Below are 1,153,433 nucleotides of genomic sequence, written 5' to 3'. Positions count from 1 at the left end.
TAGGAAAAGAATGGGAGGAATCAGTGCTGGGGAAGCAACGCGGGGCATGCGCCATGGTCAGCTGGCCTTAAGCCACGCGTGTCCCTGGGTGCTTTGCTGTGCTTTTGAGCATGTCCCCACAAAGCTGTGAAAAACATGATCAGAGTCAGCTTTCCCGGAAGCCTTGTAGAGAGTGTGCCGGGTGGCGGCCCCAACGCACTCCCATTCCACACGTCCTCTCGGGAGGGAGCAGTTACGTCCCCAAGGCTTGCACGTCACTGGTGTTGCCTGGAGAAGGGGCCGTGGCTCTACGGCACTCACTCTGCATTGCAGTATCTAGTAGAGCCCCTAACGAGGATGGAAAGTGTTAGCGTTTGCTGCACCAACGGATTAATTAGTTACTCCACAACCAATCTGTCAATGACCAGCCAGTCCATCGAGCATTGCATGAATTCACCTGAATGTTTGGTGGAAGAGAAAATGCTAAAGGGCTTTAGCACCCAATAGAGCACAATGTGCCAAAACCAGCATCCATGCTACCAAAAACTGCTTCGATGAAATGCCCAATGTCTGCAACCTGGCCAGCCCCAGCCCCTCAAGCATCCCGGCAGACTCCAGGCTCAGCACGGCTGACAGTAGATGCTTCCAGGGCTGTGGAGAGGGAGGAAAAAGAAGAGCACCACTTATAAGGAGTTGCTGACCGGAGTGATCTTACCAGCTCTAATAGATGTCTCACAGATAACATGGTTTATGTCACACCAGGTACCACCTTCAGAACTTTTCTAGAAACCCAAGGCAGCTGCAGCCGTGGCCACATCCTCAGGCACCTGGCCTCATGCGCTCAGGCTGAGTGAGGCTAAGAGGCAGAGCCGAGGTGGAGACTGCAGGGACTCCCAGCCCTCGTCTGGCCTCATCGTCTGCTGCTGCAGCTCCTCAGAGCCTGTGCTGACCCCTGCCCTTGGAGTGAGTGGTCGGATCACTCAGCCTCATGGCCTCAGCTTAGTCTGACCACAGCCTGCAACCTGCAAGGCCGCCTTTTTCTGCTAACATGAATGCAGCACTTTGATCTGCTAGGAAGTCTGGGATGCCACGGGAGGACGCCCCAAAGCAGGACCTGCAGTCAGCCGGTACAGCTGCCTCTGGGGCACAGATGGCGCCCCCTCCCCACGTGCCCTGCCCACCCGCAAGGATCCACAGCTGTTCACCTGGAAGCAGCTCTGGACACCCAAGTTGCCATCACTCTTTCCGAGGATGAAACACTCCCAGCCAGACATTCATTTTACCCCGAGACGTGTCCAAGGTTTCATACAGACCCTGCCAAACGTACATTAGGTGTCCTGGAACTCACAGAAAAGAGCTCGAGCTCTGCCTGCTCTAGTTCGGCAGAATAATAAAGTGAAGAGGGTTTCCTTGCTGGGGCACAAGTTGGAGGTGGGGGAAATAATTTTATGCCAGAAACAAAGAAGTGCAAGTTCCTCAGCTCATCCGAAGTTGAGCAAACTGAGTTCCTGTTTCTTTGTTGGTTTTGGAGAGAATGTATTGTTGGACCTCAGTGAAGTTCATGTTTATTTTGATCCACCCAGAATGAAAACGCTTTGCCACTCAGCATGAAGCCGTTTGGAGCCTGGTGAGTGTTCCCCACTGGCTGCCCCCGCCTCCCGTGCCTCACCGTGTGCACTTAGCAGTCCTCGTCGTGTGCATTGAGCACCTCACTGTGTGTACTGAGCACCTCACCGTGTGTACTGAGCGCCTCGCCGTGTGTACTGAGCGCCTCGCCGTGTGTACTGAGCGCCTCGCCGTGTGTACTGAGCACCTTGCCATGTGTACTGAGCGTCTCACCATGTGTACTGAGCACCTCACCGTGTGTGCTGAGCAGTCCTCACCATATGCCCTGAGCAGTCCTTGCCGTGTGCCCTGAGCACCTCGCTGTGTGTACTGAGCAGTCCTCGCCGTGTGTACTGAGCGCCTCGCCGTGTGTACTGAGCACCTTGCCGTGTGTACTGAGCGTCTCGCCATGTGTACTGAGCGTCTCACCGTGTGTACTGAGCACCTCACCGTGTGTACTGAGCGTCTCACCGTGTGTACTGAGCACCTCACCGTGTGCGCTGAGCAGTCCTCACCATGTGCATTGAGCGCCTCGCCATGTGTACTGAGCGCCTCGCCGTGTGTACTGAGCATCTCACCGTGTGTACTGAGCATCTCACCGTGTGTACTGAGCACCTCACCGTGTGTACTGAGCGTCTCACCGTGTGTACTGAGCACCTCACCGTGTGTACTGAGCGTCTCACCGTGTGTACTGAGCACCTCACCGTGTGAACTGAGCACCTCACCGTGTGAACTGAGCACCTCACCGTGTGTACTGAGCACCTCACCGTGTGAACTGAGCGTCTCACCGTGTGAACTGAGCGTCTCACCGTGTGAACTGAGCGTCTCACCGTGTGTACTGAGCACCTCGCCGTGTGTACTGAGCGTCTCGCCGTGTGTACTGAGCGTCTCGCCGTGTGTACTGAGCACCTCGCCGTGTGTACTGAGCACCTCGCCGTGTGAACTGAGCGTCTCACCGTGTGTACTGAGCGCCTCGCCGTGTGTACTGAGCGCCTCGCCGTGTGTACTGAGCGCCTCGCCGTGTGTACTGAGCGCCTCGCCGTGTGTACTGAGCGTCTCACCGTGTGTACTGAGCGCCTCGCCGTGTGTACTGAGCGTCTCACCGTGTGTACTGAGCACCTCGCCGTGTGTACTGAGCACCTCGCCGTGTGTACTGAGCATCTCACCGTGTGTACTGAGCACCTCACCATGTGCACTGAGCAGTCCTTGCCATGTGCATTGAGCGCCTCGCCGTGTGTACTGAGCGTCTCGCCGTGTGTACTGAGCGTCTCACCGTGTGAACTGAGCGTCTCACCATGTGTACTGAGCACCTCACCGTGTGTACTGAGCGTCTCACCGTGTGTACTGAGCGCCTCGCCGTGTGTACTGAGCGTCTCACCGTGTGTACTGAGCACCTCACCGTGTGTACTGAGCGTCTCACCGTGTGTACTGAGCGCCTCGCCCTGTGTACTGAGTGCCTCGCCGTGTGTACTGAGTGCCTCGCCGTGTGTACTGAGCGGCCTCGCCGTGTGTACTGAGCGTCTCACCGTGTGTACTGAGCGCCTCGCCGTGTGTACTGAGCGCCTCACCGTGTGTACTGAGCACCTCGCCGTGTGTACTGAGCACCTCGCCGTGTGTACTGAGCATCTCACCGTGTGTACTGAGCACCTCACCATGTGCACTGAGCAGTCCTTGCCATGTGCATTGAGCGCCTCGCCGTGTGTACTGAGCGTCTCGCCGTGTGTACTGAGCATCTCACCGTGTGAACTGAGCGTCTCACCATGTGTACTGAGCACCTCACCGTGTGTACTGAGCGTCTCACCGTGTGTACTGAGCGCCTCGCCGTGTGTACTGAGTGTCTCACCGTGTGTACTGAGCACCTCACCATGTGCACTGAGCAGTCCTTGCCATGTGCATTGAGCGCCTCGCCGTGTGTACTGAGCGTCTCACCGTGTGAACTGAGCGTCTCACCATGTGTACTGAGCACTTCACCGTGTGTACTGAGCGCCTCACCGTGTGTACTGAGCGCCTCGCCATGTGTACTGAGCGTCTCACCGTGTGTACTGAGTGTCTCACCGTGTGTACTGAGCACCTCACCATGTGCACTGAGCAGTCCTTGCCATGTGCATTGAGCGCCTCGCCGTGTGTACTGAGCATCTCACCGTGTGTACTGAGCACCTCGCCGTGTGTACTGAGCGCCTCGCCGTGTGTACTGAGCGTCTCACCGTGTGTACTGAGCACCTCGCCGTGTGTACTGAGCGTCTCACCGTGTGTACTGAGCACCTCGCCGTGTGTACTGAGCGTCTCACCGTGTGTACTGAGCACCTCGCCGTGTGTACTGAGCGTCTCACCGTGTGTACTGAGCGTCTCACCGTGTGTACTGAGCACCTCGCCGTGTGTACTGAGCACCTCACCGTGTGTACTGAGCGTCTCACCGTGTGTACTGAGCACCTCGCCGTGTGTACTGAGCACCTCGCCGTGTGTACTGAGCGTCTCACCGTGTGAACTGAGCGTCTCACCGTGTGTACTGAGCGCCTCGCCGTGTGTACTGAGCGCCTCGCCATGTGCCCTGAGCAGTCCTCACCGTGTGCACTGAGCACGTCGCCGTATGCACTGAGCAGTCCTCATCCACGGGGCTGATGGCCCTGGAACCCTGGTTTGCATCTGGTCCATGGGGAAAGGGGATGCAGGACACTCTCATCACAGGCACCCCAGGGACAGCAGTCATGCGGCCTCAGGGCTGGGCTGGAAGGAGCGATGGACAGGCTGTTGCCAGGCAACCACTGGGGCAGCAGTGGCCCTGCGGGAGCTCTCCAGAGTCAACCCCAGTCCTCCTCATCAGACCGCAGGCTTGGCTCTGTCAGCCTCCTGCTCCCCACTCCTGGCATCAGCCACATCAGTCCCAATCGAGAGAAAAGGATGCCACATGCCACATGCCAGCAGCTCTCCCTGAGAGAAGACTTGATGCCAAGAGTGGAGCTGTGCGGAGTGCAAAGTTCCATGCAAACACCACCTTTTAAAATTTTGACTGAGAATTCCCACTTTACAGAGCAGTAAGTTCAGTCCTAGAAAGTTCCAACAGTAACAAAACGTCTACAGACAGCTCGAGGCAGTTCTCAGTGCATCCACTCATCAGCCCTGTTTAAGTTCCACCATGAAACCTGCAAGTCGGCACCATTATTATCACTAATTTGCAGATGAGGAAGCGGAAACACAGAGAGGTTATGTAACTTGTCCAAGGTCACACAGTAAGTGACAGGTGCAGACAAGGCTGGTGGCAGTGTCTGAGCCCTTCCCCATTGCCTCTCACTAGTAGCTAACCCGGATGCTGCACCTCCATGTGTCAGAAACGAGTCCATGTGCTTTATAATATATATTAACTCATAACAGCAACCCCGGGAGACAGGGGCCAGTTGGCCAGGATAGGACAAAAGGAGCACAGGCATCAGAGGGCATCTGGTCAAGGTGACCGGTAAGTTTCTGTCTATGCAGACACTGGGAACAATGCAAATGCACATGAGCTGGTGAATGGGAAAACGTCGTCGTGTGTCCGTGCAGTGGAACACGCTCAACAGTAAAAGGAACATACTTCCGATACACGCAACACAACAGATGGCTGCTCAGTGAGGTCAGACACACGCACGCACACTGGGCTCCCACCCACGTGACCTTCTGGAAAAGCCAGCCCGCAGGGAGGGAATGGAGATCAGCAGTGCCAGGGGCTGGTGTGGAGTGGGGGCTGACAGGGAGGGGCTCAGGCCAGACTTTGGTCAACGGAAAGACTCTACATTGTGATCGTGGTAGTGGCTGCACAACTGTGTGTGTTGATGAGAACACAGCTGTCTACTTTAAAGGTGAACTTTACTCTGTAAATCATACCTCAATAAACCTGAGGTCAAAAAGAGCCCATTTGGCCCTAAGACACTGTTGGTCTACAGAAGGTTGAGGTCCCAGGCCCAGGACCCGGCGTCACCAAGAGCAGCCGGGGAAGGGCTCTGTGAGCCAGCCCAGAACCTTACCCCAGGCTCTGGTTTGAGCATTCTCAGCCGCTCCATGGGTCTCCCAAAGCCTTTGCATTTGTTCATCAGTTATCTGTTAACATGCTTTATAGACTCCTGGTCAGCAAAACTGCAAACGGTAAGACCTTTTCCCACTTCAAACTCAAACGCTGCAGTGGGTCAGAGCACGCGTATGGGTCAATAACAGACACACATGGACATCAGCTGGCCTTTCTGGAGAGGACAGAGATTGATGGATGTGCAGACTTCCCACAGGATCCTCATTCACATTCTCATCGCCTCCTCCGTATGGATTAGCGGGGGTTCGGTGGCATGAGAAAATGGTAGGAGAAATGTATCCCCATTAGGGACCTGCTCCTGTTTAAGGAGGCAAAGTCTGTCTGTTTCAGTTGTTCTCTGCTGAATTCAGAATTAACTCAATCTTCCAACCGCGTGTCTCCACAGCATTAGCCATTTACACTCTGCTTCCCGCCCAGTTTCAAGGCAGAACCTGCATTCCAGAGAACTCCTGGCGATGAAATATTGTAATTCTTGTGCTCTCAGAAAGGCAAATGCAACTCCTCCCCCAAATACAAGTTTCTGTTCATTTTTCCACATCAGACATTGGAAAAGACAGACAGACACAAGGAAACGACCACACGCATCTAGTTAGAGGGCACAGCTAACAAAGAGAGGCTGGAATTGCTGACAGACGCCCTCGTCTCAGCCCCAGGCTGCAGCGGGTGCCCTGCCAGCCTGTGGCTCAGGCATCCCCGAGTCCCATTGCTGCTACTTTCACCGTGACAGCAGGGCTGCTCGGGAGCACCGATTTTACAGCAGGTGCTTTCCTTATATTACGTCATTTCATCCCGAAAGCAATCCTTTAAGATAGATCATACCCTCCTCATTTTTACACAGAGGGAAACTGAATTTGGAGGAGATTATAAAACTTAATTCTAAATGATGCATTCATAAACGACATAGACAGAATGTAACTTAACTAAATAACAGCATTTATCCTGCACTGCAGGGCACCCCATGGTTAATGCTTCACATGTGTTATAATATTCAACCTTCACAACCACCCAACAAGCTATGGTATGTGGCAGAGGTGGCTGCCTGTTCACCAAAGCCGTGGGCTCATCCTTCCAGGCAGCAGAGCTGGTCCTAATGTTGCTGCCCATCAGGAACGGCATCTCCCACCCACTTTGTTCCCGGAATGGCTGCAGGCCTAAGTTTTGCCAGTGGAAAATTAGAAGTGATGTGTGTAAATTCAAGGCGGGGGCTTTAAGAAGCAGGCAGGGCTTCTCCACACTGTCTCTCTTGAGGCCTCCAGGCCCCTGGGTGCGGCAGAGCCACTGGACGGAAGCCTCTGTCCTCAGGTCCCCGTGTGAGAGAAGACCATTCACCAACCAGGGACACTTGTGTGGACTCCTGGGGAGCAAAACACGGGTTTATGAAATTCAAGGGCTTTTGTAGCAGCTAATTTTGCATAACAAATCTAACATTATTGTTTCCATTTCACACACAACAAAACTGAAGTTCAAAGACGTGAGTTCCACAGGAGTAAAGGGCACCCCAAGTCATTCAGAGGTCTGCCCTTCTTCCAAGCCCACTCTCTCTCTGCCCTGCGACCTGCTTGGTGAAGGGCAAGGTCTCCAATGTGTTCCCCCATTCTAGAACCCTAAAGTAAGGGAGGAACCCCCCATTCAGACGGAATTGTGCTTCCATTATACCCAGTGACTGGCGGGACCCATGGATTGAATAAAATGACCACCGATGATGGGATCAATGGCACTGCATGAATGTCCCCACATGGCAGGAACGGACTCTCCCCAGCCCTGCAGCCACAAAAATGAGCTGAGGCAAGAAGAACACCAGTGCAACCTGGGCTTCCCTGAAGTTCCCCAAATCTAAAATCAGTCGGGTAGCTGGAACCCGACTCACTCTTGGAAGACTCCTTTTATCATCCAAAACAGTATTCATATATTTCTATCTGACCACAGAATTTTGTACTCAGAAAGTCAGTCAAACCAACATAATCTGACTATTATCAGCATGTCCTGTTTACAAGAGCTCAGACGAGGAGGCCGCAAGCCACAGGCAGCAGTGCTGGGGTCATTGTGAAACCAGAGTCTAGAATTGCACCTGGCATGTCACGGGCTTTCAGTATTTGTTACAGGAGTTGTTGTTTGTAACTGAGGAGCTACATGGTGCTGCCAATGATTTTATCACTAAATAAGAGCATTAAAAAAGTGTATCCACCATCATAATCGTTTCATGAAAAAGCACGTTATACTGAAAAAAAACTAGGAAGGTATAATCTGTAAATATCCCTGAGATGCCTGCCTTTGCTTTTCTGAGAAACACATACGTTGGCCATGCCTTCTACTGCATACTGAAGAGCCATCGACGGTGGCCCTGCCGTGCCGCTAGTGTCTGCAACACTCTATGGTGATGGGAAGAGTCTGTCGGACATCAGTTTGGGTCCTGGTTTTGCCTGTCCTTAGCCAGTGACACCTTGGAGCTCCAGTTCCTTCGTTTGCAAAATGGGATCCTCAGAGACACCCACCTGGCCCCTTTCACCGTGGGTTGTGGTTGGCACTGTCGGGGCACGATGCAGGGGAACTTGCTGTGGCCCTGGTGTTAGGTCTCAAGAGAAATCCTAGGGGCCAGGAGGTTCTCTCAGCTCCTGACAGTAGGGCAGTGGGAGGCAGAGGAGACCTGCTTCGCATGGAGAACTTGTTTTCCCGCTTATGCCTCGTCCCCTCCCCTTCCCCAGGCAGCAGCCAGCGCGTTCCTGATACGGCAGACAACACCGTGTGCAATACATCGTCTCCTCGTCTGGACACGCGACAGCGCTGCCCCCAGCCTCCCTCACAGTGAGCCTGGCCATGTGACACTCTCCCCAGCGCACCTCACACGGAAGCAATGCGCCACTTCTAGTCCGAGGCACAGAGAGTGCCCCCGGACCCACCTCTCTTCTCTGGCTGCAGTTATTCTGAGGCCTCTGATTCCGGCCTCAGGCAGTCTGGATTCCTGCACTGGCTGGTAGGAGGCCCATCCAGAGGGCCTCTTATCAGACTGTGACATGTGAGCAAAAAAGAGACTGTTTTACTAAGCCACGGAGACAGTACCAATGACTCTGAATAAGACGCCTAATAAAACAAAAGTCAAATCAAGTCATCCCCCGTCCATCTCCCTGGGGTAAAAGCCAAAGTCCTTAAAATACCCGAGAGCCCTGCATGACCCAGCCTCCCAACACTTTCTGCCTTCACCTGTCACTGCTGGCTCTCACCTCCCTGTGGCAGCACTGCTTCCCCACACGCACCAGCATGTTCTGCCTCAGGACCTTTGCACCTGCTGCACATCCTGCCCTCAGTGATGAGCCCAGCTAACTCACCCACCTTTGTAAGGTCTTCATTCAAATGTTAGCTTCCAGTAAAGCCACTGTTGGCCATACTCCTTATCCCCTTTCCTTGTTTAAAATGTCCCTTAATACTTTTCACCATCTAATATATAGTTTACTTATAGATTTTTATCTTATGTCTTCCTCTAATAAAATGTCTCCATGAGGGCAAGTAAGTGGGAGTGAGTGTGTGAGTGTGTGTGTGTGTGTGTGTTGTTCACTCCTATATTCTTAGTGCCTAGAACAGTCTCTGGGGCATAAAAGAGGTTCAATCATCATCTGTTGAATAAATAACCTAGGATACATGAACAAATGTTACAGAGGAGATGGAAAATACAAAGGAAAACAGGAAACTGTTACAAAAGAGGCCGTGCTTGAGCTGACCCTGTGACCCGGTGAAGGCCCAGCAGAGCACGTGGCATTCTGGGTGCAGAAGAGGCACCAGGTGGTGACACTCCAGGGGACAGGATGTGAGGCTGACATGAGGTTTCCACCAAAGCCAATGAGGAATCGTGACAGTGGCTGCGATCAAGACACAACTCAAGCAACATCGGTCAGCGCTAGGCACGCTCCAGGGTCCCCACGTTCTGTCAGCTCCCCATAAGGATTATCTTACCCCACAAGACAGGGGTACGAGGACTGAGAAGCCGCCTCCCAGAGGCATAACTGGGAGAGGGTTTCACAGCCGGTGGAGGGCAGGCTGGACTCCGAGAGCTGCTCCAGCTCTGGGCCTGGGGCCTGGGGATTGCTAAGCCACGCAGTCTGAGGCCTGAGGCCTTCCAGGATGTCTGAACGGTGGGGCTCAGGAGTTCCACCCGCCTCACGTGCTCTGGAATCTCCAGGCAAAGCATCGATGAGGTTGTCAGCGATCAGAGGGGAAAACCCACATCCACAGTCATCGTCCTGTGGGGTCGTGTTCGGGCCCTTAATTGTGTGATTTTCGAGTCTTGTCTGGGTTAAATTGCTTCCATATTCTTGTTCCCCTGTTACGATGCCACGCCACATTTCAGGATGCCAGCGTCAAATCTGCAGTATTTACCTTGCCACAAGGACTAGAGTGGGTTTTCTTTTTCCTTTGTTTTGTTTTCTTTCTTTCTTTCTTTTTCAACTGACTTTGCAGACTTTTGAACGCAGGGAAGAGAAAGCAAGAATAAGGAGAGGGGTAACCACTGCTTTGAGTACCTGCTGTGATTTTCACACGGAGCCAACTTCATATTGGAACGTCTGTCTCCGCAGACCCTGCCAGCTGGAAGGGAGCTGCAAAATGCATGATGATATTCCCTGGTTAAGCCCAAACCTTCCCAACCATGGGGCATCTGGGCCCTAAAGTCTCCCTCCAGGGCCTGGGGCTCCTGAGCATCTCAGATACGTGGGACCCGCTGTGCCTGGCGCTGCCCACAGCAAGGTTCTCACTGAGAGCTGCGTCCACGTGTGCAGGAGTGATGTGTGCTGCAACAGCTTCAGAAATGCCTGTGCCAGGCCACAGTCCCACAGTGGGTGCAAGGCCCAGTGAGGTCTAGGTCCAGGGTCTCTCCACTCCTGTCAGATTTCTTCCACCAGCCCTCACCATGTCATCTGCAGGACTTAAACCCAAATGTCACCAGCTCCCCAGAAACAGAGCCACCTTTCACCAACTGTTGTTGGTGAATGACCGCAGAACCATATTTCTGAGAAATGTTGATGGAGGAGAAGTGGAAACTAGCTTCGTGTGTCTGGGAAGCTGCTGCTAAAAGCAGCTCAGATCCCTGAACCTGCGGAGATCACCTGGGCAGCGAGCCCCCGAGCACCTCCGCCCACAGCCAGAGCCAGAGCCAGCCCTAGTCAGTGTCTGCCCAGCTCAGGGTGAGGCCCAGGGAGGAAGGCCTGGCCACAGTGTCACCTGCAGCCTGGCCCTGGCATCTCCCCGTGCCAGGCAATCCCTGCCCTCCCACTGTACCCTAAGCATGAGCTCACTGGCCCCTGAACCTGGGGGTCCCTCTCTCACTATGTCCCCATGCCCTGGCCCCAGTGTGAATGGGCCACACTTCACCCCTTTGAAAGCTTCCAGAAAATCACTGAGCCACAGGCCGCCTGGGTGCAGGCAGCTCCGCCATCCCTCAGTGCTGCCGCACAGCCTCCACAGCCTAAGGATCTCAGCTCTCGCAGGGCCCCAGGCAGTTCTGCATGCCCCCAGCAGCCCTGCCACCTTGGCCACATAGGCCAGGCACCTAGGCACTGAGCCAGGAGCACGCAGAGTCACCTGGGTTGATAACACTGCCCAGGGACACTTTCCCAAGGCAGGTCAGGGAGGCCCTGCTGGGCTTGCTGCACACGGCTTGCGGGTGTCTCCAGCTCGGCCTCAGGGTGGCCCAGGTCACCTCCCTGGACCCAGGGTCTGGCAGGCTTGAGCCCCTTGGCTGCCACTGCCCACGCACAGCAGGCAGCTGCCAGGCTGCTCACTGGGCACCCCCACTGAGTCAGCCTGGTGTGCTCGCAGCTATTTTGTAAAACGTAAACCTTCCTGTTACCACCATCACCCTACTGTGCAGTAGGAGCCCAGCATTTACAGGAGATTTCTGTGTCTTAACGTGGAATAAGGCTGCTAGGTGAAGAAGGGATGGGGAGCTCCTGGCAGAGGCAGGAAGGAGTGAAGCACCAGGCCTAACCCGTAGGAGAAATGTGGGGGTTCTGGAAGACCCTGTGAGTAATCGACAATTACTCCTGGTCTAGGTAGACAACAGGCACATTCTGGAGATGTAAACTTGGTCACAGAGCAGCCAAAGGTGCAGGTGTGGCCTGGGCAGGAGAGCAGCACCTGCACCTAGCGAGGGCCCCGCTACCAAGGACACCTGGGTGCACACCCCAACCACCAAGAATCCAGTGGGGTGGCAAGGGCTGGTGGGCATGACCCACAAAGCGGCTGGGCCCTGGATACAGGCTGGGTGTCCCCACGCTGTCTGTGCCCCTTGCTGTGCTGAGGTGAGCCAGTGAAGGGCTTGAGGCAGCCCGGGCCTTTGCTCTTGCGTGTGTTTCCTCGGCTGCTGACAGGGCTGCTATAAAAGTCTAAGGATCCTTCGAAACCTCATACCCCAGGGTATCCTGCCTTTTTCTCTGGGAGGCAGGAGGGAGACAAAAGGTTCCTCATGCCTGGAAGGGGGGCTGGACAGTAGAGGTGGGGGAAGGGGAGAAGCCCTTTTCCCTCCCAACTTGAGTCCTGAAAAAATATATTGGCTTGAGATCTTCGCAACATGGTGTTTAAAGACCCTAAAAATTCCAATAAAATGTAGCTTTCCCTAGAGAGGGAGCCTGCCAGAGGCCGCTGGCCTCACCTTTGTCGAAAGCCAGACAGGAACAGTGTGACCCCTCCATGGGCTGACCTGCCCGGACAGCCCCATCATGGGTCTGAGCCGAAGCCCTAGTGTCCTTGCCTGGCCCTTCTCCCAGCCGCTCTCCCTGAACAGGAATTAAAGTCGTCCCTTGACTGGCTATGGAATTGGCTTCTTTCTGTGATTTTTTTCCTTTTTCTACCAAAAGGAGTTCAAAAGTTGAGAGCTGATTTGTATTCCAAGCACCAGGCGAATTGCTGCAAGCCCAGCTCACTGGGGGACGGCGATGGGAGCATCAGCTGTGCCCTCCAGCCCCGAGTGACAGCCTGTGCCTCCGGCCTCAGCTGTGCCCTCCAGCCCTCAATGAGAGCCTGCTCCCCTGGCCGGAAGAGCTTCCTGGGTGTTGCTGCTGCTCTCCCCTCCCCCAACTCCACCCCACTTCTGTAATAACCATGTCCCTGCTGTGTGCACCTCCTCTTTGTGATAATAACGGCCAATCCGCATGCAGTGATGGAATTCAGGGGGGATCTCCAAGGAATTCCATTCTGAGGCCGTTCCAGAGAGCAGCAGGCACATCATTTGCATGCATTTGTATAAGTTATGCATCGGTATACACTTCTCTTTAACATTGCAACCTAATGAAATCACTCAGACGGGCACATTAAAAACACGATTTACGCTGGGAAGTCTGACCCTTCTCCTGTTAAATCATTTGAATGATCATTTGAATATATTTGCACAAGTGGCACATTAAAGGGCTCTCACCCATGTTTTCAGAATTAATGAAACAATCCAGCTGCCTTCAAGGAGAGGGTGGAGGGACGTATCTACGGTTTGCCTGGAACCGTCCAAGGCACAAGCGCCTGCTCCAGCCACAAGACAGCCCAACAAGGACACCCAGTCACCATGCCAGGGTGTCCTCAGGCATCAGAAAATCAGCCCACAAATTCTCAAACACAAAGTCATTCCACTAGCCCTCAGTTTAGAAAAACAGAATTGTCCCTTTGTGGAGAAATGAAGGTGTCAGGAAAAGTTAAAGCAAGCAGAACAAGAGGGCGCCAGCTCCTCAGCTGTGGGGAGTCCGGGATAAAAGAGTAGCATGGGAGCCACGCTCACACGGCTGGGCGCGCCCGCCCGACAGGGGCTCCCACTCAGCGCTGACAGCAAGGCTGCGGGAACCCCTCTCCCCGCAAGGGTTAACGTGCACTCTGCGAGATTGGCAGGGATGCTGGAGCTCATTATGCAGCAAAGACTTGAAAGCCAGCTCAGAGAAGCCCTCCCTGGAATGATTTAGGTGCAGCTGCACCAGCCTGGAGGCGGGTGGCTTCTCAAGGTCAGGCGGCTCTGGCTCGGTCCGGCTCCCACGGAGCAGACAGCATTTGAAATGTGCTGTGAGGGGCGGTGAGGCAGCGATGAGGTCTTGGCAGGAGGGCCCAGGCCAAAGGGTCCTAAAACACACCTTCCCACTTAACATTTTACAAAGTGCATCTTTCACATGCAACGTTTTCCCATCTGCTCTTGATGAAAACCTTTAATTAATAGATAAAGAAACTCTTCCAAGACGTGTGTGGCTTGCTCCAGGTTGCTCAGCTGTCACAGGGCAGCACAGAAGTTGACTTTCTCCCTCCCACCCGAAATCCCAGAGCCCCGGATGTTAGTCATGCAGGATTTTTCTCAACCACTTCCTCGGACTTGCAACAGGGGTGCCCTGTTTGCTTGGCCCACCTTGCTCAGCTCCTTGCAGGAGGAAGCACATGAGCCAGCAAGTGTGGGATCTGGTTGGCTGCTTTGGGCGCTGGCGGGATCATGCTCCAGGCAGGCTCCCCAGTGGCACCCAGATGGGGGTGCCTGTGACCCCTGAAGCCCCAGAGGATGTGTCACAATGCTCTTAGCTCAGCTGTCTGACAGTGATGTGCTACCAGCTCAACAGGCCCCTTGCCTGGTCATGTGGGTCAGCTGCCCTCTGCCAGGGAGGGCAAAAGTCCAGCGTTCCAGCCTTTTTTGGGTACCCGCACTCGGTAGGCTCCAAGCTCTTCTCACATCCAAGAAGAATGAGGTCACGCCGACACTTGAAGGATGGTGAAGGCGGAGAGTTTTATTAAGCAATGGAAATGGCTCTCACCAGAGAGGGAAGCTGGAGAGGGGATGAGACGCTCTTCCCTGAAGGCTAGTCATCTCTGGCTGGCTCTTCTCTGAAGTGAAGCCATCTCCCTTCCAAAGTCCAGCCATCCCTCTGAAGTCAAGTTGCCTCTCTCCAGTCAAGCCACTTCTCTCACCTCTACCGACTGAGTCTGGGGTCTTTACAGGCACAGGATGAGGGGGTGGGGTGGGCCATAGGCAGTTTTGGAAAAGGCAATATTCAATTGGTAAAAAGACATTTTTCAGAAAGAACCAATCAGGAGACAGCAGGTGAATGGGGATAGAAGTTCTTACTTTGGGCAGCGGGTTTCTGACTTTTTGGCTTGAAGGTGGGGTTTTGCCAGGGACCCATTCCTGTCTTCCTGGAATTTCTCTGCCTCTTGCCTCTCTCATTAGGACCCCATCCCCTGCCCCAGCGTGCACTCCAGGCAGCTTTTTGGCTAGAAGCTCATCGTCTCCATAGTGGGAGTTGCGTGGTGTGGACTCAGCACCCAGTGAGGATAATTCCCTCCTGGTGAGCATGACTGAGAATTGGCCCCAAAGAGTGTCACCTCCTCAGAACACCTGGCCTCTCGGACCCCAGTCCTCCACCTCCACCTCCATGTGGAACCAGCTCTAATCCCAGGGCACAGCAGGCATCTCCACCTGCCAAGCTCAAAGAGGCTCCAGGGACCCCCCACCCCAGAATGGATATAAAAGGACAGCAAGCCAACAACCTGTGTCTGCCCAGAGTTAGAATGAATCTCACAGGCTTCTGACTTCCCCAGCCTGGGGCCTGGATGGACCAATCTCAGACCAGTCTCCTGTTCCTTTCTAGAACCGTCAGTCTCCCCAGGTCTTTGCGGATATGCCAACTTCTCTGGAAGGAGCAGTCTCACTGTCTCATCCCAGCATCTGCCCAGCTCCCGCCCAGCTCAGCAAAGGTTTATGGATTCCTGTGGCATGCAAGGCACCATCAGACCCTGGTGCCACGATGAACTAGGTGATGATGGTGCAGGCTGTAGGTGTGCAGCCTTTCTGGGATCAGCTGGAATTCGTCCTCACTAGGCTTTCTGCCCTGATGGGCAGATATTTTTCAGCAACTGCAGCCACGAGTATTTCCTTTGGCAAAAAATCTTCTCACTGCTGCTCTGTCACCCAGGCAAGGCTGGTTTCAAAGAAGAACATGAAAATTTTTCCTTTCATTCTCAGCTCACCTGTCAATGAACATTTCATGTCACCTTTTCGAACACAAAGTGACAACATGGTTCGGTTTAAAATCATTTATTCTCTTTTTCAAACAAAAGATCTGAGTGTGGGGGAGATGAGGTCAGAGGCTGCCGGGAGTGTCTTGTCCCTCGGTCTACACAGAGTCACTGTCCCAGAGACGCACACTTCCTGCCTGTGCTCTCTCGTCCTCCGCAGGAGTCAGGTGATGCTGTGGGGAGTCCCCTGCAGCGGGATGTGCAGCTTTGCAAATCTGCAGGGCTCTTTGATTCCTGCCCCCATCCCAACCAAGAACACAAGCCTCTCGAAAGCGAACCCATAGTTCCTTGTGCAATTAAGTGCTTGTATTTACCATGTGGGAATGCAACCATCCAGCCAATCTTAGCTGCTCCACGGTCGTGACTGGAGTATAGAATCAAAGCACTTTTTGCAAGAGTGGCAAATACCAGGGCATTGTATAGAGAAGTAGCACTGGTTGCAAATAAAATGATAATAACCAATTTTTACTATTGGGATGGAAGTTTATTTCCTCCATATAAACTGAGTTGCAATTCCACTTGAGTGAATTCTTTTGATGAGGTCTTTACCAAACATGGGCTGTTTACCACTTCCTTCTCTGCAGGTGCCATTCAGAGGTGAGAAAAAATCACCATCTGACGTGGGGGAAAGAGCACGGGGTCAGATGAGCTGGCCCAGCCCAGGCTGAATGCTGGGACAATCTCTCCATGTGACCACATGACCTTCCTACTTGCTGGGCCTCATCCCTGGGCAGAGCCCTGTGTCCAAGGTGCCCAGGCTCACAGGGACCTACCCTCAGCCTCCCCCTGCTTCCCAGGGCAGCTCCCCCTGCTAACTCTGGTGCTGTGCAATTTCCATGCAGGATTTCATTTGAAAGGACTGATTTTAAATTATTTCAGAAGAACCTCTCACTACATAAGGTTCTTCTCAGCTCTGACAAGATAGGATATATTCACACCACCTTTTTTTCAGGTAGAGCACCATTAAATTCTCACCCCTACCATTCAGTATTTGGTTACAAGCAAGGAACTCCCAATGATGAAAGGGATTTAAACAAAAGACAGCTCTCTCCTTTCCCTCAACCCCCATGTTTAATCATTGAATATGCAAAGGCTGGCTGCAGAATGTCTCTTGCAGACAGCCCCAAACGCTTCATTCCAGCCACCTCTGCACCATCTAGACTTCCTTCCCACTTAAGTTACCCACACCATCCTCTTTATTTTCCCGCCCCTTCCATCTGTGCCCTTGCTGCCCTGCCCTCTTGCTTCTGGGCCAGTCTTTATGACCCCAACAAGGCCATTTTCCTAAAAAGCAGGCAAATCACACTATTGCACTGCTCCGCCACCAGATGCCTCCCACCCCACCCTCTGCCTGAAAAGCACAGTTAGGGCACCTTTGCCTGGCATCCAAGGTCTCCTCAAACTGTCTTTGCAGCCTCACTGCCACTGAAGTTCTGTGCTTCTGTTTGCCAACTCACTGTCTCTTCCTATGCTGGCACAGCTTTGCCCACACCCTTCTCTCCATAGGAAATGCCTTTCAAAATCCTATTGTAACCCACCCAAAGCCCACGTTAACATCCTACCCAGCATAGAGATGAGTGACCTCTGCTTCTGTGTTCCCTCCCACGACTTGAACTTCTCTTGATCACTCAGGTTTTTGTTTTGTTTCTTTCTGCTTTCTTTACAGTGTAATCTAACATCTGGTTTCATGGAAAAATGATGAATTTGGGAACCCATCGACCCTGAATTCAAATCCAGTACCTCTTGCATGTAGCACAGTGGGCTTGTCAGCCACAGGGAAGCAGGCGCCATGACTCTCTCATCACAGATCCATACCCAGCATTCAGCTGTGCTTCTCACTGTTCCAAGTGATTTACAGGAATTATTTTATCCCATGCACACAGCAACCATCACAGAGCTATGCGACCAGTGCAAAGATGACATGCAAATTCAGGAAGCTTTCCGTATTTTTTTTTTCTTTCGAGACCGAGTTTCGCTCTATCGCCTAGGCTGGAGTGCAGTGGAGTGATCTCGGCTCACTGCAAGCTCCGCCTTCTGGGTTCATGCCATTCTCCTGCCTCGGCCTCCCGAGTAGTGGGACTACAGGTGCCCACTGCCACGTCCGGCTGATTTTTTTGTATTTTTTGGTAAAGACAGGGTATCACCATGTTAGCCAGGATGGTCTTGATCTCCTGACCTCGTGATCTGCTCACCTCGGCCTCCCAAAGTCCATATTTTTAAAATAGAAATGTCCAAACACCTTGTTTTGTTTTACTTTATTTTTATGTATTTTCAGTTCATCACCTGTGTCTACTTTTAAGTCATTTCCCCACTCCAGAGAGCCACTTCCTGTGAGTGGCATCTGTCTTTAAATACGCTTGTATGCATGAGGAATGTACAGAATGGTTTGCCTCCTTTTTTTTTTTTTTTTTTTTTGAGATGGAGTTTCACTCTTGTTGCCCAGGCTAGAGTATAATGGCATGATCTCGGCTCACTGCAACCTCCACCTCCTGGGTTCCAGCGATTCTTCTGCCTCAGCCTCCCGAGTAGCTGGGATTACAGGCACCCACCACCACGCCCGGCTAATTTTGTGTTTTTAGTAGAGATAGGGTTTCTCCATGTTAGTCAGGCTGGTCTCGAACTCCCAACCTCAGGGGATCCGCCCACCTCAGCCTCCCAAAGTGCTGGGATTACAGGACTGAGCCACTGCCCCCAGCCTACTTACATTTTTAAATGACTAAGAGTGTTGGGCTAGGCCCTCACTGGCTTCTCATCAGTGCCTGTGTTTCTACCACAGGATAGGGGCTGGTCTCGTTTGCTGATGATGCCTTGCCCCACAGTGAGCCTCCGCCTGGTTCAGACACCATTCTTCTCAGCCACACCTCTTGGGCCTGTGTCTCTGAGCTACACAAACTCTGCCCAACGCAGTGTTGAACATTATCTTCTACGTCACTGCATCTTTGTATTAATCCACGTCCTAGGGTACGTCAGTCAGTAATTTTCACTAGGTACGACCAGACTGCTGTCAAAGCAGAGGCCCCAGTTTATTCCTATCCCACCGCTGTGCGTTTGATTTCTGTTTCCACCCATCCTTACCCAACACTTGGATTTATTAGGCTTTTTGAACCTAGAGAATCCCAGGGGTATGAAATGAAAGAATAATGTAGTTAATTTGGCATTTCTCTGATTACACATGCATTGAGTATCTCTTCATATTATTTTAAGCACCCAGACTCGTCCTTTTCTGAACTGCCTGTTCATTTTATTTACACATTTTTGGGTTTCTTCTTTTTTTTTTTTTCATTCTTAAGTTGAAGATATATTATCTTGTATATTCTGCATAACAATCTCTTGTCAGTTTCAGGTCTTCTCTTAGGCAATCATTCATCTCTTCACTGCACGGTATCCTCTGCTGAACAGAAAAACAACATCTTGAGTCATCAAATCTATTTCTTTCCCCTATGAGTTGTACTTCTGAGGTACTGCTTAAGAACTCCTTCCTCACCCCCAAATTATGAAGACATCCTCCATTCTCTTCAATTATCTTTACAGCTTTGTCTTTCACAGTGAGATCTTCATGCCTTCCAGAGGTTGCCCTTGCTTGGTGCGAGGCAGCGATACAACCATACTTTCTCCATAGACTGAGCGTGTTACCTCAATGCTGGTTACAAACCCATTCATCTCTCCTCACCAATGTGCGGTGCCCCCCACTATCATGTACTGGACTCCCAAAGATATAAACCTGTCCTTGAAATCTGTTATCTATTTCTTCTGTCTACAGGTCAGTTCTTTGACCAGACACACAATCTTTCTTAATGTCCCTTTCTAGCCCGTCTTAATATCTGACAGACTAATTCCTACCCTTTTCTCATTTTCAAAATTGTCTCCTCTTATTCCGGACACTTGTCATTTCATAAATTTAGAAATTCTTGTTGTTGTTTTGATACAAGGTCTTACTCTGACACTCAGGCTGGAGCACAGTGGCATGATCTCAGCTCACTATAGCCTCAAACTCCTGGGCTCAAGTGATCCTCCCACCTCAGCTTCCTGGGTAGCTGGGACTACAGGAGAGAGTCACCACACCTGGCTAATTTACTGTACTTTTTGTAGAGAAGAGGTTTTGCCGTGTTGCCCAGGCTGGTCTGGAACTTCTGAGTTCATGCAATCTGCCTGCCTTGGCCTCCTATGGTGATTACAGTCGTGAGCCACCACACCCAGTCAATGGTTTGATTTTCACCAGTGGTGAAATTGCTGGATAATATGGTAGTTTTATTTCTAATTGAGGAAACTTACTGTTTTTCATAATGACTGTTCTAATTACATTCTCATCAACAGTATACAAAAGTTATTTTCTGCACATCCTCACCAGCACTTGCTGTTGTTTGTCTTTTTTAGTAGCCAGTCTAACAGGTGTGAGGCGATATTTCATTGTGGTTATAATTTCACTATATACCATGTATGTTCAAAGGAGATAAAATCAGTATATCAAGGATGTATCTACACTTTCATGTTTCTTGTAGCATTATTTACAGTAAAAGCAAAGTATGGAAACAATCTAAATGTCCATCAACTAATACATGGATAAAGAAAATGTGGCATATATATAAATATATATGTGATATAAATAAATACTATATTATGTGATATACATAAATACTATATATATATATATATATAATGGGATTTTTTTTAAAGTTCTGTCATTCGTGACAAATGAATGAATCTCGGAAACATTATACTAAGTGAAATAAGCTAGGCACAGACAGACAAATACCGCATAATTTCACTTGTGTGTGGAAGCTAAGAAAGTCAACCTCATAGAGAGTAGAATGTTGGTTACTAGGGGCTGGGGGATTGTGTAGGAGTTGGTGAGATGTTGGTCCAAGGATACAAAATTTCAATTAGATAGGAAGAGTAAGTTCAAGAGATCTTTGTACAACATGGTGACTATAGTTAGTAAGAAGGCATTGTACTTTGAAAATTGCTAAGAGAGTAGATTTTAAATGTTCTCATCACAAAAACAGATAATTATGTGAGGGAATGCATATGTTAATTAGCTCAATTGAGCCATTCTACAATTCTTTTTAAAAAGTAGTAGTTTCATTTTAAAAATAATTGCACTTGAATTTTTATTAGAAGGGCATTACATTGGTAGATTTATTGAGGGGAAATAAATGTCTTCACAATGCCAAGTTGCCTAATCCATGAATTTGGTATGTATCTAAGCTTTTTAAACATATAATTTCATATCATTTAATAGATTTTTTAAAGCATTTTAATAAAACTCTTACATATTTAATGTTAAGCTAATTGTTTTATCATTTGTAGCTATTGTTGTAGTAAACAATGAGAAAATTGCAATGATTACATTCTACCATTTAATAACTACACAGCATGTCAGGCATGGTGGCTCACATCTGTAACCACAGCATATATTTTTGGCCAAGGCAGGTGAACCACTTGAAGCCAGGAGTTCCAGACCAGCCTGGCCAACATAGTAAAACTCCATCTTTACTAAAACTACAAAACTTAGCTGGCTGCACTGGTATGTGCCTGTAATCCCAGCTACTTGAGCGGCTGAGACATGAGAATCACTTGAACCTGCAGAGGCTGCAGTGAGTCAAGACTGTGCCACTGCACTCCAGCCTGGGCAACAAAGCAAGACTCTGTCTCCAAATAACAACAACAACAATAATAATAATAATAACTATACAGTAGACAGTATCACATTACAGTTAAGAACCCAGAGCTTATACTTGGACTATCTGAGCTACCCTACCTATAGTTGTGTCTCCTTGGGAAAGCTATTTCTGTTTCTGAGCTTCAGTTTCCCACTGTGTAAACTGGGAACACTAGTAAAATCTCGCATCACTTGACAGTAAGACTGCATCCTGAGAAATGCATCATTAGGTGCTTTTGTTGCTGTACAAACATCACAGAGTGCACTTCACAAACGTACAGGTTGTAGTCTACCTCACATCCAGGCCATGTGGTCTAGTCTGTGGCTCTCAGGATGCAAACCTGTACAACATGTTGCTTTACTGAATATTATTGGCAACTGTAGCACAACGGTAAGAATTTGTGTATTTAACATACCTAAGCATAGAAAAATGTACCGTACACATACAATATTTTAATCTTACGGAACAAACATTGTATGTGCAGTCCATCATGGACTGAAATGTCATTATGTGGCACTTGATGGTAGAATACGTCCCACAGGGCTAATTCGATGATTAAAGAAAATTGTACATATCAAGTATTTAATAGTGCCCGGCGTATGATCAGTTATCAGCAAGTGTCAACTTTGCTCTCATTAGATATGGGTCCACAGAGAAATTATTCAATCACTTTGGACTTCAAGGTTTTTCATTAAAAAAATTGAATACCCTTTGCTTGTTTACTTCAAGGCATTTTTGCGATGATGGAATGAGAGAATGGGGAAATTACTTTGTAATCTGTAACATGCTCCAAGCATCTAAGGCACTATTATGATAACCATCGATACCCCTACTTCCCATTTTTCTTTTTCTCCATGACCGTTTTCTTCATTATGCTTTTGTGTACACTTGTCCATTAACTCAGTAAATAATAATTCAAAGAAAACATAGCAAAGGGCCTACCACGTGCCCTACACTATGTTAAGTGGTTCTGAATTCATAAATATCCTTTGTATCTGTCTTAACATCCTGCAAGAAGTATTACAGGGAATATTTCAACAGAATCTTGGATCATCAGCGGACCAAGGCCCACTCGACTTGATTCTCTGAACAGAGTCACTAAGAAAATGAATCACCCAGGAAAATAGATTTTCTTCTGAACAAGAAAGAATACTTTGAAGAATTATGACACTGCGGCTAAAAGTTCCCAGGACTGATTTTACACGCCTACTGGAGATTAGACATGTTGAGAAAAAAACATGATTCAAAGGAAGAAAAAGGGATATTAAGGAAGAGACACCAAGGGGGAGAAACATCCTTCGCGTATTCCTTCCTGAGGGCCGCCGTAACACAGGTCCACAAACTAGATGGTTTCAAATGACAGCAATTCACTGCCTCGCGGGCCTGGAGGCTGTGAGTCTGAGATCAAGGCATCCGCAGTGCTGGCTCCTTCTGAGGGCTGTGCAGGACAAACTGCTTCACGGTGACCTTCTGGCTTTGGGAGAGACCATAATTCTCCCTGTTCCTTAGCGTGTGGCTGAATCGCTCGTCTCTGCCTCCATCTTCCCGTGGTGTTCTCACTTGTATCTTGACCTCATCCTTCTCTGTGCATCTCTATCCAAATTTTCCCTTTGTATGAGGACACCAGTTACTTGGATTAGGGACTCACCCTACTCCAGTGTGACCGCGACAGAATTCCTTATATCTTCAAGAACCCTGTTCTCAAATAAGCTCATATTTTGAGTTACCAGGGGTTAGAACTTCAACATAACTTTTTGGGGGACACGACTCATCCCACAGCACTCAGGAAGCACTATCCATGAATATTGTCTTGAAGTACTTCCATTGGTACAAATTGTCGTAAATCCATTCAGGTTGTTTCTTAAAGGACACTCTTTCTGGGGCTAGTTCTCAGGTTCCCAGCTATTCTTTGGATATCTAAAACAGGCAACTTTTGTGTAAACATGAAGTTACGTTAAAACGTTATTAACAGAAAACTACATAAAATCCCTTCTCGCTACCTAACGCTTGTTTTTCTCCAGCCATTGTGTGAGATGCTTTGCATGTATTATTTTATTTTCATCCTCATGATCATCCTGCGATGTGGCTGCTGACATCTGTCTGTTATTGGCAGAACCTGAGGCCGAGGTAGGCTGGTAACTTGCTGAAAGTGACAAGGCTCATGAAGTCGAGGAACTACATTTCAGACACAGGTCTGCCTGCCGCTGTGGGCTGCATCCTTCCCACCTGGCTGCATCAGAATATGGACACCAAGGCTCCTGCACCCCTACTGTCTCCGCCCCCCGCCAGGCCCTTTGCTTCAAGGCTGCCCCTCCCAGGGCCTTAAAGCCCCTCACCTGTGTCTGGACCCAGGGAGTAGACAGGAGTCCTCACACCTGCCTTAGTCAAACCACAATACTAGCCACAAAACTGCCTTCTTGCCACAAGTCATTATGACCTTTTTGGATCTTGTTGCAGTGAAGTAAACCTAACCTAATTTGCAATTGTCATCATTTTTTTTTTCTACATCAGAAATCCTCTTCTGCCCCCGCTAGGCCCTTAGAGAGCTTTTCTGCCACTATTTCTCCCAACCACGGCCTCTCAGCATCCCAAGCCTGCATCAGAGAGGCGTTGGAATTTGAAAGCAGCACGTGAGTGAGCACAGGAAATACGAGACAACTGTCATCAGCTCTGCCCCTAAAGACCAATTAACTTCGAGATGGAGGGAATATATTTTAGGACTGCACAGGGGCCAGGTGACACTGAGGCCTGTCAATTTCCTTCTCCCTTTACACAAAAACTCAAAGTATTGGGTGAGTTTATGAATGGCATTTAGAGGTGATACATAGCTTGAATCACAGCAGGCAGAGAATATCTACTGATTTTACTTTCTGTTTTTGTTTAAAAAGTTGACAGAGACTCTAACCCTACTCGATGCAGCTCAACCCCAGCGTCTAGAAAGGCACCCTCTTTTGTGCTACTCTCCTGATGAGCACAGGGGTGTAACAGGTCTTTATGAAAAGGGGCATGTAAGAGAAGTGAAAAAAAAAAACATTTTGAAAGGTGCTTTTAGAAATACTTATGCTAATTTTATAGGTTATTTAGGACAGTAATTACAGAAATAATTTTTACAAATTAAAATTCAAATAAAGTAAAAGTTACATAAAGTACATTCTCAGCATAGCAAAATGAGTGAGTCCAAAGCCTGTGGGCGGTGTAATGTGTCTCCTGTAATTGTGGGACAGGTTTTGATTTATGCAGTTAAAATGTGATCATCGTGCCAAAGAGGGAAACTGGTAATTGCATTTTTTAGTCTTTGGAATCAAGTGTGCAAGGTGTAAAAGTGCCTTTCTTTCATTGCATTTCAATGACCTACTCTATTACTGACAACAGGCACCTCAACCATGGCTTTTTTCTTTTTTCCACGGCACAGATCTGAGAGAAAGGTGAAGGTTTGCACGGCAAAGGTGCTTTACCAAATGGTCCCCACGGGAAAGGAGAAAGCCAAGTGTTTCCATTTTTAGGTTTCATTACAAAGAATACTGGAGAGAGGGGATTAAAAACACAGCAACTCCCTGAGTATATTATCAAATCTTTATACAGTGATTTACAGTGCACAGAACTGATTAGGCATCCCGCGTTTCATTCCGTCCTCACAACCACCTTGAGAACAGGACGACGGTGAAGTCAGGATTCAAACCGGAGTCTTCCAGTGTTTCCTTCCTCTGCAATTTAGTGCCCGATGTCTTCTTAATTTTACCACCTGTCAGCGCCCATCTCAGAGATGCTTTGTCTTCACTCACAGCAAACTCATTCTTTTAAAAAGCAAAACAGAATGCAATCCAAATGACAGAATTCCATTTTAAAAATTGAATATATATTGCCTGTGCTGCCAAATACTCAACCTTTTCTGCTTTCCCCCTGAAGCCATGATGTATGCACTGTGCAGAGAAGCGAGGGACTGGAGCTCAGAAAGGAGGCGCTTTGGACAAAACCCCAGAAAACGTGGCTCAGAGCAGGCAGGAGCCCCCGTGGAGCTGCCAGGACCCTGCGGAGCCGGCCGCTGGAACAGTTCTCCCTCTGACGCCGATTGCCATCAGGGTTGGTGGATAATGCTGATCAGAAAGAATGTTCTCCGATCTGATCATAATGGATGCAGTGTGCTGTGTCAAATCACGTCCTGTTTCCTGATTGCGGATAAGAAGAATGTGACTCAATCAGAGCATTTGAGCAGCTCAGAGCTGAGCAGCCTAAGCAGGCGCAGCACCCCTGGCCCGTGGCCTCCTGCACAGTCCGGCAGAAACGCCACTGCCAGTCCAGGGCCAGTCCTGGCTCTCACCCACAGCAGAAACAGCTGCAGACGGGTCTAGGAAGAAATTAACAACAACTCCATGGCAAACACCCAGCCTGTCAGAGAAAGCTCATCAAATCACCGGTTTCTAAAGACACTGGACTAGACCCTTCCTGTATGGAGACTAGTTATGTCGACCTGTAGTTTCTAACAAGGCACCCTCTTCTTGAGCCCCTGCTCACCTAACACATCCCGTCCACCTTTTCACCGCTGCTCACAAACATTCGTCCTCTATCCATCCTCATTTACTTAAAATCACGTGTTAGCCAGCTTCTTACACACACTCAATGTCTCCCCACTTCCCACATACATAGAATGAGACTCGGAGAGGAGAGGTGAATGAGAAGTTGCACAGCTCAGAACCTCAGACCAGCCCAGAAACCCACCTGCAATCCATATGCCAGCCTCTCACAGCCCAGCCCCACTGCTGGGGTCACAGAGTGGCTTCAAGATGACGTGAACACTGGGAGCAGGTCCCTCGCCCTAAAAGCCCTTTCCTGAGAAACTTGAGTGCCCTCCGTGTTTTGTAAAGTATTCGCCAAGCCCCCATATGTTCTGGGCATCGTGACAAGTGCTGTAGATAACAGCAGATTTTTTAAAGGAGGAACAAAATCTCTGCCTTTATACAACTTACATGCGAGAGAACAGAAAGAAGCATAAAAAATAAACAAATAGCTAAGGTGTATGAGGCAGAAGAGAAGTGGCGTGAATGAACTGGGGAGTGTGAAGAGAGAGACGGGTGTGAAGGACCCCCAGACAGGCCAGGCAGGTGAGCAGGGACCTGTGGAGACACCTGGAGAGGACCTGGGCAGGAGAGAAGAACCCGGAGAGGGTTCCGCAGGAGGGCAGGTGCAGCCAGCAAGGGAGCTCAGGGGCAGGGGTATCCCAGGGCCGGACCACGGGCACTGGAGACCCCGGTCACTGGAGACCACGAGGGGACCTCGGGCAGAGGGAGGGGCAGCCCTGGCTACCCTACAGTAGGACCCGTCTGGTGTTGGGTGGGGAAAAGGCGTGGAGTCTGCAAGGGCTGCAGAAGGAATTTTGGGAGGCTCTGGCTGTGGTCCAGGTGAGAGGTGGCAGTGGCTGCACAGGGTGGTAGAAGCCATCCAAATGTGAGTACATCTGGAGGTAGGTGCTGTAGGACGTCTGGGTCTGGACGTGGGGTGTGAGGAGGTAAGTCAAGAAGGGCTCTAGGATTACTGACCCAAGCAACAGCAGAGAGGATGGGGCTGCCATTGATGAGAACAGGAAAGGCCACGGAGTGCCCCTTACTCTACAGGCCCCACACAGCCTTCATCTCCCCCGCAGCGAGTCCATGCGTGGTTATAGCGCTTCTACCAAACGAAGTCAGTCTGCCAATTCAATGTACAAAACAGTGACACCCTTTGAAAAGTCTTCATTGCTGGTCCATTACAAACACAGAAAAGTGCCTTTTGGCTGAAAAATAACCCACAGTTATTTAACATTCATGTGGTGAATTTTTCAAGTGGAATTCACCATGCAATATGAAAACAAAATTTGCATATTGTGTTAGTCTGTTATTCTGTTGCTATAAAGAAATTCCTGGCCAGGAGCGGTGGCTCAAGCCTGTAATCCTAGCACTTTGGGAGGCCGAGACGGGCAGATCACAAGGTCAAGAGATCGAGACCATCCTGGCTAACGTGGTGAAACCCCGTCTCTACTAAAAAAAAAAAAAAAAATGCAAAAATCTAGCTGGGCGAGGTGGCGGGCACCTGTAGTCCCAGCTACTGGGGAGACTGAGGCAGGAGAATGGCGTAAACCCAGGAGGCGGAGCTTGCAGTAAGCTGAGATCTGGCCACTGTGCTCCAACCTGGGCTACAGAGCAAGACTCCGTCTCAAAAAAAAAAGAAATGACTAGGGTTGGGCAATTTATAAGAAAAAGTTTAATTGGCTCATAATTCTACAAGCTGTACAGGAAATATGGTGCCAGCATTTACTCCTGGTGAGGCCTCAGACAACTTCCAATCATGGTAGAAGACAAAGGCGGACCGGGTGTGTCACCTGGCAAGAGTGGGAGCAAGAGAGAAGAGGGAGCTGCCTGACACTTTTAAACAACCAGATCTCTTGTAAACTAACTGAACGAGAACTCACTCATCACCAAGGAGATGGCACTAAACCATTCACGAGAAATCCGCTTCCATGAGCCAACTGCCTCCCACCAGGCCCCACTTTCAACCCTGGAGGTCACATTTCAACATGAGATTCAGAGGGGACAAACATCCAAACCCTACCACATATGGGGGGAAAAAAAAGTTTGTCAATCATACAATCTCTTCCCAATATAATTAAGAAATAAAAATTACCAATTTCTAGTAATTGTCATAAATTTTACTTCTAATACGTATAAACATGATAAGGGTTAAAGGCCAGCAGCCAAGATAGAGATGAAATTTCCACAAAAGCAAAATGTAGAGTCCTTCGGTAGCCATGGGAGGGCAATTCAGAGCTAGCCCTCATCTTGAACAACCATGCACCACTCCCCGCTGCACTACGGATCCCTGGCCCTGCCTCCATCAGTTCTGCTCTTCTCACCTGGACCGCTGCAATATTCTAAAGGGCAATCCGCCCAGGTTTGCTCTCTTTCCCACTTTAATCAATACCATACAATCCCGCCAAATGTGACTTTCCAAAATGCAAATGCGGTCATGCCTCTTCCCGACTCATTAGCACTCCAGTCAGTTTTCACTGCTAGCAAAATAAAGTCCAAACCCCTTAGGTGGAATGTGAGTCCCTTGCTGTCTGGCTTCTGCTTTTCTTTTGCTTCCCTTGACCTCATTTCCTCTTGCAAACTCTACAGCACGGCTTCAACAAACTGTATGACGCTTCCCAAATGCAACTGATCAGCTCATTCGTGCCTGCGTGCCCTTCAACATAATTCAGCTGCGTTTGGCATTTGCTTCCCCTGTTCTTGGTTGAGCCCTTCCTCCTCCCGTGAAGCCTTTTAGGACTTAGTCCCCGCGGAGTTAGGTGCTCCCTCACCAGCACTGTGGTGGCACTTTGCAGGCCTCGGTCACCATGCACGGTCATTATCTGTGTCTTTGTCTGACTCAGCTTGGAAGCGCCACTCCTTCCAGGCTCCAGGCGAACAGACGTGACTGCCATTCAAGTAACATTTGCTTAAAGATACATGGATGAAATGAAGTCGAACCCTGGGACACCCATTCAGTGAAACGTCCATGTTTCCTGAGCCCTAAGCTAGGACACTTATTCTGAAATTTGACAGTAAGACAATAGGTTGACATAAAAACTATACTTGAAACAACTAAGAAACATGGGTGATGGGGTTGCTTCAGCACAGCCTTTACCTCTTAGCGCCTTCAACATAATTCAGCTACACCTGGGGAGGTGGGTTTGTCAATGAAGGAGTCTGCATTATTACCATTGATTAAATTAACATATATCTTTTGGTTATACATGCAGGTTTCAGGAGAAAAATATCTACAGACACCTGAACCTCTTTTCCAAAATGCAAAAGTGCTTATAGTTGTAATGATTTTAAACATTTCAAAGAATAATTTATTAACTCGTTAACTCGGTCACATATTCATTCTGGCCTTCAAGCTAAGCTTACCTGTCAAGCTAAGCTTCACGGACACAAGAAAAATGAGAGCTGCCCCCATGCCAGTTACGCCTGGCATGTTAAGTGCCAGCACAGGAGACAGGTCACATCCACACCATTGGTGGGCCGGGACCCTTACCTTGCCACATGTCCCTACAAGAACATGCTCTTACTGTGGATAAGATCCTGTCTAATCAACTGGGCTACTTTTAATCAAATGAAGTTTCAGCACACTTTAAACACAGCTTAACTAAAATTCAAGTATCTGTTTGCAAAATTACAACGAACTTTGTTCAGCTTTTATCATGTGTTTAGTACTTATCATCTCAGTCCATTCCTGCCAGTATAACAAAATATCTAAGACTGGGTAACTTACGAAGAACAGAAATGTATTTCTCACAGTTCTGCAGGCTGGAAGTCCAAGATGAACCGGTAGGTTCTGTGTCCAGTGAGGGCCGAGTCTCTGCCTCCAAGACCACACCTTGTTGCTGCACACTCCAGAGGGCAGGAACACGGTGTCCTCACATGACAGGAGGGACAGAAGGGCAAAAAGAAGCCAGGCCAAGGTGGGCAGATCACCTGAGGTCGGGAGTTCAAGACCAGCCTGACCAACGTGGAGAAACTCTGTCTCTACTAAAAATACAAAATTAGCTGGGCATCGTAGCGCATGCCTGTAATCCCAGCTACTTGGAAGGCTGAGGCAGGAGAGTTGCTTGAACCTGGGAGGTGGAGGTTGCGGTGAGCCGAGATCATGCCATTGTGCTCCAGCCTGGGTAAGAAGAGCACGAAACTCTGTCTCAAAAAAAAAAAAGAAGCCAAACTGGTTTTCTCCAGCCCTTTCATAAGAACACTGATCCCCTCCAAAAGGCCACGCCTTTTTTTTTTTTCATTTTCTTTTTTTTGAGTTGGAGTCTCACTCTGTCGCCAGGCTGGAGTGCAGTGGCATGATCTCAGCTCACTGCAACCCCTGCCTTCCAGTTTCAAGTGATTCTCCTGCCTCAGCCTCCAAAGTAGCTGGGATTACAGGCATGTGGCACCACACTTGACTAATTTTGTGTTTTTAGTAGAGACAGGGTTTCATCACGTTGGCCAGGCTAGTCTGGAACTCCTGACCTCGTGATCCGCCCACCTCAGCCTCCGAAAGTGCTGGGATCACAGGCGTGAGCCACTGCGCCCGGCCAGCCACATCTCTTACTACTGCTGCATCAGGGATTAAGTTTCACAAAGAATTTTAGAGGAGACTAGAGCACTGAAACCATAGCAGCCCACATTTTACACACTGTCATATTTAATCCTATGTTCCTGCAGTGCAAAGGCTACAAATTGTTTATATTTTACCTTCTTTTATTTTTATTCACCATGATTTTCTTTGCTTCTTTCTTCTCCTTAGCAGGAATTTTTTTAGTTATACTACAAATATAACTAGTATCATATCAGAATCGCATGTAAGCTTATCTTTCTTACCCCATTTGCTTTAAACAACTCTCACTACATGTTGTACACACACACATACTCTTTTTGGCTGAACCATTTGAAAAGGAGTTTTATGTATCATGACTCTTACTCCTAAATTCTTCAGCATGTATCTACTCAGAACAAGGACATGCTCCTATATAACCAAATGCCCTTATTATACTCAGCAAACATAACATTGACATGGAGACATTATTTAATATTCAGTCCATGTCCCAATTTTCCAATGGCCCCTGTACTGCATTTATTATCATACCTCTTTAGCCTCCTTTAATCTAAGATAATTTCACTAGCTTTCTTTGCCTTCCTTTATTCTAACACTTTGGAAGCCTGGGCCAGTTGTTTTGCAGGATCCCTCACTGTTTCTGGCTTTGATTGCTTTCTCACAATTCAATTCAGGCTAACTATTGTTGGCAAGAACACTATACAAGCAATAGCATGTCTTTTTCCACACATCCCCTTTAGGAAGTACAGAGAAGACTGTCCCATTACTGGCGGTGCAAGTTTTATCACTTAGTTAAGGCGATAACCACCAGATATCTCTACGTTAAAGGTATTATTTTCTCCTTGTAAATAATAAGTGACCTGAGGGGAATACACTAAGATCACATCAATATCCTGTTGCCCAACCGCCTTTCACCCAGGGATGATTCTGATCTGAACAAATTGATATATTGTTCATTGCAAAACTAATGAGTATAGGTAACTAAAATACCTTAGGCAACGAGAATAGTAGTCGTATATAGTGTTTCCGTGCTGGTTCCCATCTGTTGAGAGCCCACCCCGTGCCACTGTAGGTTGGGTGGCATATATGTGTTATCTCGGAATCTTGCACAACCCCTTGACTTATGCACTCTTATGAGCCCCACATTACAGCTGCAGAGGCTGAAGCTAAATGAATCTATATGGCTTGCTCTAGGCCACTGCTTAGTCCCTCTGTGTTGCTATGAAGGAATACCTGAGCCTGGGTAATTTATAAAGAAAGGAGTGAATCTGCAGGCTGTACAAGAAGCCTGACGCTGGCATCTGCTCGGCTTCCAGTGAGGGCTTTCGTGCTGTGTGAAAACACGGTGGAGAAGGTCAAACAGGCAGTGGGAAGGTGCCAAGAAGGACTAAATCTGAGGGGTGTCTGGGGTTTATCACAACCCACTCTCGGGAACGAATCCATTCCCCCAAGAACCAATCCAGTCTTGAGAAAGAAGAACTCACTCTCTGCTGATAGAACAACGGCATGAAGCTCTTCACGAGGGATCCGCCCCCATGACCCAAACACCTCCCACCAGGGCCATCTCCCAACACTGACACGCTGGGGTCCCAGTTCAGCATGAGATCTGGCGGGGACAAGCACATCTTATCCAAACCATGGCAGTCACTTAGCTAATGCCACGGTTAAACCTGTACTTGAGTTCAGCTCCAGCGGCTCCACGTGGATGTTATTTACAAATCATTCAATTTCTCTGAGTTTCCGGGTTCCAGGTCCAGCTCCATAATGGGACTGAGTGTTCTCCATGGCTCTGCCATTCTGACTAAAATGACGCTCTCGCATAGACCTGGAGGGGAGGGACAGAAAGAATGATGGCCTGAGACTTCAACAGGAAAAATCCCTCCAGTATCTCTCAGGGCTACGCAGAGCTGCGGACAAGGTCCAGAACGTGCTCCAGACTGACATAGTACAGCAGATCAATTAACAGAGCAGGCGGAGCTGTGAAAAGATTCCAGGGAAAACAATTAAAGAATGAAAGCATCACGTGGAAGTCACTCTCCCTGCTGTCACCACCTCTGCTCTGCGTCCACATCCCCCTCAGAGGCTATTCATCCCTGAAGATAAATAAAAGCAAAATAACAGAAACTCTAAGCATTTCCAGGCCTTTTATATGGCTCTGAAACATTCATATAGGGAGCCACGTAATCGCCACTGAAATCCACCCCAGCTTCCCTTCTTGGAAAAGCAGACTTCCCTCTCTAGGATATGGAACAAGGCGGAAAGATACTAGACAAGGCAGAGAAACTAAAAACAAACAGACAAACAAAACAAGCAGAGGGCTCTGAACACAGCCTGTCCCTGCAGTGAATGGGCCTGCTGCATGGACCTGGGGGACAACACTTCAAAGTCTCCAATCTGTGGTCTCAGTAAACTCGAAAAACGTGGCACCCACAGACCTTGGAACCATGATCCGGAATCAAGACAGAATGCATAAAACATATAAAACAATAGTCTCTAATTAAAAACTGCAGAAAGGGGAAGACTGAAATCTTCAGAAAACAATCAATGAATTAGAACAAAGAAGAAAAAAAACTAAGATCTGAAGTATGAGGTGAAATCCAACAGAAAGCAAATCTCAGAGTTTCAATTTAGGAATTCCAGAAGTAAACGGAACATACAAAATTCAAAGGCTTGGCCAGGCATGGTAGCTCATGCCTGTAATCCCAGCATTTTGGGGGGTTGAAGTGGTCAGATCACTCAAGGCCAGGAGTTCAAGACCAGACTAACCAACATAGTGAAACCCTGCTGCCACAAAAAATACAAAACTTAGCTGGGTGTGATGGTGTACACCCGTAGTCCCAGCTACTTGGGAGGCTGTAGCATGAGAATCACTTGAACCTGGGAGGCAGAGGCTGCAGTGAGCCAAGATTGTACCACTGTACTCCAGCCTGGGCAACACAATGAAACTCTGACTCAAAAAAAAAAAAAAAAAAAAAAAAAAAAAAATCAAAGGTTAAACGTCCTGGAACTAAAGAGAAATCCAAAGTTTAAGATCAAGAAAAGTAGTTAAATTTTATGAAAAACTATTACAAATTATATATATGATATATACACACAAATATATTTTTAAAAATTATACCACCATTACCAAGAAAATAACATACTACCTACAAATGAAAAAGAAAAAAAACAGATTGGTATTAAAGACAGTGTAGTACTTGAAAAAAATTTTTAACTTTCAAAGAATGTTACCTAAAAGGGTTATAGTCAAACTCAAGGCTGACAAAAAGACCCTACTAAAAAAGAAAAAAAAATTGAAGGAGTTGGATACCTTTCTTGAAAAAATATTTGCGAACAATCAACACAGAATAGAATTTAACACTGCAAGAATGGGATGAAGAAGATATAAAATAAATGAGAGTAAACAATAAAACAAATCACAAAAATTTGGCCTAATTTTTAAAGGCTAATAAAACTAATACAATCATCAATAATATAGTGATCAATAACAATATTAATGCTCAGCATGTGAAATAATTGCATTTCTGACTGAGCATTTACTAGAAAGAAAAGTGTGGTAAATGTCTCATTTTACTTGAGGAATGGGCAGAAAAACAGTCTTAATGTAGATGCACACTTAGAAAATGAAAGATAATCTCTCTAAAATAATAAATAGAATAAAGTTTATTATAATATGATAGAAGGTACAATTCACAAGGAAGATGTGTGTTATCATATAAGTTACAGTGTCTACCTCAATGCCACAAAACTGAAAAGAACTTTTGGATAAGCAAAAAGAAAAAAAAGAAAATTATCAAAAAAAAAAAAAAAAGAGAGAGAAATCTAAATAACTCTTAAGTTAAAGAAATAAGGCAAATCATGAAGCCCCAAAGAGCCAGTCATTTAAGATGGCTCCTGAGTGGCTCACTGGGCCTAAACTCAAAGGATAGTCCAGGGCCATCCGCTACAAGGTCACACAGGAGGTCACACAGGTCCTCTGCGCACCTGCCTCTACTTAGGAGGTTCCATACCTGTCTCTTCCTGTTCAGGAGGCCTGAACCAGCCAGTGTACTGTGACTTTGTTGACCAATCAGAACTCAGCAAGTTTGCACCCCTCATTTGCATAAGGAGGTGGGAACCGGGGCAGAAACTTTCTGTATAAAAGACAAACCCTTCTTGTTCTCTGTGACACATCTGTGTTTTGTGCCAAAGGCTGTGTCTCCCCAGTTTGCAAACTGTTAACTGGAATAAAGCCTCTTTCGATTTTCCCAAAATCTTTTTCAGTGGCTTTATTGGCAAAACTACCACGACACACTACTTGAAATTAACAATGAGGAAACTACACATAGAATTTATGGAATGCAACAAAATCTGTAGTCATAAGAAATGTATAGCATCAAATACTTATTATTCAAAATTTAAAATGCAATTCAAAACAATAATAATGTAATATTTTCATCCTAACATGAGCCAAAATTATTTTGATAATAATTAAGTTGGGACGAGTGTAAGAAAAACAGTATATCAGACTAGTGGAAACAGCTACCACAAAACCTGTTAAAGATGAGCTGTTCTGAAAGCTGAATTTCTCCATGAGCCTATAGGTGTGTATGGCAGAAGGAAATTTCTTCCAATAAGTTTCCAATGTTTGCTTAAATACTCTTTTTGGCATACAACTCTTAGATTAAGTGAAAGAAAAATCTTAATGATGAACTATTAAGATTAGAACCAACAAGTTCCCAATTACTTTTCAGAAGACAGTAAAAAACCTGTTGAGTAAGGCCTTCCAAAAGAGAAATATGTCAATAAGTACCCAAAGTCTTTAAGTTGTAAGTTTCTTTTTGAACCAGCAATTCCACATTTAAGAATTTACCCTAAAAACTTATCATGAAAGTATAAAAAGATTTATCTCCAACTTTTTTTTAATCACAACATTGTTTACAGTAGACAAATATTAGAAATAGACTAAATAAAAGCCGTAGGAGGATAGGTATTGAAAAACACAAAAGTAAAATCCCAAGGGCCCCAACTCACTGAACAGATCCCTTCTTTTCCAAGAGGACTCCAGAGTAACCTTGGAAATTGAGTTTCTGGCCACGAGGGGATGGAAGGTCAGGCAGGCATGGTTCTACTCCCTCACTTGCTAATCATGATTAGGCTTACTCCCTAAGGATAAACAGAAACCAGCCCTTTCACAAGAATCCACCACTGACATCAACCAACAATCAGATGCTGCCTCTTGGTTTTGCAATTTCAGTATAACAATTGAGCAGCTTTCCTTCCTGATAAGAGACCACTGGTCAGGGGGCCAAGGAGTGGTTCTGGCCAGCCTAGAAGGATGCAGAGTAAGGGTCTTCATGTCCTCTGCTGCACCTTTTGAAAGCAGAAAACTCCACCCTCGAATCATGCTAACAGCACCATTTTTTTAAAATATAGACCCTCTGAGGAGGCATGAAGCTCAATTTCTCATGCCTGCATTTTTCATTTCATAAATATTCATGACTCCTCCTATAGCTTATTGAATATTTATATTCAGCAACCCCACTCAGCAAAAATTCCTCTTCCTTTTGCCCTTGCCTCCTAGTGTCTGTTTCCAGCTTCTGACTGGAGGCTACACTTCCCAGCCAGTCAGAATGGCTGGTCTGCAGGCTGCAGCCCTTTAGGAGAAATGAAGCTCTCCTTTCCAAATTTGTGAACCTCGTTGTTCTTCAGAGACAAGGTAATCTGGTACCTCAATGTGAAGGTACACTATTTCATCACAGAAAAAAATACAGTAGAAAAATAGAGACTAGTCTTTATGTTGAATGTATAAAACTGTTTATATGTAGACAAGTAAGAAAGGCAGGTTACAAACAGTAGGTATGGGATGAACCACTTCAGTCATAAACAAACAAATGCATACAAACAAATATGCCCATAGAATAATCACCAGGAATTTATTCCTCAAACACCTATCTCTATAGACAGAGTGTTTTAGTTTTATTGTGGGGTTCCTTGTTTTGTCTCATTTTCTACAGTGCATATTAGTAATTTGCAATCCTACTGATAAATATTATTAAATGCAAATAGAACAACCCAGGCGAATTTAATAACTAGTAACGAATCGAGTCAAGATTTGTTGTTCATTCTTTTCTGCCTCACTTTACATGAGCCCCTTAGGAAATGCCAGTGAGAGAAAACACAAGAGGCGTAGAATGCGCATGGTGAAATGGCTCCTATTGTGAATAAGTGAATCTCAGAGAAGGCAAGTGACTTGACTAGGCTCACTCACAGTGTTAGAACAGAACTCAGGCAGAGTCTCCACTTCCTGATTTAACTCAATACTTGGAGAAGGCCCTCCCACAGAGGACAGGTGTTTTCTTCTTCGTAATTACAAAGTAGGAGAGAAGAACTTGGAAACACTAGTCTTACCAAACTGATAACCTTTCTGATATCACTGATGGTCCACTCGCCCATCAGGGATACATAAAATAATGGGAGGACTGTTCTTCAATTATCCTTAACATTGACATGAATTCTAAACACAGAGATACAGTAGAACCTCAAGGCAACATCTTTTGTTGTTTCTGATAAGCACGAATGCTTTGAGTGTTGCCAAAATGTGGAGCCGCAGCTCACAGAGGAGGAGGCTGCCAAAGCAATGGGTTCAGTTTTGCTTTGCAGTCTGACTTGGTTGAGGAGGGGCAATTTACCCTCCAGGATGAGGTGCAGTGTTTAAAATACTTGTCACATGAAGACAGCGTCTCAGACCTCCCAGAAGCCGCGATGCACTCCCAGCTACAGCAGGACTGCCTTTGCTGCTTCCTGCACATTTTCCATTTGCTGGGTTTTGAAAGTCATTATGAAAAGAGAAGCCTTGAAAGAGAAAAAGAAAGCAAATTTCATGGTACAGTCTTTGTGGGCAGCTCTCAGCAGGATGCATCTCCATGGTGACCAAGGTCTGCTCCTGGACATGGAAGAGGCAGTCACCACCCTCTAGGTTGGAGGAGACACAAGTTGCCAAATATTAACGGGAAGGACAAAGACTTTACAAAACTTTTTGTGGGTGTTCTCATTCACTCTAATGTCTCAGCCAGGGCCTGCTCACGCCTCACAGAAAAGAATGTGACTTAACCCAGACATACCAGTTCTTCAGGTAACACATCACAAGCCATCCTCAGGTGGCCAGCGAGATTCTCAGATCAAGACCATGGAAGTATCTCACCAAGAGCTGTCAGTGGTGGGGAGATCAAAGGCCTCCATTCATTCAATATTTATTCAGCAAATATACAGAATCAAGAATCAAGCTGAGAGCTGAGTTCAGTAAGCCAGGGAGTCATCCAAACAGGTCGCCAAAATCAAAGGGGAAGTGAGAAGCAGGTATCAGAACTCAGCGCTAACTGCCAAGGGAGGGAAGGAGGACCTGGGAGGTTCTGCTGCCCAGGCTGGAATCCCAGGCTCTCCCCGCCGCTGTGGTGCAAGCCTGGAAGTGATGAGAGGAAGACTGGACCAGAGGTACCTCCTGATGGGGCACTCCTCCCCAAGTGCTCTTTCAAGAGTAAGGTGGACAGAACTGCAGCCCTAGCCTAGGAGAAGCAGTGCCAAGGGTGATTTCGGGGGAATCAAAGCCTCACTCCCACTCCAGAAAAGACACAGACCCACCCAGAAAACATCTAAATGCATGTCTGCACAGAGAGTATGCACAGAGGAGGCAGAGAAGCACGAGAGGAGAAGACACGATGGCCTTCACCCAAGGAGCACAGCGGAAGGTACTTCTGGTCTGCTGGAAGTCATCCACACCAGCTGGATGCAACTGTCCTTTCTTTTTCTTCAAGCTTCTAAATATTGCCTGGTCTTGCACTGACCCCTCTCTGTGTGAGAGCTCTTAGCTTCAGCTCTATTAATGGCCTCCCTGGTTCACAGGAATTCCTTCCTGGTTTCCCGTCTCCCTCTCACCTTCTCCTCCCACCTGTCCTTTTATGCCGTATGCTTCGTTTATTCCAACTTATCAGTTCTGTAAAAACACTTCAGCTTTGAATACGCTGCTCGCTTTGCCTTAAATACAAGCCCTAATTGTCCTCCCTACTGCACCTCGAGGTGCACATGAGCCATCCCCTGCTCTCTGCTCCGTGCCCAGTCTGATTAGCTGCCTCTTCCTGACATGGAGTGGAACCCCGCACAGGCCTTGTCCAGCAGGCACCACTTCCCTCTGCGTATATGTCTGTCTTCCCCGCTGGCTGGGACTGCTTTGAGGACAGTGACTGTGCTGTTTCTCTCTGTCTTCTCAAGGCTTGTGTGGCACAGGCCTGGCATGCAGTGCCAACTCACCATCTGTGGTCTCCATCCCATTGCAGCCATCATGGAGCTATATCCCAAGCTAATCACTGTGGGCCTGGCTTCTGTTGTCCCCTGCCCAGGGGCATCTCATGCACACAGTCAGACTCTCTGAGGAAGGCCTTGTGCCCTTGGCATTCCCCTGTGCAGTCAGCATGCTGCAGACACTCCATGAGCAAGACCCGTTTCATTTCGGGGCAGGCCACAGTTGTCCCTTGCCAGCTGACTGCTGAGTGATTTAACCGTAAGATAAGTGCCTGTACCTTGTAGGTGCTCAAAGATTGTGTGTTGTATGAACAACGGAGTGTGTATGTGCGCTCTCAGACTCTCCCAACTAGCGGTCAGAATGAACCTTGCTTCAGGTTCTGCCCGGCTGCTGCTGGCTCTGTGCTGTGTGACCAAGTCCAATAACACGAGACAAACCACTTCACATTTCTGTGCCTCCATTTTCTAACATTGGGGTCACAATCTATCCACATTTGTGGGGGTTTTGTTTGAATTTCAGTGTAAGACCACATATATGAAAGTCATTTTAAGCTCTAGAGCACACCATTCGATCATTCAACAAATGCTTAGCAGGTGCCTACCACATGCCAGGCGCTGTTCTAGGAACTGAAAATCGAATTGTTTTTTAAAATCCCTGAAAACATGCCTTTTCTCTAAGCTTTTACATAACACAGATTCCCTGCTTAATGCCCCAGCTACTTTTTGGTAAACACATAAGATGCATTTATTAAACATTTGCTGGGATATGAACTTGCGCTTGCAACAAATTCCTTTACAGTGAATACATCTTTTCAACAAAAGCTTTTTTTCCTTATCTAAGGTCGCAAAGAAATCACTTACTTTACTCCCTCGCCCCATATACATGAGTACCTGCTATTTGTCAAGTGCTGTGCTAGCCCTGGAGGTAAAATGAAAAGCCAGATATATTCCCTGCTTTCAAAGATTACACACTCTATCCAGGGAGATGGACAAATAAGCAGAAAATAGTCCTAGAATATAACAACTCTAAAACATCTCAATAAGTCCTGGGATCAGGGAGGTCTTCCAAGTGGAGGTGGCCCTTGAGGTATCTCTTAGAGGATGAATTTGAGTTTTCTCAGCATTGAGGGAGAGGTGGCTGGTCCGGAGAGCGCAGCATAGGCAAGGCCCATGGAACAAAGGATGGCTGGTCCATGTGGCTAAGAGGCTGCATGGGTCTTGGGAGAGAGACCAGGGAAGAAGCAAGCCGAGGCTTATGCAGCACCAGACGGCTCACACTCGATCCCAGGGCAGCAACAAGCTACTGAAGGATCCCAGCAGAAAAGGGCCCACATCCCATTCAGAGACCAAAAACGAATCTCTGCCAGCGTGACAGAGGATGCTCTTATGGGTAGGAGTGAAGAGGTCTGTCCAGGGGCAAAAGATCAGAAATGAAATCATTTGGCAAGACTCACAAGCTTTTAGACTGACAAACTGAGAGCTAACCTCAGCTATTCACATTTATGTACCCCTGTCTTCAAAAGAAACGCCTGTTCCACTTCCCCTCACCATCTTAAAAAACCCAACCATTTCAACTCTAGATACCCCAAATTGTCCTTGGGCCAGAATAAATGCACATAGAGAGAGTCTGGGACCTCCAGAGTAGGCATGAGGGGGTGCAGAGTCCAGGTCTGACTTTGCTTCCGTTTATTGGCGTTTTTGCCACGATGCGGCTGGAGCTCTGTGGGGCCGCAGTTCTCTCTATTGGAGCTCCACTCCCCGGTGCGGTCCTCACGCAACCACGTGCCATTTGTTGTCAGAATAATTAACCAGAATGGAAAAGCAAGTTCATTAAGCTTTGACAAGAAGGTACCAATCCGAGCACCCAGACCTCATCAGCTTGCATGAAGAGCGTGGCAGAGCGCAGGGAGCTGGCTGCTTCTGCCTGCAGACGGGAAGGCATGCAGCCATCCCATGGGAAATCAGCCATGGTTCTCAAGCTCTGTCCCCAGTGGAACACGTGTGCTCTGAGCTTAGAATGGACTAATGCAGAGTGGAAAGGGCAGCAGGTCCCTAGTCAGAAAGACCCAGGGCAGCAGGTCCATAGTCAGAAAGACCCACGGGTCCAGCCTTGGTACCACTTCTTTCTTTAGGACCAGTGATTTAACTTTGCTGAGCCTTGGATTCCTCATATAGAAAGTAAGGATAAAATTACTTCTCAGGACTATAAAAAGGATTCATTGTAAAAGAAGTGAAATACCAGCCAGGCGCGGTGGCTCACGCCTGTAACCCCAGCACTTTGGGAGGCTGAGGTGGGCGGATCACCTGAGGTCAGGAGTTTGAGACCAGCCTGGCCAACAACCCCATCTCTAGTAAAAATACAAAATTATCCGGGTGTGGTGGTGGGCGCCTGTAATCCCAGCTACTCGATAGGCTGAGGCAGGAGAATGGTTTGAACTCAAGAGGTGGAGGTTGTAGTGAGCCAAGATTGCACCATTGTACTCCAGCCTGGGCAACAAGAGTGAAACTCTGTCTCAAAAAAAAAAAAAAAAAAAAAAGCCTAGCACGGTTCCTGGAAGGTAGCAGATGATTAATAAAGTGGACTTAATATAATCTTACTTCTGAATTGAGGCCTCATCTTAAATCTTATAATGTTGCCTTTTATCTAGTTGATACTACATCATATAATAATGGAACGTGCTTAATTTTTGTTTTCTATCCTGTGAATTGTCTTAAATTTTAGAGCCCTCTACGTTTCCATGCTAAAAGGTGGTAGAAGGCAGTATCTGATTGAGCGCAGAATTATGAATCGTATCATTTTAGATCTGCTGCATCACCACTGCGTAGTGAAACACAAGCAGACCACCCCGATTTCAGGCACCCCCCTTCCCAGGCAAGTGCAAAGCCTCATTCTGAGTGAGAAAAGCACAAAACAAGATGCAGGATGACACAACTGAACTAACTCTCTGCAACAGGTTTGTTCCAGGAAAACTGGATGAGATGTATTTAGTGTGACTCCGAATTCTCTTCTGAGTATTACATCAACTGCTGCTGGGACACCCCCATTCTTGCTCCTCCTGACAGTATACCTCTGTCCCCTTTGGCCAGAATATGTGCCCATTCCCCACACCCACTTGTCCCCATCTGACCTGTCCCTGAGACTCAGCCCACAGCCTCCCACCGCTACACCTTCCTCTATCCCCTCATCCCAGCCCACAGCCACCCACCCCTACACCTTCCTCCATCCCCTCTTCCCAGCCCACAGCCACCCACCCCTACACCTTCCTCCATCCCCTCTTCCCAGCCCACAGCCTCCCACCCCTACACCTTCCTCCATCCCCTCTTCCCAGCCCACAGCCTCCCACCCCTACACCTTCCTCCATCCCCTCTTCCCAGCCCACAGCCTCCCACCCCTACACCTTCCTCCATCCCCTCTTCCCAGCCCACAGCCGCCCACCCCTACACCTTCCTCCATCCCCTCTTCCCAGCCCACAGCCGCCCACCCCTACACCTTCCTCCATCCCATCTTCCCAGCCCACAGCCGCCCACCCCTACACCTTCCTCCATCCCCTCTTCCCAGCCCACAGCCGCCCACCCCTACACCTTCCTCCATCCCCTCTTCCCAGCCCACAGCCGCCCACCCCTACACCTTCCTCCATCCCCTCTTCCCAGCCCACAGCCTCCCACCCCTACACCTTCCTCCATCCCCTCTTCCCAGCCCACAGCCGCCCACCCCTACACCTTCCTCCATCCCCTCTTCCCAGCCCACAGCCTCCCACCCCTACACCTTCCTCCATCCCCTCTTCCCAGCCCACAGCCGCCCACCCCTACACCTTCCTCCATCCCCTTTTCCCAGCCCACAGCCGCCCACCGCGACACCTTCCTTCATCCCCTCTTCCAGCCACCACTGCCCTAGCTGGAAGTGATTTTCCCCATGAGTGAGTTCCTAAAGTGCCTATTGTGTGAGTTTTACTTGAGTATGTAGGTTTGTTCAATGCAGAGTCACTTGTCGCACAATAATTTTTAATTACTGGTTTCCATAAAGAAATTACGTAGTTAAAAACCAAAACGCACACTCATGTGAAATGCAGACCAACTATGTAGGCCAATGCCCTGGGAACTCTCCGCATAGAACTAAGAAAACACAGCCTGCCGGAGGCTATCAAAGCAGCCAGCCTATTGCCCCTCTGAACGACCCCACCCACCCACCCACCAGCTTCTGGGGGCATCAAACCACAAAATCACAGGCAGAACTACTTGGAGACCACCCTGCTATTTATCAAATCTGACCTGAATCTCAGGCCTTTTTGCTGAGCCCTCAATGCATTTGTAGAGCCTTTCAGAGATGCACCTGCCAGGCCCCGTTAGCCAGTCTTGGTGATTATTCCTGATACAGCACAGAAGCCAGCTTTGAGGTTGGAGCAAACATTGAGGTACACACCTGAGATGCCCTGAGCAAGCTGGGAGGGACCCCATGTCTCATGTGCTCCTGCCACACTCATACTACAGATCAGGAAATACGGCCAGAGAAGCAAAACCCCTTCCCCAAAGCCAAATTTATATCCAACTGACTTTCATCACAGGAGGGCTCCGCAGAGCGGGAAGAATCCCACCATCACCCATGACCCGCTGTGGCCTCTAGAAAGCTACTCCACCTCCCTAGGGGTCCACTCCAAGGTCAGTGAAGCAAGGTGGCTAACCTGCTCCTCGGTGGTTGTAGGAGCTGGGAGTGTATCCTAGGCCCCAGTGTGAGAACTGCAGAGCTCCTTCTCCTGTGAAACCAGGCCTCCCTGTGCTCACACACGCCAGGCTGTCAGGACCAGCCTGTTTGTGCCCCTGGCTCCCTCCACCCAGCATTCTGCCTTCCTCATATGGAGGTTGGTTTGGGTTAGTGGCGGGGGCGCTCTTGGAGAGAACAGGTTTCAACATCTGTTTCAAATCACCCTGGTTAACCACTGCTATGAAGGAGGCGTGGAGAATTCCAGACCCCCAACCTTAAGGGCTATCTACAAAACACCTGCAGTGTGGCAGAAGCTAGGAGCTGACTTCCAGGCGGCCGTCACTGGCCCGTGTTCCTCAAGGTTCCACCCATTGCCTTAGTCTTCCTGCAACCCATTCTTCCCATCTGTGTCCAGGGCATCTTTTTCTTTTCTCTTTCATTTCTTCCCAAAACTTGAGTCAAGCCCACTATAACCAAGGCTTAATTTAAGCTTGGTTCCTGCATAATTCACTCCACAGATTTGAGGGTGGGTACAGACTGAGAATTTAAAGAGAAGTAGGCAGGGCACCGTGGCTTATGCCCTGTAATCCCAGCACTTTGGGAGAGCAAGATGAGTGCAACACCTGAGGTCAGGAGTTCGAGACTAGCCTGGGCAACATAGTAAAACCCCATCTCTGCTAAAAATACAAAAATTAGCCAGGCATGGTGGTGAGTGGCTGTAGTCCCAGCTGCTCGAGAGGCTGAGACAGGAGAATTGCTTGAATCCGGGAGGCAGAGGTTGCAGTGAGCCAAGATCGTGCCATTGCACTCCAGCCTGGGCGACAGAGCGAGACTCCATCTCAAACAGTAATAATAATAATAAAAGTGAAGTAAACACTTGTGAGGCTAAGGGATCATCTGTGTCCTTCTTTTCATCTAAGTCACCCCCACCCGGCATCGCTGAGGTTGCGGCGAGCGAAATGAACACATGCATGTGCCGGAAACTTCCAAAGGACCACTCTTTTGCGCACACAAACCCATTGCAAAGATTGTTTGCCACACGCCCAAAAAGGGTCAAAGTTCTGCAAACAGAAACTCCGTCCTCCTCTCCCAGGAGCTGTGCAGGGCGAGTGCTCTTTGGCTGTGACTCTAGTTACAGCCCCTCGGATACAGCGGAGAATGACAGGTGTGGCGGCCCCTGGGTAGCAGAACATCATAAGGAAACCACAGCCTGTGGCATCCTCCTGCACTTCATGAAAGGGTTCACGGGGCTCCAGGTGGAGCTCCTTCCAAAGCCCAGTGCAGGCAATCACAGCAGGGTGGGGATAGAGTAGGCATTGGCAGAAACAGAGTCTACTGTAGCTGACCGCAGACACGAAGTGTGACTCGCACCCCTCTGTCTGTCTGTTTCTACACAATTCAACACACTTTCCTTGAACACTTCTGTTTGGGAGAAGCACAGTGCTCCAAAGACTTCAAGACAGGGGCAGGAGGAGGGGAAGGTGGGATAGTGAGGAGGTTCCCCCTCTTGAGACACTCAGGCCCTAGGAAGGAGGTGCCTCTGTGGGGCTGGCCATGGTGTGGGGTGTGCAGAGTGCAGAGGAGGGTTCAACAGCCCCTTATGGAGGACAGCTCCTGGGACGTGGTCTTGAAGGACGAGCCGATTTTGAAGCCATCATTTGGGGCAGAGTTCTGAGGGTGCTGGAGGAAGTGAGGCCACACTGAGCCAAGGCTGAGGAGACACAGACAAGGTGTACACGAAGTCCATCTGCGTATGGTCAGAGGGAGCAGAGAGCATGGCGCCTCCGAGAGAGGAATGAGGCCAGTCCGGTGGGGGCAGCACCACCACCGTCCGCTGAAAGTTTGGGCAGGAGTGACCCACGACTGAGCCTGTGTTAAGATTCATCCCCACAGTGCAATCTGGATGGCTTGGAGGAGGCTGCCATCAGGACTCTTACAGGATCTACAGGGTGACACGCTGAGTCTCAGAACCAGGACGGCAGCCTTGGGGTGGACAGAGGATCCGTGCAGACATGTCGTGGGGAGATTGGCAGCCAACATGCTGGTCTCACCTCTGCGTTACATTTGGCCAGAGCCTCGACTCTGGGGGAGGCAGAAAAACAATCACAGAGCACCACACTTCACACAAGGATTCTAGGGCAGCACAGACCAGGGCAAGAAGCCACGCGATCCCTGTGCAGGAATCAGAATATCATGAAAAATACCTGTCGCTGAGGTTTCGTCACCGCCTCCTGAGGGACTACATGGAAGAAAAAGAACTCACTATGCATAAAAGACACCACCATCTTGTATAAGTTTAAAAGGGTGCAAAAGCTGAAAATTCATGGCCCTGAATCTTCATATCTACGAAGGTTTCAAGTTGACATGAGAAAGCGCTTTGAGTTTAAAAATGCTGTCTCAGCCGTTTTTTTGCCCTCAGCACCTAGTCCGTGCCTGCAACCATCTAAGTGCTGAATAAATGGTCATGAGCAGATGGAAACGTTGCAGGTTCTAATCAGACGGTGCTAACAGCTGCCATTCATTGACACTTTCCTATGTGCAGCCCTGCGTCTTAGTCCGCTTGGTATTGCTCTAACAGAACGCCTGAGACTGGGTAATTTATAAAGAAAAGAAGTTTATTTGGCTCACAGTTTTGGAGGCCAGGAAGTCCAAGAAGTACCTGCTTAGCTCTGGTTCCATGTTACAGTAGAGGAAGGGGGAAAAGATGTGTGCAAAGAGGAACCAACCAGGACAGCCAGTCTTGCTTTATAACTAACTACCTGATCTCATGGGAACTAATCCCCTCCCGCAGGAGCTAACGCAGACTTGGGAGAAAGATGCATCCATCTTAACCATCTAGTCACCTCCTGAAGGCATCAGCTCCCAACGCCACCCCATTTCGGACCAAGCCTCAACACACAGTTTGGTAGGGACAAATCATATCCAAACCATAGCAGCTTGTCAGTCATTCATAATCTAACAGGATAAATATTCCAGTTTTACAGATGAGAAAAACAAGTCTCCAAGCATTAAATAAGTCACGTAAGATTGCACACCTATAAAGCGACTGAGCTGAGACTCTCACCACCTCGTCTGCGTGAAGTCAAAGTCCAGGATCGCTTTGCTAAGCCATGCTGCCTCCAGCATTTGATTCAAGATGCGGACCTGCAATGGCAGTGCCGATGATGTAATTAGTATAAACCTCAGACAACAGCCAAATGCATTAAGGCCTCTGTACTTATCATTATCAAGAGCAAATTATCTGTTTCTTTGAAGCAGAATGGTAGGCCTTCGTCCAAACCACCCATGCTCGTGTAGCAGGGCTGTGTCTAAAAATCCTTACCCTGAATATCCTTTGAGGAACCGCGCTCAGTTCAGTACCAAAACAAAGATCTCAGTACCCCTGTCTGTACCAAGTAGCACTTTTAAATAAAACACCAAGTAATCCCAGAACTTTGGGAGACTGAGGCGGGCAGATCCCGAGGTCAAGAGATTGAGAGCATCCTGGCCAACATGGTGAAACACCATCTCTATAAAAATACAAAAATTAGCTGCATGTGGTGGCAAGTGCCTGTAATCCCAGCTACTCAGGAGGCGGAGGCAGGAGAATCACTTGAGCCTGGGAGGCGGAGGTTGCAGTGAGCCGAGATCACGCCACTGCACTCCAGCCTGGGTGATAGAGCGAGACTCTGCCTAAAACAAAACAAAACAAAACAAAAAACAAAACACCACCAAGGAAAAGCCTGGTGTTTCCAGGGCCTGTCTCCAACCAAACATCCTCAGTAAATCTTCAAACTGCCCTTTTAGGAGTGATCCTGAAAAATTAAACCGTGGCATTTGCAGTTAAAGCACAAATCCCCAGATGTCCCTAGCCTCGTGCTCAGCTTGAAGGTCATGAAACTCAAGGGATTCCCGAGGCAGAGAGTTCAAAAGCTGCCCTTCCTGGGGATGGCCTGGAGGCTTTTTGGCCCCTCAGCTGCAGCCGCTCCTGTATGGAGCCACTGGCCTCCCCGGGAGGAAGGTGCACATTCCTCGCCCGCTGGTGCCAGGAGCCCTCAGTGTTCAATGAAGAAAACTGCGTAGAGCAAATTCATCCTCACCCTTCACCTGGGGAGACGCAGTGCGGGGCAAGAGCGCCGGATGTATTGACTCACCCTTCACCTGGGGAGACGCGGTGCGAGGCAAGAGCGTCGGATGTATTGACTGTCTAGGAAGAGGTTTAATTCACATCTGTTCTCGCGATCGGCTTGTGTAAACGGGTCACACCATGACCAGCAGACACGTCTCAGAGGAGCACGTCTGATATGAGGCGGGCAGCGTGGGAGTGGAAAATTACTTTTCTTCAGGTCAAAAATTCCACTTCTTCACAGAGGTCTCGATTTTTGTAGGTTCCTCTGGACAGTTCAAACATCAACTCTTCTGCTCTTTACTTTCAAACTGGCCCCAGGGATGAGTTTTCTGGGTCCACGAGGCAGGCTGTTCTGCATTCAGGGTCAGGCCTCGTCTTGCCGGCATCATAGGGCATGCGCTGTTCTGCTGCACTTAAAAAAAAATCAATGTTGTAAATATGATTAAAATGATGCAAATATGATTAAAATGATGCAAATATGATAAAAATGCATTTCACTAGGGAGGTGGGGGTTGCAGTGAACCAAGATTGCACCACTGCGCTCCAGCCTGGGTGACAGAGCAAGACTGTCTTGGAAAAAAAAAAAGTCACCATCCCATTATTGGGTGACTCTAGAATGGGAAAACTTCTAAAAATACATTGCATTTCTGTTATTACGGACCAGAACATGGCACTGTGCTGTGGTTAGATAACGTCCGATGCGAGGTGCCCCACATGGAGGTCTGCACAGTGCTTGTCCCCCAGGCGGTGGCCACAGCCCTCCATGCTGTTGGAGTTCATGTCCATGCTCCTCTCACCAGTAAGGACCACTCCCTGATGCCGCCCTAGTGTCTAGAAGCCTCACGTTGTACAGCGCGGGAAGAAAGCTCCGTGGCTGCTGTCATTCCTGCCTCCATCGTGCAGACAGGGAGCCAAGGTGCAGCCAGTTGTGCGGCTCCCCTAAATCCTACATCTAGAGCCCTGGCAGGTGGAGTCTGCACTCGCAGCAGGACTGCCGGCCACATGGCTCAGGCCTCAGCCCCATGACGTCCTCCTGTTTTTTTGTATTTGCCTGCACCTCTACACGTCTGCCGTCACCCAACAAGTATCTTTCTCTAGTGTTGACCGAGACTGAAGAAACATTTGCAAATAAGCAAATTCTGAAATACAATATCCTAACTAACATTTTTACCTGTCATTATACTTCACATATCCACAAAAAGATTCAGGCTTAGTAATTTTATTATAGCCAAATTTAAGTTGATAGTCTTAAGAAACATAAAATTATATTTTAATTATGTATTTATAAAATCAGGTGATTTTTCTTTGCTATTGTCCTCAGCAAATTAAAGTACACACATCCTTTGTAATACACTGGAATGCCATGTGTTCTACTCTTTTGTACTAGAAAGTAGTTAAGATGATGGAAATTATAAATGAGGCATAGGACTTAAAAATACATGGTTAAATTTATAAAGAGAGTGATAAACAGAAAGCCAATGCGTATGTTTGATCATTGAATTTTTCCCTCAATTAGGATATCGACATAGAGCTTGGTCATTGGCCATGATGACATAGCCGAGAAGAAACAACCACCTGCCCGCCATGCTATAAAGCCGACGTTCTGAGTGCTGTGGGGACCCGGCGGGAGGAGGACTGCCCTGGCCCGGGAAAAGGGAGGCAGGAGCTGGCAGCGGTCAGGGAGGGGTTGTGGAGATTGGTACCTGGGCCAGCCAGGCAATAAAAGTGCAGGTGGGGTACAGGGGGCCATCTGAAAAAGCAGCCCTGCACAGGCACGGACACAGGTGTGGGCACTGGTGAACCCCACAGCTCATCAGGAGCCTGCAATGAGGCTGAGCACTGCACCGGGGTAAGGACAAGAAGCCAAGGGGAAATCGAGGCCTGGAGGCATGGGAGTGGGAGCACAGTCGCTAAGAGGTGGGTTTTGAAGAGTAATTGGAGAATTTTCAAGGCAAAATAAAAGGCAGGCATCAGGAGTAAATAAAATGTCAAGCACTGATTCCAGCTGCATGAGAGGCACAGTATCATGAAAGAGAAGCATGGCAGACAAAATGATGGGAAGGATTTCTGGGCTCATTGCAGGGCCTAGGAGCAGTTTCTAGCTTCTGAATTCACTCCTGATGCAACACCACAAAACTCCCACATGCAATTGTTGATGGTGGGCAAGATTCCCACCAACTAGGAGATAAACATACATTACCCTCTAGGTTAATTTTCATCCTCTCAACTTTCACGCTATTAATTCATTGAGGAAATGTTTATTCTATCCTCTGCACTTTCTTTGCAATGCACGCCAGTCACCAGTGCACATCTCAAACAAGAGCTTCCTAGCATCCCTGGTGCTCTAGTGGTTAGGATGTGACACTGAGCTTTCTCAAGGAGGCTGAGGCTGCTACAGTTCCCTGCATGGGGGCAGCTTCTTGTCCTCATTGTTTTACGCTCAGGTCCAGTCTGCAGTTGACCGACCAGTCTTCTTTCCATCTCATGAAGACAGATGGCACTCCATTCACTGCCAGTTAACTGACATGGGCAGGCTACATATTCGTCCACAGTTTCACTGCCTTCAAGAGCCAGCTTCAACACCCCCTCATCTATTTTTTTTTTTTTTTTTTTTTTTTTTGGTGCTCTTTCCCAAGCGCCCTACCCTGAACTGATTACTTCCTTCCTTCATTCAATAAATGCTTCCTATTTCCCACTTCCCCAAATGTCTGGAACTCGGAGTAGCTGCTGGAAGTCAGAATTTAAATACTGACATAGTTTCTGTCTCTCAGAGTACAGAAGATAGGGCAGGATACAAGCAAATGAGCTATTAAACAAAGTGTAATGAGAGAGGAGCCATGTCATCAGACCTGAGCCATTAATCTGGTATTAAATCATGTGTTGAGCAGCATCCCTACTTATGTTAGCTGTAGATACGTCTTATTGTATCTCCCCTATGAAATTTTAGCTTCTTGAGGACAGGGAATGTGCCTTAAACCGTATATTGTTGTTTTCTAGGACCCAGCTCAGTGCTATACACACAAAGTGTGCTCAATAAGTGTTTTTAAATACATTTTTATTGCATAGATTTAAGGTATACACGATTCGATATACACACATTTAGTAAACTGATTACTACAGTCAAACAAATTTATGTATCCATCACCTTCCATAGTTACTTTCTGTGCATGTGTCTGGTGAGAGCACCTAAAATCTACTTTCTCAGCAAGTTTTTAGTGTACTATTCAATCTTATTGGCCATACTTCTCATGCAGCGCAACGAGTCTCTAGACTTACTTATGCTGCATAACTGTAAATTCACACCTTTCACCTGCTCTCCCCACTTCCACCCCTCCCTGCTCCTGGCAACCACGATTCTGCCCTCTGCTTCTATGCATTCCACTTATATTTTTTCAGTTTGGCATACAAGTGAGATCATGCAGTATTAGCCTTTCTGTGTCAGGCTTATTTTACTTAGCATAGTGTCTTCCAGTTTCATCCATGTTGTAGCAAATGGCAGAAATACCACAATTGCTGTAATCATTCATTCTTTGATGGACATTTGGTAGTCTTCATATAGTGGCTATTGCAAATAATGATTAAATGAACATGAGAGTGCAAATGATTAAATGAACAGGAGAGTACTATTGCAAATAATGATTAAATGAACACGAGGTGCTTAATGCATTTCCTTTAGTTATACACCCAGCAGACAGATGGCTGGATCACATAGTAATTCTATTTTTAATTTTTTAAAGAACTTCCATACTAGTTCCCATAAGAGCTCTACCAATTTACATTCCCAGCAACAGTGCACAAGTGTTCCCTTTTCTCTGCATCCTCATCCACACTGTTATCTTTGGACTTACAGATATGAAGTGACATGTCATTATGATTTTGATTTGCACTTCCCTGGTCATTAGTGATGTTAAACACATTTTCATATACCTATTGGCCATTTATTTATATATCTTCTTTGGAAAAATGTATATTCAGGTCCCTTTCTCATTTATTAAAGTTGGGTTATGTTTGTTTGTTTGTTTCTATATTGAGTTATGTGCATTTCTTGTGATTTCAAGTTATACTGCAAAGCTACAGTGATCAAAACTGTATGGTACTGGCATTAAAAATAGACACACAGACCAATGGAATAGAACAGAGATCCCAGATATACACCCAAAAAAATATGGTCAACCAACTTTAAGCAAGACCACCAAAAATACAGAATGGAGAAAGTCTCTTCAGTAAATTATGTTAGGAAAACTAAATATCCACATGTAAAAGAATAAAACTGGATTATTATCCTATACTATACAGAATTAACTCAAAATGGATTAAAGTCCTGAATTTAAGAACTGAACCCATAAAATTCCTAAAAGAAAACATAGGGTGGAAGTCCTTGATATAAATTTTTTGGATATTACACCAAAAGCTCAGGCAACCAAGGCAAAAATAAACAAATGAGACAACGTCTGATTAAAAGGCTTCTACATAGCAAAAGAAACAACCAGCATAATGAAAAGGTAGCCTGTGGACTGAGAGAAAATATTTGCAAATCATATATCTGATGAGGTGTTAATAACAACAAGTGTCTACAGATTTTACTTGATGACTTGCCAAGGCAACTAGACAAGGGAATTTGAGACTCAGAATAAAGGTGAGGAAGATATTAAATGATAGAGAAGCATTAATGAGAGAAGCATCTGTATTTATTGCTCACCTGGCATGCATCGGCCCTGAATAATGACACAGAAGACACAGACACCAGACTCAAGAGGTCTACTTTTCAATAGACCCTGTTCTGTTGGAAGAATGCATGCAAGGTCATGGAGCAAGGATGGATGCTGGCCCAGCCAGAGTGGACCAGTGAGGAGTGAGTTGTCATTGTCCCCTGGGGTAACACCTGGAAAACAGATCTTCCCACGGCTCCCAGGGATTGAGCCTTCTTTAGCACATTTTTTCAAATATCCAAAACTTCAGGTGCCCTGTCTTCTTTGTCCCAGAAACAAGTGAAGTCAAGGTCATTTTTATTTCAATGACTTGTTTTTTTGCTTATCCAATGGAGAAGTTGATGGGAGAAAACAAAAATAAACACAGAGACATTATTCATTTATTTTTGTAAATAAGAACTCTAGTTCACCCACATTCCTGTGTTCAACAGAGTGTAAATGTTTATGTCATGTTCTGACCTGGGTCTCAAAGTTGGCCTTCCTGAGGACTTGTGATCACCCTTACCTAAGCCTCACCTTGGGCTTTGTCTCAAGTCTACATTCGGGAAGTTCCAGCTTCAAAGCCTTTTTCTTTTCTCTTTTCTTTTTCTTTCCTTTTAAAAATTTATTTATTTATTTATTTATTTGAGACAGGGTCTCACTCTGTTGTCCAGGCTAGAGTACAGTGGTGTGAGCACAGCTCACTGCAGCCTCAACCTTCCAGGGCTCAACTGATCCTCCCACCTCAGCCTCCTGAGTAGCTGGAACTACAGGTGAACTCCACCACGCCCAGCTAATTTTTGTATTTTTTGTGAAGATGGGGTCTTGCCATGATTGTCCAGGCTGGTCTTTAACCCCTGTGCTCAGGCCATCATTCTGCCTCAGGCTCCCAAAGTGCTGGGATTATAGGTGTGAGCCACCATGCCCAGTTTCAAAGCCCTTTCTACTGAGTTGATCTTGTGTTCTTGCCCCAGGTCTGGTCCACAGTGTTAAGTGATTTTTTTTTTCTTTTCATCTAATGTTATATGCTCTCATCCTTCACCTGAAAGCTATAATGTCACATACACCAGTCCAGGGAACACCCAGAGCATCCCTGTGTGAGACACCCCCAACACGTGGCTGATCCAGTAAACTAGGTGTTTGGTTGTGATCAGAGTGTATATAGGTAACCAGGTGTGCAGGGCAGGCACACATAATTTTTCATGCATTTTTTACCTTTGGAATATGCTTCCTGACATTTACAGACATAGTCATAGATTTCTTCACCTTAGCGACCCTACCTGATTTATAAATAAAAGGCAATGCTTTATCCTGTTTCATAAAGAGAAGGCATACTTTACAATATTTTATTACTAGCTATACTATTAAGATTAAGATAAATCTATCAAGATGACACTGTTAAGCAATTGTTAGGTAGAATTGTTCCTTGATATTCTGAGACCTAGGTTTTATGTCTGTACAACTGAGTATTTATTTTACTCTGTGTTACAGGAATAAGGATAATATTTTGAAAGACGTCATCTCTTACTGGTCAGTATCAGAAACGACCACCACTGCACACAAACTCACCTTTCTTCTAACAGTAAGCCCAAGAGTGGGAGTTCAGAGGCCTGAGTTACAGAACTTTGGACAATTCATGTCCTCTGTCAGGACCCCAGTTTTCTCACTGATAAATGAAGGTGAGCAGGTGGATGCTGTCTGCCATTCAGTCTGGCTTTGTTTGGAAATGATGTCCACGGCCTCTAGGGCTGCGCCTTCTTGTGATGCTAGGATGGCGCCATGCTCGATGAAGGTGAGTAGGTGCCAATGAAGACCCCTAGAGAAAAGCCAAGGAAAGAAGCTCCCTGCTTTACTACCCACAGCACATGCAGTTATAAAGAAGCATATGTAAAAGGCACCGTGAAGGAGGGCTGGGATTTCAGAGCTCAGATAGTCAGGAGGGGACTGAGAACAACGTGAGCAAAGCCACTGATGTGAAAGGACTGAATTCCAGTGGGAAAGCATGGGTGGGTTCAGTGGGTAGGGCCACGTGTTTTCACTGAGCTCTTACTCTGTGTCAAGTCAGAAGCCACGAGCCAGCAATATCCAAATGAAAGAGACGTCATCATAAGGATTTTAAGGAGAGCTGATAATGCAACATACCAAGGAAGACAATGCATGAACAAACAAAAATTGTTCTCTGTCTATAATGCAGAGGACATGTTAATCATGACATAGCTTCAACATGCTCCCCTTCTCTTTCGATAAACATCAACTTGCTACCAGACGCAGGATAGGTGTTAGGGATACTAAGATGAGTCAATGTGGGGAGTTGTGGGAGATGCAGCCTCAGGTTTCCATGGGGCCCCACTTGGGAGGGTCTGTAATGCCCAAGGAGGAAGATTCTGCTTAACTCGAAGGGCAATATGGAGCCATTGAAGATCTCTGAGCAAAAAGATCACATAAGCAGAGGTATTAAGGCAATTAATCTGACAGCTGTGCCAGTAGATGGGCAGTGGGGCAGAGACAATGGCAATAAATTCAGAGAAGAAATTCAGTGGAGAAGATGAGAGGAAGGTGGATTGGGTGCTGGTGTGGTCAAATTTGTCACCCTGAACCATCCCACCGTGAGAGACTCAGGCAGGCTGCTGGGCCGGCTGAGGCCCCTCCATGTGCCCCTGGGCGGGGGCCGTGGGTGCAGGTGCAGGCCTCACAGATGCATCATCACGTGGAAGAGGTTTCAGAGGAGCCCTGAAACCCCGACATCCATCCCTGCATCCCCCAACATACTGTCTTTTGACTGTGCTGGATTTTGCATTTCATTACTTTTTTCTTAAAGTACAATAAATCTTGTTTCCAAGTACTCCAGAAATACCATAAATGCATGTAAGCCGGCCACCATAATCCAAGGGGAAAGGAGACCAAGCTGAGAGAAATGATGCTATCATTCTTCCTGCTGCCATCCCGCCGTTTCCAGGCTGGATCCCTGAGCATCTATTTTTGAAAAACCTCAGTCCCTGAATTAAACGCCCCCGGAGTGGCCTGGACACCCCCGGCCCGGCAGGCAGGCAGCACATGGCCGAGAGCAGCATCTGCCGGCCCTGCACCCACCCAGTAAGAGCGGGGCTTGGCGGCGGCAGGATCTGGAAGACGGAGGGAGCACTGTAGGACTAAACCCCGGAGCCTGTTAGGGTCTCTCATAATGGCTTCCATCTCCATTAAGGAAAAAAGAGCCATCCATTTTAGAGGGAAAAAAAATCTAAAAACCTCTCTTTCCCCCCCTTTAAATTCACTGCACTTTTTTCTTTTGTAAATAGCAAGCTTAATCAATTATCTTTCTTTTATCTACAAGTAGAGTGTTCCTTTTTCAGGGCAAAATGTCACGTTTTTAGAGGTGTGCTTTTAAGTTGTTAGCTAGATAGATATCTTTCCTACAGTCCTCCAGTGGTAAATTTGACGCTAAAAACTCACATGCAAAATCCACCCGACTTGTAAGGTAAGACGGGGCTTGCCAATGGGTGATTGAATATGGGCTGGTGCAGCCAACCTGCTCTCAACGGGAGCCAGGGGCAGCCACCCCCTGCACGTTCATCTGGTACTAGGGCTGCATCATGAGGCAAAAATCATTTTTTAATAGAACCCAGAAAGCAATCCAGAATCAGTAAATAAAGCAATAAAATGAGGAAGCTGGCTGGCGCTTTGGTGAGGATTCTTGCTGCAAGTGTCCTTCGCCGGCATTTTAGAGATGGAATTCAGTATGCTGGTCAGGTCTAAGCCAGCCCATTCCACAACATGACGGAGAAGCACCCTATTTCCTTGACTCTCAGATGCCATAAATTATAAGATGCGCCATCTATTTATTAACAGCTTTTCAGAAAAAAAAAAAGACTATGTTAAAAGCACCCATCAATTACAAGCTGCATTCAGCTTTCAGAAACACTCACAGGTGAAAAATATGCATCTTAGAATCAAGAAATATGGTATTTTAATACAAGGGTCATCATCAATTAATCATTTTAAAGGACTTAAGCAAAATGAGCTCACTGTAATGGAGGTGATCATGAACAAACAATGACAGGGTCATATTGGAAAAGGAAAGCATTAATATGTGTCAGGTGAGCCAAGGAGAAAAGGGATTCCAGAGAAGGAAGCTGCAATTATGTTTAACTCTGTTTCTTAAAAATATTAAGAATGTTCTCTAGCTTATAATATACTATTACCAACCATGATTGTAACACAAGAAAGCACATATTGGTATTCAACAAATAAAAATAAACAAAATCTGTCTTATTTGCTCATTTATTTCTAATGTCTGACTCCTATGAGGTGATGCAAGGTGATCAATGAGTATTTGTTGAAGGAAGATGTCATCAAGCAAATGACAAAATCAAGCACGGAAGCAACCGCCAAGTCTGGAGATTTTACATCCTGCGTATTTTAGGGTTCACACCTTCCCACCCCAAGCTGGAGCCTCAGCCTCCCCTCATGGATGCTGTTGCACCAGCCACACCACCTCACCCCACAGTGCACCCAGCAGCGTCTCTCAAGTCCCCGCGACGCATTGCTCATGGTTCCTCTGAAACATATATCTGAATGGCAGAGGCCAGGTGTTCGTCATTGTGCCATTTTTGAAACGTCTATACGTTCCCATTAAAACAGAGCAACTTGCATAGCAAAACTAGGAACCCTCAGACGGCGGCATCTTCAACAAAAGTAGTAACAAGGTACCCCCACAGACCCTAACACGACGTCCAAGCATGGTGAGCCATAGGCCGCCCCCCCCCCGCCCCGGTGTTGGGAACTGGTGGCCAGGAAAGCAGAGGCCACACAGGGACTCACGAAGGACAGCAGCCCACACTGGCCCAGGTGGCGTGCCAGGCATGTGAGGGCGTCCGGGGGTGACGGGTGCCTGGTCTCCTCAGCTCCAATGACGACCGAGCACCACCAAGAGAGCTGGGAGCTGAGTCTCCTACCGGACGGGGAGACCCTGGGACAGAGAAGGAAGGTCCAGATCAAACCGGAGTAGAATTGAAGCAGATGTTTGCACCTCTTTGGTACCTGATCCAAACAAACCAACTGTGATACAGGTAAGTTTGCAACTGGAGCTAGATATCTGATAATGATGAGAAATTATTGTTATTCACGTCAGGTGTGACCATGGTGGTGCGGTTTTGTTTTTCTTTTTTACGCCAGTATCCTTACCTGCTCGGGTGTTGTTCTAAAACGGGCAGGGATGGGTTTGCTGCAGAATGACCTGTGGGGAGGGAGGTAGGAAGGGGCTAAACATAGTGGGGTCAGCCGTGTGTTAGTGATTGTTGAAGCCGGCTGTGGGAGCTTGGGGGTTCAATTTACCATTCTTTTGTATGTGTTTGAAATTTTCTAAACAAAAGGTTAAAAAAACCTCACAGCTTTGGCCATGTCATTTATCTACTAAAACACTTTACGAACCCCCGAAACCCTACAACTTTTTTATACACTGTACAAAGCCAATCCCTGTCCCCAGCCCCACAGGCCACAGGCCACTTCCAGCCTCGTGCTGAGCCTCCAGAGCCACACACAGTGCAGCATTTGACGCCGCGCCTTGGCCCACCCTGTTCCCGCCGCCTGGAACACCCTCCCAGCGTGAGCCCTTCCTCCAAAGCCCAGCTGAAGCCTCCTCTCTGCCAAGCCCCTCGCTGGCCCTCTCCGTGCCCCATGGGATGCAGGGCACAGCATTCTACATGAGTCTCCCACCGTGCTGGGCAAGGCAAGGACACAGACCTTCTCCTGCTCATTTTCAGGTCCTCTGCACTTAGCAGCGTTCTCAGCAAATAGCAGCTGCTCACCTACCGTTGGCTGGACTGAAATGAGTTTTTGTTGAAGAATTTTAATCAGCATGTCTACCCATTCTACTCTTTAAAATTTCACAACTTGGAGAGGATGTAAGTTGGTAAAAATGAAGGTGAGGCCAGGCGCAGTGGCTCACGCCTGTAATCCCAGCACTTTGGGAGGCCGAGGTGGGTGGATCATGAGGTCAGGAGATTGAGACCATCCTGGTCAACACAGGGAAACCCCGTTTCTACTAAAAATATGAAAAATTAGCTGAGCGTGGTGGCGGGCGCCTGTAGTCCCAGCTACTCTGGAGGCTGAGGCAGGAGAATGGCATGAACCCAGGAGGCAGAGCTTGCAGTGAGCCGAGATCACGCCACTGCACTCCAGCCTGGGAAACAGAGCAAGACTCCGTCTCAAAAAAAAAAAAAAGAAAAGAAAGATGAAACTGCACCATGCATCAAAAGCCTTAAATATGTTTACCCCTTTTGATCCAGCCATTCCACTTTAATAATAAAATAATAAAAACTTATTAAAGGAAATCATTTAAAACCTACCAGAAGGGCTCATATAGAAAAATGTTAATGACAAAAGCATTCTACACTTCAATCTATAAAAATCATTCATATAAGAGAATATTAGGTAGCCATTAATAACCATGTCTTAATAGAATAGTTAGTGACATGGGAGAATACTTAACATTTATTATAAGATTTATTGGAAAGCAATACATTAGATTATGAGTCAACATATCCAATACCAAGTCCAACTGAATCATTAAAAAAATTCATCTCACACATGTAATCCCAGCACTTTGGGAGGCCGAGCCAGATGGATCACAAGGTCAGAAGTTTGAGACCAGCCTGACCAATATTGTGACACCCTGTCTCTACTAAAAATACAAAAATTAGCCAGGCATAGTGGTGGGTGCCTGTAGTCCCAACTGCTCGGGAGACTAAGACAGGAGAATCGCTTGAACCCGGGAGGCGGAAGTTGCAGTGAGCCAAGACTGCACCACTGTACTTCAGCCTAGGCAACAAAGCAAGACTCTGACTCAAAAAAAAAAAAAAATCACCTAGAAAAATACTTGAAGAAAATATACCTAAATATCTAGAGTTTTATGCTGGGGTTGCAGAACCAGAGAGGTTTTTCTTTAAAGTTAATAAAATGTATTTATTTAGAGCAGTTTTTGGTTAACAGAAGAATGGAGCTGAAAGTACTGATAGTTTCCTTACACACTCTCTCCCCACACCACCGCCCCCATATTGTTGGCATCTACCATTAGTGCGGTAAGTTCCTTACCACTGATGAGCCGGTATTGATACACGATACTAACCACAGCCAGAGCTTGCATCAGGGCTCACTCCTTGTTGTGTGCAGTCTATGGATTTTGACAAATACACAATGTCATGTATCCACCACTACAGAATCATACAGAATAGTTCTGCTGCCCTAAGAATCACCTTCCACACGCCACCCCTACACACTGAACCCCTGAGCTTTCCACCATCTCCACAGTCGTGCCTTTTCCGGAATGCTGTACCATTGCAATCCTACAGCATCTAGCCCTTTCACACTGGCTGTCTTTACTTAGCGATGCTGTCAGACACCCCTCCCTGTCTTTTCATGGCTGCTGGCTCCCTTCTTTTCATCGCTCAATCATATTACATTGTATTGAGGGGCTACAGTTTGTTTATCAATTCACCTATCAAAGGACTTGTCTTCTCTCAATTTTTGCTTTTAATTTTTGGTAAGTATAGGTAAAGCTGCTCTGAACGCCTGTGTACAGGATTTTCCGAGGCTGTAAGTTTTCAAAGCATTTGGTAAATAGCAACCATCTAGTAAGAGAATGTTTGGTTTGGTAAGAAACTGCCAAGCTGTCTTCCAAAGTGGCTGCACCATTTTCCACTCCCACCAGCAAAGAAGGAGAGTCACCGCTGCTCCATACCCTTGTCAGCACTTGGTATTGTCAGCGTTTTGGATTTTAGCCATTCTAATAGGTGTATAATGGTGTCATATTGTTTTAAAATTTACAATTCCCTAATGGCATATGATGTTCAGTGTCTTTCATATGCATATCTGCCATCTATAAATCTTTGATCAGATGCGTATTCAGATTTTTTGCCAAATTTTTAATTATGTTGTTCTCTTATGAGGGTTTTTTTTTTGTATATTTTGAATACAAGTCCAAAAAGACATTAGAAATATGTCTTTTACAAATATTGTCTCCTAGTCTGTGGTTTGTCTTTTCATTCTCCTAACACTGTCTTTCATGGAGCAGAAGTTTTAATTTTAACGAAGTCTAACCTTTTTCTTTAATGGATGATGGTTTAGGTGTTACATCTAAAACTCATCATCAAACCTAATTTTACCTAGATTTTCTTCTATTTTATTTTCTAGAAATTATTTTAGTTTTGTAATTTACCTGTAGGCCTGTGATCCCTCATGACTTAATTGTTTTGAGGGCTCCAAGGTCTCTGTCTAGATTCATGTATTTGTTTTTGTTTGTTTCTTTGCATGCAAATGTCCCTTTTTTCCAGCACCATTTGTTGATAAAACTATAATTTCACCACTGAATTGCCTTTGCTGCTTTGTTGACTCTGTATGTGTGCAGGCCTATTTCTGGGCTGTCTGTTCTGTTCTATCGATGTATTTGTCCATTCGTTTGCAACACTACATGCTCTGAATTGCTTAGCTTAATAGTAAGTCTTAAAGTCAGGTAGTGTCAGTCTTCCACCTTTATTCTTCTTTAATATTGTATTGGCTATTCTGGATCTTTTGCCTTTCCATACAGATTTTAAAACCAGGACACGTTTTTAAAATCTGTATGGAAGGTTTTTACGGTGTCTTATCCCTATAATTCCCAGCACTTTGGGCAGCCAAAGCAGGGGGATTGCTTGAGGCCAGGAGTTCCAGACTAGCCTGGGCAGCATAGCAAGATCCTATCTCTACAAAAAATAATAATAATTATCTGGGTATGGTTGCATGTGCCTGTAGTCCTACCTACTGGAGAGGCTGAGGCAGGGGGATTGCTTGGACCCAGGAGTTCAAGGTTACAATGAGCTACAATCGTGCCACTGCACTCCAGCCTGGGCAACAGAGCAAGACCCTATCTCTAAATAAATAAATAAAATTTAAAACCAATTTGTTGATTGCAATAAAGTGATTGGGATTGCATTGAATCTATGGACCATGCTGGGGAAAACTGACATTTTAACATTTAGTCGTTTTGTACATTAACATCAATTTTATTTATTTAGCTCTTCTTTGATCTCTTTCATCAGAGAAGTTGTAGTTGATTTTGTCGGTTGGTTTTTATAGACGTTCTTTTGTTCTTTGAGGTTGAGGAAGTTTCCTTCTTTTACAGACTGAATTATGTCGTCTCTTTAGATTCATATGTTGAAGTCCTAACATCCAGTATTTTAGAATGTGACCATATTTGGTAATAGGCTCTTTTAAAAGGTAATTAAGTTAAAGTGAGGTCATTACGGTGGGCCCTAATCCAATATAAGGAGAGTAAATTTGGACACAGACATGTACAGAGGGAAGCCTGTGTGAAGACATAGGAAGAAGACGGCCCAGTCATCTGCCATCAAGCCAGGGAGCAAGGCCTCAGAAAAATAAAATCAGCCCTATCATCTCAGACTTCTGAACTTCAGAATTGTAAGAAAATTAATTTCTGTGGTTCAAGCTATCCAGTCTGTGGTACTGTTAGAGCAGCCCTAGAAAATGAGTGCATCCTCTATCCCTAGTTTGGTCAAATGATGTTTTTACGTCTGTTGATATGATCATACAATTTTTCCTCTTTAGCCTGTTGATGTGATGTATTACATTCATTAATTTTTTAATGTTAAATCAGCCTTGCATACCTGAAACAAATCCCACTTGGTCATGATATATAATTTTTTTTTACATTGTTAGACTAAATATGCTAGTATTTTGTTGGGGATTTTTTGCATCTATGTTCATGAGAGATACGAGTTGGTTTTCTTTTCTTGTAATGACTGTGTCTGGTTTAGATACTAGAGTAATGTTTGACTCATATAATGGGTTATGAAATGCTCTCTGCTTCAATATTGTAGAGAATAGGTATTTCTTCCTCAAATATTTGGTAGAACTCACAAGTGAACCCATCTGGGCCTAGTGCTTTCTGTTTTGAAAGGTTATTAATTATTGATTCAATTTATTTAGTAGATGTAGGCCTATTCAGATTGCCTGTTTCTTTTGGTGTACGTTTGGCAGATTGTGCCATTTAAGTAGTTGATCCATTTCACCTAGGTTATCCAATTTGTGGCATACAGTTGCTTGTAATAGTCCTCTGTTACCCTTATAATGTCCATGGGATCAACAGTGATGGCTTTGCCTTCATTTCTGGTATTAGCAGTTTGTATCCTCTCTCTCTCTCTGCAAGTTAGCCTGACTATAGCTTCACCAATTGTTTTAGCTTTTCAAAGAACTAGCTTTTGGTTTTGTTGATTTTTGTCTATTATTCTCCTGTTTTCAGTTTCTTTTATAGGAAGGTCTTATTTTATGTCATTGGTTAGTTCTCAGAAACTGCAGCTCTCAGCAAAGTCATGTACTGGACTGATACCATTTCATTCAACATCATTTTGTTACAAAGTTTGATGAGAAAAAAAAAATGTTTTCATCATATGTTGTTTCACTTGAAGTCGCAATGGTATTAGCGAGGACTTAAGTATTTCTGCTCTGATTTTTATTATGCCTGTTTCGTCTGCTTACTTTAAATTTAGTTTGCTTTTTTTCTAATTTCATAAGGTGAAAGCTTAGATTATTGAGTTTAGATCTTTATTTTTTAATATGTACGTTCAATGGTATAAATTTTCCTCTACACACTGTTTTCACTGCATTCCACTTATTTTGATAAATTGTATTCTCATTTTCATCTAGTTCAAAATATTTTTAAATTTCTTTTGTGACTTCTTCTTTGCCTCATATGCTATTTAGAAGCGCATTTTTAAATTTCCAAATATTTGGGGATGTTCTAGCTATCTACCTGTTATTGATTTTGTTTTGTTTAGTTCCACTGTAGTCTGAAAGCATACTTCATATAATTTCTATTTTTTTTTTTAATTTGTGAAGATATGTCTTATGGCCCAGAATGTGGTCTATCTTGGTGAACCTTCCATGAGAACCTGAAAAGAACTTGTACTCTGCTGTTGTTGGATGAAATATTCTATAAATACCAATTTTATTCTATCAATATCAATTGATGGAGCTGTTTCAGTTCAACTATCTCCTTTCTGATTTTCTGCCTCCTGGATCTGTCCATTTCTAATAGAAGGGTGTTGAAGTCTCCAACTATGATAATGGATTTACTTATTTCTCCTTGCAGTTCTATAAGTTTTTCCCTCATGTATTTTGATGCTCTGTCTTTAGGGGCATATATATTAAAGATTGTTATGTCTTCTTGGAGAATTGCCTCTTTATCATTATACAATGCCTCTCTTCAACTCTGATAGTGTTCCTTGCTCTGTGGTCTACTTTGGTTGGAATTAAAGTAGTTACTCCAGCTTTCTTTTGATTAGTGTTGGCATGATATATCTTTCTCCATGTCCTTACTTTTAATCTATCTGTGTTTTTTATATTTAAAGTAAGTTTCCTGTATTGAATGTATAGTTCAGTCAGTATCTGCTTTTAATTGGTATAAACTATTCACATTTAAGGTGGTTATTGATAAAGTTGGATTAGTATCTACTATATTTGAAACAGTTTGCTATTTGTTATACTGTTCTTTGTTTTTTCATCTTCTCTGTTTTTAGTATGTTTTCACTTTTCTATTAATTACACTTCTTTCTAAATTTTTTTCAGCGATTGCCCTAAAGTTTACAGTGCACATTTACAACTAATATAACCCCGCTTTCAAATAACTCTACTGATGAGTAGTGTAGGTGTCTTACAACAGAGCACTCCTGATTCTTCCCTTCTTCATTTATTATTTCAGTGATACTCAATTCACTGTCTATAAGTTATAATCAATATATTATTGATATTATTATTTTGACAAAAGTGTTATCAGTTAAATCAATTAAGATTTTTTTTAATTATTTATTTTTACCTGCATGTATTCCCTGTTTAAGACTCCTCCTTTCTTATTATATCTGAGTTTCTGGCCTATATCATTTTCCTCCTCCCTAAAGAACTTCTTTTAACATTTCTTACAAAGTAGGTCAACTGGAGACAAATTCCCTCAATTTCTGTTTGTCTGAGAAGCTATTTCTACTTCACTTTTGAAGGATAATTTCACTGCACACAGAAATGAGGTTGGTATGTTTTTCTTTCAGCTCTTTAAATATGTTACCCACACTCTTCTTGCTTGCATTTAGAAACTATGTTTCTAAAGAGAAGTCTGATATAGTGTTTACCCTGGCTTCTCTGTAGGCTTCCTCGATTGTGGTTTGATGTCTACCATTAATTTTGGAAAATTCTTAGCCAATATTACTTCAAATATTTCTCCTGTTTCTCTTTATCACCTGCTGATATCCCCAGTTTACACATGTCACACTGATATGGTTTGGCTGTGTCCCCACTCAAATCTCATCTTGAATTGTAGTTCCCATAATCTCCACATGTCATGGGAGAAACCCAGTGGGAAGTAGTAGAATCATGGGGGCAGTTACCCCCATGCTGCTGTTCTCATGATAGCAATTGAGTTCTCATGAGATCTGATGGTTTTATAAGGGGCTTTCCCCCAATTCACTCTGCACTTCTCCCTGCTGCCACCATATGAAGAAGGACATGTTTGCTTCTCCTTCCACCACGATTGTAAGTTTTCTGAGGCCTCCCCAGCCATGAGGAACTGTGAGTCAATTAAACTTGGTTTCCTTTATAAATTGCCCAGTCCCGGGTATACCCTTATAGCAGCATGAGAATGGACTAAACCACACACCTTTTGTAATTGTCCCATAACTATTTGATATTTTTTTCTGTTTTTTTTTTTTTTTCATGTTTTCTTTCTTTTTGCTTTTCATTTTAGGAAGGTTCTAGTGACATATCTTCAAGGTCACTGATTCTTTCCTCAACTGGGTCTAGTCCATGATGAGCCCATAAAGACATTCTTCATTTCTGTTACAGAGTATTTGATTTCTAGTAATCCCTTTTGGTTCTTTCTTAGAGCTTCCATCTCTGCTTACATTACCCAACCGTTCTTGCATGCTGTCTACTTTATCCATTAGAGTCATTCAAATATTTATTTTAGATGTTTTAAATTCCAAGTCTGATAATTCCCAAATCTCTGCCATATCTGAGTCTGGTTCTGGTGGTTGATTTTTCTCTTGAAACTGTGATTTTTGCCTTTTAGCATGCCTTGTATTTTTTTTCTTAGAAGTGGACATCATACATCAGGTAAATAAACCTGACATAAATTGTATCTTACCTTCAGTGTGAAGTTTTATGTTTATTTGTCAAGGAGTTGGGCTGTGTTGATTCTAATACAGCTGCGGTTTCAGAGGCTAAATTTTTCTCTAATGTCCTTGTTTTTGCCTTTGCTGTTGTCTGTAGGTTTCCCTAGAGTCTCCTTCTTAGATAAGATCTGAGGCAACAGTTCTTTTCAATGTAATCTCCTGTTATTATACAGAAGCCTTGTTGATATCATCATAAGGTCTCAGGAGAAGCTTTCTGTGACCCTAAGATGAGGTCTCAGTCTTTTAGTGAGTCCATGACCTTCACAAGTGCTTCTTAGCCTTTTTTTTTTTTCTTTTTTCACCCCTGTGTCAGAAAGGCTCTTGCCAGAGTGGGCTAGAGTTTTCAATGGGCTCAGATGGTTCTTTGAGTTCTGAAAGCAACCTTCTAATCATTAAAATGCTTTCTTACACCGTTAAACACAATCCCTCAAATAATTCTTCTCTCCTTCCATCCTCCCTCACACCCACAACTGCAGAAGGTGCCACAGGCGTTAAAGTCTAAGTGTGCCCCATCAGGCAAGTTCTGACACTGCACTAAGTGACAAATCTCCTTGGGTCTTCCCATCTTCCTGAGGGAGGTCATGGGTTTCTGATGTGAGCCAGGGCAGCTGGTCCAACACAAATGCCAGACTGTCAGCAAACTGAAGTTTACTGAGCACCTTCCCTCTCGCCATGAGGTTGTTGTTTTTCTCAGTATAGGGGATGTAGATTTGCTTCAATGCTCCCAACCTGAACTCAGCGTAGAGCCACGAAGCGCAGGCCCAGGAGGGAACACACTTTCCCTTTCCTTTACACTGTCAGCTTGCCTACCATTTAGCTGTGTGCAGACCGATTCCCGTGGTCTTTCATTCCTATATTTCTGTGAACCAGCCTGGTATTCAGAGGTTCAGACAAGTTACCTACTAAGTGGCTACTAAATTATCATGTCGTGATAACATCAGACACACTGTATTCTTTACAAAGCAGATGCTTGTGTGTTATCTCATGTGGTCACTTTTACTTCTGACAAGACCCACTGCAGTATCAGAGCCATGAACACCGTACATTTTACGTATTCCTAAGACACCAGGGCCGGGGGGTGAAGAGCTTGCCAAAGGTTACTAGTCCATGACAAACGGCCTGGGCTGCCTGGCACTTGAATCCAGACCTCTGCTGCACACACACAGTGAGAAACTGCACACAAGGCTTCTTCCAAAGAAACTTCTCACTGAAAACACCAGGTGAGCCTCCGATGAACACTTTTTGGAATTCAGTGGATAATCAAGGCAGTCTGTTTCTCTCACTGGGATACGTGTTGAGGTCAGGAAGATAGAGACGCCATTTAGTGTTAATGAATATCAAGATGGCACTGTACAACTCACCACCAACCATTTCTACTTTAAACATGGGAAAAACGTCCTGGCAAAGCACCATCAGTCCTACTGGCAGACAAGGTAGTTTATTCCTCGATATAGCAACATTACTCTTTTGTTATGAACATTGTTATTTTTATTATGGGAAATGGGTCAGCTATCAAAAGCCACTTGTCCATTTCTCATTTATTCAGACTGTTTCCCCAGGGTCCGGACCAGCCAGGGCTGACTCATCATCCAGCACAGGAAGTCCAGGGCTTAGGACCATAGTACTTATTAACTCAGAAGACTAAAAAAGATTATTAGGTTGAAGAAAGTATTTTAATGTATCATAGGAATGTTTCTCTTTATGCCAATGAAGTCATAAATACAATTTTGACTATTTTTATTTTTATTGAAAGTCATACTGCATCCAGCGTCTCCCTGCTCTCTGGTGCTTTCCTAGGATAACCAGGGGGCTCCCCAAATGAAGCATTTCTGTTTGCCCAGCAGTGACAGGAGTGGCACGCCCCTCCTCACCCCAGAGCTTAGGAGGCCCAGTTTTCCTGGTCAGTGGCGCTCCTGCCCACGGCATCGCTGTGGGAACAGTAACCAGCAGCATTTCACTGTGTGTCTCACCAACCACCCAGGAGGGCCTGTTCTGTACCTGCCACTCAGCACAGGTGGGGGGGTTAGAGGTGGGAGGGGAGAAGGAATGAGAAGGAGGGGCGTGCGTGGCTGTTTGGGCAGGAAAATCCTGCTACAGGGGGACAATGACTTCCAACTTCCTATGCAGCTGTCTACAGAGACCTTTGAAGTCAGAACCGAGAGTGTCCATGGCGCAGCCTCACAAAAATTATGCAGCAGGCGAAGGCCGGAACTCGAGTTTCACCTTCACTGCTATCATTCCGGGGCACAAAACTCAGGCAATTACACATGTGATCATCCGAAGGAAAGAGTGACAGAGTGTGGTCAGGGAACAGAAGCACCAATTCTTCAAGCCCCTGAAGTTCGACTCTGGCTGCCTGGAGAGAAGCCTCATTTTCCTGACTCGATTTCCCGCCTGCACATGGGGGTGGAAATTCCCGCCCGTGGAGCAGCTTCACACAGCAAGGCCCAAGTCCCAACGCTACGAATCGCACCATGTTTATCCAGAAATCCCCCACATTTTCCACAACACCCAGAAAACTGGTGGAACGAAGCAACATGCCAAAGGCAGGACAGTGGTTAGCGCCGTAGATAATGCTAGGGAGGAAATACGCAACTGCACACAAGGGCTTTATTTTTTATCTTGGCAAAGCCACAGACGATTCTTATGAATCAGGCAATCCTGTGAGGGCTCCGTTTGCTAGAGACGGATCCACCCCAGCATCACCCCCACTGGCAGAAACCAACCCAGCTGGTGTCCACAGGCCTCGAGGGGATGTCTCTTCTGAGACCCCCACCATTCACCAAGCTCCCAAGCCACCCTCCCAAACCCATTATGGACGGTTCTGTGCAAACCCCCGTCAGAGGCAGCCCTCATCAAAGTACTAAAGGCGAGGTGGAACCACAGCTTCACCCGGAGCTTCACACGTCCACATATGCCAGGAGCGTGTGTGTGTGTGTGTGCGCGTGTGTACGTGTGTGTGCACACGTGTGTATGTGTGCATGTACATATGTGTGTGTGCCTGTGTGTATTCAACTAATTTCCACAACAACAGCAAGAGGTCAGTGTTGTGGCTGTGCCAGACCACACGTGCACCATCGTACCATGGACAGCGTCCTGATGGGCCCTGAGCCCAGACCCCTGCCCCTGACCCCCGCCCCTTGCCTCACAGTGTGGCCACCATGTCTCTCACCAGCAAATTCGAGGGCTGGCTCAACTACTGAGGCCTCTTCCTCCATAAAAGGATTAAAACTATATTTTATTATTTCATTGTTCTTAATATATATTATTAAATATATTTCTATTATAGGTTTTAATATGTTCTTGAACCTAAAACTTTAGTTTTGAACTTTTGCCCTGGAAATAAGTATGTTAAAGAAAGCAAATCATCAATTTAAAAAATAAAGAAAAGAAAAACAACCTTATGTAACAGAGCCTGAAACTAAACCACCATCCAGATTAGAGAAAACAAAACTTCCGGAAATGCTGCTGCCCAGGCCCTTGCGTAAATCCGGCCCAGCCAGCACCCCCGAGGCCTGAGCCGCGAGCACCTACCTACTGGGGCCACCAACCCCGCCAAGCTGCTGGTGTCTGCCTTCTCTGCAGCCTGTCTGCACTGCGATGGCCTCTCACCCAGACGCTGAGCCCGTCTGCACTGCGATGGCCTCTCACCCAGACGCTGAGCCCGTCTGCACTGCGATGGCCTCTCACCCAGACGCTGAGCCCGTCTGCACTGCGATGGCCTCTCACCCAGACGCTGAGCCCTTCTGCACTGCGATGGCCTCTCACCCAGACGCTGAGCTGCTCCCCTCAGGGACAGGGGCATCTCGCTTCACGCCTGTCTGACCAAGTTCCACGGGGTCATGATTGATGAAGCCTGGGGTGAGTCCGCCCACCATCGGCAACGCTGGCCTGAAGTGGGCTGTGCAGGCCTCTGTCCTGAAACCCACCCTCCCTGGCTGGGGCACCAGTGTCTGTCACACACGCCTCAAATTCAGCCACCCATTTTTCTCTCTTCGAGGCTAATGAGCTAAACAGGCCTGGGGCACTGTTTTGTACCATTGATCACGTCGTGAACCACAAGTTCCTGGGCTGGCACAGGCTTCTGCAGCCTCCCGCGCGGCATTCGGCAGACACCAACGAGTGAATTTCTAATCAGACCCTCTGCTTGCCAAGGGTTTCGCTCACAACATTCGCACCTTCCCACTTGCTCCTCGCTGAGACCCCACGGGGAAAGCCAGCGATCTCCACTCCCGGCCTCCTCCTTTCGGCCTGGATTCTGCCTTTGAAATATTTCCAGCAGTCAAACATCCACTTTGATGACTGGCTCCCTGGACGACCAGTTTCTAGAAACTTGAGGCCACCCCTCCCACAACACCCAAAAAGGCACAGTCCCACTTAGCTTTCTGACCTCTCTCCGTTTAGAAGCTGCTTTGTCTTGTCCCCTGGTCTCCATCAGACCCTTCCTCACCCCCTTTCTATCCTTCCTCTTTCTCCCCTCTTGTGACTGTCTTGAGACCCCATAAGCCCCTGCCATTCTCCCCACATCTGTCTGGGAATGGATGGAGAGCCAAGGACCCGCCATCTGCATGAGAGAAACTCCTGGGCCACCGGACCTGATGGAATCATCCATCGCTGGGGCTGGCCTGCTCCTGCTCGGGCCTCTCAGTGGCACTCTGAGGGGAGGGAGGCGGGACGTCGGGCAGCCTGGTCTGGCTCTCCTCCTGTGCAGTGCCAGGCAATTGCTGCCCAAGTTCAGCCATGTGGGTATAATGGCAGTGCCCTTCTCTAAGCTTCATTCCTGAAGTCATGGGGAGATTTGGAGACCCCGCACTGCAGAATGACTCTTCATTCTCATGACACACACGTGAAATTACCTCCGTTTTGCCTGCAGCTCCCTGCACATAGTAGGTGCCCAGCACGCAGCTGCAGAATGAGGGGTGCACCATCCTTTGGGCTTCTCTAAGCCGTCCCACTGTGCGCGCGCAAACACAACACAATGCTCATCATTTATCACCAGTTTTGAAAAGGACCTCGTGACCCCAGCACCGAAGCCACCTGACTCATAGTTCTGCTTTGAAATGTCCTTTCCAAGTACTTTCTGAAGTACGTCCATTCTTCAGAAGCCTTGAGACTATTTAATACTACAGTGACCCTTAAATAATGCAAGACACAGGGCACTGACCCCTGTAGAGTGGAAAGAAAATCCATGTATAACTTTTGACTTCCCCAAAACTTAACTCATAGCCTACTGTTCACCAGAAGCCTTGCAGATAACAGAAACAGTCAATTAACATATATTTTGCATGCTATACAAATTATATACTATGTATTATAGACTGTATTCTTACAATAAAGCTAAAAACAAGAAAATATTTTTAAGAAAATCATAAGAAAGAGAAAATGCATTTACTATTCATTAAGTGGAAGTGAATCATCATAAAGGTTTTCATCCCCATTGAGTAGGCTGAGGAGGAGGCAGAGGAGGGGTTGGTCTTGCTGTCTCTGGGGTAGCAGAAGCGGAAAAAAAATCCACGTACAAATGGAACTGCCCAGTTCCAATCTGTGTTGTCTAAGGGTCAACTGGACTTCTAGCATTTAACTCACACCCATTCACTGATAGGTTCCCTGCCCTGTTAAACTGAGAACTGTGAAATGCTGGAGCCAAAGGTAACTGAAAAATTCTTACCCAAGCAGGTCGGTTTAGGAGTAAGAAAACCGAGGCCCTGAGACATGAGGTGGCCTCAAGGGTGCCCCGAAGAGGCAGTGGAGGCCTGGCCCCGTTCAAGGCCATCCAAGTCTCTGCACACAGGGCTCTGCAGAAGGCGTGGCCAACACGGCCTGCTGATCCAGGGGACACCACTGCCAAGGTTAGGCCGCCTGTCGCCAACAGTGACGAAGATGTGCACCTCACAGTTGTCTCCCACACACCTGGCTTAGGTGGTCATTCAGAAAAGTTCACTCAACAAATTACATCTCCTCTTCCTCATGACCGTGTCATGCTTAAAGACCATGACGGTCAAAAATAAAACCGTTTCCTGGCCCCCTCCCATCCCACCTCACTCTGCCTAAACATCTGCACCGGTTTAGCTGCTCCCAAGCTCCGGGCAAGGGACAGGCAGGGCTTCTGGGAGGTCTGAGCTAGCGTGAGGAGGCGAAGGCTCTGCTCCTCCCTGACAGGCACCATCCGCAGCACTGGTCCTCTGGCCGCACAAGAGGCTTTCTGAGCTGCTCCTGCCACCACTCGACTTGCTCCCAGAGGAGTAGAATCAAATGTGCATCTCGCGAAGGAGAGAGAGGAGTAAGTTCCTGGACAGGGAGCTGGTTCTCAAGTCACAGCAGATGTAAACCCCTATTCACACCAGGGCAAGGCACTAATGTCGCCGAACTCCCACCTGGGGACTGGGAAAGGGAAAACGCTTCTTTCACACTAACCTGGCCCAGGCCCCAGGGTTCCGGGCTGTGATGGGGCCACGCAGACAGGCACTGGCCTTTCCCTCCTGGGCACTTCTGGACATGCCCTGAGGAAACGAATGTGCACGGGGATCACTGTAGGACTTAGACTTGGGCCGGTCAGTTAGGCAGGGCTGGCTTCCCGAGACCCCAGGCTTCAAAGCCTCGAACCTGCTCCTGTGCTGAGCTGGTTCCCCACAAGGGTCCTGCCTCTCACGTTCCCTTCCTCCCTTGTCCCCGAAATTGTAAGGTGATGATGGGTTCAAGGGTTGCACATTCAAGGAGCTGACGGGTTCAGGGAGTGCACGCTCAAGGCAATGACGGGTTCAGGGAGTGCACGCTCAAGGTGATGATGGGTTCGGGGGTGCACGCTTATGGTGATGACGGGTTCAGGGGGTGCCCACGCAAGGCGACGGGTTCAGGGGGTGCACACTCAAGGCGATGACGGGTTCAGGGGGTGCACACTCATCACTCCTCCTGGAGATGGACAGTGTTTCCCCACAGCCTGTGCAGTCACGGGCTTTGGGATTTACACACCAGAAGGAATGATCTCTGAGGCATCAGGACTGGGCCAAGGTCTCATGGAAGTACCAGCACCTTGGAAACATTTTTATGAAAAAAAAACCAAAACGAAAAGCTATGGCCAGGAGAGTGTAGCAAGAACAGGCATCTGAATACCTGGACCCAACACAGCCACGCAGGACGATGGCACCCAGCCTGGCCCTCTCAGAGTCTGTTCCCCTCTCAGGGTCCAGAACAGGCGCCACCACCCAGAGCCACCTCCCTTTTTTTGAAACAGAATCTCATTCTGTCACCCAGGCTGGAGTGCAGTAACGTGACCTCGGCTCACTGCAACCTCCACCTCCTGGTTCAAGTGATTCTTGTGCCTCAGCCTCCTGAGTAGCTGGGACTACAGGCGTGCACCACCACACCCAGCTAATTTTTTGTATTTTTAGTAGAGACAGTTTCACCATGTTGGCAGGGCTGGTCTTGAACTCCTGACCTCAAGTGATCCACCCACCTCAGCCTCCCAAAGTGCTGGGATTACAGGTGTGAGCCACCGTGCCCAGCTCCTTTTGTGTCTGATGCCCATGACTGAATTCATTTCTCTTTCTCGTGCATGTTCACGCCACAAACCGTCTTGTCCCCAGTGAGTTACCTCCTGGGATGCATCCTCACTCACTTTCCCATCTCCATGAGACCCTGTCAGTCCGATGGTCGCTAGTCCCTCCCCACCTCCCAGGACCACCTTCCTTGCTATATTCTAAATGTCCAGACTCCATCTGATGTGGGTGAGAATTTAGCATCTGCCCTCTGCCCCAGGCCCCTCTCAGTAACCATGGACTTCTTGAAGGCATCTCAGCTCCACATCTCACCTTTGCAGAAGGCCCCGCCTCCCCCACCCACCTCCTGGGGTCTCCTCTGATTCGTCCACATGCAAATCACAGCCCCTCACTTGGCCCTCTCAGCATCCGGGATGGCTGGTGCTGTGGGAAGAGCTGGGGATTCGACCGCTGCCTGCTGCAAGCAAGCCCAGGCGCCAGCAACGGGAAACCTGATGGCTCGCAGCCTAAACGAGGAAGGAGTGACTTTCCCCCTCAGACAAGAAGTCCAAGGAAGGCCCTTCAGGCCTGGAGGACTGCCAGGGCACCCTGATAGATCAGACGGCCCTCCCCTCTTGGCTGCTCCAGGGCAGGCTCCGCAGTGTGGTCCCCAAGGGCCACGGCTCCTACAGGCGTCAGGCTAGAGACCAGGCTGACGGCACCAACGCACTCTGCTTTCCAGGCTTTGCATTTTTATTCAGGAAAAATTGTCTCCTTGGTCACAGGGATTTTCTCCCTTCATCTTATTGTGCAGAATTGGCCTCCAGGGCCAAGGCCACTTGAAAAGAGCAACAAGGCGTTCAGACCTTTGCAGTGGAGAAAGGAGGATAAGCAGCTTTTGGGGCAGGCAGTCCATGCTGCTGGCCATAGGCCTGCCCCGTCCCCTGTGTCCCACCCCTGGGAGCTATGGGGGCTGCCTAGCTCCTTCTGCAGGAAACTCCATTACTCTCACCTCTTCCCTTCCCTCACCAGCTTCCTAGATCCGGGAAACTCAAATATAGACTCTTTACTACACTCTTTTCTTCTAGACCATGCCTTTCTCCAAGCGAAACACCACAATCACGTCTTCCAGGTCTCTTCTTCCACACACCCACGTTTAGACACAGGCTTCTCCCGCTCCAGGTTCTACAGGCAGGAAGCTGCCATCTGCAGACTCCTCTCCTGCCCCGATTCCTAGGAGGACACACCCCCTGCCCCCAAGACAGAGGCAGCCATATGGTGTTAGAGCGGTGGCAGCATTGTTTTTTGTCACTGTCTTAAATCCACATTTTCTTGAGATCCCAAAAAAGGAAACTGAGGCACAAAGAAGTTAATGGCGTGTGTGTGTCATATGGATAGGCTGATGGAGGAATTCCAGGGCTGTCAGAGGTAGGTGTCCCGGTCCCATGCTTCCTCACGGCTCTGAGACAGCTCAGCGTTCAGCTCCACACCTTCTCCCACTCAGTCCTGGAGCCAGCAGACCGGCTCCTGGAACCATTTCCTTTCATCTCTCCTCACACACCCATACTTGGGGCTCTTCCTCCTCCTTCCTGGGGTGCGTATTTTTTAAATAGTCTCTAAATGCTGATAATATTCTCTTCCCTCCTATTCCCCACAAAGAAAAAGAAAAACAAAACAAAACACACACAGCACCTCCTTGAGCACCCCTACTCCTAAGCTCTGAATGTTTCGCTGCCTTTCAGTTGAGTGTTGGATTCTCTCAGCTGTTTCTCTCCAACTTGGCTGAGAACCCATCACAAATGGCAACTTGCTTTTGACTTTGGAAGTCAGACGCCTCCTCCGCAGGGCTGGCTGCATGGGGACAACCTCCGCAGGCCCCACCACCTGCTCAGAAGGCCAACAGTTCTGCTGTCATATCGTGAATGTTTATTGACGTTGTCTCTGCACTTGTGTTCCAAGAGAGAAATCAACAAGACAATGGAGGCTCAGCCACCCGAGGTCCCACCACACGCCTCCCTGGGGTGAGGTCTGGACCACCAGCTCCGAAGCCCCAGCCATCCTTGCCTGGCTGCCCTGCCCCTGCTCTCCCACCTGCTGTCAGCCAAGCCTCGGGGAACCTCTGCCTGGGGGCCTCAGCACGGAGGGCCCACATCCCAGCGTGGGTGGGTGGCATTGGGCAGGGTGGTGCCTGCTGTCACTCCTGACCATGTCCTGAGTCTGTTTCCCAAAGAAGGTGTAAAGATCCCATGGCCACCTGTCTGCTCTGGTTGGGGCTGTGGGCTGTGGAGGGGAAATATTTGGCTCAAATTCCCCTGAACCTGTCCCCTGCCAGGACACAGGGGTCGAGAGGTCCCCAGAGCCTGTCCTCTGCCAGGACATAGAGGTCGAGAAGGCCTCGGATACTCGTCAGGGTTCACAAGGATGCCGGTGCCTGGGCAGCGCTCCTCACTGGCTCTGTGCCTGGGAGACCCTCCCTCCTTCAACCTCCCTGGCTCACTGCGGATTGGTCTCTCCATGGCACCCACCAGAGACAAGCCATGAAATACGAATCGTGTCACTATATGATTCTTTGTGCAAGTTAAATCCTCATATTTACATTTAAAACTAACATTGCACAGTATGAAGATGAAAGGTAAAATTTATGCTGATTATCCAAATTTTTATTTTTTTATTTAGAACTGCAGTAATTATCAAATAAAAGCAACCTGCCTTGTGAAGAGCAAGACCGTGGAACAAAGGAAAAAGCTTGTTTCATCACCATCAAAGGTACTTTACTCTCACTTTTTGAACAAGGGGCCCCACAATTTCACTGTGCACGGGGCCCCGCAAACGCAGAGCCGGCCCTGCTCCTAAGTGCACTAAGAGGGTTACCAAATGAACCATTAAAGTTAAGTCTCCCTCACGCTCAACAACTGGTAACTGCCCCCCGCCACTGCCAAATACAAGGTTTTCTCCCGGCTGACACACGCTAGCAGGAGGCTCCCGTCCCTGAACTCCAGACTCTGTACTTTGCACCTGCCTGGTCCCGAGGCCCCAAAGCCGTCAGGTCAGGGAACATCGGCTCAGAGCAAGCTCAGCCTCGTCATGGCAGCAGCGGCTCACGCTTGGATGGGCTATGCCCGGCCTGATTAGATTGGCCCAAATGCTTTAAACATCAAACGAGGTGACCCCTGACATGAGACAGGTTGATTTATTATCCTGCCGGCGCCGCTGACAGCCCACACTGGGAGCCTAGCACTGTCTGGTCATTTCTCAAGCTCTTTGCACACCAGCGGCCCCACATCCTCTAGCAGGTTAGCACAGGCAGCCCCGCTGGAATGCTAAGGGGCTCCTACCCAGGTTTGTTTGTTTTTCAAAGAAACTCAAATGAAGAGGCCAATCACGGGCAACCAGGAAAGTCTGCTGTGTGTGCCTGGAGATACGTACGGGCCACACTAGGAAAAGCAGGCAAACCTCAGCTAGAACCTGACTGCTGGCAGGAGGCTGCGGGTCACAGGGTGAACGAAGCCGAACGGTGCTCCTGTCCAAGGTCGCCCTGCTTTCCCAACCGCCTGCCTGGCCACCTCCCTCTCACGTATTTCACAATGAGAATTTATTTATTTCAGTATTACTAATCCAGAAGTTATGTTAACGCAGAGTGGAGAACAAGCTCATCTGTAACCTTCATGAAGAAATCAGTTGCACAGACAGCAGAGGCGGTAAGACACCTGTTTACGGCCAAGGGTGGGAACTGCCCATGGTACCTGAGGGCCCTGTACTTGCGGGCCAGCCAGCGGTGCGCCCATTACCTCAGCTTCTCCACTTCTCAAACCAGGCACCAAGGATTTCTCTTCGTTAACTGTCCAACAAAGCCCATTCCAAGTTTCCTCCCATACCCAGATGTCGGCGAAGCCCCACTTCATTAACTCAGGCTAGAGCTCACCAACGGCTACAGCGTTAAGCCCTTGAGACGTCAGCTCTCTGCTGTGCACATGGAAGTACTCTCCCTTAGGAAAGTCCTTTCCTCTTGAGCCTCAATGTACCCAACTTTTAAGTGGGGGGTCATAAAATTCATTGCTCCTGGTTCACAGGCCATTGGGAGGATTCACAAAATGATGGGTGTGCAACAGCTTGGCAAGATGCCAAGCCCCAGGGGACTGCACTTGGTGATGGGGAGGAGAAATGCCCCCTCCTCCCTACCACGGAGCCACCACCTAAGTCTTCCCAGCTCTGGCTGCCTTTTTCCTCTGACCATTTGCCATCACTTGTTGTGGGTGCAGATAAGCTCCCCGTCTCTGGAAGACAGTCTAAAATCCTGAGCGGCATGGCACAAACATAGATGCAGAAACAAAGCAAGGTTCTGCCCAGCACTCACCAGGAGCCCAGGGCTGAGGCTTTGGCTAATCGGTCTCTTCATAACTTTTTTCTCTTCGTAAATATGGAGGAACTGTGAGCCTGCACCCAGTACTGGGGCTGAAAGGGAGAAGCACATAAAAGGGCTTTGCTCTGGGCATGAAAGTCTAATGCTTACACTCCTAGGAAGTTGGTAGGAAAGTAGGAACAAGGCCATCCTGCAGAGTTTAATTAAACTTTCAAGTCTATTTAGGTATTCTAAATAGGCACAACTTTTCCTAGATTTGGGAAAAGAGTAATACACAAAGAAAGAGGAATAGTATTCCAGAAAGACATTCATAAAGTCCCTTTAAAACGGAAATGAAATACTCTGGAACCAGACACTCAGCTTCCAGGAGGCAGCCAAACATATTTCTCCATATGAGAGACTGGAAGGACCTCCTCTTGGGACTCTGAGTCACCAAAGAGGAAAGAACCAAGAATCTGACGTCAGAGGCTCTGCAGGGAAGCCCACGGTTGACCACCTCTGCTCAAGCTTTCAGAACTGCCAAACTGATTGCTGGCCTATCACTCTTAATCATGAGCTGATGGTCAAGAAATTCTAGACATCAGAGAAGTGCTCCTAACAAGGAAGCCAGTGACCAGAACAATCAAACAGGAGCAAAAGCAACTTGCAGGAAGCAGAGACTGTAGTGGAAAAAAGAAACTTAAGAAGGAGACATTATCATTAATAGTCACCTATGAGAGAAGATACTGCACCCATATTGCAAGAACAGGATGCTCAGAAAGAAAGTACTGAGAGAACTAAAAGAGCTACTAGTAATTTAAAATATAAAGGCAGGCTGGATGCGGTGGTTGATGCCTGTAATCCCAGCACTTTGGGACGTCAAGGAGGGCAGATCACCAGAGGTCAGGAGTTTGAGATTAGCCAGGCCAACATGGCGAAACCTCATCTCTACTAAAAATACAAAAATTAGCCAGGCATGGTGGCACATGCCTCTAATCCCAGCTACTTGGGAGGCTGAGAGAGGAGAATTGCTTGAATCCAGGAGGCGAAAGTTGCAGTGAGCCGAGATTGCACCACTGCACTCCAGCCTGAGCAACAGAGCAAGACTCCTTCTCAAAAAAAAAAAAAAAAATGCAGATTCTGGCTTCCACTTAAAATGTAGAAAGCTAGATAGCATCATGCCCACCTTTACCACAATACAAATATATATATATATATATATAATCCATAGAACAATATCTTTACTTGAATCCAACAGAGAGCTGAAGTCAGAGTGAAACCAGCGAACCCAGATCCTAAGGAAACAGCCATAGAGGAGTGAGGGAACTCAAACACTTGCTTTTGGCGGGCAGCATAGAAGCTGGTAAGAAGAATTCAGCTGAAAGTCTGAACAAGTTACTAAAGAACAAATGTGAGCTAGTGCAAGAGTATGGAACCATGGAAGTCAAGAAAAGAAAAAAGGAATTCACACAAATTCATAGGTTTTTTTTTTTCAGGCTTACCAAGTAACAGAAGAGGAGGAATGGCAGCCATTGTGGCAAAGGGAGGAAGTGCCCATGGAAAAAAAGACCTAAAGCTTTCCACTCCAGAACGCAAGAGAAGACCCACTGCACCTGAAAGAGGAACAGAAAATACCTTAGGCCCAGAGTGTGACACCTGTACTGCTGGGGAAAGGTAGAATCAGGTTGAAGATCCCAGCCCTGAGATGCAGGGACATGGGGCCTACCAGAGACTGAAGCTAACCCAGCATGGGAAGGAATGCCGTCACCCTCACCCCAGCACCAGGCTGGAGACACCCAGTAACAAGGAAATGCAGTTGACTGCTGGGGAAGAATGAGGACAAAGGAGTGCCTTTCTGAGGTGCAGATGCAAAGGGAAGATCTAAAGCTGAAGGTGGCACAGTCATTGACAAAAGTCTCCCAGTAAATTCACCCTAAACAAACGGGACCCCTAGAAGCCTGAGACAGCCTGGGGGTGACACTACCAACAACAAAATCCAGAGCAAGAGCCACTACTAACTCGATTAACTCAACAACCCACACGACAGGCATCGGAAAGGAAATTGTATGTTCATTTTCAGGTATAAATTCTATTTCCTCAGACTCTACTGTTCTGTGAAAAATGTTCAAAAACTGTGAGCTATGCAAAGAAGCAAGGCAAACATACATAGGCAATCAAGAGACAAAGTATACAACAGAACCAGATACAAATATGACCCTGGTGTTGAAACTATCATATGGAAATTTCAAATAACTATGAAAAATGTGTTAAAAGTGCTAATGTAAAAAGTGGGCAATATGCAAAAAGAAATGGGGAAATTCAGTAGAGAGATGAAAACTCTAAGATAGAATCAGGCCAGGTGTGGTGGCCCACGCCTGTAATCTCAACACTTTGGGAGGCCAAGTTGGGCTGATTGCTTGAGCCCAGGAGTCCGGGACCAGCCTGGCAATAGAGTGAGAACCCATTTCTACAAAAAATACAAAAATTAGTCCGGCATGGGGTTACACACCTCTAAGTCCAGCTACTTGGGAGACTGAAGTGGGAGGATCATTTGAGCCTTGGGAAGTCAAGGCTGTAGTGAGCTGTGATGGTGCCACTGCACTGCAGCCTGGGCAACAGAGTGAGATCTTGTCTCAAAAAAAATGTAAAAATGTAAGAGTCAACTATAAATGCTAGAAATAGTGGAAGGGAGGCTGCAATAAGCAGGAACAGAAATATTCTCTATCTCTGATGGGCTCATCAGTAGTCTTGAGGCATCTGAGTAAAGAACTAGTGACTTGAATGTCAATAGCAATCAGCCAGACTGAAAGACAAAGATAAAACAGTGACAAAACAGGAAACAGCATGCAAGAGTTGTGGGGCAATAGAAAATGATCTAGTATAGATATAATTGGAATCCCAGATGGAAAAAGGGGGGGCAGTGTGGAAAAAAAAAATTTCAATAAGTAATGGCCAAGGTTTTCCCCAAATTAGTGAAACATACCAAAAATACACAACTATTGAGCTCAAAGAAATCCCAGTGGGATAAATATCAACAAAACAAATAGACAAAAAAAAGCATACATATATTCAAACTGCTGAAAGCTAAAGGTAAAGAAAGCTTTTGAAGGAAGCCAGAGAAAAAAGACACATAGCATACAAAAACAAACAAACAAACAAAAAATTACAATAGACTTCTGTTCAAAAACTATGCAAAGCAAAAGACAATAGATTACAATCGTTAAAGTACTAAGAGCACAAAGAAAAAACTGTCAACCTGGAATTCTATACCATGTAAAAACATCTATCAAAAGGATAGAAAAATAAAGGACTTTTTTTGAGACAAAAACTGAGAGAATTAATTGCCACAAGATTTTATCTGTAAGAAATATTAAAGGGAGTTCTTCAAGCAAACTTAATCTGAAAATGGCAAACTTAGATCTGCAGACAACTGAAAATGGCATAAGTGAACGTAAATTTAAAAAGGATTTTCTCATTTTAATTGCTCTAAAGGATAACTGACTGTCCAAAGCAAACCTAGTATCCATGCATTGTCAGTTTATAACATATGTAAAAATAAAATATAAGTCAATAGCATAAAAGACAGGAAGAAGAAATCAGGAGTATATTGTAAGATCTTACACTACAAGTAGAGTGGCATTATATAATTGGATGGTAGACTATGATTAATTAAAAGTACAGAGATAGATAGATGATAGATAGATGATAGATAGATAGATAGATAGATAGATAGATAGATAGATAGATAGACAGACTCTAAAGAAAACACTAAAATAAAAATTTTAAAGAGGCATGAAGAATAAACCAGTAAGAGAATTCCACTTTAGCCAAGGTGGGCAAATAGGAACTGGATTTACCCTCCTGCCTAAAATAACCAATGAATGCACAAAATATATAAAGGGACAGTTTACAAAACACTGGACATCAGATGAGTACCACGTTTCACAGAGACTGTTGGCTGTCTAACAATTACCCATGCGCCTTTCCTAATGTAAAGTTGCTATTGAAAAACAGCAGCCCATCCAGCGACCATATTTTCAAGCCCCCTTGTCTTCAAGGGGAGCCACGTGTCAAAGTTCCGGCCAAGAATGGTGGGAGAGAATGACGCACTCCACCTCTAGGACTCATTGGGAATTCACACCCACAGAGCCCTCCGCACTTTCGCCACCCTTTGCAGTTACACGAAGTTGCCTGGGGTGACCATGGGAGCCATGTGGTGATGCTGACAGAGCTTCTGTGGATGTGCACCAGAAGGATGGTGCAGAGCAGAGCCCTTTCCCTTCACCGTCTCCCACACCACAGACCCAGCACTCAAGGCACTGCAAAGTGGATGGAAGCTTAGTCTCCACAGCAGCCCATGGCCCAGCATCCCAGAGTCTTACTGAAGGAGAAGCCAGCAAGTGCATGGGAAACCACCCAGCCCCAGGGTCTTAAGGCACACGGGGCAAGGCTGCCACCCACAAAGGGTCAGTATTGGGCTTTGTTCTCAGGGACTGGGGTTGATGCAAAGGAAACCTGAAGTCAGTTATGACACCATGTCCAGGGAAGAGGAAGGAGCCTAGGGAGCATGTGCCTGGGAAGGACTGGAAAGGAAAGTGGGACAATCAAGAGTCCCTGGCTCAGATGCAGCAAAGGCTAAGGTCAGATGAGAAAAGGGGAAGCAGAAGGTAGCATTTACCGCCTGAACAGGTTTGGGACATTCAGACTGCTGGTCATTGCAGGTTAGCAGCATGGTTCCTAGAGGGGTCAGTCCTGCAAAGACCAGGTCAGGATTCACAGAAAATTATGGCCCATGGATGAATACAGGACACCTGTTTGCAAATTGCTTATCTTTGTGACACAGAATGAAAACCAAACAGACGGCTGCTGCTGATGATGATAATGAAGAAGAATAATATGTGATTGGTAGACAGATGATAGATAGATAGTTGATAGATAATTGATAGATGATAGATGATGAATGGATGGTGATAGATGATCAATAATAAATGATAGGTAACTGGTAGATGATTAATTGGTTGATTGATGATTGATAGATTATAAATAGGTAGATGGTTGATAGTTCATTGATAGATGATTGACAGATAGTGGATAATAGATGATTGATAGATAATTGATTGGTAGATAATTGATGAATAATAGATGACTGATAGATATAGACAGATACATAGAGATAGATAGATAGATAGATAGATAGATAGATAGATAGTTACAAGGAGGAATCAGTGTGGAATACAGGATTGAAAAGATGAACTTTGGATTAAAGGTAGTCAGGTACAAGTCCTAGTGCCTTCCCTGCCTCTAGCTGTGTGGTTTTACACAAGTCATTTCCCGTCTTAGAGACTGTTGTTAGGCTAGGTCTGTATTTTCCCAAACCATTTTTAGGCAACTGGGATGAGAGACATGCAGTGTGTGAGAGTCCCAGACCCTTACCCAATTTCAACCAGAATAGTCTAGAGTTTCAGCCCTTTTATTAAGTTTCATGTACGATAATATTTTAAGGACTGGTTCCACTGCTAAAACAATTATTAAAAATACAGACCAGATCATCTCAAGGCCCTTACAAGGCTAAGAGTTTAAGGAATAGCTCCTTGGCCAGCTCCAGGTACCCCACGCCTGAAACCCACCTAAGACAGAGACCCCAGGGCTGGGGGCTTCCCTACCTTCTGCCCAGAGCTGCCACAGTCTTGTTCTTGTCACTGCTGCTTCCTGAGTTGGCTGCGTCAGGTAACCTGGCGCCTGACATGTGGTGGTCGCCCAATAGATGTGGGATGAAGAATGGCAACAACAACAAAAAAATCCATCAGTAGTGATTATTGATTCAACAAACAGTTCCTGCAAACCTATTTTATGTACCCAGCAGCCTGGTAGGTGCTAGAGTTGATGAGAAGACAATTCTTGCCCCAGATGGAGTCCAGCAAAATGAGTGCTTACAATATGGTGGGAGGAATTCAAGGTAAAAACAAGATGCTGCAGAAGCCAACAGGACCAACCCCCAACCCTGCAGGCTGGGTGAGGGGAGCAGGGAGTATCTGGAGAAGCGGGGCCTTTCTTCTTGAGGAGGGTACCCCGGGGAGTGTGGGGGAGCCCTAGGCAGTGGAGACAGAGGGCTGCACCAAGGAAGCCAGGTGTGAGGCCTTGGGGAACGGAGAGCACAGGACTCTGAAAACCCATAAATCACACCACGTGTTTGGGGCACAGTGTGGCTCCCAGAGAGGAGAGGGAAGCTGGCGAGGTGGGCACAGCCCAGAGCACTGGAGATTAGGCCAAGAATGAGATTTGCTCTGCAGGGTTGGAACCCCGGGAAGGCTGCATGACGGCAGCACAGTAAAGTAGGTCTCTGCTAAAGTGAACCCTATCTCCACAGGACATCTGGACCTGAAAGGTTGGGTGAGAGGCTGGGCACTCCTCAACAGGGACGGCAACAGCCCGGACTAAGAAAATGGGTGGATTCAAGAGTATTAGGACAAATGATTCATTAATGCATCATTTATTTCGAAATAAAAAAATCTTCTGATTGTAACACCAACCTGTGTGTTTGAGAAAATCTCTATCACCAACTATTCTCTTTGTAAGCCTAAATTTATATCTCTTTAAACTAAATCAGGAGAAGAAGCCTTTATTTATCACCCCAGTGGGGAATAAAAGCAGGTCCCACTTGCCCTCTTTTTTTGCTGCTTCTTCTCTTTCTTTTAGGCAGAAGAACTATCCTCACTAAGTGGACTGGGCAGCTGAGGCCCCTGTGTGGCGCATGAATAATCCATGGGAAATGGAAGATGTGGTGCCGGCCGCTGTGGATACTTCAGCGAGGTGTTCGAATTGTACTCTGCAGTCTGCAATGAGTACTGTGTAATTGGCCAGAAACAACCTAATCTCAAAGAAAAACAAGAAACAAGGAATGATTGGGGCTTCACACTGTTCAAAGACCAGCACTCCTCTCAGCCCCACATTAAAGCTGGGTGAGGCTGAAGACTGAGAAACACGGAAGGAGCACACTTCAATCCCACAAAAGGCAAAACCCCAGTAGGATGCGCGCAGGCTCCAAAGCTAGGAGACCTGGGTGAAAATCCCAGCTCCACGGCTTCCTCAACACCTTCCTCTGTAAGGTGGATGCAACGCCCAACTCCTGGTGTGGTTTGAAAAAAATTAATTCAATGAGATAATAAATCTAAAGTTTCTGCTAGATACAGAAGCTTAACAGATGGAACTGTGATTGCCTGTCCTCTGCACAGAATGGGGCTATTTTTCTCTGTGTTCTGAAGTATTTGAGATGCACGCTATGCGTGTTCTCTGAAACCATCTCCCTGTCTAGAGGAAAGAGTGGCATGAAAGCCAGACGTAAACCATTTCCACCCTCTATTTAACTGACAAAGGCAGTTTTCCATTATGAAGCAAAGCATGAACATAATCCTGTAAAATTGGATCCCTGGACCTTGTAAACTCACTTTCAATTGATACACCAGGCATGGAATCTCAGCTCAGCCATGAGGTTCACCGTGCACCATGAAGGCCATCGTCTGACTGTCCCTTCTGCCTGACACAGAATGCCAGTGATATTAACAGTTCTGGCAACAAACACCTTAAAAACACACACACAAAAATAAAGAAAGTGTCTATCCCATCCACCTTTCTAAGCCATGGCAAAGAGAACCGGGCTCCTCACAGACACCCAGTGTGATGACTTTTCAGTGTATTTGTGTTCCAAGCCACTGCTGGTTGATTTTCCCCTAGAACCATGCACACCTTGAAGATCTCAAAGGTAAAAAAACACAACTTAGTTGTGATTCTTGGAGCTCTTTACCTCCAAAGACAGCGTGACTACTGTGTCATCAGGGTCCAGGTGCACTTTGGATGCTTTTACCAGTGCAGTTCAGTTCAGCAAACACTTACTGAGCACCTGCTCTGGTCATGTGCCAGGTACCACCTTCAGTCTAGGGCACTGGGAGATGTAAGGCAGTATTCTAACCTGCATCACATTCCTACCAAGTATGCATTATTTTCTTGGCACACTGAAGAGGAAATGGAAGCCCTGAATGGTTAAGAAAGCTGCCAAAGCCAATAAGGCAGCCGTACTTGAATCTGAGTCAGCCTGACTCCCACATTAGCAGTTTCCCACACGGCTGCCCCACTCTTCCAGCAGGAGAGACGAGGTTCACTGATCTCTGTGCTCATCGCCAAAGACGCCTGATCACCCCTGTACGTAGGAAGCCCTGTCAGCATCCAGAGGGGCCCAATAAAGATCTGGATCCCTGAGGGAATAGAGGACAGGAATCAGTGCCCAGCCTTGTGCAGGTAGACAGCAGGTGCCTACTGTGGTCTCAACCATCTCATAGCTACAGGGACTTTGCACCCATAGCTGCAGGTATAAATGACAGCACCTCTCTCCATAAATTCCTTGCTGATTAAAACAGAAATGTGACCTCGGGGCGATCCTCCTCTCACTCAGGTTCTCTGATTCTGTTACTGTTGACACAGAGAGAAAGGAGATTAATGACCATGCTGGAGGAAGGGACACGGCAGAGAGCAACGGGACCCTTCCCGCATCCTCCTGGGACACAGTGGCGATGGTGAAGACTGGTCCTCCAGGTGGGTCCACTCTGGCCTTCCGCGTTATCCTGGGGTCCGTGTGCACGGAGGACACTCAGGCCTGGTGCACAGAATGGAAGCTCCATGGTAGAAGAGAGCGCCATCTTCAGCACTCACTGCCAGGAGTCGCCCACCCCAGAAAACCGTCCTTGTCCACTGCTTCATTTTGCTTGGAGTCTCTCTGCCAGTTTGAAATCCATATGGATGTGCTCACATCAATCTGAAGTAATTTTTTCAAGTAAAATGTCACGAGGCTTTGTCACGTGCTTTTGTGGAGTCTAAATACAACTCCTTCTGAACGCTCTCCAGCCACGCATTCTGCGGGCTCCTAGGAAATAAAGGGGTGAGGGAGGAATTTGCGGGGGGGCAGCTTTCTCCAGTTTGACATTTGTCCAAAGCCACCCACCCACTGGTTATTCGGTGAATCCCAAACACAGTGGGCTTCCCCACCACGTCTCTGACCCCGTAAGACAAAGGCGGGAGGCGGGCGGTGAGCTGACGGGTCACACTCTGCCCTCCTGTAACAGCCAGGACCACAGCCCCTTATAATAATTTTTAAAAATTTAAAAACCATATTCCTGTTCAAGAACAACAGTCATCACTCAACTTGAGGAAAATCTGAAGATTTGGAGATTTTACAGTTTGCTGTCTGGACTCACCCAGGACTGTTCACCCTAGTGTTAGCCATCTTGACTGTGATGCCTCCTCACGCTTCCTATCAGCCTGTTTCTCTCCCAGCTCCGGTCCCCGCTACACTGGTCCCCCACCCTCCTCTGATTCCACAGACATCTGAGCTGAATGATTCTCCCTGGCGTGCTCTGGAATGTAACATCCTATTTCCTTTGTCTCTCCACATAGATGTCTGGTGTGGCCCAGCCCCAGAACCTCTGCACGCGTGTGCACTTCATAATCATCCCATCACAAGGGGGCCTCCGAAGGCCTGGCCTGGGTGCCCCTGAAATCTCACCCTATGCTGGTCCTGTAATTGCATCATTTCAGGGTCTCCACAGACAGGTGATCCTTCTGCCACCACTTCTGCTCTGCTAGAAATTGCCACCTTCTCCTCCTTTGCTTCCAGGGCCATGTTGACCCTCTTGGCTGGCGGGCATAATGAATGCTGCCTGGATCACTCAGAGAATAGGCTGCTGGACTCATTAGAATTGTGATGGAGTAGCTTCCCACAGCATAAATTCCCACTATCCATCCCTTTCTAGCCCAACCCTTCCCCCAACACACACACACACACACACACACACACACACACACACACACACACATACACATCACAAACTGAAAAAGAAGTTACTGAAGCCAGATACATGTAAGAAGGAAGTAATAGAGTGGTGTCAATATATAACAAGCCCCTGAATATGAAAAGGCAATGCTTAAAGGGAGAGAGAGAGACATACTTTACTATGGACCAGGCAGTTGACAGGGATTCCGTGCTAATTGTCACATCAACCTTCACTTCACAAATGGAAAAACTGAAACTAAAGTGTGAATGATTTGTTCAATACAGAATGTGTTGGGTAAACTAATAGTCTAAGCCCTTTCCATGTGACTTCCACAACCCACGTGTGTGTGTGTGGGTTTTTTTTGTTTTTTTTTTTTTCTTTTTTTTTTTGAGACGGAGTCTCACTCTGTTGCCCAGGCTGGAGTGCAGTGGCCAGATCTCAGCTCACTGCAAGCTCCGCCTCCCGGGTTCAGGCCATTCTCCTGCCTCAGCCTCCCAAGTAACTGGGACTACAGGCGCCCACCACCTCGCCCAGCTTGTTTTTTGTATTTTTTAGTAGAGACGGGGTTTCACCGGGTTAGCCAGGGTGGTCTCGATCTCCTGACCTCGTGATCTGCCTGTCTCGGCCTCCCAAAGTGCTGGGATTACAGGCTTGAGCCACTGTGCCCGGCCCCATGTCTCGTGTGTTTTTACTGCAGTTCCTTTATGAAATTCTCCTTGCTAAAGTAGGGCTTGGCCCCAAGGCATGAGTGACAGAACTGAGAGGTATCACTGAGAACTTTCCCAAAGGTATATCTGTGCCTCAAAGTTCTATACAATGCAGGCAGGTTACACACGGTATTGATTACCTGAGGTCGGGTGATATTCGTTGTGTCCCAGCTTCTGAACTGAAGCTCCCCTTTCTTCATCGTTTTTAATGATGGTGGTTTTCATCTGCTTCTTTAGTTATTTCAAAGTATCTGTATTTTCTATCTATTTAGAGGCCTGTTGAACCATGAACATGTTTTGGCCATGAATCATGAACACGCTTCAGGTTAATGATGAGCACTTTTCCTTCATTATGTTTCTCATTTGTTAATTCTCAAGCAGTACTTAAGGAGTATTATGTGTTGCTTCTTTGAGAAATGAAAATTCACTTAGAGTATGCCTACTACACTGTTTTGACTGCTACTAGCTGAGATCTGGTGTGGCAGCTGATATTAGAAGAACCCTCCTATGGAGAACAACATTAAAAACTGAACGATTTTAGAGCATTGGAAGATCGGAAATCAATGAAGGTACTAGAAAAGTCAAGACTCCAGAGGGGAAGGAAAATGAGTTGATTTGTACTTTTCTGTACAGATTTTTCCTCCATAGTCGTTTCCCAATTTTCTCTTTGAGGCATGAAGTCTAAAGAGATAACTATGGCCTAGATTTAACAGAACCTTCACTGAGTTGGGAAGATAAAACTGAAGTTCAGTACCATCAAACAGCCAGCTCTGAAAGAATAAAGACCCCAGAAATAAGGGAAACACAGGAAAGCAAATCAAATGTCTGCATGCAATTTCCTCCTGAAGCACTGGACCAGCTTTTAAATGGAGCATGCATGGAGCAATCAGCCAAGACACAAAACAGAAAGGGCCTGCTAAGATGCTCAAATGCTATGTAGATGTTTCAAAATTTCATGGAGCTGAAGAGACAAAAATTAGAGAGTACCTCCCACTCAGGTGGTGGCAGAATCTCATGGATGCTTTGAGCTTTTGATTGAGACACAAAAATCTATGATTTTGGAACAAAATACATGAAATGTAAAATGCATTAGGTACTCTGTAAATGTCTAACATGCAGGTTCTTGGAAACCAAGAAAGGTAAAAGAGAAAAAATCAGAGTGGAAGTAATATTTGAAGACATGCTGGCTAGACATTTTCCAAAAAAAATGAGACATGATCCACAAATTTTAAAAGGTATATTACCTCTCTGCAAGAATTAAAAGCTGCAAACAAAATTTTGAAAACGCAAGTTCTGGCTTTCTATTGCCACCAATTTAAAGCATAAAACCTCATACATGTATCATCTCACAGCTCTGCAGAACTGAAAGCCAGGCAGGGCTCAGTTGAGTCCTTTGCTCGATTTTCACAAGATTGCAATCCAGGTGTCTCCCAGGGCTGTGGTTCTCATCTGTAGCATGGGCACCTCTTTTCAGTTCTTTCAGAATTGCAGACAGGATTGAATCCCATATGGTTTTGTGACTGAGGTCCCTTTTTTTTTTCTAGTGACTGTTGGAAGACCACTCTAAGTTGCTACAGGCCACTTGAACCTCTAAGTAGCTCACAGCATGGCTTCTGGGAAACCCCCAAAGACCCAGACGACATCTTTAAAAGACCCAAGTGGGATAATCTAATCCTTGATTAACTCAATGCCGACTAATCTGGGGCCCCAATTACATCTGCAGAATCCGTTTATACACAACATAGCATGATCTCAGGAGTGCTGTCATATCCTATACGTAGGTCCCACCCACACAGAAGAAGAGATGATTACAAAGGGGTGAGGGTCATTGGGGATTATTTTAAAATTCCACCTGCAAAACATCAATTCACATTATAGTAAAACTGCTGAGAAACAAGGAAAAAGAAAAAAATTATTAAAACTAGTTAAAACAAAAGAGAAACATTTCCTTCAAAAGAGCAACAATGAGACTGACAACTACATTTGCAGCTTAAAGAGAAGCCAGGAGACAATTAAATGGTAGTTTTAAATGTTGAAAGAAAATATTTCCAAATTAGAATTCAAGACATAGCAAAAATAGCTCTTAAACATTAAAGTGAAATGAATATGTTTTTAGACAGAAAGAACTGAGAATTCATCATGAGTAGAACAATACCAAAGATATATATAAAGAAACAAAAAGTAGTTTTTCAACAGAAAGTGAAATGAATTCATAAAGAAGCTCTGAAAGGCAAGAAGAAATGAAAATCATCAGAAAGGGTAAATATGTGGTTAACTCTACTTGATTACACAGTATCATTATGATTTTACAATCTTATGAGATTTAAGATTGAAATATAACAACAATTACATAAAATATAACAATATATGATTGAAATATAACAACAATTACACAAAAAAACAGGAGTCCAAGTGTCACAATGTTTTTGAATTACCCAGGGAATAACAGAAGAAACATTTTTAACTGGCACTCAGATAAATCAAGGATGCATGTTACAATCTTACAATCTCTACTGGAACCACTAAAAGAACAATAAAAGCATGTATAACTAATTAGGTGCAGAGGTTAACTGTAAAACTAAAAATAGTTACAACTGATCAAAACAAAACTAGAAAGGAGAAAAACAGAACAAAGAACACACAGTACAAGTGGGAAGAACTGGTAAAATACTAGATTTAAATACCAAACTATAAGGGATGTCATTACATGAAAATGCAAATAATACGAATAAAAGACAAAAGTTTTGTAATCTGTATTTTAAAATTAAAATATATGTTGCTTACATTAAATATATTTAAACATAAGAATACAGAAAATTTGAAATAAATAATCAAAAATTATATACCTTGAAAACACCAACCAAAAAACATCTAGTATAACTCAACTTAGGTAAAGCGAACTTTAAAGCAATAAGTATTTTAGAGATAAAATAAAAAGGGAAATTTTGAAATATAAAAGGAAAACTTAACAGAAAGTTTAAATCCTAAATTTTTATGCACCCAATAACACAATTTCAAAACACATAAAGCAAAAACTAAAAATTGACTTAAAAAATAGAGAAATTCACAATCATAAAAAGATTGTAAAACAATTCTCCCAGTAAAAATTAAACAAATTACAAATGTGTGAAAAACACAGTTATCAAAATAGACTCAACTTTTCAAATTCACATAGAATATTTACAAAAATTGTTTATATTATAGACCAAAAATCAACTCTAAACACATTTTAAATGATTTAATGTGTTCTATAACCACAGTGAGATCAAGCAAGAAATCAATAATGATAACTAGAAAATAACTAGAAAATTTCCAAATTTTTAGAAATTAAGCAATACAATACTAAGTAAATCATGAGAAGAGAAGAAATTACAAAGACATTGAGAACATACACTAACTGGATGGCAAGGAAAATACAATGTTTCAGAACTTGATGTATAGCTGACACAGTGCTTAGAGGAAAATTTATAAACGCATACATTACAATCCAAGTAATACTGAAAATCAATTAACTAGAAAGCCATTGTAAGAAGCTATCTTTAAAAAACTGCATATTATACCCAAAAAAGTAGAAAAAAATAAAATAATAAAAATAAAGATAGAAAGCATAATGAATAGAATAGAAAAAGAGCCCAAAGTTAATTTTTAAAGGCAAATAAAATTAATAATTCCCTAGCAAGACCGATAGTGAAAAAAGAGCAGATATACAGTATCAACATGAGAAATAAAAAATTATATATCACATAGATGTAAATCTTCATGCCCTTCAATTAGGCAACAGTTTCTTAAATATAACATTAAAAGCAAATAGAACAAGAGAAAAAAATTGATACATTGTATGTCACCAAAATGTAAAATTTTGTGTGTCACAGGACACTGTTGAGAAAGTAGAAAGGTAACCCACAGACTGTGAGAACATATTTGCATATTTGAAAGTCATAAATCTGACAATTGTCTAGTGTTAAGATAAAGGATTCATGTAAACCCACAAAATAAAGACAAACAACCCAAATGAAAAATAGGCAAAGGATTTGAATAGGCATTTCTCTAAAGAGGATATGCAAATGTCCAATAAGCACATGAAAAGATACTCAATATCCTTGGTCAACAGGAAAATATAAATTGAAACCACAATGACATACCACATCATGCTCATTCGGATGGCTATAATAAAAAAAATAACCACTGTTGAAGAGAATGTGTAGATTCAATGTATGAAGTCTTTGGAGAGCTCATACTTTGCTAGTAGGAGTGTGCAGTGGTGTAGCTACTGTGAAAGACAGTTTTACAGTCCTTGAAAAGTTAAACATAGAGTTAGCATATGACTCAGTAATTGCATTTCAGGTTACACACTCAAGAATAATGAAAACATATATTCATACAAAAACTTGTACACCAATATTTATAGCAGCATAGCACAACAGCCAAAAAATGAAAGCAACCTGTATTAATCTGTTCTCACACTGCTATAAAGAATTACCTGAGACTGGTAGTTCTTAATGAAGAAAAGAGGTTTAATTGACTCACAGTTCTGCAGGTGTAACAGGAAGCATGATTGGGAGGCCTCAGGAAACTTACAATCATGTCAGAAGGAGAAGGGGAAGCAAGCACCTTCTTCTAATGGCGGCAAGAAAGAGAGAGTGAGGGGGAAGCGCCACATACTATTAAACCATCAGATCTTTGAGAACTCACTCACTATCATGAGAATAGCATGGAGAATTCCACCTTCACAATCCAGTCACCTCCTACCAGGTCCTTCCTTCAACATTGGGAATTACAATTCAACATGAGATTTGGGTGGGGACACAGAGCCAAACTATACCACAACTCACATGTCCACCCATTTGTGAATGGATAAACAAAAATTGTGGTGGATACACACAATGGAATAATATTCAGCCATAAAAAAATGAAATACTGATATAAGCTACAATAGGGATGAACATTGAAAACATTATGCAAAGTGAAAGAAGTCAGACACAAAAGACCACAAACTGTAGGATTCCATTAATATAAAACGTCCAGAAGAGGCAAATTGTTACAAACAAAAAGGAGATCAATGATTGCCAAGGACTCAGGGAGGAGGGAAAGAGGAATGATTGCTTAATGCATACAGGTGAGGAAAATGTTCTGGAATTAGATAGGAATGATGGTTGTGCAACATTGCAAATACACTTAAAAATGAATTTTATACTTTAAAGTGGTTAATGGTTAAAATTGTGAATTTTATCTTATGTAAACATTATCTAAAATAATTAGACCAACTTAAATAGAAATACCTGTTAAGTTTATGAATTAAAGACTTCATGTTGTAAATGTATTACTCCCCCCCAAATCAATATATAGATTCAATGCAATCTTGATCAGAATTCCAACACAGTGATATGTGTGTGTGTTTGTATGTGCAAATTAACAAATTTATTCTTTGTAGAAGTGCAAATGTCAAAGAACAGCAAAGACAAAGTTGGAGACTTTACAATTCCTGATTTCAAGTCTATTACAGAGATACAATAATTAATCTAATGTAGTACTAGTGCAAGGATACACAAATTGACCAAAGGAACAAAATATGAATCTGTAAACAGATTCACACATATGTACTCACTTGATTTACCACAAAAGTGACACCATGGTATAAAGGAAAAATAATAATTTTCTTAAATTATGATCAATCTATTATATATCCACATAGGAAAACAACGAATCTTGAGCCCTATCTAATACCATGTGGAAATTGTCATTTCCATAATGATTGTGGACCTAAATGTGAAAAGTAAAACAATACAGCATCTAGAATATAGAATACCTTCTTATCTTTCATGCAGAAAGGACATTAAACTTAAGCCAGAGTATTGATTAATTATACCTCATGAAAATTAACAAGTCTGTCAATCCTAGGACAATGTTAGGAAGCAAGCTGTAGTGAGAAAGATCTTCATAGTACAAATATCATGAAAAGGACCTGCATTTATAATACACAAAGAACTCATACAAATTAATACAAAAGGACAGAAAGTTCAATAAATCATGAGCAAAAGTCCTGAATACGCTCTTCACAAAACGTTCAATAAGATATGGAAAATTGCCCAGTATTATTAGCTATCATAGATATGCAAATTTGAATTACAATTCTATACAATTACACATCTAATACAATGGCTAAAGTGAAAATGAGAGACAAAGTCAAGTATTGGTAAGAATGTGTAGTAACTAACACTTTCATACACTGCTGGTGGAAAAGTAAATTGGTGCATCCACTTTGGAAAACTCTTTGGAAAACATTTTGGAAAACTGAAAGGCTATGCACACATACTCAACAAGCATGTCAGTTCCTCTCCTGGATATATATCTAACAAACATGTACATCAGTGCATTAAAAGATATGGACCAGATTTTCACAGAAGCCTAATTTTTAACATCCAAACAACGAGAAAAAAGTTCATCAAATGTAGAATAGACAAATAAATTGCTGTGGTTTGAAATAATAATCCTTCATAGCAATAACAAGAGTGAGCACCTGCTATACATGATAATGCCAAAGAATCTCACAGACGCAATCTTGAGTGAAAGAAGGCAGATGTACAAGAACACATCCTACATAAACTCACTCATACAATTTAAAAACAGACAAACTAATCTACAGGGATGGAAATGAGGATCATGAGCACCGTTAGTGGTCCGGGGTAGTGACTAGCAGAAGTGTGAGGAGGGCTTTTGGGTGCTGGTAATGTCTTACATCCCAATCTTGGCTCTGGCATATGGGTATGGTCACTTGCACTTCGCTGAATGTATATTTTATTTTTAAAACTTCACCATGTAAATATTTTGGAGGAAGAAAACTTAACTTTCACTGGGGAAAAAAATAAATGCCTCTTTCAAAAATACTCCCTGTCTTCATCCATTCAGGCTACAAAACAAACTCCCATAGACTGGGTGGCTTATAAACCACAGAAATAGATTCCTCACAGTTCTGGAGGTTGGAAGTCCAAGTTCCAGGCACAATAAAATTTAGTATTTCTGAGGGCCACTTATTGGTATATATTAGGTTAGTGCAAAAGTAATTGTGAAAACCACAATTACTTTTGCACCAACCTAATAAATGGCATGTTCTCACTGTGTTGTCAAATGGTCAAAGAGGCAAGGCAGCAACCCAGTTCCCTTTCACATCTTGAGGTCTCGTCCCTCATGACCTCATCACCTTCCAAAGTCCCCACCTCCTAATGCCATTACCTTGGGGGTTAAGATTCCAGTGTAGGAATTTGGAGGAACACAAACATTCAGACCACAGCATTTCCCTTCCAACTGGCGGACAAAACGTGACCATTGCAATGTAGGTAATTGCTGAGGCTGAGTTTGGCATATGGGCTATTTATTGATTATTAATTGTTTAATATTTAATCCCTCTACTTTTGTGCACATTTAACTTTATTCATAATAAAAGTTTAAGTTATATCAATTATTTGGAAAGTAACATTTAAAACTCCCTCCCTAATAATTAAAATTTTAAAGTCCAAAGTAATTTGGATCTGCAGACCCCAACCTGTAATATCTTCATTTGAAAGCTCAGAGAAGAAAATACATGTGAAAAACCTGCCAACGCCAAATCCACTTACGAACCATCTGATCTCCCCAAGTCCAGAGCTAGCAAGTCTGGAGCGGTATTTCCGGAAACATATGGCCCTGCTCCCCAACCGAGCATCTCACAGCAGTCCCACTGATTGCTGAGTGTGGATGGCTAGACGCATAATGGCAAAGAGATTCAGAAATAGCGTGACACGGTCCCGAGAAAGCACCACAAATCATTTGCACAGTGGGGCAGAGATTCCCAGGCTCCGAGGCCTGATTTCCAGTGTCTTCCGAGGGCTGTGAATAGAGGCTGGCCTCGGATGGAATCTGCTGAGGGCTTTGTGCAATGTTATTTATGCCCTCGTGAATTTCAGATGCCTTGACAGGGAAGGAAAGGGCAGAAAAGTGTGTTCGTTCATCAACGTCAGGTGGAGGCCATTACTGTTTTATTCAGTGGAGAGGAAAATCATCCAAAACCCGGAATTCCAAAAATGTACAAATGTAACTAGAACACAGCGATGATTAGCCAGCTCTCTAACATCTGTGTGCTGGCAGCTTTCCCGCGGGCGGCAGGGGGAGAATCAGTGCTTCTGTGGGACAAAGGAATGAGGAAGTGGTGAGAAGGCCTCGCAGCCCCTCGCAGGGCACCTCTCTTTCGTCACTGTGGTCCTCACGAAAGAAGATGAGTTTCCCATGTGTGAAAGTGTGGCCAAAAATCACTCTTGCAGGATGAGTGGCTGGTTTTGTGTGTCTTGTGTGAATTGGAGCGTTGCGACTCCGTCACTGATTGTGACTCCGTGGGATCGTGGGGGCCAGCGATTTGGTTGAAGCTGTCCTCTGGTTGCTTCCAGCTGTCAGAGAGGGTTACCCTGGATCGATGTTGTCCCTCCTGTAATTACTGGGTACATCACATTCCTGCCAGTGCCACTTCAGAGCCTTCTAAGCAAGGGTCTCATTTTCAAATAATTCACTTCCCTGTTTCACTCAATACTTTTTCTTTCTTTCATAATCCCAGACCAGAAAAGATTCAGATGCAATAAAATAAAGCCAAGCCCATGACCTCCTCTTGCCATTTGATATAAAGTTGGACCCAAATGCCCGAAGCTTAAATGTGATCCGTTATGAATGTTTGTCAAAAATACACACCTGCCCTTTTTTGGGGAGAACTTGTTGGTTTTGTAGACTGCACCTCTAACTTAGATAATGCTATGGGCACCAGACTTCATTAACAAATTTTCCAGCTGATTGTTTAAAGTGATAAACTTTCGCCAAGCCCTATTGTGTGGCAATGAAGAGACCTGATCAAGCCCATGCTCTGGTGATCCTGGGAGCTCAAAGTCGAGTGGGAGGAACAGGCCTTTAAATAGCGCGGTTCAGTGTGGTAAGCTGTTGCAAGGAGCAGCGAGAAAAGACCATGTGTGGAATGCTGTTTCCAACTTCCTTGCAAATTAGCACAGCGTTTTACCAAGTACCACCGGGAGAGCTGTCGTCAAGGACAACTTATCACTTTGTTTTGACCAGGGAAAATTGCTGGTAAGGCATGAAATGTGATCCCACTCCTGCCCCATGGCAGCCTTAATCTTTAGGGTTTTGCATGCTGCCCCCAAAATAAGTAACATTCGGACTCTCTATGTGATTTCAAGTATTTCTGACTGCTTAGCACTAAGTACCAAACAGAAAAGAGTGAACCTGAAGCACCTCAGTTACGATCTTGATGGAGCAGCAGAGACGACTCCCACTGCACCACTGCACTACACACACTGCTCCCTGCTTTCAGATCTGTAACCCAAGTCCATTCCCATTAAGACCACTGGGGAGTCAAGGACAAGTTCACACCAAGGAGTAGAGGTTTTAAAATTAAAATATAATTGTAGGCCAGGAGTGGTGGTTCATGCCTGTAATCTCAGCACTTTGGGAGGCCAAGGTGGGCAGATCACTTGAGGTCAGGAGTTCAAGACCAGTCTGGCCAACACAATGAAACCCCATCTCTACTAAAAATACAAAAATTAGCCAGGCATGATGGCACACACCTGTAATCCCAGCTACTCGGGAGGCTGAGGCACGAGAATTGCTTGAAGCCAGGAAGTGGAGGTTGCAGTGAGCCGAGATCACGCTATTACACTCCAGGCTAGGTGACAAGAGCGAGACTCCATCTCAACAACAACAACAAAAAATGTATATATATATTTATAAAAACTTATCAGCTTACATTGGCAAAAACTTGACAATACTCACGGACTTGCATAGGGGGTCCGAGTGGAGTAGAAAAGCACACACTTCCATGTCAGACTGGATTTATTGTTCTGGGTACAAAAAGCAGACTCTTGATTCAGTGAACTGTCCCAAGGAGCAGGGTGATTTTAATAATTTCATCAGCGGTTGATTGAAACATGAACTTAATTATGGTCCTTACTTTTTTTGAGTTGAAGTCCCAGGAATGTCTTGGAGTAAGTAGAATACATAGAATAAGGAACCCAAAGACTTTGAAGGCTACAGATTCATCCCAAATGACTGGGTCACTGTCTTATAGTCATTCCCTTTCTCATTTTATTTTGTATAAGATGCACTGGTTTTGGTTAACTTTACAATTTTGTCCTAAATTGAAGATATTATGAGGGGATTAAATCTTAACCAGAAAAATAGACATCCCTAGATCATGCACTTAGAGCTGATGCGGTAACCGATGACGCCTGGGGTGTCAGTGGTTCCATGAAAGATGGTTAAAACACATTAGGCAAGAGGAAGAAGAGCTTCTGCACATCTAAAAAGGTTGACTTTGATGGGTATGGGGTGTTCTTCTTTTGTTTTTTGCTGTTCAACACCCAATCCTCTCTCTCTTTGGGTAATAGTCCCACATATAATATACTAATGCCTAACTGACATATATATTAGTTATATAATTGTATAAAATATAAACAATTATAGAATTGTATAATAATTATATAAAATAGGATTAGGCATTAATATGCATATCTATGCTCCCTACATCTAAAACTGATGAGAAGATCCACTTTTCCTGACCCTGGCAGCCAGGCTTCAAGCTGACTGAGGCTCCTGAATTGGATACCTCTTCCTGATACTTTGAACCTGAAAAGAAGGCATATTTGGGATTTGTTTAGGGTAGGTGTTAGCATCCCCATTGGACTGGTCCAGCCATGAAGCCTCTGGCCCTTCTTGAGGTCCGTTGTTTCCACAAGTTTCCTGTTAGTTTTGTGGGTCGTTTGTATCATTCTAATAACTTCCTCTTTGTTTAAGTTATACAGAATTGTTTTTTATTTCCTACAATCAGGAAACTTTGTCTCTGCTGTAAGAACTCAGAGACAACAACAAATAAATGGAAAAACATTCCATGCCCATGCCAATATCATAAAAATGGCCACACTGCCCAGAACAATTTACAGATTCAATGCTATTTTTATCAAACTACCAACGTCATTCTTCACAGAATTAGAAAAAACTATTCTACAATTCACGTGGAAGCAAAGCAGAGCTCAAATAGCCAAAGCAATCCTAAATAAAAAGAACAAAGCTGGAGGCATTACACTTACCCAATTTCAAACTATATCATAAAGTCACACTAACTGAAACAGCTTGGTACTGGTACAAAACCAGACACACAGACCAACGGAAAAGAATAGAAAACTCAGAAATAAAGCCAACAAAAACAAACAATGGGGAAAGGACTCCCTATTCATTAAATGGTGCTGGGATAGCTGGCTAGTCATATGCAGAAGATTGAAGCTGGACCCCTACCCTTCATCACATAGAAAAAGTAACTCAAAATAGATTAAAGATATAAATGTAAACCTGAAACAATAAAAATCCTGGAAGGCAATCTAAGAAATACTCTTCTTGACATTGGTCTTGCCAAATAATTTTTGGCTAAGTCCCGAAAAGCAACTACAACAAAAACAAAAAGACAAGAGGGACTTAATTAAAGAATATCTGCACGGCAAAAGAAACTATCAACAGAGCAGACAGACAACCTACAGAATAGGAGAAGATATTCACAAATTATGCATCCAACAAAGGCCTAATATCCAGAATCTACAGGGAACTTAAGTCAACAACCCAAAAACAAATAACCTCATTAAAACATGGGCAAAGGACACGAACAGACACTTTGCAAAAGAAGATATACAAGCAGTCAACAAACATATGAAGAAATGTTCAACATAACTATCAGAGAACTCCAAATCAATCAAAACCACAATGAGATATCATCTCACACCAATCTAAATGGCTGTTACTAAAAAGTCAAAAACCAATAGATGCTGGTAGGCCTCCAGGGAAAAGGGAATGCTCACACACTCTTGGTGGGAATGTAAATGAGCCTAGCCACTGTGGAAAGCGGTTTGGGGATTCCTCAAAGAACTGAAAACAGAGCTACCATTTGGCCCAGCAATCCTATTACTGGGTATATACCCGAAAGAAAATAAATTATTCTGCCAAAAAGACACATGAACTCATACATTCATCGCTGCACTATTCACAACTGCAAAGACATGGAATCGTCTCAGGTGCCCATCAATGGCAGACTTGATAAAGAAAATCGCCATGGAATAATATGTAGCCATAAAAAGGAACGAAATTGTGTTCTTTGTGGGAACATGGATGGAGCTGGAGGTCATAATCCTAAGCAAATTAACACAGGAACAGAAAATCAAATGCTGCACGTTCTCACATGGGAGCTAAGCATTGAGCACACAAGGACATAAACAAGAGAACAATAGATACTGGGGACAACCAGGGTGGGGGGTGAAAAACTTCCTATCAGCTACAATGCTCGCTACCAGGGTGATGGGATCCATATTCCACACCTCAACATCACACAATATTTTCATGTAACAAATATGCACATGCACCCCTGTATCTAAAATAAAAGTTGAAAAAAGAAGAAAAAAAAAGAAATTTTGTCTAACAGACTTTGGAAGAAACTTCAGAGGAATCAAGCTCTCTTACTTACTTGCTGTGTGTCCTTTGACAATTCACTTAGCCTCTCTGGGTCCCAGGTTCCCTGACTTTAGTAGAAGAAGCAGAATTGATCTCTCTAGTTCTCTAACATCTCTAAAATTATGTGAGCCTAGATTCTAAGGTGACAGAGCATATAATAAAAGTTTCACTTATATAAAGAAAAGAAAATGCAGAACAATGATTTTTTATGGAGAATCATCTGCGCAGTCTTCACCCCTTCTGACATCAGGAGAAACTTTTCTACATGCCTGGATTCTATGAGACTCACCAGAAGTCACAAGATGCTCTTGTTGACTGAAAAGTGCATGCAGGGGTCATCACTGCCCCTGTGAAGGGTGAGTATGTGTTGACGTTACAGATGTGGAGTTGTTCTTAAAAATACAGTAATCAAAACAGTAATATTCCCTTACGTTTCGACAGTGCTTTCAGTTTCCAAAACCATTTCACATCCATTATATCATTTGATTCTCACAACAACCCGGTGAGTCATTATCCCCATTTCACAGCTGAGAAACCAAGACTCCAAAAGGTTAATTCACTTGTCCAGGGTCACCTAACTAGTAATTGGCAGACCCTCAACCAGGACCTAAATCTTCTGCTTCTAACTGTAGTGGTCTTTCTGCCCTTTGTAGATAGAATGCCTGCAGATCTATTCTCTTTCCTTTCTCATCACTGCAGAGTAGGTGTTGCATTCCTTCATAATTTGCTGTTTGTGACATTCTCATGATACCGACTATCATGATTTGTATTGTTTTCCTTTCCAAATATAGCCCAGCCCCTTTCCAACAATGCTTTGCATAATCTACCTGGATTACACAAGGAACTAAAACCAATATTTCCTTTCTGATTTAATATAATCTATTTTATCCATTTTTAAAAAGAGATTATTTTGTAGAAATGGCATGTAAATCCACAAAATAAACAAAGTCACTTTCCTCTGGACTCTAGACAAATAACCTGAAAATAATCCTGACAAGATTGTGTTTGCAGAGCCAAAAAGTTCTGAGAAAAATAAATAAATAACTCGCAGTCTCTATTGCAGTTCACCTTCTTCTCCTCCTGTTCATGGATGTGAATTTATGACTTTCTTCCCAGGTCAAAGTTAAAAGAATTCATCAGTAGAACCTATAATTAATATGAGTGGTTAATTCTAAGGCTTTCACTGCACAATCTCAGTGACATTTTGCAGCACTGAGGGTGGCCATTAGGAGAAAATGTGCTCACCAATGAGTGCATACTGAAATTAGCAATAAAACATTTGTCTCTCCATTTCACATACAATTTGGCCTGAGAAGAATAAGACAAACAGACCCTCAGTGGCAGAGCAGTCCCTGAAAATTCCTCTGCAACATAAGAGTATCCAGGCTTTGAGGAATATACATGTTTCGCCTCTCTTTTGAAAAACTCAATACGTTAATTATCCCCAAATAGAGAAATTAAGAGACATTAAGGATGCATGGCTCATATGACAATGAATTTCATTATACAAATATTCCAAACAGCACATTACTAATTTCCAAATTTCAAAAAGAAAAAAGGACACTCTGATTTTTATATATATGAATGTAGATTTTGTACAAAAAAGCATACACCTAGATTTTTATGAGGCCATGCATGTGATGAAAACATAGATTATGCTATGAATATATATTCCTTTACTTTTTAAATTAATTATGCATACAGACAACATTTTTACATTTCAAGGGTTGAGTTATATAACCATACAAAAGACCCCGTGCTTTTTTTAAAGTTTCTAAATAAGAAATTAAAAATATTTTCTGATCTCCCCCTCAATGCCATCAAAGTGTTGAGCCAATGATTGACTCGATGTTCAAATGTAGATAATATTTTTATGTATATAAAGTAAATTTAGAAAAATAGTTACTTCATTCATTTATTCATGTATCCATCCTACATTGTGAAGCCCCATTAAATGCCTATGTCAGTTGCTAAGTTTACAAGTTTGTCTGGAGAAGAATTCTGTGATTGGATGTCTACAAAGTTTTGCTCAAATGCTTATGTGAGAAAGATCACTTTGGCCACAGGCTGATGGGTGGCCTGGGAAGTGGGGAGACTGGAAACAGGTGCTGGTGGGAAGGCAGTATCTAGAACCCTCAAAAAATATATAATTCAGTCTTTAATTCAAGTAACGTTGTCGAGTTTAAAGAGAAATGAATGGACTCAGGAGATATCAGGGCTCTGGAATGAATGAGGCCTATGATTGAATTTTGGAAGTAAAGGAGAAAAAGATCCCAGATGAAAGATGACTTTGGAGTTCAGGATGGCCCAGACAGTCACATGGATGGTGGTGTCATTCTTTAGGAGGGAAACGTAGAAAGACAAGTGGGTTTGAGTGAGTTCAATTCAGGACACACTGAGTTTCAGAAGCCTGGAAACAGGATGGGACATTAAATATTCTCAGTCTAATACAATAAGTAGCTCAGTAGTCCAAGACCATCATCAGCAACCCAGTGAGCCCCTGTCCCACCCCCAGCATCTGTAAAACTACTTAGGCAGGTACAGTGGCACATGCCTATAGCCCCAGCTACTAAGAAGGCTGAGGTGGGAGGATCCCTTGAGCCCAGGAGTTTGAGGCTGCAGTGAGCTATGATTGTGTCACTGCACTCCAGCCTGGGCAAAAGAGCAACACCTTATTTTTCTAAAAAGGTAACAAGTATAGACGAAGATGTGGAGAAAAGAGAACCTTGTACTTTGTTGATGAAAATATAAATAAGTACAGACATCATGAAAAACAGTTGGGAACGTCCCTCAAAAAATTAAAAATAGGCTGGGCACGGTGGCTCATGCCTGTAATCCCTGCACTTTGAGAGGCCAAGGCAGGTGGATCACTTGAGGTCAGGAATTTGAGACCAACTTGGCCAACATGATGAGATCCTGTCTCTACTAAAAACACAAAAATTAGCTGAGCATGGTGGTACGTGCCTATAATCCCAGCTACTTTGGAGGCTGAGGCAGGAAAATCACTTGAACAAGGGAGGCAGAGGTTGCAGTGAACCGAGATCACACCACTGCACTCTAGCCTGGGCAACAGAGTGAGAGCAACAGAGTGAGACTCTGTATCAACAACAACAACAAAAATAAATAAAAATAAAGCTACCATATGACTTGGCAATCTCACTACTTGTTTTATATCCAAAGGAATTGAAATCAGTACATCAAAGGGATACCTGCACTTTCTCATGTTCCCTACAGCATTATCCACAATATCCAAGATATGGAATCAACCCAGGTGTCCACCAACGAATAAGTGAATAAAGAAAATGTGATATAGATGTACAATGTAATACTCTTCCATCTTTAAAAAAAAAAAAAGAAAAGAAAAGAAGAAGAAAATCCTGACATTTGTGACAACATGGGTAAATTTGGAGGACGTTACTGTAAGTTTAATACGCCAGGCACAGAAAGACAAAGACTTCACGCTTTCACTTACATCTGGAATCTAAGAAAGCTTCACTCTTGAAAGCAGAGAGCAGATGGTTACCACAGGATGGGGTAGCGGGGAAGCAGGAAGATATGGAAGTGGGATGATATGGGTCAAAACAATGTTTTAGTTAGACAGGAGGAATAAGTTTTAGTGATCTATTGCACAGCATGGTGACTACAGTTAAAAATAATGTACTGTAAATTTCAAAATTGCTAACAGATTAGATTTTAAATGTTCTCACCACCAAAAAAAAATTGATAAGTAAGGTGAGAATAAGTTAGTTAGCTTGATTTAATTATTCCACAATTTATACATATATCAAGTAATCACATTTTGCCCCATAAATATATACAATTATTTGTCAATTAAAAAAATCAGAAGACTCTTGCATCTCACTATCAACTCCTTCAAGTATAAAATAACCCAAATAGTACAACACATGGGGAAATTGGAAAGATGACAGAAGAAGAAAACGCCTGCCCAGCCGCAGAGGAATCTGAAGTTCTTTTCTTTTTTGTTTTGTTTTGTTTTTATTTTATTGTGGTAAGAACACTTAACATGAGGTTTTCCCTCTTAAGTTTTTGGGTACAATACATTAATTTTGTTTTGGGATTTTTTAAAATGTATTGTTTTTATTTCCACAGGTTTTTGGAGAACAGGTGGTGTTTGGTTACATGAATAAGTTCTTTAGTGGTGATTTGTGAGACTTTGGTGCACCCATCACCCAAGCAGTGTGCACTGTACCCAATTGTGCAGTCTTTTATCCCTCAACCTGCTCCCACCCTTTCCTCCAAGTCCCCAAAGTCCGTTGTGTCATTCTTATGCCTTTGCATCCTCATAGCTTAGCTCTCATACTTATGAGTGAGAATACATGATGTTTGGTTTTCTATTCCTGAGTTACTTCACTTAGAATAATGGTCTCCAGTTCCATCCAGGTTGCTGCAAATGCCACTATTTCATTCTTTTTTTGGCTGAATAGTATTCAATGGTGTGTGTGTGTGTGTGTGTGTGTGTGTGTGTGTGTGTGTGTGTGTAACATTTTCTTATCTACTCATTGATTGATGGGTATTTGGGCTAGTTCCATATTTTTGCAATTGTGAATTGTGCTGCTCTAAACATGTGTGTGGAATTATCTTTTTCATATAATGACTTGTTTTCCCCTGGGTAGGTACCCAGTAGTGGGACTGCTGGATCAAATGGTAGTTCTGCTTTTAGTTCTGTAAGGAATCTCCACACTGCTTTCCATAGTAGTTGTAGTAGTTTACATTCCCACCAGCAGTGTAGAAGTGTTCCCTGTTCACCATATCCCAGCCAACATTTATTATTTTTTAGTTTTTTTTATTATGACCATTCTTGCAGGAGTAAGGTGGTATTGCATTGTGGTTTTGATTGATAGACCATTAGTGAGATTATGAAGTTTCTTTCTAAGCAGTACTAGAGGACTGTGACCACGCTGAACTCTTGCCTGCACCTCTTCACTCTGCTCTTCATGTGGAACTAAGGCCCCTATTCACAAATGCTCCTCAGATTCAGAGAGGCTGGGCAGAGGGGATGGGTTCTGAAATAAGACAAATCTGGTATCAATGAAAATATGTACCACTTTCTAGCTCTGTGATTTGGGGAATTATTTCATCTCTGTGAAACTCAGATTGCTTGTCTATAAGACAGATATAGTATCAGTAACATGATGGCCTGTTATTAAGATTAAATATAAAAATGAATAAAAAATACCTCAAAACATGCAGTATTAGTTAACTATTGCCAAAAGAACATTGCCTAACAAGCCATCCCAAAACACAGTGCCTCAAAACAATAACCGTCATTACTGTTCCTCAGTCTGTGGGTCCGTGGAGTGGTTCTGCGGGTCCTAGCCAGGGTCCCTCCCACATTTGGGGTTAGATGGTGTTGACTGGCCAAGGATGGCCTGGGCTCTGCTCCACGTGGTCTCTCTTCCTCCATTATGCCGGCCTGGACTTCTTCTTCTGGTCAAGGCAGAGGCATGAAGGGCTTCCTGAGACCAAACCCCAGAATGTGAATACTGTCACTTTCATCATTGCTATTGACTGAAGCAAGCCTTAAGTCCAGCCCAGAATTCCAGGGGTGGAGAAATAGGTTCCATCTTTTGATAGAAAAAGATGCGAATAACATTACCAAAAGCATGTGCACAGGCTGGAGTGGAGAATTGAGACCATCAGAGAAACCAGTGCAGCACACGTGCCAGGCTCATGGGCATGTGCACGGCTCTGCAGAGCTTCATCCCTCCCCTTGTCACCTCAGGCTGTTAACAGCCAATTACAAAAAACAAACCAATCCATGCATTCCTTTTCCCCACATGTCTTCTGACATAAGCAGCTTCACCAAAGTTACAGCGAGGGAAATGGCATTGAGAGGTGAAGATATAGACAAAAAATGTCTCCTGGAGACAGCAGAACCGCAAGTCCTTCACATTAAAACTGCAGATAAAGATCACAGACTACTTCATTTTTGGAGATTATTATTTTTCCAGCTATGTTCTATAATTCGCTAAATTGCTATTCCTTTTTCAAATGAATCCTTCTCAGTTATTACCTCTTTGTCTAGAGAAAACTTTATTTAGAAGCCCCCAGAATTAGGTCAACTATCTTATCCCAGCAAACACAATGGAGACTTTAGAAACATCACAGAAAAGAAAGAAGTTCGAAGCCGCCTTTCCAGCTAGGAATAAGAAGCTGGGAAGAAGCCTTCAAGGCACTACTCTGGACAGAGCAACAAGACGAGAAGCTGACTGGTTGGGGCTTTTGCTTTTCTAAGAGGAAGAAGCATCTGCTTGAAGACCCCTTGGTCCCTTGGCCCTGCCCTCCAATTTCTTCCTGGAACACAGACAAGATGGCTGAGGTTGCAGCAGCCACGTTGAGACCATGAGGTGACAAGCACGGGGATAAAGAACCATCAAGATGGGAAACCCAAGATCCAGGAAGGCATTGCACAGCAGCTGCACTGCCCCGTATTATTCACCTTTGACCTGCTGCTCCATGAGAAAAACCACCTCACTTCATTACACCACTGTCACTGGCTGTCACTCACAGCCGGGCCCTTCCCTAACCAGTAAGATAACAGCTATACTTCTAGGTTGTTATGAAATTTAGAAATAATATGCTTAAATCTTATGTCCTTAAAAACTATATTAGCCTAAATTAGGTATTTTTTAAAAAATTAACAAGTAAAATTTCATTCGTGACCTTTGATGATTTCCAGCAAAAAATAAGTTTCATTGCTAGTCTATTATGGCCAAAGTTAACATTCGTTTACTTCCCTCCAAATAATTTTAGAGCCTCCAACTATTTTTGTGCATGTACTTACTATGGGAAACCTACACTTGAAGAAATGATAAAATAGAATGGAAAAATTAGCAATCTGACTCAATTATCTAAGAAATCATATGGAACTTAGGACAGGATTTCAGGGGAAATAACAAATATATATTATATATATGTATTCATAAATCAAACATAAAATTAAGCTTATTAGTTCATAGGCATATCTTGCCCCTGAAATTTGATCATGAGAAGTAAACTCCTTTCGAATTAAAAGTAAAATACAAAAAATTCAATTGCCCTGAAAATTAAGATGAAATTGCTATCTGCACCATCCTTAAAAAGCTCATACGTTACTATTAATTTGTAATGTTGGTCTTACTATGTCTATTAATGTAATATTTAACAAATGTCGAAATTCTGCAAATGTTAGAAACCTTAACAATGCTTATACGCTGGCATTAGAAATACAAAAGTAGAGGGGAAGAGAGGGAATTTGGCAGTAAGAACATTAATCCTCTCATCTTTCATAGAAGCTGAAGACATCTAAAATTAAAACGTGGGATTAGAAATATAATAATTCCAATCTCATTGAACGTTTCATAGTTTCTGTAGCTTTAGAATACTATTTTAGGATATTGGGGATACTAAGCAAGGTTTGTGGATATCATTTCTGTTCTCTTCTAGGTTGCTTGATTGTTTTTCTAATATGTATGCTTTTTTGTTTGTTTGTTTACCTTTAAACTCTGCTGGACTTAATGCATGTATTATTTATATAAAAACAGTAAAGTATTAAAATTTTTAAATAGAAATGTAACTTCTATGTTAGTCTGGGTTCTCCAGAAAACCCAACCAATAGAAGATAAATATACATATACATATATATACACATATACACACACACTAACAAGCATATGTGTATGCATGTCCGTGTGTGTGTGCGTGAAGATGGGGGAAGCAAGATGTACTATGAGGAATTTATATGTGATTATGGAAGCCAAGAAGACCAAGATCTGCAGTCAGCCGGCTAGAGACCAGGAGAGCCAATGGTGTAAGTTCCAGTTCAATCTGGGTCCTAAGACAGGAGACAACCAGTATTCTGGCCTGAAGATGGTTAGGCAGAGAGAGGGAGTTCTTTCTTCCTTAGCCTTTTGTTCTGTTCAGGCCTTCAGTGGATTGGATGAAGCCCACTCACGAGGGAGGCAGCCCACTGACCCAAATGCTGACCTCATGTAGAAAAACCCAGGATAAGGTTTAACCAACTGTCTGGGCACCCTGCAGCCCAGTAACACTGACACATAAATTTAATCTTCACAACTTCAAAAACAGCACAACTCTCACCTATGTGTTCCAGCAGATTAGAAAAGAGGGTGCTTTGAGGCTGCCCCTCACCTGGGAACCCCAGTTCTGACCTTGGAGGAGCCACAGGAGGAGGATCCCAGTTCTTCGGGAAATGTGGAGCGTTTTACTGACTTTCCGAACTGCAACGTGGGCTCAGTGATTTGCTTGTCTGTGTCCCCTTTCTTTGGTTAATTGGAACTCTGCTTTCTAAGGACCAGGAATATAAGCATCCTTATCTTTAACAGGGTTTGGGAGCTGAAGGAGGGGCCAGTTTCCGCATTATGACTGGATTGTCTGAGTATACTGCTTGACTCCTCTATCTCAGCCTAGCCAATCAGTTCCACCAAAAGCAGCAGTTGGGCAGAGCTGAGGGAGAAAAAAAAGAATAGTCTAATCCAGACTGATAATCTCCCATCAGTTCAATCGTGATAACGTCTTCACTGGTTCTCCTTCCTCCAATTTCCCCTGGCTCTACAACAGGGATGAAGTTGCCTGCCTGAAACATAGATCGCTTCATGAACTTCTCTACCAAAATCCTGCCTGAAACATAGATCGGTTCATGAACTTCTCTACCAAAATCCTGCAATAATTTCCTACTACCACCATCGGAAACCAAAGCGGCAAAGGCACGTGCGCCCAGCCCTGTGCAATCTGGTCATTCTATCTCTGCAGCCACCGTCACCCCCACCCCCAACACTGAATCCTTTCTCAACTCCCACCTTTGAGGACACTGGCCACACGGCTATGGTCCAAACTCACCACAAAGGTTCTTCACGGCCAAGCCTGTGTTCGGCCTGGAAGCCCCTTGCCCCAGTTCTTCCCTTATTGAAATTATTCTCAGGCATCAGAGACCAACTCAATGGTCCCTCCTCTTGGAATCTCCCGGTTTTCCCAACAGGGTGAACACTCCTTCCCCTCCACTGGCCCACGTCTCACCTAGCTCTCCACTAGTGCCAGTGCCCATACACCTTGGGTTTCCTTACCCGTGCCTTTCCATGCCTCCTTAGGTCAAAGGCAGTGTGTTGTTTTCCTTTGTAGCTCCCGACATTACCACAGTTCCTGGCACAGAGTAGATAATCAAAGAATTTTGATCTGCTAAATTTGATTTTCAAAAAAATGACTTTCTATTTGGTCTATGAGCATCTATACAAATGACCTAAAAATCTAACTTGTATCCCATTCCTGTCATTTTAGTCACACAAATTTACTCATGGTACTTACGAGTTTGTTTTAAGATGAATATAAATAAGGGCCTTCCTGTCAATATACTTCATAAATATGAGGGAAAAAAAATCTATTAGATTTAACATAATGACCTTCAAAGCTCCCAAACTCCCCTTAATAAAGCAATAGCTACACAAGCAAAGGGTAATGTACATTTCTTTTTTATTCTAACAAAAGTAATAAATTCCTCAATTTGGGAGTGTGGGGAAGGTTGGATGAGGCAATCAGGCGTCTCCCTTCACACATTACCTCCCAGCTATGGATACAGAATGGAGCTCTGCTCTGCAGACGGCCCCGTGACGCCTGTTCCTCACTCTCTCTCCACTTCAGTGTGCTGAGAGGGAGCAGAGCTCTAATTGCAGCCGTATCAATCAAAGGGATTTCAGATTGCAGCACAACCTTCTCTAGCTGGAGTTAATTAGAACGCTGACATTTCCCAGACTGTCAGCTACATGAATGCTTAGGAAGATGTGCATATACATCCAGTGGGTAAATACAGGCTGTCAGAAACTCCTCCACAAAACACACCCCAGCCCCTTCTGGTTCTGTCACCCTATACTACGAATAAGCGACTCACAACCTCCAGACATGCAAACCCAGGGACCTGGGATGTCCTGTGAGTTGCCCAGAAATCCATTTGAAATATAGTCAAATGGTAGACTCACCTACAAATTATTGAGCCATGCTTTACCAACCATATTCTTTGCAATCCAGTGAAAATGTGGGCTAATTTTCATTAATGTGTATGCTTTAAACACAATAACCATAATATGATCATTACCAGATAACTAAATTAATATTCATTCCTGTTTCTTAAAATCCCATCACTGAGAAATAGTGAAATGGCTGACATCCCCTGTTAGCTGCAGCATGAAAAGAGGAAAGAACTCATCTCGAGGTGCACAAACGCAGACAGAGTTTAAATATCACAGCTAATCTTACCAGATTAGAACTGAGGACCAGACTCCAGACTTCCAAATTTTCAACCTCTCACTTGAGGAAAACATTTGAGAGGAAAATTTTCATAACAAATGAGAATCAAGTCATGAAACAATGAAATGTCTTATACTATAGAAGAAAGAAATGAAAGCCTGTTTAAGTTTGTATTAAAGGGCACCAATTACCAGACGTGTTTCGGTAGAAATAAGAACTCTCCCTTTAAGTTCAAAAGAGACCATAAGAACACATGAACGACCACCACCAAAACAATGGGCTGCTGTCATAGTGGATGGTCCTGTGCACCACAGCATGATCCAGGCACTGGCCGTGCACCACTGGGCCCTGCGTAGCGGACTGGGCAGAGTCGCAGGGCCCCTCCTCAAGACTGACGGGCTCCACTGGAGGACAAGAAAAGTGGTACAGCCTGTGGGGAAGTGTGAGGAAGGTGGTGACGGGAAGGCCAAAAGAAGCGCAGGTCTGAAGATGGGTAGGATTTACTCAAGATGGGGAAGGGGGTAGGAAAAGAAGATGGGGAAAGGGAGAATCTTAAGCAAACAAAAGTGCACACGGGAAAGAATCTGGGCACAGGAGGTGAACCACCATTAACGGAAATGTAGATTGGTGCAACCATTGTGGAAAACAGTACGGAAGTTACTAAAGAAATGTAAAATATAACTACCATATGACCCAGGAATCCCTCTTCTGGGTATACACTCAAAGGAGATGAAACCACCACCTTGTAAAGGTATCTGCACACACATGTTCACTGCAGCATTATTCACAATAGCCTAGATGCGGAAACAATCTAAGTATTCATCAATGGAAGAATGGATAAAGAAGTTGTGGTGTATAGTGTAAAGACACAGATAGACTGAAAGTAAAGGGGTGGTAAAATATATTTCTTGCAAACAGAAATTGAAAGCAAACAATAGTAGCTCTACTTATATAATATAGAACAGACTTTAAATGAAAAACAGTAAAAAAAAAAAAAAGGAAGGAAAAGGTAATTATATTATGATAAAGGAATCAATTCAGCAAGAGGATATAACAATCCTAAATATATATGCATCCAATATTAGAGTACACAAATTCACAAAACTAATATTACTAGACCTAAAGAAAGAGATGGACCAGAGATAGACCAGAATACAATAATAGCAGGGGACTTCAATACCCCACTGACAGCACTAGAAAGATCATCGAGAGAGAAAATTGACAAAGAAACTTCCATGGGACTTGAATTGGACTTTAGACAGACATTTACAGAACATTCTACCAAACAACTATAGAATACACATTCTTTTCAACAGTACATGAAACAATCTCCACCACAGGCCTCAAAACAAATCTTGACAATTTTTTAAATATCAAAATCATATCAAGCACCTTCTCAGACCACAGTGGAAGAAAGCTGGAAATCAATACCAAGAGAAACTTTGGAAACTATATAAACACATGGAGATTAATAGGCATCCTCCTGAATGATCACAGGGTCAATGAAGAAATTTGGATGGAAATTAAAAATTGCTGGAAACCAATGAAAATAAAAATACAACACATCAAACTTGTGGGATACAGCAAAAGAAGTGTTAAGAGGGAAGTTTATGGCATTAAAAGCCTGCATGAAAAAAAGTAGAAAAACCACAAATTAACAACCTAATGTTGCACTTCAAGGAACCAAAGAAACAAGAACAAACCAAGCCCAAAGTTAGCAGAAGAAAAGAAATAACAAAAATCAGAGTAAAACTAAGTGGGAAAGAGACAGAAAAAACAATGGAAAGAATCCACAAGATGAAAAGTTGGTTATTTGAAGACACTCACTTCTTTGAAGAGATAAACAAAATTGATAAAACACTAGCTAGACTGACCAATAAAAAAAGAGAGAAGATGCAAATAAACACAATCATAAGTGAAAATGAAGACATTACAATTGATACTACAGAAATATAAAAGATATCAGAGAATATTATATGCAACTATACACTCACAAACTAGAAAATGTAAAGGAAATTTATAAACTCCTGGAAACACACAACCTCCTGAGATTGAACCAGGAAGAAATAGAACTCTTAAATAGATCAATAATGAGTAGTGAGATTTAATTAGTAACAAAAATATCTCCCAAGGGGAAAAAAAAACCCCAGTATCAGATAGATTCATAGTCAAATGCTACCAAACATACAAAGAAGAACCAACACCAGTACTCCTGAAATTACTCCATAAAATCAAGAAGGAGGGAATTCTTCCTAACTCATTCTACAAAGCCAGTACCACCCTGATATGGAAACAAGACAAGGACACAACAAATAAAGAAAACTACAGACCAATATCTCTAATGAGCATAGATGCAAAACTTCTCAACAAAACACTAGTGAATCAAATCCAACAGCACATCAGAAAGATAATGCACTATGATTAGGTAGGACTTACCCCAGGGATCCAAGGATGTTTCAACATACACAAATCAGTCAATGTGATACATCACATAAATAGAATTAAGGACAAAAACCATATGATCATCTTAATAGATGCAGAAAAAGCACTTTATAAAATTTAACATGGCTTCATGATTAAAATCCTCAACAAACCAGGTATTGAAGGAACATAACTCAACAAAATAAAGGCCATATACAACAAACCCACAACCAACATCATACGTAATAGGTGAAAGTTAAAAGTATTTCCCCTAAGAAATGGACAAGACAAGGATGCTCACTTTCACCACTCTCATTCAACATAGTACTGAAAGTCCTTCCTAGAGCAATCAAGCAAGATAAAGAAAAAAAAAGGCATTCAAATTGGAAAGGAGGAAATCATATTATCCCTGTTTGCTAACAATATGATATCTAGAAAACCTTAAAGACTCCACCAAGAAACTCTTAGATTTCATAAGTGAATTCAGTAAAGTTTCAGGATACAAAATTAACATACGGAAAGCAGAAGCATTTTATACACCAATAATGATGTAGCCAAGAACCAAATCAAGAAGGCAATCTCATTTACAATGGCTACAAAAATAAAATAAAATGCCTGGAACATATTTAACCAGGGAGATGAAAGATCTCTATAAGGAGAACTACAAAATCATAGATGACACACACACAAAATGGTAAAACTTCCCATGCTCATGGATTGGAAGAATCAATACTGTTAAAATGACTGTACTGCCCAAAACAATTTACAAATTCAATGCACTCCCTATCAAATTACCAGTATCATTTTTCACAGAATTAGAAAAAGACAATCCTAAAATTCATATGGAATCAAAATAAAGAGTGCACATAACCAAAGTAATCCTAAGTCGAAAAACAAAACTGAAAGCATCACATTATCTGACTTCAGATCACATTATTAGGGTGGTGCAAAAGTAGCTGCAGTTTTTGCCATTACTTTCAAGGCTATAGTAACCAAAATACAAGGCTACAGTAACCAAAACAGCATGGTACTGGTATAAAAATAGACACATAGATCAATGGAACACAACAGAGAATCCAGAAATAAAGCCACATACCTACAACCAACTCTGACAAAGTCGCAAAAATACACCCTGAGGAAATGACACTCTATTCAATAAATGGCACAGAGAAAATTGGATAGCCATATGCAGAAGAATGAAACCGGACCCATGCCTCTCATTATATACAAAAGTTAACTCAAGATGGATTAAAAACATAAATGTAAGGCCCAAAACTATTTAAAAAAATACTAGAAGAAACCTTAGGAAAATCTCTTTTGCACATTGGTCTAGCCAAAGAATTTATGACCAAGCCCTCAATAGCAAATGCAACAAAAACGAAGATAAACAAATGGGGCTTAATTAAACTAAAAAGCTCCTGCACAGCAAAAGAAACAATCAACAGAGTAAACAGACAACCTACAGAACGGGAAAAAATATTTGCAAACTATGCATCTGGCAGAGGGCTAGTATCCAAAATCTACAAGAAACTCAAACAACTTAGCAAGATAAAATCAACCCCATTATAAGTGGGCAAAGGACATGAACAGCCATTTTTCAAAAAGAAAACATACAAGTGGCTAAGAAACATAAAAATTACTCAACATCACTAATCATGAGAAAAAAATCAAATTAAAATCACAATAAAATACCATCTTACACTAGTCAGAATCACTATTATTTAGAAAGTCTAAAAATAACAGATGTGAGTGAGGATGCAGAGCAAAGTGAATGCTTATACACTGTTGGTGGGAATGTAAATTGGTAGAAACCTTATGGAAAACAATATGAAGACTTTTCAAATAACTAAAAATAGAACTACCATTTGATCCAGCAATCCCACTACTGAATATATACCCAAAAGGAAAGAAATCATATTATATCAAAAAGATACCTACATTCAAATGTTTATGGCAGCACTATTCACAATAGCAAATATGTGTAATCAACTTGGGTCCATCATCAAGGATTGGATAAGAAAAAAATATATATATATATATTTATTTTTATATATATTTTTATATATATTTACTATATATATATTTCACAGAATTAGAAAAGATAATCCTAAAAGTCATATGGAATCAAAATAAACAGTGTACATAACCAAAGTAATCCTAAGCCAAAAAACAAAATGGTATGTGTGTGTGTGTGTATATATATATATATATATATATATATATATATATATATTTCACAGTATACACTATGAAATACTACTCAGTCATAAAAAAACAGAATGAAATCATGTTATTTACAGTAACACGGATGGAACTGGAGGCCAATATTACTTTTAATGGCAAAAACCACAATTACTTTTGTACCAACCTAGTATTAATAGCTCAGAAACAGAAAGATAAATTCTGCTTGCTCTCATTTATAAGCAGGGTACACATGGACATATAGAGTGAAATAACAGACACTGCGTGCCACAAAAGATGGAAGGGCGAGAGGGTGCAAGGGTTGAAAAATTACCTATTGGGTGCAATGTTCACTACTTGGGTGATGGGTTCGCTAAAAGCTCAGACTTCACCATGACACAGTATATGCATTAAGAAATCTATACTTGTACCCCTCACTATATAAAAATTGTAAAAAGGATATAATTTCTATAAACATTTTAAATGTACTTATATAATATAAAACCACACACCTACAACCATCTGATCTTTGACAAAGCTGACAGTAACAAAGCAATGGGGAAAGAACTTCCTATAAAATAAATGGTGCTGGGATAACTGGCCGGCCATATGCAGAAGATTGAAACTAGACCCCTTCCTTTCACCATATACAAAAATCAACTCAGGATGGATTAAAGATTTAAATGTAAACCTAAAACTATATAGCCCTAAAAGAAAACCTAGTAAATACCATTCTGGACATAGGCCTTGGCAAAGATTTTCATGACAAAGTCTCCAAAAGCAAACACAACAATACCACAAATAGACAAGTGGAACTTCATTAAAGTCAAGAGCTTCTGCATAACAAAATAAACAATACAGTAAACAGACAACCTACAGAATGGGAGAAAATATTTCCAACTATGCATTCAACTAAGGTGTAATATCCAGAATCTATAAGGAACTCAAACAAATCAAGTACAAACAACCCCATTAAAAACGGGCAAAGGACACAAACAGACACTTCTCAAAAAAAAGACATACACATGGCCAGCAAGCATATGAAAAAATGCTCAGCATCAGTAATCATTAGAGAAATGCAAATCAAAACGGCAATGAGATACCATCTCACATTAGTCAGAATGGCTATTATTTAAGAGTCAAAAAATAACAGATATTGACGAGGTTGCAGAGAAAAGGGCACACTTACACACTGCTGATTGGAATGTAAATTAGTGCAGCAACTATGGGAAACAGTTTGGAGATCTTTCGAAAACTGAAAACAAAGCTACCATTTGATTCAGCAATCCCTCTACTGGATATATAACCATAGGAATATAAATCACTCTACCATAAAGACACACACATGCTTCGGCTGGGCATGGTGGCCCATGCCTGTAATGCCAGCATTTTAGGAGGCTGAGGCAGGTGAATCATTTGAGTGAAGGAGTTCGAGACCAGCCCAGGCAACACGGTGAAACCCTGTCTGTACTAAAAAATACAAGAATTCGCCAGGCCTGGCGGCACATGCTATAGTCCCAGCTACTTGGGTGGCTGAGGTGGGAGGATTGCTTGAGCCCAGGAGGCAGAGGTTGCAGTAAGCTAAGATCATGCCACTGCATTCCAGCCTAGGTGACAGAGCAAGACCCTGTCTCAAAAAAATCAAATCGAAACCACAATGAAACACACTTTACACTTGCTAAAATAGCTATGACAAAAAAAGATAGGCAATAACAACTGTTAGCAAGGATGTGGAGAAGGTGGAGCCCTCAGGCAGTGCTGGTGATAACATAAAATTATGCAGCCATTTTGAAACAGTTTGGCTTTTCCTCAAAATGTTAAAGTTACCAGATGAGTTAATAATTCTACTCCTAGGTGTACACCCAAGAAAAATACAAACATGTATCCACACAAAAGCTAGTAAGAGACTGTTCGCCCCAGTGTGTGGTGTTGCCCTCTATGTGTCCATGTGTTCTCATCATTTAGCTGCCACTTCTACATGAGGACATTATTTGGCTTTCTGTTCCTGCATTAGTTTGCCAAAGTTAATAGTCTCCAGCTCCAAACATGTCCCTGCAAAAAATATGGTCTCATTCTTTTTTATGGCTGCATAGTATTCCATCATGTGTATGTACCACACTTTCTTTATTCAGTCTATCATTGATGGACATTTAAGTTGATTTTATGTATTTGCTATTGTGAATAGTTCTAAAACGAACATAGGCATGCATGTGTCTTTATAACAGAATAATTTATATTCCTTTGGGTACATACCCAGTAATAGGATTGCTCGGTCGAATGGTATTTCTGTCTTTCGTTCTTTGAGGAATTGCCATGTTGTTTTCCACGATGATTGAACTAATTTACACCCCCATCAAAAGTGTATAAGCATTCCTTTTCCTCCACAACCTAGCTAGCATCTGTTATTTTTTGACTTTTTAGTAATAGTCATTCTGACTGATGTGAGATGGTATCTCATTGCGTTTCTGATTGGCATTTCTCTAATAATTAGTGATGTTGAGCTTTTTTTCATATGATTTTTGCCCAATTGTGTGTCTTCTCCTGAGAAGTGTCTGTTCATGTTCTTTGCCCACTTTTTAATGGTGTTGTTTGGTTTTCTTCTTGTAAATTTCTTTAAGTTTCTTATAGATGTTAGATATTAGACCTTTGTCAGAAGCATAGTTTGCAAACATTTTCTCCCATTCTGTAGGTTGTCTGTTTATTCTGTTGATAGTTTCTTTTGCTGTGCAGAAGCTCTTTAGTTTAATTAGATCCCATTTGTCAATTTTTGCTTTTGTTGCAATTGGTTTTGGCATCTTCATCATGAAATCTTTGCCCATACCTATGTCCTGAATGGTATTGCCTATGTTGTCTTCCAGGGTTTTTATAGTTTTGGGTTTTACATTTAAGTCTTTAATCCACCTTGAGAATTTTTGTAGATGGCATAAGGAAGGGGTCCAGTTTCAATTTTCTGCATATGGCTAGCCAGTTATCTCAATAACATTTATTGAATAGAGAGTCCTTTCCTCATTGCTTGTGTTTGTCAGGTTTGTCAAAGATCAGATAGTTGTAGATGTGCGGTCTTATTTCTGGGTTCTCTATTCTGTTCTGTTCATCTATGTGTCAACTTTTGTCCTAGTACCATGCTGTTTTGGCTACTGTAGCCTTGTAGTATAGTTTGAAGTTCGGTAGTGTGATGTCTCTAGCTTTGTCATTTTGCTTAGGATTGCTTTGGTTATTTTGGCTCCTTTTCAGTTCTATATAAATTTTTAAATAGTTTTCTCTAGTTCTGTGAAGAATATCAATGGTAGTTTCATAGAAATAGCACTGAATCTGTGGTTTAACTAACTTTATCTACTCTCCATTTTATTTATTAACTCTCTAATCTTTATTATTGCCTTTCTTTTTGCTCTTAGTTTAGTTTGCTCTTCTATTTTTAGTGTCCTAATTTGAAAATTAGGTTGTTGATATGAGGTCTTTCTCATATCAATAACATAGGTATTTACAGGTATAAATTTTCCTCTAAGCACTGCTTTTGCCACATCCCATAAGTTTTGGTATGTTGTGTTTTTATTTTTGCCTATCTCAAGATATTTTCTAATTTCTCTTTTGATGTATTCCCTGATCCATTGATTATTTACATGTATGTTGTGTAATTTCCACATATCTGTAAATTTTCATAATTTCCATCCATGTTGCCACAAGGGACATAACTTCATTCTTTTTTATGGCTGTGTAGTATTCCGTGGTGTATATGTACCATATATTCTTTATCCCAGTCTGTCACTGATGGGCATTTAGGTTGATTCCATGTTTTTGCTATCGTGAATAGTGCTGCAATGAACACTCATATGCATGTGTCTCTATGAATGAACTCTTTATATTTTGGGGGTATATATCCAGTAATGGGATTGCTGGGTTGAAAGGTATTTCCATTTTTAGGTCTTTGGGGAATCACCACACTGTCTTATACAATGGTTGGACTAATTTTTATTTGGTTATTTTTATTGGAAGCTGAGAATCCAGAAAGTAGGGAAATCCCATGCTGATTTCCCCTTTTTTTCTGTCTTCTAAGATCAAATTTATTTAAGACATTGGATACACCTCCTGCCAGATCCATCTCCATCTTCATTTACTGATTAAATACAAAGGAAGGGAGGGAGAAGAGAATGAAAGTAAAAGAAAAGTGAAGCCAGGGAAGGCAGTAATGGAATGGGAAGGGGGAGGAGGAAACAGCAGAACCAAGCAGAGCAGGATGCACACAGGCATGACTCCACCCCTGAACCCAACCATGGAGCCTGGGAGAGGTCACAGCCCATGCCAGCCCCAGAGCACAGGGGCTCACCTCAGCGTGTGTGGGAAATAGGGGCCCAGTCTCCTACTGAACTTCCATTCCCCTAATCCTGCCTCGCCTCACCTTCCCTATGATGTTAAGAATGTTTTCCTGAAGAGGGGCCAATCATCAAACCAGTGTCCAAAGTGCTGAGTTGAAGTGAAATAGGTTACTCTGCCATGGAACTTCCCAAAGTCTTTTCGTCCTGATTTACAATGAGAATAGCAAAGAGGGAGATGCACATGAAAGTCCTCAATCAACCTGACCATGGAATCCTTGGTCGTGGGACATCTCTTGGTGCACGTGTTCTTTGGAATGTCTTGGACAACACTGGTCCCTGTTCCATCAATTATTTGGCAGCATGCTCCCCTTGTTACATTCGCCATATTATCACAAATTCTAGGATGACTCACTATTACGAATGCAAAGCAACTGAGACCATTCCTCACACAGCTATACCCCTCATGGCACTGGACCTGGCCTCACAGCCCAGGGGCTCAAGAGAGGCTGAGTAACTGAGTACCTGAGGAAATTGCACAGCAGGGCCAGGCTATGCTCTTCTCCCAAAAATGCATTCACTCCTCCCACCTTCAGTGAGGTCACTCTGGTCTTGATGGTGATACATTCCCTGATGGAGAAGTAGCCAACTAAGGCCCCGAGGTTGTAAGAAAATCCTCCTCTGATCACAACCTGGACAATGACGGCACAGTGACACTGGAGGCAGCGTTTAGGCCATCAGGGAAATCTGAACATACATTCATCCCATTTAACCTTCACACGCCTTCCAGCATAGTAAAACACTCCCAAAGTCTGAAACAAAACAGCTGAACAAGAACTCACATCACAGCAACTCAGTAATTTCACTATGTCAAATTTGACCCTCTTTAGAGGAAAATGTAAAACAACCGAGGAAAATGTAAAACAACCTCTTATTAGCCAAATCTGTCACTATTTCCTCAAAGGCAAATTGGTTTAATGTTCATTTGGGTAAGCATCATTCCAATTGCAGGCTTTCTCCCTACTCAGGCACGTCCTAACATGCCCTGTCACTCACCATGCACTCACATTCCTTTGTGACTCCAAAAACACCCAACACACAAAACTTTCTAACAGAGCAAGGAGCCCTTCTTCATCAGCACTCTATACAGAAAATGAGAGCACCATGGTGGACATACTTCTCCTGCTTATCAGCCATTATACCTATCTTCCACCTCTTCATCTTACCAGCAGTTTCATCAGTGATTGCAATTTGATCTACTGTGATTTATTCCTCTGGAATCCAACTTTTAAAATCTAATTGCCGGCCCAGCCTGGCTCACACCTATAATCCTAGCACTTTGGAAGACCAAGGTGGGCAGATCACCTGAGGTCAGGATTTCGAGACCAGCCTCACCAACATGGTGAAACCCCATCTCTACTGAAAATACAAAAATTAGCCAGGCCTGGTGGTGCATGCCTGTAATCCCAGCTACTCAGGAGGCTGAAGCAGGAGAATCGCTTGAACCCAGCGGGGAGGGGGAAGGGGTTGCAGTGAGCCGAGATTGAGCCTCTGCACTCCAGCCTGGGTGACAGAGGAGACTCCATCTCAATAAATAAATAAATAAATAAATAAAATCCAATTGTACACACCAAACTTCCCTAGCTCTTTTCATGTGCTACCTTTAGCAACAACCATGAGAAGAGGTACCTTCTTCACAGCAGCAGAATTAGAATTATAAAGAACCGCTCCAGTTACATGGGCTAAATCCCTCCAGTTCTCACCTCAGATCATACTTCTTTTGGAAGTGAGCTGGTTTCTCCTTGCTTAAATCTGTGGGCCAATGCTAATGCAATTGTATCCGATTAAGGACAGGATTTACTCTTCTAGCAGAGATAAAAGCTTAAGTCTCCAAACCTTATACCTAAAGGTGTTCTGTCCTCAATTTCCCATAAGCTCTATCACTGAAACCCAATCATTCAACAACCTTTCTGCAAAACGAAATCTTTTGGACTTCTGTTAAATTTACTGGGCTGAGAACATAAATTTATATCTTCTCCTTCCTGTGACCTCCCCTCAAAAAAGTTGAAGGAATAAAGGGGCATAAATCCTCAGAGTCAAATGGAAAAGGGGAATCAACAGACAAGCAATTCCAACTGACGCTTGACAGGCAGGTTGCACGAAGAGCAGTTTAGCAGAAGGAAGAAAGCTACAGAAGGAAATGCTGTGGCATCAGCAGGAAGGGACTCGCTCCTCCCTAGACACACTGCGGGAGCCTCACGACCCTAACAGGACATCCACACCAAACAGGGTGGCAATCAGGGGCTCAGTTGGAAGTCTAAGCCCCACCACCTTGTCTTAGGATAGCAATGTGATACTGACCCCTAGCTAGGAGCCTAGGTCCTCATTTTCTGGAGAATTTGAATGCGAGATGCATGGTGCTTCGTGAATGTGGTGGGCAGGGCTGAACACTGTACCATTGACAGTCTGGAGATAGACACCCAGACCTCCCCACATTGGCCCCCAGATTGGTGCTCACACAATTTCCCTCTGGAGAAAGCTAGCAATGATATAGGAGTTAAGAAGAAATCACTTAGGCAGATAGTAAGGGTATAGGAGTCCTTGGTAAGGACTTTCTTTTTTTGCTTTTCTTTAATGAAAAGCAGCCTTAAATAATTGTCTAACAAAGAGCAGCCTGTAAACTCAAGCTGCTGACATAGACAAGCAAACTGGAAGCTTGCACAGGTGAATACCCACAGGAACTAGGGACCAGCCATGTTCAAGATGGCGGCTCTATCTTCCCTTCTCTTTGTCGGCCACATGTACAGTAAAGAGCAGACAAGATGGCGCCAATCAACTGGAAAACCTATTTGCATAATAAGATTAGGGTGGGGAGATCAGCCTTCCCTGTGAGCTATGTAAACATCATACCTCATCGAACCAATTTATGAGCCCTAAGTAAATCAGACACCGCCTTCTGCAGCCTGCCTATAAAATTTTCTGCAGTCCATCAACTCCCCCTTTTTTGGACAGTTCTCTCTTGAAAGAAGACGCTCTCCACTCTCCTTTCTTCTATTAAACTTTCCACTCCTTAACCCACCTACATGTGTCTGTGTCCTGAATTCTTTCTCAGCATGAAACAATGAACCCCAGGGCATATACCCCACACAACGCAGCCCTTTCAATAGGCTCACGAGAAGAACAGTCTCCAACTATTGATATTGAGAAGTCTCCTCATGAAATTGCAAACCCAGAGTGATGCTTTTAATGTGATGCAACCACCTAATGCACACATAGACATCCCAGTAGTTAAGGTAGGTGGGTAGACAGATAGATGATAAACAGATAGGTGAGTTGATGTTGTAGCAGTCAGGGTTCTTCAGAGAAACAGAACCAATAACCAAAAATTATACACAAACACACACACACACATACACACACTATATATATAAAAAACTACATGTATTTTCCTGCAGGTAGATATATAGATGGATATATATGTGTGTGTGTGTATATATGTGTGTGTGTGTGTGTGTGTGTATGATGTGTGATGTGTGTTTGTGTGTGAGAGAGAGAGATTTAGGATATACATATATCCCAAATATTTCTGGGTTGGGTATCCAAATCATTCTGAAATCCAAAAGGCTCCAAAATCCAAAACCTTTTGAGCACTGACATGACACTCAAAGGAAATGCTCACTGGCACATTTTGGATTTCAGATTTTCAGATTTGAGATGTTCAACCAGTAAATATAGGTTAATATTCTAAAATATTTTTTAAAAATCAAAATCCAAAACACCTCAAGTACCAAGCATTTCAGATAAGGGATATTCAATCTGTATTATATAGGTATATATTTATTGTATATACATATATAACTATTAATATATGTTAATGATATAATTATATTATATTGTAATATATAATATGTTATATATTATATTGTAATATATAATATATATTAATATTATTTGACAATATATAATTATATATGTCATATATTATATATAATTATATTATATAATATTAAATATTTTATATGCTATTATATAATATATTATATATTATATGCTATTATATATTATATAATATATATTTATTATAATATTTAATTATATATATTATACATATATATAATGTGGTCATTTAAAAATTGGCTTATGTGATTATGGAGGCTGAGAAGTCCCATGATCTGTCACCTGAATGCTGTCACCAGGAAAGTCAGTGGTGCAGTTTGAAGGCCTGAGAACTGGAGAACGAATGATGTTGATTGCAACCAGGTCTGAAAGACTAAGAAGAAGGAGAACTGAGGACAGGAGCAGATTGATCTTCTAGCTTAGGCAGTCAGGCAGAGAGCCAGGGAATTCTCCCTTTCTCCACTTTTTGTTCTGCTTAGGTTCCCAGTGGATGAGAGGATGTCTGTCCACGTTAAGGAGGGCCATCTGCGTTACTTAGCCTACTAACTCAAATGTGAATCTCTTCTGGAAACACCCTCACGAACACCTCCAGAAATACGTTTAACCAGACATCTGGGCTGGGCATTCCATGGTCCAGTCAAATTGACCCATAAAATTAACCATCACGGATGGATGGATGGATGGATGGATGGATGGATGGATGGATGGATGGATATATAGATGGAGATGACAAATGATGGATAGATAGGCATAGGATTGGCACACCAGAGTTGAAGAAAAGTCGCTGACACAAAAGACAGAAAACTAGAAAGCGTAAGAAAGGAAACACAATGGAGAGAACAGAAGAAAACATCAAAAATATCTTAATTAATGTATTCAGTGTTATGACTACATATTTCATCAATAAAACATCCAGCTCAGAAACACTGGAGAACAGAAAAAAATATCAGCAATTAAAAGCATGATAGCATAAATGTAAAAATTTAATAAATGGTTGGAAAATAAAATTTAAGAAATCTCTCATGAAGATAAAAAGATAAAAATATGGATTTATGTGAGAATGTGTTAGAGACTTAAACAATTAATCCAGAAGGTCTAACATCCTACCTAAGTTTTTCTGGAAAAAGAGATAGAGAAAACAAGTGGAAGTTATTACGGAAAAGGTAATTCAAGAATATTTCCCATCTTTTAAAATAAAAACATAAATTATAAGCTAGAACGGGCAGGCTGGATGCCCAATACAAGGATTGGTAAGAGTCTACAAGGCTGAACATCTTAATAAAATTTCAGAACATTAGAGATAAAGAAAACAAAGTTCAAGATTCCAAAGAATGGGGGAGGTGGAGGCAAACTCAAAGATTACACTTCCTAGGAGCAAATGCTGATTTTAAAAATTCTGGAGGAATTCTCTTCCTAGCCAAGCTCCTAATCAAGTGTGGAAGCTGATTAAAGATATCTTGAGGTGTAGAAGAATGCCAAAGGTTTTCCTCTGAGGCACCCTTTCTTTGGAAGCTGCTGGAGGGTGTGATCCAGCAAAACAAGAAAATAAATCAAGAAAAGCCCCGGGAAACAGATTCAAGGAGGAAGAGCGGAGCAGAGAAGTCCTAGAAAGACAGAGAGTGGCAATGACACCTGGGGGCTTCAGGAAAACAGCTGGCTGGAGAGAGTGGATGCCCTTGGGAGATTATACAACAGCTCATCCGGAAAGAAGTAAGGATATTTGTTTAGGAAATTAAACACAGGGGAGGAAAATGAGCAATTATTAAACCAAGGAAAAACAAAAAGGTAACAGAAAGAATATAATCCTGGTTCACTACTTGGTTCTACCAAGAACAATATTTATACATTCAAATAACGTGGTAAGTGATACGATAAAACATCTGGGAAAAAAAGTAGCAAAAATGACTGCATTAACACAAGATGAAACAAAAGCAGGATGCAATCACAGTGCATGACATGCTTCTACAAAGAACAATATTCATGCAGTTTAATGATATAAGCACTGATTACAGATTTAACTACAACAATGACATAATAATATGGGAAGGAAGGGAGCTGAGAAGGGGTGGAAAATGAGAGCTAAATCCTTACACATACGCAAAAGAGGCCCTTACCTGATGTCTGAAATTGGTGAATTAATTATGGCAACACAGTCACACCATTTAGCCACATCCGAAATCTCCCAGCAAAGTTGGAAATGGTTTTTTCTTGGGAGCCTTACTGGGCAAAAAGCATGGTGGGGCCAATATCATTGAAGTTGTATTTTGTTATTTGATATTAAAGTGTTATTTTATTCTTCAAACTAGGTACACGTATCATTTTTAGTAAACATTAAATGTAAAAAGAGCAAAGTTGCCATGTTTGGGAATGCCTTTCCTAACCAGGCCAGTGATAGGGTTTGGATATGTGCCCCCACCCAAATCTCATCTAGAATTGTAATCCCCGATGTTGGAAGAGGGGTCTGGTGGGAGGTGACTGGGTCATGGGGGCAGATTTCCCCCTTGCTGCTCTCATGATACCGAGTGAGTTCTCACGAGGTCTGGGTGTTTACAAGTGTGAAGCACCTCCCCCTTCACTTCTTCCTCCTCCTCTGGCCAGGTAGGATGTACTTGTTTCCCTTTCACTTTCCACCATGATTGTAAGTTTCCTGAGGCTTCCCCAGCCATACTTTCTGTACAGCATGTGGAACCATGAACCAGTTAAACCTCTTTTCTTTTTATATTACCCAGTTTCAGGTATTTCTTTATAGCAGTGCAAGAACAGACTAATACAGCCAGCCATGCCAGCGCCAGTCAGGCTGAGTGTGTCGCTGCTGTGCAATTGTTTACTCCATTCCGATTTACAAAATACTCTCCTATCTGTTTATGTTATTTAATTTTCACAACAGTCCTGCAAGGTCGGTAGTATTTTCTTATTTACAGATAAGGCAGCAGAGTTCAGAATGCGGGAATGGCACATCCGGGGCTATATCACAGAGCTGAGGTTTTATCTCGAGTCTGCAGCTTTAATCCTGCCTCCCTGGGATTGAAACACTGCAGTTCATTCAGCGGGAGCCACAGTTCTGGAGGGAAAACATTTTGCTATTCCAAGAAACAGGTGCTAAGAAAATTTCCTAATTGTAATTGTCTAGCCCGGTCATATTTCATGTCATTGGACCTTAATCCATCCATTCTCCAGAGCTTGGTTCCCCCATGACGGACCCTCCAGAGCCTCTGTGTGACCCCACGCAAGTCACAGCTGAGGAAAGTCCCGGCTTTCCCACTGCCACCTCTAAGTGAGCTCTCACCATGGTTACCAACCAGTCCTTTCCCTTATTCTCAAGTGAATCTCACTTCCTTTCATAAGATTTGATCCTAGATTCAACTTTCTCGGGTGCCACTTGCCTTTCCAATATTCAGAATTAACGGAGTTAAATATACAACCTGTTCCCCAAACTGCCTCCCATTTTATCCAACATCACGCCATGGGTGGCTCGACTCTGACACTAAGTCACAGTGGATCCTTCCCAGGCTGTGGCTATTTTATGCCCTGAAACTTCTGTCTCAGACTCACAGTGCTCAGAAGGTATTGTTCACAGTTTGGTAAAATAATAATAATAATGATAAAGCAAACAACCTGGAGATGGTGACGAGCAGGGACTTGGAGTCCTTTGTGGGGATGCACAGCCTGATGAAAGCCACAGCAAGCAATTAATGGCAGCCAAGGTCTCTGGAAATTTTTTATAGCTCTAGTACCCTTGAGTGACTGCACTGGAAAACTGGTCATTCTGTGGGGATTAATGAACAATTTTCTGTCAGAGTGCAAGGTGCATTCTTGAAGAAAAGAATGACAAAAAGAATTCAATTCCCAGTGGATTCCATTTCACAATCCATTTCATTCTGCATATTGAGAAGGAAATTTGGGAATACCTTCATCTGCCAAGAAGAACACTCTGTTATTTTCTCCCCAAATAGGAAAAACCAACCAAGGACCCACGGACAGCTGGGTGTCCAGGCTCCGAATGACCAATCACAGCAACCCCAGTGACACAGTGTAAGACATCCCGTGCCGCGCTGCGGGCCACTGGCCTCATTCAGGTTTGTTAGACAAATAAGCACCCGCGATAAGGCAATTAGGCTTCGTTTAAGTCAGTCACAACTGATTAATTCGGATTGTCTCTGAGCAGGTATTCCCTTAAAAAGCATAAAGATTCAGAAAGAAGTGTCAGTTTTGAGAAATCTAATTATGGGCATGAATGGTATGTCACACTAGAAAACCAAAATGAAGTTTTCACGATATAAAATTGTTCACTGCAAAGAAAATCTGTAATCGTATTACAATTAAAATACTATTACCTAAAACAATTAGCTTAAAAGTATCCTCCACTCCTTCCAATGCTCATATATTTCCCAGAGATAAAATATAATACAGTAAAATTAAATATTTTAATTAATATTTTAGTTTAGCATTTTATAATAATATTTTATTAAATAGAAACTTGTTTTGAATCTCAAATGGATGAAATGTAGGCCTCCAGTACACAATGGAAGAAAATTCAAACTTTTTGCTAAGAATTAATTTTCTTCTTGAATGGTAATTTTTTCTTTTATACATACATTTATTCTAAGATACACCTATAAAATAAGAAAAAACAAGTATTAAGGGTGGAATTCAGCTGGGTATGGGGGCTCACGCCTGTAATCCCAGCACTTTGGGAGGCCAAGGCAGGTGGATCACAAGGTCAGGAGATTGAGACCATCCTGGCTAATACGATGAAACCCCGTATCTACTAAAAAAAATACAAAAAAAATTAGCCAGGCATGGTGGTGGGCACCTGTAGTCCCAGCTACTAGGAAGGCTGAGGCAGGAGAATGGCGTGAACCTGGGAGGCGGAGCTTGCAGTGAGCCGAGATCGCACCACTGCACTCCAGCCTGGGTGACAGAGCAAGATTCCGTCTCAAAAAAAAAAAAAAAAGAGTGGAATTCAACCCAAGAAAAATGGACAACATCTATGAATAGACAATTCAGGACAGAGGAAATGCAACTGATAGATATGATCCCATGAAAAGACACCTAACCCCTCGAGAAATCCAAAAAGAAAAGAAGAGGCATGCATATCATCAGATGAACCCATCTCTTTAAAATCTTTACTAATTCCAGGACTGACACGGGTGCAGGCAAACGAACACAACCAGATTTGCTGATCAGAGGACGGACGGCCTTGGAGACTGATCTGGCAACACCCATTCAACTCAACACTGCACACCTGCCCATTCGCCTAGTGACATTTTTTCTTTTTTCTTTTCTTTTCTTTTCTTTTTTTTTTTTAACAGAGTCTCCCTCTTTCATCCAGGCTGGAGTAAAGTGGTGCGATCTCGGCTCACTGCAACCTCTGCTGCCCAGGTTCAAGCGATTCTCCTGCCTCAGCCTCCTGAGTAGCTGGGATTACAGGCGCCCGCCACCACGTCCAGCTAGTGAGATCTTTTCCAAAGCCCCGACATGTGTATGCAGACAGGCATGTACACATCTATGTATAGATATGTGTGGATGTGTGTGTATGCACACTATATATATATAGTGCATATATATATATATATGGAGAGATCAAATGTGAAATTGTTCATGAGAAAAAAATAAAAATAAAAAGCTAAAACAATCTGAATGCTGAATAAATTATATGATATCTATACATATTAAGTTGTATATTTCAGGCTGTAAAAACTCAAACAGCACAAAACAGCTTAAGAACAGAAATGTTTTAAGAGCAACAAAAATCTCCCAGAAGTACGCCAACATCTCTGCCCTCAGACTTCAGTGGTCAGAGGTGACACTGCCAGTTCCTAAACCAGCCACCGTCAGAGAGGGAGTACCTGCATTTAAAAAAAAAAAATCTCTCAAACCATAGTTTGGAGGATCAAGCCGTTATGTTTATGAGCCACAGCTCTGTCTGCACATAACATTGCTATTAGCACAAACATATTGTCATGTCTTTAAATGGGAATTTGATACCACTTTTTGTCAGGAGAGTTTTTTCCTTCAAAGAACACAAGGTTCTTTATGAAAGCCCAACCTGGTTTGGGGACTGACGTCATGAGAGCCATCCCTGGTTTGAAAGAAGAGAGTGACAGCAATGCTAGGGAATGGTGCAACTTTCAGTCAAACTGAATTTTTGTTACTATTGGTGTTCTTGAAACAAACAAACAAAAAATCTCTGTGAAGTAACAAGAATAAATGGTCTAAATCAGAGAAGAATCAAAGACACTGTATATTCACCTACCTGCTGATGTAAACGTGTAAATATCCTCTGGAGTTTGGACTCAACAGAGTCTGCAGTATTAGAACAGCCCCTCTGCTCCAGCCGAGAGCTTTGGGAGATGCAGGAGGAAGAAAAAGCAGGTGGGCAAAAACTCACTTAAAAAAACAAAAGGCTAAGTATATTTGGAGAATAAACTGTCAGAAATTTGTGACCAACGTTTTGCCTGAATATGGTCGCAGGTTTTTTAATTCAGATTTTTCTACATATTAATAATGTAATTAATAACTCGAGTCATCATTTTAGACCAAGAAAACAGTTTTTCCTCCCTCGAAACCTTGTAAGTGAACATGACTTCCCAAAGAACCAAAAGAATGCGGTGAGCGTCCTCCACTCTTCTCCCTGCCGGTAGGTGGCGAGGTTTTCTTAGCTACTGACCACGTTCTGCCCCACCTCCCTGCCCAGACATACTGGGTTCACTCTCAGTTCCTTATGCTTTTGCATCAAATTAAATTAACCGGTTGGATGCTGACAGGCCACAAATCAATAGTAGACGGAAATCCTTAAAAGATTCACGGGCGAGTTCTCTCTCGGGAGGGCAGTCTTGAGGAGGCATGAGCTTGCCTGCCAGGATACGTGGAGATGGGTTTGTTCTGGTTTCTGATTCCCCCCTGCTCACTGCGTGACCTCTTCAGATGTTAGCCATGCTCACTAATTCAGGCTCAAAAGACAATGGAGGGAGGGCACGTGAACAATGTGATTTACCAACAGGGATGATGGAGAAAGGAAGAGACTGTGATCAATGCGAGCTTTACGCTGATCAAATATCCAAACGTGAACACACAAACGAGTGACAATGGATGGGCAAACTCTCTCAGGTCACCTCACAGTTCTCCCTACACCCTCCAAAATTTCACAACAGGGCAGAGGAGCCCAAACATGAATTAAAATGTCCTTGACTCAGACAAGTAAGCAAATAAAAGCCACTGTCCACCATATCCTGCGAAGGTTCATAGGCATTTATTATGTGCCTGTGGGAACAGGTACTATTTAACCAACCACATTACCGAATTCCTGCCTATGGGAGCCACACAAAGTGAGGAATGCCTGTATTCTCTCTTTCTTTCTTGTTTACTTCCATCTAATTTACAGTTCGATCCGGTGTGTGTTCGTGTGTTTCTAATACCACTTAGCCTGCATCTTCTCTTTTTATTTAAATCAACATTTTTATTTTTGGAAAAACTAATTTTTAAGCCATCTCTAGTGATTTGTTATTTTCTATTGTATTCCTCTTGCTTTTATATTTGTTATGTTCTCCTTTGTGCTTTATTTGAAATTATTCAATTGTTTATTTTCTTTAATTGAAGTCTATAATTAATAATTTTTTGAATATTTGTATTTAAAACTAAGAACTTTCCTTTGCTATTTAGATGCGTAGTGCATTTGTTATTGTCCAATACAAAGAACTTCACTTTTTTATTCAACTGCATTTTTAAAAATAAATTATTTTGAATTATTTTCACAATAAAAATTCTATTTATTTATAATAGATATAAATTTAAATTAATATAATATAAACACTAGATATATGTCAATATACATCAATATCTACAATAGATATAAACCATGCTCCACGGAAAAACAATCACTAAATAAAAGCATAACGAAGAATATTTTTAAAAATACTTGAATGTCACGACTCTGAAATGACCATCTTCTATGTTGCTAATTATCCGTCACATACAAGCTTCCCGTGTTCTTATGCACATGCACTCATGTACACGTGTGCACACACAAGTAAATGGAATCATATCATGACCATTATGATTTTTAATAATTATAAGCTTGATTTTCAAATGTGTAATTTGGGGGACAAAATAGTATTTCACCTTTTATCTCTAATTGCATTGTGCCACTGTCAGCAATGATGATCTTTATTATATAAATCTCTTGGATTTATTGAGAATCCCTTTGTGGCCCACTTATGAATAATTTTTTAAATCTTCTATTTATTAATGAATACATGCATTATTTGTTATTTGCACATGTGTGTATACAATCAAGATTGGTTGTATTATTTAAATAATCTACAGCTTTACTTTTTGTCACCCTCATCTATCAGTGAGCCTTAGGAATCACTCCCACTCTGATTACTGATTTTTCAACTTCTACTTGTAATTCTGTTGAGTTATGTCATGTAGTTTGCAAGACTACAAAGTTAGGTGCATACAAGTATGTAATTGCAGTATGCTACTGACAGATTATTGCTTTTATCATCTATTATATGCATGACTTTTCCTAAAAATATATTTTATTCCATAACATAGCTATATTAATTTTGTTTCAGATGATACTTTTCTGTATGCATTTTCCTAAGATTTTATCCGCAACCTTTAAGTGTAACTGTTTTAAGCATGCCTTACAAATTGCATATAGCAGGATTTTTTCAGTATCAAGTCTCTGTCTCTTAAGAAGTGAATTTTATCTGTTTTCAGTTACTGTGATTACTGATAAATTTCTACCACCTTATTCTGTGTTCTCCATGTACTATTTTTAATTTTTATACTGTATTTCTTTTTTCTACCTTCTGTTTGGTAAGTCATCGTCTTTTTAATCCCTATTTTTCCTCCACTTCCCTAAAAGTATTATATTATTTTAGTGATTACTTTTATTTTTTCCAATTTCCATATTTTTTGTATTTGCTAACAAAATATAAAGTTACTCGATTTTCATATACTCTCACCAAACAAAAACTTACAAATCCATAATTTTCCTACAAAATCCCTCTCCCAAATTTCATATTACTATTGTCTAATATGTATTTTCAATCCATCTTGCTTTCAAATTATGAAAAAATACCTATAACATTTTCACAGCAACGTGATTTTACTCATGTCGATCCAATAGGAAGAAGTGGAGGCAACATGAATGTTGTTGGGTTGATGTTACATGAAAGTAAAGGGTTGATACGGGGCAAGCTTGAGGACTGCACCCAAGAGCATGGACTCAAGTTGCCTGAATCTACGCTCAGATTAGCCACAGTTCCAAATGGACTTTTAAAGGCAAAAGGGGAACAGGGAGTGGGCTGATGCAAAGTTATTTGTCAGGAATCTTACTGGCTTACAGGAATGGTACTAAGTAGTGATTGACTACACACTGTTAGTCTACAAGACATGGGTTATAATGTCCAGCACGGCATTATTAGGTTAATTCATAGCACCCTGTAGCAAAAGCAGGCAGCTTTGAGAGACGGGCACACAGCTCAAGGGAAGAAGAAGTGGGGCCTGGTTGCTGCCTCCTTTTAATGTCTCTGTGGGGCTGATAATGAAAAGGACTTGCATTCCTCACATAAAACTTCTTTTCTTTTCTCATTTATTTAATTGCCATTGCTTCTTTCTGCCACTTCTTCCCCTCTAGGTGTGCTTTTCTTCTTACTGGAGTGTATCCTTTAGTTGTTCTTTTTTATTAGCAAGGACATTTAGTGTGTCTGAAAATGCTTTTCATATTGCCCTCACTTTGAATGAAAGTCAGCGTGGTACGGCATTGCAAGCCTGTTCTTAACCCACTGAAGACACTCCATCGTCTTCCACCATCAGCTGTCCTGTGGTTGGTAATGGGAAAGTCACTTTAATTGTTGTTATTCCTTTTCAGGTTATCTGGGATTCCTTCTCTCTGTCTCTCAGCTTTCATGATTCTGTTTGTCCTTGATATTGTTACTGTAGCATTTTTTTTTTTTTTTTTTTTTTAAGATGGAATCTCGCTCTGTAGCCCAGGCTGGAGTGCAGTGGCATGATCTTGGCTCACTGTAAGCTCCACTTCTCGGGTTCACGCCATTCTCCTGCCTCAGCCTCCCAAGTAGCTGGGACTACAGGCACCCACTGCTACGCCCGGTTAATTATTTTGAATTTTAATAGAGATGGGGTTTCACCGTGTTAGCCAGGATGATCTCAATCTCCTGACCTCATGATCTGCCCGCCTTGGCCTCCTAAAGTGCTGGGATTACAGGCATGAGCCACTGTTCCCAGCCTACTGTAGCATTCTTAGGTACATTTGTCTTTATTCATTCTGCTTAGGATTCAAAATTCTTTCTCAGTGTGAGGATTTGCGAAATTTATCCACTGTTACCCCTTTAATTTTTCTGTGGTTCTGCACCAATATTCATATTAGTCCTGGAACAAACTGCCGACTCACCCGCACAGTTGGCTTCCCTCCAAATTAAGGATGTGGTGAAATTCTAGTAACTTATTTAGTCATCTTTCCATGCTTTACTTTGGGGTGGGAGGGGGCAGGCACAGTGGGAGCCATGAAGAGCTGAGCCAGGCTCTGCTCCTTTGCTGAACCTCCCAGCTTCAAATGTATGAGGAATGTATGAATGTCTGGTAGCTGCCCGTGAATGTGTTTGCTGTTTTCTACTTGTATTTCCCATGGTATCGTGACAATCAGTCTAAGATTTAGCTTCTCTTTATCACCTTCAACTTGAATTCTCCTGTGTTACTTTTATAGTTCAAAGAAAAAGTATGTCCTGTCTCCAGCTCCCGCTAAGCTCCTCGGGGGAGAGATGCCATCACCATTATCTGTGAATGTTCCCCTACTGACCCTAGCACAGGACCCTAAGCAGGTTGGAAACTTGGACAATGTGATTACCCAACTGGTGGCATTCCTAGAACTGGACACACCTGGATTCCTACCTGGGTCTGAGATGGCCGAAGGGGAGGACAAAGGTGGGCACCTGGCTCCTGTGCATGTGAACGTGTGGAGTGGAAACCCGCCAAGAAAGAAGAGGACAGGCTCCCTGCACCACTCACTTCAAGGCCGTTCTCTTGAGAACCTGAAATGGCAGGTCAGTTCTGGTCATATGAGTCTCTTCCCCATAGAAGCAAAAAGAGGTCAAAGTGATTTATGTCACTTGATATTTAACTCAACAGTGACTTCTGGCTCCTGTCGTGCTGTGCTGGATCCGGTGAAGTGATTTCAAATGCATCTGTGCAACATAAGGAGAGGCCAGCCAAAGGCGTGACTGTCTTGATCAGAAACAGAATGTGAATCACTTTACATTGGAAAGAGACATGAGCATTCATAGCATGTTTGATTTGCTGTGAAGGCCATGTATAAACACCTACATACACACGTGTGCACATACAAACATACCCCACATTCTCTAGGAAATTTGAGTACAGTCAAGAGTTTCATGGCTCAGAAATTAGCTGGAATAATTTCTTCTGCTAAGTCATATGAATTATATTTCAAGTAGTGTTCCCTGGCTCTCAGCCTTCTCTACATGCCAAGTGCAAAAAGAAAAATTATAATCAATGTTCCTTCAAGTTATTTTCCCAAACTGAAGGGCACTGAGTGATTGGCATTAACATCCCATAAACATAATCCATTATATGACACTACAACTACATTTATCTTTTTATTGGACAGTTTTACCAGGAAATGTACCTTTTCGGAAGTCAGGAGGTCTGAGCTCCTCATCCTATCTCTAGGCTATAGTTCCCTTATCAGAAAATGGGGTCTTTGGGCTGAGAGATTCCTCTGGCTCCCCCGTTGCTATGCTCTGAGAGTCTGCTGATGTGCTCTCATGGACATCAAGAGATCAGTCAGTTTTCATTTCCACTGTACAAGATGTTGAAATGAAAATCCCCTTTTTATGGAAAATGCCATCTCCCTGTTGATGGCGGGTATCTCGTGTTTCTTTAACAGCTCAAAACAACAATAATTGCAACAATAGCAACCTTCCCTTTTGGGCGCTGACAATGCCTCACGCACAGTAAGAGCACGAGTTAAATAAAAATGTATTCTCCACGTAATGGCAGCGTGTTCCTTCTTCCCTTGTTTCAACACTTGTGTTATAATTACAATATTCCCAGCTGTGTTCTCAGTGCCACGGGAAGTACAGGGTGCCCTCACATGTCCCATGTCCTCCCCTTAATTTGGGCATCTAGACAGTGTGGCTTGCCTGGGACAGTCCCAGACTCTACCTGCTGCCCAGGAGTACTTACCAGTAGCAGTCTCGCTCCCTCCCAAAGGGCCTCACTTCGGACAATCACTTAGACTGGCACCTTAACTTGAAGAAACTGGCAATCTAGAACGGGAGCCAACAGACCTATGACAGGGATTCCGATACGAAGCCTAAAGCACCAACTGCCCCAGGAGGATGGAGAGATGGTGCTGGGCATGCAGGGAAGGCAAGATGTTTCCAGCCCAGGATGTAGGAAGGTTTTGTGGCCTGCGGATGGTGGACCCTGAGGATATCCACCTCAGAAAGAAGGCCATTCAGCAGAGGCAGGGATGGAATCAAGTGTGAGTTCCAAGGTCCGGTCAGCTTAAGCTACACAAGGAAACGTGACCTGTAGCTGTAGGGAGGTGTGGACCATTCTCCATGCTGAGTCAGAGACTGGGATGGAAGCTGGGATCCATGAAACTCCTCTTTGCCTCACTCTCCTCTCCTAGCAAGTGGGAGCAATAGCTGTCTCCATGCCTCCGTGGGTCCTTATGAGGAAATGAAGCAAACAACGTGCTTACAGGGGAACCGCAGGCAGCTGTGAGTTTAGAGAGATGTTTCTCGGGCACCTGGGGCCTGGGGGTTGGTAGGCAAGAAGATGAGAAAAGTGGTTCTGCCAACAAAAAAAAGAAAAAAAAAAAGAAGAGAAATGAGCAAAGATCTGCCAAAAACAAAAAAAAAAGAGAGAAATGAGCAAAGAAGCAGGCAGTTCCCTCTACATTTTTAGGTGTCACATAAACTACTCATTTCATCAGTGCTTCCAGAAACCTGGCATGCTGTAGGTACTAAGTAAATGCAAATGTGATTGAATATCACCATCATAATATGCAAATCTAAACAAATAGTGCGGCATGGGATTTCAGAGAGAGAAGAACCTGAGAGTAGAGGAAACCCACGCTCAGGAAGGTTGCCCGAGGCTCTCAACGCTGGAGGGTGTCAGAGGCAGCCACATTCCCTGGGGTCTTCGCCACAGCACACAGGCTTATTTGACTTTCAAGTGCGTAAAGTCATATTATTTCCGGAGCCTTTTTTTTTCTTTTTTAGAGAAAAATAATTCAGTTGCCCTGTATCCCAATCTTCCTAGAGTTCTGACACTTCAATTTTCATAACATTTATCTTAGCCTCGAAGTGTTGTGTAGCATTAAATATGTGTGTGATTACCACGAATTGCAATTAACCTTGTTTTGAAAACTTCCAACCTCCTTTGGGATAATTCAAGGCATGGTAGGGGTTAGGAATCGTTTCTCTAGTCCTCCACTAATTCTCCCAGAAGGTGTGACATGCATGAAAATGCAACTCTAGTCATTTTAGCATCCGGATCTGGGAACACTGCTCTGAGGCATCACATAAAACCCTGCCCAGGGTGTGTGAATGATCCTGTGTGTGCACTCAGAGCTGAAGGAGGCAGGAATGGTGCAGAAGCCCATGTCAGAGCCACAGAACGGGGGTGGGGGGTGGTGAGGGATGCCTGCTCAAGGCAGGGAGACAGAAAGACGGGTGATGAAAGGGATGTGGGATGATTTTAGCCTCGGGCATAAGGCAGAAAGCACCAATTTCTCACCAAGATGGTATCATTTATCCCTGAATTGAAATTTTTCACTAAACATACCAAAAAGGAGAGGCAAGAATTAGTGAATTTTAATAAATAATTATTGAGCACCTTCTTTGTGCCAGACACTATCTTAAGTGCTGGGATGGAGAGAGTTATTGGGGGAAATATAAAGATAAATAAGTCATAATCCGTATCCTACAGGAGCCTCTGCTGCTCGCATGTATAATTCAAGGCAGATGTGCTAAGTCTTAAAAGAGGAGGAAATGTTTATCCCCAACTGAGCTATGTCAGGGAGAACAAGGCATTTCATCTGGATCCTGAAGAAAAGAAGAAGACTCAGCTCATAACCAGGGGAGGAGAGTAGAGACTTTGCAAACACAAAGAGCAGCAGAAGCAGAGGCGAGAAACCAGGCAAGGGAGGGCAGGTTCCCAGGACGATTGGTGACCTGGTTAGCGGAGCAGAAGCTTGTGGGAGGGTGCAGTAAAGAACGAACCCACCACGCAGGGCTCACCTCTGACTCCCCTGCCACAGCCACACTCACACACACTCACAAATGCACTTTCACCCATATGCACAATCGCAATTGCATACTCACACATACACACAAATGAACTCACACACGCTGGCCTATCACACGTGCACACATTCACAAATGCACACTTACACATACACATACTTGCAAATGCACACTCACACATACACACAAATGCACACACACAAACATGAATTCACACATGCTCACCTATCACACATGCAGTTACAAATGCACATACACACGAATACATATTCACCCATACACACACTCACAAATGCACACTCACATGCACTCAAATGAACTCACACACTCATATCACATGTGCATACACTCACAAATGCACACAGTTGCACATGTGCACACATATCCTCTCACATGCACGCGAGAATGCCCACACACTTACACATCTACACACATATGCATATGCATACACACACACATAGATGTGCACACATGCACACATACTTGCACACTCACATACTGATTCTTACACATGCACACACTCCCATACATGCACACACTCCCACTCTCTCACATGCTCACATGCACACACATGCTTACACACACACATGCTTATGCACACACACACACATGCACACACCTACAGTGGGGAGAGCTGCAGCCTCCCAAGGAGTCAGGCTCACCGCCCTCCTTTGTCAGTGCCAGCAAGCTCGTAATACAGGCTGAGGCAGAAAAAAGCAAGATTTCTGTGGGCATAATAAGGAAATGCTGGTTGACAAGAGTTGAAATGAAAATCTTAGGCACCCTGAAGACAGTCTTGGGCAGGAGATTAATCCTCACAGTGCTAGATGTGCCCACTCTGTAGAGACCTAAAGGGAAGCAAACGCAACCAGCATGACAAAGCCCTTCCACACATCTTTTCCACCCCAGTTAGAGGCTCAGAACTCACCGCTCCCTCCTTGGTACTGAGTACCTGCTCACAGCATGCACAGAGACTGTGAGTGACAGGGAACATGAGAAGAAATGATGACACTGAGGCAGGAACACATGACTGAGACAGAGAGCCCTCTGGGGTCCAGGCTGCACGGCTCCCTGCCTCTGAGTGTACCTGGACAGTGTGACCCAACCCCCAGACCCAATTTTCCATATTCTTCCTCCTTTGTTGTGTGACCCTGAATGACTGGGACCTACACTGGAGGACTCTTGTAGATGTTATAGCTACTGATGCTACTCAAAGGCCTAGATGCTTGAGTGGAGGTACATTCACTAAGGAAATTTAGTGTGTGTTTTAAACTCCTACTTGCCCCACCTCCCACACAAAACAGATCCAGGTAGTATAAACACCTTTTTCCACACAGTCAAGAACAGAATACACAAACCATGAAAATACAAATGATTTCAGGCAAGTAGATATTGGAAAAAGAGAAATGTAAGAAAGGAAAACGATAAGCCAATCTCACATGTAAATGCAAAAGGCTAAATAAAATATTGCCAAACTAAATATGAAAATATATTAAAAGATATCAAATAAGGTTTATATCAATAAGGCAGGGATGGTTTACACATTATGAAGATATTATTGTAATTTACCACATTAAGATATTAAAGGAGAAAACACTTATAATCATCTTAACATATGCAGAACAAATTGATAAAATTCAAAACCAATTAGTGATTTTTTAACTTATTCATTGAGAGAGAGAGACAGAGACAGAGAGAGACCTTCCATACTAGGAGAAAGGATAGCAACTAATAAGCCAGAACAAACATATTTAATGTTGAAACTTCAAAGTCAGGAAGAAGCTAGTGCCTGCACATCTTTCTCTTACATAGAATTAGCCTTATATAAAAGGTTCTCGCCATCTCAATAACAAAAGAAAAAGATAACTGAAAAAGAATAAAATTGAATTGTCACATCTTTCTCTTACATAGAATTAGCCTTATATAAAAGGTTCTCGCCATCTCAATAACAAAAGAAAAAGATAACTGAAAAAGAATAAAATTGAATTGTCACATCTTTCTCTTACATAGAATTAGCCTTATATAAAAGGTTCTCGCCATCTCAATAACAAAAGAAAAAGATAACTGAAAAAGAATACAATTGAATTGTCATTATGCATAAACATATGATTATCAAGAGAGAAAATGTCTTAAATTTCCAGTCACCATATTAGAACTAATAGAAAAGTTCAGCAAGGTCACTGGCTGCAAAGTCAATATAGCAAAATCAGTTATACAAGCAAGAAACATAGAAAAGTATAGTTTTTTAAAGACACCATTTAGTTCTCAAAAAAAGTGATTTGGATTTCTAAAAAGGACCCAGAAGGCAGATTGAAGAGAGTCCATTGACTGAATTTGGAGTAATTTAAACATCAAAATAAATAATAAAAGAGTGAATTGTAATTATTTAAATCTATTTTTTTAAAAAAGAATCTATTAATCTATTCTGATACTAAAAATTACCTGAAGAGAAGGTCTTCAGGATAAAGAAATGGTACCTTATTGATGAGAAAAAATAATAATAAAAATAGATATCATCAAGATGGCTGGTTAGAGGCACCCAGCACTTACCTCCTTCACAAAGAAGGACCAAAACAACAAATAGGTAACCACATGTCAAACAGAGGATCTAAAGGAGAACACTGGAATTCATCAAGGGAATGACAAAGACCTTCTAAGGCACAGAAACTCAAGAAGACAGCACAGAGATGGAAGCAACACAGCTGGCTGGGATCTGGGATCAACTCACGGTCAAGCGAAAATCCCTATTGTGGGGAAAGTATAGGGAAGAGGTACAAACAGCTCTCATTTTCATGACAGACACCTGCAATGCTGGCTACAGGAGAGCCCCTCAGCCTTCCCAAAGCCCTGAACCCTGTATAAGAAGGTGTCTGGAGTCCATGCTACTGCATTGCCCCGGAAAGGGAATCCACACTGGGACACACCCCCTTCCCAGGCCCACAGGACCCATACCACTGCAGTAGGGTACCATTGTGAGAGCAGAGGCCAGAGTCCATCTTGCCCTGGGGGTTAATAGCCCCTGCATCTCCACATCCTTGGGGCCCAGCTGACATTCCCTCACCTCCACCCAGAGGGCTACAACATTGCAACACCTGCTGAACTCAGTGATACAACCCGGGTGTTTGGTCTCTGGCACTCAAGTCCACACAGCACCCTACACTGCAGGAAATAAGTGGTCCAGCACATCAGGGAGGCTGCTCCCAGGACAAATATAAAGCCAAATTACAGGCTTCCCAGAGCCTAAGATTCACCTTCCTGGGTCTGCAGCTGCCAATAGAAACCTTGCCTCTCTAGCAGTGAGGTCACCACACAACTGTGCATTCCACCCAGGAATATGAGTACCAGCCTGCTTTGACCCCACTGCTGCCACCACCAGCCTACATGTGCCATTCAGGGACCTAAGGACTGGCCCACCTGATATCCCTGTCCCCAGCAAAAATGCTCCACAGAAAGAAATGCACAAACAAATGCAGCCTAAGGCACTGATGAACTCACAGACACTGCTGATATTAATTAGAGCCGAAGAAATCTTACGGAGATAACACCACTGCATCCACCCAGGACCAAAGCCATAGCACTCTACCCAACCAACAGTATAGACAGATCTACAAGAAAAAGTCTTTCCCTACAAAAGCTACTCCACAAAACTTGATGAGTCAACTGTTAACACTAGACCCATGTAGATGCACTAGATTAATGTAAGAACAAAAGAAACAAAAAAGGAAGGAAACATGACAGCTCCAAGGAACACAATAATTCTCCAGTAACATACCCCAAAGAAAAGAAAATATATGAAATGCCTGAAAAGGAATTCAGAATAATGATCTTAAGGAAACTCAGTGAGATGGAAGAGAACACAGGTAGGCAGTATAAAGAAATCAAGAAAACAATTCATGAAATGAAAAAAACTCAAAAACAAAGAGATATCATAAAAATAATAAAACAGAAATCTTGGAACTGAAGAATTCAATGAAGGAAATTCAAAATACAGTTGAGAGCTCCAATAATAGACTACATCAACAAAAGTAAAAAGTTCTGAACTTGAAGACAGATAGTTTATCTTTTGAATAATCCAGTCAGACAACAAAAAATAATGATGAATTTTTAGAGGATGAAGAAAGCCTACATGATATACATGATATATGAGACACCACAAAGTAAATTTATATTCACATGTGGGAGTTCCAAAATTATAAGAGATTGGAAAAGGCAAAGAATAACTATTTCATGAAATAATAGCTCCCAAGTATTGGGAGAGACAGAGACATCTAAACAAAGGAAACTCAAAGAATCCCAAAAACATTTATCCCCCTGATAAAAGTCCTCTTCAACACCAGCAAGAGAAAAGCTTCCAGACACATATAAGGGAATCCTTATCAAACCAACATTATATATATACACATACATACATATATATATACACACACACACATACATACATATATATATATATACACACACACACACACATATATATATATATATATATATATATATATATATATATTTTTTTTTTTTTTTTTTTAATGGAGCCTCACTCTGTTTCCCAGGCTGGAGTGCAGTGGTGCAACCTGGACTCACTGCAACCTCCACCTCCTGGGTTTAAGTGATTCTTGTGCCTCAGCCTCCCAAGTAGTTGAGATTACAGGCACATGCCACTATGCCTGGCTAATTTTTGTATTTTCGTTTTTTTTTTTTTTTTTTTTTGAGACGGAGTCTCGCTATGTCGCCCAGGCTGGAGTGCAGTGGCTGGATCTCAGCTCACTGCAAGCTCCGCCTCCTGGATTCACGCCATTCTCCTGCCTCAGCCTCCCGAGCAGCTGGGACTACAGGCGCCCACCACCTCGCCCGGCTAGTTTTTTTTTTGTATTTTTTAGTAGAGACGGGGTTTCACCGGGTTAGCCAGGATGGTCTCGATCTCCTGACCTCGTGATCCGCCTGCCTCGGCCTCCCAAAGTGCTGGGATTACAGGCTTGAGCCACCGTGCCCGGCCGTATTTTTTTTTTTTTAAGTAGAGACAGAGTTTCGTCACATTGGCCAGGCTGGCTTCAAACTCCTGACCTCAAGTGATCTGCCTTCCTCAGCCACCCAAAGTGCTGGGATTACAGGCATGAGCCACCACACCTGGTCACATTAGACTTTTTTAGCAGAAATTTTATATGCCAGGAGAAAATGGGATGATATATTCAAAGTGCTGAAAGAAAGCAACTGCTAATCAAGAATACTATGCCAAGCAATTCTAACCTTCAGAAATGAAGGAGAAACAAAGTCTTTTCCAGGCAAGCAAAAACCAAGGAAAGTCATCACCACTAGACCATCCCTGAAAGAAATGTTTAAGAACACCCCACACTTGGAAGCAAAAAGATATAGATCATCATAAAAACACATGAAAGCAAAAAACTCACTGGTAAATCAGACACACAAATGAGAAAGAGAAAGGAATCAAACAATATCACTATAAAAAAAAATCCCATCAAACCAAAAAGATAAAAAATAAGAGAGGAAGAAAGGAGCAAAGGGTATACAAAACACATAGAAAATAATTAGCAAAATGACAGAAGTAAGTCCTCATAACAATAACAGCCCTCAGTGTAAAGAGTTTAAATTTCCCAATTAAAAGACATATACTGGATAAATTGATAAAAACAAGATCCTACTATATATGCTGCCCACAAGAAACTCACATTACCTGTAAAGACACACATTGGCTGAAAGTGAAAAGATAGAAAAAGGTATTCCATGCAAATGGAAACCAAATGTATGCAGTAGCAGCTACACTTATTTCTTACAAAATACACATTAAGTTAAAAAAACATAAAAAGAGACAAAGAAGGTCATTATATAATGGCAAAGGTATGAATTCACTAAGAAAATACAAAATTGTAAATATATATTCACCAGTACTAGAGCACACAGAGATTTAAAACCTATTTTATTAGAGCTAAAAAGAGAGGTAGCCACTAACACAGTAAGAGCTGGGGAATATCAACACCCAATTTCAGCACTGGACAGATGATCCAGGCAGAAAATGAACAAAGACACTTTGCACTTAAACAGTATTGTGGACGTAATAGACCTAGGAGATATTTACAGAATATTTTATCCGACAGCTGCAAAAATACACATTCTTCTCATTGGTCCATGGAAACTTCTTGAGGATAGACCATATGTTAGATCACAAAACAAGTTTCAAAATAATTTGTTAATAAAAATCATATCAATTATCTTGTCAAGCCACAATGGAATAAAACTAGAAATCACTGACAAGAGGAACTTTGGAAACTGTACAATTACATGGAAATTGACATGTATTTGTCAATTGACATGCTCCTGACTAACCAAATGGTCTATGAAGAAACTAAGAAGGAAATCAAAAAAAGTCTTGAAACTAGTGAAAATAAAAATGCAACATATCAAAACCTTTGAGAGACAAACAAAAGCAGTACTAACTGGGAATTTTATAACAATAGCACCTACATCATAAAAGTAGGAATATTTCAAGTAAATAACCTAAAATGCATCTCAAGAAACTAGAAAAGCAAAAACAAACAAAACCCTAAAAGAGTAGAAGGAAAAAAATAATAAAGATCAGAGAAGAACTAAATAAAACAGACATAAAAATACCCACAAAGATTAATGAAACAGAAAAAAGGCTTTTTGAAACTAGACAAATCATTAGCTAGACTAAGAAAAAACAGAGAAAACTCAGATAAATAAAATTATAAACAAAAAAGGAGACATTACAACTAATACCACAGAAATACAAAGGATAATTAAAAATTGTTAAGAAAAACTATACACCAACAAATTGAAAAACCTGGAGGAAATGGATAAATTCCTGAACAGATATAACCTACTGAGACTGAACCAAGAAGAAAGAGAAAATCCAAACAGACCAATAATAGCAGAGATGGAATCAGTAATAAAAAAAACTTTCCCAATAAAGAAAAGCCAAGAAGTAGATGGCTTTACTGTTGAATTTTACCAAACGTATAAAGGAGAATTAACATCAATTCTTCTCAAACTATTCCAAAAAAATTGAAGAGGAGGAAATTTTTTTCTAACTCGTTATATGAAGCCAGCATACCAAAACTAAACAAGAACACAACAAAAAGGAAAACTATATGGCAATATCCCCGATAAACATAGATTCAAAAATCCTCAAAAAAATACTAACAAACCAACTCTAACAGCACACCAAAAACATAATACACCATGACCAAGTGGGATTTATTTCAGTGATGCTAGGATGATTCAACATACACAGATCAATACATGTGATACATCATTCAACAGAATGAAGAACAAAAACCATATGATCATCTCAATAGATTCAGTAAAAGAATTTAATAAAATTCAACATCCCTTCATGATAAAATCTCTCAACAAATTAGGTATAGAAGGAACATACCTCAACACAAAAAAAGCCATATATGACAAACCCACAATTTACATCATACTGAACAGAGAAAAGCTGAAAGTTTTTTCTCTGAGAATTGAAACAAGACAAGGATGCCCACTTTACCACCCTTAGTCAGCATAGTACTGGAAACCCTTGCCAGAGCAATTAGATGAAAGAAAGAAAGAAAATAAGATCATCCAAATTGGAAAAGAGCAAGTTGAATTGTTTGTCTTTGTAGAATACATGATCTTATATGTAGAAAGACCTAATGACCCCACCAAAAAATTCCTAGACCTGAAAAATGAATTCAGTAAAGTTGCAGGGTACAAAATCAACGTACAAAAACAGTAGCATTTGTATAAATCACTAATGAACTATCTGAAAAACAAATAAACATCAATTCAATTTACAATAGTTACAAAATAAAATAAAATACTCAGGAATACATTTAACCAAAGAGGTGAAAGATCTATACTGATGAAAAAAATTAAAGACACACCAAAATTGGAAAGACATCCCCTTCCCATGCATTGAAAGAATTAATACTTGAAAGAATCAAAAGAACTGAAAGAATCAATTAAAATTAGCCTACTACCCAAAACAATCTACATATTCAATACAATTCGTATTAAAATACAAATAACGTTCTTCACAGAAATAGAGAAAACTTTAAAATTTGTATGAAAACACAAAAGATCATACATAGGCAAAGCAATACTGAGAAAAAAGAATTGGAGAAATTATACTCCCTAACTTCAAAATATACTACAGAGCTATACTAATCAAAACAGTATGGTACTGACATAAAACCAGACACATAGATGAATGGAACAGAGTAGAGAATCCAGAAATAAATTTATATATTTACAGCCAACTGATCTGCAACAAACGTGCCAAAAACATAAACTGGGGAAAGAATTTTCTTTTCAATAAATGGTTCTGGGAAAACTGGATAGCCATTTGAAGATGAGGAAAACTAGACCCCATCTCTCACTACATAGAAAAATCAGCTCAGAATGGATTAAAGCTTTAAATGTAAGTTCCAAGCTATTAAATACTAGAAGTAAATGTAGAAGAAATGCTTCAGGACATTGGTCTAGGCAAAGGTTTTATGGGTAAGACTTCAAAAGCACAGGCAACAAAAACCGAAAATATTAGGTTGATGCAAAAGTAATTGCGGTTTTTGCCATTTAAAAGTAAATTGCAAAAGTAAACTAAATGGCAAGAATTGCAATTACTTTCGCATCAACCTAATAGATAAATAGTACTGTGTTAAGATGAAAAGCTTCTGCACAGCAAACAATCAACAGAGTGAAGAGACAACTAACAGAATGGAGGAAAATGTTTGCAAACTATTCATCTGAGAAGGGACTAATTTCCAGAACATGCAAATAACTTAAGCAACTCAACAGCAAAAAAAAAAAAAAAAAAAAATCTAATAATTTGATTTTAAAATGGGCAAAGAATCTGAATAAACATTTCTCAAAAAAAGATATATAAATGGCCAACAACTATATGAAAAAATGTTCAACATCACTAATTATCAGGAAAATGCAAAACACAATCACAATGAGACACCATCTCACTCCACTAAGGCTATTATCAAAAAGAAAAAAAATAACAAATGCTGGTAAGGATGCAGAGAAAAAGGGAACTCTTATACAGTCTTCATAGGAGTGGAAATTAGCACAGACATTATGGAAAACAGTATTTAAAAAAACTAAAAGCAGTACTACCATATGACCCCGTTATCCCACTACTGGCTACTTTTCCAAAGGAAAGGAAATCCACATATCAAAGAGATATCTGCATTCCCATGTTTATTACAGCACTATTCACAATAGCCAAGATGTGGAATCAACTTAAATGTCCATCAACAGATATTAAGGATGAAAACATTGTACATATACACCATGGAATACAAGTCAGCCATAAAAATGAATGAAATCCTATCATTCACAGCCACAAGGATGAGTCTGGAGGATATTTTGTTAAGTAAAATAAGCCAGGCATAGAAAGATAAATACCACATGTTCTCACTTATACGTGTAAGCTAAAAAAAAGTTGCACTCATAGAAGTAAACTATTATAAACTATTATGAAACTACTATGAGAGAGTAGAGCTCTGCTTATTAGAGGCTAGGAAGGATGAAGAGAAGGGAAGATGGGAAAAGGTTGGTTAACCAACACAAAGTTACATCTAGACAGGAGGAATGAGTTATTAGGTTAGTGCAAAAGTAATTGTAGTTTTTACCATTATTAGCACCAACCCAATATAATCTTTTATAGCACTGTAGGATGAGTATAGTTAATAATGATTTATTGCATATTTTCAAAAAGCTAGAAGTGAGAATTTTTCTTTCTTTTTAATTATATTTTAAGTTCTGTGGTACATGTGCAGAATGTGCAGTTTTGTTACATAGGTATACATGTTCCATGGTGGTTTGCTGAACCCATCGCCCCATCACCTACATTAGGTATTTCTCCTAACGTTATCCCTCCCCTAGCCCCCCAGCCCCCAGCAGATGTTCCCCTCCCTATGTCCATGGGTTCTCATTGTTCAACTCTCACTTATGAGTGAGAATATGCAGTGTTTGGTTTTCTGTTCTTGTGGTAGTTTGTTGAGAATGATGGTTTCCAGCTTCATCCATGTCCCTGCAAAGGACATGAACTCATCCTTTTTTATGACTGCACAGTATTCCATGGTGTATATGTGCCACGTTTTCTTTATCCAGTCTATTATTGATGGATATTTGGGTTGGTTCCAAGTCTTTGCTATTGTGAATAGTGCTGCTATAAATATACGTGTGCATGTGTCTTTATAGTAGAATGATTTATAATCCTTTGGGTATATACCCGTAATGGGATTGCTGGGTCAAATGGTATTTCTAGTTCTAGATCCTTGAGGAATCGCCACACTGTCTTCCACAATGGTTGAACTAATTTACACTCCCTAAAAGTGAGAATTTTGAATGTTCCCAATGCAAAGAAATGATAAATGTTTGAGGTAATGTCTGTATGATTACGTTGATTTGATCATGACATATTGTATGCATGCATAAAAACATTACCCTATATTCCATAAATATGTACAATTATTATGTGTTAACTAAAGATAAAACAAAAGAAATGAGGGAAATAAAAAATCACTACTTTGCCTCCAGCATAGCAATAACTCAAAATACATTTAGTGATGAACGCTGAAACCACTGGGGAAAAGAGCATGGAGGAACAGGATATTCACAAAGTCTCAAAGAATTACAACACAAGTTACTTATTAAGCACAAAGGGAGAAAGATACCTTTATAATGGAGAAATTCAGCAAATGCCAACTGAAGGAAGTGACCAAGCTGAACATCCCAGTGATGGGATGAACTAACAGTGTGTCCCTCCTGCTGGGCTGCAGTGGGAAAGGTGAACATTGCCTGTGGAAGTCCCTGCAAAAATGAATCTAATCGTGAGCAAACAATTAGACAAATGCAAATTGAAAAGCATCCTGCAAAACAATCAACCTGGGCCTTAAAAAACATAAACAGCATGGAAACTTTTTTTATATACTTTAAGTTCTAGGGTACATGTGCATTTGTTAAAGTCCCAGGTATAGCTAGAATAGAGAAGACTAAGGTCACATGACAGCCAACACAATGTACAATCCTTGATCAGATCCTAAATCAGAAAAAGAGGATAGAACATAATAAACATTGTTCATAGACAATTGGGAAGCTTCCTGTTAGGAAGAGTCCACCTTGACAGGTGCTTCAGCAGCACTGGATGTGGAGAGCTCCGAGGGGGAGGCACTGCCCCATAAGAGAAGCTGCAGCTTCTACCAACAAAAATGGCCAATCCTCCCCAAGCAGGTGCTGTGATGCAGGCAGCACATTAAAGATTTTCCATGTACCAGAATCCTCACAGCAACCTGTGAGATGCGTTACTATTATCTCTGTCTTAAAAATAAACAAGTGGTGGGCACAGCCATCACCTGACTCACCCACAAGCCAGCCCTTTGAAACCCTGTGCTGTCTGGCCTCACCTGTGAGATGTTCCCAGGAAGCAAGAGCCAAAGAAAGCAGGGAAATGTTCAAAAATCATAAAAATAAGTAGGTCAATATTGGGAACTAGCAACACCTGAAGGCACCAAGGCAGAATTACCTCTACGCAGTCCAGGAGGACTCTACCTATTCCTTCTGATCCCTACCCCACACCCCACAGCCCAACCTAGGGCAGCAGAGGCAGACCTGCAAGAGGGTGTGTAGGTCATATAATGGTCCCGAGATGTCAGGTCCTAATTCCTGGGACTTCAGAATGTGACCTGATATGGAAAAAGGATCTTTGCAGATACGATTGAGTGAAGGATCCTGAGATGGAGAAGTCTCCCTGGGTCATCCAGGCAGGTGGGTTCTAAATGGAATCACAAGTTTAGATATTTGCCTTCATAAACAGGAATTCTAATTATGCAAATGAGACTCTCCTTATGCGTACAAGAGCCTGGAGGAGCTTTCATCATTTAAAACTGACCAAAGAGTTCAAGCAACGGCCCACAGGGTCTTTGAAAGGAAGAAGGCTGGCCAGTGGAGAGGCAGGTCAGGGCAGCCATGCCACAGACTGGGTTACAGGAAGAGCCAGGGGAGGGGCGGTGCTCTCAGAGTGACAGGTAGGGCCACACACAGCTCTAAGGTGGCAGGTGCTTCCAGGAAAGCAGGGAGGAGGATGGAGGGAGGAGGATGGAGACAGAATATGGCTGTAGCTATTTATATAATATGTAAGTATATTCAATAATCTAACATATATTTACTAGGTTTGATTTTTAGATCAACTTTAGGTTTATAGAAAACTTGAGAAGAAAGTTCGGAGTATTCCATACACCCCTTCTCACACACACACACACACACACACAGAGAGAGAGAGAGAGAGAGAGAGAGAGAGAGAGAGAGAGAGAAAGCACACTCAGCCCCCATTAACATCTTCTATTAGTGAGGCACATTTTTTACAGTTAATGATCCAATATTGATATGATTATTAACTGAAGTCTATAGTTTGCTTCAGGGTTCACTCTTTGTGCATAATAGCATGTATCCATCACTATAGCATCTCTGTGGCCATAATTTTTTTTTTTTTTTTGAGATGGACTTTTGCTCATTGCCCAGGCTGGAATGCAATGGCACGATCTTGGCTTATTGAAACCTCTGCCTCCCTGGTTCAAGTGATTATCCTGCCTCAGCCTCCCAAGTAGCTGGGATTACAGGCACATGCCATCACACTCAGCTAATTCTGTATTTTTAGTGGAGGTGGGCTTTCACCATGTTGGTCAGGCTGGTCTTGAACTCCTGACTTCAGGTGATCCACTTGCCTCAGCCTCCCGAGGTGCTGGAATTACAGGTGTGAGCCACCACACCTGACACTATAATCTTTTTATTTGTTTAATTTTTTTAAACTAGAGAGATAAAGAATATATATCAAAATAGTAACACCTGCTTAATCTCAGTGGTGGATACCTAAACATCGATGATTTTTGTACTTCTAAAAAAAATTTCATTTTTAAAAACACACATTGCTTGTGCATGGACGAGTGCCTCAAGGAAGAGCTGCTGAAGCAGCAGCCATATGGAGAAGTGACAAGTCAGGTCCTCGGTCCTCACCTAGAATCAAGTCAGTGTTGACTGGGTCCTTGGCAGCATAGAGTGGCAAATCTGGGGGAAAAAATAAACAGATTTCTGGCCTTGTAACAGGAATGTAAGCATTGGTGCTCAAGACGGTGGAAAACATTGTTACAACCCAGGGGTCACTCCACTGTTGCTAAACAAGTCAGACTCTAGCAAAGTAGAAGTAGTTGAAGTTGTGCCAAGAGTACCAACTACTCCTGGTCCCATCCCAGGCTGCCGTGCGGTGATGAACTGGGGAGGGAAAATGCTGGAATTAATAGACACGATTGTTGAGATCCAAGATGATCGGGGAGGTTGGACCTGGACAGTGTGTCTGCTGATGGCCACTTTCCTCACAGGTCCAAGCACATCTCCTAAGAAGAGAACGACTCTTCATTGAGTGCTGGGTTCTCAAGGTCAAGTACAAAATACATGCCGCGGTTCTTATTCTCAACTTGACTGCATTAAGTCCTGTTTCAAAGCTTTCACTTCCCACCCCAAGCTGACGACCAACTTAGAGTGAACGCTTCCTGGGTCATGCCACAATTCCAAGGCATTGGGGTGGCAGCGGGTCATCGGCATGTGGGCTGCCAGTCCTCCTAGTCCTCTCTAAGCCATTTCCTCCTCAGCCTTGATAACTGCACGTGGCTGTCTCTGCAGTGCCAGGACCGGAGTGAGGACAGGAAGCTGTTGGAAGTGGCCACCTCCCATCTGGATCCATGCCCCAGTGGCCGTCCTCTCTGGAAGCAACGTCCCTCCCTCTCCAGAGGCGTTGCTTTGGAAGCAGACAGAGCATTTCCTCTTTCTCTCTTGGGATACCCAATTCTCATCCATCCTTTTTTCTATTTAATCTCCCAAGCCTGGGTAAATCTTCTCTCCTCGCTGACTGTGCCCCCAAATATTCTATTTCCAAGGATCTTCATCCAACTCTAGATTTAGACAGTGGGAGGGAAGGGCCAGGAGGACTCAGGCCATGTCTGTACACCCCTTCCTGATGCAATGAGCTCAGGGCTAGGCAATGGCTTGAGTGGGAGGACAGGAAAGAAAAGTTTCAGAGAAAGAAAGCACGTGCTAATGCCTCAAAATATCTCTCATGGTGGTTATGTGGCTCCTCCTGAATCCACTTATCTGGATGCCTGGGCACAAGCCTCAATACGTAGGTATAAGAAACCCAGAACCACTTCCTACCCTGTACAAGGAAGCACACAGCAGAGAGATCTGCCCGAGCTGGACTCTACGTGCTGTGGGTGCTGCGCCCTGAGCTGAGGGCAGGACCTCCCCGGGTGCAACTGTACTGACTCAGGCACAGGACCCCAGGTCTGCAACAGTGCTTCCAGGGAGCTCAGGAGAGAAGGACAACCAAACATGGACAGGGACAGAGCCAAGCTGCAAAAGATCAAGGGTGCTCAGGAAAGAAGGACAACCGAAGATGGACACGGGACAGAGCCAAGGTGCAAAAGGTGGAGGAGGCGGCGGCGATGAGAATGGAAAGGAGGTTGCTGGAGTCAGATACTCTTTCAAGAAATACTGAGTTGAAAAGAGTAAGAGGGAAAGAATGTCCCCTTCAAGCCCTGAAGATGGAGACAGGGCCCAGAGAAGTTGGTCGCCACTTCCTGGTTTTGTTGTTGCTGTTGTTGCATTTCCCAGTAAGGAATGCCTGATGAATTTTATGGCCACAGGAGAGGACGGGGGAGGTGAGCAAAGATGCAAAATGCAAAGAGATGATTGATGGAGAAAGGAAGCCATTGCTGGGCAGCGCAGGAGATTATGAATGTGGAGACATTTTGGAAGGGCGATTCTGAGCCTTGTTAAAGTACTGATATGTCCTGTTTCTTCCCACTGAACACCTCAGACCTTCTTTTCTCATTGTTGCCATGGCCCGCCCTCCCCAGCGGCCTCTCCACACCATCCCCTCAACTCCAAGAGCCAGGCTGAACCTCAGGGGTTGGGGTGGACTGGGCAATCTTCCACTGGTGTTGCTGTGCGATGGTCCACGTCTAAATGTTTATTGTTCAGGTTTGTGTAAAATCGCTTTATGTCAGGTGGAGAGAATGGGATCAAGAGCACTTGAGGGAAAGTGTCTTCCTAGGAGATGGGCGCCAAGAACACAGGAAGGGTGCAAAGGAGGGGAGGGGAGGCAACTGCCCCCGAGAGGCCTACGCAGTGTCAGCACCAGGCACCCCGTCCTCCTGCTGGACCAAGGAGCTCAGTCAGGGCTTGAAGATGTTGAGAAGTTTCCGGGAATCACGTGGAAAAGAGGGAAGCTGAAGTCAGGTAGTCAGCAGGGTCAGGCATCAGTGTTATAGCAGAGGCGTCTGCAGACAAACCACGGAACACTTCACCATGTGCAGTCTCAGGGCCAGATCGAGCCCTGCTCCCCTCCCTCTATAGCCATTTCCTGGCCATTGTCAGTGTCACTAAATATTTGCTCAAGGAATGACTGCTTTTACCAGTGTTTTCTCAATCATCTTAAATGCCCTTTTAAATTACAACACATATGTAGACTTAAACATTTATTTTACTTACTTAAGCAATATTTATTTATATCCTTTTCGTGTCCATCTATTTAATACATGAAATTTGGAAAGACGCTTGTATTTAGAACACAATAATTTGTAAGAATGTAATTGTCTATGGGTTCATTATTGTGGTTGAGTATTTTTTCTTTGTTGTAGGCTATGCTCAGAATAATTTCCATGGCTTTATTATAAAAGATTAATTATAATTTCCATGGCTTTATTATAAAAGATATTATACCAGAATAACATAATATATTTGAAAGGAATGTTTCTAAAGCTAAATAAAGCTGTGGAAATTAAAAAGGAAAAATTATGCTTGATTCACAATAAAACCGCAGCCTCTCCCAAGGCAGCAACAGTCTTGCTTCTCCATGAAGCACTGGGTGAGGAGAGCTGCCCAGGAAGGGCTCACATATTACATGGTGGAGTTTGCTTCCCAAGTTATCCCAAATGCCTACATCTAAACAATAAAGGCCTTCCTCCTAGCCCTTGGCTGAGAATTAGGCCCCATGGCAGTTGTTGGAAAGACTAAAATAAAACAAAATTTACATAAACAAACTCAGCTCTCAGCAGCCCCTATGCACAGCTGCTCAGTCTCCACTATGGGCAGTTTGATGAGCTTGGCCTCCAACAACACACAGAAGAGCTGCAAGAAAATCCATATTTGCAAAGCTCAGACACCTGGCACTGAAGGGGAGGAGGGAAATACATTTTTCAAAAAGCCTTTGAATTTCTGGATACAAAATTTTAAATAGAGACAAAATAATCCACTCCAAACCTCACTCTGGTTCAGAATGTAATCTCTTTCTGTGACCATTTTAACAGCATCCTAATTCACACACCTGTTCCCAGGACACGTTTTCCCTCCAAAATTCTCTGCATACTACCACTAGAGTGACACTTCTAACTCAGTAGAGGTCCAAGTTTGAGATGTTGCTGTTATGCTTTACTGTAAGTTTAACTGTGTCCTCTAAAAAGATATGTTATAAGTCCTAACCCCGGTACCTGTAAAGGTGACTGTATTTGGAAATAAAGTCTTTGTAGGTGTAATTAGTTAAGTTAAGATGAGGTCAGATTGGAAAAGAGTGGATGCTTAATCCGATATGACTGATGTCACTATAAGAAGAAGGAAATTTGGATACAGACATACACAGACAGCACCATGTGAATGTGAGGACAGAGAACTGGATCATCCATCTAAAAGCCATGGGATGCTGAAGATTGCCAGGAAACCACCAGAAGCTAAGCAGAGGCCTGGGGCAGATTCTCCTCACAGCTCTCAGAGGGAACCAGCCCTGCCAACATCTTGATTTTGTACTTCCAGCCTCCAGAACCGTGAGACAATAAATGACTGTGGTTTTAAGCCACCCGGATTGTGATCACTTGTTTTAGCAGCTCCAGGAAACTCACACAGCCCTGGATTGATGTGGCCTGAACACCCCCTGGAGTCCTGGAGGAGTGAGCAATCTTTCTTGAAGACTCAGGATTCAGGAAGAACGCGGAAGAGGGAAGAGGAAGCAGCCACCTCTGGGATGCCCCACGTGTGTATGAGAAGCAGAAGCCTCAGCCTCCTTCTGGAAGGACGAGCTGAGTCAGGGTTTGAAGATTTTGGAGGATTTCTAGAAATACAAACTTTCTAGAAATAGAAATAGAAGAGAGTGATTTAGTGTGTGATGGAGGGCACCCCACAAAGATAGGCAGAGGTGTGCGGGTTTGTCCAGGACAAAGCAGCAGTATGGGTAGGGAGGGTTCACCCAGGTGTGCAAAGTGACTTCCATCTGGGCTCAGCAGCCGTGGCAGCCGTAGAAGCACAGCCTGCTCTCCTTGACCCAGGTCCTGATCTCAGCATGAGGAGCTCGACACGTGGCAGTATTTGCAGCAGACGGTGACCAAAAGAAGCAAGATGACCAGGGAGCCCTGGAGAGAAGGAGTCAGATGACAGACGTCACACCTTCCCTAACTGATTATATTGACAGCAATAAAAACAGCTCATATGTATTATATTCTGTGTGTCGGGTACTATTTTTTTTTATTATACTTTAAGTTCTAGGGTACATGTGCACAACGTGCAGGGTTGATTAAAGGCTTAAATGTTAGACCCAAAACCATAAAAACCCTAGAAGAAAACCTAGGCAATACCATTTAGGACATAGGCATGGGCAAGGACTTCATGACTAAAATGCCAAAAGCAATGGCAACAAAAGCAAAATAGACAAATAGGATCTAATTAAACTAAAGAGCTTCTGTACAGCAAAGGAAAGTACCATCAGAGTGAACAGGCAATCTACAGAATAGGAGAAAGTTTTTACAATCTACCCATCTGACAAAGGGCTAATATTCAGAATCTACAAAGAACTTAAACAAATTTACAAGAAAAAATCAAACAACCCCATCAAAAAGCGGGCAAAGGATATGAACAGACACTTTTCAAAAGAAGACATTTATGCAGCCAACAGACACATGAAAAAATGCTCATCGTCACTGGTCTTCAGAGAAATGCAAATCAAAACCACAATGAAATACCATCTCACACCAATTAGAATGGCGATCATTAAAAAGTCAGGAAACAACAGGTGCTGGAGAGGATGTGGAGAAATGGGAACACTTTTACACTGTTAGTGGGAGTGTAAACTAGTTCAACGATTGTGGAAGACAGTGTGGCAGGTACTATTTTAAGTAGTTGATGCATATTAACTCATTTAACTCTCACTATATAGCATTATATTATTCCCACTTTACAGTATAGGAAGTAGGGGTCATGGAGGTTTAAGAATCTACTCAGCGTCCCACTGTGGATAATGGCAGAGCTGAGCTTTGAACCCTGGCAGCCCGCTCCAGAAGAATTCATGCTCTCCTGCAATGCACAGACTCAACACTCTCGCTGAGAGGACTACCTCACCAGGCAGTCCTTACTCACCAGATATATATGGCACATTTCTCCTGGTCCTCACAGAGCTATCAAAGAGAAATCTTATGGTCTCTAGGATGAGTGCAGGCAGAGCAAGACAAATCTTTTTTTTTTTTTTTTTTTTTTTTTTTTTTTTTTCAGAATCTTGCTGTGTCACCCAGGCTGGAGTGCAGTGCTACGATCTCGGCTCACTGCAACCAACCTCCGTCCCCCCGGTTCAAGCAATTTTCCTGCCTCAGCCTCCTGAGTAGCTGGGACTAGAAGTGCACACCACCATACCCGGCTAATTTTTTGTATTTTTAGTAGAAATGGAATTTCACCATGTTGGCCAGGCTGGTATCGAATTACTGACCTCCAGTGATTCATCCACCTCGGCATCCCAAATTGCTGGGATTACAGGCACGAGACACTGCACCCTGGATAGGAAAAATCCTATTTTGTGATTGTAATGCAACTCTAGCTTTGCCCCCAGAGCAGCAGAAATCTTCCAGGAAGTTTCTCTTTTCTAGGAATTTGCAGTTATACCAGATTGATGATGAATGGAAAATGGTGATGTTCAGTTGGGCAGTGCCCTTTGAAATAAACAGAGAAACTAGAAAAGTGAAAGCTACTCAGTTTGGAAGTGACATGCAGCTGAACAAACACTAACTACCAATCCCCCTGGAAAAGAGGTGCTCTTCTAATAAGCATTAACTTAGCTCCTATGTGAAGCTCATTCCACCAGTACTTACTGGGCACCTTCTATATGCTTATCTATGTGCTGGGGATCATAACAGATGAAAATGATAAGCAAGGGACTTCCCTTTATTATACAGCGAAAACAGCAGAGATTTCATAGCCAGACTAACCTGTGTTTGTAGCCTAGCTTTAACCATTTACCTTGAACAAGTTGTTCTACTCCACCAAGCCTCAGTCTCCTCATCTTTAGAATTAATGTGAGAACATCTGGCTCAGAGAAGTGAGATAATTAAATAAGAAAAGTTTCTAAAGAGCCTAATATGGTGGTAGCCAAAAATTATCAACCTAAGTTGATAATTTTTTTTCCAGGAGGATGGAGTAGACATACTTTTTCTAGGAGGATGGAGTAGACATACTTTTCCATATTCTGCCCACTAAGTATAATGAAACTCTGGAAATTATTTATAAAACAAAACAAAACAAAAGGAATGTATTACAAGGTGAAGAGAAGAAGGAAGATCCACTAGGGACCTCAGAACCTGAAGATTGACACAGTGGTTAGTTCCCTGGGTTTTCATTTTGCCTGATAAATCCAGGACTTGGAGCTGAACAAATCTGCAACCTTGGAAACACCAAATGGGCACATATATTTAAATTCCTAATGAAAGCCTGTTCTTTGTAGTCAAAGGACAAGAAAATGGGCAGCCAAGCAAGACATAAAACTCTTGAACAATAACCACTCTATTCCAAACACTGCAGAAAAACTAACGTGTCTCCCCTCTTCTCCACAAGCCAGCAAAGCCCAAGCATGAAGGATGGACTTCCACCCGCACCAGGCTGTTTAATAAGGTGCACCAAGCCCCCAGCGGGGTGGTATCAGAGGAAGTCTAGTGGAGAGTCAGGAAATTCACTAACACCCATAGTAACAAACTTATACTACCACCATGGTGCCAGTGGAGGCCAGGTGGGGAACAATAACCAGGAAGTCCCAGCACTTCCCGACAAGGAGGTATCAGTGAGGGCCTATTGGGAAATCAACCCTCCCACCTCTGCCCAGCAGTACTGGGGAGTTCCCTCACCTTGGTGTCAATGGAAGTCAAGTGGGAAACCTGCACTTATACCCCTACTTGACAGTATGAAGCGACACCCTCTTTCCACACCAAAGAATCTGAAACAAAATATTTAAATAATATTCAGCATTATACTGTAATACTGAGGTTGTTCAGGTTCCAATAAAAATCACTTGTCATGCTAAATACCGTAACATCTCAAACCGAATGAGAAAAGACAATGAACAGACAAAAAACACAATGGCATACATATTGGAATTACCTAGCAAAAATTGTAAGCCCCCATGATAAAAATATATTAATAAGCAATTGCAAAAACACTAGAAACAAATGAAAAAATAGTCTCAACACACGGATAGAACATATAAAGAACTAGATAGAAATTTAAAACCGAAAAGTACAATAACCGAAATTTTAAAAACTCAATGGATGATCTCCAAAGTAGAATAAAGGGGACAATAGAAAGAATTGTTGAACTTAAAAACATAATAATAGAAATTAAACAACTGAACCACAATGAAAAAAATGTAAAACAAACAAACAAACAAAAAAAAAACAGTGCCTCAAAGACCTGTGAGACTATAACTAAAGATCTAGCAATTATGTCATTGGAATCCTAGAGGGAGAAGAAAGAGGCAGAGTTGAAATGGTACTCAAAGAAATAATGAGTGAAACCTCTCATATTTGACAAAAGACATAAACCTACAGATTGAAGAAGATGAGCAAGTCTCAAGCCAGATAAACTCAACCAAATCCATGCCAAGACACATCAGAGGAAAAGTTTTGAAAACTAAACACAAGGAAGATAATTCTTGAAAGCAGTGAGAGATAAATGACACTTATATTGTAAAAACAAGTTGAATGGTAGCAGATTTCTCATGAGAAACCATAGAGGCTGGAAAAAAAGTGGCACATTTTTAAGTGCTGAAAGAAAAGAACTGTCAACCTGGAATCTTATGTACAACAAAAATATCCTTCAGGAATGAAGGAAAATCAAGAGTCTCAAATTAAAAAAAAAAAAAAAAAAGAATTTGTCACCAGCAGAACCACCCTAAAAGAATGGCTAAAGTAATTACATAAACAAAAATAAAATAACAAAAGAAGAAATCTTGAAACATCAAAAGGAAAGGAAGAACAATGGAAAAGTTTAAAATATGAATAAGTATAATACATTTTTCTTCTCTTGAGTTTTATCAAGAGAATTAAAATAAAAATTAGAATATTGCCTGATATGGTTTTAAATTTGTGAAAAGGAAATATTTAAGACAATTATAAACAGGGAAAGTAAAAGATGATACACTTCACTTGAGTGACATTGTTAAAATGTCAACAGTAGTAGCCTGTAATGTAATGCATATATAATGTAATACTTAGAATAATCAGTTTTTAAAAAGCTATGCAAGGAGATACACCCAAAAACATTATAGATTAACTGAAATAGAATTTTTGAAAAAGTTCAAGTAATTAACAATAAGGCATGAAAAAGTAAGCAGACAAAAATAGAGAGGAAAAACAGAAAACAAAAAACAAAATGGAAAACTTAAGGCCTAACATATTAATAACTACCTAAAATGTAAATGGTTAAAACATACCAGTTAAAGGGAAAAGATCGATAGACCATGGGGAGAAAAGGAAACTGATCCAACCTCATACTGTCTACAAGAAGCTAAATTTAAATACAACAATATAGGTTGAAAGTAAAAGAATGAAAAATATATAACACACAAACATTAGTCAAAAGAAAACAGGAGCTTCTGTATTAGTATCAGATAATGTAGACTTCAGTACAAAGAAAATTACCAGAGACAGCAAGGAAGTTTACATAATGATGAAAGAGTCAGTCCACCAAGAAGACACAACAATCCTCAATACATACTCACCAGAAACAGAGCTGCAAAATATGTGAAACTCAGACTGATAGAAATGAAAGAAGAAATAGATAAATCCATAATTATAGTTGCCAACTTTAACACCCCTTTCTCTTAATAACTTATAGAACAACTGACAGGAAAATCAGCAAGGATGTAGAAGAACCCAATAACACAATCAACCAACAGGATAGAATCCACTTCTGTAGAACATGCCACCCAATTACAGCAAAATACACATTTACTTGAAGTGTCCCTGAAATATATACCAAGTTAGACAATACCTTGTGCCATAAAACAAATTTCAACAGATATTTAAAAAATTGACATCGTAGTAGTATCTGTTATCTTACAACAATGGAATGAAATCAATAACGGAAAATATTCAAAACTTGGAAGCTAAACAACACATTGATAAATAATACATGTATTGAAGAGAAAGTATCAGGAAATTTTAAAAATACACTGAGTGAAAATACAATGTACTGAATTTGTGAGACACAGTCAAAACAATGCTGAAAGGGAAATTTATAGTATTAAATGCTTACATTAGAAAATAGAAAGTCTCAAATCTATAATCTAAGCTCTCACTTTAAGAACCTGAAGAGAGGTGGGTGCCAAGATGGCTGAAAGGAACAGCTCCAGTCTGCAGGTCCCAGCGTGAACAATGCAGAAGACCAGTGATTTCTGCATTTCCAACTAAGGTACAGAATTCATTTCACTGGGGCTTGCCAGACAAGTGCAGCCCACGGAGCAGGGCGGGGCATAGTCTCACCGGGAAGCACAAGGGGTCTGGGAATTCCCTTTCCTAGCAAAGCGAAGCTGTCAGGGACAGCACCTGGAAAATCGGGACACTCCCACCCTAATACAGTGCTTTTGCAACGGCCTTAGCAAAAGGCACACCAGGAGATTATATCCTGCACCAGGCTCGGAGGGTCCCACGCCCACGGAGCCTCGCTCACCGCTAGCACAGCAGTCTGAGATGAACTGCAAGGCGGCAGCAAGGCTGGGGGAGGGGCGCCCGCCATTGCTGAGGCTCCAGTCAATAAACAAAGCAGCTGGGAAGCTCCAACTGGGTGGAGCCCACTGCAGCTCAAGGAGGCCTGCCTGCCTCTGTAGACTCCACCTCTAGGGGCAGGGCACAGCTGAACAAAAGGCAGCAGAAACTTCTGTGGACTTAAACGTCCCTGTCTGACAGCTTTGAAGGGAGTAGTGGTTCTCCCAGCATGGAGTTTGAGATCTGAGAACAGATAGACTGCCTCCTCAAGTGGGTCCCTGACCCCCGACTAGCCTAACTGGGAGGCACCTCCCAGTAGGGGAGTGACTGACACCTCAAAAGTCCGGTTGCCCCTCTGAGACACAGCTTCCAGAGGAAGGATTAGGCAGCAATATTTGCTGTTCTGCAGCCTCCGCTGGTGATAGCCAGGCAAACAGGGTCTGGAGTGGACCTCCAGCAAACTCCAACAGACCTGCAGCTGAGGTCCTGACTGTTAGAAGCAAAACTAACAAACAGAAAGGACATCCACACCAAAACCCCATCTGTATGTCACCATCATCAAAGACCAAAGGTAGATAAAACCACAAAGATGGGAAGAAACCAGAGCAGAAAAGCTGAAAATTCTAAAAATCAGAGCACCTCTTCTACTCCAAAGGAACGCAGCTTCTCGCCAGCAACGGAACAAAAGTGGACAGAGAATGACTTTGACGAGTCAAGAGAAGACGGCTTCAGATGACTGGTAATAACAAACTTCTCTGAGCTAAAGGAGGATGTTTGAACCCATCACAAAGAAGCTAAAAACTGTTAAAAAGAATAGATGAATGACTAACTAGAATAAACAGTGTAGAGAAGTCCTTAAATGACCTGATGGAGCTGAAAATCATGGCATGAGAACTATGTGACGCATGCACAAGCTTCAGTGGCTGGTTTAATCAAATGGAAGAAAGGGTATCAGTGATTGAAGATCAAATGAATGAAATGAAGCGAGAAGAGAAGTTTAGAGAAAAAAAAAAGAGTAAAAATAAATGAACAAAGCCTCCAAGAAATATGGGACTATGTGAAAAGACCAAATCTACGTCTGATTGGTGTACCTGAAAGTGACAGGGAGAATGGAACCAAGTTGGAAAATGCTCTGAAGGATATTATCCAGGAGAACTTCCCCAACCTAGCGAGGCACGCCACCATTCAAATTCAGGAAATACAGAGAATGCCACAAAGATACTCCTCGAGAAGAGCAACTCCAAGACACATAATTGTCAGATTCACCAAAGTTGAAATGAAGGAAAAAATGTTAAGGGCAACTGGAGAGAAAGGTCGGGTTACCCACAAAGGCAAGCCCATCAGACTAACAGTGGATCTCTCGGCAGAAACTCTACAAGCCAGAAGAGAGTGGAGGCCAATATTCAACATTCTTAAAGAAAAGAATTTTCAACCTAGAATTTCATATCCAGCCAAACTAAGTCTCATAAGTGAAGGAGAAACAAAATCCTTTACAGACGAGCAAATGCTGAGAGATTTTGTCACCACCAGGCCTGCCCTACAAGAGCTCCTGAAGGAAGTGCTAAACATGGAAAGGAACAACCAGTACCAGCCACTGCAAAAACATGCCAAATTGTAAAGACCATCAATGCTAGGAAGAAACTGCATCAACTAACGAGCAAAATAACCAGCTAACCTCATAATGACAGGATCAGATTCACACATAAGAATATTAACCTTAAATGTAAATGGGCTAAATGCTCCAATTAAAAGACACAGACTGGCAAATTGGATAGAGTCAAGACCCATCAGTGTGCTGTATTCAGGAGACCCATCTCATGTGCAGAGACACACATAGGCTCAAAATAAAGGGATGGAGGAAGATCTAACAAGCAAATGGAAAACAAAAAAAGGCAGGGGTTGCAATTCTAGGCTCTGATAAAACAGACTTTAAACCAACAAAGATCAAAAGAGACAAAGAAGGCCATTACATAATGGTAAAGGGATCAATTCAACAAGAAGAGCTGACTATCCTAAATATATATGTACCCAATACAGGAGCAACCAGATTCATAAAGCAAGTTCTTAGAGACCTACAGACAGACTTAGACTCCCATACAATAATAATGGGAGATTTTAACACCCCATTGTCAACATCAGACAGATCAAAGAGACAGAAAGTTAACAAGGATATCCAGGAATTGAACTCAGCTCTGCACCAAGCAGACCTAATAGACATCTATAGAACTCTCCGCCCCAAATCAACAGAACATACATTCTTCTCAGCACCACATCGTACTTACTCCAAAATTGATGACATAGTTGGAAGTAAAGCACTCCTCAGCAAATGTAAAAGAACAGAAATTATAACAAACTATCTCTCAGACCACAGTGCAATCAAACTAGAACTCAGGATTAAGAAACTCAATCAAAACCGCTCAACTACATGGAAACTGAACAACCTGTTCCTGAATGACTACTGGGTACATAATGAAATGAAGGCAGAAATAAAGATATTCTTTGAAACCAATGAAAACAAAGACACAACATACCAGAATCTCTGGTACACATTGAAAGCAGTGTGTAGAGGGAAATTTATAGCACTAAATGCCCACAAGAGAAAGCAGGAAAGATCTAAAATTGACACCCTAACATCACAATTCAAAGAACTAGAGAAGCAAAAAAAAATCATAATGAGATACCGTCTCACACCAGTTAGAATGGCGATCATTAAAAAGTCAGGGAACAACAGGAGCTGGAGAGAATGTGGAGAAATTGGAACACTTTTACACTGTTGGTGGGACTATAAACTAGTTCAACCATTGTGGAAAACAGTGTAGCAATTCCTCAAGGATCTAGAACTAGAAATACCATTTGACCCAGCAATCCCATTACTGGGCATATACCCAAAGGATTATAAATCATGTTGCTATAAAGATACATGCACACGTATGTTTATTGCAGCACTATTCACAATAGCAAAGACTTGGAATCAACCCAAATGTCTATCAATGATAGACTGGATTAAGAAAATGGGGCACATATACACCATGGAATACTATGTAGCCATAGAAAAGTATGAGTTCATGTCCTTTGCAGGGACATGGATGAAGCTGGAAACCATCATTCTGAGCAAACTATCACAAGGACAGAAAACCAAACACTGCATGTTCCTACTCATAAGTGGGAATTGAACAATGAGAACACATGGACACGGGGTGGGGAACATCACACGCTGGGGCCATCACACACCAGGGCCTTTTGCGGGGTAGGGGAGGAGGGAGGGATAGCATTAGGAGATACACCTAATGTAAATGACAAGTTAATGGGTGCAGCACACCAACATGGCACATGTATACATATGTAACAAACCTGTACATTGTGCACATGTACCCTAGAACTTAAAGTAAAATAAATAAATAAATAAATAAGAACCTGAAGAAGAACAGAAACCCAAAGCAAGCAGGAGAATAATAAACATAAGAGCAAAAACCAATAAAAATTAGAACAGAAAAATAATAGAAAAATCAATGAAACAAAAAGCTGGTTCTTGGAAAAGGTCAATACAATTACCAAACCTCCATCAATCCTAAAAAAGAAAGAGAGAGACAAGACACAAATTACTAATGCCAGCAGTTGAACAGAGGATATCTCTACAGACTGTGCTGACATCAAAAAGATAACAAAGAAATACTATAAGCAACTCTACACACATAAATTAGACAACTTCAATGAAATGAGCTGATTTCTAGAAAAACATGGACTCCGCAACTTGCCTGACATAAAATAGATTATTTGAATACCTCTATAACTATTAAGAATATTGAATTCATATTTAAAAGTTCTGATAAAAAGATATCTCCAAGCCCTAGATGGTTTCATTAGAAAATTCTATCAAATGTTTAAAGAACTAACAGCAATTCTAAACAGTGTCTTTCAAAAGATAGAAGAGAAAGAAATAATTTGCAATGATTTTATGAAGTTAATATTACCCTGATTTTAAAAAAACACACAAAGATTATATTTTTTAAAGTTACAGACCAAGATCCATCATAAATATAGACATTAAAATCTTTAACAAAATATTAGCAAATATAATTTAACACTATACAAAAAGGGTTATACACCATGACCAAGATTTATTTCAGGGAGGTAAGGCTGGTATGATCAATCAAGGCCAGGTGCAGTGGCTCATGCCAATAATACCAGCTCTTTGGTAAGCTAAGGCAGGAGGATTAGTTGAGCACAGGAATTCAAGACAAGTCTGGGCAACAAGGCAAGACCCTGTCTCTAGAAAAGAAAAAAAAAATAGTCAATCAATGTAAATGATCATATTATCACGCTAAAAAGTTAAAATCACACGATTATATCAATCAATGCAGACAAAGCATTTTAAAAAATCACACCCATGTATAATTAAACTCCCAGAAAAGTTAAAATGAAGGGAATTTTGTCAGCTTGATAACAAACACTTACAAAAAGCCCAAGCTAACCTTATACTTACTGGTGAAACACTGTATTATTCATAACATCAGGAACAAGTCAAAGATCTCTGCTCTCACCACTGTTATTCATAGTGTTGGAAAATCTAGCCAATGCAATGAGGCAAAAGAAGGAAGTAAAAAGCACACAAATCAGAAAGCAAGGAATAAAGTGACTCCTATTTGTAAATGGTATAATTTTCCATGCAGATAATCCCAAGGAATCTACAACAAAACCTCCCAGAATTAGTAAGAGTTTATAAATGTCATAGAATACAAGATCAACACTCAATCAATTGCATTTCTGTATGGTAGTGATGAAAATATGAACACTGAAATTTAAAATATAATACTACTTAGAATCACTTTAAAAATGAAATACTTACAAGTAAATCTAATAAAACATGTATAAGACCTGTACGTTGACAACTACAAAATGCTAATGAAAGGAATCAAAGAAGATAAAAATAAATGGGGAGATATACCATGTTCATGGACTGCAATACAGTATAGCAAAGATGTCAATTCTTGCAAAACTGACATACAGGTTTAATGCAACTGCTATCAAAATACCAGCAAGATTTTTTTGTAAATATAGATGAGATTATTCAAAAAATTATACGAAAAGCAAAGGACTTAGAATAAATTTTAAAAAACAGTTTTGAAAAAGACAAGCAAAATGGGAGAAATCACTCTACCCAATGGGAAGGCTTACAATATAACTACAATAATCAAAACAGTGTATCTCTTGGCAAAGAGATAGACATTTAGATTTACAGAACAGAATAGAGATCCCAGAAATAGACCCACACAAATGTGCCTAACTGATTTTTGGCAAGAGGAGAAAGCAATTCAATGGAGGAATGATAGCCTTTTCAATAAAGAGTGTGGGAGCAATTAGACATGCATAGGCAAGAAAATGAACGCTGGTCTAAATCTCACACATCATACAGAAAGTACCTCAAAATGGATCATAGATTTAAATATGAAATGTAAAACTATAAAACCTTTAGAAAAACATAGGAGGAAATCTTCAGGATCGAAGACTAGGCAAAAAGTTTTCAGATGTGACCACCAATAATATGAACCCCAAAAGGAAATACTGATACATTGGACATCATAGAATTAAAAACTTTTGTTCTGTGAAATACTCTGTTAAGAGGATGAAAACACAAGGAACAGATGGGGATAAATTATTTGCAAACCAAATATCTGATAAAGGAGTAGTATCTAGGATATAAAAGAACTCTCAAAATTCAACAGTAAAAGAAACAATTGAATTAGAAAGTGAGCAAAAGACACATTTTACTGAAGTGAATATACAGACAGCACAAATAAGCACATGAAAAAGATATGCAATATCATTATTTATTAGGGAAATGCAAACAAAGAACACAATGAGATCACTACACACCTACCAGAGTGCCTAAACGCAAAACAAAACAACAAATATCGATGACACCAAATGTTGATGAGGATGCAGAAAAAACAGATCACTCATACGTCTCTAATAGGAATATAAAATGATATAGCCTCTCTGAATCTGGAAAGCAGTTTGGTTTCTTTTGAAATTAAGCATGCAACTGCCATATGATGCAGCAATTTCTCTCCAGAGCTTTTATCCTAGAGAAATGGAAACCTATTCTTGTAGGTTGAATTGTGTACCTCAACAAGATACGTGGAAATTCCAACACCCAGTACCTTTGGATATGACCATACTTGGAAGTAAAGTCTGTGATGATGTAGTTAACATAAGGTCATACTGGATTAGGGTGAGCACTAATTCCAGTATGACCAGCGGCCTTATAAAAAGCGAAGAGACACAGGGTCTCACTGGGGAGAAGGCCATGTGGAGATGGAGACAGAGACTGGAGCAATGCAGCTACAAGCCAAGAACATCAGGAACTGCAGGCCACACCAACATCTTGGAGAGAAGCATGGGACAGATTCTGTCTTGGAACTTCCAGAAGAAAGCAACCTTGTGCTTTGGTTTGGCTGCATCCCCATCCAAATTTCACCTTGAATTGTCATTATTACCACATATCAAGGGCAGGGCCAGGTGGAGATAGTTGAACCATGGGGGTGGTTTCCTCCATACTCTCTTCATGGTAGTGAATAAATCTTATGAGATCTGATGGTTTTATAAGTGGGATTTCCCCTGCACAAGCTCTTGCCTGCCGCCACGTAAGACATAACTTTGCTCCTCATTCACCTTCCACTATGATTGTGAGGCCGCCCCAGCCATGTGGAACTACGAGTCCATTAAACCTCTTTCCTTTTAAATTACCCAGTCTAGGGTACGTCTTTCTTAGCAGCATGAGAGTGAACTAATACACCCTGCCAACACTTTAAGACCGCTGGTCTCTAAACTGGGAGAGAATAAATTTCTGTTGTTTTAAGCCACCCAGTTTGTGGTACTTCATTATGGTAGCCCTGGAAAACAATTATGTTCTCATAAAAATCTGTACATGAACACTCATAGAAGCTTTATTCACGAGGGCCCTAAACTGGAAACAACCCAAATGTCTTTCAGTGGGTGAATGGTTAAACAAACTAGTGCATCCATGTCCTGGAATACTACCCAGCAATTTAAAACACACACACTCTATAGACATAGATAACAATCAGAATGAATTATGCTGAGTAGAAAAAGGCAATCCCAAAAGGTTACATACCGTATGACTCTATTTATATGACATTCCTGAAATGACAAATGATAGAAATGAAAAGCAGGTGAGCATTTGGCAGGGATTAAGGAGAAGGTGGGGGGACAGAAGGGAAGTGGAGGCTGCTATAAAAGGACAGTGTTCCAGATCCTTGCTGTAATGAAATGTGCTGTGTCATGACTGCCAGTGTCAACAACCTGGCTGTGAGATTGTACTATGGGATACAATATTTTTTGCAGGATATTATCATGGGGAGGAGCAAGTAAAGTCTACATAGCATCTCTCTATATTATTTCTTACAACTATACGTCAACATACATTTATCTTGAAATAAAAGTTTAGTTAAAAATAAAAATTAAAAACTATGTGTTCTAGTTCAATTTAAGAGTTTTTCAAAATGTTGATTCTCTTGCATCTCCATCACCAAGCAACCTACAGTCTTATGACTACTTGTGTAAACAACTAGCAATCATATAAGATGATCAAAATCATCCCATTGATGTGTCTGTAGCACTTTACCAATATTTCCAGAATTACAACTATGTTTCCACCTGTCTCTAGTGCTGGGGAGCAGGGACACGCTCATGCACACACGCTCACGCACGGACACATCTTTACCGATGCTTGGGTCTCCTGATCACACCACAGTGCTGGAATTCTTAAAAATGAAGTTACATTTAAACTAAGCCCAAAAGATCATAAGTGTGTGGTCATGAGTATGAAGCCGAACCTCAGGGTGAAGGAATGTGGGGCCCACTATTTACTGAGGACCAAGCTGCTCTGTGGATCATATAGGTCATCTCTTTATCCTCAACAAGGTCAGAACCACTGACAATTAAAAGACAAAGAACCTTAACTGTAGGGAAATGATGTAGATCTCAAAGTTCCGTAGCTCCTGGCCCTAGACCTCCTGGGGCGTCCTTTCATTATCTGTGCGTATTGCTGGAAGCAAAGACACTGGGTCTGAAAAGGCACGTTCGGATGGCTGGCCATTCATGCTCTTCTTTTCATTTAGCACATGTCAAATGAGTGCACACCACATGCCGAGCTCTTTTCTGGGTGATGGGATGTAGCAGCAATCTCGATCGGCATCACTCCTGCCCTCCCAAAGCTCACATTCTAGTGCAGAGACTTGCACAATAAATAATAATCCACAAATCGTGCAACTCAGGCGGTGACAACATGCAGACGTAAGGATGACGGATGACTGCTGTGCGGGGCGGGAGAGGGCGCAGAGCAGGCCACCCAGGATACGGATCCAGGAAGGGCCTAATACTGTGACATCTGGAATGATGACAAGGAGACACTCAGGTGATAAACAGGGGCAGAGCGAGGAGGATTCGTAAAGCCCTGGAACGGCAACAAGCCTGGTGTGTTCAAGGAACAGGGATGTCAGGAGTGACCGCCCAGAGAGGAGGGCAGGAGTGAGGCACACGGAGAACAATGCTTTTCCAGTAAAACTACCTCAACCAGAAAATGCATGATACATTTCTAAAATGCAGAGGAGGACTTCACACAGCCCATGTTCCTTGTTACAATTCTCAAGAAAACATTGTCTCTAATTAAATATCAAGAGGAACTGCTACATTAATCTAAAGATGTAAAGGCCATATCACTAACATCATTTATTGATAAAATATGTGTTATGTCATCTCAATATAGCAACCAATACCAAACTACACCAAAGAAAGTAGCGACAGGAGGATTTTTAGCGGACATGGAATAACTCTAGTCGTCCAGTGAATGTCAAGGAAAGATCCACACCACAGCAAGTCAGGCCTTACAGGTGGTGATGAGGATTTTGGATTTTATTCCAAGTGTGAGAGAAGACTATTAAGAAAGTTTTAAGAGGGGCAGTAAAGGGAAGTGATTTACATTTTAAGAAGATAATTCCAGTTCCCACATAGAGAATGGGCTGGAGATAGAAGGTGAAACTCGTTCGATGGGCAGGCCAGGGCTGACAGAGGTGAGGGGCCAGGGCGGCAGCACCCCGAGGAGAGGGCTCAGGTTTGGGAAGTGTTGGAGGTGGAGCACCAGGATTAACTTCACATGGAGATGAAAGAGAGCAGAGACTCAAGGACGGTTCCTGCCTCTGACCTCGCTCCTTGGTGGATAACCATGCCAACAGCCAAGACGTGGAGGGCTGGAGAGGAGCTGTTCAGGCACGAGGTTTTCAGACACTGACCAGACATCAGGCAGAGAGCCGCAAGGTCAGTGCTCCACAGAGGACGCCCTCACCCAGGGGAGAGGTCGGAGGTGGGGACGCACACGCGGGGGTTATCCGCACACATCCACACACAGTCACAGGATCACAGGACACCGTCTAGGAGAAGGTGCCATAGAAAAGAGGGTGAAGGACTGTGTCCCAGACACACCGACATTTAGAGTCTGGACTCAGGCAAAACAGCTCACAGCGGAGAATGGCGAAGGTGGAGGAGCTGGAAGAGTGTGGTGAGACTCACACGGCAAAAGCTGTTGAACAATGTAACCTCATCCCAAGAACTGCAGGATTAGAGTCCCAGAAAGTTCCCATACACACAAAAAAGGTTAGATCGTATTTTCTTCTAATAGAAAAATAGTTAATGCCTCATAAAATGTAGTCACATCAAATAATTATGCTGCCATAAAGAAGGATGTATACTTTTTTTTTTTTTTTTTTTTACTTTAAAGCTCAAATGATGTAGTATAATTTATGGGGCAATTTCTGCGAGAGTATTGCGAACTACCCGAGGAATTCCAAAATATTCATCAAGAGTTTTCTTTGTTTTAAATTGAGGAAGTCCAGCTGTAATTGCCCTTGTAAAACTTCTTGCACAGAATAAGAAGTTAAAAATTGATTAGAGTTTGGTCACAGGGAGATAAAGTAGTTGGCAATCAAAGATACTTTTTAACATGATATTAAATTTTGAACAGTATCAAATAATTTATAAATAAGAAAAGCTGAGAACATACACAAATGAGAAAGAAAAAAGGGACAAAGCAGAAGAAGCACAAGTTTAAAGGTTGAGAAAAAATCAAACTGAAGTTTACACCTATCACTCTTTCAAGTATCATGGAAAGAAGCAAACTGAAGTCCTGAGTGAAATTTCCACACGTCTTCCATTTTCCTCCCGGGGTCCTCATTTACAAGAGGGATGTATATGACTAAAAGATGAACAGAGGACACCTGCTGTCAGGAATGCATTTCAGAAGCATCTCTCAGGCCTCTGGGCCCCGCCTGGCCCAGGCTCCTGTGACGTCTCAGTCCACACTGGCCAGCAGGGACGTGAAACGCAGCGTCCACCCCTGCCCGTGGTGACAAGCACAGGTGCCTCCCACCCAGCCTGCTGACTCAAACCCCGTTCCTGAAGTCATTGAGCTGTGTGAAATCCCACACGCGTGGCGTTCAAAGCCCTCTCAAATCGGGCCCTGAAATCTATAATCAGGCCTTAAAACTGTGTTTTCCCCAACACAAGCCATGTGCTTTGCCACATCACTAACACTATGTGAAAAAGTAACAGAGAGGGCAAGTCCGTTTATTACTACGCCAAAAACAGCCCATGAAGATTTAAGTTCTGCAATGACCATAGGCCCCTAATGAGGAAGCACCAGGGCTGCTTAAGTCCAAGCACTAAGGGAAACCTTCACTGCACTAGAAGCCCCTAGGCAGCCCCTGCCCTGCGCTGTGTGGGGCCGAACCTGGGTCCTCGCCTCGCCTCCCAGCACCTCCGCTCTGCTCCTGTCCTCAGCGTCTCCTCCCAGCCCCTGCCTCTGGCCTCTGTCTTCGACTATCCTTACTGCCTTTGCTGGGGCTACTGCATGTAGCCCTACAATGCCCATGTGGCCAGGCCACCCCTTCTTCCTACGCATGCTGACACAGAGGCCTTCTAAAGATACACCTGACTGCGTCGCTTCCCTACCTAAAGTCTTTCACGGGGCCCCTGTTGCCCAGCGCAGGGGTGCGAGAGCCCTCGCTGTAAGGGCCAGAGAGGAGGTATTTCTGCTTTGCTGCCCTGCAGTCTCCGTCACGGTGACTCAGCTCTCATGGCAGCACGAGAGCAGCACGCAGCAGCCCCGCTGTACTCCCCAAGAACGCTGTGAAAGCTGGCCGGGCTGCGTTGGCCAGTGGGTCACTGTCCCCCAGCCGCTGACCTGGAGGATAAAGCCTCCTCTCTCCATCCCAGGGTGTGAGGTGTTTGGTGCACCATGTTCGAGGTCTCCCAGCAGAACGTGAAAGGCGGTTAGGAGGCCACGCCTGGGGGCAGAGGCCAGAAGTCACCTCTGCACCTTCCTGCTGCCGCTGCGGACCCAGCGCTGCCTACAGACAGGAAGCCTGTCACAAAAGGCCCCAAGTCACATCCCTGATGCCCTTTGCATGTGACATCCCAGCCCCAGTAGCCCTCGCCTCGTCCCCTCCCTCACCAGTTTCATGCCTGCTCCCTGCACCCTGCACTTCTACTCCTGATCTACCCGAAAAGCATCACAGGCCCTGTCAGGCCACACCTGCGCCTCGCATGGGCTTAGCAGAGTTTGCCAAGCAAAGCTGAGTGGCCGCTTAGCTAAGCCTTAAAACCCGTTCTGTCATCTAAGCAGGCTCTCTGGCTCCAGGTGGTTCCAGGCGGTGGGTAAGCCCACATGCCAGTCACATACCCACGGCTGCACCTCCTTCACCACAAAATTGGCACCTAGGTCCGACCCACACCCAACAAGATCACCTTTTGGTTAATCAGGTATTCTGTTACCCTTCAGCTTCGTGAGCTGGCAGAGGCACCGTGAGCATAAGAGGCAATACCGTATCCAGAGGCACTGTGAGCATAAAGAGCGATATCGTGTCCAGAACACGTGAACACTCGAGTGAAAACCTGTCATGGATTTCCCCCTCCCCAAATCTGGAAAGGGTTCTACACACGTAGTGCTGTTGAGATGATGCCCTGTCCTCCTCCTCCAGTGCTCCGTGTGGATCCCTGCGGGGAGCAGGCCAGGCACGCAGCAGTCATGGGTAGATCAGCCCTGGTGAGAAGGACCCCACGGTGTTGGGCCAGGCACAGCCTCAACCCCTGCCATTGTGGTTCCTCTGCCTTGGGACAGCCCACGGGGCAGCCCCAGACAGAGGCCAGCCCATCGCCCTAGTCCTGAAGCCTCTTTAGCGAATGTGCTTTCTGGTGGGTGGTGGGTGTCCCATGAGACTCACAGACCTGCACGCTGTGCAACCCCTGTGGCCTTTCCCAGACCACGTCCATTTCCTGACCTTCCTGCCAGGCTCTGACCAAACAGCTGGGCCGTCTGTCACTGCCCAGGATCCTCCATACCTTTCCCAAAGGCCCCTTCTCGCTTCACACAGCAAAGGCCCAGTGTGCTGCTTCAAGCCCCATCCTTGGGGTGACCGGCTGCAAACAGGGCCTGTTCCTGTCACTGGCTGTGAGGAACCAGGACGGAACCACTATTGTGAGTTGGTAGAGAAGGTGTCGGGCACCAGCCCAGGGGCTGAACCCCCAATCCATCAACTCACTTCTGCTCCATGACCTTGCGCAGGCCCAACCCCAAAGGTACATTATTCACTATGTGGTGAATCGTGGCTGCCCCTAGCCCCTTAGACTTGGTGTGTCTGACAAAATCCAGCTCACAAAGGCAAGAGCCAGCCATGGTCACCCATATTCCACAGGGAGCCCTTGGTATCTGCCAGGGCCCAGGAGCCTGCTAGGAGTGTCTTTTCCATGGCAAATGGTTCTCTGGCACAGAAGGTATAGCTCTGCTTTGAAAACCGGGGGGTCTAGGCCATGACTCCCTCCTGGGCTTGCTAGAGGACCCACTCCAGAGCAAACCTGTCTGCCAGGCTACACCCATCCCCGGTGCCGGCATGAGTGGCAGTGCAGCTCACATAGTGGCCTCGCCCTGCGTCAGAGGCTCCTCAGCCTTCAGCCCTCCACACGGATGAGTCAAATCAGTATTTCCAGGGACAGTTCTGTGTTTCTGAGTGGTTAGAGGTACAAGGTACAATAATTTGTCTTTTACCTTGAAAGGACTGTGCCAGCACGCCCCAGATCCTTGCCTGTGAAACCTCGCTCTGACATGGCGGGAGCCTGAGTCTTTGCAGGGTTGGCCTGGGCTCCTCTGGCATGTGTGGTCTCACCGGGACCCCCAGAACACCTACCTGTTGTTCTCTGGGTCCAGTTAGCCTGGGGTTGTCAACTTAGGGGGACCCAAGAGACATTCAGCAGCAGGTCCAGGCCACCGCACCTTGTTGATGGCTTTATGACAGAGAGCAAGAGTTACACAGCCTGGGGGTAAGACAGTCAGAACCGCTGATGCTCCTGAGGCAAGAGGGCTTCCAGGGAAGTGAGTCAGTGCCCGAGAAAGGCCGAAATCAGAAGTGATGTCAAGAGCCTGTGAGCTGGGCGCGGCGGTATCTTCACGCCACCCCTCCTGGAGAGCTCCACCTTGAAACATGCTGGCTGCCTACTCCCTCTTCCGCATTCCACAGCCCTGTTTCCGTGTGCGTTTCCATGACCTCATCCAGCGTGCTATGGTTTTGTGTTTGCACATCAGTCTTTTCCCCAGGATGGATGTTCCCTGGGGTCAGGATCCATGAATGTGGCCGCTCATCCCACCCCCCTTCAGCAGTGCCTGCACAAATTAAAGATTCAACCAAAGATGGTTGCATTAAATAGAAATGTATAAATTATCAGGACCAATACTCACAAAAGCAGTTGACTAAGGATACTCAGTTATCGAAGGAAGGATATTATGTTTAAATATGATAGAAAATGTTATGAAGCATGAGATGACCAAATCAAGGCTTTTCACTCCGCCTGGTTAACCTTGTGGAGTCTAGTTGGTGCCAGTCACATGCTAGCTGTTAGCAAAACAACAACAAAATACCACCTCCTTTAAACTGACTTGATTCTAGAATGTGTGTGTGTTAATAATATCACCCACTGTTCAACCACTGGGCAGATATTTGTTGAGTCCCTACTGTGCGCCTGGCTTTGTGGTAGGCATAGAGGGTAGAACAAGTAGCAAAACCCAGTCTCTGCCCTCTAGAACTCACGTTCTAGGTGCCAAGCAAGTGAATTAAATAGCAAATTTAAGAAGTGGTCAGTTCTGTAAGTCCTGTGTATTATTGAGGAGGAGGTTTGAGGGTTGGAATTTGCCAGGAGTGTTGCAGACAGGCCCGTGGAGGTGGCGATGGGGTTGTGGTGTGAACCACGACTTGGAAGAGGCTGGGGCATAGCATGGGGTGAGGAGGACGCACTTCCCAAGGTAAAGGCAGGGCCAGGACCAGCCTCAGATGTGAGGGAAGGCCGAGTTCGGGCAACAGCTGGGAGTCTATTGCATTTGGTGGGGTGCCAGTCAGGAGAGGACTCTCTGAGGTGACCAGGGCACAGAGGGCTTAGGATCTCCCAGCCTGTGTGAGAACGTGAGCTTTCACTCCAAGCGTCATTCCAGTGGGCTCCTCTGGCTGCTGAGAGGCACAAGTGCACGTGACCAACAGAGGATGTTGAGCCCATCCAGGTGAGGCCCACAGGGACAGAAATGTTGGCAGTGGCTATATTTGCATTCTAGATATATTTTGAAGTCACAGCCAACAGTCTTTGTGGAAATTATTCTGTCAAAAAATAAAAGTCTGGACTACAAAACTTAAGGATTCTACTCCTAAATCAAACTCTGTCCCCCAAAACCCCCTTAGCAGAAAACAGCTCACAGAGCTGCACAGCTCCCAGGAGACCACGTGGCCTTATGCCCAGTTCACATGAGGCTGTGAAGGACAGTGGGTGAAGAAAGACCTCCTGGGGCAGAGACAGTGGACCAGGGCATCACACCAGGACCAGAGGGGCCTGTATTTCTTCTATAATGTGACACATTGCTTCACCGATGGACACTTCATTTCCTGACCCCCTCATAGCTAGGGTGCTCATGTCAAATTCTAGCCAATGGGCCCTGGGGAAATGTTGGTGCATATTCCAGGCCAGGCCCTTTCAGGGAGAAGGGTGCACCCCTGTTTTCTCTCTCTTTCCCACAGGCTGGGCTTCGGCCTGAAGGTGGGAGCTGGAGTGGCCAGGTGGACCACAGGTGTCAGCCTGTGTCATTTGGAGTCACAGTTGAGAGACCTGGGTCCCAAACGATGCTGGAGTTGCCATGTCAACCCAAACCGCATAGTTAGACTGAAATGTATTCATTTCTATTTTGTTCAGGCACTATTATTTCGGGTCTCTGATACTTAATCCTATTCTAAATAATGCAGGTGGTCAGCAAATGAGGCCAGAAGGAAGGGCTGGACACTGCAGTCACCAGGAACAACTGTCCAGACATTAGGACGGGCAAGGGCAGAGCTGAAGGCAGAGATGAGATGGAGCCTCCAAGGAGCAGCACAGTGCCAGTGTGGATGAGACCGAAGGAGCTGGAGGAGAGAGGGGACACAATGGCAGGACACAGCAGGTCGACGGGGTGAATAAAAGCAGAGGGCTGTGCCCTCCATGAGGCAGGAAGTCACTGGAGCAGTGTGAGCAGGACAATAACACCTCCTATTAGAGTTCTCACAGGACCTATCTGGCTGCTCAGTGGAGAACAGGCTGTTGGGGACATAGATAGAATCAGGATTCAGGTAGGAGGGAGAATAGGAAATTCAGGTAGGAAGGGAGGACCAGGGAGGCCAGGGAGGAGGGAGAACAGGGAGGCCAGGGAGGAGGAACCAGGAAGACTGGGTAGGAGGAACCAGGGAAACCAGGTAAACAAGAGAACCAGAGAGACCAGGTAGGAGCGAGGGCCAGGGAGACCAGGTAGGAGGCGAGGCCGGGTAGGAAGGAAAACAGGGAGTCCAGGTAGGAGGGAGAAGAGGGAGGCCAGGTGGGAGGGAGAAGAGGGAGGCCAGGTGGGAGGGAGAAGAGGGAGGCCAGGTAGGAGATTAAGACAAAATTCCAAATGAGACATGACAGTGGCTCAGAGCGGGGTGGGAACTGTGGAGGTGACAACAAGCTAAATTCTGAACACATTTCAAAGGTAGTTTTCTTGGTCTGTTCAGGCTGCGATCATGAAATGCAATCATACAAATAGGGAAACTGAGGCCCAAAACAGTTGAGTAATTCACTGAAGGCCACATAGTTGTAAGTGGCAGAAACACAATTCAAACCTAGATTCCTGACTCCAAAGTGCGTCCTCCCTCCGTGACCCGGCACTGCTGGAGAATGACAGCCCAGCAGCCCAGAAGAAAGGATGATGCTCAGACGGATTCTGTGGATGGCTCTTGATTAGCTCCGAAGCACAAGGTCATTCAAACACCTTCTCCAACAATTTATTCTTCCCCAAGGACAAACACTACAAAGAGCCAATTCTGAATTGTCAGAATGAGAACGTATTCCTCATGGCAGAGGCCAAAATGCCACAAAATTCTCAGAAAATGAAGCACATTATGAAAATGAATGTGAATCTAAAAAGTCCTGGTAATCCCCTGCGCTCATATCTGAGATTGTGTTGAATGCTTTGACATCTTCCCGCTGGAATTGTGCTGGTGACCACGTGTGCTCTCATCCTTGCAGGAGCAGTGGCGCCAACACGACTCCCCAGCAGCGTCGGGAGCGTCGCCCAGGGAGGTGAAGCATTTCCGAGTCGCCGACAAAGGACCATTTGGTTCTGCAGAGAAGGGGCACGTCTTTATTTGACTAAGAAAGATTTGTGAAAGAGAAAATTATATTTCTTAAGTCATAACAATGTGAGGATGTTTTTAAATCTAAGGATTTAACTTTCTTCTTAGCTTCCCCAGATATTTTCTTTTTTTTTTTCTTTCTTTCTTTTTTTTTTTAATATTTGAGACTACTAAGACACCCAGTGGTCAGAGCCAAGACAGGCCCAGCTGTGAGGTTTGCTCCTAACCAGTGATGCCTGCCTGGAGCATTCTCCAGATAGAGCCCTGCCTGAATCCAGGTCTGAAATGTCCATTGCATCCTCTCTCAACCAGGGTTCCATGAGGACATGAGGCCCTCAGAGGCGATTTGAGTGGCTTTACCTCAGTTCGCCCGAGGGTGGTTGCAGCCAGCACAGTTTGCACCAGAGGGAGGCTCACTGGAGGAACAGGGCAGCCCCAGGCATGACACGTGACGCCTCCTTCTCTCATCCCCCCGGGAAGCACGGTGTGTCTGCAGCATCCGCAACCACAGGAGTAATTGTTCAGGGCTCATCAAAGTTAATCAGTAGGAAAACATAAGAGGCTCTTGCTTTGACTGCTTCAAGATAACAGGCCTGGAAACCCCAGTCAAAGTTCTCCTAGCGTTGGGTTAAAATCAGTCATGACATTTGTGGAGTGAGAAAGACGGTTTTTCTTGGAGATCTTGTTTAAAGGCCTGGATCTTTTGTTATTAATGATTTAGAAGAAAAGATACAACCTCTTCTTTTTTGTTCATCTTTCTTAATGCTGTCAGATCACGAAACAGAACTTACCAACGTGCAGGGAATATTTTGAAGCAGGACTTTATTTTTCACTTAGGATATGGGATCAGATGACCATTCCTTTGGTATTTTCATTCATTGTTTGGAACGTGAGCTGCTGGGGAGCAGCAAGCGCTCGCAGGGGCCATCTCCTGGTTTGTCCCAAGGGGTCTTTGGTTTGGAGTTGGATTTCCATACAACAGCCACTTGTTCACTCACCAGCACATCACCACCCTGGGGTAAATTTCAGCTCCATTTTTCATTTTCTTTATCGGTGACTCAGTATCTCTCGTGTGCCTTCTCCGCAGGAAGTCTGAGGTGCTCCCTTGTAGGGCTTTGAGGTCTCCCTGGGAGAACACAGCCCAGGAGCTCTCAACCCAGGCAGGGATGGGCCCGGTGCCCAGCTGTCCCTGGCCTGGCCGCGGCCTCTGCTGCTCTGCTCTGCTGCGGGGCCTGTTCAGCCTGACCTCATTTGAACTGCCTGGATTTCAGTTTCTTTAACTGAAAAGTCCCTAGCAAGTGGCTGGTCTGGAAGAACTTCCAGAATTCTGAGCAATCTTGCCCTGGAAGTGAGCGTGGCTGCTGTCTGGCCTCCCCACCCTGAGGCGGCTTCCCCAGGGCCTGCCCCTTTCCAGCCGTGCAATTTCCACACCATCATCCATTGATCCTCAGAGAGAAGCAGCCTGCTGAAGCCAAGCCATGGTCCCCTCCTTCAAGGTTTCAGTTTAACCCCTTCATCCCAAGTACAGACAGGCCCCACGGGCCCTTGTGTCCCGAATCCACAGAGCCGGTGCCTGCCACTTTACATGCACACAGCCCTAGGCCAGTCAGACATCCAAAGCAGGTTCATTGGCATAATTTAAAATGCTCTTGTGCCCACAAAGATTTGAGAATAACCAGATGACAGTGGGGCCTCATCTGTGGCTTGGTGCCAGCAATAATAAAGTACACTTCCCTAGTTTTCCATCAAAGTAAAGGAAAATGACTTTGGAGGAGCAACTCACTGATGGTTCTGGAAACTCCCCTTGGGTGCTCCCTGACAATCCTGCTCATGGGAAGTGTGCTGAGGCCAGGCACAGGGCAGGGGCATACAGGGTCCAGGCATGGCAGCCAATGCCAGGCACAGGACAGGAGCGTGCCAAGGCTGAACACAGGACAGGGGTGTGCCAAGGCTGAGCATGGGACAGGGGTGTGCCAAGGCTGAACACGGGACAGGGGCGTGCCAAAGCTGAGTATGGGACAGGGGCACGGCAAGGACAGGCACACAGGTGTTTATCACACACACACAAGTGCCTTTGGGAGAACAAAATGGAAGCATGCCCCTGTAGGCACCGCAGGGGCGCCTCAGCTCATCAACTTAGCAAACAGTCGCTGAGCACCTACGATGCCTTGGGCTGTCTGGCTTCAGAGGATACAGAATGGATAAGACAAAGTCCCTGACCACAAAGGTCTCGTGTCCAGAAATAGACCCAATCCAGGGCAGCCAGGCATGCTGTGGCAGGGTCGGGATAAGGCGTCAGGAGCTCACATGGAAGAGCGAGTAGAAGGAGAGAGGAGGAGAGAGGGGAAGAGAGAGAGACAGGGACAGATAGGGAGGGAGGAAGAGGGACAGAGATGGAGGAAAAGAGAGAGACAGAGATAGAGACAAGGAGGAAGAGAGACATTGATAGAGAGAGAGACAGAGAGACGGAGGGAGGAAGAGAGACGAGAGAGGGACAGAGATGAAGAGACAGAGAGGAGGAAAGACAGGGTTAGAGGAGAGAGAGGGAAACAGAGGGAGTAAGAGAGAGAAGCCGTTCAGCCCGGAAGAAGGTTTAAGGTGGACCTGGAGAATGAGTCTGTGTTTTGAACACAGGGCGAAGGGATGTCTGGGCCCCATTCTTGAGGCCAGATCTTCCTGCACGTAGCCTGCTGAGCACTGATCACAAACGGTGCCCAGACAGAGCATTCCTCTGAAGCCCACAGGCAGAGTCCTGGAAGCTGGGAGGAAAACAGAAAAGGCAGCGAGGGTAGGGAGCCCAGTCTGGGAGCTGGGAGCAAAAAGCAGCGAGAACTGGGCACAGGAATGCCCGGGGGAGGGGCCGCACTGGCCACTTTGGCACCAGAGTCCTCCTCCAGCTCCACAACCAGTGACCCTAAAGGCAGGTCATGTGAGGCAAACATGGTCACAGGGGCCTCTGTTTGGAGGGGGATTTAGGGGCCATTTGTGAACGGGAAGCCTCACCACAGCCATGCCTGCTCCTGTGTCTCAGAGGTCTCAGCCGGTCCCTCATCTGGGAGAAATCTCAAGCTCATGTTGTTGAAATCTTACACAGAGAGTAGAACCATGATCTGTTCAAAGAGCCATACTGAATTTCTCACTGGATAAAAGCCTGAACAGAAGAGCAGAAACTATAAGATGCTTACAAGGAAACACAGGCGTAAACTGTCATGACCTTGCCTCAGGCCATGGTTCCTTAGAGACGCCACCAAAAGCACAAAAGTAACAACAACAACAAAAAAAACCAATGGAGAAATTGGGCCTCGTCAACATTAAAAAATTTTTCTGCTCCAAAGCACACTCTTCAGAGAACGAAAAGACAACCCAAAGAATGGGAGAAAATATCTGAAATCACATGTCTGATAAGGATCTGGTATCCAGACTATATAGAGAACTCTTCAACTCAATAATAAAAAGACCAGTAGCCCCATTAAAAGAAAGGGGTGAAGGATTTGAACAGGCATTACTCCAAGGAGTTCACAAATAGCCACAGGCACAGGGAACATGCTCCACCTCTGGGTGTCTGTGCAGCACTGCTGGGCACGGCGTGTGTCCCGGGACTCGCAGACTGCCAGGGTGCAGGGAGGCAGGCGCTGCCTAGGGCCTGGCCAGAGTGTTTCTCTCCTTCTTCCTCCCTGGGTGGCCATGCACCCTGGCTGGGGTGTGTCAGGGTGGATCTGAGCCAGCTGTGGGGGCAGGTGACTCTGCAGGGGTCCAGGAAGGTTTGTGGGGCTTCCTGCACCTGATCTGTCTCTCATGGGCACGGCACGGCCGCCTTTAGTCCAGGAGGGTTTGTGGGGCTTCCTGCACCTGACGCATCTCTCATGGGCATTGCACAGCCACCTTTAGTCCTGCCTGCTTGTCCACAGTTGGACGATCACTTTCTGTGACCTCTACCCTGGCAGGAAGGGGGAGGAACAGTGAAGGGAAGAATAAACACGCTCCACAATGGGGAAAGTTTACAATCCTTGCTTGCAGTGGTACGCACACTTTTGCTTTCTAAGCACAGTAATCTGCCTGGGCTCCAGGTCCTCACTGGCCAATGACCACCCTGCTGCACCTCCAGGGCCAGCTCTTACCATACACCCTCTTGAGCAACAGAGGAGGTCTGCAGGTCACTGCCTCCTCCAGTGAGACAGCAGGCTCAGCCACGCTGGTTGCTTCTCTTCCTAGAGTCTCACCTCAGAAACTCACTACAAAAATGAGCTTATCTGAAGAGAGCACTGTGTGGGTAGTGGGGGAGGGGGCGTCTGTGTATGCACCCCTGTGAGTGTTCCGTGTGGTATATGTATCTGTATGCATGTGAGTGTGTGTGGTGTGTGTGGCACATGTGTGATATGTGTGTATGAGTGTGTGGTGCAACTCTGGTGTGTGTCTGTACATGTGTGTGCCGTGTGTCTGGTATGTGTGTGATATGGTATGTGGCTTGTGTGCACATAGGTGACATGTATGTGTCCGAGTGCATGTGTGGGGCGTGTGTACATATCTATGATGTGTACTGTGTGGTGTGTACATTTTGGGGTGTGTGTGGTTTGTGTGTGTATATATGTTTGTGTAATGTGGTGGATGATGTGTGCACATGGGTGACATGTATGTGTCAGTGGTGTGTGTGCATGTGTGTGTGTGGTGTGTGCCTGTGCATGTGTGGGGATGTATGTGTGGTGTGTATGTGCATGGTGTGTGTGCATGTGTCAATATGTGGTGTAAATGTGTGTATGTATGTAATGTGTGCATATGTGCGATGTATATGTGTGTGGAGTGTGTGCATATGTGTGAACGTGTGGTGTGTATGCATATGATGTGTGAATGTGGGTGGATATCTGATGTGTATGTGCATGTGTGTGTTGTGCATGTGTGTGTATGTATGTGTGGTGTGTATTGTGTGGTGTGTATGTGTATATTGTGTGTGTACAGATATGTGGTATGTGTGCATCTGTGCATGTATGTATGCATATGGTGTGTGTATACATGGTGTGCATGTGCATGGTGTGTGTGCATGTGTAGATATGTGTTGTGTGTTTGCATGCGTAGTGTGTATGTGTCATGTGTTTTTATGTATGTGTGGTGTGCATGTGTGTGGTGTGTGCATGCATGTGTATATCTGGTGTGTGCATGTGTGTGGTTTTTGTGCATGTGTGAATGTATGTGTGGTGTGTGTGTGTGGTGCATATGTGCATGGTGTGTGCATGTGTGGATATGTGGTGTGTGGGTGTGTGGTGTGTATGCATGTGGTGTAGGTATGTGAGTGGATATGTGATGTGTGTGTGGTATATGTATGTGTGGTGTGTGTAATGTGTATGCCTGTGTAGTGTGTATGTATGTGTGTGGGTATGTTCTGTGTGAACATGTGTGGTGTGTGCATGTGTATATGTATGTGTAGTGTGCATGTGTGTGGTGTGTATGCATGTGGTGTGTATGCATGTATGTGGATATGTGGTGCATGTATGTGTGTATGCATGTATGTGGATATGTGGTGCATGTATGTGTGTGATGCATATGTGTGCTGTGTGTGTAGTTGTGTGTATGTACATGTCATGTGCATGTATGTGGTGTATATGTGCATGGCGTGTGTCTGGATATGTGGTGTGTGTGGCATGTGTGTGGTGTGTGTGGTGTGTGTCCGTGTGTGTATGGGTGTGTGTGGTGTGTGTGCTTATGTGTGGAAATGTATGTGCACATGTCTGGTGTGTATATATGTAGTGTTTGCGCATGTGTGGATATGTGGTGTGCGTGCATGTGTGGGTTTGTGTATGTGTGTGGTGTGTGTGCATGTATGTGTGTGGTATGTACATGTGTATGGTGCATGCATGTAGGTGTGGTGGCGTGTGTGCATGTGTATGTATGTGTATGTGTGGTAGTTGGTGTGTAGTGTGTGTGCATGTGTGTGTGGTGTGTATGTGTGTGCTGTGTGTGTGTGTGAATATGTGGTGTGTACATGTGTATGGTGTATGTAGTTGTGGTTTGCATGTGTGTGGTATGTATGTGTGTTGTGTGTGCATGTGTGGTGTGTATGTGTGTGGATATGTGGTGCGTACGTGTGTGGTGTGGGAATGCAGGTGTGTGCATGTGTGTGGTGTGTATGTGTGGCATATATGTGTGCTGTGTGTGTATGTATGTGTGGTGTGTATGTGTATGGTGTGTATGTGTGTAGTGTGGGTGATGTGTGTGGTGTGTGTGTGGTGTGTATGCGCATAGGGTGTGTGCATGTGTAGACATATGGTGTGTGTGTATGTGTGTGGTGTGTATCTGCGCAGTGCGTGTGCATGTGTGTATGTTGAGTGTGTCTGTGCGTGTGTCTTTTCAAGTCTCTTGCCAGCTGTTCTGATGCAGCATCTGTGGCCATACCTGGGCCTGCACTGCCTGCTGTGAATTGCATCTAGCTGATGATGCTGAGCCTCCCCAGGTGCTGGTTCAAACAGAACCTGATAGGGAGCCTTTGGTCACTGCTGTTTGGTTTTCAAATGGAAGATAGAGACCGAAATTTCATGCAGGCCTTGAGGCAGTCAGTGCGTGGAAACTACTCACAAAAAGGCTCGGAACTTGGAGTTATCTTGGGCCCATATCATTCACTCAGCAGCAGTGACCTTGAATGAGTTGCATTTAAGCTTCTTGGAGGTCTTCTGTTTGTAGAGTGGGGATAATGAGATCTGCACCACTGGGTTACAAGGGTCCCTCAGACAAGAACACATCCAAAGCTTCTGTGTGACAGACAGTAACTGTTTCCAGGAAGTTGTGAAAGGGCAGGTCCTCTGCACCACCCCACATGCCAGCTCAGAAGCCCCAAGGAATCATAATCACGATCAACAGCATCCCAGGCTGCCTGGCACACGTGCCCTTTCCAGTGTGAGGGTCACAGCCTTTTCTGAAAACCAGAAATCTCCAGAAACTAAGGGTTTGCCAAGCAGGATGTGCCAAGCAGGATGACTGGATTATAAACTGGGATGTAACTTCCAAAAGGGCAGGGATTTTTGATGTGTTTTCCACCACTGTGCCCTAGCACTTACTTAGAACACCACCACATAGTAGGTACTCAACAAATAGCACTCATGGTAGGCACTCAACACATAACACCCATAGCAGGTACTCAACGAACAGCACCATATAATTTGCACTCAACAAGAAGAACCACATAGTAACTTAACAAGCAGCATCACATAGAAGGAACTCAAGAAATAGTACTACATAGTGGGTCCTCAATAAATATTGTTGAATAAATAAATGTTAATTAAAAGGAGGAGAGTGCCCCCTAAAGAAAGCAAAACTTTCCGTCTCCTTCAGCCTTGCGGCACTTATTTCTACAGAAATAATTGCAATGCTAACTACAGTCTTTCTTAACAATGCACTAAATTAGGCCCTGATGGACCATGACTGAATTACATGTGATTAGAGTTCTTCCAGGTTCGCACTGACCTCCCGAAAGGATTCAACTGCACTTATTTTTGAAGTATTTTTAATAATTCAGATTTTTAGTAGCAAAATCAGACCAACCAATCCTGTGTGTGTGGTGTGTGTATGTATAGTGTGTGTGGTGTGTGGCTTGTATATGTGGTGTGTGTGGTGTGTGGTATGTGTATAGTGTTTGTGTTGTGTGGTGTGCACACTGTATGTGGGGTATGTATTGTGTGGTGTGTAATGTGTGTGGTGTGTGGTATGTATGTGTGTATATGGTGTATGGTGTGTGTGGTGTGTGGTATGTATGTATGTGTATGGTGTATGGTGTGTGTGGTGTGTGGTATGTATGTGTGTGTATGGTGTATGGTGTGTGTGGTGTGTGGTACGTATGTGTGTGTATGGTGTGTGGTATGTATGTGTGTGTATGGTGTGTGTGGTGTGTGTATTGTATTTGTTTTGCATGGTATGTGTATTGTATGTGTGATGTGTGTATGTAGGTGTGTGGTGTGTGGTGTGGTATGTGGATGTATGTGGTGTGTAGTGTATATGTATGTATGTGTGTGGTGTGTGTATAGTGTTTGCGTTGTGATGTGTGTATTGTGTGATGTGTGTATGTGTGTAGTGTGTGATGTTTGTATGTGTGTGAGGTGTGCTCTGTATATAGTGTGCCGTTGTGTGGCGTATGTATTGTATTTGTAGTATGTATGTGTGTGGTGTGTGATGTGTGTGGTGTGTGGTATGTATGTGCCTGTATGGTGTGTGTATAGTATTTGTTTTGCATGGTATGTACATGGTATGTGCAGTGTGTATGTTGTGTGTGGTGTGTGTATTGCATGTGTGATGCATGTATGTAGATGTGTGGTGTGTGATGTGTATGATGTGTGGTGTGTGGTATGTGGATGTAAGTATTGTGTAGTGTATATTTATGTATGTATGTGTGGTGCATGTTTATGTATGTGGTAGGTGGTGTGTATATAGTGTTTATGTGGTGTGGTATGTGTATTCTATGTGTGGTATGTATATATATGTGTGGTGTGTGTATGTGTGTGCTGTGTATATATGTGTGTAGTGTGTCATTGTGATGGATGGTGTCTATGTTTGTGGTGTGTATATGTGTGTGATATATGTGGTGTGTGATGTGTAAGGTGTATATGTGTGCAGTGTGTGCTGTGTGTACAGTGTGTTGTATGGTGTGTGTACTGTATGTGTGGTGTGTATGTGTGTGATGTATATGTGTGATGTGAGGCATGTGGATATATGTGATGTGTGTTCATGTATGTTTTGTGTGGTGTGTATAGTGTTTGTGTTGTGTGGTGTGTGTATTGTATGTGTGGTGTGCATGTATGTGTGTGGTGTGTGATGTGTATGGTGTGTATGTGTGTGTGCTGTGTGTATAGTGTTTGTGTTATGTGGTGTGTGTACTGTATGTATGGTGTGTATGTATGTGTGTGGTGTATATGTGTGATGTTAGATATGTGATGTGTGGTGTGTGGATATGTGTGATATGGGTTTATATATGTGGTGTGTGGTGTGGGTGTAGTGATTGTGTTGCATGGTGTGTTTACTGTATGTGTGGTGTGTATGTATGCAATGTATGTGTATGCATGTGTATGGTGTGTGATGTGTGGCATGTGGTGTATATGTATGTGTCTGGTGTGTGATGTGTGGTGTGTAATGTGTGTATGTATGTAGTGTGTGGAGTGAGTGTAGTATGTGTATAGTTTGTGTTGTGTGGTATGCATACTGTATGTGATGTGTGTTGTGTGGATATATATGGTGTGTAATGTTTATGTATGTGTGTATGTGTGGTATGTGTTTATGTATGTGGTGTGTGCTGTGTGTATAGTGTTTGCGTTGTGTGGTGTGTGTATTGTATGTGTGGTGTGCATGTATGTGTGTGATGTATGTGTATGTATGTATGTGGTGTGTGATGTGTATAGTGTGTGGTTTGTGTGTAGACAAAGCTCCTGCTTCTCCCAGGCCTACCCAGGAAACCTCTCCTCACCTCTGCAGTGGGGTGACTGCTCTGTGGCCGGTGGTGGGGTGGTCTCTCTGTCAGGCAGGTGTGGTGGCCATTCTGTCCAGGGTGCAGTGGGGTGACCCTTCTGTCTGGGGTATGGTGGGGTGGCCTCTCTTTGGGGGCATGTGAGGTGGTCTCTCATCAAAGCGGATGGGGTGGCATCTCTGTCAAGGAGTGTGGGGTGGCTGCTCTGTCTGGACGGGTGGAGTGGCCTCTCTGTTGAGGCACTTGGGGTGGCCACTCTGCTAAGGCGGCTGGGGTGGCCGTTCTGTCTGGGGTGCAGTGGGGTGGCCTCTCTGTTGGGGGAGGTGGGATGCCCATTCCGTCGAGGCAGGTGGGGTGGGTGGCCTCTCCCTCAGGGTGCCGTGGCGCGGCCACTCTGTTGGGGCTGGGAGAAAGCCAGCCCTCGGGCGAAGTGGCTGTTCTGTCGGGACAGTTGGGGTGGCCTGTCTGTTGGGGCGTGGTAGGATGGCCTCTCGTCGAAGCAGGTGGGATGGCTTCTCTGTTGAGGTGCAGTGCAGTGGCCTCTCTGTCAGTGCACACGGGGTGGCCTCTGTGTCGGGGCACGGTGGGGTGGCTGCTCTGTTGGGGCACCATGGGGTGGCCTTTCTGTCAGTGTGTGGTGAGGTGCCATGGCCCCTCTGTCTGGGGGCTGGTGGGGTAGACGCTCTGTCAGGACATGGTGGGGTGGCACTCTGTTGGGGTGCGGTGGGGTAGCCTCTCTGTTGGGGTGCTGTGCAGCGGCCTCTGTCGGGGTGCAGTGTGGTGGCCGCTCTGTCAGGGTGCGGTGGGGTGGCCACTCTGTCAGGGTGTGGTGGGGTGGCCACTCTGGGGGCTAGCGGGGTGGACACTGTCGGGACGTGGTGGGGTGCCTCTCTGTTGGGGAGTGGTGCAGTGCTGTGGCCACTCTGTTTGAGGGCTGGTGGGGTGGCCGCTCTGTCAGGGTGCGGTGGGGTGGCCACTCTGGGGGCTAGCGGGGTGGACACTGTCGGGACGTGGTGGGGTGGCCACTCTGTTGGGGTGATGTGGGGTGGCCACTCCATTGGGGTGCGGTGGGGTGGCCTATCTCTTGGGGTGCTGTGCAGACACCTCTGTTGGGGCATGGTGGGGTGGCCTCTTTGTCGGGGTGCAGTGGGATAGCCGTTCTGTAGGGGCACAGTGCAGTAGCCGTTCTGTAGGGGCACAGTGCAGTGGCTGCTCTGTCTGGGGGCTGGTGGGGTGGACACTCTGTCCGGGCACGGTGGGATGGCCGCTCTGTTGGGATGCAGTGCGGTGGCCACTATGTCTGGGGGCTAGTGGGGTGGATGCTCTGTCCAGGCGCAGTGAGGTGGCCACTCTGTTGGGGTGCGGTGGGATGGCCTCTCTACTGAGGTGCCATGCGGTGACCTCTCTGTCAGGGCGTGGTGGGGTGGCCCCTCTTTCTGGGGTCTTATGGGGGGCACACTCTGTCGGGGTGCAGTGGGGTGGCCACTGTGTCGGGGGTGCAGTGCAGTGACCACTCTTGGGGCTGGTGGAGTGGCCACTCTGTTGGGGTGCGGTGGAGTGGCCTCTGTTGGGGTGCTATGCGGTGGCCTCTCTATCAGGACAGATGCAGTGGCCTGTCAGGGCACGGTGTGGCGGCCGCTCTGTCGGTGCGCAGTGCGGTGGCCGCTGTGTCTGGGGTCTGGTGTGGTGGCTGCTCTGTCGGGACGCAGTGCGGTGGATGCTCTGTTGGGGTGCAGTGGAGTGGCTGTGTGGAGAGGTGACGCCGATGCCCGGATCTCACAGCAGCACCACGCCCCCCACATTGTGAAGCAGCGCCTGCTCATCGTCACTCTGACTGCCTGTGGCTGCTGCCGCCTGAAGCTGCCCGAGGAGGGTGAGCGGGGCCCACAAACACACTTTCTGCCCCTGCGCGCTCTGGCCGCTTGCCCCTGTGAGGGAGCCAGTGCCGGCCTGGTACACAGCAGGTGCGCAAACCATTTACCCACTTACATCCCCTCCCACCCCATCCCGTGCCCCATGGCGAGCTCAGGGCAGGGGTCTCTCTCCCGCCGAGCCCTGGCTGCAAGCCCATAGCCCCCTGCTTGGAGGAGCGTGGGGTTCATCGCCCCCACCAGGCGCCAGGCAGGGTGCTGGCCACTCATCCTGGGAGCTGATGGCCATCGTCCTAAATGGAGCCACAGGATGACGAGCTGGGTCTGACCCAAAGCAGGCTCCTGGCGTGGCCCTTACTCACCGCAACTGGCCCTGGGACTCGGCCTCGGGATGGCCCCTCAGAGGAGGCCGCCCCAGGCCATCGCGTCCACAGCCAGGCGGCCCTGAGCTTTCCTCCGTACCTGCTGATCCTCCGAATTATCCTCTACGGGCTCTATTTCATTGCATTTTGTACCAAAACCACGTTTTTTAAGAAGGGAAATACGTGAACATCCCCTAAATGATAGATGCAGCGCCATGTGGGAAAGGAAAGCCATCCCTGACGCCGCTCCGGTGCCTCCATGGCTTTGTGAGCCTCACCGGTCCCCGCACTCCCCGTCGCCGTAGCAATGCTTTACGGGGGCTGGCAGACACTGGGATGCATTCCAAAGCAAAGCCATGGGCCTTCTGGGAGATCCCCAAGATCTCCGAGACAGACACTGTCCCTGCGGGATGGCCCAGGGCTCTTATTCAAATCCTGCTCTATCTGCAGACATCGGGAAGCTCAGGAAAGCCTGCCCTGCCCTCAGCAAGTGCACCTGGACATCTCGGAAGCTGACGCTCCCCGCAAATCCACCTTTGGGCCTTGGCTCTAGGGGGTGACCCTTGCACATCAGGGAATCATCAACCTAATTGCCATGTGCTTATTTCACATTGCACACCCGTACCAAAACATCTCATGTACCCCATAAACATATACGCCTACTATGTACACAAAAATAATAATAATAGTAATGACATGCTTCTTTCCTCAATTTTCAAGCAAGCACAATGCTATTCTCTGTGATGGTTAATACTGAGTGTCAGTTTGATTGGATCGAAGGATGACAAGTATTGTTCCTGTGTGTGTCTGTGAGGGTGTGGCCAAAGGAACTAAACATTTGAGTCCATGGACTGGGAGAGGCAGACCCACCTCAATCTGGGTGGACACCATCTAATCTGCTGCCAGCATGGCTAGGATAAAGCATGCAGAAGAATGTGGAAGGACTAGACTGGCCTCATCTTTCTTCCATGCTGGATGCTTCCTGCCCTCGAACATCAGACTCCACATTCTTCACCTCTGGGACTCTTGGACTTACACCAGTGATTTGCCAGGGGGCCTCGGGCCTTCAGGCACATACTGAAGGCTGCACTGTCAGCTTCCCTACTGTTGAGGCTTTGGGATTTGGACTGGCTTCCTTGCTCCTCAGCCTGCAGATGGTCTATTGTGGGACTTCACCTTGTGATCGTGTGAGTCAATTCCCCTAATAAACTCCTCTGAATTTATTCCTCTGTCCTATTAGTTCCGTACCTTTAGAGAACCCTGACTAATACATTCTCTTACAATAACGAAGCAAGCACCTGGGGTCTGGAATCCAACAGTCTCACCAAAGGCACCCAGTGCCCAAGCAAGTCAAGTGAGGCCCTTGTTCCAAAGCTCCTCACCTGTGTACCCTCCCTCCCTTAGGCATGTGTGTCTTCCCAAGTACAAAATTATATCCAATTGTCTCCAAGAGACAGCCAGGGAGAGTTGAACCATACATCGATGATACTAATGCACTGCTTATTTTGTTAGGTACCATGATGCTATGTTTACAAAATTAACTTCTAAAGATAAACTGGAGTATTAGGGGTAAAATGGTATATCTGGGATTGGCTGGAAAATATTCCTACAAAATAAAAAGAAGTGATAGGTAGATAGAATAAGATCCATGAAATATTGAGAATGATTGAAGGTGGGCAATGGATACCTGAGTTTATTATGCTGTTCCTCTTTTTCTGAGTATATTTAAAATTTTAAAACAGAGTTAAAAAGCGGTAGGCCACGCATCTAAGACAATAGAAACTGCCCTCGAGGGCTGTCTCCGATAGTGGTCGACATGCGTCCTGAAACGAACAAAATAAAATTCCACACCCCCAATTTTTTTCTAAGTAAAATATAGTCATTATAGAAAAGGTAGAAAATACAACAAAACAAAACAAAAGTAAAGTAAATTAAGCAACCCCAAATCTTACTGCCACTGGGAAAGTTCTGGTGTCTATCCTTCCAGACTTTTCCCCTGAAAATATGTTCAGAGAAGTTTGTTCTTCTTACAAAAATGGCATCGGGGCCGGGCGCAGTGGCTCACGCCTGTAATCCCAGCACTTTGGGAGGCTGAGGCGGGTGGATCGCCTGAGGTCAGGAGTTCGAGACCAGCCTGGCCAACATAGTGAATCCCCATCTCTACTAAAAATAGAAATAATTAGCTGGGTGTGGTGGTGCTCGCCTGTAATCCCAGGTACTAGGGAGGCTAAGGCAGGAGAATCACTTGAACCCAGGAGGCAGAGGTTGTAGTGAGCCGAAATCGCACCATTGCATTCCAGCCTGGGCAACAAGAACAAAACTCTGTCTCAAAAAAAAAAGGGCATCAGGTACACAAAGTCTTACCTGCTTTTTTCACCTCAAAATACATCTAAACATATTTCTCTATCAGTATCTGTACATCCAAATAAAATCAAATGTTAATTCACTTTTATTTTAAAAAGAAATTTGGATGCAGTTTGCACCTCCTTCGGGCAATGAGAATCTATCTCAAAATATAATGATGAAGAAGGATCGCAGCTTCCGAGCGTGGTTCTTGAGGACAGAGGAAAGCACAGACTGCTGAAGCCAGAGGTCACCTTCAAGGTCACGCGGCCCAGCCCTCACCATATTGTGGAAGACGCTGGGCCCCAGAAGGCAAACGGTGTGCTCAGGGCGCATGGCCGGGCAACAGCAGAGCCAACACCGAAGCTTAGCCTCGGATCTCCGACTCCATGGGCAAGGAGGCTCTTCCTTTCTGAATGAGAAGAATCCTGGTGACGTGTGGCCTCAGTGCTAAGCGACCTTTGGATGCCTTCAGAGGCTCATCTCCTCCACCTTCCAGCAGAGACCCACACCTGGGCCCTGGAGAAAACAGGCCACCTTCACATTCAGGTATTAAGTGGCAGAGAATTGAACTACTTCAATGGGGCTCAATCACAAAACCATATGAATTTAGGTAAAAAAGGATCCAGTACCATATTTTGAGATGAGGAATTTTGAGGCCAGATAGTTCTATAAACTTGCCCAAGTCACAGTTGGCATCAGAACTGAATCTAGGACCCAGGCGTCCTGACGCCAGACTGCCTTCTGTTACCAGGAAACAGAAGACTGACATCTTCCTCTGCCCCTGCCTGCACCAACACTTCCCTCCTCCAGGAAGACCATCAAGAGGTGATCCTCACTGCGTTTCCTCAAAACTCTGACAGAATGCTTTCCAGAAACCTTTTAACACTTTTAGCCATCTGTCAACTTGTCAAAATCCTACTGTAGCCATTAATAACCAATGTCTGTCACAATACACACTATGCTAATACTAGTTGTCTTTCTTTACATAAACACAGGTCTAAGCTATATAATCGATGTTTCAATGCTAAAAGGAATTAGCCAAAAACGTTGCCTAGATGACATTAGAAAACAAAGATTAAAAACTTACGCTCTTTCATCTCAAGGTGTTGAAACAAAAAAGACTCATTTTCCCCAAGCATAACAACTATGACACCATGGTCCATGCTGGAGTGTGAATATTTGTCCCCTCCAAAACTCAAATTGAAATTTGATCCCCAACAAGGGGTGGGGAATTTAAGAGGTGACTGGGTCGTGAGGGCCCTACCCTCTTGAATGGATTCACCACTCATAGGGATAAATGGATTAACGGGTTGTCATGGGAGTAAGACAGTTGGCTTTATAAAAAGAAGAGGGGCCTGGGCACGTGAGCACGTCCAACCTCCCTGCCAGGGACAGCCTGGGCTGCCTCAGGATTCCTCAGAGAGTCCCCACAGCAAGAAGGCTCTCAGTTGGCGTGGCCCCTCAACCTGGGAATTCTCAGCCTCTGTCACCTTAAGAAAGAAATTCATTTTCTTCATAAACTACTCAGTTTCAAGTGGTTTTCTTTAAAGTTTGCTACAAGCAACAGAAGAGGGACTAAGATGGCCCAATCCACGAGACAAGAAGCCCATTTCTTGATAAGCTCTCTCTTGCAAATGGTGCTCAGAGAGCAGCTTTGATGGCCAGGATGTGGTCACTACATCACCCAACTCAGAGTAAAGCAAGAGGGAACTTCAAACGCAGTTCTGCAGAAGCACAACAAATGACAAAGCCAAAAATATTACAAGTTCTCCATTAAGTGGAACCCACAAACTCCGATACAATGGATGGCTCAGAGCCACAGGCAGGGAAAGGATCGAAGGGCAGGCCCTGAGGAGGCCTTGTGGCTGATCAGGACTGATCAGCTCTTCTCCTCACCCTGCCCTTCCTCCGGCACTGGGTTCACATCTCCCAGGACCCTCCCTGCTGTCCCAGCCTTCGCGCCTCTCCCTAGCCTCTCAACTCCCCCAGCAACCAACGGTCGATATTACAAATTCTGGCAAACCATTATTTTCCTGGATTCTATTTTTCACAGTTGTTTTGTTGGCATTATTGGTATTTGCACAACTCCTAATAATAAAACATCTTATGACTCTGATTGGCCATGCCTCTCATACACAGTGCCAGTGACTTAATGAATATCCCTGATTGGTTGATATACATCACTAAACCTTCTGAGGATTCAATACTGTGAAAATCTCCTCCAAATCAACCAGGAAACTGTTCCTTCTGCTTACAAAGTACTTCAATGCCATATGGTACCCAAAACTTGAGTCTCTGGGGCCCACTCCTTGGAATCCTTCTGTCCTTCTAAATTTTTTGTTTTAAAAAGATGATCCCTTTTGGAATAACTAGTGGGGTTGACATTAGTGTTGTCTGCTCAGTATTCTTTCCTCTGGAGAAAGCCCTCTCCTCCAGCCTAGAACAATTCCACACATCTGTGTTGTATGAGTTTGGCCACCCTTGACCCTCACCCCCACTCCCACCACCTCCCACCTAGGCCACATGTTTCCATGGCAAGCATGGGACTCAAAGCAGGCCAATTAGTGAACATCTTTTTAGGAATTTGGGCAGATCTGAAAGTGAAAGGCTGTCTCTTTTCTCTGAGATCTCTCTAGGCACGAGTGACACATGGCAGCCAGTAGCCATCTTACTGCCACTTGGAGAAGCTTGTTCAAGAATAAAGCCAAGCAGAGGTGAGCAGACCCACCAGATGGGAAGGGGGAGAGATTCAAGGAGAGCATTTGGCACCAGCTGTCCCCGGAGCCCATGTCCCCCCTCAGGCTGCCTGGATTTTTCTTAAGCTTAGGTGAAAGGGATCACAAAACTGTCAAAAGAGTTTTGACAAATGCAGGTGCTCAGTGCTTCAAATAAACTGCACACCTGAGATTATCAGAAAGATTCATGTCTTCCAGGATGCAACTCCTGAAAAATTAGCAGCCCATGCCGACAGCGTTCTCTAATAGGCCCCGTATACGGCAAGTATCAACAGAGTGACCATGTTCAGGAAAATAAAATCGTGGGGATAGTCTTAGGTAGGTGTTTGATACTGTGGGAGGATTTCAGAAGAGCTCTATTTTTTTAGTAAAACTTTATTCACATAAAGGTCATTTCGATGAGAATTATTCCGCTGTTTCTTCTCCATTACCCAGTGAAATTGATTCTGTAATTGATAGAGTCTCAGGTGCAATGAATTTACGCCAAGAAAATAGAATGAGCAGAACCAGGGTACAAGTGGGTAACGAAGGCAGACCGGACCACAGGGTCCACAGGGCACAACCTTCCAGCCTGGGAGCAAGTGAGGGTCATGGTTCCACCTACATGTCTGTCCTTGTCCTGACCATGAGACTCCCTTGCAAAGTCAAGACTGCCCTATGATCCGGGCACCGTGTCAATATGGGCACTGCCCCCCGAGCCTGCCATGCAACCTTTCGCAGATGGAACTGAAAAGAAACCTCAAACGACCGCCTGGCAAACTTGCCACACTCAACAGGTCTTGGTTTCTTTGCTATTTTCTTACCAACAAAAATGACCTCGATGAGCTGGGCATGCATTATGAAGCAAACAACTGACAAAGCACGTCACCTGCTTTATATAATTTAGTCCTCATAACACCTGGGAGGAGGAGTCCAGGTGAGGGAAGAATCCAGGCAGGGTGAACATCTGGAGGAGGAGCCCAGTTTGTGGGGGGAGCGAGCAGCATGAACATCTGGGGAGCAGGGTGCAGGTGATGAGCCCTGTCTCCTCTTTCTCTTGGACTGATTGCTCTCTTCTCAGCTCTCACCCCACAAGGAGGAAGAAAAGTAGGAAGGAGGGAGGGAGGAAGAAAGAGAGGTAGGGAGGAAGAACCTAAGTCTGTAATAGTTCCACATGCTAATGGCATTGATATTTATGTAAATAAAAATATATTTCCAATGAAATTAATGATTTTACTAATGCCAGTGTTACTAGTACCAATATCAGTATGCATGGTAAATACTTACATCATCTGATTGTAGAAAGAGAAAAAAACCACCTTCAGAAAATGAATTAGGAAAATTTTCCTTAAGCAATTCCTATTTTCCTATATAGTATTTGGCACCCTGATTTGTCATGCACTTTGGAAACATTATCTATCCAGTATTACTTAGAACATCCACTTGATAAATTACGCCTCGTTAGAAACACCGAGAAAAACTGGAACAGAACAGGCCCAGAACAGGGCCTCTGTGTTCAGGAGCCTCCACACTTAGTTTAAGAATCTGCTGTCGCATTTTGAAATTCTTAATTTTTTTTTTCCAAAAAGTCCTGTATTTCCATTTGCACTGGGCCGACAGATTGGGGTATTTAGGAAATGGAAAGGAACACCTAAAATTTGTATTCATGAAAAAACAGTACACGTGAGCTGAAGGAAACAGGAGTGAGTCTCACTCAGCCTGGCCCCAGGTCCCTCAGCAACGAAGGCAGCAGCAACACCACAGCCTCCAGCCCAGAGCAAGAGCACACACCTTCTCCGGCTCTGCCGGAGCTCGTGGAACCACCTGCTCTTCCCAAGTGGGGAAACTGTCGCTGTGGGAAGGTAACACCAGGAACCCTGCTGCTCATGGGCTCTGATGAGGCGTGTAAATTTGGTTGATGAAAAGAGAACAGATTATTTCCTAATAAACATTATCATCTAGTTAATAAATTTCTTCTGCTCCTGAAATTAGAGGAAGAGAGAGAGAGAAGGGTTAAAAACAATAATAATAAAAGGTGTTTCTTGGGTTGAGAAGAGTAGGCACCACTGATGGAGCTCTGCTCCTCCACAGAAGAGAACCGGAAAGCAGCACGGTCGCTGCTGAGGCCACTTAGCCAGCCAACGGCGGGCGGTGGTGGGGGGGTGGGGGGTCTCCCCACTGGAACCTCAGGAACAGTGACCCCAATCTCTGCTGTTCCTAGGTGGGGCGCTGTGCTCACTCCACAGTGAGCACTCCAGGCACCATCCCAGCCTGGGGGTAGCAGGGATCTGCTGTCCAGGCCTCTGTTCCCACAAGTGAATGCCCAGCTGCCCGAGGCAGAGGAGCAGCAGGATGCCAGCAGCATCAGATGCATGTCAGCAAACACTGGGAAAAATGCAGCGGGGGACAGGGAAGAAGAATGGCAGCAATACAGGTGGTCAGGTGTCTGTGCCGAGAGGACGGGTCACTTGTCCCAGGTGCCACCATGAAACAGAATCAAGGCTGAAAACAGAACCCAGCTCCCCCAGCTCCAAGGGCTGCACAAACACCTGAATCCCAGGGCTCCTTGGCCTTCATTTCTGCACCCTGAGTGGAGGGTTACCGGGCGGCCTCACTCTCGGTGACTGTTCAGCTAGACACAAGCAGCTACCTCGTCTCAAGGAGTTGCTAATTCCAGCTCACATCAGCCCCTGTTCAAGGAATAATGGAGACAGAGCCAGTCCGTGGGCAGCCACTTTACCCCACACACTATCTGTTTGCACAATCTCTGTGCACAGGGCATTTGTGTCCTTCTCTAAAGTTTAACAATTGTCTGGACAGAAAATAAAAGTAGGGCATCAGATTGAAGAGTCAGTGCAATGGGGAGAAAGACAACGACAGCCTTTTCCAGCGTGGGGAGGGCAGCCCAGGGCCCAGGGACAGCTGGACCTCAGGAGGCGGCCAGAGGCTCAGGAGGACCTCATGTGTGCACATCCTCAGTCCCTACCAAAGCCCCGTGCCTGACAGCCCGTCTGTGTCTTGCTCTGTTCCTTTGCTGTAAGGCTTTGATTCCAATTATACAGAGGTTCCTCAACTTAAGATGGGGTTACGTCCCAATAAATCCATTGTAAATCAAACATATCATAAGTAAAAAATGAACTTAATACCCCCACGAATTCATTGTAAGTCAAAAAATCATTAAGTTGAACAATCGTAACTTGGAAATTATCTAGATGCTGCATCAGCTACCAATTGCCGTGATAGTGCTGCATAGTAAGCCACCCCAAACTTAGTGGTTTCAAATAACAACTATTGTGGGGAAAAGAGAACAAGTATACACTGTCAGTGAGAGTGTAAATTAGTTCAGCCTTTGTGGAAGACAGTGTAATGATTCCTCAAAGATCTAAAGACAGAAATGCCATTCAACCCAGCAATCCAATTACTGGGTGTATACGCAAAGGAATATAAATCATTCTGTCATAAAGACACATGCATGCGTATGTTCATCGCAGCACTATTCACAATAGCAGAGACATAGAATCACCCTAGGCGCCCATGAATGGTGGATTAGATAAAGAAAATGTGGTACATATGGCTGGATGCGGTGGCTCACACCTGTAATCCCAGCACTTTGGGAGGCTGAGGCAGGTGGATCATGAGGTCAGGAGATTGAGACCATCCTGGCTAACACAGTGAAATCCTGTCTCTACTAAAAATACAAAAAATTAGCCAGGTGTGGTGGGGGGCACCTGTAGTCGCAGCTACTCGGGGGGGCTGAGGCAGGAGAATAGTGTGAACCCAGAAGGTGGAGCTTGCAGTGAGCTGAGATCCGGCCACTGAGCTCCAGCCTGGGTGACAGAGCGAGACTCCGTCTCAAAAAAAAAAAAAAAAAAAAAAAAGAGAGAGAAAAAGAAAAGAAAAGAAAATGTGGTACATACACATGATGAAATACTATGCAGTCATAAAAAGGGAATAAGATCATGTCCTTTGCAGGGACATGGATGGAACTGGAGCCATTATCCTTAGCAAACTAACTCAGGAACAGAAAACTAAGTGCTACATCTTCTCACTTATAAGTGGGAGCTAAATGATGAGAATACATGGACACATGGTGGGGAACAATACATACTGCGGCCTGTCAGATGGTGGGAGGAAGGAGAGGACTGGGAAAAATAACTAATGGTTACTAGGCTTAGAACCTGGGTGATGAAATGGTCTGTACAACAAACCCCCAGACACAAGTTTACCTGTGGAACAAACCTGCACTTCTATCCCTGAACTTAAAAGTTTTTTAAAAGGCAACAGAAGCAGAAAAAAAAAAAAAAAGAAATCCCAAAGCCATAGAAAAAATAAAAATAAAAATAAACAACAATCATTTGTTCTTGTTCACAGGTCTAGTGCCTGCAGGACAGGTGCACTGCTCTTGGCTGGATTTGCCCATGCACCCGAGATTACCATCCTGGGTCTAGATGGAGGACTCAGCTCTCCTCCCCTTGTCCCTCAATTCCCTCAGCAAGCAGGGGTCCAGAGGAAGAGGCAGAAATCCACAAGCAACTTTTCCATCCTCGGTGGACATCAAGATTATCTCTGTCCCATCAGCAAAGCAAGTCCTGTGGCCACACCCAGTGTCAGAGTAGGACAAAGTTTCCTGAGGGCAGAGTTGCAGGATGGCTTGGGAAATGGGGAGCATCCTTCTGCATCATGGAGTCAGAAGTCATGAAGATGCGTCCTGTGTGCCTTTCCCACTGAGCTGTCAAGTGCTCAGAATTCCAAGGGGGAAAGATCTGAGGGGAACGGACACCTCTGAAGAGGAGGAAGCACAGGGATCACGCAAAGGAGGGAAGTTGCACAGAGAAGACACAACTGTTTCCTCCACGTCTGGGACGTTGTTTCACTAGCTGTAGCAAAGAGGTTATGTACGCCTGACCTGCCTTTTAATGATAAGGTGTTATTATACAAATGAAATGCCAATGTGTTCACAGCTATACCAGTTGATTAGCTTAATTGTTAAGAAAACACACTCTAGGGTCAGAGTGCTAGGTTTAAATTTCAGCTCCACCAGCTGCTGGCTTAGACACTTTGGCCAATTTATTTAAACTTCCCTGTACTTCATATTCCTCATCTGTAAAATGGCAGTAAGACTCTACCTACCTCAAAGGTTATAGCAAAGGTGAAAGATTACATGAAACATGCTTATCACAGCACCTGCCACAGAGTAAGGGGTCAATAAGTGTCAGTATTATTACTAGTCCTGATGAAGAAGATGGTGATGATGCTGATGATGGTGGTGATGATGATGATGATGATGATGATGGTGGTGGTGATGGTGATGAAGACAAGGATTATGATGATGGTGGTGATGGTGACAGCAAAGATAATGGTGGTGGTGATAATGATGATGAAGACAATGATTATGATGATGGTGGTGATGGTGATGGCAAAGATGATGGTGGTGATGGCAAAGATGATGGTGGTGGTGGTGGTGGTGATGGTGATGGTGGTGGTTATGGTGATAATGATGATGAAGACAAGGATTATGACAATGGTGGTGATGGTGATGGCGATGATGATGATGGTGGTGGTGGTGGTGGTGATGGTATTGACGTTATCATGTCATTCTTCCCACCCTAATTTCCTTACCCCTCACTTCTACTTTTGAAAATTGTTTATAGTAACTCCAATTTTTAGAATGTTGCAATGAGTTTTCTAAAAAGAATGTATATGCACACCTTTCTATTCTCAGCAGGAGTGCAACACCACTAATTAATGGGCAAAGCATTCAAAAATACTCATTATTTCATCCAATGAAAAAGATATTAAAAGTTAAAGCATATCATCTCAGCAGAGAGGCTCACCCAGCAATCTCAAATTAAAGAGATGGGGCTTGAAAGATATAAAATGACAGGCTTTCTGATTTTGAACATGGTGAATTATTGTTAGTGATAATCATATATAGATTTGAAGCCTCTAAAATGGAAAATATAAATCGTATTACCATGATCACAAACAACAGGAGAACTTTTATGAGCATTTTACACAGTTGCCTTCCTTTTAATGTAAGATAACAGGCAGGGTTCTCCTATCTCAACTCGGGGCTTGACAAATATGACACACACTTGGAAGAAATTCACATTTCTGACAACTTTCTATTGTTAATGATGTAGTTTCTATGGAATATTTAAAGCCAGTAACTAGTATTTTACTTTGTTACTTCTTTTTATTTATTTTTATTTTTTTAAACGGAGTTTCGCTCTTGTTGCCCAGGCTGGAGTGCAATGACATGATCTTGGCTCACTGCAACCTCCACCTCCCAGGTTCAAGCGATTCTCCTGCCTCAGTCTCCCAAGTAGTTGGGATGCCCGCCACCACACCCGGCTCATTGTTGTATTTTTAGTAAAGATAGGGTTTCATCATATTGGTCAGGATGGTCTCGAACGCCTGACCTCAGGTGATCCACCGGCCTTGGCCTCCCAAAGTGCTGGGATTACAGGTGTGAACCACTGCACCTGGCTTACTTTGTTACTTCTATACAGTAACAAAGTTTATACCAGAAAACTTGTTTCAGAGAAGAAAACTGCATAGTATCATATCTGAATCAGCCAGACCACTCATCGTCTATTAAAACCTGCAATTCTAGCAGTGTTGATCACACTGGGTGCAGAAGCATCTAAATGCTTCATCGTGGGACCTATCCTGGCTCTGAAAAGCAGCAAAATTTGGTATTGGCATCTCCTGAACCCTGAGCATTCATTCAATAAACCTTTCGTGGCTGCGGATTCAGGAATCAGACTTCAGTCTTTCCTGGGTGCGGATTCAGGAGCCAGACTTCAGTCTTTCCTGGGAGGGCCCAGATGAGAAATGCCCAGCTCTGCCTTCAGGAAAGTCCCACTCTAGAGAGGAAAGCAGGCCGCCCAGGCGACAGCAGCACACGGGGGCCACGTGGGTGTGGAACCTTCCGTGGAAGCGTGTGTGCAGGCTCCTGCACCCTGCAAGCAGCACTTTTGAGCCAGGAATCCTGCCTGACTTCATACCCCCTACAGTACCCGGTGCTCCCTCAACACAGAACAGAGTGCGGCTCAAAGACCCGGAGGGAAATGGAAAAATTATCTGGCAAATCTAGTCCCAGAAAAAGAACACTGTTCCCTCACTAACCTCCTAAACCTATCTTCTCAAATCTATCTTCTCAAAGGAGTAAAAATAAGCTTGTCCCAAAAACAAACAGACGAGAACACCACTGCCTAGAACACTGTTAATCGTGCCAGTCAGGATGTCAGCGGAAAATTCATGGCACCTTCCACCGTGCTGGTGAAGGGGCTGCGTCAGAGACACTGTTCACAATGGCGTGGACAAAGTGCAAGGAACAAAGCAGGACCACGAGGCCCCGGGGCCGGCAGCAGCGGTCCAGGCTTACAGGGCAAGGGGAGAGGCCGTGAGCAGGGAGAAGGCCATGGCCCTCCCGCTCTGTGGGGCAGGTTGGCTGCAAGGAGCTGGGACCACACATGCCCACCCCATCTCCTCCTGCTCGGCACCCGGCACCCTCTACGGAGGCCAAGGGGCCAGAATGATGCGATCCATTGGTCAGTCTCCCCGGCACCACATGGAGTGAGGAGCTACACAGCAGACCCCAGGGGGAAAGGGAGAAGGTTCTGCCCATTCATAAATGAGGAATTCTCAAAATTTAGAGTTTCTGCTATGTGCCAAACACTAGGCATGGTGGTGGAAGCATGAAAAGTGACCGGAGACTTTGCAGCCTCGAGGAGTCCACAGCCCGGGCATGAGGATTTGGCTGTGGGTCAGGCGATGCTCAAGTTCTCCCCATCGGCTCCTGGGCTGTCATCGGTAGGAGGGTGCGTGAGAATGCAGCGCAGGTTACTCAAACCAGCGCCATCAATCACGTCTCTCCCTGCGTGAACCAGCCAGGCCTGTGTTCAGCTGCTATTTATCTTCCTCACCTTGAGACGGTGGGGTGTTGCCGGACGTTTTCTGGCTGTGTGGGTGTGTTTCGTGGGGGAAATAACAGTGCATATCAAGAGAGTTGAATGATTTTCTACGAATAATTTACAGGCATCCTCTGATCCGGTAGCTTTATTGACTTGACATTTATTTGCTAAAATATTTAAATGGGCCAAAGAGATGGATGAGTAGCGGGAAGGCATCCTTGGATCTGTGGCTTTGATCTCCTGCGTGCTTTCTTAACACCAGTTGGAGAAAAGATTCTTTCTCTCTCATGGTTTTTTTTTTTTCCAGGAAAGAAAAGAAAGTATTAAAAATGCAGTAAGGAGAGAGAGGAGGGGAGGGGGTGACTGAGGGAACGGCGAGAGCTGGCACTCAGCTCAGAAGGCGGCACAGCCCATTTCCAGGCCCCTGTGGGAGAAGGAGGGCGAACTGGATTCAGGGTTAAATCAATCTCAAGAAGGATGAGAATCAATTGAGAATTGGCTTTCATCTTTTCCCAAAGAACTGCTCCAGAGAGATAATCTTCACTTAAAATGGCCTCAGTGCTCCTGGGCACTCCCCGGCCTGCCTCGCCCGGGCTCCTGTCTACTCTCCGTAGGCAATGGGGCCTGCAATGTGGAATCCCAGAAAAGAGGAGGATAAAGAAATAAAATGTGGCTCATGAAAAAGGAATATACGAGGTCCCACGATGGTGACTCCCGGTAATGCAATATGGGAAAGGAAAGAATAATTGGTTTAGAGAAAGGCACCTTTTTTTCAACCTTTTTTATATTAGCCCACACTCTTATATTAGTTAACTATAAGCACAATTGGATCCCATGACAAACAAGCCATTTGTCACTGTAGGGATAATTTTTCTTGGGGACATGGAAAGCAATTTTAAAAAGTAATAAAGTATTTAAAGGGGAATTGTCAGGTCAGAAATTAGACTTTTTAAAAAAGTCTCTATTTCCTCTCTACCTTAAAGTACTGAGTCCACAAAAACATACCAGTTTGTCTACATTTCTGGTTTAGAAATGTTTCCACTTCTCCTGTTGTGGTCAGGAAACCTCCGCCCTTGAGAAGAGACTAGAAATGGACGCATTGATCAGGCCCTGTCCTGTTTCTGGTTTAGAAATGTTTCCACTTCTCCTGTTGTGGTCAGGAAACCTCTGCCCTTGAGAAGAGACTAGAAATGGACGCATTGACCAGGCCCCGTCCTGTTGACACTGGCCAGACAGCATAAGGGCCACAGACCCGCCTGAGGACAGCAGAGGAAGCCTCCTTCAGGACGGCCACCCGACCGAGGCCGGCGGGACTTCCCAGGCCTTCCCCACCCACAAGTCCAGCATACGTCACAGACGTTCATCAGGACCCTCCATTGTAAACGAAGAAACGCAACTTGAACTGCTGTAAGCAAATGAAGAAGAATTGTATTGGTTCCTATAACCAAACTGCTGAAAAGGTAGAAAGGTTGAACCAAGCTCCACCACTGACAAAGGTCAAGGTCAAGGTCAGGCATGTGACCTTGGGCAAGTTAGCTGAATTTCTCTAGGTCTAGATCCCAAATCTACAAAAACTATGGACAGCCTTGCTGGGAGAGCCAAGTGAAAAACTACAGAGCTGTCATGTAAACCACACAGTGTTTCACAACACAGAACATTAGCTTACATCATTTATGCATGATGGCCAATTACTTTCATAAACATAAATCACTGGCAAGGGGGACAAAATACATCAGATACATTTGTGAGGGCCTACTCAGCGCAGAGAGAACAGACTCAGAGAACAGTGAGGAGGGAACAGACTGAGGAGTCGAGCGGCCCTTGCCCCATACCTGACTAAGGCGTGTTATTGCCACAAACTTGGGCAAGCGTCTTAATCCCTCTGAGCCTCCGTTTCCTTCTCGGTGAAGCAGGAGTAATAAAAGTCTATCCTGTAGGGTCACTGGGAGGGTAAGCTGAGATGGTGTGTAAGGTGGTAGCTGACGTTACTACTGAGAAATATTTTGGGCTCAGTCTTGAATTCAATTATGTGGCTTTGAGTAAATGTCTTCAGTCCTCTGCCTTCCTGCAAAATACTCTGTAGTATCCCACGCGACACTACAGGTGAAATTCCCAATGCACAGCAGGCATTTGACAAGCGAGGTCTCCACCTTCCTCGGGAGAGCCACATTTTCCAGTCTCTCTGTGGTGTGGAGAAATGCCCCGGGTTGCACAGAGAGCAGCTGGGTTTGCCCCGGCTCTGTCTCCACCAGCTGAAAGCACCCCCAGGATGGCGTTTAAGATCCTGAGCCCCAGGCTCGGCATCTCCCACGTGAATGGGGTTAGAGGACGTGCGGAATCTTCTGGTTTGGAAGAGCCTCTGGTTCTGTGCACTCAGGCCGGAGACGGGTAGGAGCAATCACTACTTGTACTTCCATCACCTGCACCCCTTTGAAAGTTGAGATCACAGCTGCCTGTGAAATCCAGAAATGACCTCACTGCAGCACACGCAGGGGAGCATTCTCCCAGCACCACCACAGCGGGAGGCATCCTCATTGTCAGGCCCTCACTGCACCTGAACCTCCGAGAATGGGGAGATTAAAGGCAGATGCAACCAATCATGTAGGCATCGAAGTCAACTTACAGGGAATGTGAGGTGATCTGAGTCCCAGGACAGCCCCTGTGTGCTTCAGAAAGACAGCTGGAGATGGCACTGCAAATCCCAAGCCTCTCTACCAGCCTCTGGCCCTAAGTCCTAGACAGCTCCTCTCACAGCTGACCCATCCATGGGGCCCATTAACAAGGGTTAACATGCACACTGGGGCCTTGGGTCCCCAAAATCGAGGGTCCTGAGAAGGCCACGCAGACCTCAAGGAGTGGGCCAGGTGGGGCCAGAGGCTGGCTCAGCCAGGACACCACCCCTGAGGCTGACAGGCAGCTACTGAGAGCTGAGGAGGGGACAGCGAGAGATTGGGCAGGCACCAAAATCTGAAAAATCGAGCAATACAGACTATCAGCCAACAGACATAGGGCAGTCAAGCAGGGAACGGGCTCTGTTGAGCCTCTGAGAGGGGTGAGACCCTGGACAACACTTGTCACATGCGAGACGTTGGAATCCTGCATCTTCCCCAGGTGTAAGCATCACTGGCCCTCCTTTTTTTTTTTTTTTTTTTTTTTTGAGGCAGGATCTCACTCTGTTGCCCGGGCTGGAGTGCAGTGGTGCCATCTCGGCTCACTGCAACCTCCACCTTCTGGGTTCAAGCAATTCTCCCATCTCAGCCTCCCAAGTAGCTAGGACTACAGGCATGTACCACCATGCCTATATTTTTGTATTTTTTTGGTAGAGACAGGGTTTCACGATGTTGGCCAGGCTGGACTTGAACTCTTGACCTCAAGTGATCTGCCTGCCTCAGCCTCCCAAAGTGCTAGCATTACAGGTGTGAACCACCATGCCTGGCCACTGCTCCCATTTTAAAGACAAGGAGGCTAAGACTCAGTTAGGTGACTTGCCTGTGGTCACAGCCAGTGGGTAAAGTGAGCCAAGGCTTGAACGCATACCAAAGTCTGCCTCCCATTCAAGTTAGTCCCCACTAAACTACTCGCCAATAGGGTTGAGTGCTTGAATTTAACCTACTTCCTGGGATACCACTTTTTAATTAGAGATTCCTAAAATTTTCCAAAGAACTGTAGGCGCCCACAGCAAATTGTAGGCATCTCCCTATAAAAACATCCTGGTGGCCAGGCGCAGTGGCTCAAGCCTGTGATCCCAGCACTTTGGGAGGCTGAGGCAGGCGGATCATGAGGTCAGGAGATCGAGACCAAACTGGCTAACACGGTGAAACCCCGTCTCTACTAAGAACACAATAAATTAGCCGGGCGCGGTGGTGGCGCCTGTAGTCCCAGCTACTCAGGAGGCTGAGGCAGGAGAATGGCGTTAACCTGGGAGGCGGAGCTTGCAGTGAGCAGAGACTGCACCACTGCACTCCAGCCTGGGCAACAGAGTGAGACTCCGTCTCAAAAAAATTTAAAAAAAACCTGATGAGGCACCAGCCCCATCAATCAGGAGCAGAAACTGGGCTTCATAGGTGAGGGGGCTTTTCTGACCACAGGATTCCCCAGATGTCATAAAGCTGAACGGACTCAGCGTGCCAGCGAGATGATGAGTGTGCAGTGTGGACTTCATTCCCACAGTCGCAGGTGGTGGCTTCAGGGAAGACGCTGACCTGCCCTGAGCTCTGTCCCAGCACCGCTCGCCACGCCGGGCATCCCCGGGAGCTGTGCAGTGGTGTAACCCGCCCTGCCCTGAGCTCTGTTCCAGCACCGCTCGCCACGCCGGGCATCCCCGGGAGCTGTGCAGTGGCGTGACCCGACCTGCCCTGAGCTCTGTCCCAGCACCGCTCGCCACGCCGGGCATCCCCGGGAGCTGTGCAGTGGTGTAACCCGCCATGCGGAAAACCAGAGGGAGTTGTTTATCAGGCACGTTATGATGGTAAAGTTTTATTATAAACTCAAGTATCCTGGCCGATGAATACATGTAGTTCCAAATAAATTATTCCCATTTTATGGAATGGGATGGCAAGAGACCGAGAGTTTGGTTCAGTTGCTCAAGATCACAGTGCTGCTTGATGTGAGAACCAGAAATTTCCAAGACTTTGGTCCAGACTGCAAGGTGTTTCCTACTTTGGGCCTGGCCTGGCTCTTAGGCTGAACTCACCAGGCAACTCCTTTCATCCCTCCAGCTAGCCAGCCTGGTCCAGCCATGACCCCTACCACGCCCCAGGCTCCCTGCCCCAGGTGCCCCCGTCGTCTAGAAAGACACACCTCCACTCATCACCCCCTCCCCCAGAATAGATCACCCATCCACGAAGACCCTGACAAATGCCCCTACCTTCACGAAGTGAGGCTGGTGAACTCCTAGTGACCTGTCTCGAGGTGTCTTCACTAGCTTCAAACTCCTGGGTGCTCACACGCATGTCACCTCCTTGGGTGTGAGTCTTTGGGTTCGAGTCCTCTAAAACACCCTGTAGGCTGCATACACCTTGCCCTTGACAGTTGCCCCATAAATACCAAGGAGGTATTGAACAGATCAGAGAAAGCACAAGTATGTGTGCTCAGTTCAGCCGAGAATGCCTGACAACCTATATGCCAACCAGGCTACATAGTACAACAGTGAGATGAGCCTGAAACAGAAAATTAAACAGAAGGCTGATTATTTTATACTAAGAAAATAGTTTTGAAAATACTGTGAGACAATAACGAAGACATGGAATCAACCCAATGCCTGTCAATGGTAGACTGGATAATGAAAACGTGGTACATATGCACCATGGAATACTATGCAGCCATAAAGAGGGACAAGATCGTGTTCTTTGCAGGGACATGGATGGCACTGGAAGCCATTATCCTCAGCAGACTAACACAGGAACAGAAAATCAAACACCGAATATTCTCACTTATAAGTGGGAGCAAGCAGAACAATGAGAACACATGGACACACGGGGGAGAACAACATACACCAGGGCCTGTTGGTAAGGCCTGGGGGGAAGGAGAGCATCAGTGATGAAGAATAGCTAATGGGTGCTGGGCTTAATACCTAGGAGATGGGATGACCTGTGCAGCAAACCACCATGGCACACATTTACCTATGGAACAAACCTGCACATCCTGCACATGCACCCAGAACTTAAAAGTTGAAGAAAGAAAAAATACTGTGAGTATACAATACATATTTTTTTTCTATTGTGCTTATTTCAAGTGTTTTTATCTGTGTGTCTGGAGTCGGGGAGATGTGCACATGCATGAATGCATAACAAAAAGGCTGGAAATGCCAACCCCAAAATCTTCCCAGTGGGGACTGCTAATTGCTAGGCAGTTGAATTATGGTTTATTTCTGTTTTCTTCTGTTTCCTTGCCTATATTTTCTATATATTCTGTAAAGGTGTGTATTACTTTTGCAATTAAATCAATTTTAAAAGAGCTCATTCTACTAAGTTTTTAGCTTTAAGGAAGGTGGAAAGAATGAGGGGAAAGGAACAGTGCAGGACCAAAGCATTTATTTTCTCCAGGCTCTCAAGATTTCTCTGCATTTGGCCAAGCTGAGCTTCAGAATGGCAGGCTGGCTGATCAGAAAATAGCCATTCATTCTCACTCGGAACCCTCCCTATAAACACCATCCAGGGACAACATCACCAGGGAAGCTGCGTCCTCAGACTTTCCGCTGCCTCTCTACGGTGTCCTCACCTCTAGCTGCAAAGGCAAATATGCATGACACAGCCTTGCTGATTTAACCACAGCACCGCCACTGTGGGACTTGAAAGCTTCAGTCAATAAGCCTAATTTTTAATATTTGAAAGTCTGGGATTCATCCTTGAAATGAATAGACATTTTCTTCCCATTTCTTCCAAAAAAACCTCTCTGAGTGCTACCTACACTAAAAAAGAACATAAATAATAAAAGTTGAACATTCCCCTCGTGTAGGGTCATTTGCTGCACTATAACAGAGTGGTTAAAAGCATACGTTTTGGAATCAGGAAGACCTGGGCTCCCCACTGACCAGATATATTGGACTGCAGACAACTGACTGAATCCCTCTACCCTCAGTTTCCACCTCTGTCAAATGACTCAGACCTCATAGGGTTGTTGGATGCAATGAGATAATACAGGAGAGCTCATAGCTCAGTGCCCTTATGAAAAACCATTCAATCCTCACCAACTACACGTCAGCCATGGCTGCCTTACAAAACACCTGGCTTTGTTCTCCCATTGTGTGTGAGACCAATGCTTCCTCGGCTCTGTATTTTGGGAGTGCTTCGAAAGGCAATTCCGAATTGTAAAGGAAACTGCAGAAACACTCCCACAGCCTCAGGTCTCAGGTCCCTCAGTCAAGGAGAGCCTGCCATCGGTGAGAGATTTTCCCCATGGTAAATATTTAAATGAATAACCACTTTCCAGCCACTCTTGGGAAAGAAATAATTTAAGAAAAGTCTTCAAGGAATTTGCTCTAAATGAAAAGGCGCATTTTCCCGGCCACATATCTCTGAGTGTTGACGGCCCCTGATGGGGCCACTAATAAGCAAGTGCAGAGGGTTGGCACCAGGATATGATTCAATTTAGGCCAAACTTACTCCCCGCGCTAAGGGACGCTTCTTTCCCTTCGAGCAATCACTGCCCCGCTGAACAGAGAGAAAACAACCCCATCTTTTCAGTGTCTGTGATGATAGCACATCCATGGTTTAGGATTTCTAGGCTGAATGCTGTGAGAAAGAATTTGCAACTTTTAGGGGCTGTTTTCCATACACAGGTGTAGATTAGAATGAGGATGATAGAATTTCTGCAGATCATGATCACTATTACTGAGAGTCCCAGGAACTGTAGAATAACTGGATTTTTTATGCCCAAGAAGACTCTCGGAGCAGGCTTTCCACTCAGTCGTCAGTGAGCACTCATGAGCACATACCGTGTGCCAGGCAGCGCTGCTGGGGTGATGCTCTTCAGGCTTCCTTGTTTACCCTCCGTCAGCCTCTGAGCCAGCTATTACTGTCTCCATCTCATAGCTGGGGGCACCGAGGCACCGAGGATCAGATGGGGTCGAGATTGTTTGAGTCCCTCAAGGGAGCAGTGCTAGACTTACGGACATCCCTGTTCCCACAAATCTGAATGAATGTGAACTGAAAAATACACGATGAGTAAATAGCACACTTGTCCTCAAGTCGCTAGCAAGGGTTTGAATCCAGGTCTGTACCCGCAAGCTCCAGCCTTCCCACCACAACATGTGCGGCCCCTTCAGCCGTGCAGGGGAGGAGTGGCCAGGGCACTGCTCCCTCTCATTCCTGGCCGGCTTTGCCAAAGTGGACCAGAAGCTCAACAAATTCAGAACTGATGTGGATTGAGCAACAATTGAGACTTTGTAAACACCCATTGTAGACTCAAGAGGACCAGTAACCATGCTTTTTAACTGATAGAAAGGGAGTGAGCACACAGGAGATTAAAATAGGATGGTGCCTCCATGACCACATAGTCCAACCTCCGCCATGCAGGTGAGGACTCTCATCCCCAGGAGGGGTGTGGTTTGCTCTACGCAGGTTGCTCAGCCTTGGCACGTTTGGCTTCTGGGCCAGGTCACTCTTTGTTTTGGGGAGACTTTCCTGTACATTGTGGGAGGCTTAACAGCATCCCTGACCTCTGACCACAGGTGATGGCAAAATCTCCCCCTCCGTTAAGAACCACTGGATTAACATAACACAGCTACTTAAGGATAGAGCTAAGACCAGAAAGCAGCTTCTCCAGTCTGGAATGTTCTTAATCAAAATAGGGTTGGTCCAGAATATATAAAGAACTCCTGCAACTCAACAACAACAATCCATTTTTTTTAATGGGCAAAGGACTTGAACACACATTTCTCCAAAGAAGATATACAAATGTCCATAAGAACATGTAAAGATGCTCAACCTCCCTAATCATCAGGGAAGTGCAAAGCAAAACTACAATGAGATACCACATCATACCCACTAGGATGGCTATTTCCAAAAAAACAATAAAAGGAAAGAAAGAGAGAGGGGAAGGAAGGAAAGAAAAGAAAAAAAAGAAAAGAAAAGAAAGAAAAAAAAGAAAAGAAAAGAAAGAAGGAAAGAGGGAGGGAGAGGGAGAGGGGGAGGGAGGGAGAGGGGGAGGGAGGGAGAGGGAGAAAGAGCGAGAGGGAGAGGGAGAGGAAGGGAAAGGGAGTGAGAGGGAGAGGGAGAGGTATTGAGAGGGAGAGGGAGAGGTATTGAGAGGGAGAAGGAGAGGGAGAGAGAGGGGGGAGGGGGAGGGAGAGGGAGAGTTGCAGGGAATGTGGAGAAATGAGAACCCTCTGCTCTATTGCTGCGAATGAACGTACAATGGTGTAGCTGCCATGAAAACAGTATGGCAGTACCTTAACAAAATAAAAATAGAATTACCATATGATCCAGCAATTGCATTATGAGGTATATGCTCAAAAGAATTGAAAGCAGGGGCTCACAGAGATATTTGTGCACCCATGTTCATAGGAGCATTATTCACAAGTAGCCCAAAGGTGGAAGCAACTCAAATGTCTAATGACAGATGAACAAACAAAATGTGCTATATACATACATTGAAATATTATTCAGCCTTAAAAGAAAAAGAGTAAAATTCTGACACATGCTGCAATATGGATCATCCTTGAGGACATTATGTTAAGTGAAATAATCCAGTCACAAAAAGACAAATGCTATATGATTTCACCTATCTGAGGTCCCTAGAGTAGTCAAATCCATAGACCCAGTGAGTAGAATGGGGGTTGCCAGGAGGCTGGGGGAAGCAGAGGGTGGAGAGTTATAGTTCAATTTTGTTTTGTAAGAGAAAAAGAGTTCTGGAGATGGACAATGATGATGGTTGCATAACAAAGTGAATATTCTTTGCACCACCAAACTCTATGTTTAAAAATGATTACGATGATACGGTTTATGTTGTATCTTACCAAAATTAAAAATAAAATAGAAAGCAGAATGGGAAGTGACATCTCAAGAGTAGAAAGCTGCTTTGCTGCCCTTCCCCGTCCTTGGGTGCCCCACGGGATGGGATCTGAAGCGGCATTCTCCCCACGGAACTTCCCTGTGTCTCCCCCACGCCCATATCCCTCCCTTAAAATTCCTTCACTATTTCCTGTAAAGCTTTGAGCAGAAACACCAGTGATGTGCTTAGGTAACCACGGATCTCCAAAGCTCGGTGCTTAATTTAGGGGCAATTTTGTAAAGTTTGAGTATCAAAGTGCAAGACAAAGCCCTTGGACAAGCAAAATTTAAAACAAAATGCAAGAAAGAGAAAAGAAAACCTCTGCTCAGGAGCCTACGATCTCTGGGTTTTCAAGACAACAGAAAGAAGAGGAAATGGCAGAGGAATCCGTAGGCTATTTTAACATTTTTGTTTAGATCTTTTTGAAAATGTCTCTGCTCGGGTTCGTTTTATTTTGGTCCCAGAACTTCAGCCAATTCCCATGAAATGAACTGAGTTGCTGGTTCTGCAAGTGTGAGGCCTGGCCAGACATGGGCATCACGTGGGGACCCTCAGAAATGCACATTCCCACTTTGGTGGAAGCCTTAAAAAGTCAAACTCGTGGATATAGGGAGTAGAATGATAGTTACCAGAGGCTGGTGACTATGATCAATAATAATGTATTGTGTACTTCAAAATAACTAAGCAAGTAAATGTCAAATGTCTCACCACAAAAAAATGAGCGAGGTGATGATATGTTAGATAGCTTGATTCAATCATTCACATGGTTTACATAGCTCAAAACACCACATTTTACCCCCTAAATATATAAAAAAAAAAAACAGAGCGAGAGAGAGGAATTTAAAAAGAAATGTCAATTCTCAAGCATGATGGTTGACCTATTAAATCAGAATCTTTAGGAGTGGAACCCAGAAATCTCAATTTCAACAAGATTTCCCACAGATTCTGAAGCACCCTAGATTTTGAGAACCACTAAACTGCATCTGCTTCATGAGCTACAAAATCATCTCAGATTCTTCCAACCAAACAGGTCCTTATTTTGCTCTCAGTTGACACAAAGAGCCATAAATGCTTTAAGAAAAAGGGGGAGACCATGAAATGCCTGATAGTTATAATAAATCCCATGATGAATTGTTATTCCAGATATTTGCTGGCGTCCTCTAACTCACAAAGGTGGACTTCCCAAGATTCCTAACACAATCAGGACGTGACACTGGCTGATGGATGAAATACGATGTCCTCTCCTGCTCTCCAGGAAAACTGCATTTACTTATTCCTCCTCTGAATGTTAGAAGAACACAAGGAGTTCAAGTAGCCACAGCCTAAGCCGCTTCACAGGAGCCCAGATTCATTTCACTTCCAAGCTCTCGCTGCTTCCCAGCCGCCACAGGTTGTGCGTGCCTGGAACACGCATCAACAAATAGTAACCACGGCCTCCAGGCAGGAGGGCCTTGAGTCCCGTGGCTCCTGGGCCCACATCATCCCGGTCAGGGTCCATCTATTCCGGGGACCTCTTTGTGGATTCGAAGTCGCCATGGCACTGGGGATAGAAATCCAGACTGAGACCAAAGCACCTATTCCTGGAGTGCTCTGTTCCAGCAATGCTGTCAGGGGAAAGGGCAGCCTTGGTCTTCAGTAAATTAGAGGAATTTCACGTCTCGATTCAACGAATGGGTACTTTCAGCCGCCTTTTCAGAAGCACAATTTCCCCTTCTAATGATGTCTGTGTGTCCACCTGCACCATGCCATGGGCTCAGCAGACACTGACTCCACTCCGGACTCCCAACAGGTCAAAGCCGACGAAAGTAGCCCCCCTCCCCTTGCCTGGTGTTAGTCCAGGAGGGGGCCAGTAGCACGGGAGGTGGTCCAGCACAGCCTGGGGCAGCAGGCTCTCATTGCTGGAGACAGATAAGAGGTGCTGTTGCTTGCTGTGGGCTGTGTCCTGCCACCCTAGGGAGGTCCCACTGAAGACTGTGCCATCCTGCTGGCATCACAGTGGAGACAAAGAAAGAATCAGGGCTCTCTAGGAGCCCAAAGCGCACCCCGCCTCTGGACTTCCCCTTCCACACCTAACACGTGTCTTTAGTGTTGAACAAGCTCAAGCCGGTTTAGCTCCAGCTTCCTGTTACCTGGAGCATGAGGCACCCACCTCCATGTTCTGACCTGGCCTCCTCTTTGGTCTGCTGGGCCCACCTGTCCTCCAAATGATAATGAAGCACTGTTTTTTTCTAGATCTCACAGATTTGATCTTTCGCAGCCATACTTTGGAAAAATCTGCCATTTTTCTATTCCAGCCCGTCCTGGGGTGGGGGTAGAACCCAGGGAATGTGGCTGTGGAATCCGCACCCGGAACCATGACATCATGCTGCCAGAACTAAGAGGCAGTTTGAACCACTGCGGCCACCTCCTCCCTTTCCAAACCCTGATCCACACTGCTTGGGAGGGACCTTCAAAGCATAAGCCCAGCCGCCCCCAGTTCCCCCTTCCTCTGTCACCCGCAGGTGCCTTCTAGTTCCTCTCCTCCCCGGGCTGCTTGCGGCCCCTTGGAGGGTGCAGGCAGCATCTTATTTGTTGCTGTGTCTCCCAGGTTGTGGTTTGGCATCAAGAAGGCATGGAAGAAATATTTATTCAAACCGAATGACTGGATGACAAGGCAGAAAGGGGCTCAGAGACTGCAGCACACAGATGATGAATTACATGCATGAAAAGAGGGAGGCCGCAGAACGCGGTGTGGGCTATGGAGCCGCCTGCCTGGGTCTGGATGCTGCCACTTACCAGCCATGTAACCTTGAGAAAGCCCCAGAACTGTGATTCCGCTTGTTCATCTGCAAAATGGGAGCATCAGAACCCACCTCTCAGAGCTGAGAGGAGAACTAATTAGCTGATCCACAAGAGAACACTTAGAACAACGCCAGGCCCAGAGGACACACTGAGCACATGTGAGCTTCAGGTCAGAGGAAGGCGGGTGGGAGAGGGGCAGAGAGAGAGAGAGAAAGACAGGAAGAAAGAGGGAGAGAGAGGCAGGAAAAGAGGATATGGATTCCTCATGGTTTTTGTTCTTTCTCTAAAGTTATGGCTTTTAAGATATCATTGGTAAACACTTAAATATGTCCTGAAGTCTTTCTCTACTAAGAAATGCTATGACCTCTTGAAACAGAAGGTTTTGAAACACCAAAACACAAAAGTTGATGGAAGGTGTTATTCTTTGACAAAGGTAACCACAGTTCGCGTGTAATACAATTTCAATCCTTCAGGGAAGGGTCCGGGCTGGAGGAACCCGTGGCCTGCCTGCTTTTTCCTTGCTGGCTTAGGCATTGCTCCGTGGGGTGCAAGCTGAAAAGAAGGGTATTGACTGAAGACCTTTTGATGAACTCACAGACATTCTGCAATCCACAGCAAAGCCAGATCGCCGCAGAATCGATCCCCAACCCCGGGAGCCGAAGAGACGCCGGAGGGAGCTTGTTTTATTATGTGTTTTTAATTATTGTTTAACTCAGAGAGGCAACCAGATTACTATAAACATTTTCTCAAAGAAAAGACAAAATCTAATCAACACAAATAACCCGACAATTCTATAGGGAGCAGCCTGGGAAAGGCCCCTCTGCCTGACCGTCGACACCCGCATTAGAGCACTGGGCAGAGGCGGGCGGAACACTTCAGGTTTGGATATTGTCAAGCCGCAGCCATTTACACCACACAGGATTAACTCCTTTCTGGACCACACAGACATCATTGATTTTGCAAAGGCAGAAAAGCAAAACCTCAGCAAAACAAAGAACTCCATCCCTTTAATGTCTTCTCGTTCAACATCATGGATTTTACCCACACCACAAACAGAGGAAAAGGCAATCTTTCATCCAAAGTACCGAGGAATGCCAGCTACTAGGGAGAAGAAACCCTCCTCACGGGACACGCGGTTAGCCTTCCAGAACGCAGTGGCCCGGCGTCAGCAGCTCCTGCTGCACCTGTCAACCGCGACAGTCCCCAGGCAGCAGCGACCCACCGCAGGCAGAGAGAAACGTCAGGGAGCCACCCACACGGCCGTCTGTGCAGACACTCAGAACACAGCCTGGATAGCCTCAGGGGGTGCTCAACACCACCAGCCAGTAAAACAAACCCATACTTCAACTATGTCATCAACCCTTTCGCTTAACAAAATTTCATATAACCCGTCCTGTACAAGACACAGTGCTAGTGTCCTGGGAAAAACAGCTCCCCCACTTCAAAGAGTTTATGGCCACACATTCAAAGCAATAAGGCAAGTATAAATAATACATGTGAGATGTTGAGTAGGACAAGAAATTCAGAAATGCCAAGAAATTTAGAAATTCAAAAGGACACGAGGAGGAGCAGAAAAAACGCTGTGGGATTGGTCTACACTGGAAGGCACATCCCACGGTCCAGCACCCGGATGCGGCGGATCAGGAACACGGTTCTGCCTCCTGTAAAGCACGACATCCCCAAGCTTCAGGTCCTTCACCCACAGGGAGAGAAAAACAAGAGTCTAAACTATACAGAACCCTGAGGCGGAATGCTGCCACATCCATAAAGTGTGTTAGCACATCCCCGGGCACAGCAAATGCGAATAAGTGCCCACTGCTGTCATGTTACTACTGTCCTACCTGCTGAGATCCAGGTATCCTCCTGAAGGAGGTGGTGTTGGATCTAGGCCACGTTGCTGTTGTGTTACTAATGTCCTACCTGGCAATATCCAGATGTCCTCCTGAAGGAGGTGGCATTGGATCTAGGCCACGTTGCTATTTTGTTACTACTGTCCTACCTGGCAATATCCAGATGTCCTCCTGAAGGAGGTGGCATTGGATCTAGGCCACATTGCTGCCATATTACTAATGCCCTACCTGGTGACATCCAGGTGTCCTCCTTGAAGGAGGTGGCGTTGGATCTAGGCCTTGAAGGCCAAGTAGGCTTCATGACATGAGCAGTGGGAAGGGATGCCCAGGACACAGGAGCTTGGAGGTGAGACACATCCCACGTTGAGGGCAGGTGCTCTGTGTTCAAGTAACAGGAGCCGGGTTGCAAAGGTGAGGCGATCCCCATGCAGTTGAAACCAGAGAGTTCCCCTCACAGGATGTGCAACAGGGTCGTCACCTGCTTGGTCACCCCACAGCTCAAACCCTCAGGGGAGCAGGCAGACGGGCAGGTGCTGAGGCTGGGACAAGCGCTTTTGGGCTCTGGCTCCACAGCAGCATCTAGAGGTGGATGTCTGCAACCCCCAAAGCCCAAATGCGTGTGTGTTACCAGACTCTTTTAGATTTGCCATCTGCAGATGGCTTGTGTGTTAATGCGCACAATGGACCCTCTGCCTTATTGCAAGGGCAGGGAGCTAGTATGACAGCATTCTGTATCCCGAGTTCTTGCCCAGTGTACCAGAAGATTCAGATCCCATGTGGGCGTAAAGAGTGAGTGCAAGGTTGTACTGAGTGGAGGAGGTGGCTCTCAGCGAGATGCATGGGGAGCCCGAAGGAGGGGATGGAGGGGCAAGGTGCTCTTCACCTGGAATCGGGCCGTCCATTGCTGGCCTTTTCTCTAGCCACCCCTGGCTGAACTCCCCTCGGCCTCCAGATGGCCCTCCGCTTCTCTCTTTCTCTGCCTCGTTGTTCTGCCGTCACTGGTCTGCCGGTTCTGCTGGTCCTGACGTTCAGCCACTTGCATGTGTGCCCTCGGGTTTATATGGGGACAGGATGGGGGCATAGTGGGCCAAAAGGCAACTTTTTAGTGAAAAACAGAAACGCCTGTCCTCATTTAGGTCCTCAGGTCTTCAGGCTTGAGGGTAGGGCCTTTGCCAGGGAACCTCAGTCTTCTACCCAGCACCTCCCAGTTTCCTGTCCATATCACAGTGAGGGGCCAACGCTTCACACAACCCAAATGAAGAATTGTGTGTCTTCTCCGTTCTGGAGGGCATGGAGGGCACTCAGGGACAGGGCCATCTCCTAAGTGAGCAGACTTCCCCTGTAAGAACTGTGGAGTTGGAGGACCCTGTTAGGACCTGGAGTGGGAGCAGAGAGATGGGGTGGTCTGGGGACACATTCAAGAGCTCACCTGGGGAACCCTAAAGGTGACTCAGGTCAGCCTCTGCCTGCAGGTCTCACAGTGCGGTCAGGAAGGAGCGACCTGAATGAAACCCTGCTGCTGACCACACCAGGCCGTGGGCGCCGGAACCATCCCAGACCAGCGCACGGAACATCGGCACGGTGGGGCTCTGTGCTGCAGCAGAATCAGCCAGAGGGCTCCGAGGCCCACCCCAGCAGAAACGGCCCCACGGCACGCCCCAGAGAGATGACGAGGGGCTTTTTATGATTGTTCTTGTTATTCTTTTCTTCTCTTTTTTTTAACATCAGACAGGTAATGTGATTCGTAACAAGGCTTGAGAGAGGCACATCTCACACACGAGCATGAAAACCCAATCATCACGCTTATGAACCACAAAAGGATCTTAACCTACTTACCTAAGGGAGACCCCCACTCACTACAGATTTGGAGCCAAACTGAACTCAAGTGCCAGAGCCGCTCCTCCCCAGCTGCGAGACTTGGCTCCAGTCGTGTATACCCTGGGTCTCAGATTTGGGGAACAGTGCATCCCCTCTCTCATCTGATAAATGAGGACAGTGAGGCAGAACCTGGACTAGAAACCCGATGTTCTGACCTGGGATCTTCAAGATTAAAATAACTCATCTCCTCTTTCACTCCAGAGAAGGTGCAAACCTAGATACGTGGGCTCAGGTCAGGGCAAAGCTTGTCACCGCCCTTGGACAGAGAGAATGGGGAGGCCACGATGGGTGGAATGGGCGGGGCCCAGTGGAAGCCAGGCAGCTTCCCCGCCTCTGACCCAGTGTTCATAGTTGCCGTTTCTTCCGGAAAAGTGAATTTCAAGAACGAGCAGCACGTTCCTCCTGAACCAGGAAGACACATGCCTGGCAGCATTAAACCACGGTGGGTTTTAGATTTTCCCATCATGGGATCCCCCACTGTCCTGCCCCTTTCCATTACGGAGCATAATCAGGAGGGTCCCCCATTTTAGCGCAGATAATCACAAAGTCACAGATAATTGACAAATCAAGTACTATGCAAATCAAGTGCTAATTCCAAGCAATTAAAAACTGAGTCACAGCTAAACTGCAGTTAATTTGAAAATTTATTTTTTCATATAATGCAAAACACATTGAGCAGAGACAAGACACAACGACCAAAGAAATTATACACGTTACTCTGAACAGGCAGAAAAGTGGGTGTGGCTACACACACCTTTCAATCAATACTTGGCAACCAGGAAATGAAGTTGTTGCATGTCCTGTCTCCTGCCAAATGGTGGAGGGACAGTGGAGGAGAGGCAGGCAATGTGCTCCCATGCCCCTCTGGAGGGCTCTGCAAGACTTAAAGCATCAGGTTAAAGGCAGACAGCACGGTCCCCTGCAGGCAAAAAGGCAACACCAGAATGGAGAAAGGGGCTTTCCCCAAATCCTGGTATCAAGACAATCGGCCAGTCTGCTCTGCCAGGAACTGAGACCCTCGAGGGAAGAAGGAATCCTCCTTCCTGCAGCTTCAATGACCCAGCAACAAAGAACATAAGCCCTATTAGATGTGCTTCTCAGCCTGCCCAGAAAGACAATAGATGGCAGGGACAGCAAGGAAGGAGGCTGACCCGCACACCCTTGCCCAGACAATACCCAGGCGCGCCTCCAGCTGCCAGCACCGGGGTCCGAGTGCTGCCAACGGCCAAAGGAGACAGACGCAGGGACCCCGCGAGCATCCAGGCGGGAGCTCCTTCCTTCTGCCTGGGCTACTTTTCAAACCCCTGTGCTTTTTATGGCTCCTTTTCACTGCGGGTGGAATGAGCCACGGAGGTCAACGCCACACGCGCACACACAAAAGCTTCAGAGCGGACAAAGAGACTTCAATGTCACTCTCTACACAGGAACAGAAAGACACATGGCCCTTCTGTGACAGGCCGCGGGCAACTGGAGCTCAAGATTCAGCGGCAGAGGAGAGGCTATCACTGAAGAATAAATCTGAGGGAGCTGCAGAGTAATCACTTTGGATTAAGGCCACTTTTCCAGGGCCAGGAGGAACAAAGGCTAGTTCCCAAACCCTGTAGAATGAATATCCGTTGTTTTTCACGACGAGAGAGGCCTCTCGGAGGGAGGAAGCAGGCTGTGTGCACGTGGTCACCAGGGAGCAGGGCTGGCTGTCCCCACCATCCCCGTGACCCCCCTGCTGTCTACTCAGGCATGGGCCCCCCAGGTCCCTGCACACAGGCGCCTGCCCTCACTGGCAATGGCAGGCCAGGCTCCCTGAGCGCCTCGCAGCGACGCACTCGCCCAGAGCCATGAGGCAAGAGGAAGAGGAAAACCAGCCAGGAAGTGTCCCCTCCACCTGCTTTTACTGCTCTCTGGGGCGAGCAACCCCCAGCCTGGAGTGTTTTCTTCATGTTTTGTTTTCTGTAAAATCACCATGGACTTATTTTCAAATAAGAGATTGTTTCAGCTCGGGGCACAAGCCGCTGTCTCCAATGGGGACTGAGGGAAGACTCGCCCAGGCAGGACTGAACCCCCTCCTGTATCTGGGAATCCCATGTCTGGAGAGGGAGAGTATGGCCACAGCCTCAGGCCTGCCCACGAATCCCTTGTTACCTGGTCACCATCAGAACAAATCCCCACCTTCTGCGGGCTGTAGTCACACCCCGAAACCTCCTTCATTGGATCCCCCAAATTAGAATAAGCCCCTCCCTCCAAAGTCATTGTAAGGGAGCCCTGAGTTTGATCGTTTGGGGAGAACCAGACCTTTCCGAGGGCAGTGGAAGGGCGCCCAGGGCTCAGTGTTTGCAATTCTTTGCACTGAACACCAAGAAAATAGCGACTTTTCACTTTTCACAGCAGGCAGTTTTGAGATAATAGAAACGTAGTCCTTTCAGGACCAAAACCTTTCTATAGAACCACATTTCTGGAAACGTTTTTGTATTAGATACGTGTTCTCTGCCTTCTTAAACGGAGTGGAAATGCAGCCTCGTCCTCTCCAGCTGTTTCCAGTGATCACTATGAGTGGAGTCTGGCCTGATTCCCTCTCTTTGGGGGCCTGGTTTTTCTCACTTGTGAATGGAGAAAGTGATCCCACCTTTTTTTTTTTTTTTTTTTTTTTTTTTTTTTTTTTTTTTTTTTTTTTTGAGACGGAGTCTCACGCTGTTGCCCAGGCTGGAGTGCAGTGGCGCGATCTCGGCTCACTGCAAGCTCCGCCTCCCGGGTTCCCGCCATTCTCCTGCCTCAGCCTCCTGAGTAGCTGGGACTACAGGCGACCGCCACCGCGCCCGGCTAATTTTTTGTATTTTTAGTAGAGACGGGGTTTCACTGTGGTCTCGATCTCCTGACCTTGTGATCCGCCCGCCTCGGCCTCCCAAAGTGCTGGGATTACAGGCTTGAGCCACCGCGCCCGGCCGTGATCCCACCTTTTACCATCAGAAACTAAACGGCGAGAGGGTGCACGTTAAGTCACCACGTGTGTCTGCCTGTGCTAAACAAACTCCGGGTCCCCATCTCCTCCTCCAGGCCTTTCTGCGCCCTAGACACCACCTCCCACACCTGGGGAGGGAGAAGCTGCAAATAAGGCTGTGGGCTCTTCTCCTCCAGGTTAAATGTTATCAGACTGATGTGGTTTTGGTAGTTCTTCCAAATGGTGCCTCTATGTCGGGGTGTCTGAAATTCCTTCTTCCTTCCATAAACATCCCTGCTTTGGAACCAGTGCGTTCTTTTTGTAGCTTTCTGTATTGCACTTGGACCTCCTACCACGCCAATCCCACTAACAAGGCCTTAGTGTGTGCTCAAGTCTCCTTTACAGGCCGCTAGATGGCCAGAATTCTTTAACCAGAGCCATAACATCAGATGGCTCTCAGCACTCTGGACTGTGAAATTCAAGAGGAACGACTCAATCTATATCTCATTTGGCTTGTAGGTCTCCAAGGACTCACTGGAACTACAATTATACCTGGGAGGCAGGGCACTCGGGGAAGCAAAAAGCGAAGTCTGAATATTTCATCTCACCTCCATCGGATGTCCCTGGACATTTCTGCTTAGTCCGGATTTGGGACAAACGCTCTCCTCGTAGGTATTTATCTCGCTCTCATCCTTTCCATTCATAAAATCTACATATCTAATCAATGACAATTATTCATCAAATACAGTGTGTTCCACAGGGGACCAAGTTTTAACCCTTGGCATAGGGAATTACAGGTGAGATGTAGAAAAAGAAATAGAAATGATGACCCCCCGAGAATAGGGGATGGGGGCTTGAATAAAAGGAGCTATACTTTTTACTCTTCAAATATCAGATTAATTTTTTTAACTTTGAGCATGTTTTACTTTTTATTAAAAATAAATACATTCCTATGCCCCAGAATCCAAACATACATTGTTAGTTGTTGTCCTGTGTAGGTGCTCAGATGTGTTCCCCCAAAATATACACAAAAAAGAAAGATGTGTATTGCAACATTTTTTGAAATAGCAAAAACCGAAACAAGCAAAGTGTTCATGCAAAGAGGACAGGGGAAATAAATCAGGTCCCCAAAGATGATGAAATTCTACTTCACTAGGAGTAAAAAGGGGTGGAGTCAGTGTGGAAGCCAATGACAGTGAAGCTCTGCAGTCATTAGAAGTAGAAGGTGGGGTCAGTGTGGAAACCAGTGATGGTGAAACGCTACAGTCATGAGAAGTAGAAGGTGGGGTCAGTGTGGAAACCAGTGATGGTGAAACGCCACAGTCATTAGAAGTAGAAGGTGGGGTCAGTGTGGAAACCAGTGATGGTGAAACGCCACAGTCATTAGAAGTAGAAGGTGGGGTCAGTGTGGAAACCAGTGATGGTGAAACGCTACAGTCATGAGAAGTAAATGAGGTGGGGTCAGTGTGGAAACCAGTGATGGTGAAACGCTACAGTCATGAGAAGTAGAAGGTGGGGTCAGTGTGGAAACCAGTGATGGTGAAACGCCACAGTCATTAGAAGTAGAAGGTGGGGTCAGTGTGGAAACCAGTGATGGTGAAACACCACAGTCATTAGAAGTAGAAGGTGGGGTCAGTGTGGAAACCAGTGATGGTGAAACGCTACAGTCATGAGAAGTAGAAGGTGGGGTCAGTGTGGAAACCAGTGATGGTGAAACGCTACAGTCATTAGAAGTAAATGAGGTGGGGTCAGTGTGGAAACCAGTGATGGTGAAACGCTACAGTCATGAGAAGTAGAAGGTGGGGTCAGTGTGGAAACCAGTGATGGTGAAACGCTACAGTCATTAGAAGTAAATGAGGTGGGGTCAGTGTGGAAACCAGTGATGGTGAAACGCTACAGTCATTAGAAGTAGAAGGTGGGGTCAGTGTGGAAACCAGTGATGGTGAAACGCTACAGTCATTAGAAGTAAATGAGGTGGGGTCAGTGTGGAAACCAGTGATGGTGAAACGCTACAGTCATTAGAAGTAGAAGGTGGGGTCAGTGTGGAAACCAGTGATGGTGAAACGCTACAGTCATTAGAAATAAATGAGGTGGGGTCAGTGTGGAAACCAGTGATGGTGAAACGCTACAGTCATTAGAAGTAAATGGGCTGGGGGGTCAGTGTGGAAACCAATGTTAGTGAAACACCACAGTCATTAGAAGTAGAAGGTGGGGTCAGTGTGGAAACCAGTGATGGTGAAACGCTACAGTCATTAGAAGTAGAAGGTGGGGTCAGTGTGGAAACCAGTGATGGTGAAACGCTACAGTCATTAGAAGTGAAAGGGGTCGGGAGTCAGTGTAGAAACTGATGATGGTGAAACGCAACAGTCATTAGAAGTGAAAGGGGTGGCAGGTCAGTGTGGAAACTGATGATGGTGAAACACTACAGTCATTAGAAGTAAATGGGCTGGGGGGTCAGTGTGGAAACCAATGTTAGTGAAACACCACAGTCATTAGAAGTAAAAGGGGGGGGTCGGTGTGGAAACTAATGATGGTGAAATGCTACAGTCATTAGAAGTAGATAGGGTGGGGGGTCAGTGTGGAAACCAATGTTAATGAAACACCACAGTCATTAGAAGTAAAAGGGGTGGGGTCAGTGTGGAAACCAATGATGGTGAAACGCTACAGTCATTAGAAGTAAAAGGGGAGGGTCAGTGTGGAAACCAATCATGGTGAAATGCTATGGTCATTAGAAGTAAAAGGAGGGGGTCAGTGTGGAAACTAATGATGGTGAAACACTACAGTCATTAGAAGTAAAAGGGGTGGAGTCAGTGCGGAAACTAATAGTGAAACACTACAGTCATTAGAAGTAAATGAGGTGGGGTCAGTGTGAAAACCGATGATGGTGAAACACTACAGTTATTAGAAGTAAAAGGGCAGGGGTCAGTGTGGAAACTGACGATGGTGAAACACTACAGTCATTAGAAGTAAAAGGGGGGGGGTCAGTGTGGAAACTGATGATGGTGAAACACTAGAGTCATTAGAAGTAAACAGGGTGGGGTCAGTGTGGAAACTGATGATGGTGAAACACTACAGTCATTAGAAGTAAAAGGAGGGGGTCAGTGTGGAAACTAATGATGGTGAAACACTACAGTCATTAGAAGTAAAAGGGGTGGAGTCAGTGTGGAAACTAATGATAGTGAAACACTACAGTCATTAGAAGTAAATGAGGGGTCAGTGTGAAAACCGATGATGGTGAAACACTACAGTTATTAGAAGTAAAAGGGCAGGGGTCAGTGTGGAAACTGACGATGGTGAAACACTACAGTCATTAGAAGTAAATGAGGTGGGGTCAGTGTGGAAACCGATGATGGTGAAACACTACAGTCATTAGAAGTAAAAGGGGGGGGGTCAGTGTGGAAACTGATGATGGTGAAACACTAGAGTCATTAGAAGTAAATGGGGTGGGGTCAGTGTGGAAACCGATGATGGAGAAACGCTACAGTCATTAGGAGTAAAAGGGGCGGGGTCACTGTGGAAAGATTCTCAGGACAATTTACGTAGAAAAAGAGGCAAGAGAGGCACTGAGAGTGCTATAGATTATCTTTTTGGTTTAAATACTTTTTAAAAGTTAAATATTTGGGGAAGAATTGCAGAAACTGCTGACGGTAAGTACCTTTGGCGAGAGAACTTGGGGAAAGGGGGCTTTTACTTTTTATTTTGGGTCACCCCCAATAGTTGAATATTCTACCTTTATATCAATATATTGGGAAGAAAAATGGCACATTATGTGACTCAGATGCAATACCCCCAAAACTTAGCCTGCTCCTTACGGTTCCATCCTGATGAGTTTGGGGGTGGAGAGAGGGAGGACGTGTGACTCTGAGGCCTCACCTTCTCTTCCAGGAGACTAACTTAGTCTCTTTGAGGAAAATTCTGTTTCGTGTTTCTCCCCAGTGTGGCATCTCAGTCTCTGGGGAGCTCCACGGTATTGAGGGTGGAGATGGGTTTGGGCCCATGTGGCCCTCAGGACCCTCTTGGTCTCACCGGGTTGGCAGTTGGTCAGCCCCAGCCTGGAAGAGCATCAGTCAGGCACATGGTGTTGAACCACCATCCAGGCCACTGTCCCCTTTTCTAACCCCAGGCCTTGGCAATTCCCTCGGCCTGCTCAAGTGCCCCCAGTTGGCCTCACTGGGGTGTGTGACACACGTCAGATCGACGCAGGACACCCTCCACTCCTGCCAAATAGCCAGCAACCCTGTGTCTTATGGCATGTCTGGGCACCCCCTCCTCAGGGTAGCTCTCTGCCTCACCACCCCACTGAAGTCAATGCTGGGTTCCTCGCACAGGCCCTGAGTTTATCCTGGTGGATGCTGAAGGAGGCCGACCTCTAACTCTAATATCCTGGGATGCCCAGTGCCTCTCTGGACATTGCACAACCACCTCCTGTGGCTCAGAGGCAGAGGAGCTGCAGAAGCAGCATGGATGCAGAACCACACAGCCTCCACCTCCACCTCTTCTGCTCTCTCGGGTTCCCATGGAAGCTGCTCTATTTCCACTTCTGCCTAAGGGAAGGGCAGTGAGGGGAAATACATGTGGCAGGTTCAGGGAACAACCAGGTGACATATGACTCTGGCCAAAATCTTACCCATGCAAAAGACCCAGACCAGAGAATGCATTTTTTTTTTTTACATACACTCGTGCATGTGTATGTGTGTGTGTGTGTCACATGGAGCTCTGTGTATCCACAACCACAATATAGAACAGTGCCACTGTCACAGGCTCCCTCCTCCCCATACCCCGGTCTCTGGCAAGAACTTACCTGTTTTCCATGTCTATGATTTGTCGTGTCAAGAATGTTATATAAACCAAACCAAAGAGTATGTAAACTTTTGAGGTTCGCTTTTTCCACTCAGCGTAGCTCCTTGAGATCCACCCAACTTGTTGTATGGATCGATAATTCATTCCTTATTGCTGAGTAGTATTCTGTGGTCTGCATGTACCACTTAGTTTAACCATGCATCCCTGAAGGACATTAGGATTTTTCCCAGTCTATTACAAATAAAGCTGCTATGAACATGCATGCACAGATTTCGGCATGAACATAGGTTTTCATCTCTCTGGGATAAATCCTCGTGAATGCCATTGCTATGTCACACAGTAGTTAATTGCATGTTTTGTTTTTTAAGAAACCATCAAACTCTTTTCCAGGGTGGCTGAACCATTTTACATTCTCACCAGCAATGTACGAGTGATCTAGTGTCTCTGCATCCTCACCAGCCCTTGGTACAGTCAGCTTTTTATTTTACACATTCTGATAGGAGTGCAGTGGTGTCTCGTTGTGGTCTAATTTGCATTCCTCTCATGGCTAATATGTTGAACATCTTCTTATGAACTTGTTTGCCATCTGTTTAACCTCTTTAGTGAGGTGTCTGCTCGTGTCTTTTGCTTATTCTGTAATCGGAATGGTTGTTTTTCATGTTGCTTTGTTTTCTACTGATCTTTATATATTTTAGATACATCCTTTCTCAGATATGTGGTTGCAAATATTTCCTTCTAGTCTTTTGCTTGTTTTCTATGCTCTTAACAGAGAAAAGTTTTAAATTTTCATGAAGTCCAACTTATCCTTATTTTGCTTTATGGTTTGTGCTTTTGGTGTCTAAAAAATCTTCACTTAGCCTTAGGTCCTGAAATTTTCTGATTTTGTCTAAAAAAATTATAGTTCTACATTTTACATTTAAGACTTTGATCCATTTTGAGTTAATTTTTGTGTAACATATGAGTCTTTGGTCAGATTCTTTTTTAACATATGTCCAGTTTCTCCAGTACCATTTATGGAAAAGCTTATCTTTCTTGCATCGAAATGCTTTTGCACCTTTGTCAAAAATCATCTCCCACCAAAACTGCAGACTAGGTAAATCTAAGACTCCATCCCCCCAACACAGCAGTGATTGAACTGGCAAAAACAGTCAGAATTGACTTTTTTGTAACTCTGGAATCTAATAAAAAACAACCTGAAGGAACTTCTTTATTAATGAGGCAAGGGGCTCCTGGAGTTCAGTAAGAGAGTCCTGTGATTTTAGTTACCTACTCACTATCCCCTCCCCGGGGCTCAGTGGCAGCTCTGAAGGTGGTGGCCCACATGCCAGGTGCATCTTTCTGGCACCAGATGGTCCAACATGGACTTCTCCCAAGGAATTGTGGTTATATGTCACCTTTCTGGTGGCTCCCTAAAGGATCAACTCAAGGGTTTGCCTCAATTGCCTCAAAGCTTTTCCAGGGCTGAACTGGTTTCCTGGGTGATATTTGTCTAAAGTATTTAAAGGTAAATGTACTAGCCACACCCACACGAGGAAATGGATAGGCGTCCGAGAAAGTAATAGACACACCAAAAAGTAAAATAGAAAAGATGCTAGGAAAAGAAGATACACGATGAAATGGGAACCAAGACAGCCACAGGCACAAAGGTGAACACGTGCTCATAAGAACTTGAGGAGATCCTAAGCTTACACCTCTGCCTGATGCTTAGGCTCTGTGTAAACAGGAGATGAAGGGAAAACAGAGTTGTAAACAGAGTACTCCAACACAGAGCCAACCTGCAAAGACCAGGAGCGGTCTTATGTGTTTGTTTGTTGTTTGTTTGTTTGTTCATTTGTTTGCTTGTTTGTGGCTCCAGGCATTTAAGGGGATCTCTGCCAAATCACTCACAGATCACTAAAAGAGTGGAACAGAGATTTCAGTGGTAAACCACAACAAATAATACAGTCTTTACAAAAAAAAAAACCTTAGAAAAGTCACTAAATCAAACAAATAATCCATAGCAAGCAGCACAACAAACCCTGAGGGGGGAGAAATGTGATTTCTAGAGTTACCACATTATAATGTACAAAATGTCCAGTCCAGTTTTCAACAAAAGTAAAAATGTTTTCCATTCAAAAAAGTAAGAAAGTTGGCCGGGCGCGGTGGCTCAAGCCTATAATCCCAGCACTTTGGGAGGCCGAGACGGGCGGATCACGAGGACAGGAGATGGAGACCATCCTGGCTAACACGGTGAAACCCCGTCTCTACTAAAAAAAAAATACAAAAAACTAGCCGGGTGAGGTGGCGGGCGCCTGTAGTCCCAGCTACTCGGGAGGCTGAGGCAGGAGAATGGCGTGAACCCGGGAGGCGGAGCTTGCAGTGAGCTGAGATCCGGCCACTGCACTCCAGCCTGGGTGACAGAGTGAGACTTCGTCTCAAAAAGAAAAAAAAAAAAAAAAAAAAAGTAAGAAAGTCTATCCTATTCATAAGAAAATAAGAAATTAATTGAAAAATCTCTGCAAAACAGTTGCTAGATAAAAACTGTAAATCAAAGACCATCTCAAATTAGTTGAAAGAGCAAAAGGAAACCATGAACAAAAAATTAAAGAAAACCAGGAAAATTATGTCAAATGAGGAATATCAATATCAATAAAGAATATCAATAAAGAAATTGACAGTGTAAAAAGGAATCTAGTAGAAATTATCAATGTGAAACATATAATAACTGAAACATACATATGAACAGGCAGAAGAAATAATTAGCAAACTTGAAGATAGGTTATTTAATATGATCCAGTCTTTGTAACAGAAAGCAAAAAAAAATGAAGAAAAACAGAGTCCAGGAGACATTTATGACACCAACAAGCATACCAACATATATATAATGGCAATCTCAGGAGAGATACAGAGAAAGGGGAGGAAAGCATTTTTGAATAAATAATGGTCAAAAATCTTCCTAAATTTAATAAAACATGAATCTACATCAACTAAGGTAAAATCAGAAATCTACACTGAGACAAATTATAATCAAACTGTATCAGAAAAAAGACAAAGAATATCTTGAAAGCAGCAAGAAGAAGAAACAATCCATACAAGGGATCTCAATAAAATTAAAAGACAATTTCTCAATGAAAATTATGAAATCTAGAAGGCAGTGGGATGACAGATTTAAAGTGCTTAAGAAAAAAATTGTCAACCAAGAATTCTATATCCAGCAAAACTACTTAAAAATGAAAAAGAAATTAAAACATTTCTAGATAAAGCAAAGCTGAAAGAGTTCATAATTAGTAGACCTGTCATACGGGAAATGCTAAAGAGAGTCTCTACGGCTGAAATAAAAGAACACTAGGTAGTAACTGCAAGCCATACAAGGAAATAAAGAACACTACTAAAGGTAACTGCATAAGTTAATATAAAATATAATATTTTGGGTTAGTAACTCTCTTATTTTCCCTATACATTTCAAAACAAATGAATAAACAAAACAAATTTATGTTAATGGGCACACAAGATAAAATGATGTAATTTGTGACAGTGACAACATAGGGGTGGGGACAGAGCTATAAAAGATCCACCTAGATTGGAAGCTAGATTAGAATTAATTAAAAGTAGATTACTGTAAATTTAATATTTGAATTATAATCCCTAGAAAAGGACATAAAAAGGAAATCAAATGAGTATACTAGAAAAACATCAGTTAAATACCAAAGAAAGCACCAATAGAGGAGGAGCTGAGAAACTGAAAAGACATTAGAGTATAGAAAAATAGCAAAATGGCCATAATCCCTTGTTTATCGATAATTATGTTAATTGAAATGGATTAAGCTCTCTAATTAAAAGGCAGAGATTGGCAGATTACATAAAAATACATGATCCAGGCTGAGTGCGGTGGCTCATGCCTGTAATCCCAGCACTTTGGGAGGCCAAGGTGGGCAGATCGCAGGATCGGAAGATCAAGACCATCCTGGCCAACATGGTGAAACAAAAATTAGGTGGGTGTGGTGGCGCACGCCTGTAGTCCCAGCTACTTGGGAGGCTGAGGCAGGAGCATTGTTTGAACCCAGGAGCTGGAGGTTAAAGTGAGCCAAGATCATGCCACTGTACTCCTGCCTGGGCAACAGAGTGAAACTCCATCTCAAAAAACAAAAAAAAATGACATAATCTGAATGCTTCCTACAAGAGACTGACCCATTTTAGATCCAAAGACCCAAACAGATTGGAAGTAAAAGGATGGAACATGATATTTCATGCAGATATTAATCAAAAGAAAGCTACGGTATCTATAATAGTATCAGACAAAATTAACTTTAAGGATAAATTGTTTCAAGAAGCAAAAAGGACATTAAATATTGATAAACATGTTAATCCATCAAGAAAGAATAATGATTATAAACATATACACACCTAACAATAGAACTCCAAAACAGGAATCAAAATCTGAAAGAATTGAAGTGAGAAAAAGTTCAACAAGAATAGTTTGAGATTTCAATACCTCACTCTCAATAATGGCTGGAACTAAACAGATGATCAGTAAGGAAATTTAGGGATTGATCAACATGATAAAAGAATTAGATCTAACAAATATTTTTAGAACATTTTAGTATGAGCAGAACACATATTCTTCTCTAGTGTGCATGCAACATTCTCCAAGGTAGATCATATGTTAGGCCACAAAATAAACCTCAATAAATTTAAGAAAATTTAAATTATTCAAAGTATCTTCTAAGACTACAATAGAATGAAACAATAACAGTAACAGAAGAAAAACTGGAAAATATATAAAATGTGGAAATCAAACAGCATGCTCTTAAACATCAATAGGTCATGGAAGAAATCACATTGGAAATTAGAAAATACATTGTGATAAAACAAAAACACAGCATACAAGAACTTATGAGATGCCACGAAGGCAGTGCTCAGAGGGAAAGTTTTAGCTATAAATGCTTACATTTGAAAGAAAAAAATGATCTCATATCAATCACCTAACTTTATATCTTAAAGAACAAGAAAATGAAGAGCCAACTAAACAAAAGACTAGCAGAAAGAGAAAAATAATTAGGCTCAGAACAGAGATAAATGAAATAGAGAATGGAAAAACAACAGAAAGAATTCATGAACCCAAGAGTGGATTGTTTGAAAAGGTTAACAAAATTAACAATTCTTTACCTAGAATGACCAACAGAAAAGAAAGAAGACTCAAAACACTAAAATCAGAAATGAAAGTAGTTCCCCCTTACCTTTGGAGGATCCATTCCAAGAACTCCCATGGATGCCTGAAACACATACACTACCAAACTCTATGTATACTGTGTTTTTTTCTTATACATACATATCTGTGATGATGTTTTATTTATAACTCATACCCAGTAAGAGATTAATGACAATAACTAGAGATGAACAGCAATGACTAATAAAAAATAGAACAATTATAACAAAATACTGTAACAAAAGTTATGCAAATGTGTACTCTCTCTCTCTCTCTCTCTCTCTCAAACTATCTTATTATACTGTACCACAGGTAACTAAAATTGCAGAAAGTAAAACCATGGATAAGGGAGGACTACTGTACTACCAACATTACAGAAATAAAAAGCATTCTAAGATAATACTATGAACAATTGTATACCAACAAATTATATAATTTAGACAAAATTGGAAAATTACTAGAAAAATCCAAACTACAAAAACATACTAAAGAAAAAATAGAAAATCTAAACCAATCTAGAAGTAAAGTGATTTAATCAGTATTCAAAAATCTCTACCCTCACTCTGAGCCCCAAGCCCTCCAAAAAACAAAAGTCAGTATTACCCTACTAGCAAAGCCAAAACATGATGAGAAAATAATACTACAGGCCAATATCCCTTATGAATATACAGATGGTCCCCAACTTATAATATTCAATAAATTCCATGAGATATTCAACACTTTACTATACAATAAGCTTTGTGTTCAATGATTTTGCCCAACTGAAGGCTAATATGTTTTGAGAATAGGTATGGCAGGCTAGGCTAAGCTATGATGTTCAATAGGTTAGGTATATTAAATGCATTTTGCAACAATATTTTCATCTTTTAAGGAGTTTATCAGGATGTAAACCCTCATAAGTCAAGGAAAACCAGTAGATACAAAAATACTCAACAAAATACTAACAGCTGAATCCAACAGCATATTAAAAGGAGTATACCCCATAACCAAGTGGGATTTATCCTTTGACTACAAGGGTTGTTCAACATATGAAAAGCAGTCAATTTAATCCACTGGGTTAATAGAACAAAGGAAAAAACATAAGACCATCTCAATTTATACAGAAAAAGAGGCATTTTACAAAATCCAACACTCTTTCATGATAAAAGCACTCAAAAAGTTGAGAATAGAAGTAGACTGCCTCAACATGATAAAAACCACATGTGAAAAATGCACAGACAATCTCATACTGGTGAAAGACTGGAAACTGCCCCCTGGTATCAGGAACAAAACAAGGACGCTCACTTTAGCCACTTCTATTCAACATTTTAGCAGAAGTTCTAGCCGGAGCAATTAGGCAAAAGGAAAATAAAAGGTGTACAAACTGGAGAGGAAGAAGTAAAACTATATTCACAGATAACATAATCATAAATGTAAACAACCTTAAAGATTTTCCATAAAAATATTTTCCACAAACAATTATTAAAGTCAATTTTAAACACAGCAAATTTGCAGGACACAAGATAAATACCAAAATTCAGTTGTATTTCTATACACTAACAGTAAGTGTCCAAAAATGAACTAAAGAAAACAATTCCATTTATAATGGTATAAAAAATAAAATATTTAAGGATAAATTTAACCAAGAAGCTGTAGGGCTTGTACACTGGAAACTATAAAACAATTCTGAAAGAAATTAAAGAAGGCCTAAGTAAGCAGAAAGATAGCTCATATTCATGGACTGCAAGATTCAACGTTGTAAAGACGGCAATACTTCCCAAAGTGATCTGCAGATTCAACACAACCTCTATCAAAATTCCAGTAACCTTTTTTTTAGCAGAAATGGAAAATCTGCCTCTAAAATTGATGTAGAATTGCAAGGGTTCTTGAGTAGCCGTAGCAAACTCAAAAAGAAGTACAAAGTGGGAACATAAACACTCTTTATTTCAATCTTACTACAAAACTATAGGAAACAAAGCAGTTGGTATTCAATAAACACAGGCCTATAGACTAATGGAATGGAATCAAACTAAGAGTACAGAAATAAGTCCATCTATCTATGACCAAATGATTTTTTGACAAGGGTGTCAAGACCACCAATGGGGAAGTATAGTCTCTTCAACAGATAGTGTCAGAACTAGATATCCACATGCAAACAGTGAAGTTGGACTCCTGCCTCACACCATGTATAAAGTAATTAACTCATAATGGAAAATAATAATCCTTGGCAAGGATGTGGATAAATTGAAACCCTTATACATTGATGGTATGGATGTAAATGTTTCAGCCACTGTAGAAGATAATTTGGTGGCTCCTCAAAAAGTTAGACATAGAATGACCATGTGACCAAGCAATTTCATTCTTACATATATTTACAAAAAGAATTTTTAAAGGTATCCAAACAAACACTTGTAAAAGAATTTCATAGCAGCACTATTTATGACAGTCAATGGGTGAAAACAACCCAAATGTCCATCAGTAGATGAATGGATAAACAAATTGTGGGTCTATACATATGACGGAACATTAACCAGCCATAAAAAGGAATGAAGTACTGATACATGCTCCCATGTGGAAGAACCTCATAAACATTGTGCTAAGTGTGAGAAGCCAGACATAAAAGGTCACATTTCGTGTGATTCCACTTAAATGAAATATTTAGAATAGGTAAATTTATAAAGACAGGAAGAAGACTGGTGGCAGCCAGAGGCCGGGGAGACGTGCAGATTTTATTTTGTTACCTAAGTTCCCCACTAAATCAAAGGCCCTGGGTTGGCAGAAATTCTTTTTTTCCTCATAGTCCTGGTGACTAGGGCTGTGCTTGGCAGTAAATAAGTAGCAGTAAATAAGCATTTCCTATGTGAATCACAGAAATGCCTAAATAAATCAACTTAAACAATAAAATTTAATTAATAAGCTTAATAAACCAAAATGATAAGATTTTATCAGTACGTTTGGGAACATAAAATAATTGTTGAGATGCCTAGGTGGGCAGGGATCTGCAGGACTATTTGGTTTTAAGAGGTAAGAGCAATCCTAGAGAGGTGGAACAGAAGGAGAGGGCAGGTAGACCTCAGTCACTGTTAATCAACACACAAACAATGCAATTGCAGGTAGTGATAAGTCCTGGGAATGAAAAAAAAGGGGAATGACCTGGGTTCCAGACGGAGCAGCCAGCACTGAGTCAGTTCAAGCGGCGGAAGAAACAAGCTGAAGGCAGAGAGAAGACCTTTGAGACAGAGGCCACAGCAAGAGAAGGACCCTACGGCACGGACAGGCTGGGTGCCATCCAGGAGCATGAAGAAGCATCCCACAACCAGGACGGACAGACGGAGAGCAGGCAGGTGCCCCGCCGGGGCCAGCAAGCTGGGGCCCAATTTCCAGTCCTATGGGGGAACCAGGCAGCATGGTGACGTGTTCTGAAACAGGACCTGAGAGCTTGCCCTGCTCTGTACACGATAATGTGCCCTGAAACAGGACCCGAAAGGTTGCCCTGCTCTGTAGAGGACACACTGGGAGAGGCAGTGCAAGGGCAGCCGTCACAGACCATCTGGGGACCCAGCTCTGTCCAGATGAGGGACAGTGATGGCTTGAACTAGGGAGCCGGTAGAGGGTCTCGTGCAGAGTGGTGGGATTTGGGGCAACTTTGCAAGGCAGCTCGGACAAAACCTATCGGCAGAGTCCCTGAATCCTCGACTTCTTTCTAGAATTCTCTATTTTCTAGAATGACTGCCTTCCAGGGGAAAATGGACCCAGAGAAGCTTCTGGTCTGGACCTGCTAAGGCTTGCTGCTCCCCCCGCATCATGGGTGGGCGGGCTGTGATGGCAGCTCCAGCCTCAGCAAGCCCCTGGCAACAGGAAACTCCGTTCCAACACCACAAGGCTTACACTGTAGGCCTGCTTCTGCCCTTGGGCCCCCAGACAAGTCTGATCTTGAGGGGATGTGGCTGAGCTTGTCCTGTGGGCTGCTGTCAGTCCTACCCGCCCTGAGTCCTGGGGGCCACACCTCCCCAGCCCTCCAGGCTCTCCCTGCTCACCTGTCTGCCAAGGCCCACACTCAACATGAGTTTTCTCTTCATCTACAGAACCTTCCAGTGACTGATTGGTATGGAAACTTTCTATGGTTTCAGAAAATGATCAGTAGGGCCTGGAATCAATAGCTTTATTCACATTGTGGGATAAAAGGTTAATTTGAACCTTTCCAGGGGTGTTTTTATATTTATAGCCTTTAAAACAAGAATGAGGGCCAGGCACAGTGGCTCACACCTGTGATCCCAGCACTTTGGGAGGCTGAGGAGGGCTGATCGCTTGAGGTCATCAGGAGTTGGAGACCAGCCTAGTCAACGTGGTGAAACCCCGTCTCTACTAAAAATACAAAACTTAGCCTGGCATGGTGGCATGAACCTATAGTCCCAGATACTCAGGAGACTAAGGCAGGAGAATCGCTTGAACCTTGGAGGCAGAGGCTCCAGTGAGCCAAGATTGCACCACTGCACTCCAACCTGGGTGACAGAGCAAAACTCCATCTCAAAAAAAAAAAAAAAAAAAAAAAAAAAAAGAGTTATGGAAGGGAAGATAGAGGCATTGATGACTGCTTGATGCAGAGATGTGGGGGGCGAGGTCATCATTGTGGTGACCACACACAAATTCACATCAGGTGCACTAGGAGTGGGAAGTACCTGTCCCTTGCCAAGTCTGTGTGGGCCGTATGTAGTAATGTAGTGAGGATCTGGTGCCCATGACAACAAAGCATGCCACGATTGATTGGTGATGTCTGCCCTGGGCTGGGGCGGGGCAGTTTGCCTCTCAGGACCGGGATGCTGTTTGGCTTTGAGAGAATCTGCTTCTCTCTTTGCGCGTGATTCTGCCATGGTTTCCTGTACCAGCAGTACACCTGGAAGTACACGACTCACACTCACAGTTTTCCAGGTAAGTCATAGACAATGTACATGTACCTTCAGAATCAAGCAGAAACTTCTAGCAAGGACAGTGTGCTGGAAATCAGGAGTTCTGCGTTTTAGACCAGAATCCTCAACAATTGCACGGTGACATTTTAGACACAATAATTCTTTGTCGTGGGGGTCGTGCTGTGAAACGTCCCTCGGTGCACAGGACCTGTACACTGCACTCCAGCCTGGGTGACAGAGTAAAACTCCATCTCAAAAAAAAAAAAAAAAGTGCACTGAGGGACGTTTCACAGCATCCCTGGCCTCCAGCCATCAGGCACCAGTAGCGTCCCTGAAGCCATGATCATCACAGATGCCTACAGACACCACCAATGTCCCCTATGGGGTAAAATCACCCCCAGTTGAGAACCACTGATGCAAGGAACCATTGCATATATTGGGGTCTTTTTTCCAGTTGGGTCTAGTTATTCTAAGTGGTCTCACATCCCCCTGCTCCCCACTGCACAAGGCTACAGTCCCATCATGCTTTGACAATCATCCCTCTCCCCTCAAGCTGCCAAAGTCTCATCATCTTCATCCCTGAGAGCGACTGAGGGCCACCTGCCTCCAATCACAGGGTCCCACCCCAGGGACCTGTTCCCACACCAGCTCCCGCATGCCCCGGCGCACAGCAACACTGGGGCTTTGTCCTGGCCTTGACCATGTTGCCTGCTTCCTTCTCTCACAGCCGCATGCCCCAAGGCTGCCGTGAAACGAGTCTTTTCCACAGAAACCGCGGTCTAGATGCATGTTCTAGGCCCTGCAAGGAAATGCGGGCAAAGCTACAAGTGTGGGTGCTATTTCCTATTTTGCTTTTGCAAATGCTTTCTAATTAAAGAACTTCATTTCACTCTGAAAAGTCCTCATTCCTTTTTTAAAATGTGTATGCAAAATGCGCAATTTTATAAGCATAATCCTGTTCATTAAGAAAATCTGGCAAAATCTCATTCCTTTTTGAGGACTGTTTTCTTAACCTTCGTGGTTAATAATCATCACTTTTCACCGTAAGTAATTTCATTCCTATGGTAGACTCTATAACAAATGGTGAACTTTCTCAAGAGATAACTTGGGTGGGCAAGCCAGAAGTCCCTAAGAAGGGGGACGTGGCCTTTCCACTTTAGAACGCAGCTTCTCCAGCCCTGTTTTGTGGATTTTCCCCACCCTCCCCCAGGAGACCACAGGGCCCAACCCTCACCTCTGCCCTCTCCCTGGGGGCCAACTTCTCGGATGACCCCCAGCCCCAGTGGAGGGAAGTGCAGACCCAGGCAAGGGTCCCCGCCCTCCCCCAACCCCCAGGGGAGACAGCCCTCCTGACCTGGCTCAATTCCACACACATTCACCAGCCTCCCAGACTGAGGCAGAAGCTGATGTGTAAAGAGAAACACTGAACTGCTCTCAGGGGCTCACAGCCTGGAAGAAATTGTGTGTGTATTTGTTTTAGAGCAACTTCCTCCCTGAGAATTGGCCCTCCTGGGCTTGAAAGGGGAATTGGCTTATTCACCTTTGGCAGGGTCCAGAGAACCTAAGGCAGACAGAGACTGGGCTGAAAGGACCTGGAGAATGAAGAAGCATTTCTGAGATCCCTGGAGGAGCTCTTTGCAGACAGAGGATGGAGAAAGAGACAGTGGGGCCGGCCCCAGCAAATGGTGGGAGGAGAGGTGACCCGGAAGACTCCAACCCAGACATCTACCTTTCCTTTTTAGGTTGCTGTGGGGGGCCATTCATTCACTGGCCAGTTCTCCGCCCAGTGGAGCCTGCTCCCCGCCTGGAGCGCGGGGGAGTGATGGACGCGTGAGTGTCCAGCAGGGGCGGTGCAGAGCAGGGGCAGCGCCTTCAGTACAGGGTAAAAAGCCACTGCCAGCCAGGGGCAACTGGCCTCCAAAACCCCCAAGGACGCGGTGGGGTTACCTTCAGTTAAAAGTGACTACAACTGGGGCTGCTGTGCTGTGAGATCTCAGAAGCCCCAGGCAGCTTTGTCCGGACACAGCTGCAGCGGGTAAGTGTCAGGGGAGGATCTGCGGCACGTTCCAAAGAGGGTGGAGGAGAGAAGGCGGTGGGTCCAGGCTGAAGATGGGCACTCCCTGGAGGTCAGCTCATGAGTGGGACCTATGGATCCTGTGGGGTTCAGAGGAGACTGGAGCTCTCTGTGATTGTGATTGCCTCAGACTATGAGCCATGCGTGGCGTGTTTCTGGAGAGACGGCGCCTGGTTTCCATCAGATTCCCAAAGGACATTACTACAGGTTGAATTATGTCCCCCAAAATGCACACGTTGAAGTCTAACCCCCAGCACATCCGAATGTGACCCTCTTTGGAGACTGAGGCTTTCCAGAGCTAATCAAGCTAAGATGAGGTCATCAGGGTGGGTCCTGATCCAACACGACTGGGGTCCGTGTAGAGGGAGACATTTGGAGACAGACACACATGCAAAGAGAATGTCCTCGTGAAGATGAGGACGGCCACCTGCCCACCAGGAGAGGAGCGGAGGCAGACCCCGCCCTCACAGCTTCCGAGGAGCCAGCGCTGATGCCGTGGGCAATGTCAGGTTCCCTGAAATTCATCGGGTGAAGCCCTCACGCCCAGCCCCTCAGAAAGGGGCTGTATTTGGAGAAGAATCTTTAGAGAAGTAACTAAGATAAATGAGGTCTTCATGGTAGGCCCTGATCCAATAGGACTGGTATCCTTACACAAAGAGGAGATGAGGACACAGACATACAAGCAAAGAGACAGGGGACCAAGGGGTCAGCACAAGCACCAGGGTGCCTGCCCAGACCACTGGAGGGGACATCTGGGCACATGCCCTCACACCCCCTTTGACCCTCCCTAGTCCCCAGGTTGGGGAGAGCAGCGCCAGGAGTAGAGACAGGTGCTCTTCCCACCCCCACTGCCCTGGGGTCCGGAGCGCCCTGGGGTCCTGAGACAGGCAGGCGGGAGGCCGAGCCCCTGGGACCATTCTCCCTGCGTGCTGCTCACAGCTGCCTTTTTCTGGTCCACAGGGAACAAGCTGAAGCCGGAATCAGCCGTGGGTCACTGTGTGGTGCACCACGACAAGCGTGTTCACCTTTCCTCCTCACCAGGGTCCACACAAGGTCCTGCGAGGACCAACGTTGGGGCCTCGGGTCACGGTGCTGGGTGCACAGCGGAAGTCAGGGCTCACCCCTCTTTGTGGGCCTTCTTGCCAGCTGAAGCACTCCCCTGGGTTTGACCCTGATGGGTTAGGCACTTAAACCTGCAGCTGGGGCAGATGAGGTGAGGCCAAGACCAGAACAGCTGCCTCCACCCCGCACAGGCCGCTCCAGACCTGCTGATGACCACAGACCATTGGTTGGCCCTGGGGGCACCGTTCACACTTCTGCCTCCTCCAAGCAGGACCCGAAGACTCTCACCAAGCACACATGAAACGCATCACTGCGGCACAGATGGAAGCAGGGCGACGGGCCACACGAGTCCCCACCCTTCAGGCTCCACTAAACAGCCATGAAGGAATTAGAACGCTGTAAACATACGAGACCAGACAGAATGAGAGAACAGGGTTGTAGGCGGTAGGTGACGCGAGGGGACCGGGGAGGAGCCACTGGGCTCCCCCGAGGGAGGAGAGTCAGACCTGGAGGACACCAGTGCAGAGAAAGGAGCTGGGGTTGGGGAGGGCATGGATGAGGAACAAGATTGGGAATGGGGGATTGGGTAAAAATTCACAGAGAGGGTGGATAACCCAGGCAGCTTCCAAATGCACACAACAGATCATTCTCTACCCCTCCCCAGACCACCCGCACCAAGAGCAGGAAACCAAAGACACTTCCTAGAGAAACTCTAACAACAGGGGCCTGGGCCAGGGGCACCAGGTGAAGGAGAAGGTGGACGACACGGGGTTAAACTCTACACACTGGAAGCCTGTCCCCTCAGCTTGCTTCCCAAATCCATCACCCCCTCCACCCTCTGCCACACTCCTGCTGCTAGGCTGCTAACACCAGGCTTAAAGCCCAAGCAGGAGATCAGAGGGCTTTGCTAGGAATCACTGAACAGCTTCAGAAAAAGGACCTCTAGATACTAAGACTCGCCTGTCACACGACCCCATAACCCGACTCTGAGGTCAACCAGTTGGCAAACTCTGCCATGCACAGGGAGCTTCCAAAAAATGTTTAGTTCCTCGCTATTAAATATGAACAGACAGCCAAGCGTGAAATAGGGACCAAAGGGGAAACAGAATCAGGAGGAAAGAGATGATGAAACAAACAGAGAAAAATTGAAGAAAAATTTATATACAAGAAATGCTCTCAGACTAGGAAACTAGTGAATTTGCTTTTTTTTTTAAAGGAATACAAGAGAATAAGAAAAAGAAAGAGTTCTTTAAAATTAAAATGATGATAGACAAAATTCAAAGGACCAATTGGAAAATAAAATAAAAGAAATCTGCTGAAGATGAATAACAACAGAGAAAATGTTAAAGATTTAGAGGATTGGCACAGGCTGTCCAACATCTAACTAACAGAAACATCAAAAAAGAGGATGGATAGAAGGAGATGATCAAAGAGACAATACAAGAAACTTTTTCTCACTTGCAAAGGCCCACTGAGTACCCGCCAGAGTAAATGAGGGAGGATGCACACCGCCGTGCATAAAATTTTAAACGACCGAAATAAATAAATAAAAGATCTTAAAGACTTCCAGAAAGGAAAAGCAGGTCACATGCGAAGAAAAGAAAGAGAGCAGCATCTGGATGGCAGCAGCACCAGCTTCTCGAACACCATGGAGCCACGCTTCAGCTTTTGATTTCTTCAGCCAGCAAAATGATCCCATTGCGTAGAATAAAGCCATTTCCAGGCGTGCAAGGACTGAACACACACTGTTTTAGAGTGGACTCTAAAAACGGCATAAACAAAAAACAAATGAATGAACAAAAGAGAGAGAGTACAGGACACAGAAAACGCAGGGTCCCACAGCAGGGAGAGGATTCCCAGGACCACGGCGGACTCATTCCCAGGGTGACGGCCACGGAGCGGGCTGAGAGAAAGCAGTCCAGGGTAGACAGAAGGGCAGAAGGCCTGAAGGAGAAGGATCCAACGTGAACAAGCAGCAGAAACTAATAAATCAGTGCTGGGTAGGTAGCGGCAGTGGTCACATCGTTTTTTACAATCTCTTCAAATCTCCAATAAAAACAGTAACTTGATAGCGGAACCAAATCCAAGCAGATAACATCAAAAACCATGCCTGGCGATGAAATGCATTCGTGTCCCAGGGCTAGTGTAACAAATTGTCACAAGCCTGGCAGCTAAAACTATGGATAGTTATCTCTCACTGTCCTGGAGGCCAGAAGTCCAAAACCAAGGTGTTGGCCTGGCTGGTTCTCCCCGGAGGCTCTGAGAAAGACGATCCACACACGCCTCTCCCTTAACTTGGCAACCCTTGACTCTACCTGGCTTGTCCATGTGCCACTCCAGTCTCTGCCTCCATCCCCACGTCTCTGTGCCAAATCCCCCTCTCCCCTCTCTTATAAGGACACCAGTCATTGAATTAGGGCTGCCCTAAATTCAGGTGACCTCAATTTAATTATGTCTGCGAAGACCCTATTCCACTTAAGGTCACATTCCCAGGCTCTGGGAATTAGCATTTTGACGTTCCCCAAATTCCGATCTTTGCGTCCTCGGTTGGGTGGGACCACCTTTGGGTTGGTGGGACCCCGCCAGCTCCCTTGGACTTCGGTTCGTGGTGCCATGGTGGGAAGCTGTAGCTGGGCTGAGAGCCCGGGAGCTATAGGGCGCGCGCCGCCTCCTCTTCCTGGTGCCTTGCCCTACCTGTTGTCCACACCTGAGATCAGTTGTCTCATAAATGTCCAATTTTCTGGTTGTTTAACGTGGGAGGGTGAGTCCAGGACCGAGGACCCTGTCAGAGCTGGAGGCCAAAGCCCGCCCAATATCCCTGCAGGAGCTCCTTTTCACCTTGGCTCAGCCAGAACAGGCTCCTATCGCTGGCCGCCGGGAGCCCCGCCTGAGCCGTGTGATAAATAACGTCCCCTAGAACCTCCCCCGAGGCAGGTTCCAGGGCACCTCCTGTGACCCCTGGGGACTCATGGATCTCACAGAGTGCAATTCAGCCAGGGAAGTTTCAGTACAGAAGGAAAGAGAGAGAGAAAATGTATGTATTAGGTTGGTGCGAAAGTAACTGCAGTTTTTGCCACTGAAAGTAATGGCCTGTCCACCTACAAGGCCAAGTTTAGGGAGAGATTTCAAAGATCCAGAGCAACAGATTCCACCCCATAGAATTCACGGATAGTCACACCCTGGGAGAGCATGGAGCCACTGCAAGGGTCCCGTGTGATTCCAAGAATTCGCTGTAGACTAAATAACGGGCTGTTTCCAGGTGTGCATAGAGGCTGCTGCATTTTATAATACAAAAATCCATTTTAAAACTATAAATAAATGCATGATGGTTTCAGTTTCATTTATGTTTTTATTCTTAATCACCAAATGTTAAAAGGTGGCCAGCAATAAGCGGGCCTTTGGGGTTGGGGTACTGAAAGTTTTTGAGATCACGAAGGATGTTTCACCTTCTGCATCAGGAAGTGCTGACCTGGATGCGCAGGTCGTGAGCAGCTCGGCACCCCCACCCACCCCAAGACGGTTTCCATCCACCTCTAGGGTGCCCTGAGTACCCCCTGCTCACTGAGAAGAACTTGGGGTGCAGGTCATGGGTGGCTCGGCACCCCCCACACCCCGAGATGGTTTCCATCTGCCTTTAGGGTGCCCTGAGCGCCCCATGCTCGCTGAGAAGAACCTGTGGTGCAGGTTTCTGTGCTGTTCATGAAAACAGGAGTCTGTGCCTTTATCAGCAGTGGCACCGAGGGAGGCGGCCGATATCCCCTCATGAAAACTAAAGAACTCATCCAGAACGTCTTGCTGCAGAGAAGCTATCCCACCTCTCCTCAGAGGCACCCACCAGTGATAAGCCCCCTCTGGAAAATCCTGGCTGTGAATTCCACTTGATGTGTCATGCCTGTGTCTAGCGCAGGTGCCATCAAAAAACGTCGGCACATCCAACTCTCAGCAGCTTAAAGCTTACACAATGCAAGAAAAGGAAAAGGAAGACCTTTCCTGTGAACTCGCGTGAGGATTCGCCTACCTGTCATGGCTGTGTTTGACTCCTGCACACCTAGAGAGCTACGCTGGGGCGGGGCTGAGGCGCTGACGGACCCACTTTGCAAAAACCACCCCCACCAAGTGGCTGGATGCTGCAAGGACAGCGGGAAGGAGGGTCTTCTCTCTAGAGACAGGGCACCGGAATCTCAGAGACAGTCTCTTCTCTTATTTACATCTCATTTTAAAAAAGAAAGACGGGGAAGGAAAAGACCAGACCTCGAATAGAGAAGGGAAGGAGCAAAGAGGGAGATCGAGGGGAAAGGCAGAGACAGCAGAGGGGAGGCGAGGCGAGGGGAAGCCTGGGGTGGGTGAATGCTGGACAGGGAGGCCAGGAGGGCAGGAGAGAGCAGCACAGCCTCAGGGAGAGCAGGGCCGCCACCCCTCTCCGCTCCACTTCCACCTGCAAAGAAGCCCCGGGAGGCCCCAGGGCAGCAGCCGCCAGACCCGGGTATGCCAAGCCCTGTCCATCTCACAGGGTCTCGGGAATTCTATGATCGTCCAGACAAGGCCTGTCCCAGCAGAGACCCTGGCCAGACAGAGGAGGGGCCTGGAGGGCAGGAACCCCGAGAGGGCCCCACAGCCCCACTCGCCAGCATCCCACATGCGCCCCTGGAGTCGGCCCTGCAGCGGCCTCGGGGCTCAGCCGTGAAGCAGGGGTCGCTGGATTTCTGCAGTGGAGCTCTCAGGATTCGTTATTTGCACGTTATTTACACATGTTTGTCTTCTTCAGGTGACCTCACAGTGTATGACTTACACCTTTTCCTACTCCTGTAAAAATGGGTTTAAAATAGGTTTACATGTATTATTCAAGATGTATCAACTCCCAGAAAGATCTGGTCTGCTCGGTGGGGAAGGAAAGGCGAGGGCAGCTTCACCAGGCTCCTGGTAAGACCCTCAATCATCTGCTCCCAACTCAGCTGTTCTGTTACACGCATGGGTTCTTCTCCCAGCCGCTAGCGTGGCTCCAACAGGAACGTGGATGCCTGGTGCCGAGGTCTCATTCCTCCCGAGCCCTGCTCAGGGCTGTGGCCACCCGGCTCCACGCTGCTCCTCCGTCCTCTCAGAGACCCTGTCGCAGTCCCACCACCCTCGCCTTCTCCAGGCAGACAACAGCGCAGGACTGTCCACCGCCCAGCAATGGCCTCCCCGGCTTCGATGGCCTCACCTGCCCACGACGGCCTGGCATCCTGACAGGGTCCGGCGCATCACCCTTGCGCCGAGAGGCGCTGCCGGGACACATCCCCTCCGTTTGCCGGATAATTTGGCCCCTCAGGCCTGCACAGCTGCGGAGCCTGTCCCCATCTGCCCAGCCAGGCCCTGCCCATGATCCAGGCTATCTCAAGGCCCTGGACACACTGGTTGTCCCCTCCCATCTCGTGGCATTCCTGGGTCCCAGTGGACAGAAGAGTGCAGCCTTGCTACACAGACGCTTAGAGACATGGTCACCTTGTCGCCCAGGAACCCCCTGGTCCCACACTCTCCATCCCACAGCCAGACGTCATATCAAAGCCTCCAGAGCCTGGGGCCATGCACTGCCCTTTCCCCTCCCTGAACACTCACCCTTACACACGCACGGTCAGACTCACTTTCCTCTCAAGGCAGCCCGAGCCCCCAGGTACTGAGCCCTGCCCTCCCAGGCCAGGCAGCACAGGGCTCCTCCAGGCACTCACCCCCATAGCAAGACCCCAGTGGGCCCCAGGGCTCACCTGCCACATCTCTCATCAGACTGTGACCAGACCCGGCTTCATGGAGCTCTGCCTCCTGTGCCCAAGACCTTCCATGAACCCTGAGTAAATCCAAGAGCTGACGGGAGGGCGCCGTGGACCCCGGGCTCACCGCACAGCACAGGAGCAGTCCTGGCCCCACACTTTCAGAACAGGCGCCCTGCACCAAAACCAGGAGGAGCAACAAGGCCAGAAACGCACACGGTAGGGTCAGGGAGAATCCAAAATACAGGCCGGGCTTTAACATGATGTCCAGCATGAACCATCCAGGCCCGTGTGTTCGGGGGAAGGTGGGAAGAAGAGCCACTAGGAAGGGAGCCAGCAGCACCTGAGTGAGAGAGCAAAAGCTCCTGCAGGTCCCTGCTCAGTTCAGAGGTCTGCCCTCTCCACCTACCTGGGGCCACGGGTTCAAGGTCAGAAAAATCACACCAATGAAGTTCTTCCATTTGGAAGCTTTTTCTGACCAACCTCACCTCACTCTGACCACAGCTTACTCCATATCCAATCAGGTGTATGTGATTGGATGTCATGTTGTGTGCATGTGTGTACATATTCCGTGTGTGCATATGTGTATGAATGTGTGCATGTGTGTATTGTGTGTGCATGTGTGCATGCATGTCACATGTGCATGTGTGTACATATTGTGTGTATGCATGTCATGTGTGCATGTGTACATACTGTGTCTTCGCATTTGTGTGTATGCATGTCATGTGTGCATGTCTGTACATATTGTGTCATGTATGTCATGTGTGCATGTGTGTACATATTGTGTGTGCATTTGTGTATGCATGTCATGTGTGCATGTGTGTACACATTGTGATATTGTGTTTGTGCATGTGTATATGCATGTCATGTGTGCATGCATGTACATATTGTGTGTGCATGTCATGTATTCATGCATGTACATATTGTGTGCATGTGTGTGCATGTCATGTGTACATGTGTACATATTGTGTGCATGTGTGTGTGTGTGCATGTCATGGTGTGCATGTGTGTACATGCTGTGTGCGTTTTTGTGCATGTGTATATGCATGCCATGTGTGCACGTACATAGTGTGTGCATGTCATGTGTTCATGTATGTGCATCGTGTGTGCGTGTCATGTTGTGTACATGTGTGTACATACTGTGTGCATACGTGTGTGTGCATGTCATGGTGTGCATGTGTGTACATATTGTGTGCGTGTGTGTGCAGGTGCATATGTGTCCTTGCATTTGTTTAAGTGTTCTCTTGTTCACTCACTCAACAGTGGACTTTGCGTTGACACTTCTTGGTGCTTAAAGCCACATGGACGGTTTCTTAACAGAAACTCAAAGAATCAGTTGTGAGCCATCCTGGGAGCAGCTCTTCCTAGCTAACCCACATGGTCTCAAATACTAGTTGGTTTTAATCATATATAAATGCAAGCTCCACACAGCTGAGATTCTGACTCACTTGTTTGGACACAAGGCCAAGAAAACTGGAATGTTAACAAGCACTTGCCCCTCGGTGGTCCTGGGCCACCTCAGCAGAAGCTGAGCTCACATGTTCTCAGGGATTCGTTCATGTCACAAGTCCTTTTCCACAACTCTTGCCACAGGGAAAGCCACAACTGGCCCCTGCGTTCAAGCAGCCAGAGCCCAGTGCAGAGTCAGGCAGAAAAGGAACAAGGCCCTGTGATGGAGCAAAACCTGGGAGCAGACGAGACCCTGCCTCAGCTGCCATGACGCAGGGTGATGCTCCAGGTCACCCAGGACAGATGTCTGTGCAAAGACGGCCTCGAAGGTAAGCGAGTCTGGAGGTTGCCAAACAGCCTCCACAGCCCGGTGGGTGGAGTAGAGAGGACACGGCTCAGAGCTTTCAACTGACGGATCAGCCTCCACAGCCCGGCGGGTGGAGTAGAGAGGACATGGCTCAGAGGTTTCAACTGGCTGATCATGGTGACTCACGCCTGTAATCCCAACACTTTGGAAGGCCGAGGCAGGTAGATCACCTGAGGTCAGGAGTTCAAGATCAGCCTGGCCAACGTGGTGAAACCCCATCTCTACTAAAAATACAAAATATTAGCTGGGTGGGGTGGCGGGCACCTGTAATCCCAGCCACTCGGGAGGTTGAGGCAGGAGAATCACTTAAACCTGGGAGGCAGAGGTTGCAGTGAGCCAAGATCGTGCCACTGCACTCCAAACTGGGCAACAGAGTGAGATTCCACCTCAAAAAAAAAAAAAAAACCCAGCTTGAATTCCTTGAACTTCCAAGGTGGTAGGCAGCACCAAGATGCTGAGGCTGAAGACACATGTGCAGTTATTTACAAAGAACATAGACAGGGCATGAGACCAACACACACTCACTCAGCTGCCCTCCTCATGTCGCCATGTATCCTAGGAGCCAGTGGGGACATTCAGTGCATGCCATGTGGCCCACTCATTTTGCAGATAAGGATATGGACTCTCAGTGAGGATTCTAACCTTCAGGGTGCCCAGCCAGTCAGTAGAGAACACAGTTAATAATCCTTGAATCTTTAGGGAATCCACGGGGCTGCTGCTATTCACAGTCTGCTTCCTGCTGTGCAAAGGACAGCCATTTACAGCAGGCAATTCTGCTTGGACTGGAACACCCCTGAAGCCCCCTCCATGGGCACCCTCCTCGCCCTCCTGAGCTCCTGGACTCCCCCCAGCCCCACTCTGCACAGACACCCACCTTGCTCAATCCCATGTAATGTCTTTAGGACTACATTTTGCAGGAAGTGTCCAGGAGAGGGAAAAGATGGCAGGTGTTGACTGGACAACCCCACGTGCAAAATGCTAACGCCAAGGTTTACAACCCTGGAGAATTTTTTTCTGAGGAAATTGACTAGCCCAAGGGAAAAGACCTGCAGATTCTGTCAGTTGGGAATTCCACACCGCAACCATTGGCTCCCCTTCCCGGTATCCTAGAACAAAGCCCACAACCCAGCAAGTACCACCCATGCACACAAAGCTTGTAGTAGGTGCTAACACTCACAAATGTGGGCGAACTTGCCCATTATCACCAGGCACATGGGGGGGAATCTCCAACACAGAGACCAAACCCAGCACATGCAAACAAAACAGCAACTCAGAAAGAAACAACGGGAGCATAAGAACATTTTTAAAAGAAACTATAATTAATTTGTTCAGAAATTAAAGAACAGGACATGGAGCAGTATGCTATGAATAAAAGAACATTCCAAAAAACAAAAAAAAAACCTCGAGAATTCAAAGTAGAATAATAAACTCTAAAAATAAAATAATAAGTTTAGGCTATAAAAGCAGAACAAAACAAAAAGCAAGAAATGAGACTGAAAACATAAAAAAATCAGAGTCTCCATCCAGGAGATTCAACACCCACAAAGCAGAAGCCCCAGGAGGAGAGAAAAGTGAAAACAGAAAGAAGGAAATTACCAAAGAAATGATGGAAGCCACATTCGCCACCGGAAGGATGTTGACTCCAGCCAGACGGACAGCAGCCACCCAGTGCCCATAGAATAAGACGGCCCCTCCAAGCCCATCGTGTGAAGGTTCAGAGCTTCAGCTGGGAAGGGACCAGGACGGGGTGATGGGTGCCTTGGCATGGCTTTGCCTGGTGTGAACCCCCAGCTCCTCCACTCAGCCCGCGGGAAGCTTGACTAGTTACACGTCTGCTCTGTGTCCCAGGTGCATGCGTGCGTTCTTAATCAGAAAAATGGAAATGATAATATTATTACTTTGTAGAGTTACTCTGAACGTTAAATTAATACATTTAAAGACTTAGAGCAGTATCTGACACATAGTATGCATTTAATACATTTTGTATTATTACCATATAAAGCATGCGGAGGAAGACAAAAAGGTTCTGCACAAAAGAACAGATACGATGAATGTCTCAAAAGTGACGTTAGAAATTGGAAGATAAGGAAACAATCTCTCAAAATTCCAGAAGGAAAATGAAGCCCTATCTAGAGCTGTATATCTACAGACTAAGTTTTATTCAAGTTTTAAGCAGCAAAAACTCAAAACCTTTACCTCCCACGCACCCTAACTCACGAAGCCCCCGGAAATGTGGCCACCAGAAGTAGGGACTAAGCAAGAGAACAGTGGTTGTGGGACGCAAGGAAAGGGCAGCAGAGGAAAGAGGCAGGCGGGACCCCCAGTGGGAGGCAAGACCAGCCCAGGACAGCTGCATGGCGACCACAGGAGGAGGGCACAGCCCCTGGGAGACCCTCACTGTGAAGAAAGAGAAGCTGGAGGATCAGCTGCAGTGCTTGTATCACAGGAGACTTTGGGGCATTTACACACAACTAATGAATAAAAAAAAATGAGTGACTCTAGGAAAGGAAAGTACTGTCTGAGAAAGGAAGTGTAAATATGGCACACTACAGGGCTTACCCATGGGAAAAAGTGACTTACAATGCTCACATTGGACCCCAATATCCTGCCGCGCTGTGACTGGGGGCACAGACTCTGAAGCCAGGCTCCCTCCGTCCATGTCCATCTGCCACTCACTAGCCAGGCTTCTGTTACCTTCCCTGTGCCTCAGTTTCTTCCATCTGTAACCCAGGATAATAATGGTACCTTCCTCGTGGGTTTGACCAGAGGATCCATTAATTAATACATGCAGAGCATTTACAACAGGATGATTTAGGACGCTGTGTAAATGTTCACTGCTTCTATTTTTACTTTGATTTTTTAAAAGATAGTAGCTCTCCGAGAGGAACCTCAGGCTAACACAAACAACAGCGAAATCTTAGCTAAGAGTCACGGAAAGATGCAGCAGCTGCTCTCCGACCACAGGGACGGGATGCGGAAAGTGGCACAAAGGCGTGTCTGTCACTGAGGCAGCAAGTAGAGTGTGGGACGGGCACCACCAGGCAGAGTGGGGGAGCTCAGGGGTCGGGAATTCAGGGGCCAGGTCGTTGAGAGGAAGACTCTGGGCCAGCAGGAAGACCACTGTGGGCTGTGCATGCAGAGGAATCATAGAGGCCAGGCTGGACACTGCTGAAGAGGAGGGAAGGGCCCCCAGGCCCCCTAGTTTTCTTCTGCCAGAGAAGCACAGGGTCCTTGACCCCTCTGTGGCCCTGGCAGCTGCAAGTTTTACCCACAGGCTTGAACCCAAGCTGGGCCTATTTGATTCCCAGGCACTGTGAAAGCTGGGTAGGTGGCTGCTGCGAACACTGAGAAAGCAACCATGTTGTGAAACATCTAGGAACTAGCCCCAGCCCTGAACCAGAGTCCTCAGACCCCCTATAAACTCCAGAGTCCGACGCCCTCACAGCAGACGTACCTGGGCAGAGCATCGGGTCTCACTGCGCCTCGTAAGGACGCTGGGACCCTCTGAGCACAAGCTCCAATAAGCCGTGCGGACGTTTCCTGCTGCCGCGTCTGGGGTGACTCCAGCTGTGGGAGAGCCAGCAAAGGAGACTGGGCAGGGCAGGTGTGGTCTGTTCTCATGCCGCTACAAGGATACACCTGAGGCTGGGTAATTTGTAAAGGAAAGAGGTTGAATGGACTCACAGTCCCACATGGCTGGGGAGGCCTCACAATCATGGCAGAAGGCGAAGGAGAAGCAAAGGCACCTCTTACATGGTGGCAGCAAGAGAGTGAGTGCAGGGGAACTGCCCTTTATAAAACCATCAGATCCTGTGAGCCGTCTTCACTATTACAGGAACAGCACGGGAAAGACCCGCCCCCATGACTCAGTTACCTCCCGCCAGGTTCCTCCCACAGCGCATGAGGATTATGGGAGCTACAATTCAAGATGAGATTGAGATGTGGACACAGCCACACCGTATCAGCAGGGAGTGTGGGAGGAGAGAAGTGAAACAGAGCAATGGGAGATGGTGTCGCAGAGCCAAGACGGGAGGACCTGGAAGAAGGGAGGAAAGAATTAGGTGGCCCCTCAGGGAAAAGGAAACAGGGACCCAGGAAAATAAGGGCTGAAGTCCGCCTGCTGTGTCCAGCTTGAAGACCTGGCCGCACGCAGTCTCACTGTGTACATTCCTCCCTCCTGACACCCTCTCCCTGGCACAGCCCACAGGGGACTTCACTACACCAGTTTGCTTCACTGCTTGGCACACAGGAGCCGCTAGGCCTCAGACCTCCCTGTAACTGTGCCCTCTTCCGTCCTGCCTGCAGGACCAGACTTGAGTCCTTCTTTGCGCCTCTGCTGTGTGCATCCAGCGCCACCCACCCAGGAGCACTTGTCACCTCCGATTGCACTGATGGTTCTGGTACCTGCCTCTCTTACCTACCGTCAGCTCCACCAGGACAAGGACCCTCTAACCATGTTAAATAACAAGTCCTAAATCTCTGGAACAGATCTTGGGACATATAAATATCATTGAATGTTTCAATAAGTGTTCAATCAATATTGAATGAGTGAGTGAATGGGTGAGAGTGTGGGTAAGTCAACACTTGTTCAACAGAGAACAACAGTAGCCACCCAGGAGCAGCATTCTAAGGAGCTACTGAATCACAGCCACTTTTATTTATTCACTTAACGCTTGCTAAGGGCAACTATGTGGCAGGCACCAAGAGTACAAATATGAACGAGACACAGCCCCGGGCCCGGGAGACGCTTGCAGAGCAGTGACTTCAGCAGGACCTCACACAGTGGCACTCATTTCTATAACATTTAGACAACCCGTGGTGCACTGGGCAGTCAGGGGTCTCACATCAACTTGGGCAGAATAGCAAGACTAGTGCCACGCGGACTGCAAAAGAGTCCAAGAAGTCACAGGATCCCAGCAACACAGTTTTCCCCAAAAGCAACATCGGTAAGGCCCGGCCACGCCCACACCTCTAGTGCAAATGTGTTTTGCCCTTGCAGGTCCCTGATCCGACACACCACGGGCGGAACCTGCTCTGTGGTGGGGGCGTGAAGGCTCCCAGCTGTGGGAGCCGGCCCTCATCAGCCTTCGTTGATAAGCCCTGAAGAACGTGTTCCTCATTTTTACCTCATTACTGCGCAGTCCTATGACTGCAAAGCTGTTGACATAAACATGAGCTATTTCTCCTTCACTTATAATAACCTCATTCTAGTTTCTTCTTCCTGAAGCAGTTATAGTGTAATGATGTCATGTATTTAAGCCTGATAAACATAATTACTATCAACATTTAATTGATTCTTGATTACAATCAATTATATTTCTGAAACAATCAAGCATCCTACAATTAAAAATAATTGATTCATTAGCACACCCCCCTTACTTGACAATTACACAAATGCATTATTTATGTAATTAGACACATTTACAGTTCATTATTCCACATTTCATGCTATTGTTACAAAGCTACTAAACTCTCCAGCTTACTTCTTAATCTTCCTCAGATAGGACATACTGAGATAGAACACTAAGCTTATTCAAATAGATCTAGTTAAAAATTGGAAGTTACCTAAGGCAGTATAATTAAGTTACAAATCAAAAGCCTGAATTGCATGTCAATTCGAAAACAATAATTAACTAATTTACCTGCCATATATCCAGGGGAAGCTGTGAGGGCCCACGATAGTGTGGATCCGGTTGCACGTTACCAGGTAAGCAGAACCACCACTTCTTCTCTAGGCAAAATCTTCATAGCGTGGAGCTGGATAAAGGATATTAAAGAGACAACATTAGCCGTCATGTGGGGTCGGGTAAAGGCTATTAAAGAGACTACGTGAGCCCTTAGAGGCGACAGGCTCTGATCCAGGCCAGGGTAGAACCTGCGTTTGGGTCCTCTCCACCCCAACCTGCAGGTCCCTCTAACGACTTCCCTCCCCCAAGAGGAAGGTGTCATTCTGATGAGTGAGCGGCCACCAGCCCTGAAGTCCAAGCAAGCTCCCTGTTCCAATCAAAGTCCAGGCAATTCCCTGTTTTCCAAATGCCTGTTTCCCTGTCTCTGCTAATCACCCTTCCCCACCGAGTTCTCCTTTCAAAATAGTAGAATTAGCAGATGGATTTTCCTTGTTTCCTTTCTAAATTTTATGGCATGACAATGAGAATTCACCAAAGTACATAAATCCACACAGGATTTATGTGTGGATTTATAACGCAGCGAGCACAGGAGCCGTAAGCAGACCAGATAGTCAGGTGGTTTTCCAGAAGATGGAACGTGGGCAGGATCACAGCACAGGCAGGCTGCGGCAGGTGAGCACTGGCTGCAAGGACCACAGCTGAGTGGTGAGGGCGGAAGCCCCTCTTCCCGCCAGGGCACAGGGCTCCAGCAGGCAGGTGAGCTGCGGGACCACGAGGCTGAAATCTGGACGGTTAATTGAAGGAACGTCTCTCTCTCTAGTGGTTTTAGGAGTCCCCAAACCACTCCTTCTCACCTGCAGTCACTCACAGCAGCAGGGCCACCTCCAGGATCAAGCCAAAGAGCTACAGAAATAAAACCAAGCACACAGCAAGACAGGAACATCCCACCAGGAAGGTAGCGCCCAGAGAGAGGCAGAAGATCCGAAAAACTTAAAAACAAAATATGATGTTGCTGAAGATTTAATTGATTTTCAAGAAGACAGAGCTCAGGACAAATCCAAAACATAAGAAAAAGATCGATACAATATGAGGAATAATTCAAGACAATGAATCAATCCAGAGTATTTTGCAATAAGAGTTGCATAAAAGAGAAAACGAAGACAAGAGCTCATGAAATATTTTTTAAGTAATAAGATAAAATTTTCAAGAGTTGGGGAAAAAAGCATGAAATATGAGATTGAGAGAGTCTCCAAAGTGCCTGAAAGGATGAAAAGAAGAGCATCTACTCTTAACATGTTCTTGTGGTGAAATTTCAAAATTTCAAGAATTAACACTTTTTTTTTTTTTTTTGAGACTGTGTCTTGCTCTGTTCCCCAGGCTGGAGTGGAGTGGCATGATCTCCGCTCACTGCAACCTCTGCCTCATGGGTTCAAGAAATTGTCCTGCCTCATGGGTTCAAGCAATTTTCCTACCTCAGCCCCCAAAGTAGCTGGGACTGCACCACCATGCCCAGCTAATTTTAATTTTTGTATTTTTAGTAGAGACAAGGTTTCACCATGTTGGCCAGGTTGGTCTTGAACTCCGGGCCTCAAGTGATCCGCCTGCCTCAGCCCCCCAAAATGCTGGGGTTACAGGCGTGAGCCACTGCGCCTGGCCAACACTTCCATGAATAAATGATGACACAACCATAAATGAAATGCTATGTAACTGTAAAATAAATAAAAAAATTAATATACACAGATCTTCAAGGTATATTAAATTTAAGAAGCCATATGCAGCACAGTGGGATGGCGCATCTGTCAAGTAACAATAGGTGAAGATCTGTGTGTGAGCATGTGTGTGGCATGTTTGCCATAGACACGTAAACACACTCTGGAAATATACATTAAAAAATTAATGATCACGATTCCTAGGCATGGGATGAGATGGCACTGAGAAGATGGAGATAAAGACTGAAGGCGACTGCACACTTTTTAGCATATTTTTAGTCTTAATTTTTGAACCATTTGGAAATTATTTTCTATTAAAAATTATGTTTTAAAAAAGTTGCAACAATGAAGGTCCATTTCTCCTCCACATGCAGGTTACCTGGGAGCTCCACTCAGTGTCACTTTCATCCTCACTCTGGGACCCAAGTCACTATCTACAGCATGGGCAGATGAATGCCAGGGCACAAACACAGCATGGTGAAGCTCAGGTTGGCTTTTACAGTGTCCACCCAGAAATGACACCTATTAGTTCTGTTCAAACTTTCTTGACCAATTCACAGGGACAAGACTCACTTTAGGGGCAGGGAGATATAATTTGCTCCCAGAAAGGACACTGGAAATGGATGTGTAGTAATACACCTTACCACAATGAGTTAACTAACCCAAATACCTGCAGACATTATGGCCATATAAGATAAAAAGAAGAAATTAGCACACAGGATTTCTGTAGAAAATACAAGTAATTTTCAGGCAGCATCTGTTTCAAACTCAACAAAACTCAAGAAAATGTGGATGTTATTTCTTTAAGACTTAGTAATAAAATTCTTTTTGGATATGTTTAAAATTCCAAAATAAAAGGTTTACCCAGAAAATTTTTTAATGTGGAAAAATGAAGGAGAAATAAAGATATTCCCAGGTAAAGAAAAATGGAGGTATTTCATTGCTATCCAACATTCCTTACATGAATGAAGTAGAGGAAGTCCTTCAGGTTGATGTAAAAGGACACTAGACAATAAATGAAATCTGCGTGAAGAAATAAAAAACAATAGTAAAGATCACCACTTTGGTAAAAATTTAAAAGAATGAGTATTTTTTCTGTTTGTAACTCTAATCTAGTATAAAGGACTACTGAATAAAGCAATAATTATAAAACCATATTTATGGGCATATATTTATAAGCAAGTAATTTGTATGAAATAATAGCACAATGAAAGGAAGATGGAATAGGGCTATGTAGGAACAAAGGTTTTATTTAGTATTGAAATTAATTGGTATTAATATTAATTAGATAATTATAAGATGTTAATTTTAATTACCATATCAATCAGTAAGATGACAACTTGAAAAAATTTAGTAAAAGAAACAAGGATATTTAAATGGTAACTACAAAATATCTACTTAACACAAAAGAAGGCAATAATGGATGAATAGGTAAACAAAAGAGACATAAGATACAGAAAATAGCAAAGTGGCAGATGTAAATCCTAGCTTATTAATAATTACATTAAATGTAAATGGATTAAACAAATGAATCAAAGGCAAAGATTGACAGAATGAATTAAAAAACATGATCAAACTATATGCTGTCTATAAGAGATACTTTAGATTTAAAGACACAAATAGGTTGAAAGTTAAAAGATAAAAAACATACAGTTGTCCCTTGGTATATGTAGGGAATTGGTTCCAGGACTCCGTATGTGCCGAAATCTGTGCATACGCAAGTCCAGCAGTTGACCTGGCAGAGCCCACTTATTCAAAAAGTCAGCCCTCCATATACATCAGTTTTGCATTCTGTAAATATGGTGTTTTTTTTTTTTTGAGACGGAGTCTTGCTCTGTCACCCAGGCTGGAGTGCAGTGGCAACATCTTGGCTCACTGCAAGCTCTGCCTCCTGGGTTCACGCCATTCTCCTGCCTCAGCCTCCCAAGCAGCTGGGACCACAGGTGTCTGCCACCATGCTTGGCCAATTTTTTGTATTTTTAGCAGAAATGGGGTTTCACTGTGTTAGCCAGGATGGTCTCGATCTCCTGACCTCGTGATCTGAAATATTGTTTTTTTTAATCTGAAATATTGAAAAAGAACAAAGTCTGAGGACTCACTCTTCCCAATTTCAAAACTTAATTCAAAGCTATAGTAATCAATACAGTGAGGTACTGGCATAAGTGTAGACATACAGTTCAATGGAATAGAATTAAGCATCCAGAAATTAATCCTTATACCTATGGTCAGTTGATATTCAACAATGGCACCAAGTCAATCCAATGAGGAAAGAACAGTATTTTCAACCCTGGATATCCACATGTAAAGAATAAATGCAGATCCCTATCTCACACCAGGTATAAAAATTAACTTCACATGAATCATAGATATAAAAGTAAGAGCTAAAACTATAAAATTTATAGTAGAAAACACAGGAGTAAATCTTCATAACCTCGTATTAGGTAATTGTTTCTTAGATATGATACCAAAAGTATAAGTGACAAAAGAAAAAAGATAAACTGAACTTTATTAAAACCTCTTGTTCTTCAAAGATACTATCAAGAAATTGGTGTGGCTCATCCCTTTAATCCCAGTACTTTGGGAGGCCACGGCAGGAGGCCTGTTTGTGGGCAAAGTTTGAGACCATCCTGGGCAACATAGTAAAACCCTGTCTCTCAAGAAAAAAAAAAATTAACCAGGTGTGTTGATGCACACCTGTAGTCCTAGCTACTCAGAAGGTGGAAGCAGGAAGATTGCTTCAGCCTAGGAGTTTGAGACCAGCCTGGGCAATGTAGTGAGAACTTGTCTCTACTAAAAATTAAAAAGAATTAGCCAGATGTGGTGGTCTGTGCCTGTGGTCCTAGCTATTCAGGAGGCTGAGGCAGGAGGATTGCTTGAGCCCAGGAGTTCAAAGTTGCAGTAAACTATAATCACACCGCTTGCACTCCAACCTGGATGACAAAGTGATGCCCTGATGCTAAAAAGCAAAGTTAAAAAGATTTGCAAATTATATATCTAACAAAGATCTAGTATCCAGAATACATAAGAAATTCTTAACTCAACAGTGAAAAGACAACCAAAAAACTGGGCAAAGGAATTTAATGCACATCTGTCCAAAGACGATATACATAGAGCCAATAAGTATATGAAAAAATGATCAATATATTAGTCACCAAGGAACGCAAATCAAAACCACAATAAAACACAACTTCACATCCAAATAAGATGGCTAAAGTAAAAACTACAGACAATAACAAGTGTTGATGCGGATGTGGAGAAATTCAACCCTCATGCATTCCTGGTGGGAATGTAAAATTGTGTATGCATTTTAGAAAACATTTTAGCAGGTTCTCAACATGTTAAACATAGAGTTAACAATAAAATAGCAAAAATCATTTTCCTTTAAGAAAGAAGTAAAGCCTGGCTTCAATTTTTCTTACATAACTTTAAATACTGGAAAATAGTGAAGCAACTACTTCAAAGTTAAAAGAACGTTTGTGACTCCAAAATTCCATACCCAGCTAAGGTTGCAGAACTGATATCCACATCTTTCCTCAGAAATGTGCTCTAGGCCATCAACAAAAAGATTCTTTTTAATCCCTCAAAGATGGAAAAGTCATGGCATAAAAATTTGACAAAGGGAATCAAAATTGTTTACTCAAACAACTCTAAATAATTGTTGTAACTTATATTCATCTGTCACATTTAATACTCAAAAATGAAAGCATTTCATGTACAAGATAGCCCAGTGACAGTGTAAGAGAAAAAAGATACACAGGAGCTAGAAAGAAAAGGAAAAGAAAGTAAGTGTGCCAATCAACTCAATTTATATAAGAAAAATCAATGTTTCATTCTTGATGTTGATATTTAAACAATGTATGTTCTTTTCTTGTCTAAGAAAAAAGAGTCACCATAATTGAATCAATAAGCAATAAACGAAAAGTTGTGTATGAAATTGAAAATATTCTTGAAGAAGTATTTCTCATGAGTTTCCAGCCACAGACATTTTCACAGGCTGGGTTTTCAGACTGTCATGGAACAGATAATTTCCATGCTAGATAAGTGTTTCCAGAGAACACAAAAAGGTGGCATGTTTCCCAATAATTCATTTCCCAAAGCCAGCATGTCCTAGAGACACAAGCAAAGACAGACTAAAAAGGGAACTAGACACAGATGCCTTTTATGAATACAGATGCAAAAACGATATGTGAAATAAAGAGAAAAAGGACTATGCTTATGTCGATAGATACTGAAAAGACATTTACTAAACTTTATAATAAACTAGGAAAGAAAAATACTTATTTAACATGATTAAAAATACCTACTCAAAGTCAATAGCTAATACCTACCTAACAATAAATACCTAACAGTAAATCTGGTAGTATTCTCACTTAAACAATGGAAAAGACAAAGCAGCTTACTGTGGCCAGCATACTCTCAGATCCACAACAAAATAAAAGGAGGGAAAACTATATATATACACATATTATATACTCACACACACACACATTCACATATACTTTTTGAAAAGAAAGGTGAAATTTTGACATTATTCAAATTTGGTATCATTGCCTACCTGAGAAAAAGAAAATAATGTAAAATTATACTAATTTTTTAAAAATTTTAATAATAGGAACATAAAAAGCAGTCATTGTCCTACATATCAGCATTAACAGAGAAACAATGGGAAAATAATTATATTCACAATTTTAAAACTGAGTACCTGGAAATTAACCTTGCAAGAAGTCTGTCAGGCTCAAATAATGAAATCCATAAGCCCAAGAGAGCACCACAGAAAATATTTGAACAAACGGAGAAATATAGTACACTCCATATCTAAAAAGAAATGCTAAGAAGATGTACATTTTTGCCAAACTAATTTATGAACTTGATGCAACTCAAACTTCCAATAGAATTTCGTAAGCGAAATTGGTTATAAATGTTGTCTAGAAGAATGAAAAGCAAAACAAAAACAAAAACAACAAGGCAAGGAAATTTTTAAGAAAATAATAACATGGATGCATATAGGATAGTTCAGGCTGAAATAAAGTGGCAATAAGTAAGTGGGTGAAGTACTAGGGCAAAAATACACACGGTGATCGCTAGTATAGAACACAGACCCAGAAATATGTCCAATATATACAAGCAGTCAGCCTAGACCATCATCCCTGGATACCCACAAGGGATTGGGTTCAGGACTCCCTACAGGCACCACAATCTGAGAATGCTCAAGTCCTGATATAAAATGGTGTTGTATTTGCATAAAGCCGACACACACCCTCTCATATACTTCAAGTCATCTCCAGATTACCTGTAACACCTAAAACAATGCAAATCCCATGTCAACAGTTGTCATTGGAATGCACCGGTTTTATTTGTATTGGTTTTTATTGTTGCGCTGTTATTGTTTTTCCTGAATATTTTCCATCTGTGGTGATTAAATTGCAGAAGTGGAAGCTGCAGATAGGAAGAGCGACCTTAACACTGTTTGGAACTGAAATCTGCGGGAGGCAGAGCAGAGACCCAGAACCCAGGCCTCACAGCCAGGCTGTCCAGAGGGAGCCCCGTTTCCATCATCTAGCAGCTGTGTGACCCTGAGCAAGTTCCTTAACTTCGCTTTGCTTTACATTTCTTTGTCAGTCAAATAAAGAAAATAATATCTCTCTTACGAGGTTGTTGTGAGGATTGTATAAGTTAATAGATGAAAAGCCCTAAAAAGAAGGCCTGCATATATCAAGTTCTATAGAAGAATTTATTAAAGAAAACAAATAAGTTATGTTAGAAAAATTAGTTAATTGGGAGGACAATAAATAGGCTCTATCCGTGCTCACACTACACACCCTGAAGGAATACCAGGTTCAGTTACAAAATAGAATTATTAAACAATAAGTAGAGAGCAGATAAAATACATGATCTTGCGGCAGTGAAGTGTTTTGAATATGACGGGGTGCGGGGAGGTTTAGGGATGGTGAAATACAAAGCTCTGGAAAATCAGGAAAAGCAGCAATTCCTATACTGAGCTGCCCTTGTAAAACAGCCGAGAGCGCTCAGTTCATGTTTGAGCTAAATATCATAGGGTGTAACATCTATACAAATTTAAGGGGAAAATCAACAGGTCTGGGTAAAAATAATTTCTGGAATAAGATAAATTATTCCTGCATTCTCAGTCTTTAGTCTATGAAAATCCTCAGAAAATAAAAACAGGAAAACCAAAATGCCTCCCAAGAACGTCATCCTTTTTTTAAAATTAAAAACATTTTCTAAGGAATCAAGTTTCCTCATTACTGCTATGAAACCCACAAAGAATGTATGTTTTCTCCAAAAAGAGTGTGTGCCTGAACGTAAGATTACCGGGCACGCTGTGATGAGCTGGGAACACCATCTCATCTCTGCACAGAGCCGTCCTTCAAAGACGCAAGAGCTGGGAATATCAGCAAATCAAACTGCACAACATGAAGCGCTGTCTCGATCGCACCATTAGCTTACTGCTATCATTTGTAGGAAATACGAGGCACTAAAATTCTGACACCACATTCCTTGCAGAGACTTGCAACAGGAAGAAGAAATGGCAGGGCATGAACCCAGTCTCTCAAACGAGTCGGCCAAACCTTGACAACTGACCTAATGCCACTGCAGGTCATCCCACAAAAGCCCAACCCGAAGTCAAACGGCTCCCCACGCAATCTGAGACTGCCAGGCAGGCCCCGTTATTCCAGGACCACAGAGGGAGCCCGTGCCCTTGGCGAAGACGCCAGGGTTCCAGAGACGACTGGATAGCAGCAGCTGTCACAAAGCCTGTTCCCAGGCAAAACAGAAACTGGAAAAGTTGGTTTCCGGTGCCTCTGCACACTCCCCACCCCCGCCCTTCAACACCTCCTGCCATCATTCCCCTCCACCCGCTTGCATGCGGCAGCTTTTGCTGTACCTAAAAGGACTTGTTTTGCAAGTGAAGACTTGTCACCAGGAGAAGGATGCTGCCATGATGGGCGCTTTACACACATGTTCTAATCACAGCTATCCTGAAAGACAAACCATGTTCGCATCCTCATTTTACAGAGAAAGGCCCGAAACCTCTATGAGTGAAGAATTTGCCAAACGGGGCCCTGCCTCAGCCCCCTGGGCCCTGCCGTACTCCAGGAAAGATGGGCAGCGCCCTGGGTCCTGGGTAGCCATGGAGGGAGGCCCTGCACCTTCCGAGGCAACCGGTGCCACCCACAGACACAGCGCCTTCTCCTCTGCCCCCACCTGCCCCCTGCTTGGGGCTTTTGGACCCTCTGCCCCCACCCAGTGTGCCTATTGTGTTCTCTCCTCGGGAGGACCCTGTTGTCTGGTAAGATCACAGTGACACCCGGTGTGGAGGCAGCGTGGGTGGCCGGTGACTATCTCCTCATACCCCATGCTCAGCTTCCAGGGAGCCCTTGATGGGTGGGCCCAGCGCTGCTCCCACGGCACCAAGAGAGACAAGGTCTCCACCAACACAGCGTGAGCGGGGAGGGGGCCGTGAGGAAGGACAGTTCTGTGTCCTGGTGTCAGTGAGTGGGTTTTAGAGAAGAATGTCTAGGTCTCGGCCGGGCGCGGTGGCTCACGCCTGTAATCCCAGCACTTTGGGAGGCCGAGGCGGGCGGATCACGAGGTCAGGAAATCGAGACCATCCTGGCGAACACGGTGAAACCCCATCTCTACTAAAAAATACAAAAAACTAGCCGGGCGCGGTGGCGGCGCCTGTAGTCCCAGCTACTCGGGAGGCTGAGGCAGGAGAATGGCGGGAACCCGGGAGGCGGAGCTTGCAGTGAGCTGAGATCCGGCCACTGCACTCCAGCCCGGGCGGCAGAGCGAGACTCCGTCTCAAAAAAAAAAAAAATGAGCCGGGCGCGGTGGCGGCGCCTGTAGTCCCAGCTGCTCGGAGGCTGAGGCAGGAGAATGGCGGGAACCCGGGGGGCGGAGCTTGCAGTGAACCAAGATGGCGCCGCTCACTCCAGCCTGAGCCACAGAGCGAGACTCCGTCTCAACGAAAAAAAAAAAAAAGAATGTCTAGGTCTCCTCCAGCTTCTTCTACCCTCTTATCTATAGATGCAGGCCAAATTGTTTAAATGTCCTGAGCCTTCGTCTGTAAAATAGCGCTATGACCGCCCACACTGCTCCTGCCTCTTCTCAACAGGGGGTTGTACAGATCCGAGAGGGAAGCCGCACACGGGAAGGTTGTTGAGACGGGAGAGGGAGACTGCGCAGGCTACAGGTAGATGCTGCTTCTGAAGCTGCTGGCGGATTGGGACACGCATCACAAGGTGGCGTTTGCTTTTAGAACCCAAATGAGTAAGATCTCTGAGTTATAAGCACCTCTCACCTCAACCGGCAGCAGCAGAAGGGGCTGGGTGGTCATCACGGGGTCTCCCAGGAACACAGAGCCGGCCTGGCCTGGCCCTGTCCACTTACTGCCGGTGAGACCCTGGCCACGTTACTTCATGTCTCGCAAACTCACTTTTCTCACCTGTAAAATGGGTTCCTAGCTGTGCCTCGCCTGCTTGCTGGGTGGTGAGGATCACAGCCTGGATTGGGAGACGGGTGGGGCGCGCACCAACAGGCAGGCAGGAAACGAAAGGCGGCTCCAGCTTGCCCAAGGGCCAGAGAGAATCCATGCTTGGTGTGTGCTGGAGACGGGGCTGAGAGAGACACAATGTTATTTTCCTGGAGGTGGGACTTCTCCTTTGGCTGGAGCACCCCGCTGTGGACAGGAAATCAGTTGTTTGTTGTTAGCCTGGGAGAGGAAGTAAGGACCCACATCTCTGCGCTGCTTGCCCTGGAATGTGACTTACTGGAAACCTGGGTAACTCGTAGATGATACAAACGACTGAAATGAGACCCTGGAAGCTGCTCTGGCCTCAGCCCAGGTGCAGCCCTGAGGCAGCAGCCGGGCAGCCAGACCTGAGAGCTGCTGGGGCTGCAGGAACTCGGCCACATCCAGCCACACAAAACAAAACAAACCAAACATTTCGGGCGATCCTGGGGCAGCATCCTTTCCTCATCCTGCCTGGGCCAGGAGCCTGGGGCTATGAAGTCATAACGACTTATCCAGCGCCTTCTGTCCAGAATCGGGGGCCCCTCCCAAGAGGAAATACAGCATCACAAAAGTCCACACGGAGGCACGCTGGCGGCTGTCGCACTTCGTTGATCCCTGTAACAGATGCTGAAACACCAGCTAGTAAAACGGACACTTTGGGGCTGACATCTGCTGCTGTGCCAGTAATGAGCACTTCCTGTATGCACGCACCTGGCTGCCAGGTGCAGGAAATCCACACAGGCCGCAGAATAATTTGATTCAGACACAGCGCGCACTGTTTCTGAGCTTTCGTGATTTCATCTTCCGGAAGGCGAAAATCATCCCTCTGCAGAATTGGATTTTTATTTGTTGGTGTTCACCTGACAGGAGGCATCTCCCGGGAAGAAGCAGTGCTTGCCTCTGCAGGGCAGGCTTGTTTTGTCTCCAAAATGCCAAACCAGCTGCTTTTTTAATCCCATGGAGGCTGTCCAGACACCAGACATTACTATATCCCTGGAATTATTCCCTGGGCAGCCGCAAATGGAGCCGGGAAGAACCTGCCGTGAGTGGAGCTGCAGTGGAGGGTGGAGGGTGGAGGGTGGAGGGTGGAAGGTGGAGGGTGGAGGGTGGAGGGTAGGAGGGTGGAGGGTGGGAGGGTGGAGCGTGGGAGGGTGGAGGGTGGGAAGGTGGAGGGTGGGAAGGTGGAGGGTGGAGGGTGGGAAGGTAGAGGGTGGGAAGGTGGAGGGTGGAGGGTAGGAGGGTGGAAGGTGGGAAGGTGGAGGGTGGGAGAGTGGAAGGTTGAGGGTGGGAAGGTGGAGGGTGGAGGGTGGGAGGGTGGAAGGTGGAGGGTGGGAAGATGGAGGGTGGAGGGTAGGAGGGCAGAGGGTGAGAAGGTGGAGGGTGGGAAGGTGGAGGCTGGAGGGTGGGAAGGTGGAGGCTGGAGGGTAGAAGATGGAGAGTGGGGGTTGGGTGGCTGGGAGCACTTCATGTGGTGGAGGAGCTCATCACACTTACAGGAAGGGAACGCCTGCAGCCCCAGCTGGCAACGCCATCCAGACTGCGCTCAGCATCCACAGCAGCACACACAGGGCGGCAGGAGTCCTTCCTCAGTGCAGAGAGCACCGGAGCTGCCCCACCCTCTCCTAGCCATCTGCAACTACTGGCCCCCAAGGAGAACAGTAAGAAGAATTCAGAGGAGCTAAAATCACCAAGATTGAGCTAAAGCCCCCGGGACACGCCAGAGGAGCCTCCATTAGCTCTGTCCCAAATCCATCCTAAGGAAACAGATCAGAGGCAAGAGGCAAAGGGCCAAGATGAGGCCCCAACACCTTCTTCTTGAATGTATGGGGGCCAGGAGACAACAGTCACACCCTCACCCCAGCCTGGTCTGCAGGGTCTGTCCCCCCTGCTTGGTTCTTCCCTAAAGCAACTCACAAAGCCGCTGCAGACAGCAGGACTGCAGTTTTTGAGGCAAACGTTGAGACACAGGTTTTGACAATTTAAAAAAGATTTTTCTCATTAGTAAATGTATTTGAGATGTTAGAGGTCTCACAAATCATATTAACTTATATGTGAATTAATATATTTTGTTAAATAACAAATTTATATTTTAATAAACAATAAATAATATGTATGTGTGCACCTGCTCTGTTCCACACACTGGGACTCTGTTCCACACACTGGGGACTAGCTTGATGTATTAGTCCATTTCATGCTGCTGATAAAGACATACCCGCGACTGGGAAGAAAAAGAGGTTTCATTGGACTCACAGTTACACATGGCTGGGGAGGCCTCAGAATCATGGTGGGAAGTGAAAGCACTTCTTACATGGCAGCAGCTAGAGAAAAATGAGGAAGAAGCAAAGGCAGAAACCCGATAAACCCATCAGATTTCGTGAGACTTACACACTATCACGAGAATGGCACAGGAAAGGCCGGCCTCCATGATTCATTTACCTCCCCTGGGTCCCTCCCACAACACGTGGGAATTCTGGGAGATACAATTCAGGTTGAGATTTGAGTGGGGACACAGCGAAACCATATCACACGACCAAGGCAGATGGGACCCTGCTCGAACGTTGATGTTTCAGTGGGGGTGCCAGGAGGGCGCTGGGAGACACACGAGAACGCAAGAGAAGACCACCTTTTCCCTGGTTGAAAAATATATCTATATAACATCAGCTTAGGATCTTAAGTGTGGAGTGCAGCCGGGCTGGAGCTTCTCACCTGGCAAATCTGAAACCAGGGATCCATGAAACAACCCCCAGACACACCCTCCCCACTGCCCTGGCACCCACCATTCTCCTTTATGTTTCTAAGAGTTTATGCCAGGGACCTCACAGGAAGTGGAATTCCACAGTATTTGTGCTTCTCTGATGATGTCCGCAAGGTTTATCCAGGCCACAGCATGTCAGGGGAAACATCACTTTCAGGTCAGAAAATGACAGAAGCTATGAAGATGACAGAATCAGCTGATCTGATTAAGGAGTCATGGGGGCTGGGCACAGCGGCTCACATCTGTAATCCCAGCACTTTGGGAGGTCAAGGCGGGCAGATTGCTTGAGTCCAGGAGTTCATGGCCAGCCTGGGCAATAGGGTGAAACCTCATCTCTACAAGCAATTTAAAAATTCACCGGTTTCAGGCCAGGCGAGGTGGCTCATGTCTGTAATCCCAGCACTCTGGGAGGTCAAGGCAGGTGGATCATGAGGTCAGGAGATCGAGACAATCCTGGCTAATACGGTGAAACCCCATCTCTACTAAAAATACAAAAAATTAGCTGGGTGTGGTGGTGCACGCTTGTAGTCCCAGCTACTCGGGAGGCTGAGGCAGGAGAGTCGCTTGAACCCGGGAGGCGGAGGTTGCAGTGAGAACGATCGCGCCACTATACTCCAACCTGGGCAACAGAAAGAGACTCCATCTAAAAAAAAAAAAAAGCTGGTTTCCAGCTTCATCCATGTCCCTGCACAGGAACAGAAAACCAAACACCTCATGTTCTCACTCATAAGTGGGAGTTGAACAAGAACACATGGACACATGGAGGGGAACATTACACACTGGGGCCTGTCAGGGGGTGGGAGGCAAGGGGAGGGAGAGCATTAGGACAAATACCTAATGCATGTGGGGCTTAAAACCTAGATGACGGGTTGATGGATGCAGCAAACCACTATGGCACATGTATACCTAAGTAACAAACCTGCACATTCTGCACATGTATCCCAGAACTTAAAGTAAAATTTTTTTAAAATAGAAGAATATCTGGACATATTATGACTGAATCCAGTGCCTTTCAGGTTTTATTTTTCAATAAATAATGAGTAACATTTAAAAAAAGAATTAGCTAAGCATGGTAGCATGCACCTGTAGTCCCAGCTTCTTGGGAGGCTGAAGCAGGGGGATCACTTAAGCCCAGAAGGTTTAGGCTGCACTGAGCCGTGATCGTGCCACTGCACCCCAGCCTGGGTGACAGACTGAAATCGTGTCTCACAAAAGAAAAGGAAAAAAAGAGCGATGTGGGCTGCATTCATTTTCTGTGGCTGCCATAACCACATGTTCAGCGGCTGAAACCACACGAGTGTGTGATCCTACCATTCCCAGGGGTCCCCAGTCTGCCGGCTGCCTTCCTTCTAGAGGCCCTGGGCGTGTCTGTTTCCAGCTTGTGTGGGTTGTTGGCAGAATTCAGCTCCTGTGGCTGCAGGACAGAGGTTCCCTTGCTAAGAGCTGCTTCCTGCTCCTGTGAAAACCCCATTCCTCAGAGCTCAGCCCCTTCCTCCACCATCAAAGCCAGCATCGGCCGTCCATGCATCTCACGTGGACCCACGCTGCTTCTTCCTCCCACCTCTCCCTTCCACATCTAAGGACATTTATAATCACGCTGGGCCCCCACAGATAAGCCAGGAAACCTTAAACTTTGTGTCCTCCATTCCCTCTGCAAAGCCCGTTACCACAAAGCATAACATACTCACAGGCACCAGCAATGGGGACATGGACGTCTTCAGGGCTGTGATTCTTTTCCTGAAGGGGCTGCCTCAGATCCAGGACACAGAAGCTCTCCTGCAGATTCTGTGATATTTGAACAGACATGGACGTCAAGACAGAGTTCGCCACATGCAGAACCAGGGAAAGCCATCCCTGCAAAGCTATGGCAAGTGGCACGTCCCCAGGGCAGGGATGAGCTCGGGGATGAAGGGGACAGGGGGACGAGGACCGAGGTGGGCAGGGACCTGGACCGCAGAGAAGGGCCTTGGGTTTACTGTGCAATCAGAAACCATGAAAGGCGTTAAGCACAAATGACATGATCGGATTTATATTTTTAAAAGATCACTCTGTTATTTGACATTTGAAATGATATTTGAGATGTGCTTGGAAAGCACAGGTAGGCTTTAGACAGATGAAGAGGGGAGACATGTGTGTCAGGTACATAGAGCTGGGACACAGCCTGGAGGCAGGAAGCGGACAGAGAGCGGTAGAGCACCAGGCCCCAGGGTGCAAGAGACAGCCCAGCTGGAGGGACCCTGGGGGAGGAGAGCTGGAAGCACCCTGGGAGGTGGTGGCTGGGGAGAGCCTGGGGGTGTGGGCAGAACTGTAGGTGGGGGCCTTCGGTGGGGCACTGCTGCAGGCTGAGGGTCTGCAGGAATGTTTCGGGCAAGGGGTGGGAGCTGGTGTCCATCCCACTGGCTCCTTATGGGGGCAATCAATGGTGTCGAAACTCCCAGCTGACAGCTTCCTTGCCTCATCATTAGACGCCATGAAAGAACCAGTCATAGGAAGGGACAAAGGGACGGACCCTTGGTGAGAGGTCAGCTCCAGCACTGTGGGGCCCAGTCTTACCAGGAGAACGGGCCTGGGGCTCACAGCTCATGCTCTGCACAGCTGTTCTCTGCTTACCCAGACAATTCAGCGGGAACTCGTTAACATGGAATTGGGAGGAAGTAAACAGTGCCCATTCTCTTCCCCAAGTCCTTCCCTTTTTATTTTTCATATCTCCAACACAGAGGACAGTCCACCTCAGAATGTCTGTGGTCCCCTCTGCCCTGAGGGCCGTGGCTGGGGAGGCAGGGGCCCAGTGCTGGAGGACAGGGGCTGGACACACTCCCCAGTGAGGGAGCCCCACGGGGACCAGAGCCCGAAGACCTTCAGCTCTAACCAAGGAGCCCCCGAGATGGGACAGCCCAGGCGTGTGTGAGCCTAACCTGGGGCCAGGTCCTGGGCTTTTGCCTTCGGTGTCAGCAACACAACACGGCACGCACAACTTTCCACCCATCAGCAATCCACTAGTGTGTGTCCCACGCTGGAACTGAGTATGGTGGGACTTGTCAAAAATGTAAAAGGGAAACAAGAGAGAAAACAGCAGAGAGAGATGAAGAACTCAGCCTCTTTAAATACCATCCCCTCTGCGGGCGGTCAGTGCCAAGGTCACAGGGCCCCACAGCTGTGTGGCCACCCTAGGAATGAGTCCAGTGTGCTCAGAGGCACCCGCCAGCCGACTTCCAGTGCCTACCTGATCTGGAGAGAAGAGTAAAATATAAAACCCTCTTATATTTTACTCTTTCCTGTATTCTGCAGAGCTGTTTAAACCTGAAATTAAACGAGCGAGCTGGTATACGGCAGTGTCTTAGGGGGGCTTAGCACCTGCCTGGCACAGGAGCACCCACTGTGTAGTGTTTATCTTTCTTATTAAATCAAAGGAAGAATGGAAAGACCACAGACCCTCTCAGCACACAAAGGGATATTTTCACCCCTGCCTTTCCTTCCAAATATGCAGATGACTACCACAGCCCAGACACAGCACCCTTGGCAGAGGACTCAAGGACTTCACTCTGCCAGCCCTGGGTGGCCCTACCCGGGCCTCCTTTCCAGGAAATTGGGGTTTGCCTGCCCTGCCCAGGCTGTGAAGAGTATGCCCCAGGCAGATCCTGGATTCCACTTCAACCCTGCAAATCCACACCCCACCCTCACACTTCACATGGTCCCCCAGCCCAGAAGGGACTGGAAGAGTGGAAGCACCTGTCCCTGTGCAGGGAGGAAGCAGGGTCAGGGGACCCTCAGGGCCTCGCTGATCATCCCATGAATGGGCACACCTGGTCCTACCATCCCGTCCACCTGAGCGGCACTGCCGTCTGTGTGGAAGGGAAAGTGGCGAGGTAACAATTGAGCAGTCAATCAGTGGCATCCGCTGCCCACGAGGGAGTGAACTTCCCATCACAAAGCGATGGCTCAGACCCGACCTGGCATTGGCTATGGCATGGTAGTGCCACTGCCTCTCACACACCCAACCCTTCGTTATCCGAGGGCACCCATGACACTCAGCAGCCACACTGGTGTCCCCTTGCCCTCAGAGTCCCGCTGTCCTCTGCGGAGTCCCTGAGCTCACAGAGCTGAGCTCAAAGGCGAATCCTGAAATCCGGAGGTGCTGAGCTGTGGCCCGTTTCTATCTTTTCTTTCCACTTCTAAGAAGGAAGCTGTGTCTGGATCCTTCCTGCATTGCTGGTGGGAATGTGAAACTGTGTCACCATGGAAAACAGTGTAGCAGCTCCTCAAAAAACAAACATGAGTGTTGTTCTGATCACCAGTCCCACTTCTGGGAATATATGAAAGAGAACTGAAATCAGGGTCTCAAACAGACATCTGCACTCCACGTTCACAGCAGCATATTAACAACAGCCAAAAGGTGTTAACGGCCCAGTGTCATCAGTGGGTGAACAGATAAGCAACATGCAGCATAGGCACATGGTGGAATATTATTCACCTTCAGAAAGGGAAGGGACATCTGACATGTGCTACACCAGGGATGAAGCTTGAGGACATTATGCTAAGTGAAATAAACCAGAACCAAAAGGACAAATACTGTGTGATTCCACTTACATGCAGTACTCAGATACGCAGATTCATAGAGACAGAAAGTGGAAGGGTGGGTGCCAGGGGTTAGGGGAGGGGGAAGCATGAGGACTTAGTGTTGAGTGGGGACAGAGTTCCAATTTTGCAAGATGAAAAAGCCCTGGAAATGTGTAGTTCTGATGGTTGCACAGTATCATGAACATGCTTAATGCCACTGAACTGTATGCTTAAAAAAGTCAAAATGGAAAATTGTATGTTGTGTATATTATGCCACAATAAAAATATATGCCAGAAAAAGAAAGCCAGGTCTTAAAAGCAGAACTTTGGAGAAATGTGTTTGTGTGGTCTTAACCTCATGCACTTTGAAGGCCTTCTGGACTTGCCATGAAGAGAAGAATGTGGGACCAGAGGTCAGGTTGTTCAGTGACTTTGGACAAGCTTCAGGTTCCTTCTGCACAAAACGGGTGAGAGTCACCACTAGCTTACAGCCTACCGAGTAAAGCACGTGGCATCCCATGTGGATAGTCACTTTTTGAGCAGGAGCTGTAGGTTGTTAGTTGCTATCCAATACCATTAAGTGGCCCAGGTGGGAGGGAAGGTAACAGCCAAGCCGATGGTGCCCAATCTGCGGCCAGCTCCAGTGGCCAGCTGGAGACCCTGCTGGGATGACTCCACTGCCAGCTCCCTTCAAGCTGGCAGCTGCCACAGGGCAGTTGGTGACGAAGGAGCCCGCTGAGGCACAGTGGCAGCTTCCACACTTCACAGCCAGATGGAAAAATACAACTGCAGCAGGGCGTGAAGGGCGCAATGTTCACGGAACTTTAAAAAAGAAAACCTGATCAGGGAGGGCATAGCGATGGCCAAAAAGCACACGAGAAGATGCTCGACATCATCACTGACAGCCAATGAGCACACGAGAAGACACTCAACATCATCACCGAGGCCAAGAAGCACACAAGAAAGTGCTCGACATCATCACTGACAGCCAACAAGCACACAAGAAGGCATTCAATATCATCACCAATGGCCAAAAAGCGCACAAGAAGGTGCTTGACATTGTCACTGATGGCCAACAAGCACACAAGTAGGGGCTCGACATTGTCCCCAATGGCCAACAAGCACATGAGAAGGTGCTTCACATTGTTGCCAATGGCCAACAAGCACACAAGAAGGGGCTCGACATCGTCACCGATGGCCAACAAGCACACAAGAAGATGCTCGACATCATCACCAATGGCCAACAAGCGCACGAGAAGATGCTTGACATCATCACCGATGGCCAACAAACACATGAGAAGACACTCAACATCATCACTGATGGCCAACAAGCACACGAGAAGATGCTTAACACCATCACCAATGGCCAACAATCGCACGAGAAGGGGCTTGACATTGTCACTGATGGCCAACAGGCACAAAAGAAGGGGCTCGACATCGTCGCCAATGGCCAACGCTCGACATAATCACCAATGACCAACAAGCACATGAGAAGGGGCTCGACAATGTCACCAATGGCCAACAAGCACACAAGAAGGGGCTCGACGTCATCACCAATGGCCAACAAGTGCACAAGAAGGGGCTCGACATTGTCACTGACGGCCGACGCTCAACATCATCACCAATGGCCAACAAGCACACGAGAAGGGGCTTGACATCATCACTGACAGCCAACAAGCACACAAGAAGATGCTCAACATCGTCACCAATGGCCAACAAGTGCATGAGAAGATGCTCAACATCATCACCAATGGCCAACAAGCGCACAAGAAGGGGCTCAACATCGTCACTGATGGCCAACAAGCGCACAAGAAGACGCTCAACATCGCTACCGAGGCCAACAAGCACACGAGAAGACGCTTGACATCGTCACCGATGGCGAACAAGCACACGAGAAGGGGCTTGACATTGTCACTGATGACCAACAAGTGCAAGAGAAGACACTCAACATCATCACCAAGAGCCAACAAGCGCACAAGAAGATGCTTGACATCATCACTGATGGCCAACAAGCTCATGAGAAGACACTCGACATCATCACCAATGGCCAACAAGCACACAAGAAGACGCTCGACATCGTCACTGAGGCCAACAAGCACATGAGAAGACGCTCGACATCGTCATCAGTGGCCAACAAGCACACAAGAAGATGCTCAACATCATCACCGAGACCAACAAGCACATGAGAAGACACTCGACATCGTCATCAAGACGCTCCAACAAGTGCACAAGAAGATGCTCGACATCGTCACCAAGACTAACAAGCAAATGAGAAGAAGCTCAACTCATCACTGACAGCCAACAAGCACATGAGAAGACGCTCGACATTATCACTGATGGCCAACAAGCACACGAGAAGGGGCTCGACATCATCAGCAACAGTCGACACTTGACATCATCACTGATGGCTGATAAGCACACGAGAAGGTGCTCAACGTCATCACTGATGGCCAACACGCACACAAGAAGGGGCTCAACATCGTCACCGATGGCCAATGCTCGACACCATCACCAATGGCCTACAAGCACATGAGAAGGGGCTCGACATTGTCACCGATGGCCAACAAGCACACGAGAAGGGGCTTGACATCATCTCCGATGGCCAATAAGCACATGAGAAGGGGCTTGACATCATGTGATGGCCAACAAGCACACAAGAAGACACTCGACATCATCACCGATGGCCAATAAAACACAAGAGGACACTCGACATCGTCACCGATGGCCAACAAGCACACGAGAAGATGCTCGACATCATCACCGATGGCCAACAAGCACATGAGAAGGTGCTTGACATCATCACCGATGGCGAACAAGCTCACAAGAAGGTGCTCGACATCATCACCGATGGCCAACAAGCACATGAGAAGGGGCTCGACATCGTCACCAACGGCCAACAAGCACACGAGAAGACTCTCGACATCATCACCGATGGCCAGCAAGCACACGAGAAGGGGCTCGACATCATCACGGATGGCCAACAAGCACACGAGAAGACTCTCGACATTGTCACCGATGGCCAACAAGCGCACGAGAAGACGCTCGACATCATCACCAAGGCCAACAAGCACACGAGTGTTTGTGGAGTTCAGTAGCATGATCTCGGCTCACCGCAACCTCTACCTCCCAGGTTCAAGCGATTCTCCTGTCTCAGCCTCCTGAGTAGTTGGGATTACAGGCACCTGCCACCATGCCCGGCGATTTTTGTATTTTTAGTAGAGATGGGATTTCATCATGTTTGCCAAGCTGGTCTCGAACTCCTGATCTCAGGGGATCCGCCCGCCTCTGCCTCCCAAAGTGATGGGATTACAGGCATGAGCCACCACGCACAGTCAAGTAAGTTCTTTGGTGGTGATTTGTGAGATTTTGGTGCATCCATCACCGGAGCAGTACACACTGAACCCAGTTTGTAGTCTTTTATCCCTCATCCCTGTCCCACCATCTCCCCTGCAAGTCCCCTAAGTCCATCATATCCTTGTTATGCCTTTGCATACTCATAGCTTAACTCCCACTTATGAGTGAGAACATACAATATTTAGTTTTCCATTCCTGAGTTACTTCACTTAGAATAATAGTCTCCAATCTCATCCAGGTCGCTGCAAATGCCATTAATTCATTCCTTTTTATGGCTGAGTAGTATTCCATCAAATATATATGTGTGTGTGTGTGTGTGTGTGTGTATGTATATATACATACATACAGTTTCTTTATCCATTCATTGATTTATGGGCATTTGGGCTGGTTCTACTATTTTGCAATTGCGAATTGTGCTGCTGTAAACATGTGTGTTCAAGTACCTTTTTCATATAATGACTTCTTTTCCTCTGGGTAGATACCCAGTAGTGGAATTGCTGGATCAAATCGATTTTCACCCTAGAGTTACCAGGTGACTCAGAAGTTCTGCTCCTAGGTATGTGCTCAAGAGAAATGAAAGTGCAGACAGACACTCACACACAAATGTCCATAGCAGCATTATTCACAACAGCCAAAAAGTGAAAACAATCCAATGGCCATCAAATGGTGATGTGGTAAACAGGATGTGGGATATCCATCAAATGGAACATTAATTGACAATAAGAAAGAAGGAAATGTTGGCATCCACTACCACATGGATAAACCTTGAAAACATTGCATTATCTGAAAGAAGCAGGCAAAAAAGAAAACATAGTGGGTCATTTAATTTATATCAAGTGTCAAAAAAAAAAACCACAAATAGCAAGAGACCAAAAGCGGATTAGTAATTACCTAAGAGCTAGGTGCTGTGGTTCACACCTGTAATCCAAGCACTTTGGGGAGGCCAAGGCAGAAGGATCACTTGAGTACAGGAGTTTGAAACCAGCCTGGGCAACCTCACATCTACAAAAAAATACAAAAATTAGCTGGGCGTGGTGGCGTATGCCTGCCTATGGTCCCAGCTACTAGGGGGCTGAGGCAGGAGGATCACCTGAGCCCAGTGAGGTTGAGGCTGCAGTGAACCATGATTAATCCACCACACTCCAGCCTGGGCAACAGAGGGAGACTCTGTCACAAAAATAATAATAATTAGCTAGGACTGGGTGTCAGAATGAGGTGTCATCACAGGGTGACTGCAGGTCCTAAAATTAGAGGGTGGTGATGGTTGTACCCTCTTTAAACAGCCTAAAGTTCATTGAACTGTACACTTAAAACAGGTGCCTTTTATGGCATGTAAATTATATCCCCATAAGGCTGGGTTTGTTGTTGTTGCTGTTGTTGTTGTTGCTGTTGTTGTCTGTTGCCAGGCTGGAGTGCAGTGGCGCAATCTTGGCTCACTGCAACCTCTGACTCCCTGGTTCAAGCAATTCTTCTGCCTCAGCCTCCCAAGTAGGTAGGACTACAGGCATGCACCACCACACCAGGCTTATTTTTTTATTTTTGGTAGAGACAGGGTTTCACCACGTTGGCTGGGATGGTCTCGATCTCCTGACCTCGTGATTCGCCCACCTCGGCCTCCCAAAGTGCTGGGATTACAGGCATGAGCCACTGTGCCCGGCCACAGCTATTTTTTAACAGCAGCAATCTGAATGTAGCAGCCAGTATTGAAGCTGCAAATTGATTGAATTTTGTCCAGATAATGCAATCAGCTTTATTCCTCATCTTTTGTCTTCCTGTCCTCTCCCCATGGCTCCCACCCATTTTGAGATAAATAGATGGAGGATAAAGGTTTAGTTGCTATGCATGCAAATATCCATTAATATTCACTGGGGGCTCTTTCCTTTGCTTTTACCATGAATATTTCTTGTGAACTAAATCAGGATATCCTACCGAACAAACACAAGTCAAGCTACAAGTTATACTTCTTTTTTTTTCTATTTTTGTTTTTTTAAGAAGACTTGAGAAATAAAAATGCATCATTCCCTGAGAACTAGCATTTTAAATATGACACCAAATTATAATTTTAAAATAAAATGTGGGTTCCAGGTACCACCCACCCCCCCCCCGGCCCCTGCAGCTTGATCTCATATTATTCAATTCTCCTTGATGACTAATTAACCCAGAGTGGCTCAGACTGACACACACGTGTGTGACCTTTTGAAAACTCAGTTCTTTCCTAGGAGATGGTGAATGACTTTCATGGGGAACCTGAAATCAATAGAAAGAGTGGGTGTTGTGCAAATACCAAGGGCAGGAGCCACGCCCACAGGATACAGGGAAGAGAGGACCAGCGTGCAGGACAGAGACCTTCATTTGAAGATGAGACCCAAAGTCCAAATCTAATACCCTGAGACTGAGCAGAAACAATCCCCTCTCCATGACACCCCCTATACATGCACACACATACACATTCACACATACACGCTCACAGTCACAGTCACACACATTCACACACATGCACACACTCTCACAGTCACACACACACACATTCACACGCAATCACAGCCACACACACAGCCACACACACATTCACACACCGGCATATTCACACACACATTCACACATGCACTCTCACAGTCACACACATTCACACACATGCACACACTCTCACAGTCACACGCATTCACACACATGCACACACATGCACACATTCACACACAATCACAGTCACACACTGCCACACACATATTCACACACATACATATTCACACACACACATTCATACATGCACTCTCAGTCACACACAACCACACAATTCACACACATGCACACACACTCACAGTCACACACAACTACACACATTCACACACATGCACATTCACACACAGTCACATACAGCCACATACATTCACACACTGACAGTCACACACAGCCACACACATTTACACATTCAGTCATACACAGTCACACACACACATTCACATGCATGCACATTCACACACAGTCACAGACACACATGCACATAGACACAGTCATACACATGCACACACAGCCACATTAACACACGTACATTCACACACATAGTCACACACACATCTACACACATGCACACATTAACACACACATTCACAGAGTCATACACAGTAACACAGCACATTCACACACATGCACATTCACACTCATATATACACGGACACAGTCACATACATATTCATACATGCCCCCTCACAGTCACACATAGTCACACACATGCACACACAGGCACATTCACACACTCTCAGTCACACATTCACACACATGCACGTAGACACAGTCATACCCATGCACACACAGCCACATTAACACACATGTACATTCAGAGGCACACATCTACACACATGCACACATTCACACACACACTCTCAGAGTTACATATGCATGAATTCACTCATGCATGCCACATACCGTGCCACACACGTGCACATTGCACATGCACAAGCATACACATTCACACATATTCACAACACACATGCTCATTCACACACATGAATTCACACATGCACATAATCACATGCACGAATTCGCTCACACATGGCACACACCATGCCACACACATGCACATTCGCACACATGCAAACACACATTGGCACACATTCGCAAATGTACGCCATCAACGGTGAACAGCCGAGAGACACCAGCCTCCTGCACTCCCTCACGTTTCCCCCGGTGTGGCCACGCCTGGAGTTGGTCCACGCATTCACCCTATACGCGTCCAGATCTGGCAGAACTGCAGGATCCCAACTTGTGAGATGGACTCCACAGTTTCCTCGGGCTTCCTGAAGATGCCTGCTTGGCACCACCTCTCCAGTGGGAGCGAAGCAACCTCGTGTCCCCTCAGAGGACAGACAGGCGCTCAGCCCACAGGGGCTGAGGTCATGGACCGCAAACATCCCACAGGGTCAGAAGGAGCCCCACAGGACATGCGAGCCTTGTAGCAGCCTCCGGCTTCTATGAGGAAAATGATCAGGCTTCAATGATCATTTCCTTTCTCTGTTTCTTTTTCGGCTGTCTCACGAAATGCATCTTTTATGAGACAAGAGAAAAAGATAGAGCCAAGTTCACACCATCAGCTGAAATGAGGAAAATGGTGAGAAACTGGTCCCTGCTCACTGAGAAGCCCATGAAAATGTCAAAATTACATACATATGAATTCACTCATACATACCACTTACGGTGCCACACACATGCACATTTGCACATATACAGGCACACACATTCACATCCGATGTGGTATCAGCAGATGTCTTCATTTCCCTCTTCGTCTCTCTTTTATGAACTTCCTTTGACAAGGTCAGGCCATAAAGATTCAGGTGTAGGACTGTCTTTCAGATAGCACGCCCTGCGCAAAAGCAGGCTGATGGATCGGAGGTGTGGTGGGGGGAACAAGAAGACAGTGCGTTTCTCGGAGTGTCTGTTATATACCAGGCATAGTATAAACAACTTTACATGCATCGATTAAATTAATTTCATTTCATCATTATTACCCCCATGTTACAGATGAGGAAATTGAGACTTCACTTTCTGGCTCAAAGAGGCAAAGCTACATTCAAGATCCAACGCAAAGGTCTTCAAGCCTGCGCTCCTGACTGCCACACCCAGGAGACAGCAGTGCCTCATCAAGTGTCCAGGAAGCGCCTGTACTAAGCTCCTTGAGACAGTGTTGAAGGATTTTCTGCCTCAAAACAGAAGTTGGATGAGTTGAATTCCTAGGAAAGTGAGAAAATGAAGGGACCAGTAACAGCACCAAAAACAAACCTGGAGCTCCCTGTCAGGCGATGCCCACAGTGCTTTCAAGATGATAATGAGCTACACTTCACAACGGAAAAAACCTCGTATACAAAGAAACTCTGGGAAATCCTAATCTGGGATTTCTTAACAAATGTAAGTTATGAGTTCAAGAACTGTGAGCTTTTTGTCTAGTTTTACCTTCAAAACTGTACCTCATTGATAATGATTACTCCAAACTCACTCCCCAAGTGATTACTCCGTAATCACTCCTTCTCCGTGAGATTGTGTCCATCGTAAGAACAAAGGAGCCTGAATCCTGCCAGCCTCGCAGTTGTCTTCTCTTCGCCAACCCACAGCTGGCAGTGCCTTGATCAATTTCCAGATTCGCTTTGATGACAGAGCTTTCCAGTCTTCCTCTCAACACAGCTCCTGTTATTCAAATATCTCTGAAGTCCCTTCTCAAAGATCTGCCTCCTGCTGTGAAACCCTCCTCCTTCATGGAGGATCATTTACACAGACAAATTTTCCCTTCCCCAAGCATCACTGTAGTTAGTGAACAACAACAACAAAAAGAAAAATCAAATAAAGAGTGTTTTCTCTTTTTCCATTCACAATGCAAACTTCATGCAAAGAAAACCTCTTTCTCCATAAATGATGGGGGCTACCAGGCACATTTCCCATGGAACAAAGTCTTAGGGACGGGCTTCGAACTTGAGAAGAATTCCTACTCTCACCATCCTGAGAAGGCCCTGAAATACAGACTGCGGGTGACGGAGAGAAGCTGCAGTCTCCAGGCCATGGCTCACGTCCTCCCTCTAGACACTCAGATGCCATTTCCACCCATAGACTGCCACTCCCACAGCCCCTCAGTCAATGCCAATAGACATGGAATCGTTATGACCAATGTCCACTCCCACAGCCCCTCAGTCAATGCTGATAGACATGGAATCTTTATGACCAATGTCAACTCCCACAGCCCCTCAGTCAATGCCGATAGACATGGAATCATTGTGACCAATGTCCACTCCCACAACCCTTCAGTCAACGCTGATAGACACGGAATCATTATCACCAATGTCCACTCCCACAGCCCCTCAGTCAATGCTGATAGACATGGAATCGTCCACACCAGCGTCCACTCCCACAACCCCTCAGTCAATGCCGATAGACATGGAATCCTTATCACCAATGTCCACTCCCACAACCCCTCAGTCAACGCTGATAGACACGGAATCCTTATCACCAATGTCCACTCCCACAACCCTTCAGTCAACGCTGATAGACACGGAATCATTATCACCAATGTCCACTCCCACAGCCCCTCAGTCAATGCTGATAGACATGGAATCTTTATGACCAATGTCCACTCCCACAGACCCTCAGTCAATGCTGATAGACACGGAATCATCCACACCAATGTCCACTCCCACAGCCCCTCAGTCAATGCCGATAGACATGGAATCCTTATCACCAATGTCCACTCCCACAGCCCCTCATTCAAGGCTGATAGACATGGAATCGTCCACACCAGCGTCCACTCCCACGGTGGTCCACTCCCACAGTCCACTCCCACATCGTCCACTCCCACAGTCCACTCCCATAGCGTCCACTCCCACAGTCCACTCCCATAGTGTCCACTCCCATAGCCCCTCAGTCAATGCTGATAGACATGGAATCCTTATCACCAACGTCCACTCCCACAGCCCCTCAGTCAATGCTGATAGACATGGAATCGTCCACACCAATGTTCATCTCCTTTTGAGTTTCCTACGTCGTTTAGTCTTCCAGGCTAGAAACCTCCATCAGAAGCCATATTGCACCCTCCCTTCCCACTCCAAACACCAGATCAGTTCTCAGAGATGCCCTGCTAACCCAGGCCGTCCTGCACCCACCCTGCTGTCTCCGCGTTGCTGAGCTACCTCAGCTGCCCTGGACAGTGGCAGGGCCTCCTCTTTCACTGGGTCCCCACAGTGGCTGTTGAAGTAACGTGTCTGAGAGCAGCCCGATGGTGCCTGCAGCACGTTGCCTAAAGAACTCTGTTATAGTCATGTGTGCACGCTGTCTTCCCCTCTAGACTGCAAGCTCCCTGTGGGCAGGGATACACCTCAGTAATCTCTGCATTCCTAGTTCCTGGTGCATGGCCACAGCCATTGTTGTGGTTTGTGATTGTTGTCGCTGTCATCATTGTCTCTAATTCTTGTAAGACATGGCAAAATCATCATTACCTAAGTAATTTTAAACACCATGACACACTAGGTCTGGTCAACAATAAGTTACAGATTTATTTAAACATCCAAGGACACTGCCTTCCTCTACTACCCCATACTCCTGCGGTTTCTGGGGTTCTCAACTTTGTGTGAACTCCGTAAGAGGCTCCTCCTTCAGAGGGACTCATCCAGAGGATCTTGTTTAGATTAGAAACTCGAAAACCACGACAGCCTCACTCCGAACTGCTCATGCGACAGCCTCTTGAGAAGGTGAAAGTTATAGGTGAAAAAAGAAGCAAAGAAGGTTGCAGGAAGCTGGCACGAAGGCTGCCCCGAATGGGCCTGCGCGCAGAGCTGCCACAGAGGGTGTCTGGGCCTGGAGGTGGCCCCTACTCTCAGGTCTCGGGAGGGAGGGAGAGACATGACTAAGACAGGACTCATTCCTGTCCCTGCTGCAGAAGGAGAGCATGTGGCCTCTGCAGGGAACTTCTGTGCCCAGCCCTGCACAGGGACACTTTCCTGGGCCACGGTCTTGGGGATCCCAGGGGAGTGGTCGGGCCACTCAGCCTCAGGCAAGTTCATTCTTCCTCTCCTGGAGCCACCAAACAAAAGCAGATTTTCAAAGACAAGGAGACATGTGGGTCCCTGAGCAATTCTGTGGCCACCTGGGGATGGTGGCGCTGGCTGAAGAGATGTCCTAAAAACACCCCCCTCCTCCATCCAAACACACCACCAGGCTCTCTGCCTCCGCCAGATGACTCGATGATGGCAGAGCAGAGTCCAGATCCCCCACCGTCCCACGGACAGTGCTGCCTCTCACACGCACACACGCACATGTGTGCACACACCTCACCCTGGGCACACGCCCCAAGGACAGCACTTGCTTGGGAGAAGGGTGGAGGCTGTCGGGGGCAGCCCCACCTCTCCCAGACGCCACGGCCTTGCTGGTTTATGCCTCTGCTTTCTTCTTGGTAAACAAGGACAGCAACAACCACATCTCTACCTGGCAGATGGCCTTGAGAATGGGTCCCAGCCAGCGTCTCCATGGGAGCAGCATCCAACAGCTCAGTGCCCTGAGTAGTGTCTGGGGACCACGGTGAAAGGCCGCTACCAAGGGCGTTGCATGCGGCTCCTCCAGGAAAGACGGGTATCTGAGGCTGTATTGCCAAGGTCGACAAGGAAAAATGCTCAGCTCTGGCTTCCACCAAACTTGCTCCTCACCAGAAGTCGGGCACCAGCCCCAACGGGCCACACAGCTCCATTCACTTGGCTGTCGCTGTAAGAGAGAGCAAAAGAAAAGGCGGCAGGTTGGCCCTTTCGGGGAAGGCAGTGCAGCTCACGTGTACAGCCTTGGCATTTTAATGGTAATTATCTCTGCAGGAGTTTTCCTTTTTTTTCTGTAAGCCGGAGTCTGTCTTCTTCCCCTAATTCACAAGGCCCATCTGTGTGTGGCAGCTTGTGTGCACAAACACACACACACGCACACTACACAAACACATGCACCCACTGGCACACATACACATGTATACACAGACACACGCGTGTGTGCACCCAGCACACACATACACACACATAGGAACACACACACCAGTGCACATGCACACACCAGCTCACAGTGCATGCACACACATGCGTGCAATTTACACACGCACACCAGCAGCACACAGGCACGCACACACTCCAGGGTTCCTGTGGCTGGAGAGAGGCTCACTAAGGGTTTACCCCAGGTCTGCCCTGCTCATGGCCTAGTGCCTGGCCCAGACTCCCTCACAGCCCGACAAAGGAAAATATGGAACAATCATCGCACCACCAACTTGGAGTTGAGGGGCCCAGTGCACCCCCTCTTTCTTGGTGAGACAGAACCACAATAGCCTGCTCCAATCAAACTGATTCACGTGTCGTGACTATAAATCAGCCTCACTGAACACCACACAAAAAACACAGCCCATCTTCTGACATCTAATGAAAACTGGAAGCTGTTCTGAGTTTATAAAAAAATTGGGTCTTCACAGTTTCCCAAACAAAGAATATAGTCTATGGTCGAAGTTTTATGTAAGTCCATGTTTTATGTAAAGTTCCCCGAATAATATCTGCAATCATAAAGAAAGTTCATTGTCGTGAAAAGGTGTGGACTTGAAGCCAGGCAGAGCTGGATTGAAAGCCTAACCTCATCCTTGCTGGCATGTGACCTGGGGTCTTGGGCAAGTCTCACAAAGTCTCTAAGCTTCTGTTTCCTCAACTGGAGAAATGCCAGTAAAATGCCTACTTTGTGGAGTTGCTGAGATAATTAAATAAATTAGGTAACACAGCTTCTGTCACACTGGAGGGCTCAATGTCACCTCCCTCCTGTGGCTTTGCAGAAAAGAATCTCTGAGTGGAGATGACATGGAAAAGTCTTTAAAGGAAAAATAGTCTCTCAGCCTCCCTTCTTTCAGGGGTCCAGTATCCCCATCCATGCCTACCCCAGGGTCCTGAGTCTCCCCCGAGGCCTGACGTCCCACGGAGCCCGTCCACTGCAGTCAAATCCAAAATGGCCAGGCAGGTGACAGATGGCAGACACAGAGTTGAGAGGGCCCCAGAGGGGCACAGTCCAGGAGCCATCACTCAGGGGAAGACTTGCCTTGACTTGTAAAAACATGGAACCAGGACTGAACCCAGTGCCCTGACTTGTGGGAACACGGAATCAGGACTGGACCCAACTCCCTGATTCATAAGAACATGGAGCCAGGCCTGGACGCAGCTCCCTAACTTGTAAGAACATGGAATCAGGACTGGACCCACCACCCTGACCGAAAGGAACATGGGCGGTGATGCTGGAATATCAGTGGGTTTCTTCCACTTTGCTCCCCTCATGCCCTTGAAGACCTGTAATCCAGTACCCAGGAGCTAGTGGACCCCGTTTCCGTGGTTCTCAGCCCACATGGTCTGTGGCTGGAGCCTGTGGTTGGGACCATTTTAAGCATTTGGCCGAGCTCATTTGCTGCTGTTTCTTCTCCTGTCAGAGCCTGGTTTTATGCTTTCCTGTATTAAACAAACAGTTATTTGAAGGCAAACTCTCCTTTCCCTTGATCCTGTAGGAGAACAGCCCTAGGAGGTGCTTTTCTGATTCCTCTGACATTTCTGCCACTCCTCGAGGATCTTTCAACCTGCACTCACCTCTGAGCCCACAACAGGCCAAGCACACACTTAACAGGTTCTGAACTGCTCCACTCAGCCATCCCGTCCCAATCCTTTCTGGCTCCAGCCCTAGCAGTCCTGAAGCTGCCTGCATGTTCTCCACTAGGTCACTTACCAGGCGGTGAACGGTCTCCATTAGGAAGCCCTGCAAAGTCAGAGACTTAATACAACTGGTCTACTGCTCACCACCCTGAGGCCAAGAGCCCGGACAGCACTTACCTTTGTGCCGGTGGCGTGTGCTGTGATGGCCAATGAGGAACTGGAGGGCCTGGGATGGCTTTGTCCTGTCTGGGGGGTCTGGATGGGGCACCGGCTAGAGCCCAGCTGTCCTCCCTCTCTCTATGCTCCCTGGTCCTCCAGAGCCCCCCCTCCAGCAGGGTAGATGGGCATCTTCATACGGCAGCAAAGACCCAGATCAGAGGCTGGCACTGTGCCCTTCACAGCATGTAGTGATCAGAGCAGTCACTGCCAGTCTGGGCTAGAGGAGCGGATGCAGGTGGGAAGGCATCACCGGCCATTGGGACCAGGCCCTCGGGCTGCCACCTGCAGGCAGCCACCACCCGCCTGCCCTTCACACGGAGCTGGGTCTATTCCCCCAGACCCTTCCTTCCTGGTGGCACACGGCCGAAGCTCACCAAGGAAAGACCCCTTTGACACGGGCCCAGCCCTGGGAAGCAGCAGGAGAACAGGCACAGTTGCCAGATACGATCCCAGCTCTGCCACATGCAATTCCATGACCTGGAACGCGTCATTAACCTCACGGAGACTCAGTCTCCTTTGCGGTCAAAGGATTGCAATTGTACACACCTCCCAGGGCTGTTGGGGAAATTAATTGAATCCACTTCTGTAAAATTCTGTACTCAGCAGGCCCTCAACGGCTGGAAGCTACCACTGTCAGCAGAATGACCGCACCACCATCTCATCAAAAGCCACTCAGTACATCCTGATTCTCGCTGGGGAAGACTCCCGCTTTCTCCATTCCCACCGAAGACCTTCCTGAGGGCCAGGCTGTCAGCCCGGCGTCCCCGGCCCCAGCACCAGACCCAGCACAAGGCCCCACCAGCCCCTGCTGAACGGAAGGACGGACGGGCAGTGGCCGTGTGGATGAAGGACGGGTGTTTGCAGGTGGCAAAAAGGGATGCACACATATTTTTTGTTCTCCTTAAATAATCATGACATCCTCATTCTCCATGGAACCACCCTTACCCTCCTCCTCTCTTCCTTTGCGGTCACTGCCGCTGTCCTGTGGGCAGTGCCGCCTCCACAGTAGTCTTTGAGTCAGCACACAGCAGGCCTGGATGTGGCGGTGCCTCAGAGGCCGGAGGACACCACAGAGCCACAGGCGCCCACAGGGCCACCCAGCAGCTCCCCCGGCTGCCCCACCTCGGGCAGGCAACGGAGTCCCCAACCCCTGCAGAGAGACAGCGGTGTCCCTGATCTCACGCGGGCACAGTGGGGAGTAAAGGGCCGTGCATAAGAAGCCCGGGGCTCCGAGCCCGGCACAGGATGCACGTTGCCACGTAGATGGCTGCTCCCTCACTTCTGCCACTGCAGCCTTGGCACACAGGACTTTGGCCATGTGACCACCCAGGCTGCTACTCTCACTTGCCAAACACACCCTGCACTGATCCATCTCAGAGTCATGATGGCTTCCTGGAGGTCCTGCCATGCTGACTTAGCATGCCCCCTGTCCCTCGCTACCCTCATCCTTCCCCACAGTCAGACCCACCCTCAGACACCCCGACTCTAGAAAGCCCACTGTTCCTCGTTCCATCCTCCTGGGACCCCGGTCAGCTCGCTCAAGGCAGGCCTGGAAACAATGCTACCTCACTGTCCGTCTGCAAGGACTCTAGGCAACCTCTGTATTTACTGCCATTGTTTACATCCTGCCTCATTCCAAGAGCAGTGTAGCTGGTAAAGGACACGCACAGCAAGGCCAATGCCACGAAGACAGGTAAGGATGAGCACAGCCACGGAAAGGCCTGAGGCTGTTCAGAATGAGTAGGAACTGTCGCTTACCTTGAGCATCCAGGGCACAGGTGCTGCTGGACCCCCGCAGGGTGCACAGGCACTGAGAAGGGCTCGAAAGGAGAACTGCCTCTGCTCACAGCACAGCTGAGGAGACTGACATAGCCACGTGTGAAGCACTGGGCATCCCGTGTTTCGCATTTCAGGGAAACACCACCCCTGTAGCCGGGGCAGAGACCCCGGGAGCCAGCCCTGGAGGAGGCGTGCGCTCAGGGAGCAGCCGGAGATGGGTGGGGAGGGGCTGGGATGAGGAGGCCGCGTGGCTAGCATGGCAAGCATGGGTGACTTGGCACCAGGCTCACCCACACGTGGAGAATCGGCATGTCCTTTGCCCACCTGGAACCTGTTTGCTGAGTTGATACATAAGATCGACTCTGTAGCAGCACTTGAATTTAAAAAATTAATTGTAAAGGAATGTATACCTTATTGCAAAGACAATGTGACTTTTTATCTACTAGAAATGAGGCACTGAGATTCATATCTTGATGGATTATAAAAGCCCCTCCTGTCCCTGCCCATATTTCCAGTGTTGTCCACCAAGTCTCTCCCACGAGAGGGAAACTTCAGTTCTTTGAGCCAATGTGGACCAGTCACGAAAAAGTGGGGGGACCAAGCATGAAGACCACGCTGTCACCAAGAGGCATTGTCCTGAGCCAGGCGGGGCAGGACCTTCCCCAGCTCCTGTCCCTGCTAGGAAAAGTGCTGCGACTCCACGGAAACCTTCTCCTGGGGTAGGGGCCAGAGGGAGACGCACCCAGTCTGCAATGAGTCAGGCCCCGTTGGGCAAGACCAGTCCCTCAGGATGTCTACCCATAGCCAGCATGTGGTCCTTCCAGAGATGCCTGACCTGGGCACACCTGGGCTTGGGGGAACCCTGACCCCTGACAGCCTGGGAGATGCCCCAGCAGCTGAGATGAGAGTACACAGAGCCTTTTCTGCAACAGAACTTGGGGCTTGAGTGTACTCAAAGCGCTGACTCCTGGACGTTCCTGCCAAGGGGGTCCTGGAGATGGCTCGAGTGGCCAAGAGCTCAGGGCCAGCTGCCCACCCATGGCACAGGCCCCAGAAGGTTGCCTGGGACAGTTTCACATGGACCTGGCCATTGCCATCTTAATGACTGGGCGAGGACTTCAGAGATGCTTTTATTCAAATATTAGGTTGTCCAAGTAAAACAAATCTGCATTTCTTTTCTCTGAGGGATCCAGTGAGGTGGTTTCACTTTGACTTTTGTTAAGCAATCGGTAAACATGAGTTTGGCTGATTTGGCTGACTGGCAGGAAAACGCTGCTCACCACCTCCAACCCTCCCACTCCATCCCAGCAATATGCTACAAAACGCTCAAAAACAGGTCCACTTAAACCTCACAAAATCAGATTAGTGTTGGGGCCTGGAGGGGAGTAGGGACAATGTATGTGAAAGTGAAGAGCCGCAATTGGAAACTCTTCTCAAAGGACTGCAATTTTAGGATTTTCAAGGGCAGACTATGATCCATAAGGACTAATGTGAGAACGTCCTGACTGGGTGCAGTGGCTCATGCTTGTAATCCCAGTGATTTGGGAGGCCGAGGTGGGAAGATGGCTTGAGCCAGGAGTTCAAAACCAGCCTGGGCAACATAGTGAGACTCCATCTCTACAAGAAAAAATTAAATAAAAATTTAAAAAATTAACTGGGTGTGGTGGTGCACACCTGTAGTCCCAGCTACTCGGGAGGCTGGAGGATCACTTGAGTCCAGGAATTTGAGGCTGCAGTGAATGATGACCACACAACTGCACTTTAGCCTGGGTGGCAGAACAAGACCCTTACTCTAAAAATAATTTTTTTTTTTTTTAAAAAGAGCATCGTGGATCATCGTGGTAGATAGGCAATAGGACTAGATTGCAGCTCTGACTCAGATGGACTGAGCAGTGTGTGGAGGCTCGCATCATTAATCTTAGATCCAGAACAAACCAGGAACCCCAAGAGGACCCACAGACCCTCTGAAGGAAGAGACAGCTGCAGGACCTGGGAGACACCCCAAATACTGTGAGTTCCCCAACTGTGGAAGTGGAAAAGGGAGATCCTCCACCCCCGAGCACACACCCCACTGGGGAAACTGAAGGTCTAGTTTTCGAGAGAAGTTTCCAGCCTCACCTGGAGCCGAGTCCATTTAGAGAGCAGAGCAAAATACAGGGGAGAGGAAGCAGCGGGAAAGACCCTGGGAGCTCACTGGGTCCCCAAGCAGCCCATTCCTGCCTGGCAGCACCGGAACCCTTCGGCAGGGTGACCGGAGGTGCAGCCCATTCCTGCCTGGCAGCACCGGAACCCTTCGGCAGGGTGACCGGAGGTGCAGCCCATTCCTGCCTGGCAGCACCGGAACCCTTCGGCAGGGTGACCGGAGGTGCAGCCCATTCCTGCCTGGCAGCACCAGAACCCTTCGGCAGGGTGACCGGAGGTGCAGCCCATTCCGCCTGGCAGCACCAGAACCCTTCGGCAGGGTGACCGGAGGTGCAGGGTGGGGAAATGCAACAGGGAGAAGGAATTCTCCAGCCGAACTTTGTAACAATTTGAACTAGGCGAGAAGCCTCCTGGCCAGAACTCAAGGGAAGGTGAGAATCCGGGTGTGCAGACTCCACAGGCGGGGGAAGAATGACAGCCCTAATTGCTTTTGCAGCTAGCGGGTGGTGGGTGGCCTGGGGCGAGTCCTCAGCCCTGCTCACCCACTGCCTGGAAACAGACTCGGCGCTGTTAGCGGGGCCACAGTGGGAGTGAGACGGGCCCTTCAGATTGCATGAGAGTTGGATGAGGCCTGTAACTGCTGGCTCTCCCCCACTTCCCTGACAACCTCCATGACTCAGCAGAGGCAGCCATAATCCTCCTAGATTTACAGCTCCATTGACCTGGGAACCTCATCCCCATCCCCCACAGCAACCACAGCAAGACCCACCCAAGGAGAGTCTGAGCTCAGACATGCCGACCTGATGGGTCTTCCCTATTCACTCTGGTACCTGAACACAAAGAGCATATACTGTTGGGAGTTCTGGGGCTCCGCCCACCACCGGTTCCTCCCCATACTACCACAGCTGATGCTCTCTAGAAAGCACCACCTCCCGGCAGGAGGTCAACCAGCACAAAAATAGAACATTAAACCACCAAACTGAGAACCTTCACAGAGTTCATTTCACCCCCCTGCCACCTCCACCCGAACAGGTGCTGGTATCCACGGCTGAGAGACCCACAGACGGTTCACATCACAGGACTCTATGCAGACAACCCCCACTGCCAGCTTGAAGCCGGGTAGATGTGCTGGGTGGTTAGACCCAGAAGAGAGTTAATAATCATGGCATCTCGGCTCACAGAAAGCCACATCCATAGAAAAAGGGAGAGATTACTGACTACATCAAAGAAACACCCCGTGGGACAAAAGAATCTGAATAACAGGCTTGAGCCCTAGACCTTTCCTCTGACAGAGACTACCCAAATGAGAAGGAAGCAGAAAACCAGCTCTGGTAATATGACAAAACAAGGCTCTTTAACACCCCCCAAAAAATCACACTAGTTCACTGACAACGGATCCAAACCAAGAAGAAATCCCTGATTTACCTGAAAAAGAATTCAGCCAGGTGTATGGAGACCTACTGTAATAGACGACCATGGCATGGGGGCCGCATATCAATTACTTCATGTTCTCCTGAGTAACCTAATTTCTAGTACGTACTCAGTAAACCTTTAAATATTTTAAATTTTAATGAAAGTAAGAAATGCATATGTTTAACATTTGAAAGAGTGCAGGAGGGTTGATAAGAGAGAGACAGAGAGAGACAGAGGGAGAAATGGAGGAAAGGAAAGAAAATGGGAAATGCTGGGCAGCTCCCAAACAGCCCTCCCCACCTGCAGCCCTGCTGCGTAACCTATGTTTTTTCCTTTTTTTTTTTTAAGACCGCGTCTCGCTTGTCGCCCAGGCTGGAGTGCAGTGGTGCAATCTCGGGTCACTGCAAGCTCCGCCTCCCGGGTTCACACCATTCTCCTGCCTTAGCCTCCCAAGTACCTGGGACTACAGGCGCCGCCACCACGCTCGGCTAATTTTTTGTATTTTTATAGAGACGAGGTTTCACCATGTTAGCCAGGATGGTCTCGATCTCCTGACCTCGTGATCCGCCAGCCTCGGCCTCCCAAAGTGCTGGGATTACAGGCATGAGCCACTGCACCTGGCCATGGGGTAACCGCTTTTAACTGGTTCTGATTCCAGTTCTTCTCTGGTTACTTTCCAGATCTTTCTGGAAGGTTAAACCACCATTTCTTGATCAGCTTATTTTCCTATTACGATCAATAAGAATTTAGCTGTCTTTACTATTGTTACAGCCTCCCAGTAGTTACATCAATATTGACAGATGTACCTTCCATTATCTAACTGCAACAATAAGCAACACACCTGACACTCCCCACTAACTACAGAAGGGACAGAAGGCACTCCCATCCCTGAGACACAGGTGCAGGACTAGGTATTGGCACCTCCAGCCTTCCCCCCTGCCCCGTCCTCCACCAGCTTCCTCTTTCTGCTTTTGACAGGGGCGCCCTGCCTTATTAAGGTTCCTGACACATGCGCTGTATTTTCACTCCTGAGTAAGTCTGTGTGCTTTGTCTATAGAGTCCAAAAAGTTGAAAACCAATTAACCTGAATTATTAATAGTTAGCATAGCTAACTCCTCTGATAGATAAACCTCCAAATATAAAATGGCATAAACACCATCATTTGCTTCTTGCTGATGTACGTGTTCCTGAAGATAAGTGGGTCCATGGAGTGGCACCTCCTCCTGAGCACTCAGGGACCCAGGTGACCCAGGCTCTGACATCTTGAGCGTGGGACTCCGCGGTCATCCTGGGTCATCCAGTTTCAGCCGTGGGAGGGGAAAGTGGCCAAAGGAGCACTACGTGAGTGTTTTTATGGGCCAGGCCCGGGTACACTGGCATCATTTCCACTCACAGGCATCCGACAGCACCTTGTTGCATGGCACACCTAGACGCACGGAAGATGCACCTAGAGCCGCTTTGCAGCCGGCTGGCTGAGCCCCATTCCCAGCTGCATTAGTCGGGTGATTTGCATGGGTCACTGCAGAGCCCAGCACCACCACAGGGTTGCACCCCTCCCTCTACGTCCACTGACTCAAAGCATAAGCCACTCCTAGGAGAATGTTCCTGGTGTCAAACTCAAATCACTTTTCCTTTCTTAGACTGTACCAATTATTCAAAACCACCATTGTTCTTATTGTTCCACACTGGGGCCCTGTCTTTATTACCTGGTTGTTTTCCCCTAGAATTTCTAATCGCCTTTTCCTTGTTGAGAAAGAAGAAATATTAATGCTATTCGCCATTGTCCCAATTACATTTGAGCTTCTTATGCATTTCATGGATTGCTTAGAATCAGTTTTTTTTTTTTTTTTTTTTGTGCAGTTGTCATTTTCATTAAGTTAGATTCACTCTGGCTTCAGTTTGGACCCACTGCTCCATATTTAGGCCACGACATCTCTGCTTCTCTGCTTGCCTTGGCTGGGTTGAGTGGATATTTGTTACTGTTATTATTCTGCTTCTTTCTAACGGCTTTTCTTTTTTTCCTTCAACCTCTGCTTTTATCCTGTCCTTGCATTTCCCACCTGCCCAGTCTCCCCACTGAATCTACTGAGAATCCCCTTCTCCAAGAACACCTGTTCTGAGCCCATCCAATCGTACACTCCTGCATGGAGGGGCCACCCTGGGACCTCTGGTTCCCTCACTGCAGCCTCAGACCCTGGACGGTCATTTCCTCTGTTCCTGTTCAGTGTCCTATTTCAAGTGCTTAAATAACTCATTAAGAAAGGATGCTTGGTTAAAACTGTTCCAATACTGGCTAAACAGAAAGGATCTTGGGGCCCTTAGAAGTCACTGCATGTCTGAAAATCCGACGTATTTGATAGGTATCCAGATGTAGAACTTAGTTGGGAATTTCGTCAGCACTTGAAAAGCATCACCCTGCCGCCTTCCAGAAAACCATCATCACCCTGCCGCCTCCTGGAATGCTACTACGCTTCGTTGATGTTGGAGATCTAATGCCTGTCTGATTTGTATTTCTTTGTAGTTGAATTATTTTTTTCTTTAAGTAATAATTTAGTCTCTCTTTAAACTAGGTGTTCTGAATTTTTACAATAACATGTGAAGATATCTTTTAAAATTCATCTTAGCAGTTCACAGCTTTTTCAATATGAACGTTTGAGTCTCCCTGACAATTTGAGGACCTTTCCTGGTGCTATTTACTCGAAAATTGCCTCTATTCCATTTTCTGTTTCCTTTTCCTAAAACTTCTATTGGCTGAATGTGGTCTATCCTAGAAGAATCCTTCATGCCTCATTACCCCTTCACTTCCTTTGTCTTACTTTTTAGAAAATTTCCCCTTTTCTTTTGATTAAAAAAAAAAAAATCAGAAGTTACCACATTCCAGGTTTCTAAGAGCTTTTATGAGGCACAATTGCTCTTTTCTTAAAGTACATGTTCATGTTTTATGGCTGCATTATATCCTTAAATCTCTCTGAGAATTCTAATTATTGGGAGGATTTTTTTTCTAAATTGCTTCTTCATAGGCTATTTTTATTCTCTTTGATTATTTTGGATTATATTAAATATTTCCAGTCACATTTAAGAAAGAGGCTTACTTGAGTTTTGTAGATTGTCATTGGACAAATTTTGCTTTGGGGGAGTGAGCAGAGACCCCAAAATGTCGTAATTTGAAGATCTTTATTCTAAGTCACCAACACTGCAAAAGCCCTAGATCTACCCTAGATGTACAGTCCTTTCAGAATCTTTGAAGAAGAGTGACTTGGGCCAGTCAGTGGGCAATGGCGCTGTCAGATTGCAGGGTGAACGTGACCAGAGTTGACCATCCCCAGTACGTTCCATTAACGCACAGAATCAAGGCCGCCACCCACGCCAGGAGTAGCTCCCTCCATCCCCACAGCCTTCCCCCAACACATATGCACCCCCATCCACCCTGGATCACAACTCTATATAAGCAAGGAGGCTTCCTCCATCCATCCGTGGACCATCATCAAGAGATTCACTTAAAGTTCCTTCTCTGATGACTCCTCTCCAACCAGTTTTCGCCTGTTCATCATTTCACTGCCATGTGTTAAAGGGACCTGAAGAGGGAGAGGAAATAAACACCATGCTCTGTCAATCATCTTGAATCAGAATCTAGCCAAGTCTGTCAAACAGAGCATTGGTGACAGGCACTTCGGCCTTGGACTGAGGGGCTGTTCAGGAAGAGGTGGGCGAGGTCAGTGCACCCCCAGCGGCTCCTCCGAGGCTACAGTGGCTGTTAGGGCTTTGGGGACTCGAGAGACGTGGAGCTGATGCCAGAGGGGAGGGTCTGGTTAGTGCGGTCCTTTAGTTTAGGGAAAGGAAGGAGCAGAACTGAGCATAGTGCTTTGCTTCTGAACTGTTTTCTCTGCATGACATTAGGTTTTGGTTGTATATTTGTATTTAGAAAATTGCATCACACAGTAATCCCCATCTGTGAAAGTGTCTCAGCTCTCCAGACCCCTTCCCCATCACGATGCTCTGCACCTCCACGTGGGACTCACATGTTGTCTGTCGCCTGTCTGCAGGAGGATCTGTGGTTCGCCCGGTCACAAGTGTGTTGAGATGAATCCAGCCTGGTGCTACCTACAGCTGTGAAGGCCCACGGTCTGACCCTATAACGTGCTGCCTCCCTGAGACGGCTGCACTTCTGCAAACCGCTCTTGCCCTCCTGTCCTAGCCAAGAAACGATGCAGACTTTCGATCATGGGCCTTAGCAGCGAGAAATAGAAAAGTCTTTTGGTTTCTGTCAATTGCAGGGCAAAAAACTTGTGGAACTCTGCTAACAATACACAAAGCATGGTGGAGGCACCTCCAGAAAGCCTCGTTTACTCCTACTCAATAAAGAAAGGGGAGCTAGGCTGGGCGCGGGGGCTCAAGCCTGTAATCCCAGCACTTTGGGAGGCCAAGGCAGGCGGATCATGAGGTCAGGAGATCGAGACCACCCTGGCTAACACGGTGAAACCCCGTCTCTACCAAAAATACAAAAAAATAGCCAGGTGTGGTGGCAGGCACCTGTAGTCCCAGCTACTCGGGAGGCTGAGGCAGGAGAATGGCGTGAACCCAGTAGGTGGAGCTTACAGTGAGCCAAGATTGTGCCACTGCACTCCAGCCTCGGTGACAGAGCAAGACTCTGTCTCAAAAAAAAAAAAAAAAAAAGGGGGGAACTATTGTTAAATGGGGAAAGAAACTGAGGCACAGAGAAATTTCGGTATCGAGAAAGGTGATGTGACTGAGATTTGAATCTGTGTCTTACTCCAAAGTCAGGGCTCTTCCAAGTACATCACAGCTGACTCCAAATACCATGAAGATATCACACTAACAACACATGACACCATGTGAACACCATGCTAACACCATACTAACACCAAACTACACCATGCTAACACCATACTAATACCAAACTACACCACGCTAACACCATGCAAACACCAAACTACACCACGCTAACACCATGCAAACACCAAACTACACCACGCTAACACCATGCAAACACCAAACTACACCACGCTAACACCATGCAAACACCAAACTACACCACGCTAACACCATGCAAACACCAAACTACACCACGCTAACACCATGCAAACACCAAGCTACACCACGCTAACACCATACTAACACCAAACTACACCACGCTAACACCATACTAACACCAAACTACACCACGCTAACACCATACTAACACCAAACTACACCACGCTAACACCATACTAACACCAAACTACACCACGCTAACACCAAACTAACACCAAACTACACCACGCTAACACCAAACTAACACCAAACTACACCACGCTAACACCATGCAAACACCAAACTACACCACGCTAACACCATGCTAACACCAAACTACACCACGCTAACACCATGCTCACACCAAACTACACCACGCTAACACCATGCAAACACCAAACTACACCACGCTAACACCATGCTCACACCAAACTACACCACGCTAACACCATGCTCACACCAAACTACACCACGCTAACACCATGCTCACACCAAACTACACCACGCTAACACCATGCTAACACCAAACTACACCACGCTAACACCATGCTCACACCAAACTACACCACGCTAACACCAAGCTAACACCAAACTACACCACGCTAACACCAAGCTAACACCAAACTACACCACGCTAACACCATGCTAACACCAAACTACACCACGCTAACACCAAGCTAACACCAAACTACACCACGCTAACACCATGCTAACACCAAACTACACCACGCTAACACCATGCAAACACCAAACTACACCACGCTAACACCATGCAAACACCAAACTACACCACGCTAACACCATGCAAACACCAAACTACACCACGCTAACACCATGCAAACACCAAACTACACCATGCTAACACCATGCAAACACCAAACTACACCATGCTAACACCATGCTAACACCAAACTACACCATGCTAACACCATACTAACACCAAACTACACCATGCTAACACCATGCAAACACCATGGAGACACCATGCAGACAGCACACTAAATCACACTACACCATGCTAACATCACACTAACACCATGTTAACACCACACAAACACCATAGAGACACCATGCAGACACCACACTAATACCACGTCACACCATGCTAACACTGTGCAAACACCATGCAGATACCACACTAAATCACACTACACCATGCTAATATCACACTAACACCGTGCTGACACCAAGCTAACGTCACACTAACACCATGCAGACACCACACTAAATCACATTACACCATGCTAACATCACACTAACACCGGGCTGACACCAAGCTAACGTCACACTAACACCATGCTGACACCATGCAGACACCACACTAATACCATGTCACACCATGCTAACACTGTGCAAACACCATGCAGACACCACATTAAATCACACTACACCATGCTAACATCACACTAACACCGTGCTGACACCAAGCTAACGTCACACTAACAGCATGCTGACACCACACTAAATCACACTACACCATGCTAACATCACACTAACACCGTGTTAACACCACACAAACACCATGGAGACACCACGTAGACACCACACTAATACCATGTCACACCATGCTAACACTGTGCAAACACCATGCAGACACCACATTAAATCACACTACACCACGCTAACATCACACTAACACCGTGCTGACACCAAGCTAACGTCACACTAACAGCATGCTGACACCATGCAGACACACTAATACCATGCTACACCATGCTAACATCATGAACACCGCACTACACCATGCTAACTCCATGCTATCACCACGCTATTGCCATGCTAACATCATGGAGACACCATGTGGACACCACACTAGCAGCATGCTAATACCACGCTAACACTATGCCAACACCAGCTAGCACCAGCTGCAGGCACCCAGCCAGGTGCAGAAGTTAGGGAGTCTACTGCAGATGAAAAGTCCCCTGAAAGCCTTTCTGATGTGGATGTGCTGACACTCCGCGCCTATTCTGGTGTGAACGGATCTGAGGTTTATTGATCTAAATCAATGTGGGCTGAAGAACAGCACAGCAACTAGTGTGATCAAACGAGCTTCTCATACATGGCCCAGAAACTCTCTGTCACGGCGTGAGGCAACCAGACGCTCAGTCCTAGAGAGACTCTAAAATGTCTCCCTAGTAACATGAAAATACTTCAGCCAGCTCTTCAGCCAACCGTCAGTATAATTCAACCAACGTAGCCCAGTTACAGATACAAGAACTAGGCACCTCAACATACTTTGAATATTTTTTAAATGTACTCACAGACACAACTTCATCTGTTTCACATTCTAATACAGAAATGCACCAGTGGCACAGAAATGTGCCAGCCACCATTGTCACCTCGCCTGCTCCAGACTCTTCCAGCGCTGTTGGCCTGATTGGATGTCCCCAGCGTGTCCTCTACCTGATAATTGCTTCCTTAGCACTTCTCTGATTTGGCACAGAACTCCCACATTCCACGTCAAAGAGGAGCTGAAGAGTCATTCAACGAACGTTTATGGAGGCCTCACCACGCACCAGCAACCTACATCCATGGGACCATTCTGTGTCCTGACGAGAGGGGAGCCGACCATGAGACAAAATTGCACAGAACCAAATGCATCCAAACACACTACTCAGCAGAACCAGGGAAGTCTGAAAGATCGCTGGTCCGTACCAACGTCAACATCCCAGGTGTGAGATTAGAATGTAGTTTTACAAGATGCTATTGTCGAGGGAAGCTGGGTAGAGAGTGCACAGGCCCTCTCTATATTATTTCTTACAACCACATGTGAATCTACAATTACATCAAAGTAAAAACGTTTAAAAGGGAGGAGAAGGGGACAGATGTCTTTGCCGCGGTAGGACTGGCTGGGCCTGGGGCCGGGAATGAAGAATGAACTCCCCAGGGCACTGGTGGCCAGCCAGGACTGAGAACCATCATCCACAGCACCGACCCCCCGGCCCCCCACAGCCATGTCTGTCTCCTCTTCTCCTCCCATGGTGGGGGCTGAGAGGCCGCTGCTTCCCGGGAATGCCTTGAATAAAGCAAGCATGGTGCCTCTCAGCTGTTTCTAACTAACTCTGGCGAACAACCGCCATCTACACCACCTGGCTTCTTAAAGGAGCTTCCAAACATTTTAACCATCACACAAATCAAAACACAGGCAGAGCAGTCTCCTCCACAGTGACCCTCCTTGCTTAATTAAACCACATCTAACAAGTGATCCGGACAGGTGGTGTTGTGCTGCTTCCCCGAACGTGTGCCACGAAATCCCGTCCACAGAGCGAGCTCGCGCGAAGCAGACTCACTCCTCAGGCTCCTGGGGCTGGATCCTTCAGCTGCCAAGGCACATAGTGCCTACGAGCCATGTCACCCAAGGGAATGGCAACAGTCAGCGGGAAGGCGGCACCCTGAAGGCAGGCACAGGGCACTTTAAATTATCCACAGATTTCAACTGCAAAAGCGATCCTTCTGTCAAAGTTAAGAGATGATTAATAATTTGTATCTGTGTACTCGGCAGAGTGGTGGCCAAAATAATGATAATGATACCTTGGCTTTATAGCCTTTCTTTCCTCCGAAGGGTTTGAAATTGTCCAGATTGCTTCAATTTATCTTCTGACGTTGCTGTGGAAAGCAAAAAGTAACATTGGCGGGTCAGACTAATACACCCCCATTTGACAGGCGGTTTAACCAAAATAGGAGCCGGAAAATGACTCATCAGAAGACTGACATTTCACTCAGCAGTCCAACCAGGGAGAGATTCAAATCGCCCATCGAAGATGGTATTTGTTAGGGTAATCAACTCTAGCTACCATAACAAACATTTCAGCGACTCAACCCAATGAGAACCCACTAGCTGCTCGTGTTACAGTCTGATGTGGGCCAGGCAGCCATCATGGGGCTATCTCCTTCATGCAGTGACTCAGGGGTCCAGGGCTTCTCTGGCCTGTGGGCCTCTAGAGCATCCACTGAGCTCCGTTGGTCGTGTCCCGCAGATGTGCAGACCACAGTAGGAAGGGAGCACAGACCACAGCAGAAAGGTTGCACAGGGTCCTCAGGCAGGGCCTGAAAGGGTTGCAACTCATTGCTATGCTCACTTCTGGCCAGAACTCAATCACATGGCCATGACTGACTGCAAAACAGGCTTGGAAACAACGTGGAATGTGCAAGAATATATACTGGGAGTCTCTGGAACGAGACAGCACATCTACTTTCGTGCCTCCATATTTGGAGTACCAACTCCATCAACCTTCCTCAGGAGGAATGCCAAAGGAGAAGAATACATTTAAAATACATTATGCTGGCTGAGCACGTTGGCTCATGCCTCTAATCCCAGCACTTTGGGCGGCCAAGGATCCCTTAAGCTCAGGAGTTTGAGATCAGCCTAGGAAACATGGTGAAACCCCATCTCAACAACAACAACAACAACAACAAAACACAAAAATCAGCCAGCCATAGTGGCTCACACCTTTAATTTTTGCACATTGAGAGGCTGAGGAGGGAGGATCAATTAAGCCCAGGGGTTCAAGAGCAGCCTGGGCAACATGGCAAAACCTCGTTGCTACCAAAAAATACAAAATGTAGCCTGGTGTAGTGATGTACACCTGTAATCCCAGCTATCTGGAAGCTGAGGTGAGAGGACTGAGCCTGGGAGTTCGAGGCTGCAGTGAGCTGTAATCACTCCACTGCCCTCCAGCCTGAGTGACAGAGAGAGATCCTGTCTCAAAAAGAAAAAAAAAAAACCAATGAAACAAAATAAAAACGTATAAATACAATACCTCACACCGGCTAACACACTACCTCAAAGTAGTGCAAAAAAAGAAACCAATATCCGCTATGTCTAAAGAAAATCTACTTACCATCTCGAGTCACTTGCTCTCTCCCTTCCCTGTCTCTTTCCTAAAAAGGAAAATAAATCTCTCTGGTCCTGGTCAAGATGCAGTAAGTCCACTACAGGCTCTCTCCCACCAACTACAACAAAAAACTCTGACAGCGTACAAAAAGCTAGCACCTGAGGACTCCAAAAAGTGGGCAACAGCAGGCAGATTGGAACAGGAAGTTGGAACTTGACAGGTGACCAGTAGGCATGAAGTTATTGAATTCTTTCTCCTTATCTCTCAGCTTTGTCCTGAAGGCAGCCAGAGCCTCAGCACTTCTCAGCAGTGTGGAAATACCTTCAAGAGAATCCCTTTCTTTTTGACCAGAGGACAGAAAAAGAGGACCAGAGGGAGCTAGCTGGGGCGTCAATGTCCTTTCTCTGTCTCCTCTCCTGGCCCTGCTCCAAGGCCACCCCATCCTGAAACTACGTCAGTGACAGGGGTATTGTCACTAAAACACCAGAAAAACCTCATCCCTCTGGCTGGGGGAACTGAGAAAATGGGCCTCTGTGTTCCAAAAGTATTGGGGGACCCACTAATTTTTTTCTTTTTTCTCTTGCCACTTTGCCCTGACAACCACCCTAGTCAGGCGAAACTGCAATACAGTTTCTCACATGGCTGAGAAACCAGAGCTTTCTAGCCAAGGACTGTGGAAGGTGCCCCCATGATCCTGAGTGTACTGGGGAATTCCCGGGGGCAGACAGTTTGAGAAGTCCCCCTAATACTGTGTGTGAGCCACCATGAACCCTAGGCTTACCTCTAGGCTGTGCATGCACAGAGCACAGAGGCAGGGTGGGTTAGTCAGCTCAGGCGACCATGACAAAATACCATAGACTGAGTGATTTAAACCACAGGAGCTTATTTTTTCACAGTCCTGGAGGCTGGAAGAATGAGATCAAGGTGCCAGAGGGTCTAGTTCTGGGAAGGACCCTCTTTCAGGCTTACAGATGACCACATTCTCAGTGTCCTCAATCAGAGAGAACTCCCTGGTCTTTCTTATAAGGGCACTAATCCCATCATGAAGACCTCGCCCTTGTGACCTCATCTGAACCTGATTACCTCCTTAAATAGCCCCACCTCTCAATACCATCACACTGGGGGCAGGGCTTCAATGTATAAATTTGAAGGACACAATTCAATCATGGCACATAGAACAAAGGCTTTTAAAACTGAACTGATGCTAAAATCGCTTCCCACAGAAGGTGAGAAAGCATTTTCGCCTGAACTTAACATTCTCTAGAAGATTTAAACACAGGTTTCTCAACTTACGCACTATTGACATTTTGGACAAGATAATTCCTTGTTGAAAGAGACTGTCCTGTGCCTTATCAGATGTTTAGCAGCACGTGGTCTCTATCCACTAAAAACCAGTAAGTAGTACCCCACAGTTGGAACAGTCAAAATTGTCTCCAGACATTCCCAAATGTTCTCTGTCAGGCAAAATCATCCCTGGTTGAAAACCATTGATTTAAACAAACTCAGCATCTCACAACATCATAGCCACTATGCCCAAGATATAATCCAAAATTACTCAGCATATTAAGAACTAGGAAAATCTGCCCAATTGTCAAGGTCTGATAACTCAAACACCCAGGACACATGCAACTTGGAGATGGCTCAGGTGTGTGAATTACCAAAGACTTTGTAGCAGCTAGTATAACCATGCTCCATGAGTAAAGGTGAACACTCTTGAAACAAAGAGAAAGACAGGTATTGCAGCAAAGAAATAGAAACCATAGAAGAAAAATGAAAATTTTAGAACTGAAAAAATAAAACAGAAGCAAAAAAAAAAAAAAAAAAAAATCACGAAGAGGCTTCAATTGTAGAATTAAGATAACAGGGTGGGGGGAGCCCAAAAACTTGAAGGTAGAAAGTATAAATTGTCCTATCTGAAGAACAGAGAAGGGGGAAAAAAGTGGCAGGGAGGTGGGGGTAGGGACGGAGAACATAGTCTCATAAACCTCTGGGACAATTTCAGCCTCCCAAAAAGAAAACTCAGAATGTAGAAGGTTTTACTGGCAAATTCTACAAACATTTAAGGGAGGAATAAAACTAGAAAACAGGAGAGGGAAGCCTGTACAACTCACTTGATGAGGCCAGCATTGCTCTGATGTCAAGAGTAGACAAAGATACCACAATAAAAGAAAAGAGACCACTATTCCTCATGAACAAAGACACAAAAATCCTCCACAAAATAATAGCAACTAAAATCCTCAATATTTAAGACAAATAGCAAATCAACACTATGGGACTTCAACTTCATGTAAGGCTGGTTAGCATTTGAAAATCAATCAGCATAATCCACCATGTTACCAGACTAAAGAAGAAAGCCTGATTATATCAATAAACACAGAAATGGCATTCAACAAAATTCAATACTGGTTCATGCTCATATAAATAGGGATAGAAGGGAATTCCTCAACATGATATTGAGCATCTACAAAATACTAAAATTTGCCATCACACTTAGTGGTCAAAGATTGAAAAATTTATCCCCTCTGATCAGGAACAAAACAAGGATGTCATCTCCCACCACTCCTTTTCAACATGATACCAAGGTTCTGGCCACTGCAATACAGCAGCATACAGAAATGAAAGGCATATGGAATAGAAAGGAAGAAAAAAACTGTTTCTGGTTTGCATAAAACATAAATGTCCACCTGAAAAATTCCAAGTATCCCAGGAAAAAAGAAAGCTCCTAAAGTAAATAAATGAGTTTATCACATGTGGTATTAGTGAAAGGACAAATACATAGATCAATGGAACAAAACAGAGAGTCCAATAATCCCACACAAATATATAGTCAATTGATTTTTGACGAAGCTGCAAAGGCAATTCAAGAAATCATCTTTTCAACAAAAGATGCTGGACAATTGAAACGCATATGCAACAAAATGAGCCTCCCTAGAGCCTTCCATAGCTCATAAAATTAAGTCAAATGGATCACAGGTCTAAATGGAAAACGCAAAACTGTAAAGATCTTAAGTGAAAAATAGGAGAAAACTATTTAGACTTTGTGTGAGGCAATTAGGTTTTAGATATGACACCAAAAGCATGCTTGGTTCAAAAAATTAATAAAGTAGACCTCAGCAAAATTCAAAACTTTTGTTAACAACAATTTTAAAACAAACTATAGACTAAAAGCAATTATTTACAAGTTACATATCTGCTGAAGAACTTATATCTAGAATATATGAAGCACTCTCAAACTCGACAGTTAGAAAACATGCAGTTTTTTAATTTCCGTTTTTATTTTAGATTCAGGAGGTGCATGTGCAGGTTTTTCCAACTGAGGCTTGGGCTTCTATTGATCCCATCCCCCAGACAGTAAACACGGTTTCCACTAGGAAGTTGTTCAGCCCTTGGCCCCCTCCCTCCCTCCTTTTAGAGTCCCCAGTATCTACTGTTCCCTCCTTATGCCCACGTGTACCCAAGATTTAGCTCCCACTTGTAAGTAAGAACATGCGGTATCTGGCTTTCCGATTCTGTGTCAATTCGCCGGGATAATGGCCTCCAGCTGCATCCATTGCTCAGAGGCCATAATTTCATTCTTCTTTACGGCTGTGTAGTATTCTGTGGTGATTATGGACCACAGTTTCTTTATCCAATCAACCGTCACCCAGTTTTTTTTAAAGGACAAAAATTTGAATAGATAATTCACCAGAGATGTATGGATAGAAAATACATACATGAAAAGAGACTCAACATGGCGTCATTAGAGAAATGCAAATGAAAACCACAATTAAATGCCTCTACATACCTACCAGCAAGGCAAACATTAAAATGACAGATCATATCACCACTGGCAAGGGTGTGGGCATCTGTAATGCACCTCCCTGTTGGCAGGAATGGAGAATGCCATAACCTCCTCGGGAAACTGGCAGTTTCTTATCAAGTTCAGCAAACACTTACCACATGACTAGGGCTCTCCCGAGCAGGTGAGAGTAAAGCAAACTATGACCACGCACAAATCTGCATGAAATGTTTATAGCAGCCTTATTGATCCTCGTCCTCATCCTCACCCAAATACCCAGGCCCGGAGAACAGGTCACCTGTGGTGCGTCCGTGCAAAGGAGCACTCATCAGCGACAAAGAAGGAACCGCGGACGCCTGCATCAGCGTGGAGGGATCTCAGATGCACCGTGTTTAGTAAAACATGTTTACTTTTCACCCCATTTACATGTTTGATCGTATTTTTACACGTATGGTTCCATTTACATGACCTTCTGGAAAAGGCAAATGGAGAGATGAAGACCAGCTCACAGGCTGTCGGTGGCTAAGGGGGAGGGAGGGGAGACTCAGCCGCATGGAACGGCTCAGGGGAGCCAGCCAGGGTGGATTCTGTGTCTCAATTGCGGTGGTGGCTGCTCCAGCATGCATTTGTCAAAAACTCATGGATTGGATACTAAAAAGAGTGGATGCACATTTTAAAACTCGGTATCTTTGCCTGGGCACAGCGGTTCATGTCTATAACCCAAGCACTTTGGGAGGCAGGCAGATCACTTGAGGCCTAGAGTTCAAAACCTGCCTGGCCAACATGACCAAAACCATCTCTATTAAAAATACAAAAATCAGCCAAACGTGGTGGCACACACTTGTAATCCCAGCTACCAGGCGGCTTGAGGCAGGAGAATTGCTGGAACCTGGGAGGCACAGGTTGTAGTGAGCCAAGATCGAGTCACCGCACTTTAGCCTGAGCAACAGAGCGAGACTCTATCTCAAAACAAACAAAAACCTGGATATCTTAAAAAAATAAATAAATGTGAAGATGTCTGCATGGAGGCAGCAGTAAGGTGGCTAAAAAAGTCTAGGAGTGGAAACCCGTGTGCTCAAGTGGCTGCAGCACAGCTCAGTGTTGGCCCAAAGTTCAAGACGAGGCAAGACAGGGAACAGGGAGGGTCTATGAAGGGATGGAGCAGTCGGAGAAAGGCCCTGAGGCAGAAAGCCCAGGTTATCGGCATGGCCAGAAGGACTGTGAGGAAATGAGTTTGGTGGTTTGGGGAGTGGCCGACTAGATGTGTGGGTGAGCCTGACTCCAGCCTGGAACACGGAGCCGCCGGCGCGGGGCTGAGCCAGGCCGGAACACGGAGCTGCCGGCACGGGGCTGAGCCAGGCTGGAACACGGAGCCGCCGGCGCGGGGTTGCGAGGTGCAGGGTTGCATGTCTTCTTTGACAGGGTCTCTGCACCTGCTCAAATGGACGCATTCTTTCTCCACCCCGACTTGGGTTTGTGGCCAGGGACGGGCTGCAAAGGACCTCCACGGTCTGATTTTTTAAAAGTTTTTGTGGTGGCTGCAACCTAACAACGGAACAACAAGTCTTTAAAATATATTATCCACTGTACGTGTAGCTAACATCACTGGTGTTTTCTATCTGTGCTGTCAAAGATGGAACTGGACCAAGTGCCTGTCCCTGGATCTGATTTCCGTACTCACCCCTTCGGTAATCCCACCACCGTGTTGTGACTTAGCGTGCCAGCCTCAGCCCTCTGTGAAGGATCATTATAAGAACCAGCCATTTAGGCCAGGCGCAGTGGCTCACGCCTGTAATCCCAGCACTTTGGGAGGCCGAAGTGGGTGGATCACCTGAGGTCAGGAGATAGACAACAGCCTGACCAACATGGTGAAACTCCGTCTCTACTAAAAATACAAAATTAGCCAGGCGTGGTGGCGGGCACCTGTAATTCCAGCTACTCAGGAGGCTGAGGCAGGAGGATAGTTTGAACCCTGGAGTCGGAGGTTGCAGGGAGCCAAGATCTCGCCATTGCACTCCAGCCTGGGCAACAAGAGCGAAATTCCATCGAAAAACCCCAACAACAACAACAACAACAACAACAGTCATTTAAACAGCATGTTCATCTCTTTTAGAAAAACCGGGGTTGAATATATGGTCTACTGTGTTGCTCTAAGTCATTACAGAACTTCATTCCAAGAACTGCATTTTAGTTCCAAGAATACGTTCATTTTTGCAAATGAATCTGTTTTGCTTTTGTGTTTTTATGTTTCCCTATGTTTTAATCTAATTAAAGACTAAATTTCTTGTCGGAAAGGTAAAAAGTATGTATCATTATTCCTCTAAACAAGTGAAGTGGGTCCTTATACAAAAAAACACAGACTCACCAGATAAGAGTAAAAGAAGAGAAAGCTTTAATGCACCTCCCAGCCATCCTGGGACCCAGACGGGGTCCCTCGCAGGGACGTGTGCCTTTCCAGGTGGATATGCAGGGCTGAGCTGCAGCAGGTGGGCTCTCAGCCCTCCGCCATGGCGCCTCAGGAGAGGCCTGCCAGTTCTACTAGGGGAATTTAGCCAGGGAAAGGCAACCCTGCCTGAACCAGAGCATCCGCCAGGGCCTCAGAATGCCCCCTGGAGAGCCCCACCAGCCAGTTTTCTGCAGCTAACAGGCTGTGGTCAGGCAGGCAGGGGTCAGCCCAGACAGCACAAGCTGTTTACTGAACCTGCTAAATCAATGGCTAGAGGCCCAGACAGGACCCTGGTGAGCAAATCCAAGCTTCTGTGAAGCCACAAGTTGCATCATCCTGCCTCAGGTTGGATGGGCGTCGACTAATTTATGGAACATTAGAACATTCCAGAGAGCAAGGAGAGCTGTGTTAGAGTCACCCCAGGGGAGGGGAGGGCATGGTGACAGGTGTGAGGGAAAGAGTCTCAGTGCACGGCATCTGCAGACTACGACTTAGCACCAGAAGACACTCGTGCTGGGAACCCTGAGCTCCTCACGCCCATTTGTGGATTCTCTTTTCTGCCCTTATTCCCGACAGCAGCATTGTCTGCTATGACTGATTTATGAGCCACCTCAAATGCCTGTATGTGGGACAGGAATACAAGAAAGAGAAGGGGAAGAGACAAAGAAAAAGAGAAAAGGAGTGACCTTAGCCCTCTCTACAAGCTCAGAATAACTAATGATTTACTTGGAGGAAAGACCAGCAAGACCAGAGAAGCAAGTAAATTAGGTGCAATTGGATGTTGGGGTAACCTAGCGTGCACCTGCCTTCCAGCTTAGAGGACTCGGGAGCTCCTGCAAGCAGGTGAGGTGACCCTCTACAACCCAATCAGCCAAGCCCTTCCCCGGATATCACCGACCCCAAGTGGCTGACTACACTCTTTTCTGTAAGATTTCCATAGATTTGAAGGCAGTGGTGGGAGCGTGGAATATGTAACCCCCTTATTAGAACCTCCAACTCATTTGAGGCTCATCACCTCTGAGTCATCCCACAACAAGGTTTCCAGAGGCTACCTTATGTCATTTTGTAAACAAAACCATGACTGGCCTCTGGGGGTATGAAGAGCCAGACAGAATGGCCTCAGATGAAAAGGGAAAGAGTATGGGCCTCATCAGTGCGTCTTGTGGTTCAGCCCACCTCTACTACTCACAGGTCTCACTTTAGAGAATGTTCATGTTATTTCGTCAAAGGCGAATCTCCTGACTTTATCACCCTTACCCTGTTAAATGACCAAGAACAACGTGAACTCTCAGCACCCTGGGGCACCGTGCTGATGATACGCACGCTGAAATGGAAGTTCAGACATCACGCATTTCAAGGAGAAGTAGACGCCAAGCCCCCTCAGCTAGGGCTGGCGGCAGGAGCGAGGGAGTAAGTGCCTCCACTTAATACAGCCTTGATCCTATGCAGTGCCAATCCCAACGTCCTCCAAGCACAATAGCTTAATTTATTGTTGTTGGCAGCTTAAGTGGACTGCAGCTTAATTTGTGGCACCAGGTCAGCTGAACTTCACTCTGTAATCTCCAGAGTTCCCTCCACATACTTAGGCTCCATTCCTGGGCTTGTTCCAAAGCAGCAAATTAGAATTCTCTTTCTTTTATAACAAGAAAAAATTAGTTTATACACAGAAGGAAAGAGAAATAAATTACAATCCTCTGTCTTCCTTACAGAAAGAGTAAGGGAAATATATTGATTTATATATGAAAATAGCTTCTATTATGGGAGGTATTGGTTTGTGATTGTTATTTTAAAGGGAAGTGTAGTCAGCCCTTTGGGGTCAGTGATGTCTGGGGAAGGGCTTGGCTGATTGGGTTGTAGAGGGTCACCTCGCCTGCCTGCAGGAGCTCCCAAGTCCTCTAGGCTGGAAGGCAGGTGCACGCTAGGTTACCCCAACATCCAACTGACCCCTGCCTGCCTGACCACAGCCTGTTAGCTGCAGAAGACTGGCGGCTGGTGGGGCTCTCCAGGGGGCATCCTGAGGCCCTGGTGGATGCTCTGGTTCAGGCAGGGTTGCCTTTTCCCTGGCTAAATTCCCCTGGTAGAACTGCACCTAATTGACTTGCTTCTCTGGAGTCTTGGCCACCACTCCCAACACCAGGTATCAGGGTTCTGCAGATGGGAGGGGGTGCTAGGATGAAATTCTGACTAGTGAAGATTTAACTCTGTCACATTTTAATGATCACAAGAGTAGCTGAGGCGTGTCTTCTTGGGAGATCAGGTCCAGGGGCCTTTTAGGGTTCTTCCCTGACACCTATTTCTCCTTTTCACAAACCCACCCTTCGGGTCATCTCCCACTCCTTCCCCAGGACGAAAGCTGCCTGTCTCTCCGGTTCTACAGCCAGTCCATCCAGCCTAAACCGCTTTACCTGAAATTATTACAACAGCTTCCAAGCCAGTCTGTCCTTTCCAGGTAAACTCATATTTGTGTGCATGAAGCGCACCGTGTGCATGCAGGTACGCGGGGACCCCTGCCACAGTGCACACACACGGGGACCCCTGCCACAGTGCACACACACGGGGACCCCTGCCCTGCAGTGCACACACACGGGGACCCCTGCCCTGCAGTGCACACACACGGGGACCCCTGCCCTGCAGTGCACACACACGGGGACCCCTGCCCTGCAGTGCACACACACAGGGACCCCTTGCCAGGGTGCACACACACGGGGATCCCCTGCCAGGGTGCACACACACGGGGATCCCCTGCCAGGGTGCACACACACGGGGATCCCCTGCCACGGTGCACACACACGGGGACCCCCTGCCACGGTGGACACACACGGGGACCCCCTGCCACCGTGAATGCACACGGGGACCCCCTGCCACGGTAAACATACACGGGGACCCCCTGCCAGGGTGCACACACCAGGGACCCCTGCCAGGGTGCACACACACGGGGACCCCCTGCCCTGCAGTGCACACACACGGGGACCCCTGCCAGAGTGCACACACACGGGGACCCCTGCCCTGCAGTGCACACACACGGGGACCCCTGCCCTACAGTGCACACACACGGGGACCCCTGCCCTGCAGTGCACACACACGGGGACCCCTGCCCTGCAGTGCACACACACGGGGACCCCCTGCCAGGGTGCACACACACGGGGATCCCCTGCCAGGGTGCACACACACGGGGATCCCCTGCCAGAGTGCACACACACGGGGACCCCCTGCCACGGTGGACACACACGGGGACCCCCTGCCACCGTGAATGCACACGGGGACCCCCTGCCACGGTAAACATACACGGTGACCCCCTGCCAGGGTGCACACATGAGGGACCCCTGCCAGGGTGCACACACATGGGGACCCCCTGCCCTGCAGTGCACACACGGGGACCCTCTGCCAGGGTGAACACACACGGGGACCCCCTGCCACGGTGAACACACACGGGGACCCCCTGCCAGGGTGCACACACCGGGGACCCCTGCCGGGGTGCACACACACGAGGATCCCCTGCCCTGCAGTGCACACACACGGGGACCCCCTGCCACGGTGAACACACACGGGGACCCCCTGCCACAGTGAACACACACAGGGACCCCCTGCCCTGAAGTGCACACACACAGGAACCCCCTGCCACGGAGCACACACACGGGGACCTCTCTCCATCCTTTTTGCCACCTAGCTCCACCGCAGCTTGTCTGCCTGGCGTGGGGGACCATCACTCATCACTGTCTGACTCACATCCCATTCCTGTGTGAGTGTACCGTGGCAGGGGGTCCCCGTGTGTGTGCACCCTGGCACCATTCCTCTGGCTGCATCTCATGAGTCCCCTCGGCTGAACCCCTATTTCTCATCCCAGCACGGGCCTGACTCACCTCAAGCTCCACCTTTCCCAGATCTTCAAAGCCATCATGTGCCTCTTTGCCAAACGTGGTCTTTCTCCCCTTCTAAAACCTGACATTTACCTGTCTGGATTCTACTGAAGATTAAATTGTGTGTTCACCAGAGCGTCCCTCATCTAGGTGTGAGCTCACTAAGACAGGCACGATGCCACATTCTAACCCAGTGCTGGGCACAGGCCAGGCCCCACACGGGGTCCACCCTTGCGGGACGTCTGCACATGTGCGAGCACAGCGTGGTGCCTGGGTGACTTGTCCCTTTGTCCCTGTATTTGGTTTCCTCAGCCAAACAGAAAGCACACAAGCTCCTCCTGCTCTCTCGGGCCCCAACGTGTGTGCCCCACAGAGTGGGCAGCCTACACGCTGGTTTCCTAGCTGGTGTCACCGGTGCTGCTATACCGCAGGCCCTCCATACATGCTTGTTGGTGTGAATGAGTGACTGCACTAACTCATCAACACCTCGACTAGGAAGAAAAAGGCTGAGATGAGAGTGAAGAAGGCTGAGACAGGAAGAGGCTTGGGTCTCACCGGGTGGATGTGAGAGGTATTTCACTAGCACAGCTTGAAGGGAAGGGCAGTGCCATCTGCACATACACACACTGGCCTGAGGCAGTCATTACGTGCACAAGGACGCGCCAGCGTGTGCAGCTACAAAGTGCAAGTCACAGCTCGCCCGCACAGGAGCAACGGAGTCCTAGTCGTTTTCAATCTGGAAATGCATTCTGCTTCTGTGACAGGTGGGGCCATTACACACCCTACTTCATAAGAACCCAATCAGAGTTGTTTTTATGACACACAATATAAAAGGCTCCCGGTGGCTGTTCTGCAAGGGTTACCGGCAGGAAAGACCAGTAGCAAGTTCGGGGTAATTACAGCCCTCATCAGGTGAGCCTGGACATTACCCGGAATCAGTCCTCGCACCTGCAAGGGGCTCTGCGCTTTCTGAAGGGCCTCTGCACCGTGCATTGTAGTCATGGTAATGGAAGTAGGAGTAAGAGTGATAATAACACTATCGTTGTGGTAATAACTGTAAAAGTGGCCGCCATTCCTTGAGGTTCTGCACTGGGCCAAGCACTAGTTCCATAAATTATAGCATTAAGCCTGAGAACATCCTCATTGAAATGAATTAGATGCTATTATCCCCACTTAACAAATGCAGGTACCAAAGCACAAGGAAAGTAAGTCACTGCCACCCTGGCCCCACAATGAGTGGCAGATGTGAAATACAAGCCCAGGCCTGTCTGACTCCAGATTCCAGGTCTTCAGGCCTCACTCAACAAGCAGCACTTGGTTCTCGTGTTGACACTGGTTGGTTCCCACAGCAAACATCATCCTCCCAGTACCCACCAGGAAACACTCAGAGAAGTCACAAAACGCAGAGATGGAGAATTTGACACCCTCCCAATGCTCCTGTCCCCTAATCCAGTCCTTCTCCTTCGTGTGCTCCCCTCTTGCTGTGAGCCCTGAATGGATTCGCCCCAAGAGAGGACCCCACCAAAGGACATGTCTTAAGGATAAGGAGGAATGTCTAAAATAAGGATTTTGCAAAAAGTCAAGTGGATGTTGAAGGGAAGTGAGGGGCATCCTATCTTTAAAGGCTGGTCTGCAGGTGACGTTAGCCACTGGCTGGGGAGACAGCCACAGGGGAATGGCTAGGATGACCTTGACAGGACGGAAGGGGGCTCGGAAGCGCCTGGAGGAGCCCAGCTGTCCAAGCTGCCAGCCAAGCCATCCCAGGAGCCTGCAGATTGCGTCCCTGTGACTTCAGGAGGTGTTATAATTGGCCGGCTCCAACCACAGCGAGCTCACTTGACTGCTTTACGGCCCTTGGAACAGATCGCATCCTGTATGGCAATACATCAGTCTTGAACCACAACATGCCCTTTGTCCTATTGAATTTTTAAGCACTTTAAATCCCTTCCCTTAATAAGACTACCCAAGAAGCCAAAGTTTAAACAAAGGAGTAACTCACCTTAATCTTCCCTCAGTTTAATCACGCGCAACATCTTGCATATTTCAAAAGGAACACACATTAGCAGTTTCCAATCCATGACGGCGTGAAGGTCACACGGGATCTGTTCCCTCAGCAGGAGGAAGAACTCTGCTTGGCTGTTGTGAAGACAAAGTGTTCTATTCGCTACAGATGCCCCAAGAGGGTCTCTGCAGCTCCCCCTTGCGAGGGTCTGGACTGACTGTAGAGGCATGAAGGTCTGGAGACCCTTCGCTCTTCTCAGGCTTGTGCGTGGCACTTAGGGCTCTGATCCTGATTGTGCAGGAGACGGGGGCCACAAGCACCAGCCCTCTGAACCTTCCCGACACTGCCGGGCCATTGCCTCTGCCTCAGGTGGGGCCCAAGACAGCTGGAAAGAGGAGCACAACCCCCGCCCCACGTCCAGCTGCCTCTCAAGGGGGAATTTGGGTCCCTGAGCTCGGATTCTGCACCCGCGATGCGGATGGGCCTTTCCTGACGTCCCACCTCCATTGTTTCACGTGAATGGACTGAGCTGTGGGCCCTTCCGAGCAGGACAGTGTGTTTTACTTGCTTTCTATCCTGAGTACCTCGCAGAGCATCCGAAGCCCAGTACATGTTTGCTGAATGAATGGCCTCAAATACTACTTTACCACGACTCCATCGGACAGATCATACACCACTCTGCTCTAAACACCTGGACAGGTCAAGCTTTAAGAGTAAGTCTAATGGGTGCCATTTTATTGTTTCATAGTCTCCTCTTAACATTTTTAAATTACTTTGCATAAGATACAGACCATTTATGGAATTTGATTTTTTTATTCACTTATTAGTAACATCTAAGTGAAGGCTATGGCCCAGGCCCCATGCTTCATGCAGATAATTCAAAAATAAGCACGAATCGCATTGCCCTCTCACCATTTTTGGTTTCTGACCTCTGAATATCAACCCAGAAATCAGATAGTTGCTTTAAATTAGACATATTAAAAATGAAGTAGAAATCCAAATCCAGAATGAATCCAGGCACAATGACACACACAGTCCTGCAAACATCGTGCTAAACGTCAACACACAAGAGGCAGCCGAGCCCTGCCTTTCAGCCCCGGCCTTCAATCCTGGCTCCGAGCTCATTTGCTCTGCAACCCCAGTACTGCAGGTGCTTCCCGGGGCCTCTGATCTCTGGTGGGATGTGATAGGGCCGAGCACATAGTCATAACCACGATGGCCCACGAGTCCTGGTTACAGAGGGTCATTCCCAGGAGGAATTTTGTGGGGGCAGTGGGCAGCACAGGTGGGCTCCACACAGGGAAGGTGCGCGGGGCGTGCACCAGGAAGTCGGGAATGAACCAGGCCCTGCCGTGTGGCTGCAGACTCCAAGAGCTGTCAGTTCTTGGGCACTCGGGCGCCCCCGCGTCATGTGGCCAGCTTGGGTCTGCAGTGCTGTCCGCACACTGCCCGGCTGTTCATCGCAGCGCACTGATCTGCACGGTCCCTGCTCTGCAGCTGCATGCTGGAGGCAAGTGGGGAAGCAGGGTGCCCCACCCACCGGGGCTCTATCCGCAGGGCAGTCCAGGCTGGTCTGTTCCCTCTGCAGTGTCTGGGCTCCCTCCTGCCCCACATCACCACACTCTCCTCATGGGTGTCTGGAGGGCACCGTGCAGGTCCACAGAGGACGGCTAGATTGCCTGCTGTCACAGGCAGCTGACCAGCACCACAATCACGCCCGGCCAGGAGGTCACTCTGTCACCCTGCCTGGCGAGGCCGAGACAAGCTGCAGAGGCCACAGAACACAGCTTTCCAGGGAGGCTGCAGGGTGCTGCTCAGCGTGATGTCCAGACAGCTGATGGCTGTGGCAGGGCTCCTCCTCATTCCAAGGGCATCTGCCACATGCCTTTGACAAGGACACTGAGGCAGACACTTTCGTGCAATTCACCTGCCTGCCCGGCAGGCTGAGTCCACTTTCTGTCATGCTTAGAAGGGTTCAGAGCAGAACACGGCCCAGGGAAGACCTGAGGTATGACGCTCCAGTGAGCTGGGGAGGCACGAACACACAAGGGCTTCTGGAAATGGAGGGAAGGGACCAGTGCCTGAACATCGGTCATAGGCCAGGCACCTTATGTGCATCTCGCCATAGATCCTGCACCTTCAGGAGGAGGGCATTAATGCCGTTTCTTTACAGATGAGGACACTGCTGCCCAGAAGAAGGGTCATTGCCCCAAGTAGTGAAGTGGCCCAACCATGATTCCAACTCAGGACCGCTGGCTGCGAAACTCACGTGACCCCATTCCGCTAAATGATGCCACAAACAAAGTCAAACAAAATTAAAGCGGGTGCCAGGCACAGTGGCTCATGCCTGTAATCCTAGCACTCTAGGAGGCCGAGGCTGGTGAATCACTTGAGGTCAGGAGTTTGAGACCAGCCATCTCTACTAAAAATACGAAAATTAGCTGGGCGTGGTGGTGCATGCAGGTAATCCCAGCTACTCGCAAGGCTGAGGCATGAGAATCGCTTGAACCTGGGAGGTGGAGGTTGCAGCGAGCCCAGATTGCACCACTGCACTCCAGCTTGGGCGACAGAGGGAGACTCCGTCTCAAAAACAGACAAACAAAAAATGGGGAAGATTAAAGATGCAGAATCACCAAGGACACTCGCGTGAGGTGCTCCCAGGGTGGGGAAGCAGGACACCGGCTGTGTGGAGCATTCCGGAAGTGTCGCTGGCGTCTGGCCTGACTCCAGCTGGAGGGTCAGGCAGCGGCCTGGGGCTCTGTCCGTGAGCTTAGGAGCCCCATGCGACGAGCTCTCCTCTGCACTCGAATTTGTCGAGGGCCACTCCACAGTGGTCTCTGATTAAAAATTAAACAAAATGAACTTCTCCCACGGCCAACTGCACTTTCTCCTGTGTATAAATACATGAGCACAAGCCGCCGGCTGAAGACAAAACAAAGTTGCTTTTGGCCGTGCCCGTGAGCCAGCCTGCCGTGAGGGCTGAGGGATCCCCAGGCCTTGAGAGGGTCCCTCAGGGCAGCGGCGGCAGCGGAATCGCCCTCGATAGCAGTCGCCTGATGACTCTGCAGCTCCGCTGGCTGCTGGAGCCAGTTTCTGTGGCCTGCTCACCAGAACAAAGGAAACCTGTGGATGGGCCCTGGGTCACAGTCACCGTGTGGACAGGACTCTGTGGCCTCCAGTGGCCCTTGGGGTGCAGCTCCTGCCCTGTCCTCACTAACCCTGACTCCCAGCATTCTTCCCAGGGAGCCCACAGACAGAACTGGCTCTGCCCTGGGAAGAGGACGGGGCCTGATGGGCCTGAACACCTGGTCCTGGGGCACAGGAACCGCCCAGACCTGAAAGAGTCTGGCCGTCACAGGTCAGCTTCCCTGCGTTGTACACGAAGGCCCAGAGGGGAGAAGGGACTCGATCCGTGTCTCCTGGCTGGAAAGTGGTGGACAGAGAGCGGGGCAGGAGCATCCGTCTATTGCTGTGTGTAACACACATGGCCCAGGCTGCTCCTGGCCACGGGACTTCTTCCCTCCCCAAGTGCCATTTTCCTGCAGCGCAGATCAGGGCTCGCTGTGCGACGGGTCAGTGGCCGGGTGCACGTGTTCGCGAGGCATTCACGCAATGCCCGAGTGCGTGTCAGAGTCGTCTCTGTGGTGAGAGAAACACCGGGGCCACAGTCCTTGTCCTGAGCTACTTAGAAAACACGTCTTGGATTAACTCCTCAGAATAAAGATTCCCAACTAGTGAAACTGCGCAGAATGCGCTACTAACGCAGACGCTCCTTTCACACCTGCTTTGACCCCCCTCTGGCTCACACTGACTGGCTCGGCCGCAGGCCTTTGCTGGTGGGTTCTGAGGCGAGAGCAGAAGCGGTCTGAGCCCCACGAGCTCACGGTCTAGTGAGAAGGTGAGTTGTGGCCCGAAGCTATGATAAAGGCAGGCACCAGGGTCCGCCACGCGGGACCAGCGGCCCTAAGGATTCTCTGCCCTTTTCGAGCTGGATGTCAGGAGCCATGCCCTGTGACGGAGGCCTCGGGTGCAAGCAAATCCACACCTACGCAAATGCAAATGGCCGTTTCCACCTAAGACACAATGTCAACTTCAGACATGTGTCCAGGACTGAGTCGGCGTCTCTGTGGCTGAGATACCTGAAGAGAGAGAAGCTGGTGGCCGTATTAGTAGGAAATCCTGTGGTTTGTTTGTTGGAGGAGAAGTTGATGCTGACAGATCTTTTCATATTTTCCCGGCCTCTGGTATGTGGCCCGTGAACGGCTTCTCCTGGGGGTGCCCTTGATGGCTTCATCAGTGAGGGCCCTCAGCTCTCCCCTCAACTGCCACACAAGCACAATTTCAACGGCACCAAAATGACAACAGAAAGGCAGTTCCGACATCACCATTTTCCATAGGCTTATTAAGCAGTAAGACACAACAGGGCATGAATTATTATGCAATAACTCATGCCTAGAAGCCATTTCAGACACAAAAGTTGAAGGATTCATCATTATCATATATTCAGTTCTATTTTTCTTTTTCATGCTATAAAAAAAAAATCATGTCTAAATCTCCTAAAACCATCATAGTTACATCAGAAAGTGGATTGGGCTATCAACTCCGACAGTTTAAAATAAACCAGCAGCTGAGCAGGAAAACCTCTTGAATGCTTTCCTCTGGGTTTAGAGTCTGTTACTGGTGATGATGATAAAGACCCTGCTACTTATTCCAAAAAAAAAAAAAGGCAGAAAAAGAAGGTGCCCAGTGGAAAGGCCTGTGGGGCCGGGTGAGTCCCCTCGGGCACGGGCTGCCTAAAGACCCTGCTGGTCTGTGGGTGCCACATCAGGAGGGTGGGAGGGCACACAGCAGTCTGAGGTCTGTCATGTGATGGCGCCGCTGGAGGGCCCCAGCTGTGGGCCCTGAACCATGCGGCTCCAGGGGGTTGGCCAGGCTGGTTCATCAGCAAGTGTGACCACACTCCGACTCTGTGCGGGGCGCTATGCCAGACCCTGAGGACCCAGCAACGGACAGAGGCCCCCAGGCCTCCCTTTGTGGGGCTGACATGCTAGATAAGGAGTGCTGAGGAGAAGCCTGCAGACGTGCATCTCAAAGACCCCCAGGAGGCAGGTGGACCCTACCAGAAGCACCCTCGAGGGCTGCGCCCTGACCAGGCCCGCCGCACACCACAGCCCTCATTCCCCACCCTCTCTTGCTGCCAGGTGGGAGCAGGAGAGGGCAGGGTTTCCCCCAGGAGAGACCTCTGGGAGCAGCTCAGGGTTCTGTGGCCGCCCATTCCTGGGAAGCTAAGGGTGGCCCCGGGGCCACTGGTAGGCCGCCCTGAGAGCCCCCTTTTCCCTCGCCGGGGGCAGAGGCGGCCTCAGAACCAGCAGGGCTGGCTCTTCCTCCACGTGCAGGCCCAGCGCACAGCCTATAAAATCCAGACCACAGTCTTGCTGCTGCAGTCGCACTGCTCAGACACCCGTGCCCTCCCGTGCCCACCCAGCTCCATGGCTGGCTGGTGCCCCCACCCCTCCAGGATTCAGGGGAGCCGTCCTCTCTTCACTGCCCACCCGTGCTGGCGGATGCCTCATGCTGGCTGCATGGTTCTGTCCCGGGCTGGCCTCTGTGAGCTTAGAGGTTATTGGCAATGCATTTCCTCCCTGTCCCAGGCCTAGAGGCAGGGTGCGTGTTTGCTGGAGGGGCTCCCCAGACCTCCCATCTGGCATGGAGGGACTGAGTGGGTGGGTGGGTGCTGTGCCCACAGAGAGAGGGTGAGAGCTGCTCACTGCACACTCCGCCACTGCCCGACGCAGCTGGCTGGGTGGGCAGACGCTGGGCCATGATCTCACGGCCCCTGTCAACAACAGCTGGAGCTGGAACACGCTCCCTGCTGAAGGTGGAACAGGGGCCCTGGCAGCCAGTGGCCACTCCAAGGATGTCTATGCAGTGGAAGAACCAGAACCTGACTCAGGAACGGGAGAGGGAAGAGGTGAACCCGAACCCACAGCGAGCCGCGAGGCCTCAGGAGGGCGCCACCTGCCGAACCTGCGCTTCCTGTATTTGCAGGAATTGTATTTGACGCTGCTGTCAAAAGCAAAACATTCTTAAAAACCCTTTGTAATCTGCAAAGTGTCCATCGTTCAGAAAGACATCGTTATGCTTTCTTCTTAATGAATTTACAGAAATAGGTGAAGACGACCAACTTACACCAAGAGTGAAGCTCTGGGGCTGATGCCTGGTGTCCCGGGGGCCACCTAACTGGGTCCTGGGGCCATGCCTGCTCTGCCCCTTCCTGCTCTCCCTTTCCACCTCCACACTTCTCAGAGCAACCTCCAGAGTCTGACTTACACTGAGGGATTGGGCTCCCGCCCTTCCTGACATAGGGGACACTGAGCTCACTATTCCAGCACCAACATGAGGCACCGACACGGGGACACTCACTATTCCAGCACTGACGCGGGGACGCTCACTATTCCAGCGTTCCCAACATAGAACACTCCCATTCCAGTATTCTCATGTTGGGAACGCTCATCACTACTGCAGCACCGACACAGGGACGCTCACCACTATTCCAGCACTAACATGGCAGCCTGTGTAAACCAGGAAATGGGGCTTCTTCCTCCATCAGACAGCTCAAGGACTGGATTCCAGGACACAGTCAGGGAAGGAGGAGACACAGGGAAAGGCCCCAAGGCTATGACACTGGAGCTGGCTTTCAAGAATCAGCAGAATTTCACCAGGTGGAGGAGGACTTCCAAAGGATTTGCAAAGAAGAGCCAATACAGACAAAGGTGATCTGGCGCTCGTTGGAAAGGGCCGCCCATCTGTTTGATCAGAATGTCAGCTACGACAGAGATGCGGGGATGTCGATGAAAAGGCAGGCTGGGTCAGAGGACCGTGATTGATGATTAGTTGATTGATTGACTTAATAAACCCTCATTAAGTGCTATTACACATAAGGCAGCATTTCAAACCAGAAACTCGCAGGCTGTTCCCTACGTGATTTTTAGTGCCTCTTCAATAAGCCATGCAGAAATCCAATCAGCAAGGCTCAGTAAACACTAATCAATCACAATCCTCATCGTCACTTCCTGAGACCATAAAGCGCACGACGGCGTAACTGCTGGGGCATCTGTGATGGGCTCCGAGTCCCTGCATTGCTCTGGAAGCTTGGCCACTCTACTGGTGCATGGGACATGTTCTTAAGGTTCTGTTAGATTAGAAAAGAGGGTATCAGGAGAAGTCAAAAGGACAAAATCCATCAACAGAGGGGTGCGGTCAGTTACGGAGCCATCTTTCTTGATTCTTAGGAAATAGCCTTCTATGTGCTGCTCTCTATTTGCAAAATCATCACATTGAATTCACTCGCAGCACAGAATACCTTGGGAAGTTCCATTTTAATCCATCTCTATTTAGAGGATCTTGTTTTTAAATGACCCAGCTTATGGCTTTCAATGTCTCAAAGGAATTAAGAACTTTCATTTTCACATATTTCATACAAATATACAAGGCAGAATTTCAGTTATCCTCTCCTCTACCCATCAACTCTTTATCTTGACATAGACTAAGAGCTTTGGGTTATTTACTGAAAGTGAAGACCCAACTCTAGAACTGTTCCAAACTCAGCATCTCCTTATTCAGCATTTAGGGGTAAGACTAGCACAGCCAATGATGCTTACTAGTGTTTTAAGATATGACCCACTGTCCCATCCACTCTTCCATCCACCCATCCAGCCCTTCCAACCACCCACCCACTTACCCCATCCAACCACCTACTCACCTATATACCTATCCATCCACCCACCCATCCACCTACCCACCACCCATCCACCTACTCAGCCACCCCATCATCCATCCACTCATCCAGCCACCCACTCACCTATCCACCCCCATCCAACCACCACCCACCCACCTACCCCCATCCAACCAACCATCCATCTACACACCCATCTACCTACCCACCCACCCCTCACCCTCATCCACTCACCATCCACCCACCTAGGTATCCATGCACCCACCCATGCATCCATCCACCCACTCACCTACCTATCTATCCACCCACCAACCCACTGACCCACTATTCATTCACCCACCCATCCACCATCCACATAACTGTCTATCCACCCATCCACTCACCCATCCACTATTCATCACCTACCCCCACCCACCCACCCGCCATCCACCCACTCATCCACCCATCTACCCACTCATCCACCAATTCATCCACACATCCATTCATCCATCAACCCATCCACCCATCTGTACCCACCCACCCACTATCCACTCACCCACCCATCTGTCCATCCAACCTTCCACCCACCCACCTATCCACCCCAGCCTGACCGTCCCCTGCCTGGCACCTACTTTCTCTAGCCCTGAGGTCCTCAGGGGCCCACAAATCTTTGATCTGGTCTCTGCCTTCTGTCCCCCACCCCTTCCTTCCCTCCTCTGATCCCCTGTCCCCCATTTCTGGTGTCTTCAGTCTCTGCCTCTCTGGCTACAGGAGAAGCCTTTGCAGGGCCTAGCACGGTGTCTCAGGGAGAACAGCAGCAGGCTCGCCCGCCCTGCTGAAGGCCTGCTTCTCCCAACTCCGTCCCCCCAGAACTTTGTCTGGGGTCCTGTTGTTGAACTAAAGCTGGCTCTGCTGGAGTTCCCACTAACAAGGGCTGTCCTAATGTCACTGGTGACACCCCAAAGAGCCCATCCAGTGCTCTCACACCCTGCCCCCAACACCGCAGCTTTTCACATCCTAGAAGAGCAGCCACAGCTCTTCTGAATGAGCCACACAGATAATGGGGCAGCCGCAGCCCACACAGCGAGGCCCTGCAGTCTGCAGCGTGTGCCCTGGGTGTGGGGAGGGGTCTTCCGGCTCCAGCTCCAGGACACCCTGAGGACGCTGCATGATGCTTGCTGTGGGTTGGCAGCGCTTCCCCTACTGCTGTCAGAAGATGATTCTCAATTAACGCCAACCCTCCTATCACCTGGCCAGGCAGAGAGCAGGAATGGAGAGCCACGGCCCAGCCATTTAAGAGCAGTGCTAACTTGCTGGGCCGCACACGCCAGAAGAGGCTCATGAAAAATGTTAAATCCAAAATCGCCCATTGCTCCTAAATTTAGCCCTGCCAGGCCCGTGCCGCAGAGCTGCCTGCGGGGAAAGTGGGTTACTAATGACCCGCTTTGTACAGCTGGACACGTGCCGAGGTAAGTCAGGCCCCGGCCAGGGTACACCACGGGTGACATTCATCTTTTCTGGCACGGACCCTGCCGTCCACAGCCGCAGGCGATGCCGCACAGCACCTGACACTGCAGAGGGGCCGGAAGGATGGGTCGAGGCTGACTTGTTTCCCCATATTCCCGCCCCCCAGGTCCTGCTAAAGAAGGTCCACATGTGCATCACTGGCAACACGGCTTCCGGGTAAAGGAGGGAAGAACCCCATCTACACAGGAGGCTGTCCAGTGCGGTCCCTCCACCACCCCACCCACAGGGAGGCAGGCCTAGCTCTGAAAATGGCATGGGCAACGAGGATGCTTGCAATGAATCCCAAAGCCTCTGCGTGGCTGCATCCGGACTGTTCTAACTGGTCACTGGGCTGCCTCTGGGTAGGAACTGCTCTAACTGGTCACTGGGCTGCCTCTGGATAGGAATTGCTCGAGACAGAGCCTGAGAGACTTGCATGAAGGGGACATGGCCTGCGCCCCGGACTGCGGACGGAGCTGGGCAAGGTGCCACCAGGCTGTTTCAAAATCCTCAGAAGGGGGATGCTTGCTCTGTTTACAAGGGGTCCTTAAGATAAAACCATGTCCTGTGTTTGAAAGTGTGTGCGTTTTACAAATAGAAGTACTGTTGATGACCCCCACTGTGGCCGTGCTGACAATGGCGCTGGTCCCAGATGACCCCCTGACCCCCACCGTGGCCACGCTGACGATGGCGCTGGGCCCAGATGACCCCCTGACCCCCACCGTGGCCGCGCTGACGATGGCGCTGGGCCCAGATGACCCCCTGACCCCCACCGTGGCCACGCTGACGATGGCGCTGGGTGCTGTCCTGGGGACACACTCGCTTTCTCTAACAGAACGTCTCACCCTGTGCATCTAGAGGTGCTCGCCAGATCGCACCCTCACCTTCCTGTTCCAGGATATCCCTTCTCCCCTTTCTGTGCTTCTCCATTGGACTAGTCTATCTGCATTCAGAAATACAGATATTTCTCCTTCTTAAAGAGAGAGATCCTCAGCTGGGCGCGGTGGCTCACGCCTACAATCCCAGCACTTTTGGGAGGCTGAGGCGGGCAGATCACCTGAGGTCAGGAGTTTGAGACCAGCCTGGCCAACAAGGTGAAACCTCATCTCTACTAAAAACACAAAAATAAGCCGGGTGTGATGGTGCATGCTTGTAATCCCAGCTACTCGGGAGGCTGAGGCAGGAGAATGGCTTGAACCTATGAGGCAGAGGTTGCAGTGAGCCAAGATTGTGCCATTGCACTGCAGCCTGGGCAACAGAGCAAGACTCCGTCTCCATAAAAAAAGAAAAAAAAGAAAAAAAAAGAAAAAAGAAATCTCCTTGTGGTCACAGGCCCTGGGGGTTACTCCTCCTGTTCTGTTTCCTTTACACAACCCCTCCTGCTCCCATCTTCCTACCTCTCTCATCCCGTGCTGCTCCTGCCGTCCACGCTGCTCCTGCCGTCCATCAGCTGCCAGGGGCCTCCCCAGGGCCATCCACACCTCCATGCCCGTGTCCGTCTCCAGCTCGTTCTCCCCCACATCTGACACCCCACCTGCAGCATTGAGGGTGCCTCAGTCCTCCAGGAAATCCCCACTTTGCTTGGCTCCTGGATACCCCATGTCCTGTGCCCTCCCACCCCCAGACTCCTCTGAAGGAGGATTCAGGGGAATCTTCACCTTCTCTGAAGATTCCTCGCCCCAGGGCTCACCTAATGCCTTCTCTACGTGACTTTCCTGTGGTCTCCTGGGGGCCCTGCCATCCGCTCACCATTGAAGGACGCTTGTGTCGCTTCCAGCACTTGGTGATTACGCCTGGGTAGAAATACCTGTGTATAGATATTTACACAAACATAAGTTTTATTTTCTGGGGCTGGTGTTGGCAAATAGTCCCCAGGCCACATCCATCCACTGCCTGCCTTTGTAACCTTATGGTGTGTGTCTGGCAGGACAATCACAGAGAGGAAAGGGACAGGGACTGTGGCCCTCAAAGTCTAAAATGTTTACTTTTCAGATCTTTTCTAGAAAAGGATCCAGGGTAAAGATGTGAGTGCTGACTGGTGTGGTGAGCGTGTGTTTAACTTTCTAGAAAAGGATCCAGGGTAAAGACGTAAGTGCTGACTGGTGTGGTGAGCGTGTGTTTAACTTTCTAGAAAAGGATCCAGGGTAAAGACGTGAGTGCTGACTGGTGTGGTGCGCGTGTGTTTAACCCATGAGAAGCCAGCCACCCGGGTGCACAGTAGCCTCACCATTGCACACACACAACGCACACACACCAGCGGCTGTGTGCCAATCAGAGGCAGTAAACCATCCTCCTCTGACTCCAAACTTCAGTCCTCATCTGTTCAGTGGCTTCCATCTCAAACAGGCAGGATCTCCAGTTCCCCTCCCCAGGAGGCTGGGCCTCCTGCCTCATTCCCACGCCAGCCTGCTGCCTCCCTACCTGATCCACTCACCCAGGCACCACCCCACCCCAACCCTGGGCCTTGGCTCACGCATCACCTTCTCAGAGAGCCTGGATCCCACAGCGCTCCCTGGCCCCTCCTCTGCACTTCTCTGTGGCATCTGTCCCCATGTCACCTGATGGCCCACAGGAGCACTCACTCCAGGGGAGCTGAGACTTGCCCTAATCACAGCTGTGGCGGCAGCAACTGCAGGATCTAGAAGTGTGGGTACACAGTAGGCACTCAATTTATGTTTGTTAAACAAACACACACAATTTCTTTCAAGTGACAGCAACTGAAGGGAGGACTGACATTAGATGCCACGCATTCCCCACACATGCAGGTTTTACCTGGAAGCAGAAATGTTGGAGGGTCTGCAACACACCTGTCTCTGCCCATACCCACTCCCCACCGCCCCCACAACCAGTGCGCCCCTCCTGACACCCCCACCAGTGTGCCCCTCCCAACGGAGGCCCCCACCAGCGCGCCCCTCCCCACCGCCCCCCTCACCAGCACACCCATCCCCACTCACCACCCACCTGCGTGCCCCTCCCCACGGCCCCCCCACCTGCGTGCCCCTCCCCACTCCCCACCCACCTGTGTGCCCCTTCCAACAGCCCCACCCAGTTGTGTACCTCTACTGACTCCCCACCAGCAGCGCCCCTCCCCACGGCCCCACCCACCTACACACCCCTCCCTACGGCCCCCATCTGTGGACCCCCCCTCAGCAGTTGTCCTCTCCCCCAGGACCCCACCTTTTCACCCTTCCCCTATGGCCTCCACTTGGCTGTGAACTCCCATCTATGAAAACAAAATCCAGGACGTGGCCCTCTGGGTGCACAGTGTCCTCAGCAGCACAGCACACGTGCCGGCAGGGGGCAGCGTCCTCAGCAGCACAGCACACGTGCCGGCGGGGTCACTGCAGCAGGAACGTGTCCTTATTGCAGGTTGGGCGAGGCTTGTCCTAGAATTGTCAACGCCCGGAGCTGACGGGCCGGGGAGCTCAGCCCATCCTTCCCCATCATTACGGATGAGGTGACTGGGGCAGCAGAGCACAGAAGTGGCCCTGCAGGGACACCTGGCCAGCTGGAGGCTTAAGGGAGTCGGAGCCCAGAGTCCAGGGCCCGGGTGGCTTCTCCAGTGGGAACACCAGATGCACAGAACAGACCCCGCACAGCCAAGGGAACCACGAACCAAGGCGGCGAGGTCAGTGTTTGAGGATTCCTAAGGAGAGGCACTGATGAGTGTAGGGGCCTGTGAGCGTGGGGTCCCCGACAACTGAGACGTGGGAGCCCAACCCCAAGCTCCCCGGTGAGGGAGGACGGCACCTCCAAGGCCACCAGCCAAGGTGGGCAGGACAGAGCACAGGACAGGCTGCAGGGACCAGCAGAGGCCCAGGACGGGCAGAGCCTGTGTCTACAGCAGTGAAAATGCATCACACCAGTTCAGCGCAGGGCGCGAGCCGGGCGCCCACCACTGCCGCAGCCAGCGGGAGTTCCATGGCCCCCAGGAGTTCCATGCTAGGGCGGCGTGGAGAGCACACGTCTGTCCATCTGCATTTTTCCTGGGTCAGGAAAGAGAAAATGGACAAAGACCCAGGAGATGCAGTCACAGGGCAGAGCTCCTGCAAGAATGAGCCGAGCATCTGTGCAGCGTGGATTTATTTTATTTCATTGTTTACTCTGAAGAGAAAGAAGAGTTACTATTGCAGGAACATTTTTTTAAAAAGTGAAACTCCTAACACCCTTAAAACAGAAAATGTTGTTATTCACATAACAATGTGGGGCTCCATCTCTGCCGACAGCGGCTGGGTTCAGGCGTCAGCTGTGCCGTCGACAACAGCTCCATTCACCCCATTCATAAACGCTGCTGCTAGAGGAAGGGGACAGCGGCTCTCCCAGAGAGGGAGCACCTGGAAAATGAGTCACCGCCAAAGAGCTGTGACTGTTTGGGAACCTGCCAAGAGCATAACCACCCAGTGGAACCTGGATAACTCAGGCCCGGGAGTCACAGCAGGATGTGGTACTTCAGGGCCCTGGGCACCCTGTTGATCACGAGCCTCCCGTCATAGCTCAGGGAGGCAAACAGCCACGGGTCGGCCGAGGACCAGTCCACAGCGTAGACGCTGTCCTCGTGCTCCTCGTAGGTGGCGATGACGTTGTCCTGCAGGGGCTCCTTGCTCCTGCAACGCAACAGAGACGGACGTGAGCTCGGCAGCTCCGGTGGGGCGGCCAGGAGAGGCGCAGGGAGGACGCGAGCGCTGCCATCAGGAGACACGAGAGGTCCCGGGGCCTCAGCTTTCTCCGCTGTGGGATGGGAAGAATTAGAGGAGCCCACGCTAAGGACAGTGGGGTGGTCCCTGCAGAAGCCAGAAACCCTCACTGTCGCCGTGAGGAGCAGGCGTTTCTCAAAAGGTTTATGGAAATCGGCGACATTGGCACGTGGTATCTTGGTTGCTTCTGTCCTTGGCCCACGGGTGCCTGGGGTGATATTCTGTCAGAGGTCTTCCAAGGGCTTCCTTTGCTCAGGGGAAAGATTGGGAGAAGCGGTCACCGTGTCTGGATAACACAGGATGTAAAAACCCCTGTCGCTTGAGCAGAAAGGACCCTGGGAAGCAGCTGGTCCAGCTCCTGGCTGTGCAGGACTCAGAGGCTGGGGCCCGAGGGGCCGTGCTAGGATGGGAGTGGGGCTGGACTGAGGATCTCCCCCCATAACACCAAGAGGAAGACGACCCTAGCCCAGTGGGAACAGCAGGGGCGTGACCTGCCTGGCCTCACCCAGGATGTTTTCCCACCTCGCCTCCCTTGACTGAGTTACCCTCACTGGGAGCCCTGGCCAGGGGATCCTCACACAAGAGCCACCACTTCCTCAGCATACGGCGTGCGCGTGGGGAGGGGCCCTGCCTGGCTCACGGTGGCCACTTTCCGGCGGACACAGGCTTCTCTGGCACTTTCCTTCCCATTTCACAAAAAAATTCCCACTTAATTTGTGTACCGCACTCGAACTGCTTTTGCATTTCTTTGTAGGAAAATGCTTCGCCCCCCCAGCGAGACAGACGGACCCTCCAGAGCTCGCACGGTCTCTGGGAAGTTGGCTTCCCACAAAGTGGACCTGCCAGTGGTCAACTGCTGTGGTGTGACAAATGCCAGGTGCAAACCCTCAGGCGGAATAATGGTTTCCTGACTGCAGCAGGACATCAGGACTGAGGGGTGTCCTAAGACGTCTGTGTAGCCCTGATCACCTCCTTCCTGCCTGCCTTGCTCCCATGACACTGCCGCCCGGAGGACAACTCCAGCAGTCTTCCGACCAACGGGCCCACCGGGCTCCTTCCCTAACAGGGACAGACATGGTGAGCAAGTGCAGACTCCCCGGGCCACTGGCAGAGAGGATGGTAAAGGAAGCCAGGCCCAAAGGCACCAGGAGACCACTGGGCACACTCCACCGTGCGTGTGCTTAAATACTATTCTACGGCGGACTGAGTTTCTAAGGATCGAACAGAAAAACAACAGAGTCTGGCTCACGCCTGTAATCCTAGCACTTTGGGAGGTTGAAGTGGGCAGATCGCTTGAGCTCAGGAGTTTGAGACCAGCTTGGGCAACATGGCAAAACTCTGTGTCTATAAAAAATTAGCCAGACATGGTGCCGTGCACCTGCTGTCCCAGCTAATTGGGAGGCTGAGGTAAGAGGATCACCTGAGCCCAGGAGTTCAAGGCTGCAGTGAGCCATGATCGTGCCACTGCACACCAGCTTGGGTGACGGAGTGAGGCCGTAGAGTCAAGAGACAAACAGATGGGCCCATCGCCATCGCCACTGCAGAAAAGAGTCTGAAGACAGAGATCTTCCCACAGAGGAATCTGAGACCAAGTTCAGGTGGGTAGGGCAAGAATTCAGACAAAAAACAGTGCAAAGGATCCTAAAACAGAGTGACAGACCCCACCCTATTTCAGGGCTCTAACTGTCCAACTTCACAGGGTTTTATTCCAGACCTCCTTCCTCTGCAATCTGGGGCATGAATCTCTGCGGTTGCATCTCAGTCGCGCCCAGTCACCCCCCAGGAAGCAGCTGCCACTTGTGAAGGTGAGCCACTGAAGGACACAGGGGCCCTGGCACTGCACCGCTGACCAGATGTGGACATGAAGAGGGTGCCCTTAGCAATCTCCCATCTCACCTAGGATCGGAAATCAAAGTGCACCGGAAAAAGCTTTGGGAAAATCCAGAACAACGAGGGTATGACTAGAAAACACACATCACGGTTCACCACATTTTGTAGAGTATCTAGAAGCGAAGTAGGACCTGCGTTTGAACTGGGAAGGTTGGCCTGGAGTCTCAGCCCTGCGACCAGTCAGTGGAAGGCCCATGAGCTGATGGCCAACAACCTGACCCCAACACGCTCAAATCCACGCCAGTGAAGACGCCGATTGGGATGCGTCTCTTACAGGGAGTGCTGTGAGGATTGGGATATATTCGTTCTCATTATTGTTCATGCTCAAGTTTGAAGACCAGTGACAGTCTTTTAAATCTTACAGATTTAAAATATTATTATTCTTATTGCATTCGATAAGAATACAAACACAAACACAGAGAGATCTATTTTAAAACCGCACCTAACCCCAACCCACCTGCAGTGCCTCCCATCTGGGCTGCTAATGACGGCACCCCTGGAACTGTGGGTCCCCACAGCTGCAGGGGGGAAGGACAGTGTCCCCCAGACGCACACCTGTAAACTTTCTATCTACGCAGCCTGGCTCGGGAGATGGCTGTGGGGAAAGGAGGCTCTGGTACGGTGTGAGCCGCTTTGCAGTGCATGCCCTTACTTCTCCTCGGAACGGTGGTCCTCCTGGTCACTGATGTCATCGTCGTCTACCAAGTGGCCGAAGGGCTCCGACGAGATGGACACCATGTTGGAAAGGATGACTCTGCTGTCACTGCTGCCAGTGAGGACCAGCTGGTCGTGAGAGTGGTTGTAACGGACGTTCCACACCCTGCAGAGGGCAAAGCAGCTACTGAAATGACCCGTCACCGCAGCAACACCAACAACGCGCCACACCGCCCCTGAGGGCCCCACGAGGCTGGGGCTCACGTGAGACACTGCCAGGCAACCGGCCCCAGTCCCAGGGCCTGACAGAAGGCAGTTTTCCGCTGAGGGCGGGTTTGCTGTAGGTCTCTCGAGTCCCAACAGACAGACAGGGAAGACTAAATGTTGGCTGAAAACTGCAGGAGGAGGAGGCTGATCACTCAGTATTTCAGACAAGCTTTCTAAAACTCGAAAATAAAAACAAAAAAAAACTGCCCCAGAAGCAACATGTGGATTAGCGATATCCTATAATATCAAACAAGCCTCACGGCATGTTCCCAGTTGGCAGTGACTGTGGGTCCTGAGACCAGGGCATGGCGGCCTCCTGGGGCACAAGGGTTGTCCTTGGTTTTGGCTACTGGGATCAGCTTTCTTTCTGGCACGGGTCCTAGAGCCTGGGAGCTTCTGCCTCCCAGTCATGCTGAGGCCAAAACAAGCTCCAGGGCCCGGGTGGCAGACAGTGCTGGGCGCTTGACACTAGGAGGTGCACCCAGCATGGCCAGGGGCACAGGGAGGCCCAGCCACTCAGACCACAGGAAATTCCAGCAAGTCACTGAATCTATCAAAACTGTGCACTAGTAATCCAGGCTTTTTACTTTCTGATTGCAAAAACAATATAGCTTCAGATAAGTAATTCAAACAATTCAGAGATGCAAGGAATGCCCCTCTTTGACTGGGGGAGGATTCCTGAGGAGCTTTTGGCTCTTACTCTTTCAGACATTTCCTCTGCATACCTCTGTCACTCACACTTGTGTACACCCCTGCGTGTGCACACACGTTTTATTTGCATAAAAATGGATTCATGCTGTACATGCCACTGTACAACTTGATCTTTTTACTTAGCAAAAAGTACCAGGCACATTTTAAAACATTCAAATAATATGTTAGGGAGAATGAGTGACCTCGGACATCTTCCCAAAGCCACACAGAGACACTCCACATTCTCCTGACAGCTGCCTCATCTCCGCTGCATGGATGTCACCCAATTTACTTAACCAGTCCCCTAGTGATGGACATTTGGGTGGTTTCCAGGTTTCCGGCCTTACAAACAATGCTGTGTGAACACCTGTGCACATTTATTTTTGCATACTTGAACCAGCACTGTTTCAAGAGAAAACAGAATTTAATGTTTTTCTTCTTTTCCTATGTTTATAAATCACAAACATTCAGATTTGGAATTAGTGTTTCTTTAGGAAAAATAAAACTGGGTTGATTGAATGATGCACAGCAGCACAAACGAAGCTGGTTTGTGTCTTTCCCAATGGCAAAGTAATTAGCAAAATCAACTGCATGATCCCCTCTTTCCTGAAGCAGCCAGGAGCGGCCCTACCAGTGGGAGTGCTCCTCCAGGGTCTTCACGGGTTCGGTGACGTTTCGGGTGTCCCAGAACTTCACCTTACAGTCGTCTCCGCAGCTGGCCAAGTAGTACTGCTTGTTGGGATTGAAGTCAAGATCCCGCACCAGCTGTCCGTGGGCATTCTCTATGCAATAGATCTGGCTGAGGGAGAAGGAAGAACAGTATAGAAAAATAGCAAGCGGATTATGCAAAGCCACTGAGTGCTGCAGGCACGACTGGTTTCCCGGGACCCTGTCAAATCCCCCGGCCCAGGGTGCTCTCGTCTCCTCGGCGTTCCTGCCCTGCAGGAGGAGGCTGGCACCAGCGCCTCCATCCCAGCAACCCTGTGCGGCCGCGCCACGCTCAGCTCTCCAGGAGCTTATCTGTGACCCTCCGGGCGAGCCATGGAAGGGATTTTGCTTTGCAGCCGTTAAAAATGTGACTTAGTATCTTGAGAATGAGAGCATGCCAAAGGGGCTGCAGCCGCCACGGGGACGCTGAGGCAGACGTCTGGACAGGATGCCTGATGCATTTCTGGAAGGATGTAGTGAAGAAGGAAAAGAAAAAGACAGGGAATGAAGGTAGAATATAGTGTTGGGAAATTTTATATATATATATACACATATATATGTATGTATACACACACAAAAATATCTATCTATATACAGATCTCTATATATACAGAGAGAGAGAGAGAAAGTGGGGAGCAGTGGGGAAGGCCATGGAAGCAGAAAGGGGCCAGCTATCTATCTATCTATGGATATATACAGAGAGAGAGAAAGAGAAAGGGAGGAGCAGTGGGGAAGGCCATGGAAGCCGGAAGGGCCGTGTCAGCTGGGCTTACCCTTCCACTGTCCACACCAGCTCCAGGTCCAACACTGCTGGTGGCCAGTGCAACCCACTTGCTCCAGGGCAGGAGAAGGGGACTCTTTGAAATGAGTCACACAGCTGTTCACAGCATATGCGTTTTCACACTCACGTGTGCATCTGTGGGCACACCCACATATGTATGTACACACACACACACACATCCACACGAGAGGGCAGACATGCACACCCGCACTCACACACCTCACTTTGCCCTGGATCCTATGGTCCTTGGCTGCTCCTCGCAGGGTCTGAAGTCATAATATCCTGCCTATGGCCTCTGATGTCATGAATCCCAGAGGACAGGTCATCCGGTGAGGCTGGACAGTGGCTTGAAACAAAAGGTTGTAACCGGGAAAGCAAAGAACCCATGGCCTGGAGCTGCCCAGCGGCCCCTGCCTGCACGGCCTCCCCAGCACTGCCGTGGGCGGGACTGAAATCACTCCTGCATTGTTTACCTTCCTCACCCGCAGGCTTCAGTGGGGCTGATGAGCAATGGGGAACTTCTGTGCCTTGTAATTTGCTTCACTTATCTGAAGACCATCATTGTTCTCTGCTCTCCAAGGCAGATGAACTCAATTCCTTTCATCTTTTTTCTCTCACATTAGAACTCCCAGCCCTAAACCACTTTTAAATCTTCTGGTTTTTATATCCTGCACCTTTTCAATATCTTAATATTTCTTCCCTAAAATATGATACCTAAACCTTTAAATCTTTCAAGGGAAACAGGCAAAGGTAGAAAATTAAAAGCTTGGCAGATTCCTAGGGAACTGGATGGACAGTCGCACGGGCACGACATATTAACTAAAGGTTACTGCATGCTCCATTGCCAGTAACTGTCACACAAAAGCATCACACCACCTAAAAAAGCACCAAAGGCATCCTGGCTCCATGCAAACCAAAGCTGTCTGCAAAAGGAGAAATGACAGTCAGTGAGAAGGCGCCAGGACCCTCTGGGCTGCGCTGGCACGTCCTCACCACAGACACAACACGGGCAAAATGAGGCCACTGCCAGATGTCGCCCATCAAAGCCACGGGCATCTTTTTGTTTGCTTATTTGTTTGGTCTGTAACGTCAGTCTTTGAGTTTCTTGTCTTCAGATACTGAAATTCTTCATATCCTTCAAAGAACCATGCAGACGAAGGACATGATGACCACAGGACATGGAGAAATGGATTTCAGCAGGATGTTCATCACGGGCTGAGTCTGTGGTTTCCAGCTTCTGATCAGGAAACCAAACGAGCCCTCTGCACAGACGTGCACAAGGGAGGAAGTGGCGATTGATTCTTCATCAGGCCCTGAGTTTTCAGAGGGGCCTTGGAACTAAATCTAAAGTTGTGCCCCCACCCTGGAATCAACACGAGTTACTGCATGACATCCGTCTTTTCAGCTCAGTGATAAATTATGGTGTGCTGAGGGGATAAACTGTATCTTAAAAAAGCTTGTGTGGGCTTCCGTTGCCACGGCAACAGACGTGCTACCATCACTCCTTTGCCTATCAAAATCACAACTGGAACGGAAAACTCGCTCGTATTTGTTCCATTAGAGCTGCTGGCTGTTGGGTATAATTACTTAAATGACAAACTATGATTGCCCTATATAGGTGTGTCTCCAGAAGGCACAGCTACGGTCAAGGACGACCCCAGGAGAGACTTAACCTGGGGACTGCAGCTGTCAGCCTGCAGCGGCTCATCAGAGAAGGGCACCCTGTGGTCCCCATCTCGCTCAGTGTTACAAAAGCCCCAATTCCTAGTTTTCATCGTCAACTGCTGTTAATGCAGGGATATCAACATGGAACATTCAACAGCCACCGAGGTGCACCGGTTCCACGGCAGTGGATGTGCTCGCTTAATCTGGGGTGAAGAAACAAGATGAAGATTTATGATTTCCTGCAAGAATGAGATGGAGACAAACCAACCATGCGCCCCTAAATACATCTGGCTCACGATCAGCTCCACCGTCATCCCGGTTCTGCTCGCTAAGGGAGGAGAGGAAGCGGGGCCCGTGCGTGGTGGGCTCACTGACCTCATGCTCCGGGTGTCCCAGCCACGGAGGGTGGTGTCGTTCGCTGTGGCCACCTGGGTGCAGTTGTGATGCGGACTCCACCGTCCCGAGGTGAACTTCAGTTGTCCCTTCCCTCCCAGGGAGGCTGAGCTGGCCAGCTGGGAGTGTCATGATGTTTTCCAAAGGAAGAAGAAAAGCAGAAGAATGTGAGGTCTGTTCAGAAAATGCGAGAAGATATCCTATATTCAAGGACATTACGGAAAATAATTACTGAGAATAATTAGGAAGCTCTGTCTTTGTTTCCTTTCCTTAAATGGCAAAAATGAACCTTTCTTGGGAAAATCTATAAAACTGAGCAGAGCAAAAAATAGAAAGCATATTAATAGACCTCTATTAAAGAGCACTTGCTTGCAAGTATGTGATTAGAGATAATCAACTCCAACTTCAAGGAAAACAATATAAAATAACTCAAACATCTGGCTCTCCCCAAAGAAAGAGACAAAACAAGTCAGGTACACCTGACCGGTTCTGGAATAACAAAGGGACAAACACATTTCGGTCCCTCCGATGCTGTCTTCAGTGCACAGCCTCTTCCCTCCCTTCGTCTCGAGGCCCACACGGCCTTCATGTGGCGTTTAATCAGACCGCCCCAAGCCAGTGAGCTGACCACGAAGACCTCAGCAAGGCCTTCTGGGATTGGTGTTAGAGCTAAAACCTGCCTAAAAGAGGGTGGGCCCAGTTATGAGCCTGGGAGAAGATCCCCAGCTCTCTTCTCTGCCTGCCAGGGATTTCATGCACAAAGGCTGCGTGTGTTGGCTGCGTCATTATTTCAATTTGGGGTTTGAATTTTAATGCAAAGGACGAGTGCTAAAGGCAAGAAGGGTCCAGGTCTGCCCTAGGGTCCTCTGTCACACCTGCCCCCAAGTCCTCCCAAGGGACACAGTTCCCACCACTAATTCTGTTAACTTTCAAACCAGCTGTGCTCTTCAGAGCCCTCTGAGAGGAGCCTGCGGCAGGTGGCTGGTGAGGTGGGCCTGGCCGGGCCAAGGGCAGGTCCAAATGGAGCTGCTAGACAGGCTGTGAGAGGCCCAAGGACCGAGCTGGTGCTGGAGTTTATTCACCATCTCACGAGATTTACCAAGGGGCTTTGCTGGGCAGGGGCAGGGTGGGCGCCCAGGCTTGGGGTGAACAAGGCCTGGAGGTCCCTACAGAGTGAGTGCCCGCTGCATAGACAGGAAGGGGCTCTGCCTGGAAACCACCACTCAGAACGGAAAGACAGGCGGTTCCCAGTGAGAAACAGGGCACGTCTAAGCCACGGGCAAAGGGCTTTCCGGAAAGAGCACACCGGCTGCAGATGCTCCTTGTGGCTCCCAGCAAGAGGCCTCCCAACTTCAGAGGTGGCCACTGGGAGGCGTGAGCTCCAAGACCTGGTGTCCCCCCAGTCCTGTGCAAACAGGCTGTGGGAGAGACTGAGAACTCAGAACAGTCCTGGTCAGAAGCCGAGAAGGACCCTCATCAGTAAGAGACGAGACGCTGCGCTCAGTCAGGGAGAGAGGCCACACCTTCATCTCCCACTCCTAAAGCCGGCTCCGATGCTTAGGAAAAGTTTCTGGCAACTGAAAGCCACCATCATTGCAGAGCCTTGTGATGAAAAGAGGTCAAGAGAAGGTGGGGACACAAGAGACCCATTGGGGGGACAGTGTACCCATGACTCCATATCTGGGCAGAAGTGAGGAGGTTGTGTCTGCATCTAGGCAGCCACAGGGGGTGTGTTCACATCTGGGCAGAGGTGACAGGGCTGTGTCTGCATCTGGACAGAGGTGACATGTGTGTCTGCATCTGGGCAGGCATAGGGGGTTGAGTCTGCATCTGAGCAGAGGTGACAGGGGCGTGTCTGCATCTGGACAGGCATGGGGGAAATATGTCGGCATCTGGGCAGGCATGGGGGGTTGTGTCTGCATCTGGGCAGCCATGGGCGGTTGTGTCTGTATCCGGGCAGAGGTGATGGGGGCGTGTCTGCATCTGGGCTTGCATGGCGGGGTGTGTCCACATCTGGGAACAGGCAAGGGGGTTAGGGCTGGGGTGGCACCTGGGGCCTCACTGAGAGCCGGGAGAAGAACAGCCACAGTGATGGTCAGAGGAACTCTCTAGGAATCGCTTGGACAGGGGCACCGGCAGGCCGAGGAGTGGACCTGTCCACTCCCTCCCAGCCCCAAGTGGATGGCTGCCAACAGGCTCCTTCTCTTGTTTATGGAGAGCCTCCTGCGTGCCCCCGGCCCAGCTCCCCTGTGCCCAGGTCCCTGCCCACCCTGGCCCACCACTTTTATCCCCACAACCAAGTCACTTTCAGGAAGTCAAAGGACGTCTCCTTAGGAAAAGCTCAGGGCTTTTGTTTTACAATATCCCTGGTAAACTATCTGCTCTACTGTCGTATGTACCAACGGTGACTTACAGATCCTCTCTCCACAGTAAGCTGAAGGGCTATTTCTGTTCCATGCAGGAAATGTTAATTGCATTCCTGCTGTGTGGGGACACTTGGCAGGCGTGTGTCCCACACAGGGACCAAGCAGGAAGATGCCAGGAGCACACAGAGGAGGCGGCTGGAGCAGCCGCCACGTGTGGGGCCTCGGGAAGCCTGTGCAGAACTGAAAGGTGGACAAGGGGGCAGGGCAGGGAGGGTGGCAGGGGCAGACACCAGAACGCGCAAGCACATGTGATCACAGCGGGGTTAAGCTTGAGTCATGAACACCAGGCCAAGGCGTGCGCGGTGAGAGTCTGGTCGGCTCACCAAGGCAGCCAGCGCAGCGCCAGGCAGAACGGTGGGGACAGGGCTGGAACCAAGCACTGAACTTGGTGAGGACAGCCAGGGTCCAGGCCAGCTGTCAGCAGGACAGAGTGACCGAACCAGAAAGGCTGAGCAGGTCTCGGGTTATGGGCAGGGAGGCGGGCCAGGGCCTGTGCACTCGGCACAGTGACGGCAGCATGTGCAGCAGCTCGGACGCCAGACTCGAACTAGCACCAGCAAAGGGAAACTGAACCTGAGGAGCCCGGGGTGTCTCAGGACCAAGAGGTGGGAACTACGTTGGACTTTGGGGCTGCCGAGCCCCAGGCACGTGCTCCCACCCTGAGCTGGGCCCCTCTCTCCACACCAGCTCCGTTTCTCTCTTTCTCACTCCGGCCTGGCTCCCGTCTGTCCACAGGGCAGGAGGCAAAGGCACCGGGAACACCAGGGCCTGACGTCCCCCTGACCAGGCACCCAAAGATAAGCCAACCCCTAGACGTCACCCCAAATTCCTGGAGAAGGAGGTAGACTGGCACAGCCAGGCCAGGCACTCGCCAGGAACAATCAATCATGGCGGAGGGGGGGATGTTAACAAAAGAGGGGAGTGCTCTGCTCATAAAATCAGAGGCGCCTCCCACCTTTCTATTTCACTCCATCAGATTTTACAGCATCTCTTCCTTCTCATTGCCTTTCCTTTGCTACAAGGGCGCAGCTTTTCCAGCTGGCGCAGGAGGCGGGCTCCCAAGAATGCTCAGCATGGACCCGGGCACAGAGCGGGGGCACAGGCGCCGCAGGGAGGGAGGGCGTGGCTCCCACAGCAAGCTCCAAGGGACCATGTAGTGTGCATGGTGGCACACAGGAGCCAAGGAGAGGGTCCCCCTCGCAAAGCTACCGAGAGAGAAAGAAAACGGAGCTGGAAAATTCACGACCCTAAACGCTAAGCCACAAGAAAACCTTTAGTAAAAGCCAATTTGGGAGTAAGTCAAAATAAATGTTGCCAACAGCAATGATGGAATACAGTTTCCTAAAGAGAAGAATTGGTAGCAATGATTCAAGTGTACACATTATTTCAGAAACACAGGGTGAGCTAATTTTTGGCTTTAACTTTGGCAACTTACAGTTAGTTAGGTTCAGTGTTTTTTATTTATGTTATTTTATTGTTTTATTTTATTTTGAGATGGAGTCTCACCCTGCCGCCAAGGCTGGAGTGCAGTGGAGCGATCTCCTCTCACTGCAAGCTCCGCCACCCAGGTTCACGCCATTCTCCTGCCTCACCCTCCCGAGTAGCTGGGACAGGCACCCGCCACCACGCCCGGCTAATTTTTTGTATTTTTAGTAGAGATGGGGTTTCACCGTGTTAGCCAGGATGGTCTCAATCTCCTGACCTTGTGATCTGCCCGCCTTGGCCTCCCAAAGTGCTGAGATTACAGGCGTGAGCCACTGCACCTGACCTAGGTTCAATGTCTTAACTTCCACATCGACAATATGAATGAAGAAATACTTTTGTAGTATTCCCTTTAGGTAAACAAAAAACAAGTCAAGTGAAATTTTTTACAGGTACTATTTCAGCTTTCTGAAGACCTGCTTATCAGGTTAATGATTATTCACTGATGACAATGAATATAGTAAAAAAGACCAATAAGCAGATATGATGAGAAGGTTGGATATTGTTTCTAACTAATCAATACTGTGGTCCAGCTAACCTTCTACTAACTGTATTGGTTCATTATGAAACTCTTTAGGAAGACAGAATGCAAGGTCACATTGCTAGAAGGTAATGCAAATTAGGCAGAGTGACCTGGACACGTTCTTGATGACTCGTGCGTGGGAAACGCCATAGGGCCATTCCAGAAAGAGAAGGCCCAAAACCTCGAGCCACGCAATGCAAGCTGAGCCCCCAGCACAGCCATTCTGCCATCCCAATGCAAGCTGAGCCCCCAGCACAGCCATTCTGCAATCCCAAGTTCCTGCATTTCATCAGCTTCTAACCCCGTAAGTGCTCCTTGCAGAAGTTCATCAGCAAAATGGAGCACTGCGTGCGTCCAAAACCCACGGGATAAAACACGTCCGAGCCTTCAGCTTATGGACTTGTCTAGATTTTTGAAAGAGTAAGTTAATTAAGCCATCAACCAACCACCAATTAGCCTTGCAAGTGATCAACAAGTATTTATTGAGCAAGCTCCTCGGCCATGCCGAGTGCCATGATGGCAGACGTGGGTTTTGTTCTCACACTCACTGTCTAGCTGCAGAGGTAAAGGTGTGCAACGAAAAGAAATTACTCAACAAATACAACTCGTTATCAGTTATTCAATGTCAGGCCCTGTGCTGAGCTTTTATGTTCATTTCCTAGTGAAATTATCACAAGTCACATGATGTAGATGTGAATATCCCCATTTGACAGATAAGAAAACTGAGGTTTGGAACAATTAAATAATTGTACAATGTTTTAAAAGCTAGCTAACAAGTGACAAAGCCAGGGTAAACGATAATAATGTACATTGAGATGGATTTCAAAGAAAGTAGAACTCATCCAGGTTACAGTAACTAGGGAAAGTTTTCATGAGGCTTAGGAACTGAGATGGGCTTTACCGACTGAACAGAACCTAAATCAGTGAAACACAGGAGTGAGCCATTCCTGGCAAAAACAAAAGCCGCACCAAGCAGAGAGGCAGGTAACGTAAATAAACCTGATTGAAGGGGAACCACGTGCCCGTAGTCAGACACAAAACAGACCTGGCCAGGAGGCCGGAACAGCACAGCACTGAGTCGGGTGGGAGAGCCCACGGTCGGGGCGCCTCCTCCAGCTGGAGGGTAGATAAAAAAAAGCAGAGCTGGCAGAGGTGAAGCTGTGACATGAGGCGGCTGAAAACCAGGGAAGCTGCAGGTAGAAGAGGCCCATGGTCAGCAGCGTGTGGGATGGCCCCGGACTTGGTGGCCTGTGGAGTCCCTGCCCCAGAGCAGGGCTGGCCTCTAACCAGCACAGCAGGGTGGGGTCCCTCGGCGGATTAGATGAGAAGAGATCTGGGCTTCATCTTGCTGGCTGGGATGAGGCAAGCTCCACACTGCGGAGCCACATGGCCAGGAGCTGAGGGCAGTCTCTGGCCAACAGCTAGAGGAATCCAGGCCCTCAGTCCAGCGGCCCAGAAGGAGCCACATTTGACCAGCAGCAAGCCCAGCCCACTGACCCTGAGACCACAGCCTTGTGCGAGGAAGGCTTCCAGCAGAGGACCCAGCTGAGGTGTGCCTGGATTCCAGGTTATCCACACAAAAGCTGAGGTCACACACGTGGGCCGTGCTGAGCATTTCGAGGTCATCTGTTCCAGCAACAGACAACTAACACGAGGCACTGACCAGAGGTGAGGGAGAAACGCCCCCAGAGAAGGGGAGACCCTGCTGGATCTCGGCAGCTCAGAGGCGGGCTCTGGCCCCCGTCACTCCACAGCTGGGAAAACTAGAGCCCAGGGAGAACGGGCGAGCTGCCTGTGACCACAGCCAGCCGCAGGCAGAAACAGGAAATGTCTCCTGACTCCACTCCACTGATCATGCTAATGCCTGTACTCCCAGGCCCTGAAAACTTCACGCTCACAGGTGCAGAGAAGTCTGGAAGGTAAATTTTAATAAAAGCCTGAAAGATATTTCACCATCAATTTCTGACGGTCTACTCAGGGCAGACGGTACAGTGTAAGTTGTAAGGTTAATCAATCACATTTTTTGGTTTCCTGGGGACACGGAGACAGAACTCAGCAAGAACTCCACGGGGCGCGATGCATGCGGTAATCTTTTCCAGCATTAAAGAAGAATATTCAGTGCTTCCCGGTCCAAAAGCAATGATTAAAGGCGCCCACAAAACTTTCAAGGGAGATGTTACTAATGCCGGGACACGAACAAAAGAATACACCTCCTCACGAGCAGAAGGATGTCCCTGGCATCGTCTGTAGCAGTTCACGTGGAGCATATCTAAGAAGAGTCTCAGCACAAGACTTTGAAAGACAAAAAGCTATACTTCCGGCCATCAACAGCCACAGAGCTGACAAGGGTGGCTTGATTTGGAGGACAGGAAAACCACAGAGAACACAGCACTGCGCTCACAGCAGACCCTACTACGTGCCGGCATGCTTACAGCAGACCCTACTATGCGTAGGCTGCACTTACAGCAGACCCTATTACATGCAGGCCATGCTCATAGCAGACCCTACTACGTGTAGAACTGCTCACAGCAGACCCTACTACTTGCAGGCCGCGCTCACAGCAGACCCTAACACCTGCACGCTGACCAACACCAAGGAAACTGGAGGGCCAGCAGAGGCAGGCACGCACCACCCTCTCACCACGGCCAGAGAACAGCAGGGTGAAGAAACAGCAAGGCGTTTCCAGGGCGCAGGACACACGAAGCACCTGGTGCAGGCGTGTCCCAGGTTGTGCACCCTGGGCTGCATGGCAGGCGGGAGGGGCTGGCTCACAAAATGGCCATGCCCACCCCACCCTGAGCCCCTTCCCATCCCATCCTCAGGGACCGACACTGCTCTGAGGCGAGCAGGAGGAAACTGTTCTCACCAATGACTAGTTTAGACATGACTTGCCACTGTGTCTGACAATTGGACAGAGGCACCTCTAAGAAAGGCCTTCCTTACAGAGATGCAGAGAAATCTGCTTTCTCTGCACAGGAATTGTGGGAGTTTGCATGTGATGGCTGGAACTGCTGCAGCTGCCCCGCAGTCACGAAGGCAGAAAGCAGTCCCACGTGGATACGGCAGCGTGGAAAGATGCACAGCAACTGAGGCCTTGATGCTGTGGAGATGCTGAATCTCTTTATTTCCATACTTCTTGTTACAGCAGATAATAAAGATTCCTCATTTGTTTAAGTCATTCCCTGTCTCCTGCAGCCAAATACATCCTAACTGCTGCACCTGTAATGCCCATTTGAGAACGCCAATGACACCTCTGGAAACTTCTCTTCCCTATCTCTGGTTGGGAATTCCAGTCCCAGCTTTGAACGTGAATACCCCGAGCTTGAATCTCAGCTCTGCTTCCCAGTAAGCCACCATCAGCAGATTACTTAGTCTCTTTGGGGCTTGGCTACAGCTCCCATAACTCACGTACAGCATGATACTAAAGAACCCACCCTGCAGGGTTATAAGGATTAAAGGAGATAATACATGTCAAATGTCCAGACAGTGCCTAGCACGTGGCAGGCATCTTAAACATGTTTTTCTTCGTCTTTACTATGACTCAAAAAAACAGCACCTTGGAACATTCCGAAGAGTTCTGAGCGGTCTCTATGCAGGGCGAACACTGACACTGCCTTCTGGAGCACTAGGGTCTGACGGAGGCGATGGAAATGAAATCTGCTGCAGTCCCTGAGGCCCAGCACCACCTTCAGGATGCAGAAGAAAAAGAAAAGGAAGAGGATCTGGGGAGGGCTGGGCTCTCCTGGCAGGACACCCAGGCTCTTGTGGTGGGATACCTGGCTGCCGGGGCTCCTGTTTCCAGATGGCAGGAGCTGGTAGCACCAGGGGCCAGAGAAAGGGTGGAGGTGGGTCCTGCCAGGGTCACACAGCAGGTAGGCCCTTGGCCCTGAGGGATGCTGCACACCCAGCTTGAATGGGACACAGAGCCCCAGCAGGCTGCAGGCTCCCACACACCATCAAGGGCACCATCTCCTGGGGAGACAATGTCTGAGGTGCACAGAGCTGACCCCCATGAGAGTCTGCAATGTGGCCTCCTGGAAGAGTAGCGCCTTCCTGTATTAGAAAATGTACACAGGGCATCAGCTGTCCCCATTAGGTGACAGGACGGGATGTTTTAAACTTATTTTTAGTTTATTTCTAAAAGGATTCTATTTGCAGGACGAATATAACTAAAAGGGTTTTTTCACTCCTCCTTTGCTACACCAAAATCTAAGCTCTGTTTCTGGAGAAAAACTGTGTGTCTTAAACCCCAAAATGCAGATTTGACCTCAGTTTTACACACTCAAAATTGGAAAGGCCATGAGTACAGATCTGAATTTTTTTTTACCAAGATAGACTAAACTATAAAAAATATTTCTGCAACCCCAATTAGACATTAGTGATCTGTTAGAGAGGTGGGTCTAATTAGAGGCAATTCTTGGGAGAGGGAAAAAGATCTTTTCAAAAGAATAATGAGGGCAGAAAACACTGGGAGCGGCGCGTCATGAAAGCACGCCGGATCCCTCGTGTCTGAAATGTCATGATCACTTGCTGACTTTGGGGAAAGTCATTTAATTATGAAGGAGACACAGACTGCTTTCTGCGACCTCAAGTTCTGTCTTGCCTCTGCACGAGGGTCTTCTTGGTGACCCTCCTATTGGGTGACCTTCGCCCATGGCCCAGTGTTGGAGATCATGTATTACAGCTGCTCCGTCCGCATCCATGTACCCACGCACCCATCCACGTGTCCACCCATCCGCCCGTCCATCTACCCGACAGGCACACACTAAGTGCTTGCTGTGAGAAACGCTGTTGTCCTGTAACCTGTAATTCCACTGTTAAATTGACACTTGGTCAGGCCCAGGAACATGTCCCAGGTCACACTGTTAAGGAGTGGCAGGAAGGGGACCTGGTTTTGCAGGCTGCACTGCCGCCCCAGCTACAGGAGGACTTACTGCCTCCAGGCCTCCCTCGCCGCCCCCAGCTTAGGTCGTCCTGGACTCTGTGCACCTTCCACTGACCCGTGCCTGTCCCAGCTATTCCAGCAAAACCTGAAATCTTACATTCAATGCATCATCTAGATACTGCAGGCCCTATAACCACATGGCACATTAGAAAAGGCAGAGGCTCTGTGTTGGCCATCAAAGCTCCAGCAGCATGTCACAGCTCAGGTGGCCCTCGGACATGGCAGGCACTCAGAACAGGGTGCTGATAGAGAGCTTGTGCCAAAGCTCCCCAGGGTGAGCGGCTCCCCTTTCTTAAAGACGCCTGGTTCTAAAAACACACAATTTGTTTTGTATCACCAGAAAGAAGTCTTTGAAGAGCTTGGGAAACAGACGCTCAATTGCTCTCTAGCAACCAGAGCCACCAGCACCCCGCCACTTTTGTGTTTTAATGAATTTTATTCAAGATCTGAGTGGAAGACTAAAAAGAAAATGCTAGTGCGCTCCAAAATTTTAAAATCAAACTATATACGTAGTTTTATGATATTAAAACTATGCAACTTGGTAAATTATACTATGATATCAAAATATGCAACTTAGTAAATCACTGACTACATATTTTCTTAAAGATAATATCCAAATATATATAGATATATAATATATAATGTATATAAAAAACAAATGTCCAAAACATAAATTTCACTGGCCATTGTCTGAAACCCCTGGCTATAAAGGTGACATTTATTTTAATGACAAAGTCTCTGCTCAAAATATTTTGGAATGTCTTTTTATGAGTCTCACAAGGAAATCGGTTTTCATGTGGTTTTAACCCGTTTTCCACTAATCGGCTTTTGCAAAGCTTGCCTACCTATTTTATTTACCAGATTTTGTTCCAATCAACTTTTTCCAAAAATCAAATTCATGCTCATGGGACAAAATGTCACTGATCATTCAAGATACTCAAGTAAGAGCAAGTTATCTGAGAACCTCACAGACCTGAAGGAGGACAGGAGAGGTCTGGGCAGGCAGGCGCCGCTGTGAACACCTCTGTGCCTGGGTGGGACTCACTCCCAGGGCATCAGACGTTACCTGCAGCCCCAAATCTGGCACTCAGACCACGTCACCTTCAGAAACTTCCTCTGCTTCCATTAGCTTTCCTCATCTGTCAGTTGGGAGGGGCCCAACTATATGACGACAAGGTCTGTGTCTCTGTTTAAAAGGACTACTTAAAAATAGTGAGAAATGACCATGTGTTGGGAAAAGTCCTCACTACCCTCTCCAAAGTGAGCTCACTGAGTATCTGTTGAATAAATTTGGCCATGGCATTCTGGTATGCTGGGGGCGTGGCTGACTTCTTGCAGTCATAACTCAACACCAAATCCCCCAGGACACACTCGGCAGGTCCTTCTTCCGTGCGCGAGGCCCGCGGCGGGTCCTTCTTCCATGCGCAAGGCCTGTGGCGCGTTCTTGCATGAGTGAGGCTCGTGGCAGGTGCAGGCGTCTGGGGCCATCCCTGCTCCCCGACTCCCGTGTTCCTCCTCCCCACACGGCCTCCAGCCTGGGAATGACGGCACACACAGGGTCCATGCACGCTCATTTGGAATGTTTAGATTCTTCCCTCTAATTGCACAAGGGAAGAGCTCTCATATTATCAAGGTCTCCAGAAGCAGGAACAACTAGTGGAAGCGGGTGACCGGCACCATCTTTTCCGGGCCGCCTGCTGCCGGGAAGGCCGAGCGTACACCCGCTCCGTGTTTCTCTCACTAAGTACAATGAAAGCCTGGACACTGCACATACAACAGAGGGTGATTTGAAAGTTGGAGAGAGAGGGCAGGCCCACGAGGGGCATGAGGAGACACGCGGTGGGGCTCCCTGGGGTCTCCTTCTGCCTCATTCACTCCAGACCTGGAGCGGAAGAAGTGGGCAGCCAGGAAACACCACCAAGTAAGGCCCCAGAAGAGCCCACTGAAAGCCACGTTTTCAAAAAGGGGCAGCCGAGTAGGACACAAAACCCCTAGACAGTAACCATGTACTCCAGACAAGCAGCCCAGAAAAACCATGTCCGTGCTACCCCCACAACAGGGAAGCCTGGACTCCGTGTCCCCTACATGGCGAGGGTGGTGGAAGGAGGCCCAGACACCTTGTGCCTCTTAACCAAAGTGGACCATGACGTCACTGTCAAATGCACAGCCATCAGCCCCTCAGGAGAAAGCAGGAGACGATCTTCAGCATCCGAGTCATCTCAGCTCTCAGCCCTGGGACAAGGGACAATGCATAAAAGGAAAAACTGACAAACTGAACTTCATCGACATGGAGAACCTTCCGGACAATGGAGCATTACTCAGTGATAAAAAGAAATGTGCTTTCAAGCCATGAAAAGACCTGGAGAAACCTTCACTGCTTATTACTAAGGGACAGAAACGAATCTAAAAATCATCCACACTGTATGGTTCCAACTCTGTGACATCTTGGAAAAGGCAAAACGATGGAGATGGTGAGAACGTCGGGTTTGCAAAGCGCTTGGAGGGAGAGCGTGAGGAAAGAACCATCGTTGGGGCACAGAGGATTTTCGGGGCCGTGAAACAACTGTGTGTGACACCACAGCGGAAGACAGGTGTCAGGACACATTTGTCCAAACCCACAGAACGTCCAGCACCAAGAGGGAGCCCTAATGTCAACGAGGGGCTCTGGGTGACGGTGATGTGCCCATGTGGGTTCATCAGTGATAACAAAGGTCTCACACCAGCGGGGGATATGCTGGGAGTGGGGGAGGCTGTGGGAAATCTCTGTATCATCCACTCAATTTTGCCGTGAACTTAAAACTGTTCCAAAAAAAAAAAAAAAAAAGAGAGAAACTTTTACTCTGAAAAAGACCCTACTAAAAAAAGGAAAAGAAAAGTGACAGAATAGGGAAGAACATTGCCAGCCGCCTCCACCTCTCAGGAGCAGAGACCTAAAACGCGAAGGGAACGTCTTCTCATTCAGGGTGAACGCACCCGTCCCACCCACATCTGTTTGTCCAGAACTCAGTCCACGGCCACACCCGGCTACAGAGAGGCTGGGAGTGAGGCTTGTCCTGGTTTGTATTGCCACAGAGGACAGGAGACAGACGCTAGGACAAGGAGGTGCCCCTGAACACCCCCACGGCAATGACAGCCACATGCAGGGTGAGCATGCTTGATTTCTAGACAAGAAAACAATGTCCGCAGGCGAGTTGAGGAGGTCCCGGTGCTGCTGTCCCATTCTCCGTGTTCAGGTCTTCTCAGGGTTTACCTCCCCCTTCTTTTTTTTTTTTTTTTTGAGACGGAGTCTCGGTGTGTCGCCAGGCTGGAGTGCAGTGGTGTGATCTTGGCTCACTGCAACCTCTGTCTCCCAGGTTCAAGCAATTCTCCCTGTCCCAGGCTCCTGACTAGCTGGGATTGCAGGCACATGTCACGCCTGGCTAATTTATTTTTATTTTTAGTAGAGACGGGGTTTCATGACGTTGGCCGGGCTGGCCTTGAACTCCTGATGTAAGGTGATCCACCCGCCTCAGCCTCCCAAAGTGCTGGGATTGCAGGCGTGAGCCACGGCGCCTGGCCTAGCTCCCACTTCTAAGTGAGAGCGTAGTTTGGGTGAAGGATGGGAGGAGAGAGGACTGTAAACTCCCCATCGGTGCTGTGCTTATTACCTGGGTCATGAAGTCATCTGTACACCACACCCCTGTGACATGCAATTTACCTACGTCACAACCTGCACACGTACCCCTGAACCTAAAACGAAAGTTTAAAAATAAATAAATAAAATTTTAATAAAATATCAGAAATAAAAAGACAATTGAATCCACGTATGGGCACGTTGCTGTGAACAGGAGGGTGGCCGCTGGAACCAGTGGGCAGGTTCTCCACACGAAGTTCTCCACTTGAACAAAACAAGCTTCTTCCTTTCCTCTGCACTGTGTCGCTTCCAGTTTGGAGAACGTGAAAGATGAAAACAGAACAGGCTCTCCAAGCTGCACTGGCAGGGGCCACAGAACCCACCAACCGCCACCAAGTTCTGAGCCCCTCCCCACGAGCCCTGACATTAAACTCGGCTTCTGCCCACTGCTCTCTTGGTCCCCAAAACACAAACACTGTTTGCATTTACAGACACCCTGAGCGTGGCATTGCTGCTGTCGCTAGGAGCACCCCCAGCTTATGTTTGTTTATCTGATCCTCCTGCGGTGCATTTTAAACCTCTGATTAGAAACTTTCCAACAGAAACACTGTGTTCCTGAAGCACACTCCCTTCCTTCGAAGAGGTGCTGTGTGTCACGCCGAGCAGATGGCACTCTCTAGATGGCCACCTTCAAGGAGCTCCTGCTCTCCTGTGTGAACAGAAGGCAGAGGTGGCAGCGAATCCTCAAGCAAGCTTCCTTCTTCTGGCTTACTGTCGGCTCCTTGACAGAAGCTATTTATTTCATGGCGAGTGAAAGCTGGGAGAGGCGAAGATGAATGAGCAAGCACAGACACAGGGCGGCCATCCCTCTGCCCTCAGCGGGGTCTGTGGCCCCCACGGAACCTTCCACTCCAGGCCTCCCCTGAGTTCTGCTAATGATTATAAATGGCAAGGAATCTCCGATTTAATTGCAAAAGGTAATGATGCAGTGAGCATGAGATTAGATTCACCACAGAAGGCAATATCCTCAAACAATAAAAAAACATTGAGAAGCTGGGTGTGAAGATGGCTGAAATCGATCGGAAGGTTTCTGTATTAAATACTGTAGTGGAGGGTCGCAAAGTGATATTGACAGAACTGCTGACAGTGGATAAAAAAGGGGGAGAGAAAACTAAATTGATCTCTGCAGAAAATAAGTTACAGATTAATCACCCTACCATGAAATCCATTTGAGATGACCGAGGCTCTGAAGATGTGTTCACAGTTTGATTACAGAATAGGTCTCCAAAGTTGGGGCAGATGAGAACCTGCCGCATCCTAACGTGTGGGACTTGGGGTTTCCTTTCTTCCTGGCAACCTCCCTGAGACGGCGAGCACAGTAGGTGTGCAGAAGGCTCCAGCCAGCTCTTCCCACACCAGGAGCAGAGCCCTCTCCCCAGGTGTCTACACCAGGAGCGGGACCCTCTGCCCAAGTGTCTACACCAGGAGCAGAGCCCTCTCCCCAAGTGTCTGCACCAGGAGCAAAGCCCTCTCCCCAGGTGTCTACACCAGGAGCTGGGCCCTCTGCCTAAGTGTCTGCACCAGGAGCAGAGCCCTCTCCCCAGGTGTCTACACCAGGAGCTGGGCCCTCTGCACAAGTGTCTTGCCTAAAGCCTACCATGAGCCTGGCGTTTTAATAGGAAAGTATTTTCCTCTTTCTTCCTGGAGGTTTACGGTTAAGTGGGAACGCCCTGCGAAAACACAGAGAGGGAAGGGACAAGGAAGGCATCGCCTTCGACCATGACCAGGACTCTGCCAAATCTCCCGGAAGGTGGAGACTATGAACATATCTCCCCGGCCTGCAGGTGTGGTCCACAGGGGTCAATCTCAGGCATGAGATATGATTCAAGTTTCCTGTTTTATCTTAAAAGTTTGTGTGAAATTTGCATTCTACTCCAAGATATGAAGCTATGCCTTATATTTAAAGTTTCTCATAAAAATAATAAATCTCTTCCTTAAATACCATTGATGCTCCGGGTGAATGCCCAACACTTAATTTCACAGTGAAGGCTGTGAGACTCCCTTTTGTCCATTCAGAGGTTTAAAGCTTTAACAGGACATTTAATATTTTTAAGTCTTACTTCTGTGCCACTTATTAATAATGATGGATCATTATTCATGCCACCTCGTCAGCCTAGAGGGGTGAGGAAAGGACTTATTGATATTCTAAGGCACCATGAGGGAGAAGAGCTAAAAAAACATGTGAGGAACAAATAAATATAAGATGAGGCCATCACTGGAGAAATCTATCCAATGGATGCTTGCGCGATCCCTTTGACTGTGTGTAGGCAACGCGGCCCCCGAGGCATAAATGACATTGTAAGCGCTATCAGTTCAAAGTTCTTCCCTTTTCTCTTTTCTAAAGTGGTTACTTTGACATAAACAAACGCAATGAAATTATGAATGCATGTAAAAACCACATTTTAAAGCAGAAAATTTTAAGAAATCAAATATGAAAAATATATATTAATATTTACTCTGTGAGAGACAAAGTATTCAAACGATGCATATTTAAAAGCAAAACTCAACCCAAAGAAAGTGCTAAACGTTATTTTCATAACTCATGCAAATACATGAAAAGAGCGAGGCACCACTATGAAATTAAAATGTTATAATTGCTCCTACTTAAAGTATGATTTTACCCAAATATACTTTAAGAATCCATTCATCAAAAGGACAGCACGCTTGAAACAGTAGAAAATACTCCTGGGCATCCCACTCCCTCCTTTGCTCAAAGTGCAGCAAAAGGCAGATGTTTTGCAAACAGCTGGGTTCTGTGCGTCATCTCTCACAAGCCCTGAGTGACATCTAAACGGCTTTCACCTGAAAGACCCCATCACTCAGTTCTTTGATTGATGATTCAGTCTGTTCATTAACTAAGGTCAAAATTCTAAACTGTTGTGAATCAAGAATTATATTCTGAATTTAGCCCAAAGGCCCTATTTATTTATTTATTTATTATTTGTTATGATACTTTAAGTTCTAGGGTACCTGTGCACAACGTGCAGGTTTGTTACATACGCATACATGTGCCATGTTGGTGTGCTGCACCCATTAACTCGTCATTTACATTAGGTGTATCTCCTAATGTTATCCCTCCCCGCTCCCACCACCCCAGGCCCTGGTGTGTGGTGTTCCCCACCCTGTGTCAAGTGTTCTCATTGTTCAATTCCCACCTATGAGTGAGAACATGCGGTTTCGTTTAAAAATACAAAAACAAACGCTGTGTTGTTCCTTTTACTCACCACAGCCTGGCTTGAGCTTTCCTGTAAATCCCACAGCAGGATATGGTTATCGGCCAATGAAATGATTTTCTTCCCATCTCCCATTGGCTCCCACACGACACTAAGAGAAAGAGAAGTACCAAATGTTAACATAAACATTTGAGATACCCAGGGTGGTAGCTGAGAGCTGTGATACACATTCTTCGTGACGCAGGAACTCTTTTCCTGGCCTGTAGTCGCTAGAGTATTTATCACATTGTCATCTGGCAATGCTGACAACACTTTTATTGTCTCACTGTGATGGACTGAATTGTGCCCCCCCCCCAGATTCGTGTGTGAAAGTCCCAGCCCCCCACCCGGTGTGACGCTGCAGATGATGATCCTCGATGTACACGGGGGCTATGTCCCCACATCCATCGTAAGTTTAAAACCCCGCTGAAAATGCAGTGAATGTCAGAGCCAGCCTAGCCTACCTTAAACACGCTCACAACACTCACATCAGCCTACAGCTGGGAAAATCATCCAACACAAGACCTCTTTTATAAGAAAGTGCTGAATATCTCATGTAATGGATTGGATAAAATGGTTGTATGGGACTCAAAATGCAATTTCTACAAATGCATAGTGGTTCCATGCCATTGTAAAGTCAAGAAGCCATAAGTCAGGGACTGTCTGTACTTGAAATGGAACCTTTGGGAGGTGATTAGGGTTAGAGGAGGTCATGAGGGTGGGGCCCTCGCAATGGGACTCATGCCCTCATAAGAAGAGACGAAGAGGCCTGGAGGGCAGGCTTCCTCTGTCTCTCTCCATCACGTGAGGACACAGCGAGAAGGCAGCTGTCTGCACATCAGGAAGGGAGCCCTCACCAGGAAATGAATCAGCCAGCACTTTGATCCCAGACTTCCCGCCCCAGGAACACATTTTCATGTTGACGCCACCCAGTATGTGGCACTTTTTATGGCAGCCCAAGCTAAGACACTCACCAACGTGGGCTTCATCAGGAACTAAGGAATAGACGCTGACCAGCAGTGGCCAACGAGACGTGAGGGAGGCCTGTGGGGGCTGGAGGGTGGAGAGTCTTAGGGAGGCAGAGGGGAGAAGGTGATTTGCACAGGATGCCCACATCCTTTGCAGCGATCTCCTTAGGCACGCAAGGATAATGGCAAAATACTGGAGGAGATGGGAGGACAGAGTTTAGAGCAGGGCAGAGGAGCTGCCACCGGCCACACCAGGCTCAAGGTCTGCCCTGCCTTTGACGTGAGGCCATTTCCTAATGTTTGAGCCAGTTGGAGCCACAGTTTCCCATCAACTGCAGCCAAAGCCATCCTAAATGATACAATGTGTATTCAGTTACTCCACAAAGACCAAAATCCTCTCACCTCTGCAATAAAGCCATAAAGACACCAAGAATTTTTCAGTGTGGTCGCAAATATGGATCTCTGTTTTCTCTGGTGAAATTCTTAAACGCTTACTTACAAAGAAGGGAATTTCATTCCATGTGATTCAACTTGGGAGTAATTAAAGACATCAATAAGGTACTACAGTATTTCTTTTTTTTTTTTTTTTTTGAGACGGAGTCTCACTCTGTCGCCCAGGCTGGGGTGCAGTGGCCAGATCTCAGCTCACTGCAAGCTCCGCCTCCCGGGTTTACGCCATTCTCCTGCCTCAGCCTCCCGAGTAGCTGGGACCACAGGCGTCCACCACCTCGCCCGGTTAGTTTTTTGTATTTTTTTAGTAGAGACGGGGTTTCACCATATTAGCCAGGATGGTCTCGATCTCCTGACCTCGTGATCCGCCCGTCTCGGCCTCCCAAAGTGCTAGGATTACAGGCTTGAGCCACCGCGCCCGGCCACACTATTTCTTTTTAAACAGAACACAATACGGATTGATTGAGGACACCCTCAAGCATACCTCCCTTACACCATCATCTCGAGACTGTCCATGGAGCTATTATTACTTGTAATCACATTAACATCATTCAAAACCACAATCTCTTTCTCATTTGTAGCTTAAGGAACACACAGAAAGCTCACAGTACTGTGATCAAAGGCACACCACGCCTACATTAGACCAAGAGTTTATTGTATCTTATCTAATCATAATCATAATAAACACATAATATGTAGTAAACAAGACCAAAACTCTATCGCTAGGATGCTGAAAAACCTGCTCCAAAACCCACTGCTCACATCCAGTTAAGACAATGGCTGATCCTAATGGTGAAGATACTTGTTTGGAGCAAAATGATGACACTTCTCTCCGTAGCCCAGTTACTGCAGGTAAACACAGGTAGAGTTCGAACAGCTTGACAATGAATTCCAAGGAACGAAAGGAATGCAGGGAGAGAAGGATGTCATGGGCAGCCCACAGATCTTGTGCTGGTGGGGTAACGCACTGACCCCGTGCGGAACATTTTCTATATGACGGGCAGTAAATTGAGATGGATTCATAAGCTCCCCAGCAGATCTCACTTAGAACTCACATGGGCTTCCCACCAAAAACAAGCAAGCAAAAGGCTGGAGCAAGGAGTATCCGTGTGGGCTATGCCAGCGCGTGCAGTGACAGTGACTTCTCCCAGTGGGACCAGCAAGGTGCAGTCTACGTCAGCACCAAGACAGTTGGGGTCTTTAGTAGAAGCTCCAGAAAGGCAGATTCCCTTCCCAACTAACTCACACGTCACAGGATGGGAACTAGCCAGTCTGATGTCAAAGACGACCTAATTATGAATCAAAGTTAAGAGCTCATAAGTTATCCACATGTTTCCCATAGACCAATTTTAATAATGCACAAACACCCATCTTGGCTACCTCCTTCGGTGCCATGAATATCTGACTACAGTGTCTCTAAAGAGAGCAAAGGTTTCTGAATCATGCACCCCACATATTAAAACTCTTCTGTGTTCCCCACAGTGACCGGCAACCTTTGGGGCACACAACACTTAATACCTGTCGACAAATTCTAAGTAAGAGTGAAGAATTCCAGGTAAGAGTGAAGATGTCATATTAACAAACGAGACTATTTTAAAATAAATTTAGTTATCACCGTTAGTACATTTGGATTTGGAAAAGAGCCAACAACTCTAGAACGAGGCAATGTTTTAAAGGCCTCTGGACAGCTCTGAAGCTTCGAACACTGTGTTTCAAAGAGCGGCATCCTCAAGTCCTTTCTCAGAAGATGAGGGTGCCCCTTCCAACTGCCCACAGTCCCAACCTGTGCCACCCTCTGGTTTCTGAATCCACAAGAGAACAAAATCGTGGACGAGGAGAGAAACGGGGTGGCTCCAAACAGAAATGTAGGTGATTCAGCAAGCTATAAAAGATGATTAATTCAGAGCAAACCAGACTCGGGGGAAGGAAGCAAAAATACAGGAATTGATAAGACTCCATAACCCAGGGCAGCTGGTTTTGGATGGAATTTGAAACACTAGCGTGTACTCACAAAGCGGTAAGAGCAGCACAGTCTTAGTTTGTGGAAGGAACTGTTCTTAGTCATGGCCAAGCATCACTGGGGTTTACCTGCAGGAAGTTCTAGCTAAAAAGTAGTAAACATCAAAATACGTTTTGAAAAGTTTTCATCTAAATGTTTTAATGTTATTGAGGTTAAACATAGGTGCTTAATAAAACTCAAGAAAAGTAACCTCATACAACTGCAATTTGTCAATTAACAAATACAAAAATTAAAAAGAATAACCCTAAATATTTCAGATAGCTAAGATTTTAATCCAAATTTTTTTAAAAATTGAGTTAAACTCATGTAAAAGCACTGTACAAAGAGGTGTATGTTATATACCACTGGAGATTAGTGGAGAAGCGGAAGCCACCCTCTGTGAAGCAACACGCTCCATAGAGGGAGGCAGACACCAGCATCACGGGTCAAATCTGATGGCAGATATTCAGAAACCACGTGTCACAAAAAGGCTACAATCAGCAAGACCCTGCACGGTACCAGTCTGAGATACCACTTCCGGGCCCCACACGAGAATCTTCAGAGGCCCCACTGGCTAACCCTGATACACCACACAGAGTGCGACTGTCACCTTAGCTGAGAAACCCCCATGGCCACTCCCAGGCAGTAAGGGAGGTTTCCCTCCCCAACCCCTCAAAAGCAATGCTAAATACACGTGAGTCAGGGGCACACCCAACACGGCCCTGGTACACTCTAGAGCATTCACAGTGAGTCAGGTGCACATCCAACATGACCCCGGTACACTCTAGAGCATTCACAGTGAGTCAGGTGCACACCCAACACGACCCCGGTACACTCTAGAGCATTCACAGTGAGTCAGGTGCACATCCAACACGATCCTGGTATACTCTAGAGCATTCACAGTGAGTCAGGTGCATACCCTGAATGGCTCTGGTACACGCTAGACATTCACAGTGAGTCAGGTGCACATCCAACACGATCCTGGTATACTCTAGAGCATTCACAGTGAGTCAGGTGCACACCCAACATGACCCCAGTACACTCTAGAGCATTCACACTGAGTCAGGTGCATACCCTGCATGGCTCTGGTACACTCTAGAGCATTCACAGTGAGTCAGGTGCACACCCAACACGGCCCTGGCACACTCTAGAGCATTCACAGTGAGTAAGGTGCACATCCAACACGACCCCGGTACACTCTAGAGCATTCACAGTGAGTCAGGTGCACACCCAACACGACCCTGGCACACTCTAGAGCATTCACAGTGAGTCAGGTGCACACCCAGCATGGCTCTGGTACACTCTAGAGCATTCACACTGAGTCAGGTGCATACCCTGCATGGCTCTGGTACACTCTAGAGCATTCACAGTGAGTCAGGTGCACATCCAACACGACCCTGGTACACTCTAGAGCATTCACAGTGAGTCAGGTGCACACCCAGCATGGCTCTGGTACACTCTAGAGCATTCACAGTGAGTCAGGTGCACATCCAACACGACCCTGGTACACTCTAGAGCATTCACAGTGAGTCAGGTGCACACCCAACACGACCCTGGCACACTCTAGAGCATTCAGTGAGTAAGGTGCACATCCAACACGACCCCAGTACACTCTAGAGCATTCACACTGAGTCAGGTGCATACCCTGCATGGCTCTGGTACACTCTAGAGCATTCACAGTGAGTCAGGTGCACACCCAACACGGCCCTGGCACACTCTAGAGCATTCAGTGAGTAAGGTGCACACCCAACACGACCCTGGCACACTCTAGAGCATTCACAGTGAGTCAGGTGCATACCCTGCATGGCTCTGGTACACTCTAGAGCGTTCACAGTGAGTCAGGTGCACACCCAACACGACCCTGGTACACTTTAGAGCATTCACAGTGAGTCAGGTGCACACCCAACACGGCCCTGGTACACTCTAGACATTCACAGTGAGTCAGGTGCACACCCAACACGGCCCTGGTACACTCTAGACATTCACAGTGAGTCAGGTGCACACCCAACACGACCCTGGCACACTCTAGAGCATTCACAGTGAGTCAGGTGCATACCCTGCATGGCTCTGGTACACTCTAGAGCGTTCACAGTGAGTCAGGTGCACACCCAACACGACCCTGGTACACTTTAGAGCATTCACAGTGAGTCAGGTGCACACCCAACACGACCCTGGTACACTCTAGAGCACTCACAGTGAGTCAGGTGCATACCCTGCATGGCTCTGGTACACTCTAGAGCGTTCACAGTGAGTCAGGTGCACACCCAACACGACCCTGGTACACTTTAGAGCATTCACAGTGAGTCAGGTGCACACCCAACACGACCCTGGTACACTCTAGAGCACTCACAGTGAGTCAGGTGCACACCCAGCATGGCTCTGGTACACTCTAGACATTCACAGTGAGTCAGGTGCACACCCAACACGACCCTGGAACACTCTAGAGCGTTCAGAGTGAGTCAGGCGCACACCATGCGTGTCTCTGGTACACTCCAGAGCATTCAATGCAGCATTCATAGCATTCACTCGGGCACATGATGGCCCGAGTACATTCTTAGGGCAAGAGTCCCCAACCCTAGGACTATGGACTGGTATCAATCCATGTCCTGTAAGGAAGTGAGCCACACAGCAGGAGGTGAGGAGTGGGCAAGTGACATTACAGCCTGAGCTCTGTCTCCTGTCAAATCAGGAGGCATTAGATTCTCATAGGAGCGGGAATCCTGTTGTGAACTGTGCACACAAGGGATCTAGGCTGTGCACTCCTTATGAGAATCTAATGCCTGATGATTTGAGGTGGAAGTTTCATCCCGAAACCATCCACCCTGTCCATGGAAAAATTGTCTTCCACGAAACTGGTCCCTGGTGCTGAAAATGTGGGGACTACTGCCATAGAGCATTTAAAATGAGTCAGGTGTGCACACACACAATGGCCATAGGACATTCTAGAGCATTTATAGAGTCAGGAACACACGCACACAATGGCTGAGGTACACGCTAGAGTATGCACAGTGAGTGGGGACACACGCACACAATGGCCATGGTACATTTTAGAGCACTGAGAGAGTCAGGTACACGCACACAATGGCTGTAGTACATTCTAGAGCATTTATAGAGTCAGGTACATACAGTCGCAGTGACTGAAGTACACTCTAGAGCATTCACAGTGAGTCAGGTGCACATGTACATGATGGCCATGGTACATTCTAGAGCATTTACAGAGTCAGGTGCACACACGCACCATGACCATGGCACACTCTAGAGCATTAACAGTGAGTTGAAGACACATGCACACAATGGCCATGGTACATTTTAGAGCATTTATTGTCAGGTGCACATGCACACGATGACCGTGGTACACTTTAGAACATTCACAGTGAGTCAAGAACACACGCACACAATGGCCGAGGCACACTCTAGAATATTCAGAGTGAGTCCAGAACACACGCACACAATGGCCGAGGTACACTCTAGAATATTCACAGTGAGTCAAGAACACACGCACACAATGGCTGAGGTACACTCTAGAACATTCACAGTGAGTCAAGAACACACGCACACAATGGCTGAGGTACACTCTAGAACATTCACAGTGAGTGGGGAATACACGCATACAATGGCCGAGGTACACTCTTGAGCATTCACAGTGAGTCAGGTACACAAGCACGCAATGGCCGAGGTACACTCTAGAACATTCACAGTGAGTCAAGAACACATGCACACAATGGCTGAGGTACACTCTAGAACATTCACAGTGCATATGGAACACATGCACATAATGGCCGAGGCACACTCTAGAACATTCACAGTGAGTCAAGAACACAAGCACACAATGGCTGAGGTACACTCTAGAACATTCACCGTGAGTCGGGAACACACGCACACAATGGCTGAGGTACACTCTAGAACATTCACAGTGCATATGGAACACATGCACACAATGGCCAAGGTACACTATAGAACATTCACAGTGAGTCAAGAACACAAGCACACAATGGCTGAGGTACACTCTAGAACATTCACCGTGAGTCAGGGACACACGCACACATTGGCTGAGGTACACTCTAGAGTATTCAGTCAGTTGAGGACATATGCACACAATGGCCATGCTACACTCTAGAGCATTTATAGAGTCAGGTGCACATGCACACGATGGCCACGGACAGCTCTGGGACATTCTGAAGCATCCATTTCGTGTCCTAGGGAGCTGATGGTCATAATCAGTGCTCCTGAAAACTTGTTTCCCAAATCCCCTCGAGATTTTTTTTGTTTGTTTGTTTTGCTTAGCAAGACACATATGCATTTGAATGGATCCCAATTCCAAAGTGGCAGAGATTCAAAGCCAAATCAAACATTTGCCTCTACATGCACATCCAGCAGCACAGCATCCTGCACTTAAGAGGAGCATGTGCTCTAAAAGACGCTCTCCCTGCAGACATATCACCGCAACGCCTTCTTCCCCTGGCTAGAAGAAAATGGTTCACCTTAGTCTAGTTTTGCTCCAGGCGTGGAATAAAAGAAGTGGGGGAGAGGAGGGTATTTCCTGCAGGAAATCATGGTGTGCTACTCCACTCATTTTCTCTGCATGCTACTGATTTTATGTCTGCCTTGGCGTGGGCCAAGGGATATACTTCTCTATGAAAAAGCTCATATTTCTCAGTCATATTATCAGAGGAAACAATAAAATGAGTTTCAAGTGGCTCTATAAGTAACTTTTTAGATCTATGAAGAAAAACTATAACTCAAAAAGAAGCAAAAAAAAGGCTTAAAGAGTACAGGAGGTAATATTGATTTGCTTTATAAAATAACCTGGCTTCAAGTTCTCACAGGTGAAGTTTTCAAGAAACGTGTCTTGGGTTCTGAAGATCACAGAGAACATTGTAAGGTTGTGATGAAGTCTGCAAAGAGCACAGGGAAATGGAGGAAGGTCACATGGCACTTGAGCCTCGGTAGTGACTGAGTCTGTGGGAGGGAGGCCTGGGCATGGAGGGCCCTGAAGAGTGATTGCCAGACAGACTGAAAACCTGTCATCTGGGTAGATGGGTGCACGATGACATCATGGCTTCTCTTTCAGAGAGACCAGATTGAGATATCATCTTGCTAGAAGTCTAGGAAACCAACTACATAAGCAGAAGCTTCGTGGGTTTCTGGAAACACAGCCATGGGTGGTGGCTACATATTTGCAGAGTAGTGGCGGGTGGTTCCCTAACCAATCACAGTTCTGTGTGTCTGTTTCTCGTTAAGAGATAAATGTCAAGGTAAAGAGGGAAAGGGTCAAGAAAGACAATTCAGAAGAATCTGAGCGCAGGAGCCTCAGGCTCCTATAAACTGCAGAAGCCTGAGACTGGTGAGATGGATTCTTCTTCACAGGACCAGGACTGAAGCTGGAAGGGCACATCGCTTACAATAAAATGCGTAGTTCGCAGATGACGACGAAGAGAGATGTGGCCTATTTCCTATCACTTGGCCTGCACATTCTCAGGCCTTGGCGAAACACCACTTCCTCCCACGGAGTTGACGGATCCGCAAAGGTCGCTGGGACTTTCCCTGGTCCTTTCCAGGTGGCAGCCTGCACAGCCCCACACATGCAGAACCTGGGTCACCACCGGCACCCACGTTCCTGGCCAGACTCTCCACTGTAGGAGCAACGAGCTCACGCCTCCCACTCATGGGAACATGCAAACAGCCAGCACAGGCTGTGACGGGCACCTAAGAGGCCCTTAGTAAACTGTGTGCTGATGAAGGAGGAGGGAAGAATTCATCCCACCCCCTCTGAGTATGTGAGGATGTTCTGTGCATTCTTAAATGCATAAAAAATAAACTTAGAAAAAGTCTGTGTATCAAGCACAACTCAGTGAAGACTGGTTCACCTTAGAACCCCATGGAAAGGGTTTGCTACTCAGTATCCAAAGTACCTCATTAAAAAAGAGGTTTTGCTTGTGAATCAATTCGCAAGGGGCTGCTGGGGCCAGGTCAAGGTGCAGCCCTGCAGGTAGCCCCCAGGGTGGACACCTGCCCTCTGTTCTCTCTATGCTCCTCCTCCCAAACCTGCCCGCACCTGTTCCGAGGGCTGGAACGGCATGGCGGCATGCCTGTGGACAAAGCCAGAACCGGTTTGTCCAGTGGACTCCCCAGCTCCAACCACATGTCCCATGTGACCCATAAACTCCCCATGTATCGAGCAGGAAGTGCTCCTCCATGGCACCCGCCTCTTCCATCCACGAGAACCATCCCGGGAACAACCCTCTGGAGTAGTTACACCTCTCTATCATTCTCAAACTCTAAATGCAAAACAAAGTTCACTGAATTGTACTTTTTAATGTCTGTTGTGTTGCCTTTTCTTCAATCTAACCTAAGATCTGGCCATGGGTTTGTTATTTCATCCCAGGTTGTCTGGAGACACCACTTGCCTGATTCCCATCTTAGCAGCTAAATTTGTCTCCCTGTAGTCTCTGCCTGGTCCCACCTCGGCCTGTGTTTGCTGTCTGCCATTATTAAAACAAGAAAACATACAGTGTCTTACTTTAAGGACTCACCAGACAGAGTCTCAAGCTCAAGTGCTACTTCCAGCAGGAAGTCAGCTTCAACCACGCCGTAACGGCAACCGGCACTTACGGAGCTCCCACCGCGCGCCCGGCTTTACCTGGAATACCGTCACATCCGCCTTACTTTACATATTGGGTTGCTCAACCAGAAAGATTCAGAATTGGGTGCTGCACGCCTGTCTGTCCAACCAGCCCTGACTGCCAAACAGGCTTCACCTCAAAGGACCAGAGGTGGCTGGCTGGACGCTCTATCACGAGGCTCCAGGCTCTGCTGCAGGGCCCCATGATCAAGGCACACTGCCTGCCCCATACATGGCCAGGAAAAGGCAGCCCCGTGTGAAAGTTTTCTGCCACCCTGGCAAAGGCTGAGCTGCCCAGGGATAACTGCTCCAACAAGACTCCTCCCCACCACACGCAGTCCTTCGACATCCCGGCACGGACATCTTCCTAATTCAAATGCAAGCTCCCTCGGTAATGGCACTGGACCTACCGAGTCTGAACGTCGGGCTCACCTGAGTCCCTGCTGGCAATGCCACCGGCAATGCCACAACCTGCCGGAACCCCTGCTACATCTGAAGAGAAACTTGCCTACTCCAAGGGCTGCCTAAGGGTTCGTGAGATATCGTGAATCCCAGCACCGGAGCTCCTCCGCTGGGGGCTGCAGCCTGTGACGGACCATGAAGCCACATCAGGGCACGAGGGCCAGCACCAGGCTGGTGTGGAATGGAGTGGAGCACAGTGTGCCACAGGTTTTCAATGTGAGTACTCCCTTGTGAACAGTATATTTCAGTTACGTGCACATATATTTACATGTATGGGGGCAGTCATTATGTAAAACTATCTGTAGGTCCGGTCAAAACACATTTGGAAAATACTGCTTCAGATCATATTGTTGGGGGTTTTTTTCCCCCTAGATTTACTGAAGTGTCCTTGACGAATGGAATTTGTGTGTATTTAGGTAGTACACTGTGGTGTGTGGGCGTCAGGGTATTGCTTTGTCACCCAGGCTGGAGTGCAGTGGTGCAATCACAGCTCACTGCAGCCTTGACCTCCTGGGTCCAACCAGTCCTCCCACCTCAGCCTCTCAAGTAGCTGGGACCACAGGCACATGCCACCATGCTTGGTTAATTTTTAATTTTTTTGTATCTCCCTGCATTGCCTAGGCTAGTCTCGAACTCCCGGGCTCAAGCAATCCTTCTGGCTCAGTCTCCCAAAGTGCTGGAATTACAGAAATCAGCCACCACGCCTGGCCACAATGTGATGTGTTGATAGGCACATACATTGTGAAATGACTGCCACAATTATACTAAGTAACATATCCATCACCTCATATAGTTAACTGCCTTTTTTATCATGCGAACACTTAAGATGCATTCTCTTAGCCAATTTCAAGTACACAATATATTATTATTAACTATAGTTCTCATGCTGTACATGAGGTGTCCAGAATGCATTCATCTTATAAGGTGAATGTTCCCAATCTTTGACCAACACCTCCCAATTTCCAACCTCTCCCACCAGCCTCTGGTAACCACCATTGTACTCTTCCTTTCTAGGAGTTTGACTTCTTCAGATTCCACAGGTAGGTGAGATCGTGCAGTATTTGTCTTTTTCTGTTTCATTTTACTTAGCACAATGTCCTCCAGGTTCATCCATATTGTTTCAAATGGCAGAACTGCCTTCTTTGTAAAGACTGAATAACATTCCACTCTATATGGATCTACCACAATTTCTTTAACCCTTCATCTGTCAAATGGACAATTACTTATTTTCTACATCTTGGCTACTGTGAATAAAGCTGCCATTGACATGGAGGTGCAGGGATCTCTTTGAGCTACTGATTTCATTTCCTTTGGATATGTAGCCAGAAGTAGGACTGCTGGGCTGTAGTTCTATTTTTAATTTTTGAGGAACCTCCAAACTGTTTTCCATTTTGTTCATTCCCACCTTGAATATATAAAACTGTTTCCTTTTCTCCACATTCTCCCGAAGACTTATCTTTCGTCTTTTTCATACTGGTCATCCTAAAAGGTGTGAGGTGATGTCTCATTGTGGTTTTGATTTCCATTTTTCCGATGGTTAGTGACGTTGAGCACCTTTTCATATGCCTATTGGATATCTATATGTCTTCTTTAGAAAAATGTCTATTCAGGTCCTTTGCTCATTTTTAAACTGGGTTATTCTGTTTGCTTGCTGTTGAGTTGTATGAGTTCTTTATGTAGTTTGGATATTAACCCCTTATTGGATGTACGGTTTCTTCCACTCCGTGCACTGCCTTTTCATTTTGCCAATGTTTCTTTTGCTGTGCAGAAACTTTTAAATCTGATGCACTCTCATTTGTTTATTTTTGCTTTTGCTGCCTGTGCTTTTGTGTCTTATCCAAAAGATCATTGCCAAGGCCAATACTGATAAGGTCTGGCTTGGTGTTCTCACCCAAATCTCATGTTAAATTGTAATTTGGTCAGAGGACGGGCGTGGTGGGAGGTGATGGAATCATGGGGACAGGTTTTTCCCATGCTGTTCTCATGACAGTGAATAAGTCTCATGAGATCTGATGGTTTCATAAAGGGCAGTTCCCCTGCACACACTCTCTTGCCTGATGCTGTGTAAGATGTGCCTTTGCTCCTCCTTCACCTTCCACCATGATTGTGAGGCCTCCCCAGCCATGTGGAACTGTAAGTCCATTGAACCCCTTTTTCTTTATAAATTACCCAGTCTCAGCTATGTCTTTATTAGCAACACGAGAACAGACTAATACAGTAAATTGGTATTGCAGAGAGTGGGGCACTGTCGTAAACATACTCGATAATGTGAAAGTGACATTAGAACTAGGTAACAGGCAAAGGTTGGAACAGTTTGGAGGGCTCAGAAGATCGGAAAATGTGGAAAAGTGTGGAACTTCCTAGAGACTTGGAGGGCTCACAAGACAAAAAAGATGTAGCAGTTTGAAACTTCCTACAGACTTGTTGAATGGCTTTGACCAAAATGCTTACAGTGATACGGACAATAAAGTCCAGACTGAGGTGGTCTGAGATGGAGATGAGGAACTTGTTGGGAACTGGAGTAATGGTCACTTGCTATGCTTTAGCAAATAAACTGGTGGCATTTTGCCCCCACCTGAGAGATCTGTGGAACTTTGAACTTCAGAGAGATGATTTAGGGTATGTGGCAGAAGAAATTTCTAAGTGGAAGTGCATTCAAGAGGAAGCAGAGCATAAAAGTTTGGAAAATTTGCAGTCTGACTGTGTGACAGAAAAGAAAAAACATTTTCTGGGGAGAAATTCAAGCCTGCTGCAGAAATTTGTATAAGTAACAAGAAGTCAAACGTTAATCACCAACACAATGGAGAAAATTTCTCTAAGGCATGTCAGAGACCTTCATGGAAGCTGCTCCCATCACAGCCCAGAGGTCTAGGAGAAAAAAATGGTTTCACAGGCCAGGTCTAGGGCCCCCTTGCTCTACGCAGCCTTAGGACATGCTGCCCTGCATCCCAGCTGCTTCTGCTCCAGTTGTGACTAAAAGGGGCCAAGGTATAGCTCAGGCCATTGCTTCAGAGGGTATAAGCCCCAAGCTTTGGTGCTTCCAAATGGTACTGAGCCTGTGGGTGAAAAGAAGTCAAGAATTGAGGTTTGGAAACCTCTGCCTAGATTTCAGAGGATGTATGAAAATGTCTGGATGTCCAGGCAGAAGTTTGCTGCAGGGGCAGAGCCCTTATGAAGAACCTCTGTTAGGGCAGTGCATAAAGGAAGTGTGGGGTCGGAGCCCCCACACACAGTGCCCCACTGGAGGACAGCCTAGTGAAACTGTGAGAAGAGGGTCACCGTCCTCCAGACCCAAGAATAGTAGATCCACCAACAGCTTGTACTGTGTGCCTGGAAAAGCTGCAGACACTCAATGCCAGCCCATGAAAGCAGCCAGAGGGGTGTACCCTGTGAAGCCACAGTGGCAGAGCTGGCCAAGGAATCTGGGAGCCCACCTCTTTCATCAGCATGACCTGGATGTGAGACATGGAGTCAAAGGAGATCATTTTGGAACTTTAAGGTTTAATGACTGCCCTATTGGACTTTCAACTTGCCTGGGGCCTGTAGCCCCTTTGTTTTGGCCAATGTCTCCCATTTGCAATGAGTGTATTTACCCAATGCCTGTACCACCATTATATCTAGGAAGTAACAAAATTTCCTTTGATTTTACAGATGCATAGGCAGAAGGGACTTGCCTTGTCTCAGATAAGACTCTGGACTTGGACTTTTGGGTTAATGCTGGAATAAGACTTTGGAGGACTGTTGGAAGGTCATGACTGTGTTTTGAAATGTGAGGACATGAGATCTGGGATGGGGAAGGGGCAGAATGATATGGTTTGGCTGTATCCCCACCCAAATCTCACCCTGGATTATAATCCCCACAGCTCCCACATGTGAAGGGCTGGACCAGGTGGAGATAATTGAATCATGGGGACAATTTCTCCCATGCTGCTCTTGTGAGAATGAGTGAGTCTCATGAGATCTAATGGTTTTATCAGCATCTCTTATTTCCCCTGCTTGCACTCATTCCGTCCTGCCACTCTGTGAAGAAGGCGCCTGCTTCTTCTTTGTGTTCCACCATGATATTAAGTGTCCTGAGGCCTCCCCAGCAATGTGGAACTGTGAGTTAAACCCTTTTCCTTTGTAAATTACCCAGTCTCAGGTATGTCTTTATTAGCAGCATGAGAATGGACTAATATACCCTGGTCAAATGCTGAATTAATAAAGTCACATTTAGGGGAAAGTACCTGACACAGAAATCCTTTTTGATGAGAATTTCAGCTGGAGGATGAACAGAGCAGTTGTCAAGGAGTAACAAAATCTCACAGTTGTTGTCCAGTACAGCTTCCTAGAAGTGAGTATGAGCTATTGGTATAAAATATTTGTAAAATCAACTAGAAAAGATTTTCCTGGTGATCCATGCATTTTGTTAGAATGATGGAATAGTAAGAAAGTCACTCCTTGAAAACAGTAAGAGCACAAAATTTTGCTATCACAGCCAGGTTTGCACTTCATGTGCCTGCTGCTTTAGCACATCCTAACACAGTTGTTCTCTCCTTTACATCCTTAATTCCTGTAGGGGCTCTATTATCAGCTGAAGTTGGTGTCTTTCCAGGGCAATAACACCAAAACGGTGATGTTTCATCAGCAATACAGACTCGTTCTGGGATGAGATTTTCAACAGTTTTGAGCTTGGCAAGCATGCCAATAAATTTCTTCACTGCTTCGTGATTAGCAGATGTTTTATCACCACACATCTTTTAAAATTTAATGCTGTGTCTTTTCTTACATTTCTGCAACCAGGCTGTTGAATGTTCATAGTTCCCTTCAATTTTCGGTTCATCGTGATAGATCTTTGCTTGTTTCATGAGCAGTATTCCATTAAGTGGCAGGTGCTCACTGCAATGCTGATGAATCCACTCTTTCAATACACAATTAAGATCTTCATTTTTTGCTTTATACAGTGTTTTCCTATTTTTCATTAACGTCTGTTCATTACTTTCAGCACAGAACTTCAACGTTTTTATCCTTCTATTTCTTCAACTCATATATGGTGATCATTCCAACATGGTACTCTTCTGTTTCACACTTACATCACTGTCCAGTTTCTCCGACAGCATGACTTTCTGTGCTATAGATAAATACAAATGCTTCCTTTTTTTCGTATCACTATTACTTACAGGGGTATCTGCTGACCTTTTTGACATTTTCAACACTATCTTTACACCACATAAGAACACAATTCTTCCCCATCCATGAACACCGAACATTTTTCCATTTGTTTGCATCTTCTTCAATTTCTTTTATCAATGGTTTATAGTTCTCAGTGTACAGATGTTTCACTGGCTTGGTAAAAAGTTATTCCTAAAAATTTTATTCTTTTTGATTTGTAAATGGAACTGTTTTCCTGATTTCTTTCTTGGATAGTTCACTGTCAGTATATAGAAATGCAAAGAATAAGCAAAAAACATGGTGAGTAACACACATAGGTCTTGGCCATGTGGAACACTGCGGGGAACCTGCCATTGGCACATCCAGCCTGCACACATGACATTTTCTTACTCTTCGTGGGGGTGTGTGCAGAAAACATACCCTACAGCTGAAGGGGGTGGGAGGATTATTTTCCCATTGGGAATGCTTAATAAACTGTGTGTCATGGGCCTGCATTTTGACTATAACCCACCACATGAGATTAGGTGTAAAATTTTCCATTTGTGGCATCATATTCATGCTCAAAATGTTTCAGATTTTGGAGCATTCAGGATTTCAAATTTTGAGAACACGGATACACAACCTATACCATTTACTGAAGAGACTATCTTTTTCCTATTGTGTATTCTTGGTATCTTTCTCAAAGGTTAGTTGACCATACACATGTAGGTTTATTTCTGAGCTTTCTATTCTGTTCCTTTGGTCTATATCTCAGTTTGTAATGTCATACTATCCTGTTTCTATTACAACAGTCTTATGATAAGAAATTAGGAAATGTAATGTCTTGGGCTTTGTTCTTCTTTCTCAAAGTCGCTTTACTTATTCAAGGTATTTTGGGGTTCCATAAAAATTTCAGGACTTTTTTTCTGTTTCTATGGATAAATGCCATTAGAATTTTGATGGGGATTGCATTGAATCTGTAGATCATTTTGGGTGGTATGGACATTTTAACAATATTAATTCTTCCCATCCATGAACACTGAACATCTTTCCATTGGTTTGCATCTTCTTCAATTTCTTTCATCAATGTTTTATAGTTTTCAGTGTACAGATCTTTCACTGCCTTGGTAAAAGTTACTCCTAAGAAATTTACCTTTTTGATGCTGTTGTAAATGGAACTGTTTTCTTAATTTCTTTCTTGGATATTTCATTGTCAGTATACAGAAATGCAACTGATTCTTGTATGCAGATTTTGTATCCTGCAACTTTACTGAATTTGTTTACTGATTCTAACAATGTGTTAGTGGAGTATTTAGGGTTTTCTATATTAGGATCATGTTGTCTACAACACTTTCTCCTTTCTGATCTGGATGCCTTTTGCCTTTTATTTCTTTTTCTTGCCTAATTCCTCTAGTTAGAACTTCCAGTTATTATGGTAGATAAAAGTGGCAAGAGTGGGCATCCTTGTCTTATTCTTGATATCATAAGAAAAGCTTACAACTTTTCAGATGTTAGTTTTTGGCTAACACACACGCCATATGTCTTTTATTTTGTTGAGGTAAATTACTTCTATATCTAATGTATTTAGAGTTTTTATCATGAAAAGATGTTGAATTTTGTCAAATGCATTTTCTGCCTCTACTGAGATGCTTGTATGGTTTTTGTCCATTTTGTTAATGTGGTGTATCACATTTACTGACTTGGGTATATTGAACCATCCTTGTATCTGAGGGACAAAACTCCCTTAATAATGGTATATAATCCTTTTACTGTGCTGCTGTATTTGGTTTGCTAATATTTTATCGAGGACTTGCACCTACTTTCATCAGATATTCTAGCCTGTAATTTTCTCTTTTAGTAGTGTCTTTGTCAGGCTTTAACATCAGACTAATGCTGGTCTCATAAAACAAGTTTGGAAGTGTTCCCTCTTCTTAATTTTGTTGAAAGAATTTGAAAAGAAATTCTTTTCAACATCTTTTCAAAACAAATTCAAACATTCTTTTCAAAAGAAATTCAAAATTCAACATCTTTTCATGATAAAAACTCTAAATAAATTAGATATAGAAGCAATTTACCTCAACAAAATAAAAAGACATATATGGCATGTGCGTTAGCCAACAACTAACATCTGAAAAGTTGTAAGCTTTTCTTATAATATCAGGAACAAGACAAGGATGCCCACTTTTGCCACTTTTATCTACCATAATAACTGGAAGTTCTAACTAGAGGAATTAGGCAAGAAAAAGAAAGCAAAGGCAAAACGCATCCAGATCAGAAAGGAAAAAGTGTTTGCAGACAACATGATCCTAATATAGAAAACCCTAAATACTCCACTAAACATTAATTCTTCTTAAAATGTTTCACAGAATTCAGCAGTGAAGCCATCAGGTCCTGGGCTTTTCTTTCTTGGGAGATTTTTGATTACTGATTTAATGTCTTTACTCATTATTGATTTATTCAGATTTTCTATTCTTTATTCAGTCTTGGTAGGTTGTATGTTTTCTCTATTTCTTCTAGGTTATCCAATTTGTTTATGCATGATTGTTCACAGTAGTCTCTTATGATCCTTTGTATTTCTGTGGAACCATTTATACTGTCTCTTATTTCTGATACTGTTTGTGTTTTTTCACTTTTCTTAGCCTCACTAAAGGCTTGTCAACTTGTTTATCTTTTCGAAAAGCAGCTCTTAGTTTTGATAGTTCAATTGCTTTTCTCATCTCTATTTCATATATTTCTGCTCTGGGCTTTGTTATTTCCTTCCTTCTGCTAACTTTGGGCTTAGTTTGTTCTTGCCTGTAGTCCCTGACGTATAAAGTTGAGTTGATTATTTGAGATCTTTCTTTTTTTCTTAATATAGGCATTTATTCCTATTAAATTCCCTCTTAGAACTGCTTTTGCTGCATCCCATAGTTCTGGTATATTGTGGCTCCATTTTCATTTGCCTTAAGATATTTTTTGATGTCCTGTTTCAACGTTGGTCTCTTTTTAGTTATTTTAGGCCTTTTGCCTAGAATTTACTTTGAGGTGCATCATCCCCCTTTTGCCTGCTTCACTGAGCACAGGCCAGTTATGACCCATTTCAACACCGTTGGGACAGCATCACACTCACACTCCTCTCGGGGGAGAGAGCCGGTTCCTGCATGTTGAATAGGCCTGAATAGGGTTTGCTTTTATGAACATTCCGTCAGCAGCCCTGTGGATGGCTGTCCACTCCTTCTGCTTGTGTGTGCGTCCCTGTCTGCACTGGCTTCTCTCCTCTCTCAGCCACCGTGAAAAGCACATACACTTAGATCTAACAAGTTTTGTTAACAAAATAATAAACAGCCCTAAGTGGGCATTAAAGGAGTTCTCCTCTGAGTAAAACACAAGAAGCCTCTTGCCTCTGTGAAGTCTCACATTAAGCTGTATTACTTTACACCGTAAACGCAGTCACATATGCCCGTTAAAAAGTTTCAAACTTTAGAAAAGTAGAAGTCTCTCATACTCCCACCCGCAGATGGTAACTATTGTTAATAAGTGATTGATACGCAGCTTTCCAGGTCTTTTCTATGCATACACTGGTGTGTATAATACAATCGTAATTATGACTTACAAAAATGTGATCAGGCTATTAACGTTATTCTGCAACTTGCTTTTTTTTTTTTAAACTTAAAATATATCCTGGGTAACTTTCCATATCAAACAGATATAATTCTTTCCAAAGGCTACACAGAATTCTATCATGTGAATTTCCATAATTTTTTAATCCAATTCCTGTGTATGACACTTCAGTTGTTTCTAATTTTTCACACAATTGATTCATACAATGAAGCAATAAGTACCCTGGAGACAGACTTCTTGGCACACTTTAGGATAAGTGCTTAGAGCTATAATTGCTGGGCCGAAAGACAGACACATTTCCCAAACTGTCTTCCTAGAAGGTACGTTACACTGGATCCCAGCCGTAACTGTGAGAGTGACCGTGCTGATCCCTTTCCCAAGCCGACCTCACAGGGTATGTCTTCGCTTTTAATCTGCGTTTCCTAACAACTAGGAAGTTTGTCCACCCGTCAAATGTGTACCGGCTGCTTCTCACACTTGTGTGACAATTGCTTCTTCATTCATTGCATCTATTTTGGAAGTCAAGCTAAGGAGCCTTCAAAGGAAAGTTTGTTGACTTGTTCTTCATCAAAGTTCCACCTGGGTAAAATGTCCAGTGAGTTGAGGCCTAAGTGGGTGAAGAATTACAGCAATAGAGAAGTCACTAACTTCTCCCTTAGAACTTTAAAAATCTCAAAGATAGACGTCAAAGTTCTCACCACCCTGAGCAGGCGTCAGGCTTTCTCTATAAGGGGTTCAATAACAAGTATTTTCAGTTTTGTGGGTCAGGTCAGGCTTCTGAGCTACTCAGCTCTGTCACTGTAGCCCTAAAGTGGCTACAGGCAACATATAACCAAAGGGTAGCAGCCAGGATCCTACAGAACTTTATTTACACAAGTAGGCGGCAGGCTGGATTAGGCCCAGGGCCACAGAGTGAGGGGGTAGTGTGGATCCATGTTACTGCTAGAATTAAAAATGAAACAAAACAAAAAACTAGCAGGAATGAGGACACATGTGTTTGGCATGTCTTGTATTTTGCTGTTTTGTGCAAACTAAATTGTGGTTTGTGCTGCTCAGTGTCACTGGCTGAAAATATCGAATACGTCGCATGCTTAAATTCTGAAACTGAAAAGCCAACTTTTTGCTTTACACATGTCTGACTGAACCGCTCAGAATTCCTTCTTGTTTCTCTACCTTTTCCACCTTTAACAACAGGCAAGAGTCCCCGAGAGTGGGCAGGAGTGCTCCGTGTCGGCTGGGGACATCCACGTGGGAGGACGTCTCATCGAGGCTCCGGCAGCCAGGGCCCTGTGTCACGATGCTTCACACTGGGGAGGCCCAACACGGTGAACGCACAATAAATAAGACCAGACCCAGGCTGCCTGAGCCCAGGGCCGTGGCGGTCAAGGGAAAGAAGAAAGTCCCATCCCTCACTCATGCTGGGGTCCCCTGCAGCCCGTGTCGCTGCGGCACATGCTGTAAAAGTGTGGGAAGCTGCTGAATTATAAGCGGCAGTATTCACAAAACTGAGCACTGCTCCCTGGACGCCTCTGCAGTCTCTTTCCAAGCCCTGCCCTTGGGCTGGAAGACGCTCCTACTTTGCACAAGAGACCTGCTCTCTCGAGTGTCAAGATCCTGTGCTTTGAAATAAGTGTTCATCTCTGTGGTCACAAGGCCACGGCCTCCAAAAGACACTCCGGAGAGTTCAGCTAGCCAGCTGGTCCCAGGCCTGTGGCTACATCCCTAATCTGTCATCAGTTTTTCCTTGCTGGGATAGGAACTTGACTCCTCAAGAAAATAGCTTTCTCTTTCATAAAAGGTGAGAAAAGAATTTCAGCAAGGTAATTATCCTGCCTTTTCAGTCCGTATGTGTTTTCCACCAGCAAGTTAGAACAGTTTCAGACTAATATGCAAACTTGCACGTCAAAAACCCTGGAAGATGCCGGGCGCAGTGGCTCACGCCTGTAATCCCAGCACTTTGGGAGGCCAAGGCGGGCGGATCACAAGGTCAGGAGATCGAGACCATCCTAGCGAACACGGTGAAACCCCGTCTCTACTAAAAATACAAAAAAAAATTAGCCGGGCGTGGTGGTGGGCGCCTGTAGTCCCAGCTACTCGGGAGGCTGAGGCAGGAGAATGGCGTGAACCCAGAAGGCGTGAACCCGGAGCTTGCAGTGAGCGGAGATCGTGCCACTGCGCTCCAGCCTGGGCAACCTTGCGAGATTCCGTCTCAAAAAAAAAAAAAAAACTCTGGAAAATGCAAATCAAAAAGAAAAAAGAAAATGACTACCTCTGATGGCTGCTTACCTGTTATTCACTCACTACCCTCTTCAAAGATGTATGAGTCAACGGAGCGCTACAAATGACTTAAAAAGGTGATGCCGACGTGGAGCCACAGGAACAGGTCACATCCCCTCAGCTCCTCCCTCTTCTTGGCCTCAACCGGCCTTCGTCTGAAGAGTACGAGCTATGACCATTTGCACAGCAGTGGGTAGCTTCTGTTTCACCAAAGGTTTCCTTTAGAAACACAAACATGCACCACACATGCACGCATGCGCGTGCGCACGCACACACACACACACACACACACACACACACAGCCCCACACCCACTAGCCAAAGCTCTCAGTGACTTCCCAAGGTGACTGGCAAGTGCTCAAGTGGGCCAGGGCCTTCAGGTCCATGCTACGGCACTGCCTAATGTTTTAAAGCACCCGACAAGCGTGGAAACCTTTTGGTGCTCCTGCAATTACAGCTCTTTGAAGAAGTCTCAAAATGAACTTAATTCAACTCTAAGCTTTTGCAAAACTTATTTTAAGATTCCACACATTTATTATAGAATGCAGGATTTTAAAGGCTTATCACATAATACAAAGGAACAAAATTACCAGAAAGTTCATCAAAATCCTTTTCTTTGAGGAATAAATTCCTTGTTATTAATCAGCTTGTTATTAATCAGATTTCCTAGTAGATATTGACCCACATCAGCACTTGGTCCAGAGGTAAAGAAGGCCCCAAATTAGCACCCATCGCCTGACCACTGCATCCTAAGCTCTGCATGGAAGCTGGAGCTTTAAGACGGCCCTCCCTTCCCGTGAGACCCTCGGGTCAGGACTTAAGTGGAAAAAAGTGGGTTTTGCCAAATGAGCACTAATAATTACGGCAAGAGCAACACCGACACCCGGGCACTCCTGCTGACATGCTAAGAGCGTCTCCACATGCATGACGGTGCCGGCACCACACCATCCCCCTGCCACCTAAACACCGACACCCAGGCACTCCTGCTGACATGCTAAGAGCGCCTCCACATGCATGACGGTGCCGGCACCACACCATCCTCCTGCCACCTAAACACCGACACCCGGGCACTCCTGCTGACACACTAAGAGCGTCCTCACATGCATGACGGTGCCGGCACCACACCATCCTCCTGCCACCTAAACACCGACACCCGGGCACTCCTGCTGACACGCTAAGAGCGTCCTCACATGCATGACGGTGCTGGCACCACACCGTCCTCCTGCCACCTAAACACCGACACCCGGGCACTCCTGCTGACACGCTAAGAGCGTCTCCAAATGCATGACGGTGCCGGCACCACACCGTCCTCCTGCCACCTAAACACCGACACCCGGGCACTCCTGCTGACACGCTAAGAGCGTCCTCACATGCATGACGGTGCCGGCACCACACCGTCCTCCTGCCACCTAAACACCGACACCCGGGCACTCCTGCTGACACACTAAGAGCGTCTCCAAATGCATGACGGTGCCGGCACCACACCATCCTCCTGCCACCTAGACATGAACAGTCACAGCCCGCAGCACGGCGCTGAACAACCCTGTGAGGCAGGGAGGCTGTCATGACATTGCCGTATGTGTGTTGTGTGTTAACGTCTACAGAATACTATTATATCCACCAAGAATATGTGGGGAAAAGCATGAACTGGGCAGGAAAACAACGATTAAAGATGGGAAACTGGGCTCAGAGAGGTCTGTTAAGGAACCTGGCCAAAGTGGCACCTCTGGTAAGTCAGGAACAAATCCCAGTCCTCATCCCTGTCCTTCGCGGCCTGGCCCAGGGACATGAGCAGAGGCTGGACTGATGAGAGCCTTGAGAGCTCAGCGCAGGTGATGACCTCACACAGGAGGACACGGGGATCTGTGAGCAATGCCCGAGGACCTGGCTGAGAACCACACCTAAGAAAGGTGACTACAGGGCCAGGGCAGGACACACTCGGGCCAGGGCATAGAAGGGATGCAGTCGTGGGCAAGACCAGGCAGGCCAGGTACCATTTCAGGACAGGATCCCAGAGGACCAGGTTCATTGTAGGTGGCACCTAAGGTGTCTGCTCGGTGCAGGCCCTGGGCTACCTGGATGGCATTCTCCTTCTCACACTGACTGTGAGCCTGGGAGGTGACTCCTACGCTCCTCCTTATTGTACAGATGGGGTAACAAACACAGAAAGTTGGGTGACCAGCCCCAAATTAAAAAGGTATAAATGGCAGAGCTGAGAGTCAACCAAGGGCTCTTGAGGTCTGCACGTGGCCTGAAAGCTCATAACTTTCAGGAAGCTTGTTGGCTTCGATATCACCATTAGGCAAAAGGACTAAGGGAACACTATCTGGTGCCTTCAAAGCCTCTGACTATACTGATTTGTACCATGTTAACACAGGAGAAAAACAAAGACGGGGGGCTGTGATTTCTTACAGTGGCTGCAGCAGCTGCCATAGCTCCTCACAAGGCGCACACGGATGCACCTGGGGAGGGATTCGACTGAGTGATCCCCACACAGGTCCACCTGGGAGACGGGGAGGGCGAGGAGGAACTGTCCAAAAAAACGGCAAATCAATAACCTGAGGAAACAAGATCTGACCTTTCAGGATTAAGGTGTATTTTGAAAACCACACACACACACACACACACACACACACAACATACATATGGCAGTCCTGCCTTATCCAGTTTCGCTTTCCACAGTTTCAGTTACCTGAGGTCAGCCACAGTCTAAAAACAGGTGAATACAACAAGATACTGGGAGACAGGGAGAGAGAGACCACATTCACAGAACCTTTGGTCCAGTCTTTTGTTACAGGTGGTCTATTTTATTAGTCATTACTGCGTTAAGCTCGTACTGCATCTAATGTATAAGTTACACTTTATCATATGTACTGCACACAGGAAAAAGCACTGTACACCTAGGGTTCCCCACTACCAGCCATTTCAGGGGTCTGCTAGGGTCTTGGAACAGGGACGGCCGTATGACTAAGAGCACAGATCACACGGAACACACTGAGAGGAGAGCATGGAACGGCATGGCAATCACATGGAATGTGCTGAGAGGGGAGCGTGGAACGGCATGGCAATCACATGGAATGTGCTGAGAGGAGAGCACGGAACGGCATGGCAATCACATGGAACGTGCTGAGAGGGGAGCGTGGAATGGTGCGGCACATGAGTCTGCAGCAGCCTGGTTGGATTCAGCCCTGGGTGCCTGCATCTCTCTGAGCCTTGGTTTCCACATCCGTCCAGCAGGGAGAACAGCAGTAAACTGACATTACAGGTTTGGGATGGTCAATAGTCAATACTGAGAACAGGCCTGCACACGATTGCTGTTCAATAAGCCTTCACTATTATCAGACACAATTAGATCTGTGCTCTTCAAGCTGGACATGGTGCTGCCCTCCATGGGTATTTGAGAAATCCAAGGGGTGAAGGACATTTTTGGTTTCACAAACCTCCCTAACGTGCAAACAACTTCAATGACAAAGGCTTATCTCACCCAAATACCAACAGCCTCCCTCACAAAAACTGTAAAAGCTTCTTTAAAATTTGGCTGGAACACTGAAATGATCACCTTTGCATGCACCAAAAAGAGTCATGGAGATACATTTTAAGAGAAAAAATCCTCCAAGAGATGTCTAAAACTAAATGTTTCATCTGTTCTGAAAGGCATTGAAACTCAATCATGTGCGGCCATCCTACTTACCCAGCAGCTCAGGACCGGAGTCACCAACACGGCTTTCAGGAGCGCCCGTTTCCCCCTGGTGCTCTTCCACCCACATCGGCCGGCTGGGCCTCACTGGTCTCCCTCCATGGGCTGCTGACACTCCAGAGCTGCGGGAGGTCCTGTGTCCTGCACCAGCAATTCCCGTCCTGGAGCCCTGGGCTCTGGGTCCCTGCCGGGATGCTGCTTGTTCTCTTCTGCTTTTAAGGCTGATGCACAAAGTGGGGGACCTTCCTCACATTCCCTCTCTCTTAGACACCATACGCCATGCACACCCCACACTGCCACTGTGGCCCAGAGTGCAGCCTTCCTCCAGGTTTCCCCACGGTCGGGAGAATTTGAAGACTTTTCTTTTCTACAGAGAAAGCATCCAATGTGGAAAATTAACTCTGAATAACTTCAGGGTATGAATCAAGGGATGCCTTTGAATGTTTGCCATTCATTTCTGAAAGGGTTCATCTCGCAGTCTGAATTATATGAGTGTGAAGAGAAAGGAGCTTGCTTCCCATGCTGCAGGAGGCCATCTGGCCACACCATCCGCATGCCCTGAGATTCCCAGACAAGACGGGCCCTCCAGCTCCTTACATTCACCATGCCACTCACCGTCGGCTACCTAGCCTTGGAAAAGATTGCGTTAAGGAGAAGGGAGCCAGCCAGCCCAGGATGGAGAAACTCCCGGAGGTTTCCTTCCAGGACTGTCTAAGCTTGGCATGAAGTCTCTAGGAGAGCCTCGAAGGGGAGGGTGTGTTGAAGGAAAAAGAAAAGACACAGAAACCCACAGTCAACAGGTGAAGCGCCACGTCCAAGGACAGGACGCAACCTGGCTCTGCTCGGCCGCCAGCACAGCCAACCCCACCCGGCCACTGGGAGAGTCTGAGAGCGGATCGACAGGAAGGAGGAGGCACCGAGGGTCTGGGACCTCTGGGGACAGGCCCCATCGGGCTGTGTCCTCCCTTTCTCAATATTACAGGGGGGTATGGGCCAGTTCACAAATTAAAATATGTAAGAAAAGCAAACAAAACCCCACAGGTACACACAGAAGGGAGAGCAGATAAAAGCTGCCTTCACACAGGAAATACGGCTGGGGAATCTTCAAGTACAGACAACCTGGGCTCACTTTCTTAGAAAAATGACCATCTCTGTGGTTGATGCACAGATGCTTAGACACAGGAAGGAGGCTCACTGTGCCGGCAGTTTTGTCTTCTGATTTGGCCATGAGGTGGGTATCGTGCATCTGCTCTGCATGGGACGTCTGCTCTGCATGGGACATCCTGGGTGCCTGTTTGCTTTCCACACGTGGCCCTGCGCTCAGCACGGCGCAGACCCTCAGGGCATCCCTTCCTGGCTACTCAGTAACCCCACCCTAGACTTCTCTTCTCCTAACTCTTATTTTCTTTCCACCTCCTTTCTTACATATGTGGGTCTTCGGTCCTATAACATGTATTCACATACGAAGCTTCAAACACATAAACAGGTCTCTTTGTTCTTTTCCAGGGTGACATGAAACTAGAACACCGGGCAAAGCCAGCAGACCCTTCCTAAAGCAAAGCCAGCAGATCCCTCCTAAAGCAAAGCCAGCAGACGCTTCGTAAAGAAAGAAAAGCCAGCAGATCCTTCCTAAGGAAAAGCCAGCAGATCCCTCCTAGAGCAAAGCCAGCAGACTCTTCCTCAAGAAAAGCCAGCAGATCCTTCCTCAGGAACAGCCAGCAGGTCCCTCCTAAAGAAAAGCGTTCTGAAGGAGGCTCAGCAGAGCTGAGATGCAGATGCCACGAGGTAATCCAGGGCGGCCCAACTGCCAGGCAGAATGATGGTAGGGAGAGCTCCTCTGTCGTATCTTTCACAATTTATCCATGGGTGATACATCTGGAAATAACTGCTGTTATTTTATACGTAGCAATCCCTATAATCATTACAGTTTGCAGTATACCTTGGAATAACTGGAGTATGCAAAGTGCAATAAAAAGAGAATTTCTATTTTATCATGGACCATCACCATGAAACTAGTGCCATAAACATGAGAAAATAACCTAGAATTTCTGCCGTACTTGCTACTCCAAACTAAGACGTTTATTTCTTTGTTCGTAAAAATCACCCACTTTTCTGCTTTATCACTCTCCCCCACTGAATTGGAGAGGACATAAAACGATATGAGCAAGTCGGGAACGAAGTGGTGTGCACCCGATGTCAGTATGCGGCGTCCCTTCACTGCCACTGAGAGGAAGGTGCTGCAAAGGGGCTGTCTCTGTCAATAAGCCCAGATCAATTGAAACAAGCAAACAACGAGCTGAACTTCTTTGAGGCGTTAACAAGGGTCATCACCGTGGGATATGGTCCTAATTCGGCAGGTTTCATGCTGATCAAACAAAATGTATACTTGTCTTCTTCAAATAAGTGATTCCAAAATGAGTGATTCCCCATTCCGGAGTCTGGCACGTGGGGTGGGGATAACTCAAGGGACACCAAGAAATTCTCAGAACAACCTCAACATAAAACCAACTACATTCGATGGTGTGCAGGTGCCTCCTAGCCCTGCCACCGCGTAGGATGCGGAGGGGAGGTGCCGGGACAAATGGCAACAGGCACAGCTCCTAACAGAACAGAAGCCCCTGACTCCACACCAGGCACCAGGCAGCAGCCACCGACGGCTGGAAGACACCAGGCAGATTTCAGATGGCGTGGAAGCTTGTGCTCAGACGAAGATTCCTAATGCTTTCTAAAACTCAAGTTTATTATTGTACTGAAAAAGGAAAAACTTTAAGAAAGATATGTATCTATCCAATGATGATGATGATGTCATTGCTTACCAGTCAAACTTTGAAAAACCCTTTTTAAAAAGAATGTAACGAATTATTTCCCCAGCTTACAAATCGCTTACAACATACGGATTGGCAATGCGGTTAATTTCTTCCTGTTTGAAAAGCCGCAACAAAGCATGTGACAGCTTTCCACAGGTGTAAGAAGTATTAAAAAGGAAACTCCGAGAATCACACCGTTCAGTCCCCAAGCTCGCTTTGATCAAATCTGCAGATGTACAAGTTCTTTATGTTGGGACCTATGGAATACTTCCAGGAGCAGAATCATGGTTCTGTGCTTCCTGGTAACCTTTTCTGATAGGTAGGCATGGAAGTTTGACACGGGGTGACTCAGTCATTGAAAGTCTGTGTTTATAGCTCCATCAACCAAATAACCCCATTTAAAGTCTGACAGAAAACAAAGGGAAGATTCAGGCTGCGTGTGAGGGGAATGGCTTTTTTCTCCAACTTTTTTTCTTTTTTGTGGAGACTGACAGCAATAATTAACAGCCTAAGTAAATGCTTCATAGAACTTGAGCATGGCTCAACAGAAACAAGCACTCTAACACTAAGAATTCACAACCAAGGCTGGGCACAGTGGCTCACGCCTGTAATTCCAGCACTTTGGGAGGCCAAGGTGGGTGGATCACCTGAGGTCAGGAGTTCGAGACTAGCCCGGCCAACATGGCGAAACCCCGTCTCTACTAAAAATACAAAAATTAGCTGACTGTGGTGGCCCATGCCTGTAATCCCAGCTACGTGGGAGGCTAAGGCAGGAGAATTGCTTGAACCCAAGAGGCGGAGGTTGCAGTGAGCCGAGATCGCGCCACTGCACTCCAGCCTGGGTGACAGGAGTGAGATTCCATCTCAAAAAAAAGAAAGAAAGAAAGAAAGAAATTAAAGTAAAAATCAAAAAATTTTAAAAAGAATTCACAAGCAGAAACAGGACCATTTATCAAGTGTGTAGGCAGAAAAACAATGGCCCTCATCACCTAGCCCTCCACTCCTCAAAACTCTACCCTCTGGTGGAAAATGGGCCACAGCCCGGGCAAGCCTGTCCTTGGAGCAGACATGGGCTGTGACGTACAGGGCATGGCTCTGCTGTGACATCCAGGACATGGCTCCATGCTGGAGGCCTCACGGTCCTGATCCTCTATCCCAGAGAGGGCTGGAGGAGCACAGCCAGGGCTCAGAATGTCCTTTTGACGGACAGAACTCCCACCAGCCCCAAGGCTCACCTGGGTCCTCTCTCGGGTTCACACGGTGTCTCCTCCCTAAGGCTGTGACAACCCAGGCCCACAGGGGCTCCCTCACTGCAGAGCTCCCCCCAGGATGCGGGTGGGACAGCACGGCTGCATCAGCAAAGGGCTTCGAGGGAAACATTAACAAATCGGTCTTCGCCCTGGGTCTTCTCAGCAAGTCCAAACATAGCCTTTGAACCGTAACATATTTCTAGGTAAAACGTGCTGCCTAAAACCGAACAGCAGTTTGGTCTCCTTTTTCTTCTACTTCTTCTCCTTCTCCTTGCCTTGACCCCTGTTTATTAAGCAATAGAAGAAAAGTCAACTCTAGTTAAAATTCCCTACATGCGGGGTTAGTATACCTTCAGGCATAACATTTTAAAATTATTTAAACTTCAAGTTTAAATATCACAAATAGAACTTCAAAAAACGTATTCTGCTGTGTTCTTGTTGGAAGCTGCCCCCTTCAAGAACTCACATGTGTAAATTCTAATCCCCAGGGTGGAAGTATTAGGAGTCAGAGCCTCAGAAGGTCATCAGGTCATGAGGGCAAAGCCTTGGCAAACAAAATCAGTGTCCTTTATCACAGAGGCCTGAGGGAGCTCCTTCTTCCCTTCCACCAAGTGAGGACACAGCAAAAAGGCGCCATCTGTGAACCGCAAAGAGGGGCCTCACCAGACCCCGGCTCAGCCAGCGCCTTGATCTTGGACTTCCCAATCTCCAGAACGCATAAAAATCCATTTCTGCTGTTTGGAAGCTACCCGGTTTGATGGGATTGTGCTAAAGCAGCCCAGATGGACTAAGGCGTCTCCTAAGCCATTCCCCCGGACACACTGACCTGCCTCTCTTTACCTAAAACACCCATTTGCTTCATAAAAGGATCAACAAAAACATACTTTTGAACCACATTATTTAATGGAAATTGAACTAAAATCCTAGGGGAGATAGGAATTTCTCTTGTAATATAAGTAATTATCTATATTTTCTGCACTGTATATTTAGATTTTTGTATTTTGACTCTTCCTAGAATAAGCTGCACCTGCACATTGCATTTTACTAAAGTATTTTCTCATCATCTCCTTTCTAATAATTAACTTCAATAACATTTATATGGGGCAAGGGAGACTCTGATAACCATTCCCTATTTTATTTTATTTATTTTTGAGATGGGGTCTTGCTCTGTCGCCTAGTCTGGAGTGCAGTGGAGTGATCTGGGCTCGCCGCAACCTCCACCTCCCAAGTTCAAGCGATTCTCCTGCCTCAGCCTCCTGAGTAGCTGGGATTACAGGTGCCCACCACTGTGCCCAGCTAACTTTTGTATTTTTAGTAGAGACAAGGTTTCACCATGTTGGCCAGGGTGGTTTCAAACTCCTGACCTCAGGTGATCTGCCTGCCTTGGCCTCCCAAAATGTTGGGATTACTGCGTGAGCCACTGCACCCGGCCGCATTCCCCATTTTAAATGGAGACTTTAAACAAACTTGAAAGAAAATATTTTTCTATTCTCCTACAATATCATAAGTCGTTCTTTTCCTACACAAACTAAGGGATGTTAGGCATCATCCTGAGCTCCTTTGGAAAGCGAACGGACAACTCTGCTCACGAGCCAGTAACCAGGAAAGCATGCCAGCGTGAGGCACTTTACACCTAAGTGCATCCAGGCTGGCTAAAACCAAACAGCACTAATGTAAATCTTTCTCACAAGAATCTGGGCCAGGCTCAGTCGCTCACACCTGTAATCCCAATGTTTGGGAGGCCTAGGTGGGAGGATTGCTTGAGTCAGCAGTTTGAGACTAGCCTGAGCAATGTAGGGAGACCTCATCTCTACATACAATTTAAAAATTAACCAGGCATGGTGGTGCACGCCTGTGGTCCCAGCTTTGTGGGAGGTTGAGGTGAGTGGCTCACATGAGCCTGGAAGGCTGAGGCTGTAGTGAGCCATGATCAGACCACTGCACTCCAGCCTGGGTGACAGAGCGAGACCCTGTCTCAAAAAAATAACCGAATAAACCTTCAGTGGCAATACGGCCATAACCATGGACAATTCCCTACCCTCATTAACAGCAGAATCATATCACAGGGTCTCTGAGACTTTCAAGCACATTTTCTTACTACTTATCCTCAAACACAACATTTACAAAATGTGAAGGATAGCTATCGGTTCACTCCTCTTTGTAACATTTAACCTGAGCCAATTCCCACTGCTCTGTCTTACTAAACTAAAATGAGGAAAAATGAAGAGAGCTGAAGCCAAATCCTGCTTTTTGAACAAAATGCCTCTGGTGCCTGGGGGAGCCACACACACTGCTTTCCTTCCTCCCGCCTCAATACCACCTTCTGTGCCCTTTTCTTTTCTTCTGATAATAATCTTAACACGTACACCCCGCTTTCCCAGGTAATGCTTAACGCTCTCAGCCTGTCTGGCATTTCATTGTGATATTTACCTCCATCTACACTGAGGGGGTTGTCTTCCCCCAGAAACTGGCTCAGGTGGCAGACAGAGATCAGCTGGCCACCATGCAGGTGATGGGCACTTGGGCATGTCAGAGAAACACACAGTGCGTGGAGTGCAGCCTTGCTCAGCTCCAGCCCACAGGACTCCTCCCTGTGGCCTCCTCCCTGCTGGGGTGGTGGCCATATGGGATGGAGAGAGGAAGAGAGGGAGGGAGGGAGGGAGGGAGGGAGAGAGGAAGAGAGGGAGGGAGGGAGGGAGGGAGGGAGAGAGGAAGAGAGGGAGGGAGGGAGGGAGGGAGGGAGAGAGAGAGGGAGGGAGGGAGAGAGGGACGGAGGGAGAGAGGGAGGGAGCTACAGCTGTCATTCACTTCACTCCCATCCCTCAAAAGCTTCTTATTATGGATTCTAGTAACTTCGCCTTTAAAGGAGATTTTCATCATCCAAGAAACAAGGCGATTTCTAGAACGACTCTTGATATACCACTTGGGAAACGGAGCACAACAAGAATACGCTGAGGTTTCCATTATTTTGATGTTGCTTCCACTAGCCGGCAGGGAGCATTAATCTACAGTGAAGGTGTATAACTCTTGAACAGCTGGGGAGACTCTTTATCATCAAAGGGAGATGGAAAACCATAAAATTACCCTGTTGTGGCTAATCAGCCATCGAACCAATGGTGATGATGATGCATTGTGGAGACACCACATCCCAACTTCACAGCAAGCCGACACAAGAGAACCGTACTTGCAGAAGATATAATTACCTCCTTCCTGCTCTTACCTGCAGAGTTCCAGGAAACCTCCCCTTTATCAGAGCTCTGAAAGGCACTGGTATAAACATGAGCTGGGTAGGTGTAAAGCGCCGGGAGGCATTAGAGGATGTGGTGGGTCCACAGTCAATTGCTCATTATTCACTATCAATATGTATGCTCTATATATCGATAAGATGCATTTAGCTATCAGTTTAATCATTGACTCAGGGAGAAACCTAATCCTTTATAGAAGAATAACCATATACAATATTTTTAAAAGGCGTCCTAAAGAAACCTTTCTTACCTACCCTTGGAAAGTAAAAATGTATTATCAATTATAAGGGTGATATTTGTATTCATCTCATTTAGCCTCACTTACTGTAACAAAGTGTAGAATTTTATTAATTCTTCTTATTAATCTATAGCCCATCTTGTCCAGAAAGAACTTAAGGCAGTGACATAGTTGAGATGTTTGTCCCCTCCACATGTCATATTGCAACGTGATCCCTAATGTTGGAGGTGGGGCCTGGTGGGAGGTATTGGGTCATGGGGATGGATCCCTCCTGAATAGCCTAGCAGCATCCCCTTGGTGGTGAGTTCTCACTCAGTTAGTTCATACACGATCTGGATGTTTAAAAGAGTCTGGGGGCTGGGCATGGTGTCTCACACCTGTAATCCTAGAACTTTGGAAGGCCGAGGTGGATGGATCACCTGAGGTCAGGAGTTCAAGACCAGCCTGACCAACATGGTGAAACCTCGTCTCTACCAAAAATACAAAAACTAGCCGGGCGTAGTGGCAGGCACCTGTAATCCCAGCTACTCGGGGGGCTGAGGCAGGAGAATTGCTTCTACTGGGAGGCAGAGGCAGAGGTTGCAGTGAGCCAAGATGGCACCATTGCACTCCAGCCTGGGCAACAAAGGGAGACTGTCTTTAAAAAATTAAAAAATAAATCAAATTAAAAATAAAGAGTCTGGGACTTCCCCATTCTCTCTCGTGCTCCTATTCTCGCCATGTGATGTGTCAGAACCCCTTTACCTTCCACCACGATTGTAAGTTTCCTAAAGAATCACCAGGAGCAGATGCTGCTGCCATGCTTCCTGTACAGCCTGTGGAACTGTGAGCCAAATAAACCTCTTTTTTTATAAATTACCCAGTCTCATGTATTTCTTTATAGCAATACAAAAATGGACTAACACATTAAATAGGTACTGAGGAGGGGAGCATTGCTACGAAGATGCTTGCAAATGTGGAAGCAGCTTTAAGACTGGGTAACGTGCAGAGGTTGAAGGAATTTGGAGGGCTCAGAAAAAGAAAGGAAGATGAGGAAAAGTTTGGAATTTCTTAGAGACTTATTAAGTGATTGTAGCCAACATGCTTACAGAAATATGGACAGGGAAGGCCTGACGGGGCCTCAGACGGAAAGGAGGAAGCTATTTGAAACTGGGGCAAAGGTCATCCTTGCTACGCCTTAGCAAAGAGCTTGGCTGCGTTGTATCCACTCCCTGGGAATCTGTGGAAGTTTGAACTTAAAAGAAATGACCTCGAGTATCTGGCAGAAGACATTTCTCAGGAGCAAAGTGTTCAAGAGCTAGCCTGGCTGTTTCTAACAGCCTACCATCAGATACAGGAGCAGATAAATGACTTAAAGTTGGTATTTATGTTTAGAAGGGAATCAAAGCATAAATGTTTGGAAAAGTCACAACCTGGCCATGTAGCAGAAAAGAAGCAAAGAGCATTTTCAGGGGAAGAATCCAAGAGGGCTGTGGAGCAACCTCTAACAAGAGAGATTTCCATGACTAAAAGGGAACCAAGGGCTAATAGTCAAGACAATGGGAAAAAGGCCTTGAAGTCATCTCAGGCATCTTGGGAGGGGGAAAGCCCTTCCCAACCAAGGTCCAAAGGTCCAGGAGGAAAGAATGGGTTCCCAGGCCAGGCCCAGGGCCCAGGGCCCCGCTTCCTTGTAGAGCCTCGGGACACTGCTCCCTGCATCTAGCTCCAGTCATAGCTCAAAGGAGCCACAGGTACAGCTCTGAAGGGTGCAAGCTATACACCCTGGCAACTTCCACATGGTGCTAAGTCTGTGGGTGCATAGGATGCAGGAGTGAAGGAAGCTTGGCAGCTTCCTCCAGATTTCGTGGGATGCATGGGAAAGCCTGGGTGCCCAGGCAGAAGCCTGCCACAGGGGTGGAGCCACTGCAGAGAGACTGTGCTAGGGTAATGCTTAGGAAAAATGTGAGGTTGATGCCCCCACAGAGTCCCCATTAGGACACTGTCTAGTGGAGCTCTGTCCTCCAGACCCAAGAATGGTAGAGCCAGAGGCAGTTTAAATCCTGAGCCTGGAAAAGTCAAAAAGCACTCAACTCCAACCCATGTGAGCAGCCATGGGGACAGCTGGCCAAGGTTTTGGGAGCCCACTCCTCATACCAGTGTGCTCTGGACGTAGGACGTGGAGTCAGTGTTGGAGCTTTAACATTTAATGCCTTTCTTGCCAGGTTTCAGACTTGCATGGGGTCCGCTGCCCCTTTGTTTTGGCTGATGTCTTCCTTTTGGAATGAAAATGTTTACCTAATGCTTGCACCCCCATTGTATCTTGAAAATAAATAACTTGGTTTTCATTTTACAGCCCATACCTTGAGTCTCAAATGAGACTTTGGATTTTTGAGTTGGGGCTGGAACAAGTTAAGACCTTGGGGGACTATTGGAAAGGGATGATTGAATTGTGCAATGTGAGAAGGACATGAGATCTTTGGGGGCAGAGGCAGAATGATATGGTTTGAATGTTAGTTCCCTCCAAATCTCACGTGGAAATGTGATCCCAATGTTGGAGGCATGGCCTAGCGGGAGGTATTGGATCACCGGGGTGGATTCCTCATGAAAGGCTTAGCACCCGTCCTTTGGAGATGAGTAGGTCTTCTTGCTCAGTTAGTTCCCACAAGATTTGCTTGTTTAAAAGACTCGGGCAACTGCTTCTCTCTCCTAACATGTGATGTCCTGGCTCTCCCTTCACCTTCCATGATGGTTGTAAGTTTCCTAAAGCCTCACCAAGAGCATATGCTGGTACCATGCTTATATAGTCTACAGAACCCTGAGCCAAATAAACCTCTTTTTTTTTTTTAAAATAAATTACCCAGTCTCAGTATTCCTTTATAGCATTGTAAACAGACTAACACTGGCAGCTAACCTAAAATATAACAGTGAGAGATATACTGAAAAATAGTTAAAACATTACACTAGATGGGTGTAATTTGATAAAAGCACCCCCAAGGGAGTGCTCGGTCCAGTTCCACCCAGGCGGCCAGTGGTGTGCGGAACTGACTTCATCCCACCCAGGCGGCCAGCGGTCTGCTGAACTGACTTCATTCACAGAGGGAACTCATCTGAATGATTTCCAAAGTCCTTTTCAGCCAGAAGACTGCGGCCGTGCCCTCTGTAAGTTCCTACTCCTGAGGCCGGCTGCCTTGGCTGGAGTAGCAGGGGCATCAGCCACTGTGAGGCTAAAGGGAGGGTGGGAAGAGGGTCTGTAACTTATTTTGATTCATTAAAAACAAAATTATGTGGCACTGAGCAAGAGTCAATAAATGTAGACTCTACATCTAATAAACAAATAAATAAATGTCCTCTATATCTAATAAATGTAGAACTGGAAAGAATCAGAGGCCCCACAACCACCCCCACTCCACACACAAGGGAACAAGGCCTCAACAGAAATGACTTGCCCAAAGTTAGAACACTACAAATAACTACCTGCAAATCTGAAACGAGAGCCTCCACCCTAGGTCTACTACCTTGAATCCACCATCTCTCCCACAGTCACTGTAGCTGAAGAAGCAGCAAACCAGAGGTAGAGAGGGGAAAGCAGGTTAGAAAAGAAAGGCATTTTGTAATTTTCAAAATGCGTAATTCCCATATACAGCATACTTTATTGATGTTTATCAACCAAAAGGACCAGTTAGAAAAACTGAAACATCCTCAAAACTTACTCTCATGAAGATACATTTACATTCCCAGGAACAGAAACAATTTCTTAATCACACTGTGAAGAACACAAATGGCTCCTTCTGTTCCTTCAGCAGGGAGGTGACCCCAGTGTTTCTGGAGTTCTGGGGCGAGACCTGGCTATGAATCCTGAACACTCCCTCTGAGGAGTGAGTAACACTTTACCTTAACCTCTTGGGGCCACAGGGTAAGGGCAGCCCCCACTTTACAGGATCGCTGTGGGAAATGGATGAGGTAATGCATGCAAAACCCTAGCAAAGGGGCCTGGTTCATAGAACGGTTCGATACGATATGGTTGTTGCAAAGCATTCACTTTCTCACTCAAATCCGCGGAGTGTCTGCCCTGTGCTGTCCTTGGTGCTGAGGACACAGCCTTGGACCTGACAAAGCCAGCAGCTTCTGCAGAGGCTCAGCGTCCACAGAGAAAACCACACGTGAGTGAGAACAGAGACGGGAATACTGAGCAGTGATAACTCCTATGAAGAAAGATAAAATTGGACAAAATGGGCCGGGCACAGTGGCTCACACCTGTAATCCCAGCAGTTTGGGAGGCCGAGGTGGGCAGATCACTTGAGGTCAGGAGTTTGAGACCAGCCTGGCCAATATGCAAAACCCCATCTCTACTAAAAATGCAAAAATTAGCCAGGCGTGGTGGCTGGCACCTGTAATCCCAGCTACTCAGGAGGCCGAGGCAGGAGAATTGCCTGAACCCGGGAGACAGAGGTTGCAGTGAGCTGAAATCACGCCACTGCCCTCCAGCCTGGGTGACAGAGGCAGACTCTGTCACACACACACACACAAAATGGGCAAAATGGCAAGAAATCACGGGGTAGGGGTGGAGCGTGGTGACTTGAGAGGGAGGTAAACAGGCGAGGCTGAGACAGGAGCGTCTAAGTGGTGCTGGGGGCGGGGCAGCTCCTCTTAGCCCAGCTCAGGGCCTCCGTTCCTGCCGGGCAGAGCTGCAGAGCACCAGGGCTGGCGGGGACCTCGGGGAGGCCTTAAAGGAATCCTGACACTGCCTTGTTTTTAGGATCTTCCTTAGCAAATATGGTAAGGGACACAACAAAAATAAAACATTCTAAGAACCCATCCATCTGCATGGACTTCCTCCCCAGTCAGGGCTCTTTTAAAATTTAACCCGAAAGACTGTTTCAGGACAGGATGGGAAGTGGGTATCAGACATGCCTCATTCTGCCTCTCCGGCATCAACATCGACACAGGCTTTAAGTCTGACAGGAAACATTTTACAGCCTGTTCTCTCTGAAGCTGCTACCTGAAGGTTTCCTCTGCAAATAAGAACTTGGGTCTCCACAGTCCTTTATCTTAACCCAGACATTCCTTTCAGTTGATCTCAGGTCTTTAGACAAATTCAACCAATTGTTAACCAGAAAATGTTTACATTTACCTACAGTCTGGAAGCCTCCCGCTTTGAGTTGTCCCCCCTTTCTGGACCAAACCGATGTATTTCTTAAATGTATTTGATTAATGTCTCGTGCCTCCCTAAAATGTAGAAAGCCACACTTCACCCCCACCACCTTGGGCACATGTTCTCAGGACGCCCTGAGGGCTGGGTCACGGGCCACACTCATATTCGGCTCAGAATAAATCTCTTCAAATATTTTACAGAGCTGGACTCTTGGGGGACACCATGTAGAGGCCCTGACACATAAGCATCAGCTGAGCAACGTCATCTCCGCTTCAGGGATGAAGGTTTGAGCTAGAGAGATGAGTGACTTCCTCGTGACCCTACTGCCCCCGAGGAGCAGGTGAGGACGAGAAACCGGGCTCAGTACTTCCCGGCCAGTCTCTGTCTGCTTCCATAGGCTGCCGGGCTCTGGAGCACGTCTGATTAGTGTTCAGGGCGGTACGCCGGGTCACAAGACTCTATAAGTTCCTTCCTTAGCCTTCACTGTTCCCACTAACAGGAGCTAAGGGCAACTGGAGGGGTGCTCTGCTCAGCCTCTGCTTGTTGGAGGGCTGAAAACAGACACAGGAGAGGTGACCGAAATTAGGACATCGGGTTGCTCCAGACAGGCAAAAGCTGAAATGGCCAGGAGGACAGGAGCCCCGAACACCATTCCCTGGGGTGTGGGGCACGCCTCTAGTTTGTAGGGCACACCCATGGCGGCCGTGACAGTGGCTGCAGCGGTAGCAACATGAGTGTGGGGAACCGTGTGGCATTCTCAGGCACTCCCTGCTGGCCAGAAGCTTTGTGCAGTAAACATTTCCTGGAGCTGTTCTTGCTGCCAATTATGTGCCAAAAGGAGGCAAACAAAACTACCACCAAGCACCTGGAGTCTGACCCCAAAGGGTGGCCTTCACCTGTGCTGTATTCACCAGGCCGACGTTCCCCAAAATCAAATTCCCTGTCTAATTGCAACACTTTCACGCCATGGAAGACACTTAAAAGAACACGCCAGATGACACCAAATGCTGGGGAGGATGCAGAAAGGAGGGCCCTCATGCTCTGTCGTGGCTCACACATGCAGCAGCTCCGTACAAAACTAACTGAGCCGAGAGCAATAAAACCTCCTGTTCATGCAAAAACCTGTTCGTTAATAGTTACCACAACTGTAGTCATAATCGCCAAAAACAAGGAAAAACCCAGATGAGCTTCAGTAGGTCAGTGCTTAACAAACCGTGGTGCGTCATGCCGTGGAATGTCCCACAGCAGCAAAGAGGAACCGGCCACTGACCCGCACACGTGGCGGCTGGAACCCAAACTTGAAAATGAAGCAGCAACTCAACCTCCAGGGAATCAAGCTAAGTGAAGAACACCAGTTATCAAAGGTTACACTGTGTGACTCCATTTATAGAACCTTCTCCAAATAACAATACAGAAATAGAGTACAGATTCGGGGTGGCCAGGGGCTAAGGCCTCAGAGGGGGAAGGAAGGTGGCTGTGGCTATAAATATAAGGTAGCACAAAGGACCTAGGGTTGGAGTTGTTCTGTGCCTTGACTCTGGTGGTGGCTACACAAACCCACACACACAGTAAATGGCATAGAAGCCAGTGTTCACACACAAATGCATATAAACAGGTGGAATCTGTGTAAGTGCAGTGGGCTGTATCAATGCCAGTTTCCTGTTTGTGATACTGTACAATAGTTATGCAATGTTACTCTTGGGGAAAACTGGCTGAAGGATACATGGGATCTCTCTGTTATTCCTACAACTCCATGTGAATTTACAACCTCAAAATAAAAAGCTTAAGAAAAAAAAGAATATGCAATAATATATTGGATAACAAAATAGAATTCAAGAAATGCTTTAAACAATAGAGGCAAAATCAGAGTAAATGGCATTCCAAGGTAGATAGTTCAAGATAGTTGAATTTGCCTGTTTAATATCAACAATTTCTTTTGTTTTGTTTTTTGTTTTGTTTTGTTTTGAGACAGAGTCTCACTCTCTCACCCAGGCTGGAGTGCAGTAGCATGATCTCAGCTCACTGCAACCTCCGCCTCCCAGATTCAAGTGATTCTCCTGCCTCAGCCACCCAAGTAGCTGGGACTACAGGCACATGCCACCACATCCGGCTAATTTTTGTATGTTTAGCAGAGATGGGGTTTCGCCATGTTGGCCAGGCTGGTCTTGAACTCCTGACCTGAGGTGATCCACCCACCTCGGCCTCCCAAAGTGCTGGGATTATAGGTGTGAGCCACTGCACCCAGCCTTCAACAACTATGTTCATAAGTGTATGTACATACAATGCAATGTAACATTACAATCTAATAATTGGTTCCCCATGACACACACCCGTGTGGCCTGTCTTTGCATACAGTGTATGTGACAGTGTCTGCACAAGGTGGGAAGTTGAGAAGCAGTCTGACAGCTCCTTGTCCCCAGGGAGGGCCAAGGCCAACGTCCCTTTTCTGAGCTCAGCTGTCTCTGCACATCCCAGCAGGACTGTCATCCTCTACACATGCTAACCTCCCTAACATGACCACTGACCTGCACAGAGTCTCACTCATCTGCTCCCTGGTGCCAGTGTCTCCTGCAATGTGTACACACATTAACACATACACACATGTGCTCACGTGTGCACCACACAGATGTGCACAAATGTCTATTTGCTGGGGATGTGGCCATGATTTGAAATGTGGAACAGTGCAGTGTGGTTTGCCCAGAGATCCTGCATTCGGGCAGGCAGTGACAGCACAGAGGCAATCACTCCTGGGGACTTTGGGACTCTCCATCTGCCTCCCCTTACTGTGCAAGACTGGCTGTGATTTTAATACTCAGAGCATCTCCGCAAGAAGAAATATCCACTGGTAGAAGCACAGCAAGTATACAAATAATTCCACCAGCCGGGCGCAGTGGCTCACACCTGTAATCCCAGGACTTTGGGAGGCGGAGGCGGGCGGATCACAAGGTCAGAAGATCAAGACCATCCTGGCTAACATGGTGAAACCCCGTCTCTACTAAAAATACAAAAAATTATCTGGGCATGGTGGTGGGCGCCTGTAGTCCCAGCTACTTCGGAGGCTGAGGCAGGAGAATGGCGTGAACCCGGGAGGCGGAGCTTGCAGTGAGCCGAGATCACGCCACTGCACTCCAGCCTGGGAGACAGAGCGAGACTCCGTCTCAAAAATAAATAAATAATAATAATAATAATAATTCCACCACAAACTGATACACAGAGAGCATCCGGAGCCACAGACAGCCTGACCTACAGCACTGCTCTCCTCCATACCTGACGGAGGAAACCTGAGCTGGTCCTCGGTCCCCGTTCCAAACACCATCTCATAAGCGCATCCCTCTTCAGTTCCTCTAATAACAATTAATGCCTGCTCCCTCCGGGGCCACAGCGCACAGTCCGTAATGATTTCGGGTGCATCATGGCTGGTCCCACCCACAGTTAGCTGTGTACATGCAGGGTCTCCCCATGGAGATCATGACTCTCGGAGGCCGGGTCCTCTAACTTGTCACCTTGGTGTCCCTGGAGCCTGGCAGGGTTTGTGTAGCAGGTGTTTAATAAGTATTTGTTGTATTAAATTGATTTAATTGGTAGAACTGACTAGACAGAAGTCACTGTACAAACGATGAGTCTCTTGCAGACACACACGCATGTGCACATGTTACTGCATTAAGTGAGACGATCACTATCATTATTGTCAACACTCATAACAACACTATGCCCCCGCAATCTCCTTTAGAAAATGTTGCTTCTTAATTTTTACCAAGGCCTCAGGGCCTTCAGAGAGCAGCTCTGACTGCCGTGGAGAGGTCCCTGGGAACGACCAGTGGGTGGACACAGCCAGGCCTCCAACCTCATGAAGCAGCCACTGGCCAGGGAGCCACGTGAATGACACGCCACATGCCGTACAGGGGCGGGCTCGGGCACGCAGCCCCATATGCACACTGTGCATTCATGCTTTGTCCACAGGAGGAAGGGATTATAGGCTGCAACCTGAAGTGGTAAATAATTTACGTGCGAGTATGATTCGACGCACACTGACCAAGCTGAAAAGCCACACAGCACCCGAGGGCAGTACGGCGCCTGACCCTTTACCCTCTGGCAGGTCCCCGTGGGCAACACTCCTCTGAGATGAAGAGGAGAAAGAGGGGATGCAGGCGCGCTTGCTACATTTCCGTCAATGTGGCTAATCTGGAAAGCATGGGGACTAAAATTAAAAATCAAATGCTAGCAGCTTTTTAAAAGAAAGGAGCGTTTTTGAAGCGTGGATGGTGGCTCCTGCAAAGGAATCTGCACAAGCTCCTGCACCTGGCCAACCTGCAGGCTCATTCTGGGCGCATGAAATATGCAAAGTCCTACCAGGCCATGTTGCTGTGGGCTGTGTTGTCAAGGTGACAGAGCAGCTCCAGGGTCTGCGCCGTGCTGGATGAATCATCGGGGGACTCGTGGCTGCCTGATTCCAATTCCTTCGGCATCCTCCACACGGCTGCACATGTCAGGACTTTGCTGTCTGAAGCTGAGCAACAGAGCATAATGGATAATGTCAACAGAGCACGGTGTGCCCCGCATTCTGCAGACAGCACACCCACATTTACACAAATCCATAAGCAGGGCGCATCTGCTCTTTAAAATATTTATGACTGCAGGCAGCAAAGACAGAGCAGGGAGAAGCACAGCCTGAGTCGGCAGGCAGAACCCGGCACGGTCTGTCATCGGCATCCTGTTCGCTCACTTTCTCTTTGTTTTAAACACCATCATGCTGTTTCAAAAGAAAATTTAATTCCCTCAAAATCGATTTCCTTCCGTTCTTCTTCAATAGTTCTTCAAAAAAGGGAGTGAAATGGGGGACTAAAGATATAATCACCACACATGCAGCTGGTGTCTAAGGTTGGCATTAAATGGGTGTTCTCCCCATAGCTGTATGAGATCACCTTAAATGACTATTAAGCACACTGAGCAATATTCCATTTGGAAATCCTGTCACTCATGTTATTCTGCCTCAGTTTACCTAAAGTGATGAGTGTCTGGGACTGGAAGGTAACGCCATTCAGAGGCATTGCAGGCTGAGGCCTGGAGCCCCGGCACACAACAGGCAGCAGCCCCGTCTCACTGTGTCATCAATACAGCCCCTTCTCCTAGAAATGGGAGTCCCATCCTTACGTGGGCCTGCTGGTGGCTGTTCGGTCTCCCTGAGTCTTGACACTCTTTATTTTTAAGATGCTCCAGGAATCTAGAGTACCTAGAAAAGCTACTTTGTGGATAAAGAGACTCAACTTGCATTAGAAAGACTGGGGTCACTTGTTTTCAGGGAAGGTGCCAGGCTCTAGGTCTCTGACTCTCTAGAAAATTTCTCAATATAAGTTTTTTTAAAAATTAGATTTAACATTGAATTCTTGAAGATAAATCCTTTCCGAATTTGCTTTCCATTTAGTTTTAAATTGAGTATGTGCTAAACACCTCTCCCTTTTAAAGATGGCCTTTAATGAATAGTAGTAAAATAGCAAACAGGATTCAACATTAAATCATCAACTTATATCAAGTGAAGAATATAAAAATATTATATATTGTGTTAGAACAAAAAAACATCCCATGAGTAGTCAAGAAGAAAAACAGTATGGCATTACAAAATAACAATGACCTTATGTTACAATCGAAAATGTATCACTTACTGATAATGATGATGCTCCTGCAATCTGAATATCAACTAATCAACCAAGAAATGCAGCAACGAACTCAATGACAAAATATCTAGCTTTGTGAATATTATTATTACCATTGTTAACCATGATCGAATGATACGAAGTTAAAAGATTAAGATTTCAACCAGGATTTTCTGATTCCAAATTCAGTGCCCATTTTATATACCATGTTGGGTCTAAAAGAACACGCAATTGTGGCTTAAAGAAAAAAAAAATCCTTCATCATATACTCATACAATGTTAACATTTCCAACTTTACAAAAATGGAGTGTACAGACAGTTCCGTCTACATGAGAATTTTATTTATTTATTTATTTATTTATTTATTTATTTATTTTGCTGAAATTTTCAGTTACACGGTCTTCTGTAGAGCTCATGAGATTGGCAATGGCACTCCTGGAAACACGCAAATAACCGAAGAGAAAGTCGGCAATTTAGAGTAGGAAAGAAAAAACGGAATGCCTAACCCACCAGCACACACTAATCCAACGAGGTGGAGATTATCTTAATCTTTCTAAATGGCAGAAAAATACATGTCTAATCTTACAAATGATAGAACTAATAAAAGGAGCACTAAATTGTGGCTGTACTTCAAAATGAATGCAATATATAAGATGACAAAGGGAGGGTATAGTAAAAACAGCTATTCTGTGGAAGAAATTATTAATGGCAGACACTCCCCACCACATCCCCAACAAATTCCTTCTTTGGCAAATTCTTTTCAGGTGTAAACAAAGTGACTTTCCTGTAACTGCCAGCTCGCCAAACTCCATGTTGCCCTCAATAAAGCAAAAGTGGTGCATGTGAAATAAGATTTTCCACTCTCAGGTAAGCTACCTTCCTTCAAAGCCTACACCAGAGATGATATTTAAGTGACTAGTTGGACAGCGAAGTTTCCACATAACCAGTTCGTCTAGCGCTATTCACCTCTCTCCCCAGAGTCCATCAACTTCATAGAGTAGAGAAGGCAATGGAGGAACCTCCCAGAAAATATCGTTAAGAGAATCTACACTCACTTCAACTTCCTACACTCACTTCAACTTTCACTCTGAAACCTTTCATTCTGAAAACTTTCATTCTGAAACCTTTCTAATGTTGTAACAAAGAGGGGTTTTTGTTTCTATTTTCTTTTAAAAACATAAACCCACAAGGATAAGAAGAGCAATGAAGTTTTGGAAGCTGGAAAGAAACAGACCCTTAGAAAGATGGTCACTTGATTTACTAGAAAAATAACACTCAGAGTGGAGAAAGGATGGTCTTTTCCATAAATGATGCTGGATCAATTGTATATCCATATGAAAGAAAATAAACTTGTATCCTACCTCATCACATACTCAAAAACCAATTCCAGATAGACTGATGATAAAGATGTAAAGATAAAATAATACAAATCTTTTCTAGAATACATAGTAGAATATCTTCTCAGCCTTGGAACAAGCAAAGATTTCTTAAATGGCAGGGGAAAAAAAGCTGGATCATACAGAAAAAGACAATAACATAGAATCTATTAAAATTAAGAACTTCTATTCACCAAAAGACCCTATTAATTGGACTTCATCAACATTTATAACTTCTTTAAAATCAAAATTAAAAACTCTGCTGTTAGAAAGACACTATTAAAGAAATGAAGCACTGGCCAGGCGTGGTGGCTCACGCCTGTAATCCCAGCACTTTGGGAGGCCAAGGCAGGCAGATCATGAGGTCAGGAGTTTGAGAGCAGCCTGGCCAACATGGTGAAACCCCATCTCTACTAAAAATACAAAAATTAGCTGGATATGGTAGTGGGCACCTATAATCCCAGCTACTCAGGAGGCTGAGGCAAGAGAATTGCTTGAATCTGGGAGATGGAGGTTGCAGTGAGCTGAGATCGCGCCACTGCACTACAGCCTGGGCAACAGAGCGAGACTCCATCAAAAACAAAAACAAAAACCAAAAAAAAGGAAGGAAGGAAGGGAGGGAGGGAGGGAGGGAGGGAGGGAGGGAGGGAGGGAGACCAGGGGGAGATATTCATAATATATACATCTGACAAAGGGCCTGTATCCAGAATGTATATAAGGAGCTCCTACAGCTTAATAATGAAACAACCCTTAGTTTTTTAAAATGTACCTAACACCAAATCAGACACTTCACAAAAGAAAACATATGAATGTTCAACAAGCACTAGAAAAGATGCTCAACATGATTAATAATTGGAAGAAGGCAAAGTGAAACCAAATGAGATTCACCACACATCTTACTAGAATGGTGAAATTTTCATTTAAAAAAGACCAACAGTAGCAAGTATTGGCAAAGATGTACAGTAACTGGATCTCTCACAGATTGTAAAAAAGAGTGTAAAACAGTACACACATTTTGGAAAACACTTTTGTAGTTGAACATTCACTTACCAGATGACCCAATAATTCCACTCTTAGAAGAAGCTGTCACAAAGCTTGGCTTGTTAATAATAAGCCTTGTGGCCGCTTTCTGACTTGGGCGGTGAAACCCAGCCCCAAGTAATTGTGGTCGGGTGACGGGATGTAACTGCCAGAAGTCAGGGGGTAGCGATTATCATAATGACCATCGAGACCAGAGTGCCGGCCAAGGAAGCTCAACTGGCAGAGGGCTGTGGAGACAGTTAATGGAGATGGTATTCCAAGCGGCGAAACAGACAGGCATGCAAGGAGAGTACTGCCTGCCTGACACATGCACACAGGCATGCAAACATACATAGCACACATACATATTAAAAAGAAAACAAGAATGAATGAGCGGAAGGCTGAGGGAAGTCACCCCACTCACAGTCATGATCCCTTACCCAGCTCCAGATTGGAGCCAGCTTCAGAGCTGGAACTCACTGACTATAAAGATGGTCTGATTCCCCACGAGTTAGGAACCTGCAACCCTAGGGCAGGTGTACACTGCAACAATTACCCCAGTCTGTACCAAAGGGACCCACTGCCATTTCCTGAATGCCATTCCCTGGGCAAAGGGTAATTCCCACACATTTCCAGGTCTGCTGAACACAAAGACACGCACAGAGGCCCAGCAACCCAAAGTGTCCCAGTGTCCTCTGGCCCGAGTGGGGCATGGGGACACCAGATAATAAGTAAAGTCCTAGGCAAAGCCTGGCTTACCGCAGATCCGTTGGGTCTATGGATGCACCCAGTGGGCAATTCCAGGGTCTGTTAAGGTCAAATAGGATTGACATACTGGGCAGTTTATGACAAGTCCATATTGGGTCTGTGGCCCGTGGAGTTAATGGGAAGGTCACATAGAAGCCTCTGAAACTGCGCTCCCCATCCCATCAAAGAGTGGTAGAGATCTGTGCTTACTTTAAGGATCAAGGATATGAAGTAGGTGTGGCTTTGCTGAATTCACCACTGGCTTCTGCAGAAAGCCAATGGGCCCTGGAGAATGACTGTGGATGACTCTCAGCTCAGCAAAGCAGGAGCCTGCTCAGATCCACAGTGCCAGCCATGGAGTCTTGTTTGTTAGAGCAGATTCCCAGGCCCTTAGGCACATGATGTGTGCACACGGACCACCAAATGCATCCTGTCCTATCCCAATGAAGAAAGAAGATGAGAAAACCATCCGCATTCACGAGCAAAGGAAAACAGTATACACTCTTGCCACAGAGCTGTGCTGGTCTCCCATTTTCTACCATAATATAGTTCAAAGAGGTCTGGGCAGCCCAGAGAACATCACACGGACCCACTGCATTCATGACATCACAGTGACGAGGTAGGAGGAGCATGCAGAAGACCTTGGCAAGACGGCAGGAGACACAGGCTATGGTGATTCCAGGACCTGTTACTTCTGCTGAGGACACCAGGACCTACCCTCCAGAGCAAAAGCAGAAATGACGCTGCAATGCCTGGCAGGCCTCTTCATTCTAGAGGTGGCACGTTACACACCTAGGAAGGCTGGGCCAGCCCAGATGCTGGGGTAGCACGTAAAGCTGCCAGCTTAGGCCAAGAGGGCACTGCAGCAAGATCAGGCTGGGGAGAGGCAGCCCCGCCTCTGGGGACGCCTAGTAGACCTGCTGGTGTGGAAGCTGTCGGTGGTAGAAAGCATGTTGTCGGTGGTAGAAAGCATGTTGTCGGTGGTAGAAAGCATGCAGTGTGGACTTTGTGGAGAGCCTGGGTGGAGTCACCATGTGGTCCTGGGGCTCTGGAGCAAGCCATGCCATCTGCAGCACAGAACCACATCTTTGATAAACAGCTGTGACCATGCTTCCAGGTCCTGATAACGGAGCTCCTGACCATGGGGCACCAAGTGCCAGGTGTCACTCATGAGAAGAGCTCAGTCATAGCCACCAGGTCACAGGGTTGGGCAGGGCCAGCAGTGATTTACTACAAAGTAGAGACGGCGCACACAGGACACAGTCAGGCAGGACCAGAGGGCACCAGAAAGCTGTATGGTGGGTGCCCAAACCATACATGACCTCCCCGCCCCAGACCCTCCCTGCACTCATGCCTGTGGCCATGTGGGAGTCCTGTACTTTTAGCTGAAGAAGGAGAAGAGACCTGAGCTGCTTTATAGATCAATGAGTTCAGGAGAGGGCATAAGCCAGACATGGGCAGGCGCTGTCAGATGGCTACACTCAGGAGAGGGCTGGAAGAGCATGGAGGGAAAGGTGATTGTGAAGAAAGGCAGGGCTCCCAGCACTGCTCTGGCCATCCCCACAGCGGGCAAAAAGTGGCCCATGCTCAAGGGCATGACCAACTGCCTGGTGACTGGTTAGAAGCCTGGAAGGAAAAAGACTGAGAACCTGGAGACTCATGGTGTTGCATGCGGCAAGGTGATGCCTAGGGCCCCTTCCATCCTGAGAACGGGAAGGGGTTCACCCGATACTTATTCCAAGTATGACTTTGCCTTTCTTGGCTGCAAAAACAAAGCCAGCAACCTGATGCCCTGACCAGAGACCACCCCGCAATGGCCCCACCACCACAAACGCACATAATCAGAGAAGCCCCAGAACCGCACTATGCAACAAGCAGGAGTGGACCCAGGATCTCCTATCCACATCACACCACACCACCCGGGTGTGCCGGGTTCATGCAGCAAGAGCATGCAGCACAGTGCGGCCAGCACCTCCCCCAGGAAGCAGCATGGCGCGGCCAGCACCTTCCCCAGGAAGCAGCACCGTGCGGCCAGCACCTTCCCCAGGAAGCAGCACAGTGCTGGACCCAGCTCCTCTGTCAGTTTCCTTGCCCCGATAATAGCACACAGAGGCATGGAACCCAGTATTTCCAGATGGCTCTGTGTCCCAACAAATGATGCTGCAGCAACATGAACTTTCTTATTATTTGACAAATTTAAAAATGCATATATTTATAGTATACAACATAATGTTCTGATATGTGTATACATTGTGGAATGGCTAAGTTAAGCCAATTCATATTTGCATACTTATTTTTTGTTGTGAAGACACTTGAAATCTACTCTCTTAACAATTTTCAAGTATATGATACAATGCTAATAACTTCAGTTACCATGATACATTGCTACTAACTGTAGTCACCAAGACATCCAATAGATCTCTAGAACTCATTTCTCCACCTAACTGAAACTTTGTATCCTTTCACCAACATCTCCCTTTTCCTCTGGTCTCACCTTCTACTCTGCTTCTGTGACTTCAGTATTTTTAGATTCTGCATATCAGTGAGATTGCGTGGTGTCTGACTGTGCTGGGCTTATTTCACTGAAGACCTCTAGGTTCATCCATGTTGCTGCAAATGGCAGGATTTCCTTCCTTCTTAGGGCTGAGCAGTGCTCTATTTGTATCATGTTTCTTTATCCGTTCATCCGGCTTATTAGCCTTGATGCATACCCAAGCTGCTTCCATATTGTAATGAATGTCCTAATCATCTTCAGCTTGCCATGCCCCAGAAGAACTGGATAAATAAAGGCTTTCCTGTGTCTGGCAAATAAGGAAGCTCCCAGCACTGCTAGGGAAGTGTCAAAAGCAGCGGCCACAGGAGGCTTCCTTGGGGCAGGACAGATCAAAAAAGGGAATTGCAGTGGGTGGAAGCATCAACGGTGTTAGCCACGTGCAAGGTCATGTGACACACGAAGACAACCTCACCCCGTTCCTTTGCAAAACACTACGGAACCAACGCACTTTTCTTCTTTTTTTTTTTTTTTTTTTTTTGAGATGGAGTCTCACTCTGTCGCCCAGGCTGGAGCGCAGTGCCGCCATCTCGGCTCACTGCAACCTCCGCCTCCTGGGTTCAAGCAACTCTCCTGCCTCAGCCTCCTGAGTAGCTGGGATTACAGGCGCCACCACCACGCCCAGCTTATTTTTGTATTTTTAGTAGAGACGGGGTTTCTCCATGTTGGTCAGGCTGGTCTCGAACTCCTGACCTCGTGATCCACCCACCTCGGCCTCCCAAAGTGCTGGGATTACAGGCTTGAGCCACCGTACCTGGCCTCAATGCATTTTTCTAAAAATTGGTAAATAAAAGGAAAATAAAATTAATGAAATTTCTAGTGTATGAAAAATGTACTTAGATTTTCCAAAAGATTATAAAATTGCCCTTCTAGAATTTAGTCTGAAAATCTGGTGGGTACAAGATGAGTTCAAAATGCCTTAGTAAAGAATGTGAACACCAGAAATCACCCTGAGGAAGATCAGAGAACATTAGAGGTGTGTGCAGACAGCAGGTGTCTCTGGCATTGCCACCCAAAGAAATGAACAGAGCTGCGCACGTTGCTGAATAAGGAGTGTGCTTGGGGTTCAGGAAATACGGTAGGCATTCGTACCTCCAGAAACTCTCCATATCCTCAGAGGCAGATGAAATGGAAGGTAAACAGCACTAAGGAAGAAGCACCCATGGAGACACACTCATCGGCTCTGAAACTCGGAGGATTTCTGTAGCTGTTGGATCCCAAGAGTGTTCAACACACATCCAGCAGCCATCACAGAAACGAAGGAGCTTTTAAGAAGCAAAACCTGATCTTTAGAAGGAAAACGCTGTAACAAGCAGGGAGGCATTTCGTCTTTCATCTGTGTTTTTCACACACTCCTGAACTGGGGTCCTGAAAATGTAACTTCCTGTGCCGAATTAGCATCACAATGACTAGGAGCCAGCAGAGGGCAGGGCTTAAGGCTGCCACATAAAACCAGGCCTATGGCACAAACCACAGCAGCACTGCCCACAGACACCACGTCTGTGCCGACAGAAGTCAGAGAACCACAGGATACCTGGGCTGGAAGGGAACGCCGATATCATGCTGAATGAACACAGCCCCCTCATTTCACAAATGAGGAAACTGAGGCCCAGTGAAGCCACTGATTTTCCAAGTTCAAACGGCTCATTAGCACTGATGTCCAGAATGAATGGAGCCTCCTGACTCCCATAACAGCCCCCTGCTTTGAAAGAGAAAATTCCAAGTTGTGTCTTTAAAGCCAATTTGATGCCACTACCTACTTTTTACATGTTAACACAAAAGCTAAAGACCCTTAAAGAGATAAAGAGATAATCAGGGCAAAATGAAGGGATGGAGGCATATTCGTGACCGCCTGTGCTGCCTGCTGGAAGGGATTACCAGGCAAAAGGCTTACAGGAATTCAAAGGAGATTAGAGCCTTTGTGAGCATGAATAGTAGCTCCAGTCAGGCCGGCTAAAGGGTGAACAATGCCCTGCCTGGGGGACTTAATCTGATCCCCAGCTGGAGGAGGAGGAGGCTTCCAGGCTGCACAAGCAGTACATTAAGATGGGGCTATTTTTAGAGCCTGCAGCCATCTCTGAGTCTGGTAGGAGCTGAGCAGGAGGGATGAGGACAAACGACAGCCTCACTGGGCGCTCACCTGATGCAGGTATGCCTCGGGGTGCACGACAGGATGCCTGAAAATCTGGGCCTAAAAATATCTTCCTCGATGGCCTTTTAAACGCCTTAGGGATGGCACCATGTACAGATTGCAGCTCCTGAGCGTGCAGGGGCAGAGACCGACTGCAGAAGGCGGCAAGGCTGATGAGCAAGATAAGGATGACATCAGGTCTCTTATCCTCCAGGCATTCGTGAGGGGCACCCGCGCCTCTGACAAGCTCTGCTGGCCAGGAGGCAGCAGGAGGTGGTGCCAGCATCACAACAGGCTGCTGCCCCAACAGGAAGAGGGTGTTGAGAAGTGGGGGTGTCAGGGGCTCGCCGGCCGTGAGCTCCAGAGATACAGTGGGCGCAGGCATGAGATGCCAATCAGAGCAGTCTAGACCAGATGGAGCTGCGGCAGAGGCCAAGGGAGAAAAAGACAGGCAGGCTGCTCAGCCCCAACTCCACATGCCAGAAAGGCTCAGGGCAGAGACAGAAAGCTGGCCTGATGACCACAGTGCAGAGGCGCGGCCTCTCTCAGCTCTTCACCTAAGCCAGCTCACAGGCCTATGGCCCCTCGGTTTAGGGGAACCCAGGTCCCCTTGGGGAAGGACCCATGGCTATTTTATAGGAGAGCTGACCATGGGGAGAGGGAACTACCCCAGACCCTGAATCAATGCCAGTCCTGCTGGACCCAACACATCACAGGGTCTACGGCCCCAAGCAGAGACCTGGAGGTTGTGGCCCAAGTCCACCTCAGAGAACCCAGTGGGGTCAGTGTATCCAACCTGCGGTTATTTCTCCAATCCCTGCATGTGCGTTGGAATAGACGGACCTGGCATTGGCAGGACGACCACACAGCACCCACTCCATGGCTACAGAGCCAGTGATGACAGGAAGGACCAGAGGGACGCCCCGGGACATTCCCTCACCCATGAAAATAGTCCACCGAAAGCAGCACTGCAGTGTTGGTGGGATGGAGAGTTAGGACCACCATGGAGGTTGGGAAAGATGCCGGGTGCTGCCGTTGACCACACCCCACCAAACCCAGCTGTTTGGCCTGCGTAGCGGCAGAGGGTTCTCGGAGAATGACAGTGCATGATCGTAAACTTAATCAGGTGGGCAACCCCAACACGGCCATTTCAGATACGCTGCTGTCACAGAGCACGTCTACACAAGAATGCAGGCCCTGGCTTCTGATGCAAAGATTGATCTAGCAATTTGGTCTACACCACCAATGTGAAGGGCCACCGGAAGCCATTCGCTGTCACCTGGCAAGGCCAGCAGTACCTGTTCACGTCCTGCTGCAGACCTACATCAAGACTCAGGCCTGGGGCCAACATGCTGTACCCATCAGGCACATCTGGCCTGCACCCCGTGAGCTAAGAGTGGTTCTGCATTTTTAAAGACATCAAAGGACACAGAGGAGAATATAAGACAGAGACCGAATGGCCTACAAAGCCTAAAATATTTACTCTCTGGCCCTTTAAGGAAGAAATTGGCTGGCTCCATCCACCTGTGCCAGTGACCCACTTGCCGCCTCAGGTGCTGTAGGCGCCCTGCAGACCATGCCTTGTGTAGCACAGACTGTTCGGCTGCTCTCCTTGGAGATGCGCCCTGTTCTCAGCCAAAGGCCCTGGAGGGAGACTGCAGGAGGCAGGGCCTTCCACGCCACAGTCCTGGAGTGGTTGTGAGTGTGTGCAGGGAAGCGTGGCCCCAACACTGGGCCCTTGGTCCTTCTGTGACCCCGTCACCTCAGTCCAGTGATAGCCTTTCCATGAGCCTCTCAATCCAGAGACTGGCCCCCCAAGACTTCCTGCCCACACCAGCTCCGGGAGGCCTGGAGCCCATGCCAGTGTCCTGGTTCCCTCTGAAGGCACCCATGGGGCCTATCTGTACCCTGCCTACAGCCCAGAGGGTTCCCACACCCTCGGCACAGCATGCTGTCAGCTGTGACCACCTACTCCCCACCTGCAATCCAGAGGACAGCCTCCTGCCAATCCAGCGACTGTGGACCAGCTCCAGCCTGGCCAGAGCAGCCACCTCTGCTGCACGGTGGGCTGAGGTTTGCGCCCCGCCAAGATCTTCCTTCCTGAGTTGCTCTTGCTCCGTCCGGGGTGACCTGAGGGAGTTTCTTAATACCTGACGCCTGTGACTCTTCTACCACACTTAGCGCTTCTTTATACTAAACTTCCCTGTTTAACCTGCTGTTTCCACTTCCTGCCCAGACCAATACAGCCTGACCTCATCCACAAAGACCTCAATCACAGGACAGAAAGCACACTGAGGACAGCATGCGCTTGGGGTCTGTTGACCAGGAAGCATCGGGCACCTCAGATGCCTGAACAACACAGGTGCACACAGGTGGGAAGTAAGCCGGCTCCCCTTGGCTTAGGGAGGTCTCAAGGTCTGGTGATGTGGAGCAGATGGGGGCATCTTCACCACCACGAGGCCGACTTTGGTGGGGCTTTTTGAATCTGGGAGGTAACATATGACATAAAGCCTACCTCTGTCATATGGCGGGCTGTGAAGACCTGCATGGCCACTGGCACCCCGTGTCGGGGTGAACAAGCATGCTGTGTGGGGCCTCTGGGGGGCCCGTGGGAGAATCACAGGCCAGCCAGTGAGGCGTGGGAGGCGAGCAGTGTCCCTTCTGCATGTAACTTCTCTCCTGTCCGGACACAGCTCCTGGCTTCCCTACCCACTCCATCATGTGGGCATGCTGTACACTGAGCACTGCACACCACAAAACGCGTGTGGTCTGACATCAAGCCCTAAGCGCAGGCAGAAGCAGCAGTCACACTCAGTCATCACACTCAGTCATCGCACTCAGTCATCACACTCAATCATCACACTCAGTCATCGCAGTCATCACACTCAGTCATCACACTCAGTCATCGCACTCAGTCATCACACTCAATCATCACACTCAATCATCACACTCAATCATCGCACTCAGTCATCACACTCAGTCATCACACTCAGTCATCGCACTCAGTCATCGCACTCAATCATCGCACTCAATCATCACACTCAATCATCGCACTCAATCATCGCACTCAATCATCACACTCAATCATCGCACTCAATCATCGCACTCAATCATCACACTCAATCATCGCACTCAATCATCGCACTCAATCATCACACTCAATCATCACACTCAATCATCGCACTCAATCATCACACTCAATCATCGCACTCAGTCATCGCACTCAGTCATCGCACTCAGTCATCGCATTCAGTCATCGCACTCAATCATCACACTCAGTCATCGCACTCAGTCATCACACTCAATCATCACACTCAATCATCACACTCAGTCATCGCACTCAGTCACTGCGTGGAAATCTCACTTCGTCCAAACAAAATTGTGTTCAAGCAGGTCCTGAGGCACAGGCAGGTGGCATAACTACGGGTAGCAGCTCCCTCTGCCTTGGCGTCGCTGCATTGCCTCTGTTCTCCTGGGAAGCTCCCCAGCACCGCGAATGAAGAGGAGCACCAGCCCTCAGCTCGGGAGCACCGACCCTTGGCTTGCACACAGCGCGGCCTCATGAGCTGCAGCAATGGGAAGTGCTCCCTGAAGAAGTGTCTCTGACGACAACTGGTAAAGAGAAATCATACCAGGAGGCAAAATTCTGAGCAGGACACTTGGCTGTCCACATTGTCCAGATGGGCAGAGATATGAGTCTGTATTGATTTAGAGGCTGTAGCCTCCATTTTGCCCTTATAACAAGGACTTGGAAAGCACAGAGCGGGGACGAAACAAGAGGGGATGTCGGGGCTCAGGCTGAGCAGGGTGCAAGCCCATCTGTGCCCACATGGATGCTCGCCGCAGGGTCTCAGCTCCAAAGAGGCTCTCAGAAGACCTGCTCTGCGGATGCCAATGCTCCTGCAGAGGGCCTGGTGTGTGTCGGCGTGTGCCAGTGTGTGCTCTGCGGGGCACCTCCTCTAAGCTCCAGGTTTATTACCTTTTCCTTTTGCGTCTCCATGCGGGGGTGGCAGCTGCTTCCCATGGTAACTAAGATCTGTGTTTCCTCCCTGGATGAAATCCCCGCTTTCTGGAACACAGGCACACTTATTACAGGTTTGGTTCTAGACCACCACGATAACATTAATATGGCAAAAAGAGAGTCACATGAATTTTTTGGTTTCCCAGTGCATGTAAAAGTTACACTGACACTATAATGCAGTCGAGTAAGTGTCCAAAAACATTATGGTCTAAAAAGCTATTGGGAATACCTTGATTTTAAAATACTTTATTACTAGAGAACACTAACAATCACCTGACCCTTCAGGGAATTGTCATCTTTTTGCTGGTGGAGGGTTTTGCCTCAGTGTTGATGGCAGCTGACTGATCAGGTGGCAGCTACTGAAGGATGGAGTGGCAATGGCAGTTTCTCAGACCAAAATGAAGTTTTCTGCATCTATTGACTCTTCCTTTCATGAAAGATTTCTCCAGCACGTGATGCTATTGGACAGCACTTTATGCACAGTAGAACTTCTTTCAAAATTGGAGTCAGTCCTTTCAAACCCTAACACTGCTTTATCAACCTGGCTTACGTAATATTCTAAATCCTATGTTATCATTTCAACAGTGTTCACGGCGTCTCCACCAGGAGTAGATTCCATCTCAAGAAACCACTTGCTTTGCTCATCCTTGAGAAGCACCTCCTCATTCATTCGAGTTTGACGGTGAGATTGTAGCAATTCAGTCCCAACTTCAGGCTCCACTTCTAATTCTAGTTCTCTTGCTATTTCTACCACAACTGCCGTGACTTTCTCCATGGAAGTCTTGAACCCCTCAAACTCGTCCACAAGAGCCAGAGTCAACTTCCCCCATTAACTTCCTATTGATGTCAGTATTTTGACCACCTCCTGGGAATCACAAATGTTCTTAATGGCATCTAGAATGGTGAATCCTTTCTAGGTTTTCAATTTACTATGCCAAGACCCATCAGAGGAATCACTGGCAGTGGCAACAACAGCCTTAAGACATGTATTTCTTAAATAATAAGACTTGAAAGTTGAAATTATTCCTTGATCCATGGGCTACAAAATGAATCCTGTGCTAGCAGGCATGAAAACAACATTTGGCTCTTGGTACCACCCCTTCAGAGCTCTTGGGTGACGAGGTGCATTGCCAATGGACAGTAATTTCCAAAAGAATCTGTCCCTGAGCAGTAGGTGTCAAGAGGGGGCTGAAAATATTCACTAAACCATGCTATGAACAGATGTGCTGTCATCCAGGCTTTGTTGTTCCATTTATAGAGAATAGGCAGAGTAGATGTAGCATCATTCTTGAGAGGCCTAGGTTTTTTCAGAATGGTAAATGAGCATTGGCTTCAACTTAAAAGTCAACAACTCCATTTAGCCCCTAATGAGAGAGTCAGCCTGTCCATTAAAGCTTTGAAGCCAAGCTTTGACTTCTCTTTTGCTATGAAAGTCCTGGATGGCTTATACTCTTCGAATATAAGGCATTTCACTGACACTGAATATCTGTTGTTTAGTGTTCTGACGTGTTCCCCCTTCATCACTGATCTTAGGCAGATCTTCGGGAGAACTTGCTGCTCCACTTTGCACTCCTATGCTGTGGAGATGCCTTCTTTCCTCCAACCTCAGGAACCAACCTCTGCTAGCTCCCAACTTTTCTTCTGCAGCTTTCTCACTCCTCTTAGCCTTCACGGAATAAAGAGAGTTGGGGTCTTGCTCTGGATTAGGCTTTGGCTTAAAAGAATGTTGTGCATGTTTGGATCGTCTGTCCAGACCACTGAAACTTTCTCCATTATCAGCAGTAAGGCTGTTTGGCTTTCTTATCATTTGTGTGTTCAGTGGAGCAGCACTTTTAATTTCCTTCAAGAACTTTCCCTTTGCATTCACAACTTGGCCAATTGGTGTGCAAGGCCCAGATTTTGGTCTACCTCAGCTTTTGGCTGAGGCTTGGCTTCCTCACTAAGCTTAATCACTTCTAGCTTTTGATTTAAAGTGAGAGATGTTCCTTTCATTGAACACTTAGAGGCCACTATAGGGTTATTAATTGGCCTGACTTCAATATCATCGTTCTCAGGGTATAGAGAGGCCTGAGGAAAAGGAGAGACATGGGAAACTGCCGGTTGATGGAGCACTCAGAACACACACAGATTCACTTCGCCATCTTACATGGGCACGGCTCGTGGAGCCCCCAAACAATTACAATAGGAACATCAAAGACCACTGACCACAGAGCATCACAACAGATACAACAATGATGAAAAAAGGTGAAATATTGTGAGATTACCAAAATGTGCCACAGGGTGGGACGTGCTGTTGAAAGTTGGCACGTGTAATTGAAAAAATGGGGCAATAGACTTGATGGACACAGGGTTGCCACAAACCTTCAGTTTGCAAAAGATACAATGTCTGAGAAGCACAATAAAGCCCAGTGCAATAAGATGAGGTGCGCCTGTATCTAGGGTGGTTTCTTGACCCTGACTGACAAAGTCTCCTAGACTCTACACCACTGGCGACATCATCCACTGACATGAGTAATTCAGAGAACACAGTTTAGACTGTGCTGCTTTTGAGATGTCAGAGCTATCTAGGTGAAAACAGCTACCAGGCAGTGTGATATTGTTATGGGAAGCCCAGGGACGGAAGTAAAGGTTTAGGATTATTTTACCTTACAGTATCTTTGTTCACATTCTCTTTCATGTATCAATAGACTCTAGGACTTTGGATTCTAGCAATACAGCTAATTCTGAAAAAAACAAAAACAAAAAACAAAAAAACCTGGCTCTCTAAAATACTTAGATATATTTTTAAAGGCATAGCTATGCTTTCAGGGAAGTGAAGAATATGACTGAGAGCAAACAGTAAAGCTGTTGTTGAAAACAAAATGATAAACCATGGTTACCCTTCAACCTTGGCCTCTGTTGGGAACCTGAAGGCCACACACGGAACAGGAGAGTAAGCTTTTGGTCCACAAAAGGTAAAGAGGGGATACTAGGACCTCTGCAAAAAGCCAGGCTCCTTAAAACCCACATCCTCATTACAGGAATGAGCTAGAAAACATTATTCTCCAGCTGGCATGCATAGAAAAATGTCAAAAACAAAAAACACTTGTTTATCTCCGCTATGGCTCTTATAAAAAAATAGAGTCTACGCTGAGAACCTGAAAACTGCGTTGATCCTTACAAAAGTCTGAGTTTGAATTTACTGGTGTGGTCCACGAAATCCTAAGCCAAGAATCTAACTTAAAGAAGTCCTAGGTTTTGGGCCACCCTGGACATTTTCTGAAACAAATGAGAATCATCTCTGGAGGAACGCACCCACAGGCCAGCCCCTTGGAGGCCCCACAGACTTAGAGCAGCCTGATAGGAGCCTGTGACCCAGGACAAACCCATGAAGACAGTGGCCTGAATGAGGGCAGGCCCAGAGAACAGAGCAAATTAGCATTCCAATGACTTCAGATACTAGAATCGCAATGTTCAAAGAAATAAAAGCTGGGTTATGAGCAGGCAACAAAAGACTTATCACAATTTACCAAGAATCTTCCTAAAAAAATTAAATAAAGTGTCTAAAAGTAAAAATTATGACTGTTGAAATGAAAGTCTCGGTTGGCAATTTAACAGATTGGAAATAAGTGGTGAGAATTAATCATTTGGAATAAAGATGTGAAGAAAGAACCCAGGACGCAGCAGAGACTGTGGCATGGGAATGTGGGAGAAAGGCTGAGAGGGTTCGCCGTACCCTTAAGTGGGGTGCACACGAAAAACAGAAGACAGCAGGCACGGTATCAATAAACAAATTCTCAGACTCAGGAAGCACAACTATCTCCAAGAACCATAATTAAAAATATATCCACTCCTGGACACACTGTAGCAAAAACGCAGAACACCAAAGACAAACACAGAATGTTACGGGTTTCCAGTGCTTTCAACAGTTGGGCAGCTGACTTCCCAAGGGCAACAAAGGAATCCAGAGACAGCACACAACAACATGCGTCAGGCCAGAGCTGCTCAGTCGGCTACTCAAAAATAAAGGCATGTTAAGGTAAATCAAGCCATGAGATCCTACTTGGGGTGTAAATAAAATAAAATAAAATATTTTTAAAACCATGAGAATTTACCTCCAAAAGCCTCACTAAGGAAACTTCTGAGGACATACTTGGAAAATAAAGCGATCCCAGAAGAAAGGTCTCAAATTCGAAGTTTAAAAATAAAAAAAAAAGTTAAGAGAAATAAGTGGCAAAAATCTAGAAAACATCTAAATATGTGTGACATTAATGATAATACTAATATTTACTTTTGAGGTTAATAAAAATACCCAAAGGTAAAATTAAAATACTGGCCAACAAAATATCTAAGATAGAAGGGGGATTAAAATAGATTTAAAAGGTTTTCATATTGTTGGAATAGAGAAATACTGAATAATTAATTTCAGATTTCTGTTAAATATGAATAACAAGAATAACAACATGGTATGAGTAGAAAAAGAGCATATAACTTCTAAAACAATAGAGGAAGAGAAATGGAGCAAAAACAAGATTTACAATCACTCAAGAGAACAAGAAATGACCAAAACCCCCCAAAACAGCATAAAGTGAGATGAAGGAAAGTAGTACCAAAGAAAAGTATAAAGAAAGATGACAAGAATTATTAGAAGTAGATCAGTATTCACAGTAACTATAATGGACATCGGCTGGAGATTGTTAGACTGAATTTTTTTAAAATCAGCAAACATTGTTTATAAGGCATATCCCTAAAACTTAATGACACAGGAAGGCAAAGAACAGAAAATGTCACATCAAGCAACAAAAGAAACTGATTTAGCCATGTTGATATCTGCCAAAATAGATCTGAGAAAAAGAAGCAAAGGTCACCACTTAATAATACAAAGGTTCAGAAAAACAAAAAAAAAATTCTAAACTTGTATGCCCTAAATAAAATTACACAAAAAACATATAAAGCAAAAATTGACAGAACAAATAAAAATAGAGGAATCCAATATCATAGTGGGAGACTTTAAATCTTTCAATAACTGATAGAACCAGTTAGAAAAAATTTAAAATAGCAAGATTATAAAAGAATCAAACACAACACAATTTTTTTTCTCAAATGAAACATAAAAATTAACCCATACAATAGACCATTGAAAATCTTAATATATTTCAAAGAATTAGTCTTAAACAATCATATTTCTTTTTTAACTGATGTTCCCCTTTTATGGAAAAGAGACTCCACATCAATATCAGAATTTCTAAAAACCACCAAGAGAGAATGAAAGATTAGGAAAAAGTTGCATCTTCACAATAACACACCCTTGTGAGAGGCAGTAAACAATGGCTAAACGTGAAAAGGCAGAATTGAAGATGTGCTGAAAGCCTACAGTGTAAACACTGCTAAGTTAAATGATCTAGCTGCCAAAGACTATACACTCAGGAAGATTATTATAGAGGTCACGGGAGAAAATTGCTACCATGACAGCTAAGTAACTTGCCTCAGGTCCCACAAGTGCTAACGGCAGAGCAAAAATAGAACTCAAGGCTTCGGACTCAAAGTCGATTGTATTTTTCTACTCTATTGCATCCACTGTACTAATGACCTTAAGCAAGTAAGTATTTTAAAAACTTACAAAACAGTAGGGTAGACAACGAAAGGACCGCATTAAAGTGAAGAAACCATTCAATTTCATAGGCATTGCTATGAAACACAGAAAGATTGTCGAGATAAGTGTACTCGATTTTTAGAAATTACCATTTAGGGCGAAAATCAATCTAAAGTGGACTGTTTACTTCTTTGCTGTTGCAAATGCTATATCAAAAACTTTTAAAAATCACTCTTTGATGATTTATTGGTAACATAATTAGCTATTCTGATGCATAAATATTCATCTACAGACAGAGAAGGGATGATGTGGGAGCCTACGTTGAACAAATACTTTTATCCACAGTTCTGAAATTTCCTTTCTTGAAAAATACTGCTTTTATAATGTTTTCTTATACCATGTAAGAGATGGACTACATCCAGTTTAGCTGCAGTCTTTCTGCAAGATTGCTCTTCTAACAGGGTCAGGAGTCCAGTCACCTTGCTCTTTCCTGCTGCACCCAGCACCCTTGGGCCTCCACACAAAGCTATGTGTCTTCCTGCTGGTTTGGGAGCACAGGGGCCCATGTGCCACTTGGTCTCAGGCTGTGGCCGGCTCACTGTCCACTACCTCCATGTCAACTGGTTTTGAAAAAGTGTAAATATGGCTGCTCTTCCGCATCCCTAGAATTATGCTGGGATGCTCTGGAAAGGTTTCCTCTAGATCTGCAGACATAACTGATCAGCGGATGGCGTTTTCAGTGCATGTGCACTGAGTTCACAGTTTTCTCTAAGTTCTGGTTGTTTTAACAAGGAACACAACTCTAAGCATGAGTAATATTAAAAATAATAGCATCCATATGATTAGGTTAAAACGCAAACACCTATGATGATAGATTAATTTACTGAAATGTCTAAATTTACACTTTATATTTTGAGTAATACCTTAAACCACGAGAGGAGTCACCAGGGAGCAAACGTGTTTGTCAGTTACGGGTACTGTGTAATCCAATACTCTAATTAAAAACGTAAAAGAAAGAGAAGGTACCAGGAAAACTAAGTTGAATGTGTTAGGAAGTCTCAGTAAAAACACATTATTAAAAACCCTGCCCATTTAGATGCAGGCAAAACAAAGTGCGACGTTGGGGGAGAAACCACAGAAATCTAGGAGCCTCTCCACTCACACGGCTCCACACGTGTCTTCTGTTCTCCATCCAGTGCATTGAAACTACAGCTGGAAACTGTAGAGGACATTGCTGGGAATAATTTACATAAGAAGGGTGATTTACATGCGGGATACTCAGGTCCGCAGAAATGCCTTGACCCCATATCAAAGATGAACAGCTTCAAAACCTTACCAGGTGATGGGTGGCGAGACCATTCTGCCAACATTTACCTCGCCCTGCCTTTGTGGTCTTCACCTACGTGCTTCACAAATATGAACTCACTTATCCTGGTAACAGCCCAGGCCCCGGGGACTACTCCCCCAGGTGTTCACTGGGTTCCTTTTCTTGTTAATTAAGTGAGAACCACCTGAGTAGGCTGAGTAACGCCCACCTGCTACTCTGAGGAGCCCGGGGCACGAGTGGGGTCCCCGATGGGCGCTGCCTGCAGTCGGCCGCATCTCACCCCGCCCTCCTTTTACTTGCTGCGCAGCCTCGGCTCAGGGCCCTGACTGCTGTGAACGCTGCTGCCCCGTCTGTGCATCTCTCAGGCTGCGGTGGGGACAGAAGGGAGCTACAAGAGAAGGCATGTTTCACGGTGGACTCCAGCCCTTGGGCGGCACTTCCTCGGCCCGTGCCTGTGTTCTCCAGCCATTGATGGAATGAGGCGGCACAAGCCAGTCAGGGCTGCACCAGTGCTCCCATTTCAGGGCCGCAACCCACCCTCTGCTCCTCTCACTAGGGAACTTCCCTCCCTAATCATCCCTGGGAACAGGAGGGTCTGCACCTGTGGTTGAACTTCACCTGGTCCCACCACTGTCCCCAGGCTCCCTCAGTCTGTCTGTGGGGACTCCAGGTACGAGGCACAGGCCCCAGAGGCCCAGGGGAGTCTGAGATGGAAACGAGAGGACGGGGAGATGCAGGTACATGGCAGAGGCCACCTGCATGCCCGCATCCTGCCCCATCGGCTGCTGCCATCCACACCACACACAGGCTGCGGCTGGTGCCGCTGCCCACATGCCCTGCCCTTGGACCATGGGCCCCATGTTGCCTCCTCCAAGCTACCACTTCTCTGCAGAAGCCAGGGGAACCTGCCTTTCACCTGTGGCCTGCCAGCTCTCTGACAGAATGCCCTCCCTCCGTGCAGAGCTGCTCTGCCCGGGGCACCATCTCTCCTTAATCCAAGCCCCGTCCTCCCCAGTCCCTACAGCATCCTGGCAGGAGCAGGTTGGGAAGCAGCCAGGCTCAGCTCAGCCTCATCATTCCTCACGACTTCCGACCCCTGAGGTCGGCCTGGCCTGGCCTGGCCTGCACTACTGGAGGCTCCACTTGTGGCCATTTCTGTAAGGGGAGGGGTCTTCCCCTCCAGCTGAGTCTGCTTCAGGGCCCCAGATCATCAGTGAGGTCGGCCCGCCTCCAAACCCAACTACATACAGGATTCAGGCAGGCCCGGAAGATGAAGCAGACGGAAGGCCATGTCTGCCCAGCACCCCCATAAGCCCCACGACGGCTGCCCCTGTGCAGGGAGGAGTCACGGGGGGCACCGCCCCACCTCCCACCAGCCCATCAGCCTCACCTCCAGCCAACAGAAGCAGTCTGGCAGACAGCAGAAACCTTGGTTGATACGTGAGTTCACCTGTGCTCTGACTACATCAAGTCTTTTTTTTATACCTACGGAAGGAAACAGTGACGTCTGCTCGACATCAAACTGCTTTCCGGACGGTGGCTCGCCACCCGTGTTCTCACTAAAGCAGGAAAGTGTGGATTTGCCAGCATTTGGTAAAGGAAAGGTGGCACGTAGCACCTTAGGAGGCAGTTTTTAAAAATCAGCATTATACACCTGGCAACCGATCATGTCAGAAATTCATTAACACCCCTCACTCCAAAAAATCTTCATCCCTTCATTCTTTGGAAATCTGATGATTTTCTGACTGATGTATTTAGGTTTCCAATATTTTTTCCCAGACTGAAATATCAAAAATGCTCTCTTATAAAAATATTCAATCAATTTATCTGTAAAAACGTATTTGTCAGTAAATACTGGGAAGAGGTGGGAATAGTCTGTCACCTTGAGCCCAGCGAGGGAGCGTGGGATACAGGGATGCAGGGCCAAATGGACATCACACCAGGCAAGGTCGCAGTCCCTGCTTGTGGCCTGCCGGCTGGGATCCTGGGCAAGGTGTTGCTTACAGTCCCTAAGCCTCAGTCTCCCTAACTGCAAAATGTAGACAGATATCAATGCTTCTCTTCTGGGGATTTTTAAAATATTAAATGAGGTGGAAATGAATGCACATATCACAAAGCCCAGGAGATAAGGTAGACACTCAACAGAAGTGAGTTTAAAGAAGGTGTGGAATGGTGAACGCCCAGGCACAAGGGTCGGGACAGCAGCCTGCTCATCTGTGCGACTGCAGGAGGCTGCTTCTGACCCGATGCACAGAGCTGTGAGGGGAACCGGCACCGGGATGCGATGTTATACACAACCTGGGGAGTTTAGCTGCGTTCCGTCACACGCCATACGACTCACTGCAATCAAACACCTCTCACTTATATCCATGTCTCGGGCTAAAAAGAAGGCACAGGACCTCATCCTCTTACTAGTCACCATAGCGCAGCCTGGAGTCTATCAGCTGCAGTTTTGCAAGTAGCTTTTTGTAAGGACAGAGAAAAGAAAAATAAATGTTACTATTTATCTTTCTACTTTTATGTATTTGTATGATTTCTATGGAGCCCATTCTGGTTAACCATTTTCTTGTAATCACCTTAGAAGAGGAAAGGGATGCGTTGCGGTTTATGCCTTTCTGATTCTTTAACTGAGGGAAAAGGGGGATGCAGCAGTAATTCCAAAACATTCTTCCTTCCACACTGACTGCTCTGAGTAGCCCCTTTACACCTGAGTCCGGAGCCTCACAGGTTGCAAAGCACCTTGGTGGTTACCCACAGTTACAGACAAGTCAACAATACCTCAAGGAGGCTCCACGCTCCCTCACAAACACAGAGGAACTCGGACCCGGTCTCCCAATGCCTCGCCCGGCCTAGGAACTCGGACCTGGTCTCCCAACTCCTCGCCCAGCCTCGTTCCCATCCTCCAGGTGCCTCGAGGCGGCATCTCAGGCTTCACACATGAGCCACACCCTGGCATGAAGAACAGGGTGGGCTGCAGGTGAGGGGCCCTGGGCAGACTGGCCCTGCCTCCCTGCTTGTCTCCCCCAACTTGAATCTAACCTGCTCCAGGGGAAGAGGGGCTCTGGCCAACTTGCTCACAACCCTGACCACGCCTGCAGACGGGAAGGGCTCAAGGCTGCGAGCAAATGAGGTTGCCTTATCTAAGTCAGCTGCCAGTATCCGTTCTGATTTTAACATCAGCAGACTGTTTTGTTCAGGGGAAACTCTTTCCTTCACTTCCATGACAGGTCACTGGTATGGCTTCCACGATGTGGCTCCTAGAGGTGGTGGCACCCAGGGGGACATGGCCAGTGCCACACTGAAAGCTGTGCCTTCCAGGGCACTCAAGGAGAGGCAGCTTCTCTCAGACCCAGGACATGAGAAGCTGCCCGCCCAGGTTGGAGGTCTTAGCACGAGGAGCCGGTGCCACCCGCGCCTCCTCCTGTGGTCATTTCCAGGTGCCGCCTGTGCGGCTGCCACTGCTGGACACTCTTCTTCCCCTTGATCTCCCTCCTTCTGGTGTCTCATCCTCTGTCCCGGCCTCCAGCTTGGGGTGCTGTCTCTACGTGGTCCTCCGGGCGAACCCAAGCACCATACCCACCCCCATCCCACATAAAGCCATGTTCCCTGGGCACAGCACCCTGTCCTTGCCTTCATGGCTGGAATGGATGCCACACTCCCTCGTCTTTCTGTACTCAAGGTCTGGCTCCCACTGTTGAGTGAATACAAACATCCGCTCAACAACTTGAAAATCAGGGAAGTCAGATTTCTCTTCTGGGCCCAAAAGTGCCCTCTGGTTGTGGTGGCCGGGACCTGCCCTGCTTCTCGGCGTCCCTCCAGGAAGGCTGGAGATTTGTTTATAGAAATCCAGCGAGAGTGCACGTTTCCCGAGAACGTAGGGCGAGTTAGCGAGCACTTCTCGAAAGACGGAAGTCTTCATTATGAAAGGTAAACAGATCCAGGGATTAGGCGCCTGGGAATACTGACATCTGTTTCATGAAAAGGTAAAGCAAAGCAAAATGATGGAAAAAGGCACAGAGAAGAGAGCGATTGGAGTGGTGAGAGGAAAAAATTGAGGGAAAATCTGGAAATGTAGTCAGCGGCTCCAGAAAGTCACTATTATCACACGACACTCATGAGCAACACCCACGTACACAGGAACACGGGCCTGGAAGGGCTCAGTAGGTCCTAACCAGCTCCCTTCAGACGGTCAAGGCGAAAACAGCATTGACATTAATTACATGACAACGGGGAATGCTGAATATTCTTATTTTTACCCGTCCAACCATCCCAAATTAAAATTTTATGTTGAAACTTGATTCTGAAATACATTATTTGAATTTTCCATATCTTTTCAAATGTAACTGTGTTTATTTCAAATTCCTATAGATAGATCAGAGAGGAAAAACAGAAACAAAAAATAGTTTTTTAAAAAATGAGAGATTAAAACCAAAGTTTCTGCAGGATGGTAGAGACCCTTTTTTTTTTCTTTTTTTTTCTTTTTTTTTTCTCTTTTTTTGAGACGGAGTCTCTCTCTGTTGCCCGGGCTGGAGTGCAGTGGCGCGATCTCGGCTCACTGCAAGCTCCGCCTCCCGGGTTCACGCCATTCTCCTGCCTCAGCCTCCCGAGTAGCTGGGACTACAGGCGCCCGCCACCGCGCCCGGCTAATTTTTTGGTATTTTTTTAGTAGAGACGGGGTTTCACCGTGTTGGCCAGGATGGTCTCGATCTCCTGACCTCGTGACCTGCCTGCCTCGGCCTCCCAAAGTGCTGGGATTACAGGCGTGAGCCACCGTGCCCGGCTGGTAGTGACCCTTTTTAAGCACTGGAGGGGCTCACATGAATGGAACTGAGTGTTAGGTGGAAATACCAAGTTCAAATGCCAGGATGCTTTAAAAGGGACACTGGGTATGTGGAAATGAGAAATTTATATTCAATGCTACAAAAAAGTTCACTGATGAGAGCCAGTTGGTGCAGCCATCACGTGAAGGGGGAATCCCTGCAAAGATCAAATAAATAAGTTTATGAAAATTCTAGGACAAACCAGCCAACAGGAGAGCCAAGTCAGCTCCCCGCTGGGTTCATGTCGGCAGCCATCAGCAGCCCCGGGCCTCCATCTGGTGGGGGCACTGCCCCTCCGTGCAGCTTGCACAGAGGCCTGAAGACGGACAGCTCTGTGGACATGGCTAGCAGCTGCCCTGGACGGAACATGCTTTTACCCTCAGACCAAGTGATGAAATCTCTTTCCAGCCTTCCGTGTGGAGCAAACAAAAAACACAGCCCCACAGGCTTCAGTGAGCCCGGCGCTTCCTTTCCTGCGCTCCCTCTCCACTCCCTCCCACCTGGTGCATACTAAACATACCCAGATTACGGTCTCTGTCTAGTTAGTCTCCCGTTCATTCCCTCGTGTTTAACCTTGAAACCCAACTGCCAACGTGCCGACATCGGTGCCTACAGATGGCCGTACGGGCTGCTGCGCCGGCTCCTGGCAGGGTGTGTGCTTTGATGGGCTCTGGGGGCAGAGCCAGCTGGCGGCGGCGACTCCGTTGCCCAGGGAACAGCCACTGAAGTGTGCGCTCCCGAGTCTGCACCAGGCCGGCGCCTGTCGCCGTGCTGGCCGAACCTCGACGCTGCAGGGGCTGTGCCCGGCGGGTGCCCATTAGTGCTCTCCGTGCTCCAGGAACAAGGAGCAGGTCCAGAGGCCCCGCTCTTCCCACTGACAAATGGGCTTGCCTTGCTGCCTTATTAATGACTATGCCACTCTCACCACCCAAACAAAATGCACAGCGTAGGAGGAAAGAATTAGCTTCGAGGAGGTGCTCTCACTATTTTTAGACAATGCCTGTCAGCCGCAGAGCAGTGGAGTCGCCCTGCATACCTAGGGGTGATCTGTCCTTTTACGGAATGCAAACTCGGCTTTGTTTCACTTATTTATTCCACTTCCAATGCCCCCCAACCCAATTTAGTCTTCCCCATTTTTGCAGTCCTCATTTGGAGAAGAAATGTCCCAGTCCTTGCCACTTTGAGGAATCAGGGGAAGGCCAGATGCCCCACCCCTCAGCTCCCACTGCCATCACAGTGATGAGGCTCTCCTGGGCAGGGGCATCCTAAGAGGGTCCACACAGCAGATGCGCCTCTCAGCACCACCACGCCAGGCTGGCCTCCTTCCCTATACCAGCAGCACAGCGCACTGGTCCGAGCAGCCAAGTGACACTGCGCCAACAAACATGGAGGCACCCAAGGGGCTCTGAACAACCAGGCCCAGCTCCCGCCCCGGCCACCCCTCCTGGCAGGTGGCCAGGCCACTCCTATCTCCTCACTCTGCAACCCATGCGGAGTTGGAAGCTGCTGCCTCAGCATTGCCTGCAATGGCACAAGAGGACTCAGGAGCTCACACCCAGAAGTGACGTGCCACGTTCCAGGCACACTGGCCAAAACTCGCCATGCCTTCCCCCAGCTGCAAAGGACGCCCAGAAGGGCAGGAGGGCCAGACACCAGTGAGCACCACTAATTAAAGAGGGAGAGAAAAGACAAGGGAAACCTGCTGGGCACAGAGGCTCACACCTGTAATCCCAGCACTTTGGGAGGCCAAAGGAAGGAGGATCATTTGAGGTCAGGAGTTCGAGACCAGCCTGGCCAACGTGGTGAAATCCCGTCTCTACTAAAATACAAAAATTAGCCAGGCATGGTGGCGGCTGCCTGTAAATCCCAGCTACTCAGAGGAGACTGAGGCAGGAGAATCACTCAAACTCAGAAGGCAGAGGTTGCAGTGAGCCAAGATTGCGCCATTGCACTCCAGCCTGGGAGACAGAGCAAGACTACATCTCAAAAAAATAAAAAGAAAAAGAAAGAAAAAGGAAAAGGGAAAACCACCTGAGGAAATACAAGGGAGCGCTACAGAGGCCCCAGGTTGTCTCCCCAAGACACAGGCCAGGAAGCAGACAGTGCACAAATGGGAGAGCCCACAGGCACAGAAGGCTGAGCCATGGCTGCACGTAAGCCAGGCAGCATGGAGACAGGGCCGGAGGCCAGGTCCTGAGCTGTGTGCAGACCATGGACAGTGGTGCGGAAAGGGAAACAGAACCAAAATGTACTCAATTTCTATTACGTGCCAGCACTTTGCATTCTTTAGCCAACCTAATCTCACTCCATGAAGCAGCTGTTATTTCCATTCTGTTGATGAGAAACGTCGGGGGCAGAGAGCAGTTCACTTCTCAGGACATAGCAACTCCAATGGAGCCAGGATTCCAACTCAGGTCTGCCCAACTCCCAGTCCATTTCCCCGTGTCATTATCCTGCCTTTCCGCTTGTGGCAGGAAGGAGCGCATAGTTGGGAAAGGGGGGCCGCCAGCAGCAGAGTCAGAGGAAGAGAAGGTGGCTGTGGGAGGAGAGAGTGCAGACGGCCTGGGGTAGGTCCCGGTGAGGTCGCCCTGAGAAGGGAAAGCGGGCGTCAGAACCACATGACCCAGCAATTCTCCCCCAGAAAGAACAGACGCGTAGGTATGGATTTTCAATAGTGTTGTACAAGGGCAAGATATTGAAAGCCAGTGGTCACCAACGGAGAACTGGTTAAATACACAGGGACACGTCAAATCACCACGGAAAATGTCCTCATGAAAGACGGCTTCACGCTCCGTCTCGGGGCAGGCCGGACAGTCCCCCGAGGTCAGCGAACCTGCGGCCCTCACTGCCTCTGTCTCCACACAAACCAGAGACCCCCAGTCCAGGAGGAAGGACCTGGGACAGAGCAGGGGAGAAGCAGGCTCCGAGCACACCCTGGAGCAAACCTCAAAGTCAGGGCTGGGGTCAGAATGGGGGCCAGGAAACAGAGTCAGCGCCCCCACCCCACCCCCACCCCCAGGCCCCGGCTGTGGTGAACAGGAGCAGCAGCACCCACCGCCTGCCCAGCTGCAGCGAGCGAGCGCCGGCCATGGCCCCACGGCCACAGTCCCACGGCCACGGCCCCACGGCCACGGTCCCACGGCCTCTGCTTCTGTTAAGGCTCAGGGTCAATTAAATACCAAGTGTTGGGGACTGAGCACTTCTAGCTTCAAAACAAGAGTTTGCTTGTTTTCTTTTTTGCTTGCTCCGTAAGAATTAAAGTGTTGGAGTCCAAAGAAAGCTCTGCTGACCACGCGGAGGCAAAGCTTCTGACGCTGCACAAGAGTTACTAACACACGGAGCAGAAGCCACCGACTGTCTCCAGGACCCTCGCACGGAGCAGAAGCCACCGACTGTCTCCAGGACCCTCGCACGGAGCAGAAGCCACCGACTGTCTCCGGGACCCTCGCACGGAGCAGAAGTCGCCAACTGTCTCTGGGACCCTCACCTTGGAAGCAGTGCCCTGCCCTGAGGACACGGGGCAGCCGCCTATAGGTGTTCCAGCTGTGGCTCCATCTTCCTAGCCGAGAGCCAACGCTACTTGCAGCAACTGGGAGTGAACAAACCTTCCCAGGACTCCAGCTTTTTCCAGCTAAGCCCCCGGGCACGTGGAGCAGACACAAGCCACAACTGCTACCCCTGCCTGAATCCCCACCCTCAGAACTCACAGGCAGCACAAAAGGTTGTTTTTATGCTAATAAAAACAAATAGGTTGGCCTCATTTACAAACCCAGGGTGACCCAACTGCTGTCACTGTGTCTGCCTGTGCATGATGCATGCACACACCGTTCCTGTGTAAAATGTGCTGCCATGACATGGCCTCCATTCAACTCCAGGTGTCAAGTGCCAGATTCCAGGAAGCCCCAGGAGTGGGCCCAGAAGGAGCAGTGCCGAGGACCCCCAGGGGTGGGGACCATTCTACCAGGCATATCCTGGGGACATGGGAGGACCGAGGGGTGAGGGACACTTGGTGTCCGTGACAGGGAAAGGCTGAGGCATCAGGCTCGGCTGCGTCTACCTTGGTGACTCTGGAAGCGTTTTCAGAAGCACATGTCACATGTCATAGGCGGTGTGCTCCGGGGGAGCAGGGATCTCACAGTCCAGAGCGCCCCACAGAGCACCTGAGACAGCGGCTGGCAGAGCACAGGCACCAATGCCCCAGAGGAACAAGCCAGCCCCTGCATCCCCACGTGCCGAGTCCATCCTCCAGCAGCTCCAAGAGGCGGAGCTATCAATTTCACATATAGACAAGGAAACCAAGGCTCGGAGAGTTGAAGCCACCATCCAAGAACACACCAGAGTGCCGGCTGGCAGAGGGGGCGGTGGGGAGCAGATCATACCTAGACCCAGCTGCAGCACCAGGCTCGTTGACCACACTCTAGAAAAGTTGTTCACCATGCTCAAGAAAGCTCGTTCACCACGCTCCAGAAAGCTCGTTCACCGCGCTCTAGAAAGTTTTTTCACCATGCTCCAGAAAGGTTGTTCACGATGCTCCAGAAAGCTCATTCACTATGCTCTAGAAAGCTCACTCACCATGCTCCAGAAAGCTCATTCACCACGCTCTAGCCCCTACGGACCTGGGCGGTGGAAGGTCCGAGGTCGTGTGCAGAAGTACTGAGTAAGGAGTAGGCTGCTTGCACCAAGGGGTAAGTGCCATGAGAGCTCTTCGTGGCCCCTCACACGGTTCCCTCTCCTCCCTGCAGCCCAAGTCTGCTGTAGGTAAGGTTGTCACGGGGTACGTCCTGACGGAGTGGCGTTGCGGCGGGTGGGAGCAGCGGGTGGGGCAGGGTCACAGTCTCCCGCCGCCACCTGGGACCTCGGCACATGCTTGTCCTGCCACCCTTCAGATGCTGTTCTGGAAGCAGGTGTGCTTTTTCCAACCCCTGCCCCTCTGCTAGCCTGGAGGTCTTCCAAAACGCAGGCCACCCTCGTACCTCAAGACGAGAAAGAAATCCAAACACTGAACCCAAAGCAAGTTTTGGGACTCTAGCAGTTTAGGACATTGTCATTGAAACTATGCAAGTTCTTCAAAAGTGACCACAGGGCAAACAAGGAGGTGACGTGAAATACCACGTTACAGCTGAACATGAGTGTCGTGTGGCTGGGGCTGCTGGGGTGTCCAGAAAGTTCTTTTGCTTCTCTGACTGGTGGCAGAGTGAACGACAGTTATTAATGATGTAGGAACCCAAGCCAGGAAGAAAAGCACCGTCAGGGACAAAACCAGGGAGTCACCGTGGCCCTTACAGGGTAGATGCGGCTGGAATCTGTTGCTAAGCAACAGCCCTCCCCGTTCCTCGGGTGTCCACCTCTGGACTTCGCCAAACGTGAGGATCCCGAGACAAGCCTGACCTTCCACCAAGCCCAGGAAACACTGCTCAGCGGGCCCCGTCAGACGTGGCAGCATCAGATGGCGCACAGCCTGGGACAGAGGACAGACGCGCGCACGCAGCGGCCATGACACAGGGGAATGGGGATGAAACCAGATTCTGGTGCACCAGCCATTCCTGCATGGGAGGGCAGGAGGGCCGGGTGGTGGCCTTGGCAACGAACACAGGTCCCAGCAGCCCTGGCCCCCCAGGCAGCCACAGGCCCCCAGTGGAGCCCCACCCTGCACACAGCCTCCAAGTGCCTGCACGGCTGCATCTCCCGCAATTAAAATGCAGGCTTTCAAATCCATGGCGCACACGCACTGCTCAGCTTTCTGGAGTTTTAATTGCCCATTTGCTTTCTTCCTGGCAACAGAACTGCTCTATTAATATCTCCCCACCGGTTTCAGGGGAGAGGGGAGACAAGGGAGGATTCGTTTCCATATTAATTGGCAAACCTCTTTGCCGCCTGCTTCCTGGACCTCTCAGGGCTCGCTCTTCCTGTCTCTTTCTTCTCAATCATTTCGCTGTCACTCTCTTCTCTCTGGGTGATCCTCTAAATTGTGGTTTTAAAACAAAGAATGCCGAGCTCAGGGTTTTCTTTCTCTCTGTCCAGAGGATGGTGCGTGTGACCCAGGGACCCAGAGTATGTTGTCGGATCTCGAATGCCTCCAAAAATGACAGAAGGAACAGTCTCGTCCTCTGTGGGAGAAGGGCAATGGCAGACCCAAAACCGAACTGAGGGACCCTGGGACCCTGGGAGCCATGCCCTGCTCCCCACTCTACACCAGCCTCCCGAGCTTCCGCTTCTGTGCTGGCTCCCTCAGTCTCCCTCCCGGCTTGTAAACGAGGCATGCCCAGACCCATCCGTGATCCTGTCTCCCTATGTGCACTGAGTCTAAAATCAGCCCCAGGGCTTTGAATCCCATAGAGTGTGCCAACAGCACCCAATTCACATCTCCCACGCTCACCTCCCCGACACAGGCTCCCAGAGGCACCAGCTTCAGCAGACGCATAGACGCATGATATGCAATTAACACTTAGTGTCCAAACCTGAATGCCAGTGGCTCCCCAGTCTCATCCTTCCCGGGGCTTCCCATCTCAACAGGCAGCATCAGCACTACACACTTGCTCAGGACACAAGATACTGGCCCCACCTTGATCCGTGCCTCTCATCATGACCACTGTGTCCTTTGTCATGGCCTCCAGGGTGAGTGCCCCAGTTCCAGCTGCCACGGTCGCTCACAGGACCACACGATGCCCTCTGATGGGTCCTGCCATGGCTCCTGGCTAAGACCCGGCTGGCATCTCCTTCCCAGCCACTTGTTTCTCCTTTATCCCATTGCACAAGTTGCACATTTTCTTTTGTACTTAGCATTGTCTGTCCCCCGTCAAGCCTGCAGGTTACAAGGGCAAGGTGTGTGGCTGGTGGATGCTACAGGCCCAGTGTACAGGGCAGTGCCTGGCACAAGAGAGTGGCTCGTCTCGCTCACCCGGATACAGCCCCCAGGCCTAGAATGCTGCCTGGAGCAGAAGAAGATGCACAATGAAGGGTGGTGGATGCGTAATTACCACATGTTATATGAAGTACACAAAAGATTATGAGACGCATAACACCTTTTAAATGCAAAAGAACACAAAAGGAAGAGTCCTTTTTCAAGATGGTATTTTACCACTAAAATGTGACAGCGGGTTGGACGAAGAAGGATTGGAATTGGGAGAGTCAAAGGTTCCCAGGAACCTAAGCCACAATCAAGAGAAAAATCTCCCTGAAGAAGTGGCGGCAGCAACCAGCTGTAGCTTGTACCTATTTACAGATTTTTCCTTAAAAAACACAGGCTCAGTCTTTGTAACGATCTTGCCACTTGGCCATCCGTAGAATTCATCCGGCCATGAATTTAGGGGACGCCATGGCTCTCCAAGGAGGAGGGTGCTAGGGGCAGGTGGCGGGGATGTGGCAGCGAGGGACCACGTTCTCCTCACTGCACAGGCAGCCGCGCCTGACCACTTCAGTGGGGCTGAGCACACTCGCTGTGACAGGATGGGTCCCACGACATGGACCGTCGGTCATCTGGGCCTTTCGCGAATCAACCAGCACTAACTGCCATCAGATTGCACGTGTCAGCACACACAGACAGTGCTTCTGTCGCAGCCCGAGCAACGCGACAGGAACACAGAAAATCTGCTTTATCTCCTGGTGCTCCAGGCCGGGACTGAGAGAAAGAGGCCAGAGTGGGATGGACTCGTCACATTCCACGGGCCAGCCCTCCGTTTTCTGATGAGGAAGTAAACTGGGTCTAATCTGGCTTCTGCCCAAGTCCCTAAGAGATTCCCCCACCGCTGGCATCGATGAGGACACCCCGAGGAACATACCTCAGATGCGAGGCTGGATGTCAGCCCCACGGCAGCAGCGATGCCCGGGGGTCACGGCAGCAGCGATGCCCGGGGGTCAGGGCAAGAACACCCAGAATGAAGCTACAGATACACCCAGTATCACAACACACACAACTGGAGGTCAAGAATTCAATTCTGTTGTAATTAGGACATACATCAGTGCAGAGTGGGCTATCATCCTATATGAAGAGTACACGGTTCTACCGTGTACCCCAATCCATGTATCAGGCCGCACACACGGTTCTGCCGTGCACCCGAATCCACATAGTGGGCTGCACACACAGTTCTGCTGTGTACCTGAAACCACGTAACGGGCCGCACACACAATTCTGCCGTGCACCCAAATCCACATAGTGGGGTGCACACACAGTTCTGCTGTGTACCCGAAACCACGTAACGGGCCGCACACACAGTTCTGCCGTGCACCCGAATCCACATAGTGGGCTGCACACACAGTTCTGCTGTGTACCCGAAACCACGTAACAGGCCGCACACACAGTTCTGCCATGTACCCGAATCCATGTATCAGGCTGCACACACGGTCCTGCCGTGTACCCGAATCCATGTTTTAGACTATGCTGGGTGCTGAACACTTGGAACTCAAAACTATCTGCTTTCAAAAGGAGTCTAAGAGAGATGGCTAGTTGTTAAATGCATTATGATATAGATCAAAATTGTATCAAAAAAGTCATAATTTATAAGATAGTTTCATATAAATACAAAGCACACCTCTTGAAAAAAGTGGTTTTAAATTCAATCTGCATCCATTTGTCTTGAGTAGGGAACATATTCAAGTCATCTATGGGGTGATGCCCTGAGGAAGTGTGGCTAAGAAACCCACCCAGGCACTTTCCATGCTTTCTTTCATTTAATCTGTATAATGGACGTAGAAGTTATTACCTTTTTATATCATTGTATTGTTACCACTTTCTAAAGAGCAAACCAAAGTTCTCAAATATCAACCTTACTGCCGTTTTCCTGATTTTCTTGGAGACACACAATGCTACATAAAGGTAAGTTGGTCACCTTCGCATGACCACGGCAATGTCACAGCAAGTGGCACAGCTGGATGCTGTCGGCCAAAAGCCTGTCTGTGTCCTGGTCCTGTGGCCATCAGGGGCCCCGCTGGGCCATCCACTCCAGGCACCATGGACACGTGCTCGCCACGGGGCCACATGGCAGCCTATGTCTGCTGACCCTCCTGCCACACACGTTGTGCTCTGTGAGGAAGGTTGAAGAGTTTCCCATTCTTGCTGCATGCTGACATCACTCGGGAATGAACCTGCTAACATCTGGGGCCCTGTTGGGAAATATTCTGGGTCAAGGTGAGGCCTGCAGCACTGGAACTTTCCCTAAGTCCTCAGGTGACTCTGATGCACGGCCAGACTGGGACCCAGTCCATTAAGTGGCTGACCGGTCATTTATGTTAACGGTTTGTCATCTTCAAGGGCCTTTCATAGAATACTCGTCTAATAAAGACCATGAGCCTTACAGGCCCCAGATACTTCCCCATGCTCACCACGCTGTGTGGGGGACAGCCCCCCGTAGCTCACAGACGGCCGGCTCTGTGCACCTCACGACAGGTCCAGATACTTCCCCCATGCTCACCACGCTGTGGGGGGGACAGCCCCCTGTAGCTCACAGACGGCCGGCTCTGTGCACCTCACGAATACCTCTCCTTAATCCCCAGAGTGATCTCCAGATAGGTGCTGCTGTCCCTCTTTCACAAGGAATGAGTCTAAGTCTAAGAGACCTCCCCAAAGCCATACAGCCTCCATGCCAGAGCTGGGACTCAAATCCAGGTATGTCTGACGCTGACGTCTGCACTGCCTGAGGCACACAGCCTCGTGTGATGAACAGGTAACCACCACCAAAAAGCTCTCATCTACATTATGGCAACTTCTGCCAAAATGATGCCAGTAGTATGTGGAAGATTAAAATAATGTCGATTTCTTTATAATGAATTCGACTGTTACTGAAAATAATGAGATATGAGGCAGAGAGCAAAAATGTTTTGCAAAAAAAAAAAAAAAAAACTAAAACTAAATATAAACTTTAGTGGCTAGGTCTAAAAAAAACTGTCCTTTGCAGAAAATGAGAAAGGGAGAGAGAGAATGTTCCTTTTCCACATTAAACGAAATAAGCCCTGCTACCCCGGCCCCACGGAGCCCTTCCGTGCAGACACCGGCCCGGGCCTGAGCTCTTCTGTACCCACGTGGGTCCTCCCAAGTCCTCTGCCAGCCTACAAGTCTTCCTCTGTTTCCTCTCATTCCATCACAGAACAATCTCGACTATCACCCCACAATCGATAGCGTGGTATGGCTTGTGCGGTGACTTGAGCTTAACTCAGCAACATTCTAGCACAGATAAGAGCCTCCCCTTAAGCCAGCCTGCAGCACACTAACCAGGTTCCCAGGACCTGCTAGCAGGCTTGGGAAAGGGCGTCTTCACTGGGTCTGTGGCTCCTCCAGGAGGCTCCTGGGAGGCTTCAGGAGGGGCGTGGCGGAAGACAGAGGGAAATGCTGGTATAGCCTGGAGTCCATGTGTGGGGAGGGCCTGGACCAATCAGATGTGGCCTGCTTTTCCTCTCACGGCAAAGTCACATGCCCCAGGAAGAACCCGCACTGCTCAGGGGGGTCCTGGCACCCAGACAGCCATTCAGGCTGCGAGAACAACACACAGAAGACCTGCTTCAAAGACGGGCCCATCAGCAATGACTGGACCAGTCCCCACGGGCACCTCAACCCCATAAGCTCTGCTCCACTCCTCTCCATCACCCTGGACACACGTGGTGACATCCTCCCGGGTTTGCAGGAAAGGAGCGGTCCCCACAGCTGCTGGATGCAGGTGGCCGCAGCAGCAGGTAAACGCTCTTCATATGCTGCAGGTGAGACCCGCCCCCGGGAAGCAGAGGCTGGATGTTATGATTTTAAGGGAATGATCACGTCATCTTCAACTTGATTACAGACAACTTTGAATTTGTCCGTCACCAAACATGTTAATGTCTAAACACGTCCCTTAACGTTCTGTGAAGCTACAGAAACCACACGCTATTCAAAAAGAAAGATTTTTCTTTCTTAAATTTAATTAAATGGAATAGTGGCTATTTGAACACCACAGACCAAACACTTCAACAAACATCAGCCTTAACAATTCTTTGATGATATCCAAAGTGCAAATACTGTTTTCAATCTTGAACTTTTTAAAAGCAATAAACAAAACATTATATATAACCATTTAACAAATACATTTAAAGTCATAAATGATAATCTTATTGTGCAGAAGTAATACTGTTCATCAGGAGAATCCCACAGGAGGAATAATTATAACCATGTGATGGCTTTCAACCAGCTTAGCTGACTCGTGACCCGGCTTTGACCTGTGCCCTTGAACTGATATTCAAACACACACCCTCCATCCAGCCCATCCTCTCTGCACACACATACCCTCCCATCCAGCCCATGCTCTCTCTACACACACACCCTCCATCCAGCCCATCCTCTCTGCACACACACTCTCCATCCAGCCCATGCTCTCTATACACACACCCTCCATCCAGCCCATGCTCTCTACACACACACCCTCCATCCAGCCCATGCTCTCTCTACACACACACCCTCCCATCCAGCCCATGCTCTCTCTACACACACACCCTCCATCCAGCCCATCCTCTCTACACACACACTCTCCATCCAGCCCATGCTCTCTACACACACACCCTCCACCCAGCCCATGCTCTCTACACACACACTCTCCATCCAGCCCATGCTCTCTACACACACACCCTCCATCCAGCCCATGCTCTCTCCACACACACATTGTTCCCTCTCTGCACACACACTGTCCATCCAGCCTGCCCACTCTGCACCCACACACTGCCCATCCAGCTCTGGGCATCTTTGTCCTCACAGGTGAACCCGGGGCTCTGACCTTTCTTCCACCTCAGCTGTCTAGGACCAAGCCTCTCCGAATCTCTGACTCGTTTCTTTAGGGGTTTCCAATTTGAGGGTTAATCTTGTTCTCCTGCCTCTCCTGGAAGCCATCTACTTCTCCCGGCACCCATCTGGCAGGCAAGTGGTGGCAATTGAAACGCTTCTCTCTGTACCAGAATCACTTCCCTCTGTCCATGAGCTCCTGGGTGGTAGGGATTAGGTGGGGCTTCATTGTGTTTGCGGCTCCAGCATTTGGGACAGTGTGGCACATGCTAGGAGCTCAGCATGTATCTGGTGACCACAAAAGAAAGAGGTGAGTGGGACACTGTGAAAAGAGCATCGATGGAATCTGACTCCTGAACGAAGAGGGTGGGGGCGAGGAAAGGCTGATGCTTCAGTGGGGAATAAAAGAAAGCCAACTGCTGAGTGGCATGAAGTGAGTGTCTCAGCCACACCTGCCTCACCTGCAGCGTGCAGAGGCAGCCGTTCACATCTGACATCGCTGGCGAGGCAAGTAGTAAGCACAGGGCTCAGCAGATGGTGGGCGTTTGCCCTAACAGTCAAATAAGGGCTGGAGATGAGCTGATTTTCAAAGTCCCTTCCACAGCGGAGTTCAACCAGTTTCAGATGAGTTGAGCTACGAGGTTCCACCTCCCAGTTCAGCCTCATGCCCAGGGGAAACAGCCAGGTTCTCCCTTGCATTCTAGTCCGAGGGATGGCAAACTTTTTCTGTAAAGGGCCAGGTCATAAATATTTTTGGTCTTGCAGGCCACACAGCTACTCTGTAGAGCAAAATCAGCCACAGATATTATGGAAATAAGCGAGTGTGTCCGTGTGCCAGTAAAACTTTATTCACAAAACCAGGTAGTGGGCCAGAATTAGCTGTGGCTGTGGTTTCCTGACCCCTCTGCTAGACCATGAAAATCTTTGTCTTTTGTTTTTTTTTGTGTGTTTTTTTTTGGTTTATTTTTTGAGACGGAGTCTTGCTCTGCCACCCAGGCTGGAGTACAGTGGCTCGATCTCGGCTCACTGCAAGCTCCACCTCCTGGGTTCAGTTTTGTCTTGCTTTTTAAGTAGATTTAGGAGAAACCCTTCATTCATTTGCTCATTCACTACATTCAACAAATACTTTTTCAGTGTCTACTATGTGCCAGGCACTTTTGAGCCTGTGGGGCAGAGCAGGGATCATCACCGAAAGATCTGCCATCTCAGACAATTGGGACTCATGGATAATGCTTTACATTTCCTTCTATGTATTGTATTTTCCCTTCATTCCCTTAAGAGATGCTTGTTAGCAGAGAAAAGCTTGAGATTCACACAGCCCGCCCCTTCAACCACTGCAGCCCCGCTCTTACCCGTTTCACATACTGGGGTTTTATTTATATGTCTATTACAGGCTTATATATTGGGGTTCCTTGTCACTTGTGAAAAGGGGTTCTGTAGCTTTAAAACAAGATTTCAAAGCCACTGGTCTAGCCTAGATATTGCCGTTTTATTGATGGCTGGGTTATGTGGGAGAGAATCCAAGTCTTGTTAGTGTCAGATTACATCTATTGCTTCCCCTGGGCCCATCTCATCCGGCGTCGTGCCCTCGAAAGAGATAAAATTAACCAGAAGGGAGTTATGGCCTCCAAAGTCATCCTAATAGTATCTAGGATCTTACTATTTTGATGGTGTTGGTAAACTGGTTCTGTAATAATGATCCTCCCCCTGGCTGAGTGTCCTGCGATCACAACAAGCAAATTCCAATGTCCTCCCCCGACAAGATGTCGTGGGGTTCTTGATCTGCTACACCGAGAGCCCACTCAGGTATTCAGCAACGCTCCACACCAGGACTGACAGCAGCCAAAGAGGGGCTGCGTTCTCTAAGGTGTTCGGGCTCTCCATGACAGGGAAGGAACCCCCAAACACACTCTATCCAACCACCGTCAGAAGACTCGCCCCCCATAAGAAGGCATTCCAGTGTTGGCACAAATGCTTCCTGGGATAAGACACGTACAGCTCTGGGACAGCTGCAGGCATCAAGCCCAGCCTTCCAGGGGACATCGTCTGACCTGGCCAAGATTCATCACAAGTCCTAGCTGTTGCTGAGAATGTCGCTGTGTCTGTCTCCCCACAGGGCTTCCCGCGTGAGCCTCCATGGACTGCCCCCTCGTCCTGCAGTGCTCGGCCCTGGGTCAGCTCACTGTCCTGGTGGCTCTGCTTGAGGCTCTGCTGATGGTGTTCTGAGAGCTGGATGCCACATGAATGTGATCTGACCAGGCATGGTCTTGTTATGAATATCTCCTTCTCTTAGGAAAAGAGAGTGCTTGGATTATATTGTTTTTTTGTTTCAATAGGCAAATCATACTGTTGACTTTGACACTATAGCCTGCTGGAATTTCCATTTATGTGTATGTTTTAAACTTCAGAAAGGAAAATATTCTCTCTCTCTCTCACACACACACACACACACACACACACACACTCTTTGTGTTATGGCCATATGTGTTAGCTGTGTTATGCTCTTCTTAGGTTTTGCCAAATCATGGAAGACAGACATCCTGGGCAGTTTACATGCAATCTTACATGTCTCTAAGGTGTCATTCACCAGGCCGCATTCCCTCTTTTGACAGAGTCTGTAGAAAGCTTGGTTCTCTAGGCATTGAGTGAAAAGGATCTCATTCCCAGTCTCAGCTCTACCACTCACGGTCGAGGGATCCTGGGCCAGTCACTCAAGTGCTCAGAGCCCAGAGTCAGCAAATTTATGATGCAAAAGTCAGACTATTTGGTCTCCAAGGTGCCTCTCGACGGGGACCCTAAGATTCCCCAATGAAGTATGCAGCCTGGCAAAGCGCAAACTCCAGTGCAGACAGCTGTGGCTGGATCACTAAATCAATAGTTTGAACCATATGAAACTGCCATTCTTATAGGTCAAAAAGGGTCAGATTTCAGGAATTTCATATAATTCAACCTTTGAAATCCCAAACACGACTTTTAACCTCTCAGTTTTCATGACTGCAAAATGAACGTCCTGTGTTACGGAAAAGTAGTTTTAAGATGTCAAAAGGCTCCAAAATTCTATTTGGCACATTAAGACGACAGTTTCCCCTGCAGCGCGTGCACTCTCCTTTGTGCCTAGACAGTGATGACATACGAATGGCTCCCGGTCTTTCCAGCACAGGTCTATCTAGTGCCTTCACAGAGGCCCGCCCCCTCTCCTTCTCATCAGTGCCTCGGCCTCAGGATGCAAGCACCTCCTCCTCTGCTCTTCAGTGCTTTCGTCATTGTCCCCTAAAGAGCCTGTACCAGGCTCCCAGCAGTCTCACCTCAATGCCACCTGCATGTCCACGGCCACATCCTTGCCTCACACCCTCTCCAATGTGTCCATTTCTTAAGGCTGTACTTCAGGGTCAAACAGGCTTTCGTGCTAATACCCTATCAAACAGCCTTATTGCCAAAACGATTTCCATGAAAAAGAATCAATCAACCAAAAACGAAAACAAGAAGCTGCACACCATGCATTTCTTTCCAGATGATGCTGGAAAGTCCCAATCATATAAATACCTAATGATCCAAAAGCGTTTGTAAACCCGCTGTCACCCAGGCGTGCTTTCTACAAGAGGGCATGTATGTCATGGGTTCTAATCAGCGAGGGAGCGAGTGAGCCTGGGAACTCCTAACGGCGCCAATTCCGACAGCACAGGCTCCTGTGTGTTCTTCATTACGAGAAATCTTGTTTTTCCGGGCACAGTTGAGTTCTCAAAATAGTCAAAAATCTCAGAGGCCAGCCCGATGAATGAAAAAGGTGATTCATAGGGCTAAATTATCAGGAGCCAAAAAGTATCCCACAAAAACACAGCAGAGAGATTTTCTCAGATGGCACTGAAGCTGACTTTTTTTTTTTTTTTTGAGACGGAGTCTCGCTCTGCCGCCCAAGCTGGGGTGCAGTGGCCGGATCTCAGCTCACTGCAAGCTCCGCCTCCCGGGTTTACGCCATTCTCCTGCCTCAGCCTCCCGAGTAGCTGGGACTACAGGCGCCTGCCACCTCGCCCATCTAAGTTTTTGTATTTTTAGTAGAGACGGGGTTTCACCGTGTTAGCCAGGATGGTCTCAATCTCCTGACCTCGTGATCCGCCCGTCTCGGCCTCCCAAAGTGCTGGGATTACAGGCTTGAGCCACCGCGCCCGGCCCTGAAGCTGACTTTTAGAGCATTTCTTGAAAGAAGAGTTCCAAAAATGTTTTGGGAAATGACAGTTTCTTTGCACAAGCAGAGGTCAGCACTCACAGGCATGCAAGTTCCTCTGTATCTGCACGAGATTCTGCAATGAGCCTCGCTTTTCAGATGCAGCTTCCGGGATGAGTGACTCAGTTCCAAGTGAGATGCAGTAGACGGCAACAGACACACATCTTTTTTCTGACCCCTTCACAACAACAAGCACGGAGGCAGATCCCGGGGACTCCAAGAACTGGCCTTCACTCCATGTGCCTGCCAGGGGACAGCCATCTGAACACTGAGGACTCTCCCAGGCCAGGTCACTAAGTCAGAGAATGCCCTTTCTTCTTCCAAGCAGACCAGGCTCATTATTGAGTAATTAGTTCTTACTCAGGACCCACAATGGAGGCCAAACACACCTGAACTGTGTTAAAAACAAAACCAAACGAGAAAAGTGTTTCTGGTCTTATAATATTTGACAACTCAGACCTCTTACTTTTATTTCAAAGACTGATTAAATACAGTCTCAAGGTGATAAAATAACACAGTACGATAAAAATAAAGTGAAAAGTGGCAAGGGATGGTTAGTCATCTTTGATACCTGCGGATACTCAAACCCACCATTTAAAATGTCTTAGGCATTAGATGCGGCAGGTTTCTATCAGGAACACAAGGGAATAAAAACAAATTCAGAACTCACATCTGGGCTTCTCACTTCTAAAACAAGGGTCAGGAGGCCAGAAGGTGGAGCAGCCCACCAGTTAGGATTTGACAGGACCACCATGAGGTCTCCGAAGGCGGAGAGAGGTGATAAAGCAGAAGCTCACAGGACATTTTTTACAGGGCTCCTGAGGCCATGCCAGCAGTGGCAAAACCTCCAGAGCGGAACTGAATTCAAGATACCTGTGTATAGAATACTCCCTCAGCGACTTGGGGTCTCCAGATCCAGCCATCTGAAAACTTTCTTGCATGCAGCCAAAAGAAAAACCCAATTTCCTAAACTCCATCTGCTTTGAGTGCAATGAGGGTGCCTCTGGCCCAATGTCTAATGAATCACAGGATCAGAGTCTCTCTGCCTGATACTCTGTGGTTCTGGTGAAGCCTGGGCAGCATAGCAAGATCCTGTCTCTATAAAAAATTAAAATATTAACAATTGATTAAAATTTAAATGGAAATAAAATCTGTGTGGTGAGTGGCAAACTGCAGTTTCAAGCAATTAAAAGATGATCCCCCTTCTGAAGTCCAAGTCCTTCACTTTCTCATGCTGCCTCATCCTCCCAGCACCGCAGTCTCCTTTCTTTGCCCCCCAATTCTTTTCCACTGGCTGCTTCTCCTTCTGCTGCTGGGCTTCAGCAAGCTGATCCTGAGTGCAGGTGATGGACGGTGACAGGCTGGATGAGGGACAGCAATGGCAGTGACGTGATGTCACGAAAATGGAGGCTGTGCCCCATTGCGGTGGCCGTGGCCAGGAGTCCGGGCCCAGTGCGGATCCACAGACCTCCCCGCATCCTGGAACCCCCGCCGCCCTGTCGCTGTCACTCCGGGTGAACTGCTTGCTTTGTGTCTGTCTCCCCATCACAGGACAGGCTCCCAAAGGCCAGACCAGCCGTGTCTGCACGGCTGAGCTCGAGGCGCTCTAGCAGGGCGTCTGGCACGCAGGAGAGAGGGATCAATACTGAGAACAGAAGAGAGGAAAAGGGCAGAAGCTCCAGGGCCAAGGTCAGCGGGAGGGAGGGCCTGGGCAGCCACGGCAGGGACGCGAATTCTGACTCCATCTTTTTCATCTGTAAAACTGAAATTGTGACTCAAGAGCTGTGGAGATTAAATAGTAAGACTGCTGAAAGTGACAGCGGCACCGGCTCACAGCTGCACTCAGTCGTGGTGACAGCCAGTGCCCTCGTGCCCACCTATGTAACCATCCCCAGTTTGGGGCCTTACATAGCCCAATGTCACATGTATTTGCTGCACTTATAGTTGCAATTCACAAAAGCTGGCTCTGGCTGATAAGCAGAAAAGGAGATCAACGTGAGGGTCTCAGTGGAAGAAGAGGGGTACCAGGAAGCTCACTCTCACCAGCCACGCCGAGGGCCAGGCTATGTGGAGCGTCTGGGGGCCAAGCCCGGAGCCTCACCAGGCAATGGCCCAGCAGCGGAGTCTCTGTGGCCGCCACTCAGCACAAAGGAAGCCACCCCACAGCTCTGCTGCTGCCTTAGGCTGCTGCGTGCCAGGGACCGGCCGCCACCTGGAAGTCACCGGCACTGCTGCCACCTCAACTGCCTCTCGCAGCAGCAGCGGCAGCCCCCGCTGGCCCCTCACGCTGCCCCCGCTGGCCCCTCACGCTGCCACCTCTGAATCAAAGTCTCACCCACATGCTCGGGCCCCCAGAGCCAGGTCACAGTGAAACTGGAAAATCGATTTCTTATTTTCATGTTGGGAAGTGGGGCTAATAACCTAGGAATTTTCCCGAAGCACAGGAAGACTACTCCAAAGACAAGGGGCAGCCACAAACCCGCCGATGCCGCCACCTGACTTCCGAGCGCTTCCCCGCACGGGAACACAATAGAGGACACGTGGCACGGGCGGCCTCCGGGCCGGGAAGCCGCGCCCTCTGCTGGCGGACGGCGGGATCCGTCGGGTGCGCGGAGGACGGGGACTCACAGCAGGCTGACTTCGGCCAGAACAGACAACAGAGGAGGGTAACCCCGAAGAGCCCATCGCTTTCAAAGGAAGACTGTTAAAAAGCTTATATAATTATATAATTTGAGTTGAATAATGAACAGTCTCATAGAATCCTATGACTCAAAACTCCGATTTACAGTCACCGTTTCATGGTTTGAAATGAAGATTTCCTGTTACAAAATCCCCATTTTGTGATTTGCTGACTCTGATGTAGAAAGACAGACACGGTCACCAAGTCCCCACAGAAAGGATCCATGTGAAGGGCTGGAGACGCCCAGGCACGAGGACAGGCAGCGGTGAAGTCACAGAGATGATCTTCCCAAAACCCCACGGCGCGCCACCAAGGCTGGAGAGGTCCAGGGAACAGCGCACTGTGTGCCGGGAGGTGGTCTGGAGAGATCGGAGTTGAGATGGCCGGGGCTGAGGAACAAAGTGTCCAGGGTTCCCAGCGTTTCTCAGAGTCACCCAGGTAACCTCATCAGAAGACACGGTTCTGCTCCACATCCAGCAACCAAGACTATGTGATCCTGACACCTGCAGCTCCCCCTTCCACTCCCGCTCAGCTCCACCCTCCATCCAGCTCCACCCTCCATCCAGCTCCACCCTGCACTCCCGCCCAGCTCCACCCTGCACTCCCGCCCAGCTCCACCCTCCACTCCCGCTCAGCTCCACCCTCCATCCAGCTCCACCCTCCACTCCCGCTCAGCTCCACCCTCCATCCAGCTCCAGCCTGCACTCCCGCCCAGCTCCACCCTGCACTCCCGCCCAGCTCCACCCTGCACTCCCGCCCAGCTCCAACCTGCACTCCCGCCCAGCTCCACCCTCCACTCCCGCTCAGCTCCACCCTCCATCCAGCTCCACCCTCCACTCCCGCCCAGCTCCACCCTGCACTCCCATCCAGCTCCACCCTGCACTCCCGCCCAGCTCCACCCTGCACTCCCGCCCAGCTCCACCCTGCACTCCCGTCCAGCTCCACCCTGCACTCCCGCCCAGCTCCACCCTCCACTCCCGCCCAGCTCCACCCTCCACTCCCGCCCAGCTCCACCCTGCACTCCCGTCCAGCTCCACCCTGCACTCCCGCCCAGCTCCACCCTCCATCCAGCTCCACCCTCCACTCATGCCCAGCTCCACCCTGCACTCCCGCCCAGCTCCACCCTCCATCCAGCTCCACCCTCCACTCCCGCCCAGCTCCACCCTCCACTCCCGCCCAGCTCCACCCTGCACTCCCGCCCAGCTCCACCCTGCACTCCCGCCCAGCTCCACCCTCCACTCCCGCCCAGCTCCACCCGGCACTCCCGCCCAGCTCCACCCTCCACTCCCGCCCAGCTCCACCCTCCACTCCCGCCCAGCTCCACCCTCCACTCCCGCCCAGCTCCACCCTCCACTCCCGCCCAGCTCCACCCTCCACTCCCGCCCAGCTCCACCCTCCACTCCCGCCCAGCTCCACCCTCCACTCCCATCCAGCTCCACCCTCCACTCCCGTCCAGCTCCACCCTCCATCCAGCTCCACCCGGCACTCCCGCCCAGCTCCACCCTGCACTCCCGCCCAGCTCCACCCGGCACTCCCGCCCAGCTCCACCCGGCACTCCCGCCCAGCTCCACCCGGCACTCCCGCCCAGCTCCACCCGGCACTCCCGCCCAGCTCCACCCTGCACTCCCGCCCAGCTCCACCCTCCACTCCCACCCAGCTCCACCCGGCACTCCCGTCCAGCTCCACCCTCCGTCCAGTTCTACCCTCCGTCCAGCTCCACCCTCCACTCCCGTCCTGTGCCCCCATCGAGTAAGGGACTGGGGCCACCTTCAGAGGCCTGACAACCCTGGGGAGGAGCAGGTGCAGGGGACAGAGAAAGACAGACAAAGGGGGACCTGCCCGCCCTCCAGAAAGGCCCTCATCATTGATGGCACCGCCACAATCTCTCCCACAGCTGGGCTGAAAGCGATCTGACGGTTTCGACTCACCCCCTCTCATTTATGTGTATATCCAGACAGTCTTCTAAATATCTGTCACATCCATTTCTGATCAATTCTCACCTCCTCCCAGGTGGTTCATAGGCTTTGTTCTCCTTTATTTCGTATTTATTCTGTGTTTTCCTACAAGATGACTCCTTCTTACGTATTACCATCATCACACCAATTCTATGATCTGAAAATTTCCAGTCGCTGCCTCGCCCTTTCTGCTGAGTTCCGAGGCAGTCACTTGGGTGTGAGCCCACTACGATGCAAAGCCACACCTTTTACCAACAACACTGTGCCGAACTCACTGACACACAAAAACGGAACTGCGGTGACCTGCACGGGCACCCAGCGCAGACGCACTCAGCTTGCGGGACAGAGGCCCGAAGTCATCGTTTCATCTTGCTGGCGGTGGCCTGGGTCCCACCCCGTCCCTTCCCTTGGCTCCTCTGGACAGCGCTGTATACACCTTTCCCACATTCTGGCTTTCTATGGGTATTTGGTTGAATTTGTTCTCTTCCCCCCCGCCCCGCTTCTGTTTCCCAGGTGAGTGTTTTACGCAGGATTCGTTATCTAAGATTCTTGGCCGGGCGCGGTGGCTCAAGCCTGTAATCCCAGCACTTTGGGAGGCCGAGACGGGCGGATCACGAGGTCAGGAGATCGAGACCATCCTGGCTAACATGGTGAAACCCCGTCTCTACTAAAAAGTGCAAAAAACTAGCCGGGCGAGGTGGCGGGCGCCTGTAGTCCCAGCCACTCGGGAGGCTGAGGCAGGAGAATGGCGTAAACCCGGGAGGAGGAGCTTGCAGTGAGCTGAGATCCGGCCACTGCACCCCAGCCTGGGCGACAGAGCAAGACTCCGTCTTAATAAAAAAAAAAAAAAAAAAAAAAAAAAAAAAGATTCTTTAACTTATTCTCTGGCCACTGTTTTTGGTGTTATATATTCCCTTTTGTCATAGGAAGGTTGGCTTTCTTGATGAAATTACAGTTGGGCCATGAACAACACAACTGAAAAATCCGTGTATAACTTTTGGCTCCCCAAAAACTTAACTACTAATAGCCCACTGTTGACCGGAAGCCTTACTGATAACAGAGTCAATTAACATATTTTGTATGATATATGCATAACAGACTATATTCTTATAATGAAGTAAGCTAGAGAAAAGAAAACATTTTTAGGAAGATCATAAGCAAGAGAAAATATATTGACTGTTCATTAAGTGGAAGAGGGATCACATAAAGGTCTTCATCCCGTTGTCTTCACACTGAGCAGACTGAGGAGGAGGAAGAGGAGGGGTTGGTCTTGCTGCCTCAGAGTTCACAGAGGCGGAAGAAAATCCATGCATAAGTAGACCCCCCCCGCCCCCGTCCAAATCCATGTTGTTCAAAATCAACTGTACTGTTTAGTTATAGAGTCAAAAAAGAGAACTCCTTTTCCTATATTTACTATTTAGGATTTACATAAATATGTGGTTTCAAACTCCAACCTTTTTATTTTTTATTTATTTGTATTTTTTTAGAGGGAGTCTTACTTTATTGCCCAGGCTGGAGTAGAGTGGCACAATCCTGGCTCACTGCAACCTCCACCTCCTGGGTTCAAGTGATTCTCTTGCCTCAGCCTCCCGAGTAGCTGGGATTACAGGTGCCCGCCACCACGCCCAGCTAATTTTTGTATTTTAGTAGAGATAAGGTTTTACCATGTTGGCCAGGCTGCTCTCAAACTCCTGACCTCAAATGATCTGCCTGCCTCAGCCTCCCAAAGTGCTGGGACTACAGCAAGCCACTGTGCCCGGCCTGAATTCCAATATCTGTCAATCCAGACAGCCCCTCCCAGCCCTCACCCAGCAGCTCCTGCCAGTGTCTCCCTGGACCCAGCGGCTCCTGCCCTAATATCTCCAGGCCCCAAGCCAGAGGCAGAGGGCACGGGGGTGGGTGCCTCCCTTCCTCAGTGGCACAGTGTTCATGCAGGAGCCCTACCATGCTGGGGTCCCAGAAAGCAGGCCTCTGGAGACTGTCTCTGCAATAGAACCAGCAGTCCCACTTCTGCAGTAGCAGCACCAAGCAGCCAGGAAACAAGAGCCCCACCCTGCCCACTGCCCGCGAACAGCCTCAGGAGCAGGCCGGGCATGGAAAGACGGCATCCCCACTCTCGCTCATGTGCCAGCTAAAACGCGCCTCTCCTCAAGGGAGAGAGTAGACTGCCCGTTACCAGAGGCTGGGAAAAGAAGCGAGGCAGGGATGAAGAGAAGCTGGTGAATGGTACAAACATAGTTATATGGAAGGAATAAGTTCTAATAGTCGATAGCATAGTAGGATATTCGAGTTAACAAAAATATACTGTGTATTTCAGAATAGTAGAAGAGAAGAATTATAATGTTCGCAACACAAAGGAAAGATACATTAGCCATTTGGTTATCCCAATTATCCTATTTGATCATGACCCGTTGTATGCACGTATCAAAATATCACATGTACCTCCTAAATATGTACACTGTGCTGTATCAGTTTTTAAAAGAGCAGGCCTGGGAATGCTGTCGGCGTCTCCTACATGCAACAGAGCTGCACCAGCCCCAGGAAGAACATTCCAGTGCTGGCCAACGCAATCGGCCGCGTGTGGCCACGGAGGCCTCAGAGAATGAGGCCCACCTGCACAGAATGTGGGCCTCTGACAGCTGCCACTGGAACCACAGCCCACGGAAGGAGGCCAGGACCCAGTCCCCAAACCTAAACAAGGTGACTGCTGGCTGAAATGTGACCCAGGAAATCACAATTTGAATGAGAAAAGATGTCGATGGACAGGATAATCTTAAAGCAGCCACCATACAGATGCTTCCATGAGGGACTCGACTCTTGAAACAAATAAAGGGAAAAACTCAGAAAAGTTCAACGAAGAGATGAAAGATATAAACAAGAACCAAATGGATGCGTTCAATAGCAGCACAATAAATACGACAGACAAAAGAATACATTTGAAGACATAACAATGGGAAATGCCCAATTTGAACACCAGACCAGAGAGAAAATAGATGGAAAAAAAAATGAACAGCCTCAGGAACTCCGGACAGTGGCAGATGGCCTCAGTCTCCAGAGAGGAGAAAGTGAGGTTGAAAAGCATTTGTAGAAATAATGGATGGAGACTCCTCGAATTTGGGGAAGACATCACCTACAGATTCAAGAGCCTGAGAAAATCCCAAGTAGGATAAACCCCAAGAAAGCTATTCCAAGACATGGCAGGATTAGACTTCTGAAAACTAAAGACAAAGAACAAAAATTGAAAGCAGCCTGTGCTCTTCATTCAAACCGGATCACCAAGTTCTCACCTGAAACCAGAGACCAGAACAAAGTAGAACAATATTGTTCAAATATTTCAATTTTTCGGAGAATTGTCAACCTTAAATTTTATATTCAGTGCAAGTATCCATAGGAATGAAAGGGAAACAAAGATATTCTCAAAAGGAGGAAAACTAAGCCACAAGCAGACCTAACCTCAAAGGATGGATAAAGAAAATTTTCCAAACAGAAAGAAATGATAATGAAAAAAGGCTTAGAACTTCTGAAAGAAAAGAACAATGGGGCCAGGTGCGGTGGCTCAAGCCTGTAATCCCAGCACTTTGGGAGGCCGAGACAGGCAGATCACGAGGTCAGGAGATCGAGACCATCCTGGCTAACACGGTGAAACCCCGTCTCTACTAAAAAATACAAAAAACTATCCAGGCGAGGTGGCGGGCGTCTGTAGTCCCAGCTACTCGGGAGGCTGAGGCAGGAGAATGGCGTAAACCCGGGAGGCGGAGTTTGCAGTGAGCTGAGATCCGGCCAGTGCACTCCAGCCTGGGCGACAGAGCGAGACTCCGTCTCAAAAAAAAAAAAAAGAAAAGAAAAGAACAACGGAATGGGCGAAAACCAATAAATACAATAGACACCTTTCTCCTCATGAGCTTCTTAAACCACATTTGATGGTTGGTGAAAAAATTACACCACCACATCTGATGGTCAATGTACAGAGATTAAACACTTCAGACAATTATATTCTTAAAGTGGGAGGGCGGAGATGGCCTCAATGGAAGCAGAGCTGCTCTATTCCTCTCGAGGTAGTAAAATGCCAATAACTGTGGGTTTGGTGAGTAGCATGCGTATATTGTAATATCTAGAGCAAGCACTAAAACACCTACACAGAGTCGTGTATTCAAAGACACTATACCTAAATCAAAATGGAGTATTAAAAATGTTTGCGTAACTCAGGAAGGCGAAAGAGAAACAGAACAACGAGAAACAGAAAACAAGTAACAACATGGCGGAGTTAAGCCCTAAGAGATCAATACTTCAGAGGTCAATAGTCTAAGTATACCAATTGCAAGACAGAGATTGGCAGAGGGAATAAACACACAACCCAGCTCCATACGGCCTATGCAGTCTACAGAAAATCCCACCTCCCAAAACCCAGAGCATCCCAGGAAAGGAAAAAAGGCGCGGGAGGGTGGTGGGAGTAGAGTGCATTAAAATAGCTGGCGCTCGACCAGGACCAGGGTCACTGACTCGAGACCCCAAAACGACAGACGCTTCCCAATGGGAGTGAAGGTTGAAGAGACTGGTCCACACCTCCCTTCTGTTTTAACACCCCCCTTACTACCTGTTGGAAGGAGGTAACCATGTGGGAGAGAGGCAGCAGAGCCGGGAGTTAGGAAAGAGATGGGTGTGGGCAGGATCCTCCCTGCAGGCTCTGGCAGTACCCCTGTGTACGCGCAGGGCAGGGGCGCTCCCTGCGCTGCTCCAAACTGGAATATTCATGTCTCCCCACTGCAGACACCAGAACACAGCCACTACCCCACACAAGTGAGAACAGCCCCTGAGGGTATGTGCCCGCCGCAAGATCACCACACTCTGTTAGAGAAAAAGGAGCTGAAAAGTTGTTTATATATCACGAGTGCACGCTTGGTTCAGCGCCAAGGTCAGAAAACAATGTTTCCACAGTCACCCAAGATTGACTACAGCAAATAGCTATCTGTTCTGTTTTCTCCTCTAGAACCTGAAGACTACAGATGGTTTCCAAACAACAGGAAACAGATACTAACGGTATTATAAAGATCTTCTCTTTCTAATATTTTTCTTAGGGAGAGAAGAAATACCAGTAAGTTCTCAAGTGCTTTTAAAAGTCTTGATCATTTAAAACTAAAAATTTATCTAAACTTTATAGTAAGACGGCTTTATATTTATATTTAACACAAGAATCTTCAGGGTACAGTTATACTTGTGTATGCTATGTCTCAATGGTATACAAATATTTAAAATTATTGTATATGCTAAACTTTGTTACACTGATATTTTATGATTCTTTCCCCCAAATCAATCAATTTTTTTTTCAAATAAACAAATCAGCCCAGTTTTCCATATATTAGGGGAAATAACTGCTGGGTAAAAAATAAATTTTTCTTGAAACTTGATTCCGAAATGTTACGTACAAGACCCTAAGCAAATCAATGTCTCCGAACCTCCTACTTTCTTGTTTACAAAAATGGAGCATATGAAGATGCCCACTCTTAGACGACTACCAGAAATACCACATTGCAACAGCCTGAAGAGTGCTCTGAAAACTGACAGGCACTATGCAAAGATAAGGTTACTATTTACTTAGGCCTAGTATGCGCACAGGTGGAAGGGTCTCTAGCAACACAAGTGCCTCCACCTTCTACGCTTTACTATTTGACAGACCAGAAAAATCCCACAGAATTTTCTTCTCCTTGGTCCTGTTACACACTCTCAAGCTGATCTCCTCCTAGAAATATGTGATTTTCAAAAATACGATAATTAGTAGTTTTGTATCTTTTGAGATTCTGGAAATGATTTCTTTTCACATGAAAACATAAAAGATTTTTAGAAAGTAATGACGCGTGATTTTTATGGGGGTGAGGGGGCTACTACAAGCAAGTCCCGTAAGGTCAAGGACTTTGCTTTTTTCACACTTAGAACATACACAAGGCAGTGCCATATTTTAAATCGGAGAACGTGTGGCATTCTCTTACAACAGTTTCTTTTCCTTCTATTCATTTAGTTCAAAAAGTGTTGAGGCTTAAGACAGGCCAGACATTCTCCCCACTAACTCTTGTCTCACCCACCATCCCTCATTCAGAAACAGGAGGGCATGAGGTGGCGTCTGCAGAGTACAGGGCTAGGGGTCCAGTCACAGGGCACCGGGGGCCTCCAGTCGCAAGGCGTAGGGGGCAGCTCCAGTCCCAGGGTGCAGGGGCTCCACTCGCAGTATGCTGTGGTGGGGGCTCCAGTCGCGGGGCACTGGGGGGCTCCATTTGTGGGGTGCTAGGCGGGGGGCTCCACTCTGGGGCACCAGGGGTGGGAGGGGGGCTCCAGTCGCGGGGCACTGGGGGGCTCCATTTGTGGGGTGCTAGGCGGGGGGCTCCACCCTGGGGTACCAGGGGTGGGAGGGGGCTCCAGTCTTGGGACACTGGGGTCCCTGTGCAGTGTCAGGGTTGTCCGCAGCCTCTGCTGAACCCTGTGGGAACCTGGACCTGGCCTTCTTTGGAGCAGCACACGGAGCCACACGAGGACCTGGCGGTCACTCTCGTGCTGACATACAAATGACACCCTCCACCCTGAAGCTTCCATTGACCCAAGATTGCCCGGCTTGGAGCCGCAAAGCACAGTTATCCCTCTGTCACATGCCTGAAGATGAGTCTCGGGACTCTCCCAAATTTCCTCAAGTTGCCCCCCGGGTCTGTCCATCACTCTGCACATGGAGTGACCTGCAGCCATGTCAGTCCCCATCTGTCTGCTCTGCCGATGGCCACTGAGACCGCATTCCAGGTGTGCTCCAACCTTTCACCCGCCATCCCACTGACCACAGCTTGGTCAATGGAGGCTAAGGCTGCACTACTTTTTAGGCGGCTGTGGCATTGAGTTTTCTGGCAAAGAGAGTCCCTGCAAGGTTCTGTGTGCTTGCTGTGGGGATGAGGCTCACGTCTGAGGTGCGCAGTTCATTTTTCACACTGCCTCCAAAATACACCCTGTCCAATATTCCATCTCCGGGCTCCCAAGGTCCTCCCAAGGCTCCCTCCCACCACTCAGGCCTGCTCATCATTGTCAGCGTGTTTCTGGTCTCTTAAATCTGAAGTTTTATCCCTAGCTTTGCAGGTAAAGCTTTGCAAGCAGAAAGACCCAGGACACCCACCGCCTCTGTGCTCAGGAGATAGAGGCTGGGACAGGGAGGACGACCCAGGACACCCACCGCCTCTGTGCTCAGGAGATAGAGGCTGGGACAGGGAGGAGGACCCAGGACACCCACCGCCTCTGTGCTCAGGAGATAGAGGCTGGGACAGGGAGGAGGACCCAGGACACCCACCGCCTCTGTGCTCAGGAGATAGAGGCTGGGACAGGGAGGAGGAGCTGCGACGCCACTGCCTCTGTGCTCAGGGGATAACAGCAGGGAGGGGGAAGAGCCTCCGCTGGTCCCTTCAACAAGATCTTTGGTGCCCCAGGCTTGAGAAGATTCTTGATGGTTAAGTTGCTTTGTCTGCCTCTGCTGGTCTGTGACATGAGCACGTCACGGCCTGACCACCGCTGTGGGCCTCATTCTGGAATGGATGCTACCTAACGAAGCCTCATATGGAGGTGCACCCACAGATTGAGAAATAAAAACTTAGCACAGGACTTACTTACCCTGGAAACTATTCCTTGTTTACCTGAAATTAGAGTTTAACAGGGTGTCCTGTGTTTTATCGGGCAACCCTACTTCCGATGCACACTTCGCACTTCAGCTTCAACACAAATCTACAAGAAAGGTACAGGACATGTACTACCTATCAGCCCCGAGGAGACCCAGTGACCCAGTGAGGCTGGGTGACCGCCTCCGACTCAGAGTCCACAGTGACAGGGCTGTGATGAGGGCTCCACTTCTTCCCACTGGGGGCCAGACAGCCGCCCACCCCTTTCCCATAAAGTCTCCTGCGAGGTGAAGCGATGCTGAGCGCGTTAAAAGCAGTGAGGAACCAACTGGACATCACCTGATCCCTGAGAGGACATGGATTCTGAGAGGCAGAGACCTGGAGGAAGAAGATCGAAGGATGAGAGAGCAGCACGAAACGCCGCCTGAGAGTTAGAAAAGTGGGTGGGGGATTCAAGGCACACACAGACCTGAGCACCGTGGACAGGCGTGGCAGGAGGCGAGGGTGGAAAGGCGGCTTGGAGCCAGCTCACAATAGGACGCAGAGCCCAGTCCTCCGGGTGAACGGGCACTGAACACTCGCCGGACTCCCACAAGGATTATTCCCATTTATGTGGATATAAACCGGCTTAGAGAAGCCACAAATTGCTGAAGGCCTCAGGGGTAATAAACGTTGGGGCCAGGGTGAAAATCCCCATCTGCCTAAATGTACAGCCATTTACAGCTCTCCTCACTGTCAGGAGCATAGGAAGGAGCCTGGGCTTTATCGCCCTAGCTTCTGAGAAGCACAGTGAGTGTCTGGATCCATGTTTCAGAAAAGTCATTGTAGGAGTCAAACTGTCTTTGTTCCCACGAGAAACTCAAGGCCCAAGCTGGGGCCTGGGCAGCAACGAAGAAAAAAACAGGATTCGGATCAGGGAGGGCGAGGAAGGCAGAGGCAGGAGGGCTCATTATGTGTGTCTGACCCTCACCCCAGGGTCTTCATTAGCAGGGGGTCACAGCAGCAGCTGGGGCTGTCCCCGAGCTGCGGGCCTGGGTCAATGGCCCTGAGCCGCTGGGACCCGGGGAGGGCGGCACTGGCTGACCCAGCCCTCCTCTCACGCTGGCTCCCCAGAGAGCACCGCCCACTGCCCAGGGAGCAGCAACGGGGGATGCAGAGCACATACGCTGGCCGTATGTCATCAGGGCGCCGCGCTGGCAGCTTTTCATGGCTCTAATTTCCCGAGGACTCTGTGCCAGTGTGATCTACAGTCTTCCTGACATTTCACCTTCCTCTGCTGAAAAATTCATCCCAGTTCTAATGCGGGCCACTCGCTCCCAAGCACCGAGGCAGGAGATTGATTCGGGCTGCCGCCAATGCCAGCTGCCACTCAGCCCCTTTTCCTGAGGCCAGGGTTGCTTGAGCTAAGCCCGTCCCCGATTATACAACAGACTTTACAGTCCTAATTTATCAATCTTTGTCACATCATTTTACGTTTATTCTCCATCATGGGTGGACATTTATTATTTTTAAGGCTATCCTCTCTTTCTTGGTCTTCCTGAAATTTTACCCATATGTTGAGGATTTTCGTATTTTCATAGTACTTAGCTTTTATTTCTAAAGACTACTTTGCTGTCCCAAGACCAGAGGGTGACAAGCATTTCTGTGACAGGCAGAAGAGGAGCAGGAGCCGGGCTCGGGGTCCTCAGTGGTCTCGCTGACCGGCCAGCCTGTTCCATCCCTCTCTCCTGTCCCCTCCCAATCCCCCGGGAGCCTTCTGAAGGACCCGCCTGATCCTGGGACTCCTCTGGCTCCGGGCTCCAATGCCCCTCTGACTGCCTGAAGAAAGCTCTCTCCCCCGGCCTCCAGCTAACCTCTCCCCAGGACCCGCCTCAGCCGCACTGGACCAACAAGCCACGCACACCTGCAGATGCTCTCACCTAGGCCTGAGGTGTGCCCCACGGGCTCTGCCTGGTGACCTGCTACTCACTCTCAGGACCAGCAGCAAGCGGGCTGGTCACCCCGAGCCCTCCCTGGCAAGAACCTGCCCTGGCCGTGTCCACACAGCATCTTCTGCTGCTGCTCTCCAGCAAATTGCATCCCCTCGTGCTGCATTTACTCATGTGCCTCCACCGTCACCTGCCACCTGCCCCCAACACCTGTACCCCACCACAGTCATCACCATTGCCATCCATACCACTGTCTTCACCACCTCCATCCACACAACCATCACCACCACTAGCATCCCCCCATGCCCACCACTATCACCACCACCATCCACACCACCATCCTCACCACCACCATCCACACCCCTACCACCATCCTCACCACCACCATCCACACCACCACCATCCTCACCACCACCATCCACACCACCACCATCCACACCACCATCATCACCACCATCCCCATTCACACCCCCACCACCATCCTCACCACCATCACCACCACCATCCACACCACCATCCTCACCACCACCATCCACACCCCTACCACCATCATCACCACCACCATCACCACCACCATCCACACCACCATCCTCACCACCACCATTCACACCCCTACCACCATCATCACCACCACCATCACCACCACCATCCCCATCCACACCCCCAACATCACCACCACCATCTACACCATCACCACCCCCATCCTCACCACCATCCCCATCCACACCCCCTAACATCACCACCACCATCCACACCACACCATCCATGCCCACCACCATCCACACTATCACCACCATCATCCACACCATCACCACCACCCACACCCCCCACCATCCTCACCACCACCACTACCACCCATCTCCACCCCACCATCATTGCCACAAACATCCGCATCCCCCACTGCCACCACCATCACCACTGCCATCTACAACACCATCATCACAACTACCACCCACATCCTCACCACCACCATCCCTATTCCCTACCAGCATCCACACCACCATCATCACCACCACCATTATCTTCATCATCACCATCCCCACTCCCACCCCCTCCACCACACCCAGGACCCCTCTACCCTGGTGCTTTTATCTTGGAGTCTCCAGCACCTGCCCAGAGGAACAATCTCCTCACCATCTGTTTACCACATTTTTGCAAAGCCACTGTGGCACACCAGCTTGGCTAAAGTACTTATTTATTTATGTATTTAATGCCTGAAATAGACCTTGATTAGGTACATTTAAGTCCCATACTTCACACAAACTTCCTATGAGGCAATCCACAGACAGCCATTATACCTGATGTTGCAAATTCATTACTATTTGGACAGAATCCTGCCTCTCTCCCACCACACAGGCCACACTCACACGTTCTATGAGGTCCATTCCTCAGGTTCACTGCTTTTAAACTTCCACCCAGTTTTTCTGTCTTCACGTTGACTTTTCACCAGGAAGCTGTTTAATTACTACTTTTTCCCCCAAAGGGTTGCCATACAGATAACTTCAAGTAACAAACCACAAAGCCGGCTGCAGAACAGGTGCTAGGCAGGCCACCAGGCTCCTCGGCCTCCCAGCCCCCTGACCTGGTCCACACCTTCCCCAGCCACGCCAACCTCCTGCCATAGTCTAGACACAGTCCCAACAGTGAGAGGCTCAAAATGCCTCAGGAAAACAGACCACGTGCTGTCAGGTGCCACCAAGAGTCACACGCACAGAGATAGTGCACGTGTGAGCTGAGGACTCTGTGCCTTGCACATGGGGTGGAGCACGGAGCACATGAGGCACTGACCGAGCTGAGGGCCTACTGTGTGCCTCACACGCGGGGTGGAGCACGGAGCCCCAGGAGCGCACAAGGTGCTGACCGAGCTGAGGGCCTATTGTGTGCCTCACACACGGGGTGAAGCACGGAGCCCCAGGAGCACACAAGGCCCAGAGCGTAGCCTCAGGAGGACCAGCCCTGCCATGCCTGACCCCGAACCTCCAGCCTCCAGACCTGGGAGGAAATTAACTTCCATCGCCTGGGCCACCCAGTTCACAGAGTTCTGCTTCAGTCGCCCAGGACGCCTGAGACATGGGTTCAGCACCTGCCCAACAGGATGCGCAGCACTTCGGACGGGGCATCATCTCAAGGTCACATCTGCTTCCTGCTGGGTCTCAGGCGCACAGCCGTGGCTCCTAATGGCTCCTCTCTGCACCTCCAAGTGGAATTGCTGCCGCATCGAAGCGGCTGTGGGCCAAGGGCAGGGCGCAGACCAGCAGGCCGCAGAAGACAGCACAGCACACCTCTGGGGCTGAGGGAGGAGCTGGCCGCGTGTTCTTTACCGTCTTACTGGAAAAATTAATTCAAACTGGGCTTTGTCTAAGCACCCCCTCGTGGGCTGAAACCTGGAGAAAGGGCCATAAACAAAGTACACTGGCAAACGACAGAGCGGGACGCCGTGCGGAGCCGTCATGGGCTGCTCCAGGGACCAAGTCTTATTTCACATCTTCATTAGCGATCTGGAAGGAGCCGTAAACAGCACATTAATTCCATTTGCAGATGCCACTGAATTTGGAGGTGCCACGGAAAGTCAAGGGGGACGGAGAGATGATACAAACGGGATCTCAAGAGTCAGTAAGGAACGCAAAAAACAACACAGGAGTCGGCCTCGGAGAAAGGAAGATCAAAAAACAGCCCACTATTCCAGGCCATGCCTCGTTTCCATACACAAGTAAATAAAAAATACAGGTGCTAAGCCCCTTGCTATTCAAGTCCTTCATATCCAGAACCAGGACTCTCATTCTGCAATGCTCAGCTGTGTCCTGGCAATCAGAGTTCTCCTCACACGCCATTCCAAACTCCAAAGCCAAAATACATCTGCTGACGTGCCATTCCTTGATCCCCACGCGTGCACCCCAAACTCAGGAGGGGTGCTTGTTTACAGAAACACCTTTGCGCTCGCCTGCGACCTGTCCCCTGAAGAAGACCTGGTGCAACGTGTTTACAAAGACAATCGTGGGACTCTGAGCTAGAGGAAGAATGCCAAAGGATTCTATGATGTCTCCTAAAAAGACAAGAAGGAATTCAGATACTTGGAACTTACCCCAGCAACAAAATAGTTGGGTCCATAAAATCTAATTTTACTTCTAAAGACAGAAAAAAAGTGTTTAAGATCTTTAATCTCATCGGCCTCTAAACTCCAGTGCTTGAGCCTCATTACCAGTGTCATTTAGAGGCGACAGTTACATCTCCATCCTGCGTGACAAAAACCAGCAAGAAGAAAACTTGTTTACATAACAAGGCATATTTACAAATTTGTACCCCAGAAGCAGCATCCTTGAAACCTTGTAGCCGTAGGTCAGGTGCCCTGGAAGTGCGCTGTGCGCTCCTAATTAGCACTGCTGGCCTGGCGGGTCACTGCAACAACTCCCTCGTGGGGAAAGGCCAATGGAACAGAGGATTCAACTTGATAATTCCCAGAAAGCGCTGATCCCCGTGCCTGGCACACGAGCACTCGATGGGAGCTGTCATTGTCATCACCTTCACTGTCGTTATCATTATCCTGTTCCCTCATGTATAAAATAAGGATGATGAAAATGATGGAAGCCGAAAACCGTAAATGACCTGCCCAAGGACCCACCACAAGCAGTGGAGTTGGGGCCTAAACTCCAGTCTTCTGAGGTTTCCTCATCACTCTCCATGCCCAAGTACTGGCTGCAATCCAGGCCATTCTGTCCTTCACACCCGGTGTGCTCTTCCTCCCTCCAGCAAACTACACTGCATCTGTGGCACCACACCTGCCGGCAACACCGCACCTGCGGGCAACACCGCACCGGCGGGTGACACCACACCTGCGGGCAGGACAACACAACACCTGCAGACAACACTGTACCTGCAGGCAACCCCACACCTGCGGGTGACACCACACCTGCGGGCAGAGCAATATCACACCTGTGGGCAACACCACACCTGCGGGCAACCCCACACCTGCGGGTGACACCACACCTGGGGGCAGGACAGCACAACACCTGCAGACAACACCACACCTGCAGGCAACCCCACACCTGCGGGTGACACCGCACCTGCAGACAACACCATACCTGTGGATGACACCACACCTGCGGGCAGGACAACACAACACCTGCAGACAACACCGCACCTGCAGGCAACCCTGTACCTGTGGGCAACACCACACCTGCAGGCAGGACAACACCGCACCTGCAGGCAGGACAACACCGCACCTGCAGACAACACTGTACCTGCGGACACCACCACACCTGGAAACGACACTGCACCTGCGTGCTCCAGGTCCTGCACGCAAAGTCCCGGAGGTAGCCCCCAGCAACTCTGCTTCCTCTTCTTGCACTAAGGTGGGAGGGCACAGCCGCTCTCTTTGCTGGGCTATGTTGCATTTATCACTAACAAATGAGCTATTTATTAGACTAGGCAGCAATGAAACTCACCGTTTACGGCAAATAAGACTTAGCAATCCACACCCTAAAGGAAGTATTTATTATTGAATTGAAATACTAACTTGTTCCCTAAAATCACAACAAACAGAACTCGGGTGAATTGATATTTCATGCCGTTTTCCTGTCTCTCGCCAAAGTGACCCCACTGAACTATTTCCATAGGAATCCCAAAAGAAAAAGGACCAAAAGAAACCCTTTCTGATGTTAATTCAGCAGACACACTCAACTTTGGCTTATGCCTGCAAAGCAAAACCCTCTTCAGCTGACAATTTGGTTAGTGCACAGCTATTCCAGAGAAGATAGGTCAACCAACTCTATTTTTGTTAGTCTTAAAAAAATGAGAGCCCCAAAAACAAGCTTAAAATAAAATGCAAAATGTTTTCATTTCAAAACATATTTTACTTGAGATGGTGTGAAAATTAAAGACGGGCTGGCATTGTCAAGGTGTTTCTATATGACACATCTGAACAGGGCAGGAGGCTCCACCCAAAGCGTGCTGCTGAGGGGAACGACAGCGCGCAGCCTCCCGGCCCGGGGCGGGCTCTCAGGGATGTGCTCCGAATGACAGCTCCCTGGAGATCATGTCTTGATTTCTTCCTCTTTTCAAGGTGCTATTTCTTGGCACCAGCATCATGAGAAAATTTAACTCTCACCTTTCCCAGCTGAGCACCTATACCCTGAAAAAAGGAAAGTAGTCAATCTTTTAACACAGAAAATGGGAAGTAAACTGTAACCGGAGACACACAAGCCGGCACGCATCAGAAGTATCAGCATGTCGTGTGCAGCAGAGCGTCCTCTGCCCCCGCCACCCCGTCTTGAAGCGTGCACTTGACAATGAGGCTGATGGGTTCTAACTTTTCTCCCCCGCCTCTCGCGTACTCAATTCTTTCAGAGGACTCTCGGTCATTTGCTCTCAGAATTCTGGTTTCACAAAGAGGAGCCTAAGAATACTACTTTCTAGGGAAAACCCACTTCTTCTTTCAGCTTATTTTCACCATGCAAAGTAATAATTCAGAAATGCCACTTTCTTCTCATTGGGTGCAGAGATCAAGGGGAAAATGCATCTTTAAACAAGAACAATTGTATTTTGACTTTCTTGTTATATCTGTGGAGGAAGATACAGTTCTTCCCACAAGCAGGCAGCCTCCGGACCTCGAAGCTATAAGAAATCTGAGGAACCCTCTAGTTCAGCACCTTCTTTCTACAGCTTAAGAAGCACGTCCTGGACCAGGCTGGTGCTCAGACATCATTCCCAGTGAACAGAAGGCACAGACGCTGCCTCATCCACGGACTCCTCAGCAGCGGAAATCTCCACAAAGGCCACGCCGCCCACGGCCACACACGAGCTCAAATGATACAGGCTGCTCTTCACAATGAAGGATTCCAAAAGCCAATTCTCGACAGCATCTTATCCGAGGGATCAGTGGTGAATTCCACCCTCACTTCACGGGAAGATGACCTGTGGCATATTCCACTGTCGGATCAGGAGCCAGAGTGGGATTCTGAAATCTGCTCTTCCCGGTGAGCTCAGCAGGGTCCTCCCCCGGCAGGGCCTCCATGGTGCGTTGGCTTTAGGGCTGACGGTCACGGTGCAGATCCTAAAGCAGTGTTGAAACTGCACTAACTGACCAGGGCACACTGGCTGTGTCTCTCTTGTCTGCCCCATTAGACAGTGGGTGCCCGGAGTTTGGGACCGAGTCTTCTCATCTCTCTGTCCTAAGTACTTACTGTTTTGTCTCAATCACAACAGAAGCTCAAAAGTTGTTTCAGAAAGGCAAATAAGCAGGAAACAGAAAAGGGTCTTAGCCATAACCACGGTTAAGTTTCCTTTCTTGTAGATGACAAAATTGGAACCTAGAAAGTTCAAGTGTCAGAGATTACAGTACTGATTTTTGGCAAAATCACGGCAAAACTTAAGCCTCCTAAGTTGCAATCCCGTGGTCTTCTTCATCCAGAACTGACTGTGGACGCCCTAACGCGGTGAACAGCCTTGGGATGATTTCCACTGACAGAGTCCCTCGCACGCGCATCTGCCTTTGGCTGAACAGAGACCACAGGGCACAGTGAAGACAGCACAGCCTGGAGGCGGAGCCCAAAGCCAGAATCCCAAATCCACCCTCGCACTGCCCTTGTGGCCTTGAGAAAGTCACTGACAATGCCCCAGTCCCTTCATCAGCAAAATGGAGAGTCCCCGGGCCAGTGCTCATTAGGGAGCTTGAGGCAGGGCCCCGGCCCCATCAGCACCGTCCCTCCTGCAGCTGCTGAAGCGAGCGGGTGATCTGGCTGGGATGCCTCAGCGTACGTGCAAGGCGGCCCTGTCGCCACTGCCGATATATAAACTAACAGCAACAAACGTTATGAAAATGCAGTAACAGTAAAGTTTTCACAACCTCTGGCTCTTTCTGGAGATTCAGAAATTGGCAGATAAGCTAATCTTCTATTACAGTTCCTCTCTCCGAGTTTTTCTTTAAAAAAAACCTAGTCACTGAAGAGGATAATCTCTCAGAATGATAAAAATTATAAAATTCCATTCCATATTGGCAATGATTCCATATAGGCATGTCAGAAGACCAGAAAGTAAAAGTTTTAGGCTCAAGACGTGGAATCCCTGGTTAGACCAGTGGTCCCCCCAGCCAGGAAACGAGGCTTCTGGCGGGGACACCAAAGGTGACGTGGGTGTGGCATCTGCCTGGAAGGTTTGGGGAACTGTCCCCAGTATCCCTGGCTTCCCACGACAAATCTGACACCATGAGGACATCCCTGCCTTTCATCTGTTCCTACTTTTAGTCTCCTTCATTGATGAGAGTAATGAGTTCCATAAGTTTCCTCCGAGCCCTGCCTGTGACAAGGTCTTCATTCTGCATTTTCTCCTTGTAGCCTCGGGACACGGGTCCATGATGGACGTGGTCCCTCGGCCAACGTTCGCCATGTTGTCAGCCTGCGTGAAACCTGCCACGTGAGCAGCCTTCTCCTGAGGAGGAGTTTTAAAGTCCCTTACAGAGAATTACCGTGTGAGGGAAGGTCTGGGAGCTAAGGTGGCAAGACGTGAAGACACCCAGAGCAGAGTCTGGGTGGGCCCAGGTTTGAATCTGGCCTCCAGGCAACCTCTATGAACCCTGTTTTCTCATCTGAAAAGCTGGGATTTCCAACAGTGTCTGCTGCTTAGTATCACGGGGCTAAATGAACCAACCCGCGTATGGAGGCAGCACAGTGCGTGGCACGGGCAGCACTGGGCCCTGCTGGCAGAGGCGGGGGCGCTCCACTGCTGCTGTGTTGGAGCAGGCAGCAAGGGTGAGGCTGAACGGTCTTGGAAGGTTCAGAGTCAAGGCCCAGACATGCGAGAAAACTGAATTTACAGCGCCAGTGTGAAAACAATGACGGGACAGATCAACAATGTCAGAAATCACATAACAAAAGCATGTCACGCACACGGCCTTCTCTGAATCCCAACAAAGTCTAAAGTAGTCAAGGCAGACGGAATTCCTCCCATCTCATAGATGAGAAAACTGAGGCTCAGAGACAGGAGCACCTCCTCCCCAGGCACTGAACGAGAGACACGTGGCACTGTGAAAGCCAGAGCAGGTCCCCAGCCCCTGGAGCACAGGACCCACCCATGACAGCTCGCTGCCCCAGGGACATGATTAACGGCTGCTGCGGGGACACCCACAGAGCCCACGGTGAGCAGCACACACGGCTACGCTGTTCCCGGCACCCACCGGGCTTTCCCGGCTCCTCCCGGGCAGTGGCCCAGTGCTTAGGCGGCGTCCCTCCACGTGCCCACTGCTGCTCCTCAGGATGCTGCCCTCCAGGCTGGACTCCCCGGCCACGGCCACATACGGGTCCTGCAGCTTTGGGAAGCCGTCTGTCCTGGGGGGATTCTCCCATGGTGCTAACTCAGGCTCAGGGCAGGTGCCTCAGGGCAGCCCCTGGCCACCCACCCGCTCAGGGCAACACCTTCTGAAAGGCGACCCTGCCCAGGGCACCACTTGTCTGTGAAGCATTTCGTGACCACTCCTCGCTCTAATAATCAGTCTCTCAGGACATCCTCAACTCTGGTCAGTGGAATGACACAGTAGGCGGGAGGCCCGCTGGAAGATCCCCGGGGTTCAGCCTCGTGGGCCCCAGTCACACCACGGGGAGTGCAGGCAGCCCGCGTGCTCAGACTTCCGAAGCGGCCACGGCCACACCTCCAGCACCTCAGGGAAAGGGCCCGACCCTTATCAGGCTGGGGTCAGCGGCTCCTTGGTTTTAGGGCCTCAGGCCTCACAGGCGCTGTAACAACTTGAAACGCAGCGCTTCCAGGTTCCCATGATCTGGCAGGACCGCTGTCCTCAGCAAGGCCAAAGAGCAGCCTCTAGGGGGTTAGGGTCAGACTCCTAAGTCCAGACACAACTTCCTGATCAGTTCTCTTTATCTTGTATCATAAGCAGCCCTACCTAGTGACCTGCTAGAGCACTGCCCCCATCTGGTTCCCAGGGAAAGAGAGCTACAACTGAGCCCAGAAAGGAAAGCTGATGAGAAGGCCAACCTCTGGGCTCCCTGCAAGGGCCGGGGGTCAGGACCACCCCAAATATCACCCTGCATCACCGAGCAGCCCCAAGAGGTGTCCCAGAGTGGGGCCCTCCTGTGCAGAGCACGCCTGATTCTCACGGGTCACAGTGGGAGGTGCGTCTCCAGGTAGTAGGAATTCTCCCACTGCGGAGGAGCCAAGGGGAAAAGGAGGTGAAAAGCCAAGGTGAAAAGTCTTCACAGAGAACCAGCATCCTGTCCTCTGTGACCCTTTCGATTTGGCAAAGGAAAGTCAAGGCAGGGAAGTGGTGACAGGAGCTGGGGCGGGCCCCCTCCCACTCGAGGGCCTCCCAGTGAAAGGGGCCTATTTCAGCACAAAACCTTCCCTGTGCCACCCTCCCTACTCTCAACCCCCAAAACAGAGCTTCTGTCCTTGTCTTCAAGGAGCCGCACCAATGGCAGAGGAACGAGAAGGCACATCCTACTGTGACAGCATCCTTTACACAGTGCCAAGGGTTTGCATAGCAAGGTCTGGGGACCTTCTCTGAAGGGGCCCTCCACAAGCCGCATGTTTCATTCGAGAGATCACCGCACAGTTTGCATTCTACTTCCTAACATATCCACCTTCATTTGAGGCTACAAATCACGTTTTCATTACTTAAAATCCAATAGAAGTGACACTACAGAAAGACACACCACCCTTATCCTGTGGCTTCAAGCACCCCGGCACCCTGCCACCCACCCAGGAGGTGTTGTGCCCTGCTTAAGAAGCTCCCATCATGGAAGGGAAGGCTCGGTCAGCGAGCCGTGAGGGCGGATGGGCTCCTGGGCTGGCCCAATGCTCCCAGTGGGCTCTGCTGCCTGTGCCAGGGGCTCCTGCGGTGGCTGCTCCCCAGTGCAGAGGAGGCTATGGCTGCAGCACTGCCCACCTCTCCTGGGGGTAAGGTGCCCTGGAGTGGGCATACGGTGTGCTCCAGATGCTCAGAGCCCACTGCTCAGGACTGTTTGCACACACCCCTGGAGTCCCGTCCTTGCAGGGTACATAGACCCAAGTCTGAGACAAATCTGTTCACAACAGCCTCATGTTTTCTCATTATTTAACAGCAGTGTTAGTTAACTGTGTCCATTTTACAGATGAAAGCTCCAGAGGTTTACTTGACTGGTCCAGGATTAGAAAGCCAGTAAACACCAGAGGGAAAAGCAGAAAGTCTAGGTTTTCCAGCCACCAAACCTGGTGCCCCTCTACTGTCCGGTAGCCCTGTAAGACCGCTGCCCCCGCAGCCTCCACTGCCCTGCTCCCACCATGCCCACCTAAGGAGGTAAAAGAAAGGCTGGGAAAATAACTGGACCACTTGACATTTAGCTTCCCTTTTTAATTTTTCAGTGCCATCTGACAATGGGTCTCACTCATTCACAAACGCCTCCCTGCGGTGTGCTAAGTTTTCACGTCTAGAGTGTGACAGAGGACGCGAGACAGAGAAAGGGTAAGGAACCCATTCCAGGTCACACACACTTCACTTCCAGGACAGTGCAGTCCCTGAGGACGCAGACCCAGATGAATTTAGCTGCTCAGTTGTCATTTTCTTACGTTTCCTCCTACTCATTTATTCAGTACACCTCAGCAGCCTTGTTCCCAAGAAAAATCCACTATATCTTCCTAAATCTCACTGAGATGATAATTTCAACATAGTTCAAATTAGTCGATTCACTCTGTCACTATGTTCTGAATAGCTATGATGTAGCAAAATGGCTGATCACTCAAATGGGGTCATGTTTCAGAGGAAGACGGTGCCAGGATGAGCAGCTGAAGCTGCGCGGCCTCTGCAGGCCAGGGCACTCGGCACAGAGGCAAGCAGCCGCGTCCAGCCCTGCCAGGGGCTTCCAGTCAGCAGGCAAGACAGGAAACAGGGAGACAAGTGTTCTCGCAGAAGCAGCCACACAGGGGCACGGAAACGGGCTGGGACCCCGGGGAGCTAGGGGAGAGCGGGGCTTTTAGGAGGCGGTGGATATGCCATAGTTCTATTATTTTATTTTATTTTACTTTAATTTACTTTACCTACTTTACTTTATTTTGCTTTATTTTATTTTATTTTTATTTTTTGAGACAGAGTCTCATTCTGTCGCCCAGGCTGGAGTGCAGTGGCGCAATCTCAGCTCACTGCAACAGCTGCCTCCTGGGGTCAAGCGATTCTCCTGACTCAGCCTCTCGAATAGCTGGGACTACAGGCACACACCATCACACCCGGCTAATTCTTGTATTTTTAGTAGAGATGGGGTTTCACCATGTTTGCCAGGCTGGTCTCGAGCTCCTGACCTCAAGTGATCCGCCCGCCTCGGCCTCCCAAAGTGTGGGGATAACAGGTGTGAGTCATGCGCTGGCCCTTTTTCATTTTTTAAAAAATTTTATTGTCTATACTTAAGGTCTGCAACATGATGCTGAGATACAGAGAGAAAAGGTCACTATAGTGAAATGAATTAACATATCCATCAGCTCACACAGCTACTCGTTCTCTTTTTCTGTGGCAAGAGCAGCTACAATCCACTCACTTAGCGAAAATCCCAAATATGATACAAGACAATCAACAATAGCCCCGCTGTAAATGAGGTCTCTGGCCTTCTCCATCCTACATACCTGCTACTTTGCATCCTCAGACCTACAATTCCCAGTGCCCCTTCCTTAACCATGTAACCGTGGTTTTATTCTCAATCTCTGTATACTCAACGTGTTTTGCTGTTAAACTCCATGGATGAGCTATCCTGTATTTTTTTTTTTCTTTTTGAGATAGGGTCTAACTCTGTCACCAGGCTGGAGTGCAGTGGCACTATCACGGGTCACTGCAGCCTCAGACTCCTGGACTCAAGTGCTCCTCCTGCCTCAGCCTCCTGAGTAGCTGGACCCACAGGCACATGCCACCACACCCAGTTAATTTTTAAATTTTTCTTGTTTCCTTTTTTTGGGTAGAGACACAGTCTTGTCATGTTGCCCAGACTGGTCTTGAACTCCTGGGCTCAAGCAATCCACCCACCTTGGCCTCCATTTCTAAGGATAAAAAAGAGCTCCCAACGTATAGACAAGAGAGAGAGTGGGGAGTGGGCCAGAGCTACAGAAAGGCACAAATGCAGAGGGACGTCACCTGGGAAGCCGTGGGAAGCTGGTGTGCTGGCACCAGTTCCTGGAACTCAGACCTCCAGGTCCAAACATCTGTGCTCACACCTGTCATAGCAGGACTACCTCGGACGGGAAGCACATGAGTCTGCCTCACACTGAGACATCCCTCTCTAAGGACCATTTCCACCTGGGGTGCCACCCCTACCCCCTGCTCATCACATGGGGTCCACCACATTTAATGTTCTAGGGGGTCAGCCTGGGTTCCCTGGATCAGAGACCACCCACCATGCTCTAATGATCTCGGGGCACCAGCCTGGGCTCCCCTGGATCAGAGACCACCCACCATGCTCTAATGATCTTGGGGTACCAGCAGGATTACCCTGGATCAGAGTCTGATCACACTCTTATGATCTGGGGGCACCAGCCTGGGTTCCCCTGGATCACAGCCCACCCACCACGATCTAACGATCTCAGGTGCCAGCCTGGGATCCCTTGCATCCGAGCCCACCCACCAAGCTCTAGTGATCTTGGGGCACCAGCCTGAGTTCCCTTGGATCAGAGACCACCCACTGTGCTCTAATAATCTCAGGGCACCAGGCTGCACTCCCCTGGATCACAGGCCCACCCACAGCACTCTAATGATCTCGGGGCACCAGCCTGGGTTTCTTTAGATCAGAGTCCAGCCACCACACTCTAAAGATCTCGGGGCACCAGACTGGGTTACCCTCGAACAGAGCCCACCCACAGCACTCTAAAGGTCTCGGGGCACCAGCCTGGGCTCCCCCAGATGAGGGTTCCATGACCATTCTCTAATGAACTTGGAGTACCAGCCTGGGCTCCCCTGGGTCACAGTTCCATGACCACTCTCTAATGATCTCGAGGCACCAGCCTGGGCTCCCCTGGGTCAGAGGTCCTTAGATATTGACAAGGTTCCCCTCGGCGAATTCCTGAAGTTTAGGAGTGAGGAACTAAATTCCATTCTTGTTTTTCTATAGAAACCCACAAAGTGCTCTGGAGTGACCACCACTCAATGCGTACAACCTCAGCTAAATGCAGGAGTTAGTTTCACTCTGCAAATGTGTTTTTCAAACAAGGTGTAAAAGTCTGTGAAAATATTGAGAGAGCAGTAAGAGAAGTGGATGAAAGTTTTAAAAATGCCTTGCACCAGTATAAGCGATCAAGTTAGGACATGGTTACGAAGACACGAAAGGGGAGACAATGGAAGGTCCAGAGCAAAGGGGACACAAAGCCAGACCACTGGTGCCCTCTGCTGATTGTGAGGCCACCACACAGAGTGTCACCAAGGACGGTGTGAGCAGAGGCAGGCACACACTCATGAAACAGTGTGAGAAGAGGCAGACACACCCACCCAGGAGACACAGAGCAGAGGTAGGTATGCACACACTCACAAGACAGTGTGAGGAGAGCCAGGTATGCATTCATGAGATGGTGTGAGCGGAGGCAGGAGCACACACTCATGAGACAGTGTGAGCAGAGGCAGACACGTGTACACTCATGAGATGGTGTGAGCAGAGGCAGGCACACACACATGATACAGCGTGAGCAGAGGCAGGCACATGTACACTCATGAGATGGTGTGAGCAGAGGCAGGGGCCCACACTCATAAGACGGTGTGAGCAGAGGCAGGGACACACATTCATGAGATGGTGTGAGCAGAGGAAGGTGCACGTATACTCATGAGACAGTGTAAGCAGAGGCAGGGGCACACACTCATGAGACGGTGTGAGCAGAGGCAGGGACACATACTCATGAGACAGTGTGAGCAGAGGCAGGTGCACATATACTCATAAGACAGTGTGAGCAGAGGCAGGGGCACACACTCATGACATGGTGTGAACAGAGGCAGGCACATGTACACTCATGAGATGGTGTGAGTAGAGGCAGGGGCACACACTCACGAGACGGTGTGAGCAGAGGCAGGGGCACACACTCATGACATGGTGTGAGCAGAGGCAGGCACATGTACACTCGAGACGGTGTGAGCAGAGGCAGGGGCACACACTCATGAGGTGGTGTGAGCAGAGGAAGGTGCACGTATACTCATAAGACAGTGTGAGCAGAGGCAGGGGCACACACTCATGAGGTGGTGTGAGCAGAGGAAGGTGCACGTATACTCATAAGACAGTGTGAGCAGAGGCAGGGGCACACACTCATGAGACGGTGTGAGCAGAGGCAGGCACATGTACACTCGAGACGGTGTGAGCAGAGACAGGGGCACACACTCATGAGACGGTGTGAGCAGAGGCAGGGACACACACTCATGAGGTGGTGTGAGCAGAGGAAGGTGCACGTATACTCATAAGACAGTGTGAGCAGAGGCAGGGGCACACACTCATGACATGGTGTGAGCAGAGGCAGGCACATGTACACTCATGAGATGGTGTGAGCAGAGGCAGGGGCACACACTCACGAGACGGTGTGAGCAGAGGCAGGGGCACACACTCATGACATGGTGTGAGCAGAGGCAGGCACATGTACACTCATGAGATGGTGTGAGCAGAGGCAGGGGCACACACTCATGAGACGGTGTGAGCAGAGGCAGGCACGTGTACGCTCATGAGACAGTGTGAGCAGAGGCAGGCACATGTACACTCATGAGATGGTGTGAGCAGAGGCAGGGGCACACACTCATGACATGGTGTGAGCAGAGGCAGGCACATGTACACTCATGAGATGGTGTGAGCAGAGGCAGGCACACACACATGATACAGCGTGAGCAGAGGCAGGCACATGTACACTCATGAGATGGTGTGAGCAGAGGCAGGCACACAATCACGAGGCTGTGTGAGCAGAGGCAGGCGTACATGGTGTACCCTAATTCAGAAACATACATTAGAAATTAAAGCAGCAAAGTTGGGTTTTTTTTATGTTTATCTGAAACATATGCTTTTTTCTCAATGAACCTTAAGAAAACCTTGGGTGAAACAAGTTCTAAATTTAGGAAGTGAGATGCGTAGAAAGGTCAAGGCCTGCTGGCAGCACATTCTGAAGTGCACATAAACTGGGGAGGGAGGTGACTGGAAGTACCCGGCAGCTCCGAAGGGAGAAATCCCAAGAGAAATATATCACTCATGTTAATTCCCTGCATGACCAGGCGTCTTTCAGGTGGCAACACCACAGCCTCTCGTGGCTCCAGGTCCGATTGAGACCTGCAGGTTGTGCTGTTATTTGCTGTGTGTGGAGGCCTGCGTGCTCCTCGGAGGCCAGCCTGCCACCTGCCACGTCCCCACCTCCGTGTCCGACCCGCAATCTACTCCCACAGACCAGTCACCGTGGAGATCTCTCCTGTTCCAAGTACGTACAGTCCCGTCGAGACAGCTTCTACCCTGGCCACAGTCACTCCTTTCGCTTTCATAGACATGCATTTTTCTTATAAAATGATCAGAAAGGAGAGTTAAGTTGTTTTTTAAATCTTCATCATCTATGTAGAAAACATTCCATGAGTTTATTGTGCTACAACTCCCCCTTTCACCAACTCCAAGAATGTCTTTTTCACAATCATCACGGGTAATAACTGAAAATAGATCAGCAGCAGGTATAAATCCCTATCAGTAATCGATGGCAATCTGTCACTTGTTCCTTGCATGGATAGAGATTTAAGCTAGGAGATATGGATGTATGGTTTAATCTGAAAATGTTTGACTTTTTAGGATACTTTAACGTCATGCAAATTTTCTATCATTTTCTAAGACAATGTGAAGAGAACATCACTCTTCAAGGAGACTTTGCCTGTGAGCACCAGATCCTCCAGATCCTTCAGCTGTGCACGGGGAACTCAACACTGCCGATCCTGACCGCCCTGCTTACGGACAGTAAGGGCACAGAGAAAGGGTTTCTTGCTTGCATTTAAAAAAATAAGTCACGAGCTCATCCACTTCTGTCTATTTGTGATGTTCATTCTAGCACGTGTGCTTGTGTGCACAAGAGTTCTACCACACTGCAGACTTCCACTGATTAGAAGAGATTCAGTGTGGAGCAATAAAGACAGAACGTAAACACTGTTGCTTCTGACAAATAACCAATAGCAACATCCTAAAGAAGAGTGAGGCCCTCCAAATGAATTGTTTCTAGACACTCTCCCCAGAGGCCCCGTCTCCATGGCTGCTGTCTCCCTTCCTCCCCATAAGACCCATGGAAGGCCAGGTGCAGTGGCTCACACCTGTAATCCCAGTGCTTTGGGAGGCTGAAGCAGGCAGATCACTTGAGCTCAGGAGTTCAAGACCAGCCTGGGCAACACAGTGAGACCTCATCTCTACTACAAATGTTTTTAAAAATCAGCCAGATATGGTAGTGCATACCTGTGGTCCCAGCTATTTCGAGAGGCTGAGGTGGGAGGACTGCTTGAGCCTGGGAGGCAGAGGTTGCAGTGAGCCAAGATTGTGCCACTGCACTCCAGACTGGGTGACAAGAGCCAAGAGCGAGGCTCTATCTCCCAAAAAAAAAAAAAAAAAAAAAGCCTGAAAAAGGATTTCAGGACATCTGTGAAGGAAGACACGGAAAACAACTTTAGAAGAGGGCAACCGTCTGCCAGAAAGAGGAGGGTGCTCCTAACAACTCACGCCAGTTGGCCCTGTGATCTGCCCGCCCTCTCCACCTACGGTTCTACTTCCCACACTGCCTGCCCCTGCCCCACACGGGGTGTGCGCCAAAAGGCGTGTCTCAGAAGCCCTCGGTCTCTTCATTAAAAGATGCCAACCGTTCACCAAAATACCACACACACTAATGGAAACAAAAAGAAGGAAGGGCTACAAAAGAGGAGAAACAAAGAAAACACGTGTGGGGCTCCAAGGACAGCAGACAACAGGAGCTTTTCTATAAGCACAGCCTAATAAACAGCACACCAGGAACAGACACACAGTAAACGCCGCAAGAGGCCTCCCAACAGCCCAGGCAACGGCAGGGGAAAAGCACAATGGGAGAAAACGCTATTGGAAGACAAGGAGGATACAGTGCAACTCTGATCTTTGCAAAGAGATTTGTTATAATGAAGGGATAATTTAAGCAATGTCGTCTAATCTAAGTTTGTGGTGCTTTTGGATTTAATTCATATTTGATTCATTGCAATGTGGAAGCCTAGTGATTTAGAGGCAAGCTAAGTGCAAAAACTACAGAGCACAAGTACGTTTGCAAAACACAGGAAGTCTCTAGAACGTTTTCCCTGCACTGGGTTATGCAGAGCAAGCTTATGTCTGTGACTCCAGGCTTTTCCGGAGGCACCTGAAGCCGGAGGGCCTGGCGGCGTGCCCCATGGGCGCGACCGCTGCTGCAGATGACCCGATTCAGGTGAGACACAGCGCCACGCGTGCTTCGAAGGGCAAAGAGCCAGGTTAAGCACGAGTCAAGTAGCTGTGCTGCTCTTTCCTGATCAGAGCAGGAACTCGCAGCATTTCTCACTGGAAAACAGCCTTCCCTGCAGGATGGAAATCTCAGTTCTGCCTATGGCAAGAATAAAACAGAATTCTTGGAACTTAGACATGAATGTTGTAGAACAATTTTGTCTTTCTTCCTCGAGAGGCTGACAGATTAGGGAAATACTTAACAGAAGATCCATGCTGCCTTCGAAGTCTGGCAGAAAGAGTCAGTCTCTGGAAGCCAGGACTGAAAATCATGAGATCCAGGGTAACTTGAAGGACGCGATCAACTGATGCCTGTGGACGACCAACAAGACCAAGATTGCTCGGCAACTGTGTTAGTTTTCTGTTGCTCCTACAAATTGCCACAAACTTGGCAGTTTAACTCAAAGCCCACTTACAGCTGGGAGCAGCTGAGGGTGGTCCCAGCAGACAGCCAGGAGACAAGCCTGCATCCTACAACCCCAGGAGCCACATGAGGTGAGAGCCCTGACACAGCCTGGCAGGGGCCTGGATGGCAGCCTGGAGACCCGAGGCCAGGGCCCTACGAAGCCACAGCCAGTACATACCGCTGAAGAGGCGTGTGCTGTTGGAAGCCGCTGTGTTTGTGGGAATTCCTCTGCAGTGTATAATGACTATGGAAGCAGGGGCCGTGGTAATAAATGCCTGAAATGCAGGAGGAGCTCTGGTTTCCAGCAGTGGGTAGAGGCTGGGAGGCTTTTGAGGAGCCACAGAAAAAGCAGAGCATGCCTGGAATATCCAGGGGGCAGAAAGGCCATGCCCTGCAGGTCGTGGAGGCAGCTCCTGTTGTGCTGAGGCTGGTCCTGCACTCGGGGGGTTTCCTGGTGGGGGGACAGGGCAAGGGTGGAGAAGAGGGCAAATGCGGGAAGAGCTATACGATGGTGGAGTAACTAAAAGCCCAGCGTCTCCAGCCGGAAAAGGTGCTGAAATGAAAAGCCTAACTGATATGGTTTGGGTCTGTGTCCCCACCCAAATCTCATCGTGAATTGAAATCCCCACGTATCAGGGGAGGAACCTGGTGGGAGACGACCGGATCACGGGGTGGATTTCCCCCTTGCTGTTCTTGTGACAGTAAGTTCTCAGAAGATCTGGTTGCTTGAAGGTGTGTGGCTCTTCCCACTTTGCTCTCTCTCTCCTGCTGCCTTGTGAAGAAGGCCCTGGCTTCCCCGTCACCCCCACGGCAACTGTGCATTTCCTGAGGCCACCCAGCCACGCTTCCTGTTAAGCCTGCAGAACTGTGAGTCCAGTAAACCTCTTCATAAATTACTCAGTCCAAGGTAGTTCTTCATAACAGTGTGAGAATGGACTAATATGCCAACTGTCAGGAGGGTGTGCCCCTAAGAAAAGGCTGAGGATGGGCCACACTGCATGTGGTTAAAGCCTCGGGAAGATCAGGAGGTCAGAGTGCAGGCCTAGGAAGGGTCTCTCAAGAAGCGGAGGAAGCATCTCACAGATCCTCAGGCAGAAGAGAGAGTGAAGGGTGAAGGGTGAAGGGTGAAGGTGAAGGGTCAAGGGTGAAGGGGGCAGTCCCTTGGCCGTCTTAGCAGGAGACCGAGGCAGAGATCGTTTCTAAAAGATCTGCAGTTAGGCTCTTGTCTGAGGAAGTGAAGCCTCAGGAAATCTACTGAAGACCCACAGATTCTTGAGAAACGTGTTTCTGCTGAGACATTGTCAGCTTGGACCAATCGGCACAGACAGCAGACAAAACACAAGGAGGCTCTCGGATCCCCAACGTCCCGCTGGCAGGAGGGAGGCGCACAGCCACACTCAGCCACAAGCCACAGTGCCCTCCAAGTGGAAGGCAGGGCCCTCAGAGAGTGGACACAGGGCGGCTGTGAAGTTAAAGTGGAAGGAGGGCTGGGCACGGTGGCTCACGTCTGTAATCCTAGCATTTTGGGAGGCCGAGGCGGGTGGATCACCTGAGGTCAAAAGTTCGAGACCAGCCTGGACAACATGGTGAAACCCCGTCTCTATTAAAAATATAAAAATTAGCCAGGCATGATGACGTGCACGTGTAATCACAGCTACTCGAGAGGCTGAGGCAGGAGAATTGCTTGAACCCAGGAGGCAGAGGTTGCAGTGAGCCCAGATTGTACCACTGCACTCCAGCCTGGGTGACAGAGCGAGACTCTGTCAAGAAAAGAAAGGAAAAGAAAGGGAAAAGGAGAGGGAAAGGGAAGGGAAACATACACAGAACTCGGTGAAAGCAGAATTTTAGATCAGGACGTCCTGGTGACCAGCCTGACACACAATCCCTACACATCAATATTCTGAAGCCAGGGTGTGAGAGGGAAGATCAGACAGAATGCAATAAAAGTATCTAAACAGTCATTCAGCCTGTGGGACAAATGAAGGCAACATTTTAGAAACTACATATCAAAAACTGGAAAGAATTTGTTCTGGCTTACATGGTAAAGAAAGAGATCCTAGGAGATATTTCTCCATAGAGCCAGAATTCAGAAAGGAGTCATTGACGATGACCAAACAAGAACTGGGGAACAGGGAGCCTCAGTTCAGTGACTCAGGCGTCTGCATTGACACAAACTAAGGTCCCAGAGCCCCAGAGCCCCGAGAGCCTGGAGAGCCCAATAGCAGGCAGGAAGAAGCCTACCAGGCGTATCACCAGTCAACGCGCGTGTGTGCATGGAACTGCCCTTAACAAAGAGGACTGGAAGACGGTCACCAAGACACTATAGGAAAGAGGTGAAGCCCTGCTGCTCCCTGCAACGTAGAGTTTCTGCATCAGGACGCCTGTGTCTGCCTCGCCAGAATCTCCAGCACCGTACTTCCCTGACCAAGGGGTCAACGTTCCTGGAACAGCTGATTCCAGCTTCAATTCTTAGAATCTTAAGATTCTAATAATTTCTGCAAACATCTACTCACAATATCACAGCTTCTCTGTGTATGCAACACCTTCATTAATGGCTAAATCTTTTAAGTCATGTGTCGACCCATTAGCAATACAAAACCAGTCTTAGGAAATACCTCCAGTTACCTCCAGTGACCAGGTACCTTAGAAAAGCCGCACTTACTTCTGTTGTAGCAGGTCGCCAGCACGCCTCTGTCTGCAGGGCTAGCGCTAATGTGCCAGATTTCACCCGCTTGATGGAGGAGGACATTTTTATTTATAATGTTGTTTTCATCGTCAAAATCTATGATGTGGATCTAGAAATACAAGAAAAGAGCACATCAGGATCTCAAACACTTTCCTCAGTACCTTCATCAGACGTCATGATTACAAAGAATAATCACATGCACATTTCATGACAGATACATCTTTAATTGATTGTTATTATGCCAACAGTATGTACTTCTATAATTTCTTACTGGACTCCTCTCCAAAGACAAGTTAGAAATCCCTGTGGAACATTTTTAAGATTGCAAGCTACGTAAGATTGCCCTCTGGTCACATCCAGTCTTAAAGAAAGAAGGCACCAAATGCTGTGTCTTCAAGTGATTCTAAGACTGAGCCACTGTTGGTGTCAAGGCCAGAGCTGCTCAGGGCTGTCCCTATCAGCAAGGTCCTCCCAGCCTGCTGCATGGCTGCTGGGGAGGGCAGGGGCAGCAGGCCACGACTGCCTAATTAGGTCTGGGACTGACCGTGCCTGGCCCACTCTGTCTATAGTGGGCAGAACTCGACTCATATGTCAGACATGATTAAGGTGGGAGAGAGTAAGAAAGGGCTGTATATTCACACACTTTTATTCTCTTTTCAAAAACAAGTCCAACAGCCACTGGTGCCTATTATCTTATGACATTAAATGGTATAACATTTTAGCCACTACATAAGAAAGTTAAATATACTATCGCCATGCTTTCCAGGATAACTTTTAGAGGAATTGAAATGATTTCACATTTAATTTCTTACCAATACCCAAGTCAATGAGAAAACGTAATTCCTCTTTTAAAAGTAAATCTGTACTAAGAAAAATATTCATGGATCTGCACAAAAGATTTATATCCAAGTACGTTTACTATGGCATTGATTATTGTAATAAAAAAATTAGAAGTCACCTAAATGTTTAGTAATAGGAAACTATTCAAATAAATTGCAGTATTTGAGGGTAATATAATATTATGACGCCATTCGGTATACTGCAGACTACTCAGTGGCATGGAACGATGTAATATATATTTTAGAAGATAATATAAAAAAGAAACTGTACGAATGCTACATCCTATTCTAGTTTGTTTGTTTTTAAAAAGTATGCGTGTCCAAACAAAAAACTAGCAGGTGCCTGAATGGTGTCTGCATGGTGGAATTGTAGGTGGTTTTCCCTTACTTCTTTGTGCTTTATTTATACTTTTAACATTTTTGCCTAATGAGGTCTGAGACTGACCGTGCCTGGCCCACTCCGCAATACGTTTGCAATCAAAACAAACATTAAATGCTATTTTTAAACTGTCTCCACAATACCCAGTAGCACCTACACGTCACCCAAGCCTCAGATGGTCCTTTCATTATTTCCAGCTGCTTCTCTCAGGGTCTGATCTGTGTCCCGTCCAAATCTCACATCAAATTGTAATCCCAATGTCGGACGTGGGGCCTGGTGGGAGGTGACTGGATCATGGGGATGGGCCTTCACGAATGGGTTAGCACCATCCCCACTTGGTCCAGTCCTCACGAGAGTGAATTCTCCTGAGACCTGGTCATTTAAAAGTGAGTGGCATGGGCTGGGCGTGGTGGCTCACGCCTGTAATTGTACCACTTTGGGAGGATGAGGCAGGCGGATCACCTGAGGTCAGGAGTTTGAGACCAGCCTGGCCAACATGGTGAAACCCCATTTCTACTAAAGATACAAAAAATTAGCCAGGCGTGGTGGCAGCGCCTGTAGTCCCAGCTACTCGAGAGGCTGAGGCAGGAGAATGGCGGGAACCCGGGGGGCGGAGCTTGCAGTGAGCCCAGATCGCGCCACTCACTCCAGCCTGGGCGACAAAGTGAGACTCCGTCTCAACAACCACCACCACCAAAAAGTGAGTGGCATCTTCCCCTCTTCTTGCTCCTGCTTCTACCATGTGAGGCGGCTGCTCCCTCTTCGCCTTCCGCCATGATTGGAAGTTTCCTGAGGCCTCCCCAGAAGCAGATGCTGCTATGTTTCCTGCACAGCTCCAAAATGTGAGCCAAAAAAACCTCTGTTCTTTATCAATCACCCAGTCTCAGTTATTTCTTCACAGCAGTATAAGGTCACCCCGAGGAGTCATTCTGGACTTGCTCAGAATGGAATTCATACCCGGCCAGTGCCAGAGCCGTGTGAGCTGAGCCAGAATCTCCCAGGAGTAGAGCGGGGCCGCCAGTGCCGGGTGCTGGGGCCAGGGAGCAGACAGACATGGCCGGCTTGCCCGCCGCAGAGCAGGAGCCCGGTGAGCATGTGCGCCCGCCCTTTCCATTCGGGGCCACTGCAGTTCCCACAGCAGGTTCAGAAACATTCCCAGTGAACAGCTTCCAATTACAAATCACACATCTAAGAACCAGGGAAATGAACACAGCACTTGTTTTTATAAGTGAAACTTTACTGTACTCTTTTTCCTTCCCACACCCAAGGAAAGTTTACCTATGAACAGTTTTTTTCCTCTGTGGACCTGTTACACATTTATAATATACTATTAATTATTAAATAATTACTCAGTGATATTGAGAAAAATATTTGGCAGAAATACATATGTCCTATGATGCCACATCTCTACAATTGGGGATAGACCCTACAAACACCAAAGAAAAGGCAAGTGCAAGAATTTTCACAGCAGATATATTTTTGATAGCCAAAGCAGTAAACATCTCAGATGTCCATCAACAACAGAATGGGTAGGCCAGGTGCGGTGGCTCACACCTGCAATCCCAGCACTTTGGGAAGCCAAGGCGGGTAGGTCACCTGAGGTCAGGAGTTTAAGACCAGCCTGGCCGATATGGTGAAACCCCGTCTCTACTAAAAATTTAAAAATTAGCCGGGTGTAGTGGCAGGCGTCTATAATCCCAGCTATTTGGGGGGCTGAGGCAGGAGAATCACCTGAACCCAGGAAGGGGAGGTTGCAGTGAGCTGAGATCACGCCACTGCACTCCAGCCTGGGTGACAGAGTGAGACTCTGTCTCGAAAAAAAAAAAAAAAAAAACCCACAATAGAATGGGTAAATCAGTTGTGGTATATTCACAAATGCAATTCTCAGAGTAATGACAAGTAACAAAAACACACGCACAGACAACGCTGAGTGAGAAAAATCAGACACGAGAAGGAGCACCTTGTGCGATTACCTCAGGCAAATGACAGAGACCATTCACCGCAGGCCTGGAGTTGGCCCAGACTCCAGGAATCTTAGGGGACTGCTGGGGTGCCCTCCATGGCAGTGACACGGGTGCACGTGGGTGTGGGCGCGTGTGCGTGCAGGTGTGCACCTGTGTGTGGGAGCATGGGTACATGGTCTACACGTGTATATGCGTGGGTGTGCATGTGTGGGAGCACAGGTATGTGGCCCACCTCTGTATGTGTGTGTGTGGGTGTGGGGGAGATGCAGGTGTGTGTGGAGGGAGTGTGGGTGTGAGGCAGGTGCAGGGGTGAATGTAAGTGTGTGTGTGAGGGTCTGTGGGTACATGGGTATGGTGGGTGTACACGGGTGTGAATGCACGTGTGTGTGGGTGTGAGGCAGGTGCAGGAGTGTGGGAGGTGTGTGGGAGGGTGTGGGTGCATCATGGGTGTGGGTGTACACGGGTGTGAATGCACGTGTGTGTGGGTGTGAGGCAGGTGCAGGTGTGAATGTAAGTGTGTGTGTGAGGGTCTGTGGGTACATGGGTATGGTGGGTGTACACGGGTGTGAATACACGTGTGTGTGGGTGTGAGGCAGGTGCAGGAGTGTGGGAGGTGTGTGGGAGGGTGTGGGTGCATCATGGGTGTGGGTGTGGAGGGGGGTACGTGGGTGTGGGGAACTGGTGCGTGCATGTGTAAAGACGCCCCCAGTAGCATATTCTGGATGTGTGCACTTGGATGCATGTTAAGTTATAGTTATACCTTACAGGCAGAAATGCATTAGAATAAAAACTAATAACAAATACATGAAGAAAATTCATTCTTTATTATAACCAACAACTTAAAAATTTTTAAATGAGAATTTCATGATACCAAATAATATTTACTATATTAGCCAACTTCTTCTAAGTGATGGCAACCAATACAGGGAATTCTATGATAGTATTGGTCCACGTTATAACTTGTCCAATTCTTTTATAAGGTTCATTATAATATGTAAATAAGAACTACATAAATGTTGAAACTGAAACAATAATTTGATTTTGTGAAATCTGCCCCAAAGAATAAATGAACAAAAAAAGGTGTATTATGAAATGTTATATAGCTTTAAAAGTTATGATTAAGAGCAATTATTAATACCAAAAATGTTACAAGAGTATTAAATTTTAAAAGCAGGCTATAAAATGGCATGTGATTATATAATACCATCACACAGGAACACAGACCACAAGGGGATACAGAAAATTAGAAGTAATTTTTGTGTTGCTAGGGAATTTTTTTCCTCAGCATTTTTCACATTTCCTACTTATCAGGAAATCCATTAGCACTGAAAAAAGGGACGCACTTAAATGTACTACTTTGCAAATCTGCTCCTCTGAAACGCACCAGGGCAGCAGGCACAGCCAGCGGTTTTCTGGGTGTATCTTCAGGACAGTGCGGCGAGGCCCCCACGCTGGCCCCTCGGCCTGGCTGCAAGTCTCAGCAGACCCTCTCTCCTAGTCTCCTGCCTCCCCACAGGCTCTGCCTCTGGCTGGACCCACTTTCTTCCCATAAAGCTGTTTTCCTTCTCACGGAGACACAAGGCACAGCTTTCCAGCGGGACTCCGCTCCTCTAGGTTCACCCCTTCCAGCCAGCAAGCAGCACAGGGCAGAAGGGGGATCCATGCTCCTCCCAAGCCCATGTCTCCTAATCTGGCACACTGCAATAGAAATGGTCTTTAACCTTCATTGCCAAGCCTGATGAGTCTTGAGATTTTCCCACATCCCTTATTTTATGGTTGATTCATAGAGTAGCGCAAAGTACACATCTTCACGCACTGCTTTAACACGGGGCTGTTCAAACAGGATGCCATGAGCAAAAATAACGAAGTAATGGCTGAAATCTATATTGCACCAGGCACTATGCGAAGTATTTTATACACTTTAGTGCTTTAATGCTTAAAACAGCCCTAGAATATATTACTATTAACCACAATGTACAGGTGAAAAGACCGAGGCTTGAAGAGTGGAGGGCCCGGGCTACTCCAGTCAGGCACGGCACAGCCAGGCCTACGGGAGCCCCTGGTCCTGGCACGCGAGCTCTGCAGCCCCACCGCCTGCCCCAGAGATGCGCTCTGCAGGGCAGCAGCAAGCCAGAGTGAGAGGCAGCTCCCAGCTGGAAAGAAGAACCAGTACCTCAACTCTCTGTTCTCAGGGCACCAGCCTGCACCCAGCTCACCTGAAAGCATAAACAACTGTTTTGTTGAATAAACATATGCAGGTACAGGCCGGCTCCGAAAACGAGTAATGTGAGAAAGAAACACTGTAACTAAGGTGAGTGCGAAAGATTACCAGGGCTCAAAAGAAAGAGCCATTAACACCAGCTAGGCAGGTCCGGAAAGACGGTCGCCCTGTCAGCAGTACTTAAATGTTACTTTAAACTTTTCACGCCACATTGGATTTTTTTAATGTGTTAATCGTTTATAATGAAGATCAAACTCATATATTTTGAATCATCATTAAAATTTTTAAAGTTGATTTTACCAGTGCTGGGCTAAGGCCATAGACGACATTGTAAAGATTTAGAATAAAGAGTTATAAAAATTTATTAGAAAGTCAGTAAAGATGAACTTCATCACCTCTCCCTCCTTTTCTGGAAGAATTGGGGCTTGGAGAGAAATGCCACGGTGTGGCCACATGTGGCCCAGGGCCAGGTTGCTGAGTACAGAGCTGAGGCCGCCGCGCTGTCCACTTCATCTGCGCTTCTCAAGTGAAAGTTCAAAAACTCTTGAGAATTGAAAAAAAATGAAAAGAGAAGAAAAGGGTCAGGCACGGTGGCTCACACCTGTGATCTCAGCACTTTGCAGGGTGGAGGTGGGAGGATGGCTTGAGCCCAGGAGGTCAAGACCAGCCTGGGCAACACAGCAAGATCTCATCTCCACAGAAAAAAATAAAAATAAAAACTACCACACATAAATAAGACTGGATATTAAAAAATCAAGAGCCACCCTCCTAGGGAAAGTAAATGATCCAGTGGCTTCCCCAGAGGCAGGAGATGCCCTCGGCCACTGATGGCAAACCTCCCCTGTTCTCACCCTGGACAGCCACTGGACAGACGGCAGGAGACGCCTTCCCTGCCACGTCATCCATTAATAAAACCCACCTGCTCAGAGGCAATTCCCTAAGAGTTATGCAGAATACTGCATACTGCCTGGGACCAGATCTTGGACAGGACAAGCCATGGGCCCGTATCGCTGGTTTTCTTTACTCCTGGTTACAGCAAGTGACCCTGAAAACACAGTTTCTACTGTAGTCGGCTTCACGCTTCGGCTTGGTGCTGACATGAACGTGACCTGCCAGTCAGGAGACCTGGTCTCTCATTTGGATTCTGTCATTCCTGGCTGTGTGACCTTGGGCAAGCCACTAACCCTTTCTGGGCTCTTTGTATATCTGGGCCCTTCTCAGCATTTGTACATTTAGGAAACTACATCTCTAAGATCCCTTTGTTCTAATAGAAACACACACTCTTTTTTTTTTCTTTTTGAGACAGAGTCTCACTCTGCCGCCCAGGCTGGAGTCCAGCGGCGTGATCTCGGCTCACTGCAACCTCTGCTTCCCTGGTTCAAATAATTCTCCTGCCTCAGCCTCCTGAGTAGCTGCAACTACAGGCAGACACCAACCAAGCCCCGCTAATTTTTGTATTTTTGGGAGAGACGGGATTTCAGCATATTGGCCAGGCCAGGCTGGTCTCGAACTTCTGACCTTGTGATCTGCCTGCCTTTGCCTTCCAAAGTGCTGGGATTACAGGTGTGAGCCACCACACTCGGCCAAAATACATATTGGTCCTTTAGCTAAGAACTTAAATGGTAAGTAATACAGTTATTAAGTATGTTACTGATTTTCCAGTGCTTATGAGTCCCACACAATAACCGCCATTTCCCCAAACATAGTAATACTTCTCTCTTGGGCAATTAAAGCATAGGGTATTAACAGCTCTTGCCCATGAAGCCCAAACAGTACACTTGGCAGTGGGGGAGAAAAAAGACTCCACGTTCCAGAAGCTCCCTGTAAGCTCCCTGTGTCCCAGGAGCACGTTGCTCGGAACTGTGCAGAAGGTGACACAGTCTGTGCAGTGGGTGGGCAAGGGCTCCGGCAGAGGCTGGAAACTAACTGAGTCACTGGAATGCCACCAGCTGCCTCTGGTAGCAGAGAACAGGGCTGAAGTACCGGCTCTTCCTTTCAGTGGGGAGCTGCCTTTCACTCTAAAAATCAGAAAGACATGAGTAGAACTCTGTAAAGGAAAAAAAAAAAATTGGGGTATAATCAATATAGTGAAATTATTAGGGCATAATCAATATAGTGAGACGAGGCTGGGTGCAGTGGCTCACACCTGTAATCCCAGCACTTTGGGACTGCTGATCCCCTGAGATGGTGAGGTGGGTGGATCATCTGAGGTCAGGAGTTCAAGACTAGCCTGGCCAACATGATGGAACCCCATCTCTACTAAAAATATAAAAATTAGCCAGGCATGGTGATGTGTGCCTGTGATCCCCACTATTCGGGAGGCTGAGACAGGAGAATCACTTGAACCCGGGAGGCAAAGTTTGCAGTGAGCTGAGGTCATACCACTGCACTCCAGCCTGGGCAATAGAGCAAGACTCTGTCTCAAAAAAAAAAAAAAAAAAAGAAAAGAAAAAAAGAAAAATATGCATATTTATAGAGAGACCAAAATTCTCAGAAAGCAAAGTAGGGTACAATTCACAGAGGAAAAAAGAAAAGCAAGTGCACAGTGGAGGCAGCACCGTGGCACTAACTTCTGTTTCTCTTCACATGGATGCACATGTGGGGGGAACGCAGCCCCAGGGCACCATGCTTATCTTTCCCTCGATCTAGTTTGGTGCACGCAGAAGAGGGAAACAGGGCACCGTGTTCATCTTTGCCTTGATTTGCGCTGGTGCACACACGACTCGTTCCTGGTACAGAAGTCCAGTGAAAACCACCACCACCACCGTGCCACAGAAACGCTTTAAGGAAACCCTAATGAAACAGATGACTGGGGAAACCCTACGATCCACCACCACCACCGTGCCACAGAAATGCTTTAAGGAAACCCTAATGAAACAGATGACTGGGGAAACCCTACGATCCACCACCACCAACGTGCCACAGAAACACTTTAAGGAAACCCTAATGAAACAGATGACTGGGGAAACCCTACGATCCAGAGTCCACAACACTTCTCACAGCATGTTTTGTTCATCCGAAGCAGTGACAGACACCCTGCCCACCCCCACACCTCACAAACCGAGCAGAGGCAAATGCAACACAAGCCCACCCGTGTGGGAGGGGCACCACTTGATGGCTGGCCCAAGGGCGGCAGCAGGGCCCACGGAGATTCTGGCGTTGACTCTTTGTGACTCTGGTGGGACAGACGAAACTGGCTGTGGGTTTTGACCCAATGCTCATTGATTCCCATCCGGGAAACCTGATGGAATTTGCAGCAAAACCCCGGAATTGTCCAGGCATGGGGTTTCTGGATATCGTGACTTCTTCAGACAGAAACAAATCTGATGTTTGTCTGAAAATGTAATAGATGCCCAATAGGACATCACAAGATTTACTTGTGAAAAGTGAGTACATTTGCTACAGTAGAACTAATTATTACAGAAGTTTGTGACTTTCCTTAAAATACACCCATCCAACAACCTGCTTAGCACCAGGCATCAAAAGGACACAGCAGTGAACGGTCCTTGGCCTCACAATATGTGTCAGGGATGGCAAGGTGTCAAGGAATTTGAAGAAAAATAAATACAGAATAGAAGTAACAGGAATCCTATAACATGAAGCCTTATATTAGAGGCATGCACATGCAAAGACAGACAAGAGTAGAGAAAAGGCATCAATTAGTTCCAGCTCAGGAATTGAAAAGGGGGTGGAAAAGGGAAGATTTCACGGAAAAGACGATAGAAGCTGTCTGTAGGAGAGATCAGGACTCAAAAACCTTGGACAAAAATCATAAATTTCTCCTTAAACCCAAAGAACCCGTCCAGCTGAACACGTGCAGGAATGCCACCTGATATAGTTTGGATATTTGTCCCTGCCGAAATCTCATGTTGAACTGTAATCCCCAGTGCTGGAGGCAGGGCCTGGTGGGAGGTGTTCAGATCGTGGGGGTGGCTCCCTCATGGCTGGGTGCTGTTTTGGATAGTGAGTTCTCCTGAGATCTGGCCACTGAAGCGTGGCACTCCCCCTCACTCTTTGCTCCCGCCCTCTCCATGTGATGTGCCTGCTCTCACTTCGCCTTCCGCCATGACTGGAAGCTTCCCCAGGCCGTCCCAGAAGCAGATGCCAGAGCCATGTTTCCTGTACAGCCTGCAGAACCATTAAACCTCTTTTCTTCATGAATTACCCAGTCTCGGGTATTTCTACATAGCAATGCAAGAATGGCCTAATACACCAACAGATCTGAGGGTGTGATATGGTTTGACTATGTCCCCACCCAAATCTCCTCTTGAATTCCCAAGTGTTGTGGGACGAACCTGGTGGGAGATAATCGAATCATGGGGGCAGTTCTTTCCCGTGCTGTTCTCCTAATAGTGAGTAAGTCTCACGAGATCTGATGGTTTTGTAAGGGGGAGTGGCCCTGCACAAGCTCTCTCTTTGCCTGCCGCCATCCAGGTAAGATGTGACTTGCTCCTCCTTGCCTTCCACCGTGATTGTGAGGCCTCCCCAGTCACGTGGAACCATAAGTCCATTAAACCTCTTTTTCTTTCCAGTCTCGGGTATGTCTTTATCAGCAGCATGAAAACAGACTGATACAGGGTCAAACCGATTCTTCAAGAGTGAGGGAAAAGGGGAATATCAGAGAACACTTTATATGTTAGATCTTAAGACTCACTGAACCTGAAAGCTGGAAAGAACCAATTAAAGAATTTCCAAGTATGGCAGACCATCTAGGGATATACCCTAAAAACACAGGACCCCTGAAGATAAAGCTCACACTGAGGACAGTAAGAAACAGAAATGCGAGTCAGGGACGCTTAGTGACAGGCTGGAGCCTCTGGATCAGGCCTCATCAAAAGGAAGCCAGGCTACCCTATGATGCTTCAGTGACCCTGAGCAACCAGGTCGTTTTACCATTAAAGGAAGAGAGAAGGGTGAGAGCGGCAGCAGCAGGGAAGAAATCAAGGCTCAGTTAGTCTAGAGTGGGGCTGGGAATCTGAACGTTGACCAAGCGCCCTGGTGATTCTGAGCACAGGTGAGAACAGGACTTGCAGGCAGCGGGGCTGCAGGCACAAAGCTGTCACAAATCCAAACAGATGCAGAACCATGCAGCTGAGCTGAGAAACTACGAAGTTACCCAGGGGAAGAAACGAGCTGCTCTGTCATTGCCCTTCTGTGACATCAGTCTTTTCACTGACGAGGATCCCAGCCACCGGGTCAATGCTTCCACGTTAGAAGAGGCGAAGCTGGACCTCTTTGTCACCATGGCACTCCCAGAGGTCTCCAGAGGAAGATTAAGACTCATCCCTTATCTACATGAGAAGGCGGGGGTGGGGGGGTACCAATATATGGCGAAAGTCTGTGGGAAATGCAGACGGCAGAAGCACTTAAAGTGCCTCAGGTCGGAAATCGCCTTGTTCCTCATCCCTGCCCATGCTAAGCCATAAGCACACCCCCCAGGAAGAACTCCAGCTCCTCCTCAAAGGAGAACCCCAGAAGGCAAGCAAAGACCCCAGAAATCCTTGTCCCCCCTCCTCAAGCACAGGGAGCTACGACAGAGTCCTGTCCCATAGGAGGAAATGGACGCAAATCAGTTCGTGCCTCAGAGGAAAGTCGGCAACTGTGACAGTCCCCACATTTTCAGAAAGATAGCACAGCTGCATCATGGAGTAATGATGCACGTACCGGGCACTTTCCAGGGAATTAATGACTGCCTGAAAGGAGTGAGGGCCTGAGGCAAGGCCAGGAGCCATTAACCCTTCCCAGTTACCACTCCCCGGGAGAGCTGGAGCTCCAGAGCAAGGGGCGGGGGCTTCCGACTGTGCGGGAGGAGGCCAGATTCTATTGTCACAGAAGGCACATGGGCCCGGCTGCAGCCCACAGCCAGTGGAGCCTTCACAGCCACACACTTTCAAACAATCAGACCTGTGATAACTCACTCACTGTCACGAGAACAGCAAGGGGGGAATCCACACCCATAATCCAATCACCTCCAATCAGGTCCCTCCCTCAAAACTGGGGATTACAATTTAACATGAGATTTAGGTGCAGACAGGGCCAAACTATACCAGATGGTAATACTAACAGTACTGTGAGTATCTGCTTGTCCATTTCGCCATTTCACTAAACACTGAACTCAGAACACAAATATCTGTTCAGTTTTTGTGTACTCAGCACATAAGAAAGAGGAATTAAAGAGTTCTGTCAATCTACGAAGTAAGCATTTGTTGAGTGGATGAATGAACGAACAGCTCAATAATGTCACATGCTTTTACCAGAAACAGAAAGACAAAACCAGCAAGTCAAAAACACAGCTTCGTACCTATCATAGGGATTCACACACAGACAACTGCAGGCAAGTGTGGAAATACATGAGGTGTGTAATAAAACCTACTGTTGACTCAAAAAATAAGATACTGGGAAATTAACTTGAATAATTAGCAGAACTCTTCAAATTAGAAGAAAGGAAACAGAAAAACTGGAAAGCTTCTTTAAAATAATTAACTGGATGTTACTTCGTTCCAAAAAACAAACAAACAAACAAACAAAAAACAAATTAAGGCAGATTAAAACCCTTTCTGTCATTTTGGGCTGACTCTTTTTTTTTTTTTTTTTTTTTATGTTTTTGAGACAGAGTCTCGCTCTGTCACCCAGGCTGGAGTGCAGTGGTGTGATCTCAGCTCACTGCAACCTCCGCCTTCCCAGTTGTCAAGCAATTCTCATGCCTCAGCCTCCCAAGTAGCTGGGATTATATGTGCTTGCCATCACACCGAGCTAATTTTTGTATTTTTAGTAGAGACAGGGATTCACCATGTTGGCCAAGCTGGTCTCAAACTCCTGATCTCAAGTGATCCACCCGTCGTGGCCTCCCAAAGTGGTGGGACTACAGGCATAAGCCACCACACCTGGCCTCTTTTATTTCTCTATTTTGATAACTTTGGTACCAATGATTCTTCATTAATGTCATTACCAAATGGAAATGCCATTACCACATTCTGGCTAAGAGCAGGTGCACAGTAATTGGCTCATAACTATCATGCTTTCCATGGCCCCATTTTGTGTTGAATTCCTGGGTTTCTGCTGGCTTCTGCTTTGTGGAGCTGCATTTGGAAGGCAGAGTGGCGTGCCCCCCATCCCATCTCTGTGCCTCTTTGGCCCATGTGGGTTTTACTCCCCAATTCCCCTGGAGGCGCCATCCCTGAAACCACAGGCCATCTTCATGGTGGGTCCTCCTTCCTTCTCAGGTGGCCATTGGTAACTATTTTTATAAATAAATAATTCCCTTCTTATATTTTTTCCAGTAGAAAAGTAACACACATACATATATACACATTCTGAAAACAAAATATTAGAAAGAAAATAATTTTATATCCTGATTAGATGTTGCCCCTACCTCGCCCCAATCTGAGGTTCTGCTTTTCGAGGTTTCAGTTACCTGTGGTCAAGTGTAGCACAAAAACACTGAATGAAAAATTCCAGAAATAAGCAATTCGTAAATTTAAATCACACACCATCCTGAGTAGTGCAGTGAAGTCTGGAGCCGTCCCACTCCATCCCACCAGAAACATGAACCATCCCTTGATCAGGATATCCATACCCTGAGCTATCCACACTATCTGTTCCTGACACCTTTGATCAGCATATCCATGCTACAGAAGAGACCTGCCCCTGAGCCATCCACACTGTCTGTTCCTGACATCTAACCATCAACACTGTATGGCTTGATGATCCGGATGACCCAAAACAGATGCTCCTGCTTCTGACATATCCTCAGAAGGTCAATAATAGCCTAACGCTACATCACGACGCCTATGTCATTCCCCTCACTTCATCTCATCACATAGGCCTTGTATTATTGCACATCTTCTCGAGAAAAAGGGTGAGTGGCCGGGCGCAGTGGCTCACGCCTGTCATCCCAACAGTTTGGGAGGCTGAGGCCAGCGGATAACCTGATGTCAGGAGTTTGAGACCAGCCTGGCCAACATGGTAAAACCCCGTCTCTACAAAAAAAAAAAATACAAAAATTAGCTGAGTGTGGTGGTGCATGACTGTAATCCCAGCCACTCAGGAGACTGAGGCAAGAGAATCGCTTGAACCTGGGAGGCAGAGGTTGCAGTGAGCTGAGATCATGCCATTGCACTCTAGCCTGGGCAACAGAGTGAAACTCCGTCTCACAAAAAAAAAAAAAAAAAAACTAGAAGAAGGGTGAGTATAGCACAGTACGGGGTTCTGAGACACAGAGACCACATTCATATAACTTTCATAACTAATAATCATTGTTCTTTTTTAATTAGTTATGTTGTTAACCTTTTGTTGTGCCTAATTTATAACTTAAACTTTACCTATATGTAAGTATAGGAAAAAGCATATTATGCTTAGGGTTCAGTACTTGCCAAGGTTTCCGGCATCCACTGGGTGGTCTTGGAACATATACCCTGGGAATAGCATCTGAAGATAACCCGTGGCTCAATTTTTCGTCCTTTTTGGCCTATTTCCTTCTAGTCTTTATTCCAAGAAGAGATTCAATTGTGCACTTTGCTTTTTCACACCGCGGTGATCATACTATAAACACAACGTTAACACCCCACCGAATCACCTAACAATTCTTAAGTTGTCATGTTTCTTAGGAGTCTGTAACTTTTAACGAGTGTAATAAGGGAATACTATTCACTCTGAGTAACCAGATTCAACCTGAGAGAAGTGTATGAATCTGTCATTACAAGTGGCTTCATATCGTTCAACCTAACATTCACGCATTTTGACATTGATTGCTTGTAAGTTTTTATAAGTATCATTATAACTAATATTCTTCATGTATAATGATTTTTTCTAGGTTTGGGATACAGGAATTACAGATTAAGTACATAAACATTTATTTATGAAGCTCTAAGGATGTATCACTGAATTAGTAGCTATAACTATGCTGATTTTAAACCTTTATCGACATACAAGAGTGACAGTTTCACTATATCCTATCCAGGCCTGCATATTCTTCAACAGCTATTTGAATGCCATTTCCCCTGTGTGATCTGGTAAGCTGGACAGAGGCCCTAGACCATGTCTGACATGGCCTCACGCACATTTTCCCGGTGTCAAAGACAACGCACATCTTCGCAATCACCACAGCATCTCATTTTAATCTCCACTTTAGCAATGAGGAAAATGGAGTCCAGAAGGGGAATCCATGTGCTCAAAGTCACATGGTTACTGCCAGGCCATGAACCGAATCTAGATCTCCTGAGTGTCCGCTACAGTGGCCAGACAGCAAAAGGTTCCATCTGTATCCCCGCCTGGATCAAGTGGCAGTGACAGATCAAGTGGCCTGGTGAAGGGGTGGCCTGCCCCTCCACACCTGTGGGTATTTCTCGTCAGGTGGGACGAGAGACTTAGAAAAGAAATAAGACACAGAGACAAAGTATAGAGAAAGAAAAAGTGGGCCCAGGGGACCGGCGCTCAGCATACAGAGGACCCGCGCTGGCACTGGTCTCTGAGTTCCCTCAGTATTTATAGATCATTATCATTACTGTCTTAGAAAAAGGGAAGTGGTAGGTAAATAGGATCATCGTAGGGAGAAGGTCTATGAATAAAGAGCTCTGTGACATGAATAAGTTTAAAGAAAAGCGCTGTGCCTTGATGTGCATATGCAAACATCTCCATAAACCTTTTTAGCGCATAAAGAGCAGCATTGCTAGCATGTCCCACCTTCAGCCCTAAGGCGGTTTTCTCCTTTCTCAGTAAATAGAACATACCATCGGGTTTTACACCAAGATGTTCCATTGCCCAGGGACGGGCAGGAGACAGATGCTTTTCTCTATCTCAACTGCCAAGAGGCCTTCTTTCCTCTTATACTAGTTCTTCTCAGCACAGACCCTTCACGGGTGTCAGGCTGGGGGATGATCAGGTCTTTCCCTTCCCATGAGGCCATATTTCAGACTATCGCATGGGGAGAAACCTTGGACAATACCTAGCTTTCCTAGGCAGAGGTCCCTGCGACCTTCTGCAGTGTACGTGTCCCTGGGTACTTGAGATTAAGAGAATGGTGATGACTTTTAACCAGCAAGCTGCCTTCAGGCACTTGTTTAACAAAGCACATCCTGCACAGCCCAAAATCCGTTAAACCTTGAGTCATCACAGCACGTGTCTCTTGCAAGGACAGGGTTGGGGGTAGGGTCACAGATTAACAGCATCTCAAATACAGAACAAAATGGAGTCTTTTATGTCTACTTCTTTCTACATAGACACAGTAACAGTCTGATCTCTCTTTTCCCCACAGCCTGGATCAAGTGAGGATGAGGTTGTGAACCAGCCCACACTCACCTAGAAAGAGTTCTATGAGCAATTAAAGAAGTAATCCACAGGCCCAAGAAGAAGGGGTAGTGGTGACCACATATCCTTGCTTCTCAATTGCTTATAGAACCAAATCTATATAACCACAAGAGCCAAGCAAGACTACAAAGGTCATGCCAAACAGAGGAAGTTTAAATTACTGAACACAGTCGATGCACAGAGATGGATAATATTCTTTGATTTGAAGATAGACTTAAATCCAGTGAACGTTTTATTTTGTTTATGTGGCATTAATTTCTCAAATGTTGCTGGAAAATCAGAGCAAAATGGTTATGAAACTAAGAATAGGCTTAGTAATTATCATGTATACATTTGTCAAAAATAGTTACCTGATTATCATATTTAAGAGACTGTGTCCCAACCAAAAACCGAATGGCATCTGTTTCTGCAGTTTGAGGTGTTAAAGCACGAGCCTGCAGGACGGAAGAAAAACACATGCACATTTATGAAGTTAGATTTAATAGAGATGAAAAAGGCAGTTGATCTCATCTACTGTTGATAAAGTATAAATTAGTACAGTGTCTGGAAAGCAAGTTAGAAATATGTATTAAAAGCCTTTGACTTTTGCACACTTTCAACACAATTCCACTTCAAATTTGCATATGGAAATAATTGTAAGTGGGTAAAAAATCAAGCAATAAAGATGTAAATTATGTACACATCAATGTTTATTTTTTAGTAAAACTATTATTTCAACAGTAAAAGACTGGTTAAACAAATTATACTTCAACAATACAGCAGAAAATAGCTTCCAGCAATAGCAGAGTAGGGGGTTTAAACCAACTCTTCTGCAGATAACAACTAAGAAAAACTAAAGGAATAACCTGAATCTGTTTCACAGCCTCAGAGAACTACCAAGGCAACGAAGAAATGCCAAGATCCAGGACAGGAGGAAGCCTAGCGGGGAAGCCCAACACCTGGTCACTCTTCACCTCAAGGCATCTGCCAATCTGGAAAGCGTGGCTGATAGGCTGATGCTGATGAGAGCTTTGACAGACTCCTGGAGCTCAGGGCACAAAAACCCAAGCACAGGGTCCACCTGGGAGAAGAGCCTGTAAAGCACTAACCCCACAGGTATACAGCCCAGGAGTAAAGGCAAACTAGAATTAGACCAACCTGCACAGGCTAAAGCTCCAAGTCATCTCAATCCTGATTGGAGCAGGTCAGTGCTCTTAGGCTAGCCAGACTCCTGCCAGAAGTCAATCCTCTGGAGGAAGATAACATCCAAAGTTTCTAAAATCTGACACAGAAAAATGTTCAACATTTAATCAAAAATAGCCAGTCATAAGGCCAAGCATGGTGGCTCACACCTCTTATCTCAGCAGTTTGGGAGACTGAGGCAGTAAGATCACTTGAGGCCAGGAGTTATGGCCAACCAATCTGGGCAATAGAGCAAGACTCCATCTCTGCAAAAAAAAAAAAAAAAATTGTAAAAATTAGCTGGGCGTGGTGTCTCATGCCTGTTGACTTAGCTACTCAAGAGGCTGGGGCAGGAGGATCACTTGAGCCCAGGAGATTGAGGTTACCACAAGCCATGATCACACCACTGCACTCTAGCCTGGGCGACCGAACAAGACCCTGTCTAAATAAAATAAAATAGATAATTAATTAAAATAGCCAGTCATACAATAAGACAAAACCAAAATCAAAAACCAAAAGAAACAACAACCAACAGAAAAAGGGCTACAGAGGATTCAAACAGATTCCCTGGGAAGCAAGCTCTGAAGCTCTAAAGGTATGTAAAGGAGACTTGCTAGAGAGTGCTCCTGGGAACTCTTCCATATTGGGGTGAAGGAGGGAGGGCTGGGCTGAGGGAGAAGATGAAATGCATCACATCTGCAATGGAGGCCTCAGCCAATCCAATGGGGAGCTCTAGAGCTGGACGGCCCTTCAGAGTTAAGGCCAAATGGCCAGGGTTTTATACCACCCAACCCCTACCCCCATGGGTCAGTCACTGGATGCAGGCTGTCCCTGAGGAGGGGTGTGACCTTGGGCAACATGCCTTTGTTCAGCTGAGGGCAATTCCTGGAGCAGGGCCCAGCTGAGAGCTATCAGCCTCCAACAATCTCAGAAGCGGCTGGATTTCCTGAAAGAGAAATGCAGGCTGTATAGAACAGCCTGAGTTGCAATAGCTATGGTTAAGATGTTTAATAATTAGAAGATAAAACTAAGATCTCAGTGATGAACCTGAGGCTTAGAGGAAAAAGTTATACAACTGGTTACTACAGCTGTGACTAGCACTGCAGGCTTATAAATTCAAATCCATCTCTGTTTTAGGACAAGCATTAACTGCACCTGGATCACGTCCGTGGCCAGCATAATAATGGCCCTCCACCCATATCCACATTCTAATCCCCAGAACCTGTGAATGTTAACGTACGCGGTAAAGGGACTCTGCCGATGTGCTTAAATTAAGGACCTTGAGATGAGGAGGCTATCCTGGATTATTTAATCATGTGGGTCACTGAAATCAGAAAACCTTCCCTGGCTGTAGTTCCAGAGAAATGCGACCACAGAAAAGAGAACCAGAGAGGTGGTGAGGCAGGAGAACAGAATCCGGAGGCAGGGAACCTAAGGCCAATTCACGCTGACTTCCTAGAACTAAACTGAAAGGAAAACCCTAATTTTCTACACCCAAGTAACAACAGGACTAGAGGCTACACCCTTTGCAAACCCTCACCTTTTCTGCATGGCAGTAGAGAAGCTGAAAGTACCTCTGATTGGTTGCTTTTTGCAAACCAATCAGACGTTTGGATAAGGCTGTAACTTTGTAACTTCACTGTAGCCTCTGATTGGTTGCTGTGATTGGTTGCTTTCCACAACCAATCACACTGATTGTGGGCCATCACTTTATTTACATGGGGTAAACACCAAGGGGCCAATGGGAAAGCTCCAGCGGGTATTTGGACCTGAGAAGATTCTGTATTCAGGGCCCTTGAGCGGCTGTTCGGCCCAATCCCACCCCATGGAGTGTACTTTCATTTTCAGTAACTCTCTGCTTTTGTTGCTTCATTCTTTCCTCACTTTGTGTGTTTTGTCCAATTCTTTGCTCAAGATGCCAAAAATCTGGACACCTTCCACCAGTAGCAACGGCAGCTGTGAGGAGGACCCGGTGGCTGTTGCTGGATTTGAAGATGAATGAAGGAGTTGTTAAAGCAAACTAAATATGGCCTGAGAAGGACTCCATGCTTCTATATTTGAGTCCTTGTGGATGAACCACAACCTAATTTAATATGTAGACAAGACTGAGAACTTAACTTAGGAGTCTGCACCTGTAACACCTGAGTCTTGGCCAATCCCACAGCCATACTTCAACCACTCATACACTGCTGAGTGTTCAACCTGTGTTCAAATAAGGCAAACTCCAGCCTGTAAACCATCCAGCTGTTTCTGTACCGCACTTCCCATTTCTGTATGTCACTTCCCTTTTTTTGTTTAGAAATTTGTTCTGACCACAAGGCATCCCTGGAGTCTCTCTGAATCAGCTGTGATTCTGGGGGCTGCCCAGTTCACGAATTGATCATTGTTCAATTAAACTCCTTTACATTTAATTCAGCTAAGTTTTTCTTTTAACAGAGTCCATGAGCCAAGGAATGTGGGTGCCCCTGAAAGTTAAAAAAGGTGAAGACACAGATTCTCCCCTAGTGCCTCCAAGAAGTAACAGAGACCTACTTATGTCTTGACTTTAGCCCAGGGAGATTCATTTTGGGTTTGTGACCTACAAAAACTGTAAAATAATCAAATAATGTTATTTTGAGCCACTATGTTTGTGGGACTTTGTCATGGCAGCAACAGGAAACTAACCCTGCACCATACAGTTCACTAAACGCCCCCATTCAGTCACGCCCCCTTCCCATATGGAGCTCCGAACACACCTGACACCCAATTCCCACCTAGTCGGCGTTCACATCCAACTCGTACATGTTCTTTCCGGTGTTTTGATTCATTTCTTTCAAAACCAGGTAAGAGAAACAAGTGAACAGTTGCCCTGACCATTTAGTCTGCCTAGTTTTGACTTGGTTTCCACAGCTAGAGCAAAACAATGACATCTCTTGGGTGTCCATTGCAAAAAAAAAGTTGAGAGAGAACAATTTCATGAACTATTCTTAGAAAACATAACCAATATTATCTATGTTTCCAACCTTCCCAAAATAGCAGCACAAAACTTCGGCAGCTAAAATACATTTTTAAAAAACCAAGAATACGCATGTCTAGAGCAACATGTCCATGATTAGACACCTGGAGAAAATACCTGTGCGGGTCAATTCAGCTCTTCAAGGAGCCTTTAAGAGTCCCACTGTCGGTATCCCTCTACCCTCTGCTGCAACTTCCCTGGACAATTTTTGGAGCCAGTTATAGGCCTTCTGCCAAAAATGTGCATATATGCACAGAAAACTTTGCATATAATTATTAGCAAGTTCACAGAGCCTCTGACTCTGGCTTGGAGAAAGATGACTCTGATGAGGAGGAGTGCAAGCCATTCCTGAAAGACAAAGCCCTGATGGCTCCAAGGCTGAACCCCAAGTCAGGACAGAGAACACTGGGACAGGTCCACCTTCAGACAAGAACACCAAGATTTTCAAATGCAGGACTGTGTTGTCACCCTAGACGTTAAAAAGCCCAAAAGGCCCCAAAAACAGCCCCCAGGAGAGGACCCACCTGAAAGGGAATGACTACTTTCCACAGAAAAGCTTGTCTATGCCTCAAGTCAGTGATGAAGGGTTGCCTAGCAGCAGGTACAGTGGAGGCATTAAAGAGGTACGAGGCGCCACCTCTGCCCTCAGGAAACTTAGACTCTCATTAGGAGAGAGGAGACACAGACTCAAAAAGATTAAAAGACAAGATGATAGACGATTAAGCATCAAAAACTCTGGCACAGACCATAATAACAACATATTAACATTTATCAAAATGAACCCAGGAGCTCCAAGTTACACAGAAGGCAGGATTAAATGCCATCACTTGAAAATAGAAGAAAACCAAAAATAAGCAAATCGTATCAGTGGCTATCATACTGAAAAACGAAGGGCAATTCAGAAAATGCAGAAGCTCCTTGAGTGACAATAATGAACCAGCATTCAATTTACTCCACTGTAAAGCAATTTGCAGAGCTGAGAGCTGCATACCTGGAGAGGAATCATGGTAAGCAGGCAGAAAAACAAGTCTAAATAGATCATCTGTTTCAGACGGAGTGAAGAGGATGTAGTTTTAGAAAAGCATTGCAAATTTGGAACTATCTTATTCAAGCTCATACAAGAAAAGACACTTCTTAAAAAGAAATGGAAACAGAAAATCATTTGTATAGACATATCTAAAATGTATCTTTAAAAATCACAGTGAAATAAAAAGTTTAAGAGCTTTCCAAAAATTATTTAATTTGGGCCATTCTGGTGACAGATCTCTATGTGTATAACTCTACCTCTTCGATTAAAGTAATGATAAAATGACCACTAAGTCTAGTCAGAATGATCGTTTTACAGGTGTTCCAATGACCTTATGATAAAAGATCAAATTTTTATGGTATAATATGTCAAAAAACATTTCCACATATTCTGTCTTGGTTCATCCTCATAATTCAATGAAGTACACAGGAAGACAGGATGAGGATTATTCCCATTTAGTACATAAAGAAACTGAGGACCAGCAAGGTCATGTGATTTTGCCTCTGCCTGGAAGCTACTAAAGGGGAAAAAGAACCCACACTCCCAACGTTCAGCCCGGCTATGACTCTCACGGTAAAGTAGGGTAGATGGCAACACAAATGGCACATTTGGTAGAAGTTGGCATACAGGTCACTTTATAATAGAAATTCCGTGCGTTTTCCCCAGTTCTCATAAAGAAAGGCCAAGGTGAGGCCGGGCGCAGTGGCTCATGCTTGTAATCCCAGCACTTTGGGAGGCCAAGGCGAGCGGATCACCTGAGGTCAGGAGTTCGAGACCAGCCTGGCCAACATGGTGAAACCCGTCCCTACTAAAAATACAAAACTTAGCTGGATGTGGTGGTGGACACCTGTAATCTCAGCTACTCAAGAGGCTAAGGCAGGAGAATCACTTGGACCCGGGAGGCAGAGGTTACAGTGAGCCAAGATCGTGCCATTGCACTCCAGCCTGGGCGACAAGAGTAAGACTCCATCTCAAAAAAAAAAAGAAAAGGAAAAGACAGGCCAAGGTGTTTTTCTCACAAAGCCAAATTTCTAGTCTGTCAACACCCTGTAGGGAACCAAACCAGGCAAAGGAATTGGAAATGCTGAGAGTTCAGGATCATAGCAGGAAAGAATCATCAGGAACCTTATGACTACTTAGAGAAGGTAGAAATATCAGTACCTAGACATATTAACTGAGTGCACACCATTCCCTTGGGAAACTCACAACTGTATTCATTTGCTTACTAGGTTAAGCAAGTAAGTGGTTACCAGAAACAGCTAGCAAACCATGTCCACTAAAGCTTGCTATCAGGATTCTCTCGCTTAGAAGGTTTAAGGACGGCAGGTGGAAAGGGGCCTGTGCTTGAAGCAGGGGAGACACAGGCCAGGGGCAGATGAACCTGCTCTCCTACACTGAGAGTCTCCCTCCAGAAAGGACCACTACAGAGCGCTGCTCACCAAACACCAGGACACCGTCAGGAAGGGGAAAGTGCGGGAAAAGGGGAGGCGGAAGGAAGGAGATGAGAAGGGAGGAGGGAAGAAGAGAAGAAACAAAGGAAAAGAAGGAAAGGGGGCAAAGTCCTAACTGCCCCATTCTGTGTTACCTAAATACCCATTTCTCATCTACACCCAAAAGAAAAAATGCAGTCAAAGAATTAAACCCTCCAGGAAAACTGAGGTGGTGAAGCTCTATTTCTGAGAGCCCAGAAGCCCTAACACACATTCATTCATTCGCTCCTTCACTTACCTGTTGAAGTCCAAGCCTTTCCACATAGCTAAGGTGCTTTCATTCCACCCTCACCGCCTCCATTTTGTATTGCCTGGGGCAGACATTACCAGTAATCTCTTCGCAAGCCCCTGGTGCAAGCCTAGCCCCCTAAGCTGCAATGAAAGAACTCACTCACGGGTCCCCAAGGAAACAGAGCCATCTCTGGCTTCCAGGAAACCCCCCATAACAGCCATTCTGCTCTCCACCTCTCCCTCTTCTCTGGCTTCTTAGTTAATAGCTCACATGTCTCCTTCTCCACGGGGGAAAAAAAATTAATAAACTGTCTTTGACTCAATGTCCCTCCCAAGCTATTCCCCTATCTCCGTCCTTCCACTCACAGCAGATGTAACGATGGGTAAGCAGGCGAGGAGTGCCCTTCCAGCCCTTCCAGTCAGCTGCGCCCAGTTCCTCACCCTGTGCTGACCGTCATGACCCCAACTCAGTCGTCAGTCACCCAACTGTCAGACCCAACAGCCGCCACCAGCGCCAACCCTGCCCAAGCCCTTGGACTCCCTCGCACGGGCGCCTCCACCCTCTGACCCTGCCCAGGCCCTCGGACTCCCTCGCACGGGCGCCTCCACCCTCTGACCCTGCCCAAGCCCTCGGACTCCCTCGCACGGGCGCCTCCACCCTCTGACCCTGCCCAAGCCCTTGGACTCCCTCGCACGGGCGCCTCCACCCTCTGACCCTGCCCAAGCCCTTGGACTCCCTCGCACGGGCGCCTCCACCCTCTGACCCTGCCCAGGCCCTTGGACTCCCTCGCACGGGCGCCTCCACCCTCTGACCCTGCCCAAGCCCTTGGACTCCCTCGCACGGGCGCCTCCACCCTCTGACCCTGCCCAAGCCCTCGGACTCCCTCGCACGGGCGCCTCCACCCTCTGACCCTGCCCAGGCCCTTGGACTCCCTCGCACCGGCACCTCCACACTCTGCACACCCTGCAAGGCCTTCCCAATGGCCTCACGCTCTTCTTTCTCCCTTCACCTACATTTTTGCTTCTGGAGTTCGATTCTGACTTTTCTCATCCACACCTTCGTCTTAGGCATTCTCCCTCTTCTGTAAGTTAGGCCCATGTTTTCCAAATGCGAATCTAGTGCCCAGGCACCTCCTACACTGCCCGAGCCAGACCTGCACTAAGTGCCCCTGGGCACGTCCACTCAACTAAGCTTGGACTTCTACTACCCTTCTGGTCCCTGTCCCTCCCCAGTCCCACCAGCCCCTTTCATCACAAAGGGATGAGCCCCTCCCTCCAGCTTGCCCCATTCATACACACGGGGGTAAGCCCCTCCTCCACAGCTTGCCCTATTCATACACAAGGGTAAGCCCCTCCTCCACAGCTTGCCCTATTCATACACAAGGGGATGAACCCCTCCCTCCAGCCTGACCCATTCATACACACGGGGGTGAGCCCCGCCCCCACAACTTGCCCTATTCATATACAAGGGGATGAGCCCCTCCCTCCAGCCTGCCCCATTCACACACATGGGGCTGAGCCCCTCTCCCACAGCTTGCCCCATTCATACACCGGGAGATGAGTGCCTCCCTCCAGCCTGCCCCATTCACACACACAGGGGTGAGCCCCTCCCTCCCAGCCCCACACCCAATACCTGGGCTCTGGCTCTTCCAGCACTCTCCATCCCTACCCTCCTCTCCCCATTCTGTGCTTAAATTACATTTTAACAACCTCTTAACCAATTTTCCTGACTGAGTCCATGTTCCAGTTTACCCTAAACCTCGCCACAAAAGCTACTTTATCAAGTCAAATCTGGACTTCGGTTTTAAGCAGTGGGCTGAAGACTTCATTTCTTTCCCCTCAGACTCTGGGAAATCACACAAAAGCAGGAAGGAGAAGGCGATCAGGCCATTGCACTCCAGCCTGGGCGACAGAGCAAGATTCTGTCTCAAAAAAAAAAGGAGAAGAAAAAACGGAAATATAAACTCCATCTACAGTGAAACTCAGAAACATCTATAATCCAAAGGCATAGTATCTGAAGACAGACGGCATTGGCTGCTGAGGTCAAGAAGGAGCAGGTGCTGGAGGCGGGCTGGGGGAGCCACAGCCCCGCACACCCGGGCAGCAGTCCCTGGACCACGTGCATGCCCTGGAAACAATGCTGAAATGGGCAATGTCCCCCTGGAGGGGACAACGGCAACAGGTGCCCAGGCTGGGGCCAGGTGCTTCCCACACACCACATGGTAGGAAGGAGAGTAGGGCAAGCAGGGACACCTGGTGTCTTCTCAGGAAGCTGTTTCTGGCTCTTCAAGCTGAGGAGAGACGCGTTGCATCCTGGGCGGCCTGCATCTGCCCTTCTCCTTTGGCTTGGGGTAAATGACAGCTCAAAGAATTTCCTGACAAACACAACGGCATGTTGTCAGCACTCCTGCCAGCCCGCGATGGGGGCCGGGCCCAGCTCCACATATAGATCCTGCTGGACCAGGAAAGATTCACCATGAAAAGACCAGCGATCAAAAGAAATGAGCACAGGCGCCAAGCAAACGCTCGACAAAGGGAGACAGCCAGGCAAGAAAAACAGAAAAAGACATCAAAGGATGGAAAACACAAAGTTTTTGTGTTGACACAGTATTGACACAGGGTAGCTGAAAACTGTAATCAAACGTATCAACAAAACTCGTAAAACTTAATGGAGGAATCATCTTTCTAAAAACAGGGAAGAGAAGAAAAGACAAGCAGCCAGGCATGGTGGCTCATGCCTATAATCCCAATACTTTGGGAGGCCAAGGTGGGCCTCAAGGTGGGCTTGAGCTCAAGAGTTTGGGACCAGCCTGGGCAACATGCTGAAATCCCGTCTCTACATAAAATATAAAAGTCAGCCAAGTCTGGAGGTGTGCACCTGTAGTCCCAGCTACTCAAGAGGCTGAGATGGGAGGCTGGAGCACCAAGGCTGCCATGAGCAGAGACTGCACCCCTGCACTCCAGCCTGCTTGACAGAGTGAGACCACGTCTCAAAAAAATAGATAAGAAAAGAAAAACACACAGAATGGGGTAAAGATTTGCAAATATCCATCTGTCAAGGGATTAATAACCACAACATATAAGAAGCTCAGACGGCCGGGCATGGTTGCTCAAGCCTGTAATCCCAGCACTTTGGGAGGCCGAGACGGGTGGATCACGAGGTCAGGAGATCGAGACCATCCTGGCTAACACAGTGAAACCCCATCTCTACTAAAAAAATACAAAAAAACTAGCCGGGCGAGGTGGTGGGCGCCTGTAGTCCCAGTTACTCAGGAGGCTGAGGCAGGAGAATGGCGTAAACCCGGGAGGCGGAGCTTGCAGTGAGCTGAGATCCAGCCACTGCACTCCAGCCTGGGCAACAGAGCGAGACTCCGTCTCAAAAAAAAAAAAAAAAAAAAAAAAAGAAGAAGAAGCTCAGACAACTCAACAGCAAAAAATAAAATAAAATAAAATAACTCAATTAAAAAATGCGCAAAAGATCTGAACAGATATTTCTCAAAAGAAGATACACAAATGGCCAAGAGGTATATAAAAAAATGCTCAACATCACTAATTGTCAGAGAAATGTAAATGAAAACCACAATGAGCTATCATTTCACACAGTTAGAATAATTTTTATTAAAAAGACAGACAATAGCAGATGCTGGCAAGGATGTAGAGAAAGGGAGCCCTCATATGCTACTGATGGGAATATAAATTAGTACAGTCATTATGGAAAAGAGTATGGCGTTTCCTCAAAAAACTAAAACTAGAGCTACCATATCATCCAGCAATCCCACTACTGGGCAGATAATCAAAGGAAAGAAAATCAGTATGTTGAAGAGATACCTGCACCCTCGGGTACACTGCAGCATCGTTCACAAGAGCCAAGACATGGAATCAATCTAAGTGCCCATCAACAGATGAATAAAGAAAATGCGGTATACGTACACAGTGGAATATTACTCAGTCACAAAAAAGAATAAAATTGCCACGGACAGTGGCTCATGCCTGTAATCCCTGCACTTTGGGAATCCAAGGCAGGAGGATTGCTTGAGCTCAGGAGTTCGAGACCAGCCTGAGCAACATGACGAAATCCCATCTCTACAAAAAATACAAAAAAAAAAATTAACCTGGTGTGATGATGTGCACCTGTAGTCCCAGCTACTCCGGGGCCTGACGTGGGAGGATCAATTGAGCCTGAGAGGCGAGGTGCAGTGAGCTGAGATCACACCGCTGCATTCCAGCCTGGATGACAGAGTGAGACCCTGTCTCACAAAAAAAGAAAGAAAGAAAAAAGAATGAAATCCTGTCATTAGCAGCAACATGGATGGAACTGGAGGTCATTCTGTGAAGTGAACTAAGCCAAGCACAGAAAGACAACACATGTTCTCAGTCATCTGTGGGAGCTAAAAAACAAAGTGGATCTTCTGAAGATGGAGTCGACTGATGGTTACCAGAGACTGAGAAAAGGAGCAGGTGGCTTAGATGAAGAAAAGTTGGTTAACAGGTACAAATATACAGTTGGATAGACGAAATAAGGCATAGTGTTTGGTATATCAGCAGGTTCACCACAGTTTACAATAGTCTATCGTACATTTCAAAATAGCTAAAAGAGAATAGTTTGAATGGTTCTGACACAAAGAAAAAACAAGTATTTAAGGTGATGGATATCTCAGATACACTGATTTGATTTTTACAATCATACGAATGTATTAACTTATCACATATACCCTGAAACTATATACATTTAATATGCATCAATTTAAAAATCATTTTAATTAAAAAAAAGAAGCAGCTGGGTGTGGTGTGCTCAAGACTGTAATTCCACAACTGTAAGAGGTCAAGGTAGAAAGATTGCTTGAGCCCAGGAGTACAAGACCAGCCTGGACAATATGATGAGACCCCCATTTCATTGATTAATTAAGTGATTGACTAGATAGAGTAGATAGATAGAGATAAATAAATAAATAAATAATAAATGAGCTGGGCCTGTAGTCTCAGCTACTTGGGAGGCTGAAGCCAGGGGATGGCTTGGGCCCAAGAGTTCCAGGCTGCCATGAGCCATGATCGCACCACTGCACTACAGCCTGGGCAACAGAGCAAGACCTTGTCTCAAAAAAACTTTTTTTAAAAAGAGGCCTGGCATGGTGGCTCACACTTGTAATTCCAGCACTTTGGGAAGCCAAGGTGGGAGGATCACTTGAGGTCGGGAGTTCAAGACCAGCCTGGCCAACCTTTGCCATGGCCAACATGGCAAAACCCCGTCTCTACGAAAAATACAAAAATTAGCTGGGTATGGTGGCGTGCACCTGTAATCACAACTACTTGGGAGGCTGAGGCAGGAGAATCTCTTGAACCCAGGAGGCGGAGGTTGCAGTGAGCTGAGATTGCACCACTGCACTCCAGCCTAGGTGACAGCAAAACCTTGTTTCAAAAGAAAAAAAAAAGAAAAGCAAAAGAGAAAAATGCAAACAGAGCTCAAAGAAGATATGGCAAGACAACGCAAGACACATAGATGGAAATGAAAACTTCCAGCTCACAGAAATGAAAACTTCCAGCACAAGGAGGAAGCGTGCAGTGGAAAGGACACAAAGACAGACAGCCCCCAAACACAGCAGGCAACAGGGACAGAACTGAGAAAGGTCCCTCCAACGAATTTCAGATCAAAAAAGAAATTTGACCTGAAATTCAAAGTTAAATTCAAAGCTGCAAAACATCCACAAAACAATAAAATCAAGAAGTGAATGCTCGAAAGAAAATCCATGTGCTTAAAATGCTTGTATTAATAAAAAGAATGGAAACAAATAATTTAAGCAACTGCAAATAAAAGACAGAATACCAACAGAGAGGGTAATTAAGATAGCAAAATGCTTAGCAATGGGCTGGGCACAGTGGCTCAAGTCTGTAATCCCAGCACTGTGGGAGGTCGAGGCGGGCGGATCACCTGAGGTCAGGAGTTCAATACCAGCCTGACCAACATGGAGAAACCCCGTCTCTACTAAAAATACAAAAAAATTAGCCAGGCATGGTGGCGCATGCCTGTAATCTCAGCTACTCGGGAGGCTGAGGCAGAAGAATTGCTTGAACCTGGGAGGCGGAGGTTGTGGTGAGCCAAGATTGCGCCATTGCACTCCAGCCTGGGCAACAAAAGCGAAACTCAGTCTCAAAAAAAAAAAAAGAAAGAAAAATGCTGAGCAGGCCGGGCGCGGTGGCTCACGCCTGTAATCCCAGCACTTTGGGAGGCCGAGGCGGGTGGATCACGAGGTCAGGAGATCGAGACCATCCTGGCTAACACGGTGAAACCCCATCTCTACTAAAAATGCAAAAAATTAGCCGGGCGAGGTGGCAGGCGCCTGTAGTCCCAGCTACTCGGGAGGCTGAGGCAGGAGAATGGCGTGAATCCGGGAGGCAGAGCTTGCAGTGAGCTGAGATCCGGCCACTGCACTCCAGCCTGGGCGACAGAGCCAGACTCCTTCTAAAAAAAAAAAAAAAAAAGTATTGAGCAAATGAATGGAAATTGTTTTTAAAATTTTGTATTAAAAATTTCAACTGGCCGGGCACGGTGACTCACGCCTGTAATCCCAGAACTTTGGGAGGCCAAGGCAGACAGATCACGAGGTCAGGAGTTCGAGACCAGCCTGACCAACATGGTGAAACCCCATCTCTACTAAAAATACAAAACTTAGCCGGGTGTGGTGGTGCACGCCGATAATCCCAGCTACTCAGGAGGCTGAGGCAGGAGAATTGCTTGAACCTGGGAGGTGGAGGTTTCAGTGAGCCAAGACTGCACCACTGCGCTCCAGTCTGGGCAACACAGCGAGATTCTGTCCCAAAATATAAGTAAAAATAAAAATAAATAAAAAATTAACAAAAAAAATTCAACTGATGAAATTAAAAAAAAAAAAAATGGGAACAACCTGAAAGACAAATCCTCAATTCTCAGAGACTTCACTCCTCTACAGAAATGCCTCTGCAAGGGTGGCTCTTGGTGCATAAATCCACGAGGGTTGGGATTTTGTCTGTTTCCTCCTATGCTGTGTTCCAGGCACATACAATAGTGCCTTATTGCAGGGAATAAATAAATATTTGTCCACTGAATAAATTATGGATTTTCCAGGAAAATGTAAGTTACCAAAACTCATCAGAAAAGAAAGACAAGAAATCTGAACAACTAGTTACCACAGATTAAAAAGTCAACGTCGTAAGAGCACCATGCCTTAGGAGCAGGCAACACCATCACTACCTTCAGTTATTTCCAACACAGAAACAGAAGGAAAATTCCCAAGTGCTTTTTATGCAGCCAGCATAGCAGTGAAACAAAACTCAACCAAGAAAATACACAGATATTAATGTGAAAATTTTAAGTAAACGACTCGTAAACCGAATCCAGCAGAGGACTATTCCACAATTAAGTGGAATTCTTTCTAAGGATGCAAAGGCTGGGCCAACATTTAAAAAGGTATTAACGTAACTGACCAAAGAGATCAAAAGAGAAAAATCCTAAGACCAAATTATCAGTTCCATAGACATAAAAAAGCATTTGAAAATTTAATCTCTAGGCCGGGTGTGGTGGCTCACACCTGTAATCCCAGCACTTTGGGAGGCCGAGGCAGGTGGATCACAAGCTCAGGAGATCGAGACCATCCTGGCTAACACACTGAAACTCCATCTCTACTAAAAATACAAAAAATTAGCCGGGCATGGTGGCAGGCACCTGTAGTCCCAGCTACTCAGGAGGCTGAGGCAGGAGAATGGCGTGAAGCCGGGAGGTGGAGCTTGCAGTGAACCAAGATCGCGCCACTGCACTCCAGCCTGGGTGATAGAGTGAGACTCCGTCTCAAAAAAAGAAAAAAGAAAAGAAAATTTAACCTCTATCTTCCATTTCAAAACTCTTTCCTCACTTGGCAACAGGCAGACCCTTGAGCGCTGGCCTGGTCCATCTGTCCCTCAGCCTGATGGCACAAAAAGCCAAAAGCCCTTGGTCTCTTTGCCCTGTGACCTGACTGCACTGATCTCAGGACTCCAGGAGAACCTCCCAGAACAGGAAGGAGGCACTCATACCCTGTGTGGCTTACAACATGCCCTGCTTGCTTACTGGTTTTGGTGGTAAACCTAAGGGTAAGCGACTTGAAACAAGCCCAAGTCATCATTGTCACCTACCTTCCCACCCTGGCCATCCTTTCTGGTCTGGCCCAGCTCACTTGGCAGCAGTGGGCTCAAATGGGAATTGACAGACGCAGCCCTCACTCTGCCCACACCTGCAGGCCCTGCTGGCCGCTGGTCCATCTTAGTCACATGCCTGTCCCCAGACCTACACACGGGCAAAGCTACCGCTGCCTAGAGGTTCACTCTTCCCATCACTAGGCATGTTTGCCACATGGAGATTTGACGCACACAACTAAAGAAGGTCTATTAATGTCAAAAGTTCAAAGAAACATGATTGCAGGAGAGAAGTCATACTGTTTGTATACACTTTGAGATAGTCACAAAGAACTACTGTTTTGTTAACTGACAAGTATTTGTTAAACTCATTTTGAGAAAATGGATTTCTACTGACCAGTAAACTAAAAGTGTGCAAAAGCATTTCAAATATAATGATGAAAAAATCCAGAATCATTACCATGAATTTGCTCGGCATTTTACGATCTTAACGACCCTCTATGTTGGTCTTCTTTTATTTGCAGTTGTAGTACTGCCCTTTACCTTTCAAGTCTCATTACCTTCACTCAGTGGTCAATAATCAGATCTCTATCTTTTCATGTAAAGTGTTTTCCATGGGATTTGAATGTCACTGACAAGAAAAAAAAAAAAAAGCTATCGTTTTCAGTTCTTGTTTACTGCAATGATGGTTCTTCAAACTCAAGAAAGTCTTGGTCCATGGTACTATCCAATAAAATCCAAACAGCAAAAGTCAGCTACTTCTTTTAAGATAAAGAAGAAAATCCAATAATATATTTGACTCCCTTAGGAGAATCGATTTCATTCATTTTTCAAATCTCAGAAAATGACATTTCAGTTAACCTCAAAGATACAAAGATGCTGAAGATAAAATCCTCTGGGTTTTTTGAGAGATTTCTTAAGGAGATCAAGAAGTTATATTAAGTAGCACTGGCAGAGTATGCACCTTCAAGCAGTACAAGATTATGGAACCTTCTGTCTACCCATGTGGTCTCTCCCCATGTATCCCTATGTATATCTAGTTAAGGAAAAAGCAGTAGAACTTAGCAGGTAAGGGGCTTTGAGGTCAGTTTGGGTTAAAAGCCTAACTAGGTCAGAATCCAAGGTCTGTCATTCACTAGTTAAGTGGCCTTGGACAGGTAACTATTCTCTCTGAGCCTGTTTATTCATCTGTAAAACAGGAACAATAACACCTACCAATAATGATTGCTGTGAGAATTAGATGAAATATTTGTACAGTGCTGAGCAGAGTGACACAAAGTCCAGAGCTAAATCACTGGTAGTTAAGCCATCAGCCTTGTGAATGTGATACAGCCACTGGTCAAATCCTATAGCCTAGTTTATTACACAGGACACTTAGCTACTGCCCTGTACAAAATTTACTTGTAAGAATTTTGTCTTAGGCAGGGTGCGCTGGCTCATGACTGTAATCCCAGCACTTTGGGAGGCCGAGGCGGGCAGATCACTCGAGCTCAGGAGGTGAAACCAGCCTGGGCAACATGGCAAAACCCCGTTTCTACAAAGAAAAAAAAAGGAATTTTCTCTCATTATAACAATTAGAACAACACTTATTGAACACACTATGTGCCAGGCACTGTTCTAAGTGCTTCACTTAAGTGTATTAACTCATTTAATTTCATAATAGTCAATGGGTGGTGGTGGGGGGTGATGCTTATTTTATTGGCAAAGGAAACTGAGGCCCAAGGTCACATAGTTAATAAGTGCTAGAGTCAAGATTTAAAACTTAGGTGTCTGGCTACCATATATTATTTTAGTAACGCTGCTGCCTCTCTGACTGTAACCTACGTAAAAGCAGACATAGGCTGGGTGCGGTGGCTCATGCCTGTGATCCCAACACTTTGGGAGGCCGAGGTGGGCAGATCACAAGGTCAGGAGTTCAAGACTAGCCAGGCCAAGAGGTGAAACCCCGTTATCTACTAAAAATACAAAAATTAGTTGGGTGTGGTGGTGGATGCCTGTAATCCCAGCTACTCGGGAGGCTGAGACAGGAGAATCGCTTGAACCCGGGAGGTGGAGATTGCAGTGACCCGAGATCACACCACTGCACTCTAGCTTGGGCAACAGAGCAAGACTCCATCTCAAAAAAAAAAAAAAACAGACATCATTTATATCTTTAACACATATTGCTGCACAAAATTATGTATCAAGTATTTCATGTGGCAGTGAACTGTGTTTCTATCTCTTTATCTGTCCTTCAATGCTTTAGGCATAATACATTCTCAAAAGCTACTTGAATAGATGAAAACCAGTACAGGGCTCTAACAGGCCCTATACAATCGTCATCTTCCTCTCCCGCTCATCTCATCCCCTACCTCACTCCCCCTGACGCATTTGCTCTATCCACGTCAGCTCTCTTGCTGTCCTGAACTGCCATGTGCATTGCTTATGCTCTGGGGGCTCATTCAGTTGATAGTCATTTGTTGAACACCTACTATGTGACTTAATTAATAATTATTAATTATTAAGTAATACTTATTATTAAGTAATAGTTAATATTAGTGGTACACTTAATATTAGTGTACCAATGTTAATTTCTAAGCTTTGATAAATGTATCATGGTTATGTAAAGTGGTAACATTAAGGGAAGCTGGGTGGAGGGTAAAGAACTTTCTATGTATCTTTGCAACTCTTCTAAATACTTTAAATTGTTTTAAAATCAAACAATTTTTTTTTTAAACAACATACAGTCCCTACCTTCAGGAACTCAAATTCTAGAGGAAAAGGTAGGCGTGTAAGCAAATAAGTCCACCAAAGTGAGTGAGAACGTCCAGGTCAGAAGTCATGTTCGGGACAGGATGTGAAGGGGAAGGAGGCAGGCCGGCTGTGCCAACCCTGTTATCCAGTACAACCGTTTAACCTCCTGAAGCCTCAGTTTACTCCTCTGCAAAATGGGAACTAGACACGGGTCCTTGCAGGGCTGGTGGGAGCTCTGCAAACCGAAGTCACCATGGGACCGTTCATGCTGTCAGCAGCCAGGCCGAGCAGCACCTGCCGCCCTCCGAGTGACCCACCTGGAACTCCAGCCCGTAGATCACTGGTGCATCGTCCTCCATGCTGCGGGGAAGCGACCAGACCCCGGCCACTCACACGCTAAGGCCCTCGCTACGGCCGGCGCGTCCCCACCTCGCGGGCGTGTTCCCAGCGCCCATTCATTCCCTCCGCGCAGCAAACGACTCCAAACTGGCAGCCTGTCTGGACCAGAACAGCTTCCGTAGTGGCCACTTCCTATTTTTCGGATGTGTCATCAAGCTGTTCCTCACCGGTGACCAATGGCAGCGGCGCTGACTTTTGCGCATGCCCACTTGGGCTCACATCCGGGCTCTCAGCGCGCTGGCTACTGGCGGTGAGAACCCTGCCTGGAGGAAATAAGGTGGTGGGCGGAGCGGACCGTGGAGGCTGGCTCTGGGCGCAGACCGTCGGCAGCAAGCGGCGATTAGCCTTAGCTAGCCATCGCATCTAAGAATCGCTCGCCCCTTAGTTGGGCGCCGCCATGTATTGTCATTTGTACTGTACTTGGCGTTCCTGAGCGCTGGGTCAGCGCTTCACAAGCAGTGCCATAAGGAGCTTCATCCAACCCTATAAATAAGCTGTTAACACTTCCATTTTACAGATGAGACGCTGCAAAGTTGAGTGGTCGCAGCGCATTGGTCCATTGGGTAGCCAGGATGGGCACCTGAGCTGTCTGACTCCCTTAGGTTCGGCCCCAGGTGCCCTAAGTCAGGGCCATGCCAAATGTATTTCTGCAGGTGCCCATCACTGTGTGGCAAAGGAAGTCCTACCAAGGATGGGGTTATCATGAAAGCCGGCACCGCACCACTGGTGGTCCTGGACCAGCATATGCCTCCGAATGGGAGTCGGAAGGGAAGGCCCTGGGGTTCCTAGAGGTCTCCAAAGAATGAAGACTTCTGGTGGAGAGACCGCCCCTCTTACGCATCCCGCCCAAAGTCCCTGCCCTGGCCTTGGGCCAGCAGAAATGGCATTGCAAGGACTCCAAAATACATCATAGCTGAACCACGCCGCTAGCCTGTTTCCACCGGAGCTTCCAGGACCCCGCACCTTTCCTCAATTTCTGTGATTAGCTTTCCCCTCTACCCTTTATTGATCTCCGTGACGGAAATGGTTGGGTCTGGTTTTGCTCAGTTGAGCAAGGCACGTCGTATGGAGTTAAGGCTGGATGAATATCTGTTGAGTGGATGAGATTTTAGAGATTACATTAGAAATCAAGCAGGCCGGGCGCGGTGGCTCACGCTTGTGATCCCAGCACTTTGGGAGGCCGAGGCGGGTGGATCACAAGGTCAGGAGTTCGAGACCTGCCTGGCCAACACAGTGAAACCCCATCTCTACAAAAAATACAAAAATTAGCCGGGCGTGGTGGCGGGCGCCTGTAATCCCAGCCACTCGGGAGGCTGAGGCAGGAGAATCGCTTGAACCCGGGAGGGGGAGGTTGCAGTGAACCGAGATCGCGCCACTGCACTCCAGCCTGGGTGACAGAGCCAGACTCGGTCTAAAAAAAAAAAAAAGGAAAGAAAGAAAAAGTAAGAAAAGTAAGAAAGCAAGTAAGCAATGGCCCAGACGTGAGAATCATCCTTTTCAACCGCTCCGTTTGCCGATATTGCGGAGCTAACAGGGCCTTCATACTTCGGGATTAAATCCACCCACCTATCACTGATATCTTTATCATCAATTTTATTATGCAACTACTGCAGCTGCATGGTAAGAAACTTACAAAATACAGATAAACACAAAGACAAATCCCTAGAAACACTGATTTCTAGGCTATGCTGGCCAATAAAAATAGCCTAAGGGACTCCCTTTCACCCGCCGCATCTGCCACAGGCTTGCCTATTGCCTCTGAGTGACAGAATCAGGCTAGATGGAGTGTTGTCTCCGTTCCCATTTCCAAGTACAGGGTCCGTTTCCCTCAACTACCGGCTCCTGGTTGCCTAGACCCGTTCACATCTTGGGCTCCAGGCCCCGCTCGCAGCAGACGAACCGGAAACGAACCCCATTTCCGGCCTGGGACCATGGCCACGGGTTCCTGCACCAGGCATGCGCGGAAGTAGGCGTGCCGCGGCCCGGCACGCGCAGGCGCACAGAGCTTCCCGGGCTGCTGGTTCCTCTCGGATTCCCGGCTTCTGTCACCTTCTGGGACGCTGGTCACGGCCGCAGGTGACCCCCTTCCCCCAGCCCCAGTGGGCGGGTGGCAGGTGAGGATCAGGGCCTTGGCAGTCAAGAGGGGATGGGACCGTGTAGAGCCTCCTGGGGGAGGGAGCACGCCGGCCTCGGCCTCAGCCCGGGGGACCTTCTCTGGGGCCGATGCTAGAGTGGGCGTGGGGTCCGGGCGCGGGGTCGCCTGCCACCCGAGGGCGTCTGTGCCCCGCGGGCCTTGTGCCAGGCTCCACGCCGCCGCGGCCCTCGCGCTCCACGTCTGCAGAGGGCTGGAAGCGTCTCTGCAGCCCGCGGAGGTTACAGGGAGGGGAAGCTGGTGCGAAGCGGGTGGGAAGCTACCCGCTGGCGCGCGTCCAGGCGACCCCGAGACCCCCAGTCCCCCAGCTCCAGGCTCGGTGCCAGCCTGGCCCCCCAGCAAGCCCCTTAACTTCTCTTAGGCTTAATTCACCCTCCTGCGGAAAGAGGTTACTAATGACCTGCCTGCCAAACACAAAAAAGTGTTTGGATTCAACACTTTTGTTTCATTAACATGTTTTTGCATATACAGAGTCATGCTGTTTATTTTTCTACTCATTCTTTGTGCAAAATTGTATTTGCGAGATCCAAACATAATTTATATGTTAGATATGGAACAGTTCACCACTGATTTTTACTATTTTAATATGTTTTAGTATACCACAGTCTACTTATTTACTTATTACTGTGTCTACAAGCAGTGTTTATTTCCACTGTTTTTTTCTTTTTTTTTGAGATGGAGTCTTGTTCTGTCGCCAGGCTGGAATGCAGTGGCACGATCTCAGCTCACTGCAACCTCTTCTCCTGGGTTCAAGTGATTCTCCTGCCTCAGCCTCCCAAGTAGCTGGGTCTACAGGCGCCCACCACCACGCCTGGCTAATTTTTTGTATTTTAGTAGAGACGGCGTTTCACCATGTTAGTCAGGATGGTCTCGATCTCCTGACCTTGTGATGTGCCTTCCTTGGCCTCCCAAAGTGCTGGGATTACAGGCGTGAGCCACTGTGTCCAGCCTGCTTTTTCTTTTAGGACTTAGAAGAAAGGTATTTTGATTTGTTATTTATGGAAGTCAGCATCATAGCTTACACTGCTCATGTACAGGTATTCCTCCATGGTATGTATCTAGCAATGGAATTGCTAGGTCCTAGGTACTATGACCGCATATTAATTGTCTCAACCAAGACTCCTTTAAGAGTGAAAGGAGACACTTAATGATTTTACTGAGGCCAAGCACAGTGGCTCACGCCTGTAATCTCAGCACTTTGGCAGGCCAAGGCAGGAGGATCACTTGAGCCCAGAAGTTTGAGACCAGCCTGGCCAACATATTGAGCCCCCATCTCTACGAAAAATACAAAACTAGCTGAGTGTGGTGGCGCACACCTGTAGTCCCGGCTACTCCAGAGGCTGAGGCAGGAGGATGGGCTTGAGCCCAGAAGGTCAAGGCTGTAGTAAGCCACCATCGTCCCATTGCACTCCCGCCAGGGTGACAGAGCAAGACTATGTCTCAGAAAATAACAATACTAATAAAATAATAGTAATAACTTAAACCATGGGTGAAAAATTGTTCTGGGAAAAATAAAAATGTATAGTTATTGAAGTGATAAGATATGTGCTTTTTAAACTTTGCTAGATAATACCAAGTGGTTTCTCAACAGGGATGTTCAAAGGTACACCCCTTTCAGCCCTGTTGCTTATTTTCCTTATGGATCATTTAGTATCCTATTATTAATTTGTAGGAATTCTGTATGTATTCTTCATGTTAATCCTTTCTCAGTTACATTTGTTTGTTTCCCTTTTTATAGATTCTTAATGATACATTTGTTTGTTTCACTTTTTTTAGATTTTTCATGATAGAACTTTCCATTTTAATATAGCAAATGTATCCATTTTCCCTTTATGGTTTGTACTTATTTATTAGGCCTAGTTTATTATCTTATATTTTCTTTTGAAAGTTTTGAAGTTTTGCCTTTCACAGTTAATTTTTTTCTCCCCCGAGATGGAGTCTTGCTCTGTCACCCAGGCCGAAGTGTCTTGCCACGATCTCGGCTCACTGCAACCTCTGCCTCCTGGGTTCAAGTGATTCTCCTGCCTCAGCCTCCTGAGTAGCAGAGTAGCTGGGATTACAGGTACCCGTCACCACACTTGGCTAATTTTTGTATTTTTAGTAGAGATGGGGTTTTACCATGTTGGCCAGGCCCGTCTTGAACTCCTGACCTGGTGATCTGCCCGCCTCAGCCTCCGAAAGTGCTGGGATTACAGGCGTGAGCCACCGCACCCGGCCTTCACAGTTAAGTTTTTAATGTCCCTGAGATTGATACTGTGTCTGAGGTGAGGCAAGATTCCAAGTTTGTTTTTTCCCAGATGCATGATTTGTTGACACATCACTTGAGGGAAATCATCTCTTCCCTTAATGTGTGCAACACATTCCCTTGTGATAGTTCAGTCTTGTTTTCTGTTTTGTTTTGTTTTTTGAGATGAAGTTTTGCTGTTGTTGCCCAGGCTGGAGCACAACGGCACGATCTCGACTCGCTGCAATCTCCGCCTCCCGGGTTCAAGCAATTTTCCTGCCTCAGTCTCCCGAGTAGCTGGGATTACAGGCACCCGCCACCACGGCTGGCTAATTTTTGTATATTTAGTAGAGACAGTGTTTTACCATGTTGACCAGGCTGGTCTTGAATTTCTGACCTCAGGTGATCCACCCTCCTCGGCCTCCCAAATTGCTAGGATTACAGGCGTGAACCACCGTGCCCGGCCCAATAGTTCAGTCTTTCTACCATAGATTTTTTATGTATTCTACATAAATAATCATACATGAAGAATGAAGGTTTATATTTTTTTCTTTTCAGTTTTTATTGTAGCTTTTAGTTATTTTTCGTGTCTTAATCCTGCCTGAGGCCTCTAGTATTAGGCAGCATAAAAATGTTGAAGAGGACATCTTTATCTTTTTTCTACTTTTAAAGAGAAAGCTCTAAACGTTTCACCGTTCATTTGAGGTTTCCTTTAGGTTTTTGGTAAGTACCCTTGATTGCGTTAAGGAGGTTGCGTTCTGTTGCTAGTTTGCTGACAGGTTTTATCTTGAGCAGATGCTGAATTTTATTAGATACTTTCTTGTGCATCTATTGAGATAGTCATGTACTTTTTATTATTTAATCTATCAGTGTGTTGAATTGCGTAAAAAGATTTCCTAGCATTAAACCAACAGTACATTTCTGGGATAACCTGAGTTTGGTATGAAGATAAATACATTGCTGATTCAGTTAGCTAATATTTCAAGATTTTTGCATGTGTGTTCATGAGTGAGATGATAGTTTCCCTTTTAGTATGGCCTTGTCATATTTTGGTCTCAAGATTATGTTAGCCTTATAAAGTGAATTGGGTCATGTGTCCTTTTTCTTCTCTGCAAGAATTTTTGTACTATAGGAATTATCTGTACGCAATCTTTGGTAGACTTTACTGGTAAACCATCTGGACCCTATATTTTCTTTGTGAGAAGACTTAACTACTAGTACTTTTTTTATGGTTATAGAACTATCTGGTCATATACACATGGTTATTACTACTGTCTGCTTTACATTTGAACCTTACATTGGAACAAGATTAGAGTACGGAAACCCTTGAAGTGAAGAAGCTATTTTGCTAAAAATTATATGTCCCTTGTAACAAAATCTAATGTATATAATTTATATAGATGTAACTTTATGTCTTCCTATTTATAAAAGCGTCATCTAAATCATGTTTTGTATCATTTTTATTTGAGCATTCCTCTTGATTTTCTAGAGAAGAAACCCTCAGATCCTTACAAGCATTTTCCTGCATCTAGATTTTATTTGTGTGAAAGCAAAAGTGATCATCCCTGCCCTAAATTATTAGGGCTTTTTATTACTTTGGTATTTACTTAAGAATAAAATTTATTTTTTTATTCTCTTCTCAAAAGTGGTCTGCAGGTATTAATGAAAATTTTGGACATTCCTATTTTATCAGTTCTCTTTAATTTACATTTTATAAAGTTTTTAAGCTTTATAATTTAGAAGCATTTTACCTTAATTTTTATTATTTTGGTAATTTTTTCTAGGCGATGTTCTTTGTTATTGTATCTCTGATAAACAGATTTCCCTAAATCTTAGAAGTTTAAAGCAGCTTCATCTTCATAATAGTAAGAATTGTTTCTTAAAAAATGTTTCGGCCGGGCACGGTGGCTCAAGCCTGTAATCCCAGCACTTTGGGAGGCCGAGACGGGCGGATCACGAGGTCAGGAGATCGAGACCATCCTGGCTAACACGGTGAAACCCCGTCTCTACTAAAAAATACAAAAAACTAGCCGGGCGAGGTGGCGGGCGCCTGTAGTCCCAGCTACTCGGGAGGCTGAGACAGGAGAATGGCGTAAACCCGGGAGGCGGAGCTTGCAGTGAGCCGAGATCGCGCCACTGCACTCCAGCCTGGGTGACAGAGCCAGACTCCGTCTCAAAAAAAAAAAAAAAAAAAAATGTTTCTTCACAAAGGCAATACAACTTTTTAAATCTGTGAGATTGAATCAGAATTAGCTTTAGAACCTAGAATCTTGTTAGGGCTGAGGGGAGATGAGAGGGAGGGAAAATCCCTTTCTCTCATCATTAGCTTATATGGAAATAAATTCTTATTTCTAAAATAAAATATGCAGACCACGGTAGTGCCTTCAGGTCCTGCTGGGAGACTCCAGAGGGCACTGCCTCAGGCTGCTTGTTTGCTCCTTGTGCCCAGCCTCTACCCCTGTGCAGGTGGGACCTGAAGGAGCAGCCTTAGCATGCCCAGGGGGCTTCCCCCTTTGGGGTTCTAGGGCAGTTTGTTCTTCGGGCTCGCGGTGAAACATGGCAGGAAACAAAGGTTTTCCTCCTTTTCATTGGATTTTTTTATTCATTTGCACTTAACAATTATTGAATGAATGCATAAGGGAATTAGTAACTGACCAGGCTGAACCGGAAACTTCTTCAAATGTGTAACTTGGATTAACTACTTTAACATAATGCTTTGGGAAGGCCGGCTCTTTGGGAATACTGTGATGGAAGTGCTAACGGTGAGAAAAGGGTAGCCTTATCTAGAGATCAGCTAAGTGTCATTTTTTAAGTAAAAAAGGTACGTGTTGTTTTATTCTGAAAAAAATCCCTTATCTTTTATCATAGTCTCTTAGATTTCCTTAACTTGAATTTGTTCACTATGAGAGTAAAACTACATAAAGTAAAAGTTTTTCAAGGAAAGGAACAAATACTTTTTTACAGTTCGAGCTCTTTGTTTCATTCTGTGGCCTCTACCAGCCAGTGGCCCCTCAACATGCCGGCTTCGGCTGGTCCTGGTTTCCCCACTCACTGGCTATGTGATTTTGGCTAACATAGCCTCCCAAGGCCTCAGTGTCCTCATCTGTGAAACGAAGACAGTGCTAGCAGCTATCTCGGAGTGGTGTTCTGAGAATCACATAGGCATATGTGTATACAGCCAGGGGCATAGTATGTGCCGATAAATGTTAGCTAGTTGTGTTGCCAGCTTCAGCCATCAGTGCTTAGTGAGCGTGCTGTTGTTTTCTTACTGTGTAAGTTTTTCATGTCATTCTCACTGTCTCAGATTTCCAGAGTTAGGCAGATAATATGAGCTGGGGCAGGGGGGCGGACAGCATGGGGAAGAGTGAAGAGACTATTATAAATTGAAGAGTCTTGGGAGAGGTTCATGGAAGAGGAGGGACTTAGCTGAGTCTCAGAATAAAATAGTGTTTATATGGCTGGAACCTCACACCTATTGGAATGGCTACTATGAAATAAAATAAAAACAAAATAACAAGTGTTGGCAAGGATGTGAATTGGAACGCTTGTCCGCTGTTGGTGGGAATGACAAATGGTTCAGCCACTATGAAAAACAGATTTTTGGTGCCTCAAAAAAAATTAAAAATAGAATTACCATATAATCCAGCAGTTATTTCTAGGTATATACCCAAAGTGATTGAAAGCAGGGTCTCAGAGAGATATTTGTACACCCACGTTCATTGCAGGAGTATCCACAATAGCTAAAAGATGGGAGCAACCCACATGTTCATCAACAGATAGCTGGATAAACCAAATGTAGTGTACACATACCCTAGGTATTTTCCATCCATAAAAAGGAAGGAAAACAGACCAAACTGTAGTGTAAATAGCCCTTGAGGACTTCATGCTAAGTGAAATCAGCCAGTGAGAAGACGACGATTATCAGGTGATTCTACTTACTTTATAGTGGGATGGTGGATGTTCTGGGCAGGGGGAGATGGGTATACGGGGGAATGTTTGATGGGGATAGGATATTAGTTTTGCAACATGAAAAGTGTTCTGGAGATTGGTTGCACAGAAATGTAGATGCACTTAACACTGCTGAACTTAAAGTGGTAAATTTTATGTGTATTTTACCATAATCAAAAGCACATGGATAAGAAGCTGGAGAAATGGAAGTCTGAGTCATTTGAGTCTATAAGCAATAGGCATTTTTCGGTTAAGGTAAACGAAGATCACACTGAGGGGCCTTCTTTCTGTCTTTGCTTTCAGGGGCATGGAGGACGCTGGCGGCGGCGAGGAGACCCCGGCCCCGGAGGCCCCGCACCCCCCTCAGCTCGCGCCTCCGGAGGAGCAGGGCTTGCTGTTCCACGAGGAAACCATCGATCTCGGCGGAGATGAGTTTGGATCCGAAGAGAACGAGACCGCGTCGGAAGGCTCGAGTCCTCTCGCGGACAAGCTGAACGAGCACATGATGGAGAGCGTCCTCATCTCCGACTCGCCCAACAACAGCGAGGGCGACGCGGGCGACCTGGGCCGAGCGCGGGAAGAAGCTGAGCCCGGAGGGGAAGGCGACCCCGGCCCGGAGCCCGCGAGCACCCCGAGTCCCACTGGCGAGGTCCACGGCGACTGTGCGCCCGAGGACGCCCCCGAGGACGCGGCCCCCAGGAGCGGAGGGGCCCCGAGGCAGGATGCGGCCCGCGAGGCCCCCGGCAGCGAAGCCGCGCGCCCGGAGCAGGAGCCTCCCGCTGCGGAGCCGGTCCCGGTGTGCACCATCTTCAGCCAGCGCGCGCCCCCGGCCCCCCGGGACGGCTTCGAGCCGCAGATGGTGAAGTCGCCCAGCTTCGGAGGCGCCAGCGAGGCCCCGGCCAGGACGCCGCCCCAGGCGGTGCAGCCCAGCCCCAGCCTCAGCACGTTCTTCGGAGACGCGGCCGCCAGCCACTCCTTGGCCTCGGACTTCTTCGACTCCTTCACGACCTCCGCCTTCGTTTCCGTCAGCAACCCCGGCGCGGGCTCCCCGGCTCCCGCCAGCCCGCCTCCCGTGTCTGTGCCCGGGACCGAGGGGCGCCCCGAACCCGCGGCCATGCGAGGACCCCAGGCCGCTGCGCCCCCGGCGTCGCCAGAGCCCTTCGCGCACATCCAGGCAGTGTTTGCGGGGAGTGACGACCCCTTCGCCACCGCCCTGAGCATGAGCGAGATGGACCGGAGGAACGACGCCTGGCTCCCCGGCGAGGCCACGCGTGGAGTCCTGCGGGCCGTGGCCGCCCAGCAGCGCGGCGCCGTGTTCGTGGACAAGGAGAACCTTACCATGCCGGGCCTCAGGTTCGACAACATCCAGGTGAGCCCGGGTCTCCCGCCTCCGCAGGGCGCGCCTCCCCTCTGCCTCTGAGACACGCGTGGTGCCCCTCAAAGGACGGGGAAAGCCTTGTTTTCAGTAGTTCCTAACATCCGATTGGGAGCGGCTGTGTTCCTCTGAGCCTGGGTAATTAGGCTCTGTTGGTTTCCCCAACAGAATGTATTTGATGGACTGCTACTCAGAGATGCAGAAATAAATACCAGCAAGGCAGACAGTTCGATGGTAGTTCTCTCAGTTAGTTCTCCATGTCCTGTAATCCATCTGACTTTTGAACTCCGGTAAATGATAAATCCATTTCTTTCTTTAAAATAGGGAAAAATACATTCCTGTAACATTTAACGTGCCTGATGTAGAATTTTTATAGGTTGAATAAGAAAAATATGCGTGACCCAAAAAGTAACAAATCACATAAATATGTAAATGTTAAGCTAAATAGTAATATAAAAATATTCGATCTCACTGCTAATGAAAGACAACGCAGGATTTTTTTCGGTGCCGCTTTGCCAGCCGGAGACCTCCGCGGTCGGCGATGCCCCTACCCAGGCCTCTTGGCCCAGGTTCGCCCACTAGGCCTGCCGGGCCGCCCTGGCTTGCGCTTTGGCATATCCCGTGGCCTCGGTGACTGTGCTCTCAGCCCTCAGCAGGTGGGTTGTGCGAGCAACCGAGTGCAGGGGTCCTGGGGCTTCTCCAACCGCCAGCACAGGAGTAGGCTCCACGCGGGGCTTGTAGCTGGACCAGGCATATGACAAGTGACTCCCACAGTGGACTCTCGCCTCCAGGAGAGGGGAACACCGTGGCGCCCAAACAGCGACGCCCGCGACCCCGAAGCCCCAGAAGGGATGTTGGAGCGTGCGCACGGCTCTTTTCGACCCGCGTCGATCCCGTTGAGTGGGGCAGCCCAAGGGAGTGGGGGATGGAGGGTTACAGGGTTACTGCTGTCTTGGTACCTGCATTCCGCGGAGTCCTGAGTTCCTGGCCTGCCTCCAAGAGAACGAGATTACGCTGACAACCAGAGTGTGAGGAGGGCGGACAAGAGATTTATTGAGCACAAAACAGCTCTCAGCCCAGAGGGGAGGCGAGAGTGGTCCCCCACCGGAAGTCAGGTGGTCTCTCTCCTGATGTGGCTGACTCAGGGGCTTTTTTGGGCTCAGAATGGAGGGGTGCATGCTGATTGTGAGCATGCAAAAAAGAAGGCTAAAACGAAGTCACCACTCAAAGGTGGGAACGATAGTGGAAAAAACCAACTGGGGAAGGGTAGATATATGTAAAATAGGTGAAGAGGGGTAATCAGTCAGATAAAAGTGCGTCACATGGGACGAGAGGGTCTCAGTCCCTTTCATGGGTTTATCCGGGACTTGCAGCCAGGCTTTAAACTCTGGGGCTCGACAGTCAGGTTTCACCGGGGACGTCCTGTCTGCCTAGAATTTGTCTGCCTAAGATTTGTCTGCCTCCTGCTGCCATCACACTCAGTCATTTCCATTTCCATCTATCAATCATGATTTACTGTTTGTTGAAGTGTGGGAAAATAGTCTCTCTAAGGCAGCCCAGATGAGACCAAAATCAGTACAAACATATTTAAGTAAATTTTAAAATGCACATCAACATGTGCATTTCCTTTGACCCAGAAATTCCACTCTTAGGAATGTATTGTGAGGAGATAATCATACTTGTATACATATACCAGCTGTTGAGATGTCTATCAGGGTGGTTTATATTTGCGAAGAATCTGAAATAATCTAAAAGCCCATTATTAGGAAACTTGAATACATATGACTCACCTCATCTTTACAATGGAATATTGATGTAAGTTTTTAAAATGAAGAAGGGATGAACAGGCGGAACATAGAGGATTTTAAGGCAATGAAACTATTCTGTGTGATACTTTAATGCTGCGTACGTGTTGTTATTTATTTTACCAAGCCCATGGAATGTACCACACCAAAAGTCTACCCTCATGTAAGCTGTGGACTTCGGGTGACAATGATGTGTCCGTGTCCGTGTAGATTCATCAGTTGCAGTAAGTGGACCACTCTGGCGAGGTGTGTTGCTAATGGGCAAGACTGTGTGTTGGGGGGGACAGGCAGTATATGGAAGATCTCTATACCCTGCTTAATTTTGCAGCAAACCTAAAAGTGCTCTGAATAATAAAATCTTCCTCTGATCATTGGTGAGTAATAATATAAGTTGTAAAATCTATTTTTAAAAAACATATAAAACAGAATACTTAATGAGGTTCATCTCATACTGTTAAATTTGAAAATCAGGACAGACGATAACATGTAGCATGCATAGTATGATAAAATTTTTTATAAATATATGTATACATATGTATCAGATTAAATCATATGCATGTCAGTTTTAGTTTATTGCAACCAAATTGTGGGACAGGGTTAGTAGTTTCCATATGACCCTGTACATGGCGGGGCTCCCCACCTCCCAGCTTACTGGCCTCAGGTCCTGTGCGCGTCTGTTTTCCTGAACTGAAAGAAGGACCTACAGCCCTCTTTAGTGCAGCCACTTACCCACTCCTGAACACAGGCGGGTAAGCCAATAAGCCAGTTGTATGACTGTGACTATTTTTATTGAATTGATAGATGGCTGAGACCTAGGAGTGATGAATTCTCTAGGAAAAGAAAAGTGACATGCTAGAGAAATGAAGCCAATTAATTTTTTCAGATAACTGAAGTGTAAGCCTATAGACATCCATATTTTGGGTATTTTACATGGCAGTCTTTCCAGAATATTCATTGACTAATTTACTAATATTCATTTACTGTATTTATTGTGTGCTTACTCTTGACCAGGCATTGGTCTAGGCATCCTTCTCTACCCTCTTAGGCAGAATATACTGAGCATAATTTAACCTTTGCAGGATCTTTTTAATGAATACCAATTCCGGACTTTGATGTCAGGGGTATTTGGATTGTAGGATTAGATTTATTTGTCGCTGAATCCTTACCTGTTCTCCCACTGCCTGGTCTTGTCTCTGTACCTTGTACCCCCAAGATGGCTTTCGTGTTCTTCTCCATGTTTCTTCCCTTCTCTCTCTTGTTTGTCCTCTCTGCTGTGAAATTCCTTTAACATCTGTGGGTCTGGCCTTTAGCACTGTCTTTCAAACCCTCTGATGCTCGCCGTTTCCTTCTCCCTCTGACTGTAACTCAGAGGAAATCTGAAGGCTGCCACAGGAAAGACTTAACCTATTGCTTCCGAACTGGGTGCTGGAGTCCAAGGGTCTTAGGTACATTTGGAAATGGGCAGAGGTGTTTCACTTTGGTTGACAAAAGGGCTGGGGTGAGCATATGACATTTTGTGAGTAGGGCTAAGAGTACTGAATACCTTGCAGCAAGCTCAAAGCTTTCAAGGAATGGAAAGCACCTGTTCCTTAAAAAAGCTGAAAGGTCTCTGATTCAGTCCAGTTTCTCCTTTTATGATGAGGAAACAGATCCGAATGACTTGTGCGTTCACCAGCAAGCCTGCCATGTCCCAGACATCCTCTCTCCTCGTGACACAAAGGAGGGCGTGGTGCCCATCCGCCAGCCCAGACCAGGACAGATGGCCTAGACAAGGGAAGGCAGACCTGCAAATGGATAATTTCAGTGCACTGTGGCTCAGTAGAGGTCCAGGCAGATTCCCATGGGCGTGTTCACCCTAGGTAATGCAGCCAGTACACTGCAGAGCCAGTGCCAGAACGCAGGTCCTGTTTGCCTTAGTTCTGGCCTCTTTGTCTTATGTTGTAGTTCTCTCTACCATAGAAAATGACTAATTATATTTCTCTCAGAAAGATTTCTGTTTAAATCAAAGAACTAGAAACAGCGCTAATTATCAGGGAAATGCAAATCAAAACCACAATGAGATATCATGGCTATTAACCAAAAACTCTGGAGACAGCAAGAGTTGGTGAGGGTGTGGGGAAAGGGACCCCTGTACACTGTTGGTTGGAATGTGAATTAATACAGCCATTATGGAAAACATTATGGAGGTGCCCTAAAAAGTTAAAAATAGAGCTGCCATATGATCTAACAGTCCCCCATTCTGGGTATGTATCCAAAGGAATTGAAATCAGGATCTCAGAGAGATGCCTGCGCTCTATGTTCACTGCAGAATTCTTCACAGTAGCCCAGATAGGGAATCAACCTAAGCGCCCATCGACAGGTGAGAGGACAGAGAATGTGGTATATAGTGGCTTGCGCCCATAATCCCAACTTCTCAGGAGGCTGAGGCAGGAGGATCACTTGAGCCATAGTGTTCAAAGCTGCAATGAGCTGTGATTGCACCACTGCACTCCAGCGTGGATAACAGAGTAAGACCTGTCTCTTAAAAAATAAAATAAAGAAAATATACACAATGAAATTCTATTTAGTCCTTAAAAAACAAGGGGAAACCTTGCCATTTGTGACTCTATGCATGCACCTGGTGGACATTAGGTTAAGTGAAATAAGCCAGACACAAGATGATGAATACCACATGATCTCATTTACATGTGGAATCTACAAAAGTCGGACTCATAGAAGCTGGGGCCTGGGAGTGTGAGGGGCATGGGGAGATGTTACTCAAAGGGTACAGAGCTTCATTTATGCAAGAGGAAGGAGTGCTGGGGATGGAATGTACATTTAGCATGGTGACTGTAGTTAGTAATACTGCAGTGTTTACTTGAAATTTGATGAGAGCAGATTTCAAGTGTCCGCTCACCACCCTCACACATGTACACACACACAGTAACTATGGGTAGTGACGGTTGTGTTAATTATTTGGATTTGGAATTCAGTACACAACGTCTCCTTATAACAAATGATCATGTTGTATACCTTGAATATATATAATTTGTATTTGTCAACTAAATATTCTAAAATTTAAAAATAAAATGCCTTTTCTATTTACCCACATTAAAAAAAAAAAAGAAGAAGAACTGGAAGTCAAATGGCTTCATTTTAGTGTTCTATAAAGAATGAGTAGCTAAGTCTCCTCCAGGGTCCCAGAAGTTGCCTGATATGTAGACATATCCCTGATCAGTATGTGAACTTAGAAAGAGTCTTGAATTGGAAGAATTGGTTTCAAATTGTTGCTTTGCCAATAACCTGTGTAACGTAAGGGAATTCATTGAACATCTGTGGCTCTATTTTCTTCTCTGTAAAATGAAAGGTTTTGGTAAGTCTGTCAGTCAGGCTGTAGGCTCAGCTGCATTAACAAAGCAAGGCAAAGGTACGGTGGCTGGAATGGGATCCCTGTTTATTTCAGGGTGGTGGAACACTTTGGAGATATGAACTAGCCCTGTGGATTGGCTCCACCTTCCTCAACCAAGTCCAGGAAGCGTTTTCCCATCGCTGTCTTCCAGCTATCGGGAAGAGGGAAAGGCTGGAGAGCTCTGCAGTATTCCTTTTACGATGCGTCATCTGGAAGACAATGTGTCCACTCGCATCCCACTGCCTAGGATTTAGTCACTTGGCCACACCAAGCTGCAAGAAAGGCTGAAAATAGTCTTTAGGTAAGGGGTCATGTTCCCAGGCAAAACCGAAGTTCTGTTACTAGAAGAAGGGGAGGGCCAGGCTCGGTGGCTCACACCTGTAATCCCAGCACTTTGGGAGGCCGAAGCGGGCGGATCACGAGGTCAGGAGATCGAGACCATCCTGGTTAGCATGGTGAAACCCCATCTCTAGTAAAAATACAAAAAATAGCCAAGCGTGGTGGTGCACGTTTGCAGTCCCAGCTACTTGGGAGGCTAAGGCAGGAGAATCACTTGAACCCAGGAAGCAGAGGTGGCAGTGAGCTGAGATCACACCATTGCATTCCAGCCACTCTGACACTTTGTCTAAAGTAAAAAAAAAAAAAGAAGAAGAAGGGGGAGATCAAAGATTGGTGGATGATGGCTGAGAGTCTCCTCCAGTGAGTCCTTCCAGCACCAAAAATCTTGAATCTAGAATCCATAATTACTGCCAGCCTTGAGCCTTTGCTGTTAACTAAATTCCCACTGCTGCATATATAAGAATTATCCAGGTTGTAAGTACGTTCAAAACCCATTTTCTAGTAAATTATGTTATAAATCGTAGGTGACTTTTTAGAATAAAGCACAAAGGGCTCTCTAGGTGGAACTTATTATAGAGAGAGAATGTTGTATATTCTGTCTCTCACACACACACTCACACATACTCTCTCCTGGTGTTAGTAATTTAGCAAATGAGAATGTTGGGAAAGCGTATTTGAGCACAGTCGTTTGTGTGGATATATTTTCGTTTCTCTTGGGTAAAAACTTACTAGCATACTTTCTGGGGTTTATGATAAGTGTGCATTTCGTTCTATAAGAAATAGAACAGTTTCCAAAGTGGGCACACTATTTCACATTTCCATCAGCAGCCCATGAGAGTTCCAATTCTTTTATATCCATGGTATCATCAACTTTTTTCGATTTTTGCATTTCTCTGATGACTGAGGTTAAACAGGCTACTTGATACGTAGGATCTGACCTATTAATCCTTTGATATATAGGCTATTTGTATATCTTTATAAAGTATCTCTTCAGATGTTTTCTCCATCCTTCAGACTGTGGATATTTGTCTTATTGTTACTGTGTTTTAAGAGTTCTGTAAATATCCTAGTTGGAAATGAGCTATCATACACCATAGATGTGTTTCAAATTTTTTTTTTTTAACTATTCTGTGCCTTGTTTTTGCATTTTCTTAGGTATCTTTTGAAGGGCAGAAATTTTAATTTTGGGTGCAGGTGTACTAGCTACAGATTCTTGCAGCTTTTATTGATTTCAAAATTATTACATCTTTTTTTTTTTTTTTTTTCCGAGGCAGAATCTTGCTCTGTCTCCCAGGCTGGAGTACAGTTTTGCAATCACAGCTCACTGTAACCTCCTCCTCCCAGGTTTAAGTGATTCTCATGCCTCAGCCTCCAAAGTAGCTGGGACTACAGGCATGCACCACCACACCCAGCTAATTTTTTTTTTTTTTTTTTTTTTGAGACGTAGTCTCACTCTGTCATTTAGGCTGGAGTGCAGTGACACAATCTTGGCTCACTCCAACCTCCGCCTCCCAGGCTCAAGCAATTCCCCTGCCTCAGCCTCCTGAGTAGCTGGGATTATAGACATGCGCCACCACACCCAGCTAATTTTTGTAATTTTAGTAGACAGGGGTTTCGCCATGTTGGTCAGGCTGGTCTCAAACTCCTGATGTCAAGTGATCCGCTCACCTCAGCTTCCCAAAGTGCTGGAATGACAGGAGTTGAGCCACTGCGCCTGGCCAGTTCTTGTATTTTTAGTAGAGACAGGGCCTCACCATGTTGGCCAGGCTGGTCTTGGAACTCATGGCCTCAAGTGATCTGCCTGCCTTGGCCTCCCAAAGTGCTAGGATTACAGGCATGAGCCACCATGCTCAGCCTCATCTTCATTATTAAAGCTTATTTTCGCTGAATATACAACATGTTTACAGTATGTAGAATTCTAGGTTAGCAGGTTTTTTTTCTTTTTAGAGCTTGTAAGATGCCATCCCACTGTCTTTTGACTTGCATAGTTTCTGATGAGAAGTCTGTAGTGATTCTTATCCTTGCTCTTCTGTGCCTAATTGCATATTTTTCCTCTAGGTGCTTTTACGATTTTATCCCTGGTTTTTCAGCAGTTTGGTTCTGACGTACCTTCACGTGGGATTTATGTTTCTCTTGCTCGGCATTCGTTGACCGTCTTGGATCTGAGAGTTTATCATTTTTGTCAATTTGGGGAAATTTTTGGTCATTATTTCTTCAGGTATTTTTTGTGTTTTTTCTCTTTCCTACTTCTGGAACCTCCCAAGTATACATACTGCTTAATATTGCCACAGAAGTTACTGAGGATCTGTTTTTGTTATTGTTTTTATTTTCCAGTCTTTTTCTCTTTGTGGGTAAGTTTAGAATTTCTATTGCTCTCCTTAAGTTCACTCATCTTTTCTTCTGACTTTTTCGTTTGCAGCTAATCCTATTGACTTTTCCGTGTTTTTTATCTCTGGAATTTTTATGTGGTTCTTCTTTGTATCATTTTTCTTTTCTTATCATTTTCAAGCTTTACTTTAAGCTCTTGAGAACATTTATAAGAGACACCTTAAAGTTCTTTTCTGAGCTGGGTGTGGTGGCGTGTGCCTGTAGTCACAGCCACTCAGGAGGCTGAGGCAGGAGAATCACTGGAGCCCAGAAGTTTGAGGCCAGCCTGGGCAACATAGGCCTCTTTAAAAAAAAAAAAAAGAAAGAAAGAAATAAAAGAAAAAAAAAGTTCTTATTTGAAAGTTCCATTATCTATGTAATATCTGGATCTATTTTTATATACTTTTAGTTATGGGACACATGTTTTACATGTCTAGTAATTTTTTATTAGAAAGTGTGGATTTCAGGTTGTATGTCTGGCTTTTTCATCTTCCTTTGAAAAGACTTGTCCTTTATTCTGACAAGCAAGTAAGTTATTTACAGGTTTAGTTTCAAGTTTGTTTTTAGGCTTTTTAGAATGACTTTAGAGTAGTAGCTTCTACTTTTGGGTGACCTTTCTGAAGTCTATACTGAATGCCCCTTCTGTTCAGTGACAGCACTCCACCGTGGCAGACCCACACTCAGCACCCTTCAGCCCTGTGTGAGCTCTGGGCTTGCCAACTCACAGCGCCCCGTCCATGGCAGACCCACACTCAGCACCCTTCAGCCCTGTGTGAGCTCTGGGCTTGCCAACTCACAGCGCCCCGTCCTTTCCAGTCTTCAGAGCTGCACCATCTGCACATATAGCTGAGTGATCAGCAGTAAACTCAAGGGCTCCCACACAAACCCTTTCTCTGCTTAGCTCCTTCCTTTCTAGGTCTCTGGATATAAGAATTATCCAGTTTGTAAGTAGGTTCCAAAACCATTTTCTAGTATATTATGTTATAAATTGTAGCTGGGTTTTTAGAGTAAACCACAAAGGATTATGTAGGTGGAACTTATATAGAGATAATGTTGTATATTCTTTCTCACACATATACTGTCACACTTTCCCTCCATTGTTGCTAGTAATTTAGCAAAATAAGAATGTTGGGAAAGCATATTTGGGTACAGTCTCAACCTCCTTGACATCCGAAGCCCTGCTTGGGATTCTCCTGCAGTGTGGTCCAAAAAGTGCCATTGGGTTCAAGAGTTCAAGTCATGTTTTCCTTCTCTCGGGTCACAGTCCTTTGCTGTGTGTGAAAACAGTTGTTAGATTTCCTCTGAGCAATATTGCAGTTGTTCACATCAAGACAGTCCAGTCCCAGTTACCCTGAAATGGATAGAAGAAAATTACTGCTGCTTTTTATTCGTTCATCAGTTGGTGGACATTTGGGCTGTTTCTACCTTTTGGCTATTGTCAGTAATGCTACTGTGAACATTCACACACATGTGTTTGTGTCTGTGTGTTCTCAGCTATCTGGGATGTATAGCTTGGGATGGACTTGCTGGTTCTACGGTAACTCTGTTCAACATTCTGAGGCCCCGCCAGACTGTTTCTAGAATGGCTATTCCATGTTGAATCCCCACTGATGATGTGTCGTGTGAGGGTTCCAGTTTCTCCACATCCTTGAGTTTGGGTTTGGATTTTGTTTTAATTGTTGTGGTTTTTGGTTCAGGTGGTCTCATTTTTCCCCGGTGTAAGCAAACACTGGAGCCAGAGGATAGGCCCTCCGAGGATGAACAGGCTCCTTTCTGCACTGGCGATGCGGCGGAAAACTCAGCGAGTTCCGTGCCAGGTGCAGGGCCTGCTGCCTTTCAGCAACACTACCCCATGAGCATTTGTGTCTTTAGGCTTCCCAGGCAGTAAGGCCCGTAAGCTTTCAGGCCGCTGCTCTGGCTTCTGTTTTGTCTCTCACCATGAAAATCGAGAAGAGACAACTGAGACTATTCCCCCATTGCAGGAAAGACAGCCAGGCCCCTAAGCGCCTGTCAGCTGTGAGAACAGCCGCTTGCTCCTCCAGAAATGCACCTGACCAGGAGAATGGGATGGTGAGATCACGATGAGTCCCAGATTGTGATATGTTCGTATATCTCCTTCGTGTTCCCTGGACCTTGCCCTGGATAAAGTAGACCCTCGCTGAACGGTTTGCCATTGGTTCTAGCTGGACTCCATCCAGGTGCAGCAGCACAGCTCTCTAGAAGGCCCTGCGGGAAGCTCCCTCCCCTCCGCAGAGTAACCACTGGAGGAGATGCAGTGCCAGCGTCTCCACCTCCCTGTGCCGTTAGCCACACAGCAAGGGCGAGGTTTGTCTTAAGACGCTTGTCACATCCTTGGCCCTCCGTTGATGGGATATTTGATAGTCATGCATATGCTAATATCTCAGGAACTTGCTGTGGTAACTAAAATATTAACTAACAGAGAATTTTTTTTTTTTTTTTTTTTTTTTTTTTTTTTTTTTTTTTTTTTTTGAGACGGAGTCTCGCTCTGTAGCCCGGGCTGGAGTGCAGTGGCCGGATCTCAGCTCACTGCAAGCTCCGCCTCCCAGGTTTACGCCATTCTCCTGCCTCAGCCTCCCGAGTAGCTGGGACTACAGGCGCCCACCACCTTGCCCGGCTAGTTTTTTGTATTTTTTTTAGTAGAGACGGGGTTTTCACGGTGTTCGCCAGGATGGTCTCGATCTCCTGACCTCGTGATCCGCCCGTCTCGGCCTCCCAAAGTGCTGGGATTACAGGCTTGAGCCACCGCGCCCGGCCCCCAGAGAATTTTAAAGGCGAGATTTTTGCAGCATGGTCTCACTGAGAATGTTGCGGGGATGGAGGAGTTGTCCCTGCCCCTCCATCCCTGGCATTGCGATTTGATTTTGCTCTTCATCCAGCTCGCTGCCCTCTGGCTGAGATGCTCTTTGTCTGAGAAGAGTTGCGTTTTTGCAGAGCTTTCTGGAGCGCTGGGTCTGAACTCTTATTTTGCCCTGTAATTATTGCTGCTAGATCAGTTAGCTGATTTTGTGGATCTGGTATATGAAGTACTTCACCTTACACTCTGAAAGCAGAAATTATACAACGGCTGCCCCTAGGTCTTTGCCTCAATGTGAGAAAACGTGAGGTCGGCCTCGAGCACCAGGTTTAGCACCAGGGAAAAGACAGGTCTATGACGCGGAGCCGCCCGGCCTCTCCTGCCGCAGACTGTTGATCTCTCCCGGGAGAGAGGGAGGCAGCAGAGGGGAGAAGCAATGTCAGCAGCTTTTCTCATTCTCTTGCTCTCATGCTCTAGATATTGTTCTTCTTTTAAGTGTCACCATTTTGAAAGATAGCGAAAGATTGAAATAACCTTGCTTCTTAGGAGAAACAACTTCTATGGTTTTCTTTTCCCCCCGCAAAAAGAGGGTAGGAGAACAATAGGAAGAGATCTGAGCCAGTGGTGAAGTCCAGGCGGGGGGCACGCAGGCGTCTGTGCACCCTCAGTCACTGTGTGCTCCCGGTGGCCTGCCTGCAGCATGAGCATCAGCTTCCCTGCGGCTGGGAGGCAGCTTTGTGCTGGGATGGAGAGGTCTTGGCTTTCTCCACCCCCCATCTTGGGGTTGTCCTAGTTTGAGTCTTTCTTCTGTTCACCCGAGAGACTGCAGGGCCTTTGTGCCGTGTCCCTGTCAGCAGCTGCTGCGGGCCAGATGCCCAGAGCACATGTCAGGGAAGGTCCAGCCAGTTCCCGGCTGCTTGCTGTCTCCGGGCATTTCAGGGACCTCAGAGCCACTGCTTCCTCCTCCCAGGCTGCTCACTGTCTCTGGCATTTCAGGGACCTCAGTGCTGCTGCCCTTTCCCCCTGGACTGCTCTGTCCCCCCGGCTGCCCCTGCCTCAGGTGTTTCAGGGACCTCAGTGCTGCTGCCCCTTCCCAGATGCCTTTCCTCAGTCAGCAGCACCCCCAGAAGGGAGAGAGATGGTCCAGGGCTGTGTCCTGGTCCCCGCTGTGTGTGAGAGGCTTCTCCTGCTGCCCGTGGAGAGCATTGCGTCCTGTGAGCAGCCTTTACTTACCCTGGACTCTCCCTCAGCCTGCGGTGCAGCCACCGAAACAGCACTGAGGCCCGCGGACTGGAACAGTTTTCTCTGCACTGTTGGGATGACTAGTTTGTCCCCATGCAACAGACTTGGTAACTTCACGCCCTTCCCTGGGGCCCCCAAACCGTGCTGACTCCTGAGGCTCATGAAGGCCAGCTCGCCCAGCATCTGGGCTTGACACCAGCTATGAGATCGCTCCCTGCTCAGTGCAGGTCATTGGCACATCTCTTCTGTCCCCAGGCCACACAAAAGCACCGGTTCCCTCCCCTTGCCTTTCTGTGTCTTCCCTTTAAAGTAAGTGGCATGCTTCAGATTCCACTTTCAGTGTTCTTCAGCACCATCGAAAGATCAGTATAATCAGAGGAGTTGGGTCAGGAGGTAGAAACAGTCCCGTGCAGAGGCAACTGGATTCTTCCCTGGCTTGCAGCATGAAGTGAGCCCACCAGCTCCTGGAGCAACGCTTGGCTCAGTGAGGCTATTGAGGACCTGCTGTGAAAGGGGGTCTCAGTTTTCGGGGCCTTGATGGAATTTGGGAAGACTATTCAGGCCTGCCTGCACCAGCGCAAGTCTGGCCACTGTGTGGTGCAGCCCCTGGTCCCCAGCAGTGTCACCTTCGTTCTCCTGGGCCTCCTTAGGCCCCTCACCTGAGGCCCCTCTGCTGGCTTGGCTTTGCCTCTCACTGCAAGCCTGGTGGTAGGTGGCAGGATTTACCATTTCCTCTCTAGAATAAAGAACATGCTTTCCAATCAGTGGTGAATAAAGATATAATTTTAAAAATAAAAAGAATAAGGAGCAATTCTAAAATTATGCATTTTATTAACAATTGTGGTAATTTAGCTTCTGGTTAATTGAAGTTTTACGATACTATAACCGTTACTTTTACCTCCATAAGCCACTGGAGAAAAAAGAAATTTTGTTTAGTTATGGGTTCTGGTTAGCTGAGTTTAACTGACATTTTATTGTCTTGACATATTTTTCTTCTCTTCTTCCCAGGGAGATGCAGTTAAAGACTTGATGCTTCGCTTTCTGGGTGAAAAAGCTGCAGCAAAGAGACAAGTCCTAAATGCCGACTCAGTGGAACAATCTTTTGTTGGATTGAAACAGCTAATCGTAAGTGACAATGTGTTTGATTTCAGTGTTGTGATAAGTCCTGCCTGCCTTCATAATATTTTCTCTAGAAATTAATTATTTTGAATATTATTCATAGCTTTTGCACATAAGTAGAATTTTGTTGGAGTAGATGCCAGTCCTGTGCACCAAAAAGCATCATATTAATACATGGATACTTCTAAGCCTAATTAGTTAAAAAGCCATTATTGGAAATGATCAGATTACTCAAAGCAGCATATACTTTGATCGAGTATGCTTCATCATGTATAATAGAGATAAATGATTTGTGTTCGTTTTTAAAATATATTGCATTTTCTGCATTTTGTATAGAAAATTTATTGAATGGGTGAATTTCTGAACATTTTTAAGTTTTGTCATGAATTCTATAAGGTTTTTAAAATTCGTGGCTGGGCGCAGTGGCTCACGCCTGTAATCCCAGCACTCTGGGAGGCCGAGGCGGGCACATCATGAGGTCAGGAGTTCAAGGCCAGCCTGGCCAACATGGTGAAAGCCCGTCTCTATTAAAAATACAAAAATTAGCTGGGCATGGTGGTGCGTTCCTGTAATCCCAGCTACTCAGGAGGCTGAGGCAGGAGAATTGCTTGAACTGGGACCCGGGAGGCAGAGGTTGCAGTGAGCCAAAATCACGCCACTGCAACTCCAGCTTGGGCTACAGAGCGAGACTCCATCTTAAAAAAATAAAAAATAAATCATTAATACTGGATCACTGATCCATTGCTGTACAGGTTGATTTGATTCCAGTGAATTTATAATCTTAAAGGCAGCTGGAATCGTGTTGGATAGCTTTTCTAGATGAAGGAGAAGATATTGGAAGTTTGTCGTATATGTTTCCCTCAGGAATCCTAAGGCAGCCATCGGGTAAGTACTCTGAAATGAGAGCCCCGGCTCACGCCGAATCTCAGCTCCCCAGTGCCGTCTCCTTAGGGGGCTGTGGAATTGCTCTTCTTGCTCATCCAGACGGTTGCCTAGAGTGAACTTAGCAAAGCCATGCTTCCATGCCTGCATGCAGTCAAATTTTAGGAACTAGAATTTGCTTAAAATAGGTGAAATCTGGTTGGGTGCGGTGGCTCACGCCTGTAATCTCAACACTCTGGGAGGGCGAGGTGGGTGGATTACCTGAGGTCAGGAGTTCAAGACCAGCCTGGCCATGGTGAAACCCCATCTCTACTAAATATACGAAATGCACTGTCTTGAAGGGGTTTGGAGAGTGAGGTCCTTGATTTTGGGAATAAGTCCCACCGGCTGTCTGAAACTCGTGTTCACCGTGACTGTTGAATTTCAGCAGCACATGGTCCGGACTCACTCTTGATTTGGGTGAACAATCTGGAGGACATATATTCACCTGTCATCCTTCAAAAAAGAGAATGGAATTTCCTAATTTACTTATTTTTCTAATAGTTCCCCATCTTGTTTTTCTCAATTGTTACTAATTCTTCTGCACCGAGCTTCAGATTTCACCTTTTTTTTTTGAGACAGTTTTTTGCTCTTGTTACCCAGGCTGGAGTGCAATTGTACAATCTCGGCTCACTGCAACCTCTGCCTCCCAGGTTCAAGCGATTCTCCTGCCTCGGCCTCCCACATAGCAGGGATTACAGGCGTGCACCACCACACCCAGCTAATTTTTTGTATTTTTAGTAGAGATGAGGTTTCACCATGGCCAGGCTGGTCTTGAACTCCTGACCTCAGGCGATCCACCCGCCTTGCCCTCCCAGAGCCCTGGGATTACAGGCGTAAGCCACCGCACGGGACCAGATTTCACCTATTTTAAGCAAATTTTAGTTCCTAAAGACATAATAGTTGAGAAGTTTAGAAATTTCTTGAGGATTAAACTTTATCGCCCATTGAAATGACAGGTGAAGGTTAGCCTATGAACTAAAACAGAAAACTTCAAAACGAAAATGTTTGAGGTTTATTTTGGAGCAGGACGTGGCTCAGTCCCCGCTCAGAAGCGACTGTCTTTTGTGTGAAAACGGTGATATGTAAATCACTTTACTGCACAAAGACTACAGTGAAATTCAGAAGAAAATAATTCCAGTATCCTTTTGTGTTCCATCACCTCTGCCTCTGTATTTGAAAGTGAGGTAGATGGCCGGGCGCAGTGGCTCACGCCTGTAATCCCAGCACTTTGGGAGGCGGAAGCGGGCGGATCACGAGGTCAGGAGATCGAGACCATCCTGGCTAACACGGTGAAACCCCGTCTCTACTAAAAATACAAAAAACTAGCCGGGCGAGGTGGCGGCACCTGTAGTCCCAGCTCCTCGGGAGGCTGAGGCAGGAGAATGGCGGGAACCCGGGAGGCGGAGCTTGCAGTGAGCCGAGATCGCCTCCAGCCTGGGCGGCAGAGCGAGACTCCGTCTCAAAAAAAAAAAAAGAAAGTGAGGTATAGCCTGTCCGCATTCTGCCAGAAATGACTGATGTTCGTGAGGCCGAAATCCTGAGGCAGAACCACAGGAGAGGAGTGATTTCTTGATCTTCAGCAATAGCCTTTAGCAAAGTAACAAAATTTTTTCCTTAATTGACTAGTTCTCTTGAATTCAGACACATCCTTATTATGTGTGGTTTTGTGACTTCTGTGCCACTTGAGAAGCTTTCCTGGGTTCAGTATGGGTTGGGGGCTGCCAGCTACACTGACCAGGCCACCTGGAACCCCTTCGCGTGGGGCCTGACTCCCACTGGTGATCCCCTTCGCGTGGGGCCCGGCTCCCGGCTCTGATCCCCTTCGCGTGGGGCCCGGCTCCCGGCTCTGATCCCCTTCGCGTGGGGCCCGGCTCCCGGCTCTGATCCCCTTCGCGTGGGGCCCGGCTCCCGGCTCTGATCCCCTTCGCGTGGGGCCCGGCTCTGATCCCCTTCGCGTGGGGCCTGACTCCCGGTGGTGATCCCCTTCGCGTGGGGCCCAGCTCCCGGTGGTGACCCCCTTCGCGTGGGGCCCGGCTCCCGGCTCTGATCCCCTTCGCGTGGGGCCCGGCTCCCGGCTCTGATCCCCTTCGCGTGGGGCCCGGCTCCCGGCTCTGATCCCCTTCGCGTGGGGCCTGACTCCCGGTGGTGATCCCCTTCGCGTGGGGCCCAGCTCCCGGTGGTGACCCCCTTCGCGTGGGGCCCGGCTCCCGGCTCTGATCCCCTTCGCGTGGGGCCCGGCTCCCAGCGGTGACCCCCTTCGCGTGGGGCCCGGCTCCCGGTGGTGATCCCCTTCGCGTGGGGCCCGGCTCCCGGTGGTGACCCCCTTCGCGTGGGGCCCGGCTCCCGGCTCTGATCCCCTTCGCGTGGGGCCCGGCTCCCGGCTCTGATCCCCTTCGCGTGGGGCCCCGCTCCCGGCGGAGATGACCCAGATTGCGGTTGTGTGAGGGCCTGTCCGAAGCACAGGCGGGGGCTGCACTCCGCTGTGGTGTCACACAGTGACATCGTGCCCTAGGTTCCTGGATTTTCTAGTCCCTCTCTTTTGATTTTAAACTTCTCTTTGACTTTCTGCTTTCCAGTGTTCTATTGTCAGCAGATCTCTTGCTTCCTAAGAGAGCCTAAAGGAAAAAAAACTAGAGTCCTCCCCATTTTACTCAAGTTAGTTTCTTATATTCTTCTCAGTCTTGATTGTTAACTTCCTTTGATCCCTGATCTTTTCCCCAAATAAAGAAACCTTTTTTGGAGTCTTGCCCAAAAAGCCTGTTTTTGAAAAAGTACCGAACCTTGGCAAAGCAGCCTCAGTTACTTGGATTTTATCCTGACTTCATTATATGCATGAACTGGAGGTGACATGTCATCAGTGTCAATAACAAATGCTGTAACTTGTAGGGGGAGACAGAGCCAACCTACAAAAATGAAAAATCTGTAATAAACACCGTGACAGTCAGGAAGCGTCTGTCTTGTTCACCAGTGCATCTGAGGACCCAGCATGGTCGGGCACCGAATGGCACACAGCGTCTTCTTGAATAAATAAAGGGATGAGGGAATGATAGTAAGAGGACCCCCCGTCGGTAAGCTACTCTTTTAATAAAGAAGTAGCACCAGAATGTTGGGTTTAAAGAAATAGAGAAGGAGCTCATACAAAAGGATAGAGCAGGGGGCCGTTCCAGGGAAGGGGGCGCAAAGAGTGAGGAGGCGAAACCACAAGATGAGTCTGGGAAAGATGGAACGTTTCTTCCTCTGCAATGACAGAAAAGGAAAGGAAGGATTTGATAGGAATGCAAATCGAATCTAACACATTTTCAAACTGTGATTCTGAGAACCCTCGGGTTCCAGGGAGGTGCCTTGGGGTGACTGGGCACGGCCTGCGGAGGTGACTTGCTAGGCCCAGTGTCACGCAGAGCATTTCAGCGGGATCTATTTTATACATAAGTCTCTCTTGAGATGTCTTTTTTTGGGGAGTGGGGGAAAAGGTGGATGAATTTTACTATTTAAAAATTTGAAAAACTTAACATAGTCCAAAATGCTCACTTTGTAGATTAAAACACTAAGATCTGCAAAGGTGTAGAGGTTGGCCCCAAACAAATGTCCTCGCTTCTGTTGCCAGTACCGTCCCTGCTGCCCAGTGTCCCTTACGTGCCAGTACCGTCCCTGCTGCCCGGTGTCCCCTACGTGCCAGTACCGTCCCTGCCGCCCGGTGTCCCCTACGTGCCAGTACCGTCCCTGCCGCCCGGTGTCCCCTACGTGCCAGTACCGTCCCTGCTGCCCGGTGTCCCCTACGTGCCAGTACCGTCCCATCCCTGCTGCCCGGTGTCCCTTACATGCCAGTACCGTCCCTGCCGCCCGGTGTCCCTCACGTGCCAGTACCGTCCCTGCCGCCCGGTGTCCCTCACGTGCCAGTACCATCCCTGCCGCCTGGTGTCCCCTACGTGCCAGTACCGTCCCTGCTGCCCGGTGTCCCCTACGTGCCAGTACCGTCCCTGCTGCCCGGTGTCCCTCACGTGCCAGTACCGTCCCTGCCGCCTGGTGTCCCCTACGTGCCAGTACCGTCCCTGCTGCCCAGTGTCCCCTACGTGCCAGTACCGTCCCATCCCTGCTGCCCGGTGTCCCTTACATGCCAGTACCGTCCCTGCCGCCCGGTGTCCCTCACGTAGTTCGCGCAGCCCAGCGGAAAGAACAGTTGCTGGTGGTGGTTTTGCTCGTTGACTGCTTCCCACCAAATGACTCAGTATTTCTGAACCGTCGGATCTATGCGCTGTGGGAACTGTGCTTTGCAATACAGCTTCTAGGACTGGGTTGTATCCAGGGGTAGGATTTGCCCATGAGAAGACCTTATATCTGATGGGATTGAAACAAACAAGTTCTCAATTGTGTTTCTTCGTGTATTCATTGAGCAAACACTTATTAAGCCTCTTCTCTTTCAAGCAGTAACAAAGTTTGCTAAGTTAGGGCTCTTGCTCCGTGAAGTTCTGCCTTAACCATTTATGGCGTTTACTCAGACTTAGAAGTCCTTCTCTGTTATTATTTTTCATTTACTTGTTGCTGACTTGAAGCTCATACACTATTTTTGAAAGAAGTATATATTCCAGATTCACAAATGTATTGTAACTCTTACAATTCTCCATCGGTGTCTTCAGACACAGACCCAAATTCAGCTGCACTCCTAGCCCACAGCAGTGAAGTTTCCCTTTTCTCTCCCCATCACCTGCATCCACTTCCCGCAGAGAAGCTGCTTGTGCCACATCTTGAATACCAGTTCCCACAGCCCTGCTTCTCTAACTGGTGGGAATCCTGAGAGCTCCAGCATGAATCCCTCAGGCCTCTTTTGCCCCAGAGCAAAGTTCCCAGGGGTTCCCCCACTTGCAGAGACTGAAGGACGCTTCCAGACTCAGAAACCAAACCTTCCCCAGAGACGCTTCACTCTCCTCCTTCCTCTGCACCACGCTCCCCAGGCTGTGGAACTGTCACTCACCTGGTCGCCCAGCATACTCACAGAAGTCTGTACTCGTTAACTTGGAGTAAGTGCAAAAACCCAGGCAGAGACCCTCTCCTAAAATAGCAGCGGGAAATGATCTCAGGTATAGGTGTTTGGTCTCCGAATGCTTCTGGTAGCCTGTGAACCACTGGAAACTGCGCTCCCCAAATTGCCTTTCTTCCCAACATCTTTTACCACATTTACAGAAGCGTGTCCTCAAAAAGGTAAACAAGCATCCCTTGCTTAGGGGGTTAGCAGACTTTTCAGACATCACACTAAGTTTAAATGTGAGTAAACGTCAGTCAAATGCTTCATTGAGTTTCTTTTACCAAAGTGATTCTGTAATTATTTCTATGATTGGAAAGCTTTGGAAAGGAGGGAGATGGAGATACTCTTTTTTAAAGGGGAAAAAACAGCTAATTTCTAAGTATCTGTATCCTCTATAATTTGCTAATGCAGTTATGGATCTCCAGGGTGGCCGTTTCCCTGGCGCATGCTCTGTTCCCGAGGGTGTGGGCGTGGCCCCTCGGTTTGGCCGTGGAGAAGCTGCTGTGATGTGTCCTCTTGAGGCAGGGACTGAACTGGCAGCACGACGGGGCTTTATAATAATGGGTTTAAAAATCACACAAAGCCATGGATGTTCATTGAGATAGATTTTTTCTACAGGCTATTTTTTACCCTCTTTGATTGTTCCTGTTATTAATAAATATATACAGTGGTTTGATGTGTGTCATACATTGGAAATACTTGAGACCATCAGAAATTTTATTAACAGGCCTAACAAGGGAGCTTATGTAAGGTGAAAAATGTATTCATGAAAGGATCTTTACCTTGCCCTGGTATTTTCGTTCTAGTGTGTCCTAAAATAATTCCTGTTGTCTTTAAGGCAGCGAGGAAAGGGTTTCTGAATTATTTTCCTAAGTTATGGCAGAGTTTCCTAAGATTGTAGTTGACAGGGAAATGGATGTCACAGCCTGGGAGGAGGACGTGTTAGTCACTTTAATGGTATCGTGTAATATTCCCTTTGAGTCTTAGATAGAGAAAAGTTATGTACATGCTCTTAGTTACTTGAGTGATTTTTATTAGACTGTTCTTCTCATCATTTGGAAGTTGTGTGATGCCTGTGTTCAGTTTTTCAAATAGACCCTGTATCATACTCCTAGAAAAAAAAGTAAAAGTAATTTTTATCTAAAATCTTTATCTCATATCAAACTAACTTCATTATTAGAATTTTACATGTCATGTACAGTAATTATGAGATTTTCATAAGATTTCTTTCACAAAGTTAAAAGTTTTATGTGGTATACTTTAGATTCTGATTTTTAAAATAATTTATTTGCTGCATATTTCTGGCATCTATCATTGAAAATGGAGGTGGGCCACCAGGAAGGGGAATAAGGTAGAAAATAATAAGATAAAAATAGCATAAAGCATACTAAGAAAATAAGCAATTATAATTTCAAATAGCAGGCAGCATGCAATCATAAGAACTGGCTCTGGCTCTCACAGTAGCCAAAGTCACATTCCACCTTGGAAGGAAGAGTGCACGGCATTAGAGCACGATGCTATCCTGGTTCCTCCTGGCCAGTCGTCCCCTCTCCAGCATTTGTCCATTAACCAAGAGCCCTGGCTCTGCTGGTTCCACATCACCTCTTGGACAAGTCTGAAGATCAGCAGGCTGAGGCTGTGCTCTGCTGAGGCTGTAAAAATAAACCTCCAAACACGTGTGCTTGACATGTGTGGCCAAGGAAATGTCTACTATGCCTCCAGTTGGAGGCTTTTACCAGGAGAAACACTAAAGAAGAGGGAAACCGACAAGCCTGTCACACTGGCAGCACCAAGTGGTAAGGGTAGGCAGGACACATTGCTGATGGGAACGTGAATTGCCTTGCAGAGCAATTTAACAATAGCTAATAAGGCTGGGCGCGGTGGCTCACACCTGTAATCCCAGCATTTTGGGAGGCTGAGGCAGGTGGATCGTTTGAGCCCAGGAGTTCAAGACCAGCCTGGGCAGCATGGCAAAACCCCGCCTCTACTAAAAGTACAAAAATTAGCCAGGTGTGGTAGCACATGCCTGTAGTCTCAGCTACTTGTAGGGCTGAGGCAGGAGGATCCCCTGAGCCTTGGAAGGTCGAGGGTGCCGTAAGCCATGATCGAGCCACTGCACTCCTGCCTGGGTGACAGAGTAAAACCCTGTCTCAAAAAAAAAAATTAAAAAAAAAAAAAGTTGATAAAGTACATGCTTTGTATAACCTTTGACTCAACAATCCCACTTTCAATTATATACTTTAGAAAAACTTGTACATGTGTGTAAAAAGACATTCAAGAATGTTTGCTGCAGTATTACTTGTATTACTTAGCCAAACATTTTATTAATAACCTTAATATTCAATATTCAAAAGAAGAGAATTATGTTCTATGTAATCAATTAAATGCTTTGGAGCAGTTGAAATAAATCATCATGTAGAACTAGAGCCATATTCATCAGTATGGATAAATTTCAGAAGCAATGTTGAGCAACAAAAGTAAATTACAAAAGGCCACCTACTATGTACGAGCTTCTGTTAGTTTTTGAAAACAGGTCAGTAATTCCTTAGCCCCGTCTGCGAAACCCAGAAACCTCTGAAAACCACAAATGATGTTGGGCCACACAACGTGACCTGACCAGACTCAGTCGGTGCCGCCCTAGATCCCGCACGTGCACCTGTTCCCACACCAGACTCACTTGGTGCCACCCTGGATCCTGCACGTGCACTGGTTCCCACACCAGACTCACTCGGTGCCACCCTGGATCCCGCACGTGCACTGGTTCCCATACACGCCACCTTTCCTGCCCTGCGTGGTCCGCTGCAGCACAGAGCTCTGTGCACCGTGGCTCCTGACCCCTGCCCGGCCGGGGGCAGTCTCCTGGCGACTGTGATCCTCTTCCTGAGGCCGCCACAGCTGTCCTGCAGCCCAGTCCCCTCTGGCGCCACACCCTGGGCACATCACTGTCCCTTGCTCACAACTTTGCAAAAAAGTTCCTTCCTAAGACTCTCTTCAGAAACTCGTGACCATGCAGTAGCCATCATGTCCTGCCAGGCCCCCGACAAAGGATATGATAGCAAAGCCTCACCACAGTGAGGAGAGCCAGTTATGGTCTCAGTTGATCTCCTTTGGTGTGAACAAAAATATTCCTGTGCCTAGAAATGTTTTTGAAATGCGAAGTAAACTTGAACTATAGCCAAATATTTTATATTCTCTTATCAGAAAAAATCGCCATTTGGGAAAGTATAAATTATAAATGGTAAATAGCATGTGTTTTCTTCTCTTTTTTTCCTTTAATGTTTTTCTAAATGATTATACAAAGAAAATCATCTGGCTGGGCACAGTGGCTCATGCCTGTAATCCCAACACTTTTGGGAGGCTAAGGCAGGAGAATCAGTTGAGTCTAGGAGTTCAAGATCAGCCTGAGCAACATAGGGAGACCTTAACTACAGATAATTTAAAAATTAGCCTGATGTGGTGGCACGCACCTGTAGTCCCAGCTACTCGGGAAGCTGAGGTGGGAGGATTGCCTGAACCCAGGCGGTTGAGGCTGCAGTGAGCCGTGATCGCACCACTGCGCTCCAGTCTGGGCAACAAAGCAAGACCTTGTCTTTAAAAAAAAAAAAAGGAAGAAATGAAAAAATCATCTTTCTATTTCCTCTACTGATGTGTCTGACTCTCACGCCACATCTAAATTAGAGATGAAGGGGCTCTCTCAGTCACCTCTGTCCTGAATTGCAGTGGAGGCCCTCCCCAGCTGAGGTCTGAGGCTGGGTCTGGGCCTTGCCCCTTTGCTCCCCCTCCGTGTCCCCCAGCAGGTCTGCCAGCACCGAGTCCTCTGCGCCTCCACTTGGAGATGCAGGTGGAAAGGGCTGCCCAGACTCTGTGTGCCGCATACTCTTTCGTGTTATTGTCTCAGGGAATTGGGTTGTTCTGACTCCTAGAAGATTGACTCTCAGGTTGGTGTAAGTTTGTAGATAGGACTACATGTCGTTTATAGACCAATCGATATTAACCAGTAAATTGCTCACTCTAATAGCGCACACTTAATCAATAGTAGCAATTATCCAAGTAAATCTTTCATATTCAGTCATCTGTGGGAAAATTATATTGGGAGAAACTGTAACAAGAGCATAAACATTTCTGCTTTCTATTTTCAGTCAGGAAAGAAGCCACTTTTTAAAAGATTTACATTTCCCCAAGAAATGAATAATTAAGATGGTAGGCGTTTGCTTTATTTTTAATAGTTGTGATCTAGTGTGAGACATAGAAAACAAGTCTTAGAATATGAAATCATGGCAAAAGCTGAAGGCTTTTTATATGATATGTTTTACTATTTTTAATCATTTATGGAGTACTTTATATTTGCAAAGTCCTTGCAAATAATTTTATTAAACATGTAAATGATTGGTGGTGAGTATCTATACATAGTGGGTATAAAATGAGACAGAAGCCCTTACTGTAAAATATTTCTTACTTGTTTAAAACATACATAAGTATCCATAATCAGATTTTCCCGTTTATACGTTTTTGTACCCACACAAATTCTAGTTGCCTCTGAGGTCCATCAAATAGATAACAAATTGAGGGCTGGGCGCGGTAGCTCAAGCCTGTAATCCTAGCACTTCGGGAGGACGAGGCAGGCAGATCACGAGGTCAAGAGATTAAGACCATCCTGGCCAACAAGGTGAAACCCTGTCTCTACTAAAAACACAAAAATTAGCCAGGCGTGGTGGTGCACGCCTGTAGTCCCAGCTACTCGGGAGGCTGAGGCAGGAGAATCGCTTGAACCCAGGAGGCAGAGGTTGCAGTGAGCTGAGATCACACCACTGCACTTCAGCCTGGGCAACAGAGCAAGACTCCGTCTCAGAAACAAATAAAATAAAAAACAAATTGAGTTCACTGGGCGTTGTATGGCATCACAGAATTGAGCATCAGGAGATTCCATATCTACTGTATCAAAATCCTTTTATTTTTCAGAAAAACCCAAAAACCTTGCTTATGCTTTAGCTGCTGTACTTAGTAGTAACTTACACCTTCCATACTTGTTGTGAAAATGCTGTATTATTTTAACAGCATCAATTTGGTTCCTGCATATCAAACACTGTTCTAGGTACAGAGATGGGATAGAGACGATCCTCTCGGAGGGCATCACTGCGTGGACAGAAGTGGACACGCACACGGTTGATTTCTGACAGGCCAGGCCATCAAAGCCCTGTCTGCATGAGTGCTGATCCATCATTGTTTCTTAATTCACAAAACTCTTTTTTTCCTGCCTTCACAAATAGCAAGTTCCTGTATCTGAAAGAGAAAAGAAAAATGGAAAAAAAGATTGCTTATGTAACCACTGTCCTTTTACATTTCAGTGTATGTGTTATACATGTGTGTGTGTATATATATACTATGCATAGTGTACATGTATGAAGATGGATATACATATTTGTGTATATATGCTATGCATGAAATTCCTATGCTTCTATCAGTTTATGTCTTTTAATTATTTATTATATATATATTTAGCATTTCCCCATATTAAAGGGTCTTTAAAAACATTTTAATAGCCACATAATCTGAAGTTATTATAAATAATCTTAGGAGGAACTGTCTTATACAGAATTCTACAGATGTGATTATTTCTTTAGGATAAGTTTTAGAAGGAGAATCCTGAGGTCAGAGTCTGTTCATAAATAATCCCATTGTTGTTCCAGATTGTTTTCTGCAGCACCTGAGTGCACCGGCCGTAGCATCTCCTTGCCTATCCTGCCTTGTATCTGTTTTTAAAAAAAATCTAATTTTTTAGGCTAACAATGACATTTGCTTTTTATTTTTTTTGCTAGTGAAGATCAACTCACTAGTAAATTACAATTTACATTTATTTGATTACTAGCATGGTTAAGCATTGGTCTTGTAGTGCTATGAATTTACTGTCTGTTCCACAATTTTTTGTGCGTGCCAAGTGCCACACTAAAGAAATGCTTTTAGAAATTAAAAAGCAATGCATTAGATGAGGCCACTGCCCCAAGGAGCTAAGGGAGAGATAGGAATTAAGAATAGGAGGGTTTCACCATGAGCAGGAAACGCACCTTTAAAATCAGGTTTCAGGTTGGGCATGGTGGTTCACACCTGTAATCCCAGCACTTTGGGAGGCCGAGGTGGGTGGATTACCTGAGGTCAGGAGTTTAAGACTAGCCTGGCAAACCTGGTGAAACCCCGTCTCTACTAAAAATACAAAAATTAGCTGGGCATGGTGGTGGACACCTGTAATCCCAGCTTCTCAGGAAACTGAGGCGGGAGAATTGCTTGAACCCAGGTGGCGGAGGTTGCAGTGAGCCAAAATCGCGCCATTGCACTCCAGCCTAGGCAACAAGAGCAAAACTCCATCTCGAAAAAAAAAAAGAGAGATCAGGTTTGAGGTTGGTTTCAGGGTACTCATCTTGCAATGAGCAAGTGCAGGTGAGCTCTGACGGGAGCGGGGGCGTCAGAGCAGCCAGCCGCACCTTCGTCTAGAACGGATTCACTGTCATCTCCCACTCCAGGGTGGCCAGCTGAAGATTGGGCCGTCATCTATTCTGAACCATTGATATAATTGTGTTTCCCATGGCCTGTTCTGTTGCTTTAGACCTGGTCAGCACGCTCACAACTTTGATGAAATTAGAATGCCTTTCACACAGAGCTAGGCAAGTAAGTTGATGAGTACAACCTGAAAAGGCCCAACTTAGCTGTGAGCATTGGACACAAATAGGAGTTGTATGACCACAAAAGTAAGGAAAATATACCGCGTACAGAGACCCTGTTCATTTGTTATGCAAAATAAATGGTGGTCTTCACTCCCAAAGACCCTTCCAGAAGAAAACAGTTGAACACTTTTAGTGCAAAAGGACAACTCCGGGTTACTGGTAGAACTTAGCTGTTATTTATAGTTTCTCTTCCTAACTGTTTATAACTTTTGTTCATAAAAACTGGCAGTTTCCTTTGTCTAACCACTGCATACCCTCTTTATCTAGGACTCTCTGGTTTTTCTGTTGCTTTTCATACTGCTGTTATTTGTGACAGGCAAAAAGTCGACTCCTTGGACTCAAGGGAATATGTTCTTGGTTTCTTTCATCCTGGGACAGCCAGTCGTCGTCGTTGCAGAGGATCATCTCATTATCTTCATTACTCAGTCATCCCAGAGACCCTTGATGAAGAGCTTTTAGATAAAATATGAGTAGAGTGTCATTCGGCCAGTTCCATAGCACCAGCAGCTCTTGTTGAATGGTGTTCGGTTAGTGAACAGTTTTCTAGTTTCTGAAAAGGTGACACATGTTCAAATATCAAATTAACAAATAATGTGCACGTGTGTGTGATTGAATTTCATGCAGCCATTATAAATCATGTCCCAAGAAAATATTTGAGAATATAAGAATGTTTGAGTAAAGGATACAAAACAGTGTATATTTTTTGAAAAGAGACGACAAGGATGCATCTGAGAATACTGCATCATTGTCCACAGTTGACTTTCTTGTTTCACTTGATACTTTACGGTTTGTATTATTCCACAGTGTGCACAGGGATGAGGTGGTAGATGGGGGGTGTTAGCTAACTCTGTTTAAGCAGCTAACCTGCCTGGCAGTACTGTGAGTGTTTAAAAGGTGTCAGTTTGCATAATCATCTCACCAGCACCCACCACCTTAGCCTGCTGTTTCTGCTGTGTCCTCTCAATTAGCTTATGGTAGTACCCGTTTGCCCTGGCCAGAATCCAAGACTTTTACCTCCTAAATAATTCATATGAGTGTTTGTCTCCTCCACCCTGCCCCTCTGCTCCTATGCTAGTTCAGGCCTTGTTTCTGTGTGCCTTGTTCACGAAGCCAGCTCAGTATCCTTTTTATCCACATGATACCCCCCAAAGAATTAGAAAACTAGGTACCCTCAGACATTTTTAAGCTATCTAAAATGTTTTATCATAAATTTAAATGGTTTCAAAGGATATAATTAATTTTTAGCACATAGTATGTTGCATATGTGATTTAATTATATTTCCATCAGCACGTAGGACTGCAGATTCAGCTCATTCAGTTTTGGGAAATGTGACCCACTTGGCAGCCAGTACCCATCGTAACCAGTCACTCAAACCAGGCACGTGTGATCTCAAAAGAAATCTCACTTCGTCGTGTGATCCAGATAATCATGGCAGTGGGGTCCTGGCAGCAGTCACTTCACTCTGGATTTAGTCCTTAGAATTCATTCTCTCCCCTCAAAGCCCCCCGGGTTCTTGTCCTCCCCTCCTGCCCGCCACCCTGGGATCTGCCACTCTGGGGTCCAGCCTCTAGCTCCAGCTCCAGCTCAGCCTCACCCCCACCATCCCCCTGACCTCATCCTCCAGCTGTCCCCGCTCTGCAGTGCCTTGAACGTGCTCTGCCATGTGTTGGCCCGTTTCCTCCTGAATCCTCAGGCATCAGTGCCAGCAGTGTCCTCGCAGAGCTGTCAAGTGTGTCCAAGCTGTGCCGCTTGTGCCTCTGCCCTGTGAGGGACACCATCCCCTCGTTCACGTGCATTGCTCTGTTCATCGTGCGAGACTCCCTGCCCTGTGCCACCGGTCTCGGTGTCTCCCACGCTGGAGTGTCCGTATTTCATAAACACACATGTGTGCATGTATGTATTTCATATGGACATCACGTACGCTGGGCCTTCATATCTACAGGTTCTGCATCCACGGATTCCACCACCCGCAGATGGGAAACACGGTGAGGTATGCACAGCAGCCTTTCAGCCGTGGTTGGTTGAATCCACATGTGTGGAACCTGCAGATACGGAGGACCGACTAAGGACTTGAGCAGTCATGGATCTGGTATCCTGGGGCTCCTGGAACCGTTCCCCGGCAGATAGAGGGTCTGCTGCTTGTGTTTACGCATGTGTGTGTATGTACAACCCCCAACTTATGTGGTTTGGCTTAAGATTTTTCAACTTTATGATGGTGCAAAAGCGCTCCCCATTCGGTGGGAACTGTGCTATGAGCACCCACACGCCATTCTGTTTCTCACTCACAGTGAATTCAAGAAACGACATGAAATGTCCAACACTTTATAAAGCAGGCTTTGTGTTGGCTGATTTTCCCAACCGTAGGCTAATGTAAGTGTTGCGAGCATGTTTAAGGTAGGCTGGGCTGTGCTGGAACATTCAGTTAGCTAGGTGGTGCATTCACTCCTTTTCTTTTTTTTTTTTTTTTTTTCCAAGATGGAGTTTGGCTCTGTGGCCCAGGCTGGAGTGCAGTGGTGCGATCTCCACTCACTACAACCTCTCTCCCGGGTTTAAGTGATTCTCCTGCCTCAGCCCGCCAAGTAGCTGGGATTACAGGTGCTCACAGCACACCTGGCTAAGTTTTGTATTTTTGGTGGAGCTGGGGTTTCACCATGTTGGCCAGGCTGCTCTCCAACTCCTGACCTCAGGTGATCCACCCAGCTCGGCCTCTCAGAGTGCTGAGCCACCGTGCCCGGCCTGCATTCACTTATTTACTTTTTACTTATTTTCTTTTCTTTTTCTTTTTTTTTTTTTTTTTTTTTTTTTTTTGAGACGGAGTCTCACTGTCACCCAGGTTGGAGTGCAGTGGTACAATCTCGGCTCACTGCAAACTCCACCTCCTGGGTTCATGCCATTCTCCTGCCTCAGCCTCCCGAGTAGCTGGGACTACAGGTGCCCGCCACTATGCCCGGCTAATTTTTTGTATTTTTAGTAGAGACGGGGTTTCACCGTGTTAGCCAGGATGGTCTTGATCTCCTGACCTTGTGATCCGCCCGCCTCGGCCTCCCAAAGTGCTGGGATTACAGGCGTGAGCCACCACGCCCAGCCCACTTATTTTCAACTCATGGTATTTCTAACTTACGATGGGTATGGACGGAGCATCTGTGTCTGTCTTGATGCACTGTTTGGTAGCCATGTGTTCTGTATGACTGTCTGTCATACCGAGTTCATCTTTGTACTCCTGTTGTCTGATGTAGGACGTACTTCCTCTTAGGTGCTTAGTTGATGCTTCTTAAGTGAGGGAGTGACTGGGTGCTTCTGTTTACAATATGAACAGCAAGCTAAGCCCGCTCCGCCAGCCCAGCCTGCCTTAAGAGCTGTCTTGTAACAGCTTCGCCTCACAGGCATTCACACCGTGAATTCACACTGTGCCTTCCCCAGGTAGGTTTCTTTATTCCTTTACCCGAAACATCAAGGGCATTCTGTGAGCGTTCCTGTGTGTCTGCGGGGGCAGGTCTGTCCTTGGAAGCTAAGAGCAGAAGCACCGCAGGGCCCCCAGCCCTTCACTGTGCCCTCCCCTGGCCCCTTCACTGTGCCCTCCCGGGCAGCCTTCCTCAGCTGCAGGGCAGATGCTCTGTGGTACCTGCTCCCGCTCCTCTCAGGAGGACCTGCCTTTCTCCCTCGCTGGGTCACCTCTCCCCGGCACATGCTTCTCCCAAACCGGTGTCTTCTCTCCTCAGCTGCAACCTGCCATCTGCACGTTTACCAGGCACTTTGCCGTTTCTGTTCCACCATCTTGTCATTTTTTGTATCTTCTGTCATTTTGTAAAACCCAGCTCATCTGCCTGCTGCATCTCCACGTCCGGCCTGCCCTGAGTGGCTAGAGACAGGTTCGCGCCATCCCTTGGATTTCCGCGTTAGTCTGTTATTGGTTAGTTTGTTTCTGGGTCTCTCTCACCCTCTAGGGAGCAGCCACCGCACCGCCTACCCCCGCCTGGACCCCGCTGCTCGCTGCTCTCTTCCTGCCTTGCCGGCTGATGCAGCCTGACCATGTACGGTCTTTAGACTGCCCCAGTCAGTCTGTACCCTGCAGCTAGAGTCATTTTCCAAACATTTTATTTCAAAATGCATTTCTCTGTTTAGAAGCACCCAGTTGCCCCTCTTGCCTGGAACTGAAATCTCACCTTTGTGACCTGATGTTGGAAACTTGCCCTGGCTTCTGGGACCTGACCCTCTTCATCGGCCTTGTGTGCCCCGAGCCTAGCACAGTGCCTGGCCCACAGCAGGCGGTCAGTCAATGGCCACTAAGTGAATGGATGAGGAAATGCAGATTTCGCCAATATTTATTCATTACCTTCTTTGTTCTCCTTTCCACGAAAATTAAAACCTTAAGTTTCTCATTTTTAAAATGATCATTGGCCGGGCGTGATAGCTCACACCTATAATCTTAGCACTTTGGGAGGCTGAGGCAGGCAGATCACCAGAGGTCAGGAGCTCAAGACCAGCCTGGCCAACATGGCGAAACCCCGTCTCTACTAAAAACACAAAAATTAGCCAGGCGTGGTGGCAGGTGCCTGTAGTCCCAGCTACCCGGGAGACAGAGGCAAGAGAATCACTTGAACCCAGGAGGCGGAGGTTGTAGTGAGTCAAGATCATGCCACTGCACTCCAGCCTGGGCGACAGAGACTCTGTCTCAAAAAAAAAAAAACAACTGTCATAGTGGCAGGCACAGTGGCTCGTGTCTGTAATCCCAGCACTCTGGGAGACCAAGGTACGTAGCTCACTTCAGCCCAGAAGTGCAGGACAAGCCTGGGCAACATGGGAAAACCCCGTCTCTACAAAAAATACAAAAATTAGCTGGGTGTGGTGACACAGCCTGTAGTCCCAGCTACTCGGAGGCTGAGGTGGGAGGATCACTTGAGCCCAGGAGGTCAAGCTGTGGTCGCACCTCTGCACTCAAGCCTCGATGACAGAGTGAGGCCCTGTCTCAAAAAAAAAAAGTCATAATAATGCCTACTTTGTAATGTTGTTATGACCAAAAATAATAACAGCGCACGCATTTACAGAGCTAACAGTCCAACAGTCCCGCAGGGAAGATGTACGCGGAGAGGTTATGAAGGTACCGCGCTGCAGAGCCCCAGGGAGAAAAGCTGGCGTTGCCTGCGCCCTCACCAGGCTCCCAGCATGGTTCTGAGTACTTCACCTGTATTAACTGTTAATCCTCACTAGAATCACGAAGAACTATTAATACATCCGTTTTACTTACCAGGTACCAAGGCACAGTTCAGCAGCCTGGCGGGGGTCAGGTAGCTGAGAATGGCTGAGGAGCGGTGACCTGGTAGTCCTCCTCCCAGACCCTTCCCTTCACCCCGCAACTCCAGGGTCAGCAGGGGCGGCCCAGCCAGTCCAGGGGCCTCTCTGTTGCCCAGCTCTTCCCCCAGGCCGTCTTCTGGCTCTTGTGGGGGCCACTTCTCCCGTGGTCACGCTTGGAGCCTTAATGATCACCCACACCCTACACAGCTCCAGCGGCACATCTGCTGTTTCCTGAGTGCCCTCTCCTGCCAGCCAGCTGGTCAGTGTGGCATCCACACCCATGTGTGGTTCTTCTGCCTTCCTGCATGCCATGGCTCACCGATCTGCTCGCTGACTGTGCCTCCGCACCTCGTTACTTCACTTCCTTCTCTACCCAGCGTGGTTTCCATAATCCATATCTCACACATGCCTTTCCCAAATCCCAGAATGCCTGCTCCTTCATTCTTCCACTGCACACATCTCAGATACCTGCGCTCTTGACAGGTTCAGCCTCCAGCTTCCTCTGCATGGACACCCAGCAGCTGAGGCTGCGGGAGCATTTCCCACATTCAAGCATCGGCAGTGACGCTTGGCAGCGTCGAGTGGATCATCAGCACTGCGGGGCCTTCCTGCCAGGTTGCTCTGGTCTCTCCCACTGCCCTTTTAGACTGTCTCTACCTCTCTCAAGCCTCCCACCCCTCCCCTTCCTCCTCACTTTTAAAAATGAGTGACGTTCCCCCAGCTTTGGAGCCAAAACAGAGTTCTGGTAGCACCTCACGTCCCTAGTCCTGGACACACACCTGCTGAGGTCAGCGGGCAGACTGTCACCGCTGACGGCCCTCGGCCCGCATGCCCTGACGCCTGGAACCTTGAGCCATGGGTCATCCTTTCTTCCTAATGTGTAATCAGCTGTTCTCCAGCTACAGCCTCCTCCGCTGTGTTTTCACACACTCAAGCACTTGCTTAAACACAGACACGGAGTGTCTCACCTTCTGCGGCCGCTGTTGGCCTTTCCTCCGCTGGCACCCTGGTCATGCCGACTTCCCTGGAGGTTCCTACAGCTGCCCACCTCTCTGCTTCCCTCTCCTTAGTTTCCACAGATTTGTTTTTTTTTTTTTAAGACAGGGTCTCAGTCTTGTCGCCGGACTGGAGTACAGTGTCATGATTTCAGGTCACTGCAATCTCAGCCTCCTGGGCTCAGATGATCCTTCCACCGCAGCCTCCCAGGTAGCTGGGACTACAGATGCATGCCACCACACGCAGCTCATTTTTGTTTTATAGAGACAGGGTTTCACCATGTTGCCCTTCGTGAGCTCCTAAGCTCAAGCAATCTGCCTGACTCAGCCTGCCAGTGTGCTAGGATTACAGGCGTGAGCCACCACGCCCGGCCTTTCCACAAATCTTATTCTCATCTGATTCCCGTCCAACCAGCTCTCAACAAAGCTGCTAATGGCTTTATCTGGAACCTGCCGGATGTTGAGTTCCTCTGCAGGCTGCCTCCTGGCAACGTCTGCTCGCTGACCCTCTGGACAAATACCTGCTTCTGCCACTCTGCACCATCAATATAAATAATAACTAATTCACGGTAATCAGTCATGAAAGAATGAAATGAAAAACACATGCCAAATGCAGGCCCCTGCTTTGTTATCACGGCATGCTGTACACGTAAAGTTCTCTGTCACGTGACTGCAGGAGCATCTCCATTCCTGTGCCTCGTCCTCGGGTATCAGTCACAAGCCACTTGCAGGCTAACGTCAGCCCACAGGGGTCCTTGAAGTCGACAGAAATGAACTACTGAGCCAGAGGGGCCGAGACCTGGGAGCCGCCAGCGTTTTCTGTAAAAGGCCATGGAGTGAACGTTGTAGACTTCCTGGCCATGCGGTATCTGTCCAGCTACTGAGCTCTGCCGCGCATGCCTGGCTCTTCCGTGGTTGCACAGAACCTTCTCACCGTGCAGGTGCACAGGAGGCGGGCCTCTGGGCTCCTGTGAGCTCCGCCCACCAACTCAGGCAGTAGGGGGTGGGGGGCGTCCACAGGATGTGCACAGATTGCCAGCACCAGGCCCGGCTACTGGAACATCCTCTTCATAGCTTTACTCACGTCTACACAGACGCCTTAAGTTCACCCCATCAGTGCAGGGAGACTGGGGCCTTCAGATGCTGTGGCCTGTGCTCTTGGAAGCCTGCAAAGGCCAGCACACCTGACCCTCCTCTGCCTCCCCTCCTGTGCCACCCGTCCTCACCTGCTTCCCCAGCCTACCCTCATCCTCACCGGCTCGGCCCCTCCTCCACCTCCTGCCTCCGGCCACCTGGTCCTTACTGCATCCCCTCGGGCCCTGCACCCTGCCCTCTGCTCCCTGTGCCCCCCCGTGCCTGCTCTCACCAGGCTTTGCACACATTCTGTCCTCTTCGAGGGTCTCTGCCCCCCTCCTCCTCCCTGATTAACTCCTGCCTGTCCTCACCGTAGGGCATGTCCTGAGGGAAGAGGGCCCCAGCCTCTCTAGCAGGACAGGCCAGAGCCTTAGGCGTAGGGAACCGGGAAGGGAGCAGTTATTAGTTGCCCCTGGATACAGAGTCTGCCTAGATGCATATATAGAACTGGTTCAGACTTGGCACAGTCTCTTTCCCTCTCACTCGTTCACATTTGCAATTCAAAGAGAATATACAGAGCCATTTGTATTATATAAAGTGATTATTGCATTGAATTTAGACTAGAGAAGGCATTTGGAGATCATTTTAGTAAATTATCTTAACCAATCTAAAAATGTTTCTGAACTGTCAACCAGAACACAGAAATCCTGTGTTACTTGCTGTAGTGTGGACAGTTTGGGGGAACGTCCACACTTGCTGTAGTGTGGACAGTTTGGGGGAACGTCGATCAGTGGTTCTCTGACTGGGTCCAGTGGCTGCGCACCAGCTAGTGAAGAAAACCACAGACTCCAACTGCATGATGTATGCTCTGGTCTCCTTCTTTCAAAAAGAAAAAAAAAATGCTGCAAGATATATTTTAAGAAATGTGAGTTCTCCTGCTAATATTTGCAGCTCGCTGGTTGGTGCCATGGAGGCCAGTACTCACCGTCAGGCTGTGGCAGGTACAGTGAAAGGAAAAACTCTGAGAGAACGGTGGAAAGTTCACCAGACAGTAAAACACATGCTAGTTGGAGTGACTGAAAAACAGACCACGGACACCACCAAGTGCCGTGGGATGTGCAACCGCAGGACCCCTCGCTGCTGGGGAAGGCAAGGTGGCGTGGCCACTTAGGAGGACAGCTTGGTGACTCCTGCAACACTAAACGCACTCTTACATACAACCCAGCACTGCGGTTACTGCATTCCGCTCCTGGATGTCTCACCCAGTTGTGCCGAATGCTTATATCCACACAAGAATCTTCCCAAAGATGTTGATGCCAGCTGTATCCATAGTTGCCAAAAACTAGAGGCAACCAAGAGGTCCTTCAATAGGTCAGTGGGTAAACAAACTGGTAATCTGGACAGTAGAATGTTCAGCATTTTTTTTTTTTTTTTTTTTTTGAGACGGAGTCTCGCTCTGTCGCCCAGGCTGGAGTGCAGTGGCGCGATCTCGGCTCACTGCAAGCTCCGCCTCCCGAGTTCACGCCATTCTCCTGCCTCAGCCTCCCGAGTAGCTGGGACTACAGGCGCCCACAACCGCGCCCGGCTAATTTTTTGTATTTTTAGTAGAGACGGGGTTTCACCGTGGTCTCGATCTCCTGACCTTGTGATCCGCCCGCCTCGGCCTCCCAAAGTGCTGGGATTACAGGCGTGAGCCACCGCGCCCGGCCAAATGTTCAGCATTTTTAAAAAACGAACTATCAACCCCTGAGAAGACCTGGAGGAAGCTGAGATGTCTGCAGTGCCAGGTCACACGGCTGCTCACTCATAGAGCCTGGCCTGTCTGAAGCTCCGGGCCCAGCACCAGTTCCTTCCCTCACACACAGAGTTTCACTGGGCACGCACACGCCAGCTCTGGATTGATGTAGAAACAGTTTGGGAATTTTTAACAGCATCGTCCACATTTTTAATGCCTCCCTCCTGCCTGGCACTGTGTTGAGCACTTTCGTATATCTTACTTAATTGTCACATCTGTAAGGTGGGACAGATGACCTCAGCTCTGTAAACTCAGCCATTGCTGAGCCTGCAGTGTGAGTGTGAGGCCACATGTCAGAGCCCCGGAAGACACAAGCCCCGCTCTCCTGCCTGCAACACAGCCCCCACCCCCACTGCAGCTGGAATTAGAGCAGGTCGTTAGCTCCTGCCTGAGGAAGCCCAAATAAAGGACTGCAGAACAACCGTAGTGCAAAGCTGACACTCATTTCCCTCCTAGGCGCTTCGTGAGCAGGCCCTGAGTTCTCTGTGTCCGAGCGTGGAGGGCAGGAGGTGTGGAGAGGGAGCAGTGCGTGTGTGAGCTAGTACACAGAAGACGTGTGTGGCAGGCTCTACCACACATTTTTAAAATATGTAAACTCCTAAACTTCTTGTCAGAGAAGTGCTTGGCATGCACACAAAATCATTTAGCTAATTTTTGAGAAACATATTGTTTAATTGTCTGTCTCCCTTGCTAGATCATCCACTAATGAGTGCTCGTTCACTAACCTCCCCGCCAGCCTTGCAGTCTCTGTCAGGCAGGAAGTACTTAAAGCATGTTTACTGACTGGCTGCAGAAATGAGGACATCTACAGTATTCAAAGATAGTGCCCATTACCTTGAGAAAAGACAGAGTGAGCATCCACTTTTAGCTTCTTAAAAGGTTTAAACATTCCGACCTTTTTTTCCCATTCATTTCTCTAACGGCTGTCCTTTCTGCATTGCACAAGGGCAGAGATAAACACAGAAGTCTGTACGAATCAGCCAGCGTGGCGGTACCAGCCAGCCCTTCCGTGTTGAAGCCGTAACGTTACGCGATGTGAAAGTATGCCGTGCATTGCCACATGGGCCTGGAACATGTTGTGTTCACATAGTTCATTGATTTTTTCATATTGATAAATTAGAATTATGAACATAGAAAGCCACTTATTTTATAGTCACATGCAGAGCTTACAGATACATATGTCCAACACATAGCATAAAATTTCCTTATTGATTTTAAATTGACAAATCTCAAGACAATCCTGCTAAAAAGGACGCCAGTCATATAGATGGAGAGAGATGCGGAGCTTTCCAATAAAAAGCCTCTTCCCGATGCTCTATCAGTTGCTAAATGTTACTGTTTTTATGATTTCATCAGCTCGAACTGTATCTCACGCTTGGCTCTCTTATTGCCTAATTACACGTGCAGCGTTGACAAATGGCATTCCCCTCCGTGCTGCCAGCACACTGACCTTGTCATGATTACTAATGGCTGGCTGGTGCTGCTTCCAGCAAGGTGAGCAGCTGTGGCCAGTGGCTATGCGTTTGGGTCATGGATTCCACCATGCCTTGCATGTGTGTTTGGTCACATGTTCTGCCATGTCTTGCAGAGCTGCAGAAACTGGAGGGCAGCAGTGGACCTGTGCGGACGTCTCCTCACAGCCCACGGCCAGGGCTACGGCAAGAGCGGGCTGCCCACCAGCCACACGACAGATTCACTGCAGGTGAGAACACCTTTCAGGGGCTGTAGTTTAACCTGGCTTATCACAGTTTGGGGACATGGACAGGACCATGGCCTTTCATGCCAGTAACAAAAAGTATATTTTCATATCCTGCTTCTTTATCTCCTAATTATATTGTATATACTGTACTGGGGCACTGGAATTCTCACTTTGGCCCATCAGGACGCCTGTGCGCCCCAGAAGCACACTCACAGGTGCCCACACTTAGTCTCATGGTGGGACCAGCATGGCTTTGGGTCAGCAGGCAGGTTCGCCTCACGACTGGCAGCAGCAGCTGGCCTGTGCGGGGATCTGGGGCATGTCTGAGCCCGGTAGGAAACAGTGACAGGAGCAGTTGGTTCTGTCCCCCCCAAGGACGGAGGGTCCATGTGCCATGGGTTTGCTCCTCCTGGCATATCACTTGCTCTGAAATTAAAAAAAAAAGGAATGCACAAAATAGACTTGTGAACAAAAGGAAACTCATCTGAGAAGAAGGAACAGCTGCAAACGTTGATAAATTCTTACCTTTCCCTGGGGAGTTTTTCAACTGTTCTTCTAGCTTACATGGGAATCCCCCGGGACTAAACAGGTCACCAGATCCTTCAGAACTGTGATGAGCTTTGGAAAGGAGCAGCTCTGGGGAGCCCTGACAGCTTAGCTGTTTCCAACAAGCTCCTTCTCCTTCTTCCTCTTCCCGCAAGAGCCGACAAGAAGAGCCACTTTCCCCCATCACCTGTCCATCCACTGGTTTGCCAAATCCTAGGCTGTTTTTCTATCATTCCTCTCCAACCCATCGCCACCCGCAGTTCAAGCTCTCATTGCAGTGTTGCTTTAGCCTCCTATATGAACTTAGTTCAAGTTTCTTTATTCACATTCATTCCATCAACTACCTCCAAAAAAACTCTTAAAGCACACTTTTGATCATCTCACTTTCCTGCTTGAAAACTGCCCGGCATAGTGGCACATGACTGTAGTCCCAGCTACTGGGGAGACTGAGGCAGGAGGGTCACTTGGGCCCAGGAGTTCTGGGCCGTAGTGCACTTTGCTGATCACGTGTTGGCACTAGCTCAAGACCAATATGGTGACCTCCTGGGAGCCAGGGACCACCAGGCTGCCTAAAGAGGGTCAACCACCCTCCTTTCCAACTAGGTCTGAAACGGAGCTAGTCAAGAGCTGGATAGTTTCCCATTGCCTGCCATGCGAAATTTCATCTTCTCGTGTGTGTGTGTGTGTGTGTAATGAGAACACTGAAAATCTGTCTTAGCAATTTTTAGTATACGTTGTTTGTAACTGTGGTCACCATGTCTACAATAGATCTCTTGAGCTTATTCCTCCTGTCTCACTGAATTTTGTTTCCTTTGACTAACATCTCTCAAACCTCGCTGCCCTGCCCTCCTCCCCACCCCCACCCCCAGCCCCGGCACCTGCCATCTACTCTGCTTCTGTGAGCCCAGTGTTTTCAGATTCCATGTGTAAGTGAGGCCCCGCGCTGTTTGTCTTTCTGTGCTTGGCTTGTTTCATCTAACGTCATGTCCCCCAGGCTCATCCACATCACAAACAATGGGATTTCCCCCCTGAAAGCTGAGTGGTATTCCACTGTGTGTCGTACCACGTTCCTTTATCCATTCATCCCTCAGCGGACACTTGGTGAAATTCATTCTTCTCATCAGTAAAGTCAGATCACATTAGGTTCCCCTTTTAATCCTAAGTCTCTGGCTGTGCAGCTCTGTAATGCAAATCCCCACCATTTTCCTGAAGGTACCCCAGATGCTGCCAGAGCACGCTGTGCTCTCGTACGTCGTGTTTTGTCCACTCTGTGCCTTTGTCCTTACGTTCCCTGAACGAGCAGACCCTTCCTTAGCCTGTGGCCCCTTGAAACTCCGCAGCCCTGAGAGCTGCCCTCAAACACAACCCATCCCCGCGCTTCCGCTCCTTCCTGCTCCCGTTCCCGCCGTCATTCCCCCGCCCTCCACTAGGCGGCGCATTCCTTTGGTGCCTTTCCGTCTTCATGACACCTAGCACAGTGCTTTGCACACACACCTGCTCAGTAAGCAGTGTTTACTTACTGAGTAAACAGTTATGTAAAACCATTCACATTGTTATTAAGCTCAATAGTAATTTTTTTTTAGAGACAGGGTCTCGCTATGTTGTCCAGGCTGTGCTCAAACTGCTGGGCTCAAGTGATCCTCCCACCTCAGCCTCCCGAGTAGCTGGAACTGCAGGCATGAGTGATATCTGAGAATTAAATATTCAGCATGTTTCAAATGTCGGATTTTATTTTTCATGACCTCACCTCGCAGAGTGACCACGTTCTGCTTTTTTAAACACGATTTTGTAAATATGCAAAGATAGGAAGTTAGGTTAGCCCTTATTTTAATATATGAGAAATTAATCTCTTAACCAACTTCATAAGGAATAGCAATTTCTGAACTGGATATATATAGATAACCTATTGTTTCCATTGTATTTTGTTTTTAGCTCTGGTTTGTGAGGCTGGCACTACTAGTGAAGTTGGGCCTTTTCCAGAATGCTGAGATGGAATTTGAACCCTTTGGAAATCTTGATCAGCCAGACCTTTATTACGAGTACTACCCACACGTGTACCCTGGGCGCAGGGGTAAGGCCATGGTATTTAATATTTGTACATTTGTATGTGTTTTGCTCTGGTTTGCTTTGATTTATACATAATTTGGTAGTCTCAGTTTTCCTTATTTATCCAGTCTCGAAAAAAATCAGATAAGTACCTAGCAACAAGCCTTGACTTACAGAATGCTCCCACTCAGATTTACCGAAACATTGACCTGGAGGTGCTCCCTGGTGTGTCTGTCTGTACATTTAGCAGCCGTGTATCTAGCACCTGGTGTGTCAAGGCAGCATGATGTGGTGCAGGGCCCGGGTGGTAGACGTCTGAGCTGTGCTCCACAGGGAAGAACCGTCCCATCTCGGGACCTGATGCACAGAGAAGCAGAGCAGTGAAACCAAACGTGTCCGTGCCATGTGGCACACGCCGCGACATTTTCCATTCGTCTCTATTCTTATTTAATTTATTTTAAAAATCTGGTTGTGACTCACCCTTTGGGTCACAGTCACGACCATGGTTTGGAAAACACTAGGCTATAGCATAGGGTAGTTCTAGGAGAGTGACAGGAAATCAGCAGTTGGGAAGGGAGAAGACGGGTTACGGAGAGCCTTCTACAGCACTGGGAGCCTTGTGCAATGTGTGTCTCTTGGTGAAGAACCTTATAAATATGTTTGAAGCCCCTCATATGTTCTTAAATAGAAAACAGTCCTGGCAGGATGTCTCATGAGGGCGGTGTAAGCACCTGTTGAAAGCCCAGGCCCTGTTGTCAGGCATCCCCAGTTACATCCTGGTTACATCACTGACTCGTGTAGCCTTGGGGGAGTTATCTGACCTCTCTGTGCCCCAGTGTCCTTATCAGTAAAACAGATATGCCAATCCTGCTTGCTTCCTGGATTGTCCTGAAGATTAAATGATGTCAGTGTAAGTTGCTTGGAATAGTGGCTGCTCTCTAGTACCAGCTGTATTTGCCAGTTTTCTTACTGTCTTCTGAATGTATCAGTGACACGGGAGAGTCTCGCACTGCCGCGTTTTGCAGGCTCGATTGTCAGCATTTGTTGGCTGCGGCAGTGGAGCTACGGAGAATGGTCCTAGGTGTCAGGAAATGCAGAGCCTGATCGGAGGTAGAAAATATTTAAAACCAGCAGTACAAGACATGCAAAGGCCTGATTAATAATAAAATAATAATTCCTATAGAAGGCTCAGAAAATTTAAATAAACATTCTATTTAACTTAGTTGATACTAGTAAGTAAATAGATGAACTAAAAAGGCTAGAAGTAAAAACAAATCTTTCATCTTTGTGTGTTGTTTTTTGCTTAAAACTCAGCTCTGTTTCTTTGGAGGGGCGTAGGAACGAATGCAGACGCCGGCTTTCTTTATTCCCCATGCTCTCTCCTTTATCATCTTTACCTTCCTCCAGGTAGGACGGGAGGGAATTGGTCCATATTACTCTGAGTTATCCCAGAATTGATGGAGATTTTTATCATTTTTAGTATAAAATATTTTTTGACCTTTAGTCTCACTGGTATTAAAATTGTTTATTCCTTCTGACTAAGGGAATTTGCCCCTTGTAGAAAAGAAAAAAATGGAAAGGGTAACGTCTAATAACTAAGATAGGGCATAAATCAGAGAGATCATCTTGATGGGGCTGGCTTGATTTCATGGAAGTGAACCAGCCAATCTAGGTAGCCACAGAGTGAGGAAGGACCAGCAACAACACTGTCGCTCTCGGACATAGGACTCCGTGTCATCCAGGGACGTAGATGCCAGTCCTTAATGTGCGACACTTCCTGCCCACCCACTGGCCTGCTAGCCTTCCACGTGACCAGGAGGAACAGACCAAAGCCAGGACCGCTTGATGGTGCGTGTTCAGGAGCTCTGTCTGCCGTGGCGTGGCCAACAGGTGGCGGAAGTGGGGCCAGAGGGGTCTCGGGAACTTGCTGAAGGACCCTCACTGGTGTTGCTGGCCAAGCAGGCCTTCTGTCCCCAGGAGTCTGGCTTTTGCGGCCGTGAGTTGGATAAAGATGTCTTGACTTCTTCCCTGGGGTCTTCTTCCCTGGGGTCTTCTTCCCTGGGGTCTTCTCCCTCGGGGTCTTCTCCCTCGGGGTCTTCTCCCGCACTCCAGCCAGGAAGCTGCCCGGTGGTCGTGAGCACTGTCCTGGAGGAGCAGGGCTTTATCCGTCCCCTCTCCCCAGGAGTAAGTCTCATCTACGTCCCTCTCAAAGTTCCGTCCAGTCTGCTTGTAGGTGGTTCCCTCAACCGCTCATGAGTTTGGAGAGATACAGCCATTGCTGGTCGTTCCAGGGATACTGTTCTGCCTTGTAAATTAACTGGGCTCCCTGATTCTGTCATGTCCCTTTCTCGTCTCCACTTCGTCACCAATTTGAGGGTCATCCTTTCCATGTAAGACCAAATTTCCAGCCCAGAAAGAATGGGGAGGCTGTCACTTGGTAGGTTGTGAAGAAAAGATGGAAAGGTTAAAGGCGTTGTTAATTGGGGAAGTTTGAGGGTGTTTCTATTGAATCAGTTATGCCTGGTAGCTATCATAGTCAAGAAACGGCTGCTTTCCTATTTCTTATAAGAATTCGCTTTGTTTTCCCCCGGCATAAATAAAACCATTCCTTCCCCCTCTGCCTGACTGCAGCCTGAGCATCTCCTCCAACCCCGCCCTTCCCACGTCGTTCATAGTCCCGGGACGGGGCTGGACCCAGGTCTGTGGGACTCTGCCTGGGCTGGGGACTGGGACTGGGACTTGACAGCTGATTTTTTTTTAGGCATTTTGTCTGCTGCTAACAGAAAACTCAGGGCCTTGAGCACACAGGCCTTAATTGAAACCACCAGATACCCTGAAGGGCAGAGCTGCACCAAGTGCTCTGGTTTCTTTTCCTACTGAGGTCCGTGTGAATTATAGATTCAAAATGACTCCTCTTACATCACCTGCTTCTGAATTTATGACAGGTGTTTAAGAATGAGTGTGACTGAGAGGCAGATATTTCCTATGATGACCAAATAAACATCTCCAGCTCGGCTGGGCACAGTGGCTAATGCCTGTAATCCCAGCACTTTGGAAGGCCGTGAGGATCTCAAGATCTCTTGAGGCCAGAAGTTCGAGACCAGCCTGGCCAAAATGGTGAAACCCTGTCTCTACTAAAAATGCAAAAAATTAGCCAGACACGGTGGTGCACACCTGTCATACCAGCTACTCAGGAGGCTGATACACAAGAATCTCTTCAACCCAGGAGGCGGAGGTTGTCGTGAGCCAAGATCGTACCACTGCACTCCAGCCTGAGTGACGGAGTAAGACTCTGTCTCACAAAAAAAAAAAAAAAAAAAAAAGCCCTAGCTCCCACTGGTCTCTAACCTTTACCTCTGGCCGCTCAGGAAGGCCCAGCCTCGCCTTGCGCATCCTATTTACAGCATGCCGAAGGCTCCGTAGCACGGTGTGCCCGTCTCTCAGGAGAGGATGTTGGTGGAAATGACACTGAGTGCCATTGAAGAATATCAAAATCTGTGGATGTAGGTGGAGAACTACCTGTCATCTTTCCTCCTCATTTTGAGGACATTTTTTCCTAAGGATGTTCAGTCAAGCCTAGAAAACATGGCTTTGATTCTTCCTGAAATTAAATTGCACTGGTAAATGGATAAAGAGAAGATAGCAGCTACGCATCATTAAGCAGCTAATTTAAATTATGAAATAGACATAAATCATACATACATTTTAGCAAAAGTGTATTAACATTCATCCTCAATAATATGCTGGATGTTTACTAATTTTTCTTCCCATTTTGTGGTGTAACAAAGCATAAATGTAAGATTTTGATTCATTCACTTCATTTTAGCTTGCAATATATAAGCAAAGCAAGTTGTTAAAATGTGCTTTAAAAGGAGGCTATAATTATAAAAACAACTTTTATGAATGAGCTTTAATATATTTCATGTAAATATTGGGCGTAATTTTTGCCCATTCAGGATATTCATAACAAGACATGTAATGAATCGTGTGTAAAAATCATGAAGGTTTTTTAAAAAAAATTCATCCAAGAAGGGAACAGTATTATGGTTGATGTATTTATGTGTCATATCTCGCAATTTCAGTCAGTTGCTTTCAGCCCCCCCCAAAGCCCAGCCCCATTTCTGACCCTAGTGCTGTCTTTCTCTTGGTTGTCTGGACGCTCCCTCCTGCACACGGGAAGAATCCTCAGGACACAGTCATGGGGCCCACCCAGCCCTGCGTCCCCGGAGCTGAGGTCTGTGCGGTTCTGGGTGGGACCCCCAAAACCACAAGAAGCCCAGATAGCGCTGACTCTGACCTGGGTGTCCTCTCTTTATCTTCCTTTCTTGCTCCTCAATCTCCACCCCCTTTTCCTCTGTTCCTCTTCTACTGCATTCATTGCTTCTTCCCCTCTCAGACCCTACGCCCATCCCTAGAACCCAGGGCCCAGCTTCCTCCATCCCCAGAACCCAGGCCGCAGGCGGTGGAGTGGAAGCTGCTTGCATCAAGCCTTTTGTCGCAGTTCATTTCATGGGTTGTGGGGCAGTCATTGAAAGCTCAGATTTGTGTTCAGAAGCCAACTGGCTGGGGGTTGTGAGCAGATTGTCCACATCTTTTCATTCACTGGAAGTCCTCTGTGTCCCTGCAGGACACACTTAAAGACTGTGTGGCTTTAGTTCCCTGAGACTTCACACATAACTTGGCAACTGAGCTCTTCTGTCTAGAATTGTCATGCGGCTTCAGGAAATTCAGAAGATCGGTGTTGGTCATACTGGTAGAAGATGTCAAAACAAGAAGAATAAAAATAGTGTGCAGAAAACTTGCTCATAGCCACTGTCTTATCGCTGAAAACTGAACTTCACTTGCATAGTAATACCCTGTATCATGCATCTCCAGGGACAGAGAAAAAGATAAATATATCTTAAAGTTGCCTTTCCTATTCGTATTTCTCTGATTTTGAAACAGAAGTTCCCTATCCGTGAATTCTTCAGATGGTTGAGGTAGAGTACTCTTTCATTGCACAGGATGCCACTGTTGTTTCCAGATGGATTTGTGCAAATTCAGATATTTGATTTTTCTGTGTTGCCCACATCTATTTACTGTTTACTTTTACTTTACTTTTTTTTCTGTTCTAATAGCTTTTTAATAAAAGGTATTTACTTTTATTCTAACCCACTACTTCTGTACCTTATGAGAAACTCTGTTTTGGGATCTGGTTGAATCCACTCTTTGCTTAACAAAAATTGGTATTTATAAAATACTCAGACAATTAACAAATATTTTTTCATATTTGCCTTAGACCTTTTTTGTAACAAATGAAATCACCCATTGCTGATACAGCCTGTGAACCTCTTTCCCAGTTCAGTCCCTCCCAGAAGCAGTCACAGTTGTGGTGTGTTGTGTATCCTTCCAGATCATGTTTTTACATATTTGCTTCATACACACACATATACATACACACAGAGAAATACATGTATACAGAGAGAGAGTATTGTCTTATAAGCTTTGTAAATATACTTCATGAGCACATCATTCTTCATTTGCTTTTTTTTTTCCCCACTCGCCATTGTTCATATCCATCTGTATCCGTATCCATAAAGATGAACAATTAGGATCTTTCCAGCTTTTGGCTATGATGAGCAGTGGTGTTATGGACATCTTTGTACATTTCCCTTTGTACATGTTGAGTTCGAGGTGTAAATTTAAAGTGGCATATGTGAAAGTGGCCATGCTAATTTCCACTCCCAGCCACAGCCTGTGTTTCTGTCCCTCCACTCTTGTATAAGTAAAGATTGTCAGACTTTCACCAGTGAGTCTAAAATTCTACCTCCTGTCGCAACTGACGTCTTTCTGATTTCTGCCGAATTATGTGTCCTTTGTCGGAATTTCCTCCTTGGTGACTCACTCTTTCATAATCTTGGCCTGTATTTCTATTGGGTTATCTTTGTTATTAATTGCTTGAGGTTCATTCTATATAGTAGGTATTTAATCCTTCATCTGTTTTGTATTTGGGAAATATTAATATCTTGTCCCATTCTGGGAAATACTATTTGCAACCCTGAAAAAAAAATTCTAATTTAAAAATACAAACATAACCTTTTTTGTTTGCAACATAACCCGTTTTAGGAGTATCTTCTTGATTCCACATACTGTTATATCAGGAATAATGAATGCAAAGAAATCATGCCTTTGTCATTCCCAAGTAGGCTGAGACAAGTAAAGACATTTACCAGACAGCTTTCCAGAACGTTTCCTAAGGGAGCTCTGCACGCTGTTGCTGGGACCGTCCGCTGGGTATAGGAGGAGCTCTGCACACTGTTGCTGGGACCATCCGCTGGGTATGGGAGGAGCTCTGCACACTGTTGCTGGGACAGTCTGCTGGGTGTGGAGGAGCTCTGCACACTGTTGCTGGGACCATCCGCTGGGTATGGGAGGAGCTCTGCACACTGTTGCTGGGACCGTCCGCTGGGTGTGGAGGAGCTCTGCACACTGTTGCTGGGACCATCCGCTGGGTATGGGAGGAGCTCTGCACACTGTTGCTGGGACAGTCTGCTGGGTGTGGAGGAGCTCTGCACACTGTTGGTGGGACCGTCCGCTGGGTATGGGAGGAGCTCTGCACACTGTTGCTGGGACAGTCTGCTGGGTGTGGAGGAGCTCTGCACACTGTTGCTGGGACCGTCCGCTGGGTGTGGAGGAGCTCTGCACACTGTTGCTGGGACCGTCCGCTGGGTGTGGAGGAGCTCTGCACGCTGTTGCTGGGACAGTCTGCTGGGTGTGGAGGAGCTCTGCACGCTGTTGCTGGGACCGTCCGCTGGGTATAGGAGGAGCTCTGCACACTGTTGCTGGGACAGTCTGCTGGGTGTGGAGGAGCTCTGCACGCTGTTGCTGGGACTGTCCGCTGGGTATGGGAGGAGCTCTGCACACTGTTGCTGGGACCGTCCGCTGGGTATGGGAGGAGCTCTGCACACTGTTGCTGGGACAGTCTGCTGGGTGTGGAGGAGCTCTGCACGCTGTTGCTGGGCCCGTCCGCTGGGTGTGGAGGAGCTCTGCACACTGTTGCTGGGACCGTCCGCTGGGTATGGGAGGAGCTCTGCACACTGTTGGTGGGACAGTCTGCTGGGTGTGGAGGAGCTCTGCACACTGTTGCTGGGACCGTCCGCTGGGTGTGGAGGAGCTCTGCACACTGTTGCTGGGACCGTCCGCTGGGTATAGGAGGAGCTCTGCACACTGTTGCTGGGACCATCCGCTGGGTATGGGAGGAGCTCTGCACACTGTTGCTGGGACCGTCCGCTGGGTGTGGAGGAGCTCTGCACACTGTTGCTGGGACAGTCTGCTGGGTGTGGAGGAGCTCTGCACACTGTTGCTGGGACAGTCTGCTGGGTGTGGAGGAGCTCTGCACACTGTTGCTGGGACCGTCCGCTGGGTATGGGAGGAGCTCTGCACACTGTTGCTGGGACCGTCTACTGGGTGTGGAGGAGCTCTGCACGCTGTTGCTGGGCCCGTCCGCTGGGTGTGGAGGAGCTCTGCACACTGTTGCTGGGACCGTCCGCTGGGTATGGGAGGAGCTCTGCACACTGTTGGTGGGACAGTCTGCTGGGTATGGGAGGAGCTCTGCACACTGTTGCTGGGACCGTCCGCTGGGTATGGGAGGAGCTCTGCACGCTGTTGCTGGGACCGTCCGCTGGGTATGGGAGGAGCTCTGCACACTGTTGCTGGGACCGTCCGCTGGGTGTGGAGGAGCTCTGCACACTGTTGCTGGGACCGTCCGCTGGGTATGGGAGGAGCTCTGCACACTGTTGCTGGGACCGTCCGCTGGGTGTGGAGGAGCTCTGCACACTGTTGCTGGGGCCGTCCACTGGGTGTGGAGGAGCTCTGCACGCTGTTGCTGGGCCCGTCCACTGGGTGTGGAGGAGCTCTGCACGCTGTTGCTGGGACCGTCCGCTGGGTGTGGAGGAGCTCTGCACGCTGTTGCTGGGACTGTCCGCTGGGTGTGGAGGAGCTCTGCACGCTGTTGCTGGGACTGTCCACTGGGTGTGGAGGAGCTCTGCACGCTGTTGCTGGGACTGTCCGCTGGGTGTGGAGGAGCTCTGCACGCTGTTGGTGGGACAGTCCGCTGGGTATGGGAGGAGCTCTGCACACTGTTGGTGGGACAGTCTGCTGGGTATGGGAGGAGCTCTGCACACTGTTGCTGGGACCGTCCCCTGGGTGTGGAGGAGCTCTGCACGCTGTTGCTGGGACCGTCCTCTGGGTATGGGAGGAGCTCTGCACACTGTTGCTGGGACCGTCCGCTGGGTATGAGAGGAGCTCTGCACACTGTTGCTGGGACAGTCTGCTGGGTGTGGAGGAGCTCTGCACACTGTTGCTGGGACCGTCCGCTGGGTGTGGAGGAGCTCTGCACGCTGTTGCTGGGACCGTCCGCTGGGTGTGGAGGAGCTCTGCACACTGTTGCTGGGACCGTCCGCTGGGTGTGGAGGAGCTCTGCACGCTGTTGCTGGGACCGTCCGCTGGGTGTGGAGGAGCTCTGCACGCTGTTGCTGGGACCGTCCGCTGGGTGTGGAGGAGCTCTGGGAGATGCAGTATTGGGAAGAGAGTCTACACAGCTGCTGACTTGCCGCTCTTCACGTGGAGCTTCCAAGAGCTCCGATCAGCCCCGCGGAGTCCCTTGTGCACACCTGTCAAAGATGCTCTCTCTCCTGGCATAGCCTTGAGGCCCTAGGCCACCTGCTGCCCTCGCCGTCTTCCATCGAGTGCAGTGGGATGCACTTAACGTGAGTTCTCCGGGATCACCTCCCACAGTCTTTGGCCCTGTAGACAGACATCCTCTGTAATCTCCCCACAGCATGGCCATCTGCTGTCACTGGCACCTCAGCATCTGCAGGGAGCATCTCTGTCCCAGGAAATCTCATCCACCCCAGAGGGTGGTCACCATGGACACCAGCCTTTTCCCAGCACCAAAAGTGTTTTTGTTTGTCTTAAATGTTGTTAACTTCATAATTACTCTTCACGTTAGGGCTTTAAAATACCTTTCCAAAATCCTACAGAGTTTCTCTTTTGAGAGCCATTCTTCATATCCCCATACTAGCCTTCTTTCTTTAATTTTCTTTTAGATTTTTTTTTTTATTTTTTAAATTGTTACACTAGTACAGATTGTTTCTCCCGTCATAGGGTTTGCAGTCATGAAAAGTGTTGGTAGGGATTATATCTCTGAATAATACTTCTAGATCATTCATTGCATTTTATATTGACAGCTTGCATTGGTGTGGTACATTTGTTACGACTGATGAACCGGTATTGGTACAGCATTATTAACAAATGTTCATAGTTTACACTTGGGTTCACTCTTGTGTTGAACATATTCACTATGTTAAAGAAAATTAAATGTCCATTCCTGACAAGGCTAATTTCATCCTCTCTCAGAGAGTTAAATTTTTCCAGACCCCCACCACCATCTTTTTAATCTGTTGTTTGGAATTACGCTTCTCGTTCCAAAGAAACATTCACGATGGCAGTCAGCATGTAAACTTTCCTAGTGCTTTGAATTTTTAAAGTACCACGTTCTGCATTAAATTGCTCACTTCAAGTTTCCATGCAACTAGAGGGAAAATAGGAGCCTAAAACATCTTCCCATTGGAAATAAAGCAACTTGATTGTCTTCACTATGCTGTTTAAGAAGTACGGTGCTGCTTCTAATACTAAATTCAGATCTGTATGTTTAGTCTAAGTTACAAGAGCTGTAATGACTTCACATGAAACTGTACTTCAGAAGTGAATCCTTACGGATTACACTCAAGTCAAATTAAAGTGGATGGGGCAAACACTTCAATTAACCGGAATCGCTCTACTTGCCCCTCAGTCGTCTGCTCCTCTGTGCGCGTAAGAATCTCTCTACTCGTCCCTCAGCTGTCTGCTCCTCTGTGTGCGTAAAGGCACACTGTCACTGTCACTGTCACTGGGCCTTTCGTCCTTTTTCATCCTCCCTTCAAAATCATGAAATTCACATTTTGAGTTCTCAAATTAAATTCTGAAACTTTTTTTATCAACACATAACCATACGTGATATCTCAGAATTAAATATTCAGCATGTTTCAAATGTCAGATTTTATTTTTCATGACAAAATTACCTCACCTTGCAGAGTGACCACGTTCTGCTTGAGTTAGATTTCCAGGTCACAATGCTTTGCATCAGAACTCCCGAGTGTTGATTGTTGGACACGTGATTGCTGCTTTATTTGTTTGGAGAAGGCTCATTAGTTCATCTTACTGCTTTTCACTTTGCTCACTGTTTTTATGAAATCTAACATTCTCAGTCTTTTCTTAGAACAAACCACTAAAAATATGGGAATTTTCAGTTTGGGGCCCCATATCTACCATGAGAACATCCAGATGGAGACCTCTCCTCACCCTGTCTGCACTAGATACAGGCCTTGGCCAGTCACTGGGCTGTAGCTGAAGCCACATGTGGGTTGCACATGGCTGTGGCGGACTCATACAGAGGCAGTGACCCAAGCCTCAGTTTGTCTTCATGCTTCAGGGCTTTGGAGACTTAAGCGAATCATTTATATTTAAGGTATTTTTTTTCTCTTAGGACTTTCTCACTGTTTTTGTGTTTTTAGTGTTTTTTAATTTACAATGCCACATTTAACTCAAAAATGACATGTTGAGAGCTGTAAGTGTGACACCGTGTGCTTGGCTGGGCACAGACACCAAGCAGTATCCCCACCGTTGAGCAGAGGGAAACCAAGCGCATGGCTTGTCCTGCCTGCTGAGGTCAGGATAGGGAAGGACACACGCAGACACGCAGAGACAGAGGGAAATCAATACAAAGCAGTCTTCCCAGCAAAGTATTCGCATAACTTGAAAATGAGACGGAAATGCCAGGGCAAACTTGTAAGTTTGTGCCTTTTTGAAGAAAGGGTAAAGCTGTTAAAATTGGGCAAAGGGTTTGGAAGGCTGCCACAGCCACGTTCTCTGAGGCAGGTGGCACAGGCATCCAGGCATCCTCATGGCACACCTGCTCTGGCCTCACGGCCACCTAGCTGCATCTGGGCCCTCACGCCCTGGTTTGCAGGTGACACAAAAGGCTGCAGAGAGGATGTGATCCACCCAGCACAAACAGCTAGTGAGTGGCAGAAGGTAGCATACCCCACTGAAGGGAAACTGAAATGTCATCTTTTTTCCCTTTCATTTTTCACTGCCCAGCACCAAGGCCCGGGCAATTCCTGGCACATTTCTCTTTTCTATAGTAGCAGTACGGATTTTCAGCACAGCAAGGGACAGTCTGAAATAAATTTTGTAGGAGTATTTTCATTTAATGTTTTCTAAATGATTAATGAGAACACTTCTACAGTATTTATACCAACCTAGATTTTGGCAGGTCACAACTATACATGGGAATCTTCCAGAAAAATAGATCCACTAGGAATTGTTTTTCCTTACAGATTTTGACTAGCTTCTCCTTTTTTTTTTTTTTTTTTTTTTTTTTTTTTCTTTTCCAATGCTCTTTCTCCCTGCAGGAGAAAGATAGGCCTCAGGGCTGGTGTGGAAGCCTTGCATATTTTATCTCACTTGACAACCACCCTCAGCATGGAGGATTTCACTGGGATTCCCAGGGTGGCTCTTCAGAGACAGGGGCTAGGTTTGGTGACTGAGAGAATCAGCTTAAAGGTATTTTTATGTGCATTTACTTAAGACAAAAGTATGAATTACACCAAAGCAGCTTCTGTATGTATCTTGTTGAAGAGGGGAGTGGTTTCCTCGAGCTCGCGGACCCCATAGCTCTCATTGTGTGCACAGGGTGCAGGCCCTCCTGCCCAGCGCCAGGAGCTGCTGAGTAAACGTCAGCTCAGTGAAATTCACACGCCCCACCTGGAGCACACAGGCGGCTTCTCCAGCTGCTTCCGTGTATTGTTTTCATTCTGTGATCCATCTATTTTTTCTAGGAAGGGGTGTTTTTCTTTCTGATTTAATTCCCTACGTTTTTCTCTTTCATATGAAGTTGTAGATATGGTTTTCCTTCGGATTTTTATTCTTTTAAGATTTTTAACCTGTGCGAGACTTTTTCAATGATACAAGTCAATGAGGAGGAAGATCTTCCTCCACATCAGTCTTCACTTTGCTCCAGGTATTGCTAGGAAAGGCACAAACAATGACAGCGTGTTTAAGGAAGAACCTGGCCGGCTTGGATCACCGCTACTGTCATTCTTGGTTTTGCATCTACCTGGGGAGGGCCCAGCTTTTAGGTTCCCACTGAGGGAAGCATGAGAGAGGATTGCTTAGAGGATGCTGCCAGAGCTTCCAGCTGACGGTCTTTGCAGAGCGGCTGCCAAGTGGCCTGGTGGCCGTATGTTGGCAGCTTTGGATGAATTGGGATTAGGGAATGTTTGTTTACTTGATAACCGAGTATCTACAAGGAGAGGTGGCAGCGTGAGGGAATAGTGCCACCATAACGAGGACACAGCCAGCCATCTCTTCCCTGCCACAGAACCCCAGGCAGTCCCCTTCAGGCTGCAGTTTTCCGTCTGGACTGAGGGACTGGCCGGTGGAGCAGGAGGAGCCGATCACCCTCCGTGGGAACGAGGATGCTCAGAAGTTTGAGTTACCGTGGTTTTTATGTTCTTCTTTTTGAGATGGAGTCTAACTCTGTCGCCCAGGCTGGAGCGCAGTGGTGCGATCTCGGCTCGCTGCAACCTCCGCCTCCCAGATTCAAGCAGTCCTCCTGCCTCAGCCTCCAAGTAGCAGGGATCACAGGCATGTGCCACCACGCCTGGCTAATACTGGTATTTTTGGTAGAGACAGGGTTTTCGCCATGTTGGCCAGGCTGGTCTCGAACTTCCAGCCTCAAGTGATCTGCGCGCCTCAGCCTCCCAAAGTGCTGGGATGACAGGCATGGCTCACACCGTGCCCAGCTGAGTTATTAACTGTTACGTGGGGGGCAGGGGAAGGGCTCGTTATCATTTTTTTAAATAACATTAATGTATTTTCTTTTTAAAATGTTAAAATTTAATTCTGAAAGGATTTTGCTACATTAGTGCTAGTTTTAATTGTGATTTTATTCAATATGTCCCCCAGATGTAAGGAAGAAATGGATAAATTTTGTTCACAAAAATATCCTCCCCACCTCCCAAAAGCAGTAGCAATGGGAGCACCTTAGCACGTGGGAGATTTGAAAAGAACCTGGAAGTCAGGTTTGTTGGAGGAGGAGGATCTGACCACAGCTTAACTCCACCTGCTCCAGCAGTGCGGAGTCCACAGGTACAAGCAGGCGTTTGGTCCCCAAGGCCTCACAGAAGTTCAGGCAGAATTTCATCACCTTCTTTTCCCTTAACCCCCATTTAGGCTTTAAACGCCTGTGTGGTTTTTAAAAGGGTGGAGGTAGCAAGGAAACAATATATATCTAATGAGGGACATTTTCCTGTGTGATATGTAATGAATGTGCTATATGTAGTACTGATTACCTGTTATAATTAAGGCAGCGTATACTACTGATTACCTGTTTTAATTTGATCCTAAGGAAGGTCAGTGTGCATTTTGAGACATTAGAAAAATATAATTGATATTACCTGATAACCTTTGAGTTAGCGAATTTTAATTTCACATCAGTGAGGTACTGTTTTAGAGCAGTGCTTCTCCATCTCAGCGTGCGCAGGAGTCACCCAGCCTCTTGTGGTGGGCAGGCCCTGATGCAGCAGGTCTGGGCAGGGCCTGAGATTCTGAAGTTCTGACAAGGACACAGGTGACAAGACTGCAGCTGGTCGGAATGTACCTTTAATCAAGTATTAATATTACTCTTTCAGCTATAGCTGGCCACTATATTTAATAGTATTTCTGACAAAAAAAATACATATTTTAAGTTTCAATTTGAGATCCCAAGAACACAGTCCTTCACCCCAAAGAAATGGATCTGATTTTATCTTTTTTCATGTGGCAGCCCCCATATTTGAACCACGCTCATTAAAAACTCCATTTTCCATCTAATACGTCGGAGAGACCATCTTTATTATATTTTAAATTATATGTGTAGTTAGGTTTATCTTCCCTTTTTGTAATTTACAGAAAAATCGAGTAGAGTTCCATATACCCTCTTTCTTCTGCACAATTTTTAATAACATCTTGCATTTTTACTAGTAAGTAAAAAAATTTTGCATTAGCACAGTACTTTTATTATAATTGATAAACCAATATCGGTACATTGTTATTAAAGTACATAGTTTACCTTAGGGTTCACTCTGTGGGTTGTCCATTCTGTGGGTTTCAACAAATTAATGACATTCCGTGTTCATCGTAGTGTCATGCAGAATAGTTTCACTGCCCTGTGTATTAATCCCCCCACCAGCCCTGGATTAATCCCCCATCACCCCTGGATTAATCCCCCCATCACCCCTGGATTAATCCCCCCATCACCCCTGGATTAATCCCCCATCACCCCTGGATTAACCCCCCATCACCCCTGGATTAATCCCCCAATCCCCCATCACCCCTGGATTAATCCCCCGTCACCCCTGGATCGATCCCCCATCACCCCTGGATTAATCCCCCATCACCCCTGGATTAATCCCCCATCACCCCTGGATTAATCCTCCCAATCCCCCATCACCCCTGGATTAATCCCCCGTCACCCCTGGATTGATCCCCCGTCACCCCTGGATTAATCCCCCCAATCCCCCATCACTCCTGGATTAATCCCCCATCACCCCTGGATCGATCCCCCATCACCCCTGGATTAATCCCCCCAATCCCCCATCACTCCTGGATTAATCCCCCGTCACCCCTGGATTAATCCCCCATCACCCCTGGATTAATCCCCCCAATCCCCCATCGCCCCTGGATTAATCCCCCATCACCCCTGAATTAATACCCCATCGCCCCTGGATTGATCCCCCCCAAATCACCCCTGGATTAACCCCCCACCACCTCTGGGAACTTGGAGTCTTTCCATTGTCTCCATAGTTTCACCTTTTCCAAAGGTCTTATAGTGAGAATCATACGGTGTATGGTCCTCAGGTTGGCTTCGTTCACTTAGGAATGTGCATTTATGGTTCCACTGTCTTTTTCTGGTTGATAGTACATTTATTATCTCTGAATAATATTCCGCTGTGTGTATATACCACAGCTTATTTATCCGTTCCTCTGTTGAAGAATAGAACTTGGTTGCTTCTAGTTTTTGACAATTACGAATAAAGCTGCTATAAACATTCTTTTGCAGGGTTTTGTGTAGACACAAGTTTTCCAATCCTTGGGTAACTCCCTAGGACTGTGATTGCTGGATTTTATGGTAAAAGTATTCTTAGCTTTGTAAATATCTGCCAAGCATCTTCCAAGGCTTTCATACTATTTGGCTTTCCTAAGAGCAATGAATGAGAGTTCCTGTTGATTCACATCCTCAACCAGCCTTTGGTATTGTCATTTTTTGGAGTTTTCACTATTCTGATAGGTGTATAGTGTCATCTCATTGTTTTAATTTGCAGTTCCCTAATGACATATGATGATGAGTATCTTTATATGCTTGTCATTGATAAATCTTTATTGGTGAGGTGTCTGTTCAGATCTGTTGCCCATTTATTAGTTGGGTTATTCGTTTTCTTATTGTCTGTTTTTTGGAGACAGAGTCTCACTCTGTCGCCCAGGCTGGAGTCCAGTTGTGCAGTTATGGCTCACTGCAGCCTCGAGCCCCTGGGCTTAAGCAGTCTTCCCACCTCAACCAACGGAGTAGCTGGGACTGTAGGCACACACCACACCTGGCTAGTTTTTGTGTTTTTTGTAGAAACCAAAAAAAGCAATCAGTTTGCTTCAGCCTCCCCACCTGCTGGGATCACAGGCATCAGCCACCATACCTGGCCTGTTGTTGATTTTTAAGGATTCTTTGTATACGTTGGATACAAGTTCTTTATTAGATAGGTGTTTTACAAATATTTTCTTCCTATCTGTGACTTGTCTCTTCATTACTTTAATACTACGTTTTACAGAGCATATGTTTTTAATTTTAATGAAGTCCAGCTTACTGATTTTTTTCTTTTCATGGATTATGTTTTTGGTGTTGTATCTGAAAGATTATCAACAAACCCAGGTCACCTAGATTTTCATCTGTGTTCTGTTGTAAAAGTTTTATAATTTTTGCACTTTACATGTAGGTCTGTTATTGGAGTTAATTTTTGTGTAAGATGTAAGATCTGTGTCTAGATTCATTTTTTTCATGTGGACGTCCAGTTGTCCCAGCACCATTTTTGGAAAAGCCTGTTCTTTCTCCATTGCATTTCCTTTATTCGTCTGTCACAGATCAAACTGACTATATTTGTGAGGAGCAATTTCTTGTCTTTCTGCTCGGGGCCACTGATCTATTTGTCCGTTCTTTCTCTAGGACCACACAGTCACCCAGTCTTTTTACAGTAGCTTTCGAGTAGCTCTCAAGGTGGGTAGTCTCAGCCCTCCAGATTTGCTCTCTTTAGTGTTGGATATTCTGAGTGTTTTCCTTCTCCATATTAACTTCAGAGTCATTTCGTTGATAACCATGAAATAATTTGCTGGGATTTTGATTGGGGCTGCATCGAATCTGTAGGTCAAGTTGTAAAGAACTGTTGTTTTAGCAGTATTGTCTTCCTGTACATGAATGTGTAATATCTCTTGATTTTTTTCAGCTCTGTGAATTTTTTCATCAGAGTTTTGTAGTTTTCTTCCTACAGCTCTTGTGCTTATTTTGTCCATTTTATACCTAGGGTATTTCACTTATTTATATGGGAAATGATAGTGTGTTTTTAATTTCAAATTCCCATCTTTTATTGGTAGTATCTAGGAAGACAGTTGACTTTTGCATATTGATCTCGTATCCTGTGACCTTTAAACACTTACTAGTTTAGAAGTTTTTTTGTTCTTTGAGATTTTTCTTCATAATTATGTCATTTTAAGCAAATAGTTTTATTTCCTTCTTCCCACTCTGTGTACCTTTGGTTTTCTTTTCTTGTCATTACATTAGCTCGAACTTCCAGTACAATGTTCAGTGGAAGAGATGAGAGGGAACATTGTTGCTTTATTCATGATCTTAGGGGGAAATCACTGAGTTTCTCACTCTTAAGTATGTTGTTAGCTGCAGTTGTTTTATGATGTCCTTTATCAAGTTGAGGAAGTTTCCCTCTATTCCTAGTTTGCTGAGAGTTTTTATCATGAGCCGGTGCTGGATTTTGTTAAATGCTTTTCTACATCTATGGATAAGATTTTTGTTCTTTAGCCTGTTTGATGTAGTAGATTATGTTAACTGATTTTGGAATGTTAGATCACCCTTGCATACCTGGAATAAATTCTGTCTGGTCATGGTTTATAATTCTTTTTATACATTGTTGGATTTGGTTGCTAATTTTTTGTTGACTTCAGTTCTCTTCGATTCAGTTTGCTAATTTTGTTGAAGATTTTTGCATTTATGTTCATGAGACATATTGGTCTATATTCTTTTTTCTTGTAACATCTTTGTCTGGTTTTGGTATTAGGGTAATGCCAGCCTCATATAAGAAGTTAGAAAGTATTCCTCTGCTTCTGTTTTCGGGAAGAGATTGTGGAGAACTGATATCATTTCTTCCATAAATGTTTGGTGGAATTCACAGTGAAACCATCTGGGTCTGGGGCTTGCTTTTTTGGAAAGGTTTTTCTTTTTCTATCTAAGTTACCAAATGTGTGGACATAGAGCTGTTCGTAATATTCCTTTATTATTCTTTTACTGTCCGTAGGATCCACAGTAATAATCCTTCACTTCTAGTACTAGTTGTTTATGTCTTGTCTTTTTTTGACTAGCCTGGGGAGAGGCTTATTGGTCTTGTCAGAGTTTTATTGGTCTTGTCAAAGAATATGTTTTTGGTTTGGTTGATTTTGTCTATTGATTTCCTGTTTTCAGTTTCACTGATTTCTGCTCTAATTTTTATTATTATATTTTTATTATTATTATTTTATTCTCTACTGCTTACTTTAGGCTTATGTTGCTCTTTCTTTCCTTCTAGTTTTCAAAGGTGGAACTGGTTTCAGATCTTTCTTTTCTAGTATATGCATTTAATGCTAAAAAGCTTCCTCTCAGCACTGCTTTTGCTGCATCCCACAAATTTTGATGTTGTATTTTTATTTTCACTTTGTTCAAAATATTTTCACATGTGCTTTTACATCCAGAAGCACCCCCATGTCCATGGGCAGTTGTCAGGGTAAGGGGCAGCTAACTTTCTGCCACTGTCTCAGGTGAAGTGGCAGGAGTCACACAGCCTGTTTTCTCACCATCTACCAAACTGTATTCCAGATCGGAGTATTAACAGCTAGTCTATAAATTGAGATCGGAGTATTAACAGCCAGTCGGTAAATTGAGATCGGAGTATTAACAGCTAGTCTGTAAATTGAGATCAGAGTATTAACAGCTAGTCTGTAAATTGAGATCAGAGTATTAACAGTCTATAAATTGAGATCGGAGTATTAACAGCCAGTCTGTAAATTGAGATCGGAGTATTAACAGCTAGTCTATAAATTGAGATCGGAGTATTAACAGCTAGTCTGTAAATTGAGATCGGAGTATTAACAGTCTATAAATTGAGATCGGAGTATTAACAGCCAGTCTGTAAATTGAGATCGGAGTATTAACAGCTAGTCTATAAATTGAGATCGGAGTATTAACAGCTAGTCTGTAAATTGAGATCGGAGTATTAACAGTCTATAAATTGAGATCGGAGTATTAACAGCCAGTCTGTAAATTGAGATCGGAGTATTAACAGCTAGTCTATAAATTGAGAATGGAGTATTAACAGCCAGTCTGTAAATTGAGATCGGAGTATTAACAGCTAGTCTATAAATTGAGATCGGAGTATTAACAGCCAGTCTGTAAATTGAGAGCGGAGTATTAACAGCTAGTCTATAAATTGAGATGGGAGTATTAACAGCCAGTCTGTAAATTGAGAGCGGAGTATTAACATCTAGTCTATAAATTGAGATGGGAGTATTAACAGCCAATCTGTAAATTGAGAGCAGAGTATTAACATCTAGTCCCAAGTTGGGTTTGAGAACTTCCAGTAGGGGTTTGTTTCTGTGCTTACCTTATAGAGCTTGAAGAGTTCTTGAGATATTCTCTCCCTTGAGTTAAGTGATCAGCCACATAGGAGTGATTCTGGCCCCTTCTCTACTTGAGACAGAAGGATGGAAGTGACACGGCTTACATATAACTTACCATGTTGGGCCGGTTCCACAGTGACGTGACTTACATATGACTTGCATTGCAGGCCAGTCCCCTGCGTCATTATACTGATGGTCTAGAAATGTTTATTTCTGGGAAACCGAAGTGACTCAGGTTGTAACTTAAGCTCAGCCAGACATTCTCTTGAGATACAGAAATTATTTAGTGGCATCAAAAAAGAAAGTTTAAACATTTTAATTTCAATAATTGTTATCTTTCTTTTCTCCAGCTTATCATCACAGTAAAACTATTTTCCATAGTGTTCTTTAATTTTCATTGTCTTCTTTTTGGACCTTTCTTATTAAAGACCATAACCATAAAGCTCATTTCAGTGTGGTTGTGGCCCATTCTCAGTAATGGTTAATGAATAGACCAGATGGATGCACTGAGGCACAGAGATGTTAAGTGGCTTGCAGAAGTCACACGCGTGTTTCCTCACCGTCTTTCAGACTATATTCCAGATCCGAATATTCATCACTTAGGCCTATTTTGAAAAGCACTTTGCTGAATACATGTGATTGCCCTCTGCTGGCATTTCTCTGTTCTTTATCTCATTTATAATCAATGCATGCTATTTGATTTTTTGCTGATTGTTATCTACGTAGTATACATACTACAGATCAAATTCCGAATCCTATTAGAAGAGAACACAATATTAACAATAAGTTTACCTTACCCTGAGAGATGATGCAGCCACATGTGATATGATATAAAGGTGGTTTCTCTTGGGCTTCTTCCTCTTAGCACACTCGTAACCAGGCAGCTCTGGGTGATAGATTTTTCAAGTCCAGCTCCCTTGCCTCCTGTTGAGACAGCTCAGAGGCAGAGCGCAGGCTCCAAGGCCACGTGGAATCCAGTGGGAGGCCCATTCCCAGGGCCCAGGCCTGAGATGCACCTGTGCTCAGTTTCCCCTCCTCCCCACTGGCCAGAACCACTGGCTGGCTTACAGCTTCTCCCTTCAGGGTCTCCTTCTGGGGAACCCAACCTAAGCAACCTTCATTCGAGCTTGCTAAACTAAAGAAATATTAAAGAATATCTGAGCATTCAGGTTTTTCTTTTATTGGAGGAGGGGTTGGTGGTCTCTACTGTTTCATTCATTTTGGGATCGTTTCTAAATGATTGCAGTGTAGCTATGGAAATCGTGGTGTCATCCACCTGTCTCCTCTGATAATTGTCTAGACATACATAGATAGAGCTCCACAGAGAAAACCAGCATGTATTTTATAGCTGACACCGTTAAATACTTCACAAGAAATAAAGGGATCTGTCATCACTTCTGCTGGGACATCTGCGACGCCTTCTTCAAGTGTGCCAAGTATGATTGCGTGCTCAGTTATGGCAAACAAACTCACTCAGCGCTGATTGGATTCCAGGCTCCATGGTCCCCTTCTCGATGCGCATCTTGCACGCGGAGCTTCAGCAGTACCTGGGGAACCCACAGGAGTCGCTGGATAGACTGCACAGGGTGAAGACCGTCTGCAGCAAGGTAGGTGGCGCTGTCATTTTTCCCCGCCACAGGGAGAACACGCCCTCCACGCCCTCCCCACAGGACGTGCCTGGGGTGTTCCCTGCCCATCCTGCCCCGTGCACCATCGCTGCTTCTGCCTTCAGAAGGCTAGGTGACCCAGTTGTGTGGCCTGGTAGTCATGGCTCTTGTGAAATATTTTTTAGGGATGGTCAGAGTTTCTAGCAGAGCTTAAGTCCTGTAATTCGTACTGCCTGGTACTGTGAGAAGCCAAAAGGCAGGGACCTCTTTCTTGCCGAGGCCGCCGGCTCAAACTTCAAGGTCAGTGTGCCAGACCACTCCTGTGTCCCACAGGTGCTCACACGCACCTGCCACGTGCAGACAGAGGTGGTGCCGGAGCAGTACTGAAAGCAATCATGGTTTAAGCTTTCAAATCAAAGTAAGTGGTACTGCATTACGGCAACTGTCACTCATAATCCTGACTGCGAAGGCAGAGTCAGAGTGTTTTTGGACTCATTCTCGGTTGTGAAGTCACAGATAATGTGGGAGCCACCAAAGCGGCACATTATTACACTAACTGAGATTGGGAAGAAGTGTGGGACTCAGAGACTTTGCTGTCTACAGGCTGTTAGAGATTATTCATCTCAGATTAGGAATGATCCTGCCTTTCTACCCACGTCACAGTGGTCCTATGTAGGTTCAATGACATAAGGTATGCGGAAGTACTTTGAAAACGACAACAACAAGCAGTTTTTAGGAGCAGCAGCATAGTATGATTTTTGGAAAAACGAAGATTCTTCTTGTCGAATTCCCGCTTTCACTTCCCAGCTGTTGTGATGGAAGTTTTGTGGAGTTCCAAAACGGTGGTGTCGTCAGTGTTCCTAGCGAGGAAGGAAGGGGCCCTCCTTGTCTGTGGAGAAAATCAGGCATTTCTAGGCACCTCATCGCCCTGGGCTTTGCACCCACTTCCATTTTTTTAATACCATAACTTACAAGATAAAAAGATTGTTTGCTTTTTATACTATATATATAGTATAGAAATTGTTGATGGAGAATCATGTTACCAACTGTTTTACATTTCAACACTTTTCTTGAATCTTAAAACGGGGTTTAATTTTATTTACAGAAATCGGAAGCACATAACTTGAAATTGGGAAATTCTAAATCAGTGACTTTCTAAACTGTACACGAATTTTTCATTATCCTCCATGTCACGTTGTAGGAAATCTTTATAGTATTGAGAGAGAAAATCCTGGGCCATAGGGTGATTGTGGATGGAAAAGCCAAGTTAGTTGAAGTAGTTTTGCAAGTCAGCTTTCCTGGTCCTAAAGTATTTCCTATTTCAGTATTATGCTTCTTAAATGCATACTACAGGCTGGGTGCAGGGGCTCATGCCTGTAATCCCAGCTACTCGGGAGGCTGAGGCATGAGAATCGCTTAAACCCAGGAGGCTGAGGTTGCAGTAAGCCGAGATCAAGCCAGTGCACTCCAATCTGGGCAACAGAGCAAGACTCTGTCTCAAAAAAGGAAAAAAAAAACTGTATACTACAGTGTAGCGATCAGGGGAGCCACTTAGCACTAGCTGTGAAGCAGCAGGGACAGTGGAGCAGAGAGCAGGAAATTCCCACACAGCTGCTCCAGGCACCTGCACCCACTCCACCCGACAGACTCCTTTGTCGCATTCATTATGAGCCAGCCACTGCTCTGAGTTCCAACATTAACTCATTTAATCCTTATCACAACTGTATGAAGGAGATGTTATTATCCCAGTTTACAGATGGGGAGACTGAGGCATGGAGAGGTTAGCCAACTTAGGATCACATTAGTTGAACCCAAGTCGTCTGGCTCTAGAGTCCATGCTCGTCATCACTCGCCTGCCTCCATCACTGTAATGTGTCCCGTTTGAAGGGAGAAGGACCGAGAGTCCTCTCTTCATTCTGCACCAGCATTTCTGCTCCAAGGAAGGACAGTGCTGTCCGGGGTCAACTGACATCTGCTCAGAAGACCCCTGTGCTTCCGCTGACTGATGCCTGAGATGGGCTCGAGCCTGTGTTCTGCTGGCTGGGCCCTCCTGAGACTCTTGCGGGGGCTTCCAGGCAACAGCAGTTGACAGCTACGCATTGAGGGGTTGGGGAGAAACCAGAAGGATCAGTGCAGTCACATCCTAGGAACATTTCTCTCAGGCTGACTGGGCTTGGGGCCACCATCAGTGAGAGAGCCACTCATGCTTCTCGTTCCCTCCGCTAGTCTACCGTTCCACCTGCCTCTCAGCGTGTGAATACATCACCACACTTCAGGCATCTCTCATGTTTACAGATACATATTTTTTCTATGGCATGATCCAAATATAAGCCAGCATTCCTTGTGGTACTTAATTGAGGAAATCGCAATTTGTTCTAATCCTGGAAGAAAAACAAGCAGTTGGATTTATGAAAAGATGTGTGTTGGTCTTCACCTTAAAAGATTTTCATGGTTAATTTCAATATGTAATTACTATGTGTTCCTTTATATGCTGACTTAAAATTTGACACCCTCTTGAGAGAGAGAGCTGCACTGTGGCACAGCTGGTGGATGCCTGGACCACGAGAGAAAGACCCAGGGCGGGACCATGCAGTCAGCCTTGCCTCTCCGCCACCTTTGGCAGGAGAAGAAGCACCGTCGCCAACTTCCTCGGTCACTTCCTTGCACATTAAGGGCTTGTGGGAGCATGTGGGGCCTCTCCACTACCTTCCGCAGGAGAAGCACCGTTGCCAACTTCCTTGCTTACTTCCTTGCACATTAGGGGCTTGTGGCAGCATGTGGGCATTCTTAACCTTTCTGTGACTGGTTCAGTGTTGAACTGAAGCTTGTTCATTTGTTCATGCAGCAAATGTCCATTCAGCACCTACTGAGTGCTGCACGCTGGCAGTTGGGGACTGAACAGAACACAGCCTTGCCCTCAGTGAGTTTACAGTTTGGTAGACGATGCTTGTTTCACCTGTTCCTTTTAGGTTTGCAGCCATCACCAATACATCATGATCATCCAGAATTTAAACAGGGACAGTTTGTGTTCATGCTCGAATTTCTTTACTCAAGAAGTGTGTCTTAGTCCATTTGGCATTGCCATAAAGGAATACCCGAGGGTGAGTCATTTATAAAGAAAAGGTTTATTTTGGCTCACACTTCTGCAGGCCGTACAAGAAGCACAGTGTCAGCATCTCAGCATCTGCTTCTGGTGAGGCCTCAGGAAGCTTTTTTTTTGAAACAGAGTCTGGTTCTGTCACCCAGGCTGGAATGCAGTGACACTATTGGGTCACTGCAACCTCCACCTCCCAGGTTCAAGCAGTTCTCCTGCCTCACCTCCTGAGTAGCTAGGATTACAGGCATCCACCACCACACCTGGCTAATTTTTGTATTTTTAGTAGAGACAGGGCTTAACCACGTTGGCCAGGCTGGCCTCAAACTCCTGACCTCAAATGATCCACCTGCCTCGGCCTCCCAAAGTGCTGGGATTACAGGCATGAGCCACTGCGCCCGGCCAGGAAGCTTTTAATCCTAGTAGAAAGCAAAGGGGAAGCAAGTATGTCACACAGTGAGAACGAGAGTGACAAGTGAAGAGGAGGAGGACGAGTGAGGCACCAGAGTTTTTTTAAACAATCAGATCCCAAGATAACGAATGGAGCCAGAACTCATTCGTTGCCACAGGGAGGGTACCAAGCCACCCATGAGGGTTCCACCCCCAGGAAACAGACACCTCCCACCAGGCCCCATCTCCAACACTGGGGCTCACATTTCATCATGAGAGTTGGAGGGAATGAATGTCCAAACTCTACCATAGTGCAAAAATCTGAAAATACTAAAAGCCAGCCCACCACTGTTCTGCCAGTGTTGATTTGGTGGATTAAAGTGAACAGCTTGGTGTGGCCTTCGATCCTCTCTGCTCTCCACCAGTGAATAAAGAGAGAGGTCAGACCAGAGACTCTCCAGGGTTCTCCAGCATGACTGTTCTGATTTGCCCAGACCTTCGCAACTCCAGGAAATCCTCAGGAAGTCTTAAACTAACGATGTGTCAGCGAGACCGCTCCCTGTGTGGACTGCTCTTTGTGCCTTGTTTAAAGCATTCACCACACCTGCCCCAAACCACACGCGCACACACACAGCTCTGCTTGGGACACGCACTGTGTGTCCCAGCACTGAGGTGCTGTCACGTGTTAACGCTGCACGGATGTGTGCTGAATGCATCATGTTGATTACCTACTAATGCCCACAGCAGCTGCAGGTGACTTTACTATCCTTGGTTCCCAGATGAGGAAGGTGGCCTTAGGGAGGGGAAGTATCCACCAGACAACTGCAGTGAGGCAGCGAGCGAGCCTGGCTGAGCCCCACCGCACAGCTCCAGAAGCCTCGCCCTTGAGCACCAGTCTACGGTTCTCTGGGAATTAGACCATCAGGATTGGGGTTTTTTCCTCCACATACAGACTTTTCTCTGCTGCCTTGTGAAGCAGGGGCTCTAAAGTTTGGTGTTAAGCGTCACTTGAACAGTTCCAGAAATTTTAGCAATCCCGACGGCACTTGCTCCTGCCAAAAACTGTTCTCAGTCGGTTCAGGGAACTGTGAGCTCTTCCAGTGGGTGAGGAGAGTCAAGCAGAGTGAAAAGAAATGAGTCTAGAATGTTAAACATTAGTTCCTTTGGTGCCATTTTCCGTTAGCTCCTCCTCCCGCAGCTTACCCTCCTTGGTCTGCGCCTCTGGCCCTGGGCTTCAGCTCCACCTCAGGCTGCTAAGGGAAGCTGCCCAGTGGGGGAGCCACCGCCGCCATTCTGCATGAGAATTTCCAGTGACCACTCCGGAGCCGGCCATACCCAGGCCGAGCCCTGGAGTCCTGGATGGCCCCTCCTCTCAGGTCTTCTGGGGGCGCTTGAGCAGGCGGAGGCCAGTGCTGGGGCTGCAGTCGGTGGCTGTTGACTGGCCCAGAGCCTTGACGCTGATCTGAGATGCTTAATTCAAGGATGTTCTACAAAACGAGATAGTTGTTTCTAGAAAGAAAGCAGGTATTTGGTTCATATTCCCCAAAGAACTCTGTCCCATTTGTTTTCACTGCTTGCATGGCATCTGTTGTTGATCTTCAAAGTAGTTTTTCCAGGCTGGAGGTCAGGAATGACCGTAGAATCAAATGCTTCAGAAGGGGGTAAACAGTAGCGCAAGAACCAAGCGAGGGTGGCGGAAGGTTTTCATCCCATAGTGATCAAGTCAGCGCAGAGCATTCAGGTTGCTCAGAAAATGAACGTGCTGCCATTTGTACAGATGTGTGCTGAGCCCTGCTGTCTGATAACTGCCACTCCAGCAGAAGTCAAGTCTTCTCAGGTTCAGTTCCCAGCGTGATTTCCCACAGGAAAAGAAGCCGCCCTAGGTGACAGCAGAGTGAGGTGCGGGAGGGCTCGGGAGCAGCCAGAGTGACAGGCAGCGCAGTGTGTGCCCCCAGTCACTCAGACCAGGCCTCATGCAGGTTGAGCTTGACATTCAGCTCTCAGGGGAGAGGCCAGAACAGACCCACCCCAGTCACCTGCGGGCTGCGCTCACGAGAGTCGCGTGGTTTGAGCTGCAGCAGCTGCCGAAGTAGCAAAGGAAGAGGCTGGTCAGGGTGCCGGCTGTCGAGTGTGTGTGGCCTCATGTGGGGAACTGCTCATGACATCACGTTCATTTCAAAGCCAGAACTATAATTACAATGTGACCGTGATGAAATCAGTGATACTTATTGGAGGAAGAATGCCCCAGTGTGTTAGTGGCATAAACGATGTGATGAAAGGCCGTTTAATTCCTCTTTTCTTATCCACGTCTCGCTCAACGCATGTATTCATTTTATCATGTAAGACCTTTTGCTGTTGAAAGAATGAAGACCATGGGGCAGGAGCGAAAATAAAGGAAGCCCAGAGAACAGCCAGTCCGCAAGGGCAGAGGGGTGCCGGGAGCACGCTCTGGGCCGAGGCTCCTGGTAAGGGAGCGAGCGGAGCGGGAAGCTGAACCCCCACGTATTCTCAGGGGGCCGACTTCTCCTGTGTTGAAGATTCACCAAAGACTGATTCGAGTCTGTGTTCAGCATGAGTGTTTCAGATTAGAACAGTGCTGAGAATTTTTATATGGTGCCCAGTTTTAGTAGGACATCACTTAGGATCTTTATAAATGAGTTCAGGGTACTTTGTTTTATCTGTTGTCTTTGAGCCACTGAGTGAATTAGTAAATGTTTGGTGCAAATGTGATTGCATCAGTGAAGAAGAAAATATACCACGATTTAAAATAATTTTCCTATGCTACCGTGGCTTGGAAAAATCAATGCCGCCGTCCTCTGACCGTGCTCCTCCCACGCGCCCTGCAGGCTGTCTCCCTCTTGGTCTCCACTCGAGAGAGCTTCACAGACCATTTGGGAAAGAGCCAAGGAAACACATTTCTACAAGCCATTTGCATAAGTAGACATAATCCATACGGAATGATGTACAGTTCGATTGTAGTTGCATTCGTCACTGACCTGCATCCACCCGCACAGTCTTGAGTTCAGCTCCATCCTTCCCTGCAGTTCCGCAGCCTCCAGATTCTCCAGCTCAGCTTGGCTGAGAGTTCCACGTTCATAGAAGTGCTTCTTTACAAACTCACTCCCAGCTGGAGGAGGCCGAGGATAAGGTACATTTTCGTGCACTCTGGAAAAGAAACGTATTCAACAATGTCGATGTAGCTTTTGCTTCTCTATTGATAGTTGCTAATATGGTAGTGAGAGCTTTGTTTGTAGGAAGAGTTAATATCTTGTCTAAAAGGGGTTTTTGACAGATGGACATCTTCGGTTTTGCTGTCTTATTTGTAAGCAAAGTTAGAAACATAAGCGAGAGCAGGCGTGGCTGGCGTCTAACACTGTCAGGGCCGGCGCTCAGGGTCTGGCCACCCGCACGCCGACAGCGGCCAGTTGCTGCCATCACCGTGCCTGACCAGAGGGCTTGGTTGCCCTGCTTTTCTGCTCCTCCCGCAGAGAACAAATTGATCATGGCTAAATCAGATGAGATGGGAATGATTGGCAGGTGGGGAGAAGAAAGGAAAGGCCGAGTGAGGATGGCCGTCCATCGAGGCCACGTCCCTGCTCTTTTCCATTGAAGCCCATGCTCCTGGAACCCCGTGTGTGCTCAGAATGTGCAAGCAGGAGAAACAGGGAGCAGAGCAGCGCTGGGCATCAGGGCTTTCCAGAGGAATGTCTGACCCAGCTGGCAGTGGAAATTCACACCTTCAGAAACCTCTAGAGTTCATCGTGGCCAGTTCCGGGACATGGACTTAGGAATGCCCAGCCCTGCCACCCAGCCATGGCAATGCGATTCAAAACCAGATGCACCAAATGTGAACTCGAAGGCCATAGCACTTGCCAGTGACCCAGTCCTGAAGCGAGCATGATAGTCCAGAGAAGAGGCCTTTGATGTAAGACGATTCTTAAATTGTGCATTCTTTGCCTTGCTTTTCTTGGCACTATATGTTCTGTCAATCTGTGATCTGAATAGAAAGAAGAAAGTGCATTTTCAAGGTGTGAGGGGCCCAGAGGACACTGTCCCAAAAGCAGTGGTTGTGAGAGTGGCTTTGGAGTCAGGCTGACAGTCTGGAAACTTCCAGGTCCACTCTGAAGTGCCAGCCGCATGACCAGTTGTCCAGCCTGTGTCTGCCTTGGCCTCCTTTGTGCAAGTGAGGAACATGGCTGATCCCCCCGGGGTGGCAAGGGGGCACACGTAAGTGACCCCACATGGTGCCTGGCACATGGTCGGTGTTTCATGATTCTTTGAGAGCTTTGGAGCAGCTCCAAGAAACCTCTTTCACTTTGAAGAGGTCCCCTGGGAAGCTGTGGTGGGACTGGAAGGTCTCAGGACTTCTCAAAGTCTAAGGCTCTCCAGCACAGACCTGCTCCAACCTTTAGTCTCCACTCAAAAGGGTCCACTTAGTAAGTTCTCAGGTCCTTGGCTTAGTGTCAGCTTCCCAGTAGTTCGTACACCAAATGCCTTGGGAATAAAACCAGTTCCCTAAACCTATCCCGTGCTCACCCACGACCCGTGACAGCCGCCAAAGGGACAGGCACAAAGGCTCCTTCCTCAAGGCCCCCTGCAGACAGCACTTCCCACACCGAAGGTGTCCGTGACCCAGCCGGAAAGCCTGCTTCACCACCTCCTGGATAACGGCATAGGATGAGGACACAGATTTGGGTCTCTTTAAATATGAATAGGTTACAGATTGCCTTTTTAAATATTGCTTGAGATCAAGTGGTGGTGGTTATATATGGAGTCAAGCAGCTGGGATATTCATTCGAGGCATATAATTTTCTTCATTCTTGGGACAAAACACAAGCAGGTTTTTAATTTTGAATAATTGGTCTTCCCTCCCATACCGTGGGCAGGTGTTGATGGTTCCCCACCTTGTTAGCCTGAAGCCTGTTCATCCCTGGACCGGCCACGACATGCCCAGAGCAGTATCCCCCATAGAGGGGCTGGCAGCAGCCCCTCCACACTGCACAGAACAGTCCGAGTCTAGAATCGTCTCCAGCCACACAGCTGTTTGATGTGTTATTTTCTCCGAACTCCTCTTCCACGCATTTCCAAGCAGCATCTTCTCATGATTACAGTTGCTTTCAGAGATGAGCTCATGCTAAGATACCCAATGAAGAACCCAGTTCAGAATTTTCCTTTTTTTTTTTTTTTGAGACAGGGGGTCTTGTTCTGTCACCCAGACTGGAGTACAGTGGCACGAACATGGCTCACTGCAGCCTTGACCTCCCTGGTTCAAGCAATTCTTCTGCCTTGCCCTCCTGAGTAGCTGGGACTACAGGCATGCACCACCTTGCCTGGCTAATTTTTAAACTTTTTGTAGAGATAGGGTCTCACTACGTTGCCCAGCCTGGTCTTGAACTCCTGGACTCAAGCAGTTCTCCCACCTCAGCTTCCCAAAGTGCTACGACTGACTATAAGCGTGAGCCACCATGTCCGGCCTAGAATTTTCAAATTAAAGCTAAACCTCCAGCATGTTTCAGTAGAATGGCCTCAATGCGCTATTCCTCAGCTTAGAATTTTCAAATTAAACAAAGCTAAACCTCCAGTGTGTTTCAGTAGAATGGCCTCAATGCACTATTCCCCAGCAAAGCCTTCAGTTAAAGGTACGGGGTAACGTCGACTGACCTGTGTGTTAGCCATCAGTTGCTGCCTAACAGATTATCTGCAACTCTATGGGCTAAAACCACAGGGATGTATGACCTCACTATTTCTGTGGGTCTTGAGTCCAGCACAGCTTCTGGGTCGCACTGGCTCAGGTCTGTCCTGAGGTTGCAGTTAGGATGCTGACCGCGCTGTCTCACCTGAGGGCTCAGCTGGGACTGGAGAACTGGGCTCCTGGAGGCTCCGTCATACACCCGCCAAGTTCTGCTGCTATGGGTGAGAGGCTGGGTTCCTGGCCTCATGGTTCTTTCTGTAGGGCTTCTCATGCATCTCACAGCATAGCCACTGGCTCCCTGCAGAGAGGGAGGGAGGAGGAGGAAGCCACAGTGCCTTGCATGGCCAGGTCTCACAGGTCTCCATGTCCCCTCCACCTGGTTCTGTTTGTTGGACAAGTCACCAAGTCCAGCCCACGCGCGAGGGATGGGAATGACACTGCCTTTTGAGGAGTGCTCAGGAATGCATGGCCGCGTTTAAACTGCCGCCCCGCGGCCAGTCAGCTGGGTCTGTGCCACTTCAGGATGCACAGGCCTCTCCTGGCCCCGCAGGACGGGCTCACCTGCCTCCACCCCAGGCCGTCCTGGTGTTTGTGGCCACCCCAGGCCGTCCTGGTGTTTGTGGACTTCGCTTCACCCTGCCAGCATGCGGCTCGTACTGGGAGGCCCATGGGCTCCGAGAGGACCTCCCTTCAACCTCCAGGCACCTTGAGACTGCCCAGCAGCCAAACCTCGGAGCTGTGGAAGCTCCTGGATGTTCAAAGACCCGCTTAATATTTAATAGTCAGTGCAGCATTAATTTCATTGCTCCCCGATCCCACATATCGAAACCTTTCACAGTTCAGTACAGGGATGGTGGTGAAAGAGAAACCACAGGGAAAATCCAAGGCAGTGGGATTGTTTAATTTCCGGTTGCTTCTCCTTTTATTTGTAATTAATATCCATTCAGCATTTTTAAAGCTTACAAAATGCTTCAAGCACATTCTCATTGGAGTTCTGTGATTTGTAAAACAGGCATGTGAAAAAATTGGAAGCTAAGGAAATAGGAATTCAGAGAAGGTACACTGAAAGTCAGCCTGAACTTGAACCCACGCCTTCTGGCACCGAACGTCCCTGTTCTCGTCACTGCAGCACTTTGCTCTGTGTGTGGAAAGCGTGAAGGGCCCCTGCAAATGGGCATGATGCTGCCTCCTCCACAGGTTTATTTTTGTGAAATCAAACAGAATACTGTTTGTGCTTAAAAACCATCCTGCGCCCCCATCTGTAAACGACATCGTCCCTGGTACTTCCCAACAGGCGCTAAGCACCGCCCACACTGCCGGCGCCTGACCAGACAGCTCCACTGAGCTCCTGACCCAGCTTCAACCCGCCGGGAGCAGCTCCCGGGGAATGTGCAGAAAAGTGCCTCCAACACCCGCCCTTTCTGCCCCTCGGCCCCTGTGGTCACTCTCCCCTCCACAGTCCTGACCCCGCAGTCGGTCACTTACTGCCCTATGCATCTTCCTGAAGCACCTGCACTGTTGCCTCATCTTTGTCCTCTTCCTCCTATGCCCTCGCCTGGGCCCTCAGCGGCTTCCAGCAGGGAGGGTGCGAGTGCAGTGATTCGGCACCTGTGCTTCATGTCATGCCCCCTACTCCTCACAGCCTCTTCCCAAACGAACCGGGTGTGGCGTGCTGGGCCTTTATTCTTCTGGGACACAAACACAGGACTGCTGATTGGTCTCTCACATAGACCCTGGAGTCTGGTCCTTTCGTCTGGGGCAAAAGGAACCAAGGAGGAAATTCCAGCCGCACCACATTTGCAAACGACACACTGTCGGGCTTTTTTTGCAATAACTGCATTTCTTAAATAATTCAGGCTTTGGATTGAGAACGTGTCTGTCACTTTCCTTTATAGAAATAACCTTTTGTAAATCAATGTACTGTTACTTTATAAAGCCAGACAACTGTCTCTAGATAGACAGCAATAAAAGCTACCAACTGTGAACTGCTGTTTCTGTTCCGTTCACTCATGGATGCTCTTCTGCATCACACTGGGACCTATTAATTGACATTAAATGACACACCCTACAAATGAAACAATAGTCACCGAGGGTCAGAGGGTCGTGTCTGATGTGCCTATGCTCATGTCAACAATAGGTGCCTTCTCCAGCTGTCCCTTTCTCGGGCTGAAGCACCTCAGTGACCCAGATCCCTGCAGGCACTTGGCATCGTTGTGTGCGTCCCTCCGCCCCAGCCAGGAGAGTGCTTTTTGCAGAGGGAGGGGTGTAGCCTGCCTGGTGTCTCCGTCTCCTACCCCTGCGCCTTCCCAGCTGGGTGGGTGGGTCTGGAGGGGTGTAGCCTGCCTGGTGTCTCCGTCTCCTACCCCTGCGCCCTCCCAGCTGGGTAGGTGGGTCTGGAGGGGTGTAGCCTGCCTGGTGTCTCCGTCTCCTACCCCTGCGCCTTCCCAGCTGGGTGGGTGGGTCTGGAGGGGTGTAGCCTGCCTGGTGTCTCCGTCTCCTACCCCTGCGCCTTCCCAGCTGGGTAGGTGGGTCTGGAGGGGTGTAGCCTGCCTGGTGTCTCCATCTCCTACCCCTGCGCCTTCCCAGCTGGGTGGGTGGGTCTGGGCTGAAGCAGCTGCTGCAGGTGGAGCGCCCGTCACTCACGGGCTCTGCTTTTGATGCCTCTACTACAATGGAGCTTCTGTTTCTGCCTGCATTTATGCATCACTGGGGTGGGAAACTCTTTTTCCTTCTTTCTAGACCTTTCTCTTCCTGCTGCCCTTCTGAAGGACCTCATTCCCCCTTCTCCCCTCATTAGCCATGACAGTCCACAGGGAGCGTCGGCCCCAGCAGCTTGTGCTGAGACCACCGTGGCCCTGTGGTGCAGGTCTTCTCTCGGGCCTTGCATGCTCACTGCAGAGTTCTGCGGTGTTTCTGCAGTTTTCTTCTCCACTCAGCATGTAGAGAGATCGCCCATGGCATGGAGAGATTGCCCAGGCCCACAGAGACCTCGCCGCGTGGAGGGTTTGCCCAGGCCCGTAAAGCCCCCGCCACGTGGAGAGGTCACCCAGGCCCGTAGAGCCCCCACAGTGTGAGGAGGCACAGAACAAGCACAGGAGTCCACTGACCTGGTGCGTCACACCCCGGGGACCACCAGTGGGCGTGTTCAAGGCTCCACTGACCAGGGCGCTGCCAGGTCTGGCTCAGGCAGTGGCTTTGCCTCTGTGATGGGTGTGCCGCCCCTCTTTCTTCCTGTGCTCCCTCTGTGCTAGCCTGAGGGAAGTCAGTTTCCTTTTTTTAGTAAATTTTAATTTTTGTGGATACATAGTAGGTGTTTATGGGTTATAGGAGATACTTTGATACAGGCAGGCAATGCGTAATAATCACATCAGGTAAATGGAGTATCCATCCCCTCAAGCATTGATCCTTTGTGTTGCAACAAGCCAATTATACTCCCTCAGTTATTTTTTTAATGTACACTATAGTCACCCTTGTACTAGCAAATACTAGGTCTTATTCATTCTAATTTTTTTTTGTACCCGTTACCATCCCCACTCCATCCCCCACTACTCTTCCCAGCCTCTGGTAACCATCCTTCTGCTCTCCATCTCCATGAGTTCAGTTGTTTAATGTTTAGCTCCCACAGATAAGTGAGAACATACAGTGTTTGTCTTTCTGTGCCTGGCGTAGTCACTTACACAGTGACCTCCAGTTCCATCTGTGCTGTTGTAAATGACAGGATCCCATTCTTTTTTATGGCCGAGTCGTACTCCATCGTGTATATGTAGCAAGTCCTTTTTCCCGTTGTCTGCTGATGGGCACTTAGGCTGCTTCCAAGTCTCGGCTGTTGCGAACAGTGCTTCAGCGCACACGGCTGTGCAGAGATCTCTGATAGACGGATTTCCTTTCTTTTCTTTGGGGTGTGTATCTAGGCGTGCATTGCTGGGTTGTATGGTAGCTCTATTTTTTGTTTTTTTGTAGAAACCGCAGACTGTTCTCCGTAGTGGTTGCACTGATTTGCATTCCCACCAACTGTGTACAAGGGGTGAGGGAAGTTAATTTCATGGGAACACCAAGCCTTCCATTTTTGTCAGTTTCTGTTGTTATGATCATTCCTTAGAAGACAGATTCACTGAAGAATGTTGTTTCCCTAGTTTAAACTGGCTAGATTCTTTTCAAGGTTACCATTTTGAACCCCACGTTGTCCTCTGAGTCATCGAGGTAGCCCAAGATAACGGTTAAGAGGAAAAATCCTTTGTGTTGACAGCAAGCTGTTCTCCAGTTTGTGTTAAGTAACGGCCCCTGCGGGTGAGGAGAGGCCGCCTTCGTCCTCAGTGTGTGTAGACCAGGGAGTCGGAGACACGGAAATCCTCACCTCCTGGGGCGGGTCATGTGGGGAGTGTTAAATGGCAAGATGATCTAAATTCTCTACCCAGATCACAGCAGCAACAGCAGCTTTGCTTTCAGAGAAAACAAAACACAAAAGAAGTGCCCAAAAGTTACAAACCAAGCAATAAAAACTGTGGAAAGTGACCTGGTGTTGCACAAAACGTTTTTGGTACATTAAAAAGGCCACTAGCACAGTGCCCTGTGGGAATGAGACTGACATTTTCACAGAAGGTCATCACCACTCTCATGTGACATACTCGATGCTTTTTTTTAAAGACAGGGTCTCACTCTGTCACCCAGGCTGGAGTGCAGTGGTGCAGTCACTGGTCACTGCGGCCTTGAAGCCTTGACCTCCCAGGCTTAAGTGATCCTCCCACCTCAGCCTCCCAGGTAGCTGGAACCACAGGTGCACACCACCATGCCCAGCTAATTTTTTGTATTTTTGTAGAGGTGGGGTTTTGCCATGTTGCCCAAGCTGGTCTCAAGTGATCCGCCTGCCTCGGCCTCCCAAAGTGTTGGGATTACAGGGTTGATGCTTTTCTTAAAAAACATACTTCCTATGTATGATGTCTGCAGATACTTCAAGAACATCATAAACACCACTTTCACCATCAGCGGGGAGCAGAGTCCCTGCCCGTTCATTGTCACCCCACGCCATAGGGACTGGCGATGTTTACAGTGTGTCCCTGTGGGTGAACTGGGTAAGGAAAAGACGGTGCACATACACCATGGAATACTACGCAGTCATAAAAAAAGAACCAAATCATGTCCTTTGTAGCAACGTGGATGCAGCTGGAGGCCATTATCCTAAGTGAATTAACACAGAAACAGAAAACCAAATAGTGAATGTTTTCACTTATAAGTAGAAGCTAAACATTGGATTCACATGGACCTACAGAAGCAAAAAATAGACACCAGGGACTACCAGTCGGGGGAGGGTGGGATGGGAGGAACGGCTGAAAAATGATCTGTTGGGTCCCACGCTGACTACCCGGGTGATGGCTTCAATCATACCCCCAACCTCAGCATCACCCAGTAAGCCCAGGTAACCTGCACACGTACCACCTGAATCTAAAATGAAGTTGCAATTTAAAATAAAATATCAAATGTTTTAATATTTTTTTAAATGTGTGTGAACATCCCTTGACAAATTGTTTTCATCCAGAGAAATTTGCTGTACTGAGAATATATTTTAACAAAGTCTTAGACAAAAATTGGTTCCCATGATTTTGTCCTTCTCATTTGGAATGATTGCAGATCCTGGCCAATTTGGAGCAAGGCTTAGCAGAAGACGGGGCCATGAGCAGCGTGACTCAGGAGGGCAGACAAGGTGGGTCGGCCGGACTTTGCTGACTAGATGCTTCTCGGACGTCATTGAGAGACTGAGTCCAAAGCCTCTCGCTTCCTCATGTCCTTTCCTTTTCGTAGTGAGCACTGCACACATCCCTTCGTGCATTTGCCACTCACCCCTTTCTTGGGGAAGCCAGGCACATCACTGGGTGACGCTGCGGGTGCAGTGTGCAGCCTCAGACCCGAGCCCTGCACACGGGGAGAAGACTCGCCTCCACCACAGAAGCACACGGCCCGGAACCTGGCACGCCGAGTGGTGGTCTGAGTGGGTGTGAGGAAGGAGCCCAGCCCAGCTGAAGGGGCCCAGAGAGGCCTCCGCGTCAGGGACAGAGGCTCGGGAGGGTGCTTCAGAAGGAGCAGGAGTGGAAGATGGGCACTGCCCGGAGCCTGGGGGCAGGCTGAGGGGGCTGGGCAGTTCCCTGAGGCATTGGAAAACCCCTGGGGTACTGGGTGGGTTGACATGAGCCCATCCGCGCAGTGAGGCCGTGACACAGGCCGATCGGCGCAGTGAGACCATGATATGGGCTGATCCGCACAGTGAGGCCGTGCCAGCTGCGTCTCGGGGAGTGCCTTAGCCAGGAGCGAGCTTCCGATCACGGTTGGAAACCCGGCCTGAGTGCTCCCTCCCGGGCAGCCCCGCCGAGCCTCACTCCCTCACTGCTTGTGGCAGCGTCTCCCCACAGGCCTGGTTGCCTGGTCATCTCCTCCTTCCCATAGCTTCTGTCCTACTCGGTGTGCAGCCCAAGTCGGGACCGGGTGGTCTGCGTTTCTGCAGGTGTGCTGGGGTTTCTGGGGAACTGCTGGCTGGTGTGAGCTGAACATGTGTGAGGTGTGTATGTGGTGGGTGTACGTTGAATGTGCATGTTGTGGCATGTGGTGTGGGTGTGGTGTGTGCTTGTGTGTGCACTTGTGCGCTCTCTTTTCAGTAATTTAACTGAAAGCAGAGTAACAAGGTCTGAAGGAGAGATGTCGCCATCTGCTCCTGGATGTCCCATCCAGCATTCTTGGCACCCAGTCATGTTACCCCTTGTTGGGCTCCCGCTTTGGTGGGAATGAGCATGTAGTTATCAGAGAGCAGAAGGCTGTTCCTGGAAATCTAACAAAAGGTTACACCATGAGCATTTCTAAGGAGGGTAGGGGAGGATTTAAAGCAGGAAAAGAAACTGCAAAGATCATCAGAATAAATATGCAATTCATTGAGATAATCCATATTTTACCTCCATTAAGAGAAGATATTCAGAATTTCTTTTCACAAAAGTAATGGTACAAGGGGAATATAAGCAGCTAATGTGGTTTTAATTGCTGAAAGGCAAAGAGAGTTAAGTTTTTAATTCTAGCAATTAAGTTTCTGTGTGTTCTCCTGAAGCACACGGTGAATACACGTCATTTCCAGGTGATTGTTATCTCTCTGTGGACACGTGGTGCCAGCTGCGGGAGGAAGGTCAGCTTCAGCCTCCTAAATCGCAGCCTCAGAGGCAGCCGGGGACACACGGCTCCCTGTGCCCAGCAATGAGGGAGGCTGGGAGCGCTCCCAGGCACTGGTGCTGCCCAGGGTGGCATCTTGGCATTCACAGTTGGGGTGTGGACTTTTCTTAGAGGAAGTGGGCATAGTACAGGCGCAAGGAGCACCAGACAGGGGGTCAGATGGAAATGTCCCTGTCCTCTCTGGACCTCAGCTTGCCTGTCGATAACATACTCATTTCAGATGAGCTCAGTCCTCAACCTGCGCCTTCCCCCTGGCCATCCCAGTAATAAACAGGTGCTATTGGTCAGCCCGCCCTCCCCCAGGGGCCTTTGCAGACCCCAGCAAGTCCACAAAGCCAGTTTGGAAACTTCTAGAAGAGATGGGCCCTGAAGGTTTGAAATCAGTGGAGGGATGGCTGCTAACTAATGAATGTGCAGGGGAGAGCAGGGAGGGACGGGCCAGGCTCAGGGTCGCGGTCAGCCACCGTGAGGCAGTGGGTGCTAGGGAAGGAAGCTGGCTGCAGGGGAGTGCCAAGTCCCCAGCGAAATGTGCCAGCCACTTGAGTTCTGGACCAGGGTGTGGCACTCCTTGGGGGAACTGGCATCTGCACCAGCCCATGGCCGGGAGGCAGGGGAGGCCTTGTGGCTGGGCATGGGTAGGGCCTCCGGGTGGCCTCCCATAGGTCAACTGTGAGAGGCTGGCGGCCACCCTGGCCAGTGGCCCTCCTGGCCTTGTCGAGCTACAGACAATGTCGTCATTTCTGTCAGCTCTGCTCCTTTTCTCAGGGTTCTGGCTGTGGAAACGGGGCTTCCGGTCAGACCGTTTGGCTTCGTGTCTGGGCTGATGCTGAGCAGCCGCCCTCCTGGTTCTCTTGATGCCGAGGGTCTCTTCCCAAAGACCCCTCTGGTCCCAGCGCGAGTGCTGTATTTTCTGCCTCAGTGCAGCCTGCAGCATATTCAGCATTCCATGCCGAAATCCAGTGGTTATTAGCAAGAGAGATCTTTTAAAGTTAAATTAGAATCCACAGGACCCAATAATTGATGGCTAGAAAGAGCCTCAAATGTATTTGTGCACTCACAGGCTGCTCTTACCTTGCAGCCTCTGTCCGGTTGTGGAGGTCACGTCTGGGCCGGGTGATGTACTCCATGGCAAACTGTCTGCTCCTGATGAAGGTACGTGGGTGGCCGAGCAGGGCTGCCATGGGATCTGGAAGAGGGTGTGTCAGTGGGAGCCGTGAGGGAGCCGCTGGTATAATAGATGCTGGCAGGGACGGGCCGGTGTAGCCATGAGAGAAGCCAGCTAAGCACTGGCTTCACAGGGAGCCCAGTGACACATTACGGGGCTATATTTACTTTCATTTCTACTACAAGAAATTTCAACAGAATGTAGAATTTACATGATCAGATTTCATTATTGAAACGTGGGTCTAAATGATTTAATTTAAAGCGTTGTTCATTTTCCCCCGTTTTTCTCTGAATTCCATCCCCAGAAGGTGTCCTTTGTTCTCCCTGTCTGCGTGGAGGGTGTTTTTTTCGCCTCTTGGTTTTGATTTTATGATTGATGCTCGCAACACCTGAAGACAAGCTTCCCCACAAGACCTTCCTAGGACGTCACCCAGAGCTCTCAGCCCCCAGGAAACAGCTTAGAAATCAGGGAGCTGAACTGAGGCTGTCAGTTGTTTTTCCGTGTCTCCTGGCTCTCGCTAGCCTGTGCAACGGTGTTTTTTGGCTCCTCTCTTTGTTTGGAATGCACGCACGCCTGGCTGACCTCCCACACTGGGCGTCGGGGTGCCCTGTGTGGAGCTAGTGGCCCTGCAGCCAGCTGTGCACGCTGAGAGCTGCTGCAGGAATCAGCTAGCAGCAGAAGCCCCGGAGCAGTGCTCACACCACCTCCTGGGCTGTTCTAAGACAGTGATCGTAACTCCTCCCACACCCATGCGGCTTTCATGTGGCCAAGGTCGTTCCTGAGTTTGATTTTCAGCGAGGCAGAGCAGACAGTTTACCAGGTGGAGAACCGTGCTCGCAGGCTCCGTCATGAACCCTGAAGTGGCAGCCCTGCTTTATGCACGGACCCTGCAGCATCCCCAGAGGCGACTGTGGCCGGGGGCACTGCTCCGAGCAGGCTGGGTGTGGGTGTAGATTCACAAACATCAGCAGCTCAGGCACTCCGTCAGGAAGGTGTGCAGCACACACCCCGGCTTTAGTGCCCAGCGCAGGGCCCCTGCCTTTGAGTTTCTGCAGCTGCGTCGGGCTGGACGCACAAGGAGACTCAGGGCATCCTGTTCGTCCTCGGTAGCAAGCACCCGTGACGCAGCCTCGCACTGCTGCAAGCCTCAGCGTCCTCCTTCAAAATAAGGGCGTAGATCTGAGATCTCTGAAATTCCTCCCAGCTCTGACATTCACACAGCTCTCTCCTCTCCTTCAGCACACTGGATAAAGGAAATTACGGTTTTTAAGTTCTGTGGTTTTGCTCAGAGCAGGTTTTTCTTCCGTTGCCACCCCTGAGATATTCCCACTGAGGTCAGGTGCCTGCACGGTCACTTTGTTCTGGTCCTCACCCTCCTCCCACCCGCCCCCCTTCCCTTCTCCAGCCCCCTCTGGCTTCTGCAGCAGGGCTTGCCCACCTCCGAGCGGGGGTGAAAAGTAGGCCCTCCCGCTCCCCTGCCCTGGGCCTCCGTGCTGGAAGGTGGGAGGTGGCCTCTTCACCCAAGGCTGGGCCAGCAACCAGGTGACCCCGAAGCACCCGGCCTGACCCCTCTACCCCTCAAAACAGGCCATTCTCCCAGTGCTGCCTGTGGCTAGCCCTGACACCCCACCTGGCAGTCTGGGCGGTCCACAGTAGGCCTCTACCCGCTGAGAGTACTATCGGCTTCACCTGAAAGTCACCAGCTTGCTGGAACATTCTTATGCAAAGACATGAAGAACCAATTATAAATTCACAGGACTGGTGTTTCACTAATCATGGGGCTAAAACTCCCCAGGGAAGAAAGTTCCCTGTTCCCCTGGCAGGCTTTTATTTGCATTTTAAGACACATTACTAGAAAACGATGGAGTGAGCTTTTCTTTGTTGCCCTGTAGTAGTAACACCACCACTAGGCTCCAAATGGGAGTCTTCCTCCTGTATTGCTGGGACTCAGTACAGAACATATTATTGCATTTCAAAAATACTTTTACAATGGACGTGATTTAATTTGAAAGTTCAGCTTAAGCTTTCATTTTCCTGAGTTAAAAAAAGGAGCAAAAAAATGTTGCAATTAAAGCCAATCCAAGCATATGCACTCTCTTGCCATCTAGTGAGCATACAGGGTATTGCAACAGTGTGTGGTCTTAATAATAAGGGGGTATCCTGTTAATTAAATTATGTGTATGGGCTAACAATGAGTTATTTAATCAGCCATTTAATTATCTTGAATAACATTTTTATTACAGTGAAATAAATATCAATTTAACTTCTTAACAATGAAATGTATTCATATGTTTTAGCCCTGGATAAATCTGCATGATATGCTACAATGCACAGTGGCACGTATTATAAAGCATTGAAAATGTCACTATCTTCACTTTTTAAATACTGCTTCCTCTCCTTAGGCCTCACCGTAGCCTTAGGGCACCTGCACTGGCAGACTATATGGATGCAGGTGCCTGCCACCTTAGGTGGCCTGGGCCCCCCTCCCCCGGTGCCCCTGGGAGTCCACTTCCCTCCTGGTGTCCCCACAGCTCGCCAGTCTGCACATCACCACCCGCCATGGCTCCGCACATGATGGAAAGGAGCAGGCAGCTGCATCAGCTACCTTCCGTCTTGCTGGAATTAGACTGCACAAGTCCTTTCTGGTTGCAGAACAGTTGTAAATCTAGTTTCACAGCCAGTAAACCACGTGTGGCTGCTGAAAAGAAATGGTGAAGATTGAGCTAAAATAGGCTTGTCCCTGGAAGCAAGTCATTCATGTCCTTCACAAAGCCAAATCTACGTGATCTGGAGAGTAGGTTAAGCTCTCTCTAAAGAGCTTCTTTTGGCCATTTTCCCTGATCGGAAAAGCCGGTGGGTGCAGCCCCTGTTGGAAGGCAGGGCTGCTCCCCTAAACTTGTCCGATCAGGACCAGCCCAGGGTGTGCAGGCCCCGCCTCTGCATCAAGGGTGCCGTGTCCATCCCAGCTGCAGCCTCAGCCACCCCGAGTGCCCCCATGCCAGGTCACAAAGCCCTCCTCTGTGCAAGGGAACTCACACATGCTCACACACACGCACACACACGCTCACACACACGCTCTCATGCTCATACACGCACGTTCACACACACACACACACGCTCATGCTCATGCACGTTCTCACACACTCACTCGCACAACTAGACAGCAGAGACAGGCAGCAGGAAGGCGTGGGAAAGGAGACTGAGGCATGTGCTGTCTGGCTCCTCATGGGCGTCAGGCCTTGAATAAAATGAGTTTTAATGAGCTGTACTCGAAGGTACTAGACTGGAGACGGTCTTTTTGTTTTTTTGGGTTTTTTTTTTCCTTCCTACCAAACTGGAATTGTACTTGTCTGTCTTTCTTTGTAACATCCCAATTAGCAAGCTAGTAACTCCAGTCCCAGTTTGGAGGAAATGGAACATGTAGAAGAATAAAGAAATAAAAGTACCTTCTGGGATTTTACGATGAATAAGTAAGAAGGAAAACACCATTGGTGGCCGTCGTTATTGCTGACCGAGTGCTTATAGCTAAGTGCTAGAATGCAGGGGAGTATTTAGTGCAGGGCCTGCTGCACAGAGCTCGCTCAGTAAATGTGGCGATCACTGTCTTACTAGAGAGAGCCCGGGTTTGTTGGGGACTTGAGACAAGCTACCACTGTGTCCCACATGACTCTGGCAAGACCTTCCTGCACTGAGACCGCTTTGCTCACACCTGGAAAGGGTGACTGGGTCCACTCAGCGTCCACCAAGTGCCTGCGATGGGCCGGCATGAGCAGGCAGATGGACAGTGAGACGGTGCTGCCAGGCCTTGTCCTTGAGGAGGGGCTGCGGGCCAGACCACCACAGACAGAGCAGAGTGATGAGGGATCCAGCAAGGCCCTTGGCAGAAAGCAGATGCCCTGAGCATGGCAGCTGGCACAGCGCTCCTAAATGTTCCCCCGTAGCTGTCTCCGAAACGGGAGGGTCTCACGCGTGCCACAGAGACCAGACGACATTCACGCATTCTGCTCTGCAAGGGTGACCCCCATTGCCATTCTCAGCCTCGGCAAAGTTGTTTGTGGGTTTTCTCTACATTTAAAGATTTGACCTTAGTTTCTAGCATAGAAAACGTTTAAGAGACACTTTAAAAATTTGGCTTATGTATTTGGAGGATGGAGATGAGACAGCGTTCGCCTATTCACATAATAACTTTGTCAGGAAAGAGAGTTAGGTGCGGTCCAAGGGAAATATGAATTGCTGTTTAGAAGATGGAAGCAGGAAACAGACCCTCAGGCCCAACTAAACCCCGACAGCCCCCGATGACAGGCAGGACCCCGCCTGCGCGACGCACACAGCTCAGAATCCCAGCCTGACTGCAGTTGGGAGAGCAGCCGCCCCCTCCCAGCCGAGCGCCGCGTGCTGGTTTCCAGCTTCCCCGCGGGCTCGTGTGTCAGCGTGTCCTCTCTCCACACCGCGTCTGTATACGCTTGTGCTCTTCTACACGTGTGAAACCCGCAGTGCTTTTCTCAGCCCTGAGGTACGCTGGGTTTTTCTTCCCGCAGGATTATGTGCTCGCCGTGGAGGCGTACCATGCGGTTATCAAGTATTACCCAGAGCAAGAGCCCCAGCTGCTCAGCGGCATCGGCCGGATTTCCCTGCAGGTACGTGGGCACGCTCAGATGTGAGCCAGAGGCACAGGCAAAGGGCCTTATGATAGGAGTTCTTTGCTTGGATGTGCGACTGTTTGCTTTTAATCATTTTAATATGAGAAAGACTGCAGAAAAGATTCCAATTCCAATGTGTGTGACCATGAAAAGCGGGGGTGCTTTCCAGGGTTCTGGTTGGACTGTGGGAGGCCCAGTTCCAATGTGTGTGACCATGAAAAGCGGGGGTGCTTTCCAGGGTTCTGGCTGGACTGTGGGAGGCCCAGTTCCAATGTGTGTGACCATGAAAAGCGGGGGTGCTTTCCAGGGTTCTGGTTGGACTGTGGGAGGCCCTACTGGCTTTTGTGCCTGTTGCTAAAGGTGAACCCACAGAAAGTGTATCGCAGCCGCACTGAAACAAGTTACTCTAGACACTGTCCTGCCGCAGTTACAAAAGCGCTGACTGAACCGTGAGGAATCTTAGTTCAGCTTAGCCCATAATAGTCACTTGCTGATATTTTGCTGAAGAACCCTTGAATCATGTTTGCTGGACAAAGTCCAGACTGAACGGTGGTCTCAATAATGCACAAAGCTGGGACAGGACCCCCTTTGCTAAGAATGTCCTTGAAGCTGGAATGCATTTTCCTGGGATATTTGGTGACAGGGAGGTCACGGGGAGAGATGAGTGCCGCCCACATCCCTGTCAATCTTTCACCCTTGCAGGCTGAGCACAGGGCAGCTTCCGCCCCGTCCACCCTCAGTCTTCTGAGGTCACGTCCCAAACCTGGGCCAGGGAAAGGAGTCACAAGCAAGGGACCGCTAAGGGGGGAGAAGCAGCACAGACCTTCCACAGGCACCCACTCACCGTGAGCCAGGCCCCGTGCTGAGCGTTTCACCTCACGGTGTGACTAGCTTGTTTTACAGATCAACAAACTGAGGTCTCCTGATGAAGTGAAATCCAGTGACAGGAGGCCACATAGATAACGGGGGAGCTAGAATTTGAACAGGGCCTCTGTGAACGCAGGGCCTGCGCTCTCTCCGCTAACAGCTGGTCCTCTCCTCCCCCACACAGTTGCTCACACATGCACTAACACACGTAGGAACATGTGCGCACACCATCTCCTGCACGCTGCCTGCTTGTGGAAATCCACACGGGACACCAGATAGTGTTGGAGGACAGCCCTGTCCATGGGCCCCTGTGGTGGGGCACAGCAGATGACTGTCACTGAATAATCCAGAGCAGGCACAGATGTGTGGCGCGTGAGCTGCCACCATGGGCATCGGCTCCTGCCTGCGCTGGGATGCTTGCAGCAACCCTCGTCGCCGGTGTGAGAAAGCTCCATGTGGCCGGGATCTCCAGGGTGCTGACGTGTATCATTATCCCCTGGTTATCATAGTAAAATAGTACGCTGGGCCTGCTCAGATTCCTCACTACCCTGCAGACAATCTCGGAAATTTTATTTCAGAGGCGTAGTATGCACAATTTGAGAAGTAGATGCTGAGTTGCTTTTGCATCTGGAAGTGCTTCTCCTTCCAGTGGAAGCCACTGGCTTGACCACAGTGAGGGCTCTGGCAGTGAGACTGGAGTCTCAGGAGGGAGGCTCAGCTTCCACAGCGTGATGTAAGCCCCGTCTGGCGCACGGAATGTGCTAAACGGGCTGTGAGGGAAGCCCTCGGCGTTCGCTGTCCTGAGGACCCAGGGAGGTGACAGCGGCTCTGTGTCTGGGCAGGAGATTTTGCCAAAGGAGAATGGAGAAAACGACGGAAGCACCCGGGCCGACTGGACTCACTGACGCCCCACACAAGCACTGTTCCGTCTGCACCTCTTTCAAATTATTTATCAGACCTCGCTCACGGGTATTTGTGTTGTTGCTGAAGAGCAAAGTCTCTGAATTCTGTTTCTCTAAAGGAAATGGAGATCGCAGTACTTAGCCATTTGGGGTATCTGAAGACATTGTGCCATGGCTGCTACAGAACTTCTCAGACAGCCTCGCGCGACGGACGGCTGCACTGCCATCTGCGCACACAGAAAACCCAGCCCCTGGAAGTTCCTGCTTCGGCAGGTCAGTGTGTGGTCTGAAGATGCTGGATCTCGGAAGGAGAGTGAAGCAGGCAGGTTTTGCCCTAGAAGAACATAGCCATTTGTGGGAGTCAAGGCCCAAGAGCGCCGTTGCGATCAGCAAGAACGACCACATGTCAGCCCAGTGGGTGCCCGAGCACACAGCAGACCCCCACCCATTCTGAAACCCTCCTGGGTGCACCGCCTATATCGCCAGCCGTCTCCTGTGCTGGGGCTTGTGCCTCCTCATCTCCGCTGGGTTCAGCAGAGGGTTGCAGAGGCGGGACCCTGTGTGTACACGTGGTGCTGAGCTGCCAGAGATCTCAGCACGTCCCTCATCCCCCGTCCTGTGTGCAGCTGCCATTAGCCTTCCTGGAGTACACTCCACCCTGCCGTCTCTGCTCAGAGCTCCTGCTGGGGCCCTGTGGCCTGGCCGCTGAGCCCACACTGAAAGTTCCCATTCAGAGCCCTAGCTAATGTTTTCTAGCCCAGTGTTCTTCGCCTCGTGTCCTCAGTCCCACCAGACGGTTGATTTGCTGCTGCCCAGACAGGGCCACCCTTGCTGCTTTTACCTCTCGTGGGCTGTTCCTGCTGCTCGGAACTCCCTTTGCTTTCTGCCTGTGCAAACCCTGTTCGTTCTTCAGAGTTCACTGGAAGGACTTCTCTCAAGTCACCCCAGCTCTCTCAGCAAACTCTCCCTTCCCTCTTTCCCAAGGCATCTACGGGGATAAAAGCACAGGGCTCAGGAGCTGGGGTTTGGAACAAGACAGACCCGACCCCAGCTCGGCGGCTCAGGCTGGCATAGACAGACCCGACCCCGGCTCGGCGGCTCAGGCTGGCGTAGACAGACCCGACCCCGGCTCGGCGGCTCAGGCTGGCGTAGACAGACCCGACCCCGGCTCGGCGGCTCAGGCTGGCGTAGACAGACCCGACCCCGGCTCGGCGGCTCAGGCTGGCGTAGACAGACCCGACCCCGGCTCGGCGGCTCAGGCTGGCGTAGACAGACCCGACCCCGGCTCGGCGGCTCAGGCTGGCGTAGACAGACCCGACCCCGGCTCGGCGGCTCAGGCTGGCGTAGACAGACCCGACCCCGGCTCGGCGGCTCAGGCTGGCGTAGACAGACCCGACCCCGGCTCGGCGGCTCAGGCTGGCGTAGCTCTGACGTGGCTGTGACATGGCTCTGAGCAGGTGGTTTCACCTTCATGGTGTCGGTCCCCCCCCACCCACAACCGCCTGCGGTAAACAGTCGTCGTCGTCGTGTATAGAGGAGGAAGTTCATCCATGTGAAATCCTCTGTGTCCTGCCTGGGACGTGCCAGGAGCACTGTAAGTGTGACTTGCTGTCTTTCGTATGTCTTGAGGATGGGGTGTGTTTGTTCCATTTCCTCTCAGATCCAAGTGTAAGGGCGGCATTCCCAGGTCACAGCAAAAGTGCATGTGCTCAGAATTGCCCTTGGAGACCCCACTCCCACAGCGGGGCATCCACCCTGTAGAGTGACTCCAGGGCACACATGGGCACGAGGCCCTCCAGGGTGGGTAGTAGAAAGGGGCAAAAGCAGTGTCCCCACACACGCATCCGGACACTCAGACCCCACGCGCCAGCCTCAGAGCTCCTGCCGGTGCACCCTACTCACCCCCAACGCTGCGTCTCAGCACAGGATGGAAGATGCCACGTGGGGGCAGATCACGGCGATGTGAGATCAGCAGTGCAGGACAGGATGGGGTTGAACTGGGACTCGAGTCCAGCAGAAACGCCTGAACTTAATGTAGATAGAGTTGACTCCACTCTGTTTTAAGGAGTAAGAACTCGAATTGAGTGACCACGTAAAAGCCAGTGCAGGCTCTGTTCCGAAGGGGCGCGCAAAGCCAGTGGAGGCTCTGTTCCGAAGGGACACGCACTGAGTGAGCACTTTACACTCAAGGGTGTTCAGTCGTGGTTCGATTCTTGGAGGAACAGCCCTCAGAGAATCACTTTCAAGAAAGCATGTGTGTTTTCCAGTTCCCGCAGTGCTGTTCTCCCTGAAGCACCTCATCAGTACCTGTATCTTAGACGGTCTCTAAACTGGCTGTGTGCGAGCCATTCTGAAATGAGTTGGTGCCACTGTACAGAAGCAAAGAAGTATCACATGCACTCTAAGCGCCTGTGTGCTGTGCTGTCAGGATATCAGAGGGGTACATTTCATAAGAAACGCGTATACTAGTAACCGTTCCTCAAGTGATAATACTGAAGGTGCTTAGAAAGTACAGGACGAGGTTTTGGTTGCAGTCCGTGGAATCCACAGTGGCTGGTATAAGCAGAAAGTTTATTCACGGACAGTAGTACAGGGAATCTTCATGAGGGCCCAGAGACAGGCCATTCTAGGGCCACGAAGCCAGGATGCCCTAGCATGTCACAGAGGCCCCTCCAGCAAGAACAGCACTGCCAGCTCTGCCTGGCCTCTCAGAGTCTTGTCCCCACCCTGAAGACCCAGGTCCCCAGGTCCCTCACACGGCCTCCTTCCACTTCCTCAGGCACCGTCATCTTACATGCATGCGTCTCTCTGGGGGCCCAGGCCGCGGGGGCGCCCGTCCTGCAAGAGTAGGAATGCAGGCCTCCTGGGTCCTCCTTGAAAAGACCCCTAACAGGTGGGAAATGGGCAGAATCAGGGAAGGCAGCCAGCAGCAATCATGAGCGTTCCTTGCGAATCATGTTGTAACATCTGAAGTCATATAACAAAGCTAATCACGCGTGGAATAAGACTGATTTCATTTCCCTGAGATGAAAGTTTCTACTCTATATGCTTGGAAATACAAGGGAGGCTCGGTATTTTCTGCAATCTTGAATGCGATCTCCAGACCAAGGAGGATTTGTGTTTCATCAGCACTGGAGGTTGGAGATGAGGTGTGTATCGCGTTGATGCTGGGTCTCGGGGAGAAAGCTAGGAAATGTCCCCAGCAGGTAGGGAAATGCTTGGCAAAGCACGAAGGCGGAGGGACCCACGTAGCTGGACCCATTCTGCTCATGCCCTGGCACTGCTCCGAGAACTGTGGTTTTCCAGATCAGCCCTAGCAAGGAGGGAGCACAGGCAGAGCCGCTCCGTGGGGAAGGCAGATGTCAAGCTCCTAAGAAGGACCTGTTCCACAAGAAGCTGACGTGCCCCTCCCCAGGGACCCGAGCCGAAAGGCCATTCTTCCAGGGCAGCATCCCAGGGCACTGCTTTGTGTGGTTGGCATCCCCGGCAGATGATGGCCTGCTCTGCGTGCTGTCCCCGCTGTTCCTACTGGGCTGTCTGCAGTGTGTCCTGATCACCCTCTCAGCTGGCAGTGCGCACTGCAGTATGAATCTTCCCATGGAAAGCTGACCAATCCTGCCTCCACCGGTGCTGTCGCCAAATCAGTAACGGAGCAACCTCAAACGTTTCTGAACGTTTAGGTCACATCTAATACTTGGCGAAAGAGTGGGCTGAACACCTCCGCCCTCAGCTTTCTGTGTGTGCGTGAGTGTGTATAGCAGAGTCTGAGAAACAGCCACTTTTCTCTCTGTGTGCGTGAGTGTGTATAGCAGAGTCTGAGAAACAGCCACTTTTCTGAGTTTGGGAAAATTTAAACAAGAGCACTAAAAAGCAAACACTAATTGAAAGGGAAGTATTTTCCATTTTCATTCTAAAGAGCGGAAATAGAAAAAAATGATTTTACTAAAACAAAATATGCAGACACCTTTGGGAAAACGTGCTGTAAAGGAAGCATGCTAACTCCAGAGATGACCCAGCCGGACAGAGGTGAAAGGGGTGGACGGACAGCAAGGTTCTAGATGATTCCACACAGTTGGGCTGAGACCACTGACACTGCACCTCCTCTTTGTGTTTAAAATTTTGTGTTGAATGTAGGTGCCTTTAAAATATGCGAGCTAGAAATAGAAAACTCACTCACCACACCAGCAGCTGCCATTTCACACGAGAAGATACACTGGCGAATACAAGGATGGCCCAGATGCCCTCACTTTGTGTTAGGGCTCCAAGGAGCAGACTTTCTATTTTAATATTTCAAAACATATTCTACTTTTGAATAGCAATCCTTGCTCTTTCCAAGAAGTTCAGAGCATAATTCCGGGCACTGAGCAAAGGGTCATCTATTCAGTTTGTGTGCTGTTCACATTACAGCTAGAAACCCTGGCTCCAATGGCAGAATCGTACTTGGGATTTAATGCCTGCATATAGGGGAGGATCCATCTCTCACCTAGGCCTCATCCTGCAGGCGGGACTGTCATAGCCACGTTCCCTGCCAGCTGTTAGCGCACCCTCCAGCCAGGTGACAGCCGTGTTTAAAACTCACATGCCTGCTCTGAGCGTTTCCACCATCCCTTCACCTTCATCACACAGAGCTTCCCGTAGAGCACTGGGACCTCCACACTCTAAGGGGGCTGGGGGTTAGGAGAAGAGAGAGTGGGGCCCGTGGGAATTTCCACTTCTGAAAGAAATCTGTGTTGTAAGCGAGATTGGAGACATTTGTATTCCAGAGGAGTTTCTCACATAATCGAAATTAAGGAAGGGCAGAAGCAATCGATCTTCAAACAGAAGCAGCGTTATACTTCTTAAAATTACTTCACTGCATAGATGCCACCTCCTCAGACTCTCTTGACTTGGGTCTTAGAGGCTCCTCACTGGGACTGGGACTCCGAGGCTCCTCACTGGGACTGGGAAGGGAGCTGTGGTGCGCAGGTGCAAGTCCAGCAGCCGAGCACAGGTGAGGGGCCTGTGCTTGGCATTGGGGCAGCTGAGCGCAGGGTGGTTCTGCAGTGTCTGTGGCCAGTCCCAGGCCTCGGTGTCCTGGACCAAAGGTCAGAGCCCAAAGTGATCAGGCAGGAGAAAGCCTCCGCCGCTGCAGGAGTGGTGGGGAGTCTGGGATAAACCAGCCGCCCCAGGCAGGACGAAGGGGGATGGGATGCAGGACCACCCAATGCTATGGCTGAGAGGACCTCAGCAAGAACCAAGGTCACCTTGTTCCCAGAGGGCAGGGACCCAGGGCAGGGTGGGGAGACGCTGCGGTGGAAGAAGGGAAGGAAGGGTCAGGGAGGCACTGTGAAGCTGGGAAAGACTTGAGCATGTTTTACAGAGGGGCATGACCCCAGGCTCCAGGAGGGATGCGGGCACCTTGACCGTCTCAACCAGGAGGGTAGTTTTACACACACAGCCACGTACCAGAACCCCTCAGGCTGTACAGTCTGAAGACATGCAGGTTCCTGTGCATCAGCCACAGCTCAACAGAGACGTTCAAATAGAGAAAGAAGAGACTCACTTGTGGCTGCCACCCTGAGCCGGGGAGTGTGCTGGCTCCGGTCAGGGAAAGAGTGGGGAGAGCGTCCCCCAGCCCCTGCCACCCTGTCAGGCCTCATCATCCTGATGTGACACCAAAGTGCAAGGAAAATGGAAATGCACGTAAAGGAGGTTTCACCGAAACTAAAAACTGTTGTGCTTTAAAGGACACCATAAAGAAAAAGTAAAAAGACCACCTACAGAATGGGAGAAATTATTTGCAAATCGTGTATCTGACAAGAGACTTACATCCAGAATCTATAAAGAGCTCTGACAGCTGCTAAAGAAAAACACAATGCATGGCAGTAGCATGCAGAAGGCGAAGAGACTGGACTCAACTCCGACTTCACGGAGGACAGGTGGGAATTGACAGCCAGGGACCAGGGTCAGGGTCAGGGTCAGTGGATGGAAAATTACCCAGAGGAAGCATCAAGAAGGGGTTTCTGGCCAAGCAGACTTGATAGGATCGTCGCTGACAGCTGGCCAGAGTAGTAGGATCTCCAGGTGTTAAGGCACCAAGGGCAGGGATTTTTCTTAACTGACTTAGCAGGATTCTTCTCACACTGGATTCTACAAGGACAGAGAAGGAAGCCAAGGTCGAGCTTGTCTAGTAGAGGAGGCTTCTGCGCGGATGCAGCCTAATTTATGCATTGACAGCCTGCCTGGTTCCCAGCAGGCCCTCGGCTTCTGCGGAGAGAGCAGGTGAGGGGGGGTCAGAGGAAAGCAGAGGACCCCTGGGGCCGGCTCTGCTGTGCTCACGACAGCGGGTGGGGAAGAGGAGCTGGTGAAGGAGAACTCAAGAAAAACATGGAAGAGAAGCTAGGGTATTCTGAAATAGATCACATCTTTTATTGGTGTATGTACATTAGCCTGAGGGGATTTGCCCAGTTGGAATGCAACAGTTGTTCTGATAGGCTTTAAAATATAAGAATGTTTTATAACATAAAAATTTAGACTAAACAAGTTTTCTGTGTTGGTTTTGGGTAGGGTTTTTTGGTGGTTTCGTTTGTTTGTTTGTTTTTGAGACAGGGTCTGGCTGTGTCACCCACACTAGAGTGCAGGGGAGCAAATGCAGCTCACTGCAGCCTTGACCTCCTGGGCTCAAGCAATCCTCCCACCTCAGTCTCCCGAGTAGCTGGGACTACAGGAATTACCCGGCTAAGTTGTTTGTAGATATGGGGTCTTGCCATGTTGCCCAGGCTGGTCTCAAACTCCTGGCCTCAAGCAGTCCTCCTGCCTCTGCCTCCCAAATTGCTGGGATTATAGGCATGAGCCACTGGGCCCAGCTGAAATGAGTTTTCTGTATCAATTACAGACCTATGTTTCCGTGACTGAAGTTGATCAGTGGTAAATATGAAAAGAACTGGGGTTTCTGGCTGACTACGGATTTAATGTCATCTAGCAACCTATGCGGCTGTTAACATAGCCGTGCTGTTTTTGGATGGCTTAAAATCATCTGATGCCCACACCACAGAGAAGAGTCGTTCTTGCCTTCCTCTCCACTCAACAGCTCACAGCCACGGACTGCGGGACACTCTGCCTTGAGAAAGCTTTAAAATGGCCATTGCCCGTCTGTAACGGCTTCCGTGCCACCAGGGTGGTGAGGAACCCCAAACCTGCGACAGAGAAGCAGGTGAGAGAGCTGAGAATGGGAGCTCTCTTCACCATCCAGAGGGCTGCCAGGTGGAGAACAGAGTGGTCGAGATGGGATGCACTGGGTTGGGAGACAGTGGCCTCTCCTGCCCTGGCAGAGTCCCAGGGGTCCAGCAGCTCTGCAGGGCACTCCCTCCATGCAGTGGTTCTGGGACCCAGGTTGCCCTCTCCTGTGGCCCCATCATCTGGAACCTGTGCCCTCCAGGTTGCTGCCAGAGGGGAGGGCCCCACCCAAGGCCAGACACAGACCCACGGCACCCCCAGCCCTCAGTGCCTGTGTGAGTCGGGGCTCTCTAGAAGGACAGGACTCATAGGATAGATGAATCTATGAAGGGGAGTTTATTAGGAGAATTGCCTCCCGATCACAAGGTGAGGTCCCACAATAGCTTGTCTGCAAGCTGACGGGCAAGGAAGCCAGCCTGAGTCCAAAAACCTCAAAAGTAGGGAAGCCAACAGTGTAGCCTTCAGTCTGTGGCCAAAGGCCTGAGACCACCTGGCAAATCACTGGTGTAAGTCCAAGAGTCCAAAAGCTGAAGAACTTCAAGTCTGATGTTCGAGAGCAGGAAGCCTCCAGCACAGGAGGAAGATGAGGCTGGAAGACTCGGCGAGTCTGCTCTTTCCGACTTCTGCCTGCTTTATTCTGGCTGTGCTGCGCTGGCAGCTGATTAGATGGTGCCCACCCAAACTGAGGGGGTCTGCCTCTCCCAGTCCACTGACTCAGATGTTCAACTCCTTTGGCAACACCCTCACAGACACACCCAGAACAACACTTTGCATCCTTCAATCCATTCAGGTTGTTGACACTCAGTATTAACCATCAGCGCCCAGCGAGGGGGGAGCCGGACCCAGTGCACGGTTCTAGTTTCTGCCACAGGAACACTAACGATGTGTTGCTCCTAAACTCAGAAGCAATAGGTTGGAGCTCCAGGGGTGGCATTTCCCCGGGTTTTTGCGTTTGTGAGTGATGTTGGTGTCTGGTTTGTGTGTGCACAGGTGACACCTCAAAAGGATATGGCGGCATATAGGTTAGAAGCTGTCTTGCTCCCTCTCTGGAAAACTTTTGAGTAATATGGAATGATCTATTCCTTGAAGGTTTGAGTATTCACCTAAGAATTGCCTTTGCTGAGCACATGAGGTGTGCTGTGTGCTTTTCATAATTTATTATTAGTCTGCCTTAGTGTTGTGTGCCTGAGGATTTTTCTGTGTTTCTGGGAACAGTTTTTAATTTAGAGTTTTCTAGAAAGCCACCTGCTTTGTCCCTGTTTTCTCATGGATTTGCACGGAGTAAAAGACAGTGCTCTTATCACTTCAGTTTCCTTTTTCTGCCTGTAGCTGTTTCTACTTTTACATTTCTGTTTATGCTTTTCTTTTTCTGGATTAGTTTATACACTTACTATTTTTTGTTTTTTGTTTGTGAGACAGGGTCTTGCTCTGTCTGCCAGGCTGGAGTGCAGTGGCACAATTAGGATTCACTGCGGAACTCCTGGGCTCGAGAGATCCACCTGTCTTAGCCTCTCATGTAGTTGGGGACCACAGGTGCCTACGGCCACACCTGGCTCATTTTTTTTTTTTTTTAATAGAGATAAGGTCTCACTTTGTTGCCCAGTCTGGTCTTGAACTCCTGAAATTAAGCGATCCTCCCAGCTTGGCCTCCCAAAGGACTGGGATTACAGGTGTAAGCCATCATGCCCAGCCACGGTATTTTCTTTTTAATAGTGTCCTTTACTGATTTGTTGTCTACATATTCTGGAATGCTTTTAATTGCCTTTTTATGTTTAATTTTTTCAGTTGCTCCTAACTTTTAGAAATCGGTAGAATTTTATATCCTAATAACATGTTAATAATTCTGAAAATGTCAACTTACTTTCTAATCATCAGGAAGATCAGTGGGTAGCAAAGAATTTCCCAAGATTTCTCTGTTCTCTTCCTCTAAGACATTGTTTCAGTAAAGTCCCATGCCAGCCTCAGGAGGCCTTGCGGTGCGGAGGATCAGCACATGGTCTGGGCTTTGGGCAGGCCTGGGTGTTGACCCCACACTGTTCTGTGGTAGCTGTGTGACCTCAGAAAATTGTCTCATCTTTCCAAGCCTTACTTTCTCATCCAGAAGCAAAGCTAGTGACAGCGTCTGCATCACAGGCTGTTGGGAGGTTCAGGCGAGCTGTGTTTGAAACACTTGCTGCAGCTGCCAGCACATGTTAATCTTGGTCAGTCTTTTTTTTTTTTTTTTTTTTTTTTTTTTTTTTTTTTGAGATGGAGTCTCACCCTGTTGCCCAGGCTGGAGTGCAGTGGCCGAATCTCAGCTCACTGCAAGCTCCGCCTCCCGGGTTTACACCATTCTCCTGCCTCAGCCTCCCGAGCAGCTGGGACTACAGGCACCCGCCACCTCGCCCAGCTACTTTTTTGTATTTTTTAGTAGAGACGGGGTTTCACCATGTTAGCCAGGATGGTCTCGATCTCCTGACCTCGTGATCCGCCCGTCTCGGCCTCCCAAAGTGCTGGGATTACAGGCTTGAGCCACCGCGCATCTTCAGATCAGTATCACAGTGGTCCTGTTAAACAGGACGTTAGTTAATGCAGGAGATGCAGGCATTCGAGCTGAGGGCCGTATCATGGAGCCCATGCTGCCTTTCGTTTCTTTTTAGTCAGCAAGTGGGAAGTCCATAGTAGTGGACTTCAAACCCCTTCGGACTGTGCACACGAAGGGCAGTGATGGACAAACGCTGTTCCATGTGTGGTGTGTGTGCACGCCTGTTTTCTTTGTGTTTCATTGTTTTTCTTCCTCCTCGTGTGGTATTTCTTTTGTGGGGTAACAGCAACAGTTGTGAAGGGCCTGAGATGTTATCCTATGTGCAAGCTGTAGAGTTAGCTGCCATTTTCATGGATGCTGGCGAAAAAGTGTAAGATTCTTAGGTTAGAGATGAAGGACATTTATTACACAGCAACAGCAGCACAGCCAGAGTGGCATTCTTTCCGCCAGACACGGGGCCCTGATTCCTCGGGGTCTTCACCCAGGGCCTCGTGATGCCTGCAGTGGGCTGTGTGGCTGCAGAGGAATCCTGAACGTAGAACACCCAAATCCTTGCTCCTGGGAGGTGAGCCTGCCTGCCTGCCCTTCGCCGCAGAGGGACGCGGTTTAGCTTACAAGGCTGTCCTGTAAACAGCGTCCTTGTGTAAATGCTTTGAACAGAGCCTGTCGGTGTCTGTGCTTGGAAGACATGCAGATACATGACAGCCATGGAGAACCACCTCCCCACCAGTCATCTGAGAAGTTAGCAGGCTTGTTTCGTGCTGGACAGATGCTGGCGTGGGAAGTCTGAGAGTTAACTAGGCTGCTCAGCGATGATAGCGCTGGGTCCTCCAGCCCTCCTCACGGAGGTGAGCCGCGCACTTTCAGCTTGTTTCTCCTCGGGACAGGACAGCATTCTGTGAAGCTTCTGCTGCCGCCACGAGCAGAGCTCGCTGTGGCAGAGCCCGACTCCTGCAGGCTGCGCCCCGGACACAAGGCAACTCTGTGTTTTCCTTCGTGAGCATGGCTTGGGCCGTAATAGGACTTTTCTTTAATTTTTATCTATTTCTTATTGTAAGCCTCAGATCATTTATTCCCTTCCTTGTGCCTCTGGAGGTGAAAGAAAACCCGCGTCTGCCTTTCTAAAGCCAGGCTGTGGCCTCAGGAGTCAGGGCTGGGGCTCAGCCTTCCACCCCCGGGCCGCCTCCACCGCCAGGCTGCTGCGTCCGGCTGCGTTTGATTCGGGCAGGCGGCGGGTTTCCTGACGTGTGTGACAAGAGTAGGTTTGAGTTTGGGTTTGGTTTGGCTTGTTTTTTACAGCAGAATTCTATATTATTGGTCAAAATATTACTTTGAAATTTGCAAATGTGCTGGCACCTACCATTTTACTAGCCACAAGTAGCTCATAAATTGGCTTGGGACCTGCTCATATTATACCAGTATTTTAAGTATTTTATGTTTCATCTTACTAGTTATTCATGTTATTTTACGTAATGCTCTGCCAGCATTCCTAAAGGTACAAATTACTAAACTAACTTTTAAATAAGGCATGTACATTAGCAACGCAGTTTCCGACATGTAGAACATTAACATTCCACTGTATCTTAAATGTCTTTTGCCTTTTTATAAAAAAGTGATTACTAAACGTTTACTGAAGTTTTCCTCTGCCTGACATGTAAATGTCTTCATATTGTAACATGATATTAGGGAACTAAATGTACGAGTTTCGACTTAATATTTCTTTTGTCAACTAAACTGACTACATTTTGTCAAAGCAGATTGGAGACATAAAAACAGCTGAAAAGTATTTTCAAGATGTTGAGAAAGTAACACAGAAATTAGATGGACTACAGGGTAAAATCATGGTCTTAATGAACAGGTAAATATTTTATTTATTTTAAATATATAAATAAATTTATATATTTAAATATATATTTTATATATATTTATTAAGTATAAATTAATAATTTATATTAATTTATATTTAATTAAATTATTAAATATATATTTTATATATTATATAATTATATTTTTATATATATTTTAAATATCTATATTTATATGTATAATATATATTTTTAAATATCTATATATTATATATATTTATATATAAATATATTAATAAAATTATTTTTTAATTATTTTATTATTAAGACAAAGCCTCGCTCTGTCGCCCAGGCTGGGGTGCAGTGGCCGGATCTCAGCTCACTGCAAGCTCCGCCTCCTAGATTTACGCCATTCTCCTGCCTCAGCCTCCCGAGCAGCTGGGACTACAGGCGCCGCCACCTCGCCCGGCTAGTTTTTTGTATTTTTTAGTAGAGACTGAGTTTCACCGTGTTAGCCAGGATGGTCTCGATCTCCTGACCTCGTGATCCACCAGTCTTGGCCTCCCAAAGTGCTGGGATTACAGGCTTGAGCCACCGCGCCCGGCCTAGGTAAATATTTTAAAACTAAATATATGTTTTCTCAAAATTCCCAGAGGCGTTTAAGCCCCACTTACTGAGTGGGAAAGCCCCCAGAGAAAGCGCTTCTTTCTGTGCCGCCTCCTGCCCTGTGTCTCTCAGAACTGAGACCCAAGAAGTACACGGGTGATTTCTGGAATTGCAGTGATGTTCTTTTAGTCACAGAAGCTGATTTTTAAGGAGACATTTCCCCCTTGTTCTTCAGAGTAGCGCTTGTATTGCCCCCGTTTTCAGCATATGTGTGCGTAAAGGTCACCGTTGCCGGGATAGCAGCCGTTCTGGATCCTGTGCTCTGGTGTTCTGTGGTAGAACGCACGGCATTGTGCGAGTGCACGTTTGTGAGGAGGAAACGCGCCTCAGAGGAAGCCTGCACCCAGGATCAGAAAGCGTAAATGAAGCAGGTGTCCGTTTTTAGCAGGAAGTCATTTAGGTGAAGTTACTCTATTCTCAACTAATAAAACCCAGAGTGGCTTGGCCGGGCACAGTGGCTCACGCCTGTAATCCCAGCACTTTGGGAGGCCGAGGCGGGTGGATCACTTGAGGTCAGGTATTCGAGACCAGCCTGGCCAACATGGTGAAACCCTCTCTCTACTAAAAATACAAAAAAATTAGCTAGGCGTGGTGGCGGGCGCCTGTAATCCCAGCTACTTGGGAGACTGAGGCAGGAGACTCGCTTGAACCTGGGAAGCGGAGGTTGTAGTGAGCCGAGATCGCGCCACTGCACTCCAGCCTAGGCAACAAGAGCGAAACTCCATCTAAAAAATTTAAAAAGTAAAACTAGAGTGGCTTTAATTTGCGAGCCTGAATGCAAAATGCAGTTCACTGCCTCTGCCTGGAGATCGGGAACCCCAGGCCACGCAGGGTCACACATTGGGTCTGTGTGGTGTCCAGAGCCCCTGTGGGTTTTGCTGGGGGACAGCAGCGCCTGGGCTTTCCCCACTGACTGGCACCGTCGCTTGTGTTCCAGAGCATTCCTTCACCTCGGGCAGAATAACTTTGCAGAAGCCCACAGGTTCTTCACAGATATCTTAAGGATGGATCCAACAAACGCAGTGGTAAGATCCCCAAGCCGCAGGATCCTCCGCCCTCTGCCTTTCACAGACGCTAGAAACATGCACCCACACACATCTCAGCGGGGGCCTGCACTCTCTCTCCAGTCCACTGGCGCCAGGCAGCGGCCGTGGCCCTTGGGGGAAGTGACCCAACAGGGCCATCTAGGCTTTGCCTGGCAGCTCTGCGTCACCCCCTAGACCCCCAACACAGGGCCCAGCACGCAGCCTGGAGCGGGTGGGCGTCTGTCCTGGTTGCATGGGCCGACCCTGTGCGTGTGCTCCTCCCTAGGCCAACAACAACGCTGCCGTGTGTCTGCTCTACCTGGGCAAGCTCAAGGACTCCCTGCGGCAGCTGGAGGCCATGGTCCAGCAGGACCCCAGGCACTACCTGCACGAGAGCGTGCTCTTCAACCTGACCACCATGTACGAGCTGGAGTCCTCGCGGAGCATGCAGAAGAAACAGGCCCTGCTGGAGGCTGTCGCCGGCAAGGAGGGGGACAGCTTTAACACGCAGTGCCTCAAGCTGGCCTAGCTGCCTCCAGCTGGCCTAGCTGCCTCCAGCATACTGTGTCAGAATGACCCGGGTCTTTGAAACTGTGTCCATGAAGCTAATGTATTAATGTGACACGGACTCAATAAAATTGCTGCTTCACTGGTGTCTGGCTGCGTGTCTTCCTGGTTCCAAGCCATGGCCCAGCCCAGGACTGCCACACAGTCCCTGAACGCAAGGGGCAGGCGTGCGGGAGAACACAGCTCGTAGACACAAGAAATCTGGAGTCAGCCTCAGGGCCTTTGTTCTGGAGGCCATCCTGCTTTGCTCATTCATTCTGGACATCCTCAGAGAAAAGCTGGGAGGTATAGAGACCCTCTCGCCATGCACCTGCACGTGCAGGGGGATTTGCAACAGGGAAGACACCCCCACAGATCGCCGCTCATGCTCCTCTCACCCTCCCCACACACCCAGAACTAAGTGCGTTGGTCTTACCCATCCGAGTCTCCTCCGGCCTGATGCCAGCCAGACACCCCCTGCCAGCCTGGTAGTGGAGGAGAGGCCGTCGCCGTTCCTCCCAGAGTTTATACGTCCAGGTGGAGCATGAGCTGAGTGGAACAGGAACCACAACGCATAATCAAGCAAAGGAGGAGCACGTAAAATGCAGGCGGGCAGGGGCTGGGGCAGTTTTGAAGCCAGACACGTGGTTTTCACATGTTCTTACAGGTCTGAAAGGCCTTTTGCCTTCACGTTCACAGTTATTCCTGCTTTTGAAGAACTGAAAGTACCTGAAAGTTTCTTCACATTACGAAAGAACTCTGACAAGGGTTCTCTAAACATCTAGCTTTGTGGATAGTTTTAATTATAATTCATTTTAAAGACTGTGATATAAACATCTATACAAAGCGAAGCCATATTTCTGTTAATTTTTGTAATGGAGTAGAAACATAGAAACACAGCATCTACCAGACAGTCTCAGCCCATTTGCTGATATCTAGGTTAATTTGGCATTAAAAGAAAAAAGAGGTGAGACAGCCAAAAGGACAGCTGGACACCAAGGCGGTTTCAAAATCTCTCTTTTCAACAAGAAAAATGAAACTATTGTTAAGCCCAGAAAGCTGAAGATGTAATTAGAAGCCCTTCACCTTGAGGGTCTTCCTTCAAATCTGACTTCAGGGATGAGATGCAAGGCTCTTCCTCCGCTCAAACCTGGCACCTCACTGCAGGCATCTTGCGGGGTTTGCCCGTGGATTATGGAGCCTGTCCTTTCTAGGCCCGTGGCTCAGAGCTGTCCCCAGCCAGTTGTGCATAAAAGCAGACAACAGTGCCCAGGTTCCAACTAGACATGAGCCCAGCAAATTAGAAACAGAGATCAAGGTTCCCTGGTAAGCCGGTAAGCCTAAAGCCACCCTCCCTCTGAACCGCACTCACAGCCATTGCTGCTGGCATGAGGCCAGGCCCGGTGACAGCATCATTGCCTCAGTTCTTGCCTTTTTTTTTTTTTTTTTTTTTGAGACAGGGTCTTACTCTGTCATCCAGGCTGAAGTGCAGTGGTGCGAACATGGTTCACTGCAGCTTCAACCTCCTGCAATCAAACGATTCCCCCCCCCCGCCCCCAGCCTCCTGAACAGCTAGGACCACAAGTGTGCTCCGCCATGCCCAGATTGTTTTAATTTTATAAAGATGGGGATCTCATTATGTTGCCAGGCCAGTCTCTAACTCCTGGCCTGAAGTGATCCTCCCACCTCGGCCTCCCAAAGTGCTGGGGTTACAGGTGTGAGCCATGGTGTCCTGCTAATTTTTTTTTTCCTACTGCCTATATGATTGCAACATTTTTTGTTTTGTTTTGCTAGAGGAGGACAACGATGCTGTGAGTGTCTATAATGTCTGGGACAATTGTAACTTATCTAGTTTACACTCAGCTTTTCTTTATGTTAAACATAAATTACACATCCCTGAAATCTTTTCTAGAGCCGAGTACAGTGGATGGGTAACCATCAGAAAGCTTATTTTCTAACTGGAAAATGGGAACATCGCTGAGTTGATGATGGGCTCACTACTGTGGAAATGCCCACTCTGGAATGCAGTGGAGAATGAAAAAGTCAGTAACCCTGATGGCCATGGTTACTGAACGGCCAGGGTGTGCCCGGTGGCAAAGGTGAATTTCCTCCCTGAATGATCCATCCAGCTGAATCTTAGAGTCATTCCGTGTTTGCCACGAGGGCAGTGTTAGATCAGTGGTCCTCAAAGTGGGGTCTCCAGAGCAGCAGTGCCAGGGTCTCCTGGGAGCTTGTCAGAAATGCACATCCTTAACCCCACCCTCTGATCACAGAGGAGTCAGAACTGCTGGGGCCTGGGCCGGCCCAACAGTGTCGTCTGCACAGCCCTCCAGGGGCTCCTGGTGCTCATGCAGGTGTGAGAATGCATGTCAGATGCCTGAGGCCACAGACAAAATTCCAATTGCGCAGCAGGCATTGGAGCCCGTGGGCATCGCTGTCCTGCCTTACACTGCCAGCCTCTTCTGCCTCCCCTCGAGGATCGTGCCCCCACCTGTTGTCTCTGCCTGGACCCCTCCTGGCATGCACCTTCCCAGTCCCTATTCAGTGTCACCCCCTGAAGCCTGCCTTCAACCCCAGGAATGCACAGCCCCGTCCATACTCCCCTTACCTCTCGCCCTGGACCCACACAGGCTCCGTGGCACCTGCTCCTGGCACAGCCCCGTAGTTGCAGCGCTTGGGCTGGAGCTGCCGCCATGAGGTCTTCAAACGCCCAGTTCCAGCGTTCTTGGGAAGCTTCCCGTGCCATCCTGTCACACGTTGCACCCAGCACCGAGGGCAAGGCCCAACAGAGCAGAGCTGCAGGGGCTCCGCTGTGTCACAACAGTTCTTGAGACGCCCACCCGTGTGTCCTCCCCAATCCTGCTCCACAGGCGCAGGCCCGGAGGTAGCCCCTGCGTTCCCGTGGCTTCAGACACATACGTGCAGACATGATGCCAAGAACACCGGCTTTGCCACCAAGGACAGAAGACAGTCTGCCCCACCCGGGGTCGTCTGCAGGTCCTGCTCTGACCAGGGTCCAGGCCCTGATTCCGGGGATGCGACAGGACCCAGAATGTCCTGCCTTGTGAGGCATGTGGGACCGGGGAGTCGGGCCCCAGGGCTCCCAGCCCTGGCTGTGGAGAGAGGGTGGCTGTGCTGCTGGTCGGGGGCACTGTGTGGGCAGACAGCGTGCCAGTGGCCACAGGATGTCCTGATAGCAGAGGCACTAAACACTCCAGCAGCACCTCAGCCCCGAGCTCTGGTTCCATCCCTTGTAGGTGGGGAGGCCCAGTAACAGCCAGGCTCCATCAGTTCCGAGGCAGGGACTAGAGATGGATTTAGTTCAACTTAAAAAGAAATACAAGAATGGACCTTTTCTGCCATCCTGAGGGTGCGGACAGGTTGTGTGGGTGCTCCGACGGTGGGATCCAGACCCCCTCATCTCCTGCGTTGGACTTGCCAGCGGGCCTCACCCCCAGCCACATCCTGAGCCTCTTACAGGCAGCCCCGAGGTCCTCTCACCTTTTCTCTCCAGTGCTTGGTGCATTTTCAAACTCAGTAGCTTTCTTTTGAATAAATGAGCAAGAATAAACCCAGTGCTGCTTGCTGAGCTCCTCTCCCCAGGCAGGGAACTAGAGCAAAACCACGCTGGATGGGGTCCCAAACACCCTAAGAAGGCTGAGCGCCTGCCACTCTCCAGCACGTACACCGAGGAGTGGACAGTGGGCCCTTCACGCTCCAGCATGAGCACCTAGGGATGGAGGGAGGACCTGTCACTCTCCAGCACGCACATTGAGTGGAGGGAGAGCCCATCGCTCTCAAGCAGAAGCACCGAGGATTGGAGGGAGGGCCTGTCACTCTCCAGCAGGAGCAAGAGGAGTGGGGGGGGGCGGGGGCGTCACTCTCCAGCACCTGCACCAAGGAATGGAAGCAGGGCCCTTGCCCTCCAGCAGAAGCAACAATGATTGGAGGGAGGGCCTGTCACTCTCCAGCAGGAGCAAGAGGAGTGGGGGGGGTGGCGGCGTCACCCTCCAGCACCTGCACCAAGGAATGGAGGCAGGGCCCTTGCTCTCCAGCAGAAGCAACAATGATTGGAAGGAGGGCCTGTCGCCCTCCAGCACGCGCACCCAGGAGTGGAGGGAGGGCCCCTCGCGCTCCAGCGTGAGCACCCAGACATGGAGGAAGAAGGGTCAGCCATTTGTCAGACTCTGTGTGTGAAAAGCTGTGATTTCATTTCTTATCAGTTATTACTGTCACCGTCACTCAGGATGAAATTGGCTTCACCCGCTTAGGAGCGATGCTGCCTTCTCCCTGTCCTCTTCCTGGACTGTTGAGGAGAACGCCGGACTAATCCGTTCCACACCCTGGCATCCCTTGCATAAATGCTATCTCAGCATGTTCTAGAACAGAGTACTGTTTAACAACGTTCTGGGGGTAACCAAGTTTATAACTTGCAGACTCAATGGCTGTTAAACATGGGGCATGCCAGCCTGAGTTGGAGCCGCCCTCAGAGCCACGCAGAGCCTGTGACACCCAGCCATGACTTCGCCCACCGGGGCAGGTCCCTCTGCTCCTCTAAATCCTTCCAGTTCTTCTTGGACCACTTAAACGCCACCGTCTCCACAAAGTCCTATGGGGTCACCCTCACAGGAAGTGACAAACCGCGTTCTAAACCCCTCTCCCCACCCAGCAAGCCCCCAGCCCCAGAGCTAGGATTTCCTTTCTAGAACACGTGTTCTGTGAAGGGCCAGAGTCAATATCTGAGGCCTCCTGGGCCACATGCTGTCCCTGTTGCACATCCTTTTTGTGTTTGGTTTGATAAACCGCTTAAGCTGGCAGGACAACAGAACCCGCACATTCTCCACGCAGCCCAGCACCCTTGGCCATGCAGGGCTGTGCCTTCTGCCGGCTCTGGAGGCCCCAGGGCTGGCATGGGCCTCCAGTCCTGAGCCCCCCATGTGCATTGCACTCACACAGGGAACGCCCCCGGGATCTGCTGCGAGACCCCCAAGGACCAGCTTCTGCAGTCCCGGAAGGGCTCTCCTGACCCCCAAGTCTGCCATCTTCTGATGGTGTCAGGTGGCCACAGTCACTGGCTGAGCGACCGAGGGTCACTGAGATTACTAGGCGAGCGCTGCACCCAACTGAAATGAACTCACGTGGTCCTCCTAGCAGCAGATGCTCTCGGCCGCGCACCTTACAGGAAAGGAACCATCGCCAAAACAGGCTGAGCAACATCCCGAGGGTCACAGGGACAGTGCAGAGCCAGGACCAGCCCGGCCCACAGCACCCCAGCGTGCACGGCCCGGCACTGTGTGCTCAGCCACGAGGACCAGGAAGAGTCCTGCCCACAGCTCAGTGTCTACACCGCAGTGCCATCCAGGCTGTGGGCCGCTGCAGAGCACGGGGAGCGTGGCAGGTCCTACCTGAGACGTGCGCTGCACAGACTTCATGAAACACTTCTAAAAGAATAAAAGATCTCATTAATCATTTTATAGTGAGTACCTGTTAAAATGATAGTAATTTTGGATACAGTCGATTAAATAAAACATATTATTAAAATTAAGATGACCTTTGAATGTTTTTAATGTGGCTACTAGAAAACTAAGTTATACGTATGTGGCGCCATTTGTGGCTCCCATTCTGTTTCTATTGGAAGGTGCCAAAGAAACCAACACATAAAAGCCCCTGCAGAGGAACTGCTGCTTTGCCAATGGTCACTGGATGGGTTTCTGCCCAGTGGGTTCCTGGTGACCAGGGCTGCTGTCTAAGGGCTGAGGCTGCCACGGGCTAGGCAGATGCCGGCCCTGCAGCCCTCACCCTCCAGAGGGTGTGGGGCATGGGACAGAATGTTCCAGAAGGCATGGGGCATGATGGGACGGGATGTTCCAGAGGGCATAGGGCATGATGGGACGGGATGTTCCGGAGGGCGCAGGGCATGATGGGATGGGATGTTCTGGAGGACGTGGGGCATGATGGGATGGGATGTTTACTCTGCTCCATGGATGGCCTTGCAGTGTTGAGTATAAGTCAGCACTGAAAGCAGTTTTCCCTGGAACATAGAATTCTAGTTGATGTGGATCCGGAACCACAGAGGCTCCCACAACAGCTGTACTGAGGGCTGACTTCCCGAAGACCACAGAGCGTCTCCCCTGCAGGCTGAACCCCACCGACCTACCGAAGACCACAGAGCATCTCCCCTGCAGGCTGAACCCCACCGACTTCCCGAACACCACAGAGCGTCTCCCCTGCAGGCCGAACCCCACCGACCTACCGAAGACCACAGAGCGTCTCTCCCCTGCAGGCCGAACCCCACCGACCTACCGAACACCACAGAGCGTCTCCCCTGCAGGCCGAACCCCACCGACCTACCGAACACCACAGAGCGTCTCCCCTGCAGGCCGAACCCCACAGCTTCCTGTGGCACTTGCATGTGTGTCTTTTTCTTTTTCCCCCAAATAATTTTCGGGTTTTATTCTTTTCCTTTGACATAGAAGAACACAATTACCAAGAAAAGGAAAAGGAAGCGAGGGTGACTGCGCGCCTCCCCCATCCCCACCCCCATTGCCACACGGTGTTTCACTTACGGCTCATTTCAACTCCGGGAGGGTTTACAGGTAAGAATGTGAACATGAGAAAGGTCAGGTAACTTTTCCAAGGACTCACAGTTGAAAGTGGGAGGGAGGGAGGGATTCCATTCCAAATCTAACACTGAGGCTCATGGTGGTGCCACGGATCTGTGTTGCCTTTTCACACACTGCATATTGCTTTGCAGTGGAAAGCTGAATCTGCAGGCAGGGCCGGACCCACCAATGGGCTGCCATGGACGGGCTCTGGGCCACACGCTTACACATACAACATACACATGCACTCACACGTGGAGGACTGCGCTCACCTGCAGCTAGGTCCTTTCCGCCTCGAGGTTCACCTTTATTGGACCTGGAACCTGATTACAGTCTGTTCCCGCGTTACCTCCCCTTGTCCGTGGGAGAAGCGCCATCTCCGGGACCGTGTTAGGCGTTATCCTGCCAGCGCAGCCAGCCAGGCTCTCCAGCCTCACTCCCTCCACCCCAGGGCCCCGAGGCTCTGCCCACCGAGATGATCCCCCACGACCTCCACCCTGGCTGCTTCTGGCCGCCCTGACACCCACTCCTCAAATGCCCACAGTGAGCCTGGGGTCCTGCTGCCTGTGGAGTGGGCCTGGTGCGTGTCTCCCTAGAGCCCCCGGCTGGCTCAGCCTTTGTCTCAGCCTCCACCTGCTGCCCTGTGTCAGGGAACCCTGCCAGCTCCCTGGGTGTGCTGAGCTGGAGAGTCAGCGAACTGTACCCCTGACCCCTCAGCCACAGCTCCAGGAAACTCACCCAACCCAGGGCTGCTGAAATTCGCATCCGATGGGTGGAGTTTATTCTCTACACCCAGGGCCCCTCACGCCTGTCAGGAGGAAGAGCTGCCCTGGCACCATGGGTAGACTGCAGGGAGACCCCAGGATGTGGGGAGACCCAGGATATGGGAACCCCAGGATATGAGAAGGTCCCAGGCTGCAGGGAGACCCCAGGATATGGGGAGACCCCAGACTGTGAGAAGGCCCCAGGCTGCGGGGAGACCCCAGGATGTGGGGAGACCCCGGGCTGTGAGAAGGCCTCAGGCTATGGGAAGATACCAGGCTGTAGGAAGACCCCAGGATATGGGGAGAGACCTGGCTGTGGGGAGACCCTGGGCTATGGGGGGAGGCCAGGCTGTGGGGAAACCCCCAGATGGGGATAGAGGCCAGGCTGCGAATGGGAAACTGTGCCTATTTCCTGAGGCTGCCATCAGACACTCACAGAACTGATTCCCTCCCCGTTTTGGTGGCTGCTGATGGTGGCCACTCCTAGAGAGGCTCCTTCCTCTCCTCTTCCAGCCTCTGGGGGCTCCCGGTGCCCTTGGCTTGTGGCCACATCACTGCGGTCTCTCCTCTGGTCACACAGCCTCCTCTGTGTGCCAAATCTCTGGCGGAGCCACTGAAGATGGTATTTGGGGCCCACGGGAATCCAGAATAATCTTCTCATCTCAAGATCCTTAAGCTAATTACATCTGCAAAAGCCCTTTTTCCACAACAGGTCACGTGAACAGGTCCCAGGGCTTAGGATGGGGACATGATCTTGGGAATGATCGGTGGCCAACCACAAACGCCCACTGAGTAGCTTCCTGGGGCTCCTGTAACAAGGTGTCCAAACAGAGCAGCTTAAAACAGAACTGCATCTTCTCACAGCTCAGGGGCCAGAAGGCTGAGCGAGCTGCGGGTGGGCTGCGTTCTCTGGAGGCTCTGCAGTGGTGTCTGTCCCAGGCCTCTCTCCATGGTGACCATGGCAGTCCTCGGTGCTCCTGGCTTCGGCCGCGAGGCCCCAGTCTGCCTCTGTGTTCGTGTGGCCGCCTCCTGTGTCTCTGTCTTCTATTCCTGCAGAGACACCAGTCTTTGGATCCAGTGCCCACCCTAGTCCAGGATGATCCCATCTCCAACCCCTGTTTAATCACATCTGCAAAGACCATTTCCAAAAAGGTCACATTCCCAGGTTCCGAGCAGACATGAGCTTTTAGTGGACGTTATTCAAGCCCCTCCACCTCACAGACAGGCTCTGGTGGACTCCTCACCTCAACCCTGCTCTGAGGGTACATGACATCCCCCTTTACAGACAAGGAAACTGAGGCACAGCTTGAAGAACCTGCCCACAGCCACACAGCTACTGGAGCAGCAGAACTGGGGTGATTCCATCTGAGCCTTCATCCATGCCGACACCTCCAAGCCCAGGGCATCTACGGAGGGCTCCTCCCTGGTCTGCTCCACACCCCAAGCTCACAGGGACGTCTCTCTGCGGAGGTGGAGCAGGCGATGCCGCCCTGGGGCCTCGGTCCTGGTATCTCTGGGGCCGGCTTCGATGTCATGATGGGTGGCCGCTGGCCCGAAGTCCTGCTCAGCAGCAGCAGCAAGACAGGCCTCTGGAGAGCGTGTGCCTCTGTCTCCGGTCCTGCCAGTGACGTCCTTGTGTCCTTGGGGACCCCCCACACACACATCCTTCTGCAGAGGCAATCAGTAAAGCCGGGGCACCCAGGCAGCTTCAGGAGTGATTAGCAATGGAGCAGGCTGGAAAATACACGGACGCTAGGGCAGATTGTATTGATTTCATTGACTTGCCCTTTGCCAGGCTGTTGTATAACTCAGATGAAATCCTATTTGGATGTTAGAATGGGTGGGTTTTTTTGAACAGTTGGTGCAAAATAAACACAAGCATTTTTAACATGGACAATGAAAGACATTAAACTATAATAAAGGCAGGCAGGCTGAGACATTAAACTATAATAATAAAGGCAGGCAGGCAGGCACGTCCCGGGGAGAGTGGCTTCCGTCGAAAAGCAAGCTCCACCCCAGAACTGTCATGACCAGCGCTGCTCACGCCAGGGACAGACCGTGATGGGAGCACAGCCTCCTGCTCTGCAGCCCCCGCCCAGCCCAACTCCCCCAGCCCCGCTGACCTGGGGGCTGTCTTCAGGCCTGGATGCTTCTAGTGCCCTGCCCCCACCGCATTTAAGAGATCGTGTTGAAAAATAATCACTTCCCAAGGCAGAAAACAGAGAGCAGAACACGAACGATTCAGAAGAGCCGCCTGCTCAGGGGTGCCCCGGATGTTCTCTGCAAACTGGCACGGCCTGACTGCAGGCCTCAGCCCTGTGCCCTGGCCCCACCTGAGCAATTCCTCTGCCCTCTTCAGGGCCCAGACAGGTGGTCACAGCAAGTCTGGCCAGGACTAGGGACAATGAGCCTGCAGTGACATCCTGCCTCAGCCATCCACCCGATGGTCATGACTGTCCTGACCCCTCTCTCTGAGCAGCTGTCCCTGCCCGGAGTCCCCATACCCCTCACCCAGCCGTACCCCTCACCCAGCCGTACCCCTCACCCAGCCGTACCCCTCACCCAGCCGTACCCCTCACCCAGCCGTACCCCTCACCCAGCCGTACCCCTCACCCAGCCGTACCCCTCACCCAGCCGTACCCCTCACCCAGCCGTACCCCTCACCCAGCCGTACCCCTCACCCAGCCGTACCCCTCACCCAGCCGTAAGGGCTGCTGCACCCTCTGCTCTCCTTACCGGACTGTGGCATCCTGAGGAACCGACCAGCCACTATGCATCTCGGCACTCGGGACAAAACCAGCTCTCCCGGGGGGGCTTGTGGGACCGAGTTTCACTGAAGACATGGTGAATAGAAGAACTTCACGCATCAGAGCAGGCAGAGCACTCCAGGAGCCCGTGACCCAACCCACAGGTCATCTCACCAGTACTAGGGACTCACTGTGGCAGTGAGGCGGGTGAGGCCCAGAAGTCCTTCCTGGTCACCTGCGATGGGGTGAAGATACTTGTAAACCCCAGAGAGACAGGCTTATCTAACAGAGTAATAACGCCAGGGCTGGCTTCTTTCCCCTCGGAATGAAGTTCAAGCCTTCTCTGTCCCATAAGTGCACAAATGTCCACCGTGCTAACTTTACAAGCTCCATTTTTACTTTGGGCAAGCAGGATTTGTGGCGTGGGAGAAATGACCTGGACATGAGCCGGCAGCAGCCTGGGCACAAGAAGCCCTTTGGCCGACAGCCATGCCTGCATTGCACGATCCTGTGCCCATCAGAGCCGCTGACCCGGGTCTAGTCCCACAGAACCTCTCCTGGAGCCTTGGGAGCCAGAGTTGGCAGCTGAAGTCACTCCTCTGCAGAGCGGAATGAGAATTAAGGCTTTAAGACGTCAACACTGTGTCTACACGTGTCCCACGGTGAGCAGACGTCCTGCTGGCAGTAGAGACAAAGCCATCTGCAGAAAGCAGCACAGCAGGGACCAAGGGCGGTGGCTGCACCTCAGGAGCCCCCAGGGCAGAAGCCCCCGGGCACAGGCTCCTTCACATTGGGCTTCTGTCACTTGCAACAGAAAGAGCCCCAACTAAGACAACAGAAGAGATCATGTCACAACATTTCGAAGCACAGAGTCGGAATCCTGGGAAGACGGGAACGGCAATCCGGGGCAAAGCTCCAGATGGATGAGGAGCCAGAGCCCTCCCTCAGGGCTCCTCCCAGGGCCTCCCCCCGGGGCTCCCTGCCTCTGCAGGTTGCCTGGGACAAGAGGTCTTCCTTCCTAGTCCCTCTAACCTGCCCACTAACAGAGTGCACCCCATGAGCCTGGTGCCCCGGGCACCATGCAAGAGGGGAGAGCAGGCCAGCAGCCTCTGCCCAGTGGGTCTGCACAGCCTGGGGAGTGGGGACAGAATGCACCCCCCGCTACGATCCCACCTGCCTGCCTCCATCCTTCCCCATCCATTCCAAGGCCAGGCATTGCCTGACTAGGACAGCTCTACTCCTATTTCTCAGACGTCTGTTCCATTAGTTTCTCTTTCTCAAGATGTCTGATCCACCATCAGCACTTTCTTGAGTGGAGGTGAGCACTATGGTTAGGGAGTCACACTTAGACACCAGTTACTACGCTGTGTAACACTGCTCTGAAACTTGTGCCTTACAACAGGAACATACATTCTCACCTGTGGTCTCTGGGTTAGCTGGGCAGTGCTGGGGCTCTCCTGAGGTTGCCCTCAAGGTGACGGCTAGGGCTGCATCATCTGAAGGCTCAACTGGGGCTGGAGGACCTGCTTCCACATACCTTCAGCCAGCAGCATTGCTGGGAGAGGCCTCAGACCTCCCCAGAGAGCTGCGCAAGTGTCCTGCAGATGTGGCAGCCAGCTTCTCCAGAGTGCAGCATCCAAGAGCAAGCAGGAAACCACATGCCAACAGAAGCCACCCACGGCCACCCCAGTCGCTTCCTACTCATTAAAAACAAGTGACCATGAGTGACCATGCTGAAGGGGAGGATAAACTGAGGGAGATCGTCAGAAACTTGTGGATGTATTTTTAAAAACAATACACTTAATTTTTTTTTAAAAATTGTTGTCATTTCACTGGATTTGGGGCACTGGGGAGATTGACCCAAATCTTCTCCGCCATCCAGATTCCTATCATGTGCTGATCTGAACGTTCAGTTTTCAGAAAGGAGAGAGAAACTCTCTTCCAAGTTCTTCAGGAAATTAATCCCAATATTCATCAGATGCTTTTAAGGAACACCAGAAAAAACTCCAGGTCTGCCCTGAGGATAGCTCTGAACCCCTCGTGTGGTTTCACACACACAGAGCTTCCCGCTGCGCTGCTGACAGGTACCACATGGGGAAGAGCTTATTGGGGTCAGCAAAGCTGGGGAAGCAAAGCTAAGCACGGCCCTGAGGCCTCCAGCTGCTCCCGGCACCACGGCTCTCCCCAAGAGGGACTCGGACTCCCAACCCATAACAGAACCCTTTAATGCATCATTTCACAGACTAGCTTTCCTCAGAGCATGTATTGTAGATACCAGCCTGGAGCGTCAGTTGGGAGTCGATCATCCAAAGAGCCTTAGAGGGACAAAAATCCCCACCTGTCACTCAGCTCCAAGAGTCAGAGACCCCCCAGGTTGCAAGGAACAGCAAGGGAGCCCTGCGCCACAGGCCACTCGGCCACCTCCCTTCCATCTCCAGGGGGACTGAAGACCTCAGGATGGTGCGAGCCCCAGGGAAGCCCTGGAGTGCCTTTGTTTCCCCTTTTGGTAACTGAGCCAGCCCCTGCTGTCAGCATTCCTGACGGGTCAGGCCATCCCATGGCCCTCGCTGGTCAGGTGGCCTTGCACACGCACGCTCCCGGGTGGCACCTGGGGCCAGAGATCCCCTGATGAATTTCTTGCTGCGCACAGGCTGCGTCCGGGGACTGTACATGCTCTCCCGCATCACTGCTGGGAGCGCCATGCTGTATCTGCTGTGTGTCTGTGACCCCCATCTGTGACACCCTGGTTCCATACTTTATTTTCAGTCTTGACACACATGTAATAAGAGATGTGTGCAAAGGACTTTCAGGATAAACTGGCTCCGCCGCCCTGTCCGTCCACCAGCACATGGCCCAGTGTCCGGCACACAGGAGGCGAGCATTTCTCAGATATGGGATGCATGGCACATCCCCGCGTCATCTTTATCAGAACATGAGGGAGAAAAGAAACCACCAAAGAGTCTCCTGAAGGTGTTGCTGGAAAGAGTCCCGCTCACTGGCCGTGCACCCGCAGGCCGCTGGCCTCAGCACAGCCACATCCCTAGACTTCTCCCATGCGGATGACAACAGGCGCTCCGTCTGTGGCCCATGAAGTGCTCACAGGCTGCAGGTCTTCCCTTGAGATTCAGAAAGTACCTGCTGCTCAGCCCCTGTACACACCTGTCATGCCTCTTGGGCTCAAGTTATCCTCCCACCTCAGCACCACAGTAGCTGGGACCACAGGTGCCTACCACAACGCTCAGCTGATTTTTGTATTTTTAGTAGAGATGGGGTTTCACCATGTTGGCCAGGCTGGTCTCAAACTCGTGACCTCAAGTGATCCTCCCGCCTCGGCCTCCTGAAGTGCTGGGATTACAGGCGTGAGCCACCGCGCCCGTCCTTTTTGTAATAAACTTTTCACTGCATAAATCATAAAACAATTACAGGTCTCCAGAAACTGCTGCTTGATACACTTTCCAACAGTAAACAGCTTTCGGAAAAATGGCTGTTTTCAGATCACATCTAAATGTCGCATTCTGGGTCTGTGTGACTAGAACCAGATTCCAGTCATCCACCCGCCCACCTGGGGTACCGCACACCAGGCTCTGGGAAGGCGCAAGAAGCCGGCACGCTGGGAAGTTACTCACAGCTCCTGGGGTGGCCCTCCCACCCCACGCCCATCCGGATGAGATGTTTTCGTGAGTTGCGTAACTCACAGCCACCCAGTAACACGATCGACCAACAGAGGCCTCACTCTGGGGAAACTGAGGAGCCCGGCTGAGGCAGGGGAGCCCATCTTAGTTGTCAGAGCTGCATCCTGAGAACGAAACGTCTGAAGCCGCCAACTTCACCACATAACTAGGGAAAACACCTCCATCAATGGACCAGACGATCTCCTCGTGAACACACAGCAAAACGTCCGCAGTGGTTACCTCACACGCCCCTCCTTGGGGGACAGACAGGGAAAGAAAGGTCATGGAGCCTGGCCGGGTGCGGTGGCTCAAGCCTGTAATCCCAGCACTTTGGGAGGCCGAGACAGGTGGATCACGAGGTCAGGAGATCGAGACCATCCTGGCTAACATGGTGAAACCCCGTCTCTACTAAAAAATACAAAAAAAACTAGCCGGGCGAGGTGGCGGCGCCTGTAGTCCCAGCTACTCGGGAGGCTGAGGCAGGAGAATGGCGTGAACCCGGGAGGCGGAGCTTGCAGTGAGCTGAGATCCGGCCACTGCACTCCAGCCCGGGCGACAGAGCGAGACTCTGTCTCAAAAAAAAAAAAAAAAGAAAGAAAGGAAGGTCATGGAGCCCACAGTGGCTCGTTTACATCCCACAGTTCATAACCACCAACCTCTACAGGCTCTCTGGAGAGCTCACAGAAGCACAGGCACACACGCAGGCACACAAGCCCAACCTGTACATGCATGAGGATGTGAGCACAGAAGCGAGACCCCCTCCGCCTTGGATTGGGTTTAATCTGCACATCGGCACATCAGCAGCCGCTCTGTGCAGTCAGGTGCCCACTGCAGCCCGGTTTGCCTTTCTACTGTTCATCTTAATTTAAGGATGTAAAGAATGAAGTCCACTCTCCACAGGATAACTGCTTCTAAGGAAGCTGGAAAGCTGTCTGGCTTATTGACACAAATTTAAGAACGAATATTTCCTCCAAAGTCTTGGGTGAAACACAGCAGCTTGGGCAGTGTGGACATCCGGCGTCCTGAGCTTGTGCTGGGCTGGAAGGAGAGTGGGGGGTGCTGTAAGCCAGGTCGCAGTGGGGTGGGCGGGAGACAGCGGTGGCGTCCACGGTGAGAGACAGCCAGGGGAGGCCCCTAGGAAGAATCTGCCCATCGCAGTGGATGCAAGCCACGATTGGATGTGAGGCTTAATGTGAGCTCTGTGTACAAACAAAGCAACCAGCTCATTCTGTAGGACCAATATTAAACATGCTTATATTTTAAAATACAATTTTGATGCAAGAATTGAATTTAGTAGCTATATTTTTCTAATCAAAAATTAGAATACGTGGTCTACATATACGGCCAGAGGATAGAATGTCAGAAATGGGGACTGCAGGACATAAACCGAGCTACGCAGTCACTGTGAGCCTAGCTCCTCCCTGCCTCCACCTAGTTCCAGTCTGATGAGGAGTCTGTCTTCATCCTGCCCTTCTGTGACAGGTCAGTTTAGGCTTTTTTAGAATGAAGAGTTCAGGGTCATGAGCTGACAGTGGAGGCCTCTTGTTCGTCATTTTTAATCAGCTCACACACAGAGCCCATCACTGGCGCCCTGGCTAATAGTGGAAGCCTCTTCATCGTCATTTTTAATCAGCTCACACACAGAGCCCATCACTGGCGCCCTGGCTAATAGTGGAGGCCTCTTCATCGTCATTTTTAATCAGCTCACACACAGAGCCCATCACTGGCGCCCTGGCTAATAGTGGAGGCCTCTTCATCGTCATTTTTAATCAGCTCACACACAGAGCCCATCACTGGCGCCCTGGCTAATAGTGGAGGCCTCTTCATCGTCATTTTTAATCAGCTCACACACCACACAGCCCATCACTGGCGCCCTGGCTAAGGAGGGGCATCCGCTGACAGCCGCTGCTCAGAGGCCAGCAGAGCCTCTCACCGGGCTCCCCAGTCTTCCTTCTACACTTGAATGGTAAGGATCGCAAATTTAAGGTAAAATCTTAAGCCCCCCAATTAACTGAATGGACCCCGTTGGCCAAGGAGACCCCAGAGAAACCTTAAAAAATGAGTTCCCAGGCACGACGGGATGGGAGGTCAGACACGCTTCACACCCCTCCCTTTGGGGTTTAGCCACCACTGGCCAGCATTCGTGTTAAAAGAGAGACGGCGAGACCACAGAACAGACTGTGGCAATAAGACGCAAATCACACACAGGACCTAAGGCTCAGCCAGGCTAGAGTGAAGTCTCACCCTACACTTAAATAAGACACCGTCCTCGCCACCACGAGGGTTTTCTTCTCCAGCAGCTAAACCAGCGACGGCCTCGAGATGAGCAAGATGGAAACAATTTGTAGTTTGCCCCCCACCCGATGCTGCCTAACTGGCCCCGTTCCACCAGCCGTAACTACAGCTTTGATGGAAAAAGAGACTGATTTCAGTAACTTCCTCTGGACAAGAATAAGCCCATGGATGGGCTCTGGCCAGCTGACAGAGGCTGAGCACTGGGAGCCTTCATGTCCCTGTTTCAACTTCAGAAGCGCAGAGCCTGCCTGCGACGCATTTAGATGTTAAGTCTCCTCTCTAAGGTGAACGTGAGTTGTATGTTACGTGGATGTTTGTTCAATACGCATGCGTCAGGACCACCTTTATGAATATTCACAGCTCCTCCTGTAACCTGTTGAATATGTATGATCCTCCAACCCGTTCAGCATAAAGCTCCTGCCCCATCCCCTTCTCCTACAAGGTGCCTGTCTCTGGTCTCTGCGCGAGACTCTGCCTCCCAGCCTGCGGGATGCCACCTTGCAGACTAACTCTTTACAAGAAATAATGTCTTTAGGCCGGGCATGGTGGCTCATGCCTGAAATCCCAGCACTTTGGGAGGCCAAGGCTGACGGATCACCTGAGGTCAGGAGTCCAAGACCAGCCTGGCAACATGGTGAAACCCCATCTCTACTAAAAATACAAAAAAAATTAGCTGGGCATGGTGGTACGTGCCTATAATCCCAGCTGCTCGGGAGGCTGAGACAGGAGAATCGCTTGAACCCAGGAGGCAGAGGTTGCAGTGAGCCGAGATCACGCCCCTGCACTCCAGCCTGGGTGACAAGAGCAAAACTCCATCTCCAAAAAATAAAGAAAAGAAAAAGAAACTGTCTCGTTTTCTAAATTTATAGATCATGTCATCTTTTAGTTAACAAGATGAAGAAATGGATGGCAAGAAGAGAAATAAAACATCCGAAACAAGAGGATCCTCTTCACTTTTTGGAAGTGGGGACAGAAACCAAATAGGGAAATGAACCACCACAGGAATGACGAGGCCTTTAACAGCTGCTCCAAGCCGGGCAAGTATCCTGGGGCTGGGTCTTCACTGGGATAAGATGTTGAATCGGGAGCAAGACAGAACAAGGCTGGACATTTCCTGGGTGATCCACCTACTCCTTAGAAACAAGGGTGAAGCCCCCCAACCTGGGCGGGCCTCTCATCGGGTTGCCTGCGTTGTCTGCAGTGCAGCATCTACCTTAAGTAGGAGGATAGCAAGGAAAAATCGAAGTGTCTTGAAAATGCCAACACATTAACCAGCTTGAAGCCATACCCAAGTGCAGTAATTCATACTGATTTATTAATATCCCAGTCATAAACCCCATGGCAATACATACATCTGTGCCTGTAAAAAGAGGGCACATTTGAAAAATAACGTATGTCCAGGAATCTCTTACTCAGCAAGCAGGCAGAGCCCGCTCTAAAGTGACGAACTTGGACGCAGTGAAAACCAACAGCTGTCCCGCTTGGGAAACTAACAGTTGGGCTCCTTGGAAAGAACACCTGATTTAGAATCTAATGAATGTGTTTATAAAGGATCTATCTTCTTTTTTTTTTTTTTTTATGAGACAGAGTCTCACTCTGTCTCCCAGGCTGGAGTGCAGTGGCAGGATCTTGGCTCACTGCAACCTCCGCCTTCTGAGTTCAAGCAATTCTCCCGCCTCAGCCTCCCTAGTAGCTGGGATTACAGGCACTCGCCACCATGCCCAGCTAATTTTTGTATGTTTGTAGAGACGGGGTTTCACCACGTTGGCCAGGCTGATCTTGAACTCCTGACCTCAGGTGATCCACCCACCTCGGCCTCCCAAAGTGTTGGGATTACAGGCGTGAGCCACTGTGCCCAGCCGAGGATCTGTCTTCTCTAACATTCGGCTTACAGAGACCTCCACTACTTTCTTCAGGAAGAACAGCCTTTTACCTCCCTAGGTCTTCTCCCCACCTAGAGTGCTGTTTCTTACTACAGTCCATTTCCGTTCGCTTCGTGTTTTTCAACCCTCCAGCTCTCCTCAAACCATTCCAGTGTTTAAGATACTAACAAGCGGCTGCCCTGACCCAGGAGACAGTGTAAGTGTAGGGATCAGGGAACAGAAGCGGGAGCGCAAGACGCCAGACACAAACGTGAACATGCTGCAGGATTCTATATGCATCAAATTCTAGAAAAGCCAAAACCCACCCACACGGGTGGCTTAGGATGGGGTGGGCGGGACTAAGAAGGGGCAGGAGAACCTTTTTTGGGGGATGAAAATGTCCTGTGTTGTTCTGCCTGTGGTCATGTTGCATTTGTAAAAATTTAAAAACACTTAAAATGAGTGCATTTTATTGTATGTAAATTATACCTCAATAAAAACGAAAGACGTGAGCAATATCCTGGGAAAAGAAAATGTGATTTCGCCTTAAGTGCTTTAGCAGAATTCTATTATAATTCTATTATACCCCTCAGCTCTTGTTCTTTTTTTTTTTTTTGAGACAGAGCCTCGCTCTGTCACCCAGGCTGGAGCGCAGCGAGCACGATCACAGCTCGTCGCAGCCTCGACCTCCCAGGCCCTAAGAATCCTCCCACCTTAGCCTCATGAGTAGCTGAGATTACAGGCATGAGCCACTGCACCCAGTAACTTACTCTTGCCTGTAAAAACACACCTCTGAAGTGAAGAAATCCGAGGCGCCACATCAAGGAGGCCAAAGAGGTGAAACTGGAGTCTGCAGGAAGCCAGCGCCGCACGAGGAGTTTCAAACGCTAAGGATCCTGACAGGGAAAAGTTATATGAAGCAAGAAAGGCAATTTAAGGTGATATTTTATCATATGAATGTTTCATTCTTAAAAATGAACAAGCTGTATTTATAATGCCCATTTAGAAATGAATCCATAAAAAAAATCAGTAGTTCAGCACTTATTTTAATTACTGAAATAGAGTCATACTTGACAGAAGCAAGCCCTGGGGTATGTATGTTATCATCACACCACCTGTGGATACTTTAATCCTAAAATTGAGACAGAGTTTACTTAAACATTTAAGGCTTGAGTTTCCTCTGTCCAATGTGGAGGTGATTAAAAAATTAATCCTGACATGAAGATTTTTCATCCAGTTAAAAAAGGAAATACTTTAAAAATGACCTGCCCTTCCAAAACATGAAGTTAACTTGGGGTTTTTCTATGATGTAACAAACTAGGCATAATCCTGTCTCAGAATTGTTGAGCAGAAGATTTATGTACTAATACTCTTGTTAAAATTCAACAGCTTGATTGTGAAAGAATCCAGAGATCTCACACTGAAAAAATACTAACACAGCTCATATATAAATTATTGATATATAAGAATAATTATATAAAGAATCTAAATGAGGCGATTTTAACAAAGTAGGCAAAATATCATACATACCTGAATATAAGGTAACTCCAAGCCATGAGCATAAGATTAAGGCATTCACTTTATTTTGAACAAGGAAGTGGCATAAGCAACTCAGTGTGTGCCCCTTAAGGTGCGAGCTCTTCCCCCATACCACTCCCCACCCCAAGGCATAATTTTGGGAGAAAAAAGCGTCTTCTGTCTGGCGAGCTGTTATCTATGATTGCACCTTCTTACACGGCAGGTACGGTATCACGTCCAGACGAGCATCTATGGAGCTGCATTTCGTGAGATGAAACTTTCATTTAGGTCTGAACTGAATGCATGAACACAAACAGGGCCACGGACCCACTAGTCTTGATTGAGTTACAGAAAATGAAGGTGACTCTTTACACTTCCAAGTTGCTTTCTAGATCCTTTCATTACAAAAGATTCTGGTCAAATAATCTTACAAAGGAGAGATAACCTAGCCTCAAGTCTATCCTCTAAAAGCAAAGAGAAAATGGTGGATTTTCTGCTCAGTCATCATACTGGGGACCTTCACGAGGCACGTGTTAGTTCCCAGGCAGCACTGCTAGGCTGTCTGTGCCAGAAATTTCATGTACTGCCCGCGGGCTTCGAAATGGTCAGCGGGCCGGTTGTACGCTGTCCACACCGGTTCTCCCACAAACAGCCGCATGGCCTTCGCGTAGTTCTGGAAAACAGACAAACATGCCCAGCATCTCATTAAACCAGCCGGCCTTCTACTTACTTTTATTTATTAACATATCAACTTATTAACATTAATTGCTATAAACACTTCCCTTGCTATTTTTATTCTGTGTCTTTAACAATTTAGGCCACATTTTATTCTCGGAAGGAAAGTTTGTATCAGGTGGTGCAGCTGGCACTGCCTGTCCTCACGCACCAGGTAAGAGCATCTGGAGCCGAGGCTCGGTGTTGAACTCCGCACCTCCGCACTCTCTATAGAGACGCACAGTTAGGAAAAGCACCGGCTCCAGCCCCATGTACCCTTCACCTCCTCTCCACCTCGTTTGGCTACAGTTTTCTTAAGAACTAGCATCAGGGCCCACGTGTTGCTGGTGGGCAGGAAAGGACAATTCAGAGACATCTGTCCAAACTAAAAACGCATGTGCCTTTTAATTCAGTTTTCACTTTTAGGAATTTACCCTACAGAAAAACACATAAGTGCAAAATGACAAGCATGTCAGGATATTTATTACAGCACTGTTCACAAGAGCAAAAAATTGGGAACAATGTATGTCCTCATTATTGGGGGTCAAGGACTCGCTGAAATAACTTAATGGTTAAATGCAGTAGAGTATGTCCAGCGCCAGAGTACAGTGCAGCTGTAATCAGGGCTAGAGGCTGGGAGATACTGATATGAAACGTCCCCAGTGAACATCATGTAGAAAAAAGTAAAACGTAGAACCACAGGCAGAGTCTGCTGCCTCCTGTTTGAAAAGGGGGATAGTAAGAATCCTGACCAGGCCGGGCGCAGTGGCTCACGCCTGTAATCCCAGCACTTTGGGAGGCCAAGGCGGGTGGATCACTTGAGGTCAGGAGTTCGAAACCAGCCTGACCAACATGGTGAAACCCCGTCTCTACTAAAAATACAAAAATTAGCTGGGCGTGGTGGTGGGCCCCTGTAATCCCAGCTACTCGGGAGGCTGAGGGGGGAGAATCACTTGAGCTTGGGAGGCAGAGGCTGCAGTGAGCCGAGATCCAGCCACTGCACTCCAGCCTGGGCGACAAAGTGAAACTCTGTCTCAAAGAAAAAAAAAAAAAGAATCCTGACTGACATGCACTTGGATATACATCAAGTCACTCTAAAAATAATTTTTTAAATGGAATACTGGTTACTTTCAGGAGAGAAAGTGGGGGGCTGGGAACGGGTCAGAGGGATACCTTTCATCGGGTCCCCTCTCTTATTTCTAAATTTTAAACCATGTGCATTTACTATTTATTCAAAAATTACACTTAAATCTCAGCGTTAGCCCCAGTCACCTCCAGTGAACCCCAAAACTACCTTATTTACGTTTATTGCCAATCCTGACTGGACTGCGTTACTGTTCAATTCCAAAACTGAAATGTTTTTAAAAGTGACAGTGTGGCAACATGACAACCCTGCAGATGCCTCAGCACCAAGCACGGGCTGGGGCAGGGCCAGGCTCGTGGGTGTGCCCCGGCTGTACCTGCCCCCACCTGGGTATGAAACGCACACCTGTCCACCAGGATCGCAGGCAGGGGCCCCGGAGGCTGCCACAGGACAGCAGTCGCCTCGGACACCGCCTGCGGCTCCACAGAGACTCTCCTTGAAGCACAGGTGGAGGAGTCCCGAGCCCGGAGACCACACTCAGAGTCTGCGGAGGCTGTGCAGTTCAGCGGCAGGGATGCCGCAGTCAGGGCCACCACACAGGCCAGGCTTGGGGACAAAGCACAGCGCTCCCACCTTTTCGTCCACGGTGAAGCGGTGATAGATCCCTGCGGGGAGCGTTATCATGTCTCCCTTCTCCATGAAGATCCGGATCCACTTGTCCTCCTTGTCCCTCACGTCGAAGTACCCGCTGCCGTCCAGGATGTAGCGGATCTCATCGTCCAAGTGCAAATGCTCCTCGTAAAACATCTTAATCTAGTGCAGGACGAACATTCCTGTGAGTCTACCGGAGACCTGTCACGCAAGCTCGCACCTGCCCACTCAGCAGCCTGAGCCTCTGGTGGGTCAGAACTCAGGTGAATGGGATTTCTCTCCATAAAAATGAAAACTACACTTGCTAAGAATTATTTTCCTAACAGTATAAGGGCCAGAGCTAGAATATTTTATGAAACCTGTCAACAAATGGGCAGTAACTGAAAGTGAACAGACCTGCAGCAGAGGTTCTGAACACTTCACACGGGCCAACTCACCCAACACGCACGGCCCCACGAGGCTTCACACGGGCCAACTCACCCAACACGCACGGCCCCACGAGGCTTCACACGGGCCAACTCACCCAACACGCACGGCCCCATGAGGCTTCCCACGGCCAACTCACCCAACACGCATGGCCCCACGAGGTGGCTGCTCTGTCAGCCCCATTTTACAGATGCGGGAATGGTGGCACAGAGAGGCTAAGTCACTGGCCCAACCTCACACAGCGAGACTGCCCCAAAGACACCCTGGCCCCAGGCTCACACCCACCCAGTGTGCTGCACACAGCAGTCATGAAATCACAACACACAGGGTGAGTGAGAAGCCAGTGGACATTGCAGGGAAGCAGGCACAGACTCCACAAGCAACTTCTATTTCTTCACATTTGACTTTTGTGTCTTTTTTTTTTTTTTTCAGATGGAGTCTTGCTCTGTCACCCAGGCTGGAGTGCAGTGGTGCAATCTCAGTTCACTGCAACCTCCGCCTCCTCAGTTCAAGTGATTCTCCTGCCTCCCAAGTAGCTGGGATTACAGGCGCCTGCCACCATGCCCAGCTAATTTTTGTATTTTTAGTAGAGATGGGGTTTCACCATGTTGGCCAGGCTGGTCTCGAACTCCTGACTCATTCACCCACCTCGGCCTCCCACAGTGCTGGGATTCCAGGCAGAAGCCACCACACCTGGTCTGACTTTTGTGTCTTTCTGAAGGTGTTTTCTTCCTAACATTTTATAATAAAAATATTCAAGTATGCAAAAACATGGAGAGTATTTGACTGTAAATATCCATACCACCTTCACCAAGACTGTGCCCTTATAATCTGACTCTGCTTGCATTGTTCATATCTCCACATCTCCCACTCGGGGGGTTTTAAAGCTCCATATATATATGTGTGTGTGTGTGTATGTGTGTGTTGTGTGTTTTAAAGCTTCCATATATATATCACATATAAAATACATACACACACATATACATTTTTTATATATACATACACATAAAAGACAGGGTCTCACTCTGTCACTCAGGCTGGAGTGCAGGGGCACAATCATAACTGACTACAGCCTCAAACTCTGGGGCTCAAGAGATCCTCCTGCCTCAGCCTTCCAGGTAGCCAGGACTACAGGTGTGCACTACCACACCTGGCTAATTAAAAAAAAAAAAATTCTAGAGAGAGGGTCTTACTATGTTGCCCAGGCTAGTCTCAAACTCCCGGCCTCAAGTGATCCTCCTGCCTTGGCCTCCCAAAGCACTGGGATTATAGGCATGAGCCACTGCACCCAGCCAACTTTGTTATGCTTTACAAAATCATAAATAAAATGAAAACAGTATTAGAAGGAAAACCTTAAATTTGAAATCAATCTATTCATAGCCACACAGAAAGAAAAGAGAAACGGAAATAACTTTTTTTTTTTTTGAAATGGAATTTCACTCTTGTTGCCCAAGCTGGAGTGCAATGGCACAATCTTGGCTCACTGCCACCTCTGCCTCCCAGGTTCAAGCAATTCTCTGCCTCAGCCTCCCGAGTAGCTGGGGTCACAGGCATGCGTCACCACACCCGCCTAATTTTATATTCTTAGTAGAGATGGGGTTTCTCCATGTTGGTCAGGCTGGCCTCGAACTCCCAACCTTGGGTGATCTGCCCACCTCAGCCTCCCAAAGTGCTAGGATTACAGGCGTGAGCCACCACACACGGCGACAAACAGAAATAACTCTTGAACATATTATTTTGACTACATCCTCAGGCTAAGACAGAAAAACCGCAACCCAAGCGTAGGTTGCACTCAGTAGGCCTGCTGTTTGTCACGGTCTGGGGGCAGCCATGCTGACGCTGGTGTATGTGTTGTGGGATTGAGAGGATGGGAAAAAGATTGGTATGACTGGGAGCCGGGCTTCTCACAGTGAGAGGAAAGACACAAATACTGATGAGGAAGGCGAAGGAGAGCCCTGTGGATTTCACTGGAATTACAGTTGTCCGTTTGAACTACTTGATACACACACACACGGACACACGCACACTCACACGTGCACTGTCACACATGCACACGCTCACACACTCACATGCTAGTATTCACACACACCTACACACACATACACATGTGTGCATTCACATTCATATGCACATACATGTACACACGTGCATTCACACATCCACACACATGTACACTCACATGTGTGCATTCACACACGCACACACATGTACACACGTGCATTCCACACACGGCTACACACTCGCACACACGTACACTCACATGTGTGCATTCACACACTCACATGCACACACGTATGCACATGCATTCACACATGCACACACATGCACTCTCACGTGTGCATTCACACACATGCACACATGCATGTACATATACACACTTGGGTGCATTCACACACACATATGCACACATACACTCTCACATGCGTGTATTCACACACACACACTCTAATCCCGCCCACTGAAAGCACCTGAGCAGTGACTTTCAGCCAAGTTTCTAAACCCCAGGGCTAGGTGCCAGGAAGAGCAGCTGACCCCGCACAAGGTTGGGAAAAGCAGGAGGTGGGCCTGGACACGCTGTGGGTCCAGAAAGTAATGGGCTGGGGATGCGTCAGGGGACAGACGCCAGCTAACGAGGCTCCTGCTTGCCAAGCCTGAGGTCTGGAACAACGTGAAGATCAAAATAAATTCCAGCAAGAACAGACCCTAGACCAACAAGTGAAACAAGAAGGCCTCGAGCCCCAGTGGATGCCAAGTGAACAGGGAAGAAGGGGACACACTTCCTGACAGTGAAAACCAACCCCCGGGTGAGTGCCATTGCACGGCCATGACACTCACAGCCCACAAAGGCAGGAAGCATCAAGACTTACTAAAAACGTGGCCGGGCGCGGTGGCTCACGCCTGTAATCCCAGCACTTTGGGAGGCTGAGGCGGGCGGATCACAAGGTCAGGAGATCGAGACCACGGTGAAACCCCGTCTCTACTAAAAATACAAAAAATTAGCCGGGCGCGGTGGCGGGCGCCTGTAGTCCCAGCTACTCAGGAGGCTGAGGCAGGAGAATGGCGTAAACCCAGGAGGCGGAGCTTGCAGTGAGCCGAGATCGCGCCACTGCACTCCAGCCTGGGCGACAGAGCGAGACTCCGTCTCAAAAAAAAAACAAAAAAAACAAAAAAACAAACAAACAAAAAAAGACTTACTAAAAACATTGGGTGAAAGTGTGAGGGGAAATGGGATATTCATGGTCTAAAAGTAACTCTCCACACGTATCTTACCAGTTACAGAGGAAAAGAAAAGGAACTTCCCCACGGAGAAACCTGATGGACGCCGGCTTCACCCAGGTCACACTGTCATCAGCAGTGAGGGGCCCTTGGACACGCTTACTCACAACGCCACCGCCCACTGTGTAGGATTCCAGCTACATACAAACACACAACCTGTCTAACACTGAGGAAACCAGTGGCAATCACAAGATCATCAGAAAATAAGGTTATTTTAGAAAAACAAAGGATAAGCCTGCATCAGGAGGAGGGTTTTACACCAGGAGAGAAGTAATTCCAGAGGACAGAGATGGGGAAGCTAATGTAACTTACAACATCAGCAGCAGGCCAGCCTCTGCTATGTGAGATCAAACGTGGCTGAGAAGAGGCCGGCTCATCTAAACCTCCGCGTCAGAGTCACGCCATTTACATCCCCCAGAATCTCGTGAATCGTACAGCATTCAGTGAGCAATAAAGACAATATCTGGACTCCAACCAGCAAGAATCATCTGACATAGAGCAAAGAGACTCGAATCACACGACAGATCTATTTTTGAACAATTTCCACATTCTTAAGCTCTTCTGCTCTTAGTTCTATCTGGTATTGTCGGTTCACCTGCGTATGTTTCTAAGGAGCTTAGAAGTTACCACTCCATCCTACCAAGTGAAAGCAGAACAAACTGAAAAACCAACTCTTTTTAAATCTGTAAGAGAAGTGAAGTCACAGGGCAAACCACCACCCCTCACACTGGAGAGAAGGCAGACAGAAAGATCCACACCTAACCAGGGCAGAAACCCCTACGGGAACCAGGGCTGGGGTCGAGAAACCCAAACTGTACTTGACCAGCTGGGGGCTCCGTGTGGACAAGGCGGAGAGCTAAAAAAACCTCCAGACCCAGCCATCAGGGGCCTCACACTTTTGTAAATTTTACTTGCAAAAGCTCTACCAGGTCCCAACAGTGAGTATCAGAGAAAGTTCCCTGTGCTTCTGGCAGAAGGAGGGAAAGGGGGCCATTCTGAAGTCTATCAGGACACATCTGAAATCTGTTCTTACGAAGGCCTGTAGTCAGGAGAACTCAGCCAGCGAGATCCCAGCCTGCGGGGTTTCATGAGAGCCTGACCCGGGTGAAGGGAAACACAACTCCAGCCCCTCCAGAATTCCATGTTATGGACTGAATACAATTACCCCTCTCCCCGGGGTCCACGGGCTAAAACCTACCCTCTAATGTGGTGCCATTGGCAGGTGGTGTCTCTGGGAGGTAATTAGGATTAGATAAGGTGATGAGGGTAGAGCCTTCATGAATGGGATTAGTGTCCTCATAAAACTCCCAACAGAGCTTGCTTCTTCTACCCACCACGTGAGAACACAGCAAAAACAGTCATCTATAAACCAGGACGCAGCTCTCACAAGACACCAAAGCTGCCGGTGTCCTGACCTCGGGCGTCCCTGCCTGCAGACTGTGAGAAATCAATGTTTGTTTTAAGCCACCCAGTTTCTGGTATCTGGTTACGGAAGTCTGAGCTGACTAAGGCAGGAGCGGAAAGGAAACCCCAAGTCCAGCCGCTATCGGCCATCATGTCCCACTTAAAGGAGGGAGTCTGAGAAACACTGGTGAAGTTCATTGCCCAGAGGCACAGGCTGACTACAAGACTGAGACTGTCCTAACTAACGCAATATGAAGAAATATAAGGCATACTGATTAGAAAGGAAGAAATAAAACTCCCTTTGCTCGCAGATGATATCACTGTCTAGGTGGGAAATCCAAAAGAATCAACAACAAAAAGCTCCTGGAACTAACAAGCAATTATGGCAAATTTACAGGATACAGGGTTAATACACAAAAGTTAATCACTTTCCTATATACCAGAAACACAGCAGGTGATATTTGACATTAAAAACACAAAACCATATACATTTGCACCCCCAAAAAAGAAATGCTTAGGTATGAATCTAACAAAACATGCATAAGATCTACAAGAAAACTACAAAACTGTGATGAAACAAATCAAAAACTAAATAAATGGAGAGATATTCCATGTTCATGAATAGGAAGACTCAGTAGTGCTAAGATGTCCATTTTTCCCAACTTAATCTATAGGTTCAGTACAATCCAATTCAAAGTTCCAGCTAGTTATTTTGCACATATCAGCAAACTGATTGTGAAGTTTATCTGCAGAGGCACAAGACCCAGAATACCCAGCACAATATTGAAGAGGAACACAGTTGAAGAACCGACACTACCTGACTTCAAGACTTACTATCATGCTATAGAAATCAAGACTGTAACACTGGTGAAATAATAGAAAAATAGATCAACTGATCTTTGACAAAGGACCAAAGGAAATACAATGAAAAAAATAATAATCTTTTCAACAAATGGTACTGAAACAATGGTAAATCCACATGCAAAAAAATTACTCTAGACATAGACCTTATACCCTTAACAAAAATTAAGATAATATGATCACGGGCCAGGTGCAGTGGCTCACACCTATAATCCCAGTGCTTTGGGCCACTGAGGAGAGAGGATCGCCTGAGGCCAGGAGTTTGAGACCAGCCTGGGCAACACAGAGAGATCTCATCTTTGCAAATTAAAAAAAGAGAGAGAGAGAGGGGAAAAAAAAGCCAGGCATGGTGGTGCATGCCTGTAGTCCCAGCTACATAGGAAGCTGAGTTGTGAGGGTCACTTGAGCTCAGGAGTTTAAAGCAGCAATGAACAATGATCACTGACTCATTAAAAAAAAGTCTCTTAAAAAAGGTTTTTAATGATTACAGACCTAAACATAAAATGCAAGACTCAGCCGGGCACGGTGGCTCACGCCTGTAATCCCAGCTCTCTGGGAGGCCTAGGTAGGCCAATCACTTGAAGTCAGGAGTTCAAGACCATCCTGACCAACATGGTGAAACCCTGTCTCTACTAAAAATACAAAAATTAGCCGGGCATGGTGGCGCGCACCTGTAGTCCTAGCTACTCAGGAGGCTGAGGCAGGCGAATCGCTTGAACCCGAGAGGCAGAGGCTGCAGTGAGCAGAGATTGCACCACTGCACTCCAGCCTGGGCAACAGAGTGAGACACTGCCTCAAAAATAAATAAAGAAATAAAATACAAGACTATAAAACTTCTAAGACAACTTCTAAGATAGGAGAAAATCTAGACAACCTTAGGTTTGGCAATGACTTTTTAGATATGGCACCAAAGGCACAACCCATAAAAGAAAGAACTGGGCCAGGCGCGGTGGCTCACGCCTGTAATCCCAGCACTTTGGGAGGCCGAGACAGGCAGATCACAAGGTCAGGAGATCAAGACCATCCTGGCTAACACGGTGAAACCTCATCTCTACTAAAATACAAAAAAAATTAGCCAGATGTGGTGATGGGCGCCTGTAGTCCCAGCTACTTGGGAGGCTGAGGCAGGAGAATGGCGTGAACCCAGGAGGTGGAGCTTGCAGTGAGCCAAGATCACCCCACTGCACTCCAGCCTGGGCGACAGAGCGAGACTCTGTCTCAAAAAAAAAAAAAAAAAAAAAGAAAGAACTGATAAGTTGGACTTCATGGAAACTAGATTTTCTGTTCTGCTATCAGGAGAATGAAGACAAGCCACAGACTAGGAGAATTTATTTGCAAAAGACATATCTGGTAAAGGACTGTTATCCAAAATATACAAAGAACTCTTAAAGTTCAACCATAAGAAAACAAACAACCTGATTAAAAAATGGGCCAAAGACCTGAACAGACACCTCACCATAGAAGAGGTACAGATGGCAAATAAGCACATGAAAATATGTTCCATGTCATATGTCATCGGGGAATGCAGATTACAACAAGGAGATACCACTGTACATCCAGAAGCACGGCCAGAATCCAGAACACTGAGCACACCAAAGGCTGGGAGGGTGCGGAGCAGCAGGAATCCTCACTCCCTGCTGATAGGAACAACTGGGACAGTCAACTTGGAAGACGGTTTGGCAATTTCACATAAAACTAAACATACTCTTACCATACTATCTGTGATGGTTAATACTGAATGTCAACTTGATTGCATTAAAGGATGCAAAGTATTGATCCTGGATGTGTCTGTGAGGGTGTTGCCAAAGGAGATGAACATTTGAGTCAGTGGGTTGGGAAAGGCAGACCCACCCTTAATCTGGGTGGGCACCATCTAACCAGCTGCCAACACAGCTAGAACATAAAGCAGGCGGAAAAATGTGAAAAGGCTAGACTGGCCTAGCCTCCCAGCCTACATCTTTCTCCTGTGCTGGATCCTTCCTGCCCTTGAACATCAGACTCCAAGTTCTTCAGTTTGGGGGCTCGGACTGGCTCTCTCTGCTCCTCGGCTTACAGACGGCCTATTGTCGGACCCTGTTATTGTGTGAGTTAATACTTAATAAACTCCCTTTTATATATATATCTCTGTCCTGTTAGTTCTGTCCCTCTAGAGAACCCTGACTAATACACTATCCAGCAATTGTGTTCCTTGATATTTACCAAAAGGAGCTGAAAACTTATGTCCACACAAAAACCTGCAAGAGGATGTTTACAGCAGCTGTATCCATTAATTGCCAAAACTTGGAAGCAGGCAAGATGTCCTTCAGTAGGTAAATGGATAAATAAACTGTGGTACATCCAGACAGTGGAATATTACTCAGCAATAAAAAGAAATGAGCTACCAAGCCACAAAAAGACAAGGGAGAACCTTCGATGCATCTTATTATGTGAAAGGAGCTAGTGTGAAAAGGTTATCAACTGTATGATTCCAACTATGGGATATTCTGGAAAAGGTAAAGCTATGGAGGCAGTGAAAAGATCAGTGGTTCCCTGGGGCTGGGTGGGGAGGAATGGAGAGGTGGACCACAGAGGGTTTTTAGGGCAGAGAAACGACTCTGTATGACTTGAGAATGGTGGACATGTGTCATTATACATTTGTTCAAATCCACAGAATGTACAACAGCAAGAGTGGACCCTAATGTGAACTGTAGACTTTGGGTGGTCCTGATGTGCCAGTGCAGGTTCATCAGTTGAAACAATGTACTGCTCTGGGGAGAGAGGCTGATAAGGGGGAAGACTGTGCAGGTCAGGGGGATGGGTGTGTATGGGAAGTTTCTATATCTGCTTCTCAATTTTGCTGTGAAGTTAACACTGCCCTAAAAAACAAAGTCCAATAAAACTTACTTTTATTTTTATTTTTTTGAGACAGAGTCTCTCTCTGTCACCAGGCTGGAGTGCAGTGGCGCGATCTCGGCTCACTGCAACCTCCACCTCCCGGGTTCAAACAATTCTCCTGCCTCAGCTTCCCAAGTAGCTGGGACTACAGGCCCACACCACCACACCCAGCTAATTTTTGTATTTTTAGTAGAGACAGAGTTTTACCATGTTGGCCAGGATGGTCTCGATCTCTTGACCTCATGATCCACCTGCCTCAGCCTCCCAAAGTGCTGGGATTACAGGCGTGAACCACCGCATCTGGACTTACTATTTATTTATTTTTTATTTTTTTGAAAAAAAAATTTTTTTTTTTTTTGGAGACAAAATCTGGCTCTGTCGCCCAGACTGGAGTGCAGTGGCACGATCTCAGCTCACTACAAGCTCCACCTCCCAGGTTCACGCCATTCTCCTGCCTCAGCCTCCCAAGTAGCTGGGACTACAGGCGCCCGCCACCACGCCCGGCTAATTTTTTTTTTTTATTTTTAGTAGAAATGGGGTTTCACCATGTTCGCCAGGATGATCTCGATCTCCTGACCTTGTGATCCACCCGCCTCGGCCTCCCAAAGTGCTGGGATTACAGGCGTGAGCCACCGCGCCCGGCCGAAAAAATTGTTTTAAACTGAAAGCATTCAGACGCACAGAAGCTGAAGGAATCCTTAACAACAGATGTGCACTACAGGAAATGTTACACGAAGTCCTTCAGGCAGTAAGGAAAGAATGTCAGACAGAAACATGGCCCCCACACCACAGAATAAGGAACACTTGGAATGAGAGCTACACGGGTAATCAGAGAAGATTTTCTTCTTCTTATTCAAATCTCTTTACAAGGTAACTTACTATTTAAACAAAAATAAAAACACTGTACTGTGGGGTTTGTAAAAGTAAACTGGGCCGGGCACAGTGGCTCATGCCTGCAATCCCAGCACTATGGGAGGCTGAGGCACGCAGATCGCTTGAGCTCAGGAGTTCAAGACCAGCCTGGCAACACAGTGAGATTCTGTCTCAAAAAAAAAAAAAAAAGTCAATTGTCTGAAACAATGGCACCAAGATGAGGTGGAGAAACAGAAGCTCAAGCTGTGCCGACACGCAGAGGTGCACTAATACTTGAAGGCTGGCAGGTCGGTCAAGGATGAAACTTCTGGTTTCTGGTTGGACACGTAAAGCACTTGGAAGTCTTACTCCCCTTCTTAGATCCAACACAGAACTGAAGTCCCTGGATAAATTACCACCTTGAATCTGGAGAGAGACGCGGATACACAGAACCACAGCTGAGATCAGTTTCCCAGGAGCCATGAACTGGCAGGAACACTTCCCAGGCAATTTGGAGAAACTGCTGCAGGCTGAGTATGGACTAGCTTGAGAGAGATCTTGGGTGCCTGGTATGACAGGGACACTGCACTTTTATGGGTTTGCACATCCAGAAACCCCCACCTTGTGCTCACAACAAAGATCCGAGAAAAATCCCTTTATGTATCAGGCAATAAAAGGGAAAAAGGAACATTTTTTTAAAAACCCAGAACTCTGTCCATAACAAAAACCAAGGGAAACAACTTTGCCGGCGCCTTCTCTGTCATGGGAGAAGGGCAGCTGGCCAACTCCCCAGCCCTCTCTAGCCCAAAGGAACAAAGAAGAGGCTAAGAAACACTTTGAAGGTCGGCCCCAAAACTCAGGCCCAGTAAAAGACTAAGACCCCTAATCATAAGCCCAAGATTATAGAACACTTCTCCTCCCCAATGCCTCACCCTCACATCAACAGGGCTCCGGAACAATAAGTGAATCAAAGCTGCAAGAAATAAATCTCTTAACAAAGGAGTTTTTAGGAAAGCAAAGACATCCAGGGGAGACAAAACAAAACAAGGAAACCAAAGCCTCTGGCATCTACAGCTACAGCAAACATTCAACACAGCAAAACTTCTACCCAGATAACACAACACCTCACATGAATGGCCTCTTCACCTCAGCTCCTTTTAACAGCTACAGCATATCAGGCTGTCAACAAAAATAACAAGGCATGATATAAGGCGAGAAAAAATGTAGTGTGAAGAGACAAAGCAAGCAGCAGAGAGTGACTGGGACGTGTCACATATTTTGGAATTATCAGATAGAAAATTTTAAAAATTGTGGCTATATAGTAAGGGTGATATGGTGTGGCTGTGTCCCCACCAGAATCTCATCTTGAATTGTAGTTCCCATAATCCCCACGTGTGGTTGGAAGGAACCAGTGGGAGGTAATTGAATCATGGGGGGTGGCTTTCCCCATGCTATTCTCGTGATAGTAAGTTCTCATGAGATCTGATGGTTTTAGAAGGGGCTTCCCCCTTCAGTCAGCTCACCTTCTTCTCCTTCCTGACATCACGTCAAGAAGGATGTGTTTGCTTCCCCTTCTGCCATGATTGTAAGTTTCCTCCCCAGCCCTGCAGAATTGTGAGTCAATTAAACTTCTTTCCTTTATAAATTACCCAGTCTTGGGCAGTTGTTTATAGCAGCATGAGAACGGACTAATACAAAGGGCTCTATGGAAAAAGTAGACAACATGCAAGAACAGATGGGTAATATAAGCAGAGAGAGGGAAGCTCAGAGAGAATCAAAAGAAAATGCTGGAGATCAAAATCACTCTAACACAAACAAAGAATACCTTTGATGGCTTCATTAGTAAATGGACTAAGCTGAAGGAAGAATCAGCAAGCTTGAAGACATGTCCGTTGAAACTTCCCAAACTGAAGTGCAAAGATAAAAAAGAATAGGGAGCAGGGATTGGGAGAGAATAAAGTAGCCCTGAACTGTGGAACAATTATAAAAGTTGTAACATATGTATAAACGGTATAACAGAAGTAGAAGAAAGAGAAAAAAGTGAATATTTGAAATAATGTCCACAAATTTTCCAAAATTAATGACAGACACCACACAGATCCAGAAAACTGAGAGAACACCGAGCAGGATAAATGCGAAAATATCTGTACCTAGGCATATCATATTAAACTTGCAGAAAGCAGAAGACAGAAAACCTTGAAAAAGGCCAAAGGAAAAAATGCACCTAACCTATAGAAGAAAAAAGATAAAGAATTACATCAGACCGTTCCTCAGAAACTATACAAGCAAGCAAGAAAAAAAAAAAACTACCAACCTAGCAATCTGTATCCAGGAGAATTATCCCTTAAAAGTGAAGAAGAAATAAAGACTTTCTCAGACAAACAAAAAAGAAAAGAATTTGTCGCCAGTAGACTGACCTATCTTGCAAATAAATGTTCACAGAAGTTCTTCAAATGAAAAAGAAAATTATGTAAGTCTGAATCTCAGATCTAAATAAAGTGGAAAGAGAGAGTAGAAATAAAAAAACTAAAACACAATCTTTTATTTATTTGTTCTTCATTGATCTAATAGATAACTTTATTCAAAGTAATGTCAGTAATAATGTATTAGGTGATTATGAGATATGGAGAATAAAATAAATAACAGCCATGTTGTAAGAGATGGGAGGGAGGAATTGGGAATACTCAGTTATTGGGTAAATGTATACTATAAACTCTGAGGCAACCACTAAATTTTTTTTTAATGATAAGCTAAGAGGAGAGAAAGCAGAATCATATAAAATGTGCAATTAAAACCAGACAAGGCAGAAAAAGAGGGGAATATTTAAAAACAACAATAGGCCGGGCACAGTGGCTCACGCCTGTAATCCCAGCACTTTGGGAGGCCGAGGCAGGTGGATCACGAGGTCAGGAGATCGAGACCATCCTGGCTAACACAGTGAAACCCCGTCTGTGCTAAAAATACAAACAAATTAGTCGGGCGTGGTGGTGGGTGCCTGTAGTCCCAGATACTCAGGAGGCTGAGGCAGGAGAATGGCATGAACCCAGGAGGCAGAGCTTGCAGTCAGCCAAGATTGCGCCACTGCTCTCCAGCCTGGGCAACAGAGTGAGACTCTATCTCAAAACATAAATAAATAAATAAAAATAAAAATAAAATAATAAAGAACAAGCACGACAAATAGAAAACAGTCCCAAATATGGTAGACATTAATTCAACTGTATTAATAACCAATTTAAACATGAATGATCTAAATATACCATTAACAGAAACTATCAAAATGGATTTTAAAAACTAACTATAATACATGTCATCTACAAGAAGCCCTCTCTAAATATAAAGACACAAATAGGTTAAAAGTAAAGGAATGGAGAAAGATATACCATATTAACACTAATCAAAAGAATGCTTCATGCCGGTAATTCCAGCACTTTGCAGGGCCAAGACTAGAAGATCACTTCAGCCCAGGAGTTCAAAAGCAGCCTGGGCAACACAGGGAGACCCCACCTCTATGAAAAATGAAAATGAATTAGCCAGTTGTGGTGGTGTGCACCTGTAGCCCCAGCTGCTTAGGAGGCTGAGATGGGAGGATCACTTGAGCTTGAGAGGTTGAGGCTGCAGTGAGCCATGATGGCATCACTGCATTTCAGCCTGGGTGACAGAGAAATACTTTGTCAAAAAAGGAAGAAGGGAAGAAGGAAGGGAAAGAGAAGGCAAGAAGGAAAGGAGAGGAAAGGAAAGGGAAAGGAAGGAAAGGAAAGGGAGGGGAGGGGAGGAGAGAGGGAGGGGAAGGGGAGTGGAGGGAAGGAAGGAAGGAAGGAAGGAAGGAAGGAAGGAAGGAAGGAAGGAAGGAAGGAAGGAAGGAAGGAAGGAAGGAGAGGGAGGGAGGGGAAGAAGCTGAGGGAGCTATCTGAATTTTAAAAACAGCAAAATCATCAGAGATAAAGGGGGACATTATGTAATAATAAAAGGGTCAATCTTCCAAGGGAACATAACAATCTTTATCACATATGTATCTAACAGCTGAGCATCAAAATATGTGAGGCTAACACTGACAGAATTGCAAAGAAAGATAGACAAATCCACTATTATAGTTGGAAATTTCAATACTAACAGTAATTGACATCCAACAAGCAGAAAATCAGTAAAGATATAGTTGATCTGAATAATACCATCAATCAACTGTTCTTATTGGCATTCATAGATTACTTCATTCTACAACAATAGAATATCCATTCTTCTCAAGCTCACAAGAAACATTCACCAAGACAGATAACATTCTGGACCATAAAACAAGTCTCAATATATTTACAAGGACTCAAATTATACAAAGTTTATTCTCTGACTACACCGGAAATAAATTAGAAACAAATTAAAAAATCTAGAAAAATTCCCAATTAATTGGAAACTAACAAATATCTAAAAACAAAACAAAACATCCCCACAAGTCAAAGATAAAATTGAAAAGTAAATTAATTAGAATGTATTTAAAATTAAATGAAAATAAAAAATATATCAAAATTATCAAAATTTGTGTGATGCCACTAAAACAGTACTCTGGGGGAAATTTACAACACTAAACCCCCGTACTAAGGAAAGAAAAACAACACTCTGCAAGGCCAACGTGGGAGGATCACTTGAGACCTGGAGTTCAAGACCAACCTGAACAACCTGGTGAGATTCCATCTCTACAAAAACTTTTTTTAAGAAAATTAGCCAGGCCAGGCGTGGTGGCTCATGCCTGTAATCCCAGCACTTTGGGAGGCCAAGACGGGCAGATCACCTGAGGTCGGGAGTTTGAGACCAGCCTGACCAACATGGAGAAACCCCATATCTACTAAAAATACAAAATTAGCTGGATGTGGTGGCGCGTGCCTGTAATCCCAGCTACTCGGGAGGCTGAGGCAGGAGAATCACTTGAACCCAGGAGGCGGAGGTTGCAGAGAGCTGAGATCGCACCATTGCACTCCAGTCTGAGCAACAAGAGCAGAACTCCGTCTCAAAAAAATACATATATATATTAGCCAGGCATGGTGGCACATACCTGTAGTCCTAGCTACTCAGGAGGCTGAAGTGGGAGGACTGCTGGAGCCCAGGCATTCGAGACTGCAGTGAGCTATGATTGCACCACTGCACTTTAACCTGGGTGGCAGAGCAAAATAATAATATTAATAATGTCTGTTTCTAAAATAATAATAAAAATAATGATGAAGAAAGAACTCAAATCAGTGACTTCAGCTTCCACCTAGGGAACTTAGATAAAGGAGCAAATTAAAACATGTAAAAGAAGACAAATTATAAAGGTCAGAGCAGAATCCAATGAAATAAAAAATAAAAAAAGAGAAAAATCAATGAAACCTAAAGTTTTTTGAGAGGATCAATATAATTGATAAGTCTCTATCCAGACTCACGAAAGAGAGAGAAGACACAAATTATCAGTATCAGGAATGAGAGAAGACAGCACTACATACTCTACAGATATTAAAAGGATAATAGAAAATATTCCAAATAATTTTACGGCAATAAATCTGACAACTCAAATGAAATGGACAACTGCTTTGAGAGAAACAAACAAATAATGCTCATTCAAGAAAAAAATGGGTTAACTGAATAGCCCTACTGTCTAGTAAAGAAATTGAACTCACAGTTAAAAACCTTCCCACAAAGAAAACTACAAGCCAGGCCGGGCGCGGTGGCTAACGCCTATAATCCCAGCACTTTGGGAGGCCGAGGCGGGCGGATCACAAGGTCAGGAGATCGAGACCACGGTGAAACCCCATCTCTACTAAAAATACAAAAAATTAGCCGGGCGCGGTTGTGGGCGCCTGTAGTCCCAGCTACTCGGGAGGCTGAGGCAGGAGAATGGCGTGAACCTGGGAGGCGGAGCTTGCAGTGAGCTGAGATCGCGCCACTGCACTCCAGCCTGGGCGACAGAGCGAGACTCCGTCTCAAAAAAAAAAAAAAAAAAAAAAGAAAACTACAAGCCAAGATGGCTTCACTGGTGAATCTCTGAACATAAGGAAAGAATAATACTATCTACAAATACTCTTCCAAAAAATTGAACAGGAGGGACTACTTCCCAGCTCATTTTATGAGATCTGCATGACTCTGATACGAAATTCAAACTAAGACACTGATATAGTTTGGCAATGTGTCTCCACCCAAATCTCATGTTAAATAGTGATCCTCAATGTTGGAGGTGGGACCTGGTGGGAGGTGACTGGACCACGGCGATGGATTTCTCATGAATGGTTTACACCACTCCCTTGGTGCTGGCTTCACCACAGTGAGTGACTTCTTGCAAGATCTGGCTATTTAAAACTGGGTGGCACCTCATTCTCTCTCTTGTTCCCACTCCTGTTATGTGAGATACCTGCTCCCACTTTGCCTTCTGCCATGACTATAAGCTTCCTGAGGCCTCTCTAGAAGTAAAAGGAGTGGGGCATTGCTATAAAGATACCTGAAAATATAGAAGCAGCTTTGGAATTGAGTAACAAGCAGAGATTAGAAGTGTGTAGAAGGTTCAGAAGGAGAGAGAAAAGATGAGGGAAAGTCTGGAACTTTTTGGAGACTGGTTATTTGATTGTGACCAAAATGCTGATAGTCATACACACAATAAAGTCCAGGCCAATGAGGTCTCAGATGGAAATGAGGAACATATCGGGAATTAGAGCAAACATCATACATGTTTGCCTCAGCAAAGAACTTGTCTGCATTCTGTTCATGCCCTAGGGATCTGTGGAAGTTTGAATTTGAGAGTGATGACCTAGGGTATATGGTAGAAGAAATTTTTAAGCACCAAAGTGTTCAAGATGTTTCCTGCCTGCTTCTAACAGCCTGTGCGCAGATGCAAGAGCAAAGGAATGACCTGAAGCTGGAACTTACATTTAAAAGGGAAGCAGAGCATAAAAGTTTGGAAAATTTGCAACTTGGCCACATGGCAAAGAAATAAAAAGTTTTTGAGAGAGGATTTCAAGCAGATTTGTAGAGCAACCACTTCCTTGAGAAATTTACATAACTACAAAGAAGCCAAGGGCTGACAGCCAAGACAATGGGGAAAAAACCTCAAAGGCATTTCAGAGACCTCTTCCTAGAGAAATTTGCATAACTTCAAAGATAGCCAAGGCAATGGGGAAAAAAACCTCAAATGCATTTCAGTGACCTTCAGGCAGCCCCTCCCATCACAGGGCAAGAGGTCTAAAAGGAGAGAATGGTTTCATGGGCCAGGCCCAGAGCCCCTTTGCCCTGCAGAGCCTCAGGACACTGCTCCCTGCATCCCAAGTGCTTGGGTTCTGCTACGGTTCTAGCCTCAGATCAAAAGGGCCCAGGTACAGCTCGGGCCACAGCTCCAGAGGGCACAAGCCATGAGCCTTTGTGGCTTCCATGTGTTACTAAGCCTGTGAGTGCACAGAGTGCAAGGGCTGAGGCTTGGGATTCTCCAACTAGATTTCAGAGAATGTATGGAAAAGCCTGGGTGTCTAGACAGAAGTCTGTTGCAGGGTAGAAGCCCTCATGCAGAACCTCTACTAGGACAGTGCAGAGGGGAAATGTGGGGTTGAAGTCCCCACACAAAGTCCCCACTGGAGTACTGCGTAGGCGCTGTGGGAAGAGAACCACCATCCTGCAGACCCAAGAATGATAGATTCACTGGCAGCTTGCACCCTGCACCTGCAAAAGCTATAGACACTCAAAGCCAGCCCATGACAGCAGCCTCAGAAGCCCCTGCAAAGCCACAGGGGCACAGCTGCCTAAGGCCTTGGGAGCCCACTCCTTGCACCAGTGTGCCCTAGATGTGGGACATGGAGTCAAAGGGTATCATTTTGGAGCTTTAAGATTTAGTGGCTGCCCTGCTGAATTTTGAACTTTCATGGGTCCTGTAGCTCCTTTCTTTTGACCAATTTCACCCTTTTAGAATGAGAATATTTACCTAATGCCTTTACCCCCTTTGTATCTTGGGAGTAACTAACTTGTTTTGATTTTACAGGCTCACAGGTAAAAGGAGATGAGTATCAGATGAGACTTTGGACTTGAACTTGGGACTTTTGAGTTATTGCTAGAACAAGTTAAGACTTTGGGGGACTATTGGGAAGAGATGATTGTATTTTGAAATTCAAGAAGGGCATGAGATTTGGGAGGGGCCAGGGGCAGAATAATACAGTTTAGATTTGTGTCTGTACCCAAATTTCATATTGAAATGTAATCCCCAGTATTGAAAGTGGGACCTGGTGGGAGGTGAGTGGATCATGAGGATGGATTTCTCATGAATGGCTTAGCACTATCTTCTTGGTGCTATCCTTGCTACAGTGAGTAATTTCCTGTGAGATCTGGTCATTTAAAATGGTGTGACACCTTGCACTCTCTTTCATTCCCACTCCTGTTATGTGAGATGCCTGCTCCTACTTTGCCTTCTGCCATGACTGTAAGCTTCCTGAAGCCTCCCCAGAAGCAGATGGCGGTGCCAGGAAACAGATGCTTCCTGTAGAGCCTGCAGAACTGTGGGCCAATTAAACCTCTTTTCTTATAAATTACACAGTTTCAGGTATTTCTTTATAGCAATGCAAGAATGGCCTCATACAGACATTAAAAGAAAAAAGAAAGAAAATATTGCATTAGTAGTGATAGTGCTTATCCTGGAAATCCAGGGCTCCCTTACCTTTTCTTCATAATTTGGTAGTTTATCTTTGCATATGGTTATGATGTCCATCCAGGAGTAGTTCCTCTCTCTTCGGATCTTTTCTAATTCTGGATCATTCTCATATTTGTCAGCATCCAGCTAAAAGAGTTAACCCACCACAAACAAGAGCTCAGATTAACAAGGAGATGTAGAAACATTCCCTTTCTGGATCTCCAATATGATTTTATACTCCAAATTTATCATTTGTTATTTTTTCAACCATCAACTAATTCTCTTCATTTCTTCTACCCATTTAATGGATTTTCCATTCTCCAATACACCAGCTATACATACAATGGATTTCTGTTTGATTTCTGCCTCCCTTCTCTGCAACAGTCCATCCCAGGGAATTCTTTTTCCCATTTTGAGATGATGGTCCCACCAACTCAAGCCTGTCTGACCTATCCACAGGTCCCTCACTGTGCCCTGTTTCTCTGCCACCATCCCACTCATGAGTCTCATTGATCCTCAATGCCATTTCTTTGGTCAGTTTGTTTCCATGAGCCAAAACATTGTATGCTCTCACAGCTTGCAAATAAAACTCAAGTTAATTAGGCTGAGTTAATTAACCTTCTATCATCTGGCTTTTCTACATCTATCTGTTCCTTGTCTCCTACTTTTTAAAGAACTCTACATTCTAAACCAAATAGGATTGACTATCTTAAAAATATTTGATATTTAACATCCCCACAACCTTGCTCATGAGTTTTCTATGCCTAAAATTCCCATTCAACATTTTCATTTATTACAGTTCTATCGCTATTAAGGTTCAATTTTACTGTTCCTTCCTTACGAAGCACTTCCCTGATGAAGCTCCAGACAGAATTAATCTGAACTCTTAAAACTACTGGCAGTGAATTTAGCACACTTTATGTTTTGCAATAAACTGCACATTATATCATCACTACTTAACTGAACAACAAACTCCAGTGTTGCCGCAAGTCAGGGACCCCAAATGGAGGGACCAGCTGGAGCCGTGGCAGAGAAACATAAATTGTGAAGATTTCATGGACATTTATCAATTCTCAAATAATACTTTTATAATTTCTTATGCCTGTCTTTACTTTAACCTCTTAATCTAATTCTGGATCTTCATAAGCTGAGGATGTACGTCACCTCAGGACCACTATGATAATTGTGTTAACTGTACAAATTGATTGTAAAACATGTGTGTTTGAACAATATGAAATCAGTGCATCTTGAAAAAGAACAGAATAACAGCGATTTTTAGGGAACAGGAGAAGACAATCATAAGGTCTGACTGCCTCCCGAGGGGTCGGGCAAAAAGAGCCATATTTTTCTCCTTGCAGAGAGCCTATAAATGGATGTGCAAGTAAGGAAGATATCACTAAACTCTTTTCCTAGCAAGGAATATTAATATTAATACCCTGGGGAAGGAATGCATTCCTTGGGGGAGGTCTATAAATGGCCACTCTGGGAATGTCTATCTTATGCAGTTGAGGTAAGGACTGAGCTATGCCCTGGTCTCCTGCAGTACCCTCAGGCTTACTAGGGTGGGGAAAAACTCTGCCCTGGTAAATCTGTGGTCACACCGGTTCTCTGCTCTCGAACCGTTTTCTGTTATTTAAGATGTTTATCAAGACAATACGTGCACGGCTGAACATAGACTCTTATCAGTGGTTCTGTTTTTGCCCTTTGCCTTGTGATCTTTGTTGGACCCTTATCAGTAGTTCTGCTTTTAGGTCAGGCGTGGTGGCTCATGCTTGTAATCTCAGCACTTTGGGAGGCTGAGGCCGGTGGATCACCTGAAGTCAGGAGTTCAAGACCAGCCTGGCCAACATGGTGAAACCCCTCTCTACTAAAAATGCAAAAATTAGCCAGGTATGGTGGCAGGTGCCTGTAATCCCAGCTACTCGGGAGGCTGAGACAGGAGAATCACTTGAACCCAGGAGGCGGAGGCTGCAGTGAGCCGAGATCGCACCACTGTACTCCAGCCTGGGCAACAAAGAGTGAAACTCCGTCTCAAAAAAAAAAAAGTAGTTCTGCTTTTGCCCTTTGCCTTGTGATCTTTGTTGGACCCTTATCAGTAGTTCTGCTTTTGCCCTTTGTCCTGTTCCCTCAGAAGCATGTGATCTTTGTTAAACTCTTATTAGCAGTTCTACATTTTGCCCTTTGAAGCATGTGATATTTGTACCTACTCCCTGTTGTGACACCCCCTCCACTTTTGAAACCCATAATAAAAACTTGCTGTCTGAGACTCAGGTGGGCATCACGGTCCTACCGATATGTGATGTCATCCTCGGTGGCCCAGCTGTAAAATTCCTCTCTTTATACTGTCTCTCTTTATTTCTCAGCTGGCTGACACTTATGGAAAATAGAACCTATGTTGAAATATTGGGGGCGGGTTCCCCCAATACTCTAGAATGTATTAAAGTACTAGTCATAGATACGTTATTTTCTACAAAGATGACTCTAAAACTTAGCACATCCACTGCATGATATGCACAGTACTATTTGCTATGGTCTGAATGTGCCCACCCCAAATTCTTATGTGGGAACTTAACACAAATGTAACAGTATTAAGGGGTGGGACCTTTAGGATGTGATTAAGTCAAGCCCTCATTTATAGGATTAGTGGCCTTATAAGAGAGATGGAGCTGGGCACTGCAGCTCACACCTATAATCCCAGCACTTTGGGAGGCCAAGGCGGGCAGATCACCTGAGGTCAGGGGTTCAAGACCAGCCTGTCCAACATGGTGAAACCCCATCTCTACTAAAAATACAAAAATTAGCCAGGCATGGTGGTACATGCCTGTGATCCCAGCTACTCGGGAGGCTGAGGCAGGAGAATCACTTGAACCCAGGAGGCAGAGGTTGCAGTGGGCCAAGATTGCGCCACCAGCCTGGATGACAAAGTGAGGCTCCATCTCAAAAAAAAAAAAAGAAAAAAGAAAAGAAAAAGAAAAAAAAGAGAGAGAGAGGGAGAGAGGTAAGGGAGCAGTTTGCCCCCTCCACCACATGAGGACAGAGCAAGGAAATGGCTATCTATGAGGACAGGATCATCATCAGACACTGAATCTGCTGGCACCTTAATCATGGACTTCTCAGCCTCTAGAACTGTAAGAAATAAATTGCTGTTGTTTATAAATTGCCCAGTTTAAGCTATTTTTGTCATTTTGTTATAGCAGCAGGTATTTAGTTTATTCTAAAGGGATTTAGTTTATTCAAGCTAAAATAATCTTCCAATTGTATGTATGCGAAAAGGCTTTTTAGAACTCTGTGTCACGAATAACAGATTAGTAACAGATACACAAACATGTCCATTTGTGTTACCTCTGTTAAAAATTATGGGAGATGTTATATATATATATATAATGTATATATGGGGTGTGTGTGTGGTTTTTTTGTTTTTTGGGTTTTTCTACAGATGAGGTCTCAAACTTCTAGCTTCAGGCAATCTGCCCGCCTCGGCCTCCCAAAGTGCTGGGATGACAGAAGCCACCATGTCTGGCCCAGCAGAGGTCATTGTTTTGGACTAAGCCACTGCACTAGGCCCCACGAGGAGACCAAACCAAAATGGAGCCACTCATGCCATATGCCACATGATCAAACTATAACTTTAAAGAAGCAGGTGAATCTCAGACCAGCTTTTCCTGAGATCAGAAGATTCCTGTCTTCCTGAATCAGAATAAGGAAGTCGCTTTTGCTTTAACTCTTAGAAAAAAGTAACCTAACGTAACTTGATGTTAACCAATCAGCTGTTTTCCCTATTGTTGTTTCTTTGTTGCCACCACACAAAACCCACTGTTGTGCTATTACCCTGTGGAGCTCTTATTCTATTTTGTAGAATGGAGGCTGCCCTATTCACGAATCAAGAATAAAAGTCAATTAGATCTTTAACTAAATTTGTTGTAATTTTGTCTTCCGACATCACTGATCCAGAATGGATATTAAGAAAGCACACAGGCCAGGTGCGGTGGCTCGCGTCTCTAATCCCAGCACTTCGGAAAGCCAAGGACGTCAGATCACCTGAGGTCAGGAGTTCAAGACCAGCCTGACCAACATGGAGAAACTCTGTCTCTACTAAAGATACAAAATTAGCCGGGCATGGTGGCATGTGCCATGTAATTCCAGCCACTCGGGAGGCTGAGACATGAGAATGGCTTGAAACCGGGAAGAGGAGGTTGCCATGAGCCATGATCACGCCACTGCACTAGAGCGTGGGCAAAAAGAGCGAAACTCTGTCTCAAAAAAAAAAAAAAGAAAGAATACAAAAATACACAGGACATTAAAACCAGAGAGTAAACATGATTTAATTTTGATAGCCCTTTGACTCAGAGCAGAACTAGACAGTAGGAAAAACTGTTTTGAGCCCATGTAATAATCTAAAAGATGCCTATGAAATCTTTTTTTATTCTTTGAATACATTTAGAAGTTAACCTGTAAGCTCATTGTTGTTCTTAAAACCCTCAAATGCACAATGAAACTCCCCAGGTGTATTAATGTGAACCCTCTGGTTCTTTGGATTGTGGATAAATTAGACATTATACGCCAAAATGTATTCTCCTCTCATTAATGGAAAACTATAAACCACTTGATTGCTTTGAAGATAGTACCCTCCAGCAAGGTAAGTGTTACATCTTTTCCTCGGAAAGGGCAAATACTATGTAAACATTAACATGCATGCCCTGTTTGGCACTGGTATGCCAATTGTCACTTCCCTCTTCTGTTATTTGGGATACAACAAGATGATCTCCAAATATATTACGCTGGAATATTCTATTCTATAATCCTTTCCCAAGGGAAAAAGTGTGATAATTGTGTTAACTGTACAAATTGTAAAATCAATCAATGGTCCCGGGTAATCCTGTGTATTTTATTTAAATCACAAGAATGCACATTAGATCCAGTGACCCCTCAGCCTATCCCTGAGGCCACCCCTGGCCCTCTCCTCTGCAGTAAACCTTTGTTACCGCAAAACCACTTGCAAATAAACAAGGTGAGCGTATCAGGACTGGTGCTGTGCAAGCAATGGGACACCTGTGCAAAGCCTTGCAGTGCCTTGCAAAGCTAGCGTTACAGAGGCAGGGCTGACACCGGGCCCGGCCGGTACCCAAGCCAGCTCCACCGCCTGCTGGAGACGCCCCCACCCCACCACCGATAGCGACCCCCCAGGACCCTCGACAGACCGCAGCAGGACCCCGCCTGGATCTGGAGGTGCCTGGTCCCTCCCCCAGGACACTTCCATGCGGAGTCCCCCTTCCTCCGATATAAGAGAAACCCCTGGGCCTTTGACCGGGGGCAGCCAGACGGGCGCTGGGCGTTGGACAAGGCCAAGCATCCCACGAGCTCGCAGCCCAGCCGGCCGACCCTCTAGGCCGCTGCCAATCCCGGGGCTGCGCGTGCGCAGCGAGTCCCGGGTGCGAAGCCCCTCACTCGCCAACTCTGCTGCTGAGCATGCGCAGCACACCCCAAGCCACAGAAACGGACCGCCGACCCCCGCTAGCCCCGCTGCTGAGCATGCGCAGCACACCCCAGACCGCAGAAACGGACCGCCGACCCCCACTAGCCCTGCTGCTGAGCATGCGCAGCACACCCCAGGCGCCGGAAGCCGACCGTCGACCCCTTAAACTCCGCTGTTGAGCATGCGCAGCACACCCCAGGCGCTGGGAGCGGACCGCCGATCTCCCAATGCGACTGCTGAGCATGCGCAGCACACGCAGGCGCCGCGCAGGAGGCCCTGATCGTCCAGCCGCACTGCTGAGCGAGAGCAGCCCGCCCCAGGCACCGGGAGCGGCCACGGACCCCCTTTCCCGCTGCTGAGCATGCGCAGCATACGGCGGCTCCCGGGCCGCTACCCGGCACCCGGAGGAGGCTGGGCTGTGCGCTTCGCTCGGGGGTCGGCGTCGCCCGCACGCTCTGCGAGCTTTCGGGCCGCGTACCTTCCAGTAGAGCACCCCCAGCCGCCGGAGCTGTTCCAGGCCCACCGGGCGGTCGGGGTCGGGGCGGTGGGGTTGCCGCGGGTCGCCCGGGGCGTCGTCCATGTACCAGGCCTGCACCATGACGCGCAGAGCGGGAGCTGTGTTCGAACCGTAGGGCCGCGCTCGGAGCCCGGCGGCCGCGCTTTCTTTTATAGGGAGACGTAGAAGCGCCGAGAAGCCGGGATTGGGCGGCGGGGCGGAGGCAGGACCGGCGCGGGGCAGGCCCCACGGCTCCGCTTTTCGGAGGCAAAGGCATTCAAGCCCCGGCCCTGCCCTGGGCACCCTCGGACTTGCCTGAGGCCCGTGGCCCGGGGTCAGCAGTTCTCCAGACGCGCCGGGGGCTGGGTGAAGCTCACCGTAGGCATCGCACGTGCCTTGTGTATGCCGTTGCCGTCTCCCTGCACCTTCAGAGCAATCTTGTGAGGCAAACGACGTTAAACGTGTTTAGAGCAAGGAAAGCAAATGCAAATAATAATAATAAGGATTTTGTTAAGCTCATGCAACCCATATGGGTACAGTTGAGACTTGACAGCTGGGATCCCAGGTATGGGGTGAGACATTGTCCTCCACCTCCCCGCTCTCCAGACTTTTGCAGTATCGGCATTCTGCAATGCTATCTTGTACTTTTTAAACTTCATCTCGTTTCCTCTTTTCATCGTTTCTCCCTTACCCATATACTGTAATGTGCTAGTCTTTGAATAAAAACAAGCTTCCCCTATCCCGTTCTGAATTTTTCAGTGTAGCTAATAAAGTCCAGCCGCTTGACCATCCTAGATGTCTTTTCAAACCAACCAACTCAAAAAGATCCGATTATCTCAGCCATTCCCTCAGTGTCTTTAGCAAATAACAATAAAGCATACAGGATTTAAATGAGACTGCTGTAAGAGCACAACCCCAAAGCATGCAAATGACTCTTGAACTTCTAGAAATACTGCACGGAAAATACACACTTCTTTCATTTCTATTCCCTTGCTCTAATGACTTTGCAAATACATCCTCATTAGAGAACCTACCTCTCCACCTCTTCATTTGACCAGCTTCTACTCATCCTTCGAGACCGCATCTTACACGTCATTGCCCATTTTTCTGCGGCACTCATGACAGCTTCATGCAAGAGTCTAATGGCAATCTCGCACCTCGCATTTTCTCCTTAACCCACCGCGATGAGGCTTCTCTTCTCACCACTGGAGAACTGCTAATGACTGCCATATTGCCAGATCCAATCACGGCACTTCTGTTCCTACCAGTAACTTTCATCACAGTTGCCCATGCCCTTCTTGAAATATTTTCTCATTTTCCTTCATGACGGCATCCTGGCTGCTCCCTCTCAGGCCCCTCGTAGCTCCTGCTCCTCTAACCACTGGCTGGTGGAGCATTCCGGACTCTCCACGTTCTGTCCCTACCCACTCGCTCCAGGCGACTTTCCATGTTGTGCTGCGGGCTCCTACAGCCACATCTCCATCCTGGACCTCATTCCAGAACCTCAGGCTTGAGTATCCAGCTGGTAGTGTCACATACATGGCTGATAAGTATGTCAAACCTAACATGGCCAGAACAACTGATTCCCCACACACACCCCCAAACATGCTTCTCCCTAGCCTTTCCCGTCTCAGTGAACGGCAGCACTGACTGCCCGGTGGCTTAATAAAAAAATCTAGGTGTACTCTCAGTTTCGCTTTCCCTCACCCTCAAGATCCAATCCAATGTATCGGCAAGTCATGTTGCTTTGACATTCGAAATACACTGCAGATCCGTTCACTTCTCTCCAGCCCAATTCTTTCCACCATCTTTTCTTGCCTGATGGAATTGACTGCTGAAATTGCCACCCCCTCCCCCCACCGCTTCTATTTTTGCCCCAGTGCAATCCATTCTATGCACAGCACCCAGAGTGACCCTTTAAAAATAGGAGCCAGATGCCAGGCACAGTGGCTCACGCCTGTAATTCCAGCGCTTCGGGAGCCCAAAGAGGGTAGATCGCTTCACCAACCGAGGCAACATGGTGAAACCCCGTCTCTACTAAAAATGCACAAATTAGCTGGCTGTGGTGGTTTGCACCTCTAGTTCCAGCTACTCTGCAGGCTGACAGGAGGATTGCTTGAGCCTGGCAGTCTGAAGTTGCAGTGAGTTGAGATTGTACCACTGTACTCCAGCCTGGGTGACAGAGCAAGACTCTGTCTCAAAAAAAACCAAAAACAAACAAAAAAAACCATGGAATCAAGTCAAGCCCCTTTCTGCTTCAACCCTCCTTTCTATAGCCTGGGCCTGACCACCTCCCAGCCCATCGCCCTCCTGTCTTGTTCTCTGCCCTCCAGCTACTTTGGCCTTTCAGTGTATTTGAGTCGTATGCTCCTCCTTCCTTTGGGCCCTTCACCCATTCACTTTTTCCACCGAAAACGCTGTTCCTTCCTCCAAGTGATTTTCTCCTGTACAAAATTCTAATTTCAGCTTAAATATCCCTTTCTTAGAGAAGCCTTCTCTCACCACTCCCTAGACAACCAGATGAGCTCTCCCTTTTAAACACTTTCATAGTGCTAGGTTAGAGTTTGTCAGGACATGTTGACTTAATGTGTTTTCACCATAGGACTGACCACCCCATGTGTTGTTTGGTACTAGCTGAATGAATGGATTTGTCTGCATTGTTGAGTGCCGCATATACCTTGAGGTCAGAGAATGTGTCGTATTAGTCCTTCAGTGCTTGGTACATAGTAGACATTTTTTTAAAAGTTTATTGAATGAAAATGAAGGGATAGGATGAGGAACACTCCAAATAGTCTTTACTGCCTTACTGTAATTGCACGCCTATCTCATGCTTCTCATTCCCTAGAAAATAGTAATAGTAAGCTGGGTGCAGTGGCTCATGCCTGTAATCCCAACACTTTGGGAGGCCAAGGTGGGAGGATCACTTGAGGCCAGGAGTTCCAGACCAGCCTGGGCAACACAGCAAGCCCCCATCTCTACAAAAAATATTTGTATTAAAACAAAAAGAAAATAGTAATTGTGACAATAATAATAGCAGTGTGTGCTGGGTAACATTTTAAAGATTTTATGCATATTATTCTTTTTACTCCTCATGATTACACTATGAAGTTGGTATGACTTATTAACTTATTATTCACATTTTAAAAATGAGACGTGGGCTGAGGCAGGAGGACTGCTTGAGCCCAGGAGTTCGAGACCAGTCTGGGCAATGTAGCAAGACCCCATATCATTTAAAAACAAATGAGACAACTAGGACACAAACAGGTTAAGTAACTTATGGTCACACAACCAGAAGTAGCAAAGCTGGTATTTGAGCTCAGAGAGCCCAGTCCAACAGTCTGTACACATAACTGCTAAAATCAAGTACAAGAAGTAATGATACGGGTTTCATCCCATTGTAGAATAAACTTCATCTTGAAATTGGAAGAGTCCTTCCAGTTCCCCTGCCACCCCCAGGCTGCAGCAGCCCCACACCATTGTGTATCTACCGTTTGTTAGCCTCTGTCTTCAGTCGATGTTCCTTTTTTCCTATTAGGTATGGGGGAAACAGTTTTACGCCATAAAAAACATACTTTAGAAAAGCAAGATGATCAAGAGGCTCTGAGGAATCTCCAAGGCAGCCCAGCACTTGCTGCTGGCAGGGGTTCAAGTGGCAGCATCAGATGAGAACAGCACTCATTACTACATACGGACATTGCTAGCCCAGGGGATTCCTCCTTTGAAGGGAAATCTTTGGAACTTGAACTATCTCTTCCAGAAGAATAGCCAGCAGTAGCCCAAAAATATGTTTCATGACCAGAATTTATCACCCCAATGTAAGACACTTGGGAAGAATCTGTTTAGATGTTTGGAAAGACAGATGGTCGCCATCGTCACAGACCTGCACAGACTGTTATCCGTCTGGGCTTTGTGATGTGCTCCCAACCCAGGGGCACGTTAACAAACCGTGCAGGGATACAGCAGAGCTACGGAAGACCTGGACAATTCAAACTGCTGGGATGTGGAACACAGATAAGGCTCTATAGACACGGGCAGCAAGTTTTCTCTGGAAAAGGCCAGATAGTAAATCCTTTAGGTTTTGTAGACCAAGAGTCAACATTGAAGATGTTATATAGGTACTTGTACAACAACCATATTACAGCGTAAAAACCATTCTTAGTTCATGGAACATAGAAAAACAGGCAGCAGACTGAATCTGGCTCATAGCCTGGAGTTTGCCAATGCCTGCTGTGCACTATTAATAATACCTAATTTTTATCTGATGATCAAGTGTACTTTACTTCTGGCCTTTGGAAAGAACTGCCAAGAGTCTGAGATGTGTACCCTCCTTGCAAGCTAAGAAATTAGCCTGTCCCAGATTCATGGGTGTTAACAGAAGACGTGAGATTACCGACTCAGAGACAAAACGCAGCCTATTACTCAGGAGCAACAGCGGTAACAGGAGCCACAGTGTCTGCATCTTTGCAAAGGCTCCTGAACACCAGTCCCCACCAGGAGACTTAAAGAGGGATGATACCTGCATTCTCAGTGGGTTGCATTGTAGGGGAGGAACTTTGATCTTGGGAGAACCAAAATATTTTCCTCCAGATAACTGGTCATACTCAGCTATTCAGCAGAAATGCTTCCTGTGTACTTCCCAATTTGTCACAGAGAATGTTAAAAAAAAAGTCTACTCAAAGGTTGAAATTTAATAAAACCAGTCATTTTTACGGCTTCATTAAAGACATTCTTAAGAGAAGCGGGGGTTTATTTTTGTTTCTGTTGCTTCAGTGCAGGTGTATGAAAAACACAATGAATGCTGGTACAGTGTGTACCATGGTGTGGCTCTCTTGGGCACAGATTGCTGAACTCATCACTGACTTTGCACCCATGAGAGCAATGCTCAACACAGAGAAGAAGGTACATGTCATCCTGGCATTGTGAGAAAAATAGTTTTGACTTCAAACATCCCCATACTGTAAGAACCACAGCTCTCATCTTTTTTGTTCGGGGTACTTTAGGTTGCAGGTGATAGAAATCCAACAAGTTGGCCGGGCGCAGTGGCTCATGCCTGTAATCCCAGCACTTTGGGAGAGCGAGGTGGGCGGATCACAAGGTCAGGAGTTCGAGACCAGCCTGACCAACATGGTGAAACCCTGGGTATGGTGGTGCACGCCTGTAATCCCAGGTACTCAGGAGGGTGAGGCAGGAGAATCACTTGAACCCAGGAGGTGAAGGTTGCAGTGAGCCGAGCTTGCGCACCTGCACTCCAGCCTGGGCAACGGAGCAAGACTCCACCTCAAAAAATGAAAAAAAAAAGAAAAGAAAGAAGTTCAACAAGTTACCTAAGCAAACAAATGGAAACAAAGATATGTTGGATCACATAAATGAGAAGGGTTAGAGCAGAACGCACCTCGGGCAAGGCTGGATTCAGGGCTGAAAGCATGTTAACAGCTCTGTCTCTGTCTCTTGGTCTATCTTCTCTGTATGTGTGTGTCTCTCTCTTCACTTAGCTTTTCTTCTCTCCCTCTCTCTCTCATTCTCTTTCTCCCCCCTTTCTCCCTCCTACTGTCTCTCTCTCTTCCTCCCTCTGTCTCTCCTTCTCTCTTTCTCTCTCCCCCCTTTTCTCCCTCCTACTGTCTCTCTCTCTTCCTCCCTCTGTCTCTCCTTCTCTCTTTCTCTCTCCCCCCTTTTCTCCCTCCTACTGTCTCTCTCTCTTCCTCCCTCTGTCTCTCCTTTCTCTTTCTCTGTCTCCTCCATATCTCAACCCTTTTTTCTCTGTGCATTGTCTGAATACTCAGCTACTAGAAAGGAGTTCTCTGCATAGGTCAGGAAACAGCTGCCAGTAGCTCTAAGACTACACTTGCTTGCAATTCAAGGCAAAAGAGCTCTGTTATGTAATGATTGGATATCCAGTCTCATGGGAGATTCCAGATTGCCCAGCCCTTTAGATCTCTGTGGGAGCCTGAGGTGCAGACTCCACTACCCTGGGCCTGGCCGGGAGCTGCTCTGCCTGGCAGCCCCTCAGCCCATGATCGGTTAGGGAGAGGGGTGTTGGAAGGGCAGACCAACAGGCCAGATGTCCATGACAAATCCTCAGCTGCCAAGGTGCCCTACTTGTGAGTGTTTCCAACAGCTTGCGAGAGAAAGAGACGAGCAAAGCTGCTCTCAACACCATGCCTTCCGGTCTCATACCCTCCCGGCCGTTCCCTGCTGAACCCAGTCTGAGTGCCGCCAGGGCAGACACGATCCTGTGGAGGAGACTGGGTCTACACCACGCTTGCTGGGAGGGCCAAACCTGACTTGATGTCTTCTACATGGAACAGCCTGGAGGGCTTGCTGGGAAATAGAGAAAACAGTAAGGGACCAGGGGCATCATAAATAATGGAAGACGGTGGTTGGCTGGAAGCTGCGGAGGAGCATCTGGTGAAAAGATCGTTTCAGGAACAGTTGACAGCTAATGGCTAAAAATATACTATGTTTGCAGTGAAAGTAAGGGTCTCTCTATAAATAAGCCTGGGGTTAACAATCAGACCTGTGTAACGACAACCAGTGAGACTGTCCCAGACCCTACAAGTCAAGGAAGCCTGGCAGGTTCACAGAAGATACCTAAAATGACAAGAGACTGTAATAGATTCCGGTATCAGGGTCAGGCCTAGTACTGCACATGAAAAAAAAACACTTCCAGAATACCATTCCAAATTAGGTTAGCAAGTGTTGATCATTATTGAAGGTAGGTGACAGAGGTATTTGGATGGTCATCAAACCATTCTCTTGTGTAGTTGAAATTTTTTTGAAAATTCTCAATTTTTAAAAAAGTTATGTTATCTATAGGTCGGGCGCCGTGGCTCACGCCTGTAATCTCAACACGTTAGGAGGCTGAGGCGGATGTTTGAGGTCAGGAGTTTGAGACCAGCCTGGCCAACAAGATGAAACCCTGTCTCTACTAAAAATACAAAAATTAGCTAGGCATGGTGGTACACGCCTATAATCCCAGCTACTTGGGAGGCTGAGGCAAGAGAATCGCTTGAACCTGGGAGGCAGAGGTTGCAGTGAGCCGAGATCATTTCATTGCACTCCAGCCTGGGTGACAGACCAAGACTCCATTTCGAAAAATAATAATAAAAAAATTAAAAAGTTATGTTCTCGGCCGGGCGTGGTGGCTCACGCCTGTAATCCCAGCACTTTGGGAGGCCGAGACGGGTGGATCACGAGGTCAGGAGATCGAGACCATCCTGGCTAACACGGTGAAACCCCATCTCTACTAAAAAATACAAAAAACTAGCCGGGCGAGGAGGCGGGCGCCTGTAGTCCCAGCTACTCCGGAGGCTGAGGCAGGAGAATGGCGTGAACCCGGGAGGCGGAGCTTGCAGTGAGCCGAGATCCGGCCACTGCACTCCAGCCTGGGCGACAGAGCGAGACTCCGTCTCAAAAAAAAATAAAATAAAATAAAAATAAAAATTAAAAAAATAAATAAAAAGTTATGTTCTCTGTAAATCAAGAAGCAGCCCATCTGTGCATGTGAATTTTCTTAATTGAAAAAGGGAGTGTGGGTATAGATTTCTTCACAAAGAAGCAGCATATTCAGACACAGCTGCCTGGAGGCCACAGTCAGCAAAATGCGGTTGAAATGAATTAAAAGGAAAACATTTCTCTTGGTCTTCATATATCTTTGAAGTAAAGATGGAGGTTTTTTCTGGGAGGAAATGCAGGCTGGTTTACAGCATTTCAGTGAATTACGCCAGACCTCGGTGCCCCCAGGATGAAATCTAACCACACGTCCATTCCAGGCTATCTCATTCTGCATTTGTCATCATCTTCAAGGTCACAGTGTCCCCAAAACGTTTCCAAAAATGTGTCTCATGTCACCTAAGTTGTGAGATGATTAGCAAAAAGGGTTTTGAAGTTTTAAAAAAAAATGTGAGAAAATCCCGTCCTAGCTCTATCCTGGGCAGCAGGAAGGCTTGCGATGAAGACACTGTTTCAGGTAACACAGCTGTTGGCTCTTTGGGGAGAGGCATCTACTGACTCCGAAAATGTTCCACAGAACATTCTTCGGTGAACACCAGTGTTGGGGGCTGGGGAGGCCAAGGCAGGGAAGCAGAAACCCAAGAAGGGTGAACAACTGTAGTCGCTTTAGGAATCAGAGCGGTGGCTCCACACGAAGGCAGAATAACTCGAGTCGTTTTAGGAATCAGAGAGGTGGCTCCACGCTCCTTGGCCTGGTCATCACCGGCAGGCCGGCAGCTTGGGCTCCACACACCCTGACTTGGGAGCTTGGCATCCTGGGACACAGGGAGGGCGCAGGGCTCAGAGCACCCCTCCCCCACCCAGCCTGCACTCTTCCCCAGTCTGCAGGGCACCACCCCCGCCGCCCCCCAAAAGAGAAAAATCACACAGGGTGGGGCAGAGAGCGAGGCATCGGGTGGGAGCACAGTGCTGTGTGTGCGGAAGGCGGGTCGTTGGTGTGTGGTGTGTGTATGGTGTGCTGTATGAGGGGAGTGGTGTGTGCATATGGTGTGGTGTGTGTATGTTGTGTGGTGTGTGTGATGTGTCTGTTGGGTGTGTGTATACTGTGGTGTGTGTGTAATGCCTGGTGTATGTGGTATATGTATAGTATGTTGTGTGTTGAATGTATGTGGTGTGTGTATGGTGGGGTGTGTAGGTATGGTGCGTTGTATGTGTTGTGTGGTATGTGTGGCGTATGGCATGTGTGGTGTGTGTGATGTGGGTGTGGTGTACTGTGTCTGTGGTGTGTGTATAGTGTGTTGTGTGTTGGGTACGTGTGGTATAGTGTGTTGTATGTGTGCGGTGTGGTGTGCATATGTGGTATCTGTAGTGTATGGTGTGATGTGTGGTGTATGTGTGGTATGTTGTGTGGTGTCTTTATGGTATGGTGTGTTGTATGTGTGATGTGTGATGTGTGTGTATGGTGTGTGGTGTGTGTTGTATGTGGTGTGTGTGGTGTGTGGTATGTGTTGTGTGTGTTGTCTATGGTGTGTGTGGTGTGTGTGCTGTGCTTTGTGTACTCCGTGGTGTGTTATGTGTTGTGTTGTGTATGGTGTGTTGTGTTTGTGTGTGTTGTCCATGGTGTGTGGTGTTGTGTGTGGTGTGTTTGGTGTGGTGTGGTGTGTGTTGTGTGTGCAGTGTGGTATGTGTTGTGCGTGGTGTGTTGTGTGTTGTGTATGGTGTGTTGTGTTGTCTGGTGTGTGGTGTGGTGTGTGTGTTGTGTATTGTGTGTTGTGTGTAGTGTGTGTGCTGTGTGGTATGTGCTGTGTGTGGTGTGTTGTGTGTTGTGTATGGTGTATGTTATCTGGTGTGTGGTGTGTGTGTTGTGTGGTGTGTTGTGTGTTGTGTATGGTGTGTTGTGTGTTGTCTGGTGTGTGGTGTGGTGTGTGTGTTGTGTGTTGTGTGTAGTGTGTGTGCTGTGTGGTATGTGCTGTGTGTGGTGTGTTGTGTGTTGTATATGGTGTATGTTATCTGGTGTGTGGTGTGTTGTGTGTAGTGTGTGTGCTGTGTGGTATGTGCTGTGTGTGGTGTGTTGTGTGTTGTGTATGGTGTATGTTATCTGGTGTGTGGTGTGTTGTGTGTGGTGTGTGGTGTGCTGTATGGTATGTGGTGTGTGTTGTGTGTTGTGTATGGTGTATGTTATCTGGTATGTGGTGTGTGTGTTGTGTGTGGTGTGTTGTGGTGTGTGTTGTGTGTAGTGTGTGTGTGGTATGCACTGTGTGTGGTGTGGTGTGTGTTGTGTATGGTGTATGTTATCTGGTGTGTGGTGTGTTGTGTGTTGTGTGTGGTGTGCTGTATGGTATGTGGTGTGTGTGGTGTGTTGTGTGTTGTGTATGGTGTGTTGTTGTCTGGTGTGTTGTGTGTTGTGTGGTGTGTGTGTAGTGTGTGTTGTGTGGTATGTGCTGTGTGTGGTGTTGTGTGTTGTGTATGGTGTATGTTATCTGGTGTGTGGTGAGTTGTGTGTGGTGTGTGGTGTGCTGTATGGTATGTGGTGTGTGTTGTGTGTTGTGTATGGTGTATGTTATCTGGTATGTGGTGTGTGTGTTGTGTGTTGTGTGTGGTGTGTTGTGTGTAGTGTGTGTGTTGTGTGGTATGCGCTGTGTGTGGTGTGGTGTTGTGTATGGTGTATGTTATCTGGTGTGTGGTGTGTTGTGTGTGGTGTGTGGTGTGCTGCATGGTATGTGGTGTGTGTGGTGTGTTGTGTGTTGTGTATGGTGTGTTGTTGTCTGGTGTGTTGTGTGTTGTGTGGTGTGTGTGTAGTGTGTGTGCTGTGTGGTATGTGCTGTGTGTGGTGTGTTGTGTGTTGTGTATGGTGTATGTTATCTGGTGTGTGGTGAGTTGTGTGTGGTGTGTGGTGTGCTGTATGGTATGTGGTGTGTGTTGTGTGTTGTGTATGGTGTATGTTATCTGGTATGTGGTGTGTGTTGTGTGGTGTTCTGTGTGGTATGTGTTGTGTGTGGTGTGGTGTGTGTTGTGTATGGTGTGTGTTGTCTGGTGTGCTGTGTGTGTAGTGTGTTGTGTGTTGTGTATGGTGTATGTTATCTGGTGTGTGGTGTGTTGTGTGTGGTGTGCTGTATGGTATGTGGTGTGTGTTGTGTGTTGTGTATGGTGTATGTTATCTGGTATGTGGTGTGTGTGTTGTGTGGTGTGCTGTGTGGTATGTGTTGTGTGTGGTGTGGTGTGTGTTGTGTATGGTGTGTGTTGTCTGGTGTGCTGTGTGTGTAGTGTGTTGTGTGTTGTATATGGTGTGTTGTGGGTGTGTGCGCGAGCGCTTGCGTCTGCACAGGTGCTGGAAGAGCCGTCTGCGTCCGGGGAGCCGGCGGGCCGAGGCCGCGGGAGGCGGGTGGGCTCGGTGGAGTCCGGAACCCTCCGCTGAACTCCTGGCTGAGCGCTCCTCAGCCCGCGGGGATCCGCCCTCATCCTGAGCCTCTGGGGAGGACCGGGAATGAACGCGTCTCCAGACGCGCTGTCTGCGTTGGGCACAGCAGCCCGAAGCCGAAGTAGAAGCCGGGCCTGGCTGCTCCACCTCTCGGGCCACCTCCGGGGTGTGTCACACTGAGAAACGCGCCTGCCCGCAGAGTGACGCCTAGACCCTGGCCTCGCATCACACTCAGATCCCCGTTGAGGCCTGCGCCCTGCTCCCTGACCATCACCCGTGTGCTAGCGTGCCCCTTCCCGCGTGTGCATGCACGTGCAGGGGCATTCAGGACACTGGGGAACTCTGCGCGTCGCCCCCCTGGAGACTGCAGTGCACGCCCCTGGGGAGCTTGCGAGCCCCCCTCCCCTGTGCCACCTCCCTCGTGCCCACCTTCCCGGGTGCAGCTCTAAACGGCCTTGCCTGGGAAACTCGCCCGCCACATGTTGATTTCTAACACGTTGAGAGCCAAGAGCCGCATGGCCACACATGGACATCACTTCTTAATGACCCACAGGACTCCACTGCAACACGGAGCCGTCGTTTATGTAAATACTTCTATTGTTGCTTTTTAGATTGTTGCCGTTTGTGACTTTACATTACATTCGTGTTCATGCTTTATCCACTGTTATTATTTGCTTAAGATAAAATTAAAACATACGTTATCTATAGTTGTGCAAGACATTGCCCTGGGGGGAAAGTGTGTGAAGGAGACCCAGGGCCTCCTTGTACTTTTTCTGCACCTGCCTGTGAATCGATACTTATTCAAAAATACATAGTTTTAAGATCCCGTTAGCTTCAACAACAAACGCTGCTGGAACAAGTGAATATCCCATAAAACACATATGCACACGAAACTTGGGTTATCTCCGTTAGCCTGAAGGAACCGATTTTTTGAATTTAAAATTCAGAAGCTGGATATGTAGTTGGAACCCTGGTCGCAGCCACTCACCAGGCAGAGGTGGGAGGATCGCTCCCGCCCAGGAGGTCAAGGCTGCAGTGCGCCGTGATCGTACCACTTGGGCCAACAACCACCACCACATGTAATTAGTTGTTTGCCATGACTGTTACTGTGCAAATTGTGGAAGAAAGAAATACGTACTGAAATCTCCAGTGGGACCCGCATGTCCCTGTCTGACAGACATTTCAAGACATTTGAAACTCGGAAGCAGTCTCTCATGATGTGCTCAAAACGCCCCCATTCCGTGTGCCTCACGCAGTGCAAAGCTCTGGGCCTGGCAGCACTGGCCGCCCTGCCAGCCTCAGGATCACCCAGGGCAAAGCATCGCCCTTCGCTGCCCCCGCCTTCTGTCTCCCGTCTCACCTGCCTGCGCTCCTCCGTGTATGGTGCCCTGGGACACAACCCCAGAGATCTCAGAGCGGACACACGCTCTCTCCCTCTAGCCCTGTCAGTCCACCGCTATGCCCTGGCCCAGCCCTGCTGCCACCACTGGGCTGCGTGGTCCACACTGCAAATGCCCCCGGCCCACTGCGGGGCTTAGGCAGGCACCACTTTCTGCTGAAATGCAAGGAATCCTTCTTCCTAAAGGCCAGAAACAGATCTAACTGATGGTGCTTAGCTTGGAAGCACTCACCACCAATTGATCACCTGAACGGAAAATGTTGAGGGAGTGCTAGATGAGGCCGTGAGACGTGAGACTGTGTAAGCGACACAGTACGGGGAAGAAGGAATGAGAGTATTATTAGTAGTAGGATGGGGAAGAAGGAATGAGAGTATTATTAGTAATAGGATGGGGAAGAAGGAATGAGAGTATTAGTAGTAGTGGGACGGGGAAGAGGGAATGAGAGTATTATCAGTAGTAGGATGGGGAAGAAGGAATGAGAGTATTAGTAGTAGTAGTACAGGGAAGAAGGAATGAGAGTATTATTATTATTATTTATTATTATTATTTTTCTTTTTCTTTTTTGTGAGACGGAGTCTGGCTCTGTCGCCCAGGCTGGAGTGCAGTGGCGCAATCTCAGCTCACTGCAAGCTCCACCTCCCGGGTTCACGCCATTCTCCTGCCTCAGCCTCCCAAGTAGCTGGGACTACAGGTGCCGCCACCACGCCCAGCTAGTTTTTTGTATTTTTAGTAGAGACGGGGTTTCACTGTGTTGGTGTTAGCCAGGATGGTCTCGATCTCCTGACCTCGTGATTCGCCTGTCTCGGCCTCCCAAAGTGCTGAGATTACAGGCGTGAGCCACCGCGCCCGGCTGGAATGACAGTATTATTATTAGTAGGACGGGGAAGAAGGAATGAGAGTATTATTACTAGTAGGACGGGGAAGAAGGAATGAGAGTATTATTATTAGTAGTACGGGGAAGAAGGAATGAGAGTATTATTATTAGTGGGACGGGGAAGAAGGAATGAGAGTATTATTATTAGTGGGACGGGGAAGAAGGAATGAGAGTATTATTATTAGTAGGACGGGGAAGAAGGAATGAGAGTATTATTATTAGTGGGACGGGGAAGAAGGAATGAGAGTATTATTATTAGTAGGACGGGGAAGAAGGAATGAGAGTATTATTATTAGTAGGACGGGGAAGAAGGAATGAGAGTATTATTATTAGTGGGACGGGGAAGAAGGAATGAGAGTATTATTATTAGTAGGACGGGGAAGAAGGAATGAGAGTATTATTATTAGTAGGACGGGGAAGAAGGAATGAGAGTATTATTATTAGTAGGACGGGGAAGAAGGAATGAGAGTATTATTATTAGTAGGACGGGGAAGAAGGAATGAGAGTATTATTATTAGTAGGACGGAGAAGAAGAAATGAGAGTATTAGTAGTACAGGGAAGAAGGAATGAGAGTATTATTAGTAATGCAGGGAAGAAGGAATGAGAGTATTATTATTAGCAGGACGGGGAAGAAGGAATGAGAGTATTAGTAGTAGTAGTGCGGGGAAGAAGGAATGAGAGTATTATTAGTAATGCAGGGAAGAAGGAATGAGAGTATTATTATTAGCAGGACGGGGAAGAAGGAATGAGAGTATTATTACTAGTAGGACGGGGAAGAAGGAATGAGAGTATTATTAGTAGTAGTACGGGGAAGAAGGAATGAGAGTATTATTATTAGGACGGGGAAGAAGAAATGAGAGTATTAGTAGTAGTAGTACAGGGAAGAAGGAATGGGAGTATTATTAGTAATGCAGGGAAGAAGGAATGAGAGTATTATTATTAGCAGGACGGGGAAGAAGGAATGAGAGTATTAGTAGTAGTAGTGCGGGGAAGAAGGAATGAGAGTATTATTAGTAATGCAGGGAAGAAGGAATGAGAGTATTATTATTAGCAGGATGGGGAAGAAGGAATGAGAGTATTATTAGTAGCAGATAATGGGATTGCATACCTGGCAAACCCAAGGAAATTAACAGGAGAAGTGTTAAGACATAGTAGGAGAGTGAGCAGGTATTGTTACAAAAGACAGTGACTTTTCCGTATAAACAAGAACAGTTTCTAACAGCCTTAATAATTGCATTAAAAAGCAAATTAACTTGGAACAAACTTAATGTGCCCCAAAACTTTGCTGCCACCCTGTGCTTCCAGCATTTGCAGAAATTTGGATACAGCAGCTCTGTTCATTTTCAGTCCCTGCAAAACTCCGGGACACTCTTCCGAGGGCAGGATTTTCTAGCTCCCCATGCCTAAGACATTGTCTTTGGATCGAGTAGCATATCTCAGCAGATCTAGGATTCCATCGGCCCCAGCATACACAATCACTCTGGTGCCCTTAGGAAGGGCGAAAGCAGCTCCACAAGGGTGCGGTAACCGTAACGGGTGTATACGACCCAGCAATTCCTCTCTATCCCTCTCCTGGGGTCTCAAGGACATAGGGGTCCTTCCCTCCATCTTGGTCAAATCTCAGGGCAGGTTCCATGATCACTGGTTGTGTTTTACCATCTCCTTGTAGAAGAAATGTTTTCTCACCCCCACCCCAAGAAGAGGGCATCGCAGGCCTTCCTCCTGCAGGTCTTCAGGTAGGTTTGGAGGACAAGTGCACAGTGGAGGTGGCAGGAAGAGGACGCAGGGACTCCCACTGCAAGCTACTGCACGGCATCACAGGGAGGTGCCGCGTGAGTCCCACCAAGGTCACTGCTACTAATGAGCCCCTCGCAGAGGCCCTTCTGAGCGGGTCAGCAACGCTGCCATGTTTTCACACGTGTCACACTGAATCATGACAATGTGGCAGCCGACGAGCTATGGTTGAATGGTGCAAGAATCTTTCCCAGAGCCTTTAGAAAAAGCTTAGGGCACTGCGTTGTAGGATATGTTGTGGAGGGAACCAGGTCACCTTTCACATTCTTTCCTGTTTTGATTCATTCTCTTGTTACCAATAATCTCAATATAATACCTGCCCAGTAGACTCTAAAAAGAACAAAAGGCAAACTTCTTACAATGAAAAGTGACAAACTCACACCTGCAGGCAGACCCTCAGGCACATGGGAGGGTGGCAGGGTCTGATGAAGGTGGGTGTGAGGTTGGTAAGTGAGAAATTAGAACTGAAATTCATATTGCTATTTTCTGTCCTTTTAGAAAGTCATATAATCTTCTGTGACTCTCTAGAAACGAGTGAGGTTTTGCAAAGAAAAATGTATTTGACAGTAATGTTGAATTAGAGATGAATTAGCACATGAAGAAACAGAAGAAAGCCCCGATAATGTTTCAGAAAATTATAAATTGAATAAAGTTATTTACAATCCTAGAATAAACCAATGCGGAGAAAGGTCATTGAATTCCTTTGTAAACACGTGTGTTGCTTTCTCAGGTGGGAAGCACCGGGCCATCACCAGTGCCACCCAAATGCGCATTAGACAGTGTCCAGTCTTTTGCAGATACGCCTTCGAATGCTGATCCCTTGGTCCTCCGGGCAGCTGCACGGGGCCTGAGGTGGCCTGAGCCCCCGAACCAGGAATAACTCTGCTCAAGGCTCCCAGGAGGGAGCTAAGCAGGACAGACAGCCACTGAAGATGCACACATTGGGAAACAGCCAGCCAACGGCATGCTGACGCACGTGCGTCCTCGTGTGGCCAAGGGTGCTGGTCACACCCAATTTCAGCAGCTGGCCCCAGACCATGAAGCACCTTCAGGACGAGGGCCTGGGGCTGCTGGGAGCTGGAGGTCAAGGCAGAAGAAGGAGGAGAACAGCTCAGATGGGGGGCTTTGGCAGATGGTTTGGTGGGTCTCTGGGGCTCAGCTCCAGGCAGAGCCCAAAAGCTGTGTTTTGGAGACTGTTCGAGGCTAATATGCCCTTTTAGAGACTCGTAAAGGAGTTGCAGGGTGAGTGACTAATAATGTATGTGTGTTTTGCAATGGAGAGCTTTGATGCTATGAAAAAATTCTTGATCTGGAAATGTTTGAGTGGATATAAAATCTAATTGCAACTTTACATTTCTCCATAAAAAGAAAGGAAGGGCTGTTTAACATTTTCATCTGTTTTTGCATACAGAGTTTCTTTTTTTTTTTTTTTTTTTTTTGAGACGGAGTCTTGCTCTGCCGCCCAGGCTGGAGTGCAGTGGCCGGATCTCAGCTCACTGCAAGCTCCGCCTCCCGGGTTCACGCCATTCTCCTGCCTCAGCCTCCCGAGTAGCTGGGACTACAGGCGCCCGCAACCTCGCCCGGCTAGTTTTTTGTATATTTTAGTAGAGACGGGGTTTCACCATGTTAGCCAGGATGGTCTCGATCTCCTGACCTCGTGATCCGCCCGTCTCGGCCTCCCAAAGTGCTGGGATTACAAGCTTGAGCCACCGTGCCCGGCCCCAGAGTTTCTTATCAGTGGTGACTATCAAGAATTTGGGCCGGGCACAGTGGCTCATGCCTGTAATCCCAGCATTTTGGGAAGCCAAAGTGGATCACCTGGGGTCAGGAGTTTGAGACCAGCCTGAGCAATATGGAGAAACCCCGTCTCTACTAAAAATACACAATTAGCTGGGCATGTTGGCGCATGCCTGTAATCCCAGCGACTCAGGAGGCTGAGTCAGAAGAATCGCTTGAACCCGGGAAGTGGAGGTTGCAGTGAGCCGAGACAGTGCCATTGCACTCCAGCCTGGGCAACAAGAGCGAAACTCCATCTCAAAAAGAAGAAAAGAATTTGAAGAGGCTGGGCAGGTTGCTCACACCTGTAATGCCAGTGCTTTGGGAGGCCAAGGCAGGAGGATTGCGTGAGCCCAGGTGTTAGGACCAGCCTAGGCAACATACAGAGATCCTGCCTTTACAAAAAAATTAAAAATTAGCTAGGTGTGGTGGTGCATACCTGTAGTTCCAGCTCCTCAAGAGGTTGAGGTGGGAGGATTGCTTGAGCCCAGGAGTTCAAGGCTGCAGTGAGCTATGATTGCTTCACTGCACTCCAGCCTGGACGACAAAGTGAGGCAAAAAAGAATTTCAAGAGATCATCATTAAAAAGCTGTAGATGGGAAGTCTACAGCTATTTTAATTATAAACCTGATAGGAAAAAGTGATGTTTCTGGAAGTTGCTCATGAAATGTTTGAAGAGTGTTTCTTTGGAAGTTGTATACAAGTTTGCTACTTACGGTCTTTGGTCTTCCCTAATACTTTGCACTTTATTGGCGTTATAAGTACAGTTGTTGTAGAAGCCCAAATACCAGGTTCATGTACCTGCTGTGTAGCTGATGCTGAACACTGCGACACAGCTGTCTGGAGACAGAGAAAGGTTTATTCCATTTGGCCAAAGCAAGAAGACAAGAGAGCAAGATTTCTCACATCCGCCTTGACAGAGATGAGGAGAGAGTTCTGATGCCGCTGACGAGCCAGGGAGGGGGAGTTTCGGGGATGCAGGGAAAGTCCGCGCTTATTCCGTGTCGGCTAACCCCGCAGGCGACCGGACCTCCGGGTGTTAGCGCCTGGTCTCAGCACTTTCGAGGCACTCGCTCCCTCTGCAAACATTTCTCATGACCCTGACGTTATCTCCTCCCGTTTGACAAAGAAACAGCGATCAGCAGTTTATAATGATGTTGTGGCAACAAGAAATAATGGGCGCAAAGCGAGTGGTTCACAGGTGCCAGCCAGAGAGGGCCCGATCGGAACGCTCATTATTTCAGTCACTCACTGAAACATGCTCAGTGCTGAACTCCCACGCGGCCCGGTTACTCAGCCTCACATCCCTTGACGGGGATGGGTTCTAAGGAAGGTGTCCTTGGTGATTTCACACCCCTAGATGGTACAGCCCACTACACACCCAGGCCTTGTGGTACAGCCTATGGCTTCTGGGCTGTAAACCCGTCCAGCGGGTCACTGCTCTCAATCCTGCAGGCAATTGTCACACAACGCTAAGGATTTGTGTATCTAAGCATAGGAAAGTCACAGCAAAAACACGGTGTTATCTGATGAGGCCACTGTTGAATATGCATCATTGACAGAAATGTTGCTATGCAGTGCATGACTGCATCTAAAGAATTCAATGAAAATTTTCACTGAGGCCCTCAGAGGTGCGCCCAACCCCCTCCACTTGGCCCCAATGTGCTGTAGAAATCACATTTTCTAGCCATGCCCTGACATTATAAAGGCCGGGAAGCATTGCACTAACAGGCATGGAGGTGCTCTCCCGTGCAGACAGGACTGATGGAGCTGCTGGCCCTTCAGGCAGAGCGAGGCGAGCAGCAGGCCTCCGTGCCCACAGAGAAGCCGATTGTGCTGCCTCAGGGGAAGGGAAAGGATGCAGGAAATGTCACCCAGGCCTCCTCTCCAAAGACAGCCACGAGGCTTGCTCCTTCCTCACACTGCCCTCTCAGAACTCACCTCTCCTGGCACACCCTGGTGCCAACAAACATCCTGCAAGCGTTGCCTGAGCCCTGGCTAGAAGTCTGGTTCTGTTCCAGGAGCTGGGAACCAAGAAGCGAGCAGAGAGACTAAACTTCTGCCACAGGGAGTTCACTTTCTAGGTAGAGAAACAGACCAAAATACATACAAATGAAAGACGTTGAAAGCAGGCCGCCGGTGTGCTGGTAAATGTTTCCCAGCAGCTCTGGGGGATGGCGGCCCCTGACCTGCAGCACTGGCTGATTTCTGCGGAGTGAGTCCTCCCACCACAGCCACCTCCAAACTCCCCGTATGAAGACACTGACCACGGAGAGGGGAAGGGGGCTCACTGCTGGCTCTCCTGGGCGCAGGCACATCTGATAGTTCCACAGTGATAAGTTACAGGAAGAAGGAAAGTGAGCCAGGAGTTGCAATATTTTCGGGGAGAGATCCGGGAGGCCTCACTAAGAAAGTGCCATTTGATGGCAGAGCTGCTATGGAAAACAGGATGGCTGCTCCCCCGAGAGCCAAACACAGAATGACCACAGGACCCCGCAATCTCCCCTCCACTACCTCCCAAAGAAATGGAAAGCAGGGACACAAACAGGCAGGGGCACTCCCCTGTCCGCAGCAGCATTCTTCACGAAGCCCGAGAGGCAAAGACAACGCAGGGTCCTGTGAATGGCGACTGGATACGCGAAGCGTGGTTCCTCTGAGAGTGGCAGAAGACAGATTCTAGGCAGACTGGGGCAGGTCCCCAGTGAAACTGACCTTCAAGTCAAAGACAGCCTGAAGCTGGAAAACCGGGCTGCCAGTTCCAGGTGAAGTCCATGACCTTTTAGCCAATCAAATGGGGATTTTTCTAGGCCCACCCATGGACCAATCAGCACACACTCCCCCATTCTGAGCCCATAAAAACCCTGGACTCAGCCACACAGCGGGGCTACCACCTTTGGGTGGAGACTACTCACCTTCAGGTAGCAGATGCCCATTCTCAGGTCCCCTCAACACTGGGAGCCGGTCCCTCATGCAATAAAAGTTGTTTCTGCCCTGCTCACTCTCCGGTTGTCTGCATAAGTTCATTCTTCTGGACGTGGGACAAGAACTTGGACCTGCAGAACAGTGGGTGCAAAAAAGGGCTGTAACACCATAACCCTCCCTCCTGCTTGCTGAGCAGTGGGGGAAAAGCCGCTGGGTGCCACACACCCCTGTTTGCTGAAGTTGTGGGAAGCGGGAAAGCTGCAGTGTTTCCCAAGAGCCCAGACCTCCGACTCCCTGAACCAGGGCTGTAACATGCCCTGATTGCCGAGCCACGGGTGGCGGGAACGGTTGAGCTGTGAGACCCTTGGGGCTCTGCGGTTCCTGGTGTGTCTGGGTTTTTGGGCACCGCCACATTCCCCTCACCCAGACACTGATGCCCAGGGCAGAAGCATGTCGTCGCACGCCTGGCCCAATCACCGACTGAGCGTACCTGTGGCAAGCGTGGGATCTGGGCTGAGGTGCAAGCCAAGCACAGCCCACTGGGCTGTGTGTGTGGAGTACCTCCAGCAGCGAGCCTTGGGCCCAGTGAGTCCAGGCAGGGGCGCCAGCGACCACGGAGGTCTCCGGCTGGTGAAGTGGCACCGAGAAAATCCTGTGCTACATCCACACAGTGGACTATTCTTCAGCCTTAACAGGAAGGGAATTGTCACACCTGCTACCATATGGAGGAACCTTGAGGACATTAGGGTCAGTGAAATAAGCCAGGCCCAAAAGGACAAATCCTGCATGATTCCATTTATACGGGGTCCCTAGAGGAGTCACACTCATAGAGATGGAAAGCAGAACAGTGCTGCCAGGGGCTGGGGAACGGGGCTGAGGCGTCTGTGTCCAACAGGAGCTGAGCTTCCGTCTGGGAAGATGAGAAGTTCTGGAGGTGGAGGGTGCTGAAGGCTGTAGAGCAGTGTGAGTGTACCTAATACCACTGAACTGCACACTTTAAAATGGCTAAGATGGGCTGGCCGCAGTGGCTCACACCTGTAATCCCGGCACTTGGGGACGGTGAGGCGGGCGGATCACTTGAGGTCAGGAGTTTGAGACCAGCCTGGCCAACATGGCAAAACCCTGTCTCTACTAACAATACAAAAAAAAAAAAAATAGCCAGGCGTTGTGGTGCGTGCCTCTAGTCCCGGCTACTTGGGAGGCTGAGGCAGGAGAATCACTTGAACCCGAGAGACAGAGGCTGCAGTGAGCTGTGATTGCACCACTGCACTCCAGCCTGTGTGACAGAGTGAGACCCTCCTGTCTCAAAAAAAAAAAGATGTTACCTTTGTTATGTATATTTTACCATAATTTTAGAAATCAATAATGTTTACAAAGAAAGTTCCATCTGAGTAAAGCCCAGGCAGTGGAACAGCAAAGCCCCTGAGGCAGGAGTGTTCCCAGCACATTGAGGAGCGGCAGTAAGAGCTGCAGTTTCCTGCCTGCAAAATAAAACAAATGGGCCTTGACAAAGACCCTCCCAGACCAAGCTTGTGTCCACCCCTCTGAGTCCCCCTCATGGACCAGGCTCTGACCTTGGGCTCTGTCCTGGGCTGGCTCCATTTGAGCAAATCCTGCTGAGCCTGCTTGGGGAAACCCACACTGGGCATCTGAGAGTCCTGACTCCTGACGTTCCCACGTAGGAATTTCTGTACACAGGTCCCCACCCCGTTCCCGGGCTGTCAGCTCCCACCCATCCCTGTACTTGGATTTGACCCCCGTCTCTCTCCTTTACTGCAAAACCTTACTGGAGAGGGCCCTTGAATAATGCTTCTTCACACCCCTAACAAGGATAATTCATGTTTTTATTTACCAAGCATCCTAACCTACCGTTTCAGCCTGCTTAGGCTGCTGGGACAGAATACCGCAGGCTCGGGGGCTTGAAACAACGGAAATCTATTTTCTCACAGTTCTGGAGGCTGCAAGTCTGAGGTCAAGGGTCCTGCCGATTCTGTTTCTGGTAAGGCTCCTTCCTGGCTCGCAGAGGCTGGCATGTGGCCTGTCCCGGGCGAGTGCCCCTGGGGGCAGGAGGGCACATGAGCACTCTGGGGTCTCCCCTCATAGGGACACCAATCCCATCGGGTCAGGGCCCCACCCTTATAACCTTAACGCCAGTACCTCCTAAGAGGCCCCTCTCCAAACACAGCCACACCAGGGGTTAGGGGTTTAACATGAATTTTGGGGGATCCATTCAGTTCATAACAGCTGTGATCCCCGTAAGTTTTCCTCTGGGTTTCAAAATGTTAGGTTAAAGCATGTTGTCTACCTAAAAGGAGCACACTACATATTATATGAATCTCAGACACACACACATGGTGCCGTGTCACAGTGTTTCACAGAGCGGTTGGGAGCTGCAAAGACTGGGGTGGGATCCGAACACCTCAGCTAGGAACGTGTCCACCCGGGTTTCTGCTGGTAAGAGTTCTGCAGGTAACGTACCCATGCCCTTTACCTGCCCTCTTTGAAGGCAGACTTTTCAAATATTTTTTATCAAATATTTATTAACAGGTATTACAACATGATTCAAAGATCAAGATAACATATAAAAGGCCAGGCACAATGGCTCATGGCTCTAATCCCAGCGTGTTGGGAGGCCGAGGCTGGAGAATTGCTTGAGCCCAGAAGTTGAAGACCAGCCTGGACAACATAGTGAGACCCCAGCTCTAAGAAAAATAAAAACTAGCTGGGCATGGTGGCACATACTTGTAGTCCCAGCTACTCAGGAGGCTGAGGCTGCAGTAAGCTATGATAGTGCCACCGTACTCCAGCCTAGGTGACAGAGCAAGACCCTGTCTCAAAAGAAGAAGAAAAAAAAAAGATTAAAGAAAATCTTTTTGGCTGGGCACAGTGGCCGTTGCCTATAATCCCAGCACTTTGGGAGGCCAAGTCGGGCGGATCACCTGAGGTCGGGAGTTTGAGACCAGACCAGCCTGATCAACATGGAGAAACCCCGTCTCTACTAAAAATACAAAATTAGCCAGGTGTGGTAGTGCATACCTGTAATCCCAGCTACTTGGGAGGCTGAGGCAGGAGAATCGCTTGAACCCGGGAGGCGGAGGTTGCAGTGAGCTGAGATGGTGACATTTGCACTCCAGCCTGGCCAACAGGAGCGAAACTCTGTCTTGAAACAATTTTTTTTTTTTTTTTAAAGATAGCATACAGGCTGGGCACAGTGGCTCACACCTGTAATCCCAGCACTTTGGGAGGCCGAGGCAGGTGGATCACATAAGGTCGGGAGTTGGAGACCAGCCTGGCCAACATGGTGAAACCCTGTCTCTACTAAAAATACAAAAAAAATTATCCAGGCATGGTGTTGGGCACCTTGTAGTCCCAGCTACTCGGGAGGCTGAGGCAGGAGAATCGTTTGAACCCAGGATGCGGAGGTTGCAGTGAGCCGAGATCGCACCACTGCACTCCAATCTGAGCAAAATAAGAGCAAAACTCTGTCTCAAAAAAAAAATTATATACATATATAAAATAAAAAATAAAAAGACAGCACACAAAGATGCACAGACCACGAAGTCTCATCATTGCCCTCTTCCCACCCACAGCATCCTCTCCCCACTCCCAGCGTAAGAGAGGAATAGCTCAGTGTTTGTGAATTTTTATTTATCCTCTTTGACGCAAAAGGCCGCCTGCTGTAACATGAATCCGTACTTTCCTTTTTCCACTTAACAGCGCCCAGAGAGCCTTCTGGTCTGTGGGTAATTACGGGGTCTGTCACTCTAACGCTGTTTATTCCATGGCCGCTTCAGGTCCCAGTATTGTTTCCAGTTCTCTGATATTGAAAACCTGGTCATCTTTTACTTTTATGCGTGCAAGGTGTATTTACAGCAGACCATCTGCAGAGTAGGGACTGGTGGATTAACGTTCAAAGCATTTGTAATTCTGACAGTGGGTAACGCCTCTGTCTGGTGTTGAGTGGTGCCGATCTGCACTCAGCACCAACACAGGTGAGCACACGTTTCCAGGCAGCCTCATCAACATATGCACTGTTGCTAATATCATACAGAGAAATGGTGTCTAGGTGTTTTAATCTGCATTCTCTCGTGGTGAAGTTGAGCATCTTTTCATTCCTAAAGGACCATGTTTCTTTTTCTGTAAACAATTTGGCCAATCCATTCTTCTGAGTTATTAGTTTTTTCAATTTCTAGTTCTTATATATTAGGGAAATTAGTCCTTTGTGATAAGAATTGCAAATTGTTTTCCTAGTTTGTTTTTGCTTATGGCTCTTCAAAACCCTTTTTTATATTACGCTTTTTATTTATATGTAGTCGTCTTTAGTGGTTGCTGGATGTTAAATCCTAGGTTAAAGACCCTTGTTTACAGTTGAGGTACTGCCTTTAATATACACGAATCTGTGCATATTTAGGTTTAGAGAACAGCTCTGTCAGCTGGGGGTAGAGAAAGCAGTCCATTCTCCGTTTTCCACTTCATTCATATTTGTCTTTGTCCAAAACCCTACCACCATATACTGGCGGCTTCCCGTATCACCAAAGAATGTTAATTTGGGGGCATATTTTGATGAAAGTTGTTCTTTGACAAATACTTATGTCAACACAATATTAGAGTTGCCTTGTGCTAATTCCTGTCTCTCAATGGGCAATTAAGAACGAAAGCTGCTGTAACGAGCTGGCCAGGTATTCACCCAGCATAGTGTCTTCTGTGTGCCAGGAGACACAATGCGGGCAGCTGTAGCCGGCCCTCCCCGTGTTACTCCTGAGTGTTTACGAACTGAGGAACCACAACCACCGTGATAATTGCTACACGTTTTGTTCTGATGACATCCTTTTCCTGAGTCCTGAATGTCAATTCATCACGTTAATAAAAAAGGAGCTTCAGTTGAGTGACCTATTCCTTCTCGCTCCAGAAGTTCTAGAATATTAGAATTAGGAAAGAGACCGGAAATCTACACCAAGGTCCTCCTTTTCAGACACATCATCTGAGGCCCAGACTTGCTCAACTTGAAACGAACAGCATCACCTGAATCAGGAGTGCAGATTCCACTGGTTCCTATTTACAGTTACCCAAGCTGTCCACTGGCCACGAGGGCTTTTTCTTTCTCGTTTTGTTTGACCTCCGGCTTCGTGCACTTTTGTGCCTGTCCTACAAGATGGCAGAGTGGCTATCTTCAGGCTTCAGCAATGGGGCGACACCGGGATGCTCCGGCACCCGCAGACACCAGGAGGGGAGCTCTGCACAAAGAACACTTCTTCAGGCCGGGCGCGGTGGCTCAAGCCTGTAATCCCAGCACTTTGGGAGGCCGAGACGGGCGGATCACGAGGTCAGGAGATCGAGACCATCCTGGCTAACACGGTGAAACCCCATCTCTACTAAAAAATACAAAAAACTAGCCGGGCGAGGTGGCGGCGCCTGTAGTCCCAGCTACTCGGGAGGCTGAGGCAGGAGAATGGCGTAAACCCGGGAGGTGGAGCTTGCAGAGAGCTGAGATCCGGCCACTGCACCCCAGCCTGGGCGACAGAGCAAGACTCTGTCTCAAAAAAAAAAAAAAAAAAAAACAGAACACTTCTTCAACAGCCTCTATTTGTACGGCACGAACATCCCATTAAAGTAGCACCAGTTGAAAGCTATATATATTCCACAATATGTAGCACAATCTGACATAACAGTCACTCAAATATTTTCTGAGTTGGAGCTGATTAAGATGCAATTATGTATCACTGTAAACTTCTAGATATAAAAAATACAGCTGATTTTTTTATTCTCATTTTCTTTTAATAAAAAAATTGCCCCCTAAAACTTTATGATTCGTCTTTTAACTAAAAGTGGTTGGACCTTTCCTTCCCTCCGGCTTCATGAGCTTTCTGCTGTACTGACATAGCTTTTTTTTGTTTTTTTGGTTTTTGTTTTTGTTTTTTTTTTGAGACAGAATCTCACTCTATCACCCAGGCTGGAGTGCAGTGGCGTGATCTTGGCTCACTGTAACCTCTGCCGCCTGGGTTCAAGCAATTCTTCTGCCTCGGCCTCCCGAGTAGCCAGGATTACAGGCACCTGGCCACCGTGCCTGGCTAATTTTTGTATTTTTAGTAGAGATGGGGTTTTACCATCTTTTTCAGGCTGGTCTTGAACTCCTGACCTCATGATCCACCCGCCTCAGCCTCCCAAAGTGCTGGGATTACAGGCCCAGCCAACATCATTCATATTTGTGAAAATCCCAGACTGTAAAGTTTCTAGAGGCACAACTTTTCATCTCTGTATTTCCAGTTCTGGTTCAACCTTTCTTGTTTTTAAATCACAGATTCTCAGAAGGCAGAGGCAGCAGTAGGAGATTGCTTTTTGAATCTTCTCAAATCCTCACCTAAAAATAGAACTACTAAACAGCAAAACCATAAAACTCACGGACATTTGTAACAGAATGAGGTGACAAGAACTGACAAGGATGTGGAGTGAACTGGAACTCTCCTGCCTGGCTGGAGGGAATGTAAAATTTAAAGTTCACACTTGGAGTTTCAGTTTCTTAAAAAGCACACACCTGCTGGCTCACACCTGTAATCCCAGCACTTTGAAGAGGCCAAGGTGGGCAGATCACGAGGTCAGGAGATTGAGACCATCCTGGCTAACACGGTGAAACCCCGTCTCTACTAAAAATACAAAAAATTAGATGGGCATGGTGGCGGCGCCTGTAGTCCCAGGTACTCGGGAGGCTGAGGCAGGAGAATGGCATGAACCTGGGAGGTGGAGCTTACAGTGAGCTGAGATGGCCCCACTGGACTCCAGCCTGGGGGACAGAGTGAGACTCTGCTCAAAAGAAAAAAAAGCACACACCTGCCATATGACCCAGGCACTCCTTGTTCCAAGGCATTTACCCAAGAGAAACAGACGACAAAGACAAGGATATAAATGTTCACGGCAGCTTTGCTTTATTTTTACTTAGAAACTGGAAACAATTGAAATATTGGTCAACAAGTAAATAAATAAACTGCGGTATATCCATGCAATATAAAATGTGGATTATTGATATACACAAAACGGGTGAATGCCAAAATAATTATGGTGAGTAAAAGAAGCACCTCCCCACATGGTACTTGCTCTGTGATTCCACTCATATAAAATTCTAGAACATATAAACTAACGTTTAGTGAGAAAGAGCAGACCAGTGGTTGCCTAAGCATGGGGGACACCAGGGGCGGTTTAGAAAGGAGTGTGAAAATGCTGTTGGCGGTGATGGACATTTCTGGTGATAGCTTCACAGGCAAATGCATCAGTCACTTCACATACGTGCAATTCATTCTGTCAGTTACACCTCAACAGAGCTGTTTTAAAAAGCAAGGTGGGGCTGGGTTTGGTGGCTCATACTTGTAATCCCAGCACTTTGGGAGGCTAAGGAAGGAGGATCGCTTAAGGCCAGGAGTTTAAGACCAGCCTGGGCAACAGAGTGAGACACTGTTTCTATTTTAAATAACAAAACAAAACAAAAGTGGTACAGTAACAACTTTTAAAACTCAAACAGAAACAAAAAAAGAGATAAAAGAGATTCAAGAGACAGTGGCAAAGTTGCCTGGAAACAGGCAACTTAGATTTCAACATACAGATAACAGGAAACCCCAAAGAAAAAAGCCAAAGCGGCCGGGCGCGGTGGCTCACGCCTGTAATCCCAGCTCTTTGGGAGGCCGAGGCGGGCGGATCACGAGGTCAGGACATCGAGACCATCCTGGCTAACACAGTGAAACCCCGTCTCTACTAAAGAATACAAAAAATTAGCCGGGCGTAGTGGCGAGCGCCTATAGTCCCAGCTGCTCGGGAGGCTGAGGCAGGAGAATGGCGCGAACCCAGGAGGTGGAGGTTGCAGTGAGCCGAGATTGTGCCACTGCACCCCAGCCTGGACGACAGACCAAGACTCCGTCTCAAAAAAAAAAAAAAAAAAAAAAGAAAAAAGCCAAAGCAAGAAAAATGTAACACTAAACTCCAGTTCAAGCAAATCTTAAAATAACAGATGTGAAGTACACATAGAAAGAGCACACCATACACCTGCAAATACGGACCAGGACAACCAATACCAACACATGCCACGTTCGAATCAAACTGCCGGCTTGACAGAAAAAGGAAAAAATCCTCTGGGCATCTAAGTAAAAACAGCATATGACTGTCAGGGGAAGAAAATAAGATTCACCAGGCTTTTCATGCATCACTTTATGCTGGAAGATAACAGAATAAAACAAGATACTCAAAGAAAATCTGAGGCAAGAATTTTGTATCCGGCAAAACTGAATTCAACATCAGAAACTCAAGGAATACTGTCCCCAAGATGACACTGACTATAGACCGGTTATGAGAACTGAAAACACAGGAATGAGTCAATGGCAGTAAAAGAGAGTGACTTTTCTGACAATGTGCTGTTTTCATCATCACAATTAATGCTACGGTATTATATTTGTTTTAAATGCAAAATGTTAAAGAGGAATAAAACAAGTGAGTGATTACGGGATATTCCATGCCATCGTCCTGTGTCTTGAGAAGCAGGATTCTGAGTGCAGGAGGCACAGATATCATATAGAAGAGGCTACGTAAAGGCCCCAGAACCCTGAATTTGTATTGGGAATATCAATGTAGGCTTAGAAAATATTTTTTCCTTTAAATGTGTGTGCAATGTTTGTATTTTTTTAAAGCTCTGTCCAAAAAAAGTCTAGAAACAATGACCAACCCGATAGCAATGAGCATCCTCAAGTGTGGATCTGAAATACCATCTCTACCAGAGACTCTGGGAAAAATAATGGATTCCAAGTGTTAAACGGAATTAAGTTTGGCCTAAAACTGCCTCTGTACATAGTGACTTATAACCTCAGTTAATGTATACACAAACTGGGACCTGACTTAAAAGTACACTTCTGTACAAGCAGCCGAGTCTCACCAATCACAGGCTGACGGCTGCCAAAACATGCCTATGTGAGGCGGAGGCTGACCTGCAATCAGTCTGGCCAGGTACGTGTGTCTTTCCCTTCCTCTGGCTATAAATACAGCCTGCACACAATGCGCAGGCGAGCGTTCTGAACCACTTTTGGTCCTGAGTGCTACCCGGCTGAAGAAATTATTTTCTGCTCAATTAAACTGCTAACTTGTCTAAGGTTTTTCTTTTAAGACAGGTTTGGAGCAGAAGCTGTATAAAATGGGCCTAGAGCATCTTGACATGCCAGGCTGCAGGGAGCTATCAATAACTGTGCATGTGGCCTGTGCACACATGTATGTGCACGTATGCACGCTTACCAAAAGAAATCAAGAGCCAAGCTGAAGAGGCTCCCTCTCACCAAATAAGCTTGTCTGAGTTAAATAAAGATAAAAATCACAATGTATTGAAATCCACCAAATATGCTTAACTCCACAAATTCTTTTTTTTTTTTTTCTTTTTTAAGACAAAGACTTGCTGTCACCCAGGCTGGAGTGCGGTGGCATGGTCACGGCTTACTGCATCCTCGACCTCCTGGGCTCAAGCGATCCTCCCATCTCAGCCTCCAGAATAGCTGGGACAACAGGCAAGCACTACCACACTCACCTGATTTTATTTTAATTTGCTGTAGAAACAGGGTATTGCTATGTTGCCCAGGCTAGTCTCAAACTCCTGGGCTCACGTGATCCTCCCGCCTCAGCGTCCCAAAGTGCTGGGATTACAGGCATAAGCCACCATGCCATGCCCATGAATTCTTGTATATAAGTAAAAACCCTTCACCGCTCACCTTCCTTGACAGACAACTAGTGCATTATCTTAAAAACTTAGTGTACAAGAGCAAAGAATCAAGCATTTATCCTGCCCTTCCTATATGAACTGTACCACGGGGTAACCAAACAAGCATAAAAAAGAAAACACTTTCTTAGAAAACCATTCCAGCTAATAAAGGCAAACAAAATGACAGAATAAGAATACCACCATTTTACAACCCCAAATAATTAACAGATCTTGGCACTGAGCATCAGCTGCTGTCAACATGGCGCTTTCCTGAGCAAAGCACCTAACCGCCTATTCTTCTGCCAAAGGGATCAAATCTCAGGCTCATCAAGCCTCTGGACCCAGCTGCCAATGTGCAGGAAAGATAGAGGGCCATGCTGAACTGCACCATGACCACGTGGTCAGTAAAATCTACCCTGTGGGAAGCCATGGGACAAACAGCCCAGGCTCTTCAACAGATAAATGGCAGGGAAAACAGCGAGACAGACGGGACTGCAAATGGACACTGAAGTAGTTAAAAAAAACAAACAAAAAAAAGCAGACAAGACTAAACTGCCATCGAGAAACCAAGAAAGTCATTTCTGTAAAAGTCGGGATTACTTCTGGGGGCAAGGAGCGGGAGAACAAGGGGGCTATGGTTGGAGGGGCACTTGGAGAGCCTTCTGGGGTATCTGGCAAAGTACTATTTCTTCCCTGGGTGGTGGACACAAAGGTATTCACCTTACAATCATAATCATTCATAAGCTATACATTTGTTTGTGTTACTTCCTGTATGTTTTTATGATAAAAGTGTTTAAAACTAAATAAATAATCATGTCAAACTGTTATTATTATTATTTTTTGAGACAGAGTCTTACTCTGTCACCCAGGTTGGAGTGCAGTGGCGCAATCTCGCCTCACTGCAACCTCCGCCTCCTTGGTTCAAGTGATTCTTGTGCCTCAGTCTCCCAAGCAGCTGGGACTACAGACCCATGCCACCATACCTGGATACTTTTTGTATTTTTAGTAGAGACAGGGTTTCGTCATGTTGGCCAAGCTGGTCTCAAACTCCTGACCAAGTGATCTGCCCACCTTGGCCTCCCAAAGTGCTGAGATTACAGAAGTGAGCCACCGTGCCAAACCAGTGTTTTTTTTAAATTTGCACAGTTTTAAACAAAAGAGTCAAATAGATTTTTGAAATATTTCTTTATACATTCTAGTCTTTACAAGTCATAGCTGTTCCTAGAGAATGGCTTAGCAGCCAGGGTCGCCTGCAGGCAGGCTTTGCCCTATACTAAGTGCCCAGCAAGCAGGCACATGGGGCTGAGACCCAGCCTACGCCCTGCCCACTGAGCTGCGCGCCCAGGCCCTGGGCAGCATGTTTCTCTAAGGTACCCATGGGCACAAGTCACCTATACAAGCAGCAGGCTCAGTCCTGTCGACTGGATGGTAAATGGAAGCTTCCAGATCACTTCTAGATTTCTGAGTTGCATCTTTTAACCAATGGTTTTTTGATTTATCAAAATATAAGCCACAGAATTTTAGGCCATTTGCCTTGCTTGCCTGCAATAAAACAAGCAAGAACAGTATCGAACCCAGTAAATATAATGCAGAAATCTCACATAATTCTCCAATCTCAAAGATGTTCAATTTATTATATACTTAACCATTTTTTATGAAAACGTGTCACAGAAGGCCACTGTGCCTGATTCCGTGTGAAAGACGCATCTGCCCATCACCGCGATGGTCCCACCTGCAGGCTGTTTTCCACACCAGTAAGCACAAGCAGCAAGACAGCCACTGGCTCAAGTTCTCCCAAGGACTAAAGTCACATGGCTCAGTCTTCCAATTGTTTAGCTCCTTTTCTGGCTAATCTATCAGCTTCTTCATTGCCTATAAATCCCGAATGACCAGGAACGTGCATCTGTTAAGATAAATGTTTTCCTTTTATTTTTACTCATCTTTACGTAAGCAACACATGACTATATTCTCACCATAAAAAAACATTCAGAACAGACTGCATAGCGTAAGCTCAACTTCGACGCTCCTCTCCCCAAACGTGATCCTCAGCAGCACACTGTTGATTCTTCATGCGTTTACGCAACGGATGTATTTACAAACATTCCATTTTGTTTTTCTACAAATTGGATTTTACCGTTCATATTGCTATTTCCTCCCCCACTTATCAATGGGACTTGATAAGCTTTCCAGGCAAAACACATGTATGTACAGATGGGTGGACGGATATGTATGCAACACACACACACATGCTTCCCTTGCAGTGCTGTCAGAAAAACTAATGTACTTATTTAACTACTGTCTACATTTACGTTGCCAAAGCAAATTTACACATCAGGCTACCAAACTGTTATCAGTGGTTCCGGGAAGGCAGACCAAGGCAGGGTTGAGACAATGGTTGCAGTTTAATTTGTTCTGTATTGCTTAAAAAAAAACTTTTTAATAAACACGATCTATAATTTTAAAAAATGCTTCCATCTTGGAATAAAAGTTCTATTACCAAGGCTTTAATCACACAACCTTACTATTGTTTGAAACAAAATACACTGATAGTTTTATTTAACATTATGATGCATTCCAAAGAAACAAACAGGGTGACATACAGCTGTCATAGTAATGTCATGTGCTCAGATTAGGTGTTAGTTTGTGTTCTTAACAAAATGTAAGTTTCGTAGAGCATCCCTCAAACCACACTGCCTATGTATTCTATGCCTAGTGATACTCTCACTAAAACTGCATTACTTGTGGTTGCAGTGAGCTGAGATTGCGCCACTGCACTCCAGCCTGGGCAACAGTGCGAGACTCTGTCTCAAAACAATAAATAAAAGTTTGACATGATTATTTATTTAGTTGTAAACCTTTTTATCATAAAATAAAAATATATAGGAAGTGACACAAAACAAATGTAATCCCAGTACTTTGAAAGGCCAAGACAGGTGGATCGTTTGAGGTTAAGAGTTCAAGACCAGCCTGGGTAACATGACAAAACCCCATCGCTATTAAAAATACAAACATTAGCCAGGTGTGTGGGCATATGCCTGTAATCCCAGACACTTGGGAGGCTGAGGCATGAGAATCACCTGGGCCCAGAAGGCAGAGGTTGTAATGAGATCACGCCACAGCCCGGGGTGACAGAGTGAGACTCTGTCTCAAAAACCACACCAAACCAAACCAAAAAACCGTATTACTTGTATGATAAGGGAAAGAATCAAATGTGTATATGTGGGTGGGTTTGTTTTTCTGACACAGGCTCTTGCTCTGTCGCCCAGGCTAGAGTACAGTGGTAAAATCTTGGCTCATTGCAACTTTGACCTCCCCAGCTCAAGTCATCCTCCCACCTCAGCATCCTGAGTAACTAGACTACAGGCATGCACCACTACACCTGGCTAATTTTTTATTTTTTCTAGAAACAGAGTCTTACTATGTTATCCAGGCTGGTCTTGAACTTCTGGGCTCAAGAAGTCAGCCCATTTGGGCCTCCTAAAGTGCTGGATTACAGGTGTGAACCATTGTGCCCAGCCTCAAATAGTTTTATTTTTTTGAGACAGAGTCTAGGGGTCTCATATCGTTGCTCAGGCTGGAGTGCAGGGGCGCGATCTCGGCTCACTGCAATCTCGGCCTCCTGGGTTCAAGTGATTCTCCTGCCTCAGCCTTCTGAGTAGCTGGGACTACAGGCGCACACCACCATGCCTGGCTAGTTTTTGTATTTTTTAATAGAGATGGAGTTTCACCATACTGGCCAGGCTGGTCTTGAACTCCTGACCTTGTGATCCACCCACCTCAGCCTCCCAAAGTGCTGGGATTACAGGCATGAGAAACTGTGCCCGGCCTCAAATATGTTTTAATATACATTATGATATTAATTGCATGGAAATTGTTATGTCATGAAACCACTTACATAAACCACTAATCTCTAGTAAACTTAGCTTATTTGGTCATAATAGCCATAAGACATGAACATTTAAGATACTCACCCACTGAATGTCCATCCCCTGGGTGAGCCTCTCCAGTGCCACGAAGTCCTCCTTGTTGATCACCTCTTTCCCTGCACTTGTCTTCCACCCATTTTCCTTCCAACTTTGAACCCAGTTAGTTATACCTACCAAAATGCATGATCACTGGTGAGTCAATCTTGAGTGTCCTGCCTTTTTTACCTCCTTAGTCTTACCTCTTATAATTGATCCCACTTGTATTCTGAGTCACCATCCTTGACTCTTCACTTCCTTAGCTGGCCTCAGTGCTTTAGCTTTTGGCACAGCCTGAAATACCCGCTTCTCTTCCCCTTCCCCTAACTTGTATTCTACCTACAGCTGTCAGCTTAAGATGTCATTTTTCCCAGGAGCCTTCCCCAGTCTCATAAGCATCCCCTACATGCTCCTATTCAGGGCATTTCCCAAAGAAGCAGTCAACACGCCATCTTAAGTGACTTATACACACACAGACTAGAAGTAACACTAGAGCAGAGCCACTTCCACTTCTCACTGCACCTCCAGTGCCTGGCGAAGAAATAAGCACGTGGAAAACATCAGAGCAGCAGAAGGCAGACTCCAAAATCCTCACTCTTTGCTTGATACCTGACACACCAATGTCATCCCCCTCACCGTTCCCATTTGGGTCCTGCCCTGTTACAACACCTCCTACCAATTTCCCTTCACAGTTACTGGAAAAACAGAAGAAATCAAATGTGAAAGCTTACCGTTTATAGTAAACATACTGTCTGTATACAGAACCAGTTTACTGATGTTTTGAGCCTTTGCTTGTTCAATGGCTTTGCAGGCTGCCTTGAAAAGACAAGTCGATAGTCATGCTACAGAAAATGTTCAACTTTGACATTACTGAGGTTCAAAAGTACTTCAAAATTGAAACATCCCCTCTGTACTGTGAAGATCGTATTCTCTGTATGAAACACTACTATACATACAATTCTCCTGTGCAGACATCTATCTGAAATAAGTTTTTACAATTTTTCTACAAAATTCCTATTTTTCAAAATTGCTATTAAACCAACGTCTCTTCTTCAAATATCTTGTATATATACGTAGAAAAAAAAAAGAATTAGTTTATAAGTTCATACTCAACGCTCAAAAATGAGAGGCTTAAATGTATCTGATAACTTACATGAATTTCTGCTCTTTGGTTTGTCTGTCGCCCAGGAAGTCTAATGCCTACATTTCTGTTTCAAAACAGTACAAAAGAAAATAAAATTATAAAGTGAATTCTCAAAGTGATTCTTCTTAATGGATAACAAACTAGTATGTATACTTATTTGAAATATAAAAGTATCATATAAAAATCAAACTAACAGAGAGACTCCCAGAAGCAGAGAGGAGCAAACAGGTTTCCACACTCGGGCACGTTCTGACTCTCATGGGTTCCACTAGGGCAGAGGAAGTAAGAGCTAGTTCTCTGCGGACCCTGGGTTAGGCCCTATGGCTGCAGCAGTAAGAATCCCAGGAGAAAACTCAGGAAGAAGAATGTAGAGTGAGGTTTCAGACTGAAATTACTAAAAACCTCCAGGAAGTAAAATAGGAAAATGAAATCAAGGAACCAGAAAAAACCCTCAGACAAGTTATTTAAAATTTGGGGTCACCGGGAGATCCAGTGTTTCCTAAAAGAATGAGCAATTTTTGGGCCAGGCGTGGTGGCTCACACCTGTAATCCCAGCACTTTGGGAGGACAAGGTGGGAGGATTGCGTGAGCCCACAAATTTGAGAACAGCCTGGACAACATAGTGAGACCTCATCTCTACTTAAAAAAAAAAAAGAAATTAGCTGGGCATGGTGGTGTGGACCTATAGTCCCAGTCACTCGGGAGGCTGAGGCAGGAGGATTACTTGAGCCTGGGAGTTTGAGGCTGCAGTGAGCTATGATCATGCTACTGCACTCCAGCCCGGGCAACAGAGTGACACCCTGTCTCATTAATAAATAATAACAAGCAAACAAAAAAGAATGGGCATTTTTTGAATGCAAAGAAGTTGAGGCAGAAGAATAATAAATGGTCTAAAGCAGGGGTCCCCAACCCCCAGGCCATGTACTGGTACCAGTCTGTGGCCTAAGAACCAGACTGCACAGCAGGAGAGAGGTGGGCAAGCCAGCGAAGCTTCATCAGTGTTTACAGCCACTCCCCATCACTCACATTACCACCTGAGCTCAGCCTCCTGTCAGATCGGCAGTGGCACTAGATGTGCACAGGAGCATGAACCCTACCTTGAACTGTGCACCCAAGGGATCTGGGTTACGCACTCCTTATGAAAATCTACTGCCTGATCATCTATCACTGTCCCATCACCCCAGATGGGACCGTCTAACTGCAGGGAAACAAGCTCAGGGCTCCTAGTGATTCTAGGAGCAAGTTGTAAAATTCTTTCATTATATATTACAAGGTAATAATAATAAAGTACACAATAAACGAAAGTATGCTTGAATCATCCCAAAACCATCCTTCCGCCCCATGCCCTGTGGAAAAATCGTCTTCCACAAAACTGACCCCTGGTGCCAAAAAGGTTGGAGATTGCTGGTCTAAATCAAGTGCCCAGCATCTCAAACATAGGCACAGAAAGAAGAGCTGGTAACAATGTCCCCAGACGGGAAGTCTGAAGGATTCCTACTGAACTGCCCACGAGGCCAACCTGAGGCCCAGGAGCCTCCATGGCCCCGTGCTTCCAAAGAGGCCACACACACGATTCTGGATACAAACAAACAGACAACGTCTGTCCTTCCAGCTTCTGAGAACCAGCCCCAGGTCTGTGCCATCCCATTTGCTTTGAGGCGCAGCTCCCAGCCCAGCCATGATCTCCATGGAGGATCCTCAGGTATCCAGACGGGACCCTGGAACATGAACCCTCTGTGGTCAGCTCTAGTTATGTTTCCTGCCATACTCCCCGTAGCCCCCAGCAGAAACAGAAGCAGCTGATGTCTTCTGACTCTGATCCAAACCCTCAACTTACAGACAATTAGAACCTAGATCTTGAAATTCTGTATGAAAGACAACAGAATAGCAATTGTATACACTGCGGTACAACCCCATCCTCTCCCAGCCCAGTGTGATGACAGTAAAATATGAAATCGATGAGGGGAAAAAAAAAATCAAACCCACAATATTAACACTTTGTTGAAAAACACCATGGCATGGTATCATAGAAGGAACACCGGACCAGAAGTCAGAAGTCAGGAGTGAAGTTGAATTTCTGGACCTGAGAGGCATTAGCATGTATCCTGGGCAAGCGCTAAGCCCACGGATACTCAGTGCGACCCACGCTTGCCTCCTCTTCCAGGGTTCCAAGCTAAAATGAAATGGTAACGTGAAAGAAAGTAAAAGAACTTTGTAAACTGTACAGTGCAACAGAAATGTAAAGTGGTATTATTATGGAATAATTACATCAAATCTGCCTCACAGCATTCGTGGGCACAGGTAAATACTGGAGAATGCAGGTCGGCATCGGTGCATGGTGATTTTGCAGAGCTGAAATTTGTCCTCTACACTGAATCTTAGGGCTACCCACTACAGTTCAAGTTCATTCACATCCAGGGGCTAGGTGGGTTTGGATAATCGTACTTCACTTCACCCTGTGTGCCCTCTGAAACACAAAGCATCACCTCGAAGACAGTCTGGTGATGTGACGGCTTCCAAGTCTGGAGACTGCCCCCTTGTGCATGCCTCCCAAGACCATCTCCCAGTGTGCCATGTGACTGCAGAGTCAAGAGGAAGTGAGGTCACATCAGCAAGACTAAGCTACTAAAAACCTCCAAGAAGTAAAGGAGGAAATGAAATCATGGAACCAAAAAATCCTCAGACAAGTTATTTAAAATGGGGGTCACCAGGAGATCCAGTTTCCTAAAAGAATGAGCAATTTTTGGGCCAGGGTGGTGGCTCACACCTGTGATCTCAGCGCTTTGGGAGGACAAGGCGGAAGGATCACGTGAGCCCAGAAATGTGAGCCCAGCTTGGGCTACATAGTGAGACCTCATCTCTACTAAAAAAAAGACTCCTCTTGGGAGGAGGCTGAAGTGGGCAGATCACGAGGTCAGGAGATCAAGACCATCCTGGCTAACACGGTGAAACCCCGTCTCTACTAAGAATACAAAAAATTCGCCGGGCATGGTGGCAGGTGCCTGTAGTCCCAGCTACTCGGGAGGCTGAGGCAGGAGAACGGCGTGAACCTGAGAAGCGGAGCTTGTAGTGAGCCAAGATCGTGCCACTGCACTCTAGCCTGGGTGACAGAGTGACTCCATCTCAAAAAAAAAAAAAAAAAAAAGACTCCTCCACAGGGCAAGAAAGAAATGCCAAAGCCAGGTGTGGTGGCTCACGCCCGTAATCCCAACACTCCGAGAGGCCAAGGTGGGAGGATTACTTGAGCCCAGAAGGTTGAGGCTGCAGTGAGCTGTGTTTGTGCCACTGTGCTCCATCCTGGGCAACAGAGTGAGACCCTGTCTTTAAAAAAAAAAAAAAAAAGCAAAGGAAGTAAAGCTGAGGTACCTGACATTCTGAGAAGCAATGCCGCTTAGCCCTAACACGAACCAAAGCTGCTCCTCTGCTACCCGCTGCCAGAGCTATTCATCTGCAGGTTTTCCCAATAATCAAATAATAAGCAGATCCCGCCTCATCTTTTCACAAGTTGTGGAACATGATTCAGTAAAACTCCGCTTGCTTTGTTTACTTACAAAGGATGGCCCGGCCCCCAGTAAACGCCGATTCCCGCTCGTGGCCTTCTACGCCCATTACTGGAGCAGCAGCCATCAGTGTAGACGACAACAAAGTCTCCTGTGGGAAAAGAGAAGTAAATACTGCTGGGCTGACCTTACTGAAAACTGAAATTCACCTCAAAAATCCCCTAGGTCGAGTTAGCATTTTAACCCGAGAGCATTTTATAGCGCTGCAGACGTTTCCTCTCTGGGTAAACGTGCTCAATTCCTTACGAGGGGGCACCTACCATCTATGCTAGGAATCCGCTTACATTTTGATCTGGTAGGCCAGGCAGGTTCAGGGCGAAGGCAGTCACTCTGTCAAACTAGGGCCTGCTGCAAAGAACTACTGTTCACACCCCACACTGAGGGTTCAAAGGACAATGACTCTGTCTCCATGGCAGGGTCACCTTCACTCCCAGGGAGCATCCTCCCAGAGACAAGCAGTGCCTCAGCGTGACGGTGACCCTGCCTGCCAGAGGGCCCAGTCTCCTGACCAGGGCTGGTCCAATTTCTTCCCTGGTATATTTGCCGCTAGTTAAATATGGTTCCTGTCTTTGCTTCTTTCCCTCTTGATAGAGGGTGTGATTGACACACCAATGCTATAAAGAACAAGGTAAAAAAGGACAGATGGGGGCACTCTCAGGCCACTGACCAGGACACTTCAGCAGTGTGGTGGGAGCAGAGGTCAGGTTGCAAAGTGTTAAAAGAGCTGGGCGAGAGGGCAAATAGAGGTGACATGCGCAGGAAGTGGAAGTATGTGTCCGAAGGATGGCAAACTGAGCTCAGCGGTGGCGAAGGGGCAGGGATGGGGACGTGCTCCTCACAGGAGCGGGGCTGAGAGCCAAGGGGAGTGTGGGTGTCGGGCACGGCTCCTCAGTTCAGCTGGAACTTGACTGTATGAGAACGACTACAAACTTGCCGCCCAGCGACTGAACTGTCTCAGGAGCCAGCACCTGCCACCCGCCATGTTCCAGGCCACTGAGCCTCCAGCAATGGTCAGTGCCTGGAAATGGCTCATCTCCCTGCGACTCCACAAATCTTTGCTTCAATTCCTTCTAGTAAATCACCAAATAAAGAATACTTGTTTGATCTTTTTTTACATAACTGCAAAACGTATCTATAAATAATACAGCTTGGCAAAACATTTTCTACTGGTTTCCCTTGAATTAAATTAGAACCTATAAATATACTGATTTATATTTTTTAATGCTACTTATTTCTATTTTCTGCTCATATGTGTAAAAGACACAAAGGAGACTTCTATTCTCTGAGTCACTAAATACATACAACTGATTCCTGGAGTGAAAGGTAGCAGAGAAGTTCACTACTACTTTGCTTCTCAGGATAAAATAGAATCTCCTGTTTTTCAAAGATTGGGTATGAAAGGTTAAAATGCTGGTGCTAATCAATCATAACAAGCAGCGGCGTGCGGGGTGTTTCTTATTTGAAAAAGCTGGAGTCTTCATATTTTATCTTAATAACGTTAAGTACTGCATGCACAGGGAGCACTGGTATTTCAGAAGATTACGGTTGTTCATTTACATGTAAGGGTTTTCCTAAGAACATTCGAAAGTTTAATTCTGCACCACTTGATCAATTACAAAAGAATGGCCTTAGTGATTTCTAAATAATCTTTACACATAAGAATGAAGATAATAAACATCAGCTCAAACTCTCCCCATTAAGTGGGAAACACCTTTTACACATAACATGCTCATGATGGTTCTATTAAAATTTGAAAACCCAAGGAAGATGTACCCATGTAGGAAAACGTGTCTCTGCTAACTGGAGGCGCCGGCTCCATGCTCGGCTTCATGTGCTTTGCATACGGCTCTGCGCTTTCATCTCCATCTCCATCCAGTGGCTCACGGAGTCGCTTGCTGGCTTTCATTTGCAATTCTTGTCCATGTTGATTTTCCTGCCCTGAAAGACAGAGTCCACTAGTGAGCTGCAAACAATGAACATAACACGAAATGCTAGAGAATGAAGACACGCAGTCTTATTTAGTATCATTAAATCAGACTTAAAAACACCCTCTGTATGTGGCCCTACAACGAGGGAAACGAGGCAATGACCCCCCTCCACGCCGCCCCGACTCCCCTCCACGCCGCCCCAGCCCCCCCTCCACGCCGCCCCAGCCCCCCCTCCACGCCGCCCCAACCCCCCCTCCACGCCGCCCCAACCCCCTCCACGCCATCTCAACCCCCTCCACGCCATCTCAACCCCCTCCACGCCATCTCAGACTTACAAGGGAATGACCCCATTCACACCATCTCAGACTTTGATACTCTGAGAAATAACTCTAAATTTTTCAAGCTAAGTTTGGTAAAGACAATGTGAAGACAATAGCAAGGCTTCTGTTGAAAGTAAAATCTGGTTGGTTGGGTGCAGTGGCTCACACCTATAATCCAAGCACTTTGGGAGGCCGAGGTGGGTGGATCACCTGAGGTTAGGAGCTCCAGACCAGCCTGACCAACATGGAGAAACCCCATCTCTACTAAAAATACAAAATTAGGCAGGAGTGGTGGCGCATGCCTGTAATTCCAGCTACTTGGGAGGCTGAGGCAGGAGAATTGCCTGAACCTGGGAGGTGGGGAGGTGGACGTTGCAGTGAGCCAAGATTGCGCCATTGTACTCCAGCCTGGACAACAAGAGTGATATTCCGTCTCAAAGAAAAAAAAATAAAAGAAAGTAAAGTGTGGTTTTGAGGGAGATAATGATACCAAGAGTTCTTGACCCTTTAGAGATCATGGACAGTTTGAAAAAAAAGGGGCTCTTTCTCCAGGAAAAACATGGTCCAAAATTGTGTATATAACATGAGTGGTGTTGCTGGGCGCAGTGGTGCATGCCTACAGTTCCAGCTACTTAGGAGGCTGATATATGAGTATCGCTTGAGCCCAGGAGTTTGAGTCCAATCTGGCCAACATAGTGAGACTCTTTTGCTTAAAAATAAATAAATCTAAAAAAACATGAGTCATGGCCATGGTTCAGCCCTTCCCTGCCTCAAATACAACTACATGGACACTAAATTAAGAACCTCTAGGAGGGCTTAGAGGGTACAGGTTAGTCCAGCTTGAATAAACAGATAATGGGACATATTAAGAAAGGGAAACAGGCTGGGAGGCCGAGGTGGGCAGATCATTTGCGGTTAGGAGTTCAAGACCCGCCTGGTCAACATGGTAAAATCCCATCTCTACTAAAAATACAAAAATTAGCCAGGCGTGGTGGCGCATGCCTATAATCACAGCTACTTGGAAGGGTGAGGCAGGAGAATGGCATGAACCAGGGAGGCGGAGATTGCAGTGAGCTGAGATCACGCCACGGCACTCCAGCCTGGGCAACAGAGCGAGACTCCATCTCAAAAAGAGAAGGAAACAGAGACCAGAAACTAAAAGGAAGCAACTGGGTCCCTTCGGGGGGGCGCTCTTGCAGTTCTTCTTTTGCAACAAAGTTTTTCTTCAGGGTGTACTCAAAGTTAATCCCAAATCGATTTTTTTTTTTTTTTTTTGAGACAGAGTCTCGCTCTGTGCCCAAGCTGGAGTACAGTGGCGCAATCTCAGCTCACTGAAACTTCCGCCTCCCTGGTTCAAGCAGTTCTCTGCCGCAGCCTCCCAAGTAGCTGGGATTACAGGCACCCACCACCACGCCTGGCTAATTTTTTTTTTGTATTTTTAGTAGAGATGGGGTTTCACCATCTTGGCCAGGCTGGTCTTGAACTCCTGACCTTGTGATCCGCCCGCCTTGGCCTCCCAGAGTACTGGGATTACAGGTGTGAGCCACCGTGCCCAGTCCCAAAGAGATTCTTAATACCATCTCGGGGTTATCTGGGAAGGGCCCATATCTCACTCACTGGGTAATATTATGGAAACTGAAGTAGAATCACTAAATTAGACCACGACTCAAAACACCAGAGTTTCAATTTGTGTTATACCTTTTATCAGCTGTGAACTCTGTCAACTGAATTAAACCCTCTGGGCTTCTGTAAAATGAAGCCCTGGGCTAGATGATCTGAAATGACTTTTGCCACGCTATCATTTTATGGTGTAAAAATAAAGACACAGGAGCCACCACCTACCTGCAAACAACCCTAACCCAACACTACAGGATTCACCTCCAGCTCTCAACTCCTAAACCAAGGATGAAGAAATGGGGCACAAACAGAACACCTACTAGAAAGGCACAAGACAAATCTCCAGCCTAGTGGAGCTTCTCAACCCACACCTCTCGGAGCACTCAGAGAGCCTGAGCGACACTTGACTGTGATCAGCCCGGCTGTCAGCAACGCCGGCGTTTCCACTGCCAGGTTTCATTATCACACACTCACCTCCAAAACCTGCCTCTAGGTGCTCTACTGAAGTAAACACAAATACTCCGCTCCAGGTCAAAGTGTCATTTCGTAGAACCCTAACACTGATATAAACACTGGCTTTACCTACTGTAACAGAGATAGACACTTTCTACAGGACAAGACTTTGAAACCCTAACACTGATACAAATACTGGCTTCACCTACTGTAACAGAGATGGACACTTTCTACGGAACAGACAAGACTTTGAAGGAGGAAAAAACCACACTTGTCAGTTAAGTTTTACTTCACAAAATTGTGGTTTTTAAGTAAATTAACCTTAAATCAGCTTATATAAACCATAAGAACCAGCAAATAGCTCAATAATTCTAAAATAAGGATAAAAGTACTGTTAAAAAACAAAAAACTGTCATAGAGGCTAATGCTTTTTCTTTGATACAGATCTGAATCATTAAAGGCACTAAATCTCAATTTATAGTCTTAAGTCACTGACTAGGAGATCTCTGAAGTTTTAAGAAACAGATTCACAAGGAACTAGCTTGCTTTAAGATTTAGAGTACTAAATAAAAACAGAAACATACTTATATTGGCAGAACTGAGATACAAATAAATTACTCATTGGTTAAAAACAAAAAATTCGTGAAAAGGAAAATTATGAAAAGGAAGTATCAGAAACCCAGCAAAGAAGGAAAGAGCCATATTTTCAAACCTGCTTTCTGTCTCAAACTGATTTTTCCATCTGGTGGAAAAATGAACAGCTGTAACAGCAAGGATGAGGCTCAGCATTACTGCCTCCATTCTCCCCTGACATCCCCGTGGTGGCATCGTACAGGCTGAGAGAACTATGGGAAGAATTTATAGTTTAAAGCAAGTATGACAGTGGTCCTTTCCCAAAACTAACCCCCAAGGAGATAAAGAGGGAGCACACACAAGTAACAATGTTATGTTGAAGACTTATAGGAGCATCATGGCCTGACCAAGGACAGAGAAGTTTCACAATCCCCTTGGACCCTCGCTGCCATCCGGATGTCTATGCTCATCGGTCACCTCCTGATCTCACCTCCGCCTTTCTTTCCCCTTCCCTTAACATAGAAGAAGTCTCCAGTTCTATTAACTTAAGATGGTTCTTCAGGACATTAGTCCACCATCTTCTTGGCTTGGTGGCTCTCGGAAAAAAGTTGCCTTCCTTGCCCCAACACCTTGTCTCTCAGCTTATGGGCTGTCACTGCAGTAAGCAGTAAGAACTGTCACATCGAGGAACCTTGTTCATGTGTCCTCATTCTCAAACAAGCAGAACCTCCTTTAAAAGCTATTGAAGAGTGAGAGGATGGAGCAGATGCACTAAGTGAGGGTCGCCCCTGCTTTGGAAACTAACTCTTCAGGGCTCCATTCTGGACATAACCTTCCTCTCTCTGAATTGTGCTTTGTCCAGGATTGTTATGATGATTCAAAGGAGCAGTTGTTCAGTGTTCAGGCATCTCAGTGGCCTCCAGAGAGGCTGTTCAAGATAAGGTAATTAAAATTATGCTCTGCTCAGTTTTAATTTGCTGTAGTAAAAAGTTTGTAAGTAACATTCATGTAAGAGCACTTCCTCAGTGTAGATCCAGAAATACTTTTAAAATCTTGTGCTCTAAAGTTGTCACCCACTCATCTGAGTCTGCATAATGGGCTTTAAACTTCAAATTATATTGGGCATTAATCTTATATTGGGCTTTAAACTTTGAATAACCATACTTTATATAACACATAAAATTGGAAGAAACTGGCCAGGCATGGTGGCTCATGCCTGGAATCCTAACACTTTGGGAGGCCAAGGCAGGTGAATCACTTGAGGTCAGGAGTTCAAGACCAGCTTGGCCGATATGGTGAAATCCCATCTCTACTAAAAAAAAATGCAAAAATTAGCCGGGTGTGGTGGCACGCACCTGTAATCCCAGCTACTCGGGAAGCTGAAGCAGCAGAATCACTTGAACCCAGGAAGCAGGGATTGCAGTGAGCCAAGATTGTGACACTGCACTCCAGCCTGGGCAACAGAGTGAGACTCTGTCTCACGGAAGGAAAAAAAAAAAAAAATTCAGATTGTGTGACTCTGTCCTCAATAAAAAGGAAACACCATAAAGGTGCATGCCATGAAAGAACCACACTCATTCCTATAAACTGTAGCCCATTCAGTCTAATAACTATGCAAGTTTTTTTTTTTTTTTTTGACAAGTCTTGCCCTGTCACCCAGGCTAGAGTGCAGTGGCGCAATCTTGGCTCACTGCAGCCTCCACCTCCCGGGCTCAAGCAATTCTCCCGCCTCAGCCTCCCAAGTAGCTGGGATTACAGGTGCACGCCACCACACCCAGCTAATTTTTGCATTTTAGTAGAAACGGAATTTCATCATGTTGGCCAGGCTGGACAAGTATTTTTTTTAAAAGACAAGGAATTATGGCATAAAAGGCTGAATGGAACAGGAGAACTGAGTCCTGGCTTATCCCTAATACTGTAAGTAATATGAACCACTATTTGTAACTGCTTTCAGCCTGTTCTAATTTGTAAAATGAAAATGATCACTCAAGGTTCTCTACATGCCTAGAGGGTAGCTATATAGATCAAATGCCATCTGGCATATGAAAGCCTTTGAATAGGTTAAAATGTCAGACTGACATGAGAGGTGACTACCTTCTGAAACTTCTGGGCTTGCAGATTTCCTGACAAAGGTCCAGGCCTCATCCTCTGTGGCAAACTTCTTAAATCTGGCAGCAGGAAACCGGTCCACCTGTGCTTTGCACTCATTCCTGGAAAAGATGTGCAATGTTATTTCCTCTTTCCCTAACTTATCCCCTTTTTTATTAAGATTCTTAAAGTTGGAAATACAGTTGTCCCTTGGTATCTGAGGGAGACGGATTCCAGGAAGTCCTCCACCCCCATCACAGATACCAACACCAGAGGAGGCTTAAGTCCTTTGCATAAAATGGTGTATTTGCACATAACCTACACACATCTTCTTGTATGCTTTAAATCATCTCCAGTTTATAATACCTAATACAATGTATACAGTTGTTGTACTGCCTTTTGATGGGTATTTTAAAACTGTATTCTATTTTTATTTTTTCCAAATATTTTTGATCTAGGGTTAGCTGAAACTGAGGATGCAAACTGGATATGGAGGACCAATTTTAGTGTGAAAAGGGCAGAATCATGCCTTATAGTTTCATCCTGCACGTCAGACTCTACACCTGTGTTCTACTGTATGCCAGCCAGCACACCAGCGCCGTAAGGCTTTCGTCAAACTCAAAGCGTAACAAAATACTGGGGTCTTTGAAAAAAATATTAACCATTTCATTACGACAAAAAGGTCAACTTCTGAGATGCTTCTTCCTCAACACTATAGCTGCCGTGGAACACAGTAACGACCTCTGGTATCTTGTAGTGGGAAGAGTTCTGGTGGTAGAGGCAGAACACCTGGGCTGAAGTCCTTTCTCTGTCAGTTCGTGCCCTGGGAACTTCCTGACCACAGGAACGACACCTGCAAGTGAGAATGATCCCTCTCACCTCCAAGGGTTGTTACAAGGATCCAACTGCAAATACTGGCTTATTCGAATTGACCTTTTTAAAAAGGGAAGATTAGATTAGGTACTGAGTTCCAGTCCCAATTTAGCTGGTACGGAAAATCTGGTAATGGGGGTTAGTTCTCAGGGCGTGTCACTTTTTGTTGTACTTTAACTGCAACAAAGATGCAGGATTAAACACAGGGTTTATTAGGCCACCCCTTTCCAAACAAGTCTTCGGCGCGGTCCAGTCCCCGGCCGTGAGCCTCCTGGAACCCCGCCGGCCGAGCAGGAATACGAGGCGGTCCCCCGACCACCCACAGCCACGGCGCGCGGCACAGACTAGACCCGCCAGGCTCCCGCCGCCAGGGTTAGCCGAGTTCCGGCCTCCCCTCGACCCCGGTGCCGACAGGGAGGCGCCTAGGCGGGCGGGCACTCACCAGGTCAGAAAGACCCCGGTCTTGCGGCCCCTCCTCACGGCATAGAACATCCCGAACCCGCGAGAGCCGCAACGGCAGGACACGGCGGCCAAGGCGACTCTGTGGGCCAGGAACACAAGCCAGCTCATCGCTCACTCCCGGCACCGGGAAGCATTTGGACTCCCGGCCCAGCGTGGGCGCGACCCCGCAGCGCTCACCACCGCACTTCCGTCCGCGGCGCGGAAAGATGACGCACGTCTGGGCGGAGTCCTGATGACAGCCGGGGCCTAAGGAGGGGAGGGGTCGCCGGGCGGAGCCTGGAGCCCGGTCCCCGACGAGCCCAAACTCGTCAACTTCCTATCGGTACTTGAAGAAGCGGGGCGAGGGCTGAGGTCCCGAAGGCGGGCGAGGTCTGGGATGGGGCGGGGCCCATGGGAGCGGGACCTTAGACGCACCTGACCGGGCTGAAGCCCTGAGCCCCGCAGAGAAAGGTCGAGATGGACCGTGTGGGCCCCTTCTCTCCCCGCCGCCAGGCCGCCGTTCGGGGGCCAAGCCCCGGCGCGCTCGGGTCACCGCGGGAAGCCCTTGAACCCCCTGGCGCCCGGCGCCCACGTGCGGTAACCGCGGCTCCTCGAGAGCTCCCGGGATGCGGATCTGTAGTCAGGGCTGTGGCCAAATGAATGAATGCACATTTTTTAGTGGGAAGAAAGATGTTAGGATTCATGAATTAGAATAAGCACAAAGGAGGGCGAGAGGGGAGGCCGTGGAAGCCGCATTCCTCGCCTTGCCCCGGGCGCACACCCCCGAAGGGTCGCGTCCCCTCCCTGCTCCACTGCACGTGGGTGTTTAACCAGGGCGTGTCCAGTGCCTCAAGCACCACGACCCGGGAGAAAACTGAGTTGAGAAGGCAGGTTTTAGAATTCTGCTCCCTATTTGACCTTTTGCTCTGTAAGCAAATCAAGTTATTTTAAAAGTCTCCATGGGTTGGCGGGGCGCAATGGCTCACGCCTGTAATCTCAGCACTTTGGGAGGTCAAGGCGGGTGGATCACCAGGTCAGGAAATCGAGACCATCCTGACCAATATGATGAAACCCCAGCTCTACTAAAAATACAGAAGTTAGCCGGGCGTGGTCGCCTGCGCCTGTAGCTACTCTGGAGGCTGAAGCAGGAGAATCGCTTGAACTCGAGAGGTGGAGGTTGCATCTGGGCGACAGAGTGAGATTCCGTCTCAAAAAAAAAAAAGTCTCGGCCGGGCGCGGTGGCTCAAGCCTGTAATCCCAGCACTTTGGGAGGCCGAGACGGGCGGATCACGAGGTCAGGAGATCGAGACCATCCTGGCTGACACGGTGAAACCCCGTCTCTACTAAAAAAAATACAAAAACTTAGCCGGGCGAGGTGGCGGGCGCCTGTAGTCCCAGCTACTCGGGAGGCTGAGGCAGGAGAATGGCGTAAACCCGGGAGGCGGAGCTTGCAGTGAGCTGAGATCCGGCCAGTGCACTCCAGCCTGGGCGACAGAGCGAGACTCTGTCTCAAAAAAAAAAAAAAAAAAAAAAAAAAAAAGTCTCCTTTGGCAAACACTGTTTATCCAATTATTTTTAAACCACTTTTCTTTAATTTTCTTAAGGTCTTCTAACAAGCCTTTTGCACACCTGCCATGTGTTTTGTCAGGCCCTGGGGGTGAAGGTGAGAAAGTCGAGAATCCCTGGAGATAACACATCAGCAAATAGTGCGCAGGCAGAACAAGCTGTTGGAGGAGAGAGAGACACAGAGCAGAGAAGCAACTGCACCTGGAGGGTCGGGAGGGCCTCACATCAGAACGCCTAAGCAAATACAGTTTTCAAGGATAATAATTTTTTTAAAATTTCATTCACATGAATTAGACAGAAGCAGGACATTCTAGGAAGAAGGAACCGCCCAGACAAAAGCGACGCGTAGATTGGCATGGTCAGTTTTTGTGTTCCTCTGTGAAATCAAAGAACATCTTTTTTTTTTTTTTTTTGACGGAGTCTCGCTGTGTCGCCCAGGCTGGAGTGCAGTGGCACGATGCACAATCGGGGCTTACTGCAACCTCCACCTCCCGGGTTCAAGCAATTTTCCTGCCTCAGCCTCCCAAGTAGCTGGGATTACAGGCGCCTGCCACCACGCCTGGCTAACTTTTATGTATTTTTAGTAGAGACGGAGTTACACCATGTTGGCCAGGCTGGTTTTGAACTCCTGACCTCAAGTGATCCGCCTGCCTTGGCCTCCTAAAGTGCTAGGATTACAGGCATTAGCCACTGCGCCCGGCCAAAGAACATCAATTTTAAACAGTTCAGCTTTCCTAATTTTAATTTAAATTGGCCATAGCTTTCATTCCTCATTCCTACCTATTGCACTTCAAGACAGATTCTTATTTTAAAATAAAAAGACACACACAGCTGTCCCTAAAGTCCATTGATGACTGATCATCCTACCCTTGTGTAGGTATCTGAGGAAGCCCAGAGATGCCCAGGAAGGCTCTCAAGATGACCCAACAGCTGCCCCCACCTCACCCGCATATCTGGGGGTTGACCTACCGAGGGCTTGCTTTTCTATGCATACCAGTTGGTCCTGTATCACAAGGACTCATCTTCCCTGAGAAGTCCTAGGTTGGAATTACCTGAGGATGTTTGCAGGATCATCCACATGACTTTCCATAGTGCCAAAACCCTCTCTGTTCCTTCCCCTTCCCTTCCTTCCCTCCTTCCGTCCTTCCCTCCTTCCGTCCTTCCCTCCTTCCTCTCTCTTTCCTTCTTTTCTTCTTCCTTCTTTCTCCCTTCCTTCCTTCCTTTCTTTCCTTCTTTTTCTTTCTTTCCCTTCTTTCTTTCTTTTCTTTCCTTTTCTTCTTTTCTCTTTTTTCAGGGTCTTACTCCAACACCCAGGCTAGAGTGCAGTGGCGTGATCTTGGCTCACTGCAACCTCTGCCTCCTGGGTTCAAGCGATTCTCCTGCCTCAGCATCCTGAGTAGCTGGAGTTACAGGCATGCACCACCATGCCCAGCTAATTTTTGAATTTTTAGAGACAAGGTTTCATCATGTTGGCCAGGCTGGTCTTGAACTCCTGACCTCAAGTGATCTGCCCAACTCGGCCTCCCAAAATGTTGGGATTACAGGCGCGAGCCACCGCGCCTGGCTGCCAAAACTATTTATTTTGACTTTTCATTGACTGGTTACTCCTGAAAATCTTTTTTATCTTAATCTCTGGCTTAAAGAAATATAGGATATTTCTTATCCTGAGCAAACACAGGATCAGAAATCAGAAGATGAGTGTATATGTGGTCTCAGTCACTTAGCTCCTTCGAAACTTAATTTTCTCTACTGAAAAAAAAAAAAACAATGGGAGTGATAATTCCCACTGCAAAAGGCTTTTGTTTTGAGGATGAGATTTTAGATGAAATAATAAATGTATGCATAGCCTATTCCTGACACATGACATAAACTCAAATAAAAGTCGCTTTTGCCATTATCTATTATACTCTGTAAATTAGGAATAACAAAACCATTTCTGCTTATTTCTCAGGGTCCATTCAAGAATTGTGTCCACAATATACCAGGCAGTCGTCTAGACCTGCATCGTCTAATGCCCACCTCAGCCTCCCAAAGTGTTAGGATTACAGGCGTGAGCCACCGCACCCTGCCTGCATGTGGCTATTGAGATGTGCTGTATGATACACAACAGACTTTGAAGATTCAGTGTGAAAAACAAAAAGAATTTTAAGGGGGGGCGTCGAGGGGAGGCAGAGCATTAGAACAAATAGCTAATGTATGCAGGGCTTAAAACCTAGATAACAGGTTGATGAGTGCAGCAAACCACCATGACACACATTTATCTATGTAACACCTACATGTTCTGCACTTGTATCCTGGAACTTAAAGTAAAATTAGAAAAAAGTAATAATAAAAGCCAACATGGCATTCATTACTGCCAAAAAAACAAAACACATTGTTAATTTTGTATATTGATCACAGGTTGAACTGATAATATTTTGAATACACTGGGTTAAAGAAATACATTTAAAATTAGTGGCTGGGCACAGTGGCTCATGCCTGTAACCCCAGCACTTTGGGAGGCTGAGGCAGGTGAATCACCTGAGGTCAGGAGTTTGAGACGAGTCTGGCCAACATGGTAAAACCCCGTTTCTACTAAAAATACAAAAATCAGCTGGGTGTGGTGGTGGGTTCCTGTAATCCCAACTACTTGGGAGGCTAAGGCAGGAGAATCGCTGGAACCCGGGAGGCAGAGGTTACAGTGAGCCAAGATTGTGCCACTGCACTCCAGCCTGGGTGACAGAGTGAGACTCCATCTCAATAATAATAATAATAATAATGAAATTATTTGTTGCTGTTTTACTTTTCAAATGTGACCACCAGAAAAGTTTAAAAGGCTTGTGTGACATCATTGAATGGAGCTGTTCTAAACATGGGTAAGACATTGCAGAGCTTCGGTTGCAGGACAGAGAATGAAATAAACCCGTAAGACAGAGAAGTGACTGATCGTGACTGCTACGGCGTTTACAGCATAGGCCGGTGACGGGAACGAGGAGCGTGGGGATGAGAGCCGATGTGGGCGAGAGTGCGTGCAACGCGGGGTCAGGCGTTGGATTCATCTCCCAGGAGTTGAAAAAGGTGGCGTTCCTGTTCTTTATTGGCATTGCTTGTGACACTGAGGACTGCCCCTCTTCCTGAAGAGGTCGGTCAGGAAAATTTTTTGTTAACTTTTATTTTAGATTTGAGGGTCCATGTGCAGGTTTGTTTTATGAGTAAACTCATGTCATGGGGGATTGTGTACAGATAATTTCATCACCCAGGAATAAACCTAGTACCCGATAGGTATTTTTTCGGATCCTCTCCCTCCTCCCATCCTCCACCCTCAGGTAGGCCCCAGTGCCCACCGTTCTCCTCCTAATATCCCTGTGTTCTCACTGTGGAGCTCCCATGTATAAGTGAGAACATGCGGTGTTCGGTTTTCTGTTTCTGCCTTAGTTTGCCTCCAGTTCTATCCATGGTGCTGCAAAGGACATGATCTCGTTCCTTTTTATGGCTTCATGGTATTCCACGATGTATATGTATTACATTTGCTTTATCAAGTCTACTGTGGATGGGCGTTTATGTTGATTCCATGTCTTTGCTATCATGAATAGTGTTGCAGTGAACATACACCTGCATGTGTCTTTATGGCAGAACGATTTAGATTCCTCTGGGTATATACCCAGCCATGGGATTGCTGGGTTGAATGGAAGTTCTGTTTTAAGTTATTTGCAGAATCACTATGCTGCTTTCCACAATGGTTGAACTAATTTGCACTCCCAATATTATATTGTCTGTAGCTGAGAAAGCTGAAATGTAAAGATTAAGTCACTTGCCCTCAGACATGTAGACAGGAAGTGATACAGCCAGGACTCAAACCTGCCTCCAAAGTCCATCCCTCTAAACCTAAGTCATGGTTTTCAAAGTGTGGTCCTTGGACCAGCAGCAATAGCACCACCTGGGCACTTGTTAGACATGGAAATTCTGGGCCTTACCCTGGACCTTAGCATGGGGATCCCTGGGGGTGGAGCCCAGCGGTTTGTGTTTGGGCAGCCCCAGCTGACTCTGACGCACCATCCGGTTGGAGGCCACGGTGCGTGATGGTCCCTGCCCTGTGGCAGCTGGCCTCCCTCCTTCATTTCTGTTATTCCATCTCCTTCTTACAACAACCCTGGGAGCCCGGCAGGGCAGATGTCGATTTTATTTAACAGATGAAGAAACTGAGCCTTGAGGTTTTATGACTTACCCAAAGTCATCGCATTAGTTTTGGAACTGAAACTTCAATGGCAGATCTTCTGGCTCTTGGTCTGAGGCTGTAACTAGCACCCACAAGGACTCTGGGAGCAGCAAGGTCAGAGCAGGGGCTAGTGCTTCATTTCGCTGCCTCTAGTGAAGGAGGAGAGGGGTCCCAGAGCACGGCTTCTTCTCCGTTGGTATGACCCATGATAGCTGGGCGCTTACTCTGATGTGCTGATGAGATTCCGCCTTATCCCCTGCAAGCCATTTGTGCTGTGCTAGGATTAAACAGTACAGTTTGGAACCTTAGCTGCCCACACCCTGAGGGCCAATCATGCAGAACCCACAGGAAATCTCAGGGCGGAAGTCGTTTGCCATAAACGTCCATTTCCTAATTTTTTGTTGTCGTGACAGGGTCTTGCTCTGTTGCCGAGGCTGGAGTGCATTAGTGCAATCATAGCACACTGCAGCCTCAAGCTCCTGGGCTCAAGTCATCTTTCCACCTCTACCTCCAAAATAACTGGTACTACAGGTGTGCGCCTCCTGTATAATTAAAAAAAAAAAAAAATTGTTTTGAGGCCGGGCGCGGTGACTCACGCCTGTAATCCCAGCACTTTGGGAGGCTGAGGCGGGCGGATCACGAGGTCAAGAGATCAAGACCATCCTGGCCAACATAGTGAAACCCCGTCTGTACTAAAAATACAAAAAATTAGCCAGGCGTGGTGGCAGGCGCCTGTAATCCCAGTTACTTGGGAGGCCAAGGCAGGAGAATCGCTTAAACCCAGGAGGTAGAGCTTGCAGTGAGCCAAGATGGTGCCATTGCACTCCAGCCTGGGCAAAAATAGTGAAACTCCATCTAAAAAAAAAAAAAAAAAAAAGTTTTGAGGTTACAGGGAGCTATGATCACACTACTACACTCCAGTCTAGACAACAGAACGAGACCCTGTCTCCGGAAAAAAAATTCTTTGTAGAGACAAAGTTTCACTATATTGCTCAGGCTGGACTCAAACTCCTGGCCTCAAGCAATCCTACTGTACTGGCCTCTCAAAGGGCTGGGATTACAGGCGGGAGCCACTGTGCTAAGCCTCCATTTCCTGATGCAACTCCATCCATAATCGCATTCCATCCATTATTCAACAATCCCCACACCTTCACCTCCTGCCATGACCCATGACGCCTAAGGTTGGGGAGGGAGAACTTCACTATGGTGCAGGCAATGTGGGGGTCACCTTAGCCACAGAGAACCTAAAAAGAGTGATCAAGCCTCACCTGAGGTTGGGAGTTCGAGGACAGCCTGACCAACATGTGAAACTCCGTGTCTACTAAAAATACAAAATTAGCCGGGTGTGGTGGCATGTGCCTGTAATCCCAGCTACACGGGAGTCTGAGGCAGGAGAATCTCTTGAACCCAGGAGGAGGAGGTTGCAGTGAGCCGAGATCGCACCACTGCATTCCAGCCTAGGCAACAAGTGTGTAACTCCATCTCAAAAAAAAAAAAAAAAAAGTGATCAAGCGACTGAAAGTCAGAGTGCTCTGTTATTATAACCGAGCACTGGGAATTCTAAACACTGTCAGTGATACTCTTCCCAGAAAAAAACTCTCCTGTAATTATATGTGTATAATTCCATTTTTATGCCTAATCTTTTAATGAACATGTCTTACGTGGGAATTAATCCCAAGGGCTCCCAGCTATGCACTTGGTTCCAACACATCTTCATTCAGCCACAAGTAAGTTGATTGGGTTCAGAAGCAGAGTGCTAGCTTCAGGCACAGTCTGATCCAACTCATGGGCACCGCAACCTCCTGCATTTAAACAGCAGGTTTGAAGTAAACCACGGTAGCACTGTGACTATAAAGACAAACAAGGAGCACTTGCTTTACTTCACTTCATTCTATGTGATCACCTGTGCTTAAAATTTGAATCAGTGAAACAGGGCAGTGGGAACTGCAAGGTGAAATATTTCTGTTACAATGAGGATTTTAGCTCATATATTACGTATTTTACTGAATTTGAATAATGTCTTTAAAACTGAAATTTAGCCGGGAGCAGTGGCTCACGCCTGTAATCCCAACACTTTGGGAGGCTGAGGCAGATGGATCATGAGGTCAGGAGTTCGAGACCAGCCTGGCCAATATGGTGAAAACCTGTCTCTACTAAAAATACAAAAATTAGCCGGGTGTGGTGGTGCGGGGCTGTAGTCCCAGCTACTCAGGAGGCTGAGGCAGAAGAAATGCTAGAAACTGGGGAGCCGAGATCGCGCCACTGCACTCCAGCCTGGGCAACAGAGTAAGACTGTCTCAAAAAAACATTAAATAAATAAATAAATAAATAAAATAACATTGAAATTTATTTTTTTTTGGCCAGGTACGTTGGCTCATGCTTTGGGAGGTCAACAGAGGAGGATTACTTGAGGCCAGGAGTTTGAGACCAGCCTGGGCAACATATGAGACCCTGTCTCTACAAAAAAATTTAAAACCTAGCCAAGCATGCCTGTGGTCCTAACTTCTTGGGAGGCTGAGGTGGGAGGATTGCTTAAGCCTGGGAGGCTAAGGCTGCGGTGAGTCGTGATTGCACTACTGTACTCCAGCCCGGGCAACAGAGTGAGACCTTGTCTCAAAAGAAAAAAAAAAAAAAAAGAAAAAAGAAAAAAAGGAAAGAAATGTATTGCTTTTTAAAAGTATAATTGTTGGTTGTTTTGTTTTGTTTTGTTTTGTTTTTGAGATGGAGTTTCACTCTCATCACCCAGACTGGCATGCTGTGGCGCGATCTCCACTCACTGCAACCTCCACCTCCCGTGTTCTAGCGATTCTCCTGCCTCAGTCTCCCCAGTAGCTGGGATTACAAGCACCCGCCACCACGCCCAGCTAATTATTGTATTTTTAGTAGAGGGGGGTTTCGCCATGTTGGCCAGGCTGGTCTCTAATTCCTGAGCTCAGGTGATCTACCTGAGGCCTCCCAAAGTGCTGGGAGTGCAGGGGTGAGCCACCATGCTCTGCCAATTTTTGGTTTTAAACCCAAAGAATAATTAGGAAAATGATGATTATTCCTATTACACGATTATAACTGAAAATATTTTTGTTGAATGGATACAGGTGCTGAAATAGTGCATTCTCGGTGTCAAACGGATGCTTGGAATGGATGGATAGATTGGATACCTGGTCCCTCCAAATCTCATGTTGAAATCTGACTCCCGGTGTTGGTGGTGGAGCCTATCTCGAGTCTTGGGGTCATGTGCCTCTTGGTACCATCCTCTTGTCCCCTCGGGAAGGAGTGAGTTCTTGCTCTGTTAGTTTTTGCCAGAGCTGATGTTGAAATGAGCCTGGCACCTCCAACACTCCTCTCTTCCTTCCTCTCTTGCCATCTGATGCCAGCTCCCCTTCCCCTTCTGCCATGAGTGGAAGCACCCTGAGGGACTCACTGGAAGCAAATGCTGGCATCATACTTCTTGTACGGCCTGCAGAACCTTGAGCCAAATAAACCTCTTTTCTTCATAAGTTACCCAGCCTCGAGTATTCCTTTATAGCAACACACACAGGCTCGGACAGAACGCAGAACGCCACTGCTGCCTCCCCAACCCCTGTGAGTCCTTCCACGTACACACCCCCCTCGCAATCTGCTGGCTGTGGGAGGACTCTGCAGTTTACCCACTGAGACTGAATAGCAGTAGACACGCCCCCTGGTGCCCGAGGAACGGTTGGTTGGTACATTACTGTGCTAATGGCACTTTAATTGCAGTCTTTCAGGGACAAGGAATTTTTGTGTTTTACCCCAGTAAATGACAGGCCCTAAAGTAAACTGCGAAGGAGGACAACGCCAGCAAAAGTTTGAGGCCTGGCGCTCTGTTCAGTAAGGCTTTGTGTGGTGATTTACCTGCTCCAAACCTGAGTTTCCTCACTGGCAAAATGGGGATAAAGTTCCTGGTGCACAAACACCACAGAATTGCTGTGGAGGTCAAGTGGCGTTGTCAATGTGACACCCTGGAGAACTAAATGATGAAGACAAAGGTGTGTGTGGGAACCGTTTTCACCCAGTCCTCTCCTGCTCGCCACCTCTCTCTGAGCTGGGACGTTCACATGCATTGACTTTGGATTCCAGCTCTACGTTTGCTGGTTGTGTGCATCTGGTGCGTTGCTCCAATTCTGTTCTCTCCTGTGAAAAAATGGAGATAATTGGCCAGGCGCGGTGGCTCACTCCTGTAATCCCAGCACTATGGGAGGCCAAGGCAGACAGATCATCTGAGGTCAGGAGTTTGAGAACAGTCTGGCCAACCTGGTGAAACCCTGTCTCTACTAAAAATACAAAAATTATCCGGGCATTATCTGTACATATTTTGTGACAATTAATGGTAAGAATAGTGTTTCTTTTGATGAGATATATCAAAGGTAAGCAAATTATCAATTTATGATAAAAAATCAAGAGTGTGAATATTTCTATATTTTAAATATTAATATATGAGCAATGACCTTCCATATACTCACAGGTCGCCCATGTCTAGAGACAGTTTACTGCCATACAGGAAAAGTGGCCTTGCCTTTACAGAGCAAGCCCATGACCTTGCTTCAGTTAAGCGTGTGCTAACCCAGGAGTTCACCCTCATTACAGCCTTGCACATTCATCTCGCATCGGTCCACGGATGATAATAATAATAAAGGCTCCGCCAGCTGTAAGTGGAAGGGAGAGAAAGGACCTTCTGTTAAATGCAATCCATTAATTCTTGATCAAGCAGACAGGTCCATAAATTTATTTCACATGCAAGGACTCATTAGTAACTTTCCTTCTGGCACTCCGTTACTAAGATTCGGAGGGGAAGAATGACTTAGAAGCCTGTGGCCTCCCTCACCTATCTGACCTCTAGGCTTTCCGCAGCACAGAGGTTAGACATTCCAGGCACAGGATCCTACATAATAGAGAATAAATTATATATATAATAAATATATTTTTAATAAAGAATATATATTTTGACAGGTAAACAGATCTTGGCTTTTTAACTGCCACCCTCCAAACCCCCAGCAGTATTCTGTCCTGGGCCAACTATCCAGGGTCTCTTGGTCCCTCCAGGATGACACTGTATTGTAGGTACTGTGATGAGTTTCCTTGGCACTGGAAGGAATCTTTCTTCCTTAATGCTACATCTATCACTTCCTCTCTGTGGCTATTTGGTTTGTTGCTACTTGAAGTATGGTTCCTGGACCAGTATCATCAGCATTGCCTGTGAGCTAATTAGAAATGCACCATATTGGATGGAGCTGCTGTGGACTGAATGTGTGTGTCCCCCCAAAGTGCATGTTAAATCCTAACCCCCAAAGTGATGGTCTTTGGGAGGTGATGAGGTCGTGAGAGCGGAGTCCCATGATGGCATGAGTGCCCTCATGAAGGAGGCCCCTGGAGAGCTCCCTTAGCCCTTCTGCCACATGAGGACACAGCGAGAAGACGCTGTGAACAATGAAACGGTTCCTCTTCAGACACAGCATTTTCTGCCACCTTGATCTTGGACTTTCAGTCTCCAGAGGGTGAGAGCGTCTATTGTTCACAAGCCACTCTGTCTGTGGCACTCTGCATAGCAGGCCAGATGGACTGAGACAGCACCCATCCCCACCAAGTCCACAACTGCGGAATCAGTGTCTGCGTCCCACCACGATCCCTGGGTGATCTGCTGTTTGTTCACTGAAGTTGGAGACACACTGATTCTTAGAGATCATTTAACTCATGGATTTAATCCTCTCATTAACAGAAGACTAAGTTGAGGATTTGAAAGGTTAGATGATTGATCCAATTATAGTTATGCTTGTTCTATAAAAATAATATTCAGAGATAGCAGAACCTTAAGAATAATTTGTTTGGCCGGGCGCGGTGGCTCAAGCCTGTAATCCCAGCACTTTGGGAGGCCGAGACGGGCGGATCACGAGGTCAGGAGATCAAGACCATCCTGGCTAACATGGTGAAACCCCATCTCTACTAAAAAATACAAAAAACTAGCCGGGCGAGGTGGCGGGTGCCTGTAGTCCCAGCTACTCGGGAGGCTGAGGCAGGAGAATGGCGTAAACCCAGGAGGCGGAGCTTGCAGTGAGCTGAGATCCGGCCACTGCACTCCAGCCTGGGCGACAGAGCGAGACTCCGTCTCAAAAAAAAAAAAAAAAAAAAAAAGAATAATTTGTTTGAAAAAGTGCCCTCTAATTAAAAAAATCTGTGGTGGGGGGTGGGGAAGACCAAATCTCAATAGAAAAATAGTTAAATACCTACAGTCCCAGCTACTCGGGAGGCTGAGGTGGGAGGATTGATTGAGCCCGGGAGGTTGAGGCTGCAGTGAGGTACGAATGAGCCACTGAACTCCAGCCTGGGTGACAGTGAGAGACTGTCTCAAAAAAAGAAAAAGAAAAATGAGGGCAACCCATTTCTCCAGGATTCCTCTCTGCAGCAGTGAGGTCTTCTCTTTCTTTTGCCTATTAAAATTCTGCTCTCAACTGAAAAAAAGAAAAAAAGAAAAGAAAAGAAAAGAAAAATGGTTAAAATATGAGCAGAAAAAATCACACAAAAACGTATTAAACGCTTTACAATGGTCCTTGAACATATGAAACACATGGAAATATGCCAACTTCACTCCGAATTAGAGAATTAATTTACACTGCGGTCTCATTTTTCACCTGTCAGACAGACACAAATTAAAAAGTATCATGACACATTCTGTTGGGAATGCTGTGGGAAAACAAGAATTCCCACATGACGCACAACGCTTTTCCGAGGGAAGGTGGCAGTGCGTAACAAAATTACCTATGGCTTTACCTTCTGAGGCTGAGATCCCACTTCTAGAAATTTATCCCGAATGGGCCGCTCCAAAAGCATCCTAACGCATATGCGCGAGTTTGTTTGTGGGGCATTGTTTAAAATTACAAAATGTTAGTTATGACTCGGGTGCAGTCCAAGTGTCTCCACAGAACACGGGCAGGGTGAGAGTGGTCTAACTGCCCAGTGCAGAGCGATGTCACGGTAAAAAAGCATGAGGGAGGTCTCCTGAGCTGACACGGGGGGATTGCCAGGAAATATGTTTAGGGGAACACAAAATGCAAAAATCAAATGCGCTTTTGTGTAAGAATGAAGGGGAAGTAAGAAAATATACATTCAAGCAAAAAGAAACTCAGGAGGGATGAACCAGAAAGCAAGGTTGGGTGGAGGAGGGAAGGCGGAGGCCGGTGCAGTGTGGCCTTCTCGAGGGAGTGACCTCCTTAGATGGCTTTTGACTTTCAGAAGCAGAGTGTTTCACATAGTCAAAAGTCAACAAGGGCTGGGCACGGTGGCTCACGCCTGTAATCCCAGCACTTTGGGATGCCAGGGTGGGCAGGTCACATGAGGTCAGGAGTTTGAGACCAGCCTGGCCAACATGGAGAAATCCTGTCTCTACTAAAAATACAAAAATTAGCCAGGGGTGGTGGCACATGCCTGTAATCCCAGCTACTCGGGAAGCTGAGGCAGGAGAATCGCTTGAACCTGGGAGGCAGAGGCTGCAGTGAGCCGAGATAACAAGGATGGGTGAGAAAACCAAAATGGAGTAAAAACTTAATTCAACAAATATATCTGGATTTCAAATGAATCATGCCCACACAGGGCAGGGGATGGGAGGTGCCTTGAAGTAATTGTAGTAAGTCAGGTCAACCTTAGTCATATGATTGTGACTGTGTCAGTGAAAGACACAGAGAACTCCCAGTACGAACTGCAGAGGGTGAGTCCCCAGTACTGAACGACAGAAGGCGAGTGTGTTCCCAGTACTGCAATGCGGAGGGTGAGTCCCAGTACTGAACGACAGAAGGCGAGTGTGTTCCCAGTACTGCAATGCGGAGGGTGAGTCCCAGTACTGAACGACAGAAGGCGAGTGTGTTCCCAGTACTGCAATGCGGAGGGTGAGTCCCAGTACTGAACGACAGAAGGCGAGTGTGTTCCCAGTACTGCAATGCGGAGGGTGAGTCCCAGTACTGAACGACAGAAGGCGAGTGTGTTCCCAGTACTGCAATGCGGAGGGTGAGTGTGTTTTCACAGCGTACAGTTAGCAACACTGAAGCTCCCTGTTGTGCATTCCAGGACTGAGCAAGGAAACACACTGTGGAAATGGGTGGGAGTCCGATTCTCCCACTGTTGAAGGAGGAATTTACAAATATGGGAAGAAGGAAAGTGAGACCACGCACTGGGTGCTGGAGAACCGGGGCTATCAGACTGAACTCATGATTGCTTTCTATTGTTTTAAATGTAACAAAACAAAAAATAAAAACCAAAACACCCACCTTGACTGAGCTAAAATTTATATACCATAAAATTCACCCCTGGGTCAGGCGAGGTGGCACATGACTGTAATCCCAGCACTTAGGGAGGCTGAGGTGGGTAAATGGCTTGAGCCCCGGAGTTCAAGACCAGCCTGGCCAACAGAGTGAGACCCCGTCACTACCAAAAAATACAAAAACTAGCTGGGCATAGTGGTGCACACCTGTAGTTCCAGCTACTGGGGAAGCTGAGGTGGGAGAATCGCTTGAGCCCAGTAGGTTGAGGCTGCAGCAAGCTGTGATCATATCACTGCACTCCAGCCTGGGTGACAGAGTGAGACCCTGTCTCAAAACAAAACAAAACAAAACAAAACAAAACACCCCTGTGTGTAAAAGTTCAATGGCTCTCAGTAAAGCCACAGAACTGTGCAGTCATCCCCACCATACAGCTCGGAACACCTCCACCATCCCCCAAATGTTCCCTGTCCTGGGCACCATCACTCCACCGCAGGCCCCGGGGACTTCTCTTCTGCTTTCCCTTACGTATTTGGCTTTTCTACATTTCCTGGAGGTAAATCATCATAGGTAGAATCATACAGCATGAGCTCTTCTGTGTCTGGTTTCTTTCACTTTGTATAATGTTTTCGAGGTTCGTGCTGATGTAACTTATATTAGTAGCTTGTCTGTCTTTGTTGCTGAATAGTATTCTTTCGTATGGCTGTACCACACTCGTTTGTATATTGATCCATTGATTTGGGTTTGTCCCTATTTTTAGCTATTATGAGTAATAACGCTATAAACATTCACATACATGTTTTGTGTGAACATAAATTTTAATTTCTCTTAGCCAGATATATAGGAATAGATTATATAATATCCTATTGGCTTTAGGAAGTTGGAATGATTAGCGTGAAGGTAGTGAATATGCGTGTGTATCCACAGTCTTCTGAGAAGCTGGGCTCTACATTTATGTTTTCTCTAATAAGAGTAAGAATACTGGCCGGGCCTGGTGGCTCAAGCCTGTAATCCCAGCACTTTGGGAGGCTGAGACGGGCGGATCACAAGGTCAGGAGATCGAGACCATCCTGGCTAACACGGTGAAACCCCGTCTCTACTAAAAAAATACAAAAAACTAGCCGGGCGAGGTGGCGGACGCCTGTAGTCCCAGCTACTCGGGAGGCTGAGGCAGGAGAATGGCGTGAACCCAGGAGGTGGAGCTTGCAGTGAGCTGAGATCCGGCCACTGCACTCCAGCCTGGGCGACACAGCAAGACTCCGTCTCAAAAAAAAAAAAAACAAAAAAAAACCAAACAAAAAAAAGAATACTAGTGATATACATCTATAAATTCTGAATTCAGGCCGGGCCTGGTGGCTCATGTCTGTAATCCCAGCAATTGGTGAGGCCAAGGCGGGTGGATCGTCTGAGGTTAGGAGTTCAAGACTGGCCTGGCCAGTGTGGCAAAACCCTGTCTCTACTAAAAATAAAAATAAAATAAAAATAAAAAAAATAAATTAGCGGGCCTGGTGGCGGGCACCTGTAGTCCCAGCTATCTGCGAGGCTCAGGCAGGAGAATTGCTTGAACCTGGGAGGTGGAGACTGCAGTGAGCCAAGATTGCACCACTGCACTCCAGCCTGGGTGACAGAGCGAGACTCTGTCTCTAAATAAATAAATAAATATAAATTATGAGCTGTGACTCATAAGTCAGAAGATGATTTGGGGCAAAATTCAAGGCTCTGTGTTCATGAATTCTTTGCTAATTATGTGAAATTCTAATGTACTTGATGATTCCTTGAGCCTTCTGTAGGAAAATAAAAAATTTTGGCTGGTACTGGGTAAAAAGAGAAAAGTAGTCTCTGACTTCCAGCAGCCGCGTGGAAAACTAGCTGGCCTTGGTGCTGTGACAGCTGGCCTAGCACCCCAGCAGTCCTGGCTTTCCTGTTGAACATAAATGATTTCAGAGAATGTCAAGGTCGGGCACGGTGGCTCAGGCCTGTAATCCTAGCACTTTGTATAATGCTTTACTTTGTATAATGTTTTCAAGGTTCATGCTGATGTAACTTATATTAGCAGCTTGTCTATCTTTATTGCTGAATAGCATTCCATCGTATTGCTGTCCTACACTTGTTTGGTACTGAGGCTGAGGTGGGCAGATCACGAGGTCAGGAGTTAGAGACCAGCCTGGCCAACATAGTGAAACACCGTCTCTATCAAAAATACAAAAAACTTAGCCAGGCCTGGTGGCGGGTACCTGTAATCCCAGCTACTCGGGGAGACCGAGGCAGGAGAATCTCTTGAACCTGGGAGGTGGAGGTTGCAGTGAGCGAGATGGCGCCACTGCACTCCAGCCTGGGCGACAGTGCGAGACTCAATCTTAAAAAAAAAAAAAAAAAAAAAAGGCCAAAATCAGATAAGGCTACATTAACCCATGACTGACGAAGACAAAAACAAGACCACTGCAAAATCATGTCTGAATCCAGGCAAAATATGAACACTGACGAGGCCACAAAAACACCAAACATCCTACTCTCCTGGTTAGCAGGAGTGACGGCTGCTTCCTTAGCAACTGCAGCCGAGGACTGGTGCTCGTCTGCTCTCACTATAAATGAAACTTAAGACACCCAACCACAGGCCGGGCGCAGTGGCTCAAGCCTGTAATCCCAGCACTTTGGGAGGCCGAGACGGGCGGATCACGAGGTCAGGAAATCGAGACCATCCTGGCTAACACGGTGAAACCCCGTCTCTACTAAAAAATACAAAAAACTAGCCGGGCGAGGTGGCGGGCGCCTGTAGTCCCAGCTACTCGGGAGGCTGAGGCAGAAGAATGGTCTAAACCCGGGAGGCGGAGCTTGCAGTGAGCTGAGATCCGGCCACTGCACCCCAGCCTGGGCGACAGAGCAAGACTCTGTCTCAAAAAAAAAAAAAAAAAAAAAAAAAGACACCCAACCACAGAATTACTCCGGCTTTGTGACAGCATCCAATGCTAAGCAAAGCCCCCCTTTCTCAAGCCCTCCCCCAAATTCCCGATACAAAACCGAATCCTATTCGTGTTTCCTAACACCTCCTTAGCAGAGGCCCCTCCAATGCTAAGCAAAGCCCCCCTTTCTCAAGCCCTCCCCCAAATTCCCGACACAAAACCGAATCCTATTCGTGTTTCCTAACACCTCCTTAGCAGAGGCCCCTCCAATGCTAAGCAAAGCCCCCCTTTCTCAAGCCCTCCCCCAAATTCCCGACACAAAACCGAGTCCTATTCGTGTTTCCTAACACCTCCTTAGCAGAGGCCCCACAGTTGCTCAGGGTGCGTTTCTTCCTCCCTACAATGAGTACCTTGCTCAATCCCAGCAATTGGAGTTTGGAATTATCAAGATCAAAACATTAGGCAAATCATTTGGCTGGCACACTGCAGATCTTGGTATGACCATGTATGTTAGACTGGAAAGGAACATTGAATAGTATAAAGTGAAAGACAACTTGTAGCTTATATGAACATCAAGAAAACTATAAAACTTGAAAGATCAAAACGGGAGTTAGGATATTTAGAGATTTTTATGAATATGTGAAACACCTGAGTTCTGATCATCCTAGAAATGTAAAAGCAGGAGGCAGTGGGCAGTTCAGTTAGCAGTTATTTCTGTGCGATTATGTACTGGGTTATTGTGGATGGATAACTCCAGATGGTAGCTAAATAAGTCCATTTAAATAATTTTGGAGATTGAGCTGTTGAGTCTTTCCATCATTGAAAGGTAGAATAGCACCTTCTCTCTTCTAGTAGCTGAAAGCCATCTGCTTTTGTAAACTTAATCCTCAAACTGAAAACAAGCTGAAACTCTTGACCCAAACTATCAGAGAACCAACAGACAGCAGAGTGAGAGATGATGAGTAAACTGTGGAAAATGCATACAGACTGCAGATCTCACTAGAAATCTTTGAATTTTATTAAGTAATTGTATGGGTTATATTAATGTTGAATTGTTAGGCTGCATGTGGTGGCTCACGCCTGTAATCCCAGCACTTTGGGAGGCTGAGGTGGGTGGATAGCTTGAGCTTAGGAGTTCGAGACCAGCCTGGGCAACAGGGTGAAACCCCCCTCCACAAAAAATACAAAAAATTAGCTGGGCCTCATGGCATACACCTGTAATCCCAGGTACTTGGGAAGCTGGGATGGGAGGATCGCCTGAGCCTGGGGAGGCTGAGGCCACAGTGAGCAGTGATCATGCCACTGCCCTCCAGCCTGGGCAACAGAGCAAGACCCTGTCTCAAAAATATACATATATTGATTTTTTGTTTTTTGAGATAAAGTCTCACTCTGTTGCCCAGGCTGGAGTGCAGTGGTGCCATCCTGGCTCACTGCAACCTCTGCCTCCCAGGTTCAAGCGATTCTCATGCCTCAGCTTCCCAAGTAGCTGGGATTACAGGCGTCCACCACCAGGTCTGGCTAATTTTTCTATTTATAGTAGAGATAGGGCTTCACTATGTTGGCCAGGCTGATTTCCTGACCTCAAGGGATTCACCCACCCTGGGTGGGGTGGATGATCCCAAAGTGCTGGGATTACAGGTGTGAGCCACTGAGGCCCGCCTGAATACAGGTGTGAGCCACTGCAGCCTGCCTGAATTGTTATTTTGAATGTATTCTCTCATAGTGTCAGATAAAGCAAGTTAATTGTATTTTTGTGTTTAGGAATCAAGGTTTTTATTACAGGAGAAAAGGAGATGCTATGATAGAATCGAGGATTTCAGAAGGAATCGTTCTGTTAGAAGTGGATCGAGAATGTCAATGTGAACTTGTATCTTTTATGAAAACATTATTTTAAATGCATCTTTTTAAGCTCTGTCCGCTGAAATGGCTTACAAGGATCCCCACGATGCTTCCTGCTGCCAAAATTCTGGTCTCCAATACTATTTTTCAAAAAAAAAAAAACTATCAGCATTTTTAGAAGAAAAGGCTCATTCTATGTCTCAGGCAGAAAATTACAAGAGGAGCCTGGAATATCTTGTGCCAGAAAACAAGAAGATGTCCAGACATTCATGGAGATGACAAGACTTGGCTGCTTATCTAAGAGGGGCCCCTCCTGGTCACAATTGAGATAATTTGAGGATCAAAGGAGAAATACTGGCTGAGCTTGATTGATGTATAGCAAATCTGCAATGTCACATGTCCATAATGATACATAAAAGAGTTAACAAAGTGTTCTAAAAGTAAGTGGATTGGATAGATGGTATTTCTGTTCGTTGTCAATTATGTTGGTATTATCGACTCACTTATTGTTTGGTTAAATAATAAAGAAGCTAGTACTAGTAAAACTAGTGGAAAAAAAAAAGTAACGATTAGTAGGCATTTCGTAACATGAAATTAGTAGAATCATCCTCTAAGTTGTGATTATGATCCTGAAACTACCTATTAAAACACATGTGCAACCTTTATCAACTTCTATCAGGTTCTAAGTTTTAAAAATCACATTTCTTAGGATCTCATGAGGCTCAAAGCTAGAGTTAGAAAGGAAAAGCATTTATGTATATTAACAGCACATTAACAGTGTAAGAAGAAAAACTCACATAATCATATTAGTTCGCAGAAACAATGCATTTGACATACTCCAACATCCATGATTAAAAAAAAAAAACCCTCAGAAATAGGAATAGAGGGAACTTCCTGAATTTGATTAAAAATATCTGCAAAAAACCTAGAGCTAATATTATACTTAATGGTGAAAGACTGAATCTGTTTTCCCCTAAGATGGGGAACAAGGCACGGATGTCCTTGCTCACCACTCCTATTCAACAAAGGACTGGAAACCAGAAATAACTTTAATTTTTTTTCTCAATTGACAGGTTCACAGAGAAAGAGCTTTACTGGATGAACTTTTAGATTACTACTTTTATAGAGCAGCAGAGATAAAAGCCAGGCTGAAAAGTGCATGTGGGGTAAGGAAATGGATCTAGTTCGACAAGGGGCCTCAGAATGACCGCCCAGATGAGACTGTAGACGCAGCTGTAGTTTCCTTTCTATTAGGAAGAAATTTCAAGTTATCCTTAATTTTCCAAGGAGATAGTCACTTGCCTTTTAAAAAACATTATTAGAGAAGCATGGGGCGGGAGCATACCTAGCATTAAAAATGTGAGATGAATACCACCTCTGCTTAGTAAAGGTGGTTGGGAATCCTGAGAGGGCACCTAGTGTAATGTTTCTGCATTTTTCACAGTGCCTGGCCCACGGCTGAAAGTAACTCTTGCCTGACATTTGACAGAAGAGGAAACTGAAGCTCAGATTAAATTACCTGTCCACACCGGGATCATTCCGGCACGAGTTTCTCCCTGTCTGGAATGCTCTTCCCCAGGCGATAGACCCTGTGGCTCTTCCGTGTTCCAGGATTCCGGACTTCTTAAAGCATAAATAATCCCTCCCCAACCTCTCATTTTACTGTTATGTAAGTTATTACAATGTCATTATATAGTCATACTGTTTATGTAATGTCTTCTCCACTAAACTGTAAGCTCCATGAGGGCAAGAGTTCAGTCTGTTCTACTTAATAATTAGCACCTAGTACAGTACTAGCATAGAGCAAAGGCCTCATAATTTTTTTAAATTTATTTTTTGACAGGGTCTTGGTCTGTCGCCCAGGCTGGAGTGCAGTGGTGCAACCTCCGCTCACTGCAGCCTCGACCTCTAGCTCCAGCAATCCTCCCGCCTCGGCCTCCGGAGTAGCTGGGCCTGCAGGCGCGTGACACCATGACCGGCTAATTTATGTATTTATTTTGGTGGACATGGGGTCTCGCCATGTTGCCCAAGCTGGTTCCTGAGCTCAAGTGATCCTCCTGCTTCGGCCTCCCAAAGTGCTGGGATTACAGGCGTGAGCCTCAGCGCCCAGCCAAGTTAGCCTTTTTTAATCGTCCTGTCTCCGGAGGTTGCCGAAGTTGGTTTTCTTCGGCCTCCTTCTCTCGTCCAGACCCAGGGCTGGGACGAGGCCAGCTCCCGCCTGCAACATGCATCGAAGATAGGAATCTTGGGAGCCGGCACCGGAACGCTCGGAAACGGCACCAAAGTACGAAACCTACGGCGGAAAAGCGTTACCAAGACACTCGTCCCCGGAGCCGCTTCCTGGGACTGTCTAGCCTTCTACCGCTTCTCAGTGATGTTCCGGTTTCCGCCCTTCTCCTCGCGCTGTTTACGCCTCTTCCCTTCCGCCGCCAGAGTTTGACGTGCTCTCGCGAGATTTGGGCCTCTTCCTAAGCCGGCGCTCGGCGAGGTAGGTTGGCGGCCCGTTCTTGGGCCGAACTTTTCTTCTTGCGTTGAGGAAAACGCCTTTTGGAGTCAGGCTCTGGAGTGGCGGGCCTTGCTCACCGGGTGGGGATACAGCCGATTACCCGCCCCGTGTCCTCCGATGGCTTCTGCGGGGCGAGCGGGGCCTGGCCGGGGGGTGCGGGCGGGAGGGCGAGCCGGCGGCGCCCGCAGCCCGGCCGCGTAACGCTGACCGCTGTGCCTTCAGTTCTCCCAGGAGAAGACCATGTTCAGTTCGAGCGCCAAGATCGTGAAGCCCAATGGCGAGAAGCCGGACGAGTTCGAGTCCGGCATCTCCCAGGTGACAGGGTTTCCTTGGCGTCTGGGGCGGGTGGAGGCGCCCCGCCTGGGAGGGAAGGCGGTCGCGTGTGTGCTGGGCCCGGGCTGCTGGGACGCGCGCTGAGGGTCGGCCCTGCTGTGCGTTGCTTCTCAGGCTCTTCTGGAGCTGGAGATGAACTCGGACCTCAAGGCTCAGCTCAGGGAGCTGAATATTACGGCAGCCAAGGTAAGCTGGCGCCCCTCGGCTGGGAGGGAGGTGCGGCGCGTCTCAGCGCGCAGTGTCTGGGAGGGTTGTTAGATGACCCGGGTTACGGTTGAGGACGACTTGCCGCCTGGCTGCCTAACCTGAACTCAGGTTCCGCCGTGCTGTTTGCCAGTGATATCCCCAGGTGCGGGAGTGGGGTTGCAGGTACTCTGCAGTTGAAGCTGTGCACGTGCGGTGGGTGGAGAAACGTGGAGTAGAGAGGGCCTGGGCCGGTTTCGGACCTTACTTGCCCTTAATTAGTTATAAATACAGCGAAGAGCTATGGGGAGCTCCCAGGATGCAGACTTCTCTACACTTAGCCCGGAGTTGCCGCATGCGGGGGTGCAGAAGTGGCAGTGATTAGCTTCCTGGCCTGGACAGTCTCCGTTCCTGGAATAAGGAAATGTGAATGTTGGAGAGAGATGAGGACATCTCCGAAGGGTGCATATATCATTAACTCAAAACTATTATTAGTTTGTAATGCAGCTATGGTGTTAGTGATAAGGTTTTCTTAGTCTCTAATTTGACCACAACATTTACTTTTTTGCTTTCTGAAGCAATTAACAAATAGATTTTTTTTTTTTTAGGAAATTGAAGTTGGTGGTGGTCGGAAAGCTATCATAATCTTTGTTCCTGTTCCTCAACTGAAATCTTTCCAGAAAATCCAAGTCCGGCTAGTACGCGAGTTGGAGAAAAAGTTCAGTGGGAAGCATGTTGTCTTTATCGCTCAGGTATCTGTTCTGTTGCAGCACGTTTCTGTTTGTGAATTTTGCTAAAATTGCTTGTATTTAGACCGCATTGGTAGTTGGAGTCATGAAAACAATCCTTTTAGGAATCCAAATGGGCAGAAAGAAGTACAGGCGGAGCGTGGTGGCTCACGCCTGTAATCCCAGCACTGGGAGGTGGAGGTGGTTGGATCACTCAGTGACCTGGGCAACATGGTGAGACCCTGTCTACAAAAAATAGAAAAATAAGAAGTTTTTAAAAGACGAAGTGCACTCTTTAGGAGCCGAAACAAATCTGTGAAGTGACAGACTGCTGTGTTTTGAGTTACGAAAATGATTTCCCAGATTTAAAATTCTACAAGTCTAGTGGGTTGCTTACAGAGATGATCAAACTAAGAAATCTGTTACAGTTCGGATCTGGCATTGGTGCAAACTGAAGTCTTTGGGGAATGAAGTGCCAGGATTGATCAGGAATAAAAGTAGTATTCTGGGTCAGTAGGCATGGGGAAAGGCGTGTCTGGGAGGTTTTTTTTCCGCTGGCATATTGGTAGAGGCTGTGGATTCTGAATGAATGAGTCAAGAATCAGCAAGTAACTCCATGGAACGGTTTCCTCAGGATCTGAGTTGTTTAGCTTTCTTGAACTTTGAACTTACCCTGCCATTCTTGCTTTTAAAGCAGTATGACAGTTTTAGTTTTTTGTCAATTTAAGGTCTTTTTTCATTTTGTTGCATGATAATTTTTACCTTACAGAGGAGAATTCTGCCTAAGCCAACTCGAAAAAGCCGTACAAAAAATAAACAGAAGCGTCCCAGGAGGTGAGTATTTTAGTAGTTTCAGAAACGTGTGTACTCCTCTTATTAACAGCTCTTAATTTGTGTAAGTTATAGCTTATAGAAACAGATGTTCAAGTGGGAATTTTTGAGTAGCAGTATTTGCTTTCCTCTATAGTTGCACATGGTATGTTTTAGAATTCTAGATGTAAAACATACATGTATTCACGTAGCCATTGTATGTCTAGTAGGTCAGTGCTGTCACAAGATGAGATGATTTCCTCCGATTATGTGTGCACAGGATAGGAATGATGAGACGGAAATCATTACTTTAATTCTGTGTGATAAAGCCTGCTAGACATAGTTGACGTGAGCTTGGATTTATCTTTGATTTTTATTTTTGCTGTGGATTGGAAGTAAAAAATGTAGGTGGATTTGGGTGATAACATCACAGGTTAAAATATCATTGCAGCTGATGCTGATGGAAAATGATTTATGAACTTGATTGACTTACAGGTTATCTGGCATAAACTGAAATATTGGTAGTTGTCTTCTTAAACTAGATCTTTTGGTATTTTGTTAGTCTCTGATTAGTACGTTGTTCTATAAATGTGAACTATTAAATCCCTGTGGACTTTTACCTAGGGATGAGTTTAAGAAAAAAAATTCTAGTTATGCCTATACCCTGTGAAATGTATAATTTGTATTGTTATCCTTAGTGGATGAGAAAACTGATTCAAGGCTGGGATAATTTGCTCATTGTAGCTAATACTAGTAATCCTAAGTTTTTTTTTTTTTTTTTTTTTTTTTTTTGGTGACAGTGTTGCTCTGTCGCCCAGGCTAGAGTGCAGTGGCCGGATCTCAGCTCACTGCAAGCTCCACCTCCCGGGTTCACGCCGTTCTCCTGCCTCAGCCTCCCGAGTAGCTGGGACTACAGGCGCCCACCACCAAGCCCGGCTAATTTTTTGTATTAGAGACGGGGTTTCACCATGTTAGCCAGGGTGGTCTTGAACTCCTGACCTCGTGATCCACCTGCCTCGGCCTCCCAAAGTGCTGGGATTACAGGTGTGAGCCACCGTGGGCGGCATTTTCTTTTGTTTTTTTAAACTCAGCCTTGTTTTGAAAACCACTAGGAAATAGTGTTGGGAATCTAGCAATGTGTTATCGTATTGAACTGTGGTATGTGGAAAGGTAGGTGCCAGGTTTTGTAGAACTTGAATTCTATGGCTTAGTACTTTGAAAAACTTTTATGGACAGAGCGGCATAAGAATTTAGGATTTTTTTTTCCCTAAATCATGACACTTAAAGAGGGTTTTGGAAACTCAGTTCTGAGAACCTGAGTTAGGAAACGAGTATAAAAACAGTCGCTTTGCTTTCCACACAGCCAAAGGACTGTTCCTCAAACCCATAGCTTTAATTCCCCTCAGTACAAACGTCTGTTTTCCAAGTTTTCTCAGACAGTGGCTTCAGTGTTTCTAGTGGGGCCTAGTCTGTTGAAAGCCTTCCCTCGTCCGCACTAAGCCTAGCTGGTAGGTCATAGTGATTCCACTTTTTCCAATCCGGCTTCCTGCTTTCCGATTTATTTTCCCTATTCGGTAGAGCTGTCTTTGTCTAACTCAGGTTAAATGCTGAAATTGATACAGTTTTGGGGTATAGCAGGGTTTTTCCTCTGAAGTGCTCCAGTCCCTGTGGTTTGTGATGATTGAGTTGTTCCTTTGCTCCCCATTTTAAGAGTTTGTAGATAACTTTGGAATCTAATTTCCATATTTGGGTGCTTTCCTAGTATTGTAAGAATATGCTTAATGAATGAGTCGCAGTGAACAATCCATTTGTCTTGATTTGCTTTCTGAAAGGTGATGAGGGTTTTGGGAAATGGACTTTCTTCAAGTTTTTGCCCTTTGTGGCTGTGAACAGATGTTGGGAGTAAAGTTGAGAGCCACCAGAAGATGTTAACTGTGTATATGGGCGCTGCCAGATAGGAAATCCAAATGAGTAGACTATAGTGTCATTGTTAGCTACAGTGGGGTGAGACCTAGACAGATAACCGTATACAAGGCAGCTCCATAAATGCCGAAACAAAGAGCTGTCTCTTGACTTACTCCTGATGTCTCATGGTACATGGTAGCTGCCCCAAAAGCTTGCAATTAATTGAAACTTCTCATTTGTTGGGTGGCAGGTAGGTAGGTTTTGAACTTGATAGTGATACTCAGATGAGGAGCAAGATTCCACTGGCAGTTTTCGTGATGCTGATGGGTTAGAAATTGAAGACCCACATGTGCGGGGAGGGGCAGCTATCCTAGAGCTGGTGATAGAACAGTGCCTGGGGGCGGAAGATTGCCTCATTTGATCCTAGAGAACAAGGAGTTTGGAAGATATCTTGGAGGTCTAGGAGAGCTCTTGAAGAGTCTTTTATGTAAATTATGTGATTATATCAATTTTTTAGAAAGATTATCTTGACATTGGAAGGGGGTGGTTTTGGAGATGAGCAAGAATGTTAAGGTTATTGTAGTGAATTAGTTGAGAAATGATACAAGTGAAAATAAAGATGTATAAAAGACATCACTACTCACATTCCCTAGAGATGGTCACTTACTGCCTTGGTGAGTTTGTCGTTTACCCCAGAGTAACATTTAAAATTGACGGAGCTTTTGAAATAAGTCAATAAGCTATTACCGTATTCTAGGTAGGCAAAGGCTTTAGTGTGGTACGTGAAATATAACAAGCTTGTTTGAAAATGAGTGTTAATTTGACTTGAGGAACCTGGGTTTTACATTTTCATTTTGACTTGAGGTGCCTTCTGGAGTTGAGAGGGCAGGCATTCTGTGTTGCTTACCTTTTTAACTATTCTTTCAGCCGTACTCTGACAGCTGTGCATGATGCCATCCTTGAGGACTTGGTCTTCCCAAGCGAAATTGTGGGCAAGAGAATCCGCGTGAAACTAGATGGCAGCCGGCTCATAAAAGTTCATTTGGACAAAGCACAGCAGAACAATGTGGAACACAAGGTAATAGGTCGACATTTATCATGGACAGGTTCAGCCACAGTGAGAGTAGATTTTAGAGTTACCAGTCTCCATGTGCCACCAGAGCAATGACTGTAGTAAACTCAGGACTAGTTCTTTTACCCGCACTTCAGCCTGCTCTGCTTTGGATTATGTGTCACGTTTTAAATGGAGAATTTAAAGAATTGAACACTTGAAATTCTCTGTACCTTTTGGAAGTAGGCTCATTCGGTAGTCTTTTAGTTAGGCTGTATATTCTTGGTGAGTTAGGGGTGGATGGTGATAGATCAGTGTCTTGGGGGGACATAACCATGTGGGTGACTGGTGGGGTCCCCTGGTGGTTTCCCGGTGCATTGGTGTAGAGTCCTGTCCCACAACATTGGAGAGGAGCTTGTCCATGGTTATAAGACTGCTACGGACATGTCGTGCATATTCCTTATCTTCTCAGTACTTAGTTGCTGAGGAGAAAGACCATACAGGGCACAATTTCATGAAACTATTAGGTTTTAAGCTGAGTGTGTATTTCAGAGTAGGTTTTAAGCTGAGTGTGTATTTCAGAGTTTTGTGATGAATTCTTTCTTTTCTTGTAGGTTGAAACTTTTTCTGGTGTCTATAAGAAGCTCACAGGCAAGGATGTTAATTTTGAATTCCCAGAGTTTCAATTGTAAACAAAAGTGACTAAATAAAATATATATTCACAGTACTCTGTTTCAGTTATGTTTTTCAAAATTCCGGATTCATGGATGCGCAGCTGTCTTCACTATCAGTGGCGTCCTGTGTTGGGCCGGAGGGTTTCAGCAGGAGGGGTGTGTGCGCCAGCAAGCTTGATGCCTGTGAGGCTCCGCTTGTGTTCAGGGGTACAAGTGTCATCACATGATGCTGCAGAAGTAGCTGAATATTAGCACTTTTGCATGGTTCAAACTAAAAATATACCTGGTACTTTTTTTTTTATTGTGATATATGTAAAATTTACCATAGTACCCATTTTTAAGTTTACAGCTCAGTAGCCTTAAGTATGTCTACAAAGTTGGGAAACAGAACTCTGAAACTTTTTCATTCATCTTGTAGAACTGAAATTATCCATTAAACCAACACCTCCACTTCCCATTCCGTCAGATTTGTTGAATTTTTTATACATAAATTCATGTTAGGTGTTAAGTGGACTTTCACAAGCTAAATGTAAGAGTCTGATTAGCCGGGCGCCGTGGCTCAAGCCTGTAATCCCAGCACTTTGGGAGGCCGAGACGGGTGGATCACGAGGTCAGGAGATCGAGACCATCCTGGCTAACACGATGAAACCCCGTCTGTACTAAGAAATACAAAAAAAAAAAAAAAAAAAAAATCTGATTAATAGGTTTAGTAGATGCTAAGTGGTGTGTAAACTTGGGTAGTCCATTTCCCCACTTCCTTCGTTTTCCAGTTCGTCAAATGAAGGCCCTGGGGGAATGAAAGCCCCGAGGTGAGGACCCTGGTGTGGTGTCTGGTGACTGTAGTTGGACCAGGTCTTTGTAGAGTAGAGCAGATGTCTTATTAGAGAATTAGTTCCTCCGTTTTGGCTTTATGCCAAATTGCTTACAGTTATTAATAAGCCTTAACATTACCTTGTAAAATTTAACCTTCCTGCTTTTACAGGGTGACGAGATAATCTTACTGAACAGTCCCCCAAATAATACGTTTTACATCAAATTACTCCTGCAGGTAGACTAATTCCGGGAGGCCTCCGAGGCAACACAATAGTATTTTCCCATTTTGCAGATGAGGGTCAGGCCTCGTAGGAGTAGAACTGTCAGGCTCCCGACGCGGAACTCACATGGTAGGGCAGGCGCACTGGATGTTTTCAAAGCTTTGGCAGCTGCTCTTGACCATACTTGGCTGAGGCCTTTGTGGGTGAGCGAGTAGTGAGGAAGGTGAAGAAGGTGCCCGTTAAGCAGTTATCAAGGCTGGCCCTTTATCCTCAGTAGTCCATAGGTCCCTCCCCCATTTCCGCATTTCTGCTGTCTCCCCTCCCGCCCCCGCTCCCCATCCCCCGGACAGGGATTGTCTTGGTTTCTCTGGAATGAGTTGTTTACTTAGGCTTAGGGTGCTGCAAACCTATTCTCACCCTTCTCCAGCATGGAGCCCCCGTTCTCTCCCCATCCCCCCGTTTCCTAGCTATCTGTGTTTAGTGGCTTTTTGGGAGGCTTCATCTCTGTCATCTCAAACATTTAGTGTATTGGAATTCACAGATTCACTGGTTTGGGAAACAAGATTTACACAGGCTGTCCTAGAATGTTACGCATTTTCCTTTTAAAAAGTGTTCTGGGCGAGGTCTGGTGGCTCACTCAACGCCCGTAATCCCAGCACTTGGCGAAGCTGAGGCGGGCGGATCACCTGAGGTCAGGAGTTTGAGACCAGCCTGGCCAACATGGGAAAACCCCGTCCCTATTAAAAATTCAAAAATTACTCGGGAGGCTGAGGAGAATTGCTTGAGCCCAGGAGATGGGAGTTTGCAGTGAGCCGAGGTGTCGCCACTGCACTCCAGCCTGGGTGATACGAGCGAGACTTCATATAAAAAAAAAAATTTTTTTTTTAAATTTCTTGATTTTCCTCCAATACCAGTGGCTCTCAGTAGCATACCTAGTAGACATTAAAAAACCATCTCCAGGAAAAGAGGAAACTTTATGTGAGAAAACAGTTGTGTTTTGAAATCAGTGTAAGGAATGAGCTTATTTTCAGATGTCCATTGGGAAATGCTTCCATTTTAGGTGAAAGTTACATTGACCTGTAAGGTATCAGTAACATAAAAACTCAGAATATCCTTACCTATTTAAGATGCTTAGGAAGACTCTCAGTTGGCTTTGAATCTATTTGTTTTTTTTTTGTTTCTTTGTCTGTTTTTTTTTTGAGACGCCGCCGAGGCTGGAGTGCAGTGGCCAGATCTCAGCTCACTGCAAGCTCCGCCTCCCGGGTTCACGCCATTCTCCTGCCTCAGCCTCCCTAGTAGCTGGGACTACAGGCGCCCGCCACCTCGCCCGGCTAGTTTTTTGTATTTTTTAGTAGAGACGGGGTTTCACTGTGTCAGCCAGGATGGTCTCGATCTCCTGACCTTGTGATCCGCCCGCCTCGGCCTCCCAAAGTGCTGGGATTACAGGCTTGAGCCACCGCGCCCGGCCTGAATCTATTTGTTAATAATCCCTTCTAATTACTTGGCAAGAACAAAGACGACCAGAATACCAAGAAAGATGGAAAGTTTTGGTCGATTTTTCAGCAAAAACTTCACATTTGCTAGATAGGAAGCACAGCCAAAGATTGGGGGACTGTTCAGATGCTTCTGTCCACGTCTATCTTTGCAAGGGGTCTTAAAAAAAAAAACCCTCGTAGTGGAAGTTTTCTGTCATACTCAAAAGTGTAACAGAATCAGTAGTGGGGCTCTGTCCTATCACCCAGCTTGAGCAGGTACTGATATGTTACTAATCTTGTTTCATCTATTCTCACCCTTTATTTGCTGGAGATTTTTGAAGCAAATTCTAAACATACCACTTAAGAACCTTTTAGCTGTGATAATTATTAAAATCAAGTGCCAAACTTAAAACTAGATTTGAAATTGTTATAGCAAAGTATAACAATCATTGCTTTCACTAAAATTAATACCTTGGTGAACAAAAAGACTTAGATATCATTCCTATTGTTACTTATTTAAAACTTATGTGTTTTTATAACATACATACCCTATTAGTACTGTGGTGCACTCTGTATTAACTACACATTGGAGGTACTCAAAAGTTTTAGTTGGGGTGCACAATAGAAGAGTTTGGGGCCTAGTGTGCTAAACACGCACAATTTTCATCTGTAAACTTTGTCAAGAAAGCTTAAGTATATCTTTTTTTTTTTGTCAAGACAGCTTAAATATATAGAATATTTTTGAAAGGTAAATACAAACTTTTTCATGATTGTGTTGAACAACGATTAGATAGTCAGCCTGCAGGCATGTGTATGCATTTGCTATGGGAAGTAATGGTGGTTTTAAAAAATCCTCCTTTTCCCTTCTAGTTACATTAGTCCAGCCTTTGTGATTCATACAACATAGTAAAGGAACCAGAGAAGGTATACAAAGTCACACAGTTCTTTAGTACAGCATCTTGAATGTTTTCAGGCACTGAGATGATACTAGATCCGTAAAGCGGGTATTAGACTTGATATTTATTAAAGTGTATAGCAGGACACTGCAACTACAGCCTAGTGAAAGAGACATTACAATGACGAGATGGGCCTGGTTCCTAAGATTCCTGTTACTGCTAGATGAGCTGTTGGAAATGCTTCAACGCCATTGAATTTTCACACTATAATCAATAGCGGCAACAGTGGGTGAGTGACTGTAATGAAGTTTAGTCTGAATGCCTCTAGCAATCACATTTTACTCAAAATGCTATACAGATCAAATCAGGGCTGTGCTCTGTAATAACACTTAATGAGGCCACCATTAAAGTTAGTGTGCTGTTAATTGTCTGCATCTAAAATGGCCTAAGCTTCTCTTGAAAGTAGAGTGAATCACTCCTTACTCAACTTTTAGATCATCATCTGACAGAACTCCCTTACCATTCTGCCAGTTTTATTCCCAACTGTGTTCTCTGGCACGCTGCAAGCTTGTGACAGTACCTGACCGTTCCACTCAGGGACCCTGAAAGCAGCGCTGACCACGTCGTAACCTGACATGGCTAAGTCTTCGCCTAAAGCTCTTGGGGAGTTTGATGTGGTGGGTGGGGAGTCACTGCCCGTGTTTGGTTGTGGCCTGAAGATGAGCTGCATCCTTCCTCCCTGGACCTCAGGTTTCCCACTGGGAAATGAAAGGGCTAGCCTGGGCTAGCTGAGTCTGAGGGTCCCTCTAATTCTGAAAGTCACTGACTAAGTAATGTAAGTTTAAAGAATCCACAAATGTAGACAAGTTATCAGAGTATTTAGCACTTAGTAAAGATGAATGAATGTGTTTTCTTGTCCTTGAAAACCAAACTAGTTACAGATTTTATTTTTTTAAGACAAGAGTCTTGTTCTGTCACCCAGGCTGGAGTGCAGAGGTGCGATCATGGCTCAGTGCAGCCTCAAACTCCCTGGCTCAAGCGCTCCTCCTGCCTCAGCCTCTTGAGTAGCTAGTACTATAGGCGTACACCCACCTAATTAAAAAAAAAATTTTTTTTTTTTGTAAAGATGGGGGTCTTGCTAGGTTGCCCAGGCTGATTTTGAACTCCTGGGCTCAAGTGAGCCTCCCTCCTTGGCTTCCCAAAGTGCTGGAATTACAGGCATAAGCCAGCATGCCTGGCCCGGGGTTAACTTGATTTCCAGTTTTAAGGCCTGTGCAGGAGCAGGAGCTTCTAGCGTGGCAGACAGTTGGGGGTGGGTAGGATGGTGTCTGGAGACTCCAGAACAGCTCCTGTGTATTCACTGAATGTCGGTCCATGTGGGTCAGGCACCAGGGCAGACTCTTGAAGGGATTCACTCAGATCCTTACAGGGACCCTGGGAGGTAGGCAGTGGTTCCCCAGGCTTGGGAAGTGTTGGAAACAAGAACACTGAGGTCCCACCAGCAGCCTATGGCATTGGCAGCTTTAGGGTGGGGCCCAGCCATGTTTTTTAAGTTTTCTGGTCGATTCTGATGCAGGTTCAAGTTTGAGGACCTCTGATAGCTGACTCCCTAATAGTCTCAGAGGATACAGTGGTGGGGCCCCGCCCTCATGCGCCCAGGCAGGGAGGCTGTGATCCGGATCTCACGCCTGTGCTCCCGTTCTCACGCCTGTGCTCCCGATCTCACGCCTGTGCTCTGAGTCTCACGGCTGTGCTCCCGATCTCACGTCTGTGCTCCCCATCTCACGCCTGTGCTCCCCATCTCACGCCTGTGCTCCCGATCTCACGCCTGTGCTCCCGATCTCATGTCTGCGCTCCCGATCTGATGTCTGTGCTCCGGATCTCACGCCTATGATCCAAATCTCACGCCTGTGCTCCGGATCTCATGCCTGCGCTCCCGATCTGACGTCTGTGCTCCAGATCTCATGCCTGTGCTCCAGATCTCATGCCTGTGCTCCTGATCTCACGCCTGTGCTCCGGATCTCACGCCTGTGCTCCCGATCTCATGTCTGTGATCCCGATCTCACGCCTGTGATCCAAATCTCATGCCTGTGCTCCGGATCTCACGCCTGTGCTCCCGATCTCACCCTGTGCTCCCGGACAGCCCCGGAGTGGCACGGGAGAGACAAGCGCCAGGGAGAAGATGGAGGCCCAGCCCCACGCTGCTGAGGCGGGAGGCCAGCGGGGCTCCGCTGTGTCAGGGAACGCAAGGACAGGGAGAGGTGGCTGCTGTTAATGTCCTCATGGACAATGTCCCAGAGATTTGGCACATGCACTGTGTGACCCCAGTGAGAATTCCCATCCAGAGACAAGCAGGGTTTTCATCCGGCTCCTGCTGTCCAGATTTCTGAGTTATCTTTGAGAAATGTAAATACAATTTGGGATTTGGCCAGAGTCTTGTCCTGGCCCCCTGAGAAGGTCAGGGTTTACGAGGCAAAAGGCTCTTCCCAGCAGCCACGACTTAAATGCTCTCATGAAAAAGCTGCAGGGAGGAGAGGAAAAAGGAGGAGGGGGAAGGCCTCCTGGCCCTTCTGTTCCCAATGCTGGTGTGAACACGGTTCAGAGCCTAACCGCGCTTCCCATGTAGTGTACTCGAAATGGGAAGTTAAATCATCACTTATTCATGTAACTGAGAGTAATTATCAGCTTATTGGCATATATTTTTTTAAAGTCCTTAACATTTCAGGAACACAAAAACAAATGGAAAACACCCACGTCAGCTGTGAAACAGAAGCCAGGCAGTTGGGTCTTGGGGGGTTCCATGTGGACCTTGCTAGCTTGCTCGGTGACAAGTGCAGCTTTAGTGCGAGGGGCCCAGACTCTGACTGGCACGTTCTTTGTGAACTGCAATCTTGGGCGAGGTCTCTCATTCGTGAACTCTGAATTGGGGTGATAACTCCTTGCTTTGAGGGTAGCTGTGAGGCCTCCAGAGGCCTCCATTAGTGAGTGGTCGTGAATGATCCTAGCTGGCATTGGGTTCTACACACGGTTCCGTCCTCTTCACCCGTTTGCGTCCTGCACAGGCAGAGGGGATGGCTGCCCAAAGGACATGATGTGATGGGCCTGGCCTGGGCACACTGTGCTCCGCACCCCACTTCAGACAACAGAGGCAGAGTCACCATGAGGCCAATAAAGATCCGGCTGGAGAGGCCTTAGTATTGAGTTCTGTGGTCATATATTTTTATAAAATTAGCACAAATAAAATATTAAGCACAAGGAGTGAAGACCGCTATCTGGTTCCTCTGTCACAGCCTCCTGCCGAGTGGTGCCGACACGGCCCAGGCATCTTTGGATCCCGCTGAGGGTTTCCCCACCTCGGCACTGTTAGCTTTTGGGGCTGGAGCGCTCTGTGCTGTGGGGCCATCCCATGCATTGTAGGATGTTTAGCAGCAGCCCTGGCCTCTCCCACTGGAAGCCAGTACCGTCTCCCCAGTTGTAACAACTAAAAATGTCTTCTGTACATTGTCAAATGCCCCTGAGCCCGAGGGGTGGGGACAGCAAACTGAAGTTGAGTTGGGGTTATATTATTTTGGATTTCACCTGGGTATAGTCGGTGGTTCACAGTGTAGGAGGAGGTCATGAGCTACAAATTGGTCAGTGGTGTGGTCATTTCAAAGACTAGGATTACTTTGCACAAAACAAACCAAAACCCAAACATTGAAATGCCTGAAATCAAACACCTAGTATATGAAAGAAAACTGATAGAGGTTTCCCCAGCCTTGACAACCATCCAAAAAATATTCATGACATTACTGATAAAGGCTTGTGGAGCTGAAGTAAACTGTTTTGAAGCTACCAATAATAAGACATTTAATAACCATGCAAGATAGAGCAAATACTGAGTCATCTTCTGTTCTTTCTATAGATATTTGTGTTCATGGGAGCAGGCAATGAAAGAATATACAGCCAACTAATATAGAAACATAAGGGCTCGTCGCTACTAAAATACAAAAAATTAGCCAGGCACAGAGGCTCACACCTGTACTCCCAGCACTTTGGGAGGCCAGGGTGGGTGGATCATGAGGTCAGGAGATCGAGACCATCCTGGCTAACGCGGTGAAACCTCGTCTCTACTAAAATACAAAAAATTAGCTGGGCGTGGTAGTGGGCACCTGTAGTCCCAGCAACTTGGGAGGTTGAGGCAGAAGAATCGCTTGAACCCAGGAGGCGGAGCTTGCAGTGAGCTGAGATCACACCACTGCACTCCGGCCTCGGCAACGGAGCGAGACTCCATCTCAAAAACAAAAACAAAAACAAACCCAAAAACATAAACAAAAACATAAGGGCTATCAGGCAGCTTTTTACAAACTAAACTTTTATTAACACCTAGAGATAATTATAGATTCACATGCAGTTGTAACAGAGATGCTGTGTACTTAATTTCCCCAAGGGCAGCATCTTGTGAAACTGCAGGACAGTCTCCCAGCCAGATACAGGGATGTGCCTCGCTGCAGTCACCACGGGGACCCCGCACGGCGCCCTCCTACAGCACCCCCTTCCCTCTGCCCCACTTCCTCCTGAATCCCTGGCAACCGTGGGTCTGTTCTCAGTTTCTGTAGTTTGGCCATCTCAAGAGTGTTGTATAAAGACGATCATACAGTAAGGAGCCTTTTGGGATGGTGTTTTTCAGTGAGCAGAGTCCCTAGTTCCTACAAGGTGCTGCGTGGGTCGATGGTGGGTTTCTCTTTGTGACTGGGTTGCGTTCCACGGCAGGCATGTGCCACAGTCTGTTTAACCATTCACCTGGTGAAGGATGTCCAGGCTGATTCCCGTTTTGGGATGTTACAAATAAAGCTGCTATAAACCTTGGTGTACAGCAAGCTTGTCCAACCCGCAGCCTGGGGGCTGCATGTGGCCCAGGATGGCTTGAGTGTGACCCTACACAAATTCGTAAGCTTTCTTAAGACATCGTGAGATTTTTTTGCTTTTTTTTTTTTTTTTTTGCTCATCAGCTATTGTTAGTGTATTTTATGTGTGGTCCAAGGCAATTCTTCTTCCAATGTGGCCTGGGGAAGCCAAAAGACTGGACAGCCCTGGTGCGTGTGAACACAGCTTTCCACTTCTCTGGAATAATTCCTGGAGTGCAGTGCCTGGGTGGTAGTGTGGTTGTATGTTTAGTTTTTTGAGGCTCTCCTGGACTTTTCCAGTGTGGCTGCTCTTTTCTTTTCTTTTCTTTTCTTTTCTTTTCTTTTCTTCTCTTCTCTTTTCTTTTTTCTTTTCTTTTCTTTTCTTCCTTTCTTCCTTCCTTTCTTCCTTTCTTCCTTTCTTTCTTGAGACTGAGTCTTGCTCTGTCATCCAGGCTGGAGTGCAGTGGTGTGATCTCAGCTCGCTGCAACCTCCACCTCCTGGGCTCAAGCGATTCTCCTGCCTCAGCCTCCAGAGTAGCTGGGACTATAGACATGTGCCACCATGCCTGGCTATTTTTTTATTTTTAGTAGAGATGGGGCTTCACCATGTTGGCCAGGATGGTCTCGATCTCTTGACCTCGTGATCCGCCCGCCTCAGCCTCCCAGAGTGCTGGGATCACAGGCCTGAGTCACGGCGCCCAGCTGGCTGCACCATTTCAAATTGCCCCCTGTTTCCCCTCATGCCAGCATTTGGTGTTGGGATTTTGTTTTAGCCACTTTGATAGACATGTAGTGATAGGTCACTGTGGGTTTTGTTTGCATTTCTCTAATGGCTAATGGCGTTGAACATCTTTTCATGTGCTTATTTGCCGACTGTGTGTCCTCTTTGGTGAAATGTCTTTTCATGTTTTTGCCCATTTTCTACTTGGGCAGTTTGTTATTTTCCTGTTAAGTTTCGAGACTTCTTTCTGTATTCCCGACACTCTCCTTTGCTGGATTTGTGGCTGACAGACGCTTCCTCTCATCCTGTAGCTTATCTTTGCATCTTCTTCACGGTATCATTTGTAGAGCAAAAGGTTTTAATTTTGGTGAAGTTCCATTGATCAGTTATTGCTTTTATAGATTGTACTTTGTTTATTTATTTTTTTTCTTTTGAGACGGAGTCTCGCTCTGTCACCCAGGCTGGAGTGCGGTGGCCGGATCTCTGCTCACTGCAAGCTCCGCCTCCCGGGTTTACGCCATTCTCCTGGCTCAGCCTCCCGAGTAGCTGGGACTACAGGCGCTGCCACCTTGCCCGGCTAGTTTTTTGTACTTTTTAGTAGAGACGGGGTTTCACCGTGTTAGCCAGGATGGTCTCGATCTCCTGACCTCGTGATCCGCCCGTCTCGGCCTCCCAAAGTACTGGGATTACAGGCTTGAGCCACCGCGCCCGGCCTATAGATTGTACTTTGATATTAGAATATCAAAGAATGATTTGCCTAGCCTTAGATCCTGAAGATTTTTCTTCTGTGTTTTTTCTAAAAGTTTTGTAAGTTTACATTTCACATTGAAGCGCGTGATCTATTTTGAGATAGTTTTTGTATGAGGTGTGGGGCTTATATTGGGGTTCATCATTTTTGCCTATGGACATCCAGTTGCTCTGGACCGTTCATGGCACCCGCTGTCTTCCCTCCACTGAATCGCTTTTGTACTTTTGTGAGAAAGCAGTTGAGTGTATTGGTGTAGACCTAGTTCTGGGCTCTCTGTTCTATTCCATTGTATAGTGTCTTAGAATTGGGTAGACTGATTCCTCTTACTTTATTCTTTTTCAAAATCGTTTTAGCTATTCTAGTTCCTTTCTCTTTTCATAAACATTTTAGAATAGCCTTGTCTGTATCTACAAAAATTATTGTTATGATTTTAATAGAAATTGTGTTAAGCTCGTACTGTGAATTAACTTGGGGGAGAATTGACATTTTTACTCTGCTGAGTCTCCTAATCTATACTTTTTAATTTTTATTTTATTATTTTTGAAACAGGGTCCCACTCTGTCACCTAGGCTGGAGTGCAGGGGAGCTATCTCAGCTAACTGAAACATCCACCTCCTGGGCTCAAGTGATCCTCCCACCTCAGCCTCCTGAGTAGCTGGGAGCATGCTACTATGCTCGGCTAATTTTTGTATTGTTTTTGTTAGAGACAGGGTTTCACCATGTTGCCCGAGCTGGTCTTGAACTCCTGGATTCAAGTGATCCTCCCACTTCAGCCCTGCAAAGTGCTGAGATTACAGGCATGAGCCACCATGCTTGGGTGAGTCTCCTAATCTATAAAGACAATGTGTTTCTCTATTTATTCAGATCTTTTTTGAGGTTTTCAGCAGCATTTTGTAGTTTTCAGCGTGTAAGTTCTATGTATGTTTTGTTAGATTTACACCTAAGTATTCCTTTTTTAAAGCAATTGTAAATGATATTATTTTGAATTTTGGTGTCTATGAATTCATTGCTATTTTGTAGAAATCTGCTTGATTTTTCATTGTTTATTTTTATTTTTATTATTTGTTTTGAGACAGAGTCTCACTCTGTCACCCAGGCTGGAGTGGAATGGCGTGACCTCAACTCACTGCAACCTCTGCCTCCCGGAGTCAAGCGATTCTCCTGCCTCAGCCTCCCGAGTAGCTGGGATTGCAGGCATGTACCACCATGCCTGGCTGATTTTTGTATTTTTAGTAGAGACAGGGTTTTGCCTTGTTGGCCAGGCTGGTCTCGAACTCTTGACCTCAGGGGATCTGCCCACTTGGCCTCCCAAAGTGCTGGAATTACAGGTATGAGCCACCACGTCTGGCCTACTTGGTTTTTTAAATATTGCCTTATATCCTGTCACCTGTTGCACTGATTTAATAGTTTCCAGGAGCTCTTTTCTGTAGACTCTTGGATTTTCTAAGGAGACAACCATGTCATCTGCAACAAGGGACAGTGTTATTTTATTTTTCGAATCTACACGCTGTTTATTTCCTTTTTGTGCCCTGCTGGTGTGCCTAGAACTTTAGCACTGCATTGAGTAAGAGGTGAGAGTGGACACCCTTGCCTTGTCTTAATCTCAGGAAGGAAACATTCCATTTTTGCCCATGAGGTATGATGTTAGCTGTGGCTTTGCCTTTAAAAGATGATCTTTATCAAGTTGAGGAAGGTCTCCTGCACCTACTTTTCTCAGAGTTTTTGTCATGACAGGTGTTGGTTTATGCCAAATGCATTTCTGCATCAACTGACATATTCGTGTGATTTTCTTTATTAGCTTGTTAATGGGTTTTTATCAAAGGAGCTTTGACTATTGACATAGCCACATATTCCTGGATGAAACCCCATTTGGTCATAGTTGATAAATCTTTTTCTATATTACTGAATTCTGTTTGTTAATATTTTATTAAGGATTTTCTCATCTATATTCATGAGGGTTATTGGTCTACAGTTTTTTTGTTCTGTCTTTGTCTGGTTTTGGTATCAGGGTAATAATCAACTTTATAAAATGAATTGGTAAATATTCCCTCCTCTTCTATTTTCTGGAACAGGATGTGTGGAATTGGTGTTAATTTTTCTTAAACGTTTTGTTGCCTCTCCTGTGAAACCATCTGGCCCTGAAATGTCTTTCTGTAGAGTGTTTAAATTGCAAGTTCAATTCCCTTCCTTGGTATAGGGCTATTAAATTATCTGTTTCATGCTGAGCATGTTGTAGTTTGTGTTTTCATGAAGTGGTTCATTTTGTCTAAATTGTCAAATTTATGTATAACTTTAATCATACATTTTAAATAACCCATTATTTTTTCCTGAATTTTATTATTTGTGTGGAATTTGTCTGTTTTTACATTTTTATTTTATGAGTTTCAGTCTAAACAAATATTCACCTTTGAACCTAGCTTCCTATGATTGTAATTTTATATGTATCTTTTTCTTAAATAAGGTTCCTCTATCTCCCAAAACGTGCAAGATTCAGGCTGCACAGAAGCTGGATCTATCCAGTCCCTGACTAAGATTTGTTTCTGGCATTAAATGAAACTTGCCTTTAAATGAAACTTAAATGCGTGGAGTGAGTTTCCGGACTCAGGTGTGGCCAGGTCTCCACAGGCCGTGGTCCAGCTCTTACTGCCTTCTGAAGCGAAATCCCCTGTGAACAGAGGAAAGGAGCTCAGTCAGCTGCACTGGTTTCTGTCTGATTGGTGCCAGGTGATGAGCGTCCCTCCTCTTCATGCTCTTCTGAATGTCTACAGTAGTCCTGCTTATTTTTTCAAAACACGAAAAGAAAGAAGAGAAAGCCAAAAAAGAAACAAGATTGGGGTGTCTGGGTTGGAGAGTCAGCAGGGGCATCTCCAGGAGGGTCCTGCGCCCACCGCGAAGCCGGCCTGGGGAGTTCCTGGCGCTGCCGGCGTTCCCACACTCCCCAGGCCACCCTGCGGGACGGGCGCGCAGCGCAGACAGGAAGCGGCCCGAGATAAGGCTGCGGCCGGCCGGGCGGCCTGATTTGCTGGGCTGCCTGATGGCCCAGGCCGAGGCTTCTCCCTGCGCCTGAGACCGCGGCCGCCTCTCTAAATAGCAGCCATGAGGCGCCTGGGGCAGTGTCCTCGCGGGCCAGCGACGGGCAGGACGCCGCGTTCGCCCAGTGCGTGCTCAGGTAGGAGACGCTGCCCGGGGCTGCAGCTGAGGGTTTCACGGGGGCGAAGACAGTGGAGAGGGGAGGCAGGCAGGGTTCCAAACGGGGCGCCACGTGGGCTCCGGCTGAGCGAGGAGGATGGGAATCTGTCCCTAGATCCAGGCAAAAGCGATTGAGTCTCAATAAATCTGGCACCAGAGTTCCAACGTTGGATTCGTTCCTGGCGGAAATTCGTGGAGCCTGTTGATGAGATGGGTTCAGACCCATGAGAGTTACTGGAAGATGGAGTCACCCTCTTGGGTGGCAGATTTCAAAGAGCCCAAGGCCCAGAGGGCGAAACAGTCTTTGCTAATTCCAAACCTCAGTTCAGTACTTGGTCGCACAACCTGAGGATTGTTCCTGAGCCTGAGCGGCGTCTGAGGGGTCAGGGGACAGCAGCCACCACTGCTCCCAGGGACCAGTGGCTCTGTGTTGGGCTCAGGAACGGGGATCAGAGAGGTGGGGGGAAGGTGGGCCTTGGGGTGGCAACTTTCAAGGGAGGGACTTTGAGTTCAGATGGGGTCGTGTAAAACCAGGTGGGGTCATCTTGTCTCCAAAATTGGAAAGGAGGAAAGTTCCCTAGGGCAGCCGCCTCCTGCCTGGATGCCTTGCACTAGGAACTGGCTGTCTTTTTAGAGCTAAGGTGATGTGGCCGTTCTCAGTGTAAAGATGAACGTTTAAAGCCATCGCATGTGGGTAGCCGGAATTTTGATTTGGTGGGAAACACTTTGCCTGTGGTAGGCAGAGCACTGCCCCAATCTTTCACAGCTATTTGATTGTATTTACAATTTTGAAACATCCGTGCACCAGAGAAGGCAGCACACGGGTAATGTGCTGTCTGCTGGGGGAACGCAAGAGGGGAGAGAATCCCTTCTTACCCTGTGCTCTTGGTAAGAAGCTCAGAGGAGCGTGTGCTGTTGTGGGGTGGAATCCACAGAGAATCCAAGCTGCCCCAGAAGGTGCTCTGTCACTGCAGGGACGGAAACACCACAGCGGGGTTGGGGCAGTCGCCAGTGAGATGAGCCTCCTCGTGCTTCAGGGATGTGGTTCTCAGGAGGCATTTTGTGGTGCCTGGTTTTTTTTTTGCTGGGCATTGCTGAAGTTACTTAACAAAAATGTAGAATAGCATGTTTGGCAACTGAAGCCATGATTTTTTCCCATTGTCTATTTCATTCTTTTTTTTTTTTTTTGAGATGGAGTCTGGCTCTGTCACTCAGGCTGGAGTGCAATGGCACGATCTCGGCTCACTGCAACCTCTGCCTCCCAGGTTCAAGTGATTCTCCTGCCTCAGCCTCCTGAGTAGCTGGGATTACAGGTGTGCATCATGGTGACCGGCTAATTTTTGTATTTTTAGTGGAGAGGCGGTTTCACCATGTTGGCCAGGCTGGTCTCAAACTCCTAACCTCAGGTGATCCACCTGCCTTGGCCTCCCAAAGTGCTAGGATTATAGGTATGAGCCACAGGGCCTGGCCCCATTGTTCATTTCATTTTTAACATGTACTTCTTCTCAGGATTCCATGTTTAACCCCCTCCCACTGCTTGTCAAGTCTGCCCCTTCCATTGATGGGAAGGCCCTAAGCGTCTTGGGCCCTGGCTGGGAGATAAGGATGTTGTTCTTAAAGAGGTCCTGGGGGTAGCTGTGGCTTCTCCGTTTACAGAATGGAATTCCTCTTCTAAGAAGGCAGTCAGAGGGTGAGACCTCAGGGAAGCAGAGACTCCTTCAGGGGCCTGTGTGCCCTCACCCTGTGCCTACCTGCCATGGTTCCTGCTGTGCGTCTGAGAGCGCCCTGATGCAGGGCCTGTGTCTCCTCTGTGCCCATAGGCCTAGATGGGGCCTGTCGCAGGAAAGTGGACAGAAACTCTCTGAATGGGCAGCGGGGTCAGTGAATGAGTGGAGTGAGTGAAGGCACAAGAAATCCCTGCCTGGGCTGCTCCGGGGATCAGTGGATGAGTGAACTGAGGGAAGGCACGAGAAATCCCCGCCTGGGCTGCTCCGGGGGTCAGTGAATGAGTGGAGTGAGTGAAGGCATGAGAAGTCCCGCCTGGGCTGCTCTGGGGTGAGTGAAAGAATGGAGTGAAGGTATGAGAAATCCCGGACTGGGCTGCTCTGGGATCAGCGGGTGAGTGTGAGTGAAGGCACGAGAAATCCCGGACTGGGCTGCTCCGGGATCAGCGGGTGAGTGTGAGTGAAGGCACGAGAAATCCCATCTGGGCTGCTCTGGGTTTCTCCGCTCGCTACTCACCCCTTTTCTTGGGAGATGGAGCCTGATCATTGCTGAAGCCACTCTTGGAACATATGCGGAGTGAGGGCAGTAAAAGCCTTGCTGAACACCTGTTTATACCTGAACAGAATCATTTCTAGCTAGAGAGGAAATTCCCATGTCAGCCTTTGATTCCTGAGACATTAAAAAAAAAAAAAATCTAAACCCAGTTTGCATCCAACAAACACTGAGAAGTAAGGTTTGACTTGCACACTGAGTGGGTGGGGAGCAAGAGTTTACTATTGCTTTCAGAAGCCACATACCACAAGGAGCCAAAATACTGCTGCTCAGGCAGCAGCCGGGAGACTATGGTTATGAGCCCAGTGGACCAGCATGTATGGCTACAAACCTTGTGGTGCCCCTTGTTTTTACGTTTTATTTTTATTTTTTATTTTAATTTTATTTTCTTTATTTCATTTTTTTTTTTTTTTGAGACTGAGTCTTACTCTCTCACTCAGGCTAAAGGGCAGTGGTATGATCTCTGCTCACCACAACCTCCGCCTCCTGGGTTCAAGCAATTCTCCTGCCTCAGTTTCCCGAGTAGCTGGAATTCCAGGCACCCGCCACCATGCCTAGCTAATTTTTGTAGTTTTAGTAGAGATGGGGTTTCACCATGTTGGCCAGGGTGGTCTCAAACTCCTGACCTCAGGTGATCCGCCCGCTTCGGCCTCCCAAAGTGCTGGGATTACAAGCGTGAGTCACTGCGCTTGGCACATTTCAACATTATTACAATTTCAGGACAATGACAGCAGGGCAGTAACCCACATCTGCAGACTGCCTGCCCTGGAAATACTTCGTAGACATTAGATATAATAAAGATTCGGAAACGTGGAAACACCACAAGGAGAAGAGCAGAAGGCTCTATTTGTGAACTTTCGTTCTGTTGTTTGTTCCTTTATTCACTCATTCATTTGTTCACTCAGTTTGGTGCCTGCTCAACTGCAGGCTTCTGTGTGCTCAGAGACCTTTACGAAGCTGTAGCTTGCACAGATCACTCGCGCGTGGACCCAAGCCTGCAGGGAGCAAGGAAGGTGGGAGGAGTGAAGTCAGCTGGTGGGAGGAGTGAAGTCTGCTGGTGGGAGGAGTGAAGTCAGCTGGTGGGGTCCTGGGTTTCCACTTTTCAGTTGTCCTTATTGTTCTACTATCCACGTGAGCACAGGGGAGCAGCGGGTGCGGGGTGTGGAGAGGAGGCTGGAGGCGGGCAGCCGGTGAGGGGTGTGGAGAGGAGGCTGGAGGCCTGGTGGTGGAGTTGGGGCCGATTGTTCAACTCCATATTGCATTGTCTTTATCGTGAGGAACTGTAATAATGTACAAGGTTGTTTTGGGAATTAAATCAGATATGTGTCCACATTTGGTATACAATGTATATTGACTCCTTGTTCTCTCCATCAAAAACCTATTTTTAAAAATCCCTTATGTCATGACTGAAGGAGGAAGGTGGGCCCTTCCTTTGAGGCATGGGGAAAGGGTAGTTGGGCAGAAAGAGGCAAGCAGCCAACAGTGCTGGGAAGCCCTGGATTTCAGTCCCACCCTCACCACACACTAGTTACGCAATGCTGGGAAGCGTTCTTAATTTTTCTTTTCTTTGGCTTCCTCATCTGTGACGAGGGCCTGATAGTGCTGATCTCTGTGCAGTGTATGGGAGTTATTTTCCTCTAACCCAGTGGACATTCTGCACCCCTATCCTTTACAAAGTCATTTCTGCAAGGGGCTCTGTAGGAAGAAGCCAGGTCCTCATGTGGTGCACGATGACCCACACTGCAGGACGGCACTGAATGGAAGCAGGTTTCCCTGTGCCCATTCCGTGGAGAACTGACTAACGCAGAGGCACTGGGCGGGGCGCAGGTGTTCTCAGATGAGGAACCCTGGCTTCCAGTGCTTTCCCTGGGCTGGGAGCCCATGCATGTGATCACAGTAGGATCAGGAGCTGCCATTCGCTGAGCATTCGCTGTGTGCCACACTGGGTCACGGTGCCACGCACATTAATTACCTCTGCTATCCCTTCAAATAGCCTATCTCCACATTAAGAGAAGGGCAGGGGCTTGCAAAGGGCATGTGGTGTGGCCAAGGTGCTGGTAAGTAGTTCAGTGGATTTGTAGCTATGCCTCACCCACTGCACTCAGGATGCCAAGTCCCGGGAGGTCTCTGGGCAGTGCCATGGCCCCTCCATGGCCCAGGGAGGCAAGCGCTGGCTGCCCCACAGTCATGAGGGCGAGCTCCATGCCACCAGCTGCGCCCTTCCTCTCCCAGCACCCATCAGTGGCATGCAGTCTGCCTCAATAAGATTAGATAATCCATAAGCTACAACTACATAAAGTTGAGTAAAAAGACACTGAATGCTATGGATACTGTGCTGTGATATCTTTTAAAACTCAAAAGCGGCCGGGCGCGGTGGCTCACGCCTGTAATCCAAGCACTTTGGGAGGCTGAGGCAGGTGGAGTACGAGGTCAGGAGATTGAGACCATCCTGGCTAACACGGTGAAACCCCGTCTTTACTAAAAATACACAAAATTAGCTGGGCATGATGGCGGGCGCCTGTGGTCCCAGCTACTCAGGAGGCTGAGGCAGGAGAATGGTGTGAAACCAGGAGGCAGAGCTTGCAGTGAGCCGAGATAGTGCCACTGCACTCCAGCCTGGGCGACAGTGCGAGACTCCATCTCAAAAAAGAAAAAAAAAACCAAAAAAAAAACCCCTCAAAAACAAGCCAGGCTGGGTGCGGTGGCTCACACCTGTAATCCCAGCAGCTTGGGAGGCTGAGATGGGCAGAGCACTTCAGCCCAGCAGACCAGCCTGGGCAACATGGCGAGACCCTGTCTCTACAAAAAAGACAAAAATTGGCCAGGCGTGGTGGTACAAGCCTGTAGTCTCAGCTACCAGGGAGGCTGAGCTGGGAGGATCCCCTGAGCCCAGGAAATTGAGGCTGCAGTGAGCCAAGATGGCACCACTGCACTCCAGTCCTGTCCCCAAACCAAAAACAAGCAAAACGTGACAGAATATGCTTTAAGAACGCATAATGTGTAGGAATACTGCTTAAACCCCACCAGAGGAGAAGCTCACATTCGGGTTGGCATCCCCCAGGGGAGGGCGGGTGGATGGGAGCAGGGCTGGGGTTTTGGGGCTGGTGAGGCAGGTGCGCTCACCAGTGTCTGCTGTGTGGTGAGACCTTGTCATCGTGTAGTTGTATACACACATTAACTCCTAATGAACTAGAAAGTGAGCATCAAAAATGACACCTCGAAGTGTTAGTAATTGTTGAAGCTGGGCAATGGGTACGTGGAAGTTCACGGTACTGGTTTTGTGTGTAACTGACATTTCCCATCACAATGTTAATGATGATGAGAGCCTCAGCAGGACAATGCTGGGCCCCGTGATGGCTGCGTCACTGCACGAGGTGGGCTCCCACCCACGGCCCCTTCTCAGCAGAGCCGGGAGCCCCTACTTTCCTCCTGGCCTTCCCACTCCTATGCTTTGTGAAGTCATCTCTACTTCTGATTCCTTGTGGATTCTTGCAGGATTTTTGAATAAAAGGGGGTGTGGGCAGTTTCTGAATTAACACCTTTTTCCACCACCCTTCCCACACGCGCAGTGGGCCCCGGAGGGGCGGGAGTGGAGCCGGGATTTGAGTAGGGTCTTCATGGACAGGCTGGCGTGCGGACTACGTAGACCATCATGATATATCCGAAGCTCATGGGTTTACTTTTTGTGACTTTGAGCTTTTCTTTTCTTTTCTTTTTCTTTCTTTCTTTGTTTTTTTTTTTTTTTGAGACAGGGTCGCACTCTGACTGCCCAGGTTGGAGTGCAGTGGTGCGACCACAGCTCACTGCAGCCTCAACCTCCCGGGCTCAGCCTCCCACTTCAGCCTCTCCTGTAGCTGGAACTACAGGGGCGTATCACTACACCTGGCTAATTTTTTTGTAGAGATGGGGTTTAGCCATGTTGCCCAGGCTAGTCTCAAACTCCTTGACTCAAGCCGTCTGCTGGCCTCGGCCTCCCAAAGTGCTGGGATTACAGGCATGAGTCACTGTGACTTTCAGCTTTAAAGTACCTTTGTTCCCCTGAGCCATTCTTGGACACCCGGGATGAGAGGCGGCTTCAGCTTTAAGGTCTGTAGTTTTCTTTTTTTTTTTTTTTTTTTTTTGAGACGGAGTCTCGCTCTGTCGCCCAGGCTGGAGTGCAGTGGCGCAATCTCGGCTCACTGCAAGCTCCGCCTCCCGGGTTCACGCCATTCTCCTGCCTCAGCCTCCCGAGTAGCTGGGACTACAGGCGCCCACAACCGCGCCCGGCTAATTTTTTGTATTTTTAGTAGAGACGGGGTTTCACCGTGGTCTCGATCTCCTGACCTTGTGATCCGCCCACCTCGGCCTCCCAAAGTGCTGGGATTACAGGCGTGAGCCACCGCGCCCGGCCAAGGTCTGTAGTTTTCATAGAGGTAGGACAAGTCTGTCATCTTTCGCAAGTGAAGCTCTCCCACTCACTTGCCCAAGCTCTGGCTCCGCCCTGACTCTAACCCTCTCTCCCTTCCCGCCCCGCCCCTTCATTAACCCTTGCCTCAGCGGTAATGGACATTTAACACGGAATGTTTATGGCGGTAACACCAGCTGTCGCCACGTCATCTTTTTGTCTGTTACCATTAGAGGGGATTTTTTTCAGATTTGGGGGAAGGATTTCAAATGACTTCCCTTCAAGCTGCAGGCCTGTCTTGGGCATCTTGACCTCCGCACATTTCTGGGAGGACTCCTCGTGCAGCAGGACTTCAGGTGGTAGAGGTGGGCTTTCGCCAGCCAGAGGTGGGGTCTCCGTAGACTCCATGGGGCCCTGGCTTTTGGGATCTGTCTGGACCACCCTCCCCTGGCTTTTGTAGCAGGGCTGTCACGGGGCTGTTGATGTGGAAATCCCCCCACCACAGATGGCCTTTCTCTGGCAGCTAAGGTGACCTTCATTTTGGGCCTGAGAGGGCCAGCTGGCCTGGAATTGAGGGAGAGGAAATGCAAGGTGCCCTGACCCACAAGCCTTGCAAAGCCAATCATTGCTCACCCACTGCGTCTGCGTCACACAGGAGTCTACAGGTGTCTCACACTCGAAAGTCGAACCCGAGCCCCTGACTTGGCCTCACCTCCTCAGTTCTGTTTCTCAGCAGCTGGCTGCACTGTTCACCTGGCTGCTCAGAACAAAGGCTTTCATCTTTGACTTCTCTCTGTCGTTTCCCATATAATTGATCAGCAAAACCTGTCAGCTTTGCTTCCAGACTGCATCCCAGACTGTTGTCATCCCCTCCACCCACAATGGGGTCCAGCTGCTGTCCCCGCCCACTGTGCTGTTGTGGTCACCTTGGCTTGGCCTCCTGTCTTCGGTTGCTGTGCCTCTGAGTCCTGTCTCAAGAGCAGGGTGACCCTTTTATAAAGCCGCTCCCTGATCCAGACCCTCTGTCTCATACAGAGCAACCCCCAAAGCTGCCGGGCGCCGGCTACTGTCTGGCCTTTGCCTCCTCTGTGCCCACCAGGCCAGCCCACCTCTCCCCGCATCATCTGGCATGCACTGCCTCAGGGCTTTCTCTGAGCCGCTCTCATCCACCTGTCAGCGAGGCTTCCCTGGCAACCGTCTTGAACAGCAGCATGTGTCCCGGCCACTGTACCCTGCCTCACTCTTCCCCACGGCGCTTACCCCTGCCTTTGTCTGTCTCGGTCTGTCTGTCTGTCTCTTCCAATAGGAATAAAAACATAAATGTTCTTGCTGTACTCCTGGTGCCTAAAACTGCCTGACATTTGGTCGGCATCCACAAATGTTTTTGAACGAATGATTAACCAAATGAAAGGACGCCAGGAAGTATCCAGAAACATGGTCTTTGGGATGGACAGATGCTCCTGTGGCTTCGATGCTCTGCGGGAGCCCCAGGCCCAGCTCGCCGTGGCTCTTTTTCAGTTGTACTCTGGGGCTTCTGTCCGCACTCTGCCCTTCTGGACTGTCTGTCTCTCCCCTCCTGTCCCTTTCCCTCTGTTTCCTGGCCTCTCCTTCAAGTTTAGTAGTTTCCATTGCCCTGTTTGTTTTCCAAGTTTTATTTATTACATATACATATATATGTATTTGGGATGGAGTCTCACTGTCATGCAGGATGGAGAGTAGTGGCATGATCTCAGCTCACTGCAACCTCCGCCCCCTGGGTTCAAGCAGTTCTCCTGCCTCAGCCTCCCAAGTAGCTGGCATTACAGGTGCCCACCACCACACCCAGCTAATTTTTGTATTTTTAGAAGAGACGGGGTTTCACCATGTTGTCCAGGCTGGTCTTGAACTCCTGACCTTAGGTGATCTGCCCACCTTGGCCTCCCAAAGTGCTGGGATTACAGGTGTGAGCCACCACACCCGGCCTTGTTTTCCAAGTTTTAACGCCCTCCGCGATGATGAAACAAAGGGGGCAGCACATACCCGCCCCTCCTGGGACACCCCTCTTCCTGTGGGCTCGGCCCCCACCTCCCCAGGACCCTGGGTTCCTGAGGCTGGGGCTCCTCTCTCCTTATTGATCTCACCGAGGAGGGCCCGTATCCTGTCACCTAAGGAGATGTGGGGTGTGGATTTGTTGTCTGTGAATGGAGCCGCTAAGCCTGGAGCTCCTCAGGCACCTGGGCTGTTTCCTTTAGATGTTTCTCGCCTCCCTCCACTGTGCCCAGCTCTGCAGAGGCTCCATGTCTGTCGCTGGCCATGCTGTGTGGAGACCCCCTACTCCACTCTGTATAGGAACCGTTTGTCCCAGAGACCAGATGGAACTCCTTGGGGTGGGCGAGTTGTAGGCCTTCAACCAAGGCTCACTGACTGGGGCTGGCATGCACTTGGTGCCTGGTGCCTGACCTTGGGGCTGCTGTGGAAGCTTCTCAGTGGAGGCTCATGATTGGTGCTTGAGTGAGTGGGGAGAACCCGGCATGGGAGCCCAGACAGCCCTTCCAGGCGCCAGGAGGGCTGCACGCCTTGCCTCCGAGGCCTGCTCACTGTCACTGGCTGCCCGGCTGTTGCAGTTCCCATCACTATTTATTCCTTCCTCTGTGTAGGAGTTGGTGTCCTGCCTGCGCTCAGGATGAGGGGGGATCTGGCCCTGGCGGGCGTTCTAATCAGCCTGGCCTTCCTGTCACTGCTGCCGTCTGGACATCCTCAGCCGGCTGGTGATGACGCCTGCTCCGTGCAGATCCTCGTCCCTGGCCTCAAAGGTAACCATTCCCTGAACTCTGGGCTGCTGGCCAGTGGCCTCTGGGCCAGCTCAGAGACTCCTATGCAGCTGGGCAGTTCCACAGAAAAGCACAAAGCCCGGGCAAATCTGCTCACCCCATTGGGCCTCAGTTTCCCCATCTGGAAATCAAGGGTTGGGCAACATGAAGTCTAAACTGTCTTTGGCCATGGAATTTCTAATTCCGAAGTTAGCAATTTATTTGCAACTCAGCCCTCTCCAGGGGGGCCTTGCTGGAAGGCACCTGGGTTTTTGTCAGACCCTGCACACACCACCTCGTGTGATCCTCCCCATGAGATGGTCTCATTTGGACCATTTTATGCATGAGGAAATTTGAGGCTCAGAGAAAATTTGCAATTTGCGTAAGTTCCCCAAGTGTGCTTCTACATTGCTTCCTGAGAGCTCTTTTTTTTTTTTTTTTTTTTTTTTTTTTTTTTTTTTTTGAGGCGGAGTCTGGCTCTGTAGCCCAGGCTGGAGTGCAGTGGCCGGATCTCAGCTCACTGCAAGCTCCGCCTCCCGGGTTTACGCCATTCTCCTGCCTCAGCCTCCCGAGTAGCTGGGACTACAGGCGCCGCCACCTCGCCCGGCTAGTTTTTTGTATTTTTTAGTAGAGACGGGGTTTCACCGTGTTATCCAGGACGGTCTCGATCTCCTGACCTCGTGATCCGCCCGTCTCGGCCTCCCTAAGTGCTGGGATTACAGGCTTGAGCCACCGCGCCCGGCCGAGAGCTCTTAATATTTTATTTTAAAAATTAAAAAATCCCTGGTGGTCTAGTGGTTAGGGGAAATAAAAGAAACAAACATTTTTTTTTGTTTGTTTTTTCTTTTTGCTTTATCTGCAATCTGCTCCCAGATAGAGATAGTTCTGCATGTCAGGCATGGGTGAGAAAGTCCCTGAAGCTGCAGTATCTGAAGCCTTCCGAGTAGCATCTTCACGTAAGAAAATCACCAGCTTCTACAAAGCAGAGGCAACAGGTCCCCAAACCTGGTGGAGCCTGGTGTGAAATGAAAATGTGGGCCCCTTGTTCAAAATTACAGAACTCAAGAAGGGACAGCAGAGTGTGTGCCAGTGTCGGGTGGCAGGGCCGGGGCCGCAGCTGAGGGGAGTCACGTGGGTGCTGAGGAGGTGGAGGGGCACATTGACCTTCTGCGCCCTGAATCAAGTCCGCCTCCTCCTCATCCCCACGCAGGCTGCTTGGGCCTTCAGCATCTCTTGTGGAGTGGCTGCAGCTCTTTTTATTGAAACATTAGAGAAGAGTGGATTCAAACCCACGATCAAAACAGGCACCACAAAAGACAAGCCCTGCTCAGCCCATGTTGTACAGAATGAAAAGATCAGCCCTCTTCCAGGGCACAGGGTCCGGACAGCTCAGGGCCACCCTGCCAGGCCATGCGGCTCTGGATGGAGGCTCTTTTCTGGCTGTGTTCACCCTGCTGTTGGAAACCAAGTGGGCCGCCCTGCAGCCCAGACAAGCCAAGTGGCCTTTGTGCTTTTAATTCTGATGAATGCGCTTGCTTTAGAAAATGTTTAATTATGTTGGAAGCAACTTAAACTGTTGGACGTGTATGGCTCTCTCAGAAGTTTTGGTGAAAGTGGCTTTGGCCCAGACTTTGTGGTCGCATGTGTGGGTTTGTGAGTGGAACCTTCAGCTTTAAGTTGGAAACCATGGCTGTGGAGAGCTGGACTTTAGGCTGGGGAGGTCACGTCCCTACCTGATGTGGTGGGTGCCCCCGACTCCCTACCATTCTCTTCCCTGCGCCCTGCCAGGTCTGTAGCCCGCACTGTGGGGACCGTGGGGTGGGCTCCAGGGTCCTTTCTGGATGCTGCCTTTCCCAGGTGCTGTTGGGAGGGTCCTTCCCAGCCGTCCACGTCCTGGGTCCTCTGGATATGCTGTCATTTCCCGCATGGGTAGGGTCCCTTCCCAACCTTCACAGGCTGGGAAGTAGGGCAGATCTGAGTGTGCTGTGGGTCAGCTATGCTGCGTGATGGGTCACCTGTCCTTCCAAGCCTCGGCCTCCTGGTCCGTGAGGTTGGGGAGGCAATGCCAGCTTTGGGTTCTGTGGGGATGCAATGGTGGCACCAGGAGTGGGCACACGGTGACCGGGGACCCAGCCCCTGTTCCCGGCTCTGGGACAGTGACTTACAGAGCTCTAACCCTGTGCAGGCAGTGAGCCCAACCAGGGAGCAGATCAGGTGTCCGTCCAGCACGTGCCCCGTGGGTCTGCAAGTGAGAGGTGAGCACCGGGGTGAGGAACGGTTTAGAAGGATTCAGGATGCCCAGTGTGTCAGAAATTGGGTTACTCAATGGAGAAAATGGTGTGTGCCAGCAGACTTCATCCCTGCCAGCCACAGCATGTGCTGTAGCACCCCAGGGCCGCTGGAGGTCAGAGAGGAGAGGCAGCGTGCAGTGCAGTGCAGTGCAGCTGGAGGTCAGAGAGGAGAGGCAGCGTGCAGTGCAGTGCAGTGCAGCTGGAGGTCAGAGAGCAGAGGCAGCGTGCAGTGCAGTGCAGTGCAGCTGGAGGTCAGAGAGGAGAGGCAGCGTGCAGTGCAGTGCAGTGCAGCTGGAGGTCAGAGAGGAGAGACAGTGTGCAGGGCAGTGCAGCTGGAGGTCAGAGAGGAGAGGCAGCGTGCAGTGCAGTGCAGTGCAGCTGGAGGTCAGAGAGGAGAGACAGTGTGCAGGGCAGTGCAGTGCAGCTGGAGGTCAGAGAGGAGAGGCAGCGTGCAGTGCAGTGCAGTGCAGCTGGAGGTCAGAGAGGAAAGACAGTGTGCAGTGCAGTGCAGCTGGAGGTCAGAGAGGAGAGGCAGCATGCAGTGCAGTGCAGTGCAGCTGGAGGTCAGAGAGGAGAGGCAGCATGCAGTGCAGCTGGAGGTCAGAGAGGAGAGGCAGCGTGCAGTGCAGTGCAGCTGGAGGTCAGAGAGGAGAGGCAGCGTGCAGTGCAGTGCAGCTGGAGGTCAGAGAGGCAGCGTGCAGGGCAGTGCAGCTGGAGGTCAGAGAGGAGAGGCAGCATGCAGTGCAGTGCAGTGCAGCTGGAGGTCAGAGAGGAGAGGCAGCATGCAGTGCAGCTGGAGGTCAGAGAGGAGAGGCAGCGTGCAGTGCAGTGCAGCTGGAGGTCAGAGAGGAGAGGCAGCGTGCAGTGCAGTGCAGCTGGAGGTCAGAGAGGCAGCGTGCAGGGCAGTGCAGCTGGAGGTCAGAGAGGAGAGGCAGCGTGCAGTGCAGTGCAGCTGGAGGTCAGAGAGGAGAGGCAGTGTGCAGTGCAGCCGGAGGTCAGAGAGGAGAGGCAGCGTGCAGTGCAGTGCAGCTGGAGGTCAGAGAGGAGAGGCAGCGTGCAGTGCAGTGCAGCTGGAGGTCAGAGAGGAGAGGCAGTGTGCAGTGCAGTTGGAGGTCAGAGAGCAGAGGCAGCGTGCAGTGCAGTGCCTACTTTTAAGGAAACAGACACATACGTAGTCACCATTCATTCATTAGACAAACGTCTGTTGAGAATCTACCAGGCAGGCTCCGGGCTGGGATGAAGAAGCCATGGTCCGTCTCCTCACAGTCCCGCCATTCAGCCCAGGACATGAGGTGGCATCTGGTCTGCAAAACACGGCACGCGCCCTCCCCCTGCACCACTTGCATTTTGGATCCTGAAACCTTTGCCGACTCCACATTTGGCTGAAGAGTCTTCCTGGGCACACACGCCTGGCTGCCACTGACTGCTGGTGGTGCTTGAATGACATTTATTTGTCATTCCAGGCCTCATAATAACATATCATCTTTACATTTAGAGAGAATGACAACTCCTTTTAATGGGAAAAAGGCAGTCTTTTTTTTTTAGTGGTTAAAAAAATGACTGTAGGTGGGAAAACATTTATCTGTATTAACAAATGTGTTGCCTGGAAATATGAAAGGTCATAGTTCTTCTTATAGGTTTTATCAAATTAATTTTTTTTTTGCTTTTTTTTTTTCTTTTTGCGATGGAGTTTCTCTCTTGTTGCCCAGGCTGGAGTGCAGTGGTACGACCTTGGCTCACTGCAACCTCCACTTCCCGGGTTCAAGCGATTCTCCTGCCTCGGCCTCCCAAGTAGCTGAGATTACAGGCACGCACCACCATGCCTGGCTAATTTTTGTATTTTTAGTAGAGACGGGGTTTCACCGTGTTGTCCAGGCTGGTCTCGAACCCCTGACCCACCCGCTTTGGCCTCCCAAAATGCTGGGATTGCAGGTGTGAGCCACCACGCCTGGCCTATCAAATTAATTTAAAAATCATTTACTGCCATTCTTTAAAACAGCATTGATAAAGCCAGTAATGGGGCCTGAATAACATGCGCTGTGGGAGGTTTGCTCTTCTGACATCTGACGGTCTGTCTGTGCCGTCTCCCCTTGTGTAGAACAGGCCAAGCAGGCTGAGGTCCCGGCTTCCTCCTCTCTGACTTCCCATGGCCCTGGGGTGCCGTGGCACTTGCTGTGGCCGGCAGGGATGTGAAGTCGCTGGCACACGAGTTTGTTCAGCCTTAGAAGCCGGTGGCACGACAGTCAAGCACTGTCCACGGATCTTCCTCAACTGGCTGTAAATATGTTGAAATACCTTAGGTTCTCCATAAAATAACTGGCGTGTGCCTTCCTAGCTGGGCGGGAAATGACCCCAGATGCAATCTAGGTAAAAGATTTTTATTCGTAGATTTGTGCATGATTTGCAGGGAAGCCAGGCAAACAGTAAATGCCAGCCACGTTTTGTTTCTTTGAGCAAGGAGAGAGCCGCATTGTGATGATGGTGGGAAGTGAGCCAGCGGTTGAAATGTTAGCCTCTCCTGGCAGAGAAATAACTTGTCATTAGAACTGTGTAGTCAATCATCTGAAAATGAAAAGGATGCTCGCTGGGTCTACATTACAAAATGCACAGCGCTGAGTGGGGAGGTGTATAGACATCCTGCTCTGGAGTCATTACCTGCAGGGACATACATCTTTGTGACCCCTGGGACCAGTGGACAATGAACACTTCAAACCCTGCCAAACTGGCCAGGTGCAGTGGCTCATGCCTGTGATCCTGGCACTTTGGGAAGCTGAGGTGGGAGGATGACTTGAGCCCAGGAGCTTGAGACTACCCAGGGCAGCATAGTAAGACCGCATCTCTGGGGGGAAAAAAAAAAAACCCCAAAAAACAAACAAAAAAAACAAAACAAAAAAACCAAGAAAACAAACAACCCTGCCAAATTGTGAACAGTGCTTGAGAACAACCTTGGTTCTTAAGATGCGTGGACAGGGCAAGTCTGCAAGGCGGAGGCGACGGGGACCGCAGAGAAACCAGGGCAGCCCCGCCATGGATGGTAGGCCTCTGTACTCTCTGGTCTTCAGTGCTGCTGGTCCCGAACCAGGGATTAAAATACTTTTTCTCGTGACAACCAGCACGGCGTCTTCCAGGGCGTATTTTGTTCAATCCTCATCAGAGCTGAGGAGGGCCAGGCTGGGAGGGCTTACGCTGGGTTTTGCACAGGAAGGAAAGCAGTTTCTGACTACAGGTTTGGGCTCCCCACACTGCAGGCACAGCCATGAGGCATTTGGGGTACCTGCTGCCCAGCGCTGGCTGAAACACGCCTGGCCCTGTTCAGCAGACACAGGTCCATTAAGCAGAGCCCCTGGGAGATGGCGTTTAAGTGGATTTTGTGATTAGCTGAGATATATGAGGAAAATCCATGTGAAATCCTCTTCTTTCGAAAGTCGTGCTGTTTTTAATGACTTACTGTTCTTTCTTTCCTGCTTTAGTAACGAGAGTTTGTCGGACACAGTGTAATGTGTGGTGTTCTCAGGGTCCTTCCCTGCCTCCAGTCGTTACTATGAACTATTTTTCTTTTCTTTGATTTTGTTTTTTTTGGTTTTTTGCTTTTTTAGAGACAGGATCTTGCTCTGTCATCCGGGCTGGAGTGCAGTGGTGCAATTAACTGCAGCCTCCAACTCCTGGGCTGAAGAGCTCCTCCCACCTCAGCTTCCTGAGTCGCTGGTGCACAGCAACACATCCTGCTAATTTTTTTTTTTTTGAGACGGAGTTTCACTCTTGTTGCCCAGGCTGGAGTGCAATAGTGTGATCTCGGCTCATTGCAACCTCTGCCTCCTGGGTTCAAGTGATTCTCCTGCCTCAGCCTTCAGAGTAGCTGAGATTACAGGCACCCACTACCACATCCGGCTAATTTTTGTATTTTTGGTAGAGACGGGGTTTCACCATGTTGACCAGGCTGGTCTCGAACTCTTGACTTCAGGTGATCCACCCGTCTTGGCCTCCCAAAGTGCTGGGATTACAGGTGTGAGCCACCATGCCCAGCCCTTGCTAATTTTTTTGTAGAGATGGAGTCTTGCTGTGTTGCCCAGCCTGCCTTTAAGTGATCCTCCTGCCTTGGCCTCCCAAAGTGCTGGGATCACAGGCACGAGTCACTGCACCTGGCCAACAAGTTTTCAAAAATCAGATTAGAGACAAGCAGATGGATGCAGGTGGAGGTTGGTCAGAAGCTATCATGACAAACTTGTCCTTACTGCTTTGTCTTTAGGAGGAGAGGAGACGAGGGTGAGTAGTCATGCTGGTTAGTGAGTCTCGCTGTGAGGTTTCGATGCCTGAGGAAGGCGTGGTAAAGACACACTGGCGTGCCAGCACATCCCAGCTTGGACATGTCACTTGATTCTCACAGCTGCGTCTTCACCTGTAGAGTGGACACAGTGCCCAACCCATGGTGAAGTTATTATGCAAATAAGTGAATGCCATGTACAAACTCCAGGAGCTTTCTTAAGCAGTTTGAGAAGAGCTGGCAGACCTGCTTAGTGTTAATTCTCTACGAGTGCTGTTGGAGCACCCTCCTCTTCCTGGTGCTCTGGGGGACCCAGGGTTGGGTGAGATGGAGCTGCGTCTTCTCGGAGCTTTCAGCCTGTGGGGGAGAGAGCAGACTGCTGTCATGTAGGTGGTATGAAATGCTTTATGAAGGAAACATTCTTCTGCCCTCCTCTCGGCCACAATCACTGTTGGCCTGGACCATGGCATGGATGGTCAAGTTATCCCCATGGCCCGTGGCATGGATGGTCAGGTTATCCCCATGGCCCATGGCATGGACGGTCAAGTTATCCCCATGAGCTCCAGGCATGAAGTCGCTGGGCTGCCTGCTGCCCCAGGCTCGCGGCTGGCTCTGCCCAGCCACCTGGCTTCCCGTCAGCCCTTCCAGCCCTTCCCCCTCGTCTGTGCACCTGCTGACCCTGTGCTCGGAACACTTCTTACTCTGTGCCTGGCTACCCTGCTCAGCAGCTCAGACTGAGAGCCACCCCTCAGAGGGACTTTTCGGATCTTGCCGTCTAAATTACGGCTCCTTTGTTGAGGTGATTGCCTCATTTTATTCTTGCGCTCCGTGTTGCTAATTAGAATTCTTATGTCAATCTGATTCTCATTCACAGGCATGCAGTCTATAAAACTGTTTTCCCCTCCTGGGTAGCTGACAGAATTTTCTCTTTATTCTCAGTGTTCTGCGGTGTCGCTCTGACATATCTGAGTTACTTTTCTCTGATTTTCCCCGTGTGGTTCTCTGCAGGCCCTTTCACAGCATTCTTTCATGGCTTTCCTTAGTACTGGGAAATTGCAGCTACTGAGTCTTCACAGCCACAAAGCCTTTGTTCCTCTCTTTCCAGAAATGCTATAAGATGGCCATTGGCATTTGTAAGTTTTTCCTTCAACTCTCAACTTCATAACTTCAAAACAAACAAATGACACCTGCATTTCTTATTAGTACTGCCCTGTGAACAATGCTTCCTCCTCACCCCTGGCTTCACGAGGCCTCTTCGTCCTTGGCCACCGGGGACTCGCCTTTCCGCGGAGTGGCTCCCACACAACGTCTTTGCTTGGCTCTTTCCGCCGCAGTGTGCTGTTGTTCACGGACTGGCCTCTCCCATGTTATGAGGACCTCAGTTCACCGATTGCACAGTCAGCGTCCGGCTGCTCCACCTTTCTGTCTCCTCTGTTCTTTCTTCTGCACGATGCTGGTGCCCCTGAAACCTCTGGGGATTCTTAATGCTGAGTTTATCTTGTTAGTGGATATTTCTTGCTAAACTGTCAACACTTTTCTTTTCTTCTTACAAGATAGGAAAGCAGACTTGAGAACTACTTGGAGCCTCAGGGCAGCGTGTGAGTGCCCACCGTGGGTCAGCCCAGGGGCAGCCCAGAGGCTTCTCAGCAGGTGGCCCTGGGGGACTGGGGCTGGGTCACGGGGGTGATGTGGGGATGTGCCAGCCGCTGTCGCTGTGCTTTTCTCTTTGTTACTCGGATTTAAATGGAATGTCCCCTCCGTGAGGCCAGATAATCAGCTTTGGGGATTTTGTGGAGGGATCTGTAATCTCAGCTGAGCCTCTCTCCAAGACAAGGTGCAAATGGAGAGTTATAGAGAAGCAAAGTTTACGTGAACGCTGGCACGATTGTGCAGAGAGGGAAGGTGAACTTGTAGCATGTCAGTGCACACACATGCACACCCATGCACATGCACACACACACATGCACACCTACGCTCACACACGCACACATGCACATGCACCCACACGCACATCTATGCACATGCACACACACACGCACACAGATGCACACACGCAGACGTGCACACACACGCACACATGCGCACACACGCACACGTGTACACACACATGCACACACACACACTCCCTCTCTGCAGCCATTCAGAGGAGGGATAGTGCAACAGGTAAGAAATGCGGCCTTATAAAAATGACTACAGAGCTGAGTCCCAGCCAGCAGATCAGAGTGGTCCTGTTGAGAGAATCCAGAAGAGCCTCCGGGAGAACCAGGTGAGAAGGCGGATGCTGGACAGCAGCCGGCTGACCAGGCAGGCTGGGCAGAGGGCACAGAGTAGGGAATGACCGGGATCCAAGGTAGAGACCACACTGAGGAGGGGCTCAAGTACTGGGCGTCACTGATAGCTAAATCCAGAGACATAATAGAATTCCGTGTGTTTCAGGACAGTGGTTTTGGTGTGGATTAGAGTGTGGGGAGCAGACTGGAGCGGAGGCGTTGGTGCCCACAGGCCTTCCTGAGGCCCCTGGCCTCACTGCACACATCTCTGAACTGTGCCTTGTAGGGTGTCTCCACCGTGATTCACCCTCTGTCTCCCGCACCTGCTGAGCCCCGGAAGCGGGTGGACGTGCCCACCTGGTCACAGGCAGCCCCCACGGTGGAGGCCCTGGCTGAGCAGGAGCCTGTGCCTGGGAGACTCATGCTGACAGGGCCGGGGGGTGCTGACATAGCGCCCGAGGTCATCCTTCCCCGAGTACCAAGCAGACGAAGCGCAGGGAGAGGTCGGGGTGTCGCTTCCCGTGGGGGGCACCTGGAGACGCTGCCGCCCTTCTCATTGGTGTTAGGGTGGGGGAGAGCTGGCATTTAGATGGGGCACTGTGTGCCCAGGGACAGACTGGGAGCCCACCAAGAAGGGGAGCTGGTGAAAGAAACATGCCCTTTCTAAGAGAGAAGGTAGGGCAGGGAGAGAAATAGCCCTAAAAACAGAATCAGGGGCACCCAGCGTAGGGGCTGGGCTGCAGGCAGGGGGGAGGGCGTGGGGACAAGGGGCCTGGGCACCTGCAGGGACCCAGAGAGAGCCCTTCTAACTGTTCTTCCTCCACAAATCACTCTGGGATGCTGTGCTGGTCAGACAAGCTGCTAAATGGATGTGACTTCTTCCACAGGGGATGCGGGAGAGAAGGGAGACAAAGGCGCCCCAGGACGGCCTGGAAGAGTCGGCCCCACGGGAGAAAAAGGTACCCACAGCCCTGGGCCGGCCCTCAGACCTCTGAGGATGGAGGCACCACTTCTGCTAGAGCTGGGTGGGGAGGTGGGGGTGGTGGTTCCAGAGAGGACAGGACCTGCCTTCTGGGTCCCAGGGAGGCAGACGGCACAGGGCTTGGCTCGGGAGCAAGGAAGGGAGAATGCTCCTTCAGCAGTGCTCCGTGTGCTGACCTGTGCGGCCCCAGGAGAGAAAGTGTGTCCTGGAACTCAGCAGAGGCTCCTGGCCTCTGTAAGCCTCATCTGTAAGATGGGAATAACAGCTTCCAGATCATTTGTGAGCGCTAAGTGGATCAGTGTCGTTATGAAGACACTGTGGCAGGGTACACAGATAGGACCCTCATCACTGTGCATCTGTCTCCTCCTAAAGTCGGATGATCTGCCTGCCTTGTGGGACTGTGCCGAGGCTCATGGGAGCCAGATCATACATGTAAAGGAAATGTATCATGTGTTAAGTAGCTGCACAGTACATGGCAGGGGTTAAACACATGGTGGCTGTTATCTTTATATACTCCTTGTTACTGCTTTAAATTTTTTAAAATATTTTTTCTTTTTCTTTTCTTTTTGTTTTTTTTTGAGACAGAGTCTTGCTCTGTCACCCAGGCTGGAGTGCAGTGGCACAGTCTTGGCTCACTGTAACCTCCACCTCCCAGGTTCAAGCCATTCTCCTGCCTCAACCTGTTGAGTAGCTGTCATGTGCTATCATGCCCAGCTAATTTTTTTTTTTTTTTTTTTTTTGGTATTTTTGGTAGAGACTGGTCTTCACCTTGTTGGCCAGGCTGGTCTCGAACTCCTGGCCTAAAGCAATACATTTTTTTCCAAGTCATTAAAAATTGTCTCTAGAAATGCTTTCTCAATATGTATACATCATTCTATAAGAACATATACTACAGTTAGCCAACCCCCCAACCAATCCTTTAACATTGGAGAGTTAAGTTGTTTCCAATTAAAAAAAATTATTATAACAACACAAAGATGATTAAATATATATTTAAGCCCATACACTGTTTTTGAAACGTTTTTGAGGTGTAATGTTTGGACATTCCCATTTTGAGATTACAGTGCAATCGGTTTTGACCATTGCCCCCACCTGTACCCTCGTCCTGAGCAAGAGCTAGAACATTCTTATTTCATTTAGCGTAATGCCCTCCAGGTTCATCCAGGTCACAAATGGTAGGATTTTCTTATATTTCAAGACTGAATAATATTCTGTTATATATATGCCATGTTTTCTTTATCCACTGATTGGTCAACGGATGCTTAGGTTGTTTTCATATGACGGCCATTGTGAATAATGCTGCAGTCAGCATGAAACTGTAGGGATCTCTTCGAGATCCGATTTCATTCCTCTGCCTGTGAACCCAGTAGTGACATGGCTGGATCATGTGGTAGTTCTGCTTTTGATGTTTTCAAGGAGCCTCTGTACTGTTTTCCATTCCCAGCAGTGATGTCTAAGGGCTCCCCTTTCTCCACATCTTCTCCAATGCTTACTCTCTTTTGACTTTTTGATACCAGCCATCCTCACAGGTGTGAGGTAATGTCTCATTGTGGCTTTAGTTTCTATTTTCCTAATAATTGATGACGTTGAGCACCTTTCCGTATATCTGTTGGACATCTGTATGTCTTCTTTAGAAAAATGTCCGTCTGTAATCCCAGCACTCTGGGAGGCCGAGGCGGGCAGATCACGAGGTCAGGAGATCCAGACCATCCTGGCTAACACGGTGAAACTCCGTCTCTACTAAAAATACAAAAAATTAGCCGGGCATGGTGGTGGGCGCCTGTAGTCCCAGCTACTTGGGAGGCTGAGGCAGGAGAATGGCATGAACCCGGGAGGCGGAGCTTGCAGTGAGCCGAGATCACGCCACTGCACTCCAGCCTGGGCGACAGAGCGAGACTCCATCTCAAAAAAAAAAAAAAGTCTATTCAGATTATTTGGCCATTTTTAAATTGGGTTATTTGTTTTTTGGCTATTGAGTTGTATGAGTTCCTGATATATTTTGGATATTAACCTCTTATCAGATACATGGTTTGCAAATACTGTCTCCCGTTCCATAGGCACCTTTCTGTTTTGTTGATTGCTTTCTTTGCTGTGCAGAAACTTGTTAGTTGGATAGGTTAGTCCCACTTACTTATTTTTGCTTTTGTTGCCTGTGCTTTTGGGGTCATATAAAAAAAAATCATTGCCAAGACCAAAGTCAAGGAACTTTTCCCTTACATTTTCTTTTAGGAGTTCTGTGATTTCAGGTATTACATTTAAGTCTTCTATTTTCAGCTGATTTTTATGTATGGTATAAGACAAAGATTCAGTTTTGGTTTTTTTTGCATGTGAATATTCAGTTTTCCCAGTAACATTGTGTATTCTTTGTGCCTTTGTTGAAGGTTAGTTGACTGTATATGCACGCACGGGCTTATTTCTGTGCTTTCTATTCTGCTCTATGGTCTGTGTGTCTGTTTTTATGCCAGTGCTCGTTTGAGCAAGTATACTGCTTTGATTACCATCTATCCGTAATATAATTTAAAATCAGGAAGTGTGATGCCTTCAGCTTTGTTTTTCTTGCTGAAGACTGCTTTGGCGATACATGACCTTTTATGGATTCACATGAATTTTAGGATTTTTTTTCCATTTCTGTGAACAGTGCCTTTGGAATTTTGATGGGGATTGCACTGAATCTTTAGATTGCTTTGGGTAGTGTGGACATTTTGAAATGTTAATTCTTTTGATCCATGAACATGAGATATGTTTTCCATTTATTTGTGTCCTCAGTGTTTCATAGGTCTCAGTGTACAGGTACACAACTCTTCCTTGGTTAAATTTATTCCTAAATATGTCATTCTGTTTAGTGCTACAGTCAGGGAGACTGTTTCCTTACATTTCTTCAGGTAGCTCGTTGTTAGTGTATAGAAATGCTGCTGATGTCCGTGTGTTGATTTTGTATCCTGCAACTTTACTGAATTTGTTTGTGAGTGCTAACCAGTTTTTAGTGGAGTCTTTAGGGTTTTATTTATATAAGATTATGGCATCTGCAAACAGAGCCAGCTTTCTCTCTCCCTTTCCAATTTGGATCCCTCCCTCCCTCCCTCCCTCCGTCTCCCTCCCTCCCTCCCTCCGTCTCCCTCCCTCCGTCTCCCTTTCTCTTCCTTTCTTTCTCTTTCTTTCTCCCTTTCCTTTTCTTTCCTTTCCCCTTTCTTTTTCTCTTTCTTGCTTAATGTTCTGGCTAGGACTTCCAGCCCTATATTGAATACAAGAGGTGAGAATGGGCATCCTTGTCTTGTTTCTGATTTTAGAGTAAAGCTTTCAGCTTTTCACCAGTGAGTATGATGTTAGCTGTGGACTTCTCATATATGGCCTTTATTGTGTTGAGATGGATTCTTTGTATATGTGCTTCCTTGAGAGCTTTTATCATAAAACAACACTGAGTTTTGTCAAATGTTCTTTCTGCATCTACTGATGATGATATGATGTTTATTCTCTATTCTGTTGATGGGGTATATCACATTTATTGATTTCTGTATGTTGAACCATAGGCATAAATTTTGCTTGATCATGGTGTATAATCCCTCTCCTTTTTTTTTTTCTGAGATGGAGTCTTGCTCTGTTGCCCAGGCTGGAGTGCAATGGCACGATCTTGGTTCACTGCAACTTCTGCCTCCTGAGTTCAAACGATTCTTCTGCCTCAGCCTCCCGAGTAGCTGGGATTACAGGCATGCACCACCATGCCCAGCTAATTTTTGTATTTTTAGTAGAAATGAGGTTTCACCATGTTGGCCAGGCTGGTCTTGAACTCCTGACCTCAGGTGATCCGCCTCCCTTGACCTCCCAAAGTGCTGGGATTACAGGCATGAGCCACTGCGCCTGGCCGTATATAATCCTTTTAATGTGCTGTTAAATTTAGTTTGCTAGTATTGTGTTGAGGATTTTTGCATCTATGTTCATCAGGGATATTGGCCTGTAATTTTTTTTTCTTCTACTGTCCTTTTCTGGCTTTGGTATCAGGGTAATGCTAGCTTTGTAAAGCTAGTTCAGAAGTGTTCTCTCCTCTTCAGTTTTTTGTAAGATTTTAGAAGGATTGGTATTAATTCTTATTTAAATTTTTGGTAAAGTTTGGCATGAGGATGTCAGGTCCTGGACTTTTCTTTGATTGGAGATTTTTGACTATGGAATCAGTCTTATTACCAATATGTTCAAATTTATTATTTTTTCATTATTCAGTCTCGGTGGGTTGTATGTTTCTAGGAATTTATCCATTTCTTGTAGGTTATTCAAACTTTTGATGTATAATTATTCATATTAGTCTCTTATGACCCTTCATATTTCTGTGGTATCAGTTGTCATTTCTCCATTGCATTTCTGATTTTATTTGAGTTAGCTCTTTTTTCTTAGTCTAGCTAAGGTTTTGTCATTTTTTTTTTTTTTTTTTTGCCTTTTCAAAAAGCAACTCAGTTTTGTCGCTTTGCTATCGCTCTTCTAGTCTCTATTTGATTATTTCTGCTCGGATCTTTGTTATTTCCTTACTTCTAACTTTGGGCTTCGTTTGTTTGTTTTTTTCTAGTCCCTTATGGTGTAAAGTTAGATTGTTTGTAATCTTTCTTTTCCTTTCATGTAGGTATTTGTTGTTATAAACTTTCCTCTTAGAATATCTTTTTTTCTGTATCCCATAAGTTTTTGTATGTTGTGTTTTCATTTTCATTTGTTTCAAGATATTTTTTGATTTCTTTTTGACTCATTGATTGTTCAGGAATGTCTTGTTTAATTTTCTCGTATTTGTGAATCTTCCAGTTTTCCTTCTCTTGCTGATTCCTAGTTTTATACTGTTGTGGTTAGAAGAGATGCTTGATATGATTTCAGTCTCCTTGAATTTGTTAAGACTTGTTTTGCGGCCTAACGTATGATGTATCTCGAAGAATGTTCCGTGTGCACCGGAGAGGATGTGTTTTCTGCGCTGTTGGATGGAGTGTTCTCTGTATGTCTGTTAGCTCCATTCGGTCTAAAGTGTAGTTTACGTACAGTGTTTTCTTATTGATTTTCTGTCTGGGTGATCTTTCCATTGTTGAAAGTGAGGTATTGATGTCTCCTACTATTAGTGTATTGCTCTCTATTTTCCCTTCAGATCTGTTAATATCTGCTTTACCTATTTAGATGCTCCAGTGTTGAATGTGTATATATTTGTAATGATTATGTTTTCTTGATGAATTCACTCTTTATCATTATATAAAAACCTTTTTTTTACTCTTGGCTACAGTTTTTGACATAGTCTATTTTGTCTGGTAGAAAATAAATATAGCTACTCCTATTCTGTTTTAGTTTCAGTTTGTGTGGAATATCTTTTTCCATCCCTTCATTTTTCGTCTATGTGTGACCTTAAAGCTGAAGTGTGTCTTTTGTAGGCAGTGTATATAGTTGGGTCTTCTTTTCATTTTTATTTTTTATTAAGCTACTCTATGTCTTTTGATTGGATAATTTAATATATTTACATTTAAAGTAGTTATTGATAGCTAAGGATGTGCCATTGCCATTTTGTTAATTTAATATATTTACATTTAAAGTAATTATTGATAGCTAAGGATGTGCCATTGCCATTTTGTTAATTGTTTTCTGGTCACTTGGTAGGTCCTTTGTTCCTTTCTTCCTGTCTTGCTGTTTTCTTTTGTGGGTTGATACTTTGCTTTAGTAGATGCTTTGACTCCTTTTTCTCTTTTGTGTATGTACTAGGCTTTTTATTTGTGGTTACCACAAGGCTTATATAAAACATTTTATAGTTATAACAGTCTATGCTAAACTGATAACTTTGATCACACACAAAACTCTACACTTTTACACCCACCCCCCATTTTATGTTTTTGATATCACAATTTACATCTTTTTTATTGTACATCTATTAACAAATTATTGGACCAGGTACAGTGGCTCACACCTGTAATCCTGGCACTTTGGGAGGCTGAGGCGGGCGGATCACGAGGTCAGGAGTTCAAGACCACCCTGGCCAGCATGGTGAAACCTCGTCTTTACTAAAAATACAAAAATTAGCCAAGTGTGGTGACGTGCACCTGTAGTCCCAGCTACTCAGGAGGCTGAGGCAGGAGAATCACTTGAACCCGGGAGGTGGGTCTTGCAGTGAACTGAGATTGCACCACTATACTCCAGCCTGGGCGACAGAGTGAGACTCCATCTCAAAAAAAGATAAATAAATAAAATATATTAGCTGGGTGTGGTGGCACGTGCCTGTAGTCACGGTTGAGGCAGGAGGATTGTTTGAGCCCAGGATCTGGAGGCTGCAGTGAGAGAGTGAAACCCTGTCTCTAAAAACAAACAACAACAACAAATTATTGTGGCTATAGTTATTTTTAATATCTTTGTCTTTTAACCTTTACACGAGAGTTATATATGATTTACACATAACCATTACACCATCAGAGTATTCTGAATTTGACTATTGTTATCATTTGAATGTTTGCCACCTCTAAAACTCACATTGAAACTTGACTTTAATATAGTATTGAGAGATCAGACCTTTAGGAGGTGATTGGAGCACGAGTTCTCTGACATTATGAATGACTGCTCCATTTATGAGTTAATAGATGAATGGGTATTACAGGAGTGGGTTAGTTATCATGAGAGTGGGACTATTGTAAAAGCCAGGTGGCCTCTCTCATGAGCCCCCTTACTGTGTGATGCCCTGTGCTACCTCAAGACTCTACGGAGAGTCCTCATCAGATGTGGCCTCTTGACCTTGGATTTCCCAGCCTCTGGAACTGTAAAAATAATTTCTTTTCTTTTCTTTTCTTTTTTTTTTTTGAGACGGAGTCTTGCTCTGTCGCCCAGGCTGGAGTGCAGTGGGGCGATCTCGGCTCACTGCAAGCTCCGCCTCCCGGGTTCACACCATTCTCCTGCCTCAGCCTCCCAAGTAGCTGGAACTACAGGCACCCGCCACCTCGCCCGGCTAATATTTTGTATTTTTAGTAGAGACGGGGTTTCACCGTGTTAGCCAGGATGGTCTCGATCTCCTGACCCCATGATCCGCCCGCCTCGGCCTCCCAAAGTGCTTGGATTACAAGCGTGAGCCACGGCGCCCGGCCAATTTCTTTTCTTTATAAATTACCTGGTCACAGATATTCGGTAATGGCAACAGAAAACAGACTAAGACAAGTATATAGTTTTATCAGTTATCTCTACACTTTTAAATGTTTTCATGTTACTAATGAGCATCCTTTTGTTTCAGCTTGAAGAACTTTCTTTTATCTTTCTTGTAAGGGAAGTCTAGTGGTGGGGAACTTCTTTAGCTTTTGTGTATCTGGGAGACTCTTTATGTTTCCTTTATTTTTGAAGGATGGCTTTGCTGAGTACATAATCTCATTGCCAGTTTTTTTCTTTCAGTGCTTTGAATATATGATCCCACTTTCTCCTGGTCTGCAAGTTTTCTGCTGAGAAGTCTGCTGGTAGCCTTATAAGGGTTCTCTTGTATGTGATGAGTTTCTTTTCTCTTTCTGCTTTCAAAATTCTCTTCTTGTCTTTGATTTATGGTAGTTTGATTATAATGTATCTTGGTGAAGTTTTCTGTGGGTTGAACCTATTTGGAGACTTTAAGCTTCATGTACCTTGATGTCTACATCACTCCCAACTTTGGAAAGTTTTTTAGGCATTAATTCTTTAAATAAGCTTTCTATCACCTTCTCTCTATATTCTCCTAATGCAACTTCCATAATGTGAATGTTAGCTTTCTTGATGGTATCCTTTAGATCTCATAGGCTTTCTTAATTTCTTTTAATGCCTTTTTTCTTTTTTCCTCTCTGATTGGATATTTTTAAATGACCTGTCATCAAGCTCACATATTCTTTCTTTTCTTTTGTTTGATCAGTTCTGTTGTTGATGCTCTCTACTGCATTTTAAATTTTATTCATCCTGTTCTTCAGCTTTAGAGTTTCTGTTTGGTTCTTTTTTAAAAAAATAATCTCTATCTCTTCATTGAATTCCTCATTTTTAACGTATTGTTTTTCTAATTTTGTTGAGTTGTGTGTCTATGTTCTCTTGTATCTCACCGAGCTTCCTTAAAGTGATTATTTTTAGTTCTTTATTAGGCAATTTGTAGATCTCCATTTCTTTGGGATTGGTTTACTAGAGTATTATTGTGTTCCTTTGGTAGTGTCATGTTTCCTTGGTATTTTATATTCCTTGAAGTCTTGCATTGCTGTTTTTTCATTTACAAAAGCAGTCACATCCTCTAGTTTTTATGACTTTTCTTGGGAGAGAAATTTCTTTACTAAACAGCCTGGCTAGGGATTCTGAGGCTCTCTCAGTCCATTTCTATGGAGGCACCTGCTCCACACCTTTTGCTTCTCTTGGAGAGAGGGGTGAATTTTTTAAGAGTATATGCCTTTTCTTGATCCCACAAAACCAGTCTAGGTGCTGTGAGCCTCTCATTAGTTTCCCCTAGGGCAGTGCTCTGAAATGCTCAAGTTCTTGTGCCTTCTTCCCATCCCACACAGTCAAGCTATCTGTCTGTGTGAGATGCTTGCACTTGCCATCTGTGGGGGTGCCTTTGGGGAGCTGGCGGAGGGATGGGTGAAGCATGTGAGCATTTTGGTGCCTGTGGACCAGTTGGGATGGTTCACAGGAAAGGCGTCTCAATTGGCTTGTTGGGGGGCTTCCTAATAAAATCTGCAGAGCAATTATTAAGGTCCATAGCCTTTCTTCCCAGCTCCCAGTCTCTCCCAACTTCTCCTCCATGTCAGTCACCTCGGTATTGTAGGTGAGACAAGAAAGAAGCAGGCCTTTTTGGGCAGCATCCTGCATGTCTGGGGAAGCTGGAAGCTCACTTACTACACCTTTACTTACTCCAGTGGGAGAAATTATGGGCCAAGGGGGTCTCCCTGGGCGCTGAGCTATGTTTCCTGGGGAAAGGGTCACATGGGTAAAATGAAACTGTTCTTACCCTCATCAGTGCACCTGTTGGATTTTTTTCTGTAACAAACAGTGTGCTGGAACTTCTGCACTGGACTTCCAGACTCCTACAAAGACACTCTTGTTTGTGAGGACTTGTCAAAATGGAAGCTTCTTTGGGGGGACTATGGTAGAAAGCCATCCTCCTAAGGTCACCCATGTGTGCATGTCTTGTCTTCCCAATTAGATTATACATTCCTCAAGGGTAGGGATTTGTGGATCACACTCTGCCATCCGGTGAGTAAGTGGTTCAAAGTCCCCAACATAGTAGTTATTCCTAAGTATTAGATTGATAGATTTACAGAGGGTCATGAAACATACATTGACTACCCGAGAGATATGGGGTTAAAGTCTGATAGACTCTTTTCGTTTCTACCTTTCAAAGAATCGTAACAAAAGGATCCACAAACACAATGACTTGCTGATCCAAGGCTGCAAGGATTCTCTATTAAAAGCTCTGAGGAATTCCCTTCTCCCTCCCTCTTTTCTTCCTTCCTTCTCCCACTTAGAAGTGGCAGCAGGCTTTTTCGGGCTCCGAGGCCTGTCCCCACTGATGTTCAGGTGTGGGCCAGGCTTCCATGCTCAGGCAGGCCTCAGGTCCCTGCTGAGGGGTGGACACAGATGGAGGGTGAGCCTGAGGCAGGATGTGCAGGAGAGCAACTGCTGAGACAGCGTTCTTGGCTATCTTGTGGTGGGTGTGGGGCCATGGACCCAGCCCAGGGTGGGGGTTAGGGAAGGCACTCGGGAGCCTACTGGTAATTCAAGGTTTCTGAAATCTGGAGACGGGGAGGGCTAGGAGTCCATAAATGGATGTGGTGTTTGGCATCCCAGGGAGTCAGCTTAGGGCAGTGGCATTTAGCACTCAAGGGTCTATGCTAGGCCTCAGCTTGGACCCAGGACTTTGAAAGTTTTTTTTTTTTTTTTTTGAGACAGAGTCTCGCTCTAACTCTGTTGCCCAGGCTGGAGTACAGTGGCATAATCTTGGCTCACTACAACCTCCTCCACCTCCCTGGTTCAAGTGATTCTCCTGCCTCAGCCTCCTGAGTAGCGGGATTACAGGGGCCCACCACCACGCCTGGCTAATTTTTGTGTTTTTAGTGGAGACGGGGTTTCACCACGTTGGTCGGGCTGGTCTTGAACTTCTGACCTCAAGAAATCCACCCCCCTTGGCCTCCCAAAATGCTGGGATTACAGGCATGAGCCACCATACCTGGCAGACTTTACAAAGTTATTTAACAGCTCTGTTATCTGAGTTGTCAAGCAGGGATAGTCATAACATTGTATTTACTATTTCCAACGGTCACAGCCGGTCATGGCAGCTTCTGACCTCTCCAAAAGGAAGCACACCTCATCCTTTGTAGAGATGGGATCACAGGGTAATGGATCTGGAAATCTCACCTTCACACTTATGTTGGACCCTGAGATGCAGAGAATAGGCAACCACCCTGTCCATGGCCACATGGCTTGGACAGAACTGGAGCAGAAGCCCCATCTCTAGATGGACGTGGTTTGCTGGGAGGGAGGAATATTGTTAGGCACAATGTGGTCCCAGCTTCGGCTGAGCAGGGCAGAGACCACAGACGTGGAGCCAGACAGTTCTGGGCACACTGGGCCTGTCTGTATCGTGGCCCCACCACCTGTCAGTCATGTCAGCTTCTGGAATCAGCTTTGTCTTTCCAAGTCCCCTTTTTCTGTACCTGTAAAATGGCGGGTGGGGGGGGGGTGGGGATCTACGTCCCAGGACTCCCAGAAGGGGTAAAAGGAAGTATAGACGCACAGTGTCTTGGATGCAGCAGTTGCCCGGTGCCTGGTGGCCTGGTGATTGCTGTTGTTATTTTCCGTTTGCACAGAAGAAGGTCTGGGCCCTGGTGCTTTTGTTCGTGGGAACTCACTAGGGAATAAGTATGACTTCCGGGCCCTGCAATAACCAACTGACATTCTTTCTGATAATCGTGGCTGTTTCTGTCAGTTGTAAGTGCTCTGTTCTGGATAATGTTTATTCTCAAGGACATTAGGTCAAAGAGAGAATGCAATATGTTTACATATGATGTGGTATTTATGGGAATAAACTTAGGACTTTTTATATGCAACCTGGAACGAGTCTCCTCCCAGAGACCTAGGACACCCTGGGCGCTCTGCCTGTGTGGTAAGCAGTGCTCGGGCCCCAGGGGGCTCAGATGTGCTGGGAACCAGGACCTCAGCCACCACCACCCTCCACACACTCTCCCTGGAGTCTCACTCTCCAGTGGGACACAGCCTTGCCAGCTCCCCTGGCCCACTGGCTTTTCTGCCCGTGGGCTTGCTAGCTGGGTGCTAGTGGATAACTTTCTAGCTTATTGCAGTGGGGGCCCAGTGGCAGTTCCCTGATGTCCAGTCACCGACATCTGTGGCTTCCATGGCATTATGCTGCAAGGACTCACCTGGAGAAAAACAGTGACCTCTGCGGGAACTTGGGGGCCAAGACTTCCCGGTTTCTAGCGTCCTGGGAACAACTGCAGTCCTGGGCACCACTGCAGTCCTGGGCAAACTGGGGGCTGCAACTCAACTTCCCCTGGGCACGATGATGCTGGGCACAATGATGCTGTGCACGACGACACTGGGCACGATGACACTGGGCACGATGATGGGGGCATGACGATGGGGTGAATCTGGGCATGATGATGCTGGGCACAATGATGGGGGCATGATGATGCTGGGCACAACGCTGGACCTGATGACGAGGGGCACGATGATGAGCACGATGATGGGGTGGATCTGGGCATAATGACACTGGGCATGACGGAGGGCACGATGATGGGCACGATGGGGTGGATCTGGGCACGACACTGGGCATGACGGAGGGCACAATGATGGGCACGACGATGGGGTGGATCTGGGCATAATGACAGGGTAGATCTGGGCACGATGACGACGCTGGGCATGATGACACTGGGCATGATGACGGGCTGCATCTGGGCATGATGGCTCTGGGCACAATGATGTTGGGCGTGAAGACGGGACACAATGATGGGGTGGATCTGGGCACAATGGTGCTGAGCACAGTGATGCTGGGCACGATGACAGGGTGGATCTAGGTATGACGCCACTGGGCATGACGATGCTGGGCATGAACAGCGTGGATCTGGGCACGACGATGCTGGGCACAACGCTGCACATGATGACGCTGGGCAGAACGCTGGGCATGATGACAAGGTGGGCCTCAGCACCTGTTCCAGTGCTTCTCGAAGGGACTCCTGAAGGGGAGGAGCATGCCTGGGAAGAGTGGGGCCTGGGTGTGACAGCCCTGCTCCCATGCCAGCCCTGCTGTTGCCCAGCCCGTGACCACTCCAAACCATTGTTTTCAACTTCTGACATCAAAATCACAGCCTTCACAGGGCATTGCTGCCATCATTGGCCCCGGGTCTGCAGATCCACTCTCATCCTTGCGTCTTCAGGTCCTAGCATGAGACCTGACGTGCGGAAGGCCCTCCATCCACTCTTGGAAAAATATCCTGAGGTTTCGTATCTTCAGATACCTCTGCAACCTGTGGGTGATCCCTGTCTGTGGCCAAGGGCCCCCCATCTGTGTCGTCCTCCCTTCCCAGGTGAAGGAGCTGCCCGCCGGGTTCTAGAGAGCTGGTCTGTGGGACGAGGCTTCCGGCCATGCTGGGTAGATGCTGTGTTCTCTGCTTGTCTCTGGAGTCGGGGCTCTGCTTCAGGTTTCCCCAGGGGCTCTTGTTTAAATGCAGCTCCTGGCCCAGGAGGGCGGCCTGAGACCCTGCACTGGTCTTAGCAACACCCAGGTGCTGCTGCAGGCCCAGGCTGTCCCCATTGGTGGGGGTCCAGATGCCGCCGCAGGCCCGGGCTGTCCCCACTGGTGGGGGTCCAGACGCCTCTGCTTCCACAAAGTGCATGCTCTGCTCACATGGGGGCCTGGCTGCAGCGGGGGCTGCCCTGAACAGGCCGGCTGGGTGTGCGCTGGGGGCGTTGAGGGAGTGTCCTGTGGGGAAAGTGAGACCCCCTGCCCCCCGCTCAGGGTGGTGGTGTGGCTGGGTGGCCTGTTCTGAGATAGCAAAGCCAGGCCATGGCCCAGAGAAAGTCCGGCTGTTAAATATCGCCAAGGAAGCTGAATTCTAAATGCTCTTTTTGCCCCTTCTCCACTTCAGAGGACTGTGTGAAGGGTTCATTAAAATTAATAAGAACTCCGCACCTGCTTTGAGCTGCTCTCAATCCTCACGCGTGTCCAGAGGACAGATGGGAGGCACAGCACTGCTCACAATGGCGATGAGACGTGGGATGGGCCGTGGCGTTCGTGCCCAGTGTGCCGGGTACCGCAGCCAGAAGCTCCTGTGGCAGAGAGGGAAGGGATCCAGGGGCAGAGAGGGAAGGGATCCAGGGGCAGAGAGGGAAGGGATCCAGGGCGTCAGGCGCGTTCCTGTTGTCGCGCGCAGCCAGCGGGAGGCGGCGTTGCTTGCCTCTTGCAAAAAGCTTTCTGTGACTTGGAGGTGCCGAGGCCTTGGGAGAGGGAAAAAGGCCTTAGGGCTCTTTTTCTAATCCGCTCTCCTCAGAAAACCTCTGGGTCTGTAACCACACTACTGTGCTGCCCACAGGTTCGTTTCCAAGAACTGTCTTCAAGTTAAAACAAGTCAGCTACAAAAAAAGGCTATGGTGTGAAGTAGAGAATGTGTTGACCATCGCAGTGGATTTTAACGGTTCTCACCTTTTCTTCTTCCTCCAAACACCCCAAAATAGAATATTTCTGTCAGAAACAACAGCTCACACCAATAGGTCCCAGTGTGTGTGGCTGATATGTGGAGGTTGGGGTGTAGTGAGGGTCTCCTGGGTGCTTCTGGGATTCTCAGTTTAAGCCTGGGTGCTGACCAGCTGTACAAGCTTGAGTTGTGTGAGGATAAAAGTATGCGTATGTGCATGCACTCATGCACACATGTGTATAGTATGTGCATGCACTCATGCACACGTGTGTATAGTGTGTGCATGCAGACACGCGCACATAGCATGTATGTGCATGTATAGCGGTATGTATGGATACATATATGTATACATGTGCATGCATGTGTGCATATGTATACATACCTGTATGTGCATATGTGCATTTTTGTGTATGTGCATATAGCATGTGTGTGAATAGTATGTGTGTGTATGTGTGTTCCTATAGTATGCATGGGTATGTCATGTGAATATGCCTTTGTCTATGTATGTGCTGCTGGATGCCCTGTTTTGAGATAACAAAGCCAAGCCACGGGTCCAGAGAAAGCCCAGCTGTTAAAAATCGCTGAGGAAGCTGAATTCCAAGTGCTCTTACATATGTATGTATATGTTTATGTTTGTATTCACGTATGTATCTTGTGTGTACACATGTATCTATATATGTAGGTTTGTAAGTTTTATATATATGTATTCAGGTATGTTTATATGTACATGTATGTGATGTTCTGATACATGCTGTGTGTGGTTGTATTTATACATGCATGTTTGCATGAATGTGCATGCATCATGCATATGTGTATGCATGTGTGTATGTGTGCATATATGTTGTGTTTGCATATTGCATATCTCTGTTAATATGTATATGTTTGCATGCACATGTGTGTATGTGGAGGTGAATATGCACATCTCTATGTGCATATGCATGTGCATGTGTGTATAGTATGCATGCACATATATGTATGTATGCATGTAGATGCCTGTGCATGCATATGCATATAGTATGTATGTGTGCATATGTATGTGTATGCATGTGTACATGAATGTATGTGTGTATAGTATATGTGCATGTGTCTGTGTATAATGTGTGAGGGGACTTCAAAAAGTTTGTGGAAAAATGGAATTAAAAAATAAAAATAACTACATAAACTTTATTTCTCAGTGTAAGCACCATCAAGTTCAAGACACTTTTGTAAGTAATTATACCAGCCATTTAGTCCATCCCTAAAGAACTGAGGGTCCTGGGAATTTCACCATGTCAATGTAGTCTTTTTTTACATTGTTTACTGAAGAAAAATGAGTGCCCTTTTCAGATATTTTAAGATAAGGAAACAAAAAGAAGTCAGAAAGAGCCAAATTGGGAAAGTTGGATGCTTAATGATTTCCAATAGAAACTCTTGCAAAGTTGTCCTTGTTTTCTATGCAGAATGAGCAGGAGCATTGTTGTGGTGGAGAAGGGCTCTGTGAAGCTTTCCTGGGCATTTTTCTGCTAAGGCTTTGGCCAACTTTCTCAGAACCCTCTGATAGCAGGCACGTGTTACTGTTCTTTGGCCCTCCACAAAGAGAACAAGCAAGATGCCTTGAGCATCCGAAAAGCCTGTTGCCGTGACCTTTGCTCTCGATCAATCTGCTTTGCTTTCCTGGCCCACTTCCACCTCTTGGTAGCCACTGCTTTGATTGTTTCGTCATTAGGATTGTATTGGTAAAGCCACGTTTCATCTTCTTTTACAATTTTGAAGAAATGCAATACAATACACGCCAGTAATCTCAGCACTTTTGGAGCCGAGGTGGGTGGATCACCTGAGGTCAGGAGATCGAGACCAGCCTGGCCAACATGGTGAAACCCCATCTCTACTAAAAATACAAAAATTAGCCAGACCTGGTGGCGTATGCCTGTCATCCCAACTACTCAGGAGACTGAGGCAAGAGAATCGCTTGAACCTAGGAGGCAGAGGTTGCAGTGAGCAGAGATTGCACTACTGCACTCTAGCCTGCGTGACAGAGCAAGGCTCTGTATCAAAAAGAAAGTTAAGAAAAAATTTTAAAAAATGATTCTGAGGCATTCTTCAAAGAATTGTAACAGTAAACCAAAGCAGACTGGCTGCGAGCGAAGGTCACGGCAACAGGTTTTTTGGATGCTCCAGGCATTTTGCTTGTTCTCTTTCAGGAGGTCCAGAGAACAATAACATATGCCTGCTGTCGGGGTGTTTAGAGAAAGTTGGCACTGGCTCCTCCGGTGGAGGGAGTGTTTCTCCACCCCCAGGCCCAGCTGTGCCCAGTGCCTGGCGCTTCCCTCAAAGGCCTCCCTGCAAGGCTGAGGGGACTGTGGAGAGGGGTCTGGTGGTCCAAGCTATGGGTTTAGGGCAGAAGGGAATAAGGAGGGACAGGAGGGTTTGGGCCACCTGTAGCCATCCCAACTCCCCACCAGCCGAGTGCACTTGGTCGTGGCTGGCACAGGGGAGTGGGCTCAGAGGGGGCTCTGCTCGGAGGGCTCTGCTCACAAGGCTCTGCCTGCTGCTTTGCACACTCTGGTCTCTCGGTCGCTGTCTCCTGCCCCCAGGCTTGGGAGTGGGGCACTGCTTGTCCTCCCACAGGAGCACAAACCTGCGCTGTGCGTCCAGCCCCCCGCTCTTAGAAATACAGCCTTCCCGCAGTTCCTGGCCCGTGGAGGGTGGCTTTGGCTGTACCCAGGGGTGGAAGCCCCACAGGCTGGGGCCTGCCCACCGTGGAGGTGCAGGGTTTGGAGCCCTGGACGTGGAGTCAGGAGGCCGTGGTCTGAGTGAAATCCACGCTGTCAGTGTGCGCTCCTGCTCCTGATGCTCACTGTAACCCGAGGCATGGATTGCCCTGAGGTGCCACTTGACAGACAGGGAAACCGAGGCTTACAGAGGGCTGTCACTTGTGCAGGGTTTCATGGATGGAGCACTGGGATTTGGGGCCAGGCCTGTCTGATCGCAGAGGCTGCGCTCTGAATCACGGGGCACTGTGTTCCTTCCTGGCTCCCTGTGTGACCTGTGGTGGTCACCTGACTCTGAACTGCGTGACCCGTGGTGGTCACCTGACTCTGAACTGCGTGACCCGTGGTGGTCACCTGACTCTGAACTGCGTGACCCGTGGTGGTCACCTGACTCTGAACTGCGTGACCCGTGGTGGTCACCTGACTCTGAACTGCGTGACCCGTGGTGGTCACCTGACTCTGAACTGCGTGACCCGTGATGGTCACCTGACTCTGAACTCCTCTTCTGGAGCAGAGGGCAGTGTCTCCGTCTCTCAGTACCACACAGCGGGCAGCTCCCAGGACAGAGATGATTTCCTCCCAGCTGTGGAGGCTGGAAGTCAGGGATCCAGGTGCCGGCAGGGCTACTTCTCCCAAGGCTGCTCTCCGGGGCTTACAGGCGGCGTCTTCCTGCTGTCTCCCGTGGCCTTCCTCCGTGCACGCACAATCCTGGCCTCTCTTTCTCTTTGTGTAAAGCCACATTCCTGTTGGACCAGGGCCCACCTGTGTGACCTCTTTAAAGACCCTGCTTCTAGTAGGAGTCACACTGGGGTTAGGGCTCCATCGTCAGAATTTTGGAGGATGTAATTCAGCCCTAATAAATGGTGCTGCTAGGAACCATCATGTACGTGTGGATGTGCTTTTCTGGCACACAGTCTACCTGGGAGTATTCTAACTTATTTCTGAAAGATGGAAAAATGAGCAGAATCCTGGGACCCCCACCGAGTCCCCACCTGGAGAGGGGCGGCGTCAGAACATGGGAAAGAAAACCAAAGTCCCAGCCCTGGGAACATCACCTGCCCATGAAAAAGCCCGAGCACCACAGGGGCTGTGGAGCGACATGGCAGAGGCAGATTGTGTTCCTTCACCTGAACGAACAGTTAACTATTTGCTAAGAAGCTTCCACCTGGAAAAGATAAGGAGGGCTCAAGGGGCCTCCTCCCCACCTGCAAGCTGTTTCTCCCTGAGACCCCTGCGAGATGAGATGTGAAGCTGTTCAAGGACAGTTAATGGGGAGAGAGAAGTGACCTGCAGACCCCGTCTTCCCGCCTTCCCACCCAGACAGCTCCTCCCTGGACGATGAGGCCAGGTCCCCAGGCTGACAAGTAGAGCGGGATGGTGAGGCCCAGGAGACGGTGGAGGAGAAGCCCCTGGGGCACAGATGCTCTTGGTGAGGCGTGCTCCTCCCACCTTCGAGAAAGACTCATTAGTGGTTCAGTCCATCAGCTGGAGGAGGCACGCATCCTGCTGTTGCAGACAAGTTAAAACCTGAGAGTGAGTTGAGAGCATTTGGCTTTTAGCCATCCCTAAATTGCACGGCCAGACGTTAATGCAAATCCAAGGTCATCGCTGACACTTGGCACCTGTCTCCAGCGAGTAGCGCTCAGCTCCTGCCCTTGGAGAAGTGTGGGACCCAGTCCCTGTCATAGGGGGGTCTGAGAAACCCCTGCTCTGGCTGCTTGCTGATTGTGAGGGTGCTGTGAACGCGTCCAGCCTGATCTGGCAGCCTGAACCTCCTCGCAAGGGGACGGAGGCGACCACAGCTGACCGGGGGGGAGCAGCATGAAGACTTGGAGGGGGAAATAAGAAGCACAAACATTGAGGCTGTCCCAACCTTCCTCCTAACGGCCAGCACAGAACCTCGGGAACGGCGCGGTGGAGAGCTGGGCACAGGAGAGTTTGTCTTTGGACAGGAGACTCGAGGAAGACGCGTGTTCCTGGGCCTGGGACAACAGACAGGGCCTGGGACAACATGAAACAGCAGATGTGCATTTTCAGGGAACATCAGCTTTTCTGTAGGACCCTCTGCGGGAGGCCGAGCAGAAGCACGGGGCTCACCTTTCAGCTTCAGAGCACGGTGAGGGACGCCTGCCTCACAAACTCATCTTGCCCTAACTCTCTCCCAAAGGCCCTGTCTCTAAATACCGGCACCTTGGGGTCACGGCTTCAACAGAGGAATTTGGTGAGGGGCACGGCTCCATCCACTGCAGGAGGTGACGGTGCTCAGGCTGTGACTGGGCACTCAGTGTGGGTGGCTGCGTCCATCCTGCCGAGGAACCAAGACACACCAGGGTATGTGCTGGGGAAAGGCAGCCAGGATGGGGCAGGGACTGAGGGTTTCTAGCTGGGTGAAGGGAAGATTTCAGAGAGAGAACAGTTTTTAAATGTTTGGGGGACTCTTGGAGAAGGTGAGTTCAGCTAGCTTTGCATTTCTGTGGGTGTAAAACCAGGCTGGCTGAGCGGACCCAGCAGAGCAACAACTTCCCAGCTCCTCCAGCCCTGAGAACTGACTGTACCGTGCCTCCTTCTGCAGCAAAGCAGGGCCCCTCAGTCATATTCCAGGGAGAATTGCGAATGGCCTCCCTTGCAGCAAGTTTTGGGCATGTATAATGGGTTGGCTGGTTTACTGAAGCTGTTTGTTCCAGTCGCCCTTCTCTCTCCTTGCTCTGGCATTTTACTATTACAGAAATTTCAGGTTGAAATTGTCATGACTCAGAACAGCAGGAACGGGTGCCTGGCACCAGCTGTCGGAAGAGCAGGCCAGGTGGCTCCAGCAGGCGCTGGACTCACAGGCTGCTGTGGAGAGGGATTCGGAGCAGGGCAGGGCTGGCCCCTGATGGAAGGCGACACACTGAGCGTCCCCTCTGGTGTGGGGGCCCTGCCCCTCCCTCTGTGAGACCTCCTGGCTGTCCACCTGGTCCCGGCCCTGCCTGTGTCTTGGGCCCTGTCCTCACTGGGTGCCCCCCAGTGGCAGTGCCTCTAGCCGCCTTGCTGTGCCCCTGCCTACCCCGCTGCCCTCGGGTTCCTCCCTGGGCTCCTCTTCCTCATGTGGGTCTCCTGAGGGGCCGCCCGGCCCCCGCCTCCCACTGGACACTTCTCTCAGGTGCCCTCCTGGCCCTTGTCACTGTCACATGATGGCCCCTCTCCCCTGCCTGTCCCCCTCTCCCCTGCCTGTCCCCCTCTCCGTTGCCTGTCCCCGTCTCCCCACACGCCCCGTGGCATCCCCCTCTGTGCCTGTCCAGAGCTGTGTCTCCCTGCCCCCGCCTCGGGGAGGGCTTGCCACCCAGTGCCAGCTGTGTGCGCCTCATCCGCACGTCCCATCAGGCACGAGGTTCTGCCAGCGCCACCTCCTGGGTGTCTCCCCGATCTGGACCGTTCTTCTCGTCCTCCCAGACCCCGCCTGCCATGACCCCCTTCACCCCCGGCCTGCTCTGCCCTTGGCCTCCTTTCATGCCTTTCAGCCTCTCCAACAAGTGTTGCCAGATGCTTCCTGAACACAAGTCTGGTCTCATCGCCCTCTTCTCCAACTCTCTGCCTCTCCCACAGCACGGAGCATGCACCACAGCCTCTCTGATGCTTTCCTAGGCTCTGAGGACGGACGAGGAAGTGGCGTCCCCGTGCCCTTTTTCTATTCCCTTCCTCTTGCATGCACTGCAGTTGCTGGACTGCTGTCCTGATTTACCAGTAGACCCTGAGCTCTGACTCCTGCAGCCAGCGCCCTGCACAGCTGGTGACACAGTGCCTGGGGCGCAAGCAGAGTCGCCTCCGTGCTGGCTGTCCAGCCTAGGTGCCATTAGGATCTTCTCCTGTCTCCCTCATCCCCCCATTGTCCCCCAGGCTGGATGTGGCCCCCAGCTGCAGCATCAGGAGAGCAGCCTGGGCCTCAGAGCAGCAGGGCGTGGCTCTTGTCCTGGCTCTGCCATGCCAGGCTGTGTCATTTTCGTAGCCAGATAAGAGAATGCCTGTGAATGTGCTTTGTGAATCAAGGCTGCACTTTAATGCAACGTAAACCACTCTTTGCAGGGGTGTGTGTGGTTTCATTTTAGCAAAGCTCACTGAAGTCTATGTTCTGTCCTCTAGTTTCTGTCTATTCTGAATTGGGGGAACATTACAACTGCTTTGCAAAACAAGACTAGGAGTTCCTGGCAGGGAAGTCCTTGGTTCTCTGGCGTCACTGCCGGACAGAGCGTTATCTGCATGCAGTAGAAAGGCCTTCCTGCCACCCCTGTCTTGCAGGATTGCCCACATTGAATTGCATTTAGTTCCTGCAACAATGGGTTATAACTGATCATGAAATCCTAACAATGTATAATCACGTCCATGAGAAAGAATTACTGAGTTAAATCAGGTCGCCTGTTTCTTTTCCCAGTTTTTCCCTATGTACTTGTTTGCTGTTTGCTGGTTGGGTTGGTGGTCAGTGGTGATCACCAGCAGGCAGGTAGGAGCAGTTGCTGAGGGCTTAACACTTGGTGGGAGGGAGCACTGAGAAACTCCACCCTCTGGTTTAATTTGTTCTAGGGACTGGGTGACAGCGGCATTCTTCGGGCGTGGTCCAGTGATCAGAGAGACAATCCCGTGGGATCTTGGTGTCCCTCTTGCTATGAATGAGAGGAGAAGGGTGGGGGACACACACCACACACCACCGCTGCACACACCCAGGCTGGGGACAGGGGCCAGCAGGTCACGGGGATCCGGCATTCTGCTGTAGAGCAGGTCAAGTCGGGAGGCATCTGGTGAAGCACTCCTGGGACCCTCCTCCCTGGCTCAAGTTCACACACCCGAGAGGAGCCAGGGGCTTTGCCACCTGCACCCACCCCCACACCGTGTTCCTGACAACGCTGGTTATGTCCATGCTTGCAGGGTTGTGGGTACGTGGTTTGGTGGGTACAGGAGTAAGAGCTGGGAGGTTCTGCCTTGCTGGGATGGAGGAAAGACAAGCTCTTCCCTCACACGGGCACGGAGGGGATGGACCATGGTTGAGTTTGGAACTTAGGGATGCCCCGTTCGGCCCCTCCGTTCCATACTGTGTATGACTTCTGGGGGAAGTGCATCTTCCTTCAGAAGCTGTATCAACAGGTGACCTGACTGTGACAGTCACCTGCGTGACCTTGGAGAGATTTAGAGCTGTCTGTCTTAGTCTCTTCTATGTGTCTGCGATGTTAGGAAGGAGGGCGGTCGGGGCACCTGTGCACATGTGTGATGGAGGAGGCCGCGGGATCATCTGTGTGTCAACCAACTTTGCTTTTATTGTTTTCTACAGGAGACGTGGGGGACAAAGGACAGAAAGGCAGCGTGGGTCGCCATGGAAAAATCGGTCCCATTGGCTCTAAAGGTATTTGCGATGTGATTCTTGCCTCATTCTCCCCCCTCCCCCAGGGTCAGTGTCTGGATCCCCTGAGAATAACTCTAGCGTGGATTGTCTCGTGTGGTGCTCCTGTTTATGCTCTGTGCGTGCTAGAGAAGACATCTGCCGTGCTTCCGTTTTGGAGGTGCTTGGAGCTAGTTGCTGGCTCTGTGCTTACAGGGTGCAGTGAAGTGCTCCCCATCCTGTGGGATTTTCATAGCATTCCAGGATGGAGGGGCTGCGGCGAGTGCGCTTGGGCGAGACTCTGGCTGTGAAGCCACAACGTCCTTAACAAGTTTGGTAACACGCTTAGAGCCTCACGTAAGGCGCGGACGGACCCTGCTCAGGAGGCACCGCGTCTGTTCCCCCAGCTCGGGTCTCAGGCATTTCGAGGTGATGGGATGATTCTTGGTGAGAACAGGGTGTGGGATGGCAGCAGCAGGTGTGAGCAGCAACTATGGTGCCAATACCTGGGTTCAGGCTACACCTGCGGGTTCTGATTGCACCGTCTCCGCTGCTGCATTTGCCTGCACAGCCTTGGTAAGGCGGGCAGATCAGCTGTGCCTCCCATGATGAGAGACTGAGGCCAGGACAGCCAAGGGGTTGCTCAGAAGGTGCTGTTCCTATGCCCCGCTCACCCCCCACCATCTGGTCAGTGGATGTCTTTGGAGCGCTTGGCTTGTTCCAGGTGTATGCTGGGCTCTAGGGGACGGAGCCGGTGGGAGGGCAAGGAGCTGGCCGTCCCTGAGCTCTGCACGTGTGGACTCGTGAAGTCTCCTTGGGGTCCCGCATGGTGTAGCAATGTGGCTGAGCTGCCCTGAGCACCAGCGGTGGAGGGAGTCTGCTGTGGTCTGTCCAGTTCCAGGGCCAGCTTCTTCTACCTCATTCATCTGCCTCGGAGCAGGTTGGCCCAGGTACCAAGAGGCTACGGTCTGGAGTTTGAGCTGTGAGGGGGTTCTCATGGTTTGTTCTGATCCATGGTCACGGACCTCCCCCTAGCCCAGCCCGTACCTGGTAGAAAGGGCTCTGTGACCAGGAGAGCGATGGGGAGGGGCCCAGCTCAGCTGTGGGCCTCCTGGAAAACCTGTGAGAGAAAAAACCTTCCCTGCCATGGCCAATCCAGTGAAGAACACACAGAGAATCATGGGATCTGGAGGGAGGCGCAGGCTTCACAAACTCAAATAACATCATGGCAAAATACTTATATCCCCAGACTTGCCATTTTAAGTATTTTAAGTGTACAATTCAGGGACGTTAAGTACATTTGCAATGGTGTACAGGCATTACCACGATTTCCAAACCCTTTTCATCTCTCCAAAGAGAAACTCTGTTTCCACTAAGCAATGGCTCCCCCTTCTTCCTCCCCCAGCCCCGGTAACTTCCAATCTGCTTTCTGTCTCTGAATTGGCCTATTCTGGACATTTCACATACGTGGAATGATAACAATGTTTGTCCTTCTAGTTGATTTCACTTGGTGTAGTGTTTTCAAGGTTCACCTGTGGGTAGCGTGGGTCAGAATGCCCTGCCTTTTTAGGGAATAATATTCCACCATACGGATGGACCACAACTGTTATCCATTCACCTGTCGGTGGACACGTGGGTTCTTTCCACCTGTTGCTTTTGTGAATAACACCACGTTGTGTATTGACTCACACAGAGGGATGTGTATACTTTTACCATGCGGTGTGTGCTCTGGGCAGATTCCGGCGACTCCTAAGGGGCAGCTGGTCCAGGCTGGCCTTGTTTGGCTTTGCTCATTTGATTTGCCTTGTGTCTGAGATTGTCATCCTGGGTTCTGATCCAGCTGTGCTTTCATTTCCAAGCTCCCGATGCTGATAAAGGAACACAAAGGAATCAGGTGGGTGGAGGCTGCGGAACTCCTTCCCTCCTTATGCGAGTGGAATCGGAATCTACACAAGTCTCTTTGCAGAGGCATTTGGGGCTTCTCTGTGAGAATAAAGAGAATGCATTAGAATTTATTTCTATTAAGTCACATGACTTAATTTTAGAGCAGTTAGAAAGCCCTATTGCCATCATTTTGTTCAACCCCCTTGTACGTTGAGGAAAGCTGAGGGCCAGGGTGGTGAGGTGGCTTGTCCCATCTAACTGGAGGTTGGGTCCAGGCCAGTATGGAGCCCAGGGCTTCTGGTGTCTGGGCCCTCCAGGACACCGGGCTGCCGCGAGCAGGGACAGGAAGGACCTTGAGCTGGGACAGGAAGGAGTGCGCTGACTCTTGGATTAGATGAGCTCTCAGGCCCGCACGGCGCTCGGCGCTCCCATCATGCTCGATCTGAATTTTCCTGCTGTTGTGAGAGGCGTGTCGGCTGCTGGGGGGAGTGGCGGCTCATTCATGGCACCAGGGATTCATGAGGCGATGTATGCAGAGTACTCCATCGGATATCCTGGATTTTCCAGAACTGACTTAAAGAATGATCACCCGATAATCCCTGTCACCCCATGACATGTATACGGTCCGTATCACATAAATAGTGCCGGAAGCAGGAATTACCTGCAGAATGGAGCTCCAGTACTTCACAACAACAGGGTGGCCTGGGAGAAATCCACGAGACAAGTCACATTTTCAGTCTTGTTGTTTTTAACTCAAAGAACACGTCCACCTCTGCCTGGTGACTTGGACCTTGTTTTTCATTTTCAGGTGAGAAAGGAGATTCTGGTGACATAGGACCCCCTGGTCCTAATGGAGAACCAGGTATGGCATAAAGGGTCCAGGATTTTTCATATAATGTATTAAAAATTGCACTTTGGAAAACAATGTAGATCATTAAATGGAACTGCGGTGGGCTGGGGAACAGAGTGCATACGCCGGCCATGTGGTCCCCGTGTCAGTGATGCTCTCAGAGATGCTGCAGTGTTTGATTTCCTTCTACCTGAATGTTAATGACCTCTTAGGAGTGTCATCTGCCTGTCCACTGTGTTATTCTGTCTGTGTGTGTAGCTGGGCTCAGTGACACCAGTCCTAGGATGAGCATTCTCCACTTCTTCGCCTCTGTGGGCACTAGGGGTCTCCTCCTACCGCCAGACTTCTCAGAAAGCACATCTGGACTTTGTGGCTCTTTCCCTGGTTTCAGACGTCCTTGCATCCGACTCCCACAATGGTGCTCCACTGACACGGCTCCCCTCGGAGGGCCCAGGGAGCTCAGATCCAGCCCAGGTGGACATGGCTTCCCTGTGGGGCACCTGCTTCCTGCTTCCTCTGTCCCTGCCCTCTGCCCGCCTTCACACCCCCCCCACTCTGCTGTCTTTCTCCCAAAACTTCTGCAGCTCTTCTGCTCCCTCCCCAGAATGGTGACCTCCTCTGAGCCCTGGTACAGCCCTCACCCCCATACCCCTACACGGTGGCCCTCATGAGGTCAAGCCCCAAAGGACCCATGTCTGGTGGGCATCTCCACTGGGGGGCTCATGGTCCCCATCTGTCTCACTGGAGCCCTTCCCTCACACCCTGGATTACCACACTGGACACTCATCCCCCACGTACATCCCACACTGTACGCCCACCCCCCTCACATCCCACAGTGGACACCCACCCACCACGTAGATCCCACAGCGGACACCCACCCACCACGTAGATCCCACAGCGGGCACCCACCCACCATGTATATCCCACAGCGGACACCCACCCACCACGTAGATCCCACAGCGGGCACCCACCCACCATGTACATCCCACAGTGGACACCCACCTACCGTGTACATCCCACAGTGGACACCCACCCACCTCGTAGATCCCACAGCGGACACCCACCCACCATGTACATCCCACAGCGGACACCCACCCACCACGTAGATCCCACAGCGGACACCCACCCGCCACGTAGATCCCACAGCGGACACCCACCCGCCACGTACATCCCACAGCGGACACCCACCCGCCACGTACATCCCACAGCGGGCACCCACCCGCCACGTAGATCCCACAGCGGACACCCACCCGCCACGTACATCCCACAGCGGACACCCACCCGCCACGTACATCCCACAGCGGGCACCCACCCGCCACGTAGATCCCACAGCGGGCACCCACCCGCCATGTACATCCTACAGCGGACACCCACCCGCCATGTACATCCCACAGCGGACACCCACCCGCCATGTACGTCCACAGCGGACACCCACCCGCCCTGTAGATCCCACAGCGGGCACCCACCCGCCATGTAGATCCCACAGCGGGCACCCACCCGCCATGTACGTCCACAGTGGACACCCACCCCATGCCCGTTCCACACTGTACACCCGTTCCCCCCCTGCCACCAACTCCCAAGCTGCTCACTCATGCCCCATGACAATGTCAGGCATCCTCTAATCTTCCTTCTGCTTCAGCGCCTCCAGGCGGGGGTTGTTGCTGCGCCCCTCTCACCCCACCCCCTCCCTCATTCAGGCCTCATTGCTTTCGAGCTGAATTCCTGAAATAACAACCTGATGGCTCTGTGCCCTCCAGTCCTTTTTTATTGACCACAAAAGATGCTTACGAGATACTATATTAGGTGGAAGATACAGTGTTTAAGTAACTAGAATATTCCTTCAATCAGACTCCAACCTTCCCCTCTTCCCTCAACCAAGAAGCTCGACAGCTGGGCCTCGGAAGAGAATTCAGTGCGTTCAGTGCGTTCACGGGGGTGGCGGGGAGCGTCCCTTCCACAGGCGTCTGCTCGCTGGAGCCAGCCTTTCTCCCCGAGACGCGCTGTGTCTCCGTGATGTCACTCGCTTCACAGCACATTCAGAAGGTGCTCTCCGAGAAGGATCTGACCCTTGGAAACTAGGGGGAAAACAAAGGGGCTAGATTTCTGAATAAAAGTTCTTGTTTTAAAAGCTCCTCCCGCATCACAGAGATGAGGAACAGCTGCTTGGGAGGTGTCCTTGCCTGCGTGACTTTGTTCCGTACGAGTGCGCTGAGATCAGTGTCACTGAGTGGCCGAGCACCATCCGCTCAGGGCACCTCTAGGCACTCAGCCAACCTGAGGGGCCTGGACAAAGCCTCTGGGAGAGAGGAGGACCCGGAGGCAGGTGAGGGCAGGGCAAGAAGAGGGGACGTCCTGGGGCCGAGCTGCTGCCATCAGGCCTACCGTGGTCAGAGAGTTTGGAGGTTATGAGGAAAGGAATCCATCCACCTCCCCTGACAGGGGTCTCTCCAGAAAGCCTCTATTACCTCAAACCTCAGGGAGCTCGAAGACAAAATATATTTTTAAAAAATGTATCTTAGATAAAACTTCCACTAAAAAAATCCCAAAACCAAGGCAAACCCCAAGAAAGATCAAGTTTCAAATGTGCAAATGTGAATCGGGGGGTCTCACGTATGAGGGCGAGGTGGGTGATTTGGGCTCTACGTGATTGCCGACGTCCAGGAAGATGGGATTGAACTTCTGCAGGATGTACCAGACTGCAGGGTGGGCTGAGACCGCACAGTGGAAACTGTGGGAAAAGGCGCAAAGCCCACCCGCACGCCTCGCTTCCTCCCAGGCCTCATCCACGGCCTCCAGGTGCTCCTGGTGATGCTGTCCTGTCCTCCCTCCCTGAGCTGTCCCTCACGCCCTGTGTATGCCCACGATGCCCAGCTCTGCCCTGGCCCCTACTCCCCACCTGACATGTCACAGGCACCTGCGTGTTGGCGATTCCGCCTCCTGTACTCGGCTAGGAATGGAACGGCCCCGCTGCCTCGAGAGCTCTGCACAGTGGATGCTGCTGCTGCCGCCTTCGGCTCCCCTCAGCCCCCCTCAGCCCTGCAGTGCCCCCAGGCCATGGAGGACTGCTGCCAGATGTTCTACCTTTTCTCACTGCACACCCTCAGCCAGACCCGCTTCCCTGGGTCCCAACCCTGCCCTGGGCTGCTTCCCACCCCTGCACCTCCATTTCTCTTCCCTCGACAGCTGGCGAGGTTTGAAATACACGCGTCTGCCCTCCCTCTGCTCCTGTCGAGGTCTTTCCCTGCTCCGCCTGCCTTTAGGACGAAGGGGGAGATGGATATTGCGGCCTCGAAGGGGCATGTTTGTTGAGTAAAATGCGTATTTCTGGGGAGGGGTCCTCGCCTCTCTTCTGAGCCCGAGTCCTCGTCCAGCCTTTGTAACGCACCGGCCCGGCCCCTGCAGGGCTCCCATGTGAGTGCAGCCAGCTGCGCAAGGCCATCGGGGAGATGGACAACCAGGTCTCTCAGCTGACCAGCGAGCTCAAGTTCATCAAGAACGGTATGTGGCTCCTGGCACCACCCTCCCTCCCTCCCACCTCCGGGCCCCGTCCGAAGCCCCCCAGCAAGGGCTCTGCAGTGGCCACGCCTGTCCTGCCGTCCCCTGCTGCCCTGCCGGCCCCTGCTGCCCTGCCGTCCCCTGCTGCCCTGCCGTCCCCTGCTGCCCCGCCAGCCCCTGCTGCACATGGCTGTGCCTTAAGTTTGTTGCAGAGATGCAAGTGCTCGCTTTTCAGCCCTGCCCTTCCCCACAGCTGTCGCTGGAGTGCGCGAGACAGACAGCAAGATCTACCTGCTGGTGAAGGAGGAGAAGCGCTATGCGGATGCCCAGCTGTCCTGTCAGGGCCGAGGAGGCACGCTGGGCATGCCCAAGGATGAGGCTGCCAATGGCCTGATGGCCGCATACCTGGCGCAGGCTGGCCTGGCCCGTGTCTTCATCGGCATCAACGACCTGGAGAGGGAGGGTGCCTTCGTGTACTCTGACCGCTCCCCCATGCGGACCTTCAACAAGTGGCGCAGCGGCGAGCCCAACAACGCCTACGACGAGGAGGACTGCGTGGAGATGGTGGCCTCGGGCGGCTGGAACGACGTGGCCTGTCACACCACCATGTACTTCATGTGTGAGTTCGACAAGGAGAGCATGTGAGCCTCGGGCTGGGGCTGGCCGCCGGGAGAGCCCGTGAGCCTCCGCATATGAGCCTCGGGCTGGGGCTGCCCATTGGGGGCCCCACGTGTCCCCGCAGGGTTGGCAGGGCCAGAGCCCAGACCGTGGTGCCAGCCAGGGAGCTGTCCCTCTGTGAAGGGCGGAGGCTCACTGAGTAGAGGGCTGTTGTGTAAACTGAGAGAACGGCCTGTGTGTAAGAGGAAAAGAAAGCGTCCCTCGGGTGCTGTCTCTGAGGAAGCGGAGTTTCGTTACCGTCTTGTAGCCCCGATGTCATCATGTAATTATTACCCAGAATGCTCTTCCATAAATCTCGTGCCTTTGTCCAAGCTATACAATAAAATCTTTCAGTAGTGCAGTAGTTAAGTCCAAATGGTGGCAATGGGGTCTTGAATTACTACCTTTTAATTTCTATATGGAAAAGAACTCACTTCACTTTGACTAATGCTTCTGTAAATTATATTAAAATATAGGTTCCTTCACACTATTATCCATGTAAAAACAATTTTGCTTTGCTTCAAACCCAGATTTCAGGAAAACGCCACCAAAATATTCTCCAAACTTTACTACTACATGTGTGGAGTCATTTTGTTCTCTTAATTTTTTCAATAGCTCTATTAATTATCTCTTATTTTAATTAATTTTTGTAGAGGTGAGGTCTTGCTATGTGTCCCAGGCTGGTCTTGAACTCCTGGGCTCAAGTGATCCTCCCACCTCAGCCTCCTGAAGAGCTGGGACTACAGGCAGGAGCCACCACACCCAGCTTGTGTGAGTTATCTATTGCTGCCTAACAAATTACCCCAAAACTCAGTGGCCTAAGAAAGATCGATTACCTCCCAGATCAGAAATCTGCACAGGGCTTAGCTCCGTCCTCTACTTTGGGGCCTCTCCCAAGCTGAAACCAAGGTCATTCCTCCTGCAGTTTGGACAGAACTCAGGTACTCCTGAGTTGTCGGACAGAGGGCCCCAGTTTCCCACCAGCTGTGGGTCACAAGCTCCCGCAGTTCCCTGTCACAGGGGCCCTTGCCCTGGGCTGCCCACAACACGACAGCACCTTCCTCAGAGCAGCCCAGGAGAAGAGCTGAAGAGAGAAACCGCAGCCTTTCCTCAGCTCACCTGGACATGTCCTGCCGTCTGCATCCATTTGCATTGCCATAAAGGAAAACCCAAGGTTGGGCAGCAGATCAAGAAAGAGGTTTATTTGGCTCACGGTTCTGCAGGCAGCACTGGAAGCATGGTGCCAGCATCTGCTCCTGGTGAGGCCTCAGGCTGTGTCCACCCTCAGTGGAGCGGGAGGGAGAGCCGGCACTCACAGAGATCACATGGGGAGAGGGAAGCCACAAAGAGAGAGAGGGAGGTGCGGGGCTGTTCTGCATAACCAATCAGTGTAGGGAAGGAACAGAATGAGAACTCACTCACTGGGATGAAGACTGAGGACGGCACCCAAGACACTCATCAGGGTTCCGCCCCCAACCCAAACACCACCTATTAGGCCCCACCACCACTGAGGGTCACATTTCAACATGAAATCTGGAGAGGCCCAACAGCAAACCACAGCACGTGCCTTCCCTCTGCGGTGCTCCACCAGCTTGCTGCGAGGCACTGGGTGCAGCCCCTGCATGGGGGTGAATACATACCAGCGGGTGGGGACCACTGGGGGTCAGTTCAGAAGCTGTCCACCACAGTACCTCAGTTGTTTTTTTTGTGTGTTTCAGAATCCCAATAAAAATAACAAATATCTTCATTTTTAAAATAGAACACACGAACACGCACATTCCATCCCAGCTGGTACTGTGGGGCGAGAGGGAGCTGTGGAGCCGGCTCCCAGGGCCTGGTGTATTTGTGCACATCCTGCGAGGGAGGCCCCGGCGGCCCTTTGTTCTAGGTTATCTATTCTGGTTGTTTGCAGAGTGAAATGCCTTGGAAGATAAAGGTAATGTCTCCCTTCCTTGTCTCCCCACCGGAGAAAAGGGCAGGTTTGCCTGCAGCCTTGGAAAATAGAGCGTCTCGTTCTGCGACAACGGGCAGGCATGGTTACTGTCCAGCATAATAAAGACGATGTCTCCCTCCAGGAAAGAGTGCAGGCATGTGTACTACCTGCTAGAGAAGAACCGGGTGCCCTAGGCTCAAGGGTCCTCCCTGTAACAGACCCACTGCATGTGCAGGTGCTGTCTGCCTTCTTCCTGAACCCCTGAAGGGGGTGGAGCCCAGGATACTGGTGCAGAAATGCCAATACCCTGGCCACAGCTGTTGATGTAAGTAACAAAGTCCTTTGTCTCTGACCCAGAAGTCTCATGTCTTCAGCCAGCACCCATGTACCTGGGGCTGTAAGTAGGGTAAAATCTTAGACCCTTCACAGTTCTTGACAGGAATTTCTTGATATCTCCTTGAATTTAATTCTCGTCTCACTGGAAGGACATAGCAAACACGTTTATTCCGGACCTGAGCGGTCCCTGGTTTGGTTGGACGGGAAGAGGAGCGCCTTGTCTCAGGAAACAGGTTCCAGGGAATGATATACAGCCAGAGAAGCAGGTGCCACTGCCTCGCCTGCTGGAAGGGAGCCCGTCAGAGCGGCCAGGCTTTTGCTTCATTGGCGCAGACTCTGTGTGAGATGGAGTCTTCCTACTGGTGCGTATATCCTTCTGGTACTTACAAGTTACTGCAGCCATTAGCTCACCCCTCTATCTGCTCACCCATGCATTCATTTACTAAGCAGTCAGTTTGAACATTTCTCCGTTTCTGACTCTGTCAGACCCATGGTTTTCTGTGTGGCAGTTCCACCGATGCCTGGAGTGTAGCTGAGGAATTGGGGGATGCTGCTGTGTGTGTGTGTTTGGGGGGCAGGCTGTGTGTGGGGAGAGCCGTCACTGAGCAGGTCATCTCACTGAATGAGCAAGTCCTCAGTGGTCCCGCTTCTGGTCTCACAGGCTGTGCTCTGCTGTCCATCATCCCCGTGAGGATGCAGAGCCGCTCCCTCAGCCCCCGCACCCCTCATCCCTCTATTGCCTCCAAACTCGCTGGTTCACTGAGGTGGCCTTGAAATATAGGGCCCCAGACAGGCTGCAGGGGTTGTGCATGTGATGACATGGGACCATGTGAATATAATTTGTAATATGTTCAACGCGACACACACATATGTCTAAGAAGTTAAAATCCTCCTCCTTTTCTTCAACTTTGCTCTAGTTGAGGGTCAGTCTTTCTAGGCCTTTTCCAAGAGCATGCACACACACACACACACACACACACCCACACCCACACATGTGATTAAACGGACCTGGAGAATGGGTCGGGGGTGGGCATTCTTTCTCATCCTGCCTTCTTCATCAGCAACCTGTCTTGGGGCAATTCCCATGCTGTCTGTGGGGCCTGCCTGCTCCTCCCATCCTGAGGCAGAGTATTCCAGAGTGTGGCCCCTGGGGGTCACTCACCCATCCTCTCCTGATGCCCCTGGGGGTCACTAATGCATCCTCCACTGATGGACGCTAGTGTTGTCTCAGCCTTCACTCTTGCAACCCAGCTGCCGTCAGGCTCCCTGAATGTGCCTTGACGTGTGCCAGTGAGACCTTATCCGTGGGGGAGAAACAGACCTGGGAGTTGAACGGCGGCACTTACACATTTGATAACAGATCCAAGGCCAAGTCTGGACCTGGGAGTTACAGGCAGGAGAGGAGAGGCCAGGCTCTGCTGATGACGGTACAGTGGGCAGGTGTGCGGGCAATGGGCAGTGGGCATCCTGGGGGCAGCAGCTCCAGGGAGCCCGGCAGCCCTGCCAGCCTCTCCCACTCCTCTGCTAGTGACGAGTCGGGGCCCTCAGGATGGGTGGAGGAGAGCTCTTTGGCCTAGAGAGGTTTGTCCTCTTTTCCATTTCTACCCCCCATCAAGGAGCAGAGGTGATTATTTTAATGGATGAGTCGTATTCATTATGTGGAGTGGCTTCTTCCTGACACGTCTCCCAGTCAAACAGGAAAGCATATCTCCCATCTGTCTTTAATGAGGCTTTCACATGCTCGCGGCTGCTCTGCCTAGGCTGGGGGAGCCTAGATGCTCCTGACGCTGGCAAAGCTCTCGTGCACACACAGGGTGTCGGCTCTGTGCATGGGAGGCTGGCCGGCTCTTCCTCACCTGCACGGCGGCATCCACTGCCCACAACGCCTCCCTGGCTGCCCCAGGGCCACCAGTCCTGGAGGAACAGCTGGTCTTTGGGATCCTGCAGGGTCTGGGGTGCTGCCCACAGAGTGGGTGGAGACCCTGCTTCCATGTGCGGACTCCTGGCTGCAGGGAAGGCCTGCCAACTGGGCTTCCACTCCCATAGGGCTGCGCGCAGCATCTTTGTCCAAGTGTGCACAGGGCCGTGGGCTGTCCACCACCCCCCATTCTCTGCTCCAGTACCACCCCCTGTACTCCGGCAAATCCACTCGGGCAGACGGCCGCCTCTTCCGCCAGCGCACCACACCACCCGCTGTGTCCCAGGGTGGGACACGCCTTCAGGTGACAGTGTGATCTTCACGAAGTTACTGAAACGTCCTAAGCCTCGGTTTCCTCATTGGTTGAGTGAATGATTTTCATACCTCCCACTGCGGCCTTGTGAGGATTACACGACACGATGTGTGCAGAGCGGTCGGCATGGCAGAGTTCTGGGTGTTGAGTGCTGAGTATCTGGCCCCGTAGAGAAGCCCGGGTACAAGGCAGCGGTGAACATAGCCCAGGACAGTACGTCCTCACCACAGACGGGTTCAGAGAAACGGCAACGCACGTCATAGACAGGTTCTTGGAAAAGGCAGGCTTAGGTGAAGTGGCGTCTAATGAAACCACTTCCACAATGGGCGCGTGGAGGAGCAAGACCGAAGTGCCTAGGGCGTCATTCTGGTCACAGGGTCATCACCAGACTTTGAAAAAAGACCCCAAACAGTTTTAATATGAAATACTGAAGTAAATGTGGTCTACACATACATTTAAGAAAGATTAATAGAAATAAGATCCGTGTTACCCAGTGGTTCTGGTTCAGGGGTGTGGGTGGCCCAAGCCTGAGCTGGCAGCTCAGGGTGCAGGGTAGGCTCCAGCCCTGGGGAGGACGCTGTCCCATCGCAGGGCAGCACACCTGCACTCACACGGGGACCACGCAGACATGCCAGGGACTCACGTGCGCGTGTGTGGACACGGAGGAAACCAGAGTGCCCAGAGACACGGGGAGACCGAGCAGACGCCACAGACGGTGGCCCTGGCTGGGAATCGGTGTTTTTCCTCGTCTGAGCTACAATGAAGCAAGGTTGGTGAAACAAGATTTGAGGGCCTGCTGCCCGTAGCTTCCCCAGCCACAGCTGCTCAGCACCACCTAAGGCGTCTTCCAAATTCCCTCTGTCACGAACTGGACGTGATGCATTAGTGCCCTGAAAGGCACGGAGCCGTCTGTGGGTCTTCGTCCCTTTCTCCCCTCTTATGCCCGATTCTGCCAGAAAACAAGAGCCATTTGGCACTGGCCGCACAGTGCCCTCAATTGGAAGGGCAGAGGGCAGGGCTGGCTGAGAGGGCAGAGCAAGCCAGGACACCTCCTGGAGGAGGGAACCCTCTCTGGGTTCTGCAGTTTAGGGAATTAGCAAAGCCCTGCTCCAGGTTCCTGCGGGAGCTCCCACTGCTCGTCCTGGGGGCTGGAGTGGCATCCACGGGGCTGTCACGGCAGCCAGGATTCCCTGTCTGTGACTGGCCACTGGGCTCATGGCCCCTGAATTGACCCAGGCACCCTGCCTTGCCAGGGCCAATGCTGAGCACCTTCTGCTGGCTAGCGGGTAAGAGGAACTGCACAGCATGGTTCCTGCTGGGTGGAAGCTTGGCGAGGCCTGGGCAAGGGAGGCAGATGCAGCTCCAGCCCCAGCAGCACCTTGAAGCCCCTCGGCCTGGTGAACGTGAGGGCCCTGGGAGCTGCCTGCCCTGTAGTTCTGTGGGGTCCGCAGTGCGTGAACCTCCCTTCCAGATGCTCTGCTCCTGCGGCGTCCCGCACCTGTCTAGGGTTTAGTTTCCTCCCCATACAGGCGAGGAGCTTGCACACAAACACCTCTGTGCCTCCACACTACCCTTCACATGTGGGTACCCACTGCCACGCAGTCCCCACCCCACAGCCCCTCCACCGGCCTTCATGGAGGGGAGTCTATGTTAACAGCAGGCACAGTGAAGGCGCGCGGGGCCTTTCTTTGTCCCTGGTTAATTCAGCAGTGTAGGATTATGCTTGCTTTAAAGCAAACGTGAGGGGCCATAAACGGCGTGAAGTCAGAACCATTGCCCTGATTTAATTCCCATAACTTTCGAGGAGGGGACCTATTGTGTAGACTGCAGAATCTGATCTGCAAAGTAGGAGGGAAACGGTTTGGTTCAGGAGAGAGCCGGGATTTATTAGGTGCTGCATCGAGGCATGACCGGAAAGCTGGCACGCACGGATTTCTCAGCGCCCTCTCTCAAGCGTGGGCGGAGATGGATGAGCGGGAGACGCAGCCTGGGGCTGCCTGGCGCTGGCTGCGGGTCCGCGGCTCCATACTGCCATCTAGTGGGACAGGAGGGCGAGGACGGCGGCGCCCACACAGGCGCGGGGAGGTTTTGCAGAGCCAAGGAGGGCGCTCAGGCCGCGGATGCTTGCAGGAATTCTTTTGGATGAGGGGTGTGTGTGTGTGTGTGCGCGCGTGTGTGTGCATGCACGTGTGTGTGCGCACATGTGTGTGCATGCGCGTGTGTGTGCGCACATGTGTGTGCATGCGCGTGTGTGTGCGCACATGTGTGTGCATGCGCGTGTGTGTGCATGAGGTAGGAGGGGAGACGAGTTAGAGGCATAGAAAGAACAAAGAGCAGGCGGGAGCAGGAGGCAGAGGCCGAGGTGTCAGACTCTTCAGAAAGCACCCGGCCTCGTTCCGCGTGAGTTCTCATCCTCAGTGACACCCACAGTTTGCCCCTGTGGTGACAGCAGCCACATGGACCTGACGACCAAAAGAGCAGTCAGGAGAAAGGTGACTCTGGCCGTTGATGGCAAAGACGAGCTCCAGGTGGAGGCTGGGCCCACCCCATGCAGAGCTCCATCAGCCCGGGAGGCGGGAACCATGCCCGGCGTTTTGTCAGGGGCAGACCCAGGTCCCTGACAGATGCCTCGTGGGTCTCAATCGTCCTTATTCACGGGCAGCCATTCATCTGGACGTTCCTCCTCTTTTAGGCCTGAAACTGCTCTCGCACTCTGCCCACGCTGTAGAAGGCAACTCAAGGTCACTGGCATGGACATCGTGCCTCTCGCTTCCCCCTGTGCACCCATCGGGGTCTGTGGCCGGTGAGGGCTGAGTCACCAGACACAACCCGGCTCAGTTCAGCAGTTCTGAACCAAGAACCCACACGTTTCTTAGTTGCAAGCAGAAAAATCGCAGTCTGGCTAATTTAAGCACAAAGGGAATTTGTTGAAAGCGTTTTGGGAGCTCGCAGGAATTCTGGGAGGCCCGGAGCTCTGCCTCGGTGCATGTGGAAGGGAACAAAGCCCATGGATCATGCGGCCGACCACGGCCTGCAAGGGCCCCTCCGCTGCTGGCAGCAGAGGCAGTTGGTTGCTAGGCTGCCGGCTGTTGCTGTGGAAGCGACTGTGCTGCTGTGTTTGCATTTCTCTAGCTTCCTATGCAGAGCCTGGGGGCCGGTCTGTCTGGTACCTAGAGCTTGGGGCCATTTTGTGGGCCTGCACAGGTTGTGCACTGCACAAATCCAGAGCCACTATTCACAGAGCTACAATCTGCACAATTATACATGGAAGCCTTGTGTGTGTCCATGCCTTAGATACAAAGGGGGCTGGGAAGCACATATTTTTCCATTTCTATGGGAAGAAAATGTGTTTCTTAAGGATGGAGCTACCCCAAACATTGTGTATCAGTTAGCTTTTGCTGTGTAACAAACCGCCTCAAAACTTCGTGATTTTGTTTTGTTTTGTTTTTTTGGAGATGGAGTCTTGCTCTGTTTACCAGGCTGGAGTGCAGTGGCCTGATCTCAGCTCACTGCAACATCCTGGTTCAAGTGATTCTCCTGCCTCAGCCTCCCGAGTACCTGGGACTACAGATGCGTGCCACATGCCTGGCTAATTTTTTGTATTTTAGTAGAGACGGGGTTTCACTGTGTTGCCAAGGCTGGTCTTGAACTCCTGAGTTCAGGCAATTGGCCTGGCTTGGCATCCCAAAACGCTAGGATTACAGGTGTGAGCCACCACGCCTGGCCAAAACTTTGTGATTTTAAATAATCATCATCCATTTAACCATTAATCTTAACTCTGTAGTCAGCAATTTGGACTGAGCTAAGCTGGGCAGTTCCTGTGGTCCTGGCTGGGCTCACTGGTGTCTCTGGGTATCTGGTGGGGTGGCTGGTCTCCAGTGCCTCAGCTGGGAGGCCTGACTGCAGCCTGCAGATTCTCACCTCAAGTAACTGGCCTGAGCATGTCTGCAGGCTGGGAGCATTTTGGTGCCGCTTCAAAAAGCAAGAGTGGGTGCACACGGGGCCCCCTGAAGCCTCAGCTTCAGAGCTGGAGCATCACTCTGTCTCCTTCTGTGCCCAAAGTCGGTCATGAGGTGAGCCCAGGGGCTCTGCCCAGGACGGGAGAAGCTGTGGAGTTCCACTGCGCAGGGGTGTGAGGCACTGTGGCCACGTCTGCAGTTTGCCACTTGTGTGAAGGAAGTTCAGATGTGGCCAGAATCAGGACAGACATCCATTGTGGCAGGATTTGGGGAGAAGAGGGAAGGGCTTTCAGGTGATCGGCAAGGGCTGGGCATGTGTTAAACTGAAGGCCTGGTGGCCCAAGTGGACCTGCCTCCTGCCAGCTACGATCCAGCCCTTGCCTCTTTCCCTGAAGGTGTGCCAGGCACTGTGAGCTGGGGTAGGTCCTTTTGCTAAAAAAATTCCATCAGGGTTAGTTGGGAGATTGTGGCACCAGTGGGTGTCAAGAAGACAGTTTCTGGCATTGCTCTTGGGCTCAAGTACCACGAGGGTACTGCCAGGCCATACCAAGATGCTCTGCTCATCCTTGATGACCTCAAGGTCACCTCATTTCCCTCATCCCGTGGGCCATGGTGGTGTGTGGCAGAGCTGAGGGAAGACTCTGGTGACGGCCAAGCCTATTCCAACATATTCTGCGTATCTTTCCCACTCCTGCTACCCCTGCGCTGCAGCCCTCAGTCTTATTCTAAGCCTTTCTCATCCCTCATCCCCCATCAGGCTTTCCTGCCTGGGTTCATCATCTATGGGTGTGTAACGGATTATCCCACGATTAATAGATCTTAGGTTGCATAGTTTCTGTGGCCCAGTAACTTGGGAGCAGCTTGGCTGGGTGGTTCTCTCTCAAGGAGCCTCAAGAGATTACACTCAAGACATCTGCTGGTGCCACAGTCTCATATGAAGGCTTGACTGGGCCAGAGGACCAGCTTCCGAGGTGGTCGGCTCACGTGCCTGCGAGGTACTGCTGCTGTTGGCAGGAGGGCTTGGATCCTGCCACGTGGGCCTCTCTAGAGGGCTGCTGAATGACCCTATGACAAGGCAGCTGGCTTCCCTCCATGTGAGTGATCCAAAAATCCTTGATGGGAGAAGCTGCAAAGTCACACTGCAAAGAGGTGTGGGCGTGAGGAGAGGTGGTGGACTGTGGCTGTGGCTGCATCCACCACACGGGAGGAAAAGCAATGGCTGCAGTGGCTTTGATGGCGCAGCCTCGGAACCACACTCTGTCATTTCTGTAAGGCCCTGCTGGTTGCACTGGGTGGCCCTGCTCAGCATGGGAGGGCTTTACCACCGTGTGAGTGCCAGGAGGTGAGGATGGTGGGGCCATCTAGGAGGTTGCCCAAGCTCGATCCTTAGCATTGTGCTTTTTCTGGATGAAAGCTAGTTCGTCCGACCCACATATTCAGGTTATTGTCTGATGGAAGCTGAAGAGCTCGAGACACACTCCCTGAGCACTTGTCATGAGCCAGACACTGCCAGCAGCTCTGGGGTGACACAGTCAGTGCGTGTGACTCTCAGTGAACCCTCGGGTGCGCAGCAAACGTGACTGTCTTTTCTGTGTGATGCCATTCAGCTGAGTGGAAGAAACGTATTCTCAGTCAGTTCTGGACTTCATGCCCCGTTTCCCTGGGGTCGTGTCACAGACAGGGCATTTGCAGCTCTGCCTGGAAGGCGCAGAAAGAGGACCGCATGACTGTTTTCAGGCAAAGGTTGCCATGGATGAGAAGCACTTTGCATTGGCTGTGTAATGTGGAACAGCAAGCTAGCACAAGTTAGAGGCTTAAAGCAGCATCCGTGACCTCCCTGCGTCTGTGGTCAGTGCCTGAGGCGCTCCCTGGACCTTCTCTCAGCCTGCAGTCGAGGTGTCCGTGGGCTGCTCTCCTCCCTCTGCGGACAGGATCTGCTTCCTCATGCACTCCCCAGGTCACTGGTGGGGTCAGCTCTGTGCTGGCTGCTGGCCTCTCTGCAGGGCAGCTTGCACCAACAGCCACTCCTTCAGGGCAATACAGGAGAGAAGGCGGGGGTGGTGGGGGGGAGTCAAGACGTAAGTCAGAGGCTTCCGAAACCTCGCCCTGGGAAGGGACATCCATCACTTTGCTGTGTCCTATTCACTAGAAGTGAGCCACTGGGCTCCACCCACATTCGGGGAGAAGAATCGGGCATGGATGCAGGTGGACAGGGCCCAGCACCTTGAAGTCACCTTGCCCAGGCTGGCACGTGTGTCCCAAGAGTGTTGTATGAGGGTGGGCAACGTGGAAAACATGCACAGCTCATGTGACTATCAAAGGAATGACTAGTTTGTTTGTTTGTTTTTTGAGGCAGCGTCTCACTCTGCTGCCCAGGCTGCAGAGCAGTGGTGCGATAACAGCTCACTGTAGCCTTGAACTCCTGGGCTCCAGCGATCCTCCCACCTCAGCCTCCCAAGGAGCTGGGACTACAGCTGTGTGTCACCATGCTTGGCTAATTAAATTTTTTTTTCAGAGATGGGGGTCTCACTGTGTTGCCCAGGTTGGTCTCAAACCCCTGGGCTCAAGAGATCCTCCCGTCTCAGCCTTCCAAAGTGCTGGGATTATAAGCATGGCCCACTGTGCCCAGCCTTAGAATGACAAGTTTTAAGTATTTGCCTAATTAAAGGGACAGCATTAAGGAAACCACTAGCCTCTTGCAACTGGGGCCAGAAGACAAGCCCCGAGCCCTGCCCCTGAGTGCTGCCCCTGTGCTTCTGTGGGAGCGCTGCAAAGCCTGTCACCCACTCCGGCGGGGCGTTGGGTGGCCTGCTATCAGCAGAGCCAGCGAGCTCCCACTGGAATGGGGCGGGGGTAAGAGGTGCGAGGTTGTTGTGCCTGAAGAGCGGACATTTCCCCAACATCAGGTCCCTACCTAGTGAGCGGGACATCCGCTTCAGCCAGGGGCTGCACAGGGGTTGGAGGAGCCCATCCAGGGAGCCCGCACCTGGAAGGCGGGGGGTATGTGTGGTTTTGTATGCCACGGGTCAGCCATCACTGCAGGCTGATCTCCTTGCCTCCTGGGAGCCCGGCGAGGCCGTGGATGGCAGCATCCCTCTGAGGGCGCTCCAGCTCTTTCCAGGAGAATCCTCATGTCTTGGCAGGACCAAGGCGGGAATGTTGAAGCCCCTACAGAGCTCCAAGAACAGCCTCATGTCTGGCTCAGGCCCCTGCTCCAGGACCACCTCTCTGCCAGCTCTTGTTCTCCTCCCACCCCACAGATGGGTCCACAGGACGTCTGCTGTGCCACAATGGAAATTTCTGTAGCTGTGCAGCCCAGCCTGTCGCCAGTGCTGCATGTGGCTGTTGGGTACTAGAAACTTAGCTCATGAGACAGAGTATCCAAATTTTAACTTCACTAAATTAAATTGATTTTAGTGTTAGAGTAGTATTGAATTTAGCATAGCTAGTGGCTGCCATGTCAGATGGGGCAGCTAGCGGCAGAGCCCTGTGCCCAACCTCTGGCTAAGGCCTAGCAGCCCCAGCATCGCCCTGGAGCTTAGAGAAATCTCAAGCCTCAGGCTATGTCTCAGATCTTCAGCCTCAGAATCTGCGCTTTAACCAGCTCCTAGGTGATTTGGAAGCGCATTAGATTGTAGGAGCCAGCTCGGTGTAGAGGGCAGAGGTCAGGGTGTGGAGGGCAGGGGTCAGGGTGCCATGGCTTTATCTGTGCCACAGCCTAGGCTTAGTGAAACCACAAGGAAAAAAATGGGCCCCTCTGTTCTCCGCACTGTGAGCTTTGTGACTGATCTGAGGCAGCGAGCGGGGCGCTGCGCTGCTGTGGCAGGGAGGTCACGGGTGACAAGAACTGCCAGGGACGAGGCCACATGCGTTAATTCATTAAAATACAGTCAGCTACGGAAGGCAGCGTAGGATGTGGTTCTGTTCTTAACGAATTTCATCTGGATGGGGAGACAGATGTGTAAACATGGACTCGAAGGCTGGGGGAGCTGAGATCAGACAACAGGCGCTGGACGCATCCTAACTACAGCTGGGCGGCGGGTTGGGGTTGGGGTTGGGAGTGGGGTTCCCGGAGGTGGCCTTGAGCCGGCCTTTCAAATGGCTTTGCTTTCCTCTGGGAAAGCTGGAGTTCAGGAGGAGAAGGCCAGGTCAGGCCCTGGGGAAAGAAAAGCCAGGAAGGACAGAAGGAGCCTGTGGGTGATGGGTCTCCCTGGGACTCAGGTTGTCTTCCTGGAGCCCCTGTGCCTGCCACCTGCTGGGCTGGCATTCTGCTTCCAGCTCAGCCCCTCCCTGCACAGGTGACCTCAGCCCCACCCTGCACAGCTGACCTCAGCCCCTCCCTGCACAGCTGACCTCAGCCCCTCCCTGCACAGGTGACCTCAGCCCCTCCCTGCACAGCTGACCTCCGGTGGCTTTCCTGCCTCCAGGGCTCCAGCTGATTCATCTGCGGAGTGGAGAGCTTGCCCGCAGGGTGGCTGTGGAGAAGCAAGGCAAAGTCTGTTACTGCACCTGGAAGCCAGGCTCAGATGTTTCTTTCTGCATGGAAAGTTCTTCCGTAGACAGTGGGACCTTGGAAGGCGGGGGGCGTGTGTTGTTTTGTATGCCACGGCCTAGCATCCACTTGGCAAGGTGTCCTTTCTTAAGCATTTGTGGGCTTCTTTAAATTCCATGACAATTTTGTGTGTGTTTGCTGTTTTCCGGGGCGGAGGGGCCCTCGCCAAACTCTCCCAAGGGCCCCTGTCTTCTCTAGTAGGTCAGGACCCACTGCTGGGTGTGCTCAGTGTTTTCCGAATTAATAACGATGAGTGAAGAGGTGACATCTAGAGATAAAATTTTAACTCAGGTTACTGGCCGGACCAGGAAGGTGGGGGTTTCAGGCCCAGGCCAGTGGCCGGAGGCAGCTTTGTTAGGGGCAGGGAAGGGCCCTGGGAGCAGCAGGGACCAAGCCTGGCTTCGGGCCGTGTGCGAGTGTTTTGCAAAGGCCTGCTTAGCTTCTCCAGTTAGGGACTGCTCCTCCTCTTATTTCCATCTCCCTGCAACCCTTGTGACATCATACAGGCACAGCCAATCTCTGGAAAGTTCCGTCTCTACCTCAGGCCTCTATACATTCTCTCTGAGCTGGCACTCAAGCACTATGGGACCTTGGCTGGCTTCTGGGGAGCAAGAGATCCATTTCTGAATACTGGATTTCTGACTCCTGGGTGAGCTGGAGTGTGGTTTTAAATACCTTGCTATCTTTAAGGTTGGCTTTGCCAAAAGAATAGGGTGACAAGATGAATTTCAGTAATGCAATGAATGTTCGACACTTGGAAGGCGACAGAGGGTAGACGGTGGCAGATAACACTTTGTGCTGTCGAACTGTGTTGGTATCGGGTGTGGCACGAACACCCGGAGGGGCCCAGGGGCAGGTCAGGCTTCTGGGCCCCAGTCTCTGCTCTGCTTGGTTTCAAATCATGTGACTTTGGTCTTTTTTTAAAAAAAATCTAAAGAGGCTGGGCACGGTGGCTCATGCCTGTAATCCCAGCACTTTGGGAGGCTGAGGTGGGTGGATTGCTTGAGTTGAGGAGTTTGAGACCAACCTGGGCAACAAAAACACAAAAGTAGCCAGGCATGGTGGTGCGTGCCTGTGCTCCCAGCTACTTGGGAGGCTAACGTGGGAGAATTGCTTGAGCCCAGGATGGGGTTGGGGTGGAGGTTGCAATGAGCCAAGATCACGCCACTGTACTCCAGCCTGGATGACAGAGTGAGACCCTGTCTCAAAAAAAAAAAAAAAAAAAAAAAATCTAAAGAACTAAGGCCATGGTGAAGTAAACCTATATTCAAAAGAAGAGTCACAACGTGGAACTAAATGTAAACATATACCAACAGTTGGTGGTGGCCAGGGGTCTTGTGCTGTTGACCTCGGGCTGCTCAGAGTCCCTGCTCAAGCTCACTCTAGTTTTTTTTTTTTTTTTTTTTTTGAGACGGAGTCTCGCTCTGTCGCCCAGCCCAGGCTGGAGTGCAGTGGCGCGATCTCGGCTCACTGCAAGCTCCGCCTCCTGGGTTCACGCCATTCTCCTGCCTCAGCCTCCCGAGTAGCTGGGACTACAGGCGCCCACAACTGCGCCCGGCTAATTTTTTGTAATTTTTAGTAGAGACGGGGTTTCACCGTGGTCTCGATCTCCTGACCTTGTGATCCGCCCGCCTCGGCCTCCCAAAGTGCTGGGATTACAGGCGTGAGCCACCACGCCCAGCCGCTCACTCTAGTTTTGTCCCAAACTTGAACAAACCGCTTCTATTATTTCACCATAAATCTCATACTTTTGGCCAAAGGCTTCTTCGGAACTTATCGACAGTGATGACAAAGTCTCTGAAGGTTTTCTTCTTTACGAGGGAGTGACTCTGCCATCAGCACAGCCTTCCCTGCTTGTCAGAGGAAGGGCTCTGTTTCCTGTGCTTCCTAGACTTGCCTGGTCATGCCTTTTCTTATTTTAAGGCTAATCCCAAAGGAAAAAACAGTGTGAGCACGACTTGACTGCATGAAATTTCATGATTCTGTTTTAGACAGTCACTGCCTCCTCGCCTTGCTGTAACTCATGATAACGCTCCTCATTTGCGGTGATTAAGTTGAAATTTACAGGCAAAGCTTTAGCATGTTCCTCAAACATCAGAGCTGACCCTGGGTCTGGTCTCAGCCACAGCAGAAAATGTATTTAAGGGCTCCCTTGAGCAGGCAATGGGAGGGGTTGTAGCAGTGGGCTCAGCAGCAGCTGCCACAGGCCATCTGAGCGCTGTGAGCTGGTGAGCTGGTGGCCTCAGCTGAGGTTGCATGGCTCCCTCCTTTCTTGCCTAGACCTTGGCTATTTTATGAACAGAAACGGCAGAAATGTCACGGCCCTTTTCATAGCAGACACTGGTTGGGCCTGTGCTGTGGCCTGGAGGCCTCTATGGTTTGGATGTTTGTCCCCCAAAACCTCATGGTGAAATCTGATCCCCCGTATTGGAGGTGGGGCCCAGTGGGAGGAGTCTGGGTCATGGGGGCGGATCCCTCGTGAATAGCTTGGTGCCCTTCTGGAGGTGTTGAGACGGTGCTTGCTCTGTTAGTCCGGTGAGAGCTGCTTGTTAGGAAGAGCCTGGCGCCCTGTCCCACGCTCCCTCTCCTGCCCTGTGGTGTCTGCAGGCCGGCTCCCCTCACCTCCCACCACGAGTGGAAGCAGCCTGAGGCCCTCGCTGGAAGCATACACTAGTGCCGTGCTGTCGGTACAGCCTGCAGAACCGTAAGCCAAGAAAACCCGTTTTCTTTGTGAGTTGTCCAGCCTCAGGCATTCCTTCACAGCAACACAAATAGGCTAAGACACTGGGAGAACACAGATAAATTTTGCAATATTTGGGGAGATGAAGCTGCCTTTACTGTTGTTATAAATAAAGTTTCAGTGCCGCAAAAGAAACAGCACTTGAATATAATTTTTTTTTTTCCTTCTCAGCGAGACAATGTACTTCTATAGAAGGGTGTGCCCTCACAGATGGAGCAGTGGTGAGCGCACACCTGGACAAGGGAGGGGAAGGGGTTCTTACTCCTGATCCCGTGGCCCCTGCTGCTGTGGGATTCCCCTGTTGGCTAGGGTTAGACAGCACAGGCTAAACTAATTCCGACTGGCTAATTTAAAGAGAGTGATGGGGTGAGTGGCTTGGTGGGATAAATGGTTATGGCAGAGCAGGAAATCGGAATGAGTCAGGGTGGAGAATGAGTCGGGGCCGAGCAGGTGATCAAAAAAGTTGCTTTATGAGGAAGTTAAGTTTAAAAGTAGAAGGCAAAGAATTGAACATACTGACATATTGATTCTTTGAAGAGAAATTTAGAACTCATATCAACACTGGTTTTTTTCCCATAATACAGTGAGAGGGCCTGTGGATTCAGACAGCACAGGCCTGGGGTCCAACTCACCTGCATTCACAGCCCGTCCCGCTCCCTGTTCATTAGCTGAATGCCACTGGGCGAGAGCCTCCGCCCCGTCTGTGAGCTTCTTAGCAATGGGTATAATCATGTGCGACTCGAAGGCCTGGAGTACGGGAGACACCAGAACAAATACGGAGCTATAGAGTTGATGCTTAGAGACATCAGTTCTCTTCCTTCTGCTCCTGGCTCATAGTACACATGTTTTGAAAACCATGCCAGGGATCTGACCTTAACACACCCAAGCATTTAGCTGCAGGGTCATTGGCAGAAAAGCCTCAAGCGGGGATTCAGAGAAGGCTTTAATTAAACTTGGCCTGTGGGGGCTGCTGCCTGGGCTGGATCTGCTGTGAAACAAGAGCAGTTTGATGTTACTAGGAGAAATGCTTGGGGCCCAGGACCATCAGCTGGAGGGAAAAGAATGGGTGTTTCCAGAGAAACAGACCAGCACGGGGGCTCTTCCCTGGGATTCGGGTTACGTGTCCTGGGCTTGTGAACCGGGCACAAAAGATGTTGCAAGTCTTTGCTTTGGGAAGCTGTCAAGGGTCATTGCCCCCTGAGCCCAAACCTCTTAGCACCTCCCCGACCACGCCTTTCACTTTGGTAGTGTCGATAGCTCTTCTTGGTTGTTGAGAAGTTTGGACGAAAAGCTTCAGGTGTGTGTTATAGTTTCATGTTGCTGTTATTACAGGTCCTTAGCGTCTTACAGAATGCAGATTTCTGATCTCATGGTCTCTCTGGCAGACCTCCAGGTAGGCTCATTGGATCCCTCTGCTCCGGGTTTCATGAGGCTGAAATCAAAATACAGTGGGCTGAGTTCCCCCCAGAGGCTCTGGGAGCATCCTCATCAGCCTTGCTGGGGTTGTGGGCAGAATCCAGCTCCCCGAGGTTCCCTGTCCTTGCTGGCAGCGGGAGGACCCACCCTGACCTCCCAAGGCCTCTCTTACATCTCTGCCCATGAGCCCTGAGCTTCAGAGCGCGGCCATGATGTGGCTTCTCTCTTTCGAAGCCTGATTCATAGTCAGACTTGGGCTCTTTCTGACTTCCCTTTCTGCTCCACGGTTCTCTGTTTCCAGCCAGAGAAAGTCACCTGCTTTTAAGGCGTTGTGTGATGACGCTGGGCCCACCCAGATCACCCAGAATTACCCAGGCCCATCTTAGCATCTGTGGCTTCACTGTGTCTGCAAATTCTGCTTTGCATATATGGCGAGAAATACACAGGTCTCAGGATTAGGGAGCGCGATTCCGGAGCACATCCTGCTCACCACGGGCGGAAGTGTTCACTCCAAGGCCCTGCACGCAGGTTATTTGCAATCAGCACATTCCTAGCCGCAAGTCGATGCTTTAGGAATTAATGGCTGATGAGATGTAGGGACTGATTTCAAGGCACCACCTGCAGCAGAACCTATGTTACAGCACGAAGAACCCCTGATATTCTTTATATATATATATTTTTTATTTTACAAATGTATTGGGCACATGTGAAAGTGTGTTACGTGTGTATGATGGATGGTGATCAGCCCAGGGCATTTAGGGTGTGCCTTACCTGAGTACAATCCATTCTTGTAGCTTGCAGTTACCCTACTCTTGAAAGAGAATAGTTCATGACACATAAAACTGATATGAAATCCAAATTTCAGTGTCCATAAATAAAGTTTCGCTGGAACACAGCCGCCCTTGTTCACTTATATAACGTCTGAAGCTGCTTTGTGCTGCAGTGGCGAGGGGATGTAGACCTGCAAAGCGTTTATTACCGGGGGGCCTGGCAAGGCTGCAACTCCCAGTGTGGTGGAAGAGCACTAGCTTCGGAGTCAGAGGAAGACATGAGTTCACTTTCTGTGGGGAGTATGGAAACATGGTGCCTACACTGTAAGGTGGTTTTAGAGGCAGAAATACCATCGTACCCAGCAATCCCATTACTGTGTATATACCCAAAGGCATATAAATCATTCTATTATAAAGACACATGCAGACACCTGTTCACTGCAGTACTATCCATGATAGCAAAGGCATAGAACCAACCTAAATGCTCATCAATGATAGACGGATAAAGAAAACATGGTACATATACACCATGGAATACTACGCAGCCATAAAAAGAACGAGATCATGTCCTTTGTAGGAACATGAATGGAGCTGGAAGCCATTATCCTCAGCAAACTAACACAGGAACAGAAAACCAAACACTGCCTGTTCTCACTTATAAGTGGGAGCCGAACAAGAGCACATGGACATGTTACGGGGAACACCACACGCTGGGGCCTGTCGGAGGATGGGAGGAGGGAGAGCAACAGGAAGAATAGCTAATGGGTGCTGGGCTTAATACCTAGGTGATGGGATGATTGTCATGTGTGTCCGTGTGAAGAGACCACCAAACAGGCTTTGGGTGAGCAATAAAGCTTTTTAATCACCTGGGTGCAGGCGGGCTGAGTCCGAAGAGAGAGTCAGCGAAGGGAGATGTGGGTGGGGCCGTTTTACAGGAGTTGGGTAGGTAAAGGAAAATTCCAGTCAAAGGGGGGTTGTTCTCTGGCGGGCAGGAGTGGAGGTCACAAGGTGCTCAGTGCGGGAACTTTTTGAGCCAGGATGAGCCTGGCACAAGATAATGTTATCGCTTAAGGCAAGGACCGGCCATTTTCACTTCTTTTGTGGTGATGTCATCAGTTAAGGCGGGGCAGGGCATTTTCACTTCTTTTGTGATTCTTCAGTTATTTCAGGCCATCTGGGCATATACGATGGCTTGACTTGGGCTCAGAGGCCTGACAATGACCTGTGCAGCAAACCACCATGGCACATGTTTACCTATGGAACAAACCTGCACACCCTGCACATGTACCCCTGAACTTAAAATAAAAGTTGGAAAAAAAGACTATGTCAGAAACAGTATCTGCCTGGTGCAGGTGGGTCGTCAATGGTAATTAGCCCAATAGATGGTTTTACAGTGTGATTGAGGGTTTCCTACTTTGATGAATGGCTATTGAAGATTTCTAGGATTACTGCTAAAAATTGGTGTTACTTCTAAGGTCATTAATAAGAAAGGATATTGAAATAATGGATCCTTTTCTATAACATGCACAAGGATATGCTTTGTAAAACCACACACCTGCGCTGTCTGATAGAACTTTCTGTAATGATGGAAAATCTCTTCTATGCCGTTCAGTACAGTGGCCATCAGCCACATGTAACTTCCTAGCATGTAAAATGTGGCTCACATGACTGAAAGAACTGGATTTTGAATGTCATTAGATTTAAATTTAAATACCACGTATGGCAAGTGGTTCCTGTGTCAGTGTGACCAGGGAACACATAGACAACCACTGCCGGCACCAAACCGCGTGAGGCTCGTGCCCAGCACCGCGTGGTGGGGCATCTCTCTTAGTTAAAGGTCTGTCTTTTTTGCCTAAAGACAAAGTAGTAGAAAAGGATATGAGTGGCTGCAGAGCAAACGGTGGCTGAATTTTATACCCCTGCCACCACTTTGCCACCCTGCAGCTTCTATTAAATGGAGGCAGTTTATTCAACCGGAGGTGAATGTGCCTTTGAAACTTATCTCTATGGTGCCTCCTCTGCAGGATTTTACAAGGGTCTGTTTGTGTTGCTTTTATCTCAAGGTGACACATTTTAAGCACTTTTGAGTAGCAGAGTCTCAACTGCAAATGGAGCTTGGCCAAGAGAATAATAAAAACAGTTTAAGGATATACTTCTTGGAAGCTGCTGCAAAGGTCCCTTTGCAACTCCCGTTCTCTAGAGAAGCTTGCAGGCACAGGGGTCAGTGAGCGGACATCGACTCGTGGGAAGCCTAGGGACAAAGGCTATGGAGAATTTTTCACCCCAATTTAAATTCATTTCTGCCAATTAAGGCAGATGTTTCTGGCCAGGTGTTGTGACTCATGCCTGTAACCGCAGCATTTTGGGAGGCTCAGGTGGGAGGATCGCTTCAAAATACGAGTTCAAGACCTGCCTGGGCAACATAATGAGACCCTGTCGCTACAAAAAATGTAAAACTGTGGTTTGGTGTGGTGGTGCCAGCTGTAATCCCAGCTACTCAGAGGCTGAGGTGGCAGGATCACTTGAGCCCGGGAGTTTGAGGCTGCAGTGAGCTATGATCGTGTCACTGCACTCCAACCTGGGCAACAAAGGAAGACTGTGTCTCCAAAAAAAAAAAAAAAAAAAAAAAAAACCAAAAAACAACCAAAATCCCCGCAAACCAGATGTTTCCAAATGCTAGATTTCATCTGAAAAAACAAACTTAGTCTTGAAAACTGTTATGACTTTTGAGGTACCACAAACGGCACCTCAAATATATATAAATATATACTTATATATGAAAATATTTGTAATGAGGTTGAGGAGTGTGTCCACCCCATTTGAATAACAGGTTTCATGAGTCAGCCTGCCTGCTGACCTGGGTGGCGCCTGTGGCAGCGGGACGGATCCTGGAAAGGTCCTGTCTGCTTGGCGGCATCGGCTGTAGATGGCATCACTACACTGACTAACGTTTTCTGAAGATGAGCTTTTAACTTATTTATTTCCCAAAGAGAAACATTTCCAGAGGGAGCATTCTTTTCCTTTTTTTTTTTTTTTTGAAGTACTGAGTTGAAGTGTTTTTTATTTTATTTTATTAGAAGTTCTGGGATACATGTGCAGATGTGCATGTTTGCTACGTAGGTAAATGTGTGCCACGGTGGTTTGCTGCACAGATGAACCCATCAGCTAGGTATTCATCCCCACATGCATTAGCTGTTTGTCCTGATGCTCTTCCTCCCCGCAGCCTGCTGATAGGCCTGAGTGTGTGATGTTCCCCTCCCTGTGTCCGTGTGTTCTCATTGTTCAGCTCCCACTTATGAGTGAGAACATGTGGTGTGTGGTTTTCTGTTCCTGCATTAGTTTGCTGAGGATAATGGCTTCCAGATCCACCCATGTTCCTGCAAAGGACATGATCTCATTCCTTTTTATGGCTGCATGCTATTCCATGGTGTATATGTACCACATTTTCTTTATCCAGTCTATCATTGATGGGCATTTGGGTTGATTCCGTGTCTTTGCTATTGTGAATAGTGCTGCAATGAACATAACGCGTGCATTTATCTTTATAGTAGAACTATTTATATTCCTTTGGGTATATACCCAGTCATGGGATTCTGGGTCAAATTGAAGTGTTTTACTAAGTTGAGTGTGAGCTTCAGTGGGGTGGGGCTACACAGAATGAAGCGTGGAGGCTGTTGGTACCTTGAGGAAGGGTGTAAATGCTTTTCTCTTCTTTTGATCTCTTTCTCTGTTGAATTTACAGCCTCTCCTACATGTGTGTGAGACGGAATGCTCTGTGTAGGTTATCGGAGGCACACCAAAGGAAAAGATGAAAGACTGTACACGCCAAAGGCCAGCCTGCACCTCCGGTGCCCTCTGCTTCCCAGGGAAGCTGGTCAATACAGACGGAGTGGGTCATGCCCCATGTTACCAGGAGCCCTGGCTTCACACATCACATGGGGGTGGCTGGGAGGGAACATTACATTATTGACTTAGGCAGAATGCTTGAGCGCTCTGTACCGGGGCATAGTGAGCTTGCTGGAGCTGATGGGGAAAAAGTTAAGCTGTTTCTTGAGAACCGTTGGTGTCTCCAGTGTTCCGTAATGACTCAGCGTATCACGTCGTCGGCAAGCCTCTGCTGTGTGCCCGTGACCGGCCTGGCACTGCGTGATTTTGCATGGAACAGAGGACGATGATGAAGAGCTGTGTGCAGGGGGAGCCCGGGGCCTTGATGAGATCCACAGGCCAAAGCCAGACTGCTTAGTCTATAAGCTGCCCATGCTGCAGCCTCAGCATCTACACCCTTCAACCCACAGCCTCCCCACCGTGCTCAGCCAGGCTAGTGCTGGGACACAGCAAACAGTGCACCGCACAGTAGCATCACTCAGCCGTGATGAGTGGGCTGCAATGTTGCTAAGAGCTCTGTGAAGAAGCGATTTTAATTCCAGCCAGTCTGTAGGTTGTGTGTGTGTGTGTGTGGCAGTTTAGCGCTGTTTTAAATTCTGCATTGCATGGTGGGGGCGACTGTGGTGGGTGGGCTCTGCACTGTAATCTTTTTGGAGTTTTTCCAGCACAGTCCAGTAAAATTCTCTTTGATGACAGGCCTGTTCCAGACCTGTGCTGCTCAGCAGGGAGGCCGCAGGCCTAGGGAGCACACGAAATATGGCCAGAGCAAAGGAGGAACTGGATTTGGAGTTGTATATAATTTCAAGTAACTGAAGTTTAAATTTGTTAAATACCCAGGTGTGGCCAGTGGCTTCCAGGTTGGACAATGTGGGTCCCAGCAAAGACACCATGAGCCCCTGTGGTTCCCTGGGCCACCAGCCTCCGTGGCCGCACCCATGGTCTCCCCTGCCTGGTTGTCTGTCCTTCCCTGCACTGCCCGGCCTGGCGTCCACTCCTAAAGGGAGGTTCCTGAGCCCGCAGAGCTCACTGAGTGTGTGTCTTCAGTTCCCCACTGCACCTCGAGGGCCCCTCTGTCACCGCATTCCCTGGGATGGTCACCACTCGTCTGTCCCCTCCACTGCACCACGAACCACCGAAGAGCATGTGCACGCTCAGCCCTAGGCACGGCGTCTGCGCATCCGGGAGCTCTGCACACGCTGCTGAACGAATGAGCACAGAAGCAGGTGGAGTTTGTTGAACCAACACTCCCGTGACACTCGTCGTGCTCCAATGCTCTTCTAGGGGCTTTCCGCTGTCAGTCACGTTTGGATACATCGCGGTTGGCCACATGGTTCACTTTGCAGCTGCGGGCTTTGACAATTTACTTGATCTCTCAAAGATGCTTTCCTTTTCACTTGTAGAATGTGAATGATTCCAAAATCGCAGGTTGTTCTGACGATTGAAATGAGATAAACTATGAACAGCGCACGACATTCCTGTGAACTCACGGTAAATGTTAGGGGGTTCACTAGGGACACACCAGTGAACAAAACAAAACTTACTGCTGGTGTGGAGTGTGCATCTAATCCGGAAAGGTAGTATATACGTGTGTGTGTGTGTGTATATGTATGTGTGTGTATATATATGTATGTGCATATATAGTATGTGTGTATATATGTATATGTATATATGTGTGTATATATGTACATGTGTATATATGTATATGTATGTGTGTATATATGTGTGTGTGTGTGTGTATATTTTTTTTTGAGACGGAGTTTCGCCCTTGTTGCCCAGGCTGGAGTGCAATGGCATGATCTTGGCTCACCGCAACCTCTGCCTTCCGGGTTCAAGCGATTCTCCTGCCTCAGCCTCCCAAGTAGCTGGGATTACAGGCATGCACCACAATGCCTAGCTATTCTTTGTATTTTTAGTAGAGACAGGGTTTCTCTATATCAGTCAGGCTGGTCTCAAACTCCTGACCTTGGGTCATCTGCCTGCCTAGGCCTCCCAAAGTGCTGGGATTGCAGGCGTGAGCCACTGCGTCTGGACGATAGTAAATACTATGGAGAAGCAGTAGCATGTGTGCTCGTGTTATGTGGGAACAAAGGCGGGCCGGGTAAGGCGTGTTGGGATGCCTGGGGGTGTGAGGGCTGACCTGTAAACAGGAGGTCAGGGCAGTGTTGCTGAGGAGGTGATTGTCAGGCAAAAGCTTGGAGGGAGGCAAGGAGCAGACACACAGCTGTGTGGGGAAGAGCGTTCCTGGCAGAGGGAACCACCTTTGCAAAGTCACAGAGGCAGGACAGAGGGGAAAGGGCCCTAGGTGAGGGAGGTGCTTGGGGCACAGGTGAGGAGAGCAGCTTTCATTCTGAGTGAACGGGGAATGACTTTTGTTTTTGAAAGCTTGTTCTGGGACTGGGCTAAGGAAAGCTTGTAGACAGGCAGGGGCACATATGTTGGGGATATTTCTTTATCCAGGAGAGAGACGGTGCCAGTGTCTCTCCTCTCTCTCCCTCTCTGCCTCTGTGAATGTGTAATATGCATAATGTGCATGACTTTTTTTTTTTGAGATGGAGTCTTGCTTTGTCACCCAGGCTGGAGTGCAGTGGTGCAATCTTAGCTCACTGCAACCTCCGCCTCCTGGGTTCAAGTGATTCTCCTGCCTCAGCCTCCCAAGTAGCTGGGATTACAGGCACCTGCCACCATGCCTGGTTGATTTTTTAATTTTAGTAGAGACAGAGTTTTGCCATTTTGGCCAGGGTGGTCTTGAACTCTTGACCTCAGGTGATCTGCCCACCTTGGTCTCCCAAAGTGTTGGGATTATAGGCATGAATCACTGCACCTGGCCATGTGTATGACTTTGATTGTGAAAGATTTCAAACATACCCGTGGTGGGTAAAAATACCAGATGGTCCCTGAATGTTCCCACTGTCCAGCGGTAACAATGGTCACCAGCACACGGCCCATTTCGCTTCACCTTTGCCCTCATATACTTCCTTCCTTCTCAGACAGTTTAGAAGATAATTCCGGACAGGCACAGTGGCTCACACCTATAATCCCAGCACTTTGGGAGGCCAAGGAGGGTGGATCACCTAAGGTCAGGAGTTTGAGACGAACTTGGCCACCTGGTGAAACCTCATCTTTACTAAAAATACAAAAATTATGGCCAGGCGCAGTGGCTCACGCCTGTAATCCCAGCACTTTGGGAGGCCGAGGCGGGTGGATCACGAGGTCAGGAGATGGAGACCATCCTGGCTAATGTGGTGAAACCCAGTCTCTACTAAAAATACAAAAAAATTAGCCAGGCATGGTGGTGAGCACCTGTAATCTCAGCTACTCGGGAGTCTGAGGCAGGAGAATTGCTTGAACCCAGAAGGTGGAGGTTGCAGTGAGCTGAGATCATGCTGCTGCTCTCTAGCCTGGATGACAGAGCAAGACGCCATCTCAAAAAACCACCCCCAAAACAAAAATTAGCCAGGCGTGGTGGTGGGCACCTGTAATCCCAGCTACATGGGAGACTGAGGCAGGAGAATCGCTTGAACCCGAGAGGTGGAGGTTGCATTGAGCGGAGATTGCACCACTGCACTCCAGCCTGGGCGACAGAGGGAGACTCCATCTCAAAAATAAAAATAAATAAATAAATAAATAAATAGACAAATCAATAACAAAGATAATTCCATGTTCTGGGTCCAACGGGCAGGTGGACAGGATGCTGCACAGACTGTGGGTGTGAGGAAGGGATCTGAAGGTGCCGCCAAGGCTTTTGCTGGAGCGACCAGGAGGTTGGAGCTGCTCCTCCCAGAGGTGGGAGACTGCGATGGGGCAGGCTGAGGGAGAGCCAGAGCTGAGGCTTGAACCTGTCGGCTTTGAGATTTGATTCAACATTGAAGGGGAGATGTTTTTGCAATGGGAGAGGCTGAGGGAGAGCCAGAGCTGAAGCTTGGACCTGTCGGCTTTGAGATTTGATTCAACATCCAAGGGGAGATGTTTTGAGTTGGCAGATGAAAATTCATGTTGGGAAGGCGCTCTGCGTTTGGGGATAATTGGTGTGTGGATGATCTTAGGAGCCATGACTCTGGTTGACATCACCAGGGGATGAGGGCACAGGAGGAGGAGACTCCAGTGAGCTCAGGGGCTTCAGCACCAAGACTCGGGGAAGAACCAGCGAATCAGGATGTCAGGAGCACCTTCCACCCGCAAGTGTGGCCAAATCACCCTGGAGGGGCTGTTCCCGTTCATGCTCCTCACCACAGACTATGGAAGTGCCTGTTTGCTTTAAAAAAGTGTCCGTTTCATAGGCATAATGGTATTTTAGAATTAATTATATTCCTGTAATTTCAAGGAAGAGCTGACTTCTCACGTCCGTGGACTGTTTGTATTCTTTCTTTTGTGAATGAGTATAATTCTTAGTGAGGTGTTTTTGTGTAGTTTTTGTCTTTCACCATGAGGGGTAGAACAAAGGGCCAGGAACAAAGACCACCTCTTGGCTTAGGGGTGGGGAGGCCCTGGGGTCAGGCCAGACTCTCCCCGCCTCCCTCACGGTCTCTTTCCATTTCTCCAAATCTCTGCTTTCTCAACCTCAACACGAGGGTGCTGGGGAGTTGGGCTAAGTCCCATGTTAGGATCCGCCATGGTCACTTGGCCCTGAATCTCCCTCGCTGGACCCGTCTCTGTGGCTCAGTCTCTGCCGGCTCCAGAGCGTGGCCTGGCCTGCGCGTCGGTGGACGTCTGTTCCCGCGTGGGGGTGCTCTTGTGGGCGGGTGGGCTCTGCTGTTTCCCACGTCTCGCCAGGGCCTGCCACCCAGGGTCTCAATACGTGTGTTTTGAATGGCTTCAAAGACTATTAAAAGCAAGTTATTCTTTTCAAAATTAAATGATCTCTCCCTTTTAAACAATAAAAGAAAACTTTGCATTTTGTGGCGATAGGGTTTGTATAGTTAGTGATATTTTATTTTTAAATGTTTTAGAAGGAAGCCATGCTCTAATTCCTTCCCCGTTTCAGTGTGTTTATGCAAAGTCCCTTTTTAGCTCAACCTCATTGTGCAGAGGGCACCTGTCAGGTCCAGTTGACAGTACGTCCAGTTCGGTCACTGCCTGACTTTTGAATGTCTCAAACCTTAGCGTCAGGAGCCTAGACGGGGCCTCACTCACTCCCACAGCCCTGAGGTTGACCGAGCTGCCCTCTCCTTTCCAGGAAGCATGGCTGATGCTCCGAAGGAGGGAAGACTGACCCGGTTTCTGGACTTCACCCAGCTGACGGACATGGCATCTGAGTCCGTAGGAGGAAAAGTAAGTGGGTCTCTCATGGCCAGAACAAGGGTTTAAGGCATCTGTGCTAAGGGCACAACTGAACAGTGCAGAGAACCTCATGCAAGAATCAACAAGAATCAGTCTGAAGGGTTGGCCTGCCCAAGGAAACCCGTTAGCGAGAAAGACTTCCAAAGAATGTATCTTAAATTGGTGACAATTCTCAGCAAGGACAACACTGCCTTAGGTTTTGTGTGTTTCACTAGAGGACAGACTGTGGTCCTCTGCTCTGGATAGGCTGACAGTCCTCTAGCTCTAGTTAGATCGGAGGTCCTCTAGATCGAATTAGATCGGAGGTCCTCTGGCTCGAGTTAGATCGGAGGTCCTCTGGCTCGAGTTAGATCAGAGGTCCCCTGGATTGAGTTAGATCGGAGGTCCTCTGGATTGAGTCAGATCGGAGGTCCTCTGGCTCGAGTCAGATCGGAGGTCCTCTGGCTCGAGTCAGATCGGAGGTCCTCTGGCTCGAGTCAGATCGGAGGTCCTCTGGCTCTAGTTAGATCGATGGTCCTCTGGCTCCAGTTAGATCGGATGTCCCCTGGCTCTAGTTAGATCAGTGATCCTCTGGCTCTAGTTAGATCGGAGGTCCTCTGGATTGAGTTAGATCGGTGGTCCTCTGACTCTAATTAGATCGGAGGTCCTCTGGCTCTAGTTAGATCGATGGTCCTCTGGCTCCAGTTAGATAGGATGTCCCCTGGCTCTAGTTAGATCGGATGTCCCCTGGCTCCAGTTAGATCAGTGGTCCTCTGGCTCTAGTTAGATCAGAGGTGCTCTGGGTCTAGTTAAATTGGAGGTCCTCTAGCTCTAGTGTGTAATGAGGGTCACCTGGATAACTCATTAAACATAATGTGCAGAGGTGCTGGGGTATAGGCTGCGCTCAGAAGTAGTGTGTCTGGTACAGAAAGGGAAGGCCCTGTGCCTGCCCCCAGGAAGCTTACACTCTAACAGGGAGACAGATGTAAGTCCAGACCAGCCCTGTGACTGGCACAAGGCCAGGGTGCTGGGGGAGCATGTGGACTCCAGCCATGGGCAGCCTGGGGGGATTGGGGTGGGAGGGGTGGGGAAGGGCCACTTGAGTGCTACTGGAGGTGACTCACTGGAGAGCAGCTGGCGGGCAGGGATGAGGTGCAGGGTGGTTCGGGCAGAGGTGTCTGTGAGGAGAGCAAGGGAGCCCACATGCTCCAGGTGGCTCAGTGTTTCAAGAACACGCCGGGCGTTTGTGAGGAGAGTTGGGAGCATGAGTCTGGAGAGGTAGGAGAGGCCCCATGTGCCCTGGGAAGGCTTCTGAGAGATCTGGAACAGGGGGACCCTGATATGTCCACCTACCTGCCATTTGAACCCTGGCACAGGTCAACCCCCGCACATCAGGTCTCCCCTCCGCTCTGCCACCCAAACAGCCGGCAGCTCTGAAACAGCTTGTCCTTCCTGCCTTTTGAACTCCTGGGCTGGAGTCAGAGCCTGGGGCAAGGTGCCCTCCAGGCTGCAGCGGCCATGGAGTCCTGGGTTGGGTGGGTGACCACCACAGCCTGTTTTGCTCAGGAAAATCTAGTTTACCTTGTTTTCTGGGTGTACAATTAGTATCACCAGCCTCACTCTCAAAATGATCCTGCTTTGGTGGACGAATGACCCGGACAGCCCACCTGCAGCGTGACCTATGGTGGCCCTTGTGGGAGAACACAGAGGCACCAACTGCATATGTGACCCAGAGCTTTTTCGGTCATTGCTCTGTTTGTAAAAGTACCACAAAACCTCTGGTTCATGAAAAAAAGAAAGTTGGTTTATTTGCTTCCTGAGTGTAAGAAGTTAGTGATCTTACCTCCAGGTGGTAAAGGAGAATCAGGAAAAAGGGTGGGAGGAGAAGATGAAGGAGGAGGCAGGCAATGAAATGGAAACATTTAAAGGCCTCGTGGCTTAACTGCAGATTCTGTGGCTTCCCCTAGGTGATTTCATGTTTTCTTTTTACTTCATCTCATAATGTTTCACTAGGGAATTAAACAAAATGGTTTCAGATTTATGGTTACTTTATCTTTACTTCTTTCTTTCTTTGTCTAGATTTTATTTGCAACAGATGACTTTTTTGCTCCTGCAGAAAACCTCATAAAGGTATTGTAAATTGGCATTCTGCAACGTAAAGGGTTGATGCAGAGAAATCCATGCAGCCGTGTTGATTAAAATCTATCTGTATATTTGGGATGGAGTCACGTGATGTGCACTGGCAAATTAGCATATTAGAACGTTAGAAAGACATGCAAATCAGTGTGAACTCCCGCCAAAACACAGCAGAGACAGGGACTGCAAAGAATTCAGGACTGCATTGCTTCATGGGGAAAATTGTGAGGTCCTCAAATACTGCTCTTCTGGCTAAGGTGAATTTCATCGTCTGTGCTGGGAAGAAAACAGATCTATGTCTTGAGTTTTCTGGGAAATGTTTTACCTGCCTAATTATAACAGTGCAGGACAGCTTATTAAAAAAAATAGAGAAAATGCTGACAAACATAGGGAAGAAATGGCAGCTCTGCTGTAGTCCTTCTCCTCTGTCATACCCAGTGTGGAGATGCGAGTTCTTCTGCGCGGAGAGACAAACACAGGTGCACATCGAGTTAGTGCCCACGTACAGCATGCGTGACTGTGGCTGGCGCCTCCGGGCCTCCACCGTGGGCAGCGGCCATCTGGTTACCCTGGTGAAGTGGTTGCTCTCTGTCTGGGCAGGACCTGGCTGGGTCCAGAGCAAGCTGATCTATGGCCCTGAGAGGGCACCTTATAGTGTTAACTTACAAAGGAGAAAGTGAAAATAAAACGAGAAAGGGAAATGTGAATCGCACTTTTTCTAGGTCATGCAGTTACTAAATGCCAAAGCTCTTACCATTTTACCACAGGTCCGATCTTTGAAATACTGAAATGCATGCCTGCCTTGACCTAATTGTGCCACAGATTTACATCGTTTGCACAAGTGGGCAAAAAATAGGTAGAAAACATTCATTCTGGTATTGTTTGGAGAGGAGATAACCAATCTAAATGTTCACTGATTGACAGGGAACTCAAGAAATTATAGCTTTTCCAGATATGGACTATTATGTGGCTACTAGAATGAGTTCAGCCTGGCACCGTGGCTCACACCTGTAATCCCAGCACTTTGGGAGGCCAAGGCAGGAGGATCACTTGAGCCTAGGAGTTTGGGACCAGCCTGGGCAACAAAGCAAGACCCCATTTCTGAAAATAAAAAAAATTATCCAGGCATGTCTGTGTGTACCCGTAGTCCCCACTACTCAGAAGGCTGAGCTGGGAAGATTGCTTGAGCCCACGAGATCGAGGCTGCAGTGAGCTGTCATCAAGCCACTGCACTCCAGCCTAGGTGACAGAGTAAGACCCTGTCTCAAAAAAATAAAAAATAAAAAATAAAAAAAAGCAGGCTCTCCATTCACTGGCAACAAGAGAGATCCATGTATATTTTATGAGCATAAAACAGAGTTTGAAGGTGCATACATCAAACAGTGAGATGTGATTATCTGTGAAGACAGAGGTGGGCTTGGAAGTGGTGTGGGAGAGAGAGGGTGGGGCACTCTTTCTTATATTTTATACTTGAGCATATGTATATGTGCACACATATAAACACACACACATACATATGTGTATGTATAGTCACACCATAAAATCACGAGAGAGAGATATATATTTCTCCTTTTTGGAAAAAATAACATTACAGATAAATGTAAAGTTCACCTTTCACATTCAACTTGAGTGCAGTCCACCCCCTCCCTTTCCACCATTAACACTGTTGTAGGATGGGAGAATGCGTTAGTCTGTCGGGGCTGCTAACACAAAATACCGCAGATGCTACCGTGGTAGCTTAAACACAGTGATTTCTTGAAGTTCTGGGGGCTGGAAGTCTGAGACCGAGCCTGAGACAGCGGCGGCTCCAGCATCTGCTGAGGGCCCTCTTGGGATGGCCACCTGCCGGTGATAACCTCAGGTGACAAAAGAGAGGCGAAGCGGGTCACCTCCCACCTCCTCCCGATGGGCAATCATCCCATCATGGGGGCTCCACCCTTGTGACCTCATCACCTCCCAAAGTCCTCATCTCCGAATAGCATCACTTTGGGGATTAAGCTTCAACATACGAATTTTGGTGGGGGACAAACCACCAAAGTTCAGTCCGTTGCAGAGAATTCTAATGTATTTTATACACTTAAATACACATATATTCATAAATATATATTTTACGTTTTAAAATTTATATACATACTTTCACAAAGCACTTAACATTCTGCACTTTGTTTGGTGGGGGTGGGGCAGGATCTGGCTCTGATCAGGCTGTCAGGCTGGGGTGCAGTGGTGCGGTCATGGCTCACTGCAGCCTCGACTTCCTGGGCACAAGTGGTCCTCCTGCCTCACTGGGACTTCAGGCATGTGCCACCGTGCCCAGCTAAGTTTTAAATGTTATGTAGAGATGAGATCTCTAGCTCCCGGGCTCAAGCAATCCTCCTGCCTCGGCCTCCCAAATGACTGGATTACAGGCGTGAGCCACTGTGCCCGGCCCTAAACTTGCTTTTCTCACTGCGTGTTTGTGAATTCCATCTGTGCTGATGTGTGTACACCTAGGCCACCCTCTTAGCTGCTGAACAACAACTGCCCATGTCATCGTGGCCCAATTTATGGCCCCCTTTCCCTGTTGATACACATTTAAGTTGATGACATTTTGCAGGTATTGAAAACATCCTCATACAAGTGTGTGTGCACATGTGTGGGTTATACCTGGGACTGGTGCTTGGTTTTTCTCTTTTGTTAAGAACACATCTGTCATCACGTGGCATGAGCCACTTTTACAACAGTGGTTCCTGCCACTGGTTCAGTAGCGTGTGTCTCCAACTTCCCTCACACCTTCAGTGTCAGTCCAAACACAACAGCAGCAGTAGCAGCAACACACCCGAAACAATCAACCTACCACCAAAACTAAACACCAGCAAGTTTGGGGCCTTGGACGTCTGGAGTTTAAGTGGGAGGTGTACCTTCTTTTCTCCTTCTGGGTTCAGAGCAGAATTTTGCACTTCTTGATGAGTAATGGAAAGGCTGCAGTGTGCGCTATTTTATTTTATTTTATTTTCTGAGACTGAGTCTCACTCCCTTGCCCAGGCTGGAGTGCCTTGACGCAATCTCAGCTCACTGCAACCCCCACCTCCCTGGGTTCAAGCAATTCTCCTGCCTCAGCCTCCCGAGTAGCTGAGATTACAGGCATGTGCCACCACGCCCACCTAATTTTTTTTTTCTTTTATTTATTAGAGATGGAGTTTCACCATGTTGGCCAGGCTGATCTCGAGCTCCCGACCTCGTGATCCGCCTGCCTCAGCCTCCCAAAGTGCTGGGATTACAGGCATGAGTCACCGCGCCTGGCCAGTGTGTGCTATCTTTAAGATGTGATTTGATTGGCCGGGTGAAACATGATGAAACCCCATCTCTACTAAAATACAAATATTAGCCGGGCGCTTGTAGTCCCGCTACTTGGGAGGCTGAGGCAGGGGAAATGTTTGAACCCAGGAAGTGGACGTACCATGTGTCAGGCACACTTAAGGCTGACAATAGCTGGAGGAGGTAGATAGCACGATGGCTATTTGCCTTTGACAGAGGAGGAGCACTGAGGCACAGGAGGGTGGGTACCGTTGGCCATGGGGCCCCTGCCTGGGAGGCTGGGCGAGTTGGCACACCAGGGAGTCTGGCAGGATCCCTGGTTAGCATCTTATGCAGCAGCTCTCATCAGAGCATTCCTCCACCCCGGGCCCTGCTACGTCTAGTCCCTTCCTCTGCTCCTGCCTGGGGAGCTTCCCTAAACAGTAACGTAAGATCCTCTTTGCATGACTTGATGGAAACAGGGAAAGTATCCCCACGCTGGGCCACCCACCAAGCACAACAACTTCTGAGCATCGACACTATTCCAGGGTCTTTCATGTCGGCTGTGTCAACTTCAGGACACTCCTGCAAGGATGCGTTTACTCTCCTCGTTCTGGAAGATGAAGAAGTGCGCTCAGCTGTCTAAGGAGACTTTGTGGGGCACCAGAGACCATGCATTCCTCAGGGGTTGCAGAGTGTGCTGTGTGGGTTCAGCTGGACCCTGAGTGTCCAGCCTGCTCTTCCTATGACTTTGGATGAATTCCTTATTGAAGAGTCTACCTGGCCTGCTTGGAAATCTGACCAGCCTCTCTCACTTTAATACCCATGTAGGTTGCTGTTGGCCCAGAGAGTGCCTGGCGATGTGGTTGTTCCTGCTGCTATCAGTGGTCAATTCTGTGTGCTGAGGCCCACAAAGAAGTAACATTTCTTTTTCTGGAGATGATAAAAGTGGAGGCATCCCTCAATCTGGAAGGGGCTAGCTGGGCATGAAGGTGGTGGCAGAGGCCCCCCTAGACCCCTTTACATCGTTCCTCTGGCCCTGTGGGACAGAAGTGGACTTGTTGGAATCCAGGAGATCACATGAATGCTAATGATTACCTTGTTGTGTATCTTTGCCCTAGAGTGACAGCCCGTGCTTTAAAGAGCGTGAATATACTGAGTTTGGGAAATGGATGGATGGCTGGGAGACCAGAAGGAAAAGGATTCCAGGTAATAACAATGGCTAGCTCATCGCAGTGCATCTGACACTGCAAAATTAAAAACAGGGGCTGTTGCAAAGCCAGGGTCTGCTTTGGGTCAGCTTTAACATGGGGCCCTGGAATGCTCTGTAATCTTGGATGTCCTTATCTGAACATCAGGCTCTAAGTCAGGAAGGGGTGGCCTCAGCCCGGATCACTGATGTCCCACCAGGCACAAAGGGTGAGAAGCACTTTGTTGGGAAAATGAAAACCCTGGTGAGGTCTGCGGATGGAAAAAAGAGTGGTTCTCACTGAGCACTGTGGTAGACGTTAGGCAGCGTGCATCTTCTGGGTCCTTACTACAGTCTTCTGGAGTAGGTCTCCTTATCTCCGTTTTACCGCCATGGAAACAGATTCCTGGACTCAGCCCAGGGCACACTGCTAGCAAGATAAGCTGGGGACCGGGCCAGGGTCTGTTCTCAACACTGTACCCACTGTCTTTTATGATTTTATACAATTTTTGTTCATTGCTACTACTCAGTCTCAATCAAAATATACCTCTTGAAGTTGAAGAAAAGCAAACAAATCCAGGCATTAGGTTGGTAATTGGATTTTTACTTGCTACTCTCTCAAGTATTAAGAAATATTTGATATTTCTAGTTTTCTATCTTTCTACAGTACTTGAGGCAGTATTAGTTTCTAACAAATCTGGACATTTTAAGGTGGGTTTATATCTGGCAGCAAATAACCAAGAACTCCATAGTGGCAGACTTGACGTCAAGACTCTGAAGGCTTTGGTAGACGCAGGCAGGTGTCTGACCAGTGGTGGGGCTGGAGGCTGAAGGGTGCTATGGCAATTCCTGAACTTGAGATGACAACGAACACAGTGTCTGCAGGAGAACCAGCTCTGCTTACTACCTGCTGAGCTTGGTGAGGTGCTTTCTACATCACACTACCCAGTCTAAGCTTTATGGAAGCTAATGGCATCCCTAATTTACAGTTGAGAAAATGAGATTCTCTACTGTAAGAGGTGAGTAATTTGCCAAGGACAGTCATTGGAAATGATCCATTTGGAACCAGAGTCAGGTCTTCCTGGATCCCAGCCTATGGATGTTCTGGTCTGGCTAGAACTGAGGATTTCTGTTGGGAAATGGTGGTCACATGCGGCCAGGTTATGAGAGATCCTGCAGTCATATTAGCTAGGAACCGCCCCAAACAGGTTTTCCTGTGATGGGCGGAAGTGGCCCCCGCTGTGGGTCAGGTGTGTGTGGGGTGCGCTGCCTTGCATGCAGCATCTGCTGCGTCGGCCGTAACGAGGTTGCTCTTGTCCTCTGTGTTGCTCAGGTCACGACTGGTGCGTCCTCAGGTTGGGGATCCAAGGAGTCATCCGGGCCTTCGACGTGGACGTTTCTTATTTCACGGGAGATTACGCTCCTCGAATGTCAATTCAAGCAGCAAACTTGGAAGAAGGTGCCTTAGGAACCACTGTCCCCAAAATGAGAATTATGAGGTCACATGGCTCCTCTGGCCAGCCACACCCCCACAATTGCTCCCTTTCCGTACGACCCAGACAGCTTCAGGAACTTGACTAAGGCTACTTTACTGTAACGGAGCTGTAGGATTAGGACTCCTAATAGAGCGCTCTGTGGTTTTTGATTTGTGGCTTAACAGTGTTAACAGCCGGATATAGATTTTATCATTCCCACGATCCTTCAGCTTCACGCAGAGGCAGGCCATCATCCCTGGAACGTGGGTGAGCAGGTTGCTGGGTGGGTGGGAGGGAGTGGGTTGTGCCTCAGATGACCCGGGGGATGTGGAGCCAGGTCTGGGACAGCTGTGGGGTGAGCAGCACCAGCCGTGCTTTGGGCTGTCCCGGTGTGTGTGATGGGGCAGCTGCTATGGCATTTTTGGCAAGGGTTTCTATCTGCATCTGGGAATGCTGGGCCTATGAATCCCGCAGGCTTTATAAATGAGACACATTCTGTGAAAGGGCCATGTACATAGAACAGACCCCAGGTGCCGAAGAAACCAAGAAACCAAAGAAAGAAGCCGACAAGTCCAATTTGTTGGTAATGAGTGTTTTATTGGGGGAACTTACGAACAGAAGCGTGGCCTCGGGCGGCAGCAAGATGGTAAATCTCTGCACTGTTACTCCCGAGACCCAGGGCTCACAGGCTGTAGGGAAAGGGTCTGTGTGCTCCAGTGGGACAACTGAAGGCAGCCTCCGGAACAGGGAAGAGTGCTGTGTGCGTCACAGCCTCTAATTTGTGCGATAACATCAAGGTTGACATGTTCTGGACTAAGGACAGTAAATCAAGTTGGAATCAGGACATGTTCACAGGATTGAGGCTAATCAGACATCAACATGGCAGATTTGCATCCAAGATGGAGCCACTTTGTCTCCACAGACCTGTATTTTTATTCCTTTGATATCATCTGATGTTGACTTTAGCATTAATTTTTAAAAAATATGTACAATTATGTGTGTGTTTATATACATGTACTTAGGGAAGATAAGTCAGTGTGGGTTGGCAAGTTTACAGTGAACGTGCTATGTGCACAGTACTGCATGAGGCTCTGTGGACATGAACGGGCCCTGCTCCCCGAAGATGGCTGGGGCACCTGAACAGGAAATGATGCTATGAGAGATGCTACTCTGAAAGCGGAAATGACCAATGACAAATGAGTAAGATTGTTTCGGCAAGCCCCTCAATTGCCTGTGAGTGCTTCTATTTCTGAATTGCCACATAATTAATCCTAAGGATGCCACTGAGAGAGGTCGTGTTCCTGGAATTGACCTTGTCACAGTCCAACTTTGAAAACTCTAGTGATGTGATAAACTTGTTGAAGTTTGAGCTAACTTGGAGATGACATTTACTATTTGACAAGCAAATGCAGTATCAAACATCTTGTACTATTTTTTGAAATGACTGTTAATATATTAAATATTGAGGAACTTCAACAAGTGTGTCCATTACTTTGATCATTTGATACTTTGAAATACCTTTAGTGTTATTTGCAAAGTGAGAATTACCATACAAACCACCGAGAGAGTAGATTCCCTTTGATTTTGAACCCTAATCTTAATCCCGAATGGTCATTCCGACTACAGAAAAACTACCAGAAATCCCAGAAAGAGGAATCAGGACAGGAGCCGCAGCCACTCCCGAGGAGTTTGAAGCCATTGCTGAGGTACATCTCCCCCAGATGAATTGGGTCTTGTCACCAATTATTAGGATAGTAGGGGAACTGCTCTGCACACCTGGCTGTGCAAGGCGATTCTTTGGGACACCCAACCCTGGTGCTCCCAACATCATTTGCTGACCCACTGTGGCCTTACAAAGGTCTCAGTGGTTCATTCAGCCTGGGAGGAGTGAGCATCATGGCCCATGAGGGACATGGAGCCCTGCTTCTCAAAGGGTTCCACCAGCACCCACCTGCAAATGGCTGCTGGCCCCGATGAGCACACGTGTGGAAACTGATAGTAAGCCTTTAAACACTTTTTATACCAACTTGATGAAGTAACTTTTGTGTGTGGAGAATTTAATAAAAGAAACAATTGGGAAAAAACAAAACAAAACAGGGCTTGCGTTTTGGTACATTCTTGTTTTTTTACATTTATTTAGTAATTAGTTTGTATTGTTTTTTACAGAAATGTTGATCCATAACAGATAGGAAAGTAAATAGCAGCAAACTAAATAGGGCCATTAGTTTGAGAAGTGCTAATCTAGAGAAAATGGTTGCAAGGTTCAGGCCAACAGATTTCCCCAGATGTCATGGTGCATGGCAATAACCTTGGTTTTTATTTGAATGTTCACGTCACCACTCCTCTGCGTGAAGACATTTGGAGGGGTCTGAGATCTTGTCCTTCATTCACAGGCCTCTGCCACCATCACCCACTGGCTATTTTGATCAGTGTGAAAACAAAACAGGCCTTTATTCTGTTTTTTATTAAACATGGGGCTTGATATGTACTGTTTATATTAAAGTGTTTCATTAGGTATCCATCATTAATTTTTATTCCAAAGTATCTCCACACCTTAAGTCCCACAGAGGCAATAGGATGACAGAATATATTGTTTTCAAGAGTAATTGCTGACATTTCTATATTTATTGCTAGCTAAAATCTGATGACTGGAGTTACTTGGTTCCCATGACAGAGCTTAAGCCAGGAAACCCTGCTTCTGGCCACAACTATTTTCTTGTCAATTCCCAGCAGAGATGGACTCATATCAGACTCAACATTTTCCCAGGTAATCATGACATGAACTTATCTCCAGTTCCATGGCTTCTTTACTTTATGTTGATATGTTTATAAAATATAAAATTACTTGGTAATTGATCTCTCCAGCATTTCAGGATTGTAATTTCCCCTTTTTAATGCTCCAGAAAATTCTTGTTTTAATCCACAAATCAATAGGTAGTTATTGAAAAATGATCAAGTAAATTAGGATGTGGTAGAACTAAGTTATATTAGATTAGATAGATCCTAACTAGATTTCACAAGTATGTTATATTAGCAGCTGAAGTGGTATGTACAAATGACTCATTTTATTTTTTAATAGCTTTACTGTGATTAACATGCAATTCACCCATTTGAAGTGTACAATCAGTGCTGTATAGCATATGCACAGACACATGCAATCATCACCATACCTTTAGAACATTTTTATCTCCTCAAAAAGAAACCCCATATCCTTTAGCTATCATCCCTCATCTTCCCTATCCCGAAGCAACCACTAATTTACTTTGTCTTGATAGTTTTGACTATTTTGGACATTTCATATAAATAGGAATTATATAATACTGGTCTTTTGTGTCTGACTTCTTCCACTTAGTATAATGTTTTCAAGATTCATCCATGTTGTAAAATGTATTAACACTTCATTTCTTTTTGTGTAAGCCTAATATTCCATTGTATGGATAGACAGGTTGAGCATCTCAAATCTGAAGGCCCAAAATTTGAAATGTTCCAAAATCCAAAACTTTTTGAGTGCTGGCATGATGCTCAAAGGAAATGCTTACTGGAGTATTTCAGATTTTGGATTTGGAACACTCTACCAGTAAGTATAATGCAAATATTTTAAAAAAACTGAAATCCAAACACTTCTGGTCTCAAGCATTGCAGATAAGGGATACTCAACCACTACCGCATTTTGTTTATCCGTTCATTAGTTGACAGACACTTTTTTCCATCTCCTGGCTATTTTGAACAATGTTGCTGTAAACATTTGTGTACAAGATTTTGTGTGGACATATGCTTTCTTTTGTTGAGTGTATGCCTAAGATTGGACTTTCTGGGTCATATGATAACTCTGTGTTTAACTGAAGAATTACTAGGCTTTTCCAAAAGTGCTGCATATTTTACATTCTTTTTTTTTTTTTTTTTTTTTTTGAGACGGAATCTCGCTCTGTCACCCAGGCTGGAGGGCAGTGGCCTGTCACCCAGGCTGGAGGGCAGTGGCGCCATCTCGGTTCACTGCAAGCTCCGCTTCCCAGGTTCACGCCATTCTCCTGCCTCAGCCTCCCGAGTAGCTGGGACTACAGGCGCTGCCACCGCACCCGGCTAATTTTTTGCATTTTTAGTAGAGATGGGGATTCAGCATGTTAGCCAGGATGGTCTCGATCTCCTGACCTCATGATTGCCCGCCTTGGCCTCCCAAAGTGCTGGGATTACAGGCGTGAGTCACCGCGCCGGGCCGTATTTTACATTCTTACCAGCCACGTAAAGGAGTGCTGATTTCTCTCTATCTTTCCCAACACTCTCTTACTTTTTGTTTTATAGTCGTCCTAGCGGATGTGAGGTGGTGTCTCACTGTGGTTTTGATTTGCATTTCCCTGATGACTAATGAGGATGAGCATCTTTTCGTATGCTTCCTGGCCATTCATGTATTTTATTTGGAAACATTTCTCTTCAGATCTCTATTCACTTGTCTTAAACAAATTTCAACAGGTTTTTGGGGGAACAGTTGATGTTTGGTTACATGGGTAAGTTCTTTAGTGGTGATTTCTGAGATTTTGGTGCACCCATCACCAGAGCAGTGTACACTGTAACCAATGTGTAGTATTTTATCCCTCACATCCTACCCTTCCCCACATTGTATCATGCTTATGTCTTTGCATCCTAATAGCTTAGCTCCCACTTGTAACTGAGAACATATGATGTTTGGTTTTCCGTTCCTGAACTGTTTCATTTAGAATAATGGTCTCCAACTCCATCCAGGTTGCTGTGAATGCCATTATTTCATTCCTTTTTATGGCTGCATAGTATTCCATGGTGTATGTATATATACCACATTTTCTTTTTAAAAATATTTTCAATTATGGGTACATAGTAGGTATATATATATTTATGGGGTACATAATACATAAAACATAAACGTTTTAATACAGGCATGCAATGCATAATATTCACATCATGGAGAATGGAGTATCCATCCCCAATCCATTGTGTATATATATCACTTTTAAAATCTATTCCTCCATTAATGGGCACTTAGTTTGATTTCATATTTTGGCTGTGACATTGTAAACAGTGTCACAGTAAACTTGGAAGTGCAGATATCTCTTCAATATATTGATTTACTTTCTTTTGGATATATACACAGTAGTGAGATTGCTGGATGAATCTATTGTTGTTCTATTTTTAGTTTTCTTCAGGAGTTTTCATAGTTTTCCATAGTGAGTGTACTAATTTACATTCTCGCCAATAATGTACATGGGCTTTACTTTCTCCACATCCTCGCTAGCATCCACTATTCCCCGTCTTTTAAAATAAAAGCTGTATTACTCTGCTCTCACGTTGCTATAAAGACACTACCTGAGACTGGGTAACTTACAAACAAAAGAGGTTTAACTGACTCACAGTTCTACATGACTGGGGAGGCCTCAGGAAACTTACAATCATGGCAGAAAGAGAAGGGGAAGCAAGGCATGTCTTACATGGCAGCAGGATTGAGAGAGAGAGAGAGAGAGAAAGGGAGAAGTGCCACTTTTAAACATCAGATCTCATGAGAACTCCCTATCACAAGAACAGCATGGGGAAAACACCCATCATCCAATCACCTCTCACCAGGTCCCTCCCTTGACATGTGGGGATTACAATTAGAGATGAGGTTTGAGTGGGGATACAGAGCCAGACCATATCAAAAGCCACTTCAACTGAGGTGGGATGACATTTCATTGTGTTTTTGAGTTGCATTTTTCTGATGATTAGAGATGTTGAACATTTAAAAAATATACCTGTTGTCCATTTGTATATCTTCTTTTGAGAAATATCTATTCAGATCTTTTGCCTATTTATAAATTATTATTATTTTTGCTACTGAGTTGTTAGCTATTGAGTTGTCCTTATATATTATTTCTGTTAATCCCTTCTTATGTGGATAGTTTGCACATATACATTTTTCCCATTCTATGGGTTGTCACTTCACTTTGTTATTTCCTTTGCTATACAGCAGTCTTTTAGCTTGACGTAATCCCATTTGTCTGTTTTTCCTGTTGTTGCCTTTGAGGTCTTACATACAGATATTTGCCAAGACCAGTGTCCTAGAGCATTTTTTCAAATGTTTTCTTCTAGAATTTCCTTTTACTTTCTTTCTTTTTTTTTTTTTTTTTTTTTTGAGACAGAGTCTCACTCTGTCATCCAGGCTGGAGTGCAGTGGCGTGATCTCGGCTCACCAGCAAGCTCTGCCTCCTGGGTTCACCCGCCATTCTCCTGCCTCAGCCTCCTGAGTAGCTGGAACTACAGGTGCCCACCACCACACCTGGCTAATTTTTTGTATTTTTAGTAGAGACGGGGTTTCACCATGTTAGCCAGGATGGTCTCGATCTCCTGACCTCGTGATCTGCCCACCTCGTCCTCCCAAAGTGCTGGGATTACAGGCATGAGCCACTGCGCCCAGCCTCTTCTAGAATTTTCATAGTTTCAGGTCTTAGATTTAAGTTTTTAATCTATTTTGACTTTATTTTGCATATGGTGAGAGATAGGGGACTAGTTTCATTCTTCTGCATGCAGTTATCTAGTTTCCCCAGCACCATTTACTGAAGAGACTGTTCCCTACTGCATGTTCTTGGTGCCTTTGTTGAAAATGAGTTGGCTGTAAATGTGTGGATTTATATCTGGGTTCTCTATTGTATGTCTATTTTTATGCCATTACTATGCTGATTTGGTTATATAGCTTCATAGTACATTTTGAAGTCAGTTAGTGTGATGTCTTCAGCTTTGTTCTTTTTGCTTTGGCTATTCAGGGTCTTTCATTTAAATTTTACTTTTTAAAAAAATATTTCTGAGAAGAATGTCATTGGTATTTTAATAGGGATTGAATTGAATCTGTAAATTTCTTTGGATAGTATTGTCATTTTAACAATATTAATTCTTTCAATCTAGGAGCATGGAACATCTTTCCATTTTTTCTGTGTCCTCTTCAATTTATTTCATCATTTTTTATAGTTTTCCTTGTATAGCTCTTTGACTTCTTAGGATAAATTGATTCCTCTGTACTTTATAGTTTTTGTAGCTATTGTATATGCAATTGCCTTCTTGTTTTATTTTGTAGATTGTTCACTGTTGGTGTGTATAAATGCTACTGATTTTTGTATGTTGAACTTGAATCCTGAAAATCTACTGAATTAGTTTATCAGTTGTAACAGTTTTTGGGTGGAGTCTTTAAGGTTTTTCTAAGATCATGTTTTCTGTGAAGAAGGCTAACTTGATTTATTTCTTTTCAATTTGGATGCCATTTATTTCTCTTGCATAATTGCTCCAGCCAGGACTTCCAATATTATGTTATTAAAAGTGGTGAAAGTGGGCCTCCTTGTCTTGTTCCAGATCTCAGAGGAAAGGCTTTTATTTTTTATCCATTCAGTATGATGTTACCTGTGGGTTTGTCATATGTGGCTTTTGTTATTTTGAGGTACTTTTTTTTCTATACCCAATTTATTGAGTTTTTAAGTTTTTATCATGAAGTGATGTTGAATTTTATCAAATGCTTTCCAGCATTTATTGAAATGATCATATGGTTTTTGTTTTTGGTTCAGTTAGTGATGTATCATGTTTATTGATTAATGTATGTTGAGCCATCCTTGCCTTCCTTGAATGAATTCCACTTGCTCATGGTGAATGATCTGTTTACTGTGTTGTTAAATTCAGTTTGCTCGTATTTTGTTGGGTACTTTTGCATCTATGTCCATCAGTTATATTAACCTGTAGTTTTCTTTTTTTGTTGTTGTCTTTGTCTGGTTTTGGTATCAGGGTAATACTGGTCTTGTAAAATGAGTTTGGAAGTGTTCCTTCTGCTTCAATTTTCTTGAAGAGTTTGAGTAAAATTGGTATTAGTTATTCCTTTTATGTTTGGTAGAATTCAGCAGTGAAGCCATCAGGTCCTGGAATTTTCTTTGATGGGAGACTTTTAAAATTTCAGCTTTGATCTCATCATTCATTATTGGTTTATTAAGGTTTTCTACTTCTTCATGGTTCAATCTTGGTAGATTGTATGTGTCCAGAAATGTGTTCATTTCTTCTAGGTTTTCCAATTTGTTGGTATATAGTTGTTCATAATAGTCTCTAATTAATCTTTGTAATTCTGTGGTCACATTTCCTTTTGGCTGAGTACAGTGGACTTTATTGATGGTACGTGACAGGGTATGTCTCCCTAGGCCCCTCTCTCTTCAGGAGGTCTGGCATGGAAACTGTGTCGGGGGAGATTCTTAGTATGGTAGGAGAGTGAGTGTGGCAGGGACTCCCTAGCAGCTGAGAACCTCTCTAATCCTCTTGTGATCTTGCTGGGGTTAGTGGTCCAGGGGCTCTTACTCTTTGGAGGTCATGTGGACCATGTTGTCAAATTCATTGTCATACCAGGAAATAAGCCTGACAAAGTGGTCATTGAGGGCAATGCCAGCCCCAGCATCAAAGGTGGAAGAGTGAATGTTAAAGTCAGAGGAGACAGCCTGGCACTCACGATAGCCCAGGATGCCCTTGAGGGGGCACTCCAATGCCTGCTTCACCACCTTCACCACCTTTTTGATGGTATCATATTTGTCAGGTTTCTCCAGATGGCAAGTCAGGTCCAAAACGACAGAGAGGTGGGGATGTGGAACACCATGCTAGTGAGCTTTCCATTCAGCTTGGGGATGACCTTTCCAACAGCTTTGGCAGTGCCAGTAGATGCAGAGATGCTGTTCTATAGAGCCCTGTGGCCATCCTGCCAACGTTTCCAAGAAAGGGCACCCATGGTCTTCTGGGTGGTAGTGATGGCATAGGCTGTGGTCATGAGTCCCTCCATGGTGCCAAAGTTGTCATGGATGACCTTGGCCAGAAGAGCTGAGCAGTACGTGGCATATGAGGCACTACTAAGGATCTTGAGGTTGTTTTCATACTTCTCATGATTCACACCCCACATAAACATAAGGGACATCAGCAGAGGGTACAGAGATGATGGCTCTTTTGGCTTACCCCTCTAAGTGAGCCCCAGCCTTCTCCATGGTAATGGAGATTCTAGTGGACCCAACAACATAATCAGCACCGGTGTCATTTCACTTGATTTTGCGGGGAATCTTGCTCCTGGAAGTTAATGATGGGATTTCCATTGATGACAGGCTTCCATTCTGAGCCTTGATGATGTTATGGAACTTGCCATGGGTAGAAGCATACTGGAACATGTAGACCAGGTAGTTGAGGTCATCATTGATGATGAGTCTTTTCTCTTTGTAATTAGTCTAGCTAAAGTTTCATCACTTTTGTTTCTTTTTAAAAAACCAGTTTTTTTGTTTTGTTGATTCTCTGTATTATTTTAGTCACCATTTATTTATCCTCTGATCTTTATTTTTTTTCTTCTGCTAATTTTGGGTTTGGTTTATACTTGCTTTTCTAGTTTATTGAGATGCATTGTTAGATTAATTCAAAGTCTTTTTACTTCTTTGGTATAGGTATTTATTGCTATAAACTTCCTTCTACTGCTTTTTTTGTATCCCATATATTTTTGTATGTTGTATTTCCATTTTCATTTGTTTCAAGCATTTTTAAAATTTCCTTCTTAATTACTGACCCATTTGTTGTTCAGGAGCATGTTGTTTAATTTACATGTGTTTATGTATTTTCCAACGTTTCTCTTATTATTGATTTCTAGTTTCATTCCATTGTGGTCAGAAAATATACTTGATATGTTTTTGTTTTTGTTTAGACTTTGTTTAGACTTGTTTTGTGGCCCAAGATATGGCCTATTCTAGAGAATGTTCCACATGGAACATTCTTCTGATGAGAAGAATGTATATTCTGCAGCAGTTGGGTAAAATGTTCTGTAATGTCAGGTCCATTAGATCTGGTGTGTAGTTCAACTTCACTATTTCTTTGTCGATTTCCTGTCTGGACGATTTGTCCATTACTGAAAGTGAGGTGTTGAAGTCACCTACTATTATTGTATTGCAGTCTATTTATCCCTGTAGATCTATTAATGTTTGCTTTATGTAAGACTTGAAAGCTCTGGTGTTGGACATATAGATATTCATAATTGACCCATTTATCATTATACGGTGTCTTGTCTTTTTTTTTTTTTAAACAGTCTTTGATTTGTAGTCTATTTTTTCTGATATAAGTGTAGCTACTCCTGCTCTTTTTTGGTCTCTGGTTGCATGAGACATCTTTTTCCATCCTTTCACTGTCAGCCTATTTGTGTCTTTATAGCTCAAGCAGGTTTCTTGTAGGCAGCATATAGTTGGATCTTGTTTCTTAGTCCGTTAAGCAACAGTATGCCTTTGATTTGGAGCACTGAGTCCATTTAAACTCAGTATTGTCATCAGTAAGTAAGAGCTTACTGTCATTTTGTTGCTTGTTTTCTAATCCCCTCCCCTCCCTTCCCCTCCCCTCCCCTCTCTCCTCCCCTCCCCTTCCTTTCCTTTCTTTTCTTTCTGCCTTAGTGGTTAACTAATTTTCTCTGATAGTACATTTTAACTGACTTTTATTTTTAGCAAATCTATTATAGGTTTTTGCATTGTGGTTACCATGAGGCTTATAAAAATATCTATAGATATAACAAGTTATTTTAAAGAGATGCCAACTCATCTTAGATCACAAAGAAAAAAATAGAAATAAACAAAGAAACACTAAAAATCTCTACATTTTTAACTTTATCCCTCCTCCCACATTTTGACTTTATGTTGTCTCAGTTTGCATGTTTTTATATTGCCTATCTTTTAACACCTGTTAATGATATCAACAAAAATATTATTATTTTTGATAGGTTTGTCTTTTGGACTTCATACTAGAGTTATGAGTGAATTACACACTATAATTACAGTGTTGGGGGTATTCCGAGTTTGTTAATGCACTTAATTTTACTAGTGGGTTTTATAAATTTAAATATTTTCTTTTTGCACATTAGTGTTTTTTTTCAAACTGAAGAACTTTAGCATTTCATTTAATACTGGTGGTGGTGAATTCTCTCAGCTCTTGTTTATCCAGGAAAGATTTTCTCTCTCTTTCATATTTGAAAGATAGCTTTTCTGGATACAATATTCTTGGATGGCAGTCTTTTTTTCTTTCAGCACTTTAAAATGTCATCCCACTTCTTCTTGGCCTGTATGGCTACCATTGAGAAGTCTGTTGACAGATGAATTGAAACTTCTTTATGTTATTTGCTTCTTTTCTCTTGCTGCTTTTAGGATTTTTTTTTATCCTTGACCTTTTTTTTTTTCTTGAGACAGGGTCTCACTTTGTCACCCAGGCTGGAGTCTGATGGTATAATCACAGGTCACTGCAGTTTCAACCTCCTTTGGCTCAGATGATCCTGCCACATCAGCATCCCAAGTAGCTGGGACCACTGGTGTACACCACCATGCCTGGCTAATTTTTGTATTTTTTTTTTTTTTGTAGAAATAGGATTTTACCATGTTGCCCAGGCTGGTCTCAAAATCCTGGGCTCAAGCAATCCACCCATCTTGATCTCCCAAAGTGCTGGTTATAGGCATGAGTCATCATACCCAGCCTGTCCTTGACCTTTAGGATTTTTGAAATGCCTTGGAGTAGTCTTATTTGGATACAATCTGTTTGGTATTCTCTGACCTTTCTGTACCAGGATATTTATGTCTTCATCAAGTTTTGAAAAGTTTTCTATTATTTCTTTGAATAAGCTTTCTACCCCTTTCTCTTGCTCAACTCCCTCCTGAACACCAATAATTCTTAGATTTGGTCTTTTGGGGTAATTTTTTTATATATTGTAAGCAATCTTAATTCTTTTTCATTTTTTTCTCCTCTGTGTATTTTTAAATTGCCCATTTTTGAGCTCACTGATTATTTCCTCTGCTTGCTTCATTGTACTCTTAAGAGCCTCTAATGAATTTTTCGGTTCAGCAAATGCATTTTTCCATTCAAAGGTTTCTGTTTGATTTAAAAAATTCTTTAAATCTCTTCATTAAATTTCTCTGATAAACTTCTAAGTTGCTTTTGCGTGTTATCTTTGAAGTCACTGAGTTTCCTTAAAACAGCTATTTTGAATTATTGATCACAGCGTTCATATATCACTGTCTTATTACGATCAGTCACTGGTTCCTTGCTTTGTCCATTTGGGGATGTCACAGTTCTTTGCTGTTGTTTCTTATGGATGTACATTAATGCCTGTGCATTGAAGCATTAGTTATTTATTCCAGCCTTTTCTGTCTGGTTTGTTTCAGTTTTTGTTGAATATGTTTGCTTAAACGTAGGGAGTGTGCAATATGTTAGCTTCCCTGGGCCACATTGGAAGAATTGTCTTGGGCCACACATAAAATACACTATGATAGCTGATGAGCCAAAAAAAAAAAAACCGAAAAAATCTCATACTGTTTTTAAGAAAGTTTATGGATTTGTGTTGGGCCACATTCAAAGCCACCATGGGCCTCATAAGACCCACTGGCCATGTGTTGGACAAGCTTACCTTAGAGAATCTTTATAAATTTCCTGTTGATTTTATTTCCTGCTAGGTAGCTGCCTACTTTTCAGCACTAGATGGCACCTTAAGCCCAGGATTGCCTCATTTGTAGTAAACAATCAAATTACTGCCCATCAGAATAGGGGAGGTCCCAGAGAGCATATTCTAGTGGTGTGAGAAGGTTAGCTGGGTGTTTGTCCCCAGGGGACCCGTGGGACAAACCTCTTACAACATGGTGTTGCTGAACAGCAGCTCTGATTTGGTGTTCCCTCTGAGTTACAGGGTTTGCAGGGCTGGGGATGTCTCACCCTCAGTGTGACGCCTCCACCTTATGGACCATGAAACGGGTCACTGTGGCCCCAATATCCCAGTGGCCACGCCTAAGGTAGGACCCTGTCCCATGAGTCAGGGCTGGGTCAAATAAAGGAGCCCCTGCCTCTCAACCACACTCACCCAGGACTTAGCCTCAGCAACAGGCATATAGGGGCAGAATGAGAAGCCCTGATGTCCTGCCTGTCCTGGGAAGACACCCCGCAACTATGGGCTGCACTTGTTTGCAGTCTCCACTTTGCTGATCTGGGAGAGGGTGTGAAGGTGAGGTCTTGGTTCAGATACTGCAGACTCTCACTGCTCTTACTGAATTTTAGCAGATGTTCTTGAATAGATGTTGCTGAATTTTCCGTATGCCCTTAGGACCATTTCCAGAGACCTGAAGTGTTTTCCCATCCCCCAAGCCCCCTACATTTCACCAACTCCACTGAGGAACAGGACAGCAAAGCTCCTCCTGCTGTCATGGCAGAAGTGGTTCTCTGGAACCTTATTTTAGGTGCAATGTTTCTCTGGTTATGATGCTTTAAAGTGAGACATGAAAATGGAAAGATCTAAACATGTTTACTAATATTAATTACTCACTGAAATCATCTGTTCTAAAAACAGTGCAAGACAATGAATGAGCAAAGCTTACAAGAGATTCAGGCCTTTTTCCCACTTGTTAATTTAACATACACTATGGAATAACTACTTTGAGCTACAGACTGAGCATTGGCCATATAATCATTTTCCTGACAATGTGTAGGTCAGAGCCAACAGAGTGTACGCTTCATGAAGAAAGGGCTGTGGGTCCAGATTGTCATTTTCGTATACCTGACACTTAGTACGGCATGGGGAACAGAGAAGCTCAATAACTATTAGTTGTTAGATTTAATTGACAGAGTCCTTGTCCTTATGAAGTGAATAACCCAGGGGGAGACAGATAAGAAAAATAACTTTGGGAGGCCAAGGTGGGTGGATTACCTGAGGTCAGGAGTTCGAGACTAGCCTGGCCAACATGGCGAAACCCCGTCTCTACTAAAAGTACAAAAATTAGCCAGGCGTGGTGGCGCATGCCTGTAATCCCAGCTACTGGGGAGACTGAAGCAGCAGAATCGCTTGAACCCGGGAGGCGGAGGTTGCAGTGAGCCGAGATCGTGCCACTGCACTCCAGCCTGGGTGACAAGAGCGAGACTCTGTCTCAAAAAGAAAAGAAAAGAAAGAAAAGAAAACAAAAAACTGCAAAATAGTGATACATATAACAAAAGTATTTTGGTAGAGCCATAAACATTTCTATTTGACTATTTCTGATCCACCAAAATAGCAACTTTATATGTCCAACCCAGTTTGTATAGGATTCATGAGTTGAAAGAGGGTCTAAAATAGCTTCTGACTGGGAACCCTGCTTTTCTGGGTTGAATATGAAGGACCCCTAAGCACATAAAAGCTCTTTCCTAATTGGTCAGCATTGACGACCTGAAGAGGAAAGATGGGCAATGCCTGCATGCAGATTTCATGTCCCAACTCTTAGTGGCATCTTTAATTGCTCCATGAGGATTCCACCTGGGATCCAGGTGTAAAGGGAAAGGAAGCCGTGGAAAACCAAGCTGATGTCACGGGGACACATTGGGTGGGAATGGGTTAGTTTAAATGAGATGTACTCAGAGGATGAAGAGTCATTTCTGGGATTCCTTGACAGTTGTGATTAAAAGCAACTTTGGATATTAACTCTGTAAAGAAGAATCTTATTTTTAAAAATGTGAAGTAGACTTTACTTTCAACAGATGAATATCTTCTATACCATTAAAGCCAATTATAATATTTAATGAACTAGAATGGCAGTGATACTCCTCTCACAGCCTAGCTCCTGCTGAATGACTCCTTCTAGGATGTTTTCTAGGGTTTTATGGCAATGAAGTTTTTGGTTTTATTTGTTGTAAATAGCAAGACTTCCATTGTTTTACCAAAAAATTTTCAGATCACTCATTTTCATCAAATTTGTAAAATAAAAACATATAGGGCTTGTTTTAGTACAGTATTTTGATTAAATTAATTTTCTATATTAAAAATGCTTGGTTTCCACCTTCTAGGAATTAATATTCGAAGAAACAAAACATTCATTCTACTAGAATCAGATGCTGTGAGTTGATTTTGGTAGCTATTTGCTGCTCTGCAGACCTAATTTCAGGCTGCTGTGGTTCTCAGTAGCAATTTGATTTTGTGAATATTATCTTTTGTATTCTCAATAACATTGCTAAGCAGCGTGGTGTTGTAAAAATAAAAACATAAGGTTCTCTTGTCTGAGTCTGTGAGAGTCAGCAATGCTCATTTCTCGCACGAAATATTATTTGGATGGTGAATTTCCCAAATGCTGCTTGACCTTGGAGTTGTTTATTTAATTAAAAAAACTTTAATGCCTACCGTGTGCCCAGACCTCTTCTAGGTAGAGACGATACAAGAACGGTACAGAGGTGAACAACACAGATAACTGGTCTGGCCTCCGAGGATTTCGCCTTCTGGGTTTGAGAGACTGATTTTAGCAGGAACTTAGAAAGATAATTTCAGGCTGTAATTAGAGCTCTGGAGTAAATAAGCAAGGGGATATAAAATGTAACCTGGGGAGCAGGCAGTGGCTGGATGGAGCGGGGAGGAGATAACGTCAGAGGATGGAGGGAAGGCTTTTCTGAGGCCATGCCTTTAAGGTGAGGAACATAAGTAGTCTTTTGGAGAGCTGGGAAAGTTGTTCTGGTACAAGATAATATCAAATGTAAAGGCCCTGGGGCAGTGGGCTTGTTGTATTTGAGAAACAGCAGGTTGATGTGGCCAAAACCTACCAAGAGATGACACTGGAGAAGACAGGAGGGTCCTGTAGTTGATGATACACAAGCAGCCATTTTTACAAACAATAACTAAGGCACCTTTCCTTTTCAGATGGTGGAATTGCACGACTTAGAGTATTAGGTACTGGACAAAAAGACTGGACTGCAACTGACCCCAAAGAACATGCAGACCTAGTGGCCATCGCTTTTGGGGGTGTCTGTGTAGGATTTAGTAGTGCTAAGTTTGGGCACCCAAACAATATAATAGGTAAGATGATATCCTCGGAGCTGGCTTATTTAGGAAGTCTGGGTACCAGCATTAAATACCCCAATATGGTCAGAATGATTTAAAAGGAAAGGCACATCTCAAAGCATGGGAGTGGATGAGACTAATCTTCCATGTGTAGGATTTGATGCCTTTATGACATGAAATAAGTCAACATTACCAATTTCTCTACCTAATTTTGGCCTAAGTATCTGCTTTAAAAGGAAAAGTAAAATTTAACTAACGCTATGATTGTGAATTTACTGAAACATTAACTTTAATGAAAATAATTTATATAGCAATGCTCAGATGCATGAGATCTGTAATTTAATTACAGCATTGTATTTGTTCTCATAGTTAAAATCATGCAGTTTACCATTCAACAATGTTATTTTCTGTAGGAGTCGGTGGGGCAAAGTCTATGGCGGATGGTTGGGAAACGGCAAGAAGGCTGGACCGGCCACCGATATTAGAAGTAAGAAGTTAAAAATAACTATGGTGTAAAGTTTTTCTAAAAAGTATTTTTTGGAACTTTTTTCATTTAAATAAACCTTTGCATATTTTAGAAACCTCATACGCATTGTTCTAAATGCTAATTACTATGATTTACTTTTTCCAAATTTCCCACTGTTTTCATGATAATATCAGGGCAGAGACTCAGAAGGCCAAACATACCGGTCATTGCCAGCTACGCCAATGCATTTTTGGAACATTCCTCTGTTTCTTCAATAAAGAAACAAAAGGAGCTGCGATTTAATAATACAAAAGTTATGAATAAATATGTTGGGAGATCTGGGGAAGAACCACTAGTTTAGTAATGCTAAATATCTGTGTATCTCAGGATTACACCACTTATGTGAACTTGTGATGGACAGGGCGCCCTAGAGTCTATGCTGTTTAATTTGGCCAGTAACTAATTTGAGATAGAGAAACCAAGATGAAGTGAAACAAAAAATACAATGCCTTTCAATTTGCAAATCTCACTGAAAACTTGGTCAGAAAAGTGCTCTCCCCTTCTTAAATTGGATTTCATGTCACCTGATGCTTTGAGATATCAATGAACAAACTCTCCATTCTCAAAACTAAGGTTTGAATGTACATCATGTATCGGTATAGGTTTGACTAACAAAATATGTACCTTGAAAGGTCAAAACAAACTAATTAGAGAACCTATGGACTGGATTAGATAAAGATTGCTGCACGTTTAACATTTTGCAGGGATCTGTAATTGACACAGAAATTTAGAAAAACTTATCTGGGCCCCATGAACTCACAAATTGGCATAAGATATTTAAGAAATGATAGCAAAGAGGCAATTTACATGACAGTGATCTACACATCAGGCCCCAGGAAACACTCTTCTATAGTAAGAAATAAAAGAAGCACGTCAACCTTTTTCACCTGTTGGTTTTCGGGACTGGTTTCTTGAATGACTCTAAGTTAGTTTACCATTTTCTTCTCTTCTGAATTCCAGAATGATGACAATGGCATTCTCTTGGTTCCGGGTTGTGAATGGGCAGTTTTCCGATTGGCACATCCTGGAGTAATAACGCGAATTGAAATTGACACAAAATATTTTAAAGGTAAATGCAAAGCCATAAAGAAGTACCTTATAATTGGTGTGTTTATTCTAAAGATTGAGTTCTATGGAAGTGGGACTGAGGACACTGAGCTCTTGGTGTGGCTTCGCCACTTAAGCTGTGTAATTTTGAGCATGCTACTTTAACCCTTAGAACTCTATCTATCTATTATTTATTAATTTGAGATGGAGTCTTGCTGTGTCGCCCAGGCTGGAGTGCAGTGGTGCAATCTCGGCTCACTGCAACCTCCACCTCCAGGGTCTGAGCGATTCTTCTGCCTCAGTCTCCTGAGTAGCTGGGATTACAAGCACTCTACACAATACCCAGCTAATTTTTGTATTTTTAGTAGAGATGGGTTTTTGCCATGTTGGCTAGGCTGGTCTTGAACTCCTGACCTCAGGTGATTCACCCACTGTGGCCTCCCAAAGTGCTGGATTACAGGCCTGAGCCACTGCGCCCAACGCTTATTTATTTATTTTTGAGATGCAGTCTTGCTTTGTCACCCAGGTTGGAGTGCAGTGGCATGATCTTGGCTCACTGCAACCTCTGCCTCCTGGGTTCAAGCGATTCTTCCTGCCTTAGCTTCCTGAGTAGCTGGGATTACAGGTGCCCGCCACCATGCCTGGCTAATTTTTGTATTTTTAGTAGAGATGGGTTTCACCATGTTGACCAGGCTAGTCTCGAACTCCTGACCTCAGGTGATACGCCCATCTCAGCCTCCCAAAGTGGTGGGATTACAGGCATGAGACACTATGCCCAGCCAACCCTTTGAACTTTAGTAACCTCTCTATAAAATTCACATTTGGGCTGGATGACCCCCAAAGTCATACAAGATTCCATGACACTGTCCAGCTCTTTACTATAGAGGCTCTGCATCCCCCTTGGAAAGAGCCTGTGAGAAGCACAGGGATGGGAGGCACCTTTTTACAGAGAAGGGTCCTAAGCAGACTGACTGGGGAAGAGGAGTGACCATTTCTTCCCCAGGCTTCACTTTTAAGACAGTGATTTACACATTTTAAAAACTGTGCACCTCTATTTGTTAAAAAATATTTGGACAAACAACGCTGATATTCTGTATTTACTTTCTTATGAAATACATATGTGTATTATTAAGACAATTCAAAAGAAGTTGATACAATTTTATAATTGTTATGTGACATTTTATAAGTACTGGATTGAGCATTCCATGTTAGCCATTTTTGAATAAATAGTGGCAGTTTATATTCATGTTTTGGGTGAGTGGTTTTTAAATGTCTTGGGAATTATTGTGACTTTACTCAATTATTAACCATTATATCAAGTTCAAGGCCAGGCTCATCAACAGTAGTGCCTATAATTATTTCAGGAAGTCTTGGTAATTTTAACTTATTTTGGAAAGACGGCATTTTATCTATTTTTTCTTTTAACTATTATTTTAGGTTCAAGGGTAATGTGCAGGTTTGTTATGTAGGTAAACCTGTGTCATGGGGTTTTGGTGTACAGATTATTTTGTCACCTTGGTATCTAGTACCCAATAAGTATTTTTTTCTGATCTCCCTCCTCCCACCCTCCACCTTCAATTAGGCCCCAGTGTCCATGTGCCGATGTGTTCCCATTATTTAGCTGCCACTTATGAAAACATATGGTATTTGGTTTTCTGTTCCTGTGTTAGTTTGCTAAGAATAATGGTCTCCAGCTGCATGCATCCATGTTGCTGCAAAGGACATTATCTCATTCTTTTTTATGGCTGCATAGTATTCCATGTTGTATATGTATCATGTTTTCTTTAGCCAGTCTACAATTGATGGACATTTAGGTTGATTCCATGTCTTTGCTATTGTGAACAGTGCTGCAGTGAACATACATGTACATGTCTTTATGGCAGAATGATTTATATTCCTTTGGTTATATACCAATAATGGGGTTGCTAAGTCAAATGGTAATTCTGTTTTTAGTTCTCTGAGGAATCGCCACAACATCTTCCATAATGGCCGAACTTACGCTCCCATCAGCAGTGTATACATGTTCCTTTTCTCCACCACCTTGTCAGCAACTGTTATTTTTTGATTTTTTCAAAACAGCCATTCTGACTGGTGTGAGATTGTATCTCCCAGTGGTTTTGATGTGCATTTCTCTAATGATTAGTGATGTCGGCCATTTTTTCATATGCTTGTTGGCTGCATGTACGTCTTCTTTTTTTTTTTTTTTTTTTTTTTTTGAGACGGAGTCTCGCTCTGTCGCCCAGGCTGGAGTGCAGTGGCGCGATCTCGGCTCACTGCAAGCTCCGCCTCCCGGGTTCACGCCATTCTCCTGCCTCAGCCTCCCGAGTAGCTGGGACTACAGGCGCCCACAACCGCGCCCGGCTAATTTTTTTGTATTTTTAGTAGAGACGGGGTTTCACCGTGGTCTCGATCTCCTGACCTTGTGATCCGCCCACCTTGGCCTCCCAAAGTGCTGGGATTACAGGCGTGAGCCACCGCGCCCAGCCGGCTGCATGTACGTCTTCTTTTGAGAAGCATCTGTTTATGTCCTTGGCCCACTTTTTAATGGGATTGTTTTTTGATTGTAAATTTGTTTAAATTCCTTATAGATTCTGGATATTTGACCTTTGTCAGAAGCATAGGTTGCAAATATTTTCTCCCATTCCGTAGGTTGTCTCTTTACTCTGTTGACAGTTTATTTTGCTGTGCAGAAGCTCTTTAATCAGATCCCATTTGTCTTTTTTTTTTTTTTTTTGCTTTTGTTGCAATTGCTTTTGGCATCTTCATCGTGAAATCTTTGCCAGTTCCTATGTCCAGAATGGTATTTCCTAAGTTATCTTCCAGGGTGTTTATAGTTTTGGGTTTTACATTTAAGTCTTTAATCCATCTTGATTTTTATATATGGTGTAAGGAAGGGGTCCTGTTTCAATCTTCTGCATATGGCTAGTCAGTTATCCCAGCACCATTTATTGAATTGGGAGTCATTTCCCCATTGCTTGTTTTTTTTAAGACTGCATTTTAGATCCGGTTATGTGGCCATGGTTTTTACTTTTCAATGTGGCTGACTGAGGGTCAGGTGAAATGGCAGTTCTGGATTTTCTTGTTCATACATACTTGCATTTTTTGTGGTATATTTAATCCACAGTTCTCTGCACGAATGGTTTAAAATAACTTACTTATTTTTGTGAGGGATGCTTTAGATAAAACTAGATAACAAACAGTATATCCACTTAAGCAGGCACCCAAAACTGCAACAGGTCATGAATCTACCACTGTCGATCATTCAGAATACCTCTGGTACATACAATATAATGACTGTAATGGAAATGAGGGATCATGGCGGTATCCACTTATAGCAATAATATGGTAAGTTATATCAAATACACAAAGCTTAATATACATTCGCATATGTATGTATATCAGACAAATAGAAATAGCAGCTCTAGTGTTCTCTTCCTGCGTCCTTTGTGTCCGTATGTACCCCAGGGGCATGTTCGCCCACCGTGGAGACCACCGTTTTGAGAGATGGGCCACAAAGGGGGCATGTGAGCCACAGCCTCCTCTTTTCCAGGGTTCTTAATTAGCAGCTCCTACTCTGTCGATCCTAAAGAGCCCCAACAGAAGTTATCTCTTCTCAAAGACAGTGGGACCTTCCCCCCAAGGTCCTCTAACCCCACTGAGCACACAATTCCTATGATATTCCAAAGAGAGAAGAATCTCAGGACCATATACTCTCACCTGAAGATGACTCAGAAATTCCCAAATACATGTGTGTGGCTGGTGCCCAGCGCTAGCTAACATAAAACTCAGTATTTTCTTTTGATTGTCATGTTAAGAAATATGTCATAGGAAAATATTTTCCAGCTTCATAATAATTTCAGATGAGCCACATAGCAGTCTGCAAGTAATTAAATCTGCAATTGAGGAAGCTTATCAAATACATTCAGATTTCAAAGTGAGAACGCTATACATTCAAACTGAAATGCGCCAGCCCCTTCACATATGGTGGACTGCTTCTGAGTCTTCTGAAAAAGAAATGTCTATTTCATGAGGCAATCTGAGCATCACAAACCAGTTTGTTCCTTCTCTCACATACTTCATACCTTTGCTTTTGCTCAGGAAGAGCAGGGACTTATTCTTTGCTGGGTTTTTGATCTTATTAAAAAAGCATGATGTCCTATATGCCAAACTGAATGTAAATGAGGGCAGAAAATCATGCTGTGTTTTGCTCCAACAGGCAATGCTCCTGACAGCTGTAAAGTGGATGGATGCGTCCTGACCACTCAGGAAGAAGAAGACATGATCAAGCAAAAGTGGATTCTCCCGGCCCACAAGTGGAAACCACTGCTTCCAGTGACCAAGGTTCGTGTGGCATGTTATTAGGAGCCAGCACTCAGACTATGCTATTTCCCTAAGATTCTCTTTTGAAGGATTAGGATACACTCCAAGGTTTCTGCTCAGTTTAATGGTGAAATGAATGAGGCTTAAAACCCCTATCTGAAAACTTAAATAAGAAGAAAGGCTCTATTTCTCTCCACTTTAGTATTTCCAAATTTTGTTAGAACAAAATTGTTACGTGCTCAGAATACATACATGGAAACATGTCTCTGCATTATGTTTAACTTTGTAGAAGGGGCTACTAGCACATTTAAAGCTATAATGGACCTGCAGGTGGACGCTCTGAGATATTCCACAAGTGTCTTCTTTGATTTAGAAAGAGGGTCAGGCTGGAGGTGAGAGCTGCTCCCATGTAAAGATAGGGAATAATCTCTGGGAGAGACCAAGATGATCTCTTCTTTCATTTTCTTATCAATTTGCTTATGTATAATCAACTATGAGAAACAATTGGTGGGCATTTAGGTTGCCCATCAATTGTTTATTGGGGCCTGATTATTCATGTATTATTTGGGCATCCTATCCCTACTAGCAGATTTTCATGGAAAGCCAAATTATCATCAATTAATAACTTATTTTAAAGCCCCTTCGCTTAAGTCCAAGCCAAAGGTTTGCCTGGGGCGTGGGCTCATTCGGCCACACAAGCCCTGTTAACAGACTAGGACCTCTGCATCTGCTTGCTTTTCAGCTGTCTCCCAACCAAAGTCACCTGTTCGATAGCCTGACCCTGGAGCTCCAAGATGTCATCACTCACGCCAGGCTCACCATCGTCCCCGACGGGGGAGTGAGCCGCCTTCGGCTCCGGGGCTTCCCCAGCTCCATCTGCCTCCTGAGGCCCCGGGAGAAGCCCATGATGAAGTTCTCGGTGGGCTTCAAAGCAAACCCTTAACACACACAAAGTCCCGGTGTCAGACACACAGCAGGAATTTCCCAGTCATAGTCTTCTTTTCAAGTGTTTTGAACACCTGGTGATTTAATAAAGTGGTCATCTCATAAATGGATCTCTGTATTTAATGTTGCTATGAGGCATTTGGTAGCTTACATACTGGCTATGGCTGTGAATGGTGGTCTCTAAGGAACTACTTTTTTTTTTTTTAGCATTATAAGATATTGATATTGATAGTATCAATATTCTGTACCTTCGGTGTGGACTTCCAGCTATAACATGTAGCCTACTGTCTTTGAAACTTTGTCAAGCTCATCAAAACCTTTGGGAAAATATATTTCTAGAATCACTCAAGAGGACTGGCCTATCTTTTTTTTTTTTTTTTTTTAACTAACCTGCTTATTTTTCTTTGGAACACTCCAGGCTTGTTTTAGTTGTCACTAAATCTTTCTTTTTTTTTTTTTAATTTATTTATTAATATTATACTTTAAGTTGTAGGGTACATGTGCATAACGTGCAGGTTTGTTACATATGTATACTTGTGCCTTGTTGGTGTGCTGCACCCATCAACTCGTCATTTACATCAGGTATAACTCCCAATGCAATCCCTCCCCCCTCCCCCCTCCCCCCTCCCCATGATAGGCCCCGGTGTGTGATGTTCCCTTTCCAGAGTCCAAGTGATCTCATTGTTCAGTTCCCACCTATGAGTGAGAACATGCGGTGTTTGGTTTTCTGTTCTTGTGATAGTTTGCTAAGAATGATGGTTTCCAGCTGCATCCCAGAGTGGAGAATTTGAGCTTTTCCACCAGAGGAGGAGCTATTACCCAGAGTAGGAACGATTCTTCCAAAGATCCCCTCTCCCTTTGAATCATTCTTAACCACATTGAGGGTGCGTTCTGAATGGCACACGCCTGACACTGCACACCAGTGGCTATAGCGCTGCCCCTCACAAGCTCCAGTGGCTCTGCACAGCTCCTCCTCTGGTGGAAAAGCTCAAATTCTCCACTCTGGGCCAGGAGTCCTAGAAGATTTTGTGTCTGAACCGGTCAAATTCAACCCAAGATCAAAGAAACAGAGGTTCAAAAATGTGAAGCAGCTCCCAGCACCCATCCAGTGTTGATTGTCAATATGGTCCTGGTCCCTCCATAACGCCCCTCTCTACCGCTTCTACAGAGGAGGGCGGTGAGTGTAGGGGGAGGGGGCACGGTGGGCGTCCCAGGGAGCGCAGCACAATCATTCTGGCCTCCTCCTCCTCCTTTTCCTGGGCTCTGCCTTCACGCCAGTCACCTCCCCGGGCTCCGCGTTGCCCCCTCACCTGTCTCACCTGCTTGGTCTCCCCGTTACCCAATCACCTGTCCCTGCCCGGTGCCGCCCCTCACCTGCCCGGGCTCCCCGCTGCCCCCCTCCTGCCCCAGCCTCGCGCCCCTCGCCCTGGCGGCCAGGCGGTCACAATCGCCCAGGGTCGCGTCAACACGCAGCCTCCGCCCGCCTAGCAGCCCCGTCCAGTCCCCGTCCCGCGCCCGCGGCTGGAGAGGACCTTCCGTCGGGGGTGCCTGGGCCTGGGCGCAGCTCTGCAGCCTCCCGGCCCCGGCGAGCGAGGAGCGGGGCGCGGCCATGGGCACCCGCGGGCCCTCCGCGCTGGTGGACACCACGCCCGCCAAGACCATCGTGGTGTACCGCAACGGGGACCCGTTCTACGTGGGCAAGAAGTTCGTGCTGTCGCGGCGCCGCGCGGCCACCTTCGAGGCGCTGCTGGAGCAGCTCACGGAGCAGGTGGACGTCCCGTTCGGCGTGCGCCGCCTCTTCACGCCCACGCGTGGGCACCGGGTGCTGGAGCTGGACGCGCTGCAGGCGGGCGGCAAGTACGTGGCGGCGGGCCGCGAGCGCTTCAAGGAGCTCGAGTAAGTGCGCCCGCGCCCCCCGCGCCCCCCGCGCCCCCCGCGCCCCCCGCGCCCCCCGCGCCCTCTTGGGTCTGAGCGTGGTCAGGGCCGTGCCCCCGAGGTGTCCTCTCCAGGCTTCCCTCCCGGCTCAGGCGCCCGTCTTTGGAGTGGGTCAAGCACCGCCGGAGTCAGGCCGCCCCAGGCCACGTGGTTTTCTGGGGGCGAAGCCGAGGCAGCCCTACCCCCAGGGCCCCTTCCTATGGGGCAGGGCAGGGCGAATCAGGACGGCTCCAGAGACTGCCCGGAGGGCGTGGGGGGGAGGGGCATGGGGCAGAAACGGGGGGGGGGGTGTGTGGAGAGGGGCGTAAGGGCGGGGGGAGGGACATGGGGGACGTGGGGGCAGAGCCTGGGAATGGGGCGGGTTGGGCAGTTCCCATTTGAAATCGCTCAGGGTGGCCCCTCTAACTCTGTGTTCATCACCTGGGCCTGCGTGCATTTTCAAGCTTGCCTTTAATTAATGAGACTATTGCCCTCCCTCGGTTTGTGTCTGTAATCCCGTTCTTGCAGCCTGTGTCTGCTTTCTGTGATCTCAGCTGCTTTTCTCTCCTGGTCCTTTATTTCCTTGTAGGTGTCCTTATTTTTTGACTGTGAACTACTCCTTTTGTATAGCTTTGTGTAGGGACATTCTTCGAGGGCTGAGATAAAAGTGAGATTGCCCAGAGAGGATTTCCATTTTCTTTCAAATGCTCCCAGTTCAAAAATGCTCTGAATTAAATCAGCATCTTGAGTTTTGTTTGTTGTTTTTTGAAAAAGTAGTAGGATTTAGTGTGAGGGCTGGTGTATGGTTCCAAATTCTTAGTGGTATTTGCAAAGATGAGAATTTACTATTCAGTTGTTTCTGAAGAAAAATCGTAAGTCACAGGCATCACAGTTGCTAAGAGGTAGAATCTGGATTAGCATATTTCAGAGTGAAATTTATTACTATGATAATCCTGTTATGTATGAGAATTCGTGGACAAAATTATATTCCTTTAGAGCCATGTAATTTGTGATTATTTTTTCTGGGCGAGGCAGATGATGTCAATATCTAGAACAGACATCTCACCCAGGATCCAGTGCTGAGTGTTGTTTTACAATTAAATAGTATATTTCTACAAAAACTGACTTTAAAGTCCTTTTTGATACACATATAATGAAAAGTATTTAACTTTATCCTAAGACATTTCCTTGTAAAACTGGCCTATGTTACATGTTAGCAAACGGGGAAGGAGACATACCAAGCGCCTGCCACGAAGCCTGGAGCATGCCTGGGAGATGTTCCTCTTTCCTCTTGCTGTGGGGCTAGGCGTTTTCCAGCAGACCCTGTTATACCTCCAGTTTTGTGGAGAGAGTCTCCAGTCTCCTAGTTTATTTAAAATGTTTTGGACATGTAGCAAAAGTATTGAGAAAAAATTGAGATGTTTTTCTTCCTAGTGCTTTTACTGTTTATGATTACTTTTTGGGAGGAAAGACATGTCACCCACTGCAGAGGGAGGGGAATTAGGGTCCGTGTGGCAGACAGCCTGGGTTATTTTGCGTTATCTATTATCCATGCATCTTCAGTACTGTAAAATAGATGAGCCGTGTCTGCATGTGAAGGTCAACACAGAGAGCACGTGGGGTTCCTTTTCTTCAGTTTCTTTTAGGTCATTGAGTATGAAATTGGAATTCAGACTTTGGTGAGCAAAGCTCTGAAAAGTGTGGCTGGATTTTCACTGGTATTAGTAAAGTAAACTAGCTCTTGGAAATTTATATTCTGTAATTGCTAAACCATTGAGCAGTGCAATTAATTTTCACCGGAAAACAATATTCTAATTGTGTCACCAGCAAATGGACTTTGAAGTGAAGCCTGTTGATATGTTAGTGATCCGGGAGCTCCCCTCGTAATAGTGGTTTCGAGATGGTGCATTAAAAAGACAAACATCAACAAATCTATCCAATATCCAATCATTACTCAGACATTTCCTGGAATAAAATAATTTGAGACCCAAAGAACATAATTTTTTTCTTTATAAAACAAAATATTATAATATTTACTTTTCAAAACAATTTAAAGTGTCTAGGCTTTATAGCCTAGAATTAATATTTCTTTTGTGGAGAAAGTCATATTTACAACAAAATCTAAATCAGGGTGTTGCGTATGTGTGCACGCATGTGTGTGTGTGCGTGTATGTGTCTGTGTGTGTTTAGGGGCGGGACCCCAAAGAATTTGAATGCTTAGGAACATTACCCTGTTTACCTTAGAGCTGGTTGCTGAGACATGAGTGTAAATGTGCTATTTGAATCAAACCATCCTCATTCTTCCTCAACCCAGCTTTTTCTTCTCATCTCCCTGGCCACCCATTTGTACCTGGGAACTAGCAGATGACAGGAGAAAGAGGAAAAGTTGTGATAGATGACAGGAATGCTGGCTTCAGAGCCTCAGAGCCAGAGACTGGTGGAATTTAATCCTGGCTTTCTCTACCTGAGTAATGTTTAACAAGTTAAATAACCTCTCCAAGACTTGGTGTCCTCATCAATAAAGCAGGCTTAACATCCATTCTGCGGTATGGTTGGGAGAATGGAATGAATGCCGTACGGTAAAGTGCCTGGCACTGGTTCTCATGGATGGTTTCTTCTCTTCCTTTGTTCTCTGGAAGTAGCCAGGAGGGAGCTTGCATCTGCTGGTCCCATCTCAGCTTCACAGACCCACTCCCTGCCCACCTCAAGGCATGCCAAGCCCACCCAGCAGGCTTCTCTAAGTGCCTGGGTTAAAGACCTCAGGTCATGGGCTCTCTGAGGAACTATTTGTCTTTTCTTTCTGTTTTTGTATGTTCTTGGGAGCGCAACATTGAAATAATAAATAGTATTTTGTGTTTTTGTAGGATCTTTTTATGTGTTTTTCTGTGTTAAATTTTATTTTTTGGTTCCATGTAATGAAAGTCAGATGTCTCATTTGGGAGGTTAGTGTTCATAAACAAAGATGGAATTTGGGAATTTAGAACAAATTTAAAATATTTATTTGGAAAAGATGAAAACTAGACTAGCTAGTGAAGAGTGGCTACAAGGGCCTCCAGGCAAGTGGAGAGGCTCAGGCCAAACTCAGCCAGCAGCCATGTTTTGTTTGGTTCACACAATTTTCGAAGATTTGAGTTGGCTGCAGCATTTTATATTTGGGAGAATTCATGTAATAATATGAACTTTTGGTCTCCCTTGGAAAAAATAGAGGATTTGATTGTTCAGAGGACTTGGTTGTAGTTGCGCGCATCTCCACTATCTGGATGTGTGAGGCCCTGTCCACCCCAGAAGGGAAGGGACGCTCCCACTGGCCACAGCCCCCACCAGTCCCTGAGACCACCCTTGGCGAGTGTCATCATTTACTTGACCAGTTTCTGTGGGGATCTGCGTCTGTGACTCTTTATTGAACACTTAGTTATTTCTTCCCCTTCTATTTACCAGTATAAGTTGACCCTTCTCTAAATATTGCTAAGACTATCAAAAATAATAACAATCTCAAATACGTATTTTTTTTAAATCAGGAAGAAACCTTAGTATCACATATAAATTTGAAGGTATTATTTATTACCCTGAAAACATTTTATTTTTGAGGAACATGGAAGTCCCCAAAGTCCCCAACAGTAAAAAAACATTGCGTTAGTAGGGCTCAGACACATTTTATGCTGGTGACTCTTTTCCAGTTTGCAGTTTTGGCAAAAGGGGAGCAGTGTTGAATTTCTGTGAACCAGGAGGGAGCAGTGGGGCTGCAGAGGAGCTGGAGGAGAGTCTGGGTTTCTGGTCCGACCTTAGCCTGTCATGGGAACACTGATGAGCTTGCAGTTCTGGGCCTTCAGCAACCTGGTTAAAAAATGCTGTTGAATTCGATGATTTCTCAGGTTTCTCTTTAATAAAATTACATGAGGGAAAGCAATGTCACTTAAGAGACACTTTCAAGGGGCAGTGCCAGTGGTACCCAGTGTGAAAACTGTCCTACAACAGCATTGCTATTGTATTCTGATGTGGATTCTAACACCGAGACAATTTTAGATTCTAGTTCCAAATTGCTGTGGGGTTGTATCTATTAAGCCGGAAAAGGACTCATTTCTAAAGAGTCTGGAACTTTCTGTGTAAATATCTTCCTTCTAATGATGTTTTCTTCTTTCTTCTTTTGCAGTTATATTCATATAGTTCCCCGAAAACCTGCAAAGATAAGGAAGTTGAAGGAAGTAAGTGTTCGCTTCTACCAACTAATAATGGAATAAATTGGCCAACTTGGTAAAAATGTAAATGTCGGCATAGAATAATGGAAGTTTTACAGAAGCAATGTTTAGAAGGGAATGCCTGCAGAGCTGTGTTGCTCTTGAAGTGAGAACATGCTGTGCAAGCTTTTCATACTTGTCAAAGCACTTAAGTAACCAAGTGGCGGAAGGCAGTGAAGAGAGGCTAAGATGTGCGGAGGGAGATAGTCATCTTTGAGGCACACTGTGCAATTAATTGAAGTTTTCATTTTCCTTTTGTTTTGGGGGGGTTTGAAAAGACAGGTCTCAGGAAAAGTTATTTAGAGTTATGCAATGTTGAAGCTAATTATAATGCTAAATTTAAAGATTTGTCCCAAGTTCTCAACATTTTTGTACTTGATAGACATTTATGAGGTCTACAGGACAGAACATTCCATCACACCGTTCTTATCACTTGATTCTTAGTAAAAATAACCATTTAATTTGTTTAAAGAGACATTCCTTTTTTATAAGCAATAAAAACCACAGTTTTAAGTCAGATAGTCTGTTGATATTTAGAATTTAACGTTTTTACTTAAAATGGACTTATTTTGTGGATTATTACACAAGTGAGTTATTTTGAGGGCATCTACTTCTCTGAGTTGCAATATTGCTGTTCTTAAATCTTCTCACCTGTAAAATGGAGATGATAATAGATACCTCAGAAGCTTTTTGTAAGGACTAAATGATAAAATACATAGAATGCGCCAGCACTAGTTAAGTGCTTCCCTCTACATCTGACAGAAGCTGCTCTTCTCTGTGTCTTTGGAGGGCCACCCAGAGCTCCATGCAGGACACGCCAGTAGCCCCAGCATTGTTCACAAGCACCAGCTTGCAGAATCGTTCTGCTGCTTTCTTGGAGTCTGCCCTTGAGGGCAGTTAAAATAAGTCAAATGTATTACTTTACTCACCTTAAATTGTAACTTGCCAAGGACGAGAGGGCAAGTTTCCAACTAGAAAGCAATTCTGGCAGTCACTGAATTTCAGGGCTACCTTAATAAAGAGCGTGGAAATGATTTGTGATCATCCTGACACCTTTTACCTGTTTTCCCTCTTCCATGTGGGGCTGGGAGTGGGATTAAGCAACAATTCTGAAATCACCCTTGAGAACACTTGTTAGAGTTTGAGTCTCAGTTCATCCTTTGCATATTTCAGTGATTCAAATAAGATATGACTTAAAAGGGAATATTTTAGGACAGGGAGGAAATTTCAGACTATCTTGTCAAAACTTCTTTTTTTCTAGTAGAGGAAGCCTTGGTCTACAGACATGAAATGCTGAGCAGGCATACCAGGGTTTCCACACCCACGCTGGCCTTGTCCTCCTAGGGCAGGGATTAGGTTGCTGGGCACTCACTCTATGAGGCTATAGTTACCCAAAAAAGTTTAAATTTTTTTTTATTTTTGAATTTCCACTTTGTTCATTTCAAAAATGTGATTATAAACATAGTTCTCATTGAGAGAGGTGTCAAAAATACTGTGCAGAAAATCAAAACTACGGTGAGATACCATCTCACACCAGTCAGAATGGCTATTTAAAAATTATTTAATATTTTTTCTTCAACTTTTATTTTAAGTTCAGGAGTGCATGTGCAGGATGTACAGGTTTGTTCCATAGGTAAACATGTGGCATGGTGGTTTGCTGCACAGATCATCCCATCACCTAGGTATGAATCCCAGCATCCTTTAGCTACTCTTCCTGATGCTCTCCCTCCCCTCATTCCTCCTCTCTGACAGGCGCCAGTGTGTTTGTTCCCCTCCCTGTGTCCACGTATTCTTATCATTCAGTTCCCACTTACAAGTGAGGACATGTGGTGATTGGTTTTCTGTTCCTGCATTAGTTTGCTGAGGATAATGGCTTCCAACTCCATCCATGTCCCTGCATGAGTACTTGTGTGATGCTGAGGTTTGGGGTATAATTTATTCTGTCACCAAGGCAGGGAGCATAGTATCCAATAGTTAGTTTTTCAACCCTTGCCCCATTCCCTCCCTCCCCCATCTATTAATATTAGTCCCTAGTGTCTACTGTCATCATCTTTATACCCATGAGTACCTACTGTTTAGCTCCCACTTATAGGTGGGAACATGGAGTATTTGGTTCTCTGTTCCTGTGTTAATTCACTTAGGACAATGGCTTCAGCTGCATCCATGTTCTTTTTTTATGGCTGCATAGTATTCCATGGTGTATATGTACCACATTTTCTTTATCCAGGCCACCGCTAATGGGCACAAGGTTGATTCAGTGACTTTGCTACAGTCAATAGTGCTGCAATGAACGTATGAGTGCATGTGTCTTTTTGGTAGAATGTTTATTTTCTTTTTTGAATGGTAGTTCTGTTTTAAGTTCTTTGAGAGGCCTCCAATGGCCCTGCACAGTAGCTGAACTAATTACATTCCCAGCAATAGTGTATAAGCATTCCCTTTTCTCCACAGTCTCACCAGCACCTTCTGTTTTTTAACTTTTTAAAAATAGCCATTCTGCTATTATTAAAAAGTCAAAAAACAACAGATGCTGGCAAGGTTGTGGAGAAAGAGAACGCTTTTACGCTGTTGGTGGTGGGGAGTGTAAATTAGTTCAACCATTGTGGAAGACAGCATGGTGACTGCTCAAAGACCTAGAGGCAGAAATAGCATGTGGCCCAGCAATCCCATTACTGGGTATATACCCAAGGGAATATAAATCATCCTGTCATAAAGATACATGCACATGTATGTTCGCTGCAGCACTATTCACAATAGAAAAGACATGGAACCAACCTAAATGCCCATCAGTGACAGACTGGATAAAGAAAATGTGGTACATATACACCATGGAATACTATGCAGCCATAAAAAAGAATAAGACTATGTTCTTTTTTTTTTTTTTTATTATACTTTAAGTTCTAGGGTACATGTGCACAACGTGTAGGTTTGTTACATATGTATACTTGTGCCATGTTGGTGTGCTGCACCCATCAACTCGTCAGCACCCATCAACTCGTCATTTACATCAGGTATAACTCCCAATGCCATCCCTCCCCACTCCCCCTCCCCATAGTAGGCCCCGGTGTGTGATGTTCCCTTTCCAGAGTCCAAGTGATCTCATTGTTCAATTCCCACCTATGAGTGAGAACATGCAGTGTTTGGTTTTCTGTTCTTGCAATAGTTTGCTGAGAATGATGGTTTCTAGCTGCATCCATGTCCCTACAAAGGACATGAACTCATCTTTTTTTATGGCTGCATAGTATTCCATTGTGTATATGTGCTACATTTTCTTAATCCAGTCTGTCACTGATGGACATTTGGGTTGATTCCAAGTCTTTGCTATTGTGAATAGTGCCGCAATAAACATACGTGTGCATGTGTCTTTATAGCAGCATGATTTATAATCCTTTGGGTATATACCCAGTAATGGGATGGCTGGGTCATATAGTATTTTTAGTTCTAGATCCTTGAGGAATCGCCATACTGTTTTCCACAATGGTTGAACCAGTTTACAATCCCACCAACAGTGTAAAAGTGTTCCTATTTCTTCACATCCTCTCCAGCACTGGTTGTTTCCTGACTTTAATGATTGCCATTCTAACTGGTGTGAGATGGTATCTCATTGTGGTTTTGATTTGCATTTCTCTGATGGCCAGTGATGACGAGCATTTTTTCATGTGCCTGTTGGCTGTATGCGTGTCTTCTTTTGAGAAATGTCTATTCATATCCTTTGCCCACTTTTGATGGGGTTGTTTGTTTTTTTTCTCGTAAATTTGTTTGAGTTCTTTGTAGGTTCTGGATATTAGCCCTTTGTCAGATGAGTAGGTTGCAAAAATTTTCTCTCATTCTGTAGGTTGCCTGTTCACTCTGATGGTAGTTTCTTTTGCTGTGCAGAAGCTCTTTAGTTTAATTAGATCCCATTTGTCAATTATGGCTTTTGTTGCCATTGCTTTTGGTGTCTTAGACATGAAGTCCTTGCCCATGCCTATGTCCTGAATGGTATTACCTAGGTTTTCTTCTAGGGTTTTTATGGTTTTAGGTTTAACATTTAAGTCTCTAATCCATCTTGAATTAATTTTTGTATAAGGAGTAAGGAAAGGATCCAGTTTCAGCTTTCTACTTATGGCTAGCCAATTTTCCCAGCACCATTTATTAAATAGGGAATCCTTTCCCCATTTCTTGTTTTTGTCAGGTTTGTCAAAGATCAGATGGCTGTAGATGTGTGGTATTATTTCTGAGGACTCTGTTCTGTTCCATTGGTCTATATCTCTGTTTTGGTACCAGTACTATGCTGTTTTGGTTACTGTAGCCTTGTAGTACAGTTTGAAGTCAGGTAGCGTGATGCCTCCAGCTTTGTTCTTTTGACTTAGGATTGTCTTGGCAATGTGGGGTCTTTTTTGGCTCCATATGAACTTTAAAGCAGTTTTTTCCAATTCTGTGAAGAAAGTCATTGGTAGTTTAATGGGGATGGCATTGAATCAAGACCCTGTTCTTTGCAGGGACATGGGTGGAGTTGGAAGCCATTATCCTCAGCAAAAATAATTTTTAAACTCTTTTGGGTAACTATAGCCTCATAGAATGAGTGCCCACAACCTAGTGCCTGCTGTAGGAAGACATGATTTTTAATGCCTGAAAACTATTCCACCATGTGAATTTATCATAATTATTTAGCCCATCCTCTTTGAGCAGACTTTTGCCTTTTTGCTATTTTAAACAGTGATATAATGTAACGGACCCTTTGTGGAGACACGTTTGTTTACATAAATGATTATTTATAGAGAAGTAGAATTAACATGCATTATTTTAATCTCCTTACTATTTACTTCTGGATTGGATTCCATAGTATTTCTGAAAACTGACATGGCTTCCGACAGTGCGTGAGATGCCCAACACCACCGTCTGGGGTCGTGGGGATGGAGCAGTATCATGTCAGTGTGCAGGGCCTGGAAGCGCCTGATGCTCATGATCCTGCCCCCATTTCTTTTTGTGGAAGTAGTCGCCTCTAAAAAGGGTTTGCAGTTATTATTGTTTGTTGTGTAAATGCTTGTCTTGGTGGGACAAGCGTTTGCTTGGACATAGGTCAATGGTGGAGCCAGCCCTGAATGAGTTGGAACCACCTCCAAGAGCTTTGGCTGACACACGTGATTCACTCCAAGAACTCTGCTGTGCCTGGAGGGGACTGTAAGAGTAGCTGAGATTCAGAGCTGTGTCCTGCCGTCCCATACGAGAACACAGAGCTAACTGGTCACAGGACCTAATGGCATTAATACTACTTACTAAACCACAGTTTGCCTGCCTTGTGGCTTGTGGGGATGCACCTATGATCCCAGAGACAGTATAATACTTAATGAACTAAAAGACTTGTTGGCCAGGTGCTGTGGCTCACACCTGTAATCCCAGCACTTTGGGAGGCCAAGATGGGAGAATTACTTGAGCCCAGGAATTCTCGACCAGCAAGACCCTATCTCTACAAAAAGTAAAACAAACAAACAGTTATCCAGGCATGGTGGCATGTGGGAAGCTGAGGTGGGGGGATTGCTTGAGCCCAGGCGTTTGAGGATGCAGTGAGCTATGATTGCACAACTGCACTCCAGCCTGAGCAACAGAGTGAAATCCTGTCTCAGAAATAGAGACTTGTCTTTGCTTGTTTTCCTTGTATATTACGTTCCAGAAATAGAAATGCTTTGGTCAGATGCCAAGTGCTAGGACTTCATGGATTTCTTTGTGAGTCCCCCATGCTGCTGATTTTGTATGTGGCCATATTCACGTAGCCAGGGCTGAGATACCTGCACATCACACTGTGCATTGGAGTCATGTCAGTCCTTGAATGCTTCATCATTGTGTTCAATGTCCAGAAGTTTCCTTTCTTTTAACGTGGAATGTTGTGTGGCTTACGTTCTCAGCATGTTTTCACACCTATAGTCTCATCTGCAAAAATGGAAAAATAGCAACCGTGTGAGTGAGGCAGAGCAGGCCTTAATACCTGCCATTTAAAAGATGAATAAATAGTTCAAGAAAGGTTAAGCACCATCTGCAGTTGGGTGGCTCGTTTGCAGTAGAGCTTGGACTAAAACCAAGCATTCTAGGAATGACTCCAGAATTTCTCCCACTCTTTTCCCAGGAAAAGACTCATGACTGCTTTTTGTACAACTTGCTAGTATTAAATGAATTTCTTCTATTTAATTCAAAGAATTAAGGCATCGTAGGAATTTTTTTTTTGATAGATGTTCAAGCACTTACATCACAGAAAGAGAACCCTGGTGTGCAGTGGCAGCGGAAGGCACCCCCCCAGTGTCTTGAGTGAAGGTGCAAAGCAGCTCCCCCAGGGAAAATGCAGGGAGCCAGCAGGATGGGGCACAGGGTTCTCCATGATCCATGCGAGGGGCTGGGGGAGCTTCCGTAGGAAGAGCACCAGAATGAGAGCCTTCCCCCTCTGCTGCTCCACCTCTTTCTAGGGTGAGTTGAGAACAGCTGCATCCCAGGCGCCCAGGGTCAGGGGAGCTGCCTGCCTCAGCCCTAAAAGCTCCTGGAGACCTTGTTGGAAGTTAAGGCCGTGTGCAGCCCTTCCTGCACCAGTTCCAGCTCGATAGGCCTTGGTCTATTCACACACTGGAGTTTAAGGATGTTTATAGTAGCATTTTGTTTTTAAATTACAAAATGCTAGGGACAACCTGAATGTCCACCAATAGAGAAATGGCTAAATGATTCGTGTTATGTCATCCCGGGATTAGATCTGTAGGGATTGATCTAAAATGGTATCTGTCACAATGTGGGCAGGATTCAGTGAGATGATCTTTGTAAATCACTTTGCCTGGTGCTTCTGACATACAGCAAGAGCTCAATAAGTAGTTGGTGCTGTTATTATTCATAATGCCTTTAAATTGTAGTTCATCCTATCCAAATTTGAGATCCATGATTGCCTACAATTTGAATACCAGTGTAAACTGTTTTACAAATTAAATGTGGCATAAGCTTTTGCCAAGTCCAAAAATTCAATGTTTAAATGTTTTACTAAGTCATTTAGCCTTATCTTGTGATACAGTAATAATGAGCAGAAAGACCTAGCTTCTGTAAATTATTCTTTCCCAGAATTTCTGTTTTGGTCAAAATATATTAGTGGGAAAATTGAAGAAGCTTCCCAAGAGATTTTGATTTATGTAGAAATTTACTTAAAATTAATGAGAATACCATAATATACTTTTAATATTGTAATGGAAATGATTTTTAAAATACTTCAATATAATGAATTTGAAATTGCATTTCATTAAATGGAGGGATAAGGACAATTAGATTAGAAACAAATGCTCTTGGGGTCTTGGCTTTCAATGACTGTGCCAGGTTGGTTTAATGAGAAAAGTGTCCTTGGTCTTACTTCAATGGAAGAACTTTTATTATAGTACGACATTGAGATTTCTGGTTTGTAATCTCAGGTTGTAGAGATTTAGGCAGATTTACTAGGAACAGATGAATCCCAATTCAATGTTTTTTCCCCCACGAAGAATGTGTTCCAATTCTACTCTTTCAGTGGGCCTATCCTGGACTATCAACAAGTGTACCATTCATTTAGACCACACTTTTGTCGTGGAAGAGAAGGACATGATTTACTGAGATGAATTTTTTAGATCACTGCAGCTACCAATGAATCTAACTCAAAGGTTGTTTTAAAATTAATTTCTTAATATATATTTTAATAAAGTGTTTTACATGATTTCCTGCCTTACCGAAAAGCCTGGATAATAAAGTTTAACTTTGTCCAGGTGACTCAAGCTTAGGCTGCAGTACTTTGGGCTGGCTGAACCAATAGTCACTTCCACCATATTTCTTAGTGATCTTGCCAATGGCAAGACCACTGTTTGCCCTTTGCTGTTGACCTGTCAGGAGCACATTCTTTGGAAGCCTCTGCTTCCATTTTTAAAAAAGTACCCTATAATTCATGCTCACTGTAGAAAAATGAGAAAATATATGTAATTTAAAAGAAAAACATATTCATAATTCTATCATTCAGAGATTAACCACTGTTTTTCCATATGCTTTTGACATGTACACATTATACCTATACATACATGTATATACTTCTAGCTTTATAAATATATTTATTTAAGCAAAATGGGAGCATAATCTACTTTACTTTTCAAATTTGCTTTCTATTTAATGATGTATTGTGAAATCTCTACATGTCAAGAAATATATTCCTATAATACTTTTTAGTGGATTTAGAATATTGCATTAAGAGATGTAGAACATATGTTTTTGAAACCAGCCTTCTTTTGCTTGACATTTAGAGAACCTTTTTATATGTCCTACTAAACTGCTCTCCTGAGAGATTACACCAAGTTAAATCTGTGCCCACTGTGAGACTGGGTGTTTCCCACACCTCCCAAACACTGTGTGTTATCCTTCATTTTCCCAACACATTGCCGTGCTGGTGCCATAGCTTTGTGGAAATATCATGGGCTCTGTCATTTGGACAAATTAACTTCTCTGCTCAGTTAATGGGTATGGCTGTATCTATGAAATAGAGGTTAAATGTAATTATCCATGTATTCTGGTCATCACAACATCCTAAACTTTCCATCCATCCATCCATCCATCCATCCATCCATCCATCCATCCATCCATCCATCCAATTTAATCCTAATGCTTGTGTATTTGGAAGTGTTTGCTTTCCTGTGGCTGATTATGCCAGAGCAGGAACACAAAACCAAATAATATGTGTATGTCTACTAAGCCCAATGGTTCTTTCACTAAATATTTATTGAGCACTGGTTATGTACCAGGTACTATTTGAAGCAGTTATACAAAAAGGAAAAACATCCGTGCCCTCAAGGAGCTTGCATTTCAGGTGGTGAGACAGACAATAAACAAAATTCATACAATATAGAGTATGTGGGGGATATGAAATGTCATGCTGGGGGCTGTTCAATTTTAGATAGGATGACCAGGTAGTCTTCATTGAGAAGGTGACTTTTGAGTCCAGACTCAAAGAAGTGAGGGAGCTGCCTATTTAGATATCTTGGGCAAAAGCATCCTGAGAGGGAGAACTGATGGTGCAAAGGCCGCTGGTCTGTTGTTCAGGGAGTGACATGGACTTTGAGCGAGAGTGTTTGGGTACCATGTTGATAGCCATGAGTTAGGAGGCTGCTGCACTGATCCAGGCGAGGGACAGTGGGGATTTAGATCAATGTGGTGGCGCTGGTGATTATGAATTCATGCTGGGAGTCAGTGTGGGCAGAACAAAGTGAGTTCCAAGGACAGGGTCCTGGAGTGCTTAGAGGGCAGGGAGGTGAGAAGGAGCAGAGAGGGCTGGAGAAAGTCCAGGTGAGTGCAGGATGCTGGGTGATGAGAGTCAGGGTGGGCCATCTGTGTCAGATGCTGCTGACCAGATAAGGGAGATGAAGACTGAGATGGGACCACTGGATTTAGTAATATGGAGGTCATGGGCAGAAAAGAAGAGAAGAGAGATGGGAGATACAAACTGCCCTTTAATCGAATTTTGCTCTAAAGGAAAGAGAGAAATGTAGAGGTAACTGGAGGGGGAAACAGAGCCAAGAGAGTTTTTCTAAGAAGTGACATCATGTATGTGATGATGGGAGTAGCTATTGCAGAGGGAAAATTGATGATGTGGGACAAAATAGGGAGAATTACTTGAGAAATGGCCTTGGGTGGGTGAGGAAGATATTATAAAGAATAATAGTTGCTGTCTCTATAGGACTTGCCTATTCTGGACATTTTATGTAAATAAACTCAGACAACGTATGGCCTTTTGGATATGGTTTCTCTTAGCATAATATTTTCCAGGTTCATTCACATTGTAGCGGGTATCAGGGCTTCGTTCCTTTCTAAGGCAGAATTCCATTCTGTTGTATGGATCTACAGTATTTTGTTTACCCATCCATCAGGTGATGAACATTTGGACCTTGTTGGTCATAGCCCTGCTGATGGGGGTGAGGTGGTCCTCTTTCTCAGGAAAGAAGATGATTTATTTCCTTCTCTTCTGAAGCTCTTCTCTCTTCCTATTTTCTATGACTGTTGTTTCTTTTACTTGTGGGACTATTGTCATTTCCTGTCTTTTGAACACTGCTGTTTTGTAGAGTGCTCTCAAATTCATTTTCTCTTCGAGTTCAGGCCACCCCCACTCCATTCTCTCCATTACTTCCATAATCTTCCATGTGCCAAAGACCCCCTCTCAAAGTCAGGACCCACATCTCTAGGCCACTGTCACTTGGATGTCCCAAAGACATCTCAAACTCAGCATGTCCAAGTTTGAACTCATTGACCTCTGACCCCAAACCCAGTTGTTATTTTGTGTTTCCTATTCCAGAAGATGGAACTGTCCACCCAACTCCTAAAACCAGAAACCTGGGCATTTTTCTCAACCTTTACCTCTCCCAGCAACCCCCCCGTCCCTTCCTGCCCACCCATGCCACCTCCTGATCGTCTCTTGAGTCCACTCACCTGCTGTCATCTTGGCTGCTCCTAGCCTTGTTGAGGCCGCCGAGTTTGGTCACCTGGAAGGAGTCCCGTGCCTTCCCCTGGTCTCCTTGCTTCCAAACTTGTCCCTTTGCCATGTGATCACGTTGCTCCCCTTGTTCACATACATTAAGGCACTCCTCTTGGCTCCAGGGAGGCGACGTCTGCACTACTTACCGTGATGTTTAAGGCCCTTCTTGATCTGGCCCCTGCGTTCTTCTCCAGCCTCGCCTCTCACCGCTCCTCCCTCTGTGTCTGGGATCCAGTCCTTGATGGATTTTCAGTTTCCCAAAGGCCTCTCTCCATGCACCGATTCTCAAGCCAGAGTTCTGTGCATGCTGTTCCTCCTGCCCTGTTTAACTCAACTGACTGGTTTCTGCTTATAATTCAGGTCTCAACCTAAAGGCCTCTTCCTCCAGGGAGCCTCCTTTCTCCCCAGGGAGGGTCAGATGTTCCTCTCCTGTGCTTCCGTGGCACCCATGCTGGCCTCAGCAGAGCCCCTGGCACCTGGCGCTGTAATTGCTTGTTAACTTGTCCCTCTGTGCTCCCAGCCCTCTGAGGCCAGGAGTAGTGTTGGTCTTTTCCACCACTGCATTCTAACTCTTAGCACAGTTCCTACCATCAGAGGTGGGTCCTCTGTGAATGGGTCTTGAATAAATGAATGAAGCAGGGATTGAGTACTTACAGGAAGGCTGGTGACCGGCAGGATCTTAGGGGCAGGTATTCTCTCCTTGGTTGTTCTGTGGATTGGCCTAGATGAGGCCTTGCTTCTGAGTGGGGCTGACCAGGCCAATCGCAGGCTCCACAAACTGTCTGGCTGTCTGACTCTATGGGACGGCTTCTCTGGCTCTTAGAGTCAGCAATTTTGGAGGCCTGGAGAGCGTCAGTTCTCATTATATTTTTTAGCAGGGAGTGCCTCTGTGGGTGCATGATACATAAATAAGGTGTGTGGCTGTTTCTATCAATGAGATTCACATGGCCAGACCCCAGGTTGGTTCCAAGGAGTGAACCTCGCCTGTGTTCAGCTCTGGGACTTGGCTGTTGCTCTCTGGGAAAGTCCAGGGCCTTGTGGACTAGGGGGCAGCATAGGAAAGACGGGGGTCAGTTTTCATCGCCATGTAGTTAACACTGGGAACGAGCAGACCCTCACTGAGCACCCACTCTCAAACAAGCGCTGTGCTGGGTGGAGGCTTTTCCTATTGTGTCTGGAGTTGGTTCCTGCCAGTGGGTTCGTGGTCTCGCTGACTTCAAAAATGAAGCCGTGGACCTTTTGTGGTTAGTGTTACTTAAAGGTGGCATGGACTCAAAGAGTTTTACAATCCTCTTGCTAGCTACAGAGTGCTGATTGGTGCATTTTACAATCCTCTTGCTAACTACAGAGCACTGATTAGTGCACTTACGATCCTCTTGCTAACTACAGAGTGCTGATTGATGCATTTTACAATCCTCTTGCTAGCTACAGAGCACTGATTGGTGCATTTTATAATCCTCTTGCTAGCCGCAGAGCACTGATTGGTGCATTTTACAATCCTCTTGTAAGACAGAAAAGTTCTCCAAGTCCCCACTCGACCCAGGAAGTCCAGCTGGCTTCACCTCTCACTATCTCAGTGCCTTACAAAATCCTGCAGGCTTGGTGCAGCAGTTTTCATTTTCCAGGTGCTCTTTCCCACTGCATCCCAAGCCTCTGGCTGTCCACACTGGGTCTAATTCTGCTTCCTCATTCTGAGCTGGAGCTGCTGTATTTCTTTTTCGTGCATTTTCTGGTATGCTAAAGGGTCACAGTGAAGATTAGAGTTGACGTAGGTTGGAGGTCATGATAATGGGGATGGGGCAGCCGTGTCGGGCATCCCTCTGCCTCTAGAGCCCATCCCACAGGGGGTTGGATGGGGCTTTGACTGATGTCTTGGAATGTTGGTGGACACTCTCCGTGTTCTAAAGCATCAGGTGTAAAAACATGAGAGATGCTTCAGGTACCAAACCGGCCCCCACATCACCCTTAAACCTTATGTAAGGACTGTAAGTTAGTAAGTTTACTGAATGAAGAAACTATAGAGAGTAGTGAATGTTGTGGCATTTTCTCTCTCCTCCCTGTGGGTGCCTCATGCTCCTTCAAATCAGAGGTGAGGCTCCAGAGGATAGCTCAGAGTGCTGGGATGCTGTGGGAAGGACCAAGTCGGATGCTGCAGGGTAAAGCACCTCTTGAGAGGTTGAGGGTATGCTTGGGATGACCCAGCCCATGTGCCAGGGGTTTGGGTTTGCAGGTGAGTGTGAAGGTGGCAGCTGCTTCCATCATCCTCAAAGCACCTGAAGGATGGTGGGTTCTGTGCTGCCTCTGAAGACAGCATGGGGAGGCGGCAGCTGTGGAAACTGCACTTGTCCCCTCTGGGGAGCTGATGTGGCAAAGGTGTGTGCCTTTCCCTGGGAGGCAAGTGGATGCCTCAGAAGGTGGCCAGACTTGAGCTGTTTGAAAATCATTGCCAGCCATGGTAAAGGTCTGTGGGGAGGTAGCAAAGGGTGTGGTTTGAAGCAAGAGTCAGCTGAGGAAGGTATCAGAAACATTCTGCATCAGGAACAGTCCAGCATGGAGTCTCTGTGAGGTTTTCAGAGGAACTCACTAAAGCCTGCATGCTCCCTGCCTCCCCAAAGAGCCACATTTGGACACCTGCCAAAGAAGAGGACATAGGAGGTCAGATGACAGTAGCTCCAGTTGTATTTGACACTCCCTTGTTCTGATGTCAAGATGAGGAGGAGGTTGGAGGCAGAGTAAAATACTATGAAACAATGAAATAACCATTCCCACATGCACCCTTCCCACATGCAGCTGGGTCAGGCTTGAGCTAAGGGGAGAAACTCTCAATGGGATATAGGATTAGGATTTAAATTGGACTGGGCAGGACATTCTCTGTGTCTGTTGAGACAATCAGATGACTTCCCATTTTTAGTTTGTTAATATTATGAATTACATGAATTGATTTTCAAACATGGAGCCAACCTTGCATTCCTGGGGCAAACCCCACTTGATCATAGAGTATTGTTTTTATATTTGTTGAATTTTATTTGCTAAAATTTTGTTTAGAAATTTTGTGTCTGTGTTCATAGAGGGATGTTGGTTTGTAGTTTTTTTCTCCTTGTAATGTCTTTCTCTGGTTTTGGTATCATTTCTTCCTTAAATGTTTGATGGAATTTACCAGTGATGCCATCCTGACCTGCAGTTGTCTTGGTGGAAAGGTATTTGGAAGAGCTTGTCTAGAATTGGCATTGTTTATTCCTTAAATGTTTGATAGAATTTACCAGTGGAGCTATCTGGGTCTAGAGTTGTCTTTGTGTGGAGAGTTTGAACTACAAATTCAACTCTGTAGTAAATATAGGGCTCTTCAGGTTATTTCTTCTTGAGTAAACTTTGCTAGATTTTGTCTTTTAATTTGTTCATTTCGTTTAAGTTGTTGAATCTATTGGCATGAAGTTGTTTATAACGTTCTCTTATTCTATGAATATCTGTAGACTCTGAAGTGATGTTGCCTCTCTCATTCCTGATATTATTTGTATTTTCTATTTCCCTATATGTCCATCTACAGATTTATTAATTTTATTGAACTTCTCAAAGAGTCAGCTTTTGGCTTGTTGTTTTTCTCTATTTTTCCCCCCATTTTCTATTTCATTGCGTCTGTTCTAGTTTTTATTCTTCCTATTGTGTAGGGAGGCATGCATCTCTTTGGGGAATCTCTTCTCTCCCCCGCAACACTCTGTCCCCTTTCTCTTTGGGATGTCCTTTTCCTCCAGATGCCCTTCCTTCCCAGGGCTCAGGCTTTCATGAATGAGCCCTGCTGCTGTGTTGACAGACAGCTAACTTCCTTTCTCTGCATTTTTGTCAAAGGCATTTTGGAGACAGCATCTCAGCCCAAAGAGCAACCAGTGTTGGAGATTTCATTTTCAGTGTCAGGCTTAGAGGGAAGAGACTTTCAGAGGCGGATTGGCTGCTTCTACTGTGTCTCGCTTCCTCCCTTCTCACCTCCCTGCTAACTCCTCCATAGACCATCTTTGTCTTCCTAGGCTGGGCACAGAAACTGTCATCAGTATCTCTTCCCCATCCATAGGTCAACATTTGTCAGCAGCTTTGATCTTCTGTTGTAAGTATATGATCCAACTACCAGCAGAAAGGAGCAATTAACTTTGGCAAAATTTGTACTGATCAAGCGTAACTTGCATGCCCCTGCACTCGCCATACCTCTTCTATTCTTGGTGTTGTCTGCTCATAACTCTGATAGTTTTAATCTTCCCTCTTTCTTCCTTTTCTGTTATTTTATTTGTAGTGGCTATCATTAAAGCCTGTGCAGATAATGTAGGTGATTAACATCCAGCCAGAAGGAGTGGCTGTTCTCATTTGTTACTATTTTCTTTTTTTACAAAAGAGGTAATCGAAGGCTGTCTTCTGAATGTTGCTCACTCAAGAATACTTGTTGGTTGGTTAATTGCTTTGCATGTGCACTCCTCACTGTTTGAGAGGGGGGCTTAAGGTTGCTGGGGTGGTGATGATGGTGATGAGGAGAGAAACTTAGGGATGAGGAGCCGTTGGTAATTCAAAATACTTCAGAGAAGAGAAAGCATTTTTCAATTTGAAGAAATACATTCTGAAAAAATAAGATTTGAAATATAAAATTTCAAATTGCGTTCCATGTAGGAAGAGAAGTGAGGGGGCAAACACACTTGATCAGGAGCAGAGCTCTTGGCTTTAGCTTCCTGGCTGCTGCTGTGCTGACTTCAGAGAAGTCACTGCTCTCTGAGCCCCAGTCTTCTCATCAGAGGCATGGGATGCTGGCTTGGATGGTGCAGAGTTCCGCTAGCTCCAGCAACTTCCATTCAGGGTCTATCATCGTTCAAGTCAGGCACCATCCTAGAGGGACATCAAAGGGACTCAGACACGGACTTCCCCAGCCAGGGCATCCCAGTTAGGGGTGCAGGGCTTGGCGAGCTGGGACACCTGCTTCCTTCCCAACTTTCCAGAGGAGGCAAAATCCCAGCCTTTAAAATGATGATGGAACTTTACAAAGCACATGAAATCAGCGAAGTCAATCATAAAACCTGTGTTTTTTTTTTTTTTTTTAAGTAAAAGATTGCAACATTTTCTGAAAGATGGCAAACACCTCATTATCACCATGACCAAGAAGGCAGAGGTACCATTCCCCCCGACCATGTTTCAGCCACACTTGCCTGTTCTCCCACTTAGGAGCCCATGGTGCCACGTGAAACCAGAGACAGGGCTGTGGAAAGCATTGTTTGCCCAGGTTGACACATTTCTCCAGGAAGTGGTGAGGGACTGGTGGGAGGAGATTTCTGATGTCTGAGCACTCCTTACCTCAGTGTTCCAGAACGGCTAGCCTAGTAAGGCTCCTTGACATTTTGGGGAGATAGTAAAGCTGATTGTTTCTTTGACTCACAGCATCACAGAATGGGACTTGGAAGTGACCTTGGGGTGATCCAGTGCAAACTTTTTTCTTGACAAATGAGGCAAGAAACATAAAGACCACAGCACTTCCCTTGAGGTTTCCATGAATGGTGGCAGTTGTGTGTCTCTTTAAACTCCCAGGCTAAGCACCTACTGCAGGGTTGTTCAGCAGAGCCTTCTCTGTGAATTCATCCTGCACAGTGCTGAATACACGAGAGCTTGATCAGAATCATTTGCTTCAGATGAGATCCTCCTGTGGCGAAGTCTTTTCCTGATGCTAGATTCTCTCAGGTTTTTAATTGGATATTTTACGTGGAAGGGGCCATGGGGATGTTCTTGGAGGGTAGTCGGAGCAGCATTGGAGAAGTGGAGAGAGCAGGGACTTCGGAGCCCAAGATAAAACAACAACAAAGCCACAATAATTGCTGTTTGATATGGTTTTGTTATGTCCCCACCCAAATCTCATCTTGTAACTCCCACAGTTCCCATGTGCTGTGGGAGGAACTCCCACTATTGAATTGTAACTCCCACAATTCCCATGTGTCGTGCCAGTCCGAGGGATTGAATTATGGGGGCAGGTCTTTCCTGTGCTGTTCTCGTGATAGTGAATGAGTCTCACGAGATCTGATGGCTTAAAAAAAATGGGAGTTGCCCTGCACAAGCTCTCTTTGCCTGTCGCCATCTACGTAAGATGTGACTTGCTCCTCCTTGCCTTCTGCCATGATTGTGAGGCCTCCCCAGCCATGGGGAAATATAAGTCCAATTAAACCTCTTTCTTTTGTAAATTGCCGAGTCTCTGGTATGTCTTTATCAGCAGCGTGAAAACAAACTAATACACTGTTATCAACTGAATCCTCATTACAGTCATTTGCTAAGCACTTGACAATGCGTTATCTCATTTCAACAATTTTATGAGGTGTGCACTACTGCTGTTAGCACTGCATGCAGGAGGCAGCTGAGGCTCAGGGAGGTTATAAACTTGATCAAGGCCACACCACTAGTAAGTGGCAGAGCCAGTACTGGGATCCTGGATGATCCAAAGCACAGGCTCCTAAGTACTAGGCTACATGGGTAGGGATTCCAGTACTCATTTTGCTAAAAAGTAAAATAAAATGTTTTTTGATGGCTTATCATGGCCAGGACACTTAATAGCTGTGTGTTCTTGGGAAGATGATATAACCTCTCTGATTCTTTGTTACTGAGGTATTTTGCCTTGTTATGTTGAGGGTTAGGTATGAATGCAGGTAAAGAGTCTACTGCAATGCTTGATTCATGGTGGGTATTCAATAACCTGTAGTTGCTCCTTGGGGGAGACACACCTGTGGTCATCTTGAATCTTCTATCTTTTAGATTTGGTTGAATTGCCTTGGTTGAAGAGGTCTAAAGCTCATGGCGTCCTTCAGCCTCTCAGGACAGATGAGTGGTGTGAGTCTTTGGCTCTGACAAGTGTGAATGAGGCTGTCATCACCATCAGACACATATGCTCAACATTGCTCGGGAGATTATTTTATGATGTACAGTGAAAAAAAGTCCAGAATCACATTATTTAATTGCTGGAGTTATTTAATTAGGCAGGTGATAGCAGGGTTAATGAATCGTTAACACCTCAAAAGAGCAATTAGCTCATTGTTTCCATAATTTTATGCAATGAAGCAGAAAGCTGGTTCTTAGGGTGGCTGTATTTTAACAGAATTTTGCAGAAGATAATTTCTGTTGTTTTGTTTTCAAACTAGGTCTGTAAATTCATGCTCGTTGTTGATACTCAGCATTAGTTTCTTTACCATGAGTATGCAGGTGTATATAATTTTATATACAGTATGATAATAGGGTAGAATGGATGCAGGTGGGCATTTCCACCTTCTTCCATGGCCTCTCTTTTCCTGGAATCCTTTTCAGAGCATCAGAGCTGTTTTTCCCTAGTCATGGTAGCATTCACTCATCCATTATTCATTTGGCTTCATGAAATAGTTATTGAATTCCTGTTGGGGTCACTCATCGTTCAGGCACTGGAGGTACTGGGTTGAACATGACAACCAGGGTTCCTGCTCTCAGAGGCTTCCATTCTACAAAGGAAAATGGAAACACATAAACAAACAAGAAAGCAGAGGCAGGATGAAGTGCTCGGATGAAAGTAACTGCAGGTGTGTGACTGGGCAGGGAGGGCCTCTCAGAGGAGCTGACGTCGAAGTGACTTCTTAATGTAAGAGGGGCAACCCAGGCAAAGATCTGTGAGGATGTTCCAGGCTCAGGTCCTGTGTGGGAGTGGGCTGGTGTTTCAGGAACTGCAAGAACGCAAGCGTGGCCAGAGTGCAGGGAGGCCAGGAGGGGTGCAGAGACAGGGCAGAGAGGCAGGCAGTGCCAGCTTGCGTGGCCTGAGGGTCAGTGTGAGGGGTAGGTAGGATAAGGGCGAGCCTCACTGAGGGGCGTCCGGCCGCCCTCTGATTTGTGTTTACAAAGGCTGCTTTGCTTGTCATGAGGGAAGGATTGTCTCGGGGCAGGGGAGAGATGGTGGAGGCGGCGAGGAGCCAAGAGTCTGCCGTGTGGCTTTGAAGGAGAGCTGACGGATGCACGGATGGCATAAAGGATGAGAAGACTCGAGAACGTCTCCCAGATTTTGTAGTTGAACAAATGGGGCCAGGGTGGCACCATTTTCTGAGGTGGGGAAGCCTGGGTTCATCCACTGGCTACGGATAAAATCAGCAATTCTATTTGAGCCGTAACAAGATACAGGTGCCTGAACAGCCCCCTTCCTCCCTTCTGTGTCTCTCTGTGTGTTTCGGTGTGTTTGTGTGTGTGTGGGAATCTCATATTTATTGGATTGAATATTTATTACTGTGTTATAGGTATTGTATTGTGCCTTTTATAAAATGTTACCTCATTATTATTCTCGTAAGAACTCTAACGCACGATGATCCCCATTCTAAAAACTCATCAGCTGCTGCTCAGAGAAGTGCAGTTGCTTCTCCAGACCACATGGATAGTAAGATGTAGAGCCGGGATTTGAATTCAGATTTGACTAGTTCCAAAGCCTGGGGTCTTCCCCGTCTGCCAGGTGGCTTCTGAGATTCACTGTGTTCTCACTGCCTCTCCGGCAGCTCTCTGTTCTGATGAAAGGCACCGTAGGATCCCAGGGAGGTGCCAGAGTGGCCTCTCTGCAGCAGCTGCGGCTGTCTTGGTTCCTCTCACCCTTCTCCCAAAGCCCCCATGAGACACACCTCCCTGGTCTCCTTCAGGGACAGAAGACCCAGAGTAACTTTTGTCCCTTCTCCTCTTTAAAACAAAGTTCTCACTGTTAATGAGGTGTGCAGCTCATTCTCTCTCTCACTGTGCATCTGGGGTGCATGGCTTGGGTGCTGTTCTTGGCCAAGGCACTTTTATAGATGACATTTACTCAACTTGGGGTGATGTAGTCGAGCTCCCGTAACATTAATAGGTTAAGTGGTTTGTCTCATGGTCTTGTGCTTGAGTTGTGAAACCCAGCCGGGGTCTGGGCCTCGAGGAGACAGAGTAGCAGGGCCCCAGGAGGACCCTCCCTGCTGGGCCAGGCAGGAAGAGTTATTACCAGTGTCTGACTCAGGGAGCAGAGCCCCCCAGTTGTCGGCCTGGCATTGGAGTGGGCAAGTGGGCAGGCAGCAGGTCCCCGGCAGAGGTGAGGGTCAAGAGCTGGGTCCCCAGGCAGAGATGGGAAGTGAGGGAGGGACACGTTTGCCCAACCTGAACTCCTCATCGGGAGGGGACTCAGATGCCAGGGGACTCTGGAACCTCTTCTGTGCTAAGTTGGGTCTGGGTTGGGAAGGGAGAGGGGGCTGCGGCTTGGACAGGAGGGTGTGGATTAGCAGCGTTAGGCGTGGAAGGAGGCCCTGTTGACAGGTTCAGGCCACCCGAACTTCTGGGGGATGGGGTGCAGGTAGGGCCCGCACCATGGTGTCTGTGCTGGGAGTTTCCTGGGTGGGTGTGAAGTAGGTAGTAGGAAGGATGCTGAATGAATCCGGCTTAGTGCTGGGGGGATGATCGATTCTGATGTCAGCTTAGAGGTGGCTCCCCAGCGCTGGGCCTTGGAAGGGCAGTGAACATGGGCCCTGGAGGTAGAGAGGCTGTGGAGGCTGGAGCAGAGGCCCTCACTGTGCAGCAGAGGCTGCGGGAAGCACATGGACTGGCTGGGGGCCAGGGTGGCTGAAGGAGCATAACATGGAGGGTGTAGGGTGCAGAGAGTGACAAGGCTGGTCAGGTGGATCCCAGAGGGAGACGAGCAGAGAGTGATGAGGCTGCCTGGTGGGTCGCGGAGGGAGATGAGCAGAGTGATGAGCTGCCCGGTGGATCGCGGAGGGAGATGAGCAGAGTGATGAGGCTGCCCCGGGGATCGCGGAGGGAGATGAGCAGAGTGATGAGGCTGCCCGGTGGGTCGCGGAGGGAGATGAGCAGAGTGATGAGGCTGCCCCGTGGATCGCGGAGGGAGATGAGCAGAGTGATGAGGCTGCCCCGTGGATCGCGGAGGGAGATGAGCAGAGTGATGAGGCTGCCCCGTGGATCGCGGAGGGAGACTGCACCCAGCGGTGTTGTCGCGAAGACGATGGTGTCCGTGGGAGGTGACAGAGTGGGACCCTGGCCAGGATCCGTTGCGTGGATGTTGCCATCGTCCAAGTGAGAGACGTCGGGGGTGGGGTTTGTGAGCCAGGCGCTGGGACTGCAGTGGAGGTGTGGGCAGAGGCAGACGGGTCTCAATCCAGGGGAAACCAGGGGTGGGAGGTGTGAAGGGACCCCACGCTTCTCATCCTGGTGGGCTGGGGATGTAGAGACGGAACACGGACAGGGGAGCAGCTCTTCAGAGGAAGGCCAGGCCTGAGGTGCTGGGGTGTCCTCCGGTGAGCCTTAGCCTTGTGGGAGGGACCAGGACCCGTCACTTGGCACGGGGTTGGGGGTTAACATCCCTTCCCAATCAGAACTCCCCCCATTTGCTTTTCTGCACATTCTTAAACAGCAGGGCTGTGATGATGACTGGCTTTGCTTATCTGGGACAGGTCTCAGTAGTTATTTTCCCCCATTGTGTCTTATCCGCAGTGGACCTGAGACTGATGCTGTCCCCAGGCCATAGTGGTTGGCCCGGTCTCTCAGGCTGCATTCACAGCAAACAGGAGAGAAGGCGGAGGGGCTCGCACCTCCTGGCCAGGACATTCTGGTTGGAGTCTTGTAATGAAATCAGAAGCGATATGTCCATTCTTGGGGCCCCATAACCTGACCAGCAGAGCTCCTTGGCATAGTAGGCCATCGACGCATGCTTCGTGGGGACCATGGGGAGCCTCACTCGCAGGGATGCACGGCCTTTTGTGGCACCTTTGCCCGTCGGCCCGGCCCCCGCACCCTGCACTTCCCTCCATGTGCACTGCAGAGCCCTCAGCCCCAGACCACCTCGCACTGCGCTTGCTGGGATCTTCTCCCCCAGCACCCGGTCTGCCTTTCTCTGCATCCCTCCTGGACCCGCCCTTGGGTGTTCTATTGACAAAGGGATTCCCCCCTTTTCTTATGTTTTGGGGCAGTGCTGTGCACACTGTTGAATTTAACGAGTGTTGGCTAATTTGAACTGAATTCTCAGGCGTATTTTTTCCTTTTTCAGATCAAACCGGTGGTGCATTGTGATATAAATGTGCCTTCCAAGTGGCAAACATATCATCGTATATCTCGACATATAAAGTGAGTACAATATTATGGGTGAAAAAAATCAAACTGTGTCATAGCTCCCTAAAAACAATACTTTCTATCCTGACAAATGCCCCTTAGCCCTCTTTCTGTCTCCCCTCCCCTCTCCTCCCCTCCCCTCCCCTCCCCTCCCCTCCCCTCCCCTCCCCTCCCCTCCCCTCCCCTCCCCTCTCCTCCCCTCTCCTCCCCTCTCCTCCCCTCTCCTCCCCTCTCCTCCCCTCTCCTCCCCTCTCCTCCCCTCTCCTCCCCTCTCCTCCCCTCTCCTCCCCTCTCCTCCCCTCTCCTCCCCTCTCCTCCCCTCTCCTCCCCTCTCCTCCCCTGGCTGTCTTGTGCTCTCACTCCCTGACAGGTGATTTCTTTTTCCTAGACCGCCTTCTCTCTGATTTAGCTGTTCATGTGCTACCTTTTCTCTCTCCTCTTGAGCCCTGATTTTGGAAAAGAAAACCAATCCAATCACCATGCCATTGTTTGCAGAACAGTTCACCTGGGGATGCGAAGATAAGAGCATCCTACACACAGCTCAGTTTTAGGCTCTGAAGTTTTGTTTTGATATTTTTTTAAATGTAGCAGTTGCAGCTGCAGCATGTTGAAGGGAAATTTAAAAGCTCTTTCCCCCACCCCTTGACCTCTTGCTACCAAAAGGCCCTTGAGGGCTACAGCACATCCAAGTCAGGTGTTGCCACAGGAACGGAGTGCATTAGAGCCTCATTGGCCGCTGCCCTGGGATGCTGCTGGCAGTGCCAGGCACCGAGGTGCTCAGTGGGAAGCATTGAGGATAGTTGTGATCACTGTGTGCATCCATCTGCATTATGTTTTGGGGGTTGGAAAAAGACAACACAATTGACTCAAACTAAACGTTGGTTTACATCCTGGCTTTTGGTCTTACCAGCTTGGGACCTGCGCCTGCTGCTTCGCTCTGAGGTTGAGTCTGTCTCCCACTGTGGAAAACAGGGCTGAAAATATCTGGGCCGCACACTGTGGTGCGGGTTAGCTTCAGGAATGTTTGCAGCCAGCCCCACAGTGCTTGTCACAGCGTAGCCGTTCTCTGAATGGCAGCTCTTCCCATTATCCTTTTATTGGGATGTTTTAGTATTTTAGTGATTAAAGGCCCTGGCATGGACATCTTTCCATTTTACCATGTTCTGGTCTAAATGGAAGGAATTTCAGCGAGTTTCCAGAGAATGCTGAGCTCTTTATGTGGGGGTGCCAGCCTTGTGTGAGCCAGAGTCACCTCTACCACCTCCCCTCTCAGTCCTGAGAGGCAAGGGCTTGGAGGCTCATGAAACTGGAAACCCGCTGATTTACCCGACAGATCCCCAGGCTGGGAATGAGGAAGATGAAGGAAGTGTGACTGTGAATTCGACAAACTTGGCCCCTTGCACTTTTCCTTAAAATCTCAACGACCATTTATTTAAAAGACCTTACTTTAAGCTTCCGCACGGGGGCCACCTAAATACACAGATCTTTCCACACCACTTTTCATGTATCTAAGAGCTGTTCTGAAATAATAAGACACAGTATTTCTGAATTTTGTTAGTGATGTCTTTCCTGCAGAACGTACAGCAACCTCAGGGAACTTCGTTGGTTTGTGGGTCCTTCTTGACGAAAACACCATTCCTAAAGCCACATTTCATGTGTGTGACCCAGGCCATCAATGATCCTCACTCATTTGACAGACATGATTATTTTTTTCAATGAGAAACCGTGCACTCCGGCAGCATTTGCCCATCCTTTGTCTTGGTGTGTTGGAAGTTCCACTAGATGGACCCAAATATCCATCTGAGTGCAGAGTCCTTCCTACCACACAAAAAAAAACCTGATCGTGTACCTTGGAGTCCTTGTCACTATAAAAACACATAAACAATAGTTATGACGGCTTTCAGAGGCTTAGATGCTCAGGAGAGAAAGGCAGGGTGTGACCCTGGTCAAGAGGAGAGTTGGCGAGGGAGTGGCTTGTCGACCTGTGTTCTGCAGCAGCTGGATGCTGGAGAGAGAACCCAGGGGCTCCCCTGACGAGGTCACTGGGGAATTGAGCTGGTAGTGACTGCATGAGTTGGAAGTCACGGATTTGGAGGTCGAGGCTCAGATTGAAGCCCTGGTTCTGGCACTGACTGAGCCGTGTGGCCTGAGTCACTTCTCTTGCCTGGTGTTCTTTCTGATGTCCCTTGTCAGGGAGGGATTCACTCACTCATTCCACTTATACTGGCGTGGAAAACACCCTGAGTCGTGAATGAGCCTCGGGAGAAAAAGGGTTTAAAAGATCTTTTGTCGTTTATTTAGAAGTGAGCTGGCAAAAGTTGTCTGGGCCCTGGAGTGGTTTTACGTGGGGACTCCCTGCCCTTCACAGGGAGCCTGAGACCCGAGGGAGCAGGGGAAGAGAAGAGCCCACCCCAGGCCTCCTCTGTGGGGAGGAGGCACATTCGTGCCAGACAGAACTGGAGAAGAAGGGGCCGTTGGTCCTGGCCCCCATTGCGAGACTGATGTCAAAGATAGATACAGCTGGACATTAGTGAAAGCAGTGAAAACAGATTTTATTTAGTAACTACTGATAGTTGGGGAAAGAGCCGAGTTCCACTCTGATTTGTGTGGAAGCGATTTGGGCATTTTAAAGGAGCAATGAGAGATGGGAGCAAGCGGGGCCTCAGGAGAATCAGAGAAGTGGAAAAGTACAAAGAGTTGGCCAGTGAAGGTGGCCAGGCAGCTGGTCTGCAAGCTGGCAGTTCTAGAAGTTAGGATTCTGTCCTCCGCCAGAGACTGGGAGACAGGCCCTGCCCTGCCTGATGCTTGCAGTTCAAGGGAAGGATCTCAGGTGCGGGAAATGGTCTGCATTGCAAGAGATGCAGATTTGTCAATGCTGTAAGAGAGGTCAGGTGCCTCTCTCAGGTGTTGGCTGGGATGAACAGTAAATGTTTCTGGCAGCCCTGGGTTTTCGCAGTTGGGTGTTTAGTGGTGGGGCTGGGGTCATCCTGTGGCCGTGGCTTGATGCTGCTGGGCACGGGCTAGAGTTTGGTTGTATCTCAGCGCAGGAATTGGGACAGAGTTGTCATAGGCCAGAGTTCTGCGAAACTCAGTCCCTCTTCTTGTTCATGAGGAAGAGCGGATCCATTCCTTGTAGAACCGCCACCACCTGTCATAAGGAGGACTTGAGGAGAAGGGTCCAGCCATTGCTTCCAGCTGCCATGTGTTCAGGGGGAGCTGAGAGACAGCCGAGGAGCACAACCCTCCCACGAGGGTGGTATGCATCAGGAGGTGAAGGCATGACCATCAGGACGGATACAAAGAAGCCAGAGGCCAGGCACAGTGGCTCAAGCCTGTAATCCCGGCACTTTGGGAGACTGAGGCAGAAGGATCACTGGAGCCTAGAAGTTTGAGACAATCCTGGGCAACATAGTGAGACCCCATCTCTTGGAAACAAACAAACAAAAAAAGAAACTGAGCCCCTTAAGGAGCTCCCTAAACCATCCAGTAAGTGGAGGAAATTATTTAAAGGGAGATCCAAGTCAATCCTTTTCTGGAGGGTGTAAGCTGTATTAGGTATTGTACCCGACTGCCACTGCTACTACTTGAGACAGTCACTACAGCAGTTACTACTGTTACTGCCTGAGACCGTCATTATGACTGAACGAAGGGACAAACGTAGAAATAATAAAAAACAAAAGGAACTGTTTTAAGGAAAGGACCAGGGGAAGAGGAAGAGAGCTCCCTACTTCTAGTGAGCGAAGGCAGCCCCCTGACCGTCCACAGCCCTTCCTATTTATTGGGTAGAATGAGCAGGGAGGAGATAACGATTGGTCAGCTGCTTAATTGATCACAGGTTTATATTATTACTAACAGGCTTCAATGATGCCTAATCATAAGAAACACTTGTGCCTGGGTCGTGACTGTCCTCAGCGGTCCTTCTGGGTGCGTACAGTTTGTCAGTTTGCCAGCATTCTTCATTTATGAGAAACAGTTCGCTGCTTACTCGTATAGTCTCCAGTGGTATTCTGAGTTGATCATGACCCTCACTCTTTCAGCCTCCAACAAGTTGTGTCTTGGGTGTGAGTCTTTGCTGTGACTGTCTCTTGACAAATTTCCTCTCGAGTGTCGACTACAAACAGGTGGCACTGAGGACTGACTCGTGCACGAACACCTCCCTGGCTTCCGTTCAGTAGTCTGAGGCTAGTCCGTTTTGTGGAGTCATTTTGCAAAGTTCTGACACTTCTGGAGTTAATGATGTAGCCGCTTGTCCTAAGTAGGAGACAGAATCTTCCAGTTCTGCAGGGGCTAGCTTTGCTGAGCCCCTTTATAACTTTATGGTGTATCGGTCACCACAGGCAAGGGTGCAGTGGGAGGAACAGACCACCCTACCAGGCTGGCTCCAGGCAGCAGGTCCTTCCAGAACCCGCTTAAGGCGGCTTCCCGTCCACGAGTGCTTGGTCCACAAGTCTCAGGACCAGCAGTTGGGGCAGCACTCACATTTCTGAGTCTCCTTTGCGACGTTGCTCACATTTCGCCATTTGAAGGTTGGCACTGGCCACGTGACAGGAGCCATCCACTGGCTGGAAGCACTTTCTATGTCTTATGACCACACACACAACAGTAACCTTTATGAGCATAATTGGGTTGGTCATTGCCTGCACTGGTTGTGACAGAGGCTTGAAGGGCTAACCGGGAGTAGATCCCAAAGGGAGAAATGTAACATTAACCATCATCTTCTCACTGATTTTAGTCCTGTTTAACCAGCAATTCCCTTTGCCTGATTTCTTTGCCAAATAATTTCCTGTGATGTTGACATCATGGGGTGTTGAAGGAAGATGATGTCTAAAGGGAGTTTGGCCCTTACACTGAGCTCCTGTTTCACGAGAACAGAATGTGTCTTGCTACAGGGACATGGAGGATTCCCTGTGTCCCACAGACAGGCTATGTCTATTATACTGATTTCCCATGAACTGTCATGTTCTTGAGCTCACGAGGCCATGTCATAGTCCCAGTCTTGGGGGCCTTGAAGTTACAGTTTGGTGCCACTCCAGAAGGGGACTGCTCTGGTCGTGTGTATGGGATGTTTCCTGTCAGGACCATGTCTGTGAGTGTGATGAGGCCGTTATGAAGGAGGTCCCAGTTTCAGGACTGAGTAGGGTGGGGGCAGTGAGTGCAAACCCAGGAATTCACCTGTTAGTCTCATCGGCTGCTTGGTGATCCGAGAGGAGGAGGTAGTGATGACCGCACTAGGAAAGCACAAGCAGTGTGAGATGGAGGGAACCAGGGAGGGCCCAGTGGAAGGCTGGATGTGGTTCGGGGGACTGAGGAGTAGTTGATGCAATTGGGAGGAAGATACAGGAATCGTGGGAGAAGATTTAGTCTGTTGGGGAGTATGAAGAGGCAGGAGAATCTGTGGGCTCTTGTTCCATGATCTTGGAGAGAAGCCATGTCGTGGCATCACCCGCTTGTTCCACAGTTGTTGGGACAGTCGTCTGCTTCTGGCTGTCATCTGTGGCCTGAGGCTGTCAATAGAACTGTGGTTTGAGATCTCCATTTGGAATGCTTTCCAGTCAGCATCCTTATATATATTTTTCAGCCATGAGACATGGACAGAGGTTGAACACCTTGTAATTTGGCAGCAGTGAACAAAACAGCACGAGGCCTTTCTTGTGGGGTTCAAGGTTAGTTTCCTGATGGTGGCATTTCCAAAATACCAGATCTCACACTTTCAAACTGTGTAAAGGCTGATCAAGGAGTTTGAGGGGAAAGATGGCCTTGATTTGTTGATTGTAGGACTGTGTACTTAATTAACTCTCGATAGTGTCTGAGGATGTCAGACTGTGTTAAATTGGAATCTCCTGTTGGCCAGGACGTGTAGGGCATTCTCGTGGTCTTCCTGTAGTGGTTTCAAAGGGGGACCGTTTCTGAGGAGGATGGGGTGAGGATCCGGGAGTCATAAGAGGGATGGGTAACACCCATGGCCATAGACAACCCAGTTCTTCAGACAGCTTAGCCAGCTTGGACTCTGGACATGTGGGCTCTTCCTAAGATGCCTGATGACTGAGGCTGTGATGGCAATGGAGTCTTCGACTAATGTGTTGTATTTATAATTGCTTATGTAATTTTGCTAGTGAAATTTGATCTTTCATTAGAAGTTATAGAGGGGATACCCCAAGTGGGATAGATTACTTCCAGGAAAATGTTGGCAACTGACATTGTGGAGACATTTTGGCAGCAGAAAAGCCTCCAACCGTTTAGAAAACATGCAGATCAGTGTGGGGACACACTGGGGACGTACTGGCTGCTGGGCCTCTGGTAATTGGCTGAAGTGTATTTGACAGTGAAGGAAGGGTCCAGGGTAAGCTGTTCCCCTTCCTCAGCCCATGTTTAGAATTTTCCCAGGGGTATGTTTCTGGCAGAGGAAGTGAGGGGCAGCTGCTCGGTCCAGATAAAAGCTAAAGGGTTCAAGCCATTGTTTGTCCAGCATGTCCTGCATTTGTACCTTTCTGGGATGAGTCAGGTGTAAACACCAACAATGACTCTGGTGATAGATTTGAGTGGGCCGTGTGGATCTCCGGTGTTATTTCCTTGGGAGGCATCTTGAAGAAGTTGTTTCCTTCAAGGGAGGTGTCTGTTTGGGTTGCTGTAACAAAATACGTGAGACTGGGTAATTTATAAACAACAGAAATTTTTTGCCCACAGTTCTGGAGGCTGGGAAGTCCGAGATTGAGGTGCCAGCAGGCTTGGCATCTGGCGAGGGGTGCTCCCTGCTGCATAGATGTGCCTTCGTGCCGTGTCCACACATGATGGACGGGGCAGACAAGCTCCCTGAGGTCTGTTTTATGAGGGTGCTAATCCCACTCATGAACCTAAGCTCCCTCACGATCAAATCACCTTTTAAAGGCCTCACCTCTTAATGCTTTTACATTGGGGATTTGGTTTCAACATGAACTGGGGGTTGAGGGGACACAGAATTCAGACCGTAGCAGAGGGTGAATCATCCCACCAGGGGCCCGGGACCTTGGAGTGCGAGCCAGGGCTGTGGTCCCAAGGCCTGGAAACCACGTGGGTTTCTCACGCGGTGGGGGAAGAGGCTCCTAGTTTGGCATATTTATTAGCCCACTTATTTTCCCAAGTCTCATCTGATTTCTTTATGCCGTATCCCTCAGTTTTAATAAGAGCAGTTTGTTGGGGTAACAACAGTGCCTCCAGAAGTTCTGCTGTTTGACTGGGGTGCCGGCCGCTGTCGTAAATCCCCCATTTCTGTGGCACACCAACATCAGGCACTGCCCCAAAGGCATGGCGGCTGTCAGCATAGATGTTCCACCATCATTCCTTCTGTCTTCATGCAAGCCCGAGTGAGAGTGATTCATTCAGCCACCTGGGCTGATTTAACACATGGCAGGGCTGGATAACCAAGAGGTTTGTGCTGGTTAGTGACGGCATATCCAGCCTGGAAGGGCCCATCCTCCCTCCAGAGATAGGAGCCATCCACATAAAGAGTGAGATCTACTAGGGGCAGAGGGGTTTCTGATGAATCTAATCTAGGATGAGACAATCATCTCAGTGACACGGGTGTCACTAACATCCACTAACTAACCATAGGTAAAGGAAGCAAGTGGCAGGGTTAAGGCTTTGATGGTGTAGTATGGTTACGTGAGGGGGAAAGCAGTAGATTTAAGTTTAGCCTCAGAGGAATGCTGTGTTCTCGTTAAGTAGCAGGGTCTGTAGGGTCTGAACGGGATGAGGAATGTGTGTGTCCAATAGGCGACCCTATTGCAAGTGAGACAGGCAGCCTGGACAAGACTGGTGGTTGCAGCCCTGGGTCACAGGCAGGGGACATGCCTCAACCCGAGCTCGGTGAAGCTCTCACAACCCAGGTTTTTATGTTTTGGGGAGAAGGCTCCAAGACATGATCCTCTCCTTCATGCACAAGGAAGGACAAAGGCAGGGAGTAATTGGGAAGTTCAAGGTGGGGGTGAAAGTAGAGAGCTCTTCAGGTTCTCACAAGTGTCTTTAGATAGGGAGTTTCTTACTGCTGGGTCGAGGGATGGCTCCCTCATCGTGGCCTAAAGAGAGGAGGCAATTGGAGAGAAATTAGGCATCCACATCCTACCACATCCCACAGGACCCCCACTTCCCCACGCCCAGTTGTTCTTTTGCTTCCAGGAAAGGAAAATGTTGAAGACTAGAAACTTGGTCTGTAGAGATTGTTTTTTCCTGTGACCAAGATATCATAGCTCAGATACCAGACACACGGAGAGGATAACTGAACTTTGTGTCTAGCCACTCCATGGCCCTTTTTGCTAACGCCCTAAGGAGGCATTCAACGTGCAGAAGGGAGCTGTTATCACTTTCAGAACATAGGAGGAGGTCATCCACAGTTAGATTACGGTCGAGTTTCCTGGGAATTTTGCCTCCTTCAGATTTGCACTTAGGGTGTGTGAGAAGTAGGTAGGGCCCTCAGTAAATCCTTGGGCCATAACGGTCCAGGAATATGGTTCATTTTCCCAGGTGAAGGTGACAAGCCTGGGGAATTCTCATGGTAGGGAATTCTAAAAAAGGCAGTGCACACATTGATGATGACTGTGAAATACTGTGTTAGAAGTGATCACGGCCAGGACAGTGTTAGCATTAGGCACCAAAGAAAGCCTGGGTTTGACAATTTTTTTATAGATCTCAGATCTCGGACCAGCTGATACATTTTTTTCCATTTGGCTTTTTAGTGGCCAGAATGCGAGTGTTGCATGGACTGGAAATATAGGGCAATACCTTTCAAGTCCCTCTGGTTTTAAATGATTGTTTGCAAATCTTGTGGAGGGGCACGGAAGGATCTATTTCTATCTTACAGGGTTCTGCATCTCAAATACATCTAATATCCATGGAGTTTCTTATCCACAAAGAAGGAGGAATCCTGCCTAACAGCTGATCGAAGTCCTTGGTTAAGTGAGTGCCAGGTGGAGGGAAGCAGAGGAACTTAGGGAAGTCGGACACAGTGTTGGGGAATATAGATGAGCGGGAAGGAGTCCCTGGGGACAGCGTGGATTCTAATACCCCGATTCAGGAGAAGATCCCTTCCCAGCAGATTTACAGGGTGGTAGGACTGAGAGGGAAATTGTGCTGCTTGAAGAGATCCCACAGAACTGTTTTGAGGCTGAGAAAGAGGCAAGTCACGAGGCACAGGATGAAAACCCACCCCTGGTGAAGGTGGGGGACTCGGAGGAATGAAGAGGGAGAAGAGGAGACCGTAAGGGTAGGATGCGTTGCCCTGGACTGATGAGAAGTGTGGTGGAGTCCCCGTTTAGGTGGCAGAGTGACTTCTGTTGAGTTTAGTGGCAGTTAAGGGCATTGGACGTTTGTCTCCTGCAGGGCAGGCAGTGATTTTGTGACGGGCAGAGGACTCGGAATTCTTTCCTCCACTGGAGGGCTGACCTGTTTCTCCCCACGAACCAGCAGATGTCCAGGCCCACAAGAGCCGGTGGTTTCTGAGCTTGCTGTGGGTCAAATGTTTCAGGTTTTTTCCTGATGATTTTAATTGCAGTGCATTGTGCATTGTGTATTTTCTAAATGGACGGGGTTGTTACGTGCCACGAATTCTGCAGTTCTCAATGAGAAAGTTTAGGATTAGACTGAACTGTTACTTAAATCACTCCAGTGTTTTTCAGGTTGTCTCAAAATCTTAGTTTAGAAAAACACAATAATAACCATTATGACAACTTAGTTTTTAAAAATAATGCCTCTTTATTACCCTTTTCAAATCAGAATGCCCATAACCTCCTTTTCCCTTCATTATAAGCCTGTGGAGCAGATAAGGCAGGCAGTCCTATTCCAGTTTCGGAAATGGAAGATAGAGGCCAAAAGACAGTAAGGCCCTTCATCTGTTCATTTGATCCCTGATGCCTCCATCTCATCCATGTACCCCTCGCCACCGCCCATCCAGAATTGATTGAGTACCCCCAGGCGCCAGGCCCTGGGGAGGCCGAGAGACTCAGATGCAGGCTTGTCCTCAGACAGCCCACAGTTCAGTCGGGGGAATGACAGGTCCAGTGATACAGCTGTTTAGTTCTGGAATCAGCCCTGGAGACCATGGCTTCTGATTTCAAATGTGCAGAACTTTTCAATTCAACTCAGCTTGGAACTTGACCTGGTTCTTGGGAGCAAGCATTAGGCGACCTTCACCCCAGGGTGAGGGGAGGGTGCAGGCAACCAGTCTAGGATGTCACAATGTCCTCATGGCCCGTTTACTACCCGACTGCAGCGGGTCATGGCTATTTGAAGACAGTGTGGCAACAGAAACAAAAACGACCCTGGCTTTCTTCCCACCTACCATCATCGGTGTATTTCAGAGCGAAGCAGCACATTTCTGGTGCCTTCTACGTTGCTTTTCAACAGAGAAGACAGAAAACTGGGTGGAGGGAAGTGGATGCAGGGGAAGGAACACAGCGGGCATTAGGGTCGGGTGGAGCTGGGCTGGGTCGTTGGTTCTCCATGTGGCCTCCATGGGGCCCGGGGAAGCCCCTTAACCTCTCTGAGGCCCAGCTTCTTCATCTGTGTCACGGGGGAGCAGGACTTGCTCTACTGATTTGCTGGAAAGGTCAGAGACGACTCTATAAAGTGTGCACGGCCAGTGCTGAGCAAACGGCAGCTGTCATTGCCAACCCACCAGACCAAAACCCATTCCTGGACCCATATGCTACTTCCCAGTTTAAACAATCTGAAATATTTTCTATTTAAAATGTTTAAAATGTTTTATTTCCCCCCTCATTTACTATTAAAAATTAATTAGCAACGCAGGAACAGGTGCATTGACAAAGTAATTTTATGGCTTTTGAACTTCTCTTCAGAGTTTCTATTTAAACCATCTTATTTAATAGAGTGACTCGTGCCCATGGTGAATATATAGTTTTAAGAGATACACATTTAAAGTAAGTCTCCCAAAATAAAAAATTAAAAAAAAATTAATTTCAGCCTGCCAATACTGCTAATTTGTTAGAAAAATAAGTCGATAAGTAGTAAAATCTACATTTGAACTGATGCTATTTGTTAAGAAATAAATAATTCGGTGCACCATCGACAGTTCACATCAATGTGTTTCACATTAATGGCAGATTGGATAAATGCCTGATTTTTGAATATTCATTTTGAGCAATGAGATTGAAGTAAAGTAAAAAGAGAATTAATGTTTGTTTTTACTCCCTTGTCAAAGGGTTTGATTTATATTACAGATAATTGTTTGTGCAACTTCTCTATTAGATTGCAAGTTTTTGTTGGCAGAGAATTGAGGAAAATTCAAAGTGTGAAGAGAGGAGAGATAATGAAATTAAATTGAGATGAACTATATGATGAGATGTATTCAGCATCCCACTCCAAGGGCAATAAATTTTTTCCACTGGTCTATCTGGAAAAAAAAAAAAAAGTCTCTTGGTTTATATCACTAGTTCTCTAGTGATTCTCCCAGAGGGAACCAGCGTCACAGTTTCTGGTCTCTTCCTAGGATGCGCCGTGCATGGTCAGGCGTTTATAGGTATATGTGTACTGCATGCACTGTTGTGTACCTTCATTTTTTTGTAACCACCCAATTTATCTTGGATTTTTTTTTTTATCAGCATATATAAATTGTGCTTTCAAAAATGAGTACCAGGTATTCAAAAATTCACATGTACCAGTGTTTATTTGCCAGTGATGGGATTTGATATGTGCTCATCTACAACCTACCACAGACTTTCAGGGAAACTGTTTTCTGGGTGTTTTAGATGGAGTTGTTCATTCAGCTACCTGGAAGATGGATCATCTCTGCCTGAACAACACGGGCCCCAAACCCAGCATGGTGATATTGGTCTAGGTTCATTCTTCAGCTCAACCAGCAAACTTTTAGAGATGTGTGAAGTCCATTTCTCCCTCTGAACTTGCCATTTCCCAGTTTATAAATCAGAGATTATTGTTTCTTCTCTTTATCTTAAAAATTCAAAAAATTTTACAGGTTTTTCTATTTACAGGCTTATTATAAAAATGCGGAAATCTAGAAAAGCATAAAGAATAAAATGGAAATCTAGAAAAGCATAAAGAATAAAATAAAAATCTGCAGTTATCCCATCCCTCAGAGACAACTGATACAGAAGTGCTGGGAAGGGAAGAGTGTGGCCCCTTTAAACGATACAGAAGGGGGAAGGGAAGTGCTGGGGAGAGTAGGGCGTGGTCCCTCACTAGGGCTCTACCCAGGGGACCTGCGTGAGGACAGGCATTTTTGTTTCCCTGCCCAAATGTTGCATTTCCCAAGACCACCCTGGCCTGCCATGCCCCCATCCTGTGCCTATAAAAACTCGAGACCCTAGCAAGGCAGAGACAGCAATGGCTGGACGTCGAGAGGAGCACATCGGCGGAGGAACACACAAGTGGTGCATCAAGAGGGACGCACCAACAGGCACCCGCACACCGGCAGGCCACCAAAGGCAGACCAGCACGGAGTTTGGCTGGGGCAGTTGGAGGAGCCTTGGGGTGCTGAGAGGCCTGATTCCAGGGAAAAACCATCTCCCTTTTGGCTCCCCCATCTGCTGAGAGCTACTTGCACTCATTGAAACCTTGCACTCATTCTCCAAGGGCACATATGGTCCAATTCTTCTGGTACGCCAAGGCCGGAACCCAGGATACAAAGCCCTTTGTCTTTGCGACAAGGCAGGGGTCTAATTGAGCTGATTAACACAAGCCACCTACGGCTAAACTCAAAGAGCAGCCTGTAACACACCCCCCCGGGGCTTCAGGAGCTGGAAACGTTTACCCCTAGACACTGCCATGGCGTCGGAGCCCCACAGCCTGCCCGTCTGTATGCCCCTCTAGAGGTTGGAGCAGTGGGGCACTGTAGAAGCGAGCCACATCCCATCGCACGCACTGCGAGGGGGACAAGGGAACTTTCCTGTTTCACAACCACTATTAACCCTAAGGTACCTTCACTCCTAGTGCTCTTTCTGTAGCCCACTGTTGTGGTTTTTGTCTATGACATTAATTATATTTGACCCTTTTTCCCCTGTAGATATAAATTCTGCATAAACAAATTTTAATGGCTGTATACTTTATGGTGTGGCTGTGGCATAATTTATTTAACCAGTCTTCCATACTTAGACATTTTATATTTTTGACTTCATACATAATTCTGTGAGAAAGACCTTCACCTCTAAATCTTTGTCCACTCTCCTGTGGGGTGGATTTCATGGTGCGGGATGAGTGGGTCAGTGGTTATTGATCCGTTATATTACATTGATCTGTTTTGCCCAAGTGTTCTGCAGGAAGGCTGTGCTGATTTTCAGCTGCATCAGCAGTGGGTTGGTGTGCCTGTTTCTCAATACTCAGGATAAGACTCTAAATTAAATTTCTTAAAAATCGAGACAAAATATAGCAAGACCTTGTTTAAACATTTATTATTTTATTCCTCTTAGTAATCTATATTTAGAAAAACTCGCAGCCTAAACCAGTTAGGAAAACCAATAGTTGAAAACATTGTAGCAAATCTTTATTGTAATTGTAATAGCACATGGATAAACTCTGATATAACTTGCATAGAACATTTCTTTTTATGACTTCTTGTGGGTAGCATCTTAAATATGGAATAAGTTGGACTCTGGGTTGATTGGAAGCCTCTTTTGCCACAAAACCTTAGCAGAGAAAATAGATTCTCTTTATTGTGACAAACATATTCAATTAAGATTTATATTTACTCTAAAGAGAGATGTTTCTCAAATTCTAAGTAATTTGCATTTAAGGAAAAAGAAAAAATGGCAGTAACAGTAAATTATAATGTAAAAAAATTAACCAGAATTGCAAAGTTGAGCTTACTTATTGTTAAAGGATATCAAGGATATCATTTATTCTTTTTAGACTTAAACAATACATCTTGTATTTTACATTATTTTAATGGGAATTACAAGAGATTGAAACTGTTGCATGTGTCTTTGATTACGGCATAGTCTCATGAACACTACTAACTTTGTGTTGGGTTTTGAAAATCTTCTAAGCACTTCCTCTCCCTCAATACATAGAAACAATAAACTAACACCCCTAAGATTATACTGAAGTTGCCTTAAAACTCAGGAGTGAAATAAGCGGTTCCTATTAACTTTTCAAAGGAATACATGTTATTTTCTTTGGGAGATGATCTTGGCTCCCGAGAAAGGGAAAGCAGCTACATTATTTAAGGCAAAATTGTCTGCCTGTTTTCCAAATGGACACAATTTTCTTTCATTTTACCCATTATAGTAGTGGGAGACATGTTTTATAAAAAGTGGAGTTATGTTCTATTCATCTGGGCATTTTAGATTTTATAAAATGCCCACATTTTTATCAAGCTGCCCAGAATGTCACAACTGTGGAGTTGGAGCCCCACAGCCTGCCGGTCTGTATGCGCCCCCTAGAAGTTTGAGCAGTGGGGCACTGAAAAAGCGAGCCACACCCCCATCGCATGCTCTGCGAGGGGGACAAGGGAACTTTCCCGGTTTCACAACCACTGTTAACCTTAAGGCACCTTCACTTTCTGTAGCCCACTGTTGTGGTTTTCATCTACAACAAAACCATATATACACACACACACACACACACACACACACACACACACACCCCTGTCACCAGGCTCTGTGACATTCTGTACAGCTTGATAAAGTCCTCAATAGGGCATGATATGTAGTATTGGAGGCTGCTTAGTGCATCCCATTGTTTTTACAGTTCTTTAATTATATATATATTGAATTTTCAGTGTTTTCCCCTGAAACTTAACGTATTAATGGATGCTTTTCTTTTTATCCTTACAGTGTTTTTACAAATGGAAGATTATTTATTCCACCTGCAAAAATCATTATACCCAAATTTAGTCTGTCCGACTGGGACATCGTGCTGGCCACGATCGGAGAAAAAGTCTTCCCTCTAGGAGGCGTTCGGAAGTAAGGAGACTCTCGCCTATAGAACAGCCAGGGGGCGGCAGCTTGTGTTTATTCTTTTCTATGAGAGTTTTCTGCCTGGACCAGCAAGGTCTAAAATGATTCACCATAAACTCTTAATTTTCATTCTTCAAGCAGATAGTATTTTTTCAATCTTGGTTTTATACTTACTTTTAACCAGCCTCATTCATTTACATTCAGCAAACCATTGAGCATCTACTGTGTGCTAGGGGTGGAGAATACAGCATTGCAAAAAGGAGTCTTGCTCCCTGAAACCCCTACTGAGTGGGCCAACCTTTCAAGTTGCTAGAATACTGCAGTTGGTGTGTGTGTATATATATATATGTGTGTGTGTGTGTCTGTATATGTGTGTGTATATATATGTGTGTGTGTGTGTGTGTATATATATATATATATATATATATATATATATATATATATATATATAAAATGAGGCCTCCCAGTTGGTCTGGAGGAGCCAGGCCTGTGGGAGCTGGTGTTTGGATTGAGTCTTGGCAGAGATGGGGGAAATGAATTTCATGGGACAGAAGAGCACGTGGGAGGGAGGTAGTGTGTGTAATGGCTTCTAGCATGGGCTTGGGGGTTCGACATGGAGCAAATCTCTCCGCTGTGGGTGTCTCTGTTACCTCGGGCACATTCCTAACTCCTCGATGCTTGTTTTGTCATCTGGAAAACTGGAAATAATAATACCTACTTCCAAGGGTCCTAATATGTGTAAAGTGCTTAGCATAACACTCAGTGCATAGTAGGCATGAAATGGGTTTGTGATTATGGTTGTGACCGTTGATGAGGCACAAACAAGCAGAGTGTGTTGAGGAAACACCACAGTGTCGTCATAGGAATTCAGCACTGTTGTGAGGGAAGCGGCCAGCCCCGAGGCCAGAACTTAGGTCCCATGAATACCTTACAGATCAGGCAAGGGGCTTGCTGTCTTGCAGCCAGTGGGTCCCATTTGTGTGAACGAAAGCTCACAGTGGTGGTCATCCATCGTGATGATGGATTGAAGGTGGGAGGTGAGAGATGGGCTGTGAGCCAGGTGACTGTGAGGATAATCTGGGTCGGCCTTCAGCTTTAACCACATGCACAGGCTGAAAGTGAAGAGATGAGAAAACTGTCCCATGCAAGTGGAAACCAAAAGAGAACAGGGGCAGCTGGACTTACCTCAGACAAAATTGACATCATGTGAAAAACTGCAGCAAGAGATAAAGAAGGTCACCACATTATGTTAAAAGGGTCGGTCCATCAAGAATATACAACAGTTATAAATAGATATGCAACCATCACTGGAGCACCTAAATATATAATATGCAAGTATTACCAGAACTGAAGGGAGAAGTAGACAGCAATACAATAATAGGAGGCGACTTCAGTACCCCACTTTCAACAATGAATACATCATCCAGACAGAAAGTCAATAAGGAAACTGTGGGCTTGAATAACAGTATAAACCCAATGGACTTAACAGACTGCAGAACATTCTGTCCACCAGCGGCAGAATACACATTCTTCTCACGTGTACACAGCATTCTCCAGGATAAATCATATTAGGCCACAAATCAAGTCTTAGCAAATGTAAGATTGAAATCATATCGAGTATTTTTTCTGACCATAATGATACAAAACTAGAAATCAGTAACAGGAGGAAAATTGGAAAATTCACAAATACGTGGAAATTTAACAATGCATTCCTAAACAACCATTGGGTCAAGGAAGAAATCAAAAGGGAAATAAAAAAATATCTTGAGAGCAACAAAAATGAAAATAAATACTAGAACTTACGGGATTCAGCAAAACCAGTTCTAAGAGTGAATTTTATAAAGAAAATGCCTATATTGGTCAGGCGCGGTAGCTCACACCTGTAATCCCAGCACTTTGAGAGGCTGAGGCGGGTGGATCACCTGAGGTCAGGAGTTCAAGACCAGCCTGGCCAACATGGTGAAACCCTGTCTCTTCTAAAAATACAAAAAATTGCCAGGCATGGTGGTGGGCATCTGTAATCCCAGCTACTTGGGAGGCTAAGGCAGGAGAATCACTTGAATCTGGGAGGTGGAGGTTGCAGTGAGCTGAGATTGCGCCATTGCAATCCAGTCTGGGCAACAAGAGCAAAACTCTCTCAAAAAAAAAAAAAAAAAAAAAAAACGAAAAATGCCTATATTAAGGAAAAAGAAAGATCTCAAACAATCTAACTTTACACCTCACTTTTATTAACAGAATGAAAGAGATCACATGATCATCTCAATAGATACAGAAAAGGCACTGGACAAAATTCAACCTTTCACGATCAAAGCTCTCAGCCAATTAGTATACAAAGAATATATCTCAACATAATAAAAGCCAAATACGACAAGCCCACAGTTAACATCATACTCAACGGTAAAATGCTGAAAGCTTTTCTTCTAAGAAACAGGATAAAGGTGCCCCACTTGTACCACTTACATTCAGCATAAGGCTGGAAGTCCTAACAAGAGGAACCAGATGAGAAAAAGAAACAAAAGGCATCCACATTGGAAAGGAAGAAGTCAAATAATCTGTTTGCAGATGATATGATTTTATATATAGAAAACCTGAGACTGTACCAAAAAACTGTTAGGATAGAAGAATTCAGTAAAGTTGCAGGTTACAAAACCAACATACAGAAATCACTTGTGTTTCCACATAATCTCAACAAGCTATCTGGAAAAGAAATTAAGAGAAAAATCCCATTTACCAAAGCACCAAAAAGAGTAAAATACTTAGGAATAAATTTAACCAAGCAAGTGAGAGCTCTCTACACTGAAAACTATAAAACATTGATGAAAGAACTTGAAAAAGATACAGTAGATGGAAAGATACCGTGTTCATGGATTGGAAGAGTTATTATTCCTCCAATATTGTACTGGAGCAACCGCACCAACGAGAGTTCTTTTCTGAGGTGGGGAGTCCTGCAGAGGAGCAGGTTTGGTTGTTGATAACAAGTTAAAGAATCAACTAAGACATGCCTGTGGGACCCACAGGCCCGGGCTGCAGACGGAGATGGAAGCTGGAGTTTTCAAGTGGGGATGTGTGAACTCAGTAGTCGGTGGAGCTGTGTGTGGATGAGACACCCGGGAGCTGGCCTGGAGAAGGTGGGCAGCTCAGGTGCCTGTGGGGTCTTCCATCAACTGCTTGTCACTTTGTGAGAATGTGGGGCTGTTGTGGTCAGAGTTTTCACAAGAAGGCAGAAACGTCAAACCATGTAAAACAAAGACAAGAATCCTCCTCTCATGGGTTCTTTTTATGCCCCTGTTCTGTCCGCAAGCAAGGTTTTGGGTATCCTATAAGGGCAGCTCTGTTTTCCTTGGCATCTCTCTGGCCTCAAGTTCGTGCCCTTGTGGTCCTGATGCTGGAATGGGTTTCCACCTCTATGTGGCCCTGCCCATTGGTGCCTCATCTGACCACGTGGCACTTGATCCTGCCTTTGCCCCGGATGCGGTTTCTTGAATTCTTTTTGCCTCGTGTTCTGTGGCTATGGACTCCTGGCCCTCTGCCTGTTCCCAGTCCTGGATCTGCCAACTAGCTGGGGGTGGAGTTCTTGGGGGTAGTTTGGAGTGGGAGATAAAGGGAAGCCACAGAGGGGCATGCAGAAGAGCTGCAGACTCCAGAGTGGAGGCAGCGGCCCGGGAAGGCACAACCTGGATGCCTGGGCTGGATTAGCTTCCAGCGAACACCACAGCTGAGGCCAGGGAGACGGGATCTAGAATGCGCTCTCTGCCTGCACTTAGCAGGTGGCCACCGACACTGTGAGATGGAAGCCAGGTCCTGTGGGCAGGCTGGAGTGGTGGGTGAGAAAGCAGAGATGGGAGTGTAGGGGGTACATGTCTGTGAAACAGGGAGAGAAGGGTGATGCGGGATTGTGGCTTGAGGGGCTCAGAGCAATGACATGGTCACCGCTGAACACGAGGGGCCTGAGCACACCTCTCTCCCGAGGGAGAAGGTGGAGGAAGGAGGGGCATAGGAGCCAGACCCTGAGCAGGTGGAAGAGGGTGTGACCTGGAGGATGGGTGGATGCATAAGCCGTGCGAGGTGGGGGAGCCACCCTTCCTGCAAGGCAGGGGTGGAGGTGAGGATGGTGCAAGTACGGAAAGCTTTAAGGTAGGAGGGAAGGAAGGTGGCAAATTAATGCCTAATGGACTCTAAAAAGGGAGAAGGCTGTGTCTTGCGAATGGACAGAAGGAGAATGGGGCAGCGGGAGGGACACGGAGTGGGAGGGTTGCCGAGCAGGGTTGAGGGCCCTGCTGGACTGCACGCTGAAGATCTGTAGCGGAACCAGCCTGCAGTTACATGTACTCTGGGGCACTCAGAAGCTGGGGACGAGAGAGGAGAAGGCAGATGGGCGGTTGGTCCACGAGGTGAGGGCAGGGAGGGACAGGCAGGGATGGGGGCTCATGTCGCAGCAGGCGAAGCCATTGCTGGCGTGGACGTGAAGCCAGAGCCAGTTGGGTGGTGTCAGGCCCAGGGTCTGGCTGTTGGTGCAGATTAGAGAAAGGTGAAGTGGGAGAGTGGGAGGCCGGGAGGTCAAGAGGCTGCAGAGGCAAGGTTGAGACATCCACCTGGGGACGCTTCTGGGCGATAATGAGGTGTGAGGGACTGCCCTGGGAGGGGCTGAGAAGGCGCAGGGGAGATGAAGATCTTCCAGGCTGAGAAGTGGGAAAACGCCGTGCAGCAAGAAGAGTTAGGAAGAGCCTGCCGTGGGCAGCGATGGTCCCCTGATGGTAGCTGCTGTGGAGGAGGAGCAGAAACAGTTAATCCTGCCTTATGCTTTTGTCATTTAACTCTCCCATGGGGGTAGATTAAAAACATTCAAGAGTGATTTGCAGTCAACAGTTGTGATACCATCAATGAAAACTGATGTCCACTTTTGAGTAGGATGTAAACTGTTAAGCCGTTTAGAGCAGTGGAGCGATGAGTAACCTCATGGCAGTGGCGACGAGCAGGTGGAAGTTAGATGCTTGTGCACAAATCTGTACCGGGAATACCTCCATACTCCCAGAATGCAGCTATAAATATTAGTATATTATTCTCAAAGAAATAAGGCTCTGTGCAGTAGATAGACTTGTGTATAATTCTAGGAGAAGCCAGAAACGATAGCGGAAGAAATCTATTTTTTATTATTTACTTATTTTTTTTTAGACTTGCTTTGTTGCCCAGGCTGGAGTGCAATGGCACAATCTTGGCTCACTGCAACCTCAACCTCCCAGGTTCAAGTAATTCTCCTCTTTCAGCCTCCGGAGTACCTGGGATTACAGGCGCCTGCTACCATGCCTGGCTAATGTTTGTACTTTTAGTAGAGAGGAGTTTTCGCCATGTTGGCCAGGCTGCTCTTGAACTCCTGACCTCAGGTAATCTGCCCGCCTCGGCCTCCCAAAGTGCTGGGATTACCGGCATGAGCCACTGCACCCAGCCTTGGAATAAATCTTAAGTATCACATGCAAAATGATAGTAGTGAAAGTAGCAGAGAAAATTCTTGTATGGTAGAAGTAAGGAAGGGAATAGAATATTTAAAGAGTAAAAAAGACATTAGATCAATAAGCTCATTTTTTTTTCCTGGACTTAAATTAGTTTTTTATGGTTGGGTTTAGAAAAAGTGCAGAGCTTAGAAATAAAGGAAATGCTTAGAAAGTACAAATGTTAAGCTTGAAGGAGTGAAGCAATATGCACATTAACAGAGTTAAAAAAATCAATGTGCGTGTTACTTTTGAATGGGAACTACAGCTACTGTTTCTCATGCATTTGAGAAATTATTTATATTTCTCTGTATTTATCATCCTTTAGATAATGCCAATATGATTCAGCTGAGATTTCCGTCACACCTTTTCCTTGTGTGGGTTAGAAACTAAGCCTGTTCTTTTTTTAGGAGACTCTGTTGCCCGGGCTCAGTGCAGTGGCGCAGTCACAGCTCACTGCAGTCTTGACCTCCTGGGCTAAGAGGATCCTCCCACCTTAGCCTCCTGAGTAGTTGGGACTACAGGTATAAGCCACCATTCATGACTAATTTTTTTTTTTTTTTGGTAGTGATGAGGTCTTGCCATGTTGCCCAGGCTAATTATTTGTAGTGTATTAAAATTCCTTGATTTATTGGATAGTTTGAACTTTTGGCATAATGCATCCAAACAGCCCAGAGAAATACTTAAGTGAAATTTTGTAAGTCTCTATGTGAGACGATTGCTGATCTCGGTTGGGAAAAGGTGCTTGTAGAGGCTGTTGGCTGAACACCAGGGATGCAGCCGTGAGCAGAACAGGCTCGGTCCTCAGCCCCAGTGCAGCCCAGCAGAGAGGAAACATGTCACGTGAGCAGTCACGGCGAGGGCAGCATGTTCGTGAGAGGAAGCACACCGCTGGGGGAGCCCAGACTGAGAGACCTCCCAGAAGAGATGCGTGCTGTAAGAACTGGAGGACCTGGAGGAGTTGGGGCAGGAGGGTACCTTCTCACATCAGCACCCTGTGGGCCTCTTGTGCCTCACCTAGGCCAGGCCCTGGCCAGGGAAAGTGGGAGTGGATGGGGACCAGCACGACCCACTCTAAGAAAGGAATGATGTTTAGCATGGAGTGGGGGCCATGGAGGGTGAAAGAGGGCAAGTTGCCTGAGGTCAACAGTTCTGAAAATTCTTTCCATGCCACCTGCTGGAAGGAAAAGGTGATGAGCTATTCTTGTGAATTTCTCTGAGACTGAAGTGGAATGATCTCCACTGTCCGTTTTCAGTTTCCCACTGTTCGTTGAGTGTATACTCTGCACCGCACACTATTCTAGGAGCTGGGAGGTGATAAAACATCTGCAAGAACATGCTCCTTGACACTCAGGATCGCACAGCCTTGCTGGGAGATGGATCCCCTAAGGGAAGCAGTTGCACTGCAGTCAGAGGCAGTGCTGGGGCCTGGCCAGTGAGACAGAGGAGGACCTTGAGCTCCGTGAGAGTTCTCAGAGCAGAAGGCCCACGCAGCTGGGAGTTGAAGGAGGGTCTGTCCTGGGTTCTGAAGAAATGGGTAATGGAAGTAACAGAGGTGTTCTGGGGTGGGGGGACTGTGTGGACAATGGCCTGCCGTAGGAGCGAGGAGGCGTGAGGGCCCTGAGGGAAGCAGGGCCTGGCCGTAGTGAAACTTTTTGGAAAATGCTGGGAGACAGATGTGGATACCCAGGGCTGCAGCACTTACAGATGGCCCTGGTGGCTACATGCAGAGTTTTACGATGTTTTAAGAGCTAATGATTAATGCCAGGGCGGGACATACATGTACACAGCACACGCACGTGTGTTCCCGTGGCCCACACCTGTGAGCTGGCCCCTGGCCCCTCTGAGACAGGGGCTTCCCGCCTCGGTTTCTGTGCAGGGCTCAGCGTCAGTCATGCTGCCCTGTGTCATGGGCACAGCTGTCCCTTATCCACTAGCAGGTGTTTTGAACATCAGCATCCGTGATTTAGGTGACAGTCATTCTGGAGAGACCATGGTGACCCATGAACTTGAGTTTGCTGGTCTTGACTAGCCTGATTAGGAAAGAGAGAGGCCCCCACCCCAGAGGCAGTGAGAGGTCTGAGGGAGGCGAAGCGGACCATTGTCATGGAGCAGCCTGGCCACCACTGTTAGTGGCAGCTGCTTGCCCCAGTGGATGTCACTTCTGGCTCAGCACAGCGTGTCCTGTGCATCTTCCTGGCCCAGGCAGTAGCCCCATCCCAGCGTAGGTGCAAGGTGCAGGGCACACACTGGACACGCTGGGTGTGGCCTGACCTCGCCCATCTCAAAGTAGAAGTGAAGTCTTTGGCTGCACCACATACTGAACCTTTCTTTATTTGTTGATCGATTCAACAAATATTTATTGAGCGCTTGAGGGGTTTCCATCTAAGCCCTATGGGGATGGGGTGAGTATGGTCCTCGCAGGGCAGACGTTGTCTAGTGGAGAGATGACAGATGCACGCTCAGGAGCAGATCCCTGATGAATGCCCCGTGAAGGGTGGCACAGAGGAATGAAGCAGGGCCGGGCTTGGGGTGAGTGACTGGGCTGGTCAGGGCAGGCTTCTCTGAGGAGGTGACATTTGAGAACACATCTGAATGGCACAGAGAAGTAAAACGCATCGTGATCTGGATGGAGATCGTCCCGATCAGAGGGACCCTCAGGCGCACAGGCTCCGCGGTGGGAAGCCACCGGTGGCAGGGCAGTGCCTGGTGAGGGAGGGCGGGAGCTGCTGAGTCTGGGAGTGAAGACTGGCTTGTAGACCTCGCTGAGAGGCTTGGGCAGTGAGTGTGGTGGGAATCCATTGGCGGGTTCTGAGCAAGGAGTGTCGTCACCTGACTACGGGGTGGGATGGAAGACTTGTTTAGAGGCTCCTGCAGGTGATCCCGTTTAGAGGCTCCTGCAGGTGATCCCGGGGAGACCACAGTGGCCGGGGCCAAGGCAGGCAGGCTCTGGCTGCGTTACTGTAGGTGATGGGGCTTGCTGATCAACCTCATGCAGGAAGAGTGAGCTAGAGGTGGGGGTGGGGAGTGTGTGATGGGGGAGGCAACACGGGAGGGGAGAGGAGGGAGAAAGGAGGAAGACTCCCAGCCTTCTGATCAGAGCAGCTGGGTGACTGTCGGTACCATTCCTGAGAAGGGGAAGTGGGAGGAGGAACAGGTTTTGGGGGAGTTCAGAATGAATTTTTGGATGTGTCCAGTTGGCGAGGTATATTGGACGTCAGAGTGGGGATGTGCCAGGCTGGATATGTGAGTGTGAAGTCAGGGAAGAGGTCAGGCTGGAGAAACGACACACGGTCTGAGTGTTGTGGATGGTACTGGCGGTTGAGGTGCTGGGTGGGATGGAGTTAGTGTTGGAGGAGAGACCTGAAGACTGAGTCCTGGGTTCAGCTTCCTGATAAATAGCCCATCAACCTTGGACTGTGGTTATTTGTGGACTTGTCATCTCTTCTCCACTATATTTTAAGCCCCTTAAAGTTTGGGAACCTGTCTGATAAATATATATATATTTTTTAGTCCCTTAATAGTGAGGAAACTAGCTGAACTAACAGCTGAGACTCATGGACTCGGAGTCCAGGGTTCCGGGTGCCCAGTGAGACCCTGCTTCCAGAGATTTTGAAGCCTTAGCTGAAAGTCAGGTCTGTCTTTTAATCACTACATGGTCTTGAAGCTCGTTAAACATAAATATTTTAAAATTCCTGTGAGATAGACTGTACCTTTATTTTGGGAAAACAGCCAAATTGGCTGTTTATTGGTAAAGGATTTAGAGATATTTACATTTCCTACTATATCCCCAATCTTTAAGGTTCATTAAAAATAATTTAATAGACATTTTTGTAATGTTTTCCAGTTTACAAAACAATTTTGCAAATGGCTGTTTCATTTAGTCCTCAGATTTTCTGATACAAGTAATAATCGAAATACCTAGTGCTTAGCATTTTATGATACAAAACACTTTGATTTATGTGCATGATCTCATTTGATATCCACATTCTTGCTATTCATTTCTGTGAGACTCACACTTCAGTAAAAGCCGCTGTTCTCTGTGTGTGTTCCCAGCTCACATTTGTATGTCTGTGTAGGTGTAATCTGAACATCACATACAGGCTCACATTTTCACATGGATGGATGTGTCATTTTCTATCTGGAACTTCCTTCCTGTCTTATCCCACTGAGGAATTTCTACTTACCCTTCACCCTGTGAGTAGACTTTGTACCTCTCTTAGAAGAAAATGAGGCCGAGATGAGTTTAGGGAAGAGTCCGAGGGGAGCATGGCTGAACCGTTTGTTCCTCCAGTGTGTGGGCGGCCAGGTGTCCTGTTGGCCCTGTAGGGTTTAAACCACAGTTTGGTGGCCATGGCTCTGTCTCACTCAGCGGGCACCTCCCGAGTCTTGCATTGAGCCACCCAGAGTCCTCTTCTTTGGTGTCTGTGGTTCCATCCCTGAATGAAAAGAACACAACTTCCTAGAAGCAAACAAATGAACGTAAAAACAACCAGCTTCATTCCTGCAAGGCCCCTGCTGCTGGAAGGAAAACCTGAAATGCCTTTGGTTTATGCGGAGACATTCCAGTTGAGTTTTTTCAGGTGCATTTTTTACCGTTACCCAGTTGCTGACAGCTCATTTTCCCCTCTACCCGCCTCCACCGCAAGCCATCAGCCCCACTCCTTGCCTTCCTCTGCCTGTTCCCGGCTCCATCATTCTCCTGGGCACCCAGAATCCCTGGACCCATGCTGGACACTGCACACATCTTCTCCCTCATCTGCCAGTCACCAAGCCTTGGAGATTCTGAGCTGATTGATTTCTGCGTGTTCGCTGTCCCCAGCCAAGAACATAAGCACAATTTTATGTCCCTTGGCTCCCCTCAGCATCCCCTATCTCATGGCTATGATCGAGAATTTGAAGTTTGGGTTATGATGAATATGTTTTATTTGATCTTAGCTTTTTTAAAAAAGACAAAGCAAATTGGTCCTTATATTTGGTCACCTTTACTTCACACCATTCTCATAGCAACTCCTGGATTCGCTGTCCCTCTTGTTTAACCACGTCTTCTAAAAATGTTCTTGGCGTGGGTCTCTGTGTGGCAAATCTCCTGAGGCCTTGTAAGCCTGAGGACATTTTTATCTCGTCCCTTGTGTTTACCTGAGGGTCTGGCTGGCTTTACTGTTCTTTCCTTCTAGATTCTGAAAATGTCAGCATCTTTCCTGTCTGTGTTGCTGCCAGAAGGCCTCAGTCAGTCCTGTCCTGCCAGGCGGTGCGGCCAGGTCTTCCTCCCCAGCGCCTTGAGGATGCCGTCTGTGACCTTGGGTGTCACACCCAGGTGTCTGCCGGCGAGTTTTCCTGTACTTTCTGTTCTTTGACATCCGTGGACTCTTTTACCTGTGGCTTGTCCTCTTTCCTCAATTCCGGGAAATTAGTTTTCATGATTTCTATACATATTTTCTCCTTCCACTCTTACTGTAACTTCCTTTTGGAATTCTTGTCGCTGGTGTTGGCACGTCTGCTCACCCTCATTTCTTAGCTCTTCTTTTGCGGATCCTGTTTCTTTCTTCCTCCCTCCTTTCCTCTAAGGGCATTCCTCAGTTTTACCTCCAAACAGCAGCTTGCACCTCCTCCATGTCCATTCTACGATTCACCCCTATTGTGATCTTTCTTTCCACGACTTGAGTTTCACATCAGTATTTCTACTTGCTTCTGTGTTATGGTTTCATATTCTTGTTTCATGCTGGGAATATCTGCCATCGCTTTGATGTTATTTTGCATATTTGTGTGTGAATTCTTGGTTCGTCTGTTCCCACCCTTCAGAGCCTTGCTGTTTGGCCCCCGGGAGCAGTCGCTTTGGGGACGCCCTCTCCTTAGGACCACCGTCAGTCCCCCACTTCCCTGGTGAGGCTTCTGCATGTTCCTGATTTACTCCTGGGGATTCTGGCACTGGCTGTCCAAGTCACCAGAGGGGACTGACTGTCCCCAGGTCCCGGCGGGAGGAGAACAGAATTCCAAGCATTGGGTTTATCATGGAAGCCTCCGTTCCAGGCGGGCCCCCAGGTGCAGCTCCGCCATGCCTCTCCCAGGTTCCCGTCTTGATGCTTCTAGGGTCAGTCTCAGGCAGCGGCTCTCGGGATGGGGTCCAGGAGCATCAGCAGTGTGTCAGCCAGGAGCTTGTTAGAAATGCCACACACAGGCCTTATCCAGGCCTCCTGAGCTGGGAGCTCTGCGGTGGGGCCCGGCACTCTGAAGCTAGCCTTCTGGGCAGCTCTGACGCCCAGCTCTGCGGAGGGATAGGTTCTGTAGATTCCTCCTTTCCATGCCCCCTGCATTTCTTCTCTTGTTCTGCCCCTGCATTTCCTGCCCTGATTCATTCCTTCATCTCAGGCTCTTGCAGAAGCTCTGAGCCTCCTCCCACAGGGGCAATTCTTCCTCAGTCACGTCCTGGCCACAGCTGCCCGCTCACTAGTGCTAAAACATAGCCCTTATCCCCTCTTCCTTGGAAATCTTCGTTCCGATGCAATTAATGATAAATGCTCCTCCCCGGAATTCAAGGCCCTTTGGAAACCGCCCCTGTCCTGCGCATTCACGGCTGTGCCTGCACCTCACCCTCAGTGACTGTCAGCTCCCCTTCCCACCCTGGCGTCTGACTTTGTGCACAGCACCCTCCTGCCGAGATGGCTTCATCCCGTCTGTAGTGATGAAATCCCACTCACCCTCCCGACCCCATTGCAAATTCCTCCAGCTCTGTGAAGCCTGCAACTGGGCTCAGCCTTTCTCCTCTTGGACCCCAACCGTTTGCACTTCTCTTGTCATATTTAGCTTTGTGGGCTTTTGTGTGCTTCTGTTTTATGGTTTCATATGACTTTGGGGAGGTAGAGACTTTCTTATGCTTATTTTTATCAATGCATTGCCTACCTCATCGTCTTATGCATATGGAGGCTCAGCATTGAATTAATGGAATCATTTCTAAATAAACTAGTGAAGGAGTACCTGCCGAAAAGGATTACTGAGTAAAAAGGAAACTAATATTAGTCTTTTGGTGCTTATACAAATGCATATTATTTGCTAATAAATCCTGGTTTGTTTTCCAAGTATTGTTCTAACAATATGGGCCAATTTGTATTAATTTTAGCTGTTATTAGTTAAAATTAATTGAACACTAACCAAGAGTGTAACATGTTCTCAAGAGCCTCTGAGCACTTGTATATAATTAAAAATATACTTTAATTAAAAAATCTAAAAGTGGAAAGCAAGTCTAATCCTGGAAGAGCAGCTCCCGTCGGGTTTAATTGGCCCGTTTGGATACCACTTGCTTATGATGAGCACTGTTTGTCCAGCAGTCTGTGCACTAGTCGTAGTGTAGGCACAAATACTTGCTACTGGTCCTCAAGTCTCTATCCCATTTCTTCTTTCTGTTTTTACAGATTATTTACAATGAATGGGCATCTTTTGGGCGACTCAAAGGATTTGCAAGACAATCACTTTTATGTTGCTGCGGGACTGGAGACCTTCAAATATTTTCCTTACTGGAAGTCTCCAAGGGTGCCCAGTGAGGTCCAACAGTGAGCATGCTTTGTACCTTTCTTTGTTGAGTTTTGGGAAAAAATTAGCCTTTTCCCAAGTATCTCTCCCAAATAGGTCCAGTTCAGCTATTGGTTACTTTTCAGTAGTGAAATGTAATATTCTTATATATGATACAATTTTAGATTTTAAAAAATGAGGCATGGGGGAACTGCTCTTGTATGATGTATTCACAAGGACAGCAAGATCTACACGGAGTCCACTGCTTTTCTCTGGGATACCAGGAGTCTTAGAGATCAAGAATTGAAATGTGCGATACAGCTTCAGAGCTAATGCTAGGCACAGTTAGGCCTGCCCATGATGCACCCAGCATGATACTTTGTTTTCTTAATTTGGCTTGCTTTCCCATATCTAAAATACACAATTTGTGCTGGATGTCCATCTCTCTTGGTGAAGAAAGCCATGATTTTTGTAGTAATCCTGAGCATGGCTAAGCGGGTGCCTCACTGTGTGTGTGTTTACGGACACAAAGCAGTGACCAGGAGGGAGCTGAAGGGTACTGAGACGGGTAGTTCCGAAGCCCATCTGTGGGATTCTTCATCCTTAATTGTTTAGCCCTGATGGGTGTGTTTGAAATGCATTTTGTGTAGGACACGACTTGAGGGCTTACTAGGAATCTTCCTGGAGCTAGCTCTTCATCAAGTTTTCAGTGATCATTATCTTGAGCAAAGAAAAAAAGCTGCCATTTTTCATCTAATTGTGGAGCAGGACAGATGGTTTGAACACCATGCAGGTGGCCAGCCTTCCTCTACCCTTTAGGTTTTGTGGCATGAGCGCCTTCTGCATTTGGAGAGCTTGAACCTCCACTGAGGGTGCAGCATCCGGGATGGCCTCCTTCCGTTCTGGTTCACGTGCTGCTAGGGTTTGTACCTCAAGGCAGAGAAAGGCTCCTTTTGTCCTGTCTACCAAGGATGACCCCACAGCAGTTTGATATCCAGGCAGATGGTTAGATTAGAGTCCCACCTGCATGCCTGGCACACGTGGATGTTTCTTGATTTTATTGACTTAATTCGTGCTAACAGTCCTGATAGCACAGTGAGGAGGAACACCATGGGGCTCTGGAGCTGAGTCATTCTTTCTACCTGCCCCCCACGTGTTTCCCGTCTCTTAAAGTGTTTTGCTTTTTGCCACTGTCTGTTCATTGGGAATCCCTGACTGAGTCTGACTGGCTTAAATATCTTTCCCCTTCGCCAAAGTTGTTGAGCTTAAGGGTCAACAGGAGGCCACATGCAGTCGCTCAGAGACTGAAGTTCGTGTGACTTACACAGAATAGACCAAGGAGGTGCTCTGAATTTGCAGAGAATCCTGGGGTACAAGCATTTCCAAATTTGAGTAGCAGCTATTGGAGAAAGCCTCACTAAAGAGGAATTAGAAATGGGATGTGTGCACTTGCAAAGGCAGCCGGTGGACACGGACTCTTTGCTGTGGTAGAAGGAGGATGGGCCATCTGATCTCCAGGAAGGAAATTGAACAGATTCCTGGGGCATTTTCTGCTCCTGAGGCTGGGAAATCATTGTTGCCATGAGCCGTGTCCTCTGTGGACAGCTTGCTCCTCCTCGTGGTTACTTCTCACCTAAGGACAAGGCTGCAGACTGCATTTTATAGAGACAACTTAGGGCCGGGCTTTACATTTCAAGTTCAACATCTTTTGTCTTGCAGAAGATATGCGAATGTTGAAAAAAACTCACAGAGAAAGAAAAAAGTAAGTAACTTTTAAAAACAAGTAAGTAACTTGTTTCTGATTCTGGCGTCTTCTGGCATTAAGAAGGGCACAGTGCAGGGTGAGGGCCCAAGCTGTAAACAGAGCTTTCTGGGCCAGCATCAGTGCCAGGCTTATAAAGAAAAATCAGGTGCACTTCTGAGAATGGTGTGAATAGGAGAGGAAGTTTATGTTTGGAACACAGAGTCCAGAGCTGAGAGGCACACACAGGTATTTTATAATGCAACCCAGCAGATGTGAAGACAAAAGTATATTTGAACTTTTATGGGACAGGGAGGAGAGTAACTGATTCAAGCTTGGCATGAGTGGCAGTGGGCTCTGGCATGGGGGTGGGAGGAGGACATTCCAGGCAGATGTGACAGTAAGGCAGCAGTGGGAGAAGCAGCTCACTGCATGCACATGTGTGTGAATACATATGTGTGTGAATACATATGTGTGTGAATACATATGTGCATGTATGTACGGGTGCATGTGTGTGTATAAATACATGTGTGTGGAGGCATGTGTGTATGGATGCATATGTGTGTGTGAGTGCATATGAATACATGTGTGAATGGATGCATATGTATGTGTACATGGATGCATGTGTATGTGTGGATGCATGTGTGTGCATATGAATACATGTGTGTATAGGTGCACGTGCATGTATAGATGCATATGTGTATATGCATGTGTTATAGGTGCATGTGTATGTATGGATGCACATATGTATTTTTAAATACATAAGTGTTTATGGAGGCATGCATGTGTATGTATGAATGCATGTGTGTGTATGGAGGCATATGTGCATGTGTGCATTGGAGTACATGTGTGTATGAATGCACATGGATGTGCATATGTATGTGTAGGGACGTATGTGTGCACATGACGTGTGTATACATATGGATGCATATGTGTGTATGCCTGTGTTAATGGATGCATATGTGTTGGCATATAAATATGTATGTTTAGAGGTGTATGTGTATGGATGCATATGTGTGCATGTGTGCATGAGTACATATGTGTATGTATAGATGCATGTGTGTGTATGGATGCATGTGTGTGCATATGACTACATGTGTGTGTACATATGGATGCATATGTGTGTGGATGTGTGTATGGATGCATATATGTTGTATGGATATGTTGCATGCATATGTTGTATGGATGTGTGTATGGATGCATATGTGTTGTATAAATATGTTTGGAGGTGTGTGTATGGATGCATATGTGTGCATATGTGCATGAGTACATATGTGTATGAATGGATGCATGTGTATGATGTGTGTGTGCACGTGCATATGAATACATATATGTGTATGTATGTATTCACATGCACATGTGTGTATGGATGGATATGCACGTGTACAGAGGCATATGTTTGTATGGATGCATGCATGGGTATTCATATGGTTACATCTGTGTATATGGATGCACGTGTGTGTGTAGATGCATTTATTTGTGTTTGTGGATGCCTGTGTACCTATGTGTATGGATGCATATGTGTGTGTGTGTGTGTGTGTGCTGATCACACAGTTTGAAGTTGCAGCATAAAACATGAGGAAGGATGACAAGGAGGTATCAGGATCCAGGACTAGGAAGGTTTGCAGAAGCTGGGTCCTAGAGGGGCTTACCAGTCCTTGTAACTGTTTACGTGATCCTCCTCTATCCCTGATCATCCTACGAAAACTGACTTTTAGTGGTTCTTTTGACATTAATATTTATTCGACAAAGCTGTTGAACGTGTACTCTTTCCAGTGCCTGTCTGCCTGGCTCATTGGCTGAAGTCCCCTCCCTACTGTGACACGCTGGCTTTGAGGGTCCGTATTGTCCTTATCTGTTCTTTCCCAGTAACTTAACAGGTAGCCCTGGGCTTTGCTTTTCTGCTGTTGCAGCCCAGATTTCATGATTGCCATTTTTAATCACTCTTCTGCAGATAGGTTTGACTTTCTCACCCGTCAGCCACGGTGTGCACCTGGCAAGTGTCCAGCCCTGGGTGAGCCCAGCCTGCACTTCCTCTGCACTTGCACTAATGCAGTGTGGTGTTGCTGGAAATAACGACACTGCTGACCCGAGTGTTCACGCCGAGTTCACGACCACGGTCCTTATCCAACTTCATTCACTGATTAAGCCTGATGTTTTAAAAAATGTTTTTCTGAATATGTTTTGCCAGATTTTATTGGAGATTTCTGCATGTCTGCTCATGAGTGAGCTTAGCCTGTCTGACTTCTTTCTCATGTTGTCCTTCTCTGGCTTTTATTGCCAAGACTTTTCTTCTGAATTGACTCTTGTTATTTTTTGTAGCTTCTTGAGTTGAATGATAGCCTTATTTATTTTGGATTTTCTTTCTCTAAGAAACACATTTTAATATTAGCTGTTTGTTGGATGGATGAATGAAGGATGATCATTGAGATTACAAAAATGATATGCCTTACTCTATTCATTGTCCCTTATATAAAGGTCTACACCTGTAAAGATGTGTTATCTTAAAACTCAGCATTAAATTTTTTGGCCTCATTTTGAAGAGTGGGTGTATTTCTAAGAATGAAAAGAATTCCACACACAGGACTTCTCTGAGGCTAGAATTTATGATGATTCACAGCAACTTAGCCATTTATGATAAATGTGTTTGTTTCTTTACTTGCTTGCCCCAGGTTTTCCATTTCTAACTTGTTAAACCTCTTTTATCGATTTTCTGTGTGAATTGCCACAACATCTTTTTGGAAAAGAAGGTACAAAATTAAAAAAAATACAGGAGTGCTCTTTCATTAAGATATTACCTTGTGGAATAGGGGGGCTGTTGGGACCCTTGGTGGTGTGCACATTCTAATGACATCAGCCAATCCAAGTATCAGCTTTCTTTAAAATTGGATGCTGGATTTTCTTTTAAATTTGCAAGCTTAAAAACAAGTATCTAGAATACAAAGCAGAAAGTCTTTCTTGATTCTTCAATGAACATATCGCAAACATGACCTGGAACTTGTGACCCACAGGATATCAGGCCTGAAAGGGGTACTTGTTGATTCATCTGGTCATCCATGAGGCCGTGGTGAGGTGTTGGCAGCCTGCTAAGCACACTCCGCTAGCACTAGAGACACAAAGATGAGTGGAGTGTAAGTTTCCACGATTGGAGAAGGCAGAGTGTCAATAAGCATGAGAGTAACCCTAGCAGACCTCATCTAGCCCTCCTGCTCAGTAACTTAAATCTTGGTAATTAAATCACCCCAGATTCCACCAGCACCAACCTCCCCACCTCCACAGTTGCAATAGATCATTGATGCTTCTCCTGTAAGCTGTTTAACTTCCACATCTGCCTATGTCTCCCCATCAACACTGCCCAATGGAGTCAGGAAGAAACACTTGATACCCATGGGGAAAAGCATTGTGAGAGTGGGCAGGTAGGGGGTCAGGGGAGCTGGGCTCCCCAGGAAGACATTTTTATTTGCAGGGATCCAGATTTCAGCAAGGGAGTAAAATGCACCATATCCACTTGGTACTTAATACTACTGATGGAATAAATTGTATGGACTGGAAAGGGAGCAAGATAGACAGGGAGGGGCTGGTCCTGAGCAACTGTGACATTCCCAGTGAGGTGACAGGTAGAGCAGAGCAGTGGGACTTGAGAGATGCTGTGTATCATTGATTCTATGGAGGGCGTGTTCCCACATCCCAACATCCCTGGAACAGGTGCATCTGACGTCGACAGCGTCTCAGGACTCCTGTGGGCAGCCATGTTGCAGGTGCTGGTTGCTCATGGAGAAACTTGGCTGTAGCTGCTCATTTGTGTCTTCAATTGTGTACAGGGTTGATTCTGTACATGTTGGGTGTAAAATATCCTCAAAATGATTTTTCTATGAGATTTGAAACAAAAAGTTATTATATACGCCTAAAGGCCTAAATGTAGAACATCAAGTTGCAGATTTGCTATTGATTGAGTATATTCTTCAATTCCATTTATTCTTGCAGAGTGACAACCAGCTATTGTGTAGGACCTGAGACAGGGAGGTTGACAAAAAAAGCTGCAGCTGCCAGTGTTAGTGAACTACGTGGTATAACAAGCCATCCCCAAACCCAGGGACTTCAGGCAACAAGGGTTTATGATTTCTCTTAGTCCTGTGGGTTGGCTGCACAAGTCTTGGGCGGGTTTCACCTTGGTTGCTTATGAGGCTGGGTTCAGCGGAAGTTTCGCTAGATTGGGATGTCCAAGCTGGCCTCACCAACACATCTGGCAGCTAGTGCTGGTTGTTGAGCATTTTGGTTCTCTTCCATGTGGCCTCTCATCTTCCAGCAGGATATCATAAACTAGCCTAGATTTCAGGAGGAGAAATAGGTTCTCCCTCAACAGAGGAGCAGAGAGGAGCCCGTTCACTTTGCAAACCTGTGTGCCGCCTGAGAGGGCAGGGCTGTGTGGCCAGCAAGCAACTAGCCACACTCATGTGCGTTGTGTTCCTGAGAGTGGTGCAAAAGGATTGCCTCCCACTCTGCAGGGCAGAAAGCCCCAGCACCAGGATGTGCAGTTCAGGTGCCAGCGGCTTGGGGGCAATTCAGAGATGAGGGCGGGGCGTCTTTCCCACGCTGCGTGCGAAGCACCGATGCCTTTGACTCGGAGTCAAAAAGTGGCTCAGAAGAGTCAGGCTCTGGATGTAAAATCTTGGAGGGTATTCAGGTGATTTGTTTCTGTTATTTTCTCATTTTTCTTTATGTACAAGCATGCTATGTCATAAAAATGGGTGTCTAAATGGTTCTAGAAGGGCTTTTTCAGTAAGTAGAAAATAGAACTTCTAGGAAATTAAAGCACGGGGACATGCTTTAAATAGTACTTCCTTTCTTTCTCAGTGGTACATAAAATAGCTATGTATTTTCAGTATGATTCACGGAATCTTGATTCAAAGAAGTGAGATGGAGAATAACAGACAGTAATGTGGCACCTCGAGATGACTGTGGAGGACGTGGGAGAAGTCAAGGCCGACCTCAGGATTCCAGGGATGGTGGGAGGATAGTGCATTCAGGAGCCGGGATTAGGTCCACAGGAGGAAGAAACAGGACTTTGGGTTGCACGTTTGTGTGAGAAGTTGCTTTGCTCTTGACGAGCATATTTGTTACATGAGAGTGAAAGGAGGCATGAGAGGTGATAGCCATGCGTAAAAGTGTTTCCGATGTCAAGCCGAATTCCTTGCATGTCCAGCAGAGGACACGTCTGTTTCCGTGTTTGTCTGGGATTATCACTGTGGATTCTCTGTGGAACAGAAGGATGGGCCTCCTTCGCATCTAACTGATGTCTGTGAAGTAGGTGACACCTCGTCTACGCGTGATGACATTTTTCCTTAGTAAACTAACTGCTGCCATCAAGGCAAAGCTGTAGTGTTTTAAGAGCAGGCATCTGGCCTCTGACCTCTGCACTTGGAATCTCAGCTGTACCTAACATTCGAGTGGCTTGACTGGACCTCGCCTCTGTGGGTCTTGGGGAAAGCTGACTCCCTCCTCTCTTCCCTCTTATTTTACTTTTCCTGGATCTCTGTCATCAGACTTCCTTCCAAGGCCATGAAGTTCTAAATTAAGCTGTTGGAGGTGCACTGTCCAGAATGTTTGAAAGATGTGAGAGCACAGCTCTTCACCTCTTGGTTCTCAGTTTCCATTTTGAATAGAAGAAAAGATGTTTATGTTAATTTAGCAAAAGAACTTGCATTTGTACTGTTAAAAATGCCCATTTCCCTATCAGTTGACCCAGCAATCCCATTACTGGCTATATACCCAAAGGATTATAAATCATTCTACTATAAAGGCACATGCATATATATGTTTATTGCAGCACTATTTACAATAGCAAAGACTTGGAACCAACACAAATGCCCATCAATGATAGACTGGATAAAGAAAATGTGGCACATGTTCACCATGGAATACTATGCAGTCATAAAAAAGAATGAGTTCATGTTCTTTGCAGGGACGTGGATGAAGCTGGAAACCATCATTCTCAGCAAACTAACACAGGAACAGAAAACCAAACACCGCGTGTTCTCACTCGTAAGTGGGAGTTGAACAATGAGAACACATGGGCATAGGGAGGGGAACATCACACACTGGGGCCTGTTGGGGGGTTGGGGGAAAGGGGAGGGAGGGCATTAGGACAAAGACCTAATGCATGTGGGGCTTAAAATCTAGATGACGTGTTGATAGGTGCAGCAAACCATCACAATACATGTAACAAACCTGCATGTTCAGCACGTGTGTCCCAGAACTTCAAGTAAAATTTAAAAAAGCCCATTTCCCAAGAAAATGGCAAAAAAAATCATGAATGCAGTTTTACTCATTAGCATATCTGAAATATACTTTGAAAATAGCCTTCATTATTCTATTGGTTCAGTTCACTTATTGCTTGATTCAAATATTTGAGCATTGGAAAATATGTCATTATGAGTCTGCCGGTGTCCTGTCTGGCACAATTAACTGGAGCTTTTAGTTCAATGAAAGTAATTGAATGAAGCTACTCTTATTATATAGCATTCAGTTTTACAGGAACTGCATTTCCTGTGATTTTAATAGCTATTGCCTTCCAAAGAAGAAATGCTAATTTAATAAATGTTTAAAATTGCATTCACATATTAAAATGAATATTTTATAGTACAGGCTTCTGTGAAAAATCAGTAAATAGTTAATAAGCATTGTATTTATATCACATCTGCAATCAGAACATTAATATTAAATCCTCACTTGGGCATAGAGCACAAGCGTTGGTAGTGAACAATAATGAAAAGGAAATGAAGCATATAAATTAAAGAGGTGCGTGTGTGTGTGTGTGAAAACAGTTGCAGAGGCATGTGCAGTACCAGACTGAGACCCACACTTTAATAACCTGGCCTGAACAGTAAAGTTCACTGTGAAATGAGTGCTTTGGAATTGACATTTGCTGGCTAATAATGTCAAGGCTGGAGCAATATCTCACAACAGTCAAGGCTGCAATTGTTGTCATCTTTTAACAGCCTAAGGATGCAACAGCCAGGTTCAATGTTAGCAAATCTTCCACTTTAATAAATGTTCAAAGCAGGCCTGGTTCATTGATAGAAGACCTTGACCCACTTGGGATGGAGCTGGGACATTTGCATGGGAACTTTTTGCTGTTAGCATTTGTCATTTCCTACCTGAGGATGGACTGACTCTGAAATAGGTTGTTACTGTCCTTCAATTAGACAAACTGTCTGACTCATCCCAAATTACCCTGGGAGGCTGCATTTTGTGTGCCTGAGCTAGACAATGTCTTACAATAGCATTAAAATATAGCTGGATTAATTGAAATAGGCTCTGGAGAAAAATAATAGTCTTTAAAGCACTATGGAGAAATAAAACCAACATGCCTCAGGTTCATTTTCTGAAAACATTTTCAATAGGGAGAAAGATGAATGAAGTTGAGAAGCGCTACTTGTCCACTTTGTAAGTAGAGCTCACATTGATTTTGGAGGGCTTGAGATTTGCGACAGAGAGAAATGTGGGTGTAAGATGTGAGGTTCGTGCTTCCTCATGAAAGCCATGGATTCCTGCTTGATCCATGTTTTCTTGCTTGATCCTTTTTTTTTTTTTTTTTTTTAACCAAGTGCTGCTGTAGATCCATGTTGTTCTGACAAAAGCCATCTGGAGTACCGTGCACTTTGTCCTGCTCGGGAAGGAAGCTGTGTGTATTCATTCATTCTTACACTGCTATAAAGAAATATCTGAGATTGGGGAATTTATGAAGAAAAGAGATTTAATTGGCTGACGGTTCTGCAGGAAGCATGGGAATAGCATCTGCTTAGCTTCTGGGGAGGTCTCAGGGAGCTTCCAATCATGTCAGAAGGTGAAGGGAAGTAGGCATCTCACATGGCAAACACAGGAGCAAGAGAGAGTCGGGGGCGGGGGGAAGGTACCACACGCTTCACCTGATCTTGTGAGAACTCACTCACTGCTGTGAGGACAGCATCAAGCTCTAAGGGGTCCACCCCCATGGCCCAAAGCCCTCCCACCAGGCCCCACCTCCAAGGATGGGGATCACAATTCAACATGATATTTGAGCGGGGACAAACATCCAAATTATATCAGTGTGGGAATAAGACGACCCTTGAGTTGGGTCTTGGAGGATGTGTAGGAGAGTTCTCCAGGTGGCTGAGAGGAGGCAGCTGTTTTGGAGAGAGTAGGGCTTTGGGGGAACTGACAAGCTGCGTAACAGCAAGCGTGTGTGAGGCTGCCTGGGACGGGGATGGGGAGGCAGGCTGGGCCTGGGTGAAGGGCTGAGTGCTGGGGGAGGGTGGCAAGAGTTTGGACTTCATCCTGAGGGGACGTGGACCTTGAGTGCTCGGGTTACGTCTGCACACTACCCACTCATTCACCTGAGACAGCCCCTCCACACCCCTCCCGGGACCACCATTGATGCCCAACCGCTGCCAGTGTGTCCGGAGTCAAGTCTCACCCGCTCCACTCACTCACAGAGGTTCATTCTGGCGTTTGGATGAGCACTGGCCAACTGCCAGCCTGGCTCTGAGATCCCTCCCTGTCTGAAGTGTTGTGGTCCCCAGCACAGCCCCAGGGGGCAGGCACCGTCTCCATTCTATCGCACCTTGGAGGGACCTGAGACCACACAGCTGATGTGGCGGTCCCACGACCCAGTGCTGGTGAGTGCGGCTCGGGATGTCACCCAGCTCAGGAGGGCCCGCTGCCGGCCAGGCTCCTGGAATGGTCACGGATTTTTCTAAAAGGGAAATTTAATTAGCGCCGTAACTGAAGGCTCCTTGCCCTCGACCCTGGCTCATACCCAGGCTTTCGTTTCCTCGTCCAGCTCTGTGTCGTCAATGCAAGAGCACCCGCCAAGGTGGCTGTAGTCCCACCACTGCTGTGTGGGGTCTCTAGTCTCACAGCGCTTTACTGTTATCTGTTTTCTTCTCTCCCTGGAATATATGTCCTGCTGTTGACTGTTCCCGTTGTCTGACTGTAAGCACCGTTTTCTCTGTAAAGCCATTTTTGGGCTCACTCCAGCATCCTTCACAGCCCACCCTTTAGAATGGACTCTGCTCTTTGGGCTGGACACAAAACCAAGTGAGGCACTTGCGCTTGGTGCTACCTGTGCGTTTCTCTCTGCTGTGCTCTCCGGGGTAGAACCATGCCTGTGCGTTTCTCTCTCCTGCGCTCTGTGGGGTAGAACCGTGCTCTTTAGTCATGTATTTTCCAGCTGGATACCTTGTAGACACTCAGTAGGCGATTACTGGGGGAATGAATGAATTCACCCACCAGAGCTCAGTGACTGTTGAGGATGCTATTGCTCAGATACGAGAAAACTGGAATAAAATTTGAATCCTGCTTTATTGCAACCTTTGCAGATGTTTAGTCTATTAGCGTGGTAGTTCACATGAGTAGACTAAATTAGAATTGTAATGTTACCAGAGGAGGCATTGACTTCATCAGTTCTCGTCACTTACCTCTATTATATGCAACTAGGAAGATGTAGTCTTTGCTGTCCTCTGACCCAAGTATTGTGAACTGCTTTGAGACTCAGCGTTTAAACAACAGTCTAAACTGAGCAAAATTAAGAAAAGTAAGTGCAGTACTAGGATTGGGTGTGATTCAATGTGTAAGGTCCTCATGTAGTGTTTGGGGTTAGATTATGTTTTCCCTTTTCCGTGGAATTAAAATTTTGTTGCTTTCTTTCAGTGAGTTTTCCAACTCATATTGTAATTTATGCTGTTTAAGAAGTCAAGATCTTCCACTTAAATGAGGTTCATCAACAAGCTTTATTCTGAAGGTTGACTAGGACAGACTCAGGTTTGGACCAAAGTTTAGGGCAGGGAAGTTTGAGAGGGACGGGCATATTTGTGTGTCCTGTAGATGGCATTAGCTGGAAAGGACAGGGCACTGCTTTGTGGAGAAGGTGTGCCATGATTGTGAGGCCTCCCCTACCTTGTGGAACTGTGAGTCCATTAAACCTCTTTTTCTTCATAAATTACCCAGTCTCAGGTATTTCTTCATAGCAGTATGAAAATGGACTAACACATGGCCAACTCTAGATCTTTCTATAAAACAATGCAAGACAGGCCTGTATTCTTCAAAGATGCCAAGGTCATGAAAGACAGTCTGAGGAGCTGTTCCAGGTGAAAGGAGACTCAGGAGGTCTGACATCTAAATGTGGTGTGAATCCTGAACCGATCTTTTCTTGAGTGAAAGATGCTATAAAGCACATTTTTGGGACAATTATAAAAGTGGAATATGGATGGTAGAATAGATGAAAATACTATATCAGATGAATATCCTGAATTTGGCAATTGTCTGTGATTATGTGAGAGATGATGTTTCTGTTGTGAGGAAATACATCCTGAAGTATTAAATAGATCACATGTCTTCAGTATTAAGGACTAAAGTACTAAGAGGCAAAGGTGTATGATGTAAGACACCTTCTCCCAAATAGTTCAGAAAAAATATGTACTTAATATAGATATTGGCCTGCAGAATCTGTGTCTGTCAATGCCCTGCCTTTTCTTGTCTGAAGAAATGTCAGATTTTCAACTCTTTCAACCTCTTCTTTCCCTACTTTCTTTCCGTCCTCCTGCTCAGTTCATTAAATTAGCAGAGATTTACTAAGCAACTGTTGTATGCTTGCTGAATTGAACACATGCACATATTGAGAGCTGACTTTTGGTTTAGCGCTGTGGTTAGTTATGTCAGGGTGTCATAGGAACACATCAAAGAGACCGTTGAGGTAAGGCTTGAGCTGGGATTTGGAGGATGAGCCGTCATAAGAAGGTGAGGAAGGGAATTCCAGGTAGAAGGGAGCTATGGGGGCACAGGTATGGTGCAGGGAAGGATGGCTTGGACTAGGAAGGCAGGTGGGTCTTGGAGCATGAATGCCACTGTGCTGGGTTAAGGAGTTTGGATGTCTTCCCAAGGCTGTGCCTACCTCCTTAAGGGTTTGAATGGTGGGGAGTGATCAGGTGTGCTAGGATTATTCACCTGTTCAGTTAACAAATATTTACTGAGCATCTGCTATGTGCCAGGCATGGTTCTAGGCTCTGGGAATTCTTTTTTTTTTTTTTTTTTTTTGAGATGGAGTCTCGCTCTGTCGCCCAGGCTGGAGTGCAGTGGCCGGATCTCAGCTCACTGCAAGCTCTGCCTCCCGGGTTTATGCCATTTTCCTGCCTCAGCCTCCCAAGTAGCTGGGACTACAGGCGCCCGCCACCTTGCCCGGCTAGTGTTTTTTTTTTTGTATTTTTTAGTAGAGACGGGGTTTCACCGTGTTAGCCAGGATGGTCTTGATCTCCTGACCTCGTGATCCGCCCGTCTCAGCCTCCCAAAGTGCTGGGATTACAGCCTTGAGCCACCGCGCCCGGCCGGCTCTGGGAATTCTTTAATGGAGAAACAAACTGACATCCTTGCCCTTGGGTGGCTTCTAACCTTCTGCTGATGAAACAAAAACACAACAAACATCATCAATAAATTGTCTAGGGATTACATATACTGCTGTGATTAAAGTGTGAAGGGAAAGGGAAAGGACAGGACACCCCTCTTGGGAGTGACAGGGCAGAGGGACAATTTGAGCTAAGACTTGACAGGAGGCTGCACCTGTGCTGCTCCCAGTTTCACAGAAATAAGGTATTTGCAAAAACTCACATTTCCTGAGTATGCTTGGATAAGGTATGAGATGAGAAATAAATTGGTGTGATGACATGGTGCCCCCTGTGTGCCTAGCCATCCTGCTGCATCCAAAGTTACTTTCGTTTCGGGCGACTTACCAGGTCCGGGTGGAGGCTCTGCGATGTATTTCATTGCAGTGCCCCAGGGTAGTGGGAGCTGGGTCATACCGTGGGCGGTTGTTTGCTGTGTGTTCTGTGTCACAATTTCTTCTGTGCCCTCATTATGAGGATGGGTCCTGTATTCTTGTCATTGTCCTTTGAGTGCTATTCCAGAGATAATGGGACACACACACAGGCGCGTGCGCGCACACGCACACACCCCCCCCCCACACAGACACACACAGACACACACACACACACATACACACAGTGTCTTTATCTTAGAGGCCAAAGTTATGGAAAATGTGTCTCAACAACCAGAGTTCAGTGATACTAAAAAGAATCAACTAGACTTTCAGAATTCCAACCCCCAGACAAAATATAGGTACCATATACCGTTTTCTGTTTCCATGACCAGTTCTGCTAAGATCTCATTTCTTCTCCTTAAGAACATGATTTCAGCTCATAGGAAAACTCCTTAAAATAGGTAGAAACATTTTGTGTGGTTGCATGTATAAAGTTGGAGGGCTATTTTCATACCTTAATTTCCACAAAGATCAAAAACTTGGTAGTTTGCATCATATACAATATATTAATGGTACAAGGTAGGTGTTTTTAGTTTGACATTTCTCAAGTGACATAGAGAGCTTGGGAGAAATACCTATTTATATACTTCAGCCTGCATTCACTTCCAAATACTTGAGAAAAGATCAAAAAAAGAAAACCTAAAAAAGACATTTTTTTATTATAAAGATAGTTTATGGGATATTTGTATTATAAAGATAGAATTGGAATGGTGCTAAGGGAATTACAGGCAGTTCTGACTTAGTTCGACTTAGGATTTTTGACTGTATGATGGTGCAGAAGCCTCAGGCGTTCCGTAGAAAGCCGTAGGATACTCGGAATGCTGGGCAGTGACGGCCTCAGCTCCCTGTCAGCCACGTGCCCTCTGCAGTGGACAGCGGTGCCAGATGACTTTTCCCGCCTCCAGGCCAGCGTAAGTGTCCGAGCACGTTTAAGGTAGGGCTGCGCCATGTTGTTCAGTGGGCTGGGTGTATTCAATGCATTTTCCACTTAAGACACTTTCACCTTAGGACATGTTCATCAGGATGTGACCATGTCCTAATTTGAGGAGCAGATATCTGCATGTCATCTTACTTTGTGTTCTAGTTGTGCTTTGTTGTTATTGTTTATAGATTAAAAAACATGTGAGTCCTCCTTTATTGCAACCCCAAAGTAAACCACCACAAGGCTAATTTTCATCACAGCTACTCTCATCCTGCTCAGAGGTTCCAGCAGGAACGGCTTCGTGATGCTTGTTGAATAGCAGTTTTCATTAGGCTTTAAAGAGTGTCTCCAAAAAACCAGAGGCGCCTCCTTTGACTTGTTTGTTCCTCTAAAGCAAGCCCTTATTTTGTCAAGTTTTAGGAAGGCCACCTACAGGTAGGAAGTGGATGAACCCTCTCTGCCTGCCAAGGCACTGGGAGGGAGGGAGAGAATTATTTTTGCTGCTTTTCAGAGAGGAGTGCAAGTCATAGAGTAGAAGAAGCTGCATTTGAAGTGAGGCTTCTTGGAGGTGCCTGAGTTTCCTCCTCCTGTTTCAATGAGGAGCCCGTGTTTTCCTGGCCACACTCAGAGAACCTGATCGGACTCCTTGTATCCCAGTGTTCCTAATGGATTTTCTCTTCTTCTTTTGTCCTGTAGGTGGATTCCAAAGGAAAAGAACCTTGTCACTATGATGACATACCCCCCAAAACACAGGATTCTGTTTATTATGCCAAAGAAGAAAAGAAGAAAACATTGGCAGAACCTTTAGTCCAAAGAGGAGCAGGTGACGTGCAATTTCATTCTACTGTAAGCAGTTTGGAACTTTACCAGGCTAAGAACATGGGATTTTTTTTTTGTTAGAAAAATGTTATACTCCAGAAATATTATTTGACTTGTAACTATCTGCTTTATTAATAAAAGGTTCAGCTTGTAGGTAGGTCAGTAGTTGGCAGAGCAGAAAAACAAAATTTCACTGCTGAAGGCAATGGGATTCTCTAATTAGGGGGCCTCCAAGATAAATACAGTGTTAAAATAAGCTTACACCAGGACTGAGTATCTTCTTTCCTAAAGACTGATGACATAGAAAACAACAAATAAATCTATCTTTTGGGAGGAACATGAACATAAAAGCCACCTGGATTGTTTAGGTGTATTTTTTTTGAAGAGACATTTAAACGATGAATCTTCAGGGCTGGTTTTAAAATGAGATAATTTGGAAAGTGCTCCCACATCTGTTTTTACCACTCTGCGACCATTACTCACTCTCACTGAGCTCCTACTGGGTGCCCAGCTCCGAGTGAGGCACATTCAGGTCCCGTCTCATCGATGGGTGTGGTGGATACTTAGACTGTGAGTCGTGTGGCTGGTTGTGGAGGAGAAAGCAAGGTGGTGGGAGAGGTTTTCCTGCACTTCTCTGCAGCAGCTGAACATTTTTGGAAGTCGTTTTTCCTAAACACCCTTCCTCCCCTCTTGGCTTCTTTTCTTTTCTTTTGAGATGATGCCTTGTTCTGTCGCCCAGGCTGGAGTGCAGTGGTGTGATCTCAGCTCACTGCAACCTCCGCCTCCTGGGTTCAAGTGATTTTTGTGCCTCAGCCTCCCAAGTAGCTGGGACTACAGGCACCTGCCACCACACCCGGCTAATTTTTGTATTTTTAGTAGAGACAGGGTTTTGTCATGCTGCCCAGGCTGGTCTTGAACTCTTGACCTCAAGTGATCCACCTGCCTCAGCCTCCCAAAGTGCTAGGATGATAGGCATGAGCCACTATGCCCAGCCCCCCCTTGGCTCTGTTACCTCCTAACACCTCTCAGGTTTTGTCCTCTTTGCACTCTGATCTCTTGGCTCCCCCTGTTGCTCCTCTCTTTACTTCTCAGCTATAAATCTGGACATCCCCTAGAGCTTCCCCCTGGTCCTTTACCTTCCTGGCCCTTCCCACCCCACAATGAATGCATGGGCCATGGGGAGGCGAGGCAGGTGCCTGAGTACCCGGGCGGGAGTGTGGCCTACATGCTCATGCATGTAGGGTTAGGGTCATGGTTAGGGGTATGGGGTTATGAGGCTACGAGGCAGGTGTGTGAGCATGTAGGCAGGAGAGTGGGCAGGCAGCTCTCAGACCAAAACCTGCGGAACCCACTCTACCCGACATATTACTATATATGAAGAGTAATAGAAAATTTGATCACTGTGTATAAAACCTCTTCCTTGGAGATGCACATCCCACACAAGCAGTTGGGGCTGCCCAGCACACAGGCCTTCCATCTGGGAGGCAGCCCGGTACTAGAATGTATGGAGTTCAGATCCTAGCTGTGGCCCTCACTGAGCATGGAGCTATGGGCCAATTCCTTACTGACCACAGGCCTAGTAAGTTTGTTTGGTGATTGCCATGAGCTTTAAATATCAAATGCCTGGGACACAGTGGGTTCCCAGTGAATGTTATTTCCCCACCCCCCTCTTTCACCTTCTAACCTGTCACCCACAAGGGTAGGGACCCTTCTGGCTCAGTTCAGGACTCTGGGGACGGTTTTCCTGGGGATAAGGGCTGGGAACGGGGAGAAGGCCCAGAATGGGCCAGGTGAGGGGTGAGGTAGGTCCAGGACTCTTGGCTGAGAAATGAATGGGGCTGCGATTAGAGTTTCTGGTTTTGGACGATGGAGCTTGCCAGTGGCCACAGTTCTGCCTTCTCAGATGCTGAAGGAACCAGCTGGCCGACTTCTCTTTTTGGATTTGAAGGAACCGGCTGGCTGACTTCTTCTCTTTTTCTTCTGCTGTCACCTATTGCTTTCTTCAGGATGAGAATCAACTTTTCAAGAATCCTGGGCTTTTATAAGCATTTAATTCTTCCAGTTGTGTTGCTAATTAAAATGATTTCTAGCAATCCATTAAGCCGACTACCTCACAGTGCACAATTTTAGCACCTGGTTGTTCGAACCCTGTTGTTAAATAAGAAGCGATGAAGCTGCATTTCCTTTCTTTTTTTTTTTTTTTTTAACTTTTTTGTTTTTTGAGATGCAGTTTGGCTCTTGACACCCCGGCTGGAGTGCAATGACGCGATCTCCGCTCACTGCAACCTCTGCCTTCCGGATTCAAGCAATTCTCCTGCCTCAGCTTGCTGAGTAGCTGGGATTAGAGGCGTCCACCACAAGTCTGGCTAGTTTTTGTAGTTTTAAATAGAGACGGGTTGGCCAGGTCAGTCTCGAACTCCTGACCTCAGGTGATCCACTCACCTCGGCCTCCCAAAGTGTTGGGATTACAGGCGTGAGCCACTGCACCTGACTGAAGCTGTGTTTTGTTAAAATTTACTCTATTACTTTGCTGTCCGGTGGGGTTACTTTGCATGTATTTATTTCTAACGGAATTAACTGGACACAGGCTTGGTGGACACAGGCTTTCCCTGTGCTTCATCTCGTGGTGGGCACAGTAATCGCATGACTTTCTGTGACTACTGACTACTACTGTGGTGGGCACAGTAATTGCATGACTTTCAGGGTCCGGGACCTTCATGGAGACAGAGACAAAAGCAGACGGGGCTAAGATCGAGGCCACCACACTGAACACCTTGGCAGATGCAAACAGGAAGGGTGAGAGGGAAACGGGGTGAGGCGGACAGGGTCTGGGACCCTGGGCCAGGTGACCTGCCCGAAGCTCCAGGATGCCTGGCTTCATAACGTGGGTGTGGGTCAGGAAATACGCAGTGGACTCCAGCTTCTCCATGGGTTTCAAAGGTTTGTCCGTGTGATTTTCCCCCAGAAGGTGACGTGTATAAAGCACTGACTCCTAGCAAGGAAACCGAAGGGGCGCTGGACGTCAAAGAGGACCACCATGTGCAGCTGGAGGTGCCTGTGGACCAGGTGGGTATCGGGTCTGAGGTCCATGCCGCCTTCACTCCATCCCAACAGCTCCTGCCTGCCTCAGCGTCATCCTTAACCCTCTCCCTGCAAATTCTCTCTGGACTCTAGAATGTTCTGTGTTCCTCCTAGTTAGAGACTGCTCATCTCAGATCCTTTGTCAAGCATTTTCCTGTCTTCCCACCGCCCCCACAGCTTCTGCTGGAGAGACGCCTTTTAACACTTCACTGTGTGTGACTGCAAATTTGGCTTCATCATCATTTGATGATTGTGTCTGTCCCCTCACTAAGCTACTAACTCCGTAAGGAAAGCAGCTGGCTGCCTCACTCACCATTGGGCCTGTACCTTGCAGAATTCCTGGCATGGAGGAGGCCTTGGTAGTTTTTTGTGGAGTGATGACTGAATAATGGAATAAACAGTGTGATCGGACAGCATGATTGTGAAACCTTGAGCCTCTGTTTGCTTATCCACAGATGGGGATGCTGTCTCTGTGCAGGCCTGTGTGTGGCCCGAGTGTGCGACCAGCACTGGTGCATGGAGGACGCTGGGGCACTGTTCCCTCCTCCTGGCCTCAGGGAGGGGTGGGGAGCAGGGTTCTGAGAAGGGGGAGGGGTGGGGAGCAGGGTTCTGAGAAGGGGGAGGGGTGGGGAGCAGGGTTCTGAGAAGGGGGAGGGGTGGGTAGCAGGGTTCTGAGAAGGGGTGGGGTCAGGCCAGGGTTCCAGCCCAGCTGTGCACCTGGGTGAGTCTCCAGCACTCGGGCAAATGGCAGTTTGTGCTCAATGATCTCCTAAAATGCACGCGTTGTCTTCACTACCCACCTGAAGGCCAAACATGCGTTCTCTCCTTTCTTGAGTTTTCATTTTTAAGAAATTATAATTTGTCTTCAAACTTTTTTTTATCTTTGGTTATAATAGCAGGTAATATATCCCCCGGCATCCACCCCTCCCCCACCATTTCCATCAGCAGAGGGAATTTGTAGATGGGCGGGGGTGCATGGCCTGTGTGCCTGCTGCCCGATAAGCTTTCATCCGTAGAGAGCAGTGAACTTTTACGTTAAAGTCTCGTCATTTTACCTCAATGTTAAGGAACAATTTTCTTATAATCTGTGCAAAAAAATGGCACCCAGATGTTAAAACATTAATGTTGAAATTCTGATTCAAGTACTACATTTTTACAAAAGCAAAGTCGTCTTCCAGTGATAAGATTATATTTATTTTCAAAACTACTTTAAGAAGGTGGGCAAATGTGTACAATTGGAAACTCTGCCGGGCCCGGGACACTCACCTGGAATTCCTTTCTTAGGGAAATAGTCTAGAATTTACTCTGAACATGGCCAATTCCATTTTAGTAGAGCTGGCTGCTTCATCCTTCCCCAGGTGGTAAGTAGGCTGTGCAAACCCCAGGTCTTCAGCTGAGGCGCGAGAATCTTGGTTTGACTGAAATCACAAAGGATTGGGTCCATTTCTACTCTCTGAAATTCAGTTATTTTTAGAGAGTCTCAAAGAGTCAGTGCAAAAGGAGAGTATCTTTCCTTGGATTCTCAAATAGCAACTAGGGCAGTGCCCCCTGCACTGCGCCTCCCAGGGATGTGATGCATTTCCCTCCGGAGAAAGATGAGAATAAGTCACCAACCAAAGAGAAACCAAAATAATTGGGACTCATTAGGAGAAGGTCAATCTAAACTTGGGTAATCTGTGAATTGTTTAATTGGAAAAAATCTAAGGAAGCTTTAGGCTTTGGCACTTTTAGCTGTGTAGAGTAACTCAGACGGAGGCCACTTGGGTCCTTGGGGTGTTTGCTTTAATGAATAAATTAAAAGTAGAATTAGCCACTCTATTTGTAAGGATGTTTTGGCTCTAAAGAATGGGAAACTTGAAGAGAAGTGACTTCAACAATCAGGAATATTTCTCAGGCCACGTCACAGAAGGACTTGAGCCTTCTGTGTGGGAGAGGCTCTGGGGTTGGCCCCCTCGAGCCTCAGGGTGTGGCTGGGCACCCCATTCTTCCACTGCCTCCCTCCGCACCTTCGCCTTTGGCCTTGGGCTTGTCTCCTCGTGATCTCGAGGTGGCATGTCCGCTGTGGTTGGCACACTGAGACGTGGAGTGCTGGGGAGAGGAGAGAGACTGCACCGTTTAAACAGCGGGGAAAGGCTTTCCCAGGGACCCCTCTGAAAGCTGCCGCGTGTCTATGCCTGTCTTGTCCCTAGCCAGGGAGAGGTGATTGACCTCTGGTGGTTTAGAGGAATCAACCTTTACTTCTTGTGTCTGGAAAGGGGTTCAGGTTCCCCTGAAATGTATGAATAGTATTTGAAAAAAGTTTGAATTTTTGAATTTTTTTTTTTTGAGATGGAGTTTTGCTCTTGTTGCCCAGGGTAGAGTTCAGTGGCACAATGTCAGCTCACTGCAACCTCTGCCTCCCAGTTCAAGTGATTCTCCTGCCTCAGCCTCCCACGAAGCTGGAATTACAGGCATGCGCCACCATGCCCGGGTAATTTTTTGTGTTTAGTAGAGATGGGGTTTCACCATGTTGGTCAGGCTGGTCTCAAACTCCTGACCTCAGGTGATCCACCTGCTTCAGCCTCCCAAAGTGCTGGGATTACAGGCATGAAACACCACGCCTGGCCAAATGTGTTTTTTTTTTTTTTTTTGGTGAGAAACAAGGTAGCGAGTGACTGTGAGCTCTGCAGCTGTGACTGTGGGCTAGGCAGCTGTGGCTGTGAGCTAGGCAGCTGTCAGGGTACAGGATAATATTTAATCTGTGCCATCTGCCCCTTCTTCATCATAGAAGGAGAGGTCCGTCCTCCCCTACCCATATCTCCCCTCCTCCCAGATGCTGGACCCTGTCCCGCTCAGAGCCTCTCAGGAACTCTGTGTCATCAACTGCTTAATAATTCTCTCTCTCTCCTTGGTGTCTTCAGCTTCTCCCATGCCCGAGTCCTTCTGGCTGGCATGTGAGCACGCTGAAAGCACTCGTGTTATGAGTAAAAACAACTCTGCCTTGGTCTCAGTCCTCTTTGAGCGTGTCTCTCTCCTTCACGCGTGGAGCTGATCTGCAGGGAGTGGCGTCTCCTCACTTTCTCCATCTTCTCCCCTCTTCTTTATCTCTTCAGGCTTCTGCCCACAGTGGCACAAAACAGCTCTTCCGCCCCATGCCACCAGACCCAACATGTTCCCCAGTTCTCATCGCACAGGACCTTCACCACCCATTGGCGCTCCCGGCCACTCTCTTTGCTTGCAATGCTCTCTTCTTTGGCAAGGGAATCTTGTCAAACAAGACTCCTGACTTCCCTTTTCCCTCTGGCCACTCGTTGTCCTTCTGTTAGGCTTCTGGTCATCTCGCTGGCCATCAGATGCTGGCATTCAGCAAGGATGAGGGGTAGGGCATCTTCTCCTCTCACTCTGGACGTCCTCTCTATGTGATATAAAATTCTGTATCACCCCAGCGTCAGTGTCTGTGACCTCCAGGAATATATGCACATCTGCTGAATTAACACCTCCCGTAGATGTCCTAAGACACTGAAGCTCAGCAGAGTGAGAACACAACTCACAGTCTCCTTCCCCTGTCCTCAAACCTTCTTCTCTTCCTGTATCCATGCATGAATGACACCCCCATCCATTCCGTAAGACCAAAGAGAAACTGAAGAGGTATTCCTGAGACTGACCTCTTCACCTCTCCCATATCCAGATCATCTTGGACTCTGTAGTCTTACCTCCTAAATGTGTCGGAATCTCTGCACCCCTCTCTGCCTGTGTTACCATCGCTCTGGTCCTACTTAGCATCCTCTTCTGGTTAGATTGCTGCTGTCACTCCTGCTTTTCAGGCACTGATCCCCAGCAACTCTGAAGCTCAGTGCTTCTTCCTGCAGCAGGGCTGTGCACATGCTACTCCATGCGCCAGGCATGTTTTCCCATCTGTTTTTATATATTAACTTTGTTTCATCTTTCAGATCTTACAGTAACAGTCAATTACCAGAGGATATTTTTGTTGCTCTCCCATGTATGTTAAATACTATTACAGTCTCTTTCTGTTCCATGTACCTCTCCTTGTAGCACCTGTCACGGTTCTTTTGTTTGTGTGACTGTTTAATTAATATGTCTTCCCTATAAGGCTCTCGACTTCTTGAGGGCCTTGTTTGTACTCACAATCACTCGTGTCTTCTGGCATTGTGGTGTTCAGTATGGCAGGTGTCCTCTATATACTTGCTGAATAAATGAATGAATCAATGATTGACATCACCTCGACTATTCTTTAAAATAACATGTTTTTGATTGACATTATGTCGATTATTCTTTAAAATAATAAGTTGTTACAAAGCTTACTTTTTATGTGGTTTGAGCACTCCCTATAGAGTTTTATTCATTGTGACTGCTTTTCTACATAAGCTATAGGAAGATAATGCTCATGCAGGCTTGGTCTGAGTTTTCAGAGGGTCTGAGGTCTGGGCTGATGGGGTCGGCCATACTGAAGACATAGCCACACGTCTGCCTCACCACGGAACCCTGTTCTTGCACATTCAAGATCAGCTGGCGGGAGCCGTTGGGTCTTTATGGCTCATCACTAATGGCAGTTCTTTTGCTCTGGTCACACAATGAGGATGCACTTCTCTAGCCACTTTGACTCAGGGTGGCCATGCCACCTGCCTTCCCTGATGACATGTGAGTGGTTCCAGGCAGGTGCATGAAGAGCCAGTGTGTGATTTCCCACACTGCATCTTCTCTTCCTTTGCAATCAGGAAGCAGGAGGCGCCGGGGCCTCCATCAGTGGGTTTTCTGAGTGGCTGTGGGGACGGGACGCCCCTGGCCGGCTGCAGTGCAGCACGCATACTTGGTTGGCTTGTTATTGCAGCCTCATCAGCCTGTCCTGACAGCTACAGAAATATAAAGGAAGTTTGTCCCAGAGAGTCTTTTCTTTGGCCACAGAACCACATTCTTCTCCCCAAGAGCAGAGAGAGGCTCCAGGACACAGATTAGGAGAGATCCTTGTCTTCTGGCAGTGTGCCATGAAAACTAGGAAATAACCCTGGAGAGTGAGAACCCATTGCTGTATGAGGAGTGAGGTCAGGCGGGCTGTGGAGGGCGTCTGCTGACCAGGGAGCAGAGGGCCCTGGGTGGGGTCCTTACGGTGCCCCAAGAATTACAAAAGCACCTGCTGACCAGAGGCCTCTGGAGCACCCACGCCACTCCTTATAAGAAAGAGGTTTCTCCAGCAGTTTTACCAAGCAGGTTGACGTTTTGGTGGTGGAGCCAAACGCAAAAATGCGGAGTGGATGCCATTCTGTATTTGGAGAAACTGCAGTGACTTCCCCAGCTCTACCCGTAGAAGTGGTCTAGAAGGTCACACTATTTCACGTGCTCTCTGATTTTTTAAAGGAGTTCGACATAAGCAGTTGATAAAATGTGGTGTATTTTCTCCCCAGAGACAAGCTGAGATAGTTAAAGAAGATGAAGAGATACATGAGAACACCCCTGATTTTGAGGGCAACAAGGTGAGTTCATTTTATTTTGTGTTTAATGGCCTGGATCTAAGGCACCTAACACGCTGAACAGAGCTTACGTTTGGTGGTGAAAGGATCCGAGATCACGAGTCGGTTCCAAAGTACAAGCCAGCGTGGAATTGGAAGCGAGTGCATTTCCTAGGCAGCTGTGGACATGATCTCGTTTCCTGTGCCAGACAGTTACATGAGTCATTTTAATTGCATGTACACTTGTCCTAATTACTTTCCACTGTACTTCTAGTCACAGACCTAAAACCTTTTTCCCCAGGAAGTTTCAAGATGTACTTTTAGCAGGGAACGTCCAGGGAGGTGAAGGAAGGCAGCAGGTGTGCAGGTGGCTGTGTGGAGTGGATACCTGGGGCACCGACTGGCGTGGTTCGCAGTGTGGTGTCAGTAGCCAGTCCCTCCGGGGAGCACGAGGGTGAGGGTGTGCAGTGCTCGTGTGCAGATGGCGGTGGAAGCCAGCATGGGATGCTTGGCAGTGTGGATTCTCACTCGCTCTTCTTCCTCTTTGGATGTCCTGGAAACTTCCTCCATGCAGGGAGCGTGTGCCTGTGGTCCTCTATGAGATTATGCAACTTACTGTCTGCATAAAATACGTGGATCAGGAAAACAGAATTTACTTTAAATGCCCCATTTTTAGCTAAGAAGTAGACTTTGAGGACTTCGTTTTCAGAATTCTGTCTCTGGATCTTTATTTTTGTTTCAAGGTAATCTCTTGTTTTTAAGTTTGGCCACAGTCAGGAAGCTGTGTAAATTGATCATCACACAGGAGGCCGTGTAATGAGCTCCCGGATTCATTAAGTCTGAGAGATGCAATCTGAGTCTATCCTCCAGGGCTGTAAACAAGCGGGGACACTCGCCGCCCTGCCAGGAGTCACTTTTTTTTTTTTTTTTTGCTCTTAAACTTGCCCTGCAGCTTCCTGGCTGCCACCTCGAAGAAAGGGGAGGAGTGACTCCTAGGAAGCTTGTGCGCGGGTGCTGGAGCCACGCAGGTCACCCCCGGTGCTTGACACAGCTTGGAACAGGTGTTTGTTGGAAAGGATATGGGTCCTCAGGAAGTTAGTTCAGGTTTTTTAGAAAACACCAAAGCAGCTTCTGATCTAAAACAGTCAAAGAGGATACACTTGTAAAATAGCTCATTCTTCCTTCCTTATATTCCTGGATAGTTGTGGAAAGGTATCCTGTCTGTATCTGGATGAGTAGGGAAGACTGTTAGATGAAGAGCAAAGACAGTTTTTTATTTCTTTGGCATCCTCTGTCAAGGATAAGGGTGTGTTCTGAGAGCAGGAATGAGAATGCAGATGTTTGTCTCAGCGCATTAGGCTAAGAGGGGCAAACAAGCCACTGGCTTACCTTGCTTACCCTCCAGGAGAGGGTGCTGTTATGCAAATGGCATATTTCAATAGTGATATAACCTAGGCCCTCTGACTGCGGTGAGTTTATGCTCTCTCCTCAATGCCTTGTGCACACTGGTGGTTGAATTTGTCATCTGTGCTTCACTGACTTGTTATGGAAATCTACTCAGGCTGCTGAGGGGATCCATGCATATTAGTGACTTGCTAACAGCCAGTAGCAGATTTAATTTCTTAGAGTGAATCAAAATGTCTTTCTTAATGTAAGCACTATCACTGGAATTCAATGGCAAACCCAAGCACCTAGACCTTAGGTATCTGGGCCAAGGATCTAAGCTGCTGGGGAAAAAGGTGGTAGGGACAGCCAGAACTTGGCTCTTTTGCCCAAGCACTAATGACGGGAGACAGGACAGGGAGGGCTGGGGAGCACACGAAGGCATCCTGAGCTTCACCATGCACCAGGCACTGTCCAGCCGTTCCCATATACCTGGGCCCATCTCCACCGCACAGTCGCTCTCTAAGGAAGGCAGAATAAACAAGATTAAAAACAATGAGATGGGGAGTTTAGGTAGCTTGTCGGTGTCACGCAGGAGGTGATGGGGCTTGGATTGGAACCCTGTTTTGAGCGATTTCAAAGGCTGTGTTTTCTTCTTCCAGTGAACCATGTTGGTTATATGTAACTTCCCAGAAGAGGCATTTTCTGTATCAGGCTTCACACTGTGTCCCTCGTAGATACCGCTGCTTGGTTGGCATTACCTGCTGCTTCCAGGGGTGCAGGATGGCTCAAGTGTTTCAGTTCTAACAGCTCTGTCTTTGCTTCTAACATGACTGGAACAAAGCTTTGTTGATGTGAAGTAACCCATGGGGTTGAAGGTAATTGGCCCTAAAATTTGGCCCATGTTTTTGAGGGCTCAAGAAGAGCAAGCATTTTATATGCATTATAATAGCTGTAATAACAATTAAAAAGAAGCAGGACTCAATTAGCCCTTCCTGGCCAATAGGCCACAGTGAGCTAACCCTGCTCTCAATGAACTGTAGTTCACCTGGCATTGCATTTATACGTTCATGTGACAAATTAATCATATGACATTTATTTGATATTGATTATATTAAAATTTTTAGGCATAGGATTGCTGGCTTGACCTCCTCAAAGACCGAGGTTGTGCCCTGTCATCTTACGTGTCATTCAGTGTCTTATATACAGTAGGTGTATAATAAATATCTGTGGATTTGCTTTCAGTTGCCTATGATGAAGTTACTTAAATATATAATCCTGGAGTAAAATGCTAATTACCTTGCAAAGTTGTAAGAAGACATATTATAAACTTTATTTATAAATATGTATTGTTCAGGCGCAGCGGCTCACGCCTGTAATCCTAGCAATTTGGGCGGCTAAGGCAGGAGAATCGCTTGAGGCCAGGAGTTTGAGACCAGCCTGGGAAACATAGTGAGACCCTGTTTCTACAAAAAATTAGCAAAACAAAAAAAGGTAGCCAGATGCAGTGGTGTGCACCTGCAGTCCCAGGTCCTTGGGAGGCCGAGGTGAGAGGATCGCTTGAGCCCAGGAGGTTGAGGCTGCAGTGAGCTACAATTGTGCCACTCCACTCCAGCCTGGGTGACAGAGAGAGACCCTGTCTAGAAAGAAAAATAACTACTACTCCTAGATATAGAAAATATTTCTGATGTTTGATCACAAAGATGTGTTATTTTTGTGGTAAAATACAGATGATTTTTGTGATAACATATAAAAACACGATTTGCCATTTAACCATTTTCAATGTGCAGTTCAGTGGCATTAATCATGTTCTCCGTGTTGCACAGTCACGGCCACTGTCTAGTTGGACACCTTTTCATCTCCTCACACCGACACACTGTGCCAGCTCCCCGTCCTGCGCTAACTCCCTGTTCCATGCTTTGCCTAGCCCCAACGGTGTTGTCATTTGGAGCACTTAAAACAATCCCAGCCTGAAGGAGCTATTCAGATGCAAGTGTTATGATGGGATCCTCTTCGTGCTGCAGCCCAGGGTGCATGTATTTTACAATTATGTATGTCAATAGCATAGAAGTGGGAGCAATCAAAATCAAAAGCAAAAATAGAACTGTGCTTTTGGATGACACTTCCTCATCCTCAGAATACTTTAAACGTGTTAATTATACACACGACAATTCTGACGATACTGGGCACTGTAATAACATTTTTTCATCCTTAAAAATGGAATGTTATTAACATTAGAACACTGGGATTTTCTCCAGTTCTTTCTTTTTTATTTTTTTTGAGATGGAGTCTTGCTCTGTTGCCCAGGCTGGAGTGCAGTGGCGTGATCTCGGCTCACTGCAAGCTCCGCCTCCTGGGTTCACGCCATTCTCCTGCCTCAGCCTCCCGAGTAGCTGGGACTACAGGCGCCCACCACCACGCCTGGCCAATTTTTTTGTATTTTTAGTAGAGATGGGGTTTCATTGTGTTAGCCAGGATGGTCTCGATCTCCTGACCTCATGATCCACCCGCCTTGGCTTCGCAAAGTGCTGGGATTACAGGCGTGAGCCACCTCGCCCAGCCTTCTCCAGTTCTTAGTGCTTGATTTGTTTGGACTCATTGGTTCTAAAACATCTTATGTGCAAGCAGCACTTTTTAATTTATGCTGCCTGCGAAGTTGTAAAGCAATGTGTAACGGTTTTGAAAAGGTTCGATCCCTTTCCGAAGCAATATGGAAAGTATGAATGGCAATGCCAAAAAAATATATCCATGGGCCATGTACACAGTGCTCTCTCCAAGGATGACATGAGCTTCCTATCCTTGAGAGTATCTCCGTGTGGTCTGTAGCCAGCTGTGAGGGATGCTTTAGAGAAGGGTTATGCATAGGAGTGGTCGGGCATCATGGCGCTCAGGTTTTTCTCTGATTCCTTGTTATCAACCTTTTTAATAGTATTTAGGTGTTTCCTACTTTTGAAAAAGCTGTCTAAAAATTTCATGGGTAATTTTGTGTATTCAATGAAGAGAGAGAGAGAGACAGGAAGAGGGAGCAGGAGATTGACTCTGATTTTGGGGTGATGATTTTCTCTTCCTCCAAGAGCATCCTGTGCACGTTCAGGCCTCTCTGGTGCTGTGCCCGATGCCTGCTGCGCCTCTGCCTTTCCAGCTCTCACCCACTTCCAGGGCTTGCTGCAGAGCCAGCCTCATCCTTACAGCTCTCTGGATCCTTCTTCTCCAGGGAGCATCTCTTCCTCCGCTAACCTCCACTGGTATTTTGTTTGTCCTTTCTACGCCGTCCAAAGCACAATTTGGCTTTAGTTAGAGCTGTTTGTGTACGTCTACTGCCTCTTCTGAGTGATTCACATTTTCTGAAGGAAGAGTCTTGACTTAATTCATTTTGGTGTCATTTTAGTGCCTTTCATATCACCTTGCACACAGGAGACTCTGGAAGATATTAGGTGACCAGTGTGCGGCAGTGGAGGCAGCGTGGGGCATCGCAAGGCCTCTGGCCTGAGGCTGGAGTGTGGCCAAGCAGGAGCTGAGCGTGGCCCCAGTAGAGGGGACTAAAGATGAGGGTGGATATTCAGTGAGTCTCAAAAGGCTATGTCAGAAGAAGTAATTATCTCCAAAGCCTTAGTGTTTATCTACATGAAAATCAAACTTTTCTCTTTGGAAAATTTCATAAAGTCAAAAGCTAAACAAAATAAGGAAGAAAGTATTTGCAATACAAATCAAATGTTCTTGATTTACACAAGTCTCATAAATCATTAACACAAAGCCCAGTAAAAAGAAAGGCAAAGAAGACAAACAGGAAATTCACAAAGAGGAATACAGATTTCCAGAAGACATAAGGAAATATGTCCATATCATTCCTACTTAAACCAATGCAGATAATAAAAATGAGTTTTTTTTGTTGTTAAATCAAATTGACGATGTCCAGTGCTTAATAAATCCAGATTAGGGATTTGTTTTACAATATCCCTCCTGCAGGTAATTGAATACTATATTTTTATATTAATATAGATGCAGAAAAGCAGCAATGCTTCTTATTAGGGTTATGTATGAATCAATGCAGCCTTTGGAAAAGAGTTTTTTCTCTTTCTATTAAAATTAAACCTGTACTTTTCTTCAACCATTATTATCATAGCTAGGAATATCTTCTGCACATTTTTTAAACCATTATTATGATAGGAATATCTTATAAATATATTAATTAACAACTATTAATATTTGTTATATTAACATTCAATAAAGAGAGAGAGGACAGGAAGAGGGAGAGGGAGAAGGACTCTGATTTTGGGGTGATGATTTTCTCTTCCTCCAAGAGCATCCTGTGCACGTTATATTAATATACAAATATTAATATATTACAGTGTATTTATGACTATTAATAGAAACAAATGCAATGCTCATCCACAGGGTTGGTTGATTAGTGTTTTACCAATAGAATGGGATATAATACAGCTGTGAAAATAATTAGATAGACTCATACAGCTGAAGGATGGGAGCTCCAAGATGTTATATTAAGTAAAAAAAATCAAAGTGCAACAGAGGATACAGGTATGACATGCTGCCTTTTGCATAAGAATGATCAAAAAGACGTACATAAAAACAAAGAGTTTAGAATAGGAAACAAAATGGAAGAAAGTAGGAGGAACAGAGCCGCGAGTCGATAGTGAGGATGAGGCTTGAGGCTTTACACCAAGCTCCTGAATGATGTTTATGAGAAAGAATTTGACCTCCCCGAGAAGTTGAGTAGAGGCGGGGGAGATTAAGGATTTGTTTTACAACATCCTTCTTGCAATAGTTGATTCCTATATTTACTTTTTAATACTAGGATAAAGAAGATGCAAGGCTTTGTGAAGACATTGAAAGAAAGGTTTGTATCAACAACAAATACTGTAGTTTTGCGTTTTCTACTCTGAAGACAGACCTAACAGGAGAATCCACGGATCCCCAAATCTTGTCAGGTGCTTTTTAGGAATGTAACTTTTTTGCGTCTGTCATACACCGTAGCTCTGTTTTCCAGAGTTAGAAAACCAGCTTGGAGGAAAAGAAGCAAATCACGGCCTTTCACATAGGTGGATGGATCCTTGGGAAAGGCAAGTAAGAACCAGGAGTGGAAAGTGCTGTAGGGCGGTGCGTGGCTGGCGTCTGAAGGTGCAGCATTTATGACTGCCTGGAAAACCTGGAAAACATGTGTGAATTGTCTGCCAGCTACACCTGTAGTCACTCACTTAGGTTTTCCAGGCAGTCATAAAAGCTGCACCTTCAGATGCCAGCCATGAAGCTAAGGATGAATGCGCTTGCCTGGCGAGCACAAGGGAGTGGGGGACTCACAGCCCTGGGGAAAGCGGATGTGTAACTGGGCCGGGGACCCCACCTGGCAGCGGAAGGTGCTTCCCTCTAGAAGCGCTGCTCTCCCAGCAGGACTGAGTTCTCATCCTAAGTTGGTAGATGACTAAGTGATGATAGTGGTTTTTGTCTGAGTGTGTCAAGTTTCATTTATTTAGTCTTTAGTTTTCCTAGACTCCTCAGCACTCCACAAAGGACGTGAGCCCTGAGTGATGACACTTGGGGAGGTCAACCTAACCGAAGCCAGCGTCTGCACACCTCGGGGACTTGAATCGGCTCCGCCTGGCTTTGGCTGCTGCAGTACCTGCCAGATGTGTGGCTTCGGGAACACTCCTTAAAACCTGATTGCCTCAGTTTCCTCCTCTATTCAAAGTTTATCTGTCCACTTGTTTATAACAAAATCAACCTCCAGGAGAGAATATGTGTAAAGTCTGCTTAGCGTTACTACTTTTATTCTTATTATTAGCAATAGCTGACTTGCAAAATATTCCTGACCATATTATGGGGGAGGGGAACACGTGTGAGTTGTGTCCTGCCCATGCACGGAGCCTGTGGTATGGGTGTGTCCCCATCGTGCAGTGAGACTCTCCTGCAGATGTGTCCCCCAGTGCACGGAGCCTTTCATGTGGGTGTGTCCTGCCCGGGCACGGAGCCTTTGGTGTGGGTGTGTCCTGCTCGGGCACGGAGCCTCTCGTGTGGGTGTGTCCTGCCCGGGCACAGAGCCTCTCGTGTGGGTGTGTCCTGCCCGGGCACGGAGCCTCTCGTGTGGGTGTGTCCTGCCCGGGCACGGAGCCTCTCGTGTGGGTGTGTCCTGCCCGGGCACGGAGCCTCTCGTGTGGGTGTGTCCTGCCCGGGCACGGAGCCTCTCGTGTGGGTGTGTCCTGCCCAGGCACGGAGCCTTTGGTGTGGGTGTGTCCCCCCATTCACAGAGTCTCTCGTGTAGGTGTGTCCCGCCCGAGCCCGGAGCCTCTGGTATGGGTGTGTCCTGCCCATGCAGGGAGCCTCTGGTGCGGGTGTGTTCCGCCCATGTATGGAGCCTCTGTGTGGATGTACAGGCAGCCTTGTGGCTGGAAGACCACTAAATTCCTGTAATAGCTTTCCCACTAACTTGCTAGGTGTCCTTTGTTAAGTAACTTGATTGATTCAATCAACAATCATTTTACATGTTTATAGGTTTGCTTACTTTACTTTTCAAGAATTAATGAGACAATGGTTTGGAAAGTTCCTGAAAAGTATAGCATATCTATGTTGAAAATGTGTTTATATTATTTGTATTTGAGCTAGATAATGAAAGTTTTTGTTCCTCAGCTTGACATTAGACACTTGGTTTTCCCCACTCTTAACTCCCGTGTTAAAATCAGTGTAATCCATTCTGTTATGTGGCGTTCCATCCTCTGGAACTCGCTACAGCCAACCTAACCGCACATGATTGGGAATCAATAATGTGTGTTCATGGCGATGTCCCTGTAAGCATAAATCATATCTGTTTTGAATGCCAAGTAATTCTTTGGAGCATTTATCACTTGTTTGGCATACATGTTACTCTTTTAAAGGGAATATTTTACCAAACACAATGGAATGAAAAGAATGCGAATCTGGCCGCATGCAAACTGTGCGCAGATAGTTTCATTTCTCCGACCCTTGGTTTCCTTATCTGTGAAACAGATAATTTCCAACTTGCGAAGTGAGTGTAAAGATTAGAAGTATTTAAAAGTGCCTTACTCAGTGGTCTGGGGTTAAATGCTATCTACTGTTGTTGTTATTATTCTGTAATTTAATCATGACTCCAATGGAGGTCTAAAGTCTTTGAAAGTAGGAATGAGATTTTACTCATATTTGCACTTTTCTCAGCATCAGGCATGCGCAATGCCTTACAGTAGACTACATATATATATATATATATATGGAATCTCTCTCTGTCACCCAGGCTGGAGTGCAGTGGCACTATCTCGGCTCACTGCAAGCTCCGCCTCCCGGGTTCAAGCGATTCTCCTGCCTCAGCCTCCAAAGTAGCTGGGACTACAGGTGCCCACCACTACGCTGGCTAATTTTTAGTATTTTTAGTAGAGACGGGGTTTCACCGTGTTAGCCAGGATGGTCTCGATCTCCTGAGCTCATGATCTGCCCGCCTCGGCCTCCCAAAGTGCTGGGATTACAGGCATGAGCCACCGTGCCCAGCCTATTAATTATATTTTTAAATGAAATTTTCTCCTCTGATACCTCACACTAGTTTAAAACTTAATACTTTGTTAAACTGTAAACAATTTATGTTGGTTGTAGACTTATTAGAAAATGCAGATAAGAAAAAAATGAGAAAGTGAAAACCCTGAATTCCTCTGCTCAGAGTCTGTTCTCACTTTTGTGCATGTTCTTCAGGACTGTTTTCCATTTTAAGTTTCCTTTTTGTGTAGAGTATTAAGAAGGTCAGAACTTGTCAAATAATAGAAAATTCTATTTTAAGAAATACTATGAATCAGTATTGAGGATATTTTCAACATTTTAGGTTTTTTTCTCAGTCTACTTCAGAATGTTGATTTTATTTATTTGAAATCGATTTAAACGTTTTTGAGCAGAGCTGCCATCACTTTAAAAACAGCAACAACAAAGCAACAGGCATCATGGACTTATGAGGAATTTTCCCAGAGCTGTGTTGCAAGTGTGGCTTCCTGGATGTCATCTGCTCTGAGTATTTGATCTCAAATCAGAATTTAAAAAGGAAATTTCAGTTTTTCTTCAGCAACAAATGTTCAATTTGATTTCTCATTGGCTATTTTTTTTGACGCTAATGAGAAATAGATTTAAGAGAAGAAAAGTAAACAGACTGAATATTTTATCCACTAATAGATTTTAAAATGTAAACTACAATTTTAAATCATGAATCTAGGTGTTGAACTATTCTACTTCCATCCTGTATTGGGCACATAGTAACTTTCTGAAATATGACAGCAACAAAGAGCATTCAGAATACACCGGGTGTGCAGTTTGCTGTTTTCATTTTGTGTTTTTGCATCATAGATTGTAATATGAACATCTCGGTCACTTCCGACGGCCAAGCAGCACGACAGGATGCTGTAGTGACAAGTTCCAGGTGCAACGTGTATGAGAAGATAATTGTGACCTTTTTTTTCCCAAAGGCTTCAAAAATCAAGTATAATTTTGATCAACAATAAATGTGCTATTAGTTAAAAAAAAGTACCTAAGATTTTTAGTATTTATAGTCATCGATTTGTGAAATGGTCTATCACCTTTTAAAGGAGTACTTTGTAAGTTTCATGACAGTGTTATGCATGATCATATCAAAGCAAAGTCCTTTTAAATGCATATTGGAGGCAACATTCAAAGCCTGTTAACATCCTTTGTTAAATGTTTTTCTTCCTTCTGTTTCCCTTCCTTCCTTCTTTTCCTCTCTTCCTTCCCTCCCTTCCTCCCTCCCTGCCTTCCCTCCCTTCCTCCCCCCAACCCTCTTCTCTCTCTCTTTCTTTTTCTGAGACAGGGTCTTCCTCTGTCACCTGCAAGCTCTGCTTCCCACGTTCAAAAGATCTCATGCTTCAGCTAACTGAGTAGCTGGGATTACAGGCATGGTACGCGTGCCACCACACACAGCTAACTTTTTTTTTTTTTTTTTTCGTAGTTTTAGTAGAGAGGGTTTCACCATGTTGGCCAGGTTGATCTCGAACTCCTGACCTCAAGTGATCCACCCACCTCGGCCTCCCAAAGTGCTGGGATTACAGACGTGAGCCACTCTGCCTGGCCAAATTGTTTTCAATGTGATAGAAAAATAGTGGGTTTTGTCTGCCCTTGAAACATTTATATTTTAGCCTATTGGAGAAACAAGAGTGAAAAACTGCCAAGCACCACACAAAACTCCATGTGGAATCCAGAGACCCTTTTCCTGCCCTGATTTCCAGACTTCCTTTGAACTGAGGACTGGCTCCTATGCTTCTCTTGAAGAAATGGCTTACAGTAAATAGTACCAATTCTCATCATTGCTCAACTTTATACTGTATTTATTTATATTTATGACTTGATCCTTCATTCTTTTTCTAATGCCATGCCTCTAATTGTTCTGTGAGTCACCTCTTTCAAGAAGCAATTACCCATTCTGGTCATCTCTTAATGCTCTCAGCCTTCAGGAAGCATGCTATTATAATCATGTCATTTCCAAATACTTTGCCTTTTTCCAATTATCCCCCAAGTGATTTTGTGTTTGCATTCAAGTTTTCAACAACTCTCCATTGGATGGTTAATTCTTTTCCTATTAAATACTCATTTCTTTATGTATGGAGCACATCCTCTGCTTATATGTCTCCTCCCTCCCTGTCCAGGGGTACTCACTGCTCAAAATTTCTTAACTAACTAAGCCTGGGCCTTATAGGATTAAAGAAAGAGAGATTTGATCCTCTTGTAGCTTTTAGGCTTTGATATTTCATGTTGTTGAAAACTAGGAAATTTTTGACTTTGGGTGGAGTCAGAATGACAAGAACATAAGAAAATAGAACACAGTGGGTAACTTTAGAACAGTAGTTATAGAACAGGAGTTATCTATGATCGATTAACGCTATGTGCTGCTGTGTGCTTGTTTTCCTACAACAAAAAGAGAATCATGTCTATTTTGCTTTTTAATCTTCTTGTCTTTATGACTGCACCCCAAATCATAGTGTGCTTAGAAATTCATTGAGGATTGAAATCCACCAGACTGACGAAGGGTCTTGAAGGAGACAGGTCTTCCCAAGGAGTCTCCTCGTGCTTCGGGTGCTCTGCGGAAGCTGAGAAACTGTGCGCCTTCTGCCAGTGTTTACCCAGAATGCCCCAGATGAGATCAGGTGAAAAAAGTGAGTAGTTGATGTGCTATTAGCTATTAGACAAGTGATAAAATAGTGCGGCCTCTTTAAATGATCAAAGTAGTGGTTTATATCGATTGACATAAACAATATTTAAATGATTTAACATGCTTAAGACATGCTAAGCTCAGAACATCGGCCGTTTTCCATCGCCTGCAGCTACTGATGAAAACACCGTTTCAGTGTCTTACCGAAGTGATGTGCATCCACAAATCCCTAACAGGCACCTCCTTTCCTTGTGTGCTTTCCCAGTCAACCAGCGGAGGGTTTTCATTTAATTAACATTGCCAGAAATGCCAATAAAATCAGGATCCAGCCTTGTCTCTGACTCAGGATTTTTGTGACAAAATGAAAATGGCATTGATTCATTAATGGATTTTTAAAATGCATTGCCTGCCCAGTATCTTTACTGTTTTTTCTCTTTATTATGTTGATACCACTCCATCACCACAGCTAAGTCTTTTATTGCTTCTTTAAGAGACAAGGTCAATAGTGATCAACATTGGAGTCTCAAAAATGAAGTGTAAGGTCATCAGTAATACTCAGTGGGGTTGTGGTGAAATATTAAGCAATGAAACTTTTAGAAAATTATGTGGTTCTAGGCCGGGCGCGGTGGCTCACGCCCATAATCCCAGCACTTTGGGAGGCCCAGGCGAGTGGATCACGAGGTAAGGAGATCGAGACCATCCAGGCTAACACTGTGAAACTCCGTCTCTACTAAAAATATAAAAAAAAATTAGACAGGCGTGGTGATGGGTGCCTGTAGTTCCAGCTACTCAGGAGGCTGAGGCAGGAGAATGGCATGAACCCAGGAGGCGGAGCTTGCAGTGAGCCGAGATCGCACCACTGCACTCCAGCCTGGGTGACAGAGCGAGACTCCATCTCAAAAAAAAAAAAAAAAATTATGTCGTTCTAGAAGTAGAAAACTTGGATCCCTCTATCCCTCTCTACATAGGAGATTCATTTGGACTCAAATAATAGAAGAAAGATTTTCACTTAAAAACAGAAAAGATGCTCTGGGCAATGCTCTTCATTAGTAAAACACAAGGTATTGCATTGGCGTTTTGTAAGGGACAGTCATGGATGAACCAGTCTGCCTTTTCATATGGTGGGCTCCATGGAAACACTTTCGTTGTATTCATGACAATTTTAGAAATCACAACTTGGGTCCTGAAGAAAGAAATGAAATGGTTCCAGTCTAGCCTGGAGAGGGAGCAAGCGAACAAAGACCAGCGGATGCAGGTCAGTTTTCGCCACCTTGCCTTCCATCTCGGAAGCTTCCCTACTTTCTTCCTGGTTGCTCGGCTGAGGACTCAAATTCTCATCCTCTTTCCCTCTCCCCAGTGGGCTTGGATTTGCTTCCCAGCTCTCCTGGGGGCCTCTCCAGCACTGTGGTGTTTGCAGTGGCCTGGGCGTCATGCCAAGGCTGGGCCAGCGCCCTTCCTCCCCTCCCACTGGCAGAATGTCTTCCCCTCCAAGCTGCCCTCTGGACAGACTGCGGGATCCAGGCAGTGCTCTCATGACAGACCGCCTCAGGGCATTCTCTGCCCCTCTGATATGTTCTAACTTGTTTTTGACCTTGACAGTGAAAAGGAAAGGAGATGAGATGAAGTGGGTGTTCAGGAAGCACCCAATTCCTCATAGCCTTTGTTTGGTCATTCATTTATTAGTTCATTTTTTAAAAAATTCACCAGTTATCCACAATATTATCTGTTAAAGAAAATTGTTTTTAAGCAGATAGACAAAATTCTTACTTTGGGACATCTGCTATGACCTAGACAAAGAACAGCGATGGGATTTTGCTGTGAGCAAACTCTTAATTAAAAGTGTCAGTGTAGGTACCTCCCATGGGGTGAGAGGACATTAAAGTAGTTCCTAGAACTTGATGCCTGCCTTGTAATGCCTAAGCAGCAGGAATAGGCCCTGAAGAAAACAGAAACAGTCCCTGCTAGTTCAGCTGGATGGTCTCCTCTGAGCTATGCATCCAGTCCCTGGCGTCTGGAGCTTCAGATTCCATTTCTTTTCTCCACGAGTGGCCCCTTGTCCCACTTCTGTTGGCCTCAGGTTGGTGGGTGTTTATTAAAATATGGCCACATAATGCACAAGCTATTGTAGTCACAAAAAGAAAGCATGTTATTGTATTTACTTGGTTTTCCCCATGAGTTACAGAGATGCTATCTGTAACTTTTAAAATATATGAATTATTTCAAATTATAATTGTACATATAGTCAATTTATGATGTTTCTGCAAGGTACCAAACAAGCTGGAGTTTAGGTTATGGTAACTTAGACATGGTTGTAAATATAAATTTTGGACACAAAAAGTAACATTTCAAATTTTCATTTCTGGGAAGGCTTAAAGAGAAATCCTTATTGGCTGCCTACACCACACTCTGTGAAGGTACTTTTAGGGGAATTTATTACTTGGTCACCCTAAATTGACAGCCATATTTTGGAGAAAAATGTGTCTTCTCCGATGAGTAATTTAAGGAAAGAAAATCAAACGTGAAGAGGAAAGGGGCTTGAAAGTCCACAGGCACTTTGAATTGACAAATGAGATTGTTCAGGGGCCTTTTTTCTTCATATCTTCAGGGAACCTGGCAGCTTTTCCCCAAGAGAAAGCCAGTGTGAGAAGCAGCTGGGATTTGTGATTCTGAACTGAGATTCACTGTTCAGATTGCGTGGAGATTCCATCCATAAGGCCATATAATTTCCGTTCATGGCAAGGCATTTGTTTCTTGTTTGTTCATCTTCAGGATTTGTCTTCATTGATCTTTGAAGGAGGGGCATCCATGGCATTGCAAAAAAGAGTTCCATAAATACAAACTCACATTTTCTGCTTGTAAATAGAATAAGCAGAAAAAGACAGGCCTTAAAAAAAGTTGTAGAATACCCAAACACAAATTTACACCTTGACTTACACTTAAGAATACATTTCACAAATTGGTAGATATTGTAGGCACAGATTGCATGTGAACTTAACAAGCCGTCTGCATAGTTGGAATGGGCGAAAATGCTCCTAAACGTCCTTCGGTGCCGCCTTCTGCACCTGAAGCCTGTGCAGTGTTCTTGCCACATGACCTTGTCACTGCTGTCCAAATATGTGTCACATACTCCGTGCACCTGCAGCTGACAAATGCGCCTGTGCCAGAGGGGCTGGCTCCCGTCCCGCCGTCCGTCAGCAGAACGGACTGAGTCTGTGGGATCTTACAATTCTGAGCCAGAAACACCACTGGAAATTCTTCCTCTCCAGTGCTTTTGTATGAGTGGAGGGGAAATGGAAGCATCTCTTTGCTAATATCAATACTATAATTTAAAAATATTCAGTCATTTCTCTCTTACAATAGAAATGCTTTAAATGAATTCCAAATAGCAGGCATCCAGTGCCTATCAGGCATGCCACACTCTGTGCCGAGTTCAGACACAGTGAGACGCAGCAAGGTGTAGACCAGGTCACTGCATCTAGACTGCTGCTCTCCTCAGACACAAGAGGCTGTGCAGAAAGGTGGTGGATGTGGGGGTAGAGGCCAGGTCATGGGCAAGGGGGCTTGAAGCATATTTTTAATGTAATCTTTCTATTTTTGCTTGTGATATATAAAAATCTCATGTAAACATATACTTGAAAAAGAGAGGAATATTTTCACAGACTTTGTTGATAATTGTGGATATTATTTGGTACCACACCAAAACTTGACAAGTGATAGTTTCTTAAAGGTTAGTTACAATGTGGAATCAGAACCCATATCAATGAACTTTTTATTCCCTGTTACATTAAAATCTATTATTATAGTCTGTACTTTGAATGCATTTTTACCCATGTAGTATTTTGCAACATGATGCTTTGGTCATTTGGAAAATATTGGTTCATTGAGTTATGCAAATGTTCAATGAGTTATGCAAATGTATGACACATTTAATTATACAATATTTAAAAAATCACATGCATTAATATTTTCATCAACATCTTTAGAAAAGACTTTTAGTATTGGGACACTGTCAAACACACATGCATGTTTTGAAAATTTGAAGTTTTTTGAATGCTCAAATTTGATTGCTCAACCCAAATACTCTCAGTTGCTTTTGTAAACATAACAGCCTCATTCTGAGAAAATGCCTGCCAACCACCCAAGAATTAGTAACTATAGTTTGTAGGTTACTTGTTCTTTCAAGTGAAGTAGTTCCATGAAACAAGTGTCTAGTTCAGCTTGCAATGTGCACAATCACATAAGTGCTTTTTCTTGAGATAATTGTTGGCTTCAATGCATACCAGAAGTGCTTCATGAGTTCTTCTCATTTCCTTACACGGGATATTACAAAGGTCATGTGCTCAAGGTCAGTGTTGAATAACATTCATAATTTTCATTCCTTCATGAAGGACATTTGAGGTGACATTGGCATTTTCTCAAACGCTGCAAGTGTGTTGAAGTGAGTGATTTGGTGGCAGTGAGTACGGCTGGGAGCAGGGGCTTTGATTAGTCCTCAGGCGCCCATAGCTTTACCTGCCATTGTTTTTGTAGCATCAATGCAAATGCCACACAGGGAAAGAGGCAAATGACTCTTAGTACTATCATGAGCATAGTTTCGACCTCACTGATCCCTGGAAGGTTCTACAGAACCCCAGGAATGCATGACCACCTTTTGGGAAGTTGTGCATGAGATGAGGATAGTGGTGATAGCATTTACGTTCACAGAACAAAAACAGTTCACTTTCAGCAACGGTCTTGCATCCCAATAGGACTCATTGAAGGAGGAGTTCCTCAAGCTCCTGCTGATATCCTAGAGTACCAGGTTGTGGACAGAGGTATTGCAGAGCAGGGCGAGAGCAGGTCTGTGCTGCTCCTTGGCTGTGTGACCTAAGTACATAACCTGTCCCAGGCCATGGCTTTCTCAATTTTCTGCAAGGGTGACAGCACCCTGAAGGGCTACTGGGAGGGGTGCATAAGATGAATCCGTGGTGAGTGCCGGGCACAAAGGAGAACTCAGTCATCATTAACTGTTGTCATTGTTTGAGAAATGACAAGAGAAAATATTAGAAGTCGAGCACAGTTCTTAATGTTTATGAATCAGAAATTAAGAAGAAAAACATCTCTAAAACTGTGACACAACAGTAGAAAAATGACAGCTGTATTTATATGTTTAGGACAAAAGGGATCAAATCCCTGTGGAAAGCTGTGTCCACTTAGCCTCAGAGTCTTGGCCTGGGTGCCTCCTGGCCCGGAGCCCAGCACACAGCCGGAGCTTGTGGGCTCCCTGTTAACTGCTCCTTGGCTTCTGCAGTGGGAGCTCACGACTCCTCTGAGGCGGAGCTGCCTCCCTTTGCCTGATCCAGCTCTGCTCAGTGCGTCTCCTTTTCTCATCACGGTTCTCCAGATATCCGTGCCTCCCTCAGGACTCCCGGGCGCCCAGCCCTGGGCTGACGGGACACTACTGGGTGTAGCCCACTTTGAGGTCCAGCTGTCCTTGTCAACCCTTCCTGGAAGGGGAGGCAGGAACTCTTGGGCTTCAGCTGAGCTTTTCCTACCTCAGTGTCCCCCCAACGTCATGTTCCTAAGTTCTTGATGGAAATGCTATGTGAGATCAACTCAGAAGAACTCCCCAGGAAAGATGTCATTTGTTTTTCCTGTGTGGAGATGAAGTGAGTGTGGTTTGTCCTTCATGGAAAGTCATGTTTAGTCCTCAAGCCCTTGATGCTGTTCAAGACACTTCGGTTGCATAGTTTGAATGCGATGATGTAGCCTGGATCTTAATCTGTGTGTTCTAGGATGGCCCTTTCCCACTCTTTCCAAATAAACTGCTGCCATGCCATCCCTTTCATCTCTCTTTAACCAATCCCAGTGTTGCTAGAAGTAAATAAAGGTGGTCCTTCAATGCCTGCTGGCAGTTTTTCTGAACTCTGGGGTGAAAGTCAGATACTGCACCTTTAAATGCAAACAGCGTAGGTTGGACTGTTTCAGCCTTGGAAGGACGTTGACACGGCCTCTTGCTGAGTGTTCCAGGTGTGGTTAACCTTTAAGTTAGATGGCTTCTTTGAGCCCCAGAGGTAAACAAGTTCCCCTTCGTTTTGCCCATTTAGGTTGCCATAGCAGAATACCATAGAGTCGGAGGCTTATAAACCACAGAAATGTATTCCCTCCAGTTTGGGAGGCTGGGAAGTCCGGGGTCAGGGTGCTGGCAGGCTCTGTCTGGGGAGGGCTTGTTTCCTGGCTAATAGATGATGGCTTCTTCCTGTGTCCTTATGTGGTGGAAGGGGCAAACCGGCTCTCTGGAGTCTCTTCTAGAAGGGACTGAGCCCCCCTCCATGATCTGATCACCTTCCAAAGGTCCAGCCTCCTAATATCATCACTTGAGGGGTTAAGATTTCAACACATACATTTTGGGGGAGCACGGACTGTTAGACCCTTCTTTCCTAAATGACCCATCTCCATTTTCCTCTCAAATGTCTTCGTTCCTCAACTCTCAAGGGTCCCTGGGCCTGTGTCTACGCTGCCTTGTTAGTGTCATGAGTCTTCCCTTCTCTCTTGGGACTTTGGTTCTACTCACCGGAAAGCAGAGGTGTCATCCACTTTGAAAAGCTGTTCCTGGCCTTTCCAGCATATGTACCTACCACCTTGTACCCCCGCCTATATTCATGTATTGACCTAAAGTAGTTACTGTCATTTGTTTTGTGACTAGTTCCATGTGAAGATTTCTTTCAGTTGCTTTTCCATGCCAATAATTGATATATAATAATTTTACTTTCTTCCTATTTTCTCATCAGCCCCTTGAGATGTGGCTCTACTCCCGATATCTCGTGTTGCCTTTCTTTCTCATAACCTTTCACCTTTAATGGTTGAATTCAGTGATGATTTCATTACTTACTCTATCCTTGTAACCTCTGGGTTTTTTTATTTGTTTGTTTTTGTACACTGCTTGTCCATCTGTTGGACTCAAACTCCTCCATTCCTCAGTGTGACAGACCCTTGTTCACATCTCAGTGCTGGCTTCTCCATCTTGGCTCCAGTCCTAAGCACAGACCTCGCGTCCTGTCTTCGTGGGTTCTCCTCACAGCTTCACTTTGTAGGTGGGTTTACCCTGAAGACTCTGAACATAATCTCAGTTGTCTTGTCTGTCCCACTTCTGTTTCCAAATGCTATTTCAGTCCGTCTTCATTGAAACCTCTGCTGCCTTTGATTTTTGCAGAGCTTCTACAGCATGCAGTCTGACCTTAGGACTTTATGTGCCTCTGCATTTCCATTTCAAGATGCTGCTTCATCTCAAGTCCAGTGTGCTAAGCCAGCAGACACCATCGTACTCTTCTCCATAAATCACTTCCTTGTTTTCTCAGCTGCTCAAGCCCTGGAGGCCTGAGCCTGATATTCAGTGCCTCCCATCACTGCACACCTGTTTCCAGCCAGCCATTCCACAGGTTCCTTCTTCCAGTGCACCACATCCTCCCTCTCCCTTCTCATGGCCTCAGCACTGGCTGGTGCAGGTCAGCCCCGGCTTCATGCTCTTCTGACTCCATGTACCCTTGCATGCAGGTGACTCTTCCATGATTGCCTCTTTAATTGTGTCACTGCTCTGTTTGAAACCTTTATTGTCCCCACCTAAGTCTGATCTCCTCTGTGAAACTATCCGGACCACTCCAAACTTTGGTAGCTTCTGAAATCCTGAAAAACTTAGTCTGTATTAACATAATTGGAGGTATGTGTTTAAAATTTATTCATTATTCCCTCAGTATGGCTGCAAGTTCTCTGAGTGCAGAGACCACACCTTGTATTTCCCTGGTAGCCGGTGATGCTGACCTGCAGAGCCCTGGTCATAGGGTAGGTGCTCAAAAGGTAATTGGTGATTGGCTGATAGTTGACATTTGCAGGAAATTTAAAACGAGGATCTGGATCTCTTTAGTTTTCAGCCTCTACAGTGGAAATTTTCCTCTATTTTTAGAAAAGAGGTCTATTTTCCTTTGTTCTTCCTTTGTGCCTAATGTGTTGAAGAACTATCTTCTATTCCACCTCATGCCTTGCCCATTATTTCATTTCCTGCTTTTAATTTCCTGGTTTCTGATTCTGAAGAGCTCCACTTTAAAGATGCCAGTCAATTCATAAAGGAAGGGCCTAGTAGTCCTCCTTCTCAAATGTTTTTTAGAAACATTTTCTTGTCATGCTTATGCTTGATTTTTCTAGTTATTACATTATCATCAATATTTACTGAAATCTTATCATCTTACCAATAAATAATTTTGATAATCAAAAGTGCTTACTTTGATTTAAAAAGATCTCATTTCCTTTATACTATAGAAAAGGAAATGAACTCTCTGTTGAATGCATGCATGATGTATAAGGAAGAGTGATTAGTTGTTATAACAGACATGGTCTTCACATAATTTCAGAGTACTTCCACCTGTGCTGCGCTAGTAACAAAGGAAGTCTTTACAGTGAACATTTTACTGTGACCAGCTCTTACCCCCATTCTGGCCTCCTAAACCGTGGTAATGCAGATTGAGAAACAGTGCACCTTCTATTGAATTATTGGTGACATTTCCTTTCTAGAGCTATTTTGTCAAGACTAGATTTTTTACTTATACCTTAGAAATATAAACTAAAGTAGGAGATGAATGTGAACATTGATGTATGTGGAATTACCTTCTGTTTTTCCTTTATTGATAACCTGGATAACTGGAAATCAAGAAAATTGCCAGATATCCTCACCTAAGTGAAATGTTGCCTTCCCTCAGCCACAAGAATCATGTGCAGGGCCAATGACAACTGACACCTTTTACACCCTCTGTGCAGTCTCTAGAAGGCAGTGTGGTCAAGAGAAAGTGGAAGTTTCAGACAGTTAATTCAGAAACAGCATGAACGGTCCAGGTAATGTAGGGCGAACCACGGAGAGAGGTGCTATTCGAATCCAGCAGCTGCTCCCAGCTGGCACCCGGGAAAACCTGCCAGGTTGATGAGTCCGACCCCTCGTGGTGGAGAAAGGCTCAGAGTGTAATTGACAATGGATAGGATTGACAGTCGATAGGAGGAAACACCCAGCAACTTCATTCTCTCATCGCCATACTGAGTCGTGTGACTGAGGTGGATGTTTCTGGAGAATCTGTTTCTTCAGTGGTAAATGAGGCAAAGTCAAAAGAAGGGCTTTATTAGTGCTGCCTCGCATCCGCTGCAGTGACCCTTGAAAAAACAGCAACAAATAATGTGTCACCTTGTGCCTGTATTTCCAGTCTAGTGCTTCTGTGAAATGTTTCGGAGAGTATTTTGTGACATTTTAAAAGAAGTAATTAGGTTTTTGCAAATACGTTTTTAGTGTTTAATTTTAGAGGTGGTGATTAGGACTTACAAATTGTTTACCACATGCTTCGGATGATGCTGCATGCCAAATTGAATGGTTTTAGTGAGAACAGCGCGATAAAATGCAAATGCGACAATGCCTCCCTTGCCTCATTTTTAAGCAACGATGTTTTGCAAAAGTGAAATTTTCATGTATCTGATGTCCCTGTGATTAATCTACAATTACTTCATTTTTAGTTTTTGAGACAGGGTCTTGCTCTGTCAACCAGGCTGGAGTGCGGGTTGTACTGCACCCTCAGACTCCCCGGTAGCTGGTACTACCAGCCTGTGACACCATGCCTGGCAAATTTGTTGTTGTTATTGTTTTTTTTTTTTGTAGGGATTAGGTCTTGCCGCGTTGCCCAGGCTGGTCTTGAACTCCTGGGCTCAAGTGATCCTCCTGCCTTGGCCTCGCAAAGTGCTGAGTTTACAAGTGCGAGCCACCATGCCTGACCTTCAGTTCATTTGTAAAGCCCTGTTCCCTGATGAATCGGTCATGATTTTGCACTTCTTGACTCCCTTTGCTGCACTGTTTGATGCTTTCAAGGACGGCTGGCATCTGGGGTTTTGTCGTGTTCTAAATGGCTCCAGCCTGTTGTGCTTTCTGCAGTGTTTCGGTCTCTCTTCTCCCTGGAATCCCCACAGTTGCTATTGGTGTGCTTCTAGCAGCTTCCCTCACCCCTTTCTGACACGTGACATCTGTTCTGCAGCAGGGAGGGAAACAGCGAAGCTTGCCTGTGTTGTGTGAGTGCCCACATTGTATGAGTGCCTGCAATGTGTAAGTAGAGACCCATCTCTTGAAATCCTCATTGACAAAGTGCATGAGCTTCAACACGTGGGCTTGTGATGTATCTTTGAGTTTCTTTTCTTTTCTTTTTTTTTTTTTTTGAGACGGAGTCTCTCACTGTCACCCAGGCTGGAGTGCAGTGGCGTGATCTCGGCTCACTGCAACCTCCACTTCCTGGGTTCAAGTGACTCTCCTGCCTCAGCGTCCTGAGTAGCTGGGATTACAGGCACGCACCACCATGCCTAGCTAGTTTTTGTTTTGTATTTTTAGTAGAGACAGGGTTTCACCATATTGGTCAGGCTGGTCTCGAACTCCTGACCTTGTGACCAGCCCACCTCGGCCTCCCAAAGTGCTGGGATTACAGACGTGAGCCACCGCGCCCGGCCCATCTTTGAGTTTCTTTGTTGCTTGTGGCTGCTTTCTGGGCAGGTGATGCTTCCAGGCATTGTGGTTTTCAGCTGGGTGAGGTGTTGCTACGGAGTGCTTGGTGAATTCCTGTACTGTGTTCTGGAGATGACTGGAGTTGGGTTGGTCTTGTATAGGCTCTGCTTGCCCCAGCCAGCACCTCGGTTGTCCAGCTCCAGAGTATATTATCTTGGGACTTTTTTTCTTCAGAAAGCTATTTTTTTTTTTTTTTTTGTAACAGCATGAGGATATAATTTACATCTGCTTGAACTTGAGGGGTTTTGGCAAATGTATGCAAATGTGTAATTGTGGTTAAGGAGAGCCAGGATCTTCCCTATCAGATTGGGCATCTCAGCCTTTCTGCACTTTCTCGTTTCCAAAATTTCCCCCTCACCGTTCTAGATGCTCAGCTGCTTACACAGTCATCTGCCGCCTTGAGCAGAAGGACTGTGGTTTTTGGCAGCTGCAGCAGGAGTGGGTGAGGTGTGCCCAGGCAGAGGGCTGGAGGCGCATAGCTCTCTGTAAAGTCTGTAAACAGTCGACTCCTCCTGTGTTGCTGTCTTCTGCTGGGAGTTTTCAAGGGCCTTCATAGGTGCTTTCAATACATGTAATAATTTTATTCCGTTTTATGATTCTCATATGCAGGAGAGTCATCCAGCCCACCACTTCATGCCACCCTTTCCTTCTTGGGCCATTTTATCTTCTTTTTTAAAATTGAGCTATACTTTATACATAGTAGAACTCATCCATCTCGGTGTCCAGTTCCAGGAGTTTTGGGAACACACAGTCATATAACTACCAGCATAGTCAAGGTATGGAACAGCCACCACCCCCAAATTCTCTTGGGCCCCTCTGTGGTCACCTGTGTATTCCCACGCCACCCCCATGCCCTGGCAGCCATTGGTCTGTTTTCTGTCCCCTGGTTTTACCCTTTCCACAATGTCATATGGCTGGAATTATGGAGCATACGCGCCTCTGTCACTTACTGTGGTTCACGGGGGGTTCACCCATCTGTGTGCACAACAGCTCATTCCTGTCAACCGCCGAGTAGTGTTCCATATTACGGTTGTACCAGGACTAGTTTATTCCTTCCCTGTTGAAGGACACTTGGGTCCAATTTTTGAATATTTAAAAAGAGCTGCTCTTCACCGATGTAAAGACTGTGTAATACCTAAGAGCGGGATCGCTGAGTCATGCAGTGAATGTAGTTTTCACTGTGTAAGAAGCTGGCAAACTTTTGCTAGGCAGCTGTATGTACAGTTTTGCACCTGTGCAGTGACTGGAAGTGAATAGAAGTTTCAGGTGATCTGCAGCCTCACCAGCAGTTTTCATTGGCAATTAAAATAACATTTTTATTTAGTAATTTGTCTTGGAGTTGCATTTCATTTGTGATTTTACTTTGTATTTCCTTAGTGACTAATAACATTGCTCATCTTTTCATATGCTTATTTGCCATTCATATATCATCTTTGGGGACCTGTTTGTTCAAATCTGTTGCCTCTGTTTTTATAATTGGATGGAACATGTCCATTTTATTGAGTTTTGAGAGTTCTGTTTGAAAATTCTTTTTTATTTTTATTTTTTTTGAGATTGGGTTTTGCTCTGTTACCAAGCAGGACTGCAGTGGTGTGATCTCGGCTCACTGCAACCTCTGCCTCCCAGGTTCAAGCAATTCTCCTCCCTCAGCCTCCCGAGTAGCTGGGATTATAGGGGCACACCACCACACCCAGTTAATTTTTGTATTTTTAGTAGAGATGGGGTTTCACCACGTTGGCCAGGATGGTCTCGATCTCCTGACCTTGTGATCCGCCTGCCTCGGCCTCTCAAAGGAAAATTATTTGTCAGATGTTTTGCAAATGTTTTTTGCCAGTATGTGGCTTGTCTTCCCGTTCTCTTAACATTGTATTTGGAGAGCAGAAGCTTTTAATTTTGAAGTCCAATTTCTCAATCTTTTCTCTCATGGATTCTGCCTTTCGTGTCCTTTCTAAAATTTCAATGCCTAACCCACAGTCTCAAAGATTTTCTACTGTTTTATTTTGGAAGTTTGGTTTTATGTTTTACATTTATGTCCAGGACCCATTTTGAGTTAATTTTTATATGTAGTGCAGTGTAGGAATGAGGATTTTAAAAAAATTTTGCATATGAATTTCTGATTGTCCTTGTACCTTTTGTTGAAAAGAACTACACTTTCTGCTTGAAAGTTACTTGCATTTTTTATAATCAGCTAACCATGTATGTGTTGGTTTGTTTCTGGACTCTCTGTTTATCCCATTGATCTGTGTGTTTTTCCTTTCACCAATATGAAGCTTTCTTGATTACTGCAGTTTTGAAATCAGTTATGTGAAACCTCCAATTGTATTCTTCCTTTTCAACATTGTTTTGAGCTATTTCAGATCTTTTGCTTTTACAAATAAATCAATATTAGACGTGACTTGTCAATTTCTGTAGCAATCCTGCTAGTATTGATTGGGATTCCATTGATCTATAGATCAATTCAGGGAGAATCTACATGCTAATGATATTGGGTATAAAATACCATGAACATGGTCTATCTCTCCATTTATTCATGCCTATTTTTTAAATGAGTGTTTGGTAGCATTTAGTATCCTAACCTTTTAAAATCAGATTTGTGCATAAGTATATTGGTTTTGTAGCTATTGTACATGGCACTTAAAATTTATATTTCCTATTGTTTATTGCAAACATATAGAAAAACTATTGATGTTTTAATATTGACCTGAATCCTGAAATCTTGATTAGATAAGCTTATTGATGAGTTCTGGTCACTTTTTAAAATAAATTTCTTCTAGAAAAAACAGGATACATGTGCAGAACGTGCAGGTTTGTTCCATAGGTATAAATGTGCCATGGTGGTCTGCTGCACCTATCGACTTGTCCTCTAAGTTCCCTCCCTTTACCTCCCACCCCCAGCAGGCCCTGATGTGTGTTGTTCCCCTCTCTGTGTCCATGTGTTCTCGTTGTTCAGCTCCCACTTATGAGAACATGCGGTGCTTGGTTTTCTGTTCCTGTGTTAGTTTGCTGAGCATGATGGCTTCCAGCTTCATCTATGTCCCTGCAAAGGACATGATCTCATTCCTTTTTATGGCTGCATAGTATTCCATGGTGTATGTGTACCACAGTTTCTTTATCCACCTTATCATTGATGGGCATTTGGGTTTATTCCAAATCTTTGCTATTGTAAATAATGCTGCAATAAACATACATGTGCACATGTCATTATAGTAGAATGGTTTATATTCCTTTGGGTATATAGCCAGTAATGGGATTGCTGCGTCAAATGATATTTCTGGTTCTAGATCCTTGAGGAATTGCCATACTGTCTTCCACAATGGTTGAGCTAATTTACATTCCCACCAACAGTGTAAAAGTGTTCTATTTCTCCACAACCTCACCAACATCCCTTGTTTGCTGACTTTTTAATAATTGCCATTTGGACTGGCGTGAGAGGATATCTCATTGTGGTTTTGATTTGCATTTCTGTGATCAGTGATGTTGAACTGTTTTTCATATATTTGTTAGCCACATAAATGTCGTCTTTTGAGAAGTGTCTGTTCATATCCTTTACCCACTTTTTGATGGGTTGTTTTTTTCTTGTAAATTTGTTTAAGTCCTTGTAAATTCTGGATATTAGACCTTTGTCAGACGAGAAGATTGCAAAAATTTCCTCCCATTCTGTAGGTTGCCTGTTCACTCTGATGAGTGTTTCTTTTGCTGTGCAGAAACTCTTTTAATTAGATCTCGTTTGTCAATTTTGGCTTTTGTTTCAATTGCTTTTGGTGTTTTAGTCATGAAGTCTTTGCCCATACCTGTGTCCTGAATGGTATTACCTAGGTTTTCTTCTAGGGTTTTTATGGTTTTGAGTTTTACATTTAAGTCTTTGATCCATCTTGAGTTAATTTTTGTGTAAGGTGTAATTTTTGTGTAAGGTGTTAATTTTTGTGTAAGGTGTGGAAGGGGTCCAGTTTCAGTTTTCTGCATATGGCTAGCCAGTTTTCCTACCACCATTTGCTGAATAGGAGATCCTTTCCCCATTTCTTGTTTTTGTCAGGTTTGTCAAAGATCAGATGGTTGCAGACATGTGGTGTTATTTCTGAGGTCTCTGTTCTGCTCTATTGGTCTATATGTCTGTTTTAGTACCAGTACCATGCTGTTTTGGTTACTGTAGCCTTGTAGTATAGTTTGAAGTCAGGTAGCATATGCCACCAGCTTTGTTCTTTTTGCCTAGGATTATCTTGGCTATACGGGGTTTTCTTCAATTCCATATGAAACTTAAAATAGTTTTTTTCTAATTTTGTAAAGAATGTCAATGGTAGTTTGATGAGAAGAGCATTGAATCTATAAATTACTTAGGGCAGTATGGCCATTTTCATGATACTGATTCTTCCTGTCCATGAGAATGGAATTTTTTCCATTTGTTTGCATCTTCTCTTATTTCCTTGAGAAGTTGTTTATAGTTCTCCTTGAAGAGGCCCTTCACATCCCTTGTAAGTTGTATTCCTAGGTATTTTATTATTTTTGTAGCGATTGTGAATGGGAGTTCATTTATGATTTGGCTGTCTGCTTGTATATTTTTGGTGTAAAGGAATCCTTGTGATTTTTGCACACTTATTTTGTATCTTGAGACTTTACTGAAGTTGCTTATCAGTTTATGGAGTTTTGGGGCTGAGATGATGGGGTTTTCTAAATATACAGTCATGTCATCTGCAGACAGACACAATTTGACTTCCTCTTTTCCTATTTGAACCTACTTTATTTCTTTCTCTTGCCTGATTGTCCTGGACAGAACTTCCAATACTATGTTGAATAGGAGTGGTGAGAGAGGGCATCCTTGTCTTGTACAAGTTTTCAAAGGAAATGCTTCCAGCTTTTGTCCATTCAATATGATATTGGCTGTGGGTTTGTCATAAGTACCTCTTATTATTTTGAGATATGCTGCATCAATACCTAGTTTATTGAGAGTTTTTAACATGAAGTGATGTTGAATTTTATCAAAGGCCTTTTCTGCATCTATGGAGATAATCATATGGTTTTTATCTTTGATTTTGTTTATGCAATGGATTACATTTATTGATTTGTATATGTTGAACCAGCCTTGCATCCCAGGGTTGAAGCTGACTTGATGGTGGTGGATAAACTTTTTAATGTGTTGCTGGATTTGGCTTGGCAGTATTTTATTGAGGATTTTCACATCAATGTTCATCACGGGTATTGGCCTGAAGTTTTCTTTTTTTGTTGTGTCTCTTCCCGGTTTTGGTATCAAAATGATGCTGGCTTCATAAAATGAGTGATGGACTCCCTCATTTTCAATTGTTTGGAATAGTTTCAGAAGGAATGGTACCAGCTCCTCTTTGTATTTCTGGTTGAATTCAGCTGTAAATCCATATGGTCCTGGGCTTTTTTTTTTTTTTTTTTGGTTGGTAGGCTATTAATTACTGTCTCAATTTCAGAACTTGTTATTGTCTATTCAGGGATTCAGTTTCTTCCTTGTTTAGTCTTCGGATCATGTATGTGTCTAGGAATTTATCAGTTTCTTCTAGATTTTCTAGCTTATTTGCATAGAGGTGTTTATGGTATTCTCTAATGGTAGTTTGTATTTCTGTGGGGTCAGTGGTAATATCTCCTTTATCATTTTTTTAATTGTGTCTATTTAATTCTTCTCTCTTGTCTTCTTTATTAGAATAGATAGTGTTCTATCTATTTGTTAAGTTTTTCAAAAAACCAGCTCCTGGATTCATTGATTTTTTGGAGAGTTTTTTTTTGTCTATATCTCCTTCAATTCTTCTCTGGTCTTAATTATTTCTTGTCTTCTGCTAGCTTTTGGATTGGTTTGTTCTTGCATCTCTAGCTCTTTTAACTGTGATGTTAGGGTATCGATTTGAGTTATTTCAAGCTTTCTGAAGTGAGCATTTAGTGCTATAAATTTCCCTCTTAACACTGCTGTAGCTGTGTCCCAGAGATTCTGGTACATTGTTTCTTTGTTCTCATTGGTTTCAAAGAACTTCTTGATTTCTGCCTCAATTTCACTATTTGTCCAGGAGTCATTCAGGAGCAGGTTGTTCAATTTCCATGTATTTGTGTGGTGTTGAGTGAGTTTCTTAATTCTGAGTTCTAATTTGATTGCACTGTAACCTAAGAGACTGTTTGTTATGATTTCAGTTCTTTTGCATTTGCTGAGGAGTGTTTTACATCCAATTATGTGGTTGATTTCAGAATAAGTCCTATGTGACACTGAGAAGAATATATATATATATATATATATATATATATATATATATATTTTTTTTTTTTTTTTTCTTTTTTCTTTTTTTTGAGATGGGGTCTTGCTCTGTCACCCAGGCTGGAGTGCAGTGGCACAATCTCAGCTCACTGCAACCTCCGCCTCCTGGGTTCAAGCGATTCCCCTCCCTCAGCCTCCCAGGTAGTTGGGATTACAGGCATGTGCCACCACACCTGGCTAATTTTTTGTATTTTAATAGAGATGGGGTTTCACCATGTTGGCCAAGATGGTCTCAATCTCCTGACCTTATAATCCACCCACCTTGGCCACCCAAAGTGCTGGGATTACAGGCGTGAGCCACCGTGCCTGGCCGAAGAATGTATATTCTGCTGATTTGGGGTAGAGTGTTCTGTAGATGTCTGCTAGGTCCACTTGATCCAGAGTTGAGGTCAAGTCTTGAATATCCTTGTTAATTTTCTGTCTCGTTGATCTGTCTAATACTGACAATAGGGTGTTAAAATCTCCCATTATTATTTTGTGGGAGTCTAAGTCTCTTTGTAGGCCTCTAAGAACTTGTTTCCTGAATCTGGGTGCTCCTCTATTGGGTGCATATATATTCAGAATAGTTAACTCTCCGTGTTGAATTTTTTTTTTTTTTTTTACCGTTACGTAATGCCTCTGGCTTTTGTGACCTTTGTTGGTTAGTCTGTTTTATCAGAGACTAGGATTGCAACCCCTACTTTTTTTTTTTTTTTTTTTTGCTTTCCATTTGCTTGGTGAATTTTCCTCCATCCCTTTATTTTGAGCCTATGTGTGTCTTTGCACATGAGATAGGTCTTCTGAATACAACACACTGATGAGTCTTGACTCTTTATCCAAATTATCCAATGCCAGTCTGTGTCTTTTAATTAGGGCATTAGGCCATTTATATTTAAGGTTATTATTTATGTGTGAATTCGATCCTCTCATCATGATGCTAGCTGGTTATTTTGCAGAGTTGTTTATGTGGTTGCTTCATAGTGTCACTGGTCTGTGTACTTGTGTGTTTTTGTAGTGGGTGGTAATGTTTTTTCCTTTCCATATTTAGTGCTTTCTTTAGGAAATTCTCCCAGGTAACATCCTGAAGTGTGTTTTCCAGCTTGTTTCCATTTTCCCCACCTCTTTCTGGTACTCCAGGCAATTGTACGTTCAGTGTTTTGATGACGTCCCATATTTCCTGGAGGCTTTGTTCATCCCTTTTCATTCTTTTTTCTCTAGTCTTATCTGCATTCCTGATTTTAGCAAGGTGGTCTTCAAACCCTGATATCCTTTCTTCCACTTGGTCAGTTTGTCTATTGATACTTGTTTATGCTTCACAAAGTTCTTGTGCTGTGTTTTTCAGCTCCATCCTGTTGTTTATATTCCTCTCTAAACTGGTTATTGTAGTCAGCAATTCCTCTAACCTTTTATCAAAGTTCTTAGCTTCTTTGTGTTGGGTTAGAACATGCTCCTTTAGCTCAGTGTAGTTTTTTATTACCCATCTTCTAAAGCCTACTTCTGTCAATTCGTCCATCTGATCATCCGTCTAGTTCTGTGCCCTTGATGGAGAGACGTTGTGATCATTTGGAGGAAAGAGGCACTCTGGCCTTTTGGGTTTTCAGCATTTTTATGTTGATTCTTTCTCAGAACTACCAGGAGGAAATGCTAAGTCTCCTGGTCTGCAGAGACTGTGGCTACCCCTCCCACTAGGGGATCCGGGTTCTGTCCCTGAGCCTCTGGCTGGAGTTATTGGAGTTCCTACAGGGAAGCCCTGCCCAATGAGGAAGGATGGGTAAGGGTCAGGCCTAAAGAGGCACCCTGGCCACAGACTGCCACAGCCAGTGTGTTGGGCAGTGGGGGACGAGTCTTGGGACCAAGCATCCAGCTCTCCTGGCTCCATCTGGGAAAAGCACAGCCTGGGGCTATAGAGATGGATGCCCTTCTCCCATCCAGGGAGCTTAGCATGTTAGGCAGTGGCGAGTCCCAGTGCTGGCCGCTGCCCCTCCCCGAAGGAGCTCAAATGGCTTAGACAGCAGGCAGCTGCAGCTGGAGCTGGTCGCCCCTCCTCCTGGGAGTTCAGTAGGCTTAAGCCGATTCCAGCTGAGAGGCTAAGAGTGTGTGCATTTGCACACTCTGGGGTTGGGATGCTAGGTCCCAGTGGTGTGGGTTCGTGAGTGGAATCTTCCGATCCCAGGGTTGCACAGTTCCACGGAAAAAGCACGGTTCCCCCGGCTGGGTAGCAAGCTCACTCACTGCCTCCCTTTGCTGCGGGGAGGGGACTCCCCCGCCCCGTGTGAGTCTCAGGTGGGCTGCTGCACTACATTGTTCTTCCTTCTCTTCTTCCTTTTTCCCTCCAGCTCTTAGTCGGTTCTGATGAGAGAACATGGGTACCTTGGCTGCTGATGAAGGATTCACATGCTTATTATGGTTTTCTTCAATAGGAGCCTTCGAATGCTGCCGTTTCTAGTTGACCATCTTGACCCCACCTCTTCTGGTCGCTTTTTGCAAATTCTTTGGGATTTTCTACTTAGACAATTGTGTTGTTGTCATGTGTGTCCATGTGAAGAGACCACCAAACAGGCTTTGTGTGAGCAACAAGGCTGTTTATTTTACCTGGGTGCAGGCGGGCTGAATCCGAAAAGAGAGTCAGTGAAGGAAGATAGGGATGGGGCTGTTTTATAGGATTTGGGTAGGTAGTGGAAAATTACAGTCAAAGGGGGTTGTTCTCTGGTGGGCTGGGGCAGGGGTTGCAAGGTGCTCAGTGAAGGAGCTTCTGAGCCAGGAGAAGAAATTTGACAAGGTAATGTCATCAGTGAAGGCAGGAACTGGCCATTTTCACTTCTTTTGTGATTCCTCAGTTACTTCAGGCCATCTGGATGTGTACGTGCAGGTCACAGGGGATATGTTGGCTTAGCTTGGGTTCAGAGACCTGGTAGTTGTCTGTAAATCAAGACCATATTATGTCTTTTTTTTCCTCCTATGTCAGTGCCTTACTGAACTGGCTAGGATCTCCTATGAGATGCTGAATAGGAGTGGTGAGGTCAGACATGTTTGACTTCCTCCTGATCATAAGGGGAAAACATTCAGACTTTGTATGTATAGATTAATATACATTTTTTGTAGATGCCATTTATTAGCTTGAGAAAGTTACTCTGTATCCTGGTTTGCTGAGAGTTTTACCATAAATGGACATTGAATTTTGTAAAATGGCTTTCCTGCATCTATTAAGATAACATGTGGCTTTATTTTCCAGTGTGTTGCTTGAGATACTAGATTATTACATTGATTTTTCAAATGTTGAGGCAGACTTGCATTCCTGGGGTAAACCCCACTTGTTCATGAATCAGCTGTTTATCCAAGGAGCCCTGGTTCCTTTAATTGAAGAAAGGTATTTAGAAATCAAATCTCCTTTATATATATATACACACACACACACACATGCGTGCACACACACATACACATATATACACACACACACATATATATATAACTCTATAATTCACATGCCATCAAAATGACCCTTTATAGAAGTATAATTAAATGCTTTATATTATGTTCACAGAGTTGGATGGTCATTACCACTATCTAATTACAGAATATTTTTATCACCCTAAAGGGAAACTGTGTACCCATTATCAGTTACTCCTTATTCCGTACCCCTAGTCTACTAATCGACCTTCAGTATCTGTGGATTTGCCTATTATCAGTATTCCATATAAATTGAATCAAATAATGTGTCCCTTTATGTCTGTCTTCTCTTACTCAGCATAATGTTTTCAAGGTTATTCCATGTTGTAGCATGTATCAGTACTTTATTCTTTTAATGGCTAAATAGTATTCCATTATGTGTTAATTCTTTTTTAAATGTTTAGTAGAATTCACAAGTGAAGCCACTTGTGCTTAGCTTTTTCTCTTTTCATGGGAAGTTTTTTGATTACTAATTCAGTCTCTTGTTATAGTTTTATTTGTATTTTATATTTCTTCTTGAGTTACTTTCAGTAGTTTGTGTCTTTCTAAGAATTTATAAATTTTATGTAGGTTATTTAACTCATTGGCAAACAATTGTTTATAATAGTCTCTTATCATCCACTTTGTTTCTGTGAAGTCAGTAGTGTTATTCCCTGTACATTCCTAATTTTATCAATTTTAGTATTCTCTTTCTTTCTTGATCAGTCTGGGTAAAAGTCTGTCAATTTTGCTGATTTTTTCCCAAAAAAATAGCTTTTGTTTTCACTGAATTTTCTCTAGTTTTTAAATTTTCTATTTCACTTTTTCCACTCTAATCTTTATTATTGTTTCCTTCTGCTTGCCTTGAGTTTTGTTTGCTCTTTTATTTTTGTATAGCTTCTTAAGGTGGAAGGTTCAGTAACTGATTTGAGCTCTTTCTTCCTTTTTAATATGGCATTTAAAGCTATATATTTCTGATATGGTTTGGCTGTGTCCCCACCCAAATCTCATCTTGAATTCTCATGTGTTGTAGGAGGGACCTGGTGGGAGGTAATTGAATCATGGGGGTGGGTGGGTCTTTCCCATGCTGGTCTTGTGATAGTTAGTAAGTCTCGTGAGATCTGATGGTTTTATAAGTGGGAGTTTCCCTGCACACACTCTCTTGCCTGCTGCCATCCATGTAAGGTGTGGCTTGCTCCTCCTTGCCTTCCACCATGATTGTGAGGCTTCCCCAGGCACATGGAACTGTAAGTCTATTAAACCTCTTTCTTTTGTAGATTGCCCAGTCTCAGATATGTCTTTATCAGCAGCATGAAAACAGACTAATACAGCTTCCTTCTAAGCACTGCTCTAGTTGTATCCTGTAAATTTTGTTGTGTTTTAGTTTTCATTCATCTCAAAGTATTTTCTCATTTTTCTGTGGTTTCCTCTCTGATTTTTTTCATTTAAGAGCATATTTTTAGATTTTCACGTATTTGTAAGTTTTCCAATTTTCGTCTATTATTGATTTCTAATGTCATTCCATTGTGTTCAGAGAATATGTGATTTCAAGCCTTTTACATTTATTGAGACTTGTTTTATAGCCTAATGTTTGGTTTATCCTGAGTAATGTTCTATATGCACTTGAGAAGAATACACACTCTGCTGTTGTTGGGTGGAACAGAGTATCTTATGTCTTGTTGGTTTATGTTGTTCATGTTTTTCATTTATTTGTTGATCTTACCTAGTTGTTGCAAGTAAAGTACTGAATTCTCCAACTGTTAATGTTGGATTATCTATTTCTTTTCTCAGTTCAGTCAGTTTTTGCTCCATGTATTTTGGGACTCTGATGTTAGACTTCTTCATTTATAAAGGATATTTTCATGGGTATAGAATTCTGTGTTGATAGTTTTTTTCTTTCATATCTTTATCAATGTCATTTGCATTGACTTCTGATTTTCATTGTTTCAAGTGAGAACTCAGCTGTAATTTTCATCTTTGTTTCTCTTTATATTATGTGTCTGCAGTTAATGCATGATGTTCACCTTTTCCACTAGAGCAGGATTTGGCAAACCTTTCCAGGAAGGGGGATGGTAAGTATTTTAGGCTGTGCGGCATGTAGTCTTTGTTGTAACTCATCAGCTGTGCTGCTGTAGTGAGGAAACAGCCATAGACAATAAGTAAACACATGGGTGTAGCATGTTCCACTAAAATGTTTACAGAATCAGACGGAAGCCTGGATTCGGTCCATGGACTGTAGCTTGCTCACACCTGCTCTAAAGTTGCAAATGTATTTATTAGAGTTATTTAGAATTCCCTATTTGATAGTTCCAGGATGTGGATCATATCTGTATCTGGTCCCATTGATTGTTGTATGACTTGGTGGTGAGTTACTTTTTCTCTTTTTCATGTGTTTGAAACCTTTTGGTTAAAAGCTTGACATCAAATATAGCAGGGATTGACAAACTTCTCTGCAAAGTGCCAGAGAGGCAGTATTTTAGACTTCACAGGCTATACCAACTCTATTGCAACTACTGAATTCTGTTTTATTGTAGACGTAGACAAATCTTGAATGAAAAGCCTTGACTGTGTCCCAATAAATCTGTATGTATGAAAACAGATGGTGGGCTGGATTTGATACACAGGCTGCAGAGACTGAGGTAAACAGTCTATATGCCATGAAATGTGCCTATCTCCTTTTCTGCTAGGCCTTTTTGCGGGGGCTTGAATCAGCCTAGAGAGGAGTTTAGTTGAGGTTTGCTGTTCTGACTACCTTCAATGCACCACTGGCTTCAAATTCATTGCCTTCTGCTTAGGGTTGGGGCTAGTTTCCTTCAACAGGTTTTCTCACTGCTCCTGTCCCTTCAGCTCTAGGTTTCTCTTGCCCCCCACCCCCGAGCAGTCCTGCTCCATGCTCTTGCCCCTTCCCTAGCTGTAGAGTTCTAATACTTGTCACTGGATGCCTGGTGCCTGCTGGGGTTTCTCTCTTTTTTTTTCTGTTTCAGCCTCATGTTTAGGCAGGATTTCTGTACCTGGGTCTTGGAAGTGGGGATTTCTCAGTGGTCCTGCCTCTTCTCTGGCAGTAGAGGGTCTGTCAAAATCTGGACCCAGAATGGTTTCTTGCCCCTTTCCCAGAAGTGGAGGGTGTTATTCTGTTCCCTTCTCCAGCCACAGTGGGTCTTCATCAGTTCCCCGGCTGTGACTGGTTTTGCTGTCTTCCTCTCAGAAGCTAAAGCTTTGTCCCCTAGTGGGAGGGTTTAGGGAGGGCCCTGAGGTTTCCTGCAGCAGTGATCTCCTTTCCAGCCTTGCATCATGGGGGACACTTTCCACCCCCTTTCCAACTGGTCTCCTTTCCAGCCTTGCATCATGGGGGACACTCCCTTACCTTCTGCCCTAGCCCCTCATCTGCAGAAAATACCCTGGGAGTGAGTGCAAGCTCTCCTGTACCCGCAGCTTCTGCAGTCACCTACATGCACCAAAACTCTTAGCGGATATCTTCTTATGCCTTTCTTTGGCAGTCTTGTCTTTCTCTTAGGCCCTGCCCTAGGGAAGCCAGGCTCAAATCCTGTGTCTTCTAGGAGGAATTTATCTTTCTTTAGATTTCAGGCTAATTGGTTGCCTTGTGACCTGAACTCCCTGATGGGTTCAAGAGAGTTATAATTTTGTAGATTATCTGGCTTTTTCTTATTGGTAAGGCGGGAGCTTGTCATTACAGTTGTTTTCTTTCCAAGTTAAAGCTGGGTCATTTTTGATATGGAAAATGTTTATGGAGACAGGATGGCAGTGGAAAGCTTGCAGTGACCCGTGGGGATTAGTATGAAACGGGTCTGTAGCTCCTGGTCTCCAGTGTGGTCATGGCACTGCCCTGATTTGAGTTCAGCAACCTGGGCTGGAGGCTGAAGGTTGACTAGCAGAGCTTATCTAGACAGTGGGGATCCTGGGGTCTTCATATATCTTGGTCTGGACTTCCAGGGCAGAATGAAGCTGATCACTGCTGTAGCCAGGAGAGGTGGGTGGCCTCCTAGCACCGGCTCTCATGTCTTGGCAAATCATCGTTGAGTGCATTCACATCTTCAGTGGACTAACCTTTGCTATAAATCCTGCGCCTCAGGATCCAGCAGTAGCTGAGGCTTCGTGTCCTGAGGACTCTTGCTTATTGTTCAGAGAAAAGAGTATCATCTGCTAACACTGATGGTTTCTGTTTCAGAAAAACAATTCACGAGTATCTTTTAACAAAAAGTTTCCCTTAAGACACACCACAAAGAAAAAATGTATGTCAAAGAAATAGAAATTTATATATTCTGTAATAACCCAGCCATGGATGAAAATACGTGCAAGATCCTCTTATAAACAGCTGGCATAATGTGGGCTAAATTTGTTTCTTGAAATATAGTTTAAAATATGCAGAGAACACTCAGTAGAGAAAAGATCTTCCTTTCCGTCCACCACCTCCTCTTTTGCACCCCATAAAAATCCCATAATAATATCATGAAATTACAAATTTTTAAAGTTTTTCATGGCTGTTTATTTGTTACCATAATTCTTTTTCCAATTGTAGTTTTAAAAGCAGTTTACAAAGAGTTTTCATGTATATGACTTTCTGGCGTAACATATTAGCCATAGAGAGAAGAAAAATGGTATATCACAGTATTGATTGATATAATGCTTAGGAAAGTGCTTTGCAAATTGTAAAAATCTTTTGTAGGTATTAGCTATATGTTTTTTAATTACGTGCATCAGATATTTTATAAACGAGGAAACTGAGGCATGGAGAAGGAGGCACCCTGCCCCACAAGGTCACAGGTCATTTCCCACGGTGCTGACCTTGACGCGCGCCGGCTGGCACCGGCTCACAGGCTGCGCCTTCTGAGGTTTGAAGGTCCTCTCTCTGTGGGTGGGAATGGAAAGCCCGGCGGCTCATTCCACGGCTTTGCGTTGTGTGTAAGATCTTTATCAATAACCTTCGTGCTCCTTGGATGTGATTTAGTCCCCCAAATAAAGCACCTACAGCCCGCATTAAAAAAGTGTGGTAATTAAGATCTTATGAGATAATATGTCCTATGAGATTACCTAATAGTAATGATTACCTAATGCCATGTGCATTGCATCTCTGTGGCCTTCCTCCCTCCCTGCTTCCCTCCCCTCCCTCCCCTGCCTCACTCCTTTCCCTGCCTCCCTCCCTCCCTCCTTTCTTTCTCCCTCCAATTAAGTGGACCTATGTGTGAGGACCTGAACGTTGTTCCTCTTGAAGACAGATATAGAAGGAGTCTTGGCCAAAGGAGAGGTTGAGAGAAGCTCTGCTAGCTCACAGGGAGGCAGACAAGTCACACCCCAGCCCATCGCCCATCACCCATCACGGTGGCTGACTTCTCTTAGAATTCAGACTTGGTTAAAAACAGATTAAATTAACCCTGAGGGGAGCCTGAAAAAGGAAGAGAGCATCTCAGAGCTGCCTGAAGGCTACATATGGAGTAGAGGACATCTGGGCCTTGTTGGGCAGCAAGAGGCAAAGCCACGTGGAAGGGGAGGCAGCAGGGGCGGGGGTGGGGGTGGGGGTCCACTGGTGTGTTGGAAGCAGCAGCCTGGGACTGGCGAGAAAGGAACACAAGAGGGTCACATGGTTCTGAGGTCCCAAGCTGGAGTGAGAGCTCTCTGGGCCGTGATCTTCATGCTGTTCTCTTCTGTGGACTGGCAGAAAAAGGTGAAGCAACACCGGCTTACTTGGGACCCATCATATATTATGCTATTTGGAGTTTCAGTTTCAGAATTTCATTATAACTGTTGATATTCCTTCAGTCAACATCTTTCAATAATTTGTATTGAATGTTGGGGAAATATACTTTCCATTGAATCCTGGGGAATGTTTACCTTCTGATTTTCTCCTTTTGCTGGTAACTTAAGAGAAAAGACATCATTCAGTGTGATAAATGCCAACAAGATTATCAGAGAAGCTTTCTCTGCTTTCAAGAAAAGTGGTTTCTAGAGGGGTTCCCCCAGTTATTAAAATACAAAGGTGCTTTTTTCACCACATTGGAGCAGAAGCGCATTTGGGCCCCAGATCGCCACCTAGTGACCAGAAAGAACCCACTGGGCGTAACCAGTACGTCTGACGGAGTGTCCATCCAGTTTCAGAATGTGGGTCTCTTTTCTTTTTGTTATTTGATTTTTAACTGAAGGATGCTCTTCAAGTGACAGTTTGCCCCAGAAAAAAATATCAGTGGGCAAAATGTTGCTCTTTTCCCCTTTCAGCCCTTCCTCTGCCCTTTCAAGTCAAAGTTCTGAGTACTTTCAAAATTCACATGAAAGTCTGCAGACTTTTATTGAGCCTTAAGTTTATAAAAAATACATGGAACCATCTGCTGTAATAATTTTAAAATATGTGTAGATTATAAACTGCCTTTGTAGACATTTCCTTTTGATTTTTATTTTCACGGTAACAACCTTGCCAGGTGGATATTATTCTCAACAGAGTGATTACCTGTCTTGTGCTTGGTGACAAAGGTGACAATAGAAACAGCAGAAATTGAAGCAGATTGCCTCCTCTTCCCACCTATACTCCATGGCCAGGAAAGTGGTGCGCTGGGTGCGGGGTGGGTGCCACTCACCCGGGGCTGCCCTCTCTCTGTGGGCTTGCCTGTTGGTTCCTCATCATGTCAGCGCTGGGCAGCCTGGGAAGGTGACTGTGAGTTATTTTATAAGCTCACTAGTTTGTTTCCAAGTGCCCAGCGACCCTTTGGGCTCTACCCAACAGCACCATAGTTCAATTACAGCCTTCAAGGTCTCCGAGCCGTTTCTCACTATGCTGCACTGCACATGGCTGTTGTAGTCAGTCAGCCAGTCTGAGGCCACCAGAAATTGTGGCCCAGCAGGCAGATTTATTTGGGAGGAGGGAATGAGCCCATTTCACACTTCACTTAAAAAGTGTTACCTTTCCTGCTGAATGCTTGTGGCTGTTAGTGGCCATCAATCCTACCAAATTCTGTAGAATCAGCTGCTTCAAAGTCCTGGAGTTCTTGCCACTTGCAACACCTTGTTTCCGAAACATTGCAGCGCCTTGTGATATTTTGTGAGTTTGCAAGTTTCATTTTTCTGGGAGAATAAGGCAATGTTAAGTCCTTGAAGTTTTAATTCAAGGCAGTAGTAAGTTTTTCTTTAGCTCACTGGGAATCATTTTTGGCTGTTTTATTGAAGTTATTTTTGTTTGTTTTTGAGAATTAGGAAGCAGACGGATATTCAAAAAGAGGGGACAAAAGAAACCAAAAAATACCAATTATTTTCCCTATCACTTTTCAGTCTGCTTTACTTTGCTTTGAAGTGTTCACAGTTCCAGTGGCCCCAGCACAGGAACACATGGTCACGCTGCACAGGGCCTGTGATGCTGGCTTTAGAAATCCTCTTCTTTTGCAGTGTATGTGCAATGCAACCGCTTCTTACTTCTCAGTTTCTTTGTGTGCTGTGAGCCTGAGAATCTGGATGCATAGCATTTTCAGGCTGGATTCTCATTCCATAAGGCTTCATTAGATGCCTTTTTTTTTTTTTTTTTTTGCATTGATTTTAGTCAATCTGGCAACCAAGGAATGGTTAAAAATGAATTTTTAACTTTTTTATGATCATAAATTAGCTTGGCTCTGTGATGAACTGTTATTGATTGTTGTTCAAAACGCTGCTGGCAGTTGGTGACAGAGTTGAGCAGGCAGGGCGGGCCCTCGTGGAGAGTGGAGCACAGTTGCATGCCCGACCTGCCTTTTTGATCACATGTTCCCAGTTCAAAAGCACATCCTGGCCGTGCTGTGCGGTTCCTATAATCTTTTCCTGTCTATTTTGACAGCCTCTTTTGACTTGTGATAAAAGCCTGCTCCAAGCAAAATTAATCATAATGGTTTATTTTTTAATTCTCTTTTTATATCTTTGGGTAAAGCTACAGAGATTTACTCCCCTGAACCAGGCTTCTGTTCATTTTCCCTGCTGTTTTTATGATTTTTGTTAAAACCACTCTAAGCAGAGTCGAAAATCTCTGGGTTTCAGGGCCTTCGGTTTCTCTCACTCCTTACAGAATCCTTTCGTCCCTCCTTTTCCTCTTCCTGTTAGGTGGCCGGTGGATAAAACCTCTGCTTTTGATGGCTGTTATCAGTTATTGACACATAGTGTGAAATTAAGTCAGTGTCAGCTTCTGAAGCTTGCTGCTCTAAGTCTTAGCTACTGTTGTGGAATGGAAGTGGCTGCCCTCTGTGAAGAAGCCGTCAGAGCATCTAAATGTTAGTGCCATATAGGCTGTGAGGGCAGCCCTGGGCTGTAGATAAGGATGTTGGCCATGCAGGAAATTATTTCACTGAATATACATCTTATTTTACCCAAGGAAGAGGAGAGCTGACAGAAAACCAGATGGTTAATGTTTGCTTGGTGGTTCAGGCCCTGATATTTGAGCTGAGAATGCTTACATACCAATCAGCTTACCTAAATGCATCTCTGCAGTTTCCCAAATATTTGGTAGGTGAGAACTTAGCCACTTGGTATTTCTTGTGATCCTGGAAATAATGAGTGCTTTTATTGGAGGTTTTTTGTTGTTGTTGTTCATCCATTAGTGATGTTCTGTGATCTTTTGCTCAGGTGTAAACTGATGCCTAGGACTGCAGTGTGGTGCAGACGAGAGCAAGGCCTGGGCTTGCATCCACAAGACCTGGCAGTAGCCCTGGACCTGCTGTTGAGGGGCTGTTTCCACTCAGGCCCCCATTGCAGAGGCCCCATGTCCTCACTGGTAAGATGAGGCCAAGGAATTAGATGCTCCTTCTTGGTTCCAACTCTTGGGAAATTTGTGAACTCCACACAGGTTCAGCCCTTCCTCTTTTCTTCTTGAGCCTGTTGGGCATGAGCAGAAAGCTGCACCCCGTAGCCCCGACCCCACCCTATGTGACTGGGCAGGTTAAAGGGGAACCATGGGGCCAGAGGCTTGGTGGTCCATTTGGGCTGTGTGGTGGGACTGACCTTGACTCACTGGGGGTGGTTGTTTGAGCTCTGAATCCAGACTGTTTGCCTTTAGACAGAACAAGATCCAAACAGTTCTAGAAGAATGTTCCCTACATTTTTCTTTGCCTCAGATACTTTGCTTACTACTAAATGTAACTCTTTTCTGAGAATCTCAAATTTCTGTTTCTTTCTTTGTTGGCAGAACTCACTCACTCCCGTGTGGCATTTGATTTAAACGCAGCCTTTCTTCAGTCTCTTGGGGTAGATAATTTTAGCCTGATGAAATGATCTTTTGAGTTTTGTAAAATTGTTTCTGAGCAATTCCAAGTAGGGTTTACTTGGCGACTTTCCTCAGTAGTGATCAAAGATCGTGTGCTTTGGACACAGAGAAGGAAGATTTCCTTTGCCTTCCTGGCAGCCATAAAAATATGGGGTAGTTTTCTCCTATTTGTAGACAAGCCCTCTTCCAAATGATCTTGAAGAAGCTGTCATTGGATGCATTAAAATTGCCAAGAGGATTTTAACATGTACTTATAGTTGTCCTTTGCTCAATGATGGATGTGTTCTGAGAAATGCATTTTTAGATGATTCTGTCCTTGTGCAAACGTCAGAGAGTGACTTGCACAAACCTCGATGGCATAGCCTACTGCACACCTAGGCTATGTGGTGTAGCCCACTGCCTAGATTGCAAACCTGTACAGTAAGTGACCATACTGAATAACCATAAGCAACTGTAACACAATGGTGAGTATTTGTGTGTCTAAACATATTTAATCATAGAAAAGGTACAATCAGATATGGTATTATAATTTTAAGGAGCCACCATTGTACATATGGCCTGTTGTTGATGGAAACATGCTGCACATGATTGTGTTTAAAAAATCATTTAAAAATGCTTGAAAATGGAAAGAGGAGAAGCAAAATGTTAATCAGAGGAACCCGGCACCCAGACAAACTTTCCTAATTGAATTCAGCCGTGTGTGTCTGGTGGAACATGTAGAAGTCAGAGTCCTGGGATCAAACACCAGCCCTTCCTGCTTGACATTGGTGATGTCTAAGGCAAAGCACTCCACCTCTCTGAATGTTATTTCCTCATCTACAATAGGCACTGTTGTGATGTTGAGTGAGAAAAGGGATCTAAAGGCTGAAAATGAAAACCATGTGCAGATGGAAGGTAGCCCTGCATTCTTCACTTTCCTCTTCCGGACTTTCCCCGAGTTCCCTATGTTGGTTCTGCTGTGTCGTGTGCAGGAACCAGTATCTCCTGGCATGGCAAGGGACTCTTTCTACTTGCATATCTTCATCTGGGTCCTAATGTAATTTCCAGTCCCCTCTGCACACCTGATTTTGATTGTGCCTCTCTTTGACATTGGATGATTACTGTATGCCGAACAGTATCGAAATCGAAACATCTGCCAACATTAAATGGCTTAAGAAAGTATTCTTGTCTGTTTTCACCTTTTATGTTGAATTTCCCAGCAAATTTCATAGGAAAAATCACCTATAGCACAAATTTTCATTCCATTCAAAGGTAGACTCCAGTATGTTTTTGTCAGTGTGAATAAAGGAAGAATAAATAGCTTATCACCTGATCGAAATTCAGACTAAGAAAGAACCATCAAGATCCTGTAACAATCTACCCATCTCCTTTGCACTTTCTCTTCAGATGGGGTGGTCCAGCTGCTTCATTCTTCCTCGAAGCAACTTTTGTGTTTGCAGGAGAGTGTTGGGTACTCTGAGATTCTTGATAACATAGAACTAAAGCTGCTCGAGGCCATACACAGTGAAGCTGGCTGCTCTGCCACCCTTCCTATCAAAGCTTCGTTTCCATTAGGGCAGATCTATCTTGTATTTGAAGAGAGCTTTTATGTTCCGCTTGAGTCTTCTCTTCTCCAAACCAAGTCGAACACCCGAGTCCCTCCAATATTAGGCAGATGACCTGATTTGTAGTCATTTTCTTCACATTTATTAAATGCCTATGATGGTGTGGCCCCAGCACTGAGCGCAGGGCTCAAGCTGAGAGTGAGCCATGCAGTTTCTCGCCCCCAGTGCCTACTGTATACTTCCCTGCACTGCACTTCTCCAGAGGACGCTGGAGATGGCAGGAGTGCTTTTATTAATTTCCAACGGCTACTGTGGCAAATTACCATGGATTTAGTGGCTTAAAACAGCCCAAGGTTATGATTTACAGTTCTGTAGGTAAGAAATTCAACACGGGTCTCACTGGGCTAAGACCAAGCTGCTGGCTGGGCTGCATTCCTTTCTGGAGGCTCTGGGGAGAATCTGTTACTTTGCCTTTTCCAGCCCCTGGAGGCCCTCCGCATCCTTTGGCTTGCAGGCCCTTCCTCTGCCTTCAAAGGCAGCAACCCTGCCTCCCCCTGAGCATTCCTCTGCCGTCGTGTTGCCCTCTGGCTCTTCTCTTCTATCTTCCTCATCCACTCTTGTGATTATGTTGGGCACTCTGGATGATCCAGTATACTCTCCCTCTTTATTAGCAACCTTAATTTCACTGCACCCTGATTCCCCTTTGCCACGCACCCTAACATAGTCACAGGTTCTGGGCTTAGGATGTCGTCATCTTTTTTTTTTTTTTTTTTTGAGACAGAGTCTCGCTCTGTCGCCCAGGCTGGAGTGCGGTGGCCGGATCTCAGCTCACTGCAAGCTCCGCCTCCCGGGTTTACGCCATTCTCCTGCCTCAGCCTCCCGAGCAGCTGGGACTACAGGCGCCCGCCACCTCGCCCGGCTAATTTTTTTGTATTTTTTAGTAGAGACGGGGTTTCACAGTGTTAGCCAGGATGGTCTCGATCTCCTGACCTCGTGATCCGCCCATCTTGGCCTCCCAAAGTGCTGGGATTACAGGCTTGAGCCACTGCGACCGGCCAGGATGTCATCATCTTTGGGGGCCATTATTCTGCCTACCATACCCACTGAGTCTTATATGTGCTAAACATAGCTTCTGTAGCTTGTAATCACATACATTCAGGTTTTGGGCACAAGTAGAAGGTCTTTCATTTGCTTCCGACACGTTTTGTCCTACGTGTTTTGTGTGCTGTGTGCCATACACCATCTCCATTGCCACTGTGTCATTGCCACTGTGTCAGCCTTTCGGGACTCAGAGCTTGTCTTTCAGAATATTGGCTCACCTTTAAGCCTCATTTTATAAGCACATCTACCATAACGTCCTTGGGAAGTGCACCCCAAATTGAGACTATATACTGACTATCAGCTCAATTGAGACATGTTACTGCAGCCAAAAGATGAATATAAAGCTTGTCCAGCCATGTAGGAGGTCTAGCTTACTTAAATACTTCTTTATCATCAGGACTGATGAAAATAAATGAAATGTATATTGAAGTTTTTAATAAAAAGAAACATCGTAAGTTGCAGAAGAGAGCTGGGGTTAGCTGTTCAGAAGCCCTTTCCTATCATAAGGCATCATTGCTTAGCTGTAGTCCGTTAGCTTTAAGGAGTGGAGATAAGTAGCAGTCTTCTCTATCTTTTCAGGGTTTGCCCCATGTGACAACACTGATTTTGAGTACAGAATGTTTGGAAGAGTCTGATCTCTCTTTATTTTCGATTTGTTTTTAAAATAGCCTTTATGTTTCAGAGCAGTTTTAGTTTTATAGCAAAATTGAGTGAAAAGTACAGAGATTTCCTGTTTAGTCCCCCCCCCCGCCCCCCCCACCCCTCAATCCCTGGCCCAAGCCTCCTCTGCTCTCAGCATCTCCTACCAGAGTGGTACATTTGTTACAACTGATGAACCAACACTGACCCCTCACATCATCATCACCCAAGTCCGCAGTTCACATTAGGGCTCCCTCTTGGTGTTCCGCATTCTACAAGTTTGGACAAATGTAAAATGACATACATTGCCCGTTATAGTGTCGTGCAGAGTAGCTTCACTCTCCTAAAAATCCTGTGTCCCCCAATCCATTCCCCTATCCCCTCCAAACCTGTTGTAATCACTTCACAATGGTTCTCTTTACTATCTCCATGGTTTTGCCAGTTCCACAAATGTCATAGAGTTGGAATCATACGGTATGTACCTTTTCAGACTGTAAATGCTTAGCGGGGACTTCCTCCAGACATCTTTCTGCTCCACATAGCTTCAGTGTCTTTGCCTGCTCAGGGTCTGTGGGAGGAAATGCAGAGATCACCTGGGAGGTCACTTGCATTGCACATGAAGGAACTGAGGTTGGCATCATTGTGAGCTCACTCAGTTTTCCATGAAGATCTGTAACTAAACCTAGTATTTAAGATTCCCATTCCAGTGCTCTGTCAACATGTCAAAGGCTATTAAACAAGTGACTAGTTGGCAGAGACGGGGGAGGGAGCAATCTATAAATTGGTGAATAACTTGGGCAGAATGAAAAGAGTCTGGCCCTGGGGATCATCAAATATCCATCAAGTGGGATGGAGTGAGGATGGCTGAGGAAGGGAGGGAGCATCACACATGATGTGCTGGGAACGGTGCTGAGCATCATATTTATATTCTTTCTTTTTATCCTCATGTGAGGATTGCTGTTGAAATGGTAGGTATTAGTTTTCTAAATTTGAACTAAGAGAGACTCAGAGAGGTAAATTACTTTCCCATGGCCACATAACTAGACAGTAGGTTTTAAATCCAGATTTGTCTTGCTCCAAAGCTTCTATTATTCCCATACATTCATGAGTTTGCCTTCCCAGAGGCAATGGAAGTGCTTCTCCACTTGCCATGTAATCGATCTGTGACACCAGCCACTCTAAGGCCCACACAGGCATGATTTAGGTTGAATTTATAAAATCTTTCTAAGAAATGCGGAGCGTTCCTTTACTTTTAAGGATTGTGAAGAGGACAGCCAAGCCCACTTGGGGCGTTCTTGGGTCTCTTCTCTTTTTTTGAATTATTAAAGCAACTTTTATTTATTGTCAAGGAGATTTGAGGTGGTTTGCAATAAAAAAAGAGATAAAAGAACATGGAAATCCTTTAAAAGAATAATACAAATATAAACACCAAGCAACAAATTAGAAAGTCAGAGGGAAAATCAGGGCATTTGTGTGAAATAAATGACATCAGGCGACGTCCTGGAGGAATCATTCAGGCGGGAGCATGGCTCTCACTTCCCATGGAAATCTCTAGTTCCCTGTGTCATTTATGTTCCTTATCTGTCCCTACATTTAATCATTTTTGAATATTTGAGTTTCTAGTTGGTGAAAAGAAGTAATAGTGAACTAGATGTCTGAAGCTATCAGAGGTTTTCGTCCCACTAATATTAATACACAGTGAAACTGTGCAGGTCATTGATTTGAGGCCTTATTTGAGTCTCTTTTTTATGTTAAAATAAAAGGTAAGGACAAGATCATTTTTTTTTCTTTTTGAGACAGCACCTTCCTCTGTCACCCAGGCTGGAGTGCAGTGGCGCCATCATTGCTCATTGCAGCCTCAGTCTCCTGGGCTCAAGTGATCCTCCTACCTTAGCCTCCTAAGTAGCTGGGACTACAGGTACACACCACCATGCCTGGCTAATTTTTTTGTTTTTGTAGAGACAGAGTCTTGCTATGTTGCCCAGGGTGATCTCGAACTCCTGGCCTCACATGATCCTTTTATCTTGACCTCCCAAAATGCTGGGGTTATAGGAATAAGCCACTGTGCCTGGCCAAAATAATTGATTTTTAGTGTTTGAAAGAAAGCATCAGAAAACATGACGGTGGGGAAATCTGGCCGGCACCACCCACCTGCGGTCAAGGTTAACCTCACCAGTGATGAATTAATGTAGATATAATGTAACTCTTGGTATGATGCAGGACACTTTATTTCTGTGGAACTGTCCCCCTCCAGCCATCATTCCAATCTGTTTATGACACGATATCAGCTCTACCCAAATTGAGGGACATTTTACAAAATACCCAACCGGTACTCCTTGAAAATATCAAGGCCGTGAAAAATAAGGGAAGACTGAGAAGCTGTCACAGTTTGGAGGTAACTAGGAGACATGGTAACCAAATGCAGCATGCTGTCCTGGACTGGATCATAGTTTGGGGGAAATCCAAATAAAGTCTGTTAAATAGTATTAACAGTTAAATAGTATTGCACAAATGTTAATTTTGGTTTTGGTAAAGTACCATGATTTTGTAAGGTGTTAGCGTCAGGGGAAGCTGTGTAAAGAGTACACTAGTTTTCTCTGTACTATCTTTGCAATTATCTTATAATACTGTACTATCATAAATCTAAAATTATTTCAAAATAAAACGTTAAAAGAAGCACCAGAACTCTTCTTCCCCCAAGTGGAATATAATTAAGGACCTGCAATCTACAGAGCAGAGAAAAAAGGAATAGTTTGGTTGGAATCCTTCAGCCTTCCTTTGCGTCTCTTTGGAGTCCTCCTGCTGGACCCCTGAGACACCTCTGAGGAACATGAGGGCACCGTGGAGCACAGTAGGAACACAAGTACACTGGCCACTCTCTTAAGTGCCTTTTCAGCTGAAAATGGTATTCTGAGTTTTGCCAGATCTGCCAAGGAGTGGCATTAGAGCAATCAGAGAAGTCAATCAATCGAGTTGAAGTTTGCTGATCAAGCAAGTGAAAGCTGAGAACCGGCTTGTATTAGGCAAAATGGAAGTTGTTCATAGCCTAACAACAGATGGTTCCTGTAGAAAGATGAGCATGAGCCTGATAGGAACTGGTCCAAAGAATGGAAGTAGTGAGGATGGAGACACCAGGCACAGGGGACACTTGGCGGGAACTTGGCCATAGGGGAGCACACACTGGGGCAGGGGCTATAGGGGAACATGGTGAAGGCTGGGTTCTTTTAGGAGGGGGCCCATGATGAAGGCCGGGTTCTTTCTGGTGGGGGGGGGGGCGGGGCATGGCGAAGGCTGGGTTCTTTCTGGCGGGGAAGGGGGCACCCATGGCGAAGGCTGGGTTCTTTCTGGCGGGGGGGGGGCCCATGGTGAAGGCTGGGTTCTTTTTGGAGGGGACATGGTCAAGGCTGGGTCTTTCTGGCGGGGGGTCATGGCGAAGGCTGGGTTCTCTTTTAGGAGGGGACATGGTCAAGGCTGGGTTCTTTCTGGCGGCGGTGGGGGAGCCCATGGTGAAGGCTGGGTTCTTTTTGGAGGGGACATGGTCAAGGCTGGGTTCTTTTTGAGGAGTCATAACTATTACAGCATGTCTGTTCTCATCTAAAGGGCAAGAAACTGAGGATGCAGTATCAAGAGAGGCTGCCGGGTGGACCTTCCTCAGTTGGCCACGATGTGGAGTCCACGCGCAGTGGGAGGGTTGGTCCTATGCAGGAACAGGACAGCCCCTCCGGAGTAGTACAGGAGAGGGCAGAGGATGCAGACACAGATCCCGGGAGGCGAGGAAGTGTGGGGTAGGGCCTGTGGATGTTTTTTCTGAGTGCTCTTATTTTCATACACAGAGGCAGGGCCGTGAACTGTGAATGTGGAGGGGGGAAGTGGAGCTTTGAAGAAAAAGAAAGCAAGAAATAGTTGCTTGGAAGATTGAGCTACTGAAAGAACTGGAGAAATGACCTGGGGTTATGTCGTGGCACTAACGAGCCCTTGAAGGTGGTGATCGAGAGTGGAAGGCATGAGTCCAGGGGCAGGCAGTGGCTCCAGAGTTGGTAAAGGAGGATGTGGACAAGTTAGGGGTGGGAGGGTGAAATGGCGGCAGGGCTGGTGGCACAGAGGTGCTGATGAGGTAGGAGAATTGGAGTGGGGCATTAGAGGGAGAGGGCTGTAAAAATGGGAAGATGGAATGAGGTGGGTCAGAATTCCTGGTAATCACAGGGTCTAGGGTGTGGTCTGTGGTAAGGAGCAGGATCATCAGATGTGATGAGGCCAAGGCACTGAGAAACCACAATTGGAAGGTTTGTATTGAGTAACTGTTGTGGTCCCCATGGCTAAAAGTAAGAGGTGTGGCCTGGAGCTCAGTAGACAACTACTCAGGAGAAAAGGGGATGGATGGTAGAGTCTGATGGCAGGAACTTCAAAGAGGCTGAAGGGTTTTAGGGAGGAGGATGGGATAAAGATCTGGAGACAGTGGTGGGTGCAAGAAGGGCCCCTACCCACTTCCGTGGCCGGTGGTTCAAGTGTGTGGAAGAGAAAGGCATCATTTGAGGGGTACTGTGGGGCTGTATCCTCAGGAGAGTCAGACTCTGAAGTACGTCTTAGAAGCCTGAAAAACACGTACGCCTTTTGAACCGCTATCCACGTCTAGAAGTTTGTTCCAAGGCTACAGAATTAGAGCTAAGTTCTTATTCCCTATTGCTAGACTAATTTAGGTTACAACTTACATCAAGTGGTGAGTTTATGATTTATATTTATTTCCATTTTTTGGCTTTGCTCTGTTTTTCAGATTTTCTATGATGAGCATGTTTGAATACAGAAAATAAAAATGTTTTTATATTTTAAGAATAAAAGAACTATAGTGGTTGCGGGAGAGATTATTAGGTTAACCTGTTAATCTAGGGCCACAGAGGGACAGGAAAGCCTTCAAGCCACCATCAGAGATTTTGCGAATTCAAACTACTTTTTGGTGTAACTTGCAATCCCCTGTGAGGACTTGGTAAGGTCCTTGCTGGTTTATTTAAAAACGTTCTACCCACAGAGAAATCAGTTGCCTAGGTAATAGTTACCAAATACAGAAAATAAATGCTATCTAACTCCGCGTTTCTAACTTTTCACAAACTAATTATACTTTCAACCAAAACATTGGATTTACTTTCACAAATTTGAGCCTGACATCTTAATTCATAACTAGCAGCTGCTGGGGCTTCTGGCGGCCACAAAAATAAGTGAAAATAAAACTAGGTTTTAAACCGACTATTGAATACGGTACTTACATAATGTTCAAATCACATAATCCTTTAAAACGTACAATTGAGGGAATTCTTTGTGGAGAAAGGCAGTGGTTTTGCTGACCTCATCCAGCTGTTATCGTAAGTCTGATCCTTGGTGGCCTCTGACCTCACACGATTGTAATCAAAACCAGCTCTTGAAACTCTTCGTTCCTCTTCGTTTTTCCCTCTGCTCCAATTTTCAGATTTCCCCAGCTGCTGCTGTTGGCAGTTTAATCTCTCCAACCAGCCCTGTGACGGCTTCTCGAATTCCTCCTTCCCCGGCTGTCAGCTCCCGCATCTGCTCCCACATGTCTTTTTCATCTCACTCGTCAAAATGTCAGGGCTGCAGAACAGCCTCAGTCTCATGATTTGGCTACTCAGTTCAGTTGAACCGAAGTGCTTATTAGCAAAAGATTTCTGTGTTAATTATGCCGATAGAAACTCTGACACACAGATACGCTTAGGGGCATATATCTAGACTAGAACAATTTTTTCCTGCTAAGTTGCTGAATTGGCAGAGAAGCCTATGGACTTCACAGTACCTGAAATCAAAGCAGAGCTGTCGGAGAAGACGTTCGATGGGGCAGATCTGTGGAAACGTTGTATTGCATTTATTTATATGATACTTGTGTGCGTTTGTGCGTTTTGTCTTGCGAGTGTTGATGTAAGTGTACTTTTGTAGTTCGGGTATTTTTCATTTTAGAGTGAGTATTCTACCTTTATTGCTATTTACTATTGAGATTTCACAAAGCTACAAAGAGCTGCTGTGTAAGCTGCGCTGGTTTACATTTGCTGGTTGTTTGCAGAGAACACCCAGCACCCGCGTTTTACTGGTCACCCGGAAAGATGCTGTCACCTCCTAAATCTCGCACAGAGCAGAGGAAACGCCACCGCGTGTGGCTGGCTGCCCGCTGTGACATCCTATGAGGAAGAAGGGAAAGAAAACCTAATTCAAGTAAAATACGCTTTTTGGCGGGGGTTGGGGGAAGAAAAATAAGATCAAAATTCTGCCAGTGCCCTGTAATTTCAGAAGGTACAATTTGCATAATGTTGGCATGGCTTTCTGCATAATAAAAGCATAGTTATATTTTTGACTGAAATGGGCCCTAAATGCTGTCTAAACTAGTCAAATTGGTTACTTTCCAGTAATTCTTGTATGCATAGATCTTACGTTAAAATACCATGGTTTTACACTTCTTGGTCAGCTTACTAATGTCTGGGGTTTTGTTTGTTTATTTGTTTCCAGTATCTCTCAAGAACCTCAGCGTGAGTAAAAAAGTGGTTCTGTTTCCTGGTAAGAGAACCTGTGACCTGTGCTCACTCACAGACACTTCTGTGTGATGTAGGGCACGGTGCAGGTGGCTGCTCTGCGAGTTTCGAGGGGAAAGTGTCCTTAGCGAGGCCCCGTGATTCACTGCCTCGTGGGGGGTGTCGCCAAGCTTCCCACTGACAGGCAGCCTTCCCCATGTGCTCATGTGGGCTTTGAGTAAACCGCAGTCTCATGACTATGCATGGAGCCCTCAAACCGCCTTGCATATGGCAGGTTCCAGGTCAGCTGACAAACGAAGATTTTGGTGTACTGGATGGTGGCACAATCTGTCAGTCAACAATGCGGTTTTGGCAGATTTTCCATCGTTCAATTATTTTAATCTTTCACTGCATTTATTCTTATAATATTTTGTAAAGAAAAGCTCCTGAAACTTGAGATAAGAAGTACAAGTTTCAGACGGGAGGCTTTAGACACACATGAGTATCCTTAGGGGAGACATTTTCAGCCGCACTCAGGTGCCTGTTGGGTAGCAGGCTGAGTTCTGAAAGAAAACCGACGGAGCACACAGACGCACTGCCAGGAATGCCTCGTAGATGATTGGATTTAAAAGGCAAGGTGAACAGAGCCGTTTTTGAAAATGTATTTTACTCTGTAGTAACACAGCACAAATATTATTTTATATTAATATTTTATATCATTTTATATTACATAGTATTAATATTCATATACATACATTTTAATACCTTAAATCTATTTTTAATTCTGCACATTTTAATTTTATGTGTTTTTGGGAATGCTTTATGTGCGGGACTAGCAGACTGCTGGTTCATTCACTATTTATTTTTTATTCTTTTATTTATCAAACGTTTTCTGAGTTTCTTTCATGTGCCAGGCTGAGCTGAGCACTTCAGAAACAAAGATGAGTAAACGCCATCCCTGCCCTCTAGTCAGGGAGACAGACTTGACGTGGAGAATCATGCCCAGGTGTGGGAGGGCGCTGTGCTGGCACCAGGCGTGAGCGGCCGGGCAGGTCTTCCTGTGGGATTAGCAGAGGGTCGCTTTGCCCTCAGAGCCCTCAGCCCCTGCCTTTTGCTTGGCACATAGTCATACATCACCGTGTGACAGTCTTTGTATTTTCTTCTATAACCCCCCTTTTTTTTCTATTTAAGCTTTTATGTGATGATGAGTATCATATCATGGATGTATCCATTTTTTCCATTCACAGTGTGCTTTCATTGTCATGTCATCTTAATCCTACAGTTCCTAAAGATCCATATTTTTATCCCTATTTTCTAAGAGAGAATTAACTGAAACACAGAAGGGAAGGTGCCTTGTTCAAGATGAATCTGAAAGTGGACGGAGGCAGCAGGACTCACGTGCCATTAATCATTTTTGGAACTGCTGACCTTGGGCCAAGTGCTATCCGGAATGTGAAGGAAATCCACTGGAATGAGACTCAGTTTTTTTTTTCTCAAGAAGCTCATGTGTATTGGGGTTGGGGCACAGATCTATAGACAAGAAAATCCAGTAAGAGAGATAAGTGTTAAAATAGAGGTGTGTACTGGGTACCCTGGAAATATACCACAGAGAGAACGATTGACTGTCTGGGCCTGGGAGGGAGGCTGCAGGGATTTATAGAATGTGTTATAAAGGAGAGGATTGCGAAAATGAATTGGGAAGGGCTTGTAGGAATTTGCCAACTTCCTGAGGAAGCGGGTGGTGGGCAGAGGGGTCAGCTTAGTCAAGTGCATGGAAGAGTGAGGGTGCATTGGGGGAGTGCAACTAGTTTGGGGCAATTGGAGCAAAAAGTGAATGTTTCTGAGGAAGGAATAGTGTGTGAGGAAGACAGAGATACAGACAAGGTTCAGCTTTTAAGGTCCATCAGTGGGAAAAGGCAAGGCTAATTTGTAGAAAAAAATAAATACATAAATAAATTCCAAATCTCAGTGGCTTTAGACAATAAATCCTTATTTCTTGATCACAGCAGCCTACTGTGGATTGGAGGCTTTCCTGGGTGGCTCTCTTCCACGTGGTGACTCAGGGATCCTTGATTTTGTCATGCTGCTGTCTTCAACACACAGTCTGAGTCTGCTATAGGAGGGGAAGGAAAGATGTAGGAAGCCACATTAGATACCCAGCCGTCTCAGCCCAGAAGGGACACATCCCGTTTCCCATCCCTTTGGTCTGAACTAGTCTCCTGGGCCCGTTTAGCTGTGCACTGTCTGGTAACACAGTCTCGGGCAGCTCTGCATCTCTGGTGGTCACCTGGTCATGGTCGCCATGCCCTCGTCTGTCAACGTAAGGATTATGGTCTTTATCCTGTAGGTAATGCTAAAGCAGGGAGATGATGTGATCAAATATATGTTTCTAAGAAGGGGCTGTGATAGCAGGGGAAGAAGGGAGAGGGATGAGAGTATTGTGTGTGTGCATCGTATTCTCTCTTTTGGGTGTGAAGGCCTGGACCCAGGCAGGGGTGGGACCCAGGGACCCAGACAAGAAGTGACAGATTCCTGGGAGTAGACAAAATTGACCGCACTGGGCCACAAAGTGGATATGGGGGCGCGAATGAAATTGGAGTAGAGATTTCTGGTTTGAGTCTGCGCATTGCTTCTGAAAACAAGGGGATGAGCAGGTTTTGGGGAAGGAAGTGTGTGAACATGCCAAGATCTCCATGTCAGCTGAGTGACTTGATCCATCTCAGGTTCTGCAAGGCTCCCCACTGAAGACATCTTTTCAAGTGTTATTTCAAAGGGTGGTGTTTTTAGTTTTCAGGAGCATCTTTTTAATATCTTCTGCCAAATGGCATTCATCCCCGTGGGAAAGGTAGTGTTAGCACTGGGAAATGTAGTTTGGCCGGTGAAAGGTTGATGGCGGTGGGGTGTTCTTCCTGAGCTCCGAAGGTTGGTTCTCATGTGTTGGGGTGAAGGACATGGCCTCTAGATTCTCCTGCACTCTGATTTCTTTCTTTTTCGTTTTACTAAAAATGCCTTTTCTGTTTCACTTACTCAGAAAAAGCAAGAATCTTCCCTGTGTCTTTTCAGTTTTTAAATGACTAATGGATTGTGTCTGTGTAATCAGCATTTGGTAACACATCTTTGATTATAGCTTCTCTGATGGTCTCCCATCATATTTTATGCTTGTTTGAGATAATGCATGCAAAAACACATTGCACATGTAATACCCTATGTGCAAAGTATTTTTGTTAGTATTATCACTGTCACTACTAAGTCAATGATATAGCAGCGATGTTTGTCTTTTTATGATTTATTTCAGTCGGTTTAGATGGCTACTATGTTTATTGGTGATTTTGTTTTGTTTACTGAAAACAAGAAAAAGAACCATTTGACCTTCTAGAGGAAAAAAATACACCTGTACTCCTAGAAACCCCAGTAGAAATAGAAGCCCACAGAGAACCACCGATGAGACAATCACAAGAGAAATCATCACCAAGACAAGAAGAATAAACACCTGAGGAACAAGAGTCCTCCGAGCAGCCATGCCGGGACAGCCACACCGAGAGCAGCCACCTGAGATGCCAGAGTCCCCCACACAGCTATTCTTAGGACAGCCACACCGAGAGCAGCCACCTGAGATGCCGGCGTTACCCACACAACCATTCTCAGGTCCGTCATCCTGAGAGCAGACATCTGAGACACCAGAGTCCCCCCACACAACCATTCTCAGGTCCGTCATCCTGAGAGCAGCCACCTGAGACGCCAGAGTCCCCCCACACAACCATTCTCAGGTCCGTCATCCTGAGAGCAGACATCTGAGACGCCAGAGTCCCCCCACACAACCATTCTCAGGTCCGTCATCCTGAGAGCAGACATCTGAGACGCCGGCGTTACCCACACAGCCGTTCTCAGGTCCATCATCCTGAGAGCAGACATCTGAGACGCCAGAGTTGCCCATGCAGCCATCCTCAGGACAGTGATGCCAAGAGCAGCCACCCGAGATGCCGGAGTTGCCCACGTAGCCACGCCTGGCACGACCGTCTCAGAAACACATGATTCAGGGGTAACAAATAAAACAACAAATACCATGAGAACAAAATGCCAACCATGTTGTGAAGAAAACAGTCAAAAACTAGAAAGGATCACAAGACAAATGAAAATAAAAGTGGACATTTTTTCACATTATGCTGAAGAGGTATAGCTGGTGGAATATTAAAATCGTGAATTTCCTATTTTGGTGGCAAGACTTTAAGTTCTTAAACACATGTTGTAAGCTGAAATTCATGTGGAATTCCTTCCTCTATTCCCTAACTGTGCAAGTCTGGGAGGGAAGAGGGTTGTTAGCAAGACTGGGTGAATCATTGCCCATTGGGGCTGACCTTCCCTTCTTACACTGTCAACCCATACCTGGCATTCCAGAGTGACTTAGCCACCTTGCAAACGGCACGTTTACATAGTTACCTCTAACGTGTTCTCCTTTTCAAAAGTGAATTAAGGCATATTATAATAATTATACGTATCTATTTTTATCTACACGCAACATATACATCTGTGTACATGTATTTGCCCATACAGGTGTGTGTAGGTGTGTGTATGTGTGTGTGTGTGTGTGTGTGTATATATATATATATGCCATATACGTCCTAAGTGGACAGTAGCATCCTGTGTACATTTTTGGTGGCTAAGAGAATGGACTCTTAAGTCAGTATACAGATTTGGCTTCTCTCCTCATTAAGGGTGTGCACAAGGTCTGTGTCTCAGTTTAGAGCTAATAATAATAACTAACTCATAGGCTGTTGGGGAAATTACTTACCATAAGCAGAACGGTACTGGACACACAAAAGGCACTAAGAAATGTCGGCAACTCCAGTTACTCCATTCGGGTGGTTGTCTTTTTGTTTCTGTTACCAAGTGAGAGAAGACAGGCCAAGTCCCCACTGAGATGAGGCCTGCCCTTGACTCCAGGTTGGCTGAGCTTCTTGCCGGCTAGCACAAAGATGGCAACGGGGTTTCTGAGATGGTCCGAGTCCTCTTAAAGATCAGACCACTTTCACACCATCTGCCAATTAGTGGTATATACAGTGTTGCACATGGAAGGAGAAAGAAAAGTTATTATTCACCATATTTGGGCTTCTTGATTTGTTCTTAGACTTGACTAGAGCATTTGTAACACTTTAAGGGGGAAATTTGTAATCCAATAGGAACCATCACCATCTCATCCCGAGCATTTTTTAGTTAATAAGTTTCTGCTAGACAGCACATCTACTTTGATTTGGTTTCATTCTAAGTATATGTTTTAGTGCTGGAAAAAGAACTTTGAAACTGCATTTCTAATTGCTTTTGTTGGTGACTTCTTGTCCAGCTGCCCTAGTGCTTGTGGTTTCGACCAGCAAGCTGCTGTGGAAGGAATGGATTAGGGCTAAGAGAGCCCGGCCCTGGCTCCACCATTTGTTGACCACAGGGTCTCGAACAATTTACTTTTCCTCGGTGAACATTAGCTGTCTTCTGTAAAATGAGAATGATAGTAGATTCATAGTTTGTTAGAGCTGGAAACAAATTTAGAGATCACAGAATTCCCAACAGACATTGTGAAGTACCCATAGGGGTTGGGTGGCTGGCCTGAAGTCACATAAGACTTGTAGCTTGGAGGGAGCAGGGACAGGACTGGAACTCATGTTTTTCTTTCCCTCCTTCCTTCGTTCCTCCCTCCCTCCTCCTCCCCTTCTTCATCCTCCTCCTCCTTCTTCTTCCTTCTTCTTTCTTCCCCACCCCGTCCTCCTGTTCTTCCCTCTTCTTCTCTCCTCCCCAACCTCCGTCCCCTCCTCCCTTCTCCTCGTCCTCTTCCTCCTCCTTCTTTTCCTTGTGACAGGGTCTCGCTCTGTCGCTCAGGCTAGAGTGCAGTGGCACAATGACAGACTCAAGCATCCTCCCACCTCAGCCTCCCATGTAACTAAGACTACAGGCATGAGCCACCACGTCTGGCTACTTTTTTTTTTGGAGAGATGGAGTCTTACTGTGTTGCCCAGGCTTCTTCTTTTATAAAATTTGATTTCAGGTCTGTTATAGTACTCTATCTTCCTTAGTATTGAATTTTTTGTATGAATCAAATGGAATTAATCACTCTGAACATTTTACTAGAGGTAAAAGAGATTCATTTTACTTAATGGATACATAATTTAAGAAATTTAGAATGTTGCCTCTAGATGATGTTCACCTTTTGGGGCTTAGTTTTAGAGTGGTCCCGGTACTAGGAGGATGACTTAAATAGCTCTTCAAGAGAGTTACTCAGCACTCTGATTGAACCAAACGATCCAGATTCAAACACTGCTGTAGACTCAACACTCAATGCTGGTTGGTCAGGATGGGGGCTGTGGAGTGAGAAGCGGGAGAAGATGAAGGAAGGGGCAGAGGAATGGTAAGGGGTGATTTAGATGAACTGAAACGGAGTGGGCACCAGCACTGCGCAAAAGCTAATTTCAAAATCAGTGTTCCAGGTTTCCTGCGGCGGCTCTGCACGGCGGCATGTTGCCGTTGGGTGTGCCGTGAGGAGCTGTGCGTGCTGCAGGTGCCAGGTCCCACCCCATGCCTCCCAGGAACAACACCCAGAATCCAGAATCCATCAGAAATGCCAGCTCCTGGGGGAACCAGAAGCAAACTGTGGCCAGGTCACAGCTTAGCGATGTTTTCTGTTAACCTGCTTTTCTGTGTCTTTCAGATGGCCCAGGAGTGGAAACCCGTAGATTAACAAAACCACCTTTATTATCTATGTGAAGTCCACTTTTCTTCAACCATGGGGCTTGCATGTCACATATGGACATTTTAACAGCAAGAAAATCACATGTGGGGTGAAACTAAAGCCACACACAGTGGTGTGTTCTCGAAAGCCAAAGATGAGGTTCCCAGTTGAGCTCCATATTCTTCTTCTTCCCTTTCTTGGTGATATTTCTTTTTAGTAAACATTTTAAAGAATGAAATATGGTTCTTTATCGTTAAGCCCCCAAAAGATCATTCAGAAAATGAGAAGAAGTTGAGAAAACCTGTGTATATTTTCCCTTCATGGTATTTTTTTCCTGGAATGTGTATGGGAAGGTATCGCATTTATGTGTAACTTGGAGGTTGTCACAAAAACAGGTACTGATAACCTTTGCTATGTAAAGTTTAAAGTGTAAAAATGTTTTACTTTCTGAATAACTAGTTCAAAGTGAAAAGGAAAAACATCCAGGGTTCGCTGGTGACAGGGTTTGGCTGTATGTCCTCACCCAAATCTCACGTTGAATTGTAATCCCCGTGTGTTGGAGGAGGGGCCGGTGGGAGGTGATTGAATCAAGAGGGTGGACTTCCCCCTTGCTGTTCTCGTGATAGTGACTGAGTGCTCCCGCGACCCAGTTGGACATGGATGCAGCTGGAAACCATCATTCTTAGCAAACTATCACAAGAACAGAAAACCAAACACCGCATGTTCTCACTCATAGGTGGGAACTGAACAATGAGATCACTTGGACTCAGGAAGGGGAACATCACACACAGGGGCCTGTCATGGGGAGGGGGTAGGGGGGAGGCATTGCATTGGGAGTTATACCTGATGTAAATGACAAGTTGATGGGTGCAGCACACCAACATGGCACAAGTATACATATGTAACAAACCTGCACGTTATGCACATGTACCCTACAACTTAAAGTATAATAATAATAAATAAATTTAAAAAAAAAAGTTTCTTCTAAATCACCAAAAAAAAAAAAAAAAAAAAGAAAGTGTGTAGCGCTTCCCCCTTCACTCTCTCCTGCTCTGCCATGTGAAGAAGGTTCTTGCTTCCCCTTCACCCTTCTGCTATGATTGTAAGTTTCTTGAGGGCTCCCCAGCCATGCCTCCTATATAGCCTGCAGAACTGTGAGCCAATTAAACCTGTTTTCTTAATAAATTACCCAGTCTCGGGTAGTTCATTATAGCAGTTGAGAACAGACTTATACAGCTGGGAAAAGGATTTTATTAACTTATTTACTTATTTTTATTAAGGCAAAAAATAGTACCCATGTGGCTTCATTAGACCGTGTGTGTGCGTGTGTGTGTATGTGTATGTACACACGGCCTTATATATATATATATATATATCCCTCCCAGGGATGCACACACATATGTAATCTACCAGTCTGGGGAGATTTAACAGTCTTTCTTTGGCAAAGATTTTAATTTCAGCAAATTATGTGTGCCTTCAGTTTGCTCTGTTTGTCTTAGGAATTTGAAGAGTGTTTTGCTGAGACACACTTGTAGCTTTTAGCTCTCTATTTTGTTTGTATTCTAGTCATATATAAAGATGGTATAGATTGTTTACCTTTATGTTTTGGTAAAAATTTATGTGCTATCAACAAGGTTAAATGTTCACAATAGAAACTTAAATGTCTTCATCTCCAAGGCACTGAACATTGTCATATTAAAGCTTAAATGTATTTACTGTTATATTTATTGTTACAATAGTTTTAACTATTGGCAGCAGGATCAGTAGTTTCAACTTATATTTTTGCTGATGCTTAAAAGTGTTTTAGAAGTTGGTCTGCCTTACAATTTATTTTTATTTAACTCCAAGTGTTAACTGTCTAGATTGTTCTGAAACTTATATGGACTTTTGAAAACAGCCAGATTTTATGTATTGTGTGGACTCATTTCCAAAATCTTTAAAGACTTTCAATAGCTTACAACCCGTGTTCACATATTCTAAATTCAACTAGTCTATACGGGAGCTTTTTTCTCCCGTAATTTTATTTGTTGGAATTGTTCAGGATTGTTGTATTAATTCCCAAAACCTCAATCAGTAATGCCATAGCCCCAACACAAGTTGAAATTTCTTTTCTAAGTGCACCCAAGTGGCTTCAGATCTCAAGCACTTGAGAACGTTGGAAGGCTTTTAGGAATGTTTCTGTAACTTTAAAAGATACAAAGCCCCTTTTGTTTCTCTTTTAATAGGATGGTTAAAATTGGTGCATGTTTGTGTGAAAGAGATTGTTAAAATGGGAAAGTCTTTTTGTCTTCTCAAAGCCAGCCTGTGGAGCAGGTTTGAATGCTGTTGCATGTATTCCTGCTCTGGTCAGCCTACCACATGCTCACTAACAAAAACTTGCAGAGAATTAACTTTCTTTTGAGTTGCAAAAACACTGAGAACCATAGACACAATATTTCTCCCTAACGCAGCTCATTTGCTATTTTCTTCAGTTTAACGAACGTCTCTACATAATGCCTGTATCTGAAAGCATTGCTGTGTCACTTTACCGATTTCATCGAAATTATACAGATTCCACTCTGCACCGAGGAGTTGGTGGGTAAGAAACCAACTTGCAACTTTGGGTTTATACTTGAGCATGCATTTGCAATAGCGCATTTTTTGAGTCATTTTTCTGTTTCATCAACCTTTTATTTTTCATGGAAGGGCAGTTTAAAATATGGGAAATCTTATTACCATGTTAGCTTCTTACAAGATGGCCATCAGAAAGATTTCCCACAGAGAGTGAGGCTGCAGAGTGCCTGGTTTTCCAACACGATTATGTCTGGAATCTGTTACCCTCCTCCTTTCAGTTGCCTGGTATGTTTGCTAGGTGCTTTCAATTCAATGATTATCAGATAATTATTTCATTCAGATATTATTTCAATCCAATTATCTGTTGAATGAATAGAAATGGAATAAGATGTAAAGCTATGTTGGTATAAACTTTTAACTAATTATTTCATAAATTATTTCAATATTTTAGTGCCCACCAGCAGGCCGTATATGAAAAACGCAATTGTATTTTCAGGAATTAACTTGATGGCTAAATTAGAGAAGGTTGGTGAAAGTCACATATAAACTGTTTTTGTTCTTGTAATTTTATATTCAGAACAATGAATGGTTTATTTTTACTGGTTGTTCACTTTTTGAAACTATAATTTGAATCAATGATCCGATTGATGTGTGCCTCTGCAGTGCCCCATGGAGTATTTTGTTTGTCCCTCAAAAGAAGAAAATGATGAGCAAGACGTATAAGAGCTCTATGTTCACAGAATTCATGTTCTAGAAGGAGAGAGAAAAGGTAGCTGGGTCTCAGGAACAGTGCAGTCCAGTTCCCTCTTGGCTTAGTTCTCAATGGGATTAAATAATCGGTCTCACTCTAGTTTATCAGAAAAGGGAGACTCCTCCCTGGAGGAAGATATCATTGTCTTAAATACAATGCCTTGCATTCAATGAAAGATTGTTAGGTATGATGAGACACAGGAATACATAACTGAAAATCAAGAGACTAAACAGACAAGAGAAACACAAGTGAGGCAGCAATCACACAGGTGTACAGATGTTAACAAAAATAATTTTAAAATGACAATAATATATTCAGGAAGATAGAGGGAAAATGTAGAGACTTTCACTGAAGAAGGAGGATCTGCACAAAAGGATCAAGAAGAAATTTTAGAACAGACACATATGATATCTGAAGATAACTATAAATGGAGGTGATGACATACCAAACACAGAAGAAAACAGGATTAGTAAACTGGTAAACAGATCAATAGAAAATATCCAAACCAAACACAGAAAGAGACAATAAACAGAAAATACCCAAGTGAATATAAGGTACGTGCGAACATCGTGAAAAGGCTTAATATAGATGAAATTGGAGCCCCAGAAGGAGAGAAGAGAGAAAATGTGGCAGAAGAACAAATAAAACTTTGGGAGAAATTATCCTATGAATGTAGCAGGGAGATAGGGCAGTAGCTGGACCAAGATATGGGATCTCAAGATAGGGTTTTCAATTTCCCTTAGCTTCCTCCTCTTCTTTCTGTCTTCTCTCAATGATTGATACTAGAACATGTTGTAGGCAATTATTAGAATGATATACCACAGAAAGAGTGAGATTTTCTATTCTTAAGAAAGCCACAGGGACAGGATATGAGAACATGTGGAGGGAGGGCTGTATGGACACTTGGTACTACTGCTGTTTGAACAGGACAGAATGAGATATACTGTTGCAGGCACAGTCATAGGTTAGATGGTGGTAATCTCTCTGGTTGCTTTCACATTTTCAAATGAAGCATACAGTCATGTCAGCAATTGAGAGTAAAGAGAGGATGTAACAGATTTTAGAAGAGAGCAAATGGTATGCAATAAAAGGTTAAGTAAACTTTTAAGAAAAATGGACAATGATGAGTGCCAATTTAAAAGTTATAGCTTAAGATTTTGTTACTGGAAAGCAATCTTGATCCAGACCCCAAGAGAGGATTTTTGGATCTTGCACAAGAAAGAATTCAGGACCAGTCCACAGTGCAAAGTGAAAGTAAGTTTACTAAGAAAGTAAAGGAATAAAAAGAATGGCTATTCCATAGGCAGAGCAGCCCCAAAGGCTGCTGATTGCCTGTTTTTATGATTATTTCTTGATTATTCGCTATTAACAAAGGGTGAATTATTTATGCCTCCCCTTTTTAGACCATATAGGGTAACTTCTTGATGTTGCTGTGGCATTTGTAAACTATCATGGTGCTGGTGGGAGCGTAGCAATGAGGACGATCAGAGGTCACTTCACTCTTGTTGCCATCTTGGTTTTGATGGGTTTTGGCCAGCTTCTTTACTGTAAACTGTTTTATTGGCAGGATCTTTATGACCTGTATCTTGTGCCAACCTCTGATCTCATCCTGTAACTTAGAATGCCTAACCATCTGGGAATGCAGCCCAGTAGGTCTCAGCCTCATTTTACTCAGCCCCTATTCAAGATGGAGTTGTTCTTGTTTGAATGCCTCTGACAAATTGAAAAGAAAAAATGGAAGGGAAAATAAGGATGATAAGTTCATCAAGTTGGAAAATGAGAGAGCATTCTTTGAGACAAAGTTGGCAATCTTAGAGGACAGCTTAGGGAGGCATGAAAGAGAATATGTGATATTTTCAGGTCTCAGGAAATATTTTAATAATGAAGGCTAGGGTTGATAGTTATAAAATTGCTTTTAAAATATAAGACTAGGAAAAAGATTGTAAGTTGCTATTATATCAGGAAAAATGGTGGGACCTAATGAAGTACAACATATGAAGAGAAAGTTTAAGGGGATAAGATAGATTACTTCTTTAAAGGGGTTCTTGAGTGAAGAGCCTCTTGGAGGACACTCCTTGAAGCCGCTGGCGTGGAGTCAGTAGTAAGTACTGTTGGACATCATCTTTTAAAGACTTAGGATTATATCAAGTTAGACTTGAGAGGACCGAGACACTAAGAATAGAGTACTTCAAGTATTATTCCATGAATTGAACATGATACAATATTTTAGGAAGAGCATCAGATTTAGCATTTGCCCTTGGAAAATATGCATGGATAGTTTATAGACTTAGGTCTCTAAGGAAAGGTACAGACAGCAAGAGAGCTACTGAAAGAGAGGCAGGCAGGATAATGATAGGTTAAGTCTCACCTGGGGTAAAGGGAGGATTGGTGAGCAAATACTTCCTGAGTGGAATTATACAACATCAGAGTTGAGAAGGCACAAGGTTTGTTTGAATAATAGATGCTTTGGCAGAATCAAAACTCAACGATTTTTCATGTCTCACTATGGGAGATCCCATAAGGCAAAAACTATAGAAGAATGTCAAAAAACAAATACCTGTGTCAGAAATAAAAGGGAACCAAAGAAGGCACCCTGATCTGACAGTGTCAGAACCTACTTGGAGCACACAAGAGGAAGTGAGAAAGTGAGTAAAGAGGGGAATTTGAAATGTCTGCTGAGCCTTCCAAGCTGAGCAGCGGAAACCAGAAATAAAAGAAACAATGGAAGCATATTTCTCTTTTACAGAAAAAAGTATGGGCAAAGAAACTGGTTTTGCTACCATGGAAGTGGCAGAGGCTATTGAAGGCTGGGAAGAAATCAAAAGCCTTCTTCCAGAGTTCTGGGAGGAGTATATGTTGTCCAAGGATTGTTGTTTGGAAGTTCTTTTTTCTTTTTTTCAGATATTTCTTATTTTCATGCTCATGGTGACTGTTTTTGTGATTGCTGTCCCAGTGGTGATTCTCTTTGAGCTTCTGCTTTTACTGTAGTGTTTAGTAACATGGGTGTGAATCTTAGTGAGATTCCCTTGTTTGTGAGGAGTTACTTCCTTCTTGCTGTTTTTGAGATTCTCACTTTGTGTTTTGATAGTTTGATAATGTTGTGTCTGAGTATAGATCCCTTTGAGTGTTTATTCTACTTAGAGTTTGTTGAGCTTAGTGTTAAGCTAATGATTGAACAGAGATTTCCTGAAATGTTTTGATTCAATGTCTCCAGTCTTTCCTGAGGGGGTTCCGTATGTGTGTTGGGGCACACCTTCAATATTCCAGCAGTGAGTTTACAACTCTGCCTTAGCCTTCAATTCCTGCTTGTGCAGAGCCTCAAGCTCAGCTAGAAGTGAGGGTTTAGGGCCTTCTCAGGTCTTTCCTGGGCATGCACACAGCTATGCACATGTACATGGCCATCTCGAGTCTCAAAGATATGTCAGAACTTTGCAAAGCCCGCTGTAAACACCTTACTTCCTTGTTTTTCCTTAGTACTAAAAAGTATTGTTGGTCAGACTCTTATTAGCCCCAACTGGTATGATCATGTCAGATAGCTGTGATGTTAAACAATTGCCATTAATTGTTTTTGACAAATGTCCCAAGGATGGGGCCAGGGAGAACTCTGAGGTCAAATAAAAACAAGCTCTGAGAGTGGAGTCTTCATAACACTGCCAGACAGGTCAAATAGTGACAGTTTTCTGAGTATGAGTGCATGGGGAGCTCTAAACCCACTCTTCTTTCCCCAAGGGGTATTGAGCTTCAGTTTTCACAACTACTGTATTTATAAGGCTACCAGTTTTCAAGGCTACCCTTGAGCTGGAGAGAGAGAGGTTGGAACAGGCAAGTTAAAATGTCATAGAACTTGCTGTTATTACTGACATTCAGTTATTTTTCTTAAATAAATTCTCCTTGGATAGCTGTAACCTTTTGATTAATTTCTAGAGTTCCAGAAAAGGTGATTTGGGCCCCTTTAGCTGGTATTCTCCTTACTTTTATGGAGGAGTGGGCTTTGGGTGGTCATTGCTCTGCTGTTTCAGAAGTGCTTCCCCATGAAATTAAACGGCAAATGGTGGGAATGCAGGTTTCCTTTGTGATCTACCTGCCACATTATTTTTAATTCTGTTCTATCTTGGTTCATAGAAGTACAAGAAGTAGATTGGCAGGTCGGCTGCCCAGACAGCAGTTTCACTGGGGGTGACACATCAGATCCTCTCTCCCACAAGCCCACAGTCTCTGTGACTGATACACACGACAGCCTCCTTCCCCTGACATTGGGTGGGTATTTTTCCCCCTTGCTTATGAGAAAGAGGGAAGGGAAAGTTGCAGCACTGTCCACTGAGCCAGTCATTAGGATGACCATATAACTTATCACTGGAGCCAGGATGCTTTTGACCGTGAGAAGAGGGTACTGAAAATAATTTATGTATGTGTGTGAAAAGCAAGACAGAGAAAGGGAGAGAGGAAAGGGAGGATGGGGAAAGAGATTTCTTGACCACCAAATCAATTTTATAACATTGGTGCCTCTGAAGATAGTTTTATTTAAAACTTTTCAAAACAAGTTTTTATTTATTTATTGACTGAGTCTCATTCTGTTACAAAGGCTGAAATGCAGTGGCGGGATCTTGGCTCTCTGTAACCTCCACCTCCTGAGTTCAAGTGATTCTCCTGCCTCAGCTTCCTGAGTAGCTGGGATTACAGGTGTGCACCACCATGCCTGGCTAATTTTTGTATTTTTAGTAGGGGCGGGGTTTCACCATGTTGGCCAGGCTGGTCTCAAACTCCTGATCTCAGGTGATCCACCTGCCTTGGCCTCCCAAAGTGCTGGGATTATAGGAGGGAGCAACTGTGCCTGGCCAAAACAAGTTTTTATATAAAGTAAATACAAAATATCTATGTTCATTAAGGCAAAACAAATAGATGTTTTAAATATGGGTTATCTAAATTTTAAAATAGCAAAATAACTATTCTTTATACATACTCGTGTGTTTATTATATTCTTAAAATTATCTTTATTTAACACTGTGTGTCTGGTATTTTTCCCAAAGACATATGCTTTAATGTAGTCTAATTATTTTTAATTTTTAAAGAAATTTCCCAAAATCTTCTTCAAAGTAGAATTTTGTGATGAGTAAGTTTGAAATGTTCCACGTCTCCCATGGACTCTCCTCTCTATGCTCTACTGTTAGATTTTTAATCTGAGGAAGTACTGTCTCTGGAAGTGCTGAGGGGCCTGCTAAGCTAAATGTATGAAACTCAATACTGCTTTTAAAATATTGAAACTGTAAATATTTTAGGCAAGTATTTTTGTAGATACTGTCTTCGTGTATCCATTTAAGATGTCATTTATTGACAAATGTTTTTACAAGACAAAATTAATCAAAGAAGTTGTTTCTATTGACATCTTTTAATTTTCTATTAAATTTATATGCTGCAAAATCATAGAGCCTCTTAGATTTATCCCATTGTGGTACAAAACATGAACTCATCCAATTAAAAATACGTGCTTCATCACAAAATTTTACAAGTTGAAATATTTCCAGGCAAGATTATAGAAGTTCAAAGTCCACTTGCGTTCTCCTCATTCTATGGATATGTTGAATGCCTCACTTGCTTTTGAAAGAATAAATTTCATTGAACTCCTATTTTCAAACTTTCCTATAATTACAAACTACCAAAACTTCAACAGTTGGAAGTTTGGTTTAATTGTTGAATAATTTGATCAAAACCTAACTGATTTTGAACAAAATGCAACCAAAATTTAGAAAACTTTAAAAAAATGTAATCCCTTGTAAAACCCTTATTTTGATTTACATAGTGTTTCTTCAAAGCGCAAACATTTTTACAATGGGACGGACAACAGGAAGCCAAGAGAGAAAAGAGCCTATTGTCATGCTGAAGTTGTTTTTTGTTTAAAACTTACTAAAACATTTTGTAGTTCATATGCTCTTTGCTATATAAAAAATATCAGTTTTGACAATGACAGTTTCTATTCTGGCTGTTAGAAATATACATGCATATCACAACCAATTCCAAGTATGTTTCTTTTCCGTAGGTTTTTTAATTTGGTAAGATTGTTATTAAACCACAGCACAGGGCTCCACTTAAATGTGACTTCATAAGATCCCTACAAAAACATACAGTTTTGTCTTAACTGAATTCACCGTATCATTCACAGTCATAATCAGGTGCTTACATTTTCAACAGAACCAAATTCTAAAAACATTCATTTTATTCCATGAGTTGAATGAAAAATCAAACCACTATTGGAATTAAGTTGATTTTCTGTTTGAAGCGCCTGGTGACACTGATCCGAAACTGGCACAGCTCAGCTCTTTCCATATACTTCCTCTGGAGCTGGGGCACCAGCAGCTGTGGCTTCACATTCTGAACTTGTGCAAGAAAGCTCAGAAGGAGAAAGATTAACTTAGCAAAGCCATCGTTTGATGGTTGAGACGCAAAAGGAGAAGATGTGATAATGTGGCCCGTTTTCATGGGGTATCCAGCGCCCCTGCAGGGCGGAGTTTAGGGCTGGGCCACCTCATGGCTCCCTGGTCAGCCTACACAGGCTACTGTCTTTGGGCTACTGTCTCACCTTTGCTCCGTGGGCTGGGTCTGGAGCAGGGGCTTCTAAGCACAGCATCCGGCCAGTGAAGCCAGCATCACAGGCAGGCACTTGGCTGGGCCTTCCAGACCATGGGGGCAGTAACGATGCCCTGTGTGTGTGTGACGCAGTCTTCCCACTTTGGCAGGAACACGAGCTATTCCAAGCCTCACGTGTGCTTTGAGAACCTACCTGCCCGCTTCTTCATGGCGGCTGACCCTTCCCGGGTGTGGTTATTTCTCGAGGATGTGCAGATCCACAAACAGCTCTGCAGAGCCTGCTTCTGGGGCAGCTGCCTCCTCCCTGCTATTCTTCCCTGAAAATTTCTGCTCCCATCACCTTGATCTTCTGTCTTCTGCCTTTGCTGCTCACCAAGACGTCCGGAGTCTGTTTGGGTGTTCCCTCCCTGCCCTTTGGCCTGGAACCTCCTCCAGGCAGCTGATGGGCAATCCTGGGTTCTCTTTTTGTTGCCCTTCGCTTAGGGCATGTGGTCCTGCAATGCCAACTGTCTGAAAACCTTATATTTTCGTCTGGTTTTCTAGTTATTTAAGCGAAGGAGTAAATCCAGTCCCTGTGACTCCATCTTTGCCTGAAACAGATGTCTTAGGTTTTGCCTTTTGATAGGTAGTTTTAAAGAGCTTGATTTCTTGGCAAGATATCTCTGTCCAAAAGATAGAACATTTTCTTATCTTTTTGCCCTTTTGATAAGGGGATTTGGAGGATAATAGATAAGTAGGGTAAGAAATAAGAAGTAGGTGGAGAGATTTTGCCAAGTAAAGATAAACAGTTATAGAATATGTGATTTTTTTTTTTTTCCTGGGGTGATTTGAGTCAGTTTTTTTTTCTTCCCTGAGAAACTGACATGAGGGTATGAGAGGGGAGGATGCCTCTCCTCACTGAACCCACCCTTGCTGGAACCTGTCCGGCCGCTTTGCGGAGGCACAGCACGAGTGGCCAGGGTTTGCTTTTAATCACTCTGCAGCAGACACGTGGGACACAGAATCCCGGGTAGAGATTTATTTCTTCCCTGAGCTCCGGTCACCCCGGAGTGCACACACCTGCACACACACCTGTATGCACACGTGTACACAATGTAAACCCTTGGCATGTGAGTTTTTATAAAAAGGCATCATGCATCCTCATTAAACATAATTACCTTGACTCAGGATGAATACTAAAAGGACAAATTAATGTTTTATGGCCTGTTTCAGGTCTTTGGTCTGCTGTTTTTCAGCTGGTCTCTTTCTGGCTCTGCCCTGCCAGCCAGCTCTTCTCACCACCTGCATGGTGCTTGTCTAGATTGTCCCTCTTCCTGGCTGTAATTAGCTACTTTCAAGTCAATATGGAATAGAGACAAGATAACAAAATTTGTTACATGGACGTGCAAATCAAGAGTGCTGAAGACCAGGGTAAATGCAGGGTCGGGGCGGTGGAAGCTGGGGAGGTTCTCATTTGTCCAGAACATAGATTTTGTGTCCACTGTTGCAGCTGCTGCAGGGCATGCCTGGTGCATCTTGGATGAGTCGTGGTAGAGCAGGAAGTTGTATGTCTTCTGTATGTGTGAAACAGGCAGCTCACTTTAGTTGGTTTCCTGGCCATTTCCTGCTGCCTTTCTGGGGCCGTCCGTAGGTGTGTCTTGTCTTTTCATGACATACCAGTAATGGCTGAATAGATTCGGAAACAGTTGGGCACAAGTTGTGTTTGGAGATGTCAAATACCAGTTGTATTTGGAGATGGTAAATTTATCACTAAGATGATGGTTAATTTTAAGTGGTCTCCATGCTTATTATTCAAAAGGTATATCTAGAAAAATTAACAGCTGGTGACTCTGCTAAACAATTGACAAGAAAGTACGGAGAAAGCCCAGCTGTAAATGGACATCATGGATTTATCTGATGCCTTGTTTGCCCTATAATGAGCATTTCCCATTTTAAATCCTTGCATAAAATACTTAACAAGAAATATGAAGCTGGAATAGGAACTTGGGGGTTGAGAATTGTCTGCCCAGGTAACTTTTAAAAGCAATTTTAGATATGGTATGACTTTGGCATCATTTACCAGTAATATTGTGTCTGGAATTTATTCTTTCTGGTGGGTTCTTGGTCTCGCTGACTTTTAAGAATGAAGCTGCAGACCCTCACAGTGAGTGTAACAGTTCTTCAAGATGGTGTCTGGAGTTTGTTCCTTCAGATGTTCAGATGTGTCCAGAGTTTCTTCCTTCTGGTGGGTTTGTGGTCTCGCTGACTTCAGGAGTGAAGCTGCAGACCTTCGCAATGAGTGTTACACCTCTTATCCGGAGTTGTTTGTTCCTCCCGGTGGGTTCATGGTCTCGCTGACTTCAGGAATGAAGCCGCAGACCCTCACAGTGAGTGTCACAGCTCACAAAGGTAGTGTAGACCCAAAGAGTGAGCAGCAGCAAGATTTATCATGAAGAGTGAAAGAACAAAGCTTCCACGGCGTGCAGTGAGACCCAAGAGGCTTGTGGCTGCTAGCTCGGGTGGCCAGCTTTTATTCCCTCATTAGGCCCCACCCACATCTTGCTGATTGGTCCATTTTACAGAGCTCTGATTGGTCCATTTTACAGAGCACTGATTGGTCCATTTTACAGAGTGCTGATTGATGTGTTTACAATCCTTTAGCTAGACACAGAGTGCTGATTGGTGCGATTTTACAGAATGCTGATTGGTGCATTTACAATCCTTTAGCTAGACACAGAGCACTGATTGGTGCATTTACAATCCTCTAGCTAGACAGAAAAGTTCTCCAAGTCCCCACCTGACCCAGAAGCCCAGCTGGCTTTACCTCTCAATATCAACATTAGCTTAAAAGTTTCTGTCGCGTTGGGTGGATCACGAGGTCAGGAGATCGAGACCATCCTGGCTAACATGGTGAAACCCCGTCTCTACTAAAAAAATACAAAAAAACTAGCCAGGTGAGGTGGTGGGCACCTGTAGTCCCAGCTACTCGGAAGGCTGAGGCAGGAGAATGGCGTAAACCCGGGAGGTGGAGCTTGCAGTGAGCTGAGATCCGGCCAGTGTACTCCAGCCTGGGCGACAGAGCGAGACTCTGTCTCAAAAAAAAAAAAAAAAAAAAAAGTTTTGTCTCGTATTTTTAGGTGGGAAAACAAGTTTACATACTGGCTAAGCTGATCCCTGCCCTGAAAATTGAGAAAAAAAGGACATATAGGAAATACTCAACATTTTAAAAAACTGACAATCTTTTTTTTCTTATTTCTCATGGTGACATATTTTGACCTATTTCTGATGTTCTGCACATAGTAGGCAAATTCCCGATGGCTGTGTATATTAGTCTGTTCTCATGCTGCCAATAAAGACATACCCGAGACTGGTTAATTTATAAAGAAAAAGAGGTTTAATGCACTCACAGTTCCAAATGGCTGGGGAGGCCTCACAATCATGGCAGAAGACAAAGGAGGAAAGAGGCACGTCTTACATGACAGCAAGCAAGAGAGGGCTTGTGCAGGGGAATTCCCATTTATACAACCATCATATCTCATGAAACTTACTACCACAGGAACAGTATAGGAAAGACCTTCCCCCATGATTCAGTTACCTTGCACTAGTTCCCTCCCATGACACATGGGAATTATGGGAGCTACAGTTCAAGATGAGATTTGGGTGGGGACACAGCCAAACGTTTCACTGTGGTAGAAAGGTCAGGGAACTCCAGCTCTGCCCCAGATCTGCAGAGGAGCTCCCAGCAAGGCACAGCTCCTGGATGTCATGACATCTCCCTTAAACACTTTTTAAAATTAAACCAATGAAAACATAGAATTTCTCACAAAATGCTTATTTTTGGCATGTTTTCACTTTTTCATATTCTTTAAGCCTCAAAAAATAGTTTACACTTTTAATGGTAATATTAAAGTTTCAATACAGAGGTTGGGGTTGGTGGCAGACATGAGTCAATGAAAGCATGGAAAACTGACTTTGTATTTATCCTATCGACAACCTAATTTGTTAACCAAAAGTCACTGAGGCTACTCATTGTCCTTTTACAAACTTCCCTATGATAATTCCTTTTATATTGTTTTTTAATGAGTTCTGAAGTTATTTCAAAATAGTTATATCGTTGTTTCACTCCTTTCCATATGTTTCTACCCACCAAGAATATTTTGGCAAAAAACAAAAAGTAAGTGTTTAACAACCAGCTTTCGGGGGTGGGGTGGGAAGCCCTATTATAACATTTGTCTGCCTCCGTAGTATAAACATCTCACCCACGTGGACACCCAGTTACCAACGTGACATCACTGACCACGCTGTTGGGAAGAGCTGTGCGCAGTCAGCTCTGTGATCCACGGAGCAGGCTCCAGCTCATCACTGCATAGATGAAAAATACAGCTTCTTGTATTTATTTCCCCAAAGGTCCATGTATTTCAAGATACAGTTTTTAAATATCTTGAATGTGGGGCAGACTCAACGTTTCGGATTGAAGGCTATGTATCTTGAAATAGTTGATCTCAAACTATCTTTTAACTGTGAGTACTCATATTTCTATCATAAAGAGAGATCTTATACAGAATAGTGAAGAGTCCTACAGATTGTAGACAGTCAAGACTTTAGAGTTCTCATTCATACTTTACCACAATTAGCTTAGCAGTCAATGAGAAACAGTAACCAGATGTCTAGACTGTTTCTGGTTTCATCTGTGTATATTGAAATTTTAAAAAATGGCATAAAATCTACATATCATAATTAATCTTTTACTATGTTTTTGATTCTAATGAGTTTATAGGAGAATTGTTAATTCGAGAAATAATTTTCTAAGACTTGCTATATTTTGGATGCAGAAAAGAATAAGTATTTTGTATGTGTCATATATAAGTGGGTAAAGTTGTCTAGGAGTTTGTTTTTAATGAATGAAATATGCACATATAAGCTGTAATTTTTACGTGATTACCTAGAAGCTTAGCTATGATTTCTTTTTCTTTGACGTCTACAACAATACTGCATTTTTATTGAGTGGCCACTCTGCTGTCCGCATCCGATGAGGTGCTGTGGAATATGTTGGTTTGTGTAAGACATGATTGATGAGCAGGAATTTGTGGAACATAAGAGAGTGGGAAAAAATTTGGTTCTTGTAGCATTGTGGTGGATATCAGTTGTGGTATTAGGGTTTTTCAGAGAAATAAAACAGATATATATATAAATATATATACATACACATATACACACATATACATGTATATATGATATAAATGTATATATATAAACATACATGTATATATATAGGTTGCATATATGCAACCTATATAGATTTATAGAGGAATATGTATAGATACAGTACTTGGCATGTGTCTGTCTCAGAGAGAGAGATAGGTTTATATATATAGGTGTGTATATCTATAGATATCTATAGATATAGATATCTATATATGAGCTTTATTAGGGGGATTGACTCACATGATTATGGAGGCTGAGAAGTCCCACGACAGGCCTTTTGCCAGCTGGAGAACCAGGGAAGCTGGTAGTGTCGCTGAGTCCAAGTCTGAAGGCCTTGGAACCAGGACAATCTATGGTGTAATCTCAGTCCAAGGCTGAAGGCCTGAGGATGCCACTGGTGTCAGTTCCTGAGTCCCAGTGCTGAAGAGCCTGGAGTTCTGATTTCCAAGAGCAGGAGAAGAAGAGTGTCTCAGCTCCAAAAGTGAGAAGTGAGCACATTCTCTTTCCTCTGCCTTTGTGTTCTATCTGGGCCTCAGCTGACTGCATGGTGCCCTCCCATACTGGGTGAAGGTGATCTTCCCCACCTAGTCCATTCAGTCTCACACACTAATATCCACTGGACACACCTTCACAGACACACCAAGAAATAATGCTTTGCCGCAGGGGTCCTCATCCCTCTAGCCACAGAGTGGTACTGGTCCCTGGCCAGGTAGGAACTGGGAACTGGTCCATGGCTAGTTAGGCACAGCAGCAGGTGAGCAGCAGGTGCATGGACATTCCCCTCTGAGCTCTGTGGCCTATCACATCAGCAGCAGCATTCGATTCTCACAGGAGCACGAATCCTGTTGTGAACTGCACATGTGAGGGGTCTGGGTTGCATGCTCCTCATGAGAATTTAATGAATGCCTGACCGTCTGAGTTGGAACAGTTTAGTCCTGAAACTATCCCCCTAATTTGTCCCTGGAAAAATTGTCTTCCACACACTGGTCCCTGGTGCCAAAAAGGTTGGGGACCACTGCTTTACCAGCTATCTGGGTATCCCTTAATCCAGTCAAGCTGACACCTAAACTTAACCATGACAGTTGTCAATTCAGTTCAGTGAATTTGCTTTCATAGTGAATGTAAGTTCCTTACAGTACTTGGCACGTATCAGTGCCTCAAAAAAATGTCAGGTTATAATCTAAGAAAATAATCTGCTTGGGCAAGTAAGACATTATTCATGGGTAACATAACTGCAGAGCAACCTACCTCCGAGGGGTACAGAGAACACGTGCCACAGGATTGAGAGAAGTCTCCCAAATGCATGGGCAGTTGGGAAGGTGTCACCAAGGAGGCGGCCTTGGGCTGAGAGTTGAAATGGGTGGAGTGGGCGGGAATAGCCATTGCAGATGGGCGTGGTTGTGCAATGCCTGGGCAGGAGGCCCTGGGGAAGGCCAGTCTACTGGAGTAGAAAATTTGGGTAGAGAATGTCAAGAAGGAAGGAAGGAAAAGTAGGTTCTGGAGAAAACTGGACATTGTTGCTTGTCAGTCTGAGGAATTTGAACTAGAGACAATGGGGATATATAGAAACCTTCTAGGCCGGGCACAGTGGCTCACGCTTATAATCCCAGCACTTTGGGAGGCCGAGGCGGGTGGATCACCTGAGGTCGGGAGTTCGAGACCAGCCTGACCAACATGGAGAAACCCCGTCTCTACTAAAAATACAAAATTAGCTGGGCCTGGTGGCACATGACTATAATCCCAGCTACTAGGGAGGCTGAGGCAGGAGAATCGCTTGAACCTGGGAGGCGGAGGTTGCGGTGAGCCGAGATTGTGCCATTGCACTCCAGCCTGGGCAACAAGAGTGAAACGCCGCCTCAAAAAAAAAAAAAAAAAAAAAAAGAAACCTTCTGAATCTGGGATTTCTATGATCAAAAACCGTCTTTAAGGAAGAAAAATCTGATGTGAGTGTGCAGATTTCATCTGTGTTCATAGAGAAAACAGCCTCTGCTGCAGTTTATTACAGGCCTGCCATCGACATTGCAGGGCCTGGGATAGGGGTACAGATGGAGACTCACACACTATATATTTTTTAATCTTTAAAAGTTATAAACCAACCTATTAATGACTACAACAAAAATTCTTAACATTTGTCCATAATCAGTATTTGTTCATAAAAACCAAATAAAAATATATGTAAAAGTATATGTTTTATGACTGAAGTTGGAAACATGAAATAATTCAAATTGTGGATTTGATTAGAATAATTTTCTTGCTCATATTTAACTTGTAAAGCCGTGTTCTCAAATTTTGTGTGGGTCATGCTTGACAAAAGTCTATTCATCTTTACTATTTTCAGTTTTAAAGAAGCTAAACAGGCTGCTCTCTGCATATTTGCTGTTACTATTTCCATTTTTTCTTTAAGCCACATTTTTATAATTTCTGTTTCTAGCAAAATACCACTTTTCATCCATTCTTCAGATGTGAAGCAGGCCCTTCGCAGGGAAAGCCAACCAAACCCTAATCTTAAGCATTAGAAAGGAAAATGTAGTTACATTCATAATAGGAAATTTGAACATTTTACCAATAAAATATAAATTTAGATAAGGTTAAAAAATTAAGGTTATTTTTCATGTTTTTTAATAGCACTATTTTTCTTTTAAAATAATTAAAATTAAAAGGCAAAATTTAATGAGTATTCAAAAATCCAAATTATTCCAATAAACTAAAATTTAAAAGTTAATTTTTACAAAATTTAATGAAATACCTTTATAAAAATGAAAGCATTTCCTAATGCTACTGTTTAATGTGTATCTAGTTTTGGTTATAAAGAATCATTATCATACTTTACAAATGCTATACCTAGAATCTGTGTTATAATTCCCTCATAGTGAATTTAGACATACACAGAGAGATTGAAGCGTCGTATGAATTGCTTATATTACAGAGTATTACAGAGTCGCCCTCCGCCCACATGCACAGCCGTTGCTAATGCAATGCTAATTAATAACCTGAACAAGCCCCAGCAGGAGCTTGGCTTCACGCTCTACAAGGGGGTGTGTGGCAGGTGAGCGGCCTGAACCCCGTGCAGCTCGGGGCCTGGCTCCAGTCTCCCACGTGGCAGACGCAGAACTCCCATCTTCAGGGCACTCAGGTGCGCTGCCTTTGTTTGGAGGATAAAGCGCAGAGGTGTGGGTCCTGCTTCCCTGGGCCTACGCAGCAGAGCAGCTGCCAGTGCTCTGCTGACCCGTGGGACTCAGGCTCTCTGTGCGCTGGGATACAGCTATTTTCCTGGTGCTTGTTCTCTGCGGGGCCTGCCCCGACCCCCGTCTCTCGCAAGAATGTGAGTTAACTCTAATTTTAAATGACCTTTTCCTCTGCATCTGGCTTAGCACCACAGATTGCTATTCGGAGTTTTAATCTGCCGTGTGACCGCGCCTGGCATGGATTGTCAATATACAATAAATTGAAGGGAGGAGGAGGCGCTGCCCTCTGGTTGGCTGGCTAACATCTCTTGAGAAACTTCTCAGAAAGGGCTTGCTGTATAGATCTTCACCAGTGCTGAATAACAAGAGCTGGTCAGTCCTTCTGTTCCAGTTCAGCCTTTTTCACCTTAGTGAGGTAATTGCAGGCAGCTCTAGAGAGGGCAAGAATATTGGGTTTCCAGAGAAAATAACAGAACAGCTCCCAGTGATTTCCCTAAATGGAATTTGGAATTATGACTCTGCCTGGCTCATTGAAGCATTGCTAGCTGTGATTCCGGGCTGCTCTGGCAAGCTGCACGTAATATTTCCGTGACTGCTACATTACATTGCAGTGAGCAAAAAGCCAGAAAGGTTTCCTTTGCAAGGGTAAACGAGCCTTTTGTCTTCGTTGCTTATATTCCAGAAACTCGCCACAAAATAAAAATAGTTAATCATTCTGGATGTTTAGAAATGTTAGATCAGAAAGACCAAGATAGAAGTCGAATTTAATGTAAGCCTAGGCTGAGCTGCTCTCTGTACATGTCCACTTGTATGAATGGAAGAGATTTTGAAACAATTCACGTTCTGACAAAATGCCAGTAGTGGTATGAAGCATGCCATTTGTGTCTGTTTGCCTCTTTTACCCTTTTACCCTTCAATTGTTTCCTGCATTTCTAATGTTCAGTGAGGCACTGTACTGAACTGCTCATGTCTTATGAAGTGAACTGAGTTTTTGTGCTCTCAGAGGTTACATTAGTCCAGCTAGAGACAAAATCGAATATGCAGAGGTTTTGCTTGTGTTGATGATTTGCATGAGGTCACAGTGCCATGGGCACCTGAAACTAACATATTATCCAACAACATCAGTTCTCACCTTTGGACACCCACCAGCCCCTTGTCCCCCAATTCAAGTAGGACAGAGGCCTTGGGTTGGTCTTCCTGAAGTCCCTGAGTGTCATTGCTCATGGCTGTGCCTGTTGGGAGAAGATGAGTTTGGGGCTGTAGCGAGGGGAAGACTGTGGACACTCCACTCTTGATCTAGCTGTAGTGCAGCAGGGCGGGAAGGAGTGACCTGGAGTCAGAGGACGTGGTTTCAGGTCTGGCTCTGTGCCTGGCTGCATGACCTTCATCAACCAGCTTGGAGTCTCTGAGCCTCAGTTTACTCATCTGAAAAAGAGGCTGTCTTTTTCCTAAGATTCTTCAACAGATTAGTAAATCTACCTTAGCCAAAGACCTTGTTGTACTAAACAACCCTCGCTATATATGCCAGACGTGAAACCACCTTTGCAAAATTATGACAGCAAGAAAAAGCTGACATGATTGACTCCATCTTGCTTCTGACCTCTAAGCTATCCTTGGTCATTCCTGGGTGTAGGCCAAACTAACTTTGGGAGGAATTTAGTTTCTAGTTTAACCTTAAAGCAAGGATAATAATAGCCCTTCCCAAAAATAAATCGCCTTTGTAAAACCAATAAAAGGCCACAAAGTAAGGATTATGAGAGGGGCCTGGACTCTGCTAAGATGTAGGCATAATTTCTATAATCCCTTACTGCTCAGGGGTCATGTGGCCAGAGGTCACAAGATTTGTGACTTTCTCAGTTGCTCCTATAGATGACATCACTGTCATAGAAACTAAGGTTGGTGTTTGGAGCTTTCAGACTGATTCCACCTAAACTTGTGATTCATGACTCAGCTGATCCTGTAGCCCCATCCAGAGGTGTAATGAGTGCATGGGGGTGTGGACCATTTTTCACACCCTGATGATTTCATCCCCAATCAATCAGCAGCACCCATTCCTTAGCCCCGCTGCCCACAAAGTTGTCCATACAAATTCCAAGCTCTGAGCCTTCAGGGAGACTGATTCGAGTGTTAACTCAGTTCTCCCATGTGGCCCAGCCTCCTGTCAATTCAATTCTTCCTCTACTGCAATGATGCAGTCCCAGTGAATTGCTTTTGTCTATGCAGTGGGCAGGAAGAACGCATTGGGAGATCAGAGACTAAGGTGGGATCTAGGGAGCCTTGCCATTTCCTTAGAAGAAGACATTGCATAGGGATGAGCAATGCATCCTTAGTGCAAGAGGCAGCGCCCAGGCCTCTTCTGGTGTCATGGGAGCTCTGGCTCCGTTGACTTCATCTGTTTCCAGAAGGCTCAGGAGGGTCTCCAGATGTTAGTGAGACCCTAGCCCCAGCCAGTGTCTACATTCTTGACACTGTCAGGAGAAAGAATTCAGGGACGAGTCAGAATGAGGCCAAAGGCAAGAAGCTTTTATTGCAAAGTGAAACACACACTTGAGAGTGAAGTGCAGGCCAGCTGGGGAGAGTGAGTCGTGCACTAGGGAGATTGGGTTTCGAGTTTTATGGGATCTTTTAATTAGGGAGTGGAATAATCACGAGGTCTTCTAGGAAAAAGGCAAAGATTTCTTAGAATTCAGGTGTCACTCATTTCCAAACTAAATATGCCATGCTCCAATCTCTCTGGGTGCTGGAGGGTGTGTGATTTAGGATGGTAATGAGCATATAATTAGGTGTGGGGTAGGACATGGGTCAAACCCAATGCCATGTTGGACTCAGCCCATTTCAGCGGCTTAACGCCTTCCTGTTTGTTAGGATCCCATCAGCCCAGGCTCACCCTTGTACTGGAAGGTGATTTAACAGCTCTCATTTCTTGCTGTTGTGAGAAATCGCTGCTTGATATTTTCCTGTGTCTCCTATGAGCACCCAACATTCCTGTCTCACACCTGTTCTCTCAAAGGATTGCTGGGCAAGGGACCAGTGGTCCAGTAGTTTCGGGCACACAGCGTTCATCCTGGGGCAGGGACCTGACCTGGATCCCGTTGAGGTCCAGCTGGAAAGCCCAGGCCTGGCCCCATCCCTGTTCGCTGCTGTGCTGCTGTGCTGCTGTGCCAGGTGGCCGTTTAGGGCCAGCAACAGAATTGCAGAAACTCTGTGAGTGTTGAGGAAATAAGAGGGATTCCTACAGCATGATTTGAAAAAATCCTTTTGAATTCTAGCATGGTGTTAAAAGGAAAACCCAGACAAGAATGATATGTGAATCTGGCAGCCACCCAAACCAGGATAGGTTCAGAGGGGCTCCGGCCTGCCTCATGGTGGAAGATTTATGGACAGAAAAAGGATAGTGAGGTAAAAATGGAAGTGAGGTCAGAAACAGCTGGATTGGTTCCAGCTCAGGGTTTGCCTTATTAGAACATGGTTTGACTGGTCAGCTGCCTAGGATTTGCCAAAACTCGGTGATGGGCACAAGAGTAGGTCACAGTCTGCTTACACATCCAGCTAGGTGACAGTTCAAGCATGGAAAGTCCCTTAGGCTGAGTTTAAAATATGTAAAGTGGTAGCTTTAGGCTCAACCTAACAGTGGCTACATGTAGAAAATGAAAGTCATGGCTCCAAACACGCGACAGCCTGCCTTCCCCTTCAGTGTGTGTTGTTGGATTGGGAGTCCCTGGATACCAGGGCTCACCACGCCTGTCCCGGTCAGGGGATGTGGCTTCACTTTGGCCCTTCCTGTGCACAAACCCCCACCCTGTGTCCAGGTTTACTAGGACCCCCGAATTCTGAAAGGTGGATCCTACTTATGAGAGGACAGCTTGGCAAGTGCTTTGGACTCTGGGGCAAAAATTTCTTTCAGATCTGATGCTTGGCCCCTTCCCACCTGCCTCTGTCCTCCAGGTAGCCTTTTCCAGAGGCCTCCTACTAGGGTGGCAGAGCCGGGCATGTGGGGCGGGCGCTCTGCTGCGTGACCTGATCAGCCATTTCGTGGAGCCTGCTCTGTGTTGGTGCCCGGGAGGGAGCAGCAGGAATGCAAACCTGCTCAGATGTATTTGTCCTTTGAGATCACATCTGCTGCATTTGCTGTGAGCAAAGTTCATAAAAGGAAAGGGATGAAAAAGGGCTACGGAATAAACATTCTTTTTTCTATAGGGTATTTCAGAAAAGGCCATTAACATTTCAAAGTGGCTCAATTTACACGTTTTTAATATGTAAAACACCTGGTGACTAAAGTGAGCTATACTTATTTAAAAGTGTAAGTACTTTGAAAACATTTTACATATTAAGATAACAAGACTAGGCCAGGTGCCTTGGCTCACACTGTAATCCCAGCACTTTGGGAGGCCAAGGCAGGCGGATCCCCTGAGGTTGGGAGTTCAAGAACAGCCTGACTAACGTGGAGAAACCTTGTCTCTACTGAAAAATACAAAATTAACTGGGCATGGTGGCACCTGCCTGTAATCCCAGCTACTTGGGAGGCTGAGGCAGGAGAATTGCTTGAACCTGGGAGGCAGAGGTTGCAATGAGCTGAGATTGCACTATTGCACTTCAGCCTGGGCAACAAGAGTGGGGGGGGGTGGGGGAAGGCAAGACTAAAACATAAACTTTAAAAATCTGAATTTTATAAAATCAGTAATTTGGCTTCACAATCTCAACTATTGAAGTTCTTCTATGTTTAATATTGTGGCTACTTAGCTGAGTAACTGAATATTGAGGAATGGCCCATTATCTCAAACTTGTGAATTAAAAAAATGCTGGAATATCAGACAAAATTATAACTATATTATCAAGAGCTGGATTTGAAGGAGGAGATGCCGTTCCAGGTTTGAAAGTAGTTGTAAGAATGGGAACGTGAATTCAGCACCCGGTGGGGATGGTGGGTCTGGAGGGTGTTTGGTGAGGCTGTCCTGGAGAACGATGATGCCGTCGTCTGAATGTGGGTGTAATAATACAAGGGTCACTTGCATGTCGCTTGGCTTTCAAGAGAGAAACTAGCACCTTTGCCTTTTGGCATAATTATAAGCTGTGCTGCAGGGACTTGTATCCCTTCTACGCCATTGAACACTTTTCAAATGTTAATAGACTTGTCTTCTGAAATGCCCTGTAGAAAGAAGAATGTTTATCCCATATCTGTTTTTTAAATCACCTTTCCTTTTATGAACTTTGCTCACAGGACCTCGGCATGCCTGTTGCCCCACATGACATCTGGGCTCTTGCTTTGTGTATGACGTCAGCCTGAGTGCTTTCCTGACCCCCCCGCCCAGCCACTGTGACTCACCTGCCTGTGAGTCTGAGCTCCTGTTCTTCATTCTTCAACTCTTCACACATAACCCTCCTCAACTCCTCAAGCACGTACCCTTTCTTCTCTCAGCTCTGACAACTGAAAACACTTTTTCAGTTTTACATTTTTGCTCTCCTGACCTTGATTTAAACTCCTAATTTGGGTATCCGGTTGACCCTTGAACCACACAGGTTTGAACTGCGTGGATCCACATATATGTGCATTTTTTTCCTATAAATGTAATGGAATGTTTTTTGGAGATTGTGACAATTTAGAAAAACTTATAGACAAACTGCATAGCCTAGAAATATTGAAAAAATTAAGAAAAAGTTAGAGATGTCATGAATGCATAAAATATATGTAGATACTGGTCTATTTTGTCATTTACTACCGTAAAATATGTACAAATCTATTATAAAAAGTTAAAATATCTCAAAACTTACACATAGAAACACAGACCATACAGCATGCCATTCACAGTTGAGAAAAATGTCACAAACATAAAGATGTAAAATTAAAACTGCATAAAATTAATTGTAGTGCATGCCACAGTAATTTTGTAATTCTGTTGCCGTTGTGCTGATGGGAGCATTCGCTGCAAACACCATGTGACACGCACCATCTCTGTGTGAGGAGTCTGTCTCCAGTAAGTTTCTCACTGCAGTAAGAAGTGATCCTGGCAGATCTTGCATATTTTTCTTCGTGCTTCATGCAATATCAAACACGTTGTGTAACCCTGTGGGACCCATAGGAAGTACCTCTAGTGATGCTGGAATTGGTCCCAAGAAGCAGAAACGTCATGACATTATTAGAAAACGTTGAATTGCTTGAGGTCTGTAGCTCCAGTTGCCTAGCATTTCATAAAGACAATTCATCTTCTGAGCAGGAGACATAAACTTACAGGATCAATAATGACAGGACAGAACTCTAAATGTGCTTTCTTTTCCTTATCATTTTCTTAATAACATTTTCTTTTCTCTAGCTGACTTTATTGTAAGAATACAGTATATAATACATACCTAAAAACACGTGTTAATCAGCTGTTTATGTTTTCTATAAGGCTTCTAGTCAACAGTGGGCGTAAGTAGTTAAGTTTTTGGGGAGTCAATAATTTACGTGGATTTTTGAGTGTGTAGGAGGTCAGTTCCTCTAACCTCCAAGTTGTTCAGTGTCGACTGTATTTCTATGGGCTCGCATAGGTAAAGCGCCCCCACTCTTTACACAGAACAGTTGGCCCTCCCCAACCTTTTTGGCACCAGGGACTGGTTTTGTGGAAGAAAATTTTTCCATGGACGGTGGGGGATGGGAATGGTTTCAGGGAGATTCGGGCACATTCCATTTATTGTGTGCTTTATTTCTATTATTATTACATTGTGATATATAATGAATTAATTTTATAACTCACCATAATGCAGAATCAGTGGGAGCCCTGAGCTTATTCTCCTGCAACTACAAGGTCCCATCTGAAGGTGTCAGAGACGGTGACAGATCATCAGGCATTAGATTCTCATAAGGAGTGCGCAACCTAGATCCCTCACATGTGCAGTTCACAGTAGGGTTTGTGCTATGAGACTGTAATGCCTGGGCTGATCTGACAGGAGGCAGAGCTCAGGGGGTAATGGGAGGGATGGGGAGTAGCTGTAAATACAGATGAAGCTTCACTCACTTGCCCTAACAGGCGAGGAACCGGTCCCAGTCTCTGGCCTGGGCTTGAGGACCCCTGTAGTAGAAGGCAGTGGTAGTGAGGGAACAGAGTACAGACTCTGACAGGTGAGGGACCGGTCCCAGTCTCTGGCCTGGGCTTGAGGACCCCTGTAGTAGAAGGCAGTGGTAGTGAGGGAACAGAGTACAGACTCTGACAGGTGAGGGACCGGTCCCAGTCTCTGGCCTGGGCTTGAGGACCCCTGTAGTAGAAGGCAGTGGTAATGAGGGAACAGAGTACAGACTCTGACAGAAGATCTGAACTTGCTCTTTTCTTCTAGTCCAGCCATTCCTGGCCACTTTGGCAAGCTGACTAACCTCTCTAGGTTTGAGCAGGGATAATAAAACCTGTGTAACCCTGTTATTAAATGATAAACCGCAAAGTGCCTCGCAGAGTTTATAGTTGCAGCTCAGTAAATAGTGGCTATTCGATTGACTTTAATAAGCTTTTCGGGAACGGTCTTTGTCTTAGTGCCAAGCATTCAGAAAGTGCTCAATGCATAGTTTTGAATTTGGAATCTATCTCTAATATGATCTGGACCCCGGGCCTAATAGATGGATCCTTGTTCTCAGACACAGCATCCTTCCATCACCTCCCGGAGGGCAGTGATGTTGGTCTGTTTTGTTCCCTGTTGTATCTTCAGCATCCGGAACTATGTCTAGCTCATCATTAGCATTCAATAAATATTTGTTGAATGAGTCTCTGCTGACGACATCTCAGTTCTGTGGCAAAAGCTAGCTATGTTCTGTTTTGTAGTCTGTGTGTATTTCCTGGGTACACATTAATTCAGGTAAAGAAGAGATATGAGAATCTTCCTGCTGGAGCTCATGATCAGGAGGAAATTTGGAATTAATCTGTGGTTTTCATAATCCTCAAAAATGGGGTGATTTATAGGTGGACTGATCCAGGTGTTCCTAATTAACCAGCACCATGGAGGCAATGTGAAGTCTTGGAAACTGCACTCATTTGTAATTTAAAACATGGAAACTGGGTTCACTCCCTGTTATGTGTGTGCAATGGTCTTCCACAAGACAAGCAGAGCAGGCTGATCCGTCTGCTTATGACGGCCACTCCACAGACCAAGCTTCCTTCTAAATGCACTTTAATCAGGGCCCCAGCCTGTTTTCCTACTCTACTCACAAGAATAGCCTCCGTTGTCTGACTTTTCAGAAAGGAAGGTTAGTTTCCCTAGATAGGGTAAGAACACATATTTCTTCCCAATTATATTTCATTCCAACCAGTTTCTGACATGATCACAGTTCCCTTGTATTTTCCCGGTACGGTGAGCTAACGAGGAAAGGAGGAGCCCCCATTTCGCAGTTGTTAACTGTGATCAAGACTCAGCTTAGCTTCCTCCCTTCCAAACACAGAAACAATGAGCTGTTCTGTCACCATTTCGTTTGTAATCTTGTTTTTTATTTCAAAAGATATTAGCGGCATCCTGCAATGACACAGTGAGAATCAGGAGAGCTCTGTGGATGGTATTACCCTGGAGAATTCCTTATGGCCAGGCTGTCAACATGATGAAGGGTAATTGCACTTCTGAGGTTGAGCCACACAGTTTTCGCAGGATAAAGATAAAACCATCAGATCAGCTTTGTTTCGCCCAAGAATTTCCTTTTGTTTAGATGCTGAAGGAACTGCAGCTAGCAGTGAGAATTTTTTAAGACGATAGGTGGGCAGCTATAGCTATACTCAGAAGTCCTGTGAAATAAACGTCAGCAGCGACACAATTCTGGGCAGAGTTTTGCTTATTTGAGTAAAACTGTGAGTCACAAAGTAAAGGAGGGTAACCTATGTGTTAATGACAGGCTCTGTTTATTAGAGCCAAAGCTGGTTAGGTTGGTTTTGTGTAGTTAGGTAAGCAAACCTACTAGGCCCTGGCAAGCCATGCCCTGTGTTCTAGGGGCTGGGGTGGTTTGAAAGTTTCAATGGTATTGGTTTCGTGGTCATTGAAAAATTAATGCATTTTAAATATCCAGTATGATACTACTAACAGATAATTTTACTTAAAAGAATTCTGCCTTATGTGAATTCTCTTAAAAACCTGACCATAGTAATATAATGCTGACATGCACATTTTACTTTAGTATTGGGCTTGTGTAACAATAGAGTAGTTGAAATTCCATAAACATTGAAATGCATGTATAATTTTGACAATTTATGGAGCAAACAGTCATTCTATCAGTTATCAAGTAATATCTAAGTCCCACCTTCTCCCAATTTCTAATTGGTTAAGCAGTTGCAAGGTGAAATTGTGTAGTATGGAAGAAAAGACAGAAGCATGTAAATAATTTCATTGTAGATCATTACGTTTGTCAAATGTATCCTTTTACATCCACATGTTTTCTGTTTTTTCAAAAAAAATTTTAAGGTATTTCTAACTGTGCTCATTGAAATTCCTGGATTATGATAATGTGCAGGGAGATTTTATCAATGCTTATCTGACCTTTTACAGCTTTTTTTTTTTTTTTTTTCCTTCTTTTTATTCCTGAAAGGTACCATAGCTCTTGTAGGAGCATTGGCAACAACAAAGGCTCATCATGTCAACTGATAAGTCCTGTAGATGGGGTCACTGTTTAGCTGACAGGGTGCAGGAATCTTCTTGAGATCTTATACTAGTGGCAGACAGTGTCCTTGTTGCAAAGCTAGGGGAAATTGGGTGTGTGTGTCTCACTTTGAAAAACTCCCTTGGATAACCACAATTTCATCAAAATCTGATTTTATTTAAATTTTTTTTTGCATCATTTACTTAGTCTGTTGATAAGCCGAGAACATTTACGATTAACCTCTGATTTTTAGCAGTTTTAAAAGATGAAGTATTGGTATTTTGTCATTTTTTATAACGTGACTTAAATCTGATCCATCTAGGCACGAGCTTTAAAGATGAATGAATACACTTGGTGATTTATTTGCTTATTTCCACTTGTTACTTCAAATGGATTAAAAAATCAATTGTGAAAAAAGGTTCAGAAAGTGTAAATGAAATGTTAAGTGACCTACCAGAATTATACAATACATGGTGTGAAATATTTAAACAGTGGAAAAAGTACTTATGAATATATTAAAAATGTTATTGTAAAAAATTATAACCTGAATGCGATTTTAAAAGTATGTTCTTTGTTAACAGTTTTTCACTTTCTTTCATATTATCTTCAGCATAAAAATCTTTCCTTAAATTGAAAATAATTTAAAGCTATGCCATGAGCACTGCAACTCAAGGTATAATGGTGTTCATGGCTCAGTATAGACACTGCTCTAGATGCTAAACATGTGGAAGTTATACACCTTATCGGTGCCTATGTTAATGCCAAATCGTGATACTGAGTATTCTGTTGGTTTAGCATTTATTTAAAATTTATAGTATAATATCGAAGTTTATTGTAATACCATGTTTAGGTTTTTATCAACTTATCTGACAATGAACTATATTTATTTGAAAGTGTAATTTGAAGAATTTTGAAAAATGTATGTACTCATGAACCTGCCAGAAGTGTCAAAATGCAGGACATTTTCCTCAGCCCCAGATGTTCCTCCTGTTCACTTGTCATTAGTTCCTTGCTCTACGCTTGGCCCCAGGGAGCCCCTGGTCAGCTTTCTGTCCCTCAATTACATATTCATAAGTGGAACTCTACAGAATGTCCTCTTTATGTTTTGTTTTTGGCATTTTGCAATTGCTGATACAATATGTATTTTTTTTTAGAAACACTGTTACTTGGGTGTGAATCTGCAAAGTGAATTCTTTCCATTGTCTGGAAGAGCATGCTGGACTATACGTGGAGTTCTGTCCCCGGTTCTGATGTATTCATGTCTCAGGGCTGCTGAATGAAGCACCCCAGGCTGAGTGCCTTCAAACAGTAGCAATTTATTTTTTCATAGATCTGAAGGCCAGAACACCCAAACTGAGGTGTCGGCAGGGCCGTGCTCCCTCTGGGACTCTGGGCAGAAGGCGTCCTTGCCTCTTCCAGCTGCTGGTGCTGGTTGTCCATTCACTGCCTGCCTTGGCCAGGCTCTCCAGTTTCTCCAAGCTCCACTCTTGCTGTCTCTGTCTGTGTGGTGTTTCCTCTCCTTCTAAGGACAGCAGTTTGTTGGATTTAGGGTCTCCCGTAATCAATCTGACCTCATCTTAACTAACTACATCTGCAAAGACCCTTTGTTCCAATTAAGGTCTCATGCACCAATAACAGAAGTGAGAACTTAAAAACATCTTTTTGGGACACCCAATTCAACTCGTAACACTCAGTTCTGTCATTGGTTCTAAGATTCTAAATATCTCTGGGATGCTTGTTTTAAATGATACCCTCCACAGAAAGCCCAAAAATTGCCAACAAAAGTTTCAAGGACAAAACGCAAGAAAGGATGTGGCTGGATGAGTTCTTACTTCTGGGCAAGATTCCAATAACTGGAAGACTGAGGCCAAGGGTTTGACTGCCTGGTACAACCGCACACCTTGTCCCAGCAGGCCTGCTGTCTTACAGCGGGCACCACTGAAAGAGAAAATGCAGCATGACAGAGAGTTTGGGTATCCGGAAGGATGCGAGTGTGGGCACAGACACAATTTCAAATCTAGTAGCCACATTAAAAGAAATGGAATAAAATAGGTACAATCGGCTTTAATGGTACATTTTCTTCAACCCGATTTATCAAAATATTGCCATTTCCATGTGTAATCAATATAAAAATATGAATGAGATATTTGACATTCTTCCTTTTGTAGTAAGCCTTCAAATCTAGTGTGTATTTCCCATTTACAGCATATCTCAGTTTGGCGCTCAGTAGGTTCACGTGGCCAACGGCTGCTGTATTGGGCAGCACCGCGCTGGGGCAGCATGGGGAGGCGGGCCTTTTGAGACAAGTGATTTGTGCTGTCTTTGAACATCAGTGACAAAATCCCCAATGACTGGAGCCCATTGGCTGAGCCGGTCTCTATGAAATGATGCAGTTTGCAGAATGTTTCGTACAAACCGTCTCTGTCTTTGCAGTGCACCTGTCGGAAAGGGGTATCATCATGAGGAGGAGGAGAGTGAGGGTGAGGAGGATGGTTTGGCAAATGGGAAAACAGACCAGGAGCATTTGTATTACTCACCCAAAGTCGTGCATTTAGGAGGTGGTAGAGTCAGGACGGAGGCTCATGTCCTCACTGCAAAATGGGTCCTCACCCACCTCATCTGCCCTCTGGCCACCAGGAAGATGAGCAGTGGGACCGGATGACCTCTCACACCCCTTCTGCTGCTAGCACTGCACAGGGTTCTCTGTTTGCACCATCTTTGGCCCAAACGGTGCACATGCAAGCATGATATTTGGCAGCCAGTCTTCAACACTTACAACAGCTGTGAGTTTGGGCTCTCTGCATTTCCATAGCTTCAGTGTTTGGCTGGAGGAATGATTAATGATAAAAGAAGAAAAAAAAATGGTCTGAAATCCAGATACTTCAGCCAAGTTATCATATGGCTAAGTCCCAGTTGTTATAAATAATAAAATAATGACGTCACTCTCCTCTGTGATCCAATATGGGGTGAGAGGAAAATAAATTACTTATCATTTGCGAGTTCTAGCTCTATTTTACATTGTTTTACTTCTTTTCAACGTGTTTTTCTCAGTTGTTTCAACACGATGAGCTGTATTCCTATCAGTTTTATCTCAGCATTCAGCATATAAAACATTCCTCAACTCACTTACAGATACATTTTATTTGCTTTTCCAATGGCTGAAAAAGCTCAGGACACAGTTGGAACTTAATTCCCCTGATCCCAAAGTTCTGGTGACATAAGTGGGTGGGTACCTTTGAGGAATTAGGTGCCATTGCACATCTTAAGGGACACATCCCTGAGCCCTAAAAATGGAAATCTTTGGAATGCAAACATGGAACTTAAATGACTTAAGCAGAGTATGCAGTCTAATGAACCATATTTCACCATTTACTTTAATCTGGTTAAAAAATTTAATCAGACACATAAGCAGTTTATTTTGAAAAGGCACTAGATTAGTCTTACAGCGGGCACCACTGAAAGAGAAAATGAAAGAGAAACTATATTAGTGCCTTTTCAATGTCCTTCCCAATTGGAGATATGTGTATATACATAGCTCCAAAACCACAAACTGGGGGGCTTAGGCAGAAGACATTTCAATGTTGAGTAACAAAAGCAACATTCATTCATTCTCATTCATTCATCCAACCACATTCATTATGCATGCTGATTGTGTAAATTATTTGCAAAAGCATAACTTTTTTTTTTCTTTTCTTTTTTTTTTTTTTGAGAAGGAGTCTTGCTCTGTCGCCCAGGTTGGAGTGCAGTGGCGCAATCTTGGCTCACTGCAAGCTCCGCCTCCCGGGTTCATGCCATTCTCCTGCCTCAGCCTCCCGTGTGCTGGGACTACAGGCGCTCACCACCGCACCTGGCTAATTTTTTGTATTTTTTTTTTTTTTTTAGTAGAGGTGGGGTTTCACCGTCTTAGCCAGGATAGTCTCCATCTCCTGACCTCGTGATCCGCCCGTCTTGGCCTCCCGAAAGCATAACATTTTAAATGTAAAATAATCCCTCTAATCCCAGCACCCGGAGCTAGTGGTGCTATTGTTTAGATGTCATGCCCTTGAGTAAAGAGTCAGTCTGGAGGCTCCGCTTGTAAAGGTAAACAAAAAGACAAGAGTTTGCTGAGGCTAATCATCGGCATGGTCCTGCAGGAAATCTGATGTTTTACAGCCACAATATGTGTGCAGGGCTGTCTGTTCCATCATCCTCATAAACAGGAAGGTGGCATGTCTGGATGGCAGAGGAAGGAAACAAGCCCTGCTTCCCTCAGCAGGTGTTTCATCCCGAGGCCTCAGTAGGACACGCTGCCCATCCCAGGGTGAGGAGCCAAGGCCAGCCTGCTGAGCTTTGACTCCTAGCTGGGCAGGAACTGGGACATACTAGCCAGGGTTCTCTAGAGGGACAGAATCAATAGGAGATATGTGTATATACGTTAGAGGGGATTGTTAGAGGGGATTGGCTCACATGATCAGAGAGGTGAAGTCTCACTTGTGATGGCTAATATTGTCAACTTGATTGGATTGAAGGATGCAAAGTATTGATCTTGGGTGTGTCTGTGAGGGTGTTGCCAAAGGAGATTAACATTTGAGTCCATGGGTTGGGAAAGGCAGACCCACCCTTAATCTCGGTGGGCACAATCTAATCAGCTGCCATCATGGCTAGGATAAATGCAGGCAGAAGAATGTAAAAAGACTAGACTGGCTTAGCCTCCTAGCCTACATCTTTCTCCTGTGCTGGATGCTTCCTGCCCTGGAACATTGGATTTCAAGTTCTTCAGCTTTGGAATTCAGACTGGCTTCCTAGCTCCTCAGCTTGCAGGTGGCCTATTGTGGGACCTTGTAATTGTGTGAGTTTAATACTCCTTAATAAATTCCCCATTATATATCTCTCTATCCTATTAGTTCTGTCCCTTTAGAGAACCCTGACTAATATACCCACCACAGACCACCTGAATGCTGTGTTCCTGGCTCCCTAGTTCAGCTCCTGGGGAGGGAGGGAGGCTGGTGGTGTGGCTCAGTCCAAGTCCAAAAGCCTCGGAACTAGGGATGCCTGGCAGTGCAGCCGCTAGTCTGAGGTCAAACCCTGAGACCCCCCAGGAAGCTGCTGGTGCAAATCCCAGAGTCCAAAACCAAGGAACCTGGAGTCTGATGTCCAAGGGCAGGAGGAGAAAAGACATCCTGCTTGGGAAGGGAGTGGCTGAGCACTCCCACTTTCCTCCTGCTTTCTCCAACCTTGGCCCTCAGTCCACAGGACAGTGCTGCCCACATTGAAGGCAGGTCTTCCTCCTCTAGTCTGTAGGCACCTGCGCAGCCCTTGCTGGAAACACCCTCATAGACACACCCAGAAGCAGAGCTTCACCAGCCGTCTGGGCATCCCTCAGTGTCAGACTGACACCTGTTACCAACCATCGCCTAGAGTGAGCAGAGTCCTCTGTGGCTCGGTGATTGAAGACTCAGGGCACTGCCTGGCCTATCTTAAGCGTTCACTGCATGTTGACTGTTGTTATTAGCTTACTGGTTGATTCTTTCCTGCTCTCACAGTTTGTCTCCCTGAGACGTTGTGGGAGGCACATGGAGGAGTGTGAATGGGCACAGGTCCTGTCTCTGCCTGACCCACCAGCTGGTGCACCCTCCCCACGGTGTGTGTGCAGCTGGCACACCCTCTCCACGGTGTGTGTGCAGCTCGAGGCCAGGCAGTAAGTGCACTTTACAGCTGCACATTGCTGTGAGTATAAGGCATTTAAGAAAAATCCTTTTTTGGCCAGGCATGGTGGCTCACACCTGTAATTCCAGCACTTTGGGAGGCCGAGGCAGGAAGATTGTCTGAGACCGGGAGTTTGGGACTAGCCTGGGCAACATATCAAGACCCTGTCTCTAAAAAAAAAAAATTTTTTTTAATTAGCTTGGCATGGTGGCACACACCTGTTGTTCCAGGTTATATTAGTCCATTTTCATGCTGCTGATAAAGACATACCTGAGACTGAGAAATGTAAAAAAGAAAGAAATTTAATTGGACTTACAGTTCCATGTGGTTGGGGAAGCCTCATAATCATGGCAGAAGGCAAGGAGGAGCAAGTTACATCTTACATAAATGGCAGCAGGCGAAAAATGAGAGGGTTTGTGCAGGGGAATGCTTCTTTTTAAAACCATCAAAACTCATGAGACTTATTCTCTATCATGGGAATAGCATGGGAAAAACTTGCCCTGATGATTCAGTTACCTCCCACCAGGTCTCTCCCTCAACATGTGGCAATTCAAGATAAGATTTGGGTGGGGACACGGTCAAACCATATGACAGGTACTTTGGAGGCTGCAGTGAGCTCTGGTCTTGCCACTGTGCTCCAGCTTGGGGGACAGGGCAAGACTCTTTTTTAGAGAAAAAAAAAATTCTGTCTTAGGCTGATATATGATGACCGCTTTTCAAGACATTGAGAGGACATTTTAGGGCTCTAGAGGAGGGTAGCTCTCTGGGCTATAAAAATAACTATTATTTTTCTTTAATTCTCAGTTTTCTCATCTTAAAGTTGGGGCAACTAAGTGGCCCACCCCAGGGCTTCCTTTGGATCTCATGAGGTAATACACGCATACACAAAGCACAGGTCCCTGACTTTCAGAAGGTGCTTATGGCATCTCCATCATCCTCATTAGATCTAGCACTTACCAGAGCTTTTGTTCTCTGAGAATTGGACTCACTTTGTAGGCATGGGAAGAGCCAAGAGAAATTCTTGTGTCGAGGCAACTATCCTACCATTTGTTAGGGGGTCATCATTTAGTTCAATAAAAGATGCAGAAAATCAGGGAAAAATGTCTGTTTTGTGGATGGAGGTAAATAATAATCATTCTTTATATATTATTTCAAAATGAAAACTCTGCCCAGTGTTTACAACACACACTTTTATCCACCCTTCTAGCTGGATGAGTTTTACCAGATGTCCTCAGGCAAAGGTACTTTATGGCAGGATTGATTGTGGTAGGACTCACCTGCAGAATTTAGATATTCTCCTAAAGCAAAAATCTGTTGCTTTTTTTTTTTTTTCTCCTCCTGCTAATTCTGCTAATTGATAAGCTAAAGACATTTCTGGGTAGGAGGCACCATTCTGTGTTTTCTAAGCAGCTCTGGGCACTTCAATTCTTTGTTGTTTTTGGAGGATTTATGTATATACATATACACAGAAATAGATGCATGTATATGTGTATTCTACCGTAAACAGAGTGGGAATTATTAGTGCATATTGTTTAAAGTCTTCAGAGTTAAACCCCTTTTATAGCTCTGTACAAATACTGATGTTCAGCTCGGCAGTGGTTTTCTGAACGAGGCCTCCTAGCAAACCATTTTCACCTTTCCTCCTTTCACTTCTTCATAACAATATCTATTCAGATAATTTCGGGAACTGTAAGAAATCTCTTTATCTATTGGACTCCTATAATTAGATAATCATGTGTTTTACCCATGTGCCTTATATCTGGTTTTTAACTCACAAATGCTTGTCATGTCCATATTTCAATTTGACTTTTCTTACTTTATTTTTCTCATAAAATTTGTCAAAGAGGAGTTCTTGGCTGAACTGGATTACAGCCCTTCTAGTAAATAAAAAGTAATTTCTGTTTTCCTGCTTACAGATCCTAGACTAGAGCAGTCATTCCTCATATTATTTTAGAGTCATTGTGTTGAGTCGATGACTGTAAATTAATGTAGAGGGTGAGACATATTACAAGCTAATGATGTTGAAAGTGTATGTTAAATCGTGGAGAAAGTATAGCAATTTTGGACTAATAACCATTCTAGCTGGAGTGAAAAACGTTCTTCCTAACCATGCAAGTTCTGTCATTTTTACCTAATGAGATGAGAATAAGGAAGCTGGACGCTGAGCTTCTTATAATTAATGGGATCAGGACCGGAGCGACGCGGGTCCGCTCTCAGTGTGTGCGTGTGCTGTGCGACTCCCTTCTCAAAGATGTGGGATTAATAGCTGCCGTCTGGCTGTTCCCTGAATGTGCTGTGTGTTTTCATATCCCCTACCTTTGCTTGTGCTGTTCTCTCTATTAGGAAGCTCTTTTCCCTGCTCCTTTGACTAATCAAAACCTACTTGCCCTTTGAGGTTGCCTCAGACCCTATCTCCTTTGTGCCAGTTGTGTTCTTCTGGACAATGTTGTTTGTATTTCAACCGGGTTTTCACCAGAGCCTGGCTCACTAGGAGTGTGCCCGTCTCCTGCTCCTGAACTCTTTATTATTTTTAATTTCTACCCCGGCTCATTAGAGACAGGATCAGAGTTATAGCCAGGCTGTGAGTCCGTGCATGCGGGGCCTTCCTCCTCCCTGCGTGACCCAACATCAGGGCCTGGCACCCTCAGTGGTTAGGGCTCTGACGTGCATACACACCGTCCCTTTCCAGAGTCTAATTTTCTGGCAAAACTGTTAAGACAGAACAGGTTGACCATCCATTTAAAACCCTATGCATAAACAACGGGTAGCTGATTCTATTTTTAAAGCCCTTCAAATATCTTTTGTTTCTAGACTAAATGAAGAATGGTTATGGATTAAATACAGGAATGGCAAGACATCAAGGAAAATTCCCTTTAAGCCAACCAGATTGTCATAGATTAATTGTTGTCATTTGGTGTAAAGTCAACTCTATAGCAATTGGGTGTGTCCACTTGGAGTAAAATTCACTGGTCTAGATTTTATGTTTGGAGAACAGACATGCCACTCCTGTTTGTTTTAGAGAAGGTTACCATCATATATCTCATGGCAGGACTTTGCCCGTGGGATCTTATTATTTTTGAAGTATTTTAGTGTTAATTTTTTTTTTTTTTACCCCACTAGAGATAATATCCTGAAAGGAAATAATATTTTCTCATTAAATGGCCCCCAAATGAGTAAGGATCACATGGAAGGAGGGCTATTACCTTAAAAATATTCTAAAGTTATTTTGGTTATTTGGGAAAAAATGTGAAAAGTAAAGGTATAGAAACATAATAGGTATAATAACCAGGTAATAATACAAAATAAAAACACTTTGGATTTTATCTTGTTTTGAAGCTTATCAACTATTTCCCTGGTATGTACAGCATACAATAGCAATTAAAAAATATCTTAGTATGATTTCTTTTATAAGATACAAATTTATATCATATTCAGAAAAATGAAGAGTTTGAAATGACAATCTGTGATTTTCTATTTTTTCTTCAACTTTTATTTTAAGTTCAGGGGTACGTGTGTTCAGGTGTGTTCCATAGGTAAACATGTGCCACAGTGGTTTGTGGCACAGATCATCCCATCTCCTAGGTATTAAGCCCAGCACCCATTAGCTACTCTTCTTGATGCTCTCCCTTCCCTCACAGCCCCCCTCCAACAGGCCCCAATATGTATTGTTTCCCCCCATGTGTCCATGTGTTCTCGTCATTCAGCTCTGACTTATAAGTGAGAATATACGGTGTTTGGTTTTCTGGTCATGTGTTATTTTGCTGAGGATAATGGCTTCCAACTCTACCCATGTCCCTGCAAAGGACATGATCTCTTTCCTTTTTATGGCTGCATAGTATTCCATGGTGTGTATGTACCACATTTTCTTTATCCAGTCTACCATTGATGGGCATTTAAGTTGATTCCATATCTTCGCTATTGTGAATAGTGCTGCAATAAACATATGTGTGCATGTATCTTTATGATCTATATTCCTTTGGGCATATACCCAGTAATGGGATTGCTGGGTCAAATGTGTTCCTGTCTCTAGGTCTTTGAGAAATCACCACAGTCATCCATAATGGCTGAACTAATTTATACTCTCACCAACGGTGTAAAAGTATTCCTTTTTTCTTGCAACCTCACCAGCATCTGTTGTCTTTTGACTTTTTAATAATAGCCATTCTGATGGCATGAGATGGTATCTCATTGTGGTTTTGCTTTTTGTTTCTCTAATGATCAGTGTTGAGTTTTTTTTCATATGTTTGTTGACTACATGTATATCTTCTTTTGAGAAGTGTCTGCTCATGTCCTTTGCCTACTTTGATGGTTTTTTTTTTCTTGTAAATTTGTTTAAGTTTCTTGTCAACTCTGGATATTCGATTTTTGTCAGATGCATAGATTGCAAAAATTTTCTCCCATTCTGTAGGTTGTCTGTTCACTCTGATGATAGTTTCTTTTTCTGTGCAGAAGCTCTTAGGTTTAATTAGATCCCATTTGTCAATTTTGGCTTTTGCTGCAACCGCTTTTGACATTTTCATCATGAAGTCTTTGCCCGTGCCTATGTCCTTAATGTTATTGCCTAGATTTTCTTCTAGGGTTTTTATGGTTTTGGGTTTTACATTTAAGTCTTTAATCCATCTTGAGTTAATTTTTGTGTAAGGTGTAAGGAAGGGGTCGACCCAGTTTCTGTTTTCTGCATATGGCTAGCCAGTTTTCCCAGTACCATTTACTGAATAGGAGATCCTTTCCCCATTGCTTGTTTTTGTCAGGTTTGTTGAAGATCAGATGTTTGTAGGTGTGTCTTTGTAGGTCTTATTTCTGAGTTCTCTATTCTGTTCCATTGGTCTGTATGTCTGTTCTTGTACCATAACCATGCTGTTTTGGTTACTGTAGCCCTGTAGTATAGCTTGAAGTCAGGTAGCGTGATGCTTCCCGCTTTGTTCTTTTTGCTTAGGATTGTCTTGGCTATTCAGGCACTTTTTTAGTTTCATATGAGTTTTAAAATAGTTTTTTTCTAATTCTGAGAAGAATGTCAATGGTAGTTTAATGGCAATAGCATTGAATCTGTAAATTACTTTGGACAGTATGGCCATTTTCACAATATTGATTCTTTCTCTCCATGAGCATGGAATATTTTTCCATTTGTTTGTGTCCTCTCTTATTTCCTTGAGCAGTGATTTGTAGTTCTCCTTGAAGAGGTCTTTCACATCCCTTGTTAGGTGTATTCCTAGATATTTTATTCTTTTTGTGGCAATTGTGAATGGGAGTTCATTCATGATTTGGCTCTTGGCTTGCCTGTTGTTGGTGTGTAGGAATGCTAGTGATTTTTGCACATTGACTTTGTATCCTGAGACTTTGCGGAAGTGCTTATCAGCTTAAGAAGCTTTTGGGTTTTCTGCAGTAGATATGGTGTCATGTTATATGCAGATAAAGATAGTTTGACTTCCTCTTTTCCTATTTGAATATGCTTTGTGTCCTTCTGTTGCCTGATTGCCCTGGCTAGAACTTCTAATACTATGTGGAATAGGAGTGGTGAGAGAGGGCACACTTGTCTTGTCACTGTTTTCAAGGTGAATGCTTCTAGCTTTTGCCCATTCAATATGATATTGGCTATGGGTTTGTCATATATGGCTCTTATTATTTTGAGATGTGTTCTTTCAATACTTAGTTTATTGAGGGTTTTTAATAGGAAGGGGTGTTGAATTTTACCAAAGGCCTTTTCTGCATCTATTGAGAGAATCATGTGGTTTTTGTGTTAGTTCTCTTTATGTGATTAATCACATTTATTGATTTGCATGTGTTGAACCAACCTTGCATTCCAGGGATGAAGTCAACTTGATTGAGCTGGATAAGCTTTTTTTTTCCCCCCAATACTTTTTGGGGAACAGGTGACATTTGGTTACATTAAGAAGTTCTTTCACAGTGATTTCTGAGATTTTGGTGCACCCATCATCTGAGCAGTGTACACTGTACCCCATGTGTAGTCTTTTATCACTCATGCACCTCCCATGCTTCCCCCTGAGTCCCCAAAGTCTACTGTATCATTCTTAGGCTTTTGCATTCCCATAGCTTAGCCCCCTCTTATGAGTGAGAACATACGATGTTTGGTTTTTCATTCCTGAGTTACTTCACTTAGAATAATGGTCTTCAATTCCATCCAGATTCTTAAATGGTCTTCAATTCTATCCAGATTGCTGTGAATGCTATGATTTCATTCCTTTTTATGGCTGCGTAGTAGTCCATGGTATATGTATATGTGTGTATATATTATTATGGGGTACATGAAATGTTTTAATACAGGCATGCAATGCATAATAATCACATCATGGAGAATGGGGTCTCCATCCCCTCAAGCATTTATCCTTTGTGTAATTAACAATACAATTATACTTTTTAAGTTTTAAAAATTTACAGTTATTATTGACTGCATTCACCCTGTTGTGCTATCAAATAGTAGGTCTTATTCATTCCTTCTAGCTTTTTTTGGTACCTATTAACAATCCCCACTTCTCTTCCACCCTCTAATACCCTTCCTAGCTTCTGACAATTATTCTTCTATTCTCTATGTCCATGAGTTCAATTGTTTTGATTTTTAGATCCCACAAATAAGTGAGAATAGGTGATTTTTGTCTTTCTATGCCTGGTTTATTTCGTTTAACATAATGACCTCCGGTTCCATCTGTGTTGTTGAAAATGACAGGATCTCATTCTTTTTTATGACTGAATAGTACTCCTTTGTGAATACATACCACCTTTTCTTTACCCATTCATCTGTTGATGGACACTTAGGTTGCTTCCAAATCTTGGCTATTGTGAGCTGTGCTACAACAAACATGGGAGTAAAGATATCTCTTTGATATACTGATTTCCTTTCTTTTGAGTGTATACTCAGTAGGGAGATTGCTGGATCTTATGGTGGCTCTATTTTTAGTTTTTTGAGGAACCTCCAAACTATTCTTCCTTGTAGCTGTGCTAATTTACATTCCCACCAACAGTGTATGAGGATTCCCTTTTCTCCACATCCTTGCCAGCATTTGTTATTGCTCGTCTTTTGCATATAAGCCATTTCAACTGGGGTGAGATGATATCTCATTGTAGTTTTGACTTGCATTTCTCTGATGATCAATGATGTTCAGCACTTTTTAATATGCCTGTTTGCCATTTGTATATCTTCTTTTAAAAATGTCTATTCAGATCTTTTGCTCATTTAAAAAATTGGATTATTAGACTTTTTATAGAGTTGTTTGAGCTTCTTCTATCGTCTAGTTATTAATACCTCATCAGATGAGTTGTTTGCAAATATTTTCTACCATTCTGTGGGTTGTCTCTTCCCTTGGTTGACTGTATCCTTTGCTGTGCAGAATTTTTTACTTGATGTGACCCCATTTGTCCATTTTTGCCTTCATTGCCTATGCTTGTTGGGTATTACTCAGGAAATTTTTGCCCAGGCCAATGTCCTGGATGGAGAGTTATTCCAATGTTTTCTTGTAGCAGTGTCACAGTCTGAGGTCTTAGATTTAAGTCTTTAATCTATTTTTTCATTTCAATAGGCTTTTGGGAAACAAGTGGTGTTTGGTTACATGAATAAGTTTTTTAGTAGTGATTTCAGATATTTTGGTGCACCAGTCACCCAAGCAGTGTACACTGTACCCAGTATGTGGTCTTTTATCCCTCACACCCCTCTCATGCCTCTCCCAGAGTCCCCAGCCCATTGTATTATTCTTAGGCTTTTATTTCCTGATAGCTTAGCTCCCACTTATGAGTGAGAACATATGATGTTTGGTTTTCCATTCCTGAGTTACTTCACTTAGAATAATGGTCTCCAATTCTACCCAGGTTGCTGCAAATGCCATTATTTTATTCTTTTTTTAATGGCTGAGTGGTATTCCATGGTGTGTGTGTGTGTGTGTGTGTGTGTGTGTGTGTATATATGTGTGTGTATATATATACACCATATTTTCTTTATCCACTCATTGATTGATGGGCATTTGGCCTGGTTCCATATTTTTGCAATTGCAAGTTGTGCTGCTATAAACATGCATGTGCAAGTATCTTTTTCACATAATGACTTCTTTTCCTCTGGGTAGATACCCAGTAGTGGGATTGCTGGATCAGATGGTAGTTCTCCTTTTAGTTCTTTAACGAATCTCCACATTGTTTTTCATAGTGATTGCACTAATTTACATTCCCACCAGCAGTGTAGGAGTGTTCCCTTTTTACCACATCCATGCCAACATCTATTATTTATTGATTTTTTATTATGGCCATTCTTGCAGGAGTAAGGTGGCATTGGATTGTGGTTTTGATTTGCATTTCCCTGATAATTAGTGATGTTGAGCATTTTTTCATATGTTTGTTGGCCATTTGTATATCTTCTTTTGAGAATTGCCTATTCATGTCCTTAGCCCACTTCTTGATGGGATTATTTGTTTTTTTTCTTGCCGAATTGTTTGAGTTTTTTTGTAGATTCTGGATATTAGTCCTTTGTTAGGTGTATAGATTGCAAAGATTTTCTCCCACACTGTGGGTTGTCTGTTTATTCTGCTGATTATTTCTTTTACTGTGCAGAAGCTTTTCAGTTTAATTAAGTCACATCTATTTTTCTTTGTTTTTGTTGCATTTGCTTTTGTGTTCTTGGTCAAGAAGTCTTTGCCTAAGCCAATGTTTAGAAGGGTTTTTCCAATGTTATTTTCTAGATTTTTTATGGTTTCAGGTCTTAGATTTAAGTATTTGATCTACCTTGAGTTGATTTCTTTTATGAGGTGAGAGATAAGCATCCAGCTTCATTCTTCTACATGTGGCTTGACAATTGTCCCAGCACCATTTGTTGAATAAAGTGTCCTTTCCCCACTTTGTTTTTGTTTGCTTTGTTAAAGATCAGTTGGCTGTAAGTATTTGGCTTTATTTGTGAGTTCTCTATTCTGTTCCATTAGTCTATCTGCCTATTTTTATACCAGAAACCCTGAATGGTCTTTTGTATTTCTGTGGTATTGGTTCTAATAGCTCCCATTTCATTTCTAGTTGAGCTTATTTGGATCTTCTCTCTCCTTTTTTGATTAATCGTACTACTGGTTTATCCATTTTATTTATCTTTTCAAATAACCAGCTTTTCATTTTATTTATCTTTTGTATTTTTTTTGTGTGTTAATTTCATTTAGTTCTGCTCTCATCTTGGTTATTTATTTTCTTCTGCTGAGTTTGAGTTTGGTTTGTTCTTGTTTGTCTAGCTCCTTGAGGTGTGGCCTTAGATTTTCCATCTGTGGTCTTTTAGACTTTTTGTTGAAGTCAATGCTCTAAACGTTCCTCTTAGCAACACTTCTGCTGTATCCCAGAGGTTTTGATAGGTTGTGTTACTGTCATCATTCAGTTCAAAAAATGTTTAAATTTCCATCTTGATTTCTTTTTTTTATTATTATTACCAAGTTTATTTTCGTTGTCTCGAGATCTGCTGAACTCTGAATCCAGGCTGTGTCAATAGGGTAGTGTGGTGCTTCCTGTACCTGTCTCTGCTGCCTACAGTCCTTTTTATTTATTATGTTTTCTTGTTGAACTAATCCCTTTATCCTTATATAATGTCCATCTTTGTCTTTTTTAGCTGCTGTGACTTTAAAGTTTGTTTTGTCTGATATAAGAATAGCTACTCCTACTTGCTTTTGGTGTCCATTTGCATGGAATATCTTTTCCCACTTCTTTACCTTACGTTTATCTGAATCCTTATGTGTCAGGTGAGTCTCTTGAAGACAGCAGGTACTGGTTGGTGAACTCTTATCCATTTTGCCGTTCTGTATCTTTTAAGTGGGAGCATTTAGGCCATTTATGTTCAATGTTTGTATTGAGATATAAGGTACTATCCTATTCATTGTATTATTTGTTGCCTGAACACCTTAGTCTTTTTCATTGTGTTGTTTTATAGGTCCTGTGAGATTTATGTTTTAAAGAGTTTTTTTGGTGTATTTCAAGGGTTTGTTTCAATATTTGGAGCTCCTTTTAACAGTTTTTGTAGTGCTGGCTTGGTAGTGGCAAATTCTCTTAGCATTTGTTTGTCTGAAAAAGACTGTATCTTTCCTTCATTTATGAAGCTTAGTTTTGCTGGATACAAAATTCTTGACTGATACTTGTTTTGTTTAAGGAGGCTAAAGATAAAATTCCAATCCCTTCTAGCGTGTACAGTTTCTGCTAAGAAATCTGCTGTTAATCAGATAGGTTTTCCTTTATAGGTTACCTGATACTTTTGCCTCATGGCTCTTAAGATTCTTTCCTTCATCTTGACTTTAGATAACCTGATGACTTTGTGCCTAGGCGATGATCTTTTTGTGATGAATTTCCCAGGTGTTCTTTGAGCTTCTTGTATTTGGATGTTTAGATATCTAGCAAGGCCAGGTAAGTTTTCCTCAATTATTCCCTTAAATATGTTTTTCAAGCTTTTAGATTTCTCTTCTTCCTCAGGCATACCAGTTATTCTTAGGTTTGGTTGTTTAATTTAATCCCAAACTTCTTGGAGGCTTTGTTCATTATTTTTGATTTTTTTTCCTTGTCTTTGTCAGATTGGGTTACTTTGAAAGCCTTGTCTTCAAACTCTGAAGCTCTTTATTCTGCTTGTTCAATTCTATTGCTGAGTCTTTCCAGTGCATTTTGCTGTTCTCTACATGTGTCCTTAATTTCCAGAAGTTGTGATTGTTTTTTATTTATGCTATTTTACTGGAGATTTTTCCATTCATGTCCTGTATAACCTTCTTGGTATCTTCAAGTTGGACTTCACCTTTCTCTGGTGCTTGCTTGATTAGCTTAATAGTTGACCTTCTGAATTCTTTTTCTGGTAATTTAGAGATTTCGTATTGGTTTGGATCCATTGCTGGTGAGCTAGTGTACATTTTTTGGGGCTACTAAAGAACCTTGTTTTGTCATATTACCAGAATTTTTTTTCTGGTTCCTTTTTATTTGCGTAGACTCTGTCAGAGGGATTTGGGACTCAAGGGCTGCCGTTCAGATTATTTTGTCCCATGGGACACTCCTTTGATGTGGTGCTCTCCCCTTTCCCCTAGTGATGGGGTTTACTGAGAGCCAAACTGTAGTAATTGTTATTTCTCTTCTGGATCTAGCCACCTGGCAGAGCTAGTGGGCTCTGGGCTGGTACTGGGGAGTGTCTGCAAAGAGTCCTGTGATGTGATCTGTCTTCAGGTCTCTCAGCTGTGGATACCAGCACCTGCTCTGGAGAAGGTAGCAGGGAGGTAAGTGGACTCCATGAAGATCTTTGGTTGTAGTTTTGTTAGGTACACTGGATTTGTGTTGGTTGGCCTTCAGCCAGGAGGTGCCATTTTCAAGAGTGTAATCAACAGGGGTTGTATAGGGAGGAAACAAGTTTGCCCTAGGTTTGCCTTTGGGTAAGTATTCAGGTTTCTCAGGTGGTGAGCAGGGCCCTAGAGCTCCCAAGGAATTATGTTTTTTTGTGTTTAGCTATCCAGGGCGGGTAGAGAAAGACCATCAGGTAGGGGCAGGGTTAGGCATGTCTGAGCTCAGATTTTTTTTAGGTTGGGGCTTGCCGCAGCTGCCATGGGAAGGTAGGGGTGTGGTTCTCAGACCAATGGAGTTATGTTCCCAGGGTGATTATGGCTGCCTCTGTGGCATCACACAGGTCATCAGGGAAGTGGGAGAAAACTGGCAGCCATTGGACTCACCCTGCTCCCAGGCAGCCTGCAGCCTGAAAGGCCAGTGTCATTCTCACTGTGCTCAGCCAATATCACTTAATTTATTTCCAGACAGCTGGTGAGCAGGGCGGAGAACTTGTCCCAGGCTACCAGCCTCTCATACATCTTGGTATGTTCCTGTGGTAGTTCTTGGAGCAAAAGTTTATAGCGTGGGTCTCCACATTCTGCTGTCCATTCAAGTGGGAGCTGCAAGTTAGTCCAGTTTCCGATCTGCCATTTTCCCCACAAGTCCAACAAGCTTTTTGCTGTGCTGCTAGATTCAGTTTAGCAGTATTTTATTGAGGATTTTTGCATCAATGTTCATCAAAGATATTGCCCTGAAGTTTTCTTTTTTTTGTTGTATCTCTGTCAGATTTTGGTATCAGAATGATGCTTGCCTCATAGAATGAGTTAGGGAGGAGTCCCTCCTTTTTAATTGTTTAGAATAGTTTCAGTAGAAATGGTACCAGCTCTTACCTCTGGTAGAATTCAGTGGTGAATCCATCTGGTCCTGGGCTTTTTTTTTTTTTTTTTTGGTTGGTAGGCTATTTATTACTGCCTCATTTTCAGAACTTGTTATTGGTATATTCAGGGATTCAGTTTCTTCCTGGTTCAGTCTTGGTGGGGTGTACGTGTCCAGGAATTTACCAATTTCTTCTAGATTTTCTAGTTTATGTGCATAGAGGTGTTAAGAGTATTCTCTGATGGTTGTTTGTATTTCTGTGGGGTCAGTGGTAATATCCCCCTTATCGTTTCTGGTTGTGTTTTTTTGATTCTTCTCTCTTTTCTTCTATATTAGTCTAGCTAGTAATCTGTCTATTTTATCAATTTTTTTTTCAAAAATCCAGCTCCTGGATTAATTGATTTTTTTTTAAAAGGGGTTTTCATATCTCTATCTCCTTCAGTTCAGCTTCGATCTTGGTTATTTCTTGTCTTCTGCTAGTTTTGGGGTTTGTTTGCTCTTGATTCTCTAGTTCTTTTATTTGAGATGTTATGTTGTTACTTGAGATCTTTCTAGCTTTTTGATGTGGGCATTTAGAGCTATAACTTTTGCTCTTAACGCTGCTTTAGCTGCATCTAGGAGATTCTGGTACATTGTATCTTTGTTCTTATTAGTGTCAAAGAACTTCTAATTTCTGACTTAATTTTGTTACTTACCCAAGAGTCATTCAGGAACAGGTTGTTCAATTTCCATGTAGTTGTGTGGTTGTCAGTGAATTTCTTAATCCTGAGCTCCAATTTGATTGTGCTGTGGTCTGAGAGACTGTTATAATTTCAGTCCCTTTGCACTTGCTGAAGAGTGTTACTTCCGATTATGTGATCAATTTTAGAGTAAGTGCCCTGTGGTGATGAGGAGAATGTATATTTTGTTGTTTTGGGGTGGAGAGTGCTGTTAATATCAAGTCAGGTCCACTTGATCGAGAGCTGAGCTCAGGTCCTGAATATCTTTGTTAATTTTGTGTCTCAATGATGTTTCTAATATTGTCAGTAGGGTGTAAAATCTCCCACTATTATTGTGTGGGAGTCTAAGTCTTTTTGCAGGTCTCTAAGAAATTGTTTTATGAATCCAGAAGCTCCTGTAATGGATACATATATATTTATGATAGATCTTTTGGTTGAATTGAACCCATTACTATTATGTAATGCCTTTGTCTTTTTTTTTTTTTTTTTTTTTTTAATATTTTTTGGTTTAAAGTCTGTTTTGTCAGAAACCAGGATTTCAACCCCTACTTTTTTCTGTTTTCCATTTGCTTGGTAAATTTTTCTCCATCCCTTTATTTTGAACCCACGTGTGTCTTTGCACATGAACTGGGTCTCTTGAAGACAGTATACCTATGGGTCTTGTCTCTTTAGCCAGCTTGCCATTCTGTGTCTTTTAATTGGTGGCATTTAGCCCATTTACATTTAAGGTTATTATTGTTATGTATAAATTTGATGCTGTCATCATGATGCTAGCTGGTTATTTTGCAGAGTTGTTTATGTGGCTGCTTCATAGTGTCACTGGTCTGTGTACTTCAGTGTGTTTTTGTAGTGGCTGGTAATGCTTTTTCCTTTTCATATTTGGTGCTTCCTTCAGGAGCTCTTGCAAGGGGAGGCCTGGTGGTAATGTAAAGGATCTTATTTCTTGTCTGTAAAGGATCTTATTTCTCCTTCACTTATAAAGCTTAGTTTGGCTGGATATGAAATTCTGGGTTGAAAATTCTTTAAGAATGTTAAATATTGGCCCCCAATCTCTTCTGGCTTGTAGGGTTTCTGCTGAGCAGTCCACTGTTAGTCTGATGGGCTTCCCTTTGTAGGTGACCTGGGCTTTATCTCTGACTGCTCTTAACATCTTTTTTTTTTTTCCATTTAAACCTTGGAGAATCTGATGATTATATATCTTGGGGTTGGTCTTTTCATGGAGTGTCTTTCTGAGGTTCTCTGCATTTCCTGAAATTGAATATTGGACTGTCTTTCTAGGTTGGGGAAGTTCTTCTGGATGTCCTGAGGTATGTTTTCCAACTTGGTTCTGTTCTCCTTGTCTCTTTCAGGTACCCCAGTCAGTTGTAACTTTGGTCTCTGCATAATCCCGTATTTCTCAGAGGTTTTGTTCATTTCTTTTTATTCTTTTTTATCTATTCTTCTCTGCCTGTCTTATATCGGAAAGATAATCTTCAAGCTCTGAGATTCTTTCCTTCACTTGGTCTATTCTGCTCTTGGTACTTGTGATTACATTGTGAAGCTGTTGTGTTGTATTTTTCAGCTCCATCAGGTCAGTTATGTACCTGTCTAAACTGGATATTGTTGGTATCAGCTCCTGTATTGTTTTATCATGCTTCTTAGCTTCTTTGCATTGGTTTATAATGTGCTCTTTTAGCTCAGTGAAGTTTGTTATTACCCACCTTCCGGAGCCTACTTCTGTCAATTCAGCCATCTCAGGCTCAGCCCAGTTCTGTGCCCTTGCTGGAGAGGTGTTGCAGTCATTTGGAGGAGGAGAATTACTCTGGCTTTTTGAGTTCTTAGCAATTTTGCATTGATTTTTTTCTCATCTTTGTGAGCTTATCTATCTTCGATCTTTGAGGTTGCTGACCTTTGAATGGGTTTTGTGTGTGTGTGTGGGGGGGGGGGCTTTTTTGTTGATGATGTTGTTGTTCCTTTCTGTTTGTTTGTTTTTCTTTTAACAGTTAGGCTACTCTTCCATAGGGCTGCTGGTTTGCTGGGGATTTTCTCCAGACCCTAGTTGCTTCTGTTTTTCCTGTACCTGGAGGTATCACCAGTGAAGACGGAGAAACAGCAAAGATGGCAGCCTGCTTCTTCCTCTGGAAGCCCTGTCCCAGATGTGTACTGACTGGTTGCTGGCCTAAACCTGCCTGTAGGAGGTGGCTTGAGACCCCTCTTGGGAGTTCTCACCCAGTCAGGAGCCATGAGATTTCGGACCCACTTAAAGAATCAGTCTGGCTGCTTTTTGGTAGAGCAGGTAGGCTTCCTCTTCCAGACCATCTGTATTCTCCAAAGCTGGCAGGCGGGAGTGGCGGAGTCTCCTGAACCACAGAGAGGGTGGCCCCATCTCCGGAAGCTCTGTCCAAGGGAAAGATCAAAGCTCTGTCCCTAGAACCCTTGCTGGAGAGGCTGAAGCCCCCACAGGTAGGTCCTGCCCAGTGAGGAGGAATGAATCGGGGTTTTGCTTTAAGATGCAATCTGGCCACAATCAGCTAAGGCAGCTATGCTGCTTGTGGGGGATCCTTCCTCGTGTGGACCATTTGTATTCTCCAAAGCCAGCAGTCTGGAATTGCTGAGTCTACCAAACTGCAGAGATGGTGGCCGCCCCTCGCCCTGGGAACTTGGTCCTTTCTCAGGAAGACTCCAGCCTGTTGGCATTGACTGGCTGGAATTCCAAACCAGTGTGTCTTAACTTGTGAGTTGCTATGGAAGCGGGGCCTGTAGAACGATGCTGCTTGGCTCCCTTGATTTAGCCCCCTTCCTAGGAATTTGCACAGACAAATTTCCCACCTTGCTGGGGTTCCTGGGGCCAGAGTATATAAAACTTCTGGGTCTCTGTGTGTGCCTGATTAGCTGCTCTGCAGACTCCACACAGCTCTGTGTATCAGGCATGGCCCTGGTGGTGTCGGCTCACAAGGGGATTTCCTGCTCCGTGGGTTGCAAGGATCTGTGGGATAAGTGTGGTTTCCTGGGCAGGGTCACCCAATCACTTACTACTTCCTTTAGCTGGGGGTGGGGGTTCCTCTGGCTCTGTGCCACTCCCGGGTGGGCTGTTGCCCGACCCCACTTTTCTTCATTCTCTGTGGGTTGAGTTGTTTGCCTAGTCAGTCCCAATGCAAGAACCTGGATATTTTAGTTGAAGGTGCTGAATTCACTCACTTCTTTCATTCCCCTCCACGAGTGCTGTGAACCACAGCTGCTTCTAATCAGCTATCTTGGCCCCTCTGCTTTTCTAGTATTTCCCATGGTCTTGTGGAATTGAAATCACATATACATGAAGCAGTCAATAGTAAGTATTTCTCCCTTTTCTGTGTGAACTAGGTATGAAGGAGGTAAGTGGGTTTGAATCTGTTTTTGAGCCCAGGAAAAATTTAGCATTGTCTAAAGATAGGCAACACAAAATGCCTGATATTGCATTGAAAGCAGGATACTATGTAAATCCACACAGAAGTTGATGGGAATTGAGGATGGAATCAGAGAGAAACTGGCAATGTTTTCTATAAATTAGCACATTTCTGTAACCAGTTGGACCACTAGGGGACAACCTTTAAAATCTGGGAAGAGAAAACATGCTTTCAGAAGACAGTTTCATGTTGGTGCAAAGAGACTCTGAGGTTAGCCCTGCCTGAAATCACTGCACTGAAATCTGTGGGGCCTGAGCCAGGGCAGGCACCACACATTGTATATTTATAGGCAAACCTACTTCAGAAACTATGCCAGCCAGAGAGGAGTCATTGCTTCTTTCATTCTGTGGCCCCAGGAGATTCCTTGAGAGGTCACCACCACCCACGCGGCCCTGGGCATGTCTAAGGATGCATTTTGCACATCGACCTGGGAATGTCCCTGGTGTAGGCACATCCATGCTGGCCCAGTTTTCACAGGGACCAACCACTCCTGTTAGAGTGGTGGAGATCTGTCTTAGCACAGTTCTGTGGGTCCCAGGAAAGGCTGATGTTTGTGGTTAAACAGACAAGCGAGGGCCACAGAGCATTGAGTTATTGTTGGTATTGTCCGATTGTCCTCATGGTGGAGGAGAGAATGGCCCAGGTAGGGCTTCTGGAACATGAATCCATTCCTGCCTGTGGCTTCCAGCTAAGCAGGGCAGAGGACCCCCTAGCGTGCCAGTGGTCCGAGTTCTGTGTATCCCCTTTCAGACCTTGCTGTGGGCACTATGCTCGCAGCCCAGCTGTTTGTCAAGGATGATACAGCACTGTGGTGCCAACTCACTCAGGACCCCACTCAAACAAGCCTTGATGAGCTGGGGCTGGAGCACCCACCGGCCTGGCAGTGCTTCCACGTGGGGCTGGCATCAAGCACGGCAGTTCCTGGTTGCAGCAGGCGCCAGTGACAGAAATTGAGGCTACTCGAGTAACGTCAAGAGGAAGCCCAACTCCAACCAAATAGTTCTCTCCCTGCAATGTTTCTGTGTCAAAAGGAATGAAACAGCTAATTTCCAGGGTATAGAGAAGCTGTAAGAATGGTACAAATGGGGTCTGGTTTTGCCTGTACCCACCTGAGCTGAGCTCTGTCATGCTGTCTCCTCAGGCTTCAACTGTGTCCACTCTCAACAAGGACAGCCTGGCAGTCACATCGGGACATTTACAGAGACTTACACATGCACGTAAAGAGTTACGTACATGTAATAAGAGAACGTGTTACATGTTCTAGACCTATCTATCTCTGTATGTACATATTAAAAACTAGGCATTCACGCCACACCTCTAATTCTCTTCAACGCCACAGGGCCATTCCTATTTTCCCGTGTTTGTGTGGGTAAGTCCCTTCTTGGGTGGTGAGGAGCCTGGCTCCTGTTTTCCTCTAGTACCACCTTTACTTGAAAATACTTGGGGCATCCTTCCATCCCAGAACTGCATTCCTCAATTCCTCTATGTGAAACCAATCTCCGCTGCCCACTGAGCTACTGCTGACCCACTTAGAATATGGATTCTTTATCGACAATTTTTTAGAACTTTTATTTTTTCTCCAAGGAGAATTGGCACCATATAGCCTACTGTTACTACACTGCTTTATCCCATTTTCTACCCATCATCAGGCTCTACTTCTGGCTGAGGCTCTAAGGGGTCAACTCCCTGAGGCGTTTGCAAATCTGTGGCTGAGACAGCAGAAGCCACTGGAGTTTTGGAATCATCCCACACAAGGCGCCCTTTCTGGGTAATGAACTTCTGCTGGTGCTTTAGGCATTCATTTAAGGGAATTTCTCATCGTCAACATTTCTGTTTATTTATTCAGTAAAGATTTATTGAGGATTTATTAATATGAACCAGTCACATAGATCAGATAATATGAAAAAATGTCTTTTTGCCAAACTCGAAGTTCCAGAGGATAGACAGGGCCTGTGAATTGTTAGTTACTGTATTCCCAGCATCCATTTGGGAATAGAACAGCAACCACGATCTCATCAGTAGCTTCAGAAAGCTTATAATCTGTTGGCAGATGTGGAAGGACAAACACTCCCAATGTGATGTGAAAGAGGTGCTGCTGGCCTCCCCCCACATCCAGTGTCAGCTGGGCTTTGAGCTGTTGTTTGGAACATTTGGCAAAATATGTGATTGGCTGATGAAGTCTTCTAGTATCAGAATCTTTGCTGAAGGTCCAGTCCAATTCTGGGAAAGCAGCGAGAGCCACATCTGACATTGCATTTCCGGACTCGTAGCTGTAAACCTGGTGGTGAGCACTGCACACAACGCTTCAGTGTGGCACAGAAGTTACCACGAGAGGAAGGGTCAGCCTTCAATGCTGGAAGGCCAGTGGCTTAGCTTCCTGCGGCCACTGTTAACAAATGTTCACAAGCCTTCAAGCCCTTAACCCTGAGGTGTTAGGAGTTCAAACTGAATTTTGGGGGACATCAACATTCAGCCTATCACATTTCTGATGTGTATTGATTAGAAAAGCACCGTTACAGATTTAGTTTTGGATATTTCTGACTTCCTGGGAAGAAACATTATCAGCTTGAGGGTCAATTTGTGAATATTTCTGCTTTGGAGATAACACTGTTCCTTTTTTTTTTTTTTTTTTTTTTTTTTGAGACGGAGTCTTGCTCTGCCACTGTTTTTGAAACATAATGCAGGTTTGATGCTCATGCTGACCTGACACCTTTAAGTGAGTTATCGAACACATTCACGCTGAGGGTTCAGGAAAAGTGGCTGTAGGTGGCGACCCCTGGCCTCTCATCTGTACCCTCTATGCTGCGACATTCTGGGCTGATCTAGGTTTGTGACCTGCCCTCCACTCGGTTCTGTACTTCATGCCTACTGATTGAGGCCCTTGCTTGGGGTCACTTCCCCAGCATTGACAATGACACCCTTCCCAGATGTGATTCCTGGAGTTGCCCTCCCCTGGGCTCAGACAGAACGAGCCCCTCTGCTTCCGCGTCCCATCCCCAAAGCTCTCCCAATGCCTTTGTCCGGGAACACTCTGGAGTTAAAAGACGATGTTCGAGAGAGTTAGTTGTTCAAATGAGCACAAGTAGAGATAATTTTGGGGCCCAAACACCAGCAAAAATGCCTGAACTATATTCTTGGGGGTGCCTGGCATTCATATTCCTTTTATTTAAAGCCCCCACCAAGAAATCTGGAGGAGAATATTACATAGCTCAGGGGCCCTCAACAGCAAATGGTCTATAATACATCAGGAGGATGTTTTATTGGAATAAAGGGGCAAATCTTCAAACATTACATGTTTAATTTATAGGTTGGTTGAATCACCCAAGTTCAATAATGTCCCATAATTTCTCATCACCCCCAGAGGCTATTCTCTCGGATGAAGACGATTTTCTTACTGGGAGTGCACACTGAGCTCCTCCTCTCCTCCTCGTGGTCTGTTCTCTGCTTTCTGCTAATGTGCAGGTTTCCACCCTTTCTCTAGTTGTGCACGGAGCTGACTGTTTCTTCACACTGGCGTTCTCACTCTGATGTTTAAGTTTCTCGCCGCCCTAGGGAAGGCTGTCCTCATTTTCCACCAAGAAGAGCAGGAGGAACAGTTGGCTAATGGGGCACTCAGCAGGGAGGATAGAGGCAGGTGCCCTGTGAGCAGCAGTAAGCAACGCACCGGGGAGGGAGGGCGGGCGGGTCTGCAGCATGAAGCGGCAAGATTGGGCCCTTGATTGCAATTACTTCTTGTCACAGACGTTTTAGGAGGTCGTTTCCTAGGTGACTTACTACATGGTATTCTACAAAGTGACCACTTCGAAAACAGCCTGCTTGGTTTTGAGGGTGGAGGTCATATTGAAGTGCTTACGGGGGGCTGTGAATCACACTGTTTATTATGAAGCAGGTACTTAAAACGGGTGCCCCTGCCCCCAACAACCGGGATGGCACCTTCACTATTGGAAAAGATGTTGGGTTAAATAGCAGTTTTAAACAAACAGACCCAGAGATAATGGTACACCCAAGTACACAGGCTTTAATTGGCAATCTTTTGTTGCTGAGTTGGCCTAACCTAACCCTAAAAAGCAAGCAAACAACAACAGCAAACCCATATAGTCTATGATGTAAGATGCCCCCGAAGACCTGCCCTCCACCTTACCCATTTGGCGTATGTCATAATGCAGTGAGAACAGAATAATAGAACAGAAAAACAGGAGTGGATTAAAGTAAAAGATTTGTTTCTGTGGTAATCGAGAGGCTTCTAAAACATGTCCAGTGCCCGGCAGTGGGTGCATTCCGGTGGAAATCCATCCTGGATGGTGTGTGAGGCATCTTGGGCCTCAGGCCTATAGAGATTTGTTGAATGAATATTACGTGAAAAGAGATACACTGAACTGTAGGCCTGATTTTTCTGAGAAATGTTGAAAATGTATTCCCAAAGAACTGCCATATAAAAGCAGGGGGCTTATAGCATTACAACAGAAGAAACAAAATATAAACAAAATGGGTCTGTCATCATTCATGACCTTCACGACTGGCTTCTGGCTTCTCAAGGTTGATTTTCCTGCTGAGACAAGCTACTATACAGTTAATGGGCTAAGACACAGTTTCAGACGCCCGTTCTGACTCAATTCTCATTACCTAGTGAGAGAAATCTGTTGTGTAAGTGGCATGGTGCTGCTTACTCTTGACCTAGAAGGGAGGTAAATGTAAATTTTTAGCTGATTACATAGAAGAGCTGGGAACACTGGAAAATGAGTTATTTCGGAGATTGTATTTCTTAAATATAAGACTGTGCTTAAATATAACTGAAAGCAACAACTTCTGTAGAATCACTTTCAGAGTACCAGAGTAAAGGCTACTCTTCTTTTTCTCTTTCTCAGTAGAATCATTTAATTAAAAAAGAAAGCACTGGCCGGGCGCGATGGCTCACGCCTGTAATCTCAGCACTTTGGGAGGCTGAGTCAGGTGGATCATGAGGTCAAGAGATCGAGACCATCCTGGCTAACATGGTGAAATCCCGTCTCTACTAAAAATACAAAAAATTGGCCAGATATGGTGGTGGGCACCTGCAGTTGCATCTACTCGGAAGGCTGAGGCAGGAGAATGGCATGAACCCAGGAAGTGGAGCTTACAGTGAGCTGAGATGGCACCACTGCATTCCAGCCTGGGTGACAGAGCAAGACTCCGTCTCAAAAAAAAAAAAAAAAAAAAAAAAAAAGCACCAAGCCTCTTCGGTGGACCAGGCTTACAGCCTGAAGGGAAGCCAGCCGCAGCGTGCCCGGCTGATCAGAGCAGTAACTCGGTACCTTGTTGTCACATTTCATCTTCGCCATCTACTCTCAAAGCCAAGTGCACAGAGCCTCTGCCGCTTGTGCTGAGGTTAAGACTTCTTCCCTGATTCCTCACGGCTGGGCGTCCCAGAGACATCCGTCCTCCATCAGAACTTCTCCACGGGCTGCCTGCACCGTGCGCAGAGTCAAAAAGGTGGGGCCAGGCGTGGTAGCTCACGCCTGTAATCCCAGCACTTTGGGAAGCTGAGGTGGATCACCTGAGGTCAGGAGTTCAAGACCAGCCTGGCCAACATGGCAAAACCCAGTCTCTATTAAAAATAAAAAAACTAACCAGGTGTGGTGGTGCGCACCTGTAACCCCAGCTACTTGGGAGGCTGAGGCAGGAGAATCGCTTGAAACGGGGAGATGGAGGTTCCAGTGAGCTGAGATCGCACCACTGCACTCCAGCCTGGGCAATGAGAGTAAAACTCCATCTCAAAAACAAACAAAACAAATAAACCAACAAAAAAAAACAGGTGGAAGTTTGGTTAATCTTAATAGAGTTTTGAGCTCTTTGATCATATCCATTACTGTTGAAGTTCAGGATACAGTGCCATTATTTCAGTGACGTTTTCAGCACAGTAGCTTCAAACCGTTCACATTAGGCAGAGATAAACCTGTGTGGAACTCACTCACTGTTTTAGGGAAGAAGAAGGGTAAGTGAAATTCTGAAGGACCAGAAGGCAGGGTGATTCTGTTCTGCTAACAAGGCCAGCCTGAAAAGGGCATGAGCAGAGCCCCTGTACCAACCTCCAGAACCACCCTGGAGATGCCTGGGACAGGCAGACTCACCCCTTGCTGGTATTAAAGAGAGAGCAGTCTCGGGATTAAATTAGCAAAGAACAAAAATAAATAAACCAACCCAAGTTACCTAGAGATATTGTGCAAAAGCAGAGGGAGGGACACGGAAGTGCACTTTTTGTTTTTGCATTGCCGCTTGCTACTTCATAGAGGGTACAGTGAAGACCTCCAGGCTGGGAGATGATCCTTGCCTTGAGGGCGAGTCCACTGGGTGGGGCCTGCACAGAGCCCTGGCCCAGTGGTGCGCTCAATGACGTGAGCTTTAGCACGGTGCAAATGCAGGCCATTCTCCAAGTGATGATGTCTCATTTCACTTTCCTAGTAAGGTCTCTAAATCCGGTCAAGGTAAAACCAATGTTGTAGATTCAGGTGAAAAGATTTTGTTCAAGGAAAAGAATCTGGCCCTGTTTAGAGAGAGACGTTGCATGGAATTTATTTACTATGCAGTAATTCCACAGGAGAGCACTTCCATGACTTAGTGGGAAAAAAGAAGGCAAGCTAGCTTATTAATGATGTTTTACATTGATTGTATGTTTAAGTGATCATATTTTTGTGTATATAGGGTTAAATACAAACTATATAATTAAAATTAATTTTGACTCTTTTTACTTTCTAAGATGTGGCTATTAGAAAATTAAAAACTGTGTGGCTCACATAGTATTTCTACTGGACAGCCATGCTTTTGAGGCATTTGCTCATTGGAATCTCATTCAGAGGTTGAGGGTGGAGCTATCTGGGAGGGTTTTCCTCCTTCCCTCTCTCCGCCTGCCTGCCCTTCCTTCCTTCCTTCCTCCCTCGCTCCCTCCCTCCCTCCCTCGCTCCCTCCCTCGCTCCCTCCCTCCCTCCCTCCCTCCCTCCCTCGTTCCCTCCCTCCCTCGCTCCCTCCCTCGCTCCCTCCCTCCCTCACTCCCTCCCTCCCTCCCCTCCCTCGCTCCCTCCCTCCCTCCCCTCCCTCGCTCCCTCCCCTCCCCTCCCTCGCTCCCTCCCTCCCTCCCCTCCCCTCCCTCGCTCCCTCCCTTCCCTCCCCTCCCTCGCTCCCTCCCTCCCTCCCCTCCCTTCCTTCTGCTTCCCTTCCTCCCTTCTGCTTCCCTTCCTCCCTTAGTTTTTCTTCTCTTCTTTCTCCCCTTCTCTCTTCTTTCCTAGCCTGGTATACTGGGATAACTTGTTCATACCCACCCTAGTGCTTGCTTTCCAATTTACAGCTGAATTGGAGAATTATTGGTGCAGGAGTCACTCAAAGATTAACGTGCAATTTTTTGCAAACTGTTGAAGCTTAGCAGACAGGCTTGGCTCTGGGTACTCGGAGGACAAAGTCCCTTCCATAGTGAAGGGAATCCCCACTCTTCCCTCTTACCAGTTTTTTTACACAGTCCCATGTCTTTTGTATTAGTCCCTTTTCATGCTGCTGATAGACATAACCAAGACTGGGAAGAAAAGAAGGTTTAATTGGACCTACAGTTCCGCATGGCTGGAGAGGCCTCAGAATCACGGCAGAAAGTGAAAGGCACTTCTTACATGGTGGCAGCAAGAGAAAATGAGGAAGAATCAAAAGCAGAAACCCCTGATAAATCCATCAGATCTCATGAAACTTATTCACTATCACCAGAATAGCATGGGAAAGACCAGCCCCCATGATTCAATTACCTGTCCCTGGGTCCCTGCCACAACATGTGGGAATTCTAGGAGATATAATTCAAACTGAGATGTGGGTGGGGACACAGCCAAACCATATTATTCTGCCCCTGGGCCCTCCAAATCTCATGTCCTCACGTTTCAAAACCAATTATGCCTTCCCAACAGTCCCCAAAAGTCTTAACTCATTTCAGCATTAACCCAAAAGTCCAAGTCCAATGTCTCATTTGAGACAAGGAAAGTCCCTTCCACCTATGAGTGTGTAAAATTAAAAGCAAGCTAGTTACTTCCTAGATACAATGGGGATTCAGGTATTAGGTGAATACAGCCATTCTAAATGGAAGAAATTGGCCAAAACAAAGGGGTTACAGGGTCCATGCAAGTCCAAAATTCATCAGGACAATCAAATTTCAAAGCTCCAAAATGATCTCCTTTGACTCCAGGTCTCACATCCAGGTCATGCTGATGCAAGAGGTGGGTGCCTATGGTCTTGGGCAGCTCCACCCCTGTGGCTTTGCAGGATACAGCCTCCCTCCTGGCTGCTTTCATGGGCTGGTGCTGAGTGTCTGTGGCTTTTCCAGGTACATGGTGCAAGCTGTTTGTGGATCTACTATTCTGGGCTCTGGAGGATGGCAGCCCTCTTCTCACAGCTCCACTAGGCAGTGCCCCAGTAGGAACTCTGTGTTGGGACTCCAACCCCACATTTCCCTTCTGCACTGCCCTAGCAGAGGTTCTCCACGAGAGCCCCGCCCTTACAGCAAACTTTTGCCTACACATCCAGGCATTTCTATACATCTTCTGAAATCTAGGTGGAGGTTCTCAAACCTCAATTCTTAACTTCTGTGGACCTACCAGCTCAACACATGTGGAAGCTGCCAAGGCTTGGGGCTTTTACCCTCTGAAGCCACAGCCTGAGCTGTATGTTGGCTCCCTTTCAGCCATGGCTGGAGTGGCTGGGACACAGGGCAGCAAGTCCCTAGGCTGCATACAGCATGGGGTCCCTGGGCCTAGCCCACGAAACCATTTTTCCTCCTGGGCCTCTGGGCCTGTGATGGGAGGGGATGCCGTGAAGGTCTCTAACATGGCCTGGAGACATTTTCCCATTGTCTTGGGAGTTAACATTAGGATCCTTGCTACTTATGTAAATTTCTGCAGCTGGCTTGAATTTCTCCCCAGAAAATGGGTTTTTCTTTTCTATTTCATAGTCAGGTTGCAAATTTTCCAAACTTTTATGCTCTGCTTCCCTTATAAAACTGAATGCCTTTAACAGTATCAAAGTCACCTCTTGAATGCTTTGCTGCTTAGAAATTTCTTCTGCCAGATACCCTAAATCATCTTTCTCAAGTTCAGAGTTTCACAAATCTCTAGGGCAGGGGCAAAATGCCGCCAGCCTCTTTGATAAAACATAACGAGTCACCTTTACTCCAGTTCCCAACAAGTTCTTCATCTCCATCTGAGACCACCTCAGCCTGGACCTTATTGTCCATATTGCTATCAGCATTTTGGGCAAAACCATTCAACAAGTCTCTAGGAAGTTCCAAACTTTCCCACATTTTTCCTTTCTTCTTCTGAGCCCTCCAAACTGTTTCAACCTCTGTCTGGTACCCAGTTCCAAAGTTGCTTCCACATTTTTCGGTATCTTTTCAGTAGCGCACCACTCTGCTGGTACCAATTTACTGTGTTAGTCCGTTTTCACATTGCTGATATAGACATACCCGAGACTGGGCTATTTACAAAAAAAAAAAAAGAAGTTTAATTGGACTTACAGTCCCACATGGCTGGGGAGGCCTCAGAATCATGGCAGGAGGTGAAAGGCACTTACATGGCAGCGGCAAGAGAAAAATAAGAAGCAAAAGTGGAAACCCCTGATAAACCTAACGAATCTTGTGAAACTTATTCGCTATCACTATTACAGGATAGTACAGGAAAGACTGGCCCCCATGATTCAGTTACCTCCTGCTGGGTCCCTCCCACAATACTTGGGAATTCTGGGAGATGCAATTCAAGTTGAGATTTGGATGGGGACACAGCCAAACTATATCATCTTTCATAAAGCCAGAAAAGACTTCTTTCCTCTGAACTCTGAACAGAATTTGCAAAGGCTATGACTTGTTCATTCATCGAGTATAAACTATTAAGTACTGCTCTGTGCCAGGCCCTGTGATGGGGCAGGTTGGGAAGGTGACAGTGGTGACAGCTCCACCTTAGAGAACTCACTGTCTAGAAAGGACAGCCAGCTTGCTCCTGAGCACACTGTGAGGTGAAAGGTCCCAGTGGCTCCAGGACTTCCACAGCAGGAGTTCTGCCTCGGAGGCCGAGAAACGCTTCTTGGAGGAGGTGACACATGGGAACGCCATGATCATTCTCGAGTATCTTCCTTATTACAACTGGAGTATAAAGAGGAGGGCAGCTCTCAGAGCAGGGCTCTGTCCTGCCCTCCATGCATCTTTACTGAGCAGGTTCCCTTCCATCCAACCTTCCTCTCCAGGCACAGAAGCAGCCACAGGAGCTGATTTTCTCAGTAAGTCATAATAGGTAGGAAACATTGGGAAGCAAAAGCAAGGTGCACGGTGGAACGTGCAGACAGAGCTGATTTGCATCAGAGGTGGAGCTCCAGGGACCAGCCAGGCGTGGCGGGGCCCGGAAAGTGAAGACTAGACTGGGAGACGTGGAGAAGACCCTCCCTCCCACCAGGTATGAGGGCACGGCTGCCTCTGTGGCAGGGGCAGGGGACATTAATGGCCAGGGAACAGAGGGCATGGCTGCCTCTGTGGCAGGGGCAGGGGACATTAATGGCCAGGGAACAAAGCCACAAGCAGGGGCAGAGGGGACAGGATGGGCCAGAGGGAAGAATCAGAAACTGGGAAGGGTGGGGCTAAGTGGACAGACTTGAGTCTCTGCCATCATTTATACATTTCAGAATTTCCCAACAGGGAAGTCCCTGAGAGGGGCTGAGGAAAGACTCACAAGGGTTTGGTGACAGGGATGTGAGCTGGTGGGAGAGGCTGTCACCAGCTGTGTGAGCTGGACCCTTCCTCAAGCCCACCTGGACCTGTTGCTTCCAGGGACTGTCTGCTCTCTGCCCAAGCACCCGTCAAAGTCACCCGACCCACATGGGACTTCCTTGCCTCATAAACATTAGAGGATTTAGAAATCTCAAGGTAAAACTAAGAGTCTTAGTTATGTGTTTGAGTTTCCTGGACCAAATGTTAAGAGTTTGGCTTGGAATTTAAGGTCAAAGAAAATAAAATGCTAGTGGAAAGAATTGTGTTTGCAAATGGGAAAGTGAGTGCCCATCATCTATCAGATGGCTTTCATTATGGTGTGTAACAGTCTCTGAAGTTACTAACTTTTCAATTAGGGTCTTGATGTTCTGCAATCCCAAACTCTCTGTTAGAATAGAATTGTGGCTCTAAGACGTGCAATTGGTACAGACAATAGTAAACTCCATATAGGCAAAGAGAATGTATGTTTCATCCTGATATTTGCAGCCCATTTATCAACATGCCTGGTATATATTAAGTGCTAAGTAAATGTTAGTTGAAATGAAACAGTAGTTAAAATTTGAGCATCTCTTTATATTAAAACACATAAACATGCACACTTCTTTTTTTCTTTTTCTTTTTCTTTTTTTTTTTTTTTTGAGACAGAGTCTTGCTCTGTCACCCAGGCTGGAGTGCAATGGTACAATCTCGGCTCACTGCAACTTCCACCTCCCAGGCTCAAGTGATTCTCCTGCCTCAGCCTCCTAAGTAGCTGGGACTACGGGCACGTGACACCATGACCCGCTAATTTTTGTAATTTTAATAGAGACAGGGTTTCGTCATGTTGGCCAGGTTGGTCTTGAACTTCTGACGTCAGGTGATCTGCCCGCCTCAGCCTCTCAAAGTACTGGGATTATAGGCATGAGCCACCATTCATGGCCACACATTTCTTTTGGTCTAAACTTTTCAGAGAGCGACAGGGGAGTTACCTTGCAGCTATGGGACACCACTTCAATGGCCGTGCAGAATGGAAACCAGCAGCTTTTGATGTGACATTTGATGCAATGGTCTTAGTGACTTTTCTCACTGGGTTCACCTGACCATGATGTCCCGAGCTGAGGGACAGCTGTAAATAAGTCCCTGCCTCTTCACATTGCAAACCACAGGCCTGAAATCTCGAGTAGACACCAGTAAGCAAGATTGATCAGGGGGAAATGGACCATGAGGTGAGAATGGAAAACTGGAGCCTTCTTTTCACAGCAGAGAGTTGCTCTTGAATGTCGAAACCTAGATCGTAAAGCCTCAGGAACAGACACGATCTCTGAGCACACCTCGTCTGGATTCTGGAGAGGCCGGGGCAGTGCTTAGAGGTTCCCATTTCGCGGCCCTCTGAGAGTGGGACGCCTCACAGGCCCTCCCCTGTCCTTGGTGTGGGGCTCTGCACAAGGAACGCCCGCCCGTGTGCACAGCGTCTGGCCCTCGGTAGCTTCAGCGGCCGGCCTCTTCTTGTCTTCCTGTGGCCTTCTCCTTAGAGTACACAGGCCCAGTTATATTTTCCAAACCATAAATGAGTTTCCATTCTTTTCATTCAATGCCTTGGGCATTTATAAATGGAGCTAGTGCATCCGAAGGCTGAGACCTCCGTGGCAGACCATGTGACCTTTGCCTTTCCCCTCTCATTCCAGTGTGAGGAGCGCTGTGGGAATGCCGTGCCCACTGGAGCATGATCATTCTGTAATCCTTAAAGAAAGCTTCGTTTCCTTCTCTTTTTTTCTTTCTGTTTTCACTTTCCCTTCCCTTTGAGGCAGGATCATCTTATGGGAAGGTATGCTGTGCTTTCTAAGTAGCATTCTTCTTTTTTTTTCTACCATAAGCTGACTTTTCTTCTCTAATTCTTTAAGATTGATGTTCCATCTGCCAAAGACATTTCTTAAAAGCATTAAGGTGCATGTGGGTAGTGTTAATTTTTTAAAATGCTTTGCCTTTTAGAATGCCCTTTTCTCCTGGATCGATAGGTCAACCTTGGCTAGAAGGCTTGGAATATTTATTTCTTTGGGGTCTTTGTGGAGAATACATCATGCTACACAAGCACTTTGCAATTCAGTGTCCTAATTTAATCTCAAAACATAAAGGCCATCCCAAGCTTTGGGATGCATCAGGCAGCGGAGGCCAGCACATGATTTTATCAGCGTTTCTCAGTTGTAGTGGAAAGAGAAACTTCATCCTAATAGAAGTATTTTAACAACTTTTTATCCATTACATTGAAATTGTGAGAGGGCCTGGGTGTTCATTGTGTGGTAAGTGTTGAACTACTCTTTTCTTTGGTCTGGTTTTCCCAATACCTATTATATTTACAATTCCTAGTTTGTGAACTAGGGGAATTTTTTTTTTTGTTTCATCCTTTCTTGAAGAGCAGTTTTCCAGCCTGGTCAAGTGAATTAATAAGGGTCAGACCTCCATCAAGACTGAATTTATGTGCACTCAAATGTAAAGACAGTTGGACACAGCAGCAAATCCTCATGCCTAGGCATGCCAGAAAAATCAAGAGGCTCGATTTATTACTTCTGAGAAAGATAAATTGGGACTGTGGAAGTTAATCACATACAAATGCAGCATGACATTAAATGCAGCCCTTGTTTTGCTTCCAAGGAAGTGGCACTCACGAGCTTCTAAAGCTGAGCCTCACAACAGCTTTTACGTTTGATTTTGTTCAGATCTCTGCTTCCATTGAGTTACAATGAGGCACCTTCAGTGCCCGTTTTTAGCCTTTTTTGGGATGAGATCACACATTGTTATCAGGGTCTTAGCTGGAAGCCGAAAGGGCAGGAGCTTCCTGTGAAGTGTGCTGCAGAGGACGGGGGAAGTGACTTAACATTGAAATCAGTTCGTGGTTCCGTCATTCCAGCGATTGGAAAGTCAAAAAAAAAAAAAAATGTGTCTGTGAAATGAGCCACTTTTAAACATTCAAACACTTATAATTTTTTTTTTTTGTACACCAGTTTGAAAAATTAGTTTAAAAACTTGTTATAGACTTTAATTCCCTGTGTTTGTAATGGTGTGAAAACTAAATAGGTCTGTGGTCAAACAGGCTGGAAGAGGTTCTGCAGAAATGTGGCTCACTGTACTTGATTCTGTCCCCGCAGTCTCAGACTTCCATCGTAATTTAAAACTGTTATTCCACATTAGTGCCTTATAGTGTTATAAGCATAATTACCAAAGCAATTAGTGAAATGGTAAGGAAATGGAAATATCCCCTGGTAGCAATTCTGTTCTATAATTAGCTTATGTAGGTATAATGTGTATATATAATTTTATATTTATATATTTCTGGGTAGGTTTCCCTCTTGCCTTTGTACTCTAATGATATAATTCTGAGAAGAAAATAGGCTGTTTTTCCCCCATTCCTTAATTCTCATCTTTCTAAGCACTTAGGTGCGTGGATTTTGCATAGAAATGGCCACAGGCCTCTGAATGTGGGTAATACCTGCAATTACAAACCTGGCGGAAACAGTCGCTGCACATCGTCAGTGCTGGCGACGCTTGTCCACTGGTGTCATCTAGCAGTTTCTTTTTCGTTCCTATTGTTTTTGAGTGAAACTAAGTATGATTGTTTCCCGGGGCTTTATAGTAATTATTGTGGATGGGAAGTTCTGGCAGATTCCTGGAGTTCACAGCAAGGATCTGTTTGAAACTATCTGCTTTTTCTTTACTCTCCACATACCTGGGGCCATTCGCTGTGTGCCAGGCACAGTGTGCAGGAAGATGACAAGGCCCAGCTGTGCACTCAAGAGACGCAGTCCTGTCCCCGGGGCTGCTCAGCGCTCAGCCAGAAGAAATCTGCTGGCCTGCTTGTTCATGGGCTCTTGATTTCCTTTCTCCCTTTCTCCTGAATGATCGCTAAGAAAAGCCCTCACCATGTCTGACCTATTAGAAGTCTCTAAATTGCTCAGGCCCCACATTCTTTGCTTCTCAGATTATGATCCTTTTGTGTTTACATAATTTCAAAATTTGGAAATAATTTTGAAATTAATTAGGACCTACTGGTGATTGCTTTGGAGTCAAACTTAAAATGAGCACCAAGTAATAGTGAACACTTTGGAGATCGTGTCATAGCACTGCGCTGAAATCGCTGTAGATACCTATTCTCATTTAATTTTCACCACTCATTATTTGGCAATGACCCTCCTGAAATGTTCCACCACAGACCAAGTGGAGCAGGTATCACACCCAGCACAGAAGGTACTCTGAGTTCCCGTATCCATAGAGGGGGAGGAACGGGGGAGAGTGTATCTATCATGGCTGCTGTGAGAATCAACCGAGATTGTGTAAGTGCTCAGGACAGTGTGCCATAATGTCAGTGTACCATTTGATGTCTGTAACATCAAATTTGATAATGTTTGGTGGAATAATCATTTTAACCCTCCTCACCCTTAATATTTTATTCCTATTTTCCCTCTGGTTTGCAGCATGATAGGGTGTCTGGTGGAGGTCACACTCAGCAAGGCGTTCCTCCGGCCAAGCTCATCTGTTTGCAGTTCCTGGGCATTCGCCATAACTAAAGTACATTTCTCCTGTTAATGCCACTGAAGAGTCAGCCTCCATTTACAGAGCTCAAGGTTGCTGGGTGACTTGGGGTGGAGGTGGCAGGAGTCCCTAAATCTTATGGTGATGCTATTTGGGTGCCCTTCATCTCTAGGATCCTCCCCATCCACTTCCCCACAGGCATTACTGTGGCTCTGTCCTGAGTACAGGGGTTATTCTTGGACTGGGAGTCCAAGCACCGTGGCCCAGGGATTCAGCTCCACTTCGCCCCAGCAATGAGTCTGTAACAAGCTTTGGAAAGCAGGCCTTTGAGCCCAATAGCTCCACCACCAGCCACTGTGGGATCTCAGCTTCCCCAGCATTTCTTGGCTTGATTTCTTGACCTATAAAATGAGGAAAGAATTAGCAATGATTTGGAAGCTCCATAATTTAAAACCACATGGGAGAGCTAACATAAGCAAGAACTTTTCAAGGATGTGGGCTGTTTACCAGAAACTCGCTATAGCTTATTGTGCTGGGATCCCCGTGGGTTATAGCTTAGAGGACTGGGCTCCCTGTGGGTTATAGCTTAGAGGGCTGGGCTCCCCTGTGGGCTATAGATTAGAGGACTGGGCTCCCCTGTGGGCTGTAGCTTAGAGGGCTGGGCTCCCCTGAGGGCTATAGATTAGAGGACTGGGCTCCCCTGTGGGCTGTAGCTTAGAGGGCTGGACTCCCCAGCCTTTATTAGAGGCAGGTGATTACGACGAGGACAACAGGGGAGCCAGCCGATTGTAAATTGAACAGGATGTTTTTTTGATCCTCAAAAGCACTTTTTCCTCATTGGTGCTGTTCCGCGTTGATGTCTGCTTTTGTCGTCTGACCAGGCGGGGTGTCTAGGTCATTAGTGTTTCCTCCACTTCAGTGACCTCCCCTAAGCAGGTGCACGCCTGGCCCTTTGCTGGACTTGACACGTCCTGTCTCGCTCCATACTGAGAATTACCTCGTCAGATAGACCCGAAGCAGCTCCATTTTACAGATGAGGAGACTGAATTTCAGAGAGGTTGAGTCAACTCCCCGAGGCCAGGCAGGAAGGAAACGGCAAGAATCTAGAATGTAACCCCTATGTCCTGGTCCGTGATTCTCCCTTCCGTGGGCACCCCCTAAACCGGGAGCCCCGTCCACAGTGCTCGTTATGGAAGGAAAAATGCCCACTCTTCTGATGCAGCTGGGCTTCTAACCCATGGCTTATGCCGAACTGGATGCGGATGAGGAATGAACTCTGAAGCAGTAATAGTGAATACCTCATAAATACTACATAGGTCTAACTTGGTTTTGGGATGAAAGGTTTCTCCATTCCTGTAACACTAATAATGCCCTGTTTAGCATTTGCTAGGTCAATAGCAGCTGTTCCACTGGGACCCATTTTATAGATAGAAAAACTGAGGCTTGGAAAGTGACTTGCATGACTTCACGTGGTAGAAGAGCCGCTGTTGTGCCTCCACTGTCCTGTCCTCACTGTGGCTTGCTCCCCAGCCGTCCTCTTTGTGACTTACCCAGGGATAGGCTGCAGGGCTGCTGTCACACTTCAGTGCTTCAGTGGTCTCTGGGTGCTGTCCATTCGGGTGCTGCCTCACCTGGACCTGCAGTGCTGGGAGTTTCCTGGTGCAAGAAACCTCTCTCTCCTCTGACTTCCGAACATCCTCTGCTCCCCCATGAGATCCGCAGCCATGCAGCATGGTCGGCGCACGTGCACACGCCTGGCCACCCCGCCAGACCCGAAGCTCTTTACAGGTGAAACCCTCATTTGCTTCATCTCCATTTACCCTTCAGTACCTCCCATATGACCCCCAAATGCTTGCTGAATCCATGAAAAAAATCATCATTGGCCAAGTCAAATATTACCAGAGAGCGGTTAACGTTTCTGACAGGCACGTTTGCAAGGTACTAGAAAGAATACAGAAACTCAGTCCTTACAACAATCCTTGATTCATAGCAGAGGCTGGATAAATACATGTTGAACAGGAAGTGTTTTGGTGGTGGTCCTAACTCTGCCTCTAACTAGCTGTGCGATTTTAGACAGCTTGCTTGACTTCTCGAGAGGACAGGGTCCTCTGCAAAGTAAGCTGCGTGCTTCTCTAAGATTAGTCTGTCTTTAGTATTTTACAGTGTAGAAGATTCAGACATTAAATCTTTTGATTTATTTTGGTCAAATACTAAATATACTTAATATATGCACTTTTTATTTAAAAAATTAGATGATCAACTTGAAAGTACAAATCCTACTACCTGTGTCCGATGAATTAAAAATGATACTCAAAATACACATGTCCATCTACATTCAGCTAAAAGTCTTTATTGGCTTCATTTCAAACACAAATTCGTTGTTCTATTGCTACCCTAAGATGAAAATGAAATGCTTTAAATAGCTGTGCAGCAGCTCATTCGACTAAAAAATGTGCACGTGGGAACATTGCAGGCCAGCTGAGAGGACACACGCAGGTCGATGCGGCTGGATGAGGGGTCTTCTCTTGGAGGCACACACAGGATGTAAACTATTTTTCACACTCTTAATTTTCACATGTGTAGTGTGGTTTGACTATCTGTGAACAGCATTTTGTCTATTCGGCATTCGGAAGTACTGTGTCTATTCCAGGCATCTGCTGAGCATTGGAACTGACTGTCAGGTTCCAATGAGGAAGTAGCATGGTGGCCGGTTTAGCTTGAGGTCTCGGAGCTGGCCTGCCTGGGTTTACATATCAGTTTCAACCCTGTTAGCTGTGCAGTCTCCCAGCTGTAAATGGAAATAATGACAGTTCTTTCCTCGCGGGGTTCTTGTCAAGATTAAATGTAGACTATTGTTGAGGAAACAGTGTCTGGCATATGTGAAGACTTCAAAAATGTTCCATGCATTGCTCTGTCACCTCTGTAAAAAATAAGAAAAAAAACATTTGACGCAACTCGAGAGTGCCTGGGACAGAGCAGGTGCTCAGTGATGCTGAGCATCTTTTTTTCTGCACCACGAGGGCCATGTGGGCTTTGTGGTTTCTCCAGTATTTTAGTGTGGTGCCAGGCACATTGTGGGAGCTCAGACATGTGTGTTGAAGGAGCCCACGGCACCAGTGACAGCTGGTGCTGCCGGTGAGAGCTGGTTCCTGCTCTGTTGAGATCAGTGTCTAGGTGCCCAGTGGAGACATTCAGGTGCAGTCCTTACAATGACCCGTAAAAATGATGATTATTCTGATTATTCCTGTCTTTGTTGTTGTTGTTGTTTTTTGAGACAGAGTCTCACTCTGTTGCCAGGCTGAAGTGCAGTGGCATGATCTTGGCTCACTGCAACCTTTGCCTCCCGGGTTCAAGTAATTCTCCTGCCTCAGCCTCCCGAGTAGCTGGGACTACAGGTGCGTGCCACCACACCTGGCTAATTTTTGCATTTTTAGTAGAAACGGGGTTTCACCATGTTGGCGAGGATTGTCTCAATCACTTGACCTCATGATCCACTTCCCTCGGCCTCCCAAAGTGCTGGGATTACAGGCATGAGCCACCGTGCCCAGCCTGTTCCTGTCTTTTAGGTGAGAAAATGCTGGGTCCGCCCACTTTGGAGTTTCAGCTGCCCAAAGAAAACGAACAGGTCTGTGTTTTGTTGCTTAAACTCATGTATCTCAAGTACTTGGAAGAGGGCCCAGCACATCATAGATGCTCAGTGGAGATGAACAGGTACCCTGATAAACACTGACATGGCTAGAACCCTTGCCAGGATCTCCTGAGTTTCAATCCACTTCCTCCGCCACTCTGTCTCTGATCCAACAGTTCTGACTCGTCCTCTCCTGCCCCTCGGCATGCCCCTTTCCCCTCCTGCATGGGCCTCCTCCACGAGAAGTGCAAGACGTGATTGTCAGGCTCATACATAAATCTTCCTCCTCTTCCCTCCTTTTCTCCCTCCCCAAAATACATATGAAACTCCTACTCTGTGTCAGTCACTGTGCTAAGTGAAAACACACAACATCCGCCCTTGTGGAGTTTGTGTTCTAGAGAGACGTCCATCAAGGAACTAAACAAATATGTGTGGGAATCCAAATACCACGGCCAGAACTTTGTGGGGCTCTAGGAACGTCTCCTGGAACAGGGGTCTGGGAAGCCTTCCTGTGGAGCTTAGGACGGTGGGAAGGATGAGTGGGGGTCAGTCAGTGAAGAGCATCTGGACAGAACTGATGGCACAAAGGGCCAGGGCCATCACGGTGGGATGGGGCTGAAGGAAGGCACTGCAGCAGATGAGGCTGAGGCACCCAGGGGCGTTCCAGTCCTGCATTGTTAGGTGTGAGCATGGTCTTGTACTAGGGGCAGCGGAGAAGCACTCAGGGATAACAGGGTCACATTTGTGTTTTGGCTGCAGTGTGAAGAAGAGAATAAGAATAAATAGAGAAAGGCTGCCTTGGAAACATTGCCATTGCACAGCTGGGAACTGGTGCTGCAGGTGAGAGCTGTGCTGCAGGTGAGAGCTGGTGCTGGAGGTGAGAGCTGGTGCTGGAGGTGAGAGCTGGTGCTGCAGGTGAGAGCTGGTGCTGCAGGTGAGAGCTAATGCTGCCCAGCTCACTCCTGGGACTACAAGGCCTACGAGAAGGCAGATTCATGAGGTGAAAGGACACCAGCTTCTCACAACAGGGAGAAAAGCTGTCCATCAGCAAGAACGACCATACTGCACACTCAGCGAGAAGCAGGGGTGAGGGGACTCGGGGTGGGCACGCTGGGGTGACCGTAACAGGCGAGGACACACCAGCCACCATGGCCACTGGACATGTGTGGGTGAGAAGGCATCAGGTTCATGGAAGCCAATCCAGTGGTGGCTCTTTTGCAGGTCATGGCTGACAACAGGAGACTGTCACAGTTAAAACACAGTGCACCCAGTTAAAAGTGAATTTCTGATAAGCAACGAATGATTTTGAGGATCACCGTGTTCCACACGAGTGTGCTGTGTCTGGCAATGCTGGGCACAGAGCCTGTGCGGGGACGCCCACAGCAGGCACCTCTCCTCTGTCCTTCCTTCTCCTCACCTCTGTACTGAAGACCTCCTTACGGCAAATCAGACCCCCATGAAAAATTGTTTTTCACACCCTGGGATTCTATAGCTTAACACTGAGAAAATTCAGACAGATTCACAAGGGGCAGGACGAAAATTACTGAAGGCTGAAATTGGAAGGGGCATTTAGCAACCACTGTGGCCAACACCCTGGTTTCCTAGGAAAATGGAGCACTGGAGGAGTTTTCAGAAGTCAGCTTGCTAGCTGTACTCAGTTTTGATGCTAGCATCTGGCACTGTCTGAAACGACAGAATGTTGTCTATGACCATAGCATCCTGAGTGCGCTGGTCTCATCTGAAATGAGAGAATACTTAGAAAACATCGTTAAATAAGTGAGATTAAGAGTTGGTTATGAAGTCATGCAAATTTTAGCTTCGAATTACCACTGTGATTACTTCAGCTACTAGAAAAATTACTAATAGCTTTTACTTAATGTGTACATTGTTGTAATTCTTTACAAACTTGACAGATTTAAAATGGTTTTTAGTTACAAAAATAATTATGAAATGGGATTATAAAACTTATTAGCAATAGGTTTTTGTTAAATGAAAATATTAATTGTCATTAATTGAGAAGATGAAATGCCTTCCAAATGTAAAGATAGTAACTGGCTACTTTATTTTTGGCAAATACCAATTCCAAGGGCCTCAGTAGAAATATTGAACATGAACTAAAAGAGGACGTTTTTGAGCAGATGTTGTGAAAAGGACAACTGTGTCCTTGGTCCTTTATTGCAATGAAGTTAGAATGGAGACATGATTGTTAATATGTTTAAATTTCCTTGCCTTAAGGGAAAATTCGGCAGTTTTATTGAAAAACAGTCCTGCATTTTTAAATCTTTGGGATAAAAGTGTCTGTAATAAGGTTGGATTTTTAAACAAAATTTCTTCTCGTTTATCTTTCCTGCATTTCTTTTATTCCCATTCTTTCTTCCGTGTTAAAATACCCATAGCAAGGTTGACTTTTGACGATTAAATATTGGATCAGAAACCAAGAGAGCTAGAAGAGCGATCCAAATAAGCAGGCTGCCTCGGTGTCTTGCTCTGCTCAGCGGGTTTGCAGAGGACACCATTGATGCCCAGCATGTCCACGGCCACCCAGATGCCTCTCCTCTCAGAGAGAATTTCCAGCCCGGTCCCTAATGCCCCACCTTCAGCATTTTCTCCAACTTCCTGCCACTCTTGAGTGGGATTTTCACACTTCATTGTCACCTGAACTTGATCCCTGGGTGGTCTTGTGATTCTTGCACTGGCTGAAGCTGGTGCAACCGTCTAGACCCCGATTACATAGAACATGCTCCTTGTGAGCCCTGGCTAGAGTGTTTGGACTATAATCTGTGGGAATGCACCAGGGGAAATGGGGCTCGTCTCCATGGAAATGGGGCATGGGGAGCCCAGGACTCTTCTGTTCCACCTTCCGCTGGGTTTTATACACTGTATCCCAACTCTCCTGTTGAATTTTTGAATTTTCCACTCTCATATAATTAATTTCCCAGAGCTATTTTTCTCAAAATGTATTTGTTCTCCATATATTCCTTTTTTCAGAAAAGATTCTTGTGTGGGATGTACTATCTCTTGTTTTCTGGTATTACTAATAAAATCTTGGGGGATGCTTTCAATGTTTTGCATGACTTTGGACTGTATTTTTTTTTTTTTTGGAAACAGATCTCACTCTGTCACCCCAGCTGGAGTGCAGTGGAGCTATCTTGGCTCACTGAAGCCTCTGCCTCCCGGTCTCAAGCAATTCTCCTGCCTCAGCTTCCTAAGTAGCTGGGACTACAGGCACACGCCATCATGTCTGGCTAATTTTTGTATTTGTAGTAGAGACAGGGTTTCACCATGTTGGCCAGGCTGGTCTTGAACTCCTGATCTCAAGTGATCCGCCCGCCTCAGCCTCCCAAAGTGCTGGGATTGTAGGCATGAGCCACGTGCCCAGCTGGACAGTCTTTCATATTAAAATATTTCTCAAGTATCATTCGTATTTGAGAGGGAGCCCTAAAACAAGGCTTGAAAGTGATGTACTCATGGGGGGTTCTTCGTTGTAGGGTGATCTTGCTGCCAATTTGCAGGGAACTTCCAAGTGGTAGAATTGTTAGGACTTCTCTCTCAGCTAGTCAGTTTCTCCTGCACAGAGGGTCTGAGCCTGTCTAGGGGCTTGGTGGGGAAGAGCCCCTAGACAGGCTCGGACCCTCTGTGCAGGAGAAATTTACTGCATAGGCATTAAGTCAGCTTTCACATGGTCCATTTCCTGTATGATGTTTCCAGCCTCAGCGCGACCTGGTGCTCCCAGCCAGAGACCTTCCATCCCTCTCCAGAGAATAAAACCTGATTTCTGCTGGGGAGGTGCTGGTGGGGGGTGGTACTGGGGGGGTCTGGGAGTTTTCTAGTCACTTTTTACTCCCTCTCCTCGACACTCCCTCTGCCATTTCCCTCCTTTCCTTCCCTCCTTTCCTTCCCCTCCCCTTCTCTTCCCTTCCTCTGCTCTTTCCTCCCTCCCTCCCTCCCTTCCTTCCTTCCTTCCTTCTTTCCTTCCTTCCTTCCTTCCTTCCTTCCTTCCTTCCTTCCTTCCTTCCTTCCTTCCTTCCTTCCTTCCTTCCTTCTTTCCTTCCTTCCTGAATAAAGGGTCTGAAATGATTGAGTAGGTTGTCTAGGACAAGAGTCCCCAACGTTTTTGGCACCAGGGAAACCTTCTATGGACTGGGGTGGGGGATGGTTTGGGGGTGACTCAAACGCATTACATTTTTTTGCAAACTTTATTTCTGTTATTATTACATTGTAATATATAGTGAAATAATTAAACAACTCACTATAACATAGAATCAGTGGGAGCCCTGAGCTGGTTTTCCTGCAACTAGACCGTCCCATCTGAGGGTGATGGGAGACAGTGACAGATCATTAGATCATCAGATTATCATAACGAGTGTGCAACCTAGACTCCTCGCATGTGCAGTTCACAATGGGGTTCCTGCTCCTATGAGAATGTAATGCTGCTGCTGATCTGACAGAAGGTGAAGCTCAGGTGGTAATGTGAGCGATGGGGAGCAGCTATAAATACAGACGAAGCTTTGCTCACTTGCCTGGTGCTCACCTCTTGCTGTGCAGCCCAGTTCCTAACAGGTCACAGACCAGTACAGTCTATGTCCCAGGGACTGGAGATCCCGGTCTAGAATCCTCAAATATACCATAGGTGTCAATTGTTTCTTTCTTTGCTAGTTGATTAAAATCCGTTTTTTTTCCCCCCACATAATTCTGACATGATCTCACAATCTTACTCCTTTTTTCCCCCAAACTTTTATTCTGAAATATATTAGGCCATCCCCCAGGAAAGTTACTGGTATAATAAACACCCACATTACTTTCACCAGGTTCGTCAGTCACTATCATTTCATTGTATTTGTGTCCCACTCCTTCTCTTCCTTGCTGAGCTATTTGTGAGTTAGTTGCAGAGGGCACGGGATCTTAGTTCTAAACAGGACCATATGTATTCCTGAAGGCAGGACCACTCTCCTACATAGTCACAAAGTGATGAAGCTTCTTAGCTTGCTGTTGCTGTTTTAACAAATCGCCACAAACTTTATGGCTTAAAACACAAATTTATTATCTCACAGTTCTGGGGGTCAGAAGTCTGAAATGGATCTCACTGGGCTGTGCTGCTTCCTGGAGGCTCTTGGGGGAGACTCCCATTTCTTGGCTTCTGGGGGACGCCTGCATTCCTTGGCTTCTGGCCCCTTCCATATTCAAGCCCAGCAGTGGCTGAAGGACTTCTCTCACCATCTCACCCTGACTGAGACCCTTCCATCTCTCTTTCATCTTTGTAGGCTGCTGCTGATTATATCGGGCCCACCTGGGTAACGCAGGCACAAAGCCCAGCTTAAGGAAGCTCAGCTGATTAGCTCTGCAATCTTAACTCCTTGCCAGGCAGCCTCACATATATCCACAGGTTCGGGGGGTTGGGATTTGAACATCTTTGGGAGGCAGCATTGTTGTGTCTATTGCACTAAGGAAATGTAATGTTGTTCTAATACAGCTCTTTAATATATTTCCCCAGTTGATCCAATAATGTTCTTTAAGGCTGGCTTTTAGAAATTCAGATGAATGGGGGGGCTAGGTGTTATGGTTCACACCTGTAATCTCAGTACTTTGGGAAGCTGAGGCAGGTGGATCACTTAAGGAGTTCAAGACTAACTTGGGCAACATGGTGAAACCCTGTCTCCACAAAACATACAAAAATTAGCTGGACGTGGTGGTGCCTTCCTATAGTCCCATCTACTCAAGAGGCTGAGGTGAGAGGGTTGCTTGAACGCAGGAGGTAGAGGCTGCAGTGAGTTGAGATCGCATCACTGCACTCCAGCCTAGGCAACGGAGCAAGACCCTGTCTGAAAACCAAAAAATCTGATGAACCATCGTGCAGTGCACTTCACTCTCGTGTCTCTTTTGATGTAGGACATTTCCTCAGCTTCTGTTGTCTTCCATGACTGACGTTTTGAGGGATGTAGGTCAGCTGTTTTACGGAGTCCCCAACTTAATATTTTGATTTTTCTTTTTTTGTAATTGATTCAATTGTCCAGACATAAACCTGCTGTTGTTTCTTTAGGTTTCCAGAAACTATATGCCTTTTCTTATAGGAGCACAACCTGGAAGCACTCCCCATATGCTCACCATCCCCTGGCTAAGAAACGTGAGCAGAGTGCAAATTGCGGCAGTGAGCAGGGGTGACTGGAGAGTTAGCCACAGTCAGGGTGTTTTACTCTATGTGGCTGAAATGTCCCTTTCGTCCCCTGAAGTAGTATGTTGTCAAATAGGACACAAGCAACATTGTTTAGGTTGGTTCCCCTGCTGTTACACATTTTCACCAACATACTAGTAATTTCTTCAGATTCACAAGAAAAGCCGAAGAACTCTTACGTTGACAGTTTGCCTGATGCCACCATATTCCCTTATCTCTTCTTTTACGTCCCCTCATTTTGTTGACTGCTTTTCCTGTTTTCAAGACTATTGGAGAGGAACATTCCTTCTCTCAATTTCCCATTTCTTTCTTTTTTTTTTGAGTCTTGCTCGGTTGCCCAGGTTGGAGTGCAGGGGTATGATCTCAGCTCACTGCAACCTCCGCCTCCTGTGCCTCCTCGGTACAAGTGATTCTCCTGCCTCAGCCTCCCGAGTGACTGAGACTACAGGCACATGCCACTGTGCCAGGCCAATTTTTGTATTTTTAGTGGAGTTGAGGTTTTGCCATGTTGGCCAGGCTGGTCTTGAACTCCTGACCTCAAGTGATCCTCCTACCTTGGTTTCCCAAAGTGCTGGGATTACAGGCGTGAGCCACCTTGCCTGACCGTCTCATTTCTTTATATGGTTAAAAATATCGTCCATGATTGGTTTTATCTGATTCCTTTAACTGGCTAAATCTGTGTGTGTGTGTGTGTGTGTGTATAAATGATATATGCATATATATATATATATATATATATATATTTGTCTTTATACTTGTCACATATATATTTGTCTTTTTTGGTATGGGAAAACTGTTTGTCCTCCATGATTGGCTTTACTAAAATATTTAATTTGCATTTGTTTGATAAAGAAAGTGAAAGTTTTCCATGTTTTCCTCTCAAGGCTTAATGACAGTTAATGCTGAAGTGACACGTGGGGCGGGCTATTCAGGGTGACACTGGCTAGCAAGTTGAAACAATAGCTCACTTTTGCTGCAAACCTGTTCTGAGCCAAACACTGAGCTGTGAACCTGGCATGTTGTTTCCAGCCCTCATGCTAACCCTGCCAGGTAAATGTGAGCAGCTCAATCTTGCTCCCAGGTAGACGTAAGAGGCTCCTGAGCTCCCACCAGGGGTTCCTCTAGTGAGTCGTAGAGCCCGGGCTGCCCCCTCCTCACAGGACTGCTAGCACCTGGCTGCCCCTTGCACGAGGGGCTTGTGTCACAGGTCTAAGGCACACACTTTTCTTTTTCAATTGGGTTAAAACTGTTTCTTGATAACATAACCTTTTTTTTTCAGATATTACATAGAGTTTATCACACTAAAAAATATTCCGCTAGATGAATTCTAACTTTTAAAAGCATGCATCTGTTTTTCGTTTTTGTTTTTGGTGAATTGGGGTTGCTTCTATGATCTAAATCTTGACCAGCAGTATGATTAGGTAGAACCCAGCCAGCACCTGCAAGTCAGGTCGTTCCACGGCCTTTTTTTTTAATGGGAAAATGGCAAATTAGGAGTAAAGAACTCACGTTAGGAACTTAAATTGCTGTTTTGAGTTAGTCCTGTTCTGAAGACAATTTCAACCCCATCTTCCCAGCTCCCTCGCTGTGCACCTAGAGCCTGGCTGGTCTTATGTATGGCTGAGGGAGGCTTTCCCGAGGCATTGAATAGGAGCTCCTAGCCTGGGTTCTGCCCGGAGCTGGTTAGAGACGCATGTCATGTTTCACATGCTCGTATGCTGCTGTGGCATTTCTAAGTAGAGGATGGACAGCTCTCAAAGACCAGAAGGCATGGGACCCCGAAAAGGTGAATGGTGACTGCATTTGAAGACACTGCTCTTCGGCAGCCCATGAAACTCACGATATGCTGTGTGTGAAGTAGAACAGTGCAGTTACCCACTCCGGGGATGAAACAAACTCACTTTACTGTGGTAACGCTTTCATCCAAATATAACTTTTCCTATCCACTCAGTCAACAAATATTTATCGAAAATTGTCTTTGGTTTTCTTAGGCTGCAGGCACTGAGCAGTGAGGATACAGTGGGCTTGGTTCTAATGGACCCATGGCCAAGTCAGGGAGGAAGACGGGATCACATGGCGGCACAGACAGATGTCTCATCGCAACCTGAAATTAATGCAGTGGGGTGAGGCAAAGACGGCCTAATCTATAAGAAGAAAGGCCGTGGAGGAAGTGACTTTGGGGTTAAGATTGATGAGGGTGGGGGCGAGTTAATAAGATGGGCAAGGTGGGCAGAAAGGACTTTTGACAGAGGAAGGAGATCAGTGCATAGGAGGAACCCTCCTACACTGACTGAGACTTGCTTTAATGAATAGAAGTTGTCTGAAGCCATGCTGTGCAGGTTCCCAGCCTAGGCCTCACGGAGTCTGGGCAGCTTCTGCCTTCAAGCTCTCAGAAGCCCCAAGTCTCCGACTAAGAAATCCAGCTGCACCACTGGGACCATGTGGAAAGTCCTCATTGAAAGGGCTGGACCAGGGATTCCATGGGAGCCATTCGGGTGTCCAGCCGGCCCTGCCAGGGGTCAAGGCACAGGACCCCACCATTGTAGACACTGCAGGTCACGTGAGCCCCAGGTACCTGCAACCACCGCTGACCTCACATGGAACAAAAGTGCTGCCCAGCAGAGCCCAGCCTACCCAGAATCATGAAAGATAACAAAATAGGCCAGGCACAGTGGCTCACGCCTGTAATCCCAGCACTTTGGGAGGCTGAGGTGGGCAGATCCCTTGAGGTCAGGAGTTTAAGAGACCAGCCTGGCCAACAGACACAGCCTCACTCTATTGCCCAGGCTGGAGTACAGTGGCAAGATCTCACTGCAACCTCCACCTCCTGGGTTCAAGCAATTCTCCTGCCTCAACCTCCCAAGTAGCTGGAATTACAGGCACTTGCCACCATGCTGAGCTAATTTTTTCTTTTTTTTTGTATTTTTAGTAGAGACAGGGTTTCACCATGTTGGCTAGGCTGGTTTCGAGCTCCTGACCTCAAAGGATACACCCATCTCAGCCTCCCAAAGTTAGCTATATTTCTAAGTATTTTATTTTTTTGGAGCTATAGTAAAAGGGGTTGAGTTCTTATTTTTTTCTTCATTTCTTCTAAAAAAAAAAAGCGATACATGTGTGGAATATGCAGGTTTGCTACATAGATATATGTGTGCCGTGGTAGTTTGCTGCACCTATTGGCCCCTCCTCTAAGTTCCCTCCCCTCACCCCCCAACAGGTCCTGCTATGTGTTGTTCCCCTCTCTGTGTCCATATGTTCTCAATGTTCAGCTTTCACTTATGAGTGAGAACATGTGGTGTTTGGTTTTCTGTCCCTGTGTTAGTTTGCTGAGAATGATGGCTTCTAGCTTCAACCATGTCCTTGCAAAGGACATGCTCTCATTCCTTTTTTTGGCTGGATAGTATTCCATAGCGTATATGTGCCACATTTTCTTTATCCAGTCTATCATTGATGGGCATTTGAGTTGGTTCTATGCCTTTGCTATTGTAAATAGTACTGCAGTAAACATATGTGTGCAGGTGTCTTTATAGTAGAATGATTTCTTTTCCTTTGGGTATATACCCAGTAATGGGATTGCTGGGTCAAATGGTATTTCTAGTTCTAGATTCTTGAGGAATCACCATACTGTCTTCCACAAAGATTGAACTAATTTACATTCTCACCAGCATTGTAAAAGCATTCCTATTTCTCCACAGCCTCACCAGCATCTACTGTTTCCTGACTTTTTAATAATTACCATTCTAACTGACGTGAGATGGTATCTCATTGTAGTTTTGATTTGCATTTCTCTGATGATCAGTGATATTGAGCTTTTTTTCATATTTTTTGTGGCCACGTAAATGTCTTCTTTTGTGAATTGTCTGTTTATATCCTTTGCCCACTGTTTTATTTTTTTTTCTTGTAAATATATTTAAGTTCCTTATAAATTCTGGATATTAGACCTTTGTCAGATGGGGAGATTGCAAAACTTTTCTCCCATTCTATAGGTTGCCTGTTCACTCTGATGATAGTTTCTTTTGCTGTGCAGAAGCTCTTTAGTTTAAGTAGATCCCATTGGTCAATTTTGGCTTTTGTTGCAAATGCTTTTGGCATTTTTGTCATGAAGGCTTTGCCCATGCCTATGTCCTGAACGGTATTGCCAAGGTTTTCTTCTAGGGTTTTTATGGTTTTGGGTTTTACATTTAAGTCTTTAATCCATCTTGAGTTAATTTTTGTATAAGGTGCAAGGAAGGGGCCCAGTTTCAGTTTTCTGCTATGGTTAGCCAGTTTTCCCAGCACCATTTACTGAATAGGAGATCCTTTCCCCATTGCTTGTTTTGGTCAGGTTTGTCAAAGATCAGATGGTTGTAGGTGTGTGGTGTTATTTCTGAGGTCTCTGTTCTGCTCCATTGTTCTATATGTCTGTTTTTGTACCGTACCATGCTGTTTTGGTTACTGTAGCCTTGTAGTATAGTTTGAAGTCAGGTAGCGTGATACCTCCAGGTTTGTTCTTTTTGACTAGGATTGTCTTGGCTATACAGGGTCTTCTTTGATTCCATATGAAATTTAAAATAGTTTTTTCTAATTCTGTGAGGAGTGTCAATGGTAGTTTGATGGGAAGAGCATTGAATCTAGAAATTACTTTGGGCAGTATGGCCATTTTCATGATATTGATTCTTTCTATCCATAAGCATGGAATGTCTTTCCATTAGTTTGCATCTGCTCTTATTTCCTTGAGCAGTGGTTTGTAGTTCTGCTTGAAGAGGTTCTTCACATCCCTTGTTAGCTGTATTTCTAGGTATTTTATTTTCTTTGTAGTGATTGTTAATGGGAGTTCATTCATGATTTGACTCTCTGCTTGCCTATTGTGGATGTAAAGGAATCATTGTGATTTTTGCACATTGATTTTGTATCCTTAGACTTCGATGAAGTTGATTATCAGTTCAATAAATTTTGGGGCTGAGATGATGGGCTTTTCTAAATATACAATCATGTCATCTACAATCAGAGACAACTTGACTTCTTGTCTTCCTATTTGAATACGCTTTATTTATTTTTCTTGCCTGATTGCCCTGGCCAGAATTTCTAATACTATGTTGAATAGGAGTGGTGAGAGAGGGCATCCTTGTCTTGTACTGGTTTTTAAAGGGAATGCTTCCAGCTTTTGGTCATTCAATATGATATTGGCTGTGGATTTGTCATAAACAGCTCTTATTATTTTGAGATATGTTCCATCAATACTAGTTTATTGAGACTTTTTAACATGAAGGAATGTTGAATTTTATCAAAGGACTTTTCTGCATCTATTGAGATAGTCATGTGTTTTTTGTCTTTGGTTTTGTTTATGTGATGGATTATGTTTGTTGATTTGTGTATGTTTTACCAGACTTGCATCCCAGAGATGAAGCAGACTTGATCATGGTGGGTAAGTTTTTTGATATGCTGCTGGATTTGGCTTGCCAATATATTACTGAGGATTTTTACATTGATGTGCATCAGGATATTGACTTGAAGTTTTTTTTTGTTGTTGTTGTTGTGTCTTTTCCCTGTTTTGGTATCAGGATGATGCTAGCTTCACAAAATGAGTTATGGAGGAGTCCCTCTTTTTCAATTGTTTGGAATAGTTTTAGAAGGAATGGTACCAACAACTTCTCTTTGTATTTCTGGTAGAATTCTGCTGTGAATCCATATGATCCTAGGCCTTTTTTTTTTTTTTTTTTTTTTTTTTTGGTTGGCAGGCTATTAGTTACTGCTTCAATTTCAGAGCCTATTATTGGTCTATTCAGGGATTCAACTTCTTCCTGGTTTAGTCTTGGTAGGGTGTATGCATCCAGGAATGTATCAGTTTCTTCTAGATTTTCTAGTTTGTTTGTGTAGAGGGTTTATAAAAAATCCTCCAAAAAACTCAATGAATCCGGGAGCTAGTTTTTTGAAAAACATGTATATATTTTATATATAAAAAGATATGTAATATATATAAAAATAATATATATTATATAATATATAATATATAAAAAAATTATATATAATATATTATATAATATATATTCTATATTCTATATAATATATATAAAATTATATATAAAAATTATATATAATATATAAAATTATATATAATATATATAATATTATGTATATATATTTTTCAAAAAACTAGCTCCTGGATTTATTGATTTTTTTGGAGGGTTTTTCGTGTATATATCTCCTTCAGTTCTTCTCTGATCTTAGTTGTTTCTTGTCTTCTGCTAGCTTTTGGATTAGTTTGCTTTTGCCTCTCTTGTTCTTTTAATTGTGATGTTAGGATGTTGATTTGAGATCTTTCTAGCTTTTTGATGAGAGCATTTAGTACTATAAATTTCCCTCTTAACACTGCTTTAGCTGTGTCACAGAGATTCTGGTATGTTGTCTCTTTGCTCTCATTGGTTTCAAAGAACTTCTTGATTTCTGCCTTAATTTCATTATTTACCCAGGAGTCATTGAGGAGCAGGTTGTTCAGTTTCCATGTATTTGTGTGGTTTTGAGTGAGTTTCTTAATTCTGAGTTCTAATTTGATTGCACTGTGGTCTGAGAGACTGTTTGTTATTATTTCCATTCTTTTGCATTTGCTAAGGAGTCTTTTACTTCCAATTATGTGGTTGATTTTAGAATAAGTGCTATGTGGCACTGGGAAGAATGTACATTATGTTGACTTCGGGTAAAGAATTCTGTAGATGTCTACTAGGTCCACTTGATCCAGAGCTGAATTCAAGTCCTGAATATCCTTGTTAATTTTCTGTCTCATTGATCTAATACTGACAGTGAGGTGTTAAAGCCTCCCACTATTATTGTTTGGGAGTCTAAGTCTCTTTGCAGGTCTCTAAGAACTTGTTTGATGAATCTGGGTGCTTCTCTATTGGGTGCATATATATTCAACATAGTTAGCTCTTCTTACTGAATTGTTCTTTTTACCACTATGTAGTGCCCTTCTTTGTCTTTTTTGATCTTTGTTAGTTTAAAGTCTGTTTTTTCAGAGACTAGGATTGCAGCCTCTGCTTTTTTATTTTATTTTATTTTTTTTTATTTATTTTTTTTTTTTTGGCTTTCCATTTGGCTGGTAAATTTTCCTCCATCCATTTATCTTGAGCCAGTGTGTGTTTTTGCACATAAGATGAGTCTCCTGAATACAGCACACCAATGAGTCTTAACTCCTTATCCAATTTGCCAGTCTGTATCTTTTAATTGGGGCATTTAGCCCATTTATATTTAAGGTTAGTATTGTTATGTGTGAATTTGATCCTGTCATCATGCTGCTATTTGGTTATTTTGCACACTAGTTGATGCAGTTTCTTCATAGTGTCATTGGTCTTTATATTTTGGTGTCTTTTTGCAGTGACTGGTACCAGCTTTTCCTTTCCATATTTAGTGTTTCTTTCTTGAGCTCTTGCAGGGCAGGCCTGGTGTTAACGAAATCCCTTAGCATTTGCTGGTCTGGAAAGCATTCTGTTTCTCCTTTGCTTATGAAGCTTAGTTTAGCTGGATATGAAATTCTGGGTGAAAAAACTGTTTTCTTTAAGAATGTTGTAAATGACCCCAATCTCTTCTGGCTTGTAGAGTTTCTGCTGAGAGGTCTGCTGTTAGTCTGATGGGCTTCCCTTTGTATGTGATCTGGCCTTTCTCTCTGGCTGCCCTTACCAGTTTTTCCTTCATTTCAACTTTGGAGAATCTGTTGATTATGTGTCTTGGGGTTGATCTTCTTGTGGAGTATCTTAATGGTGTTCTCTTTATTTTCTGAATTTGCATGTTGGCCTGTCTTGCTAGGTTGGGGAAGTTCTCCTGGATAATATCCTGAAGTGTGTTTTCCAGCTTGCTTCCATTCTCCCTGTCTCCTTCTGATACTCCAATCAATTGTAGGTTCGGTCTTTTTACGAAATCCCATATTTCTTGGAGGCTATGTTCATTCCTTTCATTCTTTTTTCTATTCTTGCTTGCATGTCCTATTTCAGTAAGGTGGTCTTTAAACTCTGATATTCCTTCCTCCACTTAGTCAGTTTGGCTGTTGATACTTGTGTATGCTTCATGAAGTTCTTGTGTTGTGTTTTTCAGCTCCATCAGGTCATTTATGCTCCTCTCTAAAGTGGTTATTCTAGTTAGCAATTCCTCTAACCTTTTATCAAGGTTCTTAGCTTCTTTGCATTGGAATAGAACATGCTCCTTTAGTTCATTGTAGTTTCTTATTACTCATTTTCTGAAGCCTACTTCTGTCAATTTGTCCATCTGATCATCCAGTTCTGTACCCTTGATGGAGAGATGTTGCAATCATTTGGAGGAGAAGAGGCACTCTGGCCTTTTGGGTTTTCAGCATTTTTTTTGTTGATTCTTTCTCATCTTTGTGAGTTTGTCTAGTTTCAGTCTTTGAGGCTGCTGACCCTTGGATGGGGTTTTTATGGGGGCCTTTCTGTTGTTGTTGTTATCGATGCTGTTGTCACTTTCTGCTTGTTTTTCTTTCAATAGTCAGGTCCCTGTTCTGAAGGGCTGCTGCAGTTTGTTGAGGGTTCACTTCAGGCCCTATTCATCTGATTCGCATCTGTGCCTTGAGATGTCACTCAAGGAGGCTGGAGAGCAGCACAGATGGGTGCCTGCTCCTTCTTCTGGGAACTCTGACCTCAAGGGGCACCAATCTGATGCCAGTAGGATCGCTGCTGTATAGGGTATCTGACAACCCATGTTGGAGGGTCTCATCTAGTTGGGTGCCACGGGGGGCAGGACCCTTTTAAGGAAGCACTTTGTCCCTTGGTGGAGAGGGTGTGTTTTGCTGGGGGGGAACCCACTCACCTGGGATGCCTGGATTCCTCAGAACTACCAGGAGGACAGGCTAAGTCTGTTGGTCCACAGAGACTGTGGCCACCCCTCCTTCTAGGGGCTCAGGCCCAGGGAGATCCAAATTCTGTCCCTGAGCCTCTGGCTGGAGATCCTGCAGGGAAGCCCCATCCACCAGGAAGGATGGGTCAGGATTTGACTTGAAGAGGCACTCTGGCCACACACTGCCACAGTCGGTGTATTGAGTTGTGGGGACAAGTCTTGGGACCAGTCTGTCCAGCCTCTCTGACTTCAGCAGGGGAAAAGCACAGCCTGGAGCTATAAAAATGGGTGCTGCTCTTCTCCTGCCCAGGAAGCTTAGCATGTTAGGCAGTTGGGAGTGCCAGTGCTGGCTGCTGCCCTTCCCCTAAGGAGCTCAAAGGGCTTAGACAGCAGGCAGCCACAGCTGGTGCTGGTCGCCCCTCCCCCTGGGAGTTCCGCAGACTTAAGCAGATTCCAGATGAGAGACTGTAAGAATCTGTGCTTTCTGGGCCCTGGTGGTGTGGATTTGCCAGTGGGATCTTCTGATCCGTGGGTTACACAGTTTCCCCAGCTGGGTAGCATGCTCACTCACTGCCTCCCTTGGCTGCCGGCATGGGGTCCTCTTCCCTGTGTGGCTCTCAGGTGGACCCCGTACCACACCGCTCTTCTCTCCATGGGTCACGTCAGCCTGCTAGTCAATTTTAATGAGAGAACCTGGATACCTTGGTTGCCGGTGAAAGAGTCACATGTTTATTACTTTTTTCTTTTTTTTTCTGATGAGAACCTCCAAATGACTCTGCTTCCAGTTGGCCATATTGGCCCCGCCCCCTTGGGGTTGAGTTCTTAATGTGATTCTCAGCTTGGTTGCTGTTGGTGTATAGCAGGGCTACTGATTTGTGTACATTAATTTTGTATCCTGAAACTTTACTTAATTCATTTACCAGCTCTAGGAGCTTTTTGGATGAGTCTTTAAGGTTTTGTAGGTATATGATTATATCACAGCAAACAGTGACAGTTTGACTTCCTCTCTGCTGATTTGGATGCCCTTTCTTTCTTTCTCTTGTTTAGTTGCTCTGGCTAGGACTTCCAGTACTATGTTGAATAGAAGTGGTGAAAGTGGGCATGTTTGTCTTGTTCCAGTTCTCAGGGGGAATGATTTCAACTTTTCCCTGCTCAGTGTAATGTTGGCTGTGGGTTTGTCATAGATGGGTTTCATTACCTTAAGGTGTGTCCCTTTTGTGCTGATTTTGCTGAGGGTTTTAATCATAAAGGGATGCTGGATGTTGTCAAATGCTGCTTCTGTGTCTATTGTGATGATAATGTGATATTTGTTTTTAGTTCTGTTTATGTGGTGTATCACATTTATTGACTTGTGGATGTGAAACCATCCCTGCATCCCTGGTATGAAACCATTTGGTCTTGGTGGATTATCTTTTTGATGTGCCATTGGATTTGGTTAGCTAGTATTTTGTTGAGGATTTTTGCATCTATGTTCATCAGGAATATTGGTCTGTAGTTTTTTTTTTTTTGTTACGCCTTTCCCTGATTTTGGTATTAGGGTGATACTGACTTCATTGAATGATTTAGGGAGGATTTCCCATTTCTCTCTGTTTTGGAATAGTGTCAATAGGATTGGTATCGATTCTTCTTCAAATGTCTGATAGAATTCAGCTGTGAATGTGGTCCTGGACGTTTTGTTGTTGGCAATTTTTAAATTACCATTTCAATCTTGCTACCTATTATTGGTCTGTTCAGAGTTTCTATATCTTCCTGATTTAATCTGGGAGAGGTGATACACTTTTTTTTTTTTAAAGCAAATTAATAGATGTCAATGAACAGACACTAATGCATGCCATCATAGGCCTCCTCTTGGCACCCACAACAAATGACTCTTGGGAACTGCATTCCAGATTTTGTTACTTAACTCCTCCTCTAAGTAACCCTGAAATCTGAAAATGAGAGGAGGAATAGAAAAAAAGTTGAGATTTTCTATTTCCTATTGTAGGTTGAATTAGAATCACCAGAGGCAGCAAGTTCCACTACCACCGCCATCTAAATTTCAAATATATTGTACTTAAGCCCTTTTTTTCTTCTATTAAGAATAAAAGGTGTTATAACCAACAGTAACATTGTTAAGGCAGGGTGAGTAAGCCGGACTCCAGGAGCCAGGTGGGCAGGTGGGCAAGTGGGCAGGTGGGCAGGTGGGCAAGTGGGCAAGGGTTGTTGGAGGCGGACAGGCTGCATTGTTGCTTCCCGTGCTGCCTGCAAGGCCCGGGCGAATTCCCAGGGGTGTGCATGCCCCAGTCCCTCCAGGCCCAGCAGGCGCACGAGGCTGTGGGCCTTGCGTGTCCTAGGTCACTGCATGGGGCCACAGCTGTCAGCCCTCCACCAGGTCCCCAGATGGCTTATCCTATAGGCTGCAGCTGCGTACTCTCCCCCTAGAGCCTGGCATCGCAGATCCAAGGAGCTGAGGACCCAGCTGCCGCCCTCCTCCCATCTCTGAGGCCCACCGCGTCCACCATGGCCTTGGTGGTAGTCTCTGTGCCAGGCCTGGAAGCAAGCCTTCCAGGTCCTGCTCTGGAGGTTGTGCCACCTACTGCAGGCACACGGAGCCCAGGGCATGGGCCCACCTCAGCACTGGAGCCTCCTGGCCTGGCACGCCCTGCTCCGCCGCTTGGACGGCCAGGACTCAGCCTAGGCTTAGTGGCCATGCAGGGCTTTAGACAGCGGCACTGCAGAGCTTCCTGAGGTCGGCGAGGGCCAGGGATTGACGTAATTACACTTCTCCCTCTGCCCAATCGCTCCCTGCTGCCTGTACCGATACTGACACCAAATGAAGTTCTGGCACCCCGGACTCCCTCTCCGGGTGCCCACAGAACAGCTAGACTTTTGCTTTCTTGTCCACCCTGTATTCTCAGCGCCCTGGGCCAGGGTCCGCCTGTTCCTCACCGGTGTTTCCTGTGGGCCCAGTGGCTGCTGTTGCGCACCTGGGGAGAAGAGACTCTGAGAGGGGACACTCGCTGAGCTCCCTCGCAGTGCGTCCTTGGGGTGCGCTTCCTCACCTTGTCCTCACTGCCCTCTGAGGTGGTACAATTAGCTGGATTTGTGGATGATCAAACTTAGACTCAGAGTGATTAAGTAACTCCCCCAAAGACACAGAGCAGGTATAGGGTGTTAGTTTGCCTCTAAGTCATTCTGACTCCAACACACCCATTCTTAACCACTAGACTGTTCCATCTCTTGCACTGCGGGCTGCCCAGATCTCTAAAATGTGAGCTGAGATTCACAGCAGCTGACCTATTCTGAATGTGTGCGTGTAAAAAGTAGGGTAAGTTTGTGAAACATGAAAGACCTACTGGGGCAGCCAAAGACAAAAACGCTCCTTTTAACAAAATAATGAAATACTAGACTTCTAGTGTCACTTCAACCCCAAACCCTCTCTAGACATGACAGCCAGACTGTCTAGATTTGATCAAAGAAAGTGAGATTTCATCCTCACGTCTTCAGAAAAGCAGTGTTGGAATTTGATTTCATAAAACAAAACAAAACAAAACAAAATAAAAAAAAAAGTTCTTCTTTATATTGAACCATAGAAATAGGAATATAGAAATCTGTCCATAAGTTCCTACCTGTAGAAAATTTATTTCAGTATAAGGTAATGGACAAGTTTTTAATCTTTGCCTTAAGAAATTCTAATTCCAATGAATGAATCAAAACAACACCCCAAATTCCTTCCTCCTCCCCTCCTCCCTGAAGCCACTGCACACACAGAGAGCCCTCAGGAGGGGACTCATTGGAGATCAGGTTCCAGAGAAGGCACCTCCCTGTCCTTGCCATTTCCCTCACATCCTTCCCCAGGCCTTTGGTGTTTCCAGGCAAACAATGCCAAAATTAACAGGGCCCGAGCTCTCCACTTAAGTAAGGTGCCCTCAGAGGACAGGATGTTCTGAAGAAGAAGATTAAATCAGCAAGTGAGGATAATGTCACCGTAACTTTGCAACATAAAGTGAAGTGGTATTGAACCATTGCCAATTATCATGTCAAAGGCCTAATTCATTTTGTTTTATCACATTTTCATGGTGCAGTTGTCTCAATGCCTTGTAAAGGAGCTAAGGCTAAATAAATGTTGATTTACAGGGACTAATATAATAGACCAAGGGGACTCAGAGAGGCTGTTTTGCTCCACTGGATACATCATATACATTTTCTTTTTTCAAAAGCCCCATACCTCCATCTATACATGATAGACTACAGTAATTTCAAAAGAGCTGTCGCAATCAGTCTATCAGGTAGCTAATATGCATTTTAAAAGTTTTCTAAATATGTGCTCTTATGATAGATGGTACCTGACACAAATAATTTCTGTTATGAAAGACCCTAAATACACTACATAAATATGATGTTTATATTTTAGCTTTGTGTATCCAGCCAGGGGCTCATCATGATTACTTTGGTTGGAGAAATTGCCTTCCTAACACCTTGTCAGCACTAAGCACACATAACTGCATGTGCTAGTTTATAACACGGCCTCCTTGGGGCCGCGCCTGCCCTCCTTTGCCCTCACATGCTGATTGGATATTTTTATAAACAAAGAGCATATATCCAAATATCATTCCTGTCAGAATCAAATTGTTCAATATGGAAATGTGTGCATTGTGATAGTACATCCAGAGAGCTGGCCAATAAATAAGGAAGGGTTTTGACAACTCTGGAAAGAAAATTAAATTAGATTGTCTGATGCCGAATTGGCGATGGGAATCATAATCAGGGTGGCGAGATCCATATTTTATTGTAAATATATTCCCCCGCTTTGTTCAAAATCCACAGTATGTTGGCTTTGTTACCAACCTTGCACCATAGCCAATATAAGGGGGCCTTTGATGTATAGAAGCCATAGCTTACCCAAACCCTGTCCACAGCCAGGCTGAGGCATTCTATTGTGATTTCCTGCAATCTCTCGTCATGGATTCCTGCCTCCTCTCTTCATGATAGCTCTGTTGCAGTTATGCCCCACCCACCCCGATTCGCTGGGATATCATGACTGGTTTCCTCTTTCTGATACTGTATGTATCAAGCCACACCTTTGTTTGCAAACGTCAGTGAAGATTTTGCACAAACGAGGAAGTTCCTATTACTTCACTTGACCTTCAAGGCTTTTCAGAATTTGAATTCAACATGATTTTTCAAGTCCAGCTCCTATTTCCCTGCTCTCCCAGCCACAGGAGAGAATGCATGTTGAGCATTCAAGCTGATTTGTATGTTGGATGTCCTGCCTTCTCTCAGCTGTTCTACATCTTCCAAGGACTTGTACAGGTTCCTCTGACCAATATTCATTTAAGACACAGTTTTGAAATCTGGAACATCTGTGTGCCCCTCCATGCTGGATATCTGGAACACACATGCACACACACCCCTCTGCAGGTCTGAGGGAAAGGCAGGCACAATCATTATAATTCAAACATGGAGGGTGTCCATGGCGCTGACTCATTATAATTCAAACATGGAGGGTGTCCGTAACGCTGACTTATTATAATTCAAACATGGAGGGTGTCTGTGGCGCTGACTCAGGAGAGGAAGTGTATTTTTCTGGTTTGAAAGATAGCGAAGATTTCAGAGAGGCAAAGTGCTTACCAGGCCTTGAGGAATAAACATAAGTTCATGAGGAGGACCCAGGTGAGGAAGAATGGTGTGCCATGCTAAGGGAAGAGCATGTACAGAAACATGGAAGCTCAAAGGGGGTGAAGCAGAATGACCCAAGTTCCTTGGAAATGCAGGGCAGGGGCCGGGCCTGGAGGGCTTTGCGGATCAGAGTAAGTGGCCTGTGTCTGTAGACACAGAAAACAATGAAAGTGAGAAGGAAAAATGACATACTTAGAGAAGTTTCAGAGAGCCACTGTATGATTATGGGAGGAGAGAATTGGAAGGGGATGGAGCTGAAAGCAGGGAGGTGGCTAAGAATATTCCGAGTGGCAACGTCTTACGGACCACCTCCCCACACCTGGGTTTTTCCTTCGCTACGTCTAGAGACCTGAGCTGCAGGGGGACAATTCATTCGGCGCTTTCTCTTCCTTCCTCTGTGGTGATGTCTTTCTTGCCCAGTTAGGTCATAGTTATTAGTAGCAATGAAGACAGCAATGAGCACAAATTTTCTGAGGTCAGGGCTTTGCTCACTTTGTATTTCTTTGTATGATATCCTACAAAGTTCTATAAAAATAGTAGGTTCTAGAAAGTATTTGTGGTTGAAATTAAAGTGAGGTTACTTTGGAAAGCTCCCCATCGGGATGAAATCATAGAGAATTTTATTCCGTAGCAAAAACTCTTTAACCATGCACGCTATTTAGAAGTCTACCATTTCATGATAAGACATCAGTTGCATCTAAACAGAATGTAAAATATAAAGATGTATGTAAAATATAAATGTGACTACGAGGCCTCCTATGAGAAGTGGTGATGCAGGGAGACGGCTTAATAACCTTCCCCTTTGACATTTAAAACCAACTTTAAAACCAATATTGATGTTTAAAACCAATTTCAAACCAACATTTAAAACCAAGGACTCGAAATATTTCTAATTTTACATATTAGTTTGAATTTCCAAAAAAAAAAAAAACCAAATCTTTAATGGTGGAGATGCAGTACTGCAACTCTGTATTTGCTTTGTGAGCTGAGAGGCTGGCAGCCATCTGCAGTGCCCGCCCATCTCGGCCACTGTGCCCCTCCTCCCCGTGAGCCGAGAGGCTGGCAGCCATCTGGAGGTGCCCCCCCATCTCAGCCGCTGTGCCCCTCCTCCCTTTCTTTTGCTCACAGACCACAGCTTCTCATGTGGAAAATGTGTTATGAATTCAAGGCATCAAGGTTATCTGCAAAAAAGCAACAGAGTACCATTTGGTCCTTCATGACAGGTGATAGAGAAGGGTGACCATGACATACATTTTAAAGAGGCTTCTTTGAAGTTAGAGCTTTGAGATCTGATTCCAGAAGGCGCCTGCTCTTTTTCACTGTGGAGTTGAGGCTGATGGGCTCTTTCAAAACTCAACTCATGGACTCCCATGTGCAGCATTTGTGTTTTTTGTTGTCTTTACAATAGCAAAAGCTTGGAACTATCCCAAATGCCCATATCCCAACTATCCCAAATGATACACTGGATAAAGAAAATGTGGCATATATACACTGTGGAATACTATGCAGCCATAAAAAGAATGAGTTTATGCCCTTTGCAGGGACAGGGATGAAGCCAGAAACCGTCATTCTCAGGAAACTAACACGGGAACAGAAAACCAAACACCGCATGTTCTCACTCATAATTGGGAGTTGAACAATGAGAACACATGGACACAGGGTGGGGAAAATCACACACCAGGGCCTGTTGGGGGGTGGGGGACAAGGGGAGGGAGAGCATTAGGACAAATATGTAATACATGCAGGGCTTAAAATGGGTTGATGGGTGCAGCAAACCACCACGGCACGTGTATACCTATGTAACAAACTGCAGGTTCTACACATGTAGCCCGGAACTTAAAGTATAATTTAAAAAAAGGAAGTCGGTGGTCTGGTTCCCTCTTCTGCTCTGTCCTGGGTCCCTCTCTGATACTTCCTCATGAAACTTTTTCAGTTGACTGATGTGCCAAATGTTTAGTTTTAGGTGAGACTTTCCTTCCTATCTCCAGAGGCTGTGCTGTGCTTTGTTTCCTGATGTGCTCAGTTTTGTAAAAGGGTTTCCCTGAGGAGGGCCACATGCCCTGATGCATTTCATTTTTACGCGGGGCCGAGAAGCTGGGAAACCTTAGCTTGTTCCCAGGTAGGAACTTGCTGAAAGCTGCACTAATCTATTTTTATCACATTGCAACCTACCCTGGTGTGTGTGACCGAACGATGGCATCGTGCTTCCTGGAGAGCTGTCTCACAGTGTTCTTTACACAGCTGACAAGACGCTGTGTTCAGGCCGTCAAGCCCCACGTTGTATGGTTTTCCTCAAACTCGTCTGCAGGGCTGTGTTCTCGGTGTACCTCACGTTGTGTTTTCCTTCCTTCCTCCGGCTGAGATAAATATTTCTCTGCTCAGTTTTTATCTTTCTGACAGAGAAAGAACGAAATGTGTAGTCTGCTATTCATGAAGAAACATGTCCTGTAACAAGAATGAAGTTTAGCAACAGAATGGAAAATAGACAGAAATAAACATATTTGACCTTTGGATTTCTAAGAGAAGAACAAGAAAAGAACCCTCCCGCTGCTACTCTGTAACTGTGCAGGCTCGAGCACGCCTTTCCCAGCCTCAGTCTCCTCGTCCGTAGACTGGGGACGATAATGCCTGCTCCACAGGTTGCCATAAGAATGAAATGATCGCCGGGCGCGGTGGCTCAAGCCTGTAATCCCAGCACTTTGGGAGGCCGAGACGGGCGGATCACGAGGTCAGGAGATCGAGACCATCCTGGCTAACACGTTGAAACCCCGTCTCTACTAAAAAAAATACAAAAAACTAGCCAGGCGACGTGGCGGGCGCCTGTAGTCCCAGCTACTCGGGAGGCTGAGACAGGAGAATGGCGTAAGCCCGGGAGGCGGAGCTAGCAGTGAGCTGAGATCCGGCCACTGCACTCCAGCCTGGGCCACAGAGCCAGACACTGTCTCAAAAAAAAAAAAAAAAAAGAATGAAATGATCTAAAAATCCTTAGCGCACAGTTCCTGGCACATAGTGAGGGCTTCATTACGGTTGACGTTAGACTTCATTTTCTTTTCCACAGTGGGGAAACATGAAACCAAAAATCACCTCTCCTTCAATAGTTTTCATATAATTCCGAGGCAAATGTTTTGAAATACACTTTGGTACAATTTGCACGAGTGTCTAAGAAACCCTTACGGCAGTTCCAGTGATTCATAAAAGGCAATGTGACGACCACTGTTAGTTCTGCCGAATCAGGATTGCTGATTGCTGAGTCAGGATTGCTGATCAATGAATGTTAAATCTACCTAAACATGAATGTTTGAAAACCAGGGCAATTCAAGGATTGATTTATAGAAACTCATATTAAAAACAATGACTACAAAGAATTCCATGGCATTATCTGACACTGCATGAAGATGCTTTCAGTGAGCACCTGAAGGTCTTGCTGCTCTTGCTGAGCTGACACTGAGACCCCGAGGACGGAAGGCAATGCTGCTCTGCCGCCAGCCAGCCCGGGAACCGCGAGGAGCCTCAGGATTCTTGCTGATGGAAGATCAATGGCTTCTGACATTTATAAATGGCTGGGAAACATGTGTTTACTGACTATAACAGGCACGTTCCTACTTTTTTCCATGTTGAGTTTGTTGGTGAGCAAGAAGCTGCCATCTTCTAGGCTTTGGGCTTTGGCTCAGATTTCAGTGAACCAAAGAAGAGGCAGTAAACAATATTAAAATTTTCTTTATTTTTAAAGAAAATAGACACTGACTTACAAATGGAGTGAAATATAGAAGGCTCATAATATAGAGAGCCTATATAGCATTGCTTTTCTTGTTTTGAAATTAATATATAGACATTGTAGAGAGTTTGGAAACTGCATAAAAGTACAAGGAATAAAATGTCACCATCCAAAAGATTAACGCTGTTAAAATTTGTCGGTTTTGTGTTCTGGGTTTCTATATATATACATGCATATTTTTACAAAGCTGGGGTTGTGCTGTTTATACTCTGTGGTTATTTGTTTTTGACCTAGAACATATTCATGGGCGTTTTTATAGCATTGAAATTTCTCTTAAACCATGATTTTTCTCAGCTAGCTGGCATTCTATATGGTAATGATTTATTATTTATTTATAGAGAGCACCAATTTTTTATAGGGCTTCTTTCCTTAGAACCTGAATAATATTTCTGCTAATTTATGTAGCTGGCAAAGTGTAATTCTTTTCCAGTTCAACCACTGGAATGTTCAAAGCTCCATTTTTAATTTACGTGACAGCTCAAATATGACTTTCTAAGACCTGCCACATAACAAGCTTGCACCCACTGGTTCTCTGTCCCGCGGCACCAGAGCTGAGGGGCTGCCTGACCTTGCTCCCTGGTCCTCTTGGTCGACCTGTTCAGTTCCAGCTGAATGTAGGAATATAGGCTTCACGGGGCCAGCTTTTGTTTTCCAAAACCAGAAATTCAGATTTTTGTAAAACAAATGTTATTTTATATTGACAGCTATTTACATTTGGAAATAAAATCACTGGGGGCAAGCAAAGTGCATTTGCAGCTGGAGTTGGTCCTTTGTTCCCGGCCGGTGTGTCTTCTGCAGATGGGCCCTCTGGGCACGCTGCTTCCTGCAGAGCCTCCAGTGAACCTTCCCTGCTCCCACAACCCGTGAGACCTTCATGCTTTTCGTTTTTGGGGAAATTGTGCTTGGAGTCTACCATGTCCCCCAAGGACTCAGCTGCTGGGGGAAGAAGTCAGAGAGACTGGAGAGCCTGCCTTCGTCCTGCCCTGTTGCCTGCCTGCTCTGATGGGAGACAAGAAACGGGCCACGTCGCATAGGAACATCCTACCAAGTGATGATACTGGCAAGCAAGTGAATACGATGGTGGGAAGGCACATGACTGGTTTTGGGTTCCTATTTGCTGCTCACCGTGCTAGGTTTTGCATCGATGGGATCTAATCTTTATCAGAACTCTAAGAGGAAGGTATTCATGTCTCACTTTACATGAGAAAGCTGAGGTTCAAATCCATTTAAACTAACTTTCCTGAGGCCACACAGTTCTTGCTGACTGAAGTGGGATTTGGCATCTCGTGTCCCCACCTGCAAAGGTCATGCCTTCTCTACATGCCTTACTGCTTCCTGCTGTTAGATAAATGTAGCTCACAAATAAAATGATGTCCCAAATGCTGTGCACACTATAACTTGTTGGGCAAACGTTTTTTATTATTTCTTGAGGGACGGAATCTGGGAAAATCCTGACCGGAAAGTTGTTGTCAGGGTGGTACTCCCAATGCAGGATAGTAACCTGGGTGCAGGATGGTACCCCTAGTGGAGGATGGTACACCCTGTGCAAAACAGTACCCCTCATGCAGGACGGTACCCCCGGCGGAGGACAGTACCCCTGGTATAGGATGTATCCCGAGTGTAGGATGGTATACTTGGTGTAGGATGGTGCCCCTGGTGTAGAACAGTACTCCCTGTACCCCCGTGGAGAACAGTGGCCCTGGTGTAGGACAGTGCCCCCTGTACCCCCCTGTGTAGGATGGTATCCCTGGTGTAGGACAGTAGCCCCAGTGCAGGATGGTATCCTTGGTATAGGACAATAGCCCTGGTGTAGAACAGTACCCCTCATGCCGGACAGTACCCCCCATACAGAATGGATGGTACCCCCAGTGTAGAATGGTACCCCCTGTGCAGGACAGTACCCCCCGTGCAGGATGGTATCCCTAGTACAGGATGGTACCCCCATGCACGATGGTACCCCTTGTGCAAGACAGTAACCCCCATGCAGGATGGTACCCCCTCTGCAAGATGGTACCCCCCATGCATGGCAGTATCCCCAGTGAAGGACAGTAACCCCATGCAGAATGATACTCCCCATGCAGGACAGTACCACCCATGCACAACGGCACCCCCCATGCAAAATGGTACCCCCCGTGCACGACAGTACCCCCATGTGTGCTCGTGGCACAGAGGTAGAACAGGGGCTGCTGGCAGGGACTGAGTGGAGAAAGTCGGAGACTGTGGAAGGTCATTGGCCTGGGGTGGCCTGGACATGGCCAAAGAGAAGCCAGCCACAGGCAAAACAGAAGGAACACGAAGACAAATTAGGGTATTTAATTATCTTAGTGTTATTTCAGAGCTAACATTCATTTAATACATTTTATTGACAATGATTATGTGTCAGACTCTGTTCTAGGGCCTCAGAACCAAATAAAAAAGGCTCCTGCCCTTGCGGAACCCACATTTTGGTGGCCTCTCCCTCACCTTCCTGCAACTAAAGGCATATTTAAAATATTGTAGCAATTTAGATTCTCCAGATGGCATAGGAAACGTGGACCTTCCCCGTGGCCTGTACCCATCCCTCAACAGAGACAGGCAATTGCCAGCACCTGGGCAGTTGTCTGACGACCCCAATGGCCTACTCTGATCTAAAAGGCAGAGAAGCCCCGGCAAGGTTTGCTCCGACGACACGTGGACCGTGGGGCTTGGTGGGTGAGCGGCTCAGTCCCTGCTGGCAGTCTGGAAATCGCTCCCTTGCATCTTCTAATTATGTTTTCAGCCAGGAGTTCTGTTCACCATGGTTAGTGCTTTTTTTTTTTTTTTTTTTTCCTTTTTTTTTTTTTTTCGGAGTCTTGCTCTTGTCACCCAGGTTGGAGTGTAATGGCGTAATTTCAGCTCACTGCAACCTCTGCCTCCCAGGTTCAAGCGATTCTCTTGCCTCAGCCTCCCTAGTAGCTGGGATTACAGGCGTGCACCACCATGCCTGGCTAATTTTTGTAGTTTTAGTAGAGACGGGGTTTCACCATGTTGGCCAGGGTGGTCTTGAACTCCTGACCCCAGGTGATCCGCCCACCTCAGCCTCCCAAAGTGCTGGGATTACAGGCGTGAGCCACCGCACGCAGCCAGTTAGTGCTTTTTCTCACGGGTATTCTGTTCTGCTGAAGTTTGAACACGAATTTCCTGGTAATACTGTGATGGTAAGGGGGGAACTGCATTATGACCATTGGTCAAGTTAATAGCAATGGTTTAAAAATAAGCACAAGATGGAGGCTGACACTTAAACTATGTGGTCGGAGCACAGGCGTCACTGAAGTCACATGGGCACGCTTCCTTCTTCCAGTTTTTCCCCCTCACTCACTCATAGTCCACCCATAAAGGCCACGGCTGCAATCCATAAATGCGGGGCTCTGCTGCAGAGCCATGTGGAGGTGACTGGAATGTCTGGAGGCAGGACCACCATGGGGTTCAGCAGCTGTTGCTCAGCTAAGGGAGGCTTCCTCCACCATGGAAAAGCGCCTCTGCCAGCGGCCCTTCCAGAAGCAATTGCAGAGGTTTTCGCTTTGCGTGGCTACAGGTGAGACAGTGCTGTGGTCCTGCACAGGTAGCCAGGTAGCCAGGCAGCGGGATGCCCTGCAGGGGCCTGGCTGTGGGGGGCCTGGATCTGCCCAGCAGCTTCATCCGATGCTGACTGTAAAGGAGGCTCATGGTGTGCACCTTCAGGTGGTTAGCGAGCCCCAGTCTGACATGGGCGAATGTTCAGACTGCGTGGCCATTACAATATCATAATCATGATGTCTCAGAGGCTAAAGAAATGGTATTTATGATTCTAACTCCATTCAGCGATGTTCTCATGTTGATTCAGTCTGGGGTGCTGACAAGAGGATGAGAGAGATTCCAGCCTTTGGAGTCACAGTGATGGGAGGGGGCTCGCATCCACATGGGTGTGTAGCAGACACGGTTGGACTTCCCTGACATTCACTTTCCCTTTCCTACATTGTGGGACCATCCAGAGTTTCACCCTGAACCCAGGGACCAGCCAAAGACCCTCCTTCCCAGGTACCCTGGAACAAGGTATGACCCTGGCCCTGAGTTCTCCCAGGGATAGAGAGGAAGGGTCATGTCCTCAGGGGGCGAGCACGTCCTCATCCTCTTTCCCTCCTCTCTTGGGGCTGGAAAATATTTGCTTAGTGTGATTAGGCCTTTTGCAAATTAGCTTACCGGGAGAAATGCACAAGCGTATTTTTCCTTTGTCAATAGCAACGCAATATCCTTCCTTAGGATGATTTTCCCCCAAAACAGGAACCGTGCCTCATGGTAAGAATGGGAAGGTCAAGGGGTCTTCCTTCTAGGGACGCTCAGGTGGCTCTGCTGGCAGTGGCGTGGAATGGGCTGACACACCTGCACTCCATGCTAATGCCGTTGGTTACTGCTTCAAGGCTCTTGGACGTGCCTCCAGGTTAATGGACACATTCTGGATAAGGAAAGAAGTTGTTTTTCCTTTTTCTGTGTGTGGTGAATTTTTTTGGTGAGTCTTGGATCTGTGACTTGACCTCATCAACATCAGGCTGCCACATCTGGAGCTGGGAGCTGTTGCCGGGATCACAGGCTGGTTGGACTGTCTTAGTAGTGTTTCATTTGGGGAGGAAGATGGGGCCGCTCCATCTTCCTGGTGCCTTTCTCCCATGTGGGAATTAGATTGAGAGAGATTTTATGACAGAAGTTGCTGTTTGGCGCTGGTCCAGTTTGCAACTTGATAATCAGATGGAGATGAATGTAGTGAACGTGAAGATGCAGGGAAGTGGGAGTGTGCATCTGTGTGGATCAGCAGTAACCCCGGTGGGGTGGGGCGTTCATTTTATTCTCTATGTAAGCATTGCCGGCTTAGAGCTGGAAGGGAGCTTTCAGATCATCTGGTCAGATTTTACAGAACAGGAAAGTGAGATGCAGAGCCTGACAGCAACTGGACCATCATAGCCTCAAAGCTGGGCTGCAGCCTCTAACCACTTTCCTTCCCAGCCCAGCACGTTTCCCTCTGCAGATCATCTTGGGTTTCACATAAAATGTTTGCTCTTGTTGGTAGGCATATCTTTAAAATCCCTGTGAGTGGGTATATTTTATGCTCCTTTTCATATTTCCACTTGATGATTTTGTGCATAAGATCTAAAAATAAAATGCATATCCATCATTATAGATATAAATATAATGTTAAAAAATGATCACTCTTCCCCATCCCTTTTGTGAGCATGAAGTTAGGATCTACATGAAACTCAGGAAAGTTTACTCTTCTTGTTACTATAGCAAAAAAAAAAAAAAAAAAAAAAAAAGCTCTTGTAGTTTCAAAAAGTATAAAATATTTATCTCATTTTCCTTCTTCCTGAACCCCTTCTTTCTTTATTCACCTTCATATAAAAATGTAAAATTCCAATCTCAAATTGTATGCTTGTATTAGTCTTCCCAAATAGCTAATTGAGTTGAAAACACAGATTTATTTAAATATGTATATATCAGTATTGTTGCTTTTTAAGAATTAAAAATATATTTTAAACCTAAAAATATAAGGTGTTGATTCATTATACAGTGTGAACCACTGCAAACAAGCACTTGATAGAAAAATGGCTCTTCCTATATTGAAAAATCTGATTTGGTTGTAAGTATTTTGTCATTTGAAATTGTAGTAGTTTCTTATCCATCGACATGTAGGTTGTAGAAGCTAGAGCTGTTCTAGGGACTAAAGATATATATATATATATATATCTGAAAGCCCATATATATTTCATATATATATGAAATTTTATATATATATTATTTCACATATATGTTTTTCATATGTATATTATTTCATATATATAATAAAACAGCCTTATCCACTAGGGACCTATGTTCTAAGCAGATGACAACTGAATTTACAGAAAACATTTGTATTCCCCATGAAACTACAGAGATATGAGCAACATTATTACAGAATATTCAGAAATACTATTGCAGGACATTAATTTCCTAATTCTGTTTCATAGAGTTGGGCCAGAAATATTAACCTTCTGGGTTTATTATGAAAATGCAGAAGCATTCTTTTATTCAATTCTTAATCTTTGGGACAATAATTCATGATAATTTCAAAAATTTGAGTGTTGATCATTTAAAAATGTCCTACTGTGCACATTCAAGAGCTGTGCACATTCATTAAAAATTGTGAACATTTCTGCGGTCCAGACTTTCTGGGGAGATGGTCACAGGTAGGTTACCCCACGCCGGTGCTCACCTGCTGAGAGGTCATTTGTTCAGTTCTTTGCCAAGGTGTCCTGGAATGGAAAGGACTAATGAGTATGTTCAACTCAGAAACATATACTATTCAGGAAATCAGTAGTAAACTTGGAGAATTAAATAGACCCATTCATAATTAAAGAGCTGAATTACTGTACTAATGAATTTCCTTCCTGGAAAGAGGAATCTGATGGTCTCATCCATCTGTTCCTTCTTCCTTCACTTTGTTACTTTTCTTTTCTTTCTTTTTTTTAAATAGTGTGTTACTGTTTTCTTAAATCGAGGTTACTCCAGCTCATTCTCCTTCATACTTTTTGATTGTTCTCACATTAAAAAAAAAAAAAAAATCACCCATTGACTAGAGAAGAATTTTTACTGCACTTCCCTGAACTCCTTGTCAATTAGATTAGAAAACAGTAAGAGGAGTAAAAAGAGATTCTCATCTTGCTTTCCATACATTACAGATAATCACCCAGCACCCATTACACGGCTGCATTCAGCTACAAATGACACTGGGCATTCACTCAGCACTAAGGTCTGAATTTCTCAGCGCTGGCTGATTGGCTGAGGTCAGTCTACCCAGCACTTTGAAGGGCTGCAGCTTAGGGCTGTTGGGCAGGGGGCTTGGCGCTAACTACTTTGAAAGCAGGCAACCGAGTGCTTTTGATTAAATATGGAAAAGCCAGCAGGAAGCCTTGGCAGCATGACATTTGAAATGAGTCCTCCAAAATTTTTTCAACTCTCGAGTGCTTTAATGTCTTGAGCAGGTTGAAATTAATGCAAAGCCTAAAAATGAAATGACGAGCATGCGTTAGGATTCCGTGGAACCCCGAGGAGGGCACCAAGAGGGCTGGGTGAAGCCTCTCTCAGTGGTGAACCCTGAGTTTCGCCTGAATCGGAGAAAGCATACCTGAGTTCGAGGGCAGGTTATGGCTCTTAGTCCGCTTAGATTTCTTCTGACCATGCCAGCCACAGGGCTCTCTTGCTCCCTCCAGCTGCTGCAGAGCAGGCAACCTTCCAGGGCTTCCGGTGTCAGCTCTCCCCGCTTCCTGCCACGTGTCCAGCATCACAGGAAATCCGGCCTCCTGCGCCCTCACCCACTTCGACTTCCTTGTCTCTCAGGGCAGGGCCGGGACACGCATTTAGCACAAGTTATCTGTTTCGTTTTAAAATGTGAAATGACTTCCGTCCTTCATGACTGTGCTCTTCAGACCCAGAGAACAGGACGGACGTTCCCGCCCAGCCTTATGACTCCGTGAGCTTCTGTTTTCTTAACTGTAAAATGGAGCCAATATTGTCGCCCCTCCCTACCTCAGAGGTTGCTTGAGGAAGGAGAGAACCTCTGCAAAGAACTGAGTTCAGATGTTATGCAGACATAAGATACTATTATCGAAATAATAATAATCTTTTAGTTTTTGGACTTCTAAGCTTCAGCCTCCTCACACAGTGTTTGCTATGGAAGCTCAATGAACAATTAAATTTGCAGATTTCCTTGATTAGTATTTTTTGTTCCAGAAGACAAACACTATAATTTCAAGAATATTCTCTATATTTTTTAAGGGCTTACAAAGAAAAACACAATGTAAAAATAGCCTGATTTTCTAAAATGCTCAGAGAATGATGTATTCTGATACACCTAATTTCTGGCTAACTGGCTAAACAAATATTCCTTTTCTTTAAACTTTATTATTGAATATGGAAAGGCCTTATTTGCTTTTCTTATTGCAGCATGATATGTAATATGAATCTTTAGTGCATTTCATCTTCGATGAAGGATTGCTTTTGAAAATATGAACCGTTTTCAGGGTGGCCATAGGTTTAACTAACAGGTGTTGGTTGGAAACTCAGTAACAACGGGTCTGAACTCTGATTTCTGTTACTTATCTTTCTTAAGATGGAGTTTTTAATAACTCACATCTCTTTTAATTTAGTTAGTAGTGAGTACATATTACAATGAAATGCCACACATGTTAACCCTTTTGTGACTTCCTTCACCCCCCCAATCTGAATAAGCAAAATGTTCACTTGAGTTGATGGGAGTGCAAGCTCAGTGTGGTGGGGAATGTGTCCCTCAGGGCTGCAAGTGCTGCAAACTCAGTCCAAAAATGAGTTCAGTTAGATCATTGATTCACTAAATTAGAGAAAGGAGGAATTTTGTTTCGTTTTGCTTTGAATCAGCTACTGGTTCCAGTAAGGCAATTAAAGAGTCCAGTTTTGGAATAGTTGTAGGTATTATAATTTTAAGCTAGGCACTCTTAGATTTGAAGAATCTGAATTATAAATGAAATAATAGAATTTAGTGCAAGATGAAATTTGTAGAGTCTAGGAATTACAGCCCTGTGCGATTTAATGTCTTTTCACAGGCATAACTGATATCTCTATATTTGAACTATAGGCTTTCTAATCTAGATGGTGACTGGAAGCCATTTCTCAGCTCGTCCTTGTGGCCTGCAATAGAAACGGAATTTCTCAGAGGCACAGCTGGCCCAAGTGGCAAAGTCTTAAAGGGGATCCTGGTGCCACCCCCGGACTGCAGAGTAAGCTGGAGTGCAGAGGGGAGGGGAGAAAGCACCGTATATTTACCAATGATAGGGCTCAAGCTGGTGTGGGGCTTGGCTCAGGGACGTTGCTCCAAAACTCCAAGAAAGAAAAAAGAAAAGGTTTCATTCAGTCCTCACAACAAGCTTGCAAGTAAAGTGATCTCGTTTGATATAGAGGACACTCATCCTCAATGAAGTTGACAACTCACCCGAGGGTTCAAAGGTCACGGTGGAAACCAATTATTTCAGCCCCTTCTTCCCTGGTTTCCTTTCCTTCCCCAAATCCAGCTACAAAGAAATGATGAAAACGACAATTTACTCATCATAAAAGTAGAAGATAACATGGCTTAACCAAGTTACCGAGATTAGTCGAAGAAAGCCAGGAAGAGCAGCTGTCCTTGTATTAATACTATGATCAACACCTGCAGTGCTCACGTGGCCTGAAATCAACGTGCACAAACCCTTTCCCATGGGAGCCCTGAGAGAAGCCTCTGGAGACTCGCACTTGGCTGCCACATGGCACGTTGATTTGATTGTGACCCCGGGAAAAGCCCTTCATCTCCTTTGGAATTTGCTGACCCTTGTTTGTGGGTCTCACCTTGAGCCTTTGAAAGGGGATCTAAGGCCCCAGATAGCTTTTCTTTTGTGAGGGTCGGTTTCGGTGGGGAAACATCCGTAATTTGAAGAGTGGTATAAAATGAATAGAATAACATCTAGCATCTTCTAGTTATTCAGTAAATATCTGTTGAATAACAAAATACATACTACTTGACCATTTTTAAAAAAAAATGTGGATAGTTGAATTGGGAGAATGCACAGCTGGTTATCTAAGTGACCACTGGGTGTCACTGTTTACCCACTGACCGACCATAAGTTTTTTTTTTTTTTTTTTTTTTTTTTCTTCTCTCACCTGGTCAGGACAAAAGCCTCTGGAAGCTGGTCCAGATGCAGAGATTTCAAGTTTGTTTCTTATAAGTAACCTGTTATCTCAGGAGGAAAAAGGGTGATTCCTGTGTTATTCACTTCAGGATATTTTCTGCATTCTGTAATTTAGATGGAGAGCTGTGTTTTCTGTTTCTTCATCTCCCTTTTGTCCTCCTGAAGAAGTTTTCTTTTGCTAACAAAAACAAGAGTTTTTATTTTGCAATTTATCTTGAAAATAGGAACGCTGGTGTGAACATTAGTTGGTACAAGACGGCAGGGTTTCATATGTAACTTTAATAGGAAACTATTGCAGGTGCTGAAAGTAAATTCTCACCTTGTCAGGCTCAGTGGATCGTGATTGTTGTTGCAGTGAGCTTCCTGGAAATAGAGGCCGTTCTCACTCTCTGGTGAAAGCATAGATTGGGCTTCAAAGGCCACCTCCACTGTTCTGATCTTTGGTCTCTAAGGTGATGCTCAACATCTTTGATCCTCAGAGTTCTTTGCCCCCCAGTAGGGCTTCTGACCCCACTCCCGGGGCTGCTGGGAAGTACCAAGTTCAAATTCAAAATTTCTTGTTTTCCTCTTTAGGGGTGTTCTGCTAACATCAGAGCTGATGGGTCTTGAAGGAATGTTGTGTTTCCTCTGCTCTTCCCTTCGTGATGTAATTTACCCATTCTTTATAACACAGTCTAATATGGGTTGGGCCAAATAGCTGGAATTCCTAAGTCAGAAGTTTTCTCTGAAAGGCACATAATTGACTCACTTGTCCATGTCTGTGGATTTCACTGCTGCAACAAGAGGACCTAGAAAACAGCCATCTTAAGACCTGAAGAGGCCTCAGAATTTATCCAGTTTAGTTTTTTTTTTTTGGATGCATTTTACTCTTTCTTCAACATTCCATAGAGGGCTATAAAACCTTACAAGTGGGAGGTCTTAACATTTCCCCATAAGACCAATGATGTGAGTACAACCTGCAGAAAACAAAAAGAATCCAATTAGACAGTCCCTGGCCACTCCTTTCTCAGCCCTCCTTTCCTGCCCACACCTCCCCTGCAGGAGCTCTGCTAATTCCTCACTGTATCTTGGTATCCTCTCCTTTAAAGGGAGAAGAAAAAGATGAGCACTTATGTTTCCTGAATCGAATGTATTCTAGGCTGATGAAGAGTGATGGCTACCATTACTTGACTTCTTTCTCTGAGCAGGACTTGTGTTCAGTTTTTTATTTTCACAATGTCATTTAATTCTCACTACAGTCCCATGAGATGCTCCAAGTTTTCCCTAATTTACAGATGAGAAAACTGGAGCACCAATGGAGGTTAAATGGCCTGCACAAAATCACCCAACTAACACCTGGTGATTTCTGATTCCCTTGCTTTTTAAAAATTGATACACGATATTTTATGTACTTATGGGGTATATGTGATATTTTGTTACATGCATAGAATTCGCAGTGATCAAGTCAAGGTATTTGGGGTGTCCATCACGTCAAGTACTGACCATTTCTATGTCTTGGGAACATTTCAAGTCCTTTTTCCCAGTTACTTTGAAATATACATCGTTGTTAACTATAGTCACCCACTCTGAATTGAACATTGGAACTTACACCTTTTGTCTAACTGTATGTTTACACCCATTGACTCATCTCTGTTCACACTCCCACCCATACACCCTTCCCACCCACACATCCTCCCACCCACACACCCTTCCCACCCACGCATCTTCCCACCCACACACCCTTCCCACCCACACACCCTTGTGAGCCTCTGGTATCCATCATTCTATTCTCGACCTCCATGAGATCAATTTTTTTTTTTTTTTAATAGTTCCCACATTTGAGTGAGAACTCAGGATATTTGTCTTTCTGTGCCTGGCTTATTTCACTTAACACAATGACCTCCAGAGACTCCTTTGCTTTTAACCACTCACCTACTTAGGGGGATGTTGGGTTCAGTGTTGTGGTCTGTAATAGAGAGGGTTTTTCAGTCAGTCACTGCTTTTAGCTCATGGTGGAGGCGTTTGGAGCCACATGGAACTAGACCTGACTATCAGCTGCAAGAACAGGAGGATTTCACTCAATTTCTCTTTTGCTCCTGAAAACATTTCCCTAGATGCCTCATTTATCCGCATGTGGCTATTGCACATTGTATGTGATATGGTTTGGCTGTGTCCCCACCCAAATCTCATCTTGAATTGTAATAATCCCCACATGTCAAGGAGGGTGGTCAGGTGGAGGTAACTGAATCATGGGGGCAGTTTCCTCCATACTGTTCTTGTGTTTGTGAATAAATCTCATGAGACCTGATGGTTTTATAAATGGGAGTCCCCTGCATACGGTGTCTCTTGCCTGTGGCCATGTAAGATGTGACTTTGTTCCTCCTTTGCCTTCCGCCATGATTGTGAGGGTTTCCCAGCCATGTGAAACTGTGAGTCTATTAAACCTCCTTCCTTTATAAATTATCCAGTCTCAGGTATGTCTTTATTAGCAGCGTGAGAACAGACAAATGCAGTATGCCTGTGTCAAAATCTCTCATATACCCCATAAATAAATGCACTTACTGTGTACCCACAAATACTAAAAATGAGATTTTAAAAAAAGATTTCTTCAGCAGCTGTGGCTGGCTGGGCACTGTGCTAGCTGAAGGCACCTTTATCTTCCCCCTTGCTTAGCTTCATGGAGGCCATGAGTCCCCCAGTCCTCACCCCTCCCTTGCAAGTTGGAACTAGACTTATTAGAACTACCTGATGGAGCTCAGTTAAACTTACAAAAAATGAAAGACAAAACTAAAATAGCCTGCTCAGTTTATAGCTCTCAGCCAAAATCTCCAATGAGTGATGGGCGAGGTACATTTCTGTTAGGGAGGTTGAGAGTTTTCTATGTGAATCAGTGTGTATATGTACAGAAGGCAGCCCCATGCATGTGTTTTGAAGACTTAGTGTGTGTCAAGGAAGTGTGTGATGCCTGGGTTTAGAGGGTGGGAGGGGCCTGCTACCATTTGCAGCAGAAGCTACCCTGGGGAAGGCTTACCCTCTGCATATTGATTGCCTGAGGGTTTCCATGAATATTGATTTAGGAAAGGCCAATGGTGTTTACGCTGCTGAATATGCATCATCATGGCCATTGGAAACATGTCAGGCTATATTGAGGCAGGGCAGCTCTGGGATTTCATGGGCTTGGGGATAGCAGGGTTGAACTGGTTCAGTATCAACTTGAACTTTCTGCTTGAGTCTTAATTGCTTTTTGGAGGCAATCAGACATCCAGTTAACCTCCTCTTTCCAGGAATTTTGTTTTCTTGACTCTGCTGTCTTACAAAATGGTCAGGAGGAAGATATTTTCAGAAGGCTTAGGAGCTTGACACACAGGCCGGATGCATTGTAATTGCATCCGGGGGACAGAACACATTTCTGAATTCATCCCCAAAGCCTTATCTACATTTTAAAAATATTGCGGTTAAGTCTAGGGTGGAGGGAAGGGGCATAAAATCACATGCAAACACTCTTGGTAGGATAATGTGCGCGCAGGCACATTTGACTCTTCCCTCTCCTGGAATGAGCAGCTGGAAGGTGAGTCTTTAAGACTCACGTCCTCGCTTTTCTACAGGATGGTGCAAAGGAAGCTGCATGACAGTGTTCTAGCCCTGGGATAGAGAGAGCTGGAGTGTGGTTCTGCCGTGAAATATCAGAGCATGGATATGACCCAACTAGAAACATACGCCTCTTGGCTTCAGTTTCTTCACTCCCCAAATGGGCAGATCCTATTCTAACTACTACCTACAGTTAGTAGGAGGATAAAATGTTATAATCAATGTGAAGTGCACAGAACATGTGAAAGTATTTTGGAGTCACTAATGATACAATGGCACGTTTTGGAGAGAAAACCTTAGGACTTAACCTTGGATGGATCATTTATGACTTCTTCTAATGCTAGGATACTGGCTGAGTTACTTATTCCTGTGCCTGGGTAACATTAGTCTCACCTATAAAATAAGAATAATGACCCTATCCCATAGATACTGTATGCAGAATACTCTACAAAACATCACTTGAAACACGATGTGCATTCAAATAATGAGAGTTTCCATCTCTGCTTCTTCCTCCCCCTTAAAAAATTAATTTATTTTCCCTTTTACTGACTAGTCTTTTGCAGAGGTGATTAGAGTGCCTGGCAATGCATGGGAATGTGGGTCCTATTTATAGATTATTAATTCACTGGTCTTTTGGAAAATCACTAATGCTGTTTTCCAAATCATTTGTCTTTTTTCAATGCTAAAATTGTGATCTTATCTTCCCAACATAATTTGTTACCTGTTTATGAATTTTAACATGACGAAAGGAAGTGTGGAATTTATGGCAGCGTTTGGGTAGGTAGCATGGCTTTTCTTGCTCAGTAGCTCTAATATAGTTTGATATTTGTTCTATTTTGGTTTGTGTATTATTTATTGCCTTTATACTTTCAAAAGAAACTAGAGGCTATTTGCAAAAACACCAGTAGAGAATATAGTAAAACAACCACCACCAAAAAGAAATGAGAGTCTGGGCACGGTGGCTCATGCCTGTAATCTAGCACTTTGGGAGGCTAAGGTGGGTGGATCACCTGAGGTCAAGAGTTCAAGACAAGCCTGGCCAACATGGTGAAACCCCATTTCTACTAAAAACACAAAAATTAGCCGGGCATGGTGGTAGGTGCCTGTAATTCCAGCTACTCAAGTTACTCAAGAGACTGAGGCATGAGAATTGCTTGAACCCGGGAGGCGGAGGTTGCAGTGAGCCCAGATATAGGGCCACTGCACCCCAGCCTGGGTGACAGAACAAGACTCCATCTCGAAAGAAAGAAGGAAAGAACGGAGGGAAGGGGAAGGGGAAGGGGAAGGGAGTTGGCAATACCCAACCAAGAACTGGAGATCAAGGGGTACTGACCACTGTTGTACATTGTTTTGCTCTAAGCTTTCTAGCACATTAGGCAAAACTGGGTAAAAATAGATTTTTGTGTTTTTCGTTGTCAGGTAAAAAACAGCTAAGTATACTTTTCACGAAAGCCACCTTTTCCTCAACAGAAATTATGACATAATTATTTGCAGAGACTGATGAAAATAACAGGTCACAGCAGCTGTTTTGAAGATTCTGATCCTGTGTTGTTCGGCGTCACATTAGCAGAGATCCTTCACATTGAGGGGTTTTGGGAGGGCTCATGAGAGGCGCTGTGCCAGCTGGTCCAGGAGTACCTTCTCTCCATTGAGAATGGGGTTCGGACACCTTCCTGGGTGGGAAGGTGGTTAGTGCACCTGTGACAGGCAGCCTGGTTTAGTTTGTGGATTGTTCTGTCCCAGGCATCTCCTGATCCCAGGCTTGCTTGCATGTTGGCCTGAGGCATTTCATCTGGTAGAAGAGGAGGGAATTTGGACTTTGTTACTTAGCTTCTAAAATGGAAACCTACAGACATCACGTGCTATTTAATTTCATTACATTTGATCTAATTCAGTTCAACTCCATATTGTTCAATTTCAACCAGTTCAGCTGAGGGCTGCAAGCACCTCCTGTGCCCTGGGCAATACAGGGGATATGGTTGGCTCAGGCTCAGTGCTGCCCTCAGGGGTGTGGCTTGCTGGCTTGGGAGGCAGATGTGTGCCCCACTGCCTGCCATGGAGGAGGGTATCAACAATGGCTCCACAGAGAGCCAGGGGAGGTGCTGTGGGGGCAGCCAAGAGGAAGCAACAACTCTGTGGAAATGTTCTTTTATTTATAGCGATAAAGGTACCTGTCTGTATAATGATCTCTTTTCTGTTATATATGATTCTGGAGTTGCCAATTATGCTGTAGTTTAGAAAATATTTTTCCTGAGGGTTAATGTTTACATTTACAAATGTATACAGCTTAACTAACAGTTTAAATGGAAATTTTAATATATTCTATGAATTGTTGCTTCATTTGCATGTTTTATCAATTCGCCATCATTCTGGGTTGTATATAGTGCAGTAATTAGAAATTGAATTAAAAAGGACTGTGCATTTTTAATTTTCACTTCAGAATGTAAAATGCTAGTTGTTTAATGTCTGCCTTATCAATGTCATGTTGTATAGATATGTGAGTAGAGGCCAGGACATTCCTGGAGACCTGAACCCCAGAGAGATGATAAGCATGGATAGGACGGCGAGTCAACTTACACTGAAGGGAATGTGGCAGGTGCGAAGGTGATAGGCAGCTGTGACTTGCTGCTCACCGCTGTGTTTCCTTGGTGTTCTCATTAGCATCACTGTTCCCCATGTCTTGGCCCAGACCCAGAATTGCAGGCTTAACAAGCCAAATAGCTATGCAGTGAGAAAGCTTTGCTAAAAGCATGAATGCTGCATATAGGTAGTCAGTTCCATTTGCCCTGAATGTGCACTAAGGACCCAGTCTGTTCTGTCTACAGCAGATGATCCACTCAGACAAATGCCTAAGGGACTGCATGTAAGAGCTAATCACACAGTGGCCCTCCCTTCCCACTTCCTTTGTGTCATTATAGTCCTTACGGCAGACAGGACTGGCTGCAGGTGGCATTCACACACACTGACAGTCCCTTATGATGGAGTCAGTTGGCTTTGCAGTGTGACATTGAGAGGGTGCTGGCATGTCCTAACCACAGAGCTCCGCTGTGGACTATCTCAGGATGTCTCTTCCAATCTCCTGTAGCTTTTCAATTGTCTTCCTGAAAGAACTCAGGTATTGCCTGACAAGGGGGTGCTCGTCAGCAGCAGCTGCCCTCACCAGCTGCATCTCCTGAGCCTGGAAGCGTGCCTGGCACTTGCAAGGTGCTCAGTGTGTCAGTCAGGAGAGCCTGTGTATGCTGCAGTAACAAGCAAGCCCCAGCTCTCAGGGGTGTATCTCTTATTCATTTTTGTGTCTCTTTATGGTGGGCAGGAGCTCTGGGACATCCTCTGTCACCAGGCAAGAGGAAGAGGAAATGGTTTATGTGCATTGATTCTGAAAGGTATCTGTCTAGAAGAAACACAAGTTACTTCTGCTTGTATTTCATTGGTCAAAGCAAGCCATGTGGCCACGTCTAACTTCAGAGAGGTAGGAAGTACGAGTCTACATTTCCCGAGGGGGTGAATTGGATGCATTAGTGAGCAGCATTTATCTCTCACACACTCCATGTGTTTATCAAGCTGCACTAGAGGTGTGAAATAATGTTTGCCGATAATGACGCTGGTACCTCACTGTTCTTCCTCTAAGGGAAGATATTGATATTTAATTAGGTGAAGGTCTCTGGATGTAAAAGTAGAAGTTTCTAAAAATCTAGAAGCCTTAAAAACCTCAGAGATTGTCCAGCCCCATTTAATATTAGCAACGAGACCAAGTGATTTCCCAAGTGCCTTTCATTCTGTTGATGCTAAACCTGGGGCTTGTGTCTTGGCCTGCCAACTCACCCACTAGAGTGCTTGCCACTTTCCTCTTGTACCTGTAAGAAGACGATCTAGGTCTTACTGCAAAGACCATTTCCAAAGACTCTGGTTCCTGAGGCTCCCTGGAGTAGCCAAGCACTCATTACTATCCACTGCAGCATGGCAGTGCGTGGGGTCTGCCTATTCAGCCTCTAGATGATGAGGATTACAGATAATAATGTGTCCAAAGTGCTTTGGATAGTGCCTGCAACAGTCAGTGTGTAATAACTGTTTTTTTTTTTTTTTTTGAGTTGGGGGCAGGGTCTCACTTTGTTACTGAGGCTGGAGTGAAGTGGTGTGATCATGGTTCACTGTAGCATCAAACTCCCCAGCTCAAGTAATCTTCTGCTTCAGCCTCCTGAGAAGCTGGGACTGCAGGCACGCACCACTATGCCTGGCTAATTTTTGTATATTTTGTAGAGACGGTGTCTCATTATGTTGCTTAGGCTGGTCTCAAACTCCTGGCCTCAAGCAGTCCTCCTGACTCAGGCCCACAAAGTGCTGGGATTACAAGTGTGAGCCACTGTGCCTGGCCTATAACTACTGATTTATTATTATTCCATGTGATTGTTGTTGTCGCTGTAATTGAATTCTATAGTGATGTCCCTTCTGGCCTGGCACAGGATGGCAGAGGGCTTACAGTTTTCTCCAGGCAGTGCTCCCAGCTCAGGGTTCAGTCACCAGACAAGTCATTTGTTATCTCTTGCCGTGTTTGGATTTTGGCCTCCCATGTTCTCCAACAAGGGCACCCTTGAGAAGAAGGGAGAGGAAAAGAAGGAAGGGGAGGGGTGGGGAGAAGAGAAGGTGCAGTGAGCATGAGAAACAAGCACTGAGAGACAGGATGGGTGATACGGTTTGGCTGTGTCTCCACCCAAACGTCACTTAGAATTGTAATCCCCACCTGTCAAGGGTGGGACCAGGTGGAGGTGATTGGATCATGGGGCCAGTTTCCCCCATGCTTTTCTCATCATAGTGTTGAGTCTCAGGAGATCTGATGGTTTTATAAGCGTCTGGCATTTCCTCACTTGCACTTCTCCTTCCTGCCGCCCTGGGAAGAAGATACTTTTCTTCCCCTTCGCTTTCTGCCATGATTGTAAGTTTCCTGAGGCCTCCCCAGCCATGTAGAAATGTGAGTCAATTAAACCTCTTTCCTTCATGAATTACCCAGTCTCGGGTATGTCTTTATAGCAGCGTGAAATGAACTAATACAATAAGCATCTGGAGGGGATATCGGTGGAGGAGACAGGAGGAGCTGAAGGAAGATACCACAGGTCTTGGGGCCAAAGACAAGGAGTGGCTCAGGAGCTCCAGGTCTGAGGGCAAGGCAGGGAGCAAGAAGGAGACAATACAGAGGTGCTGAGGCATTAGGGGTGTTGATTGAGGAGTGGCAGGCATCTCCTCTCAGAACGTGCTCAGGCTGGGGGGTTTCAGTAAATGTCCCAGCCCCCCTGGCCCGGTCTTTCCCTTCCAGGTAGGTGCTGTCCTGCCTCCTGCCATCTAGACTGGCCTTGTCCAGAGCGTTGCCTCTCCCTCTGGCTCTGATCTCCCTGCAAGGGGGCTCCCACTAAAGAGAAATGACACAATTTACAGAGGGAATGCTGGCCTCTAGACAGCCATGGAGTGCTATGCAGGGAGTAACGAGATGCTCTGATAATAAGAACAGCCAAGGTTTACGGAGCGCCAGGTCCAGGAGTCAGCTCAGTGTGTTCTTGCTTCTTTATGTCTTAATTATTTGGGTTTGTAATCATCATCATCATCATGATAATGGAGATGTCAATAACAGCGATAACAGCTATCAACGAGTGAGCTCTTATTACTGTGTGTTTTATGTCTATTATTTGTTTCCATAGCAATGGTTTCAGGTAAGGGGATTTTCAAAAGGGGACAGACAGTGAGGCTCAGGAATGTAAACCAGTTGCCTGAGCTCCCATGTCTGGTAAATAGCAACACAGACCATGGCTCAAAATATATCTCTCTAACTTCAAAGCCCATGCCAGGGCTTTAAAGATAACTCAGGATTATGCTCTTTGCAAACAAAGGAAATTGGAACTCAGGGAGGTCCAATTTCAGTTTCTAGAACATCTACACCTCTTTGGAATGAAGGTGCACTTGGATTAGGGTCCTCTGAGCCCTGGTTAACACTTCCTCCCCATGTGCCCTGCTGCCCCCAACAGATGCAGGACAGTCCTTTCTATGGGGTAGGGGCCTAGGTGGGAACAGTGCTGCTTCCTGGTCCTTCCTGTCTGTAGCCAAGCTAAGTTTCATTAATGCAAGGACACCCAGATAGTGGGCAAGTCTCAAAAGAGCAGCTTTTGGAGTCCCTGCGGAAGGGGAAGGAAGATGCATGTCCTCTTATTTATGGCCGTGCAATGGGCTTGGCCTTGGTAATAGAAACTGTGGTCTGGCGTGTTTCTTGCTGCCTTTGCTTGTGTAGAAACCGCCACTTGCAGGCACTGCCCACCCTTACAGGGCATGGGTTAATGGTCAGCCCTGTGGTTGGCGAGTGTCTACCTTGTGCCTGGCTGATGCCCACACCCTGAGAGATAGTACTATTATTCTCTCTTGTAGAAAAAGATAAATTTAGGATGTTTAAGTAACTTCTCTAAGGCTTCACTGCTAATTCAGTTGCTCAATCAAGATTTGAATCAGGTGTGTGTGACTCCAGACTGGAAATATTTGGTTCATGAGGACTGCTACTTGACTACGCAGGTGTACTTCCAGAAGAAAGGGAAAGACAAAGGTATTTAAGCATTGTTTTTTAAAAAGGTAGTATTTCTATTTTCCTCCTTCTCCCTGCCTTCAGTATATTCCTACAAAAGGTTGATGGAAGGAAAATTGACATAAATCATAAAATCTCAAATGAGATTTGGGTACTTTGTGGTTTTGACTTATCTATACTGATCTTTCCATGAATGCAGATCATCAAAGTTTGGCTTTTTCTTTCTATTTATTGACTTGTCTATCCAAGTGCTTATCTATCTGTGTTCTGTAATGTGGAAAGCGGCCACAGTGCCTAAGACTGGGCTTGAAACTTCTGGCAATGTAATACACGTATTGGTTTTGGATTGTTCTTAAACGGATCATCTGGTACCATTGAGGACTTTACCTTTCTCTGACATTCTCAATTGCTCCAAGTTAAAAAATAAAAAGTTGCATGAAGGAATGTTCAGTGTCCAAGAAAGACATTGGATGAAGTGGGAGTGAAGGGTGAAGAGCAGGGTTTTAAAGAGAAAAACTCACACAATTTAGGACAGGCGAAAATGGTGAAAGAAGCCTAGTATTCCCACGCCCACCCCGCTCCCTATTACAGAACACCAGGCTAGAGTCATCTTGTAGTGTCAGTTTCAGACTTTTATCACATTTTCAAGTGGGGCCAACTTACTGACATTTTGTCCGCACAGCTCTGGCCAAAGCACTCGTGAGCCGAGGCTCGGCACTGCCAGGCAGCCCTCACTGTCAGACCAGCGGAGGCCACGCGGGCTGTGGACGCAGCCCCGGTATAGATGCAGCGGGGCCACATGCCTCTTCCTCTGGTTTAAATGTTTATCCAAAAAAGAAAAACATAGCCTGAGATTTCACTCTGTGTGGCTGCCAGACACTTGTTTCTTTTCCAACTGGCTTCCCCATTGAGGGACTTTTCCCTGAAGGTCCTGGTGGTTTGGGCTTAGATTACAAGGAGCAAGGCTGTATTTTTAAGGAGGCCATGAGGGGAAGGGGGAAGACAGGGGAGGACACTGGGATGGTGTGTGTGTGTGGATGCGTGTGCTGTGTGGATGTTTGTTGTGTGTGTGTGATCTGTGTATGTGTTGTGTGAATGTGTGTTTTGTGTGTGTATGTTATATGTGTGTGAATATGAGAGTTGTGTGTAGTGTGAATGTGTGTGTGCATGTCTGGTGTGTGTGTGTAAATGTGTGTGTGTGCGTGCATGTGTGTGAATGTTGTGTGATGTGTGCGCATGTGTGAATGTGTGGTGTGTGCACGTGTTGCGTGTATATGTGGTATGTGAATGTGTGTGTTATGTATGTGTATGTTGTGTGTGGTGTATATGTGTTGTATGCATGTGTGACACTGTGTTGTATGTGTGTGAATGTGTGTGTTGTGTATGTGGTGTGCAAATGTGTATGTGAATGTGAGTGCGTGTGCGCATGTGTGTATTGTGTGTGTGGGGTTGTAAATGTGTGTATGTGTGTGGTGTGTGTATGTGCGTGTTGTGTGTGCATGTGTGTATGGCTTTGTGCATGGTGTGTGTGGTGTGTGCATGTGTGTGTGTGAATGTGTGTGACTGTGTTGTGTGTGGTGTACATGTGTGTTTGTGCATGTGTGACTGTGTTGTGTGTGGTGTGTGCATGTGTGTGGTACATGTGTGTATTGTATATGTGTGTGTTGTGTGTGTGACTGTGTCTGCCACACAGAGTGAAATCTCAGGCTACGTTTTTCTTTTCTGGATAAACATTTAAACCAGGGGAAGAGGCATGTGGCCCTGCTGCATCTATACCAGGGCTGTTTCCACAGCCCACGTGGCCTCCACTGGTCTGACAGTGAGGGCTGCTGGGCAGTGCTGAGCCTCGGCTCAGGAATGCTTTGGCCAGAGCTGTGTGGACAAAATGTCAATAAGTTGGCATTGTATATATGTGTGTTGTGTGCGTGTTGTGTGGGATGTGCATGTGTGTTGTGTGTGTGGGGTGTATGTGTGTGTGGTGTATGTGACTGTGAGTATGTGTGTTGTGTGTGGTGTGTGCATGTGTGTGCCTGTGTGCTTAGAACCTTAATCCTCAAGTCTAAATGCTGATGGCACCTCTGGGAGGTGATTAGGGTTAGATGAGGTCATCAGGGCGGGTCCCAGTGGGGTTAGCAGCTTTGTGGGAAGAGGAAGAGAGACCTCAGGGCAACACCCCACCCTTTGCCATGTGATGCCCTCGGCTAAGTCATGGTGCAGAGGGGAGGCCCTCATCTGATGCACCCCAACCACGGAATTCCAGCCTCCAGAAATGTCAGATACAATTTTTTTTTTAATAAATTGTCCAATCTCAGGTATTCAGTTATTGCAACAGAAAGCTGACTCTGATGAGGGCTCTGCAGCAATGCAGAGCTGGTCCCAGAGGCAAGATGGACAGAGCTTGTGCAGCTCTGGGCGTCCCTGTGGGCACCTCTGGGCCAAGCCCAGCTGCACTTTCACCCTCCTGATTTCCCACAGCAGGCAGGAGGGTGGTGGAGCCCACAGTCCGGGGCAGGAGAGTCTCTCAGATTCCTGGGAGGAGCTCGGAGCCCAAACGAGGACAGACAGAAGCTGCTTATCTCCAGCTTGCATAAGAGCAAAGAGCTGGCCACTGTCACTTGCATTTTTGCAGAGACCCAGGCAGGCTGGGTGTGGGAGCTTCCCAGTGGAAGGGAAGGCACTGGCTGAGCCCCAGTGGAGGCTGCTGGCCTGGAAGCTGGGGCCGCAACTAGAACCGGGGCATCCCGTGTGAGTTTAAGGCGAGCACGTTTGTCTTTCTCGGTTTGTCCTCAGTGGGACGTCAGGGCAGGAGTCGGGGCAGCTGTGAGTTACTAACCAAGTCTTAGGCATCTGGGACTGACTCTTACGGGTTGCTTGATTCCTAGATTGGGGCGAGAGATAGCGGCCTGGCTTCCCGCAGGTGTGACTTACCGAGGGCAGGCCAGCGTCCAGCCTGGCTGCTGCAGGTCGTGGGCCACAGTTCCATTTGTACAGATGGTCGCACCATTGTCTCTTTGTATATTCAGCGTCTAAGACCCCATTCTGGCTCCAGCCCTTCCTGATGTGGGGCCTTGGACATGTTCCCTGACTGTCCTGTGCCCGTCTTTTCAGCGGTGAAGGGAGCAGTGACCATGCACACCACTGAGGACAGCTGTGGGGATGAAACATGGCAGGCCGAGGTACAGTAGGTGTGCCAAAGTAATTCAGAAAAGCCCAGCTGTCCCTCCGTGGGCCTTCACTCCATGCTACCTTGGCTGGAAGGTGGCCAACGTTTGTTTTGAGGCTAGGGCTGCTTCTCCAAACACATGGAATTAATCTTTGAATCACACATTTGGCAGCTCCAAGCATCCCCTTCAAGATGGTCTGCTGACAGTCTCCTCTGCTGTCTGCTCACTGGACTCCGGGATGCTTTGTGAGGCAGTTGTGGGGTGCAGCAAATAATAAAGGTTTTGGAATCTGAAGACTGGAGTTAGAATCTTAGGTCAGTAATTTGCTGCCTTGGTAACCTCCATCAAATTCCACCCCGCTGAGGATGAGTCTCTTCATCTTTATGAAGGGGATGTGGTATTGGCACCCCTGGCTTGGGTGACATGTGAGGCAGCTACATGGTGCTGGGTGTGGTGTCCGTCTCTCCCTCTATCATGATCTGTTCTCTCTCTCTCTCTCTCTTTTTTTTCTTATTTTCTTTCCCCTTTCTGTGAAAGTTACCCCATCCCATTTAGCTTTGTGAATGACCTGTGCTTCCCAGCATTCTATACTTACAAAACTAGTTGGGATTGCTTTTCTTGAGAAGCTGTTTTGTAAAGAAGTTTGCTAGATATCTATCTACATGGACACAGATGTATTGATATCGTATATTGTTTCTTCTTTTGGAAAGGAGTCAAAGAGCCTCCTGTCATCTTGCAGGTAGGTGGGCAGCCCGAGATCTAAACTTCCCGTGGGAAATCTCCACGTGGAAAAGCCCCACTCAGAATCCCAGGCGGCAAGGGCAGATTAGGACTTACCATGGCGTTCCAAGCTCCATGGCCATAGGTGGGTTGCTCTTGGTCACCAGGGGGCAGAAGCATTGATGGTAAGAGCTGTTCTTCTTAAACCTATCGACTGAGATTATAATCAAGGATGCACTACTGGCTGTTTCGGATCTACTTTTGCAAAGTTGGAGTCCAAGAGAGTCCCCCAAAGCCACTAGGATGACATATGGTCTCTGCAAACTTCCCATGATGAGGCACTTCATGAACCAGCACAGTGAAGAAGGCCCAAGTCACAGCACCCAGCATGAACCCAGCAAACACCACACAGTTTCATTCACCACATAGAACCGGAAGTTGACTGCCGACGGCCATCTGAGAGGCTGCCATAGTCTGTCCAATATTTTTCAATCAGGAGACACTCTGAGCTCCCTTCTGTGGCTGGGTAGGTGCTGAGCTCCAGAGGTTAAAAGACAAACATGTGTTAACATTCTGGAGGTTGTAGCATGCTCACAGTTAAATGGATTTCATTTCAGAATATTACTGATCCCAGATTGCACATGGTATGTGTGTATTACATAGACGGATAGACAGATTAACATTTGTGGAAACAAAACATCGTCTGCATTATCAGGTTGTCGTAAATTCTTACAATTTTGCGTGGCCTCAGCATCTGTTTTGAATACAAGTTTAACTTTCGCAGACCAGAAGTAAGGCTCGGTCATTCTTGACACAGTTTCGAGTTGTACACCACACCAAAGTGGCTCAAGCTGGTGGCTCAAGATTCAGAATTCAGAGGCATTTCTCACCCAGCCAATGGCGCTTCTGTTTTCCTGCCCAGGCTTCCTTTTTAGACAAAGTCTCACTCTGTCACCCAAGCTGGAGTGCAGGGATGAGATCTTGGCTCACTGTAACCTCTGTTTCCCAGGCTCAAGTGATCATTTCACCTCAGACTCCCCAGTAGCTGGGACTACAGATACGCACCAACACACCCAGGTTTTTTTAAAAATTGTATTTATTTTGTAGAGATGGGGTTTTGTCATGTTGCCCAGGCTGGTCTCAAACTTCTGGACTCAAGTGATCTGACCTCCTCGGGCTTCCAAAGTGCTGGGATTACAGGTGTGAGCCACTGCACCCAGCCCAGTCTTCCTTTAAATGGACCATTCAGACCTTTGCCAAAGACCTTAAAGTATGTAACTATTCCCACACCCTATTCCCTTACACACACACAGCCACACCCACCCACATATATATATATATGTAAACATACTGCTAGTGCCCACTCACTCTCTCTGCCTGACTCTCATCCCATTGCACGTGTCCCGGGGATGGAGGACTGCCCTCCAATTTCTTATACCCTCCCACCTGCATCTGTAAGTAATAAATCTTTGAGCTAGTTTCCTGTTGTGCGGGTTGATTTCGTGTTTTCCAACTGAAGAACCAGGGACTGCCTCAGGCTGGGCTTTGCCTGGGATGCCAGGGAGGCAGTTAGTGGGGACAGAAGGTTGGACTTCTAGCACCACAGCAATGGCCAGAAAGGCATAAACTGAGCACGGGTCAGACAAGAGCCACAGGGGTGTCTGCCAGTATAAACACGTTTCCCGTGTAAGAGACTCCCTGGTTGTGGGTTGAACAACGAGGCATGAGGCTATCCACAGGTAAAAGAGGCATTCCATGAAAGGTGCTCTGTAAATGCTGACACCCAGCTCCCCCTTCATCTCCCATTAGGGCAGGGTTGCCAGCCACTCTGGAATGAGAACCTCAATTTAGCTGGGGCTCTGAAAACACAGGTACACTCTGGTGACTTGCCAGCAGACAGTGTTTACATAGCAAGTGCCATATTCATGGCACTGAAATCACAGCTGTATTTCACGGAGTGACTCCCTGTCCATGGGTGGCGCTGAAATCACAGCTGGAGTTCATGGAGTAACTTCTTGTCCATGAGTGGCACTGAAATCACAGCTGGATTTTGTGGAGTGACTCCCTGTCCATGGGTGGTGCTGAAATCACAGCTGGAGTTCAGGGAGTGACTCCCTGTCCATGGGTGGCACTGAAATCACAGCTGGAGTTCAGGGGGTAACTTCCTGTCCATGAAATCACTGAAGTGACTTTCTGTCCATGGGTGGCGCTGAAATCACAGCTGGAGTTCATGGAGTGACTTCCCGTCCATGGGTGGCGCTGAAATCACAGCTGGAGTTCATGGAGTGACTCCCTGTCCATGGGTGGTGGTGAAATCACAGCTGGAGTTCATGGAGTGACTCCCTGTCCATGGGTGGCGCTGAAATCACAGCTGGAGTTCAGGGGGTAACTTCCTGTCCATGAAATCACTGAAGTGACTTTCTCTCCATGGGTGGCGCTGAAATCACAGCTGGAGTTCATGGAGTGACTTCCTGTCCATGGGTGGCCTGGGCAGTGAATCTTCGGCTGTGCCCCATGCCCTATGTACTGTTATTACATTCATCCTTGGAAGCCACTTCAAAAACATTTCTAAACAAGGCAGATAATTGGTTGCAAGCCATCTGTTGTATGTAAACCAGTAAATGAGAGATGTGTACATCTTCTTCAGTTTATTATTTTGAAAATTTTAAAACCACCTTTCCAGTAAAAATATTCCAAAGACTTAAAGGAACAGTAATAGTCATGCAACTGCAGAAAAACAGCAGATATTAGACTGAAGTGTGGCCTGTGACCTCTAAGAGTCTGCAGTTGGAAACAACTTCCCTGGAAAGTTATGTCCAGTGTAGACTGGATATATTCAGTCTTCTTTTGGAAGAAAAATAAAATTTCCAAAAAAAGAAATGTTTTTTAAAATAAAAAGTAACCAGTGTCATACCTTTTTGTAAATTTATTTTTTTTACATTTACATTTTATCTGGATATTTTCTTTCTTTAATCCCTTGAGCTCCCATGAATATTTCTCAAACCACACAGTCACTCTTTCTGAGTTAAAAACCAAAGAAATCAAATGTACTGCAATTCAGAGATGAAATGCTTTTTGTTTCCCTCAAAATAAAACTAATGGAAAGTAGCAGGTACTCCCTAGCAAAAACATGGTTGTTACTTAATGTAGTCTCAACAAATAGACTTCCATTGGAGCTGATTTGAGCCCCACACAATCTGAAAGCTCTTTATGTAAGTCCATCATGACGAGTAAGCAGCCCAGTAGATCTTAGAACCACTGGAAAGAAACAAATAGAAATAAGAAAAAAAAAATCAAAATGTTACGGAATAGTTTGCGTTTCTTTTCTATCTCCAATTTAGCAGCATGTTCTCATTCTGTAGAAATATCACCTTTCAAGTTTCCATGTTGTCAAAGTATTTAAAACTCCACTGCTGGGAAACCAGAATGATCCATAGGGCATAGGGTGCAGTTTTTAACTCAAGCCCTATGAAACGAGCTAATGTATAGATCACCTGAACCATGCTGGGAATATCTGTAGGCCTTGCCAGGTATGCAAAAGAAAATGGCACTTCTATTTTTGTCTGGATAAGTCAAATAGCAACCAGACGACCACAGCATGAGAGTGCGGAAAGTGCTCAAAATATTATGTCATTCTTCAGCATATAATAAATCCCTCCTGCAAATTAAACTTAGAGTTATCAATTGGACTCATAGCTCTCAGTGGTGATTTCATCTTAGAATTTGGTAGCCGACGGTACCTTGTGCTTGGCTTTGGATGCTGGGATGCTTGGTCATTAGTCTGTAGCATCTGTCTAGCAAATTCAGACTTTCTGGGCTTACATTTTGTGAAGTGATTTGCTTTACTTTCTTCCATTTTTTTCTAAGTGCATTCATTTTTAATTCACTTTTTAAATACATTTCATCTCAGTCTGTTACATTTACCCTTGGAAGCCACTTCAATGACATTTTAAAATAAGGCAAAGAGAAATTGTTAGTACTTATTCTCATTACTAGTTCTGTGTTTGCTTCTACATATGAAAAGGCGAATAGCCTGGAGGTAACCAATGATGTAGATAGCACAAGGTTTCCTGTTTAAAGGCTTCTCCTCTGTGCAGCTCTTCCTCTTTCCTCCAAGTCCAGGTCACAGATAGTAAAGTATGAGACAATGCTTTCAAAATGTGTCAAGCAGCTTATGCTAAGTAAGATGCAATGCCATTTCTCCCAGGATCAAAGAGTTCTTTTCCACTTTGCCCAAAGACAAAAAAAGTAGCTATCTTATTCAGATACTTTGTTTTCATCCCCTTTGTGGTATCTTCTGTGGGAGGCAGGAGGCAGGTAATGTTTGGACATCCTCTCTGTGCTGGGCACCACCAGGCTGAACTTTTTGTATGCATGGTCTTACTGAATCCTCCCAACTTTGCAAGGTTGTTTCATTGGTCGTATTTCACAGATGAGAGAACAAAGACCCAAGTTGTTAAATATATTGTAGAAATTTCGTTTAGCTTTCGTGTGCGCAGTCTGCACTCTGTGATGCTGTCTGAAGAAATCGCATTTGCTGTGGTCAATGTTTGTGTTTCCTCAAATGCCTACATTGAAACCTGAAAATCCATATGTTGAAATGTAGTAGTGTTGGAGGTGGGTCTTTTGGGAGGCAATGGATCATGAGGGTGGGGCCCTCATGAATGGGATTAGTGCCCTTTTAAAAGAGGCTCCAGAGAGCTGTGTTGGCCCTTCCACCCTATCCCTATGAGGACACAGCAAGAAGGCACTACCTGTGAAGCTGAAAGCGAGCCCTCATCAGACACCGAATCTCCTAGTGCCTGGAGCTTGAACTTCCCAGCCTCAGAGCTGTGACAAAGGCGTTTCTGTTGTTTATGAGCCACCCAGTTTGTGATGGTTATAGCAGCCCTAATGGACTAAGGCAGCCCTGTTTTACTAGTGACTGACAATGGCTGACTCACAGGACCCAGGACCTGGCCCATATCTTCCTAGTACTGTAGGGCAGGGGATAGAGGATTTGAACTGAATCTAGGATCTAGAAAGATACTCATACTCAAAGCTAGAGGCAGCCAAAGCTTCCTCTGGGAAATGGAGCCCCAGGGAGGGCCAGTCTGGAGTATCCGCTAGGCAGGTAGAGTGCTGCTGGGCTGCTGCTTCTGCTACTACTGCTACTACTGCTAGCAGCAATCATTCATATTTAAATAGAGCTTTACTTTCATTAACATTATTTAGTTGATTGTGAGCTATTTAGTACAGGTTTTTATTCTATTATAGGGTTTTCTTCTCTTTTCTTCCCTTTCTTCCTCCCTCATCCTTTCCTTCCCTTCATAAACAGTTTCTGAGTCAGCCTCATTCCAGACATCATTTTAGATGGAAAGGACAGGACAAGGGACTGAAGTCTTGGACAGAGGAGAAGAGAGGCTCGGTGTGGACATTACTTGCAAATGCGGGTTGTTAGGGTCTCTTCAAGCTTGGAAACCGTATTGATGGGTGCAACAAGAAAGGTGTTTCTGCTGATTTACATGACAAAGAACAGATATAGGCTGCATCTTCCCAGCGCTTCCCTCCAGCTCTGTTGTGGCCACCTCACTAGTGTTTTCTTGGGAGCAGATGTGAGGTCTGGACCCGGGGAGACCTTTGGCTCTGACTGTAGGAGGCACTCTGGTTTCTGCCCCTGCCACAGTAAGCAGCCATAGCTGCTGCTGGAGGACCCGAGACTGGAACGATGACCACCAGCTCTGCACGCAATGCCCCGTGTAATGGCCACTCACTGCAAACATTAGATGATTACCCTCTGACTCCACATTTTAAATCCTGGCAGGAAACCCCTGCTTTATATTTGCTGTTATGTTTAATGATTTGTAAAATCAACAGCTATACAAATCACTACTCTGCCAGACTTGGGTTGTGATTCCTTTTTTCTGTGTCCACTGCCTGGCCTTGTTACCTTACCTGAACAAAATATTTTTTTCCCTAGCTGTGTTATTTCTGAAGTCAGATGAAGAGCTGCCCGGGAAAGCACTGGCAGGCATTTCTGGTGACCTCTTCAGTGCTTTCCATGTATGCACCTCTTGAGAGCTTACCTCTTATGTGCACGTTAGGAAGTCACTGCATTTTTATGACTGCTGTGTGGAGGAGCCAGGGTAGGCTGTAATCTTCCTGCTTTTACAGATTAGCAAACTGAAGCTCAGAAAAAATTAAGTGGTGTGGCTGGACAATGGCAGATCCAGGACATAAGGCCAAGTCCCACATCTCAGTCCAAAGTGGGGACATTGTAGAAGGAGCATGGACTAAAGGGGTCTGGAGCTCAGAGCTGTGTAGACCTATTTGCCTCCTGCACAGATCTGGGCTTGCATCCTAGCTCTGTCATTTAAATAATGGCTATTTGTGCAGGCCCATTAGCCCCACTCTGAGCTTCAGTTTGTCATCTGTGAAGCGGGACTGACAACACGCACGCATACTGTGTGGACTATGTGGTCAAGTCAGCATCAAAGACAGAACACAGAAGAGTGGCAGGTGCAAGGCAGTTTGGCAAATGCTAGTGCTGTGTCTTGCCTTCAGATTCTTAATTCTGGTACCCCAAATATCCAAAAGTTTAGTGAAACAAGTCACAGTTAGTGTTAGAGCTGAACCTATTCTTAAATTTATTCATGGGGATACAAATTTTTAGAGAGAGAGGGATGGTTTTGAATTTAATCTGGAAGTTGCCCAAATTCTGGATGAACTCAGAGATATTCAGGACCCAAAGTGGGTTTGGCTACGCCAACACAAGCAACAGCACCTCCAGCCCGTGGTGGTTCCCAAAGTTACTCCCATTTCAGATAACACCGCGTTCCAGATGGGGCTCCGGGCAGGCAGAACTCATGGTATGGACTTTTGCCCTCTGCTTGGTCCCACTCACACTCTCAGTCAGTTGCACCCATGTCCCCATGTACAGCTCTTGCAGGCTGGTGGGTGGTGCAGGAGTGCGCTTGTATCAGTGGACTTGCTTCGTGAAGGGCCCTGAGGAACCTCCCAGCTCTCAATTCTCTGCCTCATCCCAAGATCTTCAGTGTCTTCCAGTGCAGCAAATTCCACCCACCGCAGCTATTTTGACAGTTGGATAAGGGGTTAGGAAGGAGGAAGAAAACGAAAGAAATGAAAGAGGACAAGAGAGGTAGGGAGTTAAGTGAAGGCATTCTGGAACTAAAGTAGTCACAAGACCCATATATGTTTGTGTGTGACTGTCAAGGAAATTGAAAAATAAAGATCCCAGGCACAATTTTTAAAGAAAGACAGTTGCTTTGAAGAACGATACTTATTTGGAATTGTCAGTCCTTGTAGATATGTGAGGAAAATCTGTCAAGACTTTATACCTGGTATTCACAGTGGCTGATAAAAGGCAAGCTCGTGCTCCAGGACGGATGCAGCTGCTAGAATGGGTGCTCTTGTGTCTAACCCAGGGAGCCTTCTGATTTGGAGGCTTGAGGATCAAACTCAGTATGATGTGCTTTTGAACTCAGACCCCATTTAAGTGCAAAGCTCGGAGGTTCTATGCTGTTGTGAAATAATAGCATAATGATTCAAATAATAAAAAATTAAGTGCATGCCTTGGTTTGTGTATATTATTAGGATACAAAGTGAGCTAGGGCTGCTGACATGGCAATTTTAATAAGACAAAAATGTATTTTTCCTCTGCATCTGGGAATATCAACAATCTGTGTTCTACAGGAAACTTGATCTGAGATTAGCTTATTGGAACGGATGCCCTCTGCAGTTCTAGGCCATGCTGTCAATGACCATAGATGATGATACAGTGGAATGTCTGGGTACAGGCAGGTGTAGGTCCTATTTCTTCAAAATCACTTCTTTAGTTTGGAAATAAGGAATTAATGTAATTGACAGTTTAAAAAAAATTTACAGTGGGCACATGTGGATTTAATCACGATAAAATAAAAGTGTGATTTCATTTAATCTGTTCCTTTCAAAAAACACTTGGGGTACTCCTGAATGTGTCAGGGATGATGTTAGGTGCTGGGGGTATAAAAAGAGGTCACAGACATGGCAGTGGGGAGGGCCACCTATGAAACACTTAGAAATATTTAATTAAATATTGAATTTTTAGTGAGTAGCTGAGATCTCAGGAAATGAAATGAAAATATCCAAGGGCCAAAACAGAAGAGGAAATTGACCCCAGAATGACAGCACCACCTTGTGCCCAGGCATCCTGAGATAGGGGTCGGAGGGCGCAGTGATTGCCACCTGTTCCTTTGGGCCCTGGGCTGCAATGCTAACTCAGGGAAAATAAGTGATGTCCTGGGCTGATGCACAGTGGGGAAACAGATTTCTTATCTCTGAATGAAGCCTCGTGAAAAGATAAACTAAAAATAAACCCACCTTCCTTCATTAGGAGATAAAAGTAAAGATTATTTACGAGCAAATATAGTGTGTAAATCTTGATGGAATCTGGTTAAGAAAAAGAAAACAGAGACCAACGTACAGAAGAACCTAAGACCCTTTGTCAGTCATTGGGGAAATTGAATATAGACTGGATAGTAGATCAAACTAAGAATTTTTTGTTAATGTTCTCAAATGTAATAATATTGTCAGAATATTCTATTTTTAGAATTTGCATGCAGAAGTATTCAGGGTTAAAATATTATTCTATAACTTTCTAGTGGTTCAGCAAATATGTATACATACAGTCGAACATGTAGATGAGACCATTAGACAAAATGTTGATCATCCAGGGAGTGGGTATATTGCAATCATACTGTTCTTCCTACTTTTCTGGAAGTTTGAAAATTTTTGAAATAGAAAATTGAAAAATGAAGGAACATTGTTTTCCTTGATCTAGGTTTGGGGATGAAAAATAACCTCCCTGAGATTTTGTAGCCATAAACCTATCCTCGTGAAGATTAGAGGTTGACTTTCTTCTTTCTACATGACATGAGAATCCTTGGCCTGAGGAAAATAACACAAAAGTAATAGAGGCTGGAGATACTACTGGATGCCTGGTAGAAGGAAGCACAAACTGCCTGGAGGCACAGATCCTCAGCTGAGAGTGCACGGTCCATTCTAGATGAAGCCCAGCACAGCAGGCATGCAATCCAAAATTACAAAACAGGAAGAAAATTACTATGTGAAGAGTCAAAGGTGAAAGACAACAGAATCCAATCCTTAAGGATGTTTAAAGATGTCAAAGAAGTCTTGGAATTGTAATAAAACATGCAAGGTAAGCCACAGAACTTTTAGAAATAAAATGTAAGCTCACTGAAACAAAAAATACTGATCAGATTATTAAGTGGAATGAATAATTGGGGATGTGAAATGTGAAACTGAGAAAATTACACAGAATGTACTGCAGAGCAGAGAAGAGATGGGAAGTACCAGAGCGAGCCTGGGACACTGTGGACAGCGAGATGATCAAATGCACGTCTAATGGAACTCAATGCAGCACGGGAGGAATGCAGAGCATGCAGTGTGCAGAGAGCCGTGGCCACTCAGATTCTGTTATTTCAATGAGCCCAAGGAAGGGTCTGCTTCTCGATATGTGCGAATGAAACAGAAGAACTCCAAAGCACACTGTTAGAAGAGAGAATAGGTAACAGTTGCAATTAGAAGGACAGCAGTGTCAACAAGAAACAATAGTAGATATGAGATAGGATTCTGTATGTAGGAAAACCATTGTTCAGTAATAAAACAAAAATGAAATGTTTTCATTTACTTAGAAAATTAAAGGTTTACCCAATGTGAAACAAGAATAGACAAACATACTTCTAACATTAAAGCCATTGTATTAATAGTTTAAATTTCCTCCAAAAACAAATTACCTCTCCCAATCACCAGGCCTAATGGCTTCTATAGGCAAGTTCCAGCAAATAGTTAAGGAATTCAACATCTCAATTTTGAGAGAGCAGAATAACAAGAGATATGAACCAATTCATTTTGTGTGCTTTATATGACCTTTTATCAAAATCAGAGAAGAATAAAAAGTTATATACTCTTTTATGTATGTAGACTGAGACATCGCAGATAAAATATTAGCAAATCAAATCCAGAAACATGTATAAAAGTGCAGGCTGACAAAGGTGGGATTATCATGGGAATGCTGAGTTGTTTGCAACTAGAAGTGTAGATGTAACTTATTAAATGATTAAAAGAGAAGAAAGGATATACCACTTTGAGAGATACAAAGAAGAATTTGGCTTATTGCACATCCTGTCAGGAAGACTCAGTATTGGAAAGATGTTTGTGTTTATCTCAAATTCAAGCAATTCTATTAAATATTTTCCACGGGGTTTTTTTTCTTCTGTAATTTAACCGGCTGATGGAGCAGCAAAAGGCCCAGAATAGTGTTCCCGTGACTAGGGCTGTGTAACAAATGACCCCAAAGCTCAGTGCTGTAAAACCTTTACCTTGTAACCCTCATAAAATCCTGGAGGAATCAACTTTAGAGGGTATGTCACTCACATTAGATCTGGGCGGGGTCTGGTGGGGACAGCTCATTTCTGCTTTCCTTGGCATCAGCTCCAGGGCTTCCAGACTGCTGGCTGGGATGATCTAAGTCACTTTCACTCATGTGCGCAGCGTCTTGGCTGGGAGGACTGCACCCTGCGGGGGCAGTATGGGGGGTGCTTCTTGTGTGTTTCCCTCTCTGTAGGTCATCTTCCCACACTATCAGCGTGGCTGGACTTACGTGTCAGCTCAGGGCTCTGAAGGTGTGTATCCCAAAGGAGCCAGGCTGAAGTTGTATCCTTCTGTGACGTAGCTTTGGAAATCACAATCGCATCATTTGCACCACTCCGTATTGGGTGTTAGTCGAAGGACCCTGCACAGATTGAACGGAAGGGAACATGCACCCGCCTGCTGGTGGGAGTAGTGTCAGCAAGATGCGGCATGGATGTCATATGTATGGATCAGTGTGAGTGTGTGTGTGTAAAATGTAACCTGCCACAAATATTCCAGACGATTTGAAGAACAAGGATTTATTCCATTAGACCCCATGAGGTGATAAAGCTGAACGAGTTTGGAGGTATGGTACCGGTACATGGCTAAAAGCCAAACAATTGGAACAGTAGGTAGATCCCTGAGATAAGCCCAGTCACATAAGGGAGCTTCTTTATGACCAATGTGGAAATGTGAACCATTGAGGAAAAGATACACTATTAAATGACGAATGATAAAGTGACTGAGGACCAAGGCCTGGTAATTGTCCCAGCATGTGGAGAAAAATAGGCATCCCTACACCTTACTAATAGTAATAGTCATAGCTAACATGGATGGAATACCCAGTATGTGCCAGGTATTTTGCATGTGTTATTTGTAATCCTTATAAAATCCTAAAGGAATCAACTTCAGAGGTAAGAGGATATGTCACTCACATGAGATCACAAGGATGGTGAGTTACGGAGCTAGGATTCGAATCCAGATCTGTGTGAGCCAAGCGTTTAGTAACTTCGTTTAGCTCAGATGTTTGTTCTTGCCCTGGTACTTGTCTAACCTTGTTCATTTCCTGAAATCTCTTTGGTCTCAAACACTTCCATCAACTCACTTTGCCACATTACTTTCTGCTCATCTTTGAACCATGGGTTTAATCATCAGCCCCTGAGGGAGTTGTTCTGACCCTTGTCTTCTCCAGGATAGAATTTATACCCTCGGCCCCATTCTTTTAAACCTGTGTCTATCATCACATTCATGACAATGTGGGGGATAGAAAAGCAGGATTCACATGCTCTTTTCCTCCCCCAAAAGCAAATATTTGCCTGTCAGAAATAAGATGAAACTGTCAAAGGTGTAAAAAATCACTGTTTAAAAATTAGTGTAAATTGTAAAACAGAAGTAACTATTCTGTTAAATAATAATGAAAAAGCAATATTAAAAAATATAAAACAAAGATCGAAATCAAGAACAGAGGAACACTGAGCACTTGGGTGTCATGCAGGTTAATGTGTAAGAGACCGTCTCTGTGAGGCTTCCCTCCGTTCTTGGAGCCTGGGGAGAAGGTTTTCTGCTGTAGTACTTGCCCGGTATTGGGTGCATTCTTTCAGTCACGGACACTGTGGCTCTTTGTGGCTCCTTTCTTGGAAACTGTAGTTATTTGAAAACAATGCCAGACTTAAGGTCTTTTTTTTTTTTTTTTTTTTTACTCTCAGGCATTTCAGTGTTTTCTATACTGATTTATCTCCCTTTTCTACCAGAACTGCCTTTCCCCTCACTGATTCAGAATGTCAGATAAATTGAAGAGAATGCATAGAAGAAAGACCCCAAGCTGAGAAGATAGAACCTCATATTTTCCTGAAGTTCATGAAGATACTCCTCTATTCAGCAGTTTCCCCTTAGCCACAGCTTTGCTTTGTGTGGTTTCAGTTACCAGCAGTCCGAAAACATTAAGATATTGAGAGAGAGAGAGAGAGAGAAAGAGAGAGAGAAAAAGAACACATTTGCCTTTTATTACAGTATATTGTTCTATTTTATTATTAGTTATTGCTGTTAGTCTCTTTCTGTGCCTAATTTATAAATTAAACTTTATCATAAGTGTGCATGTATGGAAAAAACATAGTATATATAGGGGTTGGTAGTATTCCTGATTAATGCCTGCGGGTAAGGGGGAATATTGCCTTTTGCATTTCGTATGCCTTGACTTCACACTAAGATTGTTAATTGCACCGAAGTAGATTTTGTGCATGATTTGAGGTAGGGATCCAATTGCATTTTCTTTCATATGCATAATGAATAATTGTCTCATTGCCTTTAGTTTGCATTTGTGGCTCTGTCATAAATTGAATTTTAGTATACTCACTGCTGTGTTCTGTGACTTTCTACTCTGTTTCATTGGTCTATATTATTCACTGCATCAAACCCACACCATCTGAGTTACTATAGTTTTATAAATGTGGTCTCTCTTAGGGCAGTTCCCCCAGTTTCCTTGACAACCATAGCCCCTGCAATTGATCTTCATAAGAGTTTAGCTATTTCTGAACCTTTGTCTGTCTTTACCTGCTAATAATTAGCTTTGTAAGTTGTGCAAAAGTCTGTTGGAATTTTGATGGAGACTGCTTTAAACAGAGAAAAATTGGGAAGGATTTATGTTTCCTATCCGTGAACATGAATATTTCTCTCAATTAATTAGATATTTCATGTATTAAAATATATAATAAAAAGATATCCTCAATATTCACAAAGATACTTCCCAAAAAGATGACCAATATCTTTCAATGGCATTTAATATTCTCTGTAAAGATCTTGTACATCTTTTGTTAGATGTTTTTCTTTGGTATTTTTGTTATTGTTGCTATGGAGAATCATAAGTTTATCTTTTCTAATGTTTATTACTTGTTATAGAAATAGCGTTGACTTTTGTATATTGATTCTATGTCCAGCAATCTTGCTAAACCCTTATTAATTCTAATAATTTAACTGTTGATTCTTTTGGGTTTTTATGTGCAATTTTGTTTCTTTTATATCATTTTATAACTTTTTAGTTTTTTATTTTACAGTTCAGCTTTAAATAAAAGTGGGAACAGTGGATATTTTTGTCTTATTCTTGCTCTTAAAGGGAATGTTTCAAACATTTTACTGTTGACTTGCTTTTGAAGCAATTTTTAAAAAACCTTCAATTAGGTTGATCCTAGTTGGTTAATAATTTTTATCCTTAATGGATATTGAATTTTATAAAATTCTCTAATTGTATCTATTGGGGTAGTCTTGTGAGTTTTGCCATTTATTCTGTTATACCATGATTTACATTAATAGATTTTTAAATGATAGATCAATGTTGTGTTCCTAGCATAAATCTAATTTGGTCATACTTTATTTAGTTTTCTATACATTTCAGATTCAGTTTTTAAAAATTACTTTCAAATCCCTGTTAATGAATAAGATAGACTTGAGACTTTTTCTTTCACATGTTGTTTTTGTCTAGTTTTGGTGTCAAGGTTTTGCTGAACTTATAATGAATTGGCAAGTAAATTCTTGGAGATAGTTTAAGTCAGGAATTATTTGCTCTCTTATAATTTGTTAGAACTGTCTAGTAAAGTTGTTAGGCATGCTGTACTATTTATGGGGTGATATTTAACATTTAATTTGATTTACTTAATAGGGTTATTCAGGTTTTAATTTTTTAAAGTAATTTCTCCGATTACATTTTATCTAGAAACTTGTCCATTTCCTATCTTTTTATTTTTTGGCAGGCAATTATACATAGTAGTATTTTTAGGCACTGTGGCATGGATGTATACCTGCTTTGCTTATGTTTTCTCACTTATTTTTTTTTATCCTGTAGAAGTTAAACTATTTTATTTTTTAAATTTTATTTTTAAAATTAATTTTTAATTGACAAAACTTGTATGTAATTATGATGTACAAAATGTTTTGAACAATTTTCTTAATCTTCTCATGGAATGGCGCTTTGGCAGTGTGGAATTTCTGCTGTGTGCACCTTTTCTCAGTCCTTAGTTCATGCCCATCCAGCTATTATTTTCTTCTTTCTGCTTTATTTGGTCTTTTGCTACTCATTGCTATTCTTGTTTTGAACTTATTAAGTAGGGTGTTTATATGATGTATTAGTCCATTCTCACATTGCTATGAAGAAATACCTAGGCTGGGCGCGGTGGCTCACACCTGTAATCCCAGCACTTTGGGAGGCTGAGGTGGGCAGGTCACGAGGTCAGGAGATCGAGACCATCCTGGCTAACACAGTGAAATGCTGTCTCTAGTAAAAATACCAAAAAAAAAAAAAATTTAGCCAGGCATGGTGGTGGTGCCTGTACTCCCAGCTACTTGGGAGGCTGAGGCAGGAGAATGGTGTGAACCCAGGGGCCTGAGCTTGCAGTGAGCCAAGATTGTGCCACTGCACTCCAGCCTGGGCGACAGAGAGAGACTCCATCTCAAAACAAAACAAAACAGCAACAAAAAAGAAATACCCGAGGCTGGGTAATTTATAAAGAAAAAGAGGTTTAATGGACTCACAGTTCCACATGGCTGGGGGAGGCCTCACAATCATGGCAGAAGGTGAAGGAGAAGCAAAGGCACATCTTACATGGGGGCAGGCAAGAGAGAGCGTGTGCAGAGGAACTGCTCTTTATAAAACCAGCATATCTCATGAGACTCATTCACAATCCCACAGCATGGGAAAAACCCACCCCCATGATTCAACTACTTCCTACTGGGTCCCTCCCATGACATGTGGGGATTACAGAGCTACAATTCAAGATGAGATTTGGTTGGGGGAACACAGCCAAACCATATCATTCTGCCCCTGGCCCCTCTCAAATCTCATGTCCTCATATTTCAAAACCAATCATGCCTTCTCAACAGTTCCCCAAAGTCTTATTTCAGCATTAACTCGAAAGTCCATAGTCCAAAGTCTCATCTGAGACAAGGCAAGTCCCTTCCACCTATAAGTCTGTAAAATCAAAAGCAAGCTAGTTACTTCCTAGATAAAATGGTGGTACAGGCATTGGGTAAATACATCCATTCCCAACAGGAGAAATTGACCAAAACAAAGGGGCTACACGTCCCATCTAGTCCAAAATCTAGCAGAGAAGTCAAATCTTAAAGCTCCATAATGATCTCCTTTAACTCCATGTCTCACATCCAAGTCATGCTAATGCAAGAGGTGGGTTCCCATGGTCTTGGACAGCTCTGCCTCTGTGGCTTTGCAGGGTACAGCCTGCCTTCTGGCCACTTTCACAGGCTGGTGTTGAGTGTCTGCAGCTTTTTTAGGTGCATGGTGCAAGCTGTTGGTGGTTCTACCATTCTGGGGTCTGGAGGATAATGGACCTCTTCACACAGCTCCACTAGGCTGTGCCCCAGCAGGGCCTCTGTATGGGAGCTCCAACCCCACATTTTCCTTCCACACTGCCCTAGCAGAGGTTCTCCATGAGGGCTCCAACCCTGCAGCACACTTCTGCATGGACATCCAGGCATTTTATTTTATTTTATTTTATTTTATTTTATTTATTTATTTTTTTTACATTTTACTTATTTTATTGCATTTATTTTATTTTATTTTTTTATTTTATTTTATTTTTTTTTATTATTATACTTTGAGTTCTAGGGTACATGTGCATAACGTGCAGGTTTGTTACATATGTATACTTGTGCCATGTTGGTGTGCTGCAACCATCAACTCGTCAGCACCCATCAACTTGTCATTTACATCAGGTATAACTCCCAATGCAATCCCTCCCCCTTCCCCCTCCCCATGATAGGCCCCGGTGTGTGATGTTCCCCTTCCCGAGTCCAAATGATCTCATTGTTCAGTTCCCACCTATGAGTGAGAACATGCGGTGTTTGGTTTTCTGTTCTTGTGATAGTTTGCTAAGAATGATGGTTTCCAGCTGCATCCATGTCCCTACAAAGGACACAAACTCATCTTTTTTTATGGCTGCATAGTATTCCATGGTGTATATGTGCCACATTTTCTTAATCCAGTCTGTCACTGATGGACATTTGGGTTGATTCCAAGTCTTTGCTATTGTGAATAGTGCCGCAATAAACATACGTGTGCATGTGTCTTTATAGCAGCATGATTTATAATCCTTTGGGTATATCCCCAGTAATGGGATGGCTGGGTCATATGGTACATCTAGTTCTAGATCCTTGAGGAATCGCCATAGTGTTTTCCATAATGGTTGAACTAGTTTACAATCCCACCAACAGTGTAAAAGTGTTCCTATTTCTCCACATCCTCTCCAGCACCTGTTGTTTCCTGACTTTTTAATGATCGCCATTCTAACTGGTATGAGATGGTATCTCATTGTGGTTTTGATTTGCATTTCTCTGATGGCCAGTGATGATGAGCATTTTTTCATGTGCCTGTTGGCTGTATGAATGTCTTCTTTTGAGAACTGTCTGTTCATATCCTTTGCCCACTTTTTGATGGGGTTGTTTGCTTTTTTCTTGTAAATTTGTTTGAGTTCTTTGTAGGTTCTGGATATTAGCCCTTTGTCAGATGAGTAGATTGCAAAAATTTTCTCCCATTCTGTAGGTTGCCTGTTCACTCTGATGGTAGTTTCTTTTGCTGTGCAGAAGCTCTTTAGTTTAATTAGATCCCATTTGTCAATTTTGGCTTTTGTTGCCGTTGCTTTTGGTGTTTTAGACATGAAGTCTTTGCCCATGCCTATGTCCTGAATGGTACTACCTAGGTTTTCCTCTAGGATTTTTATGGTATTAGGTCTAACATTTAAGTCTCTAATCCATCTTGAATTAATTTTCGTATAAGGAGTAAGGAAAGGATCCAGTTTCAGCTTTCTACTTATGGCTAGCCAATTTTCCCAGCACCATTTATTAAATAGGGAATCTTTTCCCCATTTCTTGTTTCTCTCAGGTTTGTCAAAGATCAGATGGCTGTAGATGTGTGGTATTATTTCTGAGGACTCTGTTCTGTTCCATTGGTCTATATCTCTGTTTTGGTACCAGTACCATGCTGTTTTGGTTACTGTAGCCTTGTAGTATAGTTTGAAGTCAGGTAGCGTGATGCCTCCAGCTTTGTTCTTTTGACTTAGGATTGTCTTGGAGATGCGGGCTCTTTTTTGTTCCATATGAACTTTAAAGCAGTTTTTTCCAATTCTGTGAAGAAAGTCATTGGTAGCTTGATGGGGATGGCATTGAATCTATAAATTATCTTGGGCAGTATGGCCATTTTCACAATATTGATTCTTCCTATCCATGAGCATGGTTGTTCTTCCATTTGTTTGTGTCCTCTATTATTTCACTGAGCAGTGGTTTGTAGTTCTCCTTGAAGAGGTCCTTTACATCCCTTGTAAGTTGGATTCCTAGGTATTTTATTCTCTTTGAAGCAATTGTGAATGGAAGTTCATTCATGACTTGGCTCTCTGTTTGTCTGTTACTGGTGTATAAGAATGCTTGTGATTTTTGCACATTAATTTTGTATCCTGAGACTTTGCTGAAGTTGCTTATCAGCTTAAGGAGATTTTGGGCTGAGACAATGGGGTTTTCTAAATATACAATCATGTCATCTGCAAAGAGGGACAATTTGACTTCTTCTTTTCCTAACTGAATACCCTTGATTTCTTTCTCTTGCCTGATTGCCCTAGCCAGAACTTCCAACACTATGTTGAATAGGAGTGGTGAGAGAGGGCATCCCTGTCTTGTGCCAGTTTTCAAAGGGAATTTTTCCACTTTTTGCCCATTCAGTATGATATTGGCTGTGGGTTTGTCATAAATAGCTGTTATTATTTTGAAGTACGTTCCATCAATACCGAATTTATTGAGCGTTTTTAGCATGAAGGGCTGTTGAATTTTGTCAAAAGCCTTTTCTGCATCTATTGAGATAATCATGTGGTTCTTGTCTTTGGTTCTGTTTATATGCTGGATTATGTTTATTGACTTGTGAATGTTGAACCAGCCTTGCATCCCAGGGATGAATCCCACTTGATCATGGTGGATAAGCTTTTTGATGTGTTGCTGAATCCGGTTTGCCAGTATTTTATTGAGGATTTTTGCATCGATGTTCATCAGGGATATTGGTCTAAAATTCTCTTTTTTTGTTGTGTCTCTGCCAGGCTTTGGTATCAGGATGATGTGGGCTTCATAAAATGAGTTAGGGAGGATTCCCTCTTTTTCTATTGATTGGAATAGTTTCAGAAGGAATGGTACTAGCTCCTCCTTGTACCTCTGGTAGAATTCAGCTGTGAATCCATCTGGTCCTGGACTTTTTTTGGTTGGTAGGCTATTAATTATTGCCCAATTTCAGAGCCTGCTATTGGTCTATTCAGGGATTCAACTTCTTCCTGGTTTAGTCTTGGAAGAGTGTAAGTGTCCAGGAAATTGTCCATTTCTTCTAGATTTTCCAGTTTATTTGCATAGAGGTGTTTATAGTATTCTCTGATGGTAGTTTGTATTTCTGTGGGGTCAGTGGTGATATCCCCTTTATCATTTTTTATTGCGTCAATTTGATTCTTCTCTCTTTTCTTCTTTATTAGTCTTGCTAGCGGTCTGTCAATTTTGTTGATCTTTTCAAAAAACCAACTCCTGGATTCATTGATTTTTTGGAGGGTTTTTTGTGTCTCTATCTCCTTCAGTTCTGCTCTGATCTTAGTTATTTCTTGCCTTCTGCTAGCTTTTGAATGCGTTTGCTCTTGCTTCTCTAGTTCTTTTAATTGCGATGTTAGAGTGTCAATTTTAGATCTTTCCTGCTTTCTCTTGTGGGCATTTAGTGCTATAAATTTCCCTCTACACACTGCTTTAAATGTGTCCCAGAGATTCTGGTATGTTGTATCTTTGTTCTCATTGGTTTCAAAGAACTTCTTTATTTCTGTCATCCAGGCATTTTAATACACCCTCCGAAATCTAGACTTCAGTGTACCCATAGGCCCAACACCATGTGGAAACTGCCAAAGTTTCCTATTTTTTTCCTTCTAGGCTTCTGGGCCTGTGATAGGAAGTGCTGCCGCAAATGTCTCTTGCATGCCGTGGAGACATCTGCCCATTGTTTTGATGATTAACATTCAGCTCCTTGTTACTTACACAGATTTCTGCAGCCAGCTTGATTTTCTCCCCAGAAAATGTTTTTTTCTTTTCTATTGCATCATCAGGCAGCAAATTTTCCAAACTTTTATGCCCTGCGTGCTCTTGAACACTTAGCTGCTTAGAAATTTCTTCCACCAGATACTTTAAATCATCTCTCTCAAGTTCAAAGTTCCACAGATCTCTAGGGCTGGGGCAAAATGCTGCCAGTCTCTCTGCATAGCAAGAGTGACCTTTACTCCAGTTCCCCAAAAGTTCCTAATCTCCATCTGAGACCACCTCAGCCTGGACTTTATTGTCCTTATTACTATCAGCATTTAGGTAAAAGCCATTCAATAAGTCTCCAGGAAGTTCTAAACTTTCTCCCATTTTCCTGTCTTCTGAGCCCTCCAAGTCTCTAGGAAGTTTAAAACTTTCCACATTTTCCTGTCTTCTTCTGAGCCCTCCAAACTGTTCCAACTTCTCCTTGTTACCCAGTTCCAAAGTCACTTCCACATTTTTGGGTATCCTTATAGCAGCACCCCACTTCTTGTACCAATGTACTGTATTATCCTGTTCCCATATTGTTAATAAAGACATACCTGAGAGTGGGTAATTTATGAAGAAAAAGAGGTTCACTTGACTCACAGTTCCACATGACTAGGGAGGCCTCACAAGAAGGCAAAAGAGGAGCAAAGGCATGTCTTACATGGCAGCAGGCAAGAGAGCATGTGTAGGGAAACTGCTCATTATGAAACCACCAGGTCTCATGAGACTTACTCACTATCATGAGAATAGCATGGGAAAAACCCACCCCCATGATTAAATTACCTCCCACCAGTTCTCTTGCACAGCACATGGAAATTATGGGAACTACAATTCAAGATGAGATTTGTGTGGGGACACAGCCAAACCATATCAGATGATTACTTGTAGTTTTTCTTATTTTCTAATAAGAGTACTTAGGAATATAAACTTCTCAAATACAGTATTTTATCAGCATACCACAAATTTAGATATATAGTATTTTCTTAAGTTCAATCTTAAGTAGTTTTTCATTTTTATTATGATTTTTCTTTATGATTTATTAAAAATGTTACAAGAAAAATAATAGAAAAACAGTGTTTGGGCATTACTGTGGCTTGTCACTGATTTCTAGCACCACTGTACTGTAGTTAGAAAGTGTGATCTGTAAAATATCAATTCTTTGCCATTTGCTACAACTTGCCTTGTGGTTTTTTTTAGATATTTTTATAAATTAAATGTTTCATGCATTAAAAATATTTATTCTGTAATTCTTGGTTAAAATTCTCTGTGTATGTCTATTTAGTTAAGATTGTTTATGAGTTGTTCAAATGTTCTCTACTGTGGCCAACAGCCTTTATATAAGAATGTGATTCCTATCAAGAATTGAAGACACAAAAACACCTTTGAGAAACTTTCTTAATGACTTCCAATTGTCAGCACAGAAGGTATCCAGAAGTCTATAGGAACTTGCCAGCATTTGGCATTGTCAGTTTTAAAAAAAGATTTTGGCCTTAAGTGTGTTGTCTAAATTTGCAGTTTTCTAATGCAAGTGATATTGAGAACATTTTATATGCTTATTTGCCGTTTGTATATTGTCTCTGGTGAGGTATCTGTTCAGATATCTTGTCTACTTTTTCCTTGGGTTTTTTTATTATTATTGAAGGTAAAAGTTCTTTATATATTCTGGATGCAAATCTGTAATTAGATATGTGGTTTTTATATATTTTCTCCAGGTTTGAGGCTTGTGCTATCAATCACTTAATACTATTTTTTGTAGAGCAGAATGTTTAAATTTTAATTAGTCCAACCTAAATGCTTTCTTTCACGAAAGTGCTTCTGGTGTTGTAGCTGAATATTTATCACAAAATCCAAGGAAACAAAGGTTTCCCTTTAAGAGTTTTTTAGTGTTGTATTTTTCATTTAGGTGTATGACTCATTTTCAGTTAATTTTTGTGAAAGGTGTAATGTCTGTGTATAGGTTCTTTTTTTGGTATATGGACATCCAAATGTTAAAGCACCATTTGTTGAAAAGACTACCCCTTCTTCACTGAATTGCCTTTGCTCCTTTGTCAAGCATCAGCTAACTGTATTTATGTGGGTCTATTTCTGGGCCCTCTATTCTGTTCTCTATTGATCTATTTGTCTTTTCTTTCACCAGTATCATGTGATATTGATTACCGTAGCTTTATAATGAATCTTGAAATTGGTAGTGTTAAGTATTTCAACTTTTTTTTTCTATTTTATTGTATTGTTGGTTGTTCTAGGTTTCATCTTTTCAAATAAACTTTAAAATCAACTTATTGATTTCTATAAAATAACTTTCTGAGATTTTGATTGGAATCATGTTGAGTCCATAAGTCAAGTTGGGTAGAATTAATACCTTAACAATATTGAATTTTCTGATGCATGGATACTGAATATCTCCCCAGTTATTTAGATTTTCTTTGTAGTTTGTAATGTATAGATTCTGTACATACTCTGTTGTATATATATGTAAGTATTTAATTTTGGGAGAGGAGCGGGTCATTGGAACAGATATATTTTAAAAATTCTTGAATTCCAATTGTTCATTTCTCATATATAGGACAGCGGTTGACTTTTATAGGTTAACATTGACTCCTGTGACCTTGCTATGCTCATTTATTAGTTCCAGAAGTGTTACTGTTGATTCTTTAGAATTTTTTACATAGATAATCAAATCATCTGTGACTAGAAATAGTTTTATTTCTTTATTTAGTTCCTTTCATTTATTTCATGTGCTAGGTAGGAATTCCAGTATGATATTAAATAGGAGTGATGAGAGGGGACATTCTTGACTCGTTCCCAGTCTTAGGCCGAACAAATTCAATTCCTCACCATTAAGAAAACTGTATTTTTTGTAGATATTGTAACAAGCTGAGAAATCTTGTTAAATATACAGAAACTAAGGGAATTTGTTTATTCTAACAACATTTGGTGGCATCTTTAGGGTTTTCTACATAAGAGGTTATGCCATCTGCAAACAGAGAATTTATCTTCTTCTTTTCCAGTATGGATACTTTTTAGTTTATTTTTTTTACACTGTCTTCCACAATGGTTGAACTAATTTACATTACCACCAACAGTGTAAAAGCATTCCTATTTCTCTGCAGCCTCGTCAACATCTGCTGTTTCTTGACTTTTTAATAATTGCCATTCTAACTGGTGTGAAATGGTATCTCATTGGGGTTTTGATTTGTTTTTCTCTAATAATCAATGATGTTGAGCCTTTTATTAATATATTTTTTGGTCCCATCAATGTCTTCATTTGAAGAGTGTCTGTTCATATCCTTTGTTTGTTTTTTTTCCTTGTAAATTTGTTTAAGTTCCTTGTCAACTCGATATTAGACCTTTGACAGATGGATTGCAAAAATTTTCTCCCATTCTGTAGGTTGTCTGTTCACTCTGATGAAAGTTTCTTTTGTTGTGCAGAAGCTCTTTAGTTTAATTAGATCCAATTTGTCAATTTTTGCTTTTGTTGCAATTGCTTTTGGTGTTTCATCATGAAATCTTTGCCTATGCCTATGTCCTGAGTGGTATTGCCTAGATTTTCTTCTAGGGTTTTTATAGTGTTGGGTTTTACATTTAAGTCTTTAATCTATCTTGAGTTAATTTTTGTATAAGGTGTAAGGAAGGGGTCTAGTTTCAATTTTCTGCATTTGGCTAGCCAGTTCTGTCAGCACCATTTACTTTCCCCATTGCTTGTTTTTGTCAGGTTTGTCAAAGATTGAATGGTTGTAGGTGTTTGGTCTTATTTCTGAGTTCTCTATTCTGTTCCGTTGGTCTATGTGTCTGTTTTTGTGCCAGTGCCATGCTGTTTTGGTTACTGTAGCCTTGTAGTATAGTTTGAAGTTGGGTAGCATGATGCCGCCAGTTTTTTTTTTTTTTTTTTTTCTTTTTTTGCTTAGGAGTGTCTTGGCTATTCAGGTTCTTTTTTGGTTCCATACGAATTTTAACATAGTTTTTCCTAATTCTGTGAAGAATGTCAATGACAGTTTAAAGGGAATATCATTGAATCCATAAATAATTTTAGGTAGTGTAGCCATTTTTATGATTTTGAGTCTTCCTCTCCATGAGCATAGAATGATAGAATGTTTTTCTATTTGTTTGTGTACTCTCTGATTTCCTTGAGCAGTGGTTTGTAGTTCTCCTTGGAGAGGTCCTTTACTTCTCTTGTTAGATGTATTTGTAGGTATCTTTTTCTCTTTGTAGCAATCATGAATGGGAGTTCATTCATCATTTTATTTTTAACATTTTTAAAAAGTTTTTCTTATAATTCTAATCTCTCTGGTTACATTATCTGTCTATGTGTGATGTCTACTGTCTTCATTAGTGCACTTAGCATATTAATCTTAGTTACTTTATATTCCCTATCTAACACTTCCAGCAGCTGTGTTATATCTGAATCTGGTTTCAGGGCTTGTTTTGTCTCTTCAGACTGTGGCTTTTTTCCTCTTTGGTATGCCTTATAATTTTTTGTTGGAGCCTGGGCACGTTGTATCAAGTAATAGGAACTCGGGTAAATAGGCCTTTAGTGTGAGGATCTATGTTAATCTGGTTAGGTCTTGGCCTGTGTTTTATGTTTGTTATTACTAGTTGCCAGAGGCTTCAAACTCCTCTAGTACTCTTGTTTCTATCTCCTCTCTTGTCTCTGGACTTAAGTACTCTTCCTCAGAGAGTGTTGCTATGTCTTGTTGCTCTTTCAGCTGTAGTCCAGTATTATCATTCCTGAGCCTTGATGGTTTGTTAGTAAACTGTAGGGGGTAGGGAGGGAAACATTCTGTAATCTTATGATTAAGTCTCAGTCTCTTCCTGGACCTGTGTCTCTGGGCTATGGGTTTCACAAGTGTTTTTCCATTAGTACTGGTTTTTATTTTTTCTTGGCCTTGGCAGGAAAGGTGGAGGGGTCTGAAGTGGCAGAAATGCCCTTCCCCCCAGTGAGATAAATCTTTGGTAAAGCCTTTTGCTGTGCACCATAAGCCTTTGTTAAGGATAATGCTCTGGGCATATTTCACAATGACTTTCCCCAACCCTACCTTGCCAGTGCTACCATGGGATCTTTCTGAGATCGTCACTGTGCAAACCTAGTGAAGTTCATTGTGTTAAGATCTGTAAAAGTGTGGGGACCGCTCTAAGACTGTGGCTCCAGGAGTTTCTCACTCTCCTGAGAGTCCGCATCTAGCCTCCAGCAATTCATCTAACTTCCTAATTACATGTTTCTGCCAGTTTTTTGGCTTAAGTGGCTTCTACTTCTGGTAAACAGATCTCAGCTCTGACTCTCTGGATTTATCATTTTCTGCAGATTTCATGGTGATAGTTTTCTCTGCCAACTTAACCTCTTTGGTGGATTCAAAAAGTTGATGTATAGTTTTTTTAATTATTATTTGTTATAAGGGCGGAAGTGACAACTTCCAAGTTCTTCACATTTTGGCCTGAAATCATAATTATCCCAGCATGCTTCTGATTGGTGTTACCATGCTATACCTTTTCCCTTCATTCTACTTATATTTAGTCTTTATTTGTACAGTGACATTCTTGTAGGCAGCATATATTTGAGTCTTGCTTCTTTATCCAATCTTACAATTGCCATAATTTAATTGGAGTGTTTAGACCATTTATATTCAAAGCAATTATTGTTGATGGCTTGATTTAAATTTCCATTTTGCTATTTTTTTCTATTTATACTTTAAAAATTTTCTCTTGGCCAGGCACGGTGGCTCACACCTGTAATCCCAGCACTTTGGGAGGCTGATGTGGGCAGATCACGAGGTCAGGAGTTCAAGACCAGCCTGGCCAAGATGGTGAAACGTCATCTCTGCTAAAAATACAAAAATTAGCCAGGCATGGCAGTGGGTGCCTGTAATCCCAGCTACTCAGGAGGCTGAGGCAGAGAATTGCTTGAACCCGGGAGGCAGAGGTTGCAGTGAGCCGAGATCACACCACTGCACTCCAGCCTGGGTGACAGAGCGAGACTCTGTCTCAAAAAAAAAAATTTCTCTTTAACTGCCTTCTTTTGAGCATTTCAGCATTTTTATTCTCATTCTAATTATTCTCATTTGTTGGCTTATTACCTATAACTCTTTTTGTTTTCATTTTATAGATTGCTTTAGGGTTTATAGTATACACCTTCAACTTATCTCAGTATAATTTGAAGTGATACTATTCCACTCAAATGTGTAGTATAAGAACTCATGAAAAAATGTTTACATTTCTCTCTTTGTTTTTGTGGTATTATTGCGATATATTTTGTCTCCATGTGATATAGACTGTGCAATCCATTGCTATTATTTTTGCCTTGATCAATTCTTTTAAAGGGATTTAAATTATAAGGAAAACTTATTTAATATTGTTGTTATAATACACAAGTTACAATTTCCAGTTTTAAAAATTCCTTTCTGTAGGTCCAGATTTCCGTATCATATAGTTTTTCTTCTCCATTTATTATTTCTTATAGTTCATGCCTACCATTTATTAATTGGTCAGGTTTTATATATTCAAAAAATATTTGTTTTGTCATTATTTATCAACAATATATCCCTTGATTATAGCATTCTAGGTTGACAGCTTTTTTGTTAGCACTTCATGGATGTTCTTTTACTATTGTATGGCTTCTGTGTTTCCAGTAAGAAATCTGCTGTCATTCTGATCTTTGTTTTTCTGTATGTAACGTAATGACCAGGAGTATTCTCTTAGATAACATCTCCCCAGTGGAAAAGGGGTGGGAGCTTCTGGCCATAATGGAAACAAGAGCATAGAACCTGCTATAGCAGCCCTTGCTTCCCATCTAATGTTATCACCAGGTTAGTCCTGGGATATTGGGATGGAAGGCAAGGTGTCAAAGGCACCAATGAGAGCAGAGAACAGAATAGTCAAGGTACATTCACATATATAAAGAGAACTAGGACTTGAAGGGGCACAAGGAGGTAATATGAGGTGTTAACACAAGACAGTATATATAGGTGCTCATGTGCACAAATTTGGATGGAAAAGAATGATAAGAGCATTGAGACAATTTGGATAGGACTGTATACTGCTCTTTTAAATTTTTACTTATTTGTATGTTTTTTAATTTAAATTACTATTTTGTTCCAAAGAAGGATTTAAAACAGCTTAATACAAAATGATTAATTTTTTTGTTTGGCCAAAATCATGGCTAACAGCAAATACAGTTAACATAGCAAGACTAGAGGGAAAGACTGATGTACCAAAATGTATGCTTAGCATGCTTCACAGTTATTAAAATGGGACAACTCAGAACTTCCACAGTGATCAGTGAAGAACACTCTCCCTGAGACCAAGAAGCAAGTTTACTTTGTAGACGATGTTAATCAGATTAGAAGTTCCCATTGAAGTTGCAAAAATAAAAAGTGACTGTTAGCTGTGAGTTTCAATTTTACTAGTGCAGCTTCAAAAGTTGCTATGAGACATGACGTCACAGTTAGTTGGGGTGTCCACATAATTTCCATAGTGTTTTTCAGCTTACTCCCATCGGCTGATGACAACTCTGGATGAATGATGTTGCAGAGCACAGGAGAGGCCATCCTAACTTGATGTGAATATCTTGGCAGCTTCAGTGCTATGTAGTCTCTCCTACAGGGCTGAGATCATCAGTCCATGCTCAGTTTCCATGCTCACGTGTAAATCCATGATCAGTTTCCTCTATCCTTGACCTTGCCCGTGGATTATGACTGATATGATTTGGCTGTGTCCCCACCCAAATCTCATCTTGAATTGTATTCCCCATAATCCCCATGTGTTGATGGTAGGACCTGGTAGGAGGTGATTGGATCGGTGTTCTCATGATAGTGAGTTCTCATGAGATCTGATGGTTTTATAAGGGGCTCTTCCCCCTTTACTGTTTACTCTTTTCCCTCCTGCTACCTTGTGAAGGAGGTGCCTGGTTGGCCTTCCCCAATGATTGTAAGTTTCCTGAGGCCTCCCCAGCCATACAGAACTGAGTCAATTAAACCTCTTTCCTTTATAAATTACCCAGTCTCAGGTAGTATCTTTATAGCAGTGTGAGAATGAAGTAATATAATGACCTTCCAGATCTTCCAGTTCTCTCTTCACTCTTCCCCAAGAGGTATCATTAGAAACCCTCATCGGTTTAAATCATTCCATTGCTCTAAATCTTGAACAAACCCTTCTTGGCTCCAGGTCTCTTCATTGAGTGCAGATATCTTAGTGCATCTTTAAAATCCTCAGTGATCTGGTTCCTCGGCCCTTTTCTAACTGTATCTCTGAACCCCATGCCCTATACTCTCAGCACATCTAAAGATACCATTTGCCAGCAAGCCTCAGGATTTATGTTATTTCCTCAAATTCCTTTCTATCAAATTCCTTCTCATTCTTTAAATCTTGGGTCTAGTCCTTCCTTCTTTTTGAAGAGTGCTCTGCCATGTTGTCCCCAACTAGTGTGCATTTGTCCTATTTCTGTGCTTACTAACTGAACTTTTATGGGCATTAGCTTCTGTTTAATTATTCCTCAATTACCATCACCTGTGTAATATTTGTTCTCTTTCTAGATCATAATCTTGTGCAGTAGAGTTTTATTCACTGTACAGAGTTGATCTCTGAAGGCAGTCACCTAGGCTTCTAAATCAGTGAGAGGAGCCCATAAAACGTGCTGCTCCACCTGTGTTCAGATCATCTGAGATGCTAGTTTAAAATCCCCACAATGATTCTTTTGCACTCCTAAGTAAAGTCACTTTAGAGTGGGAAGATCTAAACAAAATGAGGCTCCACATGTGGTACAACCCTCAGACCTTTAGGCGCGATCAATAGCTGAAAGGCGGATGATGCTATTTTTCAATAAAACATATTTTCTTCTAAAGCCAGGATTGTTATCCATTATTCTGAAGACAAGGTAAAAACCAACTATTTTTCTCAGGACTGAGAATCAGGTAGATCACAGTAAATCCCAGAAACATTATAAACATCTTTTGTATTAGTCAAGACTCTGTTGCAAGTGACAAAAATAAAATTTATATGATTATGATCAATTGTTTTTAAAGGGAGTGGTATTTATTGGTTTAAGAAACCTAACAGTCAAAGTGCAGTCTCTAGGCCAAGGAGATGAGTGCTCACAAGACGTTTCAGAAATAGGAATTCCTCCTGTTCTCAATTCTGCTATGCTCTCTGTTGACTTCATTCATTCATTTAATATATTTTTATTTTGTTATTTCTTGAACACTTAAATAATGTGTCGGGCATTTTGCATCATATACTGGGCACTGGTGTTACAACAGTGAACAAAAGAGTTAAAATTTACTGCCCTTCTAGAGTTTATATTCTTTCCCAGGTAGCTTCTCCCCAGGTGTCAGACCCTCAGGCTTATGTCCTGCTAGCTTGGCCTTCTTTTCTAGGAAAAATTCTGTGTTTGGTCTCATTTGTCATCTGCCTCTCTGTAACCAACCACCATGGCCAGAGGCATGCCTGGCTGATTGGTCAATTGTTATTTCAAGCACTGGCCCCTCCTCCCATCACAAGGTCACTGGGCAGGTAGAAAGAACAGCTGGTCTTTCTGATAAATCTCTAAACCTTCACTTAAAGGTGCTCTGTGTGATCCTTAGAGTTTCCCATTCAAGCTGAATAGAGTGAATAAAAACTTCATTATCTGCTATAATTGTGGTCACAGTAGTAATAGGAATAGTGATGATAAACAATTATTGACACAATATATTATGGTTCTCCAGAGAAACAGAAACAATAGGATATTCCTATATCTCTATGCATAGATATAAAAGGAGATTTATTGTGATAAATTGGCTCAAGTGATTATGGAGGCTGTGAAATTCCATGATCTGCCATCTGTAAGCTGAAGATGCAAGAAGGCTGCTGGTGCAGCTCCAGCCCAGATCCAAAGGTCTAAGAACGAGGCAGGTTGATGGTGTGAATCAGATGCTAGTTCCGGAACTGGAGAAGAGATGTCCCAGCTGAGGCAGGCAGGCAGGAGACAAAAGGGGCAGATTCCTGCTTCCTCTGCCTTTTGTCCTTTTCAGACCCTGAGTGGATTTGGATTGCATGACTCTCTCACTGGAGAGGGCAGTTTCCTTTACTGAGTTCACCCATTTCAATGCCCATATCATCTAGAAACTGTTTCATCTGGGCACTCTGTCGCCAACTAAATTTGACACATAAAATTAACTATACTTACTACCTGCCAAATCCTGAACTAAATGTTTTACAAGGGTCCTTTAATTTAATCTTCACTCAGTCTCATGAAGTATGTATTAATAACATTACCATTATTTATTAATGTGTCACTTGGACAAGTACACACTTGCCCCAGTTCACACAGCTGGTGGACATGGAAGAAGAATTGGAATCCAAGTCTGTGGGACTTGACACTCATAGGCTTCACCACCACACTTAGATTTCTGGATTTTCCTTAACATATGAGAAGCCACCATCCATAGTGTTCTAAATATAGAAGATGCTTATTTGACCTTGGTAGAGTTTTTAAGGAGATGTTGGCATCAAAGAATAAAACAATAAGATGTTTATCTGTTATATTTTATAAATTGCATTATTTTTCAGGCAAGGGTAACAGGTGCAGCTGCTAAACACTTTCATCACACAAATTCTTCCCCGTATTCCTTGCTGCAATTGTGCAGGGAGAAAACCCTGGGGTGAGAAGATTTTACCTAAACCAGCATATCTAGTTGCACAAAAGGCAAGCAAACTAAAAAAATTCTTTTTATTGAAATCAGGAATTTGAACAGTGTTTTTCAGGCTGGAAATTATTAAATCTCAGATTTATTTCTGTGATAGAATAAACTTGTCAAACTTAATCGTTTGAAAATAACCACCCTCTGATTGTAATAAGCAGTTTTCAAGAAGAGAAAAGATGCCACATTTAAAAAATATATTTTTTTGTTTTCATCAAAAACTTGCAAACTATAACTTCAAAATGTCTAATGTTCTGAGAAAATCTTGGTAACATATTTGCTTTTACAGTCATCTGAAGATGCACAAAGAATGATTATTATTTTTAACTCAAATGATAAGAACATAATGGCAAAAGGGATGAGCAGAAAGTCATTGAAATACTAGCACTTAAAATATAGAAATTATTTTCTTGGAACTATGTGGCAATTTTACTTTTTCCCCATGTATAGTACTTAAGGATTTAAGCATTTTAATAAGCTGCAAGTGTTACCAATATTTTATTAAGCTGCAAATGCTATAAACCAGTAAGCAAGTAAGAATACAAAAATGGGTTCATTATTGTCAATTATTAGCAAAACTGACTTTTCAGTTGAAATTGCAGAGCCAAAAACTCACCTAGAGATATCTAACATTACATGTTGATATGGAGGTAGATGCTGTGTAGATTGGAAGAGATTATTATGGAGTGCGGAAGAAAATGGAAACATTTTAATTAGAACAAAAGGACAGAGTGTCTGGAAGAATAATATCACACCATGAGCTGCATTTTTTCTAGGCACATTTCCAATACCAGTAACACAGGAAAGCAAACTTTTCAATGAATTATTGATAAATAATGAATGAAGTGTGATTCTAAAGGTATAAAAGTAGTGATTTTGAAACAAACATAGCAGATGTCAGCTGCTTCTTCCTGCAATGGCTTCTCTCCTTTCTGCTTCTTTAAGCTCATCTCCTATCCCTCTTCCCCTCTCCTTGTTAACCTCTCTTGCTTCTCTGCACTGTTACTTTGGAAATACCAAGATTTTCAGAACCTCCGAACATCCCAGACTGTTCCATTCTATCCCTGTGCCTTTTTCTCTTGCAGTTCCATCTGCCTAGACTGCTACATACATGCACCCCTGCTGCCTTCTCCCTACTCCCTGCCTCCTATGTCCCTAAAGTCTACCCGAGTTGTTACTTCATTCAGAAGCTACTCAACCCCTGCACACCCTCTCTCTGCCCCCATCCTCCTCCACACCACTCCACATTATGTTGTTCACGTGATCCACGGGGACATGTAGGCACATTATGTTGCCCATGTGATCCACGGGGACGTGTAGGCATGTTATGTTGTCCGTGTGATCCATGGGGACGTGTAGGCATGTTATGTTGTCCACGTGATCCACGGGGACGTGTAGGCATGTTATGTTGTCCGTGTGATCCATGGGGACGTGTAGGCAGGTCTCTTCGGAGGCATGACCATGCATTTTCCAATTCTATATTTGCCTCAATGGATGGTGCCAGATCACACTAAATTACGCAAATGTTGGTGGAATGAATGAACAAGTTCCAATAATTACCTCTGTCCAATGGTTGCAACCAAAGGGGAACTGAAATGATACCCCCATCCACACGCCTTCCCTCAAGGACTTCAAATACACTAGCTTCAGAGTGCCCCAGATGGGCATAGAACCAAACCTGAAACATTTACCCAGAAAAGGCAGCCGTTAGACATGGCTGTTGATCTTCTATTACTCCCCGACTATTGAATGACCTATGGCACGTGGTATGGAATTTCCAGAGCTGCCCTGCTCTGAAGGAATCATGCTAGTGAAGGTGTTGGGCTTCAAGACATTTTGGGAGCCCTTCCTTTCAAATCTCTGAGTCCGTTTATAAATCTTTTCTCCTCTGTCCCCCACCCCCAGCCCCGACCACACACACACCAGCTTTGTTATTTTTTCTTAATCCCAAACAGCAGCATATTCTGGCTTGGGCACCGTACTTTTTCAGTGAAGATTATTTTGATTTATGTCTTAATCTTTTCAATAGTTATCTTCAAAGAAAGAGTCTTTCTTATACTGAAAGAACGTTAGAAACAGCATTTCGTTGTGTCAAGCACTGTTCTAGGGGACAAAATTAATTATTCTAGCAACCCTTTGAGGCAGTTCCTACATTTTTCCAATTGTACGCACAGGGACACTAACCTGGGAGGGGTTTTATCAAGGTTCCAAGTTCAGGATTTGAACCATGCCAATGTCTCCAAAGTTGGCTTTTGAGGACTGCACCAGGTTGGTTTTCCTGATTACCTTGAAAATGATTTCAGAATGATGTTCCCACAGCTGCTATGAGCCACAGTAGCATCTCAGCAATTACTCTACGGCTTACCAAAGTTTCAGCACTTCTCCACCTGATACCTATAGAAACTCTGGCACAGGATAGAGCACGAACTAGGAATATGCTTCATGAAGGTGCTTTGGTTTTGACCTTCTTTATTACATTTCAGAATGGATTTTTTCACTCTGTTTCTCTGTTTTCATGGGCTTTTCACCCACTGCTTCCACAGGGCTGATCCACCTCATGGATACTTTGTCTGTTTCAATTGCTTTGCTAATACATTTTATGCCTGTACCATCTCCATTGAGGGAAGTATTTTGGTGGCTTACCAAATATTTCTGTAATCTAACCGTCCCATTCCACACCTGCTGTTGTTGGAAAAATGGAGTGTCAGAAGGCATTTTCCCCCAAACATATCAGCTACATCTTGTCCCTGGGTGGGCTTTATTACTTTCTCAGGTCTGGCACTTGCTCTTTTGGTTGATACAGGGTGTAGCCTGTCACATAGGCGTTCTTCTTGGTGGTGTTGAGGGAAGTCCAATGCAGCCACAGGAGACAGCGGTCCATGAGGTCTAGTGTTATGACCGTGTGCATCTCTGTGTGTGGGTGCACCTGTGTTCATGCGTCTTTCTCTGTGTATCTGTGCATGTGCATCTGTGTGTGCCTCTTGGTGTCTTCATCTCTCTCTGTGTGTGCATCTCTCTCTGTGTCTGTGTATGTGTCTGTTTATGCATCTGTGGGCATTTGCATCTCTGTGTGTGTGTGTGCATATGGGTGTGTATGTGTGTGTGTGTGCATCCATGTGCACATCTGGGGTCCCCTGCACTATTGGAAATGATGCTCTCATTCGCTATCTGTCTGACACTTTCCTTCTGCCAACACACAGTCAATCCTCCTTTTATGTGACTCTGTTTTGTTCAGTCAGGTTCTGGAGAACTTTAAACATTGTCTTTTGATTAAGATTGATGATATATCAAGCCTTTGCTTATTCATCCTTATTAAGACAATTTTCTGGTAGACTGTCTCACCACAAAAAGTAAAAAGGATCTCAAGGAGAATGAAGGCACTGCAAAGAGAATGTGGCCCCTTTTCTGACTCTGTTTTACCTTTCTCTCTCACTCCATGACAGAAAGTACTCAGACCTCTCTGTGTTGGAAAGCCTGGGCATGAGCGTTTCATGGTTCTGATCCTTGTTCTCTCCCTGGATTTTTGTAATTCCAGAAAATCACTCCTTTTCAGAAGGGAGCTAGTCAGGCTGCTGTTCCTCTCCCATGAAATATCAATACAAGAGCCAAGGAGAGAATTGGTGGATTGAAGCTAGGAAGCGTCAGTTGTGTTCATATTAGATGGTGGGTGATGGGAATGGAGGTTCTTGACCAGGGGCTTTATGCACTTTTGTTCATATATACTCTAAAAATACTTTAGAAATATTATGTACCCATTTATGCATTTTTAGATTGACTTCTAAATAGTTTTGTTATAATTTCAAATACTTTCAAAGCAATTAAGTTCCAGGGTCTGTAACTATTAACACTTTAAAATATAATTTTTATTACTTTTATACAATGTAATCAAGATACCATAGAGATTTGATATCATCAGTTGATTAAAAGTCACATGAACATGGTTTTCATTAATTAGAAATATTACATGCTGTTTCTCCTTGAGCTTATAATTCTATTCTCTTTTCTGTAGAGAATTATATCTTAAAACAATATTTTAAAGAGCAAAGGTCATTTATTGATTATGCTGTCCTGTTTCTTTATAGTAAAAACATGCATATAGACTGATTTTTAAAAATTCTTTTGACTAAAAAACAAAGTATTAAAATTCTTTGGAATTATAATTATTAGTGCAAAATTGATAAAAACAACTAAAATATTGATTTTATCAATTATTAAATATACAAAGCGTGTTATTGGAAATGCCTCTGTTAATTGATGGGTCTCTGATTTGTCTGTTTTCCCCCTTTTAGGTCATGTATTCATGTGTGCTATTACTTATTGCTAGAATGAGATCTATTTTAGCATCAACTGTATTCTTATTTTTGTTGTAGATGTAAGTAGTGATGAATGCTGTTCAGGGAAGTAACTTGATGAAAACAGAAGTTATTTCATAGGTGCTATGCACCTCTCTGAACTCCTTAATTAGAAGCTAAAAATTATGTAATTGATGTATTATCAAAATAGATTATCATAATCAATTAGTTAACATCTCAATCAAATCCTCCTTCAATTTTGTTGAAAGCCAAGATGCAGAAAATATCTTGCAACAGGATTTCTTGCCTGATAATTAGAACCAATCGCTTTCCCAATGTAGAGGATTAGAGCTGCTCCTTGTCTGGCAACTGTAAGGCTTCCCATCCCAGAGCAATGCACCCTTGCGAAGCTCCGGTGGGAGGGAGGCAGAAGCGTGCTTTTGTAAGTGGGAGAAGGCTTTGTAATGGACCTGACGGAAAAGGAGAGCCACAGATTCCATTTCAAGGGAATAAATATTCAGAAAAACTACTTAAAAGTCAAGGGTTTGGGAATAAATTCTCTTAAAAGTATCTATGCCTATATACACCAAGGAACGTCTGTAGGTCATCTTGGTTGTATATCAAATATCTCAGAGTTATTAAAGAATACCAGTGCCTAGGTTTCACCCCTAAGGAAGCCAGTTTCCCTGTTTTGGGGTAGGGCCAGCATGTGAATATTTTTAAAATGCTCCCCAGTTGATTTTAATGTACTTCTGGGGCTGAGAACCCCACCGCAGAGTCTAAGCTCTGTGAGGTCAAGGACCTGGCTCTGTGGTTCCAGTGTGTATCTTCTCTGACTCACACTGTCTCAGTTGGATAAGGAATGGGGAATCAAATCCTGAGGATCAGGAAACAGGCATGTGCTAGGGATTCACACCTAAGGATCGGGAAGCTCATGGCCAGGTAAGTGGTCAGGACTCCGGGAACCCCAGGAGGTCAACAAGTCAAGTAGGAGGAGAGACATCCATGCTTGCAGCAGGACAGGAGCCTGGGGCATCCTGGACGCAAGGCCTTTGCTGCCCAAGGCTTTCTCAAGGGCCAGGCCAGCCAAGTCGGCTTGACCTGCAAAGAGCAGGCTGAGTAGTTGGTTGAGTCCAAGGACAAGAAAGAAACCAGTTTCACTGGCGGAAGTGGTTCTCAGAAATTGCTAGGTAGGAAACTACCTTTTCATCTCTTGGTCCTAGAAAGGGTCTTTATTCTGGGATGTGAGAAGTTTGTTACTAGTGATGTCAACTTGAGGTTTCAGATTTTCTGAGATTTCAAATATTCTATCTGACTGCCCCCATAGAACACTTTCAATGAATGAATTAATCAAAAGGTTGTCTCCTCTGGCCTGATGCCGGGCTGGGCCTCTCCCATGGGGTTGTATGCAGCAGGGCTCTCCTCCATGGAGGTGCTTCTCCTTGCTGCAGGGGACCCAGGCACGACAGTGCCCTGATGCAAGGGAGGCCCCATGCCTGGATTCGTCCTCCTTGTCACTCCTCCACTCTCTTCACTGACAGATGGAATGCTCATCACTTCCCCACAAAAACCCAACTTCCTCTCTTGCCTTTCACTGAACACATCACTTTATAATATTAAATTGTGAATCTATTATTTATTTATTTGTTTATTATGAAATGTCTCTCCAGTTAAAATCCTAGCATCACAGGGCAAGGATTTGGTTCTGTTCATTGCTTGAACTGAACACATACCCAGGAGAGTGTGGGGTATGTAATAGGTGTGCACATGTTCCTGGAAGGAAGGAGGGAGGCAAGAACGGAGGGAGGAGGGAACCTTTCTCTTGGGAATAGGTAGGGAGAGAGCTGCTTGACACTGTGGGTGCCACGTTGCCATTGCTGGGTGGAGGAGGGACTCTCTCTTGGGAAGAGGAAGGGAGATGCTTGCCTGGCACTGTGGGTGCCATGTTGCCATTGCTGTGTGCGGAACCTCCTGCCCCAGGTATCTGTGTGTTGCGTTTCCTACTTCAAACTAGCAGAACTGCATTGAGGGAATTTGTAGGAATCTTCTGTTTTCTTAAGGACTCCTTGCTCATCCTGGGGTCAGGTGCACGTACAGTGCAGGCTTTTTGGCAGGGTGGGAAATGCTGAGGGTAGGAAGGGTCCCTACTGACCTCCTGAGGTGAGGTTCTCATTGTCTAAAGACTCCTTCCTTCCCGCAGACACTTTTTTAAATCAATACATAATAACTGTATTCATAGACCACGTGTCTATAGATATTTCGATACATCCATACAATGTGTAACCATGAAATAAGAGTATTTAAGATATCCATCACCTCAAACATTTATCATTTCCATGTGTTGGAAGCATTCCAAATCTCTTCTAGCTATCCTGAAATATACAATAAATTACTGTTATCAGTAGTCACCCAATGGCACTATTGAACATTAGAGTTTATTCCTCCCATCTAATGTACTTTTGCACCCATTAACCTCCCTCCTTTCTTCTCTTCTCCCTGCAACCTTCCCAGTCCCTGGGAGCCACTATCCTTCTCTCTACCTCCCTGGATTCACTTCTTTGGCTTCTTCATATTAGTGGGAATCTGTGGTATGCAGCCTTCTGCTCCTGACTTACTTCACATAACATAGAACCCCCAGGCTCATTCATGTAGCCACAAATGATAAAATCTCACTATTTTTCGGGCCACCCCTTCATCTGTTGATGGACACCTAGGTAGATTCTATATCTTGGCTCTTGTGCATTTTGCTGTGATGAACACAGCAGGAATGTGTTTTAAGGGTGCAGGAATTCTTAAATAAGCTAATTTCCTGCGGATGCTTTGCTGCCCTGATCATTCCCCAGTTCCCCACCTATCCCTGTCTTCCTCTCCCCGACACATCCTAAGCAGCTTGAGCGGCCTGGACATGGGGAGAATCAGCCATGTGACTCTTTGCTGTCATTTAGCTAATGCTCTATGGTATAACTATTGTGTGGCAGAGATTTTTTTATGTTTGTTACCATCATGTTCTTGATACCCACCCATGAAGCCTGGCTTCAAAAAGACACCTTGCAAAGGCTTAGAAGAAGAACAGGTTGCAAAAGTTAGCAGACTAATGATGCAGCATTAGGTGTTCCATTGTTTAAGGAGCCGTGTCCATTTCGCTTGTTACCATCCCCAGGAACTGGCGTGTGCGTGTCATGACTCCTGTGACTGAGGGAGCGGCACACACCTGGAACCCCTGCAGTAAAGGGCCTGAGCCTCTGGGCACTGGTGAGTGGCTTCATTCACATTGTCTTGTGCTCAGAAACAGTTATGTCTGTGGAGTTTGCGTTTGCCCGTGCAAAGAAGCTGCCCTTTCAGGTTATAAAAAATTAAAAACTCTTTGGCATCCCAAGGAAGGGATTGCTGGGGCTTTGTTACGGGTTGTAAGAAACCCAGTCAGAGCAGAAACTGGTGCTGGCATCAGGCCACAGGGAGCTCAGTCCTCAGCACCGTGTCACCCCAGGGAAGCTTTTGGTGTTGGGCATTCTCTGACTACCCGAGGGCTACCTCAGCACTGCCACATTCACTTTCCATGTATTTTGACCTTTTTGATTTTCCACCTATTGCATACTTTTTTGAGTGAACTCTGAGGATAGGTAAGGACACAATTATCTAGTACTAATATTTAGTAGAAAAATCACACTTGTTCCATGACACAAGGCACCCAGGTGACACTACCTTGATTACTTGGGAACAAATTTCTGAAAAACAATTTTTCAAATGAATCAAACATGAAACACTTGATCAGACGTTTTCCTAGGTAACAACCTCTCTTGGAATCAGTGTGGCGCTTAGGAGGCCTCTCCAGCATCTGTGGAATGAAAGTGCTGGGCACGCTGTGTTTCTGACACAGTTTGAATGAGTGTTCCATGAAGTCCTGCCTGTGAGGTTAAGTACCTCTCTATGCATCAGCTCTGATATGGTTCGGCTGTATCCCCACCCAAATCTTGTCTTGAATTGTAGCTCCCATAATTCCCTCATTTGGAGGGACCTGATGAGAGATAATTGAATCATGGGGGTCGTTTCCCCCTTACTGTTCTTGTGGTAGTAAGTGATTCTCACAAGATCTGATGGTTTTTATAACGAGAAACCCCTTTTGCTTGGCTCTCATTCTCTTCTCTTGTCTGCCACCATGTGAGACGTGCCTTTCACCTTCCACCATGATTGTGAGGCCTCCTCAGCCACGTGGAACTCTGAGTCCACTAAACCTTTTTCTTTTGTAAATTGTCCAGTCTCAGATATGTCTTTATCAGCAGCGTGAAAACAGACTAATACAAATTCTAAAAGCCGATGCAGTACATGATTATGTTTTCCAACTAATAATTGCATCTTGAAGGGATTTCCTTGTTATTTTTAAAACTGAGAGGATATTTTTATACCCAACATCCAGAACGCTGGACCACGGGTTAAAGATCCTATTTCATGCTGAACCTCAAAAGTCAATCATCATTTTCTTTTTATCAGCTTTCATGAAATAAAATGCATATACTTTACAATTCACTAATTTAAAGTGTCTAATTCAATGTCTTTCAGTATTTTTATTGTTTTAAATGTATCATAAAATATATGGAACAAAATTTTCCATTCACCTATTTTTGTAGCATTAATTACATTCACAATGTTGTGCAGCCATCACCACTGTCTAATTTAAAACTTTTTATCGATGGTGCGGAGCAAGATGGCCGAATAGGAGCAGCTCCAGTCTCCAACTCCCAGCGCGAGCGACACAGAAGACCGGTGATTTCTGCATTTTCAACTGAGGTACTGGGTTCATCTCACTGGGGAGTGCCGGACGATCAGAGCTGGTCAGCTGCTGCAGCCCGACCAGCGAGAGCTGAAGCAAGGCGAGGCATTGCCTCACCTGGGAAGCGCAAGGGGGAAGGGAGTCCCTTTTCCAGCCAGGGGAACTGAGACACACAACACCTGGAAAATCGGGTAACTCCCACCCCAATACTGCGCTTTAGGAAACAGGCACACCAGGAGATCATATCCCACACCTGGCCGGGAGGGTCCCACACCCACGGAGCCTCCCTGGTTGCTAGCGCAGCAGTCTGTGATCTACCGGCAAGGCAGCAGCGAGGCTGGGGGAGGGGCGCCCGCCATTGCTGAGGCTTAAGTAGGTAAACAAAGCTGCTGGGAAGCTCGAACTGGGTGGAGCTCACAGCAGCTCAAGGAAACCTGCCTGTCTCTGTAGACTCCACCTCTGGGGACAGGGCACAGTAAACTAAGACACACAGACACCTCTGCACAGACGCAAACGACTCTGTCTGACAGCTTTGAAGAGAGCAGTGGATCTCCCAACACGGAGGTTGAGATCTGAGAAGGGACAGACTCCCTGCTCAAGCGGGTCCCTGACCCCTGAGTAGCCTAACTGGGAGACATCCCCCACTAGGGGCAGTCTGACACCCCACACCTCACAGGGAGGAGTACACCCCTGAGAGGAAGCTTCCAAAGCAAGAATCAGACAGGTACACTCGCTGTTCAGAAATATTCTATCTTCTGCAGCCTCTGCTGCTGATACCCAGGCAAACAGGGTCTGGAGTGGACCTCAAGCAATCTCCAACAGACCTACAGCTGAGGGTCCTGACTGTTAGAAGGAAAACTATCAAACAGGAAGGACACCTACACCAAAACCCCATCAGTACATCACCATCATCAAAGACCAGAGGCAGATAAAACCACAAAGATGGGGAAAAAGCAGGGCAGAAAAGCTGGAAATTCAAAAAATAAGAGCGCATCTCCCCCGGCAAAGGAGCGCAGCTCATCGCCAGCAACGGATCAAAGCTGGACGGAGAATGACTTTGACGAGATGAGAGAAGAAGGCTTCAGTCCATCAAAATTCTCAGAGCTAAAGGAGGAATTACGTACCCAGCGCAAAGAAACTAAAAATCTTGAAAAAAAAGTGGAAGAATTGATGGCTAGAGTAATTAATGCAGAGAAGGTCCTAAACGAAATGAAAGAGATGAAAACCATGACACGAGAAATACGTGACAAATGCACAAGCTTCAGTAACCGACTCGATCAACTGGAAGAAAGAGTATCAGCGATTGAGGATCAAATGAATGAAATGAAGCGAGAAGAGAAACCAAAAGAAAAAAGAAGAAAAAGAAACGAACAAAGCCTGCAAGAAGTATGGGATTATGTAAAAAGACCAAATCTACGTCTGATTGGGGTGCCTGAAAGTGAGGGGGAAAATGGAACCAAGTTGGAAAACACTCTTCAGGATATCATCCAGGAGAACTTCCCCAACCTAGTAGGGCAGGCCAACATTCAAATCCAGGAAATACAGAGAACGCCACAAAGATACTCCTCGAGAAGAGCAACTCCAAGACACATAATTGCCAGATTCACCAAAGTTGAAATGAAGGAAAAAATCTTAAGGGCAGCCAGAGAGAAAGGTCGGGTTACCCACAAAGGGAAGCCCATCAGACTAACAGCAGATCTCTCAGCAGAAACTCTACAAGCCAGAAGAGAGTGGGGGCCAATATTCACCATTCTTAAAGAAAAGAATTTTAAACCCAGAATTTCATATCCAGCCAAACTAAGTTTCATAAGTGAAGGAGAAATAAAATCCTTTACAGATAAGCAAATGCTTAGAGATTTTGTCACCACTAGGCCTGCCTTACAAGAGACCCTGAAGGAAGCACTAAACATGGAAAGGAACACCCGGTACCAGCCATTGCAAAAACATGCCAAAATGTAAAGACCATTGAGGCTAGGAAGAAGCTGCATCAACTAATGAGCAAAATAACCAGTTAATATCATAATGGCAGGATCAAGTTCACACATAACAATATTAACCTTAAATGTAAATGGACTAAATGCTCCAATTAAAAGACACAGACTGGCAAACTGGATAAAGAGTCAAGACCCATCAGTCTGCTGTATTCAGGAGACCCATCTCACATGCAGAGACATACATAGGCTCAAAATAAAGGGATGGAGGAAGATTTACCAAGCAAATGGAGAACAAAAAAAAGCAGGGGTTGCAATACTAGTCTCTGATAAAACAGACTTTAAACCATCAAAGATCAAAAGAGACAAAGAAGGCCATTACATAATGGTAAAGGGATCAATTAAACAGGAAGAGCTAACTATCCTAAATATATATGCACCCAATACAGGAGCACCCAGATTCATAAAGCAAGTCCTTAGAGACTTACAAAGAGACTTAGACTCCCATACAATAATAATGGGAGACTTCAACACTCCACTGTCAACATTAGACAGATCAACGAGACAGAAAGTTAACAAGGATATCCAGGAATTGAACTCATCTCTGCAGCAAGCAGACCTAATAGACATCTATAGAACTCTCCACCCCAAATCAACAGAATATACATTCTTCTCAGCACCACATCATACTTACTCCAAAATTGACCACGTAATTGGAAGTAAAGCACTCCTCAGCAAATGTACAAGAACAGAAATTATAACAAACTGTCTCTCAGACCACAGTGCAATCAAACTAGAACTCAGGACTAAGAAACTCACTCAAAACCGCTCAACTACATGGAAACTGAACAACCTGCTCCTGAATGACTACTGGGTACATAACGAAATGAAGGCAGAAATAAAGATGTTCTTTGAAACCAATGAGAACAAAGATACAACATACCAGAATCTCTGGGACACATTTAAAGCAGTGTGTAGAGGGAAATTTATAGCACTAAATGCCCACAAGAGAAAGCAGGAAAGATGTAAAATTGACACTCTAACATCGCAATTAAAAGAACTAGAGAAGCAAGAGCAAACACATTCGAAAGCTAGCAGAAGGCAAGAAATAACTAAGATCAGAGCAGAACTGAAGGAGATAGAGACACAAAAAACCCTCCAAAAAATCAATGAATCCAGGAGTTGGTTTTTTGAAAAGATCAACAAAATTGACAGACCACTAGCCAGACTAATAAAGAAGAAAAGAGAGAAGAATCAAATTGACGCAATTAAAAATGATAAAGGGGATATCACCACCGACCCCACAGAAATACAAACTACCATCAGAGAATACTATAAACACCTCTACGCAAATAAACTGGAAAATCTAGAAGAAATGGATAATTTCCTGGACACTTACACTCTTCCAAGACTAAACCAGGAAGAAGTTGAATCCCTGAATAGACCAATAGCAGGCTCTGAAATTGAGGCAATAATTAATAGCCTACCAACCAAAAAAAGTCCAGGACCACATGGATTCACAGCTGAATTCTACCAGAGGTACAAGGAGGAGTTGGTACCATTCCTTCTGAAACTATTCCAATCAATAGAAAAAGAGGGAATCCTCCCTAACTCATTTTATGAGGCCAACATCATCCTGATACCAAAGCCTGGCAGAGACACAACAAAAAAAGAGAATTTTAGACCAATATCCCTGATGAACATCGATGCAAAAATCCTCAATAAAATACTGGCAAACCGGATTCAGCAACACATCAAAAAGCTTATCCACCATGATCAAGTGGGCTTCATCCCTGGGATGCAAGGCTGGTTCAACATTCGCAAATCAATAAACATAATCCAGCATATAAACAGAACCAAAGACAAGAACCACGTGATTATCTCAATTGATGCAGAAAAGGCTTTTGACAAAATTCAACAGCCCTTCATGCTAAAAACGCTCAATAAATTCGGTATTGATGGAACGTACCTCAAAATAATAAGAGCTATTTATGACAAACCCACAGCCAATATCATACTGAATGGGCAAAAAGTGGAAAAATTCCCTTTGAAAACTGGCACAAGACAGGGATGCCCTCTCTCACCACTCCTATTCAACATAGTGTTGGAAGTTCTGGCTAGGGCAATCAGGCAAGAGAAAGAAATCAAGGGTATTCAGTTAGGAAAAGAAGAAGTCAAATTGTCCCTGTTTGCAGATGACATGATTGTATATTTAGAAAACCCCATTGTCTCAGCCCAAAATCTCCTTAAGCTGATAAGCAACTTCAGCAAAGTCTCAGGATACAAAATTAATGTGCAAAAATCACAAGCATTCTTATACACCAGTAACAGACAAACAGAGAGCCAAATCAGGAATGAACTTCCATTCACAATTGCTTCAAAGAGAATAAAATACCTAGGAATCCAACTTACAAGGGATGTAAAGGACCTCTTCAAGGAGAACTACAAACCACTGCTCAGTGAAATCAAAGAGGACACAAACAAATGGAAGAACATACCATGCTCATGGATAGGAAGAATCAATATCGTGAAAATGGCCATACTGCCCAAGGTTATTTATAGATTCAATGCCATCCCCATCAAGCTACCAATGAGTTTCTTCACAGAATTGGAAAAAACTGCTTTAAAGTTCATATGGAACCAAAAAAGAGCCCGCATCTCCAAGACAATCCTAAGTCAAAAGAACAAAGCTGGAGGCATCACGCTACCTGACTTCAAACTATACTACAAGGCTACAGTAACCAAAACAGCATGGTACTGGTACCAAAACAGAGATATAGACCAATGGAACAGAACAGAGTCCTCAGAAATAATACCACACATCTACAGCCATCTGATCTTTGACAAACCTGAGAGAAACAAGAAATGGGGAAAAGATTCCCTATTTAATAAATGGTGCTGGGAAAATTGGCTAGCCATAAGTAGAAAGCTGAAACTGGATCCTTTCCTTACTCCTTATGCGAAAATTAATTCAAGATGGATTAGAGACTTAAATGTTAGACCTAATACCATAAAAATCCTAGAGGAAAACCTAGGTAGTACCATTCAGGACATAGGCATGGGCAAAGATTTCATGTCTAAAACACCAAAAGCAACGGCAGCAAAAGCCAAAATTGACAAATGGGATCTCATTAAACTAAAGAGCTTCTGCACAGCAAAAGACACTACCATCAGAGTGAACAGGCAACCTACAGAATGGGAAAAAATTTTTGCAATCTACTCATCTGACAAAGGGCTAATATCCAGAACCTACAAAGAACTCGAACAAATTTACAAGAAAAAAACAAACAACCCCATCAAAAAGTGGGCAAAGGACATGAACAGACATTTCTCAAAAGAAGACATTCATACAGCCAACAGACACATGAAAAAATGCTCATCATCACTGGCCATCAGAGAAATGCAAATCAAAACCACAATGAGATACCATCTCACACCAGTTAGAATGGCGATCATTAAAAAGTCAGGAAACAACAGGTGCTGGAGAGGATGTGGAGAAATAGGAACACTTTTACACTGTTGGTGGGATTGTAAACTAGTTCAACCATTATGGAAAACAGTATGGCGATTCCTCAAGGATCTAGAACTAGATGTACCATATGACCCAGCCATCCCATTACTGGGTATATACCCAAAGGATTATAAATTATGCTGCTATAAAGACACATGCACACGTATGTTTATTGCAGCACTATTCACAATAGCAAAGACTTGGAATCAACCCAAATGTCCATCAGTGACAGATTGGATTAAGAAAATGTGGCACATATACACCATGGAATACTATGCAGCCATAAAAAAGGATGAGTTTGAGTCCTTTGTAGGGACTTGGATGCAGCTGGAATCCATCATTCTTAGCAAACTATCACAAGAACAGAAAACCAAACACCGCATGTTCTCACTCATAGGTGGGAACTGAACAATGAGATCACTCGGACTCAGGAAGGGGAACATCACACACCGGGGCCTATCATGGGGAGGGGGGAGGGGGGAGGGATTGCATTGGGAGTTATACCTGATGTAAATGACGAGTTGATGGGTGCAGCACAGCAACATGGCACAAGTATACATATGTAACAAACCTGCACGTTATGCACATGTACCCTACAACTTAAAGTATAATAATAATAAATAAATTAAAAAAATATATATATATATAAAAAAAAAACTTTTTATCATCGCAAACAAAAATTCTCCATTCATTATACAACAATTCCCCATTTCCCCCTCTCCTCAACCACCTCATAACCTCTGATGTGTTTTCTGTTTATGTGACTTGTCCTATTCTGGATATTTCACATAAGTGTGATCTACAATGTTTGTCTCCTTGTGACCAGCTTATTTCACTTGGCATAATGTCCTCAAGCTTCATCCATGTGGTAGCATGTGTCAGAACTTCATTCCTTTTCATGGCTGAATAATATTCCATTGCATGCATAGACCATGTTCTGTTGATCCATTCATCTGCTGATGGATTCTTGGCTTCTTCTACCTTTTGGCTACTGTGTGTAATGAACTGCAATGAACATTGGTATTCAAGCATCTGAGTCAACCTTAATTTTTAAGGTCAGTAGTAATTAGTACAAGAGTAGTAATCGAGGCTGCCCAATTTCAGGAGGACTGTCCCCTTCAGTTTCCTCCTCATTCTGTTGGCCCCTTCCATATCCTGGCAGTAGGACAGACACAGTTTTCAAGCTCTCTGCTGAATATGCCCATCATCACCCCCGTACCCTTATCAACCAGTTAGCATCTGATGCAAGAGGAAACTTATTTGCAAGATGAGAGAAGTCATAAAAATACAGAAACGGCACCCAGTCATGGTCTCCGTGAAAGTTTCCTCAGAGACAACTATTTTCTACCTGTCACTTCCTGAAACTAGATAGATCCTAACTTCGGTTTCCAGATGTCCCGGTTAGCTCTTTCTTACCTATAACATAATAATGGCTTGGGGGCAATCCCTTAGATGGTTGCAGTATGCTGCTATGTAGTTCTTGATGTACAATACCAAGAGTTCACTAAATCATTGACTTCCAAACCACATCACTACTGGACTGGCTCTTAAAACGCATAGCTGCCCAGAGATCATTATGAGGTAGCACCCAGGAATCTCTGTGTGTATATATGTATATATATATAATATCTATGATTATAATTATGTTATATATTATATAATCGTATATTTGCATATAATTATAAATATATGATATATGGTATATATTATAAATAAATATGAATATTACAGATACATTTTAAATTCCTTATCTGCAAGGCAGCAGGAACCTGTTCCAAAAAACCATGGCCTTTTACCAGTGAGAAGTCCATTGGAGGTGGTTGCAATGAGATGAGAATTCAGCGAGGAAATTCTATCACAGTCTTCTCTCTGTCCTGTGTTTCAGATTGGTTATTGAGCAAATGGTTCCTCAGTGCATACTTGGTGCATTCATCCTCTGGTTCTAGTACAGTTTATTCATGTGAACTCTGATTGACAGACTTTAGGTGCACAGCCCAGTGAGGAGCTTGGGAGGAGCACAGAGCTCAGTCTGTCATCATTTCTCCCCTCCAGTAACGTGCACACATGACGGGCAGTGGCCAACGTCTGCCAGTCAGTCATCTGACACCAGGGCTGTTGTCAGGAAAGCAAAGGAGTTGTTTAGAAACACTGGCAGTCATGGTTCCTGGAGGTGGAAGGTGGTCCCGTGGATAACCAAGGATAGCGGAATGTGACTCTGGAATCAGATGCCTCCAGACGTCTAGTTGGCTATTGCCACTTTCTCTTAGAATCAAAGACTGTGTTTAGGGAGACAGAAAAATAAGAAAACTTCTGGAAATTACCACTGGAAAAAGTACCAGAGTTAAGGCTAGAAGTTCTAGATTTAAATTAAATTTCTGATGCAAATTAGCTATTCCGACTTATCTTCATTTGTTGATTCTGACTCTCAGACTGCATTTTAATCTCTTAGAGCCTCAGTTTCTCTCACCTGTAAAATGGGCATAATTTTATCTGCCTCACACCAGGTATAAGCATATGGTAAAAACCAGAGGGATAAACTTAGCAGAAGTGTTTGTAAATGTAAGATGAGGGGTTGTTTGTATCACCGATTGCCATGAGTGCTGTGTTTTGAGGACGGCACAGAGGGGGGCGTGTATATTAATCTCCTCCTCAATTATTTTTAAGTGTGCAGATGCCTGTTCCCAGAAACTTGTTCAGTAACCCTCAAAAGAAGAAGCATGTCTGTCTTTGGGTCAGTAATCTGCACCCTGAATCAGCAATCAGAGTGTCATGACAGAACGGTGTATCAACACCACTAGTCTATTTTTCCGGTTCATCAAAGTTCCTCATTAGTGTGAGTATCTGCCCTCTCCAGGGCAACTGCAGAAGTAGTTTTTGGGTTTGGTGGCCATTGTAAGCCAATTTTTATGTGGCCATTATAGGCCTTCTTGTGATGTCCCTTAGACCCTTCTAGAACTCATTTGTACAAGATTTAAACTATACAATGATGCTTATTTTCTTTTTTGATTTATTTTTAAAAATATTTTTGAGTCGAACAAAACTTGTTCACATTTCTCACTTGGTTGTAAACTCCCTTGAAGACTGTCTCACTTGTTTGCCTCTCTTGCTTTCCCAAGTAGACCAGCTCATTAGAGTTAGGGGATTTTCCTTGATTGATTCATTCTACACGTTTTTATTCCAGACCCTGGGAACAGGGCAAGAAAGGTCTTGCTATTGAAGCCAAAGACAGTGCCATCAGCTATGAGGACAAAAAATGGAGGAATGGGGTGGGTAGTGACTCTTGGTATGGGAGGGAGTTATTTTAATTTGGGTGGCTAAGGAAGGCCTCTCTGAGATGATTATCAGCCTTAAGTAACGTGAAGGAGCCAGTCCTCACCTGTGGATGCGATAGGGAATAGTAGGTAGTGGAAGCGGCAGAAACTTGTTTGGTGGTTTGAAGAACAGAGCAATGAGTGATGGGGCCAGGGCTAGGTCGTGTAGGACCCTGTATGTTCCAGCAAGTCCTGGGCATCTTGATCTAGAGGCAATGTGAAGACACTGGGAGATTTAGGCGGGTGGTTGACATAATCCAATCTATGTCCTCAGGAGAGCAAAAGCGTTGGGGCTGTGTCTGGATGAGAGATGATGGGGCCTGGAAAGGGTGACAATGGAGAAGTAATTGATGGTCATGACGTGTGTGGGAGGCAGAGCTGTGGGGCTTGTTGATGCATTGGATAAAAGAGATGTGCAATATTTCTTTGTATTGCACAGTAATTGGTGATTAATTGTCCTAGTCCATTCCTGATGCTATAACAAAATACCTAAGACTAAGTAATTTATAAAAACAGACATTTGTTCTTTTCAGTTCTGGAGGCTGGGAGCTCTACAATCAAAGTGTTGGCAGGTTCAGTGTCTGGCAGTGACTGTCCTCTGCTTCCAGAGTAGTGCCTTATTGCTGTGTCCTCATATAGCAGAAGGGGTGAACACTGCATCCTCGCATGGCGGAAGGCAGAAGGGCAAGAGCACCTAGTCAGTCCCCTTAAGCTATTTTATGAGGTACTAATCTCAGCTTCGCTGCAGAAAGCTCACAGGGCAGAGACAGACAGAGAAATGGAGCTCTGGTAGTGTCTTCTTATAAGGGTGCCAATCTCCTCCTGGGAGCCACCCCTCATGGCCTCATCTCAACCTAATTGCCTCCCACAGGCTGCACCTCCTAATACCATCACATTGGGGTTGGGGGGTAGAGCATCAGTATAAGAGTTGTGGGGAACACAGTGCAGTTCACAGCAGGTGCTTCATCACTGCAGTCCTAGGAAATAAGCACACTGGTCAAGCACAAGAACAGCTGGGAAGTGGCCTTCACCTCCACCTGCGGCTGCATCTCGTTGCAGAACCCAAGCTGTATCCAGGAACTGAGCCATGAGGGCCTGGGAAGTTTAGATTTTAGTCTTACAACTCCTGAAGTACTGGGGGGTGGGGTGGGGGAAGATAGTGGGGAGTGATTAGTGAATGCAAGAGGTACACCTGAACGCTGAGAGCCCAATAGACAAGAGCCATCCAGCAAAACCCCACAGAACCATGTGAGTGCTAACTCAGCTACGGCATGGGGAAGCTCCTGAAGGACATCATGTCCCATGCACACCGTCTCAGTTTGTTGCAGGACACACAGTTGGTCTGTTGCGTTGAGACGTTGTCTAGGCACACATTCAGGCATGTGCACTTTTAATACATTAAACATTTTGATTTAAAGCTACTTTTGAAAGCAGAATTTTATGTGTGTAAACATAAGCTCGAAAAATAAAGTGAAAACATTTTCCTAGTTAGTGAGCATATAAAGAATCAGTCATTCTTAAGAGGTAAAGATGCATCAGGGTTTTCTGGGTTCTATGTGAGATTTTAGTTTATGAATAGGAGCAACAGGCTAAAATCATTATAACTTGGAAAAAAATGTCAGGAAGCCCGCAACCACTGCTGGTGAATCAACTGTTGGGGCTGAAGGTAAAAATTCAGTGAGGGAATTATGGCTTTGCAGAGTCAGACAATAGGAGGCATCAAGCCTGGGAGAGGCACTTGGAATGTGTCGGCATGAGGAATGTTTGAAGATCTCACTTGGCTGCTGTAGCCTTGACCGCTTCACCTGTGCAAAATGCTGAGAAGGTCTGCAGCTGAGACTGTGGGCGGTGGATACCTCTACCCTATGGCTGGCTGCGCTCTGATTATAACAGCCCCACAGAGGTTGCAATCAAGAGCGAGGACGTCCAGGTGGACCTCGATGGGCTCTTTCCATTTGGAGTCAGTGTTTCCCTGACTGAAGAAGCTCCTTGCCATGAGCTGCTCTTCAGACCACCTGGAAGTTAAAGAGTTGCACTCAAGTGGTTAGTCCGCCTCCCCTGCCCTCAGCCAGATGCTCAGCAAGGGGGCCTGGATGTGGTGGCTCCGTTTCACCCACAACAGGGCAGGGAGGACATAGGGAAGAGAAATGACTTACTCTCTAGAGACATGGAGAAAACAGGAAGCCTTCCTCCTGCTGCTGCATGTCTGCTCCCCAGAGGCAAAACTTCCAGAGTTTGGAAGGTTTAAACATGGGGAAGATGTCATCTTCAATATTTGTATCAGTAAGAGGTTCTCCAGATAAATGGAACTGATGCGAGATACACACACACACACACGCACGATTGATTGTGGGAGTTAGCACATGTGATTATGGAGCTGAGAAGTCCCACTATCTGCTGTGTGCAAGGTGCAGACCCAGGAGGGTTGCTGGTGTGATTCAGTCTGGGTCCCACCTGGGAACTGGGGGAGTGGATGGTGTAAATCCTGGTCCACGGGCAGGAGAAGACCCGGGTTCCAGCTCAACAGGCAGGCAGGAGGAGCCAGGATTCTCCCTTCCTCTGCATTTTGTCTAGGCCCTCAACAGATTGAGTGATGCCCACTTGTGCTGGGAGGGGAACTTCTTTACTGAGTCCACCGATTCAAATGCTAGCCTCTTCCAGAAACACCCTCTCAGACACACTCAGAAATGTTTACTACAGGCTCCCATGATTCAGCCAAGCTGGCACATGAAATTAAGCATCATGCTGTTTCAGGCATAAAGTAAAATTATGGAACAAAAATAATCGTCCCGGGGTCTACACTGTGAGTTAATTTCATTCGATTAATGATCAAGACCACGTGTGAACAGAACTACCCAACTCAGAACATTACCTTCATGTTTCACTGTATTAGTCTGTTCTCACGCTGCTAATAAAGACATACCCAAGACTGGGTAATGTATAAAGGAAAAAGGTTTAATTGACTCACAGTTCCACATGGCTGGGAAGGCTTCCCAATGATGACAGAGGGCAAATGAGGAGCAAAGTAATGTCTTACGTGTTGGCAGGCAAGAGAGCTTTTGCATGGGAACTCCCCTTTATAAAACCATCAGATCTCATGAGACTTATTCACTACCATGAGAACAGTACAGGAGAAACCACGCCCATGATTCAATTAGCCCCACCTGGCCCTTCCCTTGACATGTGGAGATTATTACAATTCAAGTCGAGATTTTGGTGGGAACACAGCCAAACCAAATCATTTTGTCTCTGGCCCCTCCCAAATCTCATGTCCTTACATTTCAAAACCGATCATGCCGTCCCGACAGTCCCCCAAAATCTTATTTCAGCATTAACTCAAAGGTCCAAGTCCAAAGTCTCAGACAAGGCAAGTCCCTTCCACCTATGAGCCTGTAAAATTAAAAACAAGTTAGTTACTTCCTAGATACAATGAAGGTACAGGCAATAGGTAAATACAGCCATTCCAAATGGGAGAAATTGGCCAAAATGAAGGGGCTATTGGCCCCATGCAAGTCTGAAATCCAGCAGGGCAGTCAAATCTTAAAGCTCCAAAATGATCTCCTTTGACTCCATGTCTCATATCCAGGTCATACTGACGCAAGAAGTGGGTTTCCATGGTATTGGGCATTTTCGCCCCTGTGGCTTTGCAGGGTACAGCCCCACTCCTGGATGCTTTCGTGGGCTGGTGTTGTGTCTGCAGCTTTTCCAGGTGAATAGTGCAAGCTGTCAGTGGATCTAACATTCTGCGGTCTGGAGGACGGTAGTCCTCTTCTCATAACTCCACAAGGCAGTGAGTGGCCCAGTGAGGACTCTGTGTGTAGGGGTCCCATGTCACATTTTCCTTCTGCACTGTTCTAGCAGAGGTTCTCCATGAGGGCTCTGCCCCTGCAGCAAACTTTTGTCTGGACATCTGGGCATTTCCATACTTCTTCTGAAATTGAGGCAGAGGTTTCTAAACCTCAATTATTGACTTCTATGCACCCAAAGGCTCAACACCACATGGAAGCTGCCAAGGCTTGGGGCTTGCACTCTCTGAAGCAATGGCTTGAACTCTACCTTGGCCTATTTTAGCCACAGCTGGGATGCAGGGCACCAATTCCCTAGACTGCACAAAGCAGCAAGGCCCTGGGCCAGGCCCACAAAACCATTTTTTCCTTCTAGGCCTCTGGGCCTGTGATGGGAGGGGCTGCCATGGAAATCCCTGACTTGCCCTGGAGACATTTTTCCCATTGTCTTAGTGATTAACATTTGACTCCTTGCTACCTATGCAAATTTCTTCAGCCAGCTTGAATTTCTCCTCAGAAAGTGGGTTTTTCTTTTCAACTGCATCATCAGGCTGCAAATTTTCCAAACTTTTATGCTCAGCTTCTCTTTTAAACATAAGTTCCAATTTCAAACCATATCTTTGAATACATAAAGTTGAATGCTTTTAACAGCACCTAAGTGACCTCTTGAATGCTTTGCTGCTGAGAAATTTCTTCTACCAGATGCCCTAAGTTATCTCTCTCAAGTTCAAAGTTCCACAAATCTCTAGGGCTGGGGCAAAATGCCACCAGTCTCTTTGCTAAAACATAGTCACCTTTGCTTCAATTTTCAACAAGTTCCTCACTTCCATCTGAGACCACCTCAGCCTGGACTTTAATATCTGTATCACTAACAGCATTTTGGTCAAAGCCATTCAACTGGTCTCTAGGGAGTTCCAAAGTTCCCAAATCTTCCTGCCACCTTCTGCGTCCTCCAAACTCTATCAACCTCTCCTATCTGCCTCTATCAACCTGCGTCCTATCAACCTCTGCCTGCCACTCAAAGTTGCTTCCACATTTTCATGTATCTTTAGAGCAGCACCCCACTAACTGGTACCAGTTTACCGTATTATTCTGTTCTCATGCTGCTAATAAAGACATACCTGAAATTGGGTAATTTATAAAGGAAAGAGGTTTAATTGACTCATAGTTCCACATGGCAGAGGAGGCCTCATAGTCATGGCAGAAGGCAAATGAGGAGCAAAGTCATGTCTTACATGGCAGCAGGCAAGACAGCATGTATGTGGGAACTCCTCTTTATAAAACCATCAGATCTCAGGAGACTTATTCACTACCATGAGAACAGTATGGGGGAAACCACCCCCATGATTCATTGTCTCCACCTGGCCCCACCCTTTGACTGTGGGATTATCATCATTCAAGGTGAGATTTTGGTGAGGACACAGCTGAACCATATCCACCAAGCTTCAAATGAAGGATTAATGTGGGTTCAGTGATGTCCCTCCAATTTGTAGAAGAGAAAACTGCAGGTGAAGAAGTTAAGTGTCTTATGGCATCTCATAATCAGTGAAGGTCAGTCAGGAGCTTAAAGCCAGGGTTTCTGAGTCCAAATCCTGCGTTCTCTCCACCACCTGCTGCTGACTTTTCATTGAGCTTATGAAATGGAGAGCAGCTCCAAACAAATCTACAGCCACTGGCACTTCATGTGGGTTTTCTTCCTGGTGGTTTGTTTGGTGACACATATCTCCTGTGTGGGCTTGACTGTGGGCAGGGAGTCAGGCCAGAGTGGCAGCAAGTCCTCGCTTCTGTTTGGTTAAGCGTGAGCTGCCAAAGGAGGTGGGACTGCAATTAATAGGCTTTACTGTGAAATCATTGTTATAAACCAAGCTGCTGTCAAGAAAACTGAAAGCAGACATGGCAGAAAGTGCAGCCCCGGCTGTAAGGTAAGGGCTGTGCCTTGGTCAAGGATAGGCCGAGGTTAACACCCAGAGTGACTCAGCAAGTCTAGAGTGCAGGCATGTAACTCCACTTGTTATCACAGCCATGCAGACATAACAGAGAAGCCCACCACCACAGCCATAACATAGGGAATGGTCATTACTTGGCTCTAAGCCACTGTTTTCTGTAAAAGGTATAATTGCACTGTTGACACTGTGCAGGTGTTCACACTGAGAGAAAGAGAGAGAGCCAAAGTTGGATGGACAGTAGAGAGACAGGACACAGCTCGGCTCGCTGGTGCCCAGAGAAAGAGTTAAGCTGATGACCCTGATGGCAAGGGAGAGCCAGCTGTTGAAAGGAGCCAAAGCTGGCTCAAGCAGTTGAGACAGGGCAGACAGTGTGAGAAAGCTGTTGATGAGAGCTGCTGCCGAATAAAATCATCTTTCACCTGCCTACGGCCAGCACCACCCCCAACACCCCAGAGTTCTTTCTGCTCATCCACCCATTCCCTTCGGACCTCAGCATGACATTTGGCGTAGCCGTGAACCTGACGCCGACCCTGCTGTGCCGGCCTGTGTGGCTGGTGGAGGCGTCACGCTATCCAGTAGCCATCCATCGCTGGGTTTGTTTCTCCTTCCAGTTTCTGAACACAGGATTTGGAGTTAGAAACTCTGGCTTTAAATTCCGGACCGACCCTCACTGGTTATGAGATGGTATAAGTTTTAACTTCTTCACCTGCAGTTTCCTTTTCTATTTACAGAATTTCCCTCCAATTTACAGAATTTAACCCACAGGTTAATTCACCCTCACGTTAATTCTTCGTTTGATGCTCAGGAACCTCGCCTCCCAGTACCTGTGCTCCAGTGTCCCCTCCACTTGTGTGCCACAAGAGTCAGCCACTAAGTCCTGCTAGAAGCTGCCTGTGGGCCGAGATCCACACACAGCCCTAGAATCAGCGAGTTGACCTCTGCTCCTGGGATCCACCTCAG

General features: G+C 46.4%; 10 protein-coding genes, 5 long non-coding RNA genes and 1 other non-coding gene across 30 annotated transcripts; 8 read left to right on the top strand and 8 right to left on the bottom strand.

Annotated features, from left to right (window-relative positions):
* Nucleotides 1-174,339: 174,339 nt before the first annotated feature.
* LOC144333928 (uncharacterized) lies at nucleotides 174,340-262,548 on the bottom strand. The gene is made up of 3 exons (XR_013403080.1): nucleotides 262,417-262,548; nucleotides 252,256-252,370; nucleotides 174,340-174,449 (listed from the first exon to the last, which is right to left on the bottom strand). It is a non-coding gene; the product is annotated as an uncharacterized LOC144333928 (long non-coding RNA).
* On the bottom strand, nucleotides 217,939-223,943 carry LOC144333626 (uncharacterized). Its single transcript, XR_013402547.1, has 2 exons — nucleotides 221,063-223,943; nucleotides 217,939-220,734 (listed from the first exon to the last, which is right to left on the bottom strand). It is a non-coding gene; the product is annotated as an uncharacterized LOC144333626 (long non-coding RNA).
* On the bottom strand, nucleotides 217,959-218,058 carry LOC114672037 (small nucleolar RNA U13). Its single transcript, XR_003722236.1, has one exon. It is a non-coding gene; the product is annotated as a small nucleolar RNA U13 (small nucleolar RNA).
* LOC144333926 (uncharacterized) lies at nucleotides 246,227-252,233 on the bottom strand. 2 transcript variants are annotated; one of them, XR_013403077.1, is made up of 3 exons: nucleotides 249,194-252,233; nucleotides 248,210-248,476; nucleotides 246,227-246,999 (listed from the first exon to the last, which is right to left on the bottom strand). It is a non-coding gene; the product is annotated as an uncharacterized LOC144333926 (long non-coding RNA). The 2 variants fall into 2 exon arrangements; XR_013403078.1 differs by having other exon boundaries at nucleotides 248,210-249,333; nucleotides 250,068-252,233.
* A 3,682-nt stretch (nucleotides 262,549-266,230) lies between the features above and the next one.
* Nucleotides 266,231-323,961, bottom strand: LOC114671785 (uncharacterized). Of its 2 annotated transcripts, XM_077960194.1 has the most exons (7): nucleotides 323,223-323,961; nucleotides 322,526-322,683; nucleotides 321,795-321,852; nucleotides 321,443-321,579; nucleotides 281,108-281,380; nucleotides 266,929-267,025; nucleotides 266,231-266,654 (listed from the first exon to the last, which is right to left on the bottom strand). In XM_077960194.1, exons 2-7 carry the CDS (start codon nucleotides 322,586-322,588, stop codon nucleotides 266,590-266,592), a joined length of 693 nt encoding a protein of 230 aa, XP_077816320.1. In that variant the 5' UTR covers nucleotides 322,589-322,683; nucleotides 323,223-323,961; the 3' UTR covers nucleotides 266,231-266,589. The 2 variants fall into 2 exon arrangements, with proteins under 2 accessions (XP_077816320.1, XP_077816319.1); XM_077960193.1 differs by lacking the exon at nucleotides 323,223-323,961 and having other exon boundaries at nucleotides 321,795-322,914.
* Nucleotides 323,962-324,113: 152 nt separating this feature from the next.
* On the bottom strand, nucleotides 324,114-932,536 carry EIPR1 (EARP complex and GARP complex interacting protein 1). 6 transcript variants are annotated; one of them, XM_077960189.1, is made up of 10 exons: nucleotides 932,527-932,536; nucleotides 499,618-499,773; nucleotides 481,872-481,955; nucleotides 465,790-465,922; nucleotides 390,274-390,430; nucleotides 348,061-348,160; nucleotides 331,770-331,906; nucleotides 328,872-329,039; nucleotides 327,282-327,449; nucleotides 324,114-324,649 (listed from the first exon to the last, which is right to left on the bottom strand). In XM_077960189.1, the coding sequence occupies exons 2-10, from the start codon at nucleotides 499,657-499,659 to the stop codon at nucleotides 324,475-324,477; spliced, it is 1,164 nt and encodes a 387-aa protein (XP_077816315.1). In that variant the 5' UTR covers nucleotides 499,660-499,773; nucleotides 932,527-932,536; the 3' UTR covers nucleotides 324,114-324,474. The 6 variants fall into 6 exon arrangements, with proteins under 6 accessions (XP_077816315.1, XP_077816316.1, XP_014967096.1 ...); XM_077960190.1 differs by lacking the exons at nucleotides 499,618-499,773; nucleotides 932,527-932,536 and adding exons at nucleotides 482,659-482,749; nucleotides 482,853-482,943; XM_015111610.3 differs by lacking the exon at nucleotides 932,527-932,536 and having other exon boundaries at nucleotides 499,618-499,810.
* LOC144333925 (uncharacterized) lies at nucleotides 404,601-405,840 on the top strand. Its single transcript, XM_077960195.1, has one exon. It carries the CDS (start codon nucleotides 404,733-404,735, stop codon nucleotides 405,342-405,344), a length of 612 nt encoding a protein of 203 aa, XP_077816321.1. The 5' UTR covers nucleotides 404,601-404,732; the 3' UTR covers nucleotides 405,345-405,840.
* TRAPPC12 (trafficking protein particle complex subunit 12) lies at nucleotides 501,699-607,073 on the top strand. 6 transcript variants are annotated; one of them, XM_077960186.1, is made up of 13 exons: nucleotides 501,699-501,775; nucleotides 503,784-503,913; nucleotides 508,327-509,392; nucleotides 522,363-522,479; nucleotides 545,879-545,992; nucleotides 548,468-548,606; nucleotides 569,120-569,232; nucleotides 584,034-584,106; nucleotides 586,690-586,763; nucleotides 591,315-591,413; nucleotides 604,682-604,782; nucleotides 606,333-606,420; nucleotides 606,707-607,073. In XM_077960186.1, exons 3-13 carry the CDS (start codon nucleotides 508,331-508,333, stop codon nucleotides 606,947-606,949), a joined length of 2,223 nt encoding a protein of 740 aa, XP_077816312.1. In that variant the 5' UTR covers nucleotides 501,699-501,775; nucleotides 503,784-503,913; nucleotides 508,327-508,330; the 3' UTR covers nucleotides 606,950-607,073. The 6 variants fall into 6 exon arrangements, with proteins under 6 accessions (XP_077816312.1, XP_028687844.2, XP_014967099.3 ...); XM_028832011.2 differs by having other exon boundaries at nucleotides 501,699-501,813; XM_015111613.3 differs by lacking the exon at nucleotides 503,784-503,913.
* ADI1 (acireductone dioxygenase 1) lies at nucleotides 626,469-653,305 on the bottom strand. The gene is made up of 4 exons (XM_015111617.3): nucleotides 653,142-653,305; nucleotides 647,218-647,337; nucleotides 628,857-629,036; nucleotides 626,469-627,098 (listed from the first exon to the last, which is right to left on the bottom strand). Exons 1-4 carry the CDS (start codon nucleotides 653,259-653,261, stop codon nucleotides 626,979-626,981), a joined length of 540 nt encoding a protein of 179 aa, XP_014967103.1. The 5' UTR covers nucleotides 653,262-653,305; the 3' UTR covers nucleotides 626,469-626,978.
* RNASEH1 (ribonuclease H1) lies at nucleotides 683,643-699,682 on the bottom strand. The gene is made up of 8 exons (NM_001257858.1): nucleotides 699,472-699,682; nucleotides 698,163-698,278; nucleotides 692,951-693,115; nucleotides 691,169-691,268; nucleotides 687,627-687,681; nucleotides 687,205-687,289; nucleotides 686,483-686,607; nucleotides 683,643-684,414 (listed from the first exon to the last, which is right to left on the bottom strand). Exons 1-8 carry the CDS (start codon nucleotides 699,597-699,599, stop codon nucleotides 684,328-684,330), a joined length of 861 nt encoding a protein of 286 aa, NP_001244787.1. The 5' UTR covers nucleotides 699,600-699,682; the 3' UTR covers nucleotides 683,643-684,327.
* On the top strand, nucleotides 699,686-708,728 carry LOC144333927 (uncharacterized). Its single transcript, XR_013403079.1, has 2 exons — nucleotides 699,686-699,813; nucleotides 708,324-708,728. It is a non-coding gene; the product is annotated as an uncharacterized LOC144333927 (long non-coding RNA).
* RPS7 (ribosomal protein S7) lies at nucleotides 720,694-726,474 on the top strand. 2 transcript variants are annotated; one of them, XM_015111622.2, is made up of 7 exons: nucleotides 720,694-720,719; nucleotides 720,960-721,052; nucleotides 721,185-721,256; nucleotides 721,862-722,005; nucleotides 722,751-722,815; nucleotides 725,624-725,774; nucleotides 726,362-726,474. In XM_015111622.2, exons 2-7 carry the CDS (start codon nucleotides 720,978-720,980, stop codon nucleotides 726,437-726,439), a joined length of 585 nt encoding a protein of 194 aa, XP_014967108.1. In that variant the 5' UTR covers nucleotides 720,694-720,719; nucleotides 720,960-720,977; the 3' UTR covers nucleotides 726,440-726,474.
* COLEC11 (collectin subfamily member 11) lies at nucleotides 738,785-787,611 on the top strand. Of its 2 annotated transcripts, XM_015111623.3 has the most exons (7): nucleotides 738,785-739,350; nucleotides 748,668-748,823; nucleotides 758,530-758,601; nucleotides 780,302-780,373; nucleotides 783,042-783,095; nucleotides 786,486-786,581; nucleotides 786,832-787,611. In XM_015111623.3, the coding sequence occupies exons 1-7, from the start codon at nucleotides 739,278-739,280 to the stop codon at nucleotides 787,221-787,223; spliced, it is 915 nt and encodes a 304-aa protein (XP_014967109.3). In that variant the 5' UTR covers nucleotides 738,785-739,277; the 3' UTR covers nucleotides 787,224-787,611. The 2 variants fall into 2 exon arrangements, with proteins under 2 accessions (XP_014967109.3, XP_001097403.3); XM_001097403.5 differs by lacking the exon at nucleotides 758,530-758,601 and having other exon boundaries at nucleotides 738,875-739,350.
* On the top strand, nucleotides 814,129-845,126 carry ALLC (allantoicase). Its single transcript, XM_001097806.5, has 11 exons — nucleotides 814,129-814,325; nucleotides 816,393-816,443; nucleotides 820,844-820,931; nucleotides 822,245-822,370; nucleotides 824,013-824,092; nucleotides 825,021-825,153; nucleotides 838,042-838,197; nucleotides 838,596-838,669; nucleotides 839,669-839,777; nucleotides 843,972-844,096; nucleotides 844,818-845,126. Exons 1-11 carry the CDS (start codon nucleotides 814,236-814,238, stop codon nucleotides 845,016-845,018), a joined length of 1,233 nt encoding a protein of 410 aa, XP_001097806.1. The 5' UTR covers nucleotides 814,129-814,235; the 3' UTR covers nucleotides 845,019-845,126.
* On the top strand, nucleotides 846,630-930,958 carry DCDC2C (doublecortin domain containing 2C). The gene is made up of 10 exons (XM_077960191.1): nucleotides 846,630-846,916; nucleotides 851,085-851,136; nucleotides 872,673-872,749; nucleotides 887,512-887,640; nucleotides 900,530-900,667; nucleotides 902,346-902,388; nucleotides 915,834-915,960; nucleotides 918,922-919,022; nucleotides 924,437-924,505; nucleotides 930,678-930,958. Exons 1-10 carry the CDS (start codon nucleotides 846,630-846,632, stop codon nucleotides 930,819-930,821), a joined length of 1,167 nt encoding a protein of 388 aa, XP_077816317.1. The 3' UTR covers nucleotides 930,822-930,958.
* A 165,872-nt stretch (nucleotides 932,537-1,098,408) lies between the features above and the next one.
* LOC144333973 (uncharacterized) lies at nucleotides 1,098,409-1,099,525 on the top strand. The gene is made up of 3 exons (XR_013403113.1): nucleotides 1,098,409-1,098,508; nucleotides 1,098,771-1,098,799; nucleotides 1,099,050-1,099,525. It is a non-coding gene; the product is annotated as an uncharacterized LOC144333973 (long non-coding RNA).
* The last annotated feature ends 53,908 nt before the right edge of the window (nucleotides 1,099,526-1,153,433 follow it).

Source organism: Macaca mulatta, chromosome 13 (genome assembly GCF_049350105.2).
Source record: "Macaca mulatta isolate MMU2019108-1 chromosome 13, T2T-MMU8v2.0, whole genome shotgun sequence".
Lineage (NCBI taxonomy): Eukaryota > Metazoa > Chordata > Mammalia > Primates > Cercopithecidae > Macaca > Macaca mulatta.
Note: the sequence above shows the minus strand (reverse complement) of the source record. Positions and strands in the feature narration are given on the sequence as shown.

Excerpts from the sequence above, each read along its gene's own strand:
- LOC114671785 (XM_077960193.1), bottom strand. The coding sequence starts at position 321,927 with ATGTGGCCTGGGGACTATTTGCCAACACCAGCCCCAGAAAATAAAACT. Across the intron at positions 267,026-281,107 it reads TTCTCAAGGCCATCTGCCAG|AATCTGCAGGAGAGCTTCTG; the intron begins GTAGAGATGTGG and ends CAAATATCACAG. Across the intron at positions 266,655-266,928 it reads TGTCCCCATTGCTGGTGCCT|CCACAGGAGCTGAATTCTGC; the intron begins GTGAGTATGTTA and ends TCTGTCCTGCAG.
- LOC144333925 (XM_077960195.1), top strand. The coding sequence starts at position 404,733 with ATGGTAAATGAGCATTGGCTTCAACTTAAAAGTCAACAACTCCATTTA.
- EIPR1 (XM_077960189.1), bottom strand. The coding sequence starts at position 499,659 with ATGGAGGACGATGCACCAGTGATCTACGGGCTGGAGTTCCAG. Across the intron at positions 481,956-499,617 it reads TCTACGGGCTGGAGTTCCAG|GCTCGTGCTTTAACACCTCA; the intron begins GTGGGTCACTCG and ends TCCGTCCTGCAG. Across the intron at positions 329,040-331,769 it reads TGGGACACCCGGAGCATGAG|CCAGATCTATTGCATAGAGA; the intron begins GTCAGTGAGCCC and ends CTTCTCCCTCAG.
- TRAPPC12 (XM_015111613.3), top strand. The coding sequence starts at position 508,331 with ATGGAGGACGCTGGCGGCGGCGAGGAGACCCCGGCCCCGGAGGCCCCG. Across the intron at positions 584,107-586,689 it reads GACTCAGGAGGGCAGACAAG|CCTCTGTCCGGTTGTGGAGG; the intron begins GTGGGTCGGCCG and ends CTTACCTTGCAG. Across the intron at positions 606,421-606,706 it reads TGGATCCAACAAACGCAGTG|GCCAACAACAACGCTGCCGT; the intron begins GTAAGATCCCCA and ends GCTCCTCCCTAG.
- ADI1 (XM_015111617.3), bottom strand. The coding sequence starts at position 653,261 with ATGGTGCAGGCCTGGTACATGGACGACGCCCCGGGCGACCCGCGGCAA. Across the intron at positions 647,338-653,141 it reads TGGGGGTGCTCTACTGGAAG|CTGGATGCTGACAAATATGA; the intron begins GTACGCGGCCCG and ends TAACTCTTTTAG. Across the intron at positions 629,037-647,217 it reads TACCAAATTATGAAGAAAAG|ATTAAGATGTTTTACGAGGA; the intron begins GTAAGGGAGCCC and ends GTCCTGCACTAG.
- RNASEH1 (NM_001257858.1), bottom strand. The coding sequence starts at position 699,599 with ATGAGCTGGCTTGTGTTCCTGGCCCACAGAGTCGCCTTGGCCGCCGTG. Across the intron at positions 687,290-687,626 it reads ACCAAAGAGCAGAAATTCAT|GCAGCCTGCAAAGCCATTGA; the intron begins GTAAGTTATCAG and ends TGTCTTTTCAAG. Across the intron at positions 684,415-686,482 it reads AGGGGATGGACATTCAGTGG|ATGCACGTTCCTGGTCATTC; the intron begins GTGAGTATCTTA and ends TTATCTTAACAG.
- RPS7 (XM_015111622.2), top strand. The coding sequence starts at position 720,978 with ATGTTCAGTTCGAGCGCCAAGATCGTGAAGCCCAATGGCGAGAAGCCG. Across the intron at positions 722,006-722,750 it reads ATGTTGTCTTTATCGCTCAG|AGGAGAATTCTGCCTAAGCC; the intron begins GTATCTGTTCTG and ends TTTACCTTACAG. Across the intron at positions 725,775-726,361 it reads AGAACAATGTGGAACACAAG|GTTGAAACTTTTTCTGGTGT; the intron begins GTAATAGGTCGA and ends CTTTTCTTGTAG.
- COLEC11 (XM_015111623.3), top strand. The coding sequence starts at position 739,278 with ATGAGGCGCCTGGGGCAGTGTCCTCGCGGGCCAGCGACGGGCAGGACG. Across the intron at positions 780,374-783,041 it reads CGGTCCCATTGGCTCTAAAG|GTGAGAAAGGAGATTCTGGT; the intron begins GTATTTGCGATG and ends TTTCATTTTCAG. Across the intron at positions 783,096-786,485 it reads TGGTCCTAATGGAGAACCAG|GGCTCCCATGTGAGTGCAGC; the intron begins GTATGGCATAAA and ends CGGCCCCTGCAG.
- ALLC (XM_001097806.5), top strand. The coding sequence starts at position 814,236 with ATGGCTGATGCTCCGAAGGAGGGAAGACTGACCCGGTTTCTGGACTTC. Across the intron at positions 822,371-824,012 it reads AGCAGCAAACTTGGAAGAAG|AAAAACTACCAGAAATCCCA; the intron begins GTGCCTTAGGAA and ends TTCCGACTACAG. Across the intron at positions 838,198-838,595 it reads GCACCCAAACAATATAATAG|GAGTCGGTGGGGCAAAGTCT; the intron begins GTAAGATGATAT and ends TATTTTCTGTAG.
- DCDC2C (XM_077960191.1), top strand. The coding sequence starts at position 846,630 with ATGGGCACCCGCGGGCCCTCCGCGCTGGTGGACACCACGCCCGCCAAG. Across the intron at positions 872,750-887,511 it reads CGTATATCTCGACATATAAA|TGTTTTTACAAATGGAAGAT; the intron begins GTGAGTACAATA and ends TTATCCTTACAG. Across the intron at positions 924,506-930,677 it reads CTGATTTTGAGGGCAACAAG|GATAAAGAAGATGCAAGGCT; the intron begins GTGAGTTCATTT and ends TTTTAATACTAG.